The 1,153,433-nt window shown below is 32.5% G+C and overlaps 4 protein-coding genes and 2 long non-coding RNA genes across 8 annotated transcripts; 2 read left to right on the top strand and 4 right to left on the bottom strand.

Moving 5' to 3' along the window:
- Window positions 1-37,352: 37,352 nt before the first annotated feature.
- LOC118188679 (gonadotropin-releasing hormone II receptor-like) lies at window positions 37,353-118,584 on the bottom strand. Its single transcript, XM_035359177.2, has 3 exons — window positions 116,705-118,584; window positions 53,101-53,284; window positions 37,353-44,608 (listed from the first exon to the last, which is right to left on the bottom strand). The coding sequence occupies exons 1-3, from the start codon at window positions 117,455-117,457 to the stop codon at window positions 44,079-44,081; spliced, it is 1,467 nt and encodes a 488-aa protein (XP_035215068.2). The 5' UTR covers window positions 117,458-118,584; the 3' UTR covers window positions 37,353-44,078.
- On the top strand, window positions 105,715-151,975 carry LOC146996743 (uncharacterized). Its single transcript, XR_015041637.1, has 2 exons — window positions 105,715-105,781; window positions 151,176-151,975. It is a non-coding gene; the product is annotated as an uncharacterized LOC146996743 (long non-coding RNA).
- Window positions 151,976-156,777: 4,802 nt separating this feature from the next.
- On the bottom strand, window positions 156,778-183,948 carry Ufm1 (Ubiquitin-fold modifier 1). Its single transcript, XM_035359176.2, has 5 exons — window positions 183,898-183,948; window positions 179,384-179,440; window positions 176,546-176,603; window positions 162,800-162,872; window positions 156,778-156,915 (listed from the first exon to the last, which is right to left on the bottom strand). Coding segments are annotated over exons 1-5 (267 nt in total). The 5' UTR covers window positions 183,900-183,948; the 3' UTR covers window positions 156,778-156,838.
- A 12,431-nt stretch (window positions 183,949-196,379) lies between these two features.
- On the bottom strand, window positions 196,380-236,942 carry ArgRS (arginine--tRNA ligase-like protein). Of its 2 annotated transcripts, XM_035359175.2 has the most exons (15): window positions 236,788-236,935; window positions 236,513-236,651; window positions 231,799-231,939; window positions 224,232-224,417; window positions 221,955-222,220; window positions 218,771-218,954; window positions 217,238-217,367; window positions 215,753-215,857; window positions 213,684-213,862; window positions 212,733-212,839; window positions 202,977-203,082; window positions 201,922-202,035; window positions 201,761-201,819; window positions 196,691-196,935; window positions 196,380-196,532 (listed from the first exon to the last, which is right to left on the bottom strand). In XM_035359175.2, exons 3-15 carry the CDS (start codon window positions 231,931-231,933, stop codon window positions 196,423-196,425), a joined length of 1,926 nt encoding a protein of 641 aa, XP_035215066.2. In that variant the 5' UTR covers window positions 231,934-231,939; window positions 236,513-236,651; window positions 236,788-236,935; the 3' UTR covers window positions 196,380-196,422. The 2 variants fall into 2 exon arrangements, with proteins under 2 accessions (XP_035215066.2, XP_035215065.2); XM_035359174.2 differs by lacking the exon at window positions 236,513-236,651 and having other exon boundaries at window positions 236,788-236,942.
- Window positions 236,943-261,052: 24,110 nt separating this feature from the next.
- Window positions 261,053-883,916, bottom strand: LOC118188680 (CD166 antigen homolog). 2 transcript variants are annotated; one of them, XM_085818316.1, is made up of 13 exons: window positions 883,570-883,916; window positions 528,114-528,224; window positions 514,455-514,658; window positions 406,559-406,858; window positions 356,616-356,891; window positions 325,514-325,798; window positions 324,790-325,080; window positions 303,097-303,222; window positions 298,566-298,593; window positions 297,846-297,934; window positions 293,264-293,400; window positions 275,325-275,435; window positions 261,053-266,669 (listed from the first exon to the last, which is right to left on the bottom strand). In XM_085818316.1, exons 1-13 carry the CDS (start codon window positions 883,670-883,672, stop codon window positions 266,619-266,621), a joined length of 2,112 nt encoding a protein of 703 aa, XP_085674442.1. In that variant the 5' UTR covers window positions 883,673-883,916; the 3' UTR covers window positions 261,053-266,618. The 2 variants fall into 2 exon arrangements, with proteins under 2 accessions (XP_085674442.1, XP_085674443.1); XM_085818317.1 differs by lacking the exon at window positions 883,570-883,916 and adding an exon at window positions 564,655-564,760.
- On the top strand, window positions 542,200-610,912 carry LOC146996744 (uncharacterized). The gene is made up of 3 exons (XR_015041638.1): window positions 542,200-542,334; window positions 610,236-610,334; window positions 610,423-610,912. It is a non-coding gene; the product is annotated as an uncharacterized LOC146996744 (long non-coding RNA).
- Window positions 883,917-1,153,433: the final 269,517 nt, after the last annotated feature.

The following is a 1,153,433-nucleotide window of genomic DNA, read 5'->3' on the forward strand; positions in this document are numbered from 1 at the left end:
GTATATTATCATAATGTCAAGGTAAACAGACAGTAGCTTATTGAACCGATAATTAATATTTTACAGCTATTGTGAATCTTGTGCTAATGTGTAGGCTTTTCTGTGCGGGTTTAGTTTCGTAATTTTTCAAGTTTTCGTTTTATTTTACTTTTACTATGATAATAATAATTTAATACTACTTTAATGCTAACACATAATTATTTAAATGTTTTAACTAACTGAATTAATTTCAACCCTTTTCTGAATGGAATCGCTATTATTATGCATCAGAAACTTTGTTTAAGAAAAGAAAGATATTCTATCGAGACAACATAAATTTTTCTTCTTATTCATTAATTTTAGATTTTTAATATTCTATAAAGATAATAAACTTATAAAGCTTCTTAAATTTCTATGGTAAATATATAATATTTAGAGTCGTTAGGTATTCTTTTTCTTAACAGGATGTATTAAAAGTCCGAAATGTTGTTCGTCTATATTCGAGCACAAGACCCCTCGACTGCTGGTTTGGAGTTTAATAAAACAAAGAGAAGTTTTCTTTGTTTCATTCCGTTTAATTTGTGTTAGAAATTTAAATTAATTAATATTTCATCTTAAATCACACGTTTCCCCTCTGTTTCCTACTGAAAATTATGTAGCAGTACATTTACAATAAGTTTAGGCTGAATTAGCCAAGAAGATGATATCAAAACAGATTTAATTTACTCTAGATTTAAAAGCATGTCTCTTACTACTGAAAATCATTGATAAGATTTTAAACACCGATTTTAGCTAACAAAAAGATCTGCGCACACAGCTATAATCAGAATAAATTCGAACCACGGACCTCTCGAATAAACGCCGAGCGTGGTGACCAATACACTACGAAGGCATGCTAAAAAGGCGGGAGAAATACCTTATATTCCGCCCTTTAAAACAGCGAATGGGGATTATGGAACCCAGTCTCCAAATCCTGGTGGTGGAGAATCATCATCCACTAATTTTTTTTTAGTTCAGGTGCCACTGTAGAGGCATTAGGCATTTTGGAAGCAGAAGAAGTAAAAAATGAGCAATGCCCTCGCGGGGACACGAACCACGGACCTCTCGACTACACGCCGAGCGTGCAGACCTCTACACCACGAAGGCATGCTAAGAAAACGGGAGAAATACCTTATAAACTTAAGGAGTTTTTACATAACGATAATTAGAAAATTGAATATTTAGTAACTTTTATGCAGAGAAAATTATAAACGTAGATTTTCGAATAATGATTTCGCTAAATAAACTATTTTCTGAACTTTTATAGGATTTCGTTAATTTTTGAAAGCATTGATATGAATTTCAAAATATATATATATATATATATATATATATGATGTTGCCATCACGCTGACAATTTTTTGTGTTAGGGCCGTAACTACCATCGAGGAAGTGTCCCGGGACTCCGAGCTTAGAGGACTGACGAGTGAGGAGAAAAAATTAAATCGATTATTTTGTATTGCTATTTTAATATTAAAAATTAAAATTTGATAATAATATTCACATTATTACTTTTAAAAGCGAAATATTATTTATCGATTTCTAAATCGGATAAAAATTATAAATGCGATGCATCAATGAGGCCAGTTTTAGGGTTCCTAGCGTTTTCGTCAAGTTGAAATTTAACGTTCTTTTAAAGTATAATTTAAAAAATTTTCACAAGAACAGAAACTAAAAATATAGAAATTAATTTATTGTCTTAGTTGTTTTTAACATGCAATGAACAATTTTGTTTTTCTCAAGCACTATTCCCACAGTTTAAAAAAATTACCCTACCTAAAACATTTTTTTTAGTCTTTAGCTGAACAGACCTTTTTATGACATTTTCTGCATTTTTTTAAATATAATTTCTATAGACAAAATTGCCACTGAATTCAATCTGTCTTCAGACATGGATAACCTTAAGCATGTTTATAAGCTTCAGGTTTCTAAACCTTTTCTCTCCGGCGGCAACAGTAATAAGTATTATAAGCATTACTTTTTAATGCAACCCACACATTTGGCATGTCTTCTTGTAACTTATTAGTGTTTATGAACCTAGTAGTATCTATTGGAAGCTTTATATTTTCCGGAAATAATTCTTTTACTACATCTAATTCAGTCCAAGAGATCAGATACAATAATATTGCTATTTTCTTGGTACTTAAATTTACTCCCTCGACCTTGACATGCCACCTTGAGTTTACGTTAATCGGGCAAATCTTTAAAGTATTTAAAAATCCCCATATGTATTTAAATTTTGTAACTATCCAAATCCCTCTGATAGAAGATAAATAACTTTGTCTGTCCAGTATTGCATTGGACACAAGATTCTCTCGTGAGGTTTGGTGGAAGGGGAAAGAGATGGGAGAGCCTTGGAACAGTCCCCTCGAGTGCTCTTCATCAAATTTGGGGGCTAAAATGCAATGTCACCTTTAAAGTGCTCATGGCTGTTGCCAACGACAGGAGTATCTTGCGCTGCCCTTGCCACGAGGAATTTCATGGGCTTGGGCTGATGTTGCTGTTAGACAAGTGAGCATAAGTAACAACAACACTTATGAAATAAGACCAAAATATTGGTAATTTTTGGTTCTAATTTGTCAAGTTAAATCATGTACCACTTACTTCTGTATCGATGTCCTTTCTGTTAGGTAGCTTGCTATTTCTTTTTTCTTTCTTCTGGATAATCTGCGATGCGAGATTCAAAGTATCTGAGACGAATTTTTCCACCATCTTTTCGGAAACTGGAGAGTCATCAAGAAGAGGTATAGGCTTTGGCCTTTCTTTTTCCTTGGCATTTTCACCCTTTTCTGGGAAAGCTGTTCCAACAGAACAATACTTCTCCTGGTATTTTTCATCCATATTTCCACAAGATTCTCGAAAGCATCTGATGAGAAGATTGACGATTGCTGTAGATTCACGTTCTTCAGGATTTCCTGTGAAAAGCGTTACAGTATAATAAGATGTCATTACGGAAACATGATCATAGCTAAAAGTGATCTGATCTCTTTTCCTAGATATAATTCAAAGTGATTATTGGATTAGTTTTAAGATATAATTCAAAATTTGTTTTGCTTATATAAGGAGTTAAAATGAGAAAAGAATTTATGCAGGATATGCACTTTTGTTTTCATAATTTCCCATGTTTCCTAGAAAAAGAAGAGTAACATGTTGTAATATGTCTCATCAGATTTGCACAATAATAATAAAACCAGAATTGTGTCAACGCTACTCGTTTAAGATAAAAGAATAGCGTAAAATTATGGTCCATATTAAGTATATTAAAGGGAGATGTTTCTGCCAGTTTCTTACCTTCCTAGAAATTCAAGATTCTTATGCCTAGAACAGGTTACGAGCAATAAGTGTCTTTAGAAACCAATGGATAGCAAATTAAAGATGAGTTTTTAATTTTTATCCTTTTTTATCAACTATATTGGAATAGTTTGGATTTAAAAAACATTGAATAATTAATTCTTTCGCAACTATTGGTGTTCATTTGTATAATTATGACCTAAAAACACGTGACACCTTGTTTTTGTAGAAAAACAAAAACTGTAACCCAAACTATTTTTAGATCTTGATTCAATTAGCACTATTTAAGAATACGATTCTTACAAAACCAACTGATAAGTACATGCAAAGTGCTTGCATCTGTTTGTAAAAAGAAATTATAGTAATGATATATATAAATATTAAAGTTTATTTAACTGTGTTTGGGTATATAAGACGCTACCTATGTAAAATTGTTTGCAATTATGAATAATGAATTTGAACCAACAAAATGAAAACTCCTCTCTTCTATTTCTTGGTAACTTTTGTTGAAGAACTAATTGCTATTACCTTACTGTTACCACCGAAAATAGGTCATGCATCCATGAAAATAAAATTTCCTGTTGAATAATCATCCATGCAAAAATATTAATGATGGACAGGAAAAAAAAACTGTAAAAAATGAACAAAAATACTTTGTTAAAACAATGTGAATTCCCATCATCGGGTGACGTAAATGAAGTCTGCTCTTCCTGTTCGGTTCCCATGACCTTTCGATGTTTGCGTGATTTTATTATCACATGTCATAATCACGTTTTAAAATAAATGATGATTTTAACAAAATCAGTTGGGAGACCGTTATCTCTTCAATTGCAATGGCACACTTCATCAACATCTACGTACCGCTGCAGATCAGTGCTGGCCAGAATGGGCCGACAGCATACCAAAAATAAAGGCGGTACAAAGAAAAGTAAAAAAGTAATATGTTAACTGTGCAGGAATAAAATGCACAGTAGCGTATGGATACATATGTTTCAAACACATTTTCCGCATAACTTATGTATTGTATTTATGAATTTAATTTACTGATTGTGTATAGACATTGGAGCGAAGTTCAAGCATAATATGCTGGAGATATATTACTTAAATCTTATTATACTCTTTGCCTGTGTTGCGCCTGCGCGCGCATTTCATTAAGCGTCGGCGCATGCGTCTTGAGCTCTTGGAGTTTGTGACATGAGATTGTGAGCTAAGAGCGTGTGAGAGAATTCGTGGCTTCGAGTGGCCATGAACGATGTAAATTAATGAGAATTAAAGTGAGATATAATACAGTCCATTGTTCCTGAGTTTATTGAATTATAGTGTAGTGCCTGTGCAAAACATCGTGGTCCGTCATGGGCCAGAGATCTATGGATTAAGAGTTATTTACAAGTAACAAGTAAGTCAGCAGTTTCGATTTAAGAATAAAGTGCCATTTTGTTATTTTGAGATACTGTGTAAGAGTTTTGAGAAAATTTATAGTATTTATATACTGTGTTACTGTGTTTAAGTAATTGAGAAGAATTACTTATTATCTTGTGTTATTTCATTAAGAGTACAATGTTGATAAAAGGTGCACTTAAAGAGGATTTAAAGCTATTGGCTTTAGAACTGAATATAGAATTAAGTGAAAAGATAACTGTTACAGATTTAAATTTAGCGATTAAAAGTAGTGAAGCTTTTAAATCCGATCCAAATTCGGTAATAGAGTTGGGTAATTCCATAGTAGAGCATCGTAAATCTGAAGAAGCTAAAGTATTACAGTTAGAAGAAATTAAATTAGAGAGATGTAAAACAGAACTGGAAATTGCTCGATTGCGAGCTGAAACCAAAAGTGTTAATAACGATCAAAATGAAACTAAAGGAAAAAGTTCCGATTCCTTAGATTCTCTTATTAAAAGTATAAGAACACTAACATTGAAGGTTCCGAGTAAACCTGAAAACTGGAGTTATTTTTTCTCGTCTTTAGAAAGAGCTTTCGCGACAAAAAATGTGCCTGAGAAATCTAAAGCGGAAATATTGTTAAACTTGTTAGGGGAACGGGCTTCGAACATTATCGTGTATATTAGAGATGAGGAGCTAAGTGACTATGAAAAAGTAAAAGCTATTATTCTAAAAGAATTCGAACCTACACCACAAATTGTTTTGGAAAATTTTAAAAAGGCTCAACGCCTAAATGAGTCCCATGTGCAGTTCGTGTCGCGATTAACCACAAATTTCGAATATTACTTAAAATTGAGGAAAGTGTCTGATTTTGAAACTCTGAAGCAGTTAGTAATATCAGACAAATTGTTTGAGACATTAGATCGAGAAACGTCAGCCCATATTTCTGTAAGGCAAGCTGAAAGTTGGTTTCCGCCTCAACTAATGGCTAAGGAAGTAGATTTATTTTTCACATCTCGCGGAAAGTCCCTTGCCGCAAGTGTGCACAGTTTTCAAAAATCTCGCAACAATTACAAAACGTCGAAAAATGTTTCAAAGGTATTCCTTGCCGATGCAAAAGGTTTAAAGTGTGTTCTTTGTGAGGAAAATCATTTTTTGGCAAAATGCCCAAATTTCTTGAAACAACCGGTGAATGATCAGGTTGAAATCATCAAAAGTCATAAATTATGCTTTAATTGCCTAGCATTAAACCATTCCGTCAAAAACTGCAGATCAAAGTTTTCGTGTTCCGTTTGTGGGAAAAGACACCACGTGACATTGCATTTTCCAGTAGAAAATAAATCATCGAAAGAGAAGAAAAAAAATAAAAACGAAACAGCGAGTAGTTCCAGTGTGCTTTCCCCCCTAGCGCCAGACTTTCTGCCTTACAGCGGTAATACTCTACTTACAGCGACTAGTGTAAACAGATGCAAAAAAAGTGTTCTTCTGAGCACGGCTATTTGCTTTATTAGTGATAGTGTGAATAAGCTACATCCAGTCAAAACATTACTTGATGGCGGCAGTACTTCATCGTTTATAAGCAGAGACTGTGCGAATAAATTCAACTTTGATTATGAGAAGGTAAACATTGCGATTTCCGGATTAAATGATTCCTTGTTTACAATTCGGAAAAGAGTTTCGGCATGCATTAGCAATAAAGATAAAAGTTACATGAGACATTTAGACTTATTAGTAGTACCAAAAATCACGCAAGATTTGATTCCTTCAAGGAAAATTGATATTAAAATGCAGGATTTTTGTAACATAAAATTAGCTGATGAGAATTTTAATGTTCCAGAACGTATAGAGATGCTTTTAGGAGCTGAGGTTTTCTTTGAGATATTAAAATCTGAACAAATTCGCTATGAAAACACGGGTCTTATTTTACAAAACAGCGTGTTCGGGTTTATAGTGTCGGGAAGCGTTACATCAGAACAGAGCCGCGTACATTGTGGGTTAATGAAATCATCTAATGACTTAGAACAAAGAATGAGAAAATTTTGGGAAATAGAGAATGTTGAAACAGCCATTCCAAAAAATAAAGGAACAGCAATATGTGAAGAACATTATGTGCAAACTCATAAGCGGAATGAAGAAGGGAGATACATTGTAACAATGCCATTAAAGGAAGATCCTATTTGCTTAGGAAATTCAAAAGATGTTGCCCTTGAGAGATTAAATTCCCTATGGAAAAGATTAGTTAAAGACCCTGAATATTTGAGTCTGTATCAGGATTTTTTAAAGGAATATGAAGAGCTAGGGCATATGACTGAGGTTGAAGAGAAAAATGAGCCTAGGGTAGTGTACTATATGCCACATCATGGGCTATACCGACCTCAAAAAACAACAACTAAATTGAGAACAGTGTTTAATGCATCATGTTTAACATCAAATGGAATTTCGCTAAATTCTTTACAACGTAATGGAGGGGTTATTCAAGATGATCTCTTTTCAATCATGCTTAGATTTAGAAAGTACCTATTCGCATTTACGGCGGATATTAGAAGAATGTATAGAATGATTAAAATTAACCCTGAACAGAGATGCTTGCAGCGAATCCTGTGGAAAAAAGAAAATGATGCACCTGTGAAAATCTACGAGCTTAATACTGTGACTTACGGTACAGTTAGTGCGCCATACTTAGCTATGAGAACTCTTAAACAAATGTCGATTGATGAAGGTCCAAAATTTCCATTAGCTGCGCCAGTCTTACTTAAAAATTTTTATATGGATGATGTGCTTAGTGGAGCGGAATCTTTGAGTACAGCTAAGGAGCTTAAATCTCAGTTAACTGCAATACTGAAGAGTGCAGGAATGACACTGCACAAGTGGTGCAGTAATCATGCTGAACTTGCGGAAGAAGATCACTCCTATTCCTTTCCTAATGAAGCAGAATCTACAACACTTGGAGTGTCTTGGAGGTCTAGAAGAGACTGTTTCTGTTTTAGAGTGAAACTCGATAATGACATAGTTGTTACCAAACGACAAATATTGTCCACAATTGCAAGATTGTTTGACCCGATTGGTTTACTAGGGCCAATCATAAGTAAAGCCAAAATATTCCTCCAACGGTTGTGGTTGTTAAAGCTGAATTGGGATGAACCACTACCAAAAAAGGAAGCTGATGAGTGGAAGAAGTTCTCTACTGAACTGGAAGTTTTAAGTAAAATAGAAATTGAAAGGTTTATTCTTATTGCAGAAGTAGACTATGTGGAACTTCATGGATTTGCAGATGCCTCTGAGGTAGCATACGGAGCAACCATATATTGCAAGTGCCGTTCGAAAGATGGAGAAGTGAAGACAAGGCTAGTGACGAGTAAATCCAGAGTCTCGCCTATTAAACGAGTTACTATTCCGAGACTGGAGCTTTGTGCGGCAGTCCTACTTGCAAGGTTGATGGTTAGAGTAATATCTGCATTACAAATTTCTGTGAACAACGTTTATCTGTGGAGTGACTTCATGATCGTGCTTTCATGGATACAAAAGGAGCCTTACCAGTTGAAGACATTTGTTGCAAATCGAGTGGCAACAATTCAAGAGTCGACTAATGGTCATCAATGGCGTCATGTGTCATCAAAGGAGAATCCGAGTGACCTTATATCCCGAGGTTTGGATCCCAGTAAACTTCTACAAAATGATATGTGGTGGAAAGGCCCTCTGTTCCTGAGATACGACGACTACCCAAATAGAGAGATTCCGGTGGAAGTCCATGTGAAGGACTTTCCAGACGAACTTAAAATCCTTAGTGACTCTAATATTTTTCTTAATGTGAAAGCTAACCCTTTCATTGAGGATTTCTTAAATTTAAGTAACAATTACACTAAAATTATTCGTGTTTTAAGTTTTATTTTTAGGTTTGTAAACAACTGCAAGGAGAAGGATAAGGTTTCAGGTCCTCTTCAGAGCTCAGAATTAAAATTAGCTGAACTTAAACTGATTAAGCTAATTCAAGATAGTGAATTTAAAAAAGAAATCTCAAGCCTTGAAAAGGAGGGTAAGGTACCTCCAGATAGCAAGGTAAGAAGTGTTTTTCCATTTTTAGATCAATATGGAATTTTAAGAGTTGGAGGCAGATTAGCTAATTGTAAGTTGAATTTTGATAGAAAATTTCCTATAATCTTACCAAAGAATCATAAGTTGACTAATCTAATTATTGTGATGTTTCATAAGAAATACATGCATATTGGTCCACAAGGCTTACTGTCTATTGTTAGACAAGGGTTTTGGCCCTTAAACGGGCGCAACACTTGTAGAAAAATAGTACATGAGTGTGTCGTATGTTTCAAAGCAAAACCAGTGCCCTGTCAACAACTTATGGGTCAACTCCCTCAAGAAAGAGTCAGCCCGAATTTTCCATTCAATTGTGTTGGAGTTGATTTTTTTGGTCCTTATTTTATAAAATACCCACATCAGAGAAAAGGTCGCCTTAACAAGGTGTATGTGTGCATTTTCGTTTGTTTTGTTACCAAAGCTTGTCATCTTGAGTTGGTAAGAGACCTGTCTAGTCAAGCATTTATTGCAACCTTAAAGCGTTTTTTCAGCAGGAGAGGCAAGTGTGCTCGCATATTTTCAGATAACGCAACCAATTTTGTTGGTAGTAACGCAGAATTAAAGAAATTGAATAGGCTAGTCAGCAAACCAGATGATGAATTAGGTAATTATTTATCGAGTGAGAGTATTGATTGGTCGTTCATTCCCCCTAGAGCTCCCAATCATGGAGGTCTTTGGGAGGCAGGAGTCAAATCTGTTAAGTTTCATTTGAAACGCGTAGTAGGCAATTTGAAACTAACCTATGAGGAGTTTCTTACAGTAATTGCTCAAATTGAAGGCATTTTGAATTCTAGGCCCTTGCAACCTTTATCGTCTGAACCAGAGGATTTTGATATCTTGACACCAGGCCACTTCCTGATAGGCAGACCTATCACGGCTATTACAGAACCTAATATTTTAAACGTTAACGATAATAGATTAAAGAGCTGGAAAAAATTGACTAAAATAGTGTAAACAATTTGGAAGTATTGGAGAAATAACTATTTGAGTGCAATGCAAGGAAGAACTAAATGGTTCTTTGAAAAAGACAATGTCAAGGTTGGAACTATGGTAATTTTAAAGACTGATAATTTTCCTGTATGTAACTAGCCTCTTGGCAGAATCGTAGAGATATTCTTAGGTAAAGACAATAAGGTTAGAGTAGTTTCAGTGAAAACGAAAGGAGGTATTTTTAAGCGATCAATTAATAAAATTTGTCTTTTACCTATGCCAAATTAAACAAAAGTATGTTTGTAATTAATTATTGTATTTTCTTATTATAGTAGTTTCATTTTGTTGATGTTATTATTTGATGTTTACAATTATTTACCTGTATTTCGTATTGTCACTCTGTGTAATTTTTTATTGTAAGATCTAATTTTGAATGATTACATCATGTCAAGGCGGGCGGTATGTTGCGCCTGCGCGCGCATTTCATTACTAGCGTCGGCGCATGCGTCTTGAGCTCTTGGAGTTTGTGACATGAGATTGTGAGCTAAGAGCGTGTGAGAGAATTCGTGGCTTCGAGTGGCCATGAACGATGTAAATTAATGAGAATTAAAGTGAGATATAATACAGTCCATTGTTCCTGAGTTTATTGAATTATAGTGTAGTGCCTGTGCAAAACAGCCTGTATTTAAATTCTCCTTCTTCTTTTTATTATTATTATTATATTATTATTATTATTATATTATTATTATTATTATTATTATTATGTTATTATTATATTATCATTATTATTATTATATTATTATTATTACTATTACTATTATATTATTATTATTATTATATTTATATTTTTTCTTTTTTAATATCATCATTATTACTATTTTAATATATGTTGGTGTCCTGATTATCATACATGGGAAAGAAGATATAAGGTATTTAAATTCTTGTCTTGAAAGAGTTCCCAAACTTTCGTTTTCTCAGGCTTATGTACTATCTGTATCTGCGTCAGAATCAGGCCTTGTTTGCCCATAATTGGACCCAATAAATTGTCGGCTGGGATGATAAATAAAATACTGAAAGCCTTTCCTCGAGATGGTCAAGACAGTGGTCACTTTTGCTGGTGTTTAGTCTCTGATGATACAGATAAACTCTTCTGTACCATCCTCTCTGCAACACGGACTAAATTTTACAATAGATATTTTGTAAGCTAATTACAGTTAGATCTTGCGTTTAACGTGAAACATTTTGCTTCATATTCGGTGAAGAAGGAGTTAAATTTTGAAAGATAAATGAATAACACGAATTTGTACTATTTTTGTGAAACCGAGCGGATTTTTGAATGTATCATGTATTAAGTAGTAGTTCTAAGTTCAGTTACTATATTAAATTTTCACTTTTAGGCACTGCATAACATTGAATATTAAAATTAAAATTGTAAAATTTGTTCATCTGTAAAACGACAAAATATTTACAACATTTGCAACTGAAAAATTTGATTTAATTGAAAAATTTGATACTCAACTGAAAAAGAGTACGACTCTTCCTTTCACATTTCTAGATTCTTTTATACCAAAAGGAATCATTTTTGAAGGCTTAAAAACTGCCGTAATCAAAGTTTGTACACTGTGGGGGGAAAAGAAAGACAGTTCTATATCTCCCATTCTAGTGCGAAGATTAATGAAATTCAAATTGCGCTTTGTTTCTAAAAAACTCTAATATTTTGTAGGTAGGCTTAGAAATACATCTACTTTAAGATGATGACAAAACGTTTATAGGTTATATTACAAATTTGTTTTAGAAATCTGTATAAAAATTATTTTAAGACATAAATTTTAGAAATAAATCATAAAATTGGGCGAATTTTATTTTATTTGGAATGAACCTAAATTTAGAAATATAAAAGGAAGAATCAAATACGTTTAATGTAAAAAGAGATAATAATAAATTTATACAAAACTCAATTAACACTGAGGAGCTAAAATTTTGAGAGCTAATGTTTTAAAAACTACTCGTGCGATTTTTACAAAACTTGGCAGTTTGGCATAATTTGACTCGCAGAATCGAAATACGGAAAAAACTTAACATATCATTTCAGAAAAAGTCTGATTTTGCGTCAAAATACCTATATTAGAACAGCGCTATATATAAATCTAATGCATATCCTAAGTCGCACTTTAGAGACTTGAAAAACGCAATTTGAATTTCGTCAATTGGCCCAGTAGAACGGAAGATATAGGACTGTCCCTTTTTTTTGGAAGTGTATATACTGCCATACTTTGGCTCTCCAGTCAATATAACTTCAACGGTACAGTTTTGTTTTCAGAGGTATTTCGAGAAACAATTATATGTACATAAATTATACTGTAATAAGTAAAACATAATATTAGATTAAAGCATTGTGAAATATACTTGATTTTCTTATCTTCGATTTCCCATACAACTAAAAACTATACAATTTATTTGGAAAATTAGAAATAATAAAAAATTGCAATTGCTACCCGAGATCTCTTCACATTGTTGCTGGTACTTGTCCAGCTCCTCTTCGACTAATCTAGAGAATTTTTGACTGTCAAATTTCACAAAGGGAGAAGATTCCATAAATTTCTCATCTGCTTTCGATTTTGCCATATTATTTCCTTCGTTTTGATAATTTTCTTTAGAAACAGTAGGTAAGACACAGAAGCCCCAAACTGGGCCTCGCGGATCATCGAAATGACGACTTTCTTGAAATACCATATCTTCGCTATGCTGCAGACTGGTTGGGAATCTTGTTGAATCCTTAAAAAAAAGTGAAAAATTATCTTAAAAGGATAATACACCATATTATTTAAATAATATTAAATAAAATTTCATTAAAAAAATTATAAGAGAAAATTTTAGAGCTCATAGAGCGAGTACATTAAGAAAAAGTGCGACTTTGCCTTTTGAATTTAGTATACAAAGTTGCAAAATTATTCGGAATTAAAAAATTTCGAAGCTAGCTAATATAATTGTTCCAGACCTTATATATTTTGTCGAAGGAAATGTTTTCTTTGAAGAAAGATTTACAATTGATCAAAATGCTAAACATTATCGAGCAGTAGTGCCCAAAAGTAAAAAAAAAATTCTAATGATTATCTAATTTATGAAAACACATGTGCACATTTTGGAGACTGGCAAGCTTCATTGCTGAAATAAAACGGTTTTTAGACTAAGGGAGAGAAAGTATTCTAATAAAGCTACCATATTTTAAATTGGTATAATATCATTAAAGTTTCCAGAAATTCTTATCAATTTATGGTTATTCTGAGTGGAACTGTCTAATTTCTGTTGCTTGCTGCAGGAAATTTGTAACTTCTCAACTTCGAAATAAACCTTTAATATGTAGAGATATCCGATGATTAGTAGAGAGAGTAGGAGCAGAACACATTTTGTGTAGTCAATATAGTAAACTATATATATATGCTGAGAAACGCACTCTATATATACGCAAAATTATTGAATGATAAACAGAAGCCTATATTTAACTATAGAAGACCTAATGAATAGATCTAAACAATGTATTATGCGACATTTTTACGTCCTGATTGTTAAATAAAAGGAGATAAAAAGAGCGGAGCGCAGAATAATAGATCATTGGAAACTTAAAATCATCTGCATTTCAAATTTTGCTCTTCTCTTGTAAATCCTTTCAGTTTACTTTTACCGCAAAAATTTATACAAGAACCAATGCCAAGTAAGCAGGATCGGAGAAAGTTAATATCAAACTTCTGAAATTTTAACCATCTGTAATTTTTATATTCTTTACCCTTCTTTCAAAATGAAATTCACTGTTATCTTGGGTGATCTAGTGTGTTTTTCAAGCATGATATGGTAAGTAGATCTACTTAAAGTTCGCACCTGGCGACTTCTCGCACAGGCGAAAAGATGAACGCAACAGGGAAAGGGTGTAAAGATCCTTAAAGAGAACTTAAATGACAACATTAAATTTAAAAGGTAACGATGTAGTGCTGCACTACACAAATTAATTAAATCTAATAGACTGATTCAGAAAAACCTGCACTGGAGAAATGCTAACTAGACGGCCAGAATGCGTAACCACTACTAAGATTAACGACTAGAGAACAAAATAGCAAACGTGCGCTTAACTAGCGAAAGCGCCGACCAGCAGCCGAACGGTAAAGTAGCTGAGCACTGATAGTTTGGTTCAAGATTTGAATTAATCGAACGGGCTGGCTGCATGAGCGTTTAAGTAGTTTTCCCCGTGTATAACGTGTATACAAGCCAGTTTCCCTTACAAAGTCCTCCACGAAGTCATCCCTCCCCTTAAGCAGATAGCCCTCGAGGCTTTGCCCTAATTAACCGGACCAGACCGTTAATGAAAGCACGCTCTGACTAATATTCTCGCTTCAACAGTTTAAGTACTCTTGTTCACCTACTTAATTTGCAGCCTGGCGAGGAAATTCGAGAAGAAATACGAGAACTTAGTAAAGGCTCAAAAACTAAAATATCGGTTAGAAAAACTACACAAATCCCTATAATCTAATGAAACGCCGCAAGATAAAATAACTAAAGATAACTTCTCAAACAAATGTAGTAAAATAGATTAAATTGGTACATCCTAGCGGCATCATTATTTTTCAGAAATATTTCCTATTTTATTATCCGTTTTGAATGGATTTTCCATGGAGAAAGCAATTCCTTTGGCCGCTAATAAGCTATTTTACCGACCTGTTACAGCTTTTCCCAATTCTGCATTTGTTATCTGCATTCTCAATGAAATTTTCTTTGATTATTGCTTATGAATAGCTGAGTGTTTTCCCTCTCATCATTTATAACAATTCTAAATTGCATAGTTTTATATATTTACATTATGAAATTGGAATTCTATATGCATTATAATATTAGAATTTACTCTATTTGGTTTCACATTTTTTTAACCGAAGCTTAAATAAGAAAGCCCTTTATCCAAATTCCTTAATCTCATATCAATTTCTTTCATTTTAATAGATTTGTGGGTGTTTTCTACTATTTGAAAAGCAATTATTTTAGATATAGGCTGCTTTTATCTGATCTTGCATACTTACCTTCCTGACGATAACGAGTTAGAATACATCGTTAATTATTCATAATCTCGTTGTACCTAAATTTATTTGTGCAGTATATTGGCTTAGGAAGCTAGATGCAGTGTGTTCTAAATGTTTTGAATTAAAAAATAGTAAAATTTCCTATAAAAGAATCCAGATTTTATAATCAGAACGCATTAAGTCACCTCCTTCCATATATCATTTTGCTATCACAAACTGCAATATTTCAGAATAAGAAGATTTCTCTTATCTATCCCCGTTAACTTAACTTGATACCACTTTAAGACACAATAACACGCCGAACAAATACTAATTCAGAAGTCAAACAACAAAAATCAGCGTTATATTTTCAAATGCGCTTTCGCAGCTGAGGATGGTGGTTCAGTAAAATCATCGAAACTAGTCCTGTGAAAATTTGAAAATATAACGCTGATTTTTGTTGTTTGACTTCTGAATTGATACCACTTATTTGCATCAATGCACTGCACTTAAATTCACAGTTTTTGCACATTCCGAGCCTTCTTAGGGCAATCGGCAGTTAAGTTGGTAAACCATCTGAACACTGCTAATTTATCATAGGCTTTGTTAGTGGCTATATGGGTTTTCATAATTTTTTCCAAGTAAAACATGAGCAAATTTCCAACATGTCTTCTACAAAGGCATTTCTCCTATGACAGTAACAGTAAAGCATATGAGAGCCCTCATATGCTTTACTGTTACTTACATATTATCGCAACCACTATAACAGATCGAAAATTTCAGAATTCGCCAAACTGTGATAAGCATATTCGCAAAGCCTACAGACCGTTTCTTCTACTGTTTGCTCCGATTGGTTAAAACAGGAAACATAGGGTTACAGAATCTTGTACTTGGCGACTTTTGCTTCATCGCCTATACTATTTCTATATCAGCCTCGTGTACCGAAAAGTGTGCGAAAGCCAGCGGCGAAAACGTAGCCCAACGGTAAAAAGGATGGAAAAATTTCTCGGATTTCTCGATCGCCGGTTCTATCCCCGCTCGAGACTTTTGCGAATTCTGCTCTGGACGGATTTATTTTTATCCTCACTGTATTGAATGACTTTATCATTATTGGTTTTTTTGCCTTCGGGTGCGGTGTTAAAAATTTAACACTTTCATTTTCTCTATTTTTGTTAATGATAATTTTTCTTATTTTTATTTACTGGTTTGTACTCTTTGCAGCAGGTACCAGTAGCAAGATTATGCACCAAGATCCCGAAAAGCGTTTCTATAGAAACAGAGCATAATGGAATAAAATATAATTTCAGTTATACTTACTTTCATAATTTAGATTAAAAGAATATGTATCCGATGCCCTTAAATGTTTAATGAATTGATTGATTGTAAACCTTTTTTCTTGCAAAACAATTATCGTACTTTTAACAGTTTAAATTCAAATACAAATAAACTATTAATAAGATCAGTAGGTTATTTAAAATATATTCCACACAATTCCCCTTAGCTTTCATTTATAAAATAAAAAATTATCGAATGAAATAAACGCTGTTTCTCCTCACTGTACTGAAAGCCTGCAAGGTTTGTTTGGCGATAACTCGCCATTTCAAATATGACCGACAAGCAGATGTTTCATCCAATGAGAGCAGAACGTAGTAGAAATGGTCTGTAGGCTTTGTGAATATGCCTGTGATAACCATGCGCATAAAAATGTCCAGGCAACAATGCGCATGGCACAGTTTTAACGATTAAAGTCGTTATTTTCGAACGCTTTGTTTTTGTTTTACCAACCATTTTTATAGATCAATCTTGATTATTTTTATCTTAAACTCAGTTCTAAAATATGAGCTTGTACGACTTGTCTACAATGGAAGAAACTGCGCTGACATTTCTACGGAATAGAATCGTTTGCGGCAAAATGGAATGGAAATTTTTATGGTGCTTTCTTCCTTGAGTTAGTAATGACCGTTTGGTGGTACCCTCTTTCTTTGAAATCTTAAATAGGTGATTAGTTTGCTTAATGGTTAATTCAGTTCTAAAAGTATTAGGAGTTTGGGAGGTAAGAAGGCTTGAAAGGTACGTTGTATTTTGTTCGGAACTATAAACAAAAGTCTCCAAATAGTCGGTTTGGCGAACCGATTGTTGGACTTGAATAGTCTGCGAGAATACATGTTTAATTCCTAATGTTTCTCCTTCCATATCGTACACGGTTAAAGACACTGGAGAAAAGCCATACAAACTTTAATCAAGTAACCCAAGTCTTGTGATGTTCACCATTTTGGTTCAATGGTTATATGTGAAAAAGGTGAAAGAACTCAGTTGTGATTACTTTTAAGACACCTGGACGTGAAATGTCTATACTAAGACAAAGTTTTATCAGCATTTGTACTGTTCGTTAAATTAATAAAACATTTCTGATATGGTATATTGCTTCGCACTTATAGAATTATCCTAACTTCGTAATTTTTTGTCGTCCACCTACTACCAAAGTTTTACACATACATGTTACAGAAAACTTAGGAAGCGAACAGACGAGTTAAACTAGAGTGCTTAGACAGAAATCTGAGATCTTCTACTTAAAAATTATTCTATTACTAAGTAATTCCTCATCAGCAGAAGTCATTGAACACAAGAAAACGCGAAGTGGCAATAATTATGCTTTGCGACGATGTTTTGTTTTGATTATGGTATGAGATGAGCGATACCTTCGTTTGTTAAATATCACTTTTATATTATCTTCATAGTTAAGCTCAGGTTCAGGTTCAAATACAGAACGACACCTAATGTTTACCATCGGGGATGTAGATATTGTCCGTTTTGCATTAACTGGCTGGAAAACCCTAATTTAATAGAAAATAGTAGTACAATAATGATACGATGAATGTCATCACAGTCGGTGCCTTATTCACTTTCACACTTTGCAAAACATATCCAGTTAAAATTGAACATTGTCGTGGATTACAATTGTTTATTCATAGATAGCCTTCTAACTTACAAGATAATATTTTACAAAGATATTCACTAGGATTTTATGGGGATTACAAGCCTATATTTTGTTAACAATAATAGTGTAAAAGGAAATTTAAACTAATTAAATTTAAATTTTAACAAACACGTATAAAAGTAAAAAAGGAAATTTAAAGCCAAAATTAAAGAAAAAGCAAATTTAAAGCCAAAAAAAATTTAAAAAATTATTTAAAAAAATGTGTAAACATATAAAAGATTTAAAAGATTTAATTTTCGAACTAATCTACAATATCATTTAAATTCAGAAGCATAAGCAAATCAAGTGCAAAACCAATCCATGAAAATAAATTCACTAATTTAGCAAATTAAAATTAATCCAAACAATTTTTTTAAAAATGCATAAGTGAATGACTGTTGAGCAGGCAGGAGACAGACTTATCAAGGGGAAGTTGCCTCCAAACCTAACTCTCCAATCATTCAATTCGTCTTTCGTCATTCATGCAGGCAAGAAGTAAAAGTCAAAACCAAAAGTAAAAAGTGAAGAATGTCCAAAAAGATATACCAATAAAGTGGTACCCTTAGAAATTAGCATTTAAGAATTAAAGTTTTAAAAGGAAAATACTAATGAAGTCTTTTGAGAAACAAGCAAGTAAAGTCAAGTATTAAATTAAACTTTTTTTAAAAAAAATTAATTTTTATAAAAAATAATCTAGAAACTAATGTATTTAAAAGGATATTCACTAGGATTTTATGTGGGTCACAACCGTAGGTTTTGTGTAATTGAAGTCACAATATACTACATCTGATTTGCAATGTTACTCTATATTTGGCACTTCAGGTACTTATTTAAGCTAAAGTTGCATTCATTTGCACTTTTTTGCGGAAAATGATTACACTGATATGGCGTAACTTATTACACTTAATTTCATAGTTTACCATAAATTGCCACTACGATTCTCTTATGTACACCTTGCAGAAAAAGAAAAGAAAAAAAAGGTGGGTCAGTTAACTATACCCTCCCGTTCTACTAGACCGACTGTCGAAATTTAACTTCCGTTTTTCATGTCTCGAAAGCGCGACTTAGGATATATATTAGATTTATATATAGCATTATTCTAACATGTGTATTTTGACCCAAAATTGGACTTTTTCTGAAATAACATACCAGTTTGTTTTTCATATTTCGATTCTACGATAATTTTTTAAAAACTACTCGTGCGAGTTTTACAAACTTGGCACTTTGGTATAATTTGAATAGTAGTATCGAAATGCGGTAAAAACGGACATGTTATTTCAGAAAACGTCCGATTTTGGATCAAAATACTTATGTTGGAACAATGCTATATGTAAATCTAATATATATCCAAAGTCATACTTTCGAGGCATGGAAAAGGCAAGTTAAATTTCAACGATCGATCCAGTAGGACGGAGAATCTAGAAGTGTTCCCTCTTTTTTTTTTACTGTGCAAGGTGTACAATAAATTTTGCGTTTATTTAATTTTTTTGTAGGATAATAAATGCTTTTATATTCCACAGTTATAGAATACTACATTAACTATATTAGTTATATCAATACGTTACTGTATTTTCACTACAATTTACATTTATTTGCATTTTCTTACAAGATAATGAAAGTACTGATGCTCTAAGTACAGTGTAATTAATCCTTCACCGTTGTTCCTTACATTTAGAGCTTTCGGTTGCCTCAATTTTACTTTGGAAAACGCTTGCCGCTTTTGAAAACCCCAATATTATGTCTTCAAGCAGATTCTTTAATAGCCTTTTAAATACATTTTGTCAAACCTCTGACAGTAATATTTGTTATAAGTAGATTTTTTGAAACTGAAAAAAAAATTTAAGGATTTAGAACTTTGAGACATTAGTATACTTTGATGTAATATTCTTATATATCAGTAGCTGTAAGCACATATAATTTTCCAAAGGATTTACATTCAGACTTACCTCCTTTTCTGTAACAGTCTCAGTTCTCGTGTCAGGGAAAATCGACTTCGATTGTAAATCTTCAGCTTGGTAATTTTTTTGCATTTTGTTGTTCTGATCATCTTCCATTTCCGAGGAAGACATTTCAACTGTATCATTGTCTTCCGATGACTTTGAGTGACATTTTTTTCCACGCAGATTTATAATTTTAGTGCCTGCATGCTCATCAGAATCTGAACGCCAGCTATAGACTATCTCCTCGGAAGGAAAGGTTCTGTCGATTGTCGAAATTTTTGAAATGTTTTTGCTGTCCGTAAAACCATTTTCGAAAGAAATGCGAGGACGAGAAGAACGCTTTTGTTTGTATCTGCTAGTTTCGCCTTGAGGAAAGAATGATTCTTCCACCAATGAATCCCGTGTAATTGGCCGACGATATGGTGAAGACCTTTGTGCATCATACTTTGAACCAGCATCCTATAATGAAATGCCTGGCAGTTAAAACGTGGTATTAAATTAAAAAAATAACAAATAAAATACATTGGTAATTTTCCCTCTAATTTAAACATATTACCACTAAATTTTGAATTTCAAAGAGGAAAGCATTTTTTTAGGTTTTCGAATTAGAAAACTTTGTGTTTTTCATATGAAATGCATAAAAATAAGGATATAATGTTATGATACAATTTCCAGCGGAAATAATGTGACACAAAAGGCTAAATTATGATAGTAAACGCTCGAGATTGAATTACAGTAGAACCTCGCTGTAACGAACTTCCCGGGACCATAAATTCGATAAACTATATCCAATCTGATGGGGAAAAATGGATCACTTTACGAAACAGTATAAAAATTGATAGATGAATCACACAGAAAGAGTGAATTAGCATTGTCATATATAATTAAAAGCAGATGTATTGCTTGATCTGGATAGAAAATAATGTTTTTTGCCTTATAACATTTTATTGAAAAAAAAGGGCAGTCTTATATGCGTGAGTGTAATATCCCAAAATATATACTAAGAAACGTCTTTTTTACTATCTAACTTTTATCTGCAAGAACATGTACATAGTCTAAAATTATCATACTTAGATGTTATACGTCTATTTCTATAATGTATTTTAATGCCAAGCTCAAGCTGAAGGAGCTATTCCTTTTTCCTACTCGTAAAACACCTTTAAAAATTCAGCTTTATTTCTATGTGATGCTCTTTTATCAAATTAATCTGACGATTTAAAGGATACAGAATTCCTCACTTTTATTCTGTCAAATTAAGTGTCGAGGAACCTAGTGAACTACTGAGCGAATAATAGCTTAAATCCAAAAACGGAAATGAAAACTCAAGAAGGATTAATTACCCTTTATTTTCTCAAAATAAGATCAAATGTAGGCCCTTTTCTTAGGGCGTACAGCAAAGCCTGCACTTGGGCTTAAACTCAAAAATCTAAGAACTAAGAACTAACTAAAGAGATTTAGCCGAAGCTAACACAATTCTAAACTAGTTGGGCTCGTAATATTAAATTTGTCAGAGAACTATCAAAAAGTACGTAATACGGCCAAGCGAAATAACAGCTTAAAGTGTCGTAGCCCAAAGGCAAACGCGCGCTACTCAGGAATCTTCACTGTCTTTGTCGCAGTTGAGCTTGACTTATAAAGTATTCTCCTTCTCATTTGCATTTAACGTGATTCTAAAAATTCATTCTGGTAGGGAGTTGTAAGTTGAAGCTAGGTACGATAAGAAAGAAACATTACCTTAACAAATAACTGTTATAAAATTAAAATATACCTTGCAAGGGAAAACCCAGAATTCAACTGCTATTTATTATAAGTATTTGTGGCGCACAAAATAACAAGTTCCCTGCTCAGAATTATTAATTTATACAAATATATTGAATATATTTAGCAAAATAACTTTCATTAATATATAAGAAAGATACTAAGTCATACCTGAAAGAAGGTCCTCTGGTCTTGCATAAGATGTGAATACCTGCATGTATCGCAACACTTTTTACAGTTCAATGATGTGCAGCTCTCAATCTTGCACACTTTTTGCAAAAACTGCTTTTCACTTTCAGGTGATGAAACAGAGGTGTCTATACTTCTAAAAGTGAGTTCTTGACTTCCTCTGCATTGCAAATAAAGGGATACGTGTTCAATCATAAATGCCAAAAGATCTAAAATGTCTACCATTTGAGCCTTGATGTCAATCTCAGTCAAAAGACGTTCAGGTGTTTGAGAAAACTTATCAGTATACCGTTTATCGTTTTCTGGAACTTTTTCACGATTCACAGCTTCTTCAAAGTTATGAATTTGTTCGAATTCTGTGTTGCTTAAGCGCTTTGTGAGGGAAGAAGAATTTGAAGGAGTACTAACATTGTCCCTTTGAGAAGATGTGTCTTTTACGTATTCTGTTGAAGGACATGGCAACGTTCGTCTGCACAAAGCTTCTGAAAATATACTCACTTGCTCTCCAGTTATTTGTAATATGTAGAAGGCAATTTGGTAGACATATTGTGAGTAATACAAATCAAAAAAGGGGGAGGATTGGAAGTTCTTACTGGCATCATTTCCACAGAATTTCGAAGCAATTTCTTGCAACATATCAGCAATGCGAAGAAGCAATTGCCTTACCATACTGAAAGCATCTCTTAAGGCAGCATGATCTGTTTTTGTATCCGGGGCATAGAGAGAATTTGAATGATAGTCTGGATGCAAAAAAGGTTCCTTTGAATGCAACTGTGATGATATTGGTGTATTTATTTCCTTAGGTGTTTGCTCTTCAATTTCTTCAACAAATCGCACAAATTCTTCGAGTTGGGTCTGTAAATTATAAAGAATGTTGCGTATTTCATCATGTATCACCTTTTGCATTTCCGGTGAAATGCGTTGGATATTAAATTCTGAATCATTTTCTGTATTAACATCATGATAGCAATTATTAGATTTAGCTTCTTTTTTCTTAAAATGAAGGCGATTCTTTTCGTCACTATGATTTGGCATGATCAAATCAAAATGAAAAATATTCCTATATCAATCAATAAACGATATCCATTTGGGTAACACTTCATAAAGTCATTAAACACACTTCTCATCGAATCAGTTGCTCTGATCCTAAACCGTTCTTAACCTAAACCAGTTCCAAACACAGTTCCTAGCCTAGACCAAGCGCTTTCAATTTGTAATGAATGCAGTTGACAATGGTGCTGAATATACGATTTAAACTGTGAACTGTTCTTCTTCTGCAAATTTAAAGAACTTTAGAAGAGTTTTATATAAATATAGGAAAACTTTAGACGAGTTTATATAAATATAGGAAAAACCTTAACTTACAGATTTAATAGGATTACTTCAAAAAATTTTTAAATTAAGCTAAAACTTTATGCAATGTATGCGATGAAATTTTCAATATAAATCCTGAAAATGTACGCTATGCTTGTTTTATAATCAACTGAAAAATTTCTGTCTAGTACTGCCACCACTAAAGTTGTAAATAATTTTCTCGTGTCATCTTCTTCTTTATGAAGCTAGTTCATACGTATATTTTAGACTTTGTAAAAGCCATTACATTCAAAGTGAAATATAATTCTAATCTGGTAATAATATAAAAAGTTGAAAATACAAATTCGGAGGATGAAATTTAATAGGAAGACATATCGATCTATCTTCCGTAATCAAAAAATAATTCTTTTATATATATTAACATATTTATTAATAATCAAAGTGAAAACAGTTAAATTCGGAATGATTTTTGTGAAATGAAATGTGAGTTAAGCCTATATAATGTATATATCAAATCAGGATTTCAAACGTAAGAAGCACAAATACAAATTTAGATGAAATTAAAGTTTACTGAAATTTCATCGAATGAAGATAGAAAAATTTCATGAATACAAAAATATTGCGCAATAAAAGAGATGACCTTACAGAACTGCAATATATATTGCAAATTAAGTCAACTTAGCTTTTCTAATTTTTTGCGAACACTAAGAATTTACTCACATATTAGGTAAGCCACAGATATAGCAAAAATAGTACATCCCGCATTATGCAGTAAAACCTGATTCCACCCAGAAAGTTGACAACAGTCATGAAATTGTCAAAGCATACAATGGCAATTATCTGAATTATTACTTTTTATAATTAGAATATACATTGCTCTTTCAAGTATGAGCATAAATAACACTATGAAAGGTTTATTAAGGCGTATTTCCATATTTTATCGTTAAAATAAAAAAACTTTGAAAAGGTATACAATACTAATCATTTAAAAATCACTGAATAATGAACCTTAAAATGTTTCTAACATATGAGTCCTCGTATGTCTTAAAGTATACGTGTGTAACCCAGCTTTAAAAAATCTTTCAGATATTTATGATACCTTTATTAGTACTTTCTGATTAATTTTACTTCTACGAAAAGTTTTCATCTCATTGACGACTTTATGAATTGGCAAGAAATGTTTGTTGTCTATCTTTATGTCTTCCAAGTTTTATTCTGTTTGTAAATGATAAATAATATGCATTTTAAAAGAGAAAGGAAATATTATGAGAAAAAAACGCTGATAGATATTGGATATTTTTACGGCCGGTGGATTTTGTATTATTTAGTTAAACATAAAGCATGCAGGTGCACAAGGACAAAAAGATATGTATGGTAGGCGCATGACGAGTTTGTTGTTGTCACGTGTATACCGTGGAGATAAGAAGAAAACTAACTACTTCTTCTCTATGGTGTGGTGGTGGTGGCGGTGGATTTTATTTCGTCAACGTTGGGAGATTATAAGCCCCAGACACATGTTCACTATACAGAATCACAATTAAATCCACACAAGACTTACATACAAACATAAATTTAAAACAACAGCAGACTTAGAAAGTCAAAAGAAGTTGTAAAATGATTAATGTTAAAATGAAGTTACTTATAATTTTGATAATGATATCAGATGTGAAGCAGGTGTAAAAGTATAAAACATAAGAAGCATTAAATATTTACCAACTGTTCTTAAGGTACTGAAATATATCAGCATTGGCTTTTTACCCGATTATACGGTCAAAAGACAAGTCAGAGTCAATGAAATACTTCAGTCGAAGTGTGTTAAGATACGGATATTCAATTAAAACATAACGTACTCTCAGAACACTATAGCAGTGAGATCAGGTTCTCTCTCAGCCTTCAAAAGATGATTGTGAGGGACTCGAAAGTGCCCTATACGAAGACGAGTTAATACCTCTACATCCTTTCAGTTTCTAGCTGATATTCAATATTCTGCTACAGAGCTTACATTTTTAACCTTGTTATTAACCTAAGAATCCCATATTAGCTGACATTTATGTAGGACTTTTTCTTGATGACCTTGTGGATATCCATAAGTGAAGCATGCTGAGTGCACAGAATACAGCAGATTTAGCTGTGATATCTGCAGATATTTATTATTTAAAATCCCAACATGACTGGGAACCCAGCAGTACAGAATTTGATATAGATGCATCTGTAAGTTTACATTTAACTTTAGAATTTGCACAACTACAGGACTGAAAGTGTTGGAAATTTTTTCTGAAGCTTTCAGTGCACTGTACGATTCTGTATGAACTGTGAAATTTCTTAAACATATCTTCGAAATGAATAAAGACCCATCTGTGTATATAAGAACATAGCTGCTTTTTTACGTCTCTGCTCAAAGAAAAGCTGTTTGCATACAATCTCCCCAGTTTTTCTCTTGTCGTGATGGTGGAAACATCCAGAATGTTGATTTGTGCGTATTCCTATGGCGGAATTTCAAAATGCTGTACTACATGGGTGGGTGCATCAGACATGGATTTCGCTTCAATCAAAAAGTGACCTCTTAATGAAAAAGAAGGCAGACAAAATGGTCGTGCTTGAAATAGAAGGTCACACATGTCATCAAGCAAGCATAACTTACTAGGATGATATATTAAAATTGATAACTAAGTATTAGGATGATATATTAAATTAATAGTAGGATGATATATTAAATTTATAAACTTGAAATAATATATTAAAATAATGCAGATGCGACAGTTGCTCACGTCTCTACTGGAGTGATGATTCATAACAATCAACATAAAGGCACTGCACAGGAGATGACCTGAATGCTCCAGAACAAATTCGCAGTGCCTGATGGTAGACTGGATCTAGAAAACTGAACGATGTGCAGATCTTTAAGTAATTGAGCCGTAGTCCAGTCTAGAACCGACAAGTGTTCTGTAAATACGAAGTAAATAGCAGTGCTCTGCGCCCCAAGACGTGTTTTCAAGACTTAATATTTTGGTAAACTTCTTCAGATGTAGGACATGGGGAAGAAAAGTCAGTTTCTGGTCGAATAATCACCTCGAAAACTTTACTTCAGATTCAACTGGAACCATTTATCCGCGAAGATGTAACTCAGATTCAGGATGAAGAGCTCGTTTTCTACAAAAATGCACACAGTTTTCTGTTTCGAAAACATAAATCCTTGTTTTTCTGACCATTCCTGGCTCCTTGTTCAGAGCAATCTGTAACTGCCTCTCTACATGTCTCATATCTGCCCCATGAAAGCTAATTTGCACCTCATCAACATATAAAGATGCTAAAACCTGGTATGAAGTTCCTTTAAGAGAGTTTATTTTTAAACTGAACAGAATAACGATAGCACACCACCTTGAGGCATACCCTCTTCTTGTACAAAGAGGTCTGATAAAATAAGAGCCAGCCCGGGCTTGAAATGTCCTTGCTCTCATAAACTTTTTAATGAAAATAGGTATGCTGCCCTGCAAGCCACTGGCATGAAGATTATGGAATATACCATATCTCCATGCCTTATCATAAGCTTTCTCTATGTCAAAAATGACAGGGATAAGATTATTCCTTCACACAAAGGATTTACCAATGGATGTTTCCAGAAGAAGCATGTTATCTATGGTCATTCTTACTTTACGAAAACCGCTCTGATAAGGTGATATGATATTATTATTTTCAAAGAAATAAATTAGGCAGATGTTTACCATTTTTTCAAACACCTTGCATATGCGACTCGTAAGTGTAATGGGTTAGTTAGCGAAGGATTCCTCGGGTCTTTCCCTGGCTTAGGTATAAGAATAACAATAGTTTTCTTTCATGAACTTGGGAAAATCTCCTTTCACACTCGATTATAAAGAGAGATAAGGGCAATCAATGATTTATAAAGCAGATACTTCGGCATTTCGTAACTTACACCATCTAGATCAGGGCTAGAACTGTGTGGCTGCAATAAAACTATTTTCAACACAAGCGCCGTAAAATACATGTCTATAAGGCTCAGAGCTGGAAGAGTTGAATTCAATAAGAAATTTTCTCGGAATACAGCTCAATACAAAGAAATGCTGGGGGATACTTCCTGCTAGAAGAAAGGGCAGCAAATTTCTCACTAATAATGTTCGCAATTTTTTCTGTGGGGCTAAATCACTGTACCATCTTTTTCCAGAAAGGAAAGTGAGTGGTCATGATACATTCCGCATCCTTTTCTAACCGTTTCTCATATTTGTTTAGTTAGCGTATAAGATAGTATACCAGAGATATAGGATATCTATGAAACCCTTTGGTTCTTACATTTTGCTTTCCTTGCATTTGCTTTGGCCCTTTTGGATGCTATAAAGTTTGAGACAGTTAAGTACTTACGGAAAGTTCCCCAAGCTTTCCTCTATTGTCTCAGAGTTTTCTGCCATTCACATTTCAATATTCCATTTCTGAATATTTTCGTAGGTTTCCTTATGTTGTCATATGTATACAGACTATAGCTCCTCGCATGATAATATCAGTAGCCGATTTCACTGCTCCATTAATAAGCACATCTTCAGTCATTTTATCTGTGAGCTCCGAAAAAATGCTTACCATACTGAGGGACACTTTGATCTGTTAGGTCGGCTAAGCACTCATCTTCAGATAGATAAGGTATTTTCTCTCTCCTTTCTGCATGCTGTCATGGTATAAATGTTAGCACATTCGGCGCCTATTCGAGAGGTACAGGTTTGAGTCCCAGCAAGGGAATCTCTCATTTTACAAATTTCCTACTTCAAAACTCCTAATGACTCTACAACAGAAGGTCGACTTCCGAGATTATGCTATAAAAATTTAAAGTTTTGTACGCAGACACAGTTACATCGATTTGCTTGAGTTTGGTTAATCGAAAAAGGGAAACAGACTGGGTTGCCGAAGTGATATCGATAGACAAGTTTCCAGAACGGAGATTCTTTTTATTTCTTGGCTCACCAATGCAAGAATGAATAAATTCATTCTTGCATTGGTGAGCCTTGCAAGCTAATTCTTGCATTGTTATTACGAACCGAGATACCTTTTGCATTTAGCCAGAAAACCTTGATACTATGAAGAAACGTGGACAGATATGAGGTTTTTTAGCATTTGCATCGGTACGTATCTTTTTGATTGTATATTCTTCAAGAGATCAGTATTTCAAGGAAGTGACTAGATTGCGGTTTTTTAATGATGTAAATATTTGAAGTCGCCATGTTTGTAAGAAAAAGTATTCGAATCCGAACGCCCCACCCACCACGGGACCCAGCAAGGGAACATAGATTCCTGTGTTAGGGCAATGTGAGCTATACGCAAACTGAAGCTGCACAATCGGCTTTTCCGAAAGCATATTTCCAAGCCGCCGACACTAAAGTAGGGAGACTAGCTGATTGACACTAGTAAGGACAATTAAGTACCTTCTGATCAAATGAAGCAGAAGCACTATGCTTAGGACAGCACCTCGCCCCTTAAATACTATGACCCTCCTTTTAACGACAAGGGTTTCCACCCACTGCATATAAGTGGGAAATTTTTTCGTCATTCGCAAACTAGAGACAAGAGCTGTAATAGCTTCTCACGACGAGCCCCAGTACCTAAAGCGGAAAACCACAAGGGAGAAAGGTTCTAAAAGAGCTTTTGAAAACAAAAATTTGGCGTTACTGATAACCAAAGGTTATAGAGCCCTCCCAACATCGACATTGCTTAACCTGGTTGGAATTTTGCCAAACTGCGTAAAAAACAAATAAAAAACAGTCAAGATTAGAGTGCTAAGCCTATGGCAAGATGCAGTTCTATTACAGAATCATGTTATCAACTCAGGTAATGAGACCAAAATCAATATCCACAACATTCATCCAACTGTACGATTTGCAGAAATCTACACGCAAAAACGCAGGAGCGTCATTTCTAACAAATATTTACACTGATGACTCCAAAATGTACAGGGTCACAGCCTGTGCATTGTGTGTAATTCAGAATAATCATATAGTATACAATAGAAATTACAGCCTGTAACTGCATATTCAGTCAGAGACGAGCAGCTAATAGGGCACTAGCACATCGAAAACATATCTTAACCAACTCAGTGAGTTTCTCTGGTAATTTAACAGTAACAGGTACCAAATGCAAAAATAGAATTGTACATGACATCCGCCATCTCACTGCGCACAATAAAAGAAAGATAAAGATGAAATGGGACAAAGCCCACATCGGAATCGAGGGAAATGAGTTCGCACATAAAGCAGAGATAACTGCAACTGCAGGTCCCAGAACGTATCACGTCTATATTCAAAATCCAGTCTCTTACCCCAAGAACAAGACCAATGCTCTGGATATATCTGGCAACAGAATTGAGACAACACGGATGTAATTCAATTAACCTATAAATATTTTCTGAAAGTCTCCATCAAAATCAAAACTAAGTGCAAAATCAAAACTAACTATGTTTAACAGCTACATGCAGGTCATTGTCCCACTCCTGAATATTTACATAGGTTTGGCAAAAGAGAAATGGATATGTGCTGCTGCGGTATTACGTGTGACGCTAACTACACAATTGTTATATGACGGAAAGGTCATATGTCGATTTGTCAAAACCATCTGCAAGTGATGAACGATGAACGAGAATGGTGCGAGTTGCTCCCACGCAATCAGGGAGATCTAAATAGAGCGATGCAGATAATTAAATACACAAATTTTTAACTCTGATGAGTTGTAATACTTTTCAAAACTGAAATGACTGTTAACGTTAATTACTTTAAAGACTATAAATACCAGTTCCGTAATAACTACAATACATGTTTTTAACTGTAACGAATAACATTATATCAAGTTCTGTTCAAAATTAATATGTAAAAACACAGCTTCAAATTTTGTCTTTCGGAACTACAACTATTAAAACATCATTGTAAATATTTATAAAATTCTGAACTGAAGAAAAGAGAATAAATCGAACTAGCAGAAATTGATGAAGAGAGATTCAGAAAACAAAAAGAACTTGAAATTGAATTTTCTAAGATTCCAGCAACTCAAAACGGAGGAAGTAGAAGTCTTGCACCTTCAATTCAAACCACCAGGGTAGAAACCGAAAATTCCCTCCACAAGCTGCTCAAAGAAGCCGAAACATGAACTATACCAGAACCAAAGAGAGCGGAAACGTGGAATATTATATTTTTCGGTTCTATCGAAAGAGCACTTAGGTACGATAGAGTTCAAGAAGAATTAAAAATGGAAAAATTATTGAAAGTAATAGAAGAAAAAGCTTCAAATGTCCTAGTTTTCATAAAAGAAAAAAGAGTTACGAAAAACTGAAAATTCTTATTATAAATAATAATTTTATTTGTATTCATGTGTATTTTAATCTGGAAAAAAGTATTCTTAGGCTCTTAAGGTGTTGTTTAACTTGTTGTTCTTGAGTAAGAATTGTAACTAAAGCGGGAAACGGTTGCGGGAGCCATCTGGTTTATGGCCTTTTACCAACAGTGAAGGCAGTAGGGTATGTGTGTCGCCCTTTTTAGCTAATGCGTGTGAAACGGAAATCGTTAGTCTTGTCGCTTTGTTAAGGTTGCAGTTTTCTTACTTCAAGACAGTGGGAGGTGTACTAAGTTAGATAATTGGATGCTCGTAAAGCTTACTTTCGCTTGTTAGTTGGGGGGTCTATTTTTTTTCTCACGTTCTGTGTACAGATGTTTTTCAGATTGCATTGTCAGATTTTCTGGTGTTTGATTCGTCATACGTGTGTCATTTTCTCAATTTAGATAACATGAAATTCCGGGATTGGTAAGATTTAATTTTATGATTTTTTTGAAAGCCTATGAACTTACAGAGGCGGAGAAATCGAGATTTCCTGGGTGCTTGCACCAGGCTTCTGATTCAGATTTTTGAGCGAAAAGGAAAAGGAGAAGCAGAAAGTTTTGCGGGGCGAGCGATTTGTACCTGCGGGCTGCGGTGATGGCTGTAGCGGAGTCTGATTTGAATGAATTTTGAGCAGCCGCGATGTGAAAGAGAAAGAAAGATCGTGGGGCGCTTTGCTCGGCTGCGGGCTTCCTGAGCAAGAAGACTGGGTACCGCTTTTCTTTGCTCTAGAGAATTCTTTTTCTGCGGGATGTTTAAAAGTTTTGTGCGAGATGCAAGGAACATTTTCCTGCGTGATGTATGGAGAAATGTGCGCGAGCTGCAAAGAGCATTTTTACTGAGAGCCAATTGAGATGTATAGAGAAAAATCTACCAAGAAAATTTAGCACAGATTTTCTCTCTTCACCTGAATCGCCGGTTTATCTCCAAGAGCCTTTTTCCGAGACATTCAGCATAAAATGTTGCCTCGCCGCTTCGATGATGCACGTGATTGTGCTAAAAACTCGTGTATATTCAGCTACCTGTTATTGAATTGAAAAAGGTCCTTCTGAATTGGACTATTGGTTCCCACCTATTGGACAGATAAAAGATCCTTCTAAATTGGACTATTGGTTCCCACCTAATGGACAGTTAAAGCGATTCCTGGCTGTTTGAAGAATTATTAGACTGTAATTTCCACTCGTGATTGCTAATGATTTTTAGACGCTTCAGAAAGGGTTGTCACAGAAAGAAAAATGGGCTTGGCTCATTTCCATGTGGATTGGACACTAAGGATCCGGCTAATCAGGAAAAACTGTTTTCCATCTGTGAGTGAAATTTTTTAAGTCTATTCTCTCTCTCTCTCTCTTTCTTAGTTTTCCCGAATGCAGAACAGTTAATAATGATTTATCTACCTGTATATTGTTATTACTTATATAAATTAAATATTACCGTTAGTAAAATTGAGAAGTTATTTATAATTTCAAGTGAATGCCAGTTTTAGGAGGATTCAATTTTGTTACACCTACTTAATTTGAAAAAAAAAATAATGTTAATCTTAATTAATGTAATTTGGTGTAGTATTATGTGTTATTTTGGCTTAGAAAAATATGTGGTAGGATTACTGATTAGTTATCCATTATTTAATTATATAAAATAGTCAAGAATTTAATAAATGTGTGTTTAAAATTTAATTGTATTTGTGTATTAAATGTTGTGTATATTTTACTGTGGTCTGTTATGTCCCTCCATTTGTTTGAGCCGGAAGGCTTTTAAGAAACATGGAGTTTAATTGAATTTGGGGTTATTGTTATTTCCTTTTACATAGGTTACTCACAACGCAAACCTAAAAGTTGGATTGTATTACCACTATACGATTGATTGATAGATATGATATACGATTGATTGATAGATATGATATACGATTGTTTGATTCATCTTTTGATTATTATGAATTAGATTTGTACGAATGTTTATAAGAATGTCGATATGATAGATGAATATTATGAATTAGATTTTGAATGTGAATTATTTGAATTATGTGATTTTTTATTTTATTTTTTTTTTTTTTGTTATTTTTGTCCGGCATCATGAATCAAGGTTTAAAGTTAAAAGTATTAAAACACCAAACTAAAAATTTTCAGATATAACAGCACTCTTGGAATAAGGAAAACGAAGGAGAGGATCCAATATTCATTTTTGACCGGATTAGCACAAAAAATCGAAACGTTTTGAAAACAAGCAAAAATTGTCATTTGGAAAGTTCAGAAAGAGATCGGACAAGAATCCGTCACACCTGTCAGAAGACCAGAATTACCTTTCGAAGTAGTGAATGTTGACGTAATTGGACCTTTTTCTTCTAGAAAATATCAATACATGTTATGCTTGGTAGATCAACATTCCTGATGGCCAGAAGCAATTCTAATGAGAAGCTTGATAACAAAAGCCACTTGTGTTGAACTTTTGAAGACATTTATGAGAACGGAAATTCCTAATACTGGAATTCTAAGTTACAGCAAAGCAACTTTCTTTCAAAATTAACTAAAGAACTTCAGAAAAGACTAAGTTCTTACCCTAGATTCTCCACACCTCTTTACAGCGCTTCAAATGGATTAGTGGCAAGATGGAATTAGTCTCTCTAGCAAATGTTACATCAAGACTGACTTCAGGATATAGCGTTCAAATTAGGATAAGTACATCCCGTACTTACTTTTTGCTTACCGGGAAATGCTGAATTGCATCACCGAAATCTCCCCATTTCAGTTGATATATGGAAGACAACCAAGAGGTCCTTTAGCAGTGAATCCTTTGGAGATACTTTACTGAAATCTTCATGGTCATTGGAAATACTTATATCACCTAATCTAAACGAATCGGCAGTGAATTACTTAAAATATTTGAAAATAAGATTGGAGCAAGCCAAGTTAATTGCAAGTGAGAAACAACAAAAATATGCAGAATATTTTAACGTAAGATCAGTACAAAAAGTTTTAAAAATCGGAGAACAAGGCTATTTACTCATCTCAAAATCAAATAACGGATCAGGGAAACATCAACCAGATACCGAGAAAACAGAGGCTATGAAGGAACTGGAAACACCGAAAACAAACACCCAACTAACTCCAAAAACCTTTGAGGACTGTGTAACTAGTATCTATGTAACTACTATCATCATCATGTGCATATGCAAAAATGCCTACCCACTGACGGAATTGTCGAAAAAGAAACAGCTGATTGTACTACTCGAGTGGAGATAAATTCGTGAGTCAGCATTTCTACAATAGAAGAATCGATTAGCAAAGAACTGATCACCACAACACCACAAGATCCGTTTGTTATTCATTTGGACGCATCTCAAGTAGTGTTTGTGGAGTAGGTGCGTGTTTAAAACATAACGAGATATCTTTTAACATAACGAGATGCATTCTGCAAAGGAAGATACGGCTGTATCTGAAATGAGAAACACCATTCCTTCAGCTCACCAAGTAACAACAAAAACAAATATCACCATCTCTCTGATGACAGAATTATTATCCCGACTGAGGCAACTGGGAAATTAATAGAAGTGCTTCTGCAGAGTGCAAACTTAACCAACGAACAAAGTCGTACGGCAGTCTTTCTAGAACATGCAGAGATGTTGGCCGCACAAAGCTGACGAAACATCGAATTGATGCGGAGGATCACTCACCAATCAAGCAACATCCCAGATGTCTACCGTTCACAACATTGGAAGAGATTGGTCATCTTCTGAAGGAAATGCAAAAAAATGACAGCATCGAACCATCCACAAGTCAATGGGCATCTCCTATAGTTCTTGTCCATTAGAAAGACGGCTCAATAAGGTTCTGAGTCAACTACCGGAGTCTAAATAATGTCACTGAGAAAGACAGTTACCCTCTTCCTATGACTGACGATACTCCAGACACCCTATCACTACACAAGTGGTTTTCCACTCTGGATCTCAAGGGCGGATACTGGCAAGTGAAAATTCATCCCGATGATAGAAAACTGCATTCACTACAGGCCAAGGACTCTTGCAGTTTACGGTTATGCCATTCGGACTCTGTGACGCCCCTGCAACATTTGAACGTCTGATGGAGACAGTGTTTTGTGGCCTTACGAATCCTGTCTGGTCTATCTAGTTGAGATCATTATAGTGAGCCTTAGCTTAGGGGAACGTCTAGAAAACATTAGAAAGGTGTTGCAGAAATTAAACGATGCCAACCTCTAGCTGAGTCCATCAACATGCAAGTTGTTCCGCAGTGAAGTCACCTATCTGGAACAAGTCATCTCCGAAGGTGTCCGCCCAGATCCAGAGAAGGTGTCCGCAGTTAAGGACTGGAAACGCCCTGTGGAAATTTATCAACTACGAAGCCTCCTGGGACTCTGCCTATTACATAAGATTCATAAAGTGGTTCCACAACATCGCAAAGCCTCTATATAAATTAACAGAGAGTAAGCAAACATTCGTGTGGACTGAGGAGTGCGAAAAGTCCTTTAATCAGTTGAAGGTGGCATTAACATCTACGCCCGTGCTCGCATATCTCCAGACCCGAAAACAATCGACCTTCATCACTTCAAATCTTTTCTTTCTTTCCTTTATTCATATCTTTTGGAACTTAATCCAAAAATCATTAAACATTTTAATTCAAAACTTAGGTGTGTCAATAGATATAGATCAGCGATATCACTTCCGGATGGTCCCGGATGTCGCTCGCTTAGCCCTATACAGAACTTGTCACTTCACGTTTATTATTACTCTGTGTCAGTCTTGAAGTAATTCTCATTTCTGTATTTTTTCTTTGCTAAAAAAAGGTTGAAAAATGGGATTTATTATTCAAACCTTTCTTGCCAAAATTCATAGAGAAAATGAAACTTCAGATTCAAGAATTCGAATTGCGCAATTCTTTTATATCTGTTTAATCTTTCAAAGATTACCACAATCGGCAACTACTGTTTAAATCATATAGACCACCGCAGCGCTTCAAAAACGGCACTTATTATCCCTTCAGCTGCTTTCTTAAAATGCCCCCATCCTAAGTATCACCACAGAATATTAGATAGGAACAGCTGCGCATTGTATTGGTACAGTAAATTTTAATCTATTTTAAACTGACTTTTGTCAAGCATTATTCATACTGCATGAAACGTATAATTGTTTCACAGAATATTAATAATTTTTGAAACAATTAAAAAATCAATTTTAAGAAATAAATTATTGCAACATATATCTACTTATTTTTTTTTTTTTTTACTTTCCTAATTTTTTATCCCGTGTATTGTAGTAAACTGAATTTTAACAAACATCGCACATAAGAATATTTTTTTATGGCTGGCTCTAGCCAATTTAGGCTTTGGCCACTACTAAGGCCAGAAGCTGTGGTCATTTTATTTTGGAGAGGGCTAACGTACGGCTGTCATTACCTCCTTTGAAAGAACAGACAATTCAGATCCATGCCTTCTCCGAAATCGAAATCTTCGGTACGACAATCATATTCACTAACCACTCCTGCGTCTGAACTGCATTATGTGAATGTAATACTTGTAATACGAGCTATGAAAAATTTCACATGCAGTGATATCAGATCAACCATGAGAACGTAAATGCATTTATTCCTAAAATAATACGTATTTTTTGTTGCATAGTGTTTCATATCAATAGCGAATTGATTTTCAAATCATCATAAAAAAGTTCAAATATATTTTCTATAGAAACAGATATGTTTTAAACCCATATATTCATTCTGGGGTACTTTCCTGTTATTGAAGCGCCACTTATTCCCAGACATAAACGTTGGAGTGAAGTCTAACTAGATGGATACAATTCTGACGATACATAAAACTTCCTGGAAAAAAATTAAATTGTTATAACAGAAATGTATCATACAATTTGATGTATATAACGTTGAATGTGCGCAATGCTGAAGCTGTGCATGATGCCGAATTGATGCGATTCTTTGATGTTTTCTTTTGATGCTTTTTTAAAAAAAACCAAAGAATTTCAGAAGGGCGGTATCATCTTAGTACTGCGCACATTAAACATTGCACTGTTTTTTATGGCACAGCTGTTCCAGAGGAGATATAAACATTTAGCGCTTTGGCGCAAATTTGGCATTTAGCGCACAGTTAACAGAAAAGTACCAAATTGTATTATGCATATATTTTTCTCACTATCTAATGTTTAAAGGAAGTTTTTGTTCAAGCAAATAGTATTTAATTTCCTTTAAATGCTACCTTGTGTGTTTATCTCAGCGTGGGTTAGAATTCAACTAAAAATCGAGTTTTTATTTTTATGCTTTCGAGGGCTAATGCTTGAGCAATTAATACAATTGCTATTAATAATGAACTGATTGTAAATAAATATCCGCAAAAATGTGTACATGGATTCAAAACGGTTAAGAGATGGAATTTTCCGTTATTTTTAAAAAGAGTCCTTAGTAAAAATAATGTTACCAATTGGAATGCCAATTGGAATTCAATTCCAATTAGAATATTAATCATAATATTCCAAGTGGAATCTGCCAATTGGAACCCAAGAACTTGTATATAGTTTAGTGATGGTAAAAGCAGCTATAATGCTTTTTTAGCTGATCTATATCACTGTCACAACCCATCGATGAAAATTCAAAATTATTTTGGCCATTTAGGGAAGAAGAGAGGTGCATGAAAAAGTAAAACATGGAAATGTTTAAGGAAAATTTCATTAAAATTTTTTTTTAAAACTTAGGCATTTAAACCCGCTTTGTAATAGTTATATAATGCTATATATCAAGTCTTTAACGTAACCAGTCAGCTGCTCTGTTTGTTAAATGTTCTGAGCAGATGTTAATGCAGCCGTTAAATGTTCTGAATTTTTCCCTGTCTCAATCTCTTTTGAGCGGTATACTAGTAAAAGTTTGAACTATGGTGATGCGATAAATAGGAAGGATGCAGGATTACTTTGTTCCTCATGTTTACTATACATATTTTGGGAATATTTAAGAGTATGTTGTAAATCACGCTTTTGTGTTAAATGTTTCTACTTTTAACCGTTCTCAAATATACACTGTTCTCAAATAAAGCTTATAAAAACAAACACTTTTTTAAAACTTTATTAATAAATTTTTCATACAATTACACAAATGTTCTGAGCAGTTTTACAATCATTAGCAAGAAATATTATAGGTAGAAATACAATACTTTGAAATATCTGTTACAGAAAAGTTATATGGTAGAACTTCGAAAATTCTAAGTTTTTAATACAAGGAACTGAAGGTTTCCCCACAAATGAGTTATACTATAAATTTATGTTAATTTTTCTAGTGTGTTGAATTTTATAATTCGAAATATTTCATAAGCCTTATTTTTTACCGTATAGGTCTAATATTATTTTCCTTATTTGTATTTCCGGATAAATCGAAATCAAATATCATCCTAAAAGTACGAAAAATATGCTTTGAAGCTATTTTTAATATGATGGAGCTAAAGGTAATTTGCATTTCTGGAGTTTGCCAGTGATGTAATCAATTCATTTCCCCCTTCGAATCCATTACACTCTTATAGGCATATATTGGAATAAAGTCAAACTGAGCTTTTTGCTTTGTTTTCATTCTCTGAATTAAAAAAAATAATACATCTTTAAGAAAAGAAAAAGAAAACTTGAAATTATATTTCTGTTAAACTGTGTACATAATGCTTTTACAGAGCATTTCTGCTACTAAAAGGGAAAAAATACACTGAATTCTCGATAATTCGAAATTACATTATATGAAATTTTATTTACTTTTAATGAAACTTCCAAAACGAGTTGCGTCAGTCATTGTCCCAAGCAAAAATCCCCAGGTTTTTTTAATTATATCACGTTCTTATTAATCACTTATAAAAATCATCTCAATCGACGTTAATTTCTATGCCTTTGCTTTTAATTACAACAATACTTAATTTTATTTATGAAATACATGCTTCCTTAGTATACCTAACGTATTTTTCCCATAGAAAATTAACTTTGAGGAACACGATTTTGTCAGTCGCGCAATGTATTAATAAACGAAGTTCGACAACGGTTTACTGCATTTGCAAATACGTTAGCAAAAAAAATGTTTATTTCTTTTTTAATTGTATTTTAGCTTCATTTTTATTTTGTAATCCCACAGCATTCTGCCTTAAATTTTAACTCCCGAACTACTTTCGCCTTGATAATTTGAACAGTTTTGCTAGTCCTTACAAGTTAGAAATGAAGACAGTCCACTGTGTTGCCAAATTCGAAGGGAATATTTTGTTAGTTTCCTCTAAGGTGACATATGTCAGATAACGTGACATAGGCCATTTAATTTTTCAGAGAAATAATATGATTATAATTTAACTAAATACAGAGATCTGCAATACTAAAAATACAGAGATCTGCAATACTAAAAATACGTTTCAATGTTTGACACATGTTTGTCTATTATAAAACTAAAATGATTCTGCATTAATTCTTTTTCATAATTATCGAAGAATCGATATATCTTTCTCTTGGCATAATGTAAAACGCTGGAAAACAATCTGTGAAAGTTAGTGACGACAGGAAAAATTGCAGATTCGTGAATACGGTCTGGTATATAGCCACATAGTTTCACAGTGCTATCAGTTTTCCTATATAGTATTTTATCTAACATAATCGTACGATTAGAAGGTTCAAGATGGCGGATAAAGAGCTTGACGCGTTTTACACGTCTCTTGAAAAACATTATGATACTATCAACACAGCACTTGCATCTAAATGTAATATGAACGGTAAGCTGCGTGAACATGCTAGGACTGCTTTGGGTGAGTTAAAATCTCTTATAATTAAAAATTTTGAAAGATTACAATCTGCTAATTATCGTGAAGTGGCAAGTTTGAAATCTGCTAATTATCGATGTGGCAAGTTTAAAAACCTCTGTTATGAGACCTTCTTATGCTGAGGTGGTATCGCCATCTAGGGGACAAAATGTAAACAAACAGTTAAATTATTGTAATTTGCTTGTTTCGGCAGCTGCTGAATTGGAAAACTTTACATCCCTTGATGTTAAAAAACTTTTGAAGGAAAAAATTAATCCTACAGAAAAGAAATTAGGTATAAAAAATATTAGGACGATTTCGAATAACAGAATTTTAGTGCAATGCTCTTCCTCAACTGATCGTGATAAACTAAAAGATGAAATCAACAACAAACGTGAACTAATTTCTTCTCTTTCAAGACAGAAAAATCCTGCTCTACTTATTAAAAATGTGCCAAATGAAATTGATGATAAAGATGTATTAACTGTTCTCTTTGATCAAAATCCTGACATTTTTTTATGGTAATGAATGTATTAATGACATGAAATTCCGTTTTACTCTTAAAAAATTCCGAAACTCAAAGCATATCGTTGTCGAAATGAAACCCGAGCTATACAGAAAATGCCTATCTTTGGGGTATTTCCATTTTGAGTGGTCGGCTTGTAAAGTAGAGGAGTTTATCATAATAAATAGATGCTTTAAATGCCTTGGCTATAATCACAAAGTAGCTAACTGCAGAAATTCTGTTGCTTGCTTCAAATGTGCAAAAGAACATAAAACTGAGCACTACCAAACTCAAGAAACCCAAGCTTGTGTGAATTGCATTCATTATAATAGCAAAATCAAGGATGTTGGCAAGAAAGTTGATGTCAAGCATAAGCCTTTCTCGGAAAATTGTCCTTCTCACATTTTTATGAAGAATAGAATTATTTCTCAAATTAATTATGGCTAACTTTCCTATTTCTGTTCTTAAAATTATTCAACGTAATCTTCATTGTTCGAAAATGGCTACTCAGCAGCTTGTTTTAAATATGAAAAATTCTAACATTGATATCGCTCTTGTTCAGGAGCCTCACTCTTATAAATGCTCTCTTCCCAACTTGCCTTCCTCTTACCGGGTTTACTTTGATGCTAATAGTGATACCATTAAAGCTGCTATTATTGCACGGAATCAAAAGCTGTCTACTCTGCTTGATATTAATAATCTTGATTATAATATGGTGTTTATTCATGTTACTCTCAATACTCAAGATTTTATCTTTTTTTCCCTATTATTTTGAACTTAATAGAAATATCGACTTGGATTTGCATAAAATTAATGTAGCATTAGCTTCAAAAAATTATAATAGATTGATTTGGGCTATGGATGGCAACAGCAAATCTGAAATTTGGCATAGTCCAGTTTCAGATTCTCGAGGGGTTAAACTTTGTGAATTTTTAAGTATGAATAATTTGTTCGCTCTAAACGAAGACTGGGGTCCTACTTTCTGTAGTACTCAAGGTTCAAGCTATATTGACATTACGGTTGTGGGATCTGTTCTTCCTGCAGATATTTTGTGTTGGTGTCAACCAGATTATGAATCCCTTTCTGATCACTGTGCGATTGAGTTTGAACTATCTATAGCTTCTAATAACACTCTCTATGACAGAAAAAACAGCAAAATTGTCTTCATTGTAAAGCTAACTGGAATATTTTTTACAATACATGTAAGCAGTCGATTGATGAGTTTTCGCAGTTTAGTGAGTGCTGTACGGATAAGCATGCATTAAACTCTCGACTAGAAAATTTTGTCTCGATTCTCTATAACGCATCCAAGGCTTCCATGCCTCTAAAAAAGTCAAGGGTTCATAAGGTACCTTGGTGGACTACTGAAATCGAATGTATGAGAAAACAGGTTAACTCTGCTAGACGTAGGTTTCAATGAAATCGTAACTCTACTCTTAGAGAGATATATAAACAAAAATATCTTCACTTCAGGCATAGTTACAGTTTAAAGCTCCAGGATGCAAAGCTTAAGTCTTGGAGATAATTCCTAATGAGTATAAATGAAAGGAATGTTTGGAAAAAAATATATACGAATGGTATAAAGAAAAATTTTATGAAAGGAATTGAAGTCAGTGGAATTTATCTCCCATCTGGTAATTGTACACACTTGAAGAAACTGCTAATAAGGTTCTTAACAGAAGCTTTCCCACGGACCATTTTAGCACGGATAATTCGTTTCATAGAATGATTAGGGCTGAAGCTTCGTTAAATTATGTTGCTAATCCAGATCCTCCATTTACTATGTCAGAAATTAATAGTGTTATAGAAAAACCTAAATGCAATAAAGCTCCTGGTTTTGATGCTATTTCAAACGAAATTTTGAAGCAAGTTCATAGAATGTTTCCAAATTTATTCTCCAAAATCTTCAATACTTGTCTGAGGCTTGGTTCATTTCCTCGTTGCTGTAAAACAGCGAATGTCGTTTTAATCCCTAAGAATAGTGGTCCTCGTATCCCGCATTTAGATAACTTGAGATGCATTAGTCTTCTTCCCAGTTTAGGAAAATGCCTAGAAAAGCTGTTTGTTAATAGAATTACCTGGTTCTTGCATAATAAAAAACTGCTAAATAAAGCACAGTTTGGTTTTACTCCTCATAAGAGTTGTGAAGATGCTCTTTTGTACTTAAAAGACATAGTGGACGAAGGTAAGAAGAGAAATTTACTCACAGTTTTAGTGTTTCTTGATATCAAAGGTGCTTTCGACCACGCCTGGTGGCCTGGGATACTTTTTTTTTTTTTTTTTTTTTTTTTTTTTTTAAGGAAAGCTGGTATTCCGTGTAATATTTACCACCTTATTAAAGATTTTCTGCATGACAGATCTGCATTGCTCTCCCTTGGCCACGTTTCTTCCTCCCGCATTTTGGAAAGAGGTTGCCCTTAAGGCTCGGTTTCCGGACCTTTATCGTGGAATTTAATTATGAATGATCTACTCAATAGACTCTCACATTGTCCGAGTTGTAAAACAATTGCTTTTGCTGATGATCTACTAATTTGCTTTCAAGATAAGTGTCCCATTACTCTCTTTAATACGGCTCAAAACACCCTTAATTTTATTTCCAATTGGTCCAGAGAACAGAAATTGGAATTCAATCCTAATAAATCTAAAATTATGATAATTAAAAGAAAGCATGTCAGCTATACAAACCAACAACTGTACTTGGACAAACCAACAACTGTACTTGGATAATACCTTACTCGAAACGGTGAATGAAATTAAATATTTAGGCGTTATTCTTGATCATAAGTTTTGTTGGAAAAATCATATTATGTATTTATTCAATAAGTGTGAAAATATACTTAGAAGACTTAAACGTGTCTCTTGCAATACTTTTGGTTTAAAATCTAATGTTATTGATATGATTTATAAGCAGGGTATTGTCCCCTTTATTTGCTATGCTTCTAGAGTGTGGCGAACAGCTTTAGAAAAGAAGATTAATTCCCGTATACTTAGCAGAATTCAAAAAAGAATTTTACTAAGAGTTGTGCGTGGCTACAGAACAATTAGCTATGAAGCCTGTTTCGCAATTTCAGGATTTCCTCCGATTGACCTTCGTGTTTTGAATGACAAAAAGTTTAAAGATACCATCAGCAAATTTATGTTCGATGCCAAGGTGTTGTTTCAAGATCTTCCTCATCCTGCCTATCGTTTGCCAATTCAAACTATCATTTATGACAATTCTGTTGATGATAATTTCCCTGTTGTGTGTTATACAGATGGCAGTAAAATTAATAATCGAGTTGGATTAGCTTATGTCGTTTTCCATAATGGTTCTGAACTGGAATACAAACTCTTTAGAATTCCCAATGAATGCAGTGTTTTCCAAGCCGAATTACTGTGCATTGGTGAGTCAATTAAGTGGATATCTAACAACTGTTCGCTAAGTGCTAAATTTCTTATTCGCACTGATTCTCTTTCATCCTTATTTTCTCTTAGGAATATCTTCTCATATAATAAATTAATTGTGACTTCCCATGCTCTTCTTAAAGACCTTAATAATAAAGGTGTTGATGTTATCTTTTCTTATGTACGTGGCCACACTGGCAATATAGGAAATGAAAGGGCTGATTGTTTGGCAAAACAAGTTACACATCTTCAAGTAATTACTCCAATGATACTTCCTAAGTCATTTTACAAGAACAAAAGTAGGGATGATACAATACTCGAGTGGAATGAACTATACAGGAATTCTACTACTGCCTCTTTGACTAAACTATATTTTCCTTCCATTCCGCACAGACTGAATAATAAACACTTTTTCTGAAATTTCGAATTTACTCAATTTTTAACTGGACATGGTAAATTCAATTCATATCTGAAGAGATTTAGATTATCTAGTACAGACTTGTGTTCATGCACTTTCGGGGGGGAAAGCAAAATGTCGAACATTTGTTGTTCTATTGTTCAAAGCTTAAGGAAGGACGAAAGGAACTCATTTCTAGGTTAAACTCTGTGAATATTACATTTCCTGCCCCTCTTCATGTATTTGTCCAACATAAAATGGCTTTCTCTTTCTTCTGTAAATTTATCTCTTACGTATCATCTGTGAATTTGTAAGTTTATTTTATTTTGTGTTGTGTTGTTGTATTTGTTTTTTTTTTACTTACCTCTGTAAGCCTTGTGTAATACTATGTGGTGCACAAGGATTTAAAATTTTCAATAAAAAAAATCGTACGATTAAATGTTAAACATTTTGTTTTTAATTCGATTTCAACATTTCTCATTTTCGAAAGTAATTTTCATGATTAATAAATTCTGTGCACAGTTACATAATATGATAAACATGTTACTGTACAATAGATGTTTTTAGGAGAAGTTTGCCAAAGTCTCGTTAACTCGGACTTTTTTCTGCACCATTCAATTTTTGCTTATCGAAGTTCAATCATATTACTTCAAAAACTTACTCTCGTAAATTTCATAATTTTTGTGTGTACGAAATGGTAATAAATTTAAGTTATGTTAACAGGATATTTGTTTTGAATTATAGTTCACAAACTATGTTCTTGATTTTTTTCGCAATGCCCCACCCAAGAAGGCAAAGAGTACAGACTCTTGGAAAAACGTCTGTTTTTTTGTACCATCTTCAGATTTTCATCAAGAGCTGTATCAGTGTGGTAAGAAGGAAGCACATGACGTACTTTGTTGGCAACTCCTCTGCTTCTTCGATAGGCGACCAACATAACGGTGTTCTCAGCCTTTGAAGAGGCACTGCTGTTGGTGGGCAACTTCTTCTTGCCAGGTCTCTTTACTAAATGAAAAGCACCATAAATTAATGGATTGATCATAGCAGTTGAACTCCCGAAGAAGAAAACAGCGGACTGCAAGTCCTGGCTTAATTGTTCGTCAGGTTTCAGGAAGATGAAAATTATCATCGTGCTGTAGTAGGGTGCCCAACAAATGATGAAAACTACCATAATAACTACCGTAATCATCAAAGCTTTCATTTTTGCTTTCCTCAGCAGATTACGACGTGCGGTATCCATGACCGTGTTGCGATCTGAGAAGGAATGTTCTTTTTCTGGGAAAAAAATTAAATACGATGAGAAAATATGCAGTTAAAAAGGATTAATACTACATTTATATAGCCAGTGCTCGAGTTCTTTTATCAAAATTAGAAACTAATTTTTCATATTACAGAACTTGTTTTTTTATAACGGATGTAGTTGATTTATTTTATATCAGCTTATTTAAGTTTAATCATTATGCTTGGTTTATAAAAAATAAATCAAGCAAGACCAAGCAAATTTTGAAAACTAAGCTAAATTAAAATAGAATCTAACCTGTTCTGTATTAATTCATTCATCACAGGGTTTACTGCAGGAATGAAATATTCCCTGAAAGACTTTTAATTGAAGTTAACTACGGCTAGTAGCATAGTCAGAACTGCGGCTACATATTTGCAGTAAATGCAGTATGTGACTATATATTACTGCAGAAAATAGAGAAGGGCATGTTAAACCTGAGATTTAATTATTACACTGTTGGCCATTAAAATTGCAACACCAGAAAGGAACGATCTGACTAACGTCAAAATCTCATGAAAGGAAGAAGAAATAGGAACATGCAAATGATTATTATTTCAGCCCATTTAGACGACGCAGGAGAGAGAAACGACATCTGAAGCACTGCTTAAAAGAAAAATTGTGTAGTGGATTTCTCATTCAGAAAGCGTTTTGTAAGGTCGAAGCTTGCTCAGAATATCGTGTTATTCCTCGAATAATAAGAAGAAATGCTTACCAGCAGGTGTCAGAATTGGATAGAGGCAAGATTTTTGCCTATAGAGAGTGTGGATAATCGTTCCGTGATTTCGCCCGTCGAATTCGTCAATATTCAACCACTATCATGTTAATATGGAATGAGTGGGTTGCTGAGGGTCATACTGAACGGCATGCAGGATTTCAACGCCCTGCCGCGACTAACGCCAGAAAGGACTGACATATTTTGAGGTCAGCCCAGCAAAACCGTACAACCACATTACTGACCATTAGTCAGGAAATGGGCATGTTTGCAGCACGCCCGGTATCCGCTCGTACGGTGCGTTAATGTTTGCAGCAGCATGGACTATCAGCAGAGCGACCATTACTTCAGCTTCCCTTGAGAATGCATTATAGAGAGAGACGGCGACTCTGGTGCACCGAACGACAAAGCTGGATACAGGAGTGGAACAATGTCGTTTTTTTTAGACTAGTCCCAGTTCTGAATGCTGTATTCTGATGGCCGTATACGCATCTGGAAGGTCCGATGAGGCCGCACGACGCCTGCTTGCATTCGATATTGGCATAGGGGCCCTGCATCTAGTGTGATGGTTAGACTATTGGGTACAGGAAACGCAGATCTCTAGTTCGTATCAACGGTAATGTGAACGAAGATCATGGTACATTTCTGAAATCTTACGTCCAGTGGTCCAGCTCTATCTTCGAGGCCTGCCAAACGCCATCTTCCAATAAGATAATGCAAGACCACAAGTTGCACGTCGTTTTCTGACCTTCCTGGATACACAGGGTATTCTATTGCTGCCCTGGTCTGCATGGTCTCCAGATCTGTCACCCATTGAAAACATCTGGTCATGGGTTGCTAAGAGACTGGCTCGCCACCTCTCTCCAGCTAATACGGATGATGAAGTGTGGCATGGACTTAAAGCAGCATGGAACGAGTTGCTCATTTCTGTCATCCAAACCGAGTTCGACTCCATGCCTAATCGGGTAAGGGCCGTTTTAGCTGCCAGGGGTGGCAGCTGTTTCTACTAATTTCGCATCCCTGTAAATACCAAACTGCTTACAAATTTAATCATTTCATCTTCATGCCATAATAATTACGTACAATAAATATCTTTTTTGTATTTGCTTTCCTTCATGGTGTTGCAATTTTAACGGCCAGCAGTGTATATGTCGAATAAGAATCACATACACAAGTTTATGTCATCAGCCAATACAGTAATGACTTCACTGCAATAATGTGTAGGTAGTACGTCGGGAGCTGAAAAACGTCAGATTAGATTAAGAGAACCATGATTTCAGTGCAACAGTATTGCCATCGAATATGAAAAAAGAAAAAAAGACTGTCTATAACAAATATGTAGAAAAGAAAATTTCGTGAAAAGACTTACTGTAGCAATATCGATAAAAATTGTTGAAACGTTGGAAATGACGAGCAGTATGAAGTAATAAATGAGAATCTTATTCGTATTGTTGCTCAGTTTGAAGATTCAGTTTTTTAATGGCAGTATCTCACTTCTTTGTATTGCTCTTGTTCTTAATCTCACTTGTCTGATGTAATCAGAACAAGCTCATGAAATATTATCGTGACAAGGAGTACAAGGCCTTGGCCAGAACCTTGAGTACCATACTGGTGACAGTCGGACTTTATGCTCAGTTCCGCCCCAATTTTAAATTAGCACTTCGCGGGCGGCATTAATATTAATAATCATTTAATTGCACTTATTAAGCAAAATATGCCGAATATGCTTTCTGGTTTCTTTGAGAAAGAAATATCTCTTAAAATAGAATTGCATTTTTCAAAACTTGCACTAAGAATAAAAAAAGATAAGAGTACTATTTAGTTTCATAGTAGTTGATGCAGGTAGTCTATCTTATCCGTTTCTAACTTTTAGTTCAATTGAAAAAACTTCAATATGCATTATGAAATGCAAGGAAAACTTCAATAAAGAACGTTGTAAAAAATATGGCATCACTTTATGCTTTAACAATGTGTTCTATGTGATTCATTAATTCCTAATCATCTGGTATGAAAATGTAAGACGAGAATAACATTAAATGCACTTTGAAACTCAAGAAAGTCTTTAATGCAATAAAAGGGTTGTGAAATAACGTGGTATCACTTTAACAATGAATTCTAAGTGATTCATTAATTCCTAATCACCTAGCATTGAAATGTAAAGTGAAAGAAATCAACATTATATGCACTATGAAGTGCAAGGAAAATTTTAAGACAATTAAGAACGTTGTAAAAATGGTAGCACCACTTTAAATCATTTAGTATCAAACTGTTTCAATTCATGATATTAATTAATAAAACCAGAACTTAAAAAATCATCAGCATGGAATACATACACATTTAGCACTGCTAAAATCAAATATGGGTAATAACGTTATGCAAATAAAATTTTTAATAATAATTGCATACCTATTTAGCTATTTTCGGCTGTGTGTAGTCGTTTTGAAATAACTCAGCTTTTTCAATCAGATACTTTATACAGATTATAATTATCTAAATATTATATTATTTTCCGTCCTTTGGCTTTATGTGTTTCATATAATACATAGAGATTAGTTTTAAAATATTAAGTACTTATTTTCTTCTCATAATTATTTAAGGCAAAATATTGCGCATAGAGAGTAAAATAAGTTATATAAAATCATCTAATGGTTCAGCTATTATGAAATTTAAAATTCGAGCACTGGCTAAAATCAGTAATAGCGTAAATAGTAATAAAAAAGTAATTAAAAATTTTGATTAAAATTTTGCAGTAAATCAAATGGCAATATGAATCAGAATAATCAAAAAATATATTCTGGCATTTTTATTTAATTCAAAACTTATTGTTCCACAATATTTATGAAATAATAAACAGATAGAGATTTCCCAATTATTCATTCATCTTTCCTTTTCATTCTTAGTTTAGTACATAGTTTCTTAATCAATTTGCTTAATATATTTTATTAATCCTTCCTTTATAAAGGGCTATTTGAATTTAATCTATAGATAATCCTAAGATAATTTTTTTAAATTTCTTTTAAGGATTTCTTCAACTTTCTTTTAAGTATCTAAAATTTACTAGACGCATAGAAAATCAAAAGAAACCTAGAACAAAAAAAATCACTTATTTAATAAATAAGATTTTCTAGTAAGAATTCAGGCCTATCCAAAACTCTTAAGATGTATCTTAATCGTTTCATGTAAATCTCTGCCTGTGTTATAATTCATGGTCTGGTCTTACATTTCCCTGAATATATTATAATAAAATGAATTTTTAGAATAGTTTAACATGAAATAAAAAGGTTTCAAAGGAACTGTAGAAAAATTTACAGCACTCATATTTCATTTTCCATTGTTGTCAGGCAATGATAGAAAAGGCTTTGTTATGTTGCTGCCTAGAAGTGTGAATAGTGAATTCTCACTATTCTTATAGTCTTTTAAGCTCTCTTTTGTAAAACCGCTTCAATCATCATTCATGTATGATATGAACTTCCTGCTAAGAGTACCTGGAATCCGATTAACATAAATTTTTCTGCCATCTATTGTGCATAAAATAGAGATTTTAGAGTTTTTTTTCCCGTAATGTGAAACGTTTCGTTCAGTTTCTTTTGTGTCATTATACAAAAGACTTAAATAGCTTAATTCATGCCCACAAATTACCTTCTGGACAGTAACAATCTAGGGTAATTAAGAGTAAACAGAAAGCTAGCTGTGAATATATTTCATTCAGTGTACAATATCTAATACACTATTCTTGCAGCTTAAGATTTAGATCGAAGGCAAAAGAAACTGCAGTATGATGTTAAATCGAGTCTTTTTGTCCCAAAAGTAATAAGAAATGATTTTTTATAGAACACTGTATATAGTGTACAAAGGCTCCTAAGAAAATATAGGGATCGAGGCAAATAAAAGAGGATCCTAGAATGCAGTTTAATCTTTCTCAGTTGACTCCACGTCTTTGCACTCATCGTTAGCGCAATGAGCAGTTCCTGTGTTTTGTCACGGGCGAAGCAGCAGAAAAGTTTGAAGCAGCGTTAAGCGATAAAATTTTGTGCGAAACTCAGGAATCTAATTCTGAAACATTGAAATTACCAAACCAACGGCAGTTATAAGGATGTCCAATATTTTTTAGTCCTAGTTGCGTTCATGGAAGAGAGAAAGCTGAGGACGAACATTGCACATGGAAGGCTTCAAGAAATGAGAACAAAGTAACTCGTATAAATACAAGTACTTGCAAGTGCGGTTGTGCGCGGTCGTCGAGAAATTGTAGCACATGGTTCCTTCACCACAATAATGTGCTAAGTCCCATTTCTGTACCTTTGAGGAGATTTTGGGTTTAAAAAATGTCCTAACGCTTCTTCATCCAGTGTACAGCACCGACTTGGCTCCATAAGAAGTGTTTTAATCACAAGCTCCAAATCTACTTTATCGCACAGTGTTTTGGGTCATTTTGTGACACGCAGGCAGCTATGATGAATGATTTGTAAAACATTTTCATATGATGGCTTTTTTCACTACTATGAATACCGGGAGTTCGATTCCATGCGACCGGGATGGCTGCGTCTTTGATTTTCTTGGTTTTTCCCATGTGTAGCGTGAATGTTAGCCGATCTCCGGTACAAAGACCTGCACTAAGATATTCCTCTCCTCACGCAAATAAACTTAGAGTATTCTGCCGTATTTAAGTAGCGTAAACCTAACTGTTGCTAAGAGTAGCTTCAATACGGGAACTGCTAAAATTTGCATATTTTGAAATTGAAGAGCTCTAATTTAATGCATGTTTAAGAAAATAATTTTTTTAAATAATCTTTATCGTTACTTTGGGGCAAAAATTTCTTTTTCGCTTGTTAAGAAGATTTTCTAGTAGCTCATCGTCCAAACTAAGGTTGCGTTTTTGTCTAATTTTTAAACTACTAATAAGTCAAATGTAAAGTCAGCCTAGCTTTACAAGTATTAAATCGTGAACATTAATACAGAAATATTTCTAAAATGCATTCGTTTAATGAAGTTTAAGTGCTTATTTCATTAAGTAAACTTCGCAAATTAGTATAACTTCGAGTTTCAATATTTTTACGAATGGAACTATAGCAGTTTCTAGTTATTTACTCCTTCCTTTTTGTCATAAAAACTATCTTTTTTAAAAATTTGTATTAAACGTTTAAATGGGTAACCTTCAGTGGCAAGAATTGCATATGGTCCCAAAAAAAATTTGATTAGCGACATCTCAGGTGATTTTGAAAATATGAAAAGAAGTATTAAGCTCTAAAATAAGTGTATTTCCTTCACTTAACACATAAAATCCTGCCCAAGCGAAACTGAAGAAAGAAAAAACTAGAAGCAACGTTTGTCAAGTGTTTCCACAGTGGGAAACTTAACGCCTTTAATTTGCCTTTCATGTATCTTTGGGCATAATGGATTCTTAGATTGTTGCCAATCGTCCAAGTACAATGTCTTTAATTTATTTTTCAAATTTAACCATTCTATTATTAATTAATCATTTGAGAGGCTTTAAAATAATGTGTTACCACTGCACATAACAAAAGAAGTTATTTATTATTTATTTAGTTATAGATTTTCAGCTGTAGGCTACAGTGGAACAAGATCACCACTATCTCGAATAATCCACGAGTTTTTCTTTTAATATTCTGTTTACTTCATAAAAATGCTTGACATGTTTAGATATAAAAACACAATAAATTCTCAGATCCTGCTTGGAGCCTCAGCTGATTTCGCATTCTATGCCGTTTGCATATCATGCAGACTCGTCAGTTCTAATCTCCAGCTTGGTACTTAGTTCTAACTACTTACTCGAGAAAGAGATATTAAAAAACGACGACTTCAGTAACCATTATAATGCTTAGAACGTACCAGACGCAACAGAAAATTGCCCGAAAACTTCTATGCCTCGTTTTAAATCTTATTTTCGCAGACATTACAGTGTTATAGTCTTTTGTCACGCAACATCCTGTTAATTCTGAAACTTTTATACGAAGGTTATTCTACATCCCAGTAGGATAAAATAAAATGATCTTCAATATCATTCTACTGATAAAACGAGCATTTCGTAGAAGTCGTTACTTTTATTCTGTCCTCTAAGCTGTTGGTTATCAAACATTTTGCTCTACATCGAGCAATAGTTATATCGTTTTTCAGATGGAAATGCATTTCTTAGTATAGCTAACATTTATACGTAAGTGCACAAGTGTCTTGGTATATCTGCCATTTAGCAGTTATATCAGGACACTTTTCCTCAACATCAAGCAAAGTATCTTTCCTAATATTTACGACAATATCTTTTGGGAAAACTGCTTTGAAAACGACTTGCGAATATGGCCTCTTTTTTGCTAAACTGTCGGCTATTTTATTGGCTTTATACCTACATCACTCAGTACTAATCTGTAAGTTTTTAGACATTTTACTAGCATTTGCGATTTTATTATATCCATAAATAGTAACATAATGAGACTTCTTAGACATCTTCTCAAAGCAGATAAAACAGGTAAACGCTTTGTAAAAAACACATAATTCTTGTGTTTAACCACAATTTTTTCTCATGTCTGCGTAATACAAGTGTCTCGCGCCGTAAAAATAATAGCTAATTAACAGCAAATGTTAATTAACAGGAAATGACATAGTAAAATAGCCCACTATTTCTACAGAATAAAACTTTCAGCAATAATGATCTTGATAAGACAGATTTCGCGTAGACATTAACTAATTTTCGGCTTTCGAATACAAACGATACTTTACCAACTAACCAGAAGCTATATGGAACTCCGACAAGGAAAGCGTAACCATGAGGCACATTAGCTTTGCAAAACCGCGATGTTTTTAATTTTGAATTCTCGCATATAATCGAATCTCAGAGTGTTGCCATTGAAAACAAAAAATATGTTTTATCTTTCAGATTTACAGATTTAATTATTCTCTTAGATACGGATTAAAAAAACTGTGCGAATTAAAAGCAATAAATACAGTGTCCTTATACTAATTTAAATTTTTATTATACTTATTAGTAATAGATCTAAATAATACAAATTAAAATAGCTTTAATTTACATATATCCAATGGATAAATTTTATTAATATTTTCAGCTTTGTTATACTTGATAAAACTTATTTCCAATTCACATTTTACATAACTGTAGCAGAAGTATTTTTTGTGATTTTTATAAAAGTTTTCAATTTAAAATACCTTTAATATCTTTACTCTTCTTCGAAATATTAGTCTGTTATCATAAATCTGGTAGTAGGTGTCAGGTATCAGAGTACTGGTGGTTTTCTTAGGGAAAGACTGATTCAGTTGTAAAATGCACTTTTTTGATCTTTCACATTTAAGACAGTAATAGACGGAAGACTTTTCACTTTTAAGACAGTGATAGACGGAAAGCATTTTACATTTCACTATCTTATTTTAAACATGTATTAAACCAAAAGCACCCTCCAATGACCTAGCGGTAAAATTGCTGAACACTGGTAATTCCAACTTGGGTTCGATTCCAAGAGAACGGACTGGCTGCATGGACGTTTTCGTTGCTTTCTTCTTGTGTAATGCGTATACATGCCAGTTTGCTTTAAGTCCTCCACGAAGGCAGCCCTTCCCTTAGGCAGCTATTCCTCGTGTGCTTTTCCATAATCAGCTAAACCAAACCAAAACAATAAACCAGAATCATAGATCTATGTTCAATAAATATTTACTTTGAATCATTTTGCAGGTTTTGAAACATTCTGTATAATGCATCGCATTGTACACAATGCATGATTCAGAATGTAAATATGATGTGAGTTTACTTACTTGCAATAGTATAAAATGTGCAAACGTATGTAAATGTGAGAATGAACAGCGGTAACAAGAACATGAGAACCAAACTAGCCATAGTGTAGAGTTGCTCTTGCCACTCTTCAGTGTAGAATCCATATGTTACGCACTGATAAAATTCTTCAATGAAAGGACCCTTTACCACTCGGAAGATAAAAGCCTGTAAATGGAAAAAGAAAGAAAAGAAAAATCACTTAAAATATTTTCCTTCAAAGTCACATATACTTTAACATTTTAAAAGAACAGATAAATAAAGGACGAAATTCAGAACGCCATGTCATAATGATTTATGGCATAGCAGGAAAGCAACTGATGCTTCTTCACCAATGACTTCATTTCCTTATAAATTCAAGATGTATATGCCCTTGAAGCTTTAAGAGCTGTTCCTAGATATGAAAGACACATAAAACATACTTATTTTAATTTACAAAAAAAAAAAAAAAAAAAAAAAAAAAAAATCTGCGGTTTTCAAAAACGATAGTGTTAAGCAGTCTTACCTAATTTCCCTCAAGCAAAATTCTGTAACATATAGTGATCGATGAATTTTTAGGAGTCATAATATTTCTGCTATACTTCATATAATAATCCTTTCGGGTTTTAGAAAATAAATAGAATGTCGAAAAAAGAACTGCTAAAGATGAAAAGACAATTTTGACCTTTTCTGAAATGTGCCATAAATAAAGCAGTATTTTGATACCTTAAAGATCAAAAAGTAAGTATTACAACTGCGAAGAAACATAAAGATTTCCAACGTAGTATCGTCATCATAAAGATTAATTAATAGAAAAATTTAAATATAATGTTCAATTATCAGATTATAATTAATTAAAAATTTTAAAAAGTAATCTACTCTAAAAATTACAATAAGTAAATAAACAAATAAAAAGATTCTGTACACTTTGTTTAAATCTGAACTACCGTCTTAATTTAATTTGCTAATTCTGTAAATGAAGCCTTTATCTGGGATATTGCACTGAATGTCTTCTCCTTTATTCTCGAACACACCAGCGGCCGAGCGGTAAAGACGCTGAACACTGGTAGTTCGGTCCGAGGTTCGAATCCCGCGAACGGGCTGGCTGCACGGGTGTTTTCGTGAATTTCCTCATGTGTAACGTGTATACGAGTCAGTTTCCCTTAGAAAGTCCTCCACGAAGGTATCCCTCCCTTTAGGCAGATAGCCCTCGTGTGCTTTGCCATAATTGAATAATCCAATCCAATCCAATCTCCTTTATTCTCAAAACTGCAGTAATTAAAAAACATCATTTATTTCCTATGGTAGTGAAAATATCTTTCCATATTTACTACAAAATTTTAAATGTTCATAAAATCATCACAGATATGCTATAAATTAAATGCTCTTTTAATTTATATCAGACACATTATTATTAAAAATGATAAAGATTTAAATAAGTAATGCTATGTTTAATGCTTTTAAATTGCAAAATTGTTAATCAGTGAGAGATTATTAAATAAAATAATGAGTGTTTTCTAAACAGAATATTCCTAAAAGTATACCGATTAACACAAGCGAAGAAATATTTTGGCAAGAAAAAGCAAGATCATCTTGAATTCCACTCAACTTAGTCCATTAGATCTTAGCTCAGTTTTGATCATGTTTGATTTAAGTCCAGTGTTTGCCCATTGTTGACTTTATTTTGACAAACTTGATTTTGATCTAAGGCAATCATGTAGACATGGTGGCTTCAGATCAAAATCAAGCTGCTTAGATATTTAATCTCGTACTCGAAGATATGTCTGTGATATCTGGCAACTTCTATGTTACATTTCGACTTTAGTTGGCGAATTCATAGATTATTTGTCGAGTTTACTGCAGATTAAAATATTTATTCTATAATATTTTGATGAAATTAACCGACTTGTTGATCACTATAAGTGATGTATTTCCATGTTTTCATATCCAAATGAGCGGGGCTTCGGCAGTTCGATAGCAATATCCGAATTCTAAGACTAACTGCGATCACATTAAGCGGCGCCTACGGTACTTCCATTCCCTGTGCATCAGTAGCCAAAGCGTGATCATGTCTATAAGTTTTACTTCGTAAGGACGTGGTGCATACTTATTTAAGCTAATAACGAAATCATAATTTCTAGGGCTTAAAAATATACCAGTTTTCCAAAGTACACTTTTTCTCGGGTCACTTCTCTAAAATGACGCATTTGATAGAAAACTTTTATTAGAACTTAATAATTAGTTATCGGGTTAAGTCTCTTTTTGTGTTTTAATAAAAGAAGAAAGGTGACGAAAGCTTTCTCAATCGGAACAGAATTTTGTAATGCCACACAAATACACTAAGTGGCAGAGAAAATGCAACATCATGAACTTATGCTCCGAAGAATATGCAAATTGTAGGCAGACTCAGTGTACCGAGTTATGCAAATAATGCGAAACGCGTTGCATGCTTGCGCCTGGAAGGCAAGATATAAGAGAAGAAATCTGCAGAATCGACAATAGTTGCGCTTCCTCATCAGGCAGATTAACGTTTTGCAAACTGATTTTCTATCACAGAGGATGCGATAGTACGAAAAATGCCAGGACGTTGATAATTCAAGTCCTTCCAGCAAGCGGATGAGTACACTAGGAGTGATCGCATTGAGAACAGCGGGATAGTCCTTGCGACGAATAGCAGCGTATGGGTATCTGTAGGCGTCTACAGTGCACCGGCTGTGGCGAAGGGAGCTAGCTGTTGAAAGAGAATGTGGCATGTTCCAAGGGTGGCGGGGCTGCCACGAAAAGGCAGTGACTTTAGCACGCGTGGGCCGACGCATCAGCAATCATGTGGTTGTGACCCCACTGGCCTCTTCCGTCGACATTTTGCTGCAGATGCAGGACACTCTTGATGGTTTCATATCTACTAGGACCATTATTTGCTGGTTAGCAGCTGGGCTGCTAGATGCCGCCTTTTGCGATGGTGTCAAGGTAAGCCACGTGGACTTCGGAGTGACATAAAGTGGTGTTTTCCTACGAGTCATGTTTTTGTTTAAGCTCACTCACCGTGTATGAATCTAACGGCGATATCGTGATAGGATCAATTCGCCAACATCTGGGAAAACGCTACAATGCACCTCCATGTTTGGTGCACCATCGCTTTCAAAAGCATCCTACGTACCCTGTAAGGTACTTCCCTGGCCACCTATCTCTCCGGATCTCTCACCCATCGAATATGTCTGGGATATAATTGGACGTTGCTCGCGTTCGTTGCTACCGCCGCATTCAGAACACAAATTGTGGCAAATAGTTGATAGAAACTGACATCTATCCCTCAAGAGATAATTCGCCCTCTGCGTCTGTACCTAGAAGCGTTGCTGCCTCTATCGTCGCCAGCGGTGGTTCTACAACTTACTGAGCATTCTATGTAGTCGCTCTGTATTATATTGTAATAAACATCATGCACTGTTCGTTGCGGTGTTCGTTGCGGTGTCTCTCTTTTTGCCGATTTTCATCACTTTCTGCGCACGGGTTTAAAATGTTGTATTTTCATTGTCACATAGTATAGTTAAAAAAGGTAAATTTGATTAAAACATTATTTCGATTCAGAAATTAAGAAAGAAACCTTAATTTGTAATAGCATTGGTATGAGATCGATTTCTCCGTTTCCATATTTCGTCTGTTTGTTAAATTTTGCTACGGGGTTCTCAGGGAATATGATGCAACCTTACCACTGCGTCACACTTCACTATGTGGGTCTTGAAATTTGCAATTCAAATATATATTTTATATCTTGCAGTACGTACAAAGTACGCCACCTTTAATTCTTTTGAACAATGGTCACCATATTTTCTAAAATAGGGTCATATGTAGCAAAAGAAAACATCGAAGAACTAAATGCTAACAAATAATTTATTGTTGCTTTAGCAAAGGTCATATAGCCAAGCATCTAAATTTTCAAAATATCGGATGAGTTACAAAATATTTTATATTTTTATTATATATTTTATATGAAAAGATTTCGTGTAGGTATAATAATATTAATAAAATTTATTGTTAAAGTTACATTTTAAAATGGCATATTCTGTTCATTTTCTTCATTTGCGCCAAAGCCTACAAAACAGTTTTCAAATTCTATTTTCAAAGCTGAAATTACTTACAGCTGCAGGTTTTACGTAGTGGCACAAGATAGGTCGAACTCAGAGCAAGTAAAAAACACTTGAATTCTAAGGAGATAGTATATAAAATGACCCAAGATAAACCAAACCGGGCACGGTAGACTTCGCTTGCTTTGGGTTTGGTTAGATCACTCCATATTATATGCTTTCAAAAAGGGCTCCTGTTTGATATTTTGACAAGAGCATATAATTTCGGCACTCCCTCAGTATTCTCATAAAAATACATAAATAACTGAGCGTGCATAGGTGATTTTCTTTTAATACCGGTTTTCAAATTATAAAAGTTTAATGCTTTTGTGGCAAAATTTTTCGAACAGCAACTATGAAATAAAACTATCTGCCTCCAAAATGTAGCAATTTTTTTAAATCTTCTTTCCAAAATCAAACGAAGTCCAAACTTGAATTTAAAATTATGCTGCGATGCCTCTAAAATGTTATATAATATCGGTTTAATTAATAAATAAATCGGTTCAAAATTAAATATTAAAACGAAAAAGAAACTAAATCTGCTTATATCTGTTCTTACAATGAGATTCATTGCTAATCATAGGAGGCGCGTCAGGAAACTACATTATTCCTTCAAAACCAAAAGCAAAACTAATTCATGAAAAGCTACAGAAACAGTACAAATTCTGTAACTGGTAGAAGGTGGTCCCCTATTTTATAATACAACATGTTGAATATGAAAACTATTGAATTTGACTGCTTTTCGCCTCGTTGCCTAAAATCGTGTATTATATAATTGAGAGGAAGGGCAGACAAGTTTAACATGTGATTTGCGATAGCACTTTTCGGGTGGATTTTACCTGTTTTTCCCAATCGATCTTTAATAGCACTGGTGTTAGTTTTAATCTGTGCTAAACACTGTTTATCTCTCTCATCATATATATATCAGGTACAGTGCCGACAGTCGTAGAAACGTCTCTTTTAAAACTGTTTTCAGAAAATTTTCTTCTCTAGTTTTTGAGCAAATTTTTTAGTTTTTTAATTTATATGTTATTTCTATGAACTAAAAACAGCTGTTCTTTTTTCAACACTTTCAAACACATGGCCTTTTCATCTGATCAGATAGCTCAGCAAGGCAAACAAAATTCACTAGCCTTCCTATAAAAATTTTATAACTGTAACATTAAGTAAAAAGAATTTTTTCTATGTTTACATGAAATTTTCTGTGTTGCTCTAATAATGAAGAAGAATAATACAATGAAAGTTGTGACTAAAGTTGCAACCATTTCCAAGCATTTCCACTTTTATTATATTATTGTCCTACCTGTCATTTCAAAAGTTACTGGCACATAAACTTATCTTATTTAATGTATTTTCTTTGATGCAGCCTGTATATTTAATACAGCCTTTTATTTAGTTTACAAGAGCTAGCCAATAACATTAAGCCACAATAGACAAACACATTTTTAAATATGTTTATTATTAATAAATTCACATTATTACTTCAAATTATCGATAAACATAATTTTGTTACACAGTTGATAGGTACGAACTGTCAACTGTAACGATTTTAATGAACACTGATGTGTATGTGTCAGAAATGAAAGTTGCATTCAAAACTGGAATCGTTAATCTTACAGAACAAAAACAAAAACCATTAAATCTAAGCTTATCAAAAGAGAAGCAGTAAAATAAATCCTACTTAAATGAAAATCACAGCATGTTTTATAAATTTTGAAAATGGCAAAAATTCAAATTACTGAGAATTTCTTTTCACAGATATTTGAACTATAAAAAAGTCATCAGATATATCATTATTTTTCTAGTATATAATACAGTGTCACTTATAAAGCCTTGTTCTTTATTCTTTATAGACTTACTTTAGAGACAAAAAATTACTTAAAAGCAGCAAACTTCTAGAGAACGGGTTTGGTTTATTTGATTACGTCAAAGTATTCAAGTTCATGTATTAGTGCGAAGGAATGGCAGGACGCTTAGCGTCCGAAGTTCGGTATGAAAATACTGATGTTTAAATAATTCACTACTTTGCTAATGCAAAAGATAGCTTATGAAAAATTTACCTATTGAATTAAAATCCATATTTAACGATTTTATAAAGTGGTAATATACTTAAAAGAAAACCACTTCAGCCCCGTCACTTTTTAATTTTATGTGATGAAAACGGATCAAAGCATAAATATTTTTTTTTCAATATTGAAGTTCGTTGACTGTCGAGAAAAATAGAGTCCAGAGTTCCTGAGTTGAAAAAAAAATTAAAAATATTTTTGAGAGTAACTCTCAATATTCAGTTAAGCTCTGAAAGACAATTACTGGTTGCAAAAAAAAGACCCCGACATAGCTGATATATTTGCGTACCTAAATTCACTTAAACAGAAAATGCAAAGATCACTTGGACTTGTGTATATTAACTTCCACTGACAAAATCGAAAAACAAAAATTCCTCATTGAAATGATGTGGTGAAAGATGGTTTGTCAGTGTTGTAGTTCGAATCCTAAAAAGAAACTACTAGAATTTGTAGATCAATACCTATGCATGCTTGACAGAAAGCTTCATCATTACTTTAAATTAATAAATACAAAGAAATTCGATTTAATTTGAAATCTACTTGTATCTTCAATTACATTACATGTAATTCTCTTTACTTGAAAGAAAGCGAGAAGTTATTAAACTTTAAAAGTTATTATATCCATGAAGTTATGTTTAACGATATTCTATTATTTCGATTTTGGTTCACTGCAAAAACGGAGTTTTTCTCCATTGGCAAAAACAACAGTAAGCATTCTTTTACCATTTGCTACAATATACATGTATGAACAAAGTTTCTGCTTCACTATCAAGAATTTAAAACTGCGTGTAGCTCTTTTGCCCCGGACCCAGATATAAAAATGTTTTGTTCACAGAAACAAAACAAAATACCTCACTAAAATAAATATATATGTAACACACAAAATATGAAATAAAATTACTAACAAACTGCTAACTTAATTTAGCAGTAGTCGTTTTCATTCTTAACTTTAATTTAGCTACATTCCCTTCAAAAGACATGAACTGCATCAATTACGTCATCATTTCATGTGGTTGGTGTAACATTACTAGACTATACAGCAAACAATAAAGTAACGACATACAAAAACATATGCATTACAACCAGTGTTGGATTTAGATATATGCTGCACAAGCTATAGCTTAAGGACCCCCACTTTCTTGGGTCCATCCCCAAAAATTAGCATATCCCATATCAAAATGTTGAGTCATATCTCAAATAGCTTAAGATCTTTTCAAATCTAAATCCGATCCTGATTACGACAATGACATCACAAAAGACCAAATGGGTCGGAAGACATGCGCAATAGAAACAACTTGCTAATAACGGGTATGCTACTCTCTAGCTGAAATGCATGCTTCACAACTTAAGATAACGTATGGTAGTTTTTTCAAGTTTATTTTTCGAAAAGTATACAAATCAAAAATCTAAAATTTTGCCCACATTTTATCGGGTTTTCTATAATTTACTTTTAAGAAATTATATACGAATCCAAATGCTCTTAAAAAAATTACCGACATCATAATACTTTTTGTGCATTACCTTTACGAATATTATACAAATTCTAAAACATCTGGTAAAAAATTTATTAATTCAAAATATCTTTCGAGTTCTTTGTATTTATTTTTGCTTCAATAATAAAGAGGAATCGTAAGCAAAAGAACGTTGGCATAATTTGATTATCGTATACTATTTATTTACATAGAATTATAGCATTTTAACAACAGTAATAATTCTACGAAATTAAAGATCCTCTCCTGATATTTTACATAAATTTAAACTGCTTTAATCATTATCACAACAGTCAGGTGATTAAACTTTTTAGTCGTTTTAAATGTATGGAAGAAATTTATACGATATATGTTAATATATAATCTTATATATTTTAGGTACATTAATATACTTGAATATCTAGTATTATTTTTTCTAAACGGCTTTTTATCAAAAGTATTAAATTTTAATGATGCGATAAAATTAAGAACAATATGCAACTTTTATTGTATTCTTTTGGTTCCTTTCAACTCTACGTAAGGAATTAGAGTAATATAGTTATAAAGTGATTCTGGTCAGGACTTAAATGCAGCCGGGGCTCACCACAACCTGGATCCGATAATTCTAAGTTTTTGAAAGAAACTGTAATTCCAGCGTAAGGTGTCAATTAAGATTAACGTATTTTGTTGTATATGTGATTGGCAATACCGCCAGAAAATTTATCATTATTATTAACATAACTTAGTTCACTAATATTTCATTTACTTCTTCACATTGCTCATTGTTGTTTTATTAATTAATGGCTCTTATAGTTATGCCATACCACTTCATTTTACTAACTTTACAAATTAAGCTCTTTCTGAGATTAGTTGGATGAATTACATTATTGCACTTTTAGAATCCGTTAACGCCACTTAATTTAACACGACATTTTATAAAGCTCCATTGAGCTGTGAGGGACTGTTGTTTTTACATATGACATTAGTAATAACGATATGATCCAACTTACGACTTATTTATATCACTGTTTATAATATTAACTTGAATGCTTCGAAAATAAGACCCCATATTTTTGCTATATTCTTGTTCTAAAGCTTGTTAGGGTTATGTAAACGGATATTTTGACAAATGAAATTTCAGAACGAGAGGAAGGACACTAATTATGATAATATCTTTATATATATAAGCGGCTAAAGTGTGTGTCGCCGATAGTTTATTGTTGCCACTCGGAAAAATGAACGTGGAAATTAACGTTTCCGCAGTTTTTAATAATTATCTCGGCCGATTAAAGTCGTACGAAGATGAGAACGGTATCGATGGATTCGAAGAATTTTTTGGAATTCGAGGATACGCGTCTCGAATTTCAATTCGGCGCTGTTCCGTAGATATTCGAGAATAAAGAATTTGGCACGTAGCCAAATCCCTCTAATAGAGGAAACCCAAGGAAAAAAGTGGAGAATTTAGGGAAAAAGTAGGGGAAAATTAGTTTTTAATTAATATCTCGGCTAATTAAAGTCCCAAGAAGACGCAATTGGCCAAAATGGCGTGCCACGGACAGTGTGCTTCACTAAGCCCGGGAGCCAGCCGTTTCGGAGGAGATAATGTTACTTCACCCCATATATATATATATATATATGTATATACATATATAAATGCGGCTTAAGTGTCTATTTGTCGCCGATAGTTTATTGGTTACTTGTAACTGTACTAGCCAATGGGATGAAGTTGCACGGCACATCATTGCCATTTCAATTGAGACGTAGACAATTTCCTCTAAAACGTGCCTTCGCTATGACCATCCATAAGTCTCAGGGCCAAACGCTTAAGAGTGTTGGCATTTTTTTACCTGAGCCTGCATTTGAACACGGTCAACTTTATGTTGCCTGTTCAAGAGTTCGTGAAAGAACGGACGTAAAATTAAAAATAATGGATGGTCCTCTGCAAGGCGAGCTTAAAAATGATGGAAAGATCTACAAAAGAAATGTTATGTACAAAGAGATCTTTGACACGTGAATTAACATTTTATTATTTAAATCACCTTTATTGATTGAGCTAGCGGTGGCTCTTAAGGAAATGTACAGCCAGTGGTTTCCTTCATTGCACTCTACTTTAAGCAATTAAGCAAGTAGAAGAGGAAAACCCCGTGGGGCAGTAAGCAAAGGGGCGTTCTGGTCGCCTGCCCTGGGTAATTCAGTTTAAATTAACAGACACCTTCGCACAAATCATTTTAATTACAATTTATAATATCTAGAATAGAGGTGATTTCGTATGACCGCCTGGCGTTCTAGTATAAAATAATTACACTGTTTAAATATTAAATAAACAATAGCTAAGATTTCTTTCCTAGAACAAGAGAAAAATAAATATTTATCAATGTTTTTATTACTAAATGTGTAAAGACAGCCTTATATTGAAGTAAGTATGCTATGATTTTGTTGATCTCTATACTTTTGTATTCTATACTTCTTACTTTTAAGAAACTTGAAAATCTGATATTATTATTATATTTACTTTTTGGAAACGTTTAAACGAAAGCAGTAAAAGCAATGGATAAAATCTGAAGGTAAATAGAAAAGGAAACTAAACCGGTAAGTATTATACTCTGTTTTTCTAAACACAGCAGACAGATGTCTCAAAATACGCCCTGGAGTTTGTCAGTTTAAGTTCAAACTGAGTCTAAAATTCTCGGAGGAACTGACATATAATACTCTAGATCTAGAGTCTTAGACATATATGGAGTCCTATATATAAAGATTTATATAATCTTTATCATTTTATTCGGATTTTTGTTTTCAGGATTCATGAAATCTTATAAAACTTGAGAAATTTTTCCTTAAAGGTACTTGAAAGTATTACGAAGTAATCCTTTGTGGACTCTTTTTCACGTAACTAAAATGCAAAAATAATTGCAAAAACTTACTTAAATTTTTAAATAGTTTTTCTCGAAGATGTCAGTAACGTTTTAGATAGGGAAATGTTTTTGCTAAATATATGCAAATGTACTTGCTTCAACTAGAAATTTGTTGTTTTTATATTGTCTCGAAATATGTTGTTTAAATTATGCGAATTATAAAAAGGAGAATTTACATCTTATGGCAATAGCATAAGAACTTTTGACACCAATGTAGAAGTTTAACAAGTAGAAGAACATTTTTCTACTTTCCTTTTATTTCAACTGGAAAAAAATGTATCACTTTTTATGAGCTATATTTACTTTCATTATTTAATTTATATTATTACGTGACATCATAAAAATACAATATTTTAAACTTTTTATTTGGTATTTTTTAATACGACAATTTATTGAACAAAGCAATTATCTGATGATTTTTATCATATTTAAAAGAATAAAAGCTCAAAGATTATCATCACGTATTTTCTAGTTTTAAAGTTTCCGAATCCATATTTAATAGTTGAGTAACCCTACTTATTATATAATAGTTTCTCTCTGCATTGAGTTTACTTCTTTAAGGCAGTTTAATTGGTACTATTTCTTACCGACTAAATTTAGTTACGTTTCCTGTTGGCATTGGATATAATATGATGCATTTATTAAAATGGCTTTCTTAAAAGCCTACCCAACTAGCCTGTAGCCTAAAATTTAAAAGCTATATTATGATAATTCGTCACTTTTTCGTTATAGGATAAAAAAAATGTTGCGTAATACTTTTGCCTGTAATTTTTAACAATATTTCTGTATAGTATATTAATGATCATTTGTAAGAATTTGCTGCTAAGTCGCACTACCAAGGCCGTTGGTAAAATGTGGCGCAAGTTTAATAATTATAGTTCAAGAATTTTTATAGCTTCCATCAAACTAAGCAATATTTTAAAATCATTTTAAGAAAACATAAACACACGACTGGAACCTAAGTTCACGAATTAAATTCTTTCCCAGTTTGTCATCCGAAATGTTCATAAACCGAAAGTGTTTTCCTCATTGAAATTAGCGTAAAATGGATTAATCCTTTCCTGGACCATATATGCTTATTTAAAATTTATAACAATATTTTGTGCGTAAGTTTATTGCAGAAAACTAATGATGCCAAAATAAAATGTTAGAAAAAAAGGAACAAAAATTTAATTTAACTTTGCAGTACTCATATGAAGAAGCGTGGACAGAATAAATGAAAAAGGATAAACCAAAAGAAACTTCGAGATGATTGTGTTTGAAGGAGAAGTTCCGTTCTATAAAAATATGAGATAATTATGCTTCTGGAGGAGCTTCGTTTATCTTTTCTTTGTCTCTTAAGCTTTCCCGTCTACTTGAATCATTGTATATCCCTTTTACTTAGCTCATCCATGACCATTTGTCGCTGTCTACGAGTAAGACTTGGCATTTTCTTTAAACGTGCTTTACTATAGCTTGCCATGGTTTTATCATTACGTGAAATTTACTTTACTCCATTTTTCTCAAATTTCATGGATCAGAAGACAAATTTCATTTTATCTTCCTTCGTCTTCCTCTGCTATCATTTCTTTTCTGCTTCTGAAAGTGTCCCAATTGTTTTCATGAGCTTATTTGTATTACTTCCTTGTACGAAGTAAAAAGGAAGTATTGTAATCGCGAAAAGTTTCAGGCAGCATATTTCAACGAAAATATCCATTTTGACCGCTATCGAATGCAATTTAACGATGTTTTTGCGTGATATCTGTACGTAAGGACAGAATAAAAGACTCGTTTCCTCCAAAAAAATTATAAAACTGCTTTAAAATGAATTCTGAAGAGAATTTTCCGTGACGTCTGTACGAACGTATGTACGTATGTGCGTATGTACGTACGTACGTACGTTTTTGAGTTATGCATCTCGCATAACTCAAAAACGGGTAGCCTCAGAACGTTCAAACTTTGTATATAGGACTGCTATAACATGTAGATGTGCACCTCGTATTTTGGTTGTAATCGGCCGCACCAAACGTATATAAATATATATATATATATATATATATATATATCCACTCTGTTACCCGGCTCAGTGATCTCAGTTTCTTTACTCTTATATGTTTGTAAATTGTACATTTTTTGCTTTAAAAATGATTGAATTATGTTGTTTTTATCTTCCCGTTAAGGATTTTATGCCTTTAGTAAATCTGTGTCCAATATGTTTAGAATTATTAACAATTTTAAAGTTGTTTAAGTGCCGCTAAGCCTTTTTCGACAGCGGCAATTGATTGTTTAAATTTAAAACAGCAGACTAGTGGATTTGTTGCCAATCTAGAGAAACTTAGCTTCGCAACAACAAAGATAATGCCTTCATTTATTATTGCCAATTAAATCATGCTTAATCGTTTCTGGAATTTTTTCGAGGAAATAAGTGTTTAAGATTTACTTCGTAATTTTTAATATAGATATTTTGAGTTTTATGTATTTTTGTCTTCTCGTGAAGTGAGAACTGAATTAATTGAATGAGAAATACTCAATCGTCTGTGAAAAACTGTTTCTTTTTTGTTTTGTTTGCTTAATTTCTATTACAGATAATTCTAGTTTTATTATAGTATTTGAATAGAACATGTGGCAATGATTAGATAATTCTATTCTTTAAATGATATAAATTTTGTGCATTGTGCGTTCTAATATTAACGAAATATAATACTGTTAAGTGAATCTAGCGCCAGTGTGTCGCTATGATAAACAAATACTAGAGTGAATTTTAAAGAATGTATTTATTCTATTGTGATTTATGCGCTGTCGGTGAAGTAGATTTAATTCAATCCAATAAGTTTAAATGAAATGCCAGAAAAAATGCGTATAATTTAATATTTCGTACAAGGAAGTCATGTGGTGTACACATCAGATTTTTTGTTTTGAATTGAATCCATCTCTTAATCATTAACTTCCGAGCCGTCATTTATCCAATCCACACCCTAAATAATGAAAACATCCTCAACTGCAAAGGCGTCATTTTGCCTGCAACACAGTCTAGATACAATTTCCTTCAAGCTGCATTTATGATGTGAATTCTAGGTCTCTAAGTGCTAATTTTGTGTCAGGGGTTACTTCAAAACACGTTTGAAAATCACATGTTACCGATTTGGTTGTTCATAAGTCAAGACCTTATTCGAAAGATTTTTCTTCAGATAATTGTTAGCGAACTGATTTGATAAGGAATAAGAGGCATTCGTTATATGCAGTTACATTTTTTTCTTAAATCCCATTGGATACCCTAAGGATTCTAAATCGGACTGTTGAATAATGATGGACCCTCCGAAAAGATTCAGAAACAATTTAACGAAACTACTGCTGCCATAGCTCGGAAAATGAAGTCTAAATCTTACTCTTTAACATATGCAAGTAAACTTATATCCTGATTGTAGGCATGCATATCAAGCTTTCAAATAAAACGTATGATTTCTTTAAAATATTTAATATCATCATCATAGCGATAATTTTATGAAAGTGAGAAGGCAGTTTTTATGACCTTTCTGTACACTAAACTGCTGACTCAAACTCATGGGGGCAGAACGTCAAAATATAAATATGCAAATTATGAAAAATTCTAAGCTTTTTAAAAACTTCATGTGGCAATCCAGTGTTGACAATATCTGATACTTTTAATATTTACACTGTCTTATCAAAGATTTATACGATATTTGTTGCAGGTTTCTGTTTCATGGCCATTCATTTCAACCACTTCGACTACTCGACAGCTTCAGTTCAGGTTAATTATCAGATTCCAGCCTTTCCAGGGTTACAATGCGATAATGACGACAAGATCATGAAGAATATCTTCCTGCTTGCTCCTGTCCAGGTCGTACACGACAAACTAATGCAAGGGAAGATCGTGCAAAAATAGTGTTACGTCTTTGCATTGCTATGCTACCAAAATAAGTATCGAGTGAGAAATATAGAAGTCCTCACGCTTAAAAAGATACTCACTTGAAAATGCGGTGAAGATCTGACAAGCTGGAAATGTTTTAGGTTTTGTAAATTTGAAAAATAAGTGGTTTGATGTGTCGAATAAAATAGAGAACTTTCCTTAAAATCACTTCATTGCAGATTAAAAGGATACCTGGTGAAAAATAAGTGATTTGATGTGTGGTCTAAAGTGGTGAATTTTCCTTAAATTCACTTCATTGCATATTAAAAAACTACCTGGTGGTAGCTACTAAGATCGAAGATTGAAACCAGTCACGAAAGGAATACAGGACGCGTGAGTACCAGCCATTTTATGAAAACAGTGCCATTTTCTATGAAAATGTTTCATCTCATTACTGAATTTAACTAATAGTATGATATTCTAGATTTAAGATTTTGTATTAAAGTGTTAAGTTTACCAGATATATTAAAGTGTTCTTTTTTAAATTTGAGCTTTTTTATTACAGTGGCAAATTTATTACGTAATATTGGAATAGTTTCCTTTTGAAATTTGAGCTCTTGCATTTAGAGTGGCATATTTATTACATGGCAAAAGAACATTTCCATTTTGAAATTTGAGTTTTCGTTTTAGTGTGGCAGATTTGTTACGCAGCATTAGAACATTTTCATTTTTAAATTTGAGCTCTTGTATAAAAGTGGCAGATTTATTATGTAGTTAATATTAGACATCTCCATTCTGATATTTGAGCTCTTCCATTAAAGGGGCAGATTTATTAACCCAAAAGGAAGTTAATCCCTAATGGGCTATTAGTGTCGAAACGGGATTTGGCGGCGCATCACTTTAAATATCTGAATGATTTTTCAAATAGTTGCCACGAAACAATATAGCCCTGCATTACTTTTAAAGAAATTAAATAATGAAGAATCTGCATATATGCATGTAGTGAGTTTCTCACACTGTGAAGAAATGACGGTACTTAGGGCCTTCAAATTTTGTATAACTCTTCCACCCAAACTTGAGTAGGACCAATAAATAGTCCTCCATCCAAACTTGTGCACCTGAAAGCCCGAATGGAATTTTGAATTTTATATCTCATATTTTATAAGACCTTTAATGAATTTTTAACGAACTCAACGATTTGAAAGTGAGCAGTGGCAACATTGTACGGATTAAAACATTGTTATCCCCAGCCTGCGTCACTGTATATCGGAAATGTTAAAGATATGCTTTTTTTTATAATATTTTGTGATTTTGCTACTCATCTAAATTTTACGAGGCATAAGCATCAAGGACGTGATATTGAATAGATAAAGTAAAAACGGAAAACGTTACTAATAAAAAGACAAAACAGAGTTTTGTAAAAGTCATTTTAGTAAGAAAGCTGAATATTGATATGGTGAACTGAGAAAAGACTGAAAAAAGTAGAAAAATGTATCCAAACATAACATTTCACTGGGAATTCTAAACACATGCTACTTTTAAAATTTTCATAATTTTGCTGTTTAATTGTATATGCCGTAAGTACGAAGAAAATTATGCTTAATAATAGAGCTGAAAAGACAAAAAGAAATGGGTTAGCAGGAGTGAATGCAACTGCAGACAAGTAGACTGTGAGCTCAGTAACAGCGTAGAAAAACCTTAACAAACCTTTCGAGCAACGTTAAAATCTGAGCCCTTTATAATAAGTTTTATGTTTTTTACGTATTATTAGAACATTTTCATTTTTAAATTTGAGCTCTTGTATTAGAGCGGCAGCTTTATTACGTACTATCAGATTTTCGATTGAAATTTGAACTCTTAAATCAAAGGTCTAAAAACAAGAATTTTGTTGTGTGAATAAAGGCTTGACGTTTTTTACTTACTCTAGCATTGTATTAAGTGTTTTCTTTGAAATAAAATACTCTGAATCATATCTAAATTTCTAATTTTACACCAAAAGAAATAATAAGTTGTTAGATTTTTCAATATGATTTGAATATTTTAGAATTGGCTAAAGGTTTTTTTCAAATTATAATTGTCCAAGAGTTTTAGTTATCCAATAATTTTCTGTTTCAACAATGTCTTTTCCAGCCAAGGGTAAAAAACAAGATGTATTATAAGTAGTCGAAAAACTAGTGAAGATGTGCCGCTCATTAATAAGGTCCCAAAAATTAAAACATAATCCCTGGAAGTCAGTGTTATGATAAGGAAGAAGTTAATTTTAAACCGAGTAATTGCTTATTGAGGAGCTAAAGAAAGCTTGGCTGAGGAAGCAAGGTAGAAATAAAGCGACTGAATTGCAAAATAGGAAATACTATCCATAGAATCACAAACGAATATATTAAAATCGAGCAATAAAATCCATTTCGCAAAATATAACTCCAAAGTTTGAGGAAAATACGGAAGAAATGGAACTATATTTCACAAATTTTGAGAAGAAAGCTGAAATGGCTCAGGTCAATAAGAAAGATTGAATGGCTTATCTTCAAGTGTTTTATGTGCCCAAATCTCCAGTATGTTAGCCAGAGAATCATCTGAAGATGTAACTATGTACGATTACAGAAAAAACTAATCCTAAAAAGATATAAAGTTAGAAGCGAAAAATTGAGGCAATGTTTTTATCGACATCAAAATACTCCTCAAAAGTCTTAGTGAAAATATGCTCATGAATTTTAGATATTTTCTGACGTGTATACAAGTTTACGAATTAAAACATTTGAGAATCTGAAAGAATTAATACTTACCAAGGAAATTAAATATCGGGTTCCAGTATATGTAACGGAGAATTTTCTTGACATCTGGATGAATTAAAAAATTCCATATGCTAGACGATTAGCGCAAATGCTAGACGATTACGAAAATACTATGTAGGGTTTATATTTATTTTAACTAACATTTATTTTAAGTTTAAGCTATCTTTCCTGTCATGCCTTTACTTTCCCCTAGAATTGCCAATGCCAGAGTATGTAAATTTTAGTAGAGCGCGTAGAGTATTCAAATTTTTAGCAGAAGTAATTGAGTTTAAATAGAAGGGAAACGAGATTGTAAGTGTGCTTCTTGAATCACGAGCGTGAAGGTTGCTTGGTAGAAAGTTTAAGAACCGCGCGTTTCGGCCTATGTGCCTATTTAGACAGTTCGTTGAATCTTTCAAATTCTTAATCAGAAAGTTTGCTGAATCTCAGCTGTATCTTAGAACGCGGTTAAGTTAGTTACGTTTATAGAGCCTCGTAGGTAGTGACTTCGTTAGTTATTCATCCTGTCATTTATTTTTAGTTGCATTTTTGTCTATTTTGTTCAACCGCCGGGTCGGCCTAGTTTGTGAGCGTCAAGTGAACGCAACTGTGATTTCTAAAGTGAAATAAAAAGGGAGTTAAACCCTTCTTAAGAGTCTGTGTAATTTCCAGTTCATAGCAGGTACTACTACTGTTGCTGACAAGTTGGGGCTTCCCAACATCATAACTAAACAAAGCTTTAATAAGGAAAATTCTAGAAAATAGGTGTAGACCTTCAACACGGTAAACATATTGCTAGGTAGCTATTCGCAATAAATGCAATCTTAAAGATATCTCGAAATATTTTAATAATAAGTCTGTAATTAAGATAGAATTTACTAATAAAATTTATGAAAAAGAATATAGGAAACGGAGACACCCTCGTTGTTATGATTATGGATTCTACTCGCATCTCCGAACTCAGTGTGATGAACTCGAGAAATTTCGAAACGGAGCCTTAAATAAAATGGTATTCTCAAATGCACTTTTTAAAAACAGTTTTAAGGATATTATGGCTCCATACATCAGCCTAGGTAACTTAAATGGCTGTAAAATGCACATACCTTGAGACAGTAGTGCAGTTTGGACTTAATTTGCCAAAAGTAGGTAAAGCCTTCCATGTACGGAAGTGAAACCATCTGGACATGAAAACCTCTGGAAGAGCATCCAGAGTGCATACCTTTGGCTAAGATAGAGCTTGAACGTGAATTTGGCCATATAATAACGAAGGATGAAGTCTTAAGAGATTCATTAGATCAAGGAATATACCTTTCAGGTAACAAAACAGCTACATTATATGAAGAAGCAAAACGAGATGAAGGAGTTCAAATTCATGTGATAAACGCCGTTCAGATTCGTGCTCAACAGCAACTTCTAGAAAAAAGAGAAACTCTAAGCTGGATATATGAATTAAAATGAAACTGATCTTAAAGACACACTGTCTGAAAGAGAAATTTTGCCTACTATAGAATATGAATGTTCTGAATTAGGTCCGATAAATGCCTCTTCAGAAATATTTACGCAACAACAAAAAAGGAATTTTGAATTAATGTCATGAGATAAAGAAGCTAAGAGATACTGACATTTTATCTACGTTTGATGAACAGATTACGAAGGCTGTTGATGAACCAATAAATCTAATCGTTCTCGTATAAAATCATGTAAACCTACAGTTTTACATAATGCAGTTTTGTTCCCTGAAGATAAGGAATTGACTGAAGTTATCTTTTTTTTTTTTAAGTACACATTTAACTGAAAGTAATATAACTATTTGGCAAGCTTCTGTCTGTCTTCCATCTGTAATACTATCAGGACTTGGTATTTCTCTTGATTTGCGTTAGAAACATGAATGGTCCTGAATCGGAACAGGGAGCTTACTCAAGCTATGTTCAAGAAAGTGTGAAGTAAACAACACAATCAGGAAGGGTATACGAAACCCTTTATTTTCAATCTTTTACAGGATCTTCCGAGCTTCGGAATACAAAGACCAACCACTTGTGGTCTGAACGTAAGAATATAAAAACTACTAACTAAAACTCTAACTAAAAACTAACTTTGAATTAGTATACAAATGCCTATCACTAAGATTGGCCTTTATTTAAAGAAAGGTACGTATGTAGTACGCCGAGCTGCTTAAACTACAATATGTTTGCAAATAACAAGAGGGCTAAACCTCTGGCCTTAAAGGCAATCAGCAACAGAGTGAAAACTTGTAAAACTACAATGGCAAGTGGCTTGCTTCCTATAACTCCTTCCTCTCTCTCTCTCTCTCTCTTGGCAAAAAACCACAACTTAAGTACTTGGCGTTAGCAAGACAATTTGCATAAACAAGTTAAAGCATTTAATTCTGGTCGGAAGTAGAAAATAAGAAGTGATAGTATAAAATAAAATAAACGTTAGTAAAACTTAGGATCCTTACAATACTATGTATAAATAAAGATACACTGCGTCATATTGAAATGTAACGAAAGTTATGAACGCATAAGAAAGATCATGTGATCCAAGAAAATAATTCTTTTAAAACTGGAATTTTGTGTGAAAATGAAATTGAAAATGGATACTTAAGTCATTTTTCATATTACAGTACACTAAATTCTGCGGAACAGTCTTTATCATAAGAATCTGTTGTGGCAAAAAGACCCATGCCGCTGAAATACCTAGATGACTAAAAAGCTAGTGACTTGCATGAAGTGCCTACTTAATGAAGAAATTAAGATATTGCAGTGCTGAGTATTAATGAAGACGATATGCAAAGGCAGGAATTGTTTGAACATAAGTATAATTTCCGATTCAGACAACCAGATTCAAAATTCATTAAACGATATCCAAGGATTATTAGCGATTCTCTCAGACGTGTTGCTAATAAAAGAAACGAGAAACTTGAAGAATATATTGAAAAGCAAAAAGCGGGGAAAAGCAGAAAAGAGAAGAAGTAAAATGCTGAAAACCTTTAAAGAGAAAAGAACTTGAAGAAGCATTTTTGAAGCTGAAAGAAGTGTCTGGACAAGATGAATTGAATCATCATGAAAATTATATTGAAAGTGATGTGATCATGATTTTGAAAACTATAACAAGGAAATAAGAAATTTTTATGGTGATTATTATGCCATTCAAGAAGAAGAATGTCTAAACTATTTTTATGATGAACTTATTAATGAAGACTGGGACCACTGAACTGGACGAATAAAAGTGATTAGTGCGGTTAAGAGCAGTTTGACGAAAGCGTTTCTGAAGAATATGAAGTTGAGATTACTAATTCTAAAAATTATTCTAAATCATAGAAAGAAATTATTGAGGTCACCCATACAGCACAGAAAAGGATCAGAACAACCCTGTTTTGCTAAAGAACCAAACTGAAGCTTCATTTGTAAATGGAAATTTAAATGATGATGAAAGTCAGAGTAGAATAAAATCATGAAAAAAAAAAAAAAAAACACGAAAGAAAAGTTTCATCAGTAGTCTATTGTCGCATCATTAAACAGAGCATTACTCAAAGAACTCATTCTTCTAAATAAAAGCGGCATTCTGCGCTGCCTGTAGGAGACAAAAGATTTGCTTTATCTGGTGAAAGGTCAGCTGCGCTTGATATTAATCCAAACAAGCTTAAGAGCAAAAAAGTATATTCTCAAAAAATTATTCTTTAATAAACTGTATTATTTTAAAGAAAAAGAAAAAACTTTTGTTCGAAAATTTCCCTGTGAGGGAAGGAGTTCACGAATGTAACGTCTTTGTATTGCTATGCTACCAAAATAAATTGCCAGGGAGAAATATAAAAGTCCTGTCACTTAAAAAATGCTCTCTAAAGATGTGTTGATAATCCATGAGCTGGTAAGGTTTTAGTTTTAAGTCGGAAAAATAAACGATTTGATGTTCGACCAAAATGGGGAATTTTCTTCAAAAACCACTTCACTACAGGCTAAAAACACATCACTATAGAATAAAAACTTTTAAAAACACCTCACTAGAGACAAGGTCGGATTTAGACTTGATGAGGCACTAAGAGATTTAAAATGTGGATTTCTTTATAAGTCTGTTTTACTATATTTTAATTCTATATTTTAAACTTTTGGACTCCCCTAACAAAGTGGGGTCCCTAAGCTATAGCTCGTGTAGCGTATACGTAAATCCTGCATTGGCTTTTAAAAACACTTCACTACAATACATAGATTTTGTGTGCTGTGCATATACCTGCATCCAACAATACTCTTTCTTGTCATATCATCCCGGACGAGCTTTGTGCTCTTCTTTTAAGACGATAAGTGTTACCCTTTCCACTAGAACGCTTTAATAGACTCCACTGAGGTTAAACCAGACGCGATTAGGAAGCTAAATATAAATACGTTTACGCCTCCTGCTTTTCTCCTGGTAGATTGTCGAGTACCTGTGTCGATATGCGGGTGTCAAAACTCTCAGATGCACAATTAACTCATCACAATACGTCATCTTCACCTCACATTATGGCATTTTATGTTATGAGTCTCAGACTGTGCCAGTGTGTATAATGGGAAGTCCAATCGATTATCGACACGCATATGAGGTGGGCAGGCGCAACATGATCGTCTTTACAGTTGCCACCCCAAATGAAGTGTTCCAACAAAAATGCCGTGTGGCCGAGGCTACTTCGCGGGCTGTGGATATCTTACTTTAGCCAATCAAGTCATTAAATCTCTCTCCAATGGAGCATGAGTGAAACTATATACGCCGATTCCTCGCCCTTGACAAAGGCCAAGCGATGGTCTCACCTTGCATTAATGATTCGCAGGTAAAGGGTAGGCTGTCCTTAAGACAGCTTACCTGCGAATATTCCCTGCTTACCCTTTACCTGCTTCCTGTCTACATCTCGCTTCAGGTAATCAGCTTTTATAACTTGCATGAGGGTTGTATAAAGTACTAACGATATTCTTTGGATATCATATAGTGAATACTACATACTGCGCAAGCAAATAAAATAAGTTCAATTAGAAGAACTACAAATTTCTTTTGTGTGCATATCATACAGTTTCTAGAATTGTTTAGGAATAATGAGTTTGTTTTTGAGGGGTGATTGGGGAGGTACGTGCTTTTATAAATATTTTACTGCTCCCCATTTTGCAAAATATAACATTTCTCTAATCCTTCTGCCATTCATTTCAGCTTATATTATGCAACAGATATGAACATTGTTGAGTATTCGATGTAAAAAAAATATACACATTACGTACACAAACATCCGAAATTTTTTCGGGCAATTTTTAGACCAGTAGCCTTCTCTACTGTTTATTAATAAGCTCTGAGAATACAACGGTAAAATGTAAGGATAAAGCAATTGGAAAACATTGTAAGGTTTCATTCCACACAAAGACTTTAGTACTAAACGCTCTTCGAAGAACCACCAAGGCAAAATTTCGAATTACGATTGCCTATTTAATTTCCCTCTATCGATTGGACTGACCGAGCCTCTGACTGTAGCTAAAGTAACAATGGGCAGACAACATATGACCAATTGTTACCTTGATGAATGCTTTGCATTAGTTTTCTGCATGAAGTGCACAGAAATATTGAAGACGTAGTGTTAACAGTTAATAATCAAAATACATAACATTGTAATGAATAAATAAAAATCCTTTTCTGATATCAGACATCAAATCATTTTCCTATTCTGTTACAAAAAAATCCCACTTATTTTTAACTTTATTCAATTTTAAGCTTGCTAAGTTCACAAATTTAGCAGCTTATAATAAATTTATGAAAGCTTGTATAAATATCCTTTCATTAATCTTTACTTTAATACTGTTTATAGACAAATAACATTAAATGCGTAAAAACTTTCATTTAACTTTCTGTGCGCAGTTCAACGAAATATGTACCCAAACATTATAGTGTACAAAGTATTCTACAGTGCTGTTAATTGCCAGATATATCTACACTTCCGCATCGCCAAAATATTAAAATATGAAACTTAAACAACAGATTCCATTCTGACGACTTCATATCTCCATTATTAAGTAAATGAATTAATAAAACCTTATTACATTGTTTATAAAACCTAAAATATGGCTGATGATCTAATAATTGTTAAGTTAATATAATATACGAAGAAAATAAACTATAACCATGGAGTAAATGACATAAATATATAAATTTTCTTTTTTAGTTTTCCAAACGAATAAACTAAAAAAATGCATTTAATTATCATGTAGAGACATTAGGATTTTTGAAAGCCGGAGAGATGAAAAATTAGCAATCGCCTTCGCCGGGAATAGAACCACGGAACTCTGAAATACCGGCTTAGTGTGCTTACCACTACACCACGAAGGCGGGAGAAATGCCTTATAATCATACCACACTGTTTTTTTATATCTTTTCTAACATTTCAATCTGCTCTCTTATTAAATAAACTTAATATTTGCGTTTCTTGAAAGCGACCTTAAAATATTGAATGAATATATTAGCTGAATGGGCTGCCTTGTAATGCTGCTAACAGTCATGGAGTGCTTTATAAATAGCAATAAGGGACAAATAATCCTTAAATAAAATGGAATAGGCAGGTACTTTGAGAAAATAGGAAGTCTTATTTGATTTTCTGCCTAGTTAACTGTCTTTTTACAACGGCCTTGTAGTGTTGTACCATTTTTCCTTGAATGCTTGCTGAATTATTTGATGCATACCCTTTTATAAAATGAACTGATTTCAAAATTTAAGTAAAAATTACCCAGAAATAAGGAAAAGCATATCACTTAACAATTCTTAAATATAAATAGAAAAGTGTTTCAGAAATTCTAACGTGTTTAAATAACAAATAATTTCGCTTTGATCTTTTTTTAAAATATTTTTCCGTTTCAAAATTTTCATAAGGATAGCTTACAACAATTGCAATAAAATGTGGATCAGTTTTTGTAAAATTTGGGATAATATAGCTATAGTAAACTATTAATATATGCTTTCGATCTTATTAAAGCAGTGCTAACAAAATTACTATAAAACAATTTGCATTAAAACGTCAGAACAACGTAGAAAAACGTCTTCCGTTGAAATTTACATTACATTTCCATGCATTTTTATAAAGAATAATCTCATTCTTTAGAGACTGCTTTAGCAATGTGAATAGTAGCTCGCCCAGCTAGCAATCCTCAGTCCCGTGGTTTGAATCTTTGTGAAAGTATACTGACTTATCATTTTATTGCTCTGAAAAACTAATGTCTATATATTGTCGCCTGAACTAAAATGTGTTGGATTCAACATCTGAATGTGGTGGACTGATCTCCCTAGTTGCCTTTAAGAGGGGAAGGATACACCCCCTCAATCAGTAAGAGGGAGAAAATATGTAATCTTCCTTCGAAAAACCTAAAAATCCCAATTGATTAAACAGTACACTTTGTTATTATGAAATGAATGTATAATTTAAATAGCTTTATATAAGTATTTTAACTATCTTTATTAATTATATGTTAACAATACATTAATTTATCGATGTAGCTGGACACTGAAACTGCAAAACATATTTATCCAGTACCTGACAATTTACGTTTATATGACATTCTTAAGATATTAGGATAGGATATATGCATTTAATTATTAAACATATGTTACGTTTCAAGTGAGTCGGTGTAGCTATTAAAATTACTCAGATCAAAGACTATAACTTCACTAAGCATGTAAGTAGTTGTCACATTCTTTTTCACTGGCTATCCTGATTCGAAAGCTGGGTTTTCTAATTACCAGCTATAGTTCGACCATCGCAGATCCAACTTTGGCTGACATTTTTACAAAACACTTAGAATCGTCCAGAAGCATTGTTAATTACGTGTCGTTAGGGGAAAGTCACATGAGAGTTCACTTTTCCCCGAAAAGGGGAATATTCTACCGAAAGCGGGAAGTCTGCGTATGACCGGGTGATCCTGTCGTCAGTCGCCTTTCGTGCCTTGGATTCGCATTGGCAGAAATAAATAGTAAGCTTCACATTGATATGCAAATTGGAAAGCAAAAGTGTTGAATTTTTTCATAATTTATGAATTTTAAATGAAGATTAAATACTTTATCGCTTATTTTTAAAAGTAAGATCGCTATAAATCATGGAGCGTTTTTAGCGGAAGAATTCTTTTGTAGTGAAACAAAAATTGGTGAATAGATTTCCACCCGATTTGAGCAAGATCTGCGCAGTTCGTAGTCAAACAAGTCGGCCGCTCATCTTCATCTAAGAAGGTCCTCTTTCTTAACACTCTTGTCTCTTGCCTGCCATGTGTATGTTTCTGCGACATTGCTGTTTCATGCTCAACATGTGAAATTTGCCTCCCGACTAACTCATTTATAGTGTGTGTGTGTGTGTATTGAGAATACGGCAAAGCACACTAGGGCTATCTGCCTAAGGGGAGGGATGCCTTTCATGGAGGACTTTCTAAGGGAAACTGGCTCGTATACACGTTACACATGGGGAAAACCACGAAAACGCCCATGCAGCCAGTCCGTTCGCGGGATTCGAACATCGGACCGAACTACCAGTGTTCAGCGACTTTACCGCTCGGCCGCTGGTGGGCCTAACTTCCTTATGGAAAAAAGTTCCTGGGCAAGTTTGGATATACAGAGAAAGAGGACTGGCATCAATTCATGCTGAAAGCTAAGTTACAATGCAAACTGCAAGCGGGTAAACGGGTACAAGTTAGACTAATAAACGTATAAACTGATTGCTTTGTTACAATGGATACAAATGGTGTAGGTTTCTTCGGAAGCCCAACTTCTACACCGGAACTCAAGCAAATTCTGGAGGATGAGTGTTCTTATAAACTACGAAAAACGAATCAAAAATCCAAAATGCCTGTTGTGACGGCTGCATAAGGCTGCATAAGTGAAGAAGATCCGGCTACGAACACGGAGTTATTGCGAATAGAAAAGGTTTAGTTCTGTCTATATAAAACTGCAAAATGTTTTCCTTTAGTGGATGTTGTTCCTGGCTGTGACTACAAACCAGTTCAATGCCTTACAAGATTATACCAGCACAGACAATAATGTCGTTTCTCACAACAAAAATATGAATAATGGTCGTAGATCCTGACTTTGTGACAGATGGAAAGATAGAGAGTCCGCCCCCGCTCGTTTTTCACAGATCAGAGATTGTCCGGAAGGACATACGAGGATTATTCTTCACGCAAGCGATTGATAGCTACGTAGGGACATTGGCTAAAATTACCATAACGGTTAATTTTACCTCCAACGATGCGATACCGCGCATTAGGATGCCTAATGAAACAGGGTATTAAATTTATCATGTATAGGTCTAATGCACAAATTGCCTGTTAGTGTGATTATACGAAGCCTTCCAGCAGGTACGAAAGAAGAGGAAAAACTCAAGGAGATTTTAAACAAAAGGGTAATCTGTGCTCAGTAAAAATAATTCACTAGAAAATCTCAGAATGATGAAGATAATCTTTTAATATTTTTGTCTCAGTTACCCGAAGAGATACAGGGATAAATATCTACTATTGCAAGACTCTTTTGAAACTTAGTGTGACTAAGTAATCGCCCTACCTAACATTAGATAATGTGCTTCACTACTTCTCAAATCTTCTACAATAACCAGCCAAGATGCCTTTTCTACAATAACCAGCCCAGATGCCTTAAATGCAGCAAAAGAGATTTTAGTTACACAGGCTCACTACCTAAGGCTGAAAGGATGGCCATTTAAGGAACCTGCATTCAGTGCCATGAAAGTCATACTGCTTTCTTCTGCTGCGTTTTATTTCTAAATAAATAAAATTTTGATACAAATAAATACATAAAAATTTGAATAATAAATAGGCTTTAAGATTTCGTCAGCCAAAGACAACAACCAACCAGTAAAAGAATGTTCCTAGAAATAAGAAAGAAATTCTAAACAGCTCTGTACATGTGCAGAACGTTCCCGACCAAAAGCAAATATTGGATGATATCGCAATAAAGGACCGCAACAATGTTCTGTAAGAAAGATTAGAAGTTGCTGAAAAGTTCAAGAATGTGAATTCTTATCCAAAAACTGATGCTAACATTTTCCTTGCTATAACTATTTGAAGAGGAGGATTTCTCAAAATATCTCTTTCCCAGACAATGACTCGACTGAATATTCACACCTCGGACCATCTTTGACAACTAAGCTTCTCATTAATCAAGACTTTCGAATTTGAGAGTAACTTTTCCACGTCAAACAGAACCTCGACGGGACCTTTATTTTTCAGTTCGCTGCTCGCCTTTGCTACTCGAAGGAAGGACATATCGTTGAGTGCTTTGTCGCTGATTTTACCGGGAATTCATTATTTTCATAATTTTTACCGGAAGCTTACCAATGAATAAGACTAATTTTTCGAACAATTCTGATACAGAAAGTTTGAATATAAATGAAATTGAAGCGTATGCCGATTTTATCAGTAAAAACATTAATGGAGCGCGCGAAAAGTTTGATAGAAATTACCAGCGCTGCAGGTGATCGCCCCCCCCTTCGATAAAGCTGATAAAAGAGCTTCTGATGTGCACAGAATCACTACTTAAAATTAGCAAAAACCGTGGGGAAGAAACAATATCGCTTTATGATTTTGCCTGGAGCTCAGTATCACAACTTACCATTTCCAAGAGAAGAACTGCAAAGAAATGACCAGTAGGAGTTTGGAGAGTGACAAAAACCACGAAAACCGATCAAGAAAAGAGCACCAAAAAATATAGAATAGAAGATAGAATTCCAAAAAGAATAGAGAAAAGATAGAATTTCAAAAAAGATAGAATTTCGAAAAGTAATTGCTACAAATCTTTTATTGATGATGATGGATCCAGCAATGACCTGATGCAGTCGTGTTCTGAGGAGCTGCTTCCTGTAAAGCTTAATAAAATCCTGCCGATAGGCCTTTCCATCACTGAAATGAACTGGACAGCTTTATATCGTCAAATTGAAGAAATATGTGCTGAACACATCAAAGCTGAGAAGAAAAGTGACCAAATCAAATTTCATATCAGATCTAATGATTCTTTCACCGAACACCTACAAAACGTGGGCCTTACCATTCATATGTTTCAGATGAGGAATAATAAGACTATAAAGCAATCATAAAGTAATTACTCGAAGATATCAGTGATTCAGGTTTTCGCAATGAAGTAAAATCACAACAGATTGCAGTGGAGCATTTGACGAGACTGAAATAGAGAAGTACAACTTATTCCTGTCTACTTTGTGGAGCTTCCCATAAGCATTGAATCGAAAGCAAATCTACAACGCCACCCATTTATGTGAAACGAATATCCATGTAGAGGTCTTCAAGCCACGGTCGGGACCTTGGCAGTGTTATCGCTGCCAGAGGTTCGAACACACACAGTCTGGCTGTTTCAGTGAACCTCGCTTACGAAATGATGTGTCATTTCTTGTACATTGAATGTTTGTACATTTGCCACATACTAATACCTAATTTGCTATATACTAGTATCCTAATTATAAAATTGTGTACATTTTTATCCTTAGGAATTTATCAATATTACTATTAATATCATTCCACATTTAATAGTAAGCGTCACTTATAAATACCACTTTATGCAAAAACATAATTACCTTTTATCATCACTCAGCTTTTCTCATGCATTTATGTATCAGCTGTGTATAGTTAATACCTTTAATACGATACATGTTGTGCTCTTTTCTGTGAATTCTATTGTATTGTCAATCTATGTTTGTGTATTCTGTTTCATGTCTGTATTCTATATATTATTACGGTTTTTGTATTTATTTTGCTATTTTTAGTAAAACTGTAATTAAATTGTTTTATATCCCCGTGCAATGCAGCACGAGACTTATTTGAAGAGAAAGCTACGCCGGAAAAGTTAAAATACAGGAGCATGTGCATTTAATAAATAGATATCTCTTAATTGTACTGTTTTGCTTTTTAGAAATCTCGAGAAAATATCAGAATGTTCTCGTGCATGATTAAAAAGCTTATAAAAGCGGGAGGAAAACATCTCAGTTCAGTTGCTTACAAAATTGTTTACTTAGTTCTTATTGCTAATTGTAACAAATTCGCGGTGAGATTGGATTAGCTTTCTTTGCTTTGAATCGTGTTATATTTTAACGTTTTAGTAGTTTAAAATATAACTGCTGTGAGATATTGTGATATTGTACGAATATCTCTGAGGGAATTTCAGCACTCACTCCATTACGAGCCCGGACGCACGCAACAATATGAATCCTGTAGCGTATGCATCTGTGTGTATTACTATGTATATAATCTTAATATCCTTCAGCGTAAGTTTGGAACCTACAGCATGATAGTTGTCTGCTGTTAGATGAATAATGAAAAACAATCGCAGACACACAGTGCTCTAAGATAGTATTAAAGTTGGGCTTCGCTCGCCTACTGCAGTCGCTTGCTTCCCTGCGGGGCACTCTCCCACTTGATAATAGCGAAAGTGGCCAATCAGACTAACCTACGGTAAATATACGGTATCTTCGTCCTCTGTCAACAAGACATTGTCTACCGAATTGCTCTGGTATTTTTTCTTTGCAATTAACGACTAAGTAAAAGTTTTCCTATTCTATAACAGATGGTAATGTATGCGGCAGCATTCTTTCTGAACAAAATCTGTTTAAGTAAATATATTGTATTTTTTATAAAATAGTCATTGGTACATTTCACTGTTACTTATAAGACTGCAATGCGAACTACATTTCCTATAAAAAATATTTCGAAAACGTTTTGAAACTGCCTAGTAAAGTCGAAACAATAAATTACAAATTCTAATCAATTTTAATATATTTAATAAAAGAAGCAGTAACAGAAAGATATTGAGCATTGTATCGATTTTAATAATTCAATTCTGAGATAAAATTTATTTCGTCTCTATTATTATTGCTGCTGAATACATAGAAACGTTTCTATGATATATTCAAATAACGTTTCATTTATCATTAGTAACCGAACTTAATGCTCATTTAGATTTGCTTCGAGACATTACTTAAGTAACTTAAATACAATAAAAACCAAATACCTGAGATAATGCAATCAATAGTTTAGAGAATAAATTCATTTATTATTTCAAAAAGCTTATTCCTTGAGCATTAAATATTCAGAACAATCTTTGATTTGTTTCACTTTACATTAGCTAAACTGAAGTTTGCAATTATTTATAAACATACAAGTAAATTGTATGTAATAATTTGGATGATACGATGAGGGAACTGAGTACAGAACACAGCATATATTTTTCAATCATGGCCGATATATTATGTAAGATAAAAATGTATAAATATAAATTATAATTTAAATTACTAATATCCCCTTAATGTTTGATTTTAATTTGGGTATTTCCCCTCTGTATTCAAAAATTAACAATAACTATTTCAATAATATAAACAATAACTATGAACAATATAAAAATAACTATTTCTAAATATAAACAATAACTATTTCTGAACCACTTCAATTCTAGATCAATCCATATATATTACATAACGCTGATAACATAGCTAATTCATAACTTAAAATTTCGAGAACCGAACCTTTCTCTTAATAAGCTGCCATATTGGAACAATGGCGCACTTTTGCTTCTAGTTCTCTTGCCCTTAAAACGCTACGTGCAGCTTTACTTCCCATCGTAACAAAATAAAAAATGTAACTGTTTTGGAACAGGTACAATTAATGTGTCAAGTGTATGTGACCGAGAAGTATTTAAAAACAATAAAAGAAATGTGATTTAAATCTGCTACCTCTGCGTCTTGTTATATCTATATGACTTAGAAGTTTCTTCGTCATTCCGGACCTACTATGTGTATTTCGTCAAAGATATGTGTCATTTTCTGCATTTTATTATTATTGTTACATATATAATAAATACATGCACATGACTGCTTGAGAAATAAGACGACACAATTGAAAGTGGTTTGGAGAAAAACGCCTTCTATAAACACGGCATGAAAAATTAAACATAAGCATATGATTATTGAAATCCGAGATAATAAAATCTATTTCATTCTGTATAAGATATCAATACTTAAAATCGCTCATGCAATCAGAGGTTTAAACTGCAATTAACATGATGAAAAGAGATTTTTGAGTACGTTCTTATATCTAAGATCTAATATAACTGCTCTTAGGCAGATGAGCAAGTAATTAAGTAATGCGAGCGAGTAATTAAATAATGTTTTCCATACAAAAATGTACATCCTTTGCATTGTTTTTTTCCCCAAAAAAATTTTTAATAATTAATTTTGAAGTTAGCGTGCTACTTCTCTTCACGTAATGTGACTTCTTCCCCTGAAGGAACAATTTATTTTATTTTTATTTTTTCCCTATTGTGACTAAAAATGTATAATCATTAATTTCTAGTATTTAGTGACACAATTAATACTCTTTTTTATTTTTTTCGAAAAGAGTAAAACACTTAGTAATATTTGTCAAGTTAGATAATAAATAACAATCTAAGGCCTTCTGATTTACGTGTGATAGTTATTTATATATTTTCAAGAACTAATTTCAGAGTGTTATTATTGCAATTAAATAATTATTTTAGTATTTCATAAACTAGTTTTTATGACTTTGTTGCTTTAAAGCTGAAAATATTGCTTCAGTGGACTATAAATATATGTATATATATAGAGAGAGAGGCAGGTAAAGGAAAGAAATATTCCTATAATTTAATAACATTAAGTGGCCTTCGTATACCTTTTTCCACTTGGCATCCTTAATTCTGCTAGTTAATATTATGTATTTTTAATGCATTTTATAACAATTTTATATTTTCGTATTACGTCTTTTTTGTATTGTTTAAATTGTGGGCATCTGTTACTTTTATATGATATTAATTACTTTTTTGTTTTGAAGAACTTGAAATTATAAGTGAATGGAATGCGAAATTGCAAAAATAGATTAAGTAAACTCGTAATGCAGACTTTTACACCTATAGAGAGTTCACGACAACTCAGGTGTGTTTTGGAAGCTTTCTAGAGGCTCTGAGACAGCTTCTTTCCTATTGGCTATGGTATATGTAGGAGATTAGGAGGATACCGAGGAACTGATTGTTAATCGATCCGATATACTATTGGTTTCACTAGTAAGTGACTTTTGTCTTTGCCCTGTGAGTAGTTTCATAATTTAAAATATTTGTCTTGTGTTAGAGGAATTTCAGTGATCTTTTAAATTCTCTTTCAACTCCTTTAGTTATTTTTATTTGCAAAACCTGCTATCTCTTCAAGCTGCAATAAAATTTAATTTTTTTTTCTCTACGGATGCAGGTGCTTTAAGGGTGTTCCATGGGCCATAAAACATCGTGACTGGCCCATCCATGACTGGAAGTAAGTAGCATGACGTAATGTGACTCGATTCTGACTTCTGTGGTGGATAAGAATATAGGACCAGCCCCTTGAAACCATAAATGCAGCATGACAGATTGGAACTGTGTAAGGTTACCTTACACAGTTCTCACTTACACTGTTGCTCATTGATTCTCAGAGGGGTTTCACATTCGCAATGTTTCAAACCTTTAGTACTTCTATCAAGCCCCCTCACTATATCTAAGTTCATAGATCTGCTAGGCGGTAGCTTACATCGCTTCGTGTTTTTGTGCCTTTGGATGTAAATGGAGCGTATCTGTAGGATAACTATTCTTGTCATCGATTCTGTGTGGTTACCATCTCATTCGAGGAGCTTTCTCTGAATCCTCCTTGTTGAAGAGGAAATTGAGAAGCGCAGACTTAAAATCTCATTCACACTTTTGAGATAATCTTCAAAAACGTATCCGAGTACGCTATCAGCTGCCATCATTTTTAACTGTTTACATGAAATTCTAAAAGACATTCGTTTAGCGGTCATATATTTAAAACGCTTTCATTCATTTGCATTCAGCAGTAATCCTTTTGTTTTTAGCTATTTTGCAACTGCTTGAAATCTAGAAACAAGCTGGGATCCGAAAGCAGGAATTATCAGCTAGATTGCTATTAGCTGCTCTTCTTCGCTGAGCTCTTCTCAGCCGATGAAAATTCACTGAGCTCTTCTCAGCTTCTTAGCCTACTAACTTGATTTCGACTCATGGCTAAAACTTGAAAAGCTTGATTTTCTCGCTGTAATATGATACTTGCACTTTTCGCGTTTCAGTTGAAATCAAAACATGTCCTTTTCTATTTAAAGCACTTAGATTAGTTGACCACGAGCAGCAATGATAAAGGGAGGTCCTTATTTCTCCTAGAACTGTAATTTTGTCTATCCAGTGTGATTTCAATTAGTCTTTAAACCAATGCAAATTATATTGTCAGCTCTTATTTTGTCTATGAAAATTAAACATTTTTCACAAACTTAGATAACATCTGTAAGCTTAATTTCCAGGACTATATAGATTGAAGGGTAAAATCACAAACTAAAATTTACTTAGACCAAATTTATCAATAACTTCATAATTTAACAGCACTTTATACAAATTAAAATGCTTCAGAATTTGCAGACTACCTTAGCGATGTATATTAATTATTGGTGACATAAGTGAACTCCAGACTACAAAGGGAAACTTGTTTAGAAACCTCTTGTTTAGAATCATGAAGACAGATAATACATTGAAAGGTTAACAAGTGATACTGATTTTGCGAGGCTAAACTGTCAGAATATGAAGTTACCGGAAACCTTAGAAACTAGAGCAAGACAAACAGCGATGATACAGACAGGAAAAGAAATTAGTACCTAACGTAGCTACCATTCGCCAGCTTTATCTGAATCCATCACGCAAGCAAAAGCTTCAACTGCTCTGACATGAAAGATTTGTTTATGGGAGATGTAAGAGACAAAGTATGTCTCAGAGAGTTATATGTTGAGCAAGGTCATTACACCTGTACTTACTGAATTTATCTGTCCCAGTATTGAAAGCTGAGGTTTGTCATACTTTGTCTTCTAGGAAAGGATTGAAAAGTGACTAATATTTGATTGTTGAGACTGACACATTTTGCGTATATTAAAGCTTTCCTTATGCAATCAAAAAATCTATCGAAAGGGGTTCAAATCTGAGTCATTCTTTATAAATTTATTAAAACATTGCTTAAAATAAACGAGGAATATTTTTTAAACTACGCGAAATGAAAACACTTTGCAACATTTATGGTGTTTATTTCGTCGATTTGGCTTCCTGAAAAAAACATAAAGCACTTTCACTTGAAGAAAATATTTGTTGTAGCTTCAATCACAAATAATGAAGGAAAATAAATGCACAGTTACGTCTTAAATAATTAAATCTTTTCATTATTACATACGTGCATTGATCTATGTACCTGCAGTAGTTTATGATATAATAATGTTACAACGAATCTGTTTTCCTTAGCATTTGGCATTGCTCTTTTTAACAGCCTGTTTTATGCACATGATTTTTACGTTCTATACTTTGAATTCCTATAGGATTACTTTTAAACTAGTAGATCAATTATAATTGTTTAACTTAAAATTATTTCAGGCTTTAAATTGAAATCAATATGTGAAAATCAGATTGAAATGTTTCAGATTTTATGATTTCCTGTTTTTAAATTCTTAAACATTTTGTTAATTTTCTAAAAAAACTGCAAGATGTTAGATTATAACCTAAAATTTTCAGCTTGCATTGCATTTTTTTCTTTTAGATGAGTTTTCTTAGAAAAGTGAAATTTGTGGTATACACAAAGGTAGCAGATTTTAACATAAATACACATTCTTCATAAAATTAATTTCGCAAAACAGTTGTTATACTTATATGTGCCCTTTCATATAGCAAGGTTTTACAATGTATTATATGTAAATTAACCACATTTTATGATTTAGATCTTTACTATAACTTTTACTTTCCGTAAGCCCTCTCCAGAATGCAGAGAGAATTTAAATTGAGGGTTCTGAATACTTTAGATGCAGAGTATTTGACAGCTACTGTCACAGATTTACTTCTGTAGTCTTTCTCTGCCAAATAAGATTCCTACATCAGCCATATGCTAGCCTGCCATAATTTGCGCCATTGAAATTGAGCCAGTTTAGGTAGGCAAAATTTATGTAGTCTCAGACTACGATATCATTTTTAATTTTAAATTCATCTTTTATGATATAATTAATATCCGCAAGCAGTGGAGTTTTGAGTATGTGCACAACTTGGTGCTTTCTGGTCACTTCAAGCTTAAATAAAGAAAGGGTTTCTTTAAAACCTTCATAAGATTTGATCGTACATTTTCAGACGAAGCGCTAATTTTCACGTCAGTCTAATAGGGTCTGAAGGACTTTGTATTCATACTACACAGTTAGGACTATATAACATTTCCTCCGGTAAAATATCCCAGCTTAACTATTAATAGTTTATTGTCAATGACTTTTTGTTTCCTTCCTGCTTGAAAACAAGATTTTGCGAGATTAATATGCCTGAGATCACCTGCTACTTTATTTTTCTGCAATAACATCTTTCAAAACAAATGAGACTGGAAGCGCCGGTGATGATATAGTTATGAAATTGTGTGATATTATGAATTTAATCGCTTGTCTGAGCATTGTCTGAGAGGCACCATAATTTATGATTAAGTAGATAAACAGGAAACGATCACGCAAGAGAGCTTGAAATTCTTCCGTAATCAAACTAAGCTTCCTCACTTTAATTACATCATTATCCGACAAATATGAATGTCGAGGTAAAATTAGAAATCTAAATTTCATGGTTCTGAGAAAAAGAAAGAATTTTTATTACTTTAATACGAATCTTAAGGATTGATTTTGTTCTGCTCTTGTTCTGTATTATATACTGAATAACATTTGAGTAACATTAAAAATTTGATCCGAACGGCTAAACAAACTGATAATCTCTCAAAATTATTCTGGCTAAATTAACTGAATTTAAATAAAATTTTTAAGTTCGCTGAATACGTAAATAAATTTTCCTGATCTATTCTCGTTAGTTTAATTTACGTAAAATATTTTTTTCTTTATGCAATTTGGTTTTAATCAAAGAAAGTAATCATATTTATTTCTATCTGTAGAATCAAATTCTGTTCAACTAAGCTTAAATACAATACATAATTATTTATTTAGGTAACTTTATTTGTTCATTTCTTTTCTCTAGGAATGCATGCTGCATAACACGAACGACTTAAAATTTTTCTTAAATTCTTCTTTAAAAATAAATAAGAACTTGGGAATTTCTTCTAAAATAAACTTGGTAAACGTTACATCCGCTGTGTTTTTCCAATTTTATGAATTTTCAAAATGTTAAAGGCTTTTAAAATTCTGAAGAAATCATTTAATTGACATTAACATTTCAAAATAAAACTACACTTTTTTGCGTGTGAACGATAATTTTGAGCTAAACTTTTGTGGCTAGATGCCACCCCCCCCCAAAAAAAAACATAAATATGATGCTCTTTGGTAAACTTTGTTAACTTTTTATCGCGAAAGAAGCTTAAAAATAGTTTTCAGTACGCAATAAAAAACTTGAATTTGTTGTACGGAGGGTGTGTAACACTTTTAGAAAGATTTGGGGGCCACTTAATTAACGTTTAAAATTAAAAGAGTATTATTTTAAATGTTCGATCTAATAATGTATTTTTGGACTATATGTCTGCATTATTTCAATGAAAGAGGAGCTTTTCGTAAAATTTCCAGGGGTATTGTTTTCCATTCCTTCTCTAATACTTTAGAAAGTCCACCATTCGTGCTAATTTTGGGCTTAAAAAGAGTTCTTTCCAGGAGATCGGAGGCACAATAATCCATAGGTGAAACAACAGCGGACTTTGCAGGTATACATTGAAAAGGTATGTGTTCGATAATCAAAATCGTAAAAAACAACCTTGTATTTAGCGTAGGTATAATGAAACACTCAATCGATTTCGAGGGCAGCTAAAGGTCCCTCCTCATCAGGAGAAAGAAATACATAGAAAGAAGAAAATAGGAGAAGGAGTCACAGAAACACGTGGTCCTTATTAGCACTGCACGTGGTTATAAATAGATTTTTAATCAGAGTTGCACTGGCCGCCTACTTTTACTGAGCCAGGCTATCTGATCAAGCACAAAGAAATATTAGCGAAGTTAAAATAGGGAGCGAGGGGCAAATGCACCTTACGCTCAAAATCTGAACTTCAAATAAGCAACCACTGAACGGATTTTTATACCCTCTGGTAGTACCAAACGCGAGGAGGTAACGCCATCTATCGGCAAAAATAACTGAATTAAGATAGTAGAATTTTAAAGGCATTAGGAAAAACTGGATTGGACTTCAAATCATTAACTAAACTTGCTAAATCTTTGTGAATGTGAAAAGCCTCAAGAAAATCCAATTCACCTATGGAAGAAGCCTTTTGGATGATTTTTGCAGACCCAAAATCAAAATTATGGTTAAAAGTCCAACTATGATACGCTATTGAAGACTTGTTAATTTCGCCTTTTTTGACATAAGATTCATATTCCTTGATACGAAACTTCAACGCTCTTTTTGTTTGGCCAATATATCTTAAACCACACTGACACGATATACTATAAATTCCCCAAGAATTCAAGACAGAAACGCAATCTTTTAGAATCGAAGGGTGAATTTTATTAATAGGGGAGAAACCGACTTGAAAATTGAATTTCTGGAGAATCCGTGCAATTTTATAGCTAACAGAAGGATAAAATGGAAGCACAACAAGGTCATTAATATTATTTCTAACAGTAGAATGTCTTCTTTGATGGGAATCTGAAAATTTTTTAACGGCTTTATCAATAATCAGGGGAGAAAATCCACGGTCAATCGCAACTGCTCTCAAATAATTAAGTTCATTGTAAGCAAAGATTCAGAGGAACAAACTTTAAGCGCGCGGAAAACATAATAGTAAAAAGAAGCCATTTTTTGGTTAACAGGGTGGCATGACTTGGCATGGGGTGGTAAACAAACTGCAAAGGGTTTACGGTACACAGTGGTGCTAAAATCGGTTTCATTGCGGATTATAAGAATATCGAGGAAGGGGAGGGAATTGTTGGATTCAATTTCAAGAGTGAATTGATGGCTGAATCAATTGAATTCATAATAGATAGAATCTCGGATAAATCCTCTTTATAACCGTCAAAAAGTGCGAAAGTGTCGTCAACATACCGAATCCAAAGACGAAAAGATAATTTATCAAATAAGTTCATCTCAAAATAGTGCATATAAATGTCAGCAAGTACCGGACTGAGAGGATTACCCATAGCCAATCCTTCAACTTGACTAAAATATGCATTTTGGAAAACAATGAGAAACTTTAGTAAGCGAAACCAACTCATTAATTTCAGTATGTGTGAAGTGAAATTCACGAAGCTTAGTTTCAAGACAGTTTAGTGCTCCTTCGACCGGAACATTAGTAAACAGTGATTTGACATCAAATGAAACCGTAATGGAATGAAGTGGAGAAATATTTTTAAGTTTATCAATGACTTCAACAGAATTTTTTACAGTGTGAATATTGTTAGCAAGTAGAGGAGAAAATCTGGAAACTAAATATTTGGCCAAAGGATATGAAGCAGTACCTATGTTAGAAACAATTGGTCGAAAAGGAATACCGGTTTTGTGGACTTTTGGAAGAGCATAAAGTCTAGCGCAATTAGTAATAGGTGGGATAAGTGATTTCTTCAACTGAGTTGGCAGAATGTGGGAAGATTTAATAGCACTTTTTACTTTCGTGAGGTCCGAAGTTGAAGGATCTTTAGGGATCGAGCAGTATGGGCCTTCATTTATCAATTTAGAGACTCCAGTAATATATGTGTGTTTGTCTATAACAACGATCTGTCCGCCCTTATCAGCTTTAGAGATAATGATATTAGTATCAGAATGAATTTCACGTAAGATCTCATTTTCCTTTTTGCTAAGATTCGAACCCAAAGATTTATTGTTAAAATTAACGTTATGAGTAATTAGGTGGCGGATTGTATCCTTCTGCGTTTCCGAAATTTTGGAGAATTTAAAGGCTTTCTCTATAGGGGCGATGATTTGAGGAATTGAAGGTTTAGATGTCTTTGAAAAGTTGAAATTATATTTTTTAATATTTTTAACTGATCCTCCGAAAGATTCCTATTGGAGATATTAACGATGGGGTTAACGTTTACAGTGGGAAGATCAGCTAGATAGTTGGGACTATCCGACTGGTGTATGAGTTTACCAGTTACTGAGTCGTAAATTTTGGTTTATTATTTTATTTATAGTTGCTACAGATGTACTTAAAAACTCAGCAATTGATTTCAGCGTCGGCGAATTTTTTCTTGTTACCAACGATTTAATTTTAGCAACATTAGAAACAATACCTACCTTTCTTCGGGTATTTGCTTGGAGTCTTCTTTCCGTGTAGATGTAACGACTGATGGTTTTTCCCTTTCCGATTATATTATCCCGACAATGAAGATGCGCAGCACCAGTGATGCAGTCGAACGTGTGGAACGAGATATAGTATCGACTAGACATAGACTAAGCTGCAAATGCTACTTAGATAGAGTTGTACTAGACATTTTTGCATTATACTTTCCAACTGTGTGAACCACTGTGCAATATAAACGTCTCGATTTGGATAATATGTGTCATTCTTTCTTTTCACTTCTTTCCCAGATATGCTGCATATTTGTGTACTTCTTAATTTTGCAATCTAACATTTGTTTCGAGTTACTCTTTTTAATACTTTAACTGTGTTTTAAGTGTTTTTATACTATGTATCGCAATTGGAATAAATTTGAAGTTTTTATCATTATATATAATTGCTGACGTCTAATCAAAAACTAAATAATAACAGTATAAGTACTACAGTCGATTAAATCAATAATAATTTTAAAGTAATTTTTTGCTCACTTTATCTTAAATTCAGAAAGCTAGAAATTCAATTTAATTTATTGCTTTATAATCATTTATTTTTACAGAAATGTTATTAGAACAAGCTTCAGTATATCAAATCTCTGGAAAATAGGCATTAATACAGTCTCATACGAAGCTTAAAAACCTACTGATTTCTGTATTTTTTATTTTCTCTGTATAGATCTTTTTCTGAATATGACTGGTTATTGTAATATATCTTATGAAAATAATTTCTTCTTTTCATTAGATACCTTCAGAATTTCCAAATTAAATGACTGATTTATTATGTTACCTGTATTTTTCCAAAACACATCATATGCAAAAAAAAAAAAAAAAAAAAAAAAAAAAAAAAAAAAACATTAATTAGGATGATAAAAATTGAAACAATCTTCTAAATGGTAACTGAAATAATTTGCTGAAATTTATATATTTTTTCACTTTGTAAGGTTTATTCTAACAAATAAATTTTTGCTTTCTATCAAATATGTTGTATACTCCTTCTGCTTCATTTGCTTCTACTAGAATATGTAGATGAAAGGAGTTTAAAACATAACATAAGAATTTAAACGAAAGGATTTGGCATCGGAATCCTCCTTATTATTATAATATATTGTATAACATGTTCCTCCTTATCATAGATTATTTATTTGAGTTATACTCTTTTCAGTTTTAAAGTATGCGTTTCATGAGAAATATTTGTCTGCTATGAATATAATCCGTTTAGTTTTAATTACCATTTTTATGGTTACCATTTATTTTTATTTACAGAAATTAAATACTTTTTCCTAACTTTTTGTTTAAAGAGATGTAAAGAGAACAATATAATTTAAGTTGCAAGAACTTTTAAGTAAAGATATAATATTTTCTCTAGACAACACATTTTTTGTTCCTATTTCAGAAAATTATAATGATACTCATTTATAGGCAAATGTGGTAATAGCATTACATTTCAAGATTGCTTAATTCAGACAACTCTCTCTCTCTTTTTAACACTTCGGCGGATTTTGTTCACAGCAAGAATGATTAGAAGTGGAATCTAAATTACGTTTCCTTTCTAGGTAATAAATTTGCATTCCGTTTGTTTGCAGATAATGATAATTTATTGCCGTAACTTCCTTTTCAGAGAAGACTTTAGTGTTCGTAACTTCCCCTTTCATAGCTGTGATCAAACTACATGTTCTTTGTAAAATGGTTATTAATTGGTTTCTGAGCGATAGAGAGTACTTTTGCTTTCAAATCGTAGCGTATGTAAGTCATTAATGTGTAAGGTTATAGTTGAAGTGAATCTGAAGTCTAGTCTTACAACCCCACTAGACAAGTAACGAGTTGTTGCTATGTCTGAATTATTATACCAAAGATTTTGCAAGGTTTAAACAATCTTTTTATTAAATTGAATTTTAACGAAACAGATACAACTTGTGCTACAGATAAACCACTGCTTGTTGAGATGTAAATTAAACAATGTCAGATACGCAAATTTAAACTCTGATAAAGTAGTCTAAGGCTATATAGTCAAATACTAGGTTGCAAGTTGTCCCAAATAATTTGCCGGCTCTTAAGTTTAAGATATCAGCTGCCAGAGAGTACAAAGCCTAGATAATTATGCTCAGATAGAGATGCTAAAAATCTAATAAAGCAGCGCGAGTGCCAGAAACGCTGTCTTTATGATTAAGATTCGAAAGCCCTCAGCGTAAGCACACTAATTCGCATTCTGGTAAAGAATAAAGAAAGATAAAATTAAAGCAAAAATCAAAATCATAATAATTGGTTACTTTAACATAAGAACCTTACCAAAAAAGGAGTAATAATGACAGGTTTTGATGTGTAGAAATTCTTTACTGATGTCTTAGAGATTCACAAGATATGAGGATTCAAGTGTCCTATTCTTAGAAAAAACAAAATATTTTATCTCATATTTTATCTCACATATAATGAATGAATTAAATTATTTAAGGTTAAGTTTGATCTTAATATATTTGGTACCTGTACTGGTTGTGTGGGGAAAAGAAAAATTTATGCAAAAGCCTCGAAAATTAAAAGCTTATTTTGAAATAATTTTCCTCTCTCGAATAATAGATTCTCAACAGCAGGTTCTGCTCAGCGTCTCTTATTCTTTCCATACTACTTTTTTTAAAAAAAGGAAAAACACTGCATTTATTTTTTAAATTATTGTTTTATTTTACATTCAAATGAAAACTTTTCTGCATTATTGTAACATAAAGACCACTACATCTTCTTTTGATATCAGTTCGCTTATAATCAGCTAGCAATCATAAAACTTAAAAAGAAAGGGAAAAAAGACTAGAAGAAAATTTTAGTTTTCTCTCTGATAAAGGCATTTTCTACGACTGAATTCCAGCATGCAGCTGATAATATTATGATGTTTGAACCCACATGCTAGATAAAAATTAATGAACATGCACACCTCGTCGCCCGTCATTTCCTGTGAAGTATTTTTAAATCTACAAAAGAAAATCAACATATTCTCACCAAAAAAATTGTTGTTTTAAACCAATTCACATGAGCGGCCTAACAGTAAAATCGCTGAACAGTGGTTGTTCGGTCCGAAGTTCGAATCCTGAAAATGGGCGTTTTCGTGATTTTAAATGTATTACGTATATATGCGCTAGTTTCCCTTAAAAAGTCCTCCACGAATGCATAGGCAGATAGCCCTAAAGTGGTTTACCGTAATCAAATAAACCAAACCAAATCATATGTTAACAGAGTTGAACAAGTGTCGGAACTATAAGAGTGGAAACTATTTATTTCCAGCTGGCATGAAACATATATGTCTGGCCAAGCATTTACTGTCCTTCGATGTTAGCCGGTATAGTGATTAGTGACGGATCACCGATCGAAATGACCCTGCCCTAAGGGTTTATACCAAGCAGGATAGTCATTCCTTGGGATCAACCGGTAGGAATTTCCGGAACCGACCATTTTTGAGAGGAAACCCAAGATTCTTCCATACCACTGGCTGGACTTGTGTCCTAACAGCTTCAGTTCCTTGGGTATATAATGTCTTCACAGTGACTAGAACCATCGTTTATACGGTGGTAGGTGCAGGCTTGGCTGGGATCGTACTGATACTGTCTTGTCTATGACCTTGGATATGGGGACGTTGCATATAGATATTAAGGGCTGTCCGGGGGGCGTTCGTTCCCAGTCAAGGCTCGGCGATGGATGATGGCAACATGTAAAGTCCCCGTGAGTTGATGAGTGAATGGCGCCCCTCCAGACAGTCTCCGAAGGCAGGATTTTTATAACTATGTAAGGCAGCTCAAACGAAGTAGCCAGGTAATGGATATCCACTTTTGGTAAACTAAGCAGGATAGTGTCATCTCTACGAAAAAAAACACTATTTGCTAGCCACGGCGAGAGGACTAATCAGCAGAATAGACTGACAGACGGGCATTTATTTCTCAAAATCATTTTTGGCAGAATTTTAGTATTTAAAATACAAGTATATATGTTTACATATCTGTATTGTGATTTTATTCGATCTTTACTTATATAGAAAATTTGATTGTTACAGAGAAAGTAATGTTAGTGTTAATGCCTATACGATTTGAATGTTGCTATTATTTTCAATTAGTATACCTTATATTCATTTTTAAAGCACATTATAGTTATTCATTTTGCTGAAGTCCGGATACGTATATTTGAACAAGTATTTGCAGTTCATTTACAGCATTTACAATTAAAAGTCTATGATAATAATAAAGATATTTCTGCATAAGCATAATCTAAATTCTTCTCTGTTTGATACACATTCAGAATAGTGCTCAGTTGAATGTATGGGTTCAGGTATCTCGTAAGTTTATTGGTGCTTCCGTAGACAGTTTTGAATCTTCTTTTTATGAGTGCATATTCTAAACGAAATAGAAGGTTATGATATTGTGGTTACTTACACTATCAAAATCTTATAGCTTCAGTTATTAATATATTTACCTAAACTGCTTGAAACTATGTTAAATCAGGCTAACCTTTCGCTCTTGTGGTAATAAACATCAATGCATTCAGCAATTTTAATTGATGTGATTCTATAATTTACGAAACTTTTATTAATTTATTATCTACTTCAGGTATTCTTTAAAAGAAATTGGATGTATTAAAATCTCCTCCTATCATGGTGTACTTATGTGTATAATTGCGAAGATAATCCAGTTCTGGAAGAATCGGCTTAATCTCTTATTTTGTTAGATAATATATTGAAATTATTAAGAGTTGGCTTACCATTCTAGTGATTAAAATTGAAGCTGAATTTTTTATTGTGATAAATAGGAGTGGATTAAGGGAACCATTGTATATTACTGCTGCCCAATTGTTTTTTATAAATAGGTTTTAGTGAAACTGCGTATATTATTGTAGTGAAACTGGGTATGTTATTGATTATTAATGTTGAGAGAGGGTTTCTTGAAAGAGTATAAAGTTTATTTCACCTCTGAACAGAATTTCTGTAGTGTTAGAATTTGAAGCTTATGAGTGCTGAATATTGCATTGTAAAGATCAAATTTCATTATGTCTTAGCTATAGAGACATATTTAAGTTCGCGATTTGTTTTTGAGTAGTGCAGTTGCATTTTGTGTACTATACATATTCTGGAATTCACTGAAGGAATTATTTTCGCACCACGTCTCTTCTTTTTGACTGAATTTGACGCAATTGAGACAGATTGCTTTGTATTCTTAAAGTTTACTTAACCTCTCGTGGGTGTGTGATCACTGCACACAATAGAGTTGTTCTTAGAAATTCTTAGACGTTTGTTCTTTGCAGCTCTTGGCAGCCTTAACACTTAAGAAAGAAATAATTTTCACGTAGAAGCGAAAGGATATGAATGAAATCCAAGGAATATGTGTCCTTTTAATTCTATATAGTAATCTTTATCTAAATAAAGCACTCAGTTTGGCTTCTGAGCTATGTATTCTTGGATAAATTATCTTTTCTTTTACTTAAGTTGAACTTCGCCCTTATTATATCCCTTATTATATCTTCAACTTTTGCCTCTGCTACGACACCGAAAAGGTAACGCTGTCTCTTAGAATAACGTCATCAAATTTTGTATATGAGAATTACTATAATCATCATACTGCTGAGGTACTGATGAATTTTGATTTTTGCAGTAAATGTAATAATGGCACTTGTTCCATTGGCGTTTCAGTTTTGGCCTACGATGTGGCCCATATTTCAGTGTGATGATATGGCGCAAGGAAACCTTTGCCTAGAGCTCAGAGCACTCCGGGTGGATTTATCTAGCCATTTCTTAATTTCCAAGAACTGTCTGCTCTTATTTCGAACACGAAGCCTGTACAATTTCAAATTGACCCATGAAAGACATTTTTCTTCTTATCAGGGCACATACATACAGCGTTGGAAGAGTTTATTGTTATTTATTGTAAAATATATTAGATACTGAACTAGCGTTTGGTATAAGTGAAAATCATTAACCAAATTTAATAACATATATACATGGAAAAAATGAGAGAGTGATATATCTCCCGTTCTACTGGGCCGATTGACGAAATTCAAATTGCTTTTTTCATCTCTTGAAAGTGCGACTTAGGATGTATATTAGATTTATATATAGCATCATTCTAACATAGGTATTTTGACACAAAATCAGACTTTCTCTGAAATGACATACAATTTTTTCCCATATTTCGATTCTATGATTCATATTATGCCAGACTACCGAGTTTTGTAAAACACGCAAGAGTAGTTTTTAAGAAATTAGCTCTTAAAATTTTAGTTCCTCAATGTTAATTGAATTTGGTATGTATTTATTAATATCTCATTTTTATTAAACTTTTTCTATTCTTCCTTTCACGTTTCGAAATTTAAGTTTGTACCAAATAAAATTCACCCATTTTTTATGATTTATTTTAAAAATTCGTATTTTTAAAATTTTTTTTATAAATGTTTCGAAAAACGTTTTGAATTATAACCTATAAAAACGTTTACCATCATCTTAAACTAGGTGTATTTCTAAGCAAACCTGCAAAAAATTAGACTTTTTTTATTCAAAATGTTCTAAGATATACAAGAATTTACATATTTGCGCGGTTTGAAATTTGGCATGTTTATTTGAGCGATAATAACGCCAAATGTGGTTTATGGATTTTGTTACAGTGAATTGCCAAAGCTCAATGATGAGTAATAAATATTTTTTAATACTATATAAAAAGCTATGTTTTTAAATTATAGATGATATTATTCAACTTTTTAACTTTTTTTTAAAATTTCTTTCTTTTTTCTTTAAATATTTGTACGAGTAAATATTTACCTTCCCCGTGTTATCGTCTTCTACTTTACTTTAACTTTTTTTAAATTGAATTGTCTAAAATTGAGAAAAGTTCGTTTGATGTTTATTTTCACAACTTTTTTCAGAAAACAAGACGTTGACACTTTGGGTCATGTCCCAGCTTTATAAAACGTATATATAAAGATAAATTTTTGCATTAATCCTCTTAGAAAGAATGTTTTAAGTAGTAATTTTCTTTCGTGTTGTAGATTATATAAAAAACATCTTCTTTAATACAGAAATTTCTAGGCTTAAAAACTTTAAATAATATGATTAAAATTTTTTGAACCCGATATAAGAATTGGGTCACTCGGTGGTACAGGATAAGCGCTGCTGGAGTGGTTTATTTCTTTCTCATTTAACAAAAATCTTTTAATTCATATATTTATCCTTTGGACTTTGCTTTAAACTTTATTTATAGTTAAAATGTCTAGAAGCTGTCTTCAGCTGAAAGGTATTTAATGTAACTAATATTTTTAGAAAATTGACAAGAATGCAAAATTTATGGAAGTGTAATAATTTTAAAATCTTAATTTTCTTGTGTGAGCACTGAAAATAAATGTAGAAAGAAAGAAGGAAATTAGGGAGAAAGATAAGTAAAAATTTGAAGGGAAATTTGGCTGTCAGATATACCAAGATGTTTCGAAAAGTTGGATGCTTTTGAGTATACTTTCAGAATACTTCAGGAGTTTGGATCTTTAAAGAGAAAGCACTTGGAAGTGTATACCAGCAAATACCATCAATTCAGCTTGTACTAACGGAAAAGACAAAAACGATATCAATGCAGATTAAAAGGAAGAGCGACTGGTTTTCGACTATATGGTTGTATAAATTTAATTTACTTCATATAACATAATATCGTATCATAAAGAGAGCATCCCGTGATTTCTCAGTCGAATTATTTAAAGATTCCCGAATTTATCCAGTGACATATATAGATATCAGCTAAAGACATTTTCCCTCTTGATGAAACTAGTCTTTTCTTTCATCTTACGCCTTCAAAAGATTGATAAAGGCTCTGACCAAATACTGTGATGAAATGGATTGATTTGGATTATTAAGTTACGACAATGCCGGACTATCTACCTTAAAGAAGGGATGCTTTCGTAAAGAATTTTCTAAGCGAAACTAGCTCGTATACATGATACACATAAGAAAAAACCACGAAAACTCCCATGCAACCAGTCTGTTAGCAGGGATTTGAACCCCGGAGCGAACTAAAAGTATTCAGCGACTTTACCGCTCGACCGTTTGTGGGCCCTTTTGAAATGGCACGCGATAAATGTATTTAAAATTAATGTCATAAATACCAACATATTTCGAAAAGTTGGATGCTTTTTAATATACTCGCAAAATGCCTTAAAAAAAAGAGCAAGCCATTAAGGAAAAAAAAAAATTCATAAAATTTTGTATTTTTTTAATTTAAATTTTTTAAATTTTATGATGTTTGATTCTTTCGATTTCAAAAATAAAATATGTAAAATATGAATAACATTTTAAGAAATTAAATATAGGATGATAAAATTGTGTAAAAGCAATGGGCACAATGATAAAACTGTTTAAAGCAATGTATGCAAATCATCCTAAATTAAAATGTCGGATATTATATCTCTCTTATTTATATATCTTCTCTGAATGGAACATTTAAAGGCGTGTTAACTGTGCTTTACTGTATTTTCTCTTTTAATACATGCAGTTTTCAAACGCATCGTAGTCTGGGTCACAAAGTATTCTTCCGAAAGAAACGCAATTCAAATAAATAATATCAAATTCTGGAAAATTTATATTAATAAATATATTTAAAATGCGCAGTTCAAATGAATGAATATAAAATTTTAAAACAATTATCTGAAGAGACAACGTAACACAAAAAATTAAAATAAAATTCTAAAAATTAGCTAAAATAATAACTATGACTAAAAAATATAGTATAAAGGGTGCATCTTTTATTTAAACTAAGCAGTTCGAATGAGTAAATAGAAAATTTTAATACAGTTATTTGAAAGGAACCATGGAACTTAAACAATTAAAATGAAATTCGGAAAAGGAAAAAATATTTAAAATAATAACATAAAAATATTACATAAAGAACAAAGTGACTCTTTTCGTTTCACGCACAGTGTAAAAAGGAAAAGGAAAATAGGTTGCCATATATTAAGAAGTTCGCCAAGTGAACTATTCTTGGCGAAAAATGAAAAAAAAGCGCCAAGATAATTTTTTTTTAATTTCTCCGTAAATTTCGCATGAATTTTGTCAATCGGCCCAGTAGAACGGGAGATATAGAACTGTCCCATTTTTTTCGCCCTGTACAGCAATGCTGCTGCTATTAAATTCCGAAGTCATATATATAAATAAAAATTGTTAAACCAAGTTCAGTCAAAGTGCTTGAAAATGATGGTTTTCTTAAATATGGATAACAGACGTATTATCCATATTAAGAGAATTTAATGAATACTTTCAGAAGCAAGGGATGGACAACTCTGTAAATGCAAAATCTCATTTTTATATGGCCACCGTACAGCAGTTAATAACAAATTTCGTAATTCATTTAAAAGACTACTTTTTGACAAATTAAATGCAAAATGTTTCGTCGTTTTACATAAAAATTTCCCATAGATATTCGTCATTATTTCCTCAGTTACAGTCACATCGTCTAATAACTAGTATTGTTTTAACCAATGTAATATAGATAATTCGCAAAGCCACAAATATTTTCTTTGTAATTTCTCGTCAAATTTTGGGAGAAATTTAATTTTGACCAAAAATATGCATTGTAAAATAATATAAATGATTACACTGATTCTTAATTACCTTCCTGAATTTTATATGGAATGTTTTACATGTATCTTATTGAAATATAATAAATGTTTTAATTAATTAAAGTGTCTTCTGAATTGAAGTATCGTATAAAATGTTAGAGTTCATATATAATGAAAGTTCCCAGTCACTATTTCGAAACTATTCTTAGAAAACATCTATGTCTTATTTTGAGTAGCTCTGCTACTGGAAATATGTATTTAGAATCTCCTTTCGAAGAAATGAAGCCTGTAGGGATCTTCATGGAACATTCTGCATGTTTTAAGTTATGCCTTTAAAACAATGAAAGAATGCAATCCTAGTTTGTTAATAGACTAACCAAGAGTCACTGAATTGTCTTCTTCATCTCTCACGCAATATACAGGTTTTCATGGCAATTGTTTGCTATTCAATAAATGTTTTCTTTTCAGCTGGGTAAAACATTACCTTTTTAATTAAATTATGATGGAATTACCTTCGAAATATCTTTGAAAATTTCAATTAAATTATGATGGAACTCCAAACGGCTAGCTGTTACAAGGTCTGCGTACCATAGACAGGCTACAAGTTACTCTAATCAGTATATCTTATAGCATTAATGCATCACTTTTACACAACAAATTAATTTGCATATTTCTGTCATAAGTGACTTAAAGCAAAAGAACGAGAAACAAAGGGCATAGTAACAAAAAAAAACATTTTTTAAAGATTTAATAAAACTCATAATAAAACCTTAGGAACTAAACCATAAAATAAAACATACACTTAAATTCAAAACAAAAAATGGACAAATATTCATATAAAATTCACAAGAATCCCAAACAAATAACTATACTCAAGATTATAACAATTATCATAAAATCTAAGCTAAAAACTTAGACTGATAAAATCTTTAATATTTTTAATCTAGTCTGAGATTAATAATGTGTTTTCACGGCTGAGAGCATTATCCACTTCCCCAATTAACAGATCTCTAAGCAACATCAACATCTTCAAACCGAAAAGTAGTTAGCAGTCATTAATCATTATTTGGATTATTCTTGCAATTTTTTCCTACTAAAATTATGTAAAAGTCTTTTCTAAAAGTTTCATTAACTCTTGAACATTTATCAAAGTCTGTCACTTTTAGTTAATGATAATAATTTGTGTTCTCGCAATCTGCCAGTTTTTTTACACCTTATCTGATTCGTTTTTCTGTTTTTTCCCTTATAGAAAGATGAAGCACATATAACTATTCTACTCAGTTTGTTTACGCTGAGCATGTATGTTTTTTATTGACGTAAAGTAATAAAATAATGACATCAACTTTATTTCACGTTCCATTAAATCTAGATGTACTTCATTGTTATCTAAAGTAATACTTTCTTAAGAAAATACGTATTGTATTTTTTTTTCATATTTTTTTAATTCCACTTAGATATTAAAGTTGGGTAAAATATGTTTTGAAGATACTAATTTTTAAAATTAAATAAAATCGCAACTTTAGATTGGCGTAGACTGTAAATGGTTGCTTCCCACCCCTCTTTATATTATACGTAGGTGTGTTTTTCTTTCAATTTTCTTTCCAAAGAAATTTTATTTCTCTTTATCGTAGAAAGAAGAATAAGTGATCCGAAAAATACGAATTCCAGCTGTTTGAAATCAAGCTAATGGAAGGTCTAGATACTTGGACACATGGAACAGACTCACCCATAGAGCTATTTGTTATCAATATTGCAAGAAACAATTCTGAAGTTTTCCAAGAAAATATTATTTCACTTACTGATTTCTAAACAAAGCTTGATGCCACGATTCATATTTGAATCACATTTTAAGATTTTATATTCGGAATATGTAACATATGGAATATGCTTTTATGAAAAAAATGAAATATTAAAAAAATGAACGCCAATAGATAAAACCAGAAATGAGATTTTAATACAGCGTAAAATGATTTAGAAATGTTATTGTGAAAAGGAATTTAAAATCACAAATTCAAGCTAATGTAACAAATTAGATATGGGAGCTACTGCAAAGCTTCAAGTATCTGCAAATTTCAAAGTTCACTTATATATCCTAACATTTACTAAAACACAGTAGATTCATGCATATCCTTTTAACTAAGTCACTGTTTACCAACGAAAATTAATGAAATGAAAACATAAATATTTACTATATGCTTAAAATGATGTATGAGTTTGTTGCAGTAAACTGAATTAAATTATAAAACCTAACGTTAAAAAAAATAAAAAACAGCAAAAAAATTCAAGTAGTTATAATTAATACAATACATTGTTAAGATCTAGGGAAAGGCTTTGAACTCTGTATCAGGACTTCGAGTCGCTGAATAACACATCATATCTTTTTAATTATTAGAAGCTTCCGTTCTCTTCTTTTGCCAACGCTCTCTAATCTCCGTAGCACATTGCGTATGTTCCTTCTAACAGGTCACTCTTTTAAACAAATTTCTTCCGATAGAATAAATAAAACCATAGTAAGTACAGAAACACAAAAGTGAATTAAAATTCCTAAAATGTACAACATCCCTGTTTTTATCCCCCCCCCCTCCAAAGAAAAAAAATAGATTTTTCAAATAGTGTATATCAACTGCTTCGATAGCTGCTCTAATGTTAGAATCTCCTAACATAAATAAAAATCAAAACCTCCCGCGGACGTGTTTTATTTTACTCGTATGCGCAGTACTTATGCAGAATAGTAAACTGCGATATTTTAATAAAGCACTAAATATAATACAAAAATCTATACTCAGAGGCTCAGACGCAAAACCCGCAATTCGAAAACTTACAGAAAGGAATCAGTTATTCTATTTACGGAATACATGAACATTATCTGTTTCTGTTAACAGAGAAACTTATCTTCGAGGCTTATAAGATGAGCGTTAAATGTTCGAGAATTTAATCTTAAGATTCAGCAAGTGTTAGAGAATGAGAATGTTATTGTTGAAAGATTATTCAGAATTAAATTAGACGAGGAGAGAAGTCAAGTTAAACGTGGGATGTTGATTTCGATAATATTGATTTTTCCTGAAACGTTATTCAGAGAATTAAAAAATCATTTGCATGATCTGATTAAACTTTTATGCTCACGGGCATATCAGGAAATAGATCAAGCATTTGCGAAATAATTAATTAGTTCTTGTTTTACAATAAATGTACACAATAATGAAGAAACTTTGCCGGTATTCCCAGACACTTTTAGATTGAATATTTTACATTAATCAAGTAATCTGCTACTGTCTGAGTATTTACGAACATAACAAAAGCAGTTCAATGAGTGAAGGAGGTAAGGTATTATTTCCATTTGTTACAGAAATTTGTTATCGAGTACGTCGCTCATACCAATGTGCGACATACCAATTTTTTAAATACAATCGACATACAATTTTGGCTATATCTTTGTTTTTTTATCTTCTATTTCTTCCGTCAGCGATCACCAGAATGCAAATTACATTCAGTTTAAATAGCGAGTGATTTGTAGTTGAAAAACAGCTGTGGCAACCCGCCAGTAAGTTATTTATCCCTGAAATGCTCATCAGTAGCTTGTCTGTGCTTTTTCACTAGTGACTTTCGTATTTGTTAATGCGCAGGCGACTGTTGAAAGGTAGTTCCAATGTTTTAGGTAAAAAATTCAAATATCAGAATTTTTCAGACCCCTTAAGTATCAACGGCTAGTTTTGTTAAATTTTAATAGTATTACACCATGTGTTTTATATGTAGTATGCTTTTATGTGTTTTATGTTTTAGTAGTATTACACGATTGTGTAGTCAAATTTTATCTGTTCTCTGTGGCCTTCAAATATAGAGATATTAAGTACGAAGACAAAATTTCGTCCAGGCAAGATTAAACAGGTGCAGTTTAATAGCTAATTATGTTTAACTTTTCACGTTTTTATTAATGAATGAACCTTCAACCTTTTGATAGTCATTAATGAATTCAGCTCGCATTCTGGTTATGCACCGCAGTGGGCGCAGCCGAACAATGTTCGCATTATATAGCTGACAGATATCGCGCGTCTCTGAGAGGAAAGAAGTGTTTAATCACTCAACAGCCGCAGTTTTTAAAATGCAAGAAGTTGCAGTTACAGAGAGTGTAGGTTCTCAAATCCTAGCTACAATGATTAATAATTGCGTGTTTCGATGTGGTTCAAAAAATTAAGACTTTGAGTTGCAGACAATGTTGTTTTTAAAAGTATAGTTGCAATGATTAGTAATAATATCATTTATGCATCATTTAGAAACAAAACAAAATCGCAAAAAAAGCATAACTATCACAATTTTTAATGAGAGGATTAATTTCGTGATGTAGAAACTTAAATTTAATTTTTAAAAATAATGAAAGTAGCCACCCTTATTCATCATTGAATTAATATGTGTTCTAAACATCTTTTAATGAATTTCATCCTTTTATTTTAGAAATATTGTACTTTAAAATACTTTATCGAAGTATTAAGATTAGATTAAATGAGAACTATACAAAAAAACTTAGATTTCTTTTATAAAAGACCATTCTTCTCCATCCAGCCTAAATCTTCAATAAAAAGGCAAACCTAGGAGAAGTCAAAAAATAGTTCTAAAATGAAAAAAAAAAGAAATGCAAATTCTTCGTCACGTAAGATGCCGGTTCAAAGATTACATTCGATGTTAGATAACAGAACACGATAAGACACCAAAATAAAGGAAATTCCGAACTGACGCCAGAAAATGCTGAAACAAAAGAAAATTTTCCACGCGTTTATTTGAAATCGTGAAAAGAAATAAAAATACGGAGCTCCAATGCAGTTAAGCCAAAAGACTTCCATAACAGATTTGAACAGATAGATCGACTGCTACCAGACGATCGAATTGGGAGAATAAGGTCAGTACCCAAAGCATCTGATAAGCAGCAAAGTTACGATTTCTATCACTCATAAAATCTTTTCGCTAGAAATAGAATTTTCAAACAATCTCGTTCTAGAACCGGAAGAAACTCTGTGCGTTTGTTTCAAAATAATGCCTTAAATTTAATAAGTTTCACAAAATCTGAAATGTTGTAGAAAACGTATTAGGATAACAGTTTGTAGACTTTTTTTTCGCTTTCTGGTTGAAGTTTAATACCAGGAACACAATTTTTCCTTTAAGCGAAAAGCAACATTAGTAGCCGAGTAGTTAAAGACTGATTAATATTGGTAGTTTGATTCGGCTTCCAGCCCAAGTGAAGTCTAGGTGAGCCAGGGTTAGTTTTGGTGGTTTTTTCCATGTGTAACGTGAAAAGGAGGTCCTCCATATTGAAGAATTTCTAAGGCGTCTTTTCTTTTAGGTAGATAGCCTTCGTGCGTTTTGCCGTATTTAAGTAACCTCATAATAAGTTGCATTTGTGGTTCATACGACTGTTGGTAATTTTAGCTTTAAAGATAAGCAATTTCCAGTTGATTAATTCAGTACGGGGAACTCCGAAGCAGTCTGCCTATGAAACGCTAGATTAGATTAATTAAGGAAAAGCATCTCAAAGGCTATCCGCCGTTGAGTTGAAGGGATACCTTCGTGGAACACCTTTTATGGGAAAACATATAGTTCAGGATTTGAACTCAGAATTTCCGTCCCTTTAGAAAGAGCTGTTACTAATTAAACTACTCGAATCTTGAGCAGGTAGAGCTTCTGATTAACATTTAATCAAGTAATAATAATTTAATTTTCTGACCGAATTTGTCATGATTTGACTAAGGACACCTTTATCAAGTGGATAAAATAATGACCAAATAAAATGTTTTTAATTGCTAAGGGTAGCACAAATCCTTGGTACCACATAATGAACAATATATAAACAGAATAAGTGAAACAAATTCTTGTAAGGACACTGAATTTAAATTTCCATAAAGATTTTGATAGCATTTTTAAAAATTAAAATATCAAACTTCCCAGACTATTTGAAACGTTACCGCAAGCCTAGCTTCTTCGTACTAAATTTAGAGTTAAAAACAGATATTAATATAGAGTTTACACGTGACAATCAAATCGTAAATGAAGTAAGTATATATACTTAGGTTTCCTTTTTATTGGCCTAATAAAGCAATTTCCAACACAGCTGGGTTTGGTTCACTTTCCATTTTGTTGATTCAACAAGCTTTTTTTATTTTGACCTAAGTTCAAAGTTTTAATGGAACACTCTCTCTACTTACAATTTTATAAAATCAACAGTAAAAGTTTTCTATTAATTCCTTGCACAAATTTCACTTTCCTCTTCATTTAACACTGTAGAAATTTCATCTCCTAAAAAAGAAAGTTATTGCATCATCTTCAACAACTTTAACTAGCACTGATTTTAAAACAGTTACTGGTAGGAAGGAAATAAAGGAAGCATGAAAGTTATAAAGACGTCTAGTTAGAATAATCAATAAGAGTATTGACCGTTCATTTGAGAGAATCGTGGTGAAATCGGCTGCAAGTGTTTGCAAGTTTGATTGCAACGTTTTTCTTTTCTCAAATTTTATTTACTTTCTTATTTAAAAAGTTTGCCGGTATGTATATGTATTTCAATCTATCTATCTATCTATATATATATATATCTATCTATCTATATATATATATATATATATATATATATATATATTATATATATATATATAATACATATATATACGTAATGAATATATATATATATATATATATATATATATATATATACATATATATGTGTGTGTGTGTGTGTGTGTGTCTGTGTGTAAGATAAAAAATTGCAAATCAAAATTATAATTTAAAATGCCTCTTAAATTGATCATTTTTAATTTGGGTTCTTCTTGTCTAGTAATAACTTTCTCTAAACTGAGTCATATCTGAAAATAATTCGGCATTATGTTATAAGGTATTTCTCCCGCCTTCTTAGCATGCCTTCATGGTGTAGTGGTCTGCATGTTGGGCGCTTATTCCAGAGATTTGTGGTTCGATTCCCTGCGAAGGCGCTGCTCATTTTTCAATCTCTCTTGCTTCCAAAAACTAATAATGTCTCTACAATGTTATCTTAAACTTCTGCTACTGTATTGCCTATAAGTTTTAGTATTGTAATCCGATTTTTTACTAAATTTTAGAAGAGTTAATATTAAATTCCCTTTTACTTAGCAATTAAGATTAATATTTTAAATGTATGGTTACTTAAAAGTATCAGAGTCTTTTTGTAATCTCGCTGAGCAGCAACCTTCCTTAGGTAAGCCATTATTATCATTAGAGTATTATCATCTTTCGCTGTTCAGCCCACATTTTCAACATTTCCTTGTCTTCCTGCAGTTGCATATTCACATCAGCTATCCTTCCTCTTCGGAGAAGGGGGAGCTTATTGTGTTCTACAAGTGCTTTTTATCAGCAAATGCTTCCGTTATTATTAGTCGTTCGAGTCTGCATAACTTTAAGCCGTTGATTATTTATTAAAATTTGCCTGTTACTATTAAAGGCTAGAGAAACAGAAGCAAATACAATGAAGAGTTAGATCTCTTAAAGTTTAAAATGAAATTAATTCAACATGAAACTGACATAGAAGCTTCTTGCTTGAAACATATATAATAGACTAAAGAATTTACTCGCCAGTTTTATCAGATTCCTGATTTTCATATCACGGTGACCTACGCAGTTGTAAACGAGCTTCTTTATTCTACAATTTCTTTTTCACTCGATAACTCTAAATTTCATGCCAGTAAATTTCATTGAATTTTATTCTGCATTACGCGAATTGCTCAGTTTTCTGTAAATCACCCTTTATTCTGGACAATCCTTTAATTTAGTTACTTTGAAGCTATAAATAAATGCATCTTGAAGTCTTAAACAGGTATAAAATTTTATCTGAGGCACAATCGGGCAAAATGCACTTTTTTTCCCTTTATCTCTCGCTTCCAGTGCTACTAGGGATAATAGAAAAGTATTTCACATTTTACGATTTGCCTCTTTCCGCTATACATTTCATCAACTCTCGTGAGATTATCTGGATCATTTCATCGCTTAGATAGACAGTTTTTTCCTTTCTTTCACGAACTGCTTGCTGTAGCATTGTCAGCCGTCTAACGTCTAATGATTTTAATATCTTATATATTCTAGACTCAGTTTTATTTTATTTTTCCACTGGTTTGAAGATTTTTAGTAACATCATGATATGCATTATATACTAAAATTAATTGATTTTTAAGCTGATATTTAAAAGTACTTAATCCGTTTCCCTGTTTATTGTTTCGGGATAATTACGTAGGTAAGTTATCCAGTTTAAAAGTGAACTGAATGTTTAAACTGCAGACCTTAATTTAGGTAATTCCAAATATGCTTCCAAGGTATGCCTTGCTAGCATATTGAATGCTAGCACATTCCTCCATATATTTTACTGTTATGACGATGGGTCTTCTTTTACTATGAGTACTCAAAATCCTCTTTTATGTTTTAAATGAATACTCATAGACTGCGTATGATAACACTATTTCTTCTAAAATGGGCACGACTGGACTTATTACAGTAGAGCAATGCTCAAATTACTATATTGCTTAAATGAAGATGACTCCATAATACGCCAATTTAAGCAGCTCGGGAGGTGCTCAAGCGGATACTAACAGGAGGTAGCCGCAATAATGTACTACAGTTATACATGTCCTACGATATGTAAAATACATGTACTTAAATTTATTTGGTGCAGATATGACTTATCGTTATGCTTGCTCATATTTCTCACACTGTGATTGGTGGTAACATCTTGTCAAATTTTAAACATTCGCAAAATAGTGTTTTACAGTAATAAAAGGTAAAATATGCTAATATGTATGAAAGCATTTTATTCACGCGCGATATATCTAAAATCTATAAAGTGTGTTGATCTTTGTAGGCAATGTGTTTTATGTTTAATTGTTTTCAAATTTCTGTAGCTATCTCAAAACTTTCCCAATTATTTAATTTTTCAGGGATTTTCAGTTTTTATGCAAATCATAATTTAAAATGTGACAGGCAATGAAAAAAATCAACTTGGAGAACTTTTTTCTGAAGAAATTAAACTCACAGAAAAGGTACGAAATCAAATGATTTTCTGTCAGTTGCGTAATATATGAGGTTAAAAACATCTTTTATTAACTGCAATAAGGTTGCAAATTTTCATACAAGTTATCACTTAAACATGATACAAATTAAATATATTTTGATTTTTATAATGCAGTTATATTATTAAAATGATAAAAAAGATTTTTAAGTATTAAGAAATGCAATTATAGCTTTAAAATCCTCAGGCTTAAGCATTTACAGAATTATTTAATTTGAGAGCTAAATTAAAATTATTACCTTTTCTGGAACACTTTTGGAAACTGGCTATGCAAGAAAACGCGTAGGAGATAAATTAGGGAACTTATGTCACACGCAACGTCAATATTTGCCAAGATAAATGGGTGAATGCGTATGTGCTAACATGAAGTAACTGCTCAAAGATTCAGAAATCTCCGCTAAGGCCGTTTCTAACATTAAAAGAGAAAGTGATTCTTTCTATTATTCTGCTGGAAACTAAGCACAACTGCAATATGCTTTTGTCAAATATGGTAAATATTTGTAAATATACTTTCGAAAGAATGGTATTTCTTACCACAAGTTGTGATCAATAACCTTATTCAAAGTAACAAAAGCCGTTGTAAGCCCTATAAAGCTCAGCAGATTAGCGATAACTCTTATTAGCCGGACCATTCTAGAAATATGGCGTAATGTTTCTCCGTTTTATATTTCATGTCAAAAACCATATATCCTATGCTTATTAAATTATGTCACTATTGTCTGTTTCATTATACTGGGTATCCGTATACAAAATTTTATTTCAGTAAACGAAATAAAGTTTCTTGCGTTTGTAATCTTAATGTTGCGTTCTACGTGTTCGTGGATTTGGAGTAATTAATGATAACACTTGAAAAAGAAGCAAAACACAATTTATTCGCCAGCAAGCACTGTTACACAGAATAGTTCCAAAGGCATGTTCACACTTGTCGAAAAACTTTGACAAACACGCTGAAACAACCAGCAATACAGCCTTCAGGCTATAACGGTGATGACAGCTTCACGACAAAGTACTAAAGTACAGCTCTCAACTCGGTCGATCGCTCTCAAGCTAATCTCTGAACTCAAGGCACACTCTTTTCCAGGATAGGTAGGGTATATATAGCTTTGACTTCCCTTCAAGCTTATTCTCGACAAAACCTGAATCAAAACCTAAAACAAAATTGTGTTATAGAATGTACTCTCTCCGTCTGTGACACATCGCCAATTTTGTGAGCTTGGGCATATCGCCAAATATGGTCAAACGGGCTATTTCATGCGAAATCTGGCAACCCTAATCCCGTTTTTCGGGTAAGCTATCTCACTGCAGCTGTGCTTTTCGCAACGTTAATATTACGCATCAAGTTACATTGGAGAAATATGTTAAATCCCAGTTTCTTACCTGGATGTTCTGTGAATCTCCATTTTATCCGAGCTTTCAGCTATTTGATGGATCATCGGTGAGTACCTCGAGTAGCAAAATACTTCCACTTTTACATTAAATTGAGAATAGAATGAGTCGGATTAGTCTAATAGACGATAACTATATACCATTTTGTAAGGATAAAATGCATTTTTAACTTAGAGAATGCTTTGTTATAAAATTGATTGAATAAATACCTTTTCTTTCTTTTGTTTTTCGTTTAAACTTTGCTTTATCTAGAACATGCAAATTTAACGTGGGACAAATCGGCTTCGAAATCAGAGAATTTGAAGGTGTTTAGCTGTCACCACATAAAACCTTCTGCAGTAATTCCTCAGATTTAATTTGAGGATTGCGAAGGGTGCGGACGTGTTTCGGAGTTGTTCATAAACTTGTCTGCTGTTAATGTTCGTATTCGGAAGTTTAGAAAGTTCGGTTTTTTTTTACTTATTTTTTAACATTGAAAAGCATTATTTTTCATCATTAATTGTAGGAAAAGATAATTTTTTGTTTATGAAGGTAAGATGTTTTCCTTCCTTCTTCTTCATTTATATTTGTTTTTATTCCTTATCATTTGTGATCTTTAACTTTTTTGTATGCATATAGTTTCTTTTTCCATAACGTCCGTACTTGTGTTATTGAGGGTTTGTTTACATTCCTTCCCTCACTCCCACTCACTCATTAATTCGTAAAGTTGGTGATTTACTCCAATAATTTGGTACTTTTATCTGAAGCTTCGCGTTTTAACTAAATGGTATTTAAGATACAATAACATGCCGAACAAGTATTAATTTAGTCAAACAACAAAAATCAGCTTTATATTTTCAAATTTTTCACAGGACTAGTTTCGATGGCTTTACCGAACCATCATTCTTAGCTGATTAATAAATGCTATTTGCTTTGAACGCCGCAGCTGTGTATGAATCTCTGTCTCTGTCTCTCTGTTTTTTTTTTTTTTTTTTTTTTTTTTTTTTTTTTTTTTTAGTCCAAAGGGATTTTAATCCCGAAGGACTATTAGTTTCGTTTTGGCATTTTGCGTCGGACGGATAAATGTCGGTTCACTTTTCAAACTGTTGCCATAAAATGTATAAAATGTTAGAGTCCTGCATTATATTTGAAGAAATTAAATAATGAAAATCTGCGTAAATGTATGTATATTTCTCACATTGTCATAAAATAACGGTACATAGAGTCATCGAATTTTGAATAACGTAATCCTCCAACGAATATGAGCACGTGGAAGACCAAATTTGAAATTTGAAATTTGAAATTTGTTTTATGATCGATTTCCTATTTTTTAAAACTTTGACGAATTTTTGATTAACAAACTCAAGGATTTCAAAGCGAGCAATGGCAACGTTGTGCAGAAAAAACATTTTTATCTCCAGCGCGTGAGTCTCTGTATCGGAAATTCTAAAGATATGCTCGTTTTAAAACTATTTTGCGATATTGCTGTTGCACTGGATCTTATGGTTTAAGTGCGAGGAACATGATATTTAATAAAGAAAGGTAACACACAAAATGTTAAAAAACGCCCCTTTGGACGTAATTTAAAATCTGAAACATTTCAGATTTTTTCTTTTTTTTTTTTTTTTAATTTTTTTTTTTTTTTTTTTTGCTGATGTGGTCTTGCTTTTTCTAGTTTTTGTCTGGTGTACTATTTCTTTTTGCTATAATGTCTGAAGCTGAAAGCAGACATATTGCCTTGTATTCCATGTTTGGGCTTATGCATCTTTTTTTTTTTTTTTTTTCATTTTTTTCCATCATTTTTATTTTTCTCTCTTAGCTTAAAGTTAGCTTCCTATCTATCCTAGAGCTTTTTTAGCTTCGTTTTTTCCTTTGATGAGAAACAAATATTCAGGAATGCTCAGCTACTGGAACGAAGTATCCCCCCTTTTCATTTAGGATTAGATTAGTATTTTCAACACTTCCTTCAACTTACTATACATATACAACATCACATTAGGGTCTTCATTATGAGGTGATAGGTCACATTGACTTCACCATTTAGTACTAATTCTATTTAAGACTGGCGTATATTGAACAGATATAACGGTGATATGTAGTAAAAATCTATTAATTATACATCATAAGATTTAGCTCAGTTTATTCAGTAAATTGGAATTTCAATACCATTAAATGGAATTCGTTTACGGAAAAAATGCAATCTCTAATATGCTAAATCGATCTCAGAAATTTAATTTATTTAACTTACTTTTCCTGAAATATATTCCATTGAAATAAACAACAAATTAAAGTTGATTCTATTTTAGATATTTGTGTACTGTGAATTTATAATCAGTTTAAATGTTACTCCTTGCTGTGAAATTTTTCAGTGTCGGGTCTTTATATTAGGTATAAACAAATAAACTAAATAGAAGTATTTACGCAAAAGAAATTTAAGAGAATGTATAAACGATAATATTGATTAAAATGTGCATTTTAATGTCATCATGCGAGATTTTGAATGTTAAAAGAACTTATTTTTCGATTTTCAAAATACTTTCTGTGAGTGTAAAAGAGAAAATTCATTTAATCTTAATCTAATCATAAGTAAATACAATTAACATTGTAAATTGTAATATTAAGTAAAATTCAACTTTACATTAAGTGTTTCTTGAAAGGAAACAAGACTGTGCGCGTTTTGAGATTCTAACCATGTCCCTTTTCTCCAAAGAGTAAATGCATTTTGCTTCTAAGAAGAGAAGAAAAATACTTTAATTCGCTTGTCCAAGAGGGGAACATGTTTTGCAGAATATTTCCCATTGAATCTGATGGATCTATTCAGTCCATTCAAAATTAATCCAGCTTTTCAATAAAATTGATGACAGTCTATAAGGTATTTTTTCCTTGCCTCTGCATCCTTCGTAATGTAATTGGAAGCATACTCGGCGTGTATTCTAGAGTTCAAAGGTTCGAGTCCCGGCAAAGGAAAAGCCCATTTTTCATGTATTCAGCATCAAAAATTCTAATGACTCTACAAGTTTAAAAGTAAATTCAATTTGGATTGAAATTTCAAATTGATTATTTCTTTCCATTCCCAAATACTCTTGAAATTGCAGGCAAAATGTGATTGAATTTACTTCTGAATTACAGAAAAACTTCTACACGTGATGCAGTTGCTTTATCTTAAAGTAAAGGGGTGGAGAATATTTTTAACTCCATTACATTTTTTTGCTACCATGTTACATATTTTTAAAAAATTTTACTTAATTTATGTTAGACCAGAAATAATACAACAGACTACTGGACTGAACTAAGAACTTTGAAATGGATGTTTCAGATTCGCGTAATATCTATGATCGCATTTTCTAAAAATGAAATTCAGATTAAATTAATAGTTTATGATAGTATATATCTACAAAAATATATATCGATATAAAACCATAGTAAATGATATATGAGATTCTATAAAACAGCTTTAGCAACGTGAAACATATGGCATCATTCCATAGATTATATATTATTCACAATTATACATTCATGTTTCATTCAAAAAAAATTTCATTAGAAATGTGTAATTTTTATTAAAACATTGTATTTCTGCTAAAAGTTCCATTTTTTTACTTCATTTTCCTCTAATTTCCAAAAAATGATTGTCGCTTATGCCGCAAATCCAGCTCAAGATCTCTATTTTACATATCTCCGAAAATCTCCTATATGTCTTATGTATTAAAACTTACGTAAATTTTAAAAATAAAGGTAATTAATGCAAAATTCGTGATAATGCAAATAATGAAAATTTAAACAGACATTTAATGTAGGTTTCCTTTCTTTCGCAATAAAAATTACACTTCCAGATATTTTTTCTAAAAAACAAGAAAAACGCACTTTTGAAAGCCTAGAAAAAGTAAAGTTCAACTTTCCAACGAAGACTATATTCTCTTAATCGAGCTTTACATATTTTATTTACTTTCGATATATTCCAAAATTTCATTAATTTTAAAAATATTACCAAGTTTTGCTTAAATTTAAAAAATGTGCAATCATTGTCTTCTTAAAATATTGCTCTTAGAAGGAAATATTCTTAAAGTATAAAAATATTATTTATATAAATGAAAGAAAGAAAACATTGCATAGTGTTCTCAAAACAACGAAAGGTTTACTAACCTGTGGACTGCTGAAAACAGCACTGAGTATTCCAATGATAAACAGCATGCGGCGAGCTCTCTTTTTCGAATTCAAACGCTGAATTGGAAATCTAACTGCACAAAAACGATCGTATCCTATCACAACCAATATGAATGTGGAGAAATACAAAGAAAACATTTGTAAAAATTTTAACGTTTTGCATGTTATGTCATCAGCCAACCACTGCACAGTATATGTCCAGATAGCATCAGGAATCACACAAAACGTGGTAACAAAGAGATCTGCCATAGCCAAAATTCCAATCAATAGATATATTGTAGATTGTCTCTGCTTCTGGTTGCATCCTATAGTGATGAGAACAGCTACATTTCCCACCAATGATACTAAGCTGATGCTAGAAAGGATAACAACTCTGAACATGGCTCCACTGGTGAGTACAGGAGCATGTTTAAACACGACACAAGTTTCGTTCCTCATCTCTGACATTTGAATAGGACGACTAGTGGTCCAAACTCCAGATTGCTGCTGGTAAAATACATCAGAAACCCTCATATTTGATGCAGAACTTAATTCAGCACAGAAAGTTGAATTTTCATCCTCTGTAGATGGTATGTTTGGTATTTCTTCTGACGAAGGGAAAGAGCTTAATGTCATATTGCGAAACATTTCTGATACTGCGGCTACATTACTGTTTATTGAACTTCCAGATATATGGAACACACCGAGAGAAGAGATTATAATAGTAATGATAAGATAGGAATAAAAGAACATTTCTCTGAAACTAATATAAAGGTAACATGCAAGTCCATAATTTTTATTCTGATATTAAGCAAAACACCTAAGAGTAACTCATTTTTATAAACTCAATGGAGTCAAAGTTTAGTGATGAAGAAACAATCAGCAATAAAATTAATAATCCTACACAAATATTAAATTTAGTCATTGAGGAATTCCTAATTATGAATAAGAATGAAATAAGAAATCTTTTGCGAAAGATGTAAAAATTCATATTGCTTGTATTTTTAAAGTAATTCCGGAAGAAATTCGGTCATTCAGCGTGAAAATAACTGTGGAATTCACTCTTATTCTGAAGATTTGAATAAACGTATCCTAAGTTTTTATTTGATTTTGTAAATATAGTGAAGCAGAGGTGCACATGAAAACGCGCATTACTGAACAAGTTTATCTTTCTACTGAATTACATTGCTTAGCTAAAAGAAAAATACAAAGTAAATTCTGAAATTATATACTCACATAAGACGTACCTCAGTTTTTCTAAATTTTTTCATGTGCAAATTATAGATGGCCTTTTTCTAAGCACTATGAAAGAATTAACGCAGAGAAAATATATCTTGAAATAATAATTGTGCTCCATTGCGTATAACTTTTCATTTTTACATACATGTACATGTGCTTTACATAATCAAACCTTTATAAATGTACTTCAACTAAAATCAAGCTCTTCAGATTTCAAGTAATAAATGTGCCATTTACTGCATATTTTCTCGAATGAACATTTTTGATAAAACTCGGTCTTCTGTTGCATCTACAGCATTAGTAATTTTCAGAAAAACAGCTTTTGAAAAGTAACTTTACACTCTTAAATGTTACTTTTAATGAAAATTAGTCCTAGTCGTCAAGTTTAAAGGCATAAGTATTTTGTGTAGTATTCTGTACACTGTAAAAACAATAAATTTCCTAATTGAAAATATAATTAGCATCCGCAAATCAAATTCTTATTCACCATTTCAATCGACAGATCACCGTAACACAGAAATTAATTCCAGGAAAAAAATATCCACAAACAAGAGAAGTTTTCAGTCATAAAAAATGGCAACGATATTGAAAATGTATTAGTTTGTCGCCACCGTATACTCTCGAAGAAATACGCCGAGTGAGAGAGGGTCGCTTTCACGGTGAGTTATGAGAATCATCCTGCGTTGCGCGCAGGGTTGCAAGAAGAGGAAGCGCTGGCGCCGATTCACTGCTCGCGAAATGGTTTATTTCTAGTAAACTAAATAATTGAAATTTCGCAAGAAAAATATTTTATACTATTAACACATCCTAAATTTTAAATTTAACCATAAAGCGACAGCCTATTTAAATATTTTTGAAGTTAGTTTTACATTAATTTCTGAAATGCAATTTTGGCAAAGTACTTGCCGTATTGTATATGATTAATTTTTTTTTTTTTTTTTTTTACATTTTACATTAATTTTTAAAGTTTTGCCGAAACATTTAGCTCATATTAGGGCATATAATCATTATATAATATTAGAACTCTTTAACATCTTCCTTTCTTAAGGAACATAAAAGCACTTTTAATCCTCAGAGATACTTTCTTAGAGAACCAGAGGAAAACTTCAGTCTCCGAAGTTATTCAGGTTTCAAAAATGAGATCAAACGGCTTTTTCCAAACTCAGATTACAAAAGATTATAATTATTATTTAAATTTTATAAAACAAGTAAAATATATTTCAAATAACTATTGATTCATACTATCACGATGCTAGTATTGCTGTCGATTCTCCATTTTTTATCCGAATCACTTTGTCTCCGTATCACTTTTCAAATAAAAGCATGTTGCAACCAAATGTTATCGCTATGTCTTATTTTTTTAAAAGTGACACAGCAAATTATAAAAATAAACAGCTGCTAACCCACCTCTTTTATCTTTTTAGTTTTATTATTAAGCATCATATTCTTCGCACTTATGCCATATGCAATTCAACAGCAAAATTCGAAAAAATTTAAAAGCAACATATGTTTAGAATTCTCGATACAATGTGTAATATTCCAATCAGTGTATCTTTAAGTTATAGTTAAATGGAAGAACCTTAACAACTGATAAGAAAATAATGGCTTTAGTTCGTGAGACAGAGAACAAAACGTGAGAAGGGTTAAATACCCTTTATTATTCCAAATAAAGTTCATAGAATACTCCTTCTTGGAGTTTTACAATAAAGCCTCCACTCGGGCTTGAACTCAGGAAACTAAGAAATTAAATTTAACTAATCTAACTAAACAGATATACCCTAAGCTATCAAGATTCTAACAGAGTTGGCCCCTTAATGCTAACTAACGTCGAAGCTCTATCAAGGGCCTAAAGTACGGTCGAGCGTAGAGAGAGTAGCCTAAAAAGGCGAACGCGCGCTAGTCAGAATCTCTGGCTGTCTCCCGAAGTCAGTAGAACTTCACAGTTAAATACTTCTCCTCATTTGCATTCAAACGCGATTCTAAAAATATGTTCTGACCGGAAGTTGTAAGCAGAAATTCAGGAAGATAAGAAAGTAACTTTTAACTAAAGATTAACTGTTAGAAAAATTGACATAAAGCTTACATATGTTAAGTGTTGGCATACATTTTTCTATTTTTTTCAATCTTTTCTCAGTTCATCATATCACCCGCCACCAATTGTTGAGTTCTACAGCTTCGTGGATTTGGAGTAATTGATGATAACACTTGATGACGAATTGAAACATGATTTATTCGCCAGTAATCACTATTACACAGGACAGTTCGAAAGACACTTTTAACTCATGCAAAAAATACGACAAACAAGCTAAAATAATCAGCAACAATTGGTGTTAGGAGTGGGGTTTGTGAGTGAATGCCAGTAACCCGCCTATCGGAAAAAGCAATGGAGGAGGAAATGCAGTCTTTGCTGGACCTTTTAGCAACTGTAAAAGCCGGAGAGGAAGAGATCAAGGCGGGATAAGAAAAGTTAGTGAAATAAAATTGGTTCAAGAAGAAATAAAAGCCACAAGAAAAGCTGCAAGAAAAACTCCAACAGATGGAACTGCAGCAAAACAATAAATTAATTAGATAAATTAAAAGACTTGAAAGAAAGAAGGTATGGTAATCAAACCAAGCACATACCATGGAAAATCATCATGCAGTATATCATGGAATTTATGTAAGACCCAGTTTTTCGATCGTGGCGGAAACTAACATGTAGGACTCCCACATGAAAGCATCGCAATTGGCTGCTTCCCTCCGAGGCGATGCTGCAGACATTTTACAATCCCTTTTAGAAAAGTAGATTTCAAACTTCACCGCCCTCTCGAATGCGGTGGAATTGAGATTCGAGGAGAAATGCATAACGGACTACAGTCGCCTGTAGCTGAAAACTCTCCAGCAGAAAATCACGGAAAGCCTTCAAGAACTGGCGACTGAAAGGAGAGGTTGGCGCATCACGCATATCCAGGCTGTTCACCAGATATCCTCAAAGATGTCCCTGATGCATTTCGTCGATGCAGTCAAGGATTGGGAAAGAAGTAAATTTTTTGAAAGAAAACTGTACTGAGTAAGACCTAGTTTTCGATCTTGGCGGAAACTAACAAATTGGTCTCATACATGAAGGCCTTGCAGTTAGCTGTATCACTCCGAGGTGACGCTACAGACAACTTAGAAGTCCTATCAGAAGACCAGATTTCAAACTTCAACGCTCTTTCAAATGAAAGCTGGAACTGAGATTCCGGGGAAAATTAGAATATCTTGAGTCAGAGATTAGCTTGAAAGCGATCCACCGAGTCTGGAGCTGTACTTTAGTGCTTTTCCATGACGCTGATGTAACCGTTATAGCTTAATGGCTGTGCTGCTATTCGTTTCAGCGTGTTTATCGTAGTTTTTTACGACTGTGAACGCGTCTTTGGAACTGTCCTGTGTAATAGTGCCTACTGGCGAGTAAATTGTGTCTTGATTCTTCATCAACTGTTGTCATTAATTACTCCAATTCCATGAATCCATACCTCTGTTGAACCCCAAATGTCATCAGGATAAAGCTTCCTGAGATGAAACACCTTAAAGTCTTCTACCACGGAAATGCAGATGCTTTATCCAAGAAACGTCGTTCTGCACATTCCAGGCATTGTTCAAGAGCCGAGGTTAAGTACAGGTTGACGAATCCTAGCATCCCGCAAATAACATCTTCAACATCAGCCGATCCAGATCCGTGAAGTGAGGGAAAAGTTAGAGAATATCAATTGGCATATCGTGACATTAAGCCAATAATAGAGCTGAAGGAATCATCCACTAAAAAACCCAAGTGTCAGAACATTTCCATTTTCAGTCCTACAACTAAAAGGTACTAGGCTCTCTGGGGATCACTCCACCTCTTAAATGGAATCTTATATCGACTATGGGAAAGCGACAATGGAACTAATACAATGGAACTACCGCTTCCTCGAAATCGCCAGATACCTGATGTTCTGAAGAAAAAAACAGCAGCCCAATTTCGGCTTCATGGAGACACTAAACAAGGTTCGAGAGCGCTTCTTTTGGATTTTGGCAAGAATCTATGTCAAGAAACTGAGTTAAATTTCACTGTCACCTGAATGGTGCTCAAGGCTGTTGCCAACGGCAGGCGTAATGTAGCGCTCCCTGCCACGAGGAATTTTGTGGGCTTGGGCGAACTACGTCAGACAAGTAAGCATAAGTAACAACAACAAAAGTGTATAAATAGATACACATATATACCCACTCTGTTACCCGTGTTGGTAAGCTCAGTTTTCTTATTCTTATATGTTGGTAAATTGTGCATTTTTTGCGTTAAAAGCGATTGAATTACGTTGTTCTTATATTCCGGTTAAAGTTTTTATGTCTTTATTTAATCTGCATGCAATAGTTGTAGAATTATCATTAATTAAAACAATTTTAAGTGTTACTAAGAAGCAGCCATTTGTTTACATTTAAAACTTTTAGTAGTGAACTAAGTCATTTTCTACACATTCAGTGTCTTTTTGCCAAATGAGACCAAACATAAGCTTTCCGTTTTGTGCACCGAAAAATCTGCCTTCTTGTCCGCCGGGCGAATTGCTTGTTTTTACTAATTTGAATTGTAAAAATGATTTTTTAAGTGTTTCAACTGTGTTTTGTGTTTTATGTTGTTCTTTATTTTACACCTTTTAATGAAGATGTTTTGAGTTTTTATATATTTTTGCCTTGCCGTGAAATGAGAACTGAATTGATTGAATGAGAAAGATACCTCTAATGAAATTCGAGAAAATAAATTCAAGTGAAATGCAGGGAAAATGCATATAATTTAAAATTCCGTACAAAGAAGTCATATGGTGTACACATCAGGTTTTTAGAATATGTTTTGTCAGTCCACAACACTCTTGATACAAAATGTGTATAAAACCTGTCTATGAAAGTTTTAAGAGAACTGCAGAAACTGACAGTAAAAATGATACGAAGAAAAATTATAGCATGCCATCATCAATCAAATATAGAAAAGAACTGAAATTCTAATAAAATTTTTTGAAATGAAAGGTAATGGCCAAAAATGCTTTCAGCAGTTTTACGAAATTTCAGCAATTTTACGAAATGCAATTAAAAATCCGTCGTTGAACGTTATGAAACAAACACAAATAAAATGGTTGTTCGTAATATATAAAATACGCAATTATAAAACTACTTTCATAAAAATTTTTAATTAATTTTAAAAAAACGTAAATAGTTTAATTTTAGCATTATTTCTTAGTTATTATTTGTTAGTTGTTATTTTATTTAAAAATTGTAAATCTGTTAAAACGTTTTGTGATATACAAATCGCCGTCTATTAAATTCATTAAAGAGAAATCCTTTTGTACAGAAGTGATTTTTAATATGCCGCGAGTATTGTATTTTATATTACACTAGGTAATATTCTGAATATTCTGAATCTGTAATCTTCTGAATTAAAAAGTATATTTAATAAGACAATAACAAAACTTTTTGGAAGCAGGAAAGATGAAAAATATGCAATGCCTTTGCCGGGAATCGAAGCACGGACCTCTGAAATACGCGCCCAGCGTACGGACCATCACACCACGAAGGCGGGAGAAATACCTCATAATTTTATCAATGCATTCTTAAATGATATTTTGATGAATTCAAAAGTCAACAGAATATTAATAGAACATTTGCTGTTTGTGCTTTAGCTCTGAACATATTCACTGAGCACAAAAACTGAGCCCACAGATAATTTTTTAGAGAGACAGAGAACAATCCAGAGCAGACAATGAATTTGGGAGTATCTGAATGTAAAAATTCAGAAGTGCCCCTTGAAAATGCGAAAACAATACGTCTACAAAAGGCATTTAAAGAAACTGAAAGCAGAATAAAAGACAAGAGAATGCGAATTCAGAACATTATTCTGCTGAACTGAAAAAGCAATAAACTATAGTGTCACACAGAACTTCAAATATCAGTGACTTGGTAATATAGATCTTACAGACCCAGCTCAAACCAAATGCTGTTGATCCCACTAGTACGTTTTGGATTCAAATTCTGCTATACTGAATGTATGGCTAGAAATCTACGAAACGATCCAAAAAACTGCTGATGTCATATTTGTAAATGTTATTATAATCGTTTCTGTTCAGACAAACAATATAATATCGTAAAATCAAAGAAAGGACTATAAAGACTTTATTTTATCATAACCAATTATTTTTAGTTTGACTTTGTTTTCCCTCCTTATTTCATGCTCCTGCCGCAATGTAAATTTTAATGACGTCGTATGCAAAATCTAAGTGTGTTCAGAAACAGTGTTTAAGCTGCAGTTTGAAGAGTTCGCGAGGAGAAGTATCGGAGTTAGTTCCGAGTTTAAACTGCGTGTTTTGAAATAGCTCTCCAGTTGGTGTTAGCTAACCTCTTCAGATTACATTGACATTCTTGGCTCGGCTTTGCTGCGTGCAGCCAATTTAACGATTTAGATAAATGAGGAGTCAGTCGTCTAATTTATTGTAATTTTACATTTTTACTTTCTATTCCATTTACCTAGCCACAAGTGGTGCTATATTTGTAAGCACCCGGCGAGTGTTAAACTTTAGTTCAAATAAAAAGGTTATTTAAAACCTTCTTCTGTGGTATTTGTTCTTCAAAGATATAGCAAGTACTCGCTACTTCGTCTACAGTAGGGACTACACGTTATGCTCCCAAAAGACATAGACTCTATAGGACTACTAGTGTATTACTGTAAAATGCAAGTAAATTGGAGTTAACTCTTTTTAATGCTCTCACCGATGCTTTCAGAATTATGTTGAAATTAGAATATATATTACAATGTTTCAATATCTCAGAGACTTAGTACTAGATCTTTCATTATATATACTAGATCTTCTAGATTTGTTTCAGTTAAATTAATTTATAGTTATATTGCGAGAATATTCTATTACACATGATGTTCATAAATTTATGTAATATTCTGAACATGTCACACAAAACAGAATTTTAAAGATGATCCTAGAAAGGAATTATGAAGGGGATCCTATGCGATGATCTACTTCGGACCTTTGAATGGCATCTCAAAACCTCTGTTAAGGAATATTCTTTGATATCGCCAAGAGATGGCGTTAGGAGTCCATCTATTGGCTTACTTGACCTTTCCCCTTCTGAACACGTGACTTGAGAAAATATTCTTCTTCTTGAAGGTAGAATTTCGATGCACTACGCAATAGAATTCGATTGAGATGTTAGCTGTAACTATTCAGTTCTTACCTTTTGAGCATTAAATATTCGATTCAGGCATTTTAGCCTACATTGTATATATGTAAATATTAAGTTTAATTAAAATTTATGCAAAACCCTCCAGGCCATGCATCTCGTCTTTTGGATTATGAGTGATTCGACTTTGATCTAGAACTTTCGTTACATAATGGTGCATCGGCCCCAGAAAAGAATGATTAATTTGAAAATTTGTGTTTTTCGCCTTTTGGATTAGCTTTGTAAGCGAAGACTTCTCACGGTAAGTCTCCTTTGATAATTTATTAAAATGGAACAGAAGACACTAATTAAGAATCGAGCACATATACGTGCTTCTGTAACTCAAATTATTAAAAATGTAGATGTGTATTTAAAAGAAGAAAAACAAGAAGACTTAGAAAATTGTTTGGAATTGTTAAATAATAAAGAAACGGAATTACATGATTTAAATGAAAAAATACAAAATTTGATTGAAGATGAATCAAAATTAGATTCAGATATTAACACTTCTATGGAATATAACGATAAAATAATAATAGCGAAGTCTAAAATCAACCGCTATTTAAGGAAATACAATACTCAAAATATCAACACGAATTTAAATAATTCATCTACAGAAGTTGAAACCAAAAGACAGATAGAAGGCAATGTGAAGTTGCCCAAACTCTTAGTTCACAAATTTTCCGGAGACTATAACGATTGGATGAATTTTTGGAATTCATTCAAGGTCACTATTCATGACAATGTTACACTTTCGAAGATAGAAAAATTTAATTATTTGAGAACTTATTTATGTGGAAACGCAGCATCAGCCATAGAAGGTCTCTCAATCTCAGAGGCTAATTATGACTCTGCTATAGACATTCTTAAAAATAGATTCGGTCAAAGTGACCTTATTATCAATACACACATTTCTAATCTCTTAAATTTAAATCCCGTTAAAAGTTCAAGTGAAGTGGCAAAATTGCGAAAACTTTATGATACAATTAACGTTCAAGTCAGAAGCCTTTTAGCATTCGGTGTGAAACCAGAAACATATTCCAACATGTTTATTCCAATTTTGATGAAAATTGTCCCGAACGATATAACTTTAGAATTTCATCGTACATATACTGAAAATCCTTCAACCTATGATTTAAACAAATTTCTAGACTTTCTCCGATTAGAAATAGAATCGCGAGAAAAGATTAATTCGTTTTCCTTTCCACGCAAGTCAAAACCGGAAATGAAAGGTATTAACAGATATCCACCGACGCCGAAACATAAACAAACTGTCACCACACATGAATTTATGGCAGCCGCGTCATCAAATCGAAACTGCATTTTTTGTTTTCAAAACCATGACTCAGAATCCTGTTTATGCCTTACAGTTAATGAGAAGAGAGATATTTTAAAAAAACAAGCGCGTTGTTTCCTTTGCCTGGCCCCTAAACACGAAATCTCACAGTGCCGGCAACGTCAAACTAAAGTTTGTAAAATTTGCAAAGGTAAACATTCAGAAGCCATATGTTTTAAATCCAGTTCGATAGTTAAAAATACACCAAGTAATTTAAAGGATAGTATATAAATTTCGAAAAATGATACACAAACTAAGGAACAGAAAGAAGAAATTGTTTCGGCCGTTTCACATAATGCAAATAATACAATTCTTTTACAGACTTGCACGATAAAAGTTAAAACAGCTAAGGAAAAGGTGTTTGCCAGACTTCTCTTGGATAGTGGAAGTATGAAAAGTTTTTGTGCTCGCGAGTTAACGGACAGATTAAACCTCGAAGTCATAAGAAAAGAAAAATTGACTGTCTACACTTTTGGGAATACTTCTCCCATCCAAAAAAATTATGACGTAGTTAAATTAACTTTAGAACATAGAAGTTCTCCCGATTCTAGAATAGAAGTTGAATTATTAGTAACTGATCATATATCAGGTGCAGATATTCCTCCTCCTAAATCAGAAGAAATTAAGCAAAACAAAAATTAAAAAATTTGCTGCTCGCAGATTTTCCCGACTGTAAAAAACCCATTGCCATTCTAATTGGTGCAGATTATTATTACAACATAGTAATGGGACACGTTAAATGCTTAAGCAAAAATCTTGTTGCAGTGGAAACTATTTTCTGCTGGTGCCTAAATGGACGAAAAGGTGATGATGATGTCTCTTTAGCTTTCAATGTAGTTGTAGGGGAAGATTTGATTTCCAAACAAATAACAAAGTTTTGGGACTTGGAAAACTCAGGACTTATTGATAAGAGGGAAAACTTCGATTCAACTGAAAATGAAGTCGTCGAATATTTCGAATCAAATATAACATATGAAAACTCTCGCTATAAAGTTAGATTGCCTTGGAAACATGACGCATCAAATCTAAATAATAATAGGGAAATCGCAGAACAAAGATTTCATCGACTTAGAAAACGATTTAAAAAAGATCCTAATCTATTTTCCGAGTACAGGAACGTGTTAAGAGATCAGTTAAAACAAAATATTATCGAACCAGTTTCAGAAATTTCAAATGAAGAGGATGTCGTGTTTTACTTGCCACATAGGGAAGTTATACGCGAGGATCGAACTACAAGTAAATTACGTATTGTTTATGATGCATCATCGCATGCCCCAGGATCCATTTCTTTAAATGACTGTCTACATGTTGGGCCAAATTTATACCCTGAAATATTCGAAATATTGTTAAGATTTCGGTATAATCTAATAGCCTCCACCGCAGATATAAAACAAGCCTTTTTACAGATTCTCATACATGAAAAGGATCGAGACGCAACCAGGTTTCTGTTTTCCGATTTCCCTAATGATGAAACCATTTCTCCTGATATATATAGGTTCACTAGAGTTTTATTCGGAATAAATAGTAGTCCATTTTTATTAGCCGCTACCATTAAACATCATCTGAAAAAATATAATAAACTTTATCCTACAACGGTTAACTTTTTGAATGAGAACGTATATGTAGATGATGTGATTGGAAGCCAACCAACGATCAATGAAGCATTAACTACGAGTCTAGAATCGGTCCAAATATTTAAGGAAGCAAGCATGCAGCTTCACAAATGGCATAGTAACTCGAGACAATTACATGAATTGTGGGTAAAAAAGGGTATCGTTCCAGATGAAAATCCTGAAGATTTTAATAGAGAAAATTTCCCATTTAAAGTCTTAGGTATGGCATGGGATAATTCAAAGGACTTACTGTATTTTGATGTTCGGAACTTATTGTCTTTTACATCTAAACCAATAGAAACAAAACGATTTCTTCTACAAGTGTTGGGTCGGATATTCGATCCGATTGGAATTTTAGGACCTTTCACTGTTAGAATAAAGTGCTTAATACAGAAGATTTGGTTGTCACAAATAGATTGGGATGAACCGTTACCTGAAGATTTGTCCTCTGAATGGAGAAAGTGGTGTGAAGAGCTGCCTCAAATGGCTGAATTCTCCATCTCTCGTTACCTTTTCATGCACTCGAACATTAATGTCGAAAATCTCGAACTACATTGCTTTTCAGATGCAAGTGTCAAAGCCTATGGTACAGTCGCATATTTACGTTTCACGACAGAAAATAAAGAAATCAAAACGACCTTTGTCTCTTCTGAAAATAGGGTAGCCCCACTAAAATCCCTTACTTTACCGAGGTTAGAATTAATAGGGGCATTGTTATCAGTTAAGTTAGTCAGCAATATTCTGAAAGCACTGAAATTGAGAATTCCGTGCTATTTTTGGACAGACTCAACAATTACTTATTTTTGGATCCAGAAACAACCTGAAGCCTTCAAACCCTTTGTCAGGAATCGTGTCGAAGAAATACAAAAATTGAGTTCACCTCAAGATTGGCATTATTGCCCAGGTGTCGACAACCCTGCAGATCTCGTATCTCGGGGAACGAATATTTCCAAGTTAATAAATGACACCATTTGGACGCAAGGTCCCCAATGGCTTCAACTTCCTCACGAACTTTGGCCAAGATTAGATATTAAAGAAACAATAGATGAAAACAAGCTGGAATACCGACAGAGATCCGGTGATATACATCAACTTGAATGTACAATCGAAAAACGTGCAGATGATCTTTTCGACATATCAAAATATAGCAAATTAGAGAAGGTGTTAAGAGTCACTGCTTACACAACACGTTTCATTAGAAAATTAAGAAAAACTAGCGACATTCAAGGAACTCTCACAGCTGAAGAGTTACAAGAAGCAGAAAATTTCTGGATAAGATCAGAGCAAAAGAAGAGTTTTTTGCCGAAGAATATAAATCCCTCAAAGAAGGTAATTCAGTTGGAAAAAATTCTCCTTTGTATAATTTTCTTCCTTACATTGATGAAAAGGAAATCATGAGGTTGAGAGGAAGACTGGAATTTTCTGACTTCTCACTAGATAATAAACATCCAATAATCTTACCTAAAAATTCTCGACTAACGATTCTGATTGTATGCAAAGAACATGAGAAGATAATGCATGGAGGAATTGCTGCAACTTTAGCTAAAGTCAGATCACGCTTCTGAATTCCTAAAGGACGACAGTTAGTCAAAAAAGCATTAAAAGGTTGTATAATTTGCCAAAAATATTTAGCTAAACCAGCAGACCAGATGACAGCACCCTTACCAAAGGATAGAATCCAAGAATTGCCTCCATTTGCAGTCTGTGGAATTGATTTCGCTGGACCAGTTTACGTAAAGAGTTCTAAAGACATTCGAAAATCCTATATTGTTTTGTTCGTTTGTGCAGTAACCCGAGCTGTACACTTAGAACTTGTATCAGATATGTCAACAGAATCCTTTTTAATTGCATTTCGCAGATTTTTGAGCAGAAGAGGAAACTGCGTAATCATCTACTCTGACAACGCCAAGACCTTTAAGAGGACAAAGAAAGAACTTGAGAATTTTTCAAAAGTTTTAAAAGATGACAAATTCAAGAATTTCATTGCCAAAGAAAGAATCCATTGGAAATTTATAATCGAACGAGCCCCATGGTGGGGAGGGTTTTATGAGAGACTTGTTAGATCTGTTAAAGAATGTTTAAGAAAAATCGTAGGAAAAGCATTGTTGACTTTCGAAGAAATGTCTACGCTACTTGTCGAAGTGGAGTCAGTTCTTAATTCACGACCTCTAAGTTACGTTTACAACGACAATGACGAGCCGCAACCGTTGACTCCAATGCACTTCTTAAACATTGGACAAACTGATTTGAAGTATCCTTTGACTTTTGCTAGAATCATCGGTAGCGAAACGACAAGAGAACGCTGTTAAAAAGAAAGCGTTATCAAGAATTGCTGTTAAAACAGTTGTGGTGGAAATGGAAGCAACAATATTTATTAGATCTTAGAACTGCCCATTTCTTGAAGAATCCGCAACTTCAACCAGAACTAAAAGTAGGAGATGTTGTTTTAGTCGAAGGAGATAATAAAAACAAACTCTTATGGAAACTTGGTAGAATCATAAAAATTATTCCTGGACGTGATGGTAAAGTCCGATCATTCGAATTAAAAACTGGTAATGGGACTTTAAAACATACTGTTCAACATCTATATCCTCTTGAACTTTAGATATTTTGAACTTTAACGATTTAGTTATGCTTTTTTCCTTTTTTTGTCTATTAATGATTAAATTGAATATCGTTAGTTAAGTTTGTTCAGTTAAGTGGAAAATATTTTAAAATTTAGTTCATTTATTAGTTATAACATTTATTATTTGATACCTGTATTGGAATTGAACTGTTTGACTAATTAGTACTTTTTAATATTTTTACAGAATAGTGATTTATGTACTTGATTGTATGTATAACTGAGTTAGATGAACTCTTGTCAGAGTTCAGGTGGGGAGTGTGTTAAGGAATATTCTTTGATATCGCCAAGAGATGACGTTAGGAGTCCATCTATTGGCTTACTTGACCTTTCCCCTTCTGAGCACGTGATTTGAAAAAATATTCTTCTTCTTGAAGGTAGAATTTCGATGCACTACGCAATAGAATTCGATTGAGATGTTAGCTGTAACTATTCAGTTCTTACCTTTTGAGCATTAAATATTCGATTCAGGCATTTTAGCCTACATTGTATATATGTAAATATTAAGTTTAATTAAAATTTATGGAAAACCCTCCAGGCCATGCATCTCGTGTTTTGGATTATGAGTGATTCGACTTTGATCTAGAACTTTCGTTACACTTCAAACCGGATCTGAGTGGATTAAAACGAGGAGGAGGATTTCTCCCTGCCTTTTTTGTTGCTCAACCACAGACATTAATTTATAAATTTAATGGATTATATAATTAAAGAGGACATCTAAATTTTAATCAAGGCTTCCTAGAGGGAAGGAATTCCACTTCTGTAGCTACCAACGTCCCTCAAGAACTTTTAGTTCGACAGATTTTAAGTGTCCTCTCCATACAGCAAAGACACTGCCCGTGTTATGGGAACATAGTCACAAATGAGATGCTTTACGCAAGATTCGAACTTGAACATAAACACGTGGAAATTCATCAGCCTGCGCGATTACCATACCTTCCGGATGGATTTTTCAGGATTCAAAACTGAGAGAAATAATTCCGGTATATAGCAGTCTTACTTACTCGGCCATTCAAGAGCTCTCCTCCTTTCTTAAAATATGTTTCTTTCAGAATAGGACATTAATAATGCTCACTCTGCTCAATACTGTTTGACATATTCAGTACAATGTGCAAAACTAGTACGTCTGTATACACATAATAATAGCAACTTATATTGCACTTCGGAATAAATCTTCGAAAAGTGCACTACATAAGCTCAATGCGTCCGTACAAATAATACTGATGTTCAAAGTACCGTATATAGATGAATACCAGAATTTTTCTACTGCATGCAAATTACTGCTGTAAATTAAATACTTTTTAATAATAATTAATAAAAGCAGTTACAAATGTTAAACTGAGAAAAAAACTTTTATACGTATATTAAATTATCGATTGAATGGCTATGAGATTGCAATACACGAATAACTTTGTCTTGCTAGAGTAGCTTCTAAAAATACCACTTCTATATTGTGGAATTTCTACTACAATTACTCATATATTGTTTTTACCTGGAAAGGAATTCCTCCCTGGTAGAAACTTCACAGTTTCAGAGAGGAATCTCTGAATCTCTGAAAAATCGAGCAAATATAACACAGAAAGCAACACTCTCATTAAAATCAACTATAAGTATTAAATAAAGGTGTTTTTCACTTCATACCAAGTGTTTCACATGTGAAAACTGTTTTACTGTTTTACAAACAATTTAACACTAGAAAGGGCTTCTAACCTTTATCTTGTCTCATAGCCCTACAAAAATTTTAATGTGTTGTAGCACCCCTAAATAATTTTTAATATGTTTTCGCACCCCCAAATGAAAACAAAGTTGTACAATCGAGTTTTAATAATAAGCAAAAATTAAACATGGAAATAAGAAAATATCACAAAAATTAGCATTTGCATAAATCTTTCAATAAATGTTAATGACTTTCCTGTTTCTATTTACTGTATAATAGTTTTTCAAATTGTAACATTTTGTTACTCATAGCAATTGACATATCTGCTTGTGCATCTAAGTGATTACTGAATTTTATTTTGATTGATAAATGGCCTTAAATCCAGACTCGCAAACGTATGTCATTGCAAATGGGATGAGCACAGTTAGTGCCTTTTCATTAAGTTGTGCGGACAAATTCATTACCGAACACCAGTAATATTCCAAAATATTGCTTACAAGCTGCATTTCTAGAACGATTTGTGTTTATTCTAAATAATCATCTTTCGATTCTTTAGCATCCGACATATTATCCATATTGAAAGAGCATGGGTTTATGATCCATGTTTTCGAAGTTTTCAGGTCTCCTTCTTTAAAATACACATGAAATAGCTTTCATAGTATTTCCAAATGATCCAAAATTTTTCGCATGCTTCACATGTACCCACATCTTGTCGTTAACAATATGCGCAGGAAAAATATTATCAGAGGTGCGAGCAACCCTGATTGGGACACCTTGCTTAAGGATATTCAGTATTAACATTCAATTAATTATCAGAAAGAAACCAAGATGAAAGTATTAAAACTTAAAAAAATTAAAGAATTGAAATAGGACAAAAAGGCTTCGGCAAATGCTCCGCTGACAATCCAAATCATATTAAATAAACGTGTAACTGGTTTAAATGTAGGAAAAATATGCACGGACAACTTCTGGGGTAATTTATGCTGTGCATGCAGAAAAGTACTAATGATATAACATTTTTTTCTTATAGTGCTCAGTAAGTGGTGGCATTGCATAGCGTTTGCATGGTAAATCTTAACATATATTCTAACTGTATTAGAATACAGTTACTTATTATAAAATGACAGAAAACATGGCTACCTACAATAAAGTTTTAGATAAAGCAAAAGAGTATAAATAAATATATTCAAATTTCACGCTATTCATCTCCAATTAAGGGTAATAATTAGTTCTACATTTTTGTAAAGAGCCTCAAGAATGAATTAAATATCCATATGATAAACTGGCGTCCGACGATAACATCGCGGCAAAAACATCGCGGACGGAAACGTCGCCGAGAAAACAACGCAAGGCGAAAACGTCGTGCTACAAAACATCGTGGAAGAAAACATCGCAAAGAGAAAACATTGCAGTTCTAAAACATCGTTGTCGAAAATAAAGCGGTTCAAAAATTTCGCAGTTTAAAAACTTCGTCGTCGAAAATATCGTGGTAAAAAATAAAGTATCTACAAATCATCGCATGATGATAACATCGCAGACGTGCTTTTTTTTTTCAGGTTTTAATAATTGTAAATGGATGTTCCCATAATAATTTGTGAGCGCAAGATGTAAAGAAGGATAATTTTTATTTTCCCATTTTTCTATTAACTAATAAATTTTTGCTGAAAAAGTAAGAAGGAAACTTAAACATAGAAAATTAAATGCAACTTATAGATTATACTTTTCATGAAAAATTACCAGTAAAAACTTTATAAAAAATGATTTATGAATGGCCTTTGTTAGTTAACTAAGTCGGTTTAAAATTCTATTAAGTGCTATAAGTTGCATTAATTTTCTATGCTTAAGTTTCCTTCTTATTTTCTCAGCAAAAATTTACTAGTTAATAAAAAATATGAAAGTAAAAATCACCCTTCTTTCCATCTTGCGCTCACAAATCATTATGGGAATATCCATTTACAGTTATTAAAGCCTGAAAAAAGCATGTCTGCGATGTTATCGTCATGCGATGATTTGTAGATATTTTATTTTTTACCACGATATTTTCGACGACGATGTTTTTAAACTGCGAAGTTTTTGAATCGCTTTATTTTCGACGACGATGTTTTGTACCACGATGCTTTAGAACTGCGATGTTTTCTGTTTGCGATGTTTTCTCCCACGATGCTTTGTACCACGATATTTTAGGCCTGCGATGTTTTCTCCCACGATGTTTTGTAGGACGACGTTTTCGCCTTGCGTTGTTTTCTTCGCTACGTTTTCGTTCGCAATTTTTTGCCGCGATGTTTTCGGCTGTAACCGATAAATTTCGCATAAAATTATGCACTTTGAAACTGATGCATTCCAACAACGAAGCACTGTTTAACACAACAATGAAAAAACAGAAACATAAAATTCAATTCGATACAATTCTGAAGTAACAGAACCAGTTCATAAAAGTTTGCTAAACATTTGTATATCTGGAGTTCACGGATGCTAATAACACGCTTTCACTAAACATACACTAGAAATTACACTCGCTAAACACTTCAAAAGAGGAGCAGCATGTGTCAAATCTCAGGAAGAATGCCTTGGGGGGGGGTATCCAAGGTTATCCAGCTTCTCTCCTCCTATCACCAAACTCTTGAGAGAACTTACATCTCGCCGTGTATTTTGAGTGCCCCATTGAAGAACATACACTACACTCTTACAAACACCCATCTCTTTCCCGGGATTGAAACCCGGTCCCATCGGTGACGCAGTTTGCGTCGATAACCACCATACCAGCTAGGCGGCACCACGAATATGCAAGGAAAACAACCCCTTTCATAATTAGGAAAAAACTTAGCATGACCCTAAATTGATATTCTCAGTCTTATATGGATACTTTTGTGCTTATATAAGAATTATATTTACCTCTGGAGGAAGGAAAAGCTCTTTCCAACGTAAAGCGCCCACCAGCGGCCGAGCGGTAAAATCGTTGAACACTGGTAGTTCGGTCCGAGGTTCGAATACCGCGAATGGGCTGGCTGCATGGGCGTTTTCGTGGTTTTCCTCATGTGTAACGTGTATACGAGTCAGTTTCCCTTAGAAAGTCCTCCACGAAGGCATCCCTCCCCTTAGGCAGATAGCCCTAGTGTGCTTTGCCGTATTCACAATACACCAATATACCAACGTAAAGCATACAAGAAACTAAAAAAAGTTTCATGTATCCAACATGTTCAGCATCTAGCAGTTGCACCAATGCAAAATGTTATCTTACTCTGATTTTACACAATCAGTCGCTAGTGTATATGAGAAACTAGACAAACATATATAAATCTGAACTTTTATTTAATTTATATAATACGAATTTAATTTATTATAGTACGACTCGAAGTTGTTAAGAAAGATTTGTTTTACGTTATAGAACTAAGGAGATTAGGGCAACTTTCACAGGAAGTCCAGAAAGAAAGCATTCTTGTTTTTTATTCCAAACAGACATACAGTACTGAAATCTACGAGATCGTTTTTCATGAAAATCAACTTCGTTTATCTACCTTTTCATTTTAATGTACTTTATTTCCATGTCATTACAAATGCTTTGCAAATGATCGCCTGTCTTAAATCAGAAAAGAACCTAAACACAACATTCGTCAAGGAGGGAAGAGGACAAAACAGAGACGTCGTCTAAAATACTCTTGAGAAGTTATTCGTGAAGAAAAACTATCTTACTTCAAGAGGATATATTGATCTAAATAATCGCGCTGAGCACTTTAGGGACAGTTCTTCCGCAAATATTTCATCGTGATAGTTTAAACTCTTTTTCCCCAAGGAGACTAAAGGAAAGCAAAAAGGAAAAGAAAGTGTTTCTGCATTATAAACTCTTAAACAAACTATTTTAAACCATATAAAAGTATTCCGCTTAAACTAATAATGCGGCATTTTAAATAGTTTTGCTAATAAAAGAAACGATTACTGTACCATCTCCGAACCTGCATGATCACATTTTCATCAGATTTCGCAGATAAATGTAATCAGTGGTTATTTCAAATAAAAAAACTAATCAAATTGGGAATAATTTAAAAGATATTTTTGCTCTAAAATTGAGAAAAATAGATCATTTCAAAATTTCATTTCAGGTACTTTTGAGAGTACTTTTGAGAGTTTTGAGAATACATTATGCCTCTAGCAAAGTTTTCCCAAAATTTTGGGTTATTACTTTACTTTGTAGAGACATAAGGTTATTTCGAAGCATAGCAGATGGAAAATGACCAGTGCCCCAGCCTGGATTCGAACCACGGACGTCTCGAATACGCGTCGAGCGTGCTGAACACTACACTACGAAGGTATGCTAAGAAGGCGGGAGAAATACCTTATATATTCCTCCTTTTAAAAGGCGGCTGGGGTTTAGGGGACTCAATCTACAAAATCCTGGTGGTGGAGAATCATCATTCGTCCTTTTTTAGTTCGGGAGCCACGGTAAAATCAAGAGGATTTTATTTTGGAAGCAGAAGATGTGATAAGTGAGCAATGCCCTCGCCGGGAGTCGAACCAAGAACCTCTCGAATACGCGTCGAGTATTCTGGCCACTACACGACGAAGGCATGCTAAGAAGGCGAGAAAAATACCTTATAACTTGAAATCAGAAAATGTTACGCTACAAGCAGTTTAGCAGAGCTGTCATTCTGCGAAACATAGACCTTTTTAACTTATTTTCTATGTGGCTAGTCTAACTAGTTTCCACAGTTCAACCTAACGTAAGATCCTTAATCTTTCTTCCAAATTACAATGATTTAGTGCTTAACAATTTTAAAAGTTATTTTCTTCTTCCTTCCATCATGCCTTCGTGTTGTAACGATAGCACATTCAGCGTGTATTCGAGAGGTTCAGGTTCGAGTCCCGACGAGTGCATTGTTTTTCACGGCTCCTGCTTCAAAATAACCTAATGACTCTACAGAATAAGCATATTTCCTTACAATCTAAACATATTTTATACTTTTTAATAATCTAATTAATGTAATTTTAAATTCAGCTTACAAGTAATGATTAAGAACATTTAAATAATGCACTAACGAGCCAAAACATTACGAACGTCCCACGTTTCTCAGTGAACTTGTCTTTATGACGTGGAGGGCACATGATTAAGTAGGAATGGTACTTAACTGCTGCTGAAAAAGATCAGGAATCATTTCTGCCCTTACTTTTTCGAGAGATGGAAAAGACTGCTGATCTAAGCGATAGAGGGCTGATCTAAGCGATAGAGCTGATAGAGGGCAGTTTGTAATGGCTCGAAGACTCGGAATAATTATCGCCGAAACTGCATGATTCGTAAGCTGTTCACGATCGGCTGTTGGTAGTATTTATTAGCGTAAAGTGGATAAATGACGGTGAAACCACAGTAAAGGCTAAGGTGTTAAACATCCACGCAACATCAAAGAAAAGAACGTCGGAGACTGTACCACTTGGCACAGCAAAGTCGGCGCCAGACAATGGCTCAGTTGACAGCCCAATACAATGCAGATCTAACTGAAAGTATTTTGGAACACACAGTTTAGCGGACACTGTTGGATATGGGATTGCTCAGCAGACGTATCACTAGTATGCCTATGTTAACCAAACGTCATTGTCAACTACGCCTACAGAGGACCAAGGAATATCGAGAACATGGATAAGTGGAAGACAGTTGCCTGGTCAGATGAATCACGATTTCTCATCACGTCGATGGTCGTGTCAGGGTACACCGTCTTCCAGGCGAACAGTTACTTCCCCTCCCTCCGTACAATAGGTTATACACAGGCTGATAGTGGTGCTAATATATTTTGGGGGACGTTCTCATGGCGGCTCTGGTACCTTTAGTTGTGATAGAATAGACCATGAAAGCTGAGGACTATATGAATGTAACTGCGGATCAGTTACACCTTTACATGGCGTCTGTCTTCCCAACTGGAAATGGAATCTTCCAGCAGGACAACACCCCGTGTCACACAACTCGCATTGTGTCGGATTGGTTTGAGGAGCATAAGGATTAATTCTGGTTAATGTCCTAGCCACCTAACTCCCTGGATCTTAACTCGATAGAATATATATTTGGGATGTCACGGAGCTGCAGCTCAAAGCTCAAACACCACCGTGTCGGAACATCTCGGCTTTGCGTGACCGCTGCTTAGACATTTGATACAACCTGTGTCCAGTCATCTACCAAAAACTTGTGGCATTCATGCCAAGGTGAGTTGCAGCTGTTTTTCAGGCCAAAGGTCGCGCAATGAGTTATTGAGTAGGTGGTCATAATGTGTTGGCCCGCAATTTATATTTAGATGAGAATACTTCTGATGCCATATATTGCGTACCCTAAAATATTTTCTTTCTTTTGCTTTGTTGAGCAGTCAGTCTTGATTACCTTCACAGTGAGTTGAGTACATTTTTAATACAAACTAATTTTTATTGCTTGCAGTGACTCATTTTCAGTAAATTCAGAATTCTCGATTCTTAATAGCTGCATTTAAGTCTGTTGTTGATGATTTTAGCCTCTTTTAGAAGACTACGAGTGATATCTTCCAAAGTAGGTGGAATAAATGGATCTGTTAGTTGTGAGTCATTGTGATTCATAGTATGATATAGTTATTCATTCAGATAATGCCGAACTCAAAATTAAAGAATTTTACTCGTGAATGATTATAAATTTAAATATACAAAACCCGCTAGAATTTAATACGATCGTGCCAATTGGCTGGACATAGACAATGATACAATATTTAAGATTATGTTCATCTAAGATTCCCTGGGGAGATAAAAAGAGAATCGAATGCCAGCTCTGAAAAGAATGCTATTGCGTTCGCAGAGAACTCTGCGAAAGTATTTTTTACAGCCACTATCATTAGCCAAATAAAATAAGAAGTGAAAATGAACTCATTGACATGAAACGTGGTATATCTATGGCGAAGGCAAAAGTAGCGGCAACTTTAACTGTTAAGTGAATTTTATAAACAAAATGCAGGATACACGAGATTATAGGTAACAGAGAAGAAGCTTGATTAAAAATGGGCAAAGAGATTTAGCTAAAGAAGGTTTAATGGTGAAACTTTCTGCAGTAGTACTATATATATCCTAAGATCATCACTATCAAATTACCCTAAAACGATCTATTTACACGAGAATACACACATCCTACTTGCCAACGTATCTTCAGCATGCATTTTGTCTTGTTGCTCAAATACAGTTTAAAAACCCAGCTCGTAATTCGACATCAGTCGAGAATTCAATATATCTCAAAATCAGTTACAGATAATGTCCTTTGAGCAACATTTCAAGCAATCATAGCATGATTTCGCATTAGTAGCAACGTACTTGATAAAAATTGGGTTCTTTAAAGCGCTATTCCTTTTGTTCAGCCGGTACTTGGTTTTACTTATTTACTCACTTGATTTTACTTGATTTCACGATTACAAAGTCATCTTTTACTTTGAGTAGGTCTTGTTTTTTGGACATCTCATGTAGTGATTATCGTTGTAACAAAATTGATTTTCCTTACAAACTTATTAGAGAAAAGACCTGCGAACGATATTATACAAGAGACCTGAACTGGTTAAATTTTTGCTTATGACTACTTGGTTTATTGAACAGACCTTTATACAAAATCCGGAATTATTTCTGATCTAAATCTTTTTCTTACAGATAGCACAAATTCAATCGTGGATATCTGTAAGAGAAATTTAAAAAAAACATAATGTAAATCAAAATGTAGGTTCTGGATAAAAGTGTATTGGCAGACAGAAAAGTTGACCCTGTAACGAATTTAATTTCGGCTCTGTAAAAGAAAATCTCAGAGGTGTATTCATAGTCAAACAGAAACGGTTATGTTGAAGGCTCAATTCAAAAGGAAGTGTGGCTGAATTCAAACGAGAAATTAATATGAGTAAAAGGCGCTAATGCGAAGAATTATGTGAGACACTGAGTATTTATAAAGCTTTATGTCTTCCATGTTATATTGCTGCTAATAAGTATAAACCAGTTCTACAGACTACTTTGAGAAATCCTGATAGATCTTACACTAAAAATATATAAGAGGCGGTATATTACCTTTTAAAAAATCCGTTTCTGAAGATGACACTCAGCATAATTCGCCTTTTCATAATCAGATTAGAGCAGATTGTAAGATTCCGCCTGCTACTGTAACAAAAAGTTCTGCGTTGCTAATATTGAATGAGTGTCTCCATAGAGGGATTTTTCAGGAATGTTGAAAGGAGGCAGTTTTGCTTTTATTTTACAAATAAAACAAGAATGAAGGTTATCCTTCTTCGCTTCGTTCTATTTGTTTATTGCCCTGTTGGGGTAAGGTTTTGGTTTGTCCGAAGAGGCATGTTTTGTCTTTATTTAGCTATTTTTAGTAGAATTTAAATTAAATTGAATTAAATTAAAATTGTTTTATATTCCCGTGCAATGCAGAACGAGATTTATTTGAAGAGAAAGCTACGCCGGAAATATTAAAATACAGGATCATTCAAAATTTTAATAAATAGATATCTCGTAATTGTACTCTTTTGCTATCCAAAAAAATCGAGAAATTACCAGAATGTTCTCGTACTGATTAAAAAGCATATAAATGCGGAGGGAAACATATCAATTCAATTGTTTATATATTGCTGTTATTGATTGTAGCGAATTCGCGGTGAAACCGAATTAGCTTTCTCTGTTTTGAATTGTGTTCTGTAAAACGTTTTAGTAGTTTAAAGTATAACTACTGTGAGATATTGTGATATTGCACGAAAATCTCTGAAGAAATTTCAGCATTTTGTTTTATTTGTTGTGAAGAATAAATTTTATTCACTTTTCATCGGACTTGTGCATTCAATTTATTATAAAGCCGTACGCACGCAACAGGTGTTCATTTATCAAATAATTTCTTAAATAAGAATCAATATGCTTTTACGCCAGATAGAAGCACTACGCAAGCAACTGAAAATTTCTGAAACCCTTCGTGATAGAAGGAAAGGATAAGCGCACTGCAGTTTTCTCATTGGACGTTAAGAGCACTTTTAACTATGTTTGGTGGCCGCTTGAGATAAGAGCTAAAAGATATGAATTGCTCAAGAAATATCTTTCTGTTGACGAGTGAGTTTTTTGAATGATAGAAAAGTCTGCATTTATCGTGGCAATAAATGGTATCACAAGTTACCAAAGGGATTGTACCTAAGTGTTAATGTATGGCCCGCTATTGTGGTATATTATTCCGGGTGTTGCACTTAATGTTGTGTTATCAGATAAGTTAGTATACAGGCTTAGATTTTGTTAGCCACTTGCCATGGCTAACAAACACAAGTTGTATAGGATATAGATGCATAGCGTTTTAAATTGTGCTGCCCAGAGTTGAAGAAGTTGTCTTTGCTAGTTAAATTTAAGGCCCATCTACACGTAGCGATCTTCTCGGCCGACTTTGTCTTACGATTTTAGCAGAGATAAGATGTATTTCCAAAGTGAAATTTCTAAGTGTTTACGTAAAGAGCATTAGAAAGGAAAATCTTATATGCATATGGCGCATGGTGGATAGATTCTGTCTGGATACGAAAGAAATTTTGCAATTCAAAGAATAGTTCTTTCGTGTATCAATAAATGCTTTAAAACCGTCTCGGCTATGCCTCTTCAGACTTTCGCTGGATGTATTCCGATAGATATTTTGACTGATAAACAACATGCTATTTATCAACTGAGAGTTGGCACTGTAGCCGTGGACTGGAAATCTCTTTTCCGATAGAGATTTTAATTTGGGAAATGTCTCGGAAAATCATCTGGCATTGAACATGAAATTAATTTGCCACATGGGCTTTCCGGATGTCTGAATTTACTACGCTTACAGACGAATCTAAATTAAATGGTTATGTAGGGTCCACTTTTGTGCTTTTTTTGTGACAAATTTTAAGTATTCAGAGAAAATATAGGTTGTCTGATAATGCATCTGTATATCGAGCAAAGTTACTGGCTATAGCGTCGCAGAACAAATACAAAAATATTAAACATTATTATTTGTTCATGCGACGCGTGCGTTGTTATACAACAATTTCAAATTAACTAGAAGTGGACTGTACTAAATATTTTATTCGACAACTTTAATCAAATGCGTGTCATCTTTCAAGCGATGACTTACTACTAACAACAACAGCAATAAAAAATAAAATTGAGTAAGCGTTTACAGGGTTGCTGTAATGAACATCTGCGCCATGCAAGGCGCCAAGAAGAGAAAAAATGACGTAATCTTACAGTTAAATGGTCTTAATGACTTAACATACCCCCCGGCATTGAAGGGTTACTTCAATAATTTCGTGCGATAATACTCATAATAACCTACAAAATTGTACAATTACTACCTTATACAATAATGCAATACGAATAACATCTCTTAATTCAATATAATAATATTCAATTTTTCAGCCGCTTACTCTGCTCGATATACTATGCTCCGACCATACAGCCACTAACACTGAAAATTAGAATCTCCCTTTGGCTAATTTTTCTAATTTTAGAAAGGAACCTGTGGAGATTTATACAGATTGGCAGAGCGTTATCATTTCGATAGCAGATTATGGCTCCAGTAATAACTTAGTAAAACAGATTAAGGATTTGTACATCTTTCTTAATACCTTTAACGAAGTCAAACTCTTTTGGACTAGGAGCCACACTGGAACTGTTTGTAATGAAGTTGTTGATAATTTGTCTGCTATTGAAAGTCATGTTAATGATTTTGATGCGAAAATTTCTTTTCTTTTTTTTTTTTTTTTTTTTAGTCTGAAATCTTTATCGCAAAAAAAGTGTGGTCTCTTGGCAAGTTAGACTGGATAATACTGATTCTCAGGGAAGATGTATAAGTGATTAAATACCTAGATCAAGCTTTGATACACCACGGACAATTTCTTATTTATTATGAGATTTTCTATCAAGTATTGTGCTTCCCCATGTAGAACAAGAAGTGATGACTTGGAACATTACATATTTTTTGGTATTCCCATGAAAAGTACATGGATTTATTCCTAATATTGTAAAATTTAATACTTTAAAGGACTTGTGTGAGACAACCTGTTGAGAATGAGATTTTCATATTTCATAAAATACGTTTCTGTAAATGAAATAGATTTGTAGTATAAGGAACGAGTTCCTACACGTACTCTTTATGTTTATATTATTAAAAACTGTAGTTCAAATAAGCAATTAAACACAACTTCAGATCCATTTTTTATTTATTTTTAACAACAACAACGGTAAAAAAAAACTGGTAACCATGGTAGCAATTTGCGACTGCGCAGATAGTCTCGAAGACGATTTTCAAAGATGATGTGTTAGCGTCGCAGGACAAATACAAAAATATTAAACACACCCCACCTGTACTCGGTTAAGGGTACATTAAGAATTAACAAGAGATTAACAATTAATACGAGACAAGAAAGAGCTTCAACTCCAAGGCAACTAAACAAATAAAAAAATTTTTCAACATCTGAAAGGGAAGGATTTTTGTCAATAGAATTTTCGAATTGATACTAGAAATTTGAATACTCAGATGGGTCCCCGTAATACATATGAACTTTCAGTTTAGGTAACTTCGCGTCTGTAATTGGTCTACTGTGGTTTGTTATTGGCTGCACACATGCGGGTTCTCGTAGAGATGAGGATTGAAACAATTTTATTTTTTAAGTTTTACTGAGTTAAATATAATTACTTCTTTAAATTCATCAATTGTCTCTATTTCCGATTGCATTTCTGCATCATCTAAAAGATCTCCGATTTTATTGTCAAAAGACTTGAGCTGTTTAACTTTGATTTGTAACTGAACTAAGATTTTCTAATTCATCTACTTCTATATGTGGTTCAGACATACGATTTTCTATTTTTTATATTAATTTCGTTACCTGTCCTCTATGTTAGGTACGTTGCTTCTTAAGTCTATCTAACCCTTTAGCCATTATAATAACAATACTACAACAAAACAATTCTATACTGCCGAACAAAACCGTAAACAAACTACTACTACACAATGCATTTTCACTTAAATTCTTTGAAACTCAAACTATTATCAACAAATTCTCGAACTAAATACTGTTACTTACCCCACCTTCAAAGGTTTCCAATGATTTACGAAACGAGATATCAATTTTACACCAGGTGGTTCATACAATTCCCGAAAATGATGCACCAATATTAAAAAAATGTAATCCGAATAAGCAATTAAACACAACTTCAAATCTTTAAAACAACCATTTTTTTATTTATTTTTAACAACAACAATGGTAAAGAAAAAACTGGTAACCGTGGTAAAACTTCGCGACTGTTCAGATAGTCTCGCAGACGATTTTCACAGACAATGTGTTAGCGTCGCAGAACAAATACAAAAATATTAAACATTATTATTTGTTCATGCGACGCGTGCGTTGTTATACAACAATTTCAAATTAACTAGAAGTGGACTGTACTAAATATTTTATTCGACAACTTTAATCAAATGCGTGTCATCTTTCAAGCGATGACTTACTACTAACAACAACAGCAATAAAAAATAAAATTGAGTAAGCGTTTACAGGGTTGCTGTAATGAACATCTGCGCCATGCAAGGCGCCAAGAAGAGAAAAAATGACGTAATCTTACAGTTAAATGGTCTTAATGACTTAACATACCCCCCGGCATTGAAGGGTTACTTCAATAATTTCGTGCGATAATACTCATAATAACCTACAAAATTGTACAATTACTACCTTATACAATAATGCAATACGAATAACATCTCTTAATTCAATATAATAATATTCAATTTTCAATAAAAATTTTATACACAATACAATGTACAATACAAGTTTTATAATAAGAAGTTAACACTTAACTAACTTAGGAAGCTTCTTCTTGGGGTAAAATTGCAATTTTTGTAATTCCACGCTTAATGATGCCCTTTGCTGTCTGCATTTCTACTACTCTAACCTTACCGTCAACTCCAGGAAAAATTCTTGTAATGCGCCCTAACACCCATCTACAAACAGGAAGCTCATCCTCCTTAACTAGTACTAGCATACCTATTTTAATATTGGTTTGTTCTACCTTCCATTTTGAACGCTGTTGTAGTGTGTTTAAATAGTCCCTATGCCAACGATTTCATATCAACTGGACAAATCTGGTAGTTCGTTTCCATCTTGAGAGTCTGTTTTCAGGTATATCAATTAATTCGGGTTCTACTATAGCATTCAAGGGTCTTCCAATGAGAAAATGACCTGGTGTTAATGCCTCTAAATCATTTACATCGGAAGATAAGGGAGTAATAGGGCGAGAATTTAAGACAGACTCTATCTGAGTTACTACAGTTAATAACTCCTCGAAAATCAACCTTGCATTACCTACAATCCGCTTTAAGTGATATTTCACGGATTTTATTCCAGATTCCCATAGTCCACCAAAATTAGGTGCCCGTGGGGGAATAAACTTCCATACTATTCCTTCTTCACCTAAATAATCTGCTAATTTTTTCTCAGGATTTCTAATTAAATTGTTAATTCTTTGCAATTCGGCATTTGCGCCAACGAAGTTTTTTGCATTGTCTGAGAAAATGATTGAGCATTTTCCGCGCCTAGCAATAAATCTCTTTAAGGTGGCAATAAATGCGTCAGTGGTGAGATCACTCACTAGTTCGAGATGCACTGCCTTTGTTATAAGGCAATTGAAAAGAGCTAAATATACCTTATGAAGAGTTCCTTTCCTCTGTCCCTTGTACCTAATAAAAAATGGACCGCAAAAATCGGTGCCGACATGATTAAAGGGTGAGCTTGGATTTACGCGCTCTGCAGGTAATGACCCCATAATTTGTTCGATAGTGACTGGTTTATTTTTACTACAAATTATACATTCATGGGTAATCTTTCTAGTTAAATTCCTACCTTGTAATGGCCAAAATTTCTGTCTCATAAAGCACAATAATGCTTGCGAACCTACGTGTAAATATTTCCGATGATAATGCTCAGCAATCAACTTAGTTAGTTTGCATTTAACAGGCAAATTTATTTGATGTTTTTGTGAAAACATTACATTGGCCCCTTGTAATCGGCCTCCTACTCTCATTACATTATTTGCATCCAAAAAAGGGTTCAAAGAAAGTAAATTACTTTTATTATTAATGGGTTTACCTTGTGCGAGGGAGTTGTAATCTGAATAAAAACTACATTTTTGAACCTCTCTTACTAAAAAGGATTCTGCCTCATTTAACTCCTTTGAACTTACTCCTCCTGTTCTTCTCTGTGCTCCTTTCTGTTTTGCACACCTAGAGTTCCAAATGAACCTGAAAATATAACTAACAATACGTAATAATTTTAAATAATTGTTAGTGATATCTAGGATATTATCAATAAATTTTGAAGGCAAAGTGCATAAACAAGCAATGTCAGTTCTTTTTCTCAGTTCATTAGAAAATGTCTCTGTTTTTTCTAATTGTTCAAAGTCAATGTTCTTGTTAGGTATGACACCTTCACTCAAGAATGGAGGACCTTTCCACCACAGATCAGCATCATGCAGCTTGTCAAAATTCAGTCCTCGGGAAATAAGGTCTGCCGGGTTCTCCTCTGAACGCACATAATTCCACTGGCATGTCTGTGTTAGCTCTTGGATCTGCAACACTCGATTAGCAACAAAAGTTTTTAGTACATGCGGAGGATTCTGAAGCTATGCTAACACTATGGTTGAGTCACACCACAGACATATTTTACTGATGTCCAATTTCAATAAAGGCACCACCTTTGCAACAAGCTGTGCTAGCAGTACAGCTGTGCAGAGTTCCAGTCGAGGTACTGTCAGCGGTTTTAGTGGAGCTACTCTGGACTTGCTGCAAAGCAAATGTGAAGATAAATTATTGTCACTTCTACAGTGTAAATAGATGGCTACTCCGTATGCGTGTTCTGATGCATCTGAGAATCCATGAATTTGTATATCAGAAAAACTATCCTGTAAAACATATCTACTGACTTTCAAATTGTTGATAGATTGCATTGAATCAATAAAAAGTTGCCAATCCTTAATTATCCTTTCGGGTAGCGGATCGTTCCAATCAAGCTTCAATAACCAAAGTCTTTGGATGAAGATTTTTGCTTTTGTTATCCCTGGACCAAGCAGTCCTAATGGATCATAAATGCGAGCAATATCAGACAACACTGTTCTCTTTGTGTAAGTAGTTGGTTTCTTGATGGTTGATTTGTACGAAAAACAATCTGTCTTTGGATTCCATAATAATCCTAAAGTTTTGATGCTCTGATCGTCATCGAAATTACTGAAAGAATATTCCTCTTGTCCATCCGGAAACTGCAAAAGATCAGGATGATTAGCACACCATCTGTGCAGACGCATTCCTCCACGTGATAATAGGTTAATCAATTGCGACTGTAATTCTTTAACCTCTATTAGAGTATGGGCTCCTGTGAGTACGTCATCGACGTAAAAATCCCTGTGTACTATTGGCGATGCTAACGAAAAATTGTTTTTCTCGTCTTCTGCTAATTGATTAAGTGTGCGTGTTGCTAGATATGGTACGTTGGAAGTACCGTAAGTTATAGTCTTCAGTCTATAGACCTTAACTGGTTCTTCTTCACTACTCTTCCATAAGATGCGTAATAAATCTCTTTGATGTTCTTTAATCAAAATCTGACGATACATTTTTACAATGTCTGCTGTGAAGGCAATTTTATGCGTTCGAAATCTGCAAATAATATCAAATAGTTCGTCTTGAACTAACCCTCCATTCAGCAGAATATCGTTTAACGAAATTCCAGTAGTCGTAGGAGCAGTGGCATCGAACACTACCCTAAGTTTAGTGCTAGGTTTCTCGGGCCTGAAAACCCCATGGTGAGGAAGATAATATGAGAAACTAGAGCTATCCCCTTCATAAATTTCTTCGGAATGGCCTAATTCATTATATTCCTTAATGAAATCTTCGTATAAGTGTTTCATTGCGGGATTGCGAGTGAAGCGTTTAAGTAGATAATTCAGCCTTTTGCTAGCGTTTTCTCTCGATTCCCCTAAAAGGCTAAGTCCTTCCTCCTTAATTGGCATTTCCACTACATATCTGCCATCATCTTGCCTCGTGTGTGTACGAAGAAAGTGCTGTTCACAAAATTCCTCTTCCTGACTTTTCACTTTTTTTGCTTCATTAATACATTCAATCTCCCAAAACCTTCTCATGTTGTCAGATAAATCATCCCCATTTTCCACAAACCCACAATAATTATCAACACTGCCTTGCTGCGGCATGCGCACTGACCCGCTAACGATGTATCCAAAAACTGACTGATGGAGAATCAGGTCTTGCATATTTATTCTATTTGTTCCCAGTAAATCAAAAAATATTTCGTTAGATAATAAAACATGTATTTGACCAGGTTTATAAAACTCTGGATCAGCTAAACCAATGAGTTGCAACTGCTTAACATCAGGAATGTTTATATATCTAGCAGGCGTTACGCGAGTTATTTTTGGAACAACAAAAAATTGTAAGGTACGAATAAAATCTCTAGTAGCGTTAGCGATGGTTGCTTTTTCCTTAACACCCATAACTGTACCATTGATACCTGAAATAGAAGCGTTTATTTTTCTTTTCTTCAAATTCAATAACTCAGCACCTTCTTTAGTAATGAAATTATTTTGAGAACCGGAATCCAGCAAGGCTCTCAGCGAGATAAATTTTCCATCATTACCCTTAACGAAAATAATTGCAGTTGAAAGTAGAACTTGTTTATTAAAAGAACTGGAAATATTCAGCGCAGTACCGTTAATGGACTTTGCTTGGTTGGTTTCATTAGTGTCACTAACCTTTTGGCTGCTTGCCATTGGAGTAAATGTATCAGCATTTGGAGAAAGATTACTGCTTAATTTATTAGTCTTGTTTGTGATTTGATTCGATGTGCCATTTGCTTTATCGAAATTTTCTTCATTTCGATCAAAATGTAAGAGCGAATTGTGAAATTTCTGACATTTTCTGCATGTATTAGAACTTTTACAGTCCTTGATTGTGTGGACCGAAGATAAACAATTGAAACATAGTTTTTTTGTCTTTACAAATTCAAATCGTTTCTTGACTGTTAGATTTAAGAAATGCGCACATTTCAACAATAAATGATCAGCTTTACAATAATGACAATTTTTTGAATTTTCCGAAAGTGATGTAAGAGCTTTGGTATTAAATGAACGTTTCGATTCCCCATGCGGAGGTTTGTAATGTGATAGGGTGCGAGCGTGTTCCTTCAAAAAACATGTCAGTTGTTTAACCGTTCCTATCTCGTCTTTTTTAAGTGACCTTTCCCACCAACAACGAGTATTTCTATCCAACTTTTCAACTAATAAATAAACAATTAACGTGTCTGAAAATTCTTCCACCTTTTGCTCCAATGCTTCCAAGGATCGTAAACATTCATGCACCTTATCGATAAATTTTAAAAGCGACGAAGTAGAATCACTCGTTTGAGGTATAGAAATTAATTTCTTTATGATAGAATTGATCAAATCTTTTTTGTTGCAATAGCGATCAACCAACAGATTCCATGCTATGTCATAATTCGAATGTGAAATTGGAATGGACTGAATAATATTTAAAGCGTCTGCCTTACACGAACTCTTTAAATATTGCAATTTTTGCGCATTAGTTAATTTGCTATTTTTATGCACAGCTGCGGAAAATAAATCCTCAAATTCAATCCATTCTTCGATTTTCCCACTAAATATTGGAAGAGACAATTTAGGTAATTTTATATCCGAAACAATTATGTCTTTACTCGAACCGTTTTCATTTGAGCAGCTATTTCTTTGAGAACGGATCTCAGAAATTTTTCTTTTAATTTTCAAATGAATTTCATCGAGATTATCTACTACATTTTCCTTTTCCTTAATGAATTCGTCAGTGTCCTTTTCTTCACAATGTGCAAATAAAGAATCGAAAATGTTACTTAATTCCTTTTTAAATTCTAATATTTTTGATTCGTATAACTCCAATAAGGAAATATCTGCTTCATCCACTGTAGAATTTACCTTATTTTCAAACTTTCTGATACTGCATTTTAAACTTTTTTTGTTAGCTTTAATCGCTTTCAATTCACTCATCATGAACAAATAAATAATTTATCACTTACCGTGATTGCAGATTTCTCGACAGCAACACCGGAAATGAACGATGACCCAGTATCCAATCTTAATTGCGTAATCCACACGAAAACGAAAGCATTCCAAACACTCTATATGAAGTTATCCGTAATACAACCAAACGAAAATATTACAAATGTTCTAAAAAGTTAATTTTAGCAACGATGTCTTTTACCTGTGGCTCGGCGGGCCATAAAGTGTTCATGCGACGCGAGCGTTGTTATACAACAATTTCAAATTAACTAGAAGTGGACTGTACTAAATATTTTATTCGACAACTTTATTCAAATGCGTGTCATCTTTCAAGCGATGACTTACTACTAACAACAACAGCAATAAAAAATAAAACTGAGTAAGCGTTTACAGGGTTGCTGTAATGAACATCTGTGCCATGCAAGGCGCCAAGAAGAGAAAAAATGACGTAATCTTACAGTTAAATGGTCTTAATGACTTAACATTATTTAAAGTCTATATTTATGCATTGCAATTTTATTTTTGAGCATGTAAAGTAGCATGTCTTCTATTTGTTTGTATTACGAAGTTTGTAATAAAGTTTTTATTTGTTGGCCCCGCCAGAAAGTCTTCTTTTACATATCAGTTGTAAAATTTGTTACTTCTTGAATTGTATAATTTCAGTTTAATTGAAATTAGTATTGTGGTTGGACTATTGTTTAACTATTGTGGTTTGTTGTTTCAAGGACACAGAAGTGCCCGTTTATGTTGAGCAAGAGTACACGTCTCCTGAACCAGTCAATAAAAGGCTTCTGTTCTCTTCACGGACCAGTCCAGGTTCACACTGGAGAGTGATTTAGGTCGTCAGCTGATTTGAAAGGGACAACGCACCAGATACAACCAATCCCACATTGTGGAAAGACACAGTTACAGAGCTGGTGGAATAATAGTTTGGGCTGGGATCTCTCTCTCGGTGGTCACACTGACTGCATGTGTTCCATGGAGGAACTTTGACCGGTGTGAGATATCAAGATGAGATCCTTGATCAATGTCCGCCCATATGCCGCTGCTATTAGTCCTGAATTTCTTCTGATGGACGACAATGCGCGACCGCACCGAGCTCGGGTTGCTGAAGAATATCTTTAGGGTCACGGAATGGAGCGTATGGAATGGCCAGCTCAATCCCTAGACCTGTATCCAATACAGCATCTTTGGGACTACCTTGGGAGATAGGTTGCTGCTTTATGTTCTCCTCCAAGGTCGTTAGATGAGCTTGAACAAGGATTGCTCGGTGTCTAGTCGTTGCTTTCCATTTCACAGACCAACAACTTAATTGACAGCATGGAATGTCGCCGCCAATGTACCCATTTTCGTAATGTTATCACCCCATTTTACCTCAAAAAAATATGTATACTGTTTCTCAACCTGAGCTGTTTCTCCAAGACTGGATTTCTCTACCAAGAGTGCAATTTTTTGTTGTAATTTATGTTCGTATTGAACTTTAGAAACATTTTATGTTGCATTCATTAAAGAACTGTTAAGTTAACATGCCCCGTAAATTTCTTGTTTGTTGCTTTGTTCTCACATTAGACACAACATGCTGTTCCTTAACTTTTGGAGAGCAGTGTACTACATACTCAGGGCTTAAATTGAGCGAGTGTCCAGCTGAACTATTTCTTAGTTTTTTTTTTGAAAGAAACTGTAATTCCAATCAAAACCCCAAATAAGACGAAGTATTGGTATTTTATTTTAACCACTTACCATTATTTAAAATTTATTTGTTTAAATTATCACGTTATGAAATTTTAATTTTACTAGGGATCCCGCACTTCTAATTTCAGAAGTTATGCCCTCCTTAGTCCTCAATGCCCCTATACTTAAATATGCCCTCAAGAGCAATGGCACTTATGCACATGCCTCTCAGTGCACCAGGGCTCGGCCTGTTCAGGTCATAATAGCAGTATAATACATCATATTAACAATTAAAGAGTAATACAAGAGAAATCCCTTTAGGCAGAATGAATATCTTGCCTTTAACCATGAATAACACATGTTACGTGATACTTTTAAGAAGTGACCACGAACAAATTAAATTTTCTTCAAGTCTAGCACAAAACATTCATTGCATTGTGCGAAAAATGGAATAACCCTTATTTCTTACTATGACTGGTAAAAAGGTCATGTGGAATAATATATACAGTCAAAAGTCGTTAATTCGGACACCCATAATCCGGAATGATCTATAATCCGCACCTAAAAGCTACAATCTTTCTGCGCATGCGTCGCGTTGACGCATGCGCGTAAGACCTTTACCGCTGCGAATTTGCGTGTGCGCAAAATACGTTTACGAATGCGCGTTTAATGTATAACGGATGGGATAAGCTAAGCTAAAATTATCTAATTATCTATTTCAGTTAATGTTGTAGATTGCGTTGTTCCTTAATCTTCGAATTGGATCCGGATTATTATTTTTTGCAGACTGTTAGAGCAATTTTATAAAAGTAAGCTTGAACTTTCGATTATGTCAAATAGAATTTCCGATATATATTTACTAATATGTAAAGGATATACAAAGCAAAAGTATCTTTCGGAATCCATTAAACAAAAAATGGAATTGCTGCAAAAAATGGATAAAGGCATATTCTTTGTTTATATAAACTTTAACGTTTGTTTATCTTTAACGCCCCAGCGGCGTGCAATGAATTGGAAGTTGATTTTGTCAGCACTATCCTTACCTTAAGGGCAGATGTTTTTATTTTATTTGGCTTATAATTGATTACTCAATGTAGTATTTCATCTCGATGTACTCAGTCTATATGATTTAAATCAAATGCCTCGTCATTATAATTCGCTTCCGATAGCGAAGAAAGTGACATAGGTTATTGAAAACGAAAAAATTTCGATTGACAAATTGGTCGGTATTCTCGACACAGCAATTATAAGACTTGAACAGCGGAACTTTGTAACTAAACAAGAAATTATGTCTGTTTAATAAAACTAAAGAGAAAGTATTATCACATAAAAAACGAAGCAACTGAAACAACTTACATTGAAAGAAATGTTTAATAAAGTAAACAAATAAATATTAAGCTTTTTTTTGTAAATTTTGATACCCTTTAGATCATAATTGTTCTTTATTTCGTAAATTACGGTTTCATATTTTTACTTTTATAATTTCTGCATGCCATTTTACCAGATTTAAACTGATGATCTATAATCCGGAAAAATCGATAATCTGGAATCACCGAAGTCCCGACGAGTCCGGATTAACGACTTTTGACTGTAGTAAATAAAACATACAAATGTTATCCAATGAAATGCATGAAATTTATTTATCAATTCGAGTTCATCTAAAACATTTAAAATATTAAAAATATTCTATAGAAAAAAAAATTTCATCCCGGGAGAAATAAGAAAAATATAAAGGAAAAATTTAATTGCACATCATTAGCCCTATTTAGTTTAATATTATCTTCGAACTCGCTTATAATCTACTTAATCAAATTTACTTCATTAAAGGTATTTATGAAAGGTTTTGCAGAACAAAATATTAACCAACATATTGCATATTTAAAAAACAAAAACAAAAAAACACATTAGCAAAATTTTTAGAAGGATGACCAACATTCAACTTATAACATACAAGTAATCGTTTGTTAATTTATAACTATTGCACTAATTTATTTCTTCCAATGAATTTTTTCTTAGTAGCAGAAACGGGAATAATAAAATCTCAATCTCAGATTTCATTTTTCTTTTAGTTAACTTCAAATTTCCTTAACATCATTTCATTAACAAGGAAAAACTCCATAAGCTACTGGATAGAACAACCATTCTCTTAAACTGATCAAATTAACTAGGCAACCCAAACTTTCTCCTAACATAGTAAAGAACCAAAATTTTAATTTCTCAATTAATTAAGGCTGAAAGTGAAACTAATATAGAATAGTACGAATAGATTATGACTAAACAAAAATTTAAAAAAAAAGACATCTTTCTTTCCTGTTGCGTCCAGGATAATTCATTATGACTTAACTCCTGAAGACCAGAATTTAAATAATAAGATCACCGCCACAGGCACCGGCAAACTGGAGAATCTGAGTCCAATGATGACCGTCCTCCGAGAAGTGAGACTGAAAATCTTCTTTTCCGCAGGTCACAAGGAATGAAATCGGAACGTTAGATGGCAAAAATATCCCGTAAGAATTCCCGCAGCAGACAGATGAAAGCAGAGATGAATACTTTCCAGATGACAATTGATGAAAGTAGCAGGTAGATTCATAATACTCCTGCAGCCGACAGGTGAAGGTAGAGACGAACTCTTTACAGAAGACAACTGATGAATTTAGCAGAAAGATACATAATAATCCCGCAGCCCACAGGTCTAGGTGGAGACGAACTCTCTACAGAAGAAAACTGATGAATTTAGCAGAAAAATGCATAATAATTACTGGAACTGTTTTTCTTTTTTTTCTTTTTTTTCTTTAGCTAACGAATCTAATATTACACAATTTCTTCTTAGGTAAATGATTAGCAGTAAGCTTCCTTAAGGGGAAGCATGACTAAGCAAAAAAAATTTGTTCTTGGGGCTCCAAAGCTAACGCCTCTCATCTCCAAGCCAAGGAGGCACTAACCTAACAGAGAACAGCAACCAAGAGAGCATGAAAATCGAGCAAAAGTGAAAGCACAAGAGACCGAAATTCCCGCCTGCAACTTCTTTTAGATATGAAGAGATTATCACATTGTCACTAGAAATTGTGAAAACATCAGTTTTTTTCAACCACCGCCTTACACACTGTAAAATTTCTCCTTTTTCCAAGGCGTTAAACTAGCCACAAATTCAAGCGTCCCAAGTGACCGCCAAATCATAACCAGCTGTGAAGGCTTAACTGGCAAACCTATCTCACCTCCATTAGAAATCCCTTATCAGTGAAAGCAAGAGAGTTAGAAATCTTGCTAAAAGCTGCGTCTTTTACAATTCCTTCCCCCACATTCTCGATGCAATGAAAAATGGAAAATTTAGTTAAATAATTTATTGTATCTTAAAATCTGTTAAAGCTAGTTTCTTGAAAGTGATTTTAAATTTTGAAGAGCTAATTTTTCTACTTCCAATGGTATAAGTTATGAATAGGTAAACTTAAGTAATATAAAATCAAGATTATTACGTATGAAAAACACCTTATTCCACTGCGTGTTCAGTGCGTTCACAGAATAACAAGTGAAAAGAACGTACATTTCTTAAGTACGAAAAACCCAATTAAAGTTAAACAAATTAGCACAGAGATTGAATAAAATACACATTGTGTAGCATAATTTAGAATATAAATAAAGTAATTTTTAATAAGCTATAAATTAATTGCTTAACAGAATTTGCTACACAACACACAGTTCTAGACAGTAACAAAGACCAAAATGCACATTTGATCTAGTCGCAGAAGTACGAGTCTAAAAACACACAATTCCACATTTCCACCCAATAAGAGGATAACTGAGTTCTTTCAACAGTAAGGAAAAGATAACACATCCTCTGTAACACTTGTACCACTCATCAGGAGTTGTTACACTATCAGATTGCAATGATACGGTGAAAAATCTGCTGGTATGACTGAAAAGCTGCCTGAAATTATAACTATCACTTTTGAAATGCGAAATTTTTTTACTGTCAAAGACAAACTCTGATAACATTTGCTAACATTTTGAAATTTCTGAAAGTTGCAAGAATGTACTACATGACTAAATACGATTAATTAAATATACAGGTTTTGAATCACTAATTTACATCAATTTTGCAATTCCCTTTTTAGCACAGCAATAAGCTATTTGGCAACAAATGATTTTCTGCTGTGTTCTGAAGTAACATATAATGTAACGTATAATGCTCAGAGACTTCAAGAAACACCATTCTAATATCATCGTCGTTCAACTGTCATCAACAAAGCCTGGCAAGAAATGACTGACAGAAGCATAAATTGCATCTGGAGAAAATTATTATGTTGAAATTAGAGACTTTGACAAACTTGTTTTGCTACGTGTAAACACCCAAACTTTATGTATATATAAACTTACATATTAAATTAAAATGACATGAAAGCAAATAAATGCAGGTTTAAATAGGCTAGAAATTTTTTTTGTAAAAAAATAACAGTAAGTAAATTTACATACAGAATTTGAATGTAAATAATTATATGTGAATATGCATATGCTGAAATAAGCATTACCTTTTGTTTAATTTTTGTGATTTAAGTGTGTAAGAATATAAATTCTTAATATATAATTTAAAATTTTTCTATATATATCTTTGTAAACTGAATATGTAGCTTTTATAGCTAAATAAAATCATAAAAGACCATTAACATATAATATTTTATATATTTATATAAATAAGTATATACATCCAAGAAAACATATTTCAGCTGGAATGTAAGTCGCCAACTCTGTCTCTAGGTATTAAGCGCAGCTCAGAGCCATACTTTAAGAAGACATCACCTACCAAAAGAAAATTAAGTATGTGATTGTTAATTCTATAAAAATTATAATTGCATTTTATTGTACAAAAGTCAAAAAGTACAAAGTTTTATTACATCTTTTATGCTTAAAAATCCTGAGCAGAAGCTACTTATTTAAATTTCTCTTCTATAAAATCACATTAAACAGCATAGTAGCATAATGCATGCAGCAAAATGATTTATAAAGGTGATTTCTTTTAATGTCTTGATGGCATATACATAATTAAAGGACAAGCATTACAACAGTTGGATATAAAATTGCAGCAATAAGCAGTCTCCGTGCTGCTTAAAAAACATGACAGCACTGCTGCTGTTACCCATGATTACAAGAATACCCTAAGATAAAATCAAGATGGTGTATAGATAAAATACTACAGAACTGTTATTAAGATTATAATAACCAAGCATTATCATACTAATTTATAGCACAATAGATGGCAGCATTTAGCATAGGTAACAATACAACAGATGGTGGCATAAGAAAATTATAAATTAGAAAGTGGACAATACAGTGATAAAGTATAAGAAAATATAGATATCTGTCATAAAGGAACTTCAGTGATAATTAACAATAAGTATGAATACATTTAATCCAAATAAAACACAACAATATTTCAAATCATAATTCTCCTGATTACAAATTTCTGGTATTTCAAAATAATTCAATAAGAATGATTTCAACAGCTGATCAATACATAGCTATCTTTAGCAGCATGTATAAGTTGATGAATGATTCAACAGCTAAGTTTTCATGTACCATATGTTAAATTAAACTACTAAAGTGATTGCAGATCATAATTTAGCTATTTTACACACTGTTTCAATGAGCAGTTCTCCCACAAGGACAATTACATTTTTCTTCCTACATAATTAATGAAATTTTGTTCAAAAATTATATTAAGGTTTTTGAAATGTGTACCAATGATAAACATGAGAAGATTCCAACTGTAATATTCTCTTCACAAATTGTTAGATTTCACTGGTAGGCAATGCACATGGTATGTTTCATTAAGCTAAGAGTCATCTATGATTATGCTATATACCACTGGCATTCACAAATAAACTTATAATTAGTTTGAAGAGAGGGTACCTGCAACAAGATGGAGTGGCATAAAACATATTCCCTGCAACACAAATGAAATTTATGCCTTCTTTGCCAACAACAGTATTATCAACATTATCCCTAAATGATTACAACCAGCTTATTTATCTGATGATGAATAAGCAGACTTTATATAGCACTGATCCAGCTTATTTATTCATTTACTAGCAGATTTAGTCTAAGGCTATGCTTATTAGAAAAAAAGGCCTCCCTCCTTCAAAGATTTAGAAAGCTACATCAGCAATCGGAACTACTGAAGAAGACATTATAGGTTTGAAAGAAAAAACTTAAAATTTTCATACTGTGCAGCGTAATATTCAGATGTGATGCATGTCAGCAGCAATTCTAGCATTTTCTCTACAGTTCTGCATTCTCATAAACTATGGCATGATGAAAACAACATGCTATTTCTACATTTCTACATAAAATATGCAGCATATTACAACTGATGCTTTGGAAGAATTATCTAGTGCAGTGATCCTCAACCACTGTGTCGCGGCACTTTTGTGTGCCGCCAAATTCTTAAAGTGTTGCCAACATATTTTAGAAATGTGTATAGTAAAAATTATAATGGGTTTAAACTAGAACATATGAGAATAATAATGAGTTTAATATGGTACACATGAGAAATGGTGTAATTCAGTTTTTAAGACAATAATAAGTGCGCAAATTGTGGTATCAAAGCCGATTTTGGTGTCGAATAATTCTGTATTTGAATTAACATTGAACGAAGAGGAAGAAGTAATTTTGCTTACTGATAATTGAGATTTAATTTTAAAATATTCGGAAGAATCAATTAATTCATTTTGGATTAACATTAGATGGGATTATCTTATGATGGCCAAAAAAGCTTTAAAAATATTATTACACTTTTCTACATATTATTTGTGTGAATTCAGATTTTCAGTATTAACCAACATAAAAACGAAAAAATGATCGAGATGTTAAATGTTAAATGTTACTGTTAAATGTAGAACATGATATGAGAGTAGCATTGTCATTTTCATGACCAAATATAAATGAAATTATCAAAAAACATCAAGCTCAAATTTTTCATTAAAAGTATTCTTATTATTAACTTGTAATTAATCCCTTAATAAATGTAATGCTGTTTTTGTAGTACATAATTTATTTCACATTCAAAATTATTATCACATGGTGTATTGCATGTAAGTAAACAACTTTTAAACTTATCTTTTTCTTTGTGTGCCGCCAAATTTTGAAATCATTAAAAGTGTGCCACGACAAAAAAAGGGTTGAGAATCACTGATCTAGTGAAATACTGTGTATTAGGCACAATAGAAAATCACATATTTATTTTGAAAAAAATAATCTGCACAAAATGATGAAACAATACTTAGGTGAAACTACTAAAGTGATGATGGTGGCTGTATTAATAATACCTAAGTACCACTTAAAGCTTATTAATAAGCACAAAAACACAACTCCAACAGCACTAAAAACCTGCAATTAATCTCACCTTATCAAAATTAGTATTGCCTTAAGACTACATTAAGAAATTGTAGCAATGTTAATATGTGAGTAATTTATGAATATTAATTAATGATTTAAAAATTCCTTTTCCTAACATTATTTTCTTTCATGGTTAAAAATGTCACGAATAGCCCCAAAACATAAAATACAATGTGATGATTTTTTTTAAACACTGCTTCAAAAAATTGTTTAAAAAGAATAAAATATGATTAGAAAATCTGTGAACTTCTTTTTAAAAAATTTTCATGACAGAAGATATAATTTCAAATAGTAATGTTTAACTGCACTTCTGAATAACTCCTGCATGGTTAATCAGCAACACATTGGTTTCCAATTTATAAATGAATATAAAAAAGTAGGCTTTCACACCATGAAAGTTAAGAATTGCATGGCACATTGTAGCATACAAATAGGAAAGTTAGTATTTTATACAGTATAAAGAAAGTTCCAAGTTAATAAGCTCCAAAAGATCTCTTGGGGGAGGGGATATTGCTATATGCAAAATTAAATCTAGGACAAAAACTGTCAAATCCAAATTAATTATGCAACCGAACCACTTTCACCCAATTTAAAAATGTCAAGTTAATAATCATTGAAGCTAATTTTATGCCACATGAAATTTCAAATTTTAGCATTGCTACAAACTGGGAATTGAAACCCATGGTTATATATTAAAATTCATTTATCACATAAGAAATCCTTTCGAAATTTGTACATGGAAAATTAACATACATAGCTATCTTTAGCAGCATGTATAAGTTGCCTCAAAATTTTAATTCAGAATATCTCAAACCAACTTGATCATAAGAAGATAGAATTCTTTTGACACCTTCATTTATGAAAAATATTAGCCTTCCTATCACCCTGCTGCATGCATATATATATTCAAGTTTCTAGATTCTAAAAGCCTAATTTATCCAATTCATTTTTTAAAGGAAATCAAAGACAGCTACTGTCATGACCAATGATTGTGGGTTCTTTTCTTTCATTATTCAGTGTCAAAAATCAAATAAACTATTCCTTTAAGAACGTTTTTATTCAGCGTAATCCAGTACAACTATATTGTTCAGGTAACTTACAAAACAGTTCTAAAGATTTTTGCTTTATTTTAAACCATTCAGCATGTGATCTATTTTGAATTACAATATAATAATCGTAATCGTTTTCTTTTTTTGTTGCATTTCACTGGCATTGGCATCTTGTTCTTCATAGAGAGCACCAGTGCCTCACAGCTACATAAAAGTGCAACTTTTTTTAAACACCCTGGATATATAGAAGGCAATTCACATTTTATGGAAATGATCTTGATAATTAATTTTTATTCATAAAGGGCATATTTCTTGCTGCTGTTTACTTCTATCTAATAACCCTGATTCTTGGCTATAGCTTAGCTCAAATTTTCCATAAAAGTAAATTTTCTTTAGCACCATCAATGGCAATTTCATCCCACTTCTTTTCGGTCATTTTCCAAAGTCCATTCTGAGTTCTCGCATGCCATTTTCTTAAGGCTTGTTTTAACAATCCAAAAGTGAAAAAGTTCATAAAAAAGTCATCAGGTGATTTTACAGGCATTTCATTGGCTTGGATACACTTCATTCCTCTTTCTGATTTCTTCTTCTCTAAATAAGCGGTAGTTGATTTAGACATGCAACTAGAATATTTGTTCATATGAACTCAGCTTGATGTCCTTTCCATATAAGGCTGAAATTACTTCTTCAAAAATTGGCTCTAAAATATTCTGCTGATAGTACAATAAATTAATTTTAATCTTAATTAAGAATTTTTAGTTATAATTTACCATTGTAACAAAACCTAGCAACTATCATAAATAAGGTTAAGAATTTTTCTGTATATTGACGAAGCCATTTCATAGATTGATTTTCTTTTATTATACTCACTTAAATATAACCATGCCATATCACAAATTTCCATTTATTGGCAGTTAGGTTTTTTTCATATAATTTTCTATAGTTTATTTTCCTTTCCATAATATACTTTGGCAAAAGCAGAACAACTTTAAGTTAAAACATATCTTTTAACTTCAAATCTTTTATAAATGATTTTAGTTGGATTGCCAGAAGACATTCCCAATTCTAATACAATGTAACTTTGAGTCAGTAGATTTTCTTTCAGGATTGGATCCTTCACTTTTTTGATATTCACCTCTGTTTGAACAATCTTAACATGCAGTTTTGAGGACATATTTTTCATTTTTACTTTCAAATTTAAGATAATCAAAAATACATTTCTTTGAAATACATTAACTTCAATTTTCACACCAGTTTACAATTTCTTGATATAAATATTTTTCCTCGGAAATTACATTTACAAAACCGTCAAACTATCTATTCATTTTAGGAGTTATTTCCAAAAAAAATCTCATTCTGTATTCCAAACAAAACAAAATATAACAAATATATTGAAAATGCCAAATCAATATCTCAAAATGCTAATAAGAAAATTTAACTCTTCAGCAGTTGTGAGATTAAGTAATTCTTTTTTTCCTAATGCACGTGATATCCGTCAGTCCTAAATTTTTAATGTGAGTTGCATCTGTATCCACTGCATAAAATAACTGGAATGTGAGCTCAGCTCATTGAGCGTCATCAAAGGATTATACAGAAAACTGTTTTTGTAAAGTGTCAGTGACATTCTGTAACCTTACTGGGAGGAAAACATGATTCTGTGATAATGCCATGCAAAATAAACATAAGCAGAAAATGTCAAAAAGTAAAACTCATTCTGCCAGAAATACACCAGAGCAGAACAGCACTATTAGAAGCATGCTAAATCTAGATCTCTATAACACCTAAAGATTATGTTCGGTTAACTTATTTGAATATGTCAAAACACACAATAGCTGCCTAATGGAAACAATGGCTTTGTGGAGGACTTCTAAGAGAAGCTGATTCATATTCATGTTACATATGGAAAAAAACCACAGACATCGACCATGGACCCAGCCCATTTGCCTCAATTTAAACCCACAACATACTACTAGTATTCAGTAATCATTTTAAACACTTGACCACTGGTGAGAAAAAAACAATTCAGAGTTATGAATAACATCTCAGCTAACAGAGTGAAAGGAGTGACATCACATGTGAATAAGATAAATTTACAATATTGATTAGTCATTTAAGAAAATTTTAAATATTCACAGTATATTTTTCTAAAAATATTAGACTAAGATAATAAAAAATAATACAACATGAATGCAAATAAAATATTAATATATGAAAAACCTGGAGCTGAATTAATATATTACCTGCAGTTTGGGATGGATTGATTCCAATACCAGCATCTGTAATTATAGCACTAGTTTCTGGTGTCACTTTAAACTATAAGAAAAATTTAAAAAATTCACAAATGGTATTTCTACAGTACTAATGAAAACACTGCATATATACATGAAATTTTAACAACAAAATGCTGACCAAAAATTTATATCACCTCTCAGATAAATAAAATATCCTCCTATTATCCCTGAATGCCCTAATTTCTCCTTCATAATTTTGTCATGTTTATTTAAGGCAAAACAAACCAAGGACATACTCAGAATTTGTTTTTGAAGATTTAAGAGATGCTTACCTATTTCTGAAAATTTAACAGAGGCTTCCCTAAATGAAATCAATCTTGTATAAAAGTTTGAATTTTATCACACATTTGCAAAAATATATTAGTAAAATAGTGAGTGTCTTTTAAAACATTTCCAGCAAAATTTTCAAAAGAGTACAAAATCTTTGGCAACAATGTAAAAAATCTATCACTTTTAATTAGTTATCTATTTTTCAAATGGTGCCATTAAAATTGGTTGATGTTTTAATCATTTCTTTTCCCTGATATTTTATCAGACATTTGACTATGAAGCTATTGAATTTTTTACTGTATAAACCTATTGTTTTAATTATGAAGCTACTGAAATTCAAATTGAATGCATTATTAAACTTATTAATGGAATAACTTCTTTCATTTGTGTATTCTTAATTACTTGTATTTATTTTTGCTTTTCATAATGTCTACAGAAACAGTTCTGAGCCACTCCTGCATTTTATTTTGAAACTGGATGGAACTTAATTAAGTTAAAAATTTAACAGTTCTATGTTATTTAATGAAATCCTTTGTAATTATATATTCTTAATTATCAAAAATAGTGTTCAGCAGCGACCAGTGTTCAGCAACTTTACTGCTCGGCCGCTGGTGGGGAAAAAATAGAATAAAAAAAGGAATTGGATATAAATCAGACATGCGAATCTTTTCAATTATACAAGCTACGAAATAACTAACTAAAAGTAATAAATCACATACTACATTATTGCCAAATCTTTTATATATCACTGTATGCTAACAGGGTGTTTATAAAGTCCCGGACCCATTTTGATGTTTAATAACTCATAAAATTATGAAGATATAAACAAACTTATGGCATTTATTGATGGAATAACTTATATATTTTCCTTTTCAGGTTTGAACATCTTTACTTTTGTAAATATCGTCTGCACGTGTGGCTAATTTCAGATAATTTCATTTTCCAGTCTAAATACCTGTACTTTTCTAAATATCGTCTGCTTATTAATTGCATTTTTCTCTTTTGTTTTTGGCAACTATTGCAATGTTATGGACTTTTTCCTTTGGGGATTTGTAAAAGGCAGCGTTTACAGGAGGAGAGTGTCGAACATCGATGACCTAAAAGCCAGAATTACAACTGCAATAGCCTGTGTGGATGCCGACATGCTTGCTGGTACCTGGCGTGAAATTGAATACCGACTTGATATTCTCCATGCGATGAAGGGGGCACACGTGGAAGTTCCTTGACAAGTGTCATGAAACTTTTTGAGTCTATCTAACCATTTGTGTTATTAATTTTAATCAGTCTTTATTATTTTATGAATTATTAAACATCAAAATGGGTCCAGGACTTTATAAACACCCTGTATTATACACCAGCATAAGAAAACTTATATATCATGGCTGCAATATTTTTCCTTAAGAATTGATTTTTGGGGGCATATTCATGCTAGAAGCCATCACTTAAACAAGAAGCAAACCAGAACAAAAGCAAATCCAAAATCAATTTAAATCAAATCAATCTTAATTGTGACGTAATAAACCACTCATTGTACTATTTTGATAAACACCTTTATTAAAAAACTCAATTTTGTACAAGTTTCTATTTAACCTTTTCGCAACGGCTCACCTTCGTTTAAGATGCTCGCATGGGACGGAAGGGAATCGAAGGCAGTCACCGTACAGGACGGAAGTTTTGCATCGCTAAGCCTAATTTTATTTAAAAAAATCACACAAAAAAGGTTTCCTTCTAGCATCGTAATTTTTGGTATCATTTTAGATTATTACTTGAGCTCTTATATATGTTAAAATTAGCACTTAATAACGTTTTTTTCCTTATTTTACATGAAAATATACTTAAAAAATTGCTTTTCTTGTAAAATAATTTTTGGAAGCACTATTCAAATTATGCCACAGTTTTAATTGATAAAATCCATCAATAAAGTTTAAAATTAATAAAACAACACAATAAAGACTATTTACAGTAAGAAGTAGCAAAATTTAAAATGAAGACTGAGTGCGGTAAATCTCGAAGAACGGAGAAGTATCTTTTCTAACTCTTAGAAAAAGTATCACTTTCTAACTCTTTAGAAAATGAATCATCACCCTCATGTGCATTAATAAATGGTTCATTGACCATATGAGGGTATTCTTCCACAAAAAAATGGCGTCTTCCCGCCATAATAGACTGGAGATGAGGCTTTCCGAAATAAAAAGAAAAGAAATGGAAATATATCTGAAGACAATGCAAAACGTAACAATACTCCCCATACTAACCATAAAAGACCATACATAGTAAAGGTGTTTGGTGTTTTTGGTGTATTTAATTATGGCAAAGCACACAAGAGCTATCTGCCTGAAGGCCCGTTTCCACTGCTGCGTATGCGTTTCTCCAATCAGCGAGCGAATTCACTTTGATTGACATCTGCAATCCGGTCGGTGTGCAGTGATGGATGACATACGAATGGAGTTCAACAATGTTCAACTTCTATCCGTATGTCTGCGGATGCGTTGGGGTCACGTGGTAAAAAAGGAGCAATCAGGTGCAGTCACTAAAAATTAATGGCGGCAGAAGTAGCGATGAACGCTCGCGTATAGGGAAAGAATGTTTTGCTAAAAAATACTTATTTCTGAATTAACATTATAGCAAGAAATCTGTGTGCTGAAAAAGACAGCTATCAGCTGAATTTAGTTAAAAAAAGATAAGAAAAACAAGATAACTACAACTACAGTACTTGTTCGTTCAAGAAATTCAGTTCAAGAAAATCAGCGGCAAAAATTATAATTCCAAGTCCATGAAATAGCAAAATTTGTTCTGATAATCATATTTTAGTTCTGCATACTCATTTACCTTTAATGAAAATGAATATCTGACTATATCAAACTGCTATAGCAAATTAGATATGATTAAAAGATTTGCTATTTTTTTCTTTTGAAACAGGTAAAAACTAAAAACATTATCAAAATTAATTATAAATTAAATTTGATAGCTTTTTAAATACTCCAGTTCATTTAAGAGTATGTTAAATTTTTATTTCCCTTTATAAATATATCTTTTTGGATAACATATATTTGTAAGCACATGAAATATATTTTTAGCAGCCCGTTTAACTTCAATCCGAACGCCACTTTAAAAGATAATGATTTTTGTAAAAAATGTACTAGAAGCTGAAGAACAAACTCTGGTAAATTTTTCAGATGATAGCACACTGAAATAGAACCAAAAAACTTTTAAGAATTGATTTAGTTGATGATGTATATAAGCCAAAATATGCATGCGACTCACGTGCAATCCTAACATAGTGGTAAAGCTGATGGTAAGGATGTTCATTTCTTGGAGTCGTGAGTTCGAATCCCATACGCTATAAGGATCTTAAGTTTTACTAACGTTTATTTTATTTTAAATCTTTACTATCACTTCTTATTTTCTACTTCCGGCCAAAATTATAAGCGTGAAGGTATTTATGCAAAGTTTGTCTGGCGAACGCCAAGTATTTAAGTTGTGGCTTTTTTGCCAAGCGAGAGAGAGGAAGCAGTGAGTCGAAGCAGGCCGCTTAGCTTAGAAGTTACGCAGTTGCTGTTTGCCTTCCAGGCCAGAGGTTTTAATCCTCTTGATAAATTTAAATGTATTGTAGTGTTCACAGTTCTCTGTACTACATACGCTTCCTGTTATTATAAGGCCAATCTTCCACGTTTATTATTCTAAAGTTAAATTAGAGTTTAGTTTTATTTTTATACTTTTACGTTTTGACCCCAAGTAGCGGGTCGGTGTATTCCGAAGTACGGAAGTCATTGTAAATAGAGAAAAATAAAGGGTTTTGTATACCCTTCTTGTGTATCCTGTTTACTTCCCACAGTTTTGAACATAGCTTTAGTAAGCTCTCTGTTCCGAGTCAGGTCCTTGCATGTTCCCAAAGAAGGTTAGAAGGAACATTGAACCTGATAGTGGCGCCCAATGAAGAAGAATAACCATGGCCGAGTTTCAAGAAGAACCTGTGCTGCCTGCAGAAACGGCTCAGAGTCCAGAAATGCCAGCTGCCGCCCTGGAAGGATTTGGTTACATCGTCCAGACCATGCGCGCTTCGATGAAACCAGAAGCAACATTTAATGGAAACTCACCGGTAACCAGTTTTTTGGAAAAATTGGATGACCACTTCATGCTCTACCCCGTGCACGAGTTTCAAAAAGTTACCTTAGCTACCAGCGCTTTGAGGGGCCAAGCACTTAACTGGTTCAAATGTATAGACAGAAGTCTCTTGGGTCAAGCAGGAAGTCCCACCTATACTTACGATCAAAACTGCCCTACTAAAAGCCTTCCCTGTTGTAAGGGATCGTGCGAAATTAGAAACGGAACTTTTCAGTATATATCAACAAAGAATCGAAAACCTCTCAAGCTTTATTTTAAGAAAAATTCACGTCTTCAAACTCGTGTATGGAAACCGTCCAGATCCTGAAATAATTCAAGTGATTTTTCCAAGGTTACTGCTCCAAGTGCAAGACATTATTGAATTAAGAAATCCGACTACAGTGGAAAAGTTATTTGAGCTAGCAATCCAGTTTGAAAGTAGAAGAACGGCGGACGTCGAAAGAAGACGCCAATATCAACAGCGAAACCAATTTGGTACACCAAGACTACAGCAAACTCAAGCACACGGCTACGGAGGCAAAGCGAATCAGTGGGCAAGGAAACCCGAGCATTCAAAAACAGCCGGCGAACGTCGACAGTTCAATAGCAACCCAGGAAAAAAGTCTCAAGGCCAGGGGAAAAAGAAGGAAAGCACGGAAATGAAAAATAATTTAAACTAAAACGGATTTCTGCTGACGGGAGGGTGCGGAAATCCGAAGGCCAAGAAAACCCCTCTTCCTACAAGTTAAATACAGTAATGGTGAAATATTTGACTCTTCCGAAGATTGAAGTGTTGGTGAATAATATCCCAGCCACCGCACTCCTGGATACAGGCGCGCAGTGTTCCTGTGTGGCAGAAGATTTTTTTAGGAAGTATTTTCGTAAATATCACATATATAATTCGGATAATACGGCAGTGTTAGCTGCGCAAGGAGAAAAATGTAAGTGCATAGGTAAAGTACCTTTGTATATCCGTATCAAGGACGAACAAGTAAAGGTGATGTTTTTTATAGTAAAGAATCTGCAAGCACATTTAATCTTAGGAATAGCTTTTCTTTCAGACGCACAAGCAACACTGGATTTTAATGAAGCGTCCCTTAAGCTGACAATGAAACCAGTTCTTGCAGAAAAGGCTGAACCGCCGATGTTAAAACTTGACCACCTCCCTAATGACGAGCAAGGAAGAATCTGACAAGTGGTAAGTGAATTTGCTTCGTTATTTAGTGATATTCCAGGATTTACTCAGGTTACTAACCATAGTATTGACACCGGAGATTCAATGCCAGTTCGTCAAAAACCATACCGGTATGATAAGAATAAGGAAAAAATTATAGAATGGCATATTACCGATATGCTACGTAAAAAGATCATAATGCCTATCTCAAGTAGTTATGCTAGCCCGGTGGTTTTATGTAAGAAAAATAATGACTATCCTTTGACGCAACCAAAAAGGTGGAGATTCGCTATTGATTACCGTAAATTAAACTCCATAACTAAATATCCGGTATATCCGTTACCGATCATTGAAGAAATTCTAAGGAACATAAAATCAAACAAATTTATGACGACTTTAGACTTAACGACTGGTTATTTTCAAATAGGGGTTAGGCCTGAGGACGTGCCTAAGACTGCTTTTATAACCAAGTCTGGCACTTATGCATTTTTGCGTATGCCGTTTGGCCTTTCAGGGGCCCCAGCAACATTTCAGTGATGCATGGACATTGTGTTAAGACCTGTTCTTGGAAAGTCCACATTTATCTATTTAGACGATATCATTATTACTAGTGATAATCTCGACCAACATGTACAGGATTTAAGACAGGTGTTTTCTTTATTAAATGAGGCCGGTCTAAAAGTTAATGTCGAAAAGTGCAAATTTGCAGCCCCTGAATTAAAATATTTAGGTTACAAGATATCTCGGAAAGGAATAGAGACAGACGAATCAAAAATAATCGCTGTACAAAAGTATCCGACTCCAAACACGGCAAAGAAGCTCTCTTCTTTTCTAGGACTTTGTTCATATTATAGGTCCTTTATAAAAGATTTTGTGGCTATCGCTGAGCCATTGTTAAAATTAAAAAGGAAAAAGGCAAAATTCTCATGGACGGCCGAAGTCAATAGTGCTTTCGAAAAACTAAAACAAGCATTAACGCAAGCCCCTGTGTTGAAATTTCCTGAAAAGGATGAGAATTTAGAAATTTCAGCGGATGCTTCGGATTATGCGGTAGGAGCGGTACTTTCGCAAAATCAGCAGCCTGTGGCATTTTTTAGCCGAACTTTAAATCAAACACAAAGAAACTATTCCGCGACCGAGAGAGAGGCACTTGCAGTTCTGTTAGCAGTGCAAAAGTTCCGAGTCTATTTTGGAAAGGCGCCGATAACAGTGTACTCTGATCATGCGGCGGTAACTAGATTGTACTCAGGGAAAAATTTATCCCCAAGGTTAATAAGATGGGCACTCAAGCTGCAAGAATATAATCTGGTAATCAAGCATACCCCCAGAAAGGAAAATATCGTAGCAGATGCCCTATCAAGAATTAAAATAGATGAGCAAGGTAATACCGTAAAGGTGGCAATGCTCACAGCATGTACAATAAATTCCCGAGAAACGGTAATAACCGAACTGGGTAAGGATCCGGAGTTTGGAAGCATTTATGAGTATTTGAAGGATCCTGAAAATTTTAGCCACCAAGATATTGTGGCGATAAGAAATAGGGCAGCCCATTACGAACTAATAGATGGTCTATTATTCTACACAAAAACTACGAATTCCAACAACGAATTTCGACCTGTTATCCCAGCTAGTCTTAGATTAAATATCCTGCAGGAGCTCCATGACAGCCCTTTAGCTTCTCATGCTGGTATTCGAAAAACTATCCAACGCGTACGCGAGGCAGTCTACTTTCCTGAACTGCAAAAGTTAACAAGGGCGTATGTCCAGTCCTGCCCAACATGTCAAGCAGTTAATTACATTAATTTCCGCCCGGCCGGGTTTCTAAATAGTATTAAATCTGAATTTCCAAATGAAATAATTGGCATCGCTTTATTGGGCCCTTTCCCAAAAAGTCAGTTAAATAAAAGTCGCTATCTCCTTGTTATGGTTGATCATTTTAGTGAATGGACCGAAATTGTTCCCTTAAAACGAGCCTCCTCGAAATTAGTTACTGATTCTATTTTAAATAAATATATTTTAAAATACGGGGCGCCCCTAGAAGTTATATCGGATAATGGTCCTCAATTTGTAAGTAATATATTTGAAGACATGTGCCAAAAACTGGGCATATGTCATTTAAAAATGGTCCCGTATCGGCCGCAATCAAATATAGCGGAACGGGTCAATAGAAATATAGTGAAAATTATCCGTAGTTATGTTAAAAATTTTCATAAAAGCTGGGATAACTATGTCAATGAATTTGCTTTCGCCCTTAGGACCGCAAAACATGATACAACGGGCAAAACTCCTGCTGAGTTATTTTTAGGCACAAAGATTATAATGCCGTTAGATAAATTATTTTATGTGCAACAAAGAGCCCCAGAATTTAAAATGGGTGATATAGAAAAACTAATTAAGGAAGCAATGAAGAATACGGAAGTAGCACAAAGAAAACAGAAGCTCTATTATGATTTGAAACGACGGGGAGTAACTTATAAAGTAGGGGATGAAGTTTTAAAAATTAAGCATTCACTTTCTTCAGCACCAGAAGATAAAACTGCCAAATTTTTTGCACGATTTGAAGGACCATATGTTATAGAAAAAATAACTCACGCTGTAGTAGTGTTAAAAGCCAGAAATGGTGAAATCTGCTCCGCAAACATTGATCAAATCAAACCCTACTTTGATCATAATAAAATGCAAATATTTTCAGATCTTTTGCAGGATCCGGCACGGCAGACACCGCAGGCACAAGCTCCAGAGGTGGAAAAACGACAAGTACAAGGGCAAGCCATTAAGAGGCAGGAGCAAGTGAAAAGAAAATTTCCCTGCGGAAAAATTGAAGGTAGCAAGAAAAAGAAGCCGTTCCACCGTCCAGAAAAGAGAGTTCACGAACACCCCCAGAATGAAGAAGGGAGAAGGACGACGTATGTGAAGAGAACCAGGAGAAATGACGGCAACTATAACCCGGCTCTAAAACGGAAGATCTACTCATCCAACAGGACTCTCCGCAGCAAATGTCGCCGAACTGCGGAAGGGCCATCAGCGGCGGAGGAAAAGTTACAAGGAAAATTTGAACGGCCAGCAACGAGGTCCAAGCAGGAACACGACAGAAGTTTCCCGGTTCCGCCCAGACCAGCTGCCATCAAACGGCCAAGACCACAAGCAGAGGAGAAAAAGAAGGTATTCAAGGGTGACCAAACTGGTGAAAAAAGGAAGCTTCCAGAGGAAGGCACTGAAGGGCGAGCCCGTACAAGAAGGAGGATAAATCAAACAACTGTCTGCAATACCTTTAAGGACTGGGCCCAGAAAAGGATGTCCGAATATCACAAAGATAAGTAAAATTTTATGTTACTTTGCAAACATTAAGTTAATCTTTCATTCTTACTGCAAGTGGCAGATTTCAAGAAGTTTTACCTCATGCGAGGTCTACCTTTATCGCCAAAAGGGCGAAAAATGAGTTGTTACCGATTTTGGTATTATGTTTTTCAATTACTCACGTGTAAAACTAAAGTTGATGTATAATAGCGTTGTGTAAAGACTTAAATATTGTAAAAAGTTATTGTATAAATTTTATTTAAAACATTCTAGCAAGAAAGAAGTTTTAGTCTAAAAGACTTTTTGAAATGTAGTATTTCAATGTAGAAAGAATTGGCACTTGCTTTGAAAAGAATAGAAGTTAACAATGTACTACTAATGTATGTTTTCAAAATGTGTAAAATTAACGGCATGTTGATATGTTCTTATATACAATGTGAACTGTTATTTTAAATGTTAAGAAATACCGTGATATGGTAAAAGTGAATGTTAAATTTTTTTTTTATTTGTGTGACTGTAAAAAGTCTAGATCATGGTGAATATGTGTTAAAGGTTGAATGATGTAGTTAGGCTCTCTGACGCTACACTTCAGAGTTAGACACTTTCAGAATAGTACCTCAGAGTTTAGAGTTGAAATTAGGGTGTGTTAAGAGGTCTTGTTATGTTGAATTTTAACACGTTAGTGTTTTGATTGTAGGAGGAAGTGTGGAACACGTAGACAGAAACACATTCGTGTTTGGTGTTCTTTTACAACACAAGTCAGAGAGCACGGGGAGAGATAATTAAAATAGTCATGAATGAAATAAGAATGTTAAGAGAAGTATAATTATACATTTTACTTGCCATTTTCATTGTGTAACATTTCATTAAACTAGTTTTCCTTCCAGATCTCTGGAAGGAACCAGATTTGAATAAGAGCTCCTGTTTAGATGCAGTACAGATGAAAAAAAATTGTGTATCCTGGGAGCTGCTATTGTAAAAACAAATTTCTTTCTTTTAAATTTTTAGTTTCTAGCGAAAAATATTTGAAAAAAATTGGCCTCGCATTAGATTCTAGAGCTAAAAGTTTTCAACAAGGTCGTTTTAGACCTCAGTTTCAAACTAATTAACTCTGGCGGGAAGTATGTAAGGATCTTAAGTTTTACTAACGTTTATTTTATTTTAAATCTTTACTATCACTTCTTATTTTCTACTTCCGGCCAAAATTATAAGCGTGAAGGTATTTATGCAAAGTTTGTCTGGCGAACGCCAAGTATTTAAGTTGTGGCTTTTTTGCCAAGCGAGAGAGAGGAAGCAGTGAGTCGAAGCAGGCTGCTTACCTTAGAAGTTACGCAGTTGCTGTTTGCCTTCCAGGCCAGAGGTTTTAATCCTCTTGATAAATTTAAACATATTGTAGTGTTCACAGTTCTCTGTACTACATACGCTTGATGTTATTATAAGGCCAATCTTCCACGTTTATTATTCTAAAGTTAAATTAGAGTTTAGTTTTATTTTTATACTTTTACGTTTTGACCCCAAGTAGCGGGTCGGTGTATTCCAAAGTACGGAAGTCATTGTAAATAGAGAAAAATAAAGGGTTTTGTATACCCTTCTTGTGTATCCTGTTTACTTCCCACAGTTTTGAACATAGCTTTAGTAAGCTCTCTGTTCCGAGTCAGGTCCTTGCATGTTCCCGAAGAAGGTTAGAAGGAACATTGAACCTGATAACGCTTTTTGCACCCTGTCTGCAACTTTCTTACCTTTTTATTCCAATTTGATCTATATTCGTGTTGTATAATTTATTTCTATTATTATAAGCATTAATAATTAATTTCTATTACTATATGCATTAATAATTATTATATGCATTAATAATCTATTATTATATGCATTAATAATTATATTGTTTTATTTATGCTCTTATTTATTTAAATTTTTCCCGCAAAAAAGTTTGAAAATTATATAATACTAATTTAAAGCATATCCTGTACATATATATTTGAATTTAACAAACATTCTCTATTCGTAAAAAGCAAATTTAAAGTGAATTAAATTTAAATGAAATTTAATGCAAACAAAAAATTATTGATTATTGCTGCGAACTAATCTACAATATCATTTAAATTCTGAGAGCATATGTAAATCAAGTGCAAGTATCAAAATCCATGAATAAATGTATAATTCCAAAAATTTATTAATCCTAAAAAATTTATAAAAATGCATAAGTGAATAATAGGATAGCTTATTAATCCTAAAAAATTTATAAAAATGCATAAAATGAATAATAGGATAAATTTAATCCTAAAAAATTTATAAAAATGCATAAGTGAATAATAGGATAAATAAATTTTTGGAATTATACATTTATTCATGGATTTTGATACTTGCACTTGATTTACATATGCTCTCAGAATTTAAATGATATTGTACATTAGTTCGCAACAATAATTAATCCTTTATTTGTTTGCATTAAATTTCATTTAAATTTAATTAACTTTTAATTTGCTTTTTATGAATAGAAAATGTTTGTTAAATTCAAATTTCATTCCTTGCAGCAATGGCGCAAGAGAATTATTTAAATTTAATTTATTTTGAAACCCTGCAGATATATATATATATATATATTTTCGTTTGACTTTTATGTGAATGTATATACATGTGCTCAGACTTTGGGATGTTTACGACTCTAAACTTTCATTCCAATTAACATGAGACAGTATTAATGCCCTAAACATTTTTTAACAAAAAATTACTATAATAATTGCTTTTAAATTCAGTCCTCTCCAGCAGAAGTGCAGGAATTAATTAATTAAATATTTCCATTTTCTTTACCTAATGTGTGTACATATAAAGAGAAAAATCTTATTTTTATAACTTCTATAAAAAGAGATATAAATTAAAAATGTTTAAATTAAAAGTAATATTTTATGGATTATGCATAAAATATAACTGCCCATAGTGCATTTTAAAACAAACGAGATTTCTAATAAGTCATCCAGCTATGCCCCTGAAGCATTACAAATTTTGCGTAAATATCGTGAACCTTTCTTTACGGTTGCTCTGCACTTTTAAAGTACCAACTATTTTTTAATCCCTTTAACTTTTTTATTTTATTTATTTATTTGTTTACTTTTTCACTAACAGTACATTTTAGTTTTAATAATATATATATTATTTCATAATATTTAAGGCTTCTAGAAACACATTTTTTTTTTTTTTAATTTACTTAAGCTTCTATGGAATTAGTGACGTTCATAATATGCATTATAACCTTACTTATGTAAAAATTGCTAGCGTACTTTACTTTCGCAGTTCATAAGCAGAAATAAAAATTTCCAATAACATGGAATTTAGTAAACAAAACTTTTCTGCGTTTTACGTCAGGATCCATATCAAATCCAAAACAAACAATACTCGCTTAAGCGGGAAAAATTCAGATGTTCAGCATCTTAACTCGCAAACTGCTTGTTTGGCGCCAAAATATTACAGTGACACCTAGCGGTGGAAAATGAAAATATTTTACGGATATGCAGCAGTGGAAATGCTTGTACAGATGCCATAGGCGTGTCTTCAATTGACGCAACGCGTTCGTACGCAGTAGTGGAAACGAACCTTGAGGGAAGGGATGCCTTTGTGGAGGACTTTCTAAGGGAAACTGGCTCATATACACATTACACATGGGGAAAACCACTAAAATGCCCATGCAGATAGCCCGTTCGCAGGATTCGAACCTCGGACCAAACTACCAGTGTTCAGCGACTTTACCGCTCGGCCGCTTGTGGGGAAAAAATAGAATAAAAAAAGGAATTGGATATAAATCAGACATGCGAATCTTTTCATTAGCACGTAGCGATTTAAAGAGCTCACCTCTGTTTACGCTTTCCCTCCCCACCCTCACAAGAGCTGATGAGTAAAATACCAAAGTCAAGCTGAATATATCTAACTCAAGGTCAAGAACCTAAAACTGTGTTAATTTCAAAAGTAATGGACATATGATGCCATCTAATGGCCTTCAGAAAAACATTCCAGCTTAAAATGCGTATATGCATCACCCGTCCTCTGAATGCAATCTCTAGTGATGCATGGATGGGATGCCCGGTTGTAAGAGACGTTCTTAGGGATTGCGTATATGGGACGCCCGTCCTGAAAGGGTTAATATGCATATTTTGTAAGCTTGATACAATGGATTAATTTTACAAACTTATGTGGACTTGCACAGTAAAAATCAAAAGTTCATATCAGGAATAGAATCAATAAATGCAATTTATTACTACTTTTATTTGTTGGACTTTTTCTTAACTATTAATTTTTATGTACTTTATTGTTTATCATATTGCTTATCAAAGTTCCACACTATCTTGAAACCAAAATTTTACAATGAAAAAGATGAAAATGGCACGCAATGCATTTAATCAAGCCACATTTTGCTCTATGCATGCAGATAGCTAAGTCCAAAATTTTGTCAAAGACAGAAAAACTGCAAAATAGTATACAGTCCACTCTTAGCTAAAATTCTCAAATTCCCACAAGGAATCGCAGTCTGCAGACATACTGGTGAAAATGTCTGGAGAAGTGGAAGGCTGTCTCGGGGATGCTATTCACACACTCGGGTTGCCAAAAAAATACATTTTTGCAACATTGTGAGTAGCCAGTTTAAATACCTTTCGATGGCATGATGTGTTGCTTCACTGATACTTTTCCAAGGCTTTTCTATTGAGGTCTGGATATTCTGAGAGTACCCAAAAGTTTCCAAATAAGCTAAGCACAGCATTAATAAACTGATTCATACAGACATATATATCATCATAAACCACAACTTCTACATATGAAAATACATTTATAAGCACTGTTAAAAAATACATAAAACCAACCTCTTCAGCAGCAAATTTCAGAACAGCTGTAAATGGAGTGTTTTCTGGTACACTTAGCCTGCAAAAATATCAAATAATTTTTTTTTTATAATTAAAAAATCTTCTGCTTATATAGATTTATATACTGAATTTCAAAGAATTTTTAAAAAAATCATTGTTGAAAAGTATCAAGCACATTGTTTACTTTTTACACGAATTTAAAAAGAAAAAATTAAAAAAAAAAAAAAAAAAAAAACATATAGCACAGTATGGAATGCTGGGGTAAGTGACTTTTTTGGATGTGTGGGATTTAAAAACTATCTCACTTCCATTTAGAGACAAGAACAAAATTCTTTTCTAAAGTTCTAAAACACATCATTAAAGATTCCTGTCTTAAAGCTGAAAAATTATCTCTTATTAGTCTGCGAGTTTTAATTCTGTAGTGCAAAACATGTGATGATTTTAAAAGTTTAAGTTTCAAGTTCAATAAGTTTGCCAAAAGTTTGTTATAAGCAACTAATTTTAGAACAGAAAGAGGAAATACCCAAATTAAAATAAAGGTTTAAGGGTTTATTACACATTTAATTCAGAATTTTGATGTGCATAGTTTTTTTTATTTTATCAATGTAATGTAGATTCTTATACATTGTTGGTGTTGCGCAGTCGGGTGAACAGAAATGAGATAAAATTTTGAATATAAAATTATACATTTATTTCAACATCCATCTCAAAAGCTATTTACATTCATCCTGCATGCTATTTGCATTCATCCTGTATGCTATCGATAAATTCGAGAAGCCCTATTTATAGATATGTGAGCATCATGATGCTCATCCAATCAGTAATGCTAATCGTGATCATGAGGTGATGCTATCTTCTCATCAGAGTGTTCTATAAGGACTTTATATAATATGACAGATTTATGGGTTTGGTGATTTGGAAGGTGCCAATAGGTTAATATAATTTATAAGAAAGAAAGGATTTTGCCAAAAATTAGAAACAGGGATGCAATTTGGGTATAGAATCACTAACACATTATTTAGGAATATGATTAGAATTTAATTTAATTAATTCATTCAAAAATATCATTACAGATTAAAAATACCATTACATCAATGCATGTAGAGAATAAACAATCCCTTTAATTGGCAGGTGAAAAGGAAATAGCGTTAATGAAAACCAAAGGCATTTTATTGAATACATGTTAGTACAGTAAGCATGCACCCTTGGTAAAGAGGAACATTTTGAATTTTGTATAAAATAAAGCCAATTTTATTCTATCACAAAATTCCCTAAATATTCAGTTGCCCTTCAGAAAAAATTAAACTGTGTTGCTTCAAGTAACATAAATATAATATGAATTTCAGATTTTACAAAATGATACAAATATATATATTCAAAAGTGAAAAATCCACAATTTCATGCCAAGTATATTTACAACATATTGTACCTGCATATTTCATCTACTATCCACCAGAAATTTCTGAAACACTTTTTAAGGATTAACGAAACTTTCTTCTTTCTCAGAACATTCAGAAAACACAATTCCGTTAAGTTTCAAAATTGATTCATCAATGTAGTGATTGTTTTAATCTTATTAACTGATTTGTTCAAGAAATATGGGTCTATAGGCTCTGATTGATAAAGTAATAACTGTGAAGAGCTTCAAGACAACAGAGCTATCTAATGTCCTCGAAAGTTCAGAAGATCTTCCAGCAGCATTAGATGATTTGAGGTGTAGTAATGATCAACAACAAAAATGGGCAAGATTAAAGATAACAAGGAAGCAGAAATGAAGATATCTTGTTAGATAGTGCAGTGGTTAATATGTTACGTATTTTTATAGAATTTAAGTTTATTTTAAATGAGTAATATTTTGATGGTTAAAAGTAGTTTATCCATATAATTTGTTTCATATTTACTATAACCCCATCCTTCAAAAATTGAAATTATTCTCATAATTTTCCCCTCTCAATTTTCATACAACAAAATTAGTTTAAAAAAAAAAAAAGGTTTGGGAGGAGGATACATGAGTAAATATGGTAATTAAGACATAAGAAATATTAAATAATAAATAAAAAACAGCTTCCTTTAAGCAAAGAATTGTAAAAAATCTATTTATACAAGAGAGTAAATACTCTAATGTAATAACATTGCAAAAGATTTAATTTTTTTATTTCAACTACAGTACAAAGTCCGTAATCCGAACGTCCATTATACAGAATGATTTATAATCCGGACCTCAAAGCCACAAACTTTCTTCGCTTAATGTTGCAGATTGCGCTGTTCCTTTATATTCTAATTGGATCCGGCTTATTATTTTTTGAGACTGTTAGAGCAATTTTATAAAAATTAAGCTTGAACATTTGATTATGTCAAAAAGAGTTTCCAATTCTGGAGCTGCCAAAAGATCTACAGAGCGAAACCATGTTTTGATGTCCATCAAACAGAAAGTGGAATTGCTGCAAAAAATGGATAACAGAACATCTGTCTCAAAATTATGCAAGGAGTATGGCATTGGATGACACAAGAAAAAAGAAAAAGGAATTTTTTGTGGAAGCATCTTAAACAACTTACATTGAAAGAAATGCTTAATGAAGTAAACAAATAAATATTAAGCTTTTTTTCATAAATTTTGATACCCTGATCATAATTGCTCTTTATTTCATAAATTAAGGTTTCATATTTTTAATTGTATAATTTCTACATGTCATCTTACCAGATTTAAATTTATGATCTATAATCCGGAAAAAAACCCTAATCCGGAATTGAAGAAGTCCCGACTTTGTACTGTATAAGTAAAATATGGACTTTGTACTGTATAAGTAAAATAACTATAAAAATAATTTATCTGCTTACACCTTAAAAGGTAACTTAGGATCAGATGTCAAAGTGATCTTGAATGTAACCTTGGACCTGGAAGAAAATTTACATTTTGTTAATATTCCACATATAAAATTCACAAATAAAATAAATCACATCTCTTTCGATAATGCACTTTCATTTATAAAGTAAACAAATGAATGGAAAAATTAATTGTACATTTTGTAAATGCTGTAACTGTTTTGAAAATAAACACTCATTCACAAAAATAAAACAGTGTTAACAAAAACAATATACCAACTTAAAAAGCAATCTACTATCCAGATCTGTAAAAAATGTGTACAGTTAAATTTTTGATTAAATAATTAAGTTATGTCTACTAACTTAAATTACCTGAAAAAATAACTCAAAAATTTCATAAAATAAAATTATCACAGAGAGACAGTTTTAAAGGATCACACATTTCAAGGATCCTTAAATAATTAATTTTAAAAAGAACAGTAAACATACTTTGTACCTTAAAATAAAGAACCTACCAACGCTTAACAAATGCTGATTTCAAAAATCTGCAACAGTTCTCATGACTCATGTGGATAAATTAATAATGGTACAATAAGCAAAGATTATCTACTTAAAGGGAAAATGCTTCTATATAGAACTTTCATATGGAAAATGACTTGTATTTACACTGCACACGAGGAGAAAAAACAATCTTTTCATAGGAACCAAACTTGGCATAAACTAGCAGTGTTTTACTTCTTTAGCCACTTAGTCATTTTTATGAGTGGAGGATACTACTCGATATGAGTGGCATCTTAATGCAAATAACTAAAAAGTAAATTTCAGCCTTATTGAGCTAATTTCTGAAAAATTCTGTAAAATTTATTTGTATGCAGGATTATTGCTAGGCATTTTGCTGTTCAGTTCAAATCTGTAGGGCCTAAATTATCTGCCTGAGGCCTCCCAAAATTGTAAAACTTTTGCTGCCCTTAAATTCTCCTAAATTCTAACCTGTACCTCTCCTAAATTCTAAAATTTCACATCAGTAAATTTTATTGCTTGATACATTTCTAAATTCTCAAATATTTTTCATCCTTAAATTCTGTCATATCAATTACACTCACTAAAGTACAGGTCCTACTTATATATTTGCAAAGCAAAACTTGGTTGATCTTTACATTATAATAACTTGGCGTTTTTTTGGCGAAAATTTGGCAACCAACTCTCCTACAGCAACTTTCTACTTTTTTTTCCTGCCGCCATTTTGTCTTCACGAAGTAAAAACATATTCTTTTCTTTTTATCTACTGAACACTTCTTCCAACAATCTACTAGCCGAATTACACTTATGCTACAAATTTTATCTAACAAAACTGCTTAATTATGACAAATATTCACTGCAAAATTGGGAAAAAGTGCACAATACCATACTCCTTACGCGTTTTTCAAAATAACACACACACATAAACCATGTACACGCTGACTTATTTTTACTTAAAAAAACATCCCAGAATTGCACAAAAATGGCATTGCGCACACTCTTCACTATATCCATGTACACTGCTTTTTTCTCATAAATTAGAAAAATTTCATGAAAATACATGACAATTTTCTCAATCTTTAAACCCGGTAAAAAGAACATATATGAAATTACCTGATCGCGAAAAAGTATTTACCCTTTCCAAATATGAACATTTCCACATATAAAATAAATAAAATATCCAAAAACTTTTACCTCTAAATCATCTATTACATTATACACGTCACCAACGAATTCATACCGCAAGCATTACAAATACTTAGTATCAAATATTTAAATTATTTCCATGCACGTTTACTTCAACTTAAACGTATACCAAATTCCTACAAACATAAAATTCACAAAATAACTATCATTTAATTAAAATACCACTAAACCATGTACAAGCCGACTTATTTTTACTTAAAAAAACATCCCAGAATTGCACAAAAATGGCATTGCGCACACTCTTCACTATATCCATGTACACTGCTTTTTTCTCATAAATTAGAAAAATTTCACGAAAACACATGACAATTTTCTCAATCTTTAAACCCGGTAAAAAGAACATATATGAAATTACCTGATCGCGAAAAAGTAATGAACATTTCCACATATAAAATAAATACAATATCCAAAAACTTTTACCTCTAAATCATCTATTACATTATACACGTCACCAACGAATTCATACCGCAACCATTACAAATACTTAGTGTCAGATATTTAAATAATTTCCATGCACGTTTACTTCAACTAAAACGTATACCAAATTCCTACAAACATAAAATTCACAAAATAACTATCATTTAATTAAATATAATTAAATTCAAAAACACTACTTAAAATATAAATGAGCACATACATTAAATTAATACATACATAAATACCCATTTGGAATTCACTTTAGTTACGGCCATGGGATCCAAAAATTCACGAACACTGTTTCACACAACACAGAGTAAAGCCAAATACAAAATTTCCAGATTATTTCCCGATTTCCCCCCTTTTCCGATTAAGGAACCGTAATTCGTCCATTAATATCACATGACATATCCCATGATCTCTCATTTCCCTCACACAAAATAATGCGTAATCGGAACTGAGTACTGCTCACATTATTACCAAAGTGCCAGATAGTAACCTTTATCGCCTCCAAAATGTCGCCAAACTACCAGTTACCATATTGTAAAGATCAACCCAAAACTTTTTACTACCAGCACTTAACAGCTGAAACCTTTGTTGACATACAGAAATTCAAATAAATAGCAAAAAATGAGGGAAAAAAAATTAAGAAATTCAGATGACTGGGAAAATAATGTGTATATAAGGAGGAAAATATTTGAAGAAAGAAAAATTATTTAAAAGTATTTATTTAACACATTATGTCATCAGATATATGGATTCATAGAAAATTACTATGGCTCAAAAACTAACTGCTCAGTTACTGCTATGTCATTATATAAACTGAATTCATCAAATAATTTTCCAACTTCATATCCTGAAATTTCACATGTGTTACTTTTATCTAAAAGCTCATAGAATAAAACAAAATTTTCATAACATCTAAGTTCACTCAATAAAATGCAAATCTACATGTTTGTTGAACACTGATATATAATGAATCCCTGATCACACACAAGGGGAAAAAATACCTAAGACAGAAAATGCAATGCACAGTGTGCAAAAAAAAAAAGGGGGGGACAGTTCTATATTTCTCGTTCTCTTGAGCTGATTGACGAATTTCAAATTGCATTTTCCATGTCTGGAAAGTGCGACTTGAGATATATAGGATATATGTTAGATTTATATATAGCTTTGGTCTAACGTAGGTATTTTGACACAAAATCAGACTTTTCTGAAATAGTATTACCAATTTCTATGACTCAAATTATGCCTAGATATTAAATTTTGTAATTCTTGGTGAGAAATTTATGTAGAAATTTTAAAATTTATCTTACCAAATTTTTCTCAGTTTGCACCAAGAATAATTCCCTTGACAAACTTCTTAATTTATAGCAACCTGGTTTCCTTTCCATTTTCTTCATTATGCAAGAGCAGAAAAATGCCATCGTTCATATTTTCAAATAATTTTAACAAAGTGAATAAACCATATTTTTGTTATTATCGCTTATAATAAACATGACAAAATTTAAATCGCATCAAAATGTAAATTCAAGTACAACTTAAGAAATTTTGAATAAAAGACACTAATTTTTTGCAGGTACACTTAGAAACACATCTACTTTAAGATGAAGGCACAAAACTTTTATAGGTTATAATTCAAAATTTTTTCGAAAAATTTATGAAAGTTATTTAAAAATAAATCATAAAAATGGGTCAATTTGATTTGGAATGAACCTAAATTTTTAAATATGAAAGGAAAAATCAAATAAGTTTAATAAAAACGAGATATTAATAAATATATATCAAATTCAATTAACATTGAGAAGCTGATTTTTTTGAAAATTGCTCGTGCAATTTTTACAAAACTTGGCAGTTTGGTATAATTTTAGTCGTAGAGTTGAAATATGGAAAAAAAATTGGCATGTCATTTCAGAAAAAGTGCGATTTTGTGTCAAAATACCTATATTAGAACAATGCTATATATAAAACTAATACATATTCTACATCACACTTTCGAGACATGAAAAATGCAAGCTGAATTTCGTCAATTGACCCAGTAGAACGGGAGATATACAACTGTTCCTTTTTTTAAATTTTTTTTTTTTTTTTTTTTTAGTTTTGTGCAGTGTGCAATACCTCATTGACTTTCAACTGTCATTTTCATATGTATATGCAAACAAATGAAATATAATATTATACTATATGTGTAATATCATAATATATAAAATGTAATATTATTAATATATAAAATATAATATTATATGATTTCATAATATGACACAAATATTTTTAAAAAATATTTTAACAAAAAAATTTTCAAAAATGGAGTTGAGATGAAATAAATGATTAAAATGATAGCTTTCTATCTTGATCTAGTATATACTTTCACAAAATAGAGTACTTACATAATTAATACAATTCTGCTCCAGAAAACTAGACACCACTTTTATCTAAAAAAATAAATCAGTACAGATAAAAATATAGTTTTGAGTATTAAATTATTCACAATCCAAAATTTCTGAATGGAATTGCAAAATGTAATTTTAAGCTTCACGTATTTTGACAAACGAATAGAAATGTATAGAAAAAATAAAGATAAAGACTTTTATTTGCTGTAACATAACTATTTTATTACTACAATAAATTACAGTATTACAGCATTAATACATTTTTAATATGTTGACATTAATAGCAAATTAAGTTACACTGTTCTTAATGACAACAAACATAATTATTAAATAAATTTTTATTACATTAATTATTTGAGAAGTAAGAAAAATATAATCAAGCCTCTGTAATACACTAAGAAATAGAAAAAGTATAGATTCCCATCTGTATTGTTATACTTTTTTATTATTACATTATAATATATGATGCAAATTAGCAGTGGGGAGAAAAATCTGACTGGATGTTTGCTATAATTAAAAAAATTCTACTTCAACTCGCAGACAACTCCATAAAATACACAAAACACCATATTTACCTTCTGTTAAAAGGAAGAATCCACGTCCAACACAGACTAAACTTGAAATAATTTGGTACCACTAGACGGATGTGCGCATAAATCAAAATTCCGTTTCTGCGCTGCTTGTCGGATGAATAACACCTAATAAAATTTTTCCCTGTTTGTTATAAACAAGGAGGTTAGAATAGGAACAAACAAGAAGGTCTCTTCTAACCTCCTAGGTTACAAATTAGGTGTTGTTAAAATGAGAAGTGCAGGAGCCATCTGAAAGTAGGGCAGGAAATAAATAAAATAACTAAATTAAAATAATTAAGTAAAATATATGGATATAAGTAAAAATCTAATAAGTTATCAAATTCATGATAAATAATTAAATAAAGGAAATAAATATCAAACCTCGTCATATTTACAGCTCCAGCTGGAGTTACAGTTTCTTCAAAAACTTAAGAAATAGCTCGGCTTAAGAAATAGCTAAAGAACAATGTTTTTTTGATAGGGCGTAAATTTTTCATTCCAACGCTAGTGTTCCCCGCGGAAAAGAGCATCTGCAGACTTTTTGGTACGATGTAACCGAAGACGGAGGACGAAAATTGTGACTTGCTTACTTTTTCCTTAGCTAACCCTCGGATTTGGAGAAAATTTGTTCCCCATTCATTTTTTGCTTGACAGCTAGAATTATATTGACAGGAGATTATGGTCAGAAAATGCTAGACTCTTCTCTCTTTGTTAACTGTTAAATAATTTAATGATTAATCACTTTGTCATTTTATTAGTTATTTTATTTATTTATTTATTCTTGCTCCTCTTTCCTGATGATCTTCCATAGAGCTGCGGCACTTTTAATTTTAGAAATTAAGTCTTCCTTTTAGAGTGATAATAAACCGTCTGAAGTAATAAAGAAATATTTGCATTAAGATTTCTGCCTCATTATACTATATTTGATTCATTTTATTGTTTGAAATAAGAAATTCAGCATGGCCTAATAAGATTCTATAAATACCAGCTACCATAATTTTTTTTGGGGGGAAGCGAATAATTGAAAAAGAAATCTAATTTATGATGGCGGTAAATTGTGGTTCAGGGTGAGCTGTGAAAAAAAAGCTTTAAAAATGTCAACCCTTTCGTAGACCTTGTTCGTTCGTAGGCTTGTCGACGTAACACATTTGAAAAGCATCTAAATAAGCTATCTTAAAATATGACATATGCGCATAATTTAAAAATATATTTAATATATTTGTAAATTATGCATTATAAAGCAACAAAACCAATTTTCTATTCATTGCCTCTTCCTGGAATGGTGGGAGTTAATTGTTAGTCCAAACGGGCTTTGTCCCTGAGGGACTATTGTTCCCTTTTGCGATTTTGCGTCGAATCACTCTGAATGTCCGTTTCACTTTTAAAACTTTTGCCACCAAATATTGACGCCCTGTATTATATTTGAAGAAATTAAATAATGAAGATTCTGCATAAATGTTTATCGCATTGTGATAAAACAACGGTACCTAGAGCCATCCAATTTTGAGTAACGTGATCCTACTGCGAATATGGCCCTCTGGAAGCCCAAATTTGAAATTTGGAACTTGTTTTACTATCTATTTCCTATTTTGTGAAACGTTAACGAATTTCTGATTAATAAAAGCAAGGATTTCAAAGCGAGCAATGGCAACGTTGTATAGAAAAAACATTTTTTTATCTCCAGCGCGGAGACTCTGTATCGGGAATTCTAAAGATAAGCTCAATTTAAAATTATTTTGCGATATTGCTCTTGAAATGAATTTTATGGGGTAAGTGCGTGAACATGATATTTAATAAAAAAAAGTTAACACACAAAATGTTAATAAAACGCCCCCTTGGACGTAATTTACAATCTGAAACTTTTCAGATTTTCTTTTTTTGAACTACTGTCAATGATAATGGAGTTGATGTTTATCTTAAATGCAGAAAATGCTTCCTTGAAACTCAGAAAATAATCTTAGTGGTAGATAACATAACCTAGAGCCATTTAAGGAATAATAGATTCAGCATTCTGTCCTCAGAAAAAGAATTTTTTTCTTAAGATCCCTTGGTTACACACTTCGTTTAATGATTCACTACTGTAAACGCATTGCTTCTTGGTATCTCCACAATAACATCAAAGGCAAGTCTATTCAAAGCAAAAAGTTTAAGAAAGTAACTTGGGGTGATCTGTGAGCGGAATGATGAACTCAAGTAATGCATTCGAAACCTTTAATGTCTTACAGAATTTGATACAACTTAAAATTAATTTAGAAGTTAATTTGTCCTCCGAATTAATGAGAAATCTATGGTAATCGAAAGCTTTTTAGAATTTCTAATAAATATGATGACAGTCACAGGTTAGGAAATGATGGTACCTTTAAAAAAAATTCTAGAATCCGTAGGATTTGAGGACAACATATATACGGCTTTATTCCCATAAAATGAACATGCAAGAGAACTACGTGGTGATTCTGAGGTAGCAGAAAAACGATTTTAGTCGTTGCGACGCAGATTTGAAAATCCGAAATTCCATGAACATTACAAAGCTACGATAGATCAACATTTACAAGAAGGTGTCACGGAAGAATCAGAGTACTTAAACACTGAAAACGAGTACTTTTTATAGCACCATGAAGAATCCAAAATTTCATGTAAGTTTTACAAAGTTGTGATAATTCAATATTTATAAGAAGCTATTCCAGGAGAGTCAGAGTAATTTTTTTAATGGCCAGGCGCTTTACTTAGGCTGATGGCTATTAAGATGAAGAGACGAACAGTTACAACCATGTATTCTTCGGAATTCGAATTCCGAAGTTCGGAGTTCTTCGGAATCCGTGCCCATCGCTAGGGCAGTCAGGATCACTAACCACTATACCGTCTGGGCGACGATTCAGAGCATTTAAAAACTGAAGAGTACTTTTTCACCGCATCAAACTGCAATTAGAGAGAACAAAAGCCACCACAAAATTTCGCGCAGTCTTCAATGCATCATTAGACGCTGAAGGCAAACTGTCACTGAATGATTGTTTAGAATCAAACGGTTCTTTTCATTTGAAGGAAATGGAAAGAAATACGAAATCATGAATTCATTCCATGTATCCTGTTTCACTATTATAAAATGCGGCTTTTAGAATATCTAATTGCGGCTCCCGAACCTTTCCGAATTCCAACATGTGGATTACTGACATCATCTCTGCTATCTGTTGTTATGAAATCAACTATATTACGTCTCAGAGATTATTAGTGATACCTTATATTTCAAAATTTAGACTTATCATTACATGTGCAGTGTCTGGAAGCAATTGCAAGTCAATTTCACCTGGACGACTCTTGGCTTGTAAGAAATATGCTAGCTTACTTTTACTGTAAAGTTGAAGCTATTAACCCTCTCAATATCACATTATACATAAACCCTATAAAGATGTTAGTCACCATTGAATATTTAAACTGTGAATTGCTAATTAAAGTCATTCTGTATTCATCAGCCATTCTTATGTATTATTATTATTATTATGTATTATTATTATACTATTATTCGAGTCATCTGGAGCACACTGAGCATGCTTGCGATACTTTTACAGGCGTATCTTAGGCTCAGATGAAAATTATGTGTCAGATGACGGTAACAGGCACGAATATCAACTATGCCCAGTTTTTCCTGAATCCAGTTTATTTCTTGAACACCATGGACAGTTGTAGATTTGTCTGGGATGCAATTTTGCACAATTGGAAATTGGTTCCGGTTGGTCTTAGTAATAGGCCCAAACTAGGTAGGCATATCTTATCACGGAACGCAAGATATCTTTGTATATTAGTAACTTCTGGTCTATAGGATACGACCGAGTTTCGGGTGATTAAGAAGCAGAGTCTTTGAAGTAAGCTTAGGAAAAACTGGAGATATTAGTAGAAATCCCTCTACCAGGCTTTCAGTTAGCAACTGCTCATGAACTTGGCGACGATCCTAAGGTTTCATAAATATTGTAACGTTCTAAGGGTTTGTGGATTTGGCGTGATTGACGATAACATTTAGAGAATCAAAACACTGTTTATTCGCCAGTATTACACAGTCGATTTCTAAAGACACTTTTAGAAAAGCCTTTTTTTTTCGACGTCGAGAAACTACGATACAAGCTGAAACAATCACCAACACAGCTTTCAGGCTACAACGGTGAAGACGGCAAAGCACTAAAGTTGAGTTCCCGACTCGATTCGGTCGCTCTCAAGTTAATCTCTGAACTCAAATCACTACTGAATTCAACATACTTTCTCGATAAACTACTACTTCGCGCACAGGCAAGGTATTTATAGCTTTTGACTTGCCTTCAAAAACAATCGCAGGGCCCACCAGCGGCCGAGCGGTAAAGTCGCTGAACACTGGTAGTTTGGTCCGAGGTTCGAATCCCGCGAACGGGCTGGCTGCATGGGCGTTTTCCCCATGTGTAACGTGTATACGAGCCAGTTTCCCTTAGAAAGTCCTCCACGAAGGCATCTCTCCTCTTAGGCAGATAGCCCTCGAGGTTTTGCCATAACGGCGATTTTGTCGCAAAATGAGCGATTTGTCGCAAAATCTGGCAACCCTGATCCCACTTTGCGGGGAAGCTATCTTACCGCAGTTGGGCATTTCTTAAGAATATGTTTATTGGAAGAACATATTTATAAATCCTTAGGAATCAGTTTTCTTAAAAATAATAGTAGAAAGGCTTTTCAACTAACTGTGCGTAGAGTTTCCAGTTAACCTCACTCTTCTCTTGAGCAAACATGTAAAACGAAGCTCTGAGCATTCAGAGTCAGCTAACTTCAATCCTTGAATACTGCTGTAATACTGACAAGATAGGTCTCTCAACTATAACTCTGCATTTTCTTAAAAAAGTATAGTATACATGAATTCATCCTTTTAGAAATACATAACAGCAAAATATGTAATAGCTAATATTCCGTAGATAAGGAATTAAAATTTTGTAAAAAAGCAACGAGATATGGCAGTACGGTGCTATTTAGCGATTTTGCAAATTTTCATTTAAAAATTTTTGAATGTTGTCAAACTAATCATATCATGCAACGAAAATTTAAAATGGTATATGAAGAAATAAGAAGTTATTCTGTTACGAATTTTGTACATAGACAGACGATTTTAGTGCAATTACATGTGGAATTATATTTTTCTGTGTGTTGCGACGCGAAAAATCTTATGAAAGAAGATATGCTGGAAAAGTAAGAATAGGAGGGCAAATGTATTTAACATTAAGTAAATGGGTATCTCAGTAATTTGGCGAGATATCTGCAAGCTGACAATGGTTTTGGCGACCTTATTTTGTCGAGAATATCTGCCAATTTGGCGACATTTTGGTTCGGTCCCTGTATAACCGTAATCGGTATTGTAATTGAATAAATGTACGAGGGCCATCCAGGAAGTAGATTACGTTTCCGTCTGTGTCCGCTAGGGGCGGGGCTAGCGCGGCCATCTTGGGGTCAGAGCGTTGCGCAGCTCAGTCTGCATATAGCCGTGCTAGTGAGAGGTTGGTGCTGTGCTCCGTTCAGATACTGTGACGGTTTGAAATGTCTGCGTTAATTGAAAATCCCGCGAGCTGCGAGGTGCGCTCAGTAATAAGGTTTCTGACTGCAAAAAACTGTAAACAGATAGAAATCTATCGGCAGCTTCGTGAAGTGTATGGGGACAACATTATCACTGAAGGTGGAGTGCGTCAGTGGGTCATAAGATTTCAAAATGGCCGAACCAATGTTCACGACGAAGATCGAAGTGGGAGACCCAGCATAGTGACCGCCGAACTTCTCGAAAAAGTCGATGCTAAAGTCCGTGAAAATCGAAATTTTACAATAACGGAACTTTCTTTGAGTTTTCCACAAATTTCGCGAAGTTTGTTGCACGAAATCATCAGCGAAAAGCTTGGTTACCACAAGTTTTGTGCAAGATGGATTCCAAAAATCTTGACAGAGGACCACAAAAATCAGCGAATGGCTGCAGCGTTGAACTTTTTGGACGCTTACCATAAGGATGGTGACTCTTTACTCGATCGCATCGTTACTGGTGACGAAACATGGGTGAAACATGTGAACTGTGAAACGAAATTGCAATCAATGCGTTTTGATGACGACGCACAGCTGCAAGAAGAGGTAACGAAGTGGTTGAAGGCGCAGGCGGCCGAATTTTTCGACGAAGGAATTTCCAAGCTCGTACATCGCTACGATAAATGCCTTAATTTGTATGGTGACTATGTAGAAAAGTAGTATTTGAGTGTGGCTTTCATCTGTATATAATAAAATTTGTTTCCTATACTTTGTTTATTTTTTTATTCCAAAACGTAATCTACTTTCTGGATAGCCCTCGTAGTTGATCACCGTATTAGCTGCAATCGTAATTCAACCCTCATATTGATTTCCAGTAATTTGGAGAAGCAGAAAGTACTAGAAATATCTCGGCGGCCGGTTGAAAGCTATATAAGGTCAAAGAAAGAACATTTGCCCTCAGTTGTGGTTGTTGTTAATGTTGAGAGTTGTTAGTTCAGTGTGAGATCGGAGATGTTTCCGGGTTAACTTTCTCTTTATACGAGCTTTGCATTGCATTGTGTTTAAAGTTCTTAGTAGTTTGAAGTGTAACTACTGGTGAACTCTGTGATATTGTGAACTCCTGTACGAGTACGTCTGTGCAAAATTCCAGAACTTTAAAGTGCTTATTTTGGTAAAATAAATTTTATTAACCTATCACTAGGATCTGTGGGTATTTAATCTATTACAAACCCATATGCAAGCAACAATGCATATTTTGACTGTGAGTATGCAATAAATGAAAGGATGAAGAAAGCTGATGGAAATTTTATTTTTAAAAAACTAGGCTAAATTACAAGAAATTTTAGATGTTATTTACCTTATTGGAGAAAGATGTTTCACAGTGCAGTCATTTTAGGGCGATAAAAATTGCATACACGTTACATGATAATACACTGACTATGGAGTGAATGTATAGCCCAGATGAAGTGCACTAAAAAAAGAATTAATTTTCTACTCTTAGGTAAACAGAAGTTGCTACCTCGCCAGCGGTAGAGCAATAAAACCATTCAATATAGATAACTTGACCTGGGTTCAGAATTCCGGCGAATGGGCTGACTGCTTGGGAGTTTCGTGATTTTTTGTATAGGTAATGTGAATTCAGATCCAGTTAAAGTGCTTTTTTTTTTTCTTTTGCGATCACCAGATTTGGAAGCTCTTTCTCTTAATAATACAAAATCTCCTTCTGCCTAAATTTATTTTAGACAACACTGCTGGGTGTTTTCTTCATGCCAGAATAATTCTACCACCATTTCCTTGAAATCCAGGGATGATAGAGATTTTTTTTCCCGGCTTCATTATTTAACGAAACATGTGCTAATTTATTTTCAAATGTGTTTTGAGATTCATTTTTACGGTCAGTCTCTTCTTTTTATGAACCCACATCGAGGATTTTCTACATTTTTTTTTTTACCTCAACCATACCTGGATTTACGTATTTTCATACAATCTCAGAAATCATATATCCTCTTACGCAAATTTGTTAATTTCAAAACAAACTTGGCCAAATAATCTTGAAACAGCATTCAGGTTACATTTTATTTACATCTCCTAGTTAAGATGTAGTTTAATATTAAAAATTTAATTTAATATCTCCCTAACTTTTACACTTTAGCAAACTGTGCAAGTTAAAATATTTATTAAAATGTTAGAGCAGTTTGCATCTAAATGAATATGTATAAGGTAACTAATTATAGCAAAGATAATCCGATTATAATTAATTTTGGAAGCCTGACTGAAATGTTTTCCAAATTGAAACTTCGGTGAATATGTTGAATATTTTCTGCATCTGAAGTTACTGAAAGAAAAGAATTTTTAAAATGCGGTGATTTCCTATGGGAAAGTTTGCCTTTGGTGGCTAAAATATTTAGTTTATTTTTTACTTGATCTGTAGGTACTTATCAGTTAATACTTACTTAACTATGTCCCCTTTTGAGTGCGTAGAATCAATTTTTTTCCTCTTCCTTGTGAGTTTTAACTAAGTAAATGCAAATTGCAGTTTTGTTGAAAAATCTGAGGAAGCGTTTTCGATTAATGTAGAAATTATTGAACCTAAAACAATACGTAGAAAAGTGCAAATACTTTGCCACATTTACATAACATTAAAAAAAATTAGCAACTGCTAAGAACAAAAACTTTTATAGGTTTTGTTGACCATTACAGCATACAAGCTCGAAAAATATTACACTTGAATCTACGATCTGAAGCTAGCATTAGTATCAAACTATCACTTGTGAATCTACAATCTGTTCGCACATTTTGAGATGAATTTCATTGTATGTATAGACATATCTTACCTAAAAATGTTTTGTGTTTAAAAGTTCTATATGATAACTCTTATTCTTCACTATGTTTCTACATCATGATTCCTAAGACAATAAAGCTTTTTGTAGTATCGAAAGGGGTATTTTATCCCATTCCTCTTGAACAGCTTTCCAAAGTCCAAAGACAGTTATAGGTGGACTTCTGGATAATACGCTTTTTAAAAGTCCAAAAGAGCAAAAATTCACACATGATACATCAGGAGATTTAGTAGAAATATGAGTGAAGCAGACAATAATTTATGCATTCAAAAATTTACTTGCAGTTAAAAAAAAATTCCAACACACGCTTTTTTTTTTCTGTAGCAAAGTAAAATCATCTAAAAAGTGTGCAAACAGCCTCTGTAATGCTCAGTCGTATGCACATTATTTCGAATTTCTGAAAAAACTAATGGGGAATTTTAATCAAATTTGGTATGAATATACATTTATAATAGAGAAACGAAATACCACATCCTTGAGTCACTTCCAAAAGGTTAAAACTGTGAGAGGTCCATTTTAGTTACACATACAGAAAAATTAGATAATAACACCTTAGCTAACAGAAACTCAAAAGCTTGCATTTTGAAGGTTTTAAAATGAAAGACAAACCCATTTTAATACAGACAACTCTTAATTTGATGAGACAGGCATTTAATATAACTTTTTATTTAAAAATGTTGTTTCAAGTTCCAGGAATATGGCTACATAATTTATACAGATATATGAAATATGAACTTAATATAAATACTTCAAAAATAATCTTGAATGTATACAATGCTTCTCAGAAATATTTCCAGTCTGACGATAGTCAAGTTTTCAATACCAACAAATACAGATATAATAAAGAAATTTGGGATGCATATTAGATTTAGTGGGATCTTAAGAAAGGTGCAGAAGTACAGCATAATCTGTTTATGCAATGATTTCATCTTATACTATAATGTCAATTAATCAGCAAAGGTGGAAAACTTTTATTGCTTAATTCAGACCACTCTGAACTAATATAACAATTCAATGTCAAATATAATTTTTTTTAATTGGGATGCTATTTATACCTTGAAATCACAAAAATAAATCAAAAGATTTCAAAAATACTGTCAAAATAATAGGGGGGAATAATGTTAGTATAAAAATACCGTCAAAATAGTAGGGGGGGGAATACTGTTAGTATAAAAATACTGTTGAAAGAGCAACAGAAATTTTGTTCATTAAAAATTTCAAAAATATACCAGATGAAATGTTATTTAATTGATTCCTGGTAAGGTTTTTCATATCTAGAAAAATTCTGTTCAGCAATTTTCAGATTAATAATTTATGCCTGAAAATTTTTTTAAATATTTGTTTTAATGAGGTAATATTTTTAAAATGCAATCCATTTTGCATAATCAACTTTCTTCACGTAATATAGAGATATATCAGATATTGCATGGACATAAATTTCTACAATACAAAGTACTAAATAGAGGGAGGTACTGGAATAGCCATTAAGCTCAGAGTGCAAGCTGTGGCTGCTATAAAAATTATGTCAATCAAAACATGGACATCTGAATTGCCAGAAAGTACAAGACACTATCTTCAGAAATTTATCAAAGGTGCCCCACACTTTTATTATTCATGATATAAAATTATAGATGAATTTTACAGACAGAATTATTTATCCTTTTTCCCATGAAATTGTTTGATAAATTATTTTTCTTCATTTAGTTCATTAATTATTTTATGAGTTTTTAAATAAAAGCTTATTTTATACAAACTTTTTGATTTTCATCTTTTTAGTCTCAAAGACACATTATCAATCAAACTAATCAAATGGAAAATAATTTTTAACAGTGTATAATCACCCATTTACTTGCAACAATTCTGTTACATCAAATAATAAAACAAAATCCAGCAATTTTGGGAAAAAAAAAAAAAAAAAAAAAAAAAAAAAAAACAGAAGTTACATTTAAATTTAATATAAACTTCATTTAAAAGATTTTTCTAGTCTGTCTAGAGGTGCAAACAGTAAATTTCTGGAGAAATCTATACAGATGCAAGAAAAACTGTATGATGCAATAACATCAGAACCTTGAAATTGAAAAACTGATACTTCCTCTTCTGTTTCATAGTGCAGTATATTAGAAAATGGAGAAAATTGCTCAATTGATATCTTATTATTATTGCCATTTAAAATAATGCTTTAAAAGAGGACAATAAGTTTGTTTTATAATCTGTGAAAATTCCAAAACTTTGTAACTGATATATTTTCAGATGTTGAAATTTTAAAATCATAAATCTCGAATAGTTTGAAAAATTGAGCAACTTTTGAAAATTTGCTAAAAATTCAGAAATTACATTAAAAATTTAAAGAAATGTTGGAAGTAAAAAAGTGATTCTTCTTTCTTGAAAAGCGACTTTTCAGTTCAATAATTAAATTGATGAAGTGACATTGACACTAAAAAGATAAAAACAATTTTTTTAATAAAGTAAGTTTCTACTTAAAAATCACAAAATAATTAATGAACTAGAAGGAGGATAATAATTTCTCATATAATTCGACTGTAACAAATAAATAAATTATCTTTATCAAATTCCTCTACAATTTGTATATCAATAATGCATATGTACCTAACTATCAAAATTGAATAATCAGATTGCATTGTCAAAAGCAAGCCATGATCTCTACAAAGTTAACAAGGGCACCTCATGCTTTCCCTATTTGTTATATACCACAATTCCTTGCACATTTACTAATTTTATCATTTGAAAATTGAGAAAATAAAATATCTACATAATTTTTTTTTCTGACGGACACAGTTATGGTAAGCACATCACAAATCAAAAGTAGTCAAGGAAAAACTACAGTTAACTATAACAATATTATTTCTATAAAAAAAACCTATATTTCAAAGAAAATACAGAGTAATATTAACATTACAAAATCTAATATCTTCCTTTCTGCTTTCCTGTGACTTGAATCTCTGTCGTTCTTACTGTTGTCTCTGCTACATCTTAGGCCTCAAATAATGCATAAGTAATTACAGAAGATGTATGTGAAACCAACTCAGTAAAATAGTAGACTGAATGTTAGTTTTTGTTTAGGCTGGCATAAAGTTTAACAGTTATGGAAGGGAAAAAAAAAAAAAAAAAAACTCAGCATGACCTAAGTCAAGGATTTATCTTTGTTAGTAAGACAGAAACAGTCACTACATGGATGAATCCATTTTAAACTTAGAGGGTGCTCATTTTCTGAAATCACCAAGGAAAGGAAAAATTATGCAACATTAAAAAAATTTTCAAAGTCTGGCTCTAAAAAGCTAGGAAAGAGGCAATACATTAGAATTGTAGATAAATTTTGTAATTTAATCCCTTGTTTCCATGCATTATATGGTAAGTTATTTCCTGCTTTTGATTCATTTATTATTTTATCAGTTTTAAATAAAAGCTTTATTTTAGGGTCAACAGAAATAAGTTTTTGGCCTTCGTTATTGATTTATGATTTCCTGTTACTTTATTTCATTTTGTTTGAAATAATCAAACAGTAGCAAATAGAATATCTTTTTCATAAAAAATATAAACATTTTATTTATAATAATAAATTTTATTTTATATTTCATAATTTATTACATTTTAGCTACAGGTTTCAAACTTAGAATATAGAAACCTGTTGTCATTATGCTTGCAGTAGCCTCACATAACAACAGGCGACTCATATTTACATTCTTAACTTCACCTGTTAAAGAAAAGACAAATAAAAATGAAATAAGTACTTCTTTAAATAGAAAAATTGTTTACACTGCCAAACAATTTATTTTTTAAAAATAATTTATAAATATTCAGAAAAAAAAAAAAAAAAAAAAAAAAAAAAAGGTAAAATATCTGAAAACTTACCTTTTTCGTCTTTTGAAATTATATAGCAATTGTCATAAAATTCAGAAAACACAACAGATAATTCATACAGGTAGTCACATAAAGTGTGTAATGACAGATCTTCAATAACATTTACTATAATTTCTTGGAACCGAATGACCATTTTGGCAAGTTTGAGTTCTTTAGGATGCTCTAGTTCTATTTTAGTCGTACGAGCAGAATTTTTTAATGTTTCTTCATCAACATTAACATTTCTGGCAATAGATCTGTGAAAACAATAAAAAAATATATCAATAACAACTGACATAGTATTATTTAAAAGCAAAACACATTATACAGCTATGGATCTTTAATAAGATATTTAAAATTTTGTTCCAACATTCCTTCACTTTATGCCAAATTATTTTTCAAAAAACTTCCTAAAAAGTACTCCCAATTTCTTACATACTTTTGTTTGATTTCTTCAACTAGTAAAGCATGCAAGTTATCAGCCTAGCAGAATGGTTTCCTTTGAGGAGTATTTTATAAAAGAAACTGACTCATATTCTTATTATACATGGAGAAAAACTACGGAAAATAGCCATGCAGATATCCTATTTATCAAGATATGAACGCAAATCAAATTAACAGTGTTCAGTGGTTTTACTACTTGGAGACTTGTGTGCACTTTTATACTTTTACTTCAGGGTATGCAAACATATTTATGTATATGGTGAAAATTTAAAATAAATCTCTTCCATAATCTGAGACTGAGGAGAAAATAGTTCATGCTATTTTTTGCTTGTTTTGATTATGTAGTTTTTAAATAATCAAGAATTTAAAATAATTAAATTCGTTTATATTTAACATTTTTAACTCTGCATATCCAATCAGCTTTCAGTTTCACACAGGTGAAAAAAAATACAAGACATGTTGCAAAATGATACATCCATTTCTAAATTTGAGTTGAAAAAAATAATTGATTTTCTCTAGGGAGTAAAGACCTAAAAAAGTTAGTACTAAAATATCAACACGATGAAATTTTATTGCCATTCATCAATTAACCTTGACAAAAAGTTATAAATTTAAAGATATTTGATTCTTTTAAGCTAAAATCTTATTGCACATTTTTCTTCCTTAAGCTTACATTTAATTCATTGTGAAAAATAGAATATATATTATATATATACATAACAATACCCTTCTGCTATCTTTCTAGCAAAACTCTGTTAGCTTTTTTCACCATTACGAGAAATGCTCAAAGCATTTTTAAGTTCCTAATCTTTGGATGTATTCTGAAGTAAAAATACAAAAAATAATTAATATTTATTTCTCAAAATGAGAAAATTTCATTTTCTTAATTATTATTCTTATTTACTCCAAAGTTTATGTCTTGAAACACACAATGCCTTTTTCATCCGTCATATGGTCAATGAAGCAATTGGATGTTGGTTAGGTTAGGTTTTAAGTTAGGTTATTTAATTACGGCAAAGCCTCGAGGGCTATCTGCCTGAGGGGAGGGATGCCTTCGTGGAGGACTTTCTAAGGGAAACTGGCTCGTATACATGTTACACATGGGGAAAACCACGAAAACACCCATGCAGCCAGCCCGTTCGTGGGATTCAAACCTCGGCAAATGGATGTTGAATAACAAATATAAAAACAAACTGCGATTGTTTAGCTGATACATATAAATCATCCTCTTATGCAGTTTTCAGATTGTAATAATTTACAACAAGAGCAAACATCATTAGTAAATTAACAGTAAATTTCCCAAGTATGTTGATTAAAATACAAGTAACTTTCTTTATAAAGTGAAAAGTCTTTAATCCGGACTCGTCGGGACTTCGGTGATTCCGGATTATCGATCATCAGTTTAAATCTGGTAAGATGGCATGCAGAAATTATAAATATGAAACTGTAATTTATAAAATAATGAGCAATTATGATCTAAAGGGTATCAAAATTTACAAAAAAAGAAGCTTAATATTTATTTGTTTACTTTATTAAACATTTCTTTTAATGCGCGCATGCGTAAAGCATACATTACGCATAGCCGAAATTAGAAAATTGCAACCAGAAAACTATTTGATTTGTATTCATGATATTTATAATGACGAGGAATTTGATTTAAATCATATCAAAGACTGAGTATATCGAGATGAAATACTACATTTAGTAATAAATTATAAGCCGAATAAAATAAAAACATCTGCCCTGAAGATAACGATAGTGCTGACAGATCAACTTCCAGTTCATTAGTTCATTGCGCGCCACGATGTCCCCCCCCCCAGCAGCGTGAAATTGATAAACAGATTTCGGAACGGTTAGATAAACAAAGGATATGCTTTTATCCATTTTTTGTAGCAATTCCACTTTTTGTTTGATGGACATCGAAACATACTTTTGTTTTGTATATCCTTTGGGAGCTCCAGCATCGGAAATTCTATTTGACATAATCGAAAGTTCAAGTTTACTTTTATAGTATTGCTCTTACAGTCTGCAAAAAATAATAAGCCGTATCCAATTCGAAGATTAAGGAACAATGCAATCATCAACATTAACTGAAATAGATAATTAGATAATTTTAGCTTATACCGTCCGTTATACATTAAACGCGCACGCGAAAACGTAATCTGCGCTTGCACAGACACATATGCGCAGTCGTAAAGGTCTTGCATGCACGCATAAACGCCTATGCGCATGCGTTAACGCGGCGCATGCGCAGAAAGATTTTAGCTTTGAGGTCCGGATTATAGATCATTCCGGATTATGGGTGTCCGAATTAACGACTTTTGACTGTATAACATATACAAATTTTCTTCAGATGATTTCATCTTCACCCAAATTAGCAAATTAACAGAAAGTTTTATAAATACAGGGTTGATTCATAACTTCATCCTGTTTTTTGGAAATTCAAATCACGTGTAGATTTGATGTTGCACATGGTGTTGCAGCGAGTAGAATTTTCAACCAATAAAATGTGTAGGCAAAGATGCAAAGGCAACATGGTTGTAAGGGTAAATTACCCAGTAAAAAAATTTCAAATGATTTAAAATTGCAGAGAAGCATATCAGACTCTGTTTTCCATATGAGTTTGACAAACACAATACTGCAGCACTAGAATGATGAAACATTTGTCAAATGTACAGGGAACTTGCATTTGATGTCATCTCATGTCATAACTAGTTTTAAAAATGAAGGGATGGAGATAGAAGTTATAAAAATCTATCAAGTTCTGATTGTCCATCAGTGGTTTCTGAGCAGATTCTGGACCAAGCTTTATCGAATTGCCTCCCAAGCAACACTTGAGGAATTAGCAAAAACACTATTTGAACTTGGAGCATTGACTGCATGCAACTAGATTCATCATAAGGCTTAGTTGGTGCATTTCAGATAAGTTCTCAAAAATGCAATCACAGCTGGTAACTACTATCTGTCGTTCTTTGCTTTCTTGTTTGAAAAATTTTCTTTCTTGTTTGTTAAATATTTCGAATAAAGTACAATGTGTGATCGGAAATGCAGTGCAATGCAGTGCAGTGGTCTTCAAACTCCGCAGAAGCAGTCTTCAAACCTCACAGAGCCTTTAGAACTAAAAGACTTTTTGGGAACTACATTCTCTAAAAACCTCTAAAAAAATATATCTTAAAAATAATATATAGTAGCTTAAGTTAAAAGTAGATTAATATGTTATAGGTACTTATCATAAAGAAAATTAAAGTATTATACTTTTTTTATTTAAAAACTTTAACATAAAATTAATGTAATTTACTCATCAATAGCATTAATTTGTGCTCCAGGTGTCACCTACCCTTGCATTCTTTTTATGCAAACTGTGCAAATCTAGTTCTACTGATGGTATCTGCAGTCATATTTAATATTCTGCATTTAATTTGTTTCTATATTTTGCTTTTGTTGCCACATACACTGAGAATGATTTTTCACTTAAACACGCTGTTCTGAATGGCATTAAAATGTTCATAGCAGTGCCAGAAACTTCTAGTTATTCTGCATGTATCTATAACCGAAAATTTAGGAGCTGCTCTAGCTGAAATTTAGATTTTTAACATTGAATTTTTTGGTATGCAGATAAGTTGTTCACTTTCCTTCATAGGCAAATCTTCTAATTTATTGTAGTAAAGGAGCAGATACTATCTTAACCAGTCATTCTTAATTTTTTCTTCTGGGAAATATTCTCTTAAGAGTTTTCTTCAATTGAAAATGTGCTTCACTGTAGAATTTTTAAGCCTTTTGTCAAAATTCCATCTATTTTCCATTACAAAACCCGTTTTCTTTCATAAAGCATTGCCTGTCATTCTCTTTGACATATAATGACCACATGCTAATTAAAGCATCTGTAACTAAATGTACCTTTATGTTTTTTAAGTTAGTAAAATCATCATATACTATTATCTGTAATAGTCAATTAGTGTTGAGTGCTTTATAATTTACTTTTTGAATTGACTCACAGAACACAGTTTGAAGACCATTGCTCTACAATAAGGTTAACATAAAAAGACTGTGCATTATGCTTTGAAACCTGCTCCTCCCACATTACAGCTTCATCCTGAAGGTTTCACCAAGTGTATGCTAGTGTATGAAGGGAATCATATACTGAGATTAGCATTTGTGGAACCAAACCATTCATGCCAACAGTTGGACAAACTAAAGCAACAGATGATACGCAAATGTCCTATTTTAGCGAACAACTCAGGTTGCATTCATCACATGGAAAAAACTATTTGACTTTTGGTTCATCCCTGGCCTATCATCATTTTGTAACATTATAGAATTCCTTGGCCTTCAAATCTTGGATGATACGTAAAATGTGAAAAAAGCATTAAAATTTTTTCATTCTACACCAGAGGACTTTTATCTACAGAGCATTAATCTACCATAACACAGATGAAAAATGTCTACGTACGTATGTATGCTATGTTTTCTTTTAATCGCTCTTCTATGTCAGAAAAGAGTGGGAACAAACATTTGCATCAACCCAACATATTGAAACATTATTAATAAAACTTCCTTTAAGTAGTACATTTCATAATCCTACCAATTTATACTAAATATGAAATATTATGTTTTAAGTGGAGAAGCACAAATACTTACTTTATTCTAACTAGAGAATACAACAGATAAACAGCAGAGTTCCCTTTGTCATCTAACATCTAAAAAATAATTAAATGCATATATTTGTAGAACATACATATATACATATATTTATAGAACTGAACTAATGAACAATAGGCAACTTAAAACAAAATACTTACTCTCTCAAAAGAAAATACATAATCATGCATTCGATTATGGCTCAGGTCAGCATATTTAATACAACCATATGCTACAGCTTCTTGAGCAGCTTTTAATTCCTCAGGCGTCAATACCTAAGATATAATGCATACTGTAAGCTCTCTTACATAATCAATATAGAACCATTAGAATAGGAACTATAACAAAAATTAAATATAATTACATAGATATTGCTGTTGACACTTATTGCAGAAATTATACAATAAGCTGCAATGATTTTATTGTTTCATATTCTTTCTTATCCATATTTACTAAATTGTTTTGGCAACAGCACATATCAGGTTCTTTTATTAAATAAAACCTTAAAAGTATTCGCTCGTCATAGTGCATTTCAGCACCACTGTATGAAAATCAACCTATGTTCTTTAGCTTAGCTAAGAAGGCATATCATAATTTAATCTTGATATTATATTGCAAATTATTATAATACAATATTTTAAAACTTTTTAAAAAAGATTACACTCCCTACATGACATCAAAGTTTCAGGTTCAAATTTTGTTTGATGCTCAAGTCATTATGAAATTATAAAATATTTTTATGAGAAAGTTAAAGTTTAAAGAAAACAAACTCCATTAAAGAAGCATAATATTATACAGCACTACAATCATGCTATATCATAAACAAGATATTAGAAATCATTGAGCGTGTAATTTAATGCATAATAACATATCTGAGACACAAAATGCCTGTACAATTATGATTTTATATGTGAATTCATAACATTTTACAATGAAAGATGTATGTTTTCTAACAGCAAATAATAATTCAAGAATAAGCTGCTTTTTTATTCTCTTGAAACTAGTGTATTACAAACACTTAAAAGAATTAAATCAAATTACATCCCCTTTTTGAATGCATTATTCAGTAGGTATATAAAAAGGCACTTTTAAGTAACAGTAACCTTAAATTGCACACTTCAACAGAGCATTTGCATAGACACAGGTGCATAAATTATCTTTTTTTTGCAACCCCTTTTCCTTTCAAATAAATTTTGGTACTAAAAACAATTCTTACTTCATCTCTCTTCTTTTCTTTTAATTTTAGAAGACTTTTTTGCAATCCTTCATCTAATAAATCAGCCAATTTCACAGTATCTCCAGATCTGGTCTTAAATTTCTTTCTAAAAAGCAGTTCATAAATTAGTAAACACTTTTTAATTCATAGGTCATAAATTCTGACTATTACTTATTTCAAATTACAAAAACAATTCAAAGATCAGATTAGAAATATTTTCAATTAAAGAAAAAACAATCTGAAACTACTCAGCTTTTTTGTTCTACGTCCCCCCAAAAAACCCCAAACTTTTTTTTAAAATATTAAAAGTATTGAAATATGAAGCGATTTGAACTTTCATTAATATACTTAGGTGACCACATAACATGCTGATGATTTTGCATCAGCGGATTTAAAAAAAAATTATTGATTAAAATCAGATATTATCCCATTTTATAAAATGATGGAAAATGCATTAAAGTCAAAGATTGAAAATATTTTAATTACTGAATATAATTTTAAAGAACTACAATTGTTTAAAATATTTTAAACAAGCCATGTCAGTATAATTCAACAAAGGGTGTCATTTCCACATCTGTTTGCTATCAGGAGTATATCTGTGACTGCACTAATTTAAAAACATGGTACGTGATCTAAATAAATTAAAAAAAAAAAAAAAAAAAAACCTTCTTAAAAAATCTAAAATATATGAAGTAAGTAAATTTTTTATGCTACAATGCTTCACAGTACAGTAAATCCTCATTTTTCAAGATTAAGGTACAGAGTAGTTAGGTTTACTTTGGAGCATGAAAGGTGAAAAAATAACCAGAAAATAGTACATCATTAACACAGACAAAATTACAGAAGAGAATCAAGATGCAATTAACAACACAAAAGTTCTTAATGTAATCAAGTCAAATATTAAACATATCTTTGTTTTTTTAAACCAGTTTCAATCGCTTTGGATAAAATACAGAAGTAAACTGCAGCATTAATAAAGGTATTAAAAGTTTGGATTTTGATACAACACATATATGAAATATGAACAAAGACCATCATAAGCATATTTTTTAGGGTGACCGGAAAAATGCCCACAGGAAAAAAGTCCACAGGAATAATGCTCACAGGTATAAATGCTAAGAGGAAAAAAAAAAACCCACACAGAAAACGCTTACATGGAAAAATGCTCACTTAGAAATATGCTCACATGAAAAAAAAAACTCGGATAGATATATGCTCACATGGAAATAAACACACTAATAAATAAAATATGTAGAAATATCCTAACAATAATTAATCGATTTGAACATTGTATACCTACTTGCATTTCTCAAAGAAAAATTATTTAAATTACGAAAACATCTATGGTATATATGTATCGAAAACTCTATAACTTATTTCTAGATTCAGATGCTATATAAGATTAGCAAATGGACTGTTTTGAATTAAGAAAAAGAGAGGAGGAAGGAAGAAAAATGAAACGGAATATACAGTAAAAAATTATTACAATTTTAATTGTTAAAAGAACAAAATAATAGTAAATATAAGTTACACATTTTATAATATAAACATTTAGAAGAATAGCAAATATAAATATTTATTTTATTTAAATTATGTAAAATACCTTATTATATATAAATCATACATATATATTTCAAAAACTTATAAATACATAAAATTACTGAATATTAGCTAACATGTGTAAATATCTAATTTCATCATCGATTTCATCATAGTTTCTTACATGATTCATGATTATTAAATGTAAGTTTTCATATTTTTTTTTTTTAACTTCAGTACACCCTGTATTTATAATAGCTAATAATAAACGCTGACAGGCTAAATCTTTTTTTAGTCTGTCAAATAAAAACCACATACTGAGATGGCTACAATTAAATAATGAATTTAGTACTTTATGAAAGCTTTCGTAATGATTTATGGTTTTAGGAGATTCTTCGGAGGTTGCTTCAAAATGATTCCATGCTTTGATTGGAAACTGTGGTCTTCTAGAACTTTTTTTGGTTCCAAACTTAAATAACTACATTCAAACATCAACTCCTATAGATACATATCAAAAGTATGCAAAAATAGAGTAAAAAAAAAACAAAAATTAACTATTGGCAGTTATAAGAATAAAAATGTCGTAAGGGGCAGTGGTATAAAATAGTACATGCAAAATTTTACTATAGTTTTCATTCTTTTATATACCGCCTCTGAAAAGGTTAATGTGAGCATTTGTCCAATAACTTTATCAAATGATACAGTAAATTTTCTTTTAAAAATTGAGTAGGTTATGATGTTCAGATTGATTAATCATTGATTGATTAATGTAAGGATATTTCTACGTATTTTATTTATCAGTGGGCGTATTTTCACGAGAGCATGTATCTATGTGAGCTTTTTTCCAGGTGAGCATATTTCTAAGTGAGCATTTTTCCACGTGAGCTTTTTTCTGTTTGGGCTTTTTTCCTGTGAGCATTTATACCTGTGAGCATTATTCCTGTGGGCTTTTTTCCTAGAAGCATTCTTTAGCACATATATTAACATCAAAGTATAAAGAAGCCTCACTAGCAAATGAAAAATTAAAAACATCCACTGGAATTAGTAAAAGAAAAATATGCAAACACTGCTTTGTTCAGCATTATATTGAAAATTATAATTCATTTTCCATTAGAATCTTTTCTGAAAATGAAGTCGTTGTGTCAGTAACCACATTTGAGAGGTGAAAATCAACAGCTCTTATGAAATAATGCATGGGAGGAAAAGAACCAGATATCGCTGAAATGTTACGCACAGCAAGAGCTTTATCAGAAGAGACTGAAAGAATGTTTTCTACAGTTAAAATTAAACACAACAACCTATAAAACAGTTAATTATTGGAAAGACTGCAAAATATCTTTTGTTCAAGTTACTGAATGCAAACGGTAGTAATGCAGATACAACGTGATAAACTATTTTGAAAATGTAATGCAGATTGTAAATATAAAGCCATTCTTGTAGTTATATTTATATAAAAGACATAACCACAGGGATCTCTATGTTTGTTAGTTAGCATATATGTCTAAGTTTATACTTAAGTGATTAAGCTGATTATGTAAATTATTAATGTCAAAAAGCTGCCAAGATGTAATCTTTTTCATACTGTTAATTATTAAATCTAGATGCACTTTATATTATCTTTTAATTTCTGATTACCATATTAATGTAGTGCCTACATCTGATAACAGACTGCGCTCAAAGGCCATACACACTTTTCTGTTCTGAAGTCAGAGAGACGAGTATGGATGGAGATCAGAAAGGACATGTTCTAGACAGCAGCTATCAGGATTTACATTTTCCGAAAAGTTACAAACTAAGTGTATGCCATAGCAAGGATCTAATAAATAATAAATCACAGTTCTATAAATATTATGCAAACATTAAAAAACTTCACATAATATAAAGCAAGATGGCATGATTTATTTTCCTCCACATTTCAGAGGCAGGATAGTGGATAATGGATTCAGAAGATGGATAGTTGGATATTGACTGTTGAATAGTGTTATCATTCAAGAAGTTTTAAATGCTGTAGAGACATTTCACATTACAAAATGCTATTAAAGAAATCAGTATTGCACTGAAAAATTGCAAGGAAGATAGGATTAAAATGTGAATAAATTCATTTTCAGTAGTAATGGTGATTAGTCAAATTGGAAGAGAATAATAAATTTCCCTGGGTTTGATTCTTGAACCAGAATGTGATAACTTCAGAAAAATTCAAACATATTGAAGGCAACTTTTCTCTAAATGAACTGATTACAACTTATAATGTTTCGAAAGAATAAGTTTGAACTAGGAAAATTAATTTCATCTCTTATGTGATACTGCAACATTGGCAGAAAATATGAGTGATGCAAACGTACTGTATAGCTTGTAGCAAGAAATGGAAGAAGAACCAAATAAAAAGAATTTTTAATGATTATTCAATGCAGTGTGACATTTAGAATGTCCTTGATCCTTCTACACAATGTTATTATGCTTATAAAAGTAATTTATGCTATTTTTCAAAATGTCAGCATTAATTATGCTGACATCGAGAGTATTATTTCTATACTTAATGCATAACTGCATGAAAATGTTATTCATTGGATTGAGCATTTAAAGATTATTTCTAAATTATTTAGTTTGTCAGATTTGTAAAAATTTATTTTTTTCTAAAAGATTACTTCAAAGAAATGCAACCTTATTTATTTGAACAGCATCTGAAATAAATTTTAGGGACTGTTCTGAAACTCGTATACGGTACTTTAATTAAAGTCTTTAATCATTTTGATTAAAGTCTTTAATCAAAATCTTTTAACAAAAATCAGCATTATATTTACAAAATTTTCACAGGAAAATTTTTTTTAAATATAACGCTGATTTTTGTTGTTTGACTTCAAAAGTCGTTAATTCGGACATCCATAATCCGGACCTTAAAGCTACAAACTTTCTGCGCATGCGTCTTCTTGACGCATGCGCGTAAGACCTAAACAGCTGCGAATATGCGTGTGCGTGTGCACAAAATACATTTACGAATGCACGTTTAATGTATAACGGACAATATATGCTAAGCTAAAATTATGTAATTCAGTTAATGTTGCAGATTGCGTTGTTCCTTAATCTTTGAATTGGATTCGGCTAATAATTTTTTGCAGATTGTTAGAGCAATTTTATAAAAGTAAGCTTGAAATTTCGGTTATGTCAAATAGAATTTCTGATATATATTTACTAATAAGGAAGGATCTACAAAGCGAAAGTATGTTTCAAAGTCCATTAAACAAAAAGTGGAATTGCTGCAAAAAATGGATAAAGGCATATCCTTTGTTTATCTAAACTTTAACGTTTGTTTATCTAAACTTTGTTTATCTTTAATGCCGCGGGGGGGGGGGGGCGCAATGAATTGGATGTTGATCTGTCAGCACTATCCTTATCTTCAGGGCAGATGTTTTTATTTTATTTGGCTTATAATTCCTTACTAAATGTAGTATTTCATCTCGTACTCCGTCTTTGATATGATTTAAATCAAATCCCTCATCATTATAATTCACTTCCAATAGCAAAGAAAGTGGCAGAGGTTATTGCAAACGAAAAAATTTCGATTGACAAATTAGTGGGTATTCTCGACACAACAATTATAGGACTTGAACAGCGGAACTTTGTAACTAAACAAGAAATTATGTCTGTTTAATAAAACTAAAGAGAAAGTATTATCACATAAAAAACGAAGCAACTGAAACAACTTACATTGAAAGAAATGTTTAATAAAGTAAACAAATAAATATTAAACTTTTTTTTTTTTTTGTAAATTTTGATACCCTTTAGATCATAATTGTTCTTTATTTCATAAATTACGGTTTCATATTTTTAATTTTATAATTTCTGCATGCCATCTTACCAGATTTAAACTGATGATCTATAATCCGGAATCGCCGAAGTCCTGACGAGTCCGGATTAACGACTTTTGACTGTAGTATTTATTTGGTGTGTTATTGTGTCTTAATTATAGAAGCCCCAAACAGGCTTATTTTTTGCTTTCTTTTTTGCACGTGGTGTAGCTGCCATTTTGTGATTGCATGAGTTTCGGTAAGTACTTTTTTGCAATTTCCAAGTTATGTTTATGTTTTGTATATTTGAATATTGTGCTTTGCTTGTCTGATTTCATGCATTTTGCTTACAAATGTTTTATTTTCTATTCATTTCAGTGAGGGATTTTTTTGCTGTTTGGTGTGTGCTTTATTATTGCTTAGTTAATTTAGTTTGATTGTCTACATTGTTTAACATGCCTTCATCAGTTAATAGTTTCACTAAATTACGCCTGAAACGCCAAAAATTCCTGAATCATCTTGACTTTTTACTTGAAAGTAAATGTAAAAAATTGATCCCCAATTTTATTCAAATCAAATCTAATCAAAAACCTTCGAGTCGTGTTTCAAGAATTCTGTTAAATTGCAAGCTTGCCATACTTCAGTCCATAAGGGATATACGTGAACAATTGTCCAAAATTGAACAAGCTTCATCTCTCTCTATAAGCTTCTATAAGCTTCATCTGGAACTTGCTAAATCATATCCAAAATTCACTGCCCTTGAACAAAAGTGTTTGTCTAGAACGGAGAATGCAGTTAACCATCATAAAAACATCCTTGCAGATAAATTCGAAAAACTTCTTTTACAGTCTTCCAGTTCAAGTAGTTCAAAAAATCTTCCCATTGTAAACATCAAGCCAATAGTTAATATTTCTAATGTTAATCTTTCAGAAGGACAAGAGAGAATTCTAAAATATAATTTTAACTTCTCACAAACCTGTAAACCCTCGATTCCAAAGATTTTGGCTCCTATCGAAAAAGGTTTCAAGTTCAGTAAAGTTTCAGATTCACAGAAAGAAATGATTAGGCATCTTATTGCTCATAATGTGAAATTCAATAATAAACCTTTGAAACCAAATCTAACTGCGAGAAAAAGAGCTACATTGCGCGAAATTCATTCTAACCCAGATATTATCATTTCAAAGGCCAACAAAGGTGGCCAGATAGTCGTCATGGACAAGAACACTAACATCGATGGTGTCACTAAACTCTTAAACGAAGAACCATATAATCCGATCCCTAAAGATCCTTCACCTTCGGACTTGTCAAAAATAAAAACTGCGATCAAATCTTCACAAATCATTTCAAGCAAATTAAAATATTTGCTTATCACATCTGTTGTGAATTGTGCCAGATTATATGCTCTTCCCAAAATTCATAAAAGTAGTATTCCTTTCCACCCTATTGTATCAAATTTAGGTACTGCCTCGTATCCATTAGCTAAATATTTAGTTTCTAGATTTTCAACTCTATTAGACAATAACTTTTACACCATAAAAAATTCAATAGAGTTTGTAAAAAAGGTTAAAAACATTTCTCCTAGTAATTTACTCATGGTTTCTTTTGATGTAAAATCATTATTCACCAATGTCCCAGTGGAGGGTGCATTAAGATGTCTAGAAACCAGACTTTTCATTTCTCTTGCATCAAAATTGATGAGCTAATTTCTCTCACTCAACTCTGTTTGAAACAAACACATTTTGTTTTCTAAAATAAACATTACAAGCAAACTGAGGAATTAGCCATGGAAAGCCCCCTCAGTCCCATCCTGGCTGATATCTACATGCATTATTATGAATCAAAATTGTTTGAAACTTTAAACTTCCTGACATACTTCCGCTACGTAGACGATACTTTTACCCTGTTTGAAGGTAATAAAGAAGATTTAAATAAAGTTCTTCCAACAATGAATTCTATTGATCCTGCTATTTAGTTAACTTTTGAACTTCAGACTTGCAATTCTCTTCCGTTTCTTGACATTCTGGTCACACGTAACACATCCAACTTCAGTACTACGGTTTATCGTAAACCTTCAGCAGTTTGCCTTCCACCTCACTTTAAATCATGTCATCCGACTAAACAAAAGTTAGCTTCATTTTATTCCTATGTTTTCCGTGCTCTTCATGTTTGTTCCTCCAAACTAGCCCTTGATGAAGAACTAATTATTTAAAAGCAATAGTTATAATGACAGGGGCTTTTCACCCAACATTATTAATCAAGCAGTGAAAAAATTCTCATCTCAACACACTAAAAGGCACACTCTTGCTTTAGGAGATTATAAAAATTCTGTTGTCATTCCCTTCTTTCCATCAATTAGCTATAAAGTTGCACATATTTTGCAGAAATTTAACTTTCGGGTTGTTTATTCTCCCATCAATAAAATTCCGAGTTCCATACTCAAGGACCCCATTCCGGATATGAATTCCTGGGGTATTTATAGGATTCCTTGCCAGTGTGGTTTAATTTACATTGGCCAAACTTAAAATTTTGCGTCAAGGAACATGAGGCATATGTTAGAAAAAAGGAAACACAGAAGTCTTCTGTTGCTCAACATTGTTGGTTCGAAAATCACACTTTCAATTTTTCTGCTGCCAAAATTATTCAAAAAACATCTTCCATTGGAGAACTGGATTTTCTAGAGGCATTTCACATTCATAAAAATCTTTCTGTTCTAGTTAACGATCCTAATTCCAATCCAAATTTGCCTTCCCTTTAAAGAAATTATGTTTTAGTTCTGATTTCACTAACAGATGGCGCCACTTGCTTATCCTTGTCCAGGCTTTCTTATCTTATCTAATCATTATTTCCTATCTTGTTCATTTGCAGTTTTGCAGCTGAGGATGGTGGTTCGGTAAAACCAACGAAACTAGTCGTGTGAAAATTTTGTAAATATAACGCTGATTTTTGTTGTTTGACTTCTGAATATAATAAAAAGTTTTGAATTTTATAACGAATAAAACTATGACACCAAATGTAGACTTGAATTTTTTGATAAAAAGTAATAAACCAATATTTCATCAGCCCTGTAGTTTTCATTTTCAGAAATAAATAACTAAATAAATTAAGACCGTTGAATGGTTTTTAACCTTAAGTTAAAGCAGGAAACCATATGACATTATCAAGAAAGTAAGCTGTAAAGACAGTCCAAAATATTGAAATAAGACTATTGCTAAAATGATGTTGAAAGAAAGAAGAAAGAGAGAGGGATGACGAGCAATATTTGAAGATGAGAAACAGTGTTTAAAAATGGCAAATGAAACTAAGACAAAATTGGTAATATTGTACTTTCAGAACTGTAAGGCATTTAAAAGCTCTAGAACACGTCCAACACTTATTTTTGAGAGACTAAAATATCTTTTCTGATTCACTTTTTGTATTTTTTATATTTTCAATGTCACATGATCTCAGGATGGAAGGAATGTGAAGTGGGCCTCTGACATCAGATGCTGCTCATTGGCAGTGCACACTTCTCTATTCTGAAGAAAAGACATGGACAGCAGCTATTGCCATTTAGACCATCTAGACAGCAGCTATTGCCATTTGTACTTTGTAAGAAGTTATGGACTAAATTTATGTCATAGCATCTGTGAACATAGTCATGTAATAAACTATTCCTCTGCAAACATTAAATATTTCATCTAATATAAGGACTTCATGATTATGTGTCTACCACATTAATTTATACTTCAAAATTATGCTTTTTAATATCATCTGATTAAAAGTTTAATGTATAAACCTTCAATGCATGGTGACTATTTAATCTTGAAGAAAATTCTCAAAATCTATTTTTGTTTTAAAAAAAAGATTCTTTATCCTAAATAAAAACTATTCTAAAAAATTATATGAAAAGTTATACTCTCCATTTAACAAAAGAGAATAAAACAAAAAACAATGCCACAAAAGAATGGCAATTTCTGATCAATGCCCCAGTATAACATATGCCTATTCTTTTCAAATTTTCATCCTAAATTTGATTTAATGAAATGGAAGTATTTGATATCTTGCAGAATAAAATTATTGAAGTTGGATGAATTACATCTACCAAAATTTTTTTTTTTTTTTTTTTGTTGTTCCTATGAGTCTGTAAACATAATTATTTACACTATTATTTCTGATATATAAAATTTTTTATGAATATGAACAAATGTATATGGATATGAAAACAAATTGCAGAAATGGCATGACTCTTCTGTTAACAATTATTGGCAACATCCCATGGAAAATCATACCAAATCTGACAAAAAAAAAGAAGCCATTTTTGAATTCAGCTACAGTATGTTTGTAGCAGTTTTTTTATATACATTTGAAACTGGGCTGCTGTAGACTTCAGTTGACTAATCATTATCAAAATAATATCAGCAAATAACTGCCCCCCCCAAAAAAAGAGACATACTTGTCTTCACCAAGGACAACACCAAATGCAGCATGATCTGCTCTCACTTCAGGAGGACAGATACCTAATGCTCTTCCAGCAGCAAAAACTGATTCTAAATGTAGAGACTATAAACAGAAAAAAAAAAAAAAAAAAAAAAATCATGAACATTAATTATATAGATTTATAAGATGCAAGCCATTTATTAAAAAAACTATATGAGCAAAAAATTAAAAACCTATTACAAATATTTTAATTCAACACTATAATTTGAAGACAAATAATAATAGTAATAGTGATAATAATAAGCTTTTACTGAATAATATGAGGGGTCTATCAAATTCAATACTAATTTTGGCAGCTTCAAGATAATTTCAAATGTTAAATAGTTTTATATTATGTAGCGATCTTTAAAAGGTAGAATGACTGCTCAGAAGAATTATGAAAAACAAAATTTTTATGCGAGTGATAAATCACTCAGATAAAAATTTTGTTTTCCTGATTGTTTAAACTATGTACAATACAATCATAAATGAATATTTTAGATTACTGTGTAGACTGGTAAAAATTAGTCCCTCAGACTGTTTCTAGACAGCTGCAGACGGTTTGAAGTTGTGAAAAATCTTTTTGAAATATGAATCATCCTTAATAACAGATATTTTAGACATAAACAAACATTTTACATACAGTGATGATACACATGACCAACCACAAGTTTGATATAAAGTTCAAGATTATGATGTGTTTTATGTGGAGAACCTTGAACATTAACAATCATGAAGTTCTTAGCTACTTTAAAACTATCTGGCACACTTCACTAAAATTTTTACACTCCACAGAAATTTATTGAACACTTTGGAATGGATTTTTGATATTTGAAGTCAATGAAGATCTAGTCATACTTTAAAAATACATTCTCCTGCTACAAAATTTCTTTATCTTTAAAAGAGCACTTCTGGCATTAATACCTACCTGTCCAGCATCAACGACATAAATTATCCAATCAGCTTTTTCTTCTTCAATACGCTGCTTTAAAGCTGCAAGATCTGAAGTATCATATGTAAAACCACCATCAGATTTGACAATAGTTAAAGGTACACTTATTCCCTCAACAAAGAGAACTTTTCTACCGTCGTCCTCAACCAGAACACCTAAAAAATGAAATAATAATAATAAATACAATCAGTAAATTTTAATGAATTAAAAAAAAACTAATTATAATTATTAAACCATCCCGCAAGCATATTTTTAAGAATTTACTTACTGTCAAGTAACAGATTCTTTCATTTCAATTAAGCAATTACTTCCATGAGTTAAGTATTAGTATTTTTAAAATATTTTTATAATGTAATGCATATAATACTATTATTTTTAAAATGCATTATACAAAAATTTATACTACTTTTTCAAAGGAAAGTTTATAAACAATAAAAAGAAAACACTTTCTCTTATTACCACTAAGGCTGCTATCCCACGTCAGTTTGTTTCGGAAGAACAACTGTTTGGATCAATTTTTCTGCTCTGTCACAACAGCCAATCACCATAGATCACTTTGGGATTAACACAGGGGAAACTGGTTCCCCATTACAAACAAGCAGATAGCATTCAAAGCTGATAGCTGATTGGTTGAAAACAAACAAATTGCAATTTTTGTGGAAAGGAAGGAAAAAGTCACACGTCTTTCATTCAATAGTAAACCAGGCAGAAAAATTGTCCGAAACAGTTGTTCATGTGAAAGAAACACCATGTGATAGGCCCATAAGGCTCATTCATCATTATTGTATTTATGGCCTTCAAATTAAAAAAAAAGTACAGAAAAGCCTCATATTATGAATGCATAAATGAACCAAAAACTGTTCCACACACAAAATTTGGTTTCATAATATGAACATTTATTAATTTCCTTAAATATTAAACACAGAATCCTTTTTTCCTTTTCTTCCTCACTACATATGCACAAAAGGAATATTTCTGCCCCTTTAAAAAAAAAAAAAAAAAAAAAAAAAAAAAACTAAGGAGCAGGCTAGTAAATGCATTTCTTAATTTACATTATCTTAAAGAAAAACAAAACACAAAGAAGCCAGAAGGAAGATTTCGTTATTTTTTGCTTCTAATCTTCTTGCTCTGAATCTCTTGATAGATTAAGGTCCATAAATTTAGTGGTCAAGAGGCAAGAGTTATGCCTGTGATCGACTTAGATTTTGGGCATCTTTTACATGGCAATATAAATTTGCTCAACCAGGTCCCAATTTTGGAAGACAACAAAGACATCAACTCATTTTAAGTGCCCCTCTGTGGCAAAGACTCTATGAACTTACATCCATGCCTTTTCTTGTACTTGAATCCAGCCCCAAGGTTATGACACCACCAGTTTCCTTACCACATGCCAACAGGGTGGATGGAAAGTTTCTTTTGCTAAGTGGAAAGCAGTGGCATCCTAATAAAGATGAGGTGAACACAAGCCTGATCTTTTACTCTAAAGACCATGCTATTCACTATAAGGACTGTCTATTGATAGAGATGGAGAACTTTGACAACTTCTTGGAAATGAACATCTATTGAGTGTTCAATAAATAACACTCATTACACAGTAATGAATTAAAAATATTACATTAGTTAACATTTTTATTAAAAATGAGCAGAAGAAACTATCAATACAAAGTAATCAATGTAATGAAAAAATATGTAACAAAACTATAAATATAAAAAATCATAATAATATAAATTATTTTAATATTTTATATTAGCTAGTTTCATTAATAAACATAATATAACAACAAATTATTATTTTACAACACATCAATGGCATTTTCATGATATGATAATCTGCAAAACTTCATAATGTGCAAGAAAATATGTACAAATCAGTATACATAGTACCCAAAAAGGTTTCTCAGACGTATTGAAATTTATATAATTTGATGATATGCTCTTTGCTATATGTACTTAAGCACAATATTTATTAAACTTTTTTTTAATCTGATACACAGCAGACGTACAAATTTTATAGCTTAAACATTAATTAAAATAATGTCACATACCTTTACTTTCAAGTTCCTTCACTAATGATTTCATTCTTTCTTGATAGAAAGACTCACCTCTTTCAATAATTGTAACATCTAAGCGTTTGTAAATTTTACTAATTTCTGGAAAATAAACAAAACAAAATTTAAAATTATACACTTTTAGAAAGCTTAAATTTCACAATATTCAGTAAGATAAATTTTTGTTACATCAAATAAAAGCAACAATATGCTTCTCTTAAACTCCTTAAATACACTCACACACACACACACACAAAAGTAATCATTCAGGAATCAAATATATGTAACAATTTACTCTTTTTTTAGACATAAAAGAGAAATCATTTCAACATATCTAAATACACATTACATAGAAAGTTCGGTAAAAGTATAGTTTACGGTACCCCTTGGCGAAACTTGGCGATTTTTGGCAGTACATGGATACCGATTTTGTGCAATACTTTGACTCATTTTGGCTTGCGAAGCGGCGATTTTTGAGCCAAAGGCAAAGGCAAAGGTTTTGGCTACACGAAGCCAAAATAACAAGACAAACAGTTGCACAAACTCGGTATCCATGTACACATTGACTTATTTTCACTTAAAAAAAAACAAACCCCGAATTGCACAAAAATGGCATTGCACATTCCTTTGACTTTATCCATGTACACGTCAACCTATTTTCACTTAAAAAAAAATCCCAGAATTGCACAAACTTGCATTGCGCACTCCCTTTACTTTGTCCATGTGCACATCGATATATTTTCACTTAAAAAGTCAAAGGAGTACCAAATTCTACAATATAGGCAAACAAAAAATACATAAACTCAATAAAATACATTTTAAACCAAACAATAAAATAACATAAAAAAGGGAAAACATGTTATACATTTAAGCACTACCAAAAGCAAATATTCACTTAGCATGATTTTCGAGTTCGCTTTGTACACCAGAGCCCCATAAAAATCAAAATATCAATCATACTCAAATGACTTTTTCAAACCAGGTACTCTTTCTGATTGAACGCTTCACATAGTGACCATCTGAACCTTTCTTCCTACAAACCCATTCAAATCCATCTAAATGGTTTTAACACACACCACAAAAACACTTACAAAACATCCCATGATACAAAATTTCCCAGAATCATGCACCCGATTACGTCACAATAGGGTTTCCATAACATTGAACTACTCAGGCTACCATAAATGAAACAACAACTTAATGATAAATCAAACAACAACTTCGCCATAATACAAGGGGTACCTTAAAGTCTACTCTACCCGAAAGTTCATTACATCTGAAGTTTAATTTTGTACTTTCAAAAGTAATCAATAGAAAAATAAATACATTGCTTGAAAAATTCTTCGCAAGGAACACTATTGAGTTACATTAGTACATGGGCTACAAAGCTATGATTACCAGCTTTAAATATACAATATTATTGCATTCAAATTCTTTTATATACAATATAAACAAATAAAAATAATAATACTATATATGTACCATCTCTTGTAACATCACAGATCTGCTTCCAAGCTTTCATTATATTAGGTTCATATTGCTGTAGTTGCACAACACATGAATATGCTCTCTTTTTGAAATCTTCATCATTATCAAACCGCTTTTTAGATTCCTTGAAAGAAAACACAAATTTTGTTTTCAAAAGGTAATGAGGCAAAAATTAAACAAATTTAAAAGCTTATACTCATTTCATAGTATAAAATAATAAGGTCACTGGGAATGAAATTGGTCAACAAAAATAACAATATGTGCCCATATTGTTGACATTATAAAAAAATGCAGTTTATAACTGTAAATATCTTTATGACATTATAATATGAACAGTATATCACAGTTACTATAAGCAAAACCCTTGGCATACTATTATAAAGTCAGAATGTTTAAATATGGCCAAAATTTAAGAATCTATCAAAATATATATTTTTTCAATTTCACATTTCTTACCATAACATTCAGACTTGAATACTACATCAAATGTTTGAAAATTTATAGATAGATTCTGCAAATTTTATTAATAAATTCATGTAATTTCTTCTGCAATAAAAATTTATTTTTTTCTAATTTAAAGAAAAGTTAAAGAAAAAATTGCAAAATATGTTTATATTTACTCTTATATTTCAGGATAAAAACAACGATATTAATAGTATTAATCAATAAATAAAGCAAAGGAAGAAACAAGAAACAGAATGTTTAAAAGAATATGATTAACCCCTTGTCAGCTACATAATTAAGCAGTTCTTTCTTCCCAAATACCCACAACATCTGTCAGTCATAAATTCGTAATGCAAGCTGTGTTCATTTCCATCCGATGCATTGCATAATTGGAAAGCAAATTGAGTTCGCTGATGACCATCAACAGGTTAACTTTATTATTGCTACATTTCTCTCACATCTCTTTGCACATATACCAGGAATAAATAATTTTAATAGGAAAAGTGAAAATTACTTCTAGGTGGAAAATGGTTTTCACTGCTGCTTAAATTTAGTAAAAAAGTAATAAATTTTCCTTCTGCCTGTTCAAATGCACAAAAATAATAAAAGTTTGTAAATTAAGGAGAAAAAGTAAGCAACTTTTAAGCAAAGTATTTTTTTTTTTCTTTCTTTATCTTTTTTTTTATACAAATATATTATGACATACATTTATTAAACAAGTAATCTATCATTGGTTATGTGTAAGTCTAGATAAATTAATAAATTCACATTTTAAAAATGTAATCCTATAAAACTCAAATACTTTTATTTAACTTTTTGCATCTTTGCAAAATGTGACAACAAGTTTTGCAAGTTTCCAGAAATACTGTTTTGCTCATAAGGAAGCACAAAACAAATGAAATTTTATTCAACTGCAAGCACATATGCATGGCAATGCATGTATATAATATAATATTGATCACAAATAAGTTTTTAAAAAATTAATTCTAGTACGTTAATATGAATTGAGAAAACTTCAGATAAAAGATGCTAAAAAACACACACCATATGATAACACAAGTGTATTGTAAAGGATTCACTCACCTTATAAAATTCTTGCAAATTTTGAATAGATGGAGATTTATCAATATAATCTGGGAATGTATCTTGCAGATGAGCTATAAGCATACCAAATTGGGTACCCCAATCTCCAATATGATTTATTCTGAGAACATCATGCCCAGAAAATTCTAAGAGTCGACAAATACTTTCTCCAATAATTGTTGATCTGTATGTAAAAGTAATCTGTTTGAATATATTCTATGTAATACACATAATAAATAACAGCATAAAACAATGAACAATTATATTTAAACTATCAGTACAAAGTCTGAAATCCAGACTGGTCGGGACTTCTGCGATTCCAGATAATAGATCATCAATTTAAATCTGGTAAGATGGCATGGAGAAATTATATAATTAAAAATATGAAATCATAATTTATGAAATAAAGAACAATTACGATCTAAAGGGTATCAAAATTTACAATAAAAAAGGTTTAATATTTATTTGTTTGCTTTATTAAACATTTCTTTCAATGTAAGTGGTTTAAGATGCTTCCACAAAAATTTCAAAAAGTTCCTTTTTCTTTTTCTTTTTTTTTGTGTCATATACAGTGGACTTTCCAATGCCATACTCCTCGCATAATTTTGAGACAGATATGCCTCTATCCATTTTTTGCAGCAATTCCACTTTTTGTTTAATGGACATCGAAACATGGTTTCGCTTTGTAGATCGATTGACAACTCTAGAATTGGAAACTCTTTTGGACATAATCGAAAGTTCAACCTTAGTTTTTATAAAATTGCCGTAATAACAACAGTTTGCAAAAAATAATAAGCTGGATCAAATTAGAAGATCAGGGAGCAGCGCAGTCTGCTACATTAATTGAAATGCCTTAGAATCAGTAAAGAAAATTTTAGTTTAGCTCAATAGCATCCATTATACATTACTGGCTGTGTATCATAAGACTGGCGACGAAAGACAAGTTGTTTCCCTAAATTTTGTCTTGCTCCTATTGTGTACTGAATTAAGCCTGAATTGCATTAGTTTAGTTATTTACTATACATATGTTTATTTCTTGCACATGCTTCAAAATAATCAGAGTCCTGAATAAATAAACTCCCACATATACTTAAGGCTTAATCTAGGGCTGGCACTTGATACCGCCTGCTGCAGTCTCTACACGGGTCCTAAATTCTGCTATAAAGCGCTTCCTTAATTTCTAAATTTTCACCGTGCCTAAACTTTGGATCCCAATGCTTTCCCTAAATCATAATAACTTCTCATCCCTTAATTTTGGCACTCGGTGCTTCCCCCAATTCCAAAAATTTCGTCTTCCCTAAATTCTGCTGTCTGGTGCCAACATATTCTGCTGCCACTTCTGGTTTTATGGTGAATAACATATCAGTTATTCTTAATTAAAATAAAACTAAATGTAATCTTTTGGCATTTTTAGCATATGAAATGAAATTTTTGTTGAATTTTTCCTTGTCAACACTTCTTGGAATTTTTCCTTGTCAACACTTCTTCATTTAAAAATCTATAAACATCGCCAAGTGTAATGTTAGCATAAAAGGTTGCCATACTCTTGTTATTCAATTACTAATACAAAAAAAGTTTAGACATCACAGCATGAGTTATTACTGAAGCTGTCATGTATTGATAAACATGTGATGATGAAAGGGAAAATATAATAAATGATGACTCGCCAGGTCAGCATCAGGGATATAAAATATGTGAATGTTTTGGTTTGAGATGTATGCCAAGCAGATACTCAGCTACGAAGCCAAATTACTAATCTCACAAATTTATGCTTACATGATTGTTTTTCCATAACGAGGTATTTTATTTAGTGCCTAAGTGATATTAAGAATCTGAATTTTTAAGTGAAAATCTCCACATGTTTTATTATGGAAGGAAAAATCAAATGTGCATGCGTAAAGCATTAATAAAAAAAAATGTTTGTGGCTTTGAGATCCAGATTTGAGATTATTCCACATAATGGATGTTCAGATTTCAGACTTTGTACCGTATTGGCCTTTGTTTATAATTTGGATTGTTTATTGTGCATATTTGCTTATTTACTTAATGCATTTTGAACAGTGATTCTACAATGTTTTTTATGTATTCTATATCATTTTTAAATGAAGGCCACTTACTATGTTTATCTGAGTATTTTATATACTATTTGGTAGACGTTTTTGCAATTCTGCATTGATTTATGTTGGAATTTCCAAGGTTAGTTCATGCATAACAAGAAATATGGACAGAATTATTTTTGAAATTTCAGGAGAACATATTTTCAAAGCGCTAAAAATAATTATTCTGGAAGACTCCAGAAGTGCTCACCCTTGCTTCAGAGCAATGCTACATATGAGGTCACACTGGAACCAGAAGTCCGCTCAGACTATTGCAAATGTTTTATGAGACAGCTTCTAATTGACTTTTATACTGCTCTGTAAGCAATTTTGGTGATCAAAAATATTCCTTGTGTGTTATCAGGAATTTTGCTTTACATCTCATTACCTTCTTGGGGTTAACTACAGCTATTTATCTTGCTTGTAAGGAGTGTTTCTTAATAAATTTTAAGTCTTCTTATTAACCTGGTTTAATTATTTAAAGAGATTTCAATAAATTCATAGTTATGCAACATTAGTTGGACACCATTTTCATTTCAACGCTTTCAACAAACCCTGTCTGTGATCTGATCTACACCAGTGGATAAATTTAATGCCTATCTTTAGTAAATGGTCTTATGGTGACAACTGCGTAAAATGGATCTCAAGAAGAATATAAAGGTATGCGCATGAGAAGAAACAAATACAGTGCAATCTGCACAGTAGTTGCTATCACTTGGCGAAGCATAATTTCCTGTCAACTCAATACTGGTTTAATTTTTTTCTCAAGTTTTGCACTATGATCAAGTCACTAGCCAACCTAATGGCTAAAGTGTTTTCAGATATGCGGGAAAATTACAACTTGGATCGGTGACTGTGTGAAAGGGTCATAACAAGTTTACCCAGGAAATGCTTCCAGACAACTCTGTTGCCTTTTCATCCATCGAATTCAGCATTTTGAAACTGCTTGTTGCTTGGCAAAAAATTAATCACTAGGGATTTGATGATTTTTTGGGAGGATGTGGGGTGTAGATAATCAGAAAGTAGAGTTCTTACATTTAGACCTCCATAATTTTCAATAATATTAAAGATAATTAAGAAATTTTTACCTCAAATGGCCAACATGCATTTCTTTTGCTACATTTGGTGAAGAAAAATCTACTACAACTTTCCTTTTTTTAACTGGTGGTGGCTTCACTCCTTCAGTAAGCAGATAGCTTACACGCTGACTACAAAAACTTGGTTTTATTTTTATATTTATAAAGCCAGGTGGAACAACTTCAATAGTGTCTATAACAGAGTCACAAGAAACATGGGCTACAATCTTTTCAGCACACGGCAAAGGAGATAATTTCATGCCTTTTTGACGCATAATCTGTAAGAAATGAAACTATGTAAACTTTTACAATAAATAAATAGCTGAAATAACTTTTACATTAATAACATAATATCACTGCTACAGATAATCATTAATGTATACTGTAAAATATATTATACATAATCACAAAAATATTTTGTATTTTAAGCCTTGAAACAACACATAAAATTATTTAGATGGATGTTGTTTTATTTACTAGTTACTTAAAATATTTAATAATATGATCAAAATTTAATTACTACACATTCTAATAAATACAATAGAGAAAATTAAAATTACATGTCATAAAGTATCATATAAGAATGTGCAACTATTAATTTTTTGAATGCTTCATAATAAGCATTTAATATTGCTCTTAATAACATGAATAAAATACTGGTCCCTGATGTAATGTACTTGAGAAGTTGAAACTAGTATGGTTAAATATTTCACAAAATGTTACAGGATGCTTAAGAAAGGGTTAAAACAAGTTTATGTTTATGGGCATTCTCTTAGCAATTTACTTTTATGATATAATAAATTAATTTATAAAATAAAAATCATAAAACCAATTAAACTGATATTGACTAAAACATGTCTAAACATTTTAAATTATAGGCATTCAACTTTCACACTGTGTTACGAAACAAAAGCATTCTGAGCGTAGTAATCAGCAGTACTTGGAGATTTTTAATTATTAAGACTGCCTGTTTTATGTTTGTTATATTTTGTGCAAGTCCTCAAGAAAGAAGAGAAGAACCACTAGAGTAATAAATTATAGATGAAGAACACAGTATTGGCCCAAGAAAAATACCATAATTTCTTAATTAAGGCATAAGGCTTGCCAAATGTCAGCTGTCAGAAATTTAAAAAAAAAAAAAAAAAAAAAAAAAAAACTTTTTATGGCTTTACAGTCAGCCCAAAGTATAGTTAATTGATGTTGCGCAGGAAATTTCAAGTACTGACAGCAAGCGTTTGACAATATATTTTCTTTTTTAATATCACAACTAAGTATTGACAATATATTTTCTTTTTTAATATCACAACTAAGTATTACGTTATGGACCAAGGATAGAGCAGTGCTCAAATAAAGAGATCCATTAGCTTTTAAGTAGCAGAGCAGTGATTGGCCCGTGTAAGTATTAATTAAATCTTAATTTTTTATCATATTATTCTAAAAATGTAGAAATACGAGTTCCTTCTGAGCAAGAAAAATGGTCAAATAAATTAACATCTCATACTTCTCAAAATAACCTCCTCATCAGAAAAGCAGTCATTAATCAAAATATATTAATGAGGATAAAAGCATGATATTAGCATGTTTAACGTAAACACTGAGCACAATTTTTTAACATTAATGCATCTATATCAAATTTGATAAACATTGAGTATATTCAAGATGCTCATCTAAAACTATTGTTCTTATTTTAATTTTATATGCTTCACATATGCTGGGGAGCAATTTGCAAATAATATGCTTTCAGAAAGATAAAATATTCATAAAGCACCAGAAAATATTCATTAAGTAGAGCAAAACATAAATTCTTGTTTAAAACATTTCAAAATTTACTTCATGTTGCCTGCATAATATCAACTCTCTATCTTCACTCTGACATCAATTAGGAGTAGCAAATACACTGATTACAGTACCAAACATTACTGATATGAAATTTATGTTCTCTGTATTTTTGGAATCACTCCTCGGCATTATGTTCGGCCCGTGGGAAAAATGAGGGCGGAAATTAACGAGTTTTAAGAGTTTCTAATTAATATCTCCGATGTTAGCTTTTTTTTTTTTTTTTGAAAAAAGTGAATGTTGACCTTTTTCAGGACACAGAATGGTAGAAAGTTTAGTGACGATAGCTATAGTAGTGGCCGAGTTAATCGTGAACAGACTTACAAACAGACATTCTTCTTTATATATTTAGATTACTCATGCACGTCTCATGCTATTTTAAGGAATATGCAATATACATATATTAAATAAAAATATTATTAAATGTTCTAATTAATGATTTTGAATATCTACCTGAGCAATATTCATTGCATTATTGCACTGATAATCACCAAATTTTTCAGATGTGCTTCTAGTAACATTGCAAACAAAATTTTGAAGATCAGGAAAGCTTTGTTTTATCGCAGACGAAAATACATGCTGCAAGACATTCAGAACAGATCCCTGAAGCACAGCAGTTTGAGTCAATTCCTTGGCACGCTGAAAAAGTTTAAAACCTTAGATAAAAATACTATTAAATTATGATCACATTTCTACTGATTTTATAACATTTACTACACATATTTTAGTCTCAAAATAATGCATTAAATTTAAGCAAAATTCAATATTTTAAAGATTTTTGTTGATAATGAAAAAATTTGCTAACACATCAACCGTTTTCAGCTCACTTGCTCCATCTGTATTCCTCCCCTTAACAGGAAGTGTTCACGGCTGTGACAAGGATATGGATACGTCACAGACACACAAGCTAAAGTTGTACCGCTATTATTTCCTACAATAGCAGATTTCTCGGAATTAGAATTAGTGTTGTGATGTTCTTGGTAAGAGATTGAAACAGTTTCAGTCTTACATAGGTTGTGCATTTGTGCTTGTTGTGTATTTTGCCGACTGGTTTGTTCATGTTTAAATATTTCATCCTTATAAATAGATGAACATGAGCAAGGAACTGCAGTTTTGGAATGAACAAAAGAAGTTATGGCCTCATAAACTTCATACAATTGAAACAAAGATGGAAATAATTAAATGTTCTGAAAATGGTGAATCTTTTGCTTCAATCAGATGTGTGTTTGATGTAAACAGATCCATGTTATGTTCAATTTTGAAAAATAAGAGTAAATTCAAGCAATACTTTCAAAACTGTGGAAATATATCTTCAAAGATTGTCTCTAAAAGACACAGTATAGTTGTGAATGAAATCGAAAGCTCTTTTGTCACCATGGATTGATGAACAACATTAAAATAATGTTTCTCTACGTTTTTTAACTATTCAAGCTAAGGCCCTCAGTTTGCATAAAGATTAGAAGACTAGATTAAACGCAGATTCAAACATGGTGTTTTAAGCAATTAATGACTGATTCAGCATATTTAAAATGAGAGACTTTTTACAAAATATTAAATTCAGTGGAGAATCGGATGATACAGACAAAGATGCTGCGAAAGAATTTATTTCCTCATTCTCAAAATAATTGTAGATGTAGAGTATTCTTTTATTCAAATATTCAGTGTAGATGAGATGGCTTTATTTTGGGGAGAAAGAATGTCTAATTGTATATTTTTATTGAAGGAAGAATCAGTTACGCCAGGACATAAAACTGATTGATATTGCTTCTTGGTGGAACTTGGCTACTGATTTAAAAATGAAGCCATTGTTAGTTTACCAAGTGAAAAATCCCAGAGCTTTGAAAGAAAAAGGTAAAGAATTGCTTCCAGTCATTTAGAAATCAAAGAAAAATGACTGGGCTACTGCATCAATATTTATAGATTCGTTTACTTTTCATTTCATGTCGAAAGTTAAGCAATATTGTAAAACAAAAATTTACAATTTAAAGCATTATCAATCATACACATGCTCCAAGACACCTAAAATCTCTGCAGAATTTATATCTTGAAATCAATGTTTTGTTTCTTCCTCCCAATACTACCTGCTTCATATAGCCCATGGACCAGACAGTAATAACTATGTTTAAAGGATATTAAATTAGGAACAATAGTGACTAAAGCCATCAAGGCAACTAATAGGGAAGATGAGTCAACATTAACAGATTTTTGGAAGAACTATAATATATGGAACACAATAAACAATATTGGGAGATTCGTAGGCTGAACTAAAAAATTCAACAATGAAAGGTTTCTGGAAACAATTATGCCCACAAATGATGAGTGATTCAACATTCGCACACACTTTCAGAAACCAATTATGTGCAAAAGTCAAGGACCACCTGTAATGTTAGTTTTATAAAAAAAATGTGGATTTCAAGGAAGGCTGATATCATCTTTTCCTTTTAAGAACCAAAAATAGAAAAAAAAAAACAAATTAGTATCCTTCTCTTATTTACATTTATATATCATACTAGAAGCAAGTTTTCTGTAGTTTTAGTCATAGCTACATATATGTACAAAAAGAAACATTCATATATCCTATTAATGAAGTTACAGCTAAATATTAAATTACCATATATTCCAGTGTATAACGTGCACATTCAATTTAAAAAATAAGATCAAAATTTGCGGGTACACACTATACACTGCATACAAAAATGATAGATGATTTAAAAATAAGGAATGAGCATTAAAAAAAAAAAATATTTTTAACTGTATCAAAATGATGTTTATTTAAAAGAGATGACATACCTTACGACCTTTAAGATTTTCATTATCGGATATAACATGAAAAGTTCATTATATTCTATTATATCTTCAGGCACATCATTGTATTCTGTTTCATGCTCACAATCACTGTTTCTCTGATCCGTAGATATACTGCACTTTTTAAATTAATGAAAAACATCAAATCTGCATCAAACATCAAATGACTTTTGAATTACAACAGGTTTAATTTCATTCCATGCTTTTATTATCCACTCACACAATATTTCTAAACTGGCATTAGTCTTCTTTTTGTAAATGTTTTCCACCTGTCCCACAATCGTTTTAAATTTTCTTTAAAGGGTTTATTGATACATGCATGTAAATGCTGAACTAGTGACGTTAATCTGCCTGGAACAACTGCCATGTCTGTATTGCACTCTTTCAATAATTTCTTTGTATTATCCGAATGGATAATCTCTTCTAATGATGATATCTGAACATATCCCAGATTAAGACTTTCTGGATTCTTTAAGACAAAAGGATGCTTTTGCCAAACATTTCTTATCCACAATTTCACACCATTTTCGTCCATTCATCCTTTCTCATGAACATGAATGAAAACACTATTAGGGGAATAACATTTTGGCATTGTCTTTCTTTTAAAAATAAGCATGAGTTTTGAACTGTTTGCTAAGCAGGAAAGCACTATGGTGACGTGAGATTTTCATGAACCGCTTTTATGAGAACTGTTTTTGTTCCTTTCACATCAATTGTTTTATTTCCTATCACATCAAACATTAGTGGACTTTCATTCATATTTCCATTATATGACAATAAATACTTTTTTACCTTTGTACATCAAAACCATACTTCCGGAAACAAATTTTTCAGAAGCCTTTGTGAAACTTTTGTTTTTCCTCATAGAACTAAATTATTCCATACCATAAATTTACTACACTAACTCAAAGTTGCTTTAAATTTTTCACTTTCATTTGCATTCTTTTTGGGCCACTTTAAGGAAAATAAACATATACCATTTCCTGTCACAATTAATCTATTCTGGCACTTTACTAGGACCCAGTTTACAAAACTTTTTCCTAGGAAAGGCCATTTTGTTATTCCTCTTACGCAAAGCATATTTATTCTCTGGCATATTAATTATTGTGATTTCATTTTTCTCATGTACAGAGCTTAGGTTTTATTTCATGAATTATATGTTTGAACTGTTGTAATAATTCAATACAAAATTAATAACAAATGCATGGCTAGTATTGGATGTAGATAAAAAAAGAAATGAAACCATTCCACAGTTTAAGATATACCATGGCACATGCTGAAATTGTGGGTGAAGAATCCCCCCCCGGCACTGTATTAGGATTCATTTCATCAGATTATATTTTCGAACTATTGTAGTAATTCAACACAAAATTAATAACAAATGCATTGTTAGTATCAAATGTGCATAAAAAACGAAATAAAAAGCATTCCACAGTTTAAGATATATCTTTCGAATCAAATCATATTTGAAGAGTTAATTCGTTGTAACATAACGATTGTTAAATAAAATACTAAAGAAGTTTGCATGAATTATAGAGAGAGATATTTTAAAAATATTATGTTTGGTTACTACTCTTATATGCGCCCTCAGGTCGAAAAATGTGGCGATATGTGTGGTGCACTGATTTTTGGCGCAATTGCATGTTCTGCGATGGTTTTGGGGCTGATGTTGTTTTTTATGGCAACCCTTTTTACTGTAGTGGTTTCAGTTGCTAGTTGGTTCCTGATTTATGATGCAATGAAAGACGACTTGGCAAAATTTTAGTCGCATGCCTGGTACAACTATTTTTTAGGGTGGCTGGAAATCCTATAAGTATTTAGGAGAAGGTTTTGAACATTCATTTGTGAAAGATAATATCAATTTTGTGGATAGTGAGTGTGGCTGTCATATAAATAGGATAAGAGATTACGCAGCGGCATGTTAAAGCTATGTTGCCTACTTATAATTGTAAATGCGATTTTGTGTTTTATTTGGTGGTTTATATATTTTTCCATCGTTGTTCTGAAACGGGAGAAGATGCTTTTAACAAATTTATGGTGATGTTTGAAATTGGTATTTCTGCTGTTCAAAGAAGCATTCATTCATGGTAATTGCATTTTATAATTTACCATGAATCTCCATTCTTGTTCTTATTTTGTAGAATGTTATGTTCATTGTTTTTTTAGTATGAATTTATGTCATTATTGTTGTCTTTTTGAATTGTTTGAAATTTATTTTAGTTTATTTTGTTGATTAGTGCGCAATGCCTAGACTGTGTAATTTGTAGATGTTTTTAAAGTTTAAACAAAACGCTGTGTACATTATATTCTTGAAATGTATCGTTGTTATGTTAATTTATTTAAGCTAGGTGTGCGTAGTTCATAGATTCCTTCGCTGCATAGATAGTGCAATTCTGTGATTTTTTTTAAAGTTAAAACATATCGCTGTGTACATGGATTCTTGTCAAATAATTTTGGTTAGAAACTTTACATTTTTGCTATTTAAATTTTTTGTTTTTGTTTCGGATTTTTAGCTTAAATTGTGTGTTCAAAACGTGGTTTTTGCAGGTGCGAAAACCACGTTTTGGGAGACATTTTAGGCTTAAAGTTTGAAATGTAGACAAAAAATTTAGACACTATGGCACCATGGCTATATTGGTGAGCGCCAAACGAGGCGGTATATAAGAGTAGTTCCTTATGTTTTTGAAAACTGCTTGGAGGGATAGATCAAGAATTATTTGACCATAATGTAAGTAAAAATATGTTTAGTTTTTAAACTCTGTTTTCTTTATAATCTTTTTCATAAAGGTAGGATCATGGCTATATTGGAGGGTAGGATCGGTTATATAGCACTAAATTTATTATGCTTTCATAAAATAGGCATCAAAAATAACAAATGTAATATTTATGATTTATTATTTTACACGCAAAACAAACCACTTTGAGTACCACTGCATGCAATAATGGTGTTCTGATGAAAGTACTTAATGCTTTGTTACAAGAATTTTTTAAATTTATATTCTTTATCATTAATATGGACAATTTTATTTAAAAATAATTATATTCCAGATGAATGTGAGAAATGTTACCTCTTACTGGATTTATACAACAGCAGTATACCTGAAAGAAGTACATCGTAATTTTTTAGATCATATTAAAACAGCATATCGGAGCAGTGGAATATTTTGCAAATTAGTAAATATATTTAAAATTTTCACTGTTATTTTCCACCATTTAGAGTCAGTACAAGTTTTATTATTTGGATAAAATTAAGTAAAATAAAGAAGAGAACGCTACATCAAATCATTAATGAAGTTATGTAGATTATGTAGATATTTCATGAATATCATGCAGGAAATATCTAAAAAATCTAGATAACAATTTCATGAAATTTACTTAACTAAGGTGTTTTCACTATGTGTTTATGAATGATATCAAAAGTCTCTTAGGAGGTTGTTCTACCATGAATAAAGGCTAAATTATTTAATCAAAACTCATTGCTGCAAAGGCCTTCATCAAACATTCATGACGTGTTTTATAGTGTATTCTTATTTAATGGATTAGATAGTTTAAAACTTAATTTTTATGACTATGGTTTTAACTTAATTTCATTACTATTTGCAAACATGTAAAAGTGCAATACTTTTTAAAATTAGTTACATCATTCCAGGTTTGCTTCATTCAAAATGCAGTCAAAATACTATGAATTTTTTGTCTATTAAGTATTTCAATATAATTTTACTTCATGTCCTGTTAAAAACACCAAGGAGTTAACTTAAAACATTAACATAAATTTTCAGTTCCTCATAAAAATATAATTTGACGGAACTACTCTGATATGCGCCCTCAAATCGCCAAATTTCTCGCCAAATATTTTTGGCGAGAAACTTCACGCTGCCATATTACTATCTAATTTTTTTGTCAACATTTCGAACTTTAAGCCTAAAATGTCTCCAAAAACACGGTTTTCGTACATGCAAAAACTACGTTTTGAACACACGATTTAAGCCAAAAATCCGAAACAAAAACAAAAAATTTAGATAGCAAAAACGTAAAGTTTCTAACCAAAAATATTTGACGAGAATCCATGTACACAGCGACATGTTTTAACTCAAAAAAACATCTACAAATGGCACACTGTAGGCAACGAACGAATCTACGAATTACGCACACCTCGCTTTAATAAATTAACATAACAACAATAAATTTCAAAGAATATCATGTACACAGCGTTCTGTTTCAACTTTAAAAAACATCTACGAATTGCACAATCTACACTAAAAACAAATCAAGAAAATAAACTAAAATAAATTTCAGACAATTCAAAAAACAACAATAAAAACGGAAATTCATACAAAAAACAATGAATATAACATTCTACAAAATAAAAACGATAAAATAAAATGCACTTACCATAACGAAAGCTTCTTTCAAAAGCAGAAATATCTTTCCCCCCTATCTTCTCAGATACAGAGCATACAAAGTCCAAAATACATTCGTTAATAAAATTTCGCCAGTCACACAATGTCTGTGAAGAAAACTTCCACGATTTTGCTATATCACATGCCTTCATACGATTCAAAATTTCGAAAGTAACAATAAAAACTTCCTCCAACGTTAACTTGCTACACGAAAACCAAGATCCAAACCTTAAACTCCGTTGACACCCACATACTTTATTAGCAACAATTTTACTGCAAACCCACACAAGTCTATCAGAAACACCATTTTTCGTCTGAGTTCTCATATCAGCTCCGCATTTCGGACACGTCAAACTCCGTTTTAAAAGTCCCGACTCCCACAGAAATTCCAAAAATACACTACGATCCCCATAAATACATCCGTGAACAAAAGACTTGTTAACAACTCCAACATCGTACCTTTTCATACTAAATTTACTCTGCACACAATCTAAAATACGCGGCTGAAACCTTCCCACCACGTCTTTCATCGCAATATAGGCCATTTCAAAAACACACGCGACACGAACCAACTAGCAATTAAACAACTCCACCAAAAGATTTTTCAACGTCGACATGGTTGCCATACAACACGCAATCGCACCAAAAACCAGCGCAAAACACATATCGCCACATTTGGTGAAATTAAGGCGTTTATCAGAGTTGTACCAATTTGACATTAAGTTTATAACCAAATAAAAGGAATTAATCAAATATAAAAAATGTAAGCATTGATCACAAAAGTAAAAGAGAATAAAAAGAGAGAGAATTCTTACCCTTTTTAAAATTCCAATTCTATATTCAATTTTCTCATTTTCTGTCATTAAAGCTGCAATATGTGGTGGGGCATCTTTCTTGGAGACTTTCATGTTTTCAATATTTTTTACATCTTCTACAACTTGAGTATACATGGATTCCTGAAATTAAAATGCTCACTTTTAATAAATAATTCTCTAGAAACAAAATTTTTCATTCTGAAAGAAAGTTTGTAAACAATAGTAAACTGTGTACAATGGATATCATGCTTTCAAAAGTGAAATCAGATACTTAAGGCCAAGGTTTCAAATATTTTGTACTCTTGATCTCCCCATGTGTTACAATGCACAGCATTAAATAGGAATTTCATAGATTTATTATGATATGGCCAGTTAAATACAAAAATTCAGTTTAAAGATTCCATACTGAGGCATTTAAAGAAAATTTCCTTTTCTTCACCGAGGAACCTTATTGTCCTCAATGTTATTTATTTTCCATTTCAATTACGATAATTCCATACTCACACATTTAATTAACCCCTTAACTGCCGCAGGCGTATATATACGCCTTGCTCAGCCGATGCGTTAACTGCCCCAGGCGTATATATACGTCCTTCCAAACTGCTATCATTTGCTTTGTGCTGCTACACCTAAAATTATTCGCAAAGTTAACGCATCGGCTGCGCATCTGGGGCAGTTAACGCATCGGCTGAGCAAGGCGTATATATACGCCCGCGGCAGTTAAGGGGTTAAAAGAATGGGCAACTAAATGTTATGACAACATAAATGCTACCTACACTGGCAATTAATTTAGTAAACATGTATCAAATGACTATTCTGAAGTATTTGTTTCTGTCTAAAAGAAAGATAAAAAAATTAACGGAAATATTAATATATGAATAAAGTTGTTTGCCCTTGTCAGTGCTCAGTGATTTTAATGAAAGAGCATAGTTTGTTACAGTCCTCCAGCAAAAAATCTTATATGAGTTATCTGTAAAAGTGTACAGTTTTTTTTACAATATATTCAAGTAGCAGAATTAAACATAACTTATAATCATATTCAGTACCATGATCATCATCACTGAAGTTCAATATCGTCTGGAATCATGACTTTCTATCATAGGTAGGTTTAACATTATCTTCAATATCAGGATAAAGTTATTTTGATTTTGCTTAGGTTTATTATAATCATCATGATTACTTTTCATTCCTTTGCAGAGTATCATGAGATATTGGTGTACCTGCATAATTGGTATACTTGCATAATGATTTTACTTTTAAATATAATCATATGGTAAGAGAATGATATTTTATTCAAACGATTTTAATCTGAAATCATCAGTGTATTCTTGTATTCTGTTATAACCTCCTGCTTCAATGTATGAAATGAAAATAGTATAGTAAAGTACTTTTTTATTAGAGAGAGAGAATTTTATTATTTTACTCGTTTTAGTTATCTATCTGAATAAGATTTATGAAAATTGAAGTCATTCAAAGCTAAATCATGTAAACTGACTGCATATTTGTTTCAAAATATTCAGTTTTGATGCTGTAAACTTTTTATAAAATTAACTTGTAGGGTTTCTCATCCTTTGTCTATGATGAAACGTCAAGGAACCTAGTGAACTATGCAGTGACTAATCGCTGAGTTTAGAGCAACTAAGCCATTAACTCCAGAAAAGTTAAATTACCCTTTTATTCACTCAAATAAGAATAACACTCAGCCCCTTCTCGGGCTTCAAGAAAGCCTCTACTCAAGCTTTAACTCAGAATGAGAAATTAAAACTAAGCTAAAATTAACTAAATGAGACTTAGACAAAGATAGACACTATTATCCAATGTAGTTGGCCCTTGATTAAAATAGCCGGCAAATAGCAATAGGCTCGTATAATATGGCCGAGAATTACAGCTTCAAGAGCACCTTAAGCAGAAGGCAAACATGCACCAATAAGGACTCCTAGCATTCTCTATCAAAGCAAGCTGAACCTTCCTTAAATACTTCTAACTCATTTGCATTCAATGTGACCCTAAAAGCTCAGTCTGGTAGGAAGTTGTAACTAGAAACAAGAATTGAAAGGAGAGGGTTAAAATTTATTTATAAGCTCTTTCATTAGAATGCAGAATCAATTACTGAGCACTGACAATGGCAAATAACATTTCTGTTAATTTTTTTTTAAAATTTTCCTTTTAGATAAAAGTAAATACTTTAAAATAGTAATTTGATACATGTTTACTAAATTAATTGCCAACGTAGGCAGCATTTATGTTGTCATAACATTTGGTTGCTTACTTTCTTAATTAAATATGTGAGTATAGAATTATCTTGCAGAGTCTTGTTCTTTTAAGGAGCATAAAATGTAGACTCTACCGAAGATGAGATAGAAAATTCTTGTGACAAACAAACAAAACAGATGACTGGCAACAAAAGTTATAACAACTTTTTTATTTTAACTAACCTGAACAGAACATGCACACACTCAAGATCACAAACAAACTACCACTTGTGGCTAAGTAATGTCAGCACAAACTAGTATGTATAATCAGAATGAATCAGATTTCAACTACATGACTGGCTCCTACTTCAATCTAAATCAGATTTATCGGTTGCACACAGCAAAGCGAGTCTAAAATATCAAATAATCTAAAAAGTAAGCGGGGTTGATCTTTGGATTATGGTAACTTGGCGATTTTTTGGTGAAAATTTCGCGACCAACTCTGCTACAGCAACCCTCTATTTTTTTTTTCGCCGCCATTTTGTCTTCACAAAGTAAAGACACGTTTCTTTTCTTTTTATTTACTCAACACTTTTTACAACAATCTACTAGCCGAATTACACTTATGCTAGAAATTTTATCTAACAAAACTGCTTAATCATGACAAATATTCACTGCAAAATTGGGAAAAAGTGCACAATTGCAAACTCCTTGCGCGTTTTTCAGAATAGCACATACACATAAACCATTTACACGTCGACTCATTTTTACTTAAAAAAACATCCCAGAATTGCACAAAAATGGCATTGCACACACTCTTAACTTTATCTATCTACACTGCTATTTTCTCATAAATTAGAAAAATTTCACGAAAATGCATGAAAATACTCAACGTATACTACTCAAACATATTCCAAAATACTACAAACGTATAACTCACAAAATCATGATCATTAAATTAAAAAAACACTACTTAAAATATAAATAAGCACATACATTAAATTAATAAACATAAGATTACAATCCTAATTACTTTAAACTAAATCATTGCTAATAACAATTTTCCAAAAATACCATATTAATTTATTTACTCCTTACATTTAGAACAATGCATAAAAATAATATTTTCAAATGATTAAAAATACTAACTTACCTAATCTTCTTCAGAATTTCATTACGCGGCACGCACACTTCCCTACAGAATAAGTTCCAATCGGCTGCAATACTACTGCTAATTTCTAAATCCGAAACCCAGTAGTCAACTGGCAGTCTATTCACCCAGTAATAAGAAATTAATAAAATTTCACCCATACTCAAACTACTTTCAGCAAACCACGTACCCTTCCTTACACTCCGTTTCACAAAATGTCCATTTTCACCAGATTTCTTGCACCGCCATTCAAACTTATCTTTAATATCCTTCCTTTCACACAATCTCAACTTATTATCAGATAAATGCATTAAAAATTTAGAATTCACTTTATATAGCGCCATGCAATCCGAAAATTAATCAACACTATTTCACACAACACACAATGAAGCTTAATACAAAATAATATAGTACTACAGATATTTTTCCAAATTTACCCCCTTTTCCGATTAAAGAACTGTAATTCGTCCATTAATGTCACATGACATATCTCATGATCTCTCATTTCCCTCACACAAAATAATGCGTAATCAGAACTGAGTACTTCTCACATTATTACCAAAGTCCTAGGTAGTAACCTTTATTGCTTCCAAAATGTCGCCATACTACCTGTTACCATATTCCAAAGATCAGCCATAAGCTGCTAGCACAAATATTCAAAGAGTAAAGTGCAGAATCGCCCACTTATATGGCGCATATTGATGTGTACATTAACAAACTCAAGGGAGTGCACCTTGCCAAGTTTGTGCAATTCTCTGATGTCTTTTTAAGTGAAAATAGGTTGATGTGTGCATGGATACTGAGTTTGCGCAATTCTTTGACTTGTTATTTTCAAGTTGTCGATTTTCAGAAGCATGTAAAGCAGTGGGTGATTTTGCACTTTCCACTATTCAACTCCAGAGTTATTTACAACTCGCAGCATAAATCTCACTCGCAGGATAAACTTGTTATAATAATAATAATAGGCATAATCCTGCTGCTGTGCCTGTAACCAGCTCTTCAATTCTACTACTTAAATACGATTTCTGAACTCAATGAGATTTGCATTTAAATTTGCATTCTGGTGGGAAACTGAAATTAGGAGGGATAGGGAAGTTTCTTAAAATAATGAAATTCTTATTTTATGCAGTGCATTGTAACATATGGAGAGATTAAAAGGTACAAAATATTTCAAACCGCAACTAGTTTTGATTCTGGTAATTTTTTACACTATTAATTTTTGTAATAAAATCTATCCAATAACAACATATAGTCTGAATTTTATGCATAAAAATAATCCCATGAAAGATTGACTAAAGTGATGATTATCATACAGCTAGGCAACTAACTAAAACTGACAGCAGCACGAAATCTCATTAAAACTACTACATACGGATCCAGAGGATTTTAGTCTTCTGTGGTAGTAGTCATCAAAGAGGAATAATATAGATGTTCAAATGAAATGTCGGCTAGATAAAATCCCGATTTCAAAACTTCACTAAATCGACTAAAAGCCGAAGGCCATCAAAGAACTATAGAAAAAATGAAATCACATATTTATGATTAAGCATGATATTGAAATTACTCGTCCACGCTTTTATAAATACAATTACTTTCACGATCTAATTCAGGCACTTTAATCTCTAAACATTAAAAAACATAACTTACCAATCGATTAATACTTTCGAATTGATCCATGATGGTTACAAAAGGAATAAATTTATACACCAGCTCCTCAGACACACGAAGGCACTCTTAAAACACAAATACTTTTTAAACTCACAACACGCCGGATAGCCTAAATGTTTAAATGCAGACGGCACTCTCATACCGTCTTCATCTCATTGGTCTGATTTTCCCCTTTCTCCCTATAACAAATTTTCTTCGGTATTAAGGTTTTGTAGTAGAAGGAACCCCCCCCCCCCCAATTTTATTTAAGACCTTAATTTAAGCTTTTTTTTTTTTTTTTTTTTATAATCTAACAGATTATAAGATGCGGATATATCATACGATTCTTTTGTTTTTATCTCATGAACCGAAAGAGAGTTCTTTCCCTTTATAAATCTCTCAAACCGGAAATGGCCAGAGACTGGCTTTTAAAAGAACAGACGCAGGCATGGAGGTTAGATGCTGAAGCCGATACTCCAATCAAAGTGATCATTAGGGGATTAACTGATGACTCCAGTATTATCGAAATCAAAACTGAACTGTGTGAAGCCGGTTATCCTGTTTTGAAGGTTATCCAATTCCCTAAAAAATCTGATGGTGTTGTGACGAAGTTACCAGTTTTCTTTATCTCTTTAAAAAGAGATGACATTGGACGTAGCATTTACAAGAAGTGCACACTCTTAAGCACACTCTTAGAGTGAGTATTCGAAGTGCACACTCTTAGAGTGAGTATTCGTAATATCATAGCAATCGCAGCTACATGATGTGTTTCAGATGCCAGCGTTTTGGCCATGGTCAACAACCTTCCAAGATGCTTAATTTGTGGCCAAGATCATCTCACGTATGCATATAAACGTCCGAAAACGGATCAACCTACTTATGTCAAATGAGGAAAAAATCACGTAGCCTTATTTAAAGGTTGTGAACTGTATCCAAAGCTTCGCAAGTCTCAATGATGAAAGGAAAGCTCATCAGCCACCCAAGAACTATAAAAGAGCTGTCTCCACACATAATGTTTCTACTCCTGTGTCTAAAGCTTCAAATGATTCTTCTGCACCCTCAGAAATGGATTTTGAAATAACTAAAGATGTTGTCAGCAGATTGATTGCATTTGTTGATTCATTCAAGAAAAAGAAGACTACAGGTAAAAAATTTAAGGTCTTGTTGAACGTTTAGATGGCATTGATGTTTAATTTACATCTGCTTCTGAAAGATGACTGTCCTAGTTCCTTCTAGCGTCGATAGATGGCTCCACCTTACGGTGACTTTTCTTGATGTTCTGCTTTCCTCCGCCCTACGAGGTTCGTAGCCCCTCCTGCTTCAACCTATTCCGAATTCTCTTCAGAGATCCTCCCACGTCTGGAACTTATCATGTCATGTGCCTTCGGGCTTTCCTTCAAGAACCGGCAAAGTTGCGTATTGCAATAGGTCTGTATATATATAAGTGTCTAAGTCTAAATGGAGGTTAGAATAGAGCCTCCATGAACTCCTCTCCATTGTAACCCCCATGGACGCAAGTCATTTCAATAAAATAAGTCAAGAACTAATTTTAAAATTCGGTGCTAAAAGCTTCCAGGGCTTTGCACCTACTATAGGAGATTCGTGAAGGACTTTCCTTCCATCGCAAGACCCCTTTACAAGGTGACAGAGAGCAAGCAAAGGTTCTTGTGGACGAAAGAATGCGAGAATGCATTTAACAACTTAAAGGAAGCTTTAACATCTGCTCCAATCCTGACGTATCCTCAGCTCGACAGACCATTTATTCTCGACACGGACGCGAGCAATGAAAGTGTCGGTGGTGTTTTGTCCCAAGAAATAGACGGCCAAGAACGTGTAGTGGCATACTGGAGCAAGTGCCTGTCTAAACCGGAGAGGAATTATTGTGTCACCAGGAAAGAGTTGCTCGCCATAGTCAAAGCTGTAGAACAGTTCCAACACTATCTATACGGCAGAAAATTCCTGCTCCGCACCGATCATGCATCATTGACCTGGCTTTTAAATTTTAAGAATCCTGAGGGTCAATTAGCCAGGTGGATACAGAGACTCCAAGAATATGACATCACTATTCGTCATCGGAAGGGATCATCACACGGAAATGCCGACGCCCTGTCTAGAAGACCTTGCTTGGAAATCTCCCGACATTATTCCAGGGTCAAAGCGAAATACGAGCTCCTGAGTCCGGTTGCACGACAAATTACATCAACATCGGCTGATCGAGAACCGTGGAGTGATAATGAAGTCAGAAAAGACCAACAGGAAGACCGTGACATTAAACCCATAATTGATTTAATGGAGTCATCAAGCAGAAAACCTACCTGGTAGGACATTTCTATCTAGAGTCCTACAACAAGATAAAAATGGACACTCTGGAATTCACTTCACATTCGAAACGGCGTCTTATACCGGAAATTCGAATCGGATGATGGGAAGACGTTCCGATGGCAACTGATACTTCCAAGATCCCGGATTCCTGATGTCCTTAAGGAACTACATAACAGCCCTACAGGAGGTCGCTTTGGAATAATGAAGACTTTGCAGAGAATTCGTGAGCGCTTTTACTGGAATAATGCAAAGGATGACGTGCAAAAGTGGTGCCGATCTTGCGATGCGTGTGCGGGTCGAAAAGGACAGAGGAGACGCAGCCGAGGCAAGCTGCAACATTACAACGTAGGGGCGCCTTTTGAACGTATCGCCTTTGACATCCTGGGACCTCTGCCACGAACTGCTGATGGAAACAAATACATACTCGTTGTCATTGATTATTTCACCAAGTGGCCTGAAGCTTATTCTATTCCTGATCAAGAATAGAATACCTCAGGACAGTAGCTGAGGTAATGATACAGCACTGGATTTCCAGGTTCGGAGTGCCTCTTCAGTTAAATTCAGATCAGGGAAGGAATTTTTCCTCGGCTGTAATCAAAGAATTATGAAAATTACTCGGCGTTGACAAAACCCAAACGACTTCATTACATCCCCAGTCGGACGGCATGGTAGAGAGGCTCAATCGAACCATTCTTAACAACCTCTCATTAGTGGTTTCCAGAAACCAGCAGGACTGGGACAAGAAATTATCACTGTTTTAACTGGCTTACCGCAGTGACGTCCACGAGACTACCGGCTATTCCTTATCACAGATGCTCTTCGGTCGTGACCTTCGTCTGCCTTGTGATCTCTTGTTTGGTCGCCCTCCGGATGCTTCTTCATCGCCTGAGGAATATATTCAAGATCTCCATGCCTGGTTTGAAGTGATGCACAACTTTGCACGAAGAGCGAGTCCATTTGGCGACGGAGAAGATGAAGACCCGATACGACACAAGAGCTACTGAACATCAATTCAACGAAGGAGACAAGGTGTGGTTGTGGAATCCGATTGACGGAAGGTATTCTGTCCGAAATTACAGTCACCTTGGGATGGTCCGTACACAGTCGTAAGCAGGTGAATGACGTCGTGGTTCGGATCCGTAAGTCTTTGAACTCTAAACCTAAAGTCGTTCATTACGACAGGTTAGCTCCTTACTATGGTCATAGTACGTAGTGTAAATAATTGAAAATAATGTAAGACCATGGTCCTTTTTGTTTCTAAATGTGAATTTAGTATTTGATTTAGTTATTGCATTTATTGTTCATGTTGTTTGTTATTGTAATGTAATGCTTATTATTGCATTTATGCCTTAGTTGTAAGTTTGGCTTCTTGTCCAGGGATTGTCAAGATGTTTCACCATGAAAGCATAGTAAATTCTTAAATTAATGTCTTTTTTTGAATTTATTGATTTTATTTATTGTCTTTTTACAAAATTTTAAACGATATTAAAATGTTTATGCCTTCGAAATAAAAATTATTAGAACTAACATTTGTTAAAATTTTTTTTTGTGTTGTTGCCACAAAAAAAAGTGTGCTTGGCGAGATTTGCGCTGGTGAAACTAAAAGTACCTAAAAAAATCTGAAAGCTTTTTCAGATTTTACATTACGCCCAAAGGGGCTTTTCTTAACATTTTGCGTTTTACCTTTATTTATTGAATATCAAATGTTCTTCGTACTTAAACCATAAAATTCAATTCAACAGCAATGCCGCAAAATAATTTTAAAATGAGCATATCTTTAGAATTTCCGATACACAATTGCGAGCGCGCTGGAGATAAAAATTGTCCTCTCCTAGAGTGTTGCCATTGCTCGATTTTAAATCGTTGAGTTTCTTAATAAAAAATTCTTTAATGTCGGACAAAATATGAAATAGAAAATAAAACAAATTCCAAATTTCAAATTAGGGCTTCCAGGTTCCCATATTTGCTGGAGGATTATGTTATTGAAAATTTGATGGCTCTATGTACCGTTGTTTTATCACAGTGCGAAAAACATACATACATTTATGTAGAATCTTCATTATTTATTTTCTTTAAATATAATACATTGCTGTAATATTTGGTGGCAACAGTCTGAAAAGTGAATCAACGCAGAAAGTGAATCGACACAAAAGGTCAAAACGAAATTAATAGCCCTTCTGTGCTAACGCTCTTTTTGCTAATTATGTTTTAACTGAATTGAAAATGTTAGTTTTAAAATGTTCTGCACGAGATTTTTTAAATTATAAATCTACTTTTGTATGTTGTGTGGTACTGTTAACATTTTATACAACGAGTTAGCTCTCAAAAATATATCATTAAGATTTACCAAACGATTGAAAATATTGAATGTATGATTTAAAAATTATAACCGTAACTGCTCCAAAAACAGGAAAGAATTCTTTTGCTTAAAGAACGTTTTAATCATGGATGAGTGTGTCTGACTCGGTGCATTCTGTAGTATTTTAAGACAGAGAACAATGTGAAGATTTTAAATAAGTAATATACAAAATGACAGCGTCACGTGCAAAGCAAGTAAAATGAACCTTTGTATTATAAAAATAATGCGTCGAAACCTTTTCGTTTTTTTCTTTGTCTGTATTGTCTTATCTTTATCTATTTTCAGACAAATTGTGTAAAAATATTTGCTAATTGTAAAATTATTATAATAAGTTAAAGAACTATCAAAACTCCTAAATTTTTGGCTATCCCTGCTGCATATCCCGCGACCCCCATGGGGGTCGTGATCCACAGTTTAATAAACTCTGCGTTAGAGCAAAAAGGTTAAAAAAAGCCTGATTGAGTGGTGTATGGAGAAAAGTTTGATTGCAAGATGGTATAAATGTCCAATTTGTGAAATTAATATGAAGCTAGTAGAGCGAAAGAACTGTATAGGTGATTTTGTGTGGTCGTGTGGAATTACTGGAGGCGAATCTAAGCATCGAATTATAAGGTCTGTCTGTCGTGGTTTGTGAAGAGTAAATTGAGCATGTGTGGTACTCTGCGACACATGCTCAATTTACTCTTCACATGCGAGTTACCTATATGTGGTTGGGTAAGTGCGGGAATGATTTTATACGATCGGAATTACATATTCCTAAAAATGCGATGACAGATTGGAAAGGCTTTTGTAGGGAAGTGTGCATGGAGTCATGCTTGAAGGAGAATACGATGTTAAGCGGGGAAGACGTGATTGTGGAAATTGACGAAAGTGAATTTGGTAAGCAAAAAATATCAAAGGGAAAAAGAGTCAAAGGGAGGTGGCTCTTTGGTTTGCTTGAGAGAGGGACTCATAAATGCGCGTTTAAAGTGGTTGAAAGCAGAGGTACATCATCGTTAGAAATTGTTAAACAGAATGTTCTGCCAGGATCATTTGTTATTTCGGATTGCTGGAAAGCTTATAATTGTCTCAAGTCGGAAGGATATGCGCAAGTAAATCATAGCTTGTGATTTAAAGATCCAGTAAAGATCCTTTCCTTATTTCAATATAATGAATATTGAATCTTGTAGGAAGAATAAAGCTAATTTTCAGAATAAACAAAATACTTTTATTTAAATTTCAAAACAGAACCAAAAAAAATAAATATTGCAGCTCTAAACTCTCAAAATTTTAAACTCTTAACTACTGCAGTTAAAACTCTTACAACTATAAAAAAAAACTCCCAATCTTAAACTCTCTAAAACAAAATATATATAAAAATCTTTCGAATCCTCTTCTTGTTGCCACACCGTAAAATGCAAGTTCTTGTCCTATTATTTATATTTCACGTTCTCTTTAAGTCACGATCTTCACAAGTCATGATCTTTACAAGTCTCCCCACAAGAAGCACATCCGTCACCGTAGAGACAATGTTGCTCAGAGTTCATTGAGAGAGAAAGAGTTAACAGCTAACCTTGACAAAGAATCAGCATTCCCATGTAAACTTCCTTTGCGGTATGTCACAGTCATGTTATACCGTTGTAACGCTAAGGCCCAACGAGACAGTTTAGCACCATGAGGGGCGCTTTGGGTCAAGTAGGTGAAGGGATTGTGATCAGACACAATCTGCACTTTGGCACCGAAAATCCATGTGTCAAATTTTTTCAAGGCTTCGATGACACAAAATGCTTCTCGTTCGATGGTTGACCATCGTTGTTGACAGGGCGTTAATTTCTTGCTGAAAAATGCTATGGGCATTTCTTTGCCATGTTCGTCGTTTTGAGCTAAACACGCTCCAATTGCGAAAGCAGATGCATCCGTATAGAGTTGAAAGGGCTTGCTGATGTCCGGAGTATGCAGAGATGGCATTTTAATCAACTCTTCTTTAAGTTTGTTAAAAGCTGCTTCTTTTTCAGAGTCCCATGGAATATTATTTGGAACACTCTTCTTTGTAAGGTTTGTTAGAGGTAAAACAATCTCAGAAAAATTTGGGATATAATCCCTATAGTAACTTGCTAGCCCTAAAAGACTCCTGACTTCTTTTTTAGTGGTAGGCTTAGACAGATTTCTGATGACTTCTACTTTCTCAGGATCTGGAGAGTGAGTGCCAGAACCTATTACATGTCCTAGAAACTTCACGTGGCTCTTTCCGAAATCACACTTTTCTAGATTTGCGGTTAGACCTGCGTTTCTCAGTGTCTGAAACACTTGGTCGATGTGATAGAGGTGGCCATCCCAAGTTTCAGAAAATATTGCCACATCATCAATATATGAACGGCAGTAGTTCTTATGGTTTGCAAGCACCTTATCCATCGATTTTTGGAAGGTACTTCCAGCATTTTTCAAACCGAAAGGGAGAACTTTCCATTGGTAATGGCCGGAATGAGTGATAAATGCTGTGTAGGGTTTAGCTTCTTCTTTCATAGGAATTTGCCAATATCCCTTGGTTAAATCGAGAACTGTTATGAATTTGGCTTTCCCTATTTCGAATAGTAAATCTTTAGCAATCTTCATCGGATAGGCGTCCGGAATTGTGAAGCTATTTAAAAGCCTGAAGTCTATGCATAGTCTAACGCCGCCATTCTTTTTTGCAACACATACTATAGGATGTGCCCAGTTACTGTCACTGGGTTCTATAAGATCCCATTCTAACAGTTCTTTAACTTGACGATCGACTTCCTCTTGAAGTGAAACAGGAACACGGTAGGGCCTCAATCTTTTCGGATTACATCCTTCTGTAACCTTGATGTCATGACCATCAACATTGGCTTGACCAGGTTTGCTACTGAAAACATCTACATAAGATTTTAGTACTTTAAATAGTCCTTCCCGTTGGTAATATTTTAAGTCACCTTTCAAATTTTGTAAATGGGTCCAGATATCATCAGCAGATTTATTCATAAGATCTGCTGGTGCATAGTGGATATCTCCAAACTCTTCATCTTGGTCAAAAATGATACCAACGTGATCTACACGAGCAATATATGGCCTTAACTTATTTATATGGAGTTCCCTAATACTTCCGTTTTCCATTTCGATTTTGGCAGAGTGTGGCCTGGTAAGTTTGATCACGGTAGCTGGTCCTTGCCACGTGTTGAGCAATTTATGTGATGATGATGGCATTAATACGAGGACTTTGTCCCCAACATTGAAAGTCTTTTCATGAGAACGTAAATTGTATCTTGAAGTGTACTCTTCTTGAGATATTTTGGAATTTGCTGATGCAATGTCATGAGCTTTTCTTAATTTTTCTAAAAGGTCTTGTAGATAATTTTCAATTGAACGGGAAGCTGTAACTGGAATGCTACGTTCACCTGTCCATATTTCTTTCAGCAAAGATAATGGTCCTGGTGGTATTCTTCCATATACCATCTGGAAGGGAGACAAACCAGTGGTGCTATGTGGCACTTCTCTGTAGGCAAACAGGAGATAGGGAAGATTCAAATCCCAGTTTCTGCCATGTTCTTGGATATTTTTGTTCATCATCTCTTTTAAGGTTCTATTCCAACGCTCGACAGCACCCATACTCTCGGGGTGTCCTGGAGTGGAGAATCGTGGAGACACACCAAGTAAGTTCTCAAAGGCTCGGGTGAGTTTGGCTGTGAAATTAGTTCCCTGGTCGGAACAAATCACTTTTGGAAATCCAGTTTGAGTAAAAAACCTCATCAAAACGTTGCATGTTGTTTTCGCACTTATGTCTTTGACGGGGGTGGCTTCTGCCCATCTGGTGCATAGGTCAACAGCACATATCACAAACCGATGACCTCTCCTGGATGGAGGTTCTAATGGCCCGATACAATCCACGCTCCATACTTCAAAGGGTGTTTCCGGCCTAACAATAGGTTGAATTGGGATTCGATCTTTGTACGTAACTGTTCTCCTCAATTGGCATTCTTTACAACTTTCACAGAATTTTTTAACATCTTGCTTAATAGTAGGCCAAAAGAATGAGTACTTGATTCGTTGAATTGTCTTTTTCTCACCGAGGTGGCCGGCAAGAGGGATTTCATGTGCCATTCTTAGGACTTCCCTTCTTTTTTCTAAAGGTAATACAACTTGCTTAATGTTTTCACCACAGATATATTCGGAATGAAGTAATATGCCATCATCGAAAGTATATGAATTTTGATTTTTATTTGCCCATTCAAAGCATTTTTTCAGAGTTTCGTCTTGTTCTTGATGTGTCTTGAATTCTAGTCTTACCTTGTTCGTTGTTTTCAGAGACTCTATGTTTTCTTGGGAAATCTGATTAACAACAGCCAAATTTGTAGTAATGTCTTCAACTGGTGAGGGTTTATCATCTGTCTCTTTGTACTCTAAGGGGGATGCATCCCAATGACGATCACAGTTCCACAGTTCGATATTTCCACAGAGTGTTTCATAAGCTGAAGAACTCAATAGCAAGTCGGTAACTAGCTTTTTTGAAACAGCACACGTAATGGACACTCTACCGTGAAAATCATCGTCAATTTTCATCTGGAAAATCTTTAGTGGAGTAATTTCGTTTTCACCAAAAGCAGAAGATATCTCTATTTTACTTTCTCCTTCGCAAGGTATGTTGTCAACCAATTTCTCACGGACTACTGAAATTTGTGCTCCCGTGTCTACGATTCCATTTAGAATAATATCTCCACATTTAACTTTGACCAGTTTTAATTCATCTATGTTTCTAGATACGTCCACTGATTTTGAGACAGGAATAGAGATCTTGGCAGTTAGCACTTCTGGTTTTTCTTTTTCTGCTAGGGGTGCTTGTGTTTGTATTAAGTTGTTTTGTGCTGTTGCAGAAGCACTTCTTGGTATCCGATTTTTGGTACATAACTTAGATGTATGACCTTCTTTTCCACAATTATAGCAAGTTAATTTGAAATTAGTCTTTTGTGGTTCGTCACTCTTACGGGATGGGTACACTCTTGGCGTGTTTTCAGCGTACAGCGATTTATTTCTGAAAGCTCTTTCTGGAAGTGGAGAACGAGGTTGCCATTTTTTATTAGTTCTGTCTGCTGATGGATTACCACCATTCTGTTTTGAGATATTATGAACACTGTCATATTCGTCAAGTTTATCAGCTAATTTGGTTGGAGAAACGAATTTCGCCCAGTCGTCAAGAAGATGGTCTCTTACTTCATAGGGTACTCTTTTCTTAATTTGGTCAGTAATAATCAAGTCTTTTAACGCGGCAAAATTTGTGATTTCAAGACCATTGATCCATTCTTCAGATTCCCTACCAATTAATTGAATGATTTCAGATGGCATTAAAGTCAATAAACATGAAACCCAATCTTTAGGATCAATCTTTGTCCTTTTAGCTTGTCTTTCAAATAAGGATAAATAAATCACAATATCATCGTGTCTTAAATTGAATTTGGGAATAAGCTTAATTAAATCAAAATTATGATGTCCATTTTCATTTGTTGGTGGAGTTTGTGTTAGTCGAACACGAGATTCAATTTCGAGTTTCCTCAATTCAAATTCCATTTGCTCTCTTTTCTGCTGTGCTTCTAATTCTTCTTTCCTTCGTCTTTCCTCAATCTCTTCTTTTTCCTTTCTTCGGTGTTCCTCAATCTCTTCTTTCTCCTTTCTTCGCTGTTCCTCTTCTTTTCTTTTCGTCTCTTCAATAATCGTTAAAAACACTTCTTTAGCAAATGCTTCATCATATGTATCACTTTGAATTATTTCATTTTTTATCGCCACGATTTTCATACTTGGATCTACTTGAATTTCTAATTCAGCAGCTAAAGCCAGCAAATCCTCTTTTTTCCCACGTCCCATAAAAGCCATGTCTCGATTTTATTCAGCCAATAGACTCTTAGTTTTATGAAAAGCTATTTTTTTTCTTTTCTTTTTCTATTTAAATATAATTCACAATGAATTTAATTTTATTCGACACGAAAATCAATCAGTAGAATCAATACTTAATGTGTTGTTCACCTACTCTGGCGAGTCAAACGAAATTACATTTGAACACTGGCGTATTCATTACTTTGAAAATTACATTTGAACACTGGCGTATTCATTACTTTGAAAATTACATTTGAACACTGGCGTATTCATTACTTTGAAAATTACATTTGAACACTGGCGTATTCATTACTTTGAAAATTACATTTGAACACTGGCGTATTCATTACTTTGACAAGTAAATAAACTAAGATTCCATGACGGAAACAATAATTAACTTTTCATAATCTTAATTAACTATTTTACGTTTCCAAGGTAAATTGAGCTCTCACCTGAGTTATTTTGGTTCGTAATTATATGCGGGGAAACTCCGATCCTGTCGACTGCGCCAGTAAAAATCCCTTTCCTTATTTCAATATAATGAATATTGAATCTTGTAGGAAGAATAAAGCTAATTTTCAGAATAAACAAAATACTTTTATTTAAATTTCAAAACAGAACCAAAAAAAAATAAATATTGCAGCTCTAAACTCTCAAAATTTTAAACTCTTAACTACTGCAGTTAAAACTCTTACAACTATAAAAAAAAACTCCCAATCTTAAACTCTCTAAAACAAAATATATATAAAAATCTTTCGAATCCTCTTCTTGTTGCCACACCGTAAAATGCAAGTTCTTGTCCTATTATTTATATTTCACGTTCTCTTTAAGTCACGATCTTCACAAGTCATGATCTTTACAGATCCGAAGACAGTTGCGCGTACCAACAATACTGAGGGAACTTGGAGAGCAATTAAAAGAACTTTAATAAGAATTCCAAATAAGAGCCTACCGAATATTAAATATAACTTGGTTAACACAAAAAATATCTTTCATAAAAACTATGTAGATATTGTCGGAAACTACTTTGTTCCTCATCAGTGACATTTTTTCCCCTTACTTATTCTTAGCTGTTTATTCTTATTTATACACTCTTATTTGTTTCTTAGCTATCTTTAAATTTATTATTTAATCATCTCAATATGATTTCATTTTAATTTTCACAAATAATATACTCATAAGTTATGTTGAATCAATTTTTTAATTTTCATTTTTTTACAGAGGATTTTGTGTGACAAATTAAACTTTTATTTTTCGTTATTGCTGCATGCGGAGACATTTTTTACTCATTGTATGTGTAACGGCTGCTGCGTCAATCCTCAGTGCTAAAACAATATATAGAAATAAATGATCTGTATATTCAATAGTCGAGGTGTTCATGTTATTGGTGCCGAAATGACTATTGCCGACATAATTTAAGGCGTGAAGTCTCCAAATAACATGGTGGAACTTGGCCATCAACTTGGTTTAAATTCATTGGATTCCGTCAATGAAACTGAGTGGATCAAGCTGAACGTTAATTAACTATATATACGAAATTATTATTATCGATAGCGGGAGGGTAACTTCAGGAAATGAAAATAATGTTGAAGCGCCTACAGGAGAATTAAAACTGAATAACTGTAAAAAATTATTGGAATTATCGAAACTTTTTCACTGCATATTATAGAATTTAAAATTAGGCATAAATGCAATCTCATTTTGAAGCAAGTTTCGGATAAAACTCAATAGTTCAAGAACAATCAGTCGTAAGTCCCTCTTTTTCAGGAAAGAGAGAGAGAGAGAGAGAAACAAATTCTTACTGCTGTCCGTCCTGAAGAAGAGAGACGTGTGGTTGATTGTGTTTGAAATTGATAGAGTTTTATTCAAGACTTGCGCCATAAAAAGAATGCATTTTTACTTAGCTTTAAATTTTATAATGATGTGTTTCTTTTCCGTTTAACCGTGTTATGGAAGCTGATCGTAATATTTAACATAGCCTTACAATTCGCCCACTGGTAAATGAGGCAATAATTTACTACAGCTATATGTATGAAAGGAAGAGGCTGAAGAGGGGAACTTGCAGACGTCGATATTGCAAATTTTACGAAGTGAGAAAAATGGGAAACATATATTTAGGAAAAATTTCAATAAAGATTTTGAATTCATTAAAGGCTAAAATAAAAAGTTAGGAATTGATTACGCTATATAACATAAGATTGATCATACCGATTTACATGTCGAAACCATAAAAAATAAATTCCTGCTCATAATTTTTACTACAATATTAAACATCGTGAGAGCACTACAATTCCAATTCAAAATCACGTATCACGACTTTAGGAAAAGCATGAGTACCTAGCTAATACGTTTATTTTGTAACAATTAGCATCATTTCAAAGCTGCATTTTGCCATCTTTCACACAAAAACAAATTAAAATTTTTTAATAGATATCTCGTAGCTTATTATTACATCTGACTCTCCCTTACTCGCAACGAAATAGAGGATGTTACTTCCTAGAAATTCAAAATACTTTTCTTGAAGTACCGTTTCCAGCTCGATTTGATTAACTTCAAATGCTCTTTGTATTTTTACGAATTTTGTATAACGTAGCATGAAAAGTCTGAAGAGAGTGAAGCTTTGCCGAAAAAATAAGATTACACGAATAAGTCTATTTAACTTTGAAGTAAACGGTTATCTTGTAAAATTGATGAGATATCGCCACACTGATGATTGTTTTGGCGATTAATTTTTGTCACCAAATTTGGTGTAAATTAATCGTAAAAGTAGCCAAACTTTGCAACCATTATGCGACGTTTTTATCTGGCTCCTGTATTACTATGCATTTAAGGCATCTCCTCTGCATCTAAGGAAATACAGCCTTTAACCTGCCATCCTCAGGCAGAATTTTAATCATCGCTCAGCAACAATAAGACGTTACCAAACTTTGAACTGCCACGTGGTACTCAGTACTCAGTGCGAACTCAGTACAAGAACTGAGTAAGTAGAGATTGTATACGAACTAACTCCTAATGTATCTTCCTAATGCGCACATTACAAAGTCTAACTGTACTATGTAAGTGTTATCATGACGAAGAACATTCCAAAAAGCGCTACAGTACAAAACAAATGTTGACTATGTACAGTATGTGTAAAGTCATGAACTCTGTGCACCATCCACAGACTGTGTATACCTAGTAATAATTAAGTGTACGAGCAGTACGGGTACTTAGTGTCTCAAGCATGTATATAGTAATCTTAAGCGTATCGTAAATGAACTGTATCTGCAACATGTATTTTTAAAAATGATATGAGTCATGCATCTGCAGCGTGAGTAAGCAGTATTTTCAATGTATACAGTTCTATGAGTAACATATGTGCATTATGTGTACTTAGCATTATATATTCTGTATATAGTAATCTCAATTTTATTCTGTATGTGGTATTCTGCATTCCGTAAATAGTAGTCCCAAGCTTTTATATATATCAATTTTCAACGCCGGGCGGGATGTTCCGTACTTGTAACTTTATCGTTGGCTATCGTGCATTTACTATGTTAATCTTTTACATCTGGCAACGAGAAATAATGTAAAGTTTAGTCTCTGACAATTGGCAACTGAGATATATTATTCTTCTACGCAGTAGAATGCTCACGCAACATGTATTCCCTGAATTAACGCTGTCTCTGTTCTCGCTAAGAATAAATGATTAAATTATATTGTTAAGAAAAAATGAGCGTTGTAGTGAGCGTTGTTTAGCATAGTAAGAAATAAGATGTGTTATTAACAGTATAATTTAATCATTTATTCTTAGCGAGAACTGAGACAGCATTAATTCAGCGAATACATGTTGCGTGAGCGTTCTACTGCGTAGAAGAATAATATATCTCAGTTGCCAATTGTCAGAGACTAAACTTTACATTATTTCTCGTTGCCAGATACAACAGATTAACATAGTAAATGATCAATAACAAAAATGGGACGGGAAAGTGCTCCGTTAGCCAAACGATAAAGTTACAAGTACGGAACAGTTACTTTGCCTTAAGACAGACTAGCCCCTTACTATGTCCACAGTACGTAATTCCATTAGTGTCTATAATGTAAATAGTATACTTACACCGAGCTCCTATTTGTGTATAAATTTGTAAATTCTTACATTTATTTATGATGTAAGTATTTGATTTGGTATATGTTATTTACTGAAAATTACTGCTTTAGTAGTTCGTTGATTTTCCTTAGTTGTAAATATGGCTTAGTTGTAAATATGGCTGTCCTTATTTACAACTTTTATATTTAATTTATATTTTCCTTAGTTGTAAATATGGCTCAATTTATATTTTCCTTAGTTGTAAATATGGCTGTCCGGGGATTGTACTGCCTGGGACGTGCAGTCCTTGGGAGGAAGCAATGTTATAAAATTTATATAATGTAACATGAAAAGTCTGAAGATAGGAAAACTCTGCCGGAAAGTATGATTGAAGAAGTAAGTCTATTTAATATTGAAATAAATGGTTATTTTGTTAAATTTCCGGGATATCACCAAGCTTTGGACAGTTTTGGCGACTAATTGTTGTCCTCAAATTTGGCGTGCAATCGGCAACAAAAGTTATCAAACTTGGAGACTATTGGCGATATTTGGGTTCGGTCTCTGTGTAACTGTAATTTGTATTGCAATTGAATAACTGTAACTGATCACTACCTGTAATTGTAACCATATCCGGGTTTTGCATGTTACTCTAACTTTATATATCTTCCAGTAATTTCGAAAAATGGAAGGTGTTGGAAGTTCCTCTGCAGCCGGACAAAAACTATAAAAGACGAAAGAGAGCATCAGTTATCAGTGATTAGTTCAAAGCTGATTTTGGAGTGCCGAGAGATCTCTATACGAGTTTCGCTCTTTAATTGCGCTTTGCGTTTCGTTGTGTTTAACATTCTTAGTAGTTCTAAAAGGAAAGGAAGGGATGCCTCGTGGTTTCCCGTTAAGGAAAACTGGATCGTATCCACGTTACACATGGGGAAAACCATGAAAACGCCCATGCAGCCAGCCCGTTCGGCGGGACTCGAACCCCAGACCGAACTACCAGTGCAGACCAGTGTTCAGCGGCTTTTACCGCTCGGCCTTTGGTGAACTTTCTTTTGAGATTAGAAGAAAGTTTTTCTGATATGAAGTAAAATATACAATTCATTTTTGAGTCAAATGCTCTTAATTAAATACACTAAAAATTAACTATTATAATATTATTGGTCATACGTGATTAAGAGTTTCGTCTAGCTGCTAGAAATGACGGTTAGTTAAAAAATTATTTCTTACTTATAATTGCATTTAAGAGCTGCATTAGTTGAAAATTTTTATACGTTTTATTTTATACTTTTATATCGCAAGGAATTTCAGCACTACTTGATGAGATTTGATTTTTCGAGATCTTCTGATCTATGCGAAATTTTAGATTACATTTAATTCATTTATAATTCTGTGCAACTTAAAAACGTATATTAAAATCAGGGAGTTGCTAACAGTGAAGGATTAAACCTTTTACTTCTAATATCCAGCACTATTAGCAAATGCGGAACAAATAAAAAAATGGAATATTTTTCGCGAGGGGGGGAGGGAGGACTTGAAAACAGCAAAATTATTTTAGAAATTCAGAAAAGTGTTTATTTAGAAGACTATTTCGTGCAGAGATCGAAATTTTTCGATGATTAGTTCATGTTTTAGTGTGACAGAGTACTAACTAAATTAAAAAAAAAAAAAAAAAAAAAAAAAAAAAAAAAAAAATTCTGTATCAAATTTTGGGAAAATTCTTGTGGACAATTGGATTGTCATTCCCAATTTGTAAGTTAAATTTTCAAGAAGTGAGCAAATACAGGACCAAACTAATTTCAAGATTTTACATAAATAAACAAACACTCAAACCAAAAAAGAAAAGCAGTGAAAAACGACGTAAAAATTTAAATCGATCTCTTAGAGTGATTATCTTCTTAAAATATTTATATAAATTTTGTTTAAGTGGAAAAGGGATTTTAAAACGCACCAAAGACATCGCGCTTTGAAAACATCAGTTTCAAAGGAATAAATGCATAAAAAATGGAGATACGGGTGAAATTATGAAATATAGCAAAACATATTTAAACCTATCATAGAATGATTAGTTGCAGCTCTCTGAAACAAGGATATAATATCGAGATGGGAAATGACGAAAGTTTTCCAAGCACGGGGAGAAAAGACAATGACTAGCACTAAATCTTTAGGGAATTTCATCAGGGAAATGAAATATAGAGACAGGAAGCACCGAGGGGAATTGCTGACAAAAAAGGGCATATAGCAGCCGAAAGGATTTCCTTGCTAGAAAAAGATCGAAGGTACTCAAGCTGAAATAAAAAAAGAAGGAAACAATTTTGTGGAAATGCGGTATGTGTATTCAGAGCCTTGCTCAAATCTCAGCAATGGAAAATATCTTACACCATTGCAGCTCGGCGACAGATAAAAGGGAAAATGAAAGATCTGTGTTGATGAAGGAAATATTCCATTACTAAGCAATTAGTGAATTAAATACGCTTCTCCTCAGATATAACCAGGTGCTCAAACGGGAATTGTTTACTTAAGATGAGTGTTTAAAGAATCTTCTTTTGATTTGTGGATTCAAGATTCAAAATCGTGTCGTGAGGAGCATTACTGCGGCGTATTCTAGAACTCTGAAAGGATATTTTGGCTGGAAGTTGAAATGAAAGTGATATCGAGGTTTTACTTAATAAATGTTATACTTTCGATCAGTAAAAGTACACATTTTTAATCAAAATAGTCAAATGATACCTGATGGTTTTTAAAATTTGTTAAATGCATTGCAAATACCTGATAGATTTTAAATTTGTTAAATGCGTTGCAAATCTATCTGCATTTAAATTAAAATACAAAAAGATTTCAAATATGGGAATGTAAAATAAATACTTGATAAAAATTTATAAGCAACGAATACATACTTCAAACTTCCCTGCATTTTTTACTTAAATTAAATATTGGGGCATTTGTAAAATATATTTATAACAATGCTTCTCCGCGTAGCATTTAATGATGTTTATTATTAATAATATTTGTTGCGAATCTGGAACTCTTTTTGCGATCTTCAGACAATAAACAGCGATGGCTCCATATTAAGCCAGAGCTGTTTTAGTTTAATTAGTGTTCTGATATAGCGTGTAAGTGCAGTATAAACGTCTTATATTAGTGTAAGTCTTCCTTTTTTTGTGCCAAATAAAGGATTAACATTTAAATCGGGTTCAATTATTTCCTCACTTGAGAATCTGAGAAGAAAGAGTCAGGTAAGAATTTTTCTTATTGAATATAATTTTGACGATTGATTTTTGTTTTAATATTATTGCATGGGTAATGGATTGAATGCACAAGTCGATAAAAGTTAATAAAATTTATTCTTATCCCAAGAAATAAAAACAAAATCCTGAAATTTCCTCAGAGATATTTGTACGATCTCACAGTAGTTATCATTTAAACTACTAAAACGTGTTACAGAACACAATTCAAAACAGGGAAAGGTATTTCACCGCGAATTCTCTGAAATCAATAACAGCAATAAATAAACAACTGAATTGAGATGTTTACCTCGAGCTTTTATAAGCTTTTTAATCCTGCACGAGAATATTTGGGTATTTTCTCAATTTTTCTGGATAGCAAAAGAGTGCAATTACGAGATATCTATTTATTTATTAAGTGTTAAATGTGCGTGCTCCTGTATTTTAATTTTTTTCCGGCTTAGCTTTCTCTTGAAAAAAATCTCGTGCTGCATTGCACAGGAATATAAAACAATTTTATTTACAAATTCTACTAAAAATAGCTAAATAAATATAAAATACTTAACAATATTTTTGCAAGCGACGATTTCGTTGGCTGTGTGTTTAAATAAATACTTCAGATGAGCAAGAAGAAATTGGCAATTTATTATTAATAATAATGGCACACAGCAAAACCAATAACTCTAAATATCTCATAGAGAACGCGGATATTAAGAAGCTTCTGTATGGCATACGAGTAATACCATAAATTCAAAAATCATTCACAGAATATACTCTAAAATTCAATTCAACTTACTCTTTTGAGCTACACGTTTCAGACATGATTAACAACTTGTTCTTTGATACTTGTATCTATGCTGGCATGAATTTTATCACGATAGCAATGTATCTCGTATAACTCAATAACGAGTAGCCACAGAACGTTGAAATTCTGTATATGACTGCTATAACATGCAGATGTGTACTTTCCTCTTTCGTTGCATTCCGTTGCACTAATCATATGTAAATATATATATATATATATATCATATTTTGGCAGTCGGGCACATTAATGAAGCTTGGCATCAAAATACGTACATTGTTGTGGCTGAGTGGCTTACAGCAGAATCACGATACAGAAGAATTTAACTTTAATTGCACATCTTTATTCAGTTCAAATGGCAAATCATTATTCTTTTAACTTCTCCAAGACTACATATGCGATAGTAATTTAAACTAAATAGGATTAAGTTAAAATTTACTGCGGCATATTGTTCAAATAAAGGAAGACAGAAGGGAAGAGTGGCAGCAAAGGCTTGATAGCGGCAGGAGGAGAAAAGCAGTCTGACGAAAAATGGCGTAAACTCTACATTTATAGTAACTGTTGCATAACATGCCAGAATGTTCTCGAAAGTATTGGTCTAGGGGGAAGATCCTGAAATTGCTGAAAGTTAATTAGAGGTTGCCTGTTCGTGTAGAGAAAAGCCATCGTATTTTTATACTTTACATTTAATATTAGCACAACTTTGGAAGCATTGATGTAAGAACACTGGGAAATGTGGAAACGTAGGAATAGTGATAGGGTGGATACTTATGATTAGAGCGTCCATCCACTTGATGAAGAAGCAGTTGACCCAGATTAAATTCCATTATTTATTTAAATTCACATGTTGTGGCCCAATTAACTTGGCACTCCAATCATGCCCACTTCCAAAACATTCACAATCAATTCAAAATATTTTGATACTATACTGGTAGAAGCTATCATAGCAGCACATAGATGATTGTAGCAAAGTATCTTAACAGGATGAAAGCTTAAGCGAAAAGAGAAAGACTGTCTCAGTATTTCAGAGGAAGAAGGGAAGGAGTCAAAAAAGGTTTTGGTTTACAAATTACTTTGATTGGGCAAGAGATATCTGCATTAATTGTTACGTAAGATCTCATGAATAATTTGAATGACGCAGTTTAGACCCACAGCGCTATTTCCAGGACGCAGGGATGAAGTTCCCAAATGAAATAAAAAACAAAAGAGGCTATAGTGAATTAAACTAATTATAAGTTCGCTTTCATATTTTTTATCTTACATATATATATATCTGAAATAACAGCAAGGAAAGACGGAGCACTGTTAATGCGTACTTACATCCATATTGAAAAGGAAGAATTCTGATTGCGTAGTATGCTAATGTGTTGGGATCGTAATATCTAAGAAACTTGGCAGCGAGGCAGTTTTAATTTCATTTTTATTTTCCAGTTGACGTTTGTGACCACAATCATTTGGTACTCTAGTCGTGCCTTCCCAATCTGTTACCTGGCTCGGTGAGATTAGGTTTTTATTCTTATATGCTGGTAAATTGCGCATTTTTGGCTTTAAAAGTGTTTGAATTATGTGGTTTTTGTGTTCCAGTTAAAGGTTTTATGCCTTTTGTTAATTCGCATGCAATAGTTCTGGAATTATCAACAATTTAAAAGTTTAATTGTTGAGTTAAGCCTAACGAACTGCCATTTGTTTACATTTGAAACTCAGAAGAATAGTGAATTAAGTAAGTTTCTGCACCTTCAATGTGTTTTTACCGATTGGGACCAAAGGTAAACTTTCAATTTTGTGCACCGAAAAATCTGCCTTCTTGCCCGCTAGCCTAATTGCTTGTTTTTGCATAGAAACTCTAATTTTAATTAAAATTTTAACTGTTATAGAAGACGTTTTGAGTTTTTATGTATTTCTGCTTTGTCGACAAGTGAGAACTGAAATAATTGAATGAGAAACATATCTCTAATGAAATTCGAGGAAATAAGTTTAAATGAAAGGCAGCAAAAAATGTGTATAGCTTAATAGACCATACAAAGAAGTCATGTGGTGGCCAAATCAGATTTTTTTAAATTATAAATTTCCTTCTTTGCCGCTTGGCTATAGTTCGTATGTTAAAACTACAAGATGTTTATAGAAAGCTTAAACTGCTGATTTTCTCTTTATTTCATTTTATTCTTTATCTTATTATCAGAATTCTGCTCCGTTCCGGAGAATTCTATTTCAATAGCTTAAATTATTTTTCACTAACGTTTATATTTCATTTTAATAATCTTTTTCCTTTATTTTATTATTGTATATATATTTTCCCCTTACTTTTACCCTTTATGTTAAAGATTTCTCATTTAGTTCATTCATCTTTATGAATCTCACTTATTTGCTATGCACTGTATTTTTAGTTTTCGATTTAATGCATACAAGTCAATAGAACCTAATCATTATTAGCATTACGAATAATTTGTTATAAAATGTTATATGCTACTCTTTTACTATATATGCACAACCTAAGAGAGAAAATGGAGTGCTATTGGATTCTGAAATACGAAAATTGCAGCGAGTGCATTAACTCCCTAATTTACGTAAATAACTTGAAATTCAAGTTTGTTATATGATTCATGAACGAGAGAAAGTGAAGAAAACATCAGAGGAATATACATTTGTCATTTTCACCGACTCATGGAAAACGATTTTTTTTTCACAATAAACTCTAAACTGAAGAGATGCCTGGGACACGCCACTTAAAAAAGTTTTTGCTAAATGATAGTTTAACTACAGTTTTTATATTAGGTTTACGTACCGTGGTTTGCTCATACTTTAAAGCATCTGCATATAGCAGTTAACGGTTTTCATTCCTCGTGAGTTTAGATCAAATCCTAGGCTTTAGCCGAAGTCCACTTCCTCACAATCAAATCCAATGACCTGAAAATGAGTTTTTTCAACTAAGAGAAACTTCGAACGGCCACCCGTTATTCTTTTCTAGGAGTAAAGACACGAAAAACCAAAGATAGGAAATATCGTTGATCTGGTTATATACAGACATGCTCCTCTTCCGCTGGTATATTTCTTCATGTATAAAGCTTAAAATACGGTATTTTTTAGAATGTTTAATCTGCTAATTAAATTGTTGAGTAAAGAATCCTGAAAAACAACAATAGCTTGTTTTCCCACACAGAAGATTTCCGCAGCATTAAATTACGCTATAAACACAGGAGAGTTCTGAATTGATCACTCGTCGTTACAGCTTAAATATTATTGCTAGCAACGATGGAATGGCATTAATGGAAGAAAGAGGCATCAGTCCCGGGTATTGAAATGAACCGTATCATCGTCTGAAGATAACAGGATTTTAAAAGTTTCTTCGAATGCCCGGCGTTCACAAATATCGCAGAGTAGTGGAGTGCAAACGTTTCGCGTATTAAGAAGGGGACTAGCTCTGTCTGAAGAAAGGCTATCAGGTGTTTCTCCCGCCTTCTTAGCATGCCTTCGTGGTGTAATGGTCAGCACGCTCGGAGCGTATTCGAGAAGTCCGTGGTTCGAATCCGGCATTGCTCATTTTTCATGTCTCCTGATTCGAAATAACCTAATGTCTCTACAGTGGCGCCAGAACCTAATGTATCTACAAAGCAGCATCTTAAAGTTTCGTTATACCCTTTGTGTCTATAAAATTATAGAATAGAATCGCAACGTTTCTTCGAGTTCATCAGCGTTTGAAGATTAATTTTGTTTAATTGGACATTCATTCGTAAATTATACACCCGTTTTGCATTGTTTTGTTGGGACTATCAGAGTCCTGAGAGCAGTTTTAATGCATTGGAACATCATTGTTCTGAAATTATCTACTTTTTTCACACTGAGTAGTGATCATAATGTCATAAAGTATCTGGATTATCTGCATCCATAAAAATCTTTATTGTGCACTCGATGATCAACAGTCTTTTCATATTATAAGCATCAATCATTAGTGCAAGTTTAAACAGTTTGAATTTAAAAATCTTTAAACTGAGGTTGTGAATTATATTATTTTAAGTTACAGAATCCTTTTAGAATTTTTCCAAGCCAGAAAACTGAAGAAATCCGCAATACCCTAACTGGGATTTGAACACCGGACCTCCCGGTTGCCAGCCGTAGATATTATCCATTTACACAACGGAGGCACGCAGTAATGAGGAAGAAAATGCAGTATGAAACTATTCTGTAATTTAAACTTAGCTGAAGTTTACGTTACCGAAAGTGCTTTTGGTTCGCGATACTGCCTTTCTCTTAAAGTTGGAAACAAATGTGTGCTAATTTTGTTTTATGTTTCGAATAATATACACATATATTTTTCTAAATTTGAACTTGTAAAAAGAGAGAATCTTTTAATATCTGCTGTGTTTATGTTATACTCTGAAGCAGATGAAGTTCATGTAGATTGAATATGTAAAAGAAACTATAATTCTGAATATTCAGAATTTTAATTTGTATTTTGACATGTTATTACTAAGTTGCCTTTGAATTTATTAAACAATAAAATTGATAGAGTTTTATATCATTGAGTTTCAACGATTTGTTTTGATATGAAATTATGAAAAGCTGATAATTTGAAATTAGGAGAAAAGGCTATATTTTCTTAGTATATAGTTTTCAAATTGTTCTTATATTGATATAGTTTTCAAATTGTTCTTATATTGATATGTATTTGTGAGGATTTAAAATATTGCCTTTGAATGCATACATTAATTTACGTAGGCAGTTTTGATAATAAGAAATAAAGTGTTATAGAATTATCATAAATCATCCGGTTTAATCTTTTAAAACTGAATGCATAATGACAGCTTAAACTGTCTTTTTTATTAAAATTATTAAAACATTTTTGTGAAATTTAAAGGTTAAGTTTTTTTTTTGGATATTTAAAATTTGTTATATTTTAAAGGTATAAGTCCATATAGTTTAGTTAAACGTAATGAGTATTATAGCATTCTTAACAAAAGCCAGAAAAGGGGATCTTAAAACCCTGGCTGAAATGTTAGGTAAAAAGGTCGGACCTTGAGCTTAAAATAATGGATCAAAAATAGCGGAATTCGGGTAACAAAGCCTACGAAAAAAAGTTTTAAAAACATCTCGGAAAATATCACTTTAGCGAGGTTTCAGAGCGACAAATCCTTCGTATCAGTGTACTGAGGTATAATGCTTTACAACAAGGATGCACGATAAATAAGCTGTAACGTAGTACATCTTTACAGATGACATTACGCTCATTGTCGATTTGCTCCGAACATTAATTTATATATTGTATAAAATAGTTGTTGTTTTCCCGATCTTTGTAAAATGTTTGTGCATTTCCAAAAGGCTATATGTCTGAATACTCTCTAAATTGATAGACGTTTATTCAAAATCTATGCTGTTATACTTTGTTGCTATGTTAGTAGATTTAACGTTTTCAGTATTGAGTTTTTCCTCCCTCATTGTAGTTCTCTGAATTTTTCTAATATTTTGCGGAAATAGTTTTTCTCTCCCACCTTCTCGTGTGAAGAACAGTTGAATTGCTAGTATACGATATATGCGTCATGTTTCGTGTATAATGAAACGGAAGTCCTTTTCTAACGTATTAAATATTATTCTTTTATAAGGAATGTTTTGCAATTCTTATAAAAAGAAGGCACAGTTAATTTATGTTAATAAATTTTATTTCATAACTGTTATATATAAACACTTTTATTACATTCCTTCAGAAATTGAATGTGTAACAGCAAATGAAAATGGACGAACAGTTTCAGTGAGCAACAGTCTTTGACAGTACCAAATTATTACAGATGCTTTTGACATTTTCACACTTCAAAACCTCAAAAAGCATTATCATTGAATTAATATTAAAAGTATTTACACCGTTTTATAGAACCTTGTTAAAGTTCTAAAAATTGAAGTTTTTTGCATTACTAAATGATACATAATTCATTCACATTCTGTTGGTTCTTTAATATCGGACATTTTACAATTCGGAATTTGCACTTCATTTCTAGTTCTTGCAATAACTGAATACTGAATGCGCATATTGTCAGGAAAAAAGTGTTCTAGATATTATAAAGTGTTTAATCCAATAGATTCATTTATACAACGTATCTGGTTTAGTCTAAACAATTTTTATACCGCAATCAATACACTATTTCATTATCTTATATTTATTATAACAGCTCTTAAATTTAATGAGAACTGTTATAATAACTTACTTTCTTATAACAGGGAGCAGAAGAGCAAAACTGTCGTCACTTTGCACATTTTTACAAAATTTCATTTGGCACTCTACCTGGTTTTTGCTCTAGCGCTCACTGAGTTTCTCTTAATGGCATAATTCTTACTTTGATCTTTATTAACGGAGTTGGGACAAATCCTAAATTTTTTTGAAATCAAATCTTGTTCTCGAAATTACGAAATCTTTCGAATCCCTTGTATAAGCATATTACTAAGAAAAAAGAGAAAACGATTTCACTGAATATTAAAAGCTTTAATTAAAGCAAAATTTAAAATCTGCGAATAAGAAATAAGGAATGCCAGAATACAACCTTTAGAAAGGTATCTATATTTATTGAAAAGATATAAATGAAATTTAGCAAAAGTAGTTCAAAGTGAAAACTCTTGTATCTTTAGATTAATTTTTCAAAAATAATTTGAAAAGTTTATTTATGTAACATTTCAAATTTTTTATATTTTCTCATAATCCGTACAACCCAAACCAAGTGTAAAAGGGAAAGATTATTTCAAGAATTAACACAGATATACACTAAACTTGGAAAGCTAAATTCTTTCCCGAAAATTAAGAGTTTGCATTCAGGTCCATTGAAATGGCAACAGCCATATTAATTTTTTAATGTCTACTTCTCTTTGACGTCAATAATGAATTAAAATGTTTGTTGGCCTTTTTGAATAGGACTTGAAAGATTCGAATAACAGAAAAACCGAGAAGATTCAAGTCTTGTTTGAACGTCCCATCACTATTTATTAATTTATTCCTAAACTCTCGTTATATGCATTCCGTTTCTTCCTTCGAAATTAAAGGATATCTATGAAGGGATTTTGCACAGGAAATATTTACAAGGAATAGACGAGACCATATGGACGGACCACTGTACAAGTAGAGACAGTTGCAAGAAGTATGAAAAAGATCATTTTACTTCTTTGTCTATTCTATTCTGGTAATTATAATTACTTAATTTAATTTATGTCTTAACTAATTAACTTCATATTAGTCCAAAGTAAAGCCACCGATGAAAAAAGCCTTCAGAATGAAGTTCATGTTTTCATATTCTCATGCAAAATGACAAATTTGAGACACATATCATCCACATGTGATTGTAACTTCCTCTCATTAGGGCAGTACATAAGTAAATAAAAAAAGTTGGCTAATGAGTGTCTTATAACACAGTATCATTCAGACTTTCTTTTCTACAAATTCTTCTGCTAGTCCAGCATCACAGGGTATTTGCAAAATATGTTAAACTGATTCTACTCACTTAAAAAGCACATAGGATTTGATCAGTCCTGAAATTTTTATAAAATATATTCGAGGAAGGTATGATAAATCTGATGTCAAGCATGTCCGATCTTCTGTTCAAGACGCTGCACAATAGTAATTTCTATGCGTAAATTAAGATTTTTAGACAAAAATACATAAAGTAGCATCAGGTTATGCTTCATGATGCTGCTCAACACTTCCACTGTGATCTTCTGTTATTCTAAATTCTGCAGATTAATCACTACAATATTTATTTTGTGTGACAAATTGTAGTACTGTATATTCTGAATATAAGGTACATTATTTATACTGCTATTTCCATTACTAGCATTACATAAATACTATTTAAAATAAACAATTATTTCATTTGAAACTCATAATTGTAGGAGGAGGATTTGTAGCTTGAACTATTGTGCATGAAATGATAGTAATTTTCAGAATAAAAAAAATAATATTTAGGAGTAGCTTAGTATTAAGTTAATCAAACCTTCCATGGAAAAGGTTGATCAAAATCATATTGCAAAATGTTGATCAAAAGCATATTGATCGTTAAACTATAAAATTCGGAAAGTAAAGTTGAAACACATGAAGTAAAAAAAAATCATTGAAGTTAACATGAAAGACACTTTAAACTTTATATTTTTAAAAATAATGAAATTCATTTATGCAAACAGTATAAAAAGAAAGTTAGTGGTACTACATACATCAGAAATTAGAGAATTACGTAATTAAAATAACTGGAATGGAGTTTATTTACCACTGGTAAGGACATTGATATTGTGATAGATATGACAAAGGTAAGTAAATAAAAGAAAAGAAAGCTATTCATAGTAAATAAATATTAGTTCCATAACCACAGAGCTTTCTCCTTGTAAGCTGCATATCATAGCAATGATGAAGTCATTTAGAATTCTAGATTTATTGAATCAGTGATTCAATGAGTGGATGCAACTGTTCTTAGTCCATATATATGTAGAATAAAACAATGTTTCTATACTTATATTTTTAATTTAAAAATATGAGGGTGTTTAGGCTAATAAAGAAATAAATTAAACAGCTTTCCCAAGTTCTAAGTAAATGTGGTCGTCTACAGTTTCAATAGAAGTAGTATGTATTTCTTAATTTTTTCAGAATAAAGCTGATTATCCTGTAAAAATTTATATAGAAAGTAAAAAAAATCTATATATTTATGTCAATAATTATAAAAAGACGTTAATTTTAAAAGGTGTTTCTAACGAAAATATAAGCTAACTTTCGATAGAGTTTGGTATTTAGGAATTATACCCGTTTCTAGCTCAATAGTTAAATTAAGTTTGATGCTGTTAACATAGATGAAATATTTAACGATAAAAGTCATCTTGTTGAAAACATTTAAAACACTTAACAGAAAAGCTATTAACCATGTCTTTCAAGTCATATAAATCAGTCAAGATCAGAAGTTAGGATTTTCTTAATCATGGGTAAAGGTACAAGAGGGGCAATGCCTGAAACACATAGAAAGCGAACTACAGCATTCCGCAGTTTTAAAAAATTGGAGATCAGAAGTTACGTCGTCTCTGTTAGTAGGCATACCACCTTTTCAGAAAGTGTAGTTAAAATGTACTACATTTAGTTATCTATCAGTAAAATCAGGAAAAAGTTGCTTTTTATCATGCAGACAATGGCATGATTAATAATGGCTATGTTTCATATAAAAGCCTAGATAGGAGATATAACTGAAACGGCTTTATATATAAATTAAAAAATTTATTGTCAAAGATAATAATTTAAACTATTTTCGTGTAGTAAGATAATTCATTTAAGTAATTAAGTAAAACTTAACAGTATGTGTAGAGTGCAGAATTTAACACCTTTCAAATATGTATAATTAATTAGTGAAATTTAAAAGTAAAAGAAGTGTTATATTAAATTCCGGCAATCATGATAGAATTATAAACACTTCTCTATTCTAAAGAATTTGTTAGTTCCCAACTTGCCACCTTAAAAGTAAATTTAAATCATTTTTTAGATGAGATTAAATAGATTGTGAAGCAGGAATTAAACAAAAGTATGCCAAAATAACGTGTTCGTTGCTAAGAGAAATAAGAAAGATTCTTTTGAGTGGAGGTTTTGATAGTTCTTTATCATTAGAATATTGAATAAATGTATTACTTTTTTATATAATTCTCGAGAATTATTCTTCCGTATACTAAACGTGTAATCGTATCAAGAAATTATCTAGCTTTTTTCTGTTAACGTTCTGTAAATCTTGTGATAAGTTTTAACATTTAATAAAATGTATGCATATATTTTTATGATTTTAAAAGGAAGATATAATGGAACTCCTCTAAAAATGTATGTAAATTTTGTATTGGGACAAAAATTTAATATAAATTTTTTTGTCTGAAATCAATAAATTGATTAAAAATGCTTTCTGTTATCCGAGGAAATTGACCACATGTGCCTAACCATTCTCAAATAAAATATGATATTGCAGAATAGCCAAAAAGAAAAGACTTTTAATTTCATTTTTTAAACGAATTAACTTACTTTTATAAAGTGTATAAATAAAGGGTAAAAATACTTGGAGGTATTTGTCATTCGAGTAGCCTTCAAATATCAGCTCAAATTACTTAGTGCCTCTTTCGAAACTATAAGTATTGATTTAATATTACAAAGTTGATTTATTAAGATGATAATCATTTTATTCCAATTTTCAAGAAAATTTAATTCCATTGAAATAGCAAAAATGAAACAATTTTAACGGACTGCATCCATTTGAAATAAAAATAAAAAAACATTAATATTCAATTTGCAACACAATTATTGAAGTTTGTCTTAAATATTACAGGAATATAATCACATTTTGTAACGTAAAAGTTTACGCATTGCACGTAATAAATGAATGCAAGAAATCACTAAAATTGTATTCATTGCATTGGTCCCAAATATGCTTACGTGTTAGGATTTTAAGGCTCAAAACACCTAAGTAGGTACTGTGGCACGCAATCACAGGACATGTCTGTTTTTTACTGGCATCACGGGGAACTTATGTGCCATTTAGCTTTTAAAGGAAGTAATAACAAATGCTTTACGTTTAATTCCTACATATGCTGTCTGACTGCTGCCTGTAATAATTTAGGATCTGACATACGCGTTGGAATTCACATAGCATTTCATAGCATGACATTCCCTAATAAAAATTTCTCTGTATCATTTTTTCATCAGTGAACTTTCCAATCATAAATGAAGTGAACACAAAGCATAGTTTCAGAAAGTTGTAATTTGAGTTTAAGTTTGTGAAAAGAAGTTGTTTTAACTTCATTATCGTTTCAAAATGCGTACGAAACTGACCATTATTTATTCACACTTTAACAATACTTTATGGCTTGAACGTTAAATACAAAATAATCGCACATAATGATCGTCATATGAGAGATTTGTCCTTTGCAATATCCTTTCATCCATGCCAATTGTGATGAAAGTTATTATTCCGCCTAGATCTGGAAGCATCTGGAGTTACAATCGCATCGCTTTTAAAGGTTCTTGGATCATAAAGAGCGTTTATGGATTGTTAATTCAGTTTCAAATTTCCTTTTTGAAATTTGCTATTATTAACTTAGCGACTACTGTAGAATCTTGGAAGTGCTGCCGGACGAAAGCATCTTACAAGACGAAAACATGGAAAGTGGAAAACTCTTTCTCCGGGAACATGGAACTCTATCTTACTTTCTGTTGATAGAAGTAAATATTTAAACGGGTGTTGACAAACAAACGCCTTCTTTGTTGTGACTGGGCCATTGCTGAAAATATAAAAGAAGAAAGTTAGCTCTGCACAATTTTCATAGAAGAACTATTATAGTATAATTTGCTAATGAAATCGTTTTGAGACACATTTTAGGAATGTTAGGAATTTTTTCCTTACCATTTAAAGAATATTCAGTTACTGCGGTTATAATCGTGATTGGTTTTTACGATATAATTATAAAAAAAATAAACCTTTTTCTTGTTGCATTTGTCTTTACATTACTTACAAAATTTCTCAAATATTTTGTAAGTTCTACATTAATGGTTCTCAACTTGTGATGAGAGTATCTTTAGGTTTATGCGAGCAACTGTCAGAGAAGAAATATTTAAATATTTTGTTGTTTAATAAAAAGAAGGGGAGGATAGAATTTTCATTAAACCACAGCACATAATCCCTCTTTCGTATTTTCCTACTGTATCCGATTGGTATTACAGGCGCTGAGTTTACGCCAGTGAATTTGCCAGAGTACTGATGAGTATGTGTTTTTAAATTAACGAATATTTCATTTTTATTAGTGGTACTATTTTAAAATAAAGTTAAGATTTGTCCCGATCACAATATTTTAAGTTTTATTTATAAGTGGCTAATTAAAAGCATAATCAAATGGTTTGGTTTATGTAATTACGACAAAGCCTCATGGGCTATCTGGCTAAGGGGAGGGATACCTTTGTGTAGGACTTTCGAAGAAAACCTGGCTCGTATACACTTTACATATGGGGAAAACCACGGAAACGCCCATGCAGACAGCCCGTTTGCGCAAGATTCGAACTTCAAACCGAACTATCAGTGTGCAGCGACTTAACCGCTCGGCCGCTGGTGGGCCCTTAATCAAATAGAAGGTTATTTTTATGAAAACACTGACTGCTGAAGTAATGCTGAACCTTCCTTGCTTCAGTCATCAGTATGAGAAATGGTTCTCTGAACTTTACCTTTAAGATTTCAGTGTAACAGATTTCTTTTGCCGAAAAGGGAAGGATGAAATTATCAAAATTTGTTTTAACTGCCTTGTATAAATATCTTAAATCCTGCATCAAGAAAATATATTTGACAGACCGTTGAGATTGATCGATTTTCGAAAGATCACTTATTGTGCAGTCATATATTGTGCTATGGTTTATACTACCTATCTTAATATCTAATATAGCTATTTGAGAACAATCTGACATCCAGTGTAAATCTAAAACACTAAATCCCATAATATGCTCCTGTTTGACATGAATCTCCACTTGAAAGTGTCATCTAGACAACGAGATACTGGGTTATGTGAAAAGGTTCAGGCATACAGCTCTTTATCTGAAAATCATTGAGGATTCATGTTGTCTCAGCTACAAATCTAGGACTAAAATTTTTAATTAGAATAGTCTTTATTATGTTAATTTTTAAACGACTCTCTGAAAATACTTAAAAAGCTTTTCTGTGGGCACTTCACAGTAAAATGTTTAATTAACTTTTAAAGATTCTGAATAAAAGATAATGCACTAATTAAGATTCTTGAAATAATTTTGCCATGTTTCAGATACTTTATTAAAAATTACGTAGCCACCCAAACGGAATAGTGGTTAATGACTCTGACTACCACCGAAAGGACGGGATTCAAATCTCGAAGGCATGGATGTTTGTAAATGTATAGCGTCTATGCGGAATGAGGCACTCTAAATATATAGCAAGCCGAAAGGTTCTCTCGTGTGGTTTGATGGTAGGGAAGATCCCTCGGGGAGGGTTACAGCCGAAAACATCGCGGCAAAAACATCGCGGACGAAAACGTCGCGGAGAAAACAACGCAAGGCAAAAACATCGTGCTACAAAACATCGTGGGAGAAAACATCGCAACGAGAAAACATCGCAGTTCTAAAACATCGTGGTACAAAACATCGTCGTCGAAAATAAAGCGGTTCAAATACTTCGCAGTTTAAAAATATCGTCGTCGAAAATATCGTGGTAAAAAATAAAGTATCTACAAATCATCGCATGACGATAACATCGCAGACATGCTTCTTTCAGGCTTTAATAACTGTAAATGGATATTCCCATATTGATTTGTGATCGCAAGATGGAAAGAATGCATTTTCATATATTTTTTCCAATAATAGTTTAGAGAAATGAGCAAAAACAGCAAATAGAATTTTCTGAGAAACGGCTATAAAATATAATAATAAATAGAAACAAAAAGTTTCATCGTGTGTGCTCTTTAAAGAAGAGCTTAGTTTAACGTACTATCGTATACTATATTATATAAATTATTTCTGTTTAGTAACAAAAGGAAAGTTCTTGATTATAAAAAGCGCATGAAATAATCATTGTAATCTACCACTATTCTAAAATGTAGAAACTAAAAATAAGTATATACATTAACATATGATCGAAAGAAATGGTATTAAGAAACATCAGCATTACTAGTAAATACTGCAATCCATAATTATTGCATTTTTAATTGCTTACTATTTAAAAAACACAAATATTTTTTATTAATTGGAAATTTTAGTTCTGTTACCTACCTTCTGCTATTTATACTTTCAAACACTACTAGTTCATGTTTTTTATTAAATAGTGCTGCCATGTATGTTGCTTGTTAGGTTATTATTTCATTTTAGATATGAATATGGGAAATTATTAGATTTAGGTATATTTTTGTATGAAAAATTTTGATCACGTTTATTAACTACTTTATACAGTCTTTCATTTGAATATCTTGGAAATATAGAAGTTAATGGTTACATTTTTTTACTGGGAAATGCGAATAAATTTATACTCGAGTTCAGATAAAATACTAATTATGTTACCTAAAGAACCGCTTCCTAATTTATCATGCCAGGGGCAATTTTTCAGTGTCTCTGAGGTTTCACAGAAATGTGATAATGCTGTTGTCAGAAACGTTCCTTTTTTACCCACATATATATCTTTACTTTTATTTATGTTTAATTGAGTTTTATTTACTTAAAACCTACTATTAATGTTATATATTTATAATAACCACTTTCATAATTACTCTCACTTAAGGGAAAAAATGATGAAATCTTAAATAATCGTAACTTAGAATTCAATTTATTTAAAAAATATAGTTTAAAGTAGTGAAAATAATTAAGGCTATTAATAATTATGCATATTTAGTCTAAAGAGAAATTTAAAAATTATATTTTAAAGCACTGAAAATAATTAAGGCTATTATTAATTATGCATATTTAGTCGTAACGGTTGCAAAACAGTGGAGTTTCGCGGACATCTGGGCGTCTTAAAGACGACATATTGCAACGTTGCCGTGCTACTTGGGGACTTTAGCGTTCGGCTGCTGGTGGGCAATATAAGGTATCAACATTTTCATTTAAAGTGATATATTTCAACCCTAAAATAAAATTTTAAAAATATTTAAAATGAAACGCAATTTTAGAAAATACTATAAGACACTTAAAAAAAAAAAAAAAAAAAGGATGCAAACTCAGTTATTTTATGCATTTAATTTTGAGCATATTTCATAAACTGATTTAAAAAGCTTCAATTGTTTTGTTTTGAAAGTCTTCAATAGGTGTAATATTACCAAAAGGAGAAGAGGAATACAATGATCTTTACACGTAGAAAAGGAAAGGCCACTTAAGTTGTTTTCACCCAATGCTGAAGAAATGATAGTTATTAATGTTTTCTTTGTTTTTCTTCTACTGGGGAAGTTTTGGTCTCGATATTAAAAATAGCTACATTAATTTTATATTTTTTTATTATTTTCTATTTTTTTATTTCTTCCATATAAGATTTTGTTTGCTGTTAGAAACGTTTACAGTTTAGGTTTCTTGCGTTTTGAGACTCATTAGGATAGCATTATATTTGAGCATTTATCATCAGTTAAGATTCGCAAAGTGCTAGTTTTTAGATATATAATATATATTAACCCTTTGACATAGCATAAAATCTTTAATTTATCTTAAAATAATTTACTGCTTGCCAAATCGAGCAATTTAAAAGCAATATTCATATTTCTTAATTTCTTTCTGAGAAGTCTGAATATATATAAGGTACTTAAAAAGTAGTAGCAGCAAAAGAGAGTGTTCGATTGCTCATCTTTTCAACTTCTCGTTTCGGTTTTTGTGTAATTGCTGTTCGTGACCGTTCTCGTGTTGAAAATTCGTGATATTCCGGATTTTAAATTCTTAGGAGATTCACGCTGTCAGATTGCCCCGTGATTATTAATGCTACCATATACAGCATCCAACATGCTATTAGTTGGATGCTGTTTATATCTGAGCGAAATTCCAGCAAAAATGTTTTGGTTTGGTTTATTTGATTATGGCAAAGCACTTGAGGGCTTTCTGCCTAAGGATACTTTCGAGAGATATTTTCTGAAGATCTATGTTACTAGCTCGTATGCAAGTAACACATGAGGAAAACCATGAAAATGTCCACGTAGTTAGCCAATTCGACAGGATTTGTTTACTACGATTTATACCATTACTATAAATAATGAAAGAAATTTCTAATGCAATATTTTATCTACATGGCTACAAGGTAATTCATTACATGCAGACCTAATGTACTCTTTTTGGTGATGGAATTCGAAAGGATGAAAAGTGTAATATATATTAATATTATTTTTAATTAAAAAAGTAATTTTAACAGAACTCAACTAGTTTCAAGAAGCATTTCATGATCAGCAAAACAATCACTCAGTCTTCTAGTCAGTAGATCGTCTAAAAATGTCTTATTGAAGGACTCAGCTGAAGAAGAAAAACACTGGATTAAGCTCTTTAAAACGAATAAAAATTTATTTACCTGGAGTTCTTTATATTCTATCACGTTTATTTGTCGAAGGCATTTCTAAAATGTTACTTTTTCCGAAGAGTAGAGAGACAAAATGTAGTTGAAAGATTCTATCTCCTGCTTAATATTCAAAATCTCAGTGGGCGACGAATGTGATTTTGTAGTAGAATAAGAAAGGCGAAAATTAAATGAACCTCAATGTTAAAGTTCGGAATAATTGAATTTAATGATAATTAAATGGATTGCTTTGAAGCTTTAATTAGCATTCTAGACTACCAATTGTTTTATCGCCAAGACTAAATGACAGATTTAATTTAAGTACGAATTGAGGTTATACGTAGTATTCAAACTGCTAATGTAAATTTTATCTTTCAGATAAATATCTTGCATTGTCATTTCATAAACAACCTAGGATTTTCAAAAAATGTTTTAACCTTTTTCCTGGCGTACAAGGTTGCCTTTAATAAGAATGATAAAAAATTCCGTTGGTTGGTGAACACATATGAAATTGCAATTTCTTACCTTCAAAACAGACATCTTTTCATCGAATATAGCAGTACCAGTTTTGTTATTCTTTATAGCAATGCAAGAAGTCTTCATTTGAGTTGATGTTCGAACCCATCGTCACAGCTGCCAAGACGTGTTCAGCTGTCCCAAAATGACGTTCTGTGACAATGGTTTTGAGCATCGGAAATAAACAAAATCGCGCAGTCAAGGTTGTAGAAATGTGATATTTTTTCGGTCCAAAATTTCTTTAAAAAGGAAAAATGTGCGAGTTGAGTACATTATCATCGTAAAGGAGTCATGTGTTTGCAGTTTTACAAAGGCCATAGCCAGCTCTTAAATATACGAATACCTGTTATCTGTAATAGCCGCACTGATATCAATTTCTGAAGTGTTTTCGATGCTTTTTGTTTTCAGTACTTTCCTTTCTGTGCATGAAAGCCTCTATGTTACTTGAAGATTTGGGGAGAAGGCAAAACTTCCATAAGACGCTTAAAGAACAAGATGATTAAGAACATCTAAGAACAAGACGTTCCGTGTTTCACTCAAACGCTTATTGCAGAATGCTGTTCTATGGTTTCGCTCATCATAATGCACAAAAATTATTACAAATTTCGTTGATTTAACAGTTTGCCACAAAGATGCGGACTCAGCTGAGGAAAGTCACAACTTTGTACCAGAAACCTCCTGCACCTTCCACGAGTCATAAATTTCTTTTCTTTCTCTTTTAGCTCCTCTGCGTTACACACAAGTGCACAGAAACCTTTCAAGTACTTTTACTTTTGGAACAGACAACATGTTTTATCTTGTGCAATATAATTCCAGTTATCCGAACTGTGAAATTCCGAGTTATTTGCATCAATTTTTACTCTTTTTGTCAAATGACGCTCTTAGCTTTTTTAAGTATTCATTTAAATTAAGTCTTAGAAATAAGAACTTTCGATTTTTTCCATTAAAATCGAAACTTTATTACAAAATAAAAGAAAATTTAACAGCATGTATTAAAATCTTTATTTTATTAGTTCAAAATAATAATAATAATAATAATGATCTTAATTAAAAAAATTATTTTAGTAAAAGGCTGTATATTTTATTTTATGTAAATAATGATTTTTTTGGTATAGTACAGTAAAAACGCAAATGAGAGTAAGGTTGAGGTGTTATGAAAGTTAAAATTTATTTCATTTTTCTGTTTTTGCTGGAAAAAAAAGAAATGAACATTTTTTTTGTTTTACGGAAAATAATTTCATAATTTTCCTTTTTTGTGTTATGTTAATGTGTGTAATGTTGCTTATTAAATAAATTTCGTTTCGCAGGAAATAATCCCTTGAAACGAACGAGTTGTGGCCTGATTTGTCCAAATTGTTGAGGATTTTCTGTAATTAAATTCATAGTTTCTAAAAATAGCAAGCAGAAAAATTGCGATTATAATATATATAAAACACATACCCAAGATGGCAGTTTAATTGAGCTTATAATGCATATGCGCGTAAGAAGTTGCATATTTTAAAAAAGGAGAGCAAATTTAGAAGAAAATATTTAATCATATAAATGATTCGAAAGCAAGAAAAAGCTTCAAAATTAAACAAGATTTTCAACAAGAAGTGATTAGTTAAGTAGTATGATTGAAGTATGGATAGGTAAAATAATACTACACCTTCCAGTTAGCAGAACGGAAATAGAATACTGTCTAAAAGGCTATTATAATTTAAACCAGAGATTGTTAAGAGGGAAACGTTTTATAAAACTGTTTATGAAAATCTGATTGGAATATTACAATCTTTTAAATCCGAAAAAGATCGTGATAGTTGAAGAATATTATATTTAAAAACAAATTAGCTTTATAAAGCGCAGCATTACATAGGAAAACATTTTTCTCTATTTATATTTTTATTTTATGCTGCTGGTTCAGTTCTATTGCCACTTTTTTTATAACAAGGTTTCTCAAGTATTTTTAAAATGCTAATATCTTCTTTATTGTTTTAAATTGGATAAAACCATGGGGCAAAATGCATGAAATTATTAAGAAGAATGATAAAGATTCCATAGGAGACAGTCGATGGGGAAAAAACCCAAAGATTATGGCGGAAATCATAGGGGGTAAGCAAAAAGAGAAACATTTGCAAAACATTTTTTGAGAGCAAATCGAAGAAACTACTCATCAGAGTAATGCTTTATCAAAAGCCATGAAAATATCGGTTCGTACGTTTCTTGAAGACCTTGAAGGAAAACTTGCAAATCCAACGACACTGGCAGATGAATTTTCATTATTTGAGGCAACGAATAAAAGAACAAAAAATTTAGATTTGTTATTTGATGCTCTGAAAACTATAAAACCAAGCTCAGTAGCTAGTGAACGAGTATTTTCAATTTCAGACGATATTGTGTCCAAAATAAGACTACGCCACCGTTCAGTGGATATTTTATGTTTTTTAAAATCCTATTTTCTTAGGAGAAATTAAAATTTGTGAAAATAATATAAATATTATTTGAAATTTTTGTTTGAGTTTTCGTTATTTCGTGTAAGTAATATGTATATGTAATTCTTGGTTTGTTTTATATTTTGACTATGATACTGATTTTGTTTTTGTTATTTTATATAAATTAAATAAAACATTTTTCCCTATTTTATTTTTTTTTTTGACAAAAATTCGAAAAACGATTTTTCAAAAAGGTCGGTTTTTCCATAAAACCTATTTTTGGCTACAACTGTTTATTTCTCGTACAGAATTAATCTTTTGAGGCTGAATCGAACAATGCTTAAATTGTAAAAATAGCTCAACTAGAATGCCAGATATGGGCAAAAACGCTCTTGATGAGCTTTGGTGATATTTGAAAATTTCCTGCCTACCTGGTAACTTTCAGGGGTATTTGGGAAAACGAATTTCAAAGCTCTAGAAGTGATTTTTCTCGAAGCCCTCAGGAACCCGCGCAAAACGTATGAATACAGTTCCGAGAGCCAGGAGAAGTCAGTTGTTAATCAGCTTTGTCGTTAAGAGGGTTCAAAGACAGTTGATAAACTAAATTGCGACTTACTCTGTGGGTATTTTGGAAATTAAAAAAAAAAAAAAAAAAAAGATATTTCTCGTTTGCTAAGGAGAAACTTTTCAATATCCGCGTTCTTCTAGAGCTATTTAGTTTCTTGTGTGAGTTTATTATTTATAATAAATTCTCAATTTATTTCTGCTCACTCGGCGGTATTTATTAGTTTTTATTATAATAAACATCCTTTTATATATTTTTTATTTTATGCAATGAGGAACAGGATATTTTATTATCATCTTAATCAGTGGGATAGCAAATGTCAGAACTAATGCATAAAAAAAAAAAAAAAAAAAAAAAAAAAAAAAACTCCTTTTATGTGTATGATTCAAAAACACTATTTTGTTGTTCTCAGAAATACCTGAAGTACTGGTGGTATGTTTGAGATGAGAGGCGTTTCTATTCTATTTCTGGAATTAATTCCACTTTCTTCACTGCTTTCTTGATTTAAGATGCGTAGCTTCCTGGGAGTCTGAAAAAAAATGAAGATGAGCTAATTAAAAGATAACAGTACTTTGAAGTGAACATAATTTGAATCATAACTCAGAAATTTTAAATCTCTTTGCAATAGGTTAATACTTATTTCTATAACATGAACAAGGAAGATTTAATGCGATTTTCTTAAATCGTAAATTGGGAATTAAATCTATGATTTAAGCATCTGTGTCATAGATTTAAGTTTTGAAAATCACAATAATTAGAGTTCCCTTTAACAAAGGCTTCAAAGATAAATTTAGTTATACTTAGGCAGGAATGTGCAAACACTTTCCTGAGTAATTCCTTAATAAATCCACATCTGTAGGTTGATGATATAGGTTTTCTCTAGTTTGCTAAAAGTTCAGCGTTCGCATAAAACTTTACGTAAGCCGAAAGGGCGTAAGGCGAGAATAATTAATTTATATGGGAAAAGTCTTTGAGCATTTCCAGATTTCAAAGAAACTTAAAACATCATACCAAAGCACTCTTGAACTCTAAAACTATATTAAAACAAACCCTACCAGCTTAATATCAAGGTAGTTCGATATCAAATTATATTAATTTGTAAGCATATACGTTGGGGTAAAAACAACACTAAGCGGAAAAAAAATTGAAAGGGTTCAGATTTTTAACGATTGCCTCAAAGGGCTCTTTTAATGTTTCATACGGTTATCTGTAGAGATTTGACAGTAGACATGACCCAGGTGGAAAAGTGATAAAGATATTAAAGATATTAAATGAATAAAGATAAAGATATAATAAAGATAAAGATGAAGTGATATAAAGATATTGAATGAATATGCATTAAGACTAACATGGAACTTTATATATCTTTGGTATATTTCAAAAGTGAAAAAAATTGTGTAATATAATTAATTCTATTGAAATATTTGATTTTTTTAATTATGTGTTTTATGAATTAAATGCATTAGTATTTTAATCAATCAGATTAAAATTAAAAAAATAATATTTTTATGAACTGCGTCTTTTGGTTTTAAATAATTTAGCTTGTTAATTAATAACTGGCAGATTAAATGTGAAAGAAAAATGTTTTACATTTTTCAGAATGGTAACAGACCCGTGAAAGTGAAACACCGCAAAATCGTGTTTCGAGAGACTTAGATCTTTTGGGATAATAAATATGTAATTATGTAGTAAACATACATTCTTTATAAAAATAGCGTGTATGTAGTATAGTTTCAAAGGTGAACACTGAAAAGGGAGCAAACCCACCAGAAAACTTAGAAAGGATGGCAGTGAAGTGATGATTATATAATATGCTACACTATGCATTGAGTCGTCGGAGATATGATAATATAAGATACAAGGATTACGCCAAAGAAAAGGGAGGACAAGGATCAGGTATCGATATTTTATTGGTATTTATGTCTATGTAGATAACAAGTGAGACTACAATTTTGACAACAGACTGACCATGTGTCAAAAGTCAGAATTTGTTATGCTCTTTTTTTTTTTCTTTTCCCAAAGGCTTAAATAATATAAAATGATACACTATTACTATCAATATATTTATCCCCTTATCGTATAATTCTTGGCAGCAATAAAAACTCCTGGAACCCGTAAACTAATGATAATTAGTTACATTTATTTGGAAATGGTTGCTTAAAAATAGCTGAATCACATTTTTGCTTTTCTTCTTTCTTCGAAAAAAGCAAAAATGCTTTTCAGCTTTCATTTGTTAACCGACAAAATGTATAAATTCACGTTTTCTGCAAAAGCGAAATCCTGATAAGCATAAATTAGAGAAAACCTCTGCTCAGTAATAACCATTGTAACAAAAAAAAAATCTTATTTAATAAATCTATACTTGCAGTTGAAATGTTCCGTATTTGGAGGCTAACGTAAAACTGATTCTAACGTAAAACAACGTAATAAAGTTTCCTAAATGGATGGTACTTTTTTTTTAAATATCATATTCTGTCTGACGAAACTGTCTCCACAAACGTTTTATGTTGTGAACTGATATATTCTCGACAGCTTTAAACACGACAAAAAAAAAAAAAAAAAAAAAAAAAAAAAAAAAAAAAAAAATACTGATGAAAGAAGTATCCGTCGATTCAAAAAGAGTAGAGCTAAATGAATTAATTTTTGCACTGGTTTTTTTTACTATTAACTTTTCTAGAAACAGTCTATTTTACAATTATGAGTGAATGAGAAGCCAGGTAATGCTTTGATTGCCAGCACAAAATGCATAGATATCATGATTAAATAATTTTAAGGCATTGTTTTGAATACAGCGTTTTAACGTGGGTTCTTAGGATCTATGTTTCCAAGGTTAAATACAGCGTTTTATCTAAAGCTTGTTATCACCAGAAATTATACTCTGAAGCTTCGCTTTACTTCGTAGTTTTACTTTAACTAATCTAATTATCTTATTTTCCTGGCTTTAATATAATTTCTAATTTTGGCAAGTTCTACTATAATGCAAGTAATTTAAAATATATAATAATTTTCTAAGTTTCAGATAGCGTTTTGCAGAATTGGCTGGCCCTCACGCTGCCGTAGTTAGGCATGGAAATTTATACTTTGCATTTTATTTAATCTGAAATTGTATTTTGATTAACCCCAAACTACCTCAGCACTAGTTTACTGTGCTGGTAAGAATTTGTCTTCTAGCAGTCTGACCACCAGACTGTAAAAAAATTAAACCTGGCGGTTACATCTGTTCAGGGATGAGATTCCAGGCCCCCGGAGTGGCTTGGCGTAAATCTCTTAGCTCGGGGAACTGGTTACTCGAGGAGAATGAGGACCCTTGGAGCTTAAAGTGTAATTCCTCTAGTGATGGGTAGCATCCGTAGTACTGGCAGACAGACACTCCGGACAAAGGACCTCGTCCCAAGTCCTCATTATGTAGGACCCATTCAGAGTTTGGGGTATTCCCCGTCCGTGGGACCTCGTTCTCGCGGGCGCAACCCTCGCAGTCTCCTCCCGGCTTTTACAAGCATTGGGCAATACAAAATCGTTGGAAAAGATTACGCTGTCACCTTGCCGCCGGGCACTACTCCGTTGGCAAAACCACATTGTTAAAGGTGTACTGTCCGCATTGTCAGTCCCCGCCACGATAACTGAATGGAGTCAAACCCCCGGGAACTTAGTCGACAATATGCACTATGTAGCCCCTCACAGCTGGAGGAACAGACACGACAGCACTAGTACGGTCCCTGCCAAGCCTGAACCAGCCTGAGTACAATATTCGAGCTCTAGTCCTGTGAAGTCAAATTATATACCCCCGTGGTTGAGACTGCCTAGGTACAGATCCTAACCAGTACTTCCCAGGCGTTCACCTGAGTCAACGTCAACCCACGGGGGGGGGGAGACAGCATTCTTGAAGACAAATCAGATCTTAAGGCTTTCGTATTCACGCCAAAGTGGTCTCTAGTCACCGAGAGTGGTCAGTCCGACTGGTCACTGTTTAACAGCAGTATAGAGAGAATTTTCTTAAAGTCCGTCGTCCGAGATTGGGACCCCTGAGCGTGCGGAACTATTGGCATACTTCTATCCAATGTGGGGACATAAAATAACACATAAATTTTAAGCCCTACCCACTGATTTGTATTTCTCAGCGTCACCTTCAGTTATCAGGCAGACTTGTATATAATTGAATTGTAAGCAAACCGTAAGTAAGTGAATAACACAAGTAACTACTATAACTGTGTCAAGTAAATATTACACAGGAACTCTGCAAATATGTGAACAGCACATATGATGTACACTGCGCGGAAAAAAGAGGGACAGTTCTGTATCTTCTGTTCTACTGGGCCAATGGAAGAAATTCAAATTGCGTGTTTCATGTTTCGAAAGTGCAGCTTAATGATATTGTTGTGTGCGTACGGGTTCGTTATGAAATGAATGCACAAGTTCGATGAAAAATGAACAAAAATTTATTATTATCACAACAAAAATGCTTAAATTTTCTCAAATTATCATGCAGTATCACAATATCTCACAGTAGTTATCTTTTAACTACTTAAATGTACAATAGAACGTAATTCAAAACAGCTAAAGAACGCTAATCCACGAATTCGCTATAATCAACAACGGCAGTTTTCTAAACAACAACAAACTAAGCAACTATTACAAACTGAGATGTTTTCCTCCTTTTATAAGATTTTAAAATCACGCGCTAGAATTTTCCAGTACTTTCTCGAAATCAAAAAGAGATATTTATTCATTTAACGCACGCGCTCTTGTATTTTTAATTTTTCCGGCTTAGCTTTCTTTTAATATTCGTCACGCGCTGCACTGCGCGAGAAATAAAACCATTTAATTTATAATTGAACTAACATTAGCTTTTTTTAAATACCAAATTCGTAACACTGCCCCCTTCCCAAGGACTGCACGTCCCGGGCAGTACAATCCCTGGACAGGAAGCTAAACTTACAACTGTGGCATAAATGCAATTGAGGCATAAACATTACATTACAATATCAAACAATATAAACAATAAATGCAATAACTAACTTAAACAAATCAAATGCTATCAAATACTAAATACAAAACAAATACTAAATACAAATCAAATACTAAATGCAAATCAATTACTAAATACAAATCAAATACTAAATACACATTTATAAACAAAAAGGACCATGGTCTGATACTATTTACAATTATTTACATTACGTACTATGGCCATAGTAATGAGCTAACCTGTCGTAATGAACGACTTTAGGTTTAGAGTTCGAAGACTTACGAATCCGAACCACGACGTCATTCAGCCTTTTTAGGACTGTATACGGGCCATCCCAAGGTGACTGTAATTTCGGACAAAGTCCTTTCCGTCGAGTCGGATTCCACAACCACACCTTGTCTCCTACGTGGAACTGATGTTCAGTAGCTCTTGTGTCGTAGCGGGTCTTCATCTTCTCCGTCGCCAAGTTGACTCGCTCTCGTGCAAAGTTGTGCATCACTTCAAACCGGGCCTGGAGATCTTGAATATATTCCTCAGACGATGAAGGAGCATCCGGAGGGCGGCCAAACAATAGATCACAAGGCAGACGAAGGTCACGACCGAAGAGCATCTGTGATGGAGAATAGCCGGTAGTCTCGTGGACAGCACTGCGGTAAGCCAGTAAAAAGAGTGGTAATTTCTTGTCCCAGTCCTGTTGGTTTCTGGAAACCACTAATGAGAGGTTATTAAGGATGGTTCGATTGAACCTCTCTACCATGCCGTCCGACTGGGGATGCAATGGCGTCGTTTGAGTTTTGTCAATGCCGAGTAGTTTGCATAGTTCTTTGATTACTGCCGAGGCAAAATTCCTTCCCTGATCGGAATGTAACTGAAGAGGCACTCCGAACCTGGAAATCCAGTGCTGTATCATTACCTCAGTTACTGTGACAGCCTCTTGATCAGGAATAGGATAAGCTTCAGGCCACTTGGTGAAGTAATCAATGACAACGAGTATGTATTTGTTGCCATTAGCAGTTCGTGGCAGAGGTCCCAGGATGTCAAAGGCGATACGTTCAAAAGGCGCCCCTACGTTGTAACGTTGCAGCTTGCCTCGGCTGCGTCTCCTCGGTCCTTTCCGACCTGCACAGGCATCGCAAGATCGGCACCACTTTTGCACGTCATCCTTTGCATTATTCCAGTAAAAACGCTCACGAACTCTCTGCAAGGTCTTCATTATTCCAAAGTGACCTCCAGTAGGGGTGCTATGTAACTCTTTAAGGACATCAGGAATGCGGGATCTTGGAAGTATAAGTTGCCATCGGAACGTCTTCCCATCATCCGATTCGAATTTCTGGTATAAGACGCCGTTTCGAATGTGAAGTGAATCCCAGAGTGCCCAATATTGTTTGGTTGTAGGACTACAGATAGAAATGTCCTGCCAGATAGGTTTTCTGTTTGATGATTCCATTAAATCAATTATGGGTTTAATGTCGCGGTCTTCCAGCTGGTCTTTCCTGACTTCATCATCACTCCACGGTTCTCGATCAGCCGATGTTGATGTTGTAATTTGTCTTGCGACCGGAGTCAGCAGCTCGTATTTCGCTTCCACCCTGGAACAATATCGGCAGCTTTCTTGGCAAGGTCTTCTAGACAGGGCGTCGGCGTTTCCGTGTGATGATCCCTTACGATGACGGATAGTGATGTCATATTCTTGGAGTCTCTGTATCCACCTGGCTATTTGACCCTCAGGATTCTTGAAATTTAAAAGCCAGGTCAATGATGCATGATCGGTGCGGAGCAGGAATTTTCTGCCGTATAGATAGTGATGGAACTGTTCTACAGCTTTGACTATGGCGAGCAACTCTTTCCTGGTGACACAATAATTCCTCTCCGGTTTAGACAGGCACTTGCTCCAGTATGCCACTACACGTTCTTGGCCGTCTATTTCTTGGGACAAAACAGCACCAACACTTTCATTACTCGCGTCGGTGTCGAGAATAAATGGTCGGTCAAGCTGAGGATACGTCAGGATTGGAGCAGATGTTAAAGCCTCCTTTAAGTTGTTAAATGCATCGTCGCATTCTTTTGTCCACAAGAACTTTTGGTTGCTCTCTGTCAGCTTGTGAAGGGGTCTTGCGATGGAAGAAAAGTCCTTCACGAATCTCCTATAGTAGGTGCAAAGCCCTAGGAAGCTTCTCAGCTGATGGACATTTTCGGGACGTTTCCAGGATTTAACGGCTGATACCTTTTCAGGATCCGTGCGCACACCTTCTGCAGAGATGACATGTCCCAGGTAAGTCACTTCCTTTCGGAACAATTTGCATTTAGCGGGACTCAGCTTCAGATTGGCTTCTTTCAGTTTCTGAAGCACCTTTCTAAGATTTTCTAAATGTTCTTCAAAACTCTTTCCGACGATGATGATGTCGTCCAGGTATATGAGGCAGGCTTCGTAGGAAAGGCTTTTCAAAACAGTTTCCATAAGACGTTCGAATGTTGCCGGCGCATTACACAGTCCAAACGGCATCACCTTGAATTTCCAAAGCCCTTGTCCCGTAGTAAATGCCGTCTTTTCTCGGTCTTCAGGCTGTATTTCTACCTGCCAATACCCACTCTTTAAATCAAGTGTTGAGAACCACTTGCTGCCAGAAAGAGTGTCTAGAATGTCGTCAATTCTAGGAAGAGGGTAACTGTCTTTCTTCGTAACCTCATTCAACCGGCGATAGTCGACGCAAAATCTTGTTGAGCCGTCTTTCTTTCTGACTAGGACGATGGGAGATGCCCATGGACTTACTGAAGGCTCGATGACATCGCTTTCTTTCATATCTTTTAACAGTGTTCGCACCTCTTCCTGTTTAGCAAACGGTAGACGTCTTGGATGTTGCTTGATCGGGGGATGATCGCCGGTATCTATTCTATGTTGTGTCAAACTAGTTCGACCCACGTCAGAAGACGAGCGGGAGAAAACAACTTGAAGATCTTTAATGACGCGATCGGCAGCATTCCTCTCTTTATCGTTTAATTGCGCATTCTGCAATAACTCCGATGTAATTCTCTCTGAGGACACGGATTCTTGGATGTTACTCTTTCTTTCAACGGTGGTTACTGGAGTACATGCTGCAACCACTTCACCTTTCCTAATAATTCTCCCCTTCTCAGTTACATTGGCGACTCTCACCGGGATAACCGTTCTGGATAGGTCGACGAGTGTTGAGGCTACTAGTACTCCTTTTGGGCTATTACAGTTATTGGGATATTCTATGATGCCGTAGCGGAAATTTCTGTTTTCGGCTATGGATCCAGGAAGTAAAATTTCTGTTCTTGCCGGTATTGTGATATTGTCTTGTGCTATGATTTTATGGACAGATTTAACTTCATCATTGACTCCAAATAACGCTATGTCCTCAGATGTAGAATGCAATTCGTTATTTTTAAAGTCCAAGGAAAAATTGTATTTCCTTAGAAAGTCCAATCCGAGTATGCAAGAATCAGTGATCTCTGCTACATATGCCGTGTGATGGTAAGCGGCACTTCCAAACGTGATGTTAACATTTACTTTTCCATCGATGTTGATCTTCTCACCGGACACAGTCTGTAGGGTAACGCAGGGCGGCGTCCAGATAAGTTTGCTTTCCAGTTGTTGAGCCAAATCTTTTCGGATGATGGTAACGTTGGCTCCTGTATCTATCGTCATATTGCAGGGAACTCCATTAATATGTCCTATTATGAAAAGTCCATTACTGCCGCCTCTCACTGCAGAAATCTGAAGCGCTTTAAACTGGGGCCTTTCATGATCTGGCAACCTCCGCCCCGCGAGATGGCCACTAATTAGTTTCCCTGCTGTTTGTTAGGAGCGGTCTTAGCATCCGTGCCCTGGGGTGTTCTGCAGTTTCGTCGGATGTTTCCTTCAGCACCGCAGTTCCAGCACTTTACGGTCGGTTTCTTGTCACCAATATTCTGTCTCAAGGCGTTCAGTTGTCTAGTTAAATCGTCTAGACGAGCAGTGACTTGATCCCCTGGCTCCTGGACTTGAGCAGCTCTGACTGGATGGCGGTCTCGACGGGTGGCTTGCTGGGCTGCCTCAAATTTCATGGCATACACTAAAGCGCTTTTCAGATCTTTAACATCCGCCATTCGCAGTGCTTTCTGTATTTCAGGGTCCCGGATGCCATCGATGAAATATTGCAGGGACAGGATTTCCCTTGTTTCTGTCGGGCACTCCGAAAAGGCGTGATGTGACAGCCTTTCAACATCCGTGGCGAGCTCCTGAAGCGTTTCGGTGAGCTTCTGTTGACGAGATTTTAATTGGAGCCTGCTGTAGTCTTTTAAACATTTCTCGCCGAAGCGCAGCTCCAAAGCGCCGGATAGAGCTTCGAAATCTAGCCTTTGATTTTCGGGAAGCGTCTGCAGGATATCCGCTGCGTCTGCTCTCAGAGAAGCGGCGAGATGACAGGCCTTAGCTTGGGAATCCCATCCATTCGCATCCGCAACGATAGAAAATTGTGTCCTATACACCTGCCAGGAGGTCTTCCCATCATATGTAGATAGTTTCAGAACGGAACGAGCAGGCATCGATAAAAATTTGAAACCTTCAGAATTGTTTCCTACCGTCGCTATGCACTTCTTTAGGCTGTCAACTTCTTTGGCGACGGCAGCAGAAACCCTATCATCAATTTGTTGTTCGACGGCAGAAACTCTCTCTTCTATATGTTCTTTTACAGAAGAAATTCTTTCTTCTACTTGTTCTTTTACCGAAGAAACTCTTTCTTCTATTTGTCCAACTTTAGTTTCAACCGCGTCTATTCTGCCTTCCATAGCCTCAAATTTATTTTCTATTACGCAGGTAATTTCTCTTTTCATTTCGTCCTGACCTGCTTTCATCTCATTTTTAAGAGATTTCATCTCTTCCTTAACGGATTCCTGGCCCAATTTCATTTCTCCTTTAACGGATTCCTGGCCCAACTTCATTTGTTCCTGTGCCGCTTTCATTTCTTCCTTGAGGGATTCCTGGCCCAATTTCATTTCTTCTTTAAATGAGGCAAAGGCTGATATTAAATGCCTTAATTGCTCTTCCATCGCTCTTGTTATTGGCATTCAAATCCCACTTCTGACACCAAAAATTGTTGTGTGCGTACGGGTTCGTTATGAAATGAATGCACAAGTCCGATGAAAAATGAACAAAAATTTATTATTATCACAACAGAAATGCTTAAATTTTCTCAAATTATCATGCAGTATCACAATATCTCACAGTAGTTATCTTTTAACTACTTAAATGTACAATAGAACGTAATTCAAAACAGCTAAAGAACGCTAATCCGCGAATTCGCTATAATCAACAACGGCAGTTTTCTAAACAACAACAAACTAAGCAACTATTACAAACTGAGATGTTTTCCTCCTTTTATAAGATTTTAAAATCACGCGCTAGAATTTTCCAGTACTTTCTCGAAATCAAAAAGAGATATTTATTTATTTAACGCACGCGCTCTTGTATTTTTAATTTTTCCGGCTTAGCTTTCTTTTAATATTCGTCACGCGCTGCACTGCGCGAGAAATAAAACCATTTAGTTTATAATTGAACTAACATTAGCTTTTTTTAAATACCAAATTCGTAACAATATGTATTAGATTTTTACATAGCATTGTTCTAACATAGGCATTTTGACACAAAATGGGACTTTTTCTGAAATAACATACCATTTTTTTTCCATATTTCGATTCTACAATTCAAATTATGTCTAAATATTAAATTTTGTAAAATTTGGTGCGAAATTTACAAAGAAATTCACAAATTTATCTTGGTATCTTTTTTACAGTTTGCGCCAAGAATAATTCACTTCGCGAACTTCTTAATATATGGCAATCCATTTTCCTTTCGCTTCCATTGTGAAGGACCGGAAAAAAAGTCACATCGTTCCTACCTTTTTACATTGTGCATAAGCGGAATAAAAGTCACATCGTTCTCCTTTCAAACAATCTTAACAAAGTGCCTAAACCACATTTAGTTATTATCGCTTTCAACAAATATGCCAATTTTCAAAACGCGCCAATATATAAATTCACGCATATCTTCGGAAATTTTGAATAAAAAATTTTTATTTTTTTGCATGTACGCTTACTTTTTTGCATCTGCTTTAAGATGATGGTAAAACTTTTATAGATTATAATTCAAAATTGTTTTAAAAAAATTATAAAAATTATTTAAAAATACAAATTTTAAAAATAAATAAAAAAATGGGCGAGTTTTATTTGGAATGAACATAAATTTCAAAATGTGAAAGAAAGAATCAAATAAGTTTAATAAAAAAAGAGATTAATAAATATATACCAAACTCAATTAACATTAAGGAGCTAAAATTTTGAGAGCTAATTTTTGAAAACTACTAGTGCGGTTTTTACTATGCTTGGCAGTTTGGCGTAATTTGAGTCGTAGAATTGAAATACGGAAAAAACATTGGCATGCCATTTCAGAAAAAGACTCATTTTGTGTCAAAATATCTATATTACAACAATATATAAATCTAATACATATCCTAAATCGCGCTTTCGAGACACGAAAAACGCTAGCTGAATTTCGTCAATCGGCCGAGTAGAATGAGTGATACAGAACTGTCCCTTTTTTTTTCGCAGTGTACATTAATATACACAGTTCATATTGTTCAGTATAATGCATCAGAATAACTTCTTATATCAAAGTTACCACTGACTTCTAGAGTAAACATTCTCTGTAAAGTCAGAATCACAATGCATGAAACATTGCTAAAATCCTCATTCAGCACAGTCAAAGACTTGACACGGTTTCCTTAATAACCACAGGTCACAAATACCTATCTTCCGAAGTAACTTTATAAATTCCGCTACAAATTTTAATCTATCATAGAGATTTTTGGCTAGGCCTAGACACAAAATAAATGGATTTCTTTTTGTTGCAGTCATTTAAGTATATCAAAGATTCGTCTATTGCGGCAACATTTTCATCGTGATAAATGTTTCTCATAAAGAATTCTGCAGCTCGTTCTGCGTTCGAGGATATGTCGTGGAGAAAGACGATGCACAGTATGTTTTTCCCTTTTATAAGCTTCAAATCAGCATTAATCACTTTATTTACAGTTGACACTTGACACTGAGCATTTTAATGATTTTGCAACTGTCCTTTGAATTGGCGGATTTTCGCTTAACAATAAAGGTTTTACTTTTGCAACATTCGAAACATTCCGTTTTTTTCCTTGAAGCTAAATTTTGAAGTTTATTTCCTTTGTAGTTGACAACATTACCTATCGTAGCTTTCGATATTGAAAAACCACGGCTTTTACAACGTTTTTTAATAGCTGGATACGAATAACTTTCTTTGGAAAGAACACAAACATAGCCTTCCATCCATTGCTTCTTTAAAAGCGGCAGCGGCATTTTGCATGAAAACAAAACTGTTAAGAGCAGACGATAATTTATATTCTCGAAAATATAGTTTCAGTTCAAAAAACATGGCAAGCAAAATATTTTTTTTTTACAAACAAAATCGTCTGAAAAATGTGCGAACAGACTCTGTAAGCAGCCGTTACATCAAAGAGGAGTACTAAGTACAAATGGCAAAGACCAAGCAAAGGCCAAGCAGCCGGGGATTAAGAACGTGTTGGGTTTAGCGCCTGCACCTCTACGAAAGCTGGAAACCCAAAAATCCAATCCACAACAGAAATCTGTCAGAAAGGTTGAAGTAAGCACCCAAGAGCCAGTCCGCAACAGCCTCAACCAGCCCAAAGGAGAAAAAAAAAAGCAACTGGAGGCATCTGAAGGCCAACGCATGTTCAAGATATTGTAAGAAAAGAGGAGGAAGAAGAAGAAAGAAGGAAAAGATCTCGAGAGTATAAAAAACCGGGAGGAATAGAACCAATACAACAGCTAAAATCAAGAAGGAAACTCAACTATTTGCAGTGGCTGAGCTAGGACGAATTTGGGCTAGCTGAATGACTATTATTACAGTGGAAATGAGCGCAACTAGCAACTAAAGATGTGTGAAAGTTTATTTATTTTTTCTCTTTCAGTGAAACTTCATTAATTTCTACTCAATCCTGTAATATAAATACTCCAATTGTACTAAAAATATTTTAGCTCAAATAAGAATTTTTGAATTTTAAATAGAAGATAAAATGTCGTTTAAAGCAAGAATTTTAATCTAAACTATAAATTTTATTTTGTAGATTACTAGAAAAGTTCTGGTTATAATTTTTTTTCTGTCGCGTCTATAATACTCTAAACAAGCATACTGTCTTAGATAACCAAATTGGAAATACTGGCAACTTTCAGTATTAGAAGATCATATTTTATATATATGGTGGTATAATAAATGTAATGAAAAAATAAGGAAGCCTTTAGTGAAAGTGGTAAGTGCTGTTCTGTGCACATTTTGCTACGACCTCTATTAAAGCGAAAATACAGTAGGCTTTTGGATTTTTGAAGTAGATTTTGGATCTTTGAGATATAGTGTGTCGAAATAAATTAGCCAGTTATGAGTTGCAATAGTAGGTAGAGGTGTGTACGACGTAATAGAGACACATAGTTATTTTACACACGCATTAAGCTGTAGAGCTTAAAGTAATGAATGTGTAAATGACTTTGTAAATATAGAAGAAATGTTGATAAGTAATCTTGATGGCATCAAAAAGTTCATAAAATATTTATTGTTCGATATACTACACAATTTTTTCTGCAGGAAAACTGGAAGGACTTGCTGAGCATCAAAGAATGTTTTGCACTTTTAGAGACGTTAGGTATTTTTGGAAGCAGACAAGATGAAAAATGAACAGTCGCCTTCGCCGAGAATCGAATCATGGACTTCTGGAATATCGACCCAGCTTGCAGAACCAGTACATCACGAAGGCACGCTAGGTAGGCGGGAGAAATACCTTATATACTCCTCCTTTTAAAGGCGACTGGAGTTTTTAGGGGACCCAATCGCCAAATCCTGGGTGTGGAGAATCCTCATCCAATACCCTTTTAGTTCGGGCTCGCTGTAGAGACATTAAGTATTTTTGGAAGCAGGCAGATGAAAAATGAGTAATCGCTTTCGCCGGGAATCGAACCACGGACTTCTGCAATACCGGCCCAGCGTGCACAACCACTACACCACGAAGGCACGCTAGGAAGGCGGAAGAAATACCTTATACACTTCTGAATTACATAAAAGCCTTGCTTCAAGATTAGGTATAATCAAAATTTTGTATATCAAAGTGATTAAGACCTTTATTTTTGAATTATTTAAATTCTGGGGAGGAAAGGGGCTGTTTATAAGGTTTTGTTTTAATTAACTCATTTGTCGTATAATCTGGATTTACTATAAGTTTTACTATTTTCATCTTTAAACAGAATGAAAATTAATTAAAGTATAAATTAATAAAGTATAAATATTTAGTTGTGTTAATTTTTTACTTTGCATTCTATTTAATCTGAACGCGTGATCGGGTTACCCACAGGCTAGCGGAGCTCTGTTACTGTTAAGCTTTGGACTTGGGGAACTAGGTCGATGTGTTAATAAATAAGATTTATTTTAACCTTTAATTGCGATTCTTTAGGTTAGACAGTAGACGGATGAAAAGTCATCTGACAGTCTTTTACGGTTACTCAGAGCTGATCTGGAAGTTTAAAGTTAGTAGAGTAGCCGTATAACCTACTGCTTGCTGAAAGTCCTTCTAAAAGTTCTCTTCTTGGTTATTAAAAGATTGCTTTATTTTCTGGCACCGCATCATTAAGTAGTTTCTCGCTTCACCTAATTTAATTACATGTATCCATTTTTTGTTAACTCGTTATGCCTCCTAAAGACATCTGTTTCTTTCTCAAGTTTATGTCATTCTTTTAAGCAGTGGATGTCATAACTGAAGAGCAAGATTTTGATGAACTCGTTTGAATATTATCAGTTTGGAAATTTTTAATATGTTTATCAGACCTTCTTAGATCGGAACATATTCTTCAAAAGCCGTTAGGTAAACCTTTTGAATATTATCTTTATTATATTTTCCTTCTCTTGAGTTTTCTGGTAGATGACATCCCCCTTTTTGGAAGGCATTTGGTTACAGATTATACTCAGTACTTAGATATTTGATACAGATTATATTCAATACTTAGAGTGAAATATTTTAAGTATACTTCTTCAGAAGGATTATTCAAAGCCATATATTAAACAAAAGCATAGTTTAATAAACTTAAATTGTAATTAAAACACATGCAATAAATTTTTTATAATAAAGAAATATTATTCTTCTGTACGTACTCCTATCTCGAATGTTTCAGCTCTATACTTATTTTCGAACTTTTTAATTCTATAGCCATTTCTGATCAATTAAAAAATAGTGCTATCGCAGGAAATGGCTGAGTAGTTTCCCATTTTTCACAATAAATAGGAAGGAAACTAAAATGCGAAAGTTCTGAATTTTCTTTTGCAAGAGTTGTAAGTGTTATTAAGACTGAGACAGATGTGGGTATTATGAATATAAATAACATTTCCTTCTATTCATTACGACTGGTTGGTTAGCTTTATGTATTACGCATAGCAAAAATTTAAATTCTCGAAATTATGCAAATCTACCTAGCTACTGGCAATAGTTCTTTTTAGTAAAACAACCCACCACATCTCCATTTTCTTATTTCTGATACGTTAGTTGTTCACCATTCAACACTGTAGGTGGATGTTATGCCAGAATTTGCAGGGACAATTTGCTTGAAAATTAAATGAAACTAAAAAAGTTAAAAGAGTTTGTTAGTTTAAAAATCTAGTTGGAATATTTTATAACAGCCCTTTCCAATGAAATTTAACCAGCTAAGTCTTTATTACTTTATACAACACAAAAGAATCCTTTAGTAAAACATAATGAAATTGTTCTATCTAGCTGATGAAAAAAGAATGGGCCGAAAATGAAAAATTTTCTCGAGTCAAGATCAGATATTTATAAACCAAAATTCACATTCTTTCCTAGAGAAAGCAATTACACATATCATCCTCTATATCATAAATAAATGTTTTGAATACGTACTTGCAAGCGAAAATGACATTTTATTTTTAGCTAAATAATAACAAAAGTAATAGTAATTTATTCAGTAACAGTAATTGTTATTCGTATAGTAAGAGCAACCATTATTAATGTTAAAAAAAAAAAAAAACTGTTATGTCAATAAAATATTGTAACGGATAATTAAATCTGGCTTTCGAATTCTTTTATATATGGTTTAATTGCTAACGATTTTATTGCATACTTGTAACCGTAGTGCATTGTTTCTGATCCTTCATTTTAGGTGTAGAATGTAACGAGAATCCAATGTTGTAAGTACATGTTGGCAAATGGTACTTCGATGGTTCGCCGGACATCTCAAGATATTCTTCGTGTAAATGGATCCAAAAACAGTGAAATCAATCTCAACAAGTTATTACCTGACCTTCTGATTTTAACGAACCTGTAGTTTTCCATGGAACCCTTAGCAGTAAGTTCTGTCAAGCAGTATTCGGGAAATGCTCCTGTAGACATTCTGTTGGAAGAGCGCGAAAATGTTCAATGAATTAATGAATTTTTTTTTAAATTTATTTTCTGAAGACATAAGAGAATTTGCGGTAATTATGGTTTCGTATTGGATTCTTAGTGAGAGCATGGTTAAATTTTCATGTCTCTCTGTCACGAAAAGTAGATTTATCTTTTGTACACAATTTTATATAAAGCAATTTGACCCTGAGTAACATTTTTCTCTCATCTAGTATCCGGAAAAAATAATTTTTGCATCAGTTTATTAAACTTATGCATTGGCTGATTAGCATTTTATAGCATTACAAATGGATGCGAATATATACAGCGAAAACATGAGATATTTTTATTTATTTATTTGATATATTATTAAATTTTTGCTCTTTGTATTATTAATAAAGTACAGTAATTACTATAACAATTTAGGAGGAAACAACTTTTTGAGAAAGATTAAATGTGCATCAATAACAGCTTAATGATTACTGCTCAGAATAATGGTTAACAGCGATCGACTCCAGTATATAATCATTAGTTGGAACATTTAAAATTTACTAACTGGTAATGTTTTTAATTTTCTGTTCTATCAATTCCTCATTTCGTTTACGTTCGTTGACATTAACAAACTCCGCCCACTTTTCCATCAGTTGCTGTACGCTCCACTCTCTTGACAGGGCGTGACCTGTTGCTAGAGTTTTAAACTTAGCTGTTGATGTAATTTGGAAGGGCATACCGTTTCTTCCAAATAAATGCATTTAAGTTAAAGATATTGTAAAAGGTAAATAATTGAGCAAAGACATCATAGCTTAATCAATAAATTAACGGCTGGAAATCAACAACTTAGTTCATGAATTAAGAGAAGGTAAGATTTTGGTCCATCATTTGCGGAAAAAGTTTTTTTTTGGGGGGGGGTTGGGATTGGTTACTCAACTAGCTAGAAACAAACTTTATTGGTTTGTTAAAATTCTCAAAGAAGGAATCGAATGAAACATTTCAGTTCATTACATTGAGGTGAGTGAAAGACTAGAAATTTTGAATTAAATGAGCAAAAGTTTAATTTTGCTTACAAAATTTCTCATTAAGAATTAACTTTAAGAGTTACATTAACAAGCACATGAATTAACTTTTAAAAGTTAACTTCAGCAATATAAAACGTAAATTAATTTAATGTTTTCCTTTAAGTTAATGCTTGTAAATGAACAGATGCTATGAAAGCTGAATAAAAGAGAAGTTTTAATTCAATCAACAGAAAATAAAATTTGCTTAAAAGGAAATGTCTCCCTGAAATTAAATATTAACTTTAAGATTTACTTTAGTTTAGTATACATATTTAAATTTTAAAATTTAGTAACAAAAGATTTAATTATTTAATTTACTAAAACTTTTAAATTAAAATTAAATTCTGTCTTTAAATTTAAATTAATGAAAATAAACGAAATAAAGTTCAGACATGATAGCACAACAGCTTCACTTCTTCTGTCATAATCCCTTTAATTATCGATTACAGCATGATACTTTGGTAATATATTTACCTTCATTTAATGATCTGGAATGTCTTTAACCATTTTATATATTGCTGTTGCAAATAGAATTATGTAGAATTTTTGTATAATTGTTTGATTCTCAGTAACAATAATTTATTTTGACGTTTTAGTTGTTCTATACCTGAAGCGACAATTCACCAAAAACATGAAAGTGAGAAGGCAGCTTTACAAACTGTTATATTTTAAATATTCCCGGTATCTTTTTTTACCATTTAGATATGAAATTTGTAAATTTCATAGCTCAGGAAATTATAAAAATTTGTTAGATTCTTGTCCTTTAACCGACATTCTCAATAAATTTTATAACTCTGATATGGCTTTTATCATAACTGGAAAAAGTTAAAAAAGTTTTCTAAAAACCTAGTCGTACCGCTAGAAGTGTAGGATCATCTGGATAAGAGACCGATTGGTATTCTGTGTATTTTCTAGAACTTGGATCACTTTGCGCTGAGGCAGGGTTCACTCCTTGTTCCACTTCGATTACTTTTGACAAAGAGGCTGAACGTCCTGAAATAATAATTACCAGAAAATGACATTAAATCACTATAAACAAGACTATATTTGATAATTACTACACATCTTAATCATCATTAAGTAAAAAAAAAAGTAGTTTAAGGCTAAACGTCCTGAAAGGAGGTTGAAGTCCTGAAATAATAATTATCAGAAAATGACATTAAAGCACTATAAACAAGACTACATTTGATAATTAATACACATCTTCATTGTCATGAAGTAAAAAAAAATGGTTTAAAAATCTGAAAGGATTCAAATTTTTAATTTCGTACCAGAGGCTTTGTTTAGGTTTTCACGTTGTCGCTGAATTCGCAGTTTACTAATTTGCACTAGGTTTCACTCCTGCTAACCTATGCTCGTTTTTTTTTTGTCCTTTAAATTTTATTAATAAACATCCCTTTCTTCGCTCTTAAGTCACATAAAATTCAAGAGTAAAATCACAAGTCTTTAAAGCAGCATATTGTTAGAGGATTAGATATTAATTCAGAAGTTAAACAACAAAAATCAGCGTTATATTTTCAAATTTTCACAGGACTAGTTTCGTTGGTTTTACCGAACCACCATCCTCAGCTGCAAAAGCGCAAATGGTAAAAACCATAAAAATGTATTTGAGCTTTTGCAGCTGAGGATGGTGGTTCAGTAAAACCATCGAAACTAGTCCTGTGAAAATTTGAAAATATAACGCTGATTTTTGTTGTTTGACTTCTAAATTAGTATTTGTTCGGCGTCTTATTGTGTCTTAATGATTAGATGTTAGATAAATAATAACTAGACTGCTAACTGTTGCCATATATTTTTCTACTTTTTTTAGTATGTTCTCAGTTTACGATACTAATGTTTTGTTTTGTTAGTAAGATGACTTATACAAATTTTGACTTATACAAATATTAAAAACACCATATCTTAATCAGAATTCCCGATAGAGTGTTAAGTATTTCCATACTTTTTCATATTTGCTATTTTCTTTCTTTAAAAATAATATATGATGATAATATTTGGTAGCAATATTCTTGTATTTGAAAAGTGGTTTGTACACTAAATGAACAGATACTATGAAAGATACTATGAGAGCGCAAAAATGCGACGCAAAAATGTATCAGCGAAAATCTGAGGATCGAGATCAATCACACTTTGGTGCTAAAAATTGCAATCTGAAAACTTTATTGCTATAATCTAACCTTTGAAGAGTTTACATTCCAAAATTAGGTTAGAATTAAAAAAAAAAAAAAAAAAAAAAAAAATATATGAAATAGCAAACTTGAAAAGAAATTTCAACCTGATATTGGTAAAAAAATTCAGTTTTAAGCTATGCACTAGATACAATTTTATGCTAAACTTATTAGTTTAAGAAACTGAAGCTATAGAACATAAAATCTTATATTTAAAAGGATCTGTTCAAATCAGAAAAGTCAAATGGTAGATAAAACATTTCCATTATGTTATTTTATTGAGAATTAATGGCAGTGGCAAGATCTGAACTTACTTAATGACGGAAAACTTAAATATTCCTAATCCGGGTGTACAGTTTCCTCACTGAATCGCTTGTGCACGAGGTTTGCAAAAAATACTTCCGTCAATAGCAACAAATACTTCCGCAGTGCTTTCGGTTTTCCAGGATCAGCGGTCTAAACGCAGCATATGGAAGAGAATTCGAAGCTTCTTTTCAATACGTTAAAATAAAAAATGTAGGAATTTGCTTTTTGAAGGAAAATTTTTATCCATCAAAATAGTTTTCCTTACTTCTAAACCGTCTGCAAATGAAAATGTTTTTCTTTTTTTTCCAGTTCTGCATTCCTTTCTGAAGAATGCTGCCTATGACTTTAACCCTCCAAATGTTAGGGGTTTAACTATGAACCCTAAGGTTTCCTAAAATGCCCTGGATAAGTGGCATTTTCTTGATTATAATTGGAAAATTACTTTCTCACTTTCTACCTCGCCTCATTTCTTTCCAATATACATCCAACCTGATAATTTAAATTATTTTCCTAAACGTAGGATGGTAATTATAAAAGGTAAATACACTTTGAGAGAAAAGTAATTTCTTCTTTCAACTAGCAACAAGTGAAGGCTTTTATAATAAACGCTTTTCAAACACATCTTCTGTATCGCGCTTTTATTGACTGAAAATAGGTCTCTATTAAATGAAAAAGGCTTTGAAAGCGATAAGTAAGGGACTCAAATTAGCTGAGAGTAATGCTGTTTTTACAACATAATCGTTTCAGTAATATATCCGATGAAAAACTGATTTCTGAGGTTGCAAGTAAACTTCACCATTGCTTTTAGATTAATCTGATGTTTCATGTACCTGAAAAATATTTTGCTTTTTCCTGGGCATCAGAAGAAAATTATATAACAGCTATTAGTCTAATTTACTTTTCCTCAGAAAACATTCTGAAGGTACAGAATCATTATTTTTGTTGCATGAAAGAACCATGAAAACTCAACGAAAATAGATTGCTCTTATACCCAGCCTTAACTATTAGTGATTTACTACTCTATCACTCGGCCACTAGAGGTTGGAGTTAAGAGACCAGTGGGAAACAAGCAATGTAGGTTCTTGTTATACTTCACGCACTTCCATTAGAGCAAATTAAGTTACTGCACCGTTAATTTGTTTTCCCAGGGGCGCCGAAAACTAGTGTGTAAGGCCACTCGAGTTTTATTTCCGTCGGGACCACAGAACAAGTCTTGGTACGTTGCCTTAGGGTAAAGAAGACTTCTGCAGGCACGGGAATTTCTCTTCCGATTGAAAACTACAGCTCTCCTGGCACCCAGGACCTTTAATGAGCACATCCCCCCACCTGCTTTTCGTGGGTGAAGCACTCGAAATTTTGTACAAGTACCAACAGTCATGCTATAAATTATGATTCTTATATTCATCAAAGGTACATAAATAAAAAAAAAAAAAAAAAAAAAAAAAAAAAAAAAAAAAAAAACCAGTCTTAGCCGTTTTGTATTTACGTACTTAAATGCTAAACAATGTGGAACACTAGAGACCAAATACTGATGTGATAACAAAGAGAGTTCAGAAATTAGACAGCAATTATCTGGTATTAAAGGCTGACATGATTAATATCTCAGAAAGAAAGCGTTTTAATGACCTGGTTCCAAAACTGGAAAACTAAGTCCAAAACTGTAATTTAAAATTTCCAGAGATCTTTGTTTTATAGAAACGCTAAAGTTAACAATTAAAGATTGTTTGTGTTTTACGCCTAAATGAAATACATCAGAAAATTTTAATATACCTTCATTTAAAGATTTAGATATATCTTCATTTAACGATTTTTAAAATTCTCGAATTTGCTTCAGAAATTTAAACAGCTATTTATCTTGTTTAAATTGTTGCATTTAAAAAATATTAATAATACAAATTCTGTAGCATTATGTACATTATTCCTTTGCACGTAGTAAATTGCGTGACTGGAAGATTAGATGAATCAAATATTGGCCTGACTTTGATTCACCATTTAAACATATGAATCATATCTCTAGTTATGAAAGCTTTGAGATATAGTCATATGAGGCTTTAGAATATAAGTTGTGTAAGAGTTGAATAATAATATTAAAACTAATAACATTAATAAACATCACTGACAACATTATAATGGTATTATTGATGATAATAGTATCACAACATTATCAACAACAATATTAACATATGTTTTAAGTTTTGAATTGGTCCCAATTTCATTTTTCATTTCTCATCTCGCTCTCCCAGTTTTCATTTTTGTTATTTCCACCTGACTTTCATCTCTCATTTCAGAAGTATGCAAATCAGTTTAGCTCAGAAAGAAAATCTAAATAGTAAGAATGTAGTTAAGATTTACGGATTATGAAGTAAATTACTGAAGGAATACCATTTTTAGACATTACATTGTTTCCTGCCTGCACACATTTGGCTACCGAATGCGTTTCTTGCCAGCTATACCGGAAGAGAATTTAGATTAGATTGGAATTCTTTAAGAGAATTGCAACAGTTTTGGTAAGTGAAGTGTAATTTATACTTTTGTAAGTTAATATCGATGAGAGTTAGCTAATAGATTATCGCTTTAGAACGAGGAGCGAAAGGAATATCTCATGCATAAACACTGGTGATTATGTCTGTCTGTTTGTACGTACAGAACAGAAGTTATTTCAATGCGATATCAATAAATATGCTATTAATTATCAATAAAACTTTTAGTTATTATTCATTTACTATTCAGCTCTAAGTTAAAATTTGTAAAGCTGATAACTAGATGTAGCATAAGACGAGTCAGCCAGCAAAGTGAAGATATTCAACTTTAAACCTTTATGCCAGGAAGTTTTGTCTTTATTAAGCTTTGTCAGAATATTTTGTTACATAATGCGCAAATTCCGTAATGTTCACAGAATATAAGTACTTTCAAATACATTCAATTCGTTAAAAAATTCACATCAGGAACAAGATTACCACGTACCTTGAAAGAAGCTTTTTTCGGGTATAATATCCGGACCTTGGCTGCTGGCAACACATGGTTCTTTGCACTCTTTGAGATGAGAATCGGCTCTGAAATAGAACCACTCTTCGCATCCATGTCTTAACAAATACAAATTTAATATGATTAAATAGTCATTCATAAAACATAAAATGTAAGTAACAGTTTAGCCACGCCTGGAACTTTGTTCATTAAATCTTTGTGAAATGCTATCAATCCGAAGAATTTTTTATAAAGTGCTAATTGAAAGAACAAGAATATTTTGTTTCAAATTATAATAATAATGAGTTGAATAGCATTGTCTTTTGATAATATGATATTCATAATTATTATCAACGAACTCATAATTGCATTTCTAAATATTACAGGCAAAGGAAGTTAGTGTCTTCTCAGAGTTTGCGAATAAAGAAGTTTGGAAATATAAGAAATTCTCAGAGTTTGCAAATAAAAGAAAACAAAGAACGTCATACAAAATAAAATAAGAAATATTCGTACAGACTTACAACAGATGGCGCCACTATTAAACTGATTTAAAAGCTTGGGGAAAAGGTATCTGTTATTTATGTAATTTTTCAATAAATCTTTATATTCGTGACACTTGCACACACAGTTGATATAGACTTCGCATTACAGACTGCAATAACAGGAAAGAAAACAAATGGAGAAATCAATGTAATTAATGGTATATAGTTGAATACTTACTTATCTGCATCTGGCCGGTATGTTCTTCCTGAAAAATACATGCAATTTAAAAGTTTTTATTAAGAAATGAATACCAATTAGAACATATAAAATATTTTATAAATTTCCTTAAGTGAAACCCAACTGCAATGCTTTAGTAATAAATGCAAATTGAAATTTATTTATATCACATAGAAAAAAAAAAAAAAAAAATTCATTATACAATACATAAAATAAGCGTTAAAGTATCCATTCATAATTCTTTAATCACACTCAGGCGATGTAATGAAAAATTTTAACCTAATTTTCTTGTTTCAAATTTTATTTCCAAGTTAAGGATTAAATTAACAAAATTTACGCAAAGCCCTAAAGTTTTTCAAACAACCTAAATACACCCCATATGTGTAGATTATCAGGATCATTTTTGCCGATTATTAGAAATGAAAAAAAAAAAAAAAAAAAAAAAAAAAATGTAGCAAATGAGTAGAATAAAGCAGTTATTCAGATAAACTGTAACTCTAGCATTTTTTATTTATGTGGATAAGATTTCTGATTCTTATCGTTTATACCGATAAGAAACATATTTTTAATGAATTTAACTGAAGCTGTATATTGGCTTAGTTTTAAATTACATTTGTGCCTTAAATTCGAAATAATATGAATAGGTGTGTTTCCATATTTATATATATGAATCTACACAAATACATATATGTTCACGAAAATTATTTTCATGCGGTTGAGTATTTATGCATAAAGTAAGTAATATTTTTGTTTCGTATTTCCTTGAATAAAACTTAAGTCCCATTTCGGCCTTTCTTTATTCTGGCGTTTTGGAGGTGTTGAGAAGTGAGAAAGTAGATGGTGCTGCTTGGCAGCATAATGCATGTAATGTAGAAATGAAAAAATGGAACATTAGGCAGTGTGAGTTCCAGAAGGTTGGTCCACCTTATAATAGGACATCTGTATATATGTGTAGAAGATACAATACTCCTTCTGCCGGTGTCACACTATTTCACCCTTTCTATTTTACAATTTGCATTATAAATAGTGGAAAAAACTGGGGCAAGAGGACAATATTGATGTAAGCTTTTTATTTTAAGATACTTCAGAATAAATTGTGAGCGAAATAAGGGAAATCGAAAAAAAGAGGCTTCTTAAAGTGCAGAAAGAACAATTATTTCAGTTGGAAAAATAGACATAGCCTTTGTTTTAATACCATAATAACTCCATTTGGCAGATGGTTGTAAAAAATCCATTTTCCTACACATGGCTTAACATGCTGTACGACAAAAGTCACATTTTTAAAATTCTGTAAAATATGGAATCTATTTTATTAAAAGCTATGATCACAGTCTTACTGATGGTTTTCAAGATTTTTTGGAGCTTTGTGTAGTGTCATTAGGTTTTTTAGTTGCTGGAGACTTGAAAAATGTATAGTACCGGTACATGCGCCGGGATTTGAACCCTGGACCTCTCGCCTACGAGTCAAGTATACTTCCAATTACATCACGAAGGCATGCTGAAAGGAATTAAAATACTGTTATAAGGTATTTTTCGCATGTCTTCGTGCCAATTACTCCACGAACGCATACCGAAAATACCTTACAACAGTACTTTTAATACAGAATCGATACTAACCAAATCTTCAAACGTTTTCAATGTTCCAATTTTCAAGATGTAGAATTTTCAAAATATTTTAGCTGCGATTATTGTTTATAAATCTGTATGATCCTATTTCAAGTTAATAATAATACTGAATTATAATCAAATTTTAAAAACATTTTGTTTTCTGTCTTAGAAGTAATCACCAATGTTTTATATAAACACTGCCTGAACTAAATTTATAGGTGAAGTGTCTTTGCGACAACACTTAATATATATTTCATGTTACTTCTATCTTACTTTCGAATTTTACGTTGATATTGAATGAAAAGGCTGAAATAGGAATCCTTCTTGCCTATCCTATCAAGAAGGCTGAAATGGCACGATTAAAAAAATCCTGAGCTAGGAAAGCCTGAAATGGGACATAATTATATCTGTTTCCAGAAATAAGTTTGAAGGCATCGAAGTACGAAAAAGCTATTTTTATACCTTTAAGATTGCATTTACAAGGCGAATTGAAAATTGTTAACAGAAACAGATAGAATAGTTTCGGTGAACTATTATATCAGATAACAGTTAGAATAGTTTCGGTGAACTATTATATCAGATAACAGTTAGAATAGTTTCGGTGACAGATAACATCGTGTACATAGTGTCATACAGACTTATAACAAGTTTTTTTTTTTATAGAAAATGGTTAAAAAGTTAGTTACTATTCTTTTAAATTGTATTTCCACATTGAATAAGTAAGAATTTTATTGTGATACCAACATTTGACTTGTTGATTGAAAGTAATCTTCGAAAATAAAAACGGAAGAACCGTGAAATTCGAGTGGTGAATTATTTATAAGAAGTAATAATTCTTCCAGTTTTTGTTTCTCTATCTGCTATTGGATTATCATTTAGGCCAGATTACTGTAAATGCTTTGTAGAGTCTACATATGGCAATTACATTGCTTAAACGACTATGCTAACATGTCGTTATGGGAACATTGAGATAATAAAACTAACAACGGTTAATATGTGCGCCAGGTAATTCAAGCAAATGCTTATTTGAAAAATATCCTAAAGAAGAAAGCTCTAAAAGTAAATATGAAAATAATTTCCTTCGGTTATTTGGAAGAAGAAAATATTTTATTGGGACACCTACAAAACTGGAGAAGCCGTCTGAATTTTTGACTGCCTAAAACTTTTATTTTATTTAAAGGGAGAAAAAGAAGTATTTGAATGACTATTAAAAAAACTTTTAAAGCTTTTATTTTTGCAAAGTGTTTTTCAATAAGAGCATGTGACTTCAAAAGATTCCATAAAATATATTGATTTGTTATGATGTACGCAGTCAGTTTCCGTAAATTAGATGTTAAAATTAGTATTGTTTACTTACAGTCAACTAAAAGTGCACAGCAATGAAATTATACAGGGTCTTTCAAGAAAATTTAGAGACTGTTCTAAAATATACCTTCACCATTTCAGTGCGTTGAAAAATTACAAATAAAGCGGATTTATGAGTGGACTGCGTTAAATCACCTAAAAGCTTCAAACATATATTTGAACAGATTGTTACGTATACTGAACAACAAGGAAGAAAAGGAAAAATGAAAGCCTTTCAACACTAAACAGTGTTTCTTTCTAATAATTTAATTCATATTTCAAGATTTTTACTAGCAATTTTTATGAAGTAATAACTTGACAGTTTCAGTAACTCTCAAACTGATAACTTTTAAAAATCTTAAAATTGAAATTTCTAATAATTAGGAAGTCAATTGGAACATAGTTTCTGTAAATTGCATTTTAATTGGAATAAACCTACAGATACAGATAGATGTATGTAAAGGTAATTCAGGTTCCCAAAATCAAAATTTTTAAAATTTGTAGAAATTACAAAATTTATATTAAATGGCACAATGGTTTCAATAGATGACATCTCTATACAATGTATAATACCTCTGTGTATGTAGGTAATAAATAAAATGTTAGCTTTATTAACCGTTTGTTTAATGCAAGATACAGATGAGTTTTCCCAAGTAGAGAATGAATTTCTGTGGTTAGCATTACTATGCAATGCATAGATTTTATTGCGATGCCATCTTTTTCACATTCTCTGTCGGTTGTTCATTTAATTCCTAACTCCGTCTATTTTCTCAACTCGGAATAGCCCTTCGCTTCTTATGGGGTTATCACTTCTAGTGACGCCAGGGGGTTAAGCGAAATGTTTTGGAGAAATTAACTTTTCCTTCTCGTACCACTGAAGGATTTTAGGCGAAACATGTTTCGTTGGAACCGAAGTCTCGGCTAATTGTATGGAACATTTTGCAACTGAGGTGAAAATGTTTCGCCTATAATTGCGTTCCTCTTAGGTTTTTCCCAAAGAAGTGGTTTTCGAGTAAGTCAACCAGTCAGATAACCCGAAAGCGAAAACTCGCAGAAATATTTCTTTCAACACGCTTTTGAGGGTAAGTAGTAGATGTGATATGGTTTGTGGTGAACGCTTCCAGTTTCTCGAAATAAGGTTACCAAGCTGCAAATTGTCTTGTTAGGTTCACGAACATACAGAAAAGGGTCTTTGAACATTTCAATAAAGTTTCGTTCAGAATGTGTTGCGAAGTGATGCTCAGTCACAGAAGTTCGTCTTTCTTGAGGATATCTCATCCGTATCTTGCACCAAAGTAACGGTTTTAAAAGCCAACGGCATAAGATGCAGCTAAAATTTCAAATGATGTATTACTTGTAACAGAATAAGGTTGACGGACATTGAAACAATCTGCCATTAATATCTAATTTGGAATTTCTCCAATTTTTGAAAATTTGAAGTGCTTGACTTGTAGATCATCCTGTGTTGCACATTTATTGAGAATTCAGACATATTATTTCAAAATCATTGCTAGTTAAATTCGTATTACAGATTTCTTCTGCTTTTTAATTTAATGAATTATTATAGTGGGATACTTACCTTTAAACATTTTCCTCCTCAACTGCAGCTTTACGGCAAAGATGGTTATAAGCCCAAGAAGGAGCAAGACTGCTACAGCTCCAATAACAACACCTAGTATAGCAACAAATGTTCCCGAGTCGTCATCTTAAAAAAAAATACTTTTCTCAGAATCCCGATCATAGCAGTTATAATAATACTCAGTAGGATAGCAAATGTTAAGGTAAGTAGCCAGAAAATTGATTGCGGCGTTGCACGTGAGGGCTATTTGCCTTGGAAGAGCTACTTTTCTGGAAGAACGATAGAAAATGGTTCGTATCTATATCACGCGTATTGAAAAACACCGGGAAATATTCTAGAAATTATCATCTAAACGAGCAATATTTTGAAATTTGCATTCACAACGAATTCGGTACTTTATATGATTTCCCAATATGCATATAAAATAAAAGAAAAACTGAAAGCTACACTGGCAAAGCTTTTGACATCTACAATTGAATGTAAACTAATGCGATTTGATTTGTTTGAAATTTACCATTAATTAATTTAAAAGTCAATGGAAATAACTATAATGCTATAATTACATTATCAGACATTTTATTGCTTTGAACTAACCTAAGATTCCAGGGAACGATTTCTAAAACTGTAGATAATAACAATGAAGCATAACAAACTTAAAACCTATTCACGCGATTTTGTTATCATCATTTTTTCATGTACCGGCAAATTACTCCCTACTGATTTTTAAGGCGTTTCTATAAGAATCAGTCATATTAGCTCATTTAAAAAAACATTCTACTACCCTTCTATTAATCTTCGAAAAAGTGAGCTTTCACAGAAGTAAGAAAACATTATTACCAGTTGAACCAAACTCCCTTCAAAAGAACTCGCTCACAATTTAAAGGTAAAAGAAATTTTACAAAGAAAGAAAGCAAAATTTACTTTTATGCTATAAACTTTATATTATTACCACAAGCCTTCTTTAGTTATAAAATCCTACTTTCGATTACTCTAAGTGACAGATTTTATTTATTTCTCGGTATATAATGTAAGATCTCTTATAGCAGTTTGTTTCATTATTGCATAAAAATGCCATGCATGTGAATGTGGGAGATAATGAATTAGATAGGCATTTGAATAGCGAGGGAGCTCGCTTGCTTGCACTTTTTTAGCTCTCACTTTCTTTTCTGGATTTATTGCCTTGCTGTATATAAAGTATTTTGTCTCCTTATTTTTTAATGCTTTTTATGAACCACATATGTTTTAAACAAAAAATAATACAAAAAATTAGACAATGCAATATCGAGGTTAGCATCGTTTAATTTTTTTGTGTTTTGTAAATTTTAGCATCGTTCTATAAAGCAATAGACACATCATTTATTAATTACAATAACTCTGAAAATGCTAAAAAATGAGCAATTTAGCATGCTACAAATTAAACGTATTTGAGCTGTTGCAATAAAATCTGATTTAAAAATTTCATATGAAAACTGTAACCCCAAAACTTCAGAATACAATATAATATTTCCAAGAACAGTTTACTATCAAAAATTTCAAATATTTAATTAAAAGTATTTAAATTATTAAGACGGACGGTGCTGTCTTTAGTGGTTTCAGTTTTCAACTTATACCAGACTGATTAAGTTTAAAAGAGAAGTTAACGACCTAATGTTTTGTTGAATGGCGATACTCTGAGAACTTGCCCCGTGTAAGTGCATGGAATATATCAGGTCATACCATATGTAACGTATTTTTTTTAGACGGGACTTAAAACATGTTCTAACACGCATAAAGAAGGGATTTTCACAGATATATAAATACGACTGAGAAAAGACAGTTTCATCCAGATAAATTCTGGCTTGCAATCACAGGGTCCATTAAAGCATTTGTTGCCTTCATGGTTCTTAATGAAACAGTGGTCCTAGAAGAACACATCAGACTCGCTAATCTTTACGAGTATAAAAAGAAAATAGTGCAGCAAATGCTGTAAGAAATGGAGAGGACATAAAGGTATTTTGGATATTCTCGCATTGCCAACAATAGCTCTGTAAATGTTCACAAGGCAGTCTTAGCTTGAAAGATACCAGCCGTTGTGTGTCTCTAGAACCCGCATGCAGCTGTTAAGCTATTGGCAGAAAAGTTCATTCATCAACTGTCCATTTGATGAAACTCTGAATCCGGTCTAAGCTTGGGAGGTCAGATTCCTTACCAACCTATCGCCACTAACTGAAGGGAATGTCTGAATATCTCAAATGCCCCAGCATGTCTTTTCGATTATCTCCAGACATGTCTTTGCGAATGAGCGTATCATCACTGCAAAAATGCGTGGCGCTGTACAGCGGTGAGGGGCAGTCAGCGAAATCGCCTCCGTGACCTCAGCGCCCATTTGCTTAGTGGTCGTTGGTCAATGGTCGTTGCAGTCACTGTTGTACCAGTTACACTTTGAATTGTTAATAAAGACGCATTAAGAGCTGTGAGCGCCGATTGGATGATCACTCTGTATTCGTTTATGTCGTCGCTTTCAGTCAACTTTCTTGACGTTCTGTACGGCCATAGTTCAACCATTTCTGCCAGCATGGTCGAATGGAGTACCGCTCCGACTCCAAATGTCTAGCGATCCTGCGATTTGATTACCTTGATACTGTGATACTGTTTTTTAGGCTGGTCTCAGCGCGAACTTCATCGCGCTCTTACCAGCACCTCAGATGCCCCTTAAGGAGGATTCCTCTCGTATGAGACCTTATTTGGATTTGCCACTAATGGGTGAACTAGAAAAATGTAGGCCCTTGCCTGTAATTACTGTGCAAGAACACGGAGATGTGAAGGTGTGATAATATGCCCTATGTATGATATTTGTGTGTGAAAGCCCTACATGAAACAAAAATTGTCCCTTAGGGTCTTTGTGAATATAAAAATATGAGAAATAAAAAGTGACTGTGCAAAAGAGAGGAATCTAATGTTAAATATGAATAGATGGGTGGCATATGGGAGGAGGTTGAAATCATCTTCTAGAAGTTCATACTTAAAGTTATAGGTAAAGTGAACTGTGTCGTTGCTAACCGCTTTGTTGAAAACGTTATTGTTAATCCCTCCGATGTGAGTTTTTGATATCTTCGGTTTTAAGAGCTTTGTGTAAATCCTCGTTACGGATGAACCATTGTGCTCCCGTGATTTTTCGCAGGAAAGTGTTTTGGAATGTTTGGAGATTTTGGAAATCAGACTTGAAGGCGGTACACCAGGCCTGTGAAGCATATGTGAGTACGGGACAAAGAACTGAGGTATAAATACCCTTTTCCGTGTGAGATCCTGTTTTGAGGATGCGTTGATGATCGGGTTGAGTTTGCAAAGAAATACCAGTTGATTTGCTGACAGCAGTTGAAATATGGGGGTTCCAGGTGAGGGTTGTATTAAATCGCACACCCAAATAGGTTGCTTTGTTAACTTTCGGAATTTTATCATTTTGGTGTGTGGAGCATTGAGGTTATGCCTTAACATTGGAATGTCCTCCGCTTTACATACCACCTGGAAGCTCAGTTGCAAAGCGTTGGAACTCCAGATAGTCAGTCATTGATAGTCAAAAGTTAATCATTTACATATTCAATCTTAAGGTATGGGCATACGTAATTTCGGATAACTCCTTTTTGATGTTTTGTTTCTTGTGTTATAGAGTGTATGGTGGTAAATATCGTAAATACGGATTTAGACTTTTACATAGAATGTTTTCGAACCGAATTTAACGTTGGTAAATTCTGCATTGAAGATAATCTGTAAAAGACAGATTATCTTCAATGCAGCTTATATCATAGTCTTTGGAATATAATAGAACAGATTCAGATTAGTGAAACTGCTAAATGAGATGAATAATGTTTCAGTACTGTTATGGTATCTTTTGTTGAAAAGTATAGTAAAGAACATACCGTCTCACAAATATCTAGCATTCTGTGAATATTAGAGGGTTTACAAAGACTTAGAAATATTAACTACATTGAATTATTAAATTTGTCATGACCATTATCCTAAATTCTTATTTAGAATGAGGCTTACGAATACTATAAAATATTTTCTAATTTTTTATTTGAATTATTTGTCGGTTGAACATTGTTTTACTGGAAGAGGACATCTACTATATACTATATAATTTATTTCTTTGTTTCGATAAGAATTTCTTTCGGTCATAGTTTCTTAACGCGACGTTAATGCTTCTCGTGGACGCTGAAGTGGTTGGAGAACATATTGCTTATTCTAGGATTTTATGGGCCGCTAAGCATTAAAAAGGTACACGAAAAAAATTGATTATACAAATATTTCAATCACATATGGATGTAAGAATAATTCCAGGTAATATGGATAAACAATAAATGTGTGATGCAGTACTGGGTATATGGAAGTTTGTTTCCAACCTCAAAAACATACGCATAAAATTTAAAAACTTTCACTGACTATTATGCTGTACATTTTTATTTTATTTAGTTTCAACGTAACGTTTTTGGATACAAAACTGCATCAAAAAATATTTTCTAGTAAAGATAACTCAAATTTTAAAAGGAAATTTTAAAAACAGTAGAAAAGGAGCCAACCATTTTGTTAAAAATGGCTTGGAAAATTATGATGTATGCCAATTCTTTGTTCGTACACATTACGCCTATCATATTATAATGCACATGGCCATTCGGAAAAAGCTCAAAATTCAAAATTCCGAGTACCATTAGTACTGAATGTTAATAATTTCCAAGCATATAAATAAGAAGAACTGCAAGTCAGAGACTATCAAAAAATACCTTTGAAAGCGTTTAGTGCATTTTATTCTATCCAGATTATGATCCATTTCAAATGATCAAATTTTACAGACGGTATTTGAGTAATACAGCTATTTGTCAACGGATAGATTGCATAGGAAAGGTTTATAAGAATATCGACTCCTTAAGGAAACATAAACTTCTTTTGTTTCACTTTTTTATTTCATTTTCTAGATAGACCTTTTCATGTAAATATTTACGAAATACGCATCCTTTACTCACTTGCTTACTCAGATTTGTGTCTCTATTTTCCATGTCTACATATAAGAAGAAAACTGTCTCGAAGTCATAAAACTAAAAAGAAATGCAGACGATAAACAGTTAGTGTAATAAAAGAATAACAATAAAATGTTCCAAGCTGTTAAATTCCTTTCGAATCAGTATCCACACGTTACTTTTTATCACAAACGATGCAGAAATTATGAGGCTTTAAGTGAAAAATAAATACACTTTTCCGAAATGCCAGGCTTGTCACTGGCACTAATATTAAACACATCAGAAGTCAATAAGCTCAGTACAAAAAGGCCAAAATTACAAGAGAGCAAAAATGTAAATGCCACTTACAAACAGGTAATGATAAACGACTTGGAGGTCCATCGATTCGATCCGCTGCGCTAACTTTATTCCTAGTAATTTCTTATGCAACTGTTACTTAACGCGTGCGTGCAGAGCTTCACCAATCACGCGCGAAAGCAATCTCTACTAGTTGCTTGAAGAACCGCGATTGTGGAAACCAATGATTTATTAGCCTTACCAGCATTCGAGAAGATTTCCTCTTTTCTTTCGAGCAAGCTATACCTGCTCGCTTATACGCAGGTGTTTCCTCTGCAGTAATTAAACTGAAATAAGTCAAAGAAACAAGTTCTGCATAAATTCATTAATGAAAAGCAAATGACTAGCGAAACTCATTTACAATAATTAGTATTCAGACTCTGAGAAATTTTCTGGACTATACTCAATCATGGGCGCTTGGTCAGGGCAGGAATGGTGTATTTCATCATGGTAAGAGAAAAAATAACTCATTTTTTAAGTTCTTTCACTTTTTTAATCCTAAGTCTTCCCTGGTGCAATAAATAGCATATACAGTAGGTCTACAAAATTTTAGAATTGATTTTTTTAACTTTCTCCAGCAAAGCTGTCAAGAGAAACTAATAATAATTATTACTAAAACATCTTATCCTTTATTTACTTCCTTTATTTACTTAGGGAGAAAATTAAGATGGAATTGTTTTGCTTGATTTTATGCAACGGGTATGCATATTTCCTAAGTGCACATCTGTATCGCCACCAAGGGAGTGGCTTCTAGAATGGACCTCTGAGCTTCCATTAATATTTCTGTCGTTTCACATGACCTTTGTACTTTAAGAGAGATGGCTGAAAATGTTTTGCCACGCAGATTCCTGTACAAAATAATTAAAGCATCGTGGAATTCTTGGGAAAATTGTCACTGCGAAGTTAGGTCAAATATTAGCATAATTATATATGTTACGGTGAAACACCGAAATCTGGAGAACGCCGACTTTCACCGGTGAATGTCAACATTCCCATAGTCGCTTGGTGTATGTCCGAAATATTTTCCAAATACTTTTATTTCTGACTTACACCGGTGAATGTCGACATTCACCATGTACTAATGGTGAATGTTGAACATATAAGAATATTATATTTCCTTCTCCGTAATTCATTCGCGAAAAAACGGACTTGAGACTCAGAATAAGAACTTAAAACACACAGTACATTCAAAATGAGAAAGGAAAATAACAGAAGTTATAAACTTACCAAATTATGTGATTCAAATCTTATTTATTGCAACAACTTAAACTATTATGACACTTTGAATTGCACAAGAGGCCCTTGCTTTTACAACTGCATTTATTTGTGGAACACTTCCTTTTGGAATGACAGCGTGTACATATACTCCTCTCTTTTCGACCTACACCAGAGCATATCTGTGATTGTCGACATACACCGGTGAGGGTCCGAATGTACAAGAATGTAAAGAAATATTCGATCTTTCACCGACGTATTTGGTGAATGTTGACATTCTCCGGTGAAAGTCGACATTCTCCAATTTCGGTCTTTCACGGTAACATATATAAATAATAGAAGTCCTAACATTTTTTATTGCAGTCTGTATGAAAAAGGTGTTCTATAATAACAGCCAATGAACTGTTTTATTTAAAGTGAACTTTTCTAATTTGCATTCCTACACATTTAGTGTGTTAAATTTCACATTAATAACTGTTCACTCTTAAATGCATTGCTTGCACAAGAAATGCTTTTCAAATAGAATGAGAATGAATTCATCTTATTCGCTACATATATATTAACTTATTCATATATAGTTTTTAATTTTAATAATAGGTATAACCAGATCATTCATAATACATATTTTAAATCTTACACTTTCGAAACGAAAGGAATGCAAGCATTGAGATAAGAAAATACTAGATTCATTTTAACACTATCAGTTATTCTCAATTCAATAAACTAATTATGCACTTGAATTCTCTAAATTCACAGGTGTTAGTAAATCCATAGTAGCTTGAGTCATTCTCTCGATATACAGAGCGATAATATGCCACGAAAATTAATCTGAATATCAGTGAGTGGTAAGTTTCGCGAGAGTGAAATGTTGATGATTTAATAAACTTATAAATTGAAAGCACTACGAGATTTTCTACTGAATCGGAAACAAAATTTATAAGCCACACATTTATAACTGCGAAACAAATGCAAAATTAAAAGTAAACAACAACAAGCGCTCATATGCACAGTTTCAAAGATTCAGGAAAGCAAGAGCAACAGCTTATTGATAAATTTTTGAATACCCTCAGTGGCGATACTGATGTGCACTTGTGAATTATGGAAGAGTTATCTACTGACATGGAGTAAGAGCTGAACAATGGAGTAAGGTTTCTGGTTTCTTTTCTTTCCATATTGAGATGAAATTCATCTTCATGCCGTGTATTAAAATAGTAAAAACTAAGTTGTTCTTAATAAAAATCCATCTTTGATCTAGTAAATTTTATTTAGACTTTATTTAATTTTAATTTTATTTAGACTGAACATACAAACATATTACTACAATATCTTAATTAAAATTCATCGTACAATTTTTTTATCAAAATCCTTATAACATTCGTCTTAAGCTTCCATTCCATAAGGTATGATTCTGTTTCATTTATTTGTATCTCGCTATCTTTTTACTTAACGTTACAGACAGTACCGTCTGCTAAAGTCATTTTAATTTTACAATCCCAGCTGTACAAATGGGAAGCAATTAGATTTCCTTCGAGAAACATAGGGAGCAGTTTATCGCAAAGAAATTCACTCATTCACTATTTGATTTCAATCACTTTTCTTATGGTACAGGTTTGTGTTCTTCAGACTACTTTCAACGTCTCAGTGTGAAATATCTCTAATATAGAACAAAATTTTGAAAGCTCGTTTTGTGACTGCTCCCATTCTAAAATTCCGGGTTACTTTACCCTTCGAATCAAGAAATAGCAACTTGGTAATATAGAGCAGTAATAATTTTTGTAATATCTCTTTTCGTGAGAATTACAAGAAACAGGAATAAAACATACATTATTTGTTTGCTGATGATTATAGAGTAAGTTCTATTTATGCCCTTGCGATAAACATGTCATTTGTGCATACATTACGAACTAATGATATATGTACTTGGAAAGAAATTATTATTACTCTTTCTCTCTCTCTATCTATCTATATATAGGATATAGGAAAAGTGGGTGGGGCACCAGGTAATTTTCATAAACAAGCAGGCATTGTCCTATTCCACTAAGTATCTAGAACAACCCGATCCAAGATCGTGGGAGACGTGCCTAGGCGGATTTGTTGACTTGGTTCATGCCAGAGCCCCAGGTTTTGAACCGCACGCGGCGCACCATCCAAAGGTGCGGGTGTTTATTTAAAATTGAGCAGAAGAAACATAAAGCCTTAAAACATACACGGAGCATATCATATACACGGAGTTACATCATACATAGAGTTACAATATACATATATTTGGTAACGATTTCTCGTGATGGGCCGCATAATTCCGTGCTTGCAAGAAATTCCATCATCTTGAGAAGATTGCTACGAAGGTGTTTGTGTTTGTAGGCAAATTTCATGAATGCAGGGATCTCAGTACTTTTTTATATTAGGTGCCACTGACATGTCAGGGGACAGTTGAATATATAATGTTGCGGGTCACCCCTTTCCCCACATTGGCAGCCATCTGATAAGTACATATTCCTTTCGTAGAAATATGTAGGGAAAGGGCCGTCACCTGAAATTAGCCAGTTAACAAGTACATTCGTGTGAATTTTGTGTCGATGACCTTGGAGATGAGCTTGAATTCTTTTCTTTCCTGTTCCGCTTCTTGCAATAAGTTTGCCATTTCCTTTGGACATGGGATTCCAGTGTTGCTTTAAGGTTACAGGATGACCATGGTAGTTCAATTTTGGTTTGGGTGAGGTCCTTTGCTATTTCTTTGGCAAGCTGGTCGGCCCTCTCATTTCCTGAGTGGTTGACATGTGCTTTTATCTAAGTTGTCTTGATGTTTTTGTTGCTGTTGGCTGAAGCTAGGTTTTGTGTCTCTCTTATTATTATGTCCTTGTGCTGAGGATTGGCTAGGGCTTGTATGGCAGATTGTGAGTCTGTGAAAATACTTATTTCTTTGAAATTGGAATTCTTGCTGTATTTGAGACCTTCTTTTATTGCTCATGAGTTTGCCTGGAAGATGCTATTTTCTTGAGTAAAAGAAATTTTCTTTCTGTAAGAACACTGGAGTGTTGTCTTATGCATGTGAATGCACACCCGGTACTTCATTCACCTTTCGAGCCGTCAGTATATATATATATCTTTATGTAATAAAAATAAATTTAGAAATAATCTTGTAGGAACACTGAGACATAGAAACGCAGAAATACTATTGGCACAGCACTTAGAGAGCATAGAACGCAGATCGATATTGAAGAGGAAGATTCTGATTGAACAGAATGCTAAAATGTTGTATCCGTAATAAATAGGAAACTTGGCAGTCGAGGCTGTTTAAATTTCATTTTTATTTCAATTGACATTTACGCCCACAATTTACTTGGTTCTCTAAATCGTGCGTATTCAAGAGCATTTACATTTTTGATACTGTTGTGAGAGGAAGAGAGCAGAGCGAAATAGCTTTCAAGCCGTAACAGAGGTAGAAGCAAAAGTGCGCAATTATCCACTACGGAGGCTCACCAAAAGAAGGTTTTGGTTTAGCTGATTATTAAGAGAAAAGTTTCAGTTCTCGAAATTTTGAGTTCAGGTTCCGAATGAGCTACGTCATCAGCATTACGCAAGCCATATGACATAGATTGAACTAGAAATTGATGGAAAGAAGGGAATGACAAAAGAATTTTTATAATCTCCTAAAACAAGAGTGTGCCTTTTAGTGTGTTGAGTTCTTTCCATCAATTAGCTATAAAGTTGCATATATTTTGCAGAAATTTAACTTTCGGGTTGTTTATTCTCCCAAAATAAAATTCTGAGTTCCATACTCAAGGACCCCATTCCGGATATGAATTCCTGGGGTATTTATAGAATTCCTTGCCAGTGTGGTTTAATTTACATTGGCCAAACTAAGAGAGCCTTAAAATTTTGCGTCAAGGAACATGAGGCATATGTTAGATGCCATGGGAAGCCCCATCAGTCCCATCCTGGCTGATATCTACATGCATTATTATGAATCAAAATTGTTTGAAACTTTAAACTTCCCGGCATGGTTCCGCTACGTAGACGATACTTTTACCCTGTTTGAAGGTAATAAAGATGATTTAAATAAAGTTCTTTCAACAATAAATTCTATTGATCCTGCTATTCAGTTCACTTTTGAACTTGAGACTTGCAATTCTCTTCCGTTTCCCGACATTCTGGTCACACGTAACACATCCAACTTCAGTACTACGGTTTGCCTTCCACCACACTTTAAATCATGTCATCCGACTAAACAAAAGTTAGCTTCATTTTATTCCTATGTTTTCCGTGTTCTTCAAGTTTGCTCCTCCAAACTAGCCCTTGATGAAGAACTAAATTATTTAAAAACAATAGCTATTGACAGGGACTTTTCACCCAACATTATTAATCAAGCAGTTAAAAAATTCTCATCTCAACACACTAAAAGGCACTCTATTGTTTTAGGAGATTATAAAAATTCTGTTGTCATTCCATTCTTTCCATCAATTAGCTATAAAGTTGCACATATTTTTCAGAAATTTAACTTTCGGGTTGTTTATTCTTCCATCAATAAAATTCCGAGTTCCATACTCAAGGACCCCATTCCGGATATGAATTCCTGGGGTATTTATAGGATTCCTTGCCAGTGTGGTTTAATTTACATTGGCCAAACTAAGAGAGCCTTAAAATTTTGCGTCAAGGAACATGAGGCATATGTTAGAAAAAAGGAAACACAGCAGTCTTCTGTTACTCAACATTGTTGGTCCGAAAATCACACTTTCAATTTTTCTGCTGCCAAAATTATTCAAAAAACATCTTCCATTGGAGAACTGGATTTTCTAGAGGCATTTCACATTCATGAAAATCTTTCTGTTCTAGTTAACGATCCTAATTCCAATCCAAATTTGCCTTCGGCCTTTAAAGAAATTATGTTTTAGTTTTGGTTTCACCAACAGCTGGCGCCACTTGCTTATTCTTGTCCAGGCTTTCTTATCTGATCATTATTTCCTATCTTGTTCATTTGCGGTTTTGCAGCTGAGGATGGTGGTTCGGTAAAACCATCGAAACTAGTCCTGTGAAAATTTTGTAAATATAACGCTGATTTTTGTTGTTTGACAGGGAATATAATCTTCATGCAAATATATAAAAAATGGATTTCATACTTTCAATAAAGTGGTTAATTAGAGTAGATGCGAGTAACTGTCACTCCCCAATCAATAAGATTTTTCAAAATATTGAGACCTCTAGAGGGAGGATTTAAATCGTCCAAGAACTCGCCTAAGGGCATTCTGTTAACCTGTTTGGGATTGAAATCAGATATGGATGGACAGCCTGTTTGTTCAATGCTTTTGGTTTTAAGCTAGCCATCGACCAGCTTTTCCCGAATGTGAACACACGTTATTCTCCATAAAAAGAGAATCAATACCACACATAAATCTTCTGTTGCCACACATAAATCTTCTGTTAGCAAAAGTACGTATATTAATCACCATTTCTTCCTGTACGATGACATCTGTATTACCATATGGCTATAATCTGTAATGCTAGTATTAGAATTTTGCGTCCTTGTTCTCGCTAAAGGTAAATGCGTTTAGAATTGGATATTAAACCTAAACCTCCATTTGGTCACTGAAGAAAGTACCCTTTCATTCTTGAAGACCGTGAATTTGACGTGCTGTGCACCTGCATCTTATTACGTAAGTTAAACTCAAACTTCTGGTGTGTTGGTATAAAGTAGTTTTCCATTGCCTTTACTGTATAGTTTGCCGCTATGCAGAAGTTCCAGTGGCGGCAAAAAACTCTAATTTTAAACGTATGAATTTCAAGCAATAACTTCAGAATCTTTAAAATGCTTCGGAAAGGCAAAGGCTGTCTGAAAACAGTCACTCAATTCGCCACTTCCATAATTATCTTTTAAAAGGAGTAGCTTTTTAGCTAAAAAAATCTTCAAAATGATACTTCAACATAGAAAAAAAAACTCGTTTGACTAGATATACATTTCAACGAAAATAGGAATTATAGAAGTTTTGCAGGAAACTTTGCATTTGCATGCTTTTGATGATGTAATGCTATTGCAGAACAAATCAAATTGAATTAGATAATCATAATTAGGTCTGCCTTTTTGCTTATTGAACGAAATAATATATCAGATTGATTGTTTACTTCGTGAACTATTATCAGGTTCACTTTAAGTGAATTTTGGATGCAGTACATTTTATGAAAATAGGTTGATATTAAATCTGAAATTGTACCGCAAAATAAAATAATAGAATTCCCAGAGACAATTTTTGCCAGGTTTACGTTCTTTTACTTATTTATTAAAGATGTATGATATGATGATGACTGGCGCTGTTTTGCTAACATTAACGTCACTGAGTATTAAGATGATGAAAAGGTTGAGAATGATTTATTGTAAAGAAAATTTAATTCAGAAATAGGGCCCATGCATGGAGCAAATGCAAAACAAAGCGTTAACAGCTGCTTTCTGAAACTGCTAGTAAACACTCTAAAGCAAAATAAAGTTGTTTATCTGTTCATTTAATGGATTAAAAATCTCATCTAAATATCTGAAAGAGTTTATGTTATGCAAAGTACTGCTTTCAAAAACCTGCAGTCCGTGGAGCATTAGTGGCTGTCACTGCATTTCCTAGTTGTCCGTGGCAGAATAATCGATTTGATACAAGACATTTTGATTTCGCTGTCGTCTGTCAAACGTTCTTGGTGAAGAAATATTTTATGTGATATTCTTTAAAAAAAATAAGTCATTACTTTTTCGTTTGTTAATTTTTACCTTTCTATGTTGTTTCTTTCACAAATATTGACGTGTCTCAAGAATCTGTGTTTCATATTCTATACTGCATGCACTGCCACTAGTTATTGTTCATTTGTTTAAGTCTGAATTCATTTATAATGAAATAGCTTAATTTTTAAAGGAATTCTAGCGAAAAGAACTTGTTCTCAGATCGTTTTTAACTCTAATGATTCTCGTTATTATGTACACAGTAAGCAAAGCATAAACGAAATGTATCCAATAAATGCTTTGCTATTCTGACTATCGTGAACTGCATGGATACTTTAATATAAATTTTAGAAATCCACAATAATATAAATAATGAATAAAAAAGTTTTCATGAGCATTATTAGACTCTAAACATCACTAATACCGCAATTAAATTGATGAATGGAAATGCGTGCCGTTTACCGCGCAATTTAATCAAAATCCACACTCATTGTATGGTAACAGTAGCTATTCGAATTGAACATATTGTTAGAAATGAAAAATACTTTATCAATTAGGGAAATTTCTTTGTTTTTAAATCATAAAATAGTAATATCAAAACTTAGCATGAACAGTTTATTTGCAATTAAGGCATTTATGCATTTTATTCAGAGATAGATTTTACCTAAAGGCAATGTCTGGAGTAATGAATGATTAACATCTGCAACAAAGTCAAGCAATGATTAATAGCTACAACACTGTTAATTTTACTATATTCTTTTGGCTATACATAAAGCGATTCAATCATTGACACGAAAGGTTTTTTAAAGATTTTTTAAATTAAATTTTTTATCCTTGAAGTATGTTTTAAATACTTCAGGTTCATCATTCCGAATTTCTGTTCGAATATTTAACAATCGCCTATAAGACTATAATTTTACTCCCATTTTCAATATCCACCGGTATTGTCTAACAATATTAATACTGAAATTTAGAACGAAATGAATGATTTACGTTTCGTAATTACTAATATTAATAAAACTCCGCATAAAAGACTATTTGTGATAGATAGATGGTATTATACTGTCATTAATATTATTTTAGAACCATTAATGAAAAATTAATACTAACATTAAATCCAAATAATCCTGTTGGAAATTCATTTTAAGTACATTGTAAACTAATAAAAGTAGAAAGATTGAGATTTGTTCTTTAATGTGACCAATATTTAGTTCTTATTCTGAGGTAAATTTAAGTTGATTGAATATGGTAAAGTTCCATGGTCATTTGCCTAAGGGAAGGAATGCCTTCTACTCCATTTTAAGTAGACTGGCTCATATTCACGTCACACATGGGGAAAACCACAGAGACCAATCATGCAGCACACCTAGTCGCCTGGGATCACATCTGAGCTTGGACTCTCAGCATACAGTAGTCTTTCGGTTACTATAGACCGTTATTTTGGAATAAACACTTAAAGGTCCTTTGTTTTCCTACAAACCATAGCAATGACTGCTGCAGAAAACAAATTGAATCCTATAATTTGTTAGAACCTTTTAATTTCCACTGTGTAATGATGATGACACGCGTTACGATCGAAAATGTGGAAAGGGTCGCTACGACCTCGAAAAGCATATTTTTAAGTAGCAGACTATCGTGATGCCTCTTATTCTCAGAAATGCATCATATTGTACTTACAGATTTTTTGAATTTTGAACTATAGTAATATTTGAGTTTTTATTCATTTTTTAATGCACTTATCATTAAAATTTGGTTGCTATGAATATTCAGTTTTTCTCTGTCTCGGCTGAAAAATGGAATTATTGGATTAACGAACCTCATTATTGGATTTTGAAACACATGCTGTAGAGTGTTGGGTTTGAGATTCACCAGTTGCAATGTGTGAAGAATAGTTCACTAAAATAAATGAAGTTTCAATATCAAAAACCTTCATACTTTGATCTCTATGATTCACTATCAAAATAACATAAGCGACGTGTAGATGTAAAGCAAACAAATTACGAAATTCCACACAAATGTAGACAAGAAAATATTTCTTAGCTGCAGTTTCGTGGGGGTGTTAACCCAGTTTCATTGAAGTGCCGTTTTTTACGGTGAAAATAGCAGAAAGTATAGGATTTCATGTAGAATTTGAAGCCTTGGGTCGAAGAAATGCAGGTAAGGGCTCGGAAGAGATCGACAGGATCAGAGGGGAAGCTATGCCATTCACGATATCCACTACTTTAGATTAACATGTAGAAAAATTAGATTAACATGTAGAAAAGGGCAAAAATATTTTTGGACTGTACCCGTATGTTACCAAGTCTGGAACAAGGATAATTAATTAAAGTGCGTTAAAGTGATATTTAGTTTTTGCAAAAGAAATGGCCGATTTTAAGAAAGACTGAAAAGAACAGAATAAAAAGGAAAAAGAGTAACTGTCTAGTAAAAATAACCTCCAGCCTCATAAGTGGATTGTGCCAACGTGTGGCAAGTTTATTTATTACGTTTGTAAAAATGTGATGAAGTCTGTGGAAGTGATGAAGTCCTCACATGACTGATAAATTAATACATCATTAACAAAACATTTCTTCGACAAAAAATGGATCAAGTGCCGGGACAAAATGACAACTAGTTGAGAAATGTCAGAAGAGTATGAAGAATGACGAACCATTTTGTTGAACTATCTCTTGTTGTCGATCTGCTGCATCGTTAAAACTGTTACGTTATCGAGTGTTATTCTGAAACATCAGGACTCCAAGAACATTTACAGTATTTACAATTGTTGCATATCTGTACAACACTGACGGCATTTATCGCTTCCCATCATGAAAAGAATGAGTAGTGAATAAGACAAGCAAAAGTTACGGTATAGTAAAACGCCATTTTTTTGGATGAGAGATTTCTTTCTTCTCCTTCTTGGAAAGTCTTTCACTCGCAATGAGCGCCACAAATGTGTATTATGGTATAGAATATACAGATCTCATCCGCATGCACAATGTGTTGCAAAGCCTTAGTTCTTTACACCTTCTAAAGAGAGATAAGCAGCACACTTATAAAGGCCGCGCGTTGGTCTCATCATGAGTTCGTCAGACACCCACATGTCGAGTTCTTTATTTTCCCTGTTATTGGCAGGTGCTTTTAACAGCTGAAATGTGTACATATAGTGTCTGGGGGACCTTTCGCACTGTTTGCCGTGGATGTGATTTAAATAAATCCGTTTATTCATTCGAATTCACGTAAAGAAAGTAAGATGGCCACGGGTCTGAAATTTCGCGAAGCCTGAAATCTTTTTCAAGCCTGAAATCTCTCGAACAAAAATTTAGTAAACCAACGGCGTGCGAATATTGCATTAGTTATTTCTGCGAATATTTTATTGATGTGTTTTACTGTATCCGCTGCAGGATTTCTCGGTCTGAGCTCATAAAGTTAGAGCAATCTTTATTGGTTGGGTTTAATGACTGACTTGATGTTCATAGTGTTAAATGTTTAATGCTCGTTAAAAAAAATTCTAAAATTGCATCACCCACGTGCATGACGCTATTACATAACGTAAAATTTTACACTGATTTCATTGCTTTCTTGCTTTCTTAGGTGAGAAGTAGAAACCTGATGTCATTCAAAGGTAGTTTCATTGATAACAACGCAATATATGTGAAGCGAGTGCTTGCATAGAGGAAATTTTCATGCTAAAGCATGCTGTTAAACTGATGGAATCAGGATCTGTTGATCTTATGAATAAAAATGTGGTTAACCTTACTATCCTGGCCATTCTCATGCATATGAGTTTCCTTATACAATTAAAAGATACATTTGTATTAAAGTAATAACAGTAATCTATGTAACGCAAGTAGTGCTAAATGTTATAAAAGAGAAACTATTGAACAATATGAAGCAACAATCACCTCCAAATTACTTATGCATTTAATCACACATTTCCATCTTGAGCAATTGTCTAGGTACCCAAAGAAAACAAATTCATTTTTCCTAGGCAAAATCCTACACGATTCATTAAATTATGGAATATAGCTCGAAAACTACAACGAACATCTAAATAAACAATTCAAATATTACCCTAATATAAGATATTACTATTTTGTCTGTTCTTTCAATTTTTCTTCATTTCTTTTCGCTTACGCTGTGACATTATCTCTTGAGTCATGACTGCTCACAGGGGACTGAGGATGCATTAAGCCATCTCTCTTTTGATCAAAAATATTCTGCTTAAGAATTACTTCGCTGCTTCTTATATCATATTGTTTAGATATCTTTCATTCATATCAGTTCAGGAGTCTGCTGAAGGAAGCCAAGATATTATAGTATACCTAGGTTGAAAATCTCAGAAATGTATCCCGAAAACTAGAATAGATTCATAAATAACGAGAGAAACCTCATACCAAAGAAAATAAGTAAATGAATGTAAAATAATAAGAATACTGAGGATAACAAAATCGATCCTTATATTTCAGCTGAAGAAAGATGATTTAGGTCGAGAAGGTAAAGTGGGAAAAAAAAAAGAAAAATGTCAAGTAATAATTAACGACTTGGTGCAGTTGCTGAGCATGACATTTTATGAGGCTTAGTTTATCATCTGGAGGAAAGATGTCCTAATATTTCAGTTAAAAATAAAAAATGCATGCAGTGTTTTCTCGTGAGAGTCATTTTGCATTTTAATGGACTTGTTTTGCAGCATTAGGTTTTGTAGCTTTCTGCTGTCTTACTTCCTTGTTTAGAAACGATGAATCACTAAAAACATGAACCACAAGGCTAGTGCGCTGACAAGTTTACATTAACAAATTAAAAAAATTATGATTGTAATCCATTGTCATGCAAATGCATTTCCATGGGTTTTCCAGGGTGCTGTGATTACTGCTTATTCTTATGTCCATGGTTTCTCATAGAAAACGATAAAGATTAATAAGCATTTTGACAAAGGTACACAGGATTACATAACGCTCAAATTCAGGATGAAAAGAAAATTCATTCACATTCGAATCACAGCGGCATAATAGAAACTAGAATCAGTATTTGCTGGTCATATTTACCACGTGAATTCTTCCTTAAAATCTGAAATTTTTAGCTATAAACCTATAAACTAACGTAAAAGGAGTGACAGAAAGAACGATATTTCAATGTTTCGATTACATCGAAATTAATTTCAGCGCTATTAAAATAAAGAACTAGGAAAAATTTAGCCCAATCCAAAGCGAAGCAAAATGGAAGATTGGTCTAAAGAAGGCCATGTGCTACTTAGACTTTATTGCAGGCCTCGGCAACCTATGATCCACAGGTCACCCAGTGACAAATTTTATAATTAAGTGACCTACTTGAGCTCCAAAAATAAAGTGTAATACATAAAAATAAACTATAACTAACATGAAACGAGCAATTGAAGAATACACGAAAAATAAACAGAAAAAAATAATAACAATAAGATTTTTGTTTGATTAAAAATGTGCAGTAATGAATACGCATTTATATTTAAATAAAATAAAAAATTATAACATAATTCCATGGAGAAATTGATAAGTTTCACATCGCCGATCCTTAATTCCAAACATTGGCTTTGCCAATTTGTCTGCATTCGTTTCAACTTATGAAGGCGAGCAAATATTTTCACATCTGAAATTTATTTTAAGTTAAAGCAGGAGCAGTTAACTACCAAAAATTCAGATACTTGCATTCGTGTTAAGACAATTAACTATAAGCCAGACTTGATTTGGATATATGCTTATCCAAGGACAGGCAGACACGAGCTAAGTCCTGAATTTATTGTGCATTCATGAACTTGAATGCACAATAAATTCAGGACTTGAAAACTTTTGAGTTATAGGAAGGATCATATACCAAAATTACACATAGTCAAGATGCAATCCGATTGCAAACGGGTGAGGGCTGCGAAAAGTACATTTAATTAAATACCAATCAGCTCCATATTCAAAAGAGGAACCACTCAAATTCAAATTAGGAAACTATCAAAAATTAACTACTGTTTTCCTGAAGCACAGAAATAGTGTTTCTCCCCATGAACTTTGATATCTTAGATTTCTAGCGGGAAGTTAGCCTTTGTAACATTGTTGGAAACATTTAAGGTAATAAAATAGTATATATGAGATCAAATAAACTTGTTGGAAACATTTAAGGTAATAAAATAGTATATATGAGATCAAATAAACTTATTGATTCCATGTAAAATAAAAGTATGAATTAAAATATGTTTCTTTTAAGAAGTTGAAAAAAAAAAAGGAATGAACTTCTCTTAAACTGAATGTTATTTTTTTAGCTTAAATTCGGACGGATAGTTTTTACTAATTTTCCAGATAAGAGTGTTTACCTCTAAAGCAGGTTTAATCCATAAAAATTTCAGCCTCAGAAGGGCTGAAATTTTATTCTTTTATTTAAAAAATTCTTTTATTCTCTATTTACAATTTGTCTTTCATTTAAAAATTGCAAAAGGACGTTTCTAATCAAACTATAAAAAGTTTTAATGCAACTGTGAACAATAAATGCTCACTTAAGTGCTTTAAAATTTATGATTATAAAAGCCGGAAACACATTAGAAAGTAACATTTTAAAATAAATTTGCTATTATTTCAATGAGATATTACAACTTCAGTATATATAACGTTTGTCCTTGTCATTCTTATATGATTGCCAATAATTTACAACTATAGAATTTTTCAAAGATATAGAGAAACAAAAAGTCAGATTATTATTTAGAATTGTTGCCTTAAAACTCTTAATGGTTTTCTTGGTAGTTGAAAAATATAACTTGCATTATTTTAACTACTCTTATTTATTATTTTTAAATATCTCTATTCTTTTTTAACTACTCTTATTACGCAAACCTGAAACATAAAAGATACTGATAGAAGCTTGTCTTCCTAGCTGTATCTCAACACTTATCGAATCTTTTGGCGAAATATCTCATCAGCGATGTTTTATAGCTGAAATTATCTTAAGCAGTTGTATTACAATAAATAGAATTTACGGCAAGTTCAGCCTGGCTTTACAGCTTAAAAGAAATAGAAAAACTTTGCAACATGCAGCTTGGCTTACATAAATACACAATTTTACGTGCATATATATCAGAATTTTTGTCCTTTACAATCACAAAAAAATGAGACTTTATTTTTGAAAAACAGTTCCATACTTTCTATAAGAACCTATAAGAACGTATCTGGAAATATATGTCCAAAACCAATATTTAAATAAATAAGCTTATATCGTTTTCTTCCCAACAATCTACATATTCACTTATAAAACTTGGTTTCTCCGCAGAACATTCTATTCAATCCATCCACAAAAAATTGAATATAACTGAATGCATGCATGTTGCACATTCAAAATATCGATAACGGTTAAGAGTTGAATTAAATCTTATATACGTTGCTAAACATGGAATGCACGCTTATAGATCATCAAATTATTGTTTATAAACCTTCGCTTCCAATATACAGAGGATTTGCATTTTTATGAAATCGTTCGTCTAGTTCACGAGCTAAACGTTGGTTCTGAATAGTTTATAGTATTTTCATTGGCATTCCCACTTATAAGCTTTTAATTTAATGGATGTTCTGTGGCTCTTATGATTTTAAAATGAAGAACTTTCTGTAATTTACTTCTGAGGCTAAAATTAATAAAAAAAATATAGACGTTTGAATAAAGGTTTTGATGAGAGGGTGATTCAAAACTACAGCAACTAACTTCTAGGAGGGGTAGTGTACACTTTTAAACGATTTGGAATCGCATAGCATTGCTGAGCCGGAAATGTAGTCTTAAGGATATATGGATTAGGGGCTGTCGGAGATCGAGATAGGGATTAAGGGTAGTCTTAACGAAATAGGGATTCGAGACTTTTCGACAGCCGCACAAAGAGGTGTTAGAAGGGAAAACATGAATACATCGTAATCTCAAACTGAAATTTAAACACCATAAAAATAATGACTTTCTTGATGATGAAGATCTCCGACATTTCGTAACGTGGCGTAAGGCATGAAATCTAGGACGTTTCGAAATGCAGTAGGGGTTTTAAATAGCGCATCTTCATGGCTACGGCAAACTTCCGGATGCCCAGCGTACTTCGAGACGTCCAAAATTCCAGGCGGTGTCCACGTTTCGAAACTTCGGGCAACTTCATTATCAGAAAAGTCATGCCTTATTTTAAGTCTTTAGATGGTCTTTAAATATCAGTTTGCGATCATGTTATCTTCATATTTTCCATCTTAGTACCTTTGCGGATGGCTGTCGACGGTTTCTCTGCGATAGCCCCTACCAAACCCCTATCTTATTATGATTGCATTTTCGACTCCATTGCTATGAGATTCCGAGTCGTCTAGGTGTACCCTACCTCTTCTAGAAGTTGGTTCACCTAATTTTGAATCATCCTTTATATTATAAGGTTATGAGTAATATCATAAAAAGGTAATTACAGAATTAAGAAATTATTTTAAGAATAACTACTCAAAATAGAATTACCATTTTCTGAATCGGAGCTAATAGCATGTATTGCAATTTGTTTGCTTCGTCCTTTGGAGTTTATAGCATAAACAATCAATACAAGGGATTCTTTTGGAGGAAGGGAACAGACATTGAAGACAGGAGCACCGTGAGATGTGACATTAGCCAAGAATTTATCAGAATCAGTTCCAAATACTTCTAGTTGGAAGAGTTGCTGTGAACCTCCATCTTGTCCACCTTCGCATTCTAAAACGATACATTTCAGGGTACGGTTGGAAATAACGCAGCTTTTGGGTTCTTCGGGAGGACCTATAAAGTAGAACCGAAAAGAATTAAAACTGAATCTAATTTCTATTATAGTACAGAGTTTATAAGTAGGTTTTAAATTTATGGTTTGAGAAGATTTGAGTCATATACATGGTATGATTTAGTTATATTGTTTAGTTATGCTTTACTAAAATATAGATTTCTTGCAAAACCATTCATAAACTGAAATTACGTTAATTAAAGAAAAAATTCTCTTTAATTTGTACTAAAAAAAAATTTAAGTCTTCTTAGATCTAAAAAAAATACACTGCATCAAATAATGCTAAATATCTCTGAAAACTAAAATGACGTTTATAATAACTGTATATTGCAAAAATGGGAAGTAAATTGCACCTTTGCAATATCGAAATGAAAGGAAACTTTGGTTTGATTCTTAACATGGTTCAAAAGATAAAACTTTTGGAATCATTAGTACCTGCTGGCACAATTCTAAATGTGCATGGTTCCTTTTGTCGACCAATAGAATTTGTGGCCCAGCACATGAGAAGGCCATAGTCTTGAGGTGATCTGGGTGATATAGTAGCTATACTCCGGGTACCATTACTTGCATATTGCTCTTTCCCTAAGATCTTAGCACCATCAAGAGCCCAAAGAAAAGTAACAGGGGTGGGACTGGCATCCACTTCGCAAACCACAGATACAGATTCGGTCCGCCCAACTCCGTAGACACTGCTTCGAACGGAATGGCATCGAGGAGTATCTGAAAAATGTAAAACATTGAAGTAAAATAGTTAAGTTTTAAAACCTATCACTTTTTCTTAAAGCAAGAATTAAGTATAAAATATCAAATTTTAAAATTAAAAAATCTGATGTATACACCACATGACTTTCTTGTACGGAATGTTAAACTATACGTATTTTTCCTGCATTTCATTTAAACTTATTGAATTGAATTAAATCTACTTCGTCGATAGCGCATAAACCACAACAGAATAACTGCACTCTTTATAATTCACTCTATTTATTTACCATAGCGACACTCTGACGCTAGGTTCACTTAACAGCGTTACATGTCATCTATTTTATAACTCAGAATGCACAAAAATTATGTCATCTCAAGAATTATCTAATCGTTGCCACATATTCTATTCAAATACTGTAATAAATCTAAAGCGATGTATAAAAGAAATTAAACAAATAAAAAAGAAACAGTTTTTCACAGACGATTCAGCGTCACGTAGCTAATGCGCATGCGCTACTAAACATTCTCCTCCTTGCGAGACAGACTGGCGACATTATTTGCTGCTAATACGAAACACTTATTTCATCGAATTTCATTAGAGATATATTTCTCATTCAATAAATTATGTTCTCAATTCGCGACAAGGCAAAAATACATAAAGCCTCAGAATACCTTCATTAAAAATTGAAAAATATAGAAAGAAATAAAACACCAAATACAGTTAGAACAATTAAAAAAAATCTGATGTGTACACCACATGACTTCCTTGCACGGAATATTAAATTATACGCATTTTTTCTTGCATTTCATTTAAACTTATTGGATTGAATTAAATCTATTTCGCCGACAGAGCATAAACCAGAATAGAATAAATGATTTTTTAAAATTCACTCTATTTGTTTACCATAGCGACACTCTGGCGCTAGGTTCACTTAACAGTACTATATTTCGTTCATATTATAACTATGTCTATGTCTTATCACTTAGTAAGAGGCAATCAACCATTAACGGCCTTTACCAATATATTATACTTGACTTTTAAATGCTTGAGGAATCGAGTAAGTTGTATCCAATAATATGGAAGTACTTATGCACATGCTGTGCTAGAACTCAGAGATTACTAGCGACGGAGGCTCCTGTGCCGCCGTTCGTAGAATAAGTGAACTTTGAACAAATGAGGCGTCGTGTGGCGCTATCTATTAATAGGGATGAAAAGCATTTTAGTTGACTGGAGCTCTGGTTGCGCCATCTCTTGCAGGATGTATTGTAAGGCATTTTTAAAATTTCATAAAAATTATTCTTCTGATAAGCAATAATTGCAAAGTGAAATGATGAAAAACACAATTTGCTGTACATTGAAACGTTTCACAAGCGTAAAAACTATTTACATACAAAGTCTACCTGCTTTGGCAAGAACAAAGTCCATAGCGCATTGTAATTTGATAAGTAAATCTATAAGTAAAAAAAAAAAAAAAATGAAGTAAAACCTTGGCTAAATAAGAAGAAAACGAAAATATATACATTACCACCGACTATTATGGTGAATAGTGTGAGGCCTCTTGTGACGTTTTTCAATTGCGAAATCATAATTTCCTAGTTTTTTGATGATATTCTTAGGATGACTGTCCCATTTCATAAAAAAAGTTATGAGAAGCATTTAGAATTTCAGAATCCGTGGGTTTAGTTTTTAAGTCATTGTGAAGAGTGCTGTTTCGTACAAACCAAGGCGCATTTCTAATTATTCAGATGGCCTTGTTTTAAATTCTTTGTATTTTTTCGCGATGAGTGCAGTTGCAGCCCACGCTGGGGAAGCATACAGTAAAATCGGGCGAATAGCTTGTAGATAAATAACTCTTTTTGTAGCGAGACTAAGTTTAGAATTTCTCCCTATGAGTGCATAGATACTGCATATTGCTTGGATGGCTTGTTTACAGATATTTTCGATATTCATATTATAACTCAGAATGCACAAAATTTATATCATTTAAAGAATTATCTAATCGTTGCCACATGTTCTATTCAAATACTATAATAAGGCTAGGACCATGTATAAAAGAAATTAAGCAAACAAAACAAAAAATAAACAGTTTTTCACAGACGATTCAGTATTTCTCATTCAATTAATTCAGTTCTCACTTCCGGACAAGGCAAAAATACATAAAAACTGGAAATATCTGTATTAAAAATTACGAAGTAAATCTTTAGCACTTATTTACTCGAAATAATACCAGAAAGGATTAAGCATGATTTAATTCGCAATAATAAATGAAGGCGTTATCTTTGTTGTTGCGAAGCTAAGTTTCTCTAGATTAGCAACAAATCCTCTATTCTGCTGTTTCAAATGTAAATAAGCAATGGCCACCATCAAAAAAATTATTAGGCTTAGCGGCACTTAAACAAATTTAAAATTGTTGATAATTCTAAAAATATTGCGTACAGATTTACTAAAGGCATAAAAACCTTAACAGGAAGATAAGAACAACATAATTCAATCATTTTTAAAGACAAAAAATGTACAATTTACAAACATATAAGAGTAAAGAAACTGAGATCACTGAGCCGGGTAATAGAGTGGATATATATATAAATATATTTATATACGTTTGGTGCAGCCGATCGGAACCAGAATACGAGGTGCACATCTACATGTTATAGCAGTCCTATCAGATTCAATGTTCCGTCTTATCTTCTTTGGGAACATGCAAGGACCTGACTCGGAACAGAGCGCTTACTAAAGATATGTTCAATAACTGTGGTAAGTAGACAGGATACACAAGAAGGGTATACAAAACCCTTTATTTTTCTCTATTTACAATAACTTCCGCACTTCGGAATACAAAGACCCACTACATGTGGTCTAAACGTAAAATTATAAAAATAAAACTAAACTCAAATTTAACTTTAAAATAATAAACGTGGAAGATTGACCTTATATTAACAGGAAGCCGTATGTAGTACAGAGAACTGTGAACACTACAATACGTTTAAAGTTATCAAGAGGATTAAACCTCTGGCCTGGAAGGCAACCAGCAACTGAGTAAAACTTCTAAGGTAAGCGGCCTGCTTCCCCTCTCTCGCTTGGCAAAAAGCCACAACTTAAGTACTTGGCGTTCGCCAGACAAACTTTGCATAAATACGTTAACGCTTATAATTCTGGCCGGAAGTAGAAAATAAGAAGTGGTAGTAAAGATTTAAAATAAAATAAACGTTAGTTAAACTTAAGATCCTTACATACTTCCCGCCAGAGTTAATTAGTTTGAAACTGAGGTCTAAAACGACCTTGTTGAAAACTTTTAGCTCTAGAATCTAACGCGAGGCCAATCTTTTACAAACATTTTTCGCTAGAAACTAGAAATTTAAAAGAAAGAAATTTGTTTTTACAATAGCAGCTCACAGGACACGCAATTTTTTCATCTGTACTGCATATAAACAGGAGCTTTTATTCAAATCTGGTTCCTTCCAGAGATCTGGAAGGAAAACTAGTTTAATGAAATGTTACACAATGAAATGGCAAGTAACATGTATAATTATATTTCTCTTAACATTCTTATTTCATTCATGACTATTTTAATTATCTCTCCCCGTGCTCTCTGACATGTGTTGTAAAAGAACACCAAACACGAATGTGTTTATGTCTACGTGTTCAGCACTTCCTCCTACAATCAAAGCACTAACGTGTTAAAAATTCAACATACCAAGACCTCGTAACATACCCTAACTTCAACTCTAAACCCTGAGGTACTATTCTGAAAGTGGCTAACTCTGAAGTGTAGCGTCAGAGAGCCTAACTACATTCATTCAACCTTTAACACATATTCACCATGATTTAGTCTTTTTACAGTCACACGAATAAAAAAAAATTTTAACATTACTTTCACTTTTACCATATCACGGTATTTCTTAACATTTGAAATAACAGTTCGCATTGTATATAAGAACATATTAACATGCCGTTAATTTTACGCATTTGACAACATACATTAGTAGTACATTGTTAACTTCTATTCCTTTCAAAGCAAGTGCCAATTTTTCTACATTGAAATACTACATTTCAAAAAGTCTTTCAGACTAAAACTTCTTTCTTGCCAGAATGTTTTAAATAAAATTTATACAATAACTTTTACAATATTTAAGTCTTTAGACATCGCTATTATACACCAACTTTAGTTTTACACGCGAGTAATTGAAACATAATACCAAAATCGGTAACAACTCATTTCTCGCCCTTTTGGCGATAAAGGTAGACCTCGCATGAGGTGAAACTTCTTGAAATCTGCCACTTGCAGTAAGAATGAAAGATTAACTTAAGTTTGCAAAGTAACATAAAATTTTACTTATCTTTGTGATATTCGGACATTCTTTTCCGAGCCCAGTCCTGGAAAGTAGCGTAGATTCTTGTTTGATTTATCCTTCTTCGTGTGCGGGCTCGCCCTTCAGTGCCTTCCTCTAGAAGCTTTCTTTTTTTTCCAGTTCGGTCACCCTTGAATACCTTCTTTTTCGCCTCTGCCTGTGGTCTTGGCCGTTTGATGGCAGTTGGTCTTGGCGGAAGCGGGAAACTTCTTTCGTGTTCCCGCTTGGACCTCGTTGCTGGCCGTTCAAATTTTCCTTGTAACTTTTCCTCCGCCGCTGGTGGCCCTTCCGCAGTTCGGCGACATTTGCTGCGGAGAGTCCTGTCGGATGAGTAGATCTTCCGTTTTAGAGCCGGGTTATAGTTGCCGTCATTTCTCCTGGCTCTCTTTGCATACGTCGTCCTTCTCCCTTCTTCATTCTGGGGGTGTTCGTGAGCTCTCTTTTCTGGACGGTGGAACGGCTTCTTTTTCTTGCTACCTTCAATTTTCCAGCGGGGAAACTTTCTTTTCACTTGCTCCTGCCTCTTAATGGCTTGCCCTTGTACTTGTCGTTGTTCCACCTCTGGAGCTTGTGCCTGCGGTGTCTGCCCTGCCGGATCCTGCAAAAGATCTTTGAAAATTTGCATTTTATTACGATCATAGTAGGGTTTGATTTGATCAATGTTTGCGGAGCAGGTTTCCCCATTCCTGGCTTTTAACACTACTACAGCGTGAGTTATTTTTTCTATGACATATGGTCCTTCAAATCGTGGAAAAAATTTGGCAGTTTTATCTTCTGGTGCTGAAGAAAGTGAATGCTTAATTTTTAATACTTCATCCCCTACTTTATAAGTTACTCCCCGTCGTTTCAAGTCGTAATACAGCTTTTGTTTTCTCTGTGCTACTTCCGTATTCTTTTTTGCTTCTTTAATTAGTTTTTCTATATCACCCATTTTAAATTCTGGGTCTCTTGTTGCACATAAAATAATTTATCTAACGGCGTTATAATCTTTCTGCCTAAAAATAACTCAGCAGGAGTTTTGCCCGTTGTATCATGTTTTGAGGTCCTAAGGGCGAAAGCAAATTCATTGACATAGTTATCCCAGCTTTTATGAAAATTTTTAACATAACTACGGATAATTTTCACTATATTTCTATTGACCCGTTCCGCTATATTTGATTGCGGCCGATACGGGACCATTTTTAAATGACGTATGCCCAGTTTTTGGCATATGTCTTCAAATACATTACTTACAAATTGAGGACCATTATCCGATATAACTTTTAGGGGCGCCCCGTATTTTAAAATATATTTATTTAAAATAGAATCAGTAACTAATTTCGCGGAGGCTCGTTTTAAGGGAAGAATTTCGGTCCACTTACTAAAATGATCAACCATAACAAGGATATACCGACTTTTATTTAACTGACATTTTGGGAAAGGGCCCAATAAATCAATGCCAATTACTTCATTTGAAAATTCGGATTTAATACTATGTAGAAACCCGGCCGGGCGGAAATTAATATAATTAACTGCTTGACATGTTGGGCAGGACTGGACATACGCCCTTGTTAACTTTTGCAGTTCAGGAAAATAGACTGCCTCGCGTACGCGTTGGATAGTTTTTCGAATACCAGCATGAGAAGCTAAAGGGCTGTCATGGAGCTCCTGCAGGATATTTAATCTAAGACTAGCTGGGATAACAGGTCGAAATTCGTTGTTGGAATTCGTAGTTTTTGTGTAGAATAATAGACCATCTATTAGTTCGTAATGGGCTGCCCTATTTCTTATCGCCACAATATCTTGGTGGCTAAAATTTTCAGGATCCTTCAAATACTCATAAATGCTTCCAAACTCAGGATCCTTACCCAGTTCGGTTATTACAGTTTCTCGGGAATTTATTGTACATGCTGTGAGCATTGCCACCTTTACAGTATTACCTTCTTCAACTATTTTAATTCTGGATAGGGCATCTGCTACGATATTTTCCTTTCCGGGGGTATGCTTGATTACCAGGTTATATTCTTGTAGCTTGAGTGCCCATCTTATTAACCTTCGGGATAAGTTTTTCCCTGAGTACAATCTAGTTACCGCCGCATGATCAGAGTACACTGTTACTGGCGCCTTTCCAAAATAGACTCGGAACTTTTGCACTGCTAACAGAACTGCAAGTGCCTCTCTCTCGGTCGCGGAATAGTTTCTTTGTGTTTGATTTAAAGTTCGGCTAAAAAATACCACGGGCTGCTGATTTTGCGAAAGTACCGCCCCTACCGCATAATCCGAAGCATCCGCTGAAATTTCTAAATTCTCATCCTTTTCAGGAAATTTCAACACAGGGGCTTGCGTTAATGCTTGTTTTAATTTTTCGAAAGCACTATTGGCTTCGGCCGTCCACGAGAATTTTGCCTTTTTCCTTTTTAATTTTAACAATGGTTCAGCAATAGCTGCAAAATTTTTTATAAAGGACCTATAATATGAACAAAGTCCTAGAAAAGAAGAGAGCTTCTTTGCCGTGGTTGGAGTCGGATACTTTTGTACAGCAATTATTTTTGATTCGTCTGTCTCGATTCCTTTCTGAGATATTTTGTAACCTAAATATTTTAATTCAGGGGCTGCAAATTTGCACTTTTCGACATTAACTTTTAGACCGGCCTCATTTAATAAAGAAAACACCTGTCTTAAATCCTGTACATGTTGGTCGAGATTATCACTAGTAATAATGATATCCTCTTAATAGATAAATGTGGACTTTCCAAGAACAGGCCTTAACACAATGTCCATACATCGCTGAAATGTTGCCGGTGCCCCTGAAAGGCCAAACGGCATACGCAAAAATGCATAAGTGCCAGACTTGGTTATAAAAGCAGTCTTAAGCACGTCCTCTGGCCTAACCCCTATTTGAAAATAACCAGTCGTTAAGTCTAAAGTCGTCATATATTTGGTGGATGTTATGTTCCTTAGAATTTCTTCAATAATAGGTAACGGATATACCGGATATTTAGTTATGGAGTTTAATTTACGGTAGTCAATTGCGAATCTCCACCTTTTTGGATGTGTCAAAGGATAGTCATTATTTTTCTTACATAAAACCACCGGGCTAGCATAAATACTTGAGATGGGCGTTATGATCTTTTTACGTAGCATATCGGTGATGTGCCATTCTATAATTTTTTCCTTATTCTTATCATACCGGTATGCTTTGTGGCGGATTGGCATTGAATCTCCGGTGTCAATACTATGGTTAGTAACCTGAGTAAATCCTGGAATATCACTAAATAACGAAGCAAATTCACTTACCACTTGTCGGATTCTTCCTTGCTCGTCATTAGGCAGGTGGTCAAGATTTAACATCGGCGGTTCAGCCTTTTCTCCACGAACTGGTTTCATCGTCAGCTTAAGGGACGCTTCATTAAAATCCAGCGTTGCTTGTGCTTCTGAAAGAAAATCTATTCCTAAAATAATATGTGCTTGCAGATTCTTTACTATGAAAAACATAACCTTGACTTTTTCGTCCTTGATACGGACATACAGCGGTAATTTACCTATACACTTACATTTTTCTCCTTGCGCCGCTAACACTGTCGTATTATCCGAATTATATATGCGGTATTTCCGAAAATACTTCCTAAAAAAATCTTCTGCCACATAGCAACACTGCGCGCCTGTATCCAGGAGTGCGGTGGCTGGGATATTGTTCACCAACACTTCAATCTTCGGAAGAGTCAAATTTTTCACCATTACTGTATTTAACTTGAAGGAAGAGGGGTTTTCGTGGCCTTCGGATTTCCGCACCCTTCCGTCAGCAGAAATCCGTTTTAGTTTAAATTTTTTTTTTTCATTTCCGTGCTTTCCTTCTTTTTCCACTGGCCTTGAGACTTTTTTCCTGGATTGCTATTGAACTGTCGACGTTCGCCGGCTGTTTTAGAATGCTCGGGTTTCCTTGCCCACTGATTCGCTTTGCTTCCGTAGCCGTGTGCTTGAGTTTGCTGTAGTCTTGATTGGCGTCTTCTTTCAATGTCCCCCGTTCTTCTACTTTCAAACTGGATTGCTAGCTCAAATAACTTTTCCAGTGTAGTCGGATTTCTTAATTCAATAAAGTCTTGCACTTGGGGCAGTAACCTCGGCAAAATCACTTGAATTATCTCAGGATCCGGACGGTTTCCATACAAGAGTTTGAAGACGTGAATTTTTCTTAAAATAAAGCTTGAGAGATTTTCGATTCTTTGTTGATATATACTAAAAAGTTCCGTTTCTAATTTCGCACGATCCCTTACAAGAGGGAAGGCTTTTAGTACGGCAGTCTTGAAATTCTCGTAAGTATAGGTGGGACTTCCTGCTTGACCCAAGAGACTTCTGCCTATACATTTGAACCAGTTAAGCGCTTGCCCCCTCAAAGCGCTGGTAGCTAAGGTAACTTTTTGAAACTCGTGCACGGGGTAGAGCATGAAGTGGTCATCCAATTTTTCCAAAAAACTGGTTACCGGTGAGTTTCATTAAATGTTGCTTCTGGTTTCATCGAAGCGCGCATGGTCTGGACGATGTAACCAAATCCTTCCAGGGCGGCAGCTGGCATTTCTGGATTCTGAGCCGCTTCTGCAGGCAGCACAGGTTCTTCTTGAAACTCGGCCATGGTTATTTTTCTTCGTTGGGCGCCACTATCAGGTTCAATGTTCCGTCTTACCTTCTTTGGGAACATGCAAGGACCTGACTCGGAACAGAGAGCTTACTAAAGCTATGTTCAATAACTGTGGTAAGTAGACAGGATACACAAGAAGGGTATACAAAACCCTTTATTTTTCTCTATTTACAATAACTTCCGTACTTCGGAATACAAAGACCCACTACATGTGGTCTAAACGTAAAAATATAAAAATAAAACTAAACTCTAATTTAACTTTAAAATAATAAACGTGGAAGATTGGCCTTATATTAACAGGAAGCCGTATGTAGTACAGAGAACTGTGAACACTACAATACGTTTAAAGTTATCAAGAGGATTAAACCTCTGGCCTGGAAGGCAACCAGCAACTGAGTAAAACTTCTAAGGTAAGCGGCCTGCTTCGACTAACTGCCTCCTCTCTCTCGCTTGGCAAAAAGCCACAACTTAAGTACTTGGCGTTCGCCAGACAAACTTTGCATAAATACGTTAACGCTTATAATTCTGGCCGGAAGTAGAAAATAAGAAGTGATAGTAAAGATTTAAAATAAAATAAACGTTAGTAAAACTTAAGATCCTTACAGTCCTATATACAAAATTTCAATGTTCTGAGGCTACTCGTTTTTGAGTTATGCGAGATACTTACGTTCGTACAGACGCCACAAAACATTCTCTTCAGAATTCATTTTAAAGCAATTTTATAATTTTTTTGGAGGAAAAGTGTATTTTATTCTGTCTTTACGTACAGGTATCACGCAAAAACATCGTTAAATTGCATTCGATAGCGGTCAAAATGGATATTTACTTTGAAATATGCTGCTTGAAAATTTTCGCGATTACAATACTTCCTTTTTACTTCGTACAAGGAAGTAAAAACAATTTTAACAATTAAAAGTAATGTGTCTAAGTAAAAACAAGCAATTCAGCCAGCAAGCAACAATGCAGATTTTGCGGTGCGAAAAACTAAAAGTTTACTTTTCGTCTCACTCGGCAAAAAGACACTGAAGGTGGAGAAACTGACTTAATTTGTCACAGACGTTATGCTGAGTCAATATATGGGATAATTTAATAACTTAAATGTTAATTACAGAATGGATTAAGCATGATTTAATCCTCAATAATAAAAGAAGACGTCATCTTTGTTGATGCTTAATTTCTCTAGATTGGCAACAAATCCACTGTTCTGCTAAGTTTCAAATGTAAACAAATATGGCTACTATGGTAAAAAAAATAGCTTTAACGCATCTAAACAACTTTTAAATTGTTTATAACTCCACAAATATGGCATGCAGATTTACTAAGGGCATAAAAACCTTAATCAGAAGTAGTGGAAGTAGGAAGTTAAAACTTATTTTATTTGCTTTCCTTCATGGTACTGTAATTTTAATGGCCATCAGTGTATATCATCAGTGTACCTTTCAAACATATTTATAAAAATAAAAAATAGACGACATAAAATAAAAGTATTCTTTCAATATCGTTAAATAAAAAATTAAAATTTTAACGACAACCTTTACTTCTACCCATTAAATATCACAATATCAGGGGTATAATTTGTGACCTTCAGTAAGACACATTATTCCTAAATATTCAGCTGTTAAACCACTTCTTTGTGGACTTAAAATAATTTTCATATGAGGAAGGATTTGTTGACAGAGATATGTGGAACCAAAAGCGGAAAGAAGAGCACAAGAAATTTTCTTCAAACAAATTAAGTCTCTCCGGCATTGACATCAAGAAATTTAAAATAGCTGTATATTTATCGTTAGGTTATCACCCAGAATTTTTCTAATTCCATAAATTTTGCTTTCCACAATTCTTAAGATGCTAGTTCCATTTCAAAATTATCAACTTCCATTCACTCAAAAATTGACAAATTGGATGGGATTATTAATAAATGTATTAAATTTGGTTTGATTAGGAAGGAAAATACAGCTTTAAAGTCTGCATCGTTTGGAAATTCCTCCTTAAGTGTTTCAACGTTGGTTTGAAGTTCACCTTTGTCTAAGGTCAATGTATTTGCAAGCGCTTGACATTTGGGAAGTATTTATAGGTACTAGTATTAATATCACGGGAAAATATATTTGATTTTGTAGCAAAGCTTTTTCAATATTCAAAACATTCAGACATTGTTTGGCCCTTTACTTGCAATGCTTAGTTCATTGAGATGTTAAGAAACTATGAAATTAACTATTTTGACAACAGTTTTCATTACAGAAATTAAGTGCTGTGATGAAAGTTTGGCAACTAAACTTTCCTGACGCTGCAGAGAGGAGAGACAGGGTAATTTATCTTTGCCTGATAATTTTGTACAGGGATGTAACGTGCCAATGAGATACACAACGTTTTTGATATTATTATCCCCTTAAAATACCTTTTGGTTTTAGATCCGATAATTAATTGAAGCAATCCAACCTATATATCTGTGATGGCAGAGGTGTTTCAAGGTCTATCGTAAATCCAAAGTAACTAAAGCATACAAACATATAAATAAAGATTTTATGTGTGACTTTCAATGCACTTTTAGGATAACCACATTCAAGGTTATTAACTTTTAAAGTTATAATCTTGAGAAACAATATATATACATATTTGCATCGAAAGTTTTAAGAAGTTGAAAATCTACTCGGGAAAAATTATCAGCTATTGTTGTCAACTTGAAACGTTAATAGTTATTGTCGCTAATAATAGGCAATCTATTTCATAATGTGAAACATTTCAGAGGCCTATCAGAAAAGTTATACGAATATGTAACCATGGAGATTTCAAAAGTATTTGAAACAAAATGTAGCAAAATTTGAGTTTATTTTGGCATCAGTTACTGTAATTGGTTAAACTGGTTTAAACATGTATTATACTTCGATTTTATTCATTATCTTTCTTATGGAAGTCTTTGAACGTTAAACGTACAGCTGGCACACAGAAATAAATTTCGTTTCTGGTCTTTAAACGATATGAAAATGCAGATAAGGTTTTAGTGTTAAAAAAAAGTGTAAGTATCAATGGGATATTTTAGCTTAAATACATTTCTAAATTACATAATTAAAAGAAAAAAATCAATTGCAGTAAAAAATGCAGCAATTCAAGAGCTTCAACTTTACTTAAATCATTTTTGAAAATGATTTTTACTCTTATTTAACAAATTTCTCTCTAAAAAGGTTTTTTCTGGCAGGTCTTTGCGTATGTTCAAATATTAATTAATTCTTGCTACTCCTTATATTTATTTAAGTAGCAATCATGCGTTTGTGCTCAAAGTTTGTAATAAAAATTGCGTCGACATGCGATTAAAAGAGAAGGGAAAAAGGACATTTATCTTTATTAAATAAATTTCTTTTACAAAGTACGATAGCTTTTCTACTTCTCTTATTAGTATTTTTTGTCTTTAGAAATGTTCTATAACGCCAAAAAACAAGTTATTAATATTTTCTGTTTCGACACAATATTAAGCTTGTCGAACAAAAAATAAGCATTTCAGAAATAAAGTAAACATATTTATTTAACTGCGATGCGATTGCTAAATGTCTGTAAAGCAATAAAAATACATAAAAGAGTATATTTATAAGTAAAAATTTGCGTAACATTCATAAATTAGTCTTTCTGTTAATACAATTTATTTTTGTTAATGATGTTTCTTTCAAGTCTCGCTGATTTTTTGGAATACTTATCTACACATTTTTTTTCCAAAAAAATTTTAACTCTCACACTTTGACTAACCAGCAGCACAGATCGTTTTATTATCCCACTTACTAAATCCTTCTGATAGCTACTTACATATATGTTTCTTTTATCATACTGATGGATTCCTATACTTCTCTTCTTTACGAAGCTAATATTTCAGTTCATACATAACATCAATTAACAAATTCCTGGGCTTTCTTAATGAGCTTGACAATACTTGTCTTTCTTTGACAGGCTTTCGAATATTAGTGTTTACTGCCATCTAGTTCTCTGCGAGTCTTAGTTTATTAAATTTATTCTTAGCACATTATAGATTTTCATTGGGGAATGTTTTGTGTGTGCTTGTTAGCAAGTTTTATTGCATTCGTAGAATTTTTATGTGCTTTTTTATTTCTTTCAATGATCTTCATTTTGTGATTAAAATTCAGAAAATTTTACGATATAGCTTGCAAAAAAATATGCTACTACACATTACCTATGAAGAAATAATTCTGATATGCAGATTACATAAGAGATTAAAAGTACTTTATTTATCTCAGATCAATCTAACACATTCGTTATAAAAATGCAGTAGTTATTAGAGATAACTAGATGCAAAATATGAAACTTACTTATATTATTATTATATTTATTGAAAAGTTATTTTTGTTGAAACAAACATGACAATGTGAAAAATATCGAACCACTTTTATGTTTTAACAATATATTATAGAAGATACCGTGTTTCATTTAATGCAAACATTTGTGCATATTTGAAGGAGAATTTAACTCTGAATTCGAAACAGAAGCAATAATTCAAATATGTGTAGTTGAAATACTGAAATATATTCAATTAGTTTACTTAAATAACAGTCGGAATGAGATAAGAAGCTAAATGAAGTTACAGGCAACTGACCCCCACATCCTTTACAGTCTAGTCAAGTGACAGTAGCCACAAAACGCCTTTTTACATTGGATATAGTTAGTTTAACAACCGGTCATATACTGTTGAATGTTTAAAGCTTATTTTCGCTATCGATTGTTATATGAGAGATTTAAAACAAATGACTATCAGGATTTGTATGCATTTCAATTAAAATTAATTACCATGAGTTCTGTCGCAACAACTGTAACATATTAATTTTCATTGATTGCATACCTTTCTTTGTCAAACTATTGCAAAACTCTGTTTATAAGAAGAAAACCAGGCTCTTGGATTTGAGATAAATCCACATACGTACATTGGATGAATGCCCATTCACTAAAGTCATTAGAATTCCATCAAAGCGAAGCCTTTTGCAGAGGCAATGGCTATTAACTTCTGCTAATGCAAACAATTAATGCCCTTTCACAGAAATGGCAATCCACCCAAAAGCCTTTTCATTTGCCTTGAGAGGAAAGGTATTAACAGATTTGCTTCAGCATTACCAGTTTAGCAAAGAAAAGTCGATGCATCTGTTGTCGCCTTTTCTCAAGGCGTCGAATAATATACGAAACAATGCTTGTATTCAAGCATTTCAGTTGTGTTAGGATTGCATCTCCCTTTTGCATTTGCAAATACTGAACGGTAGCTTCTTGTTTACAAACAATGTTTATTCTCACATTAAATCTGTGAAATAAACAAGCCTCGATACAGAATTAAAATCTACAAAAGGAAATTCACTTTTGTAATATACAGATTACAGTATCACTCGGCTTTAATGGATGATTATTGTGTTTGCTACTTTTGCGTTTATTAGAAGTACCAATAGAGGCACCATATTTAGATAAAAGAGGTTTACTCGAGAAGTATTAGATCACGGGTATAAATTTATAGAATTTACATTATTTAACGTAATTTTAATTTGCGTAACAAAACCTAAACTGATACTGATTACAAACTTTATGGATATAATGTGTTAAAAAGGCAGCAAAGGCATAAGGAAAGCACAAAAACCCACTTTGATATTCACTACATTGTATTTATTATCAGCTCGGCTCTCTGTTTCACTTTTATGAAGAAAACATTATGATTTCTAAACTGATAAACCGACAGAATTCTTACTGATAAAACTTCATATTTATGCAAGTACTCACTATTATTAATATTGAATTACGTTTTATGTAGGGTAAACCCTTGAATTTCAAAAGCAGAATTTAATCTAGTCCGAAATCACATAACATCATTTATAAAGTAAAATTTTTAACTGAAACGAGCCTTACCTAACTTTTAGCTAATGTACAACAGATTTACGACCAATAATACTGCTCTAAAATGTAAACAGCATTAATTTCCTGAAGTAAAATTTGTATTCGGTTTTAGCTATTGATGCTTTTAAATGATCTTTAAAATGTAAGTTTAATACGTAAGGACTACTTCAAACAACTCAAATAAAGCAATATTTATCGTGAAAATAATTTGTACACATAAATTTTATTTCAAACATTAGTTTGCAGCTTCAACATTTTGATTTCTTTCACGTGTGTATAATTTACACTGAATTTTAAAAGCTTTTAAATAATAAATCAATGTGATATTCGAACATTTCTTTCATGGGTCATTTTTGCATCATTTGCAGCTTAAAGTAGTTTTTTACTTCACAAATAATTACCAATATGCACCACTGCATTTTGATTTATGATACTCATCGTTGGAAAATAATGCTCTGCATAGGTAAATATAACCGAAAATATTTTTCTAACCTGATAGAATTAAAAAAATGAATTCCAGTCTTCATGAACAGTTATATAAAGTACATGCATGTTCCTTGAATCAAATCGTGTATTATTATAGACTTGTTCCACAAGGTAAAATTCATTCATCTATTTATAACAGTTTAATTTATTCTTTTTGCCACGCCTAACTTCATAATACTATCCTTTCATCAAAGATAAAATTCAAGGAATAAATATAATGATAATTTAGTTTAGAATTAGCTCAGGTGTCAAAATTTACTGAATCCTAGAATGGTTTTACAGTTGTTTAGATGTGGTGTATTTAATTATGACAAAGCACACTAGGGCTATCTGCCTAAGGGGAGGGATGCCTTTCGTGGTGGACTTTCTAAGGGAAACTGGCTCGTATACACGTTACACATGGGGAAAACCACGAAAACGCCCATGCAGCTAGCCCGCAGTTGTTTAGATGATAGTACAGCTTCATTAAAAAAAAATCGCGTGTGGCTAATTCCATGCCAGTTCCAGGACTCTATTACCAAAGTGAAGTGAAAAGTTCTGTGTCTATCTCTTTTCAGTTTTCTCTGACACTACAGAGTTTCATGTGGTATTTAGGATGCCTTGTATTTGGTCTCGATATTAGTTCTGCGAAATATGGTAATCTGGATGCATTTTCGTGAAATCTGGGTTATAGTTGTTTTCACTTCACATATCACAAATGCAAGGTACTTCTAAAAATCTCCTGCACTTCAACCACTGCTAACGTTTCATAAGGTGTTATAGAAGGAATCTTTAATTACGAACTTTCTGTATATGGAAAATATTAAATGACAGAAATAAAATTTTGCACATAACCTGGGCCCTTAAATTCTGCGTAAGCTTGACATTGCTGAATTTAGAATGCATTTGACTTCTTAAAAAAGTTTTAATTACAAGAACAAAGTCAGCAGAATGATACGTGTTTTTTATTACTAAACTGAAGATAAAAGTTAGAAATTGTTTTTTCTCAACAGATGTAAAATCCCTTAAAATCCTTCACAGCAAATAAAAACAGAGGCAGAAAAGCACATTTTATACACCCTAATTTCCAGCCGACACATATTGTACCTCGTGCAGTCTGGAAGAATAATAAATGCCACATAAACTGGTGCAGACAATCTGTCACATAAATTGACGTAAGAATCTTTGTTTCTGTATGCTCTGAGGTCGAAACTGCAGTTTTCTTATAAATGAACTCAATACTAAACTACGAATAAACGGAATATATTCACATAAATTGTGCAGAAATTCCAATGCCATTCTGATTGTCACACAAATTCAGTATACTATTATATGACACAGAACTCGAATAGAGCATAGAGAGATGCAAAAAAGTCGAAGTTTAAGAATTCGTTCTTTTCTATTACAATATAAAGAATTCTTTGGGGGAATCAAGCAAAATATAAGCATAGCGAAAAAAAATCTAATTTTTAAAAACTTTCATATTGTGGCCTTAATCTTGGAGACTTAGATAAACGAAGTTTCCTGTACTGATTTAAGAAAGTATCATTCATGTTTTAATGGATGCCCTCTCGTCATAGCACACAGTTCTTGATAATATCTGGATTAGTACTGAAGGTAAACCGACACTGATTTTAAGAGGGTTATGTTACTAATTTCTTAAGAATGTTAATGTTAATATACTGATTCTATTCATATTCTTAACAATTTACTCGAAAACCAATCAATTCTATATTCCATTGCTAAGGACTATGTAGTATACTAGAATTAACAAACTAAAAACGTATTTACGAATAAGAATGATGGATAACAGTACCAGAAATAAGCACTAAATGCATAGAAGCAAGTGAATTATTCGTGCAAGAATTACCACATGTTTTATTAAAACTTATGAATAAGAAGTAGATTACTACTACTAAGATTTAAATGTTCAAAAGATCTACTAAAAATGATGATTTTCTACCATTTTTTAAGGAATACATAAAAAGTCTAATGATCAGAGCTAGCATATTTTATGAAATCCAGAAATGCAAATAGAAGAAACTGTCGTTTCTTCCTCAGGTGTTTTCGTGAGAGCATTGAAGAAAGAATCATTATATCCGTTGATAAAATAAATGACTGCTTAGAATTCTTATGGTGTGAAAAGAAAATGTAATTACTGATTTTCCAAAATTTCAGATTCCAATGTAACATAATGTTCGAAATTTAATTAAATTAAATGTTTGCCTACATAACAGGAATGAAATTATAATCGAGTTTCCAACATTTATCGTAGAAAGAACTTTCTTTTACCAACATCAAACTCTAAAACTTACGCAGAATTCAGCTAAAATTTGGCATTTATTCTATAAAAAAATATGATTTTTTAGTTTATTCTTCTGATTTTCATTTTGCTTAGTTCTTAATATATTTTATTATTTTCTTAGTTGTTAAGTATTTTGTTACCGTTTCTGGTTTGTATTCATTGCAAACATTCTTTTATTGATAGTTTGATATTTTTTCTGATAATCATCTTCTTAGGTTTTTGTCTTTATTTTTGATTAAGAGTTTTATTTGCATTTTAAAAAAATATTTTATAAGCTTGCTGTTAACTGGCGTCTATAAGTATTCTTTATTTTTCGCTTTAATCTGTATTATTTTATTTTCAATAGTTCTTACTGCATTTTGCTTTCTGGATGTTATGCAAGATCCGATTCCTAGTTTTATTTTTTAAGACATTTAACTCTTGTTGCTTTAGTTGAACTTAGTTTAATATAAATTTCTTCTACATTTTCTCTCTTTTAAATTGAATTCATCAAAAGAGAGATGAATTCAATTTAAACGAATATTTAAGAGAATCTTTGATGAATTCAGCATAAAATATATCTCCAACATATTATTTTATGTTGGAGCAGTTAATATCCTCGTGAACTAGAAAATTATTACCATACAAGCGAAATATTTGTTGTAAGCCTAGTTACACAAACGGTCGAATGAAATAAAGGCACAGTTATGTCTTGAATACTTTCTTTTCACTATTAAATAAACACTCAAGCTTCCATGCGGCATAAAGTTACAATGAAATAATATAAACAATACTTTTCTACAATTTGGATTTTCCATTTTGAGAATATCCTTTTTAAATATATGATTTTACGTTTTATGTCATTATTTTCTTGAAGGCTAATTCTAAGACTTAGCGGTCCTCATGTAACTACTAAAACTATATCAGTTATAAAAGGAAAGTATGTGTATCAAGAACAGAATGATTATTCGTTTTAGACATATATTTTAATAATTTAAAATTTGCTTTAAACGTTTTGAAATTTTAGTGATAAATTCTTAGAGATTTTAAATTTTAATCTGAAGTTTTCATATCGTAATTTACTTTTTCGGTTTTGTTTAAGATTTTTAGACTGTAATATGAAATTAGAGCTGCATATTGTTTTCTGAATATGATTACAATTTTTCTTTACATAGCTTTGATTACATTAATCATTTACTATTATTTAGCAAGAGTTCTGTTACACTTTTCTTTACGAGCTCATCCCTTGTATTTTACAATCAGTAGTTTTTACTAGTAAGATTGGCTAGCATTTTATGTAAAATTTACTTTAGTTTAATTTTCGGGATCTTTTAACTCTCCTTTAATTTCTATTTATTCTTCTGTCGGTTTCGGTTTATGCCTTCTTTATTTTCATCTTTTGATTTTTTTTACACTGTCGTCAGAAACCAACCACTTAAGCTTTTCTATAAAACTAGCTTCAGTATATAAGGCTGAATTTTAACGTTAAACCTCAAATTAGAATTTTTTTAATGTTTTGTACTATCAGTTTTCTTTACATAATTAGCCCACCAGCGGCCGTGCGGTAAAGTCGCTGAACACTGGTAGTTCGGTCCCAGGTTCGAATCCCGCGAACGGGCTGGCTGCATGGGCGTTTTCGTGGTTTTCCCCATGTGTAACGTGTATACGAGCCAGGGCAGTTTCCTTTAGAATGTATTTCGGTTTACATGTTACTATGCATTTAGAAACTTTACAATGATTTATAGCTGCACTAGATTTCATCTTGTCTCTCCTTTCAAAGTCGAACACATACCTAAAATTATGCTTTAAAGTAAATATTAATACCTTTAGTAACCATATATACTCAAGCATTGTTTTTAAATCACAATAAATACTTTCAGAACCGACACAGACACAGATACCGATAACAGAAGACGGGGACACCAGCATTTTGCCGTCATTGACAGTTTGAACAGATGTAGTCCCAGGCTCTCAGCTGGGATAGATGCGCTTCATGCTGTAATTTGGCAAGGAATTCCAAGGAGTAATAGTGGAAATGATGTTAAAAAAAAAAAAAAAAAAAAAAAAAAAAAAAACTGCATATTTCTATGATAATGCACTGTACGACTATGTAAAAGGAGACATTAAGGGACATCATACAGATTCAGCACGAGTGTTGCCAGGATATATAAAATAGCCATGATTTTGTGATGAGTTATTTTTGTTTGATGATATAGCGTTAGTATGGGATTCTGTCATCTGTACTCCCCAGAAATCTGAAAGGTGGCTGAATGTCAATTGACAGCTGATCAGGCAAGGTTCGACGAGAGTTCCTGTGCTACCGCAGGTGCACTGGTCGGTGTTGCTTAGGCTGTAAGGTATTTCTCCCGCCTTCCTAGCGTGCCTTCGTGGTGTAGTGGTTCTGCACGCTGGGCCAGTATTCCAGAGGTCCGTCGTTCCATTCCCGGCGAAGGCGTTTGCTAAAGTTTCATTTCTCCGGCTTGTCCAATTAAACTAATGTCTATACAGTGGCGCCCGAACTAAAAGGGTGTTAGATGAGGATTCTCCACACCCAGGATTTCGCGATTGGGTCCCCTAAAAACTTCAGTCGCCCTTTAAAAGGGGGAGTTTCTTCCGCGTTCCCAGCGTGCCTACGTGGTGTAGTGGTTCTGCACACTGGGGGCGGTATTTTAGAGGTCCGTGGTTCGATTACCAGCGAAGGCGTTGCTAATTTTTCAATCTCTCTTGCTTCCAAAAAAAAAATCCTAATGTCTCTACAGTGGCGCCCGAACTAAAAGGGTTGTGGATGATGACTCTCCAGACCCAGGATTTGGCGATTGGGTGCCCTAAAAACCCCAGTCGCCCTTTTAAGGTGAGTATGTAAGGTATTTCTCCCGCCTTCGTGGTATTTCTGCACGAGTTGCTTCTGCACGCTGGGCCGGTATTCCAGAGGTCTGTGCTTCGATTCCCGCAGAAGGCTTTTACTAAAATTTCATTTCTCCGGCTTTTCCAATTAACCTAATGTCTCTAAAAGGCATCGCTTATAAAAATAGACTGGAAAGGGATCATGACCTGTAATATAACTTGTTAACTGAACAGTGGAAGTATACCTTATGTTACTCACTGTTTGCGTATGATAAATAGGGCCGACTGCCTTGTGGTGCAAAGTCCCATTCGTCTTGAAATTTCTCTTTAGCCAAATTATTGACGGCTCTTTTAAGGTGAGAGTATGGTAGAGACAAATTAACGAATTCGTTTGATGTTGCGAAATGCTTACTTTGCCAGTCAAGGCTCACTTCCTTGATTTCCGACAATAATCTTTGTCTAGTGGATGTGGGAATTATGGTATCTGAAGCGCCGCAAGTTCCTTTCAATATTACTGACGATATGAGAACTATGGAAGGGGTTTATAATAGCACAAAGCACTGAGGGGCGTCTCTGTAGAAATTGACGTTGTAGTTTATTGTTTACAGGATTAGTTATTGTCATTGCTAGTGAGTGCGATAGAAGCTATTCTTGGGTGAACATGTATAAGTGAAAATTTGTTCAGTAGTGTACTGAACAAAATCTGAATCTATACTGCCTGATATACAACACTAAAGTAGATGGTATGAAAATAAATAACTGCAAAGGAAAAACATTTTAGAGCTACGTATTGAACAAAGTAATACGTAAAGGATTAAAATAAATGAAATATGGCTTTCAAACAGAACTGGCATCAATATAGTTACCCACACTAATGGGTAACTACATTAGTATGAGTAATGTACTAGTTACCTATAATTTAACTCTACATTAATAGCAGTAATCTTGTGATGGGATTAAAATATTTACATTAATAGATTTTGATGAATAGTAACAAAACTTGAATAAATGTTTATAGGACCAAAAGGATGAGTTGTAATAATTTCACTAATTTATGCCATTTTTGATGTGAAATGCGATTCTTTTAAACGAATGCGACTTTAAAGTGCTTTTAGTTTGACACTTATGTTTCAGACTATATTAGCAAAAAAGATTTACAGTTGTCTAAGCAACAAAATCTAAATATTGCTTTTAAAGAAGATTACCTGAGATGGCGATTTAAGATTACTTAACAAAATTTAATATTAAATTACAGGGTCCTACCAGTGTAATACTAACACTTCAGACCTTATCAGACTGCCAAGCGAGTTACCGCTTTGCCAAAAATGTGCAGCAAAATCTTATGAAGGTTTTAAATAAACATTTTTATTTAAGCTTGAATTTAACTGAAGGCACAACTTTTGCGTATAGTCATAACTCCGTCACTTTAGGATATTAAAATAACAGGTGCAGGTAGAAATGAGACGCTATTAATCATACAGGTACAGTCCTGCAGCATTAATGGTGCAATTCCACCTCAAATTTTAGGGAGATCTCCCGGGAAGCGGTCGGAGGGTCTCAGTCTCTCGAGAGGATTTTCGGCTAGCCTTAAATAAGTACCTCCTTGCCGCACAGTCTCTATATGCTTACAAACATCCATGTTTTCTCCAAGATTTGAACCCGGGTACGGTATTCAGCGTCACTAAGCGGCGTTATAAAATATCAGGTATAGGTAGAAATTAGCGGAACATCAGAATTTCGCCATTGATCGTGCAGGTATATAATGTCTCCGCACTAACATAAGTTCGATTTACTTTTTTAAAAAGGGATCGTACACAATTTCGACATGCGAATTTGGCCTAACTAAGCTAGCTGCAACTTTAATGACGCATTTTAACTTTTAATAGCAAACGACTAATGCCAATACATTAATGACACAGCTGAGATATGGAAAGTAAAGCTGAGAGCGGGGATGCCAACAGCCCTATGTCTAAAACATTCAGAACCCTCGCTTGAAATAGTCTTTAATCTCATTTGCATGCTGGTAAGGGCTAACAAAAAATAGTTGTAGTATAGATGCAAATCCTAAAAATGATTAATTAACATGAAATACCTTATAAAAACAGTGTTTAAATTCATTGTTAGAAATTAAGTATAATAAAGTTCATGGAAAATTAGAAACGAAAAATGTCCTGGAATAAATATATAATACCAAGCTTTCTTCTTATAGAGTGCTTTTAATGAAAAGAATTACTTTCAGAAATGAGAACACTAGTATCTAGCTCATATCTAACCTTGAATGTTTCAGTTCTTGTCAGTTTAATTTCATTTTTCTTGTACACTCAACTAAAGCAGCAAATTTAAATTAAAATAAATGTTTTTTAACTCATTTGAGACTACCTTAGATTCGTATTCAATTTTCCTCTTTTTTTTTGAGTGATATATTTTAAATGATAAAACATAAGTATGTCTGTGAGCCGCCAACTGTTCCCTTGTACTTTCTGTTTGGAGATAAGGAAAACACTTCTACTTCACCTTAATGTAATTTTAACACCGTGATGTTTCTTTTTCCTTAGGGCCACAGGGAGTTTCTGCAGTCCCTGCTCGAATTATTTACTTGTTCTAATGAGACTTGGGAAGCGAAGGCTTAGTGAGTAGTCTTGTTCTCAAAGTGATTGCACATCCAGCTTGAATTCTTTTCCTTTTTTCTAAAGTGGTTCACAGAAAGCATTTGAAAATTAGATGGCAAATCTCAGTCAAGGAAAGTACAACTTTGAATCATGTTTGGAAAATATAATACATAAATAAGCATATTTGTAAGATCCATTTTTTAATATCTGGTAATTAAATTACTTTTCTACTCTAGTTTAAACTTTTATTTAGATTTCAGATGGGAAAGTCATGAATGTCATTCATTAAAATGTAAACATATGAAATTTTCTGTTTCGAATGTTTTTATAGGGCGATATATATGTAATATTCATAATTTCTAGCCTTTTATTTAATCATTTACCTTAATACGTTTCCTGAAACTTTGTTCTATATGAATTTGGTTGAAAAGTTTAGAATTATTGTCAACTATTTAAGCATTTGTATGTGACGGAATGTTATGATAAATCTAATAAATACACATTATGAATGTGCGTTTATAGAACATATACACCTTATAAAGTTAACATAATATATTAAACTGAATGATTATTTTAGATAAAGTATATTGTTAAAAACATTCAAGAAATTAATCTTAGTTAGGCCTTTATAGTATCCCAGAGAAAATAAAGGAACATTTTGGACATGAAAAATTTCCTGCGTCATTTTCCGTTAGTTGAAGGTCTCTCTCTGTTCAACTATATGAAATTCTTTTGCTGAGAATAAGAAGCAGATGCATACCTATGTTGACTAAATGAGTGGTTCCTCGTAGACTGATAAAAGCCAAGGTAATTTTTAAATTCAACCAGATAATAATCATAAGAGTAGTTCAAAGCCTCTCTGGAGTAACTACTAAGTGTGCCAAGTAAATAAATATCCAGATTTTGTCCTAACTAGCACTAAAATGTTGAGGTGAGTAATTATTACAAAGCGAATTATGCAAATGTGGCATCTGGAGGTAAAATTCAAACAACAACAACGTAGTGCTATTTTTCCACTCTTTCATTGTTCAAGATGGCATCGGGCACTCCAGTAACGCCATATGATAATACAATTTCTGATGAGAGAACGCAAAACTTGCACAAATTCCTTTTCGAGAAGCAAGTGCATGCAGAGAATAGATTGTAGTACATTAAACAATGTGTAAATGGTGTAAATACTTTCATCAAGATCTTATATGCGAAAAGTGGCAAAAAATTATCGTTAAGAGTAACTCCACATGCAGTGTTGAGAAAATAGTTTTGAACGGTCGGTGAGTTTACTTTCAGCAAATATACAATCGCTGCTGTTATATAAGCAAACCTTATATAACAGCAGCGATCATAATCATCCTGTAACACCATAATCACTAAGTAAAATTTCTTGGCTTTGAAATCACTAAGTAAAATCATTAATTTTCTTGGCTTTCTTGGCTGTTGAACAAACAGAAATTTGATTAAAAATTGCTAATAATTTAGATTTGTTGGAAAGGAACAAAAATCAAGCTGATAATTTTCTGTACTGCATTAATACAATTGGTTTATCAATGCTGTACTGCATTAATAGAATACGCTTTGGTTTATCACTATAAACCCAAAACAAAGAGAACGTTGATTCGATGGAAGCATACTTATCTGCCATCTCCTAACAATTTTCGCATAGCACCTTCTGCGGTTATAGTTATGGAACTGTGTCAGATGCTCGGAAGACCATTCACGAGTCAAATGCAGAATTGTCTAATAAAGATCAAATTCTGCAATACAATACTGAGAGATCGAATGTAACCACCAAATCCTTTTTAGGTAATTATTGACCTATTTATTGATCTTAATTTCATTATCGTACTCGCCCCGCAGTCTTTATTTAGCTTAATAAAGACTGCGGGGCGAGTACGATAATGAAATTAAGATCAATAAATAAGTCAATAATTACCTAAACAGTTTTATCTTTTTGGCTCTGTGAAGGAATATCTCAGAAGAAAAAAATCTCTCCCAGAACCAAAGACAAACTTATGGAGTCATACAGGTCAATATATCAAGGGCTCCTGAGTTCCAGCAAGGCACCATAATCATTAATTAATTGAAAAATATTAAACATATTCTATGTCTTCAGATAAAAGCTTCAAAAGGTTCAGGGTAGATACCTCTACTTCATAAATCTATCATTGTTTAGAAGACAAATTATTCTAGACATGCAGACAGACATACAGAAGATTGTAGACGGATGGAAAAACATGTATTGCAATGGCAGGAGATGATGTCGAAAAACATTACAAGTAATTTCAGTTTACTTCTCTCATTTGTCAATCATTTTGGTTATTTAGTGTAATTCTTATGTAATTTCTCGAGTAGTTACTGATATCTTTCTTTAATGTTTACTGATAAGAGCTTTGAACAATATTTTTGAGCGTTTTTACTTTATCTTAGTTCATTTCATCTATTTTGATAATCAACCCATAAATATTTAAGTAACTTTTATCCTAAAATTGCAATCGTAAAGCCCTTGCATAGCAACGAATGGTTTATATCACCCTCGCTTTTGACAGAAGTATCCCTACAGAAGAACTAATTAAAGCTATAAACTCAGATTACCTAACTTTTAAGCTTTCGTTTACTAAAATGCAAGTAGTCTGAAAAACCTAATTTTAACTTATTTTTTTTTCAGAAATTTAGCTGTGTTAAAGCTCTTTCCAATTCTCTAATAATGCATAAGTTTTGCAATCCTAAAATTATAATCTAGTAGTCATGTTGATTTCCAGCCTTCATTTCCATTTCATCTTATTAAACGAATTTTTTCTTTCATTTTAACTGTTATGATGTAGAACATGTAAAAATAAAAGTGTCTTCGATCTAGAAATTTCTAATCTAAAAGCTTAGTCAACAGTTATTGTAAATCGTACTTTCATTAAGTTTTAATTTTCTTGGAATACCCACTTTTTTAACAGGATTTCAAATTTGCATGAATATTATTTCAAAGCCGAATTTGAGCTTGATTCTCTCGATTACACTTCCAGTTGTCACAATTTTTTGTTAGGTTTTCATAACTGTGTAACTTCACAGTTGCTTGTAAATTCAAATATAGTTTTCTTAATGATTTAATAAAAGCACATGTGTACTTACGTAGCATTTATTTCTGCGATTTAAGACTTTCATAATTACTTGCTGCATAATTAATAAGATAATTGTCAAAATCGTCATTTTATTGATATATTTTATTAGATTTAAATGAGTGAATAGAGACAAAGCCCCAACAGGAACGCATGGTTCAAAATTTGCTAAAGAATAAAGCCATTTATTTCATTTAACTTTTACATGCGTAATATAGCAGTAATTATCTGAAAGAACACAACTTTTTATAGTCATCCCATATGGAATGCATTTATATAAATTTAATTACATTAAATAACGATTTACTTGCTTTTTTACTTTTGTTTCTAAAGATTATGATGAAGGTAGAAATTACAAAGCAAAATATTGTAAAGGCAATGTGCAAAGAGGAAACAAATCTAATGATCGTTCCTGGACATTTATGATTAGGGAGCGGACCATTGCTTATTTCATCTGAGGATTTATTCCCACCTGAAAGAGCAGACTTGAAAATAAATATTAAAAAAATAATTAATGCAAATAATTAAAAAGCTACCATCGAAGATTTTCGTTTTTCAAGCAATCTTGAAAAGTTTTATTAAATAACAAACTTAATTTTGCAAGGTTTAGTTTAACAAAATTAACTTAAGCTTGCTTAGTGTAACAAAGTTAAACTTTAAATAAACTTTTAACTTGTTATTAAATTGGAATATTTCATTACTTTATTTTGACAAATTATACTACGACAATTTGCTGAGGGAGAAGAATGCTTTCTTGGAGTACTTCCTGAGAGAAATGGCTCAAATTCGAGTTATATATGAAAAAGAAAGGAAAATGCCCATACAAATTATATGTTATATTCCTTCCTTTATCATTTTTTAAAATCTCACAGATAATCCCATAAGCATATAAACTATAAGATAAAAGGAGAAACTGATGACAGTTAAAAATATACAGCTGTAATTACATTAGGATTTTTTTGGAAGCAGGATCTTTGAAAAATGAACAATGTCCTGTCGGGACTCGAACCACAGACTTCTCGAATACGCGTCGAGCGTGCTGATCACTACACTACGAAGGCATGCTAAGAAGGTGGGAGAAATATCCTACACAGTTAATAAAGTACCTTTCCTCATATGCTCGCATCCGCCTCGTTGTGTTACTTTACACTGTGTCTTTTAGTTTACACTGTGTCTTTTAGTTAAACTGTTTAGAATTGAGCTTGAGCAAATACATTTTCCTTTAAGGGAAGAAATTTTAAAATTATATTTTAGATTTTCAAAGATGGGACAGAAATTTCTATATAAAAATGAGTCTTTGCTTGTCTTCCTGAAAGTCGCAGATAAATTTTAGTGGTATTAGTTTCAGTAGAGTGTCTAAAAGTTTTTAGCGGCAATTTGTATTTTAACTATTACTCTTTAACCTATGAGCTTATTTCTTATAGTTTTAATTTTTCCGATGGCGAAATTTCTGTTGGATTGTCAATGTTGTAAATAAGGAATAAAACTAATGACTTTATCTCAAATTCTGATAGTTTGAAAATTTCATACTCCAAGGTATGTAGCAAAAGAATTCATTTACATTAAACTTACCGATTTTCAAAATTAAAAGATGACATGATTACATTACACAATCGGAAAACCTCGTTATTGCAAAAAGGGAGAGTTTTTAAATTAATGCAAAATTTTATACGTAAATTTCCAAATCATGAAACTCTTCAACTGAAAATAAAATTAAAAAAAAAAAAATCGGAAAGCTTTCAGATTTTACATTATGCCCAAAGGGAATTTTTTAGCCTTTTTTAACCTTTATTTATAAAATGTTCTTTGCACAAAATTTAATTTTACAGCAATATCGCAAAATAATTTTAAAATGAGCATATCTCTAGAATTTCCGATACACAGTCTCGCGCGCTGGAGATGAAAATGTTTTTTTTTTCTGCTCAGTTCTGCCATTGCTCGCTTTAAAATCATTGTGTTTGTTAATCGAAAATTCGTTTAAGTGTTACAAAATATGAAACTAATAATAAAAAAACTTCAAATTCCAAATTAGGTCTTCCAGATGCCCATATTCGGTGGAAGATTACGTTATTCAAAATTGAATGGCTCTAGGTACCGTTGTTTTATCACAACGCGAGAAGCATAAATACATTTATGCAGATTCTTCCTTATTTAATTTCTTTAAATATAACATAGGGCGAAAATATTTGGTGGCAACATTTTGAAAAGTGAAACGACATTTAAAGTTTTGAACGCAAAATGTCAAAACGAAATTAAAAGCCCTTCTGGGCTAACGCCCTTTGGGCTAAAAAACGTTTTCGGTTACACTTTATTGAGCTTATACTTTGATAATGCTCTTAATGACAAAAATTAGCAAAGAGAGAGAGAGGCAAAAAAGGCAGCCTAGTTTCAAAGACACATTTACTGCATATATCTCTGAAATATTATTATTAACTAACAGGGATTAATTTTAATGAGAGCACAGAAAATAGAATTAATTGCATTATATAGTGAAAAAGCATTTCAAAAATTCCAGTAAACCAAAATTATGAGCTACCATTTGAAAAGCAATTAAATATAGAAATTTTTCAATTTTTAAAAATTTAATTTAGACATATTTTAAACAAGTTAAATTTAAAAATTATAGTTTCTAGTTTAAATACCATTGTTCTTATAATTTAGTTCAGAAAATGAGCAAATGAATAAATGTTCATTTTCCATTTTTCAAATACTACAAATAAACAGATTAAAATAGAACGCACTTCTCTACTGATAAATATTATTTTAATAGGTTGTTTTACAGGCGATCATTTAGAAAACATGGTTTTCATATATAAATTGATTTTTTCTGGTCCCAATTGCGACATTCTATTATAACTGAAAAAGAGATTATTCAAGTATATTTTGCCAAAATTTTCAAATGCTACGTAATTGTGAATGTTTTTACATTTAAAAACTGATTTTAGAGAAAACATTCAATCAAGAAAATTGCAAACTGGAGATTTCACATTGTATTCTGATACCCGAAAGAAGAATTTAAAATTACAACAGTTAATTTTAAATGCTTCTTCGAAGAATTAGAAGTTCACAACTGCTTTTAAAATATCAAAAAATACAAAACAATGTAAAAATAAAAAAATGAATTTTCTGCCACTAATGTAACATATTATGTTAGAAACATTTTTTATAATCAGCAAAAATTGCAAATATTTATAAAAAATTACTAATTGGCTACACTGTAAATTAAATGTATTTTAATTCACATCAGTTGGATATATTATTAAAAAAGTAAAAAGAGCAGAGTATATTGCTTTTAAAGCATTGTGTTTATTTACACGTAACAGATTGATTATAAAGTTAAGATATTAAGCTTTGGCACATAGGAATGCTCTAAGAACCTACTATGTACGAAGGCGCATTATCGATAAATGAAAGGTCTCACGTTTCATGCAAAGGCCAATGGCTACTTTTAGATTCTTTCTGGTATTCAAAGCCCTCAGTTTTTCCGGGCCAGGTTTTTATATATTGAGTGAAAATAATACAGTCCTTTAGAGGTGTAATAATGTATAAACACCTTAAGAAATATTGCTATAATCGATCTTAAGACCAAGACACAATTTTCTTAAAGAAGTCTGATAAAATAATATGCAATTAGTGTCCAGACATGAGGATTAAACAAAGTACCTGTGGGGGTTATCGAAACCTTATTTAAATGCACACATGAAATTTATAATACAGCCCCATGGGAGTTAGCGAGAAAAGGGAATGGACGTTTAGTTTTGATTAAGGAAAGGATCAATAACTAGCAAATTTATCCTTAATTTAGAGCTGACACCAAATGAAAGAGCTAAGTGCATTTAGAATGACAACTTCAAACTCAAGTTAGAAAGCCCTTCTAGAATTTAATGTTCTCTAAGGAATGCTGTTTATGCTCTGTGGCAATCAAAGCGAAGTTCAGATTTTAAACACGTAAGTGATAACAAAAATTGTGGTTTGAAAGTGGAAGAAAATTGGCAGCTATCATTTTAAATAAGTATTTTATTGATTAAGATCTTAATGCAAGGTGGATTCAAAAATTCTCTAAATCTGCCGTCAAGTTGTAAGAATTAACAAAAGGTGGCATTATAAGGAGTTGAAAACGTTTATGACAAAACACCACAGACCATTTCCTGGTTTCAGAAAGCTTGGTAAAATGTCCAAGTCATTTACTTTCCAGAAACAGGAGTAGCAGTTAATTTCTGTTATATAAGTGCAGCTATATTGGAATTCGAAATTATTTTCTTCGAGAAGCTTCGTTGAGAAATAGCTGGTAATATGGAATAGGACAAAAGTAGGGTATTTTACATATTCTACTAATAATTTTATGCCTATATTCACCACAATCAATTTTGCTGACTTTTGCTCTCTAATAACAAAATGCACATAGAAAGACAGACTCAGAAAATCTATAATTTTCATCGTGATGGATAAAATTACGGTATTGTTTTCAGGGTGGATCTTTTAACGGACACATAAATGTTAAAAAGCAAAAGTAGACCTGCCAAAATTAACTCTTTAATAGGAAATATAATGAAAGTAATTTTACCGTTAGCAATGTTTCCGAAGCTTTTTTGAACTACTCAGCATTAACTGTATTCTTATCGGTAACGTATTTGCTATCAGGATAGGAATTCATTCATGTTATTAATAAAATAAGATATGATATAAAGAGACATACAATGGATTTTAAGATGCTCTGCTTTGCTAATGTCTCGTCCTTCGCTATTGATTCCAGCACACTGGTAATGACCTCGATGTTCTGGTCCAGCAGATGTGATGCTGAAAGTTCTGTTTCGAGTGTCACGCCTTGCAGGAGCACCCAGTGACTGTCCATCCTTTAGCCACTCTAATTCCACTATAGGAGGATTTGCATCGACAACACAAGTCATGGTGACATGAGTGCCTTCTAACAAAGGAATCTGCTTGTCCACCTTTACCGAGAGTTGAGGAGGAACTAAAAAATTAAGGATAAGTTAAATATATTTTTGTAACATAAAAAAATACTGCTAACCAAAACATTTATGCAATATTAGCATCCAATACGAGAAACAATTTAGTTTAAGCTTTTATCAACACCATGTTTGCATAAAAATTGCGAATCTATGATATTTATGCAGAAATAGTTTTGTGAGATCTAAACTGTATATTTATGTGGACCAATGATTTTATGTACTTTGCTACTTAAGTTATAAGTAATAATGTAGCTTAGTTTTAGTAAAATATACAATACTTATTTATTTCAGATTGCTCTAATTAACTTTTAAAGCTATCAATGATTAAGTTTTAAGCAAAATTTACAGTTTTTAAGCAATAAAATATGATGAATTTGTTGCACTATATTGCTTCAAACAGAAACTAGAATCGAAAGAGAAAAGGCTGTAAAAGGTATATCAAAATTATTATTATTAAACAAACAAATACTCTAGTATCCGTTTATACGATTTTGATCTAATACAGTTCGGAAACAAATACTGATGTTTTTTTTTGACACGATTTATTTTGAAGATTTATTTATTTTTTTATTTCCTAAAGATTCTTTTAAGAAACTTCATTTTATTTTAATTTTTGAAATTACTCTTACCAAAGAAAAAAAAAGACAAGTGTGGAAGAACTAAATGTACAGTCAAAATAGTTTTGAAGGAGTTTCATTTTTAAAAGTTTCATATTTTGAACCTTAAAACCTAAAAATGAAAACTGTACAAATTCATAACAGGTTTTTGAATTTTATTAAACATATTCTTTTATTTATTACTTGATTTCCATCAATCTAGACCACTTTAAGAAAATAAACTTCAATTGATTATAATGGGAATGTTAAAAATGGGTTAAATAATATTTGAATGCATTTATGGAAAATTACTGAAAACATGCTTGTGCAAATAAGTCATATTTTCATGTATGTTTATTTTAGTGATATACTATTTATTTCATGAAGTATAATTTGTTTTGTCCGTCATATATGTTGTAAAGTTTATAAAGTAAAAAGCGAAATCAAATAATTAATTTATTCAAAGATCTTCTTAAAGATTTTGCTATGATTTGCTTGCAAATGGTATAATTTTTTCACACTGGACGTTCAAAACTAAAACCAATGTTTTTTATACAGACTATTATTTTTTTGACACGATTTACATAAGCGCAATTTTTCGGGAAACTTTCTAAGCCATAAAAACAGAATTGGGGATATAAAGAAGCAAAGAAGGGAAAAATAATTACGATCGAACGAAACGCAACAGGATTAATACGTTCAAATGAAAAAGAGATGACGAGTCTAAAAATTTCCTCTATCAGGTTTTGCAACGACTGGTTTAAATAATCAGTCATTTTCAAATTCGGAAAATGAATGATGAATAAACAGTCAATGAGTTTCAAATGTAACTTTGATTTTACTGTATGATACGAGAGAGAAAAAAATTTGTGATGTTACGCAACGAGAAATGATCGAGCTAATAGATGGGTGTACAGCACCCCCCTGGCTTGCCTTAAAAAGACTGCAGGTGAATACAACGACTGTTGCCAACGTAGGCACCATTCCTTCGGACAATTGTTATTTCCAGCCTCGATGTGTGAAATGCTTTCTTCCCCACAAAACAATGAACTGTCTTCAAAAGGTAAAGATTGAAAATCCCAAGAGCAGTAACTGCCGGGAATCTCAAGTTGCTTCTTATCGTGAGTGTGCTAAATTCCCTAAAAATAAACCCAGCCAAAGTAAAACACTAGTTCTGTTAAACCAAGCATCTCTCTTATGCAGAAATGGCCAAAAGCAAGCCTCCTACTATCACAAACACAGTTTTAGTCCCCCCGATTCGCCTACTGTTGTATCTGCCAATTAGGCTAATAATATTAATTATAGCAGTAAATTGTTTAAAAATACTCCCAGAACTAGTGATCGTAATAGAAAAAATAAAATTTCTGAATTTCTATGTTTAAATATATGACTCAAGTAAATGAAATTTTTGAAAAAGATAGGATTAAAAATATCAGTAACATACTCAAAATTATATGCCTAGGTTAAAAGATGCTAATAATCCTATTGATAAAATGTATATTTTTTCTGAAATGACTAATAAATTAACAATTATGACTCAGCCTAATAACGGACATGCCTTCACGATAGTTACATAAAATGCAAATGGTCTTATACGTAGAGCATATGAGCTCAAGGAATTTTTACATGAGTATAGTCTTGATTAGCTTTCATACAGGAAAACATGCTTTGTCTGCGCAACGATTTTAGAGCCTGTAACTATGTCAAGCATAAGTTAGATAGACGTACTGAAGGCAGATATGTACTCGGGGAAACGCTCGAGGTGGAGTTTATATTCTAGTCAAACGCTCCATTTCTCATTATCTCACAACACTTACACAGCTCTCAGCTGTCGAAGCCCTAGCCATCACAATCACAAGCAACTCATTTCGACAAATCACTTTCATTTGCACCTATACACCAAACATTAAACCAGTAGCAGACATGCATTCTGATTTACACACATTTCTCAACACTAGCAATCGAGTTATTCTAAGTGGAGATTTTAATGCATACCATCGCGTATGGAACTGCAGTTCAAACAACTATGATAGAACAATATACAAACTTCGCCAATTGGCCAATGTATTAATTGCAAGCTCCGGATAAACCAACATACTGTAGCGTAGACAGACCGGCTGTTATTGATTTCTTTCTTTTCAAAAATATTAAAGCTCTGACTCATATTGAGAGCATGAATGAACTTTCTTGGGATCATAATCTGGTTATGGCGGAGATCAGCATTAATAGCTACGGTACACCAGATAAAACAGCCCTTATCACTAACTGGGCAGGATATGCCAAAGTTCTAGACAACACGTAGTATATTTACCCACACATACATACGAGGAATGAGTTAGAGGATTTGACCAAAGAACTTAACACTCATCGGAAACAGCAAGGAAACTGCAGAAGGAAAACGATATAAAAGTCCTGCCATAAGAAAACTGATTAAAAAAGAAACCATATTTGGAAAACTGGCAAAGACCACGTTTTTCGCAGGACAGAATAATCATGAATACACTCAACCATGAAGTCAGGATCCTTATCAAAGAACAAGCACAACTGGGTACTGGACCAGATGCTTATAGTTACTTTCAGCGGATGGTAGTTCTGTCTGGAATGCTGTTTCTAAGTGTAAAAGATGAAATACAAATATTACACCCCTTAATGGTCCCGGCGGGATTGCCTATACCAAAATTGAGGAAACTGAGTCTCTGGCAGATCACTACGGATCTCTTTTGTACTCACAACATACCTCACCCACAGTGTCATTACGCAATACACAGTTTTTCTCAAGAACACACATTAACAATATCTCTGTACTCCCGCCCTCCGAGGAGATTAAGTGTATCGAAAATAGAAAAAAAACAGCAAAACTCCGGGACTGGATCAAACTAAAGTTTACTAAAATTATCAACCTTATGATCGAGCTTCAAATTTCCCGACCAGCTGGAAGATTATCATCATTATTTCGATTCTGATGTCTCGAAAGAAACCAGCTGACCAGTTGCATAGTCCGATTAGCTTACTAGCCACGCTCAGCATAATCGCTGAAGTAGTTATTTTTCTTCGTGTCAATAGCTTCATCGATGACAACCCAATCCTTATCCCATATCAGCCTGGGTTCAGAATGGTTCTCCACAAACCACCAAATTTATAAGACCGAATAGGGTGATGGAATTTTTTGCACAAGGATTTCGAAATCACGAAAACCAGTGGATTCTCGATATATAGAATATCGATATATCGAAGCTTTTGAAGCCTTTCATCGCGTATGGCTGCTGGGGCTTACCTACAATCTAATTACTCTAGGGTTCCCAGATTATATCATTAACATAATTAATTCCTACTTTACGATAGATACTTCGTCGCTCGCTATAATAACACATATTCTACACGCAGAAAAGTCCTTGCGAGCGTCCCACAAGGTTCGCTCTTTGGCCCTCTCTTCTTTTCACTTTATGCCAACAATATACCACAATCACCTAATACTGCACTAGCCATATGTGCAGACGAAACTGCGATTCTAGCACAAAATGCGTCTCTGCGTTCTGTCACACAGTCACTACATGAACTTATACATACACCAGAGAAAGAAATACCAATGTGAGCATCAACATGTACAGTATCATGATCCCGTGAACCAAGCAAGTAAAATACTTGGGCGTTATATTAGACTAAAGACTTATATAAATAGATCCCCCACAGGACATATATTATTAACAAATTTTAGGCTTTTCAAATATCACTCTTCCGCTTAATTTTCTGAAACTCCGGTCTCTCACTTGATAGCAAGTTACACCTGTATAAGATTATGTTGCAGCCCATCATCACCTACGCCTGTCCTATCTGGAGTTTTCTTAGTAACACTCAATTTAACAGATTGCAGACTTTTCAGAATGTCACTTTGAGAAAATAACCAAACGCAGATGGTTTGTTAGAAATTCTGTTATTCACGATGAACTAAATGTTCAGTTCAGCAGTGCATTCACAGCAAAAATAGCTAAAAACGTTTTCAGTAAGATTAGTCTTATTAACAACGAATCTATCCCGTTCATGGACTATGATATTACACATGCTCTCAATAGAAAACGACCTTTAGGTAGCATCTTTATTACATCTTAATCTTTAATTCTAGTTATATACTTAATTTTTTATTGTTGTTGTTAATTTACTCTCTTTCGGCCAACTGATATAAAAGTGTATGATTCTCCTATAAGCTCCGCCCCAACCAATGGCTATTGTGCTTTTTATTACATTCGTCTTTGCAGCACATGACTGATTGCCAAGCCTCCTTGTTTACTGTTTACACCCTCTACACATTTTTGTCCTCAAGTCTAGCGCTGGACGCTTTACAAGATGTTGAACTTCGCCACACTTTCTTCTATTATCTACTTCCTTCCTTCCTTAATTACTTATCGTATTTCGCTTACTCACAATATGAAATACTACAATTGTTTTACCAAACTTCACTCTGCAGGTCGGAATGGCTTCGTGGCTTGGGAAAAGGTTTTTGCCTTTTCCCTCTTTTCCATACCATAATATTAGCCATAATTTTACGTTATGTCCTCCTACCGACGCAGTTCTATACAGGATGGGGCATCCACTCAGGCACCTAACCATGTGTTGCTTGAAAAAGGAATTTCAAATCAAAATCGTGGAATTTAACGATGCGCACAAATACTTTTTTTTATCTTTATCTAGAAGGATATCCCTGCAAAGGATGTTAGTCGAGTTAATATGATATCCCTGTAAATTCTTCAATGGGTGATTCACTCGAAGAGATTAGATTTTTGCACACACTTGCTTATCTGAGTTTCTCATTCATAATTGTTTACATTGCGCTTTAACTCACACTGAATGTCTATTCCAGGAAACACATGGTTACCTTCGATCCGCTTTCAAGCATTCATCAATTTGTTATATGAATTCAGATGTTAAGATTACATGTGACTGACCGCATCTTTCTTGCATTTTCAACAGGTTTTCATAATCTTGAAGCCAACAAATAATCAACTTATGAATAACTTTTCAAGAATCGCAAATTTCATTATAGTATACGGCGAACGAATTCCTACACATAACGATAAGCGTGTTGCCCTTTGACTGAATAAAAACATATGTCTGCATTTTGTTGGTTTAACAAAGAATTTTGCCTTTAAAACGCTATTTTCAGGCAACATACTCATCAAACACACTTGTCTTCCAACAACAGCCCAAGCAGATCACTTACCCGGATAATATCACTTCATATATTTCTACTATGAGAGTAAGCTTACGTCCTTTTACAGCTAATATAAGTACTGCAAGTTTTAGTCGTTACATAACATTTCCTCGTATCCTATTGCCTCATGTCACAAATACCTTCACATTACAACTACCTGTACCTAAAATCAGTGAGGGAAGATTACAGATTTTATGTAATTTGCTTTCACTGATTTTTTTTACCAACATGGTTTCGATGGGGTCGATGGTTTCAAACAATGCAAGTCACTAAAAAGATGGGACGCCTAATCTATGACAGATACTACAAAAAAGCTTTTTTTTCCCAATGCTTCAAGTGAATGTAAGGAAAGTTGAATAAGTGCAAGGGTGGGATGTTACTTCAAAGATGATTAAGCAATAATTCTTTAAATTTCAAATAGAGCTAATTATCATTATAAGTATTTTCTACAAATGGTTTTGAACATTAGAGTAGTTAGAAATGTTTCTTTATTATAATTTTATGATACAAGAGGTAAAAGAGATCAAAATTATAGCCAAGGAAACTGACTGCTATTTACTACAAATAATATTAAATTTAAACGAAATAAAGTATAAGAAATTCCCTAGCATTTTATTCTATGTACATATTTAAACTGCATTATTTATAGATAAATATTGATGACACATTTCATCACATCAATAACTTTACAGATTGACTTGCATATATTAGACGTGCATTTAACCGATTACTGCGTCTTTGTAAGAATCTTCGTTTCTAATTTCCAGTTTAATTAACTGGCCCCTAGGGTATGACTGAAAGGCATGGGGTGTTTAACAAACTCAGATATAAATGGATCCTATTCTATCGAGAGTTAAAGACAATCAATCACCTTCGAAATTCCCTAACTAAATCTTAATTGGTGACTCAAATAAGTAGACTGGAAAGACAGATTATTCAGTTAAAAACGAAAAAGATTTTATCATGGACTTCCACTTGGAGTTACAACGGAGCTAATTGGAAATTAGTTGTTCTTCGTTACGATAAACACGAAACTATTAATGATTAGATTGAAATAATGATGAGCAAACAGTCAATAATTGCCTAACAGTGTTCATGAACTGCCAAGATTTAATTATGCACATAACTGCAACAGATTAGCGCATTAGATATCTGTTTGCATTCAAGTGTCCAACACGCGGTCCATACGAGACTGAAAAATTGAGAAAAATTAAAGTAAGCATTTGAAAAATTTAATTTGCTTTCAGCTTCTATGATACAGCATTAAAATAATAAGAATGGAATATTGACAAGTAAATTGATGAAAAGATAACGTAATATTTCTGACAATTCTAAGGATATTTTATGTTAGTCCACTTGCTCTTTTCAAATGAGTACCAATTTAGATTTATTATTTTACAGAAAAGTTGTTTTCTTTTTAGTTAAATTTCAAAATTACAAAACATGAATATTTCAGTCATTTAAGACCTTTTCCTATTTGAAAGTATATGTCTAAAACCAATGGTTGTAAAACTGAAGACCCAGAACATTTCCTCGTATCCTATGGATTACGGCCCCTCTCTGTCTGTCTGTATATATATATTTCCTTCTATAGACGAAATTGAAATGTTGTCTATAGAAAAAGGAAAAAATGGAAATGTTCTCTAACTATAATGTCGCAAAATGCGTAATATTTTCTTTCGAGTTTTAATGGGGAAATTCATATCTTCACGAATGCTTTCAAAAGATTTTGTCCAATAACTAACTTTTCATATTTCTTTCTATACTAATTAATTTTTGTTTCTGTATTAATTATATTTAAATTATTTAAAAAATAAAAAACAGTGTTTTTACTATTTAATACTATTTGTTTACTTTTCAATTTTTGAAATTTATCCAGCTATAATTCAAAAATGTGTTTTATTTAGAAGTCTCTTGGCTGATACGTGATAAAGATCAAAGCATTACCAACTTTATTTTATTTTTGTTTTAATTTGCATTTTGTTTCAGGTTATATTTCCGCGTTCATGCTTTAGAATGTGATTTCTGTTTCGTCATGTTAGGTAGCTGGTTAAAAGTATGCAAGGTAAAAATATGTAAATAAAAATACTTAGTTTAGTTTGCAGTAGTCCCTTAGCTCTCTATTTTAGTTTAGTTTGCTCAGTGCTTATAACAAATTTCTGTATACTGCGTCATTATTTCCAAATTAGTCCTGCCGACTAACTGAAATAGTATGAATGGATCGGATACCATCGTTAACAATTACGCCATCAACATTCAAATTGTTTTATATACATATATTTCATATGCAAATTGTTCCCAAAAGTCTTTACTCGGCCTTTATTTTTGAAACCGTGTTAATCACAGACATATACTATCAACTAAAAAAAGTATTTATTGACACAAAGATTCATGTTTTCATATTTTTAAATTTAAAAAATTAGTTTTGTATAAAATGCGGAATCTAAATTTTTACATGTTCCCGATTCTTATACTTGTGAGTATTCATTTAATTTATCTAACAGTTAATTTTACTTTTCAATTTTTGAAATTTATCCAGCTATAATTCAAAAATGTGTTTTATTTAGAAGTCTCTTGGCTGATACGTGATAAAGATCAAAGCATTACCAACTTTATTTTATTTTTGTTTTAATTTGCATTTTGTTTCAGGTTAGATTTCCGCGTTCATGCTTTATATTGTGATTTCTGTTTCGTCATGTTAGGTAGCTGGTTAAAAGTATGCAAGGTAAAAATACGTAAATAAAAATACTTAGTTTAGTTTGCAGTAGTTTCTTAACTCTCTATTTTAGTTTGGTTTGCTCAGTGCTTATAACAAATTTCTGTATACTGCGTCATTATTTCCAAATTAGTCCTGCCGACTAACTGAAATACTAATATGAATGCATCGGATACCATCGTTAACAATTATGCCATCAACATTCAAATTGTTTTATATACATATATTTCATATGCAAATTGTTCCCAAAAGTCTTTACCCGGCCTTTATTTTTGAAACCGTGTTAATCACAGACATATACTATCAACTAAAAAAAGTATTTATTGACACAAAGATTCATGTTTTCATATTTTTAAATTTAAAAAATTAGTTTTGTATAAAATGCGGAATCTAAATTTTTACATGTTCCCGATTCCTATACTTGTGAGTATTCATTTAATTTATCTAACAGTTAATTTTATTTTTGAAGCAATCTTTCCTATTATTCTCGTTTTGCACCCACGTAGTCTTGCCAGAATGTTAATGAGTTAGCGCGCGTGTATTCAAATGAGATAGAAAGAAGTTATTATTTAAGGGCAGATTTTGGAAAGTGAATAATTCAGAAAGAGAGGGAAACGTGTTCTGCCGTTTGAAGGCCACGTTGCTATTTTTGATTTACTAGCGATTAGATTTCCTTGGCGTTGAGAGCTTCTAGCCATTCAGCTAGTTTACGCCGACTTTTACCAGTCAGAGTCTATCTGCACATTAAGTAACCCGCGAAAGGCCGTTAAGATAACTTAATTCTATTCTAAGTAGCTTGTTATCTTTGGAATTAAGCTAGACATGTTGGCTTTTGTAAGTACGAGTCGGTGCCATCTATGAAAGATATTGAGTTAATAAAGGGTTCTTTATAGCCTCTGTAGACTTTGTCGTATTTAAGACTTGAGGATAATTCCTCACGCAGTCTTCTAGTATCTCGTTAGTTTATGCTTGTTATGAATACGAGACGCTGTGTACTTATATACACGAAAATATTGTACTTGTAATAAAAAAAATAAAGTATAAACTTTTGCCTTCCGTGCGTGATAAATTACTGAGACTGAGATATTCTGTATCAAAGTCGGGAATCATATTAAGAGGCAATATTAAGAGGCCGTACACAAACTAAAGAGTAGAAAATTTGCATTTGTATACGCAGCTAAGAAAATGATGTTTAGGAAACTATTCCTGATGTTAAGAGATAACGTGTTGACCATTTCTATGCATATCATAGTGAAAAATATTGATCAGTACAATTTTTATAAAACGGAGTCTTGTTCATATAATTTTACAGAATTCTTATTCTAGAAAACACTAGCAGGATTTAGTATCGGCACGTAATCAACTAGTAATATTAATTGCAATAATGAAAAAAATTCCTTTTAAAATTAAATTATACTTTTTTAATTAAATTGTGCTTTTTATATTATACTTTATTTAACTTTTTACGATTACCAAATCATGATTTTAAAGTAATATAATTTTTTTGGAGTATAATCACGTATTATTAGATTTTGAAAAGGTATAGATTACTTGCCTGAAAATTCTCATACCATGGGTAACAAAATTATATAGAGACTCTAGTAAACCACAAAAAATATCATTGAATGGCATTTAAGGGGAAAATCAATCTCGAATTATTCTAATTTATTTATTTTATTTATTAACCGACCCCTCAATACAATTACGGAATGACAGATATGTAAAAAATAAAAATCAAATTTAGATTCTTTATTGTTACCTTTAATTAGATAGTATTTCTTTAAAATTGCATTTCGTTTTACGATATATATTTTGCTTTATTTTAGGGAAAGTTTAACATTTTAATATTGATTTGTGATTTTTTTAAAAACTGTGCTATTAAATTAAAATTCCTGAATGCAGCTACCTTCTTTATCCAAGGCTGTTAATTTTATCTAATCTGCACAGTCTGATAATATTGATTGGGCATAATAAGGAATAATGTTATAATAACATCTCATAGGGCAAAACATGAGATTCGGATCACGAAACTGAATTTGCTGTCACTCATATTTCCTCTTTCTGTTCTGCACCTTTGTGTAATAAAATGTATTGAATGTCCTTAATAAAACTGTAATAACGCTCGTTTTCACTTACAAAAATTGCTGTTCAATAAATTTGTTCTCTTACGTATATGGCCTGTTTTTCAAAACGAAAAGATTTCAAACTCACTGTAAATATACCTGACATAGTTTAGTAAAGATGTAAATTTCACTGTCTGAAATTTTAAACGTGATGATGCGTTTGTCTACCCAAATACATTTTCCGTCTTGTTTATGCACCATGTTAAATGCAATTAGAATAAAAATGAGAAGGTATCTATGACAGCTTTTGTTAGTGAGGCAGTTAAAAGCGGAGAGTAACTCTTACATCATATCTATAAACATATATATATATATATATATATATATATATATATTATTAATCTTCATTACGCAAGCTATCTGAAGTCCTACAATTCCTGAAAAATTGTATGTATAAATATCACGGCTGTTAAAACAAAGAAAGATTTTATAGGTTGTTTCAAATCTATCCCAAAAGTAATACTAAAATAAAAATGGAAGTTGATTGCTTTTTATAAGACCGATCTGAACAAGCCAACAACTGCTTTACTTTTGTATTTGAAGTCATGATATTATCCGGACTCTAACCCGGATATTATCATTTCAAAGCCGACAAAGGTGGCCAGATAGTCGTCATGGATAAGAACACTTACATCGATGGTGTCACTAAACTCTTAAACTAAGGACCATATAATCCGATCCCTAAAGATCCTTCACCTTCGGACTTGTCAAAAATAAAAACTGCGATCAAATCTTCGCAAATCATTTCAAGCAACTTAAAACATTCGCTTATCCCATCTGTTGCGAATTGTGCCAGATTATATGCTCTTCCCAAAATTCATAAAAGTGGTATTCCTTTCCGCCCTATTGTATCAAATTTAGGTACTGCCTCGTATCCATTAGCTAAATATTTAGTTTCTAGTAGATTTTCCACTCTATTAGACAATAACATTTACACCATAAAAATTCAATAGAGTTTGTAAAAAAGGTTAAAAACATTTCTCCTAGTAATTTACTCATGGTTTCTTTTGATGTTAAATCATTATTCACCAGTGTCCCAGTGGAGGGTGCATTAAGATGTCTAGAAACCAGACTTCGCGAATTTCATTTCTCTTGCATCGAAGTTGATGAGCTAATTTCTCTCACTCAAATCTGTTTGAAACAAACACATTTTGTTTTCCAAAATAAATATTACAAGCAAACTGAGGGATTAGCCATGGGAAGCCCCATCAGTCCCATCCTGGCTGATATCTACATGCATTATTATGAATCAAAATTGTTTGAAACTTTAAACTTCCCGGCATGGTTCCGCTACGTAGACGATACTTTTACCCTGTTTGAAGGTAATAAAGATGATTTAAATAAAGTTCTTTCAACAATAAATTCTATTGATCCTGCTATTCAGTTCACTTTTGAACTTGAGACTTGCAATTCTCTTCCGTTTCCCGACATTCTGGTCACACGTAACACATCCAACTTCAGTACTACGGTTTGCCTTCCACCACACTTTAAATCATGTCATCCGACTAAACAAAAGTTAGCTTCATTTTATTCCTATGTTTTCCGTGTTCTTCAAGTTTGCTCCTCCAAACTAGCCCTTGATGAAGAACTAAATTATTTAAAAACAATAGCTATTGACAGGGACTTTTCACCCAACATTATTAATCAAGCAGTTAAAAAATTCTCATCTCAACACACTAAAAGGCACTCTATTGTTTTAGGAGATTATAAAAATTCTGTTGTCATTCCATTCTTTCCATCAATTAGCTATAAAGTTGCACATATTTTTCAGAAATTTAACTTTCGGGTTGTTTATTCTTCCATCAATAAAATTCCGAGTTCCATACTCAAGGACCCCATTCCGGATATGAATTCCTGGGGTATTTATAGGATTCCTTGCCAGTGTGGTCTAATTTACATTGGCCAAACTAAGAGAGCCTTAAAATTTCGCGTCAAGGAACATGAGGCATATGTTAGAAAAAAGGAAACACAGAAGTCTTCTGTTGCTCAACATTGTTGGTCCAAAAGTCACACGTTCAATTTTTTATGCTGCCCAAATTATTCAAAAAACATCTTCCATTGGAGAACTGGATTTTCTAAAGGCATTTCACATTCATAAAAATCTTTCTGTTCTAGTTAACGATCCTAATTCCAATCCAAATTTGCCTTCGGCCTTTAAAGAAATTATGTTTTAGTTCTGGTTTCACCAACAGATGGCGCCACTTGCTTATTCTTGTCCAGGCTTTCTTATCTTATCTAATCATTATTTCCTATCTTGTTCATTTGCGGTTTTGCAGCTGAGGATGGTGGTTCGGTAAAACCTTCGAAACTAGTCCTGTGAAAATTTTGTAAATATAACGCTGACTTTTGTTGTTTGACTTCTGAATTAGTATTTATTTGGCGTGTTATTGTGTCTTAATCCAGATGATGGTTAATCTCATCATGGTTAGTGGTGAGCCAAGCATAATCAGATTAACTGTGGCTTTTCTAAAGTAATTTACTGATATTTGGTATGGAAAGCATATTTGCCAATATTTATTTAATTGCAAACGGAAAATATTTTAAATTATTTCTTTGGTCAATTAGGGAAATATGATTTTATTGGTACACACTTCAAGGTTTCAAAAATTATAAAATTTCTTAAAATGCTGAAACGCCAGAAATTCATCCCCAGGCTCTTTTTCCGTTGGTTAGAAAGAAAACTGCCTGATGATTTAGCGTTTTCCTTCATGTGTAAAATAAATAAGTATTTCCATTAGTGTTCGTCACGAAAGCAATCTATCCACACAAACATAGAAACCTTGTGGGTGCGCTCATTTTGCTATAATAAAATTATCCAATCGAATGCAATCTTTTGGGTCCAAGCTGAGTATACTAACCAGTGATGTGTAAAATTTTATATGTAATTTTTTAAATAATAATATCTGTTAGATTCATTTTTAAACTGCAATAGGTTTTTAAGAATCCTGGTTAAAATAATTGGATTAATTCTATAATTTAGGCCACAATTAACTTTGACATAGGTAGTGGAATAATTACAGCATAACGTTTCCTAAGTTTCAAATTCATTTTAATCGGATTAATACTTGAACACTACATAAGATTTCCGATACGAAATCTGAGATTCTCTCACTTAAATTACAGAGTTCACTTAACAGAAAACTGCTTATTCAGGTGTAGCTAATGAAGGATTTAATACACTAAGATCAGAAAATTGCATTAATCTCCTACTGCCTTGTTAAGAATATTATTAATTTTAAATTATAGATAGATTATTCAGACTTTCAATTAATTGAAGATTTCTATTAGCTGCATCTATTCGAAAATGGAAATGTATGAAAATAAATTGTATTTCATTTACATGTAACAAAATCAATTAAAATAAGTGTATCTAATTTTACTTAATTTCTGTTATAAATGAATTTTGTTCTCTTATATTTTCTGTAAGGACTTAATGAAATAAATCACAAATCAGGGAAACATGGAAAAAAAATAATATTAAGGGAATTGCGTAATATCATTAGAGAGAACTAACTAGTATATAGTTAATTATACTGATAATATACAAAATTTAACTATTTATGCTAATAATGCAAATGGAATAAATAATACAAATAATAATTTATGTTAAATAATTGAAAAAATTCAGCCTTCATTCGTCAGTTGATTGCAATCGAAAGGACGCAGTGCATTTTGAAAATGCAAAACAAGTTATGATCTTTCAATTGTCAAAAGCAAATTATTCTACAGAACTGCATCACTTATCATACCCTATGTATAATGTAGGCATATTACCCTCTAAGTAAAGTAAAGCGAAAATGTTCATTTTAAGCCATATATTAATCATATTTAAAGAGAAGGAAACCATTTGTCTGTGTAGAACAATTTGCTTCTGAAGATAGAAGACTATTGGTTCCTCCCTGAAAATACATGAAAACTTTCTCAGTTACACTTGAAATAATTTTAAACGTTCTTTATCGCCTGTAGCATGAATTAACCCGAATGGAAAACTTATTACATAATTGCTAGAAAGTTAATATTTAATATTAAATAACTGTAACATATTAAATTACTGATATTTAATTATGAGTTTTAGAAACGGTTAGTCATGCTTTAGAAACGGTTAGTGATTAGTACAAATAATAATTTAAAAAAAAGAAAATCTGAAATGTTTCAGATTTTAAATTACGTCCAAAGGGGAGTTCTTTAACACTTTGTGTGTTACCTTTATTTATTAAATATCATGTTCTTTGCACTTAAACCATAAAATTCATTTCAAGAGCAATATCGCAAAATAATTTTAAATTGAGTATATCTTTAGAATTTCCGATACACAATCTCGATACACAGTATAAAAATGTATTCTCTGTACAATGTTGCCATTACTCGCTTTGAAACCCTTGAGTTTGTTAATCAGAAATTCGTTAAAGTTTTACAAAATATGAAATCGATAATAAAACAAATTCCGAATTTCAAACCTGGGCTTCCAGACTCCCATATTCGTAGTAGGATTACGTCATTTAACATTGGATGGCTCTAGCTACCATTGTTTTATCACAATGCGAGAAACATACATTCATTTATGCAGATTCTTCATTATTTAATTTCTTTAAATATAATACAGAGCGATAATATTTGGTGGTAACAGTTTGAAAAGTGATACAGCTTTTTAAAGATTTAAATGCAAAATGCCAAAACGAAAACAATAGTCCCTCAGGGACAAAGTCCCTTTGGACTAGTAAGAAACGCTGTCTCTGGTAATTTGATATAAATAAATCTAAACTTACAAGTCATCAAAATAAGCATATGATAACACCGTAAATAAACTAAATCTTCACTCTCAAGGAAATTCTAAATATCTAAATCAAATAACAAGATTTATTGATTTTCAGTTTCGCATTTAGAAAGAAAAAAAATAACTAAGAACTGATTACTCATCAGGTAGAAAGAAAATACTTCAGCTTATTTCAGCTTATTCAAATTCAAGAATATAAAATTCAAATAAACATTGTGTTTTAACAATAAGTTAAATCAACTATACTTTTAAACTAAGCATCTGTTCAATTGGATTACATTCAGCCGCAAATCGCTCAAGCTGAAATGCTTGATAAAACGCTGAAATTATACGTTTTTAAGATACCATGGAGTACCTGCATTCCATTAAATAAAAGTAACATATCCAAATAAAAACATGCTAGAAAAGAAGAATAACATACGATTTATTAAATGCTAGAATGCTTCTACATGGCAAATAAATTATGAAACACAATTTAAATTTTAGTTTATTTACGATAGTAGTTCAAAACTAAAACAAAATCTTCAACTAAATATTTTTTTTGAAAACTTTTTCCCCAGAATTAGATCTATGATTATAAAAATATCTAAGATTATAAAAATTAGATTATAAAAAGGATCTATGATTATAAAAATTAGAAGCATTTTTGTAATCATAGATCCTTTTAAACTAATACTTGCACACAATTCTTTGAATTCTCGTTGCGTTTTCGCGCTCTTAGAATACTTGATGATTTCATAATTTTGTATTTCATTGAGCTACGTTGGTAATACTTAAGCTTAACTCTTAAACACAGAGGCGAGGTCTGTTTGACCGCGCAAATATATTAGAACTGCCGAAACTGCTTATAAGTTATATAGTTATTCTTTTCCTTTTCAGTACTTTCAAGTTGAAATAAAATATAACCATTCCTAAATTTTTATTAAATTCTATCTATTAGTGTTTCTAAAATTGGGCCACTGTCATACAGACCTCACCTCTGTGTTTACGTTACTTTTCTCTCGCATGAGGTGGATGGCTTTATCACTACTTAAGTTAGAACATGTACAAGAACTTAACTCTAGAGGTTTGACATATGTCGGTACTATGAAAAAAATAAGAGAGAAATACCAGGTGAATATTTTCCAAATAAAACGAAAAGGGAAGAATCTTCCATGTATGCATTCACAGATAGATCGACTCTCGTTTTATATGTGCCTCAGAAATTAAAAAGTGTTATTCTCATTTCTTCAATGCATCATTCGAAATAAGAAGACCTTGAAACGAGAAAACCAGAAATAATAACAGTTTGACTAAAGAAGGTGCAGATGTATTGAATAAAAATTGTTCTAAACATTCCACAAGCCGAAGAACAAGGCGAAGGCTAATGGCCATATTCTTTAGGTTACTTGATGTAAGTGGAATTAATGCACATGTGATTACATCTGTCGTTAAAAGATAGTGCCAAACTGAAAAAAAAAAAGCTGATTTTTTGACGGAGTTATCATCAGAATGAGTGAAACCACATATGGAACGGAGGTTTCAAAAGCCAACTGTGAACGGAGAAGTAAAAATGTGCATTCAGAGTGCTAGGAGTTTCCAACGGAATCTATTCTAACTTACATGTAACTGATATCTTTAAAAAGTGTAAAATATGCTTCCTTTGTCCCGCTAGACTGAGAAGAAAAACTACCTATCTATGTTTCAGCTACAAGAATCCAATATGTAATGAATGTGCTAAGAGAATTTGCAAAACTTGTGTTGAAAATGCTTAAAATATCGTGCTGCAGTTTTTTAATAATCTTTATGTATTATACTTTTTTTGCATTATTTTATGTAATCCAGATTCTGTAGATGAAAAATTTATTAAATAGTTTAGTTTGTACGCATTTGCAAGTAAGTAGTGTTTATTTTATTTATTTGATTAAGTGTTCCTTACTTTTTCGTAAGTGATTTAAAAATTAATTTTTAATGCATTTATTTTAGAAATGTGTGTAAAATAGAGCGTGGTCTGGGAGACCTTTCCTCTGTGTTTACGTAACAGGAAATGAACGTCTGTACTTAAGGGATAAAATGATTTTAAAGTTCTTCATTTCATTGCCCTGCTTTAGTAATAAGTGTTAAATTTGTAATTCATTTAGAAAATGTTGACTGTCTCATTTTCGCGCATCGCATATACTTTATAATCGCATTAACTATCCACATAAATAGTGTTTTCTGAGTGTTACAGTTTTCTCATTTTGTAAATACTGGAATTCAAAACATATTTTTTATTTCAATAACCCAAGTTCCTGTTACCTTCATATAATCGAACATAAAAATAAGTATATTCACTAACAATTAGCATACTTTCCTCTTTTCTCCTAAACTGTAGCGCGATTGAAAAATCTCGAAATTTTAATATCAGTATTATTTACTCCTTTTAGAGTATTGCAGTTTGGACTGAATGGGTCTCAGTTTTGCGTGAAATGTTCATACCCAAAGCAGAGCGCAATATTAGACAGAAACCATAGGAGGTGGGATGAAAGTCCTATATAAATATGCTTTGTTATAATTATAAAAGCTGAAAGTGAAACTGTGCCATAAATAGCGGTGCTTGATATTGCAGTCAGTGCATTGAACAAAGTACGAAAAACGCATGTCGTCGCATGTGTTTGTGTGTTGAAGAATCTGGTAATGATTTCTTACCTGTTCTGTAATTGGTATTTCTAGTTTATTCTTGTTGTAATTAAGTAGATCTACGAATTAATAATAATGCATGAGTAAGATTTCTTGTTCTTTTTCCTTCCACACTGGGATGAAATTCATCTTTTTGTACCAAATTCGCAAAGTAAAAATTAGGTTCCTTTTTAAAAATCCATCTTTAATAACAATAATAAATTTACGTAGGTCAGCCAGAAAGTTTGTTGCACTACTGGATAACACTGTTTGGATAAGACTGTGTGGCAACACTTCAGATATGTAATTTTATCGCGTGACGTAGCGGCTTCCCCGAGACAAGTTTAGTTTTCCTGATAATCAGTCGCAAACATGTCTATACAGCTGCGAATAGCGTCCAAATTGGAAATGCGTGCAGTGATTCGTATTTTGTGGGTAAAAAGGTGCAACTGCACTAAAATTTATGGACAGGGCAGTTGCATGAAGTGTATGATGAAAATGCAATGTCACGTCAAGCTATCGCGAAATGCTGCAACATATTTGAGATTGACGACATATATAAGATTGACGACGCTGAGCGCCAGTGAAGACCATTAACTGCAACAAATTCGGAAATCGCCGCTAGCGTGTATGAATGCATTCTTGCAAACAGACGCAATCTTAAATGAACTGGATATTTCTCACGGTGTGCATAAAATTATTGCCGATCACCTTAAATTTAGTAAGGTTTGTGCTCGATGGGTACTACGTCTATTGACGGAGGAACATAAAGGATAGCGTTTTGAAAGTGCATTTGCATTTCTGCAACATTCCCAAACGGAAGGAAATGAATTTTGTAACAAAGTTGTGACAGGAGATGAAACTCAGATTCATCACTTCTCACCTGAAACGAAACGCAGCTCGCACGAGTGGAAACATTGCACTTCCCCGACACGAACAACGTGTTGAACTGTTTCATGTGCAGGAAAGGTGATGATGACGCTGTTTTTCGACAGAGAAGGCGTGGTGCATACAGAGTTCACGCCGAAGGGTGCCACAATTAATGCATCTTCTTATTGTGAAACACTAAAATGATTGCGGAAATCACTTAAAAATAGACGGCCACGTAAAGTGTCGAAAGGCATTGTGCTCCTGCATGACAAAGCAAGACCGCATGCAACAAAACAAACGTGCGAACTTCTGAAAACGTTTAGGTGGGAAGTGTTGAATTACCTTCCTTATAGCCCAGACCTTTCACCTCCTGACTTCCATGTGTTTGGTCCCATGAAACAAAAACTTTCAAAGCGACGGTACCATTCGGATGCCGAAGTGAAAGCTGTAGACCAACAACAGTTATCGGAAATTGGATGGGATTTCTTTGCAGAAGGCATTGAAAAATGTGTACCACGCCTCGACAAATGCCTAAATAACGGAGGTAATTACGTTGAAAAGTAGATTTTGAATGGAACTTTAAGATATAAATAAAGTTATTGTAAAAGTTTGCTCCTGTTTTGTTTTCTTAGGCAGTGCAACTGATGTTTTGACCGACCCTCGCATTTAGACCTTTGAAATCACAAATAAATAACTACTCGCTCTTAAAAAAAAGCTAACTTTTAAATCCTTAGAACTTCCTTCTGAAGTTGCCATTCCCAGAAGAGCATAATTGTGTTTTCTTTACCTGTGGCTAAGGATCTCCATATTCTTTTTCGTCTGAGAAAGTCATTTTAATTTTACGATTCGCATAACTATATAACACGTAAAACAAAATATATCTGTGAAATAAACATGCGACCTCTTTAGACTGGAGTTTAGGAACGTTTGGTTTGCATTACATAACAACTGCATTTCAATTATCGATTTAGTAACAATAAAAACCAGCGATTTATTGAGAAGGTTTAAACAGTATTTACTCATTTAAAATTTAAGTAATTTTTACCAATTCAAAAATTTAATTATTTTCTTTCCATTGGCCACCCACAGACAAAAGAATATTCATTACCTAGTCGAAAAGTAATAAATAAATAAATGAAATTACTTATTATAATAACTTTAATTTGAGAACAGATATAATCTAAACAATAATGGAGACAAAATACATCTTTGTAAATGTAACCGACTGAGTTCAAATTAACAGAAAATCGTGAAAAAGAATTGCCTAGCATTCTTGATGTAATCCGATTACTTTTGCGTTGACTTATTCCATTCTACAATTATGGTGTCAGAACATTCATGGAAAGAAATTGCGTAATAGTGTACGAAAATAATTAATCTTAATTGAAGAGTTGTAAAATAGGCATTATAATTATACTTCCATACTTCGTTTTGTTCTCTTTCGTTATTCCTTCCTGCTACAGCATAAAATAAAAAATAACACTAAAATAGTTAATGCCTTATCTCTGAGTAGTTCGTGGGCAATGTGTGAAGCACATCTGCTTATGAAGAACATGTAATTAATGCCCGAACATAAATTTTCTGTTTCCTCAGACAAAAAAGAAGGTTGCTTTAAGCTCGGTTCCGAGATCAAACCGAACCTTTAAATAATATATTGGTTAATTACATAAAATAGTGCCATCAGGATGAAAAACTATCCAATAATATATTTTCGATATCGCGTTCTAGCATATAAAATTAAAGAAGAAATACAGTCTAAAATATTCCCAGAACAGTTTTTTTACCCCATAAATCAGTCAGGAGAGAATTACAGTGGAACATTTTACATTTAAAAATCAAGCAGTTTTCGTGACTAATATGTTGAGAATTAGAAATCTTTAGTTTTCCTCTAGTTAAAGTAAATGAGTCTGTTCTTCGAGGTTTACCATGTTCTTCAGCGTTCAACGTTGATGTTATTTTGCTGAACTGAAATTATAAATGTGCAACTCTTATTGTTTACTGGATGGGACGTATGGAAGTTTTCCCTCAAAGCTAGGATTATTTGGATCCTGATAAAGTACGTGAGGGCATCTGCCTGAGAAGAGGGATGCCTTCGTGGCAGAAGTTTTAAGAAAAGGATAGCTCACATTCAGGTACAGGTAAAAGTGTTGGGAGCACCAGAACTTCATTAAAGATTGCACAGGTATAGCTCCCAATCACTAACCGAATAGAGCAAGGAAGGAAGGATAGAAGATGAATAAAGCTGATGATAGTTCTTTAGAAGGAGATTTAGAAGTTTATTATTAAGAGAGGAGGACAGAAAGGGAGAACGATTATTAGAAGAAAAAGAAGAAAACTAGAAAAAGGGTTATTAGAAGGGTTACTGTGTAGTGGGTATATCAAATATTAGCCCACCGGATGAGACCAGATCTCGAAACTTTGTACCGTTGGGAAAGGAGGGAAATGTAATAAAACAAGTTTTACATTAAGCTAGTATAGAATATATCATATGACAAATTTAGAATAATTCTTAAAATAGAAAAAAACACAGAAAAATATATATAGAATAACTTTTAATATATAGAATAACTTCGAGTATACAATAACACATAATGTGTCATTATAACAAAATTTTGAATTTTCCACATTTGGAAAAAAATGCTAAAACATAGAATATATCATGACAAGTACAAAATAATACTTCAAATATAGAAAATAAAATATAGCATAATACATAAAGTACAGAATAATACATAATATATAATAAAATTAGAATTTTGAATAAAGTGCTAAAATATAGGATAATACATGATGTATCATATAATAAAATGAATAAAATAGAAGTATAAATTGTAGAAGAGAATAAAATTGCATTTTAGAGTTCCTGATCACAAATAGTTTTTAGTATTCATTAGGCAGAGTTCATGAGTCATTAAAGTGTTCATGACTATAGAGTTCATGAAAAGTTCGTGGTTTAAGTTTATATATTTTACATGACTCATACAATATTCTTAGCTCATTTTTATCATGACACAGCAAAACAATATCATGACTCACCTTTTCAGTTCTAGTTTACTGTCATGATTCAATTTTTATATTTCATTTTGTTTATTATGGATTTTGTAAGGTTTTTGTTGTTACGATCAGTACAAGTAAGTATTTGTTACAAAGATCGATAATTGATCTTTAAAATTCTACAAGGTTGAAAATTAAATATTTTGTTATATTTCGTTTGTTGTAGATGGGGTTACTCTGCATAGATTTAATCCAACTGTGTTAAGTTTTTGGTGAATTTGTTTTATATTAGAATGAAGATGTTGAAGTTTGATGATTATTCGTTTGAAGGATATATCAATATTTCTGGGTGTATGAATATGAACATTTTTCTTGAGAGAACATGAGAAATAATAGCGATCACTGTCACCTTTCTGGCCGCATATACAGAAGTCAGTGTCTATTAAGTTCCTTTGATGAAAATAAACAGGATATGGCCCATGGCCAGTAATATAACATAATAACACGTTAAAAAGGATTTTGTACTCTTGGTGTCAGTATTGCAATTGGGGTAGAACTGATAAGTACGTCATACTGTAGATGCGTTATTCCATTGTTCTTGCCATATTTGAGGAATTTGTTATTTTATGGAGACTCGAAGATAAGATTTGGGAAATTTTATATATAGAAAATTGCTTTCTTGATTAAGAGCAGCTTCTTTGGCAAGTTTGTCGACTGTTTCGTTACCAGCATTTTCACTATGGCGTCTTATCCATGATATATGAATTTTTAAACTATCTGTTATTTTACAGAGGTTATTGATGTCATAAGCAATAGAAGATTGATTTTCTGGGTTAGAGATAGCATAGATCGCAGATTGACTGCAGATTAATTCTATAATATTATTTTCGTTTGCTAATTTGATAGCCATTTTTATCGCAGAAAGTTCAGCTTGATGAAAAGTGTTTGCATCTCTTAAGAATCCTTCCATATAATATCTGATCGTAGAAATTTTTGATTGGGAATAACGACTGCCCAGCCAAATTTATTATTAATTTTTGAGCCATCTGTAAATACTTCAATTGAATTGTTTTTAGTTTTAGAGTTTATTGCTGTTTTTATTTTTGTGTGTCATGCAGCAGGATATCTATTGTAAGGAGGAGGTTGCATTTCGTAATCCTCTGTTATGTATGGGGTGTTGTTATAAGTAATATTCTGGCGAAGTTGATATACTGTAGAATAAATTGCATCTTGAATGGATTCGAGATGGAATGGAGTAGTTCCAGCTAAGATATTAAGAGCAGTACTGGAGGTTGTTCGAATGCCTCTGGTAATATTAAGTGTAAATTGCCGTTGTATTGAGGTAAGAATTTTTTCTTTTTTTGTGGTCATAGGGTTTGTCCAGATGGCAGAGCCGCAGGTAATCATTTTGGTTATTACTGTACGATATAGTAATTTGGTGATATGGGGATTTAAACACCAGTTTTTGCCATGCATGCGTCGAAGATTTTAACATATAGAATGTTCACGAATTTTAAGTTCTTTGAGATGTTCGATAAAATTTTGTTTTTGATCTATTATGATTCCTAGGTATTTGATTGATTTAGTATGCTTGATTTTCTTTGCCATTTGTTTTAATAGAAAGTTGCTTAGAAAGATTTTTCCAGGTTTATGAATTGTCATGATTCTAGATTTGAAGGTTGAAATTTCGAGTTTAAGTTTCTTGCATTCGTGTTGGAATATGGTTACAATTTCTTTGAAGGATTACATGGGACCTACCACTGATAACAACTGCGACATCGTCTGCGAAAACAGTAATTTTAGCAAAGGGAGGCCAGGCAATTTTTGTAATTTTATTAAATGTAATATTCCATAATTCTGCGCTCATACATGTGCCTTGTGGACATCCACGTACTTATTTTCTACTGATTAAAGTATTGTTATATAAAATGAGACTAGGGCGATTATCAAGGAAATTATTGATAATTTGATAGATATTATAGGAACATTCAATTTTTCTAAGTGCTTATTTAATTGAGAGCCACCATAATGAATGAAAGGCTGAGTTAAGATCCAAGCTGATTATTGCCGAGTGTAGGTTATTGATTTTATTAATATTGATTTGATTTAAGACTGCATTGATTGCATAAATAGCAGATTTTTGCTGTCTAAATCCATACTGATTTTCATTGATGAATTTATGATGGTGAAAATGGTATTTAAGTCTTCCTATAATACAACGTTCAAGAATTTTTCCATGATCTGGAAGAAGGTTAATTAGCCGATAGGAATTAGGATTTTCAGGAGCTTTGTTCTTTTTGAGGAAAAGTATGATTTGTCCTGTTTTTAAGCAGTCTGGAAAAATACCAAGTTGAAGACATTTATTGCAGAAGATTAAAATTAGTTTAGGGTTAGTTTCATGTATAATTTTTATAATTTTATTACAGATTCCATCTGGTCCAAGAGCCTTTTTGTTATTGAGTTTTTTAATAATTCGATTGAGTTCCATGGATGTAAATGGGATATCATTATTTGTATTTGGTGGAAGTAGAATACAAAGAATTAATCTTTGTTCAGTTGAATCATCATATATATTATCTTTTGGTAGAACAATATCTGGGATGTTTCCTAAAGTGATCTTCGTAATATTTTCGTCATTATTTCCCGTATTAGTGACTGTAAGTTGCGTTTTGTGGAAGATTTTGTTGGATGCAATTTTGTACAATATCTTGGTTGTTTGAACAATAGTTGTGCCATGCTTTAAATTTTGCAGATATTATTTGCTTTTTATATGAGGCTTTTTCTTTTCTGTATTTTTGAATTTGTTGAGTCGTTCTTCATTCGTTTGCAATGATTTGAGTTTTCTTCGTAATGCTCGTGCTTTGTATTTTTCTTTACGGAGTTCTTTCATCAACCAGTTGATTTTTATAATGGAAGTTGATGATCTTTTGAAGAAGGTACGTTCGCAGGTATCGTGAATCTTTCTGATAAGTTCCTTGGTAATATTATTCAGTTCTGTTTTGGTGTACACTGAATAATAGAATTGGTAAAGTCATTTGAAATTGGATTGAACTTTTGTTGAAATTTCTTTTCTTTGTTATTATTGATTTTAAATCTTTTAAGTGCAGTAAAGGACGTTTATTCAGTTATATCAAAAGACATATATTTATGATCAGGTTCGGTATGTTCATCTAGTATTGATCTGTTGTTAATTTTATTAGCAAAATGTGCTGTAGAAATAAGAAGACCAGTCCAACCTTTATTGTAGGTATTATCAAAGATAGGTGGGTCAGTAAAATGCTTATGTAGAATGAGATTGTTTGCATTTAAAAATTCTTTAAGTATTTCTCCTCTGTGATCAGTTTGTAAGTATCCCCATAAAGTGCTATGCGAGTTAAAGCCTCCACTAATAACATGCGGACTATTATACTTTTGTAAGATTTAATTTAGTATGGATAAGGTTTGATTTGGATTTTCTGACGGACATATATTCAACACCTTCAAGTTACACATTGAAAAATCTTAAACTACCAGTGTTCAGTGTCTCTACCTCTCGGCCTCAGCCCGTTGTTGGCCTTCCCTCAAAGATAAACAACAAAAAGAATGTTTGACCCGAGTTTATTGTCTTGGTTTGAAAAAACAAACTTAAAGACGATTTTTGCAAGCATTACTTGTTCTATGCACTGTACCTTGAAATTAATTAAAAAACTATTTGTATACATTCTAAAATCTCTTACAAATATTATAAGTAATAATTTTAATTTTAAAGATATATGTAGTACATTTAAATCTGCACAATATTCTCAATATTTGGAAGCACTTACCATCATATAGTAGGGGGCTTAGGAACTTTCAAGAAACAGTGAGAGCAATCGTTTTCGATTTAATATTGATGTAGCATTATTGAAACTCCATGTGATGTTCATAGTACAGAGTATTTAATAACTAATAACGTGCAAGGTCATATCACTCGATCATTTCGGGTATTCTCCTTGCTTGCCTTTTAGCGCATAACTGAACGTGCTTCTACTATCGTAAGTGAACGTGCCTTTTGCTATCATGAAGAGAAGATTTAATCTAGAATTAAATAAAATAACCTGAGACTGTCACTTCGTTTCTGTTACATTGTGGGATTCTAGGTACCAGTGATACTTAAACTTACAGTTATGAAAGCTCAACACTGCTGGTTCTGGCGATATTTTTTATTTTACTAATTAAGAATGAGTGCGCAAATCTTAGTTCTAAAATAAAGCTTAAATTTAATATTATTAGCTTGGACCTTATGAAAATATAGAACTTAACCATTGCTATATGCGGAAGACAAACTTGAAGTGAAACAGAAAGAAAATTATTTGTATGAATTAGACTGGAAAGATGCCGAAAGCTTAAATCTCTTTCTCTAAATTAAAAATTTTAGAGACAGGTATTTTTTGAAAGCAGGAAAATTGAAAAATGAGCAACTCCCTCGCTGGTAATCAAACCAAGGACCTCTGGAATACGCGCCCAGAGCGCGGACCACCACACTACGAAGGCATGTTAAGAAGGCGAGAGAAACACCTTATAAAGTTAAATGCTGAGAATTCAAAGATTTTAAAGATTAGATAAGAATTATCGACTTGCTTGCATACATGCGTGCTTGTTTAAGTAATTAACACATCTAGCTAACACTTTAAGATAAATGATTCATATGCCGCTTAGTGTTTAAACTATGAATTCATAGGGATTCAGTTTCACTGGGATTCGCGAAGACTCACTGCGCTTCTTGGAACAAATGCCTATATTATCTAAAAATTTATCACTTTAGCTTCTAAGAATTAAAAGCAAAGCAGAAATGCTAGATAAAGCTTAGGAAAATAATCTAAGTGTGATCAAAAAAAAAAACAAAGCTTAAGATCTTATGAGTTCTGCACAAGAAGCTGCGCTAATGCGAAACCTTAAATACTCTATTATAGTGGCTTCAAACAAAATTTCACGCAGGCCAATTACGGGATCCGAGAGCAGCTGACAGACTAGATCACCTTTTTAAAATAAATTTGAAACTTAGCTTACTAAATATATATAAAACATATATAAATAAAAGTAATAACACCGGTTATTTTTTTCGCTTTATGTCATTTTGATTATGAAAGATTTCATAGAAATGCATTATTAGTAGCTATGCTGAACGACGCCATTTTTTTTAATCATGTAATATCTAGTTGCTGACGGCAGACAGAAAAATAGGTTATGCGAATTGACGTCAGAGCTATTAGACTAGAGTGAGCGCCAGATGCGTCGGATATTTAAATATAAGTAGATTGTTTACTGGTGATAATGTATTAGTAATGGCACTTCCGATGTCTTCTGTTATAGGTACGAAGATGTACCTTTATTATTTGATAGCTGCTATATTCAGGTGAGTTTTAACATACTCAACTGACAAAAGAGAAGAAGGTTTACCCAATTAAGATAGTTTGCACTGCAAAAGAGCAGTTTACAAAGCATGGGACATTCATGGCATGCTATGGATTCTGTCAATAGCCACAAGCTATTGTGAAACTTTTATATGTTTCATATCGCCTTTAACATATTTTTATGCTTTCCCGCTTATTTAATTTGCATAGGTGCAGAGTACGAAAGGGATTTAGATAAAAATGAGAATGTAAAAGTGACAAGGAATTAGAAATTTCAGACGGTTAGTTTAACTCGAAATAAACCCTTATTCGATTAATTTTTACTTTTCATTCAAGACTAAAATAGAGAAAAGATTTTTGTTTGGGTAGACAAAATAATGTCGACTGAATGCGCTTTTTTATTCTTGCAAATAAAACGCAGACTTTAATGACAAAATTTAAATATTTAACAAGATATAATTTAAAAGTCTCTGTAATAAAAACACAATTAACTGAGAATTTAGTTCATTAAACATTTGCTTACAGCTTTCAATTGCTTCATGAAATATTTCTTCTGCTTTTACATCGAAAAGAAGTCGTTCGGAAAATCCTCAAATACTACACATCGAGTTACTGAACCACTTCGCAGCGTCCTTTGCATGTTGAACAAAGGTTTTTCTTTCGATAGTTACATTCACGTACGAATCTAAAAAGACTGTTTAGTTTTTCCTCATTTTGTTTCCCTTTGTGTCTTAACACTAAAAGGATCGTATACTGAAAAAGGCCGCGAACAGAATATCACGGAATAGAGCTAAATTACCTCGCAGAATTTAAAAGGAGTTTACCGAAAACTCCTTAGAAGATGTTACTCTCTTAAATGAGTGTGCATTAAAGCATGTGAGAAAACAAATTGTGGAGTTTTTCCCCCCCTTTTTGGAAATATTCTTTTTCTTTCCCACTTTAACGGCAGAAAAGGAACCCAATCTCTGTTTTTATGTTAGAATGAAGGAAGCTTTATTTGGTAAGGATTTAGGAACAAAAATCATGTTATTCGGGATACGAGTTCCAAGAATATGGAAGACAATGTAAAGAAAGCGTTAAATGGTTGTTTGTAGCGAAAAAATACGTGTGAAGACAAAGCATTCGCCAAAATTTATGAATTTCATTAAAAAGGTGGGCTATTGATACAATTTGAAATGTTGAGCAACTGCAAATCCAGGTTTTAATGAATCTTAAATTTTAAGTACACATTTTTTCCTACCATTAACAAATCTTAATCTGATTCTATAGATTTATCTTTTCAGATAATAACGTGAAGTCTAAATAAAAACAGTATGTAACACACAATAACTTACTTTTTTTAAGCCTCACACAGCTTTTCCAACTTTAAATTAAACAGAAATTAATTGCAACTTTTTTGTTGCAAGTTTACAATGTACCTTCTTTATTTACAGTTACAAACAGTAAATTCCTTTACTCTCACATTGCCGAAGCAGTCTTGAATTAGCTTAGCTTGAGTGAGATTTTGTGTTCCAGAGACAAAATATTCTAATCCTTCAATCATCTCATTCCACCAAATTTAAAAGCGATTAAGTTTCAAAAGCTCGAATCTTCCCACATTTCAATCTTTCGTCATTTGAATTTTTTTATTTAGACCGTTAATTTCATTTGAGTATTATACTCTACATTTTCTGAAAAGAATTTAATTTTCCATATTCAGCGCTCATTTAAGTCAACGTTGGATATTATTCTTTTCCTTTAGCTTTGGATTTGATTTTAAAAGCCTCTGAAAAAAGAAAAAAACATTCGAACTGTTAATCTAATTTATCTTATGAAATTGCATTGATAAAACGGTAAATTTTTAAATACTGTATTCTTAAATTTATTTCGTAGTAAATGCGGATTTTAAATTTTGCTTTAATTAAAATCTTTGATATTAAATAAAAGTTTCGTTTCTTTTGCCGTTTTCTTACTATTTTTACACGAAGGAGAACCTTTATAAGATTCGGCTTCAGGAAAATTCTTTTAAACTCATTACTTCAGGAAATTGCATTCTGTTTCCAGTTTTATATGGGTATCTTTTTGCTTAAGTTCTAAGCTCTTTTAGGAGAAGCTTCGGCCACACATCAGTATAAGAATCTTAAACACTAAGTTTCAAATATATTCGAGTTGTCTTAATTCCTGCATTTTAGTAGTTAATTTAGGTGAAAGCAAAAGGAATCGTGACAGAAAAGAAAGCTATAGGATTTTTATTATATGCATAGTTTCTGATACAGATTGAATACGCTACCATCATGTTATAATTCTATCATCTACTATGCAGTAACTTGTTTTTCATCAAAATCGTTAAGACGATATCTGGATGAAGAAACTAAATGAGGTATTAAATGAAAGTTCTTTGCGTCAGATAATATGAAATTTTCCTTGCAGTGTTTTGTTTCCGTTTTTTTATTTCAAGTACCGTAATGGGTATGAAATAAGACATTTTGCTTTCAAAAAGACAAAGAGTGATACCAGTATTTCAATGCAAAGGTTGATATTACTTTTTGGCAATCCTTTAAGTACTTTTAGATAAATAATTCAGTTCTAATAGAGCGTGTAGACGTTATGGTTTGAAACGGCCAAAGATAATAGCGAAATAAGAAAGCTTGTGGATGAACTAAAAGAAGGTCCAAATATTTTTTATAGAAACAATGTCCAATAAATTAGTTCTCACAAACAAAAGAATGTTTAGATATTAAAACTTAATTACTGATTATTAAGCTGGCAAAAAAATTTAAACATAAAACCCCATATAAGTTATATAATATTTAACGAAATAACAATATTATAATACTTTCAGGTTTACAAAATCTGTAGAGTATAAATTAAACTTAATGCTATATATGCTTATAATTTCGCTGCATTAAGGGAAAAATAAGAAATCTAAACTTTAAAAAGAACAGTAGCACAATAAGCTCCTAAATCAAAATCAAGTTAAGGAAAAAAAAAAACTTAAGTTATGAAAATGCCCTTCTGTATGCAATAAACGACGCTTAATTTAGAGTAAATTATGCAACAAATAAAGAAAATAATCAAGACATTGTAAATAAAACTCTTTATAGTTTTTCGAAACTCTTACATCTTAACTTAAAGTAAAAATGGAGGAAAAAGCTGAAAAAGAAAAGTCTACTGAATATTTATTCATTTAAATAATTCCTTTAGAAAAAATTTAACTTCATATGCAAAACTCGAGAACGTTACTCAAAATTCACTCAAAGCGGGAACTATTTGCTAAAAAATGAATATTTCATATTGCTTCGAAGAACAAGAGGTATGAAATAAGAAGAGCAAGACTAGAAGTTTAAGTATTTGTATTAGACTTCCATTAAGTTATGGAAGTTTATACCATAACACACAAGAAAACTTAAAACGTCTTAGAAATTCCAGTTTTAACGTGAAAGAATAGTGACAGGACTTTATTAGTGCTCTAAAAGACTTTATTACTGTTTTAAAAGATAATATTATTGCGAAAAGACTTTATTATTGTTCTAAAAAGCATTTTTGCATCATAATACTGTTTAATAGGAAAGAAAAGCTATGATTATCAAACATTTTATTTTCAGCTCCAGTAGAGTCATTTGATTAAAAAAAATTAAAACTGAAATACTACGGATTGCGAGGAATTTCAGAAAATACTTTTATCACACAATTAGAAAAAATAGCAGGAGACTATGAGAAAACTCAAGTTTCCAGAAAATGAAGTTAAAACATTGGAAAGTAGCCTCATTAGAATATGCGGCAGATTTCAATTTAAGACTTTATTATTGCTCACGAATAACAAGTGAAATAAAATGCTTAATGTAAACTGGATCAAAGCATACATAAGTCACAGTGAGAATTAACTTAAAAAATAGCCTCCCTGAACTGTATAAGAATTAGCGGGGGTAAATGCTACTTCAAAACCAAAGGCCCTGGTTTAACCCTTTGCGGCACAGTGTGTCCGGTCTGGACACACCTAAAAATTTCTTTCTGTACGCACAGAAAAATTGAATGAGAAAGGATTTTTAGTTTACTGTAGGTTATCCCGAACCTTCTTTATTTATAGTAGATGGCAGCTCAACACAAACCAATCCATATATTTTAGCCATGTTTAGTTTTTTATTTTTAAGACCCTCATTTTTCAAAGAAATCTTCCAGATTTTTTTAGGATATAAAAGTAATTGAATGAAAAAAAAATTCTATGTTATGTTTTTGGCTGTATGCTACTCTCCTTATTCTATATATTCGTTTTAAATTTTTACATTGAAATCTTGCCTAAAATCAAACAGCGAACCTTAGGTGTGCCCAGATTGGGCTCACCGATAATCTAGAACAACTGAGAGTCTGTATTCTTTGTTTCTCCGCATCTCATCGGTCAGTTCATTGACAACGATGCTCGTTTCAGCACTCTTTTCGAAGCTCTATTCAATCAGTGTGCTTACAGAATTAAAAGATAAGTGCTATCTTCACAAAAAATTACTTGTGTACTCCTCTAGACTTAATTAGACTAATTAGACTTTTTTTTAAATCAAAACTCCAACTTTAAAAGGTAGGGTGCCGGAAAGGGTTAAATTCCGCATAAAACTTGTTCTTTCTTTTAGCGAGTGTGATACAGACCTGTCTAATTATCGAATTCCTCATGTAGGCTGCTGCGTAGAAAACGATTAGCACGTTCAAGTAGCAATTGGAAGATCTGCGGTTTGAATCTCTGAGAGTGAACAACTGATTTTGCATCTTGTACTTCCAGAAACCTAATATTCTCTACGCCCTTTATAAAAGAAGTGACCCTTTATCAAACTAGTTAGTGAACAGTTCAGTTCACTAACTAGCCTTGCGGCATTCTCAGGGTTTTTACGGAAATGTTACTTTTCTAAATGGTTTCATCTTCCCATAAGTAACCCATAAATCGCAGGCTGGTATTTGTTCAACCCCCCTTCTGATAAAATTTTAGTGACTGCATGGTCCTTCCTGTTCTGACTTGCGAATTGCCTCGCACTTGCATAAGATTTCATTTCCTTAATAGAGACTTTTGGTTACATGCTCCTTCTTGTTCTGTTCCGTGAACTGTTATGCTGCAGCATAATATTTAAAGTCCATAACAGGAAAAAACTGTGATCTTCGAATCAGTAATAGCCTTTACACGAGACTTTTTTTCTTTAATACTAGCATGTTGAGTGTTAAGAATTATCTGCATACCATTGAGATGATGCTTTGAGAAACAGTTAAATCTCTGAAAACGACCAACTGTGATTATTAAGCTTCCAGCTCACCAACATCCTCCCAAAGTTGAAATTTTTCACATGCATGTTTTTGAGATATACAAAAAATATTTAGATGCTAATTAACTCATCAACTTCCTTAGAATATATAACGGATACAGAAGTATCCGTTATATACTATATATTCAAATTAAAATTCACATTTAGTTTGTTCACATTCTTATTTGCGAATTCCGTATGTTAACAAAAAAGCAAAAAAAAGTTTTTCATTTTCAGCAGTTTCAATTTAGCATATGCATTTGTTTGCTCAGAAATTTTAACTTGGATTCGTGTATCAAATGCATTTTTCTTATTTTTAACTTAACTCATACATGTACAGGGTTTCAAAAATAAAACTGTATATAATTCTAATACGAAATTTACCTTTGTTAATGAACAGAACTGCATTTCGTTACAGAGCCTATTTCGTGCTATTTTGCCACTAACTTTTCCGTTGCATATTTTGCTCGAAAATTTGCCAACACACTTCCATACTTAAAAATTTTCCGGAAACAGTGCAATACGAACACATATTGTTTTAGCGTTAGCACATTCTGTATTGATTTAACTGATTGTTAAGGGCATCTGCACTTTTCGCTTCAGCCACTAACTAAACGCATATACTGCTGTCACTCAAGGAATTGGTTGCTATCTCGTGTGTCCGTATGGTCCTCTTATATCCAATTGTGTCTATACTATTTTCTACAGATATCTTTGTTGTTTAGAGAACATCTTCACGAATTTCCGAAAACATTTTTCAGGGAGTTTCATTTTGGCCACACCTGCCTATCTAAATGTAAGACAAATCAAAACTATTTCCATATGGGACGATCTTGCATAAAGTTTGATAGGTAATTAATCACTTTGTGCTTATTTAATAACTGCTATAGGGTTTAGTCTTTATAAAAAAAATTAGGTGAAGTTAGTGTGGTTATATAACTTGAAACTTTTCAATTCATCTCTAGCTTTTTTTAATAAATCCTTGAAAGATGATATTGAACAAGATGTTTTTCATATGCAGTCTTCTGACTTAACAATGTAAACTTTCATTGCGTACCCACAGAAGTATCCGTTATATTACGGCTCATTTTATTACACAATTATTAGATGAATATGTAGAGTCATTAGGATCTTTTGAATATGCGGGAGACATGAAAAATGAGCAATACCTTCGCCGTGACTCGAAACTCCGCTCTCTCGAATACACGTCGAGCGTGCTGACCACTACACCACGAAAGCATGCCAGGAAGGTGGGAGAAATACCTTATAAAAGTTAGTCACTTGTCATGCAAATTCCGTAAATTTAATTATAATCTTGAAACAATTAAAATATTTTTTTAAATCATCACTAAACCTAGTGTTTATAAAATTAAATTTCCGTTTGATTACTGCTACAGCACTCTAAATACACTTTTAGGGTAACTGAAAACATTCATGCCAAATGATATGCAAAAACAACTTTAAAAAATTCGATGCGGATACCACAGGACTTCCTTTACTTCCTATTAAATTATGCACATTTTTTGCTGCCTTTTATTAAAACTTACTTATTTGAGTTATTTTAACTTAATGAACCGATCCCTCGAGACAAGCTGAAAATGAGATTAAAAATTCCAAACTTTCGTTGCGGTATCAAATATCTTATACTTTTATATTTTCATTACGAGTATAAAACTTTTCCAAATATAAGCATAGGAAACAGGAGACCCAATTAAAAGTTAGATTTTGCTATTTGTCGAGAATTAATTTTCCTTTTTTAAATTTTCATTGTCGAAACATGAATAATTTCGTCATTTAAAACGCTTCTTAATTGAAATTACACTGGTTATCATAAATTAATGAAAAATCGCAAAAATTGCGATAACTCCCTCAAAAATAAGCCAAACCGTGTAAAATTTGAATATGTTGCCAAGTAAGAGTATCTGAGTAAAACTCCAATATGAAAATTAGTTTCGCTGACTCGGAATACGTCATCTGCGAGGAGCATAAAAGTCCATGTTTGAGAGCAAGCCCACATATTTCACTGTGATAGTGACATCAGAAATCTGAGATAGTCAATTCGTAACAATGATCTCCAGGCATCATTTGCCTGCAGAACTACGACAGAAAGCCATTGGGAGACTAGAGGACAAAGTCAAACAAAAGCGGCCAGATGGATAAATGGCAGTCCTTCTGTGATTCATAGACTTTGGAGGCAATTTCAAATCACAGTTTCGGCACCTAGGAAGTTCAACCAAGGACGGCCAACTGCTACGACGAGCGCCGATGACCGATATTTGACATTATGTGCACTCAGGAATAGAACCGATACTCCGATTCTTTTTAGATCCTCCCTTGCTGCAGCCATCGGAAGGTTGGTTTCAACGTCAACTGTGCGTAGAAGGCTTCACGAAGGTGGTCTGTATGGGAGGCGAACAACCATTTGCGTATCGCTCAAGTTACGCCATAGGAGGGACCGTTTGCAGTGGGCAGGACAACATGTCGACTGGACGCTTGAGCAATGGAGGGCTATTCTCTTTACTGATGAATACAGGTTTAGTCTAGAACGCGATAGTAGGCGTTATTTGACATGGAGAGAACCTGGAACCCGTTATCATCCGTCAAACATCCGTGAAAGAGATGCAGACGGAAGAGGCAGTGTCTGTGTTTGGGGTGGCATCTGTTTGGGTGGACGCACAGATCTCCATGTTTTTCCAAGGGGAGCCGTGAATGCTCATGTTTATAGAGAGGACATCCTTGATGCTTATGTGCGCCCATATGCCGGGGTAATAGGTGATTCTTTCCTGTTACAGGACGACAATGCAAGACCACCCAGGGCTCGCATCGTATATGATTATCTTCAACAGGTAACAACTATGCGCATGGAGTAGTTAGCTCGATCCTCGGACTTGAATCCTATCGAGCACGTTTGGGATGCTTTAGGAAGACGTCTAGCTGCTTTGAATTCTCCCCCTCAGACTCTTGCCGCGCATGCAACTGCTTTGCAAGAGCAATGGCTCTCGCTTCCTATGGAACTGATATACCGCATAATTGAAAGCATCACACATCGCTGAATGTGCTGCATTGCTTCTAGAGGCGATTATATTCCATATTGAAGGTACTTTTACTATAGCAAATTGACATCTTCGATTTGTTCATTTTATACATGTGCTAATTTCTATACTACCATAATATTGTCTTGTAATTTCTTTTTATGTTATTTGATACCTTACTATGTGTTGTGTGTAAGTTTCATAAAATTCTACATGTAACTTTTTAAATAATCGTGATTTTTGTGATTTTTCCTAAATTTATGATAACCAGTGTATATGACTACTACCAACGAAAATACATTTAAGCTGGAAAGGGGAGGATATGTATATATATATATATATATATATATATGCACACTTTTTCATAACTACATCAAGTTTCAAAATCAACTTTTTAAACAAGTCAGAGGATTGTCAATGGGCTTACATTCCAGCACCTCGATCTGTAATATCTTTTTATTTGTCAAAGAATTTAACTTCCAAAAAATCTACAACCACAAGAGTTAAATTACTACAAACACACCTACAGATATATTGATGACCTTATTACAATTAATAATTTTGGTAAAATTGAACACTCCGAGATTTATCCGAATTGTCTTACACTTAATAAAACTAATAATTCGCAAAATAGCATAGACTTTCTAGATCTTCAAATCATTAACTACAAAAAAATTTTACTTTTTGACAAAACAAGAAACTTCAATTTCAATACTAACAAATTAATAAACTGGAACTCCAACATATCCAAAAAAGTAATTAACAATATTATAATTAATCAAATACAACGAATTAAAACTATATGCACAGATACAATAGATTTACAACGCGAAATTTTGATCCTTATCAAAATTCTCAAAAATAATCTAATTCCCATTCAATTTATCAACCATTTCCTTAAAAGAGCAGGCGTTAAATACTCACTCTAAATCATTTAACTGATAGGGATATGATAATTTGTTCCTAAACCTGAGAAGGCGGTATAAGTTGGATGACTGTCAGTTGAATATTTGTATATAGTGTAATTACTCAATTGTATATATTGTAAAAAGCTAATTGTCTTCAGACATATACTGTTACTAAAAAAATGGGCCTATTTTATGCCTTTAGACTGTCTATTAGCTCTTGGACAGTGAAAATGCCTTTTTCCTTTCTTAAATTCTTAATCATTGCGACACGACAATTAGCCAGAAATTAATTAATTTCCATTTACTAGTATTTTCAAAAAAATCTTAACAGACGGTCTCTCTCAGATAAGAACTCCACAAAATACATCCCTCAAGAATTCCAAGTTCCACCCACTACCATAAATTACTTCACCCAAGTCTTACCGACTGATATTATTCAAAGCCCCTACTGCCGCTAAGAATTTTCGGACACCCTACACTTCTGAGTCAGACACAAAGAGAACACTTTGCCAACTCCCCCACTAGAAAGAATGTAAGTTACTTAATACCTTTTCTGGCTTTTATATCTTCATGTACATTCACTGATCTTATTTATATTATTTTCTATATTATTTTTTATATTATTTTTATATTGTCTTTGATTTGTTTTTACAAAGTTTGCATTATTTATCTTTTTTTATAATCTTCTATGTTTATTTCAACTTTACTTTGAATTCGATTTCATAATGACAATTTCCAATGTTTAATTTTTAAAAATAATATAGTACTCAAATGCATAAACATGAAAGTGTCGGGGACGATTACTCGAGTTAAATAGGATTTCTCTACAGTAATTGATTTTTACTCCAAATTGAATTGACTAAAATGCTTCATAAGAATAAGTTCTTTGAGTATCAACATTGGTTCATAATTCCTTCTATTCGCGGAAATATTTGGCCTGACTAGAATTGCCGGTTTGGCTTTAACTTATAACTCGAGTAAAGACGAAACACTTTCGTATTTACGTATTTTTACCAATTATTGTTCATTGAACGGGAGTTGGTTTGTTCCCCTTGAAAAGTCAACTAATTTCCGATCAATGACAATGATTACATGTTTTAATTTTTCCTTTCACAATTGAAATTTTATTCTTCGTGATGATTTAACTCCAGTCCCCATTAAAACATTATTAACATTTTGCTTTCCAATTACTTCAAAACATCTTTCAAAATATACCTTACCAGTATGGATTCACACTTTTAAAATAATTCTACTTTAATTAAACTTAGGAGATAATATAATCAATTAATCAATACTGTTTAGGAAATAAATTATATATATATATATATATATATATATATATATATATATATATACAGGATGTATATATATATATATATATATACAGGATGTATATATATATATATATATATACAGGATGTATATATATATATATACAGGATTCTTCAACAAACTTGGAGGGATTCTTCAACAAACTTGGAGGAAACGCTTCAACAAACTTGGAGGGATGACAGTATTCATCAAGACGAACAAAAAATGCAACGTAACGTGGGGTCGCAAATGACGTTTAAAGGGCGAAAATGCATCTGGATTTTTGCCCTTTAAACTGAGATAAGAAAGAAACACTCCAGAAAATTATTTATTGAACAGAATAGGTACAACACAGCTCGTGATATCCAGAGAAAACAAAAATTTTACAACATTTGTTCAAAGTGAGTCAACCGCGGACATTATAACACAGAGTAGATCGACGGAGGAACGACTGGAGGACACGTTCGAATTACGGAAGTTTCCTGGATTTCTGCTGCAGCGGTCATAATACGCGCTACTACTGCTTCTGGCGTTTCTGCTGGCATCTCATTGATGAGGGATTTCATTTTTCCCCGGAAGGAAATGTCCAAAGGGATCAGGTCCGGCGAGCGTGAAGGCAAAGCAACAGGGCCACCACGTCCCATCCACCTTGCCGGATAAACTCCATCAAGGAGGTTACGCACGTTGCAATGATACTACCTGTCGACGTTGGCGGTTCATGCACTTACAACGCATGTTTGCTACAAAGTTGCGTTTATTGGTCTGTTTCTAAGAATATGGAAAATTTGCATACGTGGATTCCTGCTCACAGATTTGTTTGGCTTTCTACCAGTTTTTGTTATCTGTTTTTTCACAGGATATTCACAGAGTGAAAAGTAAACTAGCTTCGTGCTACTAGCCAGTTCTGCAGAAAAGCAGCATGCGAGATTTTGTTGTTTTTATTAGTTTTGAGATTTTTACCCTTTAAACGTTATTTGCGACCCCATGTTCCATTGAATTTTCTGTTGGTCTTGATGAGAACTATCATCCCTCTAAGTTTGTTGAAGTATTTCAGATACACCCTGTGTTTACGTACCTCGTATTAGAATGGCGCCGACATGGATGACGCAGTTTCGACTTTGATTATAATTAATAAATTCAGTCACTCTCGGTCTATTTCAACCAAACTGAATACATTTAATAATATAACATTCACACGTAAACATTTAGTAATAATTCAGAAGTACAGATAAGCATAAAATAATAATTACAACCGTTACAGGCCAGCTACGCTTTTAGCGACCGAATCCTACGAACGACCAATCTCAAAAGCATGTTGCCAACGCAGGGCAACGAAAAGGTAGAAATTAATTCGATAGGCGTGGCAGTGAACATACTCCCACCCTATCAAGTTTAGTCCTGATACACAGGCAAAGGTGAAAGTTTATTAATTCCTCTCTTGAAAACACCAGTTTTAGTTTTGACAGTGGCTACGCGAGCTAAGCCGTCCTTGCCCGGATGGACATCGATGATCCGTCCAATAGGCCAAGCTAGCGTAGGAAATCCATCTTCGATGATAAGAACCACGGTGTCGATTTTTAGATTGGGTCTGTTGTACTGCCACTTGGATCTCTGCTGAAGCGAAGTCAAGTATTCCTTTTTCCATCGCTTCCAGAATCCCAGACGTAGATTCTGTACAAGTTCCCACCTAGAACTCCTTGTGCGTAAATTCTGATGGCTCCTGGAAAGGAAGTTAAAGTATCACCTGTAATGAAACGAGAAGGGGTTAAAACATTAATACAGTCAATATAAGTATCGTTCACGTAAGTAAGTGGACGTGAATTCAAAATAGCCTCGATCTGGGTAAGTAGTGTTGACAACTCTTCGTAGGTTAAAAGAGTCTCTTTCAATACTCTTCTCAGATGAAATTTCGCTGAGCGAATGCCGGCTTCCCATATTCCTCCGAAGTGGGGCGAAGCAGGAGGTATAAAATGCCATTCAATAGATGACTTAAATAGTTCTCGGGAAACCGATTCCGTTGCATACAAGGACGACCAAATCTGATTTACTTCTTGTAGTTTTCGGCATGCTCCCACAAAATTGGTACCGTTGTCACTGTAAATGTGCCGTGGTGCACCGCGACGTGAACTGAAACGTCTAAGTGCAGCGATAAACGAGTCTGCCGTCAGGTCACTGACTGCTTCTATATGCACAGCTTTAGTCGACAAGCAAACAAACAGAGCTATATAGCCTTCCATTGTTTTAGAGCCACGACCCTTATTAAATTTCATGGTAATAGGACCAGCGTAATCCACACCAGATGCGTAAAAAGGTCGATCCAAAGTCACACGATGTTCAGGTAAGTCACCCATCAATTGCGGATTTGAAGCAGCTTTAAATCGATGACATATTAAGCAATGGTTGACACAACTGCGTATCAGTTTCTTTCCTCCAATTATCCAGTAAGATTGTCTGATGAGATGTGATAATAAAGAAGGACCAGCATGAAGGTAAGTAATATGAAGTTCTTTCACTAGTAATTCGCTAAATTTATGTCGAGAAGGAAGTATGACATGATGTTTGATGTTAAATGCTAAAGATGAATTTCGAAGACGTCCTCCCACCCGTAAGAGACCATCTTTATCTACTAATGGATACAAAGAACGTAGTTGGCTCTTCTTGGGTAAAGGTTTCTCTTCTTTAATACATTGTAAATCATCTTTGAAATGATGATTCTGAATCCAACGAATAATGAAATTTTCTGCTACTCGAATCTGTAGAAATGTTAGCGGCATAAGGCAGCTGGAGTTAATGCCACTACGTGAAATGTTCTGAGTAACATGATGCTTCTTGCAATTAGTAATAAATCTTTGGCAGTAAGCCAGAATACGAACAATTTTACAACGCGAAGAATAATGCTCGAACAAATTAGCTAATAAATCATTCGATTCACGTATATGAGAAATAAAAATAGGATCAGATCTTTGTTCGGCCTTTACTTCAGCATCATCTTCAGATTTTAATTCATATTCAGGCTATTTTTCCTCTTCCTGACGCAACCATGGTGGACCATTCCACCACAAAGTACAATTTGGTAGGAGTTGAGGTTCAGTACCACGAGAAGCAATGTCTGCAGGATTCTGTTTAGAGGGAACATGATTCCAATGTTTAATAGGTATCACTTCTATGATTTGAGATGTTCTGTTTGCCACAAAAGTTTTCCACTTACGTGGATGAGCTGATAGCCAAGACAAAACTACCTTGGAATCCGTCCACGCAAAGATTTCAAAATCAAACTTCTTTAAAATGTTCAATAGAGATCGCATTAATCTGGTCAACAAATACGCAGCACAGAGTTCTAATCGAGGAATGGATACTTGCTTTATAGGCGCGATTTTAGTCTTTGATACCAAAAGATTAACCTTAACCGTACCATTGCACCTTTGGCGACAGTAAATGGCTGCTGCATAAGCCTGCGAAGATGCATCAGAAAATCCATGTAGTTGGATAACACTGTCCGTTGTAAGTATGACACATCTCGGAATTTCACAATTATTGATTTGACTGAATGTCTCTTGAAATTTAAACCAATCATCTGAGATATGATGGGGGACAACTGAATCCCAGTCGCCTTTAACTAACCATAGTTTTTGATAGAATATTTTAATCAATATAGTGTAAGGAGAGACCTAAAGGATCGAAAATGCGAGCAGATTCTGCTAATATGCGTCTTTTTGTTATAGGTGCGTTGATGTGCAGTGTAGCTTTAAAACTGAAGGTATCAGTATTTGAATTCCAAAAAAGTCCTAAGACTTTCGAACTCAAATTAGGAGATATCTCAAAATCAGAATTCAATGAACAATGTTCCTTAAATTCAGTTAAGAATTCGACAGAATTTGAATTCCACTTCCTCAAATCAAAACCACGTGCATGCAAAATTGAAGATAGTTTCTTTCAGACAAATACTGCATCATTAACTGTATTTGCACCCGAAAATAAGTCGTCCATATACATATCCTCTTGCAATATACGAGATACATCTGATTTCTCTTTAGACTCTAAAGCTATCTCCTTCAGACATCGAGTTGCTAAAAATGAAGCAGAGGAAAGACCATAAGTAACTGTTTTCAGCTTGTACGTGCGCATTTTATCACTGGAATTGTATCGCCAAAGTATTAATTGATAATTCTGATCTTCAGGGGCTACCATCACCTGACGATACATCTTCTCCACATCGGCTGTGAAAACAATTTTAGGAAATCGAAAATTAATCAAAATCTCAAAAATACCTCTTTGTAATTTCGGACCTACCCCTAAAAGAGAATTCAATGATATACCATTTTCAGATTTGCAGGATGCATCAAAAACAACTCTTAATTTTGTCGTTGTGCTAGAAGGTTTAATTACCGCATGATGAGGAAGATAAAACTTTTCTGTATCCGATCTGTTAGATAAATCATAATTAATCACAGTCATATGTCCTAACTGTTCATATTCACGTATGAAATCTTTATACTGTTTTTCAAATTCCGGATTATCTTTGAATTTTCGTTCCATGGAACGCAACCTAGAAATTTCTGCCGGTTTTGAATCACCCAACTTCAAATGCGATTTATAAAATGGAAGTTTTACAACAAATCGCCCATCTGAATTAACAGCATGAGTGTTTTGAAAATGTGATTCACAAAATTGTTCCTCAGGTGTCAGAAATTCCTTCTTCCCAACATCGACAATATCCTCCATTTCCCAGAAACGTTTAAGTTCGTAATCAATATTTATATTATCTTCTAATTTTACGAAGTGTGCATTTGCTGTTTTTGGGCCTTCCATATTATTTCCGACCTTCCCAGCAATCACCCAACCGAAAATTGTATTTTGAGCTACAGGCTCATTTTTCGAACCATATATTTGGCCACATCTTAAAACTGAGAAAAAATAATCAGCTCCTTAAATCAAATCAATTTCTTTGGGTTGAGCAAAATTCGGATCCGCTAACGGATAGATTTAATGTATTCTATATGCTTTACATTAATCACTTGTTCCGGCAATGGCAAAGTTAACCTATCCAAAATGTATGCGTTAACATCAGTACTTGATTATTTACCTTTGACTGAATTTTAAAATCAACAAAACAACGAGTTTTGGAAGCTGGCACTCCGCCAATTCCACGCAAAAGTAACCTTTGATTTTTTCTTTTTAATCCTAATCTTCGAACAGCTCGTTCCGAAATAAACGAACTTTCACTTCCGGAATCCAATAATAATTTAATTTCGATAGCTTCGCCACTGGATGAAAATGCGAGTGCGAGAACTGTAGGCAAAATAGCCGAGTTGCAATTTTGAATCGTATTACTGACAACTACCTGACCTTGACCCTCGCATGATTCATTCGAACTTCGCTCTGGAGCGCTTTCGTTTTCATTTGGCGCTTTTAAGAGCTGTACGTTGTTAGCTTTAATATCTTCATGCAACAAACTATTATGCGTTTTTGAATTACACAAATTACACTTTAATTGTGAATTACAGTTTTTGATTAGATGTGAATTTAAACATAAAAAACACAATCCTCGTTTTTTCACAAAGTTCTTTCTAGCAGTAACATCCAAATTCTTAAATTTAACGCATTTATATAACGCATGAAGTCCGTTACATTTCGAACATTTAGTATTACTAAATTTAGAATTCTGTAATGTTTTAGAACTAACATTACTACTTTTATCAACAACTTTAGCTTCCGCTTCTTTATTTATGATAATTTCGAGAGAAGAACGCCTTAAATTTAAAAATTCAAAAAATGAGTCCAATGTAGGAAAATCATCTTCCGCTGTTTTCTGTGCCCATAACTTTCGAGTTTCTGAATCTACCTTTTGAAGCAACATAAATATTAACCATGGATCCCTAGAAGTTGCTTTGTCACCAAGAGCTTTTAAGCCTCTGATAACTTCATCGGAAGTATCAGCTAATTGCCGTAAATTAACATTATCAACCTGTGAAATACATTTTTGATCCATAAATGTTTTAATTAACGATTGTACGATTTGTTTCTTTTTATCGTACCTAGCGAGCAATTTTGCCCATGCTTCTTCATAAGAATTATTTGATAAAGGAATATGTTTAATTATAGAAGCTGGTTCATCAGCAAGTGATCCGATTAAATACTGAAATTTCTGTATATTCGATAAAGAAGTATTATGCACTGTTGCAACAAACAAATCTTTAAAATTCATCCAGTCATTAAAGTTACCCGAAAAAATAGGAATATTCAACTTAGGTAACTTAAAGTTACTAATATTAGAATTTCCTGTAACATTTGGCAAATTAGCCACATTTAATACATCTAATAAATTTTGATACTGAAGTTTCAAACTAAAATACTTCGATTCAAAATCTTCAATTTCTGACTGTTCTTCTGGTAATTGGGCATCAAATTTATCAAAATCTGAATAAATCCTCTCTAAGCGCTCCAGATGCAAAATTACTTCATTTTTAGATAAATCGGAAGAAATAGTATTCTGAAGCCTTGTGAAGGCCGCTTTTGCCCTACCACGCAATCTAATGACAGTAGCTTGATCCATAATAAGTAATCGAAGTATTCAAGTTCAAAATCAAAATCAATACAAAATAGATATAAAACTTCAAGAATCAAATTTAGATGTAAATCGAACTAAAAAATCATCACTTATCTGTATTGGAACTGCTGACGAATTCTTGATATGATCTCGTCGGTGCCTCCAAATGATGTTTACGTACCTCGTATTAGAATGGCGCCGACATGGATGACGCAGTTTCGACTTTGATTATACTTAATAAATTCAGTCACTCTCGGTCTATTTCAACCAAACTGAATACATTTAACAATATAACATTCACACGTAAACATTTAGTAATAATTCAGAAGTACAGATAAGCATAAAATAATAATTACAACCGTTACAGGCCAGCTACGCTTTTAGCGACCGAATCCTACGAAAGACCAATCTCAAAAGCATGTTGCCAACGCAGGGCAACGAAAAGGTAGAAATTAATTCGATAGGCGTGGCAGTGAACACCCTGTATATACGTTTCTACTGCCGATTGCAATAAAAAAGAGCAGCGCTCGACTAGATGCTATAGAATTCCCATATATAAAATTTCAACGTTCTACGACTAAACGTTTTTTGAGTTACGCGAGATACATATGTACATACATTCTTAGGTCCGGATGTGCAGACGTCACGAAAAAAATCTCTTTTGAATCAAGTTTAAATCCGTTTTCGGAAAATGATTTTTTTATTCTGTCCTTACATACATACGTCACGAACAAAAAATGACCACATGGATTCGAGAACTGTCAAAATACATATTTCCTTTCAAATATAATACCCGAACGTTTTCGCTATTACGATATTTCTTTACTTCGTGCAAGAAATTAAAAAGAAAACTGCATATTCTTGCAAGTTAAATTTTAAAAAGTAAACTTGGCCCGTAACACGTTTTATTCGTCTACATAATGCGCTTCTTAAGTTAAGATGATGATGATGTTTATTTTTCTTAAAGAAGAAGCTGAATTTTATAGATAGTTATTTAAATTTAATCTTTTTCTGTGTGAAATGTAAGATATAATGTTTTGAAAGCGTAGCAGTTTACGAAAACTATTATTATTGTAATTCTTTATTAAGAAGTGTCTTTGCAAAGAGCGGGTGTTTTGTTCAAACTACTTCTTCATGAGCTGCGAGAATTAACAAATTTTTCGTATTCTATGGCAAACCTTTAAGAAGATGACAAACTAACGATTAATGCTTGCAGATAGTACATACATAAAAAAAATCAAAACAAAGTTGTACAATGTTTCGTTTCGTGCTAAAGATTTAAACCTGATGAGCATGTTAGTTACATATTAAATGCATTCTATGCTTTATATGGTTGACAAATAATAATCTATTATATGGTTGACAAATAAAACAATCAAAAGACTTCACGTTTAAGTTAAAAAGAAACTTAACTGAATATATCTTCCATTTATCATAAGACAAGATTAAATTTAAGTTATGTTAAGGAAATGAAGTCTTTAATAAAACTTTAAAATTCTCATGATTTGCAGTTAATAGTTTACAAAAATAATTTAAAGTACGTATTGTTTTCAAATTTAAATTGTTTTCAAATTTATAGCAGAAAATTAATAATGTTATTGCATATATTTTACACCGCTCAGTTGTTGTATGCAAAACAGAGCTATAATTTGAACGATAAGTTAAAATATTTGCAGAATATTCTGTTTGCCATGTTGCTTGATAAATTATAGATGATGATCGGATAGTGTTGTTTAGCCTAAGGTTCAATATACGAAAACTACATTGCAGACATTTCAAAAGCTAAATGTTTCATCCTTTGCGTAGAAAATTCGCCGGCATATATTTAATAAATATTTTTAAGAAGCAGCCTGCAAATTTAATAGCAAATGCTGTTATACCTAAGATGAAACCACTAATCTCTGAAGAGCAACTATTTATCTGTAGCTGCTCCCGTAAATCTGTTCCTAGAAATCAGTTACGTCCCTAACTGACACTGAAAAATGAATGAAATCAATAAATTCTTGCCTATATTTCTTCAATTGGAAATTTTTGTTTTTAATTCATCAAAACATAATACTTTACTAACAGAATTTGTGTTTCACGAGAGGTCTACACACATACGCACACACAAAATAAAACAAAATATTTTCACAGAAATCCTTTCCACCCATAGTATTAAAAATGTTTCTTTCAAATTCTATAACTTTATATCTGTAAATTTTAAGAAACAGTTTGACCTTCAGATAAAAAATGAGCTCAATATTAAAGGAAACAAAGCTGGTAGCCACATTTTGAACGCCTTAAATACTAATTTTTAATAATATTATTTTGCTATGCATTCCTTTTACTTTAAGAAAAGAGTTTTATAAAATTTTACTTAAGCTTCCACTTTTGGAAGTAGAATCTTCTTAACCTGCGGCAGGAAACTTCGTTTTGTTTGTTTCGTTAAAGAATCTGTTGACTTACTTTCAGTACTTCAAGTAAAGATAACAAAAAACGCGTATAGCAAAATAAGAAAAGTCTAAAAATTCGAAGTTCTCTATTTTGATCCAGAACAGGACGTTTTTAGGCAACCCTTACTATCCAGTCTCTTGCCTTATTTAATCTCCTCAATCTTTCAGGAAACGAACTTAATCTTTGTAAGCTCTCACATAAATTCCTTACGTAAAGCAAAGAATATTAAGAGGGGTTTTTTTAGTCATAAATTCAAGTTAAGATGGCTTGCTTAAAATTTGGTACTTTAAAAAAATTAATTTAAAATTAGATCCATAAAAAATGAGTATTTTAGGAAGTATTTTGTACAGGTTTCATTTCTCTTAATCAGATAAGTGGAATTCCACATATTGTGCAGTCTGCACTCTTCTTAATTAGTCTTAATGACATTAATGTAATTTAATATGAAATTTCCATATAAAATATAAATGTATTTCCATATGAAAGTTGGTTGAAAGCAAATATATTTCTTATACAAAAATTCTCGCTAAATGATGAATTTTAAAGTACTGTGCATTTTTACCAAACGTTAAGCTTCACATTTTAAGTACTTTTAAATGTGGCTTACATAACTTTTACAAAACGAGAACGCGAATTTTCATTTTAAATTTCTAACTATTTAAGGAAAATTAAAATTAAGTTAAAAAATTCAGTGTTTCCCAAATTATCTACTTCTCTTAAATTATCTTGTTCATCAAATTATTTACAAAAAGAAATTTACCATAAATGTGAATTAGACATCCTTTTTATGATATTTAACCGATATAATGTCATTTTACAAATAACAAGGCTTTTTTTTTTGTATTCGAAACTTCGCGTTAAAGGAAAAAACTTCATATCTAAATAATAAAACTTTATTTTAAATTTCAAATTTTATATTATCACAATTCCAAAATAAAAGTTAGTAATAAATATATTTTCAAACTGACTGCATAACAAATTCATCACAGAGAAAACTTTTGTCAGTAGTGTATGTGATTGGCTATGATAAACTTCATGGTTTGAAGATGATTTTCAAAGCTGCACATGAGCTCTGCAATAAAAATACCACATGCTACCTATTTCAAATCATTACTGTGTTAAACTTTTGCATAATGCTGCAAAATGTTTCACGTTATATAGGCCTACTGCTTCCAATTTTCCCTGTGTATCTAAAATTATTAGTGCATATTCTTTTTTATTGTAAATTTATAGACTTTATCATAGTTATATATAAAGCAGAGAAAGCAAGAATAGTTTCTCCAGTAGTAAAAATAGTTTCGTATACAAATGTAATATATATGAAACACATTAACCTCAGGACGTGTCTTTTAAATATATTCAAATACCATTACATAATCTCACTCTGTGTACGTCCTGTACATATTTTCTAAAAGTGAGTATTATTACAGGATGATCAATTGAAAACCATATGATGGCCGAAAAAGAAATGGCAAGGTTTATGGCTGTTGTTAAATTAATGTATATTTAAATATCTTAGAATTTTTATTTTAAGGAAAAAAAGAAAAAAATCTGAAGTCTGAAAGGGTTCCGATATTTTTTTATTGTGAATTTGTCAGATATTTTCTTATTATAAAGAAATTTTTATTAAAAACTTATTATTATTATTTAATAACATATTTTTTAATTATTAAAAATGAATTATATTATTCAATATTAGAATATATTATTTAATTATTAAAAATTATTTTTTATTCAGATTCTATCTTATTGTAAATTTATAGAATTTATCATAGTTATATAACAAGCAGAGAAAATAGAAATAGTTTCTCTAGTAGTAAAAATAATTATGTATACAAATGTAGAAAATATAAAACACATTAATCTCAGGATGCGTATTTCAGATACATTCAAAAACCATTACATAATTTTCCATCTCGTTATGTGCTCTTCCTGTAAATATGTTTCTAAAAGTGAGTGCTATTACAGTATGATCAAGAGAAAAAATATGATGGCCGAAAATGAAATAGCAAGGCTTATGGCTGTTGTTACATTAATGTATATTTAAACTTCTTAGAATAATTTTTTTTAATTTAAGGAAAAAATAAAGAAAGAAAAAGCCTGAAAGGGTTCAGATTTTAACTGCTGCGTAAAAGGACTCTTTTAAATTTTAATTTGTTTTATCAGCAGAGATTACCAATATAGATGATCCAGAAGAAGAATACGTATTTATGTTAACATGGGAATGTTGTATATCTTCAGTATATTTGAAAAGTGAAAAAATAAACAATGTAATTCTATAAAAATTAATCGAATGGCAACAGTCTCGAATGAGAAGCGAAACAAAGCATTTAAGTGAAACAATGCAAAATCATGTTTCGAGTCTAATATTTGGACTTTAAAAAACTAGGACAATTTCTTTTTCAGATCAAGATCGTCATTTCATAAAAATCCTCACTCATATTGGACAGATTTTACAGTTACAATTGGATTTCTCTGACACTCTTTTTTAGAAAGTTAGCTATTCATTGACTACTATGAAATTTTGGGAGTTTTGTGGAAATACTGCGTTAGAGTGAAATCGTTCAGAATCTTGTCAATCTGAAGGAAAATATTACTGAAGAATTCGCGGACATTCACTGGACACTTTTTCTCCTGTATGGACATAAAATTAATACCGTTTTGATGTTTGCCTACAATTCATGCAATCCATACATAAACAACGTTATGCCTTACGGAACTTAGTCAGATATAAAGTGCAATAAAACATCTGAAACAACAACAGATTCTCTGACATTTTGCTGTTGCTTTGTTATCATTACGTTGTTTTCTAGCCCTTAATACTATAAATTAAAATACGAGAATACTTTAATAATTAAGTTTGTTGCAAATGTAGAAGAAACTACTTACAGTGAATATCCATGACCCAAGAATCCTCCAGCACGCTATCTGGCAGCTGAGGGTTATCTCCTCGACAGGATAAGTTTCTTTGATTGTCATGTTTGCTGGGATTAAAAATTAAGCTGCTTACAGTCAAATTATCTTCTTTTGAGGTACTTTCCGTGATTTGGGATGTCAGCTGGTCATTATCGAGCCACCATGAAATCTGAGCCGGTGGGCGAGCCCCTCGTGCCACGCACACTATTTCCGCTGGTCGATTGGCTGACAGCGGTCGGAACATGCTAGTTATCTGCACTTCTGTTGGTCTGACTGAAAAGAAAATTCCATATAAGAAAAATTATTTTTTTATATAAGTCTTAAATGTACTTCGATTCCTAATTATGATATTGAAAATGTTAGTAGAAGCAGTAGAATACTGAAAATGATATTATGTAGCATTAAATACAGAATTAGTGATACAGTAATTAAACTTTTTCTGAACGTTTGCCTTGAATTTTCAGTTTTTACTACAAACATTTCGGAAACGGTAACTTGCAAACCTTTGCTTCCAAGGGCAAGATTCAATTATCTGCAAAACAGTAGCTTTTTAAAATGCTTTACTCTTAAAACCTTAAAAGGGTTTCTTTTATTAGTAGCACATTCAAGGCTCTTTGTGGCACTTTTGTCAAAATTGTAAAACAAAGAATGCGAGAAAAAATAAACAATTATCTAATTTCATAGCGCAGTATATACGTCATAGAAATTTCTACCCAGTAATATACTTTTAGGAAAACAAAATATATACCTAAGATGGCACCTTTTGAGGCAGAAACTGAAGATTTTTGGCTTGAATTTCTGGCTTTGCTAAAACATTTTGTTTTAAATACATACCATATTAAATCCGCTAACTTAGCTCTACTTTCCTGAAAGTGCACCAGTATTAAATTGTAATTCATTATTCTATCCAGTCAAACGAATTACCTTTTAACTTTTCTTCTTTTTAACAATTTATACTTAGTCTAGAACAATAACGATTGAATCATTGGAATATATTGGCATTTCCATGTTTAAAAGTATGACCTTTTAATACTAAGGCATTATTTGGACACAGAACACGTCCTAAGCCAGTCTAGACATGTATACCGGAAAGTAATTCATTCGCTTCTTGTTCTAAATTTTCTTGTTCTATTCTCATTATATTTCAGTGCAAGCTCTAGAAAATGACAATACGTAATATGATCAGTATCTACTAAATTTGAAACAATTTTATTTAGAAGATTATGCAGTATATAATTTTGATTCAAAGATTATTCTTGTATTCAGCAGGCAACGTCAGCAATTATTCCGTGTTAAACATAAAATTTTGATCTTGGAGTTTATTGTACTCTACAGTATTGGATCAACGACTATTCTTGCGCTTAAATTATGATTTTTTTTAGTTTATTTTGCTTTTGAGAAGACAATATCTAAATTAATGTTAAGATAGTTAATAGTATAATGGATTTTTGATAAATTTTGCAAATACTGTAACTCCCTTCCCCATAACTGAAGTCCGACTTAATCAAAATGTGGAGACAGTTATTTTCACTTTTTTTAAAGCCATAAATTTGATGGTTTACTCTTGGAAAACTTCATATTTTCTAATAAAAATGATTATTTCAGTTTACACCTATCCTCAAATATTCGGTCTTTACTTCTTTAACTGTTGGACTTAGATATAAACTTCTGGTTACAAAAATATTTTAAGTAACCCAAATATTCGTGTTTTGACAATTTTAAATTAAAAAAAATCAATTTGGTAAGAATTAAGAAATTTAACATTCTATCTGGTTCCCTGTCCTTGTTATTACATTTAAAAAATTAACCTCATTATAAAAAATAAAATACAAAGCGTTTGATCCACGTACGGCATGAAATGATCGATTTATTTGATTTTAAAATTAGAGATCATATTTATGGGCCGTGCAAAAACTGAAAAACGAAATGTTTGCAACTGCAAGCAACTAAAAATGAAACGTCAGTTTAGAAAAAATATTATCAAATAGAGTGATGAGAATTTCATCTGTGTAACATTTGAAATGTACTAATAGTATTTTATGTATATATAGAGAGATAGATATATAGATATAGAGTTCGTGTTTTTGAATGCACTAGTAGGCTCCTATATTTGATATATTTAACTTGTAACACTAATTGTACGAATTAAAAACGAAAAATATTTCTATTTAAAAGAAATTTTAATATGATCATTGGATTATGGGGATAAAGTAATAAATCTTTTGGAGAGTATCAATAACGTATTTTTAAGATCGAATATTTATAAATCATTGTGTGAAATTATTTCGGTATACCCCTTGTAACAAAGTTAAAAATTAGTTAAAATTAAAGAATGTTACACGCTGGTAAATCACAAAAAAATCTGAATTGTATTTAAAGGAAAAACTATAAACTTAAATTATTCGAATTTGTTTAATATTAATCGACTTCTCTAGGTAAGTTGGAAATGACACCGAATATCCATAATTTTGAAATTAAATATCTCGGTCAATACGGGAATTTACCTTTTTGGGCTTTTATTTTTTATAAAGAGTACAAGAGTTTCCTAAATACAGATATAGTCACCGAGGAACGTATAAACTCTCATAAAGTTCCGGGTAAAATATTTGCGAACAAGGTATAAAGGGCGCAAAAGCAGTGAAACAGTTTCTGTTCGAATAATGATTACACTGGGGAATAAACATTTTTCATAAAAGAAGTTACTTTGAGAAATTTGCTAAAGTATCGAAAATGATGTCGTAAAAAATTCAATTAATTATAAAAAGAATGTTCATAAATGAATATCCTTCCGTTGCACGAGCAGATATTTTATTGGAAACTTTTGATGTTAAAAATATTAAAAAGACAATTTTTTGTGAGACGTGAAAGTGGAAATTTGTGGATAATTGCGTGCGATGTTTTAATAAGCTTCCTGGCTTTTGTTCCTGGGGTTTTCCCCCCTGTGCACTTGTACACTTGAAATATTATTATAATAACATTTCTTCTTGCGATTATATTTTATAGACGATAGTGCTGAAAATGACAGCACTTCTAAAAATATAAATAAACGTCTGTATTGGCTATAAAAAAAGAAAGCCACCTCCAAAAGAAGTCCGAATTGTTGGAGCAGCGAGTGATTTCACTGTACTTTTTATTAATTGCTTTACATTCTTGAGATACTAATCCAGTAAATTGAGTGATAATTGTAATGAAATAAAATTAGAGAAATTTTGTTTCAGCATTTTCCGATTCATAATATAAATTTTATATATTTAAATATATCTATATTTATAGCCGAAGATAACCGCCATGTCGTATTAGGTAAAAAATAGCTATTCGAAGTGACTGCGTACCTACAGTTCTGATATTTATATTTAATAAATTAAAGGAAAGCAAATCTGTTTGCTTACACGGAATACGAGTGGAGGAATACGATTTTTCTTGGAGAACTTTCTAAGAGAAACTATCGTATTAGGTAGTTCATATGAACAGGGTCCTGCTTTAATTATGGATAATTTTTGTCAGTATAAATATTTATTAGGTATTTGTCAGTTATTTGTGAAATCGGTTTTCTAATTATTTCATCTCATGTAAATATCAGATAGTATGTACCTATGTAAATGCTGTGCTTACCAAAGAGGTTTTACATTATTTTCATCTGTGGATATTTAAGCTATATTAATATGAAAACTAATTCTAAGCAATGAAAGTCTAGTCTCTTGATAAGTAATGCAAATAACAGGCGAGATTTCAAGTGATTAAATATTGATATTAATAAGAGTTATCCTTTACATTTATCCATCCTTACTTTATTCTTTACATACTCTTAAAACAAAAACACAATTTTCATCGACATAAGAAGCCGAGTTAACTTCAAAAGCTGAATTCAATGTTCAACCAAGAAGACAAGTCTTCCCGCATGGGCCACGTTCATAGTATATCAACCATTTATCACGTCTACTACAGTAGAATTTATTAAAAAATTTTTTTTCTAAAACTGATTTGGTATTCTTGCCAAAACTGTACAATTAGTCTGATTTTTCCGAAAACTGATTTGAAATTTGATTTCTGCAAATATTTTCCGAAACTAGTTTTGTATTCTCGGCAAGACCTTTCAATTAACAATAGGTTTCCAATTTGTAATAGAACGAAATTTGGTAACAACTTAAAAATTATATTGTTACTGTTATTAAATTTCCTGATCTAAATCTTAGCCAGATCAGGACATGAATGTCATGTTGTGGCAGATAGGTAAGCGCCTGTGGTTGGCGGGTTTAGGCCTTGTACACATTGTAGGTGCCAATACGAATTTACTGACCTCCGTTCCAGTATTAATGGATAACATTCTGGAAGACGTATCCGAGATTCTCTTACTTTTCTCTTCTCCAACCCACTGCACTTTCGCTCGATAATATTTTTAACAGCCCCACGGTGAATAGATACAAACGCACTTACAAGCAAACATCGATGCCTTCTTCGTTATTCCAACACGGAATCAAGACCGTAGTTTAAGTTACATTCATCTTGCTTCCTTGATAGCGTTAGCTGCATTCTGATAGATATATCAATAAAAATAACAATTATTTGGAAGCAACTTCTTAAAACTGCTGAAGAAAAAAAAAACGTTTCAATAATTTTAAAGATATTATGATATGTGTTCTATTCCGTAGAAAATAACAATTCAGAAAATCATGTTTACCTCGATAGAATATGGAACGTGGAAACATAATTCAATATTCATATATTCATGTGGCAGATGTCATATGAAATAAAGAACTGATAAGAACAAAAAACATGCCTCGTAGAAATTTCCTGGATACTGGAATAGTACTGAAAATACTGAAAAGTATATGATTATGTTAAAGAAAGAAACTACGTTATATTTAAGTTGTACTTGAAGGTCGCATTTAACATAATATGTATGCCCTCTACTACGAATATTTAATGAGCGTAGAATTTTTTTATTTAGAGTAATTAGGCTAACACTCATTATTCAGTAAATAATATATGACGAAGAGTATAAACTTTAGATTATCAGTACAAACTCCTGAAAATGTACATTTTTATTGCCTGTAACATTCTTGAGCCCTTTTGTATAGCTAAGCATAATTTCACTAAATATAAACACCTGTCTGATCTGCCTAGGATGCATACAATGCAGATTTTTGTTTATCTTAGCATTCAATAACACAAAGTGAGTAGAGCAATACAAAGCACCTAAAAGTTTATATGTACTTCAAGTTACAAAACTGTAGCGTAACGTAGCCATCTATTACGGGCAGCACAAACAACAGTAACACACATACTGCCACACTAGCAGATTGCTATAATAGCAAAATATATCGGAACTAGATATTATGATACTTTAGATTCTGTTGTAACGTTTTTGTGTCCTGCCCATAAAGAAAACAGTAATAATGATAATGACAAAAACAAAATATTAGTCACAGCATAGCCTACGCAACGTCAGCGTAGTATTGGCTGCCTGCATCAGTCATATTTGATACAATATGTCGTGTCAGCAACGCTTGATATAATTAATGCATGAGAAAAGAGACGGCAGGATATACTTGTGTTAAGTCCCAGATGTGTTGTCATTCTCATGTTACTGGCGTGGCTCCAAGAACTTACTAAAGTGTTGGTCGCATGTGCCCGACATCGTAGTATACGCGGTAAATATTTACAAATTAAATAGCAAATTAAAGAGTAACAACCGCAAGAGCTATTAATAATAACCGAATATTACAGAAAGCCAGAACTCAGCAAAATTCAGCACAGTTACAACGGCAGGTGAATTATGAGAGCTGCAGCGCTACGATACTGGGAGATATGTTGATTCTATCTCTTTAACTAACAGCAATCTCGCTTGGTATTTAAACTCACTTAATTTGCGTTTACGTTGGAGGTGATGGGAAAAGCAGGAGTGCAGGAAAGATTCAACATATTATATAATAATTAAAATAAACTTTGCACATTTAAACAGAAAATAAACTTTACACGCGTAGGCAGAAAATGAATTTTACACATTTATACCGAAAACAAAATTTTCACATTAAAATAAAAAAAAAAACGTAAACCGAAAATCTAATCCAAAAGCATAAATATTTGTTTATACCACGGATCTCAGCAAGAGGGAAATTCCGTGTAGGGAGAATTTTATACTTTCGGGGGGTTGATGCGGAGAAGCCTTTTTTTACCTGCTGAGCATTTAGAGCATTCATTTCATAAATATTAAAAATCTACTTTTGTTTACGTTTTGGAATTGATCAATATTTTCGATACTTTTTCTTGTTTAATTTATAAAATGTATTGAAAAATAATTTAAATTTAAATAAATGTATTCACATTTTTTTTACTTCCTTGTACGAAGTACAAAGGAAGTATTGTAATTGGGAAAAGTTTCAGGCAGCATATTTCAACGAAAATATCCATTTCGACCGCTATCGAATTAAATTTAACGATGTTTTTGCGTGATATCTGTACGTAAGGACAGAATAAAATAATCTTTTCCTCCAAAAAATTATAAAACTGCTTTAAAATGAATTCTGAAGAGAATTTTTCGCGGTGTCTGTACGGCGTCTGTACCACGTACGTACGTACGTATGTATCTTGCATAACTCAAAAACGTGTAGCCTCAAGAACGTTGAAATTTTGTATATAGGACTGCTATAACATTTAGATGTGCACCTCGCATTTTGGTTGCAATCGGCCGCACCAAACGTATATAAACATATTTATATATATATCCACTCTGTTACCCGTCTCAGTGATCTCAGTTCCTTTACTCTTATATGTTGGTAAATTGTACATTTGTTGCTTTAAAAATGATTGAATTATGTTGTTCTTATCTTCCGGTTAAGGATTTTATGCCTTTCGTAAATCTGGAAGCAATATTTGTACAATTATCAGCAATTTAAAAGCTGTTTAATTGCGGTTAAGTTTTAAATAACATGGCGGACATATTTGTTTACATTTGAAACAACAGAATAGTAGATTTGTTGCCTATCTAGAGAGACTAAGCTTCGCAACAACAAAGATAACGCATTCATTTATTAATGCCAATTAAATCATGCTTAATCCTTTCTGGAATTTTTTTCGATGAAATAAGTGTTTATAATTTACTTTGTAATTTTTAATATAGATATTTTGAGTTTTTATGTATTTTTGCCTTGTCGCGAAGTGAAAACTGAATTAATTGAATGAGAAATACTCAATCGCCTGTGAAAAACTGTTTCTTTTTCGTTTTGTTTGCTTAATTTCTTTTATACATCGTTCTAGCTTTATTATAGTATTTGAATAGAACATGTGGCAACGATTATATAATTCTTTAAATGATATAAATTTTGTGCATTCTGAATTATAATACGAACGAAATATAATACTGTTAAGTGAACCTAGCGCCAGAGTGTCGCTGTGGTAAACAAATATTGTGAATTTTAAAGAAGGCATTTATTCTATTGTGGTTTATGCGCTGTCGGCGAAGTAGATTTAATTCAATCCAATAAGTTTAAATGAAATGCAAGAAAATTGCGTATAATTTAATATTCCGTACAAGGAAGTCATGTGGTGTACACATCAGATTTTTTAGTTTTGGAAAGGAAACTGGGATGATAGGCTAGCAATAATGAAAAAGTTGCATGGGGCAAAAAAGTTTGAGAACTACTGGTTTATACCCTTGTCTCCAAAAATTATCTTTATATGCTCCCAAAATATTGAATAATGAATGAATGAATAAAATTATGAAGAAATAAAATTAAATGAGTTTGCTTATTTTAAAGATGTAATCATAATTGACAAATAGGAAATATGAAACGGATAAAAAATAAAATAATATTTAACAAATTGTAAGTTAAAAATAAACATTTCAGGAACAAATGATAGTAAAAGGAAATACTACCTGTTCTTATTCTCACACACAAAGTTTAACTCAATTTCATGTTTTCAAACATGAGGTTAACTAAATCATCTGAGAGAAAACTGTAGGATTACCAGTATGGCTTTGAAGGAATTCAGATCTGCAGAAGGAAAATTTTGCAGTGAAATACCTCATTAAAGAGTGTCTTAAATTCTGATTAAATTAAAAAATTTTTTTAGGTAGGTTATTCACTGACCGCTATCGTTTTTAGAAAAAATTAGCCACCAAGTGGTATGCAGACGAGTTATCACCCTTGAAAAGGACTTAAGAAGCCCTTGCACTTCTAAGAAGCATTGAGCAAGGTTGTGAGAGTTAAATTTGATACTTCTGGTTAGACAATAATTAATCCTATGTAAAAAATATGCAGGGAAGTACGGAAATAGATCATTACTTCTCTCCACACTATTATGCGTGGAACACAATAACGGTTAACGGACATATTCATTGTTGGCGAGAATATAATAACGATTAACGATAATATTCATGTCTCTGGCTGCCTATAGGTAGAAACAAATTTAGAATCTGCACTGAAAAGACATAAATCCATTAAAATGAATGCTATCGCTTGTGTTCCCTGCGCCAATTCAGGAGGATGTTCTTTTATTATGAGATAAGTGAAATACAAACCATTGGATTAATGGTGCAAAATTTCTCTCGTTGAAATTTCTGTATTCCCGCCAGGATATCATAGTTCCAGTGGCGGCTGAAAACTCTAAATTCAGCTACACAGTAATCAAAGTTTCGTGGGGATGGGCAAATACATACAGAAATTGATTTTGCGAAAAAGCTGTTTTCTTCTTTACGAATTTGTTCGGTCTTTCTAACAATGTTTTGAGTATATTTATTTCCAGAAGGCAGAGTATGACTATCTTCAAATATTCAACCATGTTGGGACTTCCAGGCACACCAGTGGCCGAGCGTTAAAGTTGCTGAACACTGGTAGTTTGATTCGAGGTTTAAATCCCGTGAACGCACTGGCTCCATGGGCAGTTTCGTGGTTTTCCCGTGTGTAACGTGTTTGTGAGACAGTTTCCCTTAGAAAATCTTCCGCGAAGGTATCCCTTAATTTAGGCAGATAGCCCTCGAAGCTTTGCCATAATCACATAAAACGAAAACCTATTGGCACTTCCAAATTTTGCTGTCATGTTTCTGCAGCCGAGATATCTACGTCTAAAAATTCTTCTTCCGCAAGATATAACTATTTTGATTTGATAAACACCTCAGATTTAAATGGTGTCAATCATTTATTTAAATTTCAAAATACTAGATTGATCAAAGTAGGTTTGCATTTTTGCTCATATCATAAGGAAAAATAAATAAGTCTGCATGGCTACTGGTTGAAATATCAATATTTATATGCAATTTTTTAATAACAAATGATTCTATTCTTATAAAGTCCTAAATCTCAAAAGACGTTTGAGGTGTTATTACAAATATTTTAACTAAAGATGTGAACAGATTTCTTGGAAACAGACTGTTTTGAATAAAAAGTTTATGACTAAGATATCTGCAGCTTTCCGTTAAGTTAATTAAGAAATGAAGAATTTCAAATTAAATACTTACATTAATTTCGTGCATCTTCCTTTTAGTTCCAGACTGAATCTGTTTTCTCTGCTCTCTCAAATTTAGAAAATTTGTAATAAAGGTTAAATTACACTAAGACTTGTTAATTAACATGTATTCAGTACAAGTAAACTAAAATTATATTACTTTGCAGAGCTAAGTTTTGGTATTATTTGTGTAATTTAAACAAGAAGGAAACATAGCTAAAGTTTAGTATAGTTACATTCTTTTAGCAGTGAGCAAAATATTTAATTGCAAAATAATGTTACTTCAGTTTGAATGTCCAAATTAATGTACCCCACATTTTTAATTTATAAGGAAATGAAGCTAAAATGGCTTTACCTTAATTTAAACTGAACAAAACAACAGTGTGAATATAATAAAATATTGAAACAATATTTTTATTAAACTAAGGCAACATTTTAAAAGGGAAGAGATATATTTTTAAGTATTACATCACGTAAAGATTAAATGTATAATATAAACAAGCATGACTGTATTTTATTACGAAAACAGGCATTAATCCAAACATTTATAATATCAATATAAGCTTAACTCTCTTATTAATTTATAAGGTATTTCTACCGCCTTCTAAGGGAACCTCCGTAATGTAGTGGTCTGCACTCTCAGCACGTAATTGAGAGGTCCGTGGTTCGATTTCCGGCAGAGGCTTTGCTAATTTTTCATCTTGCCTGCTTCCAAAAATACCTAATGTCTCTACAACCTGAAAGCATTTTAAATAATCCTTGTATGGTTGTTTCATAGCTAGCTATATTTTATTAACTAAGTCAAACACTTTTTGTTAAAATGCATTCCGATTTGTAAATGTTATTGTTTTCTGATTGACTATGATTCTGTTTATTTTAACATATTACGTAGCATTATCTTTTTAAAAATATAGGAAAACCCTCATTTATCGTTAAGCACTTTTATTAAGTTATAATTTCAGAGAAATAATGGTATTGTCTATTATAATAAAAAAATCATACAGATACTACGATACACAAAGCATCAACTGTTTTTTACTAAATTATCTGCACACTGATATTTTCTTGGCTTTTATCAGTTTTCCAACTCTTTCAAGTTCTTTGCAAAATTCTTTCAAAAGTGACAGTTTTTTGTCAACCCTTTATTCGAACTGGCTTTGTGAAAGTAAGTTTTCTTACTACAGAGGAAAAAATAGCTCAGAAGTAATGGAAAAATCAATAAGCAGGCCTCGTAAGATAGTATCTAAGAAAATATAAAATCTCCCTCTACTGTTGTTTCATAGTCTACGGTAGGAAGTGTTAACGGATGCTTAAAAAACGTTTTTGACATCAGATATATCTTTGAGGGCGTTTTTGTAAAATTTTTGCACAGTTAGTCTAAATGACATGATGCTAATTCACTTGCTATCGTTTATCATCCCCGCAATTTTGCAAAGCTTGCCGCTGCATAAAATTTAAGATCTTCAATGTATCTTTCATAAGGTTTAGAATAGCTAATTAGGTTTCAGAAAGATGCCATTAGGAAAAGTATAAAATCTTCAATTCAATTTTCAAACTTTACTGATATCTAACTCCTTAAAAAGGTGAGAAATTTAAAAGTAAAATAAGTAATAATCTAAGTCTTTGATTTTAAATAACATACGTACCCGATAAGATACATTTAATTTATAATATAACCTTTTAATATTATGAATAATTATAATATTAATGTAATAACTAATAAAAGACATATTTACAGCCATATAGCTTTTGTTCCAGTGAAAACAGTTAAAAATTCTTTAGGCGGTCATAATTATATTTTACCAACTAAGCTAAATGCTTTTATTTAAAAGTAATCCTATTTATTGGCATAATTGTTTTAAAAACTGAATAATATCCTCAAATTTTATTCATTTTATTGTAGTAAATAATATTTTATTACTAGTCATACAGGAAAGTTTCATTTTGATCATAATAGAAAAGAAGCCATAAGACAAAAGATTTTAATTTACCTTTTATAATATTAAAGTATTTTTTTATCAGAATAAAAACGTGAACAGACAAAATACAATCTTATAATTCTGCAGCAAGTATTCTTAATATCATTAAAAACTATATGATGTGGACCCCACATGACTTTCTTATATAGCCTATATAAATACTCGAATATGAATCTAAAACATTAACAGTAAATGGTAAAATAAATTTTCTTTTTTTATTTTCTTTCTGCCTGTGCTCTGATTACCAATATGTTTAAAATAGGAAAATATAATTTGAAAAAAAAAAAAAAATACAGGAAATAAAACTGTCTGGTAAAATATACTTGAAATAGGAAAATATATTTTATCAGTTAATTGCATAACTTCCTTGTACGGCCTATTAAATTATGCACATTGCTTGCCCCACTTCATAATTAACCGATCCCTGAAGGGAAGTTGAAAATGACATCAAAAACAGCAAATTTTGAGATTAAATATCTCGGCCAATTTATGTGTACGGTTGTCAAACTTCTTAACTCTTGTCTGTTAAAACTTATCATGACGAGCATAAAATTGTAAGTATACAATAATGTGACTATAAGTATAAAATAATGTATATGAAGTATATGAAGTATATAAGTATATGAACCGGGAGACCGCATTAAAAATTAGATTTCGTTATTTGTAGAACATTAATTTTTTTAAAAATTGGCATTGCCAAAGCATGAATATTTTCGTCATTTAAAAGAAATTTACGACTGCTTTTAACGATTGCGAAAACAAAAGCCCGGTAAGGATTCTTAAACCGGGTAAGAAGATGGTTGTATATAAATATATAAATATATATGTATGAATTTAACAAACATTTTCTATTCCTAAAAATTATTTTGAAGCAATATATGTATATATTATGTTTGCTACTGCCGACTGCAATAAAAAAGAAGGTGCTTAACTAGATGCTATGGCAGTCCCATATACTACATAATTTCAAAGTGCGTACGAACTTAGAGACGTCATGAAAAATTCCATTTTAAATCCATTTTACAATCCATTTTGGAAGAAAAATTTTGTGCGTACGTACAGACGTCAAGCATAAAATCGTCCAGATGGATCCGGGAACTGTCAAAATAGATATATCCGTTGAAATATGACATCCGAAGTTTTCGTGATTACACTTCCTTTACTACGTACAAGGAAGCAAAAGGAACATTTCGCAACGCTACAAGCTAATGTTACTAGGATATAAATTCTAGCTTCTATTCTGAAAGGAATAATTTGCTTCGGGAACAAAAATTTAATGATAATAATGTAATTTTATAGGAATATATAGATTTTATTACTATTAAATGTTTTAGACTTCTTTTAATATTGATTTCTAGTCTATAAAACATGTTGGAAATATCAAATTTGCTCTTGATAGTGGTGAAAAGCAAAGGGCGAGAAGAAATTTCTACGAAGAGGTATGCTAAATAATATTTTCTCAGTTATTTTTTTAGAATGATCGAAAATATTGTTACGTTTTTCTATTCTTCTTGACACCAGTTGTTACGTTATTTTCTTCCTTCACGCTCGTACGGGGTTTGTAGATTTGGAGTGAATAACTACGACACTTGATGAAGTATATTAATTAGGAGAGTCACGTTTTACAGTCGTCAAAGATCTACTGTACACTCGCTGGAACAATCAGCGACACAGCGTTCATGTTATCAGGCTATCACGGTGCGGACAGCTTCACGGCAAAACACTAGAGTACAACTCCCGACTCTGCTTGGTCGTTCTCAGAACTCCACGTACTCTCGAGAGTCTCTACGATACAACTCGCGATACACACGAGCACAGCTCCCGACTCTTCGTTTCAGTCATTTGCGGAGCTCAACACGCTCTCTCGACGATGCACTAACCGCGATACAATACGAGACTCTTTCGGCGCACTCGACGACCCACTCGGCACTCGCTGCCCGGCTGTCGATTCGATCGACTCCGCAGGGATTGACTCGCTAGACGAGACACTCACACCGACTGCGGACCAGCAGGGTTTATATAGCTTTCGGCTTGTGTTCGGGAAGATTTTGGGCTAAACCGGTAAGAATTCGTTCTAGAAGGTTTTCCATCCGTCCATGGCATATCGCCGATTTTGTCACCAAATGAGCGATTTCTCGCCAAATGTGGCAACCCTGCCTTCCTTGCCATTTTATGGCAACCTTAAAACTGCTTTGCGGGGAAGCTATCCTACCGCACCTGGACATTTCGTAACAATATTCATAATAATCAAACATATATCTTAAAAAATAAATGTACTTTCAATTATAACAATTAGATATATTATTAAAGAACTAAATAATTATTATATATCCATTTGTGCAATAAATGGAGAACGAACATCATTTATTAACTTTAATGATGCTGCAAAATTTTAAAAAAATACATTGAAGGTACATATTATTAAGACTGGACTGGAGTGTTTTGAATTATGACAAAGTCCGCAAGTATTCTCTGCTTAAGTGTAAAAGAGTATAGGAGTTTCTAAAAGAAACGAACAGGTATTCTCTATACACGTAGAAAAGCACTACAAAAGCCAGCCCGTTCGCCGACATTTCAAACCGGTCAAACTATTAGTGTTTAGCGGTTTTATTTGCTTGGATGGTAATGAACTCTTAAATTATTAAGAAATGCATTTATTGTTTGTAAATAACAAAATTTCTTAAGAGCTACAGGAGAATATTTGAAGAATAAATTAAGGATTCGTATGATGTATGAAATGGTAACGTCTAGAGCAACCCAGTTACTTGCCAAACAACGTGATAGAGAAAATAAAGACTCATCTGGCAAAAGTAAGATTTGTATGTCGCGTGGAGGATAAATTCAGTGGTAGTGTAAATAATGTATTGCAAGAACCCCCAAATTTAGAAAAGCAAAACAAAAGTTTTACAATGTCTATCTCCATGTGCTGCTGCCAGGGCTGGGACAAGGGGTAGGCAGGTGAGGCACTTGCCTCAGGTGAACAAATAGGAGTCCGAATTTGAAAATTGGGATTTGTTTTATTATCGATTTCATATTTTGTAAAACTTTAGCCAATTTTTGATTAACAAACTCAAGGATTTCAAAGCAAGCAATAGCAACGTTGTACAGAAAAAACACTTTTATCTCCAGCCTGTGAGACAGCGTATTGGAAATTCTGAAGATATGCTCAATTTAAAATTATTTTGCAATGGTGCTCTTGAACTGATTTTTATGGTTTAAGTGCGAAGACCGTGATATTAATTAAAAAAAGGTAACACACAAAATGGTAAACAAAAACGCCCCTTTAGACGTAATTTTAAAATCCGAAACCTTTCAGATTTTCTTTTTTGCCATTTTTTTCTTTTTTCAAGAAATCAACCGCTTCAACGGATTCAAGTACGTTAATATTTTCTGGCACTGCGCAGAGTATTTATAATTTTTTTGTATCTTCAAAGATTAGATGGGATGCACTTATGTCCATTTTGAAAACAACATTAAAAAGTCATACGGATACACTATGGTCATCAAGAGCAAATGCTGTTTAAGAATTAGATCTACATATAAGTACATAGACTATTGAAAGATATGGCATTAAATCACAAATATTTGGAATGGGCTGAAAATTACAACATTTTGAAAAAAATCAATAAAAAATTTTTATGTTTGTTACCTGCGTGGAATTTAATATTGCGAGAAATCGAAAAAGTAAATAAATCCTTGCAGTCAAAACTATAACGGTCTATAAAGCCGCTCGCTTAATAGAGGAACTAAATCTTTCATTACAGGAAAAGAAAAAATTTTTCTCGATGCATTTTTGAAAAATGTAAAACTTCAGCTTTAGAGATGAATATATCATCAAAATTTGAAGATAAACGAAAACGAAAAGTTAATAAAACAAATTGTGAGGAATCAATTGATATAAATTGTAATTTTTCAGAAAAATATATTTTTATAGAAATTGAAGAAGTGTTCGACGTTTTAATTTCACAGTTCAAATGGCGATACGAAAAGTTAAATGAAATATCTTTTAATTCTCTTCTAATAGTGAACAATTAATGTCATTAGATTTAAGTAATTTAAAGGCAGCAGTAACTTAGTACTTAAATATCCGAATGATATGAACGCTGAAGAAATTTAGCAGAAAATACTTAGTCTTAAAAATCATGCTATTTCAATAATTCTGGACACAAAAGCAGCTACAAGCTTAGAACTTTTAAAAATAATTTATGATTATAATTTAGTTCAGACCTATTCGAATTTGGAAGCAGCGTTAAGAATTTTTTTAACGTTGCCAGTTACTGTAGCTAGTGGCGAAAGAAGCTTTAGCAAACTTAAAATAATAAAGAACTATATGAGATCTTCACTAGGCCAAGAAAAACTTTCAAACATAGCCTTTCTCTCTTTAGAACATGAGTTAAGTAATCGAATAGATTTTGAAAAAAATATTGATGATTTTGCTTCTTTAAAAAATTCTTTCTAAAAATTAAATTATATGCTTGAAAAGTTTATGCCATAAAGTTTTGAGCAGATGTTTTATTTTTACTTAATATTATTTGCGATTTTTCAAAAAGCATATTTTAAATGTTTTCCATTTCAAATTTGTTAATAATTATATATGTTTCACTTTGTGGAATATACAAAGTTATAATTATATATTACTCTAAGAGTTATTGTATTTCACGAGAAATAGTTACTTTTAATGCGCATAAAATATATATAAATATAGTTAATTTGTTCTATATGTATGATATGTATATATATGTAATAATGTATATATATATTAAAGACATAAAGTTAGAAATTTGAAACTTATTTTTCACGACGAAAGTTTTTTAAATTCCTAATTAATAAATTTCAAATAATCTAATAAATCCAATAAAGAATTTATAAACAATAAATATTGTATAATGTTATGTTTTCAAACATCATTTAGTATTATTTATTTATCTCCCCCCACAGATAGGTAAATAAATAATCTTGCATTGTATACAGAGGTGCACATTTACCGCTTTGCCTCAGGTGAAAAAATTTGTAGACACGGCTCTGGCTGCTGTTAATATTAATTTCACTAAAAATTAATTTAACATATTTTGCTTTTAGTGTGTAAATCATATCTATGTGCGAACAATAACTTTTTAATAGTGGAGAAATTTTATGTTACAGCATGCAGGCTTTTTAAAAATTGCTATTATTTTGCTTCATCAGCATCTGCTTTGAAAAAGTTCGGAACTGATTCAGTAAAACGTTTCAGATATATGACAGAGCTATTAAAATATAACTTGAGATGCTGAAGATGATGTTTTAATTAAATCTTTACCGCAAGATTTTGCTTCAAAATATTCAGGAGACATTTAAATGATTAAGTATAAACTTAGAAGTTATCATTTTCTTTGCATTTGTCTCCAGAAGAAATTTTCTACTTTCATTTTTATTCCAGAGAAAAAAATTAATTTCCTTTTTATTATACCTTTATTCGTTTTTAGTATTGAAAAGGCGCTTTTATGGACAGGATTTGCCTCTCTGTGCGGTTTTGCCACTTTTAAATCCGTAAATGCTCGCTTATATGACAGTTACCTTCACACAATTAACCGAGAAGCAGAAATGTGAGGAGGCAAATTTCCCTTCTTAACCATATTCTGAAGGCTTAAACAAAAAAGAAAAATTAATTGCGCACAGGGAAGTAAAAGTTTGAATTGATGGACGCAGACTTATTTAATAACCGAGTAAAGAATTCGAACTCTCAATTGGTATCCACTCATAAGGAGATTAGAAAAATGTTTGAGCGGGCTAAAGAAGAGAAATGAGAATTTTAATGAATGGATGCTATAGAACTTTTGGCATATGCCAAACAAACAATTAGGATCGTAAAAAATATGCATCTTAAACATTAATAATAAATGCAGAAAATGGATTTTCTTTTTTATTTTCTTCCTGCCGGTGTTCTGATTACCAACATGCTTAAAAAATAAAAAGACACCAAATATTAGTAATCTCCTAAATTTTTTCCTTTAAGACACATGTTTGAGAAAAATAAGGAAATATGCTATAGCAGCTGCTGAGATACGTTACGAAACGTGGCGAGCAATAAAAATAATCAGTAGATTCATAACTATAAAAACGTAAGATACCTCTTAGGTATGTTTTATGTTTAATAAATTTCATTTCATTCTAATTTTTAATTGATGGTTTTGGGCAAAGAAATAAGGTTCAAAATACTGGCGTCAATAACATTAAATTTCAGATTAAAATTTGTGATTCAAATGCAATGACCGAACATTCCGGTGTATAACACGCACCCATAATTTCAAATTACATTTTTTATTTTTCAGGTATATTCGCCGTATAATGTGAGCCTTTTTCTTCACGAAGAAACTTTAAAAATGCATGTGCGATGCTGTTACCTTTTGAAGTCATTCGTTCGAAGATTTTTCCCGGGATTTCAAACAATGGTATACTGAATTGGCGAAGCGATAAAGAGAACTATATGTTTGTGAGAGAAATGCTTCTGAGTTAAATAATCCTGCCAAGAGGGTGTGCTGTATTCAATACAGATGTACACAAGAATGTAAGTCTAGTGTTTGGGGTAGTAATGCATTTCCCACTCGAATAAATTCATGGAATTAGATCTTCGTCAGAACTCGAGTCGCACATGCTCATAAACACTGTATTTTTTAACGCATACTCATCAACACTGTATTTTTAATGCTTTTTCATATTAATCCCATTTTTCGTGACACTATTTAGATGAGCAAATTCGAAAACAACGTACCACAAAGGATTCCTTCTGATTGGGGCACAGTTTGGACTACCTTAAGTCGAGGAATTAAATAAACTGAGAAATGTTTTATTTGAAATTATTTGGGTCTGTCATTCCTGTAGATGTAACAATACCTCTGGCGACTCATATGTACCAAAAGAACTTGGCTGATAGAAAGAATACACCGTATTTCTTGGTGCTGAGGTATGGTTTTAACAAGACAACGTTCCATGTCATGTTGCAAAAATGATTGATTCCTAGAACAGGGCCTGAAAAATCGTGGGTTAAGAATGTCATCTATTAATTAACATCTAATAATTAACAGCTAAACGGCACGGGTTTTTACTTCCGTTTTCACAGAGCGGTCACTTTGCGGCCAGCTGCAATTTCTCCCCCTTAGCTTTCGCGGGGGTTGAACACGTGTTTCGGGTTTGGAAGCGAGAAAGTATTTTCGGCCTTTGTGAGGAAGAGAACTGTGTGATATGTTTATTACCTACTGATGTCGCAAGTTTAACTGAATTACAATTGAAAACATTCCTGTGGCTGTGCAGGAAAAAAGGGTATGTCATCTTGAAAGAGAGGTCTGAATTTCTTCGAATTTTGGTAGCTGTTTATCACCTCTGTTCTAGTTGGCTAGACGGATTCCAGTTCAAGTTTTGTTTAAGATTGGCTAATTTTTAATTTTAGTGATGTTTGAGCCAATAGTGAATTAGAGGCATTACGTTTTCAGCATCAACCGAGGGTTCTTAAGCTGTTGCACGAGAGGCAGGAGCAGATTTTTTTGGCAGATTTTTGTTAAGCAGATTTATCTAGAGACTTAGCTGTTTTGCTCCTTGACGGCGGCGGTCTGTGATGACCAGATACTGCCTGCCCCGTGGTTTTTCTGCCGTGGGACCGAACTGGGTGCGATGCGGGTTGTTGGCGTGATACTGTCCGGCGAGTAATTTCCAGTTACTCGGAATTGTTGTCCTTCTTAAAAAATTAGTTGCCTTGTCTCTGATATTTTGTACTTTGTGGAAGAGGCTCATACGGCTTAGTTCCAGATTAGTGATGAGAATATAAGTGCAGGACTGTCGTCATCTGTTGTCTGGTTGCCTGCCATTTTCCACAGCGTAAGGACGATTTATTCTAATTTGTGTGAATATCGTAGGGACGATAATTTCGAGTAATGTGATTTTGTAAGGACGATCTTCGATTTTCTTGAAGGCGTTGCTTCACCCGCTAAGATGCCACCGAAGAAAGGAAAGAACGAGTATTTCTCCCACAGTTTACCTTATTAGTCTCAACGTTTGAATGATCAATCAAAGCTTATCAGTTCGAGGACCATTTTTATGTGGATCTGAATCTGATTATCTGTGCTGAGCGGGCGAGATTCTTCATTGGACCCTTGTGTTACGAAATCTGTGAGAGATTATTTTTTCATTTTGCTTTTCCTTTAATAATTAATGTTTAGGATTTTGAAATGTTAAATTCTAAAGTTGGACCTGTCATTTTTATGTAGATGAAAATTAGAATATTTGCTGTTAATCAATTAATAGCTGAGAAAGTGATTTTTATGCTTTTTAATGTATAATTGTCATAAGTTATACTTTAAATTAATTAGAGGGAAAATAAGTATTTCTGAAAAGAAATTTTCACTGAAGTAATTGTAATTTCAGTATTATATCAACTAATTTATTTGATTAATAAATGTCAGAGTTCCATATTCTAAATATGAATTATTAATTATTGATTTGTAATATTCATACTCGTAATGAGAGATAGGAGATCAAAGGAGAATTTATGAGTAAATTTTTGGATAATATTTTGCAGGGGTAGTCTGGCCAGCTATTTTAAATTATAATGTTTTGGTATTTTAAATAAATGTCTTTATTGTTTTAATTATTGTATGTTTTATTTGAGCTTTATATTATGGTCACCCATGTAGGTCACCCATGTGAGCCTTACGGAAAACATGGTTTTTTTCAATTCGAACATGGGTATCTTATTGCGGTAGTAAAAAAATAATTTTTAGGTGTTTTGTGACTATTCGATCGGCTTAGCTAATTTATTTGAATTGGTGATCAGACTTCTTTAGTTTGAGATTTATCTTTCCCTGGTATTTTGAAGAGTTCTATGGAGTATTTTAAATGTAAAGTGTTTTAGGGCTATCTCTAGAGTTGTATCGAAAGTTTGGAGAGCTGATATAGTTTTATCTTAGAGAGAGATAGCATGTTAATGATTTTGTTGCGGAAGTGCATTGCACATTTTGTTTTGATAAATAATCTTAGTTTCTACCGAAACACCAGGAAGGATATTACTCTTTCATTCTTTGATTTAAAGAGTATAAGCGTGGATATGTTAAACATTATTTTTCTCTGGTGTTGATTTAAGTGAATTTTGTTTAAAATAAAGTAGTTTTGTATACCACCAAAATTTTAAATAGTAGTAGTAAGTTTTTCTTTTTTTTTCGTCGCGGGACCGGAAAGAGAAGTCGGAGTTTAAAAGGAATGTTAAGTTTTTTTTCAATGTAACAATATTTCTCCTGTTTTCCAAAAGTTTACAGAAAAGAAGAAGTATTAAATAAATTTCACGAAAGGCAAACTTAAAAATCTTTTAAAGTACTAGTTAAGTTTTTATAAATGCATGAAGTCATGCAGTGCTAGTTAATTTGTTTTCATAAATGAATTAAGCCACTTTTCATGTATTATTTAATTTTAAGTTCAATTAAATGCAATCATTTAGAGAAAAATCTAAACAAGAAGGTAAATCACTTAAATATTTAAAAAAAATTATTCACGTTATGTGTCTGTATAGCTAAGAATTTCCGCTCTGACAGATCTATAATTTATAAGCAGATATAAATGCAATCCCGCATTCTTTTCTAACTCAGATATTCTTTACTAACTTTACAATGAAAAATGTCCCAGAGAAATCCGTGAATGTCAACTATATATACAAAAGAGATCCATCAGAGTCTACAGGCTGAGACTGCGATTCTCTATTAGCGGACCCGTCTTTGGTTCTTTCACGTCAAATGGGCTAATGCAAAGAGTTAGTATGTTTTCCAAACTTAAACAGGAGCTCAATTCCTTCAAGGGCACACTGTATGTCCATGTAACTCAACAATATTTGTCTAAATTATGTTGTCTGTCCAGATCTCCCAGGTCTTGACTGTGGTACATAGTGCATGTATGGCATCGTGGCGCACCGTGGTTTTCTCTTCCAGATGACACGCGATAATACCTTAGGCATCATTTCCTCATGGAGTTGAAGAGGTACAGAGGAGCATGCTTCATTTAGAAAATGCTCCATGGATACATTTCTAGCCACAGGCAGATAATAATAGAATGCTAGTTAATTAATTAATAGTGTATGGAATTGAGAAACATTGTAAATTTTTTTTAATTTTAATTAATCTGTCAGCATTTTAATAGATTACACGATAATGCTTATTCTCTCTTTAATCTTAGTGAATTCAGTAAATCAACTTTACAAAAGAAAAAGCAGAGCAATAGATTTATAACAGATAATAATTAACTGATTATTTTTTTCACTGTTAAATTCTACGATGAATTACTCATCGGAAAGTTTCTCTATATTTGCGCATGGATAGCTGGATGTGAGCTGATCGATTTAAACTAACAGAGGTGAGATTTTATTTAATCTCTTAAATATTCGTTAGTTTACTGACAGTTGATAGAAATCCTTGTAATAAAAATGTGTCTGCTGTTTGTTATTAACACTTTAAATAGTTTATATGTGTTTTGAAATCTGAGTAAATTTTGAAGAAGGTTTAATTTGTAATTTCCTTTAATTTCTGTATTCGAAAGACCTTGTTTCACCAGTATCTACTAATGTAAGTAATACTGTAATTAATTCTGTTGCAGTGAAAATTCGCGTTTGAGAGTGAAAGCGTGTTAACCAGCCTGAGTATAAATATCAGAAAAGGTTTTTTAAACTAATATTCTGTACCACGTTAGTCATCTGATTATCTGCAGCATTAACATGGTAATGCCCAGTATTGTTTGAATACATAAACGCGTGAAAGAACAAAATATAATAATAAAAGAAATGAGGGAAATGAAACGTTACTAGTAGCAATATCCAGCAACGAAGAGCAGCCATTATCACGAAATGCATATACTATAAGGATGTACTATATGCACAGTTAAAAATGAGACAATTAGCAACAATTTTTACAATGTATGAACGTCAAAGCAGATTTATTTTGCTTAACATTTCGTTAACAGATAACAGCGTTAAGACATCGAGCTGTAAATGCTACGACGTAAGTTCGAATACCGAAACGAGACTGCTGCAAGTGTGTTCTTGTGCTTTCGTTTACGAGTAATTACATATTCCTCGGCCTCGGAAAGTTTGCGGAAATGTGATGTCATGAGATTATGATAATTGAATTTGGCTATTATGGGAGCTTCAGCGTACTTCTTCGGAAGATAAGTATTGAATTCCACCATCTATGCCAACTTAGTTCGTATTATAAGGGAAATGAAGCTTCTTCCGATTACACGCGCAATGTAGAAATTTCAGCAAAGGGCACTTGAACAAAAAGCTTGCCTTTCTTTGATCAGAAAAAGATTTTTGGTACGCTGCAAACACTTTGTTTCTCAGTATCTCACAATCCGCTGTTTTCTCTTACCAGGACTCTTCAATGGGATCAACGTTTCAGACAATTCAAGCTATACGAAAAGATGCGATTGGCACTCTGACGGATGAATAAATGAAGTATTCTGTCAGTGGTTCCAGAAATATCAAGAGCACTGGAGGAGGTGTGTGTGTGTGTGTGTTCCAATAAATACCACATAGAAGGGGACTGAATAGTTATTTTTGTACTTTAAACATAATGTCATGCATACATTTCCCATAAACATTTTGAACATAAAAATATCACTTAGATTTATTTTAAAGTATTCTTATTTATTCTAACTTTAGTTTTAAAGAGTGACAGACCAGTTAGAATAATCCTAAAATGTCAGTATTTCCAAGTCTTAAAAATAACGCAATATTAAATAGAGAATAAAATTCACAAAATTAGTTTTTAATACAAAATGCTAACGAAAATGTATACGTAAAGTGAAAAAATAATAAATGACACTGCAGATTTCATTGCAAATAATTTTAACCCTTAAATGCATGTAGTTGCCATTTGGCAGCGTGCTCATATTTAGTTATGTAAATCAAATCAAAACACAAATTTTAGCTTACTGCATAGTGTAAACATATGGACATTCTATTTATGTATACAGTTTTGAAAAATTCAGTGTGGTGTAATGGTCATTATTGCGAGTCGATGTGCGCAGTGTGGACATAATTTGTGTTACGGATTTTTGATTTTGTGTTAGTTGTTTCAAAAGTTTAAAATTGTTTGAACAAGTTTATAAGATATGTATTATGAAATAAAATTGTATCTACACATTTGCCTATCATATTTGGTTTTGCATATAACCATTTGGCAACAATAATATTTTTTCTAAAATTGGAATAAAATTTAGTTTAGATTTACTGTAGTATTTTTCCTGTTTTATTTGATATCAGTTCCAATGTATTTTTGACTTAAATTAAAAAATAGAATAAAATAATAATTCATGCATTTATGGGTTAAACGTCAATTGATGTTTAAATTCTATCGTTTTGTGCAAAAATTGGAAGAGAAATAAATTGGAGATGTGCAATAAATTGGAGATGAATTAAACAAAATGAGTATTAAATGAAAAATCCTAAAAGATATCATTAATAAAATGGCAGAACACTTCTACAGCAATTTCATGTAAAAAATTCATTTTAGGGAAAAAAAAATAATAAAATTAATATCAAGTCTAGAAAACTGATTAATTTATTCTTTTAGCATTCTTCTTTTGAAAGATGAGGAACAGTTTATTCTGTAATCTGCGAAAAGTTTTAAACTTTACAACAAATACATATCTGAAGGTTGGAATTTTAAAATAATTGGCATTAATCAGATGGTAAGAAACAAAGTGAGAATTTTAGAAAATCGCCCAAACTCAGAAATTTAATTAAAAAATTCGGCATAAATTTAATTAAAAATTTTTTACGTTCTGCCCAATGGTGTAAACAGTGAAACTCTGAGATGTTTAGTTAGTTGGATAAATGAAAATATGTGCAAAAAAAGGACAAAAATAGCTTCAATATTAAATTAAAATAATTCAAATCGAATTTCAGATTCGATTTGAATCCTCTCGAAGAGCTCATTTTTAACTTTCGGGAAACATAATTCCAAGTTTCGTAGAGTTCTTTTATTCTTTACACTCTGCCTTTATACTTAATCCGCTTATAATGTAATGTCCTTAAGGATCCAACTGCACTTTAAGTTTCAACTTTTATAATTTCGATATATGTATATTGATAATATATAATTATGTTAAAAATTTATCTACTGTTAATAATATTAAAAATTTATCTGTAAATTATCTACTACTTGAGACATCAATAATACATGCAGTTTTAAATTCAATTATGTGCATAATTTCTAAAGTAGTATTAAATACTTACTTTCTACAAATTAACTAAAATAAGTAGAATTTTTTAGTTTTGTTTTAAGTTAATTTGTAGAAAGTAAGTATTAAATACTTACTTTCTACAAATTAACTTAAAACATTAAAAACAGAAAGTAAGCATTTAATATAAATTTTTTTATATTAAATGCTTACTTTCTGTTTTTAATGTTTATATCTTATACACGGCTTATAAAATTAATACTTTCTACATTAATAAAATATTAAAAATTAAAATTAAAAATTTCTATGCTATTTATAAAATAAATGATTAAAATTCTTATAAAATAATATCTTGCATTTAAAACTGACAAATTACGAAATTTATTTTCCGTTGATTTCAAATTAAATTATCCCATCACGTTTCCAAATGTTATTCAAACAATTTTTCTTCTTCAGGAGTAAATTACTTTGCAGAGGAACTTATTTACCTTGAATCTATTATTATGTGTGAATTTTACACAAAATACATTTATTCCTTATATATAATCCGAATTCAGTAAAATAATACTTCCTGCTATACTTTCTATCATCATTATTAGAGCATGCAAACATTTTAGTTCGCGAAAATATTCCTACATAAGGGAGAACAAGTTTCTAGAGCAGCAGATATTCCTTTGTGTGGATTTTACGTAGTTGCGTGGTTGGAAAGTTCAAAAGTGTTCAATTAGGATAAGAGATTTGGTTATTTATTACCCACGGGAACACTTTTGGTCGTCATTCTGATAAAGTTTCGAAGGGTAAGAGAAATTTCGAATTCTTTCCCAGAAATTTGTGCTCGTTTTAGGAGCCCTTCTGCCAGCCCTCAGAAAATACAGCGAAGCATAATTTCATAATCAAAGTTTCATGAGCTCTTCAACGGGCAGCCGCATTTGGTTGCAAGGAGAAAAATTGTTTTCTTTAAAATATGAATTTAAGTGATTGTATAGGTATGAATTTTAAATTTGTGTTTAGTGTTCGCGTTGCTATCTGTAGAATAAAGATGCTTTATACTTCATGTATATAGTATATCGAATATTTCAAAGCAATACCTTCCAATTAATATCGAATTAATCATGCAGGCATAGTTCCGAACTGAGACAAAAAATAAAGCAAATTTTAAAAAAAAGAAAACTTATTAAAACACAGCAAAGTTTAACAAAAACGAAATTCGTTCAAAACAGTGTCTGCAATCACAGCATAAAACTGATTAGTGAAAATGTTTTTAATTTAAATAAGTGTGGGGCAAAATTAAATTCAAAATTAAAACCGAAAGCATTTTTTAAAAATATATTCAGCTGTGGCACAGCACAACACAAATGAAACTGGAACAACATAGCAATCATTACATAAACTCAAGAAATCGAAAAATAAAAAAAGAATAATCCAAAACTGAATTATTTTACATTTTCCATGAGAGACTTCATGAGGGCATTGGTGTATTAATGTTTGCAACTTTCGTTTTCCAGTTTCATTTTTGTTCTGGTTTGCTGCATCTGAGTGTGTTTTTTAAAATTGCTGTGGGTTATAATTTTGTTTAAATTTTATTACAAAATTATTTAGTTAAAAAAGTTTTCACTTTCATTAATTTTAAGCAGTGGCTGTTTACACTATTTTAAACGAATTACATTTTCGTTCTACTTTGTTGCGCCTGAACATATTTTTTGAATTTGTTTTTAATTTTATATTTCAGTTGTAAATTATTACTATTAAATTACTGGAGTTTTCAGCGCAAAATTTAGCTGCTGCTTTATTAGAACTTATTTGTTTCCTTTTTACTTCCTTGTACGAAGTAAAAGGAAGTATTGTAATGGCGAAAAGTTTCAGGCAGCATATTTCAACGAAAATATCCATTTTGACCGCTATCGAATGCAATTTAAAGACGTTTTTGCGTGATATCTGTACGTAAGGACAGAATAAAATAGTCGTTTCCTTCAAAAATATTATAAAACTGCTTTAAAATTAATTCTGAAGAGAATTTTTCGTGGCGTCTGTACGAACGTATGTACGTACATGTGTACGTACGTATCTCGCATAACTCAAAAACGAGTAGCCTCAGAACGTTGAGATTTTGCATATAGGACTGCTATAACACGTAGATGTGCACCTCGTATTTTGGTTGCAATCGGCTACACCAAACGTATATAAATATATTTATATATATCCACTCTGTTACCCGGCTCAGTGATCTCAGTTTCTTTACTCTTATATGTTTGTAAATTGTACATTTTTTGCTTTAAAATGATTGAATTATGTTGTTTTTATCTTTCGATTAAGGGTTTTATGCCTTTAGTATATCTGTATGCAATAGTTTTAGAATTATCAACAATTTTAAAATTGTTTAAGTGCCGCTAAGCCTTTTTTCTTATAGCGGCCATTGATTGTTTACATTTGAAACAGCAGACTAGTGGATTTGTTGCCAATCTAGAGAAACTTAGCTTCGCAACAACAAAGATAACGCCTTCATTTATTATTGCCAATGAAAATCATGCTTAATCCTTTCTGGAATTTTTTCGAGGAAATAAGTGTTTAAGATCTACTTCGTAATTTTTAATATAGATATTTTGAGTTTTTATGTATTTTTGCCTTCTCGCGAAGTGAGAACTGAATTAATTGAATGAGAAATCCTCAATCGTCTGTGAAAAACTGTTTCTTTTTTGTTTTATTTGCTTAATTTCTATTATACACCATTCTAGCTTTATTATTTATTATAGTATTTGAATAGAACATGTGACAACGATTAGATAATTCTATTCTTTAAATGATATAAATTTTGTGCATTATGAGTTATAATATGAACGAAATATAATACTGTTAAGTGAATCTAGCGCCATAGTGTCGCTATGGTAAACAAATACTAGAGTAAATTTTAAAGAATGCATTTATTCTATTGTGGTTTATGCGCTGTCGGCGAAGTAGATTTAATTCAATCCAATAAGTTTAAATGAAATGCAAGAAAAAATGCGTATAATTTAGTATTCCGTACAAGGAAGTCATGTGGAGTACACATCAGATTTTTTTATCTATATATGTATATAAGCGGCTTAAGTGTTTGTCGCCGATAGTTTATTGGTTGCTTGCGTAACTGTAAATTGTTTTATTTTCCGTGCAGTGCAGGGCGTGACGAATATTATGAGAAAGCTAAGCCGGAAAAATTGAAAATACAAGAGCAAGTGCATTTAACATTTAATAAATAAATTTAACATCTATATATAATACAATTCGGAAATATGCAACCGGTAAAAACCGGCAACGATGAAAAAAGCAAATAAAATGAAATAAATAAATATATTTATTATATGCGGCTTATGTGTCTGTCGCCGATAGTTTATTGGTTGCTTGCGTAACTGTACTAGCCAATGGGATGAAGTTGCCATGGCACAGGGTTGCCATTTCAGTTGAGATATAGACAATTTTCTGTAAAACTTGTCTTTGCTATGACCATCAATAAGCCATCAATAACCATCGTCAATCATCAGGGCCAAACGCTTAAGCGTGTTGGTATTTTTTTACCTGAACCTGCATTTGGACATGGTCAACTTTGTGTTGCCTGTTCAAGAGTTCGTGAAAGAGCGGACGTAAAATTAAAAATAATGGATGGTCCTCTGCAAGGCGAGCTTAAAAATGATGGAAAGAGCTACACAAGAAATGTTGTGTACAAAGAGATTGTGAATTAACATTTTATTATTTAAATCACCTTTATTTATTGAGCTAGCGGGGGCTCTTAAGAAATGTACCGCCAGTGGTTTCCTTCATTGCACCCTACTTTAAGCAATTAAGCAAGTAGAAGGGGGAAACCCCGTGGGGCAGTAAACAAAGAGGTGTCCTTCCCGCCTGCCCTAGGTAATTAAGTTTGAATTAGCAGACACCTTTGCACAAATCATTTTAATTACAATTTATAATATCTAGAACAGCGGTCATTTCGTATGACCGCCGGGCTTTTTAGTTTTATTTTATACGTATAACAACTTCTTGCCCTGGAAGAGACCTGGGTCTATTAATTTCTAGTTCTTGCAGTTGCATCACATTAGCTTTTTAGTTACTACGGGCTTCGCCATTAGACACTAGACGGAAAGGGAGGGATCCCCTGTGGAGAACTTTTTAACAGAAACTTACTCGTATCCACTTTACATAGGGATAAATCCATGAAAATTCCCATGCAGCCAGCCTGTTCGCCGAGATTCGTCAGCGCGTTAGCTTCACTAGTAAATTACAGATATAATAATCCCTCCCATTGTTAGTAACGGTCTACTTGAAAGAGAAAGACGCCATTGCAAAATTTGAAATTAAGAAACTAAATAATATTAGATTGATGTACATTAAAAAAATATTCTGTTGATTTTAATGGAGTTCGCGTATGGGCCCGTATTTTTCAAAAGGAAAAATATTGTACCTCATTTTTCAAGAATCGGACTTTGAAACAGTGCATGTAAATGTTAGCAAGCACTGTAATAAGGAAATATCCTTAGAGAAACTTCAGTGAAAGATGATATTCCCTGAATTTCAGTATATGCAAAAAGGAATTCCCAAAGCTTTCTTTGAAGCTTATTAATACTTTTTTTAGGCATGAAATGACATGGAAAGTCTTCGAAACTTGAACTCTCAATTTTTGTTTTCAAAAATGTATATAGGAAGAATTTACGTTAAGAAATATATAATTTAAATTTAGTTGCTAAAATTTTGTAGATAATCAGAAAACAAATTTTGAAAACGAAGGTTTTATTCACCAGTAACGAATTTTCTGACAAATTTCGTCGTCAAAGGCGAACTTTCTGAAAAAAACTTTAAAATTTCAGCAAATATTCAAGACAGTGCTGCGTTGCCAGATATAATAGGCTTGTATTTTCGATTTCCTATTCACTTAGAAATTAATTTTTTTTGATATTCTCATACTTCTAAACGAGCAAAATTATTTTCAGTTTTTGTGCATTGCTATATTACCTATAATTTCAAAGTTTTATTATAAATACTTAATAAGCTTTCCAATGAAACTGCAATTTGCATTTACTTTAACTGGATTTGGGGGGATAGAGTTGATTTAACGCCTTCAAAAAAGAAAGCCATAAAATCAATTGTTGAATTTCTATAGGTGTAATAAAAATTAAAGAACTGGAAAAAACATTAGTAACCGAAGGCAGACGTTTTTCTCATCCGCTGCAATTAAAAATATATTCGTTATCTCTTTTCAAAAGATTTTTGTCTCTTTTCAGGCACTTCGTAACTAAATTAAGAACATGATTTTATTATAGAAACTTATTAATTATGTATTTAATTTAACATTCGATATGACAGATTCATTGCACCTATTTACAAAAAAGACAAATTCTATTTTAGTTTTATGATTTTATGTTTTGTTCATTTTTATATTGAATTTATGTAATAAATATATTGTGCTGTAAATAATATTTTGTTTTAAGTAAATAAATGACACGTTTATATGTTACTTTCAATTTAAATAATACAATGTCAAATATAAATCTAGTAGATGCATTTCGACCAAACTTGTTAAGTTTTGTATTGTGCCAGTTTTTCGACTGAATTGGTAAGTTTTGTACTGCGACTGAATTTATCAACCAGTTTTTCGACTGAATTGGTAAGTTTTGTACTGCGTAAGTTTTTTTTTATTGAACAGAGGTTAATAATTCTTTTCTTTCTACAACTGTTTTAGGACAAGACAATTTTCACAAAACAGTCTTTTCTTTGAAATTAATTGTAATCAAAATCTTTATTATTATATTTATATCTTAATTATATTCTTTATATATATTCCCACTAACTGCTATTTTTTTAGGGAGAGCAGAAAAGGAAAATGTTCCTATTTTTGGTGATAATAAATACTTTTATTTCAACTTATTTCTTATAAGCAACAAAAATCCTTATTACTTATTTATTAGACTTTTAATTTAAACAATGTCTTTATACGGTAATGACATTATTTGGTGATATAAACGCATGTAATATGGTCTGGTTGTGTTTCATGATCGTACAGCAGATATTTGAAACTTGCAGATTTAGCGAAGATGATATTTAATTCGCTTCTTTTGGACTTGAAAAGTTCTCGTGGTGATATGATTCCTTCCGTATGGGAAAGCGATTATTGATTCACTAGAGACTGTGGAATACAGTTACTGAATTTGTTCGTTCAAAATTCATTTCGTGTATTATGTGGGACATAAGCGCTTACGAACTAGGAATTTATCCAAATTTATCCGTATTTATTCGTGCTTGTGCACGAATTTGAACTTGGATTCTGACCGAAGCGGATCATGGATATATTTCAGCAGATTTTTCTCGGAATTTCAAAACTCGGGGAGCACAAAGATAATGACGCGAAAGATAATGGATAAAAGATACTTGGTGCTTTTCCGATTATCTGAGAAATTTGCCAAAATTATCGCAGATGAAACTCCTGAGTTCTGTAATCTCTACCCAGATACGTAAGCTCTGAGCACCAAAAATGATGACGCTAACAGCAAAACTCCTGATGATGAGGACATTGATTTTCAGCTTGTCGGTAACAAACGCAGGAGATCTCCGAACTCCAGTCCCATATTTCAAGGAAATAGATTTGCTGCAGTAAATGAGGGATGTGACTACACCTCCTTGGCCAACGAGGACGATAGCGCACACAAGCAAAAATAGTGAAAGAAAAAGAAACAACTTAAAATTCAGAAACTTTCTGCTATCAAGAGAGATCTCTTTTCAGTCGGAAACAGCCAGAGTGGTAAATCACAGGAAAGCATCCAGCCAACCACAGAGGCGCCTGTCCCCATCCCGGATGCCGAACCAAACAAGGCCCCGCCCAAGGATGAAAATGCAACCAAGAGAATATTCCTGCAGACTCACGTAACGACGAATTTACCTTTCCTAGGAGGAGCTTGAAACTCTCTCCATTAGTTATCAAGGATTCCGATTACTCATGAAAAACCCTCTGTGAACTTTTAGAAAAATCTGGATATCAGGATTTTAAAGCCCAGATGAAAGGAGAAAACGAATTTCACATTAAGCTTTTCTCGATCAAGGCGTATAGAAAAATCACTGTACTGCTTGACAGTAAGAGAATCAGATTTCATGCCTACCAGCTAGCTGACGACAAAAACTTAAAAGTTATCTTTCGCAACCTCGCGATTGACACTGATGTCTCCAATATCCAAGACGCTCTTGTACCTGAAGGTTTCAGCGTAAACAAGGTGGTGTAAATGACTAGACGTAAGGGTCCAGAAATCATAAAAATGCCCCGCTTCTTTGTGATGCTTCAAAGAAGGGACAAGTCTAGGGATATCTTGCAAGTGAAGTACTTCATGCGTTTACGCCTCACAGTTGGAGCAATATAAGAGTGGGCGCGGTATTAGGTAGTGCTTCCGCTGGCCAGGCCTTTTTTTCATGCCCAGAGTCAGTGCCGAGTTTTCCTGAGTTTTTTAATTCAGTTTATCCGAATCTCCTTATTATGTAAATTCTTATGCTATAGACAGAAAATCACTGCTATAGAAAAAATACATTAATGTTTATTTTTTTCCTTTTTCTGATGAGTTACTTTGTAAAGTAATGTAAAAAATTTATATATACTGCAACTCTTAAATACATTGTATTTAATTCGAAGATTTCGTCATTTATTGGAAATGCGCACGGAAAAAGGTGAGTTTTATTTTTCTTCCTTTTCTTTTATACTTCCGTAAGTTCCAGAGTTCAAGAGGCGCCTGGTTTCACAGTGCGACCACCATCCATAGATCAATGGGCAAGAGTAGATTTTTTTTAAAAATCGGATATTATTTGTATCTAGGATCATAATATTCAATTTCTAGAGTTTTTTAGTTAAAATTTATAAAAATAATATCACGCGCGTCAAAGGATTAAGAGTTAACAGTTAATAATATGAAATTTTACACACTAAATGTTTAGGAATGCAAATTAGGAATGAGTTCACTTTGAGTATAACTGTGCATTGGCTATTATTGGCTATAAGAACATCTTTTTCATACAGACTGCAATAAAAAATCCTATGATTTCTACTATTTACATACATAATTATACTTATGTTTAATCTAGTTTCGCACTGAAAATTTTCGCAAGATATCCATGCTGCTTAAATTGTTTTGTACAAGAAGTTGCGCGAGAAAACATTTTCATCCGTTTTCTTGAAGCGCGGCAAAAGTAATGTGAAATGACGAGAGTATTAATAGAAGGCCATTGGCCCATTCTAGCAGCCACTCCCTCGGTGGTGATACAGTTGTGCACTTGCGAAGCAAAAAGGGGTCACTTACGCGGACCGCGTTATAAGCAACAGCAGATGTAAAGCGCAACCAGAGATAACTGTCTCTCAGTTAGAAGAATTGAAAACCAACTTAGAATATTCTAATGCTATTATCGGCAAATTAACAGCCGCCATAGTTATGTTTTTCGATTTAGTTCAAATCATTGCCCACAGCCAACTCTGCAGCAACAACTCCAGCCAGGCCCGAAACGACATAGATAATTACGTCCCACAGCCCTGCTTCCCCATAAAATTCTACTGTGGAACGCGCAGAACATCACTAACGAGATGCCTGATCTCCAGAGATTTATCATTTTACACGGCGTGGATATTTGTTTCATTTCTGAGACTCAAGCCAATCCTTCATACATCCTAAAGTTTACATACCACTTCACCTATCGCAGTGACAGTCTCCACCACGGAGGTGATAGAGTGCTCATCTTTGTAAAGGGGACATTAGAATTCTGCTTCAAAACTGCAGATAACGGTATGGAAACTGTGAAAGCTGTGATCAAGCTACCAAAATTCGGTGCTGTCACATTCTGCGCCATTTATAACAAACCGGGAAACCGTCTTTGTGCTGCTTATCTCGAAGGATTACTTGAAAAGGAGGCGATCTAAACGCCAGAACATCGAGACTGGGGCTGTAACACCTCAAACTACAACGGACAGATAGTGCACGGCTTTATAACTAACAGTTTTTCTATATGTACTTGAATGCTTCCTACTTTGTCAGGAATAGAAGTCTTCACTCGGACCTTAAAATGGAAACAATACAAGATTTCATCAATAGTCTGAATGCAAAGTTTTACAATAGGACCATAAGTATTAACACTACAAATTTTGCGAATGTTCTAGCCTATGAAATTTTACAACAAGATAAGAAAATCAGACCGTTCTCTGCACATGTTTTGTATTGTGACCTCCGTAAATCAATGAGACTAACCAATCAGAAAGCGGAACCCCACGAACTGACTTCCCTGAATCGTAGATTCCATTTTCTCATTTTCTACTCATTGTAAGAATTTATTCAGTACTTCAACACACAGACTGTAATTTTGGGATCAAATGTTCCAGATTCGTCACTCCTCATCACGTGACTATCAGACTGCTTTCTGGACTTCTCCTTCCTCGCACTCCAGTCAAGCATCTTCTCTAAAAGAAGCAAAGTGCTTCACACGCTTTGTTACATCTAATTTCTGCCTCCCCTGGAGAAAACGTCGCTGATGTTTTTCACTTCCGCCAGGCCCGTCTGGGATTCATTAAGGAAATGGTAAGAACAGGAGAGAAATCTCCTGCTAATGGACCAGTATGATAAAAAAGTGTCAAAGTATCAAAGTGTTGCTTCACGGTTGATTCATCTAATAATGAATATGAGGGGATTCGCGGATTCGTACCATAAGGCTCAATTATATATTACGGAATTATAATAAAAAGACGATTAATTCAGCCATAATATAAGAAATGCGCAAAAAGATCGAATTGTAGCAAGCAGTGCAAAATAAAATTAAACAGGCTAAAATTTTAGATAATTTTTATATTGAAAGAGAGGAAAACCAGTTTAAGGGAAAGGGACAAAATTTACATTATCTAAGGAAAAAGACACGGAAACTCCCATGCTGCCAGTTTTTCACAGTGATCCGAACGCACGTCGAACGAACTGCGTTCAACGGCTTTGATTCTCACCCGACGGTAGCACTACAGTTCTGTAGTTTTTATAATTAAATTCAATTTGCTAATTGTAACTGGAGTAAAAAGATTATTACTTTGATACTTGTTAATGACTTGTCAATAAAAAATAATTTATTTAAGGCTTACTACAGCAGATTTAAGCTAGTGACCCTTTCAAAAATATTATAAGTCTTCGTGATATAACATACTAACTACACTGCTGATAAAAACAGTACTGAATCTCTTATGTCTAGATTACATAATGGATATTTGAAAAGTTCAAGCGGTTTTTAAGATTTTTTTATATTAATCACAACTTCTAAATTGTCTATTGTCAACTTTTAGATTTTTATTGTCAGCTTTTACCGTCTATTGTCTTTTTTTATTGTCAGCTTTTACCGTCTGTTGTCAACTTTTAGGATAAAAGCAGAAAAAAATAATTATATAAAAAATAAAAATTTAAGATTTTATACAAATTTTGCGGAATTACTTGAAACAATTTCACTTTGAACAACACTGCAATTTAGTTGTAATTCTATGTTCAAGGAAGTTATGATTTCCTTAAAAAATGGTAAACGAAATGAAGAATGAAAATAACGATAATAATTTTTTTTTGTTGGGAAGTTGCTACTTTTTCTTGCACATTCTAGAAAAAAAGAACGGCAAAAATTTCCTAAATTGTCTCTAATTTAAGAAGAAGAACGTTTCATCTTATTAAACGCTTTTTTTAAATATAATATCTTTCTAAAGTAATGTAGTAGATACCAAAGTTTCCACATGTTCTGAGATCCAGCGCCGTTAATTAGTTTTTAATTAAAAAATCTTAATTCAATTAAAAACTGATAAATTGATATTAAAACATGATATTGATTTTTTTACTAAAATGTACACAAAGACCACTACCTAGAAAATGTTTGGTATAATCCAATGATGCAATTAATTTCTCATCCTATTAATGGGCTTACTAATTATAAGGTTTTTGAGATTTAATTTTAAATAAAAAAGACAAGACTTTAGCTTTTGGGAAATAGAATTAAAATGTTTTTGTTTCTTCCAGAAACTTTTGCTAAAAAAGGTTACCAGTTAAATTAAATCTTGGTCTTATAAAGAAAGAATAGTTAAGAGTATTTAGCTTCACATTTAGCGGAAATTACTTAAGCAGTAAGGAAAAAATTTAAATCGGATTACTTTAAATATTCTTTGCTTTTAATTAGATGATTGGTTCTCATGAGTTGCCTTTCCACATTATTTAAATAGAAAAGAGTCAGTTTCATTCAATAGCAATGATCAATTTATTGTCCTTTGATTATTTTAAAAAACGAAATAAGACTTCCAGAGGCAGGAATTTGTAACAATGAAAGCAGAATAGCTTTTTGTGCTAGAAATGTACAATAAATATGTACCTATATGTACGTATATTCAATATATATGTAGGTATAAGTTTTACGTTTTAGAACATTCTGTATGCATATGAAATATATGCATAAAAGGTTTACTCATAACTTACTTAAACTAATATGAAGCATCAGTGCAGAAGACGTAAAAAGAAATCAGAGAAACTGTCGAGAAGAAATCAGGCAAATGTCTCTGTTAATTAATAACTTTTGCTTTCAAAACCATAACTTAGAAAGAGCGGCATAGTGTCAAATTCTAGTATTCTAGTATTACTTAAGGTGATTAAAGGTTTCACAAATATATGATTCTAACTATAAATATAGACTTGTTAAGAAGTGTTGTGGTCGATCATTATTGTTTGGATGAAATCTATGAAAAAAGTTTATATCTTTTTCACAGCAATACATATATTACTCCGTTATAAGTTATTAAAAGCAAACAACAAATTCTTTTCAAGCTAAATTTGGAAAAATACTTCAGAACGATTTTACAGTTCAAATCACTTTAATGATATGCATATTGATGACCTTTTAAAATCTTAGCGTTTAATGTCTACGGTTTGCACAAAACAGAATTTGTTAAAATTTGTTATCAACCTCTTAAGAATATAAACATAAATTTTACATCTAAATACATAGAATGATATATATTCTCTAACCGAAGATTTATTCAAATAGTGTAACAGAAAACATTAGGTTTTGTTTTACGAAACCTTCCCACAAACAGTGTTAAAAGAGTAAAACACAGTATTAAGCTCTCTGCCTTTTTAAAAAGAACATTATTTATTGTGCAAATGTAACTTTGCCGTCATTTCACCTCATTCGCCCATGTGGCTGACTTCCACCCAGCTTATAAAGTCTAAGTTTGTTGACTAAACAATTATCTTGGAGGGGAGTCTTCGAACGTGAAGGTCATGCTTTATCGACTCTCCTATTGGTATTGCCATGTGCTCCAGACGTCCGTGCCTCGTGTTTTTTCACGTGATTTGATTTATTCCTTATGAGTACTGTTCACCGCTCAGTTCTAGTTGACCAGGCGTATGCAGCGCTGCATAGTTATGGTTTTGAAGATGATGAGGAAGAAATAAGACGGAAAATACGTTAAAGCGAATCTAGGAAAAGCAAAGAAAGGTATTTTTTTGGCTGCGGATGATATGGGCCTTGACCAGTTTTATGACAGTCAATACATCAACCTGTTTAAAAAAACTGATCCATTAATTATTGAGGTCAACTCTAAAAGGAATAGGAAGAATAATATGAAGCTTAAGAAATCAGTGCTAGCCACTTTAAGTAATAAGGTACTGCGCCACAGCCTAATGATAAAGGATGGATTACACCATCACAAACTGCTTAAGAAATCGCTGCCTGCTCAGATCAATCCAGCTGAATTTAATAAGATTCAAGCCAAGATGACATCCTTTTCTGAAGGAAGTTCCCGCAGTACCAACCACAACTTTCCCAAAGGTCTGAATGCAGTTTCCTTTTCTTAGGAAATCAGGGTTTGTTACGAAGAAACTTGGGTTAAAGAGAATCATACGATTATTCTTAACTCTGTAACTGACCAAAAGAAAGAGAGGATGCCTTAGATTATGTGCCCTATGCTGGAGGTAAAATGGAAAGACATAAAAGGACTATTTACTGAAGACTGTGTGAATAGTTATTTAGGAACTCTGGCCAAGGACGAAATTACTATAGTTTTCGCAATCAAAAATCGCGATCTCGCACTGGCTGCGTTCATGAAAAATTAAGTACTGTGTGAATAGTTATTTAGGAACTCTGGCCAAGGACGAAATTACTATAGTTTTTGCGATCAAAAATCGCGATCTCGCACTGGCTGCGTTCATGAAAAATTAAGTACCGTTTAGCACATTTAGAGTGAAGATACGCCTTTAAACGTTGTGATTAGAGGATTAACTGAGGATACGACTGCGGATAAAATTAAAGTTGAACTGAGAGAAGAAAGTTTTTCCTTTATTATTATTATTATTATCTCAGTTCACAAAGAAATCTGGAGGTATGGGAATGAAAATGCCTGCATTGTTCGTCTCTCTGAAGAAATCCAATACATGCAGAAACATAATAGCATCAGTCAGTAAGTCAGTCATTAAACAAACATGACCATTCGGAGGTGTATGTCTAGAATTAAGAAAATAATGTCTATGGCTATATTTTTTTACCTTCCACTTTAACATAAATATGAGACATGTCTAGAAATGCAGAAGAATGAACTTTTACGACTAATATCAACCACCAGTAGGTTTGTTACTGAAGCTTGTAAAACTGAATTTAAAACTCTGAAAAAAGAAGTTGATCTTAAGACCTTTCATGCAGAATTCATCAAATTTTGAAGTTCAAGGTATTGCTGTTTCATATCAATAATAAAACCTCTTTAATTAAATTCAGTTGTCTTTGTATGCTAAGTATAGTCAAAAGGAAGAACAACGATAAAGGAAGCCGCATTTCGAAGAAAACTTTAAACTTTATTTACAGCAAATTAAAAATGCTCTTTGAGAAATGTTTCCCTGAATAGATTTTAGGACCAATACTGGACGTCTCCACCTAAAAATATCTCTAAAGTTTATTCAAGGTAATCCTTGTACTAGTTACAATTTGCAAAATTTGAACACCTTTTACACTTTGAAAGTATAATTAATTACACATATATTTAACTATCTATGATTATCGTTCATCCTCAAAATCTTCTTTCCCCCCTTCATCAATTATATGCATTTATTTAAAATTAAATTGCATAGCTCTTATTCTTTTAATTTCTTGTTAACTGTCCGGATAATTGTTCCAAAATCCCTACGCAAATCTTGATTGCATTTGTTTTAAAAATAAATTCGACAGAGAGTTACCTTTTGTTCGAGACGGTTTTTGTTATGTTCCCGCAATCTGCTTGTTCGAGATAAATGCAATATCTCCATTATACCATATTTTCGAAATCTTTTCCCTATAGTTTAGGATGAAAGTTATGTCTCCAAAGTATTGCACCTGAAGTGCAATGTTTAACCTTTGGCTCTGATTATTAAATCCCGCATACATTACTTACATAGAACTAGAGAGTTATTCAACATGCTATCGAGGACGATTTACAGACCAGGAAAGAATCATTTTTAGAATACGCTCATGCAAATCACATGGGAGGTATTCAGTTAGTAGAAAGGGGAGAAAGTTTGAGCTGGTTGGCGAAGAGCCTTCATTGTTAAAGGAGATTCAAAAGCATCTTTGCCCACAAAAGCCGATCTTTTAGCAAAGAATACTAGAATTTGACACTATGCCGCTCTTTCTCAGTTATGGTTTTGAAGCAAAGCAAAGGCTATTAATTAACAGAGACATTTCTTCTCGAGAGTTTGGTTTTAACAGAAATCTTAATTAATAATTTTAATTGATTAATTGCTACCAATAATAATTAATACATAAACTATAAATTAAAATTTATGATTATTAATTAATTAATCGATAATAAAAATAATTTTCAATCAATGAATATCTCATATTCAGAAATTTAAATTATTATATTCCTATTTAAAATCATTCTATGAAAAATAATAACTAAAAACAATTTATTTGTCAGCTAAGTAGCCTTAGTTACCATTATAATTAAATAGTAAAAAACAAATAGGCTAGTGCAAGTTTAGGATATCTTGATCTGAAATTACGACTGCGGATTATAAGTATTCATTTCGAAAGAACCTTTGCTATTAGTCAAAATGCATAGTGATTGAAAGTTCTATAAACATTTAAGAAATTTTGATTTTATTAATATTTATACAAACGATAATGTAAATAATACAGAACTATGAAAATTTTGTATATTTTAAAGAAAATTTTACTACCTTTTATGTTTATATGCACTACTTTAAGATCCCAAATACATGATTTTGCTTTTGAATTATAAATTATCACAGGTTAACACTACTCTAAACTTTGTTTTTGAACTATACGACGGCAAACTAATTCTGCTTTTGAACTACCACGGCCATGGAGAAATATTATCCTATATCGTTAAGTAAGACCATTTCGAAAGAAATAAAACATTGAAGTTTGTGATATTCAAGCACGATGCAAAATCATTTCATGTTGTTTCTTCTGTTAACTATTCGTACTTTCAACTTTTGAAACGAACCGAGCAATATGCCATCATTATCAACATGAATAAGCATCAATAGTTCTCGAACCAAAACCTTAGGCTTTTTCGTTATGGAATTTCCATGAAGATACTTGCATAAAGATATTAATTTCTCTGGAAATTTTAAAAGATACCCGGATACATATATGTTATGAAATTCTTATGTATTATTTTTGTTGTGTACAATTATTACGTATTATTTTACTGTGAATAGGGAATTCACAGTGATTATATTAGTTTACTGTGAATAAGGAATTTGTAATGTTATCATTTAAGAATTAATGTATAATATTTAGTATCATTTAAACTTTTCGTTCAATTACGGCAAAACTCTTTTAAGCTTAGCTGCAGAGTTTGATACAGTTAAAGACGGGTTCTTACTTCCGTTTCTCACGATGCGGCTTCTTTTGAGGGTCAAGGGTAGGACTGCCCAGCTGCAATTCCTCTATCTTTCGGGTTTCAACACGTGTTTTGCTCGTTCGGAGGCGAGTAGTTATAAAGGGCGGCGATATTTGACAGATTTATGAGTTGGAAAATGTCTTTCTGGTTTGCGCGCGAAAGAGTATGTCATTTTGTTGGAGAGTTCCTAATTTTTCGAATTTTGGTCGTTGTTTATTGCCTTTGTTCTAGTTGGCTAGAGGGAGTTCAAGTTTTGTTTAAGATTGGCTAATTTTTAATTTTAGTTATGTTTGAGCCAATGGTGATTTTAGATGCGTTCCAAATTTTGAGCGTCAACCGAGGTTTCTTAAGCTGTTGCACAAGAGGCAGAGGATGATAGCGGAGTTTTTTTTTTTTTTTTTTTTTTTTTTTTGGTGCGAGTCCTCACCAACTCTTCTGAGAGGGACCGGAGAATAAAAACGAGGCGGCCTTCAAGGGTCGACCGCAGTTTACAGTTACAAATATTACCGCGGGGCCTTAGTTCTGGCTGCGGGGACCTTGTCCGAGCTCGCACGGGTTCTCATCGTGATAAACGGCGGCGAAGTGTTTTTCTTGTCTAGCTACATATCTGTCTTGATTTCATGACGGTGGATTTTAGTTGAAAGAGATACAGATTTACTGACGGAAATATGGAAAAAGGGAGTGGCTTCTTTTCCAGTTATAATTCCGAAAGTTCAGGCTGAAGATGCAGATTATTGCTGAGATTATGGACTGTCGTCTTCTCCACTTGACTGTTTGCGTGTCGTTAAACAATTAGTCAGCCCGAACATTTCTAATTTGTGTGAACATCGTAAGGATGCTTATTAAAGTAATGTTGAGAACATCGTACGAATGATCTTCGAATTTCTTGAAGGCGTAGCTAAGATGCCACTGAAGAAAGAAAAGAACGAGTATTTCTCCTACAGTTTACCTTACTCATGTCGAGATTTTGAAAGATCGGTCAGGGCATATCAGTTCAAGGACCAGTTTTATGTGGTTTTAGAAAAATCTTCGTGCTGGAGGACGAGATTTTTTTAAGGACATCTGTGTTTCGAAAGCTGTGAGTTTTTTTATTTTCCTTTTGCTTTTCCTTTAATAATTTATCTTTAGGATTTTGGGAATGTTAAATTCTAAAGCTGCAACTGTCATTTTTATGTAGATGAAAATTTGAGTATGTGCTGTTAATCAATTAATCGTTGAGAAAGTTATTTTTATTTCTTTATTAATGTTAATTGTCAGGAGTTATAATTTGAATTAATTAAAGGGAAAATAAATATTTCTGAAAAGAAGGTTTCACTGAAGTAATGTTATTCTGTATTATATCAAGTAATTTAATGGTTTACGAAATGTCAAAAGGTAAAATGTTCCACCTAAATGTGAACCATTAATTAATGATTTATAATATTAATACTCCTAATGAGAGATAAGCCATCAAATGTGAAATAATGAGTAAATTTTAAGATTATGTTTGTACGGGTAGTCTGACCAACTATCTTAAATTATAATGTTCAGAATATTAAAGAAATGTGTTTATTGATTTAATTATTGTATGTTGCTTTAGAGTTTTATCTCGCAGTCTATTGTAGGTCACCCATGTGATCCTTACGGAAAACACGGTTTTACTTCAATTCGAACCTGGGTGATCATATTGCGGTAGTAGTAAAATCAGTTTTGAGTGTTTGTAACTATACCATCGGCTTATTTAATTTAGTAATTTATTTGAACTGATGTTTAGACTTCTTTAGAGATTTATCTTTCCTTGGTGTTTTGAAGAGTTCTCTATGGTACTTTAAATGAAATGTGTTTTAAGGTTATCTCTAGATTTGTATTGAAATTTATGTGTTTTAAGAAAGTCAGTGGATTTAGTTTTATTTTAGTAAGAGATAGCATATTAATGATTTTGTTGCGGAAGTGCATATTTAATAAATGTGTGTATTGATTTAGTTATTGTATGTTTTATTTTGAGTTTTATTTGTGGTCTATTGTACGCCACCCATGTGATCCTTAAGGAAAATATGGTTATTTTCAATTCGAACCTGGGTAATCTTATTGCTGTAGTAGAAAAATCAAGTTTAAGTGTTTTGTGATTTTAAGTGTTACGATCGGCTTATTTAATTTAGTTGAACTGGTGATTAGACGTTTTGAGTGTGAGATTTATCTTTCTCTGCTGTTTTGAAGAGTTCTGTGTTGCGTTTTAAATGTAAAGTGTTTTAGGGCTATCTCTAGAGTTGTATCGAAATTTATAAGTGTTCAGGAAGGAGAGCAGATACTGTTTTATTTTAGTGAGAGATAACACATTGATGATTTTGTTGCGGTAATGAATTTTTACATTTGGGTTGGTAAATAATCTTAGGGTCTACTATAGTACCAGGGAGGATGTTTTCTTTTTTCCCCCTTCACTTGAAGAGTTGAGAGTTGATATGTTAAACTTTATTATTTTTCTGAGTTGTTGTTTTAAGAGAATTTTGACTAACTTAAAGAAGTTTGGTTTTCACCAAGCATTAAAGAGTTAAGAATAAGTTTCTTTTTATTGAGAGTACTTAGTTTTAGTTTCTTTATGTCGCAGCACACAGTAAGAAAGTTAGTTAAGTAAGACTAGTTTTCAGAATTATAAAGTAATTTTAACATACTTTTTTTCTATGTAACATATATAAAAAATTCTTTAAAAGTTGTTAAGTCTTAACTCGCCTTCAAGAAGTGCTTTAAAATGAGAGCTGCCACATATAAAATTTGTTGGAAGCTACTTCTGGAGGATATAACTTTAATTACAAAAAGTTATATGATGAAATTCTTTAAAACAGCCTGTGTATAAACTCAGCAGGTCAAAAGGTGTTAGAAAATATTACGAAATATATGTTGTTAAAAGTTTCTATTAATATTTCGGCAACTTTAAAAATGATCAGCTCAGAAATCAGATTTTCAAAAATCTAATTGATATAACATTTTCAGATTTGCCAGATAAGCAATATTAATCGCTGCTTATTTCGTGGAAATTCAGAATCACGTATGTCACATTTACACGTTGCTATCATTAAATTACTCAGAGAAGAATAAATAAATATGTTTTTTTTTCTAATTGTTGTAAATATGTTTTAGTTTTTTTCTAACTAAATTGATATTATCTTAAATATTTATGAGTACCTTTGAATAAATGGTACCATAAACTTAAGATTGAAGATGATGTGTGTAATTCATAAGTTTTGAAGAGGTAGCTGTTGTAATGAACGACTTAACCGACTTATGATATTTTGCAGCATAATGTTTTCTTCCTCAGTTGGAGTTTGCCATTACGTCGTATGAGCAATCTTAACTTAATTGGCCATTTTTCATTAAACGTGAGTCCTCTTCTTCGCCCGATAGTTTTAATATTAATGACGAATATTTACAAATCAAGTACGAATTGTGATTTTCATATTTTTATATTCAGTGAAAACTAAAAGAATTTACCATCAGTTTCTTGAGTTCAATGTACTCTTTTGCAAAACAAGCTTTATTTCAGAATTAATGAAGGAAAGAGCTATCATGATGCTTTCTTGTTAAAGTGGCGAAAGCATAAGTCTCTACAAGTAGCAAAACGCAGTCCCTGCATCTGTAACATGCGAATTTTAAATGTCATCAAAGACTTATGCGGTGGACAATTTAACAAGGAAATATCAAAGTTGCATTTCTGCTTTCACAAAATATTTTTCATCAGTACCAGAAATATATATCAAGATGTACGCAATAATATACAATGAAATAAAATTTCCATTTCTTTTGTTTAATTTCTATGAAAAAAAATTCATAGCGGTTTTAGAAACTACCCAAATATATTTCTCGACTGAAGTTGTGACCAAAAGGTATTCACAGTCAAATCAAGAAAATTTAACAATTTATGATAACTGAATTTACAAAACTTATTAAAGTTTTGAAAAATATAAGAAAACTTAAAAAGTAAAGTAGAAAGTACTAATAACTCATATATTCCCATTTTCTTTAGTGTGATGCTAATAGACTTACAAAGAATGAACTGAAGATTATTTTATTCGAGCTATAAAGAAGTAATTTTGTGATAAATAACAGTTATTCCAAGAGCTGATTTTAAGGAAAACATTAATTTTCTTTTGATGGTAAATAAGATTATATATCTGGCAGATGCGATCCTGACAAATGTGTTATCGGATAACACTTAACTTATATATTATTGTACTATGTTTTAAGAAGTTTCCTTGTATCCAAAGGATTTATTTTTAACGGAAACTAACTGTTTTAGCGTCTATAGACCACAATTGCTTTTATGATAACTTTTATGAAAATTAAAATTATTAAATGATCATTTGAAATAATATTTTGAAACAAATGTTAGACGTAACAACTACAAAACAGGAATGCAAATATCTGGGATGAATATTTTAATAGCATGCAAATACATAGAATAATTTAAACGCTATATAAGAAAGGATGATCTACTTTATGTTTAACCCATTTGTATGAATAAAATTTCGATTTTCTGATTTAACTACAGTATTAATATATGCCACGAAATCTTTTGAAACCATCATCTAGGTAAATTGTCACTCCTCTTATTACGACAAGTTTCAAAATCTTATATCTCAATTAATCATCCAGAAAACGTAGTTTATTTAGCCGTCGACATTAAGGACAAAAGTCCTATTTGATCCTGACATCATCTTGAGCTTCATTTTGTACTATTATTATCTTTCTTTTTAGCAAAATTATTTAACTTCAAAATTATTTAACTATTGTTCATGCGATAAGCTTCGATAAGAAATGAGACACTACAGCCTTGAGTTACTTTATTCTCTTCCTCCCCAAGCGTTGCAGTCACTAAATAGGTGTGATGACATAGAACAAAATCTAGTTCTGTTTCTGAAAATGCGACTTAGCGTCCACATATTATTCTATTTTTCCTTTCTTTAACTGAAATGTTTCTGTACACATCAATTTAGAATTTTTCTTGGTGTTGCCAATTGCTTACATCTAAAAAGGAATTTAGTGATTGTTTCCTTTATTTAGACTAGAAACTTTAGCAATAAAAAGTTGATTCATTTAAGTTTTGAAACATTTAATATTTTATAGATCCATAAAGAAATTTGTTTATTAACGACTGAAAGTAACCAGAAAAATATTACAATAAACATTATAAATACGATATTTTATGTGTTTCCCATAGTTGAAAGACATATTAGGGACTGCTCTTAATATTACTTTTGCTGATGAAGATAAAACTTTCACTTTATTGTTAAATAGAAAGGATTTGCATTAAACTTAATGTACTGTTTGCTAAATAGGTGTGATGACATAGAACAAAATCTAGTTCTGTTTCTGAAAATGCGACTTAGCGTCCACATATTATTCTATTTTTCCTTTCTTTAACTGAAATGTTTCTGTACACATCAATTTAGAATTTTTCTTGGTGTTGCCAATTGCTTACATCTAAAAAGGAATTTAGTGATTGTTTCCTTTATTTAGACTAGAAACTTTAGCAATAAAAAGTTGATTCATTTAAGTTTTGAAACATTTAATATTTTATAGATCCATAAAGAAATTTGTTTATTAACGACTGAAAGTAACCAGAAAAATATTACAATAAACATTATAAATACGATATTTTATGTGTTTCCCATAGTTGAAAGACATATTAGGGACTGCTCTTAATATTACTTTTGCTGATGAAGATAAAACTTTCACTTTATTGTTAAATAGAAAGGATTTGCATTAAACTTAATGTACTGGAACAAATTTTAATTTAACATACATTTAAAGTGGCTGAAAGAAGAATTTTAAAGTAGCAATACTTCGTATAGTCCGATTTCGATCAATCTGGATTTAGTATCGTCTGCTTTGAAAATTTCGAGACAAAATAAATTTTATTTGAGCAAAACATAAACAAATCGATAAATGTAGTGTACGAAATTTTCTTTAATATTTAAGTGATCAGTTTTCTAATCTCCTTATACATTCAAAAGCTTTTCTACGCTTTAAGTTTTATGCGATTTTTCACGAGATGATACATATTTTAGTTTTTTTGGGCTTAGTTCCCTGTTGTATATGAATGTATGTTCCATATATGTATAATCAAGGTTTTTCGTTTTTGAACTCTGACAGCAATCCCTGGAGAAGATGAAGAGGGCACTGGCTGGGAGTGCTTTACGTTAACTTTTATCTCGGTTGTTCCCAACCTCTACAACTATCACAGCACAAAGTCTTAATCAATGTTATTATAAGCCACATTTTTCTCTTGCATGAGGTACCTGAGTCCTCTAACCGCTTTTCTCTACTGAACGTGGCTCTAAGCATGATGCGTACGAACGATGCCACTCTAACTTCAGTTCAATGCAATCGCAACTGCTGTTCTTTCCGTGTCAATTACATACCGCAAGTAAAGAGCAGACATTTGTGAATTTTAATATTGTACTAATTTTTGACCTTCAATTTTCAATACGCAAATGTACAGTAAAGTCCATACATGATTATTAACATTTAATATCTACTGCACCTAATAACACCAACAATTTTAATATTCATAATAATAACGATTGCAAAAAGAAAACGCGAAGGTGATTCTTTAACCTAGAGACATAAGTAACACACTTTAGATCAAAAGGTTGATGTAATCAAGCTTCATGAAGAAGGTGCATAAGTTTGAAAATAATGAAAACTAAATATCAGTTCAAATCACAAGATATGGGGTAAACCTAGAACGTTAATTATTAATGTTGATCGAAGATTTTAATCAATATTGTCAAATGTAAATTCAGGACAAAGCACTTTTAATCATTAAAAGATTTAATTAGCATTAAATCTTTTAATGATTGAAAAACTATTGATGATAGAGAAAACGAATGCGATCATACGTGATATGAAACCAGTTTTCGCAAATGCTTGCATTGGTTTTAAAATTCATTTTGCTAAAGTGAGTAATAACTTAGCGAAAACTGGACAATTTGGCTTAGATTCCGTTAGCGTAATTGAGTGTAACAAATCGAACACTAATGAACTAGACAAGGGAGCCCTTATTAACATAAATGAACATCCGAGCAACGGCAACGGTGAAGTGCTTCCACGAGAGTTAATGGCTGTTTATCTATGTAAAATCATTGGAATGACTGAAAACATTGACCGAATATATCATGAAAGTTGACCTCAGTACTGGATGTAGACTTACAATTCGCCGAAAAATAAACAATGCAATTATGCTTTAATATAAAGAAGCGTATGAATGAAAAAAGCCAAAATGAAACTGTGAAGACATAAAAATATTTACGGTAAAGAGATTTGAATTTATTTTACTCATTTTACTAATTGATAAGCATGGAGTAAAATATTTCTAGAATCAATTTTTATCATTTTTTTATGTATTTAATTTCTTCCTCAGTTTGGATTTATACAGTCGAAGATATTGGCACTTAAGTAAGTAAAATATATATCTTTATGTTAGATATAGGGAGAATCCCAAATTCTCAATTCAAATTTTAAAATGCTTTCGAAGCTATCGAATTCTTTAGCTAAGAAAATAAATTAAAGAAGAAAAATAAAATTGGAATCTAGATTTAATGAAAAAATGAATTTAAGAATTCTAATTTTAAAAACAGGAAATTATTTATTGAAAGATACAAGTGAAATTTAATGAATGATGATATACTTAACATTCTTGAATCCTGAACTTTATTTTCTCATTTGAGTAGCATTTAAAATTAAGGAAAAAAAAAAAAAGATTACGTTACATGCACTGAAATTTATTTTTATTTTACTTTAAGTACCCTCAAATAGGCGAGGTACGTTTGTCGCAGAAACAGTGCTTTCTGTTCATTTAAGAATTAAATAAAAACGTTATTATATTTATTATTGCTTCAGACAAAACCGATAACTGGCATCCAGTCTAGTAGGGGTTGCAAGAAATTAACACAAGCTTACTGATATAGCTGAGCTCTACAAAATTACCAATGCGTTAGCCAAACATATGATTTGTTTTATAGTAATAGTCAGGGCATTTGTAAAATACGTAAGCGATTTCAACTATTCTTTATTGTGAATATATCTCTTATTATTTCTAGTTTTATTCGTTTCACAGCACGTGTCTGAGATTCAGAATTAAGCTTAGTTCAATATCGTGTTTTACTACACGAATTTATTCGCAGAGGAAAAAGTAAATAAGAATTGTTGGCTTTGGGAGAAGAACTAAATATATTTTAAGCATTGTGTAAAAATGCAATATAACTCTTTTGTAAGCTTCACAGCTTGCTTGGCAAATCTAACAGTTTTCTCATTATCGAGTTGAGCTAAACTGAGCTGTTAAAAGACAGGATGTACAGTTCTGCAACCACAACCGAGGTTTCTGTTACTCACTTACAGTAGGAAAAAACTGTATTAGAAAACATTGTAGTAAGCTTTCTAAGTTTCAAAATGCAAACAGAGTATCAATAATTGGTAACATAGCCGATATTTAGCGCATCAAACAATCTCAATACTATTTCTCCACGCGTTTATATGCTTGTTCTGGGCCGATGAAATTATTTACAGGGAATGGAAATTATTACTGCCGAACTTTATATGCGTTCTTATGTTACAGGACGCCCGTTAAAATCTATATGCGTTCTCATGTTACAGGACGCCCGTTAAAACAACACAGTTTCATATAGTCATAAATAATCTGTTAAGTGTCTGCACGGTTGTTAGTGCCAATCTTTATATTCACAGGTAAGACAGAGAAAGCGTTTTTTTATTGTACAAATATACTTTATCTGGCTATGTTTAATAGTACAGTATTAATTGTTTTGTTGTTAACATGATATTTTATTTAACGTTTCCGATTTCTTTCGTTCATAATTTATCAGTCAAACTTAAATGTATATGCTATGAAAATATTATGTTTTCTTTGGCGTTCACTATTAGCCACAAATTCACATATCCACGGTAAATTTTGGAAGGTATATATTGCTTGCGGATAAAGGAATATTTAGGATCGAATTGGAATTTGAACCCAGAACATTACTGCTACGCTTTTACAAATGATTTAATTAAAACTGAGATTAGAGTAATTCTGCTTAAGGAGAAAACTCGATACTACGATCCTCTGTTACCTGTCTATGTAAAGATATTAAGTCCACAATTGGTAAAGTTCACAGTGCATAAGATTTTCCTTACGTCTGGGTTCTCGCCTAAGAGCAGCAAAAGAAACAGTGAAATATAGCTCAGCATACACCTTTTGTCGAATACACCTTTATACGTTTTAATCCGGTGTCACTGTAACGATTTGAGCTCCTATTGCGTTCTAGCAAATGACGTTATGGCTACATGTCTAAGGAAAGCAATGCTTGCATGGATGACTCTTAAAGACAAACTGGCTGGTATCAACTTTACGCATGGTGGAAATCACGGAAACAAACATGTAATTCAAAACATAAAAAATTAACCACTGGTTTTCCCTCAGTACAAACTGTGAAGCCTGTCCAGATTTTGAGAGAGCCCAGAGGCCGTTCAAGGATCTCCCGCCTCTTTTTCCTACTACCAGTCCCTCTAGTGGAGCTTAAGGCCCATCGTGTATTTTGTGCGTCCCTACCGAACAGACACTATATGCTTCCAAACACCTATTCTTTCTCCGGGATTCAAACCCGAGCCCATCGCATCGCTACGGCAGTCAGTGTCACTAATCACGGAAACAAACATGTAATTCAAAACATAAAAAATTAACCACTGGTTTTCCCTCAGTACAAACTGTGAAGCCTGTCCAAATTTTGAGAGAGCCCAGAGGCCGTTCAAGGATCTCCCGCCTCTTTTTCCTACTACCAGTCCCTCTAGTGGAGCTTAAGGCCCATCGTGTATTTTGTGCGTCCCTACCGAACAGACACTATATGCTTCCAAACACCTATTCTTTCTCCGGGATTCAAACCCGAGCCCATCGCATCGCTACGGCAGTCAGTGTCACTAACCACTGTATCGGCTGGGCAGCACCCATGTAGCTAGCTCGCTTTATTGGAATCGGATCTAAGACAAACTACTAGTGTCCAGCCGAGCGGTCCAGTTGAGAGCTATCAATGTTCTTTAGCGCTCGGCCTGTGGTGGGCGGTTCCGTTGGGATTCGAATCCAAAGCTGTCTTGATTAGCGGGTTAATAGACTATCTGAATGCGGCAAAACCGCGTGGGCTATCTGCCTAAGATCTGGACTTGGTTATCTGAACAATACCCGATTAGTCTATGTAAGCCGCCCGGGGGTCCGGACCCTCTTTCACCTGTCACCTGCCTAAGAGTTGAGACGCCTTCGAGGAGAACTTTTGGTCAGCGGATAGCACACTTTTACTAACTGCGTTGGTCAGAACCCGTTACTTGCTTCCGATAATTTTTATTTAACTATGGGATTTGGATTACGTGTTAGAAATTTAATAGAAGACACCTTTCAACATATTCCGTATCTAATTTGTATGGTTTATCTTTTTCAAAAACAGTGTGTACTTAAATGGTGATAATGATGCGCAAATATAATATGTGAAAGAAACCTTCTCAAACTTAACGTAAGTGACAGTCATGAAAATTCAATGAGCGCTTAACAAGCCAAAACAAATTTTTTATCTGGCAGCGGAATTTTGAAACAGAAAACTTTTATTAGCCTGGTATGAGAAGGAGACTATAAAAATGCAATAAATACTTTCTAATTTATGGAGTGTTTAGAAGATATTGAAAATGTAGTTACCCTTTTTGTAGTCTTCTCAAATTATTCTTTCGCATCTTTATGTTACATTAAAACTGCAGGTTTTAATCTTTATTGTATAGCTGAGAATGTAAGTACTGAAACTTGAATATTCATGGAAATGTTAACATTTTTGTTAGAAAAGAAATTCAATAAAGTTAAATTGCTTAGTAAAGTGTAATGGTGCTGTCGATTGTTAAAGACATTCATTAGCAGATATTGTTGCCGCAATAAGCTTAAGGTATAGTTTTATTTACTAAAAGTCTTGAAGATACAATATGGCGTTTAGGAGCAGTAAAATGTTTTTGTACTCATAATGAAGTTCCTGATCAAACGTATGTAGCTTATAAAATTCTAAATCAAGCTTATCAACTTTGAAATCAAACAACGACAAATAATTACTCCCCGCTTCCATTTGTGACTTTTATCTCAGAGTGCCTCTTTCTTTTTGTTGGAAAAGTACACAATAATTGTCTTCAAACACGAAGAAAAGAAAGTTTTCTGCAGAAAATTAGATTCATCTATTTTCTCCACAATTCAAGGAAAGAATGTTTCTTTCTAATACTTTCTATTTAAGTATCAGAAAGATTCATTATTCCTTGATTAAATTCCTAAACTGAAGAGAAAAAAGGAAGAAAGAAAAATTAAATTTAAACTCAAAATTACTTCATTTAAGGAATTCTAAGCTTGGATACTGTAAAATGCGCATAACGACTCAAGAAAACCCATTAATTAACAAAGAGATTGGTAAAGACTGTTAAAAGTTGTCGTAGCTTGCTTTATTGATTTCTGGAGTTTGACGAGAAAATTGCCAGATTTGGTTTTGGTAATCTTCTCGAGAAACGTTTGCATGGCCTGTTAATTTTCTCAAGCTTTATTTATAATATTTATATTATTCCTGATTGTACAAATACTAAAAAATGTGTGTTAAAACTGGTAATGATTTCTGCTCTTCTAGAATTACTATTACTGAAGTATCCCTTAGCAGAAACAGTTGACTGTATTTAATACAAGTATTAAAATCCCCTGTCTTAAATGTTTTGCTAATGATTTATGTTCAAACATTTCATTTATGTATAAAGTGACTGATAAATCTCTCCAAGATTTCAGAAATTTTCAGGAGAAAACAGTTTTTATATTTTTATTGTAAATAATATGTAATTAAAATAATTATATATAATTACTTATGTAATATTTTTAAAACAACTTATATATAATTATAAGAAATATAAACAACTTGTATTTATTAATTATAACAAATGCAACAAATTGATGCACTTCATTATATTAAAAAATTGTTCAAGTTTTCTATGTACTCTAATGATGCTGTGTGTATGAATCTATACTGATACAACAAAGGTCAAATTTGATCTCAGGTATCTGGCATGTGTCCAGCAGTGGCTAAAAGGTAAATTAGCTGATCAATAGCATTTTGATCTGCATTCAATTCCTGGCAAACGACCTGCCTGTATGGTAGCACTCGTGATTTTCTCCATGTGTAATGTGGATATGAGCTAGCTTTCCTTCGAATATTCTTTACGAAGGCATCCCACCCCTTAGGCAGATAGCAATTGAATGTTTTTCCATAATCAAGTAAATCAAACCAAGTTCCTGCAATATACTTAATCCCAACATATGGCAACCTATAGCAGTGATTGCATGCGCGCTCCCTTCTTTCAGGTGTGCTTAACTTGTAGAGTTATTAAGAAATTTTTCAAAGTCAGGAAATACATTGGTGTACAAAAATTTAAGGAGTGATTTAGAAACTGGTATAAAAGCGGAACAGAAAACAGAATAGCCCAAAAGACCAATCAGGAGATAGTCTAGGAACAGGTACACTAGAGCATCTCATATATAGGACATGATTTAGGGGTAGGAGCGTTCGGAAGGATATAAAGCACACGAGCACAGTACGCTCAGCAATTCGGTAAGAACTATTGCACTGTGTGCAGTAATTTCAGCGCCATCGATTTGCTACTACCGTGTGATATGGCTAACAATAAATCCAGGAGACATCATCTAAGTAATGACTTTACCCAAGGTTGCACAATACGGAAGTTGGAAGAAGGTCAAAGTAGGACCGGTGTATCGGAGGAGTACATTATCGCTCACAGAATCATTTCACAAGCCTGGAGAGCATTTCAATGGCTGAAACAGCTGTTCGAACTTTCAGTGGTCTACCAGCAAGAACGTGGACGACCGGTGTATTCTCCTAGTGGCTAGAAGAGACAGGCAACCTACAGCGGGAGATATCGCAAGACACGTGCATGAGAGTACGGGGGTAGGACATCACGCTTAACCATAGCCAGGAGATTGCCCAGATTTTATGCTATATGCACGCAGACCATTACGAGGCCTTCCGTTAACGCCTTCTCATCGGAGACGCCGCGTTTTGTAGATAAAAAAAACAAGAACAGGACACAAGAGGAATAGGGTCGAATGACTACAACTGAGATCCGATTTAATATGACGAGCGAATTTAGATTTAGACCTGCCTTTTAATTCTTTTGATTCCTTTGTTTGGATAGTTTTCTTCATTTGTCCCATATTTTATCCCATATTTCCGGATCTTACCGTGAGATTAGGGTCGATGTGGAACACTTCTGAAAGACGCAAAAGTCGTCTCATGCTTAAAATTTGAACAGAAGTGTATAGAGAATCAACGTTGCCTTTGCTGGAACTCAAACATGAGCTCCGGCTTGTAAGTCGAGCTTCCCTTGCTAGCCAGGCATGGAAAAACAGGGGCTCACCTAGAAAGCACGTCCATTCCAATGGCGATAGTTAAACACAGAGTTAAGTGTAGCCACCTTGATAAAAATGTAGATAGTCTTAGCTTGTTGAAAAATGCAGTCATTACCGTCTTTCTAAAATGGTTACATTAGCGACTATTACAGCCCATCTAGACAGAGTACTGCATCCGTAAAAATTTGCTTCGTAAAGATAAATGACTCGTACAGGCTAAATCTTCTGTTACGTTATATCATCTGTAACATTTGCAAATTTAGATTAATTACAATGGATAATACGCCTTAGTTTTGTACTGTTGCAAGTTCTACTGTAAGCTTTCGTAACCTCAGATAAGATTCCGAACCGCCTTTAATTTTGTTTTTTTTTCTCAATTTTTGACGTGACAAAAGTCATGTAAATTGTCATGTGAAAGTCATTCCGCTCATCCAGCATTTGGCTCAGCATTGCTTCTTAGACCGCAACCTGGCATCCATTCTTTTAAAAAAGTTGTGGAAATTTCCAATCACTTCACGATCTAGTATAGGATATATGTAATTAATGCTTTTAAATAAATCCAGAAATGATAGGTTTTCCTGTACATTTAATATATTGCCTCTAAAATAGGAAACAATTTCATTTTTGAAAATAAATATCATTATATTAAAAATTAACCATAGGTGGCAGCTATATTTATCATCATAATAAATAGCTCTCTTTATTTTGATTGATAACCACACGAATTCTTCTGCTACGTTTAGCGGTAAAATGTCTTTATTTAATATTTAGTGGTCTCTTTAAGTTTCAGGTTCTGGCACCTGAGGTTTTGTTCAAACACTAAGATTTTATGCTGCTCTAACCTTTTCATTTTCATTCATTTGAAGATTTACAAATCTCATTCCTGAAATTATTTAAACTGAACTGATATAAAAAACAAATTAAACGCGTGTAAGATATAAATCTGGTCTGAATTAGGTAAATGCATTAACTATTAATATGCTGCTGTATTAGTACATTGTGAGAAAAACTCTTGGAATAGTACCTTATCCGAATATGTGACTGTTTATTTTGAGCGTTCATTAAGTTAGAATATCAGAAAGCTAGGGAATTAGAAAGTTGTAAAATTTCATATAGAAATGGAAAGATTAAATTATAAATAATTTCTTGCTACTCTCCAAGTAGCAGGATATTATTTTAGCTGTCATAAATGTTTTCGATATTTATCCATAAGTAACAGTTGTTAATAAATAGTATTTACTTATTGTTTAATTTAATTTTTCCTGTTGGAGATTTTAAGTCGAAAACATTTCGCAAAATTCAGCCTTTTGTAAGTAAATTTCGTAACTGCTGATTTCACGGAAATTCTCTGTGCAGCTCATGGAGCTCCGATGATATACCTTTGATAAATATATAATTTTCTATAAAGTCAGTGTTGAGATTTTGTTTGAGATTTGAGATCTTCCTCATCTGCCAAAGTTCTCGTTCATTTGCACAGCAGAGGGATATGTTTCGGTAAAATCATCGAAACTAGTCCTGGAAAATTTGCAAATAGAACTCTGATTTTTGTTGTTTGATTTCTAAATTATCCTTTGTTCGGCGTGTTACTTTAAATTATAAGAGACTCAAACAGGCTTATTTTTTTTCCTTTTTTCCCCGTGGTGTGATCGCCATTTTTTGATTGTATACTAGAAAATTTGCAAATATAATGCTGATTTTTCTTGCTTTTAAATTAAGGCAATCAATGTTATAAACATAAGAAAGCCAAAATGATTGTTTGCAATATGCAGAATATCTATACATTCTGATTATGCAAAAAACTAACCTCTTATTGCCGTTGTTAAAATGAAGGTATAACTGAAGTATAATCTAGAATACATTTAATTTAAAATCTAAATTCTATTTCTATAACACAATCAGTTGAGCTTTGGTGTGAGAAAACCATTTTTATTAAATAATATTCAAAGCAACAGTAAATAAATAAAGATATAAATATATAAATAAATTCATTCTTTACTGAATTTATTTCTTCTAAATAGCTACGTGTAATCCGAATTGAGAACATAATTTGCGCAAAAGAATAAACAAAATAGAGGTTCGACAGACCAGGCACATACATGACTAAGTAGATCAAATTTAACTCTTCTAAGATCGTGGCAGACTTTCTGCTTTTTCTTAACTTTCAGAAATTTGCAATAGTTATAAATAAAATTGTTTATAAAAATTTTATTTCCTGTAAACATTACGTGAGCACAGATACGTGACTCAGTGATTGCACAGATCAATAACTGAATATCTAAATATAGTTACTTTACAACTAAAAGCTTAAGTACACTTAAACAACTGATATGGGGTTTAATTCTTCAAAACAGAGGAAAAATAAAAGTTTAACAATTAACTAAAAATTTTAATTATCTCTTCTCAAATGACTGTGGTACAAGAAAGTAAGCTTTTTAACTTTGCTTCTTTTAAATCCTCCGTTTGTAAATTTCCGTCACTTTTAATTAATCATAGATAGTTTAAAACATAAATACATTTAGGGAAGAAACAAAGCTGTAAGCAATATAAACGTAAGGGCTTTCAGTAAAATGTATACTCAAACTCGAACTGTAAAACAAGCTAATTAGATTTGTTTGTTGAAAGACAGACAGACAGTGACACTGTTTTAGTAGCAGTGTTATTCATGCCACAGTGAAGTGCATAATATGTAATACAGTACACACGTAAAAATGCTCTATTCCTTACCAGTGAGCATTATATATCCTATGAGCAAAGCAAGAGTCGTATTAGCTGTTATCAATTCAGCAGTTTGGGCAAAGTTTATTTGAATGTTTTAACTAACCATGTTCTGTGAAATGTACCGAAGACCAATTAACGTATACTTGTACCCTTGTACCGTATACGACCAGAGAATCAAATGCTAAGGTGCAACGGAAATAACTTGTGCATTTATAGAAATTGCCCGGAATTCTCGAAATCTCATGATTTACAAAAATACAGCAAATTTACAAAAATAGCAGTGGGATAAACCCAAGAACAAGGATGTTTCCTCTTCTGAAAAACTTCAGAATATCTACCAAGTTTGCCTAACCCAATCCTTGATCGCAAGAACTATGTCAATGATGATTAGTTAGTCTCTGCTCACCTGTTTTAGTTTTTTTCTGTAGCTTTGAACATAGCACGTTTTGTGCTGTGTTAGAGAGTACTGCGTTGAGCTTGCAGGAAGCAGCAAGAAGGCCAGCAGCCCAATACAGAAGATGAAGTTAGGCCTCATAGCTAGCCATTTAATTGCTCGAGGATACTTATTTGAAAAAAATCGAGGTTATTTCGGTGATTTATTTTTCGCATAGATGATGCTGTTGTTTGGACGCCACCTTCAAAGGATCCATTCACAAAACTGATAATACACTTTGCTCGGTTACCAGAGTTCAGCATTTGGCCGGAATTGTAATTTTATTGCACATGTACACTGATTTAAAAAAAACGGATGGGCAGTTATGTATCTCTCGTTCTACTCTGTCGATTGATGAAATTCAATTTGTGTTTTCCATCTCTTGAAAGCGTGGCTTAGTATATATATTAAATTCATATATCACGATACACTATCATGCATATTATGACATAAAATTAGACTTTTTCTAAAATGACATGCCAATGTTTTTTCTTATTTTGATTCAAAGATTCAAATTATAACAGCGTTTTAAAAAGTTGGTGTGAAACATAATTATTAATTAGGAAATTTATCTTTCCGTATCTTGCTTTCCATTTTGTGCCAATGTGCCAGAAATAATTCATTTGGCAAACGTTTTAGTTGACGATAACCTATTTCACTATCCTTCATTCTTCATTCTAACTATATCCTTCATTCTGCGTGAGCGGCAAAACAAAAGGTATCGTTTTTAATTTTTTGTTTATATTTTTACTTCATATATTATTTTTAATCATAGTTATTATTTTTAGATATTTTCTTTTTTAGAATTTTATCTTAATTATTTGATTTGCGTGGTTGAATTTTAGCTTTTCAAATAGTTATTTAAAAATTTTATATTTATTCATTTGCATTTTGTAGTTTAAGCATTTATATTCCTACAATTTCTTATTTAGTTTGATTCTATTCATTTGAATAGCATTTCTTTCTAAAGAATACTTTGTCACCAAGTATTCTTCCCCATGCCTTTGAAAAGTGCATTTTGTATTAAAAGAGAAAATACCGGAAAGTACTTAATACGTTAAGTTAAATAGTTAATAAGTTTTCAGAAAAGATAAAGTTGCATTATATACATTTTAATTTAGAATAATATACATATGAACTAATTCCTGCTGTTTTATCCTTGTGACATTGCTTTACGCAATTTTACTATTCTACACTTATTTTGTTAAAATATTATTCATATTTCCAAACAAGTTCATAGTTTTGGTTTTTTAAGTTTTTATTTTTAATTTCTTAATCAAATAGCATGGCATGAGCAGAACTGTATTTTACGCAAATATATAAATAAATACATAAATAAAAAGAATTTAATGCAAAATATAAATTTGATTTTCTTAATGCCTTAATTTTTCTTCTTAACTGATTATTGCCTCAAGAACAACTTAATAATTTTCTCGATGCATTCTGCCAGATATATCAGCAATCATCCTCTCTCTTTTATTTGCTATATATCACACTCAAGCTTGAAACAGTTTGTTTTCTCCGACATTCTTATGAGTAAAGGTGTCGCCTTCTATTCCATCAGTAATTGGTCAGATTAAAATCGTGAAGGATTTTGTCCATGATACTCGAAATCTTTAGAGGCTAGGCATTTTGAAGGCATGAGACAAACGGAAAGATCAGTTTCATCAAAATTAAAAGCACTTTTAAATTATATCCGTTCACGTTTTTAGAAGAATTCATGACTCTTCAATAAATTCGGCTGCGGCATCTTTGGGCTTCATTTACGATTTATTTTTGGCCCATTTATAACATGATATGCCGTTCAACGGCGTAATTTAAATTTATATAGCCTGCAGTGGATTAACAGTTGCCCTTCGCAATGTTATTTAGTCTGTCTTTTTTGCTGGTATTGGCCCACTCGCTGGAATATGTGATGCGCTACACTAAGTGAAAAACCTCAGCAAAATATGATTTGAAACTCCAGATATTTTTTCTCGAACACGCAATTTCTTTGAAGCGGTTTTAGCAAACTGATAGTCTTTCTTCTGATTTTTCCGTTTGTGTCTGATAATATAATAATACTTACATGTCGAATAGTAAATTATAATCTGCCAGTCTTCAGACCTTTCTAGACAGACAGCGAATTATCGCTGCTTCTTGAATAATTCACAAAATACGGAATATTATTTAAACAAATTATTTATTTTACTCTTAGTCTGAATATGTAGGGCACAACGTTTGCTACAGGTGAATTTTCCACAACTTTTGGATAATTTAAATTAACAGAAAAGACAATTAAATTCAAACATGGGTAATGTAGTTTAAGACTAGGCATTATATAGAATAAGTTGGCTGACATATTTTACTGGAGCGTCTTTAAAGCATCAGCTAGCGAGAATTCTATATATTTTATCTGAATGTAATTTTTAAACAGAGTTGACTAAGTGTACTAACAGCAAGGCGCGACTCCAGAAGCTCTCTTAACTAAACCCTAAACTTAAACACACACAAAGCGAATTTTCATTTTGGTAAAGAATAGGAAAAGAGAAGTTATGGTAAAGACTTAAATCATCACAACTGACTATTTTTCATAAGACTCTTAACCAGTCTAATATCTTGGCTCTTAATGTAAACAGTTCCACTAATGATCGAGCGATTAAAGACTGCTGCTAATTTGTCCCGCAACCCAACCCAGGCCTGTATGGGTTTCGTGGTTTTCTCCATGTGCAACGTAAATACGAACCACTTTTCCTTTGAAAAGTTCCTTCATGAAGGCATTACTCTCCTTATGTAGATAACCTCCATGTTTTTTGCCATATTTCAACAACGAACGAACCTAATTTATGCTTGATTTCTAAACGCAGGTTTCAAAACATTGAAAATCAGAGTAATTATCAGATCAGGAGGAATACGATAAATACACTGCCTACTTGTAAGTAAATAATGTTAAAATACGAGTATGTGTTGCATTTAATAATAAATTAACTCGCAATCAATACCGTTATTGAAACATTTATTAAAAATAGCAGTTAAGCAGCATGATTATGGACCAGAGTAATGTTTCTACTAGCTAAGGCAAAAAACTGGAATTTAAACGGGAAAACTAAAGGAAGTTTTCGTAATTTACTTCCTGTGTAATATAAAAATAAGACCAATTCCCTTCACAAATCCTCCATGTCTTTCCATGGGCGTGCAGTCTTGTTTGCTTCCCCTTAATGAAGTAATTCGATTCCACATACTTATTGGTTAACGTCATAAGCATTAATATTTGTTTGACAAAGTTATGCGTGTTTAGCTCTGTACGAATCAACCAAAAGTAGTTTCTCTGAACAAATTCCAATTCAAATGTATTTCTTTTACATATTTACTGAAAATATTTGTAGCATTTAGCAAAGGATTAGTAAATAATTTAAGTTAATATTACAAGCTGCAGTGCATGCAAAAATTAAACAGGATGATTTCAAAGGGAACATACTGATAGTTTTCTCATAGGAGATTATTCCGTTTGTATTATTTAACAACTCTTTATCCAAAATAGCAAACCATTTCGGATATATTGCCATTTTTCTTAATTTTCAATTATGATCGTGATTTCTGTAGGCTATTTAACTGAAATTATGATGGGTAGCTGCCCAAATGTAATTAGCAATTGCAATTACTATTACATTGGAATTGCAATTACTACTAGCTAATTGTCAGTGACGATTACAGTCACGATTATATTGTGATTGAAATTCGTTTATATAACTGTAATTACATTATAATTGTTATTAAATTATACAGTTATTTCATATTATAATTACAGTGCGATTCAAATGACATTGTAATTGCTATTGCATTTCACAACTACTATGCATTTGTAGTTAGATTATTCAATTATGTAACTGATTATTCAATAATTCAATTATTTGTAATTATAATTACAATGTAATTGCAATTAAATTGTAATTGTAATTAAGAGTTCACAATTACAATATAGTTATGATTACAGTTTTATTGCAATTACATTGTAACTGTAAAAAAGTTATATTGTAAATGCAATTAAAAATTAATTGCATAATGTAACTGCAGTTACAATGTAATTACAATTATATGCTCCAATGTAATTAAATCTTGCCCAAATCTTTTGGTCATGTGATCCTACAACTAGCTCTGCTTTCTCTTCATTTTTGCCATCTTCTGCATTCTGTCGGTTTTTTGAGACAATGCATGTTTTCCCCTTCACTAATGCTTCTCTACTAAACGGGTTCTAAATCATAGGAATTTTACATGAATTTCTTCTCTCGTAATATTCATTTCGTTAATTAAGAAAACTCCCTCAGGGGAAATTTTAGAAAACCCAGCTTGTATCAAGGTTTAGATTTTTGGTTTTATTAAAACTTTTTAGGTTTGAAGTCGTCCTTTCTAGTTTTTCGGGCTTTAACATAAAGATCAGCTGAAAGTAAGCATTATGGATAACTTGTATCTTAATTTGGCACATTTCTTGTCTTCACGAAAATTTTCGAGTCATTCTCTAATCTTACGTTTATGCGATTAAACAGAAATGTAGACAGCGTTAATTTCACTTTTGCATTGTATTAAAACAAATATGTGTTTATATGCGTACATATATAGGGCAATACTTACGTCACCTGATTCAAACTGTATAAAAATAGTATTTTGTTTATTTTTCCTCAATTTCTTTTTAATTGCTCTAGCTATTATTATAAGAATAAGATTTAATTTGGAAACTGATAGTGAATGTGATCTAGAATCCTTATTTCCCAGGATCAAGAATTCACATTCAATAATTTTTTGAGATTTTGAAATCAAAACGTTCTTGATGGAACTTACGAATTTGAAGTTCCAAAATAAAACGAAACATTAAATCCCATTGATGGTGGATGAAGATCCCTATTGATTCAGATGAAGAGAGAGACGTCATAATCACATTGTTGTACATTGTACAGAGTTGTGTAGTATTAACACAAGTACTTCAGATCCTATTAGGCTGAAAAGCGAATTATCGCTGCAATATTACAATAAATGCCTTAAAAGGTTCTCAATAATCTTCTTAATAAATTTTGAAACGAGCAGAAAGCATAATTTGTGAGTACAAAAAAAGAAGAACCATCAGTGTCTTGCGGGTTTTCTAAAATCAGATTTAAAATGAGAAAGCTGAAATTTCAAAGTGAAGGTACCTGGTGCAGATTACAGAAATTGTCCTACTAAAGCTGACTCAAAACTTTATATGTCGAGTATTCACGTCGGTAACCAAAAATGGCTAAACCGGAATACTTATTGGCATCTCTTGGCGATAGAATTTAAACCGCGTCTTTGATAAATATCTAAAACATTCAATACATTCAAGTTCAAAACATTTCGATCTAATTTCCATCCTGATGATGCTATGGATGCTATAGCAAGGATTTTAAGCATAATAATAGGTTACTTGACATAAAACGCTTTACAAAGCAACAACTAGTGTGTGTGTATGTGATTATGGTAAAGCCTCTACGGCTATCTGCCTAAGGCGAGGAATGTCTTCGTGGAGGACTTTCTAAGGGAAACTGGCTTGTATATAGTTAAAGATGTCTGTTTTTTCCTTGGATACATGTTTGGAATTTTTGTTCCACTTGAGGCTCCAATTTGCCATTTTTTACTTTCTTGTTGATGATATTACCAATCGACGCTTTAGATAGCACAAAACCATGACTCTCACATCGTTTTTGGGTAACGGAGTATGCATATTTCTCTTCGGAAAGAGCGTAAATGTAGCCTTCGAACCACTGCTTTGTTAAATTCGCCATTTTGAATGAAAACAAAACTTTCATGCCACAGACAATAATTTTGACTTTTAAAAAGATAGCACAATTGCAATTACTTCTTTTGCAGCAAACGAAGTTTTATTACCGCTTACCAAAATCGTTTAAAAATTGTGAGAACAGCCTCTGTATAATTACTTTGAAAGGCATTAGTGCGTAGACTCACAAGATGACATAAAGGGGACAGACTTGACCAAGGCAACTCATTAATTTATTCGTGTACAGTCTTGATAAGCATAAATATGTTCACAGACCATCTGAATGCGATAAGAACCCTCCACATTTTTGCATAAAGTCTGAACCAGAGAAATACGCATCACACGTTTGAACAGCAAGAGAAAGGCAGGAAAAGCAGCTGCTGGTATGTTTCAGCAGCTGGGATATTTATGGAATTGCATTCTTTGTTTAAAGTTTGGACTGCGATTGGACAAGAGTTTACAACTTTGCAGAAGACACAATGGATTTTAGTTTTCAAGCGACGCAGTTTAGATTCCAGGAAAGGTATGTAGCCAGATTAAAATGTGGAATGAAAAGGAGTATTGTTAAATTAAAGTTAGTAATTTTCTTTCACATTTTATATCTTATACACACACACACATATATATGTAATACATTGGCAATAAGCTGTAAAGAACTGGAGAAGTTTATTACGTTTATATAACTTGGAGAGGTTGTTTCTGGAAAGGTAGATGGAAGGATAATACTTGGAGATATACTTGGCGAATTTGACATAATTTCATCATTGGATGAAGCAGTTGTGGAGACGCAATACTTGATTCGCACATCATTATGGGTGCAACATGCACCTCACGTTTATGAAAACGTATGTGCATATTGCACCTACGTTTGAAACGTTTATGAAAAGTTAGTTAATTATCAGAGAATAATAAGTGATTCTACAATAGCCTTTATCCTATTAAATGTTTATTCACAGATAAGATTTTTTCAAAACGTTTCTGTCTCTCAAATGAACTCAAGAAACCTTTTTAAGAGTAACTAATGTATCCTCTCAAGAAACAAATATGCAATTTCAAATCGCTATGCATTCCTGACTTGATTAGTGACGTCAGAAAATTAAAATTACGATTTATTTTTAGTTTCTTTCTCGGAAAAGATAAGTTAGCAGGCCATGAATAAAAAATATAATAAATAATAATATCACGAGGCCAAAAAGTAAGTTTAGATTTGAAATTTAATTTTGGTTTTTGTGATTGAACGACACAAAGTAAAGAAAAACTAAATTGCTGTTGATAGCTTTATATAGGTTTAGACATCTTAATGATGTAAGAGAACATTTTAATAAGATCGACATTGTGTGGTATACTCTAATTAATTAAAGTCTATTATTACATCATTCAAAATGCTTATTAAAATTTAGTCTTATTCAAATTCTTTTGACTCCTTACTGATACTCAGTAAATCGCAGTTATTATATGCAGGACTGGGAATGGATTGGAATTAGGATTTGCTGGAATGTAGCAAAGCGCACTACAGGTGACGGAGGACGGGGACGCTTAGTGTCTAACAAAGGTAAGTAAGTATATCTCCCACGCCCTCCACTATCTTGAACTCCCTCCAGTCCCAGGAGGTCAGCCTCGGGAATGAATTTGCTTCTCTGTGAAGTCGCATGAACAAACAGGGACGTGGATAATATTATATGAATTCGTTACCTGTATGAATATATAAGCATTAGCTGTTAAAATGCATTGGCTTTCTTGGGCGCATGCTGCCATAATTCATACTACATGAAATACTAATAATAATGCAAAGTATTTGTATTAATAACACTACAGCAGTCTGTCAAACAGATGGTGTTTTTGTGGAATAATTTCTTAAGACAGTGCCTCCTGTTGATGATACAACGTTAACAGTGTTCAGCGGTCTTATCTAATCGGATAGAGATATGCTCGGCCTGTGAATCTCGTTTGATGTCAAAAATGAATTCCTGATATGCAAAGCCCTAACCGGCAAAGTGTTAAACAAACTCATTTTAACGTGTAGATAATAAGGATAAAGGAACACCCGACTGGGTGTGTGCATGTACTTATTTTATATCTGTGCTGTGTTTCATTGTAACTTGCATAATGTTTTATAGGATGGCTAAAAGAATAAATTGCCTTAAGCGCAGACGCATGCTAGAAGTCGAACGGATAAGATCGCTGAACACTGATAGTTTTGAGAATTTTTGCCTTTTGGTCTTGTAAATAGGAGCCAAGGTTCCTTAAATAATCCTTTTCACAAAAGCTTCCCATCTCCTTAGGCAAACACAGAATAACATTTGCTGTTTATGGAAAGAATTTCCTATTTAAATTTTTCTGGTTAGCGTTTTGAGATAAATAATTGACATTTTTATTATAATCCTCCGATACTGTTTTGTTTTGATTAGAATGTAGAATAAGAGATTAATACCCAAATCGAAAGTTGGTTAAGGTTACGTAACTGCATATTCCGAGGAAAAATATTCGTATCAGCGAAGTGTAAAGCGGTGTAAAAATCGGGATTTGAACATTTAAAAAAAGCATTCAAAAAGTTAAAAAAAAGGAATAAAGGTTTTGTTATATTAAATTTGAATGAGAAAAAGTAACTTGCTGAAAGTGAAAATTTAAAAAAAGTGACTGCAAAACTACATCCTGAAATTGTTCGAACGCGGGTAAATATCAAAGAAAGCCAAATCTCTGACCTTGAAAGAAAATCCTCCGACTCAAAGATTCATTGCGTCCGGGCTGGGAGTTTCTTCTGCCACGTGTAAGTATATATATTTAAACCTAAAACTCATCTGCGTTTTCCAAAGCATATTTCAGAAAGGAAAACGAATTGTAGGAAATTACATAAAGAATAACGAATTGTAGAAAAGAATATAAAGACTAATGAACTGTAAAAAATTACATAAAGAATACTTAGCTGAAACACTCGATGAGGTGTGAGTATTAAGAATAATGAATTTCAGAAAAGAATAAAAAGAATAACGAATTGTAGAAAATTATGTAAAGGAAGCTGAAAATTGTATAAAGAATACTAAGAATTATAGACAAGGATATAAAGAATAACGAATTGTAGAAAATCATATAAAGAACACTTAGCTGCTATTTGTGGTAACGCTCGATGAGGTATGGGTGTAATTAAAAGACTGTAATAAAAAAAGATAAATTTTGCATAATTCAACTAACAAGAATGACCGCACGAAAAGCTGCGTTAATGTACAGGAAAATTCTCAGCGGGATTCTCGATGGTTGAAGTATGTTGTTAAAATGACAAATTAAAATTAAGAAAAATCTCAAGTAAAGCTAAAATAACATGCCGAATAACGGTTGTTGGAGGTATTAAGATTAAAGAATCAGTATAATATTCATAAATTTGCAGAGCTAGTGTGGAGGGTTTAAATATAGAACCTTCTTCTTCAACTGCAGAAGTGCAAAGGAGGAAAGATAATCGTATACTCAGCCAATAACAATAAGAGGAAGTCAAGTTACTGACGCCATCTACTGATAAAAATGAAAAAGTATATCAAATAATTTCCTTAAAAGTTGAGGGTAAAATCGGATTCAAATTGGGATCATTAATTAGAACTGAAAGACTTTTATGCATGTTAAACTTCTCTAGAAAATCTAATCCGAAAATGGAAGACTTTTGTTTTTTAATTTTGACTGAAAAAATATGGAAAATGTGGTTTCATAACCAACAGTTTTGAGAAATAGAAGATTTATCTATTTCAGTTTTCCTAACATATGCCTCATCTTCCTTAGCACAAAATTTTAAGACTGTCTTAGGTTAATACAATAGCAAAGGAATATTGTATATTTTCGAAGCGTTTATGTCCAGAATTTGGTCTTTATGAAAATGCTATTTTTATGAAATTTTTGCTTTATTATAATTTATGCCTTACGAAACAGCTAATTTTATTGATTGAAAAAAAAGGAAACAACTCGAAAATTGAATTGCGGTAAAATACGTGTTTTTTGTAACTAATCGATGGAAAGAAAGGAATGACAACAGAATTCTCAGTATTTCCTAACACGAAAATATGCTTTTAGTTGTATTGAGATGAGAATCGTTTAACCATTTGGTCAATAATATTAGGTGAAAAACCTATGTCAATAGCGACTGCTTTAAGTAGTTTACGTCTTAAAAAGCGACTATTATGAGACTTTGAGGAGCAAAGTATTAATGTTTACTGTCCTGATTCTTGTTGCCTCAAAATCTCCAATAAAGTTTAAAATTTATTAACAGTATTATCAGCAGAGTATTTTAGAACCAATTTTTGAAGGAAACGTTTCAGCCTTGCATGGAAAGAACATGAATGGCCTAGGATTCTGAGTACGCTGTTGTCTCCCATTTGTCGCGAAGAATAAAATTTTATATTAACATTTACGTTTTGATTTGAATTTTGTCTCGACAGCAAACATTTGGAAGAGGCGATAACTCGCAAGCAACTTAATAAGATAGTTCTACCGCCTTCTTAGCCTGCCTTCGTAGTGTAGTGGTCAGCACGTTCGACGCGAATTCGAGAGGCCCGTGCTTCGAGTTCCGGCGAAGGCGTTGTTCATTTTCCATCTCTTCTGCTTCCAAATACCTAATACGTATATATGTATTAGGTATCTATAGTAGCCCACGAACTAAAAAAGATGGTGGATGACGATTCTCCACCACCAGCATTTAGAGATTGGGTCATCTATTCCCCAGTTGCCCTTTAAAAGAGGGAGTATATAAGGTATTTCTCCCGCCTTCTTAGCGTGCCGTGGTGGTGTAGTGTTCTGCACACTCGAGGCGTATTTGAGAGGTCCATGGTTCAATTCCCGGGGAGGGTATTGCTTACTTTTCACGTTCCCTGCTTCGGAATAATGTTATGTCTCTACAAGTTGATTAACTTCTAAAGGTAGTCATGGGGTGCAAAGCAAGTAGACTAAGTTAAGTAGTTCGGATAAGTAGTTGGTCAGTATATAACACTTTTAGCAGTAATATACTGACCAATTTTAGGAACAATAAATTCTCCTAGTAAAATGATGCGTTTTAATTATAGAACACAACATATCTTAATCAGCTTATATTACAGAGTTAGGTTATTATTTAACGTTGTAAAATTGAAAGCACTGGCACGATAGATTTCCAAATTTGATGCTTTTAAGAATCCTAAAATTAACCAGGTTACTTTTTATCAAATTATCATTAAACTGATAAAGGTAATTATATAAAATTAACCTTAAACCGAGCTTTACACAGTTATACATTCGTTACTGCATTGTGTAGTATAAGCAGGTAAATATCCCCAAATCAGGTCCTTAACGGTCTGCAACCGATTTGAGGCACCTGTTACTAAAGCCATAAAACAGTCTTTGTTTGAAACTAACTCAGGCCCACCGTACGAAAGAAACTGGCTACATGGAGTTTTCAGAAATGTCTTCATGTAATGCAAATTAGTGGCATAATTCCTTAGAAATTCTTTCAAGAAATCATTCTGCTCTTTAGGTGCATAGTCCCTGAGTGTTAAGAAATAAGTTTTCTTCTAATATTTTGATAGCTTATATTCTAATACAAAGAAAAATGGATAACATTTTTTAAATTCAAAAGTTAAAATATAAATTGAGTTCATGATGCTAGGTGATCATGGCAAATAATTTTGGGTTAAAAAGCAACTCAAAATCAAATTTGTTATGATTTTAACATCATTGTTCGTTTTAATATAATTGCATGAAATAAAATTCAATTCTAATAAGTTACGTAAAAACTAAAACAAAATTTACTTACTTTATAAAAAATACCTAATTTAATATATTTTTGATATATTAGATTTAAAAATTCTTTTTTTTTTAAACAGCTTAAGAATTGTCATCATCATCATCATAATTATTATTCGAATACAAACTGCTAAAAGAGATTAAATTAAAAAAAAAATATTCACTTACGTAAAAGGATATTAAAAAAATCATTTGCATATTTGAATAGCAGTGAATCTGAATATAAATCGATGAATTTTTTAAGAAAATATTTCACACAATAAAACATATTATGACTCAGACACTTAATCGAATACTGTAAATTAGAATTCAAGCAATATAGCCATTCTAAAAATTAGAATATTCTGGGCATTACTGTACTGTTTGAATTCAGTAATGAGTAAATATTAATTATTATGTGCAGGGACCTTTGAATGGTCTCTAATTCGATTGGATAAAACTATTATATTGAAACATACTCGTATAATGAAGTTATTATGATATAATCGAATATTTCATTCAGTTTACACTGAAAGTTAGATTGATTTCGACCTTTAACATATCAAATGTATTCGTAGGAACTAATTATCATGTGCATTCATTTTCAGACATTGAAACTTTGTCTGCTAGGAAAGGATAGAGAAAGGAGTGGAGAATGTGGAAAGAAATTCTTCGAAAAGTTAAAATCTTATCGTGGTGATGAATTGAGAATTTTGCTTGAATTCGAAAGTGAACATTAACATTAGTGAAAAGCCTTTAGTAGTTTTACCCTTAGACACATCATTTGCGAGGTAATTTTCAAGTGAAACAAACTTTGCCATTTCATAGATAGTTTCATTACACGACTTACCTTACCAGAATAGCTTCACTTCCTCAATCGCATTATATCCGGCACATAAACATCAGTGTTTACCATTATTCCTAAGATACTTGTTTATTATCGGAAGCTATTTGATTCCAAAGATGTTTGTTATTAGACTAAAAAAGATTTTAAAATGAATTCACCTAGAGCAATAGTATCCGTTTAAGGTCCGCTATTCAAATAGTGCCGAGGATGAATGGAAGTTTCGTTTTTGAAGTGACTTTAACTACTCTCGTTTATAAAAACCAAATTGTAAATACGTAATAATTAAATATCCATATATAAACATCTAATAAAAATTCCATAACATAATTAAGTAAAAAATAAGTATTCAATCAGTTATAGGTCAGTTACATTCTAGTGACCGAATTCTATCGACGACAGTTTGAAAGCGTGTTGCCAACACAAGTCAACGAAGAGATGTAAACTAATTACGAGGGATCTGAAAGTAGACAGTATCGATCAACGATTTATGACTTTAAGCTAAAATAATCAGTTTAATTGTAATGAATGTACGATTATTCTGAGTTTAATTAACTAAGCATTTTTGAAGTTGTTTCCTCCCTTTATATTTAATTTTTGGAACTTTTAACACTCGAAATTAATTCTCTTATATTGTAGACCCCATTATTTAAACGGAACTAAGCAGGTCCTATGATCCACTGATGATGGAGTGGATGGTCAACTAAGGCTTTAATATACTGGGTACTGAACTTATGTAGCTCGATCTCAGTTTTAATGAAGAATCCTCCTCGAAGAACGAACCTGAGGTCCTCCTAGTGCTCTTCCACTACAATTCACCTCGTACCAGAAAACGTTTGCCTCAATAATACTTTAAATTCTTTTATGTTGGAAAAAGCTATACGCTTATAGCATCCACGCATTCATTAAAATTCAAACCCCAGCCCAAGTCGCCACCTCTTTCATCTTGCTAATAGGGTGTATATGTATTAATCAGTAATAGCCAATGTATTAAAATCGTTAGCACTGAAGCTACATCCTCCTCAGAGTTCTTCACAAACCATCACCAAACGGTTGGCAGTCTCAACCCTCCGAGCGTTACGGGTTTAGCCCTGAAATTTCAAAGTTCCTCAAAATGTCATGAATAAGGGATATTTTCTTGATTTTAATTAAAAAATGACTATCTCATTTTGTACCTTGATTCCTTTTCTTCCAATATACATCCAAAACGAAATCAGATACATTTAAAAGCTAGCAGAAATTTTCAAGTATAATGAATATAGAAGACAGCTTTCTGTACGGAATTTTCCGGCCGTAACGCTGAGAGGGTTTCATAGTCAATAATTATTCGAACGTCATGAAAAGAGTTCTGAGTAGGATTGCCGCTTTGGTGCAGAGATCCCTAACAAGAAGGCTCTTAGCACCGTTTAAATAAAGGAAACTGCAAAAAATAGAGAAGTACTCATTAATTATACGGGTATGCGAAATAAACCGATAAGTTTCTACAAATAAGGACTTAAAAGTTTTTACATTGCTAAATATCTGTCAGTTTATTCGAGGATAAAATACTTTGCCTAGCTGTTAATGTGCTGATTTTATCTCAGACGTGAAGAAAATTTAATAAGAAATTTTCGAGAGATTGGGCTTGTTAACATTGTTAACCACAAAAGCATACAAGTAGTGAATGTGATAATTTCATAAACAAAGAAAAATTTCATAACTTTATTTATGTATTTCAGCTATCGAATATTTTGTGAGTTTAAGAGATACTAAGAGCATATTGTGTTCTAAAAATATTCGGTGTTTTGTTATCGTATAAAAGCCACCTTATAAGCACAACGAAAGCAAGAAAAAAGGCTAAGAGTTAAAGTAGTGGTAATAGTAGTGGTAGTAGTAGTAATAGAAATAATAATAATAATAGCACTCCAAAACAGGGAATTAAACTTGACTACGGAATACATGATTAAAGTATCATATAGGGTTAGTCATCAATAATTCAAAAATACAGAAAATATGAGTAATACCTACATAATACCCACAGAAGACATCGTCTGACTGGAAGGAAACAATCTATTTCGATAAGACTAAATTTGATTGAGCAGTATAAAATAATTTAAATTGGAGACTAGAATATAAACAACAAAGAAACATAAAAAACTTATTTATCGCTTCAAAGAGTTCAATAAAGCACAAAAGAGAAAGGAGAAAGTACGTTATTATCATGAATCCTTTTGGTATATAACCATTTTTTATATCCTTTTCTCATCCGAAAAGAATTGGTTCGCTGCCTCTTTCTACAAGAGTCGAAAAGCTTTCCGGAATAAAATTGCGCAACAAAATGAACTACGGACAGCTTGGACAGTTAATCCGTCGAGACACAATCGTGTTTTGCAAAGAAGTTCGGTGGCAACAACTGCAAAGAGATCAATTTAAAGACTGGAAAAGGGACAGCATTTCCGATAAAGATCTTTTCGTGACTTAATCAGTTAGTAGCGGTTTGGAGTATTGACTCTTTCCGACATAATTGGAGACAAGCGTTGGCTGGCACACCACAAGCATAGATAAAGATGCGAAAAGTAACTACAGGGAAACAGATAAAAGAAGACGCAATGAATTATCTGCAAAAATAAATACTGATCTTGAACAAAGGCAGAAAAAGAAACGCTAGGAATGCAGATAATGTAACATAGGGTTTAGTTGCACTAAATAAAACAGCCTCAAACGACCGAATGAAGGTACGTTATCTTTTATGGGTTGAAACCACTAAGAGAAACAGAATTAAAATATATATTATGAATTTTATATATTGTAACTATAATAATTTTTTATTTGACGCACCCATTTTAAAGTCAATTTAAGCCTTTTTTTTAAACAGTGTAAATATTTTTACAATAACGTAACTTAAGAAATAGTGATGGTACGAGGTACGAGTGATGGTCGTATATTTCGTTACAATTCTTATATATATATACTAAAGTATATATATATATATATATATCGTATATATAAGAATAAGATGTAAGAATCGCATATAATAATATTATATATAAGAATCGTATATAATAATTGTATATAATTGTATATAATATATATAAGAATATAAGCTGTTTTTAACCATTTAAAGATATTGTTAGATGCTACTATTTGTAGTTCTCTTAAATTAGGCCCGAGCTCGAGAGTTTAGTAAAAATTTAAAATGCAAATCAAAAGAGCAAAATATTTAAAAACCAGTGCACGTTGTTTTATTACTTTTCTCAGATACTGCTTTTTTCTGCTAAGCTGCAATTCTGGATTAAAGTAATCGCCTGCCGTCATTTTTCCAATTCCTAATTCCTCACTTCATATGTGTGTGTAATATTTCCGAAATTCTTAAAGTGTGGCAAGCATTTTCACCATTATTGTACTGAAACTAAATCATGTAATAATCTGGCTATGACCTCTGAAATTTCTGCAATTAATACTGCATGTACTATTTATATCTTCCTCAGAATAATATTTTAAATACCTCGAACGAAAGTTCTTCGAAAAGTTTATTATCTACATTTCGCGGATTTCGTGTCCTGAGAAAATAGAAAATATCACTTTTTGTTTTTTAAAGAAATATTTGTTACAAGCTTCGTGTGCAAGCGAACAAGTGAAGTAAATGAAAAGTTAATTTGAGAGATTTCAATTATTTAGACTTTTTATTGTTAAATAAATAAGTATCTTTATGATGACTGTTTGTTTGATTGATGTATGATGTTTGTTTATGATGATATAACGAGCATTTATTTTTAATCTTAGTTTTACACTTTATAATTAATTTTTTCAGGTCTTTGAAACTTAGATGGTAAACCTTTCGAGACATTAATCAGTAATTTACAATTTTTAGACTGCATTTTCTTAGTTCACCTTAAAATTCCTTTCTTATATTAGTCTCATTTATATGAAATATAAATTCAAAACACCATCATTACTCTCGCAATAGCTGTTATTTCAGATCTTTTAAACTAATATTACATTAAAATTAAAACTACTAAAAAATCGTACAGTTAGCTTATGTAAATACCGTCTGTCTTTAATTTTAAACCAAAAGATGGAAATGATTACATTTAGATTATAGGTTAGATTAATTGACTGATTAAGTCAATGCTCATGAAGCCTATCTGCCAAATAAGTACATGACCCATGGATGATTTTCTGATAGGACTGGGCCAGCTTGTTTGTCGTTATTGAATACTCGTTGAGATGCCTGTAACCAATTGTTTTGTTTTGGCGGCCACTTGTGGACCAAAGTTTTCGACAGACAGAGGTGAGCTGAACGTCAGGATAGGCCGAAAACTTGGGTTCTTTCTTGAAATCGGTTTGAGACAGGAGGCCTGGTATTATTGAGTGTTATGAATTTAGGGCTTAAGATGGGTTGGGAATGAGAACAGAAGAAAAAGTTCTTGCAGGAAATTAAAGACTCGAATGATAAAAATGAAAGAGTTTTATCATTTCCTAACTATCTTTTAAAGACCGCAGATATACTTTTGTATGAGGCAGGAAAAGAATATTCACGTGTTTCCATGAGGTGTGATATTTCGTGTTATTGCGGCAAATTAAGATCTAGCCAGCAGTATTATGAAATATATTTTCCCATACTTGCATAAATTTTAATGACGTCTTACAATCAGTTTTCTAACAGTGTATACTATTAGTGAAGTTAATAAAAGAAGTTTTCAGTAACTTATTTTATGTACTGCTACTACAGCTAGCTCCGTTCCCCAGCCCCTAATGACTTCGTTCAGTTTCTTTAGCAATTTCTTTCTCTCATTTATTTTAATTCTTTTTAAGAACGATGTGGAGGTAATTGCATTTAATTGCAAAAGGCATTCCTAAACAAAGCTTTGGTCCTTAGTCCTATAGAAGATCTGGTTCATTCTGCTGAATGTGCATCCTTGTCTGAACCACAGATAAATATAATAGTAATAACATTCTACAGTAACACACATATTTTATAATTTTTAGGAAATCCGAAATACGAGGACATATTTGGAGCAACAGTAATGCCATATTAAATTTTGTATAGAGAGCATTGTTAAGTGATATATTAAATTTGAACCTTTTCTTTTACTTCTTACAAAAATAACGTTCCTCAGCTTATATCACTGATCAAGACAGCGTTGAATAAGCAGCAATAAGTTACAGTTGCAAGATGGCGTTTACATTTCCAGTTGTAAATGCCGCAATTTTTTTTAGAATGACCTGAAGAGTGATCTTAGTGGTGAGTTTTGAGATCATGATATTAATACAGCATTGTTGCCATCAGTTATGGGACAGTGAAGAAAACGACTACTTGCAAAGAGAAACATCCACGAAATTTCTTTAAAAGACTAGCAGTAGGGTTGATGCAGCAACATTGCTAAAGATTAGAGGTATTCGAAATGCTGAGCAAATTGAGTTAAGAGTGAGTTGTTTGTCACTACTGGGTATTTTTCTTCAAACCGAAGACTAAACGTTCCAGTACCTTTAAGTAATTTCCTAAAATCTTAATAGTGTTATCACATGATGCGAGCAAATATACAACTTAATTTCTAACACTTACCATATATATCCTTTACATTTAAAATTTTTTTTGAAAATTGCATTTAGTAATAATGATTTGTTTTAATTTTATGCAACTGCAAAATAATTTTATTTAAAAAGAGATAAGAAATATTCGTAGGATTTTTTTGCATCCCGAAAATTTGATCCATCATCCATTCGATCCATTGATCCTTGAGGAATTTTTATAAAAGTCGTCTCTAGCTTATGAATGATAAACGCAGCATACTATTTCGCATTACAGAAATTCCTATTAGACTTTTTTTACTTTACATAAAATAACCTGTGTATGAATAAATACTCATTATCTAATAGATTTAAGATTATTCCTAAAAAAATATAGGCCTCATTACAGAAAAGATTTAAAGATTTTAGAAAGATTTTCACGTTTTTCGTTATAAAAATGACTTATAAAAATGGTATATTTTATGATTTAAACTGGAACCTGAAAGATTAGACTATTTTTATTTATTCTATTTATTATTTTTAGGAGAAATTTTGCTTCTTGCTAAATTCAAGTATTAAAATATTATTGCAAAAGCATCAAATTTAACGAGCGAATTAAAAAATTTTGTTACTGTATAAATTACATTTTACACTTGATCCAAATAAAGCACGTGTTATTTATTCGTAGAATAAAATCCTCTTGTGGAAAGCACGTGACTCATATCTTTCATTTTTAATTTTATTTCAAAAATTATGAAATTTATCTAGGAACAACCAACAACGTCTTCGATGTTTCTTCGAATGTTTTAGCAATTTATAATTTAACTTCTTGCATTTTATTAGCGGAGAAACAATCTCTAAATGATTAAACAAAGAGTTTTCACACACTTATTGAATGATTTCAATTAATTAAAAAATCTGATGTGTACACCACATGACTTCCTTGTATTGGAATATTAAATTATACGCATTTTTTTCTTGCATTTCATTTAAACTTATTGGATTGAATTAAATCTACTTCGCCGACAGCACATAAACAAAAATAGAATAAATGCATTCTTTAAAATTCACCCTAGTATTTGTTTACCATAGCGACACTCTGGCGCTAGATTCGCTTAACAGTATTAATAATTATATAACAGTTAACTTATATAATAATTATATAACGGAAACTAAGTTAACTGTTATATAATCCAATAATTCTATAACAGTTAACTTATATAGTTCGTTCATATTATAACTCAGAATGCACAAAATTTATATCATTTAAAGAAAAGAATTATCTAATCGTTGCCACATGTTCTATTCAAAAACTATATAATAAAGCTAGAATGATGTATAAAAGAAATTAAGCAAACAAAACAAAAAAAAACAGTTTTTCAAAGACGATTGAGTATTTCTCATTTAATTAATTCAGTTCTCCCTTCGCGAGAAGGCAAAAATACATAAAAACTCAAAACATCTATATTAAAAATTACGAAGTAAATCTTAAACACTTATTTCCTCGAAAAAATTCCAGAAAGAATTAAGCATGATTTAATTGGCAATAATAAATGAAAGCGTTATCTTTGTTGTTGCGAAGCTAAGTTTCTTTAGATTGGCAACAAATCCACTAGTCTCCTGTTTCAAATGTAAACATCAATGGCCGCCATTAAAGAAAGGCTTAGCGGCACTTAGACAACTTTAAAATTGTTGATAATTCTAAAAATATTCCACACAGATTTACTAAAGGCATAAAAACCTTAACCGGAATATAAAAACAACATAATACGATCATTTTTAAAGCAGAATATGTACAATTTACAAACATATAAGAGTAAAGAAACTGAGATCACTGAGCCGGGTAACAGAGTGGATATATATATAAATATATTTATATACGTTTGGTGCGGCCGATGGCAACCAAAATACGAGGTGCACATCAACATGTTATACCAGTCCTATATACAAAATTTCAAAGTTCTTAGGCTCTCGTTTTTGAGTTATGCGAGATACGTACGTACGCACGTACGTATATATGTTCGTACAGACGCCACAAAAAATTCTCTTCAGAATTAATTTTAAAGCAGTTTTATAATTTTTTTGAAGGAAAAAGTGTATTTTATTCTGTCCTTACGTACAGGTATCACGGAAAAACATCGTTAAATTGCATTCGATAGCGGCCAAAATGGATATTTTCGTTGAAATATGCTGCCTGAAACTTTTCGCGATCACAATGCTTCCTTTTTACTTCGTACAAGGAAGTAAAAAGGAAAAGCAAATGTTTTGGAATAAATATTTCTGGTAACATCGTATTATTTGAAATGAAAAATATCGTCTACTACACTTAATTTTTTCTTCTTTAAAAATGTTGCTTGTAAAGAAATTGCGGGTTGAAGGATATGCTTTTGAGATTTTCGAAGAGAAATATTCATGTTTCATTCGAAATCGTTGTGAAAAACATGATATTAAACATTTCTATGGGGAAAAATATTATTTAATCGGAAAAGGAAAAAGCGTCAGTCATTACTTTTACATGGAAAGAAAATACAAAACGAATATTCAAAAAGAGCACTTACTGTTTCAAATAAAGTTAAATCGCTGGTAACAAGAAAACAATCCACCAACGCAGAAATAAGTGTTGCAAAGTGTTTAAATACTTCTGAATTGCCAATAAATAATAAACCAAGATTTAGAATTTAAAAAAGCTAAAAAACATGATATTCGGCAGCTTTTGCGGAAGTGTTGCTCAACGCAGAACAATTTGCAGAACCTGTATGAAAGCTGTTTTGCTGGAGATAAATGGAAATGCATTGTGATCCTTGATGAAGAATGGCTTTGCCTAAACGACTCCTACAACAACAATAAAAATTGTCTATTTATTATCGAAAACGCAAAGGAAAAATGTACAAACCTGGCTCAGTCAACGAAAGAAGTTTCAGTAAGGAACTTATGACTGTCGCATAATTCTCGAAATGTCTGATGCTTATAGAGGAAAATCCGTTTCGTTATCCGAATGACTTTCAAAGTATGAAACTTCCTCAAGACGAAGCAACAAGTCATACTTCGAAAAGTAACACTGCATTCCTTGGAAAAAGTAGACTGATACAATTACTGCATATATACCTTTTAAATATACCGCTACGAAGTCCCCAACATTTCACGTATGGACTATTGCGCATTTAGTCTTTTTCTAAGCGCAAACCTACAACAACTGATGAACTCGAGAAACTGTTGGAAGAGGAATGGTATTCCGGTAACCTTGGAAATTTTATAAAACCTTTCAATCATGGAAATTATGATGCATACTTATAGTTAAAAAAAAATGGATAATTTGAAAAAATAGTATTTACATTTTGCCTCGAAATCGTTCTAAAAACGTGTATAAACCCGCTGTACTTCATTTATTCTCTGAGCTGCATTAAATGTTTTTTAAATATGGCAGCTATTAAAACTGGCCATCGTGTGATATCTATTTTTTCGAAATGCTAGCCTCTTTCGCAGCCAGCGACATAAAATAATTGTTATAAATTATAATTTTTAAAAGAAATGTATTTAACTAATTGTTTTTTAAAACGATAAAAGCAGAATTAATCATTAGTGTGCAAATAATCGTCTAGATAAGGGGTTCGCAACCGGTGGTACGCAAGAGAAAAATAGGTGTTATGCAAAAAAGCAACACATTTTTAACTATTAAATTCAAAAATTAAAAAACCAACATCCTGATCGAGTTTTTTTCTCTAACACCCGAAAATTTATGCTGAGCTTTGTTCAAGCATGGTGGTAATAGTAGTACTTTGCAGTGGTGGTACTAAAGGTTTTAAATTTTTGCTTAGTTATTCAAAAGGTTGAGAACCGCTGGTCTAGATAAAATTAATGTAACATTTACAAATTAAATCTAAGCAAAATATGAAAGGTTTCAGATTTAAGTATAGACCAAAAGAGTTTATCCTTAAATCTTAACCTAATTTTTTTCATACTTACTATACATTCATTTCATACTAATATCTTACGTATTACTGAAGCACAACACGCTGGCGCGGGAAAGATGAACATATTTAAATCAGGAAGTTGCAAAATGCTTCTTTTAAAAATTCTAATTTTAAACAGTGGAGTTTGTGATTACATTCAGAGGACAAAAGCATCCGAGTGACAATGTGCTTCTTTTATAACTTCGAGATTTCTGATTAAATTAAATTTGAAGCATATATTATTGCCGAGTATCGCCGAGTGGCAATACAAGGCTTCTATATCGCTAAGTTTTTGTTTTACCAGAATTACTTAAATTTACATAAAATATGAATAAATATGAAATAAATAAAATGCAAATTCCATATTCAGGTTTGCGCATGTTCAGGCGAAGGAATTATGTGAATTTAAAATTCGGTGGCTCTAGATGCCACTTTTGTCTCACACACTTCTTTTATACTGCTGAGCTTTTAAATTAAATTTGAAATATATCTTATGCTTTACAGAATGGATACACAATGTTTTAAATCACTTTATTTTTAACCAAAAATGTTAGTTTTAATTAGCTTATTAAATTCGCACAAAATACGGAACAGATAAAAAACAAATTCAGAATTTGAGCTTCAAGGGTATTTAAGGATGCACCTGAACATGTGCTTGAGTGGAGGACTGTGTGTGTTCAAAATGTACAGGCTCTGTGTGGCGCCGTTTCTCTACAGCGTAAGAAACATATGTTCATAAATATTTACATACATACAATATATAAGTATATCTATACGGATTCTTTGTTACTTATTATAGTAATAGAGATTACAGCATTTCTATAAAATTCATATATATTATTAAGTAGACTTTTCTTTTAATATCACTGATATTATATTAACATTTAGATTATTAATAATTATAGCACACATGCTTTGCGTAAAAGAAAAAATATTTGGCTTTTTAGCAAGAATCAAAGGATTTCGGAAAGAAGATCACACGCGTCGGACTTTTGCCTAAAGATGCTTCGCTTTATCGGCTACGGAATTCTATTTTACTGCTGCCCGAAGCGCAAAAACAGTTGAAGCCAAAGTTCTTATGGGGCTTCCGCGAAGACCTTTGGTAGAAGCTCCGAAGCGCTATTTTTCATGCTATCTGATGCTGAGACACATTCGCAGGCTTTTCAAGCCTCAGCTGCAGATTCACAGAGATTTCGTTTCCTTTATTTTCCGTACCATCGCTCTTCTCGTGATCGTATTTGATTACATCCATCGTATCGGCGAATGACTATTCGTACTCGATGCGGTCAAGTGTTGGTAATACTTTAATGCAGCATATTTCGCTGAGGGGTTGTGCATCCTAGAAACTGTCATTTGAAGATTCCCTCTTTACTTGACCAATGAGTCAGGGCCAATTTCACAGTTTATTTTCATGAACATGTACCAGTCAAATTCTTTGGGAAATTTTGTAGGGATATTCTGGATCGACCGCCTAGGAGGGATCTAATAGATTTTGTTCTTTAAATTAAAATAAATCACATTTGTTTTCCCCCTTTTTTCCTTCTTTGTTTTAAGACATTTTGCATATAAAAATGTCTCAGTTTTGTCTAATATAGCATTCATAGAGAAATTTAATGACAATTAATTTCGGTACTAAATCTGCGAAAATGGAAACTTTAGAGTTTGCCACTTGTCTGAACTCAGGGCAGCATGTTAATGTATATATTATTGAGTAAAATCTTGAATGATGTATTAAACTTGAAATTTCATTTTTTTCAATTCAAACACAAATCACATGACCTAGCTTATAAATGGTGCTAAATGTGCAATAGCTAGTTCCATTCCAACACGGATATTTGCATTCGCAATCGGGCATGTTAGAATTCATTTTTTTGGGCAATGATTTGGATAAAACCTTATCGTTTCCCAGAATGTTGGTTAGACTAGACAGACATGATGTTAATGTACTGCTGCTACAGTTGATTGTTGGAAAGCTGAGAAAACATCACTTACAAAGGGAAAATTTCAAGAAATTTTCCTGAAACGTATCGCAGTAGCACTGAAGCAACAGCATCGATAAGAACTGGAAATGTTTAACAGGCAGTTTGAGGCAACCAATATGAATCTGTTTGATATTGCTAAGCACAGTTTCTAGACCTGCCTTAGCCGCCGCTCTGTCGCATTTCCCAAGTGAAAGTGGTATCATCATACGATGCGATCCATCCCTCTCTATAACTGCTTTGGCGGTATTTCTTAATGTTATTCTCCAAGTGTAAGTAAGGCAATTCAATAGTGTATACTTTAACTACAATGTTAAAAAAATGGTGTGTATGGTTTGATACATTTTTAAGTTTGATATCAGTTAACAAAGTTAGATAATGGGCAATGACATACTGTGATTTGTTGCATATAATTTTGTTTATTTTTCCATTTTGCTTATTTTACGCATAGAATTTTTGGCCTTTTCGGAATTCAACATGACGTAACTGAAATGAATGAATTTAGAGATTTAAGCTAATCTAGTAGACCACTTGTAAAAAATAGCTTAAAATAATTTTAATTAAATAGAAACAGCATATGATATTCTTTTACACAAATTAAATAGCATAAAATAAAAATAAATTTTACTATTTTAATTAAAAGGAAATGCGCTGTTCCTAAAAATTGCGTTGTAAAATTTTGGTTAAAAACATGTTGTTCTCTTTTACAGAAGTAAATAAACTTTTTCTTTACTGCATAACATTTGCTGAAACAAAATACTGCAAAAGAAAAAAATAAATAAAACTCTATCCTAAACTTGTCAACATTAGAGTAAAAATGCCTCAATTATATAGAATTTTTTTTAATATCTGGATGGACTACGATCCCAGTGGAGGAAAAAATATATTTGGAGTTCTAATATGTTGAATGTTCGGGCAATTGTTTGATTAATTTCTCAGCAGATGAAATTCAGTAAATTAATTAATTTCTGTGGATTGTTTTCTTTTTCCCATGAGGAAACAATATAGGATTTTAGGGAAAAAACACAGTTATTTATTTTCCTGTCGGCTGCCTGATACTGACTCGATAAGCATCTCTTGAGAATGGCCGAATCGACGGATAATTTAACCATCTTATTACCAACAGAGCTGTTCATTATGCACCACCGAGATAGACTAGTATTACACCCGTGAGAAATGTGGGGAGAATCACACATAAGGATCCGTTTTTTGTTGCAGATTCAAACCAAGTTCCAACGATGTGATAGCTGGCAGCACTACTTCCGTACCGGACTTATCCATTTAGCGTTCTCTTCAATCTATATACATTTCTGTTTAGCGTTACAGAAATGCATACAGAGTGAAGAGAAGGGAGATTGAATTTTCGATTATATTGAGACAGCAACAGGCAAAACCTTTCACTCAAGCAAAGAAATAGATATAACAAGTTTATAACAGAGAAATATTATTACTAATGGAACAGTCTTATTATGTTATACGGTATTTTCTCCCTCCTTCCAGCATGCCTTCTTAATGTAACGATAGCCCACTCGGCGAGTATTCGAGAGGTCCAGGTTCGAATCCCAGTAAGAGGTTTGATCATTTTTCATGTCTCCTGCTCCAAAATAATTTAATGACTCTTACTGCAAAAGCGTCGAAGAAAACATTCTTTGAAAGGAATATACACTTATTTTCTTAAGTGTAAGATTTACCAGTGAAACCCTGTTCACAAACATTAGTAGATGTATTGAGAGAATAAATACTGGAGGAAAATATAATCTTCAAAGTAATTCTAGTTCGAATTAATTACAGGTGACAGGTGAAGGATGTGAGAGACACCAGAACTTCACTATGAGGTCTTAATTGTCCTCTTACATTAACCGTCTAGAAGAAATAACTTTTCTGAGTCTCGCGAGTGCCCTGTGAGACAAAACCTGAAATCTTGAGGTTCTGAGTGTTTAAACAGGATGATAACGTATTCTGCTATGCTTATGGGTCGGAAACCTATTATATTTGGATATTAGAGTACATTATGATTTACAGAAGAGCCTCCACCGGCATTAATGGGTCAGTCTTGTACAAGCATTGACCTAACTTTGTGATGTAACAATAAAATTATTGCTTAGGTTGAAAACAAATGCAGTTATGTTCATTTCATAGAATAAGTTTGTAATAATAGATTAAGCAATTATTTTGATACTTAATATATATTGGTATTATATCTTTTTGATAAACATTATTTGGGTTACTGAATATACATATAACACATATAATATGAAATAATGTTTTAGGTTATGGCTCAAGCAAGCTCCCATATTGCGTCAAATGTTTTGAATTGATGTTTTCTCGAAGAAACGGAACTCGTTAAGCCTAATCAAGTAAGTGTTTTGTTTTCGTTATAGCAATCGAAAATTGTTTAGAAATCAAATTATGGAATTATCTAAGGTCCAGGTAAAGCCTTTATCAGGTGAAAGCGATTGGCTTATATGGAAATACAGGATAAAATTTGTTTTAAATTATCATCATGGTGCTTTAGAAATTGTAGAAGGAACTATAGTGAAACCAGAAATTCTTCCTGTAGATGCTCCGATTGCTCAACAAGAGAAATATAATGAAGCTGTTAAGAAGTTTCAAAATGCAAACACTAGTGCTATGATGTTATTAACGAATTCCATGATGGAAGAAACTCTGCAAAAAGTTATGAGATTTCAGACTGCTAGAGAAGTGTGGTTGGAATTACATAAGTTATTTGAAGCATCATCAGAAAATCAATTGTATAATATATGCATGCAAGTTTTTCAATTCAAGTGGAATGAAAATGATAATATGGCAGCTTATCTTTCCAAATTAAAAAACTTATGGAATGAGTTGAATTCAGGACTTGAAAAGAAAAATGGAAATAAGTTACCTGACATGCTACTCAATTGCAAGATTTTAGATGTCTTACCAGGACAATACCATTTGTTTAAGTCAAGTTGGTTACTCTTGGGTGAAGACAAAAGAACAGTTGAGTTAACAGCACAGCTTTGCTCTCATGAAAGAGAATTTAAAAGTCATGAGAAAGGCAATACAAATGAACAAGTGGTATTAGTAATGTCAAAATTTGAAAAACAAAAGCAATATAAAAAAGACAAATTCAGAAGAAAACCAAGAAAAGAAGATATTTGCAATTATTGCAAAAAGAAAGGACACTGGGTAAAAGATTGTAAACAGTGGCTTGCTGGTGGAAGACCACCCAAGAATAGATTAACGAAAACCACTGAAGGAAATACAGGCAGTGTAATACGTCCATTGACGAAGAGGCTAAGACTGATCAAACATCTTTTTGGATTGATAGTGGAGCTACAAGACCTATCATGAATTGTTTCACATACTTTATCGACTTTATGAAGTTTGATAGTCCCTGTATCATCAAGGCTGCTGGAAAAGAAACTTTAGTTGCTCTTGGTAAAGGTACAGTATGTGTCAAAACAACTGTAATAAAATCCTAAGAATTTACCTTAAAGATGTTTGGTATGTCCCTGAGATAAACAGAAATTTATTTTCTTTACTCGCTGCTGGTTAAAGGTTAATAGTCAAGTAGTGCTTTTTGGAACTCGCAAAGTATATGGTACTTTATACAAGGCAGCTATCGAACCTATTATGCCTGATAAAATTATAGAAGTGCATGCTGCTGAAGCAGACAATTCTTTGTTAGAGTTATATCATCAGAGATGGGGAAATCAAGATAAACGTCACATTAAGAACATGCTTGAGAAAGAATTAGGAATTAAAATCCCATTTGAAAGAAAATTGTGTGAACCATGCATTTTTGGCAAAGCACACCGTTTACCATTTGACATAAGAAAGCCAGCCAGCAAGCCTGGTGAATTAATTTCAGCTGATGTCTGTTGACCTTTTGATGAATCTTTCCAGAAGAAAAGGTACTTAGTTGTGTTTAAAGATAGCTACAAAAAGTTTCGTTACGGGTATTTTATCAAGGAAAAATCTGCTGTTGTAAATATGTTACAACACATGCTTGCACACGCTAAAATTTTAGGACATTCAGTCAAAGAATTTCTCAGCGATAATGGAGGCGAGTTTGACAATGACAAAGTGCGTGCTATTTTGCATTCTGAAGGTATAACTCAAAGACTAACAGCACCTTATTCTCCTGAACAAAATGGCTCTAGTGAAAGAGACATACGTACAATAATCGAAATAGCAAGAACATTTAAGTACTCAAATTCGGAAGCTCATTTTCCTGGAGCAATGGGGGCTTAACTAGTCAACACTGCCATATACGTACTAAACAGAACTGGCAAATCATCAGTAGAAGGCATGAGTCCTTATGAGCTATGGGTTAAAAAGAAACCTCGAATTAAGCATCTTCGTATAGTTGGATCTGTGTGTTATGCAGATATTTCTAAACAAAGAAGAAGGAAAATGGATAATAAGGCTAGACTTGTTGCCAAAGGATGTACTCAACGTTTTGGAGTTGATTATGATCAAACCTTTAGTTAGGAACTATTCGTTCAGTTTTGAGCATCGCAGCCAATGAGAAAATACATCTTTCTCAGTTTGATGTTGGTTCAGCATTCTTATATGGAAAACTTGAAGAATATATATACATGCAGCAACCAGAAGGATATAGTGACGGTTCGAAGAAAGTCTGTAAGTTGAAACGCAGTTTGTATGGACTTAAACAATCATCACGCTGCTGGAATAAATATTTTAGAGATTTTGTGTCACAGCTGGGCTTCAAGACAAGTGAAGCTGATCCATGCTTATATATAAGAAACAATAACGGCAAGAAGCTAATCGTATGTTTATATGTAGATGATGGTTTAGTAGTATCAACAGATCTACAAGAATCTGAAAAATTTCTCAGAGAATCGAAGTCGAGATTCAGAATCACAACTAAACCAGCAGTATACTTTCTTGGACTTGAAATTAAACATCTTGAAGATGGAAGTACTAAAATTAGTCAGCAAGCTTATGCAAGAAAAATTCTTCAAAAATTTGGGATGGAAAATTGCAAGCCACTGTCAACTCCTATCCTGAAGGAAGGTCTAACTGAAAAGAAAAAGGAAGATAAATAAAACAGAGAAATTTTTCCTTACAGAGAAGCTGTAGGAGCTTTAATGTATCTTATGTTAGGCAAAAGACCAGATTTAGCTTACTGTGTTGGCATTCTATCACGTTACCTAGAAAATCCTTCGAAAGATGATTGGAAAAAAGTGAAACGTGTATTCAGATACATAGCAGGTTCTCTAACTAAAGATGTTATATACAAGAATAAATACAAACCAGGAATTCTAGAATACTATAGTGATGCAGATTTTGGAGGCTATCGAGAAGGAAAATCAACGAGTGGAGTAGTGATATTTTATAGTGGTGGAGCTATATCATGGATTAGCAAAAGGCAATCAGTTGTTGCAACTTCAACGACTGAAGCAGAAGTAATTGCAGCTAGTGAATGTTCTAGAGACGTAATTTGGTTAAAGCGACTATTTAGTGATGTAACCAAGTTACGTGAAACTGCAACGTGTAGACGACGCCGCTGCAGTGAGACTGTCACAAAACCAGGAGTTTCATCGACGCACAAAACACATTGATATCAAGCATTTTTTCATACGAGAGAAAGTTCTAGAAAAGGAAATCATTGTGCAGCAGATACCTACAGAGGCGCAAGTTGCTGACATCATGACTAAATCTTTATTTAAACCGAGACTGTTAATTCTTTGTGATAAGATGGAACCTTTGTGACTTTTTTCTTTTATTATTATTATTTTTTTTTACAAGGGGAAGTATTAAAGTATGTTAATAAAAATAATAATAATATAATATATAGTTTAGATAAGTTCTGGCAACAGTGAGTGTTGTCGTCTTCAGGAGATCGTGCTTCGCGATACTGTCGTTCAAAAAGCTATAGTTTGTTATTCCAATAAAATCATCGTATTTTTGCTCTACTATTTGTTTTTCACTTTATTTTTAGAAATACCCTTTTAAGTTATGTATTTTTAAGAAATACTTTTTTATAATACAGGTAATGCATAAGTGTCATTTTACATAAATCGGAAAGTAGTGGTTAAAAAAACTCGAATTAAGTACAGTGAAATATCGCTTATCTGAACTCCACGAAACAAGTTAAAAAAATCTGATGTGGAAACCACACGAATTCCTTGTACGGCTTATTAAATATTTTTTTTAGAACAGTAATAAACTGATATTAAATAGTGTTAGATATATACAACAATACAGAGATATTAAATATTGTTAGACTAATTATGCATATAAACTGTTATTACATATGAAGTTAGATTTCGTGATTTGTCTAAAATCAGTTTTTTTTTTAAATTTGACATTCCCAAAACATGAATATTTTCATCACTTGAAACACTTCTGTAATTGGAAGACACACTTCTGTAAATTAAATTCTGTAGATTAAACACTTCTGTATAAGACCACTACCAATTGTTATGGAATTAAAGGCCAGATAAGGACTCTTAAACCAGGTTAAGGGGTGAGCATGTATCAAAATTCTATGTCTAGCCGTTTTTGAGTTATGCGAAATAAATTCATTCATACCTCCGTATGTAAATACAGACGTCACAAAACATCCCATTTGAATGTCCTTTAAATCCATCCTTTGTAAAATGGCCTTTTAATCCTCTGTTCTGCCCTTACATGCAGACGTCACACACAAACAATCGTTCAAATGGATTCGGCGATTATCAAAATGGATATTTCCGTTGAATTATGGTATTGGAAATTTTCGCGATTACAGTAATTCGTACAAAGAAGTAAAATGGCAAAAAAATCATTGGTAACTCAGCAATTTCTGTTTCCTTTCTTTTAATTCAGCTTTTTCTGGTAGCTTATATCATTTGAAGCAAACACTACAGATTTAAAATAAAACAAATAATTTAAGATAAAAGTGCCTCATCCAGAAAATAGTTATGTTTGCTTATGATAAAAAAAATTAATGACAGGAATTACTGGAAAGTAAATTTAACATAGAATTACAAAAAGAAAGAAAATGCTCGGAATAACGATAGTGACAGCAGATGATGTCACAAAACTTAAGAATTCTTTATATTCATAAAAGGAAATAATTTAATTATACCTAATCTGGAAAATAATATTATTGTTAAATCATCTGTTAAAAACAAATTGCTATGTCGCAGAAATAAATTAAGTATACAACTATCAATATTCCATTTCCCATTGGTTGCTACCGAAATACAGCAACAATATAAACAGAAGCATTGTTCATTCTGTTTTGGAGTGTGTTCTTGTTTTGCATGCTGATTTAATTTGCATATTCAAATAAGCTTATTTTCCAAATTAAATTTCTTAAACGAACAGAAAAATTGTTAGAAGTATTTTTCTTAGTTTATTTAGAATTTGCATGGTATCCAAAAATGACTAAGCTAACAAAAATTAGAAATTAAGAAAAGAAAAGAAATGTAATAAATTATATAAAAATCTGTATTATTTCCCAAATGAATTTTGGTATTTCTACGAAGATATTTGTCACTGTTGAGAAAAGGGTTGATTAAAATATTAAATTTACTTTTAAATGAAACCAAAAAGATCAATCTAGGCCAACTGAGGTACAGTTGTATCCATTTATCACCTCTATGCGGGTATTTTAATTAATGATGTTGACAGCCATAACGATGGGTCCAGGTTTCAGTACGCAGAAAGCATTAATATCTGTAAGTGTACAGTGTCTATGAGGCAAAAGCGTGCTTAAAATACACGGCGAGCCGAAAGTCTTCCGTAGAGATTGTGATAGGGAAGAGGAGTGGCAGATCCTGCGGTAGGAGAAGAGGGTGGTCTGCCTCCCCTTGGTGTTCTCCCGCAAAACTGGGACAGAAACTTAACAGTTAGTATGGTTCACTGATACATAATATATATCTGTGAGAATGTACAGGAGCCGGCCTTCCTTCAACCTGTACTTGTATTCAGTTACCATCTGATTCATATGAGATACAGTAGCCCAAATGAACTGAAGATAGCCATTTTGCAACCGGCCTGGCGATGATCCAATGAAGTGTTATATTTTCGTCTTTGTTTTGATGCGTATGCAGTGCCTTGGCAAAAAGCATCATTTTTACATTTCTACTAGCCTCTAAAGCGGTACGTCGTATTTTGCAGTTCAGATGTAATATTTACTTGCTAAAAACCTTACTTTGATGTATTAAAGTAAAAAAAAAAAAAAAAAAAAAAAAAAAAAAAAAAAAAAAATTGCAAAGTAAAAGTGCAGTATTACACACTGAGCGTGTCATTATTTATTTATATAATACTGTGTCTTACTACCAGTATTTTACCTAATTATACTTGAGAATCGTAAACAAATATTGCGTTAGAAATAGCAATCATGACTATCTGCAGTAAGTCTTAGAAAGTTCCGGAGCCATTAAAATACAGCTTATTAATTGTTTGACACAGCTGATAGCAAAAGGTGTGAGAAACATGCAGTGGATCACTCCTTAATTTAAATAAGTATAACGCATGAAAATTTAAATTTCGATATTTGTCGAAAATAAATGATTTTAAATTTAAAATTGTCATAATTTGAATATTTTCATCATTAAAAATATTTTTGTAATTGAAACCATAAGTCTATGACCAACGATTGGGAAAACAAAGGTCGGGTAAGCATTTCTAAGCAGGGTAGGTGTTGAGTGAATGCATGTGTATATATATATATGCAATATATTCAGGAGCAGGAATTTGGATGGCGTAGAAGTGTTGATCCATAATGACTAGGAAATTGGAGGCGAATACATATTAAATCTTCAGTTTTATTTTCAGCAACATCTTACGGTTACACACAAGTCGGCACATTAAATGTGACTGTTCTAAAAGGCTCACATTTTTGATAACTTTGTAGCAAGAAAGCAGCAGCAGACAGACAGTAGCGCAGATAAGGCAAAGCGTAGAAAGCAAGTGCGTTATTTTCAGCGTGAAATCTTATTTAGACTGTGTTAGCTTTGGTTCTCAATACATTCTAATTGAACAGTTAATATTGCTCTAAAATTACTATTGGCTGGTTGAGTTTTAGTTCCATTCACATCATCATAATTACGTAAGAATCATATGACATAGAATAGTCTCGAAATGACGCAGTGCAGAGAGGAGTTACTATTTTTAGAATAGAGAAGGGAAATTAATTTACACTGCTAAATTTAATCTTTAACATATTATTTATTTTTCTTACATATCTATATGTATACACCCAGTTTATATATCGAAAAACATAGTAATATGTTAAAAATAAAAATCCAATTATATATATATACATATACATGTGAAGCTATACTCATCGATGACCATTGCCAGTATGAAGTCATCTGTCGCAGAGCAGAGCAGCAGACGACCACTGGACATGACGAGAACAAGACGTGTTCTCGTGAGCAGGGCTGAGTATCCAAGATTTCTTAGGTTTCGGATCCAAACGGACGATGCTAGCCATGAATGAGAATAGACGTAGTCTCTCAAAGCATGAGCTTACGTGCCTGTAGGATCTGTAGATACTGATAGTGTGCGAGAATTACTCAGTATTACACGAATCGATGAACTGTTATTAACTTATGAACCTTCGTGCGGTTCCCATTTAAATCAATTTCATCACCAGCTATGTAAATTTCATCTTTCATCACCCACTTATTTCATCTTATTAATTTCATAATAAAATTAGTTTAATTACTTTAACTCGTGTTCAGCTCAATGAGTGTTCTTCGTGTTGCATAACCCCACATGCATACATATACTTTTCGGATCGACTATTGCAAAAAAAATGAGGTGCGTAACATAGATGTTATAGCAGTCCTATATACATTTCAACGTTCTACAGCTAACAGGTTTTGAGTAATGTGAGATGCATACATATGTACGTAAGTACAGACGTCAAGAAGAAATCCAATTTGAATCTATTTTATAATAATTTTTTAAAAAAGGATTCCTTTATTTTGTCTGCAAGTACAGACATCACACAAAAAAATCGTCCAAATGGATTAGGGGAAGATCAAAGTGGATATTTCTGCTAAAATGTGATAGCTGGAATTTTTCGCGATAACATTTTTTTTTTACTTTATACAAAGAAGTAAAATATAATTTTCCAATCTTTCGGTTCCATCCTGAGTGATTCTTTGCCCAATTAATTGAATTTGCCTCATCTGGATATTCAAGAGCTATTTTTTTCTGAATAATTCAACTGTCACTTTAAGAAGCTGCTGTCGCAATATAGATACATGTAACATAGACACCAGAAGAAGTCAGGGCTTTTTGTAGATTATAACTTGCCAGCCATGGTTTTTATTCTTATTAATACAGTATAACCTTGGCCAGTAGTCCGATGCTATCTATAAAAGTTTTCTAATCACTTTTGAATTGGGGACGGCAATGTTTCTTAAAAGTTTAAGGATATTGTTAATAGTATCAGAACTTCACGTTCTTTGGATATATTTCTTGCAGTCGTACAAGTTACGCCGATTTTACGTAACAATCTTACTTCTCCTTCTTGGATTTATATCAATCACACAAAAATTATACCACAAAAATTAACGCGAATAAAGATCATCAAAAAGTTTGATTAAGCAGATAGAATACACTAGAAAAATATGATACTAGCAACAATATGGTACTTCTCAACAGTAGCAAAATAAGATAACTGGAAACTAAGAACATTTTCAATTGTGAAACTGCATAAACTAGAAAGAAAATTCAAAAAAGGCCTTTCAGAAAAAATAACAGGCTTGAGTTATAAACTTTGTTTAAATTAATTTACGCAGTGTTGTGCAATCGTGTAATGGAGACATAAATATACTGGAATTCATACTTTCCATTAGACATATTTTACATACTTTGTAGAGACATTAGGTATTTTTTGGAAGTAGGAAAGATGAAAAATTAACAGCGCCTTTGACGGGAATCGAACCACGGACCTCTGAAATACTGAATCGGTGTGCTGACCACTACACCACGAAGGCACGCTAGAAAGGCGGGAGAAATACATTAAATACTCTCCCTTTTAAAGGGCGACTGGTGTTTTTAGGGGACACAGTCACCAAATCCTGGGTGTGGAGAGTCATCATCCACAACCCCTTTAGTTCGAGTCCACTTCAGAGACATTAGGATATTTATTTGGAGGCAAGAGAGATGAAAAATTAGCAACGTCTTCGCCAGGAATCAAACCACTAACCTCTGACATACCGGCTTTGTGTGCTGACCACTACACCACGAAGGCACGCTAGGAAGGCGGGAGAAATACCTTACATAAATACCGGCCCAGTGTGCTGACCACTACACCACGAAGGCACGCTGGAAAGGCCAGAAAAATACCTTACAACTTCTTTATATCTTTTATTGACAAAAACTCTTTTTCTTAAAAAGGTGGTATTAAGAATGGCGCCATCTCATTTAATTTAGATAATCGAAGTTCTACGGTATTTTGCAAACCAAAGATAAACTCTTGCATGTTTATGTCTAGCAAAACCTTCCTAAAAGAAAAGTCTTCGGTTTTAGACTCGTGTTTGAAGCAAAACAGTGTTAAAGTTAGAAAATTTTTTCTTTAACGAAACGTTAAAATCTATAGCGGGAAGACTTTAAAACCTTTTTCTCTTCAGAAAGAAATCATGAAAAGGATTTATTCAATGTGATTAAACGGTAAGGAACTCGATAATAGGTTAATGTCTTTAAGGCACTTTCATCTGCAAAACAGCATATAACATTCAAGGTGAGATTTAATTTTTTAAGCTTTAAAGTTAGAAAAACTGAAAGTAATAAAACAAGTAATAAAGAATATACGTAGTTATAAGCTGCACAAGTTAATTTAGCGTTATCTTCAGACATCCAGCCTTTTTTAATTGGGAAATAGTACTGCATGGCGGCGGGTGTTCGCATGTTCATGTCGCAATGGGTGTTCGCAGCGCTGGTCAGAAGGAAATGTGTTAGCTCTTACACTTATGATTTTATTTTGCGTTTTATTATTATTATTATTTGTTTATTAGAATTGTAATTCTGCAAAAAACTCTGTGCCAAGGACAATTTAAGTTATGACTATCTAAAGTGACTTATCTAAAGTATCGTTATCTAAAGTGACTTAGTATTTACTATTTTAAGTAGAACTGGATGAATAATTAACGCTTTTAATTTGCATATAACTAAGCCTACTTACGCTTAGTGTGCGCGCGCGTGTGTGTGTATGTATCAACTCCGAGCCTTTAACAAAGAATGTCTATGTTAAGAACAAAAGTTTCGCCGAAGCAGGAGTGGCTTTGTGGGGCTGCAGAGGGAGAAATATACTCCAAGTGTACTTGACAGGGGTTATCTATCCAGCTTTTATTGTATTTTTTGTGCATACGTGAAATAGCTGTTGAATCGGTTCGAAGCAGATCCAGCCTTAGTAATCTTTTTCGGCCGGCGCGAGATAGTAGTCGAGTCGGTGTCAAAGGTCAGGTTTGTGAAGAGTTTATAGTTCTATCATACTATTCCCTGCCCCATAGACGTAAATTAAATTAGTGGTCTACGCAAGTAGATTAATGAATGGATTATTTATTTTGTGTTACAAAATCTACGGAAATTCGAGTTTTTTATATTTACAATTTTTATATCACCAAATGGAATTCGTATGTCGTCTACCATAAAAAAAAGGAAACAGCGCACAATTAGAGTTCAGACCTGATCTTGTTGACAGCGTTATTGAGAAATATCATTCTAGAATAAATTTCAAACGTGGACGTCCAAATTCTGAGCCTAAGCTTCTAAGACTGACAGAAAGACACTTTATAGAAATTATTGCCCTCACAGATGAGAATTGTAGACTGTAGACCCACTAGGCAATGTGCAATTTGCTGTTCGAAAGAAATGAGAGTGAGAAGAAAATCCGAAAAGAAACTCTTTTTTTTTTCTGTCCTCAGTGTGACGCAGGACCTTTGAATTATTAATGCTTCAAGTTGTACCACGCAAAAAAAAAAAAAAAAAAAAAAAAAAAAAAAAAATTTCTGAAACAAATCAGCGCTGAAAAGAGTGAACGTTATATGATAACTAAATTTATTTCTGAAAATTATTGTAAATTCGTCTCCATTGCATTAATCTTTTTTTGCATTACTTGTTTTCATTATATGTAGAGTATCATTGCCAAAAGCAGACATTTAAAGTAATTATGATTTAAAACTCTGAGGTAAAAAATGATTTAAAAACACTAATCATGAGGGTTATAAAATAATTTACTGCATTTATAAACTCTATAAAATATGGTGTGTAATTATGTGCAAAAAATGTGCCTTTTTTAGAACCTTATCAGATGGAAAAATGACTAGTTAAGGTTTAAAGAGCAAGATAAGCAAAATTTTAAAATATATTGGTATTAATCTTTTTTGTCAGATGATAAATTCAGTTGGATTCTGCATATAGAATACCTGAAAGATGAAATAGCTCTGAAGTATGAGAGTCTGCTCTGGTGACAGAGAAAACTTAGGAAATCTTCTCAGCACTTCTAAAAATGTGATATCACACGTTGACAGTGCCATTTGTCTGCGACAGAGTATCGGCTTAGTTTTCCATGTTAAGTGCACATAATGTCAAAAAAATTCTCAACCTGTAAAGCAGATAGTTATCTTAATTACCAGAGCGTACAGCAGTATGCCAGCAAATGCAGTACTCAATCTTGCAGGCCTCAAACCACTATATCTTGAAGCGCAAGAGCGGGATAAAGCGGACTAAGAGTAGACGTTATCTTACACAATGCCACCTAACTGGACACTGACTATGGCAAGAGAGATCCATCGACAAAACCAATCCTGCAAGGTATAACTATCAGCTTATGAGTGGTGTAAGAGAAGGGACTGCAGAACTTGAAATATATACCAATGACTCAAAAAATGAGGACGGTAAATTCAGTGCCTTCTGCACGAAGATGGGAAATAACTATGTTTTCAATGATCAAATAGACTGAGAAATCTTAGTTCTGTCTTTCAGGCAGAATTACTTGCAACTTTTATAGCAGTAAAGTGGGCTTTCAGTAAAACTTTTAGAACAGTTATGCGTGCAGATAACATATAAGGTATTTCTCCCACTTTCCTAGCGTCCTTCGTGGTGTAGTAGTTCTGCACACTGGACTGGTATTCCAGAGGTTCGTGGTTCGATTTCCGGCGAAGGCGGTTGCATATTTTTCATCTTGTCTGCTTCCAATTAGCCTAATGACTCTACAAGTGGCGCCCGAACTAAAAGGGTTAAGGGTTGTGGATGATGATTCTCCGCACACATGATTTGGCGACTAGGTCCCCTAAAAACCCTAGTCGCCCTTTAAAAAGGTATTTCTTCCACTTTCCTAGCGTCCTTCGTGGTGTAGTGGTTCTGCACACTGGGCTGGTATTCCAGAGGTCCGAGGCTCGATTCCCGGCGAAGGCGGTTGCATATTTTTCATCTTGTCTGCTTTAAAAATATACCTAATGTCTCTACAAGCATTTCTAGTATTGATGCTTGTAAGTACTAGTGCCTCTAAGCATGAATTGGTATATGCTATTAGCGAACTTCTTCTCAGTAGCGATTGTCTCGTAACCCTGCAATGAACCAAAACCCACGCAGAAAGGAAATGGAAAGACTAACATGTTGGCAAAGGTAGCGGTTACATAGACGTTTCTTGTTGTGGGACATACTCCTAACTCATAGTCAGCACTGAAAAGGAAATTTATCCTAAATGCAGACAACAGCTGGCAAAGGGAATGGAACACAGAGACAACGGGGAGTATTACCTATGATTATTTACCACTAGTCTCGTCAATTGTAAAATCGGAAAATTTCATGCTGACCCAAATGTACACTGAACGCTGCCCCATACCAGTCTATCTACATAGGTTCAGCCTTAGAGACTCGAATCACTGCTCTTGTAAAGTAGGCTATTTCAGACGTTGACGTACATAAATGCACGCTAGCACAAGACATGCATCTGTCAGAAATCTCTGAAAATAATCTTCAGACCTGGAGAGCTCGACTCGTGCAAAATGAAAAAATGTAAAACAAAAGAGCTCTCATAAGGTAATAGCATATATTAACAACAAATATGATAATATTTAGGCCTTTTCCACAGCTATTACTCCTAACTCGGAACTATTTACTTCGAAATGAATTGCTCTGTCTCACATAACGTTAAATCTGTAAAGCGCATTTTCTTCACATTTTCTAAACCGTTATTTTGTAAAAAAATATGTAAATATTTCTGTGAATTATTCTTTCTAAAATGTTTCTATTATATCTGACACAGTATGTGATTCTATGAAAGTGATGTAAATAATCCTGTAATTTATGCCAGTGCGAATTAAAGCTTATGATATACTGTTTTCACTTGTAGAAACACAGGATTTTAATGTATTTCCTTAAAAGACCTTGTATGCCCATGTAACTCAACAACACTTGTTTAAAGTATATAGCTTGTCCCCCTGGGCCTTGGCTGTGATGCAAAGAAAGTTTTATTTCTCCAAATGAAACGCAATAACAGCCTCTTATTCGTACGGCGGTGTAGAGAGGGGAGAGGGAGAATTGTTTTGAATTTGGATGTTAAGCTGCATACTGCTTCTCTAAGCTAACAAAAAAAGCTATAAAATATTCTTTTAAGAACACATTAGATCATTATATGGAATAAGCTGTATCAAAGTTTGGATTGATGTTGCTGGATTTGTTTTCTTTTTATCAATCCTATTTTTTTGCTATAGATAGCAACTTACACTTTTCATTATAAAGTATTATTATTTTATTATTATTAACACAGCCATATGTGTTACGAATTTGGGTCTAGTTGCCCAATATAAAATGACTACAATAATAAAAGGACATATATGACTATTTTAGCTTCACAGAGCATGTAAAGGTTTGTTTATACTATGTATGGTCACTGAATTAAAAAACTTTTACTTTCATAATGAAAGCAACAAATGTGTTCCCCTATCATTTTAAAGATTTATGTCTGCCAGTTCCTCATTTAGAAAATATATACAAATCATTAATATTCAACAGTCCCATAGAAGTCATTTTAAATACAGATTTATATTAAGATCAAAGCTTTCTAGTTATATTACCAGATAACTAATTTTATTTAATGCGCTTAAAACATTATATTCCAATAAGTAGTAACTTGTAATTTTAAACTATGAGTTAAATAATCACATAAAACATTTAAAAGTATAAAAAATAAAGGTATTAAAAAGAAAAGAAAAAACATAATTTCTTCTATTATTATAAAACTTGGAAAATCGGTAAATCCTAACATTTACATGCATCGAAACGTGAGGGTGGAGACAAAAATTCAAAATATGTTTGTATATGTTCAAATATTAAGCTTTTACGAACCAACCTTATTGATGAAAAAATTTGGAATCGAGGAAGACTATTTTTGGACATGCTCCGAAAACTGGAAATTAGGAATTAAAAAAAAAGTGAGTGACGTCATAGAGATTTTCTCACATTTTTAGTGGAGGAATGAAAAGTAAATAGATTGAAAATTTCTCTTTCGCTCTAAAGTAATAAATAAAAATAATGAAAAATCCGCAAATGAGATTCTATTTAGTTCTTGTGATATTTTTCAAGCTTTCTGAAAATGAATTTTAATTTTCTTTTGATGAAAACAAAATTGCTCTCACCCGCAATTTTCATAATTGCTATTGATTATTTTTCATCAAATAAAAATTAATATATTTTAAGTGGTCATTTATAGGTTACAACATATTCCTTTTATGCAAATTTAAGTTCTCGTAGCATTTAAAAAAATCCGCTTGTCACGAATTCAGAAATTTCTATATTAATATTGTTTACTGCGTGATTTTATTGGTCACGGGTTTCGAGCTATGTAGGTTTAATAACATTTTATTATTTTTAAACGGGGATTGAGTACCTTCTTAAATCAACTTCAACAAATATATAAAATAGATAACATGATATGGAATAAAATAAGTATCACAGACAGCTTCGTGCTATAAATCCAGTGCGTGAGTTAAGAAAAGGCATCGAGAGAGCAAGTGAGGTTGTTATCAAAATACAACAGCTGATCAACGATAGACGTTGAGAGAATCGTAGAATAGATAAAGAACCGCGTTCACGAACTCAGTAAGATTAATTTACGAGTAAAGATGTGACAGTTATCATGTGTTACGTACTGTAATTTGCCTTTAATATGCCAGTGTTATGGCACTATTTCATTTGCTAACGAATACAAAGGAATCAAGAACAACTGCCGTCGTCGAGCCCAAATATTTAAACTGATATCACAACTGCATAGCTAATTGCTTGCAAAATCTCTTTCTCGGCAATAATCTGGGTGCAGTACAGTTTGGGGTATGTTTATGGTTATGATAATTTGAATAGTAGAAAGCGCAAATTTTGGGGAAAATGTTCTTCTGCGACGGTGTTCGTTATGGTTGTGTTTCTGTCATCAGAAGAAATCGCATTTAGAAAAATCAGCTCTTTTTGCCATTTGAGGCGAAGGAAATGCTACCTCAATAACAAGCTTTGTTATATCTCATACAAATGCTGATGCAACAATTTCTTAGAGAGTTGAATGCTAGGAAGAAAAATGTGGAATCCCCTAATAATGCTGAATAATATAATAATGCTTGTTGAGTAGTCTGAAACAGAAGTGCATAAAGCAACAGGTGTATGGAGTAGTATTAATATTTTAAATATTGCAATTTAGAAAATTCATTTCATTATTTTCTTGTGGTTTGGCAATTGAGCTATGACAAATCATGTGGGCTTTATGCCTAGGGGAAACATTGCTTTCGAAGAGGAATTTCTATACGCAACTGACTCATTAGTATTACATATGAGGAAACCGACTTACGGGAAAGGATAGTTTTTCATTATATTTCTTTTGATATAGCTTAAAGAAGTTATTTAAAGTTACAAAATATACTATTAAAAATAGAAATTTCAAATAAAATCAAGTAATAGTATCAATTTAAATACAAAATGTTTAAGCATTGAAAAATTTAATTGTTGTTCCTTGAATTTACATTAGTAAAATTTTATTGAGATGACACCTAACATGTTTACTTTTATGAGAATTGGTCCTGATAAATCCTGACCTATATTTCAATAATCATTCGAGGTTAAAATATTCTTTCTAATCCTTTCTAATCAACTTCGAAAGGTAAATTTTCCTAAATATTTCTGAATTGTAACCCATTCCATATTATGAAATAAAGATTTATTGATCTTCAAAATTTATTGTAGTATAACTGCTACCTTTTTCTTTCGTGATGAGTTAAAATAATTTCAAAGTGAAACTGACGCTATCAGTTTCAATTTCTTCACACCCGTCCTAAACCTTTCTACTCGTAAGGGATCAAGTAAAGTTCTGCCGCGGAATAGAAAACATAAATTCTAATTCCCTATGGATTCAAGACACAATTTAAGCATTTATGAGCAATGTTTTCTCAAAGATACATGCATTTGTATTTCAGTCAGACTTAGCGCGGAATCAAAAACCCTTACACAATATAATTTTACTTATAGATAACAGCTTCATAATATATCACTCTTTGCACTTAATGAAAGGAAATTGATTAGGGAAAGTTTATTAGTTTACAGAAAAATAAAAAAATACTCAAATCTATCATTAAAAATTTTTTTGCATAAAAAATTAATCTGTAAAGAGAAAGAAAATATTTTATAAATTAATTATAATTTTCTTTTTGAGATGAAAAAAGCTGGAGTTGCAGATTTTATTTATTTGCAATTATAAATCAGAATGCTCCTATGTCATATTAAAAACGTTAACGAATGTCAGTACCCTAATACGCTATAGTAAATAGTAACGCAAAATAAATTAAACTAAATTAATACGTTATAATTTCATTTTAATATGTTATATTATATATACTATGGCACATCAGAAAACATAAATTTTAATAAATTCATTTTTTATAATATCCTAACTTAGTAAATGATTTAAGTTAATTACTCCTAATATTCTTAAGCCTGGTTTGTTTTCAGATGGGCACATGCAAAATTTTACATTTTCAATAAAATATTTTATAGCTTAGATGAGAGGAAAGATTATACGAGACAAAACTTTATTATAAAATTATTTCATGTTAAATGATTTTCCCAAACTGTCATATGATGTCAGTTTTCTGAGCACATTTACAACAGACTAGGCTATGCTATTACGTTCGGGAGGTTAAGTGTATTGAAGTGCATAATCGACTTGACAATAGCGTCAACTTATGATGATTAGCTGACTAAAATATAAGTCACTGTAAAGTTTAGTAGCATTTGCATAAATATAAGAGGAGATCAAGTGAGTCATTTGAAATTACCATACAAGTAGAGATTATAACGATACGGATTGCATTGAATAATATAAATATTACTGTTGTTGTCGTGACTAATCTAATTTGTTTCATCTAATCAAAACAAGCCCACGAATTTTATCGTGGTAATGAGTACAAGATTGCGTCTGTTGTTGGCAAGAGCACCTCCGCTCTATACAGGTGACATTATGACTTTGCTCAGTTCCACCTCAGTTTTGAAGGAGATTATCCCTGAGACGAATCCAAGGATCTCTCACCTCTCATACCTTCGACCTCTTGAGAGGACGTTCGGCTTGCTGTATATTTTGAGTGATTCCATGCCGCACAGACACTATACATTTACAAACATCCATGCTTTCTCGTAGATTCGAACCGGGGCACTTCGGGACGGCATTCAGCGTCACTAACTTTGTTACCTGGGTGGATGTAAAGACAGTGCATTACAGAAATTACGATTACGATAAACGAAATTCGCTAAAGACAAGAAATTCGATGAAAAGTGAAAAAGGGGATAGAAAAATGTGATGCTACACTCTTTCGCTTCTACTTTTCTCTTCTGTTATGCTGCGATCTTACTGTGACATTTTTAATTACGAGATTGTATAGGATAGGAATTTATAATACCTCATAAGAATGGTGAATAAAGGATTTCCCCATAAGTGGTTTTGATAAAACAAGCTATACTGTGAAGTTGCTGGAATTATATCTTTAAACTGGAGATCCGCCTCTATTTAAACACAAAATGATCCACATTCCGATGAATGCTGATGAAAGGAGTGGAAGGTGCAGAAAAGAATTACCATAGGAATAACAAGATATCTAAAATAAATCTTACATATTTATCTATTTCCACTGTAATTTAAATTTAGAGAAATGAAAAGCAACAACATCTGTAAGTTTGATGCGATAAATACTTTAACTAACAATTTCAGGCATAAAAGAGTAAAAGAAAGATGGCATTTCTCAGTTCGAATTTTTGTAGCAGAAAAAAAACTGTGTTTCCGTGTGCTAGAATTTAAATTCAAACACATGCAGTTTTTTGTTAATTGAAAAAAAAAACATATAAAAATTTATCCATAGCAATTTTATATTAAAATAAAAGATAGCTTTTCAGAAGGAAATTAAGACATTCGGTAGAATCAATCAAAATTGTAGTTTCTGTCGTTTCTAGACAAGTTAAGAGTTCACGAAAGATTAAAGAAATACTTATAGATTTAGTTAACATACAAATTTTCAAAACGGTTAATACTGCACAATGCCTTTACATTGCACTGCAAATGGAGTACCGTTTGTTATAGCTTCATTAAGCAGTCGCGCCTCAGATCTGGTGCCTCATATCAGTAACAAGCTTTCATTTTTTCCTTGAAGGCATTCATAAATTATGCTGCTACATGCATAATACTTCAGATGAATTTACAGTAGAGATGAACAGGCTATTTCTGCCACATGTGTTTGTGTAGTTCCAAGGTATAACAAAACTTATACTTCTCCAACAAAATTCATATTTCATTACTATAAAATAAAAATTTCCTTTCTAAGTATACATTTCATTCAAACTACATTCGCTTGAGAGAGAAAAATAAATCGTTTTCCGCTTTTTATACTTTGCACAAAGGATTAAATAAAAAATAGATAAAAAATAAATGTATTGAAGGAAAAGAAATTTAACAGTTGCATCGAAAGACTGCAGCCAGATAATTTTTTTTCCTCAGGAGCAGCATAGTATCGCGGAGCTTTCGTTTTTTTTTTTAATAAATCCAACCTCATCATTATTTCACATACTTCAGAATGTTTCTACCACTCAAATGATTGTTTTCGTATTGATTACATTCTTTTGTGAAATAGTGTTGTGTAAAATATAATGCTAGTCCTGCATGAAATTCATGAAATAAAATTGATATTTATTTTTCAGTAGTAAGCATTCAAATGTATCCGACCATCCAGTTTCTCCATGTGTTATTGAAATACGAATTTTAGGAAATGACGAATAATGGCCTTGAACGCTTATTGATTAAAACTAAATTTTTTTCCAGTAAGAAATATTTTACTGCTACTAGCCAGTTACGGGGGTTATTAAGTACTACGTACACTTTGACAGGTGAATGAGAAATTTTTGAGAGAATTCACATGCATATCTCCTACTGCAGAATTTCGAGTACTTGAACATATGCTCCAAAACAGAGAATTTCTTTACTATTCTGGAATAATTTCCTGGGAAATTCCTTACTGAGCCTTGGTCAAAGCAGGTCTGAATTGCGCCATTCTTTTTAATATATTTTTACGAAGGTGGTGGTAAAATAGTTTTAGATACAGCAGTTTAAAAAACACGCAGACCAATAGGGAAGCCTAGAATTAGAAGATAAATTTAAAAACAAAGTTTTATGTGGCTAGTACATGATCTCAAACTTTAAGTAATGTATCAAATGATACTTTACTTGAAACTCTTTTCTATTTAAGACATGGAAATGATTGATCGCTTGTAAATAAATATTTTAAGCTCTCAAATTTTATGGCTCAATGTTAAGTATAAACGCTATTATTTTTCTATTATTTTCTTGTCCCATACATTGGAAAAGGATAACTATACGTGCTCATGTACACATCCATTTTCATGTTTTCATCTGAATGTGCTACATCGATTTTAGTATATTCTTTGGATATACAGCTCTTCGGATTCCCAAATCAGTGAGTTAACAGCCACACAAATTTAAAAGCGACATGTTAGAATTTCAGATAGTATGTTAAGTGTTGCCATATACCATTAGTATTTTCGAGTGTTTTTTCAGTCCATAATACCAATATCCAGAAATAATGAGATAAGAGATTTTTTAATTGTCTTTCTATTTATTAAGCATCACTTTCTTCTCACTGACTCCACATAAAATGTAACAAAAAATGATAAGATTTTTAAACTGAGCATCGAAATCATAAGATTTTTAAACTAAGCATAATTTTAGAACTCCGGATATTTGATTTGTTTAGGACTTTTACAGCTTCTGAACTTTTAGATCTCCGGATATTTGCTTAAGCGTAGGGATGCCTTCGTGAAGGACATTCTAAGGAAAAGTCGCTCGTATAACATGTTAGACATGGGGAAAACCACAAAAATGTCCATGCAGACAGCACCGTTCGCTGGATTCGAATCTCACCAAATTACAGTATCCAGCGACTTTACCGCTCGGTCACTGGTGGGCCAGAACTCCGGACGAGGTGTTGTTAAGTGTTGCCACAAATATTTTTTAGCTATGGTATTTATATTTTTTATATTATTAACATAGCGATAACACTTGTTGGCAGCATCCTTTTATTTGAAAAGTGAATTGAATCCTTTCGATTCGAGTGAAACGGACACAAAATTGCGGACTGAGAGTGATACGCACAACTGCTTCATAACGAGAGCTCATCTTTATAATGAGATTATTGTCATTGCACTTGGCATAATTACAAGAATACTTATAAATAAAATATATTGTTCTCAATCACATACATGTTTTATATACTAAGTTTAAGAAGGTTTGGCTTATCTCATAATATATTTTTAATACCATAATATAGTCTCTTCTATGTTATAAATCTGTTTAAAACTTCAAGTAAAGTATCATTTCAGGTTTATCAGATTAATATAAAATTAATTTCTTAAATACTAAAACTGGAAAGTTCTGGATAATGTTTTTATATACTTTTTGATTAAAAGCTTCCTTATATTTTATAGGCTTTAAATAAAGTACCGCTTCCGATTATCCATTAAAAATTGCTATGGGTTTCACGTAAACTACCATTTCCGGTTGTGTAATTTTATCCCAAATATAATCAAATCTTTATACAAGTGCCAAATAAATGTGGGAAAGAGGATGCTTTGGAAATTTTAGTGGAGTTATTGGGGACAGAAATGTCGTCACACACATACAGACAGATATCATTATAAGAATAGTAAAAATGTGTTGTTACGACCCATATTCGACCCATATATATTAATCACTGAAAACTCGCTATCGAATTTGTGAACCAAAAATACTCCCTCTCTTGCCAAAGTATATATCATTAATACGTAAAATATTTATAATTAGCTAATTTATTAGTTATTGTCACAAAATATGCAATGATTTATTAAAAAATTAAATAATATCCATAAAGTGTAACACGATAAATTTACAACAAAACTTTGAACTATTCGTTTTTGTAACGATTAGTTCCATCTTGCATCACGTGCGACTTTTTTGGTTCAAAATGAAATTCTACGTAATTAACGTTATTTACTCTCTCATCCATCCATTAATAAACTGTTATTTTATATAATTAATCGCTTGTAAATCACATTTTCAACCCAGCATCTCCATATGATTCGTTTTTGGAAAAGAATTTTGAAACGAAACACCATTCTTGCTATTTATATTATATCCTCTCTATAAATATGGCAAGTATAGTAACGCAATATCGTTTCGCAAAAGATTCAGCTACGCAGTATTATTATTACTAGTTCTAAATGATATTCGCAGAATAAGTTTATTTTTCACTATGTGTATTCTTGTTAGCTTTCAGAGGTTTGAGGATTAATTTCCAGTTTGGGTGTACAAACGAACTACTACAAAGAAAAAAATTACCACAAAGACATAAAAATTAGAAAAGCATAATTTATAGCTCTGGCGAGAGATACGAAGCTTTGCAAAATATCTAGCAAAGTCGCGTTGAAGTGGATGCGTAAAAAGGAGACGATGAAAACATCTTAAATTTTAGACACATTATATTTTCTTCTGTAAAAAAATTCAATCAAGAAGCAATTGACAATATATATATTTTTTGTGGTTGTCAAAAAGTAGTTTCTATCGTAACGTATTCAAATTGAATACATTTCTATCGTAATGTATTCAAATTCTCACTTTTTTCATTTTACGATCTTTTAATTATCTACAATGCGCAATAATTTTACTGTTTAATAGTTGTAAGGATTATGTTAATTTTATTAACAGTTAAATTTTAAGTTCCTTTTCTGTCGATTCTTAACTTCAACTTACTACTTCCGGCCAGAACGTAGTTTTAGAATCACGTCTGAATACATAATGAGGAAGAGCGGTATTTAACCGCGAAGTTCTTCGGTCTTAGAGAGAGAGATACCAGGTATTCTGTCTGCACGCGTCCGCCTTTTTTTTAGGCTACTCTCTCGTAAGCTATTATCATGTTCGGCCGTACTTTAGGCCCTTAATAGCTTCGTAGTCTATTAATGTTAAGGGACAACTCTGTTAGAATGTTTGATAGCTTCGGCTATACCTCATTATTTTAAAATTAGTTTAGTATTATTTTTAGTCTCTTAAGTTCAAAGCCCAAGTTTCGGCTTTATTGTACACCCCAAGAAGGAGTTTTGTTAGATCTTAGTTGGAATAATAAAGGGTTAGTTTACCCTTCTATCTTGTTTTTTCTTGTTACACGAACTCAAGCGATTATTCGTTTATCAGTTCATAAGATTCTTCACTTTCAACAGTAACTTAGAATTTACAAAGTGAGGAACTGTACATAGTTTTTTCATTAATTATGCTTTTCCTCTATCCCAGTGAAAAGCGACAGGCCGAAGTTCTAGTATGGAAAATACTTAAAGCTACATTTGCATAGACAAGTGACTTAGTTAAATCTACTTATTATAGACAGTTAGTTTTATTCAAAGCTCGATTGTCAAGAGAGTTACTGTATAAAGAAAATATGTGTTGTTGTTGTTGCGGATTATCTCACTTGTCTGACCTAATTAGAGCAAGCTCACGAATTTCATTGCAGCAAGGAGTGAAGGATTGTGTCTTTCTTTGGCGTGGACCTTGAGAACCATAAGCGTCAGTACTACTTTGCCAAGCTTCGCCCCAGTTTTGATCAAGAGCTCTTAAGGGAAAGGGTCCAAAGGTCTTCTAAGCCTTTATCCTTACCACTAAAGAACTCGAGAGAACGTTTGGTTTGTCGTGTATTCTGAGTGCCCCCATGCCACACAGGAACTGCACATTTACAAATATCCGTGCTCTCTTAAAAGTATATTCACTTAATCGAACTACACTGAAAATTATTTCTTTAATGCCAGTGTGTTATTATCCTGAATACAATCAGCTAACATATTCACAGATTATAAATTCGAAAGTATTTATTCAACCGCTTCTGAAAGGTGGTTTATTTATTGTCAATAGCTAGTAAATGTTAAGAGATTTGTCTTAATAATGCAAATTTATCAAACTCAGTTTCACTTAAAAAGATACCTGGTTTTTATCATTAACTAACCATTGTAGAAGTATTCTGTTAGGATGACATCCTACTAATACACATTTTCTCTCTAAAGAGGAAGTCTGGAAGAGCTCTAATAATTACAAATAACATCTCTTCAAGCAATAAGACGTAAGATGAAGTTAATATTCGCTAACTTTTAAACTTTCTTGCAACTGCTTTAAATTTGTGAGGCCATCTGGTCCATGTAAATATATGTGACATGAGCAAAATGGAAGACAGGACACGGTTTAACTTAAATATTAAAAAAGCTTGTATATCTTTTAATATTATCTTATCTCAGCACAAAAAGTTTCAAAATCTTATACTGAGGCAGCAGATGCTAATAAAATGAATTAAAATTGCATATACCTTATTGTTACAAATATTATTCCACAAAAAATAAAAGAAATAATTTTATTTTTTACATTGGATATCATAAGAGATGGATACATCTAGCGTACAAACTAGCCAAATGGAAACCGTTGCCGCTATGAAGGGATTTTCAAAACATTAGACGTTTTTTATTTAAAGCGAAAATGGATTTTGTAGATTTTTTCATACTTAAATATTAAACAAATAAACACATAATTTCGGTCTTTGTCTCATCAGATTAATTGAAAAAATATTTAATTAAAGTTACTTGGAATCACTAAAATTAACTATAAAATTTTGGCAATTGTTTCGCCAGCTATATCAGAACTAGCTTGAAATTCTGACGTCTAAAAATCTAATTCTCATGCCATGAAAGTTTCATAGATTATAACATTTACTATTCGCTATTTTTTAAAATAAAAAGGTGGAAAATATGATATGGGCTAAGTAATTTCTGCAGCTGTTTCTAAACACATAACACTAAGAATGTTAAGCCAACAAGAAGCTGATTTTCTTCGTCATTTCGTTTGAGAAATATATGGCATCGTGCCGAAACACGCATTAAGGATATGACAATTATTATAATTGTATTCTAATTTTTCTCATCTATTTACCATCTATTCTAATTTTCCTCTAGCTCTGTCCTTCACTTTTGTTCTATATATAACAAAAGAATATGTAAAAACAAATAATGAAAGCTTGCGTATTTGCGTCAAGGATTAATCAAAATAAAATTTACCGTTTCATTGCATACGTCACAAAGCTGCAAAGAAAGTAGGTTTTAAAATCATTAAAGTTTTAATTTCATTTTATGCTGAAATTAATATAACAAACTGAAGTTTTTATCAGTACTCTCAGGTTTAAATACACAACCAACAAGCTGAAGTATTTTCAGAAAGGATCTATTTGATATGGAACAATATCGCATACACCGTTTTAAATAATACAACATACGTTTTGAATGTTTTAAAATCTTTCCATTATTGGTTTTTATAACATTTTCTTGTGTTTTATGCTACGTATGGAAATAGGTTTTCTCTTCACTGAAAGAACAGCAACATTACAAAGCAGGCTGAAGTGTTAACATTAAATATGTTAAATGTCTCCAGGCAAAGAAGAATTTCAACTTACGATTCATATCAATAATGACCGAACTTGTAACTGGGGCTGTGAGATTGGAATTGGATACTTGGCACATGAGTCTCGTCATGAGATCCGTTCGCTTTAGACTGGCCAGAAGTAGTTCATTGCGAGCGAATCCTTGAGGAGTGATGTAGTATGAATCATCCAGCAGTTCGGCTTCTCGCCACCACTTAACAGCCGGGGAAGGGTCACCTGCAAAGTGAAATTCCATTTTTAATGAACGAACTACCTTATTTATAATATTTTGATCGTTTAATAGAGATATTGAGATATGGAGCAAAATAGCATTTAGAAGGTTGAGGGAAATATGGATGCCATTGCTTTGGTTAGTGAAGTGCATCATATGTGGATATATTTATCTAAGCAGAGAGGTTTCGTTTCAGCACTTTGCAGATTCCAATAAAGATAGTTTTGTAACTTATTTTGGAAAGACAATTGCTTCATGTCTGTTGCATATGTAAGAAAAAATAACGAAAACTCATTGGAAATGACCCTTTTAATCCTCAAGAGTTCAATGCGAGGCAAACTGCTACTGCTCCAAGACTTCGGGATGCGTATCAGATGTCTACTTTCTGATACGCTTCCCGAAATTCAAATGAGACATTTACTCACCGCATGGGCAGCGATTCACTAAAGGAGGTATAAACTGATTTTTATGTAAATTCTCGAAATGATCTGAGATCTCAGCTTTCCATTTCTGTTTTGTTTAAAATAAGGTTGTAGAGACAATAGATATTTTTGTGGAAGCAGGAGAAGCGAAAAATGAGCAACGCCGTCGCCGGGAATCGTACCACGGGCCTCTGGAATACGCGTACAGCTTGCAGACCGCCACACCACGAAGGCATGCTAAGAAGGCGGGAGAAATACATTATATACTCCTCCTTTTAAAGGGCGATTGGAGTTCTTAAGGGACACAGTCGCCACATCCTGGGTGTGGAGAATCATCATTAACCGCTTTTTTAGTTTGGGCGCCACTGTAGAGACATTACGTATAGTTTTGGAAGCAGGAGAAGTGAAAATTTAGAAACGCCGTCGTCCCGAATCGAACCACGGATCTCTGGAATACCACGGAGCTCTGGTTGTGGTCTGCACGCTGGGCGCGTGCAGACCACAACACCACGAAGGCATGCTAGGAGAAATACCTCATAAAGTTTAAATATTTTAAATTAAAATTTAATTCTTTTACTTATAATAAAGTACGCAGTCTGCATATTATGGTTTGGTTTGGTTTATTAGATTACGGCAAAGCACTCGAGGACTATCTGCCTTAAGTGAGGGATGCCTTCGGGGAGCACCTTTCAAGGGAAACTGGCTCGTATACGCGTTACACATGAAGAAATCCACGAAAACACCCATACAGCCAGCTCGTTTGCGGGATTCGAAGCTCGGAAAGAACTACCAGTGTTCAGCGACGTTACCGCTCGGCCGCTGATGGGCCCTGGATATTATGTCAGAAGACTTTACATAAATTAGTATGAAAGGCTCATGACGTGCTAATTCCAGTTTCATGATGAGTCTACTTAAAAATGCTTCCCAGCAGTAATTGACAGCATTCGTTCTAGCAACGTGAAAATAGATGATATTTCAGATTTTGATAATTAGCTCATATGGGAGTTCGTTGGGCTGGAACAAAGACTTAAAACATTATCAAACTGAGCAACATTTCGAGCAAAGTGATCTTTAAAGGTCGAACAGTGAGATCTATATAGATCCTAAATTGAGTAATTTCTGCTTTCAAATAATATATGGCGACAGAAATCCATGTGGTATGAGAAAACACGTGAAGAGCAACAGAAATTTAAGTATATAGCAGCTAATACATTCACATTATACTGGCCATTGTGAAAGCCTATCGAACAGTATTATCTGTAAAATATTTAGAAGAATTCAGTTCAATAGGAGCATAGCAATTAAAAAACCACTGATTTCTGTGAAGTATATATGATTTATATATGATGAAGTATATATGTTCGTTTCATTCCTGTCTCATATGCTGAAGAAATTTCATCCTTATTCGTTTTTTAGTCATTAGTTTGTCTTTTTGTCATGCAATTTTTCGTATACCATTAAAATGCCTTCTTATTAACTTCCAATTTTTTCTATCAACATTTATTATTTTAATTTCTTACAAAAAATAAATTAAACTTATTAAGGAACGTTAGTTTATTGTAAATAGTGGGATACTTGCGCTTGTGTAGCAGAATTTTGCACAAACACTAAAAGGTATTTCTCTCGCCTTCTTAGCGAGCCTCCGTGATGTGGTGGTCTGCACGCTGGGCGCGTATTCCAGAGGTCCGTGGTTTGATTCCCGGCGAACGCGTTGCATAAGTTTCATTTCTTCTGCTTCCAAAAAATAACACTACTCAAGGTTTCATTTTGACCTGCTTCATCTCACAGATTTTAATTATTAACGTAAATGTTCACAAAACTTTCTTTTAACAGGGATGTAAATTACAGGAATGTAATTATATAAATTGTAGCTTGTAAAGGAGATTTTTTTTATTAAATGCAAAATATTTTATCATCATATTGAAAACAAAATTTTCCTGAGAAGTCTCGAAAATTGTTTACAGCTTAGTAACACAGAATATTGAAAACTGACGAATTTAACATTTAGAATAAGTTTAAATATATTCTCTGCACATAAGGTGTACTTATAGCTAAACTGCTGCCTTAATGCTATATCTTGTGTTTTAGTATTTATGATACCATTGTTACTCATGCTATTAACATCATGTACGTTTCTCACAACTTGCTCATACACTACAAGCATCTTCTAGATTATCTACTTCATTTATAATGTTTTTGAATTCTTTTCCATAATCTCAGCTATCATCTAATTTGTTTAGAAGTTTCAAATATCTTCGTGAAATTCCAGTACACTTTCACATTGATTTTAAAATCCTAATAGTTATACTTAGTATATAAATTCTCTTGAAACAGCCAACAGCCAGACATAATGATACAGAGTTTTGGTTTGGTTCTTAGAAGGTTACTTACAGCGAAATAAAGCTGTAAAGAATACCATTTAGTTACAGTGAATGTAAGTATGGGTGAGAAATCATCCAAAGCAGTGAAACATTGTAAGGTCAAAAAATAATTAGTTTCATTGTAAGTTTTTTTTCTTTAGCAAAGCAATTAGACAATTCAGTTTGCTTCATATTTAACCCACTGACTATGTACAAGAAATACGAACGGAAAGGACTCACAATATCGAATGTTTAGCATAGACTTAACTTTGACCTTAACTCCGAAAGGCTGCAGTCAATCATCTTTAAAACTGAATCAATATGTTGCTTTTAAAGGGATACAACTGATATATATATATATATATATATTATAGGTGTCGAATATATGAAAAGATATATTTTATCTGAGCGTAAGATTTCGAATTTTCTGGAAAGCTCTATATTTAATTTATAAAATCTCTAATAAGTACTACCATTAATTGTCAAAAAAAGCTCGACATAACAACTTTAAAATTCGAACCAAACCATGAAAAAATAATATGTTTAAATATATCGATATATAACATCATCTCTTTTGTTCCTTACAAGAAACAACTCTAATTACGCTTCCAAAAAACTTCGTGAAAAATATTATAATAATTTTTTGTTGTTGTTAAATTGCGTGTTTTAAGTATAAAAAGTTTTTTGTTTAAACATTGCTTGTAAGAAAAAGCATATTTATTCCTTATATGTTTTATCCATCACTTATTAAGCTTGTTGGAAAAAAGATGAGAAATATTTTTTTAAAAGTAAGATTGTGTACGTGCAATTCGTGACAGAGTTGGTAAGGAAAAATTACCGCTTTTACGGATATAAAATGTTTTTAAAACTGCATATTATAAATGATATTAGTGCATGCAAGTATTTTAATGATTTAATTATAGTTTAGACTTCTTTTTGTCGAAACTTTGCCTTTTTAAAAAAGTTTTATGCAAAAATTTCTATTAATATTTCTAAATAAAAATATATGAAAGGTACCTTGATAAATATTTAAATAGTTTGTTAAATTTTTGTAGACGTTAGTGCAATTAAACAAAATTAAAGATATAGCCGCGGTAAACAATTGCTTCAAAATTATGTACAAAGTTGTATTTATCTCTATATATTAATTTGAGTACGTAATCATAACCTGTATTATTGCGAGCTTTACACTTATCACAGCTTACGGCGTTTTTATTACTTTTGCCTTAAAAGTATTTTTAAGGTTTCTGAAATTAGTTAATATTTTAGTTTGAAACAACCATGGTAACGGCAGCTGTGGCAGATTATGGAGTACAATAACTGATTTCCCTAATTTTATTTAGTGTATTTCGCTTTGTGTAAAGCGCACTCTTGAAGGCTGATTCGGTTTGCAGCGTCATATGCCGTGGAGAAAATAAATGTTGTACGGTGTCAAAGATACGTGTTACGAAGGAAAATGGGAAAGTATCAGAATGGCTTTAAATACATATTTTAAAAAAACAGACTATAAGTGTTTTTTGATTGTAATATTTTAATTGCTGAGCATTTACTAAAAATTTGTTAGATTTTTTTCCTTAGCTAAATATTCTAACTCGTATTAATTTACTTTCATCTGCGTTTCTGATTACATTTGGTGTCACTTATATAAATATAATAATTCATACATATTTTGTTCAAAATGCGAATCTTCAGTTGACAATTAATCGAAACGAAACCGCAATAATATTTCTGTATCATATGAAAAATCTCCATACGAAGTTTAATATTACCTGTGCACATAGAATAGAAATAAACAAACCATAAAATATTTTTGTACGATGTCTCACAACCAGAAATGAAGCTAACTACCGAAGTTAAAATACGAATGTAGCTTTGAGGATCATTCAGACAGAAAAACCTGAAATTTACTCTGCTTCATATGCAAACGTTATAAGCATTTTCGAGCACGAATGAAGAGATGAAAATATTCACAAAGTAAATAATTTTTCGTAAGAAGCACTTATTGTATGTTATGAAACAAAAGTAAATTGCTGTCCTTTCAAGATTTACTGTTTTTTGCAAAGCGAATGTTCTTAAGTATAATATAAATTTATGGCATAGAGTTTAAAAGAAGCTTCTTGTACGTGTGCGTGCGTGTAGGCAGAAAGATCAAATAAGAGAGAAATATCTTTCTTTTAGTGAGCCTTAAGTTTGCTGTCAGATGTTCCGCATAAAGATCTCAAAGTCTCTTATATGAAAAGAATGCTTGAGAAAATAATAGATTTTTTTCAATTTGAGAGAAAAGCGATATATTAAATTCTTCCAAAAAAATGGAAAGTAAAGATTGAGAAAAACTAAAAATTGGTTGTTTGGAGTGCAAGACACAAAAAAGATGTTCCAGTTTACTGTTGAAAAAGGTCTCCTCAGTGACAGCTGAAATACGAAGCAATGCTTAAGTTACGATATTAAATGCTTTTCTTTTTAAGGGAAAAATAATACTCTGCGTTATAATATAATGCTCCAAACATTGATACTTTTTTAACTTTTGAATTGTTTCTTGTAGATTGGTTGCTTCTTTAGAATTTTCATTTAATTGCTTATGGTTTTTATAAGCATGTTAATAAAAACATTAATTTTCAAGTATGCTATATCGCATATTGCAATGCATATGGCTATATATATCCTTATATACCTAAATCTTTTTATCGCATTATTCTAAAATTGGGCATATGTTTATTCGTTATTATTCACTCTTTGTATTCATGGCCACACTTTTTTATGCCAGTGTTTGTTTCTGATATGGAATTGTTGATTTTTGTGTTCTGATTGTGGCAACGTTCAAATTGTAAAAATACTTTAAGTGAAATGTGAGATACGATCCTGACGGGCCATAGCGACCTTTTCCGAAACTTTTCGAAGCTCGTGTAACTCCAGACTGTGGATATATTCCTTATAAATACAGCTCAGAGAACCCGGTCTTAAAAAGTAAATTTTTCGGCTAACCGTAAATGAAAGTAGTAAACAGCACAGTTTGTAAATAACTGGATTAAGCCTTCAAATATGAGTAATTTTTCCAAGTTTGGCACTTGACATGAAAGGTGCCCGCCGGAGGTCGACGTAGAGAACTCTGCAAACCTGCTGTCTAGGATCTGTACCTAGGCAGACGCGGCAACGGGGGAATACAACTTACGAACCTAGTGGTTCAGGGGTATTATTTTAAAGATCATTTATTGAGCGGCCCGCGGGTCAGGCAAGTCCTAGAGATGAGGGAAGTAGACCGGAGTAGCCTCTCGGCTGCGCTAGGTAATGTCCCTCTGCGACTGGCAGGTAGCAAATCATGGATAACGGTGTCACAAATACAATGCGTTCCTCTCTCCAATTTGCGATGGCAGAGGTTGAACCTCTGTGCCTGGTTCTGCGGCTTGAGGGGACTCTTATCGCTTTTAGTATCGCAGAAAGAGGAATACCAAACTTGCTGTTATTGTTCACATGAGATAAAATAAATTGTTAAGACTAAGACAGCTCTGAGAAATGACGTTGATTAGGGAACCCTATCGCGAAATCCTAGTGTAGAAAAATCATCATCAACCATGTTTTTATTTCGTGCGCCACTGTAGAGTCATTACGATATTTTGATGCGGGAGACATGAAAAATTACAATGCCTTTGCTGGGATGTGACCTTGGACCTCTCGAATAAGCGCCAAGTGTGCTACCAATACCCCCCGAAGGCATGCGGAAAGGAAGGAGAAAATAACCTTATAACTGAATGCTCAAGTATCTGCTTAGTACTATTATTTTCAAGTACACTAGCATCATTAACCGACTGCTTATAAAAATACTGTTTTCGATATGCGGGAAAATCCAGCGAACTACAGATTTACCAACCTGCTTTCGACATTTAGCAGAATTTTGAAGAAACGTAGCTACGACGGAATTAAAACCAAGTTATTCTGCATCACTTTTCAAGAACTTGCACAAATAATAAAATTTATGCGTTTTGTTATGCTTAAAAAAACGAGTACAGCATCACTAATGCTAGACGTGGCAAAATATTTTGACAACATCTAGCATTAAGTTATTTTCATATTTATCAACATGGAAATCTCAAGAGAAATCGTACGTAATTTAAAATATTTCTTAGAAAATCGAACTTTCGTTGTGAAAATTGGAAATGTTGTTTCTAATACCAAGAGTATCCTCGCAAGGGCTCTGCAAGGATCCATATTAAGACCGATTCTCTATATTATTTATGCAAGCGACCTTTTTCAAAATTTCTTCCGCTCATAATGTCATGCTCGCCTCTTATGCAGACTGTACGGCAATCACGGTAAAATCCGGAAGACCTAGTCATACGATAACTAAACAGCAGGAAAAATTTCCGAAAATAGTACTGTGGGGCCGTACTGAAAACTAACTTGATGTAGGAAAAATCTCACGTTCTGTTGATCATAAAATTCATAATTCATTGTAACGTTGCGCGCCTCCAACTTGCACGCAACCAAGGGGTGACTGTGAAAACAGGATAAAACACAGAATCTTGTAAAGGGTTTAAGTCCCTTTTTATTCAACGTAATAAATTACAATTGCGTGCTCTTGACGCTTACAGACGGCGCCAACTCGGCGGTCAAATAAAAATAATAACCTGAAAAGAACTTAAAGACAAGACTCTAACTACGAGGCTCTCTAAAATAACTAACTCACCGCGTTTTACAATACCGCTGCTAATTCAGCAGACTTGAAGCTCACTTGAACGATTAATACTACTTCCCGCCAAGCACATAGGCCGAAACGCGGGGTTCTTCAATTTCTCGCTAACTACCTCCGCGCTCGTGAAGTAAGAATATCACACACCGAACTCGTTTCCTTCCTATTTAAATCATAATACTTCCGCTGATAATTTGAATACTTGCGCGTTTTACTCAAATTTACATATTCTGGCATTGGCAGTTCCAGGGGAAAGTAAGGCTTGACAGGAAAGATAGTTTAAACTTAAAATAAATGTTAGTTAAAATAAATATAAACCCTACATCATGATAAAATAAAAAAAATAATGTTATCTGGTTTACTCAGCAGATACCCCGGTTACAACTAAATATCTCGAAGCTGCTTTCAACAGGTCTTTTACCTAGTTAACGAATATTAGCAACGTTTGCAACAAAGCAATATACAGTGAAGCCTTTTCCCTTTGTTAAAACGTCCTATGCTCACAATTGTCAGGAAAAAGCCTATTTACACAGCTTTTGTCAAACCAATATTCACCTATGCATCTCACACTTAGACGAACGAAAGGTAATTAATAAACATTGTTCAGAACACTATTCTGCGAATAACTACAGAAGCTGCATTTTTCATTAGAGATAGAAAGATTCTGATTTGAAGATCGAATATATGGGTAAGTATCCTCACAGAGTAAACAGAAAGTTCTGAGACAAAAGCAAACGATCTAACAGGCATTGCAAACCTTCTAGCATACGTAGTATTAGATGAAGACAGATTATATTTGACCTTGCCCTACCCATATCCTTAATCATTCAGTGTAGTATAAGTGTGGACTGTGAATTTTGTTGCGCCTAGAATCTGAAAGGCTTCACATCCTTTTCTATCTATTTTATATTGTCAGCGAACTCAATGTCGCAATTTTGCGGTACACGACTATCTTGAACTGTAATTGAATAATGTAATTTTTCCAAAGTATTTTCTAGCTGCGCAAACTTTCGATATGCTGCAATTTATAGTGTGACCGGAACTGCCACTACCGATGGACCAACGGACGTATTTCCTTCTTGTCAAGACTTTCCTTCCCTTTGCAGGGGCCCTTATAGCTCATTTGGTCAAGCTCTTCTCTAGAGCTTGTCCCTGCAGGAGCGTTTGGCCAACTGCCGCTGCTTCATTCTCCTTATTTATTTTTATATCAACCAACGAATTTAGTTTTCCAGTTTCTTACTCTGTCAGATTCTTAAGGAATTTCCTCGGACATTTTGGAAAATTGAAAAGTTGTATTTCGCTGAGTACCAGGAAAAACTGTAGAAATACAGAAATATAGGACTTAGTGTTTCTTTTTGTAACCTAGTAAAGCACTGTGCGTTTTCATAAAATTTGAAAGTGAATCAATGAATAAAATAACGTTCCTTACAAAAGGAGATCCAACTCAGCGTTTTTAAAGTTCCCAAGGAGTTTCCAATCAAGGCAGTCATCAGAGGTCGCCACTCAAACACCACTGTAGATGACATAAAAAAGAATTGTTGACCAGTTTAGCCAAGCAAAAGCTAGAATCGAAAAACTTCCGATGTTCTTTGTCGAAGGACTGACAAAGGTAAAAAATATTTAAGATCAGGAGAGTGTTATCTCTCCAAACAAATGTAAGATCCTACAAAACAGGAAAGCATCCGATTATTTCAGAGATCGGGGTATGTATTATTCGAATGTTTCACTGTCCGCATTGCTTTAAGTATATATAAAACCACCTTGCCTGTACTTTGCTGAGAGAAGAAAAGCCATATGCCTTAGATGCATAGGTGATTAATTTTGGAATTCAAAAGTTTACCAGGTATTTCTGAAAATATATGACAGATGAAAAAATGCTAAGGACAAACAAATATTTTCAACAGAACTTAAATACACGAATGAATCATTTTGAGTTCCTCTAGCAGTGTGACCGAAAAACTTCCATTCGCTATTAAAGACTTGTTGCAAGATAGAAGAACCTGAAATTTCCTTAAGAAAATCATGGATACTGCAAAAAAATGCAAAAGAGCAAAGTCTCCGATAGAAAAACTAAAACTTGCACTACGTTTATTTATTATAGAATACAGATTTGCACCTGCACACACTGACGACTTCTCCGTGTCATAACCACAAGCCAGCTCAAATTGAAGTTTGACCAACACTAGTTGATCCCTACATAGGATAAACTGCGACTACTGGAAGGAATTAATTGCTAATTAACGGATCTAGTTAACATACTGTTAAGAACTTTGTATATAGATAGATAATTTTAATGAACTTATATGCGAAGTTGTTGTATTTCTTTTTGTATAATGTAAAAAGAAAACCTAAAGGAACAAAGCTTACAGGAAAAGTAAGAATACAGGGACAAGTCTTTTTAACATTGAGTAAACAGCTATCTCGCTAATTTGGCAAACTGTCCCCAAATTGGCAACAGTTTTCGTGACTAATTTAATTTGGTGTGGCGACCATTTCGCGACATTTGGTTCCGGTACCTGTATCACCGTAATAGGTATTGCAGTTGTGTAACTGTAATTGATATAAGATATTCTGTAACCGTCCTCGACTTGCCTTCCAGTAATTTCAAGAAGTAATAGAACAATTTCAGCGGCGGCATGAAATCTCTAACAGGCTAGAGAGAACATCTGCCCCTAGTTGTTTTTATAGGTTATTTGTGCTGATTCATCATATTTGGACTATGATCCTTTCAATTAAATATATTGTAGACCAATTAGTGAATTAGGAGGATTAAGCAGAAAAAGAAGGATTAAAGTTCGATATTTAAAAGACAAACGCTGTGTTCTTTCTCCGTGCAAGAAAGCAGACACGAGAACCAAGGTTGAAATATAAGAATCAGAGAATAAAGTTTAGAAAAGAAATTAAATATCTTGGTGTAATTGTGGATGATAAATTAAATTTTATTTCAGATTTTAATATGGTTCATAAAAAATCAGAATATATTTTAAATTATTACAGGAGGAACTTCCCCAGTGAAATTCTGTCATACGGAAAATTATCAAACCATAAAATCATCATTGTCTATGAAAAATGCCGTAATAAGGTCAATCTACGAGAATGTTGTGATTCCTCGAATTATGTATGGCATAGGCGTATGGGGTTGCCGGGCGGAGGAGCTGGTTAGACTTCGTATGAAACTGGAAACAATGCAGAGAGCTTGGTTACTAAAGCTTACGAGATGTTTCAGAACGACCTCTACTGAGGTTGTTTGTATCCTAGCCGGTATGCCCCCTCTCTCCAAACTATTTGTTTTTTATTATGATAAATTTCGTTTAAGAACTGGAAATATTGATTTTAAATTATATGGAAATTCTATTGTAAGACGGTGTGCTTTTGAAAAATTTGATTTAAATTCGATCAACCCTGCTGAAAAGATTTTTATTCCGTATTATTTGGATGCTCCAAAAATAGGAGAAATTGACATTTATACAGACTGGTCAGGACTGGGAGACGCCACTGCTTTCGCATATGTTATACATTCTTATGGAACAGAGATTGAGAATAATAAATTTAAATTCAGTATTTATAACTCAGCAGAAGCTATGGCTCAAGCAGAAGCTATGGCTATTTTTATTCACTGAAATGGATTAAGAAAGTTCTTAAAGGGAAATATGATATGCATATTTATTCTGACAATATGACAGTCCTTCAAGCTTCTCACGACCTGATCAAGACAACCCTTTAATGGTAGATATTAGAGAATTGAAGACTTGAGGGAAGATCAAAATATTGTGTTTAGTTCGGTGAAGGCACACGTTGGACATTTTGGAAATGAGAGGGCAGACGCACTGGCCAAGGAGGCAATTACCAATGTTAATGTTCGAATTATTAATGTCCAGGGATTAACAAGGAAAGCTGTGATTATTATGAAATTTGTATTTATGATAAAGGAGGGAGGAGTGGGAAAGGTCAGATCGAAATAAAGGTTATCTGAAATTTGTTAAACTTAAAAAAGGCTTATGTTATTCACACATTGACGTCATCCAAATCATTACAGGTCATGGCCGTTTTTCTTTCTATTCTAAAAGGTTTAAATTACAGTAGTCTGACCTCTGTGATATCTGTAAAGAACCGGGCACTTCGGAGCATTATGTATAAACATGTAAATATTTTACTGATATCAGGAACGAGTTTAAGAAAAATGATATTTTTAATATATATATTTTAAATGATTTTAAAAGACTGAAAAAATTTGCCAGGAAAATGATGGAGAAGATTATATCTACTAATATCTTGGTTTAATTGTGGATGATAAATTAAATTTATTAGATAGATAAGCTTGCAGTAGGGATTTTAATTTTAATTTTGTTTTTTAGTTATGGTCTTTATGTTCGTTTGTTGAAGGTGTTGTTTCTAGCTTGCTCTGGCGCAGCCAGAAAGGCCATAGGGCGACATTAAGTGTGCCAGGAGGGTCGGGATGCGTCACTAATATTATATCGTAGATCATTCATTTTTCATGATCAGTGGTAATTCGTTTCAAAACCGCGTCGATTGCATTATGTCTGAAATGCATACCACTAATATTGATTCATTGTGATCAACGAAATTCTTTCAATTCATACTGAACCAAAACATCCGGCTTCTTAACGAGTCCAAGATATCTTGCGAGATTTCCAGTTGGTGTTAGTGAAGTATTTAACCTTTTTGCAATCTCTCGTACAATTATACGACGATTTGATAGACTTTCGGCTTTGAATTTGTGCTCAGCATCTTCAGAAGGTCGGACAGAAAGAACGCTGGTCATGTGCAAGTGAAAAATCTCCGGAACGAGATTTTTAAACCGATTCTGATATATGCATTCTGTTAAGTAATCAACACCTTTAACTTCACATATCTCTTTTCGAGTCCCAGCTGCTTTCTTTCCTTTATAGAAATAAAACGTAATGTGTGTCGAAATTGTTTATTTTTGCATTCTATGATAAAATTGAGAGTGAACTAACAGTTGTAAACAAAAATAAACAGAATTTGTGTTTATAACAACCTGTATATGATATTGTATTCTTTGAAAGTGTCAAATACCAAATATAAAAAAAAAGAAAAATGAGGTTGAGAGAAGAATAGCAAAACAAACATAACGCTATCTATTTATGCAAACAGAAATTATTCTTTTGCCAACCCAATTAAATAATTATCTCAAACCTCGTATTTACTAAAAGTCTAAGAGCACCTAAAGATATTGTTTAAAATTAAACATATAATTTATGACAGACAATGTAATGACCGACAGGTGAATAAAATTTGATCTCCAGTATTAGAGTATAATTAGAAAAAACCTCTTCTGTTGCTTATTTCTACCTACATTCTTTTAATTACTGTCTTACTAATTTACAATTTTGCGTTTCTAAACAGAGCTTCATTTACAAACAAATTAATTATTAACTAAGGTAATTACAGGAACTAAGTAAATTAAAGGAAAGAGAACTTAAGATTAAGACTTATTTCAAAGTAAATTTAGCGATAAAGTAGAAAGCAAAAACTCATTTATTTTACTTAATTTTAGTACAAATTATTATTACAAATAAGTTAAACCATTAGTACTTGGCAAAATTGAATTCTGTTTTGGCTAGTGACTTCAAAAAGCGAAACTCGTTAATTTGGAATCCGAAGATATTAAAGATGAGATAGAACTGGTAGGATCAAAGGATATTCTGAGATTACTTGCTAGTGAGTTCTCTCAACAACAGTTCTGCCAACATTTCTGGCAACTGACAATTTCGACTAAGAAAAGTTAAGTTAGAGTTATTAAAAAAGCAAATAATTATAGGCAAAATAGTTAATTCTTTTTTGTATAACAGCAGACCTAATGCTACAGCGATATGCAAATTAAAACAAAAATGTTTTGTGATCAACGAAAATGCAGAATTACACTGCAAGCGGTAATAGAAAATATTAAAATTTTTAAGTCAACTAAGTTATGATATGCTTTAAAGCATTTCTAAGAATGCAGAAATATACCTCCTTCGCCTTCGCACGCAAGAGCAAGAGGAAAACCTTCATTATAAGGCCCAATAACTCCATAAAGGTGTTGACCATACTCGTCCATAATGATTGCTTCCTTAGGAGGAACTGAAAAGCAAAACGAAAATATTAATATATTAAAATTATGTAAATACTTCTGTGAATTTCAACTTTTAATTCACAACCCTGATTTATTTATAATGAAAGCATAAGTATATTATTATATGTGTAAGCTCAGTTCATATTCCATTAATATTTAATGTGAAAAATAATAATACAATCAGGTTCTTGAAACAAATTATACATATTTTATGGTTTCATTTAATACCTTGGTATATTCTCCTTAAGAATTCCCTTTGACTGAATCTTTATGAAGTTAAAAAAAACTATATTACATTATTTCAATAGATTTCAATGCGTAGACATTTCGGTGTTTTTTTCCAATGACTAACATATTATCTACTGTAGAAATACACGCCTTGTGGCTATTTTGTTCCCCGCAAAGAAAGTTTAATTATGAATTTTTTAAATTAAAAAAAGCAGGATTATTCAGAAAATAGGGAAAAAATCAATTCGTTTCGATTCAATTTGAGTTATTTGATTTCAATCGTTATTTCCATTTTTCAGAATAATTTCTTTCTTTCTAAATAAATTATTCTTTATTTCTATAGCAGTATGCTGAGGAATTAATTGATTAATCAAAGGATAATAAATGATGATTTAAGTTTCATAATGATTAAATTTTGATTTAATTTTTGTCGCTTGATTATATATACATATATATAGAGAGAGAAGAAAGAGAATTATGCAATAAGTTATTCAAAGAAATAATATATTTAGGAATATATGTAACAGATGAATATATATATATATAGATATAGATGGACTCCGTCCCAAAACTATTGGTTCAGACTTTAAGGGAAGGTAGGGCACATCGAAAGGATTTAGAATTCCATATGAATTCATAATCGGAGCGTCGAGGGAAAGTCGTATCAAAGATACAAGAAATGAAATGACACAAGTCGTAGGTTACTGCAAGTATTTGTTGCTCACAAATTTTACATATGCTGTAGTAGATGATACCATTTCAAAATGTTTTGAAAAATGTTCGGAGTTTCCCCATTACAAATGAGGCATGTCTTAACCTACGGACACATGGCATGACGGCGAACGTGGTCAAAAACTAATGGATTCCCTTGGATGTCTGCAGCAACACAGATGATTCTTGCAATCAGATCCATTTCAGACTCGACAGTTGTTTCATATAAAATAGCTTTAATTGTTCTTCAGGCTTCTCAAATCCAGAGAGCGTGGGGGCGAGACTCGTCATGTTTAAATTACATGTTACATCTCGAATTCTGTGGCACCGGATGAGTAAGCTTGGTTAGAACCTGTTCGAAAAAAGATCATATAATTTGCTGATGTCATAGGTGATGGCGACGTGTAAGGTTCGATAAGTAGTCACCGAACAAACCAGCCCAAATATACAATGAGATGCGATGTTGGGCATCATGCGGATATGAGCTTCCCATTTGAATTTCCTGTGTTTACCGGTAAAGAAAGTTTGAATGTTTAATATAGTTATTGTATAGCGAAAAATGTAGAAATTCGTTCCATTTTCTTTGAGTGGTAGAGACATGTAGAGGATTTTTAAAGTTATATCATTGTACATTTTAAGATTTTCTAACTTTTTCAATGATTTTCAAGTTGTCGTTAATAATACAGCGGAACGTTTTGTCTTCTTTAACTTGTTCAAAATCTGTATTACAAATAGTTTTAATTAGATTGTAAAAATATTATCAAATTTCTTCTTGAAGGTTCTGGTATTATTGGCTATAAATCTAAATTTTACGGGATTTGTATGACATTTTAGTAAGGCATAGAGATTGGCAAATCTTCTATTTGTAGTGAAGTGAGAAATTCTAATTTTTTTTTTTTTTTTTTTTTTTTTGAAAAGCACAAATTTTGAAAATGACAGTTTTTTTTTTATTTTTGCAGAAACTATAGGTAGAAGAATTTTTCCTTTCATTTTCATTTATATCGTGGTAGATTTTTTTCATAATATATATATATATATATATATATATATATATGTGTGTGTGTGTGTGTGTATAGAAAGAGACAGAACGAGAACTATAGATACAGGTATAGATAGGTTTTACTAAATTAAACAACTCTATTCCTCGTCTTCCCTTTCTATGCAAAGTAATATATTTAAGGTTCTTTTTATTGATTGATTGTATTGTGTATTTTTTTAAATTCAGAATTTATTTAGAAAATCTTTATTTCTATAAACTGTTTCTATAAATCTTATAAATAGACGAAGCACCAGCGGTGGAGGGGTAAAGTCGCTAAACACTGGTAGTTCGACTTCCGTTCAAATTTCAGAGGGGCTGATGCATGGACATTATAATAGTTTTTAATAGTTTCCTGCATGTGTAACATAGATACGAGCCAAATTCCCTTAGAAAGTCCTGCAGAAAAATCATCCCTCCTGATAGGCAGATAACCTTCAAACTGGTTTGGCTTAATCTATTAAAACCTAACCTTAACTCACCCAGTCTTCTCTAACACAACACATCTAGATCGTACGATTATTAATAGCTAAATTTATGTTTATTCTAAACCCACAAAAAAGTATCCATGGATTATTTTACTAATATCATTATACCGAAAGATATATATAAAATACTTTTGAATAGTTTACAAAATCAAAGGTAGTATTTACAAATTCAGTGACACCCTCAAGAAGCAGGATATTGCACTAAAGTACTTGTCTCGTCCAATTCTTTTCCATGCATTTTAAAGTTTTTGCAGTTTATTTATGAAAATTAGATATAGAAATAATAGTTGTAAATTTCGATAAGGTAAAGACAGGGTGTTTAAAATGTATACAAGCATTCAAACAATTTGCAATATATTCTTCTTCTAGAGCTTATCTCTCCGCAAAGCCATTTGGCATGTAGTAGAAAAGCACTTGCCAGCCGTAGAATCTTGATAAAGATGTTCTGAAGCAAGTTAAAATGTAATCTGAATCTAATACAGACATATCCTCCTGTGCTAATTCGGAACAGATGCAAAAGTCTCCAAAAACATCTAAACGAATGTAAAACATTTCTCACTTAAACCAGATGCCCCAGTATTTATGATATTGTTACCATAAAAAAATAAGAAGTAAAGATAATTTTATTATCACGCTGATTCCTTTTTCTTCCTTCCTTTGACATTTTAACGGCCTTTTATTCCCACAGATACTGGGTTAACAAACATCAAGAATTTAAAATATATATATAAAAAAATATCTAACTGTAATGAACAAAATGAACTCAACGCTAGAAGTAAACTAATTAAATTTTGGATAGGATCCCTTTTAAAGCTTTCCATAAATATACAAGGAACATGATAACATAAAGGTATTTCATGCATGGCTGATGTAAATATCAGTTCTCGGCTTTAATCCTTCTTAGTATCTAAGAGATCAGGAAACTACAGTTTTCACTATATGAACGAGAAATCTTCTACCTAAACAGACACTAACAGCGTTAGTTAGTAAAGGTTTTCGAATATTACCCTAAGTCGTTTTTAATTAACCGAGCTGTTTAAAATCGATTTTTCACGCATACCAATTTTATCAAACTAGTGCCTTGTGCAAGGCGCATAAAATATAAAGTTTGACTCTTAAACTACTAAGACGATTTTTAGCTTATTCATCTTAAAATTTCCTATCGTCATACCTCGTTTCTCATAAATACTAGGAATAATTGTTTTACGAATTAATTCACACTTTTCGAGAATAATCAAGAGAATATTTTCTCAGATTTGTTACTAGCTCTTGAATAATTTTAACTAAGAATTTTAATTCGCGATTGTAATGAAAGTTCGTACTAAAAATCATTAAATTTCTTTTGATAAAATCAATTTGTTTATTTCAATTTAGATAATCATCATTACAAAGTTTTCTTAATGAAAGTATTCAGTTTACTTTGCAATCTATTATTATAACTGAAAAAATAAATTGCAAATATTGTGATCTATAAAATGGAACTAAATTACCAATTTACGAAGTAGACGGTGGTCGGACGGCATATCGTACGTAACATAATTTGAAAACAAGTAATATAAAATTTATACTTAGGTCAACATAGAAATATGGGAAGAATTTTCGGTACATAATGGGGCATTGCATCCACTTCATCCAACTCTATAAAACTAAAATTCTTTAATTCCATACACTTTAAAAATCTTTAGAGCTAAGTCTTACTGTTGCCACTTATTTTTGTTAAATATTATAATCCCATTTATCACAGTTATGTACTATTATTTATATGTTGCTATAAAATAAATTTTTACAGGATGTGAGAATTCCTAATAAACGGTCATTATTTGTAAGTCTTATAATATATTTTAAAAAAGCATATGTTTAGTTCCGATAAACAGGAATTAATAAGTAGGAATTGACAATATGGGAAAAAACTAAATTAACATCTAGTGTCATCCACTACAAGTTAAAAGAAACATATTTGAACTTGAGGGGATGAACAAAACATATTTTATTAACGATCGAAAATTTGAACAAGATATAGGGAGAGTGTGAGCTAATAGCAGGAATTAAAAATAAAAGAAATATGAGGAATTTTGTGATGATTTTGGGCTTTCTAAGACATGGTATCTATCTCCATACATTTTTGGCCTAGCCAGGAACCAGCTGTCTTACTTTTAAATAAGATATGTGACAATGCAAAAAAGGCGCCCAAAAATTGTTTGTGTAGTGAATTAGCACAAGCACTATTTACAGGTACAGGCAAACAAGGTTGCGTACCTGTAATTAATGCTTTTCCTTTATAATACGTTTCCTGTTGAAAAAACAAGCACATCGACGTTCAGTACGTTTCCTGAATTACTTCAATACTAATAAATAATATTATTAGTTTTGAGGTAATTCAGGAAATATGAAAAAACTGTATTAACATCAAGTGTCATCCACTACAAGTTTAAAAAATGTATTTGAACTTGAGTGGATAAATAAAAAGTATTTTATTAACGATTGAAAATTTGAACAAGATACAGGGAGAGTGTGAGCTCATAGAAGGAATTTGCAAAAAGAAGAGAAGTGGAAAAACACGAGGCTTTAAGTGTTTGTAAGTATTTAAAAAATTAAGAACCATAAAAACTATTTTGTTTGTTGTCATACTATGTAATTCATAGATATTTTATATAAGTAATATTTTTTAATATTTTATACACGGTTCCTATGCAAAATTTTAGGACCTTTTATTCCACAAATTTCAGCACACTTCCCAAGTCGCTGTTGACAATAATTGTTAGTATAACACTTCTAGTCGGTTTTCTTAAAACATCACCTACTTACGGTCAAAATGTTCTATGCAGTTAACTATTTGTTTTGATCCAGTGAACACCTGCTATCATGGATCCGAATTCTGGTAAAATATGAGGAATAGAAAATAAGTGTATGAATTTACACAACGCAATTCATTTAAAAGTGTCGAAGTTGGCTAGAGTTTGCTAAATGTCACTAACTTGGCGATAACAATTATTGCAATAATTTAGACATTCTTGAATAAAGAACTGAAACATGTTCAATTAATTCTCTATAAAATACACACTTATACACAAAACATGTGACCACAAATTCAATTAGACATAAAATTAACCTTAAAACGTATGTCAAATAAATACATAACTGTATAAGAAGAGTGGTCAAACTTCATAATAATAAAAGTCACGTGTTGAGATCATGGAATGTCAAGAACTGCAACTAAATTTTCTAAGAGATTTACATAATTTTTAAACGTGATAAAATGGATTTTTATGAAGGGAAAGGTTTGAAGCAAACTAATGAGAATTTAATTATTTAGATATCAATAATTACATTGATTTCTCTTCCTTTACATATTAAGGTTTGAAACTATTGTAAATTTCAAATCTACATTATCTTTCCAGACAGAAAACCAAGCATTTTATTTTCGTTTCTTTCCCTGCCGCCCCGTTTATAATCGTTGATTAGTTTTAGCAAAAGTAATCTGAAATAGAAAGAAAAATCGTAATGGTCCTTGCAAATACAGTATCATAAAATGTTTTCGTTTGATTGAAAAATAAACTGCTAATCTGAAAAACAGATCCAGTGATTTATCTATATTTTTATATTCGTACTTTGTTTGAATAGGGCAAACCACATATGGGCTATCTCTCTAACGGAAGGAATGCCTTCGTGAACTGGCTCATATATACACCATTCGAGAAAGGAAAATTGTTTTAAATTAGGCTGATAACAATTTCCAGAATTTTATATGAAAAATAATAATTTTTCCCCATAAAAGTAAATTCGAGGGAAAAATATTAAGACGAAACCTAATTCTGAGTAATTGATTTATTTCCTTAGATACGAACTGGATCATCAGTTACATATCGTGATTAAGGGGGAAGTATTCATATTCTCAAATCCGATAATCGTCAAAAGATTTAAAATATTTGAATTTTTAAGAACTTGAAATTTTAGTGGGTTCAGTTTTATTTTCATTTAATGTTTTCAAAATTTAAGATTCTCCAAGCGTTTTAACTCAGAAGTGTGGAAACATTAGTTTATTATCCCTCAGTAAAAACGTGATTGTTGTAATTCAGCACGCATTTCAGCACGGCATCCAACGAAATCTCAAGAAATCAGTGTGCTGCGCCTTCTCGAAAATTTTCGAAACCAATTCTCCAATCCTCTCAATAATTCTGGGTAATAATGAAGAAGAATGATTTTGTATTGACAAGAGGGCAAATATAATAATGAAGAAGAATCGCGCAATATTTGGTAAAGCAATGCATTTCTAATAATTGTAATCTGCAAACAAATTATAGGCAGCAGACACAAGGACGTAATAGAATGAAAGGAAAGAAAGCATAGAAGACATGACTGTTCTAAGTGAAAGTGCGAGAATTATATATTCACATACGTCTATAGAGAAGTTGAAAAACTTTCCTTTTTCAGGCTTTGTTGCCGTTAATTATATCAGCAATAATATATAAAACTACTTATTAAATAAAAACTTTTCAGCTTGTAAAGCATTAAGCCATTTCTCCAGTTCACCGAGGCGTCAATGCGTTCAGTATCAATCACATAGGCAGTACAATTATGCGCTCATTTGATGTCCAAATAAACGATCGACTTGTTAAATTATTTTGTTTACGTTGTGATGAGTTCAACTAAAACGCGCAGATACAATGATGATTATATTAAGTACGGATTTGTTGTTGTACAAAAATGTGTTATTTGCTACGAAGTGTTTAGCCATGGTGCTATGAGACCTTCTCGTCTGAAGCGACTTTAGTCAACAATGCATAACACACTAAAAAACAAGTCGAAGGAGGTTTTGATGCAAAATGTGAAAGTTTAAAACGTATGAAACTGGATAATATTGGATTCTTTTACTTAGCCATCTGTTAAAATGCTCGAAGCTTCGTAAGAGTTATCACAACTCATCGCAAAGGTCAAGAAATGTCCTACTATCGAAGAAACGCTCCTAAAAATCTGGCAATTTAAAGCAGCTGATATTGTTCTCGGACTAAAAGTAAACAAAAAGCTTCAAAACATATCGCTTTCTGACAGCACTGTAAAACGTCGCATTGATGATATAGCTGAAGAAATAAAAAAATTCAGTTAGTGCACGAGGTGAAAGAATCAAATTTGTTTGCAACAGAGTTGGACGAGAGTAGCGATGTTGCAAAATGTTGTCAATTGTTAAGTTTTCGTTCGTTCGATGCTTACAAAATGAAACAAACACGAAATGCTGTTTTCTACAGAGTTAACGACTATTTCAAAGGCAATTCCTATAATGACAGCAGTCCCTAAATTCTTTTGCAATTCTTTTTCTCTGTCAAATCAAAACCTGATAGGCGTATGCACAGAAGGCGCTTCATGAATGCTTGAATTTCGGTCAGAATTCGCACGGATAGTCAGAGAAAACATTCCAGTTTTACCACTGTTCACTTTGCTACATCGTCAAGCCCTGGCGGCTAAGAAACGTTCAAAATTAGTCAAAGATTTTTTAAAACTTTGCATTAAAATTCTCAATCCTGTGGAAAAGTGTGCTTTAAATATTCGACATTTCACTGTCGTCTGTGAAGACCTAGGAACATAATATAAAAGCGCCGTTATTTCATACGGAAGTACGCTGTGTCTCAAAAGGAAATATATTAGCAAAATTATTTAAACTTCGAAATGAACTGATTCAGTTTTTGGAAATTCAAAATCAAACCAAATTGTATGTGGAATTTTGAAAGTGAAGTGTTCAAGTTGTACTGGCTTATCTATCAGATAATTTCGATTAAGGCAAAGATTCGAATATAATTTCTCATCGGGAAGGAGACTAATGCTTAAAATAAAATAACAAACCATTCGCAGCACTTCACTGATGACTCTAAGCGTTATTTCCCTCACTCGTGTGAAAATAATATTTATAAATTGGCGACGGATCCTTTTCATATTGACACAGATGTGCTGCCAGAAACATTGTAAGAGCAAGCTTTAGAAATTAAAAGTGATTCTGCAGCTAACTATGAGAAGATGGATAAGCCATTATTTTGGGTAAAATATCTCAATGTTCATCCTAGAGTAGTAGACCAAGCACTGCAACTGTACTTACAGCTATCAAACACTTATTTGCTCGAAAGGGCACCTTCAGTAGTTGTAGCAATAAAAATGAAGTATAGAGGCAAAATCATTGAGACAGTGAGAGCATCTTGAACTCAACACATTGAAAGAGATTTACGTAGCACACTTTCTTCTATTCAACCATAAATTGAAAATCTTGACAAAAGTAAGGTGAGCTCATCCGTCTTATTTATTTATTTGCTTTTTTCATACCATGTATGTGTGAAAACAGCATATTTTTAAAATAAATCCTTTATAAATTATGCTTTATGTACTTACTATACTTACAGGTAGGGAATAATATTATCATCGAGGAAGGGGCGCAAGAAGTTTCATTTTTGGCGGTACGGAGACGTGACATAAACAATTTTGAGAGCCCATGCTCTAGTGCATGTGGGGATTGCAACTAGTTAGCAGGTGAAAAGCCCGCGGTTCGATTCTCGGTAATGAATTATCCTATTTCCTGGTTTATATGACACACGTTTTCTTTAAAAATGGGTCTAAAATCTGGCTGAGTTTTATACAACGGTGGCACCGGCTCCAACGAAAGTCTTTAGAATTTTTTAAAAATTTGCTATATGTGTCTAAAACAATGACTGGAAATAGAGTACAAATTTGCAGAAAATGCAAATTCTTTAGTTTACGAAACTGGAAGCTCTGTTCTGTTACTTCGAAAAGTAATAATAGAAAATAAATTAAACGACGAAAGGAATATTAAGTTCATAAATTTCAATTTTTCGTTTTTTAAAACAATTACATTAAGAAAATTAATACTTCACACTTATTAAAAATATTTTCTGTAAAATTTAGAAACCATTGTAATGATAAAGACATTTTAAAATTATTTATCATTAATATAATTCTTGCATAAGAAATATGGAAAAGAATTTCAAAGGAAAATGCTTGAACTCGGATGGAAATAGAAATTTTTTAACACAAAAATTTAAAAAACATCTTACTGTATAAGTCAGAAAAAAATTAGCAAAAAATAGCATACTCTAAAAATATTCTAGAAAATGATAATATACATTTTTCAAAAATGAAAATTTAAGAGTAATAACGTATCGTTTAAAAATGGAATTTGTATTAAAATGAATAGATGTGGGAATGAAATTTCGAAAGCATATGCTAATTAGGAACAGAACATGCCCAGTAATTGGAAGTACTCAATCACACTTGATAGTTGAATGAATAGCATCATACCTTAGATCTAATTAATTAGGTTAATTGCGATTCTGTTTTATTTTGCATAATGGCTGCCAATATTTTGAAGCTATAATTTTCAAATAATGGGAATGTACGGAAGCTCAGATTTTGCAATTAATATTTTCTAAAACACATGTTTACTAAGTAAAATAGTTAATTTACTAATAATATTTTGAAGATTCATTGCATATTCAAAGGAAAAATAATCCAAAGGCCTTTGATGTTTCTAGAAGTTTAATTTATTTCAGGAAACTGAAATCCTTCGTAACTAAAAGCTAGATTTCAAAAAATTCATTTTCGGAAGTATGTTCATACAAAGTAAGATTCAAAAAGGTACTAAACAGTGCCCTTTTTACTTAACAGTTTTTATTATTACAGAACTAAATAGTTTTGGGGACAGGTAACAGTGCTAGAGATCCCCCGTACATCTGTAATCAAGAAAGATGAAGACAAAAATGCGTGTGTGGCGTGGACTCACTCAGCTGATGTTTATTAACGTCTAATGATGTTTAATGACTGTTTTTACCAGAAACATTGTTTACGGTGAAGTTTTTAATTCATTTCAAGAGCTGATTTATTTTGTTAACTTTACTTCTCGTTGTTACGCAGACTTAAGTTGTAAAATAAAACATTGAAATAATTGTTCCAATTTCGTTTAATCTTTATTTAATATTATTTATTTACTGTTGAATTTCATATAATCTTCGTTTAATCTTATCGCCAATTTGCAAAACGCATATACAACATTAAACTTGGATTTAGGGTCTACCTATTAATTTTCCCAATTCCCATTCTCATGTAATTCCTACAGTAACGAGTTCCTCAATCGCTTATTCGATTCGTTAGAGACTCGGGGGGTGGGGCCTACTCGTTTGTTATGTTATTAATAAAGGAAGAACTTCAGTTCCTAATAAAGAGCAAAACTACTATTTGTCACGAATCAACTCTGATAAATAAATAATTAAAGCTCCAGAAAAAAATTGGATAACTTTCAGCAGAAAATAATAAGAGTAAAGTATATTAAAGCAGGTATAGTTCTCTAATGGAAACAAGAGCAACATATATCATACCTCATGTAACTTTCTCAATGGCTGGCGTATGCAAAACTTAGATTTTCTGTTTATAGAGTACAATTGGGAAAAATTATACTTTTTATCTCTTAAGTTAAAAAAAGATTACAAATAAAAAGTATTTGATCGCACACGTAGATGAAGAATTTTCTCAAAAGTTTAGTTGAAATGGCACTATTCCGATAAGAATGATATGATTTTAAAACAAAATGGCGACCATGTTTGAAATGCTATCAATCATTAATATTTATATGGGCTTATATGTGTATAGTTAGTGTGTTTTTATATGTGTTTATGTCTCTGTCAATTCATTAGGGTTAAAAATACGCTTCAACTTCAAGAATGTTAATTCTGGGCAAAAACGTTCTTCTCAGATGAAGATCCTTGCTGCTTAAATCGATTAACGAACAAAATTGTCGCTTTGTATGTGAAAGAAGTTCAAAGAGATACGCACAAGAAGCCCCTGAATTTGAAAAAGATCACTATATGGTGGGATTTATGACAAGTGGCACCTTGGGCTGTCCTTTTCAAAGATAGAATAGTTTCACTAAATGCATCACTTAAGTGGACTCACAGAAGTTGTGATTTAACTCCTTTAGATTACCTTTAGTAAAAGTGTTTGGATAAATGGTCTACAAGAATAAAACAAGAACACTTGAAGCGTTGAGCATAAATATCGAACGCTGCCGCCTGAGTATTGCACAAAGATATCGAAAACCGTGTTCAGTGGATTGGCTTGTGTGCGCTGAGTCGAGGTGGACAAATTAATGATGTTTTATTCAAATCATAATGTTATAAATTATACTTCAAAATAATATAAAAAGTTTTGGTTGTATCTGAAACGGTTTTTATTTTACTTCATTTCAGAATCATATTATACTTACTGGAAGAACCTATACATACATATAAATAATCTGTTAACATATCAAAAATTATTATCTTAAATTACGTTAAGTGCATATGATACATCATTTTATGCTTTTTGTTACCCAGAATTAAATTGCGTTCTTGCATTTTTATAGTAATCGATAACATTTGAATAAAATTTATATTTTTGTATCATTTCCTCGCATATTTTCAGTAAAAGGTTTGTACAGAAGAAGAAACACTAGTAAATTATTGAAGAACTGGTTCGAAATGAGAAATTTGCGAAAACTGGAAATTAAAAAATAAAAGCAAATCAGTGGAGAGAACATAGAATAGTTTCTAGATTTGCATTTTAAATCGCTCATTTACAGTTTGGTTGGATTAAGAGATTTTAATCCAATAACTTTTTTTTCTTTATACATTTCTTGGCTTTTAACATTAGAAACATCTTTAATGAAGTCTTTCAACATTTTATTACTTAACTTCATCACATTTGGTAGCGCTATTTTATGCTACTGCCCGCATTTCATTCATTTGCCTTGGAAAGTGTTACCTCTACGAGAAACATGTCTTTATCTCTCATGCGGCCTTCTGCGTAACCGTTGTCAGTTTTGCCATTCGGCATCTTTAATCTGCAGTTTAAAATTAATGTGTAATTCATTTACAGCTTGAGAGATTTAAATTCAATAAATACTCTTCTTGATCGTTTAAAATGCTATTATTTTTAATAACATTTATGACTGATGTAAATTAATGTTAATAGCATTATTATGTGTAATTTATTGTACACTGCATGATAATTTTTTCGAAGTTTTGAATCTTACTAGAATTTAAAAAAGAGTATTTCTATAGATGAGCACAAAATCGTTTGAATTTTTTATCACAGTAAAGTTATGTATATGACAATAATATACAATTTCTTAAAATCTGCCTTCAGTAACGTGTTTTCGTTAACTACTTCCGGAAGACTCTATATAAAAATTGATACGCCTACAACCTTAAGACCTTTTATATACGAGATCTGATTTCTACTTTTTTCTAAACCTGATCTTCCTATTTTGTCCATAAAAAAATGAACTAAAGGAACATATGTTTAAAAAACTCAAGTACGAGCAGTTGTTTAGTTGCAGACTAATAGCAGAAATTAATAGTATTGATTAAAATTTATTGTTTTATTGCTTAGCCGATTATGACGAAGCTCACTGTGGCTATTTAGTGAGATGCCTTCCTGAAGGTTTTCGAGGAAAACTGGCTGTTATTCACCTTACACATAGAACCAGCTACAAATATTTCTTTGTAGTCAGCCAACTTCCAAATATTCGATTTCAGTCAAACTGCCAGTGTTCAGTAGATTTATCATACAATTCTGAGAAAAATTATACAGCTCTGAATGAAATGAAAAATGAATAGGAAATTCAGACCAAACGTTTAAGACTGCAATAAAACAATGAGAAACTTAAGCACTCTATAAAAATATCTTTTAAATGTTTATTTTAGAGCAATAATAATAAAAAATAAAAATTCATAATCCAGTTTGCCGTTAACGTCTGTATAACCTATGTAACCTTTGTAAGTATTTGGCTGTGTTTAAAATATTTACACACCTATCAACCATGACATTAAGTTTCTTTTGCCTCATCTTGACTACAGAAATGATCTCAGTTAAAAAACCTTAAACGCTAAGATATTCACTTTTTTATCCCTTGTAAAAGCAAAAGGAAGACGTCATAATGCACGTAGCGTCTAAAAGGCTTAGATTTGTAGTATGATTACCAACTCATTAAATGAGTAGAATTTGTATTATAAATATTTTTGGCCGTTTCGTTTTCGGTCCTGAACGTTTTGCGCTATAGGCATTTCAATCCTTTTGTGAAAACGTAATTATACGTCTGGAATTTCTAGACATTAATATAAAAACCTGGTTAAAACAGTTTCTCTAAATTTATGCTTGAAAGACTCCGCGTCACCTTTAAAAGTATTCAGAAACTTTTATGGCGGAAACGATCACGATCAGAAACGAAACTGGCAAAAATATTTAGATACTACTCATTTCAGTGAGATGATAATCATGATAAAAATGCAGAGCCTTTTAGGAAATATGTATATGTGACGAAAATTATTTTCGATGGTGGATGACGCAGGTGCATGAAAACATATTTGCAATCTTGATTCGTTTAATACTTTTTATTTCTTGTTGTCAAAACATTCTTGAAGCGCCATAGCTACAAGTCTCCCCCTTCCCCCTATATTGACAGAATTACATATAGCGACAGATATAGTGGATGACATTTTAAAAGCACAGCAAACGGAGAAGAAAGTGTACTAGAATTATGGTTGTGATTTATTTTTATATATTGGTAAAAGCTTTAGCTTGCAGATTTTAGTATTGATATTGCCTGAAGGAATTTTATTGCGTTACGTAAGTATATGCGTCATTTGTTTTATAAAAGATTCACATGAAAAGAATTGCTTTTAAAATGAAACAATTCAAAGAGATTTATTATATGCGTTTGACTATATTTAGCGTACAAAAGGGAAATAGCTAAATAATAAAGGAAACGCAAGAAGCTTTCAGAAATTAAGGTTTTATTTCACACATTCGTTATTTTCCAAACATGAAAGCTATTTAAATTCAACCATGTTTTAAATTTTATTGCTAAAACTTAACTTAGAATAAAATTTTTATCTGTCAAGTTGGAATTTCTCAAGTAATTCTTTTTGGATTTATTACAGAAATAGCCATTTAATAAAAGCATTCATTACCATCTAAATAAAATTGAAAGAACAGACGTATAATTGATTGCAAAAACTGTTCAAAGCTTGCTCATTTTGTCTTTTAGCTTAAACTTTGAAGAGTGCGGTGTGGCTGAAAAACCCGGCAAATCAATATATCCTATTTTTACCTCCACAATATGGGACATTGCTGAAAAAAGCTACGTCAATAAACTGCAAGTAACTCACACTCGTCTGTTAACTTTAATATCAAACGTAATCTGTTAGGTTTCCAGAAAAATAGTGTTTCGTAGAAAGGGTTAGTAGTGATATGATTCTTTTGCCTTTAAGTTTCCATTTTTTGTTGATTCCGTTAAGGTTTCTCCCAAAGATCAACAAATTAGGTATCAGGCGTTGTTCAATTTAAAGATGAAATTGAGTCATTTTCAACAAATCAGTCTCGTTCTGTGATTGACCAAGACTTCAGTATAAGCTAACTCCTTAACAATATTTGGTAACTTGTAAATTGACTGTTGCCCTAGTAATCATGTACATTCCGTTGAATAACAATCCTGCCATTGGCCTTTTCTTCGCACAATTTTTAATCTTTTCAAAGAAGAAATCAAAGTTTAAAATGCTGATAATTCCAAATTTCCTTGAACTTTTTTCTTCCTCGTACGAAGTAACATATATACAAAGTAACAAATAAACACACACACACACACACACACATATATATATATATATATATATATATATACAATCTGTTACCTAGCTCAGTTTTGTTATTCTTATATGTTAGTAAATTGTGCATTTGTTTTGCTTTAAAAGTGATTGAATTATGTTGTTCTTATGTTCCGGTTAGGGTTTTTATGCCTTTAATTAATATGCATGCAACAGTTGTAGAACTATCAACAATTTAAAATTTGTTCAAGTGCTACTAAGCCTAACGATGCCGCCATTTGCTTACATTTGAAAATCTTAGTAGAATAGTGAATTAAGTCAGTTTCTATGCAAACGTCAGTGTTTTTTTGTCGAGTGGGCCCAAAATTGAACTCAGTTTCGTGCAACGAAAATTCTGTCTTTCTGCCCGCTGTCGGAATTGCTTGTTTTTGCTTACAAATTTTAAGTTTAATTGCATAAATTGTTTTTCAATGTATTTAATGTTTTATATTTTTCTGCATATTACAATTTTAATGAAAATGTTTTGAGTTTTTATGTATTTTTCCCTTGCCGCGAAACAAGAATTGAATTGATTGAATGAGAAATACATCTCTAATGAAATTCAAGATAATAATTTTAAACGAAATGTAGCAAAAATGTGCATAATTTAATAGGCCATAGAAGGAAGTCATGGGTGTCCACATCATATTTTTTAATAGTTTGAATACGCAGGGGGCTTCCTTAACTAGTTTCCTAGAGATATTAAGCAAGTTTTTTCCTATCCATATTACACAGAAGCATGGTTTTTGATATCAAGTGATTATAAAGTATCTGAAATCAGCATCAGTGATATTCATGATAACTCCAACCTTACTAATATAAAAATTGATCTTATGTGATGTCACTGACTCTTGTCTACTCAAAAGCAACTTCTTCCTTAATCGTTATTGTGTCTTGATTTCTTCTGCTTCTGTAAGTGACGTCAGAGCTGAGAACAGCCTAACTTTGTCAACTGACCTTGGATTAAGCGATGACTCATTGCAAAAGATTACAGATCAGAGTGAATGCGAATTTCATCCCCACTCTTGTTTGGGAACCAAGAAGTCTACAATAGGTAATGTACGCCTTGTTTCCATGACTCATTTTTTCCTTATTTTCCAATAGATGATGAACACCTAGCTTCCAAAACTCCTCGTTCCGTGTTTTCAAACAGATGATGAACACCTTATTTCACCTCCTTATTCTTCCTAATTTTTCTAATTCTCCTTGTCGTTCCTAATTTTTCTTATGATGTTACTTAATTTTCTTTTTGAGAAGTATATTTTACTCATTAGACCTAAAAAGAAGAGTTAATAAGGCATTAATTAACATACATTGTAAGACACCCTCAAAATTGTGAAGCATAACTTATAAACTTGCCTGAATAGCGCTCTGATACCCATCAGCACATTTTTGTGAGCATCTCCATGCACTACGTTACATTGTGAACCACATGCCATTATCATAGGCTGGCAGAGCTATAAATTATATATATTCTTTGAGAAAAGATCTCAAAGAACAATGAAAAAGTTAAGCAAGCTTTAGATATAGGCATTAATCTTATGAAAAAAATGAACATTTGTCTTGTCATACATTTTTCCTTTACAGTTTCTTAAAGTAAAAGTTACAATCATCCAAGTACTCCTAAACATCTTCTATAGCCTTGGAAAGCATTGCAATCTGCATGTTACTAAACATTTTCGCTATTAAAACGTATTGATTATAAGAGTTTAGGGTAAATATTGTATCGCCAGAGATATGAAATATTGCAAATTTGATCTTTGAGAAATGATTGCAAAACAACGAATTCTTTTTTAAATTGTAGAGAATTCTTTTGCAGCCTTTACGAAATTTCGAGAGAGGTTGCTTACACACTCCCACCACAAAACAGAACTAACTTGAGTTCTGTATCAAATAATCGGATTGGGTGGGGTTGCAGAAGCAGTATAGCTGATGAAAAATTTTCAATGCCTCGAAAACAAATACACAGTTTGAAGAAAGTCTATATAAGTATCCTAAAAATTCTAAAATTCTTGCAGGTTTAAAAACTCACGACTTTTATAACTACAAACTAAATAAAAATTTCTTTATAATCCCCTCTTCCATATTTGTATGATAGAAAGCCATCTATAGTTCAGTGTTTGACTATTTGGCAACAGTTAGTATCAAATACTAATTGCTGCCAAAATTCTCTCAAGCTTACTTTGTACCGAAAACAATAAGAACCTAGTTCATTCATTAAAACATAGCATCGCATGATTTCGTCTTGCTGAAATAGTATTTTACAAGTGACCTGAGGTGCAAAATATTTGTTTTATTATTATTAAACATATTTTGATTATGGATGCTATAATGCCAAGCTTCTGGAGTGAGAAACATAGTGATGATTTTCGCTGTTAAAACCTAAAGTACTCTATACTAATTCGGCTGAAGAACTTAAACGTTATAATTGTTGGAATTAATTTCCCATATTTTGCAATGTATTTTTTACAATGTTCTGGAAACTATTAGCTGGGTGAGTAGCTACTTTCAAATCTCTGTGACGATATGTTGGGAAACAATGAGGGCTTAACTCTATTATAACGGGGATGTAACAGCATGTCCTTCATGATTGCACGCACCAGACATTATATTTTTATTATGTGCGTGAAACCTAATCGCAACTTGGAAACTTGAATAAAAATTTGACGTTAATAGTATGTTTTGCGAGACAGTTCCTACTCACCTAACACTTTCACAGCGCCATATGCAACTTTTAATACTGAACTTGCGGAGCGATGTAAATAACGCTTGTTGATCGAAATATCCAATGTTACTTATAAGTCACAGGAATCATCGCGCAAAAAATTCAATAGTCTGTGTCATATGTGGATGCCTAGAGCAGTGGTCAAAATCTAGTGGCCCACATGTGCCCACAAAAGCAATTTATGCGGCACGCAAAAGCATTTTGATTATGTATTAATTGTTTATACAGTATTTATGCATTTAGATATAGTATAAATTCACTGAGCATTGGATTGTAGTATAGTGTTCATTATAGTAGAAAATCACTAGCATTCATTACAGTAGTCATTGCATTGCAAATGTAATTGAAAGCTAGAGTTGGTGCAAACATCTGTATTTTTTCTGCTCTTTCGAACAAAAATGTAATGCATAAAAGAAACAACATAGATAGCTATTACTTACTATCAAACTTTGTCCCACTTGAAACGTTTTTACTGAAAGAAAAATTTTATAATTTATTTATTTTTAGTTTACATTAAAAGTAAAATATTTAATGGCTTATTCAATGTATGGAATTTATTTCAATAAATGTCAGAACAAAAATTAAATATTGAGTTGTTAGCAATTTTGAATTACACAGCGTAACGAACAGATAATTCTTACAGGTATTTTCTTAAAGACAAAACACAGATGCTATAAATCTGAATTTTTGCTTTTGCATCATTATTATTACTACTGTGCAATAATAATGCAAATGTTTTGATGAATATTTGGTAAGTTGAAATTATCCTAAAGTTTAGTTTGATTTTGTTAACAAAATTTCAGCTCATCAGTTGCTTTCAGGTCCTGTATTCGGCCCACATGCATTTTCAGTTTCAGACCACTGATCTAGAAGCTGCTATAAAGACGAAAATGTGCAGGACAGAACATCTGAAACGAAAAGTTATTTGAATACGAGGTGCCTATATGGCATTAGTAATGTATTTTATTATTTATGCGAAACGGGAAAATATTAAGAAAATACTCTCCTACTAAGAAGACGAAAAATGTTATTTGGAAGGGAATACCGATTTTACATTCTTCGGTTAGTTATACTGTCATGTATTTTGTGAAAGCTTTTAATAATGCTCTAGTTTTTGTAAATGAAATATATTAATAATTTTTCATCATTTATGAAAGAGACATTATAATAAATTTACGTTTTATAAATGAACGAAGCTATGCTACACCGACTGAATAAAGTTACCTATCACTAATGATTTTGTCTGAAATGTGAAAAGAAAGTTTCTTTAACATCTGAAACATCATTCTCAGAAACCAAAAATTGTTGTTACTGAATCCACAGTAAGTAACAATTATAAATCACTGCTGTGGTAGAAAATATTTAAAAAGGACAAAACATAGTGCTGCTTAGTGGAAGATTAGTCACTTACTTTTCATGAAACAGTCGCTGGGTTTACAGTTAATGACTAAGGCAGGCTTATTGGGAGTTTAACTATACTTTAAATACCGAGACTCGCCCTTTTTAAATTTTCCGGCTTAAGAAGAGCAAAAAATGTAAAAGAAGTCAAACGAAACACTAATCCATCTTCTTTGAAGCTTTCTCTAGCTGTATGAATATATTTTCTCCTCGTTGCGTGTAGATTTTAATCAACCTGCTTCATCAAACATGATTTCAGGAATTTAATCCTTCAATTTATGTTACAGATAGAATCTCAGTTCGTGTATCGCTAATGATAAGTTTTGAAGGCAGAATAATCGATTTTACTTTTCGCATTTACAAACTGATTAAACGTTGTACAGAAGCCCTGATTCAGTGATCTAGGGGGGGCAACGGTTAACAAAAAAAAAAAAAAAAAAAAAAAAAGACACAGATATATCCTTATCGTTTTAACCAAGGAAGATAAAATTTTTTTGCCATAATTTTCTGCTGCGCAGAATTTAAAATTAAACGAAAAGTTTTTATAATATATATTAAAGGTGAGCTGGAGCGAAATAAAAATAATCGTAAAATTAATTACCTTAAATATTTAACTAAGAAACGGAGTTAATTTTAATATCAAGTTCATAATATACGTTTAGAATAAATTAATGCAGATGTTTGAAGAATTTATAGTTACTTTTAAATACAGAAAATTTTCAAAATCCCGTAAGAAAATATGAAAATGCCCTACTAAACACTTTTAAATAATTTAAATTATTACTAATGTCTAAAATATTTTATAGATATATACTTAATAGATAAAATAAGAAAAACATAAATTTTCTTTATTGAATCTTTATCGAACATTTTTTTAATTTGTTACAGAATTCTTCATTGAACATCTTCTTTATTGAATTAACGATCATAAATGCTTTCAAATGGGCTTTGAACAGACCACCGCATAAGCGATTGACCAGAACTGAAATTTTGCATACTATATATTAGGAGATTTAAGTTTGCCAATATGGGGGCTAAATGCGGTGGACGTTTTAATAACGTACTATATGGAATTAGAATTTTCAAAAAGAGGGTCTTTAAAGTAACTGCAACACCAAAATCTTGATGCAACCATTAACGTATTCGGTTTTGAATCAATCAAATACTTCAGAAACTGATGGCATTCTAGAATTAAAGAGTTAGCTCCTACTACAATCCTAAGCTTTCTGAAAACTTCTTTACATAACTTTCAAAGATAACTTTTATAAATTAATTTTTCTAAAAAATAACTAAATAGTAATTAAATATTTTTTTAAAATATTTTCCTTTCATTCACTCGGTACTAATCGAAATCCAAATAAAATGTATAGCCTCAAACAATCAACAATTTAGCAGTCATTATAAGAGCACTAATCTGGGTATTAGCAGCATTTTATGCTAAATTTAAATGTGTTATAAAATAGCTGAAAAGCTTAAAAAACAAAAAGTTGAATTTTGTTTTCGAAATTAAATTTTATTATTTGTAGCATGTAGAAAATATGTAAATAAACTTAATATAAAACGCATATATCTTACAAGGGAAAAATTATCTTTGATATATACTGCATCACAAATAAAACCAGAAGCTTAAAAATTTACATGAGATTATTGATTTCCTCCCTTTTTTCAGTAAAATTCATTTCAATTTCTGTTTGACGATAGATGTTACGCTTAAAAATTTAAAAGAAAATAAAGTCAAGCAAAGTGTCCTGTATAAAAAAATTCAGTATCACGAAAATTTATCTGTAGTTCATGCAGCAATTTTTCTCTTGAGTTTAAAGTGAAAATACATTGAAAAAGAGTAAGTTTAACAAATAAATTTAATTTAGATGCTCCTTTCATTTTGTGAATTAATTTTGGAGAAACAAATATTCTGCTGCTGAAAAGTTTTTTGCAAGATGTTTAATTTAGAAGAAGCAAATTTTGCTCTAAAGAAATTTAATTCTGAATTATATCTTTGCAGAGAAAGTCACACACAAAAAAAACTCTGAGACATAATAATAAGGACAAAAAGGCCTAAAAACTTGAAGTTGACTTTTTTTAATTTTTAAAATACTAAATATATAAAAAATTCATGTACATAAAAATATATAAATTTTATGATTGCTAAACAAACATTTTTTTCAAAAACTGTTTAGAAATTTAGATCCTTTCTTCATTTTATGGGAAGACGCATAAAATAACATACTGAGCGTAAAAATTCATATGCTTCAAAATATATTAATTTTAAGATTGATAAATAAACTTCTTTTGAAAAACTGTTGAGAAATTTTAAATCCCAAATTGTGTTATATAAAGAGAAAAAATAAATGTATTGAGTACTTTTTTTAAACTATTCTTCCTGGATCAACCAAGGGACAGGAAAAAATAAAAACTTTTAAGGCCCTGGATAGTATATTCTGTTATTATTTTAATTCGTTATTTCATGAATAACTAAAGTTATATTTTTATCTTTGCATTATATATTGTCTTCTGGCAAAATTGAACATTTGCAGTTTTAACTACCACATTTTATATATTAAAAAGATTAAAATAATTGTTTTCTGGAAAACATGCTATTTTAAGCTTACAGATAAAGATGAATAACACCATATTAATTTTAATTAGGCTTTAACGAGTCGTCTTTTTACTCATAAGAATAACTATCGGAATTCACGGCAATAATTACTACGAAACTTTCAGGGGTGAATTTGTATCGTCAATAGAATTTCTGAAGTAGGAAACACGAAAAATGGGCTATGCCGTTTCCGAAAATGAACATGAACCTCTGGAAGACGCACCGAGTGTGCTACCTTTACCCCAGAAAGAAGGGAGAAAATACCTTATATAAGCTTTAGAAAGGGCGATTTAAAGGGCGACCCCTTTTTAAAGGGAACCAATCGCCAAATGCTCTCGGTGAAGAAGCATCATTAACCACTTTTTAGTTCGGGCGCCACTGTAGAGTCATTAGGTTACTTTGAAACAAGAGACGTAACAAATGTCCAGTGCCCTTGACAGGACTCGAACCTGGTCTCTCGAATACGAGCCGAGTGTGCTACTGTTACACCACGAAAGGAGGAAGAGAACATCTTATAATGTATACCATGTGAACCAAACCCTAGATCTAAAGTGTTTTATGCTGCGGTCATTCGCAGTCCTCAGGACGGAGCGTATAAAATAGCATTCGTTCTGGCCATATTTGTAGCCACAGATTGCAGACATCTGATTTGTAAGGGTCAAGGTTGTTGTGCCTTAAGGCGCATTATTGGCAGGTAGCATGCGCATTGCATATAATGTGGCATGCTTGAGTAATGTGATGCAGAACATGGTTCTTATAAGTTTCAGAAAGTAGTATCATACCTTCTAGCAAATGAAATATTATATTATGCACAATTAATAAACACCAGAAATATTATACATATATAATATTATATTGTGCGCAATTATTGGAAATATTAGATATTGGAAATATATTATGCACAATTAGCGAAAAATAGCTGGTAATGCTCATTTTGTAGTAGTGACAAACGTATGCAAACGTATCCAACACAACACTCGGTTTCAGCGTACACTGATTACCCTGCTAAAAATGCCCCCGTAGAAACCCATAAATTGTATTTATGGGGAATTGGCCTACCAGTACCGTACAGCTGTACGGCTACCCGTAGGCCAATTCCCCATAAACACCCACAGACAGAAACTGTACGTGTACCCGTAGGCCAAATCCCCGTAAAAACCCATAAAAAGAAACCCGTACAGTTGTACGGGTACCCGTAGCGTAAGCCAAATACCTGTAAAAACCCATAAACAGAAACCCGTATAACTGTACGGGTATCCATAGGCCAAATACCCGTAAAAACCTATAAACAGAAACCCGTATGACTGTGAAGATACGAGTAGGCCAAATTTCTACAGAAAACTGTAGAAGTGTAGGCACCATAAACGAAATTCTAGTAAAAACCCATAGACAGAAATCAGAACTTTATGCATTACTATAGGCCAAATCTCCATTAAAAAAATGAATATTCCGCAGGTTTATGCCTCGTAAAAACCAGTAGACAAAAGCACGTACGCCTATTAGCACGTACCAAATCTCTGTAAAAACCAGTACACAGAAATCCACAGACCAATAAAGGTACCTCTTGGAAAAATCGCTAAAAACCCATAAACAAAGCCAACATAATTATACCATAAGGGAGTATCCATGCACAGAATCGCTATAAAAAACAATGCACAAAAACAGAACTGTAGATCAAATTTCCATAAAAACATATTGTAGAGTAATTTTAAATAAAATTCAATGCGAATAAATTTAATAAAATTTGTAAAATATCTAGAAGTTTACAAGCCCCTGTCCTTCTCAATGCATGTCAATATCTATAAACATGTTACAAAATATTTGTATAAATTCTCTTTACAAAATTTTAAACTCCCTTTATATAATTTTGAAAATAAAATGTGGAAAGTGCAGAATCACCCACTGCTTGGCGCGTTTTTAAGATTTGCACTAACTCGGTACCCATGTATACATCGAACTATTTTCACTTAAAATGTCAAAGAAAATTGACAAAAATCCAATTCTTCTTACTCTTGTAAAAAGCGCCAAACAAATAAGTGGGCGATTCTGCACTTTAGCCATCTGTTGCCATTCGCAAAAAGGTAAAATATTTATCTTTCAATTTTAATTAACAAACACTTTTCTACGAAAGCGATGTGTCGCCACAGTCGGAAATAAAATTTTATCTTCCATGTGCAGCGTGTTGCCATTCAGTAAATCCTAAGATACTTTAAATTTAATCTCGAAGGTTATTGAGTAATAAACTAAGAGATTTAAAAGCAATAAACACAGAATATTTTTTTTTACTTTTTAATGTGATTTAAACAAACAGGCATCAAAATCAAAACACACAAAACGTTAAAAAAAGACCCTTTGGTCGTAATATACAATCTGAAAATTTTCAGATTTTTTTTTAATATGTGCTATTTTCATTGTAGCTGAACAAAAGTAAATTAGTTCACTCTTTTGAAAGTAATTATATAATAAGAAAAACAGATTTTAATAAGTTGGGAAGCTAAAGAAATATGCTTAACAATGACTCATTTCAGTCTCTCATTAAATTTGATGATAAGTTACCTCTAACATTACAGCAAGGTAAAAATTATACAAAATTGAAAGAATTAAATTTCGAATACTGTGTCAAAGATTTGCTTAAATGGAGAGATGTCATATTAGAAAATATTTGAATTCGAAATATTTAATTTTAATATAATCTAATACATTAAGTCTTTAAAGTAAAAGTTTCTTACATTAGAGTTTAGGATTCAGATAATTAGTGATATGATATGATAGTTTTATAATTTCGTGACTGTTTTCCATTTAGTTATTTTCAAAAGTAGTTGTATTGCTTTTGAAACTAAAATACAATATTCGTTTTGAAATAGGAAATTTAATTGTAAACCTCTTATTCTAAAAGTTAATGTTCATTTCGTATTTCGATTATAATTTTAATATCTCCTTTTCGTGATTTAACTACATTAATATTTCTAGAAATTACTTTTGCAGTAGGTTTTCGATTTCACTACAGTTTTTAAAATTAAATATTACAGTTCTAATTAAAGTTCCCCCTTTGTTGCAATTAAAATTTATCTTTTCGGAAATAAATCTCATTTTAGATCTGTTTTACTAATTTATTTTTTACACTTTTCTTTCATTTTCTATTATATAACACCATATGTTGTCTTATCGGTAGATTTTTTAAATTAAAAGTATGTGCCGGAGAAACTTCTTATTCGTCTTTTGGATATTCGTTTGCAGTTTTAGGGCATGAAAGTTTCAAGAATGCTTCTGATTGTTTTCGGATTTCAAGGATTCTGAAAAGAGAAAATTTAAATAAAATCTGCTTGTCTGTTCTAAATGTTATGTTTAATACTTTTACAATACAATTTAGTTTAATTAATCTTCTGCACAAACTTACTTCTTGGTACGAAGTAAAGGAAGTATTGTAATCGCGAAAAATTTCAGGTATTGTATTTCAAAGAAATTATTCATTTTGACTGCTGTCGATTCCATTTAAACGATGTTTTTGCATTATATCTGTACGTAAGGACAAAATAAAGGACTCTTTTCCCCAAAGTGGAGTGGGCAATGGATTTCAAATGGATTCAGAATAGAAATTTTTCGTGACGTATGAACGTACGTGCTTACGTTCGTACGTTAGTATGTATCTCACATAACTCCAAAACGAGTAACCACAGAACCTTGCAATTTTGTATATGGGACTGCTATAACACGTAAATGTGCATCTCCCTTTTTGGTTACAATAGGCCGCACCCAGAGTATATAAATATATGCATATATACACACACTCTGTTACCCGGCTCGATGAGCTAAGTTTTTTATTCTTATATGCTGGAAATTGCGATTTTTTTTTTTTGCTTTAAAAGTGAATGAATTATATTAATTAATCTGCATTTAATTAATCTGCATGCAGCAGTAAAAGAATTATCAACAGTACAAGAGTTGTTTAAGTTCCGCTAAGCCTAATGACGTCGCCATTATTTTACATTTGAGACTTAGTAACACAGTGAATTAAGTTAGTTTCTGCACCAACTTCAGCGTCTTTTTTCCGAGTGGAGCCAAAAGTTTTGTGCACGGAAAAATCTGTCTTTTTTCTTATTTTAATTAATTTAAAATCTAATTTTAATTGTATAAATTGTTTTTTTTAACAGTTTTTAACTCTATTTGGTGGTTTAGGTTTTTTCTGTATGTTACAATGTTTAATGAAGATATTTTGAGGTTTTATGTATTTGATCCTTGCCGCGAAATGAGAACTGAATTGATTAAACGAGAAATATATATCTAATGAAATTCGGAGAAACAATTTTAAGTCAAATGAAGTAACAATGCGTGTAATTTAATAGACCGTACATGGAAGTCACGTAGTGTCTACATCAGATTTTTTATTTTAAGATTTAAAAAATTATATGCATAAAACTCTGAATATTTTTAACAAAAGGTTATTCTAAATATCATGAACTTATATTACTTTTGCCATATGTAATTGAACCTGACTATAGCTAGACGATATTTCTACTTTTCTGAAAGTATTATTTGACTAAAAATAAATATTTAATACATTATAAATTTTAACAGTTTGAATACTAATAAATAGATTTCTCATTTTCAGAATTTAAAGTTCGACCTAATACCAAATCCTCAAATTTCAATGTTACATTGCTCTAATTAAGCTAATTTCTTCAGCAATTAAAGCCCACCAGCGGCCGAGCGGTAAAGTCGCTGAACAGTAGTAGTTCGGTCTGAGGTTCGAATCCCGCGAACGGGGCTGGCTGCATGGGTGTTTTCGTGGTTTTCCCCATGTGTAACGTGTATATGAGCCAGTTTCCTTTAGAAAGACCTCCACGAAGGCATCCCTCCCCTTAGGCAGATAGCCCTAGAGGCTTTGCCGTAATTAAATCTTCAAAATATCACACCTTTTGTAATTATGTCAAAACGTTTACTATAAAAATACGTGTGATTATATCTCCATTTTCCTTAACGAAAAATCATTTTGTTATTTGAAAACTGGTTTATAATAATATACCTGAGAATTATAATTTATATTTACCTTTAAAGAAAGTTAGAATTATTTCAAATACAGAAAGGAATTATATTGCTACCAGCTTCCGTTTTCATACAATTTAAAATAATGTTATGCAAGAGATTTAAAAGCTTAAGAAGAAATGAAACTTTGTTAATTATGTCTTCCAGGCATATTATTATTGACTGTATTCCGAATGTTGGATTCGCTCTGCTTTATTCAGTCTGTAATGATTAAACTAATATTTCGTAATTAAAATTTATATTTCATTTCGTTTATTTTATGATCCTAGATAAAACCTTGGAGGATAAGCTGCAGCTTATTTTTGTACAATTAAAATAAAAAATGTAAAATTTGTAAAATTTGAATTTTTTGTACGAATTTAATTTTTCAAAAACAGAGTTTTAATTTGCATCAATATTCCGAAAATAAGAGAAACGACGTTTGTATTGTTCATGTACAACAATCATATTCCTCTAAAGAAGAAAATAATGAATGTTTGGATGAAAGTTGATTAGTTGGCTAGTTAATTATGGAAAAGCACTCGACGTCTATTTTCCCAATTGATGCAATGCTCTCGTAGAGATCTTTCTGAGGGTATCTCATTGAAGTAGAATAATTAGTAGAAATTTATTTAAATGAGATGCTAGATATCGTTGAGCAGAATAATTCAAAATAGTACAGGAAAAAGCGTACTAATATTTTATTTTATTAAGTATTTACCATTTTCTTTTATTTATTATTGCGAAAGCTACATCCTACGAATTTATATATTGAAATATTATGGCACGGTTATTTGTATTAAACTGAAGAATTCTTAATATGGCATCTGGAAGAAATTATATTTATCGTACGAAATGTTTACGTAATAATATTCATATTTTGATTTGAAATTGGTTAAGAGCTCAGAAGAAATGTTCCTGCTATAATGGTAATTGTGCAAGCCTAAATCGTTTACAATTTAGACATTTTCAAGCTGATCTCGCGTACCAGAACATAAACATTGGTCCTTTGACATGAATGCAAATCCTAGCGAACGAGCGGGCTGTACAGAAGTTCTCATGGTGTTCACCTGAGTTGCTTGAGAATTGGAAAGCCCTCGATCGCTTTGCAGTAATCCAATCCAAATTTATCTTACTTTTACTTTTTGATTTCTTTGATTTTCTTAGTTAAATGGGAAGATTTGAGAGAGCAGAAAGGAGTAAAACTTTTCCTCGCTGTAAAAAATTAATTATCTGACATCCAACGTAAGTTGATTTCTTTCAGTCTAACTGAAGTTATTAATTTTAATTTTAAAATTTGGTTACTGTAGAAATTGTGCAAAGAATGTTAGTTATTTTAGTTGTAATTGTAAAGGAGAAACTTTGTAATGTTTTAATATTTTTAAAGAATTTTTATTGGAAAATTTCTATTTTTTAAGAAAAATTATACTTGTATTTTATATTTCTTTTCGGTAAACAGCTTTTCTTCACTTTCACGAGCATTATTTAGAGTTACCCATTTGATTATTTCTGCATTAATACATCTTGGTAATAAGCGATATTGCCCTCTGATTAAATTTTAGTTTGGGTTTTTCTGTTTTCCATTTAATGTTGTTCTTACTTAGTTGTGCTAATTTCATTTGTCTCTTCTACCCTTTAAGATAGAGCTTTGTTAGCCTCTGACTACTTAGATCTTAGATAATAATATTAATTAAAATATAAATAATATAACGTATTTAAATAATATAACGCAATGATAATATTAATTTTTAGTATTTAAGAATAAATTGTCATCAAAGACTCACAGAGAAAGACCTTCTACAAATGTAATATACATTTAGATTTCTTTTATGGTCTCCTGTATTGAAAAATAAGAAAATTTAAATTAGTAAAATTTAATAATTGTAGAACTTAAATAATAATTCAAATCATTCAATGAATCAAATATTAAAAATGAACAGCTATCCGTAATGGTTTGATTTGGTTTTGAAGATATAAGTATTTTTCTCTCATTAACCAATATAGTTTTCGTGGCGCTGAGGTCGTTATGAGAATTTTGCCCTCCATGAGCTCTTCCAAGTGTATTCTCCAAGTTTTATATGGGATTCAAATCAAAACATTTCCTTCTTTAGTTTAGCTGCTTAACGCCTTTCCTTTTAAGAAATTCATCAAACTGGTTTGTTGCATGTAGGCACACATAATCGAAACCCGAAAAGAGTATCAGGTTTTACGTACATCCATACAAATGTTTTAAGAAGACACTTTAGACTTCATTTCCATATTTTTAGTCTCTAACCAGATCTTCTTCTGAACACTTACAGAAAAGTATGTTGATATCATCATATCTGTACCGTCGCAACATCGTATCTAACATCGTACCTTCATAACGGCCATATTCGCTAATGATGATAGAAATATTTCCTGTTTCTATTTACCCCCAAACGTGAGTTTGTCAAGAATCAATGCTGAATCGAACCTTGATGTGAATAAATTTTGATGTTTAAGGAAAAGCAGACCCATTCTTACAGATTTACATTTTGATGTTATCTGCACCATTAAGTGAGCACCCGTTTGTTGTAAAATTATTGAAACAAAAAACATTATTCCTTCTTCCTAAGGTCTGCAGCAATAAACAATTCCACTGGCGTTGCAAACTCTAAACTCAGTTGTCTACCATACAGGTTTCTATAGCGAAGTGCATTTCCGAACATAAATCGATAATAAGAAACAGCTTGTTCCTTTTTCAGTCTTATCCAAGGTTCCTAGAAAAAGCTTCAGACTGTTTATATCTAACTCAAAGACTTTCTATTTTGAAATAGTAAGTTATTTTACTACTACTGTAACATTTGGCTGTGCTTCTGTGTTCTCAGTAGGTGTAAAAGATAAATTCTAATCCTGTACTCGAGCGGAAACATTTGTTGTACTGTTCTCTTGCCTTGCTTTTGTATATCATCATGTGGTTATCTGCATTTCCAGAAACGTGTTGTGTATCTTAGCTTGAGTTAACTCTTTCGCATCGAAGTCGCCCCAAACGCCCAAGCATTCAGACATCGGCTGGACGCCCGAAACGCCTGAATAATTTCCTACCCAGTGCTTTCCCCCATCACGTTACTGCATTACTCATTGCTTTCAGGTGTTGTTAAATCACGTGTCAATCTTCCAAGTGTAGTCACGTGTCAATCTTCCAAGTTCTTTTGAAGCTACTAAAAGTAGCTTCCTTGTTTCCTTTGTTTACTGTCAGTGTTTAGCTTTTGATGCCCGAAGTTGCAATCCCGTCCCAAGGGGGAACTTCACACAGTGTCAAAGCGTCGAAGAAAGAAGTTCTCGCTTTATATAAGGCTATTGTTAGCGCTGTAGTATTCAACTTGTCATGGGGGAAGGAAAAGCATTCCAGGAGAAATTCTTAGATACAGGCGTTTTTGATGTTTGGGGAATTGAGATTTTGCCCTCTCTCGATGCGAAAGAGTTAAGACAATTAGGTTTGTCCTTTTTCTTCCATGAAAGTAAATACTAGATTGATAGTTTCCTTCATGAAATGCACAGTGTTTTTAGATTTCAGTTTTTATGTAACACAAGTGCCTCTTTTAGAATCAAAAAGACATGTACTCGTAGTTTGCTACGTGTAGTTCAGATTTACAAGGCTGATTTAGAACTGATGGGACAAACGTGTTTAAAATAAATTAACAGTAGATTGATAAACGGTAAGTGCATCATTGGTAAGCTAATGTATAAAGTAATGTTTATAATAACTGCCCAGAATTGCGTGCTCCAACATACTTGGCAAAATCGATGGAGAGACAGTTTCAAAGCTATTACGGAATTAAAGCACATGAGCTGACGTAACGAATATTTGAGGATGATAACGTTATATGAGTCAACTGCATTACGGAAATACGAAGTAATCGAGACTAGATAAATCGAGCGACTATGATGGCAAACGGACTGCCCCACCAAGCCCAACCATCGTGCTCACAAAAGTGGCATCTAAGCCGAAATAGGTTGATATCCTATAACATCAAATCACAGACGATAACGAATAGGTTCTAACTGTTTGCGGTAAGACGTTTTACAGTAAGATGAGATAACATCTGCCATCAATCAGCAGTAGTAATTGATATGGACCAACTGGGAAATCATTCATAATACTTGTCCTAGAATCGTTATTAAAAAGCCATACGGACGTGCGTTATATAGAGTTGTATGGATTAGTATTAATTCTAATTACTACTAAATTTCTTGACGAATAACGCGGTATATGAGCCGTTATGTTGTATCTCCTTCTGTGAAGCGAGAGAATGCGTTATATTGCTTAATGAGCAAAACGAGCTGCAGGGGGACTGCTTAGAGGACCAGACGTGTGGTTTGAAAGAAATGACTTCCTTAGACGTGAATTGCCGAAAAGTGAAAACCGAATAATTATTGTTAAAATATCCTTTGCATTCGGTTAGCGACAGCGGTAGCTTTGAAAAAGAAAACGTTTAGTTTGATGCATGGCTTCATCTTATTGTTTAAATGGCCATTAAAGAAAAGAAAAGTTAATCACAATGTCTACTAAGGTTGTTATTTTATTGGAAGTTTTTTTTTATCAGAGCGATAAATCTTGTCGAAGACCTACCACGGCATGGAAGTTGAGAAACATATGTTAGTCGCTTTTCCTTGAGATATACAATAGAAAAAAAAACGTGCTGAATATAATTTTATATGGCTGCATGGCTATAATTTGTTTGAAAAAGTTGTAAGATGACTGAGATCGACGAATTAAATTCAAGTGAAGCGTGGTTATATCATATGGTAGCTTTTAATTAAAAGTTATGCGAAGAGTTAACTAGGATATTGCTGACAACAGAGTCATTTGCTTTTTATTTGGATGACGAGAAAAAACGAGAGATCGAGAAACAGGAAGGAAACATTCTAACAGGTTTTGCCCTCAAAATAATTAATAATGAAGAAGAAAAAATGAATTACGTATGGTAACTGATAGAAAGTTGTGTTGGAATGAAAGACGCAAATTGCGTGCTTACGAACGCAAATCGCGTGCTTCGCAGATGAATAATGTTGAAAAGCAGTACCTATTGCCCTCTACCTGAAAAATACAACTATCCATCAACGGTGCGAAGCATGCAAAATCACTGATGGTGGATGTACTTTTAGGAACTTGTTGTAAACACTGTTGCAAAAAAGCACTCGTCGATGTTGTAATAAACAACATGTATTTCCTTTCATTATCTCCCCTTTATTACTTCAACTCATCATATGCGCGCATGTATTCCTATGTAACCTACTTGTTGCTGTTGCAATGTGCTCCATTGCACTTAATGTTTGTTATGAGATTCGAAACATCCTGTAATGCTTTGTTACATTTATTAGCCCTAGGTAATAAATTTATGTGAGAAAAAATATCTTATAACATATAAAGACATGACCTTATTTTGAAACACTATATCGAGATATATTTGTTAAAGTAAGGGTAGAGCATAGTGTTAAATGACACTCAAATTTTATTCTCTAAGCACGTGGAATAAACCCACATGGCGTAGAAGAATTTTTATTGGATGCAATAATGCTGCATATATTTACAAAAATGTCAATTAATTAAAAATCACATTGTTTAGTTACATTACAAATTATATAAATTAGATGTATTATTAAAAGTAAAACTGAGATGACTGATTCATCCCCAATCATAATCACCAACCATACACTTGTAGCTATATCTCCATATATTGTAATTAGTAACAAGAACAATACTTACTTTCAAATCCAATTACGGCATCTGAAAACCTCACTAAAATGTTGTAAATTATAAAGCCATATTAATGATATAACTTGCTCAGTTTTCTAACTGATGACACGAAATTTATAGATATTTATAAACAACGTGTACTTAGAAAATCTATCAACATCACGAAAACTCTTCTTTTGTGATTAAATGCTGTTTAAAGTTTGTAGCAATTTTGGACCCCAATTAAAACAAATTTAGTAAACGTGTTCGAAACGGTAGTGAAGAGAGATACTTGGAAGTTATTGCTATAGCGGACAGCAGATCAGTTCCTGATGATGAATGACGTTTTAATCCTCCAGTTATTACCCAAGTAGCAGTTGTGGATTAGTTAGGGATGCATTCGATGGGCGGGTTACAATTACTCATGACACAGTGAAATTCGGTTACGTATTTAGAAACATATAGATGATGCATCCTTTGGCATTCAATTATATTTTCGCAGTGAAAGGAAGGATAGTATTTTATATCAGCTAAACAGAGCCCTTATTGTACAGTCTTTAATAAACATTATTTTTACTCATTTTTATGTATACTGTCTGTGTGTACACTTATATGTTTACATAATATGAAACGGAGCTTTAAACAATTTTAACAACTTTGTAAACTGTTGCCATATTTCACTGTTCCTCATTGCTATGTATGTGAAGCTGAACGTAATTTCGTTGCTTAGTTGCTTGAAGAGAAACATGAAATTCTTTAATGAAAACTACAAATTTTAATATAAGATCTGATCAACGTTATTTGATAATACGAAGTTATAAACAGAAAATCAGTAACGCTATGGATATAAGAGCGAAATTATCATATGTAGGCGGAGGTACTCAACAGTGTAGCAGATTGGATGTACTCAACAGAGAAGCTGAAAAATGTCTTATGACATTTGAGTAAGGAAAGGAAACATTTTGTTTAACTTATACTGATTAAGTTACTTTGTCGAAGATTTACTGCGTGACAATATCTCCAAGCACACGGTTCTTGAACAGAGGAGACCATTTATTCCTAAATCACCTGTATGAAGATGTGACGGTTACCAAAGTTCACACTGACAGATCAACATACTATTCGAGGAAGCCGAATGCATTTTTGTTTTGCGGTGGTACAATATGCGGTTTATATAACGTAGACCTCGGTTTGATTCCAAGTGCGTTGAATCGGTTTGATTCCAACGTCAAAGCCATCAAAGGAAGGATAGCTTCACTAAGAGATGACGCCACACAGCGGCAGCAAAGCGAGCGAATTCCAGGTCGCCCACAAGGAAATAATAGTTGAAAACCTCTTGTGGGAAACTGAAAAGGAACATTGAAATCGAGCTAATATCTACCAACTTTACAGAAGACGAAAAACGTAACGCTAGATATCGGTATGCACTTATCATACTTAAGCTGGCCGGGCTTGCAAATATCTTTATCTTACACTACCGTTCCTCCAGCAACATCTCAAACATACTTCAAATTTGAGGCCTGCTGGTCAATTTACTCCAAAACATTTATGCTGAAAAGGGCAGGGATATAGTAATTTACACGCCAATTGCATTTAAGTAAAATGAAAATTCATTTTGAGAAATTTGGAATCGAAAATATGAATGTGACTTTAAAACGAGTAAAATATATAAAGAAGTAATGTATTTCAGAAAGAACAGCATTCCTAAGATTTAAAATTAAGAAATCTTTCAATATTTATTAAATATTTGTTTCAGTTCTTCTCATATAAGTGACGAAATTAATAAAGAAATTACGAGGCAGCGTCATGTACCTGATTACTGCAGTTATAAAATACAGAAATAGAGAAACCATATATCCAAGATTTATAAGTAAAAATCTTTTTTTCTCCTTTTTTGTATATACAGAGTACAATTTTTAGTCATGAAACTTAAAGCAATATTAGATGAATCTTTTATCCATTTCAATGTCTTCAAATCACTTACCTCCGTAATACTTATCAGAATCATTCGCACTAATAGAGCTGAAATCATCGCAATAAGTTTTTTTTTATACATGTAAAAAATTATTGCAGAATTTTTTAGATTGGTAGAGTAAAATACGCTTTTCGAAAGAGCGTTGAAAGATGGAGAACATCTTTTTTTTATTAAATCTCCAAGTATAAGCGGTGGAAGTGGCGAGGAGAGTTTTTAGAGATGTACTGAACAGAAGTAAAAAATAATTCTAAATTTTAAAAACATATACATTACGATTCGTTCCTTATTTAACCATAATTGATTTAGATACATGTGTTTTAACATTTTGTTGGATGCAATAGACACACACACAAACGACCAAAAGAAACATACGCTACTTTAAATTAATTTTGATAATTGCTCTTAATAGTAATCCTCAAATACTGCTTAGGTATTTCAACTTGTTTATTCATATAAATCCGTCACTTTCGTTTTGAAAAACATTCATTAGCTAATAAATAATCGAGCTAGTACACCTTGAAGGAAACAAATAGAAATGAAATTTTTCTAATATGAAAGAATATAAAACAAATAAAAAATTTAAAACGATATATCTAAATTAGCAGCTTTTTAACTTTCCAAATATCCTTTTAGAGTACAACCAATTATCCGAACTCCGACTATTCGAATCTCTGATTATCCGAATCACTTTCAGAATTTCAGAGTTTTTTCAGAACCAACTGAAGAAGAGAAGGAAAAGGAGAAAAAAGGAAACAGAAGCTCAAGAAAAGGAACGGAAAGAGACACGAGAAGAGGAGAATGACGTATCACTTGAGGAATTAAATAATATTCTTTAGAAAATTCCCGGATGTTCAGAAGTTAGTGCTGAGGATACAGCAGAATGGATGGTGTATGGTTCGTCAGGCCCTGGGTCTCAAATTCTAAATGATGAACTTATTGAAAAAGTGAGAGAAAAAAGTGTCGAGGAAGAAGATGACCGAAGTTGAAGCAGACGCAGGAACATCAGCTATTGCAGGCCTTTAAATTGCGATGAAGTGGATGGAGCGTCAGCCCGAGTTTGGCCCACATGCAACTTCTCATTGTTGAGCGGACGCGCCACTTGGCTGCCCGAAAATGAATTAAGACAGTCAAACAGCTTACTTTGACCGAGATATTCAGCAAGTAATGACTTTCAACACTGTAAGTCCTGTACAGTAGGCTATATAACACATACGTAAAAGTGTTGCCTTTTCGCTTTAATTAATTAAAACCTCTTTTTTCTTTAAAAATAGTTTTTGTTTCTTCCATTTTCAACATACGGTGCATACAGTTATAAAGTATTTCTCCCGCTTTCCTAGCGTGCCTTCGTGGTGTAGTGGTTCTACACCCTGGGCCGGTATTCCAGAGGTCCGTGGTTCGATTCCCGGCGAAGGCGTTGCTAATTTTTCCTCTCTCCGGCTTTTCCAATTAACCTAATGTCTGTGCACAGTAATTAATTAAAGTGTTCGTACACCCTCTCTTCGGAGATATCCATATATGCAAAGTTTTGATTATCCGAATGGGGTGCGGTTCCAATTGATTCGGACAATTGGAGTTCAACTGCATTTACAGGCCCTGGAGATTCAAAGTTTCTAAGAAAAATGAAATATACGAAAAAAATGACAAGGACGAATTCTATATTAAAGAATACATCAATATTCGAATAAGGACAAGTTATAAAACTTGATTTTTTAATAAAACATGACGAGTACAAACTCTATATAAAAAATGAGGATCTAATGAGGATAAATCAAATGAATGATTTAAAAAAACTCATAAGCGTGTCGTTATCTTTTTGCATGCGAACCGTTTCCTTTACAATAAAGTACTCTTACCTATCATAAACAGAAAATAAAAAGATCTTCCTACCTCTTTTCGCTAAGTTTTTACTCTTGAAGTCATTCCAATACTCCCCTTCAATTGAGCATAAATTGTTAACACAGTGGGTCTCTAAAGGTTACTGCTGACAGTCTGCGGAAGTTGGATAGCTAAGAGAAGTAGCCAAGTGTTACTCTTGAAAAAATGAATTAATATTTTTCTATCTTCTCACGCATTTTTTTTTTCAGAAGAATAAGAAGTCTTTCAACTCGCTTATCTAACATCCGGTATTAGAACATCTCGCTCAGAATAGGACACTCACAGACCCTCAAAGCGAAGTTTCCAAGGCATGGTGCAATACTTTTTCTTCACGTGCACGCTATTTTCCAGATAAGAAACGAACAAAGTTTTGTATATAAATATATATCGTTCAACGCATAATTTTCTCTTATTTATTTTCACGAGCTTAATTTTTTGAAGGGCGGTGTAACCTACAGTAACCACCTTTTCTATTGAACGTCTTACTCACTCAAAGTGAGTGATTTTCAAGACTAACCATTTCTGAAGTTCCCTTGTAGCTCACTAGATGGCAATCAAAAAACTTAAGCCAGTAGTTGATGCAGCAATTTGTCTTCAAGAAAATAAGCGTCAGCCATGGAAGACAATATCTCGACGATATGCACTCTGCAGCACCAAGAAAAAGCCTGCCAGAACAGTGTGGGAAAGCAGCACATGCAAAGTTGAACTCTGCTTGAAAAAGAAAAACTGTTTAGAGACCGTAGAAACTGATTTGTAGGGATGTGTTCTGCGGGCGGGGTCCCTGACACTAACCACCATAGGTGGTCATTTTTTTCACGCGTTTTGGACAAAATATGTGTAATTGTCGCAAATAATTCCATTGTAACACCTGATATAGTAAATAAAACAAGAGTTTTGCTGAAAAAGTTAATTGCCTTTTCATGCCCTTTAAAGAGTTAATAGTGGAAGAAATGGAGGTGACTTTTTCCGATGCGAATCAAAGACAATGATTGTTCTTATTTTCTATTAGTACAACTATTGGAAAGATCAATATGCGTAGAAAGAGAACAAAAAATCATCCATTAAAGAAAAACATCTAAATTTAGAAAATAGGTCGAAAAATATTTTAAAAGAATTAAAGACAGTCGAAACTGAAACTGATGATATTATAAAGATTCAGAATTTTTAATAGGAATTATCTACCACTTAAAAGATTGATAATTATTTCAGGCTCTATCAACCTTTTAATGGGGCCTACTGTTTAAAGCCCTTGCAAACCCAGATAGAATGAGTGCTCATTTTAAAAAAGTAAATATAATCTACATACTGAAAATTTATTTTGCGAATTTTTATGGTAGCTGAAGGTAGCATATTTTTAATAATTAAAATTTGTGGATGACGGTAAAAATATATATATAAAAATGGATGAAGATAGAACTATAAAACGTATATAAATGGTTGAATGATAAAAAGAAGAATTAAAGTAAGAATGAAAATTATGTTTTGAACAAATTTTAGCTAAATACTTTACAACCATTTTCTTGAATATAATGTTCGTAACTTCTTCAGAGATCTGTTTTTAATATGATGTAATAATCTTTTATTTTATTAATATGTTTATTGATAAAAGGTTTTGAAAGTGTTCAATATTTGAAAACCTCATTAAAATTTATAACATTTTTTAAGCATTCTATAGCACTTTGGATAAGTTTTTATATCTAGAAACTAATGTCATATATAATTTTTTTAAGTTCTTTACAATAAAACTATTACTGGGTGTCTGGAGTTTTGAAACGTTATCCAAATTCACTTCAGAAGCATTTACAATTATACATTTTTCAGATAAGTTTGATATCTAGAAGTAATTTCCCAGTGAATCAATTCTTTATTCGCGATGATATACTATCTTTCTGATGATCTTTGATGTTCACAAATATTATGCCAATCTACTTTATTTTTATCTTCAAAAATAAAATGTCCTGATAACTACTGATATTTTCAAATAATTGTCCAATCTACAGCATTTTCAAAAGATCCATTCAAACGTTCGGATAATTTATCTGTCCTCGAAACTTCTGGTCAATTGGTATCCATTTATACAGTATACTTTTTTATAATTCGTAGGCATAAACTTATTAGTTATTTTACCTTTTAAATCTTTGCTAATTTAGATTAAAATTGGTTTTGTTTGACTTCTAAAATTATCTCAGCTATTTATGTTTTCAGTGGCTTCATCAGAGACTTTATCTTCACATTTTTTAATACAATAACTTCATTTTTAATAATTTAGTGCTCAGTCAGCTATAGTTAAATCTCAATATTTTTAATAGGACATGTTTCAAAGATATCAGTTTAAGATTTCCTTGATTTAATTCACTCAATTTAACATTTTCAGTGTACGATCCCAAGCTGTTGAATTCTTCCATTGTGTACTAATGATACAATTTTAGAACGGCTCTAGTATGAAATCCATCTCCTAAAATAAAGCTTTATCATCTGTATGATATTGTAGTAATTTCTTGGTCACTTTAAGCGAATAAAAGAAGTCATGTTTTACCCTTCTAATTGAATTTACGATGTTATAATATTCATTATTATTAAAATCTTCATAATCTTCAAATGAAATTTCGTTTTTAACGTCACATTTTTTTACACCTTTTGATTTCCTATTTATAAACGCTTCAGTTTTATAAGCATATATTTTCGCTCTTAATCCAACTAATTTTTCCATAACTTTGCCAGTATTTTCTTGTTTCATTTTTCCTAAAACCTTCTCATTTACTTGTGGAATATTACTTTGATTATTTTTTGGATAATCAGATGTATCAAAATAATCGATCATACATTTCCTATGTTCATAAAAATGAGTTTCAATAAAATGCATGAAACTATTTGTATTCGTACATAATAGTCTAATATTATCAGAATATTTAAGTTTCAGAACATTAAAATGAAAGTCACACTTTAACAGTTTTGGTAAATCTAATATTAACATTCCAACCCAGACTGGTTTATTAAAGATGACTGAAGTTTTATTCATATGAACAGTAACTAAATTTTCATCAAATATAGTCCGCGGTTTAAAGTTTGGTTTAGCAATTAATATTTTAACTTTTTCATAATTACAGCCAATCTCCCGTTAATTCACTTTCTAATACTTTCCACTGTTTTTATAAATACTGAATTATTTTCAATTTATGCGAATTCCATTTCAACTTTAGAACGTGTAATTACCCTTCTGTATTTCTATAGAATGCCTAGATAAATTTTTTCTAGTTAAAGAAGCTTAATATATGTTTCAAGTGCATTTAAACATTTACAGCTTGAATGCCATTCATAAGGACGTGTTTTTCTGAAAAATCGTGGTTGTATTTCTTATTCAGATTTACCATTTTAATAACATCTGATATGTGTTTTACATCTTCATTAGTTCTAGAATAACTTAAAAAATGGATGTCTGATTAATCAAATGCATCTTTACCGAAAAAGACATTATTTGTTGTAGGGACTATATCTCTCAATTTATCATGAACAGCAAATTTAGTTTTTTCTAATGCTTAATTGGGAACCTTGGTTAAAATATTTTTGCAAAACCCTCTTTCTTCGATTGTTTTTTCTAATGCTTAATTGGGAACCTTGGTTAAAATATTTTTGCAAAACCCTCTTTCTTCGATTGTTTTTACTCTTTCTTTAATGTATGATTCTTTTATATAAAAGAAAACTTTTACAATAAATTGTAATTTTTTCTTAATATCCTGTTTCTTCATTTTCTGATTCAAATATTAAAGTTTATTCTACTTCTTGCTTATTCAGGTTTAATATCTCATTCTTTCGATTTGCAGTTTTCATGGTAATGCCCTTAATTTCTTCATAGTATATATTGAAAAATGCAGGTTTATCGGATGTTTCTATAATTTTACTGCCTGGTGGTAAGTATTTATTTCTATAAGAAAGAATAAGATCCAACGTTTTATTACTGAGTATAGCTTCTTTCACAATACCGGAGTTAGTGCAGATACTGTTGTTTCTGTTCATTATGCCATTGATTTATTCTCCTCCTTGACCACGTTCTTCATAAATTTTGTCTTTCAATATTTCTCCCCATTTCCAATAAGAAACGATTTTCCAAATAATTGTTCCTCTCTGTAACTGCATAATTTCCATCTGGAATAAGGAAATAAAACCTATGAAATCCATAGAAGTATTTAAAAGTATTACTTCCGTTAGTTTCACTTATATTGTGCTAAGAAACAAACATAGTGAATCCTCGGAGTGCTACTTTTTAATTTTAAACGGATGAGAAAATTCAGCTGTGAATTCTTCTAGTTTATCTTATGAAATTAAAACCAAATATTTCATTTATATGGAACAAATATTTCGTTATAATAGCTCGAGGTTTGCATAAAAAAATTTAAAATTTCCAAAGAAGATTAATTTTTATTTCTTTCGATTATATATTTCATACTTTATATGTCACAGTAAAAGATTTTGCAGAAATTGTGATTATATATTATTTTTCCTTAAAGTTTTGAAATATTTTACTATATTTTCAGGAATAGTTTTGAATTTCATGTAATCATCAAACGAATCAATATACCCAAGTACAGTTTGGATGATTATACTAACAAAATGAATGGGTTTCGGGTCCTGCAGTAGTTTCGGGTCCTGCAATGTAAAACATGTATCTAAACTGATAACACTGTTTGAGAATTTGTTATTTCTTTTCGGCAGTAGATCTAAAATAAAAACTCTTCAATTTTCAAAATAATCTTCGATCATTTTGTGGGAAATTTTCAGCTTAACACGCTGATATCATTTGTAGGAATGTTTTAAGCAGCTTCGTTTCTCTTTGGAATAATAGCTACCGCATTTATCATTTCTAAAGTACTACCGGATTTTGAGAGTTACATATGGCTAAAATTCTTTCTTCTGCAGAAAATCCCATATGCTTGACATATTTGAATAACATCTGAAATTTAATGCAGCTGGATCTTCAATTGGTACACATCTGATAATTGAAAACCAGCTGCTAATGAAATGACAGCGTAACAATTACACAAACATTGACATATTTCTTCTCTGACTTCCTTTTGAACCAGAAAATTCTGTTTATAACAACACTGTTGTATTCAAGACTGAAAAGTATACCTAAAATGACTGAATTTTCAGTATACCTGAAATGCATACTGAAAAGTTTTATGCAATAAGAAAATAAACCTGGGTCGCTGATAATTTGTAAAGCAGGGTACGGATTTCTTTTGATAAGAAGCTACTAGGGTTAAGACCGATAATAGTGCTAAACACTAGTAATTCGGTCCCTTTTCAGATTGCGAGGAATTGGCTAGTTGAATCGGGATATTACGCATTGGCCTTACGACTATGACTGCTTCAGGATTCGTACCCGGGTCTTTCGGTACCACAGTATGTCTCCCGTAACCACTATAGCATCTGATCGGCATTTTCTCTTAAAAAGTCCTCAACAAAATATTCCTTCACTTAGGCAGATAGTTCTCATATGCTTTGATATCAAAATAAACCATTTCCAATTTATGACATGAGTATGCAGCTTTACAGTACAATATTAGGTCTTATTAATCCAAATTATGGTGTTATAGCTTCTGAGCATTACCATTTTTTAGTACTACGGAAATCAAAGATGTAATAAATCACATACAGAGTTGCGTCAGATAACACATGCCTTCCAGTTTAATTAAGAAAATTTCTTTGTCTTAAAAAGAAATTCCTTCATTGGCCTTTAAATTTGAAAGGCATTTGAGAGGAAATGATAATAAAGCTATTCTTTAGGAAACTAGCAGAATTAATTAGCTTATTCCTTAAGCGATTATTCAGTATTTCAGGTATTGTGGAATGATAGAAAGTGGCAGGATTGAAAGAGATACTACAGTGGTCGAAAATCTTAGGAGCTCTTGGAATATTATCAGCTCAAAATTTGCAGTGTTTATCATGTGGTATTATACTTTAAGTGTTAGGCACTAATAAGTAAATTCCATCGACAATGAATGATTCTCAGCTCTATTATTATTCAGTTAATTAGATAAAGAAGAGGAATGATTGTGTTCAGTCTGCGTGGAATTAAAATGAGATTTTAGTGATAAGGAATTAATTTGGGCTGTTAATGAATAGTAGTATTTAAGTATAACTTAGAATTTAGAACAATACCTTAACTACACTTCTTTAATATAAGCATAGCTCTATCAATATTTACTTCAAGTAATTAGAGAAATTTGTAAGTATTGCAGAATGTAAGTCTTTTATAACACAAATTGCACTTCACAATATTTTAGCGCATTTTTATAAAAACCATCTTGTCATCAGCATGATTATATAAGCATTTACCGTAAATACATTTATAGAAGTTTAAATACAAGTAGAAGCTTTAAATCAAACAGTAAAGCAAAACGACGAGCTTAATTAAAAAGTGTAACTGATTTCGTCGCAAATTCATTATAATCGTTTAGGGTATTTCATTTTTTGCGTTAAGCATGCTCATTCGCATAGGAAACTAAAGAACATCTAAAGAAAACGGAACTCGGTTATTAAATTACAGTTGCATATTCTTTCACTGCAGAAACTTTGAGTACTATGGAAGAATCAATACATCACGGAAATAGCCAGACTTACGATTACAAACTTATAAACGAAATTTGAGAAGGAAGTACAGTAACAAATATCTGCCTTTAAAGACTGCTATTAAGTCACAAAATGGGCATGGAGAAATTAGGAACCACATTTTAAATACTTCGGAGAATTTTGTTGTGGACTTTATCAGAAAATTCTTTCAGTCAGCAAGAGTCATTTATGTTACACATAATGAATTTAATGATAAAGAGGAAAGAAACGCAACAGACATATTATTATGACATTAAGATTTATAAAATCTTATTCCGGAGAAGGTTTAGATAAATGAAGGATTATAATCTATGAAATTAAAGAGAACATCCTAGCAAGAAACTGAATAAAAGAAAAACACGTATTTCTCAGGAAGCTCTTCTGAAGACTCAAATTCAGAAACAGCATAAGGAAAATAGAATTGAAACAGCATAGGAAACCGCACAATTGCTTATAAGAGCCCAAAGACCAAATAAAACAGGCCTCCCACTCATATTCTTTTACAGAGCAAAATTTCTGGAACTTACTTCTCCAAAGGAACTTGGGATAACTTTAACAATACAGAAAAACAACTGTGGCTGATATCTTAGAAACACGTGAGAGAAACATTGAAAAAAATCTGATGTGTGCACCACATGACTTCCTTGCACGGAATATTAAATTGTAGGGTTTATATTTATTTTAACTAACATTTATTTTAAGCTATCTTTCCTGTCAAGCCTTTACTTTCCCCTAGAATTGCAAATGCTAGAGTATGTAAATTGTATTAGAGCGCGCAGTTTATTCAAATTTAGCAGAAGTAAGTTGAGTTTAAACAGAAGTGATTGGGATTGGGATTATTCAGTTATGGCAAAGCAAACGAGGGCTATCTGCCTAAAGGGAGGGATGCCTTTGTGGAGGACTTTCTAAGGGAAACTGGCTCGTATACACGTTACACAAATTAAGCAGTTGAAAGATTCAGCAAACTGCCGAGATAGGCATACAGGCCGAAACGTGCGGTTCTTAAAATTTCTACCTAGCAACCTTCACGTTCGCGATTCAAGAAGCACACACACAATCTCGTTTTCCTTCTATTTAAGCCCACCAGCGGCCTACTAAAGACGCTGGACACTGGTAGTTCGGTCAGAGGTTCGAATGCCGCTAACGGGCTGGCTGCATGGGCGTTTTCGTGGTTAACCCCATGCAGCCCATGCAGCCAGCCCGTTCGCGGCATTCGAACCTCTGACCGAACTACCAGTGTTCAGCGTCTTTACTAGGCCGCTGGTGGGCTTAAATAGAAGGAAAACGAGATTGTGTGTGTGCTTCTTGAATCGCGAACGTGAAGGTTGCTAGGTAGAAATTTTAAGAACCGCACGTTTCGGCCTGTGTGCCTATCTCGGCAGTTTGCTGAATCTTTCAACTGCTTAATTTGTAACCTCGCTGAATCTCAGCTGGATTTTAGAACGCGGTTAGGTTAGTTAAGATCTCAGAGCCTCGTAGGTAGTGATCTAGATATTTATTCATCCAATCATTATTTTTCAGTTTCATATTTCTGTTTCTGTTAAATCACCGGGTCGGCGTAGTTTGTGAGTGTCAAGTGAACGCAGCTGTTATTTTTAAAGTGGAATAAAAAGGGCTTTAAACCCTTCTTACGTGTTTGTGCAAATTTACATTTCGTAGCAGTCACTACCACAGTTGCTGGCAAGTTGGGGCCACACGTTACCGAAAAATTATACCCATTTTTTCTTGCATTTTATTTAAACTTATTGGATTGGATTAAATATACTTCGTCGATAGCGCATAAAATACAGTAGGATAAATGCACTCTTTAAAATTCACTATATTTATTTACCATAGCGACACTCTGGTTCACTAAACAGCGTTTCATTTCCTTCATTTTTTAACTCAGAATGCACAAAATTTATATCATCTTAAGAATTATCTAATCGTTGCCACATGTTCTGTTCATATACTACAATAAATCTAAAACGATGTATAAAAGAAATTAAGCAAAGAACAGCAACAAAAAAGAAACAGTTTTTCACAGACGATTCAGTATTTCTCATTCAATTTCTCATTCAGTTGTCACTCCACGACAAGGCAAAAATACATTAAAACTCAAGATATCTGTATTGAAAATTATGAAGTAAATCTTAAACACTTATTTTCTCGAATAAATTCCAGAATGGATTAAGCATGATTTAATTCACAATAATAAAAGAAGGCGTTATAGGGAAGCTTACTTTCTCTGGACTGGCAACAAATCTACTATTCTGCTGTTTCAAATGCAAACAAACAATGGCCGACATGGCAAAAATTAATAGGTTTAGTGACACTTTAAATTGCTGATATTTCCACTTAGCGACAAAACTTTTAAATTCTTGATATTTCTGCAACTATAACACACAGGTTGACTAAAGGCATAAAAAACTTAAACGTTAACCGGAAGATATGAACAACATAATTCAATCATTTTTAAAGCAAAAAATGCACAATTTAAAAACATATAAGAATAAAGAAACTGAGATTACTGAGCCGAGTAACAAAGTGGATATATATATACATATATTTATACATTTTGGTGCGGCCGATTGTAACCAAAATACGAGGTGCTCGTCTACATGTTATAGCAGTCCTATTTACAAAATTTCAACGTTCTGACGCTACTCGTTTTTGAGTTATGCGAGATACATACGTACGTACATACGTACAGACGCCATGAAAACTTCTCTTTAGAATTCATTTTAAATTAGTTTTACAATTTTTTTTGGGGGAAAAGAGTCCTTTATCCTGTCCTTACGTACAGATGCCACGCAAAAACATCGTTAAATTGCATTCGATAGCGGTGAAAATGGATATTTGCGTTGAAATATGATGCCTGAAACTTTTCTCGATTACAATACTTCCTTTTTACTCCGTATAAGGAAGTAAAAAACTATACTTGGAAATTAACTGATCAACTAAGAGAAATGAAGTCATAGATGAAAATGAACATTTATAGTTTGTTGCTGGAGTATAATACTTTTCTTCATAGGAGTCCTAAACCAAGGGGAGCGGCCGAGCGGTAACGTCGGCCGAGGTTCGAATCCCGCGAACGGGCTAGCTGCATGGGTGTTTTCGTGGTTTTCCCCATGTGTAACGTGTATAGGAGCCAGTTCCCTTAAAAAGTCCTCCACAAAGGCATCTCTCCCTTAAGGCAGATAGCCCTCGATTGCTTTGCCGTAATGTAATAAACCAATAAACCACGGGGGAACTTCCTCTAGGCAAGGATATTATAGTCCAGGAGAAAAATGCGGTTAGCATTTTACTTATCCGTTATGTACGCATTTAGGTTTAGTTTATGAATATAGAAATTTATTTTTATTCAAATTTTGGCATTTATAAATATTTTTTACACTTTTTGCTTTTTTACACTTTCTGCGCAACATATTAAAAATAATTTAAATTTAAATATAGATTCATGGATTTTTCCATGGAAAGGATGGGGAAATGACAATCTAGCTGTGATGAAAGGGGTTAATGGGGCAAAGCAATTGAGAACCTCTACAATAATACGATTCTATGATCATAACCCATGTTATAATAATCTCATAAATGTTAAAAGCTCATAACCAATGTTAAAATGAAAAGTTAAGCTCATTACGAAGGTTTATTCTCGTAATGGTCATAAATATTATGAAAAGTTTTATTAGTCATGTAATAAACTACTATATTATGATTAAAAAAATATATGAAAGGTTACAGGTTTTAAATTACGTCCAAAGGGGCGTTTATTTAAAGTTTTGTGTTTTACTTTTATTTATTAAATATCATGTTCTTTGCACTTAAACCATAAAATTCAGTTCAGTAGCAATACCGCAAAATATTTTTAAATGAGTTTATCATTAGAATTTCTGACACACAGTTCCGCGCCCGCTGGAGATAAAAAGTCCCCCCCCCCTCCCGCCGTAAAGTGTTGCCATTGCTTACTTTTAAATCGTTGAGTTCGTTACTCAAAAATTCGTTAAAGGTTTACAAAATATGAAATCGATTATAAAATAAATTCTAAATTTCAAATTTGGTCTTCCACATGGCCATATTCGTAGGAGGATTACGTCATTCAAAATTCGATGGCTCTATGTACTGCTATTTTATCACAATGCGAGAAATCGACATACATTTATGCAGATTTTTCCTTATCTAATTTCTTCAAATATAATGCAAGACTCTAACATTTGGTGGCAGCAGTTTGAAAAATGAGACGGATAGTTATAGTGATCAACGCAAAATCGCAAAACGAAAACAATAGTCTTTCAGAGAAAAAGTCTCTTTGGACTAACAAGAATTACAGTCGTTGAAAAGAAGTACAGTATGAACTACTTTTATTCATTTCCCAATGGGTAAGTGCTTGCGTTTCAGTCAGAAGCTTATGAACTCGCACAAAAGGGAATACAATCCAAAATGTAAGTAAAATGTCTTCATGTATCAGAAATCCAGAAACACTTGTTAATGTCTTTGAAGGAGTTCTTAGAAGTATCTAAATTTTTAAGAGTCAGAAGAAAAGAATGCTGGAAATTTCAAACGTTATCAAACTAATGCAACTCAAAGAATTATTAGTAAATTTGACTCTGAAATAGAAAATGAATTAAGATACACACTCGATGAATAAATGTTTTGGAATGTGAAGATAATAAATTCTCTTTTAATCTCTTTAGTTTGATTAATAAGACGAAAAGCCATACTGATCAGGAAATTAGATATTCATTTATATTTCTAACTTGAAGAGAATAATTAAGATCATGAGAAGTTAAAAGTTACAATTAATTGTATACTGTAGCTGAATTCAAATGGAAAGCCGATTACAAAAGTTTAGAGTGACACAGATTGGATTGGCCACTGATCTGAGAGGAAATTAACATCAGCCTACAGATTTCAAATTGGAAATAGTACAGGGCTATGGATGAGTAAATATGTGGCACATTACCTTCTTCAGAAGCAGAATAAATTGCTTTGGCATTGACATAATGTAAATAAGATAATTTCTGAACGAATTAAAACTTACTCATAAGATTCTAGCTAATATTTGAAGCTAAATATTTTTGCTTAAGTATATCTTTAAAATATTCTAAGTAGCAGTCACAGTAGTACCTTGATATTAAATATCACCATGAGGATATTTTTCAACGTAAGGGTAACGTTTAACTGAACTAAAATAAGGCTCCAGTTATTCGAAATAGCAATTATCTGAATTTCCTTTTTTCTCTAGGCTAAGTAAAATTAGGATTATTGTTGTCAGTTGATTATTGTTTATTTACTTGTTTACAATTTTTTATTCCCTAATATGAGCAACATAAATACGATTGCAATTAAGATCACAATATAGTAATTATTTCTTAATTTTATGGTAACTTTTAATAGATTATTAATCTTCTACTAACTTTGTATTATTGTATTTGAAGTTATAACACAATAATTATTTTCAATTTATTAAAGAATAGATTTTTTAGCGGTGATAGAAATAAGTGTAAAGTTTGATTAGGCAATACTTAAATGTTCATATTTCATTTATCAACCTAGAATATTCAGCTTATGCAAACAAATACGTTTAAACTCCACCCGTTTTTTTTATCTGCAGGTCCACTGCAATGGGTAATCGAATTTAAAAGTAAAAGAAAGATCCCTTGAAATCATACCTATCATTTATCGAGTTGTCAGTTTTTTCTACTTCAAGGTTCTTATAAATTTCCCTTAGGATAAAGGCCTTACATTTATCCTAAGCCTTTGTCCTAAATGAATTGTCGGATGGAATTTAAACAACTATCATCGCTTTAGAAAGTTTAGAGCAAAATAACCGCAAGCATTTTAAAGCACACAGAGAAAGCTGGTCACTTAACAATTTTCCCATTAAATTAATCTTTATTCTTTAACTTTCGGTATATTATTAATCCCCTCTGAAAAGCGAACTATTCTAAGTCTTGCTGTAGCTAAAAGAGACTCAGCGGAGTAACTAAAAGAGATAGATACCCCCATTTCTGAGAATTGATGTCACTTTAGACACGTTATCTGAAAGCAAATAGTTCTCCATACTCAATCTGAAAAATGATATTAGTAAGTAGTGATACATCCATATACAGGAACAAGTCTGTGTTTACTCCAGAAAGTGGAGAAATTAAGAGGATGTCGTTTGTCTTCACGAGGTTTCTTGTATGATGCGATGATTCATGAGGGCAGTTATTAATGACTTTCTCTTCTGCAACTTGCTTAGTTTATTTAACAGATATCTCAGAGTTCCAGTCTGAGAAAAAATTTTTAGCTGTATTCTTGTTTAATTGTAAAAATGTTAGTTGATAATTTACTTAAAAATGTTACTTTTTAAACGAATTTACATCAGACTTAATGTTAAGATTTTAAATGTGGTAAACTTTCGAACAAAATGCATACTTTGCATTTCTTACATGAATTAGAGATTAGGAAACATAAATCATGTCGACTATATAATTCAAAAACTAAGTACCTTCAGCTACACATATAATTTTCAGAATGTTAGTGCCTTAACGCATCAGTTTTAAGTGAAATAATGGCAGTTCTTATCATTGGCTACTTTTATAATAAAATAGTTGAGAATCACGATTACTGTGTTCTCAGATAACAACAATGTACATAATGCACACACCTTTTGCAGGAAATAAAATATAATGTAACTCCCCCTACAAAAGGATGTTATGGAATATTTTATTGATTTAAGAAACTTTAATAGACAGACATATTAAATTGTTAGCGTCAACGTCGGCCATATAGTCTGATTCGTAGTCTTTTAACAGATGAATATATTAAGGTAATAATGACCCACTAATTAGTACTTATTTAATATTTAACGTGGATTATTATAACAGAAGAACATTTTTGTGAACAGACATCTTAGCTGAAAATTAAGTAAAAAGGTATTTTTAGAAGTACTGAAATATTAGAAATTTCTCATATTACTAAAATACAAAATTTATTAAATTATCATTAAATGAAAATTACTGGATGTCACTGTTTATTTAAGTGTATTATTTTTACTCTGTTTCATGCAAATTTTCACTTGTGTAAATTAGACATTGGCAACTTTCGAAACTAATTTTTTTTTCATGGAACCTTTCCTTCCATGTCCTCATTGGTCCCCCTACCAAATCTGGTGACATTACAGCTGATATTTCGAGATACAGATGGCTCTAAGTAGTGTTAATTAAAAAAAACCTGTGCATAAAAAAGGAATAAAAGAAATATACTAGTACTTTATCAAAAAAATTATCCCCTGTTTCTATATTTCTAAAGAAATTTCAAAAGTTTGTAAAAATTTAAATATTATGAAAATTTAGGGTAGGGTAGGAAATAAGACGCACGTTTCAGTCAGAAAATGATTTAATTCTTTGTTCATTTTAAAGAAAGAAAGGAGAAAGAAAAATGATCTAAACAAGCGCATCTTTCGATAAATCCTGAAAAGACTTGTACATTTTAATATTTCCGAATATTTTGCTTTCTGAGGTGTCGTTATGTTCCTACTTTTCTGTGACATTTTAAGGCCTTCTACTATAAATAATCTAATTATTCCATTTCCACCTAAAGTATTTAAGTCAAAAAAGAAAATTTCGAATTTTTAGCAGAAAGTCTGAAAGTTAGGTTTAAGAAAGCAAGCCAGAACATTAAGCACAAAGGCAGAAACTTTTGCGAAATCACGTGGAGCGTGAAATCAGACTTACTTCTATTCCTTTTTAGTTTGTGTAACGTTTACTCTATAGTTCTGTTTATCTAAGCTTATTTCATATTAGAATTATTCATATTAGAATTATGATGTTCCTTAAAAAATTTCCTCTATTCCTTTGAGGAATAAATCTTTGTATTTTTCAAGGACTCATTCTGTTGCCAAAGAAGAGCGAATTCAGTAAGTATTTTATGAAGGTTTATAGGAAAAGGCGAAACAGAGTAAAAGAGAACATAAATATTAGATTAATAGTTTTGAGTTCGTAAGCGTAATAACATTATACATTGGCTTTTAAGAGAGCTCTATATTAGAGGATAACTCCAGATCATAATAAAATTATATTTTAGGATAGCCTCGATTTTATGATAAGCAGTTTTACTCTGATATTCATATTACAGCAACAAACGTAAAATTTATGGTTATATTAGCTTAACAAATAATACAAAGGTCTCTGAACTAAGCTTCATTTTGATATTTATAACTTTGATGTTTCGATCAGTTTAACAAAGCACCTGTTGGAATGGCATTTAGATTATGGATTATTACATTATGGATAGCAATTATGTTTGTTTCGGTATTTTCTTGATAAAGCAACTACCACGATTAGTTACCGAAATTTGACGCTTATTTGCCCATTTTGTAATGTTCAAACTTCAGATCTCACTAAAGGCTTATGCTGTGGGCACTTCAACAAGGAAATACTCATTTCATAAGCTTTAACTCATGGGGTTTGTCACTATGATCGAATTTTGTCATTGATTCTTAAGCTATTCCCAGATAAGCTATCGCTCTCTTAATGCGTACGCACACTGTTTGTGGATGACAATGCAATGTGGTAAACGGATTGTTTTTAGATTTTTAAAAACCTGTTCTTCAAAGGACTTTTCACGCATGTCTTCGTCCTCAGAATTTTATAGTCTGCATCATGCGATGGTGCGACAGTGAGTACAGAAGGAAGTGAGTTTAAAAGTCTCTAATCGAAAGCACACAATATTAAGACATTAGATGGGTCATTATTAATCATATTAATTGTTAAAGGTTAGAAAATTAATTAAATATATTATTTCGTAAAATTTTCTAATTATATTATTAAGAAGTAAAAATTGTTTTTGAATTATGATTAAAATTTTATGCAATTAGTGATATGTTTCTGTAATAGGGAAAGAAAACAAATGATTTTATGATCTTACGCTTCGTTAACTGACACGGCATTCCTATTTTGCTATAACATAAAATTTTATATTTCACGCAGTGAAAAATAGATATTCGATTCCTGACGGATAAAAAACTTGCATTTCGAAAAAGATGCAAAAGTAATGGAATTATTGGTGAATGGAAAATGTAACTTATTAAACATGAGAAGACTTATAATTTAATGTATATGAATGTTAAGTATAATTTATTTTTGATAAATGGAAAATGCAATTTATTATTAATGAATAGGAAATGCAAATTTTAGTTGCAAAACAACTTTAACGATTTCTGTTCATAATGGAAATATTATGTATGTCTTTGTGTAAGCGAAAAAGCTACGCGTAACTAATCACCAGTATCAGTGGCAGTGGTATTGTGTTCCTGAATTTTGATGAATGATGCTACCGGTGTTGATGGAAATTAAATGAGAGTGAGATAAGTAAGCAGTTAACCATCTCTCCAAAGTACAGCTATTCTAATTTTGATCATTTGGAACAGTAATGCTAATTGTTACTTGTCAGTATTGATGACAGATTGGTTAACACAAGAAGGAATAAGAAGGCTTTTGAAATCCACAGAATTACGTAATATAAAAAATATTAGTATTGAAGATGGTCAGCAGATGGGGCGCCTCATGATTGGCGGATTGGCGAAAAAACAAAGAAAGTACTCAGTGCTTTCGCCTATTTTATTACTGGCCAAGACAATATGTTCAGTAGATAAAATTATCACGAAGACAATTATTTATAATGCGTTTTGAAAAGAAAAGAATTTTATCCAAATTGGCTTAACACCAGAAGACCGAAATTATCTGAAATTTTTGTGGTTTGATGATATGGCAGTTGACTCATTCAAAATTATAGGATTTACGGGCGTACAATTCAGTGTTACTTGAAGCCCCTTTATTTTAACTGCTACTATCAAATATCAGCCGCCCAGTCAGTATGGTGGTCAGGGAAGCTGACTGCGATGCGGAAGGGCCTGGGTTCGAATCCCGGAGAAGGCATGGTTGTAACTGTCCGTCCCTTCATAGGAAAGTCGTTGGTGGCCCACCTATTAGGTGCCTTCATAAGAAAGAGCCTTCTATAGATCACACATCCAGCCTTCTATAGATTAAAGGACTGTGTTACATTTGTAATTGTTCACAATCTGCCATTGAAAAAAACTATCAAATATCATATTCAGAAATATAAGAAGGAACATTATAAAGTTTATGAAATGTTAGACACATGCCTGTATGTTGATGATTTAATTTCCGCTCAAACTAAGATGAAGAGGCGCACTATTTATCTTCTATTGCCGCTAAACTTCTTAAAGATGCTGGGATGCATTTATGAAAATTTAATTCTAATTCTAAGAAACTAAAAGAAATGTGGAAAGAAAATATGTTATGCAGTGAGCAAGAAGATTCTGGTCTCCATTTGAAAGTTTTAGGATTATTATGGAATACCTCTTCTGATACCTTTCAACTGGATGCTCAGCCTCTTATAGATAACCTAGAGAATGTCAAACCTACAAAGCGATGTGTTTTAAAGACTATGTTGAAGGTTTATAATCCCGTAGGGTTTATATCCCCATTCACCATACGAATTAAAAGCTTAAGAAATTTGGAAGAACTTTTGAAAAGAGGTTTGGCCTGGGATGATGAGTTATCCCTAGATTTAGAAAATGAATGGAAGGGTTGGTGCTCTAAAATGGAACATCTTAAGAGATTAGAGATACCTAAATATTTCCAACAAGGAATGAATTCTTTAAATGATCAAGTACAAAACCACATTTTCTGTGATGCTAGTCTTACGGCATTTGGTGCAGTAGCCTATTATAGGTACTTCACTAAAAATAATGAAATTAAAACAGGCTTCATTTGAGCAAAAAGTAGAGTATCTCCTGTGAAACGAATTACGCTTCCCCGATTAGAATGAATGGGTGTCGTAATTGCCGCAAAGATGTCTAAATCTTTAAAGATGGCACTAGACTTTCAAAATTCGAAGATAAAGTTTTGGACAGATTCAACAATAACACTTCTTTGGATAAAAGGATCTGCTATGAATTAGAAGCCCTTTGTTTCCAACAGAGTCAGAAAAATTCAAGCCCTTACAGATCCTGAAAATTGGAACTATTGTAGCGGAAAAGAAAATCCAGGTGATTTAGTGACGCGAGGTGAAAAGCTGATAACGCTTATACGAAATAACGTCTGGTAGCGCAAGGTCCAGTTTGGTTATCCCTTCAAGAACATTCATGGGCGTCAAAATGAGTAACTGAATTAAGCGAAGATGCGTTAATTGAACGAAAGATGGAACCTCAAATTACTCAATTATGTTGCACCGTAATACTGGAAGCAGTTTTAGATGTTGAGAAATTTAGCAGTCTCAGAAGAGTTTATCGTACCAACGGCATGGATAATGCGCTTTATGCATGATTCGAATAAAAGTAACTCTGAGGTCTCCGGTCCATTAACAGCATCATAACTGGATAAGGCGGAACTGTATTGGATCAAATGTAGTCAAGAATCTGCATTTAACGTTAAAGTAGACCTATTAAAATGTGGAAAATCTATCAGTAAGGAATCAAATTTGTATAACCTTAATCCCGAATTAGACGAAAATGGATTGCTTGAACTGAAAGGTAGACTACAGTTCTCTGAATTCCAAGAACGAGAAAAACATCCATGGGTGCTTTCAGAGAATTCAAAATTTGTTGATTATGGATACACATGAGAGATTGTATCATTTTGGAGTAGCTACCACATTATCACATCTTAGAGAGAAATATTTTATCATCAAAGGAAGTAGATGCGTAAAATCTGTTCTAAAACTCTGCATAATTTGTAAAAACTTTAATGCTGTTCCAGGTAAGGAAGTAATAGCACCACTACCTAGAGATAGGATTATTGAAACTCCACCATTCGAAACAACAGGCTTGGATTTTGTTGGACCAATTTATATCAAAACATCATCTGGTCCAGAGAAAGCCTATATTTTATTATTTACTTGCGCAGTAATTAAGGCTGTACATCTAGAATTGGTAGCAAATTTGAACACTGACACATTTATTGTAGCTTTTTGAAGGTTCATTGCACGAAGAGGAATTTGTAGAATAATTTACAGCGATAACCAAAAAACATTTATCAAAGCTGATTCAGTACTGAAAGGAATTTGGAATAACATTTCAAAAGTAAAAGTTCTAGATTATTTCTCAAAAAACAAAATAACGTGGAAATTTATTGTGCCTAGAGCCCCTTGGTGGGGCGGTTTTGGGGAAATGATGGTTCGTACTGTGAAGACACCACTGAAAAGGTCCTTGGAAGGACTTGTTTTACGTTTGAAGAAATAGAAATTACATTGATTGTAATTGAGGCAATTATCAACTCTAGACCATTGTGTTATATCTACGAACAGCCTTCTGAATCAGAGCCTTTAACTCCAGCGCATGTTTTAGTAGGAAAACGACTAACAGCATTGCCTCATGGATTGCCTGTAATAACTGGATCTGAATCCAACAGAAGAATACTTACAAAAAAATTGAAATATCGACAGCAAGCCATTAATCACTTTTAGAAACGCTGGAGGAAAGAGTACCTGTTAGAACTCCGTTTCGCATATCAAGTCACTCCAGCAGAATCCTCATAATTTAAAGTTGGTGACGTAGTGCTAATCCATGACGAATAGTTACCGAAGCATCTTTGGAAATACGGATGTATTAAAGAGCTGTGTTTAGAACGTGATTCAAAAGTTAGATCCTGTGTACTTCAAACACCGATAGGACTTATAAAGATACCCATTCAATTACTATATCAATATGAACTGGACTTAATGAACTAATATTTGAATAGACAGGCTTAAATAGTTTTTGCATGTTTCCATTTACTCATATAATTCATGTGTTATTTTTATTACTTTAGATTCCAGCCTTATTGTATTTTGAATTTGAATATTGTTTGCCTACCATATGTAAATATATTTCAGTACATTTTATTTTTATCCAAGAATTTGAAATACCTAATTTGAAAGTGTTGGATACTTAACGATTAATTTAGTTTGTACTTTGAATTAATGATTTTCTTTTAATAGTGATTGTTCATCCGGGGGCAGTGTGTTTTGACTGCCGTTAGGTAGAACCTTTTTGGCAACCCTGTTAGTTGCACTCTGTTCTGAAGAATTGTAGCAAGAACTGACTGACTCGGTGACAATGATTTGAACTCTCGTTTGAGAGTAATTTATAATAGTTAAAATTTTGTAAATAATTTTTGTATGTAGTTTTAATCCGTGTGCTGATGTGTTCACATATTGAGTGACTTTACTGAACCGTATTTTGCACGCTAAAATTATGACTAACCTGCATTTTAAGAGGATTATTATGGCGGATATTATTATTTGTGTTGTGACTGCCGTTAGGTAGCGCTGAAGCGCATAACTAGACTTTGTACTTTTTGGCAACCCTGTAGTTGCACTCTGTTCTGAAGAATTGTGGCAAGAACCGACTGAGTCAGTAACTTGAACTCCCGGTTTGAAAGTAATTTAGAATAGTTAAAATTTTGTAAATAAATTTTGTATATAGTTGTAGTGCGTGTGCTGATATGTTCATATATTGAGTGACTTTACTGAACCATATTTTGCACGGTAAAATTATGACTAACTTGCAATGAAGCGGATTTATGGGTCCTACGCGACAGGACTGAAAAAATTTAGCAGGTAAGCGCATGCTTATTTATAACTTGATATATTTTGATATAGTTTAAAGTAATGGAAAATCTTGATAAATTGAAGGGAAACGCGCAGTTTTGCGTACCGCTACTACAAAACTGTAAACAAAAATAGAAACGAAAATTTTAAACGTAATATTCCTACAGTATCTGATTTGTCAATTAGTGTTAAGAATAACTGTTTCTCTTGCAGCAGTTCAGAACATAATACTAGTTTCTGTGAATCGCTTTCGATTCCTGAGAAGCGTAAAAAACTGAAGAACAAAGGGAAGTGTTTTGTATGTTTTAGGAAATTCCATATTGCTGCAAAATGTAAATTTTTAAATGAGCATTGTAAAATATGTGGTAGTAAGTTTCATAATGTTTCGATATGCATGAAACCAAAAGAAAGGTCCCCCGAAGTTCCTAAAAACGAAGCATTGAGATCTTCCGTTTCTCAATGTGAGATTAGAAACTCAGATGCATTTCATGAAGTGGAATTGCAAACATATTGCGTAAAAATATCCCCCGATTTAAAGTAAAAAAATTGCTTTATGTCTTTTTGACAGTGGTAGTCAACGGACATTGGCTAAAGTGCAGAATCGCCCACTTATTTGTTTGGCGCTTTTTACAAGAGTAAGAAGAATTTCTAACGCGATGATTTATCCACCTAAAACAAACACAGATGTCGAAAGCAAATTAAAGAAATACGAGTTATCTAATTTGAAATTGTTAAATACTTAATTTAGATGCTAAGCATTTTAGCTACTCGGTTTATTGATCAGCGAAATATATATACGCCCCGTCACCGACTGGGAAGATAAATTAATTGCAGGTGTTAATTACTTTTAGGCTTGTTTAGTGATGGTTGGAAGCATTATTTTGTGGCTTTTTCTCTATAGTGATGTTACGAGACAGTTTCACGCAGAAAGCGTCCCTCATATGAAGGCAGTTATCTATTTTACCATAATAAGGATCATGATTTTAGATAAGTTATTTAATAAAATTATAGCGCAGTGTGCAAGCAAGCCTGCACTTTGTATTGCCCCGTATTCGTTTAAAATCGCCATCGATTCACGAAGGGACTTCCCCAACCAGTTTTCCTTGTCTTCTACTGCTTGCAGCATAGAGGTAGGAAGTAAACGTAACTCCTTGGCTTGGAGTGCGGGGTGAGAGATCGGGGCTTTCGACCATGTCCCTTCTCACGTCGCCATGATTAATGCCCGCCGATTTTGAATGCAATGTTGCCTTCTCTGCTGTACGAAAACTTGAATTATACTACAGCAAAGTTTACTCCATAAATTTGTAGCCGAAAAAAATTTGTGCGAGCTGTTGTGGTTAAATTTTATAGATATATGTATGATATAAGTCAAGTTATCGTAACCTAGTGCTGAGGTCGATCGCGTGTTCTACATTATTATGATTCTGCAATAAGATTAGTCTCAGCTAGGATTGAGCTGATATACTACAGTGATTATTTTCGATTCTACGATTTATCGAGTTTTTTCTGTAGTTGATGCTTCAAGATTGACTTATACGGCGCTCCTTATGTGTATTCATTAGCTAGTGTAGTTTCTGTAGATCTGGCAAATTTGATATATGTTTCAAAAATATTTACTCAAGTGAAATAATAATACTTAGAGAAAAGAAAATAAATATTTTTCACATGCGATATTTGTATGATCTTTCCTCTGGTATGACTGGGTCTGTGGTAAGTACAATACATATTTCTTTCCCTAGGTCACATATCTTACCTTGAATTCATATGTGTCTTAAGGGTTATTTCGGCCACAACGCAATCTAAGCTAATTATCCAATAATCAAAAATCCACACCATAATACCCAGGTATATATTACGATGAATTTCTATACAGATGTATACATAGTTCAAGATATGCGCTTTCTGGCGAGTTTCCCGTGAGAAACTATTACCAGCTTATATTAACGTTAGACACGTAATAAACGCAGAGAAATCATACATCTAACATTATCTTCTTGGAAAATAATAATTAATACATATGCAATTACGGTATTAGCCCCTTTTAATAACCAGTATGAGATAGAAAACACATTTGTTTTAACCTTAATATTACTAACACTTAGCCGTTGTGAATAATGAACGATAATTTAAAATTACAGAGGAATTTATGCTTGAACAATTTTTAGAATATATACAGCCGATAAAATCAAACTTATAAACTTTACTGATAATATCATGAAGTCACGTTTCGTCTAATAATTAAAATGACTCTAGAAGTAATTATTCAAGCTTTCAAATGCTTAAAATAATACAACCAATTCCATAAAAATTTATGATTACAATGGCAAGAAAATGGGTTGCTTCAGATGATCATTATTTTTATTAACACTGAAACTGCCTTTCAGAAAACGATACTTTGCTTCGACATCAACTACTCATCCATGGACTTGATTTCGTCAAATATTTGCAGAGTCATGCCTCAAATAAGCTAGAAAATGAATCGCAAGTTCAGAGCATCATTTCAGTAATTAGATTTTGATGAGCTATGGTTTCACCTCATCTTTGCTAAACTGGATCTAAAGCAACGATACAATGCTATTCCATCTATGCGTTTAATAGCTGGTAATAGTTTCCGGTGTTACACTTTGCACTATTTGGAACGTATAATTGAAATACCTTTTATATTGCACATGACAATACTTTAAGGATCATTTCCTTCTTTTTATATGACGAACGTTTAAACTTGTTTTACCGATTAATTGCACTTCCGTCATAAAGACCTGATAAATGTACTGTATCTTTGAATAATTACAGCTTTCTTCCTCTCACACTGCTGTATAAGCCGAGTTTTAATTGCTCTATATTTAGTTTGAGTTGTCCTACAATATTAATTGAATTTTTTCATTTTAAATCACAGAAAAATAACAGGTAATATTCGAACCCTTTGTTTGTTGCTGAATTTACGTATATCAACGCATGCATTTATACAGATACATGTGCAAGAGAAGAAATAAGGATAGAGGAATCTACTGCATATAAACACCAGGAGATACAGTGAGCTTAAGCTATTACTAGATAAGCAGCTGCACTGGATACTAAACTTGCAACGTATAAAAGTGTAAGTATAATAATCTTAAAGAATACTAGTTTGTATTAAACATATCATTGTCAAAAAGGAACTTTAGACCGATTAGTTCTGGAAAATTAATATTCCTTAAAAGCTTTGCCTCGGGCAGACGGAAACCAAATTTAACGGAAAATATTTAGTTCAGTTTGAGAACATTTTAGATCCATATAAAGTTATTTATATAGATATGAAAGATAAAATAGTAAAGCAACTTCTGATATTAATTTGCAATAGTTTTATTTATTCCCTCCCTCTGTAAAAAAAAGCAACTGCTTATAATAAATCCTTCAAATCTGCGCCAGTTTCAAATTAATTCATGTCATATGATCTTACATAACGTTGCTGATCCAGACACTGTCTAAACTTTGATTCAGTAGACATCTACTAGGCTACTGAATCAGAGCTTAGACAATCACGAAACTGAATCGAACATTTTGAGAACTATAAATGCTTTGTCTTCTTTCCCTGACCCTTTCTTTTCTTTTCTCTTAATGCGAAAAATTGCTTCTTATCTAGGAAACATGTTTCCGCTCGCTTCTCAGTTTGATCAATTGTAATGTTATGAACGTAATATAAAAACGCACACAGCTTAACGAACGGGTGTCTATTTCGTCTATTGTGATCTGGAACTTATTACGGTAATGTACTTATCAAGAATTAATTTGTCCAGAAATAAAGTCTACTGAATTATCATGACGGCTGCGTTTATCTGCAAGTTTCATCATTTTATTATGCATTTACAGGCCGTCACCATTAACAGCTTAGGCCATGATTGAAAGTATATTTGTATGATTGAAAGGTCTACGTGTTGTTTGTATAAATCATTTTATATATATATATGGAAACAGTAATCCTCAGTGAAAGAAAATTTTGACAAAATCCATGTAATTCATTTGTTATAGCAAGTACATAACAGGTGATGAATAAAAATTAACTAATGGGATGAAACATATTTTTCTAAAGCGACAAGTATGACTTTTAAGAGAAACTTACGCAGAAACTACATATTATTTGGCATTTTTATTCTCTAGCATAAAAATGGAAAACTTTCCAATTTGCTGTAAAATATAAGTCCGACTTCAACATTTGTTTTTTAAGCTGCGTAGCCTTGCAAAGTGTGGGTTATAAAAATGCAGATACCTAACGAACTTCTTTGCAATTTTCCAGCGTAATACATTCCATAAACTTGTACAACTATTAGGAGAATTTAGTTAATATATGTAGCGTCTTATACGATTTTCGAAAACGGAAGTTTATATCAGGCTTTATAATTACAAATATTTATTTAAAAATACTGTTACTATTTGTATTTTTTTTATCTCAGAATTACAGAATCTAAATTTACTTCTAAAAGCAAAAATAGTTGAATGAATTTGCTAATATGTTTTTTATTTCTTTATAAACAGCATTAAGTTTTTATTTCCGTATGCAGCTACATCCTTTCTGAAGAATAGAGCCTTAATTTTAAACTGCACAAGCATTAATGAGCAATGCGGTTGCTACATAGTTTTCAAGCAATGCCATGCAAAAGCAAATTTGCATAGTAACGGTGCTATGCGAAAAAGATCAAAGAAAATCCATCGCTGCACGTGATGTGTGCAAATGATGGAAGAACATTACCTATGACGACGAGCAATAAATCTGTGGTTTCAGTTCGCGCTCGCTTGTACTCAACACGACACCTGTACAATCCTTCCTCCTCTTTCTCAACACTTTCAATTCGAAGCACGGACGGTGTACCGGAAGTATCAAAAGACGCCTTCGAACCAGGAGATGGAAAGTGCCTGGCTGAAGCCAGCACGGTGTCCCTGGCGTCCACGCTGTATAATGGATTTCCTGTGTCATCCCTGTACCATAGAATTAAGGATACATCTGAGGAGGTCACGTTGAGGTCGCATGGCAACTCGGCTCTGTTTCCAGCCAGAATTGTAAAAGTAGGATAGCCTGTAAAATATGGGACTGTTAGAACCAGAGCGAAACACAAATTTCGCTCATTTTTTTCTGAATTCTATCTTGTCTGTTATTTACAAAACAGAATCCAGTTTTGAGCATTGATTGGTAACATTTGCTTTTAAAAATTAGTTCTGAAGTTTTTTTTATTCCAGTTTCATGAAATAATTTTATTTAAGTGTAAACATCTTTGAGCAATTACAGTTTATTCCAGGAATGAATTTAAGCTTTAAAATAAGCTTTAATATTAATATTTTAACAAGTACTCATTTCTGTTTGATAATTTCTGTAATTAATATGATATCATTTGTTTCACTCTGGTTCTTTAAGTCTCATATTTATTTCCTTCAGAGAATATAACATATCTAAAATTGTGTATAGCTCTTTAGGTTATTTGCAGCTGTAGAACTTTGTTAATACTTTAAATATTAACATAGAAATAAAGCTGAATTTAACACTTTTTATAAGAAATATTTATGCTGAATTAATATAGCTGAGAAATTAATTTTAAGGGGAAAAGACGTGCTTAGAAAGCACATCGTTATCTTATTTAAAATTCTGAGCATGGCGCATGGAATTTAACAATAAGCATTGCCCTAACTCCAGGTTTATGATTTTCTTGTTGAACTATTTTGCGACTCTTTCAATCTTTAAATGATGCAAATAACTATTTTGCATGCTAGAAAACAATATTAATTCCATTTTAGGGCTGAAAAAAAAACATAAATGCCAGTTAACAGTTTAAGATCTTCAAATAAGCTATTCAAGGGATGAAATCTTCAATTAAGGGATTTGAAGCATTTCATTTTTAGCCGGCACAAATTATTAGCTTTTAATAGTGCTCTTTAAGAAACATTTAAGAATGAAGAGAATAATTGCTAATAAATGCTAATTTTTATTTCTCGAATGCAGGTGGATACTTATGAGTGGAAGAATAATGTGAAGTGATTTTATGTTTCTTGGATAAGAACGGCTGATTCTATTAATGTCCAGTCTTCACTTCTTTTGCAAGAAACATACAAAACATGGTGGAATTACGGCAAAAAAATGAAAATGCGTTCAGCGCTGCTGTCAGTTTGTCTTTATTCTCATTCTGTTTCCATAGTTGCAATAATTCTCAAAGTTTATATATTCCAAGAAAGTTTCCGTGAGCCAATAAATGTTTTAGAGTTTTCTGTCTGTCAAATTATTATTATACACTGGGTCCGCAAATTACCTGGCTTTTATTTCTTTTACAAATGTCCTGGCTTCAATCATTTATTACCTGAATTTTATATTCGTCGTAGGTATATAATTCCAATAAAAAAATTTTTAATTGACAGAGAGATTCACGTTTCCGTACTTGAAATTGTAAAAACAGAATTTTGAATCAAATACAAAATTCAAATATTTATACGTTCCGGCGTTTTTTAGACTCGTTTTTAGGAAAATGCTTCTCAGAAATAAAATTAGCAACAGAAAAAGTTTGTCTGCCATACGACAAAAATTGATGAAAATATTTATATTTAAAAATTGTTATATTTAACACAATGGTTTCAAACTAGTGGGCCTCGCGATTCTCCGATGCAATTTTATGCGGTCCGCAAATACATTTCAACTATATGTTTGTTGCAAATATAATGTCTCGAAGATTTCAAGATTTTAGTTATTTGAAATTTGAGTTTGCAAAATTATAAACGAACATGAATAACGCACTAAAAACAGTAAATTGATACAGAGGGCTGTAAATCTTATTCAAATATTAAGATACAGATTTTAAACTTTTATTCCTAACTGTCAAAAATAAATCAGTTATGAATTTTTTGTTTAATAATAACCGATTTGTTAAAGAACAAATTTATATGCCAACAGCGTTTTTTCAAAATTGAAAATTAATAAGAAAAACTTCCATTTGACTTGTTCCAATTGAAAAATGTTCTCTGAAAACTTAGAAATGTTTCAGAATTTGTTTATTAAATACACATTTTAAAACAATTTGTCTGAAAATTTAATATTTAGCTATCAACATATTTGAATAATAAATAGAAAAAAATGTTTTTAATGTATCAAACTTTGCATTTCAGATAGAAAATAAATATAACATTGTATTTGTTTCCTTATCATGTTTTCTTGCGTTACGTATGCTTTATTTAGTAAGACTATTTTAAACTTTATTAGAAGAGTTTTTTTATTGAGTTCACAAAAAGTTTTTCAATAAAAAAATAACAATAAATAGAAAATTCTGGCCCGTCATCTGTTTTCAGATTGTGCATTCCTCCAGCGAGCAGTTTGAGACCTCTGTTTTAACATACAATCTATCTTAACAAATGTATATAATAAGAGAAATTGTAATAATTTATCAATATCCATTTCTTAATGGCAGCTTACACTTTTGTAAATGTTTCCAAGTTTTATTCTTTCTTTTAGGTAACGTCACTTAGGACACGTAGTGAGCGTCGTTCGATTGCGTGCTTCTTCTCATTATGATTTCAGACGTCAAAGAGTTTTCTGCATGTTAGGAATTATATTACATGTTTCTTTCACAGATGTCTCATATTCGGAATAAAGTAGATTTCCTGCTTCTCCGTGTTGGGAGTCAGCATGACAAAACCTCATACAACTGTTTCAATAAAACGGATTTCAAAATTATTCGTTTATTTAGAATATAAAGAATAAATTAAGAAGAACATATAACAACTACAACAGAAAAGCTATAATTATTTATAACTTCCAGAAATCTGGGCTGCTTCCAACAGTTACGAACATAAAGAGCACAAAAATTAAACCTCGATGATAGTAATTTAATTCACATATAAGTCGTTAACGCAAGCTGTATTGCATTTATCTTTGAAAGTAGCATTGAAGAAATTTCATTTTATCATCCGGTCTCTTTAAAATGTGATTCTGTAAGGTCTTGCTTTCTCGTCTTTTAGACATTTTTTTTTTTGTCAAAGTGTATTCCACTTAGCAATAGAACATGCAATAAATAAAGCCCTCAAACAAAAACTAGTAGTACAAAATAAATAAACCTTACAAAACTCGAAGCTGAGCACATTATACTCAACGAAACGGTAATTTTATTTTGGTGATTCTTTTGAGGTCTTACCAATAAAACCTCATCTTTGAATGCGTAATATTCTATTTCTGTAGCTAAAATGTGCCTACTTCGGCAGCTCAGTGGGCAAAAGAAACCTGGTGAGACTCTATAATTCGGTTTAAATTCTGTTGAAATCATGCTGTTACTATGCTGCTCAAGCAAAGAACAACGCTTAGAGAATAGGAAATCAGAGACTATTGCTCCTTTTGGAAATATATTTCAATACATGTTTCCGTCGTTACAACCCTGAAGATTTTAATTGCTTTGCATTCATATATATAAGAAGATTGTAAATTTTATTGGAAGTATACCTAGCAAAACTATGGTCAACTAGAATGCAGATATTTTGTCTTTTTTGTTCGTTTCTAGCAACTTACATAACATATTGCAAGATGCAGATTTACATCAAAATTCGAATTATTTTTCACGGAGAATTATACTGCGCTCAGTGATTTAATATTTTAAAAAATGAGCAAAATATTTCCATTTACGTTTCCATTAAAAAGACATGAAGCTTTTCGAGCAGAAAAACCGATTTTAAACGTTTACATTCCCATTGCCCATTTGATAACTCTATAGTATTTCTTTCATAAAAATCTCGGATCAAAAGGATACCTTGTTGTTATTGATCGTAAACGCAGAGTGTCACTGATATGTTTAACGTACGGTTTATCTTACAGAACATGATCGAAAAATACTTTTTGTTTTTTTTCCTGTTTGCGGGGATGCTTCGCAAATGTTTCAACATTTGATCATTGCTGACTTCTTCAAAACTCAAGAATCATTTTATATACAACAAAAATGTTTTTCTTTTTGTATTCCTTGCAGATTTTGTTTGAGCATCTTGAGTCTCATTTTTTTTTTTCATTTCTCTTCTGAAACTGAAAACGTTTCCTGTTGAAACATTTAAGAAACGTACAAACTGTTCAACATAAAAGGCCTCTAATTAGTGTTATTAGGGGTTAAGTAATTCTGGAAATTACGTTTCAGACGATAAACGGCATTTAAAAAATTTCAAAGAATACAAATATTTTCAGCACATTTGAAATATTTTGCGTGAAAAAGGGTATTTATCAGTTCCATTTAATTATATGTTTGCTGGCATTTGTGAAATTTTGGTTAACTTGTGCGACAAAGGTAGAATGACCAGTGAATTATTCTGAACTGAATATGCTTTTTCTTTAAAGAAATCCGTTTAATGGAAAGAAGGCAAAGGGTTACAGTTTAAGAAACTGTAATTTTCACTTGAAGTATATGAAAGAATTGACATTTCCAGTGTTATAAAGTGCAATTTTTTCTTTCGGGCAAATAAAATATGGTAAATTCAAATAAAATATGGTAAACTAATATAAAATATGGTTATATTATTAAGTTACTTTATTTGCTATGTAGAATAAGACATTGTCCTCTCCTGGTTTAGAAAGTCCTCCACGAAGGCATCCCTCCTCTTAGGCAGATAGCCCTAGTGTGCTTTGCCATAATTAAATAAACTAAAACCAAACCTCTCTTGGTATTAAGAATTTCAATTTTAACTTAAATCTTATATTTACGATTATAAGTTTTAGTGGCTTAGAAAAATATCTAGTTTTATAATGACGCTTATATGTTTTTCAGTAAGCATAGGTTAAATTTTGTTCAAACTCTTGAAAATTTTTTTAAATTTCCACTCCATATATCCTGATTTATTGGGGGTCTAACCCCATAATTTTAATCCTGGAAAAGTTTAAAAAACTGGCTTATATTTTCCACTTGTAAGTTAAACATACATTTATTTTTATACATATAATGAAATTTACTTCGTTTATTAGATTTAGTTTCAGTAAAATCTTTGCATTCAATCCTTCTTTAATTTTGCTAAACAACATGTAAAACTGATACCATTGCTAAAATTTAAATCTGACGTTTTTTGGCATAAACAAAAATCTCATTCCTCTTTCAGCTAAAACAGATTATTACCTAGCCATTGTATTTGTTATTGCCTCATTTAAACGTTTATGTAGATACAATGAAAATGAAATTCCTTAACGCCTAAAGAAATTATCTTTTGAATCAAGATGCCTCGAATTTATAAATTTTAATAAAAATGTAACGATATTCTTGGTTTTAATTTTACGCAAAATGCTGTTCTTGCTGATACGTTTTTTATAGCAATACTAAACATTCTTACTATTCACGCTGTTTGAAATGCTGCGAACATCACAAGAAAATGGAATATATTATTTTTCAAACCATTCTTTCTTAACAGCTCACAGACCACATAATTTATTTATATGAATGAACAAAGCCTTTTTAAGTTTCCCATCAAAGATTCTTTTAGCTACTGTTTATATAATTAAAAGGAACTTGAATTTTCTTTTTCAGACACTAAAGGTGATTTCACAATACATATTCATATTTAAAAGCATGATAGAAAAACAGATAGCATTCATCGCCTAAAATCAAAAACCAAATTTGAACGAGATACCACTACAAATTATGCTTTCACGCACTGTTTCTGTTAAATAATTTTTGCAGAATTAGGTATAAATATGTAAAACGAACGATTTTGTATCAGGTTCTTAATATATGACTTTAGAATTAAAGATCTGCCGCTTTAAAAGCTAAGCGATTCAGAAGCAATCAATTTACTTCTTAACATTTAATTCTTTATTTTATTTTTTAACAACATATTCAGTTAACAGAATTTGAAATATTTATATTTTAGAATACAAAAGCCGTTCGTAATACAGATGCTATTCGTACATTTTTTAGACAATTTTAATTGTATTTACAGAAATATTTTATCTAAAGTTTTGTGTTTTAAATTATTTGTTTGATAACCCTTATTCTTTATTATCTTTCTCCACTGTAATTTCCAAGATAATAAAGCCTTTGGTAGTATCGGAAGATATATTTTATCCCATTCCTCTTAAACAGCTCTCCAGAATCTAAAGAGGTTGTAGCTGCTTGCATTGCTTGATGTAGTTTTATTAATCGATGACACTGTGGGTAAAGAGAAGGTACTTCATGTTTGGCAAATAGGTATAAAATATGTTCCTGGATAATATGTAGAGTTGATCGTAACATTTTTCTCAAATCTCTTTGTTTTTAATTTGCGTTATATGAAAACAAGTAGCAATCATAAATTCCTTCGAAAACCTTTCATTAGATTCTTTGAACCATCTTTTAAGATATTTTTCTGCTCTTTGATGATAATAAATGAACCTTTTTTTATTGCAGTCATTTAAATTCACCCAAGTTTCTTCTATTGCGGCATTTTTCCATTTTTGACAGGAGAAATGTTTCTCATAAACGATTTTGCAACGAGTTCTGCGTTCGACGATATGCCGTGGAGAAAAACTGCACATTGTGCTTTTTCGCCTAGTTAAGATTAAGATCAACATTAAACACCTTGACTGCAGTTGACACTGACCATTTTAATGATTTTGAAACTGTCCTTTGAATTGGCAGATTTTCTTTTAACATTAAAGATCTTACCTTTGCAACATTCGAAACATTCCGTTTTTTCTTTGGATATGTGTTTGGAACGATTTCTCCTCTTAAATCCAAGCTTTGACGTTTTTCCTTTCTTGTTGACAATATTACCAAATTATCGATCGTAGCCTTAGATATCAAAAACTCATGGTTTACACAACATTTTTCATTAACTAGATAATATCGCAAGGAGCACAAACATAGCCTTCCATACATCGCTTATTTAAAAGTGCCATTTTGCGTGAAAACAAAAATTTTTAAGTAGCAGACCATAATTCATACTTTGAAAAATATAGTTGCATTTAAAAAATTTCGAAGCAGATGTTTCCTTTTTGTAGCAAAGCAAAATCGTTTAAAAAATGTGCGAACATCCTGTGTACCTTTTTTTTTCAGAATTTTTTCAGGTCCTTCTACTCTGGCTTAACTATTGCAATATCATTATTTAAAACTGAACTTTGAATTAATGGGGCAAACAATAAATTAATATTTTATACTAAATCTATTGCATCTCAGAAATCCAAACCTTTTCTTTCAACACAGGCCAAATTGTTAATGGTCGTTAATCAAATGACGCCGAAATGCGAGGGCAAATTTTTGTTCTAGTATAATTTTAATGGATTCAGCTACTACTGCTTTATTCAAATCACAAATCATAAACATACAATTGTTAAAGTAGCCATATTAAAGCATCTAAAATATATTCGATAACACAGTTTAGTTAAAAATAAATATTAAAACAGTTGTAGGTCAGCTGCATTCTAGTGAAGGAATTCATTGCCGACAACAGCGCTAAAATTATGTTGCCAAGGCGGGGCAATGAATAAATGTAAATTAATTACAAAAGATGAAGATAAACCTACTCCCACCGTATCAGGTTCAGTCCTGATACAAAGGCAGAAGAGAAAGTTCATTTCCAGGCATAATTCGAAGACACCAGTCTTAGTTTTGACTGTGGCTACGCGAACTAATCCGTCTTTGCCAGAATAGATGTCAATGACACACTCCGACGCAAATAAAATTCAATGTGAAATAAATAGAATTTTCATTAAATTTAAAATGAGTGAAATAACAAAATAAACCGAGGACATGAATTTAAAACTTACTCAGAGGACGAAGTAACAATCCAGTTTATTCTGATTTTGTATTTATTTGATATTTTTACATTTATCTGTATTGCATTTCATTGCCTTTGTCTCTTTGTCTAGAATGGGTTCTAAATGTGTTACGTTTTGATTATATATATAGTTGGAATCGTTAGATAATAACAATTTTAATCTTAAGTTAGGTAGTTAGGTAGTTATGAACAGGATTTTCAGTCTGATCGCGGATAAATACAAGGTCGAACAGAAATCATTTAGATTCAATCAATAACTTCAAGTAGATAGTGAACTTTCTATTGACGACGGCCTTCCTGAGACTACCACTTCTGAAACTGACAAATATTTCTAAGAATAAACAAACATTTATATTGGGCATCACTTCCTTTTACGAGCATTTATATAGAAGACCAAAATCCTCTGAAATCATACGTAAGATAGAGTTTTCGGTTTTCTTAGATTAAAATTTTAATAACCAGATGTTAAATGCCAACTTCATTAATTCCGTAATAACGTTTGCGTCCATTTGCGTACTTGGAACAAAGTCCCAGTGGAAAGCCTACGTTTTGAAACCGGAGCTACATTAATGTAGAGCACTTACGGGCTAGACTTTGTACATCCCACCCCAAAACGGAGATTGCCATTGCGCTCCAGCTCAACGAATATTTAGAAGTTATCACAAGAGAGGGCGCATCAACTTCTAGTGAGTAATAGAATCGTGTCTTGTTGCATAGAAGAGGTCTTAGTTCAAAATCAAATTGTAACCTAATAGAGATATCACTAACTAGATTTAAGCTTTCAGTTCCCGAACTACAAGTTCCTTATTAGCATTTTATTTTAAAGTCAAACTTAGAACCACTTTACATAGATGTTAATGGTTGAAATGCAACACTTATTTTAAAGAAATATTCTGAAAGTATGAAAATGCATATTTTTATTAGGGGTAATTAATATAAAAGCTGTTTAACAAGAATGTGTAATAAATTCGGAGAAACGTATCAAGATCTATAATGTTATATTTATGTTCTTTATCATATATTCTGAAAAAAAAAAATTCTGGAAAACTTCCATGCAGTTCTATAAGGAAATGAGATGAGAAACAGAGTAAATCTTATTACACGGAAGCATCTAAAGAACCACGCATGTTTTAAAACTTGGTACTGGTAGTCTACTAGTAATTAAAACGTTTTAGTATGACTTCTGAGAAATGAGACAAGCTGAGGAAAATGAGATATTCCTGTTACTAAGCACGTTCAGATTAGTTATACTTAGCTCTTGTGCTAATAAACAAGTCATTTTACTTTTAGCTGTTTTCCAAACTTTTAAAAATATGGAGAGGAAAATCCACGCTTCCCAACATAAATGTTACCAATTAGAAAGATTTATTCTTAGTTTATCATAAATTTTAGATGAGAAAATTCTTTGCATTCCCAGATATGAACACAACGACCTTTACTCCCATTTTCAGGAGGGAACAATTATTTCAGATTTGAGTTTCAAATTTGATCTTTGGTTTCGAATTTGATTTCAAAGAAGTTGCATGTATCTTAAAACTAATTTATCCCTTTTACTTGAAACCAGTATCACAACAAATCTGTTGCAATTAATTAGTTAATAAAGCCATATTTTGGAGCAACACGGGATCGGTATTGTACGTTTCTTTTCTCATACATTTCTCTCGTAAAAGGGGGTGAATTTTTGGGCAAGATTATTAACTCTTTAAGGGCTAATGATTAGATCGATAAATAAGAAAATAAAGTAATTAGCTAATACAAACACATTATATTGTTACCTCACAATGTGTACATGCATACTGTTATTCAAGGATATAAAGGACCTTACAATTTACAAAATTATGTTTGAGAAATTGCGTTTTCTTCGGTGAATTTGTAACATAAATATATCATTACTGAAAAATTTAGGACTTGAAGGTCTTTTGCTATTAGAAAAACGCTGTGTAAATGTCAAATATTTAAAATTCTACCTTGGACACTTAAAGCTTGTAGAGACATTAAGTATTTTGGAAGCAGAAGTGATGAAAAATGAGCAACATTTTCACCGAGAATCGAACCACGGACCTCTGACATATGCACCCAGGTTGCTGACCACTACACTACGAAGGCATGCTAAGAAGGCGGGAGAAATACATTATAAGATAACTTAAAATCATTTTTCTATTCTTAAGAAATATCTTGAAAAGTTTCATTTTTTAAAGAGTTTGCCAGATATGATCTAGTAAGATTTAAGTCAATAAAAGTCATATAACAGAAACAAATTGGTAACATAAAATAAGATAGTCATTTCTGTTAATACAAGAAGAAATAAAACATTATTGGCGCAAAAATGCTATTGTTCATTATAAGTATTAGCGTAATATATTGGAAAACTCAATAAACCGACCGATCCCGCTACATTTTGCTCTTGGTATGTATGTTTAACAGTATATGTATTTTTCAATTACATTTCTTCTTTGTCTTCAGTAGATTTATTTATATTATTCAGTAGATTTATTTATATTCAGTAGATTTATTTATATTATTTAGAAATTTAAAGAGGATATAGTGAACAAATAGGTTTAAATTCTTTTCCATTACATGGATTTTATGCAGCTACTAATGGATTTTATGCTCAAACTCTTCCTCAGTCTTGCAAACCTTAATATAATAAATATTCATTGGTAATTGTGAGGGTATTTTTGTTATATAGAAGTTTCGACACCAAGGTTAAATAGCTTTACTTCAAGGTACCATTGTTAAATAAGAAACTTCTATATGTTAAATGTTAAATATGAACCTACTTGCAGTGAAAGGTTTCTACTTCCTCTTAGGGAGAAAACTAAACTCTTAAGAATTTGCTAATTACCCAAACTTTTAGTGATCGTATAGTGAAACGTTAAAGCATTTTGCGTTGTGAAAAAATGCATCCCGGGACCGCGCCGTGAGAGGATCGAAAACATAAGAAAAACATATACAAGATATATAGGAAAAACATATTAAATATATAAAGAAAACATACTGTAATAGGTTTCCAGATTAAATATCAGTTTATTCAATTACATCACAATAAAAAAAATCTTAACCTCATCTGAGAGTCTAAGGAGAAGTCATCAATTTGTCATTTACCCTTTTTTTTATTTAAATTCATATAAAAAAAACTTAAGGTTTGTCTGGTAATTTAAAAGGGGAAAGCTTAAGGTTTGTCTGGTAATTTAAAAGGGAAACAATTCAAAGCCTGAGAATTAATTTAAGATTCGACGCTGTTTTTACTTTCCAAGAAAAAGTTATTAAAAACCCACTCAAAGTTCAGACACACAAAAAATAGCACTTAACTTGGTTGGACATCTTGAAGTGGAGGACTCGTATCTTAATAAGCGTTGACGTCGGCCGGGCTCATCTTTACACTGGTACGTTATTTTACCACTGTAGAACAGAAACAGGAGTACTGCTGCCCAGGACGGCTATCCGCTTGGTCTTGAAAGTCTAAAGTCAACACGCAGGTAACGGGTTTTCATAGTGCCGAAACTAATTTTTCTTCTGTAAAACAGAAACAGGAGCACTGCTGCCCAGGACGGCTATCCGCTTGGTCCTGAAAGTCTAAAGTCAACACGCAGGTAACTCGTTCAAATTTCGCCTCTTTACCAGAACGCGGCAAGGGAGCGTGTTTGCAGCTTCCGGCGAGAAACGTTTTTTCTAGGCAATTACGGCTCGCCTGTTCTTACTCATCCCAAGAGCAAGCTTCACGAGTAACGTCTCAGAAAAAAAAAGGGCTTCCACACCAGTCAGTAAGTCTCGCCTCTTAACCAAAACGCGGCCGGGGAGCATATTTGCCGCTCCCCGCCGGGAAACATCTCTCGTCGTGAATTACATCTTGCCTCTCCCTTTCAAGCCCGTTTTCAAGAGTAACCTCCAAAAGTCCAGCAAGCCCGTAAGTGAGTCCAACTCGAATTTCCTTCGTCTCCTTCACAAACGCGGGCTCCCACTATGGCTTCACTTATCGCCCCCTTAATTTAGACAAAATTTGCGTTTTCAACCCCTGAATGCGGAAATAAGGGTGATCGCGCATGCGCGCCCTTCTTCACTTAGCCAACAACCGGACCCCTCAATCGCCAAAAAACCTGAATGACTTACATTGAAAGACAAGTAGCAACCTTTGACCTTTTTTGTCACGTACTTCCTCTCTTAAGGTCAACTCCACAATGAAAAATCCTTCTAGAACACTCTAAAGGACAAAGCGCGCGAAATCATGACTTGGCAAAAATTGCTTCCCTTTCCCTGCTTCTTTCACAATGAATCAAAGCTTGTACAAAATTTGCAAATAAAAGAAAATAAATAATATTCTTTTAAACTAAAGAATATTCCCATTCATTCACATAGTTTTTATAACGTTATCAGACAAATTCTCTACACAACATTTTTATGTTAAACTTCTCAATTTCACAAAATGTGTCTCAATAGAGCTAACGTAAAATATAAATCATATTACCTTTTATCTTTCCTTATAAGGCTCATATACAGAGAGAAATGCCATTCTAATAATGAGAGGAACTCTATAAGAAAGTGCATTCTGTTGTTCCGTTATTTTCAATATGATAACTTATCAAGAACATTTCTGAATTACAATCTAGTGTTAATACTTTTATTCTTAGATTTGATTATTTGAAGTGTTTCAGGTGTAAAATAGCATTACCAGTTTCTTAAAAAATCGTTTTTTTCTCAAGTTAGCTTCATGTAATATCTCGAGATTATAAAGGTAGTTTAAACTATTTACTAGATCAATATTGCTCTAAATTAATGCAATAATGTATTATATTCAAAAGAAATAATTAATTTGGTTGAGCTTTTCTATGTATTTTATACGTAAAACTAATATATTGTTAAATATGATATTTCCTTTAACAATTTTGGACGATAAGGAATATTTCTCAAAATGAGAAACCTTTGAGTGTAGACGCATATTAAGCATTATACGATAAGTTCCTTTTACCTGAAAATTAAGGAAATATTGTAAAAAAAGAATAACTGTTGTAGAGTTTGGTCTTCTTAGTTAGTATAAAACTAGGTACAAAACTCTAAAAGACCATCGCTAAATTATCACTATGCAAATACCACAACAGACAGGGAAAGTGTGCAAAGGACCCTTTTATCAACTCAAATAAATTTTAGCAGACGACACCAACGCATGCTTACAGAAGCCAACAGATTTGGCTTAAATCAGGGTTTCTTAAACTCTTTGATGTGGGGACCCTATAATATTTGCGAAAATTTTGTGGGATCCCATAAGCATTGCGCAAATCCGACACAGGCGTGAGTGAAACTGTCAGTTTCTTCACTTGTATTGTAATATACTATTGCAGTTTCAGGTCATTAACTTCAACTTTTAAAGTAAAATAAACGTTTCTATTTAAAAAAAATGTGTCAAAACGTTTTCGGTTTTAATTTGTCTTTATTGTTTAATCTTTCAGATACATTATGTAAAAATATTTTGGTAGTTGTAAAATTATGATAATAAGTTAAAATATCAAAATTTATAAAATTTTTGGATACCCCTTACTGCAGGTCTCGCGAAAGAAACTCTGGCCTTGAACTAAAACTAATGAAAATAAGTATAACTTAACGGCTTCATAATTTGTACAGCGCGCAAGCTAAGCTAGCTCTGACCTAAGGTAACAAGCCTATAATAGCAAGAATACCTCAATGCCTTAGAATACTAATCGCAAGAGAATTAAATCTAAACGTGGTGTTCAAGCAGGCAGCAACACTGTGTGGTTTTACTTTCTGAAACCTTCCTTTAAATAGTCATTTCTTTCTACCCAATTTGAATATCGCGCGAATTAGAAATTTACATTCTGGCAAGAAAATGGAAATTAGGGCAATAAGATACATAATTAACATGAAATAAATTGTTAGAAATTTAAATGATACTTTATAATAATTTTTTATGTTTATGTGCTGAGAAAATTGTTGCTGAGAAATTCCGTGCTCAGAAAATCTGAGTTAACTTTCAGGAGTTCTTCAATAAAATGCTTTAATTAACCGTATACAGTTATTCTGTATTAGTAACATCACGTTAGTTGAAAAAATAAATTTGAGGCTCTGTTCGCAATAACATTATAAATATTTTAACTCAAACCAGAAGTCTATTGAATAGTATTGTCTTCACCAATCCTAGAGAAGCTGACTTATATAGAGCTCGATCGAAATGTTAGTTAGCATTTTAAAATTACATTTCAGTAAATATACAGTATACAGCACTCAGGTAATACAGAGTTGTGTGAAATTACGGCGAATGCGAGATTCATGTAACACAGGAAGGCGTAAAATAACGAGAAAATATGGAACAAGTTTATTTTGCATACGTGTTAGGAGCTTTATGAAACGTCTAGTACTGGAATGCAAGTTTAATACAAAACGTCATTGCAATTGTTCAGCATAATGAATATGAAGCAGTGGACAAATTCTAATTCTTATCAAGTTCAACACTAAATCTTCAAACATTACTTGGCAGCTAACCGAGTAATGAAAACACACTCAGTTTCGGAAAACAAAAAATACAGATAGTTACAACACTTTTTTCATTTTACCACTTGGGTTAAAATGTTATTATAAAACCGAGTTACCAGCCGCCTTGACTTGATGGTGTAATGAAATAGCCTTTAAACAGTCTTCGAAATTTACAATACATCTACGAGAGGCTTTAATCATGGACTGAAAACTAACAAATACTTAATCTAAACAAACAAATATGCTTCAGTTTCTAACCTTATACGAGGCAGCCGTTAGTCTCAAAATGACAAGCTGGGGGCAGGTAGCCAGCGTTAATCTAAACTTTTATACATAACAAGCTGCTTTCTAATTAACATTAAAATACTTACTACTCAAATCTGCATAATCTCTGGGATGAGAAAGCCGCGAAGAAATGAGGCAACAGAAAGATGCAATTTAAAATCAAATTGAACATTTAAATTCCAATATAATGCCACAAAACGACTAATTTTTTTTTGCTACTGCAACAGCAATTCCTTCATAGATTTCTCAAATAAACTATTGTTTAAATTTTGTTAACATCATTTTAAAGTTGACCCTTTACCAAAATTTATACATCTAAGCCGGCAGAAGCATCGCATAATTGCAAACATTGTTTAAAATAATAAAGTTTCACCTAGAAAGCTTAATCTGGTATTAACACAACAAACTGAATGGAAGCATTAACCCTAGCCCTTGCAGTTCCTAATACAGCAGGCATTGTTAGTACATTCATTATAGCACGCATTTGATAGATATAATTGCAAATAAAATAATTCGAAATAAAATTATTTTGTAGAAAACCATTAATTTTTTCCATTACGAGTTAAACAGTTTATCTTATCTAATACTGCAAATCCACTGAAATATAAATATTTTATAATTGTACATTTTAGAATTCTGTGTGCATGTTTACCTGTTATATTAAACGAGAGGAGAACGAATTCTACGTAATATTATTTTGTGAAATTTGATCCTAAAAAACTCAAAATAAAGACATAGACTGCAGTATTTCTTGAAATAGAAGGGACACTAATATCCAATACTCTCTCAGAGAGAATTTTTAAATGTAGTATGTGAGCAATTTCAGTACCTAACATAACAAAACACAGAACAGTAACAAAGATACCATAAAGCAAATAGAGGTCATCACAAACTTCTCTAGCAACTGACCGAGGATTTATTGCTGCTCTACCCATAACTCTTCTAGTCACACTAACATTCAGGTTTTCCGAGTAGGAAATTCCCTCTTGACGACTAGAAATTTTCTTCGCTTTCAAGACTTTTAAGTCTTTATTTGTAAGCGTATTTCCTGGGAAATGAGAAATCATCCTTAGAAATATTTAAAATATGCAAGATGTTTATTTATCTTGGTGTAGGAATTTTAAAAAATCGCTTTCACTTGCGACGAATTGATTATTTATGCGAATCTAAATACCTACTAGATATTATTAACCAGTAAATAAATTTAAAATTCTTACATAGCTTACATATTTGTAGTAGATTTTAGCATAATTATGAGAAGAAATTACGACTTCACTAAACAGTAATATCTTTGATAATATTAGAGTTTAAATTAGAACTAATATGCAGTTTTTTATGTAACTATGGAATAAAAACCTGTAATGTAACTAAAAATAATTGTCTTTAAGGAAATTACTTGACTTCGAAGTAGAAAAGTTATTGAAATAATGATACAATAAGATACCTAAAAAGTATATACACAGTTTTTAATGATCATAAAGTTAATATTTATTAACACATACTTTATTTAAATTATTTAAAATAATCTATTAAGGTGACTAATTTATTTTGTGAATGTTTGTTTTTAAACGCAGCAGCTTTATTCCAAACATCCATTCTTGGATAACGGGCACGCTTTGCATATTTTGCGACGTACCAAGCTATTTTGGAAAAGTGTAATCTTTGATCTCGACTATCGTCATTGAAAACAAGGATAATTCCTATAATGCAATGCGTCTAGTGATAACTCCCTAAAATGCGATTATCATATCATTTTTACATTCGTATCTCACAGCTTATTTCACTCACAGATTTTCTTACATTCTGGCGTTAGGTCTCTCAATATTTCTTGTTTTCATTGGTCTCATTGATATTAGAGATATTCGAAAGCATTTATACTATTATTCTAAACAGTTCTACTGCTTTAGATTTATTTATAATTCCAATGATGATAAATTGAAAATTGCATAGAGAAGTAGATCTGTTTGAAACTCTTTTCTCCTAATGTGTCTTTACAATTCAATTATTCTTTTCAATCTTTCAGTCGGATAAATTTTCTTCGTTAAAAATTTATTCTAACTCCATCTACTATTTCAGTTTGGTTAAAAAAAACTGAGGAAGAATTAATCGGATTGCCAGCTCTTAAAGTGTGTAAATGTTTTGGACAACTTGCATGCTGAAGAATTTTGGTATAAAAAACACAGTAGAGACTAATAGATGTGAAAAGATCTAATATACTATATCTATATTTGAATTAGAGATCTTCTAATTGCCACCTGGACGGGCTAAAACTTATTCACAACAGCATGCATGATAAAATCAGATAAATATTTATAAAGATTTAAATTAAATTATTTAATACATGTTTAATACCTTTTCGAAAGATATTAAAATTAAAATTGCGTAAATATGGATCAAAGACGAAATTTTATTAAAAATGGACCTCACTAGCTGGTGAGAAGTAAAACAACTGTGTATTGGTAGTTCTATCCATGTTCAAAACCACCAAATGCGATGGTAGCATGATAGGTTTAGTGTTTTGCATCATGTGTAACTTGAATAAGAGCCTGTTTTACTTAAGATAACCTTTACAAAGATCACCCTCTGCTTAGTATGATAACCTAACCAGTGTGCTATGTAGTAAACTAAATAGCACTATCCAATTAAAATAGTACTATTATATGTAAATACTAAAGTTAGTTATATTTTAAAATAATACTTTTACAGAAACATACTTAAGCTAATTATTCTTTTAAATAAAATATTTACAAAAATGGACTAGAGAAAATTGTAATTAAAAAATACTTTTACGGAAACTTACTAGTATTTATATTTAGACGACTCAAAATCCACTTTCAATTACTACTTAAATGAGGAATGCAGCCAAATACAGAAATAAGAATGAAAATTGAATGCATTTGCAGTATAGATCTCGAGAATTTAAACGAGCATTTAATCTACGATAGAAAAATCATTTATTATTCTTCAAAATTTACTGAATCTATAGGACCAAAAGCCCTCATTGTTTATTCAGCAGGTTTGGATGGTAGCAATATGCTACAGAAATCTGTATACTGCAATTTGGATATTAACTGCCTCATTATAACTAACTTATAAGAATGCAAATGTCCGCGTATTAGATTTGTGTATTTTACGTTTTTTTATTTATTGGCTGTGGCTAATATACGTTACAAATTAAGGAATTCGGAAGTACAGAAGAATATATTTAGCAGGACTGCTATTAATACTTCACATTGTTGCATTCTGCGTTTCTCTGTAATAATACCCAAAAATATGCTTTCAATATTAAATTTGAAAAACGAAAATGTGAAATGTTTTAAAATATTATTTTAAAATACATCGTGATACTATCATTTCATTACATAAATACCATATGTCAGTTCGGAAAGAGGGTCAGTTTGAACACCTAACGGTGTTAGTTCAGTTTAGAACAGGTTAACGTCTGAACAAATTATATTTATTTTATTTTGGGTAAAAGAGTATATACGCGATCTGATGTGCGGGGTGCGCATATTTTATTTACAAAATTTTAATTAAATCTAATAATATAATTAAATCAATAGTTAAGCTTAATAATTAAAAGCGATAGAAAGACAGTGAGTGATCGTAATAACTTTAATTATTGTGTTAACAGTATACATATAGCCGTTCAATGAAATATATAATACGGGCAATACAGACATAAAACTTGTCTAACTTAAACTTGTGACTTAAAACTTGTGTAAACTTGAAATTAATGTCCTCTAAACATCCTGCTTCTGCTTGGATGCATTGTCCAAGTCGATGCGGAAAGGTTTCTCGGCATATCCAGTGGAACACCTGATTCCATCAGACGTCAGGTTATCAAGCAGACTCAAACGATGTGCAGAGAGTGTCCTACAAGGAAGCCCAGAAGTAGTCTAGAATTGCCAAATCTCGATAAAGGAATTGTGAAGTGAAACCATCAAAACGAAAAGTCCGCCACCTTGGCAGTGTCTTTTAGGATAGGATACAGCCGTATTTGTGCATGCCTCTGTGCTTTACTGTTGGAAGCAAATTGCATTCACCAACTACACTCATGTCCATAAATTAAGAATAATTCGGAGTCACGCGGAAATCGAACTCTTAAATAAATATACCACCTGTAAAATCACTACACACATCTTCAAGAATTATATGCAAATTTCAGGAAGTAACCAGATGACACCGATGGTACGTCACAATGACGAGAGTGTAAGAGAGTGATATATAAGGAATACAGGCAAAGAAGTAAAATTGTTCGCAGGCGCTTTATAAGCATTTCAGTGCAATAACCGAATAGTTATGACACAAAGGACGCATTTGGATGATTTTTTACGTGGTAGAATTATCCTCCGTCTGGAATGTGGGCGTACCCAACTGGAAGTATCAGACGAACTTGGAATTTTCCAGAATGTCATCTCCAGGCTTTCGCAACGATTCCAAGATGATGGTAATGTGAGTAGACGTTACAGCATAGGTCGCCCCAGAGTTACAACGCCGAATGAGGACCAGTATTTTGCAGTTACTGCCAAAAGAAACACGCGAAGCACAGCCTCAGACCTGTCTCGTCAGCTCTCTTCAGCCTCTGGTACGACAATTTCAAGGCAGACCCTGTACAGACGCTTAGGTCAGATTGGTCTATATGCTCGTAGACGTGTCAGATGCGTTCTAATTACTACAATTCACTGTCGCCTGCGGTTAGCCTGGAGTAGAAAGCATGCATTGTGGACTCGCAACAGTAGGCTTGTGTGATGTTTTCCGACGAGTCCAGGTTTAGCTTGCAGTCTGATTCTCGCCGGACTTTCATATGGAGAGCTCTAGGTACGCGTTACCATCAAGAAAACATCATTGAACGACACCGTTACGATGGTGCAGGAGTGCTCGTTTGGGATGGGATTATTCTGGGTTACAGAACTGACCTGCATGTTCAAATTGGAACCATGACAAGCTAAATCTATCGGGACATCATTCTGGAACATTATGTATGCTTGTTTCGGGGCGCCATGGGCGCATAATTTGTGTTTATGGATGACAACGCCCGTCCTCACCGTGCAAACATCGTAAGCGAATGCCTTCAATCGGAGGATATCACCCGTATGGACTGTCCAGCATTCTCACCGGACTTGAATCCAGTAGACCACGTGTGGAACATGGTTTGCCGACGAGTTGCAGCCCGTCAACCTCCTCCTACGTGTCTACCGGAACTTCGGAGAGCATTGCTTTTTGAGTGGTGTAATATACCCCAAGATCAGATCGATAATTTGATACTCAGCATGCCTAGGCGTTGTACGGACTGTATTGCATCGTGTGGCAGACATACAATGTATTAACAATCATACCAACCATGTAATATTGTTTTTTTGTAAATAGGTTTTTTTTGTAATTTGCTGCAAGGAGAAAAAATCGCTAATTTTTTTTGAATAATATTAAACATATAGCATCTTTTTTTGCTTTTTACCTTTTGTTTAATAAATAAGATTTACAAATAAGTCAAATTTGTTTTACTTGTAACTCTTCCTTTGCCTGATTTTGCATTATCCTTAATTTATGGACATGAGTGTTTTTTGTCCATAATTGTGATGAACTGAATGTTCCAATGGAACTCTCGCTAAGCATCTGTGACACAGCCTATTTGATTTCAGGCTTCCCTCAACGTAAGAGCCAACGGTGCATGATTGCCTCTTATCTTCTCATGAATATAAGTGTGTCCTACATACGCAACTGTTTTCTGGTAGTGCTATGAACTCAAATTGGTAACTATAAGATCGGCTAGCTTATTAACGAAGGCACCAGATTACAGATGAGTTCAATTGTATTTTTCAAATAAAAAGTAACTAAGTCAGGATCAAATCAATAATGTTTTTATTCAATCAATAATGTTTTTAATTCAATCAGTAATCGAAATGCTTCTCTTGCAGCCCAGACGGAATGGTAGTTACTGCCGCTGACTGCTGTACCGAAAAGTCCGAGTCCGAATCCTGTACCGAAAAGTCCGAATCCGAATTTTCAAATAAAAAGTAAATAAGTCAGGATCAAATCAATAATGTTTTTATTCAATCAATAATGTTTTTAATTCGATCAATAATCGAAATGTTTCTCTTGCAGCCCAGACGGAATGGTAGTTACTGCCGCTGACTGTTGTACCGAAAAGTCCGAGTCCGAATCCTGGAGAATACATGTATATTTTGTAAATATATTGAGTGTATGCGGCATGATTATACTCAAAATAATACAGGAAATCCTCTGTAGTGGCTTGATGGTAGAGGTGGAGACCCTCGTACTCTTTCCCCTGGGCGCTGTTTCAACATTGGGCGGGCCTGGGCAAAGTTGTATACTGTCACCTGCATGGTACTCAAGGCTCATGCCAAGGATAGACGCAATCTTGTAACGCTTGCCACGATAAAATTCGTGGGATTAATTGCAAATCAAACATTTTCGTAATTAAAATCATTAATTTTTTTCCAATACAATTTGAAGAGTTTATTTAATACTGCAGATTCACTGAAATACAAACATTTTACATTTTGAAATCCTCTGTGCATGCTTGTCTGTTATATAAAATGAGAACAGAACGAATCCTGAAAAGGTCAGAAAGGTGAGATTAAAAACGCAAAATGTTTTTCTAAAACTTGGAGCCAATAATAGGTAAATTATGTCATTTAAATTGTAAACATGAAAAGATAATAAAGAAAGCATTTCTACGTATGCCTGAATCTTATTAAATGAAAACTTCATTAAGGATCGTCTGAAATGTTTCAGGAAAATTTTTATTATTTAGAAGGTAAATTGAAAAAAGTAGTTTTAACAGTTTTATTAGTCATATAAACATACTCTATAGCACTTTAGGGCCTTTATAAATTAGAAAATCCGCATAGAAGCACACAGTTTACCTGTTGACACAAAAAAAAGCATCTTACTGATAACGTTTTGTTTTACTGAGCTGACTGGAGTTTAACAACTAAACATTTCGTATGGTTTGAGAATTGATTAAGGCTAATGATGCAGGTGATAAAATTATTTTCTAGTTTGGGATCTAGTTTTATAATATTTTCTAAAGATATTAAAATAATACATTGATTTAAGAAGTTAATTTTCCTTTGATACTAAAGGCATAGGTATGTTTTGTCTAGGCTTTCTTTTGATATAAATTTATAAAAACATCAAAACAATAACTATGTTTAAGCTAGGCAGTTTTACAAAGCTCAGCTAAGTAATCTATTCTAATTTATGTCCTAATATAAGTTTAAGGATTTAGCTGCGATTTTACTTTACAAAGTTTTCTTCTTAAATAAGTAGATAGCAAATGAAAAATTTATTATTTTCCCACATTTTCTTGTTAAAATGTATGCACTGTAGCAAAAAGCGCATACGTTGACAGCTTGTGACAGAAAATGTGCACAAAGAGTGGGTATAGAACATTCGAATCTTCTAATAATGTGAATCTTAGTAAAAAATTCGAATTTTGTGCATTTTTATTATCTTAATCTTTCTTCTTAACCTAAAAACACGTTAAACATCTTAAACACTGGAAAATTAATTTCATTTGCATACAATAGAAGCTATGATTAAAATTAGAACAGGATTTGTGATTGACTTGGATTACCAAAATTACCTTTTGACAGATTTAAATAACATATTTACTTTCTTCAAAAAATTCAGCATTCGATGTTTATTATTTAGCTATATTAACTCTTTAACTTATCCTTCCCTCCTCTACAGTTTTTTTTTATTTAAAAATATTCTGAGAAAATATTAAAAAACTGAACTGTTACTTTCAAATATATTTCGCCAAATTATATTAAAAAGATAAAAATTAAGATCAATCAGAAATTTAATTAGGATCTTCTTTAATTAAATTTAATTAGCATCTTCTTCATAAATACAAATTTTCTTTTAATTAAAAACTTTTAATTTCAAGTGTTTTTTGTATGTATGTCTGTGCATAAAAGGTTTAAAGAATTTAAAGATTTCAAAAAGTCGAGAATTTTGAGAGATTTATGTTCAGATTCGAGCAAATTTAGAATTAATTCCACCTCTATCAAATAGTAAATCTTGTTCCTTTTTACTTGATGCTGCGATAAATATTGTCCAGCTAAGGTTATAGGTTACAGTCTGCTACTTTAGAATAAGCACTACGAGGATATTTTGCTCGGTAATCCCGCCTGGCTTGCTTCGTACCCCAAGTAACGAGAGTTATGGCAAAATTTGAAATTCCCTAATTGTTGCTTTCTCACTTCATTTCCGTCTAGAGTGTTTCACTTTGTGAAAAGCGCATGAATGAAGGTTGATTTGAACTACAGTCTCACACAGGGTGAAGAAAATAAGTGCTGTGCGATAATAGTGACTGTTATTATAGTCGAAAGTAAAGGAATTTCGGGAAAGTATTTAAATGACAATTTTGAAGGAACAGACTATAACCTGCCTACATTAGTATAGCTATATTCCCCCCCCTTTAGATGCTAAAGAAATAATGGCACTCGATGGTATAATACGTAAGTACTGAAATAATCGTCTAGTAAGATGTGCTGTTACTAACACTTCGTTAATGAAGTACAGAGTTTGCTGTAAACCGCACATTCTTAGAAGAAATTTCAAAACAGTTTGATGAGTTTGATCGTTTTAGTTTTAACTGCCTCCTAAATCATTCATTTTCTTTGAAATGAAAATTTCTTTCTCCATTTTCGTTGTCCTTGGAAATAAGATTAAAAAGCTCTCCGTTCTACATGTTCATCCTTCTTTTAGTTACGAAACTGCACGTATTTTCTAGAAGTTAATTTTTCAAGAAATTTTATCACCTATCAGTAAATATTGCTAGATTGCTTAGATTCCATTTCTAATCTTAATTCTTTGGAAATTTATAGCATATATTGTCAATGTGGTTTGAGATATATCTGCCAAATTAAAAGAGCAGTAAAGTTTCCATAAATTATATAAAACGTTCAGTTGATGAGTTTGATTTTCATGATGCCTTTCACATTCACAAATATTTATCGTGTTTAGTTAACGTATGTAATTCAATCCAGTCCTTCCCAACGCTTTTGAAATTCTGTTATCTAACTTTCTTTACTATATCTGTGGACAGATGGTGCTACCTTGTCGTTCGCTTTACTTCTCTGCTTTTGGTATTATTATGGCCGTTGTCTCTTTCCTTCTTTGAATACTTTCCTTGCTCTTGATGAAAATGCTGCTTGCCATCGAAGTCTAGCAATCGGACGAGTCTTGATAAAAATCTGTGTCAAACACCAAGTTGATTATCTAACTTTATATTTTACTTTGGCGTGTTTCCTTTCTCTGCATATAAATACATACTCGTTTTCTTTTCTACAAATGTCAGAGATCTACTTATTCATAGCAACTGCTATTTTAATGGAAGTGTGGATAAAACTATATTATAAAAACAATTGCACGAAAATGTTTATTGATATGATTGTTCATAGTTTTTGGAGAAACAAAATGTTCAACACGCGAATGCTATCAGAAATAAGAGCATTCAAAGATTACTTTTATCTCCACTAGCAAAGGCTGAGGATTATTCATTCATTGGTTTTATTACATAGAATAGTATTAACGAAACATAAACTATTAATAAAAAGATTAATTTATTTTGTTTTATTGAATGAAAAATACTTCTAAATGTTGAAAATCCGAAACAAAGAGTAAGTAATATTAGCATCAGTAGTGCATTCTTCTTTGGTTAAATTCTTTTTATTACCCTGTAGTTTTTCTTTCTTTGCCCTATGCTTTAGTAATTTCACTCCATATCATCTGAAATATCTAAATGAAAAATTAAATTAAACAGTACTTAAGAAGAACTGCAGATAGAACTGTATTAGGAAACAACAGTAAAGCTCTAGAAGCCACAAGAACGCACAGGCTGTTCGTTTGTCGATAATATCTGCCTACGTGGCAGTAAATGTAGTTGCTTCTTAATTACCGTGCAATTTAAACTAAGGATTTCTAGATCATCATCTAAAAATAATTAACTTCATTTAGAGGTAAGAGTAGGAACCAAAAGGTACTCCTTACAGGTTTTGGTACTTTTATTTTAAATCCAGGGTGAGGTAGTGAAACGTGTAAGCAATGAAAAGTTTAATATCCTTTACAGATTTAAAAAAAATGTAGGATTTTATTGTCAAAAAGTTGATAACAGTATATGTTAAGAACACAAATGCAAAGTTGTCATTCAACCAAACAAAAAAATTTAACTTTTTGGATATCACTGCAGAAAGATGGCCACACTCGTTTTGTATGCATTTTCTGTGTCTCATATTAAAATTCTCACTGACACAGTATTATTGCATGAACATTTTTAATCCGCACTTCTAATTATTGTATGGTTGCCTGATGTCCCAGAAACTCTTAATTTGGATATTTCCATAAACAATCATAATAGGTCAGGTATGGTAATCGCGGAGGCCACTGAACATCCTCATTCTTACTGTTTAGATGTTTTGAAAAAAATATCTTTCAGATGGTTCATTGTGACCCTGGCTATGTTAAAAGTTGGTCCACTTTATTTTTACTTATTTTAATGGAAGTGAGTGTTCTCATTCGCAGCAAATCGTTGAAATTCTCGAATGAGGTAGCTTTCTAGCATTCGAACATAGCGTTGATGTAATTGTAGCTGCAGAGCCATCATCGTCAGTAAAAATTTCCGGTTAATTATTCCATTTATAGAGATAGCACACCAGATTCTAAATTTAATTGAATAATGAGGCCATTCGTGAAGCTGTTGAGGATTGTTGATAGTCCAACAAAGCATGGTCACTAAACTTCCGACTAGATGCAACATGAAGATCACTATCACTTCTTTCACCACATAGGCCTCATCCCTAATTACATTTTAGAAACATATGGTTTGAATGCCCAACTCTTCGTTCTGTCGTCTGCAGTTGACAGTGAAGGAACTCTCCATTCTGCCTATGAGTTAGCCTACCCGAAAACGTTCTTCTGAAAGCGACCTTCATTTTGTCCTTGCTGATGATTATATTAGCTGATTTTATCCTAGTTCCGGCTAATGAGGAGGACTCGACTATTACTTGGTAGAATGTTTAATATTGACAAGGCGTATTGAATAACTGGATACAATTCATGCGGAAAGAAAATCGACTTTAATACGAATATCCAAAAGTAGATTCCCTGCATTCACTAATACTTCATCCATCGACAGTTAAAAGAAAGGATTTCTCTCGTCAAGGAAGAAGATCAGCAACTAAGTAAGGTAAGTTTTATTAAAAATGCAGGCTCAACTCCCGTTGTAACTGATATATTAATAAGCTTACAAAATGTCGATAAGAAAGGACAAGGATCTCCCCAATACCTCGGAACAAAATGCATTTTTATCAGTCAGTATAATTATCAAAAGTAATACCACCAAAAAATTACCAAGAGTAATACTAATATTCTCACAATAAATAGATTTGAAATTTTAGACACTCTCGTAACATCTGAACAAATCCTCACTTCACAAGGATAGCAGAAAACTACAACGGACATGCCCGATGCAAAACCACCAAAACATTTTAACCCTAGATCATTATCGCATGAAGATTTTCTAAGCAAATAAGCCCAAACCACAGCAGATAAACTCTTTGGAAAGAGTAATGGTGAAAACCTTAAAATTTTGCCTCTTACTGCAAAGGACCGCAATACTTTAATATAACTCTTTCATCACAACAATATTTAGCACTGTGTTATTAAAGAAAAGCATAAAAGACCAATTATAGTTGTCATCAGAGGATTTTCTTCGATCATCAACGAAGATAATACTAAATTAGCACTGGTCAGTAGAGGTTCTACTATGCAAAATATTTCACAGCCAAAGCAGAGAAAAACAAAATCACCTATGCTAATATTCCCGATTCTATTACTGTAAAAAGAAACAATTAAGAAAACGAAAGAACTGAAAGGCATTCTGTTATTCTCAATAAGTGCAAAAAATATATGACCCAAAACACAGTCCCACGGTATTATAACTGTGGTGGAATCACCCCTCCGAAAATTGTTACTCCCAACCGCGTAACGTACTCTTTACCGTGCAAAATAGTAGATTGCCCCCATAAAAGGAAATAAGTAAAACCTAAATGCAGCACTATCCAGTCTTGTAACCTAACTTAAAAATAAACCAAATACTAACAAATTGATCAAACCAGGTCTCAATTATTCGCAGGTCATCACGAACCAGATTAATTACCCCAACCCAAGCAATGCTACGAATGAAAATCAAAATATTCCTGCACAGGATAACTATATCACTATAACTATATCACTAACTAGCATGTCCTTAATAGAGCAAACTAGTGCTTATTTATATATCAATTATTAGTATGAAAGGAATGAGTGACATGATAGGGAGAAATACATTCATTCTTTATGATCTCAGTAAAATCAATATCTACACTCTAGAAATGTGAGAACCCTGTAGGCAGAATATACATCCTATTTAAAGTCATGAACGACATTTGTGAATATTCTAAACTTCAAAATTTAATGCTTACACTTTAATGGTTAATTTTGATGCTTAGTTTTATCTCATTTTCTACCTTTGATCTAACGCTTTTTTGAAGTTTTCCTTACTTAAATTTCACTTTCTCGTACGCCCATATTTCGGTTATCCCATTCAAAATTGTATGGTTTTCTGAAAAGAACGTCTGCGTCCACCCACCAACGTCTGCTTGATTTTTATCGCTCTTCTTACTTCCAACCAACCGTTAAGCACCAGAATTCACTTGACCAGAAGCAACGCCTACCAGTTGTCCAATCTGCGTGACTCGTTCTTCAGTCCCTCTTCAATGCTGCCCAGTTAATAACGATCTTAATTATTACTATAATGCATACAAGAGAGTTACTCCCAACTTCTCTGTTTCGTCTACGTTAGTCATAATAAAAGATATGATTAATTTCTTCACGTTATTTTACTCAGGATGAGGCCTCTGACTAATGATACCATTCACCAACTGTCCAATCCAGTACTTTCTAGATGTTCACTGCAAAGTAGTCAGTTTATAACCGGCGATTTGTAACTAAAATTATTTTTAGTTGTAAAAAAAGTTGCGATTATAATGTACAATTTGCGTGATCTGAATGCTTGCAGGGAAATTTAGAGCTTTTGATTTAGAGTTTTACCTTAGAGTGATTGAGGGAAAGCTTCTTAACAAGTAGATTATTTTTAAAAGCTAGCTAAATATACTCAGTTTGGTGGAATTTATGAAAAAGAAAATCAGTTGCTTTACCAACAAAATAGATATACTAGAAAACGCATCTGTTTGAATGAATAAACTAGAAAAATTTTGCTTTATAATTACATGTTGCTAACCAGGTTAATATTTTGGGATCTTCGGCAACAGTAAAATGTATATCTGTTGAAACAATCATTCTCTAAAACTTGAAAACTGTTTTGAGATTCTTCCAGAGCAAAAATAGTGAGTAAAGCTAATTTAGAATTACTGTGGGTTCATAATTCTCTTAAATTTCTGCATATGAGCCAGTTTAGTAATGTTTCAAATGAATCGTCTTTTAATAACACTTCAGTAGAAACAATAATTTGCATGGACGAGGTAAAGAAAACACAGATAACCGTCACAATGACGAAAAATGTCTTAGTTAGAGAAATACTCTAGAAAGACCTCGACATTAATTTTGAGAAAACAAATTTAATGACTGAAAACATACGTTTCACTCACGCTATCGAGTATAAAGTTTTATAGGAAAAGATACAGGCACTGTGGGAAACAAGCAACTGCATTCTCTTTTAATTGCGTATTAAAAATTCATTTAATTTGCGTGACAAATTTATTCAAATTTACATTCGTATCCATCTCATTTTATAAGTTTTATACTTATCTGCTCCTTAACGTTCTGGTACTCATTTAATCCAGTAGTTATTGTAAGGGAAAGCATAATAATAACTCATCACATGTAGGATGAATATAATATTTATTCACTGAGAAATATTCTTTCTTTGCGATCCAATTACGATTTATAAACCAGAAATGTTTTATTTACCTACACTGATGACATCTCTGCCAGTAATAATTGCAATGGAATTGGAATACCTATCCTAAATGCTTTAATTTTGATAAAGGTAACAAAGAAGACACCAAAGTTTGACCTATAAATTTACAATCGTAACAAGGTGACTTCAATTTCAAAACAATTAAACCAATTAATTGTAATTCTAATACCTTCAGAGAAATTATTGCTAACATTATTAATGATCAAAAAAGAATACAGAATATTTGTAATAATAGCAATGATTTTATAAAAGAATTAGATTATTAATTAAAAATACCAAAAGATTACAAGATTCCACGTAATTGCATTAACAAACAGCTACCTAAAACACAGTTGTCAATTTCACAATTATTTTCACCAACAAAATGCTATTTTGCATGATAGTCCATACCTAGGCCATTATGGCGCTATAGTTTGGATGTTTTTCACACGATTAAATTAGGCATTCTTATCAAAAGTTTAACATTGGTTTTGATTTATATTGCATTGACTAATGTTTTCTATCTCTTTTATTAATAAAATGGGACTAGTTCAGCTTTTAAGTCTCAAGAAAATCACTTACGTGAGTTCTATATTCTGTAACATATGACAAATTCTTTCGTTTTCGGACTTTATTCTTTTCTAGATTGCCTATAATTTATATCAATTTTTCTAAATTCTTCTTTTGCATTCAATAAGTTTGCTAAAAATGATTAGATACAACCATTTCAATTTTTTAATTTATTTATATTATATATATACAAATTTATATTTATTTATTTATATATATTAATTTTGAGTTACCTATTTTGTATCCTACAGTCACAACTGATGTGAAAGATGATTTACTGCATGGAATATTTCTTAAACCATCTATAAAGTTACTGAATAAAATCTGAGTTTCTCAGTTCTCGAAATGCAGTTAAATTAGTAAGAAATGAGTTAAGGTCACCTATGACATGAATTATGTAGCCTTGCATTTATTGTGAACAGGTTGCTGTGGATTAGAATTCTTTGGAAGCAAGAGAGATTGAAAAATATGCAACGCCTTCACCGGGAATCGAGCCGCTGGCCTCTCAATTATGCACTGAGCGTGCAGACCACTACACCATGAAGGCTCGCTAAGAAGGCGGGAGAAATACCTTATATACTCTCCCTTTTAAAAGGCGACTGGAGGTTTTAGGGGACCCAGTCGCCAAATCCTGGGTGAAGAGAATCATCATCCAACAGCCTTTTTAATTCGGGCGTCACTGTAGAGACATTAGCATTTGTTTGGAAGCAAGAGAGATTGAAAAATATGCAACGCCTTCGCCGGGAATCGAACGGTGGACCTCTCAATTATGCGCTGAGCGTGCAGACCACTACACCATGAAGGCTCGCTAAGAAGGCGGGAGGAATACCTTATAGCTCTTGCTAAAGAGTGTTTCGAAATTTTCGACTTATCAGAGGCCAAACACGACACTTTGAATCTTTTTCAAAAATTTATAGTATTCTTATTTTATTTTAATTCCTAGAGCCTGTTCACTTACATATACTAAGGAAAATGGCTTTTCTACTCATTATCAAGAGATTAAATTACAGAAAATTGTAAAACAGAATTTCAACGTGAATAAAATGGAGTTTTCAATATTCAGATATATTACATACACAAGCGTATATCATTATTAGAACTTAGCAGTATTTTATAATATTAAACGAGTAACCTATTTTGTTGTTAGAAACTCATTACGATATTTACGCCAAAGTTAAATTATTTAGGCCTTGAACTTTGGTTCAATGTTGCCACCTTTTACAAATATTGCTGAAAAATTAACCTTTGAAAAGTGTTAAATTAAAAGTGTTATTAAAAGTGCTGTCATACAAACTAAAAGGGGATTTTTGGATTTCCATATATTTTGGCTTTGACGGAATGCTCGATGTTGATTGTTGTAACATGCTCAGTAGGCAACCTATCTCGAATTAGTAGAGATGCCCACAATTGTTTTCTAGTTAAATTCAATAGTTCAGTAGATCTTACTATTTGATTTCTCCAAATAGCTAAATGTGTGCCATAGGAGATCTTGAAAACTGAAATAGGAGATCTTGAAAACTGAAATGCATTTCCGCTGACGAAAGTACCTAGTAAAGAAAAGATCAAGAAAATGAAAAATGACTCAGTCCCTTTAAATACGAAAAACTTAGAAACAAACCGAATTAATTATTTAGTAAAAATCCACTGTTTTATTCAGCAGCATTTAAAGCAATGCATTTGATTTCACAGTTTTTTAGTAGTATATTTTAATGAATAGAAGGAATATAATATTAGAAATAGGTAATGTCCTTCATACTCCATCCTTACACAGAAGAGGAGAACAGAAAAGTTTAGTTTAAAGATACAGAGTTTACGTACTTTTATTAATAAAACAACTCTGCCTATCTTTCGCATACACTTTTTTTTACCTTAAAAACTTTTTTATTTGTCTTTCTGTTTAGACTCTTTATCAAAACTTGTTTTTCAGTGCAAAAGAATGATTGATTATGAAGTTTATTTGAGAAAAAGTTGATAAGGTCTTCCGTTTTCTTTTCTTAAGAACCTGAATAACAGGCCGTCTAAAGTTTGCTTTTTACCTCCTTCCAAAATATATTTGGAATAGTTTTACCACCCAATAGATATCTATTTGCATGCAATTACTGCAAAACTTCATTTTTTTGTGAACTATACACTCGTATGTGCGAATACGGATTGTTTTCTATCTTCTAATTTATATAAAAATGGATATTACTTTAATCCCTATTGTAAGTGACTTAAATAAAATGAAATGACGTAGTTGAGAGCACTAGTTCTCAGTTGACGTTTTTTAAAAATTGGATTTCGAGAAATTGTGTACTCTGATTAATGTGCCATTTAGATTATTTTCTGTCGAGATTTATTACAGTCATTTAGATTATATTAGATTATTTAGCCATTTATATTATTTTCTGTCAGATAAGAAATGCGTCTGCATAATTCTGCTGTGAGCTGCTGTGAACTGGCATTTAACGAAATTTATATACATGGAAATTGTATTTTGAATAGTTTTCCTTACATTTCAAAACAACATTCTAAATGCAGTTTTCATTTGTTCCTTTAAACACTCATCGATGAATACATATTTAAAAATGACAATATGATATTTTGTGGCTCAAGTTATTTGAATTTTAAAGACAAAGCCTTTTGTGAGAAAAAGTAAAACGGACTGGAAATCTGGTGTTAATTTGTCCTTTGTTTTTTAATTAAGTATTAAAAAGCTATGTTTATCACTGATTTTTAAACAATCATCCACAATGAACTAAAACAAATAATCGCACATTATACTAATGTAGATATAAATCTAATCGGTGTACGATTTTTTTAAAAAGATTTTAATGGAGATTACAAAGACAACTGTAGAGAAAACAAGAAACATGAAAAAGAACAGTGAAATTAAGAAAGAGTCCACAGTGTAATCTATAAATCTGTTTTTTAACTCGCCTCCCAATATCACTTCTAGAGTGATCCAGGATTAAGTGCAGGTCAACGACTCAGATGTGAGGGAACCATTTCCCCGCGAAGGTGTACGAAATAATCATAGAAAACTACCAGTTTTTGTAAGATTGTTTCTATAACAAAAGCTGCTAAAAGAGAAGCCTGTAGAATTGTTATGTTATTTTTAAGCAGGAGTACGTGGAAAATGAGCAATGCCCTCGCTTGGAATCGAATCTGGACCCCTCGAGTACGCGCCAAGTGTGCTACCGTTACACCACGATGGTATGCTAAAAGAAGGGGGAAAATATTTTATATGCTCTCCCTTTTAAAGTGCGATTGGTGATTTGGAGACCCAATTGCCATATCCTGGTGGTGACGAATTATTTCGGGCTCCACTGTAGATTCATTAGGTTCTTTCGAAGCAGGAGATATGAAAGATGCACAGTTCCCTTGTCGGGACTCGAACCTGGACCTCTCGAACATGCACCGAGTGCGCTATCGCTACACCACGAACACATGTTGGAAGGAGGGAGAGAATACCTTATAAGGCATTGTAAAAAATATGATAAATTTGTCATTCTAACAGTTGCCTTATTCAGTAAAAAATAATTTAGGTTTTAATATGAGTGCTTTAATTTCGAAGATATCTGCATAATTATTAATTCTTTAATTTCGAATTTACATGTGGTTGCATATCTATTTACTGATGAGGTGTTCTGATGATAAATAATACGGTAAGAAAGAGAAAAATTTTATTTTAGAGTTAATTGTATCTCTTTAAACAACGGGCTTTGCAGCTGACAACAGTAACAATAAGAGTTCTGAATAATACTCGTACTTTTGTAAAATAATAATCGAAAAACATCATATTACAGTTTAACACTTCGGAAAGTTTACTTCTAAAATTAAAAGAAAGTAAAGACAATTTTTTTAAAAATTAAGAATTACAAAAATCATAGTATTGAAAAGAAACTGTAATCTGAACTTGGTATGCGATTTAAGTTTAATATATCAAACTGTGTTCAGCTAAGTAGTTAGGATACCGCCTTTCCCGCAGTTTGAAAATTAGTTCCCTCTTTTAAAATATTAAAGACACTGAACATAAAATCTTATATTTAAAATGATATATCCGGTGATTCATGTGGTATTACTTCATTAATTTAATGCACCGTGTCGACTTGTACATTTACTTTGTAATGGGAAGACTTAGTTATTCAAGACATAGTTACATTTATTTCACTAGCGAAATAAGCGAGTAGTTTTGCAAGAAAATATTAAAGTGGCTCTATTGTCGCTTTTGCCAAGGAAGAAAACATGCGAACTAAAAGTAAACCAAATCTCGAATATTCGTTTTCAAGGTGTTTAAATAACAACATTAATAATTAATATCAAAACAACAACAATATAACACCGAAAATAGTAAAAATGTTATTCATCATAAAATTTGATTTAAATTCTAATTTAGAACGCACTAAATAGACAAGTCTCTGATCTAGAGCGTTTTACCTTATTTCTTTCAATAAAGAATGCGTCTGACATTTGTTTGAACCTGAAGATGCATTGTATTCTTTAAGAGTAAATCACTATGTAATGTACCATAGTTCAGCGGAAGTCAGGAGATCCTACGGGTCATTTTAAAGTACATGTGTATACGTGCAGAGAAAGAAATAAGAAAGGGAGTGAAAGAACATGCCGTCGCAATTCGATAGACGGATAAATCTCAAGTGTGCGACTCTCTCCGTCCGAAATAACCGGATGAGATGTTTTATTAAATTTCGATCTACGCAGCGAGATGGTTCACTCTTCTGACATCTGCGACAGGGCATATAATTTTTTTGCCTTCTGGAGGCGGAGATATGAAGAAAGATTGTTAGAGTATTGGGCACAGAGTATTGCAAACAGTTCTTTTAAAGGAGGGAATGAAGGAATGATAACGTCCTTTTTGCTTGCATTGCTTGACTTGATCTCGCTCATGGCCAAACTGTTGGCTCACTCTAAAGATGGATGTAATCGCTTTGTAGAGTGTGTGTTTGAAAGGAATCTTGAAAATCGCAAAATCCGCATTTTCAATTCTGTCAAAGAGAATTTTCAATTTGCATTCTGTTCAAAGAGATCTTAAACACAAAAGATACAATAATATTATACCATGCACAGTCTTTTTCTAATAATTATGCTTTGCGTTCGTCATAAATTTTGCGTTTGCGAAAATCAAATAAAATACGGGGATGAATTATCATATTGATCTTTTATTTAGCGGAGTAAATAAATCTTGAGATTTGGTTTTTAAAATTAATATCATTTACATATTTTTATTCTTACTTTTTGCGCACATGCAATAGAACACGTAATTTTTATAAAATAAAATGAAACATGGCTTCCGAATTTGAATTGCGTATAGGACCTTAAGATATCCTCATAGAAACGTCGGTGGAAGATGTAATCGGATTTTACGTTGACCGTAGTATATCATCTCAATTTTTATTGAAGATAATTTACCGAAGAAAATTTCTTTAACCAAATGTATGGACACGTCTGAAGAATGGGAAATGGAACCATTCTCCAGGCTTCTGCATCCAGGCCCTCTCATCACAGCTTTATTTAACGATTTGCTCAGTTTTGTTTTCCGTTCGCCAAGAGTGTGACCGTCCGTTTTTTTACTTACAGTGGAACCGCTTTGTTCGATTTTTTCGATCATGATATAATTAAACTTCCACAGGAGATTGGATAATGACATGTAAATTGTAGTGTAACCGATACAGATGCCGTAGAATTATACAAAATGGTTATTTTAGTAAACTATTTTGAAGAAACACTTTGTTTGCTTTTGAATCTTTCCTTGGAGAGAAACATTCCTAGAATTGACGTATCGCTAGCCATTGCCTTCACACTCTTCTCCCAAAGGGGTTTTGAGAAAAATAGGAAAAAGAATCATATTTTTATAGCTTAGTCTGTATTAGTCAACTTCTATATATAAGGTCATATTTAAAAATTGTTATTTTTAAATATGAAGTTATAAAATGTGGCAGAAACGTATCATTTATGGAAAATGCTAGATGTTGTTAATAAGTATGGAATTGAAGGCTATTTTGTTTGGAAGGAAATCTTTTGTAAGAATTTAATACTTTTATTATAATTAGTTTGTATTTGCATTATAGATAGAGAAAATTATGAAAACCCGCAGTCACTGTTCGTTGCCAGAAACTGAGATTAGTCGAACAATCATCAGCATTCAATAAACTTATTCTATCGACGTCATTAAATTAAGCTATTGTTGAAGCTATGAAAATCTGGTTACCCCTCTAAATGACAATATTTTTCATAAAAGATGCTCATAATAACATAATACATATTTAAAATAGTTATCATTCTTTTCTATGAAACCTTGTGGTACGGCTCAATGAATACGAAAGCATTCTGTGCGGCTGGATGAAAACAAAATCAAACAGCAGTGTAGGAGAAAGCTGTTTCACGCTTAGCTAGTTGCGCAAGTTTAATCTACTATATGAATTAAGATAAATAATCTTCACCACGTAATTATATTGTAACACTCTCCTAGCACTCTCAAAATATTGCAATGTTAAAAAACGTTCCCCTTCCACGTGCCAATGGGCAACAGCTTGAACAATTTTCTGACATGCATATGTGTCCCCAAGCAAAGATAAATGGATTTTATACAGAGAACATAAGCATTCATTACGTAGAAAACTTTAATTTCAAAACTTATGTTTTCTAGAAAGTTTCATCTTGCAAGTAGCTTTTTCTCAATCATTAAGTTCGCGTTTTAATTTGTAAAGAACCTATAGTAGATCTAAGAAAACTCTAAAATTTTGTGTCAGGTCTCATGTTTTGTGAGAGAAATAAATAAATATTTTCATCCAAACACTGTTATCCTGTCAAATCATACTTCGTTTTCCCATTTAGTAAAATTTCCACCACTCGGTACCAGGCGAGGGAAAAAATAAAACATTTCCGCCTAGAGCGAAATTAACTTTTTGGAAATTTTAACATTCACCTGAATTTCTAAATATCACTTAATTATCCTGAATTTCAAATCTCACTATTTAGTTATGTTTGTCTAGTTCACTTGAATTGTTTCTTCTCCAAAGAATAGAGGTTCTCCATGTTATGTCACTAAAATTTAAGTATAATGATATTTTACATATGTTTCAAAATAAAGTGACTTATTTAACTTAATCTCTCACTGCAGCCAAAAGAAAGAGAACTAAGGTATCAAACTTAAAAAAAAAAAAAAAAAAAAAAAAAAAAACTGAAACTTCTTGCACTGCGTAGAGAAACTGCGTGATTGATCTAACCCTAAGTTAAATCAATAAACGTACCCTTGAAGACAATTTACTGAAATAAAATTCAAAATTCCCACTTATTAAATCAATAACCTGAAAATAAAGGAGAATAAATCTTTGCTGGTGCTTGGGTAATACGAATGCTATCTTCAAAAAAGAAAATACCATTTCTTTTCATTCACATAAACTAAATACTCAATCAATTACATAAATATCTCTAGAGATAACAACCGGTTCATTTCCCTTAATTTACTACTTCACAAACACCAGCGAGGATATTTTTTGTGTAATTGTTCTTAATCTAATTAATACTAATATTAGTAACTGATCAGTTTTGTTGAAGTGGTTATATAAAAGTTTGATTTGAGCTGTAATTATCATATTTAATTTTGGTATTGTTATTCTTCTTAACTTAAAGGTGAATTTGATTTAATTCTTTTAATCTCTGTCTAAAAAAATTTAATTTAGTTTTGTTTGGGTTTAATGATCGTTTGTTTGGGTTACCTTCAAGGTTATTAATTTTTATTTTTAATTTTTAATCTTAAATATTTGTTTTGTTACCCTAGTTTGGGGTTTAAAAATTAATTGCTTTGTTTTGCTACTTTAGTTCTGTTCAATTTTACCCCACTTTCCTGTAAAGTTATTCGAATCTTTATTTTCTGACTCAGGTGGTAATTTCGATAATTTGTAGTGAAGCAAAACTTCATATAATAATAGAAATGTATTCAATATATAGAATTTGTTTAAAACTAGTTTCTTCTCTGCGTTGTAAACAGCATTACATTCTTTTATTTATCAGTAGTTCCTTTACGATTTGGAAAACGTGTGCTGGGGTGCTAGTTTTGGAACCCCGAAACGAGGGTAGCAATTTGTGGTTAGGTTGTAAATTTGACAAAATTAGTGGGGCAAAATTAGGGTTTTCAGCTTTTGTCCCTCTTAATTTGGGACTGTATGATGAGGCTAGCGGAATAAGTGTACGTGATGGGGGTTATGTTGCTGACCTGACCCGGTGTCCTTGGACTGCAGTAATGGAGGTGGAGTGAGGAATGGCAATTTCTCGGAGCCTAATGTCTACGTTTCCCATAAGAGGCACCTCTGCTCGTGTCTTCGCCAAGTACGAGAATTGCCACCGTGAGAAGAGCAAGCGTCGGCAAGAGATTCGAAGCTGAGACATCGTCCCCAAAACACGTGCTTAGAGTCGCAGAAAGACGTGATAATGGCCGCCGTAGTAAGAAAAGCAAGAACAACTACGCAGCTAGAAGATGCACCAGAAGGAAAGAAAAGATTCAATTTAATTTCCTGTCCTGCATTTCCTTATTATATAATTTTTCTTTTTACAGATTTTTTTAATTGTAAAATTTATGGAAATCTTGAAGATTGTGATCAAGAGAAACCCAGTTTCTGCCACCTGTATCGAAGAGAAAGGAAAACTGATATTAACCCAATCGCTTCCCGTGCGGCCAGTTAATATTTTCATTACTATTTTTTAATCAAAAAGAGAGAGCTATTTGTTAAATGAAAATTAAAGATTTGAAAATACCTGATGTTAATTCTGGTTTGCAGTGACCAGCTAATTTACTGAGTTAATATGTGAATAAAGAACTTCTCTCAGCATTAACCTTGTCCTAATTTAATTCATTCCGGTGACGTAAAGCTCTACTATTTTTCTTTGCATTATCTTGTTTCAGATTTGTATTATAATAAATGAGTGTTGAAATTTTGCCATGTACTGTGTCTCCGGTTTCAACCGATCTTTGTAGTTTACGCTAGATTCTCATGCGATGTATTTTACAGAAAAATACTTTACCGTGCGTATTTTGATATGTCTTTTGAATTGGGAAATAAGCCTTCTCCCCACTGGTTACTTACAATATTTATTTAATAAAAAAAAAGGTATATTTTCTTCCGTACTAAATTTTGTTCCTTCCACATGATTAAATTCTGAAATCTGTTATTTAGCTACATTTTATATATTTTTAACAAACGTTCGATATTTAACTTTACTTACTTAGCTTGTTAATTTAACTGTTAGACTTACACTGGACACCCCCAAACTAGGTTCTTGTCTTACAAAATGTTTTCAATGTTCATTTTATTTATATGTTACACACTTTTACCCTGTTATTACCACACACTACCTATCGGCAGAAGTAAGATTGCTGAAAACTGATAGTTCAATCTCGGATCCCTTCTTAGTGAACGGACTGCTTGCATGCGAAATTTCCCTATGTTTATCGTGAGTATAGCCAACTTCTCTTCAAAACGTCGCTCATAAATGTATTTCTTCCCTTAGACAAGTAGTAGACTTTACTAAATAATCCAATTAAATGCCAATTTGGTTTTTGGTTACTGTTGTTTTGTTACTCATACTCACTTGTCTAACATCCTAAGCCCACGAAATTTCTCGTGGCAAGGAGAAATTTCGTGGGCCCACCACTTTTCCCTTCCACCAAACCACACGAGAGGACTTTCGGCTCATCGCATATTAGAGTGTCACCATACTGCACCGACACTATACATTTACAAACATCCATGCCTTCTCCAGGATTCGAACCCGGGCCCTTCGGCACGGCAGTCCGCAACGCTAACCTATTGGATGGCTGTTAGTTTTTATGAAATAATTGAACAGACGTAGCTTCTTTATCAACTTATACATTTTAAATTAATTTTTTATAAAAATTACCTTCAAATAAAGTTTTGAATTTGATAATTTATGAGTTTATTAATATATAAATTTAAAAGAAAATTGAAATCTGGTAATGGTGTGATGAAAGGGAAGACAGTGTCAGTTTTAAAATTTTAGCAATAAATTAATGTCATCAGAGGGAAAAAGAAAACATTAAATGAAAGAATGTGCCGTTTGCAATTCGATAGAAGGATAAAATTCAGGTGGGTAACACTTTTCATCCTAAATAACCGTTAACATTTAATAATAAACATATAGCCCCTTTTTAATGCGTACATTTTTATTTCTTTTTGCATAATATTTAGCTTCAAATAAAATTTGAATTTGGTCATTTATGAATTTTTTAAGATATAAATGGCAATAAAAAATAAGTAAAGGTATAAAGAAAGCATGAACAATTATAAAATTACCTAAAGTAATAATCTGGCGTCGTTAATTTATGAAGGCTTGTATCCTCTCAAAGTGCCTTTTCGTAATTCTAACCTTGTATTGATTAATTTAAAATCAAAAAAATATTATAAAAAATTGTTTCAATGCTCTTGATAATAGAACATTCAAGAAAGTAGGTTATGTACCCCTCTAGTTACACTATTGTTATTGTTATATTGCAGATCTTATATATATATATCTATCTATATATATATGATTATATTGTTATATTTGAGATATTATATAAATATGCAATTATATTGTTATATTGGAGAGCACAGAGAAGAGAGATTAATGCAACTAAGAAAAAATGAAACTAAATGCTGTGAAATTGAATAACATTGCGTCAGGATACTACATAGGTTTTAAAGCCTTAGGTTGTAGGGTTTATATTTATTTTAACTAACATTTATTTTAAGTTTAAACTATCTTTCCTGGCAAGCCTTACTTTCCCCTGGACTTGCCAATGCCAGAGTATGTAAATTTTAGTAGAACGCGCAAGGATTCAAATTGTCAGCGAAGTAATCTGAGTTAAATAGAAGGGAAACGAGTTCGAAAGTGTGCTTTCTTGCTTCACGAGCGTGGAGGTGGCTAGTTAGAAATTGAAGAACCACGCGTTTCGGCCTGTGTGCTTGTCTCGGCAGATTGTTAAATCTTTCAACGTAATATTCAGAAGTTTGCTGTATTATCAGCGGTATCTTAGAACGCGGTTAGGTTAGTTACGTTTAGAGAGCCTCGTAGTTAGTCACTTGTTATTATTTCTTTTTAGTTTCTTATCTTTATTTTACCGCCGGATCAGCGAAGTTTGTGAGCGTCAAGAGCACGCATTTGTAATTTCTAAAGTTGAATAAAAAGGGATTTAAACCCTTCTCAAGACTTTGTCTACTTTCCAGTTCTTAGCAGTCACCACTATTGTTGCGTGCAGGTTGGAAGCGCGCAACATTACAAGGTTATTAGCCATAGGTTTATAACATGAGGTTATAAAGCCTTCCGTCGTATATTTATTATAAAAGCCCAATATTCTCAATTAGATTCAATAAAACGTGAAATAAATAAGTTTAAATAACTTCATTTGTGTTGTTTCTATTTATATTGTGTTATTTATTGTGATTTTTAACATTTAAACTTCCAAAACGTGATTTTAAAGCATCATAAGTACAGAAACCACTGGCTGCATTTATTTAAACTGTCATTTTTTCTTAAACCAAACTGTTAAAAACAAATTCTTTAAATTTGCTTAAAGAAACAAGTGCCAATCAGATTTTTATTGTTACATCTTAAATTCTGTAATGAATATATATCCTATAGTCTTTTGCGAGAAATTTCCACAGAATTCTAAACGTTTTACAAAGGAGTTAGCCTTCCATTAAGTTATTAATATTCAAATTCTTAAATACCATCAATTTACAGAATGAAGTTTATTTGAAAAACGATTTTGAATGGAAGAATTCCTGTCGATTTTCTGGTTTTCAAATTATATATGAACGAACGTATTACTTGCTAATTTCTCAGAAATTTGTGTTAACTTGCTATATATTATTCCAAAGAATTTAACGTGCTAAAAGTTACTAAAATATTAACATGCTAAAACATAGTTGAGGAACGGTACTTACCGTTACATGAAATAATTCAAATAAATATCTACAAATACATAATACAGTAAACTACATCTGTTTAGGAATAAAGTTTAAAGCATTTGAACAATAAATAATGGAAATCATTGTAGATTGTACTCGTGTGTCCTCAAAACTAAAACTGTACGAATATTATATATCCTCATTATTAATTCTTTGTAGGGAATCCTTATTCATTACTCATACACGGTTGCTAACCTGTAAAACTCTTTCTGTTCTTCAATAAAATCGAGTGATTAAATAAAACTTTTGAAAAAAAAATTTCGTAAGATTGGTATAAAGAATGAATAAAGGACATTTGAGACAAATTATATACGTATTTAATACGAACTCTGTAAAAATTTGACTATTTTGGGATGTGAAATTTCACACATCTCAACAAAAGTGGTTTTAAAATGCAAAAATCTGGAACTCAACAAACACAAATAAAACCAAGCATCTTGCAGAATGATCCGCAAGTAAACACGAAAGTACTTTCTTGGCGGAACTAATGAATTAATATTGTGGAATTAGTGACATATTGGCCTGTAATCTAGGATTTCTTGTAACAAAAATGTTTTAAAACAATTAAACTAATTGAATTAGATTTCTGATAACAGTCCTATAAATGCTACCAAAGCGTAGGTGATTTCCTCCATTTCGACAGCTATTAGACATCTTTCCTGAGGCCTTTTAATTTTAAAAGAGAAGAATCAGGTATATTTTTAACAATGTGTTTTTAACATTAAATATTAGCTTTCAAGAACATATTTATTTATTGTAAAGTTTCGAAATTTTTCTTAATTTTCACAACTAGTTACTAAAAAAGATATCATCATAGAAATTTTTCGTCATGATTAAAAAATAAATAGAAATATATTTTTAATTATTGCAAAAATTTATTCAGTAATATACGCATATTAAACACAATAACAGTTCTGAAGGAAACTGCTAAGCATTGTGGAAACTTAAATTCTTTCATACAAGTTTCTAGCATTTAATATCACGATTCAAATGTTAAATATTATCATAAATACATAATACATATAATACACATTGCATTTCAAAAATGCTCAGGCAATGTCTCGGAAAAGACAAAGAGCAACAACACTTTTCATTTTTTGGAATGACTTAATTTACTCCATGAATATAAAAATTAAATTAGTATATAAGGAATATCGCTTAGCCATGTATCATATCTTGTTTACATCCGTCAGCTGAGTTAGAAAGCTACTGAGGGTGTATATGTACCTCCCTCAGTAGAACTGAAGAGGATGTAAACATAGACTGAGAGAGATTATAAAAGATTGCTGATGTTTACTAAAAATGAGGTTACAGAATTATTAAGGTTTTTAAGGAAGAAAAATGAACCCAGTGACACATTCCCCGGTATCGAACTCCGGACCTCCAATTGCAAGCCTGTCCTGCTTCCAGTTACATCGTGAAGGCACGCAGTAAGGAAGGAGAAAATTCTTTACATGATTTGAACTAACTTTTTAAAGATTAGTCTTTGGTGAAAGTTCTGTTGAAAAATTGTTCGTTGAAAGATGAGAGTTTGGATAAGCCTCAAGTTTCCATATAAAGCAATTGTTAACATGCTTATACATATATAAGTAATATTATCTATTATCTGCAGTAATGTGGTGTTGCATAACTTGTTATAACTGTTAATATATTAACAATTATTAACACATGTTTTCGACATTTCTTATTTACTTTTATTTTATGTTCATTAAGCGAACTCAGTGTTAGCAAATTTCAATAAAAATGTTAACTTTTTTTAAACCCTTGGAAGTTAAGAAGCTGGTAGTTGATACAAGTAGAATTATAGGCTAAACCTCAAACGGCCACTGTGATAAGTTACATTAATTATCATCTTTAACAGTAATTAAAATTCGTCGCCAATTATTTAGGTACATTCTTCCATGTAAACTAGATAGCATAATTCTTCTGTTTGCGTGGCTCGGTAAAGTTGATAAGATTTGAGTCGAAATCATGGCACGTGCATCTCAAGAGAATACTGTCAAGTTTAACAAGCTGCGGAAAATCGTCTTTAAGCCAGAAATACTTTAATAATTGTATGTGTGATTCCAAGGAATAGAGGAAACTGACTCATGTATTTCATTAAGAGGGAGGGTTCCGAGATGACTAAAATCTATGAAGGAGTGTATTAATTACTTGAAATTCTGAAAGCAGTAGATGTTATTCAATATCTAGAATATATATCCTTTCCTTATACATATATATATGAATGATACAGAAATCATATTATAAACACACAGCAACTGTATTAGGGTTATATAAGTGTTCATCCGATAATTATAGATAGTTGCCTTGTCTAAAATTTGTTTTCTGTTAGATGGTTAGCGTTTAAATAGTAATATAAATAAACTACTAAAAGAGATTTACCGATGGAAGGTAAATTTTCAAAAGAGAAGTTCTTTTTCATTTTGCCGGACTTAAGGAAGATATCTAGATTTTTGGCCATTTTTAAATCTTTCAGTAAATTTAGTATGTTGTATGCGGAATCAATTGTAATCTTACTATACAACGTTTATCTTAAGCTTTTATAAGTGGGAATACAAAAACTTAAAAATGAAGTATTTATATCTTCGAAACTTTATAATATTTTCTACTTTATGGTAAAAAAAAAGTTTTTTGCTTGAACCTGAAAACATTTAAAATGATTTAGAAATATACAAATAGACCAAGGAATACATTTTTCTCCACGTGTTCATCTGCGTGTCTAATAATGCCTTCGTGGAGACAATATGCTCTATTATATTCACAGAGTTAGGAAAATATATTGCTCTCAAACAAATGGTGTGAAAACTTTAGTGTTCCTTCCCAAACGGTATAAAACTATTTGCAGATGAGAAGAGCCACTGTGTTTGGTGAGGGTGACCGTGACGTCATCGATCCAGATTTTTTCATTAATTATATGAAAAATGTATATAAATTTGTTTTGCCTTTTTTCTAATATTCTCTATTTTGCTCTAAATTCAGATTTCGATCATGCGTGATGCTGTAAAATACAAAAAAGTGCTCTGGGCGCCAGTTATATTTTATCAATTAAGTTAATTCGTACTGTAAAAGGTTTAAGTGTAAAATAACGTTTGAAAAATCAAATTTCAATGGTTTGAATATAATCGATGGGATGGAGAGATATTGATTTTTGTATTAAGTTTTCATTTTTCAGAAAATTATTATTATATCTGCAACATTAAGGCAATTCAAACATGCATAAAACTTGTCTCTTTAAGCAAATTAAACATGTATAAAAGGTGTCTAATACTAAAAATATTTGTCTGGCCCACAGCCTTTTCACTTACTTGATCGTAATGATCGTAAGTTGTAATAAAATAATTTTAAGTAAGGATTGCCCGAGATACGTCTCTTTCTTGCAGCAGGAGCAGTTTTGATTTAATTTTCTTCATCATGCTAACATAGTAGTAATACAAGGAAGCAGATTTTGTAAATATATATATATATTTACAAAGGTTTCAGTTACGTTTTGTAATTGAATACCATACTAAAAAATCTTAATATACTTTTTCAATACAACATTTTTCATACCTTACTAATGTGTTTCTAAAGCTTAGAGGCTAAATTAAAAAGATTAGATGGGAAAGTAAATTAAAAAGTTCAAAGGGCTAAAAATAAGGAATTAATTTTAAGAGGTGTAAAAAAGTAAAAAAGTTATTTGAAATACTGGTCGCTGTTATTTCAAGAGATATATTTAATTTCGTCATAATTTACACATCTTCTTGTTTTGCCCATAGTCACGTTTCTTTTTCTTTTCATTCCATACTAAGATGAAATTCATCTTCCTGTGAGTTATTGAAACAAATTAAAAACTAGGTTCTTCTCAATAAAACGCTGTGTTTAATAACATTAATAAATTTAAATAGTGAGCACAAATATGTAACTATGTCTTCTTTTGCCTATACTCACATAGTATATCTAGAATTGTGAGTTTTAAGATTCCATCTTTAAAATCCTTACAATTTTCTTTCTTCAATTCAATAAGTCTTATTATGATTCAATTATTTAATGACTTGCATTTTGTGAATTGTTTTGATATTAGCATTATGAGGTAAATAAATTTCAAGGCATGAGATACCTATTCTAGTTATAATTTATTGTTACTTTAGTTATTATTCCCAGCTTTAGCGGTGACATCAGCGTCATGATTAATAACCAGAATGATTCAGAAAGGCGAAGAGAAAACAATTATATATGGAATGGACGTGTAGCTGCAACTGGCGCTGTTCCCAAAATAATCATTATGTACTTTCTTATGTAGTAAAAAGGAATATTCGAAATTCAATAATGCATTCTATTTCAAATGGCATTTGATTTTGTTAATTACTATTCTAGTCACTAAAGCAATTATTTTAAGCTTGACACCAGTTGAGATCACAAAAAATATTACAAACATTAAAATAAGATTATGTTTAAAATCATGCATATGTAAGCAAGAAAATGAAACTTAATTCACATTTCGGTTTTAAACCACTGCAGATACATTCAGTTGATCAATGTTTATGTTTACAAGAAATGCTTTAAAAATGCAAATAATCAAAACCAATCTGAGAGAGAACACTGAGCGGTGAAAATACTTCTGGTTTGTGCTCGACGAGAGCTAACATCAGTATAACAGATGAAAAAATTATTCGAAACAGATCATTGGAGGCAGAGGACATGAGCTGATCACAAGACAGGTACGCTGGCTGGTCATATTATTTAAAGCATTATTTTATTTGTTAGAAAGATTTATTAGTAGGGAGAGAAATATGTTTCATTTCTGTCACAACCTGTCTGATAAGAATTCAAGATTCCTTTTTTTACATAGATTATTTCTATCATACATGTCATACAGACTTTCATCACCAGCAGTTTAATTTTATTTCATCATCTCGTTAATAGAGAAATTAAAAGTAAAAATTTAATATCACTTCAAATCAGTTTTGCTAAATATGGTTTTTAGCAATGTATATATACAAAGGTTGATTGTAAGAAGTGAACGTCTGAATAAGGGAATGTTATGAATCTATTTTATTGCATGTAAATTAGTTGTAGAGGCATTAGGTATTTTTTTGGAAGCAGGCAAGATGAAAAATTAGCAACGCCTTCGCAAGGAATCGAACCGAGGACTTCCCAATTACGCGCCGAGCGTGCAGACCACTACATCACGAAGGCTCGCTAAGAAGGCGAGAGAAAGGCCTTATATAATATTAAATGTTACACACTACAAAGTTCTGAGCAATGACCAACCGTAACGATTTTGAGTTATATGTATAAAATGAAACATTTTATTAATGAGTTATGGTATGAGTAGCACAAATTGTATAAAATGAGAAACAAAAATCAGCCATACATAAATATATTGGTTTAAAAAGATATCGATTTCGAACGAGGCAGATATGGTAATTATTTCTCAAAGATCAAGAGCTCTTCTTTGTCCATATATTTCTATATTTTCACGTAATGTCTTGGTTTGGTTTCTTCATTTTTTCCATTGCTTTTCAGCAGTATTAAAATTTTAAAACAATTTGAGAGTTAAATTGATTGAGGAGTTAAAATATTTTAGTTCTATCAGTCCTCTCGATAAGTTAACTTTCGCACTGAGCATTGATTGCATTGTCACAAACTGATAAACTTAAAAATATTTCCCTTCAGAATTTAATTAGGATTTCGTTTTGATGGTAAATCTAGTTTTATTAATATTTCGGCTAAAGAATCACTAAAATTGTTTACAGCCGGTATTTTGAAGTTCATTTCATCTTTACCAAATTTCTTGACATCAGTCTTACATCGTTTTCCAAAACAATAAATGACGTCATCTCGAAGCATCAGCTTTGGAAAATTTCCTTAATTCTGTACTTTTTGCTATTTACATTCATTATTTTCAGATTAAATTACAAAGGAAAATTATTAGAGTCGATATGGTGATGGTGTAAATAAATATAATTTATAAAATATGTTATTCATTACGAATTTTCATGATGCAGACATTCAGTCAAGTTTTAAAAGCAATCTATTAATTTTAGTTCTTTGATTCAAAATTGAAAACTATGTTTAAGTACTTAGAAAACTTATAGAGTACCTTCTTATAGAGTACTTAACTTATAGAGTAGTGGTTTAATATACTTCAATCAAACTAAAAATTAAAATTTCTATAGTCAAATTATGAACTAAAAATCTGAAATAAAATATTTCAAAATATGCACAATGCATAACGAAATTACGTTTTACATAAAATTTCGCTATTTTATCCGTTTATAAAACGAATTATTCAAAACTGAAAACAGTTTAAGATTTCAATCTTTAGAGAATTCATAAAGTTCTTTTTAATTATGGTTTAATATATTTTAGTCACATAAAAATTAATTTCTTTTGTCAAATTATATTATATTTATTACCTGAAATTAAATATAGATTTCAAAATGCGCATAACGTAATAATGAAATAACTTTTCACGTAATTATACTTTACTTTATCCGTTTAATAAATGAATTAACAATTAAACAATTTCCACACATAAGGTAAAAATATGGCGATCTACAACATTCAGTTTAAACGATCACCAGATTTTATGTAAATTGCGTTTCTTGCGTTATATAAATACATAAAAATATTAATTTCATCGTCGAATTTTCTGAAAAATGAATATTCACTTTCTTGATTGAACTTTGAGGCAAAATTTGGCATTTCAGTTCACAGCTCGATTACAGCTAGTGCATTTTTGTTTCTGAGTCTCACCGAAATCAGTATGATTTTTCTTAAATTCAGATCCTTTCTGTAATTATAGAAGAGAATCACTCATCTTCTTTGCTCTCAAAGTTTGAAAAATCAAATTGATTTAATTATGCGTGTAGGTGAAACGACTAAATGTTTTAGTATGAGATGAACTAAAAGCATTAGCAAAAGGAAAAACTGTTTGAAGAGAATAGTTTGCCAATGGAATGTCTGTAAAAGAATGAAACTGCATTTGAAGTTTAAAAACAATACTTGCATAAATTAATTTAGAAAGCTCAAGTAAAGAAAAAAATAATTACAAAAGATTTCTGAAATGAATGCTATTTAATAGATTTAACTTTTTTTATAAGTATTCATAAAGAGAATAATGAAATATACTAAATTTAAAGTCTTGGTTTGTAGCACAGCTGAGTCGTGAAATCAAACTACTAGATAAAAATCGCTCACAACACTTAAAATAAATATTCTAATTTAAAAATATACCTGCTATGATTACAAATATTCAGGGCTTTCCAATAACAATTAATTTAAATTATTATTACATGTAGATATGAATTTAACCTAAAGATAAGAATGATTAATAGTGACAGCCTTGACAAATCCATAAATCTGCAAAATCATTGTTTATAGAAAACGCTTTTAAAGCTCTAACATTAGACTTTTACAAATAAATTAATTTATTTCCTTTTTTCAGAAAAGACCAAACTTTGGTTTTTGGCGCAGTGTAAAACGGCGAAATTTCACTAATATACCTAAAACCCAGCAAAAACTGAAACTCGTGATTTGGATCTTAAACAAGTTACATATTTGCATAAAGGTAACCTCATTAAATAGGAGCTGATTTTGCCGTAAGTTTATGAACAGTTTTATAATTCCCGCTTTAGAAATATAATTTTATTTTTTTTTAATAAAAATGTGAAAAGTTGCCTCAGTAAACTGAAAGAAGTAAAAGAAACTTTACTGCCGATAGACTTCGTATGCAAAAAATACAGTTTTACAGACTTCATTAAAAAATGAATCTGTTATTTTCCGTTCGCTGCATAAATAAATGGAAGGAGGAAGTTTTCTTGTGAATTATTAATTAGAATTCTAATTAATTCAATTGTTAATTGTACTCTAAATTACAGCATCAATTATTGCTTGAAAATGATAATGAAATATCCGAAGGAGCGTGGAAGAGTTTAAGAACTGAATAAGTGATAAGGAGTGTATGTATAATGAATATTTTGAAAGACCAAATTTTTAAACTCAATTACTTTAAATTCAGCTAACATATAAATAAAGTGGCTGTTGGTGCATGGCAACTAATCTCTACCTAGAGGTTAGGAAATATGCTGAAATACTTTAATTTGTTTTCTAACTGCAATATCATTTCTTCATAAAATATGAGTTGGCAGTTTAATCTTCTCGAATTCAAATAATTTCACTAAAATAAGAGTTAGAGAATAAAGAAGAAAAGACGAGTGTTTGGATGGAAACTGATATGGCATTGCTCATTTCCTAAGATTTTAATGCTCCGGAAAAAATAGCTATGTTTGATAACACTTTCTATAGATGCAGATTAAATCAATAAGAAAATAAGAATATTTTACGTATTCTGTAATGGTCAAATAAGTTTTGCTAAACTGTAAACTACAGATTTTAACTAAAATTTGAAATCAAATTCTCTCTGTGTTTTGGCTACCACCGTGCTACCAAAGCCAGTAAGTGACATCTCAAGATTTCTACTTTAAGTGTATCTATTTATTTTTTATACATGATTTAATAAGATGATTTTTTTCAGAATTAACGTTGAAAAATATTATTGTCAGCATTACTATTATTCATAAACATTCATATTCGTATTCACAACATATCGGTAAACATTATTATTATTAATAAAGAACATATATACTACATAAAAGTGGGCTGAATATGATCAGTACAATCCCGACGAAATACTGTCATGCTGTCAACAAAACAGGGTAATAATATATTATAAATGTACATGATCAGCAGTGTGTTACATGTGCGTTATTTTTATATAAGAAAACAAAATAAAATGAAGCTAAACGGCAACGGAATGAAGAAAAATAAAATAAAATATCATAGATTTTATCTAAATTGCAAAGTATTATGCCATACAGTAGTAAGCAATTTTGTTTGACATCTGCTTTATAAAATATCAACGTCAAATCCTAAAATCCAGTTGATAGGTTGCATAATAGGGTAATGCAAAGCAATAAAATACACGAGAAGTACTACACACGAGAAAAGCACAAAAAGTGGCTTTAAATGCTGCGTACAAATTTTACTACATATTCATTTAATATTTTAGTTAAGGTTGCAAATAATCACCATCCTCAGAAGCATAATAAAAGGCCGATAATGGTTTGTCTGCGTTAATTGTTAGAGTCCTAGTAATTCAAATTCTTAGTAGAAATTTATCGTCTCTGGGAAAATATGAATGTTTTAAAGGTAGTAGTCAGAAGATTTACTGCTCTCCTTCTTCAATGGTATGAGACTTAATACTACTTATCTAATTATATTGGGTTTAAATTTTAGTCAAATTACTGTAAAATTCGATTCTTGCTGGGTTACACTTACATAGTAATTATTAATGTTTTACAGAATCTATATTTACACTGTAGAGTCATGAGGATATTTTGAAGGAGACGTGAACAATTTGCAATGTCCTTGCCTGGACTCGAAACAGAACGCGCCGAGTGTGCTACCGTTACACCACGAACGCATTCAGAAAGGAGGGAAAAATACTTACATACTCCCCTTTTAACTCCTTGTAATGAAGAATCATTATCGACCAACTTACAGTTCGTGCGCCACTGCCATTAGCCATTAGGATTTTTGAAGTAAGAAACACTGGAACCTGGACCTTTCGAATACGCACCAAGTGTGCTACCGCTACACCCTGATAGCGTACAGAAAGAAGGGAGAAAATACCTTATAAAATTATACTCATTAATATTTGTTTGTCGAAAATTATGGTTTCAAAATATAATTTAGCCTGATATCGGAATGAAAAAATTCTTCAAAAATCCCAGACGTTTCTATGTCTATGGACCTCGCAATCTAAATAAATGTAGATTTAATATTGATACCCGAAAGTGTTAGTCATATAAATTTATTAGGAAGTCAGAAAGTTTCTTTGAATATTATTTTGAAATATTTCGCAAAAAGAACGCAGAAATTTAATCCATCGAAGGACAAACATATTACAATATGTATATAAACGTAAAGGAACTCGAGAGCTATGATTTATAATACAAACAATAACTTTGGATAATAAGTTGATATCAGCTGCCCAAACATTAAATAACATAAAAAGATGCAATGCATCAAAAAATTTCAATTTGCGAGATATTTTTGAAAATTTTCTCCTCAGTTATGGAAATATATCAAAACTGTCAAGTTTGAAAATAATATTTTGAGATTACTCAGCATGCAATAATTCAACTACAGGAAAAATAATATAGGAAAAGACATGACACGGCTGAGTCTGCAGGCTCAAAAAGAACTTCTTCGTTCCCATTCGGGGAGTTGCATTCTTTGTCCTTCACTTGACACTATATATAAAAGAAAATAATTAAACTTCTTTTGGGATGAATGTTAGCGCATTATTCAATATATCCGTTGAAATAATATTTATACCGTTGTAAGGGAAAATTGCGCATGTTAATGAATATTATTTATGTTTCGAATGTTCGAATTATTAACTGGAATATCCGTTTTGTTTTAAAACAGTAATCTTACGTTTAAAATGTTATGCACTTATGTATATATCTAAAAAGATACAGTTACAAAAATTTACAAGTTTTTCACCGAAAAGTGTGTTTTATAAACCGAAAACGTTTGTGACATGCATTCATAGTAAAATGAATGTAGAACAATTATCATTCAAATATTGTTGTTTAAAGATTAAAAGTATTAAAAAAAGGTAAGAAATGACCGTAGTTTTACAAAACAATCATGGAACAAATGCATTTGCTCGAATATCATCCAAAAATTCCCGTTTTGTCACATCATGTTTCATGTAAGAGTGTTCGCTAATACTTTTTAGCATCTTGGTAGTCATTTCAAATTTTAGAACAACTATCTATTCATTATTTCAAATTATTATTAAATTATTAATAACTTTTATTATTTTAAATTTAGAACAACTAACAAGCTACTCCTTGGACAGGCATTTTAATTGTTGAAATTTTACATTAACTTCATAACTTCTGATTTATACGTACTGCTTTAATCTATTCATTATTTGTTTTAATTTTATGCTGAAAGTGGAGATAAAAGTTTTATATAATACATTATTTCATCACATTCGTATTGGAATAATATTCTACTATATCATTCCTATCATAGCTATCATTTATTGTGTAATTTTTATCATATTTTTTCCTCTGATGACAAGAAAAGGAGGTTCCACAGACAAGGGAAAATATGAGTTTTTCTGGAAAGCTTGCTTAATTGAAACGTTAAAAATCTAGAATTTTACATCTTTCTAGTGACTAATAAACTTATGACTATGAGTAATTAAAATGATAAATAGCTTATGTAATAGCAGATTTTCATTTCGGGAATACGAGGGTCACTCCAAATTTAATGCGCATTTTTAGTAGAATTTTCCCAAGACTGTGACTTCTGTTAACTTATAGGGTTCCTGGAATATATAAAAATATGATTTTATAGCTCTATCGGTCTCATCTTTGGAGTCAAAAGTCTTTGTTTTAGATTAAAAACTAGCCAAAAAGACGTTCGGCTATCAGTCTTGCTAAATGAAAAAATGCATTATCGTGGTGAAACGTAAGTCCTCCAATATTCACTTGATGAAGAATTTGTAGAAGACACTTAATGATGTATCAGTTAACTGTAACTGAATTACGTCCATTTAAATCGACGATTTTCATTAGTTCTGCACATTTGAATAAAACGGTTTATATTATTTTCTCCATAGTTCTTCGTTTTTGCATAATTGTTGCCATTTTGATAGACCCATACTTTACTTTATTGATGTGTTAGAAGAAAACGGTGCGTGTGTTTTATCACCGATTTAGGATTTTATAAATAATGCGGTTTTCACCATCATTTTAAGTAAATGTAGAGTTTGATACTGACACACTCCATTTTTATGTTCTGTTAATTTATAGGGTATTCAGCGATCAACTGTTTTTCTCATATAGCTGTGAATTCAATATTAAATTCATTCTGTATCATCTGCCAGATGAAATTGCCATTTATTCACATTTTTCTTATGGCAGACACATTTTCTGTGAGTATAAGCTGACAGAGGATTTACTACATGTTCATCAAGGAGAGAATTTTGACCTTTACGAAATGCCGTAATCTGAAGACAATGGAGTTTCGTTGCCATATGCTTGTTGAAGGCGTTGAAAGTATTCTTCTTAATTTAGATCCAGTTTTAAAATTATAGAAAATCCTAGCGTGTATTGTATCAAATGGTATTTATATTTCCTTCAAAATGTTTTCATTGATAAGTTGCAAATCTTGTCACAACTTTATCGTCTGCGGACATAAGAGTTCAAACTGGCATATATAACATAAAACTGGTTTTAGCGCATATTGTCACCTCTGCCTAAAAACGATTCAGAATAAACTACGTATTTGATATATTAAGAAATTTTAAACACTGTAAAAGTTTTAGTCTTTAATATATCAAAATCAATTAAAATTACTCTGTTGAACGGTATGTGAAAATTGCGTGTTTAGTTCTGGTCAAAGTTTATATTTTATAAACAATCGTATAAGCCAACACACCTAATTTATCAAAAATAAATTCTCACATTGTCATATTCAAACGTAATAATCTCATACAACTCCTATTGGCAGTGTGGTGGAGAAGGTTGGAAATACGTAAGGATGTAAGTTATAATCAATCATAAGTTTTGCATTTCTTTTCAAAAACCAGTTTTTAAGATTTTTTTAATAAACTTGCGCGTATTGACCAAAATGGTCTTTATACATTCACATTTCAGGGAGCTCTAGAATTACATTTAACTGCGTTTAGAATTGCAGGGTTATATTAAAAACAATACAGGCATTTTTAGTTTTTTTTCTTGCGTTTTAATGCTCTCTGTTTTCATAATTCTCATGCGCAGGTGGCTCTTCCGTATATCCTTGTAATGTAGAAGATTGGGACTCATATAAAACTAAAGCAACTGTTTTTAGTATGCTATGCATGTGAGCACTTACACAAAATATAACTGCCATAAATATAACGCAAAGACCTTCGATTCGTTGTGGGTGAATGCAAAATCATAATAGTAATCCTGATCCATAGTCTGTTACTTTAACATAGAAAATTCAAAATTATTTTCAGCCGCTTGATTTATTACCATGGAAACGACAGATGCAGCAGACGCTTTGAGTAATCTAATTCCTTTCTACCATATCATTTCTGTTTAGCATATTTTACTTCATGAAAAGGGCGTCAATGAAGGCTGAATTGAATTACAGTTCAAATGAAGAAAAGGAAACATGTGATTTACAGTTAAGACAATATCACAAATAGGAAGGGCTGACAACGGCCTTGAAGCTTCTGATTTAAAGAAACAGATTATATGTTATCCTGCTAGAGTTAAAAGCCACTATGGTTTTATGTAAACTTAATTTAAAATATTAAACTTCTATTACAATACCGTTTCAAGGCCATTTCAACATGACGTAGGAGTGAATCTCCTCTTTCAATGAACTAGGTTATCCTTCGATTGTTAAATTAATGTGCTTCTTTTAATTGTCTTCCGCAGAACGTTCTGCTCATAGATATATAAGGAAGGGCAGGGCATGATACATATCCAAATTTAAGAACCATGTTTTATCTGAAAATTCTCAAAAGTATATGTAGTGATCGATCCTTATTTTATACTTAAACTCGATAGAGGGATCAGTCTAATAACATAAGAATGTTACTACTGAAAAAAAAATCCAAATAAAATGCATTTGTTAGAGATATTTTTATTAGAATAAAGGATTAAAAAAACTATGTTTTGGAAAATCTCTCAAATATTTCTGAATGCAAAGAAAGTTGCATTCAGTCTAAGGAAATTAAAATGAAAATTTTAATTGATCAGAAACTTCTACTAATCTTAACTTTCGGAACCAAAAAGTACCACTAATATTTCTTCAGACAATTGTTTTAAATTTCAATCGAAAAGTCAGCGCAAAGTTTTTTTTCTTTTAAAAAAATTGTAATCAAGAAATCAGTGCATTCACGCAATACGATCATTAAATACTTTAAAAAATTCCCCATGTCTTCCTTTGGAAATACACTGAAATTACCTCGTGCAACCCCTATTAAATTTAGTTCTCCCACGAATGAAATTTTATAGTTTTGTTAGCACAAAACTCGATTATAGAATAATTTTAAAGCAAAGCAAGAATTCCTTAGTTTTATTTCAAAATAAATTTCAATAGAAATGTAAATCAAATAGAAACCAATTCATCGCTTGAGAATTTTCATTTATAAACGTTGAATAAAATATTTCAATTTGTCAAAGATGTGCTACTAAATAACAATACTTTTTAAATATTGTAAAAAGTATAGAACCAATCGTATTAATTTTAACTACTTTTGTGTGCATTTACTTAAAAATATTTGTTATTTTAAATTTAAATTTTGGAAATGTATTCAAATTACTTGATGAACATGAAAGATGAATGAAAAGATCTAATTTTATCAAAATATACGAATTATTAGTGCCGTAATTTGTAAATACACTTGTAAACCTTCAGTTTAATTTCTCATCAACGCCAGAGCGGAGTAACTCTCACCAGGGACAGCTTTGACAATGCGTTGCCAATTTATGAGCTCGTTGGCAGAATTCCGAATTTCAGAGTTTCAAACTGGACTGTTGGGTTAAATCTAATCCGAGAGCTTCCTGGTGAATCGGATAGAACTATTTCCGGACAAAGATTCATGACAGAGTTCGAGTATTCCTAAGCCGAAGTCCTCGAGAAAAAATAATTCAGGTTTTGGGGACCTTTCATAAAATAAGTTATATATCTTTTAACAGGACTGAATCTTGATATGCAATTTATGAATGAATAACATACATTTTTAAAAATAACATAGATTTTTAACTATGTAAGTTTTTTACAAAACTTTGTATGAATGAAATCTCAGAAAATAATAGCGTGTATACAAGTGGGGTGCTAAGGCCTGCCACGTAATGAGTAGGTGTTTGTTTCAACGTCACTGTCAGTACTGATTTTGAACTATATATTGATAATCTATCTCTTATTCACGCATACGTTCATAAATATATGACAGCTTCCAATTTTCAATTTTGTTCGTATTTTCGAATTAAGGATGTTCAGTTTTAATTTCAAGGGGACATATATTGATGAGGTATTTCTTCGTTTTGTAGAAAAATGGGCGGTACTCAAAATAAAAAAAAATCATATTTTTACCCTCACATCAAAAACATGAGGTTCATCAAAGGAGAAAATGTTTAGAATCTTTCCACTATCAAATTCTATGTTTGATATATTTTTAAGAAAACAACGGGGTGTGTCGAAACTCGCGGGCAAAACTTTAAGGGATGATAAAGACGTGTATTAGAAATGCCTTCACGGAATAAAAGTGCATTCATCCGTGAATAACAGATGTGCACTGAAATCAGGCTGGGCAGCTAGTTGTTGCAAAAACCAACGTGGAGACTCGAGACGCGGCGCATAATCTGTAGGTATCAATCTGTAGGTAATCTGTAGGCTTGCACTTTCTGTACATGGAAGGAGTGTAATCCTTCGCGCCGTAACACTTTCCAACCAATTGAGTGGGACATATTTACGGCATGGGGAACCTCTCACGTGCCCGGATATTAATCCGGACGATCTGCCACTCTTTGAAGAATGTCCCCTACAAATTGTGGGGTTCGCAGACTCCTGGCACGCCCTGTATCATGCATGCCGGTGACAAAGGATCCCGTTTCACACAGGCACCAATGCAGTCGTTCGAACATCTTTCCTTCCGGCACGTCTATTCTCGGGAAACGCTGCTTGTATAGTCTTCCGGCTTCCAGAGCATTTCCATTCGCGAGACCATAAATAAAATGCATGTTCGACTTTTCCTGATTACTGTACGTCGGCATGTACATGAAATCCACGCTAGGAATAACGATATATAAGGAAACTCACGTTTTATGCCCTCCATTACAACGCCTAGCAACAGCTTCTTACGAATAGTTTTAATTTAATTCATTTTACTATAATGCATAGTTTTAATTTGGTATTTCCCATCTCTATCCTAAAATAGTCATCGTTTTCTGCAATGCGTTATTCTGAGAATAATATATGTTATATGATACATGTTACATGATTCTATTGATGTAAATGGAACTAAAGTTCAAACTGCCAATAATAAATTTACAGCAGTATTAATTAACCAATCAAATGCATTGAGAAAAGAAATCAACTCATTCTGAATTAAGTTTTCATTCTTGAACATTCACTTGCTTTTTACTCTTTGGCCTAGATGGACTGTTGCTTGTTGCTAGTGTGAAGTTCCTTCCCCTGATGAAAGACGACGAACGGAAGTGACCTACCCCGGAAAAACCGGTTGAGGTAGGCTGGCTGATGAAGGGTAAAAGACTGGACGGGTGGGCACTTGGAGTTGGACCGGCAAGCATGCCGTGTGAGAGTATAGAGAACTGAAACATGTTTTAATTTCTTTTGCGCGCCTTGTATATATATATATATATTGTATATAGTTTATTTTACAGTGTATTCGTTGTATGGTGTATCAATAGTGCAGTATGTGTAATAAATTAGTGAAAAAAATGTCAAAGCGGACAAGTGTTATTTTCCCATTAAGGTAAGTTCACCAGAAGAACCCACTTCGTGTTTGAACGAGCGTGAGGCATGACAGCTGGACTCTTCATATTGCAAAGGTAATAAAAAATGTAAACGTTAGGCACGAATAGTGTGCCAAATATTTTGTGGCCGCAACATGCTTTTTAAAATAAAAATTAACATTTAATCTATCTCGGTTGCCAAGGTGCTCATCGTTATGGATCTACATTCTGTAAAATCAATATATCTACAGCATCATTAGATATATACCTTAAATCAAACAACTCTTAGAATACTGTTGTTAGAAAAGTAAATAGAAATAGAAAACCAGTAATATCAAGCCTTCTAAAAAGAAATATGATGACAGTTGAAACAAATAATTCTTTGAATTCTGTAAGTATTAATTCAGAATTGTGGAAAAACTAAAGATCTTTTTCCAAATTACAAATCTGTACCCGGTATTTTTATACTTAAGACAGCAGAAAATTAAACACTTCTTAAAAACTCTTCTTCGGAAGTTTTCCTTGTCTTTACGTAAAAATGTTTGGTGCACAACTTATTTTATTCTACACCAAAATTTGTATCTTTAGCAAGGATAATCCAAGGATCTTTCATCAGTTTATATTAAATGTATCTTCATTCTTGGTTTTAAACAATATATGGGGTTATATGCAACTATTATTCGTACTGACTTTACAGTTTTCCTATCTTATTGACTATATACGAATCCATTTTACATGGTACCTTATAAAACGTCGGACTCCCAGTAACAGATTGTTTTTTTTATCTTTTCCTTTCTCTTTTTTTAGCCCAAACGTCGTTAGCCCAGAATGGCTATTACTTTCGTTTTGGCATTTTGCATCGAAAACTTTAAAATTTTAAAAATCACTTTTCAAATTGTTGCAAGCAAATGTTATCGCCTCGTATTATATATAAGGAAAGTAAATAATGAAGAATCTGCATAAATGTATGTATGTTTCTCGGATTGTGATAAAACAACGGTAGCTAGAGTCATCAAATTATGAATAACTACATCTCCACCCGAATATGGGCATCTGGAAGCCACAATTTGGAATTCAGAATTTTGTAAAGCATTTATGGGACTTTTATTAAGAAACTCGGGAATTTCGAAGCGAGCAATAGCAACACAGCGAAAAAAACATGTTTATCTCCAGCGCGCGAGACTGTATATCCCAAATTCTAAAGATATGACCTTTTAAAATTATTTTGCGGTATTGCTGCTGAATTGAATTTTCTGGTTTGAGTGCTAGGAACTTGATATTTAATAAATAAAGGTAACGTACAAAACTTTAGAAATGCCCCTTTGGGGGTAATATAAAATCTGAAAGGTTTCAGATTGTTTTTTCATTTCTTAAGTTTTTTAAATTTAGTTATATGCCAAAACATTATTTTGAATATCACACGTTTTTGGCTCAATAAGATCTAATATCGGAGATTTAGTTAATAATAGTGTTAGCAATAATATTTTGGACAAACTAGAATTCCAGTTATCTGACTTGGGGTATGTTAGAATTCCAAATTTGGAGATATTAAGTCATTGTAAAATATCTTCAAAAATTATTGCCAACACATTAGAAACAAATTCATAGTATTAAAAGGCACTGCACCAAAATGTATGATATTCGAAATCAAATTACGTTGCTAATTGCCACACACAAGGAAAATTACCTTCCCTGAAACTCAACAATTAGGAAAACTCAGCATTGAGTATAACGAATAAGGAGATTAACTCAAATCTGCAAGGAACTTAATACCGGATTCGTAGCTTTTGATATATAAATATTATTTATAACATCTTTTCAGTTATTAATGAAAATGAGCCAATTAATTATTACAGTCTATATTCAGCCATGTAGACTAAATGTTAAAACTTTAAACTTTATTTGTCAAATGCCAGTTACATTGGCCTTTAGGCCATTAAACTCATTGCTTGCCAATAGCGCTTAAATCTACAAGAAAAACTTGTCAGTGCTTCCCACTCGTCCAAATGTTCCGCCGTTATTGGCCGTCCACTATTACATAAAACTCATAACGGCGAATCAGCTAGTCCAATGCGAAGTAAATGATTCTGTAGACATGCATGTGTGGCCCATCTGGCTCAAGATAGAGGTGGACGTGTTGCATATGCCAATTAACCATTACGGTAAAGGGATGGTGCACACGTCCCCCGTCAACTATCAACTATCAACTATGTCCCTTCAATAGTCTAAAAGATGCAACCGCAGCTGTTCGCGGATAATCAGAAACAAAAGTTGGGTTTGTTGAGAGAACACTTCAATGCTTGTCCTCACAAGCTCGAGCGGCAAGATCTCTAAAAGTCTTTTGATATGTTAGCGATGTCAGAATCTTAATAGAATGGAGGCTTCCACTCGTTTTTGGCTTTTGGAGAATCGTAGCCCTCTTTTTTCGCAAGCATATCAGTTATCTCATTCCCATAAATACCGCAGTGTGAAGGTACCCATTGAAAATATATCTTGTGTGAAAATTCTTTTATGACTTCCTGACACTGTTGAACGCATATGTTCTTACACTCTTGGTAAGAGGAGATGGCCTGTATTGCTGAAGTCGAATCAGACAGTACAACAGCCCTCCTGAACGATCTCTGTCTCAATGATAACTACTGGTGAGCCACATGAATGGCTTTCAGTTCTCCATCAAAATGCGTTGAGTAAGCCCCTACAGGTATGTAGAAACTGAAAAGCCTTCTAAAACCTCCAGCTTCAGCCCCCTGGATCTTATCCGTGTATATATACATCTACTCCTTAGCCGGAAAACGTTGCTCAGTTGTTTCCAAAGCTAATTCCTTCTTATCTGCTTTCATTTCCAAGTCGAGCAGCACATAAAGGCAACTATAATCCAAAGGATTTAGCAAAATCAGCAGTGCCGGTTTCAGTGTTCTTATATGATTGTATTGTTCTAGGCGAGAGACACACTGCAGAAAGCCATTTTGTGTCTTCAGATTTCGTTCTTTATTATAAACATAATTTCCCCAATGAGCGTTACTTGATAGACGAATAAGTATCTGGAAAATGATGAAAGCATTTTCATGAATCAGGTTTGTTACTGGTTGGTTTGCCGATACTAACTGCATTACCAGAATGGGAGTCGTATTAACAGCCGCGGTTATAATGCTCAGTGCCTGATTTTGGAATACCTCTAGACGTTGTAACACATCTTGCGTAGCCGAGATCAATATCTCACAGCAATAATTTAGTATTGGTCGAACATACATTTTATACGTCGAGTTGAGATTTACTCTACCACAACCCCATTTAACACCTGCTAAGCGTTTAAGGATAGGTAATCTACGCTTCGCCTTAGCAACTACATGCTCTGCATGCTTCTCCAGCTTAATCGCTTGTCAAAAATATAGCCAAGATATGTGGCACCATCCGTCTGCTGCAAAACCGACTTCTCATGCATTAGTCTAGGAGTAAAGTGTTGTCTGTTGAGAGAGAAAAACTGACAAGTAGTCTTCCCCTGATGAACTCTCATATTATTAGCAGAACACCATTCCTCAAGTCTCTGGAGCGCAGAGTTTAAGATTCAGTTTAAACCATCTTGATTTTTTTTATTAGCTCTGGCCCATACGACAAGATGATCGGCAAAAAGGGCAGTGTTCACCATCCCATCTGATTCTAAGATGTCTGGTAGGTCGTTAATTCCAGCGGGAGCTATGAGCATTAAAATCTCAACAGAGGATAGTTTTATTAAGGAAGGAAAGAACCTGGAACTTAATTTATTATTGTTCGGTGGACTATAACAAGGATAAATAGTGAAAGGCGTTTTTGTTTTGACTCCAAACATCGATTTTGAGCACATCAGCACCAATATGAGAGGATAAGTCGCGGATAATATTGAATTTGGACATTAAGTTCTTTTTAATACCAACCAAGATCCCACTAGCGATTATTCTTGATTTAGGTAAGAGCTGTAGATAGTAGTTATCAAACGAATAGTATTTCAATTGTCCCTAGACAAATTTGCCTCAAAAATAAGATATACATCTATTTTTCGATCATTTGATTCAATCATAAGCTGTGTTTCCTTTTCTTGGGAAAAACCACCTGCATTCCATTGGACAATCACTAAGCGCTGTTTGCCCTGAAAAGGAAAGTTTGGAAGATCTCTAGGAGCCATCAACAAGCGGCAAAGCTGTAGCAGATTAAACGTAACCCAGATTAAGCACCACGAGGAGGCCTGCCACACTACTTTAAACTAAACTCAAGACTAATACACAATAACACGCCGAATAAATACTAATTCAGAAGTCAAACAACAAAAATCAGCGTTATACCCACAAAACTTTCACAGGACTAGTTTCGATGGTTTTACCGAACCATCATCTTCAGCTGCGAAACCGCAAATGAACAAGATAGGAAAGATAAGATAAGAAAGCCTGGACAAGAATAAGCAAGTGGCGCCATCTGTTGGCGAAACCAGAACTAAAACATAATTTCTCTAAAAGCCGAAGGCAAATTTGGATTGGAATTAGGATCGTTAACTAGAACAGAAAGATTTTTATGAATGTGAAATGCCTCTAGAAAATCCAGTTCTCCAATGGAAGATGTTTTTTGAATAATTTTGGCAGCAGAAAAATTGAAAGTGTGATTTTCGGAACAACAATGCTGAGCAACAGAAGACTTCTGTGTTTCCTTTTTTCTAACATATGCCTCATGTTCTTTGACGCGAAATTTTAAGGCTCTCTTAGTTTGGCCAATGTAAATTAAACCACACTGGCAAGGAATCCTATAAATACCCCAGGAATTCACATCCGGAATGGGGTCCTTGAGTATAGAAGTTGGAATTTTATTGATGGGAGAGTAAACAACCCGAAAGTTAAATTTCTGCAAAATATGTGCAACTTTATAGCTAATTGATGGAAAGAAGGGAATGACAACAGAATTTTTATAATCTCCAAAAATAAGAGTGTGGCTTTTAGTGTGTTGAGATGAGAATTTTTTAACTGCTTGATTAATAATGTTGGGTGAAAAGCCCCTGTCAATAGCTATTGCTTTTAAATAATTTAGTTCTTCATCAAGGGCTAGTTTGGAGGAGCAAACTTGAAGAGCACGGAAAACATAGGAATAAAATGAAGCTAACTTTTGTTTAGTCGGATGACATGATTTAAAGTGTGGTGGAAGGCAATCCGATGAAGGTTTACGGTAAACTGTAGTACTGAAGTTGGATATGTTACGTGTGACCAGAATGTCGAGAAACGGAAGAGAATTGCAAGTCTCAAGTTCAAAAGTGAACTGAATAGCAGGATCAATAGAATTCATTGTTGAAAGAACTTTATTCAAATCATCTTTATTACCTTCAAACAGGGTAAAAGTATCGTCTACGTAGCGGAACCATGCCGGGAACTTTAAAGTTTCAAACAATTTTGATTCATAATAATGCATGTAGATATCAGCCAGGATGGGAATGAGGGGGCTTCCCATGGCTAATCCCTCAGTTTGCTTGTAATATTTATTTTGGAAAAAAAAATGTGTTTGTTTCAAACAGAGTTGAGTGAGAGAAATTAGCTCATCAATTTCGATGCAAGAGAAATGAAATTCGCGAAGTCTGGTTTCTAGACATCTTAATGCACCCTCCACTGGGACATTGGTGAATAATGATTTTACATCAAAAGAAACCATGAGTAAATTACGAGGAGAAATGTTTTTAACCTTTTTTACAAACTCTATTGAATTTTTTATGGTGTAAATGTTATTGTCTAATAGAGTGGAAAATCTAGAAACTAAATATTTAGTTAAATTATCTTTCCTATCTTGTTCATTTGCGGTTTCGCAGCTGAAGATGATGGTTCGGTAAAACCATTGAAACTAGTCCTGTGAAAGTTTTGTGGGTATAACGCTGATTTTTGTTGTTTGAATTCTGAATTAAACTCAAGACTTTAAACATTTTGCTGTATCAGTATTTAAAAATATTTTTGGCATGTGCGAAGTCCCATTTGACTCTGGTTCGCTACACATAGCATTATTTAACGTTTTTTACCGCATACTAAACGAACAAACTTCTTCTGATTTCCATTTAGATTACTAAGCTAGATCAATCTTTATTTATCTAGTACAATTACTTCGCATTTCAAGTTTTCTCTTATCCGAATTTAAAGTTTCTATGTAAGTAAAGTCTTAAGTTTAATTCTTAGTAAAAATTTCAATTAATTTTCAGTGCCCGAACTGATCGAATTTTGATGCATTACAATATTTATTATCGTACATTTTCTCTAAATAATTTATTTTTTGTGTTTACTTCTAATTTTTTATTGCAGAATACTGAGTAGTTTTATATATATATATATATATATATGTATATTCTTACAATATCCAAAAATGTTAATTTTACGTTTAATTTACGTTTTTGAAGATTCATTAAATTTAAATGTTCTCCATTTGACAATTCCTTGCCTGGAGAAGAAATTGGTTAAACATTCATAAAGAAGAAATAATAATTTCTCAATATTTTTCCGACATGTTTTTTCCATTTTATATATATATATCTGTCTACGTATATATATAGTGAATTAATATTTTATATATTTACCCTTAAACATATAATATTTAAGGTGTTGTAAATTTTGCAGAAGATTAAGCTATTTCACTTTTTAATAATGGCCGAGAAAAAGGCTGGGTGGATATGATTGGAAAAAGAACCACAACTGGCTTTACCTTTAAAAAATCCTTTTTTATTTGGAACAGAACCAATTTATTAGAAACACATTTCTGCTTAAATTGGTGCAAAACTGTGGATGCTAAATAAAATGCATGTGCAACTTTTATATACGTAGTTTTCAATTTAGATAATAGAAAAAAGAAGTTTAGCGAAGAGACGTGACTTTCTTACGCAGAGCAAGCAGGCGAAAAGAGATGCGTAATCACTGCAGTAGCATTTATAAGTTTGAAAAGCATTTGGTTTAATCCTGAGCAGTGATTGGGCGAAAGCTTTCTCATTGCAGTTAATGCAGGGAAAGCATGGTGTAACATAGTGCAAAATAAAGCCTTGAAAAGACTTTAAAGCCCTAATCAAGTTTAATTTGCTAATAAATTTTTGTTTATAGTTTAATATCGTACATATATATATATATAAGTGTGTGTGTGTGTGAACTTATTTTTTATTTTAGGATTTAAGATATATACGTATCTATATGTAATATATGTAATTACATAAATCTACATTCATCTATATTTAAAAATTGTAATTTATTAATTGCAATAATTTATTTACTTTCTTATTTATAATTATGAATTATTTTTACTGTTTATTTACTTATTCTTATGCATTGTTACATTGATTGTTTCGTACATATTTTTTTCCTCTTCTTACTCTAAAGCAATTGCTTGTATACGGATCGTGAGACTGGAACATTTGGGGGAACACACGTACTGAAATCCTAGGTCGAACGAATTAACAAGAAAATTAAAGAACTGTAAAGAAAAATAAAACAAAAGATGTAAATTAAAATATTAGTTGTAAATTAAAAATTTCAAAATTGAGTTTAATAATTGTATGGAATATGTCTTAAAATAGTTATAAGTGCTCCAACACACATACAAAACGTACCAAGATCTGCTTCGAGAAAAGTCAGAAAGTAGGGCTGAGGATGAATGCTTTGAGTGTTATGGAAGTTAATTTATACCTCTGCATCTCGATGCGAATGGCTTAATGACATATTGATTATGAAAATTATATTCAAATCCGAGCTAATTGCGCATCATTGTTCTGTAACAGATTATATTTACACCTGCTGTTGTAAGTCCTTGTTATCAGGTTTATTTGTTTGCTGCAAAGTTCACAATCTGTTCTCCATGTCGATATAAATTTCATGAGAGACATCCACCACCTCTTTCCTGTTTCATCCTTTTATCATCGGAAACGATGTATTTTTAGTTATTTCCATGCCGTGTGTATCTGACGTTTGGAGGAAAAATTACCAGGCGAACTTAATCACCGTAATTATTGCAATCGAATTCGAGGTAATAAAAATGACGCTTTCTCTTCTTCTATGAGGATGTAGAATCATTAAGATGATTATCTCGTTTCTTTTAAAGGAAAAGCCTGCAAATGTTGGAATGAAAGAGGCTATCTAAAAGAAGAATGTTTAAGAAAGTGATTAACGTGAACATCACATTGTGGGTATTAAATGGATATCGAAATTGGGGTGAGTTCTCTTCAACGAACATATTAAATGCTGACTACTTTCTAAACCGTTTCTTTTTCGTATCATTACAGTGTTATGTAAATGAGTGTTAAATGAGTCATTTGCTGAGAGAGGATTTAAAATCGATTGATTAAATTTATTTCGGCATTATTTCAATTTTTACTAAAAATATTTTCAACTGCCCTTTCATATATTTTATTATTAAATAAAATATTTTAATACTCTCCATCTGTAAATGTCTTCCAATTATACCTTTGGGAAAAAGAGAATAAAAAATTAATGGATACATTACATTTTAAACGAAAAATAATTACTCGATATCATGCTAAGTTTTATTCAAAATGCATTAAGTATAATTAAGAGTTTTAGAGGGAATGATCGATGTTTACATTTTATAGGTTAAATATTTTTAAGATTAGAGCTTCAATAGAATTCAGTTGTAACGCGAAAGCTCTATTTAGTAACATTTAGTATAATACTCAACTTGATCTTTTCAGAAGTTTTATTGTGTTTCGTACAGTTGCAAAGGGCTGTTAAATACTTAAATTTAAAAGAATTTTATATTATTTGACAGAAGTAAAATAAAATCCCATATGAACTGATGAGTAACGATTTTTTTCAGCTGATATAAGGATGCCTTGATCTTTCGTCATTTATACGAGAGATGTATGAAAATCTAAGTATGGCATGTTTTACTGAAAGACATAATTTGCCCAAAATATCATTATAAAAACTTATTAAATCTATAAACTGCAAATACGATATTCTGTGATCAATAGTTTAAAAGATGCTTAACAATAAATTTCCTGTTGAAACATCTATAACGCGCGACGTAATTTACGGTCTTTAAATTTTAGGCTTCGCTTGATTGTTTGTGAATTTTTCATCAGATTAACTTTACTATAATTTGAGATTAAAATATATATATATATATATAATCATCTAATCTAATTTCTTTTAATGCTTTCATACGAAAGGCTTGAACTTGAATTTAATGAACACGTCACAGTTACTTTATTGATAATGTCACAGTTAATTAAGAACTTAAACGATGCTGTTCATCTAATCTTTCGAGATGCTCGTAAACGGATTTAATTGTATAACATTTAGAATTATACATGCCAAATGCGAGTCATAAACATAAGAGGTTGTATAAAGAAAGGCTGAAAACTGAAATTTAATACTAAATGATAATCAGAAATGGACTGGGTTTTACGTTTTTAGATCACGAACTAAACAATAATATTTTGGCTGAGCTACTACTAAGATCTGAAGTTGACCCTCCAATTGGTTTTGCTTAAAATTTATACAAGAACTCGAATGAAATATATATACGGAAACTCATATTTCAATTTTACTTCCCTATTGGATAGAAAACAACAGAAAATATTTCAATATCTTGAAATTGAAGGATATATATGTTTTCTGTCTTTCTAGAAGAAATCAGATAATTTGAAATATGATTATTATGTATATATATATATATATATACCCACTGCCAAGTCTAGAACATATAATACTTAATTATAAGTTAAATGAATGGAATAGTTTATTTAAGACAAATCACAGTTTCATATCATGCTTCTGAAAATGAAGAATAACACAAAAGTGATTATATATTTATATCAATAAATCTCTCCTTAAGTATAATTTCTTTAAGAACTATTAACTTTAATTATTGTATCAAAGACTTATATTTTAATACTTTATTTGAAGGCGTATGAAATATTTCTTTTTAACGAAATTAATGTCGTCATATTAGTAGATTTCAATAGCTCATAAAAAATAAAACTAAAATTTAGACCAATACTTAAAAGAGATTAAAGAATTTTCCATTAGGCTATCTTAAAATTGCAATCTTTAAAAATTTCCATTACACTTTGACATTATTAAAAAGTGAAATTAGCGTTTTCTCGTAATTTCTCTTATTTACACACATACTTAGTAAGACAGTTATAAATATATTGCTTAATTTCCCTCCTGAAGTTTAATCAGCATTGAATGTTTAACAAATATATTTAAGAAGCGACTGATATTCAGAGTAGCACTTATTATGTAAGGACGAAATCAAACTTTTCAAAGGACAAAAAACTAATCACCCATTAAATTACTAAAAAGTATACAGTTATAATTAAAACAAATAAATAAATTTCTACTATAACTTTATGAGATATGTTGAGCAAATATCATTTAATTGTAATACTAATAAAATTTTTTAGCTTCCAAGAGAACGAAAAATTATACAACAGGTTTAAATTTCATGGTTCTAGTTGCGTAGAACGAGTGCATTACTTAGAAGAGTTTTGGTGAGACGATAAGTGTAATTATAATGAAATCAATATCTATCGACATAATAAAGCTATTGCTGCGTGAGCACGGGTTCGCAACGAATTGAATGCACGTAGAACCGTTGATAGCTTGATAAAATTAATTTTCCGAAAATAAACATTTTGCTGCTCTGGAACTTTTCACAAAATTCCCGTACAGCTCTTCTCAGTGTGACAGAAAACAAATACAAATAATGTCAAACTACTAATAATGTTATACACAAGGCACACAAAGCTCACAGAGTGGTTTTTCGATTCTACCATAATCAAAATTAAACTCGCATCTGAACTGAAGTGAGAACCGATGCTCTCTCCTGTCTTATGTGGCTTTTCCCCGCCGTCCAGAAATTTTCAGTACCTTCGATTCACAGAGTGATTTTTCGATTCTACCATAATCTGAATTAAACTCACATCTGAACTGAAGTGAGAACCGATGCTCTCTCCTGTCTTATGTGGCTTTCCCCCGCCGTCCAGAAATTTTCAGTACCTTCGATTCACAGAGTGATTTTTCGATTCTACCATAATCTGAATTAAACTCACATCTGAACTGAAGTGAGAACCGATACTCTCTCCTGTCTTATGTGGCTTTCCCCCGCCGTCCAGAAATTTTCAGTACCTTCGATTCACAGAGTGATTTTTCGATTCTACCATAATCTGAATTAAACTCACATCTGAACTGAAGTGAGAACCGATGCTCTCTCCTGTCTTATGTGGCTTTCCCCCGCCGTCCAGAAATTTTCAGTACCTTCGATTCACAGAGTGATTTTTCGATTCTACCATAATCTGAATTAAACTCACATCTGAACTGAAATGAGAACCGATACTCTCTCCTGTCTTATGTGGCTTTCCCCCGCCGTCCAGAAATTTTCAGTACCTTCGATTCGCAGAGTGATTTTTCGATTCTACCATAATCTGAATTAAACTCACATCTGAACTGAAGTGAGAACCGATGCTCTCTCCTGTCTTATGTGGCTTTCCCCCGCCGTCCAGAAATTTTCAGTACCTTCGATTCACAGAGTGATTTTTCGATTCTACCATAATCTGAATTAAACTCACATCTGAACTGAAGTGAGAACCGATACTCTCTCCTGTCTTATGTGGCTTTCCCCCGCCGTCCAGAAATTTTCAGTACCTTCGATTCACAGAGTGATTTTTCGATTCTACCATAATCTGAATTAAACTCACATCTGAACTGAAGTGAGAACCGATGCTCTCTCCTGTCTTATGTGGCTTTCCCCCGCCGTCCAGAAATTTTCAGTACCTTCGATTCACAGAGTGATTTTTCGATTCTACCATAATCTGAATTAAACTCACATCTGAACTGAAGTGAGAACCGATACTCTCTCCTGTCTTATGTGGCTTTCCCCCGCCGTCCAGAAATTTTCAGTACCTTCGATTCACAGAGTGATTTTTCGATTCTACCATAATCTGAATTAAACTCACATCTGAACTGAAGTGAGAAGCGATGCTCTGTCCTGTCTTATGTGGCTTTCCCCCGCCGTCCAGAAATTTTCAGTACCTTCGATTCACAGAGTGATTTTTCGATTCTACCATAATCTGAATTAAACTCACATCTGAACTGAAGTGAGAACCGATACTCTCTCCTGTCTTATGTGGCTTTCCCCCGCCGTCCAGAAATTTTCAGTACCTTCGATTCACAGAGTGATTTTTCGATTCTACCATAATCTGAATTAAACTCACATCTGAACTGAAGTGAGAACCGATGCTCTCTCCTGTCTTATGTGGCTTTCCCCCGCCGTCCAGAAATTTTCAGTACCTTCGATTCACAGAGTGATTTTTCGATTCTACCATAATCTGAATTAAACTCACATCTGAACTGAAGTGAGAACCGATACTCTCTCTTGTCTTATGTGGCTTTCCCCCGCCGTCCAGAAATTTTCAGTACCTTCGATTCACAGAGTGATTTTTCGATTCTACCATAATCTGAATTAAACTCACATCAGAACTGAAATGAGAACCGATACTCTCTCCTGTCTTATGTGGCTTTCCCCCGCCGTCCAGAAATTTTCAGTACCTTCGATTCACAGAGTGATTTTTCGATTCTACCATAATCTGAATTAAACTCACATCTGAACTGAAGTGAGAACCGATGCTCTCTCCTGTCTTATGTGGCTTTCCCCCGCCGTCCAGAAATTTTCAGTACCTTCGATTCACAGAGTGATTTTTCGATTCTACCATAATCTGAATTAAACTCACATCTGAACTGAAGTGAGAACCGATGCTCTCTCCTGTCTTATGTGGCTTTCCCCCGCCGTCCAGAAATTTTCAGTACCTTCGATTCACAGAGTGATTTTTCGATTCTACCATAATCTGAATTAAACTCACATCTGAACTGAAATGAGAACCGATACTCTCTCCTGTCTTATGTGGCTTTCCCCCGCCGTCCAGAAATTTTCAGTACCTTCGATTCACAGAGTGATTTTTCGATTCTACCATAATCTGAATTAAACTCACATCTGAACTGAAGTGAGAACCGATGCTCTCTCCTGTCTTATGTGGCTTTCCCCCGCCGTCCAGAAATTTTCAGTACCTTCGATTCACAGAGTGATTTTTCGATTCTACCATAATCTGAATTAAACTCACATCTGAACTGAAGTGAGAACCGATACTCTCTCCTGTCTTATGTAGCTTTCCCCCGCCGTCCAGAAATTTTCAGTACCTTCGATTCACAGAGTGATTTTTCGATTCTACCATAATCTGAATTAAACTCACATCAGAACTGAAATGAGAACCGATACTCTCTCCTGTCTTATGTGGCTTTCCCCCGCCGTCCAGAAATTTTCAGTACCTTCGATTCACAGAGTGATTTTTCAATTCTACCATAATCTGAATTAAACTCACATCTGAACTGAAGTGAGAACCGATGCTCTCTCCTGTCTTATGTGGCTTTCCCCCGCCGTCCAGAAATTTTCAGTACCTTCGATTCACAGAGTGATTTTTCGATTCTACCATAATCTGAATTAAACTCACATCTGAACTGAAGTGAGAACCGATGCTCTCTCCTGTCTTATGTGGCTTTCACCCGCCGTCCAGAAATTTTCAGTACCCTCGATTTTTCGAAATCACTGGGACGCATACACTGTCACAGTACATATAGGGCAGGATACAATTACAGTTACAGATAGGGATCGGAACAAAATGTTACGTGTTCTACGTTCGTGCCTTTGGGCTATTTCTCGCCAAATTTGCCAACAAAAATGACTCACAAAATCTATCTTCAGCTGAACGCTCTTTCGCCCGTTTACCTGCAAGTTAAAAGAATTTTTACCTGTAAACTTAGTTTCCAAGCGAAGTTACACACAACTGATGCCCTTCGTTTTACATTATACTACAGATACTATAATTTTACATATAACTTCACTTAAACACAAAAATCATAACAGTCGAATCGAAAAATCACTCTGTGAATCGAAGGTACTGAAAATAAACACAAAAATCATAACAGTACTGCTAATTTCATTTTAGGCCAGTGCCGATTAGTAAGCGGAAAGTTAGATGTCCCATGTACCGAATATGCAGAATAAATATCCATCAAAATTATTGCAAGTGATAAAAATTGTAGTTAAAATGTTCCAAATTCAATAATAAATTAATATACATAAATTAAATGTGTGCACATTCCAGATTAAAAATCATATCAAATTTGAAACATAAAACACATTCTGATTACTTCGCATCTGAATTAAAATATGAGGTACAAAAATTTGTTTTTCATGAGTAAAGGAACTAAAAGAGCAAGTTAACGAGAATATTAATAATTATCTAATAAGTTAACTCCGTAGATAATGTTTCAATTTAGAATTTAACCATCATAAAAAGTAACGGCATTCTTATATTAAATAGTCAAACTAGATTAAATAAAACATTCATAGAAATTCTACATTCGGACAAGCCGACGTACAAAGAAGCAGAAGCGATAATATATTAACACGACATACACAAAAGGAATGGTGCAAACTGAAAGTTAGAAACAAATTTATATCTCACTTTGCAGCCGATAAGCATGATTCCCCCAAAATAGTTCCTTTCTGTGTAGTGTCCTACGAATGACTGTTTTGTTTTCTTCCTTGAAGAAACTGTAATTAGAGAATAAGTTTTAGACATGTAGGAAACTTAATTGCCCCAAATGAATATTAAGCGTAGATTTCTCATTCTAAAAGTCTGAGTTCTGTATTTTCAAAAAAATGTGCATGTACTTATTAGTTGTATTCTTCGACAGACCCGGACTGGAGCCATGGATTAGCAATGAATGGAGATGACGACATTTGTCCTTGGCCGTCGCGTTTGCTTGACCTGACACCATGCGATTGTTTCTCTTCCAGGGCTTGTGAAAGTACTTACAGGTCACTCTTAGGGACTTTGATTTTTGGTTTGGGATTTTGATTAGTATGTATATGTGTGCCGTATGACTGAGGATCCACACACTGACTGCAATTAACGTAAAATAAGTTTTGATAGTTGCTGTTCTATTGGTATATGCAGTATCCCCAAAAGGCAAACAATTTTTTATTAAGAATTTCATGCTTAGTTTTCTTTTTGTATATGTCTTGTACTCTTTAGTACAATAACGTAATATGTCTGTCTTTTACCCCACTTCCCGTGAAATAACAACAGTATCATCTCTTCACAAATCGATCAAACAAATAGTTTCGATTTTATGAACCTTGAAGTGTGTATGATACATTCCTACATTATCATTGAACTATTAAAATACAAAGATGATAGCGTGTTTTATTCTTGCTTTATTTTAATCTCATAAACTATTATTGAACTATAGCGCTTAATTATCCCTTTAGGTTGCGATTAATTTTTAACTTTGTTATTTAACGCAAAAAGGCCTTTTTTGTTGTGTGGTTCTAAAATGCAAGTACGTACTCGAAAATATTTGAAGACAGCAGTTTAATGCATATATTGATACGTAACCTGGTAAATTAAGGTTGTACACACGATGCTTGAAATCGTCTTTATAAACTATATTTCTCATTAAAATTTGAAACCAAAGTGTCCCTTTGGTTAACTGAATTTGATCTGTAGATTTCTGAACTTTTTAATCATTTTCGAGTGTTAGTAGGTATCATCTCTCAAGTCCTCAAAATTTTATATCAAAGCTGATATCGCACACAAATCATAGACACTAATAATGATTTTTATTTTTGTAAATTAGATGTAACAATATCCGTCTCAGATAAAAAGTCTACAGCTGCCAATTGCCAATCCATATCTTGATTAATAAACGATTTTATCAAACTTCGCTCAATTATCGATAGAACATTGAAAAGGATTTCAGACAGCTGCACTATTTATGTGATCAAGTTCTTGCACTATTTATGTGATCAAGTTCTTACTTTTGTTCACGACGTAGAAGCATTTAGCCCCTACTCCTGAAAACGGTGGCATCGCTTTTATTGTGAGAACATATTTTCTTCGCAAGTTCGCTTCAATTTATTGCTTTAAAATGCAATAGTATAGGCTATGCCATTTTGTTAGAAATGGCATAGCCTATACTTTAGACAGTCATTTAAATGTAAAGTTTCAGATATGTGCAACCATAAAGCTTACAAAATTTGTTATAAAAAATCCTTAAAATTTGGGGAAATTCGCTAAGTAGGTCTTGTGCAAGAATTCAAACAATGGATAATAACTTTACTTTGTAGCTATTTTGTCTGCTTTGTCAGCTCTTTGATTGTAGATCATCAAATAATAATTAATGGTAAAGCTGATGAAAGATCTTTACCCAGGTAAGCATGCTTACCTAAATTTCAATGATCATTTCGATATGTCGCTGCACGTATTAGATGTAAATACGTGTGAATAGTATTTTCATACATTATCATCATTTTTACTTCCTTGTACGAAGTAAAAAGGAAGTATTGCAATCGCGAAAAGTTTCAGGCACCATATTTCAACGAAAATATCCATTTTGACCGCTATCGAATGCAATTTAACGATGTTTTTGCCTGATATCTGTACGTAAGGACAGAATAAAATACTCTTTTCCTTCAAAAAAATTATAAAACTGCTTTAAAATTAATTCTGAAAAGAATTTTTCGTGGCGTTTGTACGAACGTATGTACGTACGTACGTATCTCGCATAACTCAAAAACGAGTAGCCTCAGAACGTTGAAATTTTGTATATAGGACTGCTATAACATGTAGATGTGCACCTCGTATTTTGGTTGCAATCGGCCGCACCAAACGTATATAAATATATTTATATATATATCCACTCTGTTACCCGGCTCAGTGATCTCAGTTTCTTTGCTCTTATATGTTTGTAAATTGTACATTTTTTGCTTTAAAAATGATTGACTTATGTTGTTTTTATCTTCCGGTTAAGGATTTTATGCCTTTAGAAAATCTGTGTGCAATATTTTTAGAATTATCAGCAATTTTAAAGTTGTTTAAGTGCCGCTAAGCCTTTTTTTAATGGCGGCCATTGATGTTTACATTCGAAACAGGAGACTAGTGGATTTGTTACCAATCTAGAGAAACTTAGCTTCGCAACAACAAAGATAACGCATTCATTTATAATGCCAATTAAATCATGCTTAATTCTTTCTGGAATTTTTTCGAGGAAATAAGTGTTTGAGATTTACTTCGTAATTTTTAATATAGATATTTCGAGTTTTTATGTATTTTTGCCTTCTCGCGAAGTGAGAGCTGAATTAATTAAATGAGAAATACTCAATCGTCTGTGAAAAACTGTTTTTTTTTGTTTTGTTTGCTTAATTTCTTTTATACATCATTCTAGCTTTATTATAGTATTTGAATAGAGCATGTGGCAACGATTAGATAATTCTATTCTGTAAATCATATAAGTTTTGTGTATTATGAGTTATAATATGAACGAAATATATAACTGTTATATATTATTGGATTATATAACAGTTAACTTAGTTTCCGTTATATAATTATTATATAAGTTAACTGTTATATAATTATTAGTATTGTTAAGTGAATCTAGCGCCAGAGTGTCGCTATGGTAAACAAATACTAGAGTGAATTTTAATGAATGCATTTATTCTATTGTGGTTTATGCGCTGTCGGCGAAGTAGATTTAATTAAATCCAATAAGTTTATATGAAATGCAAGAAAAATGTGTATAATTTAATATCACAATTTAATATTCAATACAAGGAAGTCATGTGGTGTACACATAAGATTTTTTGAAATATATTGTTGCGTTTTACGGCTTCGTGGATTTGGAGTAATTGATTATGACATGAAAAAGGATGAAAAACGTATATAAAATATATGGGGGCATAATAACAAAAAGTTAACAAGAGCAATTTGTAATAGTTTCAGAATAGTTTTTTAAACTTCATTAATGCTATTGCAAATAATACCCTGGTATTTTTAATTGAAGCTGGACTACTTAACTACGTAATATTATCTTCAAATTTCACAACATATTCATTTGAAATTTTACAAATATTTTAAATTAAAACGGCTATGGAATTAAACTAAAATTATTTCTGAATAGCAAGCAAAATCTAATTATTTTTGTTTTAAAACTTAATACATGAATTATTATGCATTATGACAATGCTGAAAGCCTATTCTGAGGATTACATAAAACAATACTGGACAATTATCTTTCTCAGAATAATCTATTCTTTACACGTGAAACTGGAAACAATAGATTAGATTCTTTAAACAATGTAAGAAAATATGTCATTGTTCGTTGAAGCTTTTATCATTTGTTTTGCAACTGTTACCTTGAAAAGAAAATATTTCCATTATTGCACCACAAAAACGGTAATTCAGAAACTTTTCTACCTTTTAGTTTCTTTCACACAATGGGATACGTAAAATACATTCCAGGTATAAATATTCTTTCTTTTAAGCAAAATTAAATGTAACTAAAGTTTTTAATTAACTCTATCTGTGATGAGATGCATTTGACTGTTGAAAAACATACATGGTGAGAAAAAAAGCTTCTATTCATTAATGTAAGTTGTCAGTCTAAGTCTTAAAAATACCCCATGGATCAAATACAGAAGTTGCATTTTCAGGAGGTCTATTTGTTGAAAAGGAAGAAAAGAAATTCTCCTTAATGGCACTGAAATCAGCTTTAAAATATTTAATTATTTAAAATGTCAATAATATGTCAGTGAATTAAATGAAATATTTAGTTCAACTGTATTTATTTTTATAAGTTAAATTTCTAAACACACGAAACGAATTCACTTCTTTCGAAACTGTTTCTCTAGGAGTCGATATATTCATTCCAGATTTAAAGCTCTGTGATGGGACATTTTTATCCATATTATCTGTACCGGGGAAACGCTACTTTTATAACGATAAGTCACGTTTATAATAAAATATATGCAAGGCATAAATATTTCGGAAGTCGTCAAAACAACGTACAGTGTTATTTACCAAAACAAAGGACATTGGAAAAATTATTAATTACGAGCAAACGATCAGCTTAAACTTTCTTTTCGTGGAAACCCTGCAAGGGATTTCTTAGTTTAATTGTTCTCCGCTGTCTCAAAAAGATATATATGGTATTTTCTGTTTTATCATTTTGCAATTTGAGGTTAATAAAAAGTGTTGTCTTAATTTAATTTTATTTGAACAAATTATAACACCCATTTTATTTTACAACAGTAAAGCATAATTAAGTATTTGATTTTTGCTTCACAAAATTAAAATGAATGAGATTGAAAATTTAATTTTAAGGCTAAATGTATAGAAATAAATTTCAAGCGTTTATTTTACTTAGAATGGAATCTCTTGGATGTTCAGGCCATAAATAAATATTACTCTCTCTTTCTATTTTTATAATTGCATTTTAATTAAAAAATTCGACTAAAACAATGCTGGGAATAAATTCACAAAAAAGCGATTTATATGTTTTTAATACATATTTATTTTATGAAAGAATTAATTTTATGTTTAAATTCGAATTTTATAAAATTTAGAAAATTAAATAAAACGTTCATTTATTATATTCTTTAAAAAGTTCTCTAAAATAACCATTTTTGTCTCGAACACGAATGAATGAGATTATCGGTTTGCCTCCAAAAAATTCAAAAAAGTATTGAACTCTTTTGAGATTAAGTTCAATAGAGTGCAAAGTTTCAGAGCAAACTGAGAACTTCTTCAGGAAATGTTGTCTGCTGTCCCAAAGAAGAAGTACTTCCTGCTGCTCTTTTGAGCCATAGATGGTACTGGAAGCGATTCTGACAAACGCATCTCTGAAAAACCCTCATCCGCAGGGATCGATCATGTGTGCGCAGTGATGAAAATATGGGTAAAGACTTGCGCACTCAATCACATTTCAATAGATTCTCAAAAGATTTCACCCAATATAAACTTTATAAACTGATACGTACAATGAAAAGTCCTTATCAATTAAGCCTGAAAAAAAGGGTTTAGAGTTTTATATATTTGCGAATTTTAGGTAATGCACAAAAGTTCTTTAAATAAAGGAAAATGATAGAGATTTTATTTGTATAGAAGTAATGCTGTTGGTCTTGGCGCCCTAAGCATACCATTTAGAGGGAAGTCTAGAACTAAGCTCTACATTAGATTACGGGATTTGGGGGGTAAGTAGAGGGTACATAAAAGCAGACATTGTCGTCATGAGGGCAGACTTTCAAAGCGGAAAGTAGATACTTTAACGACGACTATGCGCAAGACTAAAGAGATTTCTAAAGTGTTTTTTTCTAGCGCCAACTACCTCATTAACAGCTATCTTTGTTGTCGCAGCCTTTCGTTTTATACCTTTACGTGATTTCTTATTCTTTCGCAAAGCCATTCTTGTCAAATACCATTCTTGCAAAATGTCAAGCAGAAATTCTTCTTTCTAGTGTGTATGGATGCTTAAAATATGCTCACCATTTTTTCTCAAGAAAATATGCCTAATTCCTCATTTCTCAAGAAGTTGAGAAAAATACTTTACGAAATACGTAAAAATAAATTTCCGTTTGCTTTCACAGATATTAGGCGACGTTTATGATGAATTGGGCTTAAAATATGCAAGTAATATATTTATCAATTTTTAAAAAAATGGGTTATCATGAAATAGGTATAATGTTTTAGCAGACTAGAAAATTTCTACGAAACGTTAAATAATTTAGGAGCAAACAGAAAAATTATTTTTATTCTAAAGATGACGAAGGTAATATTCAACATAATTAACTTAACACAAGAACAGATCTGACTTTTCAAGTTCAATTAAATTTGTGTGTAGCAGAAAGCTTGAGAAATTGGAAATGAAGTAAAATATTTTAAAATCCTAAAATCAAATGTAATAAATTTTGGATTTTGAATAAAGAGTTTAACATCTACGAAATTCTGGTGAAAGAACAACAAACTTGTAAATTAGTATTACAAAACCATCTATGCTTTGTTTATGCTGTTAAAGTTTAGAATCAAGTAAATACTTTAATGGTTTTAGTTAGCATTTTTATTTCTTTTGGACACACACAGTATGAAAGAAATAAAGCACCAATTTTCAATGTTTTTAGATTCAGTTTGCATGCGTGAGTTCTATTTTTGAATAGATGAATGATATGTAATTAAAAGAATTTTTGTAATAACAAATGTTTATCCATATAACGAATTAAATATATGTCACTTTTGTATTCATGTATAGGAATATCAGATACGAGTTTCGACTGTTGCTATCAGCAAAATTTTTGAAAGATGTCATTTTATTATGTGCAGATGTTTATTATGTATATGAGAATAAAACAGAAATCTAAATAGCCCAGATTTCTTCAAATATTCTAGATTTCGTATTCGTTTTCAGAGATCATTTAAAATAAAGCTTAATGTTAATTTATGCACGTGTTTTAATTTTTTAGGTGTTTTTCTCTTATTTAAAAAATATGAAAAATAAAGCAGGATATATGTATTATAAACATAGAGTATTCGGAAAGTTTCTCACAAAAATGAAAGGACAGGTTGAAGGGACCTAAGAAAAAGCAGATTTTCAACTTAGTTTGCGCCAGTATATAAACCAATACACTTTTTCTCTTCACATGCGCTTGGTATTTATCCAGACATGGCAGCCGAACTATTCGTTAACCCTCCCGCGCCAATTGTCACGCAGATGTGCCAGCATTAATCACGATGATTTCTCGGCTGGCACACAGGCGTGATAAAGCTTTTTGTCGTTCACTCCTGCCCATCATGCATTCGTGTCAGAGTTTTGGAATATTTTAGAAACTAATATGTTTTGCACAAGATAGCATTATACTTCCATAGAATTTGATATAAATGTAGATTTGACCTTTTTCTCCATATCATATGAGTAACACGCCTTGGATTTTGATCATATAAATATAAGGCGAAAGTTACGTTTTCTACTCGAAGGTTTCCAGACGCTCTTTAATTGCCTGTGTGACATTTATTAATGAATTGATAAATATAATGGGAGCTTTATTTGTCTTGCCAGAGCGTTGGGTGTTTCTTTAAATGTCACCGTGATATTAATTGCTGAATGTTATGGAAGACCATTTTTTTTAGCTAGAGCGTTGGGTGCTTGGGTTTCCAGTCCAGTTTCTTATCGAGAATTTTACTTCATGGAATTTTTCTATTTTGAGCGTTACAATGCCGGAGCGTCGAAAACTTTAAATAAATTATTTGCAGTCGATTCACATCACATCTGTAACTTTATCGTTTATACGGGAAAAGACACAGAGTTAAAAGAAACTCAAGATTATATGTGGAAAGAGCTGTTAAATATCTGTTTGAGGAACTTCCCGATCAAGGGCACCATATATTGATCGTTTTTTGTTTCATGTCCCTGTCACTGGTGAATGATCTCTTTCGATTTGGAACTAATAGTTGAGATACTGTAAAGAGGAGAAAGAAAAAAAAAGAACTGCAAATCTTCCGCCGTCCAAAATTAATTAGTGAGAATATAAGATAATATAATGTAAGTACAATAATATAAGATGTTGGTTTTGAAGGAAAACAAAAAACTAAACATAGCTATTTTCAAAGATAGATGGGATAGGATTCGTTCAAATGAAAGTTCAAAGAAAGTACGACGGTGATACATCGTTTATTCAGATTCCTGCAAAAATCCTCCAAATGGCAAATGAGCTATAATGAATGCAAGGATTGTCATATAGGACTTTGTGTAGATCTCTGCTTTGAAATTTATCATACAAAAACGAATTTTAAATAAAATGCTTGGTTGACAAATGTATAATTTCAAGTCATTAAAAGGCAAGTAAACACTGAGGGAAAAATAATACCCAAAATAAAAGTATTTAAACAACCAAAAAAAAATTAAGTACATTAAGTATGTATGTAAAAATACATATAAAGCATATTTCGCATTTATATTTTACAGAACATTATTAAACAACGCATTCGGCCTTTCCGAATTTCGCGGAATTAGATTTAATAGCGAAGACTCCTCCAGCAATGGAGATACACTTGTGGAAAGAAACAGCCGGTTCCAGCGATACGTGCGTTTTTGATCCTTTCGAAGCAGTTTTTCATTTCTTAAAACTTTCGTAGAAAAGGTAATTCTTTTGAGTAATTTAATTTATCAGTCGTATATATCTTTCGAGCTGTGAGTTTCTTTCTTGGTCTAAATGAAAAGTAAAATTCTTATATTATTACACATAACAATACACAAAATGTCTTGAAATGTACTATAAAATTCAACTGACAGTTTTATAATTTTAGCAAGTTAATGTATATATATATATATACATATAAACATGGAAAGAAGAGTGGAAGTCATATTCTTTAATTAAATGTCATCACATGCCTAAAATTTCGTCTGTACTAACATAAATATTAAATAGTATACGATTTGATGGAGGACATGTATTAAGATTAAAATACTCTCGAAATCTTTCGATCAATAATGCAAGACTCTGATTATAAGTTAGGAGTAAGTTAGATTTATTGCACTTAATGAAAGTGCATTTTATTGAAGATGAACACAGTTTTTTTATGTTATACTGCCATTTGCATTTTCATTTTAGCTGTATACTGAATAAGCTGTATACTGAATATATACTGAATAAGTTCATACATTTATTAGATTTAAATTTCGCTTTTTTCTGCTTAGTTAAATCATCAAAGGAAACAGTGGTTTTGAAACTTTATTAAAGTTATCATATACATATTTTAAATAAATAAATACTAACTCTGTAAGAATGAGCTGTGAAAACAAGTAAAAGCATTAATATTTTCTACATTAAGTAGCTCATGCTTGTACTCAATTCAATTAAAAATTTAAGGGGAATTTATACGAAATATGCAAACTATTTGAAAAACATGCTTATGATGTTTAGTTTGAAGCAAAAATAAAATAATCACCATTTGCATATATAATGAAGACGGAGGCAATAAAATATAAATTGCGAGCAGTTCTTAAAATGACCATCTAATTATTATTGACCCACAAAATAGCTTCTAAAATCTGACCTACTCTTTTTAATTAAGTGAAAACAACTAAATTCCCTCAAGAAAAGGCCGCGCTCAAAACTATATAATATTCAAGTAGCTGACAGTTTGAGATAAAATATGAGACTTGTTATTTGTCCGTTGACTGCTCATTAATATTTCGGTCTAAGAACATGGTGTAAGTCAGCCTAAATTAACGCAGGACTAACGGAATTACAGTTAGTTGCCGAACTATGCCAAACTTATTTAAAGTGTACTAGGTTAAATGCTTTTATTACACATTAGCTTCATTCATTTGCAAGCTATAAATGCTCATCAGAAAGAAAAAGTTGATTAGAATAAAATGAAACACGTAATCGTTACTAGTTACATAAAATGAGTAATCAAGCAACATTTATTAACGCTTTTCAACTTAATAAAATCTCAATGATTAATTTCTTTTTTTGAAGAAAGAAATCCATCATTTTGACAGATTTCCAATTTAGGAATTAAAAGTAATTAATCCTATATAAATATGCATAATATAAATGAATTTTTGAAATTAAACCTTTTAGTAGGTACTAGAATATTACAACAATGCTATCATAAGTAAATGTAGAATAATGTTTATGGAAAAATTAAAAACATTAGGTCAAATTTAATAATAATATGAGAAATGCGTTTCGTTTTATATTTTTCAGTAACTTTACTGCATATTATATAATTTGTTTGAACTCATGGCTGTGTAAAGCTTTTGTTTTTCAGTTACAGATGCGAAAAGAAAACATTTTCTTCATGATTTTAGCCTTACCTCAACGTTTCTGAAAGTACTACCGTTTTAAGGAATACCATGCTGTTTATATACAAGAGGCTTTTTAATTTTTGAATGGTATAAAAAGTCTAACGATGTCAATTTCTTGTTGATTTCGAGTCCCAGCAATAGACTGATTTGGCTCCGCTTGCCCCTGCAGATGCGGAGATGTGCGATCCACTAGTGAACTGATTCAAAGAACCGATTCAATTTACTGAGTAAAAGAATGGTGATTCCACAAAACGGAGCTGTAGCGCCTTTGAGAGCTGTTGTTAGAAGTATGCCAGGAGAGTCCGATACTCAGTTCAGAAGAGAAAGGAATGTTTTCCCTCCCATGTTAAAAGTGAGTTTAATTTTTTCACTATTAATTTTGTTTAATTATTTTTAATTCCATTACTTTATTTTGAATTCTATGCCCAAAGGGTGTATAAGGAGGTCTCAAAACAACAGATGAAAGAAATGAATGCAAGGATTTAAAGGTTCGGTTAAATCGATTCTTTCGAATCCATTTCTCCTTCGCTTCACTTTGCGTTCTTCATACTTTTCTCGTTTAAGATTTTAAGATCAATTCATCAAGGTTATAGCGATCGGTAAGTTACAAAAAGGAAACAATTCAGTTCAGTGGGAAAACACTTCTGATGTGCAGCAGAAAAGCTATTTTGCCCAATTCTGTATGGTCGGAGACTTAAAATGTTGATGGTGCACCTGTGCACTTGATTTTTTCCCTGTGAAAGAAACTTTACATTAGCACACAATGAGAATGAAGAATGAGGTGCCTTCGGAGGGCACTTTCTAAGTGAAACACTTCACACGTGGGGAAGACCACGAACACACCCACTATCACTTCAGGTCTAGCTACCAGTGTTCAGTGTACAATAACTCACGGATATTTCAAAAATATTTACACACCCACTATCACTTCAGGTCTAGCTATATATACACACCCACTATCACTTCAAGTCTAGCTACCAGTGTTCAGTGTACAATAACTCACGGATATTTCAAAAATATTTAAATCTAGCTCTCACACCTAGTGTTACTTAAATTTATCATGCAAATTATTGTCTGTAGCTTAATTTACTTGTCAAAACACAAACACACAAATGATTAAACTTTGATTATATTCAGTTTCATTACTTGTGAGTGTGAAAATAATACAAATGATAATATAAGTCTTTGAATTTGCAGTGAATAGCCGTAATATACAATTGGATTTGATACAATGGAAGTCCATAAAACTCTGGGTTGGAAAGCCTAAAATCTAAATTAACATACCATCGAGAATGATGGCTGACAATCCATTGCTCTAGAGCAGCGGCGATCTCTGAATGCAATGAAAGCGCGGCAGCTATTTACACAGTCAAATATCTAACTGTTACAACTCATATGGTTATGAGTCTTTCTGCCAGTTAATTAGTAGTTTAAATGCACATAGGTTCATTTCTCAACGTCCCTTGGTCACACCTTCATCTAAAGTACAAACTGAGGAAAATAGCTCTGAAGACCTGGCAACAAGAATGAGAATCTGCCCCAAAAGTGAGACGAACGCATGATTACTTCAAAAATTTCTAGAGAAGCTAATAAGTTCCAAGCTATGTCTTACCCAGTATATAACAGACCATGACCCTTTGCCCATATATTTCTTCGGCAGAAATACTTCTACTAAAATTTGCATATATGAGGAACGGAGAGACCCAGACCATTACGTCATCCGATGGCCAATCTGACACATGTGTTAAATAACCTAAAAGAACATTAAACTGCTAATAGCATCCCTGGACTGCTGCAATAGTTCTTGAATGAAATATGTGTTTAGGACTGCATTTATTTCTGCATTTTATTTTACTTATTATTAATTACATTAAGATCGTATTATTTACTCATAATATTTGAGTTAGGACAGTATTTAGGACTGTAATTAAGACTGTAATTAAGACTATATTGTTTTAGGACTAAATGTTATGTATTACTATACAAACACAAACGAATTAACTTGAACAGTTTACCAAGTAATATTGTATCCAGTGACCTGTTTGGGCGTTCAGTGTGGATGCTCACAGCAACTATTGGGTGGTTGTGCTCAAAATGGTTAGTGGTTAGTTTGGAGGGCAGTTGGAGACGGACTTGTACCTCTTCCACTTCCACTTCTACTTTTCAATTAACCTTTTGAGGACGGGATGGCCACTATAGTGGCCATAGAGTCCTCTCTTTGAAAAGACGGGGTTGTCCACTTTAGTGGCCATGTTCTTTTTCCCCCATTTTCCAGGCTTAAAAGTGGGATGAAATGTCAAATTTGACGTCCCTATCGTTTTAACCACTTATTTCTTTCAAAGGTTTTCCTTTTGCGACATAGATGCACCCCTCTGAGAATCTATTAAACTGCCCACAAGAATCTTTGTTTCAAATAGGAGGTAATTTCTGAAAGGGGGGAAAGCATTCGATTCAAGATTCCCCGTCCTTTGGTAACTTTTACTGCTACCAAAGCCCCGGCCTCAAAAGGTTAATACCTAACCGCTTGCCAAACAAATTCACATATTTCTTTCGAATGAAAGAGTACGTGGCGTGATAATCAAAATTTTAAATGTTAGTTGATCTCAGTGAAAAGATCACAAGTGTTTTTACTCATTCAGCCACTTCAGAATTAATTTTATTTATGTATGCAGGTGTAAACATTCTGGCCTACAGTAAATCTATCCTGTTGAAATTTCCTAAATCGGTTATGTAATTAATTCAGATGAACTATTCCTATTTTATTATTCAGAAGAAGCGATCATTTTGATTCAGTGTTTCATATTAAATCAAATGAAATTCAAATAAGTGTAAACATCAATTTTGCTTACTGGCATTTCAAGTAGAAGAAAATCTTAAGCAAAAGAAGTTTCTACATCCAAGGCAATTAAACGTGGATAACAAGTATATGCTTTCCGTCTTTTCCTTATCTTCCATCACTTACTTACAGATTTAATCGCTTTCGCCACCAATAATTCCATGAAATTGCCGCTTTGCTCACAAATGGTACTTACACTGATTCGGAAAGATTTTTCGCCCTCTTTTATCAAATTATATCTTATGTTCTAAAAATCTGTTAGATATTTTGAATAGATTATGCACATAAACTAAGAAAAGAAAAGCATGAAGTTAAAGATTATTTTTTGTTGTTAATGACACAGAAAGAAGATTAGAATTTTAGAACAGACACCTATTGCAGTGCTGCTAAGAAATTAGATATTTTATTCAAGTATTATTTTCTCGTAATGATGCATATTGGCTTAAATCTTCACAATCTTAAAGCTTAGGCTCCCATTTTTGAAACTTAGATGTATCCTAGAAACTTAAAATGCTAAATAGGTTTCTATTACATATTTTTCGTGCAGTTACTGCGATTATTGAAAACTGTATTGCGTTTTACACTTTATTCGACAGGTTGGTATTCGACTGATTCAATCTAATATTGGATTGAGCAACTGATATTAATTTGGTTTCAAGATTCGCATTTCATTAACATTAAAGATTTTTTTTTAAAATTCCATTAAAGTAAGTTGTTCATTAAAAAAGGATATATTTTAGTATATTTTAAAATCTTATTCATCTTCACCTAGATAATAGCTTTTAGGATAGTAGTAGTTATTAGTTATAACTTTAGTAGTAGTAGTTATAAGTTCTTTCTGTTATGGATGTTTTGCAATTACTAATTACGCGACTGTGTTTATTTCTTTATTTTCATTATTTTCTTTCATTTCTTAATCCTTTTTTGAAGCACCGTTACGTATAAGAAAAATAGTATTATAGTGTTTGTATGGTTTCGGAATAGATTCAATGCACACAGAACCGATCATAGCATAAAATTTAGTTTACCAAAAGAAACACTTTCTAGATCTGGAACTTTCCACAAAAATACTCTTACAGCTCTTCACAGTATCACAAAGCACAATCAGTAGTTACGCCTCAAATTACTATAAACACTAAACAAAATGCAATGCAAAGCGCATCAAAAGAGTGAAGCTCAAAGGAGATATCTCAGTACTCCGAAATAAAGATCCACTAAACAGCAACTACTCAGAAACTGATGCTCTCCTCTGTCTTATATAGTTTTCTCCCGGTCACCTGGAGATTGCTAGTACCTTCCACTTCTCGAAATTACTGGAAGGCATATGACGTCCAGATACGGTTACACCTACATATAGCATCAATTACAGTCATTCAGTTACAATACCCATTACTCCTATACAGGAACTGGATCAAAATGTTGCCACGTTTGGCAACTAATTTTATGTTTTATCATTATGAAAATTTAACAATTTTGATTGGGTGGTTATGATATAAGTTGTCTAAAGAATAAAGTTGTCTAAAGAAAACACGATGCTTTTCTTTTATTACGATACCTTAAGATACCATAGCTTCTCTATATGCAGCTTCCTTGAAATATCGCCTTGAATAGCCGCTTCCTATTTTGGGTATGTTATCATCATCATAGAACTTATGTTAACATAGACTAGACTGAATACTCACTAAAATATACTAGGGATGTTTGCCGAAAGGAAAGATTAATTTCTTGAAAACATTGGCTACTAGTCATGTTATACAGTGTGTAAAACTTAAAAGTTCTAATGCAAACAGACCGATCTTCGAGTTTTCTATCCGGTAGAACTTCCACTGTTCAAGGTATCCGAGTCTGGTTTACTTCAGGGCCTTTTAATTGAATATTTAAAATATAAAATGTTTATCGAAAATCTGCATTATACCTGTTATAAAGATGCTTATAATTAAAACTTAGCTAGTTTACATGTAGTACATGTGTACTTTGATAAATAAATTTATATAACTCATAAATTTAATAATTCTGTAATTTAGCAATTCTCCAAATCTTGCGACTTACAGGGTTAACTAACGTACTGAAATTAATGCTCAATTTTTAAGTCAAATCTGACTATTTCAGAAAGTCAGACATATTGTTGCGTTTTTTAGTGTTCGTGGATTTGGAGTGATTAACGACGACACTTGATGAAGTATCAAAACACAGTTTATTAGCCAGTATTATTCAGGACAGCTCTAAAACACGTTTACAGTTGTCGAATAACTACGACAAATTCATTGAAACAATCAGCAGCACAACCTTCAGACTATCGGGCTATAACTGTGAAGAGAGCTTCACGGCAGACCACCAGAGTACAACTCCTGAATCGGTTCGGTCGTTCTCGAAACTCAACGTACTCTCGAAACTCCAGCCTTCAGGCTATCAGGCTATAACGGTGAAGACGGCTTCACGGCAAAGCACCAGAGTACAGCTCCCGACACTGTTCGGTCACATTTGGAACTCAACGTACCCTCGAGATTCTCCACGCTATAACTCGTGATGCACTCGATGATACACTCGATAGACTCGACGATGCACTTGCAGTACTCCGACGACCAACTGCCTATCAACTTGCTAGACGAGGCACTGACTCACTGACTTCGCAATCCGCGTGCAGGCAGCGTTTATATAGCTTTTGCGTTGCCTTCGAGAACATTTTGGTCCAAATCGGCAAGAATTCGTTTTAGAAGGTTCTTCATCCGTCTATGGCATATCACGAATTTTGTCGCCAAATGAGCGATTTTTCGCCAAATATGGCGACCCTGCCTTAGGGGTAGGGCAACCCTGCCTTTGTGGTTTTAAGGTTGTCATTTATGGCAACCCTAAAAGGTTGTCATTTATGGCAACCCTAAACCGCTTTGAAGCTATCTTCGGGGGATAGCTATGCGGAGTCATTTCGTAACAATATTACTCAGCTATCCTCGCTTCAGAGGTTCAGTCTTAATGCAGATGCTTGGTAAGGGACCTGAAACTAAACAGTCGCCCGAAATGAAGAAAACAGAAACCCCTTAGCTAAGATATATTCTTGTATCAGAAACGAAATCATTGTCTCTCCTTTTTCATATGTAATTTTCAGGGATATTTTTAAAAACTGTTTTGAATGGAGTGATGTGCTTAAAAAAGCATGAAAGGATACACCAATCTAAATTTTAACTGATTACCTAAATTTAAAGTAATGTTTTACAACTGAAGTTACCTTTCTTTTTCGTTACTGTCATTGACTTTCGGGTTTATATACATAGCGCTCAAATAATATAACAATATAAGATTTGAAAGATGAAAATGAAGCTAATCCGCAAACTCCTTAAAAACAAAACTTTCGTACTCCATGAAGGGAAAAAAAATTCAAATGTAGTAGTGGCTAATTGGAGTGTCGTAATAGCTATTCACTTGAGTGTGATTTATTTCTTACGGTTGTCATTTAAATGTCGTGGGGCTGCGTAATTACCACACAAGCACTTGAAACGGGGCCAAAAACTGGAAAAAAGAAAGAGGGAAACAATTTCGCTCAAAACTTTTGGTAACAGCCATTTCTAATTAAATGACACACGTGTCTGCATTACTCGGGAAACTATGCGTCGTCCCCAGATAGAAAAGAAAAAAAAAAGTATTGGCATGGACGAAGAGCCTTTCAAACTAAAACAAAGCAAAGCCTCGTTAATTGAATTCGAGAAATATTTAGCCGTGATTGTCATATTTTATGATGATTAGAATTTCCTTATGCAGGAAAGCTTTGTATTTTGGACCAGTTAATGAAAGGCATTCCAGGCTTTATTTGACCCATAGGAACAACAACTCATTCAAAAATATTCTTAGTGAGAATTACATGTTCTCTCTTACATTTTTCTGAATTTCAAAGTGTTGCGAAAGAGTCATTTGACGTATAGTTGTTACGCTAAGCATGATTCAAGATAAATTACTATTATTGAATAGTTTCCATACATATGGAATAAAGCTACTTCAATATCTTTCATATCTTTCATATTATTATATGCAAATCTTTAAACGGTGCTTAGAATAATTGAAAGTGCATTTCACCCGCTATAATGGTGAAGAAAAATGGTAATGGCTTTGTTAAAACAGTCCTCTGTAAAGCGAAAGATCTAGGACTTGATCTTCAGTTCCAAGAAGAACTTTATATTTGCAGGCAGCTTAGGAAGAATTGAAAAGTAAGTTAGCCCTTATAAATTGTAGATAGGGTTAATATCGGCTCAACGTAACTTGAAAGGTAATGTGTATCATCATTTAATCATTGAATCAGCGAAAAAAAAAGAAGGCATTGGAAGGCTTTAATATGAAACGGACTTGGTTGACTAGTAAGGAGAATATTTTTTTTAAAAAACTGAGAGTTCTCAATTTCGATTCCTGAGATTCAGTCAGGGGAATTAATTCAGGAAAAAAGTGAATCCGGAAAAAAGGCGGTCACCATCTATGATGCTTTCCGAAATTTTATTTTATTTTGTTATTATAACAGTGATCAAGTAGACATTCGTCTTTGGAAACACATACAAATATCGCCAGCAATGACACTAATGCGCATTTTCAATAGCGATACGAAATTTCACTCTTAAGCCACAGGTCTTATTTCAAGATACGGGGACCACATACCGAAGCAGTTCCCAACTCTGCTATTAGAGTCCCACAAGACTACTGCAGCATCAAACAAAACAGTAGTATCTAAAGTCGAATAAACGTCGGAACAGCCACAATTTATAATTAAGTATTAATATTTTTAATCAAACAGTTCTACTGAATCTCCCATTCTCATGATATATATTTTTCCCCAGCAACAATCGATGAATGAAAAAATAAAAGAATACATTTTTGACAATGATTGTTTGTTAGCTGATTGCCTGATTAGTCAAACTTGCTTTAACGAATTAGCTGTCAAGAAGCTGCTGTGATATAGAAGACGTTAAGGGTGAAACAAGCAGAAATTGTGTCTTACAAAAGCTGTCTACTTAGATACTATTCAAATCACAGGAAATTAGATAAGATAGAAGAGCGATTACTGATGAAACATGATTACAAAGAGGAAGATAGTTTCGTATATAAGTAGTACATATCGGTGGTTTCTAGTTTATAGACGTTACAACATTAGACACAGGGAAAAGATTGAGATTAATCTTAATAGGAAACATGGATATATCGGATAGCTATGCCTTTGATGCATCATATACCCAGGTGGTGCTGTATAATAGATTGCCTTTGTTGTATCCTTTCCCATTTATCTCGTACCGTCGACTTGATTTCCTGATGGATTTGGATATTCTGCAAGCAGACGTTGCCCAGTACCACACATATCTTTAATTGTATTTAGATCAGGAAAGTATACTGAGCATTCCACCCACCGAATAGCTTCAAGTCCCAACAACTCTGCAGCAACTGCTATACAAAGGAATTGTGGCACAGTCCTCTATCAAGAGAAACTAAGAGCTAATAAAATCTAGAAAAGAAATATATGGGGCTGAACTACGTCTTACAGTATTGCCCACCGTTCTTTATACTTCCTTAATGCTTTGAAAACTCAAGTCTCCGCTAACCTGTATGCATAAAATACAATATCGCCCGAAAAGGTTTTCGACAGTTACAGCAATTTCCTCCCCTCCCCATCCATTAACGCACAAAGAAGAGTGAAGATTTCAAAAGACATCCTTTCAACTTCACAACAATAAAGATAAGAAACCACAAATAAATCCTTTTAGAAAAAGCTGTCTGCAATAAACTGATACAATGTATTTGGGCAAACTACACCTGCTACTGCATACCTTAGGGAAGCCCCGTTTGGGGCAACTGTGGTCGTTTGAATGAAAGGGCGTCTGAGGCGTGATGGTCTTCAAAGAGTTAAGAGGCATGTGCAATATTCCCGCCCTGTCTTCTTCCTTCTCGACATAAAAATAAATACTTCTTTGTATTTTGTTTTTATGTATATCCCACATACATATTAAACCTACACTACTTATAGCTGAAGTACACACAATTAATTTTCTTATTTATATGATAATGCCATTTTTACTAGCGTCTCCCACAATCCCTTTTTACTTACAACTTCTCTCCAGGTCCCTTGCTTCAAAAATAAGCTTTTGGAGCACCCTTAGTGAAAGTTTCCGCTCCCTACGTGTGTTTCATTGGTTGATGTTATTAATACATGACACCTCTTATCCAAGATTGAAATAGTATAAATATGACACAAATTTTTGAAGTCAAAAAAGAATCATTTACTTATTACTGTTAACAGATCAATCATAGATGAAGTTCAAAGATGTGTAATAAAAATACTTATTCAGATTACATCTACATTCACTCTGAAACTTCTTATGTAAGCTGTAACATAGCAATAATTAAAAGTTAATAATTCAAATAATTCTAGAATGCAATAGAATGATAATTGAAGTCTTCGGCTTTACAAGTAGCGGCAAAAGAAGAAAAAATTCCTTAGAGTTTATAAATCTCTATGAATTGTTCTTTTCCGTTCATACTGCTCACACCATGGTCCCGAGTCTGGACAACGCCTCAGCACTGGTCAGCCTGGCACCAGGACAATACGAAGTTTTAGTACCATATTTCTGTAATGTCCAACGTTGCAGCTTAAGATATTGCGGTAAGCTCTTGGTGACGAAAGTCAATTATTTATGATCGGTAAACTGTCACACAGGTGATCCAAAGATCCATGTCTCAAAATTTTCTATGCTCCAAACAACAGCGTGAGCTTCCCTTTCAGTGTTTGGCCACCTGTTGAACTTTGGTTATCTGGCTAACATAATTAATCGGGTACATCATACAGTCCTTCCGCTGAGATAATATCAACACTTGTCCAGGATGCATCACACTGTATTATAAAAGGTGATCCTAGAACTAGGATATAAAGACTGATTATCTTCAGAAGACACTTCTTTAATTCCTCAAATACTTCGTTGTGCTTCTCCGCCCAGCACATTTCTTTGGGACTTCTCTTTCTCATGAGCTCTGTTAGTGGATATACTGTCTCTGCCTAATGTGGAACATAATCTCTGCAATAATTATATAGCCTCATAAGACCTTTTAGTTGACTTTTTATTTGAGCCTAGCCAATTTTTGAAGCCACCGCTTTGTTTGGATCGATCCGATGACTCCCGGAACCGATGATATATCCCAGTTATTTAAAGCGAGTCTCTTTAGCAAAGGAATAAATATTGTTTAAGTTTTATTGAAAACCATAATTCCAGTTGTTTCGAAGGAATGATACCGATGTGTAATACATGTTCATTCCAGCTCTCTGAATACACAGCTATGTCATCGATTTAGGTTCGAACGAAAGTTTTATATGCGAGTGCTTGATTTATCACTCTCTGAAACGTTGCAGACGCGCAACCAGAATTCAGCACTTCGAATGATATGATATACCATACCCTTTAGAACTTGATTGTACCGTTCAAGTAATCCAAACTTTTGTGATGCCCTGCCTCGCTAGTTCAGGACTCGCTCCTAACCTAGCACTATATTCTTGAGTAAATTCTGCAATAAAATTAGTACCTTGGTCATTCCCTATGACCCGATGTATTGCTTTAATAATTATCTCCAATAATGCATCGTATGTATTTTTGCCATAATTGTCCTCAGTGGGACCGTTTCTGGCCACCTAAAATATTGTAGAATAGACACATAACATATAACCGCTTGCGTGCCTATTTAACGGAACCGATTATATTAATATTTACTTTGTCAACGTAAAACTCAGGCCTCTGGATTGAAATAATGAGTATGTGATCACTCCCTGCTTCTCAGCTGGCATTCCTTACAAGCTCTGCAATATTCTTCTACATTTGTGACAGATTTAGACCATAAAATGAATAACGAACACTTTATTTTGTTTGTTTCATCCCTAAGTCATTTGCAAAAGCAGATTTGTGCGCTAATTTTAAAATTTGTTTCTTTTTGAATTTTGGCAATGCTAATAGACTTATTTCTTCTCCCGAAATCTTCCCTACATAGTAGTAAGTATCCATTTTTCATCAATGATTTTCAGAATACCACGCAATCCACACATCGGTTAGTAAATATCCATTTTTCGTTCAGTGTGTTTCAGAATACCACATAATGTCTCACAATTTCGTGGATAGTGATGTTGTGCAAGCGTTTAGCCACTGTCGGATTTAATCTAGCTTTGGATGTGGAGCCATTTAGAGCGATTCAGAGAAGGTAACGGTTTACGAGGAAGTTAAACAGCATAGGCGCGGTGGAAGATGCATGCTATGCAAATACAAACAAATTGTTTGATAAAATTTCCAGAGGGAAGATACAAAATACAAAAGTAATGAAAATAAACATATTTACACAATATGCACAAATAGTAGCATATGCAAAGTTCTTTACCTGCTTTACTTAGGATTTATAAAGTCTTTTACTTCAGCGTTATCTCGCAGTTTCTCTGTTCTTTATAAATATTAGCCTCTTGATCGCTGACCTACATTTACTTCCTTATCACTTCCGCTCTGAATCTGAAACAATTTATGATTAAATTTTTCCTTTCTTCTGACATAAATAAATCCGCGTGGTTCTGACCTTTTAATTGTTTCAACAAATGAATCATCTCCTCTTCTGGTCTAATTTCGGTATTTGTTTACTTTCTCTCTGCGCAAGACTGTAACATATGGCTTTGATCTACTAGTCTTCCTCCCTCCCCTTTCTTTTTCGCCGCTAACAACTCATAAACATGAAACGCAAGTATAACTAATTTATCTGTATAGCGGAAAATATTAAATCTACGTTTAAGAACCACAATTTGGGACTTCCGATTTTAACGCAAAGGGCAAGGTTTTAAAATCCGTTTAGTTTTACCTCTAAAGGCTTATATAAGTAATAGTTTAGAAGTTAATTATTTTGTAAGGATTGTGGTATCTGGTTTGAATTAATAATTGATATTTTTGTTGCACTGTTTAGAAGTGTCCTGATTTCTTTCCCTCCCAACCAAATATGTACATACTATACAGGTTGTGTATCAATTACATAGTTATCAAAATTTCTGTTTTAACTCTAGCGATTAATTTGTCTTCTTGGTTATTTTCTTCTCTCTATTCGAACAGAAACGCAAATGTATAAATTGTTAACAAAGCTTACACCAATTTACATTACTAAAGGTGGTAGAAGGTGGTATATATTTCTGATTACTATGATTTGTAACTCCTGTTTCTGTCTGATTTATGGCGCTTCGTCGGATTATCACATAACATACTTCTTCAAAAGTTTTATCTTTTGAAGTAAACCAATTATTTCAAATTTCTGCAATTTATTTTGGTTTTAGCTAGGTATCTAACTGCTTGATCCTTACATAACACCTGGTTTCTAAATCTAACAATAAATTCATTCAGCGTTTCAAAGTCTCTCACCTAAGTTCACAATAAAAATCCTGATTTGCTTATAGTCTACTCGCGACCTGCATGTGGTTTTCATTCGCAACCCTTTTCCTCGAAAGAAAGTTACCTAGACAAGCTTCCGCATCCGGCTGAAATTCCTTTTGAAACTATTGTTTAAACTTTCTAGTAGTCTATCACATCATCCGCATCTGCATAAACTAGTAAATTCGCTGTCCGGTCAAATAATAAATTGACATTTCCAATTTTAACTCTTCCTTTACCTGTTTCATTTCAAACGCCTTTAGTAAATTCCACATTTTAGGCTTACTCGGTAACACCAGGGTTAACGTTTCAACGCTTTTTGATTACGTTTTCTAATGAATTAGAAGCATCTTGCTCATATCGTCGAATACCTAGCCTCCGGTTGAATTCTAGTGATTAACAATTTTTTATCGCTGGTTTCATTTTCTCTAACTCTGATACCGCACCTTGTTCTGCCCTTGAGTGTCCCCTGTCTGCCTTTACTTCTTCATTTTCTCCTTTTCTCATTTTCGTCTATAAGCTCATTTACACAGAAAATGTAAGAATTCTTTAACAAACGTAAAATCTTTCAATTGCTATAAACTGACTATTCACCAATTTATGGTCTGCGTCAACATTTTGACCTAACTCTTTGGCAAAATCTTCCTTATTTAAGTCTTTAATATGGAACATTTTCCTTGCTACTAAATTACTTACATGACCGAAACATTTTTCATATACTCTGTTCAACCGCTCTATATTTCTTCATAGGAACATATCACATTCTTCAAATATTTTCTTTATTTGAAGAATAGGAGACATCTTGAAACCTTCTTTGGCCCCTCCATGACTGAAAGTTAGCATAGCACATCTATTCTTCATTTACACATCATTATGAGTGCAACAGGCACCTCACAACTCTATGCACACTGATCACATTTTTAAATAATAAAAGATACGGCTAAGCAAGAGTGTGAACTAGACAAGCAACAGTGAGTAGAAAGCAGATGCGCACTTCAGCAAAGCCTACATATAAGATCGGATTTCTTTGCTCAAGTTTTTAACGGTGGTAAGCCAATAGTTCTAGGCAATGTAGATGACAATGTGGATGGACATTAATGAGGCTAGTTTTCAAGTGACGAATTTAAGTTTTCAGGAAGGTGACATTGCCAAATTAATGTTCATAATTTTGAGTTTCATATTTTTATCTTACACATAATACACATACAATTTATATATATACTATATATATCTTACTCATATACTTCATATATATATGCAATGCTGTATTGTGCTAAACGCGCGCCATAATTTTAGATATGCAATTAAATTTTAAATAATGGCGAATAGCTAGCAGAAGGCTGAGCGACACGCTGTTAGCACACAGACGAAGAGGCGAAACAGAGAGAGTACGCAGTTAGTAGCTATTTATACTAGGTAGGTGTTTATGGACAGCTAAGCTGCGAGTGGTTAATTTTAATTTTTAGTTCTCTTTGCAAGTAGCGTTATGTATCGGTGAAAGATCTCGAATTTGGGAGAAAAAATTAACTTAGAGGCAGAACATCAAATTTAGAATAGTCAATTTTAAGGTTGCCAATTATTTCTTAACGTAGCCATCGTATTTTATCATATCGTACATTTACATATATATATATATATATATATACATATACTTTAATTACAAAACAAATTATTTAAAACAAAATATAATCATGTTTAGAATTTTCGCGCATTAAGCTGCTGAAAAATCATAACTAAAGACATAAAGTAAGAAATTTATAGCCAATTTTTCACAAAGACCAAAAATTTAAATTCATAAGTAATAAATTTCAAATAATTCTATAAATGCAATAAAGAATTCAATAAATGTTAAATCTAAAACTCTTCATACAAGCAAAACTCCATTTCAAGAAATGAATGATATTTAAAGAAAAAAGAATATAATAGAAGAGGAATTAAAGCAACCTCAATGCCACTTCGCCATGAGGCGGAACATTGAAATCAATTGACATGTATATTCTGATCAAAGCTTTCACCACCGTCTGCATGTCAATGCTCGTTAATTAGCTATTAATATTAGAAACGTTTTACACACTGATATTTCATCTTTAATTAGGGCCCATTAGCGCCGAGCGGTAAAAGACGCTGAACACTGGTAGTTCGGTCCGAGGTTCGAATCCCGCGAACGGGCTGGATTCTTGGGCGTTTTCGTGGTTTTCCCCATGTGTAACGTGTATACGGGCCAGTTTCCCTTAGAAAGTCCTCCACGAAGGCATCCCACCCCTTAGGCAGATAGCCCTCAAGGCTTTGCCATATTCACGCACACACACACATCTTTAATCAGATATGCAAATTTATATAATTCATTCTTCAGTTTTTGTAAAATTTTCGGAAATTATACCTGAGCCTAACAATCAATATCAAAGCAAATTTCCTCTTTACGAGAAAAAGAACCCTTTGTATTTACTTTTTATAACGAGTACACAAACCTTTACTGAATTTAACTGTGTTGCCTATGTTGCGACTTGCGTAACTTTTATGGAACTTTTTTTTAATTAAAAAATTAAAGAATGAATATTTGCATAATTCAAAACATGCTTGGAAACTGACGTATATGACCAACGATTGCGAATATCTAGGCAGCATAAGGATTCTTTGGACACGGTGCATATCATTACATTTAAATAATAGAATAATTACAGAATAAAGCTAAACATTAAACATCTGTTTTAAACTGAGCTTTCCATTTAAAAGTTCTAAGTTTGAATGCTCTGAATATTTTATATTTAATGTAACTAAACTAAAGGTATCATATTTTACATCACTTTATAGCATAATCTATCTGCTAAACTGCATTTTATCATTCATATCATAGTTTTGTATTTTGCTTGACTTTCTGCCATTAATTAAATAATGACTGATACGTACTATGGATAGCATGTCAATTATGTTCCGGCTTTACAAAAATGTTTAAATGAAATGGTTGATTTCCATATAAAGCACACAATTTTTTTTTCAAAAAAATTGTTCTTGGTTCAGATAATATTTTCTTTAAAATATGTTAATATTTCCGTTACAAGAACAGCACTAACCCATTAAATTGCTCTTAATCGTTCCTGGAATAGCAAACTAGATGTAATTTCTCTTGTAACTGTAAATTATTACTACTAAAACTGCATTCAAATTATTTTAAATTCCTAAAATAGTACGCTTTTGTAAAAGTGAGATTTGTTCTCTGTTTTATTTAAGAATAATAAAGTCAAACGTGAATGCTGAAATTCTCCATTTCAAAGTATTATTCCAAAAATTTAAGAAGATGGAAATGAAACACATTAATAATTTGCAGGTAAGACAAGATTTCCATTTCAAACATGCATGAAAAATCCTACTTCTTTGATACTTAAGCTTCTACATTGACGATTTTTATATCGCTGACAGAATGTTGATGTCACAAATTCCTTACATTTCATTCTTCTGTCCCGGAATTACTTTCTAAAAGAACGAGTTAAATAAAAGACCAAAAGGCTTGACAGTGTTATCTTATTAAGAAAGTTCCCTGAGTGTGCAAAGCTTATTAGTTTATGTAGGCGTAGAAAATCATTGTTACAAAATTTGAAGAATAAACTGCATACGAAGTACCGGAATCTTGTTAAGATAACGTCTTTCAGAAAATGAAAAGTGCCTCATGTCAACCTACGTTTTTTGTATCTTCATTTAAAGAAGCGAAAAGAAATGGCCTCATGCTGAATTTATTCAGGAACTGTAACTACATATAAAAATATAGGATATTTCAACTACATTTGTTTTGTTTAATAAACGTTAAATTTTATAAGGGATATCGAATAATGAGAGCTGGCAAAATTCATTTTCTGTTTGGTGATAAGTACATCGTATTTCAAAACTATGCTCAATTTAAAATTAAGAAAGATATACTTGTTTACAAACTGCAATAAAAATTTGAATTTTACTAATTATTACTTTTTCATCATTTTTTGTAAATCTAATACGTTTTGAGAATAGCCTCGATTACAATTTCCGTAATTTCCATATTAAGTTTAAAAAATCTAAATTTAGGACTATTGGGCCTAATCGGATTTGATCAATGATTTGACACATATTTTGAATTGCTGTAAATATTGTTAACAAATATTTTCCATGTTTTGCAATGTGGTCTCAGAAATGTTTACAAATATTAAGTTATTTAGTTTGTGTTTATAGATATAATTATTTTGGTATGTTAAATATTAAGAATTATTTAAATTTCGAGGGAACATATTTCTTATCTCTCCGTCTCTCGCTCTCTCTCTCTCTATATATATATATTGTTACGAATTTGGTATTTAAAAAGCTAATGTTAGTTCAATTATAAATTAAATGGTTTTATTTCTCGCGCAGTGCAGCGCGTGACGAATATTAAAAGAAAGCTAAGCCGGAAAAATTAAAAATACAAGAGCGCGTGCGTTAAATAAATAAATATCTCTTTTTGATTTCGAGAAAGTGCTGGAAAATTCTAGCGCGTGATTTTAAAATCTTATAAAAGAAGTCAACTGAGCTGTTGATTTCTGGTAACGACGGATCTCACGCAAAGCTACAGTACCGGGCCTGTATCTGTGAGGCTTCTTCACACCACCAGTTGACGGTGCACTCTTCCTTGCAGCTTTCGTGGCTAGCTGCTTACGAGGTACTTTTCCTCCAGTAGATTTACGAGCAGTCTGTTTAGTACGAGCCATTTCACTATCGTTTTTAAACATTTATTATACCTTCAACAGTAATACATTAAGATCTTATTAACATATTACAGCTTTTTCCTTCTGAATTCTTTACGATGACACATATGACAAAGCAACCAAGGGCTCAAAAATAGTAATATGACACGTGACAAAATAATGCTTCCATTTAATATTAACTGAAAAGGCAACTTAACATTACATTTAATTTTACAGCAATCATATGTTATAGGCAGAATGTCATACTTAGAATTATAAAGTCCATATCGTGGTTGTGGCAGCAGTAACGGAATGTCCATTAATGGGAATATCGATGGAGTTCCTTGCGATATGATCATTGACACAGGAGCTAATGTTACCATCATTCGGAGAGATTTAGCTCAACAGTTTAAAGATAAACTTATTTGGACGCCATCCTGTGTTACACTTCAGACTGCGTCTGGTGATAAGATCGATATAACTGGGAAGTTAAACGTAAGCATCACGTTTGGAAGTGCCGCCTACCATCACACGGCATATGTGGCGGATATCACAGATCCATGCATACTCGGATTGGACTTTTTAAGGAAATACAATTTTTCCTTAGACTTGATAAACAACAAACTGCTTTCAGCATCTGATGGCATGACTATCCATCCTCAAAAAGGATCCTCGCCTGGAAATGCCGACGCCTTGTCCGAAAGATCCAGCTTGGGAAGCTGCCGAAATCATACTAGGGTCGAAAAGAAACGCAAGACTACCAGCTCTTCTCCAGCCCAGAAGCTCTTCGGTCGAGACCTTCGTCTGCCTTGTGACCGCCTGTTTAGTCGCCCTACGGATGCGCCTTCATCGCCTCAGGAACACATCCAAGATGCCCAGGCCCGGTTTGAGGGGATGCACCGTTCTGCACGAAAGCGAGTCAACTTGGCGACGGAGAAGATGAAGACCCGCTACGACACAAGAGCTACTGAACATCAGTTACACGAAGGAGACAAGGTGTGGTTGTGGAATCCGACTCGACGGAAAGGACTTTGTCCGAAATTACAGTCACCGTGGGATGGCCCGTATACAGTCCTAAAAAGGCTGAATGACGTCGTGGTTCGGATTCGTAAGTCTTCGAACTCTAAACCTAAAGTCGTTCATTACGACAGGTTAGCTCATTACTATGGCCATAGTACGTAATGTAAATAATTGTAAATAGTATCAGACCATGGTCCTTTTTGTTTATAAATGTGTATTTGATTTGATTTGTATTTAGTATTTGATTTGTATTTAGTATTTGTTTTGTATTTAGTATTTGATAGCATTTGATTTGTTTAAGTTAGTTATTGCATTTATTGTTTATATTGTTTGATATTGTAATGTAATGTTTATGCCACAGTTGTAAGTTTAGCTTCCTGTCCAGGAATTGTACTGCCCGGGACGTGCAGTCCTTGGGAAGGGGGCAGTGTTACGAATTTGGTATTTAAAAAGCTAATGTTAGTTCAATTATAAATTAAATGGTTTTATTATTTTGTCACGTGTCATATTACTATTTTTGAGCCCTTAGTTGCTTTGTCATATGTGTCATCGTAAAGAATTCAGAAGGAAAAAGCTGTAATATGTTAATAAGATCTTAATGTATTACTGTTAAAGGTATAATAAATGTTTAAAACTTTAAAAAAAAAATCGGGAAATGGTGGTAAATTACTTATTTGTGTGGTAAAACGATAGTGAAATGGCTCGTACTAAACAGACTGCTCGTAAATCTACTGGAGGAAAAGCACCTCGTAAGCAGCTAGCCACGAAAGCTGCAAGGAATAGTGCACCGTCAACTGGTGGTGTGAAGAAGCCTCACAGATACAGGCCCGGTACTGTAGCTTTGCGTGAGATCCGTCGTTACCAGAAATCAACAACTCAGTTGACTTCTTTTATAAGATTTTAAAATCACGCGCTAGAATTTTCCAGCACTTTCTCGAAATCAAAAAGAGATATTTATTTATTTAACGCACGCGCTCTTGTATTTTTAATTTTTCCGGCTTAGCTTTCTTTTAATATTCGTCACGCGCTGCACTGCGCGAGAAATAAAACCATTTAATTTATAATTGAACTAACATTAGCTTTTTAAATACCAAATTCGTAACAATATGTATATTGCGGTATATGTAGAACTTCCAGAATATTTCATCACCTTTCCGAAAAGCCAAAATTTCTTTAGTTAGTACCTGTGGGGCTTATAAGGGGTAAAACATGTTTTAAACTTCACCTTCAACTGGAAGTAATAGTTGTATACCGGTATCCGTTAATTCAGGATTCGCAACTGCATTTATTCGCATTATCTTTAGAATATTAAAAAAAAATATTAAATGCCGTTAAGTAGGTTATAAGTTTCGAAACGCAAGTGAATTGAAAACAGCCCACACGCAGTCGAAATACAACCTCACAAATATGTTGAGGCGATGTAACTAAGCATGAGGAATGGAAACGTCTATGTTTATGTCTTATCACTTAGTAAGAGGCAATCGAGCATTAACGGCCTTTACCAATATGTTATATTTGACTTTTAAATGCTTGAGGAATCGAGTAAGTTGTATCCAATAATATGGAAATACTTGTGCACATGCTGTGCTAGAACTCAGAGATTATTAGCGACGGAGGCTCCTGTGCCGCCGTCCGTAGAATAAGTAAACTTGAACAAATGAGGCGCTCGTGTGGCGCCATCTATTAGAAGATGGAAACGTTCATTAGAGGACCTTATATATATTTTTCAATTGCAAGGAACCACTGAAATTCTGAGTCCATACCGAAGTTGATGGTCAGAATTATGTTAGCATGGAAACTCGTCTACTGTTGTTCAGAGTATTTGACTTATTATTTCCGTACCCCTACTTCTTCCTTTAAATACAAGTATTTATTCCGCGTTTGCTTTTTGCATTTATAATATTTTTATTCAACGTCTTATTATAATTCTTTTGCATTTAAAACCTTTGATTTATCAGGATAAGAAATCTAAAGCGTAAGATTAGTGATGTTGTGAGAGTCTGGAAACTGCTAGTGTGCTGTTAGTGCTAAGAAAACGAATCATTCTTATCTCTACTACCCTTTAAAGCAATAAAAAATACTGTGCAGTGTTTTAATTTCTCACTCGTCTTTTGCAGACTGAATTAAAATGTCAGAGTAGTTTCCTTTCACAGATAAACATATTCTTTAGTGCAAAACATATTTTATGTTATTTTATTTAGTAATACAATGGAGAGTGGTTAAATTTTCTGAATCAGGAGACGTGAAAAATGTGCAGTGCCGGGACTCGAACCCTGTACCTCTCAATACGCATTGATGATGTTTTTAATCACACTAATAAAGCATGCAGAAAGGAGGGACAAAATATCTTACAACAGAATGAAACGTATTTTACAACTTTAATTAATGTTGATAATATTTTATTTCCATAGTTATTTAAATTACGTAATAATAATGGTCTATTGTGATTTATGTTATTAATTGTGAATTACGTAATATTAATGGTTATTAATTGTAATTTTTATTTTATATGGTGTTCGCTATTATCCGCGCATACGGAATTCAACTGTATTATGCAGGAGGATTAGTTCGTGTATTAAGGCAAAGAAATTCGACGGTGATCTGCCTAAGGGAAAGTATGATTTCTTGAAAGAAATTGTAATGGGAATTGGCTCCTATTAAGTTACACATAAGCAAACCCACAAAACACGCGTACATCGTGTTAACAGTTTTTCATTTTCACAACAACTATGTCTATGCAGGTTTTCGTTTTCAAAACATCTAAGCGTATGCAGCTACTTTTAATTACGTTTGGTGGGGTTAAAATTTGAGTCGAATTACCAGCGTTTGGGTGTTTTGCCTATCCTATATGAGACAACATGGTTTTTTTTTTTAACCATAGTCAGCAATATCCTGCTGAATTCACTAAACGTTCATTAATCAGTTTACGCGCATTTTTTAGAGAAATGTCTGCTATCAACGTTTTTTTTTATTGTATGACTTATGGAAACTTTAGCCTTCCATATTTTAAATTTTAGAGTTCATTTTGGACCGGAATTAAGGAATTTATTCTAGTTTCAGTACGAGGTTTATTTGTTTTGCGGTACTGGAATTATTGTTTTACGTATTGGTTGTATAGGATTCAATATTTCAAAGCCTCATAAAAAATCAAATTTCTTCATAACGTATGAATACCGAGCTTTCTTGGGCCGTACATGCGCCCCATAAGAATACAAGAAAAGTTTGAAATATCTTTATATAAAAGCTTTACATGTGAAGGACAAAAATGAAAATAGAGGTAATATGAGTCAAGTGTGATTTACAATGGACACTTGCAGTTGACAAGATTTCTGTCAACATGAGCTCCTGACACCAGAAGTAAGTAAATCGGATAGCAAGAAAGGAACAGAGACCTTTCGAAACAGCTTGCGCTCCGAACGTTTTTCTCGTCGCTATACGATCTTCGGTTGTAGAGCGATTTCGGTTGTCCAATATCTGCAAAGAAAATGTCGTTTTATGGTTTCCTGGGCAAATTCTTTCAGTATGGATGATGCCTGTGTCTTGAAAATTTCCATACGATTCTAAACCATGTTTTAAAAGAGCGTAAACCACACTTATTTTAAAACTCTAAAGGTGTATTAGTTTTCAAATGTCATGTATTGCTTAAAATAAAACTATTTAAAATAATTTTTGAAGTTTCAGTTCCCCCTTCCGAATTTGTGTTACACATTTTTAAATATGATGAAATATGCTTCATTTTCTATTTATTATGCAGCAGACTAACGTTGTGATGATAAAATTTTGATCTGATTCTTATGTTAACTCATAACCCACATGAATCGGACGTATCCCTGCAAAAAAACAGCCTGCGTACAGGCAAATAAAATATCATTCTTACATTTTCTTTACTTTATCATTACTAAAATAAATAATGCAAGCAGGAGACATTCCATTTTCACCAGAACCTAATAAAAATCATGAATAAAACTTGAAGTAAATAATCATTAGAAATCTTCCACGCACAGGAAATTAAAAAGCGAGAAAATTTATTTTTAGCAAACAATTAATATTTGGGGATATTACTTTTGCTTTAAGGACTTCACAGCAGTTTTTAATAGAACAGATTCATTGTGATTGGTCCTCGGATTTTATTCTTTAAATATATTCCTTAATAACCTTAGAAATTCTATTATATTGACAGATTCTACATCTCAGCAAATCCCACAAACTTTCTATTAGATTCAAATTAGGCGATTGGCGGATGTATAAAGCTGTTTTGTCACATTAGAAGGCATCCAAAATTTGATTACTTCAGCAGTTGCTTGAAATAGGTTGTCCTGTTCGATAATAATCTTCACTTACTGTAAGCTTCTAAGCACTTCATTTCAAGTTTCGTTTAAAAATGTTAAAATAGTTCATTTTTCAAAAATAACAAATAAAGCATGGGAACATAGTTAAAATAATGCTTATTAGCAATAAATTCTAGTTGATTCAGGCCGCTGACAAACTATTACGCTTCCTTCTCCTTGCTTAACGACAAGCAAAAGATTCCAGGTGTCCGCCAAGAATATGTGCATCCCTTAATGCAAAATAGATAGAATGTACTTTCATAAAACATACTGCTCATTTTTTATGATTTATTTGGGCTCATGATACAGTTCTTCGCTAAGATAATTCACTTAAATTTACTCTTCTGAATCAATTTTAAATCCATTTTTACAATTCGTTTTGGAAAAATAGTCCTTTATTTTGTCCGTACGTATGAATATCACGCAACAATATCATTCAGATGGACTTAGGAGTGGTGAAAATAGATGTTTTTGCTGAAACATGATACCTAAACGTTTTCACGATTACAATAATTCCCTTATTTCGTACAAGAAAGTTAAAAAAAAAATAATATACAAAACGCTTGAGCAGTATATTTAGATAGGAGAGGGCAGAATATATTAAAAAAAAAATAACTTAAAAAATAATTTTAAGCAAATATTTTCTCAATGCATTATGTATTCAAAGTGATATTTTTTAAGTAAGATGAGGAGGAATGAAGGTACTGGAGAATTAGAACTTGATTTACTTTGAAAATATGGCCATAATTGCAAATTAAACCCATAAAATTGAAATAAGAGATTTAAAAAAATTACAATGAAGATAAACTTGTAATAAGCAATCTAGCTTATCTTACTATATTTTGTGTATTAAAAATTAATAAGAAGGCAGTGAAGTTCTTATAAATATAAAGAGAATAATATAAATATAAAGAGTAATTGTTCTTATAAATATAAATATAAAGAGTAATTGTAAAGAAATATACTAAGAGAAGAAAATCCAACTAAGCTAATTACTATCGTGCGAAGTTAGCAGTTGAACGATATATCACATAATATTTCTGGTTAGTTAATCAAAATATTCTTCAGCCGAGATCAGAATTATGGAAAAGCACACGAATGCTCTCTAGTTAATAAGAGAGCTATCTTAATGAAGAACTTAATGTTGGAAACTGTGTCGTATTCACGCTACGCATGAGAAAAACCACGAAAGCTAACCATGCAGCCAGCCCGTTCGCCTAGGATTGAACCCTGGTCCACCTTCCAGTGTTCAGCGGTCTTAACAACTCGGTCATCGTTGAATACTACTTTGACGCTGAAGAGCCTCTGTTCTAAATGAAGACAAGGTATGAATGCCAGAAGGCAATTTCTAGGCAAAGGAAGGTTGCTTAAATTGCATCGCTAGGGCAGTACTGTTGGGATGATGATATGAAAAAAAAGGAACTACGATACAGTATTATCCACTGGTATGATTCAAGCAAAACTGGGCTGATATGACGAAAATTCTTACTATTACTACCAGTACTCTGAATATACTATATTCCAAAATAAAAATACTCTTTCCTACTTGATGATGACCCATCAGTTGCTGAATGGATAAAACTGAAGAATACTGGCAATACGAAGTGATAGCTGGACAAATTACGTGGGATTTTTTTCAGTTAGGAATTTGAGCCAGTTTGCGTTAGGAAGATCCGCACAGAAGTATCTTTTTGCACTCAGGAAGACATTTCCTACGAAGTATGTCATAATTAATAAATTGTCAAATCCTCCGTAGAGTGTCCATGCGTAGGCACAGATATGTCCGGATGTAGGATATGTCTATACGTAGGGATTTTGAATAAACAAAAACAACAGTTGATTTCTTTATATAATTGGTTTTCATTTAATAAAATAAATTCCGAGGCAATCCGAAAATAGGTTTATGTTGCCATAGGGCTGTCATCCCACTATGGCTAACGATGGCTGTGTCTGCTTGTAAAATCTTTCTTTTCAAACTCTTATTCGAAAGTCTAATGGGCTTTGAAATAATCCAATTCTTCTTGAACAAACTAAAAAATTCTTATTGCAGCATTCTATTCAGAATCTCAATTTCTGGAGAACAAATCCTGAATAAAGCTGTAAGAAGAAAACTCGCACTTTTGGGTTTCTTGAAAAAAAATGTTGCAAGATTCATTTTCTTTTAACAAAGATCTTTCCACCTTTAATTCTGCATGTACTACTCACAGGAAATGCAGGTTTGGTAGAATCGTAAGAGAAGAAGAATTTGTTTTCCAAAGAAAGGAAGTTCAAGAATTAGAATAAAAAATATGTACGCCAAGAAATCATCACAAAAACAAACCCCATTCAATTTTTAAAGTTTGAAAAAAGATTTTTTTTAACTTCTGAAAAAAAAATATAAGAATTGGAACCGAAATTTATTTTTCCATGAAAAGGCAACTTGAGACGAATAATTTCGCAGATCGGAGATTCCAATCTAAAAGTTTGAGAAAATAAAAAGGAAGAACGCATAAGTTAGTTTTATTTTATCTTATTTGATAAGTACCACAGAAAAAGTGCACCAGGAATATCTTTAAATTTATCTTATAAATAACAAAAAATGATGAATTCTGTTATGATTCTTCGCATCGTTAAGTCTAATAGAATTACGATACTTGATAAAGGACTGTTTGTAGGTAACAAAAATAATATGCCTCGGAAATCTTAACCTTATCGACTTTAGTAAAGGTCCCATACATAACATTATTAAAAGTATTAGAAATCTATAAAAATCTGGAGCTCATCCAAGCTACGTCAAACCTATTATTTTAGAAAGCAATGCAGTTGTAGTTTCTAAACATTTTAAAGGTCATAAAAGTAATTTTAAATTATGGCGTATGTTGTGCCTTAAGTAGATAGATAGCGCTTTCATCGCGCCCGAAAAAGATGTAAAAAAACAACTTGATGTTTAGAATTCTTTTGGCTCTTGGACTTCTAGAATTAATTATACTTATGCATTCGAATTTAAAATATTTGCTATAATTTTCATGGCCGCTCCTAGATGCAGAAATTCTATAAATATGATGTGTTTCGTAATAAAATGTTGTTTTGTGTTTTTCAATTAATTACTTTCGATTACATTCTACATTGATGATTATTCCCATCACTCGAGTGTTCTATGCGATTTAAAAACGACACTACTAATTCCATCTCATTTGAAGTATGGAATTTGAGTCATAATATCATAATCATCACAGCATATAACAAATACACGAGATATATGTATTATAATTAATTATTCAAATACGTGAGGTTTAGAAGCACCAGCTCACCGCGTACTAGCAAATTCCTGTATAGGTTATGCTTCTTTGAAAACGTATTTATTAGTTATTTCGCTAGTATATTTAGTGCGGCAGGATTGTACCTGTATAACCAATGGTGAATTTCTGGTGTTCCGCTCACTTCTACTTGTACCTTCCGAATATTCTGCTATTTACCAGAAGTTTGCAGATATTTTGCATGCTATTTATTTTATACACTGTATTGACACAATAAAGCTGAAACTTAGTTACTCATGTTTATAATATTTTGTCATGAATAACAATATGCTTATTTTGCTCAAGCAAGTGAATGAAATCGATACAACTATTTTGTGGTATACACTAATCATTCATCACAATCGTCATGGAATGTTTTTGATCTTCAATGCATGTTCACAACATAGTCCTAGCATTAAAATTTAAAACATGTAGACTATAATACGCAAATTTACTTTCTATTCTTTACGATTTTGCTGTGCTCCTTGGAGACAGTCCTATCATAATTAAGGGCACTTCACATAGGACAGAATATGCTATATAAATCTTATTATCTGGTTAAAAATAGCTGTAAGTATTATATTAAATTAGTTAAAACAATCAAGAATTATGGAAGATCCCATTTTATTGCGATATTCAGTTCACTGTATTGATGAATACTTTTAAAAGCAGGTGAATATTCTTATAGCGTTTTAAAGAAGTACCGATTACATCCGGCGCTCCTCCTAGTCCTAGAAATAACATGTAACTGCGAAATTATCATTATAGTACAGTATGCAGTGTAGTTAATTTCACGTAGATACCTTCCCGCTTTGTTTACATTTTTATCAACTCTACTGGCATTATCTGAATCTATATGCGTTTGAATGGCATGCTTTAGAACACACATGCAAACAATAATTGAAAATACACTCACAGTTTTCGTTGTACATCAGTTTGTGGGACTCGGAGAGCTGCCTGACAATATTGTTACACAATATTCGCACATACAGGCGAATAGTTCATCGTTGCAAAAGCAGAGTCAAACTTCTAAGTTAGTTTCCCTTCATAAATCGCACACTAATTTGTTGAGTAGCAATTTTTGCAAAATCTGCTTCCCCGAATTACTGCGCATTAGGATGTCCAGCTTATTTTTGACGAATGTCAGAAACTTTATAACTTGAGTGACTAAACCCCAGATGAGGGAAGAATAACGAACTTGGAAATAAGACCGTAAGCCACAGATGTGTGATTACGTAGATGCTTGCAATGAAGACAACTGCAAGCAACCGACAACGGGAGATAACGATTAACCGCTTAAAATTTTTATCTTAAATCAGAAGCCGAAGCATAAGGATATTGGATTATTTTTAAACAAACGACGAAGAAACCAAATTCTTCGAGGAGCAGCTTGTCAGGGAAAACGCGGGCCCCAGTCCAATTCGTTCATCATAATCGCGGACCAGTATCATAAAGAGAACTCGTAATGCAGCCGGCTCAGTCCCCTCAGCTCCCCAGCCACGGGGAGACTGTAATTTACCTCCATTTTTCCTTTTTACATTTCTTTAAGGTGGAAAAATCTGCTCCTGCCTCTCGTGCTACAACTTTTAAAACCTCGGTATCTCTTAACAACGAACCGCCTCTATATTCACTATTGGCTCAAATTAACTATAAGTTAATATTTATCTATTCAAACACTTATCTTGAAATCTCTAACCAAAGAGAAGAAGGGTAATAATTTACCTCCAAATTTCCAAGAAAATTAAACCCCCATTTTAAAGGTGACACACCCTGTTTTCGCGTTAAAGTTCAAGGAATGTTTTCAGCCATATTTCTGTCACAGATGAGATACCAGTGGTGACAAACGAAACAGAAAGGTCTTCATTTCAGAAGAAAGCCGAAATTTTCTCATCTCAAACGAGAGAAATATCTGTGCAGTTTGAAAGTAAACGGAGCAAATCTGTCCTCCGGACTTTGATACCAATTGGATAGCCGCGTGGGAACGAACATCACTCGCTCTTTAGCAGTACAATTCTCTCCGAGAGCTTATTAAAAGCTTTACCGCATTCAAATGATAAATGATTTTAAATAAGAATATATAAGAATTAATGCACAAATATTAACATTCATAAATTCACTATGCACTGTAAATTAATACACAACAATGTTCCTCAGCAGGAAATAATTTTTTTTCTAAAAATACACTTGATACTTTAAGCCTAAATGCATGGCAATCAGGTGTTAATATTTGGCAATTATTTATATTTAAAATTAAGTATTTTATTAAAAATAAGGAATAAAATAAAATAATTTCATAGCATCTGTGAAATAATTACTTACATTTAACATCTTTAGAAATGCATAGTTATTAACGTAAAATAACATTAATCACTACGGGAAAATTATTTTTATTTGAAGATTTTTATGCATATTTAGGCAAAAAACTAGTTACATATTTAATTCCAAACTCCAGCTCCATAAATGGGATATCACACATAATGATAAAAACGTAATATTTCACGTTTAAAATGTTACTTATCTTGTGTTTTTAGACCTTAAATTATTTATTCTAATTATAATGAAAGAATAAAATTGAGTACATGCTTATAACATCTTAAAATAACTATGGAACTAGCTAATAATAATACGGTATTTTTCCGCCGCACAATTTGACTGGTAACCATGGGAACAACAACTGGGGGAAAAAGGTTCAGACAACTTAATTTCTCTCCTTCACAGCATATCCGTGTAGTTTATTTCTTCTCGAACATCACAGCAATGGAGGCTGATTTGAAGTACAGTCTTAAATAACGCGGAGAAAATAAATGATGTGCGGAGAAAATAAACGACACGAATTAGGATCACTAATGGGAGTGGGGGCTGGCAGTGACCTTGAAGTTCCTGTTTGAAAGAGAATGTAGCTAAAGATTCCCTTATTAATGTAACAAAGAGAAAATGACTTTTAATAAGATCTAAATCAAAACATTTTACTTACCCTAGTTAGTACAATACTCTTTAATTAAAATGTAAATTATCAACACATTTTATAAGTTCAGATGTTTTTTTAAGAAATAGGTACATTTACCTATTCTAACGAAGCCAAATCGGATAGGATTCACTGCGTAGAATTCCTAACACGAACCTCCTTTTCCTTTTTTAAAACTACTCTTTCTTAGAGAGATAATGGCAAAGTCTGTCCCAGTTGGCCCGCTATTGTATGACATTCATTCCCAATACTCTTTCCTTTAAGAGCTTTGTTTTCCTTTCGAAGGTCTCGGGAGCTAAAGAGTTCTCTCGAAAAAAATACATGCCACTCGATTGTCTAAAAAATAACCGAAAACGTGCATCGAAATAGAGATTAGAACGGGAGTAAACATCACTAGAAACCGTTGGCGAATGCAATGCTTGAACGCCAGAAGCATGCGTGATGCCCATAAAAGGAGAGTTCTTTCCTTCATTATTCGATTCAGGTTTAACAGAGCTCGCTGATGTGCTTGAAATGCTTGTGCTCAGTCATAGAACTTCATTTCGTTGTTACTTCTAATGATTACGCATTGTCAGAATTCTGTATAAATTGCGACAGAGTGTTTTTAAGGTTGGTACTCTTTTATTTCCATTTTAAGGCGCGTTTACACAAGAAGAGCAAAAATTACATTTCAAGTAAATATTACTCATCTTGCTTATTCCATATTTTATAAAGTGAATTTGATATTTCTGTTCGAAATTATTTACTAGAAAGTTATTAGAAGATATTGAATTCAGGCTCTGGGATTTTCTTAGGAACGTAATCACTCATTTTAATATTTGGTAGTCATTTTATAAAGAAGTATTCGAAGGAGAATTTTAGTTATAAGCTTGCCTGTTTAAAAAGACAAGTTTATCGTACTAAACCACATAAAATTCATAATTTATTTTGAATGCCGAGGTGGCATGGAATTTTGTAGTTTCACTCATGTTAAAGCGAAAATGAGTTGATTAAAATAGGTTCATCAGTGACTCAGGGCTTAAATCTGCTTAGCATTGTAGTTAATTCAAAACATATGTTTCTTAGTGACTAAACTGCTTAATGGATGAGGATTTCATATTTTTTCCGTACACAAACCTTCAGTCAAATTTTTTCAGAGTGTTCTCCATTGGGATTCTTGCTAATGATGCCATTCTTGACCTTAAATATTTTGATTATGTTAAATAAAATATAATAATTAAATGTTGGATTAAAAAGAAACACGATATAATTTTATTTAAATTAATGTGCTAACTCCTTGGATTAGCAATCCTTTTAATAAAACTGCTGTTCTTAATTAGCACTTTAACTTACAATGCTTTTTTAAATTTTATTACTTGAACAAATTATTTCATTAATTAAATTTTAAGGTAATCTTGCACCCCGAAGTTCATTGCACTGCAAATCAAGAAGAATAACAAAGATTTCGCTATGGAATAGTATTTTGATTGCTCAGAATACTAGAAAAATAAAATAATAAATAATTGCTATGAAAAATGCAGTTATTTCACTAAAATGAAACTCATTCTTATAAAATGCCAAATTCAGCTGTGATCTGATATCATAGGAAGGAAGTATAAAACTGAATAAAGTTATAAAAGCAAATTGCGAATATTTCTGTATGAAACAATTACTATTCGTCTCAGTTAACAATTATTCCGAGATTGTCACACAAACGCTCTTAAACAGCGCATTAGAACATATTATCATACGACTTCAATGCACTGTGCGCAAGGGCTTAGAATGATTGGCCTGGGCGAAATTAGTGGCTAGTCGTCATTAAAAATCTAGAGGGATCACCTTATGGAGAAATGGATAAAGTGTAATAAGAAATGTCCTTTACTTTCCTCAGACCCGTACTTTACTGATGAGTTATGGAACTACGCCGTTTCGCAGAATAAAAGATATCTTTCTAAAATCAACTACGATGCTGGACTAATTGTAATAAATCTATCTAAACCGAAAGGAGAGTAATACGAAAGATGCATGCCTTCAGGTCACAATGAAATCGATCCACCCAAATTCCTCTAAATGTTGTCATTATGCAGAAACTTTACAGAAAACCTACTGGCTTTGAATGGATCAGATTGTAAAAGGATGGTTCTGTTGTTTGAAGATAAACGGTAGTCGAATTCAAATCTCAACCAAGAATCATTTTAATGCGATACACGTTGGTTAGATTTACTTGATCCACACTCTGGATCTTTCAAAAACTTTTAAAATCTCCATGCAGCGATGGGTTCAATTGACTTAAAATTTTTGATTTAATTTAATAATTGTTTTAGTGAAATGAATTCAATGTGAATGTACAAATGAATTCTTAAAAAACGTTAATAGCATTCTTTAAATGAATGTGTTTAACCTTTATAAAACTCGTTAATTTCTCCTGAATACATAACCAACAGAGTTACTATTATATTCACATAAACTCTCGATTTTGTAGAAATGAACAAACCTTCCTGTTTATGGCCCTGATCGTTTACTAAATATTTATCTCACTATTGTTATTTAAATTTGCAAACCACTAAAATTGAACTGTAGATTTCCAATCAAACCCTACATTAAATTGAAGATACAGAAGATTCAGGAAAGGCAAAAAATGTGATAACTAACGAATGTGAATCAAGAACTCACCAAATCAAATCTTAAGTAAAACTGCAACTAAAATAATTTATTGCTATTTATTAACAATAAAATTCTATCTTTAATTTTAAAACAGGTAATGAATTGTTCCTGGAATTTGCATAGCCAAAATAAACTTCATTAAAACTAATTAAATACAAATATGTTTTCTCTATGGCCGCGTTTCTTCAAAATTTGCCGAATCCATCGGTAATTATCCGCCTCATCGACGAGTATATTATCCAGAGTGCACTACTATAAACAATAGATTGTACACCCGCAGGATGAGGAAAAACAACCGCAAATATTCAAGTCTTCCCAGAGATTTGAACCTAATCCTAACCCATAGCTAACATACCGATCAGGCAGACACAATAAAAATACTGCAAATACTAGTTTACTTAAAATTCATGACGATAGTGGGCCTAAGAATATCACTGATGTGTTAACTGAGAAATTTTAATTTCCAAAACCTAGCTGTATTCGATTGCTACCTGTCTAGTGCCATCTAATAATATACTGAACAGCACTTCCTACATGTAGTTAAATAATTAATTTACAACTTTCTACATCTATGCAAATTATTAGTTAATTAGCTTTTTCTGAAAAGGTTTGAGAGGAAACAGGTGAACAGGTGAAAAAACTATTGAACTAGAACAAAACTGAGCAATTATATCAAAATTTTACAAAATCGCTGTAAATCCCTTTTAATTAATAGCAATTATGATTCAAAGAAACAAAAGCTAGGAAACAAGAAAGAGAAAAAAGTAACGAAAATTATACCTAAAATTGCCAAATTTTGGTAAAGAACGTCATAAATTAGCATATTTTCAAAATATAATTTGTTTGAATTTTCAATCAATTATTGAAAGAGCAATCAATAAAAATCAATTATTCAAACATTAGACACATAAAAAATCTTTTAGCGGAAAACAATAATAAATACAGCACACATCTTCAAATGCAAGCATTCTTTTAAATGTTTAGGTAAGATATTATACAACACATTTATATTACTTATTTATGCTATTACATTTCTTAGATCGTGCAGATATAAATATTTGGGTAAATCTCATGGATTCATGTATTCGTAAATGCATACCAAATTTTTCTAAAATCTGCAGTTCTCAGTTTCCAATTAAAAATTTCGAAGTAGCGAATGAAATAAACAGTAAAACAATATGTTTAAAAACACTTTCACAGTGTTCTGCCTATTTAGTTCTTAGATTCGAGAAACTGATACACAGCCTTTGCTGGAATAAATAAGATTTTGAGCGACTGTTAGGAACGCGATCACGCGAACTTAAAGCTGTCTTGTCTCAGAAAGTTTTGACACGCAAACGTGGCAATGGTTATCCGCTCTAGCTCGGAGTAAAACATTTTTTGAAGAATTTTCATCAGGTAAACTCGGGAAATTACATAGAATTTATTTTCCGGTTATTTAAAAACACGCGATTCACAAAATTATTTTAAGTAATTACTTATTTAATCTTCCTTACATTATTTACGACTTAGTAAATTAATTTCTTTAATGTGATTAATTTAAGGATAAAACCTTCTTTAATGATATAATTTTATTACTACATTTGCTTAAAAGAATTTCCTGCAATATCGACAGAAATTTAAAATTTACGCTTCATGGATGCGGTATATTTTAATATTTCAGTTAGGATTGTCATTTTAGATCAGAATTTCAGGCTCATTGTAATCTATTTATGACTCATTGTCACATCAAGCATTTTTCCTTCGAGAAAGAATTAAATATTTCTGATTGTTAATCATTAGAGTAAACAGTTTATGAATGAAAAAAGAAAAAAGTTAAAAAAAGGATACCACATGTCTTTTAAGTAAGTTTTAATAGCAAAATTATTTAGAAGAAGAAAATAACATTGTTACGAAATGTCAAGGCGCCGTGAGATGGCTTCCCCGCAAAGCAGTTTTAGGGTTGCCATAAAATACAAGGGAGGCAAAGTTGCCATATTTGGCGAGAAATCGCCCGTTTGGCGATATTTGACGACAAAATTGGCGACATACCATGGGCGTCTGGAGAACCTTCTGGAACTAATTCTTACCGGTTTAGCCCAGAATGTTCTCGAACAAGCCAAAAGCTATATAAACCCTGCTGGTCCGCAGTCAGTGTGTGCGTCTCTCATCGAGTGAGTGTGTCTGGTCTGCGGTGGCGATCGCGTTGACAGCCGGCCAGTGAGTGCCAAGTGGGTCGTCGAGTGCACCGAAAGAGTCTCGTAGAGTATCGCGGTTAATGCATCGTCGAGAAAGCGTGTTGAGCTCCGGAAACGACTGAACCGAGAGTCATGATCTGTGCTCTGTGTGTCGTCGAGTGCATCGCGCGTTGTAGCGTGGAGAGTCTCGAGAGTACGTGTAGTTTCGAGAACGACCAAGCAGAGTCAGGAGCTGTACTCCGGAAAGCAGAGTCGGGTGCTTTGTAGGAAGTTGTCTCCACCGTAATAGCCTGATAACCTGAAGGCTGTGTCGCTGATCGTGTCAGCGTGTTTATAGTAGATCTTCGACGACTGTAAAATGTTTTTTGGAGCTGTCCTGACATTACTGGCGAATAAAGTGTGTTTCGATACTTCATGAAGTAGTGTCGTCGTTATTCACTCCAAATCCATACGAAACCCGTACGAACGTGAAGGAAGAAAATAACGCAACGACTGGTGTCAGCAGAAGTAAGAAAGAACGTAACATTATTTCAATCGAATGATTGTAATACGTATGCCAAAACTATACGCTGTTTGCTTTTATAGCTTTCGGATATTCGACTTACGAATAATTTGATTTTCTAAATTTCGATGAATATTAGAGATGAAAATTTTAATTTACAAATTTATCCTTAATTTATTGTAATAATTGTTGTTGTAATAATAATTAAAAATTTTGTATTACAGACTTTTCTATTTATTGGAACAATAAATTAGATTTTGTTTCAAATGATCAGTGGGAAGAACTACTTCACTTAATGCTCTTTCCTGTCTAAAACATGGAATTGGCGGAAACTCATGTGCTCACATCAGCTAATTTCATGTTTGTTTTTCTTAATTTTTTACCCTTTTTCTTTAAAATTTAAAAAATTTTCTAGTTTGTCATAACCTTAACACTAATTAATATTTTGGAATTTTATCGTTTCCTTAAGCTAAATTAAGGTTTAGGCATTTATGTACATTAATTTTAATTAAATTTAAATTTATTACTTTGATTAATATATTTTTGCAGTAGTTATTCTGATTAATTATTACTACTTTCGTATTTTTGCGATATTTGAAGTAGTTTTTCAGGCAGATAAAATGAATTCACGTCTGGAAAATTAATGAGACATTATTGCACTTCAGTACAAGAAAGAGCAATTACCTGTCAAACTAAGTTTTCTGTTTCTGTTCAGCTCATTTGGTACCTAAGGAACTTGGAGTACATTTGGTACCTACTTGGAGGAAGTAGTTAAACTTGGCAATTGCTCTTTGCGTTTTGTCTACTGCCATTTATTAGCGCTGACAGTTCAAAAGGAAATCTTCTTTCTATCATGATAACTTGTCATTTTATGAACTGCCTTCAAAATGGAAAGATTCTGAAAGCTCCTTGAAGGTCATTAGTATTCATATATTCTCAGTTTTATTTGACTTTCTCATTAAGAGATGTAACTGTATTTTTACCCCTCTGAAAACAGAGAAATTATGTTACCACAGATAATTTCTATGATTTGAATAAAATTTTTCGGAAGTTACTTGAAATCTGAAGCGTTTTTAACCTATTTTATTACACTAATTTTAACTAGTTTAGAAGATAACAAGATAGATAGATATAATTAGCCATAAAACAGTAGCTGTACTTTAAAAAATATTTGCATGATTTATTAACTGTATTTCGTTAAAATAATAAAGCACTGATTAAATGTTTCAAATTTATATATCTATATAAAATAGTATAAATCATGATTCTTGATAAATGAGATTTTAATCTATTACGCACCACTTAAGTCTATATGTTACAGCAAATAGTTAGGGTAAATCTTTTTTAATCTTAATTTTTTCTTTAGTTCTTTTAAGATCCTCTTTTAACCTTTCTACATCCATGCATAAAAGTAGTAAATGAGATAGCCGTGGAATGAGCTTGATACAAAACTGTTATTACATGGATGTTAAATGATCTTTTAACCTGTGAGTTAAGTTCAAAGTGAAACGCGATTCCGTTTTGTTATATTATTCTTGCAGTATGACAGAGGTACTGAGAAAGATATCGCCACGTTTAAACTGGATCATTTCTGTGATGTTTCTACATTGCTAATTGGGTTGAAGTTCCCAGATTGACCAAATATATATTTCAATGGATTTCGATACAGCTGTCAATGATCAAGGACCATTCAGCTGAATATGAAATTACACTCTCTGAACTTCACATTCTCAACAATGGATTCTGCCAGAATAATCCTTCTGATTAATCTCTGCTTATAATATGTTTGCAGTAGTAGTTGTTTATATCCATTGACCTGAAGGACTAGACATTTGCATTCATCACTTTTAGCACCATTCAATTACTCAGTATAACATTTGCAAGGTATTATTCTAAATGGCGATTAGTACTTACAACAGCAATATTGAAGTGTTCAGTTGTTTCAATGAGAATATTACCGCCGCATTAATGATAGAACAATAAATAATTTATGCTACGTCTGCTTTCATGTTTAAAACAGGTATTAAGTAGAAAAAACTCTTATAATAATCAAGCCATTCACATCGGTCTCAACATTACTACCTCAGGAAACCTTTTATTTATGTAGATATGCATTTATTATTAGACGAACAGATATGTTGTTATATTTATAAAATACGACCATAATTCCAAACATATGATTTTTCTTATGTCACTTTGAAACTTTGTTGCTAGTTTCCAAGAGTTATTAAACCAGCTAACAGTAATTTACAACTTACTGATTTATATCAGTTAGTTGTGAGATAATTTTAAATAAAAGGACCATTTTGCAGTTAATATTTATATAACGTGTTTCTGTAACTTTACTCATGTGGAATTTCTTCTGCCACGCTCTAAACAAAAACAAATTTTGACAAAGTGTACGCATCGTATCATGTGATGCGTACACTGCATGCACTGTGATGCATGTGATCAACACACACACCCACCCACCCACACACACACACACATATATATATATAGTGGAGGATTTGTACATAGTGTAATTACGAAAATACTTGCATATAATGTCAAAAAACGTTGTTTTCTGGCTTTTTCCTATTCTTTTTGCTGTTACGAAAAAAATAAGCCGATTTCATATTTTTAGTCTGCTAAATAGCTCTTTAGTAGTGAAAATTCCTTTTTTCTTCTTTTCTTCCTCGTTACGCCACGAGAATTAGCCAGAAATTAATTAATTTCCATTCACTAGTCAGTATAATCTCAAAATTTTAACAGACTAATTTACACTCGCAAAACATCTCAAACACTTGCCTCCCACATACCAAGTAAATAGCTTCTCCAAAGTTCACCGCAGGTAATAATTCAAAGGGTCCCCACGCCCTGTATATACGATTGCGAGGATTCAACAGCAATATTGAAGTTTAATTTTGCAACATGTTCCACTAGTAAGAACGTAAATTAATTAATTCATATTCTGGCCTTTTTGTATATTATTATATACAAAAAGTATATAATAATATACAAAAAGTCCAGAATGTATAAGAAGGCTTTTTTGTATACTACATTTAACTTTGTACATTTTCTTTGTACCTATTTTATATATTCCAGTTTTTCAACTTATATATTGTAATTTTGCAAAGATTGCATTGTTTTTTTATGTTTTTTACGATTGAGTTTTATTTCATTAATATAGCAAAGATTCACTTCTGTTTATTATATTTAGGAATAGTTTTGAATGTTTCAAAGTTTGCATTGCTTTTGTTTTGATTCTCATGTTTATTATGATTACTTTGATTTAAAAAAAGAAGAATAGTATTAATCTCATTCAATTATACAGATTTGAATATTAAATTGCAACTTCAAAATAGGCATACAACGGAATCTTGAATGATAAAATAATTAAAAAGAGATAAAAAAGTATTTTGAAAAGATTATGAAATGGTTTCTATGAATGCAGGAGTTGCACATCAAATTTATCAACACAGAAAATTAAGACTTCACTTTGAAAGCCACAAAATCGAAATTTATCAATCATAATTTAAACGTTAAATGAAAGCAAACAATAATATCAGATCAATAAACGCAACACCAATTAACACTGTTGATAATATAAATAGTTAAAGTACTATCTGAAATAATGACAGTATTTCAGGTCTAATAAAGCACTGTTATAGATATATAAGAAGGAAAATTCTAACGTAGGAAAACTGATCTTCTCTTTTGGATACAATAAATAAATTTGCTCCCCCTTTCTCTCAGAAACGATAGTTTGAGTATTTAATGCGCTTCGGTGCTTGAATTCCCCTGGCGCTTGGATGGGTCCATACTGGGAGATGTATCATTATCTCCAGCTTCTTCAGATTTGATCCTGTTTAGTAATCTCCTAAGAAGGAGGCTACACACAATATTTACTTTCGTAACAAAAGCCATTAAAGAACGCAAAACAAGATTCCAGCAGCTGTTGTTGATGCTGATGCAGATATGTTTTCGCGAATATTTTCTAAATTATATTTTTGGTTGGCTGTTTATCAAGCAACAGTTGGCGCATGCACTATTAAAGCATCATTTGTTTTCTCATACGAATATATAGCTTTTTATGCTGCTCTCTAAGATTCACAGTTTAAAAGTTTAATTTTGCAACATGTGCTTCCTACGTATATGTATGTACACCTACATATTCCCTAAAAACACTTTTACAGACATAAGTAGTAGGATTGGCTCAGACAAGCTCAGAATTTGTTTTTCTTAATAGGTATATATTGTACGTTATATATTCAGATAACCTCATCATATTAGTTTACTAAATGGATTTGTTTTAAAATATCTTGTACTCTAATTAAGCACAGGATTTTGGTTATTACTAATGTTTCTCTTATATTTGATCCATCATCCACTAATTCTAAATAACATTAAGAAACATATTCTTTAATGCACACTCTAAAATCCATTATAATTTCCAAACAGCATCTACCTATTAAAAGAAACTCTGAATGCTAGCCCTATCTCGAAGATAGCATTAGCTGCCTATATGCTGAACAGTCAGTTATGTCTAAGTATATTCCCTATTTTTTCTTAGAATAATTCTAGCATTTTGCTAACATCCTGTTGAATATTAGGAACTTTATATGAAAGTTAGTTACAAATTTGCAAGTAATTATCGCACATTTACACGACAGTGGAATGAAAAATTCTTCTCGTTCTGGAGCTATGCTGAAGACAGTAGCTTATATTACATGATCTGGATTTTAGCTTAATTTACTTTAATTTAAAAGTAATTTATTATTTATGAAAACATTTTCTGTATTTGATAGCACATACAAAACTAAATTGTTTGATACAGATAAAATGCTTTTACCTGAAAACGACAGATACTGATATTTTTGCGCTAATGTCTGCTTTTTTTTTTTTTTTTTTTTTTTTTTTTTTTTTGGTCACTGATATCGAATTCTGGGGTTCATTATTTAATTACGCTTTGTCATTCAAAGCCAAAATGAAGATGTTCGAATTTTATTGTTTTTAATATTGTTTGTTTCTATTCTTTTATTAGTATCGTGAACACGTTTTGGTGGAAGCACACACTTTTATACGTATCAAAGCATATTTATGACATATTAAATATTTTTAATAACTGTATTTCTATAAAGAACACGACTTGTTATTAAAGGAAGTTTTTATAATTCAATCATAATTGTATTAATAAAACAATTTTAATCAACTCATACGTAGCCCTTAATATTGCGACCGTTCTTCTATAAACACAAACGCCGGCTAAGTCTAAACGTATCTACTAACAGAGCGCAGAAACAAGAAAATATATCTATACTATCAAATATCTATACTATTAAAAATCTATACTATTAAAATATCTATACTATTAAAAAATCTGTGAGCGTCTGTCTGTTTGTTGGTTGGTTGGTTTGTGGCATTACCTCTTCCGGAACGGCGGGAATTGAATTTTGAGAGAGAAGTATCCCCGGATTCCAAAAAATTGTGGGAAGCCATTTCGACCATTCTCATATTCGTAGACTTTAATTAGCCGAGATATAAATTAAAAACTCTGAAAACGTTAATTTTTGTCCTCCTTTTTCTGAGTGGCAACAAACTCGCACGTTGGGAGAAAAAAGTCTGCTTTATTTCGAAAACTGTTGCCACTGCTCGTTTTCAAATCGTAGAGTTTGTTAATAAAAATGTTCTCAATTTTACAAAATATGAAATAACAAGTAGCAGTGGAAAACATTTAAGAGACTATTCCGGATTCTAAAAATTCGTGGGAAGCCATTTCGACTGTTCTGATCTTCGTACGACTTCAATCAGACGAGATATTGTTTAAAAACTCTGAAAATACTAATTCTTTCACTCAATTTTCCGAGTGGAAACAGTCCCGCGCATTCGAGATAAAAATGCTTTATTTCGGAAAGTGCTGCTAATGGTCGCTTTCAAATCAGAGTTTGTATATCAAAAATTGGTAAATTTTACAAGATATAAAATAGCAATAGCATTGCCAAACATTAAACATATTAATATTATACAAGATCATAATCTGACGTTGAAGAAAGCATGAGATTTGCATGTGACATCATTTGTGACATCATTGCATGTCGGAAACGTTTCCTTAATGTTTAAGTAAATATCTGCTGTTGGCAACTTTTCAGGTATAACAACATGTTAGTATAATTGACACGATATGTTATTGCCACTTAATTATTTTACTGATATTGTGAAAATGTTGTTATATTATTTTAAAACATGACGTCATACGTATTAAAAATCAAGTGTCAAGAGTTTTTGTTTCATGGTTTGGCAATAAAAAATATTTACAAATTGATTGTTGCGGAAGAATGAACTGATTTCATTCGTATTGAAATGTTTTATACATTTGCTTTTCAGGGATACATAGAATTTTAAAACTTTGCTTTGGCTGCAGCACGCCCATCTGGTGGGCTTGCCCGCTGGGTTAGAATTAACGTTCGAGTTACGGAGATTTATTATTGGAGAATCTATCCCCATCGCAGCGGGAGGTAGATTCACTATAAGTTGCTCTTGTGACCACTAAATGGCGTTTGATAAAATAGTTAGGTTACACATCCAAATAGTTCTGTTATAATATATAATGTTTACGAATTTCAGGTACTGAATAAGATAAACTTATTACACAAATCGATATAGTATATATATATAGTTAAAAAAAAATTCCTAGTTCGTACGCTAAAAAAGTTGCTTAGATACTGTGGATCCGTAAAAATATTAACCTAGGTAAAATAAGGTGCAATGAAATGTGTAATAAAGATAAAATAAACAATACAAACACTTGAATATTTACAAATAAATCTTAATACTAATTGTAAGTAATATGGTAATCAAAGTAAGGCATATTTTAAACATTAGAATTAAAGTGCGGCAAATGATTTAAGCAAAAATATAGAAACAAAGAAGCGGTAAATGGTAGATTAGCCAAATTCGAATCTCATGATGGCTCTTCAGGGAAAATTATTTTTAATGATTTTCGAATCAAACTAATTCCATATCGCGTTTCGCCGAAACAGACAATTCAAACTGTATACGAAAGACTTTTTATAAATTAATTGAAAAAAAACATTGCCAAAAACTTTAGTCTCAATTCTCTGTTCCAATTTCCAGACGCGTCCGCTTGAAGAAACACATTCAGGTGTAATAAAAACTATAGATTGGTAATGCCTATGTGCAAAATAAAATAAATAGCGATTTGCTATTGTTCAAAATATACAAGATTTTATGGAAGGACCTACTAGCTTATAGAGTTAAAACTTTGTGAAAGTACCAAAAATTAAATTTAAAATTTAAAATAATAATAATAAAACAAATGAATTTTTAGTAAGGGTCTTGCTAAGACCAAAAATCAACACAAGAAATATTTTTTTAAAAACCAGACCTGGATAGCCGATGTCTAGAAATTTTCTTTTAACCTTTTTTCTAAATTTTGCAGCTCAATGCGCGAAGTTTCTGACCACATAGGTATATTGTCGTTTGTTCTTTTTACTTTAATTAGTTATATATATAATGTTGTATGATCTTAACAACTTCCTACATTTAGGTTCACTCTTTTTAGATATTTCTACTAAATTTATATTAGGAGATAATATAATCAATATTTCTTTAGCAAATATATATATATATATATATATAGAATTCTCTTTAAAATCAGAGCATGAGAGCACGAAGTAATTTAAGTATTCTTTATTTTAATAGAAAGAAATAAAAATAATTGAGATAAATTAAGTAAAGATGAAGTTACCGGTATGCAGGATTAACATAATGATGCACAGACAGTCCTTTACACAGAGTTCGATGTTTAGCTTTAAATAATATAATCATCTAAAGGCATAACAGCTAAATTCCATAAAATCTTGAAGGCATACGAGTGAGCCATCTGCTCACGTCCACCTTCCGCTCTCGACTACGTCTGCTCGCTGTCTCTCGCTGTCTGGGATGATTCTCGCTGAGCGATGCTGATGACGTCATAATCCTGGTATTCTAATTCAGAATTGGATGGTGATGATTCCCATATATATATATATATCATGGCTGAGATGGTTATAGATAGTGCTGACATATAGATAATTGCGTAGTAGAAGGATGATATACAAATGTAGCGGTAAGTTCAACGCGTAAATTATTGTTTGACAAAAAAGTCTTTGAGATGCATATTTTGATTCACATATCATCATGGGCGTGGATGACAGAGATAAGCAACGACATTTAGGTCAATATTAGACGGCGTTTGTTTCACACGAACAACTGTTTCGGACAATTTTTCTGCCTGTTTTACTATTGAATATCTACTATTACCCATTTCACTATATCTACTGTTTACCTGAATATGGCAAAATATACGAAGGTTCTATGCTCATGGAATTTTCCTTTCATGAAGGACTATATAAGACTTTCGCACTATTTTATGAAGGACTTCGGGGCTTGTATTCACTTTATACATGGAAAATCTAACAATGCAACTAGCGTCCTGGGTTGGAACCCAGGACAGAAAACTAGATTTCAGCAGCATTTAACCACTTGACCACTGATGGAACGTAATTTGCTAGAATAACCAGTCATAGAAAATGTAGATAAAATTGTAAAGGTTTAAGCGCAACATTTACGATTTCTCTTCAAATTGCAATGGTAAATTTCTCATAAATTTAGCTATAACAAATTTAGCCACTACCGCATATATAAGGAAAACTTTAGGTTGTTGTTATGCCTACTAATGTGTTTACATATATTTTACTAAGACAGAAATTACAATAATTCATAATATTCCAAGGATTTGGTTATTAAACTGAAGCTGCTTAAAATTGCTTGAAAATAATGTATTTTAAAAATAACATTTCCAACAGTTTTTTGTTAAAATCTAGAAAATCTTTTCATCTTAATTTTCAGAAAAATGTTGAAGACAAATGACATCTGAAGTATTAGAAAATGTTTTTTTAAATAGAAGAAATTTATACATCATTATTGTTTCGTACAGGTTTACAGGCAAAATGCATTTATAAATATATGCACAAATGAGCAAAATGTGTGTTGATATTCACGTACGAAAACAATATTATAGGGTGTGTGGCTTTTATGCATTGCGCGTTATATTTTGTACCTTTGTTCTGAGTGCTGTTCCTTATTTATGTAAAGCTTTGAGACAGATATCTATAAAAAATTTCTTAAAACCAGTATTAGAGCTGTAAGAATATATGTATTGCTTACAGAATTAAAGTGTGTGATCATTTCCAGTAAAATTCTTCGCAAACCGTTTAGTACAACGATAGCTTAGTTCCGAAACTACTTTCTGAGTTATGACTCGGAACACTCTACATAAGAAAAATAAAGAAATTAATGCGAAGATATTTTTCTAGTTGAAAAGGTTCACGATTTACTGATGAATACAATCAGAGCACAGCTATGTAATAGCAAATGATCGCCTCGTAAAAACAAATGAAATAGTCCATACTACTCAATTAGCACTGGAATAAGATTCAGACATAAATTTAAATAAAATTTTTTCAGACAGTCGTATGAGATTAGAAATGCTTAATTGGATAATAAGCTGTTTACATCTTCAGTATTTAAATAAAACCCTATCACATATACAACTGGTAAATAGCAAACCTACTTTACCTGCCCTCTGGGCTTCACCACTGAACTAGTACATATTAATAAAAGAGAGAAGATAACTTATGTTACCGAATCTTTTGTTGCACTTCGATCTCCGACCATAAAAAATAAAACTGTTTGAAAGTTAATGGAAAAAAGGAAGAAAAGTGAACAAAAAATATGATGCTTAACAAAACGTATTCGTAAGTAAACATTAAAATATTTATGGAAAGATATTTGACGAAACTGCAAAGAAGTTTTACTCCTCTTAGATATCCAATATTTATATGTTACATGAAGGCAAACTACATTATTATATATTATAAATAAAATTCGCAATATTTTCATCAGATATATTCCGAATAATGTGAGTATATTCAAGCTGCTGCATTTTATTCACAAAAAAGTTTTTGAATTAAAGCGAGCTAAGAGAAATTATGACATGTTTTTGCAGCATAAATTCTTCAGAGGTCGTAAAAGTGAAATATGTTTAGAAAACTACGATACTTTCTGTATCTTTCTAATCTATTTTATAAGGGTCACATAATAACAAGGATAAATTTATAAATATAATATATTTATATAGACAAAAATAAACATTGGATTTGAGAGAAGGGAACTGTAAAATGTTTTAATTTTATTTTAGTTAAATTTAATTATGATGTAGAATTATAAAATTTACATTAAATATCTATTGATGTTATAAAATGACGCAGAGTTTTATTGCGCTAGAGTTTCACCGTGATATGTACTAGAAATTAGCATTTTTTCAAAGCAATCAAGGCACTTAATCAAATTTTATAGCACATGTCATATGATACTTAAATGCATCTTTTTCAGACATTTAGATGTCAAACCTGCTCTAATATATTACATGAAAAGTTTCTGTTTTTCCTTATAACGCAGGGGGCTGCTTAATATGCATTTCCATTACCTTTTGTGCATGCGCATCACGTGCAAAATTATATACACATTCTATGTTATCATAATTTATAATTCTAAAAAAATTAAATATTTTAAGCTTTGTCAACCGCAAGAAACTGGTTCCTGGGAGATAAAAACATTTTACACTCCGTCAGTGACAACATATCTGTTTTAAATAGCTGAACTCTTTTATTAAATGTGTTATACAGAAGTTTCGACACCAAGGTTAAATAGCTTTACTTCAAGGTACCATTGTTAAATAAGAAACTCCTATATGTTAAATGTTAAATATGAACCTACTGGCAGTGAAAGGTTTCTACTTCCTCTTAGGAAGGAAACTAAACTCTTAAGAATTTGCTAATTACCCAAACTTTTAGTGATCGTATAGTGAAACGTTAAAGCATTTTGCGTTGTGAAAAAATGCATCCCGGGACCGCGCCGTGAGAGGATCGAAACCATAAGAAAAACATTATACAAGATATATAGGAAAAACATATTAAATATATAAAGAAAACATACTGTAATAGGTTTCCAGATTAAATATCAGTTTATTCAATTACATCACAATGAAAAAAATCTTAACCTCATCTGAGAGTCTAAGGAGAAGTCATCAATTTGTCATTTACCCTTTTTTTTCATTTAAATTCATATAAAAAAACTTAAGGTTTGTCTGGTAATTTAAAAGGAGAAAGGGAAACAATTCAAAGCCTGAGAATTAATTAAGATTCGACGCTGTTTTTACTTTCCAAGAAAAAAGTTATTAAAAACCCACTCAAAGTTCAGACCCAAAAAAATAGCACTTAACTTGGTTGGACATCTTGAAGTGGAGGACTCGTATCTTAATAAGCGTTGACATCGGCCGGGCTCATCTTTACACTGGTACGTTATTTTACCACTGTAGAACAGAAACAGGAGCACTGCTGCCCAGGACGGCTATCCGCTTGGTCCTGAAAGTCTAAAGTCAACACGCAGGTAACTCGTTCAAATTTTGCCTCTTTACCAGAACGCGGCAAGGGAGCGTGTTTGCAGCTTCCGGCCAGAAACGTTTTTTCTAGGCAATTACGGCTCGCCTGTTCTTACTCATCCCAAGAGCAAGCTTCACGAGTAACGTCCAAAGTAAGTTCCACCCGCCAGTCAGTAAGTCTCGCCTCTTAACCAAAACGCGGCCGGGGAGCATATTTGCCGCTCCCCGCCGGGAAACATCTCTCGTCGTGAATTACATCTTGCCTCTCTCTTTCAAGCCCGTTTTCAAGAGTAACCTCCAAAAGTCCAGCAAGCCCGTAAGTAAGAGAGTGAATCCAACTCGAATTTCCTTCGTCTCCTTCACAAACGCGGGCTCCCACTATGGCTTCACTTATCGCCCCCTTAATTTAGACAAAATTTGCGTTTTCCACCCCTGAATGCGGAAATAAGGGTGATCGCGCATGCGCGCCCTTCTTCACTTAGCCAACAACCGGACCCTCAATCGCCAAAAACCTGAATGACTTACATTGAAAGACAAGTAGCAACCTTTTGACCTTTTTGTCACGTACTTCCTCTCTTAAGGTCAACTCCACAATGAAAATTCCTTCTCGAACATTCTAAGGGACAAAGCGCGCGAAATCATGACTTGGCAAAAAATTGCCTCCCTTTCCCTGCTTCTTTCACAATGAATCAAAGCTTGTACAAAATTTGCAAATAAAAGAAAATAAATTATATTCTTTTAAACTAAATAATATTACCAGAAGCATCTGTTTTTCCCCAAAATTAAAGCCTTAAAATAAATAATTCATAATCAAATAAAAATTAAGATTTCCATAAATCAGAAAATCATTCACATAGTTTTTATAACGCTATCAGACAAATTCTCTACACAACATTTCCTTTCCCCTAAGGAATTAAATTTTGGTAAACCAAAATTTAGAAGACAGACACTTCTTGAAATACCATGACTCATACTGTGCAATAAGGCTAAAGGATAACATAATGTAACAACATTTCACACGACTCCTTGGTAACAGTGACGTTACTGACACATTAAATTTCAACTCCAAAATGTGCAAGTAAAACAACAAGATTAATCAAAGCAATTACTAATTAAAATACTCAAGGAAGATCATCAAAAACATCAATTAAATCACTTAATTAATTAAACCTAGAAATACTCAGAACACATACAAAAATAAAAATAAAAAAAGGCGTTAATCACAACCAAAATATGTGACAATATTTTGACAAAATGAATTTCTCCTTTTTTTTTTTTTTTTTTTTTTTTTCAGTTCATTACATCACACTAGTTTTGCAGTCTCTGTGTGGCCACATTTCTGAACATTTATTTATCTATTCATTCTCTTTTTTTTTCTCTTTCAGTCCATTAATATAAACAATTTCACCTGAGGTCGAACACATTCTACTATTGTTGACAATTTCCACTGAGCACAATCATGGAGTACATTAAATGAGTACGGAGTTGTCAATGCAAGCGAGGGAAAACCCTGTAGTTAGAAATCATTGTGTTAGCAACTCTCCCCTGCAGCCTTCAACGCGAGAAAGTGAAAGCAACAACCCCGTAATGTGAACTCAGCACAACAATAGCTTTAGTAGAGAAACTTGACCTTGAAAGAAACCAGATTTCACCCTCCTACGTCTCACCTTCGACCAAGGAAGAACAATCACTCTTTCAAAGTTGAAGAAGACTTTATCTGTCAATTTTTTCCTTTACGATAGATAAGCCACTGAATGTGTTCGGATACTCACACCCGAAGAAAGAAATAATCTAATCCAATTGTTCACACCAAAAAAATAAAATAAATAAAAATAAGATAATTAACGCGCCGCAGATACATAAAATACATTCCTGAGAAAATAAACACACTAATAATTCAAACAATTCCAAATAAAATATGTCACAAGAACGTATTCAAACAAAGAGTAAAGACTCCCTAAGTACTACGAAATTGAATACCTTCCAGAAATGAATCCCAAACAATCACGTCTAAGAACAGAAGCGGCCTGATCAGGGCCAAGCATTAGAAAAGAAAAGAACGTTACAACACAAGGAACCTCGGAACCAGCCGAAAATACCCCACACAAAAAATCAGAAAGAAAGAAAACGTGATTGTCCAAAAGTTGAATCCAACCAAAATCAATTCCGAAAATTAACATAACGAATACGCTGTACAAATACCAATTAGAATTTTATCCAAGACACACACAAAATAATAATAATACAACCTAATGCATATACAAAATAACGTTTGGCCAATATTTACAAACAGATACTACCAAGATACACATATACACATAAAATGAAAATACAATTAAACTGTAAAAATTTCGTACATAATTCAAATGAGCAATGAGATCAGTGATACTTAAAAAAAAAATTAAACTGCAATACCTAAACAAATACACGAATAGTCATTACGTTAAACCATATCAAGTCAAAAATATTTCACTGTAATTCAAATCAAACCAAAAAATCAACCAGCAAGAGTGAAGTGTCGCTAAAAAAAATTTTCAAACCTTAAAGTAAACACTAGTGAGTAACAACACCAAACGTAATTCCCCTTAGTAAGACAAAACCAAAAAAATTCAGTAATTCTAAAAATCCATTAGGTCCACAAAAAAAAATTTCAACTAGTCAAAGAAATCAATCAAAGCTGGACTGAAGCACGTTACTAGAACACTAAATAAAATATCACAAATCAAAAAAAAGTGTTCAAAACAAAACTCCAATTTTAGGCAAAAACTGAGATCTATTCTGCATCAGACTCTTCCCAAACGTTGTATAGTAACCTAAGTAGCAGCCTTCAGCAACACCTCCACCCAAACAAAAGAGTAAGTAACTCTTTACCGCGTCCATGTAAGCTGAGAAAAGCGCTGTATTATAAATGACAGACTCAAACTTTTACGTATCAAGCAAACCTCCAGACACGTTGAAAGAGAACATAAGATCTCTAATCTCGGAAAGAAAAGTGCGCTGACTGAAACGTTACAATTCTGAACCAACACAATGAAAAAGATACAACAATAGTTTTCTCAGATACCAAGTTCCTGTTTGCCCCGGTGTAAGAGGTCAAGAGTCACCATGAAGTGCAAGTATTTACAAGAAAACGAGCTTTCAGGACATTACAACTTCACGCAAGACCTAACTGCAAGCAACAAATGCAAAGTTCTCAAAAGTGCTAAACTAAAAAAAAATACTCATAACTCATAACTCAAAATCCCTAAAAATCACACAAATGAAATCCATAACTCAAATTCTACTATTTTCCTATGACCACAGAAATCTCATTTCTTCCACAGAAACCAAACATCAGAGAACTTACATTTTACGGACCTTGGCAGAAACCACCAAAACAAAACAAAAACCTGATACAACTATCTTAATACTACCAATTCAAATACAAAACTTAAGCCAAAACAAGAATTAACCCCAAATTCAGCAACAAGTCCAACCAAGAAAGAAAATTCAATAACTCAAATCAATCTATTACGATTCACTAGCAAATTCAAGACAAACTACTTGTAATCAACAGAAAATTCCCACACATGAGTACAGAGCAAAAGAAACGAACCTTCTCAAACTTATCTAAAAATTTCCACAAAACAAATTCCCGTTGTCACCAAAATTCTCATTAAAATTCACTTTCTACAATTCACAAGACTAAATTTCTACTGTTTAAACAATTCTCACATGACAACTCTTCACAAACTTAAAACTCAGAAGATAACTAATCTCAATTACTCTGACTCATTAAACTAATTAGCTGAAGAATTCAATCCAAAAAAAAAAAAAATTAAATATGCAAACCGCACTATTGCTGATCTCAGGCAAAAATCCAAATCTAACCCATGTTAATTTTAAAACAGAATTTGCAATTGAAAAACAATCTTCAATTTTCCTAACTCATTCATTTGTATCATTATGCCTTAAGAACTTATAAAATTCAACGCTTAATACTAAATTAAATTTTGCGTTGTGAAAAAATGCATCCCGGGACCGCGCCGTGAGAGGATCGAATTCATAAGAAAAACATATACAAGATATATAGGAAAAACATATTAAATATATAAAGAAAACATACTGTAATAGGTTTCCAGATTAAATATCAGTTTATTCAATTACATCACAATGAAAAAAATCTTAACCTCATCTGAGAGTCTAAGGAGAAGTCATCAATTTGTCATTTACCCTTTTTTTTCATTTAAATTCATATAAAAAAATTAAGGTTTGTCTGGTAATTTAAAAGGAGAAAGGGAAACAATTCAAAGCCTGAGAATTAATTTAAGATTCGACGCTGTTTTTACTTTCCAAGAAAAAAGTTATTTATTAAAAACCCACTCAAAGTTCAGACACAAAAAAAAAATAGCACTTAACTTGGTTGGACATCTTGAAGTGGAGGACTCGTATCTTAATAAGCGTTGACATCGGCCGGGCTCATCTTTACACTGGTACGTTATTTTACCACTGTAGAACAGAAACAGGAGCACTGCTGCCCAGGACGGCTATCCGCTTGGTCTTGAAAGTCTAAAGTCAACACGCAGGTAACGGGTTTTCATAGAGCCGAAATTAATTTTTCTTCTGTAAAACAGAAACAGGAGCACTGCTGCCCAGGACGGCTATCCGCTTGGTCCTGAAAGTCTAAAGTCAACACGCAGGTAACTCGTTCAAATTTCGCCTCTTTCCCAGAACGCGGCAAGGGAGCGTGTTTGCAGCTTCCGGCCAGAAACGTTTTTTCTAGGCAATTACGGCTCGCCTGTTCTTACTCATCCCAAGAGCAAGCTTCACGAGTAACGTCCAAAGTAAGTTCCACCCGCCAGTCAGTAAGTCTCGCCTCTTAACCAAAACGCGGCCGGGGAGCATTTTTGCCGCTCCCCGCCGGGAAACATCTCTCGTCGTGAATTACATCTTGCATCTCTCTTTCAAGCCCGTTTTCAAGAGTAACCTCCAAAAGTCCAGCAAGCCCGTAAGTAAGAGAGTGAATCCAACTCGAATTTCCTTCGTCTCCTTCACAAACGCGGGCTCCCACTATGGCTTCACTTATCGCCCCCTTAATTTAGACAAAATTTGCGTTTTCCACCCCTGAATGCGGAAATAAGGGTGATCGCGCATGCGCGCCCTTCTTCACTTAGCCAACAACCGGACCCTCAATCGCCAAAAACCTGAATGACTTACATTGAAAGACAAGTAGCAACCTTTTGACCTTTTTGTCACGTACTTCCTCTCTTAAGGTCAACTCCACAATGAAAATTCCTTCTCGAACATTCTAAGGGACAAAGCGCGCGAAATCATGACTTGGCAAAAAATTGCCTCCCTTTCCCTGCTTCTTTCACAATGAATCAAAGCTTGTACAAAATTTGCAAATAAAAGAAAATAAATAATATTCTTTTAAACTAAATAATATTCCCAGAAGCATCTGTTTTTCCCCAAAATTAAAGCCTTAAAATAAATAATTCATAATCAAATAAAAATTAAGATTTCCATAAATCAGAAAATCATTCACATAGTTTTTATAACGCTATCAGACAAATTCTCTACACAACAAATGTGAAAGACAAAAATCTTACAATTTTGAAGTAACAACACATTTCTCTAAATTCCAGGATTTTCCCATTAAATTTGAAATAAAAATAGCTTATGCTTTCCAAAGTGGAAGCATATGGCTTTTAAATATTTAGTAATTAAGTACTCATCAGTGGCTTAGTGGTTTAAATTGTTGAATACTTAGAGTTGGACCTAATTTGATTTTGATTTCACGCCGAATGAGTGGCTACATGGTTGGTTTTCGCAGTTTTCTTCGTGTGTGAGTATGTGATGTCTGATGATCACAACGTGAATACGAACCAGTTTCCCCCCCCCCCGAAGCCTTCCAGGAAGACATCCCTTCTCTTAGGCAGAGAGCTCTTGAGTCTTTGCTATGTTCAAATAACCTAACTCAAAATAATCTGTTAATCAAGTTAAATAAGTCATAAAGAAATTCAAAATTTAAAATTTTGACTTCGAGTTGTACATATTTAAGTTGAGAACTACATGTGTTAAAAAATTGGTGACCCTAACCGCCGACATTTTTCCACAGTGATAGTAACATACTTACGGATTCTTCATTATTTAATATTACAGGAAAGGAACATAAATCATATACATTTGATTAGAATCACTGAGCTCTAACCAATTTAATAAGAGATGTGAAGAGTAGGTAGAGGTAATGATGTGATAAGAGATGTGAGAGAGAAAATGTAGAGTATAAATCAAAATTTTAAAGCTGTATATATATTTTTAGACTAGGAGATAAGTTACAAAAACTTCACTGTACACAGTGTTTCGGATGAAAACAGTGTTAAAAATGCCAGGCAGCCTTTTTTTCCCTCTTAGACTTTCTAATATAAGATTCGTTAAACAGCGTAAGACTTTTTTATTTATTCAAAGCTCATGAAACACAGATATAAAAACTAATAACTAAGAAATAACATACTGTATTAACTTCACCAAAAACAAACGAAAAAGTCCGTATATCTTAAATTCTGCAAACTAAAAAGCCGAAGGAATTATGCCCTTCGACTCTTGCCTGCCTTATGATGGAAGAATTAATTAGAGAATCCGTAGACTGGAGAACTGTCGACGGATAAGGAAGTAGACTGTTGTTTGATTAACTGGAGAATCCGTAGTTTGATTCCCGGTGACAGCATATTTGCTTTTTCAGGTTTTTCGTTTCGTGAAACCCTAATTATTACTGTAAGGAGATGAAAACGATTCGTGCACATTATATTAATAAATGTAAATAATTACTTTATAATGATTATTTCATTCACCTAACATGCCACTATAATATTGCCACTGCTCACTTTGTACAAAATATGAAATAGGTAATAGCGCAAATCCGAAACTGAAAATTCGGGTATCCATTTGCGCATGTTCGGGTGGAGAACTACATTATTCAATATATGATGGTCGCACATACCATTGTTTTTTTTACTGTGCAAGAAACAGGCATACATTCATGGAAATTCTTTATTATCTAATTCCTTTAAATATAGTACAAAGTGATAATAGTATTTGATGGCGACAATTTGAAGACTGACACGCCATTTATAGTAATTCAATGCAAATTTTCGTTTTTAGACTAATATCTCATTCGGGACTAACCTCCCCTGTTGGGCTGATAAAAGATAAATATTTAAAAAAAAATGTTTCAAAATTTAATTTTAAAGCATGGAGAAAAAATAAAAAATAGCATTTCTTTTATTTAGCGAAACACGGTTTAAACAGCGAATGGATCATAAGCTTTTCTCAAAATTCAAGAAAGAAATTATTTTTTATTCATTAAAAAATAACTCCTTTTTTCTAGTAGCAAAGTTTAATTTCTTTCCGATTAATGAATAATAGATAATTAATCTAAAATTTCGTTAAATTTAGTCTTAGACAGCTGAGATTACATGAAAAACATTCTTTCCAAACAGAATGCGTAACTCGTTTAATATTTATTACTGAAATAAAGGGTATCCATTTAATTAAGGAAAGCAAAGAAATATTCTTATATCATAATTAAAAATTAAAGTGGGTCTTAAAATTGAACTTATATATTAATTATTCATAAAGCAAATAAAGATTGGAATATTAAAAAGGACTCTTGCATATTTTTTTTTTTTATTCCAACTTAAGGGTTTGAAATTTAGTCTCAGTTTTTGTCTTTTAATTTCTTTATTTGCTAAATTAAATGATTTTTAAAAAGCAAAAACCGATTAATTATTGAAGGCAAGTATGTAGATTAGAATAATTTCAAGCTTTTAAATCTTATGCGTACATAATATTTACTTGTATAACTAGATTTATGAGGTAGCAGTTCCTTTGCAATGTTGCGGAAATTTATTGCCCGATAGGTAAGGCATAAACATGTTGGAGTCAAAATGAGTTACTCTGTAAACAAAATTAAACCATAACTTGTTCCCCAGGGACAGGAAATAAAGGAAGAAAAATCTCTCCGCTTTTCCTGCTAAAGCAAATTTTATAAGTAAAACTTAAAAAATGAAAATATCAAGGATTGTATAACAGGATATATGTAAGAAGAGAAAACCAAGAAGAGAATTTGATTAAAAATATATTATAAAGCAGCAATAAAAGCCACTGAAATCAAACATCCGCTTACCCGATTCAGCATCAAATAATATAGAAATAATCATTAAAATCTGATGTGATCGCCATATGACTTGCTTGCACGTCCTATTAAATTATACAAATTTTTGCAGCTCTATATTTAAAAGTATTTCCTCGAATTATTCTAATTTAATTAACCAATTCCTCAAGAAAAGTTACAAATGACAACAGCATTGTAAATTTTGAAAATAAATAATATTCTCGTCAGTTTTTGTCGTACTGCGTTAAACTTCTTATTCGTACAATTTTGTTTTTTGTAATGAGTATAAAAGTTTCCCAAATATAATTATAGGAAATGGGAGGCTACGCTCAAATCTATCTTTCGTTATTTACCCCAAATAATAGTTTTTTTTAATTTGACATTGTCAGAACATGAATATTTTCATTATTTCATGTGGCTATGACCAACCATTGCGCAAATGAATACTGCATATATGTATATATATATATATATATATATACTTCGGATACTGCCAACTGCAGTAGAAAAAGCAGATGTAAACTCGATAAGGGGCATATACACACTCACATGTATATATATACACATATAGTACTGCAGTAGGCAGTAAAAAAGGGAAATGGTATAGCAGTTCCATATACAAAATTTCAACGTTCTACGGCTAAGCGTTTTTTGAGTTATGCCAGATATATACATAGGCACGTACATACGTACGCACAGACATCAGGAAAAATAAATCCTTCTATGTCCATTTTAAATCTATCTCAGAAAAACTATCCTAAAGGACGTAGAGGCGTCGCGCAAAAAAGTAGTCAAAATGGATTTCAGAACGCTCAAAATGGGTATTTTCCTTGAAATATGATACACGAAATTGTTCACAATTACAATAAACCCTTTGTGTTGTACAAGGAAGTAATTAAAATTATGCTTAGGTGGTGATAATTAATGGTAACAGAGCTATTTTTTAAAAGTGCAACAGCCCCTAAATTGTACAAGAAGCATGTTTAAAAGCGAAATGCTAGAAGACTAAATAGTTAAAATTTCTTGCATTCCAACAAAATCTCGGAAACTACATAAATATCTGAATAAATGAAGAATAATACTGACTTTTTATGCATACTAACAGATGATTAAAATAATTACCTTAGTCATGGAACTGTTTAACTAACGTGTCTGATAAGGAGGCACATATAGCACCACTATTAAGAAATACTGAAAACGCAAAATTTTAAAAGCCAAAATTAAGAATTAAATCGGAGCGTAATATTAGAGCATTTTTCCCAATACTTACAAATAGTAGCTCTATCCTCTTGGATTACTTTATTATATATTTGCTGTGGTCTCTACTTTGCTGTGTCGTCAAAAATTTGAAAATGGTGGTTTCTTAGAAATACCAAAGAAGACATTTTGAGGGAGATAAAAGAGTGGCAATTTCATTTTGTTGTGTGCGTACGAGTTCCTAATAGATTGAATGAGCACAGAACTGATGATACCTTGATAAAAAAAATTACTTTCCCAAAAGAAACACTTTACAGTTCTAGAAATTTCCACAAAAGTACTCGTGTAGATCTTCGCAGTATCACAAAACACAATCAGTAGTTACAGTTCAAACTTGTAAAACGTTAAACACAACGCAATGCAAAGCGCATCTAAAAGCCGAAGCTCGAATGGAGATCTCTCAGTACTTCGAATGAACTCTGAACTGAAAACTGAGAACTGATGCTCTCTACAGCTTTATATAGCTTACTACGGGCCGCCATGAATTATCTAACTCCTTCCATTTATCGAAATTACTGGAAGGTATATGCGGTTAAAATCACGTAAAAGGGCAGGATAAAGTTGCAGTTACATAGTACAGAGATGAATTAGTTATTCAGCTACAGTATAAGTTACAGTTATTACAGGGCCCGGACCAGAAAGTCGTCAGATGGTCACCAAGTTTGGCGACTTTTGACGATATATCCCCAAATTAGACGACAAAATTAGTCACCAAAACCACTGCCAGTTTAATGCTACCTCGCCAATTTAGGGAGATAGCCCCTTAGTTCAGTCTTAAATAGACTTGCCCCGGCAATCGTAATCTCTCATTTAGACGTTTCATATTACATTATACAAATGATATTACAATTTCAAGTACAAAAGGTACTGCAATATTCAAGTCCCTTTCAGTCTGTTAAATGGATATTCATATTCATTGGTCCACAAGAACGTTTTCTTGTTCTATGTCAGTTTGTGAAGTGGCCTTGTGTACCTCTACCTGCCACAATCCACCCTTTAAATCAAGCGTTGAAAACCACTTGCTTCCAGAAAGAGTGTCCAGAATATCGTCAATTTTAGGATGAGGTTAGCTGTCTTTCTTCGCTACCTCGTTAAAGCAACGATAATCAACGCAAAATTTCGCGAACCATCTTTCGTTCAGACCACGACCATGGAGAAGGCCCAAGGACTTCCTGAAGTCTCTATTACATCGCTTTTTTGCATGTCCTTTAAACGTTTTCCAAACTCTTCCTGTTTAGGAATTGGAAGACTTCATGTAAATTGTTCCATTAGTTGATTGATGATCCATATCAATTCTTTTCTGTGCCAAATTTGTTCGAATTCCGTCAGAAGATATGCGTGAGAAATCATCTCTAAATTCTTGAACGACATGTTCGGAAGCATTCCTCTATTCGTTCTCTTTTCGCAATAACTTCGAGATTAGGCTTTCCAATGACAGAGACTCAGGAAAACTATTCTTTCGTTTTGCTGGTCACTGGACTATATACTGCAACTACTTCGACTTTCTTACTGACTACTGACTTTCTTATCATTTATATTGGCAACTTCAACCCTGATGACGGTCCTCAAATGGTCCTCAGTATCGAGGTTATTAATGCTCCTTTCGAGTTGTTACAGTACTTATAATATTTAATTATGCCGTACCAAAAATTTCTAATTTCATCTATGAATCCAGGCAGTAAAAATTTCTTTCTTTCTGTTACTGCGATATTGTCTTCAGCTATGATTTGGTGAACGGATTTTAACTCATTCATTTTTAATTCCGACCAGATTTACGTCCTCAGAAGCAGAATGCAGTTCGTAATTTTTAAATTCTAAGAAAAAAATTTTATTTCCTTATCTAATCCGAGCATGCAAGAGTTGAAAATTTCTACATATGGCGAGTGTTGGGAGGCAGACTCCAAAAGTGATGTTAAAGTTTAACTCTCCATTGATGTCGATTTTATCACCGCACACAGTCTTGAGAGCAGCGCACAAAGGCTCCAGATAAGTTTCCCTTCCAATTATTTAGCCAAACCTTTACGGATGATGGCAATATTGTCTTCTGTATCGCATAATAAGGAACCCCATTTACATGTCCAGTGACGGAAAGTTCGTTGCTGCAGCCACTCATTGCAGGAATCGGAAATGCTTTGAAATGGGGCTTCTCAATAATTGGCAAAATCTGCTCCGCCAAGTGGCCACTAAATTGTGACGCGTCTGCTTGCTAGAGAGCGGTATTATTTCTCGTGCCTTGATGTGCTCTGCAGTTTCTTCATACGTGGCCTTCACCAATGCGGTTCCAGAAGTTTAGGCTTGATTTTTGCCACTCCTAATCCGATTTAAGGCACTGAGTTGCCTGATTAAATCTTCTAGACGAGCAGCCATTTGATCCACAGGTTCCTATACACGAACAAATCTGTTTGGGTGGCGGTCACTACGGGATACTTCCTTGGCTGGCTCAAATTTCGTGGCGTAAACTAAGGCGCTTATTAAGTCCAAAATTACAAAAATTAGTCACAAAACCATCGTCAGCCTTGTCTTTTTACAGGCTTTTCACTGTACATTATGCAAAAGGTATTGCAATTTCGTATACAATTTACTAAAATCATTTACATGTAAACAAAATTTATGGGAATATTTACATTTTGCTGGGAACAACTAAAAGATAGTTCGAAAATTAAAACAATGCTACATGTTACCTAACTTGCTACACTTTCTCTGGATATTTCATTTAGGCTTTGTTTGTTTTCTTATTTCTAAAACTAATCAGACCCTTAATATTGAAAAAAAAAACATACAAATTAAAAATTTTAATGTAATATAAAACTGCCATCACTCTGCTACAACTTAGATTATCATTCTCCCCTTTCTTACCAATAGCAACACTTTTCGGCATCCCGCCAAATATAAGAATAACTCGATAAAAGCACATTTAAAAAAGTATTGAAATTGCGCATGGACGCTTAAAACGATAAAAAAAATCATATTATCTAGCACTTGCATTTCGGATGAAGAAGCGTGTGGTTTATAACGCTTATGTGTAATATAATACAATTTCATGTATGTATATATGTATTTATCTATCTATATACACATAACCGTGCTTAATATTGTATTATATTACACATAAATGTATTAAGCGATATATATAAATACATTTGTGCGTATGTGTTTGTACGTACGTATACACCGTGTCCACAAAAGTCTACCTGACGTTCAGTTTCGCAGCCACTGGTCATATGTTAACCTTCAACTTACAAAGAATGTCTTAATTGAACAAAATATTTATGTCTTGGTATTCTGAATTTAAAGAAATTAATTTTGGTAAAATTACCAAACCAATCTTTTATACATTTCTCCGTTTGCAGTATTTACATTTGAAATATTTGCTTTCCTCTGATAGCTTATATTTAGGAAATATCTGTACTCGTCATAAAAAATAAAGTACTAAAATGCTTGACGCCCGTGCGAGAGAAATTGACCAAGATGTTAGATACTAGCCCGAGATAAAATTCAGGGACTATGCATATATTGATGACATATATGTTTGCATTAGAAAGTAATTAAAAATAAAATATCAGTTTAGAAAAGCGTTATTGATGTTATATTAAGCGTCGAACATTTCTACGCAGATTATTGTAAAAAGTATTGACCAAGATGAAAAAAATTTTAATGAAGATTTTATTCTCAGTATCGCATACAATTCGTGTTCTAGAAGGCAACCGCAGGCTTCAGGATTGGCTCATAAGCACCTCAAAGTACTATTTGCATTAAATGAAAATAAAATGTATTTGCATTCTAATGAATTTTTTTAAGTATTATCAGATGATGTTTTTGAAGTAGTAAAAATAAAAAATTTGAGAATGAAGCAACATAGAAACAAGAAATTTACAGGAAATGTTCACCAAATAGTTGTTTGTTTAGTGAATGCGACATGGAATGTTTCTAGAGTTCAACAAAAACATAAATTACAACAAAAATTGCTCTCTTGGCAGAGAAATCCAGTCTTGGAGAAACAGTATATCACAGTTTTTTGAGGAAAAATGGGGTGATAGCATTACAAAAATGAGTTCTAATAAGGAATGTGTCCATCCCTAGCTGAATACATTGGCGGCAGCGACGTTCCATGCTGTGAATTAAGTTCTCGGTCAGTGAAATGGGAAGCAACTAACAGACACGGAATAATCCTTGTTCAAGCTCATCTAACCACCTTGGAGGAAGACTTAAATCAGCAACCTGTCTCCCAATGTAGTTCCAAAGATGCTCTATCGGATTCAGGTCTGGGGACTGAGCTGGCTATTCCATCCGCTCCAAACCGGGTCTCTCAAGATATTCTTTAGCAACTTGATCTCGGTGACGTCCATCAGGAGAAATGCAGGACCAATAGCAGCGACATATGAGCGGATATATTGATCAAGGATCGTGTCTCGATATCTCACACCGGTCAAACATTTTGCCATGCAACACATGTGGTCAGTGTGACCACCGAGAGAGATCCCAGTCAAACTATTATTCCATTACCTCTGTAACTACGCCTTTCCACAATGTGGGATTGATTGTATATGGTGCGCTGTTCCCTTCAGGTGAGCTAACGAGATGAATCACTCTTCAATGTGAACCTGGACTCGTCTGTGAAGAGAACAGACCCCCCCCCCCATTGTTGACTAGTCCAAGAGACGTGTTCTCTTGCCCAACATAAACGGACATCTCAGGGCAAGGGGATACAGACCTGTACTGTGCAGGCATCTGTGCACTGTAGTATTTGAGATTCTTGTTCTTGTTGCCCCTAAATAATTTCCCATGAGCTGAGGTACAGAAGTGTTACTTTTCGTTCGGCCCAAGAGATAAATAACGGTTTCCCGCAAGTATTGTGACTTTAGGTCTGCCTGAAACATATCTTCTAGACGCATAATCCTCGGATTCAAACTAATTATCTGGTCGGTGGACCACACTATGAGAGACATTGAGACGTCAAGCAGCATCACATTGTGTCATTTCCATTTCCATCCATCCGATCGCCCACCACCTCACGAATCGCGCAAACGAATTCTCGTGGACATTGATAGATTCTCCTGGATATTGTCAACGAAATTACTAATAACAACTGAAGATCAACACTCGTGAACAAAACTATCAGTTTTTTGTATATTTTCTCCAACTCCTATGCAAAATATTCATTTCTATCAAATAAAATTTGTAGATGTTGTTTTTGCATATATTTTCTTAAATTTCATTACTAATTTAAATGATACTAACATTTTGTAATGGTGAGCTTTGAAAAACACGTTGTTCCTTAACTTTTGGAAGGAAGTGTATATAAAAAACGTTCCAGAGATTTTGAAAAATTTCGACATTAAAGTATGAATCCTTTCAGATTTAACATGCTTTTTCTCTTTTTTCCATGTACGCGAAATTGAACTGCAGATCTGATTTACATGTATCAAAAGTGCAGCTCAGTGTTATCTAACATTGTACTGATTGATGCATAACAATGGACTGTTAGAAAAAGTATTTTAAAAGTGAAAAAAAGATACCTTTGAAACTAACCACAAGATAAGAATACGAAAGCAGAATAAATTTCTGATTAATGTACACTTTCAAAAACAGAAACAAGAATACGATAAAATAATATAAATATCTAGATTATTTACCATATGTGTACTACATTATATTCTAAATCCTTCTTATTTTCCTAACGTTCTTGCTGCATCTTGTTTTCGCATCCGTATAGTCACATTCAGATTACTATTGTACCTTATTCTAACATACTCCGTTGCTGCTTCAAAAAAGGAAACCTCTTTCCTAGAGGGATCTGATATTATCGCAAAACCACTTTAGATGTTAATTTCCTCTTCCTGCATTATTCATAAAGGTCTTAAAAATCTAGGAATGAATATCTAGAGGAACAGATTTGGAGAATATAATTCTTAAAGCAAAGTTTATTCCTTTAGATAAAAATTTAATTCAAATTTAAGTCGAAGATGATATTCGGAAGTGAATTACAATTTGTTTTCATATATTTGAAAAGTAATACTCTGTAAAAGAATTTTTTATAATCCATATGCATTTCGTTAATTTTACGTTCACAAGTGTATTTGTAAATTCATCCCAACAGTTGAAAGCATTAAATGCTATCCTGACTGATATGTCCAGATATAAAAAAACCTTTTAGTAATCCATTTTTATAATATTCTTGGATCTAGATTGGTTGACTTGTCTTGCTATTTTGTACTTATTTAAAGGATAATAAATAGGATTTAAGTGGGTTCTATATCTTACTTACCAAACAATTAAAATATTTAATAAAATTAATAATATAGTATATATATATATATATTTCAGACGTTTCATATAATATATATATAACGTCTGAAAGAATTCAGATTTTAACGATCGCCCAAAAGGATTTCTTAAGCTTTTTTACGCTTTCTCTGAGCTCGCAATCTTCCAGTCTACTGCTGTATTCACTCCTGCTGACTCATTTCTTTCTCTCTTTTTAGCTTTATTATTAAGTATCCTTTTCTTTACACTTACGTCACACTCAATTCAACTGCAAAATTACAAAATTTTGAAAGCATCATAACATCATATGCTAAAACTTTCCGATGCAATATCAAATGTTAGCATACATTTTTCTATTATTTTCAGTCTGTTATAAGTTCATCATATCAATATTCAGTTACCTTATTAAGGTTGCATGCAAAGCTTTTTTTTTTTTTTTTTACCTTTTTATTATTAACGTTTCATGTGTAAGTATTATTTTCTTCGCAATTATCCCACATAAAATTAAATTCAACAGTAAAATCGCAATATGTTTATACAGCATTGGTTTTTTTACAGCGTTGGTTTAGAATTTTTGGTAAATAGTCTCGCGGGCTGGAGATCAAAATGTTTCATTCCGGAGAATCCACAGTTTGATTCTCAGTGAGAGCATAGTTGCCTTTTCAGCTTTTTAGTTTAAAAAAAACCCTAATTATCTCTGCAAGGCAGATGAAAACGATTCGTGCACTTACATTAATGAATTTCTATCAACTTTATAATGATTTCATTCGCCCAACATGCAACCAATAAGAATCAAGAGTATAACAAAAATTTAAAACCAGACTTAAATATTAAAACAACAACAAAAAAAATGCTGGAAGGTTTCAGATTTTAACCGTCACCAAAAGTATTTGCTAAACGTTTTTCACGTTTTCGCTGAGCTCTTAGTCTGCCAGTCTGTTATACTGACTCCTACTAATCAATGTTTTTGGTCTCTTTGGCTTTATAATTAAGTACCAATTTCTTCGCACTTACGCCATCTACAATTCAAAAGCAGAATTAAAAAAATTTTAAAATCATCACATCAGTGTGCGTTTAGAATTTTTCATGCATTAAGAATGCAGTATTAAGAGTTGTCATATATTCTTCTATTTTTTCAGCCTTTTCTCATTTCTTCATATCAATGCTCAGTTTTCTTCCTAACATGGCTTTAACTGTTTTTATCTTTTTATTATTAAAGTTTCGTGTGTTAAATTTATTTATTAAATATTATTTTCTTCCCAATTACGCCAAATAAAATTAAATTGAATAGTAAAATCGCAAAATAGACAGTCTGGCGTGGTGAAGATCGAAATGTTTCATTTCATACAGTGCTTCCACTACGCGCTTTCAAATTGTAAGTTTGCTGTTTAAATTTCCAACAAGGTTTCACAAAAAATAAAATATAAAATTTCAAATTCAATATTTGGGGATCCAGGTGCATAAACTCTAGTGAAGGACTATATTATTCAAAATTTCATAGCTGCAGATAAGTTCACTTTAATACAATGTGAGAAACATGCATATATATATACACACATATTCTTCATTGTTTAATTTATTTAAACATAATACAGGGCGATAATATTTATTGGCAACAATTTTCAAAATAATATAGATGTTTATATAGCATAATATGTGAATACAGATGTTTATATTGCATAATATGTGCATGATATATGCAAAATTTGTGCATAATTAAAAACACGAATAAGAGACTATAGCCTATTTATTGACCAAAGTAGAAAGAAGGAATATAGACCAAATAGGGGATAAACTTACGAAAACCAAAGGTTGAAATGTTTCTTAGTTTAAAAAACGACGTGCTCTTTATCCGTCAAAATTGATTTCCAAAGAAATTTGGATACATCTTCTGACTAAGAAACAGAATACAGTGCGTCACGGAAAGCTATTATGAAATCGAGTGGCACATACGTTTTAATACACCTCTATGTGAGCACCATTTGTATTTAAGATTATTTCTAACTGATAATCTACCTTATTCCATGCGTTCGAAAGTATCACTGGTGTAAACTATAGTCTGCTTCTTTAAAGCAGGCAAAAGGAGAGGAACGTCTTAGCGATTCTTCCCTCATTGACGTTCGCAGCGTTGGTCGTCATCATCGGAGAGAAGGAATTAAGAGATTTTAGTAAAGCTGAGGCTTCCATCATTTTTTCCGCAGAGGTCATTGCCATGGTTACGATTCATGCTTTAAAGGTGGAATCGCAAAAAAGTATTTATAGTAAAGTAACAGACTATACTCTTAACTTTTTCGTAATTCATTATTTAGAACTGTACTGGTGTAGATGCATTGCTAGAATGACTGACATAAATTTTCAATCTTTTATGAGTGCAGTTTTACTCGTCAGTATGCTTTCAGCGAACAAAACGAAATGTTGCAAAACGCAGTAACAAAACAGAAAGTTTAAAGAGCATGAAATAAAAGTAGCAGTCTCTTGAATCTTTTTAAACACATCCATGCGTAAAAAAACCACAGAACTTGAACGATGCGATCAGTCAATAAGATATTTTCATCGAATATACTATATCTAGTTGGAATTCAATGAAAAAGTCTTCATTATTAAAATTTATAATATTGTTACGTTAGTTTCTTCCTTCACTTCACGTTCGTACGGATTTCGTGTGGATTTGGAGTGAATAACTACGACAGCACTTGATGGAATATCGAAACACACTTTATTTACCAATATTATTCAGGACAGCTCCAAAACAATCGTCAAAGATCTACTATAAACACGCTGGAACAATCAGCGACACAACCGTCACGCTGTCAGGCAATAACGGTGGGGACAGCTTCACAGCAAAGCACCAGAATACAATTCCCGACTCTGCTCGGTCGTTCTAGGAACTCCACGTACTCTCCACGCTACAACTCGCGATGCAGTCGACGACACACAGAGCACAGCTCCCGACTCTTCGGCTCAGTCATTTCCGGAGCTCAACACGCTCTGTCGACGATACACTAAGAGCCTCTTCGATGCACTCGACGACCAACTCGGCGCTAGACTTCGAGGCATTCGCTCACTGACTGACTATCAGCTCACTAGACAAGGCAAACTCACTGACTGCGGACCAGCAGTGTTTATATAGCTTTCGGCTTGTGTTCGCGAAAATTCTGGGCTAAACCGGTAAGAATTCGTTCCAGAAGGTTCTCCATCCGTCCATGGCATATCTCCAATTTTTTCACCAAAATGGGATAATTTTTGCCATTTTTGGCAACCGTGCCTTCTCTTGCCATTTTATGACAACCCTAAACCTGCTTTGCGGGAAAGCCATCTTACCGCGCCTGTACATTTCGTAACAATATCAATGTTGTATATAAAATTTAACCATGCAACACAAATTTTTTAATAGTGTTAAAATTACGTCGGTATTAATACGATGCACGGTGAATAAAAGTTTCATAACGACAATCTAGCAACAACGAAACCATACAGGCTTGTTCGTAGAAATTTTATCAAACATTTTTAAAATTTCTGAGCAATAACTATGAAACCGATATCATATTTTATTACTCTTAAATAAACCTGTTATTTCTTTTTCTTTTCTTCTTCCTTTTTTTTACATATTTCACAAACACTCAATATGCTCACCTTTGCTGATACGGTCGACATGTATACGTCAGTATCATAATTTACTTCGATATACTGAAAATCTGCTTGATACCACAGCTGAATGAAAACGGAGATGATTAACTGTGTAGAGTCGTTAGGTTATTTTAAAACAGAGATGAAAAATGACTAGTGTCCTCGGAGGAACTCGAATCACCGACCTCTCGAATACGCGCTGAGTTTTCTGCCCACTACACCACGAAGGCATCTAAGAAAGCGGAAGAAATACCTTAATATCCTTTAATTATTTCAATAAAACTGTTGTTCAGGTTATTGCCGCAAAGAAAATTATCGAGAACATCTGCAAGAGTATTTCACTCACAACTAACCACATAGGCTGAGAATATTTGTCAGAGCACGTCAGTCAAAATTTACCGTAAACATGGTAAGATACATAGGACGGGCGATGATATGTTAACAGTGGCCGCTCGAAACCGGATTTACCCTTAAGCGATTTTTTTGGAAATGTTTCTCAAGGATACTGCTTTCGTACTGCCACCACTTCCTAATATCCAAATTTCTCGCATCCATTTCGTCAATATTAAGGTTTTGCTTAACCGTTAACTGAGTTGATACATAAATGTCTGCCGGAAAAGAATAAATGGACTCCTCTTTGGGAAATTAAAAAAAAAAAATGGTGAGGTCGCTTATCGCATAAAAACTTGTACCTGTTGCATAGTTTATATGCTCTGGATTTTTAAAACGTTTCACGAAATTATAAGAAACCTTGCACATCTGTCAACATGATGAAGTATACTAAAATATTTGACGCATATTGGAAAATTTTCTACTAAGCATAAAACTCACCTGTTTAGATATACTTTTCAACAATAATAATGCGACACATAACTAAATGATAGCTAAATGATTCATACTTCATCGGCCATGTTAAATGATAGATTTCATTGGGAAAACTGAATAATATTAGTAATTATATTATGCAATGTGATCATATCAGTGTCATCAGGAAATCATCTCGTACCACTCAGCAATGGGTATCTGTCTCCTGAAGTAACTGAAGTTATCTTGGAAACGATGTGAAACAAATCACTTGTGGTCGAAACTAACCAAAATTAACAAATATTCAATACTCATTGAATTTTTCTTACAGTCCAACATAAAAAGCGACTTTTTGTTAACTTTGGACTTCCCCATACCGATCTCCTGTGACCTTTTTGAAATTTCTCTAATGCAAATCAAAAGAAACAAACAAACAAAAAATAAGATTTTGTTTTCTTATTTATTACTAAATATACGCATACAAAGTAGCCTTCTTGTAAAGCAGATAGTTTACAATACAAATGCAAGATAAAAGCATGTAAAATGAAAACTGAACTATAACTTCACAAAGATCCGTATTGTTATCTGCGTATTTTCTTCTCCGCGTCTGTGTTCTATTAGCATCCTGTCCCCTCTTTTTCTAATTTCAAATATGTTATAAAATTGTAAAACTACGATACCTGCCATTGAGAAACAGGAATGAATGCATTTGTACTCGACTATTTCAAGAATGTTTTGTCAATAATATAGATGTGATGAATCGGCTATTTTAACAGTCATGCTTTTATGTAGCCCCAGCATCACATTAAACATCGCCATATGAATATTCGTGTTCGTTTATTTAGTAAACAACACACCTCAAAGATACTACATCAGCATCTGTTGGTTATCTACAAGTATAAATTGAAGTTAAATGGAAAATAAGTCAATGATAATGTAAATATCAATAAAATAAAAGATTCAGAAAAAATATTCGTATATCACCTACCCGTAAAAAAATTTTGTTTCACGCTACGTATTTACAAATTAAAAATAAATTAAATGCAAATCAAATCCAGTGTTCTTACCGCTTCCATTAGTGAATGAAAAAATAAAATTTTTGAATTTTCGTTGATTTCTTCTTGCGTTTTATTTCATGAAGGAAGAAATTTATTGATGGATTTACCTTTTCCTGTAATGAGGAAAAATCTCATTTGAATGAGATTAAAAGAAACAGTTATTTTAATTAATTCTTTCATAGTTTATTTTACTTCGAATGATCTAACTTAAATTGAAGTTTCCAGTTCTATTATCTAGCATAAAAACTATTTTTTTACCTTTTTTTTTAACAAATATTTTGTATTATACGTATCTCATGTTAATTGCACTGAAAATTTTATTCACTTTACTAGCATCTGTTTCCTTTCTGTAAACAAAAAAGTACATTTCATTTGTGAGAGCTATATGTATATAGCTAATAATACGCACGACTAGACAGTGTCATCATTCAAAAGTTAATATATTTTTTACGAATCCTAACTGCATAAAAATTAGACTTATTTTCTAAAATTAAACTGATTTTCGAAAAATGGTGAGTAAAAATACTCACTCTCAGTTCACGAGTTTAAAAAAAATAAAAGAAAAGAAATCAGTCTTCTATTTAAATAGAAAAGATAACATCAGATTTCGAACTGGCAATATGCCCTGGACTTTTTAACATGAAAGAAAGAGAATTAGCAATTTACTCTGAGTTGAATTTTTTTTTCGCACAGTCATTCTGACTTTTAGCTTAATAGGAAAAGTCAAGAAAAGTGAAAGAAACTGGGAAAAAAAAAAAAAAAAAAAAAAAAAAAACGTTAGCAGTAATGAATAAAAATGGATTTGAAAGCGTACTCTTTGCATTTGTAACTGCTTTTTAATATAATGAGAAAAAGAACGACAGAAGATTTTTGATTTACTTAATGATGTATATATATATATAAGCACTAAAATAACTATCTGTGACATTTTTCTCCAGCATTAATCATAAGAAAATATTATCAATTTCATTGCATATGAAAGCAAATTTGCATTATAATATGAAAAAGAAAGATGTTTTTGATGAGCAATGCAACTCAAATTAATGGGATAACTAAGCACATTAACTCGGTAACATACCTTTCAACATAAGCCAGATTGTATGGACTGGTACCTCATTTTAGATTCAGTTCAATTTAATTAGGCAACAATTCAATAGAAGGTTTTCATAAACATGTTACACGAATAAAAGCAATATTTACAAAAGAATTTGAATAAGATTTAATGTATCTATAAAATGATGCATTTGTATCATTCTTCTTAGTTTGGAGATTCCTGATGTGAATTTGCACAAGCAAATCTGAATACCCGATTAAAAAATGTTTTATTTAAAGACAATGTATTTTATCAGAAAGCCAGGGAAAGATTGTTTCTCAATAACATCTATATCAAGTAGTGTCGTCCCTAAGGGAAGAAAGGGAATCGTGTCAAATAAATTTTCGTGTCAATTTTAGTTAATTTTGAAGCTTTAGTTAATTTTGAATAGCAATTTTAGTTAATTTTGAAGCTCTTGCAATATATGCTTGAGATTTGTCGTTCTGTCCCAATCTGACCGTACCACTAAGAAGAATTAGGTATAAAATCTGACATTAAGAACACTGATATTTGGGTCATCTAATCTTCTTTTTAATTTTGTTATTTCTTCCTGGATTTCTTCTTATATTCTAAATTTTTGTTACTTTATGTTCCGTTATCCTACCAGCGTATACGTGATCTGACACAATACAAAACTAAGCAAAGAGACTGGCTACCACATTATTTTCATAATTTTCTCCACTTATAACGTAACTGCAAAACAGATAACAGGTAGTCTTTGTGTGTTTTCTCGTATTTGATGAAATAAACAAAACGTTATCCATACCGTGACAAATTACGAGAGGAAAACTTAAATGTTTGTAATATCACTCTCTTAGTTACCTTTCGAACTAAAACAAGATATTGCTTAAGTAATTGATAAATTTCAAAATATCATTGAGCTTCGTTACACCGGACAATCGAACTTCATTACACCAAGCGTCGTTTCCGCTAATGAAAAAAAAGTTGAATGGAGCTGCTGTTGCCATTTAGAGGAAGAATAATATGCATGTTGCAGTTTCTACAGTAAACAATGAAATGAATTTCCCTGACGTGCGAGAAACGTCTGGAAAAGAAAATGCGTCAACCTTTTAAATGCCCTCTAAAGTAATTTAAATGCCCATGGCTACAACGAAAACTCTTTATAAAATGCTCAAATTTCATCGAAATTTAAAATTTGCCTTTTCGTATATACATCAATTATTCCTTATCTTTGGGAACAAAAAAATGAAATTTCGAATTTGGAAAATAAAATTTGCAAATTTGAACGTCCTTTATATCCTAAATAGAAAGGAACGAGGACGAAAATTGCTGCTGCCAGAGACGGCAGCGAAAAACTCACCAAAGGTATTCACTGTTTCATTCATGATGCTAAACATTCAGCCGTCTTTATCTAGAAAGCAATGATATTTATACATGCCGCATCGTTTTCTATTCCAATACTCAGTTACTTGGTACAGAGGATGTTATTGATGACGCAGAAGAGATACCGAAGTTTCTCTGGCTCTGTCTTAATACGTTTCTTGTGTTTATGTTTGCTTTTTTGAAGCCGTAAAGTTTGACAAAGTGGCATATCTGCGAAAAGAATCTCAAGTATTTCACTGTTGCCAGAGAATTACCTGGAGTTTATGCTCAGCCACGATTCTGAAAATTTACGAAGATTTATTGATATATGTACAGAGATTGTTGCTGCCTGAAAGCATAGTTTCATGTATTCAGGCACCAACAATCATAGTACGCATAGTTTTTACCTGTATGCACAGTTTTTTTCCATTTTTTCATCGATACACCTATTTTTTACCATTAGCTCACTGATCTAAGAAAATGACAGGAAAACTGCAAATCAGTTCTATCTATAATTAAAAATACAGATCTTGGAATAGACGAATTTTCAAGCCCTGTAAACGAAACGAAGACCAGGAAGTGATCGTTATCATGGGTATATTTCCAGCATCGAAAAAACGAAGTCGCAATGGTGACGCTAAAAAGTGGCAAATTCGTTGGCGTGAAAAGTTCTTGCGGGTTGATGGAAATAAGGGTCCTGCCCATTATTCAACAAGTAAACTGAGCCGTCCTTAATTAGCTTCTCAATTTTATGCATTTACCCTAATATTTTCATAAAGTAAGTTATCCATTGATGCTAATAACGTTAAAAATATAATGTTGTTAAATGTTAGCTTTTTGAATGAAAACATGTACTGCTTATAACGCTTATAACTATTTCCTCACTTCTGAGGTGAATGACTTTTGCGACGTATTATTTTCCAACTAAAACATAGAAGCTCATAACACTTTTATCTTAGCCTCACTTTTACGGTGAATCACTTTTCAAATAATGTTTATAAAGCATACGATAGATAACCGTACTTTGATTTACTTACATAAGCTTACTTAACGCTTGTAACATAACCTTACTTTTGTATCGAAAATACAGTGTATCTCATTTCAAATAGGATAAAGACGCTTGTAACGGTATATAGACGTTTATAACGCTAAAAAATATCATATTGTCGAATTATAACGCTTGTATGCAATATATTGTTACAAAATGCGCAGCTGCGACAAGATGGCGTCCCCGAAAGACGAATTTAGGGTTACCGGAAAGTGGCATAAAAAAGGCAGGGTTGCCATATTTGGCGCTAAATCGTCCATCTGGTGACATTTGACGACAAACTAGGCGATATGTCACAGACTAAGCGAGAACGTTCTAGAACGAATTTTTACCGGTTTCCCCGAGAATGTTCCTGAAGGCAGGTCAATTGCTATACATAAACTGCCTGTACGCGGAGTAACAGTGTGTCAGGAGTTTTATCGGGAAGAGCATCATTAGTGTCTTGAGTTCAGAGATTAGCTTCAGAGCGATCGACCGAGACGGGAGCTGTAACTTAGTGCTTTGCTGTGAAGCTGTTTTCAGCGTTATAGCCTGATAGCCTGAAGGCTAGGTTGCTGATTGTTTCAGCTTATTTATCCTAGTTTTCGAGGGCTGTAATCTTTGGATTTGTCCTATGAAATAGTGACCAATAAATTGTGCTTTGATTCTTCGTCAAGCGTTGTCATCAATGACTCCAAGTCCACGAACCCGTGGAACGCAACAAGATATTAAAAGATTAGAAATTTGAAAAAAAAAATGTGCTTTTTTGTTAATTTGTTTAACACAAACGGTAAGACATTAATTTTATATCATTTATCTCTTGATATATATATATATCTGTAATAATAAAAGCACAAAGAAAAGCCAGAGCAGTGTCGATGCATGCTTAGATCCATAATGAAGAAGAATTTTGATTGCGTACTATGCTAATAATGTTAACTTGGTAATATTTAAAGAACTTGGCAGTCGAGGCAGTTCCAATTCTATTTTTATTTGCAATTGACATTCATGGCCACAATCACTTCGCACTGCAGTCGTGGCTTTTCGCAGAAGATTTCCAATTTTAACATAGAAAGCAAGACAGGGAAATTACATCTTAGCACAGTAGAGAGAGGAAAGATGAAGTGCGTAGTTATGCAAGATGGAAGCACGCGAAGAGAAAAGTTTTGGTTTGCAATGTGGTGATTGGTCAAGAGGCATCTGCATTAACGGTTACGTAAGATCGCATGATTAATTTGAATGACGAAGTTTAGACTTACAGCGCTATTTTTAGGACAGGTAGATGAGGTTCCCAATTGGAATAGAAAATAAAAGAGGTTATAGTGAATTAAATTTAGAAGTTTGCTTTTATATTTTCTATCTTACATATATATATAAAGAGTGAGAGAGATACTCAGAGAGTCTCATGAGACGGTTTGGAAAGTTTTAAAATATGAATCTCTAGATTTTCTTTTCAGATTTTTATTTGAAGACATAAACTAAGAAGTACTTACTAAGCAATAACAATATTGCCATTAGATACAATAGAGAGTAATTATTATTTAGCATCTTTATTTAGATTTATGTATGTGTTCTTTAAAACCTGAAACCAATTCTTTAAAACGTGAAAACATCAAACGTTACGTTTATTCTCATATTTAAAAATGTACATTTAAATATTATAAATACTAATATTTTAATTTAATTTTTGTTTTTGGTTTGTCATATTTTACTTTACGTACTAAAACAATTATCTGACAGCACGGAATTTTACTTTGCGATGAAAGCAAAAGAACCCATTTTTAATTATTATTACCTTATGTCTCACTATCGGTTTTTACGCCTAGAATGATTTTGCATATGAAAATTTTACAATTACTATTCTGAGCTACAGCAGTAAGACGAATTACCACAGATTATAGCTATAAATAAGTAAATTTACGGAACTGAGAAAACTTATTATTTAATAACCTCAACTAATTGCTAGATATTAAAGTAACAATACTTGAAGCCATTACATGTTAACTGGTATTCCAAGTGTGCAAAAGAAAATAATAATAATAAGTCACATTTACCATTATGAACTGATTAGTTAAAAATTTTACTTGAAATCTTTTATTTCAAAACATGTGTTATCAGATTATTTTTCACAAAGAGATGGCAAGATATTTTATTAATTATTAGATCGTTAATGACAAGTACTTATGATTGCCTGTTCATATCATTCAATTGGATTTTTAATGAACTCCCAGATCTATTTTCCTTTCCACTTAAATGAAAGAAATTCCTCACTTTATACTTTAAAATTCAGTCGATGAGAAACTAAATCTCTCGCATAGTTACTATTTTAGTACTCATAGCACGATATCGAATTTATTTCTTTTCTTCTACATTCCAAGAATTTTTTGATTGTCAATGGCTTAAATTGGATAGGTTCAGTTTTTGAGAAACGTTGCATTTGGGACTAAAGTATTTGCCTTATATTATCAAACTTATTTTTTATTTAAAAAAGTGAATTATAAAAAAATAATTCAGAATTGTCAATTTAAAGTCCCCTTGGCTATAAAGTAATTGTCGGCAAATAGGTTTTCAGTTCTTATTTTGTAATTTCTTCTTTTAGAGGAATGGTGGTTAGAATTAGGAAACATTTTGGCTTCTCTATAAAAATACCTTATTTTATAATTGTAAAATTTGTAAACTTTCATTCATTTCTCAAAGAAAATAAAATAAATAATGTTCATACTAAGCATAATTCACTTACTCCATCTTCCATTTGCCATCCAAGATTTAATTTGTTTTCAAAGTTTATATTCCAGATCTATGTAATTCAGTTTTACACAGATGTAAAGTATAATTATTTCAAAAATTATCGTAAAACCGGAAAGTGCTATTTAATCCTCAGTTTCGTTTCAGTAAATAACCAGTATCTATAAATCCAAATTGTATGCTAAAGTAACGGATAATAAATGAAATAAAAACTTATAATTATTTCATAGGAAACCTATAAATTAAATAAAAACAGGGAAGTAATATAGCTACTCATTAAAGCTATATTACTAAGTAATATGGCAGTTTCGAGTCATTTTGCGTTGAATCACAATGAAAGGCGATTCACGTTTCAAATTATTGGCATCAAATATTATCGCTCTGTATTATATTTAAAAACATTGAATAATAAAGAATCTGAAAGAATGTATTCATGTTTCTTACATTTGGAAAAAAACAAAGGACCATAAAGCCATCAAATTTTGAATAATAACATAGTCCTCCACCGTAAATTGAGTACCTAGGCCCGAATTTTGAATTTCTAATTTTTTTTAATTTTATATTTTAAAATATTTTAACAAATTTTTGATTAACAAACTCAACGATTTCAAAACATCAGCTGAAACATTGTACGAAACAAAAAAAAAAAAAAAATTTTCTCCAGCGCGCGAGATTGTCTATCTGAAATTCTCCAGGTATAATGCTTTTAAATATTTCGTGATTTTTCTGTTTATTCAAATTTTGTGTGACGTAAGCGCCAAGAACGTTATATTTAATAGATAAAGTAAACACATAGAACGTTAACAATAAAAAGATAAAAAAGTTTTGTAAAGTAAAAATGTAGTAAGAAAAATGATCATTCATACGATGAACTGAGGAAAGGCTTGGAAAAAACAGAAAAATGTATGTCAACACTTCACACTTCATCGGCAATTCTAAACGTATACTTCTATGCTGCTTTTATTTTTTTTTTAATTTTACCGTTGAATTGTATATGGCGTATAATGTGTAGAAAAAGATGCTTAATAATAAAGCTAAAATACAAAACAATTGGCTTAGCAAGTGTGAGTGTAACAGTAGACTGATAAACTGCGAGCTCAGCAAGGGCGTAAAAAATCTCAACAAACCCATTTGGGCGACCGTTAAAGTCTGAAACCTTTCAGATTTTTTTAAAACACCAGATCGTTTGGATTTTCTCATCGTTTAATGTCTTATATAATAAGATAATATACAATATTAGACACATACTACTTAAACGTTACTAATAATTGAATTTTGTTTATTTACGATAAAATATTCCTTTTACATACACTGTGATAAGTGTTTTAACATAGCTCTTTTACTGTATCTCAAAACAGTGCCTTACAAAGAACATGCACATTCACTTAATCTCCATCTGTATTATTAAATGATGAAGAACCTTTATGTAAGTATATAGTATTTATGTAAGTACGCATGGTGTTAGCTTGCGTTGTGTACATAACAAACGCGCTGTGTACATATCTCACAACAATAACGCGATTAAGACAAAATATTCTTTATGAAAAAGCCACAATTTCGTGCAACACATGTCAGAATTATTTTCTATAAAACATGCTCGGTTGCAGGATTGTCAAAACATGAAATTACATATCTCGATGATATTATTTAAAAAACAGGAAATTCGCAGATATTTTTATTCCGTTAATAAAAATCTCCATAACATACCTTAAGCACTTTTTTAATTTGATTTCCAAAAGTGCAAAAATTTACGGTGCCTGTATAAAATTTTGAATATGGTCTAAAATTAATAATTTACTTAAAACATTTATTCCAAATTATATAATTAATCTATGCTTATTTTCTATGTGTGCTTTGTATTTCAAAGAAGAATAACTCTGCATCATGTCTTCAAATGGATGATACAATTTATTCTAGCGGCAAACTTGTGCATATAACCACAGGCTTCTTTGTTGATCGAATGTCTTTAAAAGGTCTCATTCAGTGATATAATTTGCATATAATTATTTTATAAGGTATTTCTCCCGCCTTCTTAGCATGTCTTCGTGGTGTAGTGAGCAACACGTTCGATGCTCATACGAGAGGTCCGTGGTTCGAGTTCCGGCGAGAGCATTGCTCATTATTCGGCTTTCAAAAAATACCTAATGTCTCTACAGTGGCGTCCGAACTGAAAAGGTGGTGGATGATGACTCTCCATCACCAGGATTTGGCGATTGGGTCCCCTAAAACCCCAGTCGCCTTTTAAAAGGGGGTGTATATAAGGTATTCCACCCGCCTTCTTAGCATGACTTCGTGTTGTAATGGTCACCACGCTCGGCGCGTAATCCAGATGTCCGTGGTTCGATTCCCAGCGACGGCGTTGCTCATTTTTCATGTCTCCTGCTTCGAAATAACCTAATGTCTTTACAGTGGCGCCCGAACTAAAAGGTTGGTGGATGATGATTATCCACTACCAGGATTTGGCGAATGGGTCCTCTAATCCCCTGTCGCCTTTTAAAAGGGGGAGTATATAAGGTAATCCTCCCGCCTTCTTAGCATGCCTTCGCAGTGCAGTGGTGAGTACGCTCGGCGTGTATTCGAGATGCCCGTGGTTTGATTCCCGACGAAGGCGTTGCTCATTTTTCATCTCTCCTCCTTCGAAATAACCTAATGTCTCTGCAATGAATCCCATATTTCATTCTATTACTCACCTGTATCTTTCAATACTTACTTACATAATCTCATTTCATATTAACATGTTGCTAATTCATATTAAAACGCATTTTTGAAAAAGAACTAATATTTTGAAATACAATTCAGAGATATAAATTTGAAGTTTCGTTCTCGGCACCATTCAATTGTCTGTGTTTAGTAAACGTAATACAAAAAGCAAGCAAAACTGAATAAAAGGAAACGGGGACATCAAAGTATGCAGAACAAATGTAATTTTCTTTTTTCTCTTATCAAGCCGGCACGTCTGTCTTCTAGATTTATTTTGGACAGCATAGCAAACTTTGCCTTAGCAATACGTGACATGGTTTCATTATGAGTTCCCTAGAACTTAGAGAGCTAACTAGTTGAGCTTAGCAAAGGTCCTTTTTCCATGCATTACGCCCCTTCATCAAATTCTCTTTTCCAGGCTTTCCAAGCTGTCTTCTAGCCCCAGATAGAAAGAATTTTAGGTTGGAAAATGTTGAAGCCATTATCCAGCAATCTGACTCTTTCTGAGTTGTTCGGACGAAGCCAAACCGTCACGTTTTGCTGGAAAGTGGAAAATATGCTTAAACAATTATGAAATCTCTGAGTCTACCCTTTTGCTTTTAAGTTACACGAGGAAAAGCTAAAGCTACTATATACTAATCTGAAGCAGCATTTGTCTTGAAGAACACTGTTTTACACACTTTATTAATATTTGTTCCCAATTTCCCAATTTCTGTACTTCTTTGATCACTCAGAAAGCTATGAGGAATCTTCTGTATCAGGATTAGGATTTTATTTACAGATTAGGATATCAAATTAAAGCAATCCATGCATGACTTCATTTTATGTGCTAGATAAGGTAAAAACAATAATTTTAGAATTTTTAAATTTATTGAAGCAGAGTAATTAATCTCAAATATAAACATTGGGTGTGTAAATTAAAAGGTTCTTTTCATTCCTTTAAATAACCTACTTCATTTAAATTTTTCCAAATATAATATATATATATATGCATGTGCGTGTATATGTATGTCTAATAAAAATAAATTAAAATAACGGTTTTAAAAGTTATCTCATATTCAATTCGGGATAAACCATATTTAAAAACCAAAAACCATTAACATCTTTTGCTGTATCATCATCAGAAGTTTGGGACAATGAAAGAAGTAAATAATCAGCCAATGAAGTAATTTCAGTCACGAAGTATAATCAGCTTCTGAAGCAATAAAAACACAAAGTTTAAAACTTAAAATAACCCCAGGAAAACCACAAAGTTTAAAATTAAAATAATCTCAGAAAAAACCTATCAGAGTAAACTGTGGCTCTATCAGTACAACCCCTACAAGCCGAAGTAGGCAGTTTAAAATTTGCAAAATTATAGCAACAAAAATATAAAGAAATTTTAAAACAACACAAAAATATTATTTTGAGCAGACTGAGTATAAAAACAAAACATGCAGGTAAAAGCAAATCCGGTGCATGACAGAAGTAAGCACATGTCTAAATTTTGAAATCATACAAACCGGGAAGAAGTTAAAAAATATAGCATCAAAATCAGAAGCAAGCAATAAAGTTTAAAAATCTAATAATTTTTACTTAAAGTACACCAATTCCAAAAAACGTGTAAAACAGAAGTAATCCAACATATAAAAAATAATAAATGAAAATTTGATATAAATATAAAATCAAAACAATAAAAAATAAAAAGATGAGTTAGATTCTAAAATCTGTAACATTGGAGCAACAGAAGTTTTCAAATGAAAACAAATATTCGGTCTCTTATAGTAACAAAATACTGTTTCTAAGCCTAAAATGTATCGAGTAATTAATTTAGATAAACTACGAATTTGAAAGGATTCATATTAATAAAATAATTAGAAGAAACCTCTACATGATGTAACAAAATTTAATAATTTGTAAAAGAAAATACATCCAATGCAATTAATTCTAAATTATAGAAGATTTATAGATTCTTTACAAAGGTCATTTTACAGATTATTCATTTTTAGTAGAAATGGGACAAGGGTGAAGCATTTGCCTCAGGTGAACTATCAACAAGGACGCCAAATAAGCTGCGAAAAATTATGACTACCTAAAAAAGTTATGATCGTTAATTTTCAGTTCCAAAACGCACTAGCAAACAGCGTTTCAAAATGCATAATATTAAATATTAAAGGGGAGCTGCAATAATCTTGATTCTGCATTTCATTATACACTCTATACACGGCTCACATTCTTGTTTCCATTACTTCATTTACTATCCAATTAGACTACCCGGCCACCTTTCATGTTACATTGGAATCAGGTTATGTCGTATGAGTTAATTAACTTACTTTATTACCTTATAATATAAACAGCTGACTGCTAGCAGAGAATTGGAAAGCAAAATGTACCGTTTCTTGCTCATTTTTTTCAAATAAGTATGATTTGTATCTTTGTCTTACTGTGTAAACTTTGAGTTTAACTTCAAACTGTACATTTGATATTATTTACGAGTTTTACTTGAACTTATAATTATCTCCGAATGTTTAAGCATATTATTAACTTAGTTTCATTTACCGAGTTGCTCATTTCTGAGCTATCTCCTTTTCTGAGTTTTCCTGCTTTTTGTACGAAGCAATAAAATAAAATGTAAAGAATCAGAGGAAGAAAAATGCCGTTTGAAATTTATAGTGAAAAGAGTAAGATAAATACTCTCAGTCATATTATAGTTCAGATAGTTAATTCAAAAGCAACAGAAATGAAAGAACGTATTTCAAAATTTCTTTTCGCTAATTCTTAGGTAACTATTAAAAGACTATATTTACAAAAAAGACTTTACTGAAGAACTCAAAAAAATATAATTACCGGGATATATGTATTTGATGAAAGAAAAGGTTAACATAACTGTTTATTTTGCAACTATTTTTTTAATTTTTTAATAAATAATTATTATCGAGTTAATTATCAAATTAATAAAATTTGATGAAGTTAAATGCTCTCGGATAATCGATGTTGAACTGTAGGTGGACATTTATATACAGTGAAATGTGGGAGAAATTTTCTAGGAGAAATTAAATACCGTGGAAACTCGGATCACGAACTATTCTGTTCATGAACAAAAGAAACTCTTCGGCTGATGAACGGTGTCTCGAGTTACAAACACTTAATAACATGGGATTTTCAAAGGTGTTTTGTAGCAATTTATGCCAAATGACTAACACTCAAGACTTCTAGAAACATGATTTGTACCCTTTCCATTACTTAACTCTCATTAACGAAGCTGACAACAAATGACTTACATGGTCACAACTTCGGCCTGGAGGAAGTTACGAGCGAATTGGAATGCATGCAGAAACAGTGAGCGCTTTGACGCTTAATGGTATCTACGATACTGCGTAGGCAAAATTAGGGAATATGAACCATAAAAATAAACTCAAAGAGCAAGACCTGTAATAAATTCAGAAGCGGCAATAAAATGCGATTGTAAAAAGAAATTATTCAGTAGAAGAGGAAGAAAGAAACATTATTCCTAACTGCTCAACCCGAGAATTTGTGCAAAGGCAGTAAGATGCAAAGTTTTCAAGTAACGATATCACGCTGATACAACGGTACCAAATGAGCATTTTTAGTTACAAACCCAGTCTTACTTTAGAAAGGTTTTAAAGGCAGTAAGGTGCAAAATGTTTAGGTATCCTTATCACGCTGATAAAGCGGTACCAATATGAGCCTTTTCAATTATAAACCCATGTCTCACTTTAGAAAGGTTTAAAGATAAGGTAAAAACAAATCACTTTAGACAAATTACGAGTGAAACTGAAGCTTAATAAGTATATGTTTGAAAAACCGGTTCGAACAAAACAAGGTCGACGCATTCTCATGGTAGTCCTTGTCATTGGACCTAAAATCAATTTGCAAACATATGTCCTGAACTAAAAGATAGCATAAGACGCCAACATTCATGCAATTTGAAGAGACTTCAGAGAAGTGCAAGATGTTTGGCGTTCTGTTATTCTTAGAAAAATATGAAAAATGAATGGTTTCATGCCACAGAGATTTAGCGTAGGCTTTAAGGAGAAAAGTTTTATACCTAAATATTAATGAAGAATTTACAATTTATAATGATAGACAAATCTTTTTAGTCTCAATAATAAGGTATTTTTATTTTGTTTCAAACGTACTTTTAGGATTGTTTAGAGAAAAATATTATGGCACGAAAATAACATAATAATCGATGATGATACGTACAGAATCAATACATTATATCATTATATTCAAAGAACGCATATTAACCATGAATTAAAAACATGAAACAGTCCTTACTTTAAAATGTTTAAAAACATGATAGATGTTTCCAAATTTTTATCACAGCTTCACTTACAAAAAGAAAAAATCATAAAAAAATTCTTCCTCTTGGCATCGTTACATCTCACTACACAAAATTGATTTTGCTCGCGGTGAACACCTAAAATTGGAAGTCGAGGAAATTCATCTGATATATAACACAAATTCGATGTAAAACTTCTGTATAACCATGAAGGTAAGAATGAAAGGAGATGCCATCATCGCATTACGAGTGAAGCAATGCTCCCAGGCTTTGGTCTCCAGATGGGGTGTTTTTTGTTTACATCCAGAAGTTCCCTTGACAACGTTTTGATAATATTTCCACACACGACAGTTCCATACAAATCGAAAAGCGGGACACTTCCGCATGAAAAAAACACTCAATATTGGCTGGATAATGTGTTATGCGCAAAGAATGAAAAATAACTTAAAGTACTTTTAAAATTATATACGTTTTTCGATACCCTTGATAGAGTATTTGCTACTTTTATTTTATGTTCCAAGCACCAAAATGTTTTAAACAAAATACATTTTTTGTCATTCACACTTTTTTAACTTCCCTTTCAGAACATGGACTTCTATTTCAGAAATATTCATAGAAAGCTATGGGAATCAGCCCCAATATTTAACATATTTCACGATTGAAATAAAAGATATTTTAATTTGAAATGAACCGAATAGAGCATTAATTATAAATTGACTCAGAATTTCGATTTAAAACATTCCTCAGAAGCTAAAAAATAATTTCTTGAGAAAGTATTTCAGGAAGAATCTTTGTAAATAGAAAAGAAATAATGCATAATTTTTATATTAATAATATAATAAGCTTTAACCTTAATTTTTGTAACCCTTAACCGAACAAAATGGAATTACCTTATTTTTTCTAATGTAATTAACGAAAACCTATGAAAATATTTCATTCAAATTAAACTGTTCTGGGAAAAGTATAGCATTTAATTGCATTCAGAATGAAATGTTGTTTAAAAGCGCATTCGTTTCACATAATAGGACTCTGAAATATTGTAGAAAAATATATATATATATATATTTATATATATATTTACGAAGTAATTTTCACATTCGATCACTGAATGTTTTGGTCTTCACGAAGGAATAGTCACTGCTTTTCAAAGCAGTGATACACTGCTTACAAACATACACTGCTTTTTAAAGCAGTGTATGGGGAAAACCAGTTAAGGCCTCTCCTTTTACTTCCTACCTCCATGTGTATAACAAATAAAATACCTAATAGATAGCCGATTAAATAAATGGCTTGCTGCAATCTGCTAGAAAAGGAACAAAGCAAATGTATCGAATTTTAAATAAATCATAAAATATAAACTTTATTCATCATCAGAATAATACGCATATCATTGAATATTCAATTGTAATGACATCCAGAATTTTTAAAACTCAATAATACACTTATCATTAGAAATCCTAATGACACAGTAAAGCGAAAAATTATTTATTTATTTATTTATTTATTTTACTCTTACATGAGCATCTACAAAGTAAGCTTTCAAAATTTTAAGCCAAAGCTCTGCTTGGAACGAAAACATAGGCATTCATATACAAAACGAATATTTTGCGGTCGCACTTATTTAAATAATAACAACGTCATTCTATTGTAAAAAGATAAAGAATAACTCACTCGTGGATCACCATTGAAAATATAGATAAATTGAGGACAGAACAAGATGAATAAGACGCGTTTCCTTTCTTTAGCCTTGTATTTCTCTTAGCTATTCAAATTTCGTTTTGAGAATGCCACAACATTTTTCCCGTTCTTTATTTTAATTTTTGTTCTCAACATGAGCTTGTTCTATTGATTCACAATTAGAGCAGCTTTCTGAAGCAGTTAAAACGAAAGAAAAGTAAACAGCTTTTGCGTGACTACGAAGTAGTTCGGTTTCATTGTATGTAAAAGAAAAGATTTTATCTGCTGCGAATTCAAGAGCATTTATCTAAGTATTTAGGGTTTGAATAAAACAACACGGATTTTCCATTCTATGAGTATTATATTTGTTTTCTTTCTTGTACATTATTTACTATTTATGGTAAAATTTTACAGACGAAGCGAGTTTACTAATACATTGCATCGAAAATAATCTCAAAAATAATTTATTGGTTAAACTAATTTTTAATGATGTTAAAAATGATTATAGCTTAAATTCCTATCTTGCTCGCTATGCTCTAATACACTATCATATAGCCTTTCTTACTAGGTTTCACTTTAACTCATGTGTCAAGTATATGTACTCAGAAACCGAAACTTTATTGTCAATTCCGCAGTACAGCATTTTAAGCTCCTATTACAATCTTTAAAAACTGACTACGTATGGAAAATTTTTAAAAGGTATTTTAGTGTGTTATTTTTATGCTAATTCGTTTCCGTACTTTTGTCAGTCTTCACCAGAATGAAAATGAATTTTGTCTCTTAGCTTTAGAATTTCTATTTTCGGAGCCGATTTAATACATGAGGGTCAGATTTTATGCTTTACTGTTTAAATATTTTAGTTGTTCTTTAAGATGCAGTGTTAATAATTCTTAAGTTTTACGCTTTGTCCCTGTTGTTGAGCTTTAGTTTAGATTTTAATTAATTTGTAGAAGTGACTCTTTTTCGAAAGAAAAGGTCGAAAAACAAGTGCAAATCCGATAGAAAATGACTTTTACCCTTATATATCGAGTAAATAGAAACTGCATATTTGTTCATAATTTTGGTAATACTTAAATCACTAACGCAATTAATGGAAGATCTAACTGTAAAATTAAATATATTATTCTTTTGCATTATATAATATTTAACTTTTATCAGTCATTCATATTCACTAAATTTGTGAGAATGGTGTGCAGCATAGACTTTAAGTTCGAAAGTCTTAAAAGATAATTTTCATAGAATATTATTTGTGTATAAAGAATTTCAAAATTAGAGAAGTTTACATTTTAAAATTTTCTACCATATAGATATTTGTTTGTGATCATTGCATATTCGAATATGTATTAATCCTGAAATGAGATCCTAAGAGAATATCTTGTAGGGTTTTACTTCAATTTTGTAATAGTTATTTTGGAACAAGCCTTTCTATACAGTCTAAATTTCCATCTACATATCCGTGCCAGAATGAGTTTTCAGGGATAAGATTTATACAAATGATGTAGAAACGAGTATTTAAGCCGAAGTCTTGGGTCACATCAGTAGGAAAGCGTGTTCTGCCTTTCGACCACGTTGTTTCTGCTAGTCTAAGCTTAGTGTTCTACAGCCATACTTCTACGTGCTCACTAGTGATCCTTAAATAAGGGCTAAATCTGTTAGTTGATTTCGTACGGCTTCGGTTGGTTAATTGTTTTTTTAGTATTAGATTAGTTTTGTATTTTTATTTTGAGTTAAAGCCCAAGTAGAGGCTTACTGTACGCCTGAGAAGAGACCATCTGTTCATCTATTTTGAGATGGAATAAAAGACAATTTAACTCTTCTTTGGACTTGTCTCTTACTCAGCGAATAGTCGCTACATAGTTCTTCAGTAGTCTAGCTTAAGAGAAAATCTAATTTAGCTAGGGTACTACAATCTGATTCATTAATTTTGGAAGTATTAATACAGTTTTCATTAAATAAAATGCATAATTCGCAATTTATTTCTTTGTTTATCTTTCATTTTATTTATGTATTTATTTTTGTAAAAGAGACTATACTTCTGCATCTAGAATAAAGGTATCCATAATTTTATGTATAAATATTTATACCTTTTGTGCTTATGATATGAAAGATTAAAAGAAGAGCAGTCTTTAATTTGTTGGAGTTTAAATACATTCATAAGAATGCAGATTCGAAATGATGTTTGTATTTTATACTAATCTTAAATTTAATTTAAGCTTAGATCCTTGTTTTAGTAACAAAGAAGTGTGAAAATGCTTAAAATATGGGAAATAAACTGAATTAGGTTTAGAGTATAAAGTTAAATTTTGCATCTCCCAGTATCTGGTAATGGTCTAACTCTATAATATCCGAACGTGTCTAATTATTTAATTAACTATTTGTGCCTAACTGCTAACTTTTAGAAGTTTCTTCTACGTGTTGGCGAATTGCCGCTCTTTCTTTAATGTTTACTGTGAATATAAGATAAAATTCCAAAGATAAAAGTTAACATAGAACTTCATTCAATGCAACTTGTGCGTTTTAACGTTAAATAATGCCAAAAAATCACTTTTTTACTCTACGGTATACTAGCTGAATTACAATTCTAACAAATCGAAGTTAAAGTATAACACTAACTGGATTCACTAGATAAAAGTAAATCTAATTTTCAACATTTGCCGAACTTCAAAGTATACGGTGTTCACTTCTATTCGGATAAATGGCTTTCTAGGGATGCAGCAACCTTAGTGGCCAAACTTCTACACATAATCATACAGGTTACTTTTTTTCCTCAATTTAGCGTATGCCGCTTGCCAAAAAAATTGCACAGCTCTCTCGACTGAGCGAGTGCCTAACGAAAGTGTGCATTAAGGAAAGCATGAATATAAAACTGTTAGAAAAACTTAAATCAAATAGCAGAAGTATTCGTAGATTAATACATAAGTATTTGTAGATTCATACATAAGCATTGGTAGATTTATCGCATACGTAAGTATTCACAGATTTGTCCATTTGAGAATTCGCATTTATTAGTTGAGTTTAAGCAGCTCTAAAATGTGAATTTGATACGGAAAAATGTTTAATTAAGTACTTCTATCGGGAAGATTAATACGATTTTCTAAAGTATCAGTCTTTCCAAATTGTTCATAGAATATTGTCAGTAACAAATATCACATCAAAATTTTTAAAGAAACATTTTACTTTGGCAAAGATTTCATTAAATGATAAGTATTTAGACGCGCTATTGTTAAAAGCTAATTAGAACTTTATGTTACGAGTCAACTATAGGATGATCGAAAAACATCTGGCAAAAATGTAAGAGAAGATACAGGAGACCAAACATCTGGCAAAAATGTAAAGGAAGATACGAGCAGACCGAAACGAGCAGATTTTGTAATGGAATATGCGCCCAAAATGTAGCGTTTAGGTGCTGCTAAGCAGAAGATATAAGCTCTAGCTGCCGTAAATATATTTTCAGTGCAAATTTTAAATCGTATGCATCGATGTACGAACGGGAAACTCGCGGACTTTTGTCTACAGAGAATTAACGACGAAGAATGTAATCTATGGAGCTGCGGTTGAAACAGATCAGCTTCTAAAAAGAGATGTAAAGAAGGATTCTTATTGTACCTCCTTTGAGCAGCTATCATCTTCTTTGAACATGTACCTCAGCTTCTGTCTGTACCCCTACAGATAAAATGTATGATGGTGGTTTCCACCTTCGCAAAACAATGCATACAACTATAAATCGACAAGGAGAATGACAATTCCAGCGATCAGAAAGCTTTTATCTTTCAATCAATAAAGCCGTGTACCACTTCAATATGCCATTTTGGCACACATATTTAATTACGAAATCTATTTTTTTTCGGTCGCATCTACCTTCTTTACATTTTTTGGCATATACATACACATGTATAATGTTTAATCCCAGTCACCTCTGACTGTATATTTTAATGCAGTTAAAAACAAAAGCTTAAATTCATTTGTTTAATTCAAAGCTTTTTTACATGGCACGAAGCAGATTCTCTCTGTCTTTCGTTCTCTGTATATCTCTCTGTCTATCTATCTATGTTGGAGATGATATATAAAAGGTTTTCTAATTATAAATTATGTATATATATATATACATATTGCAGCTCCAAACTGTTATAAACATTTGAACATAATTTTTATTGTTTTGTTTCATGTATTTATATAGTGCTGTGCATTGTCTCTATTTGTTTGTTTATTTATATATTATATTTTATATCTTGAATGTGTAATTATTTATTGCGTATTTCATTTAATCTTGAATTGTATGTAAATTATATATTATCTCACAGAGCTTTGAACTCAGAGTTGATTAATGTTATAATTGTAATGATGGTTCAATTAGAATGGTCAGAAAACCCCTTCTGAAGCTTTGCGATATTTGCCGATTTCTCGCCAAAATAGCGACATTCTGAAAAGTTTCAGAAAGGACATTTTCGAAACAATAAGTATCTCTGGAAAGCTATGTAAGTGGACACCTTCCTATATAATGCTTTGAAAGTCTGTAAGCCAGTTGAGTGTAGACTCATCTTCACTTGCTTTAGACTAATGAGCTTTCGGTGATGGCTGAAGTAGATATTGCTCTGAAAGCATTATTGATGATCCGTAATATTCCCTGTGTTTACAAAAATTATGCTTATTTATTCATTATACTTATTATTTACAACTGTTTATCTTATGCGCAAAACAATTATTCATCTGAAGTTTTAATAAAGATCAGGTTTTCCGTGTTGCTTTAGGTGTATTGCAGTAAAAAATAAACCAAACCAAACCGTCTTTAATTGGTCTCTTTCAGACTTACAGTTTGCGACGGTATAGAGGTATGGAAAGATATTATATAAAATATTAAAATTTATTTTAAAAAAACTGTTATAATACTCTTAAAGTTAATTTATAAGAAACTGGATTAATTAAATCAAATTTATAACAAGAAAAATATATTTGTATATATCGCGATTTGCGTATAGTCTGATCTTTCAGAATCAGTAGGTATTACAAATAAATATTGTACCTTTTTGGGCTCTATCTTGCTACATTTTTGTTCAAGCGTGCTTGGAAAAGGGTGTGATTAATGATTTTATGTCAAAAAGAATCATTTATTAGGAGAAAAATCAATTTCTCAACATTCTGCGATTTTATAGTCTTTTATTTAAAAAAAAACTGTTCGTTTCATTATAAATTGTTTAGCTCTTACGTTTTCTTTAAGCTAATTTATACATGTGATGAAGAAACCTTAGATATAACGATGTAGAAGCATTGATCGCGTAGATAGTCATCCATAATAAAGAGCACCTGGGCAGCCGAGGCTGATTAAATATTCATCTTTATTTCAAAAAACATATTGCGGCCACAATCACCTTGGCACTCTTAATTCTTGCCTATTTCAAAACGTTTATATTTTTGATAGTTTTGCGGTAAAAAGTAAAGCAGCATGCAGCAGTCAGGGCAGGACCAAGTACAGAAGTCATGTGACATGCGGTCAGGATGAAATCTTAATTCAGACTGAATTAGTTTTGAGTTGTTATAAGTCTTAATTCAGACTGAGTCACTTCTCGATGCATTTTGATCGGATAATTAATACTGCTGTAGAATTATTATTGGTTGTTTGAATTTTAACTCCATTTACATCATCAGTGTTATGCGAGAGTCATATGACACGGATTTGTCTCGAAATGACGTAGTGCAGAAAGTAGTATTACTATTAAAATAGAGAGTGGAACTATCCAAATTGAAATTAAACCGTTAAGGGGTTATTGTTAGTTTAAATTATAATTTATACTTTCGTATTTTTTATCTTTCTTACACATATAGTTAAAAACTATTTTCATTGTATTATTTCCTCGAAATCTATCTGTCAGTCTAACTCTTGTCTTACAAATGAAATGTATTTTAGATTACAATCATGCAGTAATTATGTTTACCAGGTGCTAAATCACACGCAGGTGATTGGTTATGCATAATTGAGTTATAAATAATTAAACGTACATGTATGATTTTACCGTTCGCGTACTTATCACGAATACTGTAATCATTTTTTGCTGATTTACCACTGTATATTTAAGATTAAAAATTATTTAGAATAAAAAGTTAAATATAACAAATCCTTTAATTCACCATTTTTGAAGACCCTTGATTTTACAAAAATTGCGCAAATATAACCTTGAAGTTTCACATCTTTTAATTAAATTAGTGTACAGAAAGAATTAGAGAAAATTATTGTAAAAAATATAATTTAAAAATTATCGATAATTTAAAATAAAAATCTGTATGGTGTAAAAAGAATTCAACTTTCAAAGGAAAATTTGGAATTTGAAAAAATTGAGTCTGATCTTACTCTTTAAATGCTAATATGGGAAAAAGAATAAAAAAATTAAAATATACAATTTTAACTAAATTAATTAAAATTCAAAACACATTTAAGCATAAATTTTATCTTTTTATCCTTTATTTCCTAGTTTAAATCTTTTACCCGGTCCGTACGATTTCAAAATATTATTGGCTAAATTTGCACATGTGGTAAACTTACGAATATATATAACTTAAAACTAAATTAATATATCTCGTAACAATGAAAATATTATTTAGTTGATTCAACAAACAAAATTTAAAACTTAGCGTTCTTGATTTTTTAAAGATATAGTTTTACCAAATATTTTCAGATGTTCTTAGTATGTAAAAGGATTAAATAGTAAAACTTTAAGGAAAATAATTGTTTCTCGTGATTCTAGTTAAAACATAATCTTACGAATGGTGAATTCCATTGTTTATATTTTTAATTATGCGAAAACTTCATACTCAGATTACAATTTAAAAAAAAAATTAAGAGGTTAGATAGCCACTGGTATTTACATATTTACATCATGTTACACTATTGAAATGTAAAAGAAAACCGTTAAGAAATGTATCATATTCGTTCAATTAAAATCAAAAGTATGTAGTGATCATAAGGTTTTTCATAATAATCTAAGCAAAAAGGGAACAGCAAAGATTTCCTAATTTATTTGAATGCAAAGTGACTGAGACTCTACACAGTGGGAAAGAGACCAAAATCCTGTCAGTATTCATAAATTGTGTCATTTGAAAAAGGAAACATAAAAGCACATAAAATGTATTATATGCATGAAGGTTTAGTATGAATACACATATCAAAGTCCTATGATTAGAGGATTAACTATCTTGATAAAATATTGCATCATAACAAATGGGAAAGTAATTAGTGTTTGAGAAGCAAGAAATATGATAAAACTATCTACGCCCACAGTGGAATTCGAATCGTATGTATTACAACTCCTAACTGGATATGCTAACCAATTGCAAAACATTATATACAAGGAAATGTGATAATTAATTACATTCTTTTCACTTAAAAACGATTGAGAAGCTGCAAGAAAACTATTCGACCAAACCTAGATGGTAGCGAATTCTTATCCACCGCATTTTAATGTTATTATCGCTGCAGATATTTTTTAGGATTTCTGGAAGCTGGAATTGTGGTAAACTAACATTGTCCTTTCGGAAATTCGAACCATACGTCTTTTAATTAAATAGGTAGGTGTCCTATCAAATTACACCACCTGAGCTCGCATGTGTAGAATATGATAATTCCTTACTAATGGAATAAGAGAGGTATAATGGGCTTCATATTTACGCTTTCGCAAAGAAGCTACTCTACACATTTCTCAGGTTTTCTGCAAAATTTAAAATAAAGCGAGATTTCGTTCTCTTCTATTTTTCTCATTTTTAATGATATCAAATAGCAATAATTTTAGCAACCGTTTATGTGTCAAAATTATACAGAAGCGAATACCGCAAAATTAATAAAATAATCCGATTTTCATAGAACTGAGAGAGTAGTTTACGTCAAAAATTAATTGATCTTGTACATTAGAAACACTCGCATATATATTTCATTGAGACGTTATCCTTAGCAACATCTCTTTGCTTTCCACTATCCACAATATTTTTTGAATTCCTAGATGTGAGTATATGAATAAAATGAGTTGTTGTGGGAATGTATAATATATTAATAGTTTCGGAATAGAGGAGACAAGAATGTAATGAATGCAGTCACGAAAATAGTACTCAACCTATTATTATGTAGAAATATACATTATATGCTAAATTCAATAATGGATTGAAGTATATAGTATATGCACTATATTGGGAAGGCCAAGAATTACGTATTTAAATATACCTTATATATATATGCTGTATTAACTTATAAAAATATTTGAGTGTGCACAATTTATAAACCAATATTCGGCATGCGAGGGAATGGTAATCTAACTACAGTTATTTGGGAGGTATTTTTTCCTTGCTTAAAAGTCTTTTCAAAATAGTTTGGTTTTAATGATGATAATGCATCATATTATTAAAAGCTACTAGCTATCGAATAGCATGTTCATTTTTCATTAAGCACTGCAGACATATGTAGTTACCTCGGAGTTTACATGTCGAAAAACAAATTAAGTATAAGAATATCTAATACGTTCATTGGACATTTTTATCCCTTTGCTTGTTATACTCTTGTAAAATTTTCAGGTAGATTTTTTTTGATAATACATAACAGAAAAACAAAAGGTTACTAGAAATTCGCTTGACAAGAAATGGATTAATAAAAAATATCTGATTTGCTTTCAAGAAATTTTAAAAATAGATAAAATTTAGTTTTAGAACTTTTTTGAATATTTAAAAACCACAAAATGAAGCAACAGTAAGAAGCATAAGAGCAGAAAGGGAAATGAGAATAAAAAAAAAATATTGCATTATCATGTAGAAAAAATAATAACTGCTTATAATAAACTTCCTTAAATTGTGGCATTTCAAAATTAATCTTTCTCACATGATACTTAAATTATGTTAATCATGCAGTCACTTATATAATACTTCAGCCAATAGTAATTTCAAATTTTGTATATCAAAACTTAAATTTAACTGGAATGAAGGTGAAGCAAAACCAGATCATCTAAATCGGTTTCCTACTTAGACATGCCGCATTTCTTTTCTTGCTTCACTGCGTTTTGCTTACTTTCCATTGCTGCTCTTTCTTTCTTCAGATATTAAAATTATAATAACTCATTAAAGATACATAGGAAGACCAATTTTTGTGTTTAGCACCAGTTCTATCTGTTTCTTCAGCAACAACATAGAATTACGAATAGAAGGAGATGCTCTCATTCCACCACGGCTAACGTTGGTAAAGAGGGTGTGGTTCTTTTATTACATGTCAAGTACTGAAAATAGACAGAAAATCAGCTCCTTCCCTAAAAAATGTATTAAACACTGAAAAATTTCGAGATTACATTGTTGGAGCTACATAGTTAAACAGAATTCACAAGGCAAGTTATGAGACTTCCAAACGCAACGGCACAATCCCTACGACATGTTAAATAATTATCATGCATATGAATAAAGAATAGGTGAAAGATGTGTCGTTTCCCGTCCCATCCCCTTTCCCATCCTCTCAAATCAGAGAATATAAAACAGCTAGCGCTCTCGCAATATTTACATCCATAGAGCGGCAAACGTAATATATAAATGCGTTTTAATGCATTCTATCGTTAACGAAGCCTATATTATGCAGCTTCTGGAAGTCGATGTAAATATGCAGATGAAATTCTGAACTTCGTTGTACCGTCAGTCAAAAACGCCACACAGATTGTCACAAATTTATTAGGTGTTAAGTGCCCTCTTTTACTTTCGTCCAATATCTGCTATAGTAACCACTGCGAAAGGAATTTAGTTGTTCCGACATCGTAAATGATTCCCGCACTAATGATTCCGCGCTTCGGCAATGCACGCTGAAATCATTTATTTAACTGTCACCTATATTTGTACTAGAACATGAGAGTTGCCAATCATTTGGCTAATTGTACATTTCCGTTACTCTGAACACTACTTGTTAGCAATCGAACATGCCTGTGTTCTGTGTCACACAGCTCAAGGACTCAAACACTATAGAGTGACACATAGCGTTTTAAAGAAATGCACCTTGTCATGAAACAATGTTGTAACTCATAGATATGTTACGTTTGCTAATGTACGCCTGAAAATACTGCTAAGGTTAGTGACGATTTTTTCGTTCCTTTCTGGAGGCTGCAGTCAGTTCCAAAACGCCACTTTATGAACCTGTAATTTTGATTGCACATTTGATCACACTGTAAGTTTCGTTGCGACTGCCATTAAGCATTTAACTTGCTAGCAACGTATGATGTGACAACTCTGGAATATCTCACATATTCTGCTAATTTCTCTCAGTCCGCTTTTTCCTTCGTTTTTGGCTTGAAATTTGAAATGCATGTGGCATTCAACCAATGACTGTAACTTCAGTATCATAACAAAGCTTCTTAAGCAGGTACAGAACTTTAAAGCGATATTAACAAAGGAATTCCAACATTAGTAAAACGCAATTTGATTTCGAAGTTCCACTGTTCATATAATACTCAATATGCATACAAACAAAATAATTTTAAACACTGGGAAAGAACAGATTACATAATTTATACCGTCAGTAGTCTGATCTGTGGAGAAGTCTGTAGTCTCTGAAAGTGACTACTTCAAAAATACAATCAATATAATTTCCTCTTAACTATTTTTCTAAAATGAAGAAACACTAATAACTACCAATAACAAGTTCTAAAAACTAAACTGCATGCTTCCAAAAGTATAATAAAATCGCTGTTAATGTACATGCGATATTTAAGAGTCAGATGCTATGTTCCAAGTTCATCTAAAAAGCTCATAAAATAAACATAATTTTATTTGAAATTTAAATGCATACATTTAAAGTGTATCTGCTCTGCGTTTGATTATTTGTAGATATAATTTAATATGTATTTCGAAATATGTTATCAAATATTTTGTTAAAGTTAGCGAAATGCGAAGAACATTTTATGATCTCATAAAACTATGTGCTTCACAAGTTTCTTCTTCAATACGCTAAATTAAAATTAGTATTATTCTGTACTAAGTGTAATACATTTGATTATAATTTAAAATAAAACCTTATGCTCTCTTATGATAATGTTTAGCTTATGTGTATGTAAGATAAAAGCAAGTAAGTAGCTTCATATTTTGCGCATTATAAACCCACACAGAGACGAGGGTTTGGAGGAGTGAGTAAAGATTTCGTCCCGTACTGTATGGTCTAAAGCAGAGCAATTACTATAGCTGAATAATGGTGGTTCAACTGGAATTAAATTCTGGCAGAGCGGTTGGCTTCAGGGTTTCAAGGTTTTATGCATGTGCACCGTAAAAGTGAGGTATGTTTTCTAAATAAGTTTTACATGAAGGCATCCCTCGACTTAAGGATATAGATCTGCTCATTGCCTTGCCGTATCAACTTAAGCTATACTATCCTTTTGGCTCTGGAAAGGGTTGGCCAAATGATCTGCTGGATTATAGAATTTTTCCCTTTCATCTAGCAGAAATATAAGGGTACTTTCCTTAACTAAGGTTTACCTTTGATTAGGCAAGAAGCCATTGGCTTTCAAAGTTCAACACCAATGTAAATTAGCAATTTCCGAAAGCGTTTTTGAATTTGAATGACTGAAAATCGGCGCGAATACAAATAACAGCATGCAGATATTGTATGTTACTAGCAATTACGACTGTCTCTCTGAACATATTCTAACTAGCCAATCGTTGAAGACGCTGAGATTCTGAAGGGTTGGAAGAGGTTCATTTAAACGCTCATATGAAGTATTTATGACTTTCGAAAAATACGTTTTTCTGATATTCTTATTTCTATTGCTAAAAGTAGATAATGTTAGATAGCCGTGCTATCGAAAGCATTGCAGCACAACAATGAATAAAAGATTTCACTCTTTTCTTTAGCGTTCATCATTCGGTAACATTTCAAACTGGAAAGAAATTAAACAGTTGTCCGAAGATTCGTGCTGCGTCGACCAACGGTTACCAGTCCTTCTGAAAATCTATATATTGCTACAGTGTTCAAGCGGAATAGATGAGCGGCTTTTACAGCTGTTACGTCTGTAAAAGCCGCTCTATTCCTAATATTGTCTTAGCAGGTGACGTGGTTGCAACGTCACCTGCTAAGACAATATTTCCCAGGACTGTTGGCCGAAGGTTTCATATGAAAATACAATACGCTCGAATATTAAGCTTTCGTGTTCCACTCAACTACCAGTCTTTACGGAGATAACGGAAGTGGTGTCATAACATCTCAATTGAACAGTATCAGATTGGCGCAACGTTCTCTTCAAGGGCGGGTCCAGATCTGACTTGGAATCAGATGATAAACATATAACGATCTGGAGAGAAGCAGACACAGGTAATCATGCCTAGAACCGCACAGGACACCACACATTCAGAGGTGGGAGCATGAAAAGTGAAGCCATTTCTCATACTGAATGCAGTCTTATTCCTTTAACATTAATCTCACTGAAAATCTTCATGATGTTCTCAAGCGTGCTGTCTTTGCCCCTTTATAAGCTCCATCAAGTCGCAGACAGTTGGAAACTGCCCTAATGGAGGAATGGCAATTGCTATCATCTGCATGATTGATACCTTCATTAAAAGTACGGGAACTCGTTGGAAAGATAGCGTTGAGGTTCAGACTGGCACATACTTTACTAATGAATGTTTTGTTTGTTTGGCTATAGGTTTAAACAACAATTTATTAATCACCCAAACGTGAAGTCATTATATTAATAATCGTCACATTATGCTGAAGAGGAAAGCGTCACCTCATGTCATATTTCATAACGTCATCATCAAATGAAATAGTGTCTTCAACCTTGTTTATAAGAGGGTTATTTTTCAATCATTTGCAGCATTCAAGTGAAATCAAAGCTTTACTTTTTCATTTTAATTGATCTTACCTTCACATGCTTTGTGAAGCAAATGTAATATTCCGTCCGGTCCCTATATTTCAACACTGAGAAAACTGTTGTATTGACAAATATCTGAATTTTTCTGTTAAGAAATGTGTAAGTCTAATTATATTTATTTATGAAAATTATAATTAATTCTATTCTTTGGGTTAATAGCTTAATAGCTGTTAAGAGGGAATTAATATTTTGTTATCTAAGTTTTCGGCTACTAAGCCAATTTTTCAATGATATATTGGTTCGTTAAATTTAACCGGAAAATTCATGAAAATAGGAAAATAATTTGTACGTAAATAATCAGGAAAATTGGCGAATCGAAATTTTAGCTTCGTCATTCCGTTTTCAAAGTTCGAATTCCAAGTAAGAAAGTTATATAAGGTTTTTGCTTTGTTTGTTTGCCAGGGAGGATGGTGTGCGTGAGCTATAGGTCAATGATTAATAGGTGTTTGGGAGTAAGTTTAACACGTCTTGGCGAAAGAAGCGTCCACTTTAGCTACTGATTCTGACTGGCTGCGTTCACGCAGATAGGTTGTTTTGAGCGGTCTGGTGAAAAAATGGAAATTTAATCCTTAAGGGGGTTTGAGATTCTGTATTTTCTTAGCTTGTTCATGTGTGATCGCGCGTTTTCATGTGTAGGTCACTTTTTACCTTTGCTGCCATCGATGTTGTTGCTTGTTCTTCGGCTGTTAAGAGGGAATAGCTACAATTATGCTCCCGAATCGAGCTCTCCATTGGAAGTTTCGGGACCTGAACTTGTTTAGCAATCTTCGGAAATAATGGTTCTTGAATTATGATAAGAAATAATTTTAAAATTGTGGTATCTGGAGATTTTACGTGTTCTTTGAGAAACTTGCATGTGCGACGCACTTTTTGCTCGATTGCTTTGGGAGTAAGTTGTCTTTTCTACGATGATTACAGATAGAATCTTCCATTCGGGGTCTTCTGGAAAATTCTGTTTTCTTCCCCGACTGTTCTAGGTTAATACCTTCAGTTAGGATTCGTATTTTTTGGCCTTTCATCGGTAGTATTAAGAGACATTTTAATTACGCTTTTGAAGGAACTTCGAGTCAGAAGCCTTCAGCCTGGCTATGATTTACTTTCCTTCGTGAGCTGCGTATTTCGATTTTTAGCTGCGGTGAACAGCAGTGTTATGTCTCTATTCTGGGCACTTGGATTTCTGTCTTTCATGTTACTGGGAGAAGAAAGGCTTTCAATAAGTACCTGAGAGTTCTTCTATTCGTGCCTGAGACGCTCGCATGCTTCTGTCGACTTCTGCTTGACGTAATGACTCCCAAATTCTTGGAGAATGGTCCTTACCACCATGAGGAAGCAAGACTTCGTTCCGGTTAGTGCGAGATGTGTAATCTCAATGCATCGAGAGCGTGAACATCAAAAAAAATCTTAAGGAGGCAGCTTCAGTTGATTCCTGTGTTCCACTATGGAGAAATAAGCCATTTTGAAGTGGACAATAACCGCGCTTGTCGCTATTTTTATTTGTGATGAATTTCCGCATGTTCTCAAGCACCAGCCTTGGATTGCGCGTCCCGACAAGTAAAGTGTTCCCTTTTTCCTTTACTTGTGCTTCGGATTTTAAAGTGTTTTATTGGTTCAACTCAACCGTAAATTGTGCCTCGGAAATACGAAAGAAAGGAAAAAACACAACATAATCAAGATTCCAGGTAATTACGAACATATAACTGAAATTTTAGAAGAAAATAGTATTAAGAATAAATTATAAAAGATTGAATATTTTCCTCTATGATTAAGTTGTAAGGATCTTAAGTTTTAATAACGTTTATTTTATTTTAAATCTTTACTATCACTTCTTATTTTCGACTTCCGGCCAGAATTATAAGCGTGAAGATATTTATGCAAAGTTTGTCTGGTGAACGCCAAGTATTTAAGTTGTGGCTTTTTGCCAAGCGAGAGAGAGGAAGCAGTGAGTCGACGCAGGCCGTTTACCTTAGAAGTTACGCAGTTGCTTGTTGCCTTCCAGGCCAGAGGTTTTAATCCTCTTGATAAATTTTAAACGTATGGTAGTGTTCACAGTTCTCTGTACTACATACGCTTCCTGTTAATATAAGGCCAATCTTCCAGGTTTATTATTCTAAAGTTAAATTAGAGTTTAGTTTTATTTTTATACTTTTACGTTTAGACCCCAAGTAGCGGGTCAGTGTATTCCGAAGTACGGAAGTTATTGTATATAGAGAAAATAAAGGGTTTTGTATACCCTTCGTGTGTATCCTGTCTACTTACCACAATTAGTGAACATAGCTTTAGTAAGCTCTCTGTTCCGAGTCAGGTCCTTGTATGTTCCCGAAGAAGGTAAGAAGGAACATTGAACCTGATAGTGGCGCCCAACGAAGAAGAATAACCATGGCCGAGTTTCAAGAAGAACCTGTGCTGCCTGCAGAAACGGCTCAGAATCCAGAAATGCCAGCTGCCGCCCTGGAAGGATTTGGTTACATCGTCCAGACCATGCGCGCTTCGATGAAACCAGAAGCAACATTTAATCGAAACTCACCGGTAACCAGTTTTTTGGAAAAATTGGATGACCACTTCATGCTCTACCCCGTGCACGAGTTTCAAAAAGTTACCTTAGCTACCAGCGCTTTGAGGGGCCAAGCGCTTAACTGGTTCAAATGTATAGGCAGAAGTCTCTTGGGTCAAGCAGGAAGTCCCACCTATAATTACGAAAATTTCAAGACTGCCCTACTAAGAGCCTTCCCTGTTGTAAGGGATCGTGCGAAATTAGAAACGGAACTTTTCAGTATATATCAACAAAGAATCGAAAACCTCTCAAGCTTTATTTTAAGAAAAATTCACGTCTTCAAGCTCTTGTATGGAAACCGTCCGGATCCTGAAATAATTCAAGTGATTTTGCCGAGGTTACTGCCCCAAGTGCAAGAGTTTATTGAATTAAGAAATCCGACTACACTGGAAAAGTTATTTGAGCTAGCAATCCAGTTTGAAAGTAGAAGAACGGCGGACATCGAAAGAAGACGCCAATATCAACAGCGAAACCAATTTGGTGCGCCAAGACTACAGCAAACTCAAGCACACGGCTACGGAGGCAAAGCGAATCAGTGGGCAACGAAACCCGAGCATTCAAAAACAGCCGGCGAACGTCCACAGTTCAATAGCAATCCAGGAAAAAAGTCTCAAGGCCAGGGGAAAAAGAAGGAAAGAACGGAAATGAAAAATAACTAAAACGGATTTCTGCTGACGAGAGGGTGCGGAAATCCGAAGGTCACGAAAACCCCTCTTCCTACAAGATAAATACAGTAATGGTGAAAAATTTGACTCTTCCGAAGATTGAAGTCTTGGTGAATAATATCCCGGCCACCGCACTCCTGGATACCGGCGCGCAGTGTTCCTGTGTGGCAGAAGTCTTTTTTAGAAAGTATTTTCGCAAATACCGCATATATAATGCGGATAATACGACAGTATTAGCGGCACAAGGAGAACAATGTAAGTGCGTAGGTAAAGTACCTTTGTATATCCGTATCAGGGACGAACAAGTAAAGGTGATGTTTTTTATAGTAAAGAATCTGCAAGCGCATATAATTTTAGGAATAGATTTTCTTTCAGAGGCACAAGCTACGCTGGATTTTAATGAAGCGTCCCTTAAGCTGACAATGAAACCAGTTCGTACAGAAAACGCTGAACCGCCGATGTTAAAACTTGACCACCTCTCTAATGACGAGCAAGGAAGAATCCGACAAGTGGTAAGTGAATTTGCTTCGTTATTTAGTGATATTCCAGGATTTACTCAGGTTACTAACCATAGTATTGACACCGGAGATGCAATGCCAGTTCGACAAAAACCATACCGGTATGATAAGAATAAGGAAAAAATTATAGAATGGCATATTACCGATATGCTACGTAACAAGATCATAACGCCCATCTCAAGTAGTTATGCTAGCCCGGTGGTTTTATGTAAGAAAAATAATGACTATCCTTTGACGCATCCAAAAAGATGGAGATTCGCTATTGATTACCGTAAATTAAACTCCATAACTAAGTATCCGGTATATCCGTTACCGATCATTGAAGAAATTCTAAGGAACATAACATCAACCAAGTATATGACGACTTTAGACTTAACGACGGGTTATTTTCAAATAGGGGTTAGGCCTGAGGACGTGCCTAAGACTGCTTTTATAACCAAGTCTGGCACTTATGCATTTCTGCGCATGCCGTTTGGCCTTTCAGGGGCACCGGCAACATTTCAGCGATGTATTGTGTTAAGGCCTGTTCATGGAAAGTCCACATTTATCTATTTAGAGGATATCATTATTACTAGTGATAATCTCGACCAACATGTACAGGATTTAAGACAGGTGTTTTCTTTATTAAATGAGGCCGGTCTAAAAGTTAATGTCGAAAAGTGCAAATTTGCAGCCCCTGAATTAAAATATTTAGGTTTCAAGATATCTCAGAAAGGAATAGAGACAGACGAATCAAAAATAATCGCTGTACAAAAGTATCCGACTCCACACACGGCAAAGAAGCTCTCTTCTTTTCTAGGACTTTGTTCATATTATAGGTCCTTTATAAAAGATTTTGCGGCTATCGCTGAGCCATTGTTAAAATTAAAGAGGAAAAAGGCAAGATTCTCGTGGACGGCCGAAGCCAATAGTGCTTTCGAAAAATTAAAACAAGCATTAACGCAAGCCCCTGTGTTGAAATTTCCTGAAAAGGATGAGAATTTAGAAATTTCAGCGGATGCTTCGGATTATGCGGTAGGAGCGGTACTTTCGCAAAATCAGCAGCCCGTGGCATTTTTTAGCCGAACTTTAAATCAAACACAAAGAAACTATTCCGCGACCGAGAGAGAGGCACTTGCAGTTCTGTTAGCAGTGCAAAAGTTCCGAGTCTATTTTGGAAAGGCGCCGATAACAGTGTACTCTGATCATGCGGCGGTAACTAGATTGTACTCAGGGAAAAATTTATCCCCAAGGTTAATAAGATGGGCACTCAAGCTGCAAGAATATAATCTGGTAATCAAGCATATCCCCGGAAAGGAAAATATCGTAGCAGATGCCCTATCAAGAATTAAAATAGACGAACAAGGTAATACCGTAAAGGTGGCAATGCTTACAGCATGTACAATAAATTCCCGAGAAACTGTAATAACCGAACTGGGTAAAGATCCTGAGTTTGGAAGTATTTATGAGTATTTAAAGGATCCTGAAAATTTTAGCCACCAAGATATTGTGGCGATAAGAAATAGGGCGGCCCATTACGAACTAATAGATGGTCTATTATTCTATACAAAAACTACGAATTCCAACAACGAATTTCGACCTGTTATCCCAGCTAGTCTTAGACTAAATATCCTGCAGGAGCTCCATGACAGCCCTTTAGCTTCTCATGCTGGTATTCGAAAAACTATCCAACGCGTACGCGAGGCAGTCTACTTTCCTGAACTGCAAAAGTTAACAAGGGCGTATGTCCAGTCCTGCACAACATGTCAAGCCGTTAATTATATTAATTTCCGCCCGGCCGGGTTTCTAAATAGTATTAAATCCGAATTTCCAAATGAAATAATTGGCATCGATTTATTGGGCCCTTTCCCAAAAAGTCAGTTAAATAAAAGTCGCTGTCTCCTTGTTATGTTTGATCATTTTAGTAAATGGACCGAAATTGTTCCCTTAAAACGAGCCTCCGCGAAATTAGTTACTGATTCTATTTTAAATAAATATATTTTAAAATACGGGGCGCCCTAAAAGTTATATCGGATAATGGTCCTCAATTTGTAAGTAATATATTTTAAGACATGTGCCAAAAACTGGGCATACGTCATTTAAAAATGGTCCCGTATCTGCCGCAATCAAATATAGCGGAACGGGTCAATAGAAATATAGTGAAAATTATCCGTAGTTATGTTAAAAATTTTCATAAAAGCTGGGATAACTATGTCAATGAATTTGCTTTCGCCCTTAGGATCGCAAAACATGATACAACGGGCAAAACGCCTGCTGAGTTATTTCTAGGCAGAAAGATTATAACACCGTTAGATAAATTATTTTATGTGCAACAAAGAGCCCCAGAACTTAAAATGGGTGATATAGAAAAACTAATTAAGGAAGCAAAGAAGAATACGGAAGTAGCACAAAGAAAACAGAAGCTCTATTATGATTTGAAACGACGGGGAGTAACTTATAAAGTAGGGGATGAAATTTTAAAAATTAAGCATTCACTTTCTTCAGCACCAGAAGATAAAACTGCCAAATTTTTTCCACGATTTGAAGGACCATATGTTATAGAAAAAAATAACTCACGCTGTAGTAGTGTTAAAAGCCAGAAATGGTGAAACTGGTTCCGCAAACATTGATCAAATCAAGCCCTACTTCGATCGTAATAAAATGCAAATATTTTCAGATCTTCTGCAGGATCCGGCACGGCAGACACCGCAGGCACAAGCTCCAGAGGTGGAAAAACGACAAGTACAAGGGCAAGCCAATAAGAGGCAGGAGCAAGTGAAAATAAAATTGCCCCGCGGAAAAATTGAAGGTAGCAAGAAAAAGAAGCCGTTCCACCGTCCAGAAAAGAGAGTTTACGAACACCCCCAGAATGAAGAAGGGAGAAGGACGACGTATGTGAAGAGAACCAGGAGAAATGACGGCAATTATAACCCGGCTCTAAAACGGAAGATCTACTCATCCGACAGGACTCTCCGCAGTAAATGTAGCCGAACTGCGGAAGGGCTATCAGCGGCGGAGGAAAAGTTACAAGAAAAATTTGAACGGCCAGCAACGAGGTCCAAGCAGGAACACGAAAGAAATTTCCCGGTTCCGCCAAGACCAGCTGCCATCAAACGGCCAAGACCACAAGCAGAGGAGAAAAAGAAGGTAATCAAGGGTGACCGAACTGGTGAAAAAAGGAAGCTTCCAGAGGAAGGCACTAAAGGGCGAGCCCGTACAAGAAGGAGGATAAATCAAACTACTATCTGCAGTACCTTTAAAGACTGGGCCCAGAAAAGGATGTCCGAATATCACAAAGATAAGTAAAATTTTATGTTACTTTGCAAACATTAAGTTAATCTTTCATTCTTACTGCAAGTGGCAGATTTCAAGAAGTTTTACCTCATGCGAGGTCTACCTTTATCGCCAAAAGGGCGAGAAATGAGTTGTTACCGATTTTCGTATTATGTTTTTAAATTACTTGCGCGTAAAACTAAAGTTGATGTATAATAGCGTTGTGTAAAGACTTAACTATTGAAAAAAGTTATTGTATAAATTTTATTTAAAACATTCTGGCAAGAGAGAAGTTTTAGTCTGAAAGACTTTTTGAAATGTAGCATTTCAATGTAGAAAGAATTGGCACTTGCTTTGAAAAGAATAGAAGTTAACAATGTACTACTAATGTATGTTTTCAAATGTGTAAAATTAACGGCATGTTGATATGTTCTTATATACAATGTGAACTGTTATTTTAAATGTTAAGAAATACCGTGATATGGTAAAAGTGAATGTTAAAATTTTTTTATTCGTGTGACTGTAAACAGATTAAATCATGATGAATATGTGTTAAAGGTTGAATGATGTAGTTAGGCTCTCTGACGCTACACTTCAGAGTTAGCCACTTTCAGAATAGTACCTCAGGGTTTAGAGTTGAAATTAGGGTGTGTTAAGAGGTCTTGTTATGTTGAATTTTAACACGTTAGTGTTATGATTGTAGGAGGAAGTGTGGAACACGTAGACAGAAACACATTCGTGTTTGGTGTTCTTTTACAACACATGTCAGAGAGCACGGGGAGAGATAATTAAAATAGTCATGAATGAAATAAGAATGTTAAGTGAAATATAATTATATATGTTACTTGCCATTTCATTGTGTAACATTTCATTAAACTAGTTTTCCTTCCAGATCTCTGGAAGGAACCAGAATTGAATAAAAGCTCCTGTTTAGATGCAGTACAGATGAAAAAAAATTGTTGTATATCCTGAGAGCTGCTATTGTAAAAAAAAAAAAAAAAAAAAAAAAAAAAAAAAAAAAAAAATTTCTTTCTTTTAAATTTCTAGTTTCTAGCGAAGTATGTTTGTAAAAGATTGGCCTCGCGTTAGATTCTAGAGCTAAAAGTTTTCAACAAGGTCGTTTTAGACCTCAGTTTCAAACTAATTAACTCTGGCGGGAAGTATGTAAGGATCTTAAGTTTTACTAACGTTTATTTTATTTTAAATCTTTACTATCACTTCTTATTTTCTACTTCCGGCCAGAATTATAAGCGTTAACGTATTTATGCAAAGTTTGTCTGGCGAACGCCAAGTATTTAAGTTGTGGCTTTTTGCCAAGCGAGAGAGAGGAAGCAGTGAGTCGACGCAGGCCGTTTACCTTAGAAGTTACGCAGTTGCTTGTTGCCTTCCAGGCCAGAGGTTTTAATCCTCTTGATAAATTTTAAACGTATGGTAGTGTTCACAGTTCTCTGTACTACATACGCTTCCTGTTAATATAAGGCCAATCTTCCACATTTATTATTCTAAAGTTAAATTAGAGTTTAGTTTTATTTTTATACTTTTACGTTTAGACCCCAAGTAGCGGGTCAGTGTATTCCGAAGTACGGAAGTTATTGTATATAGAGAAAATAAAGGGTTTTGTATACCCTTCGTGTGTATCCTGTCTACTTACCACAATTAGTGAACAAAGCTTTAGTAAGCTCTCTGTTCCGAGTCAGGTCCTTGTATGTTCCCGAAGAAGGTAAGAAGGAACATTGAACCTGATAAAGTAAATTTTGAATACTAAGGTAGAATAAGAATTAATACCAGGTTTTATTGTGTCTGAGAAAGTACAATATTACATTAGTGCCGTGACCAGAATTTTTTCCGGCACCGCTGGAGCTTGGTGATTTTATTTTTTTTAGTTAAAAAGTAAAAAACGTGATAATTGAAAGCATAATAAGGCTAGATATATAAAACTGGATATGTTACCTTGTAGGACAGATTTGGGAAGGTAAGAGGAAGGACAGGGATCATTCGTCGTTTTTAGGGCTAGAAACGACGGTTAGGAAACCCTCAGCGGTCTGTCAGACCGCTCACAGCAGTTAAAGCATAATGTTGTGTCAGAAAAGTCACAATATTACAAACATAAATCTTATTAATATAAAATTAAGTTTAATACTAATTAACAGGTGTAATTTTCAAAGAACCAGAGCATTCATTAAACCATATTTTATTCTTACTACTATAGTAAGAAATGATCCATTGCTTAAGAAATTGTTAATATTTTTAATATTAGTTAATTATAGAGTACTATAATAATCTATTGAAACGCAATTTAACACAACTGTTATTCTGGAAAGCTTATGGTACGAGTATTAAAGGAAGCGAAGTGTTTTGTTTTTCATCAGAAGATTTCGTGTCCTCACAAAATTAAAAGTAGCAATCCGGAGACATAAATGCAAGGTTACCTCTTGAATGATTAAGTTTTTTCTCTATTAAATAAGTCCATAAACGTCTAAGTGGCCTTAATGTATAACATGATTTTTTTTTTTTTTTTTTTTTTTTTTTTTATAACAGGAAAATTTTTTCCTGTTAGTTTGTTTTCCGATTTCTAACAGCCCAATTTATATATACGATTTTATGTTTCATATCTTTAATTTATGCGCGATTTGTTTTAAACAAATAAGACTCCCAAGCTTGAAATGATTTCAGGTATTAAATGGAAGTTTGCATGCTTTGATCACATTGAAAATTCTTTTTTATTTTACATTTTTATATTTTTTTATTTTTTGAAACTGACAGTAAACTCTTTGAGATGTTAGATTTTAATTTGAAATTTTCAGGTTGCATTTATTTTTTTCATGTATTTTATACATCGCAAACATGGTGTAGGAAGAATAATAATGATATTTTACATGAATGGTGACGGGGGCATGCGTCCAGACATACTGCAGCTTTTCAGTTTCTCATAAAACAAGAAAAACGGGTATCTGTTTTTCATCAGATAGAGCCTTAGCCCATTCCTATCAATAACTGAATAAGGTAAGGTGCCCACTTTTCAGAACTACGTGTGTAATGTTTCGTTTTCAGGATAATGGTTATACGAAATTAATGCAATCCTTGTTCCCAGGAAATCTATATTTTATACGGTTGAATTTCATTCTTTGGGCATGTTAAAATACTTTCACAGCAAAGAGCTAGGAATTGTTAAATAAGGAAAACAACTATATATCAATTACAACTATTATTCTGTACCATTTCATTGAATATGGATTTTATGAATGTAGATTTTATTTCATATAAACTCACAGAAGCAATATATTGCATTTTAGAGCTGCTATTAACCAACAATATGTATAAAAAATCTTTCACATTGCATAATGTTGATTAACAGGCAAAATAACACCAAAACATTACTTTACATATATTCTGTACATAGTGTAAAAATAATTACGAATCTTAAAATAAGCGTACTCAAATTTGGAATAACCTTTGCAATTTAAAACTAAACATTGCAAAAAAATTATTGTCCTTTTCAGTATTAATTATAGCGTTTATTAAGATTTAAAATTAATTTTTAACTTTTTCTTTGAAAAAAATATATTTTATAATAATTTATTCTTATTCATGGGAAAAGAATTTTTCATATTATTTAAAAAGAATTTCGATCACTAAGAATAGCTAGACCTAACAAGTTTCAAAGTGTGGGCCTGTTTATTAAGAGATCAGAAATTTAACTTATCCATTGTTAATTAATTTACTGTTAAATATTAGATAATAATCCTAATGATTATCATAAAGATTCCAGGAAAAATTTTAAATTTCAAAGAACAAGTTTTAATTAATAATGATTCGTATACAAAAGAAATATAATGAGATTTGGGAATTAATTGCTTTCGCATCTTATGTTAATCTTCAAATCTTTCAGACAAAATTTTATTTTTATTTAAATTATCAAAATAAATTCAATTAAAATAAATATTCTCGAAACTATCTTCCTAAGATGAATGCTTACACTTCCAACAGCATATATTTAACTTAATAGAGAGCTTTCAAGGAAACTAAACTTGTCTATTTATTTATGTATTTATAATTATTAGACGGCTAAGGAAATAAATTAAAATGACACTAAGTCTTGGATATTTCTTAAAATAAAGAGAAAAGCAATTATTCTGGAATAGAGCAATGATGAATTTAAGCGTTATTTTCTTAAAATATGTGATGCATGGCCAAACGTAAGCTAAAGGAAATTAATATTTATTTAAGTGCGAGTAATATATATCGATGTACTCAATTCAAAACATAATTTTCTATGAAGTTAATGAAATATTACTTGAAACTTTAAGAACTTCCAACGTAACATAATTATGCATATACGTATAATTCTGTAAGAAGATGTCAAGATAATTCTTTATTAAAGGGCCATTAATTGCAGCAGTCTGCAAATTATAAACTTAAATTTTCTGCATACGGAATTGCAATAGATTTTCCGTAACGGATCTTTACGAACATTAGCTACGACTTTCTTCGCATAAAACTGACTACAGCTCCCTTCATCCTAAAGTATCCTTAGAATGCAAAATTATTTAAAACGATCGGTGTGCTTTCATTATCTATTTCGAATCAAAAACGAGAAGAATAAGTTATATTAATAGAAAAATTTTGAATAAAAATTCTCAAGACTTATTTCAAATGGTTTGTTTTAAAAATTGTTTCTTTGTTTCATATTATTAAAATCCGATTTCAAGGGAAATTTAATCCTGGAAGAATAATTCAAGCACTAAAAGATACCCTTTTCAACATAATGATTAGGACTACGACATACAATAAATGTAACAAAATTTCGATAAGTGTTAAATTATATATGTTTTTTCTTGGAAGCAGTTGGACGGTGGCATGGATTCCATTCACTAAACTGTTTAAAATTTTTAATCAGATTGACCAATCTAGCTATTAGAAAATTAATGCATTTTTATGCAATATAATGGCTTAACTTCCGTTTATCAGCCATTCCAATATACAGGTAGGAAATGTTTCCTGTATTTTTGTTTGGGCTTGTAAATAAATTAATAGTTCCACTTCTACGCTTGAGGAAAATTATATAAAGATCTCTGTATCTACATATATAAAGCGTAATAGTCAAGGATTTCTTAAAATGGGCAGAACAAAGGTATTTTTGTTTTTTAACGATAAACATTTGAAATAATAAGTAAAGAAATATACCAGATTCTTTTATTTATTTAAAGGAAATGTTCACGATATCGTCAATAAACAGGGAAGATTTCATGTTAATAGAAGAAAAGGTCTTAAACATGGTGGTAAATCGTGAAGACGTTGAATTATGAAGCATATGTACATACTTTTGAATTTTACTGTTTTTTTCATTAGTTTATGAATCTAATATTGACGTTTGACAGGAAATTCGAGGATAAGTTTAAGTCATTTGTGTTTTTATATTTCTTTCCATTTTGCTAAAGCAAGTTTCTCAGAAATCTGTGAAGAGATTTTCTCTTAAAAGAGTTTGAACAGCTATTAGTATGAGTAAACCCGAAAGCTTAATTAAAAAACGCCAGCCACACAGAAAAGAAGGGATTCTTACTGTAAGCACAAGCTTCCCTTCAACAAATCGTGTTCTTTTGTTTGCGGAGCTTCCTTTAAAATTGGAAGCTCTTTTTCACGTTTAGAGATTGATTTATGCGTTTGCACTTCCCTATACATTTTCTGCTTTCTCCTGAACTGCTTATTTGCATATTTTCTAAATTTAGCTTCTTGTATGAAAAACGCATCGGATCATGGATTGGGTCGGCTGCTATTTTTCCAATTTGTCAAAGTGATCCTGCTCAACTGGAGATCACTGGTGTCATTTTTACACAGCTTTTACCTAAAATAAAAAATATATTTAAAAGCTTTACAATTTCAGATGAAAACCTTTGAATTCATTGAGAAGTGTGTGTATGATTATTTATATAGAAATTCTTATACTTAAGGAAGCTAATTATAGTTTATGTAGTTAAATAATATTGCATTCAGTAACAAAAACAACATTAAAAAAATCTGATGTGTACACCACATGACTTCCTTGCACGGAATATTAAATTATACGCATTTTTCTTGCATTTCGTTTAAACATATTGGATTGAATTAAATCGACTTCGGCGACAGCGCATAAACCACAATAGAATAAATACATTCTTTAAAATTCACACTATTTGTTTACCATAGCGACACTCTGGCGCTAGGTTCACTTAACAGTATTATATTTCGTTCATATTATAACTCAGAATGCGCAAAATGTATATCATTTAAAGAATTATCTAATCGTTGCCACAGGTTCTATTCAAATACTATAATAAATCTAGAACGATGTGTAAAAGAAATTAAGCAAACAAAACAAAAAAGAAACAGTTTTTCACAGACGATTGAGTATTTCTCATTCAATTAATACAGTTAGTAAATTTTAAACACTTATTTCCTCGAAAAAATTTAGGCCCACCAGCGGCCGAGCGGTAAAGTCGCAGAACACTGGTAGTTGGGTCCGAGGTTCGAATCCCGCGAACGGGCTGGCTGCATGGCCGTTTTCGTGGTTTTTCCCATGTGTAACGTGTATACGAGCCTGTTTCCCTTAGAAAGTCCTCCACGAAGGCATCCCTCCCCTGAGGCAGATAGGCCTAGTGTGCTTTGCCATAATTAAATACACCACCATACACGACACCACCTCGAAAAAATTCCAGAAAGGATTAAGCATGATTTAATTGACAATAATAAATGAAGGCGTTAGCTTTGTTGTTGCGGATCTACGTTTCTCGAGATTGGCAACAAATCCACAACTCTGATGTTTCAAATGTAAACAAGCAATGGCCACCATCAAAAAAATTATTAGCCTTAGCGTCACGTAAACAACTTTAAAATTGTTGATAATTCTAAAAATATTGCATACAGATTTACTAAAGGCATAAAAACCTTAACCGGAAGATAAGAACAACATAATTCAATCATTTTTAAAGCAAAAAATGTACAATTTACAAACATATAAGAGTAAAGAAACTGAGATCACTGAGCCGCGTACTTTCAGTATCAATAAACAGTTTTGCCTCAAACAATTCAATCAAGATCTTGATAAATTTATCATTTTAGTTAGTAATAAATCCAATTTACCTACTACTACTTTTCTTGAATGGAAAGCTGCATTGATTAAAGAATTTCGACATTTACTTTTCAAGACACCTTCTTTCAACTCTTTACACAATAAGAAACAACTCTATAATCTAATTAAAAAACAACAAGATAATTTTATCATTACAAAAATTGACAAAGCTAGCAACAATTTTAGTGTTATTTGAAAAAAGTTTTACTTCGACCTTCTGCACAAAGAACTAAATAGTAATTGCACTTACCAAAAAATTACTACCAATACCAAAATTCTTATCAATAAATTTAACGCACTACATAAAAGACTTAAGATACATCCCCGGAACTATGATAACAGATTTGCAAATCTCTATGCGCTTCCAAAATTTCATAAGTCTCCTATTAAATTCAGGTTTATAGCCAATAGTACCAAAAGTTATCTTAAAGAAATAGATTATCTTTTTGCAAAAAAACTTCGTTTAATACGTGACTTGATTAATAACTATGATTTTAAGGATCTACATTGCAACTGGATGATTTCAAGTAACGAGCTCGTAATTAAGACAATTAATTCACTTCAAATAGACCATATACAATTCTACGATTTCGAGAACCTTTATACGACCTTACCACTTGAAGAAATTTACACCAGCTTACTTGCACAACCAGATATAATTCCACAGATTTGTACAATAATTGATTACGAAAAATGGCAACTTTTTCTTTCGAGCGTGCATTTCAATAATTTTATTCTCTTTAACAATAGCATATTCAAACAAATTCAGGGGATCCCAATGGTAATTTTTCAAGCGCTGTCTGTGAATTATTCCTTTTCACAAAAGAATTGACCTTTCTCCGTTCACTCAGTAAAGAAGAACATAAATTTTACCAACACATATATCGTTACAGTGATGATATCATAGCCTTTAACAACCATAACAAAATCGAAGCTGCTAATATCTACCTAACTTGCTTAAAACTAAATAATACAAATACGGTGCAAAATAATGTAGTATACCTTGACCTAAATATTATTGATTACAATTTTATTAAAGTCTACGACAAGAGAGAACTCACTTTTTCTACACTAAAGTTAACCAACTGGAATTCTAATATTTCCAAAAGAATCATCATTAACACAATTTTTTCACAGCTACTTAGAATAAAAAGAATATGTAATACTACAGAACACTTACAAGAAGAAATGCTTTACTTCGTCACAATTTTGAAAAATAACCAAATTCCTCATAAAATAATTAAAAATACCTTAAAAAAAGCTGGCATTAGCCTTACCAATTTTTAGATAATTTGTTTTGGATAATGAAATTTTATGCTCAAAGCCCAATGGGACGGTATAAAGTGGATGGCTGATTCAGATAATCTAATGTAAAAATTGTATAAATTTACAGATTGTTCTCGTAAATACATTTTCTTTCCTCCAAAGATTTTAGCACTATACGTTAATACTATTGTTTTAATAGTTTTAAATTACTTAGATGGCCAAATTCTACTATTATTAACAAATCGGGCCTTGACCGCCCTCTAGCTTGAACAATGACGACTTTCATTAACAAATGATTTTTTCCAATTTACTCTTTCTTTTGTGGCCAAAAATAAATAATTTTAGCTGAATTTTCCATTTTCACTTATTTGTAGCAGTTTTGTTCTTCTAACAACTTGACTGACGCCATTTTGAGTTCTTTCCGTGTCTTTTCACGTCTGTCACACCCTCTATAAAAAAGGGGGGGAACAGGAGTTCCGGCCAAAACTACAATCTCAGCCCATTGGCCTATGCAGTTTTAATTGTCTCACACACCTACGTCACACGACGAGAAGGAAGGTTGGTAGAACACGGAGGGGATTTGCAACCTTTTCAAATTTTTTCACGATGCAAAGGACGGCACCTCCCAGGTCAGTTTTTTCGTTTCTTTTGTCTGTGTTTTTTTGGTCCTAATAGACCCAAGGACGTTTGTTTTCTTGCAAATTGAATTGCATATTAATTTGATTACAGCACCATTCTCTTTATAAAAGTTCTATCTTCTTTAAGCTGTGCAGGACCAGTCCGTACGTTGTTGTAATTTTTTGACTAATAGCAGACCGCTATTTATTTTATTTTGATTTTAATTTTACATTGCTAGGAGTTGCAATTACATTTTTAACACCCTAATGTGTTTTTCAGAGGACGCGTCGGGAAAAAGGAACAGAGCAGTGAAGCTCCAAAAAAGATTTATTCGGGACTATTCATGTTTTTATAAAAATTTTTTTCGCATCAAACAAGAGCTTTAATGGTATGTTTCGGCGAAACGCGTAATGGTATTTAGCCTAGTTTGACACTCAGTCATTTTTCCCTTGAAAAGCCTGGCAGAGGGTACGAGTGGGTTAATTTACCATTTTCCGCTTTGTAATTATTGTATTTTTGTATTTCTGCAATTTATGTTTTCATTATAATTTTTGCATTTTTGTTTTGATATATTTTTTCCGTCAATCTATTTTTTATGTGTATTAACTTTTCACATATCACAATGGTCAGTACAGTGTTGAACTATTTCGTGGAGCTACAGCTCCTGGTAACTTTTTAGCAAGATCGCTGCAATGTTTCTACCTACTATTATTTTATATAAATATATTTATATACGTTTAGCGCGGCCGATTGCAACCAAAATACGAGGTGCACATCTACATGTTATAACAGTTCTATATACAAAATTTCAACGTTTTGAGGCTACTCGATTTTGAGTTATGCGAGATACGTACGTACAGACGCCATGAAAAATTCTCTTCAGAATTAATTTTAAAGCAGTTTTATAATTTTTTGGAGGAAAAGAGTATTTTATTCTTCCTTACGTACAGATATCACTCAAAAACATCGCTAAATTGCATTCGATAGCGGTCAAAATGGATATTTTCTTTCCAATATGCTGCCTGAAACTTTTCGCGATTACAATACTTCCTTTTTACTTCGTACAAGGAAATAATACTTCACATAAAGATAATAAAGTATGAGTATTTTAACAATATTTAGATTATTAATTACATAGAGTATTTTAATAATTTAAATTTTTTTGTAAACAACTAAGTTTATTCAATATATTTATTTCTAATGATGATTTAGATCGTCTATTTGCCATAGATTTTATGAGTACCATATTCAGCACCTTTACAAAAAGAAAAAGCAAACATTTCTAAACTTATTTATTAACACCAAATTTTGTTCAAGGAAAAATAATACTAATTATAAGTTACAGAATGAATACGATTAGCAGTTGAGACTGCTTTCTGTTAATTAAGAAATACGGATAATAATTACAAATTATAACTGGAAGTTTTTAAGTAAAATAATGATTTCATTTTGACTACTTCAATAAGCTGTGTTTTGCACAAATTCTAAACATAACTTACAGCATTTAGTTTTTCAAGCAGCGTCGTCAATTTCTGAACTAGTAAACTGAAACAAATATATTAAAATAAAAATTATATGAAATGATAAGCTCAATGAATAATTCAATTCGGTTTAATAAACTTTCTTTCGATATTTCAGTCTCTGTGCATATGTAAAATTTGAATATGATATTTATTAAAACTCGCTGTAACGTGTAATTTGTTTTGATGTCTTTTATTTAGAATAAAGTTATAACAAAAGATATAACAATAATTCTCCAAATAAATACACTTTTACTAGTTTTAATCTTTAATACAAAGTCTGTTTTTTTTTCATTTGCATAGTAAGGAAATTAGCAGTAAATTTGTAATAAATTAAATTTTCAACTTATTTTCCGTCATTAAATATATTGCAAGATTTAAATGCAGAAACAATAGAATAAGATAAATTTTGTGCTTTTTATATTATATTGTAATTATCAGAAAATTTTTCACAGAATAAAAAAAAAATTAAAGCATTGAAGTGTTTTAAATTTCAACTTCAAATAACAATTTAAAAAATTATAATTAAAATACCTTCAACAAATTTTCTGTTAACATGATTATCTCAAAGTAATACTTAAAAACTGCATTGGAAGAAATTAAAACAAAACTGCATTGGAAGGCCTTTGATTCTTTACGAAATTTGAAATAAATGCTAACTTTATTTTTGCTTATCCAGGCGTCGAAATGTAGTTTCTGTACTTATGTGTTTTCCTAGATGGCTTCTCTTTGAAAATTAAACACTGCACATTGTATAATATCTATAATATTCTGTTAAATTTGAACATTTAAACTGATTTTCCGTTGATTTGTGTTGAAAGATGACGAGCTCCATATGTTTATATTTTAATAAAATATGCAGAAATCTTATATATTATTATGAATCTTAATTAATTATTTACTAACTATTAGTGATAGAAAAATTTTGAATTTTATTAAAAATAATTTATTAAAAATAATTATTAAAATAACTTAAAGAAACCTAATAATCATCTTCTCTTATTTATCTCAGCATTTGACTAGAGTAAATAAATGTCATTCATTTCAGATTGAGTAATCTATATATTACACGTATAATTTTTAAGCATTTAATTTCATCGTAGATTATTAAAGTGCTCCCGTATGGATTTTACAGTGTCATACTGGTAGGTAGTAATACACAATCCACTTACCAGTAATAGAATAGATAATAATATAGATTACAACATATAGGAGGATGGTTTCTAAATAGAAAGGGTTACACTTAAGTTCTGACAATATGAAAGGACCTTCAAGAAGATGATGGTAAGGGGATTGAACTACCAGCCTCTCAGATTTCATTCCTCGTGCTTTTTGGTAACGCTAGAGGTGATAAAGGTCTCGTACCTTACTTTTATTTTTTCGTGTTACTTTTATGCCTGTATCACATTTTAAATAAAGAGATATGCACTTTAAATGATGTCGCTATGCATTATTTTTAAAGTAACGATATAACCTAAAACTCAAAACTTTAACGTTATGCTGGTTTTGAAATATTTCGTAATTTTGCTACTGAATTTACTACTACTAAATAAATGCGAAGAACGTAATATTTAATACATGAAGTTAAAAAGATAAAAATTATGCAATAAAATGACGAATCTTTCTAAGAAAGTTGAACACTGATATGATGAACAAAGAAAAGAATAAAAGAATAGAAAATATATGCCGACACTTAACACTGTATCCGGAACTCTAAACAGATAATGATTTTGAAAATTCTGTGATTTCACTGTGGAATTTTATGTAAAGTAAGTATGAAGAAAAAGGTATTTAATAAAATTTAAATTACAGAAAAAGTTGTGTTAGCAGGAATAAGTCCAAGAGCAGATTGGCAACCTTCGATCTCAGCGAGAGCATAACAATGTTTAATAAACTTTTGTTTCGACGTTAACATCTGAATCCTTTCATTGTTTTTTTTTTTTTTCATTGTTTTTTTTAACCGGAATAGAGTGAACAAAGAAACACTACCAAATCTGTTGCTCAATATGAATGTCTTATATCAATACAATCTTATCACCAATACAATCATCAATTTTAACCATTGTTGCTTACGACATTACCGTCCTAGATATAGCATTAGCAACAATAACATTGACTGTAGAAGCATCGATCTGTAGATAGTGAGTATAACCATATGGAATGGTAGAGAACTATGTAAACAAAACTAAATATTATTTAATGCTAATTATGTTTTTTATACCTTTTCAAAATTTATAACTCTAGCATCGTTTCCGTTTCGAAAAAATATTTCTTTAAGGAAATGTCTTTAAATGCGAAAAATGATACAGCATAAATAGGGTTGCAATCAAATTTACTTTTGATTTATACTGATTTCCTTTCTGTTTATTTTCATTTATATGGGTTCCACGTCAAGCCGGCAGATTAATAAAATATCAGCTCCTTTTAAAACAGGTATTTGCATAAAACAATATTTATATTATATATCTGATAATTTCTTCATTTAACGTTACTTAACTTTCTGATATTTCTTACTACTCTTACTTCTCTATGCAGATGAAAAGATTTCAGATTATTTATATTTCTTAATATTAATTTTAAATGTACTTCTACTACGCGAAAATTATGACAATTTATGATTTTCAGATTTCTTTTATTCTCAGTATTTAATAATTCAACGCCCTGTTTCTGGCATTTAAACATGGGCTAGAACATTAGTTGAGGTAAAAGCTATTTTACGTCTGATATATGAAATATGTCGGAAAATTACATATTGTTAATGCGTTAACTTTTATGCGTTGAAAGAAATATAGGAAAAAGTAATAATGAGTAAAGATAATGTGCACTGTTTTACGATACTCACAAAATCTCGCATATTTACCATAACGTTAATGCCATAAGTTTCCATTGTAAATATTATCTACGTGCATTACATTGATCAGGCAACAAACTGGTATTATAAACAGTGTTCATAGTTTAGGATACACATGTGGCACTGACCTCAAACGTGACATGAGTTTTGATGTATTCGCCAGAATCTATAATTTTGTCGAAAGCTATCTTTAGCATATGTAGATAATGCGTCAATTGATATATAAATTATATCTAGCCTTATTGACATTAAAGAGCCCTCACTATGTTTACTAAAAAAATAAGAGAAATGACATATTTTTGCCGATGAGAATTTGATAATGAAAACAAACGAAGATCGGAAATACAACTTAACTTTGTTTACTGATGTTATAAAATATGTACTATTCAGAAGTAGTTTACGTGCAAACTATAAAAAAATTCCATCTCTATGTTTCTTGGGAATTTTTTTGACAAATATTTAAAGTGCTATCAATCTTTATTCAAAGCCATTATGAATTCAAATTCAGAAGTCAAACAACAAAAATCAGCGTTATATTTTCAAAATTTTCACAGGACTGGTTTCGATGGTTTTACCGAACCACAATCCTCAGCTGCAAAACCGCAAAGGAAACAAGATAGGAAATAATGATACGAAAGCCTGGACAAGAATAAGCAAGTGGCGCCATCTGTTGGTGAAATCAGAACTAAAACACAAAGGCAAAGATGGATTGGAATTAGGATCGTTAACAAGAACAGAAAGATTTTTTTGAATGTGAAATGCCTCCAGAAAATCCAGTTTTCCAATGGAAGATGTTTTTTTGAATAATTTTGCCAGCAGAAAAATTGAAAGTGTGATTTTCGGACCAACAATGTTGAGCAACAGAAGACTTCTGTGTTTCCTTTTTTCTAAAATATACCTCATGTTCCTTGACGCGAAATTTTAAGGCTCTCTTAGTTTGGCCAATGTAAATTAAACCACACTGGCAAGGAATCCTATAAATACCCCAAGAATTCATATCCGGAATGGGGTTCTTGAGTATGGAACTCGGAATTTTATTGATGGGAGAATAAACCCGAAAGTTAAATTTCTGCAAAATATATGCAACTTTATAGATAATTGATGGAAAGAAGGGAATGACAACAGAATTTTTATAATCTCCTAAAACAAATGTGTGCCTTTTAGTGTGTTGAGATGAGAATGTCGAAACTAGTCCTGTGAAAATTTTGAAAATATAACGCTGATTTTTGTTTTTTGACTTCTGAATTAGTATTTGTCGGCGTGTTATTGTGTCTTAACTATTATGAATTGTTTCATTTATTCTTATTTGATATGCAATTGTGATAAGATAATTTATCTCTATTCATCAAATATTGCTTAATTATATGTTATTCTAACTTAATATACTTTCTAAAAATCTACACTTTTCAAATCAAACAGAGTTACCTCAAATATCTCAAAGGCAAAAGAAACACAGATTCTTTTTTATTTCCATTAGTTGAAAAATAGAAAATTTTCTTCATTTTTCTGCATCTACACAAATCAAGCACTGATGTTCTTGATATTTTACCTTTTGCAGAATAAACAAAATTGCACCATATATTTATTTCATGCTCAAAACGTGATAGATAGGAAAGAAACTGATTAGTTGCTGTTTTATAAAAAAAGAAAAGCACATTTTTAATCAATCTATCTGAGATGTTTTATACGTAAATGTAATATATCTAACCGCTATTTCCGAAAATAAATCTGATGCAAACAAAGCTATACTATTTTTTAAATCTCTGCAAAAGGTGTGTATAAGATTAGGTTTATTTTCAAAAATATAAAACAAATTGTTGTTGAATGTTATTATCTCTAAAGACAATATGCTTTCAGACTTCTGATGGTGGTCCAGTGGAAACGATCAGTGACGGAAAATGTATTTGCACAAATATATTTGCATTCTGAATCAAATGGGTAACGGTGAGATGGAGTAAATGTACGACTATATTAGCGGTTTTCAATATCTGAAAAAAATTAAAGTCATTTTTCTTAAACAATAACCTCTCTCGAAGCACCACATTTTAGAAAATTTCCCCGCAAAGACTGATCTTCTTAGGCAAACAGTCTTAAATTTTTTTCTGTAAAATATAACTTAAATTTCCGTCTTTCCATTTATCGATTATAGGAAAAGGAGGTAATTCAGAGTTATGGCCTTAATTAATGGAAAACTTTAAAGCTCAGAGGATTCTAGAAAGAAATTTCGTCACCACATGTATTGATGCGGTGGTCTTTTATAAGTAGGTTCTGGACAAGTTTTTGTATTTCCAACTCAATCACTGAAAGTTTGATACTTCTTCCATTAAAAGCTTTTACTTCCAAAGAGATTCTGAGACTTCAAGAAATAGACATCTAATTTTCGGCAACTAATCTGACCACTCTAGATGGGAAAGCAATTTCTCTGTTGAGCTGCTAAAAGATAGGATTTGAAAACTTCAGTTCCAAATAAAATCTTAACCAGTAACCGACTTTTTGGAATTGGATGTAATAGCATAAGCCTGTACAAAAACTAAGGTTTATATGCTTTAAACCAAAGAGAAAAATTTCCAATTTGCCTTTAGTTTCTATTCTGAATAAAGAAACGCGAAAGATATTTCTAAATCAAAATTACATTTAATTAAATGACTTAAATGTACACATTTGTGAGGATCTAGAAGATTATTTTTACAGCACATTAAGGTAATATTTTTGTATGTGTAAAATAAGCTTATCAGTTTGAAACTCAAAATTTAGCAAAATTAGTCAAAGTAATATCTAGACTGATGTTTCGTTCATAGAAAATTCCGTCTGTCTTGTACCTCAGCGTTAAACTAATGTTTCGGCCGGCTTTAAAGTACTATGTGATAAAATAATCATCATTTAATTTGCTTATAACTGAATTAAAATTTCAAAATGTTTATGAAAATAAGCTTCTATAGACCTCCTTAAAATCCTATAGTTACAATAATTATATGGTTGTATTGAATTATAACTAAATTTCATTTGTGTCAACAAGTCTTTAGGTATAGTAATTACGTTTCCATGTCACCATCCAGTAGCTCATATTAGATCTTGTGAAGTATTTGGAAATAATTTAATTCCAAATAAATGTAAAATGAAACAGTAACAAATGTAAAATGAAAAGTGGTATGCAACCAAGATTACGTTTCCTAAACGAGCATAGCAAATCAGTTTTAATTTGCGTGACAGAAATGTACAAACAAGGGAAGTTTCTAGCTTAGCGTGCCGAAGTTACATATATAAGAGAAATGTTCAAGCTTCCGTGCGATCGTCGAAAAAATGCTTTAAAGGTCATTTCGCCTTCCCAAGATTGTGGATGTGCTTTTTATGCTAAATGACACAATCTATGATTGATGAACTTAGTTTCATTTAAATATGCTTAATCGGGTTAATCAAGAATATGCACTATGATTTTTCATGGCAGAATACACACATTATTAATCCATAACTAAAATAATATAAGAAACATAATATTCAGGGGATTCAGGAAATTTCACGGATTTATAGGACTCAACATTCCCCATAATTTCGAATCCGCCTATAACATTCATCTCGATGGAAGCTTAAATATTAATAATTTAATTTTGGTCAGAGGCTTTATTTATAACATAGACTTTAGATTAATATATATTTTTAATCCCATGTACATTACACGCGATATATACACTTTTATAACATGATTTCTGCCAGTTATTTGTGTTTAAAATGTAAAGTGTGTTTTTTAAAATTATTCTAACAGCTTTTCCTCGGCTAAATCTGTATCGTGATTTCCATGATAAAACGGCTTTTCGTAAAATTTCCAAGGGTATTGATTTCCATTCCTTTCCACTGCTTTTCAAAGTTGAGCAATTGTGCGGGGGGGAGTTGAACTTAGAAAGAGTCCTTTTCAAGAAAAAGAAACAATAGTCCGTCAGGAAACTTCGTAGGAATACTTTGAAAATGTATATTATGCAATACCAGTATCAGTTTTTATTTCTTTAAGGCATACAGTGGTTCTTTTTGAAATATGACTTGTTGCGCTGTCTTGATGAAGTTTCAGCCTTTGAAAACCATTCGGATCAAGAAATGGCATTTCTTCTGTGAATATCGAAGATACGAATTTCTCTTGATTTTATGATGAGTTAAAGGTCATCTAAACTCTTCGTATTTTTATTTTCCCATAGTAAAAGCATCCTGCGACAATCCCAAACCCCTCACTGAAATTTTCTTTGCATTGACAGAACCAGATCTTTGCATTTTTTCCTCTTACTTTTCGATGATAAATTGAATTTTTGTTTTTCTCCTGTTTAGTAAGCTTGATACAATATCTGCATATTGTTCTACGTTAAACCACATGCAAAACCTGGTGAACATTACGTTTTGCAGCTTTTTGTTGTAAAGTTGTAAAACTGTTTTTTTTATTTACTTGATTGTTGCTACAGATATATTTAAAAACTTTGCAACTGATTTCTGAGACCGCGGATTTTGTTATGTTAGCAACGATTTAATTTTAGAAACATTAGAAACAGTAAGTACGTTTTCCGGGTATTCATCTGGAGCCTTCTTTTCCATGTAGAAGTAATGATTGGCGGTTTTTCTCTTTCCTATTAATAATAACGCTTACTTAGAAATTTTAATACCATGCATTTCACAACGTTTTTAAATTATGGAAAAGGGATATTTCTCTTTGGAAAGCACAAAAACGCATCTTTCGATCCACAGCTTGTTTACATGCGACATTTTGAAAGAAGAATATATTCAATATTAGTAGACGATAGTTCTCATTTCAAGTAATAAGCTATTATCAAAACTTTTTATACCGAAGTATTTGCTTTTTTTTTTAAATTTTACATCGGAATCGTTCTAAAATATATAAACACCATCTGTTTATGCTATACTACGTGTATAAAATAATCTTGGAAGAATTTTATTTAACGGGTAAAATCGTAAGGAACAGAAAATGCCACTGCGATAAATGGCTGCAAATAATTTCTGCTTCTCAAACTTATACTCTAATAATAACGTCCTACAAAATGAAGATCACTGTATACACCTTGGTGAATACTAACGCCAGAAATATAAAACAAAGAAATAATGTTCTGCAGGATACTAGAATTTTTTAAAAAGAAACGTGATATATATGTTCTTTCCGAAAATCGAACTACAGATCTTCCGTTTGCCAGCTGCGCGTATTAGCTACATTACAAAAGCGGGCATGAAGGAATGAAATCCTACACTTAAATGCCGACTGGAAAGAGACAAGAGCTCCTGTAAACCAAATCCAACTTGTGGCCAAATATCGGTCATAACATTTCAATCTGGGAGTAATTCGTAAGGCAATTATGCATTTGAACATCATAAATTACTTGTATTCTTTCTGGTATTCGATCGCCTATCTTGTCAGATGGACCCCTTAAGTTGTCAGATGGACCCCTTAAGTTGTCAGATGGACGTGCTATCTACTCACATTTCGAAAGCATGAATGGAGGCTTAAAATAATATCTATAGTTTATAAAATAGAGTTTTTTTAATTTGCAGGTACAAATATGTATATAGTGATAAGACTGCTTTGTAATAAATAGTAAACGCAGTCGTTACAATTTCGTTGAGGTACTTTAACTTGCATAACAATAAATCTTCATATTCATTAAAAAGTATATTGCACAGAATGTGCCATTTACATTTAACACACAGTTTTGGAAACACACGTTGTTGCTTTAGAACAAACTACAATGCATATTTAAATAATCAAACGTTTCCATGAAATGTCTTTTAAGCATAATTTCTGCATGAATAAAGGCATTTCATATGGGAAATGGGAGGAAATGTAAGGTTTGCAAGGTAAAACAAAACATAAGGAAAATATCTGAAAACAGCAAGAGATCATGTTTAGTTGCAGTTTAATTTATTAAGTTAACGGAATGTTTAAGCGCAAATGACGGACGTCATTTACATTTTACTCAGATGTAGCTACAACAGATGAGCAGTGCTAGGGAGAAGTGATTACATCAGCTGCGGATTTCCGATCTAAATTTAAGTAATTTTAGCCACTTACAAACTTTTTTGATATGGCAAGCACTAACAAACTGTAAAATCAGTAGCTCCAGTAGCACCTATACGATGAACACCAGCATTTAGGGGATACGAATCGAAAAACCTATCTTTCGTTAATAACAGATACAAAAAGTAGGTTTTCGAAAATCATGTTATATAGTATATGTTCAAGCAATTTTTTCTCTCAAATTAATAAACTTATTTTGGGCAAAAATTATGGTTTTCGTTTTGGCAGCTTTCTTTATATTTGCGTTCTTCTGTTTATTTACACTATTACTGCAGAGTCATTAGGCTTGTCGAAGCAAGAAAATGCAAAATGTGCTAAGCAATTACTGCGACTCGAATTCTGGACCTCACGATACTAGATGGACGTGCTTCTATGTACACCATGAAGAAATACGGTAAGGAATGAGAAAATATGTATCCCCCTTCCTTACATTCGCCCCCACTTACGGGCCGACTAAAATGGCAGGATACAGTTACCAAATCCTGGTGATGATGAATTATTATTCACTATATTTTAGTTCCGTAACTACTGTATATTCTTTCTAGAATTATTTTGAAGCTGGGAAACGTAAAAGAACCAACGACGTCTTCTCCAGGATTCGAACTTCAGACCTTACGATACAAGTCGGACTTGCTTTTGATAACATCATGAACGTACGTCGTAAGGAGCGAGAAAATACTTTAGATAATTGAAGAAGTGTGCAAATGAAAGACGAACTAAAACTAAGTCCTCCACTGATTAATTTTTGAAGAACGTCTTGCACTGCTACCGACTTTTGTTGCTAGTAAGAAATTGATTATAACAACGACGGAAAACCCAAAATCACTGTATTAATATAAATAATAGTAGCGTAATGTATTCTATCAAGTGCAGGTACTGTACTTTTATTCAAAAAGGCCTATTAGTCTCGAAGCACGATTTTGCGTTGTTTTACTCTTCATTCGAGTCTATTGTAAGCTATTATTCTTTCATATTTAATCTGACTGTTATTAAATAAAAAACAAAATCATTTAAAATCAATACATACAGTTTTTAAGAATATTATTTATTTACATTTTAATGTGATTGTTTGAAATAAAAAAGCATTTAATTCATGATACAACTAAATATATATTAAACATTTTTATAAAAATACTTTACATATTTTTTTTTAATTTTTAAGTGTACAGAATATACGTAGCGCACCAATGTTAATCTAAATACATATACATCTAACACTCTGTAAAATGGCCATTATTCCACCCGGTCAACCTGTATCGGTAATCTATACTGATAAACCATACTAAAATTTAAAACAACTCTTTTGAGTGGTCGTTAAAATCTGAATTCTTTCAGTTATTAATTTAAAAAAAACAAACTTTTATGCTTTCTTTTAGGACCTGTAGTTTTATCACAAACGTTTGGTTTCATGTAGCATGGATATGTGAATGCAAGACACGTAAATTTTAACATTTATGAAATACACTGCTCTCTAAAAACTACGGAATAACAACTTTAACAGAAAACATATCTGAAATATGAATTTTATAGCAGCTGAGTAGCGTGAACACACATGAGCATTATATTTATGCATGTGAACGATTTATTTGGCCCATCGTGACAGGTAATAAACGCTTGTCTCTAAAGTATTAACCACGATGTGTCAGAGGAATCATTATTTTATCATTAATTCGATTAGTAACGGTAATGGAACTGCCCTAATTTAAAATGGCAAGATGATTAAATGATAACCATAGTGTCATGCGTAGACAGTGAATCCAGCTCTTTACCGAGATCAGAGGTTAGAGAAAAAGTATTTCCTTGTTATCAGCCGGTTACAACCAGTACTGTCGAACGCTTCTTCATTTGGCCTCTTTGGCTAGTATAATGAGAAGGAATAAAACAGCCTCTCAAACTGTCGATCTTCAATACGTATCAAAATGAAGACCGACACATGGCAGAAGAAGAGCTCAATTAGAGGCAGAAGTCGTGTAAAAAAAATATGTTTGACAAAAGACACTGCAGATGCGTTATGTTGTCTTCTTTACATAGTGCAGATTACCTGTGCTAAATAAAACTATATACCACACAGAGGACACAGAAGTAAAGTTCAAGAATGGCCAGAGAAAAATTCAGATGCTTTTTCGACTGCAACTCAGGCCCTATCATTATCTCGGAAATGGGAAGCGCACGATATATCTAGTTCAGCATTCTCGACAATACCATGCGATATCAAAAGGACAGTATCCTATGTTCACGGGAATTTCTTCGGCATATGACATATGAACTTAATCGATCTGCCGGTGCATCCTTATATGTTGTTCTATGTAACAATGTCATTGATCAAAATGTGAAAACATGTCCGGCAGTCGTAGATCATTACTTTGCTCTCATGTATGATAATACTCAGCTGTAGAACGCAACTGCGTTTAACCAGCTTCTTGAATATTACAGAATTCCACAAATGGTCTAGTTAGTTTGGTGAATAGATCTCAAACTCACACCACTCAAAAGAAAGTCCTTCTCTTTCAAAAATGAACTGCAGCATGAGTTAAGGCATGCATGGGCTGTGCTGTTAACTAAGTTGTTTGATTACATAATGAGGAACTGATAAATATGCTTCATTTCAGAAGCGGAAAAATTTCAAGTAAAGATAAACTTTTTAGTTACTTTTAGAAAATAATTTTGATTCCTTATGAAATTTTTGCAAAATAACCTGTCAAATTTTCTCCGAAATTATAAAATATAAAAACCCTGCAGTGCACAAAAAAATATTTTGCTTAATTTCAGCTGATCTAAATTTTCTGTTGCAAGTTGTATAAGGTATTCCTCCCGCCTTCTTAGCGTGCCTTCGTGGTATAGTGGTCTGCACGTTTGGCGCGTATTCAAGAGATCCGTGGTTCGATTCCCGATGAGGGCATTGCTCAATTTTAAGTCTCCTGCTTCGAAATAACCTAATGTTCTCTACAGTGGCCCTCGAATTATAAAAGGTGGTGGATGACGACTTTCCACCACCAGGATTTGAAAATTGGGTCCCCTAAACCCCATTTGTCCCTTAAAAGGGGGATTTAAGAGGTATTTGTAGCACCTTCTTAGTATGCTTTCATGGTGTGGTGGTCTGCACGCTCGATGCCTATTCGAGAGATTCCCGGCGTGAATCGATTGCCGGCGAGAGCATTGCTCATTTTTCAAGTCTACTGCTTCTAAATAGCATAATGTTCACTGCAGTTGTTCGTTTCAGTGATAATGAATCAAATAAGTGATAATTTTCAGTGATAATCATTTGTCTCTCATCTTTTGAAGCAATATTTTCTTCAAATAAATGCAAACGAATATTTTCTGTCAGCTAATAATTTAGAGCGTCACATGCTTTATGCTGTGTAGATGTATAGACAATAAGACATGTATTTCAATGGACCTGACGTTACAATTATTCAAGACGTATGTGAAAGGCCACAAATAAAATTCACATTTTGTATTGTAATTTAAAATACTCTCACTGCAATGCTATTTGTAATATTCTCTTCTTGATTTAAGACGACTTCTCTTTCTCAACAACATAATTCTTGAAGTAAGCAAATTATGAATCTTGAATTTACGATACAGGCCTCCAGAAGAAATAAAGAAAACGTATATATAAATTTCAAAATGTTAAAACACATAAGTAAGCTTTAATATGTGAAAACAACGGATTTTGAGCTTGGTTTATAAAGGGGAAAAATACATTTATAATTAATTATGAGCTTAATCAATCTGCGTCATTCTGGGTGAATTACATTTAGGAGGAAAACACAGATGTGAATATATTTTATTCAATGATTATTTCTAGTACGTAATAATTTTACTTTATGTTTACAAGCTTTTCTCGAGTTGTTAATTAACTCGAAGATTGCACAGTTGTTAATGAACTCCAGGATTGTATAAATGCCATTTCACCTGCTGCTTCAAATCCAAAAAGCGTTTCAGGAAGTGAAGTTATAGAAAAAATTAATTTGCGCAGAAAGTACACTGTAGAATATTTACCTAGTAGAAGCAATAATAAAATCATTCTGTTTAAAAAACGGTCTGAGTACTTCCTCGCGAACATCGATCGCTCGCTGTACTGCTCTGCCACACTTCAATGAATTCTTGTTCTGAATAAATGGTAAGCGATATTCGATATAACATATGATAATAGGTAATGCTTCTTCTCCCGTGTAATGGTACGAAAGAGCGATTACGAGATATTTGTATCATGTTTTGAAGAGTGAATTATTAATGAAGAGCACTGATTTTGTTCATGAAATATTTACACAGGTTTGCTTATTTTCTCATTTATAGAATGAAATGTTTTGCTATACTTTATGCACCACATAAGCATTACATGATCTAAGTAGCCATTATGTTAATTGCTTTTTAACCAACAAATCTCCAAACCGACAAAATATTTGAACAGATGGTAGTGTTTAAAAATCCGTAAAGATATTTCTTCGAAATGTATATAAATAGTTGTTGTTAGATTTGTATACATGAAAAAGTTAGAAAATTCATGTTTTGGAGGCAAAGAGTGTATAATGAAGCTAAAATTTATGGACTGATATTCTAAAAGAGTTAAATAGATAAATTAAACCTGTCGATTTATCCTCAGAAGTAAAGTTCTAGTACAAAGCGTATGATTTCAATACACAAAGAATTAAAATCGACAGACATGTTTGAAAATATTTTATTGATAATACTTATTTTGAAAACGAAAACATTTCTATAGCACTAAAACAGCAAATTTATGAAATTAAAAGAGTATTCAACAGTTTTTGTTACGATCTTACCGGTCTTCATACTGATGCTCAAGAGGAATTGAATAAAATATCACACTACATTCATATAAAAAACCAATACCAGAGTGAATTAAGTTGGAGCAAATATCCTTCTTCATGAAGTTTTTTGGAATGTTCTGTCCTGTACTAAAAAGATCCATGTTAATTTATACTATATATTCTGACACAAGTCCTTCGCAAAACATTTTCATCTGCGCAGTACAGTGAACAGCCTGTATTAAGAGGCAGCAGGTAATACAGCATTCTTTTGCTTACGAGCTGCCATTTTGTTTGATCATTCAGTAAGAAGAGTTGAACTGTTAAGCATCAAACTTTCATTGTCTTAAATTATTTCAAGAATAATGATTCTGCAGCCATTCAGCAATTAATTCTATTTTCCATTAAACCTTTGCCGAAGGAAATTATTATACGTTTATAGATTATTAAAATTGCAGACATGTATTTTTTGATAGTCACTTACAGAAAGATATCGTATAATCCTGCTTTGCACAGCAACATCATGAATTGCATTGTTTCCTTTTACATACTGAGATTAGTGTTAGCGCCACTATCGCTGTGTCAAAAGTAAAAGTGGTATTCAACCTCACACCTTGTTGAATGATTTTAGCAAAGTGTTACTGAATGCAGCACATAAGACTGCATATGATGTTTAATGTTAGATCAAGTACTTTGAATACAAGAGGATTGTCTGCCTAAGGACAGGTATAGGTTTTGGGTGGACATTCTAAGGAAAATCGACTCATAGCTCTGTCATACACACGAAAAACCACAAAAAGCATTCATGTAACCAGCCTGTACACTGGAGTAGCACTCGCTCGAGCTTTCAGTAGTCAGGAGTGGCTAAATGGTGATAAGATTTCCAATTTACCTGTATAATAACTCAAAATCCTTCCAGCGGAATGTGTGAATGACTTAGGTCTGTTGTGATAAGTATTATGCTATGAATATTTCCTTCCTCTTAAATCCATAGATCATTAAAGTGGTCATCCAAGTATAGTTAGAAGTCACAGAAATTATATCTTGCCGGAAAATTGTTTCTTGGATTGTCAGCATATTCTAGGAAACCTCGATGTTAAAGAAAACTCTCTCGAATAGTGAGTATACGATAGTTTTCTGGAAGCCAAAATTAATTTAAATGTGAAGTTTGCCTAAATATGTTATCCCTATTGCAGTGTCTGTTTTTCAGAAATTGTAATTAGTATGCCCCATGAATTCTAACTAATAAAACTAAACGAACCAAAAAAAATTTTTTTGGCAGTTAAATTTAGAGCTTTGTGAATATTCATAGTTAATGGCTTTGAAACCGTGATTTTATGCAGAGCTTTTATAGAGCAAGGTAAAACTTGAAAAAATAACATCTTTGTCAATTGCAGAAATAACAGCAAAACATATCCAAGAAGAGTGTGTATGCTATTTGATCGTGTATGACTAAAACGAAAATAAATGAAATGCGATACAGTCGTAAATCAGTTGTCAGAACATTTTCTAATTAACAAAGTTCTATCAAATTTGGAGCGAAAATAATAGTTTTTATAGTGATAAATAGACGTTCGAGGAGTCAAAATATAAGTATGTATCAGAACATGGTGCTTTCTGAAATTCCTTTCATATCAACCAGTGGGCATTGGTATAATATAACACTGCCTTCTCTAGGTGAGAATAAATGGTATATGATATGGTATATGATGTGGCATTATACAGTTAATGTTCGTTACAACAACTCCTAAAATCCTACAGAAAAAGAGCTTTGCTACGCGCAGTGTTATGAGAAACTGTTTAACATGACATCGGAGATCAAATGCGTTTTGGAGACGTCACAGTTACGTATGTTCACATGACCTCTGACGTTATTAACAAATTCAGTCTCCTTGGTTCTCTTAGTTACAGACTATAATTCGATTCTTAGTCGTTTTAATTAGGTATCTTGGTTTTGGTGAGAGTTTTAAAAGTATATTACTAATTACTAATTGCTTAAACATAATTTTTTTCTTTTAATTAATTCTCAGTTTTTTAGGTTTAGGTTTTTATTTTTAAATTAACTTTTTTATAAAATGGTAATTGCCCTCACGGTTTGAATTGTTAACGCCTTTGTACTAAAACTTTTAAGCTGACAATTCATTTTTCTACTCCATTAATTTTTTTAAAAATTTTAATTGTTAATGCTTTTCATTGGGTTGTTCGCTCTTCTTGATTGACTTATTTAACTTCTTCAGATTATGATTACTAATACAATCCCCATTCTTTCATTGTTCAATTTCCGTTATTATTGAGAAAACGGTTTTGCTTTGATTTTTAAGTCATATCAGCCAGGTAGACCTTAGCAATATTATAATCATAAGAATGAATTTCATTTTTTCTCAGTTCGAGTACCTAACATATGGCGTTCAGGCTACAAATATCTTCGTTATCGCTCTAGAACTGGCGAGAAAAACTAACAAAAAATTATAGAGCAATATCATCAACGTTAGTAGCAAGATGAATAACTCTGTTTTATACTCTTTGCAATATTTTTTATTACTCTTGTTTTCACGGAATTCTCATACCCATCAATAACGCAATACAGTCTTTAGTCCATGAGTCCAATATTTTAAATAGTCTTTTACCAAAAACAATTATTGTTCAAAAAATGTTTAAACTGCCTTTTGTACAAAAGCAAACAACTCGAGTACACGTGGTTTTTACAATATTTTCAGTATTCAATTTTTAAATTACATATACCATCTTTACAAATATGTATAAAATAAGAAAAGTTTTGTTAAGGAGATTTTTTAAATAAATATAGATATACATAATCTCTCCTATGTAGCAGAACCTTTCGGCATAGAAAAGAGAAAAATTACTAATGCATATGCTAAAGAAGCAAACAAAATTTGTCATTTGCACTTAATATTGCATTTTTAATACATAATTTTAATAAGATACATTTTCCAAGAAACAAAATACATTTTCCTTCGATGTTTGGTTTTGGTGTAAGTGTGCGTTGCTTATTCAAAAATGTTAAATAATAAACAAAGCAAACAACCAAACAAGTGAAAACACAAGCCAACTTCTACTTAGCCTAAGTAAATTTTTTATTTAATTATTAGCCCAAACGGCGTTAGCTCAGAAAAGCTATTAATTTCGTTTTAGCATTTTGCGTCGAAAACGTTGAAAGTGTGAATCACTTTTCAAATTGTTGCCACCAAATATTATCACACTATATTGCATTTAAAGAATGATGAATCTGCATAAATGTATGTATGTTTCTCGCACTGTGATAAAACGACAGTACCTAGAACCATCAAATTTTGAATAACGTACGTCTTCGCTCAAATATGGCCATCTGGAAGTTCAAATTTGGAATTTTTTTATCTATTTCATATTTTGTAAAGCATTAATGAGTTTTGGATTAAGAAACTCAATAATTTCAAAGCGAGCAATGGCAACACTGTACGGAAAATAAAAATATTTTTATCTCTATCGCGCGAGATTGTATATCGGGAATTCTAAAGACATGCTCTTTTTAAATTATTTGGCGATATTGCTGTTGAATTGAATTTTGTGTTTTAGTGCGAAGAACATGAAACTTAGTAAATAAAGGTAAAGCACAAAACGTTAAAATAACACCCCTTTGGACGCAATATAAATTTTAAAATAAATAATTTTATAAATTAGTAATTTTAGTAAGTACATTATTTTAACATAGTATACGCTTTTTACGGTATATTAAAAATATTTAAATCGCAAAACGTAGCACAAGGAAATGACAGATTAGCAAACATTTCGCAAAACTGCGTACAATAAATTTTAGCAGCACAGGTTTGTCAAAATCCTCACGATTGAGAACACTGAATACGAGTGATTATTATCAGGAAAATAGATTTAATACACTTTTATTATTTGGAGTACTTTTATACTGGCCCATGTAAAGGGATGTTTGCTATAAGTAGCAAGCATTACAACAAATTTCAACTGCACAACGCAATATCTTTACGTAGGTATTGAGGTATTGTAATATTATCATCAGCTACCAAAATATATTATCACTAAATCCTTTGTATTTCAGTAACTCCTGTTATTATGCAATAAAGCTTCACTTAATGCACTTTCTCAATTGTTATGAAATACCAATATTCAGCAACTCATGTATTAACTTTAAAACATCATTTGAACAGTTAATGTTGCTCCTATGTTTATAATCATGTAGCATATGTATGTGAAGATGGACAGTTCTCCATCATACTAATTGCATTTTCATTCACATGTGTAGTTTGGCACAAGATTTCGATTTAATAACATCAGTTTCCCGTGTCAAGTGGTCTTGCGTGCGAGAGAGATTATCAAACCATTGTCGTGGTCATTTATTACTTGAATATGGTTACTGAATTTTGTCAAAGGTATGCTTATTTGTGATTATTAATAGCCCATGATCCAGGAGTACATTTACATCATACATCATTTTGTTCATATGCAGTATAAAAATATTACATGCAATACAACTAACAGAGACGATAAACTAATTTTACACTCATGCACACTCATGCATATATCAATCTATAACATATATATATAGGATGCCATCGTCGATAATAATCGAATGACGGGGCCAAAGACTTTCTTCCAAAGACAGAACACAAACGATTACGGATTAAGATGATGACGTCATTAAAATAAGGACTATGTTCTGAGCACAAGACGTTAGTTTCTCTACACCTATAAATACTTACTCCTTTCCATCTACCAATGTAATCATTTGTGTTTTCATTAAATATTCAAGTTATTTATAAGTCGGACTAGTTTATTAGCCCCTAGACAACCTTTTCTGAAGTAAGTACCGATTCTACATATATATCTGTATATATGCGATTTATGATTTTGTAAAAACTTTTATGTTTGTAGAAACAATTTTCTTATCTTGTCTTCTCGATACTGCACAGCCTCATCATGGTCATACGCAATCCAAAAGAGATCGTACCAGAAATGGTAAATGAAACACATTTATTTAATACATTCACACATATTTAACGTAAACTATGAAGAGTTACCTCGTTCACAAAACATATGATTTGTCAACAGAGTGTCATTTTATAATGACACTATTGAAAAATCATATATGTAATTACATAACTTTATAATTTTCACAGAGTTAGTTTTGCACTGTCCTTTCACATCGGCATGAAAGAGTGAAGTCACACACTTACTTTATTGGAGCATAATTAGAAAGAATGTCTATCGCCCTGCTGGTGATTTATGATGTCCATCATAATATTCAACACTCCTACTCGATGAGCAGGATCACCATCTACAGGGATTCTCGACGTTTCTTGAACGCAAGTTTTCCTAGCATTTTGGTGAGCAGGCCCGCGACCACATCTAAGCTTCTACAGTAGTCTAAGCTTAGGATAACATTTTGCTGAAGTTGATTCAAGTAATGGCATTTGACATGTATATGTTTTTTCTGGAACTATTTTTCTCTGATTGTGAAAGTTTCATGCGGGATTTGTTATCTGTATAGACAGTAATTGTCAGTTTTCTTCTAGTCCTAAATCCCGAAGTAAATATAACAGCGACTGTGCTTCTTTAACAGCATTAGCTGCTGTAATGTATTCATCTTCAGTTGAAAATAATGCAATACCTTTTTGCCCGTTGTTGCTCAATGAAATACAGCTGTGTTCTTGTTCGAATACATATCCGCGAATGGATTTTCTGGTTGTTTTGTAGCTTCCCCAATCTGCGTCTGAATAAGCAGTTAGTGCAGATTCTTTAAAGTCTTTAGTTATATTCAAGTACAGAATAATTTTGTTGACATTATATGTATAATACAGTATTAGGCAACCAGACGTCTGCGGGTCACCATACGAAATTGCTAAAACCACATCAAACCCCGAGGACACCGACAGGAACCTGTGTTGTTACAAATGGACAATATATCATAAGCTTAAATGCACCTCTGCGTAAATGAATCACATATTGCGCTAGATATTTTAGAAAAGTTTGTACAAAATACATGCAAGTATCAAAATAATAATTCACAGAAATGTTTGCAGCCTATTGGTTTTCTTCTGTTTGGTAAGTCAATTAGTTCGAAAGTGCAGTTTTCTTCTCGAAGGGCTTTGGGCTATTTTCTTTTCTCATTTCCTTTCAAGTTTTGAGTTTCCTCTCTGGTATCAGATTCGAGATCTACTGGACATTTTGTATAATTTCTGTAGAGATTAAGAGTTTTACTTTTTGCAGTTTTGTTTAATCTGTTGAGTTATACATATTCTTCATCGGATTCTGATATTTCCTCTTTTCATGAACTTCTTGTTTTATTTTTTCTTGTTTCGAGCTTTCGTCTTTAGGATTTTCTTTGTCTTGTATGAGAAAAATGCTTACAAACTCATTACTTGTAATATCTTCAATAAATCCTATAAATCGACTTAATATCCTTTTATTTTCAGGAAATTAAAATTCTGTTGTCTTTGCTTGTGCCGAAGAATGTTTTTTCTACAGCAGTGTCATCCTATTTACCTCTTTTTGATTATGGATGTAAGTAAAAGCCTTGCATCGAAATATTCTCAGATGAAAGGGGTTGGGTTTCTTGTTATTCCACATTTGGTATGGTGTTTTTGCATTGCGCATTGCAGGTTTATGAGTTTGCAGATAATTTGGAGTCAGCACTGCTTCTGCCCAGAGTTGTGAGGTTGAAAATATCGGCTATATAATATATTTCCATTTCCATTAGAGATGTATTTTTGCGTTCGCGAACTCGATTTTGCGCTGGACAATGCAGTACAGTTAACCTTTGATATATATAAACCATATCTCATAAGGTATTTTGTGTTCTCTACTGGTGTAGTCTCTACAGTTATTACTTCTTATTGTTTGCACTTTACTTCCGAATTTATTCTTCATAAGGACAAATTGTTTTAGTTTTGTAATTACTTCATATTTTCCTTTAATTAGGTGAATCATTGTAAACCTACGGTTATCATTACTGTTTTGCCCTTAAGTTTAAATTTTTAGCCATGGTGAACAGATTATTAACACTAAAGACATAAACTATGTATCAGTAAGAGTTCTGCATTTATTATTTCCAACAGGTACATTAGAATTAATGAACGCAAATGAATAAAATCAGTTGCATAAAAAATGACCGCAGGTAGTAAAATTTCATAAGAAATTATAAAATCAGAGCATTAAAACAATAAATAAAATGCATCACTATTTGTCTTCGTTCGGACTTTGGATAAGCAGATCCTGCTGCGACAATTAAACGTAAGTAGAAACGACAGAAGAAATTTAAGAACGGCTATCTACTTTGCACTTCTATTCATATGTATTTCTGTAAGTGATCTTTACCATTTGAAATCTTTCTGGTCGGATTTTTAATATTCTCTGTGGTTCCCATAGTCAGACGTTTAGCAGCAGAATCCTATTCATGTATCCTAGAGTAGAAACTCTAGACGCTGCTCATTAAAGTATTAACTTCTAATTAATTATTTCTGATGTTCAAATTAATTCTTCGATTCCATTGTGATGAGCATGTTCTCATTATTATTCTGCTGCAACTGAACCTCACTCCCTGATTGTCAAAGTTTCAGCTTCCATACAGCTACTGCACGTAATTCTATGCTCCATCTGTTCAATAAAGTTACGGGGATAGCTTACTGATCTAACGAATTTTGTTCACGTATAAGTTTTAATAGGTTCTTTATAATGGACAATTCCGAACTGGCGGAAACCCCTTTTCACAATTTCCATTTGTAAGGAAATTTCGCTCTTTTCAAAGCATTCCTCTGCGGTGTAGTTGAAATTCCGTCTGGATTACACACAAAAGTCTGAATACTCGAATTCTGACCATGGTATCCCGAGATTTTTTATGTTTTCTGTTTTGAAAAACATAATTGACCCCTGTAGTTGATTCTCAAAGTTAAATTCTGGCGGATGAAAGTTCATTATCACTTGATTTTGGCAATTTACTCATCTATTCCCTAGATATATTTTAAATGATGGGAGAATTAAAGAACTTTCTCCCTCTTCACCACATGCCTACATGTTGTTACAGAAATATATCAAGATAAAAATTGAAAAGTTGTAAAGTTTGTTACTTAAGGAAGTCTCAAGCAATAAAATCCTAATTGCTTCAAAGGATCAATTTAGATTATATTTTATAATTTCTATGACAATATTTTATAATTTCTATGGTATGGTAACCAAAAACGTTCTTGCTGTTTTAGACAGTCAGAAAGAAACAGTCATGAAACAAAAAATAATCACCGCTAATCCTCAAAGTAATCACCATCGACCTCCAGTACATTTTGCCAACGAGTGGCTAGCTGTGTGATGCCATCGCAGTAAAACTCAGCAGTCTTGAACGCAACGAAGTCCGTGAGGATGCCTTTCGAGGTCTGGCCGGTTTTTGAAGGATTTCCCACGAAGATAGTTGCCTAAGGAAGGGAAAGGTGGTAGTCTGAGGAGCATGGTGGTGGGGTAGTGTTTCTCAGCCCATTCTCTGGATGGAATCTCTGGCCTTCCGAGCCACATGCGGCCTCACATTGTCATAGAGGAGGAGTACACCCTTATGATTGATCAATGCTGGCTCTTTATGCATCAGTGCCTGATGCACAAGTTCCAACTGCTGTGAGTACAGGCCTGTCGTGATGGTGTGGCCTACTGGCAGGAGCTCTTAGTGCACCATTTGGCGACTAGTCCACCAGATATAGAACATGTGTATTTATGTATATTTATGTATACATTGTTCACCGTGGTTGTTGCCTTAAAGAAAAAATTAGCCTTTTTTTCATTATTTTTCAAAATTAAAATTACTTAGTATTACGTTTTAAGCTGTTTTCACTCATCAATATGCTTATCTTCAAATTAATATGTTTATAGTTAAAATAAAAATCATTTTTTAAAAGTGGTACCCGAATGAGGTCGGATACCTTGGCAATTAGGGATATTTTCGGCAATGTCTCATAAATTGTTCTCCAAAATTTCGCTCGAAGGTTAGAAAAAGTATGTTTTTGAGCAATAATTAATGATAATATAACATTTAGCTCAGTTTTAATGCTTAAGCTGCTTTCCCTTTAGGTTTGAAAAAAAAATTAAGTCAGAGGCAGTAGATTCCAATGTTGAAATGTTAATATAATTCTTTTTGATATTTAAGGAGAGTAAGAATTTTCAGATAGGGCGTTAGTCGTTCTTTGGCTACGCTACGGAGATAAAATAAAAAAAAAACTCTCTTTTCCTTCTAGAAGCCTCATGACTAGTTCCTTGCTGCTTCTAATCGTCAGACCGACAAGCACATAGTTGAAACAAAAAAGTGCTTTTTTCACTTCCTGAATCAATTTCCTTGTCAGAAGGTTTACCTAATCCATTATTACCTTCTAGTCACTCGGAAACTCAGGCATTGAATCATCATTAAGCTCTAACTGGCCTATTAGTCTACTTTATTCTTTCTTCTCACATTACAATCCATAAAGAACTGATCATCAGAAAAAGCATCATTAGAAGAGAAGCTCCATGCATTTGCACAGGTAACTTTCTATAATATTCTTTCTTAAGAAAGGAGTTATCAGACTACGAAACAGTAAGTAAATTAATGGTCATATTTCTTCGAAACAGAACTAGAAATTAAATACAGCTATAGCTAGCATGAAGAAACTGGTATTAAAATGTTATCTTGCTTCAGTTATTATTTTGAAGTAGCATTTTAATCTTCACCAATATCTTAGTAAGAATTAATATTTTTAAAAGTTAAGAGGATTATGACATATTTTTAATCTTTCTTTATTGGTAACATTAGAAGGTGGTCAGAAGAATGAATTAGCAATGATAGTAAGGATTCTATAGCTGTTGCCTGTTGCAGTTAATGTTAGCAGTTACACTCAGTATTAATATTTACTTGGTGTATGAAGATTTTGATGCCTTTTTTCTTACAAAATTATGCACCATTTTATGTGGCGGTTATCTAATATCGACTGTTTCCAGGAACACTTCAAAATCTGAATTATTTAATTCTAAGACAAAATATGTGGCAGCATGAGAGAAAGAAAATGTGTCTAAATATGGGAGGTTTTAAGATAATATAATTCAAGGCACGATATATTTGCAAATAACATAATATATTCTAATAGTACGTGATCTGAAAATCATATTTAAATAAACACGTGGAAATTATTTATTTAAGAATTTACTGAGTTTGCCATTTTCTCACTGGACTGATTCATCTAAGCAACGCCTCAGCTGAAAGTCATTATTTATTTAACATTTTAAAATCCAATTATCTAGTCACGAATCAGTTGCTTAAACTAATTAATACAAAGCAAAATGGAAGCAACAATTAATTAAACCAAACAGCTCTGTAATTCTTTCGAAAGCTGTTCAACTCACCACTGAAATTTACCTAATTGGATATATATCGCGTGTATTGTGTATAATAAATTCTCAAGGAGACTCACGCAAGTAGCGTATTTTACAGGAAACGTTTAATTGACCAAAGGTAAACAATGTCTCAATTTAATAAAATTATTATAAAGTTTTTCGAGTCATAGAAATATTACTATATAGGATATGCAGCCAGAACAAGACACTGAAATTTGAAAGTTAAGCGCTTTAACTCTAAACGTTTACGTTCAGTTTTCTAGCCCTTAAGAAAATACATTCTAATCTTTTCCATGATTTGCAGTAAAGGATTATATATTCTGATGTTAAATATATACACTGTTGAATAGCCACATACACTAAAGGTTACAAAAAGTTTAGAAAAGTTTACAACAATATATGTGTCTTTCATTGATATTTTTTTATAATTTTACTGATTTTTTTATAATTTTACTTGATAATATTTACAATTTTTTTTTAAGATTTTGGAAAAATACCTCTTGTTTTGTCTACCAGGCGCCCGGGCTGCAGTTTCCATATATAGTGCATGACTTCCTTTAGGATCGTAACCAGTTCTGTAATGACTTTACCCTAGGGGAAAAGCTGTCCGGGAGGTGCTAAGTAAAGAAACATTTAAAACTGCCTTTTACCTATAGTAGCACGAAAATGAATATATTTACAGCACCAAGTTTATACGTAGAATAGAAAGAAGAATATTAGCCTATTGATAAGCATATGTATTTTGTCTTATTTCTCAATGTGGTCCCTTCGTCTTATATATTGTATAACGTAATATAATAAGCAAATGAAATAACAATATGCTTCTACTTATATTTAACTGTGTTTAAAAACAACGTTTAGACTCTTCAGTTAGGTAATCAGTAGCAGGCAGACTAAATTTGAAAATTCCATTAAAAATATTATTTATGCTTTGCCGAGTGACAAAACATTAAGAGCGACAATGTGCAAGGATATGTGAACAAAAATGTAAGAGTCTTTTGTTTCGCGTAAGGAGAATACATTACTTTAAATCGTTCAGTTTTGTAATCAATAACATAGTTATTAAATTTGAAATCTGATCTGCGATTCATTGTCCCTTGACTGATTAACTAAAAGCACAAACATTTGCATTAGGCGGAATAGAGGGGACCTCGTCCTCGATATTTCAAAAATCATAAAATACAGAGAAAGAGAAATTTCAAAAATAAAAGTTCTGAAAGGTTTCAGATTTGAAATTACTTTTTTTAACATTTTGTATGTTGCCTTTATTTATTAAATATCACGTTCTTCGGAATTAAACGATAAAATTGAGTTCAAGAGCAATATCGCAAAATAGTTTTAAATTGATCATATCTTTAGAATTTCCAATACAGAGTCTCGCGAAATGGGGATAAAAATGTTTTTTCTGTACAACGTTGCCAGTGCTTGCTTTGAAATACTTGAGTTTGTTAATCAAAAATTCGTTAAAGATTTACAAAATATGAAATCAATAATAAAACAAATTCCAAATTTATAATTTGGGCTTCCGACATTTATGTGGAATTATTGACATTTATGTGGATAGCATTGCTTTAAGTTCTTTTAAAAAGATTTCTTAAAAGATATTTTTTTAATAATGCTGTTATTCGCTTTACCATTGCAAATACGGTGAAATCTTTGTTCAGTATTTAAACGTTTTTAAAATATTTTTTCTAGTTAATACCTAGTTTTAAATATTGAAGAACTTTTCAAAATAATCAATTTATTCGTACTGTAAATTGTACTGTATTAAATTTCATATTGTTTTTATTAGTAGAATAGTCGTAAGTAGTAATACTATAAGCATTTGATACTATAAGCAGTAATTCAAATAATACTTTAAAAATAAAATTGTTTTTTAAAAATTTGAAATAACTTCATATTATTATTAAGTTACTATGCATTTTTAATTTCAAAGATAAGTAAATATAAACTCTCAAAATAATTATTTTGTATTCTGCTAATTTAGAAATTTCGCAAACAAAATCATTCTTACTGAGAAAATGTCACAGCCATAATTTAATTGTTTGACGATGAATAGCCAGAGTGTAAGCTTTCAATTTTATACTATTTATAAAAGTGACGCATGTTCTATCCACAACACTGTAATTTTTCAGAAACTCATCGATATTGTTAAAGGACGTGTCAGGCTCACTGAAGAAAAGAGACACATCATTATTCACAGCAGCAAGAATCTGTGCACGCATTGCAAAAAGTGTGTCATATTTTTATAGGCGAAGTTTTTCTCCAAAGATATATTTATGGGCGTTTTAAGTTTGTTATTCATACTGTTTAAGTATGTAAAACACATAAAAATTATGAATGGTCTTTGATGATTGAGAAATTAATAAAAGTAGCTGACTTATTATGAAGTCAAAATTAAAAGCATATTATAAGAAAAGGAATTACGATAGAAAATTTGTTAACGGAACCACTATCAAAATCATACAGAAATCCCTAGCTTGATTGTAAAAGAATATGCAATATTTTACAGTTAGGCTTAAAGCTTTTCTAATACGTCGCTAAACATGTTTCGAGAGGATCCATCAATAAAGCGGAAAATTTTAGATGTTGAATATTTTATTTTCTGCTTGTGAGGCCGCATGGAAATTTTTGAATTATTGTTTGGCATTTAATGTCATTTGTTAAATACAGCTTGCTTTTTGCATGAAATCGGTTTATAAGAATGGTTACTGTGTGAGTTTAGTCGATGTTGGAATAATGAAAACGCAGGTCATTTGCAAGTAAAGCTATTACACAGTCCAAACGTTAGGGCATAGTGTACACTTTTATCATTTGGCATTTATCGGGGGGAGGGCATATTTTTTCCAAGACGACAGAGGAAACTCCACAACTGTTAATGCAGATCACTACACACACATAGTGAGAACATTTTTAGAACATTTTTTTATGCAGTAACTCCCTAGGTTTTTGGAAATCAATTTTTAAAGAAACGCCACAAATACTATTTCAGACTGCTACACACATATGGCCAGAACATTTTTGATGCAGCAGTTCCCCGGATTTCAGGGAAGTAATCTGTTTTCAGCAGAAAGGAGACACAAGTCATAGTGCTCGTGTGCCCATGCCTAGGCATGGGCACACGAGGAACTTTTCCCGGACAGACATTTTATCAACACAAAGCGACATCACATGACCTGCAAGATTCCCATATTTGCCCGCATGCGACGTTTTTGTTTGGGAATTTCTGAAGAGCATGGTGTAATTTAATAGCCCCAAACCATTTAGGAATAAAAACAAATATCATATAAGAAATTGCACGTATTCAATCTGACCTGCTTTGTCGCGTGATGTAATATTTTCGGCCAAGATTAGAAGAATGTTTACACAGAAATGGTTCTCACATGTAGGCAATATTTTTAAAAACGAAAATGGCATGCTTTACTTAACTGTGTAAAAACAATTCTGGTAATAAATGTTTCATGAAAAGAATTGAGTATTTTTAATATTTACCGCTTCAATGGTGAACCCTGTACATTATCCAGTTATTAAACAGCTTAAATTCTTCACGGATCCGTTAAATAATACATCTAAAGAAAGAAAAGCAAGTAAAGAACATTTATAGCAATTCTCAAATATTCCGCTTTTTTTCTTATGCATATGTAATAAAACATATGTGCGATAATCGAAATTTGTAGATTATGATAAAAATTGTCGTAGTTCAAAAAGTATTAGTTTAAAAAAAATTTAGAAGACTTTCAGGATATTTTTTAATCCAAAACTTTTTCAGTTTCTTAAATGTACCTCGAAGCATAAAATACCGATCTCCAGGCAAATGTCTTATATATTATCAAAAATAGATTGGGATGCGTCTTAGTTTCAACAGGTACTCTTGATATTTCGTCTTTTTTTACTTGGGTCACATCTCTTCAAGATAACACACCTATGCATATAATACACTCACACACAGAAAATGTCCGTAACATAATATTGGATTATATCACGTTGTAAAAAAGGTAAGATTATAGCCACACTGTGGAGCCATTTTGTATCCCCAAATCGAGGGTATAAAAGAATCAAATCGCATTATCTTTCACGAGATTGGAAAACCAGCATAAGTTTCAACCATTGTGAAAGATGTGTTAAACATCGTTTTTTGCTATGATGGGCTTGACAAAATAGAACCATTACTTGAAACCCACCCCCGTTTCTTATAGAATTTGTTTTCTTTTAGAATCATATAAAAGACTTTCGAGGTATAAAGAAAATTCAGAATACTAAGAATGGAATCATAGCTGACGCTGAAATGTATTAATTTCTGAATTTCGTACTCATATGTAAGGTCAATGTATTTCTAGTATAATAGTTCAATGTTTACCATATTTTTCCTTGCGATGTTAGAAAATTAATTGTTTTAAGAATCTATATTAGTTAATAACTATAAAATATTCAATTAGAGCAGTTTCCATAAATGTTATTGACATATAAACTTCCAAAACATATTACTATTACTTTTCGAATGGTCTTTATTTATCTTTTATATGTGAGAAAAAAGATTATAATAATGTATAAAAGATTAAGAAAATATTATAATATCTTACTATCTCATGATATGCATATATACATTAAAAATATAAGGAATAAACAAAAAGCTGTAAACATATTAACTGCACATTTAATTACCAAACAACATTTAATTACCTTATCCTATATCTTGAACCTAAAGACAAATTTTCCGTTGTAGCAAAATAATTTAAGTTGCATACGCAGTATCCGAAAAAATAACCTGTGCCCTAGTACGTGAACGGAAAATGCCGGAAAAGGATAAAAATCCTGCGATTAAAGCAGGAAACCTCTAAATTTGTCTATTTGGGATATAGTTTTCCATTAAGGGAAAAAAAGGCATAAGAATAGGAAATATGCAAATTAAACTCTAAATTTAGGACCTATTTGTCGAGAACATGAGCTTCTATTAAATAGACTTGCATTTTCCCACCTAATGATGGAAGATATTTTTACATCATATTTTCAGTTTTTCTGCTTAACGGTAAAATCAGGATATTTTGACTTGATTGTTTAATACGACTGTGCTTAATACGATTGTTTAATACGACCAGATGTTTGCGCCATTTTTTTTCTCATTTTATATTACTTCTACAATTAGAATTCCATTTTTCTTGTTATGGACTAAATGAAACCTGTTAAGAAAGTTCTGTGAAGAAGATATTTCTACTGGATACTTATAAATATTATTCAAATTATGCAGAATATCTTATTGTACAGTAATAAAGAACTTAAAATTTAATGTAGGATAAGTATGTTGGAATCTGAAAAAGAAAATCGGCAAGCATAGCGGTTATTGAAGCGAGTGCTGTACCAGTACGTTCTAGCCAGTAAATTGAATTGAACACGAAAAATGAGCCGGATTATTTAAAAAAAATAATCTTGTTTATTCACCTTTGTGCAGTTGACACAGCTGACTGTTTTTTGGTCTTCTTGTGGTCTGTGGAGCCGCATCCGGCATAGACTTTATCTTCCTTGCAATATTTCGTTGGGTGGTTATACCCAAGGCATTTAACACATTGCGAAACCTTTATAAACTCCCTTACGTTGTTTCTTGTCCATTGTTTGTTCAACTTCCTCGTTTTCAAAAGGATCTTGAAAGCTACCGGGACTATAGATAGAAACCAAGTGCTGTCCAAAGCGGGCCTTCATGGCAAACAGAACCTCTAATTCACTTTCTGCTAGGTCGATGTTCTGTGTTTTAATGAAGTTTACTATCTCATCTAATGTTCTCGTTGACATTGTACACTATTATTCTGGGGTTTCTTTTTTGTGGATGTTTCGTCTCCACTACGTCCTTCAGCTTCCGATTTTCATTTATGGCCTCTTCAAGTATTGTTAATTCTTCCGTTTTCGTAACTTCTACTAGGAGCCCTACTTTGTTAACTCTCTTTATATTCTTGACGCCTACTTTGAGTTTACCTGGATCTATGTACTTCAACAGCTTTCCCTTTACCTCGTCTGGTGTGCTATTCTCAGTCTTAGGATAGACTAGTAATACATTCTCTGTCTCTTGTCGTGTTCTCAATTGTGATCGTCTAGTTCTAGAACTACTTCTGGATGGCCGTCGAGATCTTGCAACTTATGCATAAGACAGCTTTTGAGTGGTGACTATTCCTTGGATGTATGTCTCTATATTCTTAGTTTGTTCAATTTGTCCTTCCAAATTGGCTATTTTGTAACGCTGCCTCGAGACTATTCTTAACATATAGTTAAAGAAACATCGAATCTTTTTGTTTGCTTTTGTGGAAATGTCGTCTCTATTTAAATATTCAATTAGATAAGTATAGCACTCTTAAGCCTCCTGATACTCTGTACTGGCATCTACCAAAGTTATATCAAACGTCTAGCTGTCGTGTACTGCTCTGTTTCTGTGCCTTATCTATTATTGGAGCACTGAGCGACTACGTTTCAGTGTCGGGGCGTTGCCCCTTAGGCTCTTTATTTTTTGGACGAACCATCTCATTTTGTGATTTAAATAGTTCCAAAATAATTTTTAAGCAAAAATTACAATTTTACCATGAGAATTGAGCAAATTGGCCAATGGGCAGAAATGCTTCAATTTTGATTCACCAAAATGACTGGCCTCGGCCATCCGGCGGACAGAAAGACTTAAGTTGATGATGTACCAAATACCTGATGTCAACACTAAGCCAAACGCTTACTGAAAATTAAAAATGCGTAGCATTTTTCATACAAATGCGTAGCATAAATGTGCGTAGCATAAATGTATAGCATTTTTCATACAAGTAACAAAGTCACGATTTTCTATATATAGGTAGATAAACACATATAAAATCCTATTTTATACTCAAACATTATTTACACAGCATATACAAATCTTGAGAGACAATGCTTACTCAGAATATGCAAATGAAGGCGGCGGACAGCAACAGTTTTGAAAGTCTTTCTATCTTCGGAGATTCACCACAAATATCGCAAACGGAACTAATAATTCATGGAAGAATCACATTTTCACAAGTGGTACATTTACTAAGATATTAGCACTTTTAACGGAGCACACGAAAACCACAACCAATATGGCTGCTGATGACCCTCCCATATCCTATTAGAGATGAAGAAGAACTGTATTATCTCACAGCGCTATAACTCCACCAACAAAGAACAAAGTTTTCTTTGACTTAAGTGATAAAATTTTTAATCGGAATTTGGTTTGGTTGCTGTCTTGCGTTTACTCAGTAATTAATTTTTATCATTTTATGTACTTGTTACATTTTGAAGTTTACAAATATATTTTATAGCATAATAATAAATGAAATAAAATTAAATAGATTTAACATATTTATTTTATTTTCGATAGTTTACGCATATTATTTTATGTATGCTATTCTTGAGTCGCAATTGCAGTATTAATGCTGACTCAAACTAGGCTTAAAGAATTCTATGACGTAGGACATCAGAATCCATAACTAACTTCCATAGCCATAATCTACAAGATTAATAAACAATGAGCTAATGCGAAAGAGAGGCTGCATTATTAGATACTGAAGAATTTCCATCAGAATACCTTACTTGCGTGTAACTAGTAATAACTCTAATTGACAATGGTGTTATTCATAATATTATTTATTTATCAGTTTGCGTATTCCGATTATAATTTTTTTAACACTTTATATGAAGTTTTGTTAAATACTATTTCGAAAAGATGCTACGACACATTTTTTTTCAAACTAGTTTTCTGTAGTTTATTTTAGAATATATTTCTTACAAAGCAGGATCCATTCTACAATAATTTTATGTGGATTTATTGAAGCATGTAAAACACATTTTGTTTCATACAGTATTTTACCGTAGAGTAATGATACTTACATTTGCTTACAAAGCATGTTTATAAAGTTATATTGCTATCAATAGCTATTTCATGTAGGCTTATAAGAGCAAATAAAGAACATTTACTTTCAGAATATGACATATAAGGTTTTAAAACATATCAGCTATTCTTCATTCTTTGTTTCATATGCTTAGCTGCAGATTTTATTTTTAGAAATTTAGTCTAGACTCTAGAGTAAAGCCACTTATATTTATCCTAAAGAATATAATTGTTGTTTTCAAAAGGAAATGAGATAAATCTTTCTTGTAAAATTGGTTACAGGGTAGAGTTTTCCTATTCACTTAATTTCAGTATATTTTTTAAGTCAAATACGTATAGGATAATAATAGGAATAGCTGAATCTTACTTAGATAACAAGAAATTGTTCAACCTCATTTAAGATCATGTATTCGACAGTAAAATCGAAATTTTAATGTTCTGTGTGCCTGCATAAATCTGTGTAAAAAAATAAGTTTATTGAACTTGCCTATTATTGGACGTTATAGATTTATACAATCTGAGACGATACTTAGTTTTATAAACATTTTCTTAAATAGCGTACCTAGAGTTGGGTTTACCATAAAATAAAATAAGCACGCGTTTAAGGCATCAAGAATGGGACAACCTCAAAAATGTCACTGAAACTCATGGAAAGGAACACTATAAATATAATTATTGTTGATTGTATCATGGAATGTATGTACAGCTAAATTGAGACCGAGAGAGAATAGATATTAAACTGTGAATGTATAATGTGAATGCACTACAATCTTTTATGTGATAAGAGGCTCTTAAGAGTCTTAATCCAGCCCTGCATATGTCGGAGTGCTTTCTATATATCAGCATGAAACTTTATAGAGCAACGATTAGTCATTAGTTCGGAATTCGCTTCGTATGTCCAAGCGAGAAACGTTTCTGCATGATGGCTCGCTATTTAACCCTTAGAAAAATGAAGCCGTCCTTAACCTGTATGCTTAAAACACCGAAACGTGTGTCCCCGTCCATTACACGTCCCGTCCGTTTCTTCTCCTCCCCGCCCATCAATGACATCCTTTCTACTTCCTAGCAAAAAAGCTTCCTTAGTCGTTTAGGACAGGTATGCAGTAGCACCTGATACTGCATACCTTAGGGAAAGGGAAGAAAACAACATCGAAATTTCGCCATTTCTAGCGATTGTGGTCGATTGAATGAAAGGTTATCTCCGGCTTTAGTCTTCAAAGGATTAAAAACGTGTATGTACAGTCAGAAGGGTTTATTACAAGGAAGCTGTCGATTAATTCAGAGGTTGTTTTAGAATGTTCTTAAAAAGGGTTCTAAAAAACCTGCCTATTTCTTTAATCATAGAAATATAGTGGAAACATCTAACTGTATTGACAGATTATACGTTAAAGATAAAAACATTCTGTTTTTCTATTTCCATTTTAGCATCTCTCACGTGCAATGTTTGTGAAGTTTTAAAATTAAAAGCACCAAATAATATCGCATACGGTATCCAATATGTACCATATTAATTCGCATAATTATATGCTACTCCTGTATCTTGGAAAGTTATGAAAGAGTAAGAGCGCAAACTTAGCAGAGAAAATTTCGCAAAATCTTTGGTACTGGAAAAGAGAAACAGATATTGGGTGTTTGATTACATAAAATCTCTAATTTCATATTCTAAATATATATTTCCATGTTAGAAACATACTTTTAAATTGTAAATATAGGTTTTAGTATGTAACACGATGATGTTAAACAAAGCTTAACTTTTTTTTTTATTTATCTGAAACCTTAACATGAAGTTCTGATTTTGACCATCTGCACTTTGGAAACACACAAAAAATATATTTCGGCCAAAATTACAAACTTTACAATGTTATAACTTGTAATATTACTTGTACTAGTCCTATGCAAATGACATAATGTATTATTAATTTACAACTAGCGCAAAATTTCACAATCTGGACTAGTGAATTATGCAGCAATCATATGCAGAAAGTTATTATGTTATGAAAATGTCAGCAGCTTAGAACGTCATTACATATATATGTCAAAGGATCTCAGAGTTTATACCATTTTTAAAGACATAACTATTTTAAGCTATTTAAGTAAGGAATGTTTCCGTAAAAATCGCAGTTAAAAATTAGCGGCATTACAAACTTTGGACATTTTCTTCGCAGCCACTATCTTCAAAGGAGAAGCAAATGTTAATGGCTGACTAAATGCTAATGAAAGCAAATGAGATACACTTATTATAACTGCTTCTGTCCCTGCAGCCAGTAATTAAGTTTCTCATTTTAATATGTTGCTCCTCTGCTAAATGTTGCAAAGAATAGTTGCATTTAAATAATTAAGGAATTTATTTGGAAGACTTCTTTCTGACAATACTATGACATAACCTTCTCCGAAATCACCATTTTCAAAAGCAAGTACTTAGTTTCTAAGAAGTTTAAGATATTCCTCTTCTGTAGGGGTTTGGAGTAAGAAAGAGTAGCACACTGATCTGGCAGTCAGAATTTCACTCCAAATAAGACCATACAGAATCTCTTGTGATTCATTGTTCTCAGCTATACTCCAGATCTGACGACTATGTAAAACGGTGAACTATAAAGTGTGACTTAACTCATCGACAGGAGTTATTCTGCATTTCTTACATTTCTTTTAAGTCAGGAAGAAGATTAAAATCACTCCTTCAATGTGCACTTGTGGTGTAATTATCAGAAATCAACACGATGTATGGAAAGTTTCAAATTCGAATCTGTGTAAAGCAATTGTTTCTTAGCTATGATTTTTAGTTGTACTTCACAGGTGGCGATTATACAAAACGGCGAACTAGAATTCTTTACTTATCTGGAACTGATCGAAATGAGTAACTCCATCACCTTTAAGTGAGAGAGAAGATACATAAAGAATTACATCCAACTATTTCAATGTGAATTTGGGGTGAAATTATAAGAAATCAATAGGATGTATCTCAAGTTCGAAGCTGGTTAAAGTCACGGATTTTTAGTTATGATCCCTTGGTTTAAATCTAATCGCGTGTTTATTTCTGCCTCTCGGTCAACGGAAGAATTCATCATCGGACTTGAAATAATTGAATGAGGTTTGACCTGTACTTTCCCTAAAGCGTTTATTTGAGAGGCCTAGAAGAAACTGAAGCCAGTCCACTATTGTTTTCATGCAATATAAAGATTAGCAGAATGAATGCTGACCAATGCTATGGTATTTAAGCCATATAGTAAAACATAATTATGTAATACCATTTGAAAGAGATATTTTTTCGTAAGCATGGTCTCAAAATTACTTTCACAAGTATGGTGAGGGATATCTTTTGATGGTCTTCAGATGACAGTAATTAGTTTGGTAGAAGAGCGTCAAAATTTTTTTCCCTCAGTAAAACGCACGAAATTATTTTCTACACAAAGATACATGAGCCAAAGTTTCTTATTGGTAGCCATTTAATTACATGTGATACACTTATCACATGAAATTAGTGAGTATTACCAATAAAACGTTTTTTAAACGTGAAATTATACTTCATTATTTCAAATTGCAACAGGATTCCGAAAGACATTATAAATTTTGTACTCTTGAAGTCTGTTATGCTAATCAATATGCATTGTTATTAATATTTCATTTTAGCTTTAAAATATCTGGTTATTTTATGAGTACAAGAACCGCCGCATATTTAGCTGTATTTTTAGGGAAAAATTACTCTCAAAATAGTATAAAATAGCTTCTGTATTAAACAGCTGACAATAACATCTTGCAGCATAAGTTCATTATTATGTTTCATTATTCATGCCTCACTTTCATGAAATAGAAGACAAATACCGAATTAACTATTAACATTTTATATCCAACTATGTTTTCAGAATAAATGGTATGGGAATTCACGCATTTTATGTCATGTACCTGTTAAGTAAATACGTATTAACCAGTTTTATTCACTGAGTTTCTAAATAAGGTAATCCAATAAACACGAACTAAAGTTCGTAACTTTCTTATATTTCAGGAATAATAAAATGGATTTTGATTGATAAGCTTTGGAAAAAAAATCTGCTTTAATAACATTAATCCAAACACAGACATAAATAATTCAAAATAGCAAAGGAACGCCTACGATCAAGAATGAAAAGAACTCTCATTTAAGTAGTATTTAATAAAATAATTCTCAGCAAATTAGACCTCATTCAAGTGTATAAATACTAATAACAAAATGAAGAACAGTGAAAAATATGCTGAAATGAATATGCGCAATAAAGAAAAGTATAAAAAATATTAGCATTACTGATGTGGACTCTAATTAACAGGCGAGTATGTGATGCACTCGCTTAATCGATGCGGGAAAATACACTTCTGCTCAAAGTAAGCAACAAATGCAAAACAAGGAATAAAGTAAAAACTGCTTAAATGCTATGCGTGAAATTGATCCAAAAGGTTGGCGTGGCACTACTAGACTACACAAAAAATAAATCAAGGACGTACAAAAACACGTGTATTACGACTATTACATCGCGAAAGACCAAAAGGGTCGGAACAACGTGCAATGGAAACATCACACTAAAAAAGGATATGATACCCTCTACCTAAAATGTATGCTTGACAACGGCGAAGAAAACTGGCAATATTGTCGCTGTTTGCTTGTTGTGGCAGTAACGCCCATTCCTGTAGTAATACATACTGGAGCTCGTGAAGGATGTCTAGCCGCACACTGTGACTGTGAACCGTCGTCTCAAAATGTCTCACACATGCTCTGTGGAATTCAAGCACAGTGATCTTAGCAAGGCACGGCAGATGTGGAACGGAATCCCTCTCCAGATAACTCCGCACCACTCGAGCCAAATGCGGGAGCGCGTTATTGTCCATACAAATCGCGGCGGTACAAATTGCAGAGGTAAAAGGACTCACAAAGAAGCTGTAGAATTTCGTCGCGATATCTTACGGCTGTAACAGGACCACCAGAAGTTATGTAGATGTCGGTGCAGCCGTTCGTTGCTGTCTCAGACCATACAAGTATGTCTCTTCCTCTGTAATGGTATCTTTCGACAATGTCTGTGACTCGATAGTGTGTGTCTGTCTCCTGCCATAAAATTGCCTTCGGGAATCGTTCTGGACATTAAATGGAGACTCATCCGTAAAGAGTACTTGCCCAAATGCTGTGGTGTCTAGTTGCGATGTTCACGGACCCTATTCCACCACGCTCTGACATGCGATGGGGGCAAAAGAACACAGAGCTCAGGTCGTTGGGCGTAGTCCACCTTCATTCAGTTAGCATGGTACAGTGTGCCCGGATATTGGCCGTCCTGAAGCAGATGAGAGATGCGAAGCAGCTGTCGTGCTGTTAGTGATCTACGACACCTTGCAGATTGCAACAGGAAGCGATCGTTTGCCGTTGTGGTAATCCTCCGGCGTTTAGACCCACGTTTTCTACAGGATCCGTTTGGTAACGATTGCATTACGACGCACATTCAGCTCTCTCGCGACAGCACATTGTCTTGCACCAGTTTACAGCATTCCGATACCCCTCCAACACATTTCATTGCATTCGGCGATGCAACCTATACGTCATATAGAAACTGCGTGTTTTAACAACCTTTTTTACACTCGTAACTTTTCTTTTAGAATACGTTGGTAATTTTTTTAGTAGGAACGTTATACTGGATAAGTCTGATAATCAGTCACCCTACATTTTCTCAGTGAATATATTTCTTTTAATTATTAAAGCGTATATCTATCTGAGTATTAATGATTTTAATCAGATGATTTATATTGACTTTTATGAATTGGAAATAGTTAATATTATTTTTATTTAATTTAAAACGCGAAATACTTGGATGATTTATTTTATTTGATGTTTTTAATTAAAAAGCTACATTTTTTCGGTAAACTCTTCTTTGAGGTGTTCGGCTAAGAAACGAAAATTTTAGGGACTAAATTTTAATTTGTAAAACTATTTTAAAAAGAAAGCAAAATAGGCATAACAAAATTAAATTATGTTAATATTAAATTATGTTAAAATTAAATTATGTTAGCTTGTATAGCATATGCATGATAATCAGATTCCTCTTTTATTTCTTTTTACTTAATAAATCAAAAAGCGGAACATTATTCTTTTGCAAATATTGCAATTCAACTACAAATCAACATATCTAAAAGGATACGTGTGTCAAATGTGATAATGGAGTACATGTTAGATCAAAGCAAAAAATATGCATCAAACAGGAACGTGAAGTTAAGTGTTAATCAATAAATTACATTATAAATAATAAAAAACAGAATTTATCTGACACGCTAACTATTCCTATTGAATACATCAAAGGGATAATTGCGAATGATATTAACAGTAGAAGTCAACAATGTTTTATTTATTCCTTTTCAATAAACATTAGAATTTAAAATTCAGCATCACATCTGAGGAACAGCAATAATAACAGCAAGAATCACAGAATGAAAGAGTGTTGATGATTAATACTTCAAAAGTGCTTTCATAAATAACTAGTAAAGATTTTCGGATTTCATGCCTTTAAGTTATGTCTGTAATCAATTAATAAAAAAATACTGACAAATGTTGCATATTAATGCAAAAAATTAATCTTTCTTTAACAGAAATATTTATCTTTCAGAGACAACTTTTTTTCTGCATATTGAAGCAATTAATTATACATTTATGCACTTGTTAAGAATATTTTATAGTATCATTAAAAATATAAATCATCGATAAAAATGAAAAATATTATGGAACATGTTCGGAAATCAGAGTGAAAATAATCTGTAAGATTCATTTTATTTTCTTCGTTTCAGAATGTATTAAAATAGTAGCTAGGCCGTTATTGATATGCTATCTAAAGAAATGTCTAACATAAATATTAACGTAACAGTGCGGAATTCAAGATGCTTTAATTTCTTAGTTGTATTTGTAAAATATAATTCTTCGTCCGAAAGAAAAGTATATATTAGAACAGATAATTAGAGTAATGGATTTAGTAACAAGATCTGATATTAATTACTATTGTTTAACTGAATCCAATGGTGCGCATAAATGTATTGTAGAATGTCAAAACTATGTATTTTAATGTACAAAGTATGACATAATAAATCAGAATAGAGGACTAGACACCGAATATAGGAATTACTTTTATATATATAGAGAAAAAATAAGCAATTCGTCAAAAGATAATAGACCTAATATTTACACAATCAGCTTTTCCAAAAACGTTTACCCGATTACCTAACAAGGATCAGTTTTAGCACATACTTAATCTGAGATAGCATGCATGATGCTCCTCGAACAGTACATATTTATAGAGATGGTGTGAAGGTACTCAACAATATTCTTTGCTTGCCATATATTTTCATCTGCTTTCACTAGCCATATACACAATGTGCCTAAAAAATGGAATAGGAAAGATTCTGAAAGATTTCTAATCTGTGCATTATCATGAACTATTAGCTTTGAATAGTCTCACACGTTCGCCTTCCTGCGACAGAATGAAATGGTTGCATGTGGAATTTTCTACATGCGTAAAGGGAATGTAATAGTGCACCGTTACCGCATCCCTGTTGCAGAAATCTCGATACTCTATCGTATCTTACTGATCTCCATATTATGTACCTGCAATGAGTTAGGTATCCCATAGTCCCTCAGTCCATCGCCTGATGATCTTAAGCCTAGCTTCTGGTCACCACGGAAGCTTCAACTAAGCGTTTCCTAAAGCCAATAAAATAATATCCAGCATCGCTACTAAATAATATTGTCATATTAAATGCAACTCCACTTTCTGATGTAGATGTAAATAATAACACTCAAACAAAATTAAGCATTTTTATATCTGACACAAGAAGGAAATCACTTTATCCTACTAGAATATTTCCAATCGAGTTAAAATATGTAAATTATTTTCCTCCGTCACCCACAGATTTCCTAAAACGCTCGGTCACATTCTACAAAAATGGTAAAAATTACTACCCTACGTGCATTTCCTACGTACATTTATTTAGGTGACACCTTCATTGACGTGAAAGAGTTAGAGTTTCCGATTTCTTCCCGTGTTCGAAAATTATAATAATTGTCTTTAGATCCCATCAAGCATTTTTACATTACATTGATCGAGTTTTCTGTTTTCATTAGCAAACAAATGTTAACGGAAGTATTAAGAAGAAATTTTCAGTGGTAGTCCGCAAAATACCTCATGGTTTTTCCACCTTATATCTTTTTACAACGACAAATAGTTCACTTTAACGGAAGATCGGTAATTTAAGATTTTCGAAAGAATTTTGCATAGCACTTTTCGTTGGCTTCCATACTGATCTTTCAACTTAGCGGGAAACGTTTTCGAATAAAGCTGTTATCTCAGAGTCCAAAAAACTTCTTTCCTTGATCTCATAGCTTATATGAGTATGTATCTGAATTTAAATTATTATTAACACTATTTATATAAAGAAAGTTTCATTTGATATGGAAATCAACACCAGTTTCATAACGAACACCAGTTTATAGCTTTAACGAAGCTTTTGAAAAACTGCTTATGTTAGATAAAGCTAATTTACAATAATATTGGCAAGGGTGACTAAGGAGGAATAAACAACACATTTTCCATCCACATGGTCATTTTAAATAATTCACACTTCTGCCATTCTTTCTTGATATAATAATTTTTTCCCCTGTGGTATCCCATTCGCATGAAAAATTAAAGAATCCATACAGCTGAACTGCAAACCTATCAAAGCGCAATGATTTTTAAACCATAACATGATGTCTAACAGTACTTATGAATATTTTTCACTAGCATTTCCATATATTCATATGTTTCTTTCATGAATAATGCAAAAGTTAATGACAGAGACGGCAATCTCTTTTCATCACTCAAAATGCAGTCTTCATATGAATTTTGATATGAGTCAATGAAGAATCTCTATTTTGTTGTTTTATGGTCATACACAAATACATGTATCATAGGCCAAAAATCTTGCTTTAATTAACTAAATAATCTTCGTTAATATAGGAAATCTTAAAAGTATTTTTATTGAATGTGAAATAAACGCACTTAATGTATATGTGAAGATGATAAAGCTAATCTTAAGCCTTGAATTACAAATTTTATTTTTATTTTTCATTTGGGCTATTTAAAATTCCGAACTAGGAAGTTTAATTATCTTTGCATTAAGAGATGAGATACACAGGAATTTATAACTTCTTTAAAAGAACGATTAACTTGAAATCTCATTTTAAATTTCGTAGCTGACTAATGCTGCAGTTCATCTTCTAAGGTATAACAAAAAAAAAAAAAAAAAAAAAATCGTACAGGTTAGTTGGACTGAAAAGCAGTTCTCTCATGACAAATAACAAGCTGGAATGCTCTACAACGTTAGAGATTTATTTTTAATTCCGCTTCCTTTGCTGTATAGAATATTATATCACGATGCCTGGTGTTTTGTTAATAAGTGTTTGCATAACTTATGTTAATTTAGGATGGGTGAATGGTGGATCGTTTTCGGAGGACTTTTTATATTTAACAACTGCAGAAGGCAGTAAATGTTTGTAACTGAAATAAAATATCACTAGATGTGCATGCACTGAACATCTGGCCAAATCTCATATTTTTAAAATGTATTATGTAAACAAAATTCATAACTAGATTATAAATTTATTACTTCCTTGCACGAAGTAAAAAGGAAGTATTGTAATCACGAAAAAATTCGAGTATCATATTTCAACGAAAATATCTATTTTGACCGCTATTGAATGCAATTTAACGATGTTTTTGCGTGACATCTGTACGTAAGGACAGAACAAAAGACTGTTTTTCCCCCCAAAAAATTATAAAACTCATTTAAAATGAATTTTGAAGAGATTTTTTTCGTGGCATCTGTACGTACTTATGTATCTCGCATAATTCAGAAACGAGTAGCTTCAGACCGTTGAAATTTTGTATATAGGAACATGTAGATGTGCACCTCCCATTTTGGTTGCAAGCGGCCGCACCAAAACTATATAAATATGTATATATATATATAAATCCACTCTCTTACTCGGCTCAGTGAGCTCAGTTTATTTATTCTTATATGTTTGTAAATTGTCCATTTTTTGCTTTAAAAATGATTGAATTATATTGTTTTGGTTACGATTTTTATGGCTTTAGTTAACCTGCATGCAATAATTATAGAATTATCAACAATTTAAGTTTTTTACACGCGGCTAAGCCTAATTTTTGATTACCATAGCAGCCATGTTTGTTTACATTTGAAACTTAGCAGAATATTGGATTTGTTGCCAATCTAGAGCAGCTAAGCTTAGCAACAACAAAGTAACGTCATTGCGATTTAAATGATGCTTAATTCATTCTTGAATTATCATTTAAGTTATTATTTTGTTTTTCCGTAGAAACTGTAATTTTAATTGTAAAAAATGTTTTAACTAGAAACTGTAATTTTAATTGTAAAAAATGTTTTAACTGTACTTCGTGTTTTATGTTGTTCTATGTCTTTCAAATTTTAATTAAAATATTTTGAAATTTTATGTATTTTTGCCTTGCCACGAAGTAAGAACTGAATTAATTAATAGCGCATGCGCATTAGGTAAGCGGCGCTGAATGGTTTGCGAAAAACTGTTTCCTTTTTATTTGTTTAATTTCTTTTATACATCGTTTTAGATTTATTACAGTATTTGAATAGAACCTGTGGTAATTCTTTAGATGGTATAATTTTTGTGCACTCTGAATTATAAAATGAATGAGATGTAATGCTGTTAAGTGAACCTAGCACCGAAGTGTCGCTATGGTAAATAAATGCATATAACATTAAAGAGTGCATTTATTCTATTGCGGTTTATGAGCTATCGACGAAGTAGATTTAATTCAAAATTCTTTAAATGATAATTCAATATGTTTAAAATGAAATGCAGGAAAATTATGTATAATTTAATGTTTCGTACAAGGAAGTCATGTGATGTACACATCAGATTTTGTTAATATATAATAATCAGGATTTTGGAAATTTGAGATATTTTATATCTTGATTTCATTTACTTGAAATTTTTGGAAAATCCTTTTAAAACTGCAGGTTTTGATTTGTATATTTATTGCAAATAAAGGCGGAACTCAATTTAATATACCTTTGTTGGTACTATTCGGTTTTGAGGGCCGTAAAAAATCGCCAAACTATTGTTGATGCCAATGCTGCCAAAATAATTGCGGCAAAACTAACGCAAGAAAGGAAGTATAATGGTAAATAACTATTTAAGATTGATGCTTTAACTTAGTTGAAAATTTACTTTCATATAGTACTTTTTTATTATTATAATTTATATAAAAAAAGGCTAAACATGACTGAATGGAAGCATAAGAGTAAATAACTGTTTCAGATTATTATTTTAATTTAGATAAAAAGGTTAATTTCACATCATACAATTTTTTATTATTATTATTTATATAAAAAAGGCTAAAATAACTGAATGGAAACATACTCATTATAGGTTTCTTTCCTGCATCGCCATTTTGCTACCGAGTTATCGATAAAGCATAATTTCATCTCATGATTCTTCAAACAATTTTTTATCATGAATGATGCCTTTTTTTTTGAAAAAATTCTATTGCAGACTTTTCTTCACTCGGCAATTCCCAAATTGTAAAATCCATAGCTTTATCAAAAGAGAATTAGAAAATTTAACTAGTATTTCAATGGCGACTTACAAATATAGAACTATCTAAAACTTACGCAATTTGAAATCAGCGCGTTCGCGAGATTTGACGTGCTGTTTAATGGGCGAGTTTGCTAGAATTGGCGCTTTTGCGCATGCATTTTCGCTGCAATTTTTTACGGTCACCGAAACCGAATTGTACCTATTTTTTATTTACATATTACTACATTATTTTTATATATTAATATAAAATGATTTAAGATCATGTTTCGAATTTAATTAAGTACTAACTTTAATATTACATATAACGTTTTACGTGCATCAACAACCATTAATAATTTACTAAAACTCTTAAATTACAAATGTCATTATGGAAAATTAGTGACCGATAGAAAAATTTTGCTTATATATTCGAATTAGGCATGAAACCTTATTCATAAATACAATAAACTGTATTATTACGTTTAAATAATAATTTATTATTAAGGTAAAATATGAATTAAACACATTTATAAATACTATGACATGTTACATCTTTAAAAATTATATTGAATTAAGAGCATAAAATTAGCATTAGAATCGTTTAAATACGTATAAACAGTACAATTTGCATGGAACATACTCCATTTACATAATATAATCAATTCGTTTCTCCATCGGTTCAGTTTATGATTAATTATAATACGAGTTAAGCAACGGCGTTGAAAGGAGGCTGAATATTTTTTACTTATCAACATTTCATTTAGGGCTATTTTTATTGTACTTTCTTAGATTACCTTTTTTATTCAGAATTACTTGCATAGTATCTTGTCGTTATCTGTTAGGTTATCTGTTTTATTCTTTGTTCTTTCCTTTGAATCGCAGCAGATCATTATTTTTTATTTTTTGATTAATTCAAAAAATGCATTTGAAATGAAAATGTTGCAGAATACTCTTTTGCTTGATTACTGAAATTATATCTAATAACAGAAAATGCAGTGAACAGTTTTTTTTTCTTTTACAGCAAATATTTCATGGAAAAACGTCTTTCTTTTGTTATTGTATCCCAATATCTGATCTTAATAATAAAAGTCAACTGTCTTGTATACGACCACATGTAATTTCGAATAAATCCCCAGGATTTTAATTATTTCTAACTTACATGCAATGCAGTATAGTACAGTGAAGAGAAGAAACAACGGGAAATTCTAAAAGGCGATAGCAAGAAGAAAAAAAATCCAGAACAATTGAAACTAATCGAGTAGGATATGTCTTGGGGATTTGATTCTTCCAAATCGCAGTTCTTGAAAAAAAGAATATGTTTTTCTTTCGGGGACTGTCAGTCGTTGAGGTAATTAAGGGTTTTTCAAATCTTTCTTTCTTAGTGCAATGCATTACTGTTACTGTTTTTTACTGGATTCTATGTTATTTTCCAGAGAAAAATTGCCTATAAGCGTGAAAACCGATTCCGAAAAAATTTGTATTTTAATTTTCATCGCAGTTAAAAAGTGCACATAATTCAAAAACAACATTGATTTTTTTAAAGTGTTTAGTTCTTTTAAAAAATACTTTTTGTTTTATTACTTAGTTTTCCATTGCTTTTGATGACGTCAATACGGACAATATATGTTTAATGGTTCGTATTGTCCTTAAAGGCTATATTTTTTTTTTATTGTCGGGCGCTTTAGTTAATAGCCATTAGCCTTGCGCCACTATAACGGCCGGAAGTGGTGGCCATTTCATTATGGAAGCACCTAAGAGGTGGCTACCGTTACCTCTTATGAAGGGACCGAAAATTAATTCAAAGTTGAGCCCATTTCTAACGCAGTCAGGATCACTAGCCATTATACCGGCTGGACAGCAGACTTGCATTTAATACCTAGATTTTGATGATCGATTTTATAGTCAGTTATCGAATAATTAATGACTCTGTTCGGAAAGATATCTCAGATTATGTACTACTGTCTCCCATTAAAGCGGTTGTTCTTGTTCCCGATATGTCCCTCATTCTATAAATATTTTCCACTTTTGTAAACATAATATGCGGTAAACTTCCGAGATAAAATATTTTCACGTAGTATAATTAATTGATAATGACATATGTAATGAAATATTTCATTCAGAAAGCTATGAAATAATTGGAAACATTAAACAATTTCCGAAGTATACAGCTGAAATTAAATGAAATGGCTACAACATTTTCGATAATCAGAATAGCCCAGTGACTTTCAAATCTCTAGCGATATTAACTGAACTACTCTTACAAGGAACGATTTCAGCTACACAGTGTATATTGCAGTCACAAGAGGGAAAAGTGTTATGAAGATCATACCTGTGAAATAAGTCAGTATTTCTGAAAACACAAATATTAAAATGAATGTCATTGATAGTTATAATTTCTAATTCAGGCACCTGCAGAGAAGTCAGAAATTACTCGGAAGAGTGGGATGTATTTCAGTACTTCCTGGTACTGTGTAAGAAGCATCCCACTTCTGATACCAAAAAGTGTTGCGTGCGTACAGGTTCGTAATAGATATGATTGCACAAGTCCAAAAAAAAAGTTAACAAAACTTAGTGTCTTCAAAGATATTCCTATCATATCACAGTATCACGCAATATAAACCGTAGCTATATTTTAAACTACTAAAACACAATTCGAAGCGCAGAGAAAGCTGATCCGATCAAAATTTATAACAGCCAAGTAAACAGCAACAGCTCACTAAAACAACTAAAATCGAAATCGAATCAATGGTTTGGCGGCAATTAGTAGCCAACCGCTACTTTAACCGTCTCTGTTGGTAAATTGCCCTAAGGCGTTGGTACTTAAGTTTTTAATTAAGGCGATTTACGCCGCGCCAACTAGGCGAAACTTGTCAAATTTTGTGAAATGTAGGTGGAGTGGAGGGAGATGATTGGCAGGAGCCTGTCACGTGGGTGGTCAAAAACAACTGAGCTGAGACGTTCTGTTTTATAACGTTTTAAATCAGCCGCACGAGAGAGTTCTAGCAATTTCTCGAAAGCAAAATGCGTAGAATTACGTTTACAGTTAACTTTGCAGACAATTATATTTATTCAATTATTTAAATATAAATTACGAGATATTTATTTATTAAATGCTCGTGCTCCTGTATTTTTAATTTTTCGGCATACCTTTCTCTTAAAACTTGTCACGCGCTGCATTGCACGGGGAAATTAAACAATTTTAACTACAGTTCTACTAAAAATAGCTAAATAAATACAAAATCCTTAACAAGTGCAATGAATAACAGAAAGAATAAATAACTAAACAATCATCAACATAAAGCAATATTCACAAACACAGCATCTTGAAAAAAAAAGAAATTTTTAATAATATTTTTATAAAATTATAATTGTGTATGTAGTGTACCTTTGGAAATTTCTCTCCTTACTACAAAAGTTGTTCTTTAGTGAATTATAACAACAAAAACAAAATCACGTAATAAATTAAGATCCTATCGGCAAAACTTTCAACGTTGTTAAGTTAACCCGAATTTACATTTTGGAAAAATAAAAATGCGAGGGTAACAAACTCACATTTTTATGTATTTCCATACATTCATTTGCACTAAACATAAAAAATATAGCAAATTTCGCTGGAATGATACAACATATAATTTTAATTTAATTTTTAGCAGGTTTCGTTTTATAGTTAATAATTTCTTCAGTTCTCGAGTAAACAAATAAACAAATCCATTAATTTATGCACCAACATGAAATCTGAAACGAGATCCTGCTTTCTGGAGAAAGTTCACGCATAACAGAAGACGACTTTTGGCCCTATTACAAATTTCAAGCAAATTCAAAATGCCTTTTGGCTCCAGATGAAATGGAAAGAATGATCTCTGGTAAGCCTAGAAATAGACATGCGACTAATTTTGTCAGCTAAATATACAAATACAGTTGAAGAATAATCCCTTTGGTAAAATCATTGTAGATGAGAAACTTTACAAGCATTCTTATTTGAAATTTTGTACGTACTGATTGCTTCAGAAGTAAGGGAACGAGATTCAAGTAATGGTTATCATGCGTCTCATGTTACGTTTAAGATTAGCACTTAGAGCTATTAAACATCATAAGGAACATTTCCGTTTTACAGGTCTCAATCATTAATTTTATCTTTTAAGGTGAATGAAATCCATATATTCATCAAATTAATTAAAATACTTTGCTGAAATCTTATCGGACGCAATTTTAGTAAGCGAATAACTCTAATAATTTTACATTTTTAAAAACAAATTGAGAATTCTTATTCAGCGAGGCATTGTAATTTGAAACAGTCTGCTGCAGAAATCAAAGCGGTATCAAAAAATAATTATTAATATGTATTACGCGGAAGCTTAGAATCTTAGAAGTTCAATAAATTATGTGATGAGCATTTTACCTGTTTCCCATTCATACATCTCAAAGAGGCAATTTAGCAAACAAGAAAGAAATGTAAATCAAATGAGAAATTTCCCGTTCCTTTCTGTTCTCATACTTCTTACACTTCAACTAAAAGGTCTTATTGAATAAAAATTTGTAAAGAAAAAGTAGTATCTTTCTCCCCAAAATCTGCCACTGCCGAAGCATTAGATTATTCATTAGAACATCAGAGAGTTGCTCTTCAATTTTCCGCTATTTTCATCTGCTTTAACTTGTACGGAACCACCAGAGCAAAAGCAGATTTGGATTGGAAAGTTGAGGGGAGGAACGGTTATGAGAAAAGAAGATTTGCTGCATGCAAATATCTATTGAGATCGAGATGGAAGAAAAGAAAGGAAGGGAGAGAGAGAAAAAAGAATGTGTCCGATTATTTAATGGCTTGGCAAAAGTTATTTCGAATTTGTGAAATGGCTCGGATAGGAGCTGGGCCTTTATCGTTCAAAACGATTTTCTTGTCTTGGAGACACGAATATCTGTGTCGTTATTAGAAGTTACAGGAATTGCTCAAAATACTAAACGACGTGCTGGTGTGGATTCCATATAGATCAACAGACCATAAGTTTAGGATGTAGGTTTAGAATGATTCTTGGATTTAGGTCAGTTGAATAAAAGTGAAATTTTATTTCTCCTTACAGTTTAACAATCTGGTCAATTCTGAGCTGTGTTCTTTCAAGTATTTGTTTCTTAACTAAACATTTTCAGTGTACGAATGCATAACATACGATACATATAGCAGGTGTCTTTTACACTGTATTTTTATTCACTGTTTTTACCGTCTTATGAAAATTACCTATTGCAAACGCTTAACTCAAATGTTTCCCATTCCATACAGAAAGAATTTATAAAATTGACTTACTGTTGTTTATTGTTGTTACATATGTTTGTAGTCGAATATTTGACGAATTTATTTTTGTGGCTGATAAGTTACGTTGTCACAGAATTCATCAAATGCGAGACCTGTCTCACTACTTTAGTCAGAAATGCGGCAAACAGATTTTATATTTGAAATTATAATATGATATGCATGAAGTATGTTTTAAGGCACGACTGTTAAGGCCGCGGAACGCTAATAATATGACCAGTGCCTCCGAGATTGTCTGCATAAGGTGTTTTCGTAATGTGCCATTTTTCCATAGCAGGCCCTCCATGAAGGTGTCTCTCTCCTTAGATAACGCTCATAAGCTTTGCCATTTCAAACAGTAGTAGTAGCAGCCTAACCCAGATAAAGAATTTCATAAGTTGTACAAGCATCGAACTTTATTTTACAAAAAAATAAACCTTCCTGGCGGATGCGGGGAAAAATTTTATTAATTAAAAAACACCACTTACTGAAATCATTAATCTGAATTTTAAAATACTTAAATATTCATATTCATTTCTTCTGAATAGAACATGCAAAAAAAAGATCCTTTTAAACTCGTATGCATAAAGCAACACTTGGAGCAGACAAATGTAACCGTAGTCATCAAATAGCAAAGTGGTCACAGGTCTGGCTAATGCTAGATTTATAATAATTTTACTATGCAGAGTCTGTATATTATAAGTATGTAACAAGTTGAGAGAACTGCAAACAATACCCTTATTAATTAATAATTTTAATTTTGAAAATGTATCAAATAGAACAGATTATTTGTTTGTTCGTCGTTTAGTATTCAGTTTACAGAAAACGTTTCAGCAGAATAATGACTTTTCAATATTTATTTATTATCTAACATTTTTAACATTTATTATTTTATTTATTAATATTTATTATTTTACTTACTTAATATTTATTTATTTAAATATTTAATTACTCAATATTTATTGTGTATTTAATTGTGTATTCATTTATTTTTTACATATATTTGTATATAATCAGTTCCCCATGGTTTCGCAAGCTTAGTTCAATTTTTGTTCCATCTGGTTTGGTTGCATGTAACAGGTGGTTGGTTACACATGAAAAAGATCATGATCTAAAATATAGCTAGTTTAAATAAATACCAGTAGGAGGAAAAATAAAAGCTGTGTATATGTTTGTATATTATCCGTATATACACGACGCGTGGAAATAAAAAAATAATAAAAAAAAAGAATATTGCATTTTCAGCTGACTACTGTGTCCTTTCGAAAATGGAACCCATTAGCGGCCGAGTGGTAAAGACGCTAAATGCTGGTAGTTGTACTTAGGTTCGATTGCAGGCAAAGAAGCTGACTACAAGGGCATAAATGCGGTTTACGTAGGAACCAGTTTCCATTGGAATGGACCACCAGCGGACGATCGGTAAAATCGCTGAACACTGGTAGTTCGGTCCGAGGTTCGAATCCCGCGAACGAGGTGGCTGCATGGGCATTTTCGTGGTTTTTCCCATGTGTAACGTGTATACGAGCCAGTTTCCCTTAGAAAGTCCTCCACGAAGGCGTCTCTCCCCTTAGGCAGATAGCCTTAGTGTGCTTTGCCGTATTCTCAATACACCACCACCATTGGAATGTACTCCGCGAAGGTCTCCTTCTCCTTAGGCCTTCGTATGCTTTGCCATAATCAAGTAAACAAGCAAACTTTCGAAAAGGGTAGTTGCTCTACATAAGTTCAAATTTAAACTTCAGAATTAAGATGCTTATATTTTAAATAAGAGGAATTTATATATTAACCCAAAATATTTTATTTTTTATATAAATGACACTTGAAGTGGAAATTTGTTACATCGACTTCGTCTTTAATTTTAAAAGATTTAAAGCACAATTATATATTTTTGTTCGAAAATGAATATACAGTGCAGGCTTGATTATAAGAATTATACGGTACAGAGATGGTTTCGGATAGCAGACCGTGTTTGGAAATGCTACCATTAAAATATTTTCTACTGGGTATAATGTTGTTTATTTTAAATAAAGAGACATAAGATTTAAGCATTAAATGCTGTATTTGGATATAATTTTATATTTTGATGTGATAATTTCAGAGAAGGTGGGAATACAAAAATGTATAATTCCGTTAGAAATGCTTGTAAATTTTTGATTTTCCGATTATGATAATTTGAAATTCATTTATTATGTTTACCGCTTTTCATAGGTAGTAGTGGGTTTCATAAGTTTCAAAGGAAGTAACTGTAGACTTGCCATTTTCTGAAAGTACGATTCTTATCGTTTAGATACTATAAATAGGAATCGTAACTGTCAAAAAACGTATTTCTCGGAGGCTCTAAAATTAACGCAGATCGAATAAGGAAATAAATCTGGAAACAGAAAGGCAAAATAAAGTATGATAGGTGAATAGAGGAATAGTCATTGCAAAACAATCTGAAATTTCGAAGAATTTCGCTCACTATTTCATATTTTACATCACGAAATTTCCAGAATTTTACCTCCCATGAGTTTATAAACACATTAACTAGCACATAAAACTTATCGTTGTTGAATGGAAACTGTACTGCGTTTGTATATTTCTAGTTTCAGGTGTGTTAACAAATTAGGTTATATGTTCCATGTAATCCGTTTTACTGACTTACTGCAATAAAAAATAAATCTGCCTGATAACCTATTTACATATGTACCTAACTTCATAGTTATTTTTGCATATAGAGGGTTGCGCATGAAATATCATACAATTGTGAAATAATTGTCAAATTTATTTATCAGTAAAATATTACAAAATTTTTGCTTAGTTAATTTTGTGAAGTCAGTTTAGTGCAGAAGTCGTTTAGTGCTTCCAGCACTTTATTTTATAAGTTTTGCAAGCGAATTTTTGCATTTGTCAAACTATCCGGCGCACGCCTTCCGAAATTTGACGACAAGAAATTATTATTTGTTTATATTTCTAGGAATCCCTGAGAACGTTCACTTGCCCAGAACATTTTGCTTATTCACCACACCATTTAAATGAAAATACACCTTGTTGGTATGTGGTTTGCAGAAAGTGATTTTCTTTCACTTACCACGAAAGAAACTGATGCTTTCGTTCTGTCGTTAATCAATTGACAACTTTCATTTTATGAAGGAAGAAGTTATAAAGTGTAAATTCTCTTTGATTTGACTTGATAGTTCTTCTAAACTCAGCAATCGTCCTCTTTGTTGATTTGACGGACTTTCAAGTCAAACTCGCGAACTGCTTCAATATTTTCACATGTGAGGACACTTTATGGACGCGGTCGATTCTTCTTTAACAAAAAACAGTGGCATCCGTTTTCTGCCACCATTTGTGAGGGGTCTGTTTACAAAGAGTCCATCTTAATCTTGCCATCCAGTTCTTTCTGAATGAGACATCGCAACATTTTCCTTCTGTTCCACATTCAAACCGCCGTTGTATATCATCCTCCAAACTGCTGTTTTGCGACACGTTAGAATCCAATACTGACTTCTCCTAACATCTACTGGATTTTCCACGAGCAAAAGCACCCGAATACGTGTGTTTAACACTAAAATTGTAATACTGAAAATTTTATGAAGACACTGAATGGTTTAAAATTTCCTGTGCCATCCTGTATTTATCTCGTCATATGTCATTCTTTGCATAACTGTAACTGATGTACTTATATTTACATAGATACTTACGTATGTCCAATACAGTGCAGGATATATATATATATATCTGAGAAAACACAAAGTTATTTACTTGTATATTTATCTAAAACTGTGCTTACCTATTCGTCCTCCCCAATTTTTTTTTTTTCAGTCTGTCTACCCACTATCCGTTTACGTACTTACGCATCTCTTTTTCTTTCACATTTTACTGTTTATGTATGTATACCTAAGTCCCCATATACTTAGAATAGCACAGCATATATACATACATATATAATGTTGAAGAACATCATGGGTGTGTAGGTAACGAAAGTTTTGAGACAAAGTTAAAAAAAAGGTAATTATTATCCATTTATATCTCTATATAATTTCTGATATATGATTTGCAATTTACCGTGCATAAGATTTTTTAACTTTTCAGAAAAGGAGCATAAAACGATGTGCTTTGTAATATTAAATAAGTATTAATACCTTCATTTCTTCTTCTCTAAAAAATTAACAAAGCAGTGCATATATATATATAAAATTTTAGTGTTTATTACACTACACAAATACTAGTTGAAGAATAAAAGAAAAGGCGAAACAAAGCGACTTTCTTTTCTAAAGAAGATGTCTGATAACTGCAATATGTCTTGGATTAGTGCATGAAATAGCTATAAAACAAAATTACAGGGAGTCATGGCAAATTTCCAAATAGAATTTCTAAAGAAATGTTCCGTCTTTCTTACACCTGCGACAAGTCGAAATACCATTCGAGATCTTTATAAGTAGAACATTTGTGAAATCACACGAGACGTTCTGCAGATGTCTGCCCAAGTCAACGAATATTTTTCTGGAGTAGCTCTTGTTGGATAAGATTTAAATGTTTCAAACACGAGCTCTTATTAAATAATATTAAGAAGCCTAAAAAGGCAAGAATATTGTAGTTCAAAGACCGATCTACAAACAATCGTAATAATAAGTATGATCATAGTTACATTAAGATTGTAACAAAATTATGGTTCTTTTTTCCTCAGGCAAAATTTTTTTTATTAATTAATACATATTTAAAAAAGGCTCGTTTCAGACAATGGTTTCCAAGTGATTTTAAGTTAAGCACATTTAATAGAATTATTCTGAAATTTTAAAATTAAGCAAGGAAATTATACAATTTTATAGCTGAAATATTAGTTGTAAAATAAATAATATCAGTATTCTTGGCTAAATAATATCAGTATATCAGTATTCTCACCTCCAGAATCACCTTTTTTTGTTAAATGATGTCTAAAGTCGTTTTTGTGTTAGTTCAATTTGCAGCAATCCTTATAACTGTTAATTGGACTCGGTACCGCGAAAATCAATGAAAATACCGATTTTTCAATTTTTTGCTGAAAGCTTACCTTAATACACTTACTACACTGAAGAGGAATTTTGAAATGATCTGACGATAATAAATGCTATAAAAAGGTTTTTAAAATTTTGACACCCCTTTAAATGCCCCCCCCTCAGTGTTTATTTTTTTTTTTACTTTTTAATTTTTTTAGTAACTTACTAAAAATCAGTGTAAATGAAAAGGAGTGTAATTAAATATGACTCCAACTATCAAAAAACTCTATTTATGCGTATATACTGATTTATTTAAATACAAATTAAAGTTGGAAAAAAATTTTTTTTCACCTTTAAACTGGCAAGTTTTTATATTTATAGAGCTCAGCAAATAATTTTATATGTATTATCAGTCAAGAAAAATGCTATGTTTATTCAAAAGTTGAAATTATCTGTGATTAGACACGAACAGAAAGAGGTGGTGTAATGAAAGTGATCAAATTTCTGACCGTAGCATTATTGAAATAGTGCTGGAACAAACACTAAACTTTTTAATTAATTAAAATGCACATAAATTAATTTAAAATGGAATTTATATACGAGAACAAATGGCTAAAATAAGAGAAGAAATCACATAAGCTGCTGAGTGGTTTTAAATAAAATGTTTCATGTCCGTTAAAATTTCAAATTTTGCTTTTTAAAAAATGAATAAAACGACAAATTAATATTATTAATAATGATTATAAGAGTTTTAGAAAATATATTATAATTAATTCATGCATTAAAATTGTTTTAAGCGTGTTTTAAAATCAAAAACAGGTAAAGGAAAATTCTACTTGCATTTTATGATATTTTTGCAATATTTCTAGCCAGATAATGTTTTAAACAAAAGCTTGTAATTTATATTCATATTAATAAATTGAGCAGTACTAAGTTTTAATATAAATATATATGTGTATTGAAATTCAGTAATACAATTTTTAAGAAATTGGAAATGATTTAATGACCGTCCAGACAGTTTACATTCTTTAAACTGCGATTTCTCAGTTTGAAGGTTTTTAATATATCCTTTTACTTAAAGTCCTAAAACTTGTGCAGATATGGACCAAACTATTTAATAAATTTACTGCTTATTTAAAATTATATACTAAATAGAATCAAGGATGGGATTTAAAAAATAATAAAAAGAAAAATTATTGGAAGTAAAAATGTTACTGAAATCATATTTTGTAAAAATTTTTATATAAAAAATGCGCTTTTTATTTTGTTTCTCAGAAACTAATTCATTAATTGAAAAATCGATCCGTTAAGTTATTAAGAATACTATTATGAATACAATAAAAAATTTGAAGCAAAATATTGAAAATTTGGGAAGAAGAAAGAATTCTTAATTGTTGAATTTTTTTTAAAAAAATTCAAATTAAACAACAATTAATAGCAAGAAAATTTTTTTCAGCTTAAAACCATTTTGTCTCATAAAACCACTTAATATTATTCATAAAAAGTAGATGAAAGTGCTTAAAAAATCATTCAAAGGTTTTCAGGATTGCAACAACTATCAATTGTTTTATTATAATTTATACTGCTGTGTCCTTGCAATTTCCAGATTCTTCGAATTTCCTATTCTATTTCCATAAAAGATTAGCAATACATAATCCACAATAAAATTTATCAGATGCAGTCAACTTTCGTTTTCAGCATTTCAGTTTTTGATGATCGAATCTTACGTCAGCAAAAAGTCAATTTGAGAATAATTTATTAAAAAGTTTAAAAAAAAGTTCATTTTTAATGGTAAACAGTGTCTATAGTAACTTTTAATGAATGAACCAAAATAATTTTAATTATAATCTCGCATATATTATTGTTACCAGTCTCACTTGTCTGACAATGGTCAGCAAAAGCCCACGACATTCATCGTAGCAAGGAATCCAAAGCGTCTGTTGTTGGCATGAGCCTTCAGAACCGTATAGATGACAGTCTGACTTCCTTCCTACTGATCCTTCCTATCTTCCTACTGATCAAACTAATAGCCCATCTGATAGAAAGCGTCATTCAGTTCCGCCACCACTTTTGAAGAAAAGCACTCCGAGTGGGAACGAGTAAAAGTTCTCCCGCCTTTCTTTCTCTTCCACCAACCGTTTGAGAGGAGTTTCGGCTCGCAGCATGGTGATAGTACCCCCATGCTTCACAAACACTACATTTACAAACATCCAAGCCTTCTCTGGGATTCGAACCCGGGTTCTTTATTAATTGTCATTCTTTGCATAACTGTAACTTTGCATAACGATAATCAGGGTCACTAACCACTATCCCGGCTGGGCGACTCTCGCATATGTTAATTTTTAATTGAATAGTGAAGCAGAATTCCCAATAAGTAGAAGCGTAGAAAAGAACTAAGCAGAGATATTGGGATTTTAATAGAAGCATTACTTTCTCATTACCAAATTCTTAAGGAAAGGCAGCTCTAATCAAGAGCTTTTCGTTATTTTTTCAAGGCAGGCCGATCTAACTATCCTTCCTACTGATCAAACTAATAGCCCATCTGATAGAAAGCGTCATTTGCAGGTCTTCGTACCCTGACACCTTATTTCTGGATGAGCTTCAGATATTAAATTTGCACCATTAAACTGTGATTTCTATCCAGATAAGGGTCTAAAATGTATTATTAATATTTTATGTTAATTTAATATGAAATAAATCCAACATATTAAAAGCAAAGAAAATTATTAATTCAATAAAAACACTCATAATATTTTTAATAAAAATAATACATTTTTAAAAGCATCTATATTCTGTCGCTTGCATTTATTATTCGCTTAATTTACAATGATTCAGCTTACGATAACTATTAAAAGAAAGGATAATATGAAGGCAATAAAAACTTTAAAGTGATTGTAATGTATTTAAGTCAAGATATTATCCTAATAAAAAGCAGTAAAAACATACTGCAACATGAAATACGTTACCTAATATATAAAAAGTAAATGGGTTTTATCATATGTCCATACACTAATTTCCGAAAACAAAGCATAAAAATAGCGCTTGCTCAGAAACTTCTGTGAAGTCTGGTAGCCATGAAAAAAGGAAAAATTATTGAGAAAGAGAAATATGTAAAATGATATAGAAAACGAAATTCAACACAGCTATTTTGTTTTTTAAATTAACACATAAAATAAACTGACAAATTTGAAATGCCAGTTTGATATATGGTATTTGTCGTTAATACGGAAGTAATTAGCTAAAATAGCAATACAGACACTAAAGTAGCGGTTATGATAAATTAGAACTATTATAGTGTGATCGCATTGTTCTTAAAACCTGCTCAGATCAGGTCACGAGGTAGTCTAAAAGCAGCAATAAGTCTCTTAAAATATTTCATACGTGCATAACAGGATATAAATTCAGAAATCAAGCTGCACATTATTATATCACACAAGCTCTGCGTAGTTGGATTTATCATCCCGAATAAAGGTTACGCGGATTGTGGCAAGGTAAGCCCTTGCAAAACATTAAGGATATCACATATACACATTTCCTTTTGGAAGTAACCGGATGTCTGTGCGGCACCCCCTAAAAAATTTTGTTCAAAATACAGACGCCATCAATCCCGAAAAAATCTATTTCAAAGATGTATAATTGATGATAAAAGATTTCTTGTTCTTTTCATATCAAGCAAAACCGCTATTATTCTACAAACTATATTCGATCTTATTTGTGAAAAGTGCGTTCTTCCATTGACATGCAGTCCAGTTGGAATGCAGATACAACCGATTCAAAGATCTCTTTGGATGTCGAAAATTCAGAGGTATGTAATCGCTGGCCGTTCTTGCATAGAGACCAGCTCTATGAATCCGTCAGCGAATAATAAATGATGACCTCGTGGTTCACGCAGACCTGAGTTTCATTGGGTTCTGTGCACTTACACTTTTGATTTCATTCAGTCTATGTTTTGAACTTTTAGTTGATTATGATCTTATATCTAGACTGTACAATTGATTGGAAGAAATTTAACAAAATTAATTGTTTTTTCGTTAAATATGTCATTTAAGTTTCGGTTCAGGTAATAACCGAAACTGCGGTATCAGGTAATATTATAATCATAACACATATAGAACATTTCACCCCTTTAAACAGCATTATAAAAGAGTAATTAATCTCTAAATGCTCATTGTGTGTTAATTACATAAACAAAACGAAAACAAGATAAAATGTGCATGTTTTGAAATTGATCTGGTAATTAAACTGCTTATTTAATGTAGGTATTTAAGTGAACTAATTTTAAGAAACATAGTTTTGAAATAGGTACTCAACGTATGAGATAATCTTCATAAAACGGAATCTCCGCTCAAATTCAAGTGAAACAGAGGATTTGTGCTCCACTAGCAGAACGTTAAAGATTAGGGTCAGCAAATAATGTTACAGAATTCTGCTAGATATTTTATTAGAAACTATTGCATATTTTTGGCTCTCAGATGACTAGGAGTGCCAATAACTTTCTTGAAGATGGTTGAACACCTAGCAGTTAGACATATCACATACTCTAGTTGTATTTGTCTCGACCATAGCTTGCTCATATAGTAACTGGCTGGTGAAAAGAGTCGGATCATATTTGGATATCGATCTTGATAAAATTTATATTTACAAGTTTAATCGCAAAATTTGTTTTCTTATTCAATGGCTGGATACTTCCTCGAGAATAATTCACGAGGAACTGCTGAATCTATTCATGTTTTAGCCATTTCGTCACCAAGAACTCTACTCAAAATGTATCGCAGTGGGTAGACTGATGTATTGTATTTGCAAAAGGAGGGAATGGATAAAGATAAACAATCAAACGTTACATGATTCGATTTTGTTTGGTTTGGTTTAGTTCATTATAGCTAAGCATCTGTCTAGAGCTACCTAAGTCGAGGAATGTCTTCTTAGAAGACGATCCAAGGGAAACTGGCTGCTACCACGAAAAACTCCGAAAACGTCTCTGCAGCCAGCCTCTTTGCCTGGAATCGAACCCAGGTCGGAACTACTAGTACTCAGTGTGTTTACTGATCGGTCCCTGGTGGGCTATGCAAGTTTCGAATCCACATCTTGTAACTCAGCTTAGCCTCCGCTAACCGCTACATCGCGCAGGCTGTAGTCCTCTCTGCAATGCAAAATGTTAATTAAAAACGCATCCTTTTTTGCTAACAGTTTTATACTTTTATATCTACATATTATGAATTAAAAGAAGGAAATTGTAAAAGAGAGTTAGAAAGTCTTTGTACATTGAAAGTAATTAATTCTTTGAAGCTTTAAAGCAGTGTTAATGTGATTAAATGAAACACGTTTATGAAATGTCGTACACAAATATATCTGTAAGTAGATAAAAGGAAAGTTATCTAATTCCGAAATCGTGATGATGCAGGAAAGTAATCAACAGAAGAAAATAGGGTACTTAATACATCGCATTTATCATCTTCCGTGTGATGTTTCGTTTCCAAAACTTTTGGAAAGATTATGTTTCTGGAAAGAAAGAAAGAAGAATCTTGTTCAGAGAGGAAATTTTCTCGGAATGGGCAAGAGCGTTTCTTTAAGACACACTCATATCTATCATACTGATATTTAACTTACTTTGCTGTTTTGTGATTGAGTCGTAGAGATTAAATAGACATATTGTGGTGTTTTAAACCTTGACCTGGAAGAATATACAAGAGCTATTTTTAAGTAAGGTTCATTTTGTAATAAAAACATAACATATTTTTTTCAAAAAAAGAAAAAAAAAATCTTCGTTTCTCAACTTTACATACAGTTTTTTATATTTCAAAATTCCCTTGTCGGTTTAAATATTTATCATAAAAACAATGATTTAGATGTTTTTCTCATAGAACTCTGTTGCCTGCTACACCAGTTATTTACGGTTGTTATCAGCCTCTGAAAGGTAAACTGAATCTTCAGTTGATGAAAGAGATGACGATGAGGTATCACTCTACATTTCACATATCCACAAATTTCGTATTTCTTGCTATTAAGAACCGAATGAAGGACCCCACTTCAGCATCGACATAGTGCTGGGATTTTCTTAAATATTTTCAGAGAATGCCTAAAGCCGGAAGTCAATTCATTCTCACACCAGCGCGAAAGATCAAATGGCATGCTCAAGCCGACCTTACTTAATCTACATCAATATTTCGTGCTTGAACAATTTTGTACGTGTTTTAATATAAGGCGCAGTAGCGTTGAGCAGTAGCAATAGTAACATTGCAACTTCGAAAATGCATTAAAATATTTAACCCAAATCTCTGAATTTTCAAATTGAAAGGAAATACAAACAATTAGGTTTAATCCAAATTTATTACATTCAGACCTTTTAACTACCTCTCGTTTAGAAAGCATTCAACATATCATGTTCTTAGATCTAATTTTTTAGTTCTAGATGCAATTTCATTCACAATTTTTTTATAAAATGGCCTTAGTGAATTTCACTTTATTTCCAATAAGACAGAATGTCTTAAATTGCGCCAGTATAGTAAGTAATTTAGATAAACGATTTCTGCCTTAAGGAGTAAATTATACAAGATTTGTGGGCGCGAATTGTATGTCCTGCTAATTGACTATGCAATAGTTGTTAAAGAAGGAAATGGTTTTTGTGTGTGCGTATGTGTGTAAAAAATACTGTTTTGCTATGATGCAAAACATTTTTGGTGTCATAAAAAGATAGGAAATTCTGAAATAATTATATTTATCTGTAGTAAATTCCAGGGTAAGTAATTAAAGACTACTTCTAATAAAAATGAGCTAAAAATATTCTTAATCGCAGGTTTTATTTCTTGCTTAGACAAATATCAGAAGGAAGAATAAAACTGTCGCTATTTAATAGATTACACATATTTTCGCGCGAAAGATTATAAATATCAATCTACTTGTATTTTTTCAAAATCCTTAGACTGAAACAATCATATTTCATCTGTTAAAATTTTCCTTGGATTCAATTTTTTCTCACGACTCTGCAAGAAATTTGGAATGTTATTCACTTCATCTGTTACTGAATTTAATTTCTCATCTTTCGTTCGTTTCTAACTGACCAAGTATTTTAAATCGTAGTTTACCTTTTGCACTCATTTAGATTTGATTCATACTGAAGGCATAACTTGGCTTAATTAATGTTCAGAATGAGTCTTCACATACTTTGTGTACATATAAATTGATTAATTTCCATCAATAGATAATCAAGTATAACTAACGTGTTTCTAACCATTTCAATATTGCAGGATGATTAAAATGCACTTTCCCGTTTAAAATAAAATACGCCATACATATTTACAGTAGATTAGTTTAAAATCCTTTTCTGATCAGGAAATAAATATTATTGTCAATAGAAGAGCTATCCTATGCTGTTTTAGAAAATCTTTCACAAAAAATGTAATTTCAATAATAATAAAAAAATGTTCGTTTAATAAATTTCATTAAGCATATGTGTACTTATGTACACTGTGAAAAGAAATGGGACAGCTCTATTTCTCCCGTTCTACTGGGCCGATTGACGAAATTCAAATTTCGTTTTTAATGTCTCAAATGCGCGACTTAGTACATATATTAAATTTATATATAGCATTGTTCTAATATAGGTATTTTGACACAAAATCGGACTTTTTCTGAAATGACATGGAAATTGTTTTCCATATTACAATTCTAAGACTTAAATTTTGCCTAAATAGTAAATTTTGTGAAATTCGGTGCGAAATTTATGGAGAAATTTAAAAAATGTATCTTGACGAATTTTTTCAGTTTCCGCCATTATAATTCACTTGGCGAAACTCTTAATTTATGGCAATCTAGTGCTTCCTTTTTTTTCATTGATGCAAGAGCCGAAAAAATGCCCAGCAAAGTGTGTATAGCACATTTTCATTATTACCACTTAGAATAAGTACGCCAAATTTCAAAACGGGCCAGTATGTAAATTCATATCTAAATTGAATAAAAAATATCTAAATTTTTGCAGGTGTGCCTAGAAATACATCTATTTTAAGACAATTTTAAAACTTTTATAGGTTACAACACAAAAATGTTTTCGAACTATTTATAAAAAATATTTTAAAATGTAAATTTAAAAAATAAATCATAAAACCTGTGCGAACTACATTTGGATTAACATTGAGGACCTAAGATTTTGAGAGCAAGTTTTTTTTTAAAAAACTACTAGTGCGCTTTTTACGAGGGTTGGAACTTTAATAGTGGCAACTATTTATTTACAAGGAATACAAAAGTGATTCCTATCACCATGTTTTACAGTCCTTCAATATAGTAGCCAGCATTGTGTAGAACTCGTTTCCAACGATGGGGAAGTCGCAGAATACCTGTAGCAGCGCCTGTTTTGTTGATAGTTTGAATGGACCGGTCTACTGCCGCAAGAATCTCAGGAACAGTTTGGAAGCGAGTGCCACGAAGTGGTTCCTTCATCTTAGGAATTAAGTCATAGTCACAAGGGCTTAGATCTGGGGAGTATGGTGGATGGCAAAGCACTTCCCAGCCTCATCGCTTGAACAAATCAGTCACCGCTTGCGCTGCATGCGGCCGAGCATTGTCATGCAAAATGAGAGAAGCGTTCTGCAGAAAGTGTCGCCGTTTTTTTCTCAAAGCTGTTCGGAGATTGTGCTCCAAAAATGAGCAGTAATACTGCGCAGTGACGGTCTGCTGTGGGGGAACTGTATGCGTTAGGATGACACCATCACAGTCGTACACGAGAATCACCAGAACTTTCACATTGCTGGGGTTCTGACGAAATTTCGAACGTTGTGGTGACCCGTGATAACGCCATTCGTTTGATTGGCGTTTCAGTTCTGGCTGGTACGATCGGGCCCAAGTCTCATCCAGCGTAATGATACGGCGTAAAAAAGCATCTCCTTCGCGCTCATAGCGCTCCAGGTGAGTTCGGGCAGCATCGTATCGGTATCGTAGCTATTTCTGCATTTCCGTCAATTGATGGGGAACCCATCGTGAAGCAATTTTTCTCATGGACAGGTGTTCCTTCAGAATGTGCAGCACAGTCGTATGCGCTAATCCTGTTTGTCCGGCCAGCTGACGAATCGTATGGCGGCGATCAATGTCCATTAGTGTTGCAACAGCTTGCACGTCTGCATCACTGGCATTCGGACGACCTGGCCGCAGCATGTCTGCCACGTTTTGGCGTCCTTCATTGAATGCTTTCACCCATCTTGCTACTGTTCTGTAAGGCAATGCAGATTCCCCACAAGCCTCTTGAAGCCCTTGATGACACTGTCGTGCTGTACGACCTCTGGCACATTCAATTTTTATCCAACATCTTTGTTCTTGTTTTGAAAACATCCTGACAACACTTACTTTAGACCGCGAGCTAATACAAGGATTCGTTCTTCGCGTCACTCCGCATGGGCGTGACGTAGGCAGGACGGGTCTCTTAGCTGAGAGGTAAGGTAGGTATGTAGTTTACGTGTGGTATACGCGATATTCTTTGGTTTTGTTGCGTAGCGTTTTTTCAGCTGTGTTGCCACTATTAAAGTTCCAGCCCTCGTAGAAATCTTGGCAGTTTGACATAATTTGAGTCGTAGAATCGAAATATGGAATACAATTGATATACCACGCTAAGTCGCGCTTTCGAGACATGAATTTCGTCAATCGGCCTAGTAGAACGAGAGATATAGAACTGTCTCATTTTTCCCCCCCGAAGTGTACAACATACTAAATTAATATTACTTTCATTATTTAAAATGTGTTTAATGAAGGCATCACACATCACACTTCTAGTATCAGCTCAAAAATATATTAATTTTCAGTGCCCTAACTGAAAAGAAGGATATAAATATTTTAGGGAATATTGTTAGGCTATGTGACTTATAATAGCAGAGAACTGAAGATTTTCTGCTTAAAAAAGGATGCTATTGTGAAGGATTATTCACGAGGTAAAAGACTGATATTCACTTTGCTCATGGAAAACAAACTATGTATTTTCTAAAATATTAGCCCATTTAATTTCAGCACAAAGCTCGAAATGAAATACTAGTTTTCGGGATCATAGTATCTTAGCTTCAAAACGAGAAAAGAAGTAGATAACATTCGCTTTTCTGAAATAAATTACATTTATTTAATCAAATATAATTCATGTAAAGAAAGGGTGTTGCCATTTTAAAGCAGTATTTTATTATTATTATATTTAGGCTAGGAATAATTTTCAGTTGACCAGGAATTAGACTAGGAATAACCATTGTTATTACTAATAATGAGAATTACGAAAAATATTTCGAAATTTAAAGCATTCCATTTTAGTTCAATAACACAACATTCATTAAAAACAAAAAACTTGTAGATGGAAAATCTTGTTCATAAAAAGCGCACATTAATAACTAGTAAAACATAAACTTGATAATATCCTGCGTTTATTTCAGTAAGAAGTAATTACTGTGTATTGAATGAGTAAAGGTCTTCAAGGCACATCAAGAACCAAATTTATTCTGTGTTGAATAATTTAATTTTAATTTTGCAGAATAATTCATGCGTGTATGTAATCAGTTGTTGTCTCATTAAAACAGAAGTCTGAATAATAACTTCATTACCCAAATAAGACATACGAGATGTTAATGGTCATTCAGTTATAAGATTCAGTTCGGAAATACAGTCAACTTACGGCAAAACTTGATTTCTATTCTTAAATCTATTCCCATCGCTATTGAAGTATGATATGATTAAGATATAAAACTGATATCCACCGTCTGGAACACAATGAAGATAGCTTCTATCTCGTTTTTGATTTATATCTCTTTAAAACAGGAAATGTATCCTTGTGCGGAAGTAATGGGTTTGAAACCATGATAAACTTCGAATGAATATGCCTCTTGCAAGCAGTAATATCTTTAATATCTATTAAATTATGTTAAAATTCTACGTTAAAATATATTATATGCATAAGGTTTCGAACTGAGTCTTTATATTCCAGTTTACTTCCTTTATATTATAGCTTTGAAAAGTGTCTGAAAATGGATAATTCTTTCTGTATGGGGATGAGAACGTTTTGAATCTACCAAATTATCTGAGTCAATTTTTTAAATAGTAAAAAATATTTATCCTCACATACATGAGCACACCAGAGGTCGTGCGGTAATGCCGCTGAATACTTTTGTAGTTCGATTTGAGCTCAACTCCAGGCAAAGAGGTTGCCTGCATGGTTGCTTTTGTAGGTTTTCCCCATGTTTAACGTGGATACTAGGCAGTTTCCCTGAAATACCTCCATGATGGCATCCCTCCCTCTAGGCAGATAGTCCTGGCGTGCTTTGCCATTATCAAGCACACAGAACCACACAAAATATATGTGCATAAACTTAAAATATTAAAACTAATTTTAAAGAATAAGCTTTTATTTAAAATTCATAAAAAATACTGAAATAAAATGATAAAAATTATTTATCTTAGAGTTTAATGTTAATAATAGATTAAATAACTCTCTTTACAAATTTTACCTACAATTTTACATCCCAAGTAATAAATATGTGGGGAGCAATCTAGAGAGATAATTGTATAATCAACTGATAATAGAATTAAATGAACAGATTTCATTTCATTATATAGGGCGTCTACGCTTTTTTTATTCGTGTTATAAATTTCTGACAAAATCTGTCCCATTAAGGTATATGCTAAATTCTGTTTTCTTTTAGGCCATTAACCATTTGTCTGTCTTCCTCGTACACCAGGGATGTCAAACTCATAGGTACACTTGGGCCAAACAAACAAGGTTTAACTTTAGGCGGGCCGGAAAAAAAATCAATATTCATAGAAACGTAGATTTATTTCGAATAATACAATAATAAACATATATATATATATATATAGAAAAAAACAAGAAAAATTTAATGCTTACGTCTTGATACTTGACATCTCTTCTCTGCTATTATCTTTCCTATTTCGGGAGAAATTTTGTTTGCAGTGATAACTTTCAACGCTGACCCAAGGTGAGCATCATTAATACGGTTCAGTCATGAAAGGTAATAGGAGACTTATTACCTTTCATGACTGAAAATAACTGCTCGCACCGATAAGTGTTACCAAACATGGAAATAATTTCAAATGCGAATTTTCGAGTATTTTCAAACCTGGCTGGTAAATATTTGTAAAATTCAGGCACGCCCACTTCAATGAATTTTGCTTTCAAATTTGAGTTGCATTGAATCTCGATCACCTCAATTTGCATATGGCTGGGTACTGAGTCAATACTTATTGAGAAAATCGAAGAAAACAAAAAAAAATTTGTCTTCGAGGGAACTAAAATCATTAAACTTCGTTTCAAATTCAGTTGTTAAATTTGCAATTTTTTCTGCGTATTTTTGATACCAACAAGTATCATCTAAACTTGATTTATTCATGCTGCACGTCGGGAAGTGCGTCAAATCTTCATTTTTAAGTTGTTTTTCCCAAAGAACTAGTTGACATTTGAATGCTTTAATTATGTCAAACATGTTCGTAATGATATGATCTTTTCCTTGTAACGATAAATTTAAATCGGTTAAGCGTTTGGTTATATCAACCAAGAAAGATAAATCTTGTATCCATATTGGATCGTAAAACAAACTTACGTCTTGATTTTTCGTTTTTAAAAACTGACATATTTCTTCTTTCAAATCCCATAATTGTTTGAGAATCTTGGAGCAAGATAACCAACGTACCTCGGTATAGTAGGACAAACCCGAATATTCACTATCTAACTCACTTACGAAAGCAGTGAATTGACGCTTATTTAAACCTCGAGATCTTATAAAATTTATAACTTTTTTTTATATATGACAAAACATTCTCCATATTTATTACTTTCGTGCATAGAACTTCTTGATGTATAATACAATGCATATGATGAATGTTTGAACCGTGAATTTCACTAAGTTTTTTTCTTAGTAATGCTACGAAGCCCTTGTTTTTCCCGGTCATTGATGGAGCACCATCTGTAGCTACAGAATTTAATTTTGCCAAATGTAGATTGTATTTCTGCAGAAGTCCAAAAACGCAAGTAAATATATCTTCTCCTGTGGTAGTACCAGGCATCGGTATTAGTTCCAGTATTCCTCAAAAATGTTAAAATTCTTGTACGAAGAAACACTGCTAATTGAGCTTTGCCACTAATGTCCGTGCTCTTGTCACAGGCAATGGAGAAACTTTCGAAACTAGATGATTTTGCTTTGATCTGATCACTTAAATTCGAGACTCAATCAGTAACTCTTTCCGCAACTGTATTTCGAGACAATGAAATTGATTGAGAAGCCTTCACCTTTCCAGGACAAACAATTTCTCCAGCTTTCCTTAGGCATTCCTTGATGAAATCACCGACAGTAAAAGGCTTCGAATGTTTAGCTATCAACTCGGACAAGACGTAGCTTGCATGTACCGCCGCTTCACTTTCTTGCAATATTTTACTAAACATGGACTGTTGCTTTTTCACTCCTTACTTGAGCTCTTTCAACTTTTCTTCTCTCATTAATCCTTCGTAATTGTTATATTTCGATTTGTGTTGTTCGTAATGACGTTTAATATTATATAACTTTGGTACATTAATAGTATTATTACATATCAAGCAGATCATTTTATCTTTTATTTCACAGCAAAAATATTCTTATTCCCATTTTACTTGGAATATTCTATGTTCGTCAGCGATTTTTCGTTTATTTTACTACCACTTGGTTTTGATATAGACATACTGAATACAAAGGACTGGAATAAACACGGGTGTATTTTTTTTTAATTATGTGTATTTTAATTATGGCAAAGCACACTAGGGCTATTTGCCTAAGGGGAGGGATGCCTTCGTGGAGGACTTTCTAAGGGAAACTGGCTCGTATACACGTTACACATGGGGAAAACCACGAAAACACCCATGCAGCCAGCCCGTTCGCGGGATTCGAACCTCGGACCGAACTACCAGTGTTCAGCGACTTTACCGCTCGGCCGCTGGTGGGCGGAATAAACACGGTTAACGTTAAAAAGTTAACAAAAATTTATTCTTTCCACAAGAGATAAATCAAAAATGCTGAAATATTTCTTCAAAAATATTCTAACAATATCACAAAATGTCAAACGTTTAGCAAAAATCTATTCAAAACAGAGAAACTAATTCTATCTCACAGCGAAATCGCTACAAATCAATCACAGCATTAAGTAAACAAACAGTTCGCTAGAACTACAGCTACTACTGAGATGAGTTGCTTGTTCTCGGCTTTTATAAGCTTTATAATTAATTTCTCGAATATACTGGAAACATCTATAAATATCTGGATTTTTGTGGATGCCAACAGCAATTACGAGATATTTATTTATTAGGTATTAAATGCACGTGCTGTTCTATTTTTAACCTTCCAACACAGCTGTCTTTTCAAAAATCGTCTGCGTTGCTAAAGCAACATGAAGCAAATCTAATTACAATTCTAAATAAAAAAAACTAAATAAATAAATAACTATGAAATCCGTAACAATATGAATTAAGTAATAATTAATAATAAAGCAAAGTGCATGCACTTGGAAAACTGAGACCATGAGTTCGGCCACATTCGGCTATCGGGGGATGCTTACAAGTTCTGAGTGCACGTGTCCCCCAAAAGCCGAAGGTAGTTGAACGCAAGCTACTCACACGCATTTGTAATTTAAGTAGTGTGTGTGTGTCAGCTCGCTGTGAGTAATCTAACAACACTGAATAAATTATCGTTAATTACTTAGCAGTAAACATTTCATTTTTTTTCTTCGTCGATATGTTATTTTATTATTATATATTATTATTTGCCGATATATTGGCCGGGCCGCAAAAATATTTGTTGTGGGCCTCATGCGGCCCGCGGGCCGCGAGTTTGACATCCTTGCCGTACACCGTATGGGAGCTGCTTTTGGGCCTTTACAGATTCGTACTCTTTCTATGGGCAATCTCATTTTTCTGTTTATTGTTTTTACTCTTTTGCCTCAGTCGTATAAAGCAGATGTCTATTAAGTGGTATACTTTGAAAAGTTTATTTTGTTCTATTCCGATTCGTTCAAAAGCTCGCCTTTGTTTCATGTCTTTTGCAAGACTCGGCTAATTTTTATCTTTTAGTACATACTTTTTTCGCGTGTATTTTATTGCTAATTTATAATTTTATTGCTATATAAGTGAATAATATTTTTTACCATAACCTTATATCTGATTTAAAATTTAAGCAGCTAATTTCTTGCGATTCAAATTGTGATTCGAATCAGAATCTGTAATGGCGGTAAATGACCTGGAAGTGGTGAAAGTTCTCTAAATAACTTTAATACCAGTGTAAAAGGCATGGCGGTAAAGATACGAATTTACACTTTCGATTCGATAGTATCGTATGACTGATTGAAAGGCATGTAAATGTGTTCCTAAATATTTACTGGCTCCATTAAGACTAGCAGGGTTAGACGCTCCTGTAGGAAGGAAAGACAGCTCTCAAAGAAAGTATTACTCTTTTATTTGTAGTACAAAATGTTGTTCCAATGCTTAAAAAGAACTTTAATTATTACATGTTAATTATACAGAAATTACGTTAAAATGCGTATGAACTTCATTTAAAATTTTATCTCTGCTGTCCACTGATTCCAAGAATACAATTATGAGAATTCTTTTAGTGTGGTCATTACATGAAGATAAGCGCGAAAACCCCTTTTCAGTATTAAATTTTAAAATACCTACATTACATTTTGAAACACTAGTTAACTGCAGCCCATTTTTATAGACAAACAGTGGGTTTACAAACTTGAACGCAATAGCTAATCAGGAAATAGGTTAAAATTTCATGAAAACGTTTGACTATAATTAAGTACCATGATCTTGTAGGCAATAAAAGCTTATAAAAATGAAAACTATTTGCTCACGTACCATATCCTATGTAAGAAACAGCAACTGAAAAGGACTTTGGATCGTTTCCAAAATATGTGTTGCTGTGAAATTTTAAATATTTTTTATATTTGTAATTTTTGTTTTTTATTATTCGGAGAACAGAATGTGCAGTGAGAGTTACTCCTTATAGACAGTGCATAATGTATATTGCTAGAAACGTATTTGACTAAATATTCTATTAATATAAACTACAGCAATTTCGAAATAACCTGTGAGATATTAATGATATATTAACTGAACTGCGGATTATTTGCGGCCTTGCCTTAAGTAGGTTACTTTTTCTACATCCGAATGACGGAAAAAGTACTACTGCAAACCATCAGAATACAGCAAAATTTTTACGCAAAATACAAAAATTAGACGGAAATGCGTGAGAGAATATCAGTGATAGCAGATAATGTCACAGTATTTAGGCATTCTTTTAACTACAATATTATAATAGTTAATTGTAATTACTTTGAAAGTCTAAGTATTGTTCAATCACCCATTAAAAATAAACAAATTCCTCAATTCTATAAACTTATTAAGTGTACAGCAATTAAGCTTCTGTTTTAAGTTGTTTTCTGTAAAAAGACAAGAATTACATAAATTAGGGGTGGCCAAACTTCATGTCAGTAACAGACACATGTTGGAATTCAGCGCAGGTAGGCAGCCGAAACTAGATTTTCCAAAATCCACAACACCATATTTGCACCATTTTAAAGGTACTGAAACAGGTTTTAAATAGAAGGAAAAGCCTGATTCTAAAGAATCGAAGCTGTCTTTGAATGATTCTTTAGACTTATTCAAAGACAGCTTGTCTTTCGCCTATGATTATAAGACGAAAACAAAACTAGGTCTTATGGTATCCTTATTTTATCTATTGATGGGGTAAAACGTATTTTTTTTAGTTTTTAAATACTGAGATTCTTCCTCGACATCTTCTTGTAAATCTCTATGAATGGCAGCTCTCAAATGCTCGGGAAAATTCGGATCCTTCTTAAACTGGGCCACAGCAACTCAAATCGTTTTTCTTCTACCTTAAAATTACCTCACAATTCGACTGCATAATCGTTCCATGCACGTCGTATATCTGTTGGTCCTCAGCTTTTACGGATTCTCGAAGTTTTCTAAAGATAATATTGTTTTCTAAGCTCTGTTTGTTATTAGATTCGTTAGAAATTCCCAAAGCTTCCAATTGCCACTAATATTTTATCAGTTCGGACATGGAATCAACCTCTAAATTATTGTTGATTTGTATCAAATTATATATGATATTAACTATTTCTAACGCATTACATGCATTTTCCGTTCGGCTCAAAGGCATCCCCAATGATTCAGAAATTTGGTAGACCCTTCCTACAAAGTATCGGCAAGCATCCCTCCAACAATTCGCAAAGCCGGCACAAGAAATTCTAACCTTCAAAGATTTTACAAAACTATTAAGTAGAATCAATAAAATAATTTAATGTTTTTGAATAACATTTTTAAGTTTCTTAACTAAGACGAAATAAAACAAAATCATTTCGTTTGGTTATTGATCAGTTCAAGTTTATTAATAGCTTTGTAAAAAGAAATGAAAGAAAATTATTTTCTTTTGGACTCTGTGTAATTTAAGTTTACCATATTTTATATACGTATATTTTATTTCCATAACAGTCGTGCCAATCGCCAGAGAAAAGCTCGTTATAGCCACTCTTAATAAAAGAAAAGCATTGCCTTGTGTTTTCACTTGTATTCTTGTTTTGAATTCTAATTTAATTTGCGTAACCTTATTGATCTTAATATTTTTATCATAATATACTATAATGTTAATAGTATTTACTACACAATTAACTGGATATATTTTAGTTAGGTCTTATTTAAATAAGGGCTATAATTTACGTTCATCTTAATGGCAAGACATAGAAAGAATCTGCACTGTTCTTCCTACATTATTTTTATTAATAAAGCCGCATATATATACATGAGAGAAATACCATTATATCTAACTGAACTAAATTATGTTCCTTGATTAAAGTAAGGAATATGTAGCTGAATTGTTCAAAGTCTAATCAGATTTATTCTGAGAATCTAAACTGTAAGAGATAAAATAAAATGCTAAAAATTATTAGTAAATTGTAATTATTTTAAAACTGAATGATGAAGCAATAAAAGCAATAACATTTATAAATTATAAATACTAAATAATAATTTTATATATGATTAAAAGACACAAGATTAACTTAATGAATGACACAAACGGAACATAAATTATTTAAAAGAAACATAATAAAAATAAAAGAAGTAAAATATTCAGATTTAAACTACAGACAATTTTATACTACAAATTGGTTTAGAATTCAGACACACAAAACGTTTCTTAGCATGTTTTTTTCTGATTTAATCCGTTCTTCTTTAATAAGAAGTAATTTGCTTTAAACTTAATAATAAGGTTTTTAAGACCTTTTAAAAGCATAAGTTTTTTAAAAATAAGGTTTTTAAGACCTGATTCTTAAAACATATTCCCAAGTTGCTGTAATTAATTTCATTGCAACAAACTGTTCGTAATTTATGGCATTATGTGTTGAATATTAAAATTATATTTGCATGACAGATAAAGAAATCTTAACAAGAATTTACTGCAAATCGGAATGCAAGTACAAACTAATTTCGTGATTTCTTCGAATATGCTCAATATTCTTCAACACATTCCTAAGAAAATAATCGCAAATTTGAATATTTTCTTTAATCAAATAGAAAGAAAACTTTCAGTTTAAACCATTCGTAACCCATCGACAATTTTGTTGTCTCAATGGGTACAGTTTTTCTAGGATGCACATAGCACCACCGATATTAAACTTGCAAGAAGGGTGAGAAGGATATGTTTAAACAACCATGTGGGCTATGGGGAATTCAAACCCCCACCTTGAATTTCGACTGGAGTCAATCTCCGCTAACCAGTAAAATGCTGGCCGATACTTTCTATACATTTTAACATAAATTTGAATAATTTTGTCAGTTTATGCCTTGTTGAATTTAAATAAAACACCTAATGTAATTTTCAGAGAATTGTCTAAGACAAATATTTGTCTAGTATCTCGCATATCTTTCTAAGGGATCGATCTTTATTTTACTTCGTTAGCGCTGCTACTAACTGACTAATTCTCAATATGAGCACACATGTAAATGTTTAATAACTCAAACATTTATTAGTATTTAATACTGCTTAAATCAACCACTCAAACTAATATAACTATAAACTAATATAACTCTATTTACAATGAATAACACTTATATAAAAACTCATAACAGGATAACTTGCTATATTATCTTTCTTGAAACTCATTTCAGAACTCTAAAACTACAAGTTATCGAAATATTCGGAGCTGTTTTTTTTAAATTTTTTTTTAGCATTTTTGATTTTCGTTCTTGCTTCTTCTTTCTTTTTAATCTTTTTCTCAATCTTACTAAAGTTGCTGTGTTTAAATCAACATAGCAGTAAATGGAGAAGGTAAGGCATAAACGTGTATAATGATAGACGTCATGCAAAGCAACTACTGTAAACCTGAATCATAATTGCGTTGTATCTTCTTATACTGTACTAGCGTATGTTGTGGCACTCTTGAAAGGAATGATAAATTCCGACATAAGTGGAAACAAAATGATACGTCCAGGTATAAAAATGCTCTGGAGAAATTATACTTAAGATATAAACTTACACATAAAATTTCATCATTAAAATAATATGTAACTGGATAAACCAACTTGTTTCTTCCATATTTTGCTTCCAGATGATCTCATTTACGACGCATATCAAAGAAATTAAAAATACGGAAACTATTCCTTTAATATATAGTAATGATTAAATAAATTTTTATTAGAGATAAATAAAATCATTTATGTAATACTAAAAACGCTTTTACAGAATTCGAAAAGAAATTTAATTCCACCGCTAACATTTTAAATCATGCCGCAAATCACATTTTTATTTATAAATAAATTGCTCTTTATTTATTAAATTTTATATCAAAACATCTGTCAAGATAAAATTTGAAAGATTTAAAAGGGGATATTTTTAACAAGCTAATTTGTGTCATTTTTAATTGCAATGCTTAATATCTGTTTTTTCTGTTCTGATATATATCAAACTTAACGAGAAATACTTATCATTAAATATATTATGATTTCCTTAGGGAGAGAAAAAACTGAATAAATTACGTAGAGATAAGTTTTAATTAAGCAGCATGCATATTTGAATGAACTAATAATAATACTGAAAAACATTGCACACAAATACGTTTTTTAAGCACGAAAAATTTTAAAAGCTTTTAATTAATTTTTATCGTTTAGAATTTTCTTAGGTATGCTTATCAAAATCAAATATATAGTTTTAACAGAGCTACTAGGAAGAAATTAGGCACCTACATAAACTGACCTTTATTACTCAGTAACATCGCCTCAGGCAGAGATTTAACACCTGATACATACGATTTAAAACATTTTAAATATAATCTGGGGTAGTTTTTTTCATCATTATAGGAGAAAAGTTTTTCTTGTAATGCACTGAAATTCTCGGAATGATGCATTTTGTTTCTTACCCTTTTTTCAAAACATGCCGATGCATTTCCGACAGGATTTAAATATAACAATTCAGTTTCAGTATAGATATGCAAAGTTATCAAGTTATCCATACCAGTTCATAACGTATTAAGCTGTATGAACTTTAGTATTCTTGGTTACAATAACTATATCACTTTATGCGACTCCACCAAAATCTGCGCAAAAGTAATTTCGTGTTACCCGTTGGAGTAAATAAAAACTGCAAAGCAAGTAGGAGCTATCCGAAAGGACACCGATACGTGTTTCCTCCACGTAATATTAGCGGATCTAATTAACAGCCTCTAACACTGTTAGACAGCAGTACAGAATCTATCTCTTTTTAACCGGAACTTCTTGAATACATTACGTTTCAATGCTTAGATTTCGTAACGATCCTTTTCTTGAAGCATATGAAAATAGGCAAAATATAAATTTATTAGACTACAAAATAAATTTTAGTTGATCAGAATTTGATGTCTGGGGACTTTTGAAGTCATTCAAGCATTTTTGCGAGATGAAGTTCACACTTTCTTTTATTAACAATTCTGTTTGATAATATCCATCTGATATACAGAAAACCTTGAGTAGGAATTTAATGCTTACGTATACATTTACAGTAATAATACATTAGATATTTCTATCGTTTTTTCTTCAGATATATTTTATTTAACAACGAGAAACAGCTAATGGAGATTACTACCTGATAGGTTGATTTTTATCCTCAAAATTTTCTTCTGATTATTAGTGTATTATCATCCAACATTATTCACACAAGAGCAAAGCATAGACAAGGAAATTTTTATGTTTATAGGAAAAATAATGAATTTTTAAATATGGAAAAATAATTAATTTTCAGAATGAAAGCATATATGGCAAGCTATTTATTTTTGACATGTAATAACTGATAACCGCCTAGAAATACCAAGCCAAAGTAACAGTAAACATAGGCGAGTCACAAAAACTTGTTGCTCTTATTACTAGGTAATTAAAGTATCCTCGAGGCTGATTTCTTCCGTACTCTTAGTGCGAGCTTCAATATGCTTTCCCATAATGAACCATACGATGCTCAACAGCGTTGAAATCTGGGAAGTACGTAGCTCAGTCGATTTGACCGATATCCTCACTTTCCAAGAGTTCCTCTATTTCTCCCGTTTGATACAATATTTAATGAATATAAAAATGGCATTAGTCATTGAACAAAAGAACATGGCGTTCATTAACATTTTTAGAATAGTGGGTGCTTGTTAAACTGCCATTGTCCAAAACATATTTATTAAGTGTATCAATCAGGCCTCTGCCATACACTTTCTTCCTATGATCAACGTATCGATATTTGTATTGTATACAATATTCCAGGGGATCTCAACTGGTGGTACGCAAAGAAGCAAAGTATTTTTAACTATTAAATTCAAAAATTAAAACCCCAGCATCCTGATTGAATTTTTTTTCTAACACTCGTAAATGTATGCGATCTGAGCTTCTTTCATAGAATGGTGGAGGTAGTAGTTTGTAGTGGTGATACTAAAGGTTTTCAATTTTTGTTTAGATGATACGCGTTAGTCAAAAGGTCGAGGACCGCTGCAATATTCTTTACTCTTGCCAGATGTACTGACGGATATACCTGATTGCAGATTGAAGTAATTCTCAACGAAAAACAAAAACATTGGCCAATTACTGCATCTTCTAATTTCAAGATATAGAGCATCAATGTTAAGTCCATCTTTGATATTCTCAATAATATCGATCTACAATCGATTTTAGATTACACAATTCAAATATTAAGCCACATCCTGATGGGTATCTTTGATATATCCTTCTTTCCTGTGCTGAGACTGTTTACGAATTAGCTGAGTATCAACTGAATTTAGCTTCTATCACTAAAAAGCAAAAATGAATGTTGTGGATTCGAAGAGAAAAGGTGACCTCTTCTAGTGAATCTGGAACAAATTGCTAATTGAAACATTGTCCGAAATCTCAAGATAACAGCTTGTGTGATTTCAAACTCTACTACAATTCCATTAACTGTGTGTCCTGTTTCCAGATTTTCTATGTTCTTTCTCTTTCTGGTAGTAAAGGTATAAGAATGTTTTAGATATGTCAAGGTAATTTCTTGTTTGTATATAGTATAATACGTATACTCTCATTTCCGAATTAGTAATAAATGATGCAATGATTCGAGATCGCTACATTCCTTTTCATCCGCATTAGTATATGAACCAAAATTCATGGATCGGAAATTTGCAAATTCATCGGCTTATTACTAACTGTATTTTTGATTATTCAAATGATAATAAATTGAGGCGTCAGAGCTTTTTAATTACTTTACACAACAATGTTGTCCTTTAATTCTGAACACGTGTTTGGAACTGCTCTTAATAAAACTGCCAGTTCTCTTATCCTCTTATTAAGCTAAGGGCTCTGACATATATTTTCTCAGTTTTCAGCGCCGGTTTCCGAATCGCTGTGTTTATTTTTTCCATAATTTTCAGCTTTAAATGCTCTTTTGAAGCCGAATAAACTTATATTATTACTATTAGAACATATAAATAATAAATGAATTGCAAATTCTAATTATGAATAAACATACAGTTGTGGGGTGGCAAATGTTTGCTGCGGCAGTTCAGCGTGGTTTGATTTTCCGTTTATGTTTCAAATTATAACAGATTTCTTATTATAATATACGGTTCAGCAAACTGAACAGTTTGAAACTTGTAAGTGTATTGCTCAGTTAAAAGTAATATATTTAATAAATTTAAAGTTTTAAAACCTGTAAGCGTATTTCTCGATAATTTAACAAACTTAGTAATTTAAAACGATATAAAGTTTCTTTTAATAATTTAACGTTTTTTAAGTTTTATATTATGTGTGTAACTGAAATAACGTAAAATAAATTAGTTTCCAATATATCTAAGTAAAACGTAGGGATTTTTACAGCGTTTTCGCAATTTGATTTTCCAACAATTAAAATTATTTTTTCTCTAAACAATATTTTAAAATTTATTTGAAAATGGAATATAAATAACTAACAACGTAAAAATGAATAATCATCTTTTTAGAGTTGTGTATGATTATGTATTAATTGTTAGATGATTACTTATTAATTGTTGTTATAATTAAGAATGTGAATATTTCTGTCATTGGTGGAGATTTATTTTTTATTTATTTATTTTTTAAATGTAAACAGAAATGAAACAAACTGAGTACATTATTTCTTAAACAACATATTCAGGGCTAAATATTTTGTAATTTTTCGTGTCATTGTGCTAATTCAGTCCTTTCTTAACGAACCAAACCGAAGATAAACATTTATCTCGAAGTCTAAATTTGATGAGTCCCATCATTGCTCGAGTGACTAAGTACGTGGAGTGCTGGTAATTGCAAATTTGATTCAATTTCTGGGGCCGCACAGGGCTGGATGCATGAGCGTTTTCTGATTTATGTCAAGCGTAAAGTAAATGTGAACTATTCCTCCGTACAAGCATTCCCTTTAGCTAGACACACTTAAAGCTTTTGACGTTATTTGTACGTATTTGTCTATTTGGAAAATATATTTGTTGTTTAATGAACTATTTTCTGAGATACGTGGTCATTCGAAACTAGATTAGGTTCAACCATAGATTATAGTTCATTACAAATGCAATTTTGTTTACTTTTGAAGAATCTGACATTAGGCTTTTTTTTCTTTAAGAACCAAAATTATTTTCTTCCTTCGTGAAACATTCTCCACTTAACAAAATGGCATAAAACAATAGTAAATAAAACAGCAACAGTTATCTTGATATCTATAGAACAGAAATGAAACACTGAAGAAACAAAACTTTTAGATAGTGACTTTTAAATTTAGGAAGAACAAAGGGGACCTGACATCATTATCAAAATGTTTAGATTTTGTTGCATTTAGCAGGTTTGACAAAACTTTAATTGTATTTTTTCCTCAATTTTAAGTTAGAAATTGTCATTCAATTCGTACACAGGTGATAAGGATAAATATGCATATATGTTGCCCACAAATATTCTTCTCTGTTATCAAGCGGATTAGAGATACTTATAAATACAAGAAACACAACCGTGAAAGAAAAACATAAACGGACAATTTTTGTGTCTCTTCAAATTAAAAACGCCCTTCTGGTTTATTTGTATAAAATACCACCTCCTAAATAATTAACAGCATTCCGGATAAAGCAGTAACAGTTCTGTTCAAAATAGTAAAACGTCTCTGCATAACATGGAAGCAATTATTTGTAGAGTATTGAAAATTCTTTTCAGTTCCATTAGTGCACTCTAGATTATAATTTCAAAGAAAGTGAATACTATAAAACCCTTACAGGATATCTTTGTGAAGATTTCTTTAGTATCAATGATAAACTAGTAAAAATGAGAAAAATATGCTTTTGGTATCATGTAAGTGACTATACTATTATTTGATGATTTATGAACAATGTGTATATTTGTGTGAAACCTATATGACTTGAATGCGCACAAAAACGGTGGTATTATACGAAACTGCCAAGTTTTGTAAAAATCACACGAGAACGTTTTAAAAATTAGCTCTCAAAATTTTAGTTACTTAATGTTAATTGAATTTGATATATATTTATTAATATCTCCTTTTTATTAAACATATTTGATTTCTTCTTCCAGAATTCGAAATTTAGGCTTAATCTAAATATAATTCACACATTTATTATTATTTATTTTAAAAGTTTGTATTTTTAAATATTTTTTATAAATTTTTCGAAAATGGTTTTGTATTATAACCTGTAAACTATTTGTATCATCATCCTAAAGTATCTTAAAAATTCTAAGCGTATCTGCAAAAAAATTAGAGTTTTTTATTTAAAAATTTCTAAGATATACGTGAATTTACATTTTGGCGCGTTTTGAAATTTGCCGTATGTAATATAGCCATTAATAACGGAAATGTGAGTTTATACACATTGTTAAAAATTTTTTGAAAGAACGAACGATTGACCATTTTTCCTCTCTTGTTTCAAAGAAACAAAATAAGTGATTAGGTTACAATAATTATTAATACTTTATTTTTTATCTTTGAGCCATCCGCATATGCGATACATTCGGTTGGTGGACGTAGCTTATCGAGGTTGAATTAGAGATTGTGAAGACCCAGAGCGGAATGTCTGTTGGGGTTCGGTGGCTTTTTTCATAGTTTTGAGGATTGAAACTGACATCGTTGCAAGCGGTAGTTTTCTTGCGTTGGTAGAGGTTGTTGAGTATTAACGGGTTATAGTGATCAGGAATGGACTTTGAGTTAAGATAAGAGTTCGATGTTTTCTCGCTGTCAAGAGAAATGCCCAGATAGCAGCTTCGTAGGTGATTATTTTATTGACTACTGTGTTTAATAGAATTTTCATAAGGCGACGATAAAGGCCCCAGGAATATCCTTTCATAGCCCTTAGTGCTGCTGCAATTTCGGTTGTGGTTAGTTCTTGTTATGGAGATGAGGCATTCAACTGAATTTCTTGCCTATGTTGAGTTTTAAGCACATGATGGTCTTCACACACTTTATTTTATTGTTTCCAATTAGCAGCGTGAGCTTCCTGTTGATTGTTTGTCCAGGCTTCTGTATTATGAGTGCACGCGATTTTATGCGTGATATTTGGAGTTTTATTCTATGACAAAGGTGGTTGGATATATTAGGGTGATTGCAGTTTTCCTCTAGTTGTCTTCGTGTAGATCCTTGGATTATAAAGGCAACATTGTCGGCGAAGGCAACAGGAAATCTCTCAATACTCTGAACTCACGCTAATCTAAACGACTGAGAAACTGATACTTTTACAGGTCTTATATCATTTTCCTCTGGAGAAATCTCTAGTACCTTCCACTTCTCGAAATCACTGGAAAGTCTATGAGGGTCGGATAGGTTTGCAGTTACATACAGGAATCAATTACATTTATTCAATCACAATACCAATTACAGTTATACAGAAACCGGTAAAAAATATCGCCAAATTTGGAGAAAACAATAGTTGCCTAAATCATCACCACATTGGCGATATCTCGCCAGTTTAGCTAGATAGCCTCAATGTTCATTAGACTTGCCTCATTAATCATATTTTTCAGGCAAAGCTTCGACTAGTTCAAGCATTTCATGTTAGATAATACAAAAATAACATAATTTGGTACTTTTCCGTTTTGCCGGCGCAGGCGTTAAAGTCGCCAATAATGGTACAACTGAGGCCAAACGTAATATCCTCTCTGGTAATCTTTCGAGCCTCATTTTCAAAACAAGTCACAGCCATTTCATATCAGATTGATTGTTTTTTTCAATACTGGAATACAATTACATAGAATTTATACACAGATAGTTCAATTTTTATGCCCTAAGGTCATTCGCGGTATTTAAGTCAGTTAGGATGCAATCACACCGCTCGCCCGAAGACGAAAATATAGAAAAGGCAAAGTCAAGAGTTAAATTCATCAATTCTTATGAGAATGCACTAGCGAAGTAAAGCACTGCGGTTTTACGTAATTTTTGAGTAAGCTATTTGTATGAATTAAAATAATTCTTGCATCTAAACTTGTATTCCAAATTAAGATTTAACTTGAAATTAATGTAGATCATTACTGGAAGAATTAGATTTTTGTAGCGTAGTTTACGTGAGACGAAATCACTTAGGGTCAAGTGATATGAAAAGGCGAATCAGGATGTTGAAACATGAAAGCATATTAAATTTTTAAATTAATGTCTTTTTACAAACGTATTGTCTTTATTTATTGGCTTTTTACAAAATTTTAAACGATATTAAAATGTTTATGCCTTCAAAATAAAAAAATTCTTAGAACTAATATTAATTTTTATGTGTATATTGTATGTTGTCGCCAATAAAGTCTGCTAGGCAAGATTTGCGCCGGCGAAACGGAAAAGTACCCATAATTTCACTAATACGTACGAAATTCATAACAATATGATGTACACAGAACTAATTTACATTTTAGCACTATTTACAATAAATTTAACAATCTAAAATGTAAAGAAAGGGATGTAATTTAATTACAAGATGCTTAGTTAAGTTAACGCTTCTAGTATACAGCTAAGGAATGCTGCAATAAATTATATAACAAAATGACTTGCATTCTTGCAACTCTATTACATTTGTAATACAGTGAAACAAAAGTAAGTTGTATTTCTAAAGAAGAACAGCAGAAGTTAACAGCAGAAGGAAAACGGTATAATCTATTTAAAGAAAGCCTTGCATCTATTTCCTAATGCTGTATATTTTCTTCTTTTTCTAGCTAAAAAAGTCATGGAATCTAGCATGTAAACTCAATGCATGACTTCCATTCCGCACTTCTAAAAAAATAAGAATTAAATAAGGGTTTCCTTTATCTCTAAATAATCTGTTGCCTAGACTGTTGAAGCCAGATACGTTTTTCGTATTTTATTCATATTTGTTGCGTATCTTTAAGCTCAGTTTCTTTCCGCATTAGATTTTCTAAAACCTAGGCCATGGATAACTTATGTAAGATTAACACATTTGATTCCTTTGAAAATATTATTTGCGATTTTACGGTTTTATTTTATCCAAATTTGACTTGGCAATATGTAGGCAAACAAATATTTTACGACCTACTAATTACATACGATATCCTTTCCCCTTAGTTACGCCAAATTTATTTTTTTTTCCTAATATACAAACACATTTTGCTTAAATATGCACCAATAGTAAGCTTTTCTTGCATCATTTCTTTATGCATTAAACAGCTGATTGATTACCGTTACAGAATATTGACATTTAAATAAGCACGTACCCTAAGAATGAATGACCAGTTTTATTTACCTTTAAATTTATGAACGCTTTATGCATAAGGAGATAGTTTGTTTTATTTAATTATGGTAAAGCACTATAGGCTATTTGCCTAAGGATAGGATGCCTTCGTGGTGGAGTTTCTAAAGGAAACTGGTTCGTATACACGTTACAAATAGGAAAAAACACGAAAACGCGCAGCATGTTCGAGAGATTCGAACAATTGACAGAAGTCCCAGTGTTCAATTAATTTATCGCTTTGCGACGGTGGGCCTGTATAAGGCAAAAAGGCACTTGTATTATGCATATTAAATATGTTGACATCTCATGTATACGTTACAAACAAATATAAATAAGATGTTAAACAAATATAAATATTTGACTCACGTCTAAACATAACCTACGTTTTGCCTATTTGTGATCAACAACATCTCTTTCACTAAACTGAGCACAATACAAATGTTTTTTTCTTGAATGTGGCAACGCATCCATTATACTCGTATAAGAATAGTTAAAAATCCAATGCATTTTTTTACGCAGCTATTTTATTACAGTAGATTTAACAGGATTCAAAACCTCCTTTTCTAGGTACAATCTAATTTCTTTTCATTTATCTATTTGAATTCTAATTTAATTTTGTATTCGATTCAAAAAACAGCTTTTCCTTAAAAAATACGTTTAAAAATTTTCTTTTATGCTCCAAACTGTCAATATACGGGACTTAAATCCATATACAATCGGTCATTTACTGCAGAAAAAATTATGATCGCAAGTTTTATATCCCCCATAGTAAGGGTACGCAGCTGTTGCTTTTTCGGAATCGTGAAAAATATTCTCCATTGAAACATAGATTAAATTTATCCATGACACCTCAACAAATTTTAATTTTTTACAGCACTAGGAAATAATTTCATGCTGAATCATGAACTTCATTTTGCAGGTAATTTGGAACATAAAAGTACATTAATAATGTAATAGAAACCATGCAATAATGTAAGTACAGGAAATGAAGAAACATGACGTTGGTCAGAACATTACAGGCCATAAACTTTCCAGATGATCAAATGGTCTTTTAATAACAGTGAGAAAACTATGAAAGAAGAGATAGGAGGAATCGGAAAGAAGGAATCTTCAGAGCTATCTTTATTACGGAAAATCCATGAAATGGAAGAGATCGAAGGAAACGGAAATACTGAAACCAAGATGAGAACACTCACTTGAAAAGCAATTTCTGTATCAACTAAAACAAACTAATAGAAAACATAGATGTAAAACTGCTTTTATAATATATTTCTGGAAAACACATATATTGTGGATACAACTAGTTAAAGTCACTTTTTATAAACAGAGTCTGAAGTGCTTTCTTCTGCGTTTAATGATTCGATCCCACATTACATATTACTCTGGCAATCTTCATTTTGAATTCTACGCTAAACGGTTTTACCCAGAATTTGATTAGGGACTATAGGTTTTAACAAATAACAAATTTTATTTGTTTAAATATACCAGGAATAAACTCAGTAGTTTCTAAATTAACAAAACATAATAAAACTGCGTTTAAGCCCAACGATTCTAGAAACGTAAAATGAAACATCAAAGCAAAACTGAAGTCATGTTAAGTTACCTGTTTACGGCAAAGCACACAAGAGTTATTTGCTCAAGGGAAGGACACCTTCCATGGAAGATATCTTCAGAGAATGTAGCTGGTATTCGCATTACACATGAGGAAATCTACAAAATTTCAATGCAGATAACACTTTCGATGAGATTTAAGCTCTATTAAAACTACCAGCGTTTAACGATTTCGATAAATATTTATGATAACCAGATAGGAATCGAATAGGAAAGACGTTAGAATTAAGGGCACATTGTGCTAAGTCGATCTGTCTGCACACGAGGACCTTGGCAAAGGAACCTTGTTAACAGGTGAAAATTTAAAAAACGAAAATAATAAATATATGTCAATGTGGCCTTTTAAAGTTTTCCATCGAAGTATTTGGAAACTCAGACATTCCAACAAATTATCTACATTCTTAATAATCCTTCTCTTAGATATTCCTCAAATAACAAAAAAATATTAACGGTTTGCAAGAAGTATAATAGAAAATCATTATTCGTCTCCATGCTATTCTTAAAACACGACTTTATACGAAGTCTTCAGACATAGTTTTGAGATGTTTGTAGATACCGGAAGACACATAGCAGTAACACTAGTCTTCTATGGATATTATTATATTCAAAGCTGGAAGGTATGTGGTATGTATTCGAAAGCCTGATATTTTTGCAACTTCGACAAAAATTATGGTAAGGAACGTGAATAAAAACAAACATTTCCCCTTGCCTAGAATGGAATTTAAAAACGAACCCTTTTAAATACTTATCGAATTCGTTCAGAAATATGAAGTCATCAGTCTGAACGCTCTGCATTTTTTAAGATGTTAAACGTTTATCAACTGGTGGAATTCACTTGTGATTATGCATTAATTTTAAACGAAAAATCTCAAAGAGTTTTAACAGGCCCATGCTGTAAAATAAATATTTCATCAGTAAAACCTTTTATACACTATAAAAACGTTTCCTGTATAAATTAGTTAAGTAACATGCAGTAAGGTATCGCTAGATGAATGGATCTGCTACATCCAAAGAGATTATAAAGATTAAACTCCAATAAAGATGTTAGGCCTGACAGAGAACAATTTATTGGAATGAGCTTTGGGAACGTGCCAAACCCATACGCAACTGAAGTAAAAGAATTACTTTCGTACGTGCACTTGCAAAGAATTAATTACATTAATTAAACGCAGTTACGTACAGCATTTAGTCTAGAACATATGCTATTTACATGATGAAATCTTCATTATTATTCATTTGATTAATTCGCACGACTTTGTTCTAGATATATGTTTCTAAAAGCATAAAAAGTGTATTAACATTAGTTTATGTATCTTTAATTTTGTCTTAATACTTATTCCTCCTTTTCTTTTCACTCTTTTTTAACATAAAAATATTTTATTAGGCATAGCTGATGGATAAATGTGATCCGAGTGAATTGCAACAATGATCATACAACTCAATAACCACTTCTTACAAGACGCATTGAGAATATTTTTTACATTTTGGTAAAACATAAATTCTGGCAAGGTTATAAGAGTACTTGAGATTTAGCTTTGTCATTATAGACGCCTTCTTCTAAGATTCCCTAAACAATGATGGCACGCATTCATGTAGGACATATGGAAAAAAAAACGGAATTCCTTCTCTAGGCAGTCATTACGTTTAATATTCTAGCTGTATGTTATTCATAAAGGAATGCACGATAAATGACTGGTCTCATGAGCATAAGGGTTCAGGATATAACAAAAAAGATATAAAAGTAAGTGTTAGTTCACTAGAAAGACGAACCATGCATACAAAGAAGTTGATAAACATTTTTCTGAAAAATGCCGCAGCAAATTTTACTTTAAAAATTAAATCCATAAATATAGTATATATTTTTCCTCCTAGCTTCCTAATTAAATTTAAATTTATTCATCGTTGTTAAGACTGCTGTTAGTATTTGTAATCAGAATCTTTCCCCTTTTTTGGACATAAATCATCCAGTTACCAATATTGTGCTTTTTGATACTAAAGTTAAAGCTTCTTATTTGAATAGCGTACACTTAAGTCGAAAAGTGTTACGAGTTGATTATATGCCAATATTTTGCCACTTTGTACTGTAAAACGACTTCTTTAAGATTCTGTGAATAAGATCTCATTTTTTAAATAAAAAATTAACTTGATCAATTCTTTTCATTACAGTGTGCATATCAGGGCTTGTCGCGTAATCTGTTAACATCAAAAATCTTTTTCCAAGTAGGTATTTCATTTTTTAAACACTTGCTAATTTATTTATTACCTCTCTCTCCAAGTTTTGTATTCTGAACATAATCTCATTTCCAAGCATTAAAATTAGTTATTTCGGTTATATTGTGTCGTTCGAGGGTAAAACGTTGATTTTTTGGGTTAAGTATAAACTTTTACTAGATATAATTAAAGAAAATAGGAGGCTGAGTAATTGTTTAGATTCCGTAATTTTTTACAAAAATAATTTTTTAATAAAAAAATATCATAACCTCAAAATAGTTCCGACTTAAACTAATTTAGAAGGATATAGTCCACCAGAAAATTTTGCGAAAAAATTTGCATAAGGGTGCTTTATGGATACGATGCAGAAATAAATTTTTATAAAATTTGCATGCACCAATTTTCAAAGCCTATATTTATTAGTTGAGCGGATTTCAACATGGATATTCAGAAGACGTATTTTAGAAGTAAATATTTAAAAATTCACATCTCTCTGTTTTCTAAAGCAAAATTTAATAATCGACTTAATTTGAATATGCCTTTTTAAACAAAATTTATATCTTGCCTAATCATCACTTCTGGTCGCGAATCTTAAAATTCAAGCTTTAATATCAAAATTTATTGCATCAATGTTAAAGAAATCTATTCCAGTTCAAGAGATAACACTACCCTATCATCAATTTCAGCTGCTGCTTAACGACTGAGCGAACTACTTTAAAAAAAAATGAGACTCCTTTGAGAGTAGTTATTAAGTAGCGTTTGAAAATAGCTGTACTAAAGCACTTAGTTTGGAAAATTTTGAGAAACTTTCCGTTTACTTGTTTGGCTACTAAGTGATTTTTCTCAGAATGTAATGTCTCAACCTATTTTCTATGGTTCGTTAAAATGAAAGCTTCTAACATACAACGAATCCAAGCTATGAAATATAAAAATAAATGCTAAATAAAATTTTGTGATCACTTTAGAGAATTTACCTCGGCTCTAAGTATTTTGATGAATGTTTAATTTTAAAGAAATTTAATTTTAGTTTTATTAGTTTATTATTCCTGGTGTGATAAGGGTATTAATTATTCCTGGTGTGATAAGGGTATTGCCACATTTTTCTCATACATTTGATCTGAGTAATTTAAATAGTAGAATTCATTTAGAATTCACCCAAAAAGTGTTTTGAAGGAATTTTCTCTGATCCTTTACTTAGGCAATAATGTGAGAGCATTTTGAAAACTATCAGGATAATAACAGGGATGTTTTCATAAAATATTTGCTAAGGAAAACTGGCTTTGTTCAAGGTATACAAAAAGTAAACATACCCATGCTATTCGTCTGCATTCAAACCCATGTCAAATTTCGCAAATTTTATTCATGTCGTGAGTTTTATTCATTTGGTTATTTTTTTTTTTTTTTTTTTGGAAAATATCAAAGGTAAGTGAGTTTAAAAGCTATTTAACTCAAATTTAGTATTTCATTTGTTAGTGGTGAATGATGCAACATTCAAACCTAATGCAATAATGCTTAAGTTCTGAAGATTTCCTCTTTATTGTACATTTCATTATTTATAAAAAGGTCTGTCTCGCAGCGAAGTCGCTGAAAACTGCAATTCCGACCTTGTTCAATTCTATGCGAACGGGCTAGTTGCATGGACGTTTTACTTGTTTTTCCCCATGTGTAACATGCATACGAGCCAGCCTCCCTAAGAAAATGCACTACAAAGGCATCCCTCTACCCTTAGACAGTTAGTCTTTATGAGCTTTGACAATCTTAAATAAACAAAACCCAAATAAACCGTAAAAATTGCCACTCAACTTTAGATTATAAATATTGCAAGAGGATACTTTGCCCAAAAGGAAAAAGATTTTACATGTAATAACTGCTCTGGCAAGAAACGGAGACTGGCATGTTTCTGCCTCGGCAAGAAGCATAACAACGGCTAAGTGGTAAAGGTAGCCGAACACAGGTAGTTCGGTTCGGGGTTCTAATTCCGGCGAACGGGGTGGTTTCATGGACGTTTTCGTGGTTTTCCCTATGTGTAATGTGTATATGAAGCAGTTTCCTTTAGAAAAACTTCCACGAAGGCATCCCTTCCCTTAAGCAGATAGCTCTTGTGTGCTTTGTAATTATAAACTAAATCAGAGTAAACCCTAAAAAATGATGGCGTGCAGTCTGGCAGGCCATATGGAAAACAACACAATCCCTACTCTAGTCAGTCATCCCGTTCAGTATTCTAGTTATACTCGTATGTTATCTATAACTGAATGCATGATAAATGCCTGCTTTTATGAGTATAAGAGTTCAGCATATAACAAACAAGATGGGAAAGTAACTTAGTTGAAGGTTAACTAGAAAGACGGAACATGCAGACAAGAGAGTTAATCTTTTCTTTAAAACGTTTTTCTGAAAAATGTTGCAGCAAATTCTTATCATGAATTTTGCAGTTTCAAAAATTAACTATAGTTAATTTTTTACAAAATTTTACTGTAGTATTTATTGCACACAGTTTGTTTAATTCACACAAATAAACACTTTAATTAAAACTTTTATTTTTTATTTTATTTAATACGATTTTATAAGCGATATTTTAAAACTGAACGTTTTCATTTATCCTAGTGAATGTTGCAAGTCAAGGAGCAGAATGTTGTGTATTTGACTTCTAAAGTATAATGAACATTTTTCTAATTGGAAGTGTTTGGAATTGGTTTTATTTTATTGGTTTGGATTTTTGTTTATTTTGATTATATCAAAACACTCGAGGGCTATCTGCCAACGGGAAAACTGGATCGTGTACACTTTGCATATACTGAGAACTATGAAAACACACATAAAGCCAGCCTGTTTTCCGGGATTCAAAGCCTTGACCGAACTGTTAGTGTTCACTGATCTTACCGCTCGGTCGTTGGTTGGCCTTTCTAATTGAAAGATTTTATCTGAGGAGACTGTGTGAAAAATTAGGCAATTATTTTTGAAAATCTTGCAAATCTTTCCCAGTGTAACCCTGATAAGAATAGGTTACGGCAATACTACATTACGGGAATAAGGTCCGGTGACGAGGTTAGAAAACAAAGAAATAATTTGCAGTAGTACGGTAATAAACGATTGATAAAATGTTTATGTTTCAAGATGGCACTCTTCTCTGTCGTAAATTGAAACTATTGAATCATCAATTAGAGAAAAATGGTCGTCGATCGATTGCCCTCAAACTGCGTTAATCTCAGAATCCTACCAGCAAAAAAACTTTCGGATATTTTCGAGTGGCACGTGATTAACGAGAATTCTTTGACCAAACACTTAAAGGCGACTCACATTTATACATTGCAACATTGCACTACACGGTTGAGAAAAGTCAATATTTTCAAGTCAACATCAAATCTTTGTTGTGCTGAAAACTGAAAGATGTCCAAAGAAAAGTTAAGTTTAACAATAGATTAAAAGTATATTTGTGTAATATTTCTAACATAGAATTAAATTTTAGAACACGTCCTATGGAATAAAATTTATATTTTCCTCTAAGACTTTACATGCATTTGAATTCTTACTTGAATCTATAAATTCTCAAATCGAATAAATGATATTATAATTTTATATACATAGGAATTACAAATGTTGATTATAAAAATTCCGCAAATAATTGAATAAATATATTGATCTGAATAGAACTAATCCATAAAAATTTTGCGTTCATGTTAAACACAAAATGCTCTAACACAGTCTATGGCTGTGACTCATACATTACATTTTATACCTCTATCCGGGGTTTAAAATATAATACACGTATCTCAGCCAATTTGATATTCTCAGAACATTTTAGTTAATAATTTAAAACTGTATGGCACGATGTCGCTAAATCTTCAACAGTTTCATATATAATAACGTACGCAAACTTTAGTAGCATTATTAGTCGTCAGGATTACATGTCATCGAAATAAATCTCTTTATTACCAGCTCGACCCATTGTGCCTGTTCTAATTCCAAATTACTAATTTACAATTCTAAATGCTGTTTGTTTTATTTACTTAATTTTGAGATATATAGGAATACATGTTTTTATTCTTTAAATTACCGTATTTGACGGCATATAAGACGCACCCTTATTTAGACGGCCGCACACAAGGGAAAAAAGTTTCAATAGCGTGGTTTCTTTTAGTTCTCACTTTTCGTAAAAGCCAAATAAACAATTATTGAATGCAATTACCTTCACGTATAAGACTATGTCCTTCACGTATAAGAGGCAGGTAACTTTTTTGAGACCAAATTTAGGAAAAAAAGTGTGTCTTATATGCCGTCAAATACGGTATTTCAATACATAATATAATAACTTCTATCTATTTTTATTTGTCCATTCGTATTAGATCATGACTGACCAAAATAACAAAACATTAAATGATATTATTTGAAGATAATGATGACTCATCCAAATAACACTTTGTAGATGAGAGCAATACGTATGAAAATGTTACAGTCAAAAATAATGAAAAATAATTCTGATTCATAGAAGCGCAGAAGATGATAATGATTTATTCGAAGAAAATGAATGTTCTTTAGAAAGTATAAAAACAAAGAATTGAACAAATCCCTGCCTACATCATATAACTTAATGAGAATGATATCAACTGAAGGAAAAGTCGCAAACAGTCATAGCATTCTGAAATATTAGAATTCATGACATTTTTAATACTGTAGTAATTTATATGAACCAAAAAAAACTAATATAGGACCAACTAGTAATATAAGCCAGCTAACAATGTAAAACCCCGCAGATTTACAGTTTGAAAGCTATTTTGCACATACCTTACAGGTATAAAGTTCTTTAGTAGTCTGGTACTTTGTGCAGGTGTTCATAAAGTTAACAGGAAAAATTTCGAAGATCTGTGAGGATCACAGGGAAACAACATAGAACAAATGTATACTTCCTTGTTATTTTGGACCTTCCATTTTAACACAGACATGATTACCGATAAATCGCTAATGATTATCACATCCCCATTTGGCGCCAGTTCTTGCCACGATCACTGATTAGACCAGCGTCACGAAAAGAGATCTACGTAGATCACATGTTATCATTGTAATTCTATTGTAGTTATTGTCTTTTTTTTTCCAAAAATGCATTAACAGTTTTTGATTTGCGTAGGAGTGTATATGCTAATATATCATTTTTCAAGAAGGAAACACTTTACCTCTCATTTTAATACGTAGAAAGAAGTGTATATCAATGAAAAGTATATAATCAATGTTATATAAAGCTGCATATCAATGAAAGCTTTATATCAATGAAATCATTTAGAGGAGCAACACAAAAAAGATGCAAACGATAGAAAAGCATACGTCATAATAATTCGGGACAAGAAAATCCTTTGATGCTATATTAAAGGCAGTGGGCGGAAGTATGGCAGCCACAGACTGTATGTGAGAAATAAATATGTCTTTTGCTATATAAGCTCTTATCATTTTCTTAAATGAAACTTTAACTTTCTTGTGGCTTTAAAAATCTTCGTCTAATGACTAATATCAAAGTAATTCAAGCTAATAATATATTGCCACATATTTGGTGATTGGGCAACACGGAAGACAATAAGAAAATTCAAAATATTTTTCAAATTAAATAACATTTTTAATTATCTCTAAGTATCTAGTATCTACAATAATCTAAAAAAAAACTCTCCCACTCCACATTTAAAAAAGTGAGTGAGTGTGTGCACCGTTATGATGGCTTCCGACTACGGAGGTTAAAAAAAAATGGAATTATGTGCCATTATAACGGGGAAACAGAATTAGCGCTACTACTGCTGTATCAATGCGTCCGGATCTGAATTCCAGAAAATGCTCAGCTGTTTGTAAGCGTATATTGTTTGTGCAGCATGAAGTCATTTTATATCCTTGGAAGCCGAAAGTCGTCGCGAGAAAACTGGTGATAGGAGAAAGAGTGAGATACCCTCACATCGTAACCAGGGATGTTTTCCATTTAAATTCGAATGGAACGTCCTCGTTCTCGAAGGTGCTTAGTTGCACCTTGGGTAAAATTCTCGCTGATGAGAAGTATAACTGATCGACGGATGTTGAATGACCGATCGGTACCAATGCTTTTATCTGCAAGTGCTCAGCCATTTGGAATATAAAAAATAACACTTATTATTCTATAGATAACACATAAAAAATACAGATATGAGGTCATAATGGGCCCTGTAGAAGATCAAAGGAAGTCTTGATTTTGTCATAAAATCGGATGGACTTGGCATTATGAGACTTTATACATATATATTTCTTTACTTAAAGATATATATAAAATCTCTATTTTCAATCTTACCTCGTATTACGCTACATCAAAACGTCAAATGCAATGAATATAAATTTGTTTTCTGGTTTATAATAAGGAAGATAAGGGATTTAATAGTGATTCGGATTATATAATTTTTATTTGTTGTTTTGAAAAACAAGAGAAGTTATCAAGAAATATTTTTGGTTACATAATTTATAAATTAATTTTCATCGGTATTTTTTAAATATTAAACAAAGAAAAATTAGTGAAATTCAATTTGTTCCTTCTAGGAAAGAAATAGCGAAATATCTAATTGCGTAAATTCAGTCATTATTTCACTGTCTCGCTAAGCATCTAGCGTTATTTATTTCTGAAATAACAATAACCACATTTACTTCCAAAGAACTAATAAATAAATGAAAAGACACTCCAGAGATACATTTCCAAAAAATATATAAATACGTTTCTAGAGTAGAAAAACGTGGAACAACTGGCGAAGCGCTCCTTACGTGCAATCAAAAATTAATTGAATGAAATCTTTTAAAATAAGCTACTGAGAGTTATTTTTCTTGTTAGCGATTAATTTATTCAAACACAAGCTTACTTGCATTAATCCTTTGTTATAATTACATTAAATAATATATATATATAAATGTGTGTGTGGGTGGGTGTGGGTGTGTCTGTGTGTTTAACGACAGGTATTGTGTTGCATTCACTTTTTGCATGCGCTTGTCAAATGTTAATTAAATAGTTATTCAGATTTTGTTAATCATGAAATTCTTTAAGCTGACTGTCTACTCCCTTTAAATTTAAAACTTTTATGCTTATGATATCAGAATAACTGCAAGAAAATTATATTTATGGGAAATAAATAATGCGTAATAACATCATCGCTTCTTTAATAAATCAAGATACTATATGTTTTAAATAATGTGTCTACTATTTTATTTTCCATTTGTTTAGAATTTATTTTAGGATACTCGCAAACGAACTGAAATAATCCAAAGAGAAATAAATTGTAACTACTCAGAATTTGAGAATATGAAAGTTAATGAATTGTTCAGTGCATTAAGTTTTGTTGTCATCTGTGATAATGGATATTCTAACTCTTTATCAGCATATCAATGTTTTAAAATATTCTCAAGTTTAAGACTTTATGAACTAACTTCATAAATACTGCACCCAAATTTGCGTTATGACTTTTTTTCGAGCCGACATAATACGTGTGATGAATTTAGCTTAGGAATGGTACAAGTTAGGTACAAGATGTTAATGCTTCACTTAATGTATTTTTTTTAATCGAATGACGGGCACTTGCCTTTCTTTCAACATTAGAAACTCCTATGGACAGAAATGACGGCCATTTTTCTGTGGTGTCCGCCGATAATATTGCGGCAAAATCATCGCGGGCGAAAACGTCGCGGAGAAAACAACGCAAGACGAAAACGTCGTGCTACAAAGCATCGTGGGAGAAAACATCGCAGTTCTAAAACATCGTGGTACAAAATATCGTCGTTGAAAATAAAGCGGTTGAAAAACTTCGCAGTTTAAAAACATCGTCATCGAAAATATCGCGGTAAAAAATAAAGTATCGACAAATCATCACAGGACGATAACATCGCAGACATGCTTTTTTCAGGCTTTAATAATTGTAAATGGATATTCCCATAATGATTTGTGAGCGCGAGATGGAAAGAAAGATAATTTTTACTTTCATATTTTTTATTAACTAATAAATTTTTGCTGAAATTCCGTTCAATTTAGCATTTAATTCCGTTCAGAATGAAATGTTGTTTTTATATACTTAGGACTCTGAAGTGTTGTAGAAAAAGAAAATATAAACATTTATATGTCTATTTACGATGTAATTACAAAATATTTACATCCGATCGCGTTAAAAACCATTGAACTTAATGGTAAATGCCCCAATGTTTTGGTCACCAAGTAGGGATCGCCAGTGCTTCAGAGCAGGGTACGAGAGAAACCTGTTTAGGGCCACTCCATCTTACTTCCTACCTCTATGGAGAGGATAGACAATTTTCATCCAATGCCTTCTCCGGTACTCGAAACCGGGCACTTCGGTATCGCAGTCAGCTCTCCTAACCACTATACCGTCTGGGCTTCCCTTCGACTTGAATATTGAATAAAACGTTCTTCTGCAGAGCATTGTGATGTAAGTCTTCAATAAATGTCAAAAGCAATCTAAGGTTTCATAGTTCAAAGTAATCAGTCGGGAGTTTTAAGAGCAAGAAATACAAAAAAGAAATGTTCGAAATAAGATGGATCTAAAAGCCTGGTATTATAACCATAATTTTCTTATTTGAGTATTAATTACTAAACTAGTATAATACTACACTATGATATGCATTTTGAATTCGTACAATAAACCGACACGATCTTTCGACTTCTCTTCTAACGGCTAAACTCCCTCCATCTCCAGGTTGCCAACACATCGAAACATATTTCCAAAGAATTTCTTTCCATATTAAGAAAGCGATTACAATACAGTGTAAATTATCAGGGTTACTGCCATGAAATCAGGTTACGAATAATTGAAAAGCTCAAATACTCCAAACAATCAATTTACATGCATATTGTATGTATTTATTTCTTTAAAAAATACTAATTTTGCTTTATTTTTGAAAACGACTAAACATTTCACTGCGGATTTTTATTATTGTATTTGAATACTCTTTGGTAGAAGAAATCGAATAGAGTTTCACTAGAAATCATTGCAAAGGCAAATTAGTTCAACCAAATTAGACAGGCAAAGGCAAATTAATCTCGAAACAGGGATTTTTAAAGTAATCTCTTCGTTTGTATTTTCTCTACCACTGTGTGCCTCTGCTGTTCTTGTGAAGTTTGAAACGATATCCTCATCATTCAAATATTGAATGGTCGGCTCAGTGGAATCGCCATCAAACCATTCCTCTATGTTTTTCTGATCAGATGATACAATTTATTTTTCCGTCTAACTAAAAGTAAAATGTGTTTTATTTTTAATGGATGATTAAATCGTAATGAATGTACTTGTGAATGAATGTACACGTGAATAACTTCTGGATTATTTATCCTCTTAAATGGATAATATTAGTCCATATACTTTGGTTTAATTTTTAGTTGATACAACGCATTATAAAAGCATTTAGTATAACTAACTAGTAAAATGTGTAACATTCCTTAATGAATTCTAGCATTACTTAAAATTAATATTTCTAAGCTGATATGCATTACTTCGAAATAATTGCTATCCGGATTTTATCGACTTTACTGTGTTTAAGCTAGCATTCGGGAGATCAGCAAGCTTTATTCGAGCTGGGTGAGCCTAACAGATGACCTTCTATTAGAGCTAATATTGGAGCAGTTCGTGATTTGAATACTAAGTCTGACAATTTGCAGTTTACGGCAACGTTAATCCCGCTCGATGCTGTGATGCTTGTAGTACATATGCTTTATGCGGATATTTGGCAAATCCGTCAACCCTAGACCTATGAAACATTTGGTGTTACAACAACGGAAGTTATACTCTCGCAGTTCTATAATTGAACAATTTATATGACATTGACTTATTTCCGAATTAAATTAAATTTCGGTATAAAGAAATGTTAACATTTTAAGTTTTATTTTTATTGTATGAATAGAATCGTTAAAAATAATATCAAACAGCCTGCTCAATCAAGGAAAATGCAAGTTCTTAATTGCGAAGGCAATCAACAATACAGGCCAAACGGGCAGATGAAACAAGCTTCTTTATTTTATCGCAGTTTTTTTTTTTGTTTGTGTCTTGTGACTGCCAAATAAAGGGTTCATTTATCAAAACAAAATGCATCTCATTAGTTCCAGTTTTTTTCAGTAGTAACCGTCTGCTACGTGATTAGTTTTCATTTTTTTTCAGGGGGATTGCAATTCGATGCGAAGAAAATTGAGGCAGGTTTACGTTTTACAAATTTAACAATGGAAGCTACCTAATTTTGAGATATTTTCAATAGCAGTCTAGAATAAGTGGGCTGCTTATTTTAAGATATAATTATATAAGGAAATCCTACTTGTTATTGATTTCTTCTTTAATGAACCTGATTCCGAAGAGTTAGTTAATGATGAGTGCAGAAACCTACGTTTATTTTTAAAATGGCAAAGAGACAAGTATTATCATAGGCAATAAGCATTTTTTCTTTCCTACTTAAAACTATTTTGTGAGTGTATAATTTATTTTATAATGTTTTCAGTGTGTGTTTATGTGTTTCATTTTTTATTAACTAGGCTTTCAATATTAATAATTAGACGAATTCTTCTAATTCATTATTTGTATTATTTTACTCATGAAAGGAACTCGATTTAAATACATGGAGTAAATAAATTTATTCCTAAGATGAAAGAATTTTCAGGATGCAAAATACAGTGTTTTTCATGCTTATGAACATGCCGCCGTGATTGCGACCAAAACTGTAAACTGTAAAATGCTTAATTTCGACATATTTTCAACCAGATAATATTGTTGATTATTATGATATTTTAACTTAAAAGATGTCTATTCATTTCAAAATAAAGCAAAATTTATCCTTAAACTGATACGGATTCTATTAAAAAGGACTATGCAATTCCAGTCTAGAATGGAAACATTGAAAAATTTATAGCATATCCGACGTTGATCTAAGATTCGAATCTCTAAACTTTTAAAACTCATTTGGGTATCTTTCCGACACAGGCATACAAATAAACAAAGTTAAATACAAAAATTCACTTGGTGAAATTGTACAAAATGTACATTGTTATAACGTTGGATATGTTTATTTGAAGTTGAAAAATTTATTTGAAGTTTATCAAGTGATGTGTTAAGGGGACTAATACACCTTAAAACCCATAAGATCTTCGAATAAGTGACTGTTGCAAGAATTGGGATAACTTATTTATTTTAAAAGCAATTACTTCCAACTTTTTACAGCTGACTACATAATATAGCTGCTATCTGAAATAGTGATCAGAAAGTTTGTGTTGCCACAAATATTTTTTATAATTTAATCCGCTTTGTGACAAACGTTTTCGTCAAGTTTCCACCTTGCGCGCACAGTTTAAAACATTCTGTTGCATAATTTATTTCCATATTTAATACAAAGCTTTTATAACATTTGGAAATGACTGTGATCCTAAAATTCTAAGAATTTAATGTTAAATTTTTATTTTATTCGGAGTTGGGTTTATAAAATGTATTTTATTAAAAAAACCTGTAATGTTTTCGTGCATAAATTTTTTAATACTAAACTATTCGTCAAATTTTTGGTTCAGTTAGAAAATAGTGCCCATATAAAGAATTCCATTAAATTTCAAATATGTACCATTCGCCATTTTTAAAATATCATGCGCGCAAGGTGTAAACATGACGAAAACTTTTGTCACTAAGCGGATTAAATTACACAAATATTTGTGGCAACACAAACTTTCTGATTTCTAGTTTCTAAAGCAACTATATTATGTAGTCAGCTGTAAAAAGTTGGAAGTAATTGCTTTTAAAATGAACAAAATATCCCAATTCTTGCAACAGTCATATATTCGAAGATCATAAGGGGTTTAACGTATATGAGCCCCCTTAATTTAACTATTTAAAATTAATAATTCATTCAGAAAAGCGAATATCGAGTTAATAGAATTACAGCGTACACTATAAGAATAGTTCGTGATAAAAATGAATTTCAGCTTCAAAATAATAATTATTTCATTTCATGTTTTCTTAAAATTAATGATAATTTATATCAGAAACTCTTGTCTTGAATATCAGTACCTCAATTTACTAAGAAATGATAAAAAAAGTTTTAAAATCATTACAAAAGTCTATTCTGTGAACTAAAAATATTCTTCTGTCACAAATCCAAAGCTTAGAGAAATGCTACTTGGCTTTCTAGATTCTCAAAAAGGGCAGAAATGATAAATCATCCCTCAAGTAGAGAGTAAAAGCACATAAATCAGATGCTTCCAGAGGAATAATATTTCTGGGTAGATTCTACTTTATTCTAAGTTTACTTCTTTGTTAAAAACTGAGAAGTTATTACGTATATGAATTTCATGTTTAGTAGCCTCGCTCCCGGCCTCGGGCTAACTTTAGGAAGTATTCGTAGAAGCTTTCCTCAGGATAAGTAAAACAAATGCTCCGTAATTATAATTCTGGGAATTTGTTATAGAAAATCAAAGAGAGAAATTCTGAAGTAGGAATAAAACTGCGAAAAGAGAGTTTAAAATAAAAACAAAGAAATAATTCTACACGTTTTGCAACAGGATTCTCTCATTCGTATTCACTCTCTGAGTAAAACCTAATATTATGAAGAAGTATATACTTCTTGATAGGTACATGCATTTTAGTGGATTTAATATTAACAAAAAAACACATATGTGTTAAGGATAATTTTATTATCCATTTAACCTATGTTTTATCAAAGAAATATATTAAATCGGCATCCGTTTACCTTATTTTAATTTGGTCGCCATTTATGAATATGCTTGAAGATTGCATTAAGTTAAACACAAACAAGTGAACTCAAAGAATACAGAAAATACTTCAAAACTTCCATTAACACATTTGTTTACTTGAATTAATATAATTAAATTATGTTTTGAAATGAGAAAGGTAGTGAGATTGTGGCCTTCAACTCATATGATTATCACTGATACGTATCTCTACGTTCTCTCATACGTGTATAACATGTGTATAACATGTATATATATATATATAGAGAGAGAGGGAGTTATACCAGTCTTATGTCTATATTTTACTATATATATGTATACAGTATATGTATACAGTAGTGCATTACTGCATATACAGAGAGAGAGAGTATAGTACGATACATATATATGATGTGCGTATATGTATATGCATCCATAAAACGCATGAGTTAAAACCTTCCTGGAAATCTCTGAAAACTTACTCGGAGTAGAATTCCTGAAAAACTGCTGAGTAAGTAATATTTTGCTCGTTGTGGTTAAAAAATTCTTGGATAAATTTAATATGGAATACATCGTGCGCATTAACTCTCCTAACTGCTCGGTTACATTTCAAGTTGCAGTCAGAAATCATTTCTTAAAAGTATAATGGCAAACCGTTTTGGAACCACATATGCACCTTAATGACTGGATGGTTTAAAAATGACTATTCGCTTGTTCATTAATATCCTCCATGTCGGAAAAATTTCCAAGATCAAAGAATACATAACCGGATAGTTCAAATTACAAATTAGAAGTATGATAAATGCGATTTAAAATTTTTGCCTTTTCAGAAATTAAAAATTTATTTTCAAGAATTCCAGCAATGCAAGTAATAAATTGGGATTGCATAATGCTTACAAAGGTGAGTATACAAAAAATTGCATAAGAAAATTTCATTCTTTTGCAAAATTATTATTTCATATGTACGCAGTTTTAAAAAACACAGTTTCAGTTTTACCGCTGAATAAAATACGTTTGAAAGGCATCTCCTTGTTACATTCAAAGATACTTTTATAAATATAAACTTTTAAAAAAGACAAAATTAAGATGCATAAAACTGATGATATGTATTCGCGAAATGATAAAATACAATAATTTGCATTTTGCTTCAGTATGTCATTAACACATATTACATGGGTTGCGAAGAAATATGTAAAATAGGTCGTAGGAAAAATTTTTCAAACTTTTCCTTGTTTTGTTTTTCAACATTAAGGTCAGGAAAAATCCATACTTTAAAAGAATTTTTAAGTTTTAGTTTACTTACTTATCGTACCGCAGTATCCATTCTTCATGAAGAATATAACAGTCAGAACTCGAAAAATAATCCGGGCTTTCCAAAATCCACTAAACTTGATATCAGCACACATGTTTTAAACTTTTAAGCAGATTTTAAACAACAATCATCATATCACTGAGGAAACTAGAAAAGAGCGAAAACTCTTACTAGAGGCGCGAAAACTTTCAAACGAACTTTGCATAGCATATCAGAGGAAAAAATATCTTCAGTAAGTTATTCATTCAGTATCATGGGTAAATAACAGTTTTCATACAGCATGCATTCTTATATGGGCTGGAGAAAAACTGAAACTGGATGAAGCACCGTCCTGTATGTCATACGTCCACGCGGCTTCTGAAGCGCCAGATTTAGGTTGCCAGGTTCGCAGTTGAAGCAGTGGAGGAGGGTGAAGGAGTAGAGGGAGTCACGGATCGATTTGGGGTTGGGTGTTCGGATTCGACTTGCTTCGGAAATTCCTTTTTTTTCCTTCCCCCCCCCCATCCAATTTCGCAGAGCATTCCCGAGGTCCAAAGATATTAGTAAATAATTTTGGATAGTCCTAATTAATCGGAACAAGGTAGACAAATATTGGTGGAGGTAATTCGCCCCAGGATAGGTTTGTTCCATTATCTGTTAATGAGATCCTCTTTGGGGCAAATTCGTTTTTGAAATGAGCCAAAAAATAAAGGAAAGAAAATAACTGTGTATAAAACAACAAGTTAATTTTCATTCGAAGAATCCTTACTTCTTTTACTTAATATAGTTAATGGCTCGTAAAATCTGGAGTAATATACTCAGTTTATGAGTATCTAAAATTTTTATGTTTGTTGGGTACCAGGAATAATTTATTTCGCAATTAATAAAAGGATAGGCTGTAATGTACAAACTGAGGCAGTTTTTCTGGGAAGATGTATTTTCGTTTTCCAGTTTAAGTTTTAGATTCGTTACACATTATTTCTTAACCTTGGACTACTGAAATTAAAGCAAATACATTTTTATACATTATGTAAAGTATATAAAATTTTGCTTACATTAACATCCTGAATATAATGGTAATACACGAAAAGTTTTAAAAATCCTTTGTTTGGGGCCACTTATTGAAATTAATGAGTTTTATTAGGAAGTTAAGCATACTGAATGCAGTCCACTGTTGTGTTTACTGAGAAAAATGTAGTTTAAGCAAAAATGCGAGAAAGTCTTCATTTCTATTTTTAAGATTTTTTTTAACCAGCAATTAGTCAAAAAATGATACATGTTAAAGCTTATGTCTCAGTAGAGGAACCATCGAGCGAAAAAGAGAAAACTTCTTTCTGTGGGGTTGCTTAGAAACCTTACCGTGGCAATCATGCAGTTCTGGAGTTTAATGATAGATGGAGACTGGACGCACAGTCCTTTCTGAAGTGATGAAGATGGAACATAGCCTTATGCCTCATGTCGCGTTAGCAGAGCATCTGGAAAATTCACAAGAATTAGTTGCACACTGGACCGTAAAACTTAAGAAGATAAAAGTAATTTATAAAATTTAATAACAGTAAAAAAACCCATCTTTTCTGATATATCTATATCGATCGAAGCGATAGTTGTTGTTTCACGAAGGCCCCTTCAATGACCGCTTTCTGCTTGACTTGAAGCTTGACATCACTGATATGAACAACTGCTGCGATGAGTACAAACTCTTTATTCTTCATGATGGTTATGAAGGTATTGCTGTGGCCAAAGGCTAGTAGAGAGACGTACAAATTTCATATGAAACGTTATAGTATTTTGTGTCAAGGGCTTTAATTCAGATTTAATCACAGGGACTTACCTTTAATTTCTTCTTAGAATCCGACATGCACCAACAGAGCTTCCTAAGGAATACACCCAGTTTCATAAGTATTCACAATTTTTACTTATTATTTCCGACCAAATACTATCAGTAAATATGTTGGTAATCGAATAAACATGCAATTGTTTTCTTAGCATATGTGAAATTAGATATATTAGTGTTCTGTATGAATGATTTTGGAGTTACTTTAGGGTCAGCAATAAATAATATTTACCACTCGTTTCCACGCAATCATCAGGCACAGTAATAATTTGATGCCACATCGTGTATTTACCATGCTTCTCAGTGTCATCTTTCACAGACAGCCCTTCTGTTATACTTCATGACCGGTTATTTCTTATAATGTTTGTATGTACAGAATAAGATTTTGTATGATCATCTTGTACCTTTTACAGTAATTTAGAATTTAAAGTTTTAAGCTAACATGATTTTCCCCGCTTTCAGTTGACGCAAAGTTGATAAAATAATGACAAATGGAACAATTTGTTGGAAGAACTTTAAAAAAGCGAAGAGCAGCGAAAGGTTAATATTGTTTTCGTATCTAAGCATAATATATGACGGACGACCGGATAAGGCCTTTTCTACTGAATATTTATGCGTTCTGTGAAAGAAATTTCTCACATCTTTAGCTACGACAATCGCGAATTTTATAGCGCAAAGACAGTTCTTCTGGGACAGTGAATACATATCAAATTTGCGTAGTGGAACAACGTCAGATTAAAAGCCAATGACAAAAAAAAGCATAAAAATCATTGCACAAGTGCAAAATCTTGAACTGTAGACATCGTAAGAAGCTAGTGAATGCTAACCGTCAAGAAGTGACTAAGGTTCCTTAAGAATAAAGTTTAAGTAGCCAAAATTCCTGCTGCCCAACCGTCGCTTACTGCTGTGCCGAAAGACCCGGGTTCAAATCCCGGAGAAGGCAAGGATGTTTGTAAATGCATAGTGTCATGGCGGAACTGCGGCATGGCAGAACTCCAAATATGCGGTGAGCTGAAAGTTCTCTCGTTTGATTCGGTATAAGGGAATAAGATAGAGAGAGACCCTCGACCCAAAGCCCAGGATGTTCCTCATCAAAATTGAGGATGGAACTGCGCCAAATCGCACTGTCACCTGTTAGGTGCTCATGGCTGTTGCCAACGACAGGCATAATTTTGCTCTCCTTGCCACGAGGAATTTCGTGGGCTTGAACTGACTATGTCAGACAAGTGAGCATAAGCAACAACACAACAACATCCATAATTTCCGGATCCGCACTCCTTGTTGATCAGGCAAACATGTCAGATCTTTTAACTCCACCAATTTCTAATCTTTTCGCCGCCCAGTCAGTATAGTGGTCAGGGAAGCTGACTACGATGCCGAAGTTCCTGGGTTCGAATCCCAGAGAAGGCATGGTTGTAACTGTCCGTCCCTTCATAGGAATGTCGATGGCGGCCCACCCATTAGGTGCCTCCATAATAAAGAGACCACCACATGCGGCCTTGTATAGATTAATGGACTGGGTTACATTTGTAATCGTTCACAATCTGCCATTGGAAAACAAATAAAATTCTAATCTTTTCACAGTTCCTTACAGATTTAACGTATCAATGTTTTTATTACCAGAATGACCTAAAATAATTTTAAAAGTGGATTAGAAAGTTATCCATTTCCTAACTCACTTCTTGTCATACTGCGTGGTCCAAAGAATGAGTTTCTAATTTTTCTCCAGAAGAAAGGAAAAATTGTAAATTTATTCTTTGGGTTTATAAAGACTATGGATAAGAACTCTCTCTAGATCCAAACCTCCAAGCAGAAGTTTTTGTTTTATGCTTTAAATTTTGATTCAGGCTGCCAAGTTCAGACAAATTTTTTATTACGAGATCCATTTCAGTTTTTCCTTAGGCTTGAGTGTGCTCGTTCTGCTCAAAATGAATCTTGTATATTTTCTTCAAGACGTTACGCAGTAGTGTGGTATAATTTCTAATAGTGAAATAAGGAAAGATTTACACTTACCAGGAGTTATCTCCTTTTCCTGTTTGTGCTTTCATGGTGTAACTTGCAGCATGTCTGGTTAGGAGTCGAAAGACGTGTTGTTCAACTTTCGATGATTTTTGTTTTACGTTTCCAGCTCAGGAAAAAGCCTGCAACTAGACTTCTGTAACTTGAGCTACAGATCGAACAAACTATTTGGGTTCTGGTTTTGACTTTAAGATCCTAGTCGTCAGACCAGTTACACCTTTTGAACTAATAAAGCTAATCTTCAGATTATTTCTATTTAAGCTGAAATTTGAATAATGTTTTTTTATCTTGAATTCGAGTGGAAAACTCGTTACCAACAAGCTCTGTATTTATTTCTAAAAAAAGAAAAAAAAAACGATATGGACAATGTAACTCAATATAAAAACCGTTTTGGATTCCTAAAAGTACAATCAGAAATAATACTTTTATAATTATTTCAAGCAATAAATAATCATATATATGACAGCCTCTTTTAAAACATCAAAGACATACAGATAAATCATATTTATTTAATACATAGTTTTATGGTTAAATTTGTCCAATAGTGATTTATTATGAAAACAATCAACTTTATGAAAACATACTTTTCAGAAAATATCTGGTACGTAAACATGATCCAAACCTTTATATTTATTTTTAAAGAGAAATATAGCCGCAGCTGATAAAATACAGCGCAGGTAAGAATTTTTAAAAGACATATAACCGCTGCTTGGGGAATTACAAAGCTGAAAGCAAGAGCTCAGTTTGACAATTATCTTCGATTTTAAGAACAACAGTGGTTCTTATAGGATCAGAGACATTATTTGTAAGGTATCTATTAGCATAAATATAAATTTTGAATCGATGAATATAGCTGTTCTTTAAAAGTCTTTTAATGAATGTAAATCACACCTTTAAAATTATGTTTCCATAAATTCACTCTGCTCACAATCCGTAGCCACCATTCGCTCCAGAATTAATGTTTAACAGAATAGTTCAGGATAAGATTTATGAATCTTTAGTCAGATGCATCTGAACGGCTTTGCAGTGAGCTAACAGTTGAAGATACTTGAAATCAACGGATCAACAACTACTCTATTGATCTCTATGCATAACGGTAAGTGAATATCCATTAAAATAAAAGCATTTTAGTGTCGAATTATATTCATATTTTCACTGTGTTGAATATGAATTGCTAAGCGAATTCATATTTACGTTCAATTGTTGAAGCGGCACTCTTTTTTTTTCTAACATATTATGAGAAAATGATTCTTTAATGAAAACTGAAAAATTAACTCATGGCAGTATTAAAGTAAATCACAAGTATTCATTTTATATTTTACTTTAAAATACTGTCGTAAATTTTTATGAATATTTGACTGCAAGTTTGGTTTTCGTGCATTATTTGCATTTATATATCTGCCCATTTATTGTATTTTAAATAACAATTTTCAAACACACTTTTGTTTAAGAGAATTTATAGCCACATATTAAGTATGCAAGTAGGAATGCCTTGTGTAAAGTTGTCGACTTTTTGCTGCCGAATCGATAAAATTTTAAATTGCAAAAATAGTCAGAAACTGGTGTATAGGTTAAAAACTCAACTCGTTTGATGGATCATGGTAAGATTTGGCAAAATTTTTCCATCTTAACGATCTTTTGAAAATTTTTAGAAAACGCATTCTTTAAGTTCTACGAATAATTTTTCTTGAAGCTTTCAATATTCCAGGCATTCTTATATAAATATGGCTCCAGTGAGTGAGTCAGCTGTATAATTTTATTAATTTTTGTAGTTACGTATTATCCAGCCGATCGTGTATTTTGGCTAAAATCGAACCATGAAACTTGGCTGGAGATCCTGCTAGTCCTTGGCGGAATTCTGGACCGCACATTTATCTGAAAATCTTGTAGTATATTACTCTACACAATCCACTGCTGTGCAGGTACTGGACTCGCCTCATATTTGCAATTAGAAAAAAAAAAGGCCTTTCGGCACTTTTTACTATTAGGCCCTCCGATTTTACTGGAAACTGTTTAAAACGATAATGAATACAAACTTTCACCCAGTAATTGTCTCAATCTATTAAGGATTTGTCGGCAACAAATGTTAATTCTTTTCGCATGCAACAAATGTTAATTCTCTTGATCAACTGCAAATGAACTGGAATTCCGTCACAAATGAGCTTTAACATGGCTTATTGAAACTCAATCGAGGCTATACTAGACAAACGTACGTAGTAGTGTTGGAGAAATTTTGCTTATTCGTAATCGGTGTTAAATACAGCTGCTTGACGACAGTTTAACGGTCGATGGACTAATACGAGTACGTTAATGTAAACGTATGTACCAAGTAGTGCAAGTACAAGAAGTAGTATTTCAAAGAAATGTTAGTTTCTTCCTACACATCTGTCTCAGTTACTAAAATCAGTTCCACGAACTCAACTCATACTTTATAAACGTATTACACAAAAACATTTAATTTGCAATGAAGTAGTTCTTAAAGCTAATTGAATTACAGGAAACTATAAAATTAATTAAATACGTAAATGAAAGAAAAAAAGAACAGAAAATTTGGAAGAATTCGTATTTTAACGTCGCACCAGAGAGTTTTTTATGCTATCGCTGAACTCGTAGTTCATCAGTGTACTTCTGAACTCTCGCCTGCTGACACTTTATATTTTTTATTATTAGAAATCACTTTTTTGCATTTAAGGTATCTAAAATAAGACAGTAAAATCGCACATTTTTTAAAAACAGCATATTTTTAGAATTACAGATACAGCGTTAAGTGCTGGCATACAATTTTTAGCCCAGATGCGTTATTAGGTCAGATGGATCATTTTTGTTGCTCGTTTCTCATTTTAAATACTAACTAGCTGCTGGGATGGCCAGCCGCTTAAAATAATTATTAAGAAATATATATATATTATAATAATATGATGTTTTTAATATATCCAGGTACTGTAATTTCATAGGACCAGCCGGTAAAGAGCAAAGATTTAAAAAAACTGAGTTTATTCCTTTTAAATCGTTTGTTTATCAATCAGTAACACATATATTAAATCTGAAAGATAAATTAACTCTTACCGAATAAAAAAAAAAAAAAAAAAAAAAAAAATCTGATGTGTACACCACATGACTTCCTTGTACGGAATATTAAATTATACGCATTTTTTCTTGCATTTCATTTAAACTGATTGGATTGAATTAAATCTACTTCGCCGGCAGCGCATAAACCACAATAGAATAAATGCATTCTTTAAATTTCACTCTAGTATTTGATTTCTATAGCGACACTCTGGCGCTAGATTCACTTAACAGTATTATATTTCGTTCATATTATAACTCATAATGCACAAAATTTATAACATTTAAAGAATAGAATTATCTAATCGTTGCCACATGTCCTATTCAAATACTATAATAAAGCTAGAATGATGTATAAAAGAAATTAAGCGAACAAAACTAAAAAGAAACAGTTTTTCACAGACGATTGAATATTTCTCATTCAATTAATTCAGTTCTCACTTCGCGAGAAGGCAAAAATACATAAAAACTCAAAATATCTACATTAAAAATTACGAAGGAAATCTTAAACACTTATTTTCTCGAAAAAATTCCAGAAAGGATTAAACATGATTTAATTGGCAATAATAAATGAGACGTTATCTTTGTTGTTGTGAAGCTAAGTTTCTCTAGACTGGCAACAAATCCACTAGTCTTCTGTTTCAAATCTAAACAATCAATGGCGGAATTGCAACACATGGCTTTAGAATTCTTGATACAATCTTATGTGTTGTCATACATTAGAAAAACAAACCTTTTTCAGCCTTTCCTGAGTACATTATATCAGTGCTCAATTTTTTTTTTATGTAAAGTGACTTACACAACTTTTTCTTGTCTTTTTAACTTTATTTGTTAGGCGTCACTTTCTTTGCCTTTACGCCACATAAAATTTGATATCAGAATCACAGAATATTTAAAAGCAGCATACCCTTTGAATTCGCAACAGAGTGTTAAATGGTGATTAAATGGTTATTTCTCTAAAAATAATACATGGCGATAAGATTTGGGGCAACATCCTTTTATTTGAAAAGGTAATTAACCAGCCTTCTTAGCTTGCCTTCGTGGTGTAGTGGTCTGTATGCTGGGCGCGTATTCTAGACGTTTTGTTCATTTTGCATGACTCCTGCTTCCCAAAATATACCTAATGCCTCTTACAAAGTGGCACAAACAGTAAAGCGTTACCGACGAAAAAATGATCTGGACAAAATATATGTATTCAGCGTAACAACAAATCTTGTGCCAATAAATAAAGTAACAAATGGATACATTAAATTCTTATGAATTCTTAAAACGTAAATGCAAAAATGCTTCAAAAACATTTAATGCCTTTCTGATATGAAAAAAAAAAAAAAAAAAAAAAAAAAAAAAAAGACAGAAAAATGCAAGCTGACTAAATGAACTTTGGTGTTTTATGCAAATCAGTAATCTGTTTAACAGAATATTTTCCCACGCTGCGCTTGAAGTTCATTAAAACTGTATTCTGTTCTCTCTTCTTAGTGGCTGTTACGCCTTTGAAATATAAAGAAATTCTAGAAAGTGAAATAGCGATTTTTCATTAACTTTATTTCTCATTGTCTAAGAACGAATATTGCCTTGTAATTATTATATTCAGCCAGCGATTTCATGCAGCTTTCTTTAAAAGAAGTCATAAACATTGTGATTGAAAATGAAATATTTCAGAAAATAGCTAAATCGTAAAACTGAAAATGCATAGTAATAGATTAAACACAAATATTTTAATGTATAGATTAGTTTCTGGAGGCAAATATTAATTATTTTCAACGAATACTTTCTTGCAAAAGTAATTCTTTCTTAGAAAGAATTCATATTAATTTTATATAAGTCTAATCAGTTATTATATCCTTTCCGCGTACATTAATTAATTGAAAAATGATCTTCTACGCAGGCAGTGTTCGAGATTTGCAAGAACTAACCGTTCTCCTAATAAATTAAAATAAAATAACTTTACATATAAAATTCTACAGCGTCATATTTATTTTCAAAATCCATAGAACTGCAACAAAGATCAGATGGTTGCCACTCTTACAGTGATAAACTATGAAAAGAAAAATAACAACTGAGGCTGGGTTCTAACAATACTCCCACCTTTTGATTGATGACATATACTTAATCAATCAAAACAAAATATAATAAAAAAATACTGTCTATACAAATATTAAGGCTAAATAGTAAACAAAAGAAAAAAATTAAGTTCTTTAATTTCCACTCTAAAATAACTCAAGTAGTGTTCAGGTTAGAAATCTAGATGGAATTTTAATTTGTCGTCCACTTCTAGTCACGAGAGTCTTAATGTCCTTTGATAAATCTGCAGCTGAATTATTCTTTGGTAATTTTGAGACTAAACTGTCTTCACCCTGCGTCTCAGTTTCATTTGCCTCATCTGACTGTCCAAAGATAAAGGTATTTCGAGAGGGAATATTCTCTGGATTAGTCGAACTACTTCTCCAGACATGGTTTTGACACGAACTACTCGAATGTTGCCGTCCTTTCCGGGATATAGTTCAATTACTTTTGCTAGAGGCCACAACACCTTGTGTTTGTCATCACATTCGATAAGAACTATATCACCGATTTTTATCTGTTGAGAAATCGGCACTGTAGATGGACGTTGCACTAGCAGGCCGAGATATTCATTTCTAAATCTCTTTCTCAAGAGCTCTCGTAAATTCTGTAAATGTCTCAGTCTCTTGTTGAAATCAACTTTGTCAAGATGATCCAAGTCAGGAACTCCAAAGACTGGAATTTCACCTAAAAACAAGGACGGTGTCAAAGGGATGAGATCATCAGAGTCCTCTGACACATACGTGAGTGGTCTGGCATTCACAGTTGCTTCGCAGTCGCACAGCACACTTATCAATTCTTCATAATTCAGACATGACTGGCCTAGGACTCGACGCAAAAAGCTTCTTAATCATTTGAACAAGTCGTCCCCAAAAGCCACCCCACCATGGTGCTGCGGGTGGACTGAACTTCCAATCCATCTTGTTTGTGGCGGCTTCTATCTCAATGGTATTCCAATTAATCGATCTCAAGAGGTTATTGGATCCGACAAAATTGCTTCCCTTATCGCTATAACTTATCGATGGCCTCCCTCTACGAGCAATAAATCTTCTAAGACCAAGTAAAAATCCTTGAGTTGAAAGGGACAAAATCAGTTCCAAATGGACCGCCCTGAAAACAGCACATGTGAAAAGTAAAATCCAAGCTTTTCTTTTATTCTTCAAAATTAATGGGCCAGCTAAATCAACGGCGACAATCTCGAAAACACGAGCCTCTCTAACTCTGTTTTCTGGTAGAGTAGCAGGCACAGTCTGTAGTCGTTTACCTCCATGTCTCCTGCACCTGACACATGCATATAAAGCTTTTCGAATCTTTGCTCTACTTTTCAGGATCCAAAACGTCTCTCTAAGTGTTGACTTCAGTACGTGAATTCCTGCATGAGACAGAGAGATGTTTATCAATAATCAATTTCTCCAAAATCTTATGATTCTTCGGAAGTAACATTGGATAAATAAAATTTTCATGTTCTTTCCTTTCAGTCAACCTAGACTTGACACGTAAAATACCTTCATCATCTTTGAACACACTTATTGACTTCAGCTTCTTAATATCATCAGATGAAAAAGAATCATGTTGAATAATCTTCACGATAGATTTCTCAGCCCTTATCAATTCATAAACTTTTAACTCTCCTGGTTCTCTTTCTTCTTTCCTCTTTCGGGTATTTCCTATGAATCTGTGTATCCACCCAATCATTCTAAGTATTTTCTTATACTTTGAAAAATAACCAAAGAATTGTGAAGACATATCGCTAACATTGCTTAACGAAACTATAACTGCTTTACGTTTTTCAGTATTAACCTCTTCTTTATTATCGATTGGGATAGAACGAGGCCATTCTTCTTCCGGCAGTGCCAACCAAGGTGGGCCCTCCCACCATCTTGATTCAATGAGTTTCTTCACAGAACATCCTCTTGATTCACAGAACATCCTCTTATCGGGTGGGTTTTCCGCACCTGGTACATGATGCCAATTTTCACGATCCGATAGGATTCTAATTTCTGAAACTCTGTTATTCACAAAAGTGCTCCAAACTTCTACGTTCTTTATCCAGAACAGTGCTGTTGACGAATCGGTCCAGTAATATTCCTTTGAAATTTCGACCTTAAGGTTCTTCTTGACAAATGATGCTAATCGCACCCCAATAAGACAAGCAAGCAATTCAAGTCGTGGTATATTATTTTTTTCAAGGGAGCCACTCGTGCTTTGGCTTGCACTAGGGTCAACTTTGACTTCTTTATTTTGACTTCTCAAATATACTGCACTTGCATAAGATTCCTGTGAAGCATCGGCAAACGTATGCAAACTAAAAGATTGTCCTTCTGTCAATGAAACTAGTCTGGGAATCTTCACAGAGAATAACAAGGGTAATTCTTTGACCCACTTCAAGAATTCTCTTTTTATATCTTCAGGTAGCTCTGCATCCCAGCTCAATTTAGTTTCCCAGCTCTTTTGCAAGTATAACTTTGGAAGGAGAGTAAAAGGGCATGTGAAACCTATTGAGTCAAAAACTCTCTGTACAACTGATAGTACGTTTCGTCTTGTCACTGAGAGATCAGTCAATTTGATATTAGGGATGTCACAAAACAAAGAATCTTCATATTTATCCCACAGATGACCAAGTACTTTCAATGGTTCACTCATTGTAGATTTTCCACTGTTCAGTTCTGTTTGCTCCCATCCTCTTAAGTCAAAGTTAGCACTTGCCATTAACTGAGTTGATTTTGCAATAAAGTATTCTGCTTCTTCATTCGAATTCAGCGAAGTGACATAGTTGTCAACATAGAAGGAATTTTTCAATTTTGTAGCCACTTCCTTGAAAGAAGGTTCACATTGGTCTAAATGAGAGTTTATCACTGCTCCTAAAAGAAACGGACTGCATTTTAGTCCAAAGACTACTCTGCAATGGCGAAATTTTCTTATTTCCTTTTGTTCCGAGTTTTTCCACCATAGAAATCTTAGGAAATTACGATCAGATCTTTGAACAGATATCTGAAGAAAAGCTCTTTTAATATCTGAGATAATCTCTATTTTTACTTGCCTAAATTCAAGAAGCAATCTAGGTATTAATTCAATTAAATTTTGACCTTTTGCTAAACAGTCATTAAGTGACAGGAAATCTTTTTGCTTGCACGAAGCGTCAAATACAGGCCTTACTGCTGTTGTACAATTATCTTTGAAGACCGGTATGTGGGGAAGATAATGATTGTTAACTCGTTCCTCTTCTTCTGTTACTTCTTCTATTACTCCAGATTCGAGCCATTCTTCGAACACTGCATTGTATGTTTCAAATTCATCTTTCAACATCAGCTTCTTTGTCGTGGAAATAAATCGCTTTTCAGCAACTTCTCTGTTACTTGGTAAAGCTTCTTTATCGCTGATCCAAGGTAAACTGACTTCATAGCGATCATCCACCCTCTTCAGAGTCTTGTGAAAGGGATCCTACACTGCTTCTTCTAACTCTGAGTTAGTTTTACATTCTTTGGCATCTGTAATTCCCAGTGCTTCTAGCTTCCACAAGTTTTCTATGTCACTGCTGTGAGTCAACATCGACGTTATGGTTGAAGACATGGACAAGGAGTTTCTTTCTGAAACTTTATCTTTTATCTTTCCCATGATTGTCCATCCAAGTAGTGATTCCACAGCAGTCAGCCCATTTTCTAATTTCTGAATTCTTCCGGTTAACAGAACACCTGCGACTTCAGCTCCAATAAGAACTTCTATTTTCAAATCCCTTTTTCCTGCATCAGATGCATGGATATTCTTCTGTCTTAGTTCTTCTATCCATGGTCCAGGCTGTAAACTGACTACTGGTCCACAAATCTTCGACTGTTCCAAAAAGATTAGTCGTCTAGAAAAATCACCTCTTAGGCTTCTAACGTTCACTTCATAGCGTTTGTGAATTTCTCTCTTTGTTGTTACTCCTCCAAAAAGTGCATGGATTAAAGATTCAGATCCAAATGCGTGGCACTCTATGTCTACAGCAGTCTCCTTTAATATGTATGAACGTTGCGATCCTGTATCGATTAGTGCTCTGTCTTCTTCTTACTGTCTTCTGCTTTTTGTTTGCGTCTATATTAATTAATAGTGTTTGAAGAAACACTTCATCTAGGAAATTAGTGCTCGCAAGTGATACATTTTGTGTTTCCTCTTCTTTATTTTTTCAACATCATTGCTCTTTTGATTGGTGGGCAAATCCGGACACATGACACCCCAATGTCTTTTCGAGCATATCATACATCGTACATTTGTCTTACATTGCTTGGCCCTGTGTCCTATTTTGAGACAGAAGAAGCAACCCATCTTTTTCTTAATTTCATCATTCTTTTGGCTTAGAGGCATCTTCTGAGCAACAAAGCAATCTCGACTTTCATGAAATTTTTCACAAAATATGCAAGAATTCTTCTCACTATAATTGGTTGCTTTATTATGGCCTGAGAATAAATCATTTGCTGTAGGCACGAAATGTTCACTCTGGTACCTTTTATCTTTTCTACTTTCTCTCTTGGCACCCGAATCAATTAATTTAAATCCAGCTTTTGCCAAAGAAATTCTCTGCTCTCCTTCCACTTCATTCTTTAAAAACAATAATAATTGTTTCAATTTATCAGAGTGAGAATTTTCTGCTGTAATTATTGATGCATAATTTCTAATCCAAACTCGTAAAATTTCCTCGGGAATTCAAGATTCCACGAGCGGAAACAGCATTGCAGCGTATTTATCGCTTGTCATTCCTATTGACTCCAACGAACGCAAATACGACTCTAACTTGTCATACAATTCTGCTATACTGTATTTTCCCTTTTGATCAGTGACATTTTTAATAATCAAACCTAATAATTACCGAATATAGAATTCTACCAACAATTCTTCCCTGCCAAACCTATTTTTTAAGCTTTCTATAACTTTTTCATAATTTTCGGCAGTTGCAGGGAAGCTGTTTACAAGCTGTCGTATTAAATCTAAGTTTTCTTTGTATTCTGCAATTTTCGCCCATTCACTTTCAAACTGATCATTTGAAGAAAATTCCGAATTTAATATTTAAGTATCAAATTCATTAAGTTGTATCAAATGCATTAAGTTAACAGATAAACGTTCTAAAGTAACAAGTTTCGTTTTTACAGATTTTGCATCAGGAATTTCCTTTTCTAATTCTTGCAAAATTGCATTAATTGTTCTCGTAAAAGACGCTCTGACAGGTTTTCGTTTCTCAATGAACGATTCCATTTCAATAAAAATAAATTCAATAAAGTCAAATAGAATTAAATTCGATAAAACCAATAAAATTACCTTGATTTGTTTTACCATCACTTCCGTCGTCACCAAAATTGTTCGAGATTTGCAAGAACTAACCGTTCTCCTTTCTCCTAATAAACGTAAAATAAAATAACTTTACATATAAAATTCTACAGCGTAATATCTATTTTCAAAATCCATAGAACTACAAGAAACTACAACAAAGATCAGATGGTTGCCACTTTTACAGTGATAAACTATAAAAAGAAAAATAACAACTGAGGCTGGGTTCTAACAGGCAGATACAGAAATCGTGCTCATCAGATTTTAAAAAATTGTAGCTGGAATGGTTCTAATGGTAAACCGTTTTAATGGATTAGTATTGTAGATAATAGCCACTTGAGATTTCGTTTCAAATGAGGCTTTAGGATAATCCATTTATTTGTTGCAAGATGGAGATCTGTTTCGCCAAACACAACTCATTTCTGTGATAGAGCTTTGCTTCGGAATGTATTCTTGTGGAAAACTTCTTGAAGCATTTAAGCAGAAACCTCTATAAACATTCGTAAAACTAATAAAATAAAGTTTTTTCGCTTAAAAAGTTGCCTGCTTTGGAGAAATTGGTAGTGTTCCTCTTAAGCAATAAATTGGCCACACGTGTCATGTGAGCTTATATATGGGGGCTTGTCTCTTTTGAGAGAAAGTGTATGAATTAAGGAATATAGTTCCAAATAAATCATGAGAGTGAGAAAGACGGAATTGCAATCCAATTCATGTGTTGCGAAGTAATGTTCCATCGTGAATTTTGGTTTTTGTTGACAAAAGGTTACTTTTATCTGCACCAAGGAAACGGCGTTAAGAGCCAATTTTTAAGAGTCATATTGTTGCATGAGTACTGGTTCGTAACTGATTGAATGCACAAGTCTGATAAAAAGTTAATAAAACTTATTCTTATCACAAGAAATAAAAACCAAATCCTGAAATTTTTCCTCAGAGATATTCGTAGAATATCACAATATCTGGTAGTAGTTATATTTTAAACTACTAAAACGTCAAATAGAACGCAATTCAAAGCGCAGAAAAAGCTAATCCGATCTCACCGCGAATTCGCTACAATTAACAACAACAGTTATCTAAACAACTGAACTGAGATGCTTTTCTCTGGCTTTTTAAAGCTTTTTAATCAGTCATGAGGAGCTTCTGGTAATTTACGTTTTCTGGAGATTTCTGGAAACCAAAATAGTAGAATTGCGAGATATCTATTTATTAGATGTTAAATGCGCGTGCTCCTGTAATTTTAATTTTCCGGCGTAGCTTTCTCTTAATACTCGTCACGCGCTGCATGAAACGGGGAAATAAAACAATTTTAATTACAACTACACTAAAACAATTAAATACAAAATCCGTAACAATATTATTTCTAACAGTATAGGTGTTCCATCCACTGAAGCAATACACAATTAACACCCATTTTGAAACTTCCACAATTTTTAAAATTTTGATGAGTGCAACTTTTGAATCACCGGGTACTTGCATGCATCTTTTTTGTTGTATGTACAAGACACCCCTTAAATTTGGACACATATTAAAAACGTTTAATAAAGTCCACAAAGTATATTTAATATTATTGATGGTAGATAACCTTATAATTATAATGCATAAATCTAAAGCCTTTGCAAGATGATGTGCAACTGACGACTCAAAATAAATTGCTAATATAGTATTAGCAGGCATTTATTATTAGCAATTATTGTGATTATTAGTCATCATTTTTACTTACATATACAAACAAATAAATGAAGCCCAATTTTAACTTTCTTATTTTATTTATTGTGTGATATCAACTGCATCCTCTGTGGATGGAAATTAAAACTAAAACTTATTTCTATACTAACAAAATTCTGCCTCTATGATAAACCCCATAAATGGAAATCTATAATAAATAATTGTGAAATCTTGAAAGTCTATAAACATAATCGGAACTCTCATACGTTACGTGAATGAATTTGTATGATTTTTTTAAATGTGTCCAGATTTTTAGGACACAGAGTAAATATTTGAGTTCCAAACCAGGTGCTGCTGCTGTCTTAAATTACATGGCCAAATCTCTTTCATGTTTTAAGTGATGTCAACAGTTTCAATGTTCATAGACATTTTGAATTATGAATTTAAGAATCGAATGAAACCTTAGACATTAAACACATAAATTTCTATCTTTCATAATTAAATTCGATGAATTCCAATAAAATTAGTCATAAATGAAACAAACTTTCCAGGGCAAAATACCAGAAACATTTGAAAAATAAAAGACTTGTTACACTGATTTCTTTCTATTATTATTCTCTTTAAGTTCTGACTGTAAAGACAATTCTTGTTTACTGCGAAAGCGATAATAAATTTCTGAAACGTTTCCTATAGAATTAGTAATAGGACAAAACGCTGTAGACCTACTAGGGTATTTTAAAGCAGGAGATACAAAAATGTGCAATGCCCTAGCCACGATTCGAATACCCGACCTCCCAATAAACTAGCCGAACGTGGGCACGAAAGCAGGCGGCAAAGAGGGAGGAAATATTTTAAAAGTTTAAAAATTTGTTAGTTATTCACAATCCATCTTTAATGAAATATATATTTAAGAGTACATTTTTAAAGAATACGCAAATCTTTAAAAATAAACAAAGAAGTACTACAAATGACATTTAATAGAAGTAGAACATAATTAAAATTTTTGAATCTGGATGTCCATTTTTCAAATCATTTCACGAAATACTTTGTAACAATTTAACACAATCATTTTAAATCAAATAAAGCGTAGACGGGAAGTATTGCTACAGTAGTAAACACAGATCACCTACGTCTCTCCGAAAAATGAATGTTGTGGCGCTTAGAGGCATAATGATGTGATTAAATAAAAGCGTACCAATTCAGTTTTTTAATGGATTGCTTCTAATGGAAGATAATGGAAGTAATCTTTCCAAAGTTTTGTGTTAATATTTAGGTGTTTTTTAGCTTATAAGTCGAAAGTCAAATAATGAAAATACTTTGAAGATTCGAATTTGCCAATTTTAGTATCCTTTTAAGATTCGTGTGATTCGGAGACTGGAATGTGTTTTTCCTACTTAAATCTCCCATTATATACAAACAAATATCTTAAGTCAAGTTAAACAAATGTTATCATCAGTTAAAGTCAAGTTAAACAAATGTTATCAGCAGTTAATGTCAAGTTAAACAAATGTTCTCACAGGTTAATAATTGCTTGGGGAATCAGCAGTTATGTGATATAAGTATTTGGAAAACTGTATTAGAAATATTAATACAAAAATAAGAGGCATTTAACTAATTCTTCTAACTTCGCTGAGATATTCCATTCTTCGAAGAAATACTGCCTGGTTTCGCAAAGTGTCTGACTGCTTCCCATTTCGTTGTAGAGACTTTAGGTATTTTTTGAAAGCAGGAGAGATGAAAAATGAGTAACGTCTTCACCGGGACTCGAACTACGGACCTCTCGAAAACGCACCGAGTGTGCTAACTATCACACCACGAAGGCATGCTTGAAGTCGGGAGAAATATCTTACATACTCTTCTTTTAAAAGAGCGATTGGGAATTAGGGGACCCAGTCGCCAAATTTTGGTGGTGAAGAATCATCATCCACTACCATTTTTAGTTCGGGCGCCACTGTAGACATTAGGTATGTTTTGAAAGGAGACGTGAAAAATGAGCAATGCCCTCGCCGGGACACGAGCTACGGATCTCTAACACGCGCCGAGTGTGCTGAGCATTGCACCACGAAGGCATGCTAGAAGGTGGAAGAAATAGCTTATACAGTAATAAAAATAATAAACCTTACATTTCACTTTTAATAAAACAGAATACTATATATACTTTATTTCTCAAAATACAAACATAAAAGCTAACGTCAGATTTCTAGAAATCTCGCAATATCATGAAATATTTCACAGTTAAATTTAAGAACATTTCTCACGCAAACATAGTCACACAATGTTTAGACAAAAACTCAAAAATGCTTCGAAAATTTTATTTGGGCATTATTTTATCGATTAAAAGAAAGTAATACCAGAAGTACGTATACTATTCGAATTACTGAAACATTTTGTTTTACGAAACCTTTGAAGAAGAGAGAAAAATATTGGACTGAAATATGGAATTAAAGTAGCCTTTCTGAGTGCTAAAATATGAGCATTTAAATTGTTGTAAAACACTCGAACTATTTCCCTGGGTAAGCATTTAAAATATTTGAGAAAAATATTGCTGCATATTTAGTATCAAAGTCGACAGATAACCAGAATTTTATTCCAAATTTGTCAGGTTTATTAAGCATATATTGTGTAAATCTACACCTAGCTTTAGATAGGAATAATTGTTCATCAACTGTAAAATTTAGTCCTGGCCTGTAGCACGTTTTGCAGTTTTCAATAAATTATTCCACATGTCTGATGCAAGAGCAAATGTATCAGTCTGTAATCGAGTAGATCTTGTTTTCTTTTCATCGAACCTTAAAAATCGTTTTATTTCTTTGAATATATCTCTTGATATAGTTTCTTTGCAAAATGGTATTCCTCACGCTTCGGACCAAGGAATGTAAATCTAAGCCAACACAATCATTTAACACAAGGAATGTGAATCTAAGCCCTTTAATCCTATTACTCCTCGAACATACAATATAGCGACAAAAGCATCTAACTGAGAGATAACTTCCAGTTTTTATTTCCAAGTTGTCGATGAGCTTCGGATTCTGTACATTTTTTATATGCAGCAAGATATCGTCATCAATAAAAAGGTTGAAAACACTAGACACTTTTGTCCTCAGAAACATGACTCTTTGCAAAAGATGTTGGTCTGCTGTTTTTCTTAGAACATTATAAGCAGGAACACGGCCGCAGACTGAACTTTTGGAATTTATTTCATTCCATATAGTGTTATTAGGAGCTGTAAAAACAGTTTTGCAAATACTCTGATCCGTTTTTGTCCCTTTTATTTCTGCTGAGTTCTTCTTCGTTTACTCCGTTGCCTTCGGATACACTAATAGTAGTTTGTGTCTGGAATTCACCTTCAGTTTCTACAGAAAAATTATCAATTTCACCTCCGTCGGACTCATTTTCAGATAGCTCTTACAACAATTTTTTAATTTCATCCGAAATACCTCTTTTCCGCTTTTTAGACATATTTTGTAAAAGTAGAAAATTTCAGACTATCAGAAAACGATAGGGAAAATATTTTAGCATACAATTCACACAGCGTAAAGGAAAGGTGATAGTAAGCTTGACGGCAGAATTCCTATGTACTGAAATACTGATTTGGGATTACCAAGAAAACATCTGTTCTAACTGTTATAACTTGTAGTAAGTAAGCTGAACTACCAAACGGAAAAATACATCCTGTAAAATAAACTATTTCTGAAAAGAAATGTAAGCATGAAAAACTCTGCATCTACTTTCCTTGCAGTATTTTCTTCAAACGAATAAATAATTACAAACAAAGGAACAACAACTTATGTAGGCATTACAAAGTAGTGACCCCACCCAGGTTTTTATCCCTCTGACAGATAGTATGAATTCAATCGAAAAATCCTTATTAGAGATTGAGTTATTCGACAATGCCTTGAGCAGAAAGAGGAGCAAAAGTAAAGGGGTTAAAATGACCCCTCGTCCGCCGTTCTAAGAATACATGCCAATATTTCATAAACTAACAAACCTAGAATGCTGAAATTTTTTTACAAATATTTGTTATCTATTTAGGAAAAGTCAAAAAATTCCAAACGAATTCTTCCAATAAAACAAAAGTAATCAACGGTCAAAATTGTTCAGGGGTCAAATTGACCCCTACCGCCGTTCTAGTGTTAAAATATCAGTTGCGTCAAATATGTTCCAGATGAAGACAGCTTTTCATTTTCTAGACATTTTAAATATAAATAAAGTTTAAAGCAAATTCCAAAGGATAAATATTTTAATTAAACAATTTTTTTGCTAAATGACAAAGAAAAAATGTCCAGCAGTGTTTATTCTGTACCAATGAGTAACCCGATTATTATATCGGCTGCAAACAATCTAAATCATATTAATGATCACGTTTTTTATACAATCTATAACACGAGAGAAAATTAGCTACGTAAAACGTTCTTTCAAAGAGAATTAATGTAAAAATTTATACTTATATATGTAATTTTTAAAGCTGGGACCTGACCCAAACTGTCAACGTCCTGTTAGCTTAAACACATTGTGAAAATAAACATCAAACGACTTTCTCAGTTTTATACAATTCAATCTAAAGGCAGTCCAAGTAGCAGACGATAACACGGCGAAGGTAAAAATACTCTTACAGATATAAAAAAAAAAAAAAAAAAAAAAAAAAAAACAGAAAAAAGAAATTTTAAACATAATTAAAAATTTGAACAATATCATCTATAATTAAAAAAATAGCTTTTAATATAGTGTTAATCAATATTTATTACGCATCATTGAGGGAAAAAGTTTCATATAAGTAATTTTTCATAAAACTTTCTTTGAAACTTAAGGTCAAAAATAGCTGTGGCAATTCACTGTAACGAAATCCATAAACCATATTTGGCGTTATTATCGCTCGAAAAAAGATGCCAAATTTCAAAACGCGAAAATATGTAAATTCGTATATATCTTAGAAACTTTTGAACAAAAAAGTCTAATTTTTTCCAGGTATGCTTAGAAATATATCTACCAAATGGGGTGTACTCCAACTGCGCTAATGAAAATCCCCCCCCCCCGGGTCCAGCTATAGTCCAATCAAAACTTCGCCAATCAAAACTTCTTCTCCCCCTGCTGCCTACAGGGTTACAATTTAACTTTTCGAAGCCAATTGTAGCCAAGAGGAAAATAAAAATAAATAGAATTTCACATCATAAGAACAAGTAAAAAATATCTAACAAGCAGGCTAATTACTTGAATAACAGTAATAAATGCGAGATTTATTTGAAATATTTAAACGTTTCTAGTATTAAAATATGCAATTTATAAAAAAGTTAAATAACCTTAAAATAACTTCAATAATTAAAAATGGAAAGCTTAATACGGGAATATATTGGAATAATATTAGTGTGAATTTAGAACGACTTAAGAAATCCAATTTTTAGATTTAATAAAGATAATTTTTGTAATTAAATTAGAACTATTTACCTAAAATGGTAAATTTGAAAGTTAAAACCATTCTGCTATCTAAGAAGATTTGTTAATATTTATCTAGACACGAAACTTATTTAAGGTGAGCTACAAATCCGATATTTGATACGTTGATATGTATCAGTTTTGCGTATGTCATTAATCTATCAATAATGTTATAACTATTCAAAACTGATAGATATATATATCAGCGACTAAAATCTACAACTTGGTAAGTTTTTAATTTTTACAGAGAATAAAAAAGATCTGGCTCATCATTCCTTTAAGCATCATAAAACTTAAAAATGAGTGTAAAAGAAATTTATTTTTTAGCACACGCCAGACTTTAAATTAATATTCGTTTTACATGCACAATTTTTACAATATTCATAAACGAAAATAAAGGCTTGCAGGCTCAATGGAATGTCCTATTAATGGCGATAAATGACTTTTTGTAGCACCCAATCTTCTTAGAAAGAAATGGGGGACAGGAAACGTCGCGCAGTTCGTGGATTGGAAAAGAGCGGGACGGGGATTTTCGATCAAATTTGGCGCAGTTCGTACCCCACTAATAAATTTATACTAAATTTAAATAACATTGAGGAGCTAAAATTTTGAGAGCTAAGTTTTTAAAAACACAAAACTTAGTATTCTGATTTAATCTGAGTCATAGAATCGAAATATGGAAAACAAATAGCATGTCATTTCAGTAAAAATCCGATTTTGTGTCAAAATACCTATGTTAGAATGATCTGATGATGATGCTATATATAAATCTAATATATATCCTAATTCGCGCTTTCGAGAAATAAAAAACGCAAGTTGAATTTCGTCAATCGGCCCAGTAGAACGGGAGAAATAGAATTGTCCCATTTTTTTTTTTTTTTTTCGCTGTGTATATAAAATAATTTTTTAAATCTTATGATGCTACATATTTATAGTGTAGACTTGAAATTGAAATATTCAAAATATATTTTTGCAGTTTTATTATTATTATTATTGAATAAGCAGTTTAAATTACTTTAGCTAATCTGTTCTAAGACTTCTCCATTTATCAGGCTCAACTAATTATTTAATTTCTTTTGAAATATCATTTAATATTTAACTTGAAAATGATAGGAACAGAAGTTTATTAGTGAAAAATGGTAAACTATTTTTACCCAAAAGAGTTTTGAGGCATTTAAAGCTGCCTGTCTATTTGAAGTTTACAGTGTTCCTGCAACTACCACTCTACGGATTAACAATCGCAGTTTTAAAATAAGCTTGTCTTACTTGAAGCTTACTGGATTACCGTTGAAATGAGACTGTTTGTGGTATTTCTCCGAAGGTAATCAAAGTTTCATAATAAATGAACAAAGTATCCAGTATAAATGAAGCTTTGTTAAGCTTTCTAAATATTTACATTTGATTACTTAAGCGTAGATGGAATATGTGCTTTTTTTAATCTGCAGACTAAAACGTTTTGACTTCATACAGTAGGTAGGTATTAAACATTCTTTATTAAGACCTCAGATAGCCCTCCAGTGTGTTGCCAAAATCAAATTAACAAGCATAATCTTATTCTGGTCATTATACATTTGAATATCTTTGCTATGAAATTCTTATTAATTATTAAGAATCTAATGCATAGTTCGTAAATAAGTATGAAACACAGCACAAATTTAAAAACAATTTTAATGAAAACGCCATAATTAGTGCACAAAATTATCAGAGCGTAGACTAGAGTAAAATCTTATAAGAATATTTTCAAAATTTATAAAACAGACGCAAAATTTCTTTTCTTCAACAAAAGAGCGTTTTCGATAAACATGAGCCTTAATATCTTCTTTAACTATTTAAAGATTAATATTCACATACCAAAAACCTAAAAGAACTTAAGAAATGCTAGTGAATTTTTAATCCTGCATACTCAACGTAAACAAAAATATGAAATAAAAAATTACGACATGATAATAAAAAAATAACCATTGCGTAGATAAAGAACGATATCATTTCTTAAATTAATACATGTAATTAAAGTGGTACGCTAATAGCATAAAAAAGTTTTGAAGATGAATTTAATGAAATAAAGAGAACAGCTGTATTTTTCATATCGTATAAAATAAGTTTCCAGATTAAATCTCACGCATTACGAAAACGTAATTTTAATGGCTTAAATATTTAATAAAGTATGATAATTACTGTTTTTGCGTTTAATCTATACAGTTCATGAATATTTGAATAAAATATATATATTTCGATAAAAATTTAGTTTTGTTAAGGAATTTTGAACTTTTCCACGATCCCTCGAGCTCAGAGCATTATAATTGTAAAAGTCCTTTTTAAGCAATGCTTATAATAGAAATACTGCAAAAAATATTTTTATAAGTAAATTAATTTTTAAATGTTTCGTAATGTTTACACTCTGAAAATGCAAAAATTACTTTTTGCCTTTAAATGCAACCCAGTGTAAGATCAATCAAGTAAAGGTCAGATTCGAATAGCTTAGGCGTTTACGTATTGTAATTGCATTACATTTATTTACAAGTAAAATGGTAATGTTTTGATAAATTTAAGAAGATTGAAGCGTCTTTGTTTATTTTATCAATTATGGTATAGTTCGCAATGCTGAAGTTTAAGGATACTTCCTTAGAGATCATCTTAAAGCAATAGACTTCTATTAGAACTAACCGCCTTTAGTAGATTTATTTACCCATGCGCCTATTGCTGCTAAGTGCCCATCAACTGATCATCAGGCCATAAGTGGCCGTAAGTGCCAGTGTTATGATATCTCTGTGTATATTTCATCATGAATTTTCTACTTTGCTAAAACAAATTTGTATTTAGATTTATCGCTAGCTGTGCGGCCTTTTAAATTAGTATATTTTAATTTACTAATGTAGTTTACATAGAATATTTTCTTCAAACTCTTACAGCTATTGGTATTTACTTCATTGATACCATTATGCAGTTGGCATTAACGTGGATTTCTGTCTTTTGCAGCTCATGATTATTTTACTGATAGTACTGTGTAATTAGTAAAAACCTGGATTTTTCATCTTCTACAGCTATTGGTGATTACTTTATTTATAGAAATATGTATATGTATTTCCACTGTAATCATACTGATTGCCAAAAATAAAAGAATTACACCTACTCACTTTTGTAATTTAACGATTATTAAAGTTACCCGGCAATTCAAAAATATTTTTTTATTATTATTATCATCAATATTAATTATTATTACGAATTATTTTTCTTCGTCACTGCTGGCAATTGAACTAAAACAGATAGATAATTGTCCACCAAATTACGAATTGTCTATTGTAGATTCTCACTGCCTACCTCCAGTCATAATTAGGAAGGTAGTAATGAAAAAATATTAAGATGCTTTTTTTTATTTTGTAGAGTGGTTAATATTCTAATCCATTCGTTCAGCTATCTTAAATTTGAATCGGGGTAAAGACTCAGTATGTTTACCTGTGATTCCTTGCTCAAAAACTCTTAGCCTACTCTACAAAATAAGAAGACGATAAGAGAATTTTTATTGTTAGTGCTTTTTGACAGGGTTAAATGAAGGGATATATAAAAGAACCGCTTTTGACGTTTTCCTCAAACTTCATCCTTCGGTATGACATATATTGGGAATTTTCTTGGAAAGGATTTGAACTATTCATAAGGTGTTGAATATTTTTCATTCAGGAGACTTATATTCGCTTTTAAGTATGCATTTTATAGAGAACTATGAATATGAACTATTCCAGTGTGGAATATACTGCGTTCAAATGGTATAGTGGTTAGGGGACCCGACTGCACTACTGAAGGACCTCGGTTCGACTCTAGAAGAAAGCATGGTTTTAATTGTCGTCACTGTATAAGAGACAATGGTAAACGCTTATTACGTGATTCCATAATAAAATGGCCACCATTTCTGGCCTTAAAGTGGCCAGTGTCGAATAGGCATGTGAGCGACATTAGATTAAAAAGAAATTATGAAATGTTCTGAAATTTTAGTTTATTAACGAAATCCCGTTCTTTTTTAAATCAACTACAGAATATTTTTAAAATTTTTTGTAAATGCACCGATAAGTTACTTTATTTGTACTAAAAGATATATTGATTCTAACTAGTTCATTAAAAGAAACTTATTGCTCTTGAATTTGGTTTCTTTGGGAAAATTATTTCTGTATGTTTATTAAAATATTTGCTTTAAACCAAGAAGTAAAGGGGAAGGAATAATATAGGTAACACGCTGCCATATGACACTAGAATTAATTATGTATGTTATGTAATAAATGTTTAAAAAAATGTAATAGTATTATATTATATCAAAAACTGTACAAAAGAATTAAATGAGTTACAGTCTCCTTTACTTTGCTTTTCATACTTCTAATTCAACTTTATGCTTTTGGCCCATGCAAATAAAAGTCAACACAAAGGAAGATGACATTTTATGTCATAACTTCGGAAAGAGAATAAGCTTAAATCAGTATTCACGTAACGTAATTTATTTAAAATTTAAAATATTCTCAGTGTTTGCCCACGAATGTAAACTTGGTACAAATAGAGTTTAGAAATAAACTTTCTGCTAATAATTTTCATGAATAAATTCATAAAAAAATATAATTAAAGTCCTGTATTATTTACACTGTTCGAGAAAATATCTACATGTTTCATTTCCTTAAATATTGCTCGCTAGATATTTAATCTGAGTTACAAAGATTCTTAAAATATGTTAGAAACACGAGTTTTAAGTTTAAATGTGTAACAGTTTTTAAATGGAAAATTTAACTTTTTATATAGTTACCGGAGATAACAATTTACTCTTAGAAAATGTTCATGAGGCTTCCACGAATTAAGTGCATACTTCTTCAATTGCAGACCTCCGGGAGATATAATGGTATGCATATACTGATTTACGTTTCCTCCGAATTGAAGCATAAATTTAAAAAAAATCTCAATTTGGCGATTAATGACACTTTATAGGGTATTAAAAATTTTCAATCGTTATCGATAAACTAATGATTAAAAATCTTTGCAATAAACGATTATGGGGAAAGCTTTGTATTGAACATATGGATGTGTACTGAACATTTTAGAAGCAGGATATTTTGAAGTGATAGGAAACTGCTAACAACTAACGTTTTTGCTCACAAAACAACTTTACCCACCTTTATAGCATTTTTAATCATGAAAATCATCAACTTAATTTTGAAACACATTAAATAATGTGCATATCATGATCACTATTTAAAGATGTTGATTTTTAAGATCAATGATTAAAAATATTGCAATCACTTTTTTCGTTCTATTTTAATACATTTATAATTAAATAAAAGAAGAAATGCACAAATATTCCAGTACAGTAAAGTAAATTATTCATCTCAGTACTTTCGACAGAACTAAAAGACAGTCTTTAATAAAGTTAAACAGAAAGTGTCAATAATTTCTGTAATTAAGATATAATTTGATACTAAAATACTAACATTTGGCGAAAAATAAAATAATTAATTCAATAGCAGCTTAATGAATCGGAAATAATTTATATAGCGGTACTAGCTGCTTCCAGATTTCTATATAAGAAGCTTTTGATCCGCAAGCAGCAGAAGTTTTCAGTTATTCTCAGTGTGTATCATTTATTAATCCCCGCTGGCGCAGTGGCTAGCGCATCGCGCAGCAGCATTACAGGTCCGGGGTTCGATTCCCGGGCTGGGAAAATTCGACTCAGCTTTTCATTCGTACCCAAGTGATAGAAATTGCACTTCAGTCGATAAAATGAGCACCAAGTTCGCTTGGAGACTAAACAATGGGGGTCCTGCGATAAGCTGACAGAACGTATCCAACGATGGAATAAAATAAAATAATAGATAAAAAATCCACCTTGTTCAGGGCATATGCTTACGCACCCTTGGTCCCACTGTCAAGCAAGCAGATTTCGGGCAATGCAGGCCTTGGCCCATTAGGGCTGTTACGCCATTAAGTTTAATTTTTTAGTACTATTTATTACGGAGAATAAACTGAATTTCAAATTAAAATAATTCAAGTGGATTTTTTTATTTATTATTTTATTTTATTCCATTGTTGGATACGTTCTGTTAGTTTCAAGCCTTTTCCGCTTTCAGAAGCCATATACCGTATATACCCGCGTATAAGTCGAGATATTTTGGACAAAAAAAAAGACTTCAAAGTGAGGGGTCGACTTATACGCGGGGCCATAAAAAATTTAAAAAATCGGAAGTTGAAAAATTTCTTTATATAATGTAGTTGTTTTCTTCCCGCACTCAAATTGGACGACTTATCAAATAAGTCACTTACTTGAAGTAATTTCATGACTTAAATTATGTGACGAACTAATCGCAGAGTTTCATACTTTAGAGTAAGTTTCGATTAAACCAAAGAAATTTCGACCCCCGAACAACCGATCAATATCGAGCAATAAAAAAGTTTCGCCAACACGCCAAGAAAAGAGAAATGCAGATAAGTTTTATGTACGTATAAGTCTTTATAATAGTTATTGTTCATTCATGAAATACTTTTGTTAACAGGCGTACACGTCAAAATTTAAAAAAATAGCCCAAGCAATAAGCCCTTCAAAGTAAATGTTAGAAAATATTGGGCAGAGTGGATTAGTTCCGGTCGACCAACATTTACAAAGGAAGGCAACATTAAAAAGCCCGATATTACATTAATTGCTCAGTGGGTTAAAGATACTTGGAACGAAATACCCTCTGAAATGATTATAAAATCATTTAAAAAGTGTTGTATTAGCAACGAACTAGACGGCACGGAAGATGATGCTGTTTTTAAAAGTGAAAATGACGACGAAGGCTCTAGTAGTGATTGTAACAATACAGAGTTCGAGACTGAAAATATGTATGATGACGAGCCAATGACGACAGAAGAGTTCTATGAAATGTTTGGCGAATCTGACCATGAATCGGACGTTGAAGGATTTTGAGTTTGTTTATTTACCAAGGTATTTTTTATCGTATATTTACTTTTATTTCTCAGATGATTTTGAATAAATGTAGTACTTAAAAATTTTTTTTTGAAGTTTCTCGATCGATTTCGGAAGTGGGGGGTCGATTTCTTATTTTCTATTAATTTTTTATGTCGAAGTGGGAGGGTCGACTTATACGCGGTATCGACTTATACGCGGGTATATACGGTAAATGTAATTTTCTTTTGCAGTATTTCTAAAATTATTTATAATTCTTTTGAGTGGAACCTCTATCGTACGCAGAAAAATAATTATAAAAAAGTACTTCCGATATAATCGTGTTGCTTGAATTTTTTGCAGAAAAATGAAAAGCAAATTAATTATTTTCCTAGAATTTTATTTAATAAAAATATTTATTCATATAATATAAATGTAACCATAAGCAATAAAAATGCATTTATTTAATTGTTATGAGGTCCATGTGGTTATTTAAAAAGTCTTCCGAATTTTGATTTTTGACTTGTGGAGCTTCCAGAAAATTTGCTCGCAGATGAAAGGTCACAGAATTAGTTTATTAGAACTCTCATCTTAAAATATTTCCACTTTTCCATGTTAGTAACTTTTGTTAGCCTTCAAAATACTCACTTTTAAAATTTTAATTTAAACTGTTCTAAAATGAGTAAAATGTGTGACACATTAAGGTAGAAATCTTTTTAGATTGGCAGGTCTGCGAGAAGCCAAGTACTTCTTGCTAACCAGCTTCACATATGAGAAAAATTGCGTTGTCATGGTTAAGAACTGTGTCGTTTAATGGTATGTGTACAAAATATTTTTTGAAGAATAACATTTTTATTTACACCATTTTTTTTTTTTTTCTTTTTTGTAAAACTATTCTCATGTGTGTTTGCCTCATGTATGTTTATGGTGAAAGCGTCATAACGAACGATTCTCTGCCAATCCTAGCATTTGAAAAACGTCATCCATCTTACACGAAACATTTCTTATCGTTTCATAATATCTATCGGATTACTTTGCTCTCTCTAGGATTTTTCAGGTTTTATATTTTTACATATGCATCACATCGAATGCACTTTAGAGTTGCAAAGATATCGACCATCACAATACACTTGGTCTAATCGTTTTGCATTGAAACAACATAGCGTGATCGGTACCAGATTTTTTCAAATAATTTATGACTATCTCCTCGAAAAAGGGAGTGATGTTCATTCATTATACAAAGTTTTTAACTAAAAAACAACAAACATTTTTCTGAGAAGGTTCATGCATATATTTGCATCGTTCGAATATCCATAGTTGCACATCCATAAAAGCTCTACACATTTTAAGAGTCGTGGATACATTTTATTCTTTTTAGGTTAAACATAATATTAATATCATGTATCTTAAGTAAGAATCTCATATTTTACTGTTTTACTGTTTAATGTTTTAATGAGTTAGTGTTAAGTTAACAAATAAAAGATCCTAATCGCAAATACAAGAGAAGTTTTAAAGAATGTGTTTTACATTTTATAAATTATTAAGACTCACAAATGAGAGATATTTTATATTGGTTGAATACTTGAAAGTTTTGGTACTATAATTCTAACTATTTATACAGGTAAACTCATTTCATAATATAATTTCTAATAGCATTAAAGTAGAATTAACGATTTGAAACCTTGCAAATGTTTCATACTTCATGAAACTAAAATGGCACAAATAAACGCTATATACTACATAGAAAGCTTATAATAAAAGACTAAAACGTTTGAATGTTGTGATAAAAATACTTTACAGACTCTTGTGTGTTTGTGTGAATGGTAAATATCGCTGAGTCTTTCTTCAGAATCATCTGATAATATATTGCTTGCTGCTCTCTGCTTTGTTCAACTACGTAGCAATCCTACAGAATTCAGGTATAATTTCAATTTGTGGGTTTTTTCGTAAAGCTATTGGCCCACCAGCGGCCGAGCGGTAAAGTCGCTGAACACTGGTAGTTCGGTCCGAAGTTCGAATCCCGTGAACGGGCTGGCTGCATGGGTGTTTTCGTGGGTTTCCCCATGTGTAACGTGTATACGAAGCAGTTTCCCTTAGAAAGTCCTCCACGAAGGCATCCCTCCCCTTAGACAGATAGCCCTAACGCGCTTTGTCATAATTAAATACACACGTAAAGATATTGCAAGTGAAAGAAACTGAAAACGCCAATTTAAAAAAGTAATTTTCCAAATAAACTGACGTAATAAAGTTTCGTCTAATACAGGCATTACAGACAGTTCAAATGCATTCAGATCGATGCTCTTGGGATGTAATACATTGCTAATGAAAGAATGCTTTATCTATTGAAACCCGAACGTCAAACAAGGAACTGCTAGGTTTGTAAAATCGAATTTTTAACAGACTCGCGATTTCAGTCGATACATTAGCATGCAATAAATATTACATGCATTCATTCAAAGCTTCATCGCAGGATTTCAGTTATTGTGCGGCTGCCCACAAGCCTCAATTTAGAATCTGAACCTACATATTCGTCTATTAGTACGGTACAATGGCCATCATTTCTAGCACTGGAAATGGATTTGTAGACCTATGAATGCAGATGTAATGTGCTATAATCTGATGGTAAATTATGAATATAACAGGATCCATGCAAGAAATTTTTAATGAATTTTTTTATTCGCAAGTTTGAAGGCGGGAATCATAATTTTAAGTGTTATAAACTGTTTATTTTCTTATATTGGAAAGAAGAGCTAACTAGAATGTCTACTTTGATATCCTGAACAAATTCTGTCTTACCAACGCGGCAGAAATCTAAAACGGTGAAAACTTCGCAGACGTAATAAAACACAAGGAGAAAAAGGTCGTCCTACAAAATATCGTTCTCGAATAAAAATCCGGGATGAAACTTTGTAGGTCTAAAATCTTAAAAGTATAAAACATCATCGTAGAAAATATAATGGTGGCAAAATTTCGCAGTTTGAAAACATATATAAAACAGCATGGTAAAATTTAGAGTAGTTACAAAATATCAAGCAGCAAAACTATCCCGGAAATTTGCATTTAGAATATTTAGAATTTTCTTAATCAATGTTTGATATTGCAATACTGTTTTGAGTTAGTAGAATTTTGTCTAAGGCAACTACATGCGCTTTTAGAGGACTTTTATTTTCTGAGAAGAACGTTATCTCGCATTTCAATTTTCAGTGAAAGTAGTGTAACTTGTAGCAACACTTTATTTTTATTTTCTGAGAGGATGTTTTGTACCGCGATGTTTTAGATCTGCAAAGCGTTTTCCTTTCTTTCTTTTCCACCGCGGTATTTTTTACGATGATCTCCTTGCGTCCTTTTGTGCTTTCTCCTCGACATTTCCTTTCGTTATATTTTAGGCTGACATCAGAATTTTTAAAGCGTATTTATAGTGACCCCATGCCTCATAGACACTATACATTTACAAACAATTGCGCCTTCTGAGGAATTCGAATCCGAGCCCTTCCCTACGGCAAACAGTGACACCAATATCGCCATTGGACGACATATATAACCCTTACCTTACACAATTAAGGCAGGGCAGTTCTGGAGTACAGTGGTTAGAGGAGCTGACTGATAGACTCGAGCAGGAATGTACTTCGACTTCAGCTGACAGTATAGGTGTAATTAATTATATTAACTCTCTTTTTTCCTCTTTTTGGATAAAGCAGAGTAAGACTCGGCTAAGTGGTCCATAGGCTGAACCAAGTTCGAAGAATGCTTATTAAGCAAGTGTAAGATCTATCATTTAAAAGAAAATATTAAACACAAAATAAAAGCGGCCTATATTAACACAAAATATTAATTCTTCATTGCAAAGTTATTGTGCTGAGAGCTTTGAGAACTCCCTAAAAGTTATTTAAAAACACTCTATGTTTAATATTTTGGACACATTTTTCAACATTCTAGTTTCTAATTTTCAGGTTGTTTTCAAAATAGCAGATTTTTGATATTTCAGTTTAGATCACGTTTTGGGACGTTTACTATAAGTTACGATTTTATTATTTTTGAAATCTCTATTTCGAAAGATTATTCATAAATTCTGAAAATCAAAAACGGTATTTTATACACCCCGATTACGATTTGGCAGAGTTTAAACTACTTCCTTTAAAAATAAACCATTATTTATTAAAAATAAACCATTTATTTATTTTGGGAAGTAAAAAAAACACAAACCGAAACGAAATTCTGAACAAATTACAAAAACATATTCAAATTTCTTGTCATTTTTTAAGAAATGAAATTACTAATGTTATTATCCCATAAAATTAAAACGCATCTCCTTATTTTCTGAAAAACTAAATTACTAACTTTCAACATTTAGAAACACGAGCTTTGTATAAATTTAGTATTCCATTAAAGTCATATATAAAGATTGACAATCCATTAAAGTTTGTGTAATTGTAAATCCTCTTTGAAGTCGAAATCGATTAGTTTCTTTCCTTTACTGCAGAGTTAGATTCACATTTGTGTTTTACCCTGTAAGCGAATACGATTCTTTCTTTTTCGAAGATTACTCAAGAGAATTTGACGAATAATTCGAGTTTTCTAAATTTTTCTGGTTTTTCGTTTTTATATTTTCTAAACCTTCTTTCTTTTGTTGGTACTCTGGAGGCCATTTTTCTTTGCCATTACATATGCTTTTTATTATTATCTTGCAGCTAGGTTCGTTGCTGCCAAATGGTATGCTAAGATGCTTGTAACGGAGTGGCGTTCTTTATAAAGTATTCATCCGGTGTGCTATTTGGGAACGTTTCTTACGGCATTAGTTTAAATATCGTGCTGAATAACAATCAATATATTTAATAAGTTTAAATATCGTGCTGAATAACAATCAAAACAAAGTCCAACATTAAGAATGTTGGACTTTGTTTCAGTTGTTTTTAGTTTCTTTAGTTTGGTTGTTGACATTGGAATGTTTTTGATTGTTACGGTATTAGTTACATTAAAGGTATGTTAATTATGCTTTTGAAAGGGTCCTTCAGTAAAGAAACACAATATGACACACATTTTCATTAAACAAAATTTCAATAAAACTTTCCCATGTGACTGCAATTATCTTGAACTCTCAGAGTTCTGAGAAAACATTTCCTAAAATCCCGCTGTATAGCTTCTGTGAATGAAGCGCCATGTTTATGTATACATAGTAAAATAAAATAAGCCTTCGGATCTCTAGTCAACCATGAATTCGCTCAGCCAAAAGCTGCGTTTCCCTGGGGATGCAATATTTATATTCCTTTTTCCCTTGATGCTCCTTCGAAACATCTATCTTATTTATCAAAAAAGTTTAAGTTATTTATTTTTCAATTGAATGTTGAGTTGATTTTTTTTTCGTTCGGATACCCGCATCTAATCATAATTCTTTGATGTGATTAGATTTAATTTCAATTTCTAATTAAGTTTTATTGAAGTCATTAATTTTGCTTTCTTCCTGAAGTAATTAGAGTTTTAAATTACAAATTACTCACGCATGTCATCTTACAGATTTATAAATGCCGTAACACTTTGCCTACTTTAGATATTTTTAAAGGTAGCGGAAAACATGTATTTGCTGCTCTCTTTTTCTGTGTAGATTTCCCCCCCCCCACACACACAATGCCTGTACACAAAGAAAATATAGTGGGAGGCGCTAAAAACAATGCTTTGAAGCAGTCTTATATAATAGTCTTATATCAAGGCATAAAGTAAATTTTACATCATGCCAGTTACAACTTTGTAACATCCTACTAGTTACAAGGAAGCATGGCAGCATCCCCAGCCATGACGCTCCTTCTTAGATTACGTAGGATATACGTTCCACATGAGATACATTATTGAGTAAAATATGAGGTATTATTTCCATTAAAAATTCTTTCATAACTGATTACATGTCGTTCCGATCAGCTTTGAAACAAAATGAGAAGTCACACGCCACTTCCATCAATTATCTTCAAAATCATCATATACTTTGGATGCAGTATGAACTAGTAGAAAACAAAATATTCCAGGGAAAGTAAATAATATTTTGTTTTCTACTAGTTCACTATTTCACTATAAAGTGAACTAGTAGAAAACAAAATATTCGACTCGATAATAATTAGATATTGCTCAATTCATGTATATGTATTTTTTAAAAGTGAATATGAAAATGATATGGAAGCAAATGATATAAAAGTATTCTGGCAGCAGACAGAGACGTAATTTACAGATAGCGTTGGCATATTCCTTGAATTCTTCATTAAAATACTCGACTACCAGCCATGATCCACGGTTTGATTCTAACCAATTAAAGATGTTTGCTTGGATTCATACGTGCGCCACTGTGATGATGAAAAATGTACATAGTTAGTCGATCCAAATTTGTATCTACGCTTGAAGATCTTATTCGAAATGCTTATGGTTGTGCAGCAGAAGAATACATAGATTGTTATTGCAAATAATTTCCATTACAATAGTTAGAATAATGACGACATCTTATAGCAGGTGGGTTAGGTATAAATGCAGAAGTCACTTGTTATTTATCCTGAGTAAGGAGGTAAAGTTGCGTTACACTAGCTATCTAGATTAACAACGCCTTCTTGAGGCCAGCGATGCCATTCTGGTGACGAGGTGCTTCTTTTGTTTGATGAAACCAACATCGAAATCTCTGCCACCTCTGCCACCTCTGCCGGTGTCACGACCAGTGTTTTGTCCAGACATATAGTATTATTGAAACTTAACCGGTATATCGCTAGAACAGGAATACATTACACTTTTGCTTATGTAATATCTTTACCTAATTGGTTCGGTGGTGTTTTAATTAAGTACGATATGACTGCATGTTCATCATATATCTCCACTCATTGCTTAGAGATAAAATCCCAAGACTTATTTCCTTTTTAATGTATATTTATGTGCAGGGGTGATACTGGAATTGTGTTTAAGCTAAGTCGAGCTTTGAATCAGCCAGTGATGTATTTTAAAAGACGGAATTGAAAATTAAATGTTTTGTAACATTTAATATTTAGTAATTTGTAAATGGCAATATTTAACATTTAGTATTTAGTGACTTGTGAAAGGCAACACTTTTGGATATATGTGAAAAGAGAACTATGCTGGTATTGCAGGTCTCTGCAATATATAATATTCTATGATTATAAATAAATAGTTTAAAAAGTTCAAACCGTCCTTATTTTATACTTTAACGCCGCTGGTAGTGTCACGTTCCGTCTAATATCTAGACCTACGGTATTATGAAACTTAGTGTTTATATGGCTAGAACAAGAATACATTGCACTGTTGCTTATAAAGTATTTTTACCTACTTGGACCGGTGGAGTTTTTAATTACGCACGATATGATTGCATGTTCATCACATCTCTCCATTCGTTGTTTAGGGATAAAATCCATAGACTTATTTCCTCTCTAGTGTATATTCATGGGCAGGATCCCACTGGGATAGCATTTATGCTAAGTTGAGCTTCGAATCAGCTAATCTATATAAGCGGTTTAAGTTTTTGTCGCCGATAGTTTATTGGTTGCTTGCGTAACTGTAATTTGTTTATTCCTCGTGCAGTGCAGTGCGTGACGAATATTATAAAAAAGCTAAGCCGGAAAAATTAAAAATACAAGATCACGTGCATTTAACATTTAATAAATAAATTTTACATCTATAGAATTCGGAAATATGCAACGGGAAAAAAACCGGCAACGATGAAAAAACAAATAAAATGCAATAAATAAACATCTTTATTATATGCGGCTTAAGTGTCTGTTTGTCGCTGATAGTTTTATGGTTGCTTGCCTGACTGTACTAGCCAATGGGGTGAAGTTGCCCCGGCACAGGGTTACCGTTTCAATTGAGACGTAGAAATTCCTGTAAAACTTGCCTTTGCTGTGACCATCAATAAGTCTCAGGGCCAAACGCTTAAGCGTGTTGTCATTTTTTTATCTCAGCCTGCACTTGGACACGATCAACTTCATGTTGCCTGTGCAAGAGTTCGTGAAAGAACGGACGTAAAATTAAAAATAATGGATGGTCCTCTGCAAGGCGAGCTTAAAAATGATGGAAAGATCTACACAAGAAATGTTGTGTACAAAAAACACGAATTATCCGCCGGGCTTTCTAGCTATGCATATAAACCGACTAGAGTTGTTGATAAATTTTAGTGCAATTGTGGCTTGCTCGTATTGTTACGTTGACTAGCTGTTCTACTTTAGGTACTTCAAATCATTTGAATGGAGATTGGGCATGATTTGAAATGATTTTGATCATTTGAACTAGAAATTCGAAAAATAATCATTGGGAGCTTTACTTTTCGTACTGAGTTGCAAGAGAACACACTGTGTTACAAATTTCTATGTCCTTTATATCAAAGTATCCATTATTTGTGTTATGCGCTTTTTCATCTCGCTGTTACTGCTCAAGCATCTGAGGTACTTACTTGAAGCTTGTTCTAGTCGTGGTGTTTTCAAATGCAGACTAGGTGCTATGTATCTGGATAGGTAGACAAACATTTACTACGACGATGAATGCATATAAAACAGGATAGTAAACTAATAATATCTTTGAATTTAGTGTTCTTACTCTATGACTGACTCAAAAGTAGATCACGCGCGGTAAAAGGCTAGCATATTGTGCGAATCCGTTAAGAGAAGCAATGGCAATTTTCAACAAAATAATAGCAGTATGTTGAAATCTATAAATGTAATGAATTCAGATGAAAAAAATCTTCCTTAAAGGACACGATAGTTTTTTTGTGTTCAGTTTAAATTACTGGCATCTACAACAGAAGTTCAAAAACGGAACCAAGATATTAATTAGAAAGAATATGATAATTTTAAATTAATTCGAATTCTTAACACAGTATTAGTATTATTCCTAACACGGATTAAAAGTATCATGAAAACATTTAATGTATTAGTTACTACAGATTAATACCCTTTGTACACTTAATACACCATTTAAAGATCAGCCATAAAAATACGAATATCATCAAACATAATCTTACGAAAGTCATAAATACTTCATATCAGCGTTTAGATGAACGTCCTCAAACTCTTCTAAAAACTGGTGTCTTCAACGATTGCCTGATATCAAATGTTTCGAGAGTCAATCGTGATTGGCTTTAACATATAACATATGCAGCCACAACGTTTTTCAACCACTCAAATCCGACTATGTTTTCGAAATTTGCTAATTTGCACTGCGTGCTTAACTTTTGTGAGCAATTACGTTTTCCTGAAAACGCATAATTGCTTTCCCAAGAAAACGGAACCACGTCTCAGTATCGATGCTCCTAAACGCGAAATCTTGCGAAACTGTATTTTGGGGAACGCATAAAACTCCTCTAATGAATTAATTTTTTACATACTGAGAAATGCAAAATCTTCTCTCTATTCAAGATGCTATTTTTTAAAACTGGCAATCAAATCACGACAGGTGACAATAATTTTAGTTAGTCATCTGATCTGAATAGCTTATTCGTTTTTTATCTCTGCTAGGAAAGATTATGCTCCGCATACGTTAGCTATCATCTTGTATTAATCTTCGAGGATGTATTAGCTATAAGGAAAGTTAAAACTAAATCAAGAGACACAATGAAATTCACTGTCCCTGCTATTGTAAGAATAGGATAAACTATTGCTCTATAACAAAGGGCTAGAAAAATTTCACTGCATCTTCAAAAATGATCCCTTTAAATAACCCTGTATTTGAAAAGCTTTATAGTAGTATTTTGTGACATAAGGTTGAAAATTATGAATTATATGGAGATTCTTTAGTCAATATATAATCTAGAGAATAACGAGGGAGTGCAAAATGCATTTAAATTCGTTTTCTGACATCTTAGCTTTATATTAGCATTTTAGTTTTCTGTAGTACTTTTGGCTTTAAATCAGAGTTATAATCTGGCCCCCAAGATTTGCAGTATTCAGCAAAGTGCCTGAATGTGAATAATGCATGTAATGCCAATTATTGATTATGCATAATCTTTCTAAACGAAATTGTTATCTTTCAGAAATTCTGAACTAGGCTGTCGAAATATTACGTTTATCTCTTTCTTGATAAAGTGGTGTGAAATATGTCTTCGTTACTCAGAGGCGAGTTTTCGAAGAAACGTTTCTTGCGATATAGATGCTTATGCTTCGAAAACATTCATTCTTACAGCCATTTGCGAGATTAGAATGTCTAGTGTTATAAATAGTGATTACTCATTTACGAAGAAAATTGTATTTATAATTGTTCTTACAAAATCGATTTGTTTGAACGAAATAACCTACATTAAAATTTAGAACTTATTATAACATTTAGTTACTCATTTAACTCTGTCGCATACATTTCTGCTTCCTCTTTAAAACGTTGTTTAGCAAAGGAAGCAAAAGTTACTTCATTTATCCACTGATGGCATTAATTTTTGGGTTACATATGCTTGTATTATCATATAAATTGAAATACTTTGCTTTAAAATACTGTTACCTCAGTGTCGTTGGCCGGATAAGATTTTAACGTTTTAAAAATCAGTATGTGTAGTTTATAGTAAATTATCTGAAGATTGTTATGTAAATGCTATGAATTGAGAAAGATGCAGTGTTTACATGTAGTTAAATTACGAGCGAAAATTAATAATAGTGATACGACAGCGAATTTCGATATGGTCTACACCCATGTACGCATTACGCATGTGCATGCACCATGTACGCCATTATCCATGTACATTATGTATGCACCATGCACGACATTACCCTGCACAGGTTTACACCCATATGCGCTATTATCCATGTTCTTCTTTTAAAATTGTTTCTGCACGACCACGTTAGGGACGTTTCACCAATGTTCCTTCCATCCATGTCGGATCCTATGGGAACTCAGAGACGAATCAGTGAATCTAGTGTAATGTCACGAGTTCAGCATGTGAGCATCCAATTGTGCTGCGAGCATAAAAGGAACGAGCGCAGCGAACAATCGAGTCACGAAGCCGCTATAAAATCGAACTCTATACATGTGTATGTGAAGACCGTTGATGATTATGAAAAACCTGCTTGAAACTGTCGCGGAAGAAGCGATCTTTCAGAACTTGAAAAGAAAAAAATTCCAATCATCAAGGTAAAGCAGTTTACTAGAACCAGGCAAGGAGAAACGGAAAAACTACCTATTTTTCTTTTTAGAACTTAAGAGAAACAGAGAAGGAAATGCGATCTTCGATCTCAACAATATGTTGAGCATAAATATTCGAATAGAGAAATATTCGCCGAATAAGCGGCCAACACAATGTTATCGGTGTCAGGCCTACGGCCATACGCACCATTTATCCAAAATCAGGAAAGATGTTATAAATGTGGAGTAAGACGCAGAACAAGGAATTGCCCTAAGAAGCCAGAAGAGAAACCTACCTGTACTTTCTATGGAGATGACCACGTTAGTAGTTACAGAGGATGTAAAGCATACCAAAATAAATTTGCCAAACAAGAAGCCAAGACTGAAGTTAGAAAGGAAAACCTTCCTCCAGCTCCCAGCAGTAAGGAATTCCCGATCTTATCTAAACCAGAAAAGAAAAACCTACTGCGACTAGCCAGAAGCAATTACACACCGAAAAACTGAAGGGTCTTGAAAGGAAAAAATCACTGAAATATTATACGAAATAGAATTCGTCTCTCAATGAAGCTGTAAATTGGATATTTGATGAAAAGATTACTCTCTTTCTGGAGAATATTATTCAGCTCATCTTAAAAATTCAAGCAGTAAATCACCCATGGAGAAATTTAGAGACGGATTTGAAGTTGCAAAGATACTGATGGCATTTGCCGACGCTGAGTAATCACGTGACAAGACACGTTCCTGCCAGGATCATATGTGATGACTAAGAACAGCTGAACGGTATGGAGCAATGGCTGCAAAGGTACTCCAAGTTTCCGGGTCCGATCACTGCGACTTTTCTTTTTGCACTCGCTGCTTCTATACGGACTTTTAGCCAGCTCAACATGACTACGATCGCAAGACTTTGGTCCTGTCTGTTTTCAGGCCTACGGGCGATAGGTGTACATAAGTTCAACTTATGATTTTCTACCACAGTGAATTGCCTATTGCTACTTTGATTTATTGGCGAAAACTCTTCCTAGTTGTGACCAAATAGCGAAAGATGAAACTTTAACTGAACATGCAAGTCGCACACAACACACGTTCGAGATTTAGCGCCACAGCGCGACGGACGACCCTCCAGGCTGACATTAAAGTGCTCCTTTGTTAAATATCTTTTTTTCTCTTCTTCTCTTATGACCGGAATCTTTCCATCTGATAGGGCTAAAATTCTGTGGCATAAACCGAATAACAAATTTATGGAAACCTGCTCCGATTCTGAGTATTCTACTAAATCGGATTTGACTGGTCGACTGGTTAGTTGAATGAACGGACCGGAAGTAATAGCTAGGGCGTTCGAAGTTGTACAAGAAATGAAGATTATGAATGAACAGTACCGTGAAAAGTCCCCCAGTAGATCTCAGAATAAGACTAATAATATTAAAGCATTTACAATCTACGACATAAAATGTAATAACTTGCGCAATAATATATTCCCTAATCTAACCGAAGGACTTTCTGCAGAAAACTGGATCACCCCGTTGCGCACTTGAAAAGCATCAGAGAATACTTAAAAGGACACAGCGATAACCCCCCCCCCCCAAAAAAAAATAGATTTCAAATTCTCTCACAACAAGTTAATGAAAGTTTCGTCAAGATGAAAACCAATATCCCTAAAACCTTGGAAAGAATCTCGCTAGTCGTCATCACCGAAACAAATCCGGACTGAATATCTATTGAAAAGATGCTCCAAGAAATACGTACTACAAAATTCGAGACCGAAATGAAAAACAGATTAATTTATTTACAAACATAATCTTTAGTTGACGACAAAAATGCTACGATAAATCTTCAAAAATCGCATATTGACTTTCACACATATGAACTCAACTCATAATTTTCAATTCATGTCATTCTTAAAAAAATTCCAAGCACAGTTATTGTAGAAGACATTTTTCAAGGTCTCGACAGAAGACAGTTCCCCATCATGAAAGTCAGGCAAGTTTTCAGAACATTTCATGAACAAAGCATACGGCTCCCTTTTTATGTATTAGAACTCAAAAGAAATTAAAACGGAGAGGGACTATACAGACTTAATAATGTTTTCCATTTTCACGCCCTTATTGAAAAGTACATTTCTAAAACACTCGAATCAACGTTATAATTTCTAGAAATACGGACATTCAAAATAAAATTGCTTCCAATAAGTCAGATGCTGAAAATGTTCAAAAAACCATCATAGAATTACTTGCATATTAAAGCTTGAAGATAAACCAAAGTGTATCGTTTGCTCTGAAAATCACGTCGGCTCATACAAATCCTGTTAAGTTTACCAAAAAAAATTCAAAATTTAAATAAAACTAGAAACAAACAATTGCCACACAAAAAACGAATATTTTCCATTTTTTATTTCTAACAACTTAAAGAAAAACCTCCCGCTAGTAGAAGAAATTACATATATTTTATAAATTTTTAAAGATTCGAAAGTTTTCAAGTTAATGCTTGAATTTCAACTGCAGCCCAGAAATTTAAAAATGCAAAAACCATCAGGTACGAAATGATGATAGCTTCAAGACAACATAGATCATGATAAAATTTGCTCATGAAGAATATCTTCCTCACTTTAAGATACATTCATAGCCGAAAGAGAATAATTCAGACTCACCTTCGTAGCGCACGATCCATTTTCCGCATTTTGGTTGCCAGAATAGTCTTATTATAGATTTCTGGTTTCTTCACGTGTTAAGCCCTATAGGATTCGTGAGATGAAGAGATAAAGGCTCTCACCGGCCAAAGACCTCTTGCAAAGTGCTAATCAACAAGAGAGACTTTTTTTCCGCTTGAGAAATCTGTTCTTCTCACCAAACCAGTTACTGATAAAGTGAGAATGGGAAAGTGTGATCCTGACGATTTTTGATGATTTCCTCTAAATAGTTTTTAACAGGCACTATAATAAAAAATAAATGTTTTCATGTTTTAATTTCGTAGTCTTGATTTGATAAATTGTATTCTTATGATTTTGGGATATTAAAGCAGTAAAGACAAATAGCAAAATTTCAAATTTAGTTTGGCGTTGATATCAAACGAAAGGTTTCTTTATATTTCGGTGCAATCTCTCAGATAAAATTTGCTACCTTCTTCTGGAAAAATAAACAGAACTCTGATTTCACGAATGAAATTGAATATAAAGAATAGAAATATGTATGGTATAAGAGGATTACGTCTGCTAGCCTATGATTTGTCCTTGTCCCAACTAGGATTGTATATCCTTACTCTCTTTAAAGAAGTTAATTGGAGAATACAGAAATTGAGTGTCATAAGTATAACAACAATAAGCCTAGTACTTAGAAATATAACTCTTAGAACAAATATATCATTCGAAACTATAGCTAGGTGTACGGGTAGAATTATAAAGTAAATGTTTAAAAGTTGTTCAAAAGCTGTAGCTTATAGTCGAAGCCTTATAGTCAAACCTTGGAGAAATTCTCATTTAGATTTGAAAATAACAATATTAAACACCCATTTTTCGTAGATGTTTCGCAATGATTGGCCGTAGCCGTACCTGCGAATTGCAAGAATGTTTCAAGCAAAACAAATATTTATATTTTGGTATTTTTGAATTTTAAAAATACATTTTTAAGCTACAAAATCTAACATCTTCTACATTACCACAGTCCTTATATTTATGAAAATGTTACTTAAAAAAATAAAAACAGAAAGTGTGATACTCGTGCGACAGCAATTAACTGAGATACCTCAAATGAAATTCTAAAATCAAATTCAGGGGCCGTATGCAAATAGAAGACCGGAATGTTTGCATTTATAAGTAACAAAAAATAAAATATTTTTTGATGATATGATATATTTGATGATATAGATGTGAGCGTTGCAATGCACATTACCATGACAAGTATTGATAGATGCAATGTTCTTAAATTAGGCCTCATTTTTGCGTAGATTTTGAGAAAATCTCTATCGGTTTTCGGCGATCGGACCCAGGTCACTTTTCGTTTTGTTACACTGATATGCAGTGCAGTACAACAAGTCAAACATCAAGCATAATCATCTTTTCTCCGACTGAGTGGTAGTAGTTCTCTAAATACACTTTAGTAAATCAGGTGAATTATTAATGTTGCAGTAGTGTAATTTAATGAAATATGAGGTTGTACGAAAAATTAAAAAAATTAGGTTAGATTTTTTAACATCAAAATCTATCTTACAGTATGATCCTTCAGTTTTTTAAAAATATAAATCCAGAATTCGTATAAACATTTCACTTTTCTTGCATTAAAATCAAATAAAACGAAACCTAAAGAACGCCGTGAGCTTAGTGATGTTATAAATGGGAGAGACTAAGTTTGTGACGTTATAAGATGTCGTCTTCAGTAACAGAAAATTAGGCCAGAACTTTAAAAGACAATTTATGACTTTTCACTGTGCCTTACCACAGAGACAGGGAAAGGATGTATAAGACCTATCAAGAAAAGTTTTTGGTAAAGCGTTGCCAGATTTCGAGGAATAAAAAATTTGTAAGTTAAATAGTTATTGAGTTAACAAGTAACACACTAGTAAACTGTGAAGCAATCACCGACGCTCGATTTCTAACTTAACATTTCCAAAAATGCAAGTAATCTAGTTCCCTTGACTACTAATAAGTTCCAGAATGATGTTGAAGAAGTTAGAGTATCAGATCTAGATCTCGTAGAAGCTTAAAATATCAATAAACGGTTCATTGACTAGAAGAGTTACGGCGATTGAGAGAAGAGTTACTGCGAAGGTTTCATAGTGAATACTTAGAATAGCTGAATGAAATCAGACAGATCAATAAAAGGATAGTTGAAGAAGATAAATATCGAAGATATCGCAACAACTGGAAGTAATAATGAAAAACGTTTAGATTCATCACTTGCTTAAGTGATAGAACTTGTTTCTCGAAAAGACGGTAGAGTTAAACTTCTACGTGTCAAGTCAAGTATATTATTTTGACCAATCCAAAGCATCATCTTACTGGAAAGTGTTGGACATCAAAATGTTGCTAGAACACAGAACACTTAATCCCAAAGTCATGAGAAGCAGATGGACGCAGAAAAGGAAGTTAGAGACGCCCTTAGCTCAAAAGTGATGAAAATCAAAAGGCTGCAAAAAAGCCAAAGAAATTTGTGAAACTCTAACGAAAGGTGGGGTGGTCGTAATATTAAAATTCCTATGACAAAATAGAGTTCTCAAAGCGAATTATCGCAGTTTCTAACACGTCTGAGAATGAACTCGCTGAGTTATGTGTTAACAATTGCACACGATACAGAAAAATAGATTTACAATAATGAAAAATTCTCGCAGAATAACATCATAAACCGAACATTTTAACTCAATTAAAATATAACTTTAAATATGAAGTATGTTTGAAAGTATAACCATATAAATCTCGCATATTAAATCTATTGAAGCATAACTGTAATCTGCTTCTAGAAGGTCATAAAATGACGAGCCCAATCCTAAGAAAAGTAAACATCGTGTACGATTTCTGCAGCATCTTCTAGTGTTTATCTTTTGCTGTCAAGGGAAAATAAAGGTACTGCATTCGTCGAAGAACAAAATATTTTACCCTCCTGCCGAATGGCATGTCATATCATGGGATTGCATGAAACATCATGGGATTGCGTGAAACATCATGGGATTCGTGCAGTATCAACATATTCGTATGACTCATCATCATCTTTAATCACAGTTGCATCTCCTGAGTTCATGCGCATTAAACAACTGGGTGCAAATTAAAAGTTGTGATAACGTATTTAATACCATATTGGTTAATTTTGTCGGTTTACAGCAACTTGTATAATCAATTAAACCACTTTTGAAAGTTTTTTGTGTGTTTTTTCAAATTTAATTTATTTAAAGCAAGTTATTTTTTATAACATTTTGGAGAAATTCTATTACCCAAAACCGTTTACTTTTCCTGTAGATATATTTATTTCCTGTAGAAATATTTATTTCAAAAGAGAAAACGGGAAAAATGTGCAATGCTCTCACCTACATTCTAACTCTGAACCTTCGGATTTGCTAGGCATACGTTTTTACCAGTTAGTCCCCGAATGAGCGCGGTAAGGAAGGAGAAAAACTTACAAATAAGAAAACTGAAGCTAGAGAAGTACTACTTTAAAACGAAAACAAGGGCTACGGAAAAAGCTACAAGCTGATAAGCACAGATGAAATAGTATCAATAAGTAAGGCCAGAAAAAAGAAAGTAAACTTAAGTAAACTAAGTTAGTAAAATTTGATAATTTGTAAAGAAAACGGAAGCTAACACATAAGATTGGGTCTATGCTAAATATTGAAAGGGAAGCAAGGGATAGTTCATAATTTATTTAGGATGCAATAACGAATTTTATTATATCCTTATTATCTAGGTTACGATATAAACACATTACTTTATAAAAATATAAATATAAAAATGCATATGCATATATATATGTAATATTAAAAGCACAAGGAAAGGAAAAGCCGGAGCAGTGTCGATGCGTGATTAGACCCATATTGAAGAAGATTTTTGATTGCGTAGTATTTAAAGAACTTGGCAGTCGAGGCAGTTTTAATTCCATTTTTATTTCCAATCGATATTTGTGGCCACAATCACTTGGCACTCTAGTCGTGCCTTTCCAAAGAAGATTTACATTTTCGATATTGTTGAGAAGGGAAGCAAGCCAGCGAAATTACATCTTAGCAGAGTAGAGGGCAAAAGCTGAAGTGCGTCGTTATGAAAGATGGAAGCACGCGAAGAGAAAAGTTTTGGTTTACAATTCGGTGATTGGTTGTCAAGAGGCATCTGGTATTAACGGTTACGTAAGATCGCATAATTAATTTGAATGACGCAATGCAGACAAGTTATTACGATTTTAGAATAGAGAGGAAGAATTAATATTTATAATTATATTATAATTCTGATTCATACATTTTTATCTTACATATTTCCCCCCTTCAAAAAGAAAAAGGCGTAGCGACAGAGAAGCCTTTTTAAAGAGAAAGAGTTAAAGCACTAGCAAATAAAAAAGAAAAACATAAATAATAAAATTTTGATTCTATAAAAGTATAATTTATAAATATCAATTTTTTTAAAATAAATTTTTAATTTTTAGAGTCCTATTGAATTTTTCAGCATTTCAGTCCAAAAGTCTTTTTGTTTGAGAGTTCACATAATCATAATTCTTCAGGGAAGGTTCTTGTTATTACAGAGTCTCACAAAATAAACTTTTACACAATCATTGCTTATAATAAAATGTAATGCACATAAATATTTATGATACTTATTTCCATACTGATAAATTATAATTTAACATCATAAATAATAGGATTAAGATCTTCAGAATTTATGGTTTCACCGTTATCATCTTTCATTTACAATTCCTGATTTTACAAAACTGGAAGCCTCGCAATACTTCTAAACAAACATATCCATCAATAGGGCTGTCCTCTTGAGCTAACCAGCGTGTTCTCTGCACTGGTGGCCCAGGGTGCCTAAGCAGTTACTTGAAAAGGCCTCCGTTCCTTGCATTAAGGTAACTGGCCTTTGAGAACTGCACTAATACATTCCATAATAAAAAAAATATAATAATAATAATATAAAAAATCTACATGCATTCATAAAATGAGAGCCTGCAACATTATCTTGCATGAAGAGGGTAAAAGGAAAAACTGGTACAGAGGTAATTACAGGCCTCTGTTGAAGGAACCAGTACACCCTCATCATACTATACTTAACACACAATAACCCACAAATTTTAACATGCATTTACCATAATTTCATATTACTTATCTGTACTAATTTCACTTATTTTTAACATCTTTATTTTTAGAATAATTATAAAATTCGTATTCAAAATTCTCAACAAAATTTCAAAACATAAAAACTTATCTTAATATCCTTCCCTATGAATAATTTAAATAGCTTAAAATTCGCTACTTAATTTGCTCACACATAATTATGAAAAATTAGAAAAATTAATGAACAAAAATTTCAGATTTTCTCAAAACAAATTGCAGAAATTTTAAGAAATTTTAACCAAAGTTGAAATGAAAACTATAGAATCCGCAGCACATTAAATAATTTAGTTCCTGAGCTAGATTCACACGAATGGAATAATTTTTGAGCTGTTGAAAAACCGGAAGTGCAAATAATTTTCTGTCGCACATACTTGCAAACACTAACTCAGATCGACCTTCAACCCGCTGTAATGCTGAATTCCTAAACGGTCGGTAATTCACTGATGATTTCCTTTTCACTAGGCATTCGAACTTCTCAATTTATCGAGAGATTACTTTCAATCTGTAAACACTACGCGTGATTATTTTTTGAAGCAGTCTCAAAACACCACAGCAGAAGAATGATCTGTTATTTTTTAAACACTGAAAAAACAAATTTGATGATTTACTTCTTTCACATTATCTTGGATTTATCACAAAACGATGATTTGAAGAGCTGAATTAAATTTTCCATTGAGGTTTCAGGCTGCAGGAAACCATCCTTACCGGCTTAATTGTAATATTAAAAGCACAAGGAAAGGAAAAGCCGGAGCAGTGTCGATGCGTGATTAGACCCATATTGAAGAAGATTTTTGATTGCGTAGTATTTAAAGAACTTGGCAGTCGAGCCAGTTTTAATTCCATTTTTATTTCCAATCGATATTTGTGGCCACAATCACTTGGCACTCTAGTCGTGCCTTTCCAAAGAAGATTTACATTTTCGATATTGTTGAGAAGGGAAGCAAGCCAGCGAAATTACATCTTAGCAGAGTACAGGGCAAAAGCTGAAGTGCGTCGTTATGAAAGATGGAAGCACGCGAAGAGAAAAGTTTTGGTTTACAATTCGGTGATTGGTTGTCAAGAGGCATCTGGTATTAACGGTTGCGTAAGATCGCATAATTAATTTGAATGACGCAATGCAGACAAGTTATTACGATTTTAGAATCGAGAGGAAGAATTAATATTTATAATTATATTATAATTCTGATTCATACATTTTTATCTTACATATATATATATGAGTATACAACGCTTCAAAAATATTTCTCGGTACATATCATTATAACAGTGGGAGGAAAGCTGCAATTTTAGCATTTGATTTACGTAGCGTAAAGAACATTACATTTTAATTAGGCAAAGTGAATGCGAGCCATTTTCCCTCAGAACGTCCGCTACGAAAGCATCCCTTCTCTTATACAGATAGTCCTCGTTGCTCCTCTATATTCAAACATGCAACCTAATCTAATGTAGTTAGACCACGTAAGCCCATTAATATCCTCATAGTTTTCGGTTCACGTTTTTGTTATGAAATGCGAAGTGAAGTTCAAGTTTTATGTAACGAACCAAATATCTATCGTTTTAAATGGAGATGTTACATTATTTATTATTTTTAATTACCCCCCTTTGCTTCTGAAACGCCATGGTGTTCTAACTTATTCCGAAGTTTTAGTCCAGATTAGTATTAGTTTAATCACGAATTTTCAGTTTATTCGAAAACAATATAAGCTATAGGTCGTTTTAGAAAGCAATATTAGGGATTTTAATTACAAGGCTTTCTGTTCTGTACTGTTAAGGATTATGGTTGAATCCATCAGTTATTTAACTGTCTTATCACCGAGAAAGATGAACTCTGTCGAAGATTAATTCAGCCGTTTATCTGAAATCATGTTAACAGGGAGGCATTTTTCATACCCAACAGGCTAGAAATGGATCTCTTCTGATACACTTTTATATGAGTACTACCCGATCTTACCCACTGGGGGAAATTTATGCGCATTACATGCAGCAGAACACTTGAAATTGCGAATCAAAATCATGTAAAACGATTTTATGACTAATATAAGATTTAAGGTATCGGTTTGAGTTAACAATTTTTAATGTTCTTTTTTCCTGGCCCATGTTCAATCATTTAAAAAGATGCTAAAAGGTTAAAACGAACAAAATGTGTGTTAGGTATTTCAGTTAATGGTATAATTGCTTCTATATTTAACCATCTGAATTCCACTCATGCCGTAATTTGCTGAGTTTCTGAAAGGCCAAAAGTACGCATATGTGGCCATGTGTTTTCCGTGTTACTGGGCCTGTTAGTGAAAATGGCACTGTTACAGGGTCAAGACTCTGCCAAAAGGAATGCATTTTACCTATTCTCTATGAATTTTAAGTCAACTAATGGACTTCGAATTCCCTTTTGAAGCGGGAGTCATTATATTCCGCGTTTATCAATTTACCTTAAGTGCCTGAATACTTAAATGCTGAACAGGAAAACTCTTCGCGGCTGCCAGATTTGACATGAAGTTCAGACGAAACTCATTAAGTGAGAGGAGGAGGAATTTCTGACGGTTAGCTGAGAGTGAGAAGTGAAAGTTGAAGGCTTCTGCAATTGAATTTCTAAATGTTCTTACAACATAATTTCTATAAAGTCTCATAATTTCTTACCATGATTAGAGAACACTAAACACACCTTTAATTCATCCGTGTAAATAAGTCGTTTAACTGCAGTAAATAGAAGATCATTTGGTATGCAAGATGTGTCCAAATTAGATGCATTATTCGATTTGGTATATATAACAAAAGAATATGAATTAATTTTCTTAGGTAAATATTCCTAAATAATCGTTTTTATATAGAATATTTACGACACTCCTTTTCATTAAGTATTTCTGCCCCAGGCTTTCAAACATAAAGTTGAATTTCAATTTTAAGCCTTATGTTTCGAGTACGAGAATCATTTGCATAAATTAAAAGGATTTCTTAATGTTTCTGATAGTCCAATAAATAGGAGTTAGACTTATCAGTTACTTTTTATTTTGAGGTGATTTGCAGTTCCTGTTCTATTAATTACAGTTCGGTAATTGATGTAAGAAGATAAACAAGTGAACTTCAGATTCATAATAAGGCAAAACTCATTATTAGATTGACTTTATATCAAAATTTGCTATACATTTCAAAATAGACGGAGGTGGATTCACTGCTTTACAAGGAGAACAAGTATTCTTTTTTTATCGTAGGGAGGGAAAGCATCAGTTAAATAAGCGAAATAAAATAAATAACAAAAAGAAACACAATTATAGCGTTAATTACCTAGCAAAATAAAAATTAAAGAAATCGAAGTACACTGCTCGACACTGAAAATGTAGTACCAAGAAGGAGTGGTCAGAAAGTGATGAAATTTGGAAAAAAGACAGAAACAGCAAGCAGCAATAAGTAATCTTTATTTCAAAATGATTAGACAGAATACAGAGCGAGAACGGCGTCGGCTCATTAGGATGTAGGACCACCGCGGACAGCGATGGACGAAAAAGCACGTCTAGGCATAGAGTCAATAAGAGTGCGGATGGTGTCCTGAGAGATAACTCTCCATTCCCTTTCAACCATTTGTCACAGTTCGTCTTCTAAACGAGGCAGGGGCAGAGTCTGCAAACGGCGTCCAATCACATCCTGCACATGTTCGATTGGTGACAGCTCAGGAGAGTACGGTGGCCAGGAAAGCACCTGTATACCTTGCAGAGCATGTTGGCAGATGCGAGCACTGTGTGGTCGGGCGTTATCCTGCTGAAAAATTTCATTAGGCAGCCCCTGAAGGTAGGGGATTGCCACTGGCCGCAGTACATTATCCAAGTATCGTTGGGCCGTCATAGTGCCCTGAATACGAACTAGAGGTGACCTCGAATCGTAGGCAATAGCTCCCCAAACCATTATGCCACGTTGTCGCGCGGTGGGGCGTTCCACAGCTACTGCCGGATTAGATCTGTCTCCACGTCGACGCCACACACGTATGCGGCAACTGTCGCTGGATAAACAGAAGCGTGACTCATCTGAGAACACGACGTTTCACCATTCTGTCATCCACATCGCTCCTGTTGTGTAGAGAATTTGTCTGATAGCGGTATAAAAACTAGGTGAATGATTTTCTGATTTATGGAAATTTTAATTTTATTTGATTCTGAATTATTTATTTTAAGGCTTTAATTTTGGGGAAAAACAGATGCTTCTGGGAATATTATTTAGTTTAAAAGAATATTATTTATTTTCTTTTATTTGCAAATTTTTTACAAGCTTTGATTCATTGTGAAAGAAGCAGGGAAAGGGAGGCAATTTTTGCCAAGTCATGATTTCGCGCGCTTTGTCCTTTAGAATGTTCTAGAAGGATTTTTCATTGTGGAGTTGACCTTAAGAGAGGAAATACGTGACAAAAAAGGTCAAAGGTTGCTACTTGTCTTTCAATGTAAGTCATTCAGGTTTTTTGGCGATTGAGGGTCCGGTTGTTGGCTAAGTGAAGAAGGGCGCGCATGCGCGTTCACCCTTATTTCCGCATTCAGGGGTTGAAAACGCAAATTTTGCCAAAATTAAGGGGGCGATAAGTGAAGCCATAGTGGAAGCCCGCGTTTGTGAAGGAGACGAAGGAAATTCGAGTTGGATTCACTCTCTTAGTTACGGGCTTGCTGGACTTTTGGACGTTACTCTGGAAACTTGCTGGAAAGGGAGAGACCAGATGTAATTACGAAGAGAGATGTTTCCCGGCGGGGAGCGGCAAATATGCTCCCCGGCCGCGTTTTGGTTAAGAGGACTCTCTTACTGACTGGCGGGTGGAACTTACTTGGGACGTTACTCGTGAAGCTTGCTCTTGGGATGAGTAAGAACAGCCGAGCCGTAATTGCCTAGAAAAAACGTTTCTGGCCGGAAGCTGCAAACACGCTCCCTTGCCGCGTTCTGGTAAAGTGGCGAAATTTGAACGAGTTACCTGCGTGTTGACTTAGGACTTTCAGGACCAAGCGGATAGCCGTCCTGGGCAGCAGTGCTCCTGTTTCTGTTCTACAGTGGTGAAGTGGCGTCGACATTATGAGAACCAGTGTAAAGATGAGCCCGGCCGACGTCAACGCTTATTAACATACGAGTCCTCCACTTCAAGATGTCCAACCAAGTTAAGTTTTATTTTTTTGTGTTTGAACTTTAAGCAAGTTTTTCAAAAACGTCCTTAGAAGTAAAAACAACGTCGAATCTTAAAATTAATTCTCAAGCTATCAATTGTTTTCCCTTTCCCCTTTTTAAATTACCAGACAAACCTTAAGTTTTTTTTTATATGAATTTAAATGAAAAAAAAGGGTAAATGACAAATTGATGACTTCTCCTTAGACTCTCAGATGAGGTTAAGATTTTTTTCATTGTGATGTAATTGAATAAACTGATATTTAATCTGGAAACCTATTACAGTATGTTTTCTTTATATATTTAATATGTTTTTCCTATATATCTTGTATATGTTTTTCTTATGTTTTCGATCCTCTCACGGCGCGGTCTCGGGATGCATTTTTTTCACAACGCAAAATGCTTTAACGTTTCACTATACGATCACTAAAAGTTTGGGTAATTAGCAAATTCTTAAGAGTTTAGTTTCCTCCCTAAGAGGAAGTAGAAACCTTTCACTGCAAGTAGGTTCATATTTAACATTTAACATATAGGAATTTAAGATATAACATTGGTGCCAGACGTCTTTACCAGATAAGTAATTTTTTTTTGGATTGAATTCTCACGGTAATCTATATAACACTCCAGTCCGGCACCATTCTAAACGTTGGCGTCTATGCTGAGGGGTCAATGGCAGTCTTCTTAACGGACGCCGTGAGTGCAGGCTTCGTTCAACCAATCGACGGGAAATGATTCTGATCGACAAGTGGAACATCCAGGGTCTCTTGCACATGCTGCAGAATCACGGTACAAGTGACTTGCGGGACTGCCACAGCTTGTTGCCGGATGCGTCGATCGACGCATGCTGACGTCACTCTGGCTGCACCTGCACCCCTCCTTCTTCCCACATTTGCTTGTTCCAACCATGTTCGCCATAACCGATGCACCGTGCTCGCATCCATTTGGGTATCAGCTGCGATTTAACGTAAGGAACAACCCGCCCTTCTCAGTCCCATCACCATACCCCACGTAAAATCGTCTATCTGATGGAAGTGCCTTCGTTGACGGCGGCCTGGCTTTCTGTCCTATTACACGTATCCTCCGAGATAAAAACCAACTTTGTTCGATAATTCGTCTAGCAGAAATAACCACACGAATATTACCCATTCTGCACGTTCCTTCCCTTATATCTTACTTCACGTGCGTCGGAGAGATGCGCATTTCGCATCATTCGCATATCTCAGTGACGTGCGTCTACTCTAAAATTTGCATGAATTTCTGACCACTCCTTCCTGGTGTTGCATTTTCAATGTCGAGCAGTGTATATAATGTAACATTTCTAAAACTTTTTGCAAAACATTGATCTCAAATAAAACATTTTGACTAAACCTGATCGATTTTTGATAAATTTGGAAGACTTAAAAAATTAATTCATCAACTAAAGTTACCATGAGTTATTCTAAGGAAATTGAAGCTAAAATGATTGATTTTACGAGTATTTCTCCTTTTCTGAAGAAAAATTTCAATCATTTTTAATATGAAATTTTATGTTGTTTAATTTGGCAAAATGTACCTTAACTGGTTATTAAGTATTCAGTTACATATTTCAATAAATAAATCCGAAACACAGAAAAACGAATTTAACTTATTTTATTCAAAATTAATTTAAATTAAAATTATACAGAGATTGAGAAATGTATCAAACAAAGTGGAAAAGAGAACGACAGAGATTACTCTGAGTATCTTATTTAATATAATAGTAGGAAGGAAACCTTTTAGATACCTATGAATTAAAAAAGAAGAAACGCGTTAGTGAATAGCGTTAAATTTTAAACAGTTAATTTTCTAAAGAAAAGAATAGTTTGAAGAATAAACTTCAACACGAGAAACTGTAGTATAAATAAGTGAACACGAAAGTCTGAAGTATAAATGTCTGCTATACTTTGCTTAGCAGAATGACAGGATTTTACATCTGCAGGAAAAAAAAAAGCTTTTCTGTATAAAGGTAGGTTGACATTAAATTATTTAGTTTCAATTATGAATTTAATTCTTGTATAATAATTTTACTAGAAGCCCAAAACTTGTTTAAGATTGATGTACGTATCCAAATGATCAGAAAATTGTTGATGCTTGTTCCTTGATCTATTGCACTAAGATATTTTACTGTACATTTATTTACAATTTATTTACAAGTCGTATGCCACCTGGCATATTTCCAAGCGTTATGCCTCCTGGCATGTACATGATAGACATATTCTGCCACCTGGCATGTAAATTGATACATCATATTAGTTTTCTGCCACCTGACAGATACGATGCAATTACCTCAATTAGAGGTAATACGCCCGACATTTTGGCGTGTCCGCTTCCCTTACGTTCTGTAACGCAACTAACTTTTTCTGAGGTGCGCCCTCTGGGCACAAATCACCGCAATCAGCGAGGAGGCCAAAACATCCTCCCCCCCCCCGATGAATTACATTCATCTTAATACAATCTTCAATATATGCAAACAAGTAAATGAAAAATATAGAAACTGAAAACATACAAAAACCTTCAAAAAGTATAAAATTACATGTTACACTTACCAATCTTCTAGCAAAACATCTTATATCTTACTATATTGAAACGTTAACTATGAGGGTTAAACTAGAACAAACAAATAAAATTATTAGTACAATAAGAAATAAAAAAAAATAATAAAACATATTCAATATAAACCAAACACTTAAGTTAATGTTCTTCAAGTGGTAAAAGACACAGTTTGGTAATAGGACGTTTAATGTCCCCGTGCACAGTTTTTAGTCTAACCACTCGGACATTATTGTCTCTTTCAGGAAACACTTCTGTTACTCGCCCGAGTTTCCAACGTAATGAAGGCATATTATCTTCTTTAATGATAACCAAGTCATTTAGACGAATATTTCTGCTAGGTTGTCTCCATTTGCTACGCTGCTGTAGTTGGCACAGGTACTCTTTAGACCACCGCTTCCAAAACCCTTGGAACATCTGCTGTGTTAGTTGCCATCTTTGCAATGGAGACACTCGTACTTCGGTTAAATCTTGTTCCGGAACAGCTGTTAAAGAAGTCCCTATAATAAAGTGTCCAGGAGTCAAAGCTGTCAAATCATTGGGATCACTGCAGACCGGTGTTATTGGCCTCGAATTTAAGCATGCTTCAATTTGTGCAATTAGAGTTAGAAACTCTTCATAAGTCAAAATTTGAGTTCCAACACATTTCTTTAGATGCAGCTTCATAGATCTAACAGCTGCCTCCCATATACCACCATGATGTGGAGCAGCTGGCGGGTTGAATATCCACCTTATGTTTTCATTTGCTAACCACCTTTGAAATTCTGAGGTTGACTGGACAGATGAAACTGCTTCCTTGAGGATTTTATTTGAACCTATAAAATTAGTTCCACAATCACTTCTTATTTCTTGAGGTTTTCCTCTCCTCGAAGCAAATCGTTTTAGAGCAGCTAGGAATGCTTCACTTGATAAGTCGCTAGCAATCTCTAAATGGATAGCCTTTGTAGCTAAACAAACGAAAATACAGATATAACATTTAATTGGTCTTATACCTCTTCCCCTTTTCATTTTCACAGAAAATGGGGCGGCATAATCAACGCCAACCTTTGAAAAGGTTCTACTTGGAATCACTCTACTTGCAGGTAGTTCTCCCATTAATTGAATAGATGTTACTGCTCGTACTCTGCAACATTTTATGCATTTCCAAATGCATTTTTTAATTTCATTCTTTGCACTTATTATACAGTATTTCTGTCTTATTGGGGATAACATTAAATGCAACCCTCCGTGTAAATGTTTTTCGTGATAATGCTGTATCATTAATTTTGTGAAGTGATTATTATTTGGCAATATAATGGGATGTTTACTTTCTCTGGTAATTTCTGCGTTTCTTAATCTACCTCCTACTCTTAAAATTTCGTTTTCATCTAGAAATGGATTAAGTGAAATGATTTTGCTTTTAGTTTTAATCGGTTGTTCTGTCTTTAAAGCCTTAATTTCTTCTGAAAATTCATTAAGTTGAACATTTCTTATAATAAATTCTGAAGCCTTCCGTAACTCATAGGCGGTAAGCACACCAGATTGCTTTTCACGAGCGGATTTACAGTTGTTTACAAAGCGCAGAACATAAGCCATTATTCCCAGTACTTTGGTTAAATTCCCGTACAGTTCAAGATTTAGTAACGGTTCTGTAGATTCCTCAAGCGTTTTCAAAGTAACACATTTACGTTCTTCACTAACGTTTTCCAAGTCAGCTTCGGTATTCATTTCGTTTATCTGATGTCGAATATCTACTTCTGAAAGCCAGGGTGGCCCAGAAAACCAATCACTATCATTAATTAGAGCTTCAGCATCCAACCCCTCGTAAGTTTATCAGCAGGGTTTGTCTTCCCACTGCAAAAGTACCAGTTGTTTAAAATTGTTTTCTCCTTGATTTCTACCACACGATTTCTAACAAATTGTTTCCACTCGTTGGCAGATCCCTTGATCCAGTGAATGCAAATTTGGAAATCAGTCCAGTAAAATATATTTCCCTTATCCAACTGCGAAAATATCGATTGCAAATATACGAACCTAATCTTGCAGAAATCAATGTTCCCAAAAGTTCAAGCCTAGGGAGTGTTATCCTTTTTAATGGAACCAAACGGGATTTCGACATTATGAAACTTGTTTTACATTTATTTTTCTTCTTAAATCTAAAATATGCTACAGCACCATAACACTTGGGACTGGCATCAGAAAATATGTGAACTTCTATAAACTTCCAACACATATCACTGAAGTACTGTCTGGGAATTTCGAAAAACTTTATTTTTTCAACTTCCTTTAAGGGGTCACACGACCCTTGAATGAGTCGAAAGATGAATTTTTTTACCTTTTTTCAATCTTGTGCAACTTTTTTAATTCTTATCAAAAATACTCAATATTTTGTTCATTATTAATTTAATGTCTATTCTTTAATTAGATGTACTTGAAATTTGAAAATTATAATAAAAATTGTAAAAACAAATGTTAAATTATAAGACATTTTTCACATCTAATTAATCTGTACGCACACTGCGCGCACATGTACAAGAAATGTTTTGTACCAAAATGTTTAATTTTTCTTTTTTTATGCAGAAGAATGTTTGAGAATATAACTGAACTAAAAATATTACACAATTCATGCATTTTTAATTTTTTTATGATATATATATTAAATATAATTTTTTTGCTATATTTTGATTTTTACATACCTTATAAAATTGAAACATTTCATTAAAATACCAAAATTTTAGTTTAATTAATTTAGTGTAACATGATAATACTATGGTACAAATTTCAGAAAGATATATTAAAAAGTTTTTGAAATATCATGCGCGACGCATTAAAAAAATACGTTTTGAGATAAAGACCTGTAAAGTTTGCATCGGTATAAAAATGAGTAACATTGTGACTTAATGAGTCTTAACTCGTACTATTTGGTACCTAATTTGAATTTTATGCTTTTTGTTTGTGTTTTGAATAAAATTAATGACAGAATATATATTTATAATAAGGAAACTGCATCTGAAAAACAATTAACAATGCATTGTTTAATGAAAGTGATGACACAGTCAACCGTTATCAAGGATACATTATTGCAGATAAAGATATATTTTTCATATACATGAAAGAGAATGCAATGTGCAAACTGTGTTATAAACCTATAAATATTTCTGAGAATAAAAATATATTAATAATCAGTTTCTTGAACAAGATGTTTAAATTTTTGTCGACACACATAACTTATCACAAAATACTATTACTATTCATAATATTTATATACACAAATTAAAAACCTCCAGGTTCATACATTATTCCTTCTTGATCAATTTGCTGATGTTCTAAACTTGTTTTGGATCTTTTCCTTGCTTTTCGTGCTTCTATAGTGTTTTGCATTGCTCTCTTCTTAGCAGTATTTACACGTTTCATATCACTGCGAAGTTGAGATTTTATTGCATTTATACCTGGATGGATACCCATTTGCCTCATGACAGATAGCCTACTCTTTTTGCCCATGTTAAATAAAATTGCTGCTTCATATACAGCAATTTCTGCAATTCGTTTCCCAGATCCAGAAGTTTTCGGACACATCTGCCATATGAGGGAATTAAAAGATTCATTCGGATTCTGAGTGAAGCTAGCAAGGCATCGTTTCAAAAGATCTGGACTTGATAAAGCTTTAAAAACAGGTTTTATAACATCCATGACTGAAGATGGCAAAGTCACTTTATGATGAAATTTACCCACTGAGCCATTTGAAACTGCTTGTTGATATTTACACCATGAGTCTGCACCAGCAGGACAAAATGTATGTAACGGTTCAGTATCAGTTGATCTCGTATGAAAATAAACTGCCCAAATACCCTTACGCATTTCATCAACTGACAAAGCATTTGAGCGAATTGCATTTCCATAATACTGAGTCAGCCTATTTATCATGGTGTCTGTCAGTCGTCCTTTGCCTGATAAAGGTTTACCGTCCTCCAGCTTTTTACATCTATAGTCTTGTTTTAGCTTTCTCAGTCGAGTTCCCATTCTTTTTTGTACGTGACCAACACATTCAAGTTTTGAAACAGTTTCATCATCATATGGTTTGCTGTCACGTATAGCAGGGAATGTTCTAGAATCACCATCACCAATATAATTAATATATTTGAGACCTCTTTCAGCTTCTGATCTGTGAAAAATTTTTATCATACCATCGACTTCCATTTTTCCTGAAGAACCGATATGATTTTTCTGACAATTTGGCAAATGTTTCATTTGCAACTCTTCGAAAGCTTTCCCAGATTTTTTTGCTTTCCATAGATCACATCCTTTACAAGTGGACAAGAGAACTTCAACATCTAAAACCTTCCCTGTTTCAGCACCTATTACAGAACATACTCCAATATGTGAAGTATGTCCTCTCGTTTTCCATGTTCCATCACCACTTACGGTGACAGAATTTGATGCAGTTTTGCATGCCTCTTCTTCTGCAGCAATTTTCATACTTTGAATGGCGACAGTTTTTGAAGCTGCATTTATATGTTTGCAGATTTTGTCATAAGCATTCTGTGTCACAGGTTTACCCAGATCCATTACACCACAAAATGTTTCCAGAGGTTCCAGACCTTTACCAATGCATCACATAGCATAAACAATTCGTCTGTTTAATTCAGGAACATTTTTGTGTTCACCAATCAACTTTGAATTATTGAATTCTGTTTTAAAACTACACTTTTCACATTTCACAGTAATTGTTGAAAATAATCCAAAGGGTTTTCTCTCAGAAATATTGACAGAATTACAGCACAATTTGCACATTACATTCTCTTTCAAAAATGTAAACAATATGTCTTTATCCATAATTATATAGCCACGAAAACGATTCATAATGTCAGTATCACTTTCATTAAATAATGCATTGTTAAGCTTTTTCTCGGATGCACTTTCTACATGTTCAATTTGAGTATTATGGTCATCACCTGATGAAACCAAGCTTTTATCAGAAAGTTCGGTAAAAGCGCAGAATAGGCTGCATCAACAAAGTTCAGTATGAGGAGCTGCGTGACGTCATTAAATGGGTGGGACTAAGCTTATGACGTCACAATGTAGTCTCGCATTTACACTACGTGTACTTTCTATTTTCTCTTAAAAATAACAATAATAAATTGTTTATTATTGTAAATTAATATCAAATTCTTTACTTTTAATTTACATTTATAACATTTAAGTTTAGGCGTTACTGATAATAAGTATAATAAATCGTTTATAAAATTACCATGATACAGTGAGCGAATTCTACCAATTATTAAAACGATAAACAACGTCGCAGTCTCTAATAGTTGTAGAGCTTCAATATTAAATTATTATTTTTTTTATTAATTTTTTTTATTTATACAAATAAACTATTTTTTTTAATTTAAATTCATATTGTGGAACATTTCAATTTTATCATTTTTACAAATTACCTTCTTGCTACGTAACGACATAATTCCTTACATACCAATAATTAGACAATTTTCATTATTTCTAAAAATTTTAAACTTTACGTTAATAAAAAAAGAATATTTTTTATTGCATATGAACATCATTACACAGCTTTCATATCAGTTTCTAAAATTCCTAAATCACGCTATATTCTGTGCAGGCATGCTAGAATTCTACGCATTAATAAATAAAAAAATCTAATTTCTCAGAATGAAAGAAAATAATATAATAAAATAAACACTACAAACTTGGAACACTAAGCAATGCTTCACATACGCACACACACACATATTATTTGCAATTACGATACCAAACACTACGTATTAAAATATGAGGTAAACGTTCCTTCAAGCGTTAAAGTTTACAGTTTTGCTACTGTTGAGTCGATCGTCGGACTATCCATATATATCGTAAATCGGAAAGCGTTATAAACATATCAAAAAACAAAAAATTAAAAATACAATTTAAATGAAAAATTATGTCTTAAATATAATTCACAATTAAAACAACAATACAAATTTAAAATACACAAACGATATGTTAAACATTGCACATAAATAAAGTCACATTACTCTTCGACATCACGCACAACCTCGTTTTCCCTTTTACTCAATGATCAGTATTCGCTCGAAAAACATTAAAGAAATCCACAAACTCGGTGTCCTTGTGCTCATTTATCTATTTTCACTTAAAGAAAAATCAGACGATTGCTCAAACTCGGCATTGCGCACCACATTGGCTTTGCCCATGTGCACATCGATCTATTTTCACTTAAAAAAACATTCCAGAGTTGCACAAGCTCGGCATTGCGCACCACATTGGATTTGCCCATGTGCACATCGACCTATTTTCACTTAAAAAAACATCCCAGAGTTGCACAAACTCGGCATTGCGCACCACATTGGATTTGCCCATGTGCACATCGACCTATTTTCACTTAAAAAACATCCCAGAATTGCACAAACTCCGCATCGCGCACCACATTGGCTTTGCCCATGTGCACATCGATCTATTTTCACTTAAAAAAAATCCCAGAATTGCACAAACTCGGCATCGCGCACAAACTCGGCATTGCGCACCACATTGGCTTTTCCCATGTGCACATCGATCTATTTTCACTTAAATAAACATCCCAGAGTTGCACAAACTCGGCATAGCGCACCACATTGGATTTGCCCATGTGCACATCGACCTATTTTCACTTTAAAAAAATCCCAGAATTGCACAAACTCGGCATCGCGCACCACATTGGCTTCGCCCATGTGCACATCGATCTATTTTCACTTAAAAAACATCCCAGAATTGCACAAACTCGGCATTGCGCACCACATTGGCTTTTCCCATGTGCACATCGATCTATTTTCACTTAAAAAAAACATCCCAGAGTTGCACAAACTCGGCATTGCGCACCACATTGGATTTGCCCATGTGCACATCGACCTATTTTCACTTAAAAACCTATTCTCGGTTTGGACCTATTCTCGGCATTGCGCACCACATTAAAAAAACATCCCAGAATTGCACAAACTCGGCATCGCGCACAAACTCGGCATTGCGCACCACATTGGCTTTGCCCATGTGCACATCGATCTATTTTCACTTAAAAAAACATCCCAGAGTTGCACAAACTCGGCATTGCGCACCACATTGGATTTGCCCATGTGCACATCGACCTATTTTCACTTAAAAAAAATCCCAGAATTGCACAAACTCGGCATCGCGCACCACATTGGCTTTACCATGTGCACATCCATCTATTTTCACTTAAAAAAACATCCCAAAATTGCACAAACTCGGCATTGCGCACCACATTGGCTTTTCCCATGTGCACATCGATCTATTTTCACTTAAAAAACATCCCAGAGTTGCACAAACTCGGTATTGCGCACCACATTGGATTTGCCCATGTGCACATCGACCTATTTTCACTTTAAAAAAATCCCAGAATTGCACAATCTCGGCATCGCGCACCACATTGGCTTTGCCCATGTGCACATCGATCTATTTTCACTTAAAAAAAATCCCAGAATTGCACAAACTCGGCATTGCGCACCACATTGGCTTTTCCCATGTGCACATCGATCTATTTTCACTTAAAAAACATCCCAGAGTTGCACAAACTCGGCATTGCGCACCACATTGGATTTGCCCATGTGCACATCGATCTATTTTCACTTAAAAAACACCCCAGAGTTGCACAAGCTCTGCATTGAGCACCACATGGCTTTGCCCATGTGCACATCGATCTATTTTCACTTAAAAAAACATCCCAGAATTGCACAAACTCGGCATAGCGCACCACATTGGCTTTGCCCATGTGCACATCAACCTATTTTCACTTAAAAAAACATCCCAGAATTGCACAAACTCGGCATTGCGCACCACATTTCTGGATCTTTAAAACTCAAGCTATGATTGACTTTCAGGTGCGCATACCCTTCGAACTCGAGACAGTCGTACGCTTTCCAACAATCGGATATAATAATCGATCCTGGGAGAACATTCTCTTTAATGATTTCCAGCAATGTTTCGGCACCTCTGTTTTCAACAACTCTAAAGACGCATTTATCTGTTCCTCTCTCAACCAAACCAAAAACCCATTTTCCTTCGACTCTTTTCCCTCTATGATACTTTTGCTTGCCAAACTTGCTTTCGTCGATTTCGACAATGACACCTTCCCCACCCAACTTAACATTCTCCTTCGAACATAACTCCATGCATACTTCTCTACAAAAACTTTTCCAATCTGTCACCGTATTTTTAGCAATACGTAATTCCGTTCGTATAAAATCATTCCCGCACTTACTTAACCACATATAGGTAACTCGCAAAACATCACACATGCTCAATTTACTCTTCGCAAACCAGGAGTTCTTTCGAATTGATCTTGAAATTCGATGCCTACATTCGCCTCCAGTAACTCTGCACATCCACTCAAAACCGTCTATACGGTTTTTTCGCTCTACTAGTTTCATATTTGTTCCACAAATCGGGCACTTATACGATATTGCAATCAAACCTTTCTCCATACACCACTCAATAACACATTTTTTATCTCTTCGCTCCAACTGATAAAAGAAATCCAGATTCAAATACTCATCCATTCTGCAGTAAGCACCGAATTAAACACACTCATGAATAATCAAAACATTCTTTAAGCAAAAGAATTCTTTTCTGTATTTTCAGAAGTTACGGTTATAATTTTTAATTCATGCATTCAATATTTTCAATCGTTTGCTAATGATCGTTTTCAATCGTTTGGTATCTTAATAATACATTTGTGAGAGATAATTCGTTGCGCTAAATGCTAACAATACCACACAACACACAAAAGTAGATTTACAATTTAAAAAATCTCGCACAGAACATTATAAACCTACTATTTCAACTCAGTTAAAATATAAATAAATATAAAGTTTTCTTTAAATACGAAGCTATAGCATACTTAGAACTTGTTTTGAAGAAGAGGCGTAACCAATATTACGTCATAAAAAGGCGTGTCCAAGCATAAGAGAAGTAAACACAGCATCGACTGATGCAGCCTATTCTGCGATTTAGCCGAAAGTTCAGATCTGATATTCGTGTAGCGGTTGCCGTGGAAGCGACGTTTTTTAGCTCGCTTCCCAGAAGCTCTTTTATTATTTGCCATCACAAATATAATATATAAATATACTTATTATTGCAGCAAAAAGACTAACGCATCAAAAATTCAATATACACCAAATAAATGCTGCAAACGTCAATACAACTTTGCAGAATCAAACAACGTAGCTTACGGAAACACGATGTAAACATTCAGAATAAGTATTAAGTTGAGTAGAATCATTGCTACTGATTGCTGACGAAATAAAAATAAGACTTGTAGGCTAGAATGTAGCAACACTCAGTTATATAACGGCTATGACAGCTGTGAGCAAATGACGTGTCCCTTTAAATGTTTATTTACATACGCGATGAAGGATTCTCGTGTCAGTGACCTTTACGTTTTTAATGATATCTCCTAAACTACACGGAATATTTTAACACGGTTTTTTTTAAAGTGCGCAGAAATGTTCAAACTAAAATATATATGTTTTTCAAAAAATCGATATTTTTGAAGATTTAAAGGTCGTGAGACCCCTTAACCATTCCTGAAATATGAATTCTGTATCAAAGGGAACACTTTCGTCCCATTGAATACCCTTTTCCCACATAGTTTGCATTAAGAGTTTAATTCGAACAGTAAATGGATTCATAATTCCTAAGGGATCAAAGAGCATACCACATGCTGCTAAAATGATGCGTTTAGTTACTTTGAGATTTTGTAACTTCTCAAACTGAGATACATCTATTTTAAAATTATCATTGACATTGTCCCAGATAAGACCTAAAACTGTCAACGGTACCAAAGAGTCTTCAGATGTTTCACAAGAGTCAATTCCATTAAGTTTCCATAGTTCATTCAGCTCAGGTGAGTTTGAAACCCATCTACGTAAATTCATACTGGCCTCGCTAAGAATGAAAATCATGTCCTTGCTTAAATGTAAGGCCTTTGCTACATTGACTGTCCCAGAAATTAAATCATCTACGTAAAGCTCTTTTAACATACTGCATGCCTCTTCGTAGGCGTCTTCATGCTTTTTTTTAAATGCAGTCTTATTGTAGCTGTTAATAAATCAGGTGAGCACTTGACCTCGAAAGGAACTCGATTGTGTTGGAGAACTTGTAAGTTGGGATTACTGTGATCGAGATTTGACCCTTCCTCATTTATCCATAAAAACTTTAAAAAATCTCTATCTTCTTTAGCTAAGCCTACCTCTAAAAATGCACGCTGAATGTCGGCACAAAACGCAACTGAATGTACCCTGAATTTAATGATAATCTTTAGCAAATCAGGATTTAAATTAGGTCCGCTTTCCAAACAATCATTAAGTGATAAATTTCCCTTACTTTTAGAAGAAGCGTCAAAAACTATTCGAACCTTTGTAGAATCCTTCTGCTCGCGCACTACCGCGTGATGAGGCATGTAATACCCCGTTTTCAAAGTACTATTTAAATACGTATCTACCCGTTCCACTATACCATCTCTCAAGTGTTCATTAATTATCTCATTATATTTTAAATATAGCTCGCTATTTTTCTGAAACCTATTATTTAAAAATTGTAAACGCTGTTTCGCGATTTCATAATTGTTATTTAAACCTTCAACACCCTCTTTCCACAATAATCGAGTTTCATACCTTTTGTTCTTGTAAGTTGTATTTCGTTCAAATGACTCTAAAACTTCTTTATCTGATAGAGATATTTCTTTATCCGAACTTATCCCAATTGCTTCAAATTCCCATAATTTTTTAACTCTTTCATAATCTAAGTCCTCATTTACAACGGTTATATGATTAACTCTTGCGTCCTTACACTTTGATCCTTCGTCCTTGCCTTGAATCACAAAACCGAAAGTGCTTTCTATTGCGACTAATTTTTTACAAATCTTCACGTTTCGTTCTCCTAAAATTTCCCAAATATAATCCGAACCTATTAATACTTGAATTTCGTCACTCGTACCAGCATCTGCTAATTCTATTCCCTTCTCAAACGCCATCTTTCGTATCCACCGAGAAGGAACTTTTACTTGCCCTAGTGTTATAGAATCAATGACTATTGCGTTAATTTTTATCTTTTTACTGGGATGGCTTACATTTTGCAATACGATTTCTACGATATCATACAAGCGCTCTTTTGCATCTTTGCATCCAAATGTGAAAATAATAAGCGCTTCTTTATGAATAATTTTCAACCCCAATGAATCAACCACTTCTCGTAAGATGAATGACTTTGTTGACCCTGAATCTAGCATACAACGTAATACCTTTTCGTTCCCCCCTTTACACCTAACTGTTGCCGAAAGCGTCTGTAAAAGAACGGATGTCGGTAGTTTAATTTTGTTATTATTTTCATTACATAAGAGCGAAAGAGAAGCTTCAGGGATTGGCGTTTGTTTTGTCTGATTGGAAGTATCCCTCTCTAAACCTTTCGATGCGGCGTCACATATTAACGAATTATGTAAACCTTGGACATTGCACAGTCTGCATTTTTCATCTTTAAGAGCACAGAAACGCCTTGGATGCCCTTTCGAAAAGCAAATAAAACATAAACCTCGATCCATTAATGCCTTTCGGCGAGCCTTTAAATCAAGTGCGCAATCATGATTCATATGACAAGCAGATAAACAAAATATGCAGACATTTTGATTCTCTTTCTTAGGCGGGGTAGAGAACTTTCGATTTGGATTAAAATGTGATTTTTGAAAGTATTTAGAGGGAGTTTCGCTTTGACTAGTTAATACTGAAGCATCTTGCTTATTCGTACTGTAATCATTTCTTTTAGAATGCATGTAAGATTTATTTTGATAACCTTGATGGGAATTTTTGTTTCGTATTGATGTTTCATTTACATCAAAATTCTTAGAACGCGCTAACATCATTGATGTTTCCCTACATTCCACTTCCGTTTTCAAGAACGTTAGTAGTTCATTAACATCGAAATTTTGTTTATCACTTCTTTTCCTAGTGAATTCTAGAGTTAAATTCTCGGGTATTAACTTTAATAAAATAGGGGATAATAAATGTCCATAAGAACCACTAGTAACATTTAAAGAATTTAAATTCCTTATTTGTATTTCTATATCGTCATAAAGCTTCCTCAAAGAAGCCGTATTTCCGGAATATTTTACAGGTTCTAAACTCAACAATTTATTCATATGCGCATTAATTAGCAGGTCATCTCTGCCGAAACGGTTTTTTAGTATATCAACAGCCACCGTATAGTTTTCACTAGTAAATGTTAATCCACTAATAGCATTTAAAGCTAAACCTCCCAAAAGCGATTTTAAATAACAAAACTTGTCAACCGAACTGAGACTTTCGTTTTGGTGAATGGAATTACTAAACTGATTCCAGAATTCAAGCCAAGAACAAGGATCACCGTAGTATTTTGTAATCGTTAATTTTGGCAATTTTAAAGTATTAACTTCACAAGTTTTCAACTTCGGGGATATAGTTTCCTCACTAGAATTTCTAGATTCAACTTTACACGCGTTTTTTCTTAATTTTTCCTGAATTTTACATTTAAAACTTATAATTCTTTCCTGATATTCCTGCGCGGAAATTACTTCTGTTTCCAACTCCTGTTCCGTAATTATAAGTTTTTCAATCTCAGAATCGTATTGTTTCAACAACTGCGATTTTTCAAGTAACATTTCGAGTAATTCTTTTAATTTCTCATCCGCGGTTTCACCCTCTTCTAACAATGCAGAATCTATTTTACTCATCAACTTAGTAGTTAAGCTACGCGTCACCGTACGCAATTTCTTTGCCTTATTCATAGCCTCCATTTTACCATTAGATTCTATCAACTATAATAATCAACAAGATTTTTATTCAACAATTCTATTCAAAACTGGAAAAATTAAAAAGGGCCTACCTCGAATTTCTTCGCGTTAAATCCTGGCTTTTCAGTCATGAACTCACTAATTTTCATGAATTCACTACTTTTCTTCGTCCATTCTTCATCTCCACAAATCAAGTCCGATGTCACCAAAAAAAATGTACGTATCCAAATGATCAGAAGGTTGTTGATGCTTGTTCCTTGATCTATTGCACTAAGATATTTTACTGTACATTTATTTACAATTTATTTACAAGTCGTATGCCACCTGGCATATTTCCAAGCGTTATGCCTCCTGGCATGTACATGATAGACATATTCTGCCACAGGCATGTGAATTGATACATCATACTAGTTTTCTGCCACCTGACAGATACGATGCAATTACCTCAATTAGAGGTAATACGCCCGACATTTTGACGTGTCCGCTTCCCTTACGTTCTGTAACGCAACTAACTTTTTCTGCGGTGCGCCCTCTGGGCACAAATCACCGCAATCACCGAGGAGGCCAAAACAATTGATGTACAGTTTGCTTTGTTTCCGAAGGAATAAGCTTTACTAATAACAACCTCCTTATTAATGGGTATGTGAGATTTGGTATAAACCTGTAACGGGTTATTAATGAATCCTTTCACAAAAATATTACAACTGTTAAACGTTTCAAATAGTTAATTTCATTTGTGCAACATGAAGCTGTTACAGCATTTCTTCAATGATTGGAATGAAGTAATAGAAGCTTAAAATGATGTTTTTCTTCACATTTCTGTGATTTCTATGAGAAAAGGGAGTTTCTTAGGATTCTTTCAATAGATTCTTTTTTTTTTTTTTTTTTTTTTTTTTTTTTTTTGGTTGTTGTTTGTTTGTTTTTTAAATGAGAAAAGGCGTTTAAGAGGGAGACTTTCCTACACTTTCCCCTGCTTTATTTTTCATAGGTTCTTGAATCGTTTTCTGCCAGTATTTCGACGCTATTACATCAAGACACTCTACTGGAACATAGAGGTTTGATTTGGTTTATTGAGAATACGGCAAAGCACACTAGGGCTATCTGCCTAAGGGGAGGGATGCCTTCGTGGAGGACTTTCTAAGGGAAACTGGCTCGTATACACGTTACACATGGGGAAAACCACGAAAACGCCTATGCAGCCAGCCCGTTCGCGAAATTCCAACCTCGGACCGAACTACCAGTGTTCAGCGACTTTACCGCTCGGCCGCTGTGGGTCCAGGAATATAGAGGAAGGTTAAATGCAAGTCGAATACAGCTTTAAAACACTTATACAACTTTAGCATTCTTAATACTAATTGAATCATAGATGGTGTCGTGTGACTCGGGTTAAGATTCAACTTCCTTTACACTGTGTGTGGATAAAGAAGCGGTATTTGTTTTATATACGAGTCAAAATATTACGCTAATAATTACACGGCCAAAACATTATTTAAATAAAACTGCAGATCTTATTTGCATCAGTGGTGCAATTAGTCTCGAAACTCACATTTTATCCGTATCAGTTTTGTGTCCGAATCATTTCTCAAATTGTTGCCGCCAAATGTTATCGCGATATGTTATTAAAATATTAAATAACGAAAAATATGTGTGTATGTATATATGCATTTTGCTCTCATTGTCCAAAAACGACGCCACCTCGAGCAACCGAAATTTTAACATATGTAGTCCTCCACCAGAATATGTTCAACTCGAAGCCCGAATTATGAATTTTAAATGTGTCTTATTTAATTAAAATGTTTGCTTAAATGTAGAAAATTTTCGCAAACGTTTTTGAATTTTTGTTCAATGAACTTAGCGACGTAAAGGCGAAAAAGGCGAAACTGTTTTTATCCTCAGTGCCACGTCGAAAAAAAATGTAAGATATTAATTTTTTTTTTTTAAATTTCAATCCATAAATTAATCTATTTGAAAGCATTGCAATGCCACGGCGCAAACTTATTCTCTGCCTGCATCTACATGTTGCCTTTCAGTAATGCGTAAGCTATATAACTTTCGAATTAAATTTTTTTGTTACTGAATAGCAAAACGAAGTGACTTAATACTTTCATGGAATTACTCTAGCTGGATTTAACTTTTAATGCGGTCTCTGTGATTCCTATGCTTATATTTAGGACAATTTCATCTTCGTTATGAAAAAATAGAATTATAAAGAAGTTTGGCTCCTTACGATAAAAACTGACCGGGATATTTAATTTCAAAATTGCAGTTTTTGATGTCATTTTCAACTTGTATTGATGGATGAGTTAATTAATTTCGAATAATTCGAGGAAATAAGTTCAAATGAAATGCAGAAAAAAAGTGTATAATGAGATACATTCCGCAAGAGAAGTAGAGGGAAAAAAATGACCGCGTTTGTTTAAATAGCCTAGACACAAGACACACTAGCGATCAAGCGGGAAAGTCTCTGAACGCTGATAGTTCAGTGCGAGCTTCGAATCCCTCAAACCTGTTGATTACGTTGGCGTCGGAATGTATCTCATTTAACAGGCAGTACAAGGAAGTATGTGGTGTCCACATCAGATTTTTTTTTCTGTTTATCATAATACTTATAAGCAGGTGTTCGCTCGAGCGACTACTTTTCAGAAACATAATACGCTGAATATAAAAATAAATTTATTCAATCATTAACGTTCTGTCAGGAATTCTGAAGATGAGCTGTTTTTAAATACCGTTTATTTTGCTCTTGAATTTTATATAGCGTAAATGGGAAAAAAGCAATGCTTTGTATTAAAGCCACGAAGACAAAACAAATTGTTTTAGCAGGAGTGAGTCCATGTGCAGATTGCTAACCTGCGATACTCAATGAGAGCATAAAATCCGGAATCCTTTAGATAGTTTTCTTTTTCTTTCTTTCGTTTTTTTTTCCTTCTGCTATCTTTTGACTCTCCTTAGTTTTAACTCTCACTATATGTAAACTCAATTATGATCGTAAGATATTTACGAAAACATTTTTCAAGCTTATGAAACTATGTTGCTGTCTTTCATTCCTTTTCAGATGGCAAATTAATCACTTTGTCTTAACAATTATTTAAATACAGTTATGTTTCATCTAGTCAGAGGAACTTCATATTTCATGCGCTTAATAATTCCAATAAAGGAATTTACGTCTGGACCTATGATGGGCTACGTGTCTAGGAAGGAGACGATAAACACTGTGTTTTCCCCTTCCTTAAACTGTTCATAGGTTTTATTATGTATGTACTGTTTTATTCACAGTACATACATTTTAAAATTTGTTGATTTTGCTTAGTGGACAGTTGCACCCACTTTTAGAATTATAAATTTAATTTCTGCATTAATTTTCATTTGATTTTGTAATTAATTATTTCAAATAAAAAATAATCTATAGAAAATATATGTTCACTACCTACATTTCAATCAAGGTTTAGTGGTAATTTCATTTACATTAATTAATTACTCTTAGACTCCTGTACTTAGTATCTGAAATATGCGAATTAAGCACCTAAATACGTGTTAGACGACGGAGCCGATCGGAATTTGAAATATGCAGATTAGTACAAAGTTAACGTGTTTTCTACGAATGATCATGCCTCATCAGTGTTCATTACCAATGACACAAAAGTATCATTTAAGTGAAGTGAAAAGTAATACTGTGATCAATTGGTACATAATAGGGGAGTCAAGCACATAAGAAAGTCTCCCATGACTTGTGAAAACCTTTTAAGCAGTGAATAAGTTAGCGAGCAGCATGGTCAAGGATGACTAAGAACAACAACTGCATTTGAAATCTGATTTCTATCATTCTCCGCTCGAAGAAAATGTGAAGCGACTGAAAGAAAGAGTCTCTTAAATGGTCAGTTTCTACAGGAGCTCAAATCAGCCATTTTAGTGCTGCAAGGAAGATTCATGAAGTTGAGCATCATGCAAGAAAACCAAGGATTTGTTATAAGGTATTTTCTACCTCCTTCCAGGATGCCTTTGTGGTGTAACGGTAGCACATTCGGCGCGTATTCGAGAGATCCAAGGTTCGAGTACCGGCGAGGGTATTTTTAATTTTTCATATCTCCTGCTTTAAAATAACCTAATGACTCTACAGTTGAGCCCGGACTGAAAAAAGGTGGTGGCTGATGATTCTTCACCATCAAGATTGGCCACTACGGCTGTGTTCCCTAATCACCAGTCGAGCTTTAAAAGCTGTTTTCTCCCTCCTTCCTATATGCCTTCTTGGTGTAACGGTAACACACTTAGCAGGTATTAGAGAGGTCCATGTTCGAATTCTTGAGAGGGCGTTGCTCATTTTTTCCATCTCCAGCATCAAAAAATCCTAATGACACTACATTGTGTCTCATTCACTTCATCTTCCAGAGGAGCCTGTTTGAAGCTCAAATAAAGTCAATTTGTCTTCGCGTATTGAATTTAGCCAAGAGAAATGGATCAAAGTACAGTCTGTATCTGGATTCGTCGGTATGCAGTACACTGTTTTCTAACGAGTCCAGATCTAGCCTGAGCTGTGATACAAACGTTTCAGATCTGGAAAGAGCGAGGAACAAACAGCTTTTTTTCCCTTGCTAAAGGAAAATCCCATTTTCATACCAGAAATGCAGGGTTTGATATGTAATTATCAAATATATCCAAACAAGGTACGTAACTTTCATTTAAGATCAGTAAATGGGCACATATATGTAGTCGAAGTCTTGAAACCACATTGAAGATTGTTTAGAAATTGTGTTGGCCCAGAAGCTTTGCGAATGAATGGCAGCTCTTTCCTGCATCTAACAAATACCTGGAAACAAAAACTATCGCTCAAATGGTTTGGCCAGCTTTTTTACTAGTCGTGAACATGATCGAAAATGTGTGGTATGCTTCAGACAGCTGAAGTGTAGGGCGTCAAATGCCTTCCCGAACATACTTGAATCTGAAAAGTACATTTTCAGAACAGTGGCATGCACTTCTAAAAAACGTGTTCAACACAATTTGATAAATTTTCTTTCTATCAAAAGTGACAGTACATTCAATTAAAGAAAGATTCGTTCTAAAACAAGGTATATTATTTTTCAATCATTTTTAGATTTCCATAAATTTAACTTTAAATTCACAATCTTGAGATTAATCAATTGGCATGTTCGGTACTTTAGTTAAATAACACTTTTATATATATTGATTTTAATAATTTTTCGAGACTAACGCTTAAGTTTTGTTTACGGCTATATCCTGTAATTTTGTAGAATAATGTGTTGTTTTCCTCTAGAAAGCAGCCGATTGTCTATTTTCTTTTTTATTTTTCTATGTATGACGCTGTTTATTAAGCTTTTAGGTATCTTGATGCCAGAATTTCTATGCCGTTTTTAATTGAAAAATGGGAATTTTTTTCCCCCAGAACATTGCAAAGACGTAGGATTTTGTATTTACCTGGGCCATTCTTAAAATAAAATATTTGAGTGCAGCAGACAATAATTAACGCAACAATGCCAAATGTATTCCCAATTAATTTTTTATCTTCACTGATTTCATTTACTTAAGAAAAATCAGTAAAAATAAGTGCTAATACTCTCTGAGTAGTTAAAATAATTGAAATTATCTTTCATTCATTCAACTGTATGTCGTAGAGCTTATTATTTGAGTTCGCTTGTTCTAATCTGTATCAAAAATGTAGTAGTATTTATTAACATTTGAGTTATTATTTGTGGTTTATCTGGTTGTTGTGAGGATTAAATGGAATATTATTAGAGAGAGCAAAATAACTACATGATAATGGATGGGATTTATTTATTTATCTTCGAGTTGGCATCAGTTATAAACAACTGTATTTTGAAAATGCTTTGTTCGAAGACCCGCACAACACAATAAGACAGATTTTTATAAAAGGTCTGACAGCTCAGAAAACTTTTACTTAGGAAAATTTGAAACTTAGTATTGCAACCTGAGTTATAAAACCATTCTCTCTCTCAACTGCGACAGTGAAACCTCAGTGGATTTTGAGACGAACGTATTGGCTGCATGGCGTTTTCGTGGTTTTCCCCATGTGTAACGTGTATACTAGCCAGTTTTCCTTAGAAAATCCACCGCGAAGGCATCCCTCCCTATATGCAGAGAGCCCTAGTGTGCGTTGCCATAATCAACTAACCCGAGACCGAAATTTTAATGCTATTTCAGAGTCTAAGGATGTTTGTTAACCTTTGTTAGAAGCTTCTGCGCAGGGAAGGTTTTTAATGCTCAAATATTAATAATCACATGGATTCAAGCCACATACCTTCAACTGCTAAATACCGACACTACATAGTTAACAGTAGTTAATCCTAACATCGGTACGATTATTTCTTACAAAAAAGTCAGAGATGAGGCGTAATTAGAACTCATTGTAAGGAGCAAATGATTACTCCTTACAATGGAATTAGGAACATGGTTTTTCAGTGTCAGTGCAATATGTTTATTGGACGTTTTCTGCGTCTGTTTAAAGATTATAAATCGAAATCCTGATGATAAAAATGAAATGTTTCGAAGTTTCAAGGCGTGGTGGTGTTGATTTTTCAATATCGCGAATGTCAAGTTTAAGTGTATTTTATGAAAACCCCTTTACGCTTCTATGAAGCTCCAATAATAAATTTACTAATAAAACATTTCTAATGGGAGCATGTCCAGTAGAAACTTCCAAAATAATATATTTAACATTTGACGGAAATTAAACAGTTGATCATATATCCCATATAGCTTTATAAATTTACTAATGAAATAATAAAAGTAATTAATGAACACGAAATGTGTTCATGATAGCAATACTTAAATTTTTATTCATTTATGTTACCAAAAATGTAGAGTGTCAGCACTTCTTATTCCATGCATATAAATAGGAAGAAAAAATTTTAATTTTATTTCTTTGAAGCTAAGTAAACTAATCTTTGAAGATAATTTAGAATGCGCTAAGTTTAAGAATCTTTTTTTCTGTAAGTGTTTTATCGATTTTTAAACATTTCCTTTGATGTAGAATGTCTTCGATCTCGTTCTATTTGGCAACATTTGGACTTCTGTGTAGTGCTCATTATAGTTTGAAACGTACATAGCAAGAGCCGATGTCACAAAATCTCTAACAAAAGGCATTCTTACACAGGATTAATATGTCTGTCGTAGTCCTTTTCTACTTGACAATGTCCCGCTGAGTCTCCGACATCTTGTGGCATCTTGTTTTTATGCTCCTAACGTGCTTTCATGTCTGTAACATCTTCTCCTCAAATGAAGGGAAAAAAAAACTCTGAAAATTTGCTGAAAATATAAATCGCCACTGACATCTATTTCCCCTCGACTCCAGACTGTTAGTTGAAATATCTTGCTGAAAGATTTTTTTTACTATATACTAAATTTAATTTTGTCACTTCACTACAAGCAGAAACTGACATTTATATATATATATATATACACGTAGAAGCACGTATAAACCAACCTCGCAGTTTACTTTTTCAGTACACACAGTTAATAGCGAGGTAGCCTAGGAGAGTAACAAAAACTTCCAACATTATTTCATCGAGCCGTAAACTATCTGGCTATATATTACACAGTTTTTTCATAGCAGGTGGATTTTTCTAGGATCTTTTTCCCAACGACTAAAGGTGTGAACGGAAGCCGACCAAATTTAACCCAAATGTATTATTACTTTGAACTGTGAGATTTTTTTTTTATGTACGAATGTACGACTAATACATTTGAGTCAATATTATCTTCCGGTTTTTAGAGTTAATATAAAATATAATCTTTAGCATAACCTAATGCATTTTTTGTTACGTTGTACCATTAACTGAGCCGATCGCTGGGATTAGAACCACTGAACACAAATAATTTCCTTCCAAGTTCGATTGCCCTGACTAATTCAACTGATTTCACATATAGCCGTACCAAAGTAGCCAATGGAATTACGGTGTATGGATGGATTTCATAAAATAAAATAGAAATTAAAAGAAAAGGGAGAGATATAGTTTTTTTAATATTAAAACACATTTCAGTTGCAGCAGTTCATCTTTAGTTAGAGTTTTTATGCGAAATAAAGAAGTAAGGCCATATAAAATCATAAATAACATTTTTACTCATAACTTTTATTTAGTTGAAAAATAGTGTACATCAAGACCAGAAAAGTACCTTTAAATGCAATCCAAATGCTTTACTTTTGAATGTCAGCCCGTAAATAATATTGTTTGTGTATAATATATTTAAAACTTTACTATTTATTTCATTATGTTATGTTTTATTTAAAATGCATTCTCTTCAAAACATTTCATCAAATGAGACGTCACAACAAAGTGATAAAATCGCTGAGCATTAACCGGTTTGGCTGCATGGGAGGTTGTATGGGTAAGTAGAATTCCAGTTTCTTTAAGAAAGTGCATGGTAGTTCGACCTATGTTCGATTCCAGGCGAACTGGTTAGTTACATGGACGTTTCCGTGGTTTTCTCCGTGTATGAGGTGTATGCAAACCAATTTTCCCTAATAGGTCCTCCACCAAGGCAACCGTCTCTTTACGCAGATAGCGCTAGTGTGCCTTTCGATAAAAGTAAACCAAGCATTAAGAAAATTCGCTTTTTAGGTAGATAGTCCTAGCATGCTTTCCATAAGCTAAATAATTGTGTTCAATGCATATTTTATAAATGTAAAGATTTTATTTGAATTTTTATTCAAACTAATTTATTGCACAGTTATGCTAACAAATTTGATACCATGCATTTTCTTCTAGGAAGGGCTACCAAAGTCCTTATTTAAAATAGTGTGTCTTGTTTTAAGCAAAGAACACTGCATGCGATTCCCAAATGCATTTTATTTAACTGAAAATCTTGTATTACAGAAATAATATTTTGTATGACTTCGTACATAATTATTCTTACTTTCAGTCCTATTCATCCTGAGTATCTCAAAGTAACTTTCAGATACTCAAACTAGCTAAAATAAAATTCGAATTAGATTTTATTAAATCTCTACCAGCTTTCAAATGAGTAAAACAACAGCTATTGTAATGTTATAGTGACTCTTGTGTATAACGTGTTAATATATAGTATACATAAACTAAGTAAAGCCTTTGGATAAAAACTAAAACCTACATGCTTATACAAAGCACTGCTTTAGTCTAACTGAATGGCATAAAGTATTAAACCATTAAAAAGAGATGGCAGCGGAGCTTTAGAGCTTATCTGTTCTTTTATACATTCTGAAATATGTCCAGCAAAACACTGAATCAGCATTTTCTAAATCGCCATCGAGTAATACGACTGAGCATCTTCTTTACTAGCATTTAACACGCTACTTATTTACATGCTCTGTATCAAGGGTATAAAATGAAACCGAGATGGAATAATACAAAAAAAGTGCAAATTATTGCTAAAAAAAAACTTACTAAACTGCTATTTGCGTTTTTCGATCGTTTCGTTTATTTGCGTATAGTCATTTTAACCTTTCTTGACCATTTTTTCCTAAATACGTTTGCACAGAAACGTTGGATGAAAAAGATAAAGAATTTTATTCATTAAAGTATTTTGACATTGAAGTATGAGAGGATGGAAACACTTTTTATTAAATAAATTTTTTTTGTTATGTTGGACATCCTGGATTCTATCATTTTCCAGTTCAGTTCACCGACACATTTATTTCGTAATAGCGCAGTGGTTTGTCAAATAGCAGGAATCTAGACGTTTGAAATAAGTTCTACTTACAGAAGGAAGAGAAAAAAAATTAGTTTTCAGTAGAATAATTCAATTCGTTGAAAAAAACAAGAAAACTGAGGCTAATAATATAACAACTACAATTATTTTCTTGGATTTCTTAAATTAGCTCTAATGTTTGAGAATATGACAAAGCATAAATATCCAGTATTTATATCAAGAAACCAATTAACATTGCAGCATATTTCATGTATCTCTGATCCTTCGATTTATGCAAAAAATATTTTAATTATTTATTAAAAATGAACTATTTTGGCGTACATAATCTGAACAGAACTGCTGATGTGCATTGAAGTGTCAATGCATTAGGAATAGCAAGTCAATAACGTTGGGTCTCCTCTGCCCTTGATAAGGGCTGAAAAGCGACGAGGCATAGATTCAACAAATTTTCGAAAGTGTTGTGTCGAGAAATATCTAAATTATTATTCAGCAGAGATCTTTAAAACGTTTAGTTTAATAATCTAAGAAAATAGAAAAAGGCTATTGTCAGCAGAAATTGCTCTTCGCTAAATGTTTCCTGCTTTTTTTCTAAATGTATATAATAACTAAGAGTAATGGACATTTCCGAAGGTCCTAACATGAACTAAATTGATATTTAGTAGGAAAATGAGTTATGTGCTATTAGTTTTAATTCATCAAGATCATTCACGCGCACGGTCCGGGAATGATACAAAACACAACACAAAATATATTACTCATAATTACGATCACAAAAATGTTAACTTTGTTTGAATTTCAATTTAGGGTTAAATTAGAAACTAGAAAATGTGTTTCTTTTTGGTTAGATAATTTCTTACCTCCTGAGTTTTAGGTAAATAAGTTCGTACCGTGGCGGTACTGTACTTCGGTACCGTACGCGATACTGAACAAAAGCGTTCCACGGAAATGGCTTGCCAAACAGCGGCTACATCCGTCCGTAATTCAGGAAGGATCGCGAGCATTGTGTGATGTGCTTTCACATCTTTCTCCAAAACACCCCAATGGTGCTCAATAGGATTTAAATCAGGGATTCTAGGTGGCTAGCTCATGATAGAGAAGTCAGAGGAATGTTTCCGGAAGGCTACATTTCAGTGTCAATGACATAAACGGATGGAGGTGATCGTCCAACAGCTCTACATACTGAATTGCATTGAGGGGGTTGGTACAAATACCCAAGATCTCAAACACTATCAAAAGAAAACATCCCAGACAATGCCTGAGCCTTGCATAGTTCCAACCTGGTATACAGGATCCATGGCTTCATGAGTTGACGCCATATTCTCAGCCTCTTGTCAGTGTTAAGTAGTCGTAATCGAGACTTTTTACTCCATGCTACTTGTTTCCAGTCCGTGTCCATTCTCTGTGTTCTCTTGCCCAGACAAGACGTGCAGCCCGATGGAGTGCATTGACATACAATACGGCTGAGCTATCTCGGATCACGCTCGTTTAAGGCCTTTTGCAGTTTGCCAGACCACTAGTTGTTTTCTCACCATCCATGGATTCTCGGCATAGCGTTGCGTTCTACGGTTTCGTAGATTTGGAGTGATTGATGGCAATATTTTATCAAGAATTAAAACACAATTTATTTAGCCAGTATTATACTCAGAACAGTTCCAAAATCACAATTACAGTCTTCGAGAAACTACGACAAACGCTCTGAAACAAACAGCTACACAGTTCTCAGCTATAACGGTGAAGCTATCAAGCTATAACGATGAAGACAACACTAAACAAAACACTAAAGTATAGCTCCCGACTCGGTTGACCGCTCCCTGAGCTCAACACGAGGTAAAACTCGACGATACACTGCTACTCAGAGTACAGGCAGGGTTTGCATAGCTTTTGGCCTGCATTCGAGAACATTTTGGGCCAAACCGGTAAGAATTCGTTCCAGAATGTTCTTCATCCGTTTAGGGCATATCGCCGATTTTTCGCCAAATGGGCGATTTCGCGCCAAATCGGGCAACCCTGCTTTCCCTTGACATTTTCTGGCATCTCTAAAACCGCATTGCGGGGAAACTATCTTACTGCAGCTGGACATATCGTAACAATAGTGTTAACAAAGTCGACCTTGAAAATCCTAGCTCTCTGACGCTTTCGGAAACTGAAAGGCCCATGCGTTGAGCGTTTACTACCTGCTAGTGAACGAAGTCATCTAAATCAGAAATTTTACCCATATTTGGCATTTGAAACGACTGATTGACAATAACCACACTACTAGCTATATGTGCAATTACCAAAAATCACTGCCGTGAGCATAAATGTGGGGCAGCGCTACACAGTTTTCAAAAGCCCTATCTATCCTTAATTCAGTAGCACTTTAGTGTATGATCAAGTATTATCATTCCAACAAATATCTCCTTCTTTCATTTAAACCGATCTACCAATAAAACTGCTCAGTGAATTTAGAGTCAACCTCATTGGGTTTTGTTTCATAATTTTATTTTAAGAATCATTAACCTGTTAAGAGTTTCGTTATAGAGCGTAATTAAACTGTGAAATGGCAAATACATGAACTTGAAGAAAACAACATAGATATTAATTTACTCAGCTCATCAAGGAAGTAATTAGAAGGATTTAATTCCACCACGAAATTAAAAAAGATCTCAGTTCGTTTAAAAATTTAAAAGAAAACTAAGTTACCAGATATCAAAATTCTTAAAGAAAAAAATATTACTGCTAATGTTCATTTATCAAAATTTTTAACTAAATGGTTAATCGAAAATATCAGCTAATATTTTTGAATGATTTCAAATGTAAACTAAAATTCAAAATTAATGGTACCATTAAAAGTAAAGTTTATATTAAATGTATATATTTTCTTTGAAAAAGGTACTAGGAATATTATGCTGATAAGAATGAAAATTAAAATGAATAATGTTAAAAACGTAATAAAGATTTTGTTGTTTCTTATGGTATTCTTTTAAACCTATCTTTATTTCGGTCGTTTTCTTGACAGAGATCATATTCAACTTATAAATAGGAGCTTACAGAAAGTTCTTTCAATACTATTAGGAAATGTCTTATCTATATAAATTTATTTTATACAGTTCACATCGTAAAGTAAGTATAGTATATAAGAAATATAATACTATAAGCTATAAAACTCTCAGTTTCTTAGACATCTTTGTGGAATACCTGCAATCTGTTGTAAAGAGAAAAGATAAGCTTTCGAAAAACAGTCCATCTTTACTTTTCTTCAGAAGAAACAAATGGCGAAATAATTTATTACGCAATTCACAACATCGTTAATAATATTTCTTTCTGTAGATTTGTTTTCCGAAATAAATATAAATTTTCAGATACGTACATTTGCTTTGAAGTTTATAATGGATTATAAGCATATGAACAGATCCCCATCGCGTTATATTTAGCGAAATTCTAAATATTTCTCTTCTGCTCATTTTTGCATGAATAACTGATCGCTGAGATAACGCTAATATTTCGTACACTGATAGCAAAAGTAATAAATATTGGAGAAACACGAAATGTTGAATTTAAACACAAGCATTAATATAGAAAAAGTGTTGAAAAATATTCAACAAATTTTAATGCAATTAATAATTCAGCAATTATAAAAATGAGCACTGAATCCGTAAACAAATCTTATAGTCAGTTACTTTAGAATATGCAGACCATAGTCATTTTTCTCTCCCAAACCTTGACTTAAAACTATGGCAACGACTGCGAGGTTGCTAAGTTCCTGCAATTCTCTGTATGTAGTGATGACAACCTAAGTGAGGAACGTAAATGTGTTTGCGGGCAAGAAGTTGCTGCGACCTTGAAATGCCTATTTTAAAGTAACAGACTATTGTAATATTCATTACCTAAAATTGTACTTTAGAGAGGAATATAATCATATATACAATATATGTAAAATTTAGAGGTTTTTAGGAAAAACTCCTTCTTTACATTAGTAACATTAAATAAGCTGTTTCAACAACAGCAACTTATCGTGCTCAATAAAAACAAAGCGCATTTTGAAAATCAAATATTAGGCATGGATATAATTTTCCAGAAAACGTATAACCCTCAAAATCAATAAGATGCATTAAAGGAAATATAACTCCGAAATTGATAGAAATGATTAATCACAAACAAGATCGTGCTGCTTAAAATTTGCAGAATTTCATTAAGATTTTTAGAGAACTACTCACTTATTTAACTAAACTTGATTCTGCGTGATACTGTCAGGCAATGTATCGCTCAGTCTTAATAAAGCAAGTGCAACATTCGAAGACAGTTTAAGCAAACCTTCTTATTAAAATGTTGAGCACACTGCAAAATTGTTTGCTTCGTGCTTATAATCAGTTTCCGGCTACAATCATGTAGAAATAGATAGAATACCAGAATTTCACCACTATATGTAGAGTCTGGTTCCTATGAACAAAATACTCGAGAGGACTTTCGGCTAGCCAATATTTTAAATGCCTCTAGGTCACACAGACATTATACACATAACCCTTTTATACCATCTATGAAATTTGATCGTGGTCCTAACGATATGGCAGCTATCTACTATACCGATTAGGGTGACAGATCACAATCCAAACTGACAGAATATTATTAAAACATGAGAATTTGACGCTTGAATTATAAAAAGTAAAATTTTGCTACGTCTTGGCTGAGACTTTCTAAATGCGTAAGGAACATTGCTAGAAAAAGACTAAGGCCAAACTAAAACATATCGAGCAAGACGAGAAGTATTATGAAGGGCTTCGCTGGCAACACCTGTCTCCATCTTCAAGAACTCAGAATTGCAAGATAGAAGTGACCTTTCTCATAAAATGGAAGATAAAGGGTTGATTAACATCAGCTTTGCAGATTTATATAAATTTATATAACAATTGAGTTTCAGAATTTACCATTTTATTATAAAGCATACCATGCCTCGATTCACTAAATAATTTTACCTGAGAAATATTTCTGCTTCTATACCCATTGTTGTCCTAGTCCGCATTCTAAAGAAAGATACGTGAAGAACGTTTCGACCACTACTGCTTTCCTTTGCACTCATGGATAATGTGACACTCAAAAATCTAAGATTCTCGATCTTTTAAACTTCGAGATATTTTTGGCAGCACATCAGTATCGCACAGACAATTATACATTTAATGACAATCACATTTACATTTAAATTTGTTGCAGCAGAACATAATTAAGTAAAGCACTTACGCAATCACACATATTCTTTCCGTAATTCATCTATTGTCTTTTAACTAAGCTTGGTTTCTTCTATTCCGTTTAAACTCTCTTACTTTTGGGGCGAATAGTATGATGTCGCAAATGACAAATGAAAGGATAAATTAATTAAAACATTCCAAAATAATTAATTAAATTCCAATACAATTTGTTAATTTTAGTATAAGCTAGAAATATTCTTAAAAAAGTATCTTAAATTTTAATATCATTTTTTTATACTGAATCGAAAGTTTCACTTCAATATCAATAAATGTAACTCAGTTCTTTAGTTTTCACAATTCAAACACGTTAAACATTTTGTCATTTCCAACTTATCTGAATTACGAAAGCTGTAGAATGAGTTCTTTTGTTGCGGATATGATAGACAATGTATAGTTTTTTAATCAAAATGATATTGATCATGAATACATACATTTTTCATTTGAAAAATTGCATTGTTTCAAGAGTTTTTGTGAGATTATAAAGTTTGAGAGTTTTTTCTAACTTTAGTAAGTATCTACACGAAACACTCATCCCTCAAACGTTACCTTAAAGCTGTGGTGCTAGCCTTATCGGCTTTAGGTTAAATTAGATGTGAAAGCAACAAACAATAATAAAACTTAATTATTACTTTGCTTCACTACTTGCGAGTTCCGAATTAAAATAATACAAAATATCTAAGTATTCTTGACTTTTTACAATTGTCTGGAATGTACAAATCAAATAGCTACAAAACCAATTTTTCTACTTAAGCCTATTAACACACTTGACTCGGCCATCCTTACCTAAACTAAAACTGACTTATCAGCCTGGATAAATGCTCGGTAATATTTTTAATTCAACGCCAGCTTCTGATGCAAGCAAGCTAGATCAGTGACTAAAACAGCTAAATGTCTCTCCCTACTACAAGTTTTAAGTCTTGTAGTTAGGATCCTTCCTCTCAATATAAAATACATCGTTTGCCAATAAAATCTACAGAAACCTCTTAACTGAGTGGGGACGTGAGGAAACGAAGCAAAGGTATAAAATAAACTTTTAGCTGTTACTTAAATGAAATGTTACAAGGTTTTTATGAAGCTCCAAAGAAACATTGCGAGTTTATTCATCACATATCTATTCGACATTTCTTATCCGAAATTTAAAGTTAAATTGTTATTCTTTTACATGCAAAACTTTATTATCCTATACCTTCTATTTAAATCGCTATTTTGTAGCACTGAAAAGCAGCCACGATTAATATGTACGGTATTTATGCCTCTTTACTGTGCGATTTAGAGGTATATTTGGAAAAACGTCTGCCTAGCAATCGACGTGTCCGGAGGCAAATCTCGGTAAAGGCATTGCACATTTCCTATAGTTTTCTGGCTTTGAAAAATTCTAAATAACTCTACACTGGTGTTTGAATGAAAAGGTGGTGGACGAAAATTCGTCACTAGCAGCAGTCTGTGGCCCCGCTCTTCCAGTCGCTTTCTAAGTGGAGAGAGCATTTAAAGTATGTTCTCTTTAATAATGGCGTTTAATATGACGTTAAAAATTTGAAATATTAAAAATGCTCGAAAACAAATTTGCATATTATTATATTATTATATTACTCTTATTATTAGCAATTTATCCGGAAAGATATTTATCCAAAGGTACTTTTTTGATATTTTCAATAAAAAATTTTGAATTATTACTTGTATTAATTTTTGAACACGCAAAGTTATGACTAAAATATTATAAGAGTTATGGTATAATTCATTATATCTAACTTTGTTGAAAATTTCAAATATAGGGATTATGATTATGACAAAGCATTCAAGGGTTAGCTGTCTTACGGGAGGGATGCCTTCATGGAGCATTTTTAAGGGATGCTTGCTCGAATACACGTTACACATGACTAAAGCTATGAAAATGGTATTGCAGCTAACCCATTCACCGGTATTCATACACCGGACAGAACTGCCAGTGTTCAGCGAGTTTACCGCTTAATGTCTGATAGGCCTAATTTAATTGTATATAGGAGAGTATATTTATTTCTTTTTCTCAGGGGAAAAATTAACTTTTCACGGCTCGGGCTAAAGGTAACAACTGTAGTAATCAAGTCATCGAAACAAAGTGAACAATTTAGGCGCGTTACTTTCTTTTACTCCTTTCACTATATCAGTTCAAATAATCACAGCTTATACGCAACTAACAATTGCTTCGGGGTATATATTTCCGAACATTCCTTCATTCCGAGAATTCAGGATATAACGGTACTGGTACAGATCTAATCTGCCAAGTGATAAACTTATTGGTAATTCGTTAAATTTCCCCTTCCGTGCTGTTTAACTCACAAACTCGATTCTTAGCTGTTTATCGGACACTGCGCTTTCTTCTGAGCAGATTTATATTTGCCCAAACTGAAATTCTTGCCGCGAACTCTTACCAACAATGAAGAAGCTCCTCACGCAAAGTAGCGTGAATGCCAGTTAACTTTCATCTGCACTGAAATTTCTTATACGTGCTTTGCATTTTCATAACATTCTAATTTTAATATCCAAATATTTGTGACCTGAATTAAAGGAAATATAGGAAATTGTTTAAAGAAGAACGTACAAAATATAACAGTTAAGACAGATTTTACTGCAACTCAAAACAGTAAATAAAAGCAATGTTAAGATTGGCACAGTTATTAAATGACTCAGTGGTCTGTCGGCCCGCGGGCCACATGAAGCCCACGAAGCAAATTAATGTGGCCCGCGAATTCATTTCCCATGAATTAAATAGCTTTATTATTATTTATTATTAGAACGAAAGTTTCATATTTAAATGATTTAAATTTTTTCCATCGCCACTCGAAATTAACGCCAGTAGCTACCCAGGAAATTTACACATGGAACAAATTAATTTACACTGTCATATAAATCGAATTCAAAGACTAAAGAAGATACAGATTTGATTGACATTTCTTCGTACTTGTCAGACGATTACCCTCAGTTACGGATTTTTACAATAGGAATAATCGCTTTCTCTAGGAGTACATTTATACGAAAACAGTTTTTCTTCCACAAATGAAAGGTAGTCTGAAAAAACCATTCGTGCTAAGGGTATTTTCTATTAATTTTCTTCTAAGTAATAAATTTAATCGAACGAAATCGAGCACTTTAACGAAATCGAAACACCATCAGGTGGTATAGCCGGTAAAGCTGCAGTAATAAATAAACAATTTATCGTTATTCACATAAAAATATATGCATTTTTTTCGTATGCGTCAAAAAGATTTTAAAATGATAAAAGATTATAAGCAGTCGTTATTTATTTTCGAGTTTTTCCCCCTCTTGGTAAAGTGTTCCCAATTTGTTTCTTTTTAATTTTAGATTTAAGTTTTATCTATTGGTTAATTCAATACTTTCGAATTATTTTAAATAAATGTCAGCGTGAACATTTGATATTTAGTTCTCAGTACTTTTGAATTACAAGGTCTAACCAACAAAAATGTTTTGCAGATCCCAAACTGTAGATTTTAGACGGAAAATTAATATAAATTGGAATTTTTCTTTTGAGTGATTATTATTATCGTTTATGCAGATTTTAGCGAATATTTAGTGAATAAAAGCTTTAATTTAGTTAAAAAATTGTTTTTTTTTTCCTTTCAGTAAAAAAATCCGCTCATCATCTCTTTTCAAGTTAGAGAAAGTTTCAGATGTCATTACACCCACATGCAAAGAGTTTCACACTAGTGAAATAAGTAATCTGTATTATAAAGAAGAATATCCGTTTGTTTGTGTCTGCGGATAATTCATACCAATCTAAAGATTTATTCCGCTCTTGATGAAGTTTTGTACACTTGACATTCAAAGTTAGAGAAAGGTTACTGTATACATAAGATTTCGAAAACCAACCTTATAACACCTTTACATCTCTATGGTTGTTAATCAGTAGCAGAAAGATTAAATCTGAAAGAAGAATTAAATATCTTTACGCTTCGCCAAATAGCTACAAACTGATGCTTGGAAGGTAAAAATATTTCGATTAAATGAAGATGAAATACCAGGCATAGCAAAAGTATTACTATTAAATTGACGAGTTTTCTGACGAGAAATATTTTAATTCCCCCGAGTAGAAACACATAGCTTTTAAATCGCTGTCTATATTCAACAAGAACTCATCAAATTGATATCAAATAAAAAAATCCGATGAATGAACAAATTAGATTCAAAAAATAAAAAAAAAATTAAAAATCCGGCCTCGAACTGAACATGTTTGAGTGGAGGACCATGTCTGTTCAAAATCTGGCGGCTGTAGGTTTTACCGTTTTTTCGCTACATGCATACATACATGTATACGTAGAGGTTCTTCCTCATTTAATAACCGAGATAGGAATTATAAATGTAAATAACGAAACGTAGAACAACATGGCTTGCAAAATAATGGTCATCTGAAAACAGATTTTGCTCGCAGGAGAAAATCTTTAAATCTGAAAGAAAAAAAATTCTCGCAAATTCTCTAAAGGAGAATATACTACATTATAATGAGTTAGTGTTCTTATGGTTACACTTGTTGGTCTACAGAACTCATAAATATCGATCAAAATTCTTCTTATCAACCCGAAAATATATAGGTAACGGATTCCTTCAGGCAGAATTATTCTCTTTTCACCAATTTCATGCCCCTTCAAAAAAAAAATAAATAAATAAATAAATAAATAAATAAATAAATAAAAAATAATAAAAAAAAAAAGTGTCCCATTACTGTTTGCTTGTTTGGGTATTTTATGTTAACTAACCAATTATTACGATTTAAGCCTTTACTATAACTTCTCTTTCCGTAACTATGAGCAGAATGCATACATCATGTTGTATGTAAGCTGAGGGTTTGTATATTTTGAGATTATGGCAGTCTTGTCTTGCTGTTACTTACTGTTGGCAGCTCTGCCTAGGATGTATCCTGGCTTTAGCGTCTTCGATGCAGACGTTTTAAAATAAGTTCTGTGAAATATATGCGTCAGCTTGAGTAGCCTCAATCTACGTTACCTACATAGGAATTTAACGTTCTGTTATGTTGATTTAAATATGCACAAATAACAGAAGTTCGTGTGTCGCACAACTAGTGTATTTTAGATTTAAATAAAAAAAAGGTTATTTTAACCTTCTCATGACTTTATGATTTGTTTCAGACTAAGCTTTGGTATGGGTGTGCACGACGTTGACACAAGGTTTTTGGTTACAGTAGTAGTACTACCTTTCAAATTGTAAAAATTCAGAATTTAAAAGGAAACGTCAATAGTTTCTCTAGCATTCACATAGACAAGATTCTAAATTTTGCCTTATTTTAAGCGTACCTGGGTATGTTCCAAGTTATATAACAAAATATCAACTATTTTTTACTTACAATATTTATAAAGTTTTAACGTAAATTGTATTAAAATATAAATTATTTAGTAAAAAATACGTAACTATTAATTATATATAATTAAATTATTTTAGGTAACATATGTTGAAGGATTCATTTTTGAGATATTCATCTATAAGAAGTTAAATAGAATAAAATCTCCTCAATACTAAATACAAATTCATTCGATCACAATCTGTAATTAGTCTCTATGCCAGAAACTTGAAAGAACAAAAAAAAAAAAAAAAAAAAAAAAAAAAAAAAAACATATCGAAGCTAAAAAGAAAGAAAACAAGAACAACAGTAAAACCCCTCAACAAAATGTTCACAGCAAACATCAGAAATGACCAAGATGCAGTTGTCCTAAATGTGTACATATATAGAGAGACAGAGAGATTGGGAATTAATGGCACAGAAGCTTCTTGAGCAATCTTAAACTAAACGAAATGAAAGAAAACAAAATCAAGTGACTATGGCACTGTGACACGGTCAAGACAATCAATTCGATCAAGGATCAATGCAGTTTGTCTTCGCGAGTTAGTTATGAAATTATGGAATGACAGAGTTAGTTTCAAATATTTTTCACCGCAGATTTGCGTTTTCTAGAAATACCAGTGTTATAATTTTACCTTTAAAATATAAAATAATTTTAAGTATTTTAATATTTTGTTATATTATTTGACACTTGTGTCTTTTTAGGGATGGAATATTCGAATCTTCCAGTTTTACGAATTGTGAAAATCGCTAAGGGTTTCATTCAATATTTTTAAAAGCTTAGTTTTTTTACATCTAGAAAAAGTTATTAATCAATAAAGAATATGACTGTTGTAGTTATAACGGAAATGTATTACTATTATCTTTTAGTGGAAGTTCTAAAAGCTACATTTTTAAATTTCTGGACCGGATTTAGCTTTCCTTGTTTACTACTTACCTTTCTTAGCTCTTGAAATAATTCATTTTTTCAACAGTTGTAAAACATAAAATGAGTCTTTAAAAATATGAATAATTTGAAAGGTTACTTTAAATATTTTAAAAAAAAATTGTATTCCAAAATGAACCTCCCAATTTCAAAGTTTTAATTCAATATATATTTTATTAAATTTCATATGTATACATTTAACATATCCAAGTATATTTTTAAAGCTGCATTCTTAAATTTGTTTTCCGTTAGATAAAGATTTCAAGTTTAGGTTTAATTGAAAATTTATAATATGAAGTAAAATACATTTCTTTCTCCTACTTTTTCTTGTTTAATATTGGTCAAGTCTGAAGTTTATTGGTTTATCAAATATTTTTACTGTTGTTTTCATTTAATCATATAAACGTCAGCAAAATTCTGAAATTAGAGCATTCGATGAAATTAAGAAATAACTAAATAAAATTACTATTTCTATACCCCTCACTGTATACAGTAATTTCATCATATAAAAGAAAGGATAGAAGAAGGAGGTGTTTAAAGGTTAACTTTTTGAAGTAACATATAACTGATTTCACAGCAGCATCAGAGTCATTTGCTTGTGAATGATAAGAAAGTTTGAATTGCTTGAACACTCATACAAATTCAATTAATTTAGAAGTGGTACTCCGGTAAGAAAAGAAGCGTTCCCTAAATTATGACAGCAGAGAGAAATTGTGTTCATGGGTTGAATCCTCCGCCAATATTCTGACAAGATGGTAGCATATTTCATCCGACTCCCATTTTGAAGGTCATATGCCACTCAATAAGCTTCGCAATTGAAATTCTCAAGATTCCTCAGCCTCCAATTCTGCTCTCACTCTCTCTGGTGCCGAAATGAGCCTGTCAATTAAAAATTGTTCTGGAACAAAATTACTCTTAGTAATAGTTCAAGAGTAGCTGCAATGCGTTTCATATGAATACGCGCATTTGACAAAGGGGATGGCGTATTTATAGATTCATACATTTACGAATTGTTTGCGTTTCCTTTTATTACATGAATGCAAAACTGAAAATTTCAGTTGTCAATAAAGACATTTGAGCAATTAAGCTTTTAATAATTGTTGGAAACTTTACATTTGTTACATGAGTAAAAAATGCCCCGATTCATATTCATTATGATTAAGAATTTCATTCTAGATTTCCATTAATTGTCATTTCTTTTGCGACACAAACGTATAATTTTGAGAAAAAGAATTTCAATTGTGTAGACTGTTGCTAGTGCAATAAAGTACTTTATAAAAGCCATTTCGTTTTTGATATTATAAATTTCTGACTAAATTCAGTTGGTCCTTCTTTGTTTCTATGATTTATGAAAAAGTAAAAAAGGATAATTGTTTAAAATGAATTAGAACTGAAACATAATTATTAAACACGATATATTTTATTAAGAATGGTTAATTTAGCTGAAATCTGAAAGACTATTCCAAAAGTTTATTACCTTTGTTGTGGTGTTCAGTGAGATGTAGAGAAAATATTCTGAAAATTACCTTAACTTCGAGTAAAAATAGAAAATTAAAATTGTTTAAAATTGTTTTTATTAATAATTAAATAAATATAGCCAAAATAATTTAGAGAACTATTATCGCATTATTGCCTTAAATGTAAAAGTGAAATATTGCATACTTTAAATATAGTAGAAACATTTTCTACTTTAACGGTCAATAATAGTTCTAATAAATTAATAATCTTTTTCAAACACTATGCTTTTCTAGCAGTTTAAACTTTGTAATCCTCGATAAAAACTGATGACAAGGTAATGTTTTTGGTTAAATTATTTAACGCAGCATAGGCAGCTGCATGAAATAGTTATTAAAGCAAACATGGGGCGTTTGATATGAATTGTCAGTAAAAACGCTTATTTGTGTCTGGTCGAAAGTTTTTCCTACATTCTACCATGTCTTCCGTGCTCAATAGCCAAATGAGCTTCTTACATTAAAGGAAATAACGTTTTTGACCTAATACTGTACAGTATTAAAGCTGTCTTTAACAGGAAAAATGAGTTTATTTTTGTGACACAAATATCACATCGAAACGATTCAGCAATCAATAGTCCCAAGATTTCTTCTTAGCAGTCATTTTGGCTAAGATCATTTATATCATTTATTAACTTCTGGTATGTACTTTCGATTGAGAATAAATTGTGCTTTTCAGCATTAATTTGAACCTTGGATCTTTTGAAAATGTGTTGGACTTCTCCAACACATTTTGCTCTTCCATTTTCATGCGTTCCAGAATAAAACTAATTTTTGTTTGAACAAATTTAAATAAAATTACATATTTTGATGCTCCCAAACAACGTGCAAAATTCAAAAGGAAAATTCTGGGTGGAGCATTAAAGGGGACATGTCTCGAAACGAAATATGCGAAACGGAGATGTATTTTGTACTTTGTCAGCTTATCATTTGACATTCTATCGAATACCTAGGCAATGCATGAAATATTAATCGTTCCATAGACTGGTGGTCAGTTTTTGATATAAATCGCATCTAATGAGTATCTACTGCATCTAATAAGTGCCTACTTTATTCCAGCCAAGTTCTACCGCATTTAAGAAGCATTTATCACATCCGCAGGTAGCCAGACTTTCACAATGGAGCGCAAATGCATATTAAATTCGTCTTTGCTTCGACATAGCGTATACAGGGAATGCAAATTTCTATCAATAGTTTGAGTTAACTTTTTAAAAATAACCTTGCAAATTTTTGTATAATTTGAAATGTTGTATCAGATCGATTTTTGTCTAATAATAATTTAATTTTAATTATTACTAATTCTAAATCATGCCATTTTAGTATCCAAATGACATCTGTTAGTAAACGTTTTGACTTCAGAATCAGATAGAAAATATTCACATCTAGAATTCAGATTATATATATTTTGTAGACTTGTCCAAGTCGACGAAATGACCGCATAAATTTGTTAAATTTAAAATAATTATAGAAAAGGTTTTTAATTGTTTGCATTTCGTCTTATTACATGAATATAAAACTAAAAATTTTAGTTGAAATTTGCGGTTTTAATTAAATATACTTAAAAGCAAAAAAACATATTAACTATCTTAAATTTTTCAGTTAAATGGAACTTGTGATGTAGCCGTTCCTCAATAGACACTAATGCCGGCTAGCTTTAAAAGGATTTATTAACAGAGCACACAGGAACGGTTACAAACAAAATATATATAAAAATGAAACATAAACGAAATGGAACATCAAACATTGAGAATAACATAGTAATCTATCATCATGGCGGCTGGAGGTCGACTGACGTTTTTTCATATCGCCACGAGATGGCGTTTAAATAAAATAGTTCGGTTACAGTTCATGAGTTCATGGCGTGAATAAAATAGTTCAATTACACTTAAATAGGTCTGTTACATCCTCCCCCTCTGACTTCGTAGACGTCTCGGCAAGAAGTCAGGAACTGACCTTTGTCTACTTTGTGCAGCGGGCGGAGAATCAGATGAATGGGCTCCAGTTTGACAAGCAGGAAATTTAGCGTCACCAGCACCTTGTGCAACAGGTGCAGATTCGGGTGGTATTACACGATTCGGGCGTCCTTTTTTCTTTAAGGGAACCACTGGAGTTACACGAACTGAGTTTTGAAACTTATTTCGATCTTGATATGGATTCAAGGCTGAAACATGATACTTGCCGAGAATTTTGTCTGGTTCATGAGGATCGGCAATATCATAAGTGGTTGGAGATCTTGTAGTCACTATCACATAAGGACCATCTCTCTTCGGCATGAATTTAGCAGTTTTCTTCAGTGGACCTTTGCTGATTGGGTGGAGAGTGACCCAAACTTTATCTCCAGGAACGAATTTCGGTGTTTCTCTTCGTTTTTTGTCAGCATATCGTTTCTGCTTATCTTGATGCATTTCGACTCTTTCTCGTACCTGTTGTACATTTCTTGCAAAACGTTTCAAATATGGAGTAATTTCGGGAACAAAATTATCGTTCTCAATTACGGCTTTTATATCATGCTTTACATCATCTAAGGTTCGTAACTCTCGTGCAAATTGAAGAAAAGAAGCAGAATGTCCAGTTGAACCACATTTGGCTGTATTCAAAGCAAACCTTATTAATGGCAGTTTATCCTTCCATGACTGATGGTCGTTACCAACAAGTATTGCTAAACGTGGTTTCAGATCTCTATTCTTCCTTTCAACTGGGTTAGATTGTGGGTGATAGACAGGAGTAAGACTTTGATCAATGTTCAAGATATAGCATAGTTGTTGCATAACAGCACTAGTAAACTGGGTACCATTATCACTTATTATTTTCCTGGGTAACCCAAATCGAAGGGCGACTTCCTCCAAAAGAATAGTGGCACATTCTCTGGCCGTGGCTTCCTTTAAAGCAAATAGTTCTGTCCACTTCGTAGCACAGTCCTGCACAATAAAAATCCATTTTTCACCAGACGGTGTTTCAGGAAGGGGACCGAAAAGATCAATTGACAAGGTCTCAAAACGTTGAGCATAGACTGGAGTTTGAAGTAAACCAGATGGCTTTTGATTAGTGGCTTTATAACGACAGCATTCGAGACAGCTTTTGACAAATTCTGCTATATCCTTTCTCATTCCAACCCAGTAGTATCTTTTTGCTATTCGATAAAATGTTCCTTCAGATCCATAGTGACCGGCCGTTGGCGAATCATGATATTCTTTCAAGATTTCTGCTTTTCTTTTTTGAGGTATAACTAGTTGAGCTTCTTCCTCTTCTGAATCAGGGAAATATCGGTACAAAACTCCTCTGTTCATAACGTAGCCTCTTCCAGTCCAAGTTGCACAGCCTGCTTCTTTCTCTGGACTCTCAAAAGTTTCGATGATCTTTCGAAGATCATCATCTTCTAGCTGTGATTGTCTTAATTCTGCAGGGCTAATAGTAGGGATTTCGACAGAGACAGCACATACTTGACAAGAATCTGTACTTGAGTGTTCACAAATAGGACGAGACAATAGATCAGCAATAAAGTTCAATCGTCCAGGAATGTAATTGATAGTCAGATTGTAGGATTGGATTTGTAAGGCCCATCTTGCGAGCCTACCAGTTGGTGACTTTAAAGACATCAGCCATTTCAATGGTTGGTGGTCAGAGGTGATTGTGATAGACTGGCTTTCAACATATCCTCTAAATTTGTTGAGTGCCCATACTACTGCTAAGGCTTCTTTTTCTATGGTGGAATAGTTTCGTTCTGATGCAGTCAGCAAGCGGCTGGCATATTCTATAGGGTGTTCTTCATTTTTCTCCCCTTGTAGCAACACTGCTCCAATGGCTACATTGCTAGCATCTGTGCGAATGATAAAAGGCTTCGTTCCATCAGCTTGCTTAAGAATCGGCGGGCTAATTAATTTGGATTTCAGCTCTTGGAAAGCATTTTCTTGTTGTGCTTCCCACTTCCACAGCGCTTTCTTCTTTGTTAAATCCGTTAACAGTTTGGCTATTTGAGAAAAATTTGGAATATATCGACGATACCAGGAACACGTTTGTACGAACGATTGCACTTTCTTAACAGTTTTCGGCGATGGCATGTCTGCAATGGCAGCAGTCTTGTATGGATCAACAGCTATACCATGCTTAGTAATGTAATGCCCTAAATATTTCACTTTTTCACAACAGAAGTGGCACTTCTCACGATTAGCATTGAGCTTGAATAACGATAGACGTTGGAAAACTTGTTCTAAGTCAGAAAGGTGCTTTTCGAAGCTAGATGACAGCACGATGATATCATCTAAATATGCCAAAGCAAACACATTATTAAGTCCAGAACGGAATCTATCTATCAATCTAGAAAAAGTGGCAGGAGCGTTTCTCAATCCAAAGGGCATTCGGGTAAATTTATATGTACCAAAAAGGCAAACAAAAGCAGTCTTATTTTGATCTTCTTCAGCTACTCTCACCTGATGATAACCGGATCTCAAATCAATAGTTGACATATAAGGTGTCGGTTTTGCTTCACTCAACAAATCATCTATACGTGGCAGAGGATAAGTGTCTGGAACGGTTTGAGCATTTAGGTTACGATAATCAATGCATAACCGTACTTTTCCATTTGCCTTGGGAATCAGAACCACAGGAGAGGCATAGGGGCTTTCACATTCTTTTATGATACCTTGTTTTAGAAGGGAATCAAGTTCCTTTTTCAACAGTTCTTTCTTACTTGGGCTCATCCGATATGGAGGGACTGAAACAGGGGGGCTGTTTCTTGTGTTAATATGGTGTTCAATGAATGGAGTGGCTTCTCCCCCTACTTTGAAGACAGTGTGATATTTGTTAAGCAATGCATCAGTTGCAAGCCGTTGGGCTGTAGTTAATTGTTGTCCTTCATTTTCTCGTAGTTGGCAGTTGTTTACAACAACTGGGGTTTCTTCCAGTACTTGGGATTGATGAGGTTTCACGAAGCTATATTTTCTTCGAGGTTCATCAGAAAAGTTCCACCTATTTTCAGCAAGATTTAAAACAAATTTAGCTTTTTGAAGAAAGTCAATTCCTAACAGAGTCGAGTTATTTTTGGCATCAGGCAACACAAGGAACGGAGTTTTGAACTCTCTGCCTTCGAGAAGAATAATTTGTTCGGTGCGAAGTACCCCTTTTTCAGATACCAAACCATCAGCGAAAGACACCTGTAGTGTTATCTTTTCAAATACTGCATCTTGTTTTTGCAGAATATGATAGAGGGATTCACTTGCAATTGAGTGACTAGCACCAGTGTCGGCGAAAGCTGTACCGGAAACACCACCAATACTAATTGGAAATACAGCAGTCCGAGTGGAAGATAAACAGGATCGGATTTGGATAGTGCCAAAATTTGATGAATTTGAAGTCTTTGGGGGGTTACAGTCTGGACATTTAGACTTGATAAAACCAGTTTTTCCGCACCCATAGCATGTTAAAGGAGGTCGCTTTTCCTCTGTTTGTTGCTGAACACGATTTGAAAAGGTTTTATGAGTTCCCTGTATGTCACTTGTTCGATTTTCTACTTTGTGTTTGGATGGATTAGTCGGTTTGTAAGAATAGTTCCGCCTGCCAGGAAGTTCAGTTTTATAGTTCGTATTTTTAACACGTACAGCTTCATAATCATCCAATTTCTGTACTAATTCAGATGAACTCTTTATTTTTCCCCAAGTATCAATAAAATGCTCCTTAACGTCACTACTGACTCTTCTTTTAAGCTGATCCGTCAGGACCAAGTCTTTGAGTGATTCAAAGTCTGTAACATCGAGACTATGGAGCCACTCTTCGAGATAATTGTTTAATTCGTAAGTAAAATCTTTCCATAAAGACCCAGGGTGTTTTTGGTGTGTAGTAAGTTTAATTGGAAATGATTCAGCATTTAATTTGAATCTTTGTAGCAGAATCTTCTTGATGTAAGAATAATCTTCTAATTTGTCTTTTGGTTCTCTTAAAATAATTTGCGAAATGTCTGTAGGCAGAAGAGGTAGGAGATGAGTGATGTAATCTATTTGTTTTATATTAACTTTCTCACATTGTCTTTCAAAAATTTGCAGGTAGGTTGCAATGTCAGAAGTTCCTGTAAATTTAGGGATTAGGTGTTGAATATTTGTTCCAATAGCTGCATTTGAAGCAAAGGCGGCATAGCCAGGATTTGAGCTAGCAGCTGCCAGGTTTAACTTTAAACGTTCCTATTCTAATAAAAGTTCTTGTTCTTTTCTTTGACGTGTCTCCAGATCGTTGCTTTCACGTTGTTTTTGTTGTCTAGTTTCGATTAAAGTTTCCAGAAGATTCTTGGTAAAAGCCTCATCATAAGTGTCAGAATTGACAATAAGATCTTTAAGATCTATTACTCGCATAGTGTCGTTTACAGTGAAACCCAGTTCTGCAGCGAGAGTTTTTAAATCCTCTTTTCGTGCTTTGGCAAGGTAAGCCATAATTATATGAGAGGTCAGGGGGGAGGGAAAATATGAAGTTGAATTTGTTGTTATTTCGATTTTATTCACAATACAGTATTTTAGAATTAATAATTATACCTTTAAGTAAAATTAAACAGCATGTATGAATGTAAACAATGCTACTCGTACATTTATATACCACTATTAAACAGTATTTATAAATGTAAACAATAATACTCACAAAGTTTATTATTTCGAAGTCGTAAAAATATCATAAAATGCCCTCATAAATTCAACTTGTATCAAGAAAATAACATATAATAAATTGCTCAAAAATTGTTTACTACTTAGCAAAACATACAAAACATACATAAATGTCTTACCATAAGCTTTTATATTTAAGCTGAATTCTTCGAAATCTTAATCTTAACAAAATATTAAGCTGATTAAGCAACACACACTTAGTAACTCTTTTACTTTATTTAAATAGTCATTCGATTTTATTCATAATTATTTTCTTTCGCTTCAAGAAATATTTTTTAAGACATGCCTTCATTAAATTGAAAACAATTATATTTACCTGAAGTAGTATATTATAAACATTTTCTCAAAATGTTCGTCGAAAGATAAATCAACAAGTACAATATTTTATTTTATGTAGAATAAAACATTTAATAAGTAACAACAGCATTCAAAGGAAATAAAAATAATAAAAGATTTAACGTAAACACATCATAAATCATCGCTAGTCTAAACATTTCCGCGGGGGGGGGGAAACATCTGCTGCTGTATGTCAGAAGCGAAACTAATAAATTCTAATGAACAACGTCAATGAATATATTCAAACTTTAACATCAAAACATGTATTCAGTGAAAAAATATTATTCACAAATTAATTTACTATGCGCATTAACATTTTAAAATAACAAATTACAATTCAAGAAATAACGTTTGGTTAACAGAAAGCCGTTTGCTTTCGTTTAATACTCTTATGTAGTATCAATAAATGAGATTTCAGTAAAGAATTTACATTTGCTTTAAGAAGCAGCTTATAATAAATAATCAGTTTAAAAGAACTTTAAACTCAGAATAAACGATAATGTAAACGAAACTTATCTTTTCCGTTGAAATTGTCCAGTTGATGATTCGATGTGCTAGCAGCACGGTATGACAATTTTAATTCCAGAATTGGTTTCCAGAATATTTGACCAGTAGTCCACACCTGAAAAGAAACTGAGCCGATCTCCAGCAACTAAAAGTTAAATTCGGGAGTAAGAGCTTGTTAAAGCCAAACAGAAATTCTAAACATTTTGTTGCGCCATTATGGATTCAAATTTAGTTGGGCGCCAATGTGATGTAGCCGTTCCTCAATAGACACTAATGCCGGCTAGCTTTAAAAGGATTTATTAACAGAGCACACAGGAACGGTTACAAACAAAATATATATAAAAATGAAACATAAACGAAATGGAACATCAAACATTGAGAATAACATAACATAGTAATCTATCATCATGGCGGCTGGAGGTCGACTGACGTTTTTTCATATCGCCACGAGATGGCGTTTAAATAAAATAGTTCGGTTACAGTTCATGAGTTCATGGCGTGAATAAAATAGTTCAATTACACTTGAATAGGTCTGTTACAAACTAAAAATCATATCGCGGAGCTGCTAGCAATGACATGTTTTAAATCAAACTATCGGAGATAAATTTTAGGGAATTAGATGTAGTAATTCTTTTCAAATATGTCATTTCTATACTATCACTTAAAATTATACTAATGCCTTAATATTGTCCCCGTATAGAAGCGCCATGAATTTATTTTTAGTCACATATTTTCTGGAATATTATGATAGCTAAATTATGTGATTTCTATTCTATCGTTTAAGCGTTATTTGCCATTTTAGTACATTTGAATATGTAAGCATTTCAGAGAAGGCTTACACATATTTTATACTCGGATTTATAGTCTGTAGAAAGCTGAAAAATAATATAAAAGAGCTGTTTCTGAATGCAGAAAAAAATAATGTTTTTGACTTACCATAAAATCACAGTTACCAAAAAATTACGTTTGATACGTTCATCATTGTTATAAACCTAGTATCTAAAAGTATCAAATAATTGTTTAGAAACCGATTCTGAGAATATTTTAATGAATTTGAAAATTTTGATTGACAAGAATACTGCTTTATTTTATACAAAGTTCTGAGGTTTAAAGATCAGAATTCAGATATGTTAGCAAATAAAGATTTATTAGGAAAATTTAATGTTTAATAAAAAATATCTTTTTTTAATTCTGAAAAGACATATTCCTGTAGTGTCATAACTAGTACATATACAAAAAACATTTCACGAATGTCAGTGGAAAAGTTAAAAAATAATACGTTTTGACACAAACAGGCAAACTAAAACTTAATGAAATATCAAACAAAGGAAAGAACTAAGTTAAATAAAACCATGTAAACAAGAATCTGTTTAAAACGGTTCTCTTTCTCTCACTCTATATATATAGAGAGAGAAATATATAAAAACGCAAATATTTAATTAATCTTGAACATTTCGGTATGTAAAACAACTTTAAACGCATAATTTAATCGAAATTGTTTTATTACTCTTAAAATATGGAAAGTTAAATAAATTAATGAAGAAAATGACATAAATTATGTAGAATTAATTCAAGATTCTAAGTTAAGTATTAACTTATTTTCCAATATAAATCATCTACTATCAGATATAAATTCGCATAGTTATGTATTGCATCTTTAAATTCAAAATTTGTGAAAAGCTTTTATACTCCAGAAATTTTCTAGACTAGAATTTGTAAACTGGTTGTAATTTTTCTTGTGATTTACTTCTAAAGTCACCAAGTAAAGAAAAAAGTTAAATTATATGCAAGTGTGATGTATTACACTAGTATTATATAAACTTTGTTAGCAGAAATAATTCTATCAAACAGATTTGCTAAATTTACCATGAACTGCAAACATTTCAACTTCGCACTAACTGGAAACTATTCAGAAATGCTTTCAGTAACTCAAACAAATGCTTTACATCCTTCAGATTCTATCCCATTCATTAAGATACAAAATCGTTTCACGGAAAAGAAGATGTTTAAGAATATTTCATGAACTAATTAATTAACATAAACTTCGATACAACTTATTCCGTATCCAACTATGAGCAATATAACTGAATTCCTCGACCTCGCAAAGCATCCAATTGTAACATAATTTCTTCATTTGTTAGAAATTGGCTCTTTTCTACAGACAGATATCCTTTGCACATTTCAAATACCTTTATAGTTCATTTAATTTGACAGCAACTTTGAATTACCCTTCCTTCTAGAACTTCGTGAAAATTCTAGACTGTCCCACATTTTAATGAGGACACTGCGGCACAAATAATGAACCTTGTCCAAATATGTCCAGTTATTTATTAGACATGAAGAGCTAAATCACCTAAACTAATGTAAAAGTTTGAAGTTAACGCATAGTTGATGTCTTTTTATTTATTCTCTGCGTTAATCTTATATGAGTAAAAACGAACACGCATTCTATGAGTATTCAAAGTAATATACTTGAGATTCATTTCAACTGAAAAAGTAGTTTCTGAAAGCCCAAACAATTCTGTTCCCATAGTTTATAAATATGCATGAGGCATAAGCTTCATTATACGCTTGATTAGAAAGATGCACTTAGAACTTGCCTTCTGTTTCCCTTGGGAGCCCTTTAAAGGAAAGGGTCATATCCGGCGGTGCCTCGGAATGCATTACGATTAGTTTCCATTTCATATAAAGTTGCTCGCCATAGATGAGTTTGCTGTTGCTACAAATTTTCTGTAAATGGGGCTTGACTCTCCCATAACAAATGTCGTCATTTTATTTAGTAACTAGCCGCATATAGAGAGGGAAGATTATATTAGGAGTCAGAAATATTTTTACAGACAATAGATATACGTTTGGAAGAGAATGATATTTTCTTTCTTCAGCTAAGTGTTAAGTTAACAGAAACTGAAAAATGTATGTATTTTATATTAAATTATTTTGTAGAAAATTACTTTAACCATTGAAACACTTTATATTCGTTCTTAAGATTAAGATTTATTTAAAAAATCCTTGCACCAGAGTAATGATTTTTAGCTACACACTGTCGACCTCGGGTGTTTCCTAAAATATAAGGATTCCATAGCCACTCATACAAATTTTAATTCGTGTTTCTTGACATATTATTCTTATTTCTAAAATATATTATTTTCACAGATTTTGAGAATCATGAATTTTAAATTAGTAATTTCTTTTTTAAAGATTTGTGGAACAATTTGAAATACAAGGTCATCATAAAGTAACATCTCTTACTTACGAAACCGTAAGGATGGCACCATTCAAAAGACAGAAATGAAACTGAGATGCAGGGTTTTCACGGTTACATATGCCGCTTGCAGCTCAAAAACTAGCTTTAAGATTTATGACAAAATAGGATAATGGAAATAACAAACAGATAAAAAAGACAGGTGTAAAGACATTAGGTATTTTTTGGAAGCAAGCAAGATGAAAAATTAGCAACGCTTTCGCCGGGAATCGAAACGCTGACCACTACACCACGAAGGCTCGCTAAGAAGGCGAAAAAATACCTTATATACTCCCCCTTTTTAAAGGGCGACAGGGGTTTTTAGGGCACCCAGTCGCCAAATCCTAGGTGTAGAGAAACCTCATCCAACACCATTTTAGTTCGGACGCCACTGTAGGGACATTAGTTTAATTGAAAAACCCGTAGAGATGAAAAATTAGCAACCGCCTTCGCCAGGAAACGAACCACGATCCTCTGAAATACCGGCTCAGTGTGCTGACCACTACACCACGAAAGCACGCTAGGAGAGTGGGAAAAATACCTTATACAGGAAAAAAAGCAAACGAAATATTTACCTTAATTACAACTGCCGCAGGAGGCTGCTGCTCCGATTATATATTGTACGCAGACGATTGGGAACATTTTTGACGCATTTCTTAATCACTTTTTACAAGACTTAAAAAGAGGTGCGCATTTATTATTCGTATTTACTCTTTTTGGTTTAAATTATTGTCCCACAGTCCAAATTCGTTGGTATGAGGCTAATGGATCATAAAGGCAATAAAAAGTAGAATTGAAATTTTTTCTAATGTGAAAGGAATTTTGTAACAGACAGAATCCGTATAATGAGAAATAAATAGCATTTCACTGCTGCAGCTCACTATGACATAATTTGCTTAATGCCATACTTCTCTAAACATTGCGAAATTACAACATCAACGTAGAGAAGTGGGAACAAAGTGCAGGTTATTCTGCATCGTTGATTTGAAAAGTAATACGAGAGATGAGTTACTATATCTTAAAATTTTCTATTTCCCGAAGTCTATAAAAATTTTATTGCTGTGAGTGATATTCCAAAATTTGCTTGGTATGAGTTCATTTGTGTGAATGATGTAAATTATGTACTTTCATGCAATTGTGTCATCCCTTTCTTTTCTCGCTTGTTGCTACCACTATACTTCTTTGCCAGTGCTTTTCCCATGAAACTACATAGTGTGTCAATACCATTTATGTTTTCTCACGGTGCTAGTCTGATTTCGGTGCCGAAACGCAAGAGACAAGCTGACCGCCTTTTCAAAGAAGCAGAAAGAAACTAATGCATAGCATATAAAAAAAAGATAGCTCATATCACACTTGAGACATCTCTTACCACAGTATGGCATCCCAACCTGACAACAGGAATGGAATAAAGCAGATCACAGATGCAATGTACAAAGAGCGAATCTGAACAAGTGAGCAAAATTTCAAGGGGCGATAGAAGGCAAGCAATATTCGTTATAGAATGTATGGTCGGAAAGCAAACCGCGAGCCGCTAGGTTCATTGTAAACGGTGTAAAAGGGTCGATGCTGGCCCCTAACGGCATTTTCTGCCGTTGGTTGCGACAGTGTTGCTGATGGTGCGAATCACAAAATTTCCAGGGCGATGGATTGGTGTTGGTAGTCTCATATCTTGACCACCAAAATCACCAGACTATCGTGTTTGGACCTTTTTCCTGTGGGACCATATGAAAAGCCTAATCTACGAGTGTTCCGTTGAAACCGATATGGATCTAGTCTCCAGGTTAACCGTTGTTGCTGGTGATATTCGAGAAATGCCTGGTGTCTTCGCAAATTTGCTTCAATCGCTACCCGAAGGTGTGAGGACTGGTACTAGATTGACATAAATTTCAACAGTCACAGTCACAGTTTCAACAAATAACCTTTGAGTTTTGAAATAAACTCTCAAAACTCAAAGGTTATTTGTTGAAACTCAAATAACCTTTGAGTCTTTGTTCGTAAGACGGAAACAATCCCTCAGTGGACTAATCCGTTTGAAAATTTAGCGTAGCTCCTTCTCTGAAGGAAGTGATGAAAGGAAAAACTCCGCGATTATTTTTACAATTTTCAGAACATGAGGCTAAAAATTGTAAGGGTAGAATACGCCAGGAAGTAAGGTATGCCTAAATATAATAATAAAAGCTCTAAACTCAAACGTTCATACTTATGAAATAATGACCTAACATCAATTACGCATAATAATAATTTTCAAAAGCAGAAATTATGCCATGCGTGTAATTAAAAATAGTATAAGAAAAATAATAAAACCGCAATTTGTAATTAATAGAATATAAATATTTAATGCTTTTTGGGGGGATGGATTTATAATCATTTGAAGTAGAAAATTCATATCCTTAAAATATTTCTATACTTTTTAACAGCTATTAATATAATCGTTAATTTCAAACTAATATTTAAAAAACTCACAACTGCAAGACTGACAAATTTGGATTCTAATTAATCCACCGTAATTCATATAAAGCTAAAAACGGATCAGATACCGAAGTTGAAAATATTGTATAGTGTAGCTGTATGCTATACAAAAATTTCTTGTTCTTTTATGAATACATTAAAATTCATATCACTTTGAATATGATCAAGGGAAGAAAACCATCAGTTCTCTAAATTTGTCACACATATTAATCATCAAACAAGCATTTAACTAGGTTTATTCGTAAAATGTTTGAATATATTTATTATTGATTTTTTGCTTGGAACTTTCGCTTACACTTCAAATTTTTTGTATAGGCTTGTAGAGTCATTAGGTTAATTGGAAGCAGAAAAGATGAAAAATATGCAACCGCCTTCGCCGGGAATCGAACCACGAACCTCTGGAATACCAGCCCAGCGTGCTACCGTAACACCACGAAGGCACGTGGGAAAAATACCTTATAGGCTGTTGAAATTTTATTCTTGTCATGTGCAGATGCAAATTAAATCGAGATTAATTTAAGTCTACAAATTAATATTAATCATAAAAACATCTTCTTTTGTTATCATCTATTGACGAAATTACTTTTCTTTGAAAACACTTCTTTTGCTTGAAAGAAAATTCCCATGAAGAAAATTTTATCACCACAAATGTTTTGTTGCGTCACTTTTCGGAAACTTCTAAACACTAATATCATTTTCGTTCCAAGGTAACTGAATTCTCAAATCGGAATACAACAATGGTCAATCATTAACAACATAGTTTACTGACAATCCTAACTCTTAATAAGAACGTACGAGTTTGCCAGCTGTAAAAATGACCAACTGAAACGATCGCAATGGACGGAAAGCTTAACTTAATCTCAAAGTCTTTATCGAGTGACAAACATGTCTCTCTCTCTCTTGTATTATAATCGTTTCCTTAGAGGTTTGAATGATAATCTTGTAGAGACTTTAGGTATTTTTTTGGAAGCAGGCAAGATGAAAAATGAGCAACAACTTCGCCGGGAATCGAACCAAGGACCTCTGGAATATGCGCCTAGTGTGCAGACCACGACACCACGAAGGCACGCTAGGAAAGCGGGAGAAATATCTTATATACTTCTCCTTTTAAAGGGCGACTGGGGTTTTTAGGGCACCCAATCGCCAAATCCTGGGTGTGGAGAATCATCATCCACCACTTTTAGTTCGGCTGCCACTGTAGAGACATTAGGTATTTTTGGGGGAAGAGAAAAAGAAGAAGAATTAGCAACGCCTTCGCCGCGAATCAAAACACGGACCTCTGGAATACGCGCCCAGCGTGCAGACCACCACACTACGAAGGCATCCCAAGAAGGCGGGATAAATACCTTATAATCTTACCCCAGTTTAGCTCATGTTTTATCCCAGAAATCAGGTATGAAGTACCAAATTTAACTTTGACTGTAAAATATAGTTTTGAAATTTTGACACCACAGCTCCTTGATTAAAAAACTGGATCAAAGGAAGTACTGAAATATAAATTATAAGGAGACAAATTTCAGAATGAGATTAGGATGAGCTTTAGAGATATTCGTTCATTTAACTAAATGCGTAATCAGGAAATTACAGGAGAACTGATCTTATGAAATTTACATAAGTACTTTGGGGACGTCATCTTTCCTTTACAGCTAGTCATAATCCGTTTGGGGTCTACAAAACTGTTCAGCATCGATAAAAGTTCAGCCTATTCTCTTGCACTCAATTAAATATTTGCATTTACTATATATTGAAATATTATACCTAGAATAGATATATAAGCACAAAATATCAACACACAAATGCTGTAAACATAACTGTATCTATATGCATAAACACTTTACAGATATACATAATTCTATATAGATATCTATATGCATAGCTGTATATGTATATAGATTCATAAAACATATATATTAAATATATGTTATATGAAACTATATAGATTATGTATACATATAGTTATATAACTACTATATATATATACATAAATATTTGGCTTCTAAAGAAAAATTTAATATTAATATTATTTAGTAGCACTATATGCTTGATGTTCTCATATTGCAAATTTTATCAAAATTGTATTGTATCAAATATATTGGTTCAAAATTGTATTACAGCAAATCGTATACCAAAACTGTCATTATTGAATGAAATTATATCAAATATACTGCATTATACCAAGTGTATTGTGTCTTCGTATAAAATGTATTACACCAGCTGCACTATATCAGAATTGAAGAGTAGACACATCTGATATATTTTATATTAATTATATGCAAACCTATGCATTTACCAAACATAAAATAAACATTAGCCTCTGGAATGGCGGGGAGTTCAGTTTCGGCAAAGCGCCCCCCCCCCGTATTCCAAAAATTCGTGGGAAGCCATTTCAACTATTTTCATCGTCTTACGACTTGAGATATTAATTAAAAACTCTGAAATTTCATTTTTCCGAGTGGCAAACAGTCTCGCACGCTGGAGATAAAAGTCTGCTTTATTTCGAAAAGTGTTGCCACTCCTCACTTTCAAATCGTATAGTTTGTTAATCAAAAACTTATCATTTTACAAAATATGAAATAAAAATAGCATTGCCAAACATTAAATATAGATAATTGTATAAGATATTCTGACGTTGAAGAAAGAACGCGATTCTATATGACTTCATTTTATGTCAAAAATATTTTATTAACGTCAGCATTTTGAATAAATAGGTACTGTTGGCCACCTTTTTGGTTCAGGTTAGGATAATTAAACATGATATGATATGTTATTACCACGCTAATTCTTTTATTGATATTGAAAAGAATTTGCTATATTACATTATAATTTAAATCATGACGTCGTACGTATGAATTTAAATCATGATGTGTACATATATAGTGTCAAAATCTTTTATTTCTGATTTAGCAACAAAAAATTATTTACGAATTGGTTGTTCCTTGGGAAGTATGAACTCATGTTATTCATATTGAAATTTTTTATGCATTTTTTTCAGGTGTATGTAGAACTTATAAATTTTGTTAACTGTTATTATTGTATCCATACTGTATTTACTAACTGCAGTAAAGCAAAATTATATAATATCAATTATATTGCTTCAGTATTGAATTGTAGACCACCTGTAAATATTTTCTAAAATATTCAGTTTTTATACATAAATATTTTAGAAATTATTAACGATATTTATTAGACTGCGTCGGGAGAACGTTCTCCCGTCGCTCACTCAGTCTCTTCCATTAATTTATTCTTAGAAATATGCTTTTGAAAATTCCAAATGCACTTCGATATTCATTAAAAATATTTTTTCATTCAAAATGCATGCAAGCGTTCATGAACGTTAAATATGTTTCGATGCGTACTGGGGGTCGCGAGATAATTAACTGATAAAAGAATCAGAAAACAACTTCTTTTATTTAATTTAATTTGAGATAAAGAATAAATTAGTGTTATTTTAAATAAAGGTTTTAGTCAAAGAAAATTTTGAGTAAATTAGTTTGAGTTTCAATTTCGGTTTCTGTTTTTCTTTCTTTCCTCACCCCTTTTTTGGTTCACTATCTATAACATATTAATCTGCACTTTCATGCAGAAACTTAGTTTAATTAGATTATTTTCGGAAGATAATTTTGAAATTTCTTTAAGCTTTATCTAAGCTTATTTTTAATCAGGTACTTATCTTTTTGAAATTTAACCATTTTCTTAACAGATACATACAGCTTACTCCAAGCTGTATTTATTTTACTAGGCAAAATAAAGAGCTTTATGTATTCCGTTAAGCTTTACTGAATAAGATAGTTAATTTCCTTCTCTTAGAATACGTAATTAGTGCATTTTCGTTAGCTTACCTCTGCGTGAACATTAAAAAAAAAGCTAAGAAAGTAGTTTTAACCAGGGCAGCATAATTTTACATATATTCCTGTAATAATTTCCAATACGACAATGCTACCTTCTTGATGTATAAATTTAGGCCTAATGAAAAAACATTTTATGGTCACGGATAAGAAGGTTTTACATAACTCAGAAGTTCACTTTACAATGCTTAGTGATGAAAAAAAGGAAAGACAGAATATTTGTAGACCTCTTAATTCGGAGATTCTTACAATTTTAAAACACTCATATAAAATACGTTGACGAACAAGGTCCAGGATGAAAGTTGTGTGGCTTTCTGAGATATAAGAAAGCAGAAAATTTCCCAATCGTTCAAGACCTTAAATATAAATGCTATAAGTTAGGAAGAAAGATGTGCCTGGAATTTCTACATTCTGCATTCACACCTGAAATGTTTTATTGAGAACCTAAGAGCTGAGGACAACGAACAAAAGAAACAAAATCAATGAAGTTATTCAGAAAATGGAGTAGAAATATCAACAAAGACCGATAGGACCTTAACACGATGTACGACTATGGCTGATTTTAGTTAGGAAATTAATATTCACTGCAATTGTAAGAAGTAACTATGCGTTAAAATGACATGTAACTTTTTTAATGTTTTCCATTTTACTTGAATGTTTTTAGATTAGGATTAGAACATGCATTCATTCTTCGATTCTTCAACTCACGGCAGTGTTTAGTAATTTTTAGCTCAAAGGATCAGTCTTTAAATTGTTATCGCCTGGGTCATATTTAAAGAAATTCAATAATGATGAATCTGCATAAATGTATGTATATTTTTTGCATTGTTATAAAACAACAGTACCTAGTGCCATCAAATTTTGAATAACGTAATTCTCCCCCAAAAATGGGCACCTGGAAGCCCTAATTTGGAATTTGTTTTATTATCGATTTCATATTTTGCAACACTTTAACGAATTTTTTACTAACAAACTCAACGATTTTAAAGTACAGTGGTAACACTGTACGGGAAAAAATATCTTCAGCGGGCCAGACTGTATAGCGGAAATTCTAAAGGTATGCTCATTTTAAAATTATTTTGCGATGTTGCTGTTGAATTGAATTTTATGGCTTAAGTGGGAAGAACATGATATGTAATAAATAAAGGTAAATAAATAAAGGTAACACATAAAACGTTATAAAACGCCCCTTTGGGCGTAATGTAAAATCTGAAGGCTTACAGCTTTTTATTATTTTTTTTCTATTGTATTTTTTTTTCGAATCCTCGTTTCTAATTTTATTTTAGTATGTTAAATAAAACTTGTGTGCTCGATATATTACAACTATATAGTATTAGAATTGAAAGCCGAATTTCAGGTTTTATACTTTCCTAAATATTTTAGTATATAATTAGAATAATATGTTAAAAGAAATTAGAATATTTTGTCTCATTTATGATATCTGCAAGAATCCATTTACTCATCACATTTAGCCTGTTACGATATTTTACTGTCGTTTTTGTATTCGGGAAAGTCAGTTTAAATACAAGGACTTGCTTGTTTCCATATGAGAGATAGTAGTTCTAAATTTGTTGGCTAACGTAAATTACCTGCAAACTAATTCATGCCAACATTTTCTTTTATTTTGTATTGATCATATGTGTTTCTGCCATAATGCTCGTCGACGCTACGATGAAATCATGAATCTAGAAATTTATTGTTAAAAAGAGCATTTAAATGTTTCCAAATTGACTGTATCATTAATTTAGAGTTTACGTTTTTTACTAGCTTGCAACTAGCTTTTTTGGACAAATTTCGTTTTATTAATGATTGCTTTTAAACTGATTAATATGATATTTAATTCTTTAAGGAATTCATTACGCATTCTTCATATAAAATACTTTTTGCTTACATAAAATAGGGGTTCAGGTATGATTAGAAATACGTTGGAAATTCGAAATTTATTGGTATATAAAAGACATAATTCAATAAAAATAATTCCGTAATGTTACTATGTGATATTCATTTACTAAAAGAAATTTCTTTCATAGTATTCCAGTACTGGTATCTAAAAGAAATAATTGAATAATAATTATTATTTAATGTTATTATGTGATATGCATCTACAGATATATGTTTCATTCATAATATTCCACAATTTTTGGCTTCCAGGAAAACTGTTTAAAATTTCAGAAATTACCTATGTTTCAATTACTCTAATTATGTAATTTTATAGATGGTTTAAAAGGATCTGAATTCCAATTCCAATACGATATTGTAATAATCACTCTTTGTAATTAATTTTTAGTAATTGATTAATGGAACCCGTAGTCTGAATTTTCATTAATTAAAATGCTAGTTAGTTTGAGATTATTTATTTTATTAAAATATTGTGTAAAGTCAGTGTTAAGAGGAAAGTGTATTTAAAATAATATTTGTATGTCTTTTCATATATATATATATATATAAAAATGATGCACTGAAATATTTTATATATGGTTTTTATTACATATAGATATAAAGAGAGAACCTGCACTAGAAGCAGGCGTAAAAATTCGAGAAAGAATAAAACACAAAAGAGTTACAAATTTATAATTGTAATTAAAATATGTTTCATGATCTAAGTACTTTGTAATAATGCATCATTTAAATGGGTGAATCTAATATTAAATAGTTATCAAATACAGCCAAATGGAGTAAGGAAATATAAAATTATACTAACTACAAAATGATAAATTAATTAGAGGTATATTTAAGGAAAAATGATCATAGCTAAAATGGCATACAGCAGCTAAAGAAACAAAGTAGTGTAATCTATTATTTTCTCTTTCTTTGTTAGTTTAAAAAATATTTATCATTTGGATGGCTTAAATTCTCGTCACATATTTTAAAGCAGAAAGGCTTCCCAGATTCGAATGGAGATCTAGAAGGAATCCATATAGCAGTCTCCACATACTAAAACAAAATTCAGTATTGACTGTGAACACAAACATGAGTGAGCAATTAAAATTTCACGATTATGCTAAAATGCATACAGACGCATTGCCTCGAACTGTAAAGTATTTCATGATTTGATTTTTAGTCACATTGTGGACATTTATTTAATTTACTTTACTAGTAATTTTATTTTGAAGCAACCTTTCGCCTATCGATTTTGCTTTCAACTCACGCTTTCTTTCCAGAATATAAATGAATTCGTGCGCATGCAATTCAAATGAGATAGAAGGAAGTATTAAAGGGAATGTTTCGGAAGGTAAATTTAGAGCTTGTTTTGCCTGCCTGAAGGTCACGTTGCTATCTTTGATTTACTAGCGATTAAACTTCTGAGGGATTTAACGTTTCTTGCCATTAGGCTTGTTTAAGTCAAATTTGACGTGTCAGACTCAGCCTGAGCGTTAAATAACCTATGAAGCCGTTAGGATAAACTTATTCTATTTAGTTTTAAGTTACTCGTTGTCTTTTAGAGTTAAGACAAAACGGTTGGCTTTTGTAAGCACGAGTCGGTGCCACCTGTGAACATTAATTTGAGTTAATAAAGTGTTCCTCACACCCATCTTTGAACTTTGTTGTACTTAAGAAAAATTCCCTATATATTCTATACTAATTCCCTACTAGTTAGTTTATGCTACCAAAGACTACGAGACGTCAGAACATTATTAGTTAAATTTTTGTTTATTTCATATTCAGGACAAAATTTCGCTTTTGAGATTACAAAGGTACATTCTTTATGTCAGATCTAACGAATTTTGCTCGTGAATCGAAATTTCCTTTTTTCTTGCATGTAATATCACTTCTCAGTACAAATGTCAGATCCTACTGTTCGCAAACTGTAAACGAAATTCTGGATTTTAGCGCATATATGTATAAACATTGTTCCCACCATTCAATAAAGGTTCGTTTCCCACCATTCAATAAAGTTAAATCATTAATAATCGAAATCTGTCCACAAAATGAATGAAAAATTCCATTTACGTCTAGTCATAAACTTCGAAATTATTGTTTTCCACAAATCCTATTCATCGAGAAAACCTGACAGAAGTTAATTAATTCTATTCTGAGCAAACACCCTACCGTCTGTGTCTGTAGGTCTTAGCAGTCAGATGCCAGGACAAGAGACTGAGAGGGTATCTATCGATCCGGAAAGACGTAATTTTTGAAAATTTCAACACGGAATACACCCTAGTGGATTATGTCTTCCGCTGCTGTCATTAATTAACGAATACTCGGTGGTAGTAGAATAGATTTGGTTGGGAAAATTGGCTTTGCTTAAGGAAACATTTGACGGGTGTATGAGGATTTGAGCAAATATGTGCAATACCCAAATCACACGTCTTAAAATTTCTTAAAGGAGCATTCGCTTTACATGATCCTCATTGTAAAAATTTCTTTATTGTTCCGATGAATAATGTTTGAGAGATATTTTGGATTTTTGTAATTTTTTTATTATGCATATGAAATATTTAATGTATTGTAAACTTACAGTTACGCTTATTTTGATAACTGGAAACATTATCTGGCTTCTATAAATCAAGCAGAGAGAATTTTGTCAATCTCTATTGAAGTGTGTATTTTATAAAATATAAGCCAGTTTAAGAATTATATGATATTTCATTTAAGTACATATTGATGTATTTGGCTTCCGTACCATAAGCCGTATACCATAAGTAATTTATTATAATACGGAAACAAACATACTTCTGAAACTCCTCAGCATCATAAAATGTTCTTTAAACTTTCTGAGATATTCTAGGTTAAAAACTGCAGTGAAGCCATGACGAGTTTTCTCCTGACCGTAGACTTAAATAAAGAATCCAACCTTAACTTTCTGCAGATAAGGTGATGTTAAGTTAACGTAAGGCAATAGAGCACATATGCCTTAAATTTAGCTTTTTAGAAAATATTTAAAAAATAAAACATAATTTATTTAAAATTTTATTAAAATCATTTTGCTATCCTGTAAACTTTGAACGTTTTATTAAAATTGGTCATTTCTAATAAATCAATCATCCGAGAGCTTAGGTTGTTTTCCATCCTATTTGAAACGGGTTTAAGAGTATATATCTAAAAGAAAAGACTTATGGGCTTGTAGATTACAGGTTTTTCTTGCTCACATATTAGAAAATTACATGCCTTTTCCCTAGCATTAGGAATGTAAAGAGCTATCTGCACGATGAGACGAGGTTTCTCAGGGCCACAACATAGCCTTCCTACTATATTTGTCGCCTAACATAATTTCGTTTACACAGGTTTTTGTGTTAGCGCTTTTTTTAGCGAAACGTATGTTTTAAGTAGAGGGAAAAAAATTATTTTATAAATAGCGTAAAAATCTAATAATTATATTTAAATATAAAAAAATTGGTATGTAAATAGTTAACGAACTGGAATAAACATAACAATATTAATGTAATTAACAGAACTATGTAAATATTAAAATTTTACATAAAAACATTTTATTATAATTTTACATAAAAAGTAAAATAACATAAAATCATTATATATCAACTCTAAAAATGTTAATATTTTTTATATTTTCTCTTTATTATAGAATTACAAAAACCATAAGATGTCATTTTCAGTGAAAAAAATCAGAAAATAGCTCATGCATTCCATCTCGCAAGCCGACTTTCCACGCAAAATTTAACACTTTGGTAAATGCGCTATGCGATCGAGTTAGCTACATCTAGCCTAAATGCTAAAGGCTGAAATATCACCAAAACACATCGAGGATGTAATCAAATGGAAACCTGTTTGCATATACTAATTTCACTGGAAGAAATCATGTTATGAGGCAAAAATTTCTTTTTGGTGAAAATGTGTTTACAAACCCAAGACTTTTCTGTGAAAGATTTTTCATATTCTCCTGAATAATAATCAAAGAAAACTCCTATTCATAAGATTTTTCAAATTATAAAAATACAGTAATCCCTTTAAACGGGAGGAAAATCTTTCAGTAGATTTCGCTAATGGTAAGAAGTCAGGCATAAAAATTCAATGCTGTGTAGCCAACATTTAACAAATCCCTTACATCAAGGTGAAAAGAATAATCTATCATTTAAATAAAGAAATTCATCTGAAATTGTGATCCGAAATAAGTACCGTGTCATAAGTTAAGTTTGTTAAATAATAAAAAAAACTCCAAACAGTTTGCCGAATATATTATTTACCAAGCAAAATGCTGATTCAATAGCCGCCATGGCTTTTCGGATGCCTGATTTACATATGCAATTTCATTGGCTGTGGCCGAATAAGTCTCCAACAATTTTGTATCCCGTCATGGTCAGTGAGCACAAGTCCTGGCGCAGGCGCCAATGATGTGTATCCGAAGCGGCGACGATATGTTTTCACATGTAAACGGAACGGTCTACGCGCCACAGACGTCGCAAGATACTGTTATCTCGTTTAGATGTGTTTAAACTGTTAATGACTCTTAGTTCTGAATGAGTGGAACACTTAAGGTGGGAAATCGTGCTTTCGACGGATCCAGTAATTAACATGACCTGCTATATATTATTTAAAAACACGATTTGAAAGAAATGTATTTGGGGGTGAATTGCTTCTAAATATGTCTGGCGATATTATCTGCTTCATTGGTCGTCTGAATTTGTTAATCTGTCATCACTAATGACTGGACAGCTACTCTTCTTTTAACATACTTCCAGAAGACATCTTCTTCCAGATTAAATTTAGTCTTTTCGTTATTATAATTTTCGCTCTACTAAATTCTCTAATTTTATCTTAATATGTTTGTTCAATCTAGTGACGTCTATCTGAATTCGTGAATAGCAGAATCTATTAGTTATTTTGTTCAAGTTGTTTTGGTGTTGAATATTTTCTATGTTTATATTTTTGGGTTTCAAAGCTAACTGCTATTGCTAAAACAATTTGAATCTGTTATTTTTAATAGCATATAAAATATCATCGCTGGACTTCAGAGCTCCAAATAATAGAAGGCTGCATAGCAAGGACAACTATCCTGGCTCACAAGGGAAGATGATAGGAAGATACGTAGATCATTGGTAACTTTTAGTGCCATAGTAATGCAACTCATGATAATAAAGATATTAAATATATAAAGCTGATAAAGGTACTTAAAATCCAGTTCAATATTCTATAATAATAAATGGCCCTTGCAGGAATGTAGAAATAAATTAAGTTAATTAGCATATTGGTGAGAATTTCTTTCATAAAATGATAGATACAGAATTGCTGAGCTAAATACTGAGATCAGAATCAGAAATAAGATTATCGAGTAATCTGTAAACTGCGCAAAATGCTGTGATACCAAGCCCTGGTATTCTTCAACGCTTTGGACTTTCGTAATCTTTATGTTATCCAAGTGGAAAGTTGTAAAGTCTTCACGAATGAGCGTTTCGTAAACACCTATGGTATTGGTATCTGACGAAAGATTTATTCTGACGACGTTCATCATCGGCCAGGCCATTAGAATGTTAATTCAATCAACTTCTGATCGACGGAGAGAACTGCAAATTAACCGAGTTGTGTCTTTTAAAAAAGGATTAAATTTTTTGCTGTGGAATGATGAAAGAATTTTTATTTATTTATAAAAATTTGAATCATACGTTAGTTGAAATTAAAGAAAACCCTACAGTATGAAAGTTAAGTTATTTGAAACAACAGATGAGACGACGCCAATACGCCTAAGCTGAGGAATGTTTCAGTGAAGGGCTTCCTAAGGGAAGCTCTCTTATACTCATATAATAGACGTACCAAACTACGAAATTCTCCTGGTTTTGAAACTCGTTCCTAACAATAGTATTCAGCAGTTTTAACCACTCTACTACTAATAGGGCAGACTAAGTTTCGGATCCAGTGCAACGGTGAACATATTTTGCTAATTTTGAATTTTAACTTGCAATTATTACAAGCCATAGTAAAAAAATATGTAGTTGAGTTTTATTCTGCGTGTGTATTCTGAAGTTACACTAGGAACATTATTCAGATTTTGATGGAGATAATTACCTCGAATTAACTAAGGCCGTTTAGCTGCAAGCCTAGCTCAAAACAGACTAACCCTTCATATAACGTATGCGACTATAACACGCAGAACTGCGCAGAGGGTTTTGATAATTTTGGACTACTCGATATGGTGCTTGTTATTTCTGACTCAAACTTCTGCCTTACTTTTACAGTTATCTGATATATATATATTTGTGCATGTTTTCGGCAAAGTTGAAAGTCGGCATTCTATAGAATTCTAGGCATTTTAAAGAACACACAAAACTGTCACCGGCAAAGATATTTCAATTTGTGCTTCTATTGTGGGTGTTTAATGGTAGCCACTGATGCACATATATGCGCAAAGTGTTTTAAAATCTCATACCTTCTGTACTAGCAAAGATGATGAAATGAATATAATACAAAAAATAATAGAAATTTTAACAGCTTAAAGTAATAACCTTTTTTTTATATTTTTCTAAATTGTATTTGTTATTCTACAGAATATCTAGGTGTTATATACACTGCTTAGTGAGATTATAGAATAATTCTCATATTTCATACTTTGCCTAAAAACGCCACGCGCTCTATAAAATGCCTAGGTGTTACATAGAATGCCGGTGTTTCATACATTACATATATAAATATAAATGTACTATGGAAATCATGCTGTTTAAGTCTGACTTGCAAACTTTTATGGCTATTAGAACTCAAAAGAAGTTTTCTCAGTCTAAACGAAAGCTGCATTAGAATGCAAATGAAAAGAAAATCAATCTTACGCAAAAACATAAAAATATTTATCCTGCCAATTTTTTTAAACTATACTAATAAATATGAGGCATTTCTTCATTAAAAAGTCAGTTTTGACCATTTTATTTTAAAACATAATTCAATATATCAAATTTATATGTAAATACTTTCGAAATCTTATATTTTCATGAAGTCAGTGGAAACCGTTTAAACAACGGCAATATCAGATATTATAGAAGAAAAATAAATATTTTGCAAAAGTATAAGAATTTACTTTGCGAATATCACATATCGAAACTTCAGTAAAGCTATAAGCATAAACTAACAAACGATATATTTATTCTTCTAGAAGCTGGGAACCGGAAACAAATGCAAAATACATTGCCGAGAGAAAGAATTAAATTATATTTCATTATATTTTACGAAAGAAAAATTTAAATTGATTTTCTCAGTCTTGAGTTTTCTCGACAGAGACAGAATTTTACCGTTGCGTCAAAGTCTTTTGGATGTGAATTAAACATATATAAAGATGTTTCTTTTCGGGTTAAGAAAATTTAATTTTTACTGAGTGGGTTAGTTTTTGTACCCAAAGTTTTTCTACAGTTCTCTTTTGAAGAGCAGAAGTAGGAAATAAAATTAAGAGGAGAGTAAAACTTTCCAAAAATTTGCATTTTGTGAAATAAAGCTGTGCTAGAAAATACATTTTTTGCAGATCTTAGTAATCATAAATTTACCTGTAAAAACTTTAAGGCCAGTAAAAAGTTTTGAGAAAATGTAAAATGAAATAAAAGGGATTCAAATAATATTAATTATTAAAGTTCATTGATAAGAAATAAATGCTATACCATAATTTGTAAATACATAATTATGAAAAACATGTTATTTAAAAAGTTAGTATATCTGCGTGAGTAAAAACTTAAGGCCACCAGTCATTTTAAAAATAAATATAATATAATCGTGTAATTACCATTGTAACTACTAGTTTGTGACAACGCTGCAATTTTCATTTTTATCATACGTTTCTTCGAAGTATTGGTGATCTTTGTGAAGATGGCGAAGGGTAAGAAGTTAACTGATCGTGAAAGAGGAGAGATCGAAGCTTTGTCTTCAACAGGAATGAGTAGTCCTGCTATTGCGATACAGATAGGAAGATCAAAGACTGTAGTCAACAATTTCTTTTTTTTTAATTGAAAGACAATTATGGTAAAAAGAATACTGGGATAAGACCTAAAGCTTTGTCCTCGCGTGATGAAAGAAGAGTTTGCCAACTTGTATCTACTGGAAAGTACTCAACTAGGAAATTGATTCCGACGACAGGTTTAAAAGTTTGTCAAAAAACGATTTATAACACAATTAGAAGGTCTGAAAGGTTCACTTATACAGCAAAATTGACTAAGCCTCAGTTACTACAGAGACACAAAATAGAGCGTTTGAACTTTGGCCAGAAAGTCACGACCTGGGACAACCAATGGATAGAATATTTTTTCTAACGAAAAAAAAAAATGGAATTTGGATGGACCGAATGGCTGGAATTTCTACTGGCATGATATAAGAAATGCAAAAGAAATATTCTCCAAGCGCCAATTAGGTGGAGGGTGTGTCATGATTTGGGACTGTTTTGCGTACAATGGTATGGGCTTAATTGTATTCGTTTCAGGTAGAATGAATTCACAAGGATACCAAAATGTCCTAACAAATCATCTTTTGCCAAATGCTGAATGTCTTTCTGGAGAAAATTGGAAATTTAAGCAAGACAATGCATTGATACATTCGAGTAACAGCACAAAAAATTGGTTCGAAGTCAACAATGTTGAAACTGTGAACTGGACAGCTAGATCACCTGACCTCAACCCAATCGAGAACCTTTGGGGTGACTTAGCAAGAAGAGTTTATGCAAATGGGAGACATTTTACATCAACAACAGAGCTGAAATCTACTATCGAAGAAGAATGGTATAAAACCGACTCCACCCTTTGTCAAAAACTCGTTTCATCCATAAAAACAAGAATATTTGAAGTAATTCGAAGAAATGGCTCCTACACAACCTTCTAAGAATTTGTAATTTTTTTCTTACATGTTATTTTCTATGTTGGCCTTAAAGTTTTTACTCAGGCTCAAATATTTATCTGTGTGTTCAGTAATATTTTCTAATAATAAAATATTTGCAAATTAATTTGTCTACTTTTTTTACTTTTATTTAAGCTCAATAATTATCAATCAAATGGTATTTTAATTTTTCAGTTTAAATGTTTCCTTTTTCTCAAAAATTTTTACTGGCCTTAAAGTTTTTACTCAGGCTTTATAGATATTTACAGAAGCAATTGATTTAAAGAAATGAAATTAAGAACTTCAGTTTAAATGTAACATTTCGACTGTGCATGTCATTTTCTCATTTCCTCTTAAAAATAAAGTTTTCCAGTGCGGTAAGTTTCCTTGACTACAATAGTGCGCGTTAAAATAAAATATTTAAAAGTTGATTTCCGTTAATTTGCATTGTAACATGCAAGTTTAAACTTTCAAAGTTTTGTTGGTATTCTTTATACTTGCAAGTTTTGTGACGTTAATAAATTTCTTGTAAACAATAAAATTAATAGAATGAAAATATGATCTCTTTAAGACCATCAGAGTAACCTGGAAATGCAGGTGGTCGTTTTAGAGAGGGTTTTACTAAATATGCTTATTCACTTGATTTTTTTAAAAAAACTTTTGTTGGAAATAATAACAATAATTATATACATCTCACGCAACGAGGTTTCTTTAAGGCGACCAGCCCCAAATAAAAATGCATCTTTGCAGTGGTCGCCTTAGAGACATGTTGCTCATATCAATATATACTCGTGTTCTCAAAAATACATTTATCTTTAGAGGCGGTCGACTTAGGGAGGTTGTCTATACGAAATAAATCTCTCTAAGGCGACCAGCCACACTTGCAGAATTTTCTTTGCAAATGGTCGTCTTACAGAGTGGATGTTCAATACCAAAATTTACTTATGTTTTAGAAATACTGGTCTCTTACAGAGGCGGTCATCTTAGGAAGGTGGTTTTTGCCCCGAGTTAGTTCTCTGACTACACACATATACGCCCTTACATTTCTGATATTAGAAATAAACACCGGTATCAACCATCATCTCTTTAACGCGACCATGTTCACTCACAATCGCAAAACTATTTTTCTCCGTGTTAACGCGAGCGAGAGAAAAAATATTCCCCTTCCTCCCCCGCTACCTCCATGAGAAGAAATTTCTCAAACAAGCAATATGGCGCAGTTCAGTTAACGTTTTTATGTGTTATGATCGTGGTGTAAGCTGTAGTAATGCAATAAATAATTTACTATATTACAAATTTTACAATGTTTTACTGTTTAGATATTAATAGTAAATAATAAAATACCAGCCCTGACTGTGAATATGAAAGCAAATGCCACTAAAGCCATGCACGTGTAATCGTACCTAATGTTTGAGAGAACTTTGCTGATAGCTGACTAGTTCTGAAATGGAACACTGACTCAAATTTATTCCAATAATTCATCACGTTAATTAAATTTATTTTCCTTTGAGATGATATATGAAAAACCTTTCGTAATAATAAATTAATATATATAGGTAAATGGTATTTTTATATAATTTTTCTGTAGGAATTTAGTTTCATTAAATTGCTTATTTAATAAACAGATACTTATAATTACGTGTATGTGAGTATATTCATACTTATTCACAGAGATGGAATTTTTACAGTACGAAAGTTAATTAACCTTTTTTACATCAAGAACTACATATAGTATAAATACCCATTATGTTATAGATTTTATTTATATAAAATCTGTGGAAGATTATATAGCACTAAACGTGAGATACGGAATAAAATATATATGATATGAGATATTTCCTTTAATTCCCGAATTGTGGGATGAGAATCGGTATTTGTTGAGACTTGTAAATTTTTTAAAGTTCGTTTTGTTATAATATAATTTATTGTATTTTGGGTATTATTAAGTTTATTATATATTACATCCATGTTTCATTTATCTTCTGGGAAATACAGGTAGCATTCAAAGTATTGGAAAGAGGTGGTCTATACACTGTTTGTATATTATTATTTCTTCACTACATTATATTCTAGGATTCATCCTTTCTTCCACGCACAACATCTATGTCTATACGTGTCATAATAAGCTACAGGGTGTTGCTATCAGTGGTAAGCGAGTTTTAAGGGGATAGCAAGTATGCTAAATTTGAACTCTGTGTAAAGTTTCTAATTTGCAAGTCTCTTATTCTTTTTGCTTGCTTGTTAATAACAGTCTAATAGTGTTTCTCTTCCTGAAAATTAGGGTTTCAACTAGTGTTGTTTAAATTTCGTTTAGTGCATTATAGGTTACTTAAAATTTAAGCAGGTGCTAGAAAGTGCCATCCCTTGGCAATACATTTCTCATTAGGTATCAAACAACTAGGTATCAACACACTGATGTGATTAAATGTCATTGTTTAATTTCTCAATTAAAAAACTGAAATACAAATATATGCAGTGAGATACAGTACTATATGTATATATTTCTAATCAAATCAATAATATCAATTAATAATATCAATTAATTACAATCAAAGTTATGATTCGCAACCATCAAATGATATGTGTATATATATATATATATACTTAAATCCATTTAGTGCGAATACAAGTTATTATTACTTGCGCAATTGCTGCTATATATAGTCGAGCTAAATTTAATTCAACTTTTCTTTCAACAAATATGTTGCAGCCACAAACAAGTTGGCACATTATTTATGACTGTTCGAAAAGTTTACATTTTTTGATAAATTTGTAGTAAGAAGGAAGGAGCAGACAGACTGCAATCCAGCTAGGACAAAGCGTAGAAAGCAAATGTGTTATGTTAAGGGTGAAATCTTAAATCAGTGGTGTGTGGTGTATTTAATTATGGCAAAGCTCACGAGGGCTATCTGCCTAAGGGAGGGATGCCTTCGTGGAGGACTTTCTAAGGGAAACTAGCTCGTATACACGTTACACATGAGGAAAACCACGAAAACACCCATGCAGCCAGCCCGTTCGCGGGATTCGAATTTCGGACCGAACTACCAGTGTTCAGCGACTTTACCGCTCGGCCGCTGGTGAGCCCCAAATCTTAAATCAGACTGAGTTAATTTTGGTTCTTGAGGTATTTTTATTTGGTAACTAATACTGCTGTAAAATTACTATTGGCTGTTTGAGTTCTATTTACAATATCAAATTATGTAAGAGTCATATGACATGGATTAATCTCGAAATGATGCAGTGCAGAGAGATTACTATTTTTAGAATAAAGACTCAAAATCAATTTTACGCTGCTAGTTCAATCTTGTCCATATTTTTTATTTTTCTTATATATGTACATATATCATTCAATGGTTGTGAATCATAATTTTGATTATTATCTTTCTATTAATTTTATTTTCAAAATTATATGAAGGAAGTTTAAAATTTTGTAAAGAGAATTTATACAGATATTTTGTAATATCTTTATAGATATTGATATGCATTGAGAAGAACAGGGGCTTGTAGGCCTCTAGATATTAAAAAATTTTATTAAGTTTATTCGCATCGAATTTTATTTTAAAGTACTCTACATGCTTTCTACGCCATTTAGTTCTGTACATTTCATCAGTGCTAATTATGTACTTCTGCTGGTTTATGTTTTTATGGAAATTTGATCTAGAGTTCTATTTTTGTGTATTGTTTTTTATAGGGATTCTGTATATGGATACCTGTTCTATGTGCGATTCGATGTGTGGATACTTCCTTATGGTATAATTATGTTGCCTTTGTTTATGGGTTTTTGTCTACTGTTTTTTTGCAGCGATTTTTCCAAGAGGTACATTTATTGGTCTGTGGATCTTGTGTACTGGTTTTTACAGGGATTTGGCCTATGGGTACCTATATAGGTGTACGTGTTCTTGTTTACGGGTTTTTACGAGTCATAGACCTACGGAATATCCATGTTTTTTAATGGAGATATGGCCTATCGATATGCATAAATTCTGATTTCTGGTTATGGGTTTTTACTGGGATTTCGTTTATGGTGCCTACAGTTCTACAGGTTTCTACATATATTTGGCCTGCTCGTATCTGTACAGTCGTACAGGTCTCTGTTTATAGCTTTTTACGGGTATTTGGCCTATGGATACCTGTGCAATTATACCTGGTTTCTGTTTTTGCATTTTACGGGGATTTGGCCTACGGGTACCCGTACAGCTGTGCACGTTTCTTTCTATGGGTTTTTACGGGGATTTGGCCTACGGGTACTTGTACGGGTTTCTGTCTGTGGGTTTTTATGGGAATTTGGCCTACGGGTACCTGCAGAGCTGTACGGGTACCCGTAGGCCAATTCCCCATCAAAACAAAACATGGGTTTCTACGGGGCATTTTTAACATGTTACCGAACATCTAATATTTAAACGCATAAACTAGTGTATTGTCCTACTGAGGATTAGGATTTCGATAATTTTCATCATAAAATTTAATTTAATCTTTAGTAAGTTAACATTTTGTAGAGTTAAGATAAATATTATACTCAATCAAAATAGGTGACGCTTCAATCGTTTGTACACGGCTCTAATTGTTATAAATTTGTACATGCTTAATTTTAACGTAGACTATGTTGCTCCATGGTGGTCTGTGGAACGGAAAATTTATGGTGCTTTTGGCGGGTTACCAGAAATACTGAGATCTCCATAACGGCAAAACATAGAGATTTGGTTCATCAGCTGAGTGGCAAAATTAATGAAGACCATTACAATTTTGATGACGTCAGACGTAATGCGCATGCAATGTAAATGACGGTGTATCCCCCTTCCCACGCATTCTGGTCTGCCGGGCGGCTACGGCTCAGTTGCTTGTTGGAAACCGTCGTGAATCGTTGTACAGCTAGTGAATTTTCTTTCACTGAGATTAGTTAAATTTTAAAATGAGTCAACAAACTAAACTTGTCGAAACGAAGAAAAGAGATAGCTGCTGTTCAGATATGTGAACAAGCAAAGAAAGAACGAGAAATAAGCTGTATAAAGAGCGAGCAAAACGCTACTAAGAAAAGAAAAAACAAACGAATTTCAACATAACAGGCTATTTTCAAATAAGGGAAGGAGCCTCAACTTCCAACAAATTCATCCAGTACATACTTCAGACTGATCACATAGGAGATTATTTTCGAAAAAATAGATATTATTTAAATATTAATTATTTAAAGTATTTAGATTAGCAATCTACAAAATATTTTACAGACAAGGAAAGTACGGACAAGTGTTTGCAGTGTTTGATGAAAGATTTGACAGCAGTGAGTAAAACTAATAAATTAATTGCTGTGTTGCATAAAGAACTTTCAGACGAAGATGTACGAATTCCGTATTGTATCGTTCTTTCAAGTGATCCTTGTACAATAATGAAAATGCATCTTTATTGAAGAGTCATGAGTTCACATATCCTGATCGTTCAGATTTGCCGTAGCTTGATCGAATCAATGAACACCTGATATCACCTCGTTTGCATTCATATAAATTCATCGAACCCCGAGGGACGAAAGGAACAGAGAGTCTACGCGATTAAATTCCAGCGGTCGTTTGGAACAGACATCCTCCCGTCGATATTTTTAACCATATTTTAATTTCATTGTAGGCACATGATTAATTTTGAGCTGTAAACAATATATAATTTACTTATAATAATTATGACTTTGAGGTACAAATAATTTTAACGGTGATTTTTTTTACTTCAATTATACGAGACAGTATAAAAGAATGAAAGGTTTTTTTTTTTTTTTTTTTTTTTTTTTTTTTTTTTTTTTTAATGAAAACTACCTCGTACTTGTACCATACATGGTAAAGTCGTGAAAACTACATGCAGTCAGCCCGTTCAATAGGAATGATATTCTAACAGCTTAAATAATTTTAGCCATTGAAAAATGTAGATAATGTTTCAATTATTGTTCCCATGCCTTATAGCAAACTCAGCTGAAGTAGTAATTTACTCTTACATACGAAAACCTGAATTAACTATCAACATCTAAAACCCCACTAGTTAGTAAAAAGAATGATCGGATTTTGAAGTGGAAGATTTTAACAGTACGAGAAAATTTTAATTTTTGGAAAATCTTTTTTTATTTTTAGAAGCAGGCTAAAACTAAGCATATTTTTTAATAAAATAGTGGATTTTTCAAAGCTTCATACTTTATTATAAAAAGCCGAATTTCTGAAACGTGTGAGCTATTTAAATTAAGTATATTAAGCATTTTACAAGCTTTTAAAAATTTCGTTGAACGTTTAGGAGGAATATTCAAATTTTATATAGTTTGTATTACATATATTATTTCTGCAATACTTAATTTAAGTTTCTTTTGGTTCTAATATTTATTTATTAATGGTGTGTCCCCTCAGTCTAAATATTAATACAATGCGAAGTGTAAGCAAGTAAAACAGTCGTTTTAAAATGCTGAAAAGACCTACTATTCTGGTTTATATCTTAAGACGGCTATGTGTTTCATGTCTCTATCTGTATGTTATCAGATACTGAGCGAAATATTATAAGATGGTAAAGATTATTTTTAAACAGTGACCAAACTTTTACTAAATTACATCGCCATTTTTTTATTGTTGTAATGATGCATTATTCTGATCAGATTACACAAAGTTCTCTCTCCATGCAGACTAGCATTAATAATCCTGGGCTTTCTTCCATACATATTAGTTTAGATCCATACAAATTAATTTAAATATAAAAACTGACGCACCTTTAAATTTTTACTCAATTCATAACCGCTTTCTAATACCCTTCAACTCGATACACAGTTATATAAAAAAGGCAAATTATTAAATAAAACATCTTTTCAATTTATATATCTTTATGTTTTTTCTAGCTTATAAAAGTGAGAACTTCGATTGATTTACCATTTTAGTGGGAGATGTAATGAATAGATACTGCAAGCTCAAATCTGGGACAGTACCTTTTTACGTTGAGATATATTTCTGAGTTGTGAGTATGTGTGTTTTTGCATTTAAGTGGAATACCAGTTTGTTATTGTCATATCAAATAATAAAACCATTTGATCTCTAGGTGTAATAGAGGAATTTGATAAAGAATATCTTTCTTCTTTATCAAACTCCCTTATTATTTTCAAATTAAATTCTAACTATGTCTACGATCAAAGGAAATGCTTTTAAAACTATCAATAAATTTATAGGAAAGAAAATTGTTCTGAGCTATAATAAATTTATTTTTAATCTGTAACTTGTAATTTCTAATTTGTAACATAAATCTGTAATTAATGTATTGGAGATAAAGAAGAACTTTACTTTAATAGGTATCTTCCCTTTTATTCGTTTTCACGATTCACAATGAAATAAAATGTTATCAAGATAAATCTTTATGAAACATTTAAACAAAACCAAAGTTTTAATTACTGTTGAAAGGAAATATAACTTCAGTGACAAGATTCAAGGCATTTTTTCTTTGAGTTTCTGTAAAAGGTTTCTCACGATCTCAAAGTCGTTAGTTAACTATTTAACGTGGTTTTGTTAAAACCAAAATGCTTTTCCAAATTGAACCAGTCCGGTTTCCCTCTTAGCTATCGGAAATCGTTACAAACTGTCTTCCTACGAGCTCTTCTTAAATTGGAATTCCTGTGAATGAAATGGACGAAGCTGAGATGCTGACTAAAATCTCTTTTCCAGAATACCTTAGCCAGGACTTTGTCGGAGCTTCTAAATACCTCTGGTAAAGCCTTGACCGATTTTCAGTACTAAAAGATCAATAACTGCCGCGAGATTTTCTTCCACTTTTCTTCTGGTGTTTATGCATCTCATTATACTCGTATTTCTTCGGCCTCTACACAGCACTGCATTAGCAGAAGAAAATAAATTCCCTTCCTTGAATGAAAACGATACATTTTAGTATATTAATGTACATGTACAGCGCTATTGTTACATGCGATTATAGTAATGCTTGGAAAAGCAAAGGATATTAATTCTCTCGTCCAGTAAAATCTGTTTAATAAATATCGACCGCTTCTTTTAATATAAGTGTTAAGCACTGTGGAGCTCACAAGAATTTATAATAAATGCTTTTAATGATTCAAACGAATTAAATGTCTCATTGCCTAAATGATAAAACAAAGATTTTTAAAAAGCGAATAATTTCCATTTTAACGTTGACATCAAAGTCGTGTATCGTCTTCAACATATCCGTCAGTCTTCAAAAATAGAGCTAAATGGTCAAGTATACATACATATGTATATTAAACACAATTTCTTTGACACTAAGCACTACAACTACTACTTCGTTCAAATTTCATCTACTTAAACTTAAGTTTAGTTTGGTTTGCTTAATTACAGCAAAGAACACAAGGGCTATCCGCCAAGGGGAGGGATGCCTTTGTAGAGGATGTTCTAAGGAAAACTGGTCACACCGACTTTACGCCTGGGGAAACCACGAAAATGCCCCTGAAAAGAGCCCGTTTGCGGGTATTCGAAAGCCTTACCGAACTACTAGTGCTCAGCGATTTTATCGCTCGGCCGCTGGAAGCAACATAAGTTTCATTTGAATCAGGAGGTGGAATGGTTGGCGTTTGGAATTAGAACAGTCCATTTATACATCAGTAAAAATTCAGACAACTCAATGGTTTCATTTTACATCTGCAAATTGTTATTTTTGTGCTTTATCTCATTGAGATATTTTCTCTTTATAAAGATTTATTTAGCTTTAAGTTAACGACCTCATTTGCTTTTTTAATTATGCATCAAAGCTTAAAATGGTTTAATACGCATGAATTTATTGTTTGCAAAGCTTCTAGCTTGTTTTTTTTTTTTTAAATTTAATTTGTACTTAATATTTGTACTTAATATTCAGTTGTTTCATTAATCATGTTTACTGGAACGTTACAAATTAAGGACTGACTCTTGCTTTCTTCTATGTCTAATGTTTGATTTGTTTTTGGATTTTTTTCAACGAAACTGTAATCAACGAAATATAGCTTGCAGTGTATCCACGATAACATTTAGGTAGTTAAAAATAATTGCAGCTTTTTTACTATTGAGGGAACTAGCTTTAAATGATCGTGCAGAAACACCGCTGGTAAGCGGCTTTAAACCTCAATCAATTTAGTCTTGTAATCCTGAAAGTAGATTTGATTTATTTCGCTAATTGCAAATGGCGTAAAATATAATTTATCATTATTCAATGCACCTCACCTATATTACCCATTTAGTCCGCGCATTTCCGACTGAGTGTATTATACATCAGTCAGCGAATTTATGATCACGAAATGTGTATATCAACGTAAGTGTCTGTATCGCATTAAAATAACTACAACACCAGACCTTTTTTCGTAGTAAAATGATACCCAGAATTTCTTATATTCTGACTTATTAATGAAATATAAAATTTTTAAAGACACTATTTAACTTTCCATTTTAAATTATCGTGTGTTGACAGCCAAATTATATATCTTTCGTTTCGCTTTCCATTCATTATTTTATAATTTTGCAGCAGAACTCAATTAACTTGGCGACTTTGCATATTTTCCTTCTTTTTTCGTTGAAATTTTGAACTTTGCTGAATGGCACTGTACCGGAAAATCCTGTAATTTTTTGCATTACGTTAACTCTTTTCCTATAGGATAATAGCAGCTAATTCTTTTATTATTATATGTTTATTTTTAAGAATTGAGAGTTCAAAGTTGGAAGATCTTCTTTGAAGTGGAAACTAAGAGCTAACAGATTATCTAGTGTCAGATTCCTCGATTAGTTCGATATGTAAGTGGTTAGCTAATGCAGTGAGTAAAAAAAGTATTGGCAATTGCCTATAATTGAATATCATATGTCACAAGAAGTGACATATGATTGCAAGAAGTTATGAAGCGCTAACTCCGTTATGTCACATTCTAAAGGATGAATTCACAGAACTCCGCATATCGTTCTTTGTCACTTGTATGGAGAGCTTGCTGCAATTGAACCCTGTATAGTTTACAAGACAGCCTTTGCAGCAAAACACTCCAGAGAGATTTTGCAGGCATAATCTAGTTCCTTGTCGACATGGCGAATGAATTTCTATGGACTACGTGCGAAATTCTGTCGGATGCGCAACACATGTTGGTCGGACATGTGGAGAGAACCAGGAGATTTCCTTTCACGCTCTTGTCTTGAAATTGATTTCAACCTCGCCTAATGCTCTGAGCAATAGGCTGTTATTGTTGGCGGCTCTAGCAGTAGGTTGTTCAACTCCAGTGTCAACTACAATCATGACGAACAGCTGTTACGAGTTGATACTTCGCGAGGCTTCGCGAGGCGTAGGACCTGTAGTTCAGTCGCCGTCTAGACAAACATTGAAGTGGAGGAACATCGTTAGCGTTACCTTTTTCCAACTTCATTATACTCCATATTTTCCTCTTTTTAGCTTTACATTATTCGATAAAAAAAACTAAAAGCTGAATAGTTTATGATATGTTTCAATCAGATGATTCTTTTTTAAACACCCTGTCCTTATATTTCTACCTGACTTTTCTTTAGGGTATTCCGTTATAAAAATTGTATTATACTCCCTTTGTTCGTATATGTTTAAATCATTCATTCATGCTGTAACTAACGGAGCTTTGTCATGCTTTATAAACGTAGTTCAGAAATTTTCTTCAATATGCTTAAAAGAACACTGATTGGTCTTGGATTCGAGTTTCGGCGAACGGACTGACTGCATAATTTTTTTTTTTTTAATTTTACATTTTTAATGTAACGTGGATACGTGCTAGTTTCCCTTAAAAAGACCTTCACAGAGCATCCTTCCCTTCTCCGTTTAGTGCCTCATGGTGGAGAAATTAATACATTGAAAAAAAATATGCTTCTTATGAATTTAGATATGATTACAATTGTGATGATGTTCAAGGGATAATAGTTTAACACACTTCCTAATTCTGAATTCTGAATTATGGATTTAGTTATGCAGAATAGATAATTTCCTATACTTCCTTCAGTCTAATTAAATTTTTTGTAAATGAATGCAACTTTCTCAATTTTTTTCGTTTCTTTTGTTTGATTTTTTTCCTGACTATTTATCAGATTAATAAATGCGACAACTGTAGTCATTTTATTTTAAGACATTCTTACATGCTTTTAAGTCAAATTTGTTTTCGCGATTTCATAGTAAATAATACATTACGAAAAAAAGGATTTATTTTTGAAGTGTTATATAAAGTGTTGGATAATGCTAAAAAATAGAAATTGCATTTCACATATCATTGCGTTTTATTTGCCTCTTTTCTGTAAATGTTATTACATGTTGGAAATGCGAATTTAAATTTAACTCTTACATATTTTTCTCCAAATTAGAAATAGGAATAAAAAGCATTCTTAAAAAAAGTATTATGAAGTACCTCGTACTTTTGCACCGCTGGAAAAATACTCAATTTATTCTGTGAACTGAACATTTCGTCTTTTCCTGTTCTGTAACTTATTCATGGCACTTCGCATGCTTGTAATGATAAATCATTGTTGCAACTTTTCAGCAACATTCTCTTGTGTGAGCCGAACTCGTATTCATTCTTAAAATATTTATACTGAAAACAGAAACGAGAATATTTTATTCCATTTCAAGCTGAAAAACATATAATCGGTCTATTTCTTTATTCATTTTCCAAATAAGATTTCTTTAAAAGAATGTTGCACGAGAATTTAAAGTTTTCTATGCTGAACAATTTTTACTCTGCAATAAATTCACTTCATCGTATTATCTCATTAGCTCAAATAATTACTATACTGCTGCACAATCCTAACGTGTAATGAAATAAACTCGAGCAAAACAATAACGTATGTCTATGACCTTTAAATCAAAGCAAAACCATTATCACACGATTATAGCGTTAAAGAATCTTTAGGAATTTTACCATAAAGGCCAAAAACTAACGGAGAGGATCGTTCATTATATGTCACTGCTGCTTAAGAAATAATACTACGTATATCAAAACATATACAGTAACTTTTAAACTGACGTTAATCTAAAGCTGAATTTTGCCTAATTTGAAGATTTTATCTGTGTATATGTCTTATATCGGCAAGTTACTCAACAGAGAAAAGCAGTCTCAACAACTTCGTGGATATCTATGTAATAAGTCTGAAAGGAATATCAAGTCTTCTCTTTTTTCAAATTTTCTTAGACAGTAACATAGCTAATAGAGTCTGAAGCATATTAGGATCTAATAGGAGATCTTGAGCCGTTTTAAGCCTGACTGATGAATGACCGCTGAAAGATAAATTCTGATGGATTGCAGTCTCTTTAAATGATAAAATATTGCGGTGAAAGTAAGAATTTACCCATCTGCTTATAGCCGCTTCTTTTCCTTCAAGTGATGGGTACAAGATTCGCGCATTAGCTTTATCGGTTGACTTGTAGACAGCGGTCGCATTCTCCAAAAGAAGAGAAAAGTTATAACTTGAGTCAATAAAACTTCGGAAATGTTTATTTGTTAAGGAACTTGTTTAAAGTTGGTAACGTATTATCATTTGTTTGTCTAGACAGAAGCTAGTCACAACTAAAATAGGTATTACATGCTTACTCTTCAATTCTACTTACGTCTGTATTTTATGTGCTTTTTAGAAATGTAACAGTGCTTGAAGAGGACAATGTTCGTGTAAGAATTCAGAAATGCCATCCTATTTTTTTAATATTTGTTTCTTCCAAGGACTATTTTTTAGATCTCTAGGAAATACAATTGTGAAAAACAATGCAGGATAAAATTGAAAGTTGTAAAATTTTTCTTTTAAAAATCAATGATTAGCAAATTTAATACATAAGACTACTGTTTTCATTTTGGCTTGTAATTGCGACATTCTTATTGTTTTGCACGTTTTTACAAAAGTATAATTCTTCTATTTTCTATGACATGAAAAACATCAAACAAAATTTATATCGAACTGATATTCAACAAAGTATAGACACAATGATTCGAAGAGAATTTCAAAATTGATATAAACTGTATTTTCAACAAGCTTATTATCACAGTTTTATCTGTAACATTATCTTCTTTCTAGTTTTATTTTTCATGTCTTAAGGATCGACTTTGAGTATCTAATTTCACAATTTGCTGCATTTGGATTACAACTAGTGACTAATGCATTGAGTAAAACAATACTTTTATTAAACTGTATTGCAGTATTCTAACTTATTGCCATACTAATATCAACTTTAAGTCTTGACGTCCATATTATGGGAAGAATAATATAAAATATTATTAAAAACGACAAATGTGGAATAGGAAAAAAAAAAACATGTTGCACATTTTTTATCATCGCATTTCAGATGTTATCAGTTAAATGATTCTGTTAATGAATTTGTATTAAAAATAAATGCTGTTATATCCTTTTTAAGATTGTTTAGTCTAATCCAATAATGCTTTAACTAAACAATTTAGGAATATAAATGTAATTAAGAATATCATGGGACTATTCATAACATAAATTAGTGCAATTACTTTTACTGCATATTTCCTTGAATTTATTTTTCTAAGGTAAACGTTGTTGAAAACGGAGTCTGACTTATAATAGAGACGTCATAGATTTAGAGACGTCATTCACATCTTGTAAACCAGACGTCAAAATTTTCCAAATTTCTAGTTAATATGAATATAATAAAAATTCCTTAATTACTTATTTAAAAAAATGCTATTTTTCATAAATCAAAGTCTACCATTTAAACATTTCTTCTACTCATCGATTTCGCTGAAATCAACATCATAGGGTCTAAATTATTTTCTACACTTGGGTACTGCACTTGATATAAGGGGTTGGACAAAAATATGGAAACACCTTTAAAAAAACATGTTTCTTTGCTTAATATGGTGTAGGAAACCCGTGGCATCCAAAACAGCTTGCAGTCTTCTCGGAATGAATAAATACAGTTCCTGTATGTTTGCCAAGGGAATATTATACCATTCTTCCTGCAAAACGGTGGCAAGTTCAGATAACGATGTTGGCGGTGGATAACGAGAACGCACTTTCCGTTCCAATGTATACCTCAAAGGTTCGATAATATTTAGGTCTGGTGACTGCGGTGGCCAGGGGAGATGGGACAACTCATCCTCGTGCTCAGAAAACCAGTCCTGGACAATGTGAGCTGTGTGAACAGGGGCTTTGTCGTCTTGGAAGACACCATCACCATCGGGGAACAAAGTTTGTACCATGGGATGAACTTGATCGGCCAAAATGTTCACATAAGTCTTGGCAGTCATGTGCCCTGACACAGTTATCATAGGGCTAGCAAAGAACCACGATATGGCTGCCCAAACCATAACAGAACCCCCGCCATGTTTCACTCTTGGCAACAAGCAGTCTGTATTATAGGCTTGAGATGGCGTTCTCCAAACGTAAACTCGGCCAGAAGGGGAACAATGTGAAAGAAGACTAGTCAGACGATATTACTCGCTTCCACTGCTCTATAGTCCAGGCTTTATGACTTAAACACCACCTTTTCCTGTTACGGGCATTAGCATCACTGATGAGTGGCTTCTCAATTGCAGCACGGCCAGCAATTCCCTGTTTATGAAGCTCCCTTCTAATTGTTTTTGTACTCACAGGGTTCGGTAACACAACATTCATTTCAGCAGTAACTTTTGCAGCTGTGATCCTCTTATTTTTCGTCACAATTGCCCTGAATGATCGTCTGTCACGATCACTCAGGACACACTTTCGTCCGCGCTGTGATTTAGCAGATGATGTTTTTCCGCTTTTCAAATATGCGGAATAAATCTTCGATACAGTACCTCTTGAAACACTAAACACCTCGGCTACCTTGCTTACGGAAGCACCTACCATACGTGCTCCAACAATTTGCCCACGTTCGAAGTCTGTTAACTCTGACATAATGCATTGACAACCTCACATAACAGTATTCCGACAACAACTGAACTGTTTAGCACATTTACGAAGTTGTATAGGTGGCGTCAGTAGTCAAAAACGCCAGCGCCACCTACATATTTCATTAAAATCAATCTTTCTTATCAAACATGCATTTCACAAGGTGTTTCCATATTTTTGTCCATCCAGTGAATGACTCCTACAAATACATCACCAATAAATAATTCATGTTTTCTTGGTTATGAAATGACTTGAGGAAATCATTCTGAAAACCGCATTCAAAATCGCATGAAATAAGATTACAATTTTCCGCAGTTTATCCCTACCTCCATATAATTTCTGCTACATACGAATGCAAGTTACATTCCTCAAATAAACTTCCGGCTCTTATTCTAATATTACACATAGTTAAAGTCTTTGTGATTCCTTGCATATTTCTCGGGGTTGTATTAAGGGCCATGTAGCGCTATGGCATAAAATAACGGCAATGCTACGGCTGATTTCGAGGATGCAAAAAAAAGAGAAGGTCTTGCAAATAAGAAAGGAAACGTAAGGTGAGGTGATCGAAAATGGTAGATGGTATAGAATATAAGACATCTAAAATTTATTCTGAAAAGTGTATAAGTGACTTTACTATGAGTTTGTAATAAGAATTAATTAATTTTGGAAGGATTTTTAGGAAGGAACTAATCTACGAATGCCAAGCCCTTTTCCTTTAAGGGAGCTCATACACCTTAAACCCCTCATGATCTTCGAATAAGTGACTGTTGCAAGAATTGGGGTATTTTTCTTTATTTTAAAATCAATTACTTCCAACTTTTTACAGCTGACTACATAAAATAGCAGCTTTGGAAACTAGTAACCAGAAAGTTTGTGTTGCCACAGATATTTTTGTAATTTAATCCACTTTGTGATAAAAGTTTTCGTCACGTTTCCACCTTGCACGCACGATATTTTAAAAATGGCTAATGGTACATACTTGAAATTTGATGGAATTCTTTATACGAGGCATATTATTTAACTGAACCTAAAATCTGATGAATATTTTAATATTAAAAATGTTATGGACGAAAACATTACAGATTTTTTTAATAAAATACATTTTATAAACTCGACTCCAAATAAAACAAAAATTTAACATGAAATTCCTAGAACTTTTTGGTTCACAGTAGTTTACAAATGTTATAAAAGCTATATATTAAATATGGAATTACATTATGCAACAGAATGTTTTAAACTGTGCGCGCAAGGTGGAAACATGACAAAAATTTTTGTCAAAAAGCGGATTAAATTATAAAAATATTTGTGGCAACACAAACTTTGTGATTACCATTTCAGAAAGCAGCTATATTATGTAGTCAGCTGGAAAAAGTTGGAAGTAATTGCTTTTAAAATAAATAAGGTATCCCAATTCTTGCAACAGTCACATATTCGAAGATCTTATGGGTTTTAAGGTGTACGAGTCCCCTTAACAAAGGAATATATTGAACGTTAGTCGTAACGCTTGAAACACGACTCTTTTTTTTAATCAATATGCAATTGAGGTAGCTTATACGAAACCTAGAACGTTGAGAAATAAACTTTTCCGAGTGAGTAACAAAGTAATAAAACATCTATCAGGCTATACAGTATGTGATTTCAGACCGCTGGCATAATCAACTAGAGTAACTCAGTAATACCGACTACGGAAATGTATCATAAGACTAACGTTTTATCGCTTGGTTACTAATATCAAATTTCCATCTTACATCATGTCATATAAAGTTTCATTGTATGACTCAAGAACTTGAGATGTGTTGGCAGAGCACATCATTACCAGAACCAGTGAACTGCTTTTCTCTCATTTCCTGAAACATATAATGAGTGCATGACGCAAAATGCGATAAAAATTAGTATAAGACAAATAAGTTACCTCAAGAACTTTCCTTCTAAAAGGCTAGGGATAAAAATTCAGTCATGCAGACATGCTCTTGCTCCCCTTAGTCTGAAGTTGGTTTGGTTTCGTTTATTTGATTATGACAAAACACTCGATGGCTACCTGTCGATACTCGATGGCTAAATTTCTATTTTTAACACTGTTTAATATTAAAATGCAGTTGAAGTGAGTGAAATATATAGTGTGCATAAACGAAGCATGATACTATACACAAGTGTTTTCCTTCTATCCAAATCAAAAGCAATTCCTCAACATGCTGTAACATCTCTAATGTTTATTGATGTTTATTTAGTATTCGATTTTACTCCCTTCGCAACGTTAGCCGATTTAACATCGCTTTTGTTTTTCGCCATCATAGACACCATTGTACTAGGCATAGAGTACACAGCTGATAAGTCTCGGATACAGAAGCCATTTTCATACTTTTCAGCAGTCCCTTTCATCATCTCCATGGAGATTCTAACAATATTTGTCTTTGATTGACTCTTCTCATTAACTTTCCCAAAGCTTATTATTAATTAATTTGCAAAATCCTTACGCGAAAAAAAAACAAAATCACTTGAAAATTCAAAAATAGAGCGTGTTGTTTACCGGATAATAGCAACAGGGTAGTGTCGCTCAAGGATAGGTTGCATTTTCTAAGCTAAGAAATCAGCTCTTTCATTTCCGTAGAAACCATGATGATCACGCACATAAGCAAAGCAGATATCAATACCTCTAATTCTAAGTGAACTAACAGTTACTATGGTTTCGATAACTAATTTATCGCAGCTGGTAATACTGTTCAAAAGTTGAAGAGAAGAAAGAGAATCAGAACAAATAAGGTACTTTGAGGATGTTGTCCCATGATTCTGGATCCATTTGACGGCAAGATAAATGCACAGAAGTTCTGCTTGAAAAACTGTACATTCATTCCGTATACGGTGTCTAAGAAAACAAATCTCTGAATGGCCTTCAAAAAGAACAAATGCAAGGCCAACCTTGTTGTTCATCTTGCTGCCATCTGTAAAGAAAACCATATGAAAACTTATTTCAGCAGTCTCTTTATAATCGCAGAAATTTATGGGTTCTAAAGAAGCGTAACGAGGAAGATCAGCGAAGGGGACAATTCCATTAATACAGTCTTCCGAAGCATGAGTTGCCAATGACTCAAAAATATTATTCTTATATGCAATTTCAAAATCAATAGGCGGAACTCCTGCAAGAACAAAAGTAGCCTCATAGCTTAAGGTTCTATAACCACTAATAATACGAAGAAGAATTCTCCACTGAATCTTTCTTAAACTTCTTTTGTTAACCTTCTTGGCAAGAACATGTCCCCAAGCACGACAGCCGTACGAAACGAAAGGTAGAGTACACTGCTTATACATGAGTTTCTTAACATCGTAGCTTACTCCAAAAGTATTTTTGGCAATTCGGTGAAAGCCATTAATAATTTTTTTCACATTTAGCAGAAAGGAGTTCAATGTGCTTTTTCCATGTTAATTTTTGGTCAAGAATGACACCAAGATATTTAACATTTTCTACAAATTCCAACGGAGAGTTATCGAGCATCAAAGAACCAATATTTTGTTCATCAAACGTACTGGGAACAAGCATAGCTTTACTTTTTGAAGGATTGAAAGTGAGTTTATGAGAAATCGCCCAACTGGAGACAAAATCTAGAACTTCTTGTGCTCTCAAAAGAATGATATTCAAATTCCTTCCTTGGAAAATTAATAGTAAGTGGTGTGCAAACGCAATTTTTAGACAACCGTCGAGATGACTTTAAAGATCATTTATGATTATGTTCCAAAGAGTAGGTCCGGATACAGAGCCTTGAGGACAGCCTTTTTCTAGAGAATAAACCTTAGCTTCGTTCCCAAGCTGAAGCTCAGCAGTCCTCTCGTTCAAGAAGCTTTTAAGAAGGTTATAGATATTTTGTGTCATACCAGCATCTTTTAAAATTTTTAAGATAGATGGCCACCAAGCATTATCAAAAGCTCCTTTGAAATCCAGGAAAATAAGAAGTGTAGTATACTTCATTTTCTTTGCACACTGCAAGATATTACAAAGGCGAATAATGGCGTCTTCAACGGACTTCCGAGGAGTAAATCCGAACTGAGAATCATTATAAAATCATTTTTGTCTCAAATACCAATTTATTCTGTTAATGAAGAGACTTTCAAGACATTTTCCCAAAGTAGGCAAAAGACTAATGCATCTAATATTATCAAGATAAGGGGTTCTTGTATGTAACGTTTTAGGAATCAAAACAACCCGAGCTCTCTTCCATTGTGCTGGAAAAACTGCTAATTGTAAACAAAGGTTGAAAAGTATGAGTAGAAATGTGCTATCCACCGCTTGAAAGTGCTGTACAATTTCATTAGAAAGAGAGTCAAGCCCAGGTGTTGTTCTTTTTGAGATTTTTAATAACACTGTTAACTTCTGAAGTAGAGAACGGACAGTCCATAAAAGAAATATAAGATCCATCAGACTCAGTACGCATAGTTCTATGAGAACTTCTATCATCACGCGCATTATCTCTTGGGAAATTCTTTGTCATTATAGCAACAATTGTATCACTCAAACTCGAAGTAACACTGCCATCCGGGAGTTTAATTCTCGAAATCTCAATCCTTTTCGCAAAATTGGTCTTAACCCCATACTTATATATAGATTTCCAAACATTGTGAACAGTAATAGTTGAGAGAAAATTTCTCCACGACTCAAGCTTGGCATTAGCTAATTTAGCCTTGTACTTATGCCGCAATTCGAAATATTTAATTTTATAAATATTTTTAAGAAGACAGTTTCTTTCTCTGGAATCTACGCCTAGCAGCATTTACATGCTTTCTATAACAATCAATTTCCTTAGACCACCAAGGGACCCTATTCTTCTTACTTTTCTTCATCGGAATTGAAAGTAAAGCACAATTAGAAACAACGGTAGAAAGTCTATTTACAACATTTTCTAATGCAATACAGTCAGAACAACTGTTAAGAAGGATATTCAAGTTACACAATTCTCTCTTACAAAGTTCAGTAAATAAAAACCAGTTCACTGTTTTTAAATTAAAAGTACAGTAAGACCCCGCTTAACGCTGTTTCGTTTAGCACTGCTTCGGTTTAGCGCTCTTTTATTTCTACCCGGGGATTCTCCGAAATTGTGCGCAGCGCTAGGTTTCCAAATAACATATCCGAAACAGTGTAGTTGTGTTTCTTGCTTTGTGGACGCATTTTTATCATTTGAAACATTTGTTGACATTATTGTAAGTTTAAATTTGTATAATACTATAACGATTAATACAGTGACAAATATTATGATCTTTAGTTTTTATCATGGGTGATAATAAAAAACAAGAAAAGAAAGCAACCAGAAAAAGCATTTCACTGGAAACTAAAATGCAAGTGATTAGAAGATTAGATTCTGGTGAACGCCAATCTCAAATTAGTGCTGCATTGATTTTGGCAACTTCAACAATAAGGACAATTCTTAAGAATAAAGAAAAAATACTGTCATTGGCAACTGCAACTACGTCAAGCTCTGCAACTAGAATTACCCGTTCTAGAAATAACATTACAGAGGAAATGGGAAAACGACTGTCTATATGGATTGACGACGAAATTGAACGCAATATGCCATTAAGCCAATCTATCATAATGCCTTCTTGACAAAAAGGCAGAAAATTGGAAACCCAGAATAGACTGAATGATCTGACTGAGAATTTTATTTGTTTTTAAAAGTATATGCGTTTATATTGTTTTTATTTTTGTAAGAAATAAATGTTTGATTTTATTTTTATTAAAAAAAGCATTATTAAATTTAATGCCTAACCATTTTTTATCCGTCTTCCTCTAACCCCATTATTTACATGTTAAGATAGCCTCGCTTAGCGCTGTTTCGCATTACGCTCTACTTCGACGGAACGTATCCCCCGCGTTAAGCGGGGTCTTACTGTACACAAATTAGAAGATATAATCGGACGGCGATATCCCAACCTTGAACGTATGGCAGTAGTCCTAAGCTACAAAGCGTAAGGTCAATAAGTCGAGCCTTGCGTGGAACAGAAAGGAGGTCCGCGATTTCCATTAAGTAGAAACAAATGATTCGCACTAATAAAATCACTAAGTTTCGTTCCTCTAGCGTCAGTAATAGGACTATGCCAAATCGCTGATTTGCTATTCGAATCCATACCACATAAAAATTGCATGGTTTCTTCATCGTTAAAATTTGTGAAATTTTTAATAGTTCTATGTCAATATTAGTTTGGGGCTCGAAATAAGCGGAACAAATAGTCAAGTCAGATCCATTGATTTTTATATCTAAAACAACAGTATTATAAATTGTATGATTTAAGTCCAAAAAAGGAGAAAGATTCTGGTTGCGAAGAATAACAGCAGACTTGACAACTTCTGCTTCGGAATCATAGTAAACTTTATATTTTATTGGAAAGCCAGGAAGAACATTTTTATAAAAGTGTGGCTCCTGAATCAGTGCGACATCAGTGTCATTTGCCTCCATATATAAAATAAGTTGCTGAGTAGCAAGTTTTGATTTGTGCAAATTTATTTGTACAAAAGAAACAGACAAATTGTCGGACTTACCCATAATAAATTTTTGAAGCTGCAAGATTCATCATAAATGTATGGCTGGGGCAAGTTCCAGAAAATGGCTTATGATTTACATCAACTTTCTTAGTTGCATGTTTCGTCTTTTTATTAAATCTTATGCAATTAATACACACTTGCACTTCTTTTTTATCACATTCTGAACTCTTATGCTCACCAGAGCAGCAATAACAAGCCAAGGGATTTCTGCAATCAAGACTTCTGTGGTAGCCTAAACATTTAAAACATCTATTTAAAACAACAAAATCTTCAGCTTTACACATATTCCACATCACTTTAATACGCCCAAAATTTAAAATACCCTTGCGCACAGCAGGATGCACCTCAATAACCACGCTTAGTTATATAATTTTTAAGCATTTTGTAAATACACTATGCTTATAATTTTTAAAGTTCGATAACAGATTTTGTAGAACTGAAAGCACCATATTTTACAATTTGAAGAATTTGGAGAATCTTTAGTGAATAAGTTTAGATCAAAGAACATATAAAAGACACAGAAAGTACCCTTTTTTAACAGTATCGTGCATAAAATAACCAAGTACCCTTTCATCTTAACTTAAAGAATTAACTTAAAAGAAATATTGAAGATAATAAGTAATATAATAAATCTTTTCTAAAAGAAAATACATGCACTAAATATAATATTAACCAATATATTTTGAAAGGCATAAGGAAAGTGGGTAGTTACGTATTATACCGTCGACCGTAAAACCTAGCCCAGAAGCACGATTTAGTGCCGGTTATGGATAAATGTTGCGTAACAGCACACTGACTTCAACACCTAACAACATCTGCCCTTTCGTTTGGTGTAACCTCGATTGATTCTGGATAAACCACCTTTTGTTTTCATGAGCCAGTGATATAAATAAACTATTATTGCTACATTTTCTCTTGCATTTTGAAAAACAAATGTGAGGAATCGCATTTGTGACCAAACTCCGGTTGATTTACAGTCGTTCAAAAGAATCAGTATCTGTTGAAAGGGCGAAAAACAATTCGACGTGTCTGACAATACAGCTGGAACAATAAATAACCTGCGGGAAGTTTGCTTTCAAAGCATTTCAGAGCTCTCGGAAAAATCTCAGAGCCTAACAAAAGGATAGAAATCTACGAAAATCTTCATATGAAGCACAAAAATGAAGTCGATCGAATACTTCCACAACAATGGCTATTTGGTGGTTTGTGTAGAGACTGACAGTATTTTATTGGAAGATTTTCAACCAATTTCACATGAATAACTGGCTCAACTTTTTGCGAGATCTCCTCAAACTTTACTTGTTCGATGGTAGTCAACTTTCGTGGTCGAAAGGATATTACGTAAGTACCTGAAAGTGATTATTAGATGTCTCTGTAAAATTAACTAGCTTTCGAAAGGTATTCTTAAATTAAATGTATGTATCAAAATACTTTCTCTTTTATATTGAAAATATTTCTTAAAAATTGCATGCATGTGGCTACAATTTAGCACACTAAAACAACCTCTTGATTGTGTTATTATTCAACTAATAAAACCAAAGCTATAAAACCTCAAGCGTAATTATCAAAAGTTATGTTTAGTTGTTGAAATGTACATTAAAACTCTTTGAATCCAGAGTTTTGTATTCTTGTTTTTGCTCTCTCTTGTTTATAAAGCAGCATAGACTTTAACAAAATAAAATCTTCGGATAATATTAGCAACTCTTTATCTACTATTTTTACACCCAATTTTTAGCATCTAAATGTCTGCATCTAAGCCTCGAAAAAAGTAATCTAAAATATTCCTATGCTAGTACAAAATGCGTGTCATGTTATGTCGTTTTCTATTTCAGCCTTTATTTCTCAGTAAATTTCAATGAATAAAGTGAACGTTTGTAGTGATACAGAAATGTTTACTATATTACTTTAAAACTCTCTCGGATGTTAAGCTATTAAATTAAAAATGACAAATGCTAAATTGTCTTGCTATGTATATTATTTACATCTTGTACCTAGAAATACGAAGGAGACAAATACAGATGGTGTTGAAAAAACCCAAGTTATCTTTGACGCAAAAGTGAAAAGAATTTCTACTACCAAAAATCGACCCAAGTTGGAGTTATTTGAATGTAACTACATGCTTCTATCAGCTTTTGTGACACCAGACTCCCCGAGGACTTGTACTTGGTTGAATTAGAATGCCTTCCCTTCTTAAATTTTTTTTGCAGATAGCGCAGGCTTTTAAAGATGTTAACTTGGGAAAGGTAAAAGGAGTTGGAAACATAAAGAAAACAAAACTGCAGAATTTGAGTGGCAGTCTATGTTGTTATTGGGTTTTAAATTTCTGTCTCACTTTGGCAGTTACGAACAAAAATAAAACAATAAAAGCTTTAGTGGAAAAAATGCTGAAATAATTTTTTTCAGGTTCAGTATTTTTAAAACGAAATTTTTTTTAACAGGTACTGTTTTTAAAATGTAGGCAAAACCCTTCATTGAAAAGTAAATGAAAAATTTCATTTTGATTTCGGAACTTGCAGTGTGTATGCTTTTCTTTAAGCATATCCTCTGTAATTGTATAACAGAGAAATCTTATATTAGAATTGGCACACATGTGTGCCATAGACGCAGTTAACTAATCAAGGTCAAAGGGATTCTTTTTAACCTCCTTTCCTCCAGCAACATGAAAGCATGGAGCTTAATTTAATAGCTTTTCACTATGTGCAGGAAAAAGTGAGTTTTTATTGTTTAGCATTGATGGTATCGCAATATTATTACGTTTTAGTTAAAGCAAAGGCGAATTTTCTTTTCTAAAGCTTACATTTAGTTTAAAGTATTGGAACTACTCTGATATGCGCCCTCAAGGCGCCAAATTTCTCGCCAAATATTTTTGGTGAGAAACTCCAAGCTGCCATATTGCTATCTAAATTTTTTGTCTACATTTCGAACTTTAAGCCTAAAATGTCTCCAAAAACCACATTTTGAACACGCAATTTAAGCTAAAAATCCGAAACAAAAACAAAAAATTTAGATAGCAAAACCGTGAAGTTTCTAACCAAAATTATTTGACAAGAGTCCATGTACACAGCGATATGTTTTAACTTAAAAAAAAACATCTACGAATGGCACCATCTAGGCAACGAACGAATTTACGAACTACGCAAACCTCGCTTTAATAAATCAACATAACAACAATAAATTTCAAAGAATACCATGTACACAGCGTTCTGTTTCAACTTTAAAAAACATCTACGAATTGCACAATTTAGACGGTACGCACTAATCAACAAAATAACTAAAATAAATTTCAAACAATTAAAAAAACAATAACGACAGAAATTCATACTAAAAAACAATGAACATAACATTCTACAAAATAAGAACAAGAATAAAATAAAATGCACTTACCATTAATGCTTTTTCGAACAACAGAAATACCAATTTCATACCGCCACGTAATCACTTTCGTATTTATATGACAGCTAGACACACTATCCAGAAAATTCATACTATGGTTCACAAATAAATAAAATAACAAATAGTCACAAATCCCTACTTCTATCACGCACAGCCACTAAAAATAATCTCCCATACCTTCTTTCCACACCTCGAAATACCCATTGCCCCTCAACAGGATGGCCACGACGATATTTCCTTATGCCGAACTTCAATTCAACAATTTTCACCATTAAATCTTTCCCCCCTAGCTTCAGACACAAAGCATGACGGGAACCAACGAACTCCAGCGAAGGATTTTTCAATGTCAACAGGGTTGCCATACAACACGCAATTGCGCCAAAAACCAGCGCAGAACACATATCTCCACATTTGGTGAAATTAGGGCGTATATCAGAGTTGTACCAAAGTATTTTACATGTGTATGATAATGTACATCGATGTTCAACAATGTTTGACAACGATTTTACCAAAAACATTGCATACAGTGAAGATTTTAATTAGTTTCACTAGTGCTTTGTTAACTTTACTGCTCATTGTCGAACAAAATTCGAATTATATTTTAATTAATCCACCTCCATTTAATCCTTATTAATAGTATTCATTTAATCGCAAATTTTCTCTAATGTTTATTTAATCTTACCGCTAAGTCTCAGAATCTATGTAGAACTTTAACGTTGGATTTAATTTTTCAATTCACCCATTCTCATTCATTTCTCTACCTTAGCGCATGGGCTTATTTGACTCGTTAGAGAATCGGGGCTAGCTAAAATAATACAGGATTGGTCTAAAAGAATGTAACAGAAGAATATAACAGATTAAATACTTATGAATAAAAAGTTACTTGCCTTCATCAAGAAGCATTTAATGCCGTTTCGTAGCGGAATTCGTCAAATTTACGACCGCCTTCTTTCGTTAATTTTCGTGGTGTCATCGTTATTTGAAGGCACTGTAATATAATCACCTTCCATATGCCTAAAGTACACATCGATTTATTTTCACTTTAAAAAAATCATAGAATTGCACAAACTAGGTATTGTGCACTCCCTTGACCTTGTCCATGTACACATCGAACTATATTCATTCAAAAATTCAAAGGAGCAGCCAACAAAAAATACATAATCTTAATAAACTACATTTTAAATCAAACAATTAAATAACATAAAAAAGGAAATCCATCTTTGCACTACACAAAGGAAATATCCACCTTATTTACGAATCTTACCTTATTTACGAATTAACATGTCTGCAGTTATACAAAATTCCTTAACAGCGTCCAACAACTTCCTAAAATTATCTGAACTAAAATCTGTATACCGGCGTCGCCACATAAATTCACAAAATAAGAGTGAGAAATATCCTCCGTAGCGTCGTTACGGCGTTGGACCATACGCATTTCCTTCCTACAAACAGGACACTTAATAATGGCTACTGAATAAACCTTAATTTACACACCAGTCAAGTAATGCTCTTTTCCTCTCTCTTTCCAAATCGTACAGAAACTTCAAATTAATCTTACCACATTTAGACATTTTACCGTGTAAACCAAAAAACAAGCAATATACTTCCTAACAAACACACACACAAGTCCTTACGAATTTACCGCAATCATGCAACCGATTACGTCATAATAGGGTTTCCATAACATTCAACTACTCAGGCTACCACAAATGAAACAACAACTTCTCGATAATACAAGGAGTACCCTTCTCCTTAGTCTAACCAAAATATTCTTGCCTATCAGCTGTTTTCGAATCAGGTCACACATTCGGCGCACATCCAATTTGTGTTTGAGAACCCTGTTTTTATATTGCAGAAGATACGTATGCAATGTTAACATTAGAATCTGAGCAAATTTCTTATTTTGTACATTTATGGCTATTTATGAAAATGACATGTAATTTTAATAAACTGATAATTTTGTAAATCTCTTAAGCTGCATTGATATTTTATATTAGATATTAAACACCAATTTAAGAATTGTGTTACGCGTTTACAGACAGTTATATAATGAAAACACAAGCTATTTGCAAGTAGAAAATGTACAGAAATTATGCTGCGAAACAGCGTAGTAGGCAAAAAAAATCAAAATTTGGGTACAGTACATTCTCTTATTATCAGGTCAATTATGAAATCTGTAATATATTATTTAATTGTAACCTAAATTGAGTCATTAGCTCCTGTTTCAACTTTTGCTTAAATTTCCGTGTTCCGTGTGTTTGATTAATTTCTCGCTAGGGTTTAACCCTAGCGAGAGATTAATCAAAGTTTAAAAAAACCTGGCAGTTTGCACTAAAGCAGGAAGATTGCCCTACAGACTTATTCAAAATTGATTCATCGCCCGAAATCTTTCTTTTTGTTTCTAAATCATGGTTCAGTTTCCGAGTTAATTACTTTCCAATAATTATAAACATCTATGTTCGATTTCCTCCTTATTATTTACTTCCTTTCTTCAGCGTCTAGGTTATCCTGCTTATTTACAATGCATACATACTTTTCAAGAAAAACTTGTGAAAAATGTTTTTCGTAGAGCACAGTATGAATATTACAGATTTGATGCTTCTTTTCATTCCACTAAATTTCAGTTTTTACACTCCAGTGATTATTAAATTTCTTGGCATTTTTTTTTTTTATAAAAAAATATTTCACTGAATAATTTGTTTTCAAATAATAGTCTGTGGGAAAAAACATTGTTTTTAAATTAAATTTTCCTCTAAGTGTTTACATTTTATAATATTTTCAAAAGGTGACAAAAGATTGAAAAATTTCTAGTTATGTAAAATAACATCTTATTTCTGCAGGTAAAAAACTTAGTTGGAAGAAAATTTAAAAATGTTTCTTATAAATATACATTTTTAGTTGTTGCTGTAATGAAATTCTTAAGTTTTCCAAAACCTATGTATGTACAGCAGGAAATTCAATACATTTATGTGACCGCAAAAGAACTTTCATTAATATAAGAAACGTTAGTAATGAAATTCATATCAGCTTTTATTTTTCGGGAATCTGGGAATATCACAAATCCTGGGTAAATCCGGGAATTCCAGAATCATTTCCACCATAGATATGAATCCGGGAATACTTGAGGAAAACTGAACTGTTAATCCAAGACTTTATTCTCGACACGTACCTTTATTTTGTATCCAGTAATTCAAATAATAGAGTATTTTTAGAAAAGAGTTTCAAGACTGCGTGAAAGGGAGGGTTTTTCATATGCAGAATTTAACATTTTATATTGCCTCACTGAAGCAAAATGTAAAACTATTATAATATTCATTGTGAATTTATAATTTATGAACCTAATATCTTTATATACAAAATCCATGCATATATAAGAGAATGAATTTCTTATTTAAATTTTTTCCAAACATATTAGATACCAGAAATATGAAAAGTTTGAATTTAGTTAAGAAGAAATTAGTAAGCACACCAACTCCTGGTTTTGCCAATATACGTTAGTAGTGGCTGGAAATTTAAACACAGTTTGGATTTCGGCTGTGGGGAAAACTGGTACTTACAGAAAATCTCGTCGACCATTTTTGCTTATTAAAATAAAAGTCGCGAAATTACGCGATTCTTCACCAAAAATGGAAATGTCTTCTTCAAACACGCTGGGTTTGGTGTAACCTTGATTACACGTGTTAGTTATTATTCTTGAGTAAAGACTCCTTTTTCCCCTCTATCACGCATTCTCGAAAAAAAAAATATTAAAATTTGAGACCTGCCTAATACAGATGAGGCATGCTGTTGAATGTTCGTAATTTTCGCGAAAATGAAGATATCGGTGATTGCCCGAAATTTGGTTAAGTGAAAAATTTCTAATTATTTGATTATTATTTGAGGCGAAAAAAAAGTATTTCGCTAGACTTCTAATTTCTCGGAAAATTAAAACCTAGCGAAAATAATTGCTTTTACAGTATATCTCCTTATTAAAAAATAATGGAATTTTTTAATGAAAAATTAACTATAAATACATTTGAATAATAATATAATACATTTGAAAGAAAAATAAGAATAGAAAGTTTTTTCTTGTATTTAGTAATTGTTTTTTTTTTGGGGGGGGGTTGGTGCGATTGGCGCCGTCTCTTGTGGTCGACGGGATTTTCCGTAAATACGGAAAGGATCTATAAAGCTTCTTCAGTTGGTTACTTCGACTTCCTTGAAAGTTTCTAACATTTTCAAAAATTTACCTGCTTTTGGTGATGGCATTAATTATAATCCAGTCCTAACAGCTTTAGAATTCAAACACCTTAAAGATTTACGTTTTTACTATCGTTCTGGACAGATTGCACTATGTTCATGCTTACTTTGGCTCTGCTCATTACTTGCGATATAAATAACTACGTGTTCAGATATAATTTCAATGGCAGCCTTCACCTGTGAAGGCTACTTTTATGAGACGTTCCATCCTTGAGTCTGCCACTTGCTAGCGCAATTTCGATTACCACCATACACACCTTTTACAGGATTTTTGCTCGAAATTATGACATCAGCAATGTAATTTCAAGTGCAGTGCTGAGTGCAATCAGTCTACTTGCAAAGCTTAGCGACGTGATTATTCTAAATTGAAGTAAACTCTGTTCTTAATTAAGTTTAATCCTGAACATAGATATCATCTTAAAATGCGATCGAGTCACTCGAAAAGGCTAGCAGTGCCAGTTCTTGGCGCTTGAGACACTCTAAAACCAAAACCTGTTCTCTGAAAACTAATATTAACTTCACAATGCTCTACCTCAAATATAACCATGACGAAGGGCTTCAAATGAACTTACCTGAAAAGACGAACTCTGCAAGGCTTTCACCGACACTGGGTCTCGTACCGGCCGTTACCTGGAAATCTCGTCTATAACTTTACAGTAGAAGTGACAGAGATAGATTTGTAGGTATTCTTAACGATCAATAGATCAAAATTGTCTTCACTACTTTACTCATTTATAACAAGGTTGACATCCTCAGAACACATGAAATCCAATGTTTTTATCAACCTAAAGACGCTTCTACTCAAGTGGTCATCATAGGACTTCCTGCAGATACCCTTGAAACTGTTATTTAGAAATAACTTAGTCTTGTTAGTATACCTGTTACAAAAGTGAAGCAGTGCACAAGGAAGCGAAATAGCGCAAGCTCCCAACGTTCTTCATAAAATCAACTAGAAATGAAGATATATTTAGAAATTTAAAGTTTAACCCGTAACAGTGGACGTGCGGTCTGACGGACCGCGCCACATGTTCCTCCCATCACCCCTATTGCATGCTGTGTCCAAGTGAATGGATTCTTCCCCTAGCTTCACGTTTCGTGACCTTCTTTCTGACCCCTTCTTATCGGAATGCATTGGCAAGTGTATCTGTTGAAATTCTTCTAGAGCGGTCTGTGAGACCTCACCTCCCTCTCAGTGCTATAATTTTTTGCAGTAGTGAACACATGGCTCTGAAGTTAGGTCCGCGGAGATTCATTTATCCTTTTGATCCACGTTATGCAGAATAACTGAAAAAAATTCTAGACGAAGTTGGAAGTGATTTTTGTGAAGAAGATGACTGTGAAGAAAATTTCTGCGAAAAAAAAAAGGCTAGCAGTGGTTTTGATGTCATCATTGCATCATTCGATAGAAACAGACTCGGAAACACAGAAACCTGAAATAATTGGTTTTTATAACAGAACCAAAGGTGGTGTTGATGCTTTAGATGAAAAATGTTCTGTCCATTCCTGTAGTAGGAGAACAACACGTTGGCCTATGGCTCTTTTCTACCGGTTAGTAGATATGAGTACAGTAAACGCATACATTTGCACCAAGGTTATAACCAAAACTCTGTTATGACCAGAATGGTGTTTTAATGACCAGAATTAGTCCAACCACTACTACACACGAGAGGAAAAAATCCAAGAATAAATCGAGAATTGCGCCTGACGATAAAGCGGATTTTAGGAAAAGAAGCTGAGTCTAAGGATGTGGAGCAGTGCACACAGGAAGCAAAATTAAAATCAAGGAAAGCATGTCGTCTGTGCCCCCCCCCCCGAGCAAGAAAAGAAAAACAGTATATTTATGTTTATCTTGCCAAGACCCTGTTTGTTTGGAATGTGCGCAAAAGTTATGCAATGAATATGCTAAAGAAGACGAAAACTAAATTGTTTACTATCAGAAAATCAGTGAGATACTGATATTTTAGGTACTGTCAAAATTTTTCTGTATTGTGCTACATACAATGTTCTGCTGTTAAAATTTGCTTTGAATATTAACTAATATAGATAAAATAGTTAATTCAAAATAGATGCATTCTTATTTTTAGTTTTATAGAATTTAGTGCAGCATATGATTTTCATCGAAAAATTTGAGGCTATGGGGAAATTTTCTGGGAAAACTTAAATTTCACTTTAATGTGTAAAAACATATTTTCTTTTCAGAGTAAAATGTTCAAAGAACATCTAAGTGAAATATCATGATGATATTTTAATTAGACGATTTTTAAAAATTTATTATAATGCGCGGTCTCTGAGACCGCACGTCCCCTGTTATGTTCAACTTTTTCACCTCCCCTGTTACGGGTTAAAATTTAGAAATTTCAAAATTAAAAGCCTTCAAGATTAAAAGAAAAGTGTTCCGGATTTTTTTTTCTTTATTGAAAGGTAAAACGTTTTAAGTTAAATATAAAAAATGTTACGCCTTCTTGAAAATAAGTTTTTAACTTCGGCATTCTGTTGCTTTACGGAATTATAACTAATATATAACTGAAACTCTAAATAAACACTAATGTAATTCAAATAAATATAATCTAGCTGTCAAGTTCGTAGTAAACAAACGAATGTTGAAGTAACACACTAATAACACAATGCACAGAAGTAATTAATTTTAAGAAGCCACTGAACTTGTACAAATATTTTAACTGTGCTTTCAGAAAATTTACACACTAAGGAAAAGAGAAGCTCTGTTCCTTTGTACCTCGAAATGCAATGGGTTTTTCACTTGAAGCGTAAGTCAAAAAAAGGGTGTTCTATTCATATTGTTAATTTTTGCATTGAATTGACACTCTTATATCAACAAAATATGGTAACAGTATTAAAATATTAACTTAATACAATAATATATATTAACATTGCTTCTGTTAAATTTTCTCTACTTGTTGCAGATTTCAGCAATTTACTTGTGACGTCTGAAAGAATGTGCTGTATTTGAATGTATAAGGAACAAAAATCTACCCGGGAAGCGCGTTTTGAGGAAATGTTGTTGTTATTCATGGTACGCATGGGGAAACTACGAAAACGTCCATGCAACCGACTCCTTTGCTTCGTTTGAACTATTTCAAACTACACAAAGTGCGGCAGCGATCATATTAGGGTATTGAAAACACACCGGCACGAGCTGGCCGCAGTACGCCATTGCACTACGCAAGTCAAATTATGCTACGTACGCTGCCGCACCCTGTATGACTATCAAACTATTTGGCCATTTACATGCCACGCCAAATGTGTAAGTAAAATGGCCATAATTCGGTTTGAATACCAATTAGATCTGCAAATTTTATTCGAAAAGATAGTACCGATGAGTGTATGTGTGCCAAATTAAGAATTAAGCATATACGATTTATAAGTACAATGTCAATATTTAATGATCAAATATCTTGTCGCGGCAGAGGAATGTCAATATTTGATCTCAAACTTAAGAGTTAGAAAATTTGAGTCTCCTAAATAAATATCGGACATGAAAGGAACAAGTCTTAAACGTTTTCCCAGGATGAATTTCAATTAAAATTTGCTGAAAATTAACTTTGATTAAACAGAACGTTTTCGAAGGTAAACCAAATCAATTTCTGGAGTATTTTAAAACACACGGATTCTTTCTTAGTAATTAAAGCAAAAGGCTGTTTCATGGCTAGAAACTGAAAAACAAATCTTTTAGCAAAATATATGACCGCAATTCGTTTATGTTCCTTTCTTCTTAAGGTAATTTATTTTAAACATTATTTTGATATTCTCACGTGGTTCTGGGAAGAATGTTCCGTGTGAACTGAACAGTGAGAGGAAATGAAATTTATCTTTTAAAATTCAGTTAATACATAATTTCAATGTGTATTCAGGTAGTCCAAAAATCAACTAAAATTAGGAATTGTAAAGATATTGTTCTACACCTGAGTTTCTTAAACTGCTGATCGCGACCGAACATGGAGTCTCAATGAAAAGTGTTGGAAACGAGAAAATTAATTTCAGATGGATGAATTATAAAAAATACTAATGGCTACCCAGACATTTTCTTTAATTTAATATATTACATTTTTTGTACAGCCCAATGATAAAACAGTAATGTTGGCCAAGTTGAGCTGTAAAATATATTTACGTAATGAAAAATACCACTGAGCCATCATAATGGCAGCTTCGCATGGAAGTTTCCGCATATGTTATTTCAAAATCGAAATATGTTGCAAATGCAAAGTACGTAATATCCTACACCACAGAGGTTTGATGAAAATAAGGTCGTAACTGATGTGACTAGGGCAGTGATAACGTTTTCGTAGTATAGTCAGATGTGTCTGTTTCATCTCAACAACTCGTCTATGGTTGGATTTCATTTGAACGATTCTTGAGAAATTTTAATTTATTTATTTTTAGGGTAAAATATTTTTTATTTCAAAGATCATGAAAAACATTATTGAGTAAGAAAGTTAACGAAACTGATAGCAAAGCTACACGGCAAATTCAAGGAAGGTTCAAGGAAAATATGATAGGGCAGTTCTCTAGTTTGGCTTTACTTTCAACGACTGTGATGGAAATAAACACATTCTTTGTTTAATTTGCAGTCATGTTTTGGCCCTGGAGAGTGTAAAACCATTAAGCAAGCATTCTTCGCACGTCAATAAACTAAAATAATATGTATTTAAAACAACTATTAAAATCTTTAAATAAAGACAACCAATAGTTAGGAATTTAGGACTGGCAACAAAAAATATTTACTTTCTTCATGCGAAGTTTCATATCCAATTGCTAAAATTAAAAACCCATAGATTACTTGAGATTTTTATTACCTGCTGCTATAAGGTACTTCTCCCGCTTTCCTAGCGTGCCTTCGTGGTGTAGTGGTTCTTCACGCTGGGCCGGTATTCCAGAGGTCCATGGTTCGATTCCCGGCGAAGGCGATTGCTAATTTTTCATCTCGTCTGCCTCCAAATACTCCTAATGACTCTACAATGGCACTCGAGCTAAAAGGGTTGCAGATGATGATTCGCAGCACCCAGGATTTGGCGACTAGGTCCCCTAACACCCTAGTCGCCCTTTAAAAAGGGGAGTACATAAGGTATTTCTCCCCTTCCCTAGCGTGCCTTCGTGGTGTAGCGGTAGCACGCTGGGCCGGTATTCCAGAGGTCCGTGGTTCGATTCCCGGCGAAGGCGGTTGCATATTTTTCATCTCTCCGGCTTCCAATAAACCTAATGACTCTACACTGCTATTAAAAGGATAAAAATCTTCACAGAAATACAAACGACAATGAAATTTGGAAAATGCTTTTTTCAAACTACGATGTAGGCAACAGGATTGCTGAAATCAACAACATTTAATTCGAGACATTTATAATCGTCTTATACTATAAACTGAAATTTATACTAGGAGAAAGCAAATAATTTACAATTAAATTTTGAAAAATACCTAATATTTAAAAAGAAGAAAAGCAAAAGCTCATTTTATAGTATATATCACAGACATTTATGAAAGAAAACTGTGTTATATTAAGAAAGTATGAAGACTTTCTATTATCTCGTTTTTGGAATATGCAAGAGGAGAAGTTATTACAATTGACGAATTTTTTTAAACTGACGCTTTAGAATGCAGACTCTGCATCGGAGCATTCACAGCTGGCACTAAAGAGATGAAGGATGAGTACTTTGGTTTTAAATCTTTTTTAAAGAGAGATCCTAGCAACAAAAGCGTTAGCAGCGCAGCTGAACGATGTACTTCAATATGCTGTCAACATTATGAACTTTATAGAAAATAATTCATTTAAACTGTTTTCAACTATCTACAGTTTTACAACTGGAAAACAATGTAAAACTTGATAGATTACTTAGAAGTCCTAGGTTTGCAAATATGTTACACCGAAGTTTGGAAGATCAAGCATCTACTACAAAAAGTCCAAGAAAATTTCTGAAATTATATAAAGCGACTGAAAATTTAGTTTCCACAAAACTAGTTTCTAGACTGGACTTTGAGCTCACACGATTCATAAAATATCATTAAATATATTTTTGTCATTTACCTCCGCACACATATATATGAAACGAGTTTCTTCAACTTGTTAAATCTTGTTAAATCTAAATATCGTTAAGGCTCAAAACCACTGAAGATGCTCTACATCCGTCAGCTTCAAATACTGCATTGAGATTTAATTTGCTATAAAGCAAAAAATAAACATAAAATTAAAGCGTGATTTTCTTTTTTTTTTTTTTTTCATTTTTGTATACTTGAAACAAAATCTGAAAGTACTTTTTTTTTCATATGTACACTTTTTAGCAAAGAATAAATTATTCATCAGAAAATATCTATTTTTATATCTTTATTTTATATTCAGTATGTAATGTCGAGAAAAAATCTCTACAAAAAGCGGTCATGAAGGAGAAAATTTTAAAAAGCGCTGCTCTTGAATAACCGTTATACAAATAAACTTGAATTAAAATAACTTGATTTTATATGTTGAATTTGATGAACGGTGATACAGGAAAATTTCTCGAAAGCAATATAATCTTCAGTGTTCAAGTCTGGCTGTATAAATCAAGAATGTAATTGAAGGGGGCATAAGGTGTTAAAGAGTTAAATGAAACTTAATGATGTTAAAACCCACACTTTAGACTTATACATATGAACGAGTTGTGATTCAAGTAAGTCGCTTCTTGAGAATAATGTTCTTCGATAGTAATTAAAATTCGATTAATAGATAAAAATCTTATGAATTCATGAAACCCGTCTTAGAAGTACTTAAATTCCTATAAATTATAAGTTTAATTATGACTAAAATTAGTTAATTTTAATTTAAAACTCATAAAACAAATTAAAAGATATTAAATAAATTAATAATTACAATAGTCAAATTTCCCACACTTTCTGAACGCATAGCATTCTTATGAAATTTTCGAGAACCAAAAATTAAATAAACTTGCTTCAGTTATCACAGATTTATATGCGAAACTTTTGGATGTTCCCAGGGTCTAAATAACAGAGTAAATTATATCAAATAAAGCATCAAATCTAAAGGAATCTTAATACACAGTGAAATTAGAAAAGGTATGAGAAATGTATATAAATTTAAAGAAAAATAATGTACACGGCTCCAAAAAAAGAAAAAAAGGAGCAGTTCTATATCCCCCGTTTTACTGAACCGATTACGAAATTAAACTTGCGTTTTTATGTCTCAAAGCACGACCTAGGATATATATTAGATTTATATATATCATTTTTCTAATATAGATATTTTGACAAAAAATGGGACTTTTTCTGAACTGACATGCCAAACCTTTTCCATATTTCGATTCTACGACTCAAATCATGCCGAACTGCCAAGTTTTGTAAAAATCGCACGAGTAGCTTTTAAAAAATTAGCTCCGAAAATTTTAGCTCCTTTTAACTATTTTTTTGCCTTTTTCTACTTGTTAATTGGATTTTATATATATTTATTGATATCTCTTTTTTATTAAACTTACTTGACTCCTTCTTCGATAACTCGAAATTTAGGCTTAATACAATTCGTACATTTTTTGTGATTTATTTTTTTAATTTGTATTTTTAAATATTTTTATAGATTTTTCGAAAACATTTTTGTATTATAACATATAATATTTTTAGCATCGTCTTGAAGTAGATGTAGTTCTATGTAGTTCTAGGCACACCAGCAAAAATTAAGATTTTTTTTTATTTAAAATTTTCTAAGATATGCACGAAATTACATATTGAAGCGTTTTGAAATATGGCATCTTTTTTTTGAGCGATAATAACGCCAAATGTGGTTTACGCACTTTGTTAAAATCATTTGAAAGTGTGAATGATGACTTTTTTCCCGCTCGTCTACAATGAAAAAAAAAAAAAAAAAGAAAAGAAAAGAAAAGGAAACTAGTTGCTATAAATTAAGAAGTTTTTCTAGTTAATTATTCTTGGAGAAGAGTGAAAAAATAGGCCAAGATAAATTTTTGAATTTCTGCGTAAATTTCGCACCAACTTTGACGAAATTTTGTATTGAGGCATAATTTGAGTCGTAGAATAGTATTCGCGCCTGCGAGCGCAGCGCCCCCGGTAAGAAAAAATTGTTACTGGTGAGTCATTCGACAAGAGTACGAGATGCAATAGGTTTAATAAATGAGTGTCTTTGCCTTGAGTGCCAGTTTTATTTACAGTTCATTTTAGAGAATGAGTTTATAGCAATATTATCTTTGAGAAAGTGAACCGGCCAACAAATACAAATATGGCAAAATAGTGGCATGTTATTTCAGAGAAAGTCCGATTTTGTGTCAAAATACCTAGTATGTTAGAATGATGGTACATATAAATATAATATATATCTGAAGTTGCGCTTTCTAGACATGAGAAACGCAATTTGAATTTCGTCAATCGGCTCAGTAGAACGAGAGATCGGCTCAGTAGAACTGTCTCATTCCCCCCCCCCAGTGTATATGGATAGTTTAATGTTACTTTCTAGAAATCAAGAACTGAATGAGACTTATCTGCAAAGAAAAAAAAATGTTTAGCATTTGAGATGCTAGAATGTAAAAGGAGATTTCGATGGAAAATTAAGAGGATGAGTATCTTTCCTTAATATTTTATTATTGTTTGAAACCATGACAGCAGGAATAATATCATCATCTGCAACTTCTATAATCTGTTGACTTCAAAGTTGTAAGTCCGAACTTTCTTTCTGCAGTTGTCTAATATTAAAAGCTTGCTCACCTTTTCATATGCATGCGTTTTGTTATCATACGATTCTTTAATAGCCACATAAAACCCTAAGTATTCTTTAAAAACTGTGGCTCGTTCCTCACTTATCGAATAAAAGAAACGTACGTGTGATTTTTCACATTGGTTTACAAAAAAGAACTTCTACTTCAATTTTATTTTGGTTAGGAAACGAATCTAATACTGCATAGGCCCTTTGTTTAAAAAAAAAGTCACAGAGAGAGGAAAAATGAGAAACGAAGAGAGGAAATTCAGGAATATATGAACAAGACTGACATTTCAACTAGCACAGGTTTAAAAAGTTGAAAAAGAAAAATTAGTTTAGGTAATACACTTCATCGATGTATATATACATCAAACCAAATACTCTTAATATTTTTCAGTATGAGAAGCGAATAGTGAACACGGCGAAGAAATTCAAATATATGAAATCAATGCATACGAATATGAATATTGATATGCACTCAACAGGTTTAAGCAGAAAACACTAATAATAAATAATAAATTATAAACAATAAATTAAGTACAGTAACCGAACGATAATCCAAAATAAGAAGTTTGGCAGACACATGACAAGGTTACGATCACCTCATTCAGAAGTAAATTGAAGGGTACGGCATTTGCTACTGGATCAGCATCATTAAGGCTGAATGTTACGCTGATGATGGGAGAAATATCGAAATTCTGTTGAAGAAAAGAACAATACTGATGATCTTATGATTAACCACTGTTTATAATTGAACACAATCTAAAATAATTCTTCGAACAATTATATATTCATACTGTAATTCTGAAGACGAAGCTTCGTGAACATATTAATCAAACCACCAACGAGCCAGTTGCAGGAAACTCTTTCGTGTAAAAAGAAATGTGGAGAGACAAAACACGGGATTTCACTAATCTTACTTAGTTTAGGATTGCTTAAGCATTGAATACATTTGTGAAATTTAGTGAGCATAACAACCGCGAAGTAGAGAGGACCTTTGATATTCTCTTAGTGATACCTCTATTTTAAAAAGGATGTGAATATTAGAACTCTTGTAAGAGGTCTTACAGCAAATGCAGTACCTCAGATTTAAGAACAGATATCGTTAAGGATAATGAATTATGCTTAATCTGTACTTTCTAGCCTTTATATACTAAGCAAATGTGTTTGCAGAATTAATTACTTGGCATGCAGCTTCGTTTAAAATTTAGCATTCTTAAAATAGGTTAAGTTACGTTTACAAAATTATTTTAAAGTAAGATTAACATCCTCCATAATGGTCTAAATAGAAAGCAAAAATTAAGACCTTATTTAAGGTATGCGTGAATGATTATAGCTTTATAACGTTGCGCGCCTCCAACTTGCACGCAACCAAGAGGTGACTGTGAAAGCTGTATAAAACACAGAGTCTTGTAAAGGGTTTAAGTCCCTTTTTATTCAACGTAATAAATTACAATTGCGTCCTCTTGACGCTTACAGACGGTGCCAACTCGGCAGTCAAATAAAAATAATAACCTGAAAAGAAACTAAAGACAAGATTCTAACTACGAGGCTCTCTAAAATAACTAACTCACCGCGTTTTACAATACCGCTGCTAATTCAGCAGACTTGAAGCTCACTGGAACGATTACCACTACTTCCCGCCAAGCACATAGGCCGAAACGCGGGGTTCTTCAATTTCTCGCTAACTACCTCCGCGCCCGTGAAGTAAGAATATCACACCGAACTCGTTTCCTTCTATTTAAATCATAATACTTCCGCTGATAATTTGAATCCTTGCGCGTTCTACTAAAATTTACATATTCTGGCATTGGCAGTTCCAGGGGAAAATAAGGCTTGACAGGAAAGATAGTTTAAACTTAAAATAAATGTTAGTTAAAATAAATATAAACCCTACAGCTTTCAAAACATAAATATTTAAATTAATCTAAATACATCGTTAGATAGATGAAAGAGAACATCAACAAACAAAAAACAAATTAAAAAATTAGACAAAGGATATTGTTTTGCTATTTTACGCTTTACGCGGTACAATTTGTATGCACAATAACGCGTCAAAAATAGCGAAATTTTAGCGATGCGCTACCGCGTGCGAGTTTCAAAGGTCGTCTGGCAGACACTCGCCTGTAAACAGTCAGCGCATTGTGTGTATTTTAATTCACCAGGTTACTGTTGTTACGATTTATAGAAATTTGACGTATATAGCAGACTGTGTACCAAAAGTATTTGCTGTTAAGCAGCCAAAGAGAATACAAGATTCAGAAGCAGGCGATATTTATACGGTTGATGTCATTGTTAATCGGCATTCAAGATTTATTCTAGCATTCTTATATATTCATTCAACTGTTAATTTAGAAGATTTGAAGATGTTATTGTTCAGCGAATTATTGAAATATTCTGAGACTACTTTATTAATTCGATGAAGAGTTCACTGTAGATACGGATGTATTATATTATGATGCGAGATTTCAACGCAGATGTCAAACAAAATGAAAACGCATTGGATTTTATGAAACGTAATTTTAATCTGACTATGGTTACAAGTAACTATCCAAGTACATTTCGCAATACATTTACAGATTTAACTCTAGGATTATAACTGCCTACAGCTTAAACTATGAATGTTATTTCCCATATCATCGACCAATTTTATTAATATAAAGACATTTTGAATAAATAAATGTAATAAATAAAAAATAGAATAAAATAAATTATATGTGTATGTAAAATATTTGTTTGTTTTATTTATTCTATAACATCCTCACCCTTCTGTTAGTAATCCCACGCATTAAACACGAGTGGCTGTTTAAACTAAAAGAGAAAATCTTACCTTCAGTTTTTTTATTTATTATCTTGATAAGTCCGATAATTTTGGTTTACTTAATAATCGGCCTTATTAGCTTCCCGAATGTGCCGAAATATTTAAATTTTATTGTGCATAGAAGAACTAGGAATCATTGCATTGGATTAGAAAGGAATCAGTAAACGGGAATAAGAAATGCATTAGCATACTTTGTGAGCCGCAAATAAATTTTAAAAAAGAAAACAAATGTTCACTTTTCGTTTATGAATTTGTTACATCATATTCTATAATGATTAATCAGTAGTTTATTGCTCTTACGCAATTAAAGGTGCAATGATTGATCCGAAGATAATAATCTGCTTATGAGATTTATCTTTGTACGTCTAATCTAAAGACCAACGGTAAGCAATTGAACAAGAGAATTGAATTATTCAGTGAGATATGATAGGACGTTTGATACAAGAATACTAGCTTTCAAAGTATTATTTCTGGATAATGAAAATTTGTAACTTCGTGAATGAAGTCAGATCATATGAACAACCTGGAACCTGTCTGTCACCAGAATAGTTAGAATTCTGATGAATCTTCAATTAATGTTTACGCAAATCCTCACTATTTTCTTTTGGCATGACTTATTAGAGGATGCAAAATATAACATCATCTAAAAACTACCATGACTATTTAACAGACTGTTCCAGAGAGAGCAAGACTACAGGAGGCTCTAAAATTCGAGTTAGATAGATGTATTAAAAATTTGCAGTTAACAAGAATTCATTATATTGATGTGGTTATATATTATTACCACATGTTTCAAACCGTACTATATTTCTATGGGTTAACAGAACGGGTGCCATACATCGGTTAGTTGTTGATGTTTATTTTAATAATAACATCATATTATATTTTTTAATGCAGAGATTTAGTAAACATGTTACAGCTAATTATGAAAACTGTTATCCATCCACAATATGTGATCAATGCAATGCAACACTCTTCGCCCCAAACAAATAAGAGAAATTCGTGAACAAACAGAAGTTTCACCGCTTCAAACGAAAAATTATTGCTAGGTGTATAATTCGTAATGGATTAAATTCACACAAACCGACCAACGCTTTATAAAATTTATTTTTCCGAAAACATTTCACAGTTCTAAAACTTTTCACACAAAGTACTGGTACAGCTGGTCTCAGTATAACAGCACAATTAGTTGTTACCTCTTCAAACTATTAAAAACGTATATTATAAACAAAGCAGCAAAAATCACATCAAAAAAGAACAGTTTGTATCGAAATCTCTAAGTGATCTAAGCTAAACGAATACTCTCTCCTGCCTTAGATAGCTTTCTCTGTCCTCTGGAAAATTTCCAGTACCTTCAATTTCCTGGAAGGTATACACAGAAATAGTAAGAGAGGTTCGGATATAGTTACAATTGCACTGGGTTTAGACCCAAAATGTCGCTAAATGGTCGACAAGCTTGTCGAATTTTGGTGAGTTATCGCCAAATTTAGGGATAAAAACTATTTGCCAAAAATTATCCCTAGCCGTTTAACTCCCGTGTTAAATGGACTTGCCAAAGTAAGCGTATTTTTACGGTGATGCTTTGAATTCAAGCGCTTTTTATATTACTTGTACAAGATATGCTATAATGTTTATAAAATTTCACTAAATTTATTTGAATGCATACAAAATTAAATGTATACAGTTAGTAGTGGAAAGCTGTAGAAAAGTTTGAGCATTGAACTTGCTGTAATGTGTACTGCTGCTTTAAGTAATGAAGTAATGCAGTAGCACCTCGCTATACCTCCTCTTCAAAATATGTTTTGCTTGGAAGCGAAATTTTCTGTTTGGAATATGACTCGATTTCGATGAGCACGATTGAGAGCACTACATTTGCTGACCACTTTCAAGACAATGCCATGAGAGCTAATTCAAGACAATGCCATGAGAGCTAATTCTAATTTTCGAGCGATTTTGTGTGTTTTTGCGTAAATGGTTTGCTAACTCATTAACAATGAGATGAGAAAAGAGATTATTGAAAAGTATGAAGATGACATCCGTGACTTAGGTCTTGCGTCCGTACGTGCAGTAGGATGGTGTTTACGATTGGAAAAACAAAGACCCTATTAAATTTATTAACGTTACAAGGGGGGATCGATCCAAGCTCAGAGACGTTAGATCATATTGAAATATTTTTTGATATAGATAGTGGAAGCCCCATTTGCATTTTAGTAGTAAACTGAGTTATAATGATAGAAAAAGGATTTTTATAAGAGCGAGTTTCCCTTTATTTCTTTATTATTATTCTCTATCATTTTCTTTTTATTTCTTATGGTAAAGGGACATTTGGCTGACATCCCAGGATCTGGAATGGATTAATGACGCTTACCGAGATATCTCTGTACACCTTGATGCGTGAATCTGACTCATGCTTTAGTTTGAATATTCATACATGACAGTCAAGAATTTGGAATTAACTTTAAACTGTAGACTATTGTTCAGGTGTAAAAAACGACCAAGAATTTTCTTATTGATGCAGATAAGCGTTTCATCTATACAGCCACTTGTCTGGAATATGTGAAATTATCAGTAATCAATAATCAATCGTAACTTATTATTTAAATATTCTGTCACCTGAAGTTTTGGAAATGACAGCAAAGATGCATTACTGTGACTACATATCATTCAGAATGACATCTGCCATTGATGTTTAGTTATTCATTCACTGATTGTCTTAAGTCTCGTACCTCACCGCAAGTATAATGATTACTAAAGCATGACATGTTTTCCTGTTAAAATGAATGTGTTATGAATTTTCATCATATATCTGTTACCAGTTATAAAATATGATCACTGAGCAATCGATAATAACGCAAGCTCAAGCTCGTCCCTTTTGATAGAATTGTTCTAATAAAAACTTTACATACATATTTCCAATGAGTTTGTAAGGATTATGCTAATTTTATTAACAGTTGAATTTTGAATTAAACTTCTTTTCCTATAGCTTCTTAATTTCAACTTACCAATTCCAGCCAGAAGGTAGTTTTAGAATGACGTTTGGATGCAAATTGTGAAAGAGCTGTATTTAACCGCGTTCCACTGTCTTAGTTAGAGAGAACAAGAGATTCTGGCTAGCACATGTCTGCCTTTTAAGGCTAATCTCTCTTAAGCTATTATTACGCTCGGCCGTTCTTTCTGCCCTTAATAGCTTCGCAGTCGATTAGTGTTAAGGGGCTAACTTAATCAACCGTTAGAATTAGCGTTAAGTTGATCCGCTTAACGCTAATCCGTTAGTTTAAAGCCGTTATAATCTTGATAGCTTCGAGTATATCTTTTTAGTTAAGATTAGTTAAATTTTAATTCTTAGTTTCGCAGTCGATTAGTGTTAAGGGGCCAACTTAATCAACCGTTAGAATTAGCGTTAAGTTGATCCGCTTAACGCTAATCCGTTAGTTTAAACCCGTTAGAATCTTGATAGCTTCGAGTATATCTTTTTAGTTAAGATTAGTTAAATTTTAATTCTTAGTTTCCTAAGTTCAAGCCCGAGTGTCGGCTTTAATGTAAAACTCCATGGCAGAGATCTGTTATATCTTATTTGAATAAAAAAAGGGTCTTTTAACCCTTTCCAAGACTGCCTCACGAAATCAAGCAATTATTCGGTTACTAGTTCTTAAGATTCTTCACATTCGACTGTAACTTAAAGCACACAGTAGAGAATCTTACAAGTTCAATTTGTAATATCAGGAAATGAACAAGTACTACATTGAGATATCATTATACGATGTCTGCTATTATGTTCCGAATAGGTTTTGTTGGTTTTGATGATTTATTTATAATTTTCAGTCTAAAAAACTCATCATCTTACAAGTTCTTCAGTTTAAATGGAGTTATTCAAGTTGAAAAAGAATTAATAGTTTTTACTTTTTGTCATGAATATGGTCAGCATTATCAAAGAAATCGATTTAAATATGTGTTATTTAATATTCTTTTTTTTAACTTGTTCCTAACCCAAATTATAAAAGGTACAGCAGAATGTTTTACCTGGGAAAACTATCGCGCAATTTTAAATCGAAAGAATAATAAAACGCAATGTTATGAGAACAATTATCTTCAGGCAATCAGAGCATTTAATAAAAATTCGCACAATTGTTGAGCACGTAAAAATTGGATTTAATATTTCCCCATTCTAGCTTAAATATTTCATATAATAATACATTTAAATCTCTCGAACAACAGAAACGTAGAAAAAGGAATGCATCATCTATTATTAGTTTTATGTGAATATAAATCTACTTTACATGCCATGGGAAATATAGAAGTTGAAGGTTTTATTGCGGAAATACTTGCACTCGTTAGAGAAATGTAGTCTGCGAAACACGGTTATGGCATAAAGTTGCCTAACTACTCTTTGGCAAAGAGCCAGTTTATTTTCTAAATAGCTTTACGAAAGCACATAAAAACTACCTATGAACACGGAGATAATAAAAAAAAACAAGTTTCCAAAAATTATTTTTTAATTGGTAATAATTCATAAAAATGTCTATTTCAATGAAATGGTGTTTTCTACAACCTTATAGAATTTCAGAAATTCAGTTTATAGTCTTCTGTACAAGATTTCAGTTCGGATAAAAGAATTTTATATCCATCATAAAATTGATAACATGCTCAGATATGAGTGTAAATAATATATACGGTTTAATTGAATGCGAAGCATAAATATCATGTGTGGAGCCTTTGGTCTTTTGAAAGAAACGCTTCCTAAGTGCAACCTTACCACTATTGATAGACTCTGGAAAGAAGTGGAAGAGGAATGGAAATCATTAACCCTCTAAATTTTACAAAAGGCTCTTCTAACATGGAAATCACGATGCAGATAACTAGATCGAATATTTAAAAGTACTGAACAGTTCTGGTTGCAGTGCTCTTTACAATGCAGTTATAGTTTACAGTTGAATTAATGTTTAAGGCACCGAAATTGTTCTATAAATGTGCAAGCACGCTCTGTATTTACTCTGAGAAACAAGGAAGAAGAAACATATTAAAAAATAATTCCAAGTGTATTTTGATGAATGACCCATTTTCCCCAAAATTGATTCCTGTATTTACACTTCTGTACTATTTTACCATCAGCTTCTCGAAAGACAAAGACAGATAGATAGAGAGTTTATCGTTTTGTCTTATTCTCTAAACCTAATAAATATATAAATGTTTAAAACCTCATAAGTTTTAAAATAAACCTGCTTATTAAAATGTTAGCCTGTCGTTACATAAACTGTACAATTACAAAAACTTATGGTTTCTTCTTGTAGTAGAAAAACGTTTATCTCAAATTAGAGTTTTAAGTACACGGCTAAATAAGCTTCAGCTCGACCCTGAATATTTATGAAGCTAATGCGGTAAGAGAAACTAAGTGCTGATAAATCAATTCAGTAATAGAGAGATGTAACAAAATAACCGTTAGCAATAGCTGTCCAAAGCTTTTTCAAGAATTCTGAGCTTATGTGTGATAACTAGTTTGTGTCCTGCTGATAGTTTGTGCTAAGGTGGCAAAAGTAGAATTTATAGTATGAGCAGAAGATTATATAACTGGCTTAATTAATGTAAAGGCTGACAATTATATTTTCTGTGTTCTCAACAACCTTTGCTGCAGTAAAGACATATCACCCAATGTTTTCAGCAGAATGGAATTATTTCCAAAATGCATTATTGTAAAGTATGCGTAAAGTATTCCGGTATATGTAACTAGTTTAATCTTCCTTCAGTGAATAGCATTTCACAATAATTCGTATTTTATAACTCCCCCTAGAAGTGGAATACTCGCTTTATTATATGAATTTATTTGATATGTTAGGTCCACAAACGATAAATAATAAACTCAAGATTTTATAGCATGCGGTGAATACAAAATCTGTACAAGAATTTTTATTGAAGCAAAGAAAAATATTTTTATAGCGTAACAGTAACAAAATGAGTAATAAAACCGTCGCTTATAAATTAGTTCTAACACCGGTATCAATATCCACGTAAAACATATGGCAGTTAAACAAATTTTGAATCAAATATTGGTTTCCAAACCATTTTTCTTACACTGAAGAAACTGGAATAAATTCTGTAATTACTTAAGGTAAATCTAGATCAGTGTTTCTCAACTGGATTTACTCTAAGGACCAGTAAAATACTTCGGTACGTTCTCGCGGACCAGTAAGTTTAATAATTCGACCCATTGGCAAATTTTTTTCACATAAATAAATCATTAAGACAAAAATAACCGGCAACTTCGTGAACCTGCGGTTGAGAAACCCTGATCTAGATCACTGTCAAAGTTAAAAAAATAATTACAAATCAGTGCAATAGTGAAATTAGCTAAATAAGCCATGAATTATATTTTTTATTTTATAAGAAGCAGTCAGGCTATTTGATAAACATTGTAAAGAAAAGCTTTGATTTCCGTCTCTATTTCAGGAACAAAAATGTAAGTTATAATTGGTTTACTTTTATATAAATATGCTTTCTACGTGTCGCATTTGGTTTTGTGCTAAGGCTAACCTAGAAATAATTTAAGGAGAAATTAGTTTCTTTCGAGTTCTAGGATTATTTAATTAAGTCGGAATTTATTTTATTTCCTTGATTTTACCATGGTGTATAGCTAGAATTAATGAGTTCTAGACTTTAGATTTTATCACAAGCGTTTTCATTGAAATTATTTAATAACGTATTTTAAAATTTTGACTAAATAGTCTCATAAAGGTTTTGACGACAAAATTCTCTCTCTTCAAGCTTTAAAATAAAATTCTCCCTCGATCTTTAATCCAAACAATAAATTTTGCCTCACTGATCATAAAACAGAAATTTATTCATCCCGCGATACAAACTTCTCTTCAATCACTCTTATATTTGCTTGAAATGATTCTTACAGCTCTCCACTCAAATTCAGTCTTCCGTAAAGACAGCATTAAAAACCTTACAATGTAATAACCTTCCACAATATGTTTCGCTCTATTTATCGAAAACTAATCCTATTATAACAGAGAAATAGCTTTTCGATCCGTCAACTTCAGCATTTTATTAGAATGTCAAACTGTGTGTAAGTGCACTACCGCAATGTGCTTTGATAACATTCGGTTATTGCCGAATCGAAATCGGATCGATCCTGTTACACCCCGGCAGTTCTTAAGACATGAGTTTAACTTCATTGTATTGGTTAGTACATGTATGAAAGAAAGTATTTTTAAGCCGATTTGTTTCAATTTTTGATACTTCTGGTCGCCTTCTCTTGTTTGGTAAGCTGTGTATTGAAAACAGAAACGTCGTGGGTGTAATCACATTTCGGGCATCTGTTTTTAAAGCTTTATTCTTATTTATTGTGTAGCTGTCTATCAGATTACTTTTCTATAAGACATTTTTCACTTGTATTATTTAATAGTATCACAGATTTTGATGCTGTTTTGCTTTATGCTCTTCTTTTAAGATGTTTTCGATTCACTTTTACTGTTTATGTTATTTCGTCCAATATAAGTATCAACAATGAAATATATCTTTTCTGACGTATAAACTGATATTTGTATTTTGGTTCAGCAGAAATTTTACTATTAATAGCTATACACGGCGAAGAAATGCAATTATCGCAAATTTTATGTCGATGTATATATTTGAAATCAGATATTAAATGATTACAATAATAATAATAGTATCATTATTAATATTATTGATATTGTTGACTTAGCAGTTGGAAACCTTGCTGCTATTTATAGCAAATTTGTAGTAAATAATTAATAATTTATTTAATTTGTCGGAAACAATAAAGTATGACATGGCTGTCTGCCAAAGTGAAAGAAGAATTTTCAACAAAAAAAAAAAAAAAAAAAAAAAAATTACGTTAATGTTTATGTTGCATATGAGAAAAATTGCTCGTATCTCACCTTTATATGGATTTTAAAACTTGGTTGAACTACTAGTATTGAACTGTCTTATTCTTTTGACCATTGTTGATCTTATATATTACTTCAACTTGAAACTTCGCTTTACGCTTCAATTAAGAGTTATATCTTTATCCAACAAGCAAGAGCTGTGTGCGTACAGTGGACAACTTCTTAACTAGAATGTCAGGTCATTAGGATGGCGAGATGTAACTTTAGCGTAGCGTTACTGTCGTTGATATTGGGAAATTACAGAAAACGATTGCTTAACATAGAAAATATCCAATAAAGAAAATCTCTTGGGAAGAATCGCAATCCAATCGCAATATTTATTCAACGATATCATAATGATAAAATGTTCTATAATTTTCCATTTTTTAATGGAGATTACTTTTGAATTATTATTACTAATTGGGGAAATAGTTATAATAAGCAACTAAGAGCTCAGTGGATACTGTTGCATATCGTTCTTCAGTTTGAAAAACTGACTTTCCCAATATCTATACTGACTTTCCTTAGCCCTAGTACTGTCGTCACACACCGTGATCAAATGTGTAGTTAATGTCTGTAATTCACTCTGTAATCACTTCTGATCACTATCTACCAAATCTACCAAAGTAACATATCATTAACTGCCTGTCTTTGGAGTGATACATTCTAACTTCACAAACTCATGCCAAACGTGACTTAAGAAAACCTTTAAGTTGAATTTACTCGCGCTAAATTTCAAAGCACTAAGCCTCTCAAGTGAAGTCTAGGTATAGTAACTTGATACGTGAAGTAAGAAGCAGCTATAAGCTGGTCTTAAATTTTACGCTTTCTGTGTCTTATTTTTTCTTCTACGCATGTTTAATTTGTATATTTTTGGCCTAATTTATATGATATGAAAAATGTGAATGGAAAGATCAGCAGCGTAATCGTCCAGTTCGAAGTTTTATCTCAAATAAAACTTCGTAAACAATATTAATGATACGACTTCTCTGATGAATGTTAATTTGCTTCTATTTATGATTACTAGGTCTAAATGAAATCGATTTCAAGCCTCTAAGTCTGACAAATGTGTTTGCCTTACTGGCCTCGAACTACAATGAATAATTAATACAAGCTCAACAGCAAATATCAGGAAAATGATAATCTAAAAGTTTTGATGAAACACTACGAAGAATGCAAATCATTGACCACATTTCAGCAGAAAGGAACGTAAAAAGATGCTGGAATCCCTTTCACAAAGTAATTCGATATTAGTCTGTGATTTCTAACATTATTGTTGTAGCATTCAGTGTTAAAAGTTTTAAGCACATTTTACTGTGATAAAGTAATAATATATTTCGCAGTTATATTCTTTGTATTCATGACTGATGAATATGAATTAGAATGCATTTAGCTTTCAAATTAAAACTACATTTAAAACATGAAATTGATTCAAATGAAAATTTCTTTAATTCTCTAATGCTTTGGTCATTTTGAAAGATCCTTTCTATTCAGCTTTAAGTCGAATTACAGCAGCATCTCACATAGTAAGGTTCCCCGGATTGTTTGAAACTGGACTAATCAAGGAAATAAATGCAAATAAAAATTGATAATAATATTCCAGAATTATTACCTTGTTTTTCAGTTAATAAAGCGTGAATTATAAAATCAAATGTCTTGACTGGAAAGAAATATTAATACTAAAGTTTTGGAGGTGATTATTTTGCCCACAAACGAGATTAAGTTGCTCGTACTTTCTTAGTTTTCATTTTAAATATTATTAAATTTATTTGGAGTGCACTAAATTATTATTTTTATATATAACTGTGTATATCTGGAATTGGAGCTAGCCGTCATTTAGACATTTATCCCTGTTTAGTAGAAAGCCAACTCGGCTGAGCAACGTCTTGAACCAATTTGTTAGTGTTCTCTTTTTATTTCATAACCGACGTTATTCGACAACTGGCTGAAACAAAAGTAAGGTTCAGATTTTCCACAGAGGTCGCAAACGGGTTTCATGTTTCTTGAGAGAATGTTTCAGTTAAGTCCTTTGCCTTGTTCTGTGCCACACAGAGCTGTTTCTTTCGCTTGCAATTATTTGACTCTTATGACCATGTTTTCTATTTTGTAAATTATTTTGTATTAACCAGCAGAACTGTTGGTAGAAACTATCTATCAGAAAACGACTTGTTAAACATTTTACAAGATTTTCTCGATATCAATGCTGGTTGAGAAATTAGTACTCATTAAAAATCTAATGCGGAAATGTGTTCTACTTTATCTGATAAAGACTGGATTATACCAACTACAAGTGAATCCGATTCCTCAAATAACGGTTCTATTTTTCCTTCAAAAGGAAACTGCCATAATGCTATTTCAACATCTTTTTCCAAGGAAAAAGAAAGCATTACTTCATCATTTCTATATTGCAGCGATTCCAAAAAATAAATTTCTGGCAAATGCGAGCTGCGAAGGTCAAGGGTTTAACTTTGAAGAAGAATTTAGTCCAGAACGAGGAAATGGTCGCTGTCATAAAAGACGATAAAAGCGCTGTCCAAAAATACAAAGACGCGGTCTAGAAAGAACACACCATAGTCCAATAACAAAATAAATACAAATTAGTGGTTTGAAAGTGAAGAAAATTAATGAAAATAGCAAATGATGGTGTAGTATTGAAAACCAGAAGTTATTTTAGCATATTAACTTGGAAGACTTACTTTTCAAAATGTGTCCCTAGAAGCAGTAAGACCATATATACTTTTGCTAAGAGAAGCTTAATTTATGACAACACAAACAGCTTACGGGGACTTTTTATCAGGGAAAAAATACATTTCTTACAGCAATGACAAATTCTGTACGCAATTTCAAATTCTTACAGCAATGACAAATTCTGTACGCAATTTCAAATTCTTACAGCAATGACAAATTCTGTAAGCAATAGCAATTTCAAATTCTTACAGCAATGAACAGAAGTCTCGAAATCGCGGCTTCTGTGTGTTGCATTCTGTGCAGTCCAAAGTCGCGAATGTAAGTTAGTACTCGTTATTTGATGAACCGCTTTTACTGCTCTAATTTATTCCTGCGGCGCTTTCAGTGCCTTAGCTTTTAAAATTATTTGCGATGAAATTTACTTCGCCCCTTTTAACTTTATTCATTATATGTATATATTGTTGCAAAATGCCCAGCGGCTACGCGGTGAGGTAGCTTTTCCGCAAAGGAGGCGTACTTAAGGTTGCCAGATTTGACGCAAAATCTCCCATTTGGCTTCAAAATTGGCGATATGCTATAGACAGAGCGAGAACATTCTAGAACGCATTCTTAGCAGTTTTCTCGGGAACGTTCTCGAAGGTAGGTTAAAGCAATATATATACTTCAGCTGTCTTAACCGTTATAGCCTTTGTTGCTGAATGTTTCAGCATGTTTATCGTAGTTTTTCGATGACTGCAAACGTGACTCTCCTGAGTAATACTAACGAATAAATTGTGTTTCGGTTCTTCATCACGGATAATCATCGATTACTCCACATCCACGATCCCCTAGACCGCAACAATTATACCTATATATCTATTTATCTGTATGTAAGAAAAATAAATAATATATAAAAGATTAAATTAGCAACGTAAATTTCCGTTCTGAATTCTAAAAATAGTAACCCCTCTCTGCACTGCATCATTTCAAGACTATGTTATATGGATTTTTTCGTAATTCTTATGATGTAAATGAAACTAAAACTCAAACAGCTAATAGTAATTTTACAGCAATATTAACTGTCCAATCAAAATGCTTTGAAAGCCAAAACTCAGTCAGTCTGACTTGAGATTTCATCCTGAGCATTACGCTCTTGCTTTCTACGCTTTGCCTTAGCTGGACTGCTGTCTGTCTGCTGCTGCTTTCTTGCTACAAAGTTATCAAAAATGAAAACCTTTTGGAACAGTCACATTTAATCTGCCGACTTGTGCGTGGCCGTAACATGTTGCTGAAAATAAAAATGAAGATTTAATCTGCCTTCGCCTCCAATTTCTTGGTCATTATGGATCAACACTTCTACGCCATCCAAATTCCTGCTCCTTAATATATTACATATATACGACTTTCATTCATTTTGTACATTCGGACGCTCACCGGTGTATGTCGACAATCACAGATATGCTCTGGTGTAGGTCGAAAAGAGAGGTCCAAAGTGTCATAATAGTTTAAGTTGTTGCAATAAATAAGATTTAAATCACATAATTTATTAAGTTTTTATTACTATTATTTTATTTTCTCATTTATAACTTACTGTATAAATAAGTAAGTTTTTAACTTCTATTATTTTCTTTTCTCATTTTGAATGTAATATGTTTTAAGTTCTTATTTTTATGTCTCAAGTGCATTTTTTCGCGACTGAATTACGGAAAAAAAATATAATGTTCTTATATGTTCAACATTCACCATTAGTACATGGTGAATATCGACATTTATCGGTGTAAGTCAGAAAAAAGAGTATTTGGAAAATATGTCGGACATACACCAAGTGACTATTTGAGTGTTGACATTCACCGGTGAAAGATGACATTCTCCAGATTTGGGTGTTTCACCGTAACATATGTTTTATATTTCTCAGTATTTGATTTTAAATGTTGATTTTTTAATTATATCATGATATGTAATTTATGTTAAACAGATTTCTAAAATCTATAATTTAAAAATGCATCTTTTATAAGCGTTTACTTAATCATAGAGTTTGTCACTATAGTCAAAACTATTCCATGCAATTTAAAACTATTTCCTGATCAGCTAACTATTTAATTCCAGTTTCGCATACATGTTCATTGTGGATGGTAATTCAATGCAGTGAAGCGATTTTGTTAAATTAATTTTTAAAGTTATTTTAATTTTCTAATTTCATTAACTTGATTTAATATAACGTTCAAAAATCTTTTGCACATATCTTCGTTTAATAAGCAAGCGAAAACTCAGATTTTTATTGCTTTTACCATCGAAGAGAGCGTAAAAAATTATTTTAAATGCAGTTTATGAAAATATTTAACACAGTTTCTGGTTTGTGGTGAAAACCGCTGGATGTTTTCGATCTTGACTTAACATAATTGTTAAAACCAGAAGAGTGATCATTCATTTTTCATAACAAAATTTTCATTTAAATAATTTAATTGATAAAATCTCATTGATAGGAAAAATAGGAAAATAAAAGAAACAGTAGAAGGCTTTATAAAATAAACTTTTGTTTAAGACTGATAGTAATTAACGGACTTAAGAGTAGAAAAATAATTTATCGTATATTTTAATGGGAGTAACGATATTAAGTAATCCTCTACACAAACATCATTTATCATAATTTTATACCAGGAATAATAAAAGTATGGACACCTAAATAACGAAACCTAATAATGCGACTACATTGTCCAAAGTACAAGCCATTGACTTTAAAATTTAAAACGTTTGACGCTTTTATTTGTGATATAAAATTGTAAAGAAGTTTTGTAAAGAGAGTAATTAAATCTCTTTTTCCCATGATAATACATGATAATTTTGTTCCTCTTTTTTAAGTCATTAATTATTTTAGGTGCTTTAAATGAAAGTTTTTTCTAAATTTATAATTTATTTATGTATTAATTTTTGTAATTTACATTTGTTTTACAAAAAACTCCATATCTGGGCATACCTTTAGCAGTTTTCTTCTTACATTTGTTTTAACAACGAGTTACATCGTTTATCATAAGACGAACTGTAAAGCTATATTGGGATCATTTTTATAATATATTTTGCAATGTTTCAATCATTTCAATAAACTTTATAGCTGTTTCGCAGTTAATTCTCCTGTAGGTATTTCAATAAAGTCATCATTGTCTATAAGTGGTTCATTGTATAATTGAGTGGCGTTTGATTTGAAGTACTCATCTTATTGACGTAATCTAATTCACGGGATCCAATTTGCTGTCAATTTTTCACTGTGTTATTCGTGGCTCTTCCTTTGCTAGCATTCGTCAGGGTTCAAAAACGAAAGACCCTAGCATAGGTACGTACCTAGAGAATAGAAAATCGTAGAGAAAACTGAAATGCGTATAGCATCGTGTAATTTTATGAGCGCAGACTTGTTTTTTTAAATATTTGACTATGTAAAGGGGAAAAAGCTGTGATTCGTGTACTAAATTATTTTCTTTATTATAGTTTTGATTTGTTTTTTCTCACTCAAATTTAGTTTGGAGTTTTCAAACTTAATTATAGTTAAAGCGGACTATTGGAAGCCAAACTAATATAGTCACTGCTGTGTAATCTTAATATGTAATACCAAGAAAATCTTGAATTGCAAAACATTATAAAATCCAGGGGTTTCGTAAAGAAACTTTCTTAATGAGGTTGTGTTAAGTACTTTAAAATGGTAAAACACGTTTTTAAGTGAAACTACTCCTAAACACCCATAAAACTACTAAATTATTTCCGTATCATAAAAATATAGATTTACGGTACTTCTTCACATATCACCCCCCCCCCCCAGTCTTTTAGCGCTAGGTTCTAAAAATTTAAAAATTATTCGCTTAACATTTTTCTTCCTCAGTTGGTTCAGTACAATAAAAACGAGTAAATATTAAGTTACAGGGAAGTAGAAATTTGAGATATAATATTAGACATTTTAATGGTAATATCACTATACATTCTGATTGGTATGCAGGTTTCTTTTAAAGAAACAAAATTACGGTAGTTTCTCTGACTACTTTAAATTTGTTATGTCCTTACTATAACCGCGTCCAATTAAATTATTCACATAATTTTTCTCTCTCAATTTTCGAGCGATAAAATTGGTAAACAAAGGGAAAATACACGAGGAACTGTCAATTGTAAGACACTTGGTAACGACAAGAGCAATACTGCGTTTTTGCCACGACCAATTTCGTGTCCTTATTTTGATATCAGAGAAGCGAAATTAGTCACAATAACAACACAACAATTTTAAGACTGGTATATTTTGCAATAACGATCAATATAGCTAGAGGCACATAATATACTTCCTATCTCAAAGAGCCGAGATAAAACTTCGTAATTAGCAATTACAAGGCTAAAGCATAATAAAAAATAAGACTCTAGTCAAACCTAATCTTGGCTTAAAACATGGAAAAGTGTTACGGTCGAATTACTACTGCTTACAAGAATTCCCAGATACATTGGTGATCGTATTTTCAAATTAAAATGTTTCCAAATACAGAGCGTAATCTTTATTTTCATGCAATGTTTATGCAAAGTAAAATAAATTTAAATATCCACCGACATCCAATTTTAATTACTTATTCTAAAGGAATGTGATTCCAGTATAATATTAATTAAAGTTAATACTCTGTGTACTTTCTTTCTTCTAAATGAAAATCAAACTTTTTAAATGTTTTCTTAAGTCGAGAATCCAAAACAAAACTGCTACTATGTACTTCATTAGCAGAAAAAGATCCGTATAACCAATTGCCAATTAAATTCCAAAAAATGCATCATCCGCAAAAATGTAAGAAAACTTTTCACGTCAAAATAATAAGCTCATCTAAGCTTCAATAATAAGGATTAAATATTTTTATGGAAAAAAAAGGATTGGTATTTGTTCATTAAACCTTAATCAACACAAGAATACTCTCAGTAATACTTGGAATTAAACATACCATCTGTAACAATATATAATCTTTAAGCCTGTATTTTCTTTGCACCTCACTGAAAATGCAGAAATCCATTTACATGAATTCATTACATGCATGGGTTCATATGTTCTTCAGTTTAGCACTGAGCTCGACTTAAAACATTTCAAAGAAAAAGTGGGTATTAAAAGTTAACTTTCGAGCATAATCAAGTGAAATACAAAGAAAAACTGTTTTTATTCATTTGTTTATACGACAAAAAGTCTTAAATGCATTTAAATACGCTTTTTAATATTTAATTGGCTTTGCGTTTTAAGATATGTTTTAAGCTAAGTTAGGTTAGGTTATCTGAATATGGCAAAGCACACAAGCGCTTGCTTTTTTTCCCGGCATATTGAAGGAACAATGTAAAGAGAGAAATATTTTTGTGGAGGACTTTCTATAGGGAGCTGGGTCTTCACGTTACTTATGAGTAAACGAATTAAAGACAATCATGTAGCTAACCTGTCCTCCTGTGTTGCGTGCGTAGCGGTTCGTAATATGACGAATGCACAGAGCTGCGATAATGAATGATAACATTTATTTTATCAATAGAAACACTTCAGAATTGTTGATCTTTCCACAAAGTCGTACAACTCTTCACAGTATCACAGGGTACAATCAGTATTAACACGTCAAACTACTATGGACGTTAAACACAACGCGATGCAAAGCGCATCTAAAGGGAAAGTTACCCGGATATATCTCAGGACTCCGAACTCACGCCGAGCTAACAGCAACAACTGATAATAGATACTCTCTCTGGCGTTGTATAGTTTCCGTCCTGCCGCCGAGATATTTCTAATGCTTTCTGCTTCTCGATATTACTGGAAGAAAATATGAGGTTGGGTTAAAACTAATTCAATTACAATACCTATTACAGTGATACAGGGACCTGACCAAAATGTCGCCTAATGATCGCCAAGCTTGACGACATTTGGCGATTTCTCGTAAAATTTGTCAACAAAAATTAGCCGCCAAAGCCACTTCCAGCTTGGCGATATCTCGCCAAATTACCGAAACACCCATTTACTCAATGTTAAATAGACTTGCCCCTCTATTCTTACTTTACTGGCATCGTGTTTCTCTTTAGGGTTTTTTCCCCATTACATTACACAGAAAAATACGACGATTTCACATATAACTGCAATTAAAATCATCTCTACCTTACCAAAGATTATCACCTTAAAGCATACAATTTAACTTCTGCTCAGTTATGGTTTCAACTGTTATTAAAAAAGTAATATCCTAAGAAATCTACTTCAAAATATAATAAATTATATCTCCTCAAACATCGATAATCTTAAAAGAACTTGAAATCCTATTATCTATGTTCGTTTACCTTACTTAATACGCCATTCTTTTTACTACTTCATTTTAATTACTTACTTCTTCAAAATACATTTCCATGCTTTCACTCAAGACCATTCTTATTTAAGTAAATCTTCAAGACCTCTCAAGTTCAATCAAGAATTTAAGAATATTTTCGAACTCTATCTTCTTAATGTATATTAATCAATAATCAAGTCTTAACTCAAGATTATTAGTCAAGACTTCTACTCAAGAATTACTCTCTATCAAGAACTTCCAAGGACTTTTCACTCAAGTTATCATAATTCATTCAAAAACTATTTCTCATCAACTTTTATTCAAGTACTACTCTTCACTCTCCATTCAAGAACTCTCTAATCACAAACTATACTATTATTCTAAACTCTTTACAAGACTTATATTCTTAGCCCCTACTATTCTTATTCATTATGTAGATAATTTTCAAAATTTGTAATGTTCTTAAGTATTTACTTACGTATTTATGTTTCATTTACTTACATATTTATTTAGGTATTATGTATTTATATATTTAATTAAGAATATTATATAATTATCAAAATTCTAATACTATATTGATTTCATTTATAACAAGATTGTATTTAGGCATTTATCTAATTCTAAATTTTTTATATTTTTTATTGTATCTATTTATGTATTTATAGATTTATTTTTTGATGTTCAATTTTATTATGCAATTATCAAAGCTCTAAAGCTTTATTGAATTTTATATATAACAACATAGTTGGTAGATGATTCCATCAGTTGAGCATAAAAGCTGAAGGTCTTAAAGGCAGTGCAGCTGCTCATCTGATGGTAAATAAATAAATAAAATCATCTACCTATGTACAAAATTCGTAACATCTGATATCGAGCATAGGTCTAACTCTTGAATTCAGCAAACATAAGTACTCAGTTACCAGTGGGACGAAAATTATGAATATTCAAATACATTTTATTTTACTCTTTCAATAATGAATTAAGCGCGTAAGGACTGATTTTTTAAAATGCAGTCTAAAAGTTTCAAACTGCAATCTATGCCTCAAGTAATTTATCAGTGAAGTTTAAAAAACTGAAAAATATTAAACTTCTAAGAATAAAATATAATTCCAATATAATCTTATCATATTAAAACATATCCTAGAATACACATATAAAAATATATAAAGCATTAAAACATATCCTAGAATACACATATAAAAATATATAATGATTTTTATGAGTCCAACTGATGTCATTTCATAAAAATATTTAAAAAAAAATATCTGTAAGCTTTTAGATTTTACATTACGCCCAAAGTGGCGCTTTGGCGTTTTGTGTGTTACCTTTATTTATTAAATATCACGTTCTTCGCACTTAAACAATAAAATTCCGTTCAACAGAAATATCTCAAAATAATTTTAAAATGAGCATATCTTTTTAATTTTGGATACGCAGGAGACAATTTTTTTTGTACGGTGTTGTCATTGCTCGCTTTCAAATCGTTGAGTTTCTTAATCAAAAACTCATACATGCTTTACAAAATATGAAATAGACAATGAAAAAAAAATGATGCCCATATTCGGATGGAGAAGTACGTTATTCAAAATCTGATGGCTCTAGGTACCGTTGATTTATCACAATGCGAGAAACATGCATACATTTATGTTTATGCAGTTTCTTCATTATTGAATTTCTTTAAATATAATACAGGCCGATAATATTTGGTGGCAATAATTTGAAAAGTGATTCAGTCTTTTAAAGTCTTCAATGCAAATGCCAAAACGAAATTAATGGCCCTTCTGGGCTAACGGCCTTTGAACTAATAAAATATTTTGAAGCAATATTTATGTTTCAAACTAGTGCGATCATATAGCTAGACAAGATTCCTAACTGATAGCTTTTGATTTTTACTTCCTCTAATCTCATTTCGATAATGCTTCCCATGCAGCTCATTAAAAACCAACAGTTATTGAAAGAAAATGTATAAAATTTGAATTTCTCCAACAGTTTTAAATTCAGAAGTATGTGAGAATTGTAATGCGACGTTAAAGTTTACGTACATTAGATTGGATAGGATTGTTTAGATTAGAGCAAAACATGCAACAGCTAGATTGATTGATTACAGCAAAGCACTCGAGGGCTCTTTCCCTAAGGGAAGGTATTCACGTTACACATGGGTAAAATCTCGAAAGTGCCTATGCAGCCAGTCCGCGTGGCTTGAATCCAAGCCAGGTCAAACTACCAGCGATTAGCGACTTTCCCGATCGGTTTCTGGTAATCCCATGAGACAGCTATCTGCGGGGTGTCTACGTAAAGAGCTTTATGGGAAATTGTCTTTAATTTATGTTAATGTGAGACTGTGAAATCTTCCATGTAGCCAGTTCTTCCGTTTAGATTTGCCCCTATATCATCCTACCAATGCGTTGATAAATCATTAACAAGTACTTGCAAAATTCCATCTAAATGCACAAACAAACATGTGGTTTAATTAAAAAGCAAGTTTAATATATTATACCACGTATGACAGTGACAACTCTAAATACTGATAGCTAACCAGATAACGAGGATGGCGTAACACGCGGACAGCAGTCTGGTAATATATTGCATAACTAACGTGAAACACAAAAAGATTAAGCTGTAGACGTTTCTAAACTCTAATGCATATAAACAAAATGAGCAACATCATCTTGTAAAATGCATTTCTGAAAAATGTAGTTATTGTTATTTAACACAGATGACGCGTATGGCGTAACACGCGAACAGCAATCTGGTAATATATTGCAGCATTAGATAACATAACGTGAAACACAAAAAAATTAGGCTGTAGATGTGTCTAGACTCTAATGTTTATAAACAAAATGATCAAAATTGTCCTGTATATATTTTTCAGAAATGATGTATTTTTAAAAGAAAAACTGTGTATGTGTTGTGTAAAATGTTCAGAACATTTTATTATAATTCTTTCTTTATAATGTACAGAATATCGTTTTTTTTTTTTTTTTTTTTTTTTTTTTAAGAGCAACATTCGTTTTACGTAAAATGTTCAGAATATTGTAAGGATATTTAAAGAAATTTCAGCAGAATGCTACATGTGTTTTCAAAAATTTAAAAACAATTTCGTTTTTTTTTTTTTTCTGTATTCTTTTACAACATTTTCATAATATCTATGCTGTATTATAGCTCATATCCATTATTATTATAATTATGGCTGTATTATGGGCTATATTATAGTATACAATAATAATGTATTATGGGCATACACTGTGGGCACATAAAAAAACCCGTTCTTTGCTTAACTAGTATATAAATTTTGAAGTCATTTTTCAATGATTTTAAAATTTTCATTTCGAAGGAGATCTTGATGGATTTTTCAATGGTGCGCGAACCAGTACATAAAAGTATTACATCTGCAGTAAACCTAATCATTTGCTAATCATTAAAATAAAAAATGCATGTTTGTAAATACAGTTCTCCAGCAGTCAATGGCCATGTTACACTCTGAGCACATTTTCTTTTCGCATCTATTTATTTTCACCCACACTTGAACCTTAATTTCTAATACATTTTTTTACATTTTGCAATAGATCAATGACATCACACATTTATACAATTCAAGCCATATAATCTGACGGTTAAAAACCGATCTCGGATTAGAGTTCGACTCGTTATAATTTTTATCAGTGGTGGGATTGGATTATTTAATTATGGCAAAGCACACGAGGGCTATCTGCCTAAAGGGAGGATGCCTTCGTGGAGCATAATATATAATTCTAAGGGAAACTGGCTTGAGTACACGTTACACATGGGGAAAACCACGAAAACGCCAATGCAGCCAGCTCGTTCGCGGGATTCGGACCTCGGACCGAATTACCAGTGTTCAGCGTCTTTACCGCTCGGCCGCTGGTGAGCTTTTTATCAGTGAAATACTGCGACGATGAGATTCATAAAACGATTGCTTGTTCAATCAAACACGGCGAAGTACGTGAGGGTTATAGATAACTCCACAAACCGATAAATGTTTCTGAGGAAGCAATTCTGTGCAAGACATTCTAGGATACACTTTGTCGCTTTAAAGCGTAAAGGAAACCGCAAAAACACACCCTAAAATCAGTTTGTTTGCAAGGATTCACACCCAGCTCGAGCTACTAAGGTTCAGTGATTTTACCCTCACTGCAGCTAGCGAGCCTTCTTAAAATAATACCTATTTCTCTATTTGTACCTTATAGTATAGATATTTAAGATCGAACTTAAGATTTCGAAATAATTTATTAATTTAAAATAGGATTATGGATATTTTCGAATGACAAAAATAAAAATTAATGCTAAAGAGCCGTAATCGGCTATAAGACAGCATGCATATTAGCAAAATGTTATCAAAAAATACAGAAAACCTGAAATTTTTTCTTCAAAGTTTTGAAAACACATGCAGCATTCTGCTGAACTCTCTTTAAATATCCTTACAATATTCTGAACATTTTACGCGTTACGTATGTGAAATTCTTTCACGTGAAACTCGTTTTTTAAAAAAAAGATATTCTGCACATTATAAAAGAACAATTACAAGAAAATGTTCTGAATATTTTACACAAGGCATACACAGTTTTTTAAAAATACATCATATGGGTAGAATGAAAAATTCTTAAATTGAGAATAGATGTAATCGGTGGTAAAATAGTTTGAATATTTTGTTAGGCCTAGAAATTTAAAAAAGGTTTGATTTCCTCTCTTCTGATAGGAATTTCATAAACGTCACTACTGAGAAAAGAACAAAAAGTACTTTGTAGTCATGAATTCATTAAGTTCCCTTTCTCTCCGTTATAAGTTTCATGAATCGGATGGGTGAGCACATAAATGTTCCTTCGGAATAGCAATCTATTAGATTACCGAAACTGCTGAATCCCTTTTTTAATCACTTATTGAATGAGTTACATAATCTAATGAAGTAATTATGTACTTAGAGAAAGCAAGACCATAATAATTGTTACTTAGTCTAAAATTAAGCAAAAAGAGGAAACATTCAGGAGAACATAGCAAACTTTTCCTGCATTTGTTCTTAATTTATTGTCACTTTTTATAAAAGCAACATTTGTATGATGTCGTTCATATTTCTATTTTTTTGCATTTGCTCGGTTGCGGACGTTTAGTAAATTGTTTTGACAGTTTAATAAATTGCATCCAGAACTTGAGCTGTACATTTCTTAAGGAATACCAAATATGTTTATTTCCATGTGCGCGCATTGCACTAGTTTATGAACGATCTCTAACTTTCACATTGAATAATATCTTGCAAATCATTGTATATATGTTTATACATCATATATTATCTTCTGGAAAGGGCCATTCCCACTGGGGTTTATCTGAGCTAACGAAGTCAGTTGCATGTGTCGACTAGCTCCGCTATGCCTGCAGTTAAGATTTTTCAACTTGCTGCCCTATGGGAAAAAATTGGTTTGGGAGATGGGGCGACTACGTCAGTTGTCTCCGTTAGCTCAGGTAAACCCAAGTGGGTACGGGAATTTAGAGATTAGCTTAGATACGGTCACTCAGTAGTAATAAAGAATGACAGGGCTACCTGCCTGCGGAGGAATGCTACGGAGGATTTTCAACAAATTTGGATTTATCATATTATGGAAAGGAACAGTAGGACACTTGCCTAAAAGAAAAGGAATGCCTTCGTAGAGGACATTCATATAAAAATTGGCTCCTATTAATTTTACACACTGGAAAAAACCACGCAATTTATTATGCAGACCACCAGCTCCTCGGGAACTGAACCAGATCGAACTGCCAATGTTTAGTGGTCTTACCCGCTTAACAATGGTAGTTAAGTGCTTTATTTAATGAATCACTTTTATGATGAAAAGGGGGAATGAAGAATTTTTATCCTGAATTAAATCATTGAGGAGAACGAAATAAAAAATTAGCGAAGCCAGCATATTTTATATTTAGTATCGGACTCTGTGATAAAGCAAGCACTTCACAGAGTTAGCAATACGGCTACGGTTGATCTCCCCCCCCCTATTTTATAATGCTTAAAAATTATCGAATGCAACATAATAAATTTAATAAAATGTACTTTTGTGAAGTATAAATGTGCTAGATAATATTAAAATCAACACAAAGTATTTCGTGGTTTCAAATATGTAACAAAATTCTTACAGTTCAGATGGAAACATCTTTGAAAATTAAAAAAAAATCGGCAAAACATATTCTGATATGACATAAAAAAGCGGTTGTTTTAATTCAGATGAATGTATATCAGAAATCCGTATTAATTAGAGAATGTGTAAAATTTAATGTATGAATCTAGATGATAGATGAATTTGGTTATGGTTGGAAAAGAATCCGTGAAGACATCATTGTAAGAATTCACTGACTTCAGGAATGGAAATAAACGACTCAGCATCGATTATAAATTATCCTCTTACTGGTTATCTGTGCCACAAATTATGTAATTGAATCGTATCTACTATTTTCATCGATATTCAGTAGCAAACAGAAAAATGCGTATGCTCTGGAAGTGATAGATCGATAGAGCACCATATTGATTTGCTCACAATCAATATCAGAATTCCGATACTGAATGCCATAGGGAGCAGACCATACATCAAAATGGAAGTGGGTTAACACTTTTGCCTCATGGACGATTCTTTGTAGTATATTACAGGATGCGAAGAAATGAAAGAGAATGACAGAAGAAAAAGTATAAGGCGCTGTAGCTGAAATTGTCTGCCATTATATGGAACAGAAATTCCAGTATTTTTCTGTGATGACTTCTAATCAGTTTATTCCTGTTGTGGCATGAATTGGTAAATAAGTGTTTTATTTACAACAGTCCGAAATGAATAGCTGTCAATAACCAATATTATTGGTTAAGGCAGCGTATCAAACATTTTATATTTTGCGATCACAGAGAAAAATTGATTCTTATTCTGTGAAAATTTGATATATTTTTTAATGAAAACAGAACTTTAAATCTGTGTCCAAATATTATTCAGAATATAATATTAGATTAAAATTATGCTTATAGCTACTGATGATGAGACAAATTTTCTAGACTTTAAATGAAGCATCGCAGAGGAAAAGATTCAATAATTTGTAAGCAAATTTTGACTGTTATCCTTGATACTAATAGAATATAACATTAGCTAAAATCGAAACCATAAACAACATAAATGACGTCATCATTAGTACACCAAGTTAATTCTTCTTGAACTCAGAAAGTTAACATTTTCAGAAACAAATGTTTAAACTTATGAGCATCCCGTAATAAATTACACTTAAAATTGCCAAGCCTGCAACGTGTTTTGATAATATTATCAATATTATCCGACTACTTTCGATCGGCCAGTATCCTTAGACTACATTTGATAACAGTTTCGTTTTTGCAGCAAAAATAAATTTGCTTTTGCTAAAAGACACTTATGTGCTGTTGAATGGACATACTGGACGCCGGAAACACAGTCTGCTACCCAAGGTTAATGAAGAACGCATAATCTCCAACTATTTCTTCACACAATTTGTCTCCGGTCATGATCCATTCCCCACATACTTCTGCGAAAGAAATCTGTCTTCAACAAATGTGTGTGTATGTGGGGAGATATGGGCGACCCCGATCACTACATCCTACAATATCCCCTGACTACAACTTACCATGTGCGCCAAATAAATATTTATTTGAATTTTTAATTTATTTGAAGTTCAGATTTTGAGCGTAAAATGCATTTGCCCCTTGCTCCCTATTTTAACTTCGCTAATTTTTTCATGCTCGATCAGATAGCCTGACTCAGTAAAAGTAGGCGGCCAGTGCAACTCTGATTAAAAATCTAGTTATAACCACGTGCAGTGCTGATAAGGACCACGTGTTTCTGTGACTCCTCCTTTATTTTCTTCTTTCTAGGTATTTTTTCTCCTGATGAGGAGGAACCTTTAGCTGCCCTCGAAATCGATTGAGTGTTTTATTATACCTACGCTAAATACAAGGTTGTTTTTACGATTTTGATTCTCACATTAGCGTGTTTCTCTTCTAGTCTACATTTATATATATATCCACTCTGTTACCCGGCTCAGTGATCTCAGTTTCTTTACTCTTATGTGTTTGTAAATTGTACATTTTTTGCTTTAAAAATGATTGAATTATGTTGTTCTTATGTTCCGGTTAAGGTTTTTATGCCTTTAGTAAATCTGTATGCAATATTTTTAGAATTATCAACAATTTTAAAGTTGTTTAAGTGCCGCTGAACCCAATAAAGTTTTTGATGGCGACCATTGCTTGTTTATTTTTGAAACAGCAGACTAGTGGATTTGTTGCCAATCTAGAGAAACTTAGCTTCGCAACAACAAAGATAACGCCTTCATTTATTACTGCGAATTAAATCATGCTTAATACTTTCTGGAATGTTTTCGAGGAAATAAGTGTTTAAGATTTACTTCGTAATTTTTAATACAGATATTTTGACTTTTTATGTATTTTTGCCTTATCGCGAAGTGAGAACTGAATTAATTGAATGAAAAATACTCAGTCGTCTGTGAAAAACTGTTTCTTTTTTTTTGTGTGTATGTTTGCTTAATTTCTTTTATACATCGTTCTAGATATATTAGAGCATTTGAATAGAACATGTGGCAACGATTAGATAGTTCTTCAAATGATATAAATTTTGTGCATTCTGAGTTACAATATGAACGAAATATAGTACTGTTAGGTGAACCTAGCGCCAGAGTGTTGCTATGGTAAACAAATAGAGTGAATTTTAAAGAATGCATTTATTCTATTGTGGTTTATGCGCTGCCGGCGAAGTAGATTTAACTCAATCCAATAAGTTTCAATGAAATTGAAGAAAAAAAATGCGTATAATTTAATATTCCGTACAAGGAAGTCATGTGGTGTACACATGAGATTTTTTTTTAACATTTTCCTTTCACATTACGAAAATAATGAGAAAGCTTGAATTTGAAGCTACCCATAACAAGGCTAAATCTGATGCATTAGAAATTCTTAAAAATAATGATGATGAACATTTCGGATAATGAAAGGTACATTAAACTAAATGATGAGCTTCTGGAACACTACAAAACTGAGTTATACAATTTTATTTGAGTTTTTGTTTTTTAGAAATTTAAGCTTTGTTTCTTATCAAAAAATTTAGAGATCATAAATTCAAATCTTGGAGAAATTTTGCATCGAGGCGAAGCAAGCTGTAATTGACAACGGTAGAGCTGGCCACCGCTCATTTCAAATCAGAATCTTCCATTAACTGGACTTAATCAGTTCTTTTTTATGATTCACCGCACGCTAACAATGACCTTGATGAATGCGATCGAACGCAAGCGGATTAAGAGTGGTATGCAAAGATAACGGAAAAGCAGAAACAATCAAACAAGGAATGGGATCAGTGGAATCAACTTTAAAAAACCGCTCACTCTCTGTACTGATTACTTTCAAATGTGGTTTCGAGATTCCCTAAAAACACCTTTTGATACAGAACCAGCAATAAAATTCTGGAATAAAACAAATGCTGAAAAATTTGAAAAATAATAAAAACTGAACTCAATTTTCTTACAGATTACATTATTTTATTCGATAATTGATATTTTATTGCTAATACAAAGCACAATATAAAAATGCCTAACACAAGAACTGCCAACGTTATAAAAACATACTGTAAAAATATTTAACATTAACACTTTAATATATGACACCAGTCCATCGTAAAAAACTAATCAAGGTTTTTAATTATGAACATTTTTTTAGTTAATTTTAGTTAGCACCCGAGTTATTTAACTTTAATAATTTGTTAACATGGGCGTTCTCTTTTCTCAGTACATATCTGACCTGCTTTCGAAAAGTTCTGTTCCCAGGGCACTGAAGTAGCCGCGATTCATAAACATTTTAGAACAAGTTCATACAATGTGGGGTATAATAGTTTACGCCACTCCCACCGCAATAAGGGATCATTACTTCTAAGTAAATAATCATTTGATAATTTGATTTATTTAATTCCACTTTTACAGTAGATCCCGAGTCCTGTGCTCTTTGAAGTTTGTTGATTTTATCGAACTCCTCTCATATGAAAGAATTCTCACTAGATGTTACATTTGGATCTGACTGCTGCATTTGGGGCGTCTGATATCGCACACCTAAAATGTTCATTATTAATACAACATTATCGTAGCAGCGAGAACCCAGAAAAGTTGTCTGCCTCACGAGCTTGTTGTTAGAAAAAAAGCCTAAACTTTTCGGACAACCCTTTCAGTATATCATCAATTGAAAATGCCATTACTTATAAGAATCCCATGCTTTTATTTCTATAATTGTAAGTTTACATCTGACATATCATTAATCGTACTAAAATTCCTATTTTATAAAGAGAAATAATTCTGATGACACTTCTTGTGTTACCTCTCCTAAAACTTTTAAAACCTCTGTTGCTGTTTCATAATATTCCAGTCTTATCTAGCAAATTAAATGCTCTTCGTCTAACATATAAAGGGAAGAAATTAGGTTCTTTATGTGAAAGAAATCTTTTCAACATATCATAAGTAGTGTAAATGTTTGCATCAGGTTCATCTCTTACAAAATGTAATATAAAATCTCTTACCTAATACATCTTCAGTGTTCGAAATGCCAGCATCTAATAAACTTTCTCTTCCCAGTAAACGTTTTTCTTCAATTAAGAGGCCATCCTGTCGTTCATAATTTATTCAAAGATACATTATTATACATAATTTACAAAATAGGTACTAATTATTTTAATATAGCTATCTCATATTAAATTTATCTGGTTTTCTAATTAAATTCACATTTATTGGAATGCTCAGAATTCGAAGACAGGCACACCGCGAAAAATATCTCCTGTTGAGTTAAGACTGCTGCAAGAAAATTTGATATACATTTGATAATCGCAGGCATAGTCAATGGCAACGCTCCAAGCATAAAATCAGGTGCAGTTTTCACACCTGCCATGCTTCGTGGAATCATTAAAACGGATTTTGCTCCACACGGAACCATAGAAACGTAGTTATATTCAGGTGTTCCACATATTTGCAATGGAGATGTCCAATTCCTTTTATTAAAATCGCCTTCAAAACACCAGGTAATTACTGATGTTTTGTGAGATAGACAACTTTAAACTAGACTTTGATATATTGATTAAAAGCATTTCGCTACAAATTATCTACTTCTGTGAATCTATTATAGAATTCTATTACTAAATTATATTAAATGAGTGATAAGTAGTGAAATAATAAAATAAAATGTTTTTGGAGTGTGAAATAATAAAATAAAACAACTTATTAATATTTTAAATGAAATAATAAAATAAAATGTTGTATTTTGTTTTACTTGGGGCTCCTCTGGAATTATTATTTCACTCAGAAACGAACTTGGCTGAATTTAAGCTCTGCATGTGCTGCAATATAATGTATTATTTCAGGAAGTGATAAGAACAAAGATCAGCCTTTGTAGAACACCATAGAAATGTATTAAACATTAAGATATGATAAATTAGATTAGAGACAGTTCTAGAAACCCTATGAGAGTATGGAAAGGAAATTTAAGAGAATAAATAGCCTTGAAAATAAAAAGATGAAAATCTAGCACTTTCTGATCACAAATATTGCAAATACAACTCTAGCTATAGAGCAAAATTTGGGAATGGAAAAATCTTTCACGAATCTGAGGACTAAGATGAACATAAACATAAGGTTCTATACAAGTGACCATCTTCTTATTTGATTGTATCGTTGCAAAATGTTTGCAGAGGCTCTTTATCTCGTGAAGTCAATAACGTTGGGCATATTTGAGCCTTAGTATTTTACAATGTTAAGCCTTCTATAACTCGGTTTGCATTTAGGAACGTAAACATTGGTTTCCTTTCCATGTTCTAGTGTAAATTTTGAAAAACTGAAATCTACGACACCGAATCAGAAAATACCACGAAGAACATCACTTTCGGGAACAAAAGATTTACCCGTTCCCAAAAAACTTATCATAAATTTAATGAACTTCATGCAGAATAGGATTTTCTCATGCGTGAGTGTGTGTGTGTGTGGGGGGGGGTTCTTTACTTCGAACTCTCAATCTTCGAATGAGTCTTTGTTTCTCAGGGAAAGAGAGATGTGCATGCAGAAGTTCGAATCGATTTTATAAGACTTATAAATAACTAAAACAAAATTTCCGAGATCAAAAGCTTTTCTGCGGAAGATGTGGTTTAGTTTAATAATAAATGTACTAGAACTCCCGTTATTTAGTGCTACGGCTAGAATTATGATTTATCTCAAAAAGAGAGAAGTACTGTAGCCAGGCTTCATTCGAAAATGACGCAACTGAAACTCTAGTTGTGGTATATGTTTCCCTTTCTATTAACATGAAATTACAAAATCATGTTGCAAAAAGAATCTGAAATCATTTTAGCTTAATTTAAGTGTTAGATCATGTAACCTGATATGCAAAACACAAACAGGGCTTCTTGCTTAAAACTACTGAATCTGGACTTCTCTTAAGTTTATGAGTGGTAGAAATGTACGTTCAGAAATCTCTATAGCTCATATTTTAAAAATATGTTTGCCTACGTATTGAAGTACTGGTACATTTCTTTGTCTTTCTGAAAAAACTGGAAGTATCTCTAGAATAGATCATTACGCTTTGGTAAATTGATCAACACTAATCTTCTACAAACTAAATGTTTTCTCTGATTATCTACATAATATGAAACATTATTAATATTAATTATATTATTTCACGGGAGATGCATTTCATTCTGTGCATCATCGTTCTCATTTTCTTGAAGAATAAGTTAAATGATTTTTTTTCTGTGGCATTAGTCACATTTTCTTCAAAAATAAAGCATGACGATTTCCTGAAATTACTTCTTTTCAAGAAACGAAAAAATGAATTTATTCATGTGCATTGAATTGAGTCTCCTGCTTTAATTTAAAATTATTTTGTAGCGAGAAGATTATTTTGTAGAATGAGTTATATTTTCACTCGCACCTTTATTCATTGAAGAATGAGCTGTTTATTTTTAATTGTTTGTAATAACGCTTAACTACTTAATCAACAACTTTTCTCTTCTCTACCTAACTAAGTACATAACTGCTCTGCTCAACCTTAGAAGTTATCTATCTCGATATGTCAGTGAGTTTTCGCCTTTGTTAAGTTTTCACTGTAGGTGCAAAGTACAACAAGAAATCTAAAAGTTACATTGTCACCGCTGGAGAGTTTAACGTAAACATTTAACACAAAGTTTTATATTCTTGACACAGCACATTTCTGAAACTCACAATATATTAATGGGAGAGATATCAGAATCTCACCATGGTCGTATAGGTGCAGTCTCTTTTCACTAATCGCATAGGTGCGTACTAAGTAAGTCTATAACCGAGTGTAACCTATTCCTCTTCCTCTGCCACCAAACCATTCAAGAGGACTTTCGACTCGTGCATATTTTAAGTTTTTCCATGCCACCCAGACACCATACACTTACAAGCATCCACACCTTCTCCATAATTGAAACCCCAGGTTCATTGGTATTGCAGCCAGCATCCCTAATCACTACATAACAAATCTAGACTGAGCGAGTACATGACGAAACGATGCAAAAAGGAAAGGATTGACATAAGTTTAAATTTTAGTCAACTTAAATAGCATGCCGCATCATTTGTTGTCTTTTAATTATGCTCTAACGAAAGATGTTTATTTCATAACTTCTTGAAAGCGTTTAGAAATATGATTCAATACTTCTGGGCTCCAGCAAGACAGAATAAATAAAATCACAAACTGCATCGCTTCAGCTCAAACGGAAATTTTCGATTTCTTACAACTGAATCGTAGTTATTTCGTTGCGATCAAAATAAAATGCTTCATGTTAACGAAGAATTTGAAACATTTACACAAATTTTGTACAGTGTAAGACCATCTATCACTTGAAGAAATATAGTCTTTACCCTTTTGCATGGCTTCTTGGAAAGTCATGCGATTTACATTCACGAATGTGAGAAAATTTATTACCAGTTGAAAATTCCTTGTGACTTAAAGTAAGTATTTCTCTCTCTTCCGAAGTTTTGTTAATAAATATACGATAAAGTTGATTTTTAATAGAGTCTAACTTGTAAATATTTGTCTTTTCTTATTTATTAATCATTTCACTAATTTCAGAAGTACTGAGAATCGAAGGTAATGATAAATGTTCTGTCAGTCTCTCGAAGTTCCCCTCCCCCTTACTCAAATATTTGAACAAGGATCAATTTTTCCGTTTATTGAATAAGCAAAGAAAGATATTTCACAACAACGCTTCTCTTTAGACGGAAGATAAATGTTGAGTCAACATATAATGCAACATTAATTACAGTAAATAATGGCTTATTCAATTTTGAATAGATATTACGATCTGATAGATGACTAGGAATTTTAACAAATATGATAAATTTATTGAGCCAATAAAAAATTTTTTACTGTATATCTAAGCAGTTAAAAAAATTAATTTCTGGAAAATATTTCGAAAAATGTTGGAAATGGTTGAGTATTGCTTTCAGATAATCATGTGTTTGATTTTGATATAAATAAATCCTGTATTAAAAGATGCCTCCTTTTGAATTGCTGCAGACTACAAATTTATTATTCACTACGTTAAAGTTAAATAAAAGTTTGCTTCTCAGTTTTATAAAAACATATTTACAACTGTTTCATTTTGAAGATTTATTTCTTGATATTATAAAAATATCTTTACAAATATTTCTTTTTAAATACTTTTATGTATTTAAAAGCTTTGCTTAAATGAAATATTTTATTACGGCTTTTGGAAATTTATAATTAGTAAAATATATTGACACTAAAAGGACGCACTTTCTTGCTTCGTGGAATGCGTTTAGTATTTCTTTTTTTTTTTTTTTTTTTGACATAAACACATTAACTTAATGCAAATCAAATGATAGCTTATTAATATATTTTGCACTTGGCAACAATATTTAACTTTAGTTTATTGTTGTTCTACAAAAGAATATTCTTTAAATTTATACTTCAGAATGCTGAATTTTCTCGACTTATCTGAGAAAATGCAGGCGTATTTTTTTCGGGGAGGGAATCCTGATGTGTAATGCTTCCTTGTTAAAGTCACTGTTCAAGCCTTTGAGGTTCAAGAGCAAATAATTTAGTTGTAGAATTAGTCGGTAAATTTTCGGTTTGCTTCTTACCGCTAGATAATGAAATGGTGTTCAGATGCAAATGAAAGCTGTTTAATCATAAATCACAAACTGATCTTGAATGACTTCCTTGCGTAGAGTCGTTCAAAGGTTTTTAATGTTATACTTCACGAGCAAGATCAGAATTATTAAAGCGCGCAGACCAACAATAGCGGTATATATGACATCGCTTTCGTTACATGCAAAGCGTTCTCATAGATGATCATATAAGATGACCTGTTTCTTCGTTTTTAGCTGATAAATTTGAAAATTTAAGGGGTTAAATATTTTCATTTTATGAATATCAGATGCAGGGTGTTCAAAAGTATAGTTCGCGAGTTCATAGCTACCTACAGCCAATACCTAACTATAAAAAGAAAATGTAAAACTTTGTGTATGACGCAATGCAGACATGACAAAGACATTTAGCAAAATTCTTAGTTCTAAATATTGCTAAAGAAGGTCACTCATCCTAAAGTGCATTATTTTAAGGCTCAATGAATGATACCTTTTGCTGTCTGTTTCTAACACATAAACCTTAAGCATGTAAACTACATGTAAATATAATCTACATGAAAATATAAAATTTAAATCTTTTGTATTTGCATGTACTTATAAATTATTAAGGTATTAAAAAAGTAAAAAATATTGGTTCAGATTTTAATATTAAGAAGTGCATCTACTTTTTTAAATAGTTCGGTTTGTTACATAAAACCAAACAGAATAATACCTCACGTTTTTCCAAATGGCAACAGATTCGAATCAAAAATGAAACAACGTAAACTCGTTTTTGGAGAATATTGAACCGTATTATTGAAACGGAGTATATAATACATTAAATTAAATCAAAAGGAAAGAACTAGAGAAAAGACCTACTGGGATTGATTAACAATATCTGCAAATCAAAGATCAAGCTTTTGCTTGATCTTTGATTACGAAACAGAATGATAACAAGAGTCTACGAAACTACGAACAGTCTACGAAACTAGTCTACGAAACAGAATGATAACAAGACAAGATTTGAAAATGAGATCCCATATAATATAGAGGCAAATCACTCCACGTAAAAACACATTACCAGTATGCCAAAACTGACAGAACTGTTGTGTAATTAAAATAACATATTGGTAAAATGATGAATAACAATAACTTAAACAAAATAAGTGTCTTTAAAAAATTCTCAGCAATTCGGATTCAAACATAAATTCAGATATAACATAAATACTATATTATTCATAAGAACGGTAGATATCTCTCCATGTACACTACCCTATGCAGAAAATGCAACACAATGAAAGATTGGGTAGAATGTAATGTCAATTGATAACACAGACAGAGCATTCGTATGTAAACAAGTCATGATATTCATACAAAGATAAATTTATACAGTGCTGATATATACAAGGAATCTGTAAGATGTATGACCGCCTCTCGCGACGACCCTACGAGATACAGATTCAGTTATTGTGCGGATAGTGTCCTGAACGGTGGAAGCCCATATACTCTGAACTCTCCTCCAAAGTTCGTTCAGACAAACGATGGCTAATGACGTCCCAGATATGTCGAATCGGGAAAAGATCAGTGGACATCGCAGACTAAGGAAACAATGGGACATACTGCAAAGCCTGTCGACTAAAATATGCTCTGTGCGCTGTCGCGTGTCCTGCTGAAAAATACTCTTTTGCAGCAGCACCTCATCAGCATATCTCGTGCGGTCAATTTGTCTCTGATGCGTTACAGACGTGGCCTGCTATCATGATTGATGGCACATCAAACCATTTTGCCACTGGGACGAGCGGTATGACATTTAGCAGTAGTAGTCGGATTGGTTCTATCTACCCGACGCTTTAAGACTTTTAACGAGTGACTAGTATCAGACAAACAAAACAGAGACTCTTCGCTTCATACAATATTACATTATTCAGACTTCCATGTGGCTCATTGACGACAACATCGCAATGGCGATAGTTTCGCGTCAATAGTTTAGCGGCAATTTTCGCAAAAGGCAGTGTGGTTCGTGTGTGTGAAATGACGCCTCCACATTTTAACTCTCATCATTTTAAAATCGTCATCGAATCATTTCGGATCAAGCATCTGTACGTTGGTACTGTGCAGAGAGGTGCCCGCACGTGGTGCGTTACCCTAGAATAACATCATGAGCGATTTTCGAACACATAAAGTTCCTAATCTAGTGCTTGGTCGATTATGCTGATGGAGTGATTAAAACAGTAGCACGTAGAAGAAGATTGCCCATGGAGATGAAGTCAAAACGATCCGTAGAGACTGAACTACACCAGTAGCTAATACGCCCCAGAGGGCGGAGATAAGTGCGGAGTAGAGTGTGGTGTAAAAGAAATGTCAATGTGCAACTGAGTCCAAGAGTCCATGTGTGTGACATTTTTAAATATTCATATGCATAATTTAATTAAGTAAGGCAACACAAAATAAAAGCAATAACAAGTCATTAAGTACATGAATGCGAAAATGAAGAATGGTAAATCATAGTGGGTAGGAATAAGCATGAGGTTGGCAAACGGTTCCGATTGTTTTATTTTCACTTTCTCCACCTCGTGCTGCAACCTACAATGTTCTAATTAAACTTCATTATTGATTCTGTGAAAATAACCGTGGTTTTTGTAAGGACTGGTTATCATCACTAAAATTTCTCTGTATATATCCTGCCATTCTTTGACACTAGTAGATCGTAGAAGATTGCTTTCACGTAGCGTGATCTTCATGTTTGCGCATTTTTTTTTTTTTTTTTTTTTTTTTTTTTTTGGCGTAGTACAGAGTCAAGGCTGTGTAGCAATGGGAAGATTTGCTGTGTGCTTCTTAATATGTTAACCAAGAAGTACGAATGTACAAGGTAAAATAAAAATATTCACGTATAAAAGTTTGTTCTAAATTATGACTGGCATTACTTTATTTAAGTATGTTCTATAAATAATGTTTTTTCTTCAAGTCACATATTTCCCTTGCATTTAAAATGCTTAAGGTTATTGAGGCCAAAGCTGTTAATAATATGGTACATTTTTATTTTATATTTTTTTATATATTTGTTATATAAGTAAATATACCTTAGGATTATTATTCCAGGACCTTATCTAACATTTTTGAGATTTAAAATATATTCCCTAACAGTTGCATGCCGCTTTCAGGCAAACATCAGGAAATTGTTTTTCCAGATATTGGATCATCCAAAACTCCCTGCATATTCCGCAAAAATGTCCATAATAGTCATCGCAACCGCCACCGCTTCTCTTTGTATGCGTCGATCTGTTCGTTCTGTAGTACGAACCAGTCATACGTAGACCTACAATCTGATCCTTCATAAAATCATCCGTTTACCGGAACTGCCTACGATGTCGTCGTCCAGGCATCTCTTTATTCACACGGGTCTTCTGGAATGTTGAACTTCTCGCAATTCTGAATTCTCTAAGCAGCAGACAGCAGCGACTACTGGTTCGCTGCCGTTTCCTTCCCTTTTATCACGCACTATAATCATTTAACCTATTTGCGTATCACATCATCTGCATTACTTGTTCCGCTCCGTATTCCCCCAACGTTTTCATATTTATACGGCCGAATCTTCATGGTGTTATATTTTCTATGCCGGGCAGTATAGGAGAGTTTGATTCAAAATATGTTTCAGCTTGAGAGAAAGAATTGCGAAAGTACACTAGTTGAATCTTAAAATCTAGTAAAATATTTAATGTTAATATTTATTTCATACTATTAAAAAAAACTGGCAAAGCATAATGTTTTTTAAGCATTGTTGCTTTAGCATGAGAAATGATTTTCTAAATACTCTACATAGAAATTTCTTTAAAGTAAATATATCGAGAGCTTAATTTGCTATTATTAGAAATTTAAAAATTAATTGCGTGTTATTTTAAAATGCGGAATTTTTCATGGTTAGTATAATTTCTATAGTAAATTAGTTTTGCTTATTTAGTATATAAAATGCATTTCGGTTAAAAAAAACGGTTTGAATAACAGTTCCCATTCTTCCAGGGCTATAAACGTTAAGTCTATTTATAAAGATACAATCATTTTTATTTAATTATATGTTACAGGATATTTTTCACAACATGAATCGTTATATAACATGCAGATTTAATAAAACATAATCATTTATAATCAAACTTAAATTTACTTAATTTTATTATAATAGCTTAAATTTTAAATAAGAAATGTGGTAAGTTAATGTAAAATGTTACAATATAAATGCAGTTCAGGTAATAAACAGAGAACATTAAAATGAGCACATTTCGTACACGGCGAGAGTTTAATGTTAAAGTTTATGTATCCTAAGAGAGAATTTGTAATTTAGGAATGCCGTATGGAAATTATGCAATAATGATGCTAAACATCCCATTTTTTCAAAAGATTTAATTTAAAACTATTCAAGAAACAAAATCGTTAAATTTGCAACATGCGCTAAGCTACCTAAAATTTACTCTTGATTTGTTATCTATCTTGTTGATGTCCATAAATTCTTTATTTGTATTCAGATGAAATTAAATAATTTGTCTTAAAACATGCAATGTTAATTCAGGAGTGCATTAAGAAATAATGAATTGTTCTATACTTATAATAAATTCTAGCCTTAAGTAAATAGCTAACAAATTACTCTACATCAAACACGTCTCTTCATATTAATTTAGCTACGAGCGTAAATTCCCTTTCAATAGCGGATGAATCTCCTGTAAATCTTTTAATTAATTTATAAAAGGCTAGTAGAAATGCGATAATGCATAGTTAAAACATACTGAGTTACTCATAAGCATACAATTACTGAAGGAAAACAGGTAAATTTTCTTCGCATTGCTTTCTTTTCTACCTACATTTTTTGCAGTACATTTATGATTTAGATGATATTTAATTTTGATTGCAGTAAATATTTTGCCTATTTTTCGTAATCGCATAGAAGTAAGAAAAAAATAATTTTAATAAAGGCAGAGTTTATGATTTCAACAGCACTTTGAATATATATTTATTTAAAAAATAACAATTTCTAAAATTATAAAGTAATGAACCTTCTTATTCACAATTAACTTTTACTCTTAAAATGATGCGATCTTTTTTAATATTGTTGGCAAAGCGTAAGGAATTTAATGAATATGTTTATTAATGTATTTAATTTATACTTTTTGAAATGAACGAGTATAACATTATTTTTACTAATTAATTCAAAATTATAATTGAAGTCTTACCTCACACAAAATTTTGAAATGCACACAAAACTATGCAAAACCTTTGACGTAAATAAATAATTTATCATTCCATGCCTTATGTATATTAATTTTGTTTAAATAAAGATGCAAATATTTGCGAGATTTATTATATTTGCTTAAATATGAAAATAATAAATTATCTTTCAACCATTATTCTGTTTAATACAGTACACGTATTATCTTAAACATCACACAGAGTTAGAATTTCACAAAAAAGAATTTATTTGTGTTAATCCCTAAAGTTGTCAAACAATTATAAGATACCTTACTATAAGATTTAAAAAAATGGTTAATTAAAAAACAAATCGCTAAAGTGATTGATAAATGAAAATTGTAATGAATTGCTAATAATGAAAATCGCTAAATGAAAAATTATTTCACAGTAAAGAGAAAACAAAATTCATTGCATTAGAAGCATGAAATTCTGTCTCCTGTATACTTTAAATATATACTGTCATTTATATGGTAAAAGTTCTTTAGATCATATGATTTTCTATTTTGTATTACCAACTATGCATTTTTGCTGTTGTATTGAGTGCTAGTAAGGGACGTGCAATTCCCAGAACATGCCATATAAAACTGCATGTATGTCCGCAGTATTTACAAGCACGGACTGGAAAACATAATATTTCTAAAAATCACAAGGCCTTGGGTGATAAGTTGCATTTTTGACAGCTGACATATAGCGGTAACTACATATTATTTGAATAGTATGATAGAAAGCATAGGCTTGTTTGATGCTGTAATGCTGTAGAGTAATATGTGTAAAGCATAGATTTTGTTAAAGACAAAATGTTATGGAGTATAAGTGTACTCCGTAACGATACAAATGATATGTAGTTTTTATGCTGTAGTAAAAATAGCAGTGGGAGAGGTGATGCAGAAATGCGCTACGAACGACAAGGTTTCAAATTAAATTTATTCGCGCTATTTATGAAAATTAATTATGCAGCCGGGCAACAAGTATCCTTGGCAATAGCTGTCAAAAATTGTAACACAACAGCAAACGCAAAATTTCAAAGCGCGTGAGACGGCTGGACAAGGGAACATGGGCATATGGTCGCCAGGATACGCGTACGAAATTCCACATGGGGTGAAATAAGGGATGTGCAGTTCATACTGACATTTGAAGAATAAGCCAAGAAAGAGCTATCCCAGCTTTAAATTCAAAATTTATTTCCTTCACTTCAAATGCCTTTTCTTTTCTGAGCGTAACTTTACTGTGGGTGACATAAGTAATTATTCTGAGCCTAGTACTGTCATTATTCGTGATGCTGCCATTACATACTCGTGACACATACTCGTTCGACAATATAGTCTTCACGATTCTCCTTAATAGTAGGTATAATACATGGAATTGCACCTTGTGATGAAAACACACACTTATTAAAACCAATTATTTATCACGTTTGATAACATATCCATCATGAATCTCAGGAAGACATCCTTAAGTAATTGAGTTTAAATAGTATTATATTTTCATCGTAGTATCTCAGAAAACATCGCATTATTCAAACCTCTCGGAAAGGCATCTTTAAGATTACTGAGTTTAAACATTATATTTTCCGTTTTAAAGATTCCGTTTACAGAAAGTTCACTGCTTGCAATATTTAGCTTAATTATTTCATGTCTGAAAAGCTGTAATTGCATTCTACAGTTTGAGTACAAAAGAAAACTTTTCTGCGTCGCGTTTTTCAACTATAATAATATCTAGTTTTATAAAAACAGGAACCACAAGTATTTTAAAAGGTTTATTGCTAAATTTCGCATAATTTTAAAGAAATTCTTTGCTGAATTCAAAATTTCAAAATTCAGAATTTCTTGGTACTTGTGAAATCGAATTCAAGTATTCCTTTGATCTAGATCCTTTGCTTACTAATTGAAAATTTTAAGAGAATGTATTAAATTAAGAAAATATTTAAATGCAGATTAGTTAAATGAGGATTGCACTAAAGGTTATAAGAAATAGTGAGGAGAGTGCAACTAAAACTTTTATAAACACATCTCAAACTGCACGCAAGGAATGCTGTGGAATAAATTTAACGTATCTTCTGTTGTTTGCAAAATATCGCAAAAAAGATGTACGATTTTTTAAAATTAGTTTAAAATATCGGCTGCGAGAATGCAAAATTTGTAATAACCACTTTTAGATATATCTAGCATATTCTAACAGCGCGCGCAAAGATTCAAAACCTTCAGCTTATATACTTTAAGAGCTAATTTGCATTCTGGTAGGAAAACGGAAAGAGGTTATAATAAAAAAATCCAAGATCGTAATACCTGATTAATTAACATAAGAACTAAAGTTAGTTAATTGTAAAATGAGAATCAAGTCTTAGCTGAAAGCTGAGAGATCAAAACCGTAATGAAGTAATGGAAAACTATCAGCTATGAACGGAAAAAACTCAACTTAGATATTCCTGACGGTAACATTTACTATTTGCTCGGCTTTCTCTAGAGCCTTAGGAAATGTTTTTCAATATGCAAGCGGAAGAATATGGTGTGATAAATGTAGGTGAGTTTTAAATATAGTACTTAATCTAACACTGGTATAACAAGTTAATATACTGTGAAATAACCAATATAAGCTTTATGAAAATTCGGTTCTCCTGGATGAGCAGGTGGTACTATCTGGAATTTTTAATAAGATGATTCTGACGCTTTAGAACAGTTATTAAAAGAAAGAGTGTGATTGTTTTTGAGAAATATTAGATATCATTCCAATTTAAAATATCTGATCACACAACGTCTCAGTTATAGCAGCAATACACCATATTCTTTTCAGAAAAATTGCAATACTCGAAACAAAATAATAAGTAATGTTTACAAAAATAGCTTAACAAGATCCTAATCCTCACTGCATTAACACGCATTGTATACAAATTGTTCAGTATGAAAAGGTGATAAACAAGAAGTATTTCGAACTTTTTGACGATTGCACATGTATAATCTAACAATCTGACTATTGTAAATATATAATCTAATAAAATAAATAATCTAAATGGAAACGAACTCGAAATGAGTAATTCTAAAGACATTTTACAATAGTTTCTTTTAATTAGCATTCGAAAAATTGCGAAAGCGGTAATTACGCGGTGTACTTTGTTCTCGATAAAATCTTAAGTATTTTGCCAAGTTAGCAGTATAATTTGGCTCAAAATCTAGCTGGTATAAGAAATTTAATTATACAAATTTTTCCAGTAATTTTATATATCAATAATTTTTACTGACGTTACCTTAAAACATAATAGTAAAACTTCCTCTCCATGTAACGCGTGACGCTTTGATTTAAGAGTTGTGGGCAAATAAATTTCTAAGCACATTTTTTTTTAAGAGAAAAATAATTCCTCCCATTCCCGGCATCATTACAACGGCACATGCAAGTGGGGGAAAAGAAGTCGATAACCCATTGTTTAAAGATATTGATGAATTGTTAGATAAAGAACGAAGATGAAACATTAGGGGTTGACCTTGAGACTTTTAATCCCACAGAACATAATCATAATGACAAAAATAACCCAGTTCGAAAGAAGATCCCGAAGTGACTAAAAAATTGTGTAATCAATTGGTCAAACATGACCCTAATCAGGAGCGCGATTAGAAGTTTCTCCGAGAGCTAAAGCTGTTAAAGACACTTACATAGAATTAAATAATTATAGTGGTCTAACCGCAATACAAACACAACATTTAATAACTTAATTCCTTCGTAAAACCAAAGAAATATCAGAACTAGAGGAGACTAGTTCTGATTTGCTCAAGAATTCACAGAAACAATTTCGATAACAGGGAAAGAAAACGATTTTTGCAATATTTGTAATGATAACAGTGTTATTTCAGTCGTACGTAAACGTGTGCGCCGTTTATTATCAGAAAATGAGAGTGAATAAAATATTTTTATACGTAAAATGGATTTTTGTGTATGTGTTAAGAAAGACTTTTAAATGAAAATTATTTTAATTCATTTTCATCACGAACTATTTATATGTATATTTTTTAATAAAATAGTAAGCTTAAAACGAATATTTTCAGAATTTTTACTTCTTTTTTAGGTCGGCAACCAATCTTATGTTTTCCATAGATGTAATGTCCCTTTTTACGTAAATCCGTTTTTACACGTATTGTTCAGAAACGTATCTATCATTCAAAAACAAAATTATATATTAATCGTGGTCAATTCTCCAAAACTAACCCTCAAACTAGCGAGCTTGTTAAAATTTACTATGATAAGTACGGGCTCTAATGGAGAGTGAAGCCTATAAAATGTTTTCAAATTTTGGTATTGTTGATGCTCAAGTTTAAATAATGGTTACTTTTTTAACTTGTATTTTAGAGAACTAGTGATTGATTTATTAGTTTTTATTTATATTTCGGTTTTTATTTATACTGTGGTATTTTTATTTATTTTGTTTATACTGTGTCTGAATTATTGTTTCAGTGAATACTGTTTTGAATACTATATGTGAATTTAAACGGGATAATAGGTTAAGATAAAGTGCGTTATGTTTGCTTTACCATAATGCTACTTAATGTGTCGAGGACTATTTTGAAAAGAGAAGTTTTATTTACGTTCACTGAATTTGTTTTGATAAAAGGCAAAGCAGAAATTTATTTGTGTAGTACTAAGTATATACCTTGGCATTAGAGAGGAATACTGGTTGGAAGCAGAAACTTGATTATGTGAACTTGGGGTGGGGGGCTACTGCTTGGAGCAAATAACTGTGTTCACTTCACTACCGCTTGGATGCAAGTGACTGTGTTATCTTTGATATTAAATGTTCATTTGGCTATTGATTGACAGGTAAATAATGAGTAAGGCTGTTAACTTGGCTCTGGTTGGAACGTGAACACAATCTTAAACTTGTTCACGTTCAAAATGCAGGAATTTTGTGGGGAAAAATGTTAATAATTACATTATGAATATAAAAGCGTTTTTTGCTCTTCATAACTCATGTTTTATTCACTCATTCTACACTATTTAATATTTTTAAAGAATTTATAATAATTAAATTATTTTTTACCTTGACCAAAAAGCATAATTTTTAGAAAAGAAAAATTTTAAAAGCGATGTTTTATGCACCCTATGATAATTTTTAACAATACCTTGAATTTGTTAGCATATCGCAGGAGGTTCACCATGATCTTGGGAATTTTTGATTACTAAGTGTTTTACAGGCAGAAGCAACTTATTAAACATATAAAATATAACAGGGTTTGAACCTTAAGAGGACACCAGAAGTTAAAATAAAATTTTTTATTTTTCGATCAAACTTTAAGATATTTCATAATTATGTGTATTATGTATATTTGTTTGTAACATATAATTTTCTCATTGAATTTTACACATTATTTTAACTTTTATTGGTAATACGTTTTCTTAGGAAAAGCCTAGCAGTACCTGTAAATGTTTTTGGATATTAAAATGCATGCACAGCTTTCTTATAAATATTATCAGAACCATATAAATTTAGTGTGAAAATTATGCATTAAAAATTTAAATAAAAGGGACATTTTAAATGCCCACAACTCTACAAAATCTTAAACTCGTAAAAATGTATGTAAAAATTTACTTCTAATTACATACTTGGAAAATAATTTATAAATACTCTTGCATTAAAATGTAACGTTATTGCGTAACTCTACCTCAATTCAGTTTCTGTTTAATTGGTTTGAAAAGAATCAATTTTATATTTTATTTTGTCTAGAAAAACATAACACACAAAACTTCACTGGCCATTATGCATTATAATTCATATGCAAGTTTATCAAGACTAAAATGCATTCACAATTCTGTTATGAACAAAGTCGTAAAATTTAATATGGAAACAAGTCAATAAAAATTCAAATGAAAGGGAGATTTTAAATATCCAAATCTTTCAAGAAAACTGAATATAAATGATTTCGTTTAGTTACATACTTGAAAAATAACTTTGCTTTTGTAATATAATATGTCATACATCATTCTCTAACGCAATCTCAACTCCCTTTTTATTCAATTACTTTCAATAGAATAAATTTTGAATACTATCTCATATTCTATAAACAAACATAATTCAGGAAACGTCACTTACCATTACATTTCATATATTACAACCTAGCTAATGCATATGCTTTGATTTTTAACCAACATCATAAGCTTAAAGCGAACGAACTTCATCACATCGCTGAATGTAAACAAAACCGAAAGCATCTGCGCTGCCATTCATGGGAAGAATAATACACGTTTATTCCTACAGTAAAAAAATAAAATGGATTTTTGGGTGACACGTTCGAAAAATGTCTGAGAAGCATAATACGTCATTCATAATGCTCTTTAGAAGAATTTAAATATCCATGTCTACAGCGAAAATTCTTTATAAAATGCTTACAAATCCACCGAAATTTAAGAATATTTTACGAATGTTACACATATATTATTCTTTATTTTTGAGAACAAAAAATGAAATTCGAATTTTTTCAGTAAAATTTTCAAATCTGAATGTTCTTTGTCCGCTTAAAGCCTATATTTAAAAGGGGACGGCGGCAGTCGATATTTAGGTATTTGCCTAGTTTGTTTCTCATGTAATTTTCAATAAAACTTCATAATGATAGATTATCGAAGACTTCTGATTAACTTGAACTCAGCCTAGAAAATGCGATAAAAGAAGAATTTCATGCTCCGAATAGCAGACTGATTTTATGTGCAATTGAATCTGGAGCAAAATTAAATTTGGTAGAAATTAAATACTTAAAAATCGTGTTTTAGCAAAATGTATAATTTTATATTATGAAATATATGATCTATAATTAAATCATAAGTTTGAAATACCTAAGGGTAATTTCCTCTTCAGTGAAATGCAAAATATATTTAAATTTTATTAATTTTTTCCCTTGAATATTATACTTTTGCAGAGTTTATTATTATAATTGGCATTATTGATATGCATCTTCAGTTCAATGACACATATGAGCACGATACACTACGGCTTTTAAACTATAGCTCATAGTTCAAAACTAATGCTAAGATTGAAATAAGGACCAAAATATATCCAAATATTTATTATAAGTTTTAAGTTTGCATGTTGACTAGTGTTGACTCGTATGAAAAAAAAAAGTCTCATTCTCTTTAACCGTACTTCAGAATTGTTACTCTTCATATTTATTTATTGATGCCGGAAATTATTATTTAAGCATTAAGAATAAAAATGTTGTAAACTAAAAAACAACAAAACAAATATAATCAGTATGAGGTAGTGGCTAAATAAAGTAATACTAAAACTTCGGCGTTAGTTCGGATGTCGGATAATGTACTGATGTTTGTCTTGTATCTCTTCCTTTTTGCAAGTGCAGTATCAGCTACTCTCGGCTACAATCATAGACAACATTTTCACTGACAAGGCCCTATCTTGAGCCATAGATCAGACCCATAAATTAATGAATCATTAGCCCGAACGGATGCCGTTCTAACGGCGGAAATTCACTGTATGATAATAGATGCGGATATATAATCATATGTATAAACATTTTTGAAAACGTCCTTTTTTAAAATTACAGGATTTGAGGGTAAGAAAAGATAAAATAAAATTAAGTATGTGCTAATGTTTATGAGCAATTTAAAGTACGTACGTAATAAATGGAGTTTTTAAAATCCATTTATTAATTAAAATTCCTTAAATAGAAACTAAAACTAAAACATTTCTTTCTATTTGCCAATTTTAGGCAATCAGTTAATGGGTCAGCTCTTCTAATCTAACCAAAATGAAAAATCTAAATGAAGCTATAAAAAAAAATTCTTCCTTAGCAAATATTGCCTGTCTGGCAGCAAGAACGTACTGTAGCAAAGTAAAAGTGATCAAAACGATATCTATGACGTAAGATGGAAAAAAGAGGTAATGACACACAATATATGGCGTATCTTTTCCGTGCGGCGATTGGCTATTGAGAAGTTCTTTAGTTAAAACTTGTGGTATTGTCTTTCAAATATTTTTAATCAAACGGCCGCACACTTGCTAGATACGCATTAGTCAGACTGTACCCATCCGTCATTTAATCTCCTCACCAAAATGCTATTAGTTCTAGACCATAAAGGGAGAGCGATACTGTCATCTTATAATTTTCTTCATCTGTAATGTGGATACGAGCCAGTTTCTATTAAAACGTCCTCCACGGGGCCTATCTTCTGTATAACGCCTAATTGTGCACAAAGTAATAATAAAAAAAGTTACCATAGACATGGTTTCTCCACGATTTGAATCCAGTCCCTATAACAAGATAAGTGGCTCCGCTACCTAGTATACCTATACTACCTAGTATATGGTAGCGTTATAATATATATATAACATTTATATGACTACGAATAGCTCTCGATATGTTAGAATCCTGTTAGTGTAAATCCTGTGTAATACTAACTAGTAGTCCGATAACCTATGTAATTGTAACCTTATCTATCTCTATGTAGCTGCATCTGTGTCTGCCTTCCAGCAATTTCGCAGCGGATGTCTTTCACACTCTGCCTAAAAACCAGAAACTAAATGTTAATGCTCTATGTGATGCTTTCGAAATAAGCTTTGGAGAGAAATATTTAAAAGGCTACAGCAGGCTTCAGTTAAAATCCCGCCGACAGAGGCTCACGAAAACATTTTAAGATGTGCCATGGATGTTGAAAGGGTATCTCATCTGACCTTTTCGGACTACACAAGATAAACAAGGAAAATACGTTCCCTGCGTTATATCATCGATAGCATACGAGATCCTGAGTTACAGCAAACCATGAGAATGGAGACATCTTCCCAACAAGGAAGTGGGAAACAAATTAGTGGCAATCTTGCGGGGTAGAGGTCAGATATGGAGAAGACCCATTTCAAAGCGCTGAATGGCATAATGGACGCTTCATCAATGGACATATAAATGGAGCATCTTGCGATATGAACTACAATATAGGAGCCAATGTCACCAACAACAGAAAAGATCTAGCTCAGCGACTGAAGTGTAAACTAATCTGGGAGCCGACCTCCCTAATTTTTCCGGTATTAAAATCGACATCGATGGAAGGTTAAGCGTTACCATCATGTTTGAATGTATCGCTAGTGTGTGTGGGGTATTACAGATTTCAGAGACTGATTAGATTTTCTACATTTAAAAGTAATCAACTGTATTATATGTCTCAGGGCATCATCCTGTTCGGAATAAAAGATAGAGACCAAATTGATCCACCTACGACGACATCACAGTACCAACAAGACCAGAATTTTTTAAACTTGGATCCCTAGCTCAAACTAAAAATTTCCTGCACAGCAAAAAGAAATATTCTAATAACCATAAAATCCTAAAATGAGTCTAGTAGCCTAGCTTATCGACAAACCTCATCCCGGTAACTGTTGCTAACGTAACTGATAAGGATAAAGTTGTCAACGCAAATCATAAAACGAAAGGCATTACGAAAGGGAAAGTTGCTGTAACATGTATCACGTTAAACGACCCAACAGAAGCCCAATATTATGTGTGTTCGAGAAGCTTATCATCGCAGTTACTGAAGAATGCACCATTAAGCGATGAACAGAAGAATGCGTCAGATTGTGACATCGAAGACTTTTAAGATGATTTCTCCCGCATATCTTCTGATGTAGGTCGAACCAGTTTGACACATCATGGAATTAATACAGGGGATCATTCATCAATCAAGCAATATCTAAGACGTCTACCGAATGCTAAACAGGGAGAAGTAGAAAAATTACTAAAGGCCATGCAAGGAAGATAAGTCTTGCCAAATATAAATTATTCAGACATGAAGTGACTTAACTCGGGTATGTCATATTTGCCGAAGGTGTGTGTATGCATTCAGAAAATGTGTTAGCAGTTAAAGATTGGAGACGCTCCGAAAATGTCCATTCGTTGAGAAGTTTCCTAGAGCTCTGCACCTACTACGAGATTTTTAGTGGCTTTTCTTCCATTACAACACCTTCCATAAGCTGAAAGAGAGCAAGCAAAAGTTGTGTGCCAAAAAATGTGAACATGACTAACTGAAGGAGGCTTTCAGATCTGTGTCAATCTTGATGTATCCTCAGCTCGACAAATAGTTTATTCTTGACACTGATGTGAGCAATGAGACTATCGGTGCTCATTTTTCCTAAAAAAATAAATGGTCAAGGACATGTCTTAGTATACTGGAACAAGTGTCTATCTAAACCGCAGAGGAATTACTGCGCCGTCAGAAAATAGTTGCTCGCCATAGTGAAAGCTGTAGAACTTTTCTATCATTATCTCTACGGCAGAATATCTCTCCTCCGCACAGATTGTGCATCGTTGATTTCAATTTCAAAATCAAATTTCAATTTCTCTCAAATTTCAATAATTCCGAAGGCAAAATAGCCAGATGGATACAGAGTCTTCAGGATGTGACATAATTATCAGTCATCGGAAACGTTTATCACGCGGAAACGTCGACGCCTAGTCTAGAAGATGCTGACCAGATAATTGTGGATGTTATTCCAGGATACAAGCAAATTATGAGTTCCTTAATCTCGTCGTATTTCAGGTTACAAATTAAAAATCGTTTGATCCCTATCCACTGAATGTCAGGAAAGACCAGCTGGACGATATCGACATTAAGTCCATGATTCACTTTATGGAGTCTTCAAACAGAAAACCTACCTGGCAGGACTTTTCGATATCTAATTCAAATACAAAACAATATTGTGCCCTCTGACATTCACTTCACATTCGAAATACTGTCTTTTACTGTAAATTCGAATAGGATGATGGAAAAGCATATCAATGGCAGTTTTAATTTTAAGATCGCGGATCCCTGATGTCCGTAAAAATCCACATTGCAGCCCGACAAGAGGCCGTTTTGGAATAATGAAGACTAGGTAGAGCTCGAGAGCGCAAAGCTAGGGTTGTGGTCCAAAGGGGGTACCAAACTGGCGAGCATATGCGGGCTGGAAAGGTCTGAAGAAACGCAGCCAAAGGAAGCAAGTAAGCAAACAGTGGAAGCCTTTGACTCTCTATGACCTATGCCAGGATCTGCTTATAATACCAAATACACCCTCATTGTCAATGATTATAAAGTGGCCTGAAGCACATCCAGTCTTTGATACAGATGTTGTCACGGTACCAGGGGTAAATGATATAGCACTGGATATCTCGGCCGATGGTTTCAGAAACCAATAGGAATAGGACGAAAATTTACGTCTTTTTTTACGGCCTATCGACTACGTTCTATTCCAGATACTTTTCGGTCATTGCTTTAATCTCCCTTGCGATCTGTTGTTTGGTGGTCCTCTAGATGAGCATTCATCGCCTGAGGATCATATTCAGAATCCCCAGGCACAATCTGCCATCATGCACAATTTCCCTGAAAGCAAGTAACTGCACGATAGCAACATTACGTCGATTAAACGTAGGTGAAAAGGTGAGGTTAAGGAATTCCATTCAATGGAAAGTACGCTCTCTTGAACTTTTATCACCCTCTGACGGTCCTTACACTGTCCTAAACAGGCTAAACGACATCCTGGTCTGAATCCGCAAGTCATCAAATTCTAAGCTTTAATCGTTCATTATGACAGGCTTTACTATGGCCCTTTACTATGGCTATATCACGTAATCTTCATAGTGTAAATAATGTAAATAGTATATTATGACCATTGTCCTGTGTGTGTATAAATTTGTAATTGGATTCATTTATTGATTTAGTATTTTATTGGTTATTTATTATTAAAGTTCTAATTTTGGTATTGCATTTTTTAGTTCCAAAGGGCGTTAGCTCGAATGCGCTATTAGTCTCGAAACAGGATTTGGTGACGTATCATTTTAAATGTCTGAATTACTTTTCAAATTGTTGCCACGGAATATTATCGAACTGTACTACTTTAAAAATTATATAATTAAGAATCTGCAGAAAGACATGTATGTTTCTTTCACTATGAAAATTCTACGGTACCCAAGGCTATCAAACATTGGATAAAGTAGACCTCCACCCAAACACCTGGAAACCCGAGTTCTGAATCTGGAACTTTATACTTCATATTTTATAAAATGTTAATGAATTTTTAACGAACTCAACAATTTGAAAGGGAGCAATGGCAACAGTGTACGGATTGAAACAATGTAATCTCCAGCACACGAGACTGTATATCGGTTTTCGCAATATTGTACCCTTGAGAAGGATCAGTATTTTAAATTTTCTCTCTCTATATATATATATAGAGAATTTTAGTGAAATTTTATATCAATTTTCTATAGTATATTGTAGCATGAAAGGCTCACAGTATGCGAAATGTCGCCAGAAAAATACGGTTGCAGCGGTAATTCTATTTAAGATCGAACCAAATGGCTATTTCGCCATATGGGCTAAACTGGCGATGGTTTTGGCGACTAATTTTTACCAACAAATGTAGCCGAGCTTGAGGACATTTCGGCGACATTTTTATGATAGTGGTATAGTGACGAATAATTTTATCCGTCCCTATGTAAATGTGTATGCCTTCTAGCAATTAGAGAAATCGAATGTAGTGCAAACTATGTAAAACTAAGGAGAGCATCAGTTTTCATTTGAGTTCAGAGTATTGAAAGATACTCCATACGAACTCCACTTTTAGATGCGCTTTGCATTTCGTTGTGTTCAATGTTCTTTGTAGTTTGATGTGAAAACTATTGAGTGTGCTCTGTCGTATTGAGAAGAGCTGTACGAATCCTTATGTGTGAAAAGTTCCATTACGTTTCGTAAAGTACTTTGTATAAAGTCTTTGTACTTATTTATTTTTTGAAAAAATGAATTTTATCAAGCTAACGTCGATTCTGCATGCATTCAATCCATTATGAATCCGTACGCATATAACAACGATTATATTTTAATAGTCAAGTGTCAATTTCTTCAGAGTTCTCCCCCATTTGGGTTACCAAATACATTCATCCGTCTTATTAATGTTTTGATTAGAAATTTAGTGTATTTGTGCAATGCATATTAATAAATTTCTTTTAATTAGCGATAATAATTGTTTTTTATAAAAAAATAAAAATATTCTATTAACTATAATTTCGTGAAACTGTATATCTCAAAGCAGTTTAGTCAAGAGAATTATAAAATCTTCGTTAAATATTTATTTTTAAACCCTAATTAGTTTTCAATTGTTAATAAACTCTTGATTCTTTATTATTATTTCGTTATTAAATGGGGAATAGTGTTTGCTTTTATCCTCGTTTTTATTTTTTCCGTGAAACTGCACAGAATCACAATGCTGATATATTTAGAAAACACAGCATTACACAGCAATATGCTTTTTTCATCAGTTTTTGCAATTTCTTTTTTATGATCGATCTACATAAGAGATATTTAGCTGTATTTGATAAAAACAATAAATAGTTCTACTTTCTTTATAATTAAATTAACAATTTAAAAAAATTCTAATTTAATTTCCTTCTTATTGATAAAAAAATGTCTCTTTAAAACATAAGAGCTTATTTTGAGATATAATAAAAAGAAAAAAAATATAAAAAGCTATTTAGAAAAAGAAAAAAATCCTTTCATCATTTTATGTAAAGTGAGAATAATTAATTTGCTAAAGTATTTTCTCAATTTAGCAAAACCACTAAAGGACGTTGTAATAAAACTGTAAAATGAAGCTGATTTTCAAATTCAATAAAGCTGTTAATTAGGCATAAATAGGCAGCCTTCCTAATCAAAATTTGTTGTAAATTGTAAAATAATTGCTAAAATAAAACTCTCAAGAGACTTTCATAAAAGTATACATTATGAGATAATCTAAGAGTGATGAAAGTGATAACTGGCATAAACATCCTTTTGAATCAGATTTTCATTGCTAAGTGTATAAAAAAAGGTTTGGTTTATTTTTTCCTCACATACTAAAAAATAAATTTTTCTTCAAAAATTAATAATGGAAATCTATTAATAAATCTAAAATGTATGACTTGACTGGCGACACAGTGAGCGAAAGTAGCAAACCATCTTCCGGAAATTCTCAATTATTTCCACTTTACCTTTACAAATTCTGAATGATTTACCTTTAATTATGGCTGCAAAGAATCTCTTTACGTGTAACGTATCACAAATTACTTCTGAACATTCTATACGTGAAATGAAGCTTTGCGTAAAATATGTACTTTCAAAATCTATGGTAGCCATTTAGTTACTGTGCAGATGTACAAGGAAACTGAAATTAAAAGGAGAAGCCTACAACCAATTACGAAGACTCATTAAGCGACATTCATAGCAGAGTCGTTTCCAGGAGGTAAATTAGAGAAACATTAAAAATCTAAATACCAGATTTAAACACTCTGGGTATGCATGTGATTGAATTATTTATCTTCCAAGCTTTAAGTTCCTGAATGTGAGGTAGGATAATTTGTAGCTAATTATTGAATTAGAGAGATAATTATTCAAATATCGAGCTTATTATTACCTGAAATATATATGTTAAAACGAGTAAATTTAAAATTAATTGTTCCATATTATTGTACATATGTTTAATAAATCTATACTTAATTTAATTCTGAAAGACGTAATTTTACTATTTATTGTCCGAGATATGATTATAATCATTTAGGTAATTTTATAAGACTCGGATTCCGGAATTTATAGAAAACTTTTTAAATAAATTTAAGGGATTTTAAATATCTATCCCTTTTGAAGAATTAAGGGTTCGATTGTCGTATTTTCTACATAATAGCTATGGCTTAATAGTTGTTGGATTAGCAAATTAGTGTGTCGATTTGAATTTAGCTGTGTGTATACCATTACTCCTTTTTTATAGGGAGTATAAACTGAATAAAATATTATATTTTCTGATTTGGTCGTTTTTCCTGTACCAAGCCATTAATGGATTAATGTGTTCTTGCAGTATTCACAAATATAATCGGTTATGTTAAGAAGGTTTTTTACTTCCTTGCACGAAGTAAAAAGGAAGTATTGTAATCGCGAAAAGTTTCAGGCAGCATATTTCAACAAAAATATCTATTTTGACAGCTATCGAATGCAATTTAACGATGTTTTTGTGTGATATCTGTACGTAAGGACAGAATAAAAGACTCTTTTCCTCCAAAAAAATTATAAAACTGCTTTAAAATGAATTCTGAAGGGAATTTTTCGTGGCGTCTGTACGAACGTATGTACGTACGTACCTCGTATTATTCAAAAACGATTAACCTCAGAACGTTGCAATTTTGTATATAGGACTGCTATAACATGTAGATGTGCACCTCGTATTTTGGTGGCAATCGGCCGCGCCAAACGTATATAAATACATTTATATATATATCCACTCTCTTACCCGGCTCAGTGATCTCAGTTTGTTTATTCTTATATGTTTTTAAATTGTACATATTTTTACTTTAAAAATGATTGAATTATGTTGTTCTTATCTTCCTGTTAATGTTTTTATGCCTTTAGTAAATCTGTATGTAATATTTTTAGAATTATCAACAATTTTAAAGTTGTTTAAGTTCCGCTAAGCCTACTAATTTTTTTAATGGCGGCCATTGCTTGTTCATATTTGAAACAGTAGAGTAGTGGATTTGTTGCCAATCTCGATCGAGAAACGTAGCTTCGCAACAACAAAAATAATTCTTTCATTTATTATTGCGAATTAAATCATGCTTAATCCTTCCTGAAAATTTTTCAAGGAAATAAGGTTTACTTCGTAATTTTTAATACAGACATTTTGAGTTTGTATGTATTTTTGCCTTGTCGCGAAGTGAGAACTGAATTAATTGAATGAGAAATACTGAATCGTCTGTGAAAAACTGTTTCTTGTTTTGTTGTTGTTCTTCTTTGCTTAATTTCTTTTATGCATTGTTTTAGATTTATTATAGTATTTGAATAGAACATGTGGCAACGATTAGATAATTTTTTAAATGATATAAATTTTGTGCATTCTGAGTTATTATATGAACAAAATATCATATTGTTAAGTGAACCTAGCGCCAGAGTGTCGCTATGGTAAACAAATAGAGTGAATTTTAAAGAATGCATTTATTCTATTGTGGTTTATGCGCTGTCGGCGAAGTAGGTTTAGTTCAATGCAATACGTTTAAACGAAATGCAAGAAAAATTAGTATAATTTAATATTCAGTACAAGGAAGTTATGTGGTGTATACATCAGATTTTTTAAAATAGGTTGAATCTTAGCATTTTTAATATGTTTATTTTTATCAATGTCTAAAACTATGTGTTGCGGTTTTTTTATTCCTGATAGTAAGTCGAATAAATAATTATTAAAAATGCTTAAAATTTAAGTGTCATGGTATCAAAACTGCTAGTGAAATATTTAAGGATAGATATTCTAATTAACGTTCTGCTCATGTGCATAATTTTAGCGGCACTGAATCGTCTGTGAAAAATTGTTTCTTTTTTATTTGCTTAATATCGTCTACACATCGTTTTAGATTTATTTGAATAGAACATGTGGCAACGATTAAATAATTCTTCAGATGATATAATTTTTGTGCATTCTCAGATATAAAGTGACTGAGATGTAACGCCGTTAAGTGAACTTATTGCGACAGTGTCGCTGTGGTAAATAAATATAGTGAATTTTTAAGAGTGCATTTATTCTATTGTAGTTTATGCGCTATCCGCGAAGTAGATTTAATTCGATTCACTAAGTTTAAATAAAATGCAGGAAAAAATGCGTAATTCCGTACAAGAAAAATCATGTGGTGTATACATCAGATTTTTTTTCGTCGTACACGAGCGGAAAAATGGTCATATTTTCAAATAATTTTAACAAAATGCGTAAACGACATTATGCGTTATTATCGCTTATAACGAATATGCCAAATTTCAAAACGTGCCACAATGTAAATTCACGTATATCTTAGGAAATTTTGAATAAAAAAACTCTAAATATTTATAAAATGATTTATAAAATGATGAAAAAAAAACAAATTTTAAAAGTAAATCATAAGAAATGCGATCATTTTATTTGGAATGAACCTATATTTCGAAATGTGAAAGGAACATAACTATAATAAAAAAAAGAAATATTAATATACATGCAGCAAATTTAATTAATATAGAGTAGCTAAACTTTAGAGAGCTAATTTTTTAAACACTTCTCGCGCGATTTTTACAGAGCTTGGCACTTTGGTGTGATTTGAGTCGTAGAATCGAAATAGGAGAAAAAATGGTATGTTATTTCAGAAAAAGTCCGATTTTGCGTCAAAATACGATGCTATATATAAATCTAATATATATCCTAAGTCGCGCTTTCGAGACATGGAAAACGCAAGTTAAATTTTGACAATCAGGCTAGTAGAACGGGAGATAATAGAATTGCCCCATTTTTTTTCTGTACAAGGTGTACCTCTGCATACTCATTCATCAACATGAAAGGTTTTACGCAATTGGATAGCATCAGCGATATTACGATATTTATTTAGAAAGCTTGTATCTGATGTCGCATATATATTTGATATTAAACGCAACATTGGAAGAAGAAATCTATTAGAATGGGGCAGGAACACAGCGGAGGCCATTCGACAGCGCCATCTAGCTCGTGATCTCCTCTCCAAATGTATCTATCTATATTTTGATTTCCAGATGGTTGCATTTCCCGTGTGCTTAACAAAGCAAATTCACCTTAGCGTTTGGAGAAAATTCGAGCTTCAGGTAAGTAAAACGCCACGCAACGGTGTTGTACATTTAGGCTGTACCAAAGACTATTTATTATTTCTTGATCACAATATGTCTTTTTAAACTAACGCGATTTGAAGATATAGTATTTTGCAGATTTCTTTCCAGTACTTCTCATACTATTTTGAGGTAGGATTACTGAATGCAACATTTTGCAAGCACAAAAACCATAGAGAAGACTGTATTTTAGTTTTCATTAAAGTGCTAAATATACTTGACGTGTCTTTGTTTGAATATGAAAATTTGTATAATCTGGGCTGTGTTTTAGTATAATTGTTTTTTGTTGGCTATGGCGTAACGATTATTTTAAAATACCGCAGAAGTAAATAAGAATAGAAAATCAATCTCTTGTTTCATAAATATTTTAATGACGTAAGCGCTTACGAGTATGAGAGCTTGCACATAATGCCAATGTCTTGTAAGTCCCTAATGTTTAATGTCCACTTTTATAAATTTCCGAAGCATCAGAACAATATATTAAATGGCTTATTTGACAATTCAATAACAGAATTCCGCGTAAGTGCTGCAGATATTAACAATGCCAGTTTTTTTTTAATAACAGGAATAATGAAAACTACTTCATTATAAACGGGACAGGCAAAAATGAATGAGCTATTTGTTGAGATAATAATAAATAATAGTCATAAAAAAGGTTTGAATTAATTACTTACAGCAGAAGACTCGGAAGGAGATCAGTGCAAATTAGAACGACTGCCATTCGCACAGCAAAATAAAGCTTCAATACTTCGTTATGAAGTTATATTAAATAAAGAGATATTCGAGTAATTACTCGTAACTTTATTGACTTATAATAAAGAACGAGATATCATCACACAAGTCGAAAAAAAATGAGAAATTATGTATCATATAATAAAGTAATGCAAGAATTTGAAGATCAACACTTAGCTATGAAGGGTTACAAAATAATTGAGAAATACATTTATTTGAACATGCTATGTCACTGCAGTCATGCTATCAGGTAATAAACAATCCACGTTTTAATACTTTCAACGTGACAGACAGAAGCTGCGATCTCAAGTAGCTAGTACATGATTTTTAATTTTATACAGAATACGTATTACTCATATGCAATTGTATTATAATTCATGCAAAATCTGTTTCGAATGCAACTGACACACATTAGAAGATTAGGCAAGGAACTGGAAACTTGTCAAATTTTCTCAATTTGTATAATGTTATATAAAGCCAACAAAATGCAAGCAACATTTATTTTGGTTAATAGTTTTCAGTAGTATTATTCTCTCAAATTGAAGAAAGACATTGCTTCTATGGGTAGTGCGATGTGATATGACTAATACAAGAGCCAAATGACCGAATGAAAGAATATTTCTAAACAAGTAAGGAAATTGTTTATTTTCAAGCAGCAAATGAATATCTGATTTAGCAGTTTTACAAATTAAGACCGTCAGTATAAATGCTGTACAATTAGATCTACTTGTAAGCACTTTATTTGGGAATAAAGGCGGATGATCTGAGATTATTGATTCAACATATTTACTACAGGATGTGTCAGAAAATGTATACGCAATTTGAACTGTTAGAGAATATTTATTTTCCTACCGGCAAGGTTAAATTTCTGAGATAAATGAAATGTTATGTTTCCTCAGCACGTAGCAGTGGAGTAGTCGATATAGCTGCCCAAACCAGTTAGGACTGAGAAAGTGACTTCGACACGCAGACGTATGTTTAAGCTTTCAAGAGTGGAAGCAGGTTAATAAATGGTTTTGGAAGTCTGAGAATGTTACTACTGTTCAGAGATGGTGTGTGATGTGCAAAAAGCTCGATCAAGGCGATATCGAACGGCTATATGTGATAAATCCTCCGTAGTTGTGCTGAAACTGTTTCAGCGTTCACTGAAAAAAATTCAAGGTAAGTCACGTGAGATGGTGTAAGTGCTAGTAGTGTACTACGCACTCTGAAAAAAAGGCAAGTTATGTGCGTACATTTTTTTTCAAGCTTGGTGAATAGCTAAGTGACCAAGACACAAATCACCAGGTGCAATTTTGTAAATGAGTCCATGAGAGCGTTATAGGTGAATCAGCATTTATGGGTAGCATTGCTTGGTTGGATGAAATTATCACTTATTTGGACGGAACTGTTAACGGAGCTGCCAATAGGCAATATTTTGTGTACTGGATTGAAGATAAGCCCCAAATTATTGTTTAAAAGGCTGTGAATTCCTAGTGAGGTTTATCTCCTAGGGGACACTCGGCCTTTCGGTTTTGAAGGACTGTAACAGGAAGAAAGCATCAAACGCTGCTTGCTGATTTCATTTCCCTGTCTTTCCTGCAATGTACGGTAATGACAGTTTTTATTACCTAACGATGGCGCCCTTTTTCTCTAGCATATGGATATGCGAGGATTCTTGGATCAAAATATACCAGACTATGGATAGAAAGTGGGGAACCAATCGCGTGTCCTGTACGTTCTAGAGAGCTTCGCCCGATTTTTTCTTACAGACACAGTAAAAATGGAGATATCACACAACCTTGACACGCTTTGAGATGAGATTCAAGTGGTGTGCGCAGAATTCTCTTTTGATGCTTTAGTGCGAAGTACGGAATTAGTCGTTAATAATAAGCAGAAATGGGTCGATGCTGCAGTCCACCATTTTACGCATTTACATAAAGCACATTTTGAAACGTTCCATTTATTTTTCAAATATATCCTTTATTTTTCCAGAAATGTATCCTTTTAGATTGGAAAATAAATTTTCTATGATAGTTTAAAGTGCGTACACACTCCTTCTAATACTGAAAACATTTACATTACAAGGCCGCCTTGACTAGCATAGTGATTAGCGGCGTTGGCTGTATGGGCTCAGTTTCGGAGAAAGCTTGAATCATTGTAAATACATAGTGTCTGTGCATCAAGAGATTGGGCTAGCGAATATTTAAAATATTTATAATATTTATAATATATATTTAAAATATTCGCTAGCCCAATCTCCTCAAGTGTTCTGGTGGGTATGTAAAGATCGGTTAAAGACCCGTGATCATCCTTCAGGATATTATGTATCAAATTTGAGACAGAGATGCACAGTTAGTGGATAGGAAGTAATCTAGTACAACTGGTAAAATTCGATGTCTTGCTCACTCAATATCCCTACCTACTGTAACCGTGAATATTATAAAAAATATTTGATTTCTTCCGTCACATATTTTATAGCATATGTTTATAAAGGCAACTTGTACAGAGTATAACGCATGCAGGGAAATTATACAAAAATATTTGAAATAAACAATGTTTACTTATATTTGAATAATTTTCACTGAATATTTTTCTGTTGTTAATTCCTTTTCTGTATCTTTAGGAAGTATCTACCTTTTGCTTTTCTGTCAATCTGCTCATTTCAGACCTGTTTAAAAAGCCTTTTGTTTAATCAGAATATAGAGCGTTTCATCTGTAATAATTAAATACGTTATCAATTAACTAAACTAACTGGATTTATACAAATATAATGATAAACATTATGAAATATATTATGAAAATATTGGAATTTCTCATTACGAAGTTTTAAGGATATAACATATATGTTAAGAAACTTGAAATTTGTTGACTTGCACAAATATTGTAATGGGAAAGAATTAATTAATTAATTAAGTTATCATTTATAGAAACTCAACTAAATTTTATAAATATAATGATTACATTGCAAAAAGTATCTAAAAATGACCCGTATTTTCTTATCACAAACTTTTAAAGGTAAACATAGTCCCTTATTTAAAAAATAACAACCATAAAATTAAGAGACTTTAAAGCGGTTGACTAATTAAATATTGATGTGGGGAAGAATGTATGCCAAATGAAACAATACCTGTTGTTACTTTAAAAATGTAGAAAATATTATCAGCTTTTCAGATATATTTTTTGTCTTTTCTTGCGAATGTTATGTAATCATAGTTTCGATCTATTCTGAGAAAATTAGCTTGATAAAAATTTAATTAATTTGAGGTTCTGCCATGCATTGCAAAAAAATTCAAACGAAACAATTTCTCAAGTATGTAAGAAAGTTTTTTCTTTATTTCAGTTATGACATTATACTAAATGCCTGTGTTTTTTAACCAAATATAATCTCAGCTATTCACGTTAAGGTCTTTATATGATTTACGCTCATGGCAGCGCATGTTTATTATAAAGACTGCACACTGCCTGTATTATAGTAGCTTTCACGAAAGTTATCAATTTGATTTGTGGAAAGAGAGAAGACAATCACTAGAAAGTCACGTACTATCTTAGCGAGGAAATCGCAAAAGTTCACGTAACAAATAAAGTGGGGTTCATTTTTAGGGATATATATTTACGTAAATAAACAAAACATAATGCAAAATGTGACAAAATATCGTATACGTCTGATAGACTTTCTCTATAAAATGGGTAAACTATAATAGACAGCTAATATTGTTTTTCAAAATTATGCATTTATATAAGTTTATATACAGTTGTCAAACTTAAAAGGGCATGCTGAAGATTTCTAATATAAAAAGAATAATCAGGCAGGCAAGCAGTGAGTAGCTGCAGTAATGCATATAATGTTGTTAGCTAATAGAACCATGATATATCAAGAAGGCATCTACGCAAAACAAATATCTAAATTGCTTTTATGATATTCTTGTCCGCTTCCGAACAAAGTCACATTCCGATTCATTAGGATGCTGTATAGATTGAGGACAACTATTAATTTTACAAAATACATGATCCTCGATACAACTTTAATCATCAACAAGCAGCTTGTGCATTTCTCCATATGCCTTTCTTCCAGAATATCTCTAATAAGTTGCAATTCGAGCTGCCACGCGCTATGGGGAAGACGATGGAATGAATTTTTGGCTACAGTAGTGTAAAGTATAATAAAACGCTCAACTATATTTCTTTGTCTTCCTCCATCAAAGAACCATTTCTTACAATGTAGACATCCTTATAAACCGTAATATTTATTTCTCAAAAGCACATTTTCACGTCTGTGATACGTCGTTTATAAAAATTCTATTGCAGAATCTATTGGCTAATATCTGTACTCAATATGCTATTGGAAAACGGCCGATCTTATGCACTGCTTTTTTTACACAAATGGAAATTTCTCTTTGTATTCTGAATATAGTCCCATCTTTGCAACCTAATTTATTATCTCTTACCGTTCGCCATCACAACTCTGCATTGTATGCCTACATACGTTATTTCGTTTGCTTTTTAATTTATAAGCGTTCTGGCGGAGTGTAAATATTCCTGTAAAACGTCAGAAACAATATTCTCCGTTATTATTGCTGTATTCTTACTGACGACAATGTAGAGTTCTCATCTTACTGACAACGCAAACTAGAATTTTCCGGTATTATGAGTATGATTCCTGTTGATCAATTAGTAATAAATAAGCTATAGTTTATAAGTATTCACTTAAGATATATTTATCTCCTTAGCCCAAGAAGCACGGCGACGTCGTAACGACGTTGCAAACTGGTCCGAGAGGTTGCAAAATGGTCGCGATAACTTTTACGACTTCTTTACAACGTTGCGAAGACTCAAAATATTTTCCCTTGCATCTTGGCAATTTGCCGACGTCGCTGAAACGTCATGATATGACCGCTTTAAGATGCGGTCGTTTTAGCATCGTTTTCATAGTTCATCAGCGTTACTTTTAGAATGAAAATAGACTAAATCTGCCCTTTCAAGGATCTGAAGTCCGCATAAGATTTATTTTGCAATGTTTCATTACTTTATTTCATCTATATCTAAGGTAATCTAAGGTAGATTCATCTAATGAAATATAAATTGAATATAAACACTTTAATTACTAAATTTAATTAGTACTAAAAATACGTTCTAAATTATTGTTAAAATTTTGTTAAACTAATTAATACTTAAAATATTTTTTATAAATATTATAGCAAAATATTTAAAAATGAAACTAATCTATAAAGTAAGTTATTAAGTTAAGCATTTTATATATTTTAAAAAATCATATTTTCGAAATCAATGCAAGTCACATGTTAGCAATTATTTTACTGCTGAAATATGACTTCATTTATTATTTTTGAAGTAAGGACGAATTTATTTGAGTTAATATGCTGACATAATATGAAACATTTTTACCGCATACAGAGCAAAAAGTACAATTTTCGCGAAAATATGATTGTACGTGAACATGTATTCACGAATATAAATGGGGCAATTTTAAGAATTCCGAGAAAACATCCAATGTTAAAATACGTTGCATATCCATGCATATTTAACGGCTCTCCAAAATATCTGATGGAAAATTAATAGAAAAAGAGAAAGAAATATTAACACTTTTAATGGAAAATGACAACATTAATGGCTTTGATAAATTACTAATAAATGTTGACATTAAAATTAAAGAAACTGGGAACAAAAATACGAAATTCATTACCTATAAACTTCCATGAAGCTGCCATAATTTCGGAAAACAATCGATGTAAAAAATTGCACTGATAAGATCGAAGCAGTTTAGAATAAATTAACGTGACAGGTAGATGTGGACTGGACACTATAACTTCACCGTTGGTTATACGGGTATACTCGAGCCACAGTAACTGAGAAGTTTCACCCCAATTTTGACAGAGAACATCCCACGAAACCATCCGAAGGTCTCTTAGCATTTTCTTCTACCACCAATCTTTCGAGAAGATTTCGGTTCCCTATATATTTTGAGTGTCCACTTCATGCACAGACGACATATATTTATGAGCATTTATGCTTTCTCCGAGATTTAAAGCTGGGCCCATTGGTACGACGGACAACGTTGTTTATCACTATACCTGCTAACTGGCAGGAAGTAACATCAAACAACCTAAAAAACACCTGGGGTGATTAAACAGTATTCCTCATTGTGCAGAAGATTTTCGAATGGGAAAAGTTATCAATGGCATAACTAAATTTGTTTTCGACCTAGATCTAAGATAAATTGAAAAAAAAAAAGGATATTCAAGTTCTGCTTCAGAGGTATCGTAGGGAGTTGAAGGATGAAAACCTAATTATCTTCGACAGAAAAAAGTAGTTACGATACTCAAATCGATTATAGTTACGAAGAAACTGACATGGCACCCAAAGCATGTTCCTTAAAAGAAATGAATGAAATATTTAGGACGGCTGCATTTTTTAAGTAAAGATATTGAACGGTATCCTAATATCGACCGATCAGTGAAAGATGAATTGAAAATTCCATCGTTGCAACACAGTTTTATCAGAAGCAAATTAAAATGCCACTAAACAATTCTGCCTCATATTTTACCTAAAAAATAGTAATTTATGAATATCTTCTTTCTTTCTTTTTACTTCATATAAAAATGTTATTAATAGATTTGAAGGACCCTTGAAATTTGAAAATTTCTTTTTATAGTAATTTATGAATATCCACTTTCCTTCTTTTTTACTTCATAAAGAATATTATTAATAGATTTGAAAGACCCTTGAAATTTGAAAATTTCTTTTTCACACATTACTTAATCCGATTTTGGGGATTTGACTGTTGCGTTAATTTTGATGGGAACAATAATCGTGCTAATCAACGTAACTCGTGTATTTAACATTTTTTTTCTGGTTACCATACCAATCGAAAATTTTAACAATTATTTAATTTTTAATGTATTCAAGAGTGGCATTTGTTTTTAAATTGTACGTACAAGAGTTTGTCATTTTTTATGTGAAAATAAGCTTCAAAGACTTAAGAAAGGAAAGAAATTAAATATTAAAGAAAATGGGTGTGCTCCGGTTGGAATAAATGAATTTTTGGAGTAATCCATATTTGAAAACATTCTAAGTAAATTTCAAAAATATTTTAGTTTAAAGATAGAAGTTTAATTTTAGGCTGTATCTTACAGTGCGTTTATTTTTTACTTTAATTGCCAATCCAACTTTAGCTCTTAAACCTGCACACAATGGCATTAAAATTTATGCATAAAAATATACATCTCCAAGCAAAACGAAGTTCGTGCCGTGTATTAGTAAATATGTTTTACTGATTTTCATTTCTTAAATACTTATTAATCGTAGACATCCATTTCGTATAATACAAATTTTCTCAAAATGAGGTACATAATTTTATGAAAATGATTCCAATCTTTATAGAAACAACAGCTGATATAAAATATGATGTTTTGTGATTACTGAAGATTTTATTAATAAGAATACTTATATTTGAGATTTAATGTGTTTAATGCAAAATAAACCATAATTTCATATGTCAGTTCGTTAACACATGAAATGAATTCGCTATCTTGACCATTTTCCGTGGTATATCTGCAAAATAAATAAAATAAAATAAAATAAAAAAATAAAAAATAAAAAAAATATATGAAGAATTTTTCACTCAAATTTTAAGGGCAACAATCAGATAATAGTTATTCATTTTGATAATTAATACCATCACGTTTAGTAAAATCTGCATACCTTACTGAATTGGTAACTTTGAATTAAGCATGTAAAAGTATGGAAATTTTGCATTTATATAATTCCTTCCAAGGGTTATGGAAGTGAAATTCCGTATCAAAAAATGGTTTTTCTATTCATTACACATGAAAGTTTCTGCCAGATCCTGACCGATTTTGATTTCAGGTTAGATGTATACGCTAAGAAAAGTAGTCAGTGTATAATACAAGAGGATAATTTTGGAATAATAAGCAATAAAATAGCACTTATTCATGGCATTTAAGAGTGCAATTTCAGGGCCAAACCAACAACAACCAGAGGGTTAAAGCAAATTTACTATTAAACGGCACAATTCTGTAGATAGTTATGCCGTTTAATTACACAAGCAATATGTTTCATTAAAGAAAAATGGCATACGCATTCATTCATAGCACTCGAAATGGCGCCAATTCTTGTGTTCCCACAAAATATCCAAGCATGGAAAAAATACCCAAACTCTACGCCAGGATTCACTATCATTTTTGATAATATAAAATATAACCTTTGACATCAGCATTGATCATATATCCGCTAATGACGTAGGTAAACTTGAGGTTCCAATCTGTGGAATTCTGTAAAGCTCGTTAATAAAATATGAACATTCTGCGTAGCAATACGTTTCACTTCAGTCGATGAGATTTCTGATTGAATTGTAAGCATACATATTTTACTCTTTGATGTTTATCAACGTATTTCCTTTAAGTCGTCAAGTTTATTACTCAAAATATCTTTGAATTCGCACAAAATGTAAAATTACAAAATAAATAAATAAACAAAATTTAAAAAAAAATCTCAAGGTATAAGATTTTATTGATCGCCTAAAAGGGTTTATAAAGGTTTTTTACGCTCTCACTGGAACTCGCAGTCTACCACTCTGTTGTTATACACAATCTTGCTAAACCATTTTTTTGGTTCTTTTAGATTTATTATTCAGCAACATTTTCTTCGAATTTACGCCATATCCAATTCAACAGCCAAGTGACCAAAATTTTAGAAGCTACGTAGTAGTATAAAATTAGAATTCCCAATGCAGTGTACGTGTTCGCAAACATTTTTCTTCCTTTCATTTTTTTTTTCAGTATTTTCACAGTTTATCCTATCAACATTCAGTTTTCTTACTAAGATAACTCACAAATATATTTTTTTTTATTATTAAGATTTTGTGTAATTTCCGACGGACAGTATCGTGCGTTTGGAGATGTAAATATTTTGTTTCTTACCGTGTTGTCAGTGCTACATTGAGTTTGCTAAAAATCGTTGAGTTTGCTAAATATATATATATATATATATACACACACACCTAATATATACATTATATAATCCACAATAGTGAATATTGGTTTTGTATATTGTAAGGTTTTTGTTATTTTATTTATATACTAGTTTATTATTTTTATTTAACATAATACCTTTTTCGCTTATTTTTGTGTAGCTAAATTTTTCCCACATGCTTTGCTTACAAGCGATTATTTTTTTGTACCAAATTGTATTTCTTATGACCGTAAATCCAACAACCTTAACTGATAAAATGCTCATCTAGTATCCGAGATACACTCCAAATGAATCTTAGCGAAAAATTCAGCAAGTTTTACAACATTTGGTGATTTCTCACCGAAACCATTTTCGATGCACTGAAAGAAATTTTTGGCGAAATTTCCAGAGTTTAGTCTAGACCCATAGAATTAGGGCTTCGACAAATAATGTGTTCTCTTAGCCAGTTCTGATCCAGTACTAAATAATTCAGAGAGACTGCGGTTTAGTCATTAGACTGCGGTTATGTCATTAGGTTTAATGTTTTTTGTTTTCTATAATAAACAGCGATTGCTTTAATTGTTGTTTTTAAGAGAATATTAATGTTGTTATTCTCCGTTTAGTTTTATTATAGTTTTTGGTCATTGGTCTAATATTGGGCATTACATTATTTATTTATTTGTTTAATTTTTCGTTTAAGGGAATAAGGATAGAGTTTATTTTATGTTTTGTAATTGATTAGTGCCTCTGTATATAAATATTTATTTCTTGTACCAAATTGCAAACATTGTGATTTTTCATTTAAAACATTTTCAACTGTGAAAAGATCTAGAACGTAAGAAACGCCTTTTCTGTGGCTAAGTTGACGACATTTGGTGCTTTCTAGCCAAACTAGTGAATTTTTGTCTGATAGTTTTGAGAAAACGCATGTCCGAAGCTCAAACCCAGCTTTTCCTAAAGGTTCTGGAAGCCAATGCACAGATTATAAATTCGTCTGCAACAGGCAGGTTAGTTCAGTTATTTACTAATTCAAATTCAATGCTGAGCACTTCAGGGAGAGTATTAGATAAATTGCGTTTTATAATTTACTCTGTGAGTAATATCACTAATTTACGACATTTCGTATCTAATATTCGTATTACTTTTTGTTATTTACCGAATTTATTCTGCTGTGATACAAGCTAATTACTAATTAAAGTAAATTATGAGTTTAATATAGCCTATCTGATGTGAATATTTAAAAAATCTGGTGTGTACACCACATGACTTCCTTGTACGGAATATTAAATTATACGCATTTTTTCTTGCATTTCGTTTAAACGTATTGGATTGAATTAAATCTACTTCGCCGGCAGTGCATAAACCACAATAAAGTAAATGAAATTTAAAATTCACTCTATTTGTTTACGATAGCGACACTCTGGCGCTAGGTTCACTTAACAGTATGATATTTTGTTCATATTATAACTCAGAATGCACAAAATTTATATCATTTAAAGAATTATCTAATCGTTGCCAGATGTTCTATTCAGATACTATAATAAAGCTAGAACTATGTATAAACGAAACTAAGCAAACAAAACAAAAAAGAAACAGTTTTTCACAGACGATTGAGTATTTCTCATTCAATTAATTCAGTTCTCACTTCTCGAGAAGGCAAAAATACATAAAAACTCAAAATATCTTTATGAAAAATTACGAAGTAAATCATAAGCACTTATTTTCTCGAAAAAATTACAGAAAGCATTAAGAATAAATCAATTCGCAATAATAAATGAAGGCGTCATCTGTGTTGTTGCAAAGCTACGTTTCTCTAGATTGGCAACAAATCCACTACTCTGCTGTTTCAAATGTAAACGAGCAATGGCCGCCATCAAAAAAATTATTAGGCTTAGCGGCACTTAAACAACTTTAAAATTGTTGATAATTCAAAAATTATTGCATACAGATTTACTAAAAGCATAAAAGCCTTAACCAGAAGATAAGAACAACATAACTGAATCTTTTTTAAAGCAAAAAATGTACAATTTACAAACATATAAGAGTAAAGAAACTGAGATCATTGAGTCGGGTAACAGAGTGGATATATATATAAATATATTTATATAAGTTTGGCGCGGCAGATTGCAACCAAAATACGAGGTGCGCATCTACATGCTATAGTAGTCCTATATACAAAATGTCAACGTTCTGAGGCTAGTCGTTTTTGATTTATGGGAGATACGTACGTACGTTCGTACAGACGCCACGAAAAATTCTCTTCAGAATTAATTTTAAAGCAGTTTTATATTTTTTTGAAGGAACAGAGTAGTTTATTCTGTCCTTACGTACAGATATTACGCAAAAACATCGTTAAATTGCATTTGATAAAGGTCAAAATGGATATTTTTGTTGAAATATGCTGCCTGAAACTTTTCGCGATTACAATACTTCCTTTTTACTTCGTACAAGGAAGTAAAAAGAACTGCAAACTCATAGCTGGCACCAGTATCTTCCGAATGAAAATTTTGCTGAATGTGAGATGTAGAAAAAGTTAGATTTTGCAGTATTTAAGGAATCTTTCTACCCACGCTCGCGCTTGATGTAATTTCTTCAAATAAATCAGTAATATTTAAATCTAATATATGTAGAATATTTTTAAATCTTATATTACTAGCACTAGTAAACAAAATGATTTGATAAAATTTTGGATTTCATTCCAAACTTGCTTCGACAATATGAGATTTGTGTGCTTTTGGAGGTGTTGTGTTTCCTTTTGTGCAGCATAATTATCACCCAGTTCTTCTCAGAAAGTCTCGCTCAAGCCATTTCTGTGATCAAAAGGCAAATAGATTGAATAACATAAGTGAAGAATCTTATGTGAATATTCAAAAGAAATGCAATCTCAACTTTTAGCGGGTATCAGATTTTCGATATGTAATTTTAATTTTAAATGGTGGAGTGTATTAGAATCTTATGATTAAAAGGAGTTTCGAATTTAAATCTATAAAAATAATTTGTTTCGCATTTAACACTTAAATGTACATGACAAAACCTCAAGCAGCGTGAAATATTACGGTGAAACCTTTAGAATTGAAAAAAAATTGCAAAGATTCCACTCTGATCTTAAAACTACATGGATATAAAATATGTGTTTTTAAAATTAATCAGCACAATCAAAATTTGAAAAAAATAAAAAATGAAATGAAAACAAAATATAGCAATAACTTTCTTTTTTTGGAAAAAAAAAAGAAGTATTTACTTCATTTTCAGGAAAAAATTTGACGTGTCGTGCTTTTAATCATGAAATTACTTACATTATTTATAATTCAAAATAATGTTATAAGGTATTTCTCCCGCTTTTATAGAATGCCTTCGTGGTGTAATGGTCAGCGCACTCGGCTCGTATTCGGAAGGTCCAAGGTTTGAGTTCCGGCGAGGGTATTGCTCATTTTTCATGTCTTCTGCTTCCAAATAATCTAATGTCTCTACAGTGTTTCCTTAAGATAAAAATGAAAATTTGTTTGTTATCTTGTTATCTTCATAAAGTAAAGTTTGAGTAATAGTAAATTATAAACTGTGAAATTTTATATTTAAAACAGTAAGAAGCAAAAATTCTCCTTATAACTTATTTTTAAATTTAGGAATAATTTGTCTGAATGCTTGATTTAATAATCTCAACTTTAGTCTAATATCTAAAGCAGATTCCCAATTCAACCAGAAACAATCTTATTCTAATAGAAGCCAAGATTCAAAATAAAATATAGTTATTGTCGTAGATTGTATTTTCAATTATAAATAAGACCAAGCTTAATTGCATTACGGACTGAAAAATAATTTAATGTGATAACATGAGCAATTTTTTAATTTATTTTTAATATGCATCTGCTATGCGAAAATGAGAAATAGAAAAACTATCTATTTCGTAAAAGAGCAGGTCTGAAATTGCTTAAGCAGGTAAATATACACCACAATATAAATTTATCATACTAATTTGGCTGTTAGGAATCTATATCATTTATAACGAAACATGTAGTTTGTGACAAGTGAATTGCGAATTTCAAAGCCCAGTGCTTGGCTTATCACACTGCGTAAAAGGACAATATTTTATAGCGGATAAATTGATAGAAAAACAAGACTTAGTTGGTGGGTACGAACTTGTAAACCCAAATATGCTACTTTCAAATATCAGCTTTACCGGAGATGGAGTTTATTATGCGATTATAAATATTAACGAAGTAAAATCAACCATTAATGTCCATAATCCTGAATAGTCAGTCAGAGGAGCAACAAAATAAGATTTTGACAATTATATTATCTAAGATGGCTTCAGAGTTGAAGAACTGAAAGCCTGAATATCTATTAATTAGCAATCTGTTCCTTTATATGATTAAATAATTTACTTAAATTAGAAGCATCTAATGAAGCGCGGATACATATCAGCACTACAGCTTCTCAATGGATAATTCTGATGCAGATAAATATTACTAGCGAATTTTATTAGGACAACGATTACCAACGGGAAGGACAGGGCTGGTTTATTAATATAAATATACTGCAAGCAGCTAAAAATAATTTTATAATCTTTTCAGATAATGTAAATTACTTTATACACTGTCAAACTCACTATCTAACATAAACGAAAAACATAGTATTGCCATTTTGAAAATTAAAGTCACAAGAAAATTATTTTGGTTTAATTAGTTTATTTAAGAGACACGCATTCATGTTTAGGAAAACTACATGAGCTGGAAATAGATTTTTATCAAAAGCTGCCTTTGGTGAAATTGCTCAACTGAAAATTGCTTTTGATACTCCTTGTTTCTTTTTTAAAATTTAGAGACTAATCATAAACAGTTTCAGAATTTACATAACACAATTCATACAGAAATAAAAAAATTACTTAAAAATCTTATCATGTCCAAGTACTGAGAACATGTGTAATAGTATTTATAAAATAGTGTTTGGTTTAATGAAGATATTAATTCCATAGCTATACCTAATGATAGTTTTCGAAGTAGAATACTGGCCTGAAGTGGAAGTTCCAAAGTGTTTGCTATTCCACATATTACTGATGCTATTAAAGAATGCCATTCATTCTGTAAATTTCAGCCACAGCCGTACTTTCCGATTTGTAGATGACTGTTTATTGATCCAGTTCTTTTCAAATTTCATATTATTTTCAATAGATCTCTTCTGATTTTTGATCCCTCACTGTGTTTCATATCCTCGAGCTGACAGAAAAATAGCAAAGTTGAGGGTGTTGATATTTTTTTTAAAGATTCATCAAACATGTTTTATCATGATATGGTCCAATCATTTCTTGGCAGCTCTGGTCTTTCAGCTGATACGTTTGTGATAAACTTCTTGATACAATACATAATGAAAAAAAGTTAAAATTTAGGTAATACAATTATTTACCGAAAAGCATAAATTTATGCATTCTTGATATAATTTTCTTAACTTTTTTTCAAATTCATAGAAGTGCAACTTTTCAATCGGTTTAGAATCACTCTACAATTTAAAACCTCTGCATTTAAGAATATAAATATTTTAAGGAATTGCACTTAAAAAGGAAATTTTAAATGCTTCGTTCGTATAATTTTATATCAGGTCTGGGTGTTGTTTCTATCTTAGAAATATTTACAAAATTTAAACAAACAATTACTATTTTAGAAGTAGCTGCTGTTTATTTTTTTATAGTAAAATGTCTAATCTAATGTAGTCTAATCTAATGCAAGCCTAAAGTTAGTCTTGCATGCTTAAGCTGTTATACATGCCTAAATTTAACCTCAAAGCTTGTTGCCTTTGCTCCATACATTTGTAGGAGGTATTTTAAAACTGTAAGGAAAACTTTACTTCTGATTTAACTATGTAAATCCTGAAAATCATTTTATTACGTTACGTGCTTTGGTTACTAAGGTTAGTATGGTTACTATGTAAACTTCAAGATTCTATAGCTTCAACAGTTTGTCTCTTGTTATGAAATTATCCAATAATGTTTAAGTTTCAATTATAAAATATACTGCGTATTATGATACGCAGTAAATCATAAAGAATATAAATGAGGATTAACATATCAATGAATTCAAAAATCTTAGGTTTTAGAAGTATATATTCTGAAATTCGCATACAATCGGTGATACGGAATCGTATTAAAGTATTATTTAGTTACAATCAATACCAATTCAGTTGATGGACAAATCAAAACTGCGGGGCTGAGCATTGAAAGGAATTCTCGAAAATATTCATCAAAGTCTTTTACACAAATGTAGAAGGCATTGCTTGACTTTCTAAAGATATCCGGCTCTTTCCTAGAATGAGAGTCACTTTGAAAAGTTTTTTGTAGCGCAAAGGGTCTCCTCCTAAAAAATTGCTGTTAAAAACGGCATATCGTTGCCTTGGACTACAGCGTACTATGTTTCTTCTACTCAACGAATAGTAACCTATACCCGATAAATTTCTGCTGGTCTCGCATAGCTCAGGGGACATTCTCCCCCTCCTTTCTTAGAGGATTAAGTGATTCTCCATAGGTGTTGTATATATGAAACAAACTGTGAATTCTTGAGGGAAGAGCACAGAACGCGAAGTTATTTGTTTCTCATAGGAAACAATATGTTATTATAACTCTTTTATTATAAGATAAAATCTAAATATTTCTATAAACATGGAAATCATTTTTATCAAGAGATGCCATTCTAGTAACTGGAGGATTTACTTATCTATAGTATTGCAAAATACAATTTAAAACTAATGGAAAACTCGCCAAACGTTAGTTTGAGAATTATCGATGTTAAATAATGATTAAAAAGCAAACCATTTAACATTAATAGACAAAAAGGCTTTCTTTTTATTAAAAATTAACAAGCCAAACGAAGTTAATTAAGAAAAAAAGGGAGAAAAACCACATTTTCACACTTTGAGTCACTTTCACACATTTACCATGATTTTGGAGTTACTACTTTTCATTCATTTTCTAAGTAACTGATATTCATGTAATAGATAGGTGATAAAAGTCGAGAGATCTAAATACAAAGCCCCAACTACCATACATCTCTATTCCGATTTTGTATATGTATATTCTCGATTGATTTATATCAAATTTTATTCCTATTGGGAATAATAATAACTACAGAGCTCATTACATTAGCATAATGACTTTTGAAGACTGGAGGCAGGTTGAATAATATTTTGCAAGTTAAATGAGTTGTACTTTCGTTTTCGCTTTCGTTCTCCATTTTCCCTGAAAAATAAAGCTAAAATTCCCATACATGTCTCTTTAAAAAGAACTTTTTCTCATATAACTTAAAAACACCATAATACACGAGATATATTTCAAATTCTTTGCTAGGTAAATTAACTGACTTTAGTAAGTACTGAGCATACGTAGCCCCAAGATAAATTCGTTTCATTAACTCGTCACATTTAATCCTAATCATAAAAAATGCACTGAAAACCAATGGTGAATAATTGGTGAATAATTTGTAGTTAAAAAATTCAGTTTGCTATTTCTTACACGTTTTCCCGACATAGATATGATTATTTAAATTTACTTTTAAATTCTGTAATATTTTCTTTCTGTGTATTGAATTAAAATTCGAATTGTCTAGTGGTTCCAAATATTCTAATTGCTTATGTATATGTTAGGTTTCCTTTCATTCTTTCGAAACCATCTGGAAAAATTTATATTCCTGATGCGTTTTGAAGCTTCTTGTCGTACTGAATTTTGCTTGTCGTGCTAGAGGTAATAATAAAAGGTACGGAAGAGAAATCTATAAACTTGTAGAAACATTAGGATTTTTTGGAAGCCGGAGAGAGGAAAAATTAGCAACCGCCTTCGCCGGGAATCGAACCACGGATCTCTGGAATACCGGACCCGCGTGCAGGACCACTACACCACGAAGGCACGTTAGAAAACTGGGAGAAATACCTTATAAACTCATTAGCTGTTCTCATTTTTCTTAATAGAAGGCCCACCAGCGTCCGAGCGGTAAAGTCGCTGAACACTGGTAGTTCGGTCCGAGGTTCGACTCCCGCGAACGGGCTGGCTGCATGGTCGTTTTCGGGGTTTTCCCCATGTGTAACGTGTATACGAGCCAGTTTCCCTTAGAAAGTCCTCCACGAAGGCATCCCTGCTCTTAGGCAGATAGCCCTAGTGTGCTTTGCCATAATTAAATACAGCAAACATTTTCTTAATAGTGCAGAAGAATGCAATTGCAAAAGAGTCTTTTAAACAATTCAACTCTGCATAAATATTCTCAGAATCGTATTTGGTATGGTCCATCATATAACTGAAAAAGATTCAGAAGTTCTGCAATAACCCATTTATGTCTTGTTATTAAACTATTGAGAATTTCTTGATAATTTGAATTAAGCTATTGAATCAGAGCTACTTAGATACAAGAATATCCAGTGCTCATGTGACGTAATTTTAAACATTTCTATGAAAGCTGTATACATAAAAGGAAGAGTCTGTCTGTGTATGTCTTTCGTTCGTGCTGAGCATAAGCTAATAGATCCAGGGCTAGGGCATTTGGTACATAGGGTGTATCTAGACAAGAGCCATTGCACCTCGAAGCGATTGTTTTTAAAATTCGAATTAGATTCACTTTTTTATTTTATGTTTTTTGATGAAATCTCATCAAATCGATAATTCTTTCTCATTATATCAGCAACAGTGCCACGCAGCCATTGTTGCTGATATATCACTGTTACCATTGTTGCTGATATCAGCACTGTTGTCACTCGCCAAAATGAGGCCGATAATTCTGTACAGTTATTAAATTGAATGCTTCTCTTGGATACTGGACGTTTGTCGAGAAAAGGCGACGGGTTGGATAATTAATATTTATATTAAGCTACATTACTTATTTCATTGTAATCTTTTTATATGTAATACATTTTTAATGGAATTTGTGGTTTTTGTTTTCCATAAGGGGGGATAAATTCGTTCTGAAGAGTAAAATTCTGTGCAGTTTTTAAATTTAATGTTTGGTGTTCCTTTAGACATTTTCCCGTTACATATAAAAGCCAGGCGAAGGCTGGCCAGTTAAGCGGCTAGTAGCTAATAATAGTTGAACAAATTTAAACTTTTCTAAATCAAGTTCTTGGAGTCTTACTAATATCATAGATTAGTACTGGACAGAAATTCAAAGTACTTGAATTAAAAACAAAAACTCAATCTATTAGTTTTAAAAACATATGTTCGTCTAAATTGAATTAAAACTGTCATTAATGAAAAGCCTTTATGCAACAGTAAAATTTACTCTCCAACGGTCTTGAACACATTATTTCTCAGAAGGCTGCTAAAGGTAGCATAGTGAGGAACGTTTTTATTTATTAACATTTTATTCTTTCAATATTAAGTTCCCCTACATGAATTTATTTCTCAATTTTCGAAACATAATTATAATATTATGTTTTGAAAAACGTACACTTAATTGCTATTAAAAATTTTTACCCCCCGAGCGGTCGAGCGGTAAAGTCGCTGAACACTGGTAGTTCTATCCGAGGTTCCAATCTCTCGAACGGGCTGGCTGCATGGGCGTCTTCGTGGTTTTCCCCATGTGTAACGTGTATGCGAGCCAGTTTTCCTTAGAAAGTCCCCCACGAAGGCATCCCTTCCCTTAGGCAGATAGCCCTCGAGGCTTTGCCATAATCACACACACTCACCCTATTAAAACTTTTGTTTACTCAGCACATTGTAATATCTAATCCTTTATTTAATTCGTTCTACAGCTGAGGCTCTTTGCAACGATCCTTTCCGTACTACAAAAGAAGAATGTTATTACATGGGATTATGATCGCTTCTTGCTAATAAAATGTTATAAAGAGTGGTTACTATAGCGAAAATGGATTTAATATGTTCTTGTCAGCTGGTAACGTTTTATCTTCCCTGACGCTGTAATGGGATGGTTGCTACAGTGGCAGTCGTTATAGCGAGCCTCAACCTTTATGCGTGCGATCTAATGTTGATAGTTGTATCTCAATACTGCTAAAATAAACCAACATTAATAAAATTAAACTGAAATGTTTTAGCATATAAAAGACAATATGCACTTATTAGCATAAAAATATAGCGTTCACATGTAGACACAATAATACAAAAATAAATTTATGCACATTACCACTGATTTAATAAAGTTGATAATTTTTTAATTTAATATTGGCTCTGTTTCTAACGTGGATAATAAAAATCATTTAAACAGGAAACAGTAAACAGTTTCAAACTTGATTTTTTTAACTCAATTTTTGCAGCATTTGAAAAAAAAACCCACAGGTTTTTATACCGTTACGTAATAATAATTATTATTGTTAGCAATGCTGTTTTTTTAAGTTTGTAGAGTCAACAGATTATTTTGAAGCAGGAGACGAAAAATGAGCAATAACCTCTTCCGGAGTAGAATCTGGACCTCTCGAATACGCGCCGAATATGCTACCGTTCCACTACGAAGACATTCTGTAAGGAGGAAGAAAATACCCTATAAGTTATACGATTGTTACTAGTTAAAGTAACGTAATTAAAACAAATTCATTAAATAAGTTTACGTACTAAAATATATGTTTCTTCTTGAAATAACTATTAATAATAAAGCATGCAACAGATAAAAATAAAACAAAACACTACGATATATGCTTAGTATTCCTGCATTTCGAACGTTTCGTTGTGAGATCAATAACACACCACTGCAGTACATTATATACTAGTGGTCATAGTTTAGCAGACGTTTTGTTGGAGATTTAATAGTCGGGAATATTAGTCTGGATAGTAATCTAATAGTTAATGCAAACTGTAGACAACAAAGAAAATGTCTTCAGTAATCGAGAGACCTCTTATTAATTTTTGTCTCAGAAAGTGAAGCGTCATTCTTTATGCTTTATGTACTTTTGAGTACAAAATTTTGTTCTGAACTTTAATGATATTTATAATTAATTAGTTTACTTAAGACCTGAGAGTGCTACGCATTTTGTACACCTGCTGTTTTGCATTTTATAGAAGTCTAAAACTAAAATTTTATTAAGTTAAATATTAAGCCTCTCAGTTTTAAGGTTTATAAAAATATAACATTGCTAGGACGCATTTCAAGAACGGGTGAAATGGGAAAATATTAGCATGAACCCTAATTTAAATATTGTTAAGTGTTTAGATATTTTAATAAATTTTCGAGTTTAATTTATGATACTACATGTACCATAAATACAAAATGTGAGTACAGAAAGAATTACAAAAATTACTGTAAGAATATACAAATATAAATAAAATCTTAAAACACTTTTTCGATTCGAAATACGAAGAAATTTTCCGCATTCATTTCATTGACTTGAAACCAGAAAGTTGACTTCTCCGGTCAATAAAATCGAAACTTCCCTTAAAGCGAATGCATTGCAATCGCTATACTGTGTTGAGTTACTTCACTGAATATTATTCTATTCGAGGATCAAATCTTTTACCCGTTGGCAGGAAGACATAGTTGCTTGTGTATTGATGTTTACTTATGAAGAGATGAAAGGAAGAGGTACAATATACTTGGTTTTTATTAAAACGTAAATGTAGATCTTTGCGATTATTTTTCAGAGGTTTTAATGAAAACGCGCTTAATTTACCTACATGTACCTTAATTGTTTTGTTAATTATAATTAAATTTTTATCGATGTAAGAATATTTAATATTAAAAATTAACACTTTTTTGGTTTTCATATAAATGAAACGATTAGCTGCACATTACAATACTATAACCGGACAATATGCTTGACAGCGTATCGCACGCTATGTTTGAATAAAGTGTGTGGCAGTGGCAGCATTGTAATCAATTTCTAAGAAAACAGATGTTATGTCCTTGTATTTCTATATCGACAATAAACTATTTTAATTTAAATTCTATTATCTAAAGTTGTTGTATGTTGTTGGGAAGGGGGATTTCTCGCAATTCAGGCACATCACAGCACATATAATCTTAATTCATAAATAAATAAATAACCTGCTCTCCCTGTAGGTATTTCCTTTGATACTTTGATACTTTTGTATCATACTAGTCAACAGCAGAAGATTTCTTATCCTGCTCTTACCAGTTCCTTAATGTGTCCCAAAAGGGCCTGGCGGAAGTAAAAAAACATCAGCGAAATTTTCTCCAGGAGAGGTAGAAATAGATGGAGCAAAGTGTCTGAAAAGCCTTGCTTCTTCAGAGAAGATGCCTGATTGTGTAGGTTTTTCCATTATGATAAATTAAATTTCAGTTAATGAAGCATATTATATATACTACTGTATATTGTTTAACGTTATATCATCGCATAAGATTTGGTGACGACTTAAAAAAGTCGTCACCAACTCGTCCATACAAAAGCCAGCAGTTCTGACTTATTAAGATATTGGATGAAATAAATATAATAAAATCTAACGGCTTCACGGTTTAACTAGCACTCAAGCTGGCTCTCACCAAAGTCGGCGTATACAAGCCGGATGGCAAGAATAACTAAACTCCGCAGAATATAATCGCGAGATACCCTCTAAAACCTTCCTATAAATACTCTCTATTTTCTATCTCATTAGAATATCGCTCGTTCTAGAAATTTACATAAAGGCAAGAAACAGAAACGAGTCTTAAAGGAAAGGATATGAACGTACAACAACCGGTTTTAAAACTTAAATGATACTTTGAATAGTTTTAAATAATATTAAATGCAATAATGAGCATTTATAACAACACATCGACGATATATCACTGCTATATTGAAGAATGTGTATATAATTACATGCGTATGTTCCTCGCATTCTGGAAAATCTTCAGCACCTAAATCTACCAAATCTGGAATTCCCATGCTCCTCCACTCGAACATGTTTACCTTGAGATTGACAAACTCAGTAGTTTAAAAGCAATGCGTTGCTACTGACCAAAGTAAAATTTTTATCTTCGGTGTGCCAGTGTGTTCCAATTTATCAAGTGTAAGACATTTATCTTTCAAGTTTAGTCGACGAACTCGGCTATTTAAAAGCAATGTAATGCCACTAATGGAAACTGTAAGATACTTAAATTCGCATGACTGTTATGCATAAAATTAGCAGGTTACTTCTATGTAAATATTATATGTACAGTAATCGTATTCACAATTCCAATCCACAGTACTGATATGTCCATAGTATTCTTAAATATATACAGTGCTTGTACACATAAATGCATACAAGCACTGTATGCATTTATGTGTAAATTTGTTCAAACGTACTACACTTAATTTAGGTGTGTGTCACTGGGACACATACCATGTCTGTTATGTATAAATTTAGCAGGTAATCACGACAGCAACTTAGGACCTAATTCCCTATTGCACACATTTCAATGTAACCGTATCATATGTGTCTTTATGTGTGTATCAAACTCAGGTATTTTAATGTAAGTTTTGTATGATATGATTTGTAGTTATGATATGATCGCTACGCTAGCACAGCGATAAGCCCTTGTATGGCCATGTATTGTTTGATTAGAATTGAGGAATACTGGGCCTGGGCAGCTGGCTGGGAGTGCACCCTTGCCGGCGGATTGGTTAGCAGCACTGCAAACGGGACGGTCTGGGCGCTCCGTGCGATACCCCCACGTGGCTCCAAATGGTCAACTCTAGATAAGGGCGGATATGGTGCTATTACCGGTTACCCTTAACGGTGGGGGATGGTGCCCACGTCCTCCGTTACTACTAATGGAAAGAAGATACTTTTATTTTCCACGTATCACTATTGGTAAGGCGTGGGTTATTTAACTTCCAAATTTACTCAGTCTGTTATTAATAAACATCTAAGACAGGCTTGGCCAAATATCTTTAAACACAGCCAAAAAGGGCCTCTTTAGTGTATCATACGAGCAAGGCTATCACAAAGTGGGAAGGTGCTTGTATGATAATCTTTTACCATGCCCGTATTGTTTGCCAGGACGCAATAGAAGGGAAGAGAATAAACTTACCTGGTTTAAATTTAAAAAAAGTACAATTTAAAACATAATTTTATGCATTTAATTTCATACTTACTCAGATAATGAACAGAGTATGAAAAGGGCCAGTAAGGGGAACAAACAATGAAATATAAGGTGTATACGTAAATTTGAAAGGATAAGTAACAGAAAAAAGCATCAATTAATCAAATGTTTTATAAGTTTATAGTTTCGCACGCATTCTTACTTTTATTACAAATACTGCACCGAGCAACAATTATTAACTAATATATCCTTAATGTGAGGCTTGAAATCTGAAATGTTCGCTTGAGATTATTTCATCGAAATTAGGTTACATTTCTTTTATAGCAGTCCTTTTAACAATCATTTGTAATCGGCATTTATTTTTCGTGTACTTTTAACGTTTTTCTTTTACGTACTTTAACTTTCTTTTCCGATTTGTGTTTTAAAGAAAAAGGTTCTTTCAAATGAAAATGTCGATCCAATCAAAACTAAATACTTTTGGCTATAATCCAAAAAAAGTGTGAATTTATTTGCATTCGGGGAACCATAAAATAACCATTAATTTGCTTGAATGAAAATTTCCTAAACAAATGATCCCATTGCAAATCAACTAGTTCTAACTGAAACTAAACTGAAGCATCCTACACATTAAATTAAACGGCGTACTTGTTAATGACTACTGCTTTCCTACTGTTTTATAGAATTGTAATAATCTGCTCCTATTGGTCAATCAAATGATTGGCATATATAGATTTTCATTTGAAATAAAAATTTAGAGGAGACAATGTTTTTTGCTAAGATCCTTTTTTCCAATTACATTTTATCTTAATAATATTCATATTTGATTTTTTAGTTTCTAAATTAAAAACCGATAGAAATGATAGAACTATATTCTTCGGCGGAAGCAAATGCTTTTTGCGTATCTAGTGATCCCAACTTAATGTTGACTGCGAGTATAGTCATGTATCTACAGCGGTGGCCAAAATTGTGGACACTTTTGGAAATTTTTATGTTTTTGAACTTGGTGTGCTTATAGAAAACGTTACGTTTCACAAAATGCAAACTTGTATATATCATTTTAAAGCGAATTTATTACTGAATTCAATACAAAACACAAAATTCAATTATTTGCAATACAAAAAAATTAAACGATAATAGTTATCGATATACATTAGATAGTGATGATTGCAGTGAGTTATCAGTAGTTAGTAGGGTACCCTTTGTTTTTGATTACAGCTTCACATCGACATTTCATTGAGCTGACAAGAGTTTTAAGCTCTTCTTCCGTTATTACATGATGCCAAGAAACAATTATAGCCTCAATTAGTTCCCTTTTATTTGATGGGCGCTTCATTCGGACAAGAGTTTTGAAACGGTACCACAAATTTTCGATAGGATTGAGGTCAAGACAGTTTGCTGGCCAGGACAACAATTTAATGCTCTTTGTACAAAATCACTCTTTTGATATTTTGGCCGTGTGGCAAGGAGCAGAATACCGCTGAAAAATAAACGAAGCATTGTTGAGAAAGAGATCTCTGATGGAAGGTAAAAGTTTTGGTTCTAGAATAGTGTCAATGTATTTTCTGGCATTCAGTGTCTCATCGTTGACATGAAGGCGACCAGTACCATCTGCTGACATGCATGACCAAATCATAACACTAACTGGGTTCTTCACAGTTGCTTGAATGCAGTCAGGATGTAGCTCTTCTCCTATTCTACGTCTTACATATTTTCGCCCATCACTACCGAATAACAATATCTTAGTTTCATCACTCCATATAACTTGTGACCACTGATCATCTGTCCAATTAATGTGTTCCTTTGCCCACTGTAGTCTTTTTTTTTTTTTTTCATTGCTGAAAATTAAGATAAGGCTTTTTTCGTGGAATTCTACCTCTCAGTCCAACATCTGTTAATCGTCTCCTAATTGTTCTTGAACTGACAGAAACACCAGCATCATTCAGATCACTTCTGATGGCCGCTGATGACATTTTTCTATCTTGGAGACATAGTCTTTTTATTCTTCTGTCATCAATGGATGTGGTGCACCTTTTTCGGCCTTTTCCTTCTTTGTTTTTTATTGAATTTGTCTCCTGATATCGTAAACAAAGCTTTCGGACTCCAGATGTAGTCACTGAACCACCCACCTGTCTTGCAATTTCAGCATAGGAAAGACCACTTTCTCGTAACACAATAATATTACATCTCTTTTTAGGTGTCCAAGCTACTCTTTTATTTGATGTCATTGCTTCTTGACTAAATATTAAAAATGTTTACAAAAATGCCTACTTGTAATTGCAGTGCATAAGAAACAGGTTCTTCTTCTACAGAACAAAGCAAAATAATGAATTGTTTCATGTGTAAACATGATGTCAGTTTCTACTGGCAGTTACTAACATTTGATTGGTTTTCAGAACAAGAACAGTGATTGGCCAGGAAAGCTAGACATTACAAATCACTTCATAACTGTGTTTTTTTATTTATATTAAAGTACATGTAACTTTTTTGTATTGCAAATAATTTAATTTTGTGTTTTGTATTCAGTAATATATTCTCTTTAAAATGATATATACAAGTTTGCATTTTGCGAAACGTAATATTTTCTATAAGCATACAAAGTTCAAAAACATACAAATTTCCAAAAGTGTCCACAATTTTGACCATCACTGTAGTATCAGTCTTGTACTCCCATATATCCTATAACAATAGATACACACTCGAGCTGCTGATTTCGGCAGGTTACATGCAAAATCTACAAGGAAAAAAGATGAAAATGTCATTATACAGGGCTGGGTTAAGCAATTAAAAGAGCTGCATTCGGCCTTCGAGCCGGCTTTTATCCACCTCTGATCTAAGTGATTAAAAGCAATAAATGCAGTTTTTTACAATGTTTGTTTCACTTTTTAATCCGATGGATTTAAACAAAAATGCTGTTTGTTTGACTAGCCTATCTAAAATCGTTATAATTCTTCGTTCGGAAATTTTTACTGTTAATTATGATTAGTTCATCCATTCTATATTATAACTTGTAATATTATCGCTATTAATGTTTTTCTTGATTATTTGATGGTTCTTTGAGAAAAATGTTCGAGACGTCGTAGCATAAGTAGAAAAAAATTAAAAAGAAACTTTTTAAAATGACCGGGTGCCATTGGCCTTGCTCCACTACAAGAGCCGGACTTGGTGGCCATTTCATTATTGGCCAATCAAATGATTGGCATATATAGATTTTCATTTGAAATAAAAATTTAGAGGAGACAATGTTTTTTGCTAAGATCCTTTTTTCCAATTACTTTTTATCTTAATAATATTCATATTTGATTTTTTAGTTTCTAAATTAAAAACCGATAGAAATGATAGAACTATATTCTTCGGCGGAAGCAAATGCTTTTTGCGTATCTAGTGATCCCAACTTAATGTTGACTGCGAGTATAGTCATGTATCTACAGCGGTGGCCAAAATTGTGGACACACAGAATGTAGACATATAGCATTGTAGGACACGCAGAATATAGACATTGAAGCGCCTAATAGGTGGTCACCGTTGCTTCCTATGAAGGGCCATGCACTTTCCGTGATTCAAACCCGGGCCCATCGTTACGACCATTAGTATCACTGACCATTATAACGGCTGAGGGGCGAAAAAAGAAATGCCAGTAAGGAAATGTGCAACGGTTGCCTGAGAGACATTTTGTCCCATATCAAAAAATTCTTCATTAAAAGCAAAATCAAAATAGGTGAAACTGTTGATATTTAAGCTAACATCATTACTTTCAATGTATACTAATGAATGTAATAGCATACCAAAATCTATATTTTATGTTTTATATATAATTGTTGAAAATTAAGATGCTTTTGCGGATTGAAAAATAAAATGCCTTAAAACTTTTTCTCCATTTCAGGTTTAATTAAAAAGAAATTAGACAGTTTGCTGTAGCATTCACTACAGTTCATTAAAAATTTCCTATAATATGTAAGTTTACGATTAATTAATTTAGCATAATCGAAAACAAGCAATGTTTTTAACGTATTATTAAAATCATTAAATATTTTTATAAAATTGTGCAATCTCGATCTAATTAAATTACATTTTCTAGATTCATTACAGTCATTATCTATTTATTTTTTCTGATAATTATTTTAAGCGGTTGGTAGTACAGCCGGTTATTTCCCGTTCGATATGATAGAAAGCCCTTCAAAAATAACACTGAGTTCGAAGCACAGTTTAAATATTTACCCAGCAACTACACTGACCTAAAAATAAATTCTGAAATAATACAAAAAGAAAAAAGCAGATAAAAAAAGGAAACTTATGTGAACTCAGAAACCACAGCATTGAATATAATAGAAAGAAAGCATAACATGAAAGAAAATTTTTCCTCGAGTAAAATACCGCTTGATATTCGTAACGCCGAACAACAGTGAAGAAAAAGATCTTGTCTATAAGAGCACCTTATGGAGGTTTCGAGAAAATTGAATAAACATAATAATAAAAAATAATAAAAACATCAAACAAAATAATAACAATAAATGCATGCAAAGGTATCAGTCACTAGAATATTCTGGTTCTGAGCCTGCACGCTTTTTTTAGTTTGTACTTTAAACATTTCCTGTTTTCAAATCGAGTTTCAACTTAAGCACAACGTATTCCGATTTCTAAGGCTTGTTTTTAAAATGAAAATAAACTTCTTTTCTACGCACACGTGTATTTTATTATGCATATATGCATTTACCAAAATAGAGAAATCAAGTATTTCTTCGCTTGCTCGAAGATACAGACATATTACGAAAGTTCTGAATTTGTTCGTGAAATGAATTTGTGTTCAAGCACAGTATACCAAAAATCAATATATTAAGTCTTAAATAATCTGATTATTGGGCTATTTATGGAGTGTCGCTTCATGTGCAGGATGTTCCAAAACTAATGTAGCTGGTTTTAACGGTTTTAAAGAAAGAAAACACATCTCATTATGGAATACATGGTCCCATGTTAAGCGATTTAATAAAAGGATGAGTTTACAGGCTAGTTTTCACAACGTATAATCAAAAGAAAATTTCAGATACAAGTAAGCATAAGAGCTGAGATTTTCGCATCTACCATCTTTATTATTTTTGTATTCATCTTAATTTTATCTTTTTTTCAAACATTTTGCTTGCATGTCCTCACCGACGGAGGGAAGGGGTTTTTTGTGTCCCAATTTAGTTTCTCTAAGTGACAATTGTCTAACTCTTTATCAGCCTCGGTCTCTCATTTTCGCAAAGGAACTCTCAGCGTCAGACTTAATTGCAACATATGTCTTTAGTGACCTTATTTTCACTGTCTCGGTCACAGTCGTACTTTGCACGATATTCACTGTCTCGGTCACAGTCGTACTTTGCACGATATTCACTGTTACATCGTTAAGATCATTGTTCCTGACCCATCATTAACGACTTCGAATTGATTGTTAATATGAATTAAGAGAAGTTGTACATCGTCATCCCTCTGTGTATTACGAAAGACGATATTATTAGAGAAACAGACAGCGTTATTCAATATTTAACCGCTTAGCATATGATCCGCATTATATGAAAGAAAGTGTTTAGAAGTTTTATCATTCTTTAAAGCTTGTTGAATTATTTTTGAACACATTTTCTACACAGTGTTCCATCTTTTCTTATATCCAGTAATTTGTAAACACATTTTCTAACTACAAGGAAAATGGAAATGTTTTTATGTTAAAATATTAAGATTATTCATATAAATCACCTTTGCTGTCTATTACGAATGGTTTCCTACAGCTTTGCTCCTGATTTTTTTTAAACATTATTTGCTAAATAATATTAAGACTACTGTAGCTCTGTTACTGAATATCGTTTTGCGCTGCTGAAGATAATTATTTACTAGTTTCTCAACTCTGAAACAAAAAAACTACTTATTTCCTTGCTTCCGAAGATGCTATTCTGTCTATCAAAATGTATTGGAACTCAGTCTTTACCAAACAGAGTTACGAATCTTTCAATTATTTTAAAGTTATTTATTGAATAAGGAAACATTCAATTTATATTTTGAATACTATTTATCAGCTTCAGTTCACTGAAGATATTTAATGTGACTATGGTTATTAATAATTATGTTTTCGAAAATCAGTTTCTTATGTTATGTTGTTTTCAATGAAACAGCAGATTTTAAAGACGATTCTTAAGAGAATATAAAGCATAAAGAATATCTCTTTAATCACGATGTGGCTATTTGTACCCCTTCAGTATAAATCGATGTGTCTAGAAATGAAGTTCTCCGCTGCCTTATAAACTGAGCAAATGGTTCAAGAGCCAGAAAATAGTAATAATCTGTTACTAGTTTCCGGCTCTTGTTAAGAGAGTGTAAAGTAAGTGTCAAGAGTGTATTGAGGATGAGTGCAATTTCGTATCCCAGATTATTAATTTATTGCATTATTTCTTACTTGTTCTGAAGCAATAAAACCCCATGTCTATCCATAAATTCTGGTTACGTAAGGCCTAAAATGGCATGCATTTATCACCTATCTGTAAAATATTGAGCCTTGTTTACTGTTACATCTTTTGAAAGAAATATGTAGTAAATATCAGTAGCAAAAGGTCACAGAACATTCAGAAACAGCTGCTTTGTATTCAAAATGTACCTTAGGACTTCTTTCTGAAGCGGTTATCACTGCCAACTATTTCGATGAACGTGCAAGATCATAATAGAATATGCATTTAAAATCAAAAGTCGCAGTTCCTTGCAGGAACCTGTCTTTCTTATTTCTTGAGAGAGAAGTTCGGACTACTAAATGCGACACTTTATTTTCATCATTTTGCTCGAGTTGAGTTGTCGAACATTTTTACTTTTCCTCTTTATTGCCCAGTGCTGTGAAACAGTTATCTGAATTCAGGGAATGCCAAATAATCCTAAATGTTCTATTTTCGATGCACTTTAAATTTTGAATTTCTAAATCAGGCAAATTCGTTTCTCAATAAAACTTCTCACTGAACTTACAGCACTAAGGGAGTCCATAAACATAATGCATCTCCTATAGCACGTTTGTGAAATGAATAAAAGAGCGCAGTACATAGCAGCTAATTCAGATATAAAAGCAGAGCAAGCCTTGTGCAATCTGATACAATTAGTATCACCCCCAACCATTAAGGCAGCAGCAACATGGTGGAAAGTTTTTGATCCATGTATAAATGCAAATAAATAGTTGTTGTATACATTTATGAGATCCAAAAAGCACCGCATAACTTCGTTAACATTGTTCTTCACAAAATGTTTGTGCACTTTATGAGGTTAAATTCTTTTTCTCATCGCAAGGAGGAATTTGAAAACGCTTTCTTGCTTAGATGTTCTTCCAAGACATGCTGTTCTTCGACCGATGAACGAGACATTTTAGTAAAGGTAAATATTCAGGAAAATCCTGCTTGAATACAGATATCATATCAATCATCTAGTACTAGGAATTCAGGATATATTCAGGCTGACATTAAATTAGAATAACGGCAAAGAGATAATTGATTAGCCCCGATGTCATGTTAACCCCCCTGCATCAGTCCAAAACATGGAAGCTATTGGAGCAAAGAGAATGTTCAGTCCCTCAATTTCCTTTTATAATTTAAAATTTTCAGAATGCTACGGGTATGAGGATTCAAAAGATTTGCTTAGTGTAAAAGATATATATGGAGAAAATACTGTGACAAAACTCGAATGCATTGGACATATACCAACGAAAGTTAGGATTCGCTTGAGGAAACTCGAAATCACAGTAAAGGGACTTTCTGGTAAGCGAAAAACTTACCAATGCATTCATAAACAGACAACAGAATTATCAAGGCATTATCATCAGAGAAAATTCTAGTAACTTAAAACTAAATGCAAGAAGCTGTGATAACAGTGCTTTTCTACTATTCATCCAATAAAGAGAAAACAATGGATGGTTAATGCCCAATTAAGGAAAGAAAGTTGGTATGCTTTTCAACAGGCATAGGATTTAAATAACCCTTTTAAACAAAAATATGGTAGTTTGCCACAGAACGCTCTAACTAAAGTCTACATATATGGAACTGTGTCAATGTGAACCGAAGCAAGTGCTTACATGGAAAAACTCAAAAGGCAAACGAGAGCTTTAACTGTCTCATTTGGGAAAGAATATAATATAGGAGAATTTTAAGTTTACAAACGGATTAAAAGTAAGCAATCAAATGTCTGAATTTTTTTAAATGCCATTATCTCGTTTTTTAATTTTCGTGTTCGTTTCTAACAAGAAACACAATATCTTTGAAAATTATGACGGAAATCTTATGAAATTCAATATACGTGTTTCGAGCACTTCATGTAAGGAGATAGACTATTTACTAATTTGCAAGTGCATTTTTTATCAATTTATTATGCGTTAAATAAGAATTGTAATGGCAAAATATGTTTTTTGTTACATTGCATATTATAACTTACAAATATTATAAATAAATTCCTAGCTTTAAAATAATAACATGTTTCCTTGAAAATACTATTTTGATGCGTGTGCATTTTATAAAATGTAAAAATATATCATGTATTTTTTATTACGGTGTTTCTAATTTACTGTAAATAGTGCTGGTTTTTTTCCTTGTTTTCTTAGTTTACCCTAGAAATATAAAATTAATAGTCATCAAATGACTCTCTATTTTCTTCATCATTAATTATTTTAAGGACAAAAATAAATGTACAAACTCAAAAATAAAAAAAGGGTTAAAAAGTATTCAGTCCCGTTAAACCAAAAATACATTTCTCCTTTCCGTCCGTTTACGCTTTCACTGTCTGAGTTTAACATGTATCGTATAAAATATAAAATAAAGCATTTTAAACGGGAACTTTATTTACTCTCAAAAGAATTAAAGAAGAAATAAAATGAAAGTATAAATAATTCTTATTAATTTTCCTTTAAAGTTTAATAAAGTTGCAGACAGTTACTATCAAATTAATATAATAAATTTTTCAAATTGCTTAAAAAAGCATACCATGCTTCCTATCATAAATCATAATTTATTATATGATTTTAAATAAAGAAAACTACAAATGTTTTTCATTTTTTACATCTGAGTAAATAAGTAGTAATTAGTTGAAATACAAAAATCTTTTCAGTAAGTTGTCTATTTTAATAAGTAAAGTTCAAATGAAAAAGCTAATTTCATAATGCTAAATACTCTCAGAAACAGTTTTTTTTTTTTTGTTTTTTTTTGTTTTTTGTTTTCCATTGTAGTCTCGCGCTTTTTGGCAGCATAAACTAATGAGCTCTGAAGGTCTGTATGAGTAATTTTCCCTAAGTCTTGATGATAACAGAACATCAGAAGAACCCTTTATTCAATCAAATATAGTTGCACAGATGGCCCCACTTGGGCTTACACAAAGCCAACATTTCTGACTTAATTTCTAACAGGTAACGTTGAACTTAAAATAAAATACATTAAATTTAGCCTAACGGCTCACAGGATAATTTAATGCGCAGGAAGGCTCTGATTCATAGAAGTCGGTAGAAATAAGCGTAATTGCTAGAAGCGTTCAACGCCACAGAATCAAAATAGTAACCTGGCCTTCAAGCAAGCATAATGCGATCTAAAAACACCTTCTCAAATGCTTCTCTTAACCAGCACTTTTTTCTACCTCATATGAATACATGCGTGCTAGCTTATTAACCTTCTGGCAAGAAAACGTGGGTGAAATCGAGACTGAAAGGAAAGTTGCTTCAGCTAAAAATGAACTGTTAATTAAATTAAATAAATCTCAACAGCATTATAATGGTTTATGTAAGAAAACTTACTGTTGTTATTAGTTTACACCATATTAAGAAATTTTTAGAAATTAGATATCCTCAAATTGTTTTGAATTGTTTTTAAGGAAAAGAAACATCATTGAAAATGTCCACTCGAAACAAATTAATTACTGTGGAATGACCCTTATGATTTCTTATACCATGAAAGAGAAAACTGCCTTTACTGATTTGAAAATCACAAAAACGTTTAGCAGCTTCAATATTACAACTAAGGACATTTTTGAATTAAGGCTTTACTAAACGCTAGTCTGTAAGGAATCGCTAGCCTACGAATCTCTATGAGATCATTAGCCTGTGAGAGGGCAAGAAAGCAGTCCAGTATCTAATAAAATAATTAATTAAAAACTTTAGAAAAAGTTTTATATTTTATTCCTGATTTTAATCCTTCCCATTTAAAAACTAACATTGAAAAAATTAATTAACTTTTGCTTCTTTTAATACTCTAAGGGAATTTTGAAAGTAGAAGCCTCATTTACTCTTGGTAAATCAGGTTGCTGTAGATACAACAAATTCCTTAGCTGAAGATATAAGAAACGCTCATTTATTTGTTTGAATCTATGGAAAGTAACCGAAGTGCATCCACTTACAAGAAGATGTAATATCTTTAAAACTATTCATTGTAAATATTAATAAGTTATTAATAAAAACAATTCTTCATGAATATTGTTGCTGAAAGTTTTAGTATGCAACGCATTTACGCAGAAAGTTAAAGGATGAATATAGTAATGCATTTTTACCAGCTATTGTATTTGTTAAATTTATGAAATATGTGTAGTTCAGCTCTCTTTCTTTTCCTGTTTTCTGAAACGGTTGGATAAATGAAGTTTTCGTTATTGATCTCCCGTAAACATAAAATGGGCCCAAATTCCCTTAAATGTATTTCATGAAAATGCCTTACTCCATGGGATACAGATTTTGTGTGCTTTGCGATAATCGAATAATTCAAATCCGTGTATTCATCGGCAAACATCGTAAGCACACACAAATATTTCATAAAGTTACAAATATTTACTTGTATTTGAAGTGAGCGAAAATAGTTCGGGTAAATGCATTTCATTTTAAATAAATCTCTTTCGCTTATGAAAGTACGTGTAGTATTTATATTTTATACCCTTATTAAATAATACAGAAGTTAAGCAAGATGATTCCAAATGGACAATAGAGCCAATTATGCCATAAATGATTATTCCGTAGTATTATCTAACTTGAAATGACCACTCAGTTCAGACGTGTTAAGTTTCACCCGAATTTTTATTTATGATTAGGATTACTAATTATTAAAATGAATTATTAAAATTAAATCACATAATTTTAATTAAATTGTAAATATACCTGCGTTATACAATTACTTTGTATTGACAATAACAATACAATTTGAATGAGACTATACTTTGAAATAGCAGTTTCAGAGCAATTGCTATTACACTGTAATTAAAACTACGAAGTACCATGTGGAAAATCTGTTTTAAATTACTATTATGACTGCATTTACGATTTCAACTATAGTTTGCAAACTATTTTGGGATCATCCTAGATCTGCATGTTTGTTTTGCTTTTGGGGGGAGTTTTATATTTTGTTCATAAATGAAAGTAAAATAAATATTTTTGTTGTTTATGGTAATAATAATGCAAAAGAAAATCTGATGTGGACACCACATAGCTTCCTTATATCGCCTATTAAATTACACTCATTTTTTGCTGCACCTCACTTGAATGTGTTTCCTCGAATTTCATTAGAGATAAGTTTATCATTCCATTAATTCAGTTCTCACTTCGCGGCAAAGGAAAAATACATGAAAACTTAAATCATCTTCATTAAAAATTGTAAAATATATTAAAAGCTGTATTGCCAAATGCAGTTAAAACAATTTTTTAAAATTAAAATGAGAGATTTTACGCAAAAAGAAGCAATCAGGCAACGTGCACGAAGATAGATTTTTCGGTGCACAAAGTCGAAAGTTTTCTTTGGGTTTCACTTTGTTTACTTTTGTCCCACAAAGTTTACTTTGGACAAAAAGTTTACTTTGGAAGTTGGTGCAACAACTGAATTCACTATTCTACTAAAATCCTCAAATGTCAACATGTAATGCGGCGGCTTCGCTCGTTAAAAGTTTAAGAATTTCGAAATTTCAGATTAGGTTCCGGCTAGGAACACTCGGCGCGTATTCGAGAGGTTCATGTTCGTGTCCCAGTCAGGGCACTGCTTAATTTTCTTGTCCCTTGCTTCAAAATAATAACTTAATGACTCTACAGTGGTATCCGAATAAAACGAAGATGGATGACGATTCTTCACTACCTTGATTTGTCGATTGATTCCCTCTAATCCCCAGTCGTTCTTTAAAAGTTGGAATATATAAGGTATTTTCTCCCTCCTTTCTTCATGTAATGGTGGATTACTTTCGAAGCGTATTCGAGAGGTCCAGGGTTCGAGGACATTGCGCATTTTTCACATCTCCTGCGACATGTATATATAATCCCATATACAGAATTTCACCGTTTTGAGGCAGATACATACATACGTACGTACACGTACGTACAGATGTCGCGAAAATTCTCATCTGCATCCGTTTTAAATCCATTTTACATTCCGTTTCAACAAAAGGACTCCATTTTATTGTCCCTACACGGATGTCACGCAAAAACATCGTTCAAATGGTTTGGAGTCAAAATAGATAGCTTCGTTGAAATCATGATACCCGAAATTTTCCGTGATTATAATACTTTTATACTTCGTACAAGGAAGTATAAAGTAGCGAAATAGTTTTTATCTTCTAAAATTTTATCATTTGTAATTAACTAAATGGAAAAGAATTAAATCTTATCCTTTCTGCTGCTAGCGAGAGAAAATTCAAACTATCGATCTCTTGAAAAGTATATGCTACTGACAAATGACATCTGACTTTGTTATTTATTCTGTATAGTTTGAAGGCGCTTTGTACTTCTTTGTACTTTCATATTTCTGAAAGATGACAGCTAACTTATTAACTCTTATATTGAATGAAGGAATATATTTAAGAGCCTTCTCATTAGTGTCATCTAAAGTGTGACCTAAAAATTAGAATTAAAATTGTTAAGCCAACAAGGAAAAGGTAATGTCACAAATGTATAACCATTAATTTAAAATTATATTTGTTAAAATTATTTTATTTGTTTTGAGCTTGTTCAGTTTATGTTGCTGTGACAGAACTTTATAAAGAGATGTCGATTGTGTTTTCATTAACAAAAGCAACCAATTTCTGGAAAATATTTGATAGAAAGCGTGTATTGTATACATAAAATATCTTCAGAACATAAAATGAGATTCCTTTTTAAATTTATTATTAAACAGAATAACAGCAGGAAATTCAAAACGTAGAAGAACAATAAATGATGATAAAATCGACATGAAACAGAAATATCTGCTGTATGGTTTTCATGCTAGACTGGTCGTAGAACTGATTTTAATACTTTTAGAATAATTATTGCACGCTATGATGCATAATTATCAGAAGGGCTTAAAAATTATGAAGTAAGGAAATCTGCAATTCTGCAAAATCAGTTGCCTGTTTTACAAACTTATATTAATTTACCAAGAGAAAATTATGAAAAGTTAATGCTTTTCGAACCTGTTCCAGTCAATATTTAGGAAGTATATATTTCGTTTAGTTAATTGTTCTGAAGCAGAAATTTCAATAGACCTTCGACATGAAACAGAAATATCTGCTGTATGGTTTTCATGCTAGACTGGTCGTAGAACTGATTTTAATACTTTTAGAATAATTATTGCACGCTATGATGCATAATTATCAGAAGGGCTTAAAAATTATGAAGTAAGGAAATCTGCAATTCTGCAAAATCAGTTGCCTGTTTTACAAACTTATATTAATTTACCAAGAGAAAATTATGAAAAGTTAATGCTTTTCGAACCTGTTCCAGTCAATATTTAGGAAGTATATATTTCGTTTAGTTAATTGTTCTGAAGCAGAAATTTCAATAGACCTTCGACAGATCAATAGATTCGCATCAATCTGATATTATAATTATTATTAGTAGTAGTAAATTAAAACTACTTGGATAAAAAGTTATAATAATTAACTATTAGTATTTAAAACTATTTGGATAAAAATAAAACTACACCTTTATAAAAATATAAATTTTTGAGTATTATTGCAAAACGTTACTTTAATCTGTGCATTTTCTGCTGACGATATCCTTTGTTTGCATCTTGCTTATAAGCCTATATATTTTTTTCCTTTAGGCATAAACGTTTAAAATTTTTAAAGTGTCTGCTAAATTTTGAAACATACTTTTGAGCACTTTTGAAAGTGTGCCTATCTTAAATGATGCAAGCTAGGATACTGAAAGTGAAGCGTAAAATATTAAACAATGGGGAAAAAAGTCGTACACGAAAAGAATATAAAACAATATACAGGTCAGAAAATGATTGCTTGAAAGAAAGTAAATGGAAAGTAAATTGTTTTTGCTATTTAACATGGAAATAGAATTCTGCTCTCATTGCTTTGTTGCTTTAATGAGTGATAGCGAATGCCTTTCCAAATAACGTATTAAGCTCTGTACTCGTGAGGAATTTATTTACAATTATAACACAACATTTTGTAAGAACATAAACTTCATGAGTAATGAGGATTTTTATAGTAAAAATGATGTAATTTACGGCTACGTTAGGGCTCGCAAGTGAAATAATATTGCTAACTATCACCTTTGAGCCTCTCCCCGAAAGCATTCCGATTCTAATGCAGATAATTTTCATGTTTTTCACCATAATTAACTAATACATCCGATTTTACAGAGAGATTTCTGTAATATCAAATTTGTTATTGATTTATACACGTTCATTGCACTAGATCACATTTTAGACGCTTTTTTATATATGAGGGAAAATTTAACATATCTCATTTAAAACAATATACAGAAATTTGCACTAGTTATTAAAATAAAAAGTTGGAACTATTTATTATTCAATTGTATACTAAACACTTTATATGTAAGAAGAATTTTACTATTTTTTTTAAGAAAACATTTAAATGTTAAGGGTACGTGAATGTATTTTTTTCATTTAAAAGTTCATAAAACTTCATTTCTATGACGTTTCGGAATTTTCAAATTACAATAAAAAATTTAATGATTTAAAGCATTTTAAAACTTCTTTACTGATGCTTGAGTAAGAAATATATTTTGTTTTCTGCTTCAAAAATATTATCTTGGGGAAAGTTTCTGAAGAAATCTAGAATTCACCTTTTACGCTCGTAAATGTCAGTATCGCTTGGCAACTCTCCCAGCTTTTTCCCTGGGGTCTTTGGTTATCATCTGCTCTCAACATAAATGTTGCAATATTTATTTTTCTCTTAAGTAAGCAGTTAAAGATTCCACCACTAGATTTATTTGTTTTTGTTTTTTATTTATTTATTTCATATCGATTCTAATTTTCACTGTTTTAAATCCCATATCAATTTCTGTATTTTTATTTTAATTAATAATATCTAACCTCTATTATATTAGGTTAGTAACTTGATTTGAATTCTAACGATAAAACATTAATTTTAATTGGAATAAGCATCATTGGATTAATTTACTATATAATTACTGGGATTCTTTTTGTTTGGTATAATAGTACAGTAAATTCTATTTTCTTTTATCAAATCAAACTATATTTTGTTTTACCTATCTTCATGATCCATAAATGATGTAAAATTCCACATATGTTTTTAATTCTTTGAGTACATGACAATGCAATATTTTGTTATTAGCACGTTAATTAGTTTTCATTCCTATTTCTTATTTACACCCAGGATTTATTTCTTATTTTATTTCAAATGTATGACTTAGACAGTTATGTATTACCGAGCTATTGCAGGTGCAACGTTGCCGGTTCCTTAAATTAAGCCCAAGGGCACATGACATAAAGAATTCAGGAAATGGAAAATATCTCGTATGAGAAAACGGAGAAAGAAAAAGTGAGAGGGGTACCAAAAGGAAAAAGGCCAAAGGCATCTAGCAGGTGAACGAAACCCACGGCTTATTCAATACCGTCGGGATGCTAGAGATAGGTCGGTTAAGACTCACTGACACACACACTCAAATGTATGTTTTTCAGTCACAAGATTTTACGTCGCAGAATTCAAATTGAGAAATAGTAGATAACTTGATTTTTTCTAAAAACCCGAAATTGAGATTTAAATATTAAAATAGTACATATGGGATTCATTCGGGAAGTTTTGCATCACTAATATAAATTCTTTATGTATACAGCACGTTTTGCATTCATTTTAATACAAGTATCGGTGGTTTACGTATTACCTAGGCCACAGTGAAAGTTCGCTATCATCGAACCATGAAACTTGATGTTCAAATTTCCGCCAGTAGCTGCGGAATTCTCAACAAACAGACGTTCCTTTATTTAATAAACAATCAGTATTCGACTTGCTTGTTTTTGAGCTTTGTAAGAAAGCTTTCGTCGATAATCCACTGTTTCCTATTCTGTAGATGGCAAGTCCCATTTTGTAATAATTTTCTTAAAAATTATAAAAACAAGACTAAAAATTAATACCCTTGTTCATAAAAACGAAACGTAGCTTATCGAGAATCAACAGAGGTAACATCAAACGTAACTCAGATGTTATGAGCATCTAATTACGTCACACTCATAACCATAAATGGCTCTAAATCCCTGTCTGGTGACAGCTTTACGGTCTATGGTATAATACGTATGTAAATACATATCTACTACATCTCTTAATAAATCTTAATAACTAAATTTACGTCTTTGGATAGCTGAAGGATTTTTTAAATACTCTGGCTATATATTAGTGAATTAAAAAGGGTATACTGAAAAATGCTTGAATGAAAGATATTTTTTAGCGATTTAGGAAACTTTGGCTCACTATTTCTTATTCTTTAGGAAATTTTGACTTATTATTTATTTGACTCACTATTTGTTAAGTTTATGTATACGTGTCATGGTTTTAGAATAACATATTTAATTTGTTGTAAAAATGCATCTTTTCAGGAAAGTTCACGATAATGATAAATAAAATTCGAAACATATCAGCGAAACCAAAATATGCGCATAGCATCTATTGTAGCCGTCTTAAAAACCGTATTTCGATGCTAGATTCTTATTCTGCCGTGTTTCAAAGAACATTGGGAGAGATATTGTTTCCTTCAGTTTGTAACACACTGTTGCACTTTCAAACTTTCCTGCTTGATTTCTTAAATCAACAAATCGATAATAGGAAAAAGTGCATTTTTATTGAAGTTTAAAAGTGTACAATCAAAATTATTAATGCGGAAATATCAAACAAAGCTCTAGTGCCTTATTTCACTAATCTCATTGATCGAGCTGGCTAGATTTTATTATCATCAGCAGCTATCGCCCAAAGTGTATTAAGGTATTTCAAAGTGACGGCGTAATATGATAGATATGAACCTAATCACAACATATTTATTATAAAATAAGAAACGTGCGCTAACATTTCAATTTAATTTTTCCGAATTTCTTGTCGAGACAAGAAAGCTTTGTACAATCTAGGCACTTTATCAGCTTTAAATATGCCTGGTATGTTTGAACTTAAATGGTTAATTAAATATCAATTAAAATGTATCCTTGTCTGCAAATAATATAAGTACAAACAGTTATTGCTGTATCCGTGATTTAATGTTCAGTGTACTACTGAGTAAAATTGATGAAATTTGCACATAGTCATAGCGCTTTACGTACTGATTACTAGCTTTTATTTTCGGATTTCTGACTGGTGTTCTTAATTGTAAACTATGTGTAAGTTCAGAAATGAGTTTAACTGTGAAACAAGGAATAAATTATTATGCCTGTTTTAAATCTGCTACTTACGCACCTTAGATTTCACACAAAAATCATCATCCACACACTGTGACCTGCGTTTTTCAAAAGCATTCTTTTTAATTTAGTGTTTATGTAGCGCATTCTTCCAAAAGGGATTTTTTATTATACCTGAAATTTGAAATGTTATTTTCGTAATCAATATACAGAAGATATTTTTCCCAAATGTCGATTATAATGGATAAAATTTAAGTGATGGAGAACTGTTTCAAATTGAATAGAGCCTTTTTAAATACATCACTCAAGAAGAAATAAAAATGAAATTTTTAATATTTGAGGTCATTAAGTCTTTCATTTCTTCTAAACGATTCGGAACGCAATAGGAAATGAAACACTAAGAAACCATTTCTTTTAAATTTCAAAGACATTTGGCAGACGACAAAAATAAATTAAAAGATACACCATAGTATTATCTCATATATCAAAAAACGGTAGAAGGAAACCAGTTTTCTGTTTTGCTGTATTGTCATTCAATGGATATAACAAAAATTTGTCACATAGCATCTTTCCGCAAAAATTGACAAATGCCTGTTTTCTCATTTCGTCCAGCAGAAATTTATTATTTAAAAGATTTTGATCTTAAGTATTGGGCATTTGCCTGAAAACATAACATATACATTATATAAATAATACAACTATGTAAATAAGAAAATTTTATGTAAACTTATTATTTCAAAATGTACATATAAAAATTATTTTTATTAATATCTTTAGACAAAGAGTCAAAATCTATTGATTTAACTTTTTATAACTCTTGAGAACATTTTATAACTGTGACTAAACTAACTTTTGTTAATAATATATACCATTACACGAAAAGGGTTTTTTGAGCTTCAAGAAAGATTATGCAAAATAGGTAAAAACCTTCAGCATACTTTAGCATGACTCAAATTCAGCATTATTTCATTCCTTTCAGCATGAATATAAAAAACAAGTGACTTAACAAATTAATTTTGCAAAATCATTGCAAGTAATTTCTTTGTACTGTAATTAAGGTTCTCTCTTAACATCTTTTTTACTTCGACAGAGCATTGCTGGTATGATGACTAGGATGCCGCCTAATAACATGATAGGAGCCCCAAGTAGCACAGCAACGTCGTAACGACATTGCAAACTGGTCGCCGGTCATGTTACAAAAACGTTGCAATATGTCGTCTTTAAGATTTCCAGATGTCCGCGAAACTCCATTGTTTTGCAACCGTTGCAAAGACGTCTTTAATATATCTTTGCACATGAGGTTTATGTTGAATAGAAGTCGATATTGCGTCTTTCTCAGGTTATATTTTGGTTGTGAAAGCATCTTATCACGACGTCTTAACGTCAGGGTCGCAGAATACGATCTTTTTGCAACACTTGTGAAAACGTCGTTATTATGTCCTTCTGTTACATATTGATTTATGCAGAAAAATAAGCTTAATAATTAATGTATTTTTCTTTTTTTAAAATTTCGTATCCTGCATGGATTCAAAGACATTTGAAATTTCAAAGACATTTCCTAAGTTTAAATATTTCATCATTTCCTGAAAACCAGAAGATAAAACAATTTTTTTCTTCTTTCGACAAAATATGCATAATTAATAATAGCCTTAATTATTTTTAGTACCTTAAACTACATTTTTTAAATAACTTAATTCAAAGTTACGATTATTTAAGATTTCAAAATTTTTTTTCCTTAATCCTTTAGTATGTAAGTGAGAGTAATTATGAAAGTGGTTATTATAAATATATAACAATAATAGTAGGTTTTATGTAAATAAAATTTAATTCAGACATAAGCAAAAGTAAAGCTATATATGTGGGTAAAGAGAAAAGAATGCTTCTGATTATAACAGTATTATCACATTTGTTTCTGTTAAATCTCAGAGACACTGAAAACTGACGCTCTCATGATAAATTAGGAAGCGGTTCTTAAGGTAACAATAATCAGTATTTTACCTGATCTCAAGTATAAATTTATTCGCGTTTTATAGTAAAAATATAACCATTAATTTCTATATCTCCAAGATATCCAAATGAAACACTGTATAAAGTAGTTAATAAATGTGATCAAAACTATTTCATACAAAAATATATATAAATCTAATAACCAAAAAAACCTCCCATAATCATATCTGAAATGAAATAACAACCTAACAAACCACATACATAACAGCACTATTTAAGAAAAAAACATGAACAAAGAGTATTTGAAAGTATAAATAGCAAAAGGAAAGTAACAGAACTAAAATTTCCAATTAATAAAAAATTACTTTTGCTTTTTAAATAGTAAGCAATTAAAAGTGCAATAATTATGGATTGCAGTATTTACTAGCAATGCTAATGTTTCTTAACATGATTGGATTCGATCATATTTAAATGTATTTACTTATTTTTAGTTTCTACAATTTTAGAATAGTGGTAGATTTCAATGATAATTTCATGCACCTTTTATAATCAGTAACTTTTCTTTTGATATTGTACAGAAATCATTTAAATAATATAGTATACGATAGTAAGCTAAATATGTTAAAGTAAGCTCCTCGTTAAAAAGCACACGATGAAACTTTGTGTTTCTATTTATTATGGATTTCTTTGTTATTACAAGCACATAAAAAGTAAGCGAATATAATAGAATATACTTAAATTTAATAAAGAATAAAACCTAATTTCCAACATTCATTTATTGAGATAATCTAATAGACATACATAACGGCAATATTTAAAAAACGCGAATTACACAATGTTTGGAAGAATAGGTACCAAACGAAAAGTAATAAAACTGCAATTTGCAATCAATAAAAAAATTAGTGTTTTTTTAATATTGCACAATTAAATATCACATAATTATAGATTGTAATGTTTCCTTAACGCTAGTTATTTTCTATCATATGTGGATGTCTGTCCGCATTTTTACACATTAAATCTGAGCACATTCTTTCACTACGATGATATACGATATAGCACTTAGGATGTTAAAACCGAAACACAACGCTAATCTGTGTATCCAAATATTGCACCGCTGGAAGACTGGAGAACACCATCATATAATTTTAATCACCGGAAACACATAAAACACCAAAACAAAACGTAGTTTCACTCTATGGATAGTAGATCAGATATTTTGTAAACGATATATCCAAAATTGAAAATTTGGTGTCATCTTCTAGAGCAGATATTCACAAACAAAATAAGCACAAATTCGGCATTCGGAAGATGATTTCTCCTCAATTCAAAATAAACTGGCCATGAAGCTCGCCAGTGTTCAATTCCGACGGTGGATTAGAAAACCAAGAAAAAAATTGACGAAAATGAAATGGAATCACCGAAATTGCTCAGTTAGTAATATGTTCGCATTGAGATGTTCGTTTATTTAAGCCTCGGTCGAACAGCAATGCAATGTAACCTTCAGCGATTTATACGATTGCATTAAAACATTCTACGGTGCTTCTGATAATTTAAGGGAATTCATACACCTTAAAATCCATAAGATGTTCGAATAGTTGACTGTTGCAAGAATTCGGATAACTTACTTATTTTAAAAGCAATTACTACCAACTTTTTACAGATGACTACATAATATAGCTGCTTTCTGAAATAGTAATCAGAAAGTTTGTGTTGCCACAAATATTTTCATAATTTAATCCGCTTTGTTGTGACAACATTTTTCGTCATGTTTCCAACTTGCGCGCACAGTTTAAAACATTCCATATTTCATAATTTAATTCCATATTTAATATATAGCTTTTATAACATCTGGAAACTACTGTAACCCTAAAATTCTAAAAATTTCATGTTAAATTTTTATTTTATTTTGAGATGAGTTTATAAAATGTATTTTATTAAAAAAATTTGTAATGTTTTCGTCCATAAACTTTTTCAAAATTAAAATATTCATCAGATTGTTGGTTCAGTTAGAAAATAGTGCCCATATAAAGAATTCCATCCAATTTCAAGTATGTACCATTAGCCATTTTTAAAATATCATGCGCGCAATGTGGAAATATGGCGAAATATTTTGTCACAAAGAGGATTAAATTACAAAACTATTTGTGGCAACACAAACTTTCTGGTTACTAGTTTCCAAAGCAGCTATATCATGAAGTCAACTGTAAAAAGTTGGAAGTAATTGCTTTTAAAATAAATAGAATATCCCAATTCTTGCAATAGTCACATATTCGAAGATCATGAGGGGTTTAAGGTGTATGAGTCCCCTTAATAGAATCTTTTTTTAAATGGTATAGAAAATTATTTCAACTGAATAGAATTACGAACAGTATTCACAAAATTATATTTACAAAAAAAATATATATATATAGTTATCGGGCTCGCTAGAACATTTGTAATGTCAATGACGCCAATTCCCGAGTGTACCGTATACTAGAATTAAACCAAGCATTTTGAAATGCATGGAGATGTCCAAAAACGTAAAAAAATAACAAACGTTTATCAGACATTTTATAGGTAATGAATTTCGTATTTTTGTTCACAGTTTCTTTCTTCTTTCATTTATTAGTAATTTATCAAAGCCATCAATTTTTTTTCGTTTTCCATGAAAAGTCTTAATATTTCTCTCCCCTTTTCCATTATTTTTTCCTTTCTGCTTCTCCTGACTGTCGGTGAGTTTTCCATCATATATATTGGTCAGGTAGATGAGAAAGTCTCAGCAGTAATTTCCAATAAATACTTAATCAGTAATTGTGCAGCCATTCAAAGAAAAAATAATACCAATTAAAGCTTTTCTAAAAATGAGGAAATTATGTTTTATATCTGTTCGAAGATCTACAGACTGGTAAAAGACTGCATGTTGTCGAATGAAAGTTTCACAGCGCACCGAAATTTCATGGTGCATTTGACTGACCTTTGAAATATTTCGTCTGAAAACTTACAAGTTCTCAGCTATAAAATTTTCAGCATTCTGTATTTACTGTAGAGAAACATGCGAATTACACATAACATGTCCACAAATAAAGGAAAATATATTTAAAAAGTGGTAATTGTGCAATATCTCCTTTACTATAGTACATCTACGTTAAGATATGGGCATAGAAAAATAATATTCCATTTGATAAGGTAACTTTAATTTATTTAGAACTATTGTGTTTGAAGCAAATAATAAATGCTCTATAAAATGATAAAAAAGTTTAAATCGTTTAAGTGATACATTACTTTGAAAGAATACAAAAGGGCACGTTTTGCAAAAACCGATGATAATATCACTTTTATTACTGTTTAGTTGCCATTACCTAAGATAGAAATATGCTCGAAAAATGAATATTGGGAATTAGTTTATTGGTTTTTCAGTATATATAAGGTTACATTTCATTCATTGACAGTGCCAAAGAGTATACTTTAAAAATTTGATAACCGAAAGTGTGTCAACAAATTTGGTAACCGAAAGTGTGTAGACAAATTAATTCCCTAGGTAGTTCACACCTTCAAGAAAAATATAAATTAAATGAATCGATTGATGAATAAGAAACACCTACAGAAAATACCAACAGTAACCAGCGCAATTTTGTCAAACGGCAACGCATAAACAAATTAAGTATATTTCAAATAAAAAAAATAAATGTTACCTAAACTTAAACTTAATCATGTTACAAATTACATAAAGAAGTAACATTTTTATCATAACAGGGCAAACATTCGCAAAAATTTTCTGTTTCACGAAAATTAAATCTAGATATTTTTTAATGATTAACTCAGGAAACAGGTATATATACACAATAAAGTAATATGGCATAAAATAATCACACAATATACTTTTGCTTTTCATCGAGAATGCTAATATGTAATTTTTAGTCCCGCGTTTTTATAAGAGAAGGAAAAGAAGTCAAAACATATAAAATTTAGATATACAGAATTCAACTAAATTGAATTCTGCAATATTTTGCTCCTTTGTCTTAAACCTATGATAAGACAATTTAAATTTAAATTATAACAAAATGCACTGATAAATTTGTAAAAGACAAACGTTAAAACCAAATGCTTATTAACATTTGGCACTTATTCAAAAATAGGACGTCTTATGGATGAAGTTTCTTTTACCCACAGTAATATATAGTACAATTCGCATTTATGGGAGAGAGTCGCATGATTTAGTCTGAATGATAGAAATAAACTACGACAGAGATTAACGCTTTAAAACATGTAAAATGGAAAGTTGTATTTTTCAGAGCCCGTTCCATTTTACTTCGACGGGATATGTTCAGGTGAAATTTTAATAGTGTTGTAAAGGTGATTCTATGTATTCAAAGGTTCCTTCGATGGCATTATTGAATTTTTGCGTAGGCTGTAGTTCAAGCATAAGTTCTATGCGCAATCAGGTTGGTTTTATTTATCAAGGCCAACCGGAAGTTTCGAATAATTTCTGTTTTCCTTTAAAGCTCAAATATTTCATTTTGACACTGTTTAAGAATAGAATTATGTTTAACTGCATATTTTAACGGATTGCACCATTCACAAAATTTTAGTATTCTATGATGCAATAGTAGTTCAAAGCAGAAATGTGCTTCTTTAAATTTTATAAGTTTAATATGAAGAAAGAATATTTCCCATTTACCGTAGTACACTGGGTGAAACCTCTAACAAAATAGAAATCTTAAATATCTTTCATTCATTATCTGTGTATTAGAATATTTTTAAAGCTTCAAAACAAGTACAAAGTTGCTCAACTTTAAAACTTAAAAGTATTCTGCAGACAAATGTTCAGGCGTTGTAAAATATTCGACTTCACACGAGGAAAAAATGGACTAACTTTCGGCGCGAAAAAAATATTTTTACAGAAGAGCGGGCGTTTTGACTTCCATTAGTAGGCATACTTTTTTTTATCTGCGAAGTCTCATATTTTTGTCATTAGATAGATACAATGGTTTCGTCATATGTAGGTGTTACAATGCACATTAAAATTAATATGTCATTTGTTTCAGAACAGCTCTTTCTTTTTTATACCAATTTTTTTTAAATGCTTCTCGTTCTCAGTCTTTACTGAAAAAAAGATAGCTTGCTGAGATATTGTAAGACATCAGTTCTTATGTAATCTAAAGATTGTATAAAAACATGACTTCCATGCAGAGATATATGAAAAAATGAATATTTTTTGGCCATTTCAGTGAAGGATGACATCGATTGTTTATAATAATGGTAGATGACGAGAAACATATTTCCTCAATTTATTAATTCAGAAATTCAGGTATATTTCTCATTTAAATTCGAGATTAGGATTTTTTTTAATGTGCTCGTAAAATATTTTAACAAGAGCATAAATTATTTTTCTTCAGACACTGAGAAGATCTGTTGTGAAATATATCTGCAAAGCAGAAAATAACATGCTATGTACACTTACCGCTCATTGAAACTGATGAACATTTTATTAAAAACAATATACATTGTTTTAAAACTCAATAAGAAATTTCAGTAAAGTTTTAAAATTTGGTAAAAAAGCAATTTTAAATTTTTTTTAAATCTGGAATAAGTTTATGTTTAATTTATGTTTTTCAATGCCATGTTTATCTTCTAGTTAATTCAGTGAAGATGTTCAGTCAGTAGTTTGTGCTTTTGAAGCATTCTTGAGAAAGTATCTGAACGACTAAGTTTAAAGAATATTTTGAAGTTTAAGATTTAGTAAGAGTAACTTCAGACATTGTATAATTGATTTTCTTCATGTTTTTAAATATATTTTAACTATAACCCCTAACCTAATATAATAAAACATTCTAATTTTCGAAACAGAAAATAGTATATTTTCATACAATAGGAAATTTTCATAGTTTCTTTAAAATAAAGCATTCAAATGTATGTTAAAATAAAGTTTTAAAAATTTCCTTAAGAATATATGAACCAAAATGTTTTCGTAGTACTCTCCTTATTTAAATTCTTCAACTAAACTGAGAAAAATATTATTAATATAAACTTTACCCTATCCTAGCTCCAAATAAAAAAAATTAAGTAACAATTGATATGTACATGAAACAATCGAATCCTACGTTCTTCACCAAAATCCCGATTTTGAAGCTTCATTTTTGGCTGGAGGTAAGTACTTTATATTCACAATGAGAAATGTAATTGTAAGAAAATTCCCCTAAGGAAGTACTGCAATAATATCTGTTGCAGAAAAGAACAACTACATAATTAAAAGTCATACAACAAAACTTAACACAAAATAAAAGGAAAACCTCAGCCTTTAGAACAAACATATCAGATTTGTTATGAAAATTTAAAATTTGACTGCCAATCTAAAAACATTATAGTTCACTATATACATGTAAAACGGAATCTGGAACTACGTTCTGCTATATATTTCAAGGCTTAAAAATGGATTTTAAAATCATAATTAACGTAAAATAAACTATCCTAAAATCCTAAGGAATCAGGAAAACAATTAAAAAGGCCTGAGGGCTAAAGTTAACAAAGCAAAAAATATTACGCGAAAGAGAAACCTAGAATTTTTTAGCTGAAATTGGGAATGAAGGTCAAATTAAACTGGTTTGAGATAAATTTAAAAAAGTAAAAATTTAAGAAAATGCTATGCTCTTAATTGTTCTTTTATGCAGAAGTCAATGTCTTGTTTACCTAAGTTAAATTGAATATTTCTCTGATATAAAAATCACATTACGTTTTTACATTATTTTCATATTAATCTGCTGCACATTATTTCTGAGTTGCTTAGAAGCCAAGTGCGGAAGAGGTATACTGCGTAGGAACATTTAATTTTATATCTGACCCCATAATAGTCATTAAATCGCTCATCTTACAATTATTTCCATAAGTTAGTTGAATTTGCTTCTTAATCATTATTCGAATAGATTGTTCTGTTTAAATAAGATTCCTAAATTCTTCACTTAAAATATTTTAATAGCTGTGACTTGCCTTATTACTTCTTGATCGGAAGAGAAGAGAATGGCTATTTTACAGATTTTACAGATTCATTGACCATTCATGTTTCTGTCATTTGTTTACTTGTTCACTACAGCTACAGGTGCAAGTGGGCGGACATCAGAATTTCACTTTTGGTTGTTAAAACTATAAGCCACAATTCTAATACTGAGCGAAAATTATCGATCAAAAAACCGATTTTATTATCCAATTATTGTGAACTAGCTCTTTAACCGTAAGAAAAAAATAGAAACTTCCATTTTCTTTTTAACTGAATTTTATTTCAAGCACACATCGCATTGTTACTCAAATTAAAAACTCAACACTTTCTGATGTCTTCCTTTTACATCAAGTCTTTGTTACTGAAATAATATTTATGAATAATTTCCTACTATATCGCTTTCAGTCATGCTGTTAAAAAACAAAAAAAAATATTGACAATGTCATTCTGTTACACTATAATACCGCTATTAATAGAAATGACTGAATGGCACCACGTGAAGAATCAAAGCACAATCGCCAAACCCTGGAGTTCTTTTATATGCTTACGGTGAGCCGATTTAATTTTATTCTTTCGAGAAACGAAAATAAACTATAACGGTCATTAAATTAGCATAATCACTTTTGAAAAGGAAGGTTTGCTTAGTAATCTCTTGCCAGCGCTAAATTTAGCTTTTTTCCTCTTTGTGATTTTCAGAGTTTAGCTAAATCTCACTGTAAATTTTTCTCGTACTTCTGTTTAAAGTAGTATCCTGTTTTATCATCTAAGAGTAATGTAGTAAATGAGAGTTTCTTTAAAGCAAATGATAGACAAAAATGCGTTTTCATGAGGAGTAATTTAATCTCTTACTGGTTCTTCTTTTTAGTTAGTGTAAAGTTGAAGCTAAGGAAATTTACATTAAACCAATACAGAAGGTGTATAACTTTCTTTTTCTTACAAATTCTACATTGTTCACCTTTTTCTGTTGACGTTGTTGTGAGTAACTACATGAGGCACCTTGCTCTCAGTTACAAAACTGGTAATATATTAAGAATCAAGGTCAGCCAAAAATTTCCAAAAACTTTTAATTCTCATTTATTTGTGCATCTATATTCTAAGAACACTTCATATCGTAATGCGTGAAAATTGTGCCTAATGGAAATGTTTCTCTGATTTTCATTTTATGGACAAAAACTAACTTTCTTTTTTCCTTCTCATTTCCTTGCTCGTCGCCCTAGAAAGAATAGCTTAAGTTAAGAAGTAGAAACTGCCTTAAGTTCTCCAACGGAAAACACACCTAATGTGTCTAATGCTATTCACAAAGTTAATTTACGGCATAGTGATTTAAAATTGCAATACATCAAGTCTCATTTGGCGAAAAAGGTTTTGAAATTTTTCTCACAGACCAGTCCGAAATATAGCCTAAAGAAAAGTATTATAAATTTGAAGCTCAGGATGTCATCTTCAGATGCGCTGAGATAAAGTTTTAGGTATGTTATAAGGTATTTCTGCAGCCTTCATAGCGGGCCTTCGGGGTGTAGTGGTCAGCACGCTCGACGCGTGTTCGAGAGGTCCGTGTTTCGAGTTCCGGCGAGGGCATTGCTCATCTTTCATCTCTTCTGCTTCGGAATAACCTAATATTTCTACAATGTGACTAATACTGATAAATAAATAATAAAATATGTTGTCGTATCTAACATCCCTACCAACACCGAGTGAAAAAATCGCTAAAAACCTATATTTAGACTCACGCTTAAATCTCGAAAAACACACTGGTTGCTGGCTTTTTTGGATTTTTTTCTCGGTGTAGTGTGTGTAATATAAGGGAGTTTCCTTTAAAACACCTTCCACAAAAATCCCCCTCCTTAAGCCGACCCCCTTCATGTGCTTTATTGTAACTTACATAATCCGTATCTAAACTAAGTACTGCAATGAATTCTAGATTAAATTTTGAATTGCAGCAAAATGCCAGATGTAGTTTCTGGTATTTATGGCATTTTGTAAAGTAAACAAAAATTTAAAAATACCGTTGCATTAAATAATAATAAAAAAAATTATATGATATAAAATCAAACTCTTCTCATAGGTACAATTTATCACTTTTAGTTTTAAACTTTATTAATATGCAATAGCTGACGCATCGCTACCATGTTATTTCGTTTTATACATATGCAGAACATACCAATCGAATATGTAGGAGCAGATAAATTAAGAGAGTTTGCCAAACAAACTATCAGTTAAATGGGTAGGTCTTGTAAAAATAGTTCAACAATTATCAGAGACAAATTATGTAGTCGAGTTTCCCAAAAAAATAAAACTCAGGTGTACCACATTAATATGCCGTATTTTCAACGAGCAGAAAATATAAATTTCTATGTTTAGAAGACAGGATAAACGGCTATGAAGATGAAATACCGAGTCTAAATTATAGCGCAGATACTGAAATGTCTGAAGTTTTGCAAGGCATCCTGTTGGATTCACTATTATCTGAAGACCAAAGAAAAAAAGATTTAAAGCAGTTGTTATACAAGTATTCCTGTATTATCTCTGAACCAGGATGTACTGAACTTACCGAACATGATATAGAATTAGAAGCAGAAAGACCACTATGGGCAAACCCTTATCGGATGTCTGCTAGACAAACCGAGATTTTAAAAACGGAAGTAGAAAAGATGATAAAACTCAAAGTAATAGAACCAAGTGAATTGGATATTGCCTCTCCACTCATACTGTTTGAACTTCTTGAAAAATAGGCAAGACCATACATTGATTACCGTCGCTTGAACAAGGCAAATAGGACACAATAGTTTCCCTTGCCGAACATTGAATATTTAGTGGAAAAAGTGTCATCTGCCAGATATATAGCTGCTTTAGATTTTACTCGAGGTTACTGGCAGATCCCACTAAATAAAATAGTTTAGCGTTAGGCTGCTTTTGTGACAATTTGTGGAACATTTAAACCCTTAATGTTACCTTTCGGACTAAGAAATGTACCACATGATTTTAGCCGCTTGATGGCAGGATTATTAAGAAACTGTGAAGAACTTGTATTGACAATGTTGCAGTATTCTCGCAAACATGGGAAAAACATTTGAAGCTCTTAGAAATTATTTTGGAGAAGATAAAATTGCTAAAACAACCTCAAACGACCGTCAAAAATCTAGGTTATGTAGTAGGACAAGGTCAAAGAAGAGCAGCAGAAATAAAAATCCAAGCCATAAACGACTTCCCTAAACCTACCACGAAAACACAGGTCCGTTCATTTTTAGGACTTGCGGGGTATTATCAAAGGTATATTTCTGAATTTTCTGTGATTTCTGCACCACTGACAGATTTGTTAAAAGGAAAGTGTTGCAAATCAACCATAAGTTAGACTGATAATAATCAACCATAAGTTTGAGTTCATCAAAAGTGATGAACTCAAGAAACGATTAAAACAAAATCCAGTGTTATATAGTCCGAACTTTTCTCAGCTATTTATCGTTTAGTGCGACTGGAATATTGGTATTGGCGTTGTATTATCCCAGATAAATGCTAAAGGCGAAGAACATCCAATAATATTTCTTAGCAAAACGTTTTCACCTACTGAACGGAAGTACAGTACAATCGAAAGGAAGTGTACTGCCATTGTCTTTGCAGTATAAAAGTTAAAATTCTACCTAGATGGACCTCATAAGTTCATTATTCAGACTGATCATAATCCTCTAGGACGGTTGGATAAAAACACTGGGACTAATCCTGGACTTTTACGATGGGCTTTGATCTTACAACCTTTTAACTATGAAGTTGCGCATAGAAAGGGGAAGCGTCATCATAATGCTGACAGTTTAGGTCGTATCCAAACATCTCACAACTAAAAGTATACATTCTAGGTAGTTTAAAACTTCATTGTTTAAATTTTTGCAATATTAGAATATTGCATTTTATATGTTTATTTATAATGCTCCTTTGAAAGCACTTGTACGCATTTGGTCAGATATCTAATTGTAATTGTTACATATATGCTTTAACAGCTTTCTCTTGTAAAAAAAAATAATAATAATGTATTAAGAAAAAACTTTTCTTCGAAAAGTTTCCCTTGAAGGAAGGAATTTAAGACTGTAACGTATTTGTGTTGCTTCAGCACCAACATAATTCCACTAAGAAATGTAAATTACCGCAGACGATTATCCGCAAAGAATATCCGCAGACGATGCTTAAAAATGTTTTTATCAGTTATTCTGTAAGTTTTGACTAATAAAGTTGTTTGTTCGTTCAAAAATAGCGAGATTTCTTTAAAACTTCAGCTGTAAATAGTTAAGAAATACAAGGGGAAAAGCTTTAAAGAAATTCAAAATTTATTTTAAAAGGATATAAAATGTAAAATGATACTTTATCATTGCTAATATTAAAATATAATTTAATAGAAAATATATAAATCTAAATTAATCTTGATTAAATAAAACAGAATATTTAATCTATGCCAAATATTTTTAAGCCTAGACTCAAAGAGAAGGATAGTTTAAAATTCGTCCTCGAAAATGGAGTTGAACCATGCTGAGATCCTGAAACAGTTCGACACAATGGAGTTCAGTAGGAAAAAAAATGCATGTAAATGGGAATACCAAAGTATACAAAAAATGCGCAATCGAAAATGAAATCACATGAAAGCAAATTTCTCCCTGAACACTAACGCACGATATTTGGAACGTTATGTAAGAAGGAAGAGAAAACAAGAAGTTATAAGAATATCTCTCGGAGGTTTTGAGGAAACTGCGTAGATGTAACGAAACGGATATGGTAGAAAGCACAAAATAAAGCTCAGCCACACATGAGGTAATAAAATTGTCAGTGATGAAAATACTTTAATGTTGAGTATAAATATTTATAATATTTATTATTAATGCTTGAGGCATTTCCTGTTTCCAAGTCGATCTTAACTTGAGAACAGCAGATTTGAAATCAAGTAAGATCGAATTAAAAATGAAATTAAGTTTTTCATGCATATATGTATTTCTTGTATACGTAGAAATGCACGTATGCATTTCTTGTAATACCATAACAGCGTTTTTTCGTCGGTTTGCTGGTAATTTTCTGAGAAAACTCGCTAGGCGTTTTGCGATAATTTTTTATGAAAATGTTAAGCATTGTAAACATAGAGTAATTAAGGATAAAGTTTATGTAGAGTTTCTCTAAGCCATAAAATATTATTTTAAATGTTTCAAAGAATGAAATGTAGAGAAATACTGTATCAGAATATTTTTTTCACAAACGACGTGTTTATTAGTGATCATAGTTTCTTGAATTTAATAATCTACTCAGATTCAGAAATTTCTGATTTTTTTTACAAATTTTATTTTACAAGATTCGTAAATTACTGATCACTTTATTTCTATAAATTTGAAATTCAATAGAGCTCTGAAAGTTATTGCTCAGCTACAAACATCTGTTTCCATAACTGTAAAATAAAAGTACAAGAGTAAAAACATTCAGATTAAAGCAGAAATAATATAATTTCGTTACATTTATTTATTATTTTATCTTTTACTTGTACTACTGTACTTACTATATTTTGTAGCTTTTTTAAAAAAAACTTTTCTATACAAGCACACAGCTTAATAAGTTGCTAAGAGGTTTTTTATGTACAGGTGGGATAAATATTGAATTTTCTGGAATCTCTTGAATTTTTCATCCAAAGGTTTTAAAGTAAAGAAAGGAAAAAAACTATATTTAATATTAAACGTTTTTAAGAAAGACAAAATTTATAAATCTGCATTAATTAAGAAAGGATATTATGAATTTATTTTTATTAGGAGGCTATTGTAATACTTCTTTGGCGAAATGAAGCAACTCCAATGATGGAACACAGCAATAACTTTTATTTAACACTAAAAAAAATGGCGACATACAAACAAGAAGAGAAAACATATTCTATCATTTAAAATTAAATTACATTCTTCGTACGAGAGTCGCACGTGGCACTCGAGTCTGGTTTCAAATATTGCCATTCACAAATACCTTAATGTTTATCTATTTAAGTTATTTAAACTACAAGATTTTAATATTATTTAAATCTGTTACACTATTAAATGAAATTTAGTACATGAAGTACGTAAATGAAATTGAATCATTTTCTCAACAAAATTTAAGAAAAAGATATAGTTACGGTTAGGATTTTCAATAACTAAATAATATTTTAAATTATCAGGATTAAAAATTACAAAGCTAAAGAAAAATAATATGACTAAAATTTACAATTCATTAAACGTTATATGATAATTATACTTTTGATGACACCAAAGGGGCAATTTGCTCAGAAGGACTATTAATTTCGGTTCACTA

This window comes from Stegodyphus dumicola, chromosome 6 (genome assembly GCF_044657685.1).
Source record: "Stegodyphus dumicola isolate Sdum_Otavi_A_Nest chromosome 6, ASM4465768v1".
Lineage (NCBI taxonomy): Eukaryota > Metazoa > Arthropoda > Arachnida > Araneae > Eresidae > Stegodyphus > Stegodyphus dumicola.

Excerpts from the sequence above, each read along its gene's own strand:
- Ufm1 (XM_035359176.2), bottom strand. Across the intron at positions 176,604-179,383 it reads CCTAAGTTACCTTTTAAGGT|GCTAAGTGTACCAGAAAACA; the intron begins GTAAGCAGATAA and ends ATATTTTTGCAG. Across the intron at positions 156,916-162,799 it reads CAATCCATCCCAAACTGCAG|GTGATGTCTTCTTAAAGTAT; the intron begins GTAATATATTAA and ends TTCTTTTGGTAG.
- LOC118188680 (XM_085818316.1), bottom strand. The coding sequence starts at position 883,672 with ATGTGTGCTGATATCAAGTTTAGTGGATTTTGGAAAGCCCGGATTATT. Across the intron at positions 293,401-297,845 it reads CGAAAAAAGCTTCTTTCAAG|GACGTTCAGCCTCTTTGTCA; the intron begins GTACGTGGTAAT and ends TTATTATTTCAG. Across the intron at positions 275,436-293,263 it reads ATGATCCTACACTTCTAGCG|ACTCCCAGGAAGCTACGCAT; the intron begins GTACGACTAGGT and ends ATTTTTTTTCAG.
- LOC118188679 (XM_035359177.2), bottom strand. The coding sequence starts at position 117,457 with ATGTTCTTTTATTCCTATCTTATCATTACTATTATAATCTCTTCTCTC. Across the intron at positions 53,285-116,704 it reads CTGTTTTCAGCAGTCCACAG|GCTTTTATCTTCCGAGTGGT; the intron begins GTTAGTAAACCT and ends TTCCATTTACAG. Across the intron at positions 44,609-53,100 it reads CACATTTTATACTATTGCAA|AAAAAGAACATTCCTTCTCA; the intron begins GTAAGTAAACTC and ends TTTTTTTCCCAG.
- ArgRS (XM_035359174.2), bottom strand. The coding sequence starts at position 236,817 with ATGGATCAATTCGAAAGTATTAATCGATTG. Across the intron at positions 217,368-218,770 it reads ATTTGCAAGAATTTTATAAG|GAATCTAAAAAGCGGTTTGA; the intron begins GTGAGTGAATCC and ends TTTTCTTTCAAG. Across the intron at positions 196,936-201,760 it reads TATTCTCTAGTTAGAATAAA|ATCTATTGCCAGAAATGTTA; the intron begins GTAAGTATTTGT and ends TTGTTTTCACAG.